Source organism: Macaca mulatta, chromosome 20 (genome assembly GCF_049350105.2).
Source record: "Macaca mulatta isolate MMU2019108-1 chromosome 20, T2T-MMU8v2.0, whole genome shotgun sequence".
Classification (NCBI taxonomy): domain Eukaryota; kingdom Metazoa; phylum Chordata; class Mammalia; order Primates; family Cercopithecidae; genus Macaca; species Macaca mulatta.
The window spans coordinates 48,848,628-50,002,060 of NC_133425.1; the positions used below are offsets into that span (position 1 = coordinate 48,848,628).

At 42.2% G+C, this 1,153,433-nt stretch overlaps 6 protein-coding genes, 4 long non-coding RNA genes, 1 other non-coding gene and 1 pseudogene across 41 annotated transcripts; 6 read left to right on the forward strand and 6 right to left on the reverse strand.

Annotated features, from left to right (window-relative positions):
• The first annotated feature begins 2,875 nt into the window (after positions 1 to 2,875).
• On the forward strand, positions 2,876 to 137,840 carry RBL2 (RB transcriptional corepressor like 2). 13 transcript variants are annotated; one of them, XM_015126138.3, is made up of 24 exons: positions 2,876 to 2,993; positions 19,844 to 19,970; positions 73,375 to 73,505; positions 77,014 to 77,214; positions 81,228 to 81,292; positions 85,912 to 86,040; positions 87,652 to 87,812; positions 87,905 to 87,969; positions 88,848 to 89,034; positions 94,308 to 94,474; positions 96,788 to 96,897; positions 97,591 to 97,694; positions 99,283 to 99,420; positions 100,317 to 100,481; positions 102,251 to 102,362; positions 105,325 to 105,594; positions 105,796 to 106,076; positions 106,164 to 106,340; positions 114,574 to 114,645; positions 115,304 to 115,409; positions 115,977 to 116,185; positions 117,047 to 117,211; positions 125,774 to 125,945; positions 131,302 to 131,849. In XM_015126138.3, exons 4-23 carry the CDS (start codon positions 77,036 to 77,038, stop codon positions 125,942 to 125,944), a joined length of 3,033 nt encoding a protein of 1,010 aa, XP_014981624.2. In that variant the 5' UTR covers positions 2,876 to 2,993; positions 19,844 to 19,970; positions 73,375 to 73,505; positions 77,014 to 77,035; the 3' UTR covers position 125,945; positions 131,302 to 131,849. The 13 variants fall into 13 exon arrangements, 9 of the variants coding, with proteins under 9 accessions (XP_014981624.2, XP_077840880.1, XP_077840877.1 ...); XM_077984754.1 differs by having other exon boundaries at positions 115,980 to 116,185; XR_013411254.1 differs by lacking the exons at positions 2,876 to 2,993; positions 19,844 to 19,970 and adding exons at positions 68,804 to 69,150; positions 136,870 to 137,840 and having other exon boundaries at positions 131,302 to 131,719.
• LOC703024 (large ribosomal subunit protein eL6 pseudogene) lies at positions 30,416 to 31,330 on the forward strand (annotated as a pseudogene).
• Positions 69,442 to 69,874, reverse strand: LOC144337756 (uncharacterized). The gene is made up of 2 exons (XR_013411258.1): positions 69,784 to 69,874; positions 69,442 to 69,670 (listed from the first exon to the last, which is right to left on the reverse strand). It is a non-coding gene; the product is annotated as an uncharacterized LOC144337756 (long non-coding RNA).
• Positions 77,587 to 77,690, reverse strand: LOC114674486 (U6 spliceosomal RNA). Its single transcript, XR_003725643.1, has one exon. It is a non-coding gene; the product is annotated as a U6 spliceosomal RNA (small nuclear RNA).
• AKTIP (AKT interacting protein) lies at positions 127,351 to 139,584 on the reverse strand. Of its 6 annotated transcripts, none has more exons than XM_015126145.3 (10): positions 139,470 to 139,584; positions 136,237 to 136,348; positions 134,409 to 134,614; positions 131,293 to 131,357; positions 131,104 to 131,204; positions 130,551 to 130,639; positions 130,373 to 130,471; positions 130,176 to 130,283; positions 128,346 to 128,406; positions 127,351 to 128,174 (listed from the first exon to the last, which is right to left on the reverse strand). In XM_015126145.3, exons 2-10 carry the CDS (start codon positions 136,276 to 136,278, stop codon positions 128,067 to 128,069), a joined length of 879 nt encoding a protein of 292 aa, XP_014981631.1. In that variant the 5' UTR covers positions 136,279 to 136,348; positions 139,470 to 139,584; the 3' UTR covers positions 127,351 to 128,066. The 6 variants fall into 6 exon arrangements, with proteins under 6 accessions (XP_014981631.1, XP_001085590.2, XP_077840884.1 ...); XM_001085590.5 differs by having other exon boundaries at positions 127,351 to 128,177; XM_077984758.1 differs by having other exon boundaries at positions 139,466 to 139,584.
• Positions 139,585 to 234,284: 94,700 nt separating this feature from the next.
• RPGRIP1L (RPGRIP1 like) lies at positions 234,285 to 333,600 on the reverse strand. Of its 11 annotated transcripts, none has more exons than XM_077983505.1 (27): positions 333,542 to 333,586; positions 330,385 to 330,476; positions 328,408 to 328,552; positions 324,301 to 324,599; positions 320,100 to 320,202; positions 318,651 to 318,794; positions 307,966 to 308,071; positions 305,821 to 305,967; positions 304,463 to 304,536; positions 297,816 to 297,955; positions 291,704 to 291,810; positions 291,346 to 291,396; positions 290,370 to 290,549; positions 289,368 to 289,485; positions 284,685 to 285,137; positions 281,113 to 281,264; positions 277,781 to 278,159; positions 273,496 to 273,668; positions 273,222 to 273,305; positions 270,501 to 270,602; positions 269,882 to 270,041; positions 268,663 to 268,736; positions 253,995 to 254,178; positions 251,818 to 251,910; positions 246,033 to 246,117; positions 240,493 to 240,626; positions 234,285 to 237,144 (listed from the first exon to the last, which is right to left on the reverse strand). In XM_077983505.1, exons 2-27 carry the CDS (start codon positions 330,467 to 330,469, stop codon positions 237,032 to 237,034), a joined length of 3,885 nt encoding a protein of 1,294 aa, XP_077839631.1. In that variant the 5' UTR covers positions 330,470 to 330,476; positions 333,542 to 333,586; the 3' UTR covers positions 234,285 to 237,031.
• A 68-nt stretch (positions 333,601 to 333,668) lies between these two features.
• Positions 333,669 to 745,587, forward strand: FTO (FTO alpha-ketoglutarate dependent dioxygenase). Of its 4 annotated transcripts, XM_028841592.2 has the most exons (11): positions 333,896 to 333,969; positions 437,273 to 437,330; positions 441,607 to 441,684; positions 457,718 to 458,345; positions 475,396 to 475,539; positions 508,281 to 508,360; positions 514,306 to 514,449; positions 524,059 to 524,178; positions 569,429 to 569,553; positions 742,900 to 743,027; positions 743,388 to 745,587. In XM_028841592.2, exons 2-11 carry the CDS (start codon positions 437,283 to 437,285, stop codon positions 743,489 to 743,491), a joined length of 1,599 nt encoding a protein of 532 aa, XP_028697425.1. In that variant the 5' UTR covers positions 333,896 to 333,969; positions 437,273 to 437,282; the 3' UTR covers positions 743,492 to 745,587. The 4 variants fall into 4 exon arrangements, with proteins under 4 accessions (XP_014981634.1, XP_077840881.1, XP_028697425.1 ...); XM_015126148.3 differs by lacking the exon at positions 437,273 to 437,330 and having other exon boundaries at positions 333,669 to 333,969; XM_077984756.1 differs by lacking the exons at positions 742,900 to 743,027; positions 743,388 to 745,587 and adding an exon at positions 664,283 to 665,411.
• Positions 745,588 to 777,191: 31,604 nt separating this feature from the next.
• Positions 777,192 to 778,965, forward strand: LOC144337757 (uncharacterized). Its single transcript, XR_013411259.1, has 2 exons — positions 777,192 to 777,286; positions 778,065 to 778,965. It is a non-coding gene; the product is annotated as an uncharacterized LOC144337757 (long non-coding RNA).
• Positions 778,966 to 870,365: 91,400 nt separating this feature from the next.
• On the reverse strand, positions 870,366 to 898,395 carry LOC144337758 (uncharacterized). The gene is made up of 3 exons (XR_013411260.1): positions 896,355 to 898,395; positions 871,824 to 871,945; positions 870,366 to 870,620 (listed from the first exon to the last, which is right to left on the reverse strand). It is a non-coding gene; the product is annotated as an uncharacterized LOC144337758 (long non-coding RNA).
• An 11,820-nt stretch (positions 898,396 to 910,215) lies between these two features.
• On the reverse strand, positions 910,216 to 913,941 carry IRX3 (iroquois homeobox 3). The gene is made up of 4 exons (XM_015126150.3): positions 912,695 to 913,941; positions 911,408 to 912,524; positions 911,159 to 911,225; positions 910,216 to 910,654 (listed from the first exon to the last, which is right to left on the reverse strand). The coding sequence occupies exons 1-4, from the start codon at positions 912,959 to 912,961 to the stop codon at positions 910,600 to 910,602; spliced, it is 1,506 nt and encodes a 501-aa protein (XP_014981636.2). The 5' UTR covers positions 912,962 to 913,941; the 3' UTR covers positions 910,216 to 910,599.
• LOC144337759 (uncharacterized) lies at positions 911,196 to 919,798 on the forward strand. Its single transcript, XM_077984760.1, has 2 exons — positions 911,196 to 911,489; positions 917,116 to 919,798. The coding sequence occupies exon 2, from the start codon at positions 917,137 to 917,139 to the stop codon at positions 917,461 to 917,463; it is 327 nt and encodes a 108-aa protein (XP_077840886.1). The 5' UTR covers positions 911,196 to 911,489; positions 917,116 to 917,136; the 3' UTR covers positions 917,464 to 919,798.
• On the forward strand, positions 913,861 to 926,331 carry LOC114674297 (uncharacterized). Its single transcript, XR_013411261.1, has 2 exons — positions 913,861 to 913,949; positions 926,020 to 926,331. It is a non-coding gene; the product is annotated as an uncharacterized LOC114674297 (long non-coding RNA).
• The last annotated feature ends 227,102 nt before the right edge of the window (positions 926,332 to 1,153,433 follow it).

The window sequence follows — 1,153,433 nt, forward strand, 5'->3', positions numbered from 1 at the left end:
AAAACTGGGCTTTTCCTCAGTTCAAATTTGCTTGAGTTTTTAGCTTTCTTACCCACCTCAGGATTGTCACCACCCATATCTGACACTTCCTCTTTCTCCTCTAAATCTTCTAGGTCCTCCTGGCCACCAGCCTCTGTCTCTGAACCAGCCTCTTCACGCTTCTGTTCTTCACTCTCTGGGAGAAGACTGATATCTTCATCTCCGTTTCACTAACTGCATTTTGGAAGCGTTGTAAAATTGGTTCATTTTGCATTTCCAGTTGTTGCAAAGTCTGCTCATCATCAAAACTTTCTATCACAAGTTTTTATAAAGGGCTTCCACGGATCCCACTATTCTCTAATTAATTTTATTAAAGTCATAAAGTACTTTTGTTAAAGAAGTGAGCTTTGATGCCAGTCCATCTTGAATCCTATTGGGAGGAATTAAATGAGATTTAGAATTATAGGTAATAATTTCACAGCCCTCTTAATTAAAAGAAAAATAAAAACTCCAACTCTTCTGTGAAATCAAATTTGAATGAAGTATAAGTATAGATGCTGGCCCCAACAACATATAAGCTGATGAGCCACAATGATATATAAAACCTGTCAACCAAGGATTTGTGAATCAGCTGTATAGATTTTAGGCAGGAAAAGCATTATAAATCGACTTGCTTGGAGATATATAGTGAATTAGCCTTAAATTATCAACTCAGCTACATTATACATCACTCCATTCATTCATTCATTCATTCCCTTATTTCTTCAGTGATCAACATTTGCTTTGGCTACAGTGGTCAAGGAAAACCTCTCTTAGATGTGACAGCTTAGATGAAACCTACACACAAGGTTAGTTTTATACAGATGGGGTAACATGTACTCCAGGCAGAAGAAACAGCAAGAACAAATTCTCTAAGATGCAATTCAGTTTGGTAAGCCAAAGGAATAAAAAAAAATGAGCATGGCTAGAGTGTGATGGAGGCAGAAGGCGAAGCTGGAGAGACTGAAGGGAGCCAAATTCTGCAGGGCTCAAGGGTAAGAGTTTGCGATTTTAAGTGTAGTAAGAAAACATGAGAAGATTTTTTTTTTTTTTTTTTTTTTTTTTTTTTGAGACGGAGTCTGGCTCTGTCACCCAGGCTGGAGTGCAATGGCGCGATCTCGGCTCACTGCAAGCTCCGCCTCCCGGGTTTACGCCATTCTCCTGCCTCAGCCTCCCGAGTAGCTGGGACTACAGGCGCCCGCCACCTCGCCCGGCTAGTTTTTTGTATTTTTTAGTAGAGACGGGGTTTCACCGTGTTAGCCAGGATGGTCTCGATCTCCTGACCTCGTGATCCGCCCGTCTCGGCCTCCCAAAGTGCTGGGATTACAGGCTTGAGCCACCGCGCCCGGCCACATGAGAAGATTTTAAGCAGAAGGACGAAATGATGATTTACACGAAGGAAGAAGAAAGGGAGGAAGGAGGAGGAGGAAAGTAGAGTGATTAGAAGGTTGATGCAGCATTCCAGGCAAAGGATGATGGTGATTTAAGCTGGAGTTAGAGCAGTGAATATGCTGAGTACAGTTTAGAGGTAGAACTGACAGGATTGCTAAGGAATTAGATACAGAATAAGAGAAAAATGAAGACATCAAAATAGCAGCCTAGTTTTATGTGTGAGCAACTGGAAAGACAGAACTGCCATTTACTGCGATAGGCAAGGCTTGAGTGGTGGAGCATGGGGAAAGGACTTCAGGGGATGGCAGAGTACAGGTGGGTAGAAACAACATTCTACTCTATTTTGGACACAGTGAATTTGCGATGCTGAGGGTACCAAAATTTTAAAAATTGTTAAAAGCCTTACAGTGCGGATATCCCAGTTGTGTGCTACTGAATTCCAACTAAGCTCAGTCTGTAGTTGCTGTGAGCCAGGGACTCAAAGGAGAGGTTGGAGTTAAATGGGTCATAATTTTATAGATCATATTTGAAGTTCTTCAACAAAGTACGCATAAAACGCTTGTGCTGGGAAGAGACATGAAAGTTCTAATTCTCAAGAAGCTTAGTTGGGGTGGACAGACAAGTGACAAGTTTGTACTTTCAATAAAGTATGATGACAGTGAAACACTGAGTGCTTTAGGAGCACATAGGCGGAAGGAGAAACAGTTTGTGTGTAGGGGGATGGGGGCAGTAATAAGCCTCAAGGGGAGCTTCTAGGCGTTAATAACTGAGGTTACATTCATTTCAATAACATTCAACTGAGAGAGCCATACTGTAAAAATTTTTAACCATTTTGAAAATTTTGATAGCCTAGGAAACTATAAACTCTGAAATGTGGGGAAGAGTGGTTTACATTTCCCCTTACCTTCCCTTAGCTCCACAATTTGCCAGGAGTCTGCAACTCGCGTCCACGTGCGACCTCAGTCCCACCCGAGCTCGGGATCTGCGCACTTACGTGAGGATGCACTGGTGCCAGCCGGTGGCTTTGCCGACCTCTGTGAGACACTGCTCCAGGGTCTGTCAGCGCCAGGCCCGCGGGGCCACCATGGCTGTCTGCTACTCTGGACACAAGCTGCAAGTAAGACAAGAGAGCCGCTAGGAAACGCACAGCAAGGATGCGCCTAGCGCAACTTGGAGCTCAGAGTGGAAAGTTCTAGGGCTCGCAGGTTCCGGACTCACCCCCAGCGGGAGCCAATGGCAGCGCAAGCGCTTTCGCGTGTGCAGGGGGGCGGGAAACAAAAATTGCCACTGGTCAACTTAAGCGCCTTTGAACTGTCCCCAGACTTCGTTTTGTACTTTTCAGGTGCCCACAAGGGATGGCGCCTCCTGGCTTTAATTTCTGCTTTAGGTAAAGTGGGTGTGTTATATGCAGTAGGAAATCAGCGGCCTTTGCCACGCCCCCTGCCGGGTGGGGTCGCTCCGCCCCGCCCCGCCCCGCCCCGCCCCGCCCTGCCCTCCAGGGCGCAGCTGGCTGGGTCAGCCGCTGCTGGGGTCGCAGTGGAGATGGCGGGCGTGCTGAAGGCTGCGGCCGCCGACGTCTCTAGGTGAATACCGGGAGCCAGTGAAGGTCGCTGTGGGTAGGGCACGTGGGAACGGAGGCCAGGGGGAGAAGGAGGCCTCAAGGTGGTCAAAGCACCTTGATGATGCATTCTGTCCCCCGGGGCGCGTTCCACGGCTGCTGCTGGCACCTAGGCAGAGGGTACCTTCCAGAAACACCTCAGCTTAGCTCGGGGATGGCCTCGTGCGTGAGTCCCACTGCCACTTGGGAGCTGTGCGCCCTGGGCGCTGCACCTTCCAGTATGTGGGCCGTTGAGGCGGGGGATCTTGCCCAGCGGGTCCGGCAGGGCAGGGACGGAAGTAAATGGAAGCCCGTAGGTAAGTGTTATTTTACCGGGCACCCATAAAGAGGCTGGAGAGAAACCAGAAAGGAGAGCAAGTCTTGTTAAAGAAAAAAAAATTCAGCTGAACTGCAAGCATGACCAGCATTCTGTTGGGAACACTCAAAGAAAGGTCAGTGTTGTGAGGAATACAGAAGGAGTTACTTTTCCACGTTCCCTAGTAAGTTTATCATCGCGTGCATAAATGGAAAGATAAAGCATGTGGATTTAGAAACTTACTTGATTTCTCTCTTCCTTCATTTTTTTAATTGTCTAGATAGAATAAGTTATGACAGAAACTAGAGTTTTCTGAGTCTCGCTTTCTTTTCATCCTTTTTTTCCTCTTTCTCCTTTTATGAGAGGCAAGTGTTTCCCTTAATCTGAGATTACGTGCCAAGTGGTAAAGGCCCAGAGTTACTCCGGGACATTCGTGATAAATCCTTCTAGCACCAGAGCCCACATTCTTAACCATGAGGCATACTCACTTCTTAGGTGATACACAAAATCGGAAGGTGAAAATATAAATAAAAAAATGAATATTCGGGAAAAGGTATTTTTATATCTGTATTTTTAGAACTGCACACTTTAATGATTGACGGTTTGGGAAGAGTATGACTTCCAACAGGCCATATACTTACTGCAAGAACTGAATGCAGATAAAGATGCATTTTTGTTTTGCAACTTACACTTCTTGGCATAAAGTAAAGGAAAAATGAAAATAGTGTATTCCAAAAACTGATTTTGATTTGTCCTGTTAAGTTACTTGAAACTTCATGGCTCCATTTGTGTGTGTGTGTGGTCGAATATATGTAAAGTAAAATTTAGCATTTTAACATTTTTGAGTGTATAATTCAGTGGCTTTAACTACACTCACTTTGTTGTGCGACAGTCACCACCACCCCTCTCCCGAGCTTTTTCATCTCACCAGAACTGAAACTCTGTTCCCATTACACAACACCTGCCCATTCTCCTCTGACCCAGCTCTTGGCAACCACTGTTCTACCTTCTCTGTGAATGTGACTACTCTAGGTGCCTCATATGTGGAATCATATACTGTTTTTCTTTTCTGTGTTTGGCTTGTTTCACTTAGCATAATGCCCTCAAGTTTCATCCATATTGTAGCATGTGTCAGAATTTACTCTTTTCTTTTTTTCTTTTTTTGAGAATGAGTTTCACTTTTGTTGCCCAGGGTGGAGTGCACGATCCCAGCTCATGGCAAACTCTGCCTCCCTGGTTCAAGCAATTCTCCCGCCTCAGCCTCCCAAAGAGCTGGGATTACAGGCATGCACCAGCACACCTGGCTAATTTTGTATTTTTTGTGGAGACCGGGTTTCTCCATGTTGGTCAGGCTAGTCTTAAACTCCCGACCTCAGGTGATCCGCCTGCCTCAGCCTCCCAAGTTGCTGGGATTAGCAACCACGCCTTTTTTATTAACACTTTTGTTCTTAAGTATCTTATGCATTTATCCACACATGGTTGTACACTGTATTTTATTCATGCAAAGCAACCTTTATTGGAATAATTGGAATAATCACAAATTATACATTATGGTATTCAAAATAATGCAATTCTGCTGCACCACTCTGAAATGGGAGGCAGAGAGACCTAAAACTGAAGAGCTGTCAATTTCTACCAATTGAGGGCCAACCTGAAATAAAAATACCTTTAAAAAGTTAGCCTGATTGTCAGTAATCATTTCATAATTTATACATATATTAAAGCATACATTGCATACATTGTATTCATTGAAGATATATAATTTCTATGAGTCCTCATACCTCAAGCTGGAAAAATATTACTACAAGTCAAAGGAGAAAATATAATAATTAAAAGTTCAATTCACAACAAACTTTTCAGAACACATTTTTATCAGATATAAAGCTCTGTTTCATTTTAACTCCTTTATTCAGGGTTCTCCATCCAGTTTGCTTGGTCTACACAGTTTCACCTTTGGATTTTTATTGTTGGATCATCTCTTCTTTTTTTCTTTCTTTCTTTTTTTTTTTTTGAGGTAAAATTTACATGACAAAATTAATCCTTTAAAAATGTACAATTTAACCGCAATGATCACATTCACTGGGTTTATGTGACCATCACCTTTGTCTATTTCAAAACATTTTCACTGGCCGAGGGCAGTGGCTCACGCCTCTGGTCCTAGCACTTTGGGAGGCAAAGAAAGGAGGATTGCTTGAGGCCAAGAGTTCAAGACAAGACCAACATGGCAAAACCTTGACTCTAAAAAAATACAAAAATTAGCCGGGCGTGGTGGTACATGCTTATAGTTCCAGCTACTCAGGAGGCTGAGGCCAGAGGATCACCTGAACCTGGGAGGTCATGGTTGCAGTGAGCCATTATCATGCCACTGCACTCCAGCCTGGGCGACAGAACAAGACTCCATCTAAAAAAAAAAGAAAGAAAGAAAAAAGATGTGTTTTATGTGATCTTTTATCTTGAAGACCAGGAAGAGTTTATCTTTAAATGTCCCATTTTACTTCATGTGCCCTTAAGTACACAATTGTAACTTACTCTTCACCTTTTTTTTTTTTATCCTAGTACGTGGATAGTTATGTTGATATATTTGTTTTTCGCCATAGCAAGTTTTGATGTGCATTCTTGTCAATATTGTTTGGTTCAAAAATCTATAAAGGCTAATGATTTTACTAGCTTATGACTTAAAGTTTACTGTTTCAGGAGAATTTTCCCAAATACTCAGTTGACTCAAGTTTATTTCAGCATAAATTTCTTGCAACATGCTTTTAAATATTATCTCTTATTAGTTTATGCCATTGTTTTATTACTTTTTTCCTGGGACTCCAATTTTGTGAATAGTGCCTTTGCTTAACTTTGATTTCTACCACTTCTCTGTGACCTCTTTTTTCCTTATGTCATTTTCATTCTCCCGGTTGTTTTTCTACCTTTCTTCAATGCTAGTCGTTATTTTTTCATTTGAGTCTATTCTCTTTTGTGACCTCGTGGTTCTCTTTTTCTTTAGAAGGTAACTTTTTCTTTCTTTCATTTCTCTTCCAGCTTTAATTAACTATATTTTCATTTCCTTATGTTTTTGCCCATTTTTGTTCTTATTTTTTAGATATCAGGTCGTGACAGTACTTATTAGTTCAACTACACCAAGGTTTCTGAAGACAATGGTGTCTCCACCCAAGCAGGTTGTAAATAAATTCCAGATAGAATCTGACATCACCCTGGAGGAATTCTAACTTCACACTGTTGAGTGTGAAGTCAATACAACATCACAAATTTACCAAGGTGGCTTCAGAGTAAACCAGCTTTACCCAGCACATTTGAAAAAAAAGACACATTTATTCAGGGTCATGATCAGACTATTACATTTAGCAATCAACAGCATGAGTGCAAAAAAAAATCTACATTAAAACCCTTCGTTGGAATGTTTTACACTTTCCACATAATAGAAACTAAAATAACCTTTTTTACAATTAGTTGAAAATACAGTCCTCGAGTTTTTTGCCCATACACATAAGTATTTGTCTAAAACATGTTTTAATATGTCTTAACATGGACATAAAATATGTCTTAACATGGACATAAAACATGTCTTAACGTGGACAGCTTAACCTAAAAGCCTGAGTCAAAAGGTGAAAGTTACAGAAGACTCTGGGAGGGAAATGTGCAAAAATAGGTACAAAATGCCTTTTAACATAGGTCAGTGGGGAAAACAAGGGCTTAGGTAACAGGGCAGCTAATGGGCCTAGTGGATTAAAATGTTCACTTTATTCCTGAAACCCAAACTGGCTGCTGTAAGTTGATCTGGTGCCTTGGTCATTCGTGGCTTCTTTCTTCTATGTCAGCTCTGTCTTCTCTATGCTTCCTCTGGAGGAGGAAGCCTTGACACAATTACACATGGATTGTGTTGTTTTTTTTTTTTAACTTCTGAAATTCTATCTTAATTACTCAGCTGATTTGTGCTCCTTTTTAGAAAAGGGAAAATGGATTAGCATTTGATAAGCACCTACTGTTAGGTACTTCTAGAGACTTTATCACTTCCTATCTTTATTTCTTAGGGGAACTGTAAAAAGTAGTTAATTATTTCTGTTTTGAAGGTGAGGGAAAATTTAGAGATATTAAGTGCTCATGGTCACAAGATGTTAAGTTGTAATTAATAAGTAATTTGTGGGAAAATATTTTGAAGATATTTAAATTTCTTTTTATCAAAATTTTAACCACTACCTATAGCATTCCTATATAATGATTCCTATGTAAGCCAGTTATTACGATGAAGACTGAAAAATGGTGACTTTTAAAATACTATTCTTTCTACATTTGTAATTATTTCTTCTATGAGTAAGAACTTTCCCTTCTACTTCATTTATTTATTTTTTATATCGGTAGGCACTCATGGATCTTTATTTTATTCAATAGGTTATGACATGTTACTATTATTATTGATTTTAATGCTGAAATTACCCAGATTTCTTCCATAGGAGTCCATTCAAATTGGCTTCTTTATCCTTTTGACATATACCTATTATTTTTATTGTTTCCTTATTTTTATTTTTATTTTTATTTTTTGCACAACGAGATATTTTAGGCTTATTTTGTTCTTTCCCTGTCCCAGCCCTGGAATCTGCCATTTCTCCAAAGAGCTTTGATTCCTTTTTGTGGTGAATGGAATTGTTGAAACCAAATCTGGGTGCTAGGTGTACACATTGCCACTACGGTATCATTGCTTATCTCTCCCAGGGGACAAATCTGTATAAACATGCCTACACACATACATATGTATGCACACATATCTGTGTCTGTCTATAAAAAACATTAATTCATGCTGAGACTAGTCTAGTACCATGGAGTTCATTCCTCTCCTTCCTGGCTGCATGTGTTAGTCCTTTCTTCAAAATGGAGAACCTGGCTCCCATTATCCTACATATATTTACTCATTTGCTCAATCGTACAATCCTAGTTTTTCTTTTAACCCATATGCCTGGCCTATGGAAAGCAAACCTACTAACTATAATTTAGCATTTGTGTATAATTATCATCTTTTTTTTTTTTTTTTTTTTTTTGAGATGGAGTCTCGCTCTGTCACCCAGGCTGGAGTGCAGTGGCTTGGTCTCGGCTCACTGCAAGCTCCGCCTCCCGGGTTCACACCATTCTCCTCCTCAGCCTCCTTGGGACTACAGGCACCCAAGACCGTGCCCGGCTATTTTTTTTTTTTTTTTGTATTTTTGTAGAGACGGGGTTTCACTGTGTTAGCCAGGATGGTCTCGATCTCCTGACCTCGTGATACACCCGCCTCGGCCTCCCAAAGTGCTGGGATTACAGGCGTGAGCCACTGCACCTGGCCTGTAATATAGTTTTGTTCGTATTCTGGTTATGGGCTGGATTGTATCACCCCAAAATTCATATGTTGAAGCCCTAAATGCTAGTACCTCAAAATGTGACTGTGTTTGGAGATAGGGTTTTTAATGAGGTAAGTAAATCAAAAGGAGGCTGGTAGGGTGGGCCCTAATCCAGTCTGACTAGTGTCCTTATAAGAGGGAAATTTGGACTCAGGCACCCACAGAGGGAAGACCATCTGCAAGCCAAGGAGAGACCCCTCAGAAGAAACCAAGCCTGCCAACACCCTATCTGGTACTGCCAGTTTCCAGAACTGTGACACAACTGGGTAACTGTTATTTAAGCTGCCCAGGCTGTGGTGTTCTGTTATAGCAGCAACAGCCCAGGCTAACTAATACAATTCCATTTAGAAATGTCCCTCTGTTCTTCATGATTTTTTAAAATTATATGTGACGTTAATAAGAATCCAGAATTCAGAATTACACAAAAACAATTCATATGGAATTATCATTCCCCCTTTCTCCTTCCATTTCTTCCTCATCCAATCCACTCCTATAGGTAGTCTCGTTAGATTCAGTTTCATTTTTTTATTTTTCCTTGCAAAAATTAGCTAATACATGTAAATTTTGTTGATGCTTCGTTTCATACAAAAGGTAGCATCCTGTAATTTTTTTACATTTTACTTATTTCACCTAACTGTATCCTAGAAATCACTGCATATGAATTCCATGAAATTTTGCTTATTCATTTTTATAGTATCATAGTATGCATTGAGTATGATATTAATTTGCTAGGGCTGCCATAATTAAGTACCACAAACTGGGTTGCTTAGCAGAAATTTATTCTCTCATAATTCTGCAGCTAGAAGTCTGAGACCAGGATGTTAGCAGGGTTTGTTCCTTCTGAGGTCCTTCTGAGAGAATGTGTTCTGTGCCTCTGTCCTAGCTTATGGTGGTTTGCTGACAGTACCATTCTTTGGGTTGTAGACACATCACTCCAGTCTTTGCCTTTGTCTTCACGTGACTTTTTTTTCTGTGCACGTGGCTGTTCTGTGTCCAGTTTTCCCCTTCTTAAAAAGATACCAGTCATATTGGATTAGGGCTCTCCCTGATCACTTCATCTTAACCATCTGCAAAGATCCTGTTTCCAAACAAGGTCACATGTACAGGTACTGGGTGTTAGGACTCTAACATCCTTTTGGAAGACGTAGTCTACCCATAACAAGTATGTACCATACCTTATTCAACCATTCTATAGAAGAGCATTTAGGTGATTTTCAATATTCTGAAATTCTAGACACACTGCATGTTGTCCACATGTATTTTCATATTATTCGATGTGTGCCTTTCTGCTTCTGTACCTTTCAGAAGTGTGTTTAAGTTTTCATCACAAAGTTTTTGTGCATTTCTAATTAACCTTTTTCCCAAATTACTTTTTGCTACTGTAATGGGATTTTTGTAGTGTTATTTTTTCTAACTTATTAATTGTATGTTTGAAGACTGTTGATATTTGTTGATTAACTTTTTATCATTTTACCTTACTGAATTTATTGTTTGAGCTACTTTTATCTTTTTATTGTTAGGGCTTCTAGATATACTGTCACATCACTTGCAAAAAGGAATTGCTTTATGTTATATTTTTCAATTCATATATGCCTCTGATTGATTTCTTGAATCTGAGTTTATTTCCATGTTGATCTTGTATGCTCATATTGCTGAAATCACTTATTAGTTGAATGAATTATTTTGAAGATCCTTTGGGATTTTCCCCATAGTTCCTTATATTATTTCCAAATAGGGACAGTTTTACATCTTCCTTTATAATCTGTATGTTTTTTTTTCTTGACTTACCATGCTTGCTAGAAATTCCAGTACCATATTGAATAATAGTGGTGAAAAGTGGACATCCTTGTGTTTTCCTTATCTTAGGCAGAACACATACATTCTTTCTTTAAATATTATGTTACCTATAGGTTTGGGGTAGATGTTCTTTATCAAGTTGTGGAAGTTCTATGCTGTTGATAATTTTCTGAGCATTTTTATCATAAATAAGTATTGAGTTTTATTGAATGCTTTTTCTACATCAATGAATATGATCATGTGATTTTTCTTTTCTGACATGTTTGTATGGTTAATTACATAGATTTTTAAAATATTGAACCAACTTTGAATCTATGGAAGGAATCCCCCTTGGTCATGCCATTTGATTCTTTTATAAAATTTTGAACAATATATATTTGCTTGCATTTTGCTAAGAGATTTTGCATCTAAATATAGAGAGATATTGGTCTGTTGTTTTGTGTGGTTTTTTTTGTTTTTGTTCTGGTCTTTGCTTAATTTTGGTATTAAGGTTACTGGTCTCATTAAATACATGAGCAGCAGTCTCCTTTTCTATTTCCAGGAAGGCATTGTGTAGAATTGGTGTTAGTTCTTTAAGCATTTGGTAGAGTTTGGCAGTAAATCTGTCTGTGACTGAAGATTTCCTTTTGGGAATTTTTAAATTATGAATTTGACCTGCTTTTTTATTTTATTTTTTATTTTTTTGAGATGGAATCTCACTCTGTCACCCAGGCTGGAGTGCAGTGGCATGATCTCAGCTCACTGCAACCTCTGCCTCCCAGGTTCAAGCAATTCTCCTGCCTCAGCCTCCTCAGTAACTGGGACTACAGGCATGCTCCACCACGCCCAGCTAATTTTTTTTATTTTTCATAGAGATGGGATTTCCCCATATTGGCCAAGTGGGTCAAGAACTCCTGACCTCAAGTGATCTGCCTGCCTCGGCCTCCTAGAGTGCTGGGATTATAGGCATGAGCCACTGCACCTGGCCTGTTGTGTTTTTTAGAAACAGGGGCTTGCTCTGTGGCCTAAGCTGCAGTGCAGTTATGTGATTATAGCTCACTGCAGCCTCAAACTCCTGGGCTCAAACAACCCTCTCACCTCAGCCTCTCAAAGTGCTGGGATTATAGGCATGAGCCACTGTGCCTGGCCTTGATTTTCTTAATAATTTTCTTAATAATTTCTTAATAATTATTTGAGTAGTGCTATTTAAATTGTTTATTTCCTAATAATAGATGCTTGTGGTTATTTGTGTTTTTTGAGAAATTAGCCCATTTCATCTTACTTGTCAGGTTTATTATATCTGGAGAATTATTCATAATATTTCCTTAATATAATTTTTATATCTTCAGGATCTGTGGTTATATCCCCTGGTGCATTCCTAATGTTGGTGATTTGTGTCTTCTCTCTTATTATTTCTATTAGTCATATTAGAGGTTTATCAATTTTACTGGTCTTTTAAAAAATGTTTTTTTTCATTTTTCTCTATTTTTCTGTTTTCAATTTCGTGATCTCGTTTGTATTGTTTTTTGCTTGCTTTGGTGTTGCAGGAAGTCAGGGACCCCGAATGGAGGTACCGGCTGAAGCCACAGCAGAAGAACATAAATTGTGAAGATTTTATGGACATTTATTAGTTCCCCAAATTAACACTTTTATAATTTCTTATGCCTGTCTTTACTGCAATCTCTGAACACAAACTGTGAAGATTTCATGGACACTTATCACTTCTCCAATCAATACTCTTACAATTTCCTATGCCTGTCTTTAATAATTTCTTGTGCCTGTCTTTACTTTAATCCATACTCTTAAAATTTCGTATTCCTGTCTTTACTTTAATTTCCTATGCCTGTCTTTACTTTAATCCTGTCATCTTTGTAAGCTGAGGATGTATGTTGCCTCAGGACCCTGTGATGATTGCATTATGTGCACAAATTGTTTACAAAGCATGTGTGTTTGAACAATATGAAATCTGGGCACCTTGAAAAGAATAGGATAACGGTGATTTTCAGGGAACAAGGGAGATAATCATAAAGTCTAACTGCCTACAGGGCCGGGCAAAACAGAGTCATATTTCTCTTCTTACAGAAAGCGAATAGGAGAAATATCACTGAATTGTCTTCTCAGCAAGGAATAGTCCTGGGAAAGGAATGTGTTCCCAAGGGGAGGTCTCTAAAATGGCCGCTCTGGGAGTGTCTGTCTTATGTGGTTGAAGACAAGGGATGAAATATGCCCTGGTCTCCTGCAGCTCCCTCAGCCTTGCTAGGATTAGGAAATTCCAGCCTGGCGAATTCTAGTCAGACCGGTTGTCTGCTCTAGAACCCTGTTTCCTGTTAAGATGTTTATCAAGACAATGCGTGCCCAGTGGGACATGGAACCTCATCAGTAATTCTAATTTCGCCCTGGCCTTGTGATCTCACTCTGCCCTTCTGCCCTTGTAATCTTTTATTGCCCCTTGAAGCATGTGATATTTGTGATTTACTCCCTGTTCTTACCCCCCTCCCCTTTTGAAATTTCTAATGAAAACTTGCTGGTTTTGTGGCTCAAGGGGCATCACAGAACCTGCCAATATGTGATGTCACCCCCGGAGGCCCAGCTGTAAAATTTATCTCTTTGTACTCTTTCTCTTTATTTCTCAGACCAGCGGACACTTAGGGAAAATAGAAAAGAACCTACACTGAAATATTGGGGGCTGGTTCCCCCAATACTTTGGTTTTATTTTTCTTTTTGTTTTATTTTCTGTATGTGGAAGCTTCAAGTATTGATTTGAAATGTTTTCTAATATAAGCATTTAGTGCTATAAATTTCCCTCACAGCTCTTGTATACTGGTATATCACACATTTTTATGTGCTGTATTTTCATTTGATTCTAGGTAGATATTTTTGTTATTCTTTGTTTGTTTCTATTTCTCATGAGATTAGACTTCTTCTTTGACCCATGGATTATTTAGAAGGGAGTTGGTTAGTTTCTAAGTGTTAGGAAATTTTCCAGTTACCTTTTTCCTATTGATTTCTAATTTGGTCCTATTTTGGTTAGAAAGCATACTCTGTATGATTTCAGTTTTTTTAAAGTCACAGGACATAATCCCAAAAGTCCCTGTGGACCTATCTCTTCTATTTTTGTCTCCCTTCTCTCTGTTGGTCAGGGTAGTTTCTATTTTCAGGTTCACTGGTTCTCTCCTCTCTCCTTTCCACTCTGTTGTAGAGCCTGTCTATTGAGCTATTTATTTCAATTCTTTCATTTTGTTTTGAAATTTTATTTGAGATGGAATCTTGCTCTGTCGCCCAGGCTGGAGTGCAGTGGCATGATCTCTGCTTACTGCAACCTCCACCTCCCAGGCTCAAGTGATTCTCCTGCCTCAGCCTCCCAAGCAGTTGGGATTGTAGGCACCTGCCACCACACCTGGCTAATTTTTATATTTTTAGTAGAGACAAGGATTCATGATGTTGGCCAGGCTGGTCTCAAACTCCTGATCTCAGGTGATCTGCCCACCACGGCCTCTCAAAGTGCTGGGATTCAGGTGCAATTATTTCATGTTTTTATTTATTTATTTATTTATTTATTTATTTATTTATTTATTTTTAGATGGAGTCTTGCACTGTTGCCCAGGCTGGAGTGCAGTGGTGCGGTCTTGGCTCACTGCAAGCTCCACCTCCCAGGTTCACGCCATTCTCCTTCCTCAGCCTCCTGAGCCAACAGGACTACAGGTGCCAGCCACCATGTCCAGCTAATTTTTTTGTAATTTTAGTATAGAAAGGGTTTCACCATGTTAGCCAGGATAGTCTGGATCTCCTGACCTTGTGATCTGCCTGCCTCAGCCTCCCAAAGTGCTGGGATTACAGGCATGAGCCACAGTGCCCAGCCTCATGTTTTTATTCTTAAATTTTTTTTTTTTTTTTTTTTTGAGACGGAGTCTCGCTCTGCCGCCCAGGCTGGAGTGCAGTGGCCGGATCTCAGCTCACTGCAAGCTCCGCCTCCCGGGTTTACGCCATTCTCCTGCCTCAGCCTCCCGAGTAGCTGGGACTACAGGCGCCCGCCACCTCGCCCGGCTAGTTTTTTGTATTTTTTAGTAGAGACGGGGTTTCACCATGTTAGCCAGGATGGTCTCGATCTCCTGACCTCGTGATCCGCCCGTCTCGGCCTCCCAAAGTGCTGGGATTACAGGCTGGAGCCACCGCGCCCGGCCTATTCTTAAAATTTTTATTTGATTTTTCGTTATCTTCTATTTTACTTCTATTTTTCTACCTTTTCTTTTGATTCAAGCATTTATGTAGTTGCTCACTGGAGCCTTTTCATGGGATGTGCTTTAAAATTCTCTTGTTAGAGAGCCCTGGGTGGTGGGGTGCGTGTGGAAGTCTGCCTCCCTGCCCCCTCCTTAGCTGAAGGCGGTGGGGATGGAGCCACATTTTTTTCCCTCGGTGTTTTCCTAGAGCTGGGTGGTTACTGTCTAAAAGTTTTCTGGCTTGTTAGGCTGATCCTTTACTGGGGCTTTTTTTTTTTTTTTTTTACCATTACCAGGTTGATTACCATTTCCAGGTTGATTCTTCTTCAGCTGCAACTATAGAATACATGAGATGACAAAACCACCCAAGTCTCAGGGGCCCTAGCCAGCCTGCCTTTCTCCACCTTTCATATTCATCTTATGTTTGTTTTTTGGTTTTTTTAATGTCAATTTTTTTATTTTTTATTTTTTTTAATTATACATATGTTCTAGGGTACATGTGCACAACGTGCAGGATTGTTACATATGTATACATGTGCCATGTCGGTGTGCTGCACCCATTAACTCGTCATTTACGTTAGGTATATCTCCTAATGCTATCCCTCCCCCCTCCCCCCACCCCACAATAGGCCCTGGTGTGTGATGTTCCCCTTCCTGTGTCCAAGTGATCTCATTGTTCAATTCCCACCTATAAGTGAGAACATGCGGTGTTTGGTTTTCTGTTCTTGCGATAGTTTGCTGAGAATGATGGTTTCCAGCTGCATCCATGTCCCTACAAAGGACACAAACTCATCCTTTTTTATGGCTGCATGGTATTCCATGGTGTATATGTGCCACATTTTCTTAATCCAGCCTGTCATTAATGAACATTTGGGTTGATTCCAAGTCTTTACTATTGTGAATAGTGCTGCAATAAGTATACGTGTGCATGTGTCTTTATAGCAGCATGACTTATAATCCTTTGGGTATATCCCCAGTAATGGGATGACTGGGTCAAATGGTATTTCCAGTTCTAGATCCTTGAGGAATCACCACACTGTTTTCCACAATGGTTGAACTAGTTTACAGTCCCACCAACAGTGTAAAAGTGTTCCTATTTCTCCACATCCTCTCCAGCACCTATTGTTTCCTGACTTTTTAATGATTGCCATTATAACTGGTTTGAGATGGTATCTCATTGTGGTTTTGATTTGCATTTCTCTGATGGCAAGTGATGATGAGCATTTTTTCATGTGTCTGTTGGCTGCATAAATGTCTTCTTTTGAGAAGTAGCTGTTCATATTCTTTGCCCACTTTTTGATTGGGTTGTTTGTTTTTTTCTTGTAAATTTGTTTGAGTTCTTTGTAGGTTCTAGAAATTAGCCCTTTGTCAGATGAGTAGATTACACCATGCCCAGTGAATTTTTTTGTAATTTTAGTATAGAAAGGGTTTCACTGTGTTAGCCAGGATGGTCTGGATCTCCTGACCTTGTGATCCGCCTGCCTCAGTCTCCCAAAGTGCTGGGATTACAGGTGTGAGCCACCGTGCCTGGCCTCACGTTTTTATTCTTAAAATTTTTATTTGATTCTTCATTATGTCTTCTATTTTACTTCTATTTTTCTACCTTTTCTTTTGATTCAAGCATTTATGTAATTGCTCACTGGTGCCATCTCATGGGATGTTCTTTAAAATTCTCTTGTTAGAGAGCCCTGGGTGGTGGGGTGAGCGTGGAAGTCTGCCTCCCTGCCCCCTCCTTACCTGAGGGTGGTGGGGATGGAGCCACATTTTTATTTTTTCCTGTCGTGTTTTCGTAGAGTTGGGTAGTTACTGTCTAAAAGTTTTCTGGCTTGTTAGGCTGATCTTTTACTGGGGCTTTTATTTATTTTCTTCTATTTCCATTACCATTTCCAGGTTGATTCTTCCTCAGCTCCAACTACAGAATACATGAGATGATAAAAACACCCAAGTCCCAGGGGCCCTAGCCAGCCTGCCTTTCTCCACCTTTCATAGTCATCTTATGTTTGTTTCAAATATAACTTCCACGATGGTTATCTACACTTAATAGGAGAAACAGAGAAAGGTGTTTACTCCATTTCGTCTGGAAGTGGAAGTCCTTTATTTTTATTTTTTAAACTATATTATTTTATTTAACAATCAGCAGTACATAGTAGTTTGACAAAGCAGAAAGTGCATGCATTTCCCGTCAGCGTTAACTTTGAACATCTAGCTGTCTCTCTCCATGCACATTTATGGAGATAAGTGTTGGGCATTGTAGTAAGGCAAAAAAAGAGATGAACAGATGAATGAATGAAGAGACAGAAAGAAAACTGGCATTGCTTAGTAATAAATAGGTTTAATAACAAAAAAATTAATGTTACTCGAATTTAAAAAGAAAAAGTAACTAGAGAACTAAAGAAATTGCTGTTCTTTAAGAGAACTATATTGAACAAGAGAAAATTCTTGTTTTTGTAATATTTCTCTAAGAGTGAAAGAAAAAAGGTAAGACAGTTATGAGAGACTCACTGTGTTTGTGTCCACATGATTAGACATTCAACCTTGCTTACATTTATTCTCCCTCTCTTTTGTACTCTATGGACTGTTTTTTAAATTGTTGTAAGATTATTTTTACTTTGTCAAGATTTACTTGGCCAGGCGCCGTGGCTCAAGCCTGTAATCCCAGCACTTTGGGAGGCCGAGACGGGCGAATCACGAGGTCAGGAGATCGAGATCATCCCAGCTAACACGGTGAAACCCCGTCTCTACTAAAAAATACAAAAAACTAGCCGGGTGAGGTGGCGGGCGCCTGTTGTCCCAGCTACTCGGGAGGCTGAGGCAGGAGAATGGCGTGAACCCGGGAGGCGGAGCTTGCAGTGAGCCGAGGTCTGACCACTGCACTCCAGCCTGGGTGACAGAGCAAGACTCTGTCTCAAAAAAAAAAAAAAAAAAAAAAAAAAAAGATTTACTTATTTAAGTGTTTGTTCTGGACCCATATTTATTCCTGTAACTGTTTTTCTCAATTTAACATCTAAAGCCTCATTACACCATGTGTTCTACATTGATCAATTAAGTGGTTCCAACCACCCTCTTGCAAGGACAAAAAAGAAAAATATGTCTGGTCTTAACAACAATACAGTAAGCCAAGAAAGAAAAATAAAATGTATGAAGATTGGGGAAAAAAACAGCCCTCGTTACCATTCATCGTGTAGTAATTTTATTCCCTAGTTCTTCATTGTGATCCTTCCTTTTTTCTTGGGTGGGGTGGTGGATTTCAGTATCAAGTAGTTGAAATGTTCTTCTCTCAACCTGTGTCTTGAATAATGAGACGAAAATGTTCTTCTCTTTGTCTTTGCATGTTTGAGAATCCCTACTAAATTTATTAGCTCCATAATACATTTTTGTTCTCAGAGTAATTCATAGCTTTCCATCTCTCTTTATAAAAAAATCATGTTGGGGGGTATGTGTATTTCATTAAATTCATGTCCTTATTGAATTACTGTATAGTGCAAGCATTTTTAGAAGATGTCTTGTATTCTTCAGATCTTAGTTTTCCCAGAATGTGTTCATCCTTTGCTGTTTTTCATAGCATGTTCTTTCTCTCCTGTATTGTTGTCATTTCTGTGCATAATGATAATGACAGGATCCTTTTTAAAAAATACTATTGATCCTAACGTGGCTGGTTTTAGCCATTCCCCTAATTGGCTGTGATTAGTACAGATGGGTTCTTGTAGACACTCCTCCAAAACTATTCGTGACATTTGTCTTCTCTTCTAAGCTGCATCCAATGCATTTGATGTTGCATTCTCTGTTCCTTTTTAATAGCAGAGGCCTTGGGGTGGGGGAGAACCTGTCTAAGAAAACCTTTAGCTCTTTGTTGTAGACCTCAAAACTATTCTTTCCCCTCCCAAGTCTGAATAAATACTCCTGGGGTCTCATTCTCCCAACTCTACCTGTTGCCTCAAAAATTGGCAGGCCCCTGGCAGCCCCTCCCAGTGTATGCAGGAGAGTAGTGTATAAGGGCTTCTGCTCTCGATGGTGTATTTCCTTGACTTTTCTTCTCAAGCTGCCTACTCTACCTGCATCTCCCCATCTTTTAATAGTGCCTATTAAATGATGGCCCATCAGCATTGTTACTGTCATTCCTAAACTGATTTTCAAAGGATTCTTTTTTTTCTATCAGATAAATCATTTAGGAAGAGATTCATTTGAACATTCTTGTTTATAAGCCGAAGAAGGGTTTCCAAAGAGGAATAGTTTGAAGATTGACAAAAATGGGGATAATTTGTGAGAGTGAATGCCTGGAGAGTATCAGAGAACACCTAGAACACGCAATAAGAGGATACATAGAAGGGGAACTTTTCCTTTGAGACAGGAAGGGAAAGACATATGGCTGAAATGAGTGAATTTATATAGAGTTGGAATTTCCTCTCGATGGCTTCTTCTTCAGGTAACCACAAAGTCTGAGCACTGTCAAAAATACTTCGTGGGCCAGGCATGGACTCCTGGTGGATTGCCTGAGCTCAAGAGTTCGAGACCAGCCTGGACATCATGGTGAAACCCCGTCTCTACTGAAAATACAAAACAAGCTAGCCAGGCATGGTGGCGTGTGTCTGTAATCCCATCTACTTGGGAGGCTGAGGCACAAGAACCACTTGAACCTGGGCGGTGGAGGCTGCAGTGAGCTGAGATCGTGTCACTGCACTCCAGCCTGCGTGACAGAGCAAGACTCTTGTCTCCAAAAAAAAAAAAAAAAAAAAAAAGGGCATGGTGGCCAGTGCCTGTAATCCCAGCGCTTTAGGAGGTCTAGGCCGGTGGATCACCTGAGGTTAGGAGTTCAAGACCATACTGGCCAACATGGTGAAAAGTTGTCTCTACTAAAAATACAAAATGTTAGCCGGGTGTGGTGGTGGGCACCTGTAATCCCAGCTACTCAGGAGGCTGAGGCAGGAGAATAGCTTGAACCCAGGAGGTGGACGTTGCAGTGAGCCAAGATTGCACCACTGCACTCCAGCCTGGGCAACAAGAGTGAAACTCCATCTCAAAAAAAAAAAAAAAAAACCCAAAACTTTCTGTTTGGTTTCTCCTCCACCTTTCCTGTGACTATCAGCTTTACACACTGTGTCAGGAACACTTTCTGGATAGCTAATAGAGGGTGAATATGCTTATATTTTAGGAGCCAGTGACATTCAGGAATGTTGTTGTAGACTTTACTGAGGAGGAGTGGAGACAACTGAGCCCTCCACAGAGGAATCTGTACAGAGAAGTGGCGCTGGAGAACTGTAGGAATCTAATCTACGTGGGTAAGAGCCATTTTCTTTTGTAACTGAATATCTTCCTATTTGAGGGTCTTTGCTTCCTCAATTATTAACAGCCATGCGTCTTCATAGCATTTTACTCTGCTGGACTTATATAGTCCCCCAAACCAAAGGTTTTAAAGTCTAGTTGGCCCCCAAGACACAAGATGTTCCGAATACATTTTCCCCCAGGTAAATTGTCTTTATTTTTAAAGAGTTGATATTAGGAGCTTTCTGTACTAATCCTCCATTAAACCTCACAGTAGCCGTCATTCAGTGAGCCAAATACTAAGGGGTTAGGGCTGAATTTTCAGATATTTGTTATATCTTTCTTTCCCCATGGGTGGGCTGTCATCCCTTCAAAGCCAGTGTTATCTCCCAGCTGGAGCTAGAAGAGGAGTTGTGGAGGATGGGCTGGGCACCCCTAACAGTCACTTGTCCAGCTGAGAAATAGAAGCATGAAGTTCTTGGAATTGGTCAATGAAGAAGGTATTTCTTATAATGTTGTCTGAGGAATTCATCTCATAGTCACATCTGTTTTAACTTATTCTTTATCTTGCTATCCTATTAGTTTCTCCTTCATATTTCTCGGAGGAAGATGTGTTATTTCTTAACTAAGTTCACATTTCCTTTTGTTTTCAAACTTCCTTCCCTCCTTTTCTCACCCATCTCTTCCCGCTCGCCTCTGTTCTATGGCTTTGCAGGCATGATGACGCCTTCTCACTCCAGCATTCTCAGCTTTGTCTTGCACAGCCTCCTTTCTTTAGGCATTTAGCTTTTCATGACTCTTTCGCCCAATAAATAGAAATACACATACTGTACATTGTCAATCTCACTGCTTCAGAGCAAGATTTGGTTAAAACTTCCTAGAAAGGAGTTTAGCCACATGTATCAAGAGTTTTAATAATACCCTTTTAGTCATTCTTCTGACAGGACCCCTGTCTTGTAGATATCATAGAGGTCAACAGTGAGTCATGAACAGTTCTGTTCCCTTGGCATTGTAAGTAAGTGATTTCAATATCATGGCATTGTTTATGCAAATTATGAAATATCTAAACATTGAAAAATTATAATGTTATTAAAAACGTGATAGTCACAGAAATTTTCAATGATGTGGATAGTGCATTATGTAAAGAAAGATAGGAAATTTTAACTACACTTAAATTTAGCAATAGAGGGAAATATTTAAATCAAATAACACTTATTATATATTGACTCTCCTCCCACCTTTAAATGAAGTTATTATGATAGGCTATTCAGTGTAATTTTTCTCCTTATTTTCTACCCAGGCATTTCCTAAGACTTGCTATTTCTGTCCCTCCTTCCTACTTCAGTGTACTGACATCCTTGTGTATTTTGGCTCTTTTGCCCCCATTTGTTCAACAAACATTTATAGGGCACCATGCAGGAAAGGATCTAAAGGGAGCACTCCAAGATGTTGAGGATAGAGATTGCTGTTGAAGCTGCAAGTGATTTTTCTTTCCTTCTTTATTCTCTTTCATTTATTCTAAACTTTCCACAATGGGCATATTTTCATTTAAAAATCCAACAGAAAGAAACACTCTGTATGATATATACTGTTACCATGTGCATTTTTCCACAATGCCTTCCTGATTAAATTCTTTTTGCTTCTCAACCATTATTTTGGTTTCTAAAGACTGTCCTTCTACTGAAATTACTTATTCAGAGGCAACCATTAGATTTCTTCTAAAAATAGGCTAACCTTTTTCCAGCTTTCTTCATCTTCAGTCTTTCTGACATACTTTGCCATTTTGATTATTGACTTTGGGTATAATAAAAGTATATTGTGGAAATTTTAGAAAATACAAATAAGCAAAAACTAAAATTTGAAATCCGTGATCTCATGTCTTGGAGAGAGATAGCTCATGGGCATATGATATGTTTATTTATTATCTAATATCTAGAATAATCATTAGTCATATAAAATAACTGACAGGCATTTAATTTTATGGATTTATCATTACTGATTAAATTAGGTACCTGAGATTGAACATTTAGGTTATTGCCAATTTCTTCCTTTTATAAATGATACAGATTTAAACATCCTTGTAACTGTCTTGCACATTTGTTCCATCAGAGCTTAGTATAAAATTCTTAGAAAATGAACTTTTTGCAGCCAAGATGATAAATAATAATCACTTAAAGCTTTTGTTAACATGTTGTTGATTTTTTTTTCAGAAGGCCAATACTAGTTTGTTTCCTTATCCCTCAGTCATACCTGCATGTGACCTGGAACACGTTACAGTTCATGGTTTTACATTACATTTTTATTACTTCTGAATTTTTACATTTTTCAATGTAGTTACTGACCCTTTACTTTTTATGTTTTATAAATTGTCTGATCTTCTCATCAACCCATTTTTTCATTAATGTGAAAATATGTTTTCAGGATACAGATCTGCACTGTACAGTACTAATGCATTTGGCTCTTAAGGCAACTGAAACATGGCCAGTTCTCATTGGGATATGCTATGAGTATAAAATACACCCCAGAGTTTTTAGACTTAGCAAGAAAAGAAAGACTGTAAAATATCTCAATACTTATTATACTGAATCCCTGTTTAAATGATAATATTTTGGATATATTGGGTTGAATAAAATATATTCTTAAATTAATTTTACCTGTATTTTCTTACCTTTTTAAATGTGGCTACTGGAAGACTTAAAAATAAATGTGTGCATCACAGCACTTGTGGCTCACATTATATTTCTGTTGAAAAGCAGTGATACAAATAGTAGATTCCTGTATATTTTCACTACTTTTCTCTTTTAGCTTTTTTTGAGTTCATTATTATTACAAAAATAAAACATGCTTGATTAAAACATTCAAACCATATAGAAATTTAAAAAAATACAAATCCGCTATAAAAAATCTTTCATCTCGGCCAGGCATGGTGGCTCACGCCTGTAATCCCAGCACTTTGGGAGGCCAAGGCAGGTGGATCACGAGGTCAGGAGATTGAGACCATCCTGGCTAACACGGTGAAACCAGTCTCTACTAAAAATACAAAAAATTAGCCGGGCGTGGTGGCGGGAGCCTGTAGTCCCAGCTACGCGGGAGGCTGAGGCAGGAGAATGGCGTGAACCCGGGAGACGGAGCTTGCAGTGAGCCGAGATCGCACCATCGCATCTTGCAATCAGCCGAGATCGAGATTGCACTCCAGCCTGGGTTGACAGAGCAAGACTCCATCTCAAAAAAAAAAAAAAAATATTTCATCCCTCTGTAGTTCCAATGATAGCCAGTATTAAGCCATTGAGTACAGAATCTGGGATATGTTTTGCTTATCATAAGGTTTATGTGTGAAGCCACATTATCCCTAATTTTCTACCCTCAGCCTGCAGTTACCAGAGGAGTGAAAACTCAGCCCTATCTTCTGTATTATTCCTTCCCTCTACCTAGGTTGTATAGGCCACTTAGCCCCATGGGGATTTCTAAATTTTGAAAAGTAATGGCCTTCTTTTTTTCAGAAAAAAGCAATTTTATTATAATAGACAGTTTTTTTCTAATACAATAGTGAAACACTACTTATTTGTGTTAATGATACCAAGTTGAGTCTTCTACTCATCTGGGGCTTTGCTGATGCTAATCACAGTTATGCGCTGTTAAAAATGAAGCTCCTGTCTTTCCAAGAATTTGTCCTAGGCTCGAGCTAACTGCTAACTCAGTTGAAGTGATATTGTATTGGTGGTGACTGTATCTTGTGCATTGGTTTGTATGTTTAGTTTGTTTATTCCACAGGGATCTGTTGTTCAATGTGGTTGATTTAAATTCCAAGCTTTAATTTTGTAATTTAAACAACATACATGCACATGTGTGCTTGTAAAGACAGAAGTCTGCTATTGGTCAGAATCATATAGACTATGTCACAGATAAGGAAGCACCTGCTATTGGTTGTTTCATTACTATGGAGAAGACCTTGCCACCTAAGTGAAACAGTTAAGGGATAGGTTTAGGATGCAGATTTGCCACTATTGCACAAGAGAAATCCCAGGTTCTATGTGGGCGATGGGAATTTGGATTGAGCTGATAAGGGTCAGTCTAGGAAAATTTCCCCTAACATTCTTCAGATTTTTCTTATTGCATCCTTCACAACTTGTCTCAGTTATTGGTCGAATCTATTTTTTTTCTTCCTGATTTGAGATCCCATCTTTATCAAGTACTGTATTTCCATTAATTGATTCAATAAATGTGTAATGAGTCTTGTGTCTGGAGATGTAACAGTGAAGAAGACCTAAAAAGTACTTTCTTTGAAAGAGCTTACATTTGATCTGGGGTAAAGGGGTGCAAAAATATGGAGGAGACAAACAATAAATAGAACGTTAGGTAATGATGACAGCTTTGGTGAAAACAAAACAGGATATTGTGAGAAAGTGACTACAGTGAATGACTACTTAAGACTGGGTGGTAAGGGAGGGCTTTTTCAGATGGTATCATTTAAGGTGAAGCATGAATGACAGAAAGGACCCGGCCCTTCAAAAACCTGGTATAAGAGTATTTCAGATGCTAAGGCAAGAGTAAGCTTGGTGAGGGTGGTACTAGACTGCTAAGGAGTGAGATCCGGCCGGGCGCGGTGGCTCACACCTGCAATCCCAGCACTTTGGGAGGCTGAGGTGGGCGGATCATGAGGTCAGGAGATCGAGACCATCCTGGCTAACACAGTGAAACCCCGTCTCTACTAAAAATACAAAAAAAAAAAAAAAATTAGCTGGGCGTGGTGGTGGGCGCCTGTAGTCCCAGCTACTCTGAAGGCTGAGGCAGGAGAATGGCGTGAACCCAGAAGCGGAGCTTGCAGTGAGCCGAGATCGCGCCACTCCAGCCTGGGCGACAGAGCGAGACACCGTCTCAAAAAACAAACAAACAAACAAACAAACAAAAAACTAAGTGAGATCCAAGAGATAGAGAGGGATTGGGTCTCATAGAGCTATAAGAATCCAGGTGAGGATCTGAGATAGGAGGGCAACATCTGGATTATGGGGAGCAAGAAGATCCTCAGGAGACCTTTTGGGGTAGTCTAAGCAAAAGATGGTGAGGGCCAGGGCAAGAGTGGTGGAAGTGAAGACAGAGATAAATAGAGTTAAGATACAACAGGGCAGGATTTGATAAAGTTGACAAGAGTCTTCAATTATTAAATGTAAGAGGTAAGCTAAGGAAGGGATATAATACTTATAAGGTTTCGGTTTGAGTAACTGTGGGGATAGTAGTGAAATTGACAGAAATGGGGAAGAACATAAGAACATGTTTGGGGGAGCTGCAAATCAAGAATTCTGTTTTGCACATGTTAAGTGTGAGATGTTCATTGTACATCTGTATGAGTGTGTCAGATAAACAGTTGGGTAAAAGGCCAGAGTTCAGGAAAGGAGCAGGCGTGGAGGTGAATTTGGAAGTCCTTGTGATATAGATGATAATTATAGCCACAGTACTGGATGCTGAATGAAGTAAAGAGATAAGAGGGATTCCAGGACAGACCTGTGGGTCAGCCCATTTGCTTGGGCCTTCTGTTATTCTGGGTTACCTATAATCACTAGCTAAGTTTCTCGACATTATTTCTTTTGGATATTTATGCGTATATTTACCTTTCACCTGATTAAAAAACCTGCAGAAGATTTGCATGGCACCTCAACATCTCCTGTAATTTCAGGGCTCTTTATGACCTGGCCTTCCATAATCTAACCCTTTTCCATCTTAGCCAATCATCCTGACATCCTCTGTGGATACACTTACTTGTGTTTGAGCCTGTTATGTGTCTTTCATCTTTTTCTGTTGTCTTAGAGTTGAATTTAGATTCCATTTTCCTCATGAAACATTTGACTTCTTCAGTCCAAACAGACCACTCACATCTCTAAACTATTACTGTAGTTACAGTCTTACATTTAAATACTTACTATTTTTTATTTTTACAGATTATAATAAACATGCTTTCTTTTCAATCCAAAATAAAAGTTATTTGAGTTAAGTATACACGTGGCTTACAATCATATGTAGAAAAGTTCAATATCACTGATCATTAGAGAAATACAAATCAAAATAACAATGAAAAACTATATCTAAATGAACTAAGCATCCTTTAAAAAGGCAGAAATGGTTGGAATAGGTTAAAAACAACAAAACTACATGCTGCTTTTAAGAAATTAACTTTAAACATAAATTCACAAATACTATAGACAAACATGTTTGAAAAAGATACGGCATGCTCATCTTAAAAGAAAGCTGGAGTGGCTATGTTAATAACAGGCAAAGTAGATTTCAGAGCAAAGAATATTGCTAGAGGTAAAGAAAGAAAAATGATATAATCATCTCAATCGATGCAGAAAGGCATTTGACAAAATTTAACATCAATTCCTGCAAACAGTATTAGAAAGCACCTTCCTGAATCCAATCAAGGACATATAAAAATAAAAGCTACAGTTAACAGCAACTGACATTATTCTTAATAGTCAAAGAATGAATGCATTCCCCCATGGTTAAAAAAAAAAATGGATGCCTCTGTTCTATTCAATAGTATTGGAGTTTCTAGCCAATGCAATAAGGAAAGCAGAAGAAATAAACCACATGGAGAATGGCAGGAAGAAGTAAAACTGCCTTTATTTGCAGATTATGTGATTGTCTACATAGAAAATCCCATGGAATTTACACACAGGCTGCCTGGCTTAGTGTTAAAGGTGTGCCCAACACATACCCAGAGGCCCTTGGCAAAAACTGAGAGACTTTGCTTCCCAGTGTTTAGGGAAATCTCTCCAATAGTTTGCTGACCACTAAGTGAACTGATCCAGTACTTCAGTACAACAAAAAATACAGACTTTACAGATTTATTTCAGAAATGTTACTAAAACGATGCTAAATAATCACAATAACAAAACCTGGGGCAGGTGGGCAAATCTGATTTCCAGAGTTGCCATGTAATTTAAAGTGTCCAGTTTCCAACAAAAATATATTAAGAAGCATGCAAGTAAATAAGAATATATGGCCCAAAGGGTGAAAAGCAGTTAGTAGAGAATTGTTCTTGAGGAAATCCAGACATTGGGCTGACTAGACAAAGACTAAGTTGGCTATTTTAAATCAGTTATTTCAAAGAGCTAAAGGAAACCATGTCAGAAGAACTATAGGAAAGTATGAGTGCAGTGTCTCAGAAAATAGTAAATATTGGATCAGGAAAAATAATCAGTACTAGGCCTCATATGTGGGTGATGAAATAATCTGTACAACACCACCCCCATGACATAAATTTGCCTATGTAACAAACCTGCACATGTATCCCTGAACTTAAAGTTTAAAAAAAAATAGAAATTTTTTTTTAAAGAACAAAATAGAAAATCTGGAGTGGACAAGCACAATAACTGAAAAAAAAAAAATTCACTAGATTGGCTAAATAGCAGAGTTGAACAGTCAGAAAAAGAATTAGGGAACTTAAAGTTAGGTCAATTGAAATTATATAGTTAGAGTAACAGAAAGAAAAAGATAATGATGAAAACTTCCAAAATTTGATTTTTTAAAAACACCAAAAGCTCAACAAATTCCAGAAAGTATAAATTCAGAAATACATCATGATAAAAAATTTGATAGACTTAACATCAAAGTATGTTCTCCAAACACAATGGAATAAAATTGGGAAACAATGATAGAAGAAAATTAGAGAAATTCACAAATATGTAGAAATTAACCAACATGCTACTCAAAGAACAGTAGGTCAAAAAAGAAATCACAAAGGAAATTAGAAAATACCTAGAGATGAAGAAAAAGAAAACACAACAAAACCTATGGGATGCAGCTAAAGCAGTGCTCAGCGTGAAACACAGCTGTAAGCACCTATATGAGGAATAAATCACCAAAATTTCACTACAAGAAAGTAAAAAAGAAAGACCAACTAAACTCAAAGCAAATGGAAGGAAATAGTAAAGATTAGAGTAGAAGTAAATACATTGGAGAATGGGAAAATGTAGAGAAAATCAACAAAGTAATACTTTGTACTTTGTAAAGATTAGGAGAATTGACAAACTTATAGTTAGACTCACCAAGAAAAGTAGAGAGAGCAAAAAAAGAGAAGGAAGGGGAGACAGAGATGGAGAGAGAGAGAGAGAAAATATTCAGTTATTACAACTGGGCATAAAAGGACATTGCTGCTGACCTTAGATAAATAAAAGGATTATGAGGAAATAAAATTAACAATTGTATTACAACAAATTAGATAACATAGATGAAATGGAAAAATTTCTAGAAACACAAACTACCAAAGTTGACTAAAGAAGTAATAGAAACTTGATTCATGTATTTTGAAAAAGTTTGGCAGTTTTTTTTTTTAAAGAAATATGATCTGATCATTCCATTCTTAAGGATTTAGCCAAGAACATTATATGTTCATACAAAGATTCATATATTAATGTTCATTGCAACTTTATTTTAATAGCCAAAAAGTGAAAACAACCCAAATTTCTATCAACAATTGAATGGATATGTTATGTTCATACTTATTATTAAGCAATAAAAAAAGAATGAATCATTGATCAATGCTACAATATAGATGAATCTGAAAATAATTATGCTGGATGACAGAAGACAGAAAAAAGTACACACAATGCATGATTTCATTTATATACATTTTAAAGAATGCAAAATTTCACAGAAAGCAGATCAGCGATTATCTGGAGTTAAAGAGTGGGACAGGGATGAGTGGGAAGAAGGAATTACAGAGACACACAAGGAAAGTTTTTGGGATGATTGAAATGTTTTTATTGTCCTGATGGTTTCACAGATATATACATAGAGCAACCTATCAAACACTTTAATTATGTTCACTTTATTGTATTTCTTTTGTGCTTCAATAAAGCTGTTTAAAAATGACATATGCGGCCAGGCGCGGTGGCTCACACCTGTAATTCCAACACTTTGGGAGGCTGGAGAAAGGCGTGAACCCGGGAGGTGGAGCTTGCAGTGAGCCGAGATCGCGCCACTGCACTCCAGACTGGGCGACAAAGCGAGACTCCGTCTCAAAAAAAAAAAAAAAAAAAAAAAAAAAAGACATATGCATGATTTAATCAGTAGCTATAGAAATGCTCATTTTTAACTGACCTTTTGGAAACCATCAAATGTATGTTGAATATGGGTGTCTGTGCCTGTTTTAAGGTTTTTCATTTCTCTCTCTTTTTTTTTTTAAGAGGCAGTCTTGCTCTGTCACTCAGACTGTAGTGCAGTGGTGTGATCTTAGCTCACTGCAACTTCCGCCTCCCAGGTTTAAGGGATTCTCCTGTATCAGCCTCCCGAGTAGCTGGGATTACAGGCGCCTGCCACCACGGTGGCTAATTTTTTGTATTTTTAGTGGAGATGGGGCTTCACCATGTTGGCCACGCTGGTCTCAAACTCCTGTCCTCAGGTGATCCGCCCGCCTCGGTCTCCGAAAGTGCTGGGATTACAGGTGTGAGCCACCTTGCTCAGCCTCATTTCTCTTCTTAGTAAAGCATTGTCCAAGTAAAATCTCTGTATCATAATATCCATCTATCAGACACTGTCTTCATCCTTTAAATCATGGAACTTTTATCCTCAATTGGCCTAGATTATTGTACCAATTTCTCAGCCACTTTTCCTGTGTTCCTTTGCTTTAGTTTCATATGTATTTTATTTTGGCACTAGAAATGATAAGAAAGCTAGGGCCTCCTGAGGGCAGGATTATATGTGATTTCAAATAACTTCAATAGAGATAATGATAAAGGAAACTATAGAAGATAAACAATTGATAAGAAGTAGGGGAATACTGCCACCTTTGGACTAGAGAGAAGAGTTATCTTCATTTTTCTTTCGTTATGCCTTTTTGTGAATCTTGAACTTAATAAAAATATTTCTCGCGGGCTGACATCATGCCTTTTTAAAATACACTTTTATTTTAAGTTCAGGGGTACATGTGGAGGCTTGTTACATGCCTATGTAACATACATACCTATGTAACGTGTCATGGGGGTTTGTTGTACAGATTATCTCATTACCCAGGTATTAAGTCTAGTATCTGTTAGTTATTTTTTTTATTCTCTCCGTGTGTTCTCATCATTTAGCTCCCACCTATAAGTGAGAACTTGCAGTGTTTCATTTTCTGTTCCTGCGTTTGTTTGCTAAGGGTAATGGGAAGACAACCTAGGCAATACCATTCAGGACATAGGCACAGGCAAAGATTTCATGATGAAGATACCAAACACAATTGCAACAAAAGCAAAAATTGACAAATGGGATCTAATTAAACCGAAGAGTTTCTGCACAGCGAAAGAAACTATCATCAGACCGAACGGGCAACATACAGAATGGGAGACAATTTTTGCAAACTATGCATCTAGTGAAGGTCTAATGCCCAGCATCTATACAGAACTTCAAACTTCCAAAAGAAAACCAAACCACCCCATTAAAAAGTGGACAAAGGACATGAACAGATACTTCTCAAAAGAAGAGACGTCTCTTTCCCATCTTACAAGATGGCGGGTGAAAAAGTTGAGAAGCCAGATACTAAAGAGAAGAAACCCGAAGCCAAGAAGGCTGATGCTGGTGGCAGGGTGAAAAAGGGTAACCTCAAGGCTAAAAAGCCCAAGAAGGGGAAGCCCCATTACAGCCGCAACCCTGTCCTTGTCAGAGAAATTGGCAGGTATTCCCGATCTGCCATGTATTCCAGAAAGGCCATGTACAAGAGGAAGTACTCAGCCGCTAAATCCAAGGTTGAAAAGAAAAAGGAGGAGGAGCTTCTTGCAACTCTAATAGAACCAGTTGGTGGTGACAAGAACGGCGGTACCCGGGTGGTTAAACTTCGCAGAATGCCTCGATATTATCCTACTGAAGATGTGCCTCGAAAGCTGTTGAGCCATGGCAAAAAAAAAAAAACCATCAGTCAGCACTGAGAAAACTGCAAGCCAGCATTACCCCTGGGACCATTCTGATCATCCTCACTGGACGCCACAGGGGCAAGAGGGTGGTTTTCCTGAAGCAGCTGGCTAGTGGCTTGTTACTTGTGACTGGACCTCTGGTCCTCAATTGAGTTCCTCTACGAAGAACACACCAGAAATTTGTCATTGCCACCTCAACCAAAATCGATATCAGCAATGTCAAAATCCCAAAACATCTTACTGATGCTTACTTCAAGAAGCAGCAGCTGCTGAAGCCCAGACACCAGGAAGGTGAGATCTTCGACACAGAAAAAGAGAAATAGGAGATTACGGAGCAGCACAAGATTGATCAGAAAGCTGTGGACTCACAAATTTTACCAAAAGTCAAAGCTGTTCCTCAGCTCCAGGGCTACCTGCAATCTGTGTTTGCCCTGACGAATGGAATTGATCCTCTCAAACTGGTGTTCTAAATGTCTTAAGAACCCATTAAATAGCTAACTACAAAAAAAAAAAAAAAAAAAAGAAGAGATGTCTTATGAATTATAAGTAAAAATTCTTTGAGGTTCTTCATTTTTTAACTTTCATTCCAAAGCTTGACAGATTTACCACTATAGTATCTTGCTTTAGAATAACTTGTGTAATTGCCCATGAAATTCCCAATTTTTTAGTTAACTATATTTAAAAATCTACATAAATATGCATGTAGCAAATGACTCTTATTTAGTTATTCAGAAATTCTACAATAATTTTAAATATAACACCATCTCATGGATGTATTAATATAGGATCAGAAATATTTTTTGTGTATGTTTCATCCACAGTTGAATAAGACTCCATATATCTGAGTACTCCAGGACTTTAATAATTTAATAAGAATGTATAGACATTGCGGGCATAGGCCATGCTTCCCTTTTGTCCACAGTCACTGACACGTTTTCTTATAACTTGTGTACAACAGGTTCCCCACCTTTCCTTAAGAACTCTTATCTTTTAGGGAGGTACACAATTATTATTTACTAATTTCTACACTCTTTATAACTGTGTTTTCGGTGTTTTGTTGTTTTTACAAGTAGTGTCATTATGTTTTAAAAATTCTAGAGAATGGGAACACCTGTGTCTCTTGCCCCTTCCTTTGATTCATTCATTTAGTCATGCAGTAAATATTTGAGTGCCACCTGAATGACAGGAGCCCTTCAGGAAATATGGTTATGAAGCTACACAGGTAAAGCCACCATCCAGATGAAGCATATTTTCTAATGAGAGACAATATACAGTAAGCAAGTAAATAATTGGAAATAATTGGATATGTGATAAAATTTTTGGTAGTAATAAGTGCAAAGGAGAAAAAGAAAGCAGAGTGAAGAGATTGGGTATGGCAGAGGGGCTTTTTTGTTTGTTTGTTTGTTTGGCTAAAGTGTTCTGGGAAGTGCTTTCTAAAGAGATACTTCAGCATAGACTAGAATTAAGTAAGTGAAGGAACCAAGGGAAAATCTAGGAGAAGAGTAAGCAATGTCAGAAGGCTAGAATAGAGGAGAGTGAGCAGCGCAAGAGGAAATGAGTATCAAAGTGCATAGACACCAGAACCCTGCAAGCATTTGAATTTTGTTCCAAGTGGTATAGAAATTTTGCCATTAGATCTGAGTTCTACATTAAACGATCACAATAGCTGCTGTGTGAAGAATAGGCTGCAGGGAGGCAAGAACAGAAGTAAATGAAAACCAATTAAACTATTCTAATTATTCCAGGCAAGTGGTAATTATAGCTTGGTTAAGGATGCGAGTGTCAGAAATAGTGAAAAGTGGCAAGATTGGGAATATATATTAAAGTTACAGCAAATAGGATTTGTTCATGGCTTGGCTATGCAGGGGTATGGGAAAGTGGAAAGAATTGTAGTTTTTAAGTATTTTTGTCTCAGCAGCTAGAAGCTGACATCAGCTGAGATGGGTAGGACTAAAGGAGGAAAATGTTAGTGGAAATGGATGGCTGTAATCAAGAATTTGTTTGGGAGCATATTAGGCATAAGAGATTTCAGTGGAAATTTTGAGTTTTGGTGGGAATTCAACAATGGAATACAGGGAAGGAAAGATAAATTTGGGGCGTGTTCTGTTCATATACATGCTATCTAACTAATGCCTGTGACCAGATGGAATCACTTATTAACATGAATGTGAATAGCAGAAAGATCATTAACAGGAACTAAAGGTTAATGTTTTCTTATGTTAGGAGGTTGGGTGAAAGAAAAAGAACAAGCCCAGCAAAGTGCCTGAGAAGGAAGGTATGAAAACTTGGAGAGTATTATATCTGCCTCCTGTTCCCCTTTCCTCTTTCCTTTAAATGAAGGATAAAGACACAGGGATGTCTTTGGCCTATGGATGTCCAGTTGCACCATCACCATTTACTGAAAAGGCTATCCTTCTTCTATTGAGTTGCTTTTGCAATTTTGCCATGTCAAGTACTGCCAACAAATTTAAGAGGAAAAGAGTTGTCCATTAGATTTCTCAAGGTGGAGGTCACTTGCGACCTTGGCAAAAATGATGAGTTGTGGGGATAAAAATCTTACAGTAGATTCAAGAGAATTGAGAGATGAGTCATATAATTTTTTTTCTACAAAGGGAAGTGGGGTAAAAAATTGATAACTTGGATTAATACAGAGAGGTGCATATGTATGTGTGTGTTTGTGCATGCACACCTGTGTGTTTTGGTGGAGATAGTACATACAGCATGCTTGTGAGGTGATTGGAATGGTGCAGGAAGAGAAAAAAATGAAGATGCCAGAGAAAGGGAAACTATTATAGAAACAAAGTATTTGAGCGAGTGAAAGGGGATGGGATGTAGTGAACAAGCATTATCAAAGGCCTTTAATACATTGTAGCAGCAAAGAATAGGTGTATTCTTATGTATACATGAGAATGTATACATACAAATAAATGTGGAGATATATACACACACATATATATGTATATTCCTCTTAACAGACTGAGAAAAGCTGTATGATCTTATCAACAGATGCAGAAAAAGCTTTGAACAAAATTCAGCACCGCTTGTAATTAAAATATCTAAAGAAACCCACTCAACTACAAATAGACGGGAACTTCCTTAACCAAATAAAGTATGTGTATGATGTCTGTGGCTAATGTTAGAATTAATGGCAAGAGACTTAAGTATTTGCCTTCTAAGATTATTAAGAAGTCAAGGCCAGGCATGGTGGCTCAAGCTTGTAATCCCAGCACTTTGGGAGACTGAGGTGGGCAGATCATGAGGTCAGGAGTTCAAGATCAGCCTGACCAACTTGTTGAAACCCCGTCTCTGCTAAAAATGCAAAAAATTAGCTGGGCGTGGTGGCAGGCACCTGTAATCCTAGCTACTCAGGAGGCTGAGGCAGGAGAATCCCTTGAACCCGGGAAGCGGAGGTTGCAGTGAGCCGAGATCATGCCACTGCACTCCAGCCTGGGCAACAGAGTGAGACTCTGTCTCAAAAAAAAAAAAAAAAAAAAGTCAAATATGTCCTCTCTAACTCCTCATACTCAACATCATACTGGAAGTCTTAGCCAGGGAAATAAGACAAGAAGAAAAATTATATAGATTGGAAAGGAAGAAACCAATTTTTATTCATAAATGAAATGATGGTCTATGTAGGAAATTGAAATGAATGTAACTTCTGGACCTAAGTGGGTAAGTATAACATACAAAAGTCAATTGTCATATGTAACAAAAAAGAGCAATAGAACAATTAAAATTTGAAATTTAATTTAGAAAACATTATTTAAAACAGTACACACACAAAGAAATGAAGTATTGAGGTATAAAGCTGAAACATTACTTTAGTGTCTGTATGTGAAATACTACAAAACACTGATGATGGAAATCAAAGAAGATCTGATTAAATGGAAAAGTAGTCAATATTCATATAGTGGAGGAATTGATATTGTTAAAATGCCAATTCTTTCAAACTTGTGCTATAGATTCAACACAATCCTAATCAAAATTCAGGAAAGCTATTTTGAAGATATTGGCCAACTTATTCTAAATTTTTTTATAGAAAGGTAAAAGACCAATGCAACATTAGAGAAGAACAAAGTGATAGGACTTGCATTACCTGACATTAAATACATCACAATGTTCTATAAATCTAAAGCAATGAAGGCATCATGGTATTGGTGAAAGAACAGACATGCAGATCAATGCGACAGAATAGAAAGTCCAGAGACAGACTCACAAATATAGTCAACTGAGATATATATGTGTGTGTGTGTCTGTATATATATACACACATATCTATATATACACACACATATCTACACATATATATACACACACACATATATATCACAAAGGCAATTCAATGAAGAGAAGACAGTCTTCTCAAGTGCTGCTGAAACAATTAGACATACATACGTCCTCTCCCCTAAAAAATGAACCTAGACACACATCTTATACCTTACACAAAATTAACTCAAAATGTGTTATAAATTAAATGTAAAATGCAAAGCTATACCACTTGTAGAAGAAAATGCAGGAGGAAATCTATGTGACCTTGTTGGATATTTGTACCTTGATGAAATTTTAAGTACAACCCCATGAAACAAAAAATTGACAAAAGCTTTATTAAAAGAAAAAAACCCGGCCGGGCGCGGTGGCTCAAGCCTGTAATCCCAGCACTTTGGGAGGCCGAGACGGGCGGATCACGAGGTCAGGAGATCGAGACCATCCTGGCTAACACAATGAAACCCCGTCTCCACTAAAAATACAAAAAAAAAATTAGGGGGCATGGTGGCGGCGCCTGTAGTCCCAGCTACTCAGGAGGCTGAGGCAGGAGAATGGCGGGAACCCGGGAGGCAGAGCTTGCAGTGAGCCGAGATCGCGCCACTGCACTCCAGCCTGGGCGACAGAGCGAGACTCCACCTCAAAAAAAAAAAAAAAAAAAAAGAAAAAGAAAAAAACCCTTTTTACTTTGTGAAATATTATGTTAAGAAGGTCAAATGGCAAGTCATAGACTGAGAATATATTTTCAAATCACAAAAGACTTGGGTTCAAAACATACAAATGACTCTTAAAATTCAACAATAAGAAATTAAGCAACCTAACTATAAAATGAGAAAAAAACGCCAGACGTGGTGGCTCATGCCTGTAATCCCAGCACTTTGGGAGGCCGAGGCGGACGGATCACGAGGTCAAGCGATCGAGACCATCCTAGCTAACACGGTGAAATCCCGTCTCTACTAAAAATACAAAAAAATAGCTAGGCATCATGGCGGGTGCCTGTAGTCCCAGCTACTTGGGAGGCTGAGGCAGGAGAATGGCGTGAACCCAAGAGGCGGAGCTTGCAGTGAGCCGAGATCAGGTCACTGCACTCCAGCCTGGGAGACAGAGTGAGACTCTGCCTCAGGAAAAAAAAAAAAAAGAGAGGAAAAAAACAGTTGATCTTTGACAAAGTTGCAAAAGCAGCTCAATAGAGGAAGGATAGCCTTTTCAGTAAATGGTGGTGGTGCAACTGGACATCCATAGGCCAAAAAAATTGAACCTCAGCCTGAACCTCACATTTTTACAAAAATTAACTAAAAAATTGATTATGTACTTACATGCAAAACTAAAACTACCAAACTTCAGAAAAAATAGGAAAACGACTTTGCATCTAGGGCTAAGTAAATAGCTCTGTTATTTTACACCAAAAGCATGAACCATTGAAGGGAAAATGGGGAAAATTGCAAGTTGGACTCCATCAAAATTAAAAGTGTTTGCTCTTTGAAAGGCTATGAATAGAAATAAAAATAATTACAGACCACTAAAAATATTTGCAAGCCAATATTCACAAAGGAACTCATGTATAGAATATATAACAAACTCTAAAACCACAGCAGAAAAACAAATAATCCAATTAGAAAATGTGAAAAGGACATGAAGAGATATTTCACTTAAGAGGATATTCAGATGGCAGGTAACCTATTGGGGAAAAACCCCACCCACAATATTCATCATGGGTTCTTTTCTATTTCCTAAGCATCTCGGCTGGTTTGAGAAATAAAGGGAAAGAGTACAAGAAAGAGAAATTTAAAGCAGGATGTCCGGGGGAGACATCACATGTTGGCAGGTTCCGTGATGTTCCCCAAGCCGTAAAACCAGCAAGTTTTTATTAGTGATTTTCAAAAGGGGAAGGAGTGTATGAATAGGGTGTGGGTCACAGAGATCACATGCTTCCCAAGGTAATAAAATATAACAAGGCAAGTGGAGGCAGGGCAAGATCACAGGACCACAGGATGGGGCGAAATTAAAATTGCTAATGAAGTTTCAGGCACGCATTGTCATTGATAACATCTTATCAGGAGACAGGATTTGAGAGCAGACAGCCTGTCTGACCAAAATTTATTAGGTGGAAATTTCCTCGTCCTAATAAGACTGGGAGCGTTACGGGAGACCGGGACTTATTTCATCCCTTTGGCTTTGATCGTAAAAGGTGGCCACCCCCACGGGGGCAGTTCATAGGCCTACCCTCAGGAGCACATTCTCTTTCTCAGGGATGTTCCTCGCTGAGAAAAAGAATTCAGCAATATTTCTCCTATTTGCCTTTGAAAGAAGAGAAATATGGTTCTGTTCCATCCGGCTCACCAGCAGTCAGTTTAAGGTTACCTCCCTTGTTCCCTGAACATCGCTGTTACCCTGTTCTTTTTTCAAGGTGCCCAGATTTCATATTGTTCAAACACACATGCTCTACAAACAATGTATGCAGTTAACGCAATCATCACAGGGTCCTGAGACGACATTCATCTTCCTCAGCTTACGAAGATGACAGGATTAAGAGATTAAAGTAAAGACAGGCATAGGAAATCACAAGGGTATTGACTGGGGAAGTGATAAGTGTCCATGAAATCTTCACAATTTATGGTCAGAGATTGCAGTAAAGACAGGCATAAGAAATTATAAAAGTATTAATTTGGGGAACTAATAAATGTCCAGGGAATCTTCACAATTTATGTTCTTCTGCCGTGGCTTCAGCTGGTCCCTTCGTTCGGGGTACAACAGTAACCAGGTGAAAAGATGTTCCATATCATTAGCCTTTAGGTAAATGCATTAAAATGACAATAAGGTATCATTACCTATCACAATAAAAAATAGTAACAATAAAATGTTGGCAAGGATGTGGAGAAACTGGATCACCCATACATTATTGATGAGTTTGGCAATTCCCTACAAAGATAAAATGTTCTATACCTTGACTGCATCAACTTAAATATCAAGTTGTGATATTGTACCATAGTTTTACAAGTGTTATCATTGGGGGAAACTCAATAAAGGCTACAGAGGATCTGTAGGAAGTTATATTTCCTACAACTTCATGTGAATCTACAAAATTTTATCTCAAAATAAAAATTTGATTTTTAAAGTGGGCAACATATCTGAAGAGACACTTCATCAAAAAACATATACAGGCTGGTCGCTGTGGCTCACATCTGTAATCCCAGCCCTTCAGGAGGCTGAGGCAGGTGGATCACGAGGTCAGGAGATCGAGACCATTCTGGCTAACATGGTGAAACCCCATCTCTACTAAAAATACAAAAAATTAGCCAGGCGTGGTGGCAGGCGCCTGCAGTCCCAGCTACTCAGGAGGCTGAGGCAGGAGAATGGAGTGAACCTGGGAGGCGGAGCTTGCAGTGAGCCAAATTCACACCACTGCACTCTGCGTGGGCCACAGAGAGAGACTCTGTTTCAAACAACAACAACAACAACAACAACAACAACAAAACAAAGATATACAGATGACAAATCAGTATATAAAAATTTGCTAAATATCATTTTTTGGGAAATTCAAATGAAATCAACAATGAAGATACCACTACACACCTATCACAATTGTTAAAATCCAAAATCAGGAAAATTGCAATTGCTATTAACAGTTAATCTGTGGGGTGCTGAAAACTCTCATGTATTGCTTGTGGGAAAGCAAAATAGTACCACCACTTAGGACAGCAGTTTGGCAGCTTCTTACAAAGTAAAACATAGTCTCATCACATGATCCAACAATAGTGTCCCTAGGTATTTGCACACTGATTTGAAAACTTACGTGTGCACAAAACCTGTACACAAATGTTTATAGCAGCCATATTCATATTCACCCAAAACTGGAAGCAAATAAGATGATGTTCAATAAGTTAATGCGTAAACAAACTACAGTACATTTCTACAATGGAATACTAGTCATTAACAAAAAGGAGCATAATGCAAAACATAGATGAATATCAAATGCATATTTCTAGGTGAAACAAGGAAGTTTGAAAAACCTACATGCATAAGTTATTGGAATGATTGATTCCATTTATATGATATTCTGGAAAAGGCAAACTATAAAGATCATTGTTTGCCAGAGATTTGGAGGACAAAAGAAAGATAAAGCCTGGGTGCGGTGGCTCACGCCTGTAATCCCAGCACTTTGGGACGGGGAGGTGGGTGAGTTGTCTGAGGTCGGGAATTGGAGACCAGCCTTGCTAATGTGGTGAAACCCCATCTCTACTAGAAAAAAAAAAAATTATCTGGGCATGGTGGCACACACCTGTAGTCCCAGCTACTTGGGAGGCTGAGGCAGGAGAATTTCTTGAACCCAGGAGGCAGAGGTTGCTGTGAGCCAAGATGGCACCATTGCCCTCCAGCCTGGGCGACAGAGCAAGACTCCATCCGGCCTGGGCAGCTTGGTGAAACCTGGTCTCTCTCGTGTGTGTCGGAGTTTTGCTCTTGTTGTGGAGGCTGGAGTGCAGTAGTGGCGTGGTCTCCACTTACCTCCGCCTCCCAGGTTTGGGTGGTTCTCCTGCCTCACCCTTCCCAGTGGCTGGGATTGCAGGCATGAGCCAACATGCCCAGCTAATTTTTTTTGTTTTGTTTTGTTTTGGTAGAGATGGAGTTTCTCCACGTTGGTCAGGCTGGTCTCAAACTCCCAACCTCAAGTGATCCACAAGCTTCGGCCTCCCAGGGTGTTGGGACTGCAGGCATGAGCCATCATGCCCTGCTAATTTTGTTTTTGTTTTTGTTTTTTTTTTTTGGTAGAGACAGGGTTTCTCCATGTTGGTCAGGCTGGTCTCAAACTCCCAACCTCAGGTTGAGAGATGACAATGTGCTAGCAGCCCTCCCTCTCAGTGCCTCCGCAACCTTAGAGTCCACTCTGGCAGCGCTTGAGGAGCCCTTCAGCCCGCCACAGCACCGTGGGAGCCCCTCTCTGGGCTGGCTGAGGCTGGAGCAACCTCCCTTTGCTTGCAGGGAGGTGTGGAGGGAGAGGTGCGGGCGGAAACCAGGGCTGCCCGCAGGGCTCGCGGGCCAGTGCGAGTTCTGGCAGGTGCCGGCGTGGGCTCCGAGGGCCCCGCACACGGAGCAGCCGGCTGGAGCCGCTGGCCCAGAGCAGTGAGGGGCTTAGCACCTGGGCCAGCAGCTGCTAAGGTTGCTAGGTCCCCTAGCAGTGCCGGCCCGCCTGTGCCACACTCAAATTCTCACGGGGCCTTAGCTGTCTCCCTGTGGAGCAGGGCTGGGACCTGCAGCCCGCCATGTCTGAGCTCCCCCACTGTAGTGGGCTCCCGCGAGTCCTGAGCCTCCCTGACCGGCTCTGCCCCCTGCTCCGTGGCGCCCGGTCCCATGGACAGCCAAAGGGCTGTTGAGTGCAAGCCCCGCTATGGACTGGCAGGCAGCTCCGCCTCCAGCCCTGGTGCAGGATCCACTGGGTGAAGCCAGCTGGGCTCCTAAACTGGATGGGGACTTGGAGAACTTTTATATCTGGCGGGAGGATCGTATGTGCACCAATCAGCACTCTGTATCTAGCTAACGCTGTATCTAGCTAACGCTGTATCTAGCTAACCAGCACTCTGTGAGTCTCTCTAGCTCAAGGATTGTAAAAGCACCAATCAGCACGCTGTCAAAAGGACCAATTAGCTCTCTGTAAAATAGACCAATCAGCTTTCTGTAAAATGGACCAATCAGCAGGATGTGGGTGGGGTCAGATAAGGCAATAAAAGCAGGCTGCCCCAGACAATAGTAGCAACCAGCTTGGGTCGCCTTTTCTACGGTGGAAGCTTTGTTGTTTCCCTATTTGGAATGAATCTTGTTGTTGCTCACTCTTTGAGTCCAGGCTGCGTTTATGGGCTGCTGTAACGGGCACCGAAAGGTCTGCAGTTTCTCTCCTGAAGCCAGCGAGACCACAAACCCACCGGGAAGAATGAACCACTCCAGATGCACTAAGCGCTGTAACACTCACCATGAAGGTCTGCAGGATCACTCCTAACAGCAAGATCAGGAACCTGCCAGAAGGAAGAAGCTCCAGACACATCTGAACGTCTGAAGGAGCAAACTCCGGATTCACCATGTTTAAGAACTGTAACACTGGGAGGGTCCGTGGCTTCATTCTTTAAGTCAGTGAGACCAAGAACCCACCAATTCCGGACCCAAAGTAATCCCCTGGCTTCGACCTGCCGCTGTGCTGGGATTGCAGGCGTGTCACTGCGCCAGGCCTAATTTATTAATCAGAAATGAATAGATCGGCCTGGCCTGGTGGCTCACATTTGTGATCCCAGGAGTTTGGATGGCCGGGCGCCGCGGATCAGTGGAGCCTAGGAGTTCCAGACCAGTCTGGGCGACATGGTGAAACCTGGTCTTTTTTTTTTTTTTTTTCTTTCTTTCTTTTTTGAGGCGTGATTTTACTCTAACATAGGCTGCAGTGCAGTGGCACGGTCCCGGCTCGCCGCGGTCTCTGCCTCCCGGGTTTGGGTGGTTCTCCTGCTTCATCTTCCCAAGTGGGTGGGATTGCAGGCCTGAGCCACCCTGCCTGGCTAATTTTGTTTTGTTTTTTTTTTTTCTTTTTTGGTAGAGACATGGTTTCTCCGTGTTGGTCAGGCTGGTCTCAAGCTCCCGACCTCTGGTGATCCCCCTGCCTCGGGCTCCCAAAGTGCTGGGATTGCAGGCGTGAACCACCACGCCCGCCCTGATTTATTAATCAGAAAGGAATAGATGGCCCTGGCGTGGTGGCTCAAGCTTGTGATCCCAGGACTTTGGACAACCGGGCACCGCGGATCACTGGAGCCTAGGAGTTCCAGACCAGTCTGGGCGACATGGTGAAACCTGGTCTTTTTTTTTTTTTTTTTTTTCTTTTTTGAGGTGGGGTTTTGCTCTTGTTGCCCAGGCTGGAGTGCAGGGGCGCGGTCTCCGCTCGCTGTAGCCTCCGTCTCCAGGGTTTGGGTGGTTCTCCTACCGCAGCCTCCGGAGTGGCTGGGACTGCAGGCGTGAGCCACCATGCCTGGCTAATTTTGTACTTTTTTTTACTTTTTTTTTTTATTTTTGGTAGAGACAGGGTTTCTCCACGTTGGTCGGTCTGGTCTCTAGCTCCCGACCTCAGGTGATCCGCCCGCCTCGGCCTCCCGGAGTGCTGAAATTGCAGGCGTGAGCCACTGCGCCTGGCCCATTGATTAATCAGAAAGGAATAGATCGGCCTGGCATGGTGGCTCGCGCTTGTGATCCCAGGACTTTGGACTGCCGAGCGCGACGGATCGCTTGAGCCTAGGAGTTCCAGACCGGCCTGGGCAACATGGTGAAACCCGGTCCCCTCCCCTCCCCTCCCCTCCCCTCCCCTTCTTTCTCCCTCCCTCCTTTCTTTTCTTTCTCTTTTTTTTTTTTTTTTTGTTTTGTTTGTTTGTTTGTTTGAGACGGAGTTTCGCTTTTGTTGCACAGGCTAGAGTGCAAAGGCACGATCTCAGGTAACCTCAACCTCCGCGTCCCAGGTTTAGGTGATTCTCCTGCCTCAGCCTCCTGAGTAGCTGGGATTACAGGCATGAGCTACCATGCCCGGCTATTTTTGTATTTTTTTAGTAGAAACGGGGTTTCTCCGTGTTGGTCGGGCTGGTCTGGAGCTCTCTACCTCAGGTGATCAGCCCGCCTTGGCCTCCCAAAGTGCTGGGATTTCAGGCATGCGCCAGCGGGCCTGGCCTGAAACCGGGTCTCTTAAGGGAAAAACGCAGGTAGTCCCAGTTACTCTGAAGGCTGATGCAGACGAGGATTGCTTGAGCCCCTGGGGGTCGAGTTGGCAGTGAGCTATGATGGCAGCGGCTGCAGTCCAGACTGGGCGACAGAGCGGGACTCTCAGGAAAAGGGAAAGGAAAAAAAGAAAAAGTAAATGAAATTGCTAAATCAAAAGAAAAAGTAAATGAAATTGCTAAATCAAGGAACAGCTTAACAGTATATTAGAGAGAAATAGAGGCAAAGGTTAGCAGACACCAGTGTTCACTTAGTGGGAACTGCAGGTGTTCCCCAGACAGGAGGCTGCTACTTTTCCAAAAAAAAATCTATTATTGACTACCAATAAAAAAGCTTGCAGGTTTGTTACAATGTACAAATAGCTAAACTTTATATAGCAATTACCCTATTCTAACACTGCTCTAAGCCTTTTCCTGCTCTGAAATAGCTACTATTGTTACCTCCATTGTAGAGAAAAGAGATCCCAGAAGTAGTTGTGGAAGGACCCTGGAAACTGACTATGAAATTGACTTGTACGTTTCAGAGTTAAATGTTCTTCCTGCTCTGCTCTTTACATTGCCACATTTTAGTTAACATACCTCTTAAAATACTGGTCCTTTCTGTATTTGGAGGGACTACTTGCAATTTGAAGTTTTATTTTTTTGCACTAAGTGTTTGGTCATAAGATCGCCTGCGTTTTATGTCAGTTTAAGTACCTCTTTAGACATTCAGTTAGGAATGTAAATGCTAGCATTGTGTGTAAAAGGAAAGAACAGCTACTTACAACCATTTTTGTTTCTTTTTTTTTTTTTTTTTTTTTTTTTTTTTTTTTTTTTGAGACGGAGTCTCGCTCTGTCACCCAGGCTAGAGTGCAGTGGCGTGATCTCTGCTCACTGCAAGCTCCGCCTCCCGGGTTCACGCCATTCTCCTGCCTCAGCCTCCCGAGTAGCTGGGACTACAGGCGCCTGCCACCTCGCCCGGCTAAGTTTTTGTATTTTTAGTAGAGACGGGGTTTCACTGTGTTACCCAGGATGGTCTCGATCTCCTGACCTCGTGATCCGCCCGTCTCGGCCTCCCAAAGTGCTGGGATTACAGGCTTGAGCCACCGCGCCCGGCCCACCATTTTTGTTTCATAATACAAATATAAATCAATATATATAAAACTCCATCTCTGCTTGGAATTCAGCACTGGGTGTCTTTTCCCTTCCACTTTCCTTGACAAGGCTGCCACAGTGACAGAAGCACACAGGGCTGCCTTTTAGTGACACCTGCTGGGACAGACCTGGCAGAAGGGATTGCAGATTTGCATGTTTCCTAGCTGCCTCTGCTAGCCCCTGAGTCAGCAGCCCACTCCATGCTGAGCTTGGACGGCTCAGGTTTGAAAAATTCCCCCTTCACTTGGAGCAACCGCTTTCCAGCCTCTTCATCATTCCTAAAGGAGAATGACCTACATGCCAGCATAACAGATACCCAGAAATTTATGGAAGCTTCATTGTGAGCCTGAATCCTTAACAGGGGCTCAAACTGCCAACACCGAATGAAGAGAGAGGTTTTGCAGGAAAGCCGGAAGTCATTAAAATAATGAATCACCAGGCTGGGTTTTGAGCTTCTTTCCCACTAATTTAATGCAAAGATTTATTGTCTTTACAATGTACAACGCCCATCATCAGTTGAAAATAGGAGCCGAAAATGCTTTTAAGGCTGGGTGCAGTGGCTCACGCCTGTAATTCCAGCTTTTAGGGAGGCAGAGGCGGGTGGTTCACTTGAGGTCGGGAGTTCGAGACCAGCCTGGCCAACATGATGAAACCCCATCTCTACTAAAAATACAAAAATTAGCTGGGCATGGTGGCACACGCCTGTAATCCCAGCTATTGGGGAGGCTGAAATAAGTTCATAAATTCAGCAGCTGTGAGGTAATTGGCCTAATTGCTATGCTACTTTCACTGCTTGAGGATGAACAGTGCACAGGAGAGTACAGGTTTACAGGTCTCTGAATAGTGTCATCCAAAAATGGTGAACAACCCCACCCTGAAAAACAGTTTGGTGTGTCTTTTTCACAAATTAGAAATGTGCTTAACTGTTTACTAACTAACTGCACCCCTGGCCACTTGCCCTAGAGAAATAAAAGTTGATATTCATGCAAAAACTTGTGCATGAGTTTTCAAAGCAGCTTTATTTTTAGCAACCAAACTAAATAACCCAAATGTCCTTCAACAGGTGGATGGCTAAACAAACCGTGGTACAGTCATACAATAGAATAGTACTTAGTAATAAAAAAGGAATGAACTATTGAATGATTTGCAATGACCTCAAAGGAATTAAACTTTAAAAATTCAATCTCAGGCCGGGCATGGTGACTCACGCCTGTAATCCCAGCACTTTGGGAGGCCGACATAGGCAGATCGCGAGGTCTGGAGTTCGAGACCATCCTGGCCAACATGGTGAAACCTCGCCTCTTCTAAAAATACAAAAATTAGCCGGGCATGGTGGCACCCGCCTGTAGTTCCAGTACTTGGGAGGCTGAGGCAGGAGAATTGCTTGAACCTGGGAGGCGGAGGTTGCAGTGAGCCGAGATCGCGCCACTGCACTCCAGCCTGGGCGACAGAGTGAGACTCTGTCTCCAAAAAAGAAAAGGAAAAAAGGAGCTGGGAGTGCCTCCTGGGGGCATAAGGAAGGGACTGGCTGATAGCAAGGAGAGAAAGATTTCATCCTGACTTAGGTAGAAGACTTTACATTTTGAATGATGACTGAGGAATCCATCCTACCAGCATGGTAGATTTAATCTCAGGAGCACAGAATTCAGCTGTGGCCTGGAAGTCAGTCAAGCCAGGTATTTAGCTTCATCAGTTGAGCAACTATTTAGCTCTAAGCACTGTTCTCAGTTCTTGGGAGAGAGGAATGTTACTGCCCTCCTTAGCCTAAAAACCCTAAGTGGCTTCTAATCACCTTTGGAATCAAGGCCGATATTTTCCCCAGGCCTTTGACCTCATCCCTACCCACATCTTGTGCCTTTTTCCTTTCACTTTTTACACTTAAACCACGTTCACATTCATTTAACTCCCTGAAGCAGCCATGCTTTTCCCTGATTCAGGGTGTTTGCATAATAAGCGTGTTCCTCTACCTGAAATAAATCCTCCTTCCCTTCCTTTAGCTATAACTTTCAGATGCTTCCCCAGGGAAATGAAGGGCAAGAAAGAAAAACCTTTGTCCACTCCTACCTACCCAATCACCCCCACCTCACCCCTTCTCTCTCCCTCCTCCTTTCTGTCTCGCAAACACATACACGTGGTTAAGGTCTTCTGTGATGCACTCCTATAGCTCCCTGAAGTTTCACTTTTATGATATGTCATATTCGCATATGCCAATTCTTGTTCTGGGTCTGTTTTCCCCATGAGATCACAACTGTATAAGGGCAGGGACCATACTCATGTAATTTACTACTATATCCTGTGTCTGGCAAAGTATTTGACATATAGTAGGCACTTACTAAACATTTGTTGAATGTTTTAATGGATGGATGGCAGGCTTTCTGGTTAAATGAATAAATTACTAATCAGACTCCAAGAACCAAACCTCTTAAACTCAATCATTAATGTTCATGCCCTCTACTCAAGATATGCTCTCACCCATGGCCTTTTTTTTTTTTTTTTTTTTTTTAATCAGGGTCTCACTCTGTTGCCCAGGCTGGAGTGCAGTGGTGCAATCATAGCTCACTGCAGACTTGAACCCCTGGGCTCAAGCAATCCTCTCACCTAAGCCTCCCAAGTACCTGGGACCACAAGCATGCACCAGAACGCTCAGCAAATTTTTAAAATTTTTTGTAGAGATGGGGGTCTTGTGATGTTGCCCAGACTGGTTTCAAACTCCTGCACTTGGATGATCTTCCCATCTCAGCCTCCCAGTGTTTTAGGATTAGAGGAGTGAGCCACTGCACTGGCTACTCATGGCCTGTTAATCCTTGATATATATTCCCAGCCACTTTACTTACTCTGTTAGCAAGTAGCCCTCCCCACAATAAGAGAAAGAAAAGCTGGGTGCAGTGGCTCACGTCTGACAATCCCAGCACTTTGGGAGGCCAAGGCAGGCAGATCACGAGGTCAGGAGATCGAGACCATCCTGGCTGACATGGTGACACTCCGTCTCTACTAAAAATACAAAAAATTAGCCGGCGTGGTCGCAGGCACCTGTAGTCCCAGCTACTTGGGAGGCTGAGGCAGGAGAATGGCATGAACCCGGGAGGCGGAACTTACAATGAGCTGAGATCACACCACTGCACGCCAGCCTGGGTGACAGAGCAAGACTCTGTCTCAAATAAAAAAAAAGAAAAAGAAAGAAAAAAAAGGGTTACCAAGAGATCATATGGTGAGCCCAGTGAAAAGAAACATCTTATAGGCTGAATGTAAGAAGGAAGACAATAATAGGTAAAAGCGTCAGTGTTAGGCCGTTTGTGTGTTGCTGTTAAAAAAAAAAACACCTGAGGCTGGGCACAGTGGCTCATGCCAGCTCTTTGGGAGGCCAGCTCTGTGGGAGGCCAACACAGTGGATCACTTGAGGTCAGGAGTTTGAGACCAGCCTGGCCAACATGGTGAAACCCCATCTCTACTAAAAATACAAAAAAAAAATTAGCCAGGCGTGGTGGTGCATGCCTATAATCCCAGCTACTTGGGAGGCTGAGGCAGGAGAATTGCTTGAATACAGGAAGCAAAGGTTGCAGTGAGCCAGGATCCCACCACTGCACTCCAGCCTGGGTGACACAACGAGAGTCTGTCTCAAAGAAAAAGAAAAAAAAGAAGAGAACCAACCAAACAACAACAACAAAACAAACTGAGACTGAATAATTTGTAAAAAGAGGTTTAGGGCCAGGTACGGTGGCTCACACCTGTAATCCCAGCACTTTGGGAGGCCTAGGCGGGTGGATCACCTGAGGTCAGGAGTTTGAGGTCAGCCTGACTAACATGGTGAAACCCTGTCTATACTAAAAAAAATACAAAAAAAATTAACCAGCACGGTGGCAGGCGCCTGTAATCCCAGCTACTCGGGAGGCTGAGGCAGGAGAATCACTTGAACCTGGGAGACTGAGGTTGCAGTGAGCTGAGATCGTGCCATTGCACTCCAGCCTGGGCAACAGAGCAAGACTCTCTCAAAAAAGAAAAAAAAAAAAAAGGTTTAATTGGCTCACAGTTCTGCAGGCTGTACCAGTGCCAGAGGTGTTACAACCAGAGCAACTCCATCTTGAATAGGGGTTGGGTAAAATAAGGCTGAAACCTACTGCGCTGCATTCCCAGGAGGTGAGGCATTCTAAGTCACAGAATGAGATAGGTCAGCAGAAGATACAAAGACCTTGCTGATAAAACATGTTGCGGTAAAGAAGCCAGCCAAAACCCAATAAAACCAAGATGGCTATGAAAGTAACCTTTGGTCGTTCTCACTGCTCATTATATGCTAATTATAATGTATTAGCATGCTAAAGACACTCCCACCAGTGCCATGACAGTTTACAAATGCCACAGCAATGTCAGTAAGTTACCCTATATGGTCTAAAAAGGGGAGGAACCCTCAGTTCCAGGAATTGCCCACCCCTTTCCCAGAAAACTCATGAATAATCCACCCCTTGTTTAGCATATAATCTAGAACTAACTATAAGTAGGTAAACAGCCCACACTGCTGTTCTGCCTGTGGAGAAGCCATTCTTTTCTTTTATTCCTTTACGTTCTTTTTTCCTTTTTTTGTGGGGGGACAGAGCCCTGCTCTGTCACCCAGGCTGGAGTGCAGTGACCCGATCTCGGCTCACTGCAACCTCCACCTCCCAGGTTCAAGCGATTCTCCTGCCTCAGCCACCAGAGTAGCTGGGACTACAGGCGCCCACCACCACAACTGGTGAATTTTTGTATTTTTAGTAGTGGTGGGGTTTCACCATGTTGGCCAGGCTGATCTCAAACTCCTGACCTTAGGTGATCTTCCCGCCTCAGCCTCCCAAAGTGCTGGGATTACAGGCGTGAGCCACAGTGCCTGGCCTATTCCTTTACCTTTTTAATAAGCCTGCTTTCACTTTACTCCATGGACTCTCCCCGAATTCTTTCTTGTGAGAGATCCAAGAACCCTCTCTTGGGGTTTGGGGTCTGGATTGGAATCCCTTTCCTGTAACACAAGCACGACGCTGGCGTCTGCTAAGATTCTGGGGAGGCCTCGGGGAACTTTTAAGCATGGCAGAGGCGAAGTGCAAGCAGGCATATCACATGGCAAGAACAGGAGCAAGAGAGAGAGTGTGAGGAGCCACGCGCTTTTAATTGACCAGATCTCGTGACAACACACTCACCATTTGGAGGACAGCACCAAGCCATGAGGGCTCCGACCAGATGAGACCTCACCTCCCACCAGGTCCCACCCCTAACATTGAGGATTACATTAGACAGAAGATTTGGGTGGGGACAAATATTCAGCTATATCAGTGTCTGAAACCTCAGTGCTACAAAGCAGTTGAGGGTAGATAATACCATACCATGATACCATACCACTCCAACATCCTTGTAGGCACCATAAGGCAATAATTGTTTTTTGTTTTTGTGTTTGGTTGTTTGTTTTGAGACGGAGTCTTGCTCTGTCCTCCGGCTGGAGTGCAGTGGCACAATCTTGGCTCACTGCAACCCCTGACTTCCGGGTTCAAGTGACTCTCATGCCTCAGCCTTCCAAGTAGCTGGGACTACAGGCACGCACCACCATGCCCAGTTAATTTTTGTATTTTTAGTAGAGACGGGGTTTCACCATGTTGGCCAGGATGGTCTCTAACTTGACCTCGTGATCTGCCCGCCTTGGCCTCTCAAAGTGCGGGGATTACAGTTGTGAGCCACCGTGCCTGGCCGTAAATGTTTTGTTTGTTTGAGACAGAGTCTCGCTCTGTCTCCCAGGCTGGAATGCAGTGACACGGTCTTGGCTCACTGCAACCTCCGCCTCCCAGGTTCAAGCGATTCTCCTTTCTCAGCCTCCAGAGTAGCTGGGATTACAGGCATGCACCACCACACCCAAGTAATTTTTGTATTTTTAGTAGAGATGGGGTTTGGCTATGTTAGCCAGACTGGTCTTGAACTCCTGACCTCAAGTGATCCACTCACCTTGGCCTCCCAAAGTGTAGGATTACAGGTGTGAGCCACCGCACCCAGCCACAGTAATTGTTTATAATGACACCAAGGGCTAAAAGGGCAGTGTGTATTTATTACCAATTGCCTGCGCTTCCCTGTGTATAAAATTAGCTATTTGTTTGTAATTTATACTGTGGGTTGAATTTTTAGCAGACAGATTCTCGTTCACAATAGCAGGAGCTGGTTTGAGGGGTAGGCCTGCTGGGCTCAGAGTATCAGTCCATAAGGGCCATAAATACCTGAATGGAATTCATCAGAGAAAAGGTGCTGGTTAACTGAGATCTCCACAAGAGACTCCTCACATACCAGGGAAAATGTAAATTTGCCTCAACCTTGCCTGAGTAAGATAGCATCTGCAAGTAAAAAATTGAAATTGATCAAAGAAAACCTTCAACTGGGGCCGGGCGCGGTGGCTCAAGCCTGTAATCCCAGCACTTTGGGAGGCCGAGACGGGCGGATCACGAGGTCAGGAGATCGAGACCATCCTGGCTAACACAGTGAAACCCCGTCTCTACTAAAAAATACAAAAAACTAGCCGGGCGAGGTGGCAGGCGCCTGTAGTCCCAGCTACTCGGGAGGCTGAGGCAGGAGAATGGCGTAAACCCAGGAGGCGGAGCTTGCAGTGAGCTGAGATCTGGCCACTGCACTCCAGCCTGGGCGACAGAGCGAGACTCCATCTCAAAAAAAAAAAAAAAAAAGAAAACCTTCAACTGAATTAAATTTAAAGGAATTTAATTGAATAATGAACAATTCACAAATCTGGCAGCCCCCAGAATCATGACAGATTCAGAGCCTCCAGCGCAGTCACGTGGTGGAAGAAGATTTATAGACAAAAAAATTTTCTTAATATTGAGAGATTGACCAAAACTTTAGTTATTGATGTCACTATCACCATTGTAAATGTACTTATTTGGTCTTGAAACCCACTGAGAAACAGTAGAACAGTGAGTTTTGCAAAGGTAGGAACAAGGACTGAGTAGAGGAGATCTCCTTATGCTGGAACGTCCTGTTTACAGGAGAAAAACAAAACCTGGTGTTTTGTAAGATATATGTGTTTCCTCAAAGTCTTAGTTTGATTATGTCACATTTAGCATGAGCAACTCCATTTTAGTTTGGTTTGGCCCGTTGGGTCCTAGTGCATGAGCTTAGTCCAAAACAATGGCCTCCAATTTTTTGTTTTAAAAATCCCCCCTTTTTGGTTAGGTTCTCATTTAGGTGAGAGTGTGACCAAAACTTAGGGCCTTAATACCACTCTCTGTTACTATCATTTTTGGTTTCCAGTCTCAGCGTGTCATTCACAGGTCATGGTATCCTCATGGTTGCACATGTTTTTCTGCCCTTGTCATTCCAGTTGAAGAGAGACTATTTGACATTCTAGAGATGGCAGCATGCAAGCAATAAAAACTTTGAGAGAATACAGCACACCAGGGAGACTATTTTTATGACTATCGGGAGGATAATACCAAGAGTTTGGAGTATGCTCATTATGCAGGGTCCCCATAAACCTAACCACCTAAAATTACGTAGATTAAAAAATGAGTTAGATGGAGAGTCTATTCGCTTGACTCAGTCTATTCGCTTGACTCAGTGGTTTTTTCATAAATCACCTGCAACTGAATTTTTATAATCTACATTTGATGCATTTCTCCCTAGGCTACAAGTGTTAGCAGCTGCATAGGTACTTTTCTCTTTAGCCAATTCTAATATTTAGCAAAACTTTCACAAGAGAATTGAAAGTTTGTTTTGTAACCATAGCCTTTACAGTAGAATTTGCTGTAGAGCCTATCATGAGAGATACATTTTTAATTACTGCCTCTTTTATTGTAAGCCATGAAAGAAGGACCTAACAAATGATGTCCTTCTATAAGAGTGAAGGCCTCCTGGCAAAGTTCTCTTTAACCCATGATGTGGGTTAAGAGCAGTTTTGACTGAAAATGAGGCGTCATATGTACCATTAAAGTTTCTTAAGGCCGGGCACAGTGGCTCACGCCTGTAATCCCAGCACTTTGGGAGGCCGAGGCGTGTGGATCAGGAGGTCAGGAGATCAAGACCATCCTGGCTAACATGGTGAAACCCCGTCTCTACTAAAAATACAAAAAATTATCCGGGCGTGGTGGCAGGCACCTGTAGTCCCAGCTACTCGGGAGGCTGAGGCAGGAGAATGGCATGAACCCGGAAGGCGGAGCTTGCAGTGAGCCGAGATCACACCACTGCACTCCAGCCTGGGCGACAAGACTCCATCTCAAAAAAAAAAAAAAAAAAAAAAAGTTTCTCACCTACATTGGATCTTCTTCTTTTATCTATCAAAGTATAAGGTTACTCAAGTACAAGGCTGACTGCAAAATCCTTCACAAATAAAACTATATCCTATAAATGCACATAATAGACCCCCTTTTCATTTCTGTTGTTCATAGAGGCATAAACAAGGAAAAATATTCTAAGATAAGAGACTTATTGTGTCCAGAATTGGTGGGTTCTTGGTCTCATTGACCTCAAGAATGAGGCCTAGGAGGTGCCATGAGCGAGCGAGGGCTGCTAGCATGTTGTCACGTCTCAATCCCCTCTCTAAACAGGACACCCCAACTGCTGTTGGGAATTTGGCCAGTGACTGCTCTAGCTACTTCCTGCTGGATAAGGGTGAAGATGTGGCCCTGCAGTTGTAGTGTCCTCCAGAGGGGAACTCTTTAGGCCAATGGAAGGGCCAGTGAGTCGGTCCAGGGGTCCTTGGTAGAAGTTTTTAGTTGAGCTCATTTGGGGTTCCATTTGTAAGACCATCTGTAGGTTGATGGCCTCGATTCTAGAGGAAACAAATTTGACAAGAAGGTTAAAAATACAGGGTCCAAAGGCAAGTAACAGCAAGATGGCTGCCACGGGATCTAGAAAGGGGAGAAGTCATGTTGCCCAACTCCAGAGGTTGGTATAAGAGTTTGAAAGGCATTGTCTGATTTCAGAAGTCTTTTCCTGTAAACGCTGGGCAGTATCTCGTAGTATCCCTGACTGGTTAGTGTAAAAACAACACTCTTCCCCTAAGAAGGTGCAGAGTCCTCCTTTCTCAGCAGTGAGGAGGTCTAGGCCTCAGCAGTTTTGGAGAGTCACTGCTGCTAAAGAGTCTATTTGGGATTGTAGAGTAAGGATAGATTTCATTATTTCTTGCAGACTCTCTGAGGAAGCTTTTGAGAGTGTGTGGTAGTAGGATAATGCATGCTACACTGTTAACTTTTAGCAAACTTTACTTTTGTTGAAAACCGTGTAAGTTTGGGATTTTAATTTTTCTTTGCTATTAATAAAACATCGTTCAGTCCATATTAACTTAGAATTGGTATAGATGGTTCCTTACTGATTCTGTGAGTACTTTAAGATTTGGCTGAGTGCAAACAACTCGCATGTTTGTATGGTAATTAATTAAGATTTAGATCCCCTGTTAGGAAACCTGCTGGATCAAGGATTTTTGATAGGAAGGCTATGGGTTGCCAGTGGCCTTAGTGCTTTAGGGGTATGCCCTTATTTGCACTGACAACAAGGTGGTATCGGAGTGTTATAGAGAAGACCTTCAATTATCGGTTGTAGGTTTTAAAGTTACCCTGGCTTTTAAAGGAATAGGGTACACTGTTTTTTCTTTACTACTTCTATCTCTCTGTTTCTCTCCGTTTGGCTTCTTCTTTGTCTCTTTCTCTCATTCCTTCTTTGACTTTCTGTCTCTGTCTCTTTCTCTATCTCTTTGACTTTGTCTATTTCTTTCTTTCTCTCTGACTTTCTCTCTGACTCCCTATTTGTCTATCTCTTCCTTTCTCTGTCTCTCTTTTTCTGTATTTCTCTCTTTCCTTTCTACTGGTCTTTCCCTGCCTGTGCCAACTGCGTATGCTGCTGTTGTCCACTCTCCTTCTCCTTTTGATGGCTTTGGCAGTGTAAGACTGCCACCCCCTTGGGTTTTTGCACTGCGTGCAATAGCTCCATGGTTTCCTTGTAATATTTAATGGAAGTTCCCCCAGAGGTTAGGAACTCCCTTTCTTTCCATATTGCAGCATAGGCATGAAGGATTAGATAACCATACTTGCTATCTGTATACACATTTATTCTTTTTCCCTTTCCCAGTTCTAAGGCTCAGGTAAGTGCTACTAATTCTGCTAACTGGGTGCTAGTCCCTGGGGGAAGAGGCTTACTTTCAAATACAGTTACATCACTAACTATGGCATAACCTGCTCTTCGTATCCCATTCTCCACAAATGAACTTCCATTGGTGTATAGGTTAAGGTCAGGATTAGCTAAGGGGCCTTCTAAGAGATCATCTCAGGCGGCATAAGTCTGAACTATAATTTGTTGGCAGTCATACTTGATTGGTTCCCCATCTGGGAGAAAAGTGGCAGGGTTGAGGATCACGCACATATGTATTTGAAGCACCGGTCCCTCAAAGAGTAGTGCCTGGTATCTAAGTAGGCGGTTGTCTGATAGTCATAAACTTCCTTTGGCACCTAGTATGCCATTCACATCATGAGTAGTCCAGACAGTGAGATCCTTTCCTTGTATTATTTTGATAGCATCTGACACTAAGATGGCCACCACTGCAACTACCCATAGACAGTGAGGCCAGCCTTTTGCTACTACATCAATTTCCTTACTTAGGTATGCCACTGGTTGTGGGGTGGTCCCACGAGTCTGAGTAAGGACTCCAAGAGCTATCCGTGCTCTCTCTGTGATGCATAAAGAGAAGTTTTGTCCTGTGGGAAGACTTAAAGCTAGAGCTTGTACTAGGGCCTGCTTTAAGGTTTTGAAGGCTGTTTCTGCCCCTGGTTCCCATTCTACAAGATAAGTATTTGCCTTCTGGGTCTCCTTGATTAGAGTATAGAGGGGCCTGGCTATCTCGTTGTATCCAGGGATCCATAGTTGGCAAAACCAGTAATTCCAAGGAACCCCCGCAACTGTTTTAATGTCTTAGTGTGAGGATAAGCCAGTATAGGCTGTTCCGTTCCTTGCTGAGGGCCCTGGTCCCTCTGACTAACATTAGGCCTAGATATTTGACCTGCTGTAGGCAAAGCTGGGCCTTTGACCTAGACACCTTGTACCCTTGATTAGCTGGAAAGTTCAAGAGATCTAGAGTAGCCTGTCGGCACGGGGCTTCTGAACTGGTAGCCAAAAGTAAATCATCCACATACTGAAGGACCAGAGTGCCTGGACTTGAGAAGTGGCCTAGATCTTGGGCCAGTGCCTGACCAAACAGGTGAGGGCTATCCTTAAACCCTTGGGGCAAGACTGTCCATGTAAGTTGGGATGTGTGGTCTGTGGGATCCTCAAAGGCAAAGAGAAACTGGGAGTCAGAGGGCAGGGGAATACAAAAGAAGGCATCCTTGAGGTCCAGAGCAGTGAACCATTCTGCTTCCTCTGGTATTTGAGAGAGCAGGGTATAGGGGTTGGGTACAACTGGATATAGAGGAATTACTGCCTCATTGATGAGTCTAAGAACTTGCACTTAGTCTCCACTGACCATTTGGTTTTTGTACTCCTAGAATTGGAGTGTTACAGGGAATGCTGCATTTCCTTACTAAGCCTTGAGCTTTTAAGTGTTTAACAATATCCTGTAATCCTTTATGAGCTTCAGGCCTTAAGGGATATTGCCTTTGATAAGGAAAAGTGGTGGGGTCTTTTAGCCTGATTTGGACTGGGCAGGCATTTTTTGCCCTTCCAAATTGTCCTTCCAATGCCCAGACTTCAGGGTTGATTCTCTCATCAAATAGGGGACAGCAAATGGGTAACTTGTTCCCCATATTCATGTAGATAATAGCTCCAGCTTTGGCTAATATATCCCTCCCTAGTAAGGGTGTGGGACTTTCAGGCATAACAAAAAGGCATTCGAAAAGAGCAAAGTCTCCCAAATTACAACTGAGAAGGTGGGAGAAATACTTGGTTACAGGCTGTCCCAGGATTCCTCGGATGGTAACAGACCTTGAGGACAGTCGTCCAGGACAGGAGATTAACACTGAGAAGGCCGCACCAGTGTCCAGGAGGAAGTCAATTTCCTGGACCTCGATGGTTAAACATACCCGGGGCTCAGTGAGGGTGATGACATGAGCTGGCGCTTGCCCCGGGCACCCTTGGTTCTGTTGTTGGATCATCTAGTTGGGGGCTTCTGACCCAGAGAACCTTTGTCTTTTGGGGCAGTGCACCTTCCAGCGATTGCCTTGGCATAGCAGACATGGATGAGGGGGTGGCTTGTTTCTCATTGGACAATATTCTTTAAAGTGTCCTTGTAAACCACACTGATAACAAGCCCCACCAGATGATTGGCCTGCTCCATTTTCCGTCCTCTCTGAACCACCAAGGTTTATCTGAAGGCCATGACTAAGGCTGCAGCCTTTCTCTGATCTTGCTTTTCCTTTTGGGCCAGTTCCTCTTGGTCCCTATTATAGAACACTGAGGTTGCCAGGTTTAATAGTGCCTCCAGATTTTGTTCAGGGCCCAGGGCTTGCTTTTGCTTTTGGAGCTTTCTCCTGATACCTGAGGCTGATTGGGTAATAAACTTATCTTTTAGAATCAATTGACCCTCAAGTGATTCGGGTGACAGGGGAGTATATTTTCTTAAGGCTTCCTGTAGCCGCTCAAGGAAGGCAGAAGAATTTTCTTCCTTTGCCTGAGTTATGGTGGACATCATTGAATAATTCATGGGCTTTTTCCTAATTCTCCTTAGTCCTTCTAGAACACAAGTCAACAGATGTTTACGACTCCAATCCCTATGATTTGAGTCAGGGTCCAGGTGGGGATCCATACTGGGGATGGCTTGCTGACCGATAGGGAATTTGTCCCTTTCTTTGGCTGTCATTCTGTCATTTACTTGACTAAGATACCAGGTATCTCCAAACTCTCGGGCTGCAGCTGAAGCTGCATTCTTTTCATTAAAGGCCAGAATTTGATCTAACAGTAGCATGGCATCTCTCCAAGTGAGGCAGAAGGTTTGCCATACACTCTGTAGGACATCTATGTACCTATCAGGATCATCTGAAAACTTCCCCAGGTCTGCCTTGATCTGCTTGAAATCAGAGAGGGAGAAGGGGACATGTACCTGGGTTGGGGCAAATTCGCCTCCCCCTACAGCTTGAAGGGGACCTAACCAATAGCCCAGGGATTTTTGTGGTCCTTTGAAGGTTTCTTTTCTTATTTCCTTCTGGGCAGGGGAGATTAGAGGAGGCTTATCATTAATTGGAAGGGGAGCTATAGGGAGGCTAGGATATGGGGGTAAGCTGAGAGGTCCTCCTGTGGGATGTAAATTGCAAGCTTTGCTTAGTTGTGTATTTTCCTTCAATGAAAAGAAAGCTTGGAGATAAGGTATTTCACTCCATTTGCCTTCCCTCTTACAGAAAAGGTCAAGCTGCAGGATACTATTGTAATTTATACTTTCCTTGGGTGGCCATTTTTCCCCATCAGAGAGAATATTGGGGCCAGGCTATAGTGCAGAAAAAAATGAGCCACCTCTTTTTCAGGTTTTGTGGGTCAAATTGGTCTCAGTGGCTTAGGATGCATTTCAAGGGTGAGCCTGTTGATGCCTGAGTATGTCCCACCTGAAAGACAAAACTGCCCATGGTTTTGGCTTGTTTTGTTTCTCCCCCTGCCCGAGAACCCACAACGGTCCCTGGACCCTGTTGATCAGAATAGTTGCGCTCACCAACACAGCAGCAGAAACAACCCCTGCCCAAGAACCTGAAATGGTCCCTGGACCCTGCTGATCAGAATAGTTGCGCTCACTGACGCAGCAGCAGAAACACTAGTTTTCCCCCCAGACCACAAGGAGGCCCAAGGAAGGTCGGATTTAGTGGCCCTTACTGATGCATTCTCGAAAACCTGTTAGAATCCTAAGCATTATCTTGTTAGTATTGGGACCTTACCTATGTCCTATAAAGATGTTATGCTCCAAAAATGTAGTGGACGGCCATACCCTGAGGGAAGGGAGGGATCTCCAGGGTTGGAAGAGTGACACCTTTTGTCCTCACTTATATGAATAGGAAGGATACAATTTCTGAGGCTCCCCATATCCTAGCTTCAGTAATAGCTTTTGTTAGGCCTTCTAGTCTGAGGAGGGATCCTAAAATTCCAGATAGTCCCCGCTACGATGGGGCTTTGGGCAAAAATTATGTCTTTCTGATTGGTAAGCCCGGGTGCCTAAAGAAGGGAACAGAGTCCTGGAGTTTATACTAGAAGTCATTCTTACAGGAGAAACTAGAAAAGCACCAGAGACAGGGAGTGGTTTTCAGAAGTGGGGCTAGCCTCGGAGAAAAGAGGCAAGAGGAAGTTTGTCTGGCAGGCATTAGGACCCTGGGGGCAAGGGTCAGGATAGATAGGATAGATGGGTGAGCCTCACTTGGGCAACATGCCTTTGACAGTTCCACTCATGGCCGCAGGGTCAACCAACTTATTGTTGGGACCCCAGAGCTGAATGACTTTCCTCTCTGTCGACCCTTGGCTCAGCCCAGAAGTACAGGAAAAGCAGAAGCTGGTTCCAGGCAAACCAATGCTTCCAACTCTGAAGCCCTTTCCCAGAAAGCCTCACACCCATCTGTTTAGTCTGGTGGCTGTGCTAGTCGCTTTTAACTGGCTGACAGGTGCCCATATTTAGCCCCCAAATTCTAAGGAGAAATAGGACAGAATAGCAAGCAAAAGGGGACTGATGGTAGTCACTGCTTGGCAATACACAGTAGTCTCACTGCTTGGCGATAGGCGATTGTCTCATTTGGGGCACCAAAATGTGTCCAGAATTGGTGGGTTCTTGGTCTTGCTGACTTCAAGAATGAAGCTGCGGACCCTCGCAGTGAGTGTTACAGTTCTTAAAGATGGTGTGTCTGGAATTTATTCCTTCAGATGTTCAGATGCATCCAGAGTTTCTTCCTTCTGGTGGGTTTATGGTCTCGCTGGCCTCAGGAGTGAAGCTGCAGACCTTCGTGGTGAGTGTTACAGCTCATAAAGGCAGTGTGGACCCAAAGAGTGAGCAGCAGCAAGATTTATTGCAAAGAGTGAAAGAACAAAGCTTCCACAGCATGGAAGGGGACCTGAGCGGGTTGCTGCTGCTGGCTTGGGTGACCTGCTTTTATTCCCTTATCTGACCCCACCCACATCCTGCTGATTGGTCCATTTTACAGAGAGTTGATTGGTCCATTTTGACAGAGTACTGATTGGTGCATTTACAAACCTTTAGCTCGAGACAGAGTGCTGATTGGTGCATTTACAATCCTTTAGCTAGACACAAAAGTTCTCCAAGTCCCCACCTGATTAGCCAGACACAGAGCACTAATTGGTGCATTTACAAACCTTTAGCTAGACAAAGAGTACTGATTGGTGCATTTACAAACCTTTAGCTAGACAAAGAGTGCTGATTGGTGCATTTGCAATCCTTTAGCTAGACAGAAAAGTTCTCCAAGTCCCCATCCATCCCAGAAGCCCAACCAGCTTCACCTATCACTGGCACTTGCCATGGGACTTTGCGGTACCTAGCCTGGGCACTCCGGCAGCCCAGAGGGAGCTTGTCCCAGACAACCAAGAGGAAAAGAGGGGAAGTGAGAAAGAGACGGAGACCTGCCATTGTGGCCAGCTGAGTGTGGGGCCCAGCTTCTATGACTCCTTTCACGACTTATACAGAACATCTATGACATGCTTGGACTTTCTGACTTGTCCTAAACATCCCTCTTTTTAAACAACCAGTCATTTTACTTTAGGACAAGAATTTACCATACCAGATCCTTTTTGTATAAAATTTATTTTCTTTATAACCTTCTTGCATAGTTGGGGGCATGGCTAATTTCATATATCCCCAGGCCTTATTTACAATGTAATATCTCCAAAATAAATTGAATGATTCTTTTAAAGTTAAAGCAATTTATGATCTTAAAGCATTTAGCACACCTAATATCTGACCTGCATATTTTAGACTAATGTCCTTATTTTATTAATAATCTTTAAAGCTATTTTTATTTCCTAAAGATTACTAAAGTTACATGAACTAAAAGGCATTAACATTTTTATTTTTCTTTAAAAATTTAAGTGCTTATTTTTGCTTAAGCCAATTAATTAGTTTTTATATAAACATAACACACACAACACATATATAACTACACAGACAGACAGAAGAAGATTGCTACAGTAGTTGTAAGATTTTTTTATTTGCCAGTTTTTTAGTTTTTTAATTGGTTATTGGCTTTAGGGTGGAGTCCTCAGAAGAACAGAGCCCAGAAAGGGTCTCTGGTGCCTCCTGTTTTTCCCATGGTGTCCCAAGCTATTAGATCTTGAATATCTACTTTTAATTAATCTGACTTTTAACCATAGCACTATTTAATAAAGTTATTTTAAATTTTTAAAATTTCTTTTTACCCAACTTTAGCCAGGCAAAATGGCCAATATTTCTGGCTTTTAAACTTTTAAACTTCACCTATGAAGTAACCCCATAGGTGCTCTGAGAAAGGAAAATTCAAGACATTTCATGGAGGGGAAGAAAATTAAAAATGCAAAGGTCACCCAAATATGAATCAGAAAGGCTCATCCCATAAGCTAGGGGTTGAACTGGGCCACCAATGTGAAAAGAGAAAGCATAGCCACATGGTTACAAGGTCCAGCTCCCAAGGACATACAAGACAAGAAGGAAACCTCATTCAATTTGCTAAGGCATCTTGAACAGTGGGCTTATGGGAGTCCTAGGTACCCTTCTTTTATGACAGAATGATACAGAAAGACACAAACCACACTAGATTCACCACAGCTTAAGACCAGCCTCAGAATTCTTTTTTGTATTAATTAAAACTTTACAGAGGAGATAAGCAGTGATTTTACTGTTCATGTAACCAGTTTGCACAGAGAAAAAGAGGAAAAGCCAGAAATCTGACTGGTAAGAAATTATTACCCTTTGGCAGCATGCCAGGCTACTGGGGTTGTTGTCCCTAAGTGTGGCCCTAGTGACCAAACTTACCACACCATTGCCCTGGGGGCCAAACCACATCATGAAGGACAATTATTACTACTTTTTGTTCTGGTTGGAGCAAAATGCATATGATAAAACATAGACATTATCCACTCCTTAGCCCGCAGTATAAAACTGACAAGGCTTAAATATGCCCCAGATGAGCCCTGTTATCTTTAATCCCATCTCCAACTAGGAGTTTCAACATGTGGTCCCTGGGCAAAGTGGTTGCCCTGAGTAATAGAAAAGATAAGAAAGGGAAAGGAGAGAGGAAACCATGGCCTATGGCAGGGTGGGGAAGGTGAAGAGCTTAGGGAGGTCAGAGAAAGACCCAACCATTGCAGCAACACTGAAAAGTTCAGGTGGCTCCTTTTCAGTAGTGAAAGGATCTTTTTTTAAGCAGTACCATCAGCTCTTAAGTTTCCCCGGTGGGGAGGAAAAAGTTCCCCATGTCTCATGGTTCTGTACATGCCTAATCCTGTTATTATCCATAGCCATCAGCAAAAAGTGTAAGACAGATTAATCCAAATAGCAGGTAACATCCCATAGTGCCAATCCCATTCTTAGCCAAAAGGGACTTTGCTGAGAGCAATCCTCATTTTTAAATATACTTCATTTTTAAATATAGTCATTTTTAAATATACTTCAATGTATATTTAAATGTATACTTCAATGTGTTGTTGTTCATTTGAAATATTCCCCTGTAAGTTATCTTTAGTAAGATTTTGCCATTTCTGTAAGACTTCATTGCCTTCCAGGCCTAATGTATAAGCCAAAAGGAACTCAGTTTTCCAGAAATTAAGGGTCACATTTTTACCTAAAATATTGGCTTTACTCTCAGGTTCTCTTGATTAACTTAGCCAACAACTTTTTCCTACCTAAGCATGCAAGAAAAATGAAACAAAGGGGTAGAACACGAAAATCCCATTGAATTTTTAAAAGTCAAATTTTATAATTTAATGAAAAATTTTAGATGTTAAAATGTGCCAGGAGGTAATTCCATTAGGAAAACATGACCAAAAAGTTTGTAGACCACTTGTTTTATTGTATAAAATATTTATGTGTGGTTTCACAATTATGCCATTTATTTTAAGGTGATATATACAGTCAGCCCTCCATATCTGTGGATTGCACAACCACAGATTCAACCAATCATGGACCAAAAATATTTTTTAAAAAAATTAAATACAATTAAAAAATAAAATACAAGCTGGGTGTGGTGGCTCATGCCTGTAATCCTAGCACTTTGGGAGGCTGAGGCAGGCAATCACTTGAGCTCAGGAGTTTGAGACCAGCCTGGCCAACACGGTGAAACCCTATCGCTACTAAAAATACACCGGGATGGTGGTGGGTGCCTGTAGTCCCAGCTACTTGGGAGGCTGAGGCAGGAGAATCGCTTGAACCTAGGAGGCGAAGGTTGCAGTGAGCTGAGATCGCACCATTGCACTCCAGCCTGGGTGACACAGTGAGACTCTGTCTCAAAAAAATAAAAAAATAAATAAATACAAATAAAACAATACAGCATAACAACTATTTACCCAGCATTTACATTGTATTAGGTATTATAAGTAATCTAGAAATGATTTAAAGTACACGGGAGGATGTGAGTAGGTTATATGCAAATACTATGCTATTTTATATGAGGCTTGAGCAATCTTGGATTTTTGTATCCTTAGGGTCCTGGAACCAATCTCCTGCAGATACCGGGGATGACTCTATAATGCAAAGGAAAAATTCATTTTTAGATGACTGACACGTATGTTCTTTGGCATTCTGTTGTGCTATCAGATCACAACATGAGTAAGAATTTTACATCCACAAAATCTGAGGCTTCAATAAGAACAAGATATATCTTGATTATAATCAGTCACTTATTCGATAAGTATTATAGTGAGTCAACTCCATGTTCGGCCCCATACTGGGCGCTGCAGTTATAGCCCAGAACCAAACAGCCACTTCTCATAATCTCATAGTACTTAAAGCATAGGGAAGAAAATAGACATGAAATAAACATGTAAATAATTTATTATGGTTATAATAAGCGTCATGAGAGTATTCAATAGAAATACCAGAGAGCCATTTAAGGTTGTACCTAACTGTTGGAAAAGGGTGACTGAAAAAGGGGTGGGGGAAGTGTGGGAGTGCAATTTTCAGTGAGGATGAAGGGGCAAGAGGGAGGGAACTCATGGTATGGAAGGGGTAGACTTTGTGCCAAGAACAGCAAGAAAACCAGCTAAGTAGGGGAAGACATGGTCAGATTTGTGTATTAAGATAGCCATTCCTGCTTCTGGGAGGACAAGGAGGTAAGATAAGGGAAAGAAGTGTTGGGTTAGCATAGTCTAGGACTCTTATTTTGAAACCATCTTGCAAAAATTATGACAGTGAGAAAATGACGATGGTGTAAGAGACCTCACCTAACCATCTCATCTTGTCTTTAAACTCCAAACTGCCTTTGTTCATTCCTGGGCATAGGCCAAGCTAACTATAGGAGGGATTTAGTTTATAGTTTAATTTGAAACAAAAATAATAACAGCTCTTTCTTCAAACAAACCCCCTCCTTGCCTAGAAACGAGACTGCCTTTGTAGAACTAACAAATTAGCCCTAAAATTAGAAATTATGATTTAGGGGTCTTGCAGCCAGAGGCTACAAGATTCCTAACCTTCCCAATTGCTCCTAGGGATAACATCACTATTGTAAAACCTAAGATTGGTGTTTGAGATATTTTTAGACCCTGCATTCTGATGGAGCAGCTGGCACTACCCAGATGAGTAATCTGGCTCAACCAGTTCTGCAATCCCACCCAAGAACAGAAGACAGCAGAAAGAACCTGCTTAGACTCTCTGTGATTTCATCCCCAACTCCACCAGTGTTCCCACTCCCTAGACCCCTGCCCAGCAAATTATCCTTAAAAAACCCTACTCTCCAAATTTTCAAGGAGACCGATTTGAGTCATACAACTCCGGTCTCCTGTTTAGCTGGCTGTGCGTGTATTAAACTCTTTCTCTATTGCAATTCCCCTGTCTTGATAAATCAGTTCTGTCTGGGCAGCAGGACAGAAAAACTCACTGGGCAGTTACAATTTCAACTCCTAGCATCTTGCTCAAAAACTAAGATGAATCAGTTAACTTCCACGATCAAAAATGGCTGTGACTTAAAATCTCTTTCTTTGAAGGAATGTTAATGTCAAACATCATTTTTTGTCCCACAGATTTCAGTTGGGCAGGGCTCAGTGGGAAAGTTCATCTCTATTGTATCAGCTGGGGCAATTTGACTGAAGGCTGGAGGATCTGCTTCTGCTTCCAAACTGGCTCATTCAACACAGCTGAGGGCCAAAGGCCTTGGGTCCAATCCATGTGGTGATAACTGCAGAATTCTTGGCACATAAAGACTCCTTCCAAACCTCTGCATGTAAGAGATGACCATATCTCATGAGCAAAAGAAAAGAAAAGAAAAAAGAGAGAGAGAGAGAGGATCAAATTTTTGCATTGCTTCTGGGAGCTTAGGGTCAATTCTTTGGAATGATCCCGGGCTTCCTGCCCCCACTCTCCCATTGAAATCATCAGGAAGAATAGGGGTTCTGTCTTCCAGTCTGTGTAGGGGACAGTAGCCTGATTTTCATAGTTACTGGCTAGTAGACACAACTAGCCTAGTGACATTAACATTGACCCACCCTTTGTAATTTTTTACTCAAGCTCTGCTCTCTCCCCCTCCTTTTTTACTCTTTCTTTAAAAGACCCAGTCACATCTACAAAAATTGGAATGAAGCTTAGCTCTTCCCCTGCTGTCTGTTAGTAGTTACTGAGTAAAATCTGTTTTCCACACTTTAACTAACGTTTGGCTTTGTTTATATTTGACAATAGGTGATAACGTTCGGCTTTGTTTATATTTGACAATAGGTGACCTGGTCTTTCCCACAGTATTTTGGCTGGGTTCAAAGGGTGAATGAAGAATGACTGAGAGAATGAGAGACAGAGAGAGCACATGTGCCAGTCAGGTGAAAGACCTCTTACATTTTATGACTAAGTTTCGTAAGTCAAATAATAACCTCAAGGAATTTAACTTCCCCATATCAGAGGTGTCCAAACCACAGTGACTCCATCTTGAGTGAGGGCTAGGAAAAATGAGACTGGGACTTGCTGGGCTGCATTCCCAGAAAGTTAGGTATTCCTAGCCTCTAGATGTTCATAGTTAAGGGAACACATTCATAACATTTACTAAACAGACCCATACTTAGGAGTGTCCTGATATCCTGATATCTTGAGAATAGAAGCATTCCTAATTTTGCTTTAAAGATAATGATATCAATTCTTGCAAAATATGGTAATTAGGAAAATTAATCCTTTATCACAAATCCTTGTAGCAGAGCACATCTCCTCATGATCTTTTTAGATCCTATATATAAACAAGTATTGTACCTAGGGTGGACGCATTCCTCCTTTTACTTTCGGGAACAACCTACTCTCTATGGAGTAACTGTTCTCTCATCATTTTACTTTCTTAATAAACTTGCTTTCGCTTTGCACTGTGGACTCGCCCTGAATTCTTTCTTGCATGAGATCCGAGAACCATCTCTTGGGGTCTGGATGGGGACCCCTTTCAGGTAATACTCACACCTCCATCCCACCACCATTCTAAAAGGCTTTGAAAACATTGGTATTAACAAGCAAAGGATATTCTAATAAAATACTTATTTGATGGTTTATTGCCACCAATTTTACTTACATTGCAATAATTATTTAAATTACATTTTTACTAAAAATAGTAAAGATAATTTCACATCATTTATTTAAGTTAAACAATTTGAAGTTAAACTTTAATTGTTAAAACAATTTAAGTTTTTCTCTTAGTTGCTAAAACAAAAACTTTGGACAAGTTAACAGTTTATTTAAGCAAAGAACAATTCATGAATTGGGCAGCACTTAAGAGATTCAGAGCGCTTCACCCTGCAGGTGAGCCGTAAGCTTTAATAGAAAACTAAAGCAATTACTTGATTGGCTACAGCTGGGTGTTTGCCTTATTTGGGTGTGTGAGCTGGGCTCAGTGACTCATGCCTGGAATCCCAGCACTTTGGAAGGCCGAGGTGGGTGGATCATTTGAGGTCAGGAGTTCAAGACCAGCCTGGCCAATGTGGTGAAACCCCCTCTCTACTAAGAATACAAAAATTAGTCGGTTTTGGTGGTGGGCTCCTGTAATCCCAGCCACTCTGGAGGCTGTGGCAGGAGAACCGCTTGAACCTGGGAGGCAGAGGTTGCAGTGAGCTGAGATTGCATCATTGCACTCCAGCCTGCGTGACAAGGCAAGACTCTGTCACCAAAAAAAAAAAAAAAAAAAAGGAAAATCCCTAATTAGAGGTTAGTTGGCAGTTTCTGATTGGTTAAGCTTAAGTTTTGTTTTACTGTTGTCTTACTGTTTACATTGAATTCTGGTTTGCTTACATACAAGCTCCAGCTACAGAGACAGATGATATCAGGCTCATGGCCTTCTTATTTGCTTTGACATAGTAAAGTGTTGATAATGATTTCCAAAGGAAGCAATATCATTATTTTAAAATTAATATCCCCAGTGTATATACAGGTAAAATACTAAATTTTAATAAACTTATTATTTATTTATTTATTTATTTATTGAAATGGAGTTGTTCTGTCGCCCAGGCTGGAGTGCGGTGGCATGATCCCAGCTACCTGCAGCCTTAGGCTACTGGGTTCCAGCAATTCTGCCTCAGCCTCCTGAGTAACTGGGATTACTGGTGCCAGCCACCACTCCTAGCTAATTTTTTGTATTTTTAGTAGAAATGGGGTTTCACTATGTTTGCCAGTCTGGTCTTAAACTCCTAACCTTAAATGATCTGCCCAACTTGGCCTCCCCAAGTGTAGGGATTACAGGCACGAGCCACCGCGCCTTGCCAAATTATTTAATATTTATTTATTTATTGAGACAGGGTCTCACTCTGTTGCCCAGGCTGTAGTGGCATGGTCACAGTTCACTGCAGCCTCCCCAGGCTTAGGCAATCCTCCCACCTCAGTCTCCCAAGTAGCTAGGACTACAGGTGTGTACCACCACACTGGGTTAATTTTTCTATTTTTCATAGAGACAGGGTTTCACCATGTCGCCCAGACTGATTTTGAACTCCTGTACTCAAGCAGTCCAGCCACCTTGGCCTCCCAAAGTGCTGGGCATTGTGAACTCCAACGCCCAGCGTATGTACTTATTTTCAGATACTTCTAAACCATTTGTGTTCAACTTCTGTTCTTGCCCCATAGTCACCTTGAGACTCATCACTCAGCCAACTCCAAAAGCATTGCTGATTACTGTGAATTTTACTAAGGTTTTCTTAAGAGGGTTTCATTGCCTCAAAATTGTTCCCGAAATATCCTGTTACCTGTCTCTACCTGATTTTCTCCTATCTTCAGGGTTCCATTTCCTGTCCTCCCGCCTGTCATTATACCTTCCATAAGCCCCTGCTTTTGTCCCAGCAGTTTTCCCTGTGTCAGTTTACATGACCCAGGAAGCAAAACAAAAATAGCAAAACAGTAATGCCTTCTTACAGCTCCTCAATCTGGAAAATGTTTTATATCAAGCTCATTTATAAATCAAGGATTGGCAATTTTAAAAATTAAAGAAAGGAGAATTCGAAAAAAAATGAATTGGTCGGGCATGGTGGCTCAAGCCTGTAATCCCAGCACTCTGGGAGGCCGAGGCGGGCGGATCACTTGAGGTCAGGAGTTCGAGACCAGCCTGGTCAACATAGTGAAACCCTGCCTCTACTGAAAATATAAAAATTAGCCGGGCGCGGTAGCACGCACCTGTAATCCCAGATATTCAGGAGGCTGAGGCAGAAGAATCGCTTGAACCCGGGAGGCGGAGGTTGCCGTGAGCCAAGATCGTGCCACTGCACTCCAGCCTGGGCGACAGAGCCAGACTCTGTCTCAAATTAAAAAAAAAAAAAAAAAAAAAAAAAAAAAAAAAAGGACTGTCTGCCCTTCAGAGTCAGCTACCAGAAAATTCGGAGACTGGGGTTTTTAAAGAATGACTTGGCGGGTAGGGGGCCAGGGAGTGGCGAATGCTAATTTGTCAGGTGGGAGGTGAAATCTTAGGGGGTTGAAGTGGGCTCTTGCTGTCTTCTGTTTCTGAGTGGGACTGTAGAACTGGTTGAGCCAGATTATGGTCTGAGTGGCGCCAGCTCATGCATCGGAATGCGGGGTCTGAAAAGTATCTCCAGCACCAATCTTAGGTTTTACAATAGTGATGTTATCCCTGAGAACAACTGGGGAGGTTAGGAATCTTGTAGCCTCTGGCTGCAAGACTCCTAAATCATAATTTCTAATCTTGTGGCTAATTTGTTAGTTCTACAAAGGCAGACTGATCCTCAGGCAAGAAGGGGGTTTGTTTTGGGAAAGCGCTGTAAAAATCTTTGCTTCAAAGTGAAACTACAAATTAAATTCCTCCTGTAGTTAGTTGGGTCTTCGCCTGGGAATGAACAAGTGCAGCTCGGAGGTGAGAAGCATGGAGTCATTTAGGTCAGATCCCTTTCCCAGTGGTAACTTTCTCACTGTTAGGATTTTTGCAAAGGCAGTTTCGTGAAGGTACACAGACAGGCCCTTGCTATTATCCTGGTTTTTTAGATAAGGATATCCAGGCGATGAGGAAGTTTTACTTCTGGGAACAGCCTGGATGCGAAACCTTCACACGTCAGTGTCTTTTGGACATTTTCTCGTCAGTACAACCCTGTTGAATGTTCTCACGATGGGGAGGTATGTGCTTAAAATGCGGGGAAGGTGCTTTTATTTCACCCCTGGTGAAACTAGGCGAGCTAATTTTTTTAAACATGATTTTTGGCCCCCTTGAACCGTCGGCCTGGACTACATTTCCCAGCAGGCCGTGCTCAAGACTACGGGTGCCTGCAGGAGGTCAGCGTCGTTGGCAGCGGCGCAGGCGCAGGCGCGGAGCGGGCGGCGGACGGGCGGGCGCTTCGCGGTTTGAATGGCTGCGGGCCCGGGCCCTCACCTCACCTGAGGTCCGGCTGCCCAGGGGTGCGCTATGCCGTCGGGAGGTGACCAGTCGCCGCCGCCCCCGCCTCCTCCTCCGGCGGCGGCAGCCTCGGATGAGGAGGAGGAGGACGACGGCGAGGCGGAGGACGCCGCGCCGCCTAACGAGTCGCCCACCCCTCAGATCCAGCAGCGGTTCGACGAGCTGTGCAGCCGCCTCAACATGGACGAGGCGGCGCGGGCCGAGGCCTGGGACAGCTACCGCAGCATGAGCGAGAGCTACACTCTGGAGGTGCGCTCGCGGGCGGAGGGGCGCTTCCGGCCTAGTCGGCGTGAACCGGTGCCTTCCGAGCCGCGTCGCGCGCCACGAGAGACCCTCGGGCGGGTTGCGGGATCCCAGCCGGGAGAGGCGTGGGGACCCCCTCTGCGCTATTCCGAGGCACTTAGCCGCTCCGAGGGCGAACCTGCTCTCGCCGCGCTTCCCCGCGGCTTCCGAATGGGGAACGCGTTTTGCCCTAAAGTAACATAGGGAAGCTGAGATCGCGCTGGGGTCCCGATGAGGAAGATGGGTGTGTGTGGCCCATCTGACCCCCCGCCCGCCTTGTTAGTAGAATGAACTAGTGTCGTTATCAAGACCGCACGGAGAAGGGGAGGGGACTTGCCCTTATTTGCACCGCGATTAACCGGGCTGTGGCACCTGGGTCTCCAGGCGTCTCCGTCTGTTCGCTTCCCCCTGTTAACCAAATTGCCTTTGCCCAGACGTTGCTGGCGTTAGAGTCAACGAGCTGATGCGTTTTGGTCTGTGTTTACGTCTGTGTAAACAAATTAAGACTCATTTTCCCCCAGGCCACATGAAATGAGCCCTCCGCCGACCCGTATATAGATACATGCTCCCATTTGTCACTAGGCTCAGGATTGTGGCTACCTCGAGGGCTTTTTGGTCACCCCGGGCATTGCACAGGACTCCTGTTGTCGGGATCCGGGCGTGTTAGGTCGCAGCCTTCGGACTGGGCTTGCGGATGAGAAAAATGGCCATTCTAGCCAGTGACTGTTAGTTCTGTAGGCACCTCCCTTTCATGGGCCAATGGGAAGTGACACGGAAGTACGGATTGTTTATCAGCTCTTCTACTGTGTGTGTGTGGCATTTAAACCTGAGGCCATTTAATTTCTCAAGTAGTTTTATAATTACTTTGGATAAAGAGGGGGGCAAATAGGCCCAGGATGCAAAGCCTAACCAAGGTATTATTTAAATATGATGTTTTTGGCTATGTGTACTGATGAGTGAGGTTATTTTAAATTTGTATTTGCATTAATAGAATTTTGATTCAATTACGATTTCCCTCTTTGAATTGTTATATCTGCAGAAGAAAGATAGTGTATGGTGGCTTTAGAACCCGACAGACCTGGGTGACTGAACAATTTACTTAACCGCTGGAAAGTTGAGTTTTGTGATCTCTAAACTGGAGATATGTGTGTTTACCTCACAGAGCTGTTCTGAAGATTAAATAAGGCAACAATGTAGTTTCTGGCACATAAAGCACCCATATGGACGGTGCTTTCAAGTTTCCTAAGCTCTTTGTATATTTACATGATCTGGCTGAGTAAACTATGTTCCTGTCCGTCTCTCAGTGCCTTTCTGTAGTCTGGCAAAGAGAAGGACTGGTTGACTTTTTTTTTTTTTGCTTTTTTTTTTTCTTTGGTAAAGGGCCTTAAAGGCTTCTAAACAAGCTTTTATTTTACCCTCAGGATGATCCTGTAAATTAGATAGAACAAGCGTTATCACCATTTAGTTGAGGTATGTCAACTCATAGTGGTTAAGTTGTATGAAGTCCAGTGATACATGAGCAAATACCACGTAAGAGCTGGTTAGTAAATTATTTTTGAAAACACATGTTTGATTACTCAATTCTTTTGATTACTGAGACTTTAGTTTCAGCTTCTTAGCCCAGTTTATTCAGTAAATGATTTACTCAGTAAAATATTCATCAAATATTTCTTGAGCACCTGTTCTCAGTGCTACACACTGTTCTCAGTGCTGGATATAGAGCATCAAACAAAGCCTAAAAATACCTGCCTTTGTGGGGCTTATAGTGAGCTACGCTGTGAGATAATGTGGGATGTCATTCTCATGGGAGTGTAAGGGGAAATAAAGCTCTTATGATATTTAATACAGAATACTGGTTATGGAAATTTAATTTGATTCATTGTATTTTCTGTGCATTTTTAACCTATAACTCATTCTTACAGTCCTCAGCCAAAAAAATGCAGCCTCTGAGACTGTTTAGTAATTTTCCCACTGTGTTACAGCTACTGTATGGCAGAGCCAGAATTTGAAACCAGATCTATTTGACCCTATAAGATATGGCCACGAGATGTTAATTTTGAGGATAACTATTTTTTAGTATTATGGAATTTTTCAACAAATATTTTTTAGGACCAAAGATAAACTAGGCAGAGTCTACTCTTTGCATAAATTGTTTAAAAGAGCTTCCCGCTCCGTTTTATCATCTAAGCACGGTAAAATTCTCACAAGACTAATTCTTTTCTTCTTTTTAGGAAAGATGCAGTTGTAGACTTTCTTTTTTTGTTGTTGTTGTTTTCTCTCTGCCATCCAAGTAGTTGTGAATTTTCTAGAGCCAAAATAGAACATTATAGATTATCTTTTAAACCCTTTATTGAAGCACAGGATAATGCTATGACTGACTTAACTTTATACTTTCTAAGAGATCTTGATAGAGTAGAGAAATGCAGTAGTTATGCATCTAAATTTGCTTTTACATCATAAATCAAGAATATTATGAAACCATCTCCCAGAGACATATGTAATACATAAATCTTGGCTGTTTTTTTTGACAATAGAACATCTATGCTATTGATACATATAAGTGGGTTTGTAAGATAGTCTATGTGTAAATGTGAAAAATGAAGAATTTCCAGTTTTTCTCATTTTCATTTAGACCAGTAATGAATACAGTGAAGCCAAAGGACATCTTCCATCCTTCCTCGCTTTTATAGGAAGAGGAAAGTTGTATCACTTCTTGAATAAAAAACGATTGTGAAGATGATCTTTTAGAAACAATGCCTTAAAAATTATTATTTTTGAATGTATCTGGTAGGGGATCCACAATAGTCTCATTTGGTTATAAAAATAAATTTTATGTATTCATGTATGTGTTTTGATTAGGTATAAAATTAGTGGCTGAATATCCATTCAAGCTTAATTTTGTATTTCTATCACTTTTCTAGATTTTGTGCAAGATTAAAAATATAAACAATAGGCCAGGCGTGGGGGCTCACGCCTGTAATCCCAGCACTTTGGGAGGCCGAGGTGGGCGGGTCATGAGGTCAGGAGATCGAGACCATCCTGGCTAACACATTGAAACCCAGTCTCTACTAAAAATACAAAAAATTAGCCGGGCATGGTGGTGGGTGCCTGTAGTCCCAGATACTTGGGAGGCTGAGGCAGGAGAATGGTGTGAACCTGGGAGGCGTAGCTTGTAGTGAGCCGAGATGGTGCCGTTGCACTCCAGCCTGGGTGACAGAGCAAGACTCCATCTCAAAAAAAATAAAAAAAAAACCAACAATAATATTGTTTCCATTACTATGGCTATGTAACAAATTGCCTTAAGGCTTTGGGGCAGAAAACAATTTGTTTGGCTCACAGCTTCTGTAAGGAATTCAGGCTGGGGACAGTGTGGATGTCATGTTTCTGCATCAAAATGACTGGTATCTCACCTGGAAGACTTGAACAACTAGGTACTGGCAGAGCTGGAGCTCATTGGGCATCTCTGTATGTTTGTTCCATGTGGTCTCACCAGCATGGTGATCCAGGGTAGCTAAATTCTTTCATGTTGGTTCAGTACTCCCAAGGTACATGTCCTAAGAGAGAGAACCAAGTGGAATCTATATTGCCTTGTATAATCTTTAGTATTACATAGTTTCACTTCCACCTCTGCTGTTGATAGAGACAGTTAATCAATGTGAGAGATGCAGACCCTTGCCCAGGTCCAAGGTGAGGGAACCCTCTCTACCTCTCAGTGGAATAATGTCAATGTCACATTATAAGAAGAGCATATGGAACTGGGTACAGTGACTCAAACCTGTAATCCCAGCACTTTGGAAGGCCAAGGCGGATGGATCACTTGAGGCCAGGAGTTCAAGACCAGCTTGGGCAACATGGCAAAACCCTGTCTCTACAAAAAATACAAAAATTAGCCAGGTGTGGTGGCGCACGCCTGTAGTCCCAGCTACTTGGGAGGCTGAGGTAGGAGGATTGCTTGAACCTGGGAGGTGGAGGTTGCAGTGAGCCAAGATCGTGCCACTGTGCTCAAGCCTGGGTGACAGAGTGAGACTCCATCTCAAAAAAAAAAAAAGAGCATATGATATAGGGTCGTCATTGAAAATAAGTTTCCCACAAAAATATAAACAACACTTTCAATTTAAATGTACTTTAAAAAATATTGAAATATATATATGTAGCTTATTAACTAAAAATCAATTTTCTCTTCTTTTACAGGGAAATGATCTTCATTGGTTAGCATGTGCCTTGTATGTGGCTTGCAGAAAATCTGTTCCAACTGTAAGCAAAGGGACAGTGGAAGGAAACTATGTATCTTTAACTAGAATCCTGAAATGTTCAGAGCAGAGGTAACTATGTTAGAGTTTGAGAAGTAGAGTATGGCTAATGTAAGCTCATAAATCATAGCGATAGTAAGAATTATGTCTGTTCATCATTTTCTGAGCATTTGTACCTGTGGACTGGTGAAATTAGATGCTAAAACTAGCATCTAATGATTTTCCTTTATTTGTATCAAAGTTAGTATCCCTTATATTTTACTTCTTTGGTGAAAATATTTAAATTTTAATGTATTAGGCACTTGTATGGAAGAATTTATTCTTAAAGGTTAGGACATTGTGTAACATTGGGAGAAATGAAGGATATTGAGAAACTTTAGGAGATACTCTAAGTTGAAAAGGCAAATAAAATATTATTTGCTATTATACTTAGAAATATGTGCACAGGACTTGTGGTCTTAATATAAATAGAATGAGTATTTCTCAGTTTCCTGTTTGGAGGATAAATGACATGATTATAATCCATTTTAGAAAGGGTCAAATATGTTTAAAAGAAGAGGCAGAAATTGCTTTATCTGTTGTGTAATTAAATTGATTACATTTATTTTTTGTGCCTTTTAGGTGAATTTTCTTACATAGCTTATTAAAGATAAGTGGAAAAATGATGTTTAGCATTTTGGGGGAAATTGCGACTCAAAATTTATGGATTTAATGGTTTTAAAAAAATCACTTACTAAATAAAAAAATTAACTGGGTGTGGTTGTGCATACCTGCAGGCCTAGCTACTTGGGAGGCTGAAATGGGAGGATCACTTGAGCCCTGAATGTTGGAGCAGTACTGCACTCCAGCTTGGGCAACAGCAAGACCTTGTCTCCAAAACAAAAAACAAAAAAGGTTACTATTTAAATAATTAACAGGCTGGGCGCGGTGGCTCACGCCTGTAATCCCAGCATTTTTGGAGGTCGAGGTGTGTGGATCACTTGAGGTCAGGAATTGGAGACCAGCCTGGTCAACATGGTGAAAGCCCGTCTCAACTAAAAAAAACGAAAATTAACTGAGTGTGGTGGCGTGCGCCTGTAATCTTAGCTACTCAGGAAGCTGAGGCAGGAAAATCACTTGTGCCCGGTAGGCAGAGGTTGCAGTGAGCCTAGATCATTGCACTATTGTACTCCAGCCTGGGTGACAAGAGTGAGACTACATCTCAAATAAAATAAAATAATTCACAACGTCATGTTTTAGCTGACGTTGTCAATTTTAGTAATCTTTTTTTAACCTTTAACTCCATCCTGAGTTACATTGGCCAAAGAATCAGTATCCAGAATTATATAAGGAACTACTAACAGGGTTAATAAAATGAATAAAGAATATAACTTCACAAAGGTTATAATTTGTATAGCTAATAGATACAAGAAAAGATACTCAATGTCACTAATAAAGACTTTCAAAGTAGAAATATAACATTTCTTTTTTTTTTTTTTGAGGTGGAGTCTTGCTCTTTCACGCAGGCTGGAGTGCAGGGGCGTGATCTCAGCTCATTGCAATCTCCACCTCCCAGGTTCAAGCAATTCTCCTGCCTTGGCCTCCCAAGTAGCTGGGATTACAGGCACACGCCACCACACCTGGCTAATTTTTTGTATTTTTGGTAGAGACGGGGTTTCACCGTGTTGGCCAGGATGGTCTCCAACTCCCGACCTCAGGTGGTCCACCCGCCTTGGACTCCCAGAGTGCTGGGATTACAGGTGTGAGCCACCATGCCTGGCCAACATTTTATTCTTATTATTGGGAAAATTTGAAGTCTTTTATGCCAACTTTGGTCACTGTACAGGGAAACAGGAACTCTCTTTTTTTTTATTTTTCAATTCCCTTTTTTTTTTTTTTTTGAGATGGAGTCTCACTGTGCTGCCCAGGCTGGAGTGCAGTAGCTTGATCTCTACTTACTGCAACCTCTACTTCCCAGGTTCAAGTGATTCTTATGCTTCAGCCTCCCAGAGTAGCAGGGATAAAGGCACACGCCACTATACTTGACTAATTTTTGTATTTTTTGTGGAGACCAAGTTTCACCGTGTTGGCCAGGCTAGTCTCAAATTCCTGACCTCAAGTGATCCGCCTGCCTTGGTCTCTGGAAGTGCTGGGATTACAGGCATGAGCCACCACGCTTAGCCAGGAACTCTATATTGCTGGTGTACATTGGTGAAAGTCAAAATTGGCATAACGACTTTACTAGGAAATTTGGTGGTATCTAGTAACATTGAAGGTGGACATTCTCTTACTCTACTTCTTGGAGTAGTCCCTAAAGAAACTCCTGCACATGTGTATAAGGATGTTTTCATTACAACACTTTTTGTTATCATGGAATATTAGAAACAACCTAAATTTAGGTTGGGGGATGAATGCAAAAAATCCTTGTATGTTCATATGAAAGAATGTTTTTAGCAGTTAAAATGAATATATCTTACATATCAACATTAATGTCAGAAACGTTATTGAGTGTGAAAAAGCATGTTAAAGAATACCACTGAAGTATGATACCATTTATATAAAATGAAAAAACACGTAATAAGTAATAAGATATTGCTTATTGTTTACGCAGACATGTGTATGTGTAGTAAGTGTGAAAACATAGGAAGGATTAAGACCAACTTTGGAATGGTGTTTTTCTTTGGGGAAGAAGGGTAGGGATGGGATTAGGGAGGAGTATAAAATGGGAATTTTGATTTTTTTTCTTTCCTTTTTTTTGAGACAGTCTCGCACTGTCGCCGGGCTGGAGTGCAGTGGCGCGATCTCTGCTCACTGCAACCTCCGCCTCCCAGGTTTAAGTGATTTTCCTGCCTCAGCCTCCCGTGTAGCTGGGATTACAGGTTCCCACCACCACGCCCAGCTAATTTTTTGTATTTTTAGTAGAGACGGGGTTTTACCACATTGGCCAGGCTGGTTTCGAACTCCTGACCTTGTGATTCTCCCGCTTTGGCCTCCCAAAGTGCTGTGATTACAGGTGTGAGCCACTGTGCCTAGCCTTGGCTGTTTCCATAGTGTTGCTGGTTTTAAAAAAAATCTGAAGTGGCGGGGGTTGGGGGAGGTGGCTCATACCTGTGATCACAGTGTTCTGGGAAGCCAAAGTCGGAGGATCACTCAAGCCCAGGAGTCTGCAATGAGCTGTGATCTTGCCACTGAACTCCAACATGGGTGACACAGCGAAACCCTATCTCTTAAAAAAAAAAAAAAAAAAAAAATGAAGCAAAAATGACAAAATTTATTTAATATGTTAACATTTAAAAAATCTGGCAGTGAACCAATGTGAATGTTGGTTAGGTTACTCTTGTTAATTTTGGTTTGTATTTTCAAATATTTCATAGTTAACAAATACTTCAGGTAACCTAAACAAAATTAATTCGGATGATCAGAGGAATATACCAATCTGTAAGAAATTAAGCTAGTCAGAGACACCAGTTATGATTTTATTTCACTGTCTAAAAGTAATATAATTTAATGAGATAATATTGATTTACTTTTGAATACTTACTTTTGTATACTTTACCTTTATGTTAATTATGAAATATCTTATTGTTTTCTTTAATACCAGCTTAATCGAATTTTTTAATAAGATGAAGAAGTGGGAAGATATGGCAAATCTACCCCCACATTTCAGAGAACGTACTGAGAGATTAGAAAGAAACTTCACTGTTTCTGCTGTAATTTTTAAGAAATATGAACCCATTTTTCAGGACATCTTTAAATACCCTCAAGAGGAGCAACCTCGTCAGCAGCGAGGAAGGAAACAGCGGTAGGTTTTCATGTTGGTTCATCGGGAATACACGTTAGTCTGTGCTGCAGTGTTAATATTTTGCTAGTTTTTCTTTTTCTAGTTTTAAAAAAGAAAGGAGATTTAAAAAATCTTTTTCCACAATAGTTTTCTTTTAATGATGCTTTTTTTGCTTTTCATTGTGGGTTAGCCATGAAGAGTTTAGCTTTTTTCATGTTGCTAAATGTATACGGGTCTTTGTTTCTATAAACTTTCATTTTTGTTATTTTATTTTATATTATTATTATTTTTCCCTCAGTGATCCTTGTTCTGAAACCTTCCTTTTTCATTTAAGCAACAAAAAATGCAAACTGTACAAGTCAGACTTCAGGGATTTTCACCCTTTAGCTGCCTTGGAGATGTATCTGTATCTAGATACATATATTTTTTATTGCGCAGGGGCCGTGCTAATCAATGTATTGTACCAATTTTAGTATATGTGCTGCCGAAGGGAGCACTGCCCTAGATATAGATCACTATATTAACCACTATATTATCTACTAGTGACTGTATAGACTATTTTACTTTTGTGTCAAACTGAGTAATAAATAATCCCCTTGAAATGACTTCTCTAGTATTTTGATGTTTCTAATGAATCAAGAATAGAGAGACTGGATTGGGAAAAGACAGGAGAACTGAAACTATTATGAATTTGTGCTTTCTGATCACTTCTGCAAAGTCTATAGGCATGCTCTGACTCAGTGTTTTCTACCTTTCCTCATAGATAAAGGCAGTTATGGGATACACATTTTCCTTCTTTATCATTGAAAATTTTTTCATAAAGTAGAAATGAAAATTCTAACAATTAGAAAAGTTGACAAGAAAAGTAAAGGGAAAGGAGTTAAAGTTATTTGGCTAGAATAGATAATGTTTGCTTCTCTTAAAATGTAAAAGTTTTCCCAGACTGTGAAGGATGTTCACAGTAAGTGTAACCTTTTAAAAATAAAATGGGGGAATGACAAAGCAGGAGGAAAAAAATTTTTAAAAACTAAAACTATTTACATTTTAATATAGATGGCACCACTGATACAGAAGCAGCTAGTCTAGCTCACTTACAGTTTTGGGGAATTGACTGTTTAAAATGAAGTATTCTGAGCCAGGCGGGGTAGGTTGGATTACACGTGTAATCCCAGCACTTTAGGAGGCTGAGGTGGGCGAGTCACCTGAGGTCAGGAATTCAAGACCAGCCTGGCCAACATGGCAAAACTCCAGCTCTACTGAAAATACAAAAATTAGCTCTGTGTGGTGGTGCACGCCTGTAATACTAGCTACTCGGGAGGCTGAGTCAGAAGAATCCCTTGAACCGAGAGGCAGAAGTTGCAGTGAGCCAAGATTGTACCATTGCACTCCAGCCTGGGCGACAAGAATGAAACTCCATCTCATAAATAAATAAAAGGAGATATTCTGGCTGGGTGCCTGTAATCCCAGCACTTTGGGAGGCCAAGGCAGGTGGATCACTTGAGGTCGGGAGTTCGAGACCAGCCTGGCCAACATGGTGAAACCCCATCTCTACTAAAAATATAAAAATTAGCAGGGTGTGGTAGTGGGTGCCTATAATCCCAGCTACTTGGGAGGGTGAGGTGGAAGAATCACTTGAACCTCGGAGGTGGAGGTTGCAGTGAGCCGTGATCACGCCACTGCACTCCAGCCTGGGCGATAGAGCGAGACACCGTTTTATTAATAAATAAATAAATAAATAAAATGACATATTCTCCTAGCACTTTGGGAGGCCGAGGCAGGTGGATTGCTTGAGGTCAGGAGCTCAAGACTAGTTTGGCCAACGTGGCAAAACCCCATCTCCACTAAAAATACAAAAAGTAGGCAGGTATGGTGGCATGTGCCTGTTGTCCCAGCTACTTGAGAGGCTGAGGCAGGTGAATCGCTTGAACCGAGGAGGCGGAGATTGCAGTGAGCTGCGATCGCCCCACTGCACTCCAGCCTCGGTGACAGAATGAGACTTCGTCACTAAATAAATAAATAAAAAATGAAGTATTCTAAAGTTTGGACTGAAGCTTTGTGTTGAGTCTGAGTGAGGCCAGTGTGATCATTTATAGGAAGATATCTTTTTTGGAGTATCTGGAAAATAATTTCAGATTGCACTTGTTTTGATATTTCTTAGGATGTGTATACTATTTAATTCTAATTAAGATAATTTTAAAAGGCCATGTGCAGTGGCTCACACTTGATCCCAGCACTTTGGGAGGCTGAATCAGACGGATCACTTGAGCCCAGGAGTTTGAGACCAGCCTAGGCAGCATGGCAAAACTTCATCTCCACAAAAAAAAAACAAAAATTAGCTTGGAATGGTGGCTCACACCCATGGTCCCAGCTATTGGGGAGGCTGAGGTGGGAGGATCACTTGAGCTTGGGAGGTTGAGGCTGCAGTGAGCTGTGATCATACCACTGTACTCCAGTTTGGGTGACAGAGCAAGACCTTGTCTCAAAAAAAAAAAGTAAATCACTTTATTAGAGATTTTACATTTTTATCACTTTGTATACTTTCTATTAGCTCTTTCTGCTACCCGTAGTCATGATGTATAGCACTTACTGAGCATTTGTTTTGGGGCAGGGACTCTTAAGACTTCAATATGTATTACTTCAGTTAATCCCTCTGACAACCTTGTGATGCTCATACTGTTATTACAGATAGAGAAAATAAGCTGCTGAGAGGTTAAGTAATTTGGCCAGAGTCGCACAACTGAGTGGAGCTTTTATTGAAACTGACTGTAGAACCCATGTGCTTTACTGTGACTGTATCCTGCATCTCTCACACACTATTTGAAAATTTGTCACTATTTGTTTAGCACATATCCACAGGAAATATGATTAGGTATTACCTAGGACACAGGCATTTTTAAAACACCAAACCCCACAGTCTCTGTCTTCTGAGAGCTTACAGTACAGTCAGCGAGATAAGGCAGGTATGAAGATTCCGGCGCATGCAATGCAGTGTGTTATAAAAGTCCCATGACTACAAGAGGGAATAGAAATGTAAAAAGACACAAAAGCAGTAAAACAAGAGAAAATGTGGGAGGTTAGTCAAGTTTTTTTTTTCCCTAGAATTCTCAAGTACAGCCAGAATTAAGAGTAGCTTAAGTGTTAAGCTAAAAAAAATTGAATTTTATTTTGGTAGGCAACCAAATTAGAAATAGTTTATCATGCGCCTATGGTAGAGAGTCTGCTTTTAAAAGCAGAACACTGACATTTAATCCTTGCCATGGACTGGTGAATTAAGTACAGTATTGTACCCAAATAGAATAATCTTTTGACAGATGAAATGACTAAGTCTAGGTGAGCAAGTGTACCCTAGCTAATGGTAATGCTGAACTAAATCTAATCTAATCTCCACGGAATTTCGTTCCTCTCAGCACCTTGTTAGAATAAGGCTGTTGGGATATGGAAACCACAGATTTCTTGTCTAAAAGTTGTCAGAGGTTTTGGTAGAAAAGCCAAGCTTAAAGCAGGTCTGAAACTTTAGCAGACAACTTGGCAATATACAACAGGTACTCTTAATGAATGGAAGTATAAGGAATTATAGGAAGCTCATAATTTACATTAAAAAGGCCTTTTGTGATTTGATATAGTCTGGAATATCTAGGGAGGGAGGGAGGGATACAGGTCATTAGCTATGATAAAGGAGAAAAAAATGAGGATGTATCTGACTGCATATAGTGGTCTTAAAGCAGCATAGCATTGCTATGTCATCAAAAGAACTATTTTTATTCATTTTATTTTCCACCTTACCTATCTTGCCCTCAAAAAACTTTAAAAAATTCTTTAAGAATTTTCTTTTCTTTGAAATGGGCTCTTTCCCCGGATCCCAGCTATTTCCTACCAGTATTTTGTTGAGGCAGAACATCCATGTTTTCCATGTGAAGCTGAATGTGGTCTCTCTCCTTTAACTGTGGGTTTTGACACCTAATTTATAGTCATTTGGGATGTTTTTTTTCTGATTCTTCTGTTGTCTCATGACTTTTTTTTTTCTTCCCCCAAAGGCGACAGCCCTGTACTGTGTCTGAAATTTTCCATTTTTGTTGGGTGCTTTTTATATATGCAAAAGGTAAGAAAATAGTAATATTTGTTTAGATATTAATACGTCTATTTATGTTTTCAGGTATTAATTTTGTCAACTTCTAACATGTATCAGGAAAAGATTTTCACTGAAAATTTTCTCAAGGGTTTTAATCTTAGATTCTTTTTTAAGTATTGCCTTTTTATCAAAGAATCTATTGGATTTCTTTACAATATCCAGATCTTCTCTTATTAAATGGAAAGTTCTTTAATTTTGTTGTATACAACATCTTTACTACCCAAAGCGACTCTTTTAAATTATGAGCTGAAAACACATTATTCTGTATATGCTTGTATTGTGAGCTCTATTTTTCATGAGATGTATCTTATTTACTTGAGTGCAATTACTGATGTACCTCAGGACAGTTCAGATTTTTTTTTTTTTGGTATCTTTTTCAGATAAGTATACTTAGTCAAATACTTTTATATGCTACTTATTTTCTTTCCTTTTTTCTCATTTTCTCATCTCATGACCTACGCAAGGTCTGCATTCAGTGAAATACATGTCTCTATTATTTTTTGTCCTTTTTGTATTTATTTATTTATTTATTTATTTATTTATTTTGAGATGGAGTCTCACTCTGTCTCCCAGGGTGGATTGCAGTGGCACAGTCTCGGCTCACTGCAGCCTACACCTCCCAGGTTCAAGTAATTCTGCCTCAGCCTCCCGAATAGCTGTGATTACAGGTGCCCACCACCATGCCCAGCTAATTTTGTGTTTTCAGTAGAGATGGGGTTTCGCCATGTTGGCCAGGCTGGTCTCGAACTCCTGATCTCAGGTGATCTGCCCACCTTGGCCTCCCAAAGTGCTGGGATTATAGGCGTGAGCCATGGCACCCGGTTCCTTTTTATATTTCTATGTAGAAACAATTCTTAGTAATCTAAAGTAGATAGGAAAGTGCAGTTATATTATTACATAGGTTTCTTCTGTATACTATGTGGAATGCCTTTGCCATTAAGATAGCTCAATAAAATGCAAAGTTAACAAAGAATCATAGAGCTGGAAGGAGTTTCATAAATATAAGAGAGATTCTCATTATTAGATTAACTAGCTTAACTTAATTTTTTTTTGAGACGGAGTCTCACTCTGTCGCCCAGGCTGGAGTGCAGTGGTGCGATCTTGGCTCACTGCAACCTCTGCTGCCCGGGTTCAAGCAATCTCCTGCCTCAGCCTCCCGAGTAGCTGGGATTACAGGTGTCTGCCACCGTGCCCGGCTAATTTTTTGTAGTTTTTTGTAGAGACGGGGTTTCACCATCTTGGCCAAGCTGGTCTTGAACTCTTGACCTCATGATCCACCTGCCTCGGCCTCCCAAAGTGCTGGGCTTACAGGTGTGAGCCATCGCACCTGGCCTAGCTTAATTATTTACTTTATTTTTTATTTTTATTCTTATTTTTGAGACAGGGTCTTGCTTTGTTGCCCAGGCTGGGGTGCAGTGGTGTGATCTCTGCTCACTGCAACCTCTGCCTCTTATGTTCAAGTGATTCTTGTGTCTCAGCCTCTTGAGTAGCTGCGATTGCAGGCATGCACTGCTATACCCGGCTAATTTTTGTATTTTTAGTAGAGTTGGGGTTTTACCATGTTGGCCAGGGTGGTCTTGAACTCCTGACCTCAAGTGATCCGCCACCTCGGCCTCCCAAAGTGTTGGGATTACAGGTGTGAGCCACTGTGCTCAGCCAGCTTAGTTACTTTAAAGATGAGGCAGCTGAGCCCAGAAACTAGCTGCTGGCAACAAAGCTAAGATTTGAACTCAGATCTCCTGGTTCCTGGTTCTTAGTTTCATACTGGCTGTGAAGGCCTCTGGGAAGAATGTGTGATATTATTGGTCGCCAGGTTTGATTTAACTTAATTACAACTGGTCCCTCTCTAGCTAGTTAGGGTGAGAGCTGCCATCCTTCCTTCCCTAAGCTGCATGCTTGATTCAAGAGAAAAACCTTCTTTCATACATGACACTGGCATGTTTCTTTAGTGATGACAAAGGTGACATGATCAGTGGCATGAAATAAAGGTTTTGGAGTATATAAACCATTTTTACAGTGGCTACAAATTTTAGAATGTGTGACTGCTATTATATATGATGGTAATCTTTTCATATGATTGTATTGGGCAAGTATGTCTGACTTCTAGGATTTTTATCTGTTTTGTTTGTCTCTTATGGCATATGTGTACTTAGAAGTAAATGTATTTGGTACTGTAATAATATGTACAATACAATAAAAAATAATTTCATTGTCCTTATTTTGTTCTCATTGGACCCGTTGGGGTGGTTTTTTCTCTGTAATTAGCTCAGTGTTTGAATTTTATCTCATTAATTCAGTTTATAGTAATTCCACCTTAAGAACCTTTGTGGGTTGGGCATGGTGGCGTATGCCTGGAATCCTAGCTACTTGGGAGGCTGAGGTGGGAGAATTGCTTGAACCTGGGAGGCGGAGGCTGCAGTGAGCTGAGATTGTGCCTCTAGTCTGGGCGACAGAGCGACAGAGCAAGACCCTGTCTCAAAAAACAAACAAACAAAGAACCTTTGTCCTCTCACAATCCACCACTGATCTTTTATAATGCACGGTGATCTTTTCTAACAGTCATTTAATTGCTTTAATTCAGTTCTCATTTATTTTGGGGAAAGGGTTACTCTTTTGTAGCCACCTTTCTAATGACAAGCCAACTCCGGAGATGAAACATTTCTATTTACTTGTTATCTTTGTTGATTAAAAGATAAAATATCTCACACAAAGTCAGATTTATTTATAAGGTCAGGATTTGAAATATAAAACACGTCATGTTGAGAGAGTCCTAGAATTTAATTTAAATTAGATTCTGGTCTCTAGGGGCATTTCAGCTTTTTATTAGACATTACAGTGCTGCTGGGTTTTTTGCCTTCTATGGCAAGTGCACACCAGTAACAAGTTTAGGCTTGTTGGTGTGATGGGCTTTGTAGCTTGAAATCGGTAGGTGCTACTTACTTCCTTTTTTTTTTACATGAGAAACCAAGTATATTTTAATAGTAAACCTCTTTATAGAAGAACCAAGCAAGTTGGTTTGGCTATATCAATGCACAGTTTAATGTGTTGAATATCATTTGCCTCTTTGGCAACAGAAGAAATTTTTTTTCTCTTTAATTCATTTAAGTTGATTTGTTGAATGTTTCCATCTATACAAAAAAAGAATTGTTTTGTATGTGCTGAGGTAAGTGGTAACTTTCTCTGGAGGAACAGAGAGAAAGGGAAACCTGAAACAAAGCTGCGGGTGTGTGTGTGTACATATACACTTGGGTAGGCATTACGTGTGAAAACGCTAAGGTTTGGAAATAATTCTTCATATGCATGTTAGCTATTTAAACTGAATTTGATGATACAAGAATGTGAAATCACCATGAAGCATACATGTGCGGTGTTTAACCAAAAAAGGGATGGGCTTGAAGTTATAAAATAATTAGAAATCTTAATTTCTAGGAAATTAAGATAATAATAAAATGGCTTAACTACATGTAAAAATGCGTTCAGTGTTAGAGTTCAACCAGCACTGCAGAAATGACATGTTTCTGTCAGTTTAGGATTTTGATTTCTTATTTCCTTGTTACCAAGCATCAGCAAATTATTCTTGGGATTATTAACTCTGGAATTGAAAGATATTTAATGGTACTCCTGTTGCATTAATTTGTCTGAGATTATATAGAAAAGTATTAAAAATGTTACTGTTGGAGTCTAATCAAAAGTTCTGGTCTTTTAAAAATATGTATATGAGAAATGGCTTGAACCTGGGAGGCAGAGCTTGCAGTGAGCTGAGATCGTGCCACTGCACTCCAGCCTGGGTGACAGCGAGACTCAGCTTCAAAAAAAAAATGTATATGAGAATAATTATATGAATGATTTTTTCGGCTGTCTCCTAAGTATTTCTAATAATTTTCATGACAGAAAAATGTTTTCATGCAAAACAGTTTCTTACAGTTTGAGATAATTTATGAATTTTTAGTGTTCAGAATTTTCAAAGACCAATGATGAAGTTTTAGTCAGCTACTAGGTATTTAATAAACAATGAATGAATGAATGGCATTTTTAGTAAAGTTATAGTTTTCACTAAGCTGTTAGACATTTATTAAAGGCTGGGCATGGTGGTTTACACCTGTAATCCTAGCACTTTGGGAGGCCACGGCAGGAGGATCACTTGAGTCCAGGAGTTTGAGACCAGCCTGGGCAACATAGCAAGACTCCATCTCTAAAAAAAGTTTTTAAATTAGCCATGTGTGGTGGTGTGTGCCTGTAATTTCAGCTGCCCAGGAGGCTGAGACAGGAAGATCCCTTGAGCCCAAGATGTTGAGGGTGCAGTGAGCCATGATCATACCACTGTACTCCAGCCTGGGTGACCCACCAAGACTCTGTCTCTTAAAAAAAAAAAAAAAAAAAAAGTGTGTGTGTGCATATATATATTTATTTATTTATTTATTAAGATATAAGAGTAATATCTCAAAATTTAAATTTGCCAAAACACTTATTGTAATGAGTCAATTTTGTACAATGTTTTGTAATGTCATAATAATTAAAGGAAGAAATTGTTTTTAAAATGTTATAAAGTCAATGCTAATTTAACTCTATAAGTGCTTATAATCCTTCAGGTAATTTCCCCATGATAAGTGATGATTTGGTCAATTCTTATCACCTGCTGCTGTGTGCTTTGGACTTAGTTTATGGAAATGCACTTCAGTGTTCTAATCGTAAAGAACTTGTGAACTGTAATTTTAAAGGTAGGTTTGTAAATCAAAGGTTTTTGGACCATCTGCATTTCTGTGTTGTGTTTACCCTTGGAGTTGTACAGGTTTCCTATCGTCAGTATTTTGAAAAGCTCTTGTCATTACAGTTATCCAGGGTACTTATAACTAAGAGTCAAGCTTCCTGTAAAAATATTTTTGGAAAAACATTTGCAGATACCACGAAGTTTAAAGTCTTAAATGACAACTTTAGAAATTTCTGAAATATATACTCAACAAGGAGAAGGCATTTAGAAACTCAGAGTTGCAAAGATGACATTAAAACCGATAGTGTTTTTCTACATTGGCAAACTTTGTGCCTGACACATCATAGGAGATCAAAAAGAATTTGCTGAAAGAATCTTATTTCAAATTTTGGTACAGAAGAATAGTTATGATTCTAAAATAAATAAAATGAACTTTCATGTTTTAAACTGACATACATGGAAATGATGATTTTGGCATTGCATTTAATAGAACTTAGGTATATAATTTCTATGAATGATAAGTAGTTAGCCCAAATTATGATTTACAAAGCAAATATTAAGAAGTGTGTATAGAGTTAAAATAAATATTGCTGCTGCTATTTGAGTAATATTGTAATAGGATTCTGGGTGATTCTCAGTTTTGAGGTGATTTCAGTTAAAATGTCAGCTTGTCTATCAAGGTAGATTTTTAAAATTAGTGGAGTTAGTTACTTCAGTTGCTCCTGGTATGGTAAATTTAATGTTCCTTATATTCTTTTCTGTTCTTTCTCGCATTTCTGTCCTAACTCCCTTTTATATTCCCAAAAAGCTGCCCCCTTTCACTTTTACCTTTTTTTTTTTTTTTTTAATTAAAAAGAATTTGTTTTTGAGACAGGGTCTCACTCTGTCACCCACAATGGGGTGCAGTGGTGCAATCACAATTCACTGCAGCCTCAACCTCCTGGGCTCAGATGATCCTCTCATCTCAGCCTCCCAGGTGGCTGGGACTACAGACATACACCACCACACCCAGCTAATTTTTTGTATTTTTTAGTAGAGATGGGGTTTCGCCATGTTTCCTGGGCTGGTCTCAAACTCCTGGATTCAAGTAATGCACCCACCTTGGCCTCCCAAAGTGGATTATAGGAATGCCTGACCTTTACCTCTTTTATTTTCATTTGATTTTTTTTCTTTTGTGCTGAGTCTAGGGCAAGAATAAACTGTAAATTAGTGTGAAATACATCTAATACATTCAAATTAAAGTGTATAATCTCTGAACAGTGTAATTTTTTAAAGTGGTGTTTTTTGTTTAAAAGTAGACTTACTTGCAAAGTTATATTTTATTTTTTTGGTTTTTAGATCTTAGTATCCTAAAATGTAATATCCTAAAATTTAAGTTTTAAGTTTCCCTTAACCATCTCTACATAGATAATTGGATAACTGAAATCTTTCGAGTAATGATACACTTTACTTCTATTTGCCATTTTTTGACAAATTCTCAGGGTTAAAATAGATGCATATATACTGTTTCCTATACATTCATATGCTAAGTGGTATACTGATTATAAATAAAATGTTAAGTTTATTACAAATTGGCTTATTGTATGCTGATATCTCTGTTTTTTGATTCTGTACACTATAGGCCTATCTGAAGATTTTCATGCTAAGGATTCTAAACCTTCCTCTGACCCCCCTTGTATCATTGAGAAACTGTGTTCCTTACATGATGGCCTAGTTTTGGAAGCAAAGGGGATAAAGGAACATTTCTGGAAACCCTATATTAGGAAACTTTATGAAAAAAAGGTTTGTAAGTAGCAAAGAAATAACGTGAAAATGTTTTCTGGAGAAAAACTTGATTTAACGTGACGACTTAAGGATCTCTTCTTTTATCATAGCTCCTTAAGGGAAAAGAAGAAAATCTTACTGGGTTTCTAGAACCTGGAAACTTTGGAGAGAGTTTGTGAGTACTTCTGTATAAAATGTTTTAATATTTTAAATTGTATACTTAGGAAACTTCAGAGGCTAGTGTTTTTATTGTTTGTACTCTGGAAACTGAGAATATGTTTTGTGAGAGAATACGGGGAAGCAAAAATTCTGTCACCTAATATAAGCATACTTTTTAAATGTGTTCAAAATTGTATGGCTGTTCTTTGAAGTTTCATTAAGCTTCTGGATTATAAATTTTGAAATAAATTCTTTTGGAACTATATGGGTGAAAATTGATGATGTGTAAGTGTGGAAGTCTCCAGGGGTGGCTAGAGCAGCTAGACAGTTAAGCTTCTCACCAGAAGCTGCACCTACCAGCAGCTGAAACACTGTCAGCAAAATACTTGTATTGTGAGATGGATGAGCATGGGGATAGCAAGATTACATGTGATACTATCCAGTTTTTGTTTTGTTTTTTGAGATGGAGTCTCACTGTGTCGCCCAGGCTGGAATGCAGTGGTACGATCTCAGCTCACTGCAACCTCCACCTCCTGGGTTCAAGCAATTCTTCTGCCTCAGCCTCATGAGTAGCTGTGGATACAGGCGCGCGCCACCATGCTCAGCTAATTTTTATATTTTTAGTAGATACAGGGTCTCACCATACTGGCCAGGCTGGATTCGAACTCCTGACCTCGTGATCCACCTGCCTCGGCCTCCAAAAATGCTGGGATTACAGGTGTGAGCTACTGCACCCAGCTATACTATCCAGTTTTTATAACTACAAGTTACCTTACCAAAGTTTAACTTTCAAAAAAATTATTAGAACTTTTAGTAAATAAAAAAATGAAATAATTAATTGAAATGGCAGTTCTGTGAGAGAGTACATTTTGTCTGTATTTGTTTTTCCTATAGTAAAGCCATCAATAAGGCCTATGAGGAGTATGTTTTATCTGTTGGGAATTTAGATGAGCGGATATTTCTTGGAGAGGATGCTGAAGAGGAAATTGGGACTCTCTCAAGGTGTCTGAACGCTGGTTCAGGAACAGAGACTGCTGAAAGGGTGCAGATGAAAAACATCTTACAGCAGCATTTTGACAAGGTGAGTTTAGCCACACCAGAAGAGTAGAAATACAGGAGCAGTTAAGCCAGGGGTTCTTTTTTATTTTGGTAATTTCATGTTTGTGTTTTACTTGCCTACAGTATGAAGGAGAAAATTCTCATCATACTTCTCTTAATTGAAAAAGGTATCTATGATATTTGATTTGTTAATATCAACTTTCATTCATTTTACTGAGGTCTGAGAAAAAGAGAAATTAATATAAATTTAAACAAATGTGTCATGCTGATAATTGTTGGTTTTTAAAAGATGGGCCAGTAATATATAGTCTTATATGTAGTGAACACAGTAATATATAGTCTTATATGTACTACTTTTAGGCATTTAGAAAGTGATAATTGACCTGATTGGGGCCTTCATTTAAGAGACTGGAGAAACTGAGGATCTATAGTCTTTAAGAAAATTCTTTTAAACTGAATTTCAGGACCATGTGGTATTTTTTCACACAGACATTTAGGGTGATGCAGGCCATGAGTTTCCCTTCTGCTATGTGGTGGTAACAGAAAACACTAAACTTCTGGCAAGTGCCCCCAGAGACACTGGGTAATCCAAGAGCCAATTCACCTGGAAGTAAGCTGCTTCAGACTTGAGACTGGTCTGCTTATTCATTCAACAAATATTCCTAAAGCATTTTATATGTCAGGTTGTGTCCTGGACACTGGAGATACAGCAGTGAACAAAATAGCCACGAGAACCCTGTTCTAAAGAAGCTTATATTCCAGTGTGGGGAGATGGACAGGAGATAAACAAGTAAATACATAGTATGTTGGGTGATGACAGATGAAGAAAATAAAATAGAGTAGTAATACAAAATATTGAGGGGAGGGGAGAATGGGATGGGTGGTCTGTTATAGGTAAGGTGGTTGGTAAGGGTGTCACACACCAGAAGTAAGCAAGGAAGCAAGCCATATGAATAGCTGGGGAAATGTATTTGAAGCTGAGAGCATAACAAATGCAAAGCCGTGAGATTGGAACAGGATTAGCTTTTTGGAGGAACAGTGAGAATGACAGTGTGGTAGGAATACAGTGAGTGGAAAAATTGGTAAGAAGTGAAGGGAGGCCAGGTGTGATGGCTCATGCTTGTAATCCTAGCACATTGGGAGACTGAGGCAGAGGACTGCTTGAGCCCAGGAGTTCAAGACAAGTCTGGGCAACAAAGCGAGACCCTGTCTCTACATAAAATATTAATACAAAAAATTAGCTGGCCATGGTTGTATCCACCTGTGGGCTCAGCTACTTGCGAGGCTGAGTCAGGAGGATCCCTTGAGCCCAGGAGTTGCAGGCTGCAGTAAGCCGTGATCGCATCACTGCACTCCAGCCTGGGTGACAGAGCAAGAGCCTGTCTTTCAAATAAAAAAAAAAGAAAAAGAAAAAACGAGAAGAAAAAGAAGTGCAAGGAAGAGGGAAGAACAAGAGAGCCAGACAGACCATGTAAGCTTTGGAAGCCATCGTAAGAACTTTTGCTTCTGCTGTGATTGAGATGAAAGCCATTAAGAGGGTGTTATTAAGAAGAGTGACTGATTTACATTTTTAAAAGTCTTGTGGGAAAGTGGGGTTCGAGGCAAGGGTGGAAGTAGGGAGTTAAGAAGCTATTGGAGTGATTATGGCAATAGTTTATGGTGGCTTCAGAGAATGGTTTGTATCTGGGCCATATTTTGGAGATAGCACCCACAGGATTTACTGATGGTTTGGATCGAGGGTTTGAGAAAAAGAGAACAGTGATGTCTCCAGTTGGGTGAATGGTATAAAAGCTAAAATCCTGACAGGTGCCTGTAAGGTCGTAAGTTATCTGGCCCTGGCTCTCTCTGAATTCATCTACTACTATCCTCCCTCCTCACCCACTAATGCCACATTAACCTCCTTTTTTGTTCTTCAGATATGCCAAGCATGCCCGCAACACAAAGCCTTTGCCTTTGCAATTCCCTCTGCCTAAAACGTATTACTTCAAGATATTCATGTGGCTTCCTTCTCACTTCATTCTGGTCTCTGATAACCTGACTGCTATGTCAATAATAACCACAACATCCTCTCCAACTTCCTTTCCCCCTGACTCTGCTTGCTAGTGTTTCTCTTCGTATTTATCACTGTCTGACAGTAAGTAGGGAGGTAGGTAGAAAGAATTACTTATTGCCTGTCTCCTTGCATTAAGCTTCACGAAGGCTGTGACCAATGTTGTATGCAGCGCTTGGCACATAGTAGACATTCCGGGAACATTTACTACTGAAATTTATTAAGAGGGAAGAGCAAGTCTGGGGGAAGGGGAATCAAGAGTTAGGGGTTAGGGTTATTAGTATGTTAAATTTGAGATGTCTTTTAAGCATCCTAGTAGAGAAGTTGAATAGACAGTTGAGGAATAGAAGACCGGAGTTCACAGTTCACAGTAGAGGTTAGGGGTTGTGTATATATGTCCTGGGGTCATCAGGATACAGATGGCTTTTTTTTTTTTTTTTTTTTTTTTTGAGACAGAATCTCACTCTGTCACCCAGGCTGGAGTGCAATGGTGCAATCTCAGCTCACTGTTACCTCTGCCACCCAGGTTCAAGCGATTCTCCTGCCCCAGCCTCTTGAGTAGCTGGGATTACAGGCGCCTGCCACCACGCCCGGCTAATTTTTTGTATTTTTAGTAGAAACGGCATTTCACCATGTTGGTCAGCTGGTCTTGAACTCCTGACCTCATGATCTGCCTGCCTCGGTCTCCCAAAGTGCTGGGATTACAGGCATGAGCCACCGCGCCCAACTGTAGATGGCTTTTAAAGCTCTAAAATGAGGAGAGATTTCTTAGAGGTATGAAATAAGAGAGAATAAAAGAGGACTAAGGGCAAAGCTCAGAGTCACTCCAAATTTTGTAAGTCTTTATTTGGAGAAGGAACATCCTAATATTTTTAAGATACCGACTTAATATTTGCACCCAAGTTAAAGAAAGATTCCTCTTGATCAGAATGAACAGGAAGCTCTAAGCTAAGCACAGTGCTATCAAGAAACACCATGTTGACCTTGAGGACTCTGGCAGGAAGCTGTTTGTGGTTGTCACACCTAGTTTCCTCTGTGAAACTATTGCTGCTTGTGGGTGATGTGGTTATATGCTGCTGGCTGCTGTTGATTCTCCTGTTCGTGTACAAGGTGTTTTTCCCTCCCAGTGCCTCCCAGTGTAGGCATTGGTTCATGCACAGTGAAGTAGGTGGCTGCAAGAAACCTTGTAAGGCAGGGAGCAGCCTTTTGAATGCAATTAATCCACCCAGATCATTTTATTGATTTAATTATAGAATGAATTTCTTTGAAACAAAGTGGAAGTCTTAGTTGTATTGCACTTTAAGACAGAGAAAACATGTAGGTTTGTTTCTATATATAGTAAATTTCTGTGCTTTTCTGTATCTTAGGAAACTTGAATAGTTGGCTCTGTTGCCAGGTGAAAATTTTGCTAGGTTTTTTAAAAAATTAGAATAAGTACATTTAATACACAGGGAAATTTGGTTTATCTTGAATATTAAAAGACACTGTTAAGTTATCTTAACCTTTCAGAGTTTATTTGAAAAATCAGAAAGATGTTTTACTAGCTCCTTTGACACCAAGTCACATCTTTTCCATATTTATTGTCAAGAATGTTGACTTTAACTTGTTTCTCTGAAGACCTGTCTACTTTAATGGGAAAAACTGTGATAGATTCTGGTAACCAAAGGTAGAGGAGGGCCAGGAAGACCAATGAAGGCTGTTCTGCATCAAGTTGCCTTTTTAGGGAATGTTCATTTTATTATCTCTCTCTGAAGCAAATTTGAATATTTGGATAGTGGGTGTATTAGTTCATTTTAATGCTGCTGATAAAAACATACCTGAAAGTGGGAACAAAAAGGGGTTTAATTGGACTTACAGTTCCACATGGCTGGGGAGTTCTCAGAATCATGGTGCGAGGCGAGAGGCACTTCTTAACATGGCGGTGGCAAGAGAAAAATGAGGAAGAAGCAAAAGCGGAAACCCCTCATAAGCCCATCAGATCTCGTGGGACGTATTCACTATCACAAGAATAGAACGGGAAAGACTGGCCTCCATGATTCATTTACCTCCCACTGGGTGCCTCACACGATATATGGGAATTCTGGGAAATACAATTCAAGTTGAGGTTTTGATGCAGACATAGTCAAACTATATCAGTAGGCTTTTCTTTTTTTTTTTTTTTTTTTTTTTTGAGATGGAGTCTTGCTCTGTCACCCAGGCTGGAGTGCAGTGGCCGGATCTCAGCTCACTGCAAGCTCCGCCTCCCGGGTTTACGCCATTCTCCTGCCTCAGCCTCCCGAGTAGCTGGGACTACAGGCGCCCGCCACCTCGCCCGGCTAGTTTTTTTTTTTGTATTTTTAGTAGAGACGGGGTTTCACCGTGTTAGCCAGGATGGTCTCGATCTCCTGACCTCGTGATCCGCCCGCCTCGGCCTCCCAAAGTGCTGGGATTACAGGCTTGAGCCACCGCGCCCGGCCCAGTAGGCTTTTCTTAAATGGATTTTTTTCAACCAAATTTAATTCACAATTTTCTTTTATCTTTGAGTGTCTGCAAAAATAGCAGTAGATGGGAATTGTGAAATTCTGTTTCTCAGAGCTGAGAATAATCTTAATTTTTTCAGGTGAGCAGAATGCTTATCTTTGCCTCTGAGCATAAATCTTACAAGAGGGAATGTAGGGAGCTATACCTTATTTTAGAGTTGTAACTTTTTTGAGACGGAGTTTTGCTCTGTCGCCCAGGCTGGAGTGCAGTGGCGCGATCTCAGCTCACTGCAAGCTCCACCTCCCTGGGTTCATGCCATTCCCCTGCCTCAGCCTCCCAAGTAGCTGGGACTATAGGCGCCCGCCACCTCGCCCGGCTAGTTTTTTGTATTTTTTAGTAGAGACAGGGTTTCACCGGGTTAGCCAGGATGGTCTCGATCTCCTGACCTCGTGATCCGCCCGGCTTGGCCTTCCAAAGTGCTGGGATCACAGGCTTGAGCCACCGCGCCCGGCCTAGAGTTTTAACTTTTAAGAGACAAACTTTTAGTTAGCTAAAATACAAATTATTCTTTCAAGCCTTCATCTTCACATGGATATTGGCAGCTCTTAATGCTGTTACGTTTAAATTCCAAGAATGGTGACATTTGAGTCAGTAAAATGTATTGATATTGTAAAGAAAAGTTTTACTTGCTTGAAGTCCCATTTGTGAAGTGAATTAAAGTCTTTCTGGCCTAAAATGATGTTCTTTAAAAAATTTTTATTCTATGTAACTGTTTTTTTCTCTAGTCCAAAGCACTTAGAATCTCCACACCCCTAACTGGTGTTAGGTACATTAAGGAGAACAGCCCTTGTGTGACCCCAGTTTCTACAGCTACGCATAGCTTGAGTCGTCTTCACACCATGCTGACAGGCCTCAGGAATGCACCAAGTGAGAAATTGGAACAGATTCTCAGGTTAGTTTGAGCCCTGTCTGCTTGCTAAGATTTGGTTATTGACCATTTTCCAGTTTCCTATTTTTTCATTATTAATGCCTTAATTCACCCATGAATAATTTTATATCAATTGTATACTGAGTCCTGTTGTGAGTCTGTAGAGGACCTAGCAATAAGATGTATAAGTGGAAGATCTTCTTTCCTCAGATTTTTTTAATATAATACAAGACACAGTAACTGATAACACCAGACACTGTAGAATAAAGCACAGAACTGTCTTTGCCAACTGTTCTTTCAAGATTTCAGGGAGTGGTGGGGTGGGGGCAGAGGGAAGCTCAGTGAAGATGGGAATTGTCAAAGGCCTTTGTGAAGAGGGTTGAACCTGAGGTAAGTTCTGAAGGGTGACTCAGATTTGAAAAGATTAATGGAGTTCCACATGTTCATAAAGCAGGACAAAAACCACTGTAACTTTTGTAAACTCTATAAAACATCCTTATCCTGGAAAGGAAGTTCACTGCATTTAGTTTCTTTGATCTCCCTGAGACTGGTAGGAATATCACTGAGTTTTAGTTAAAAGCCCAGTAGGCTGAATCTCATCGTCTTACGCATAACCTTTGGCAAGCTGATTTGAAAAGTTACCTCCACCCCGTCTCTACTAAAAAATACAAAAAAAAAAACTAGCCGGGCGCGGTGGCGGGTGCCTGTAGTCCCAGCTACTCGAGAGGCTGAGGCAGGAGAATGGCGTAAACCCGGGAGGCGGAGCTTGCAGTGAGCCGAGATCACGCCGCTGCACTCCAGCCTGGGTGACAGAGCGAGACTCCGTCTCAAAAGAAAAGAAAAGAAAAGAAAAGTTACCTCCAAGGTCTCTCTCAGTCCTATAACCTTATGATATGATGACTAGACCCAAAAGGACCCCATTTTATTTCTGATGGTGGTATATCAAGAAGACCCTATATGTACACATAAGTAATTTCCCACTCATAGCCAGGCTTCTTAAATGCCAACTACTTTTCCTTTACATTTTTGTGAAGTCTACTTTATTCATAAACTTGATTGTGATTTATACTTAACAAGTTATATCTCTGTGGCCTCTTCCTGAGTCATGTTTTTCAGATGCACCTTGTTTGCCTTGAATTTAGAAGCATTTTGTAAATACATTTCAGAAGCCATCTTAATCTCTGTATCTTCCAGATCTCTTTACAGTTTCTAACTAGGCATAACAGCGTTTTAAATCTTAGGTACCATTAGTGGGGTTAAATATTACCAGTAAATACTAGGTAAAATAAAGGGTCCTGTTTTTGTAGAAAGGTATGTGTGTGTGTGTTCCCAGAAAACTTCTGCTTATATATGTATTCAATAGTTATCTCTAGCAGGACTATAATTGATTTTATTCTCTTTATAATTTTTTAAACTTCATTTTCACAAAGAATATGTATATAATTATATATATATGATCAAGATAAAAACAGTTGTTACAAAAACTTACATGGTGATAATTTGTATAATGCTTCTGCATTGAACATATATTCCTTTCTAATAATAAAAAGACTGAAATAAACCTCATTTGTGGGGAAAAATGTAGAATGCCAGGAACAATTTATATGAGTCTGTAGTATGGGTTTTACACTCCTTCATTCTATTTTCTTCCAGGTGTTCTTAATGGGAGTTGTACTGCCCTCTACGGAAGTAGTTAAGGGCAATTTTGGATCATCAGTGACTGGGGGATGTGAAGGACAGGTGGGGGACAGTCATAGACATCGAATGAGCCAGGCCAAGGTTGCTAAACTTCCTGCAGTGAAAGGTGTAGCCCCGGCCGGGCAAGGTGGCTCATTCCTGTAATCCTAACACTTTGGGAGGCTGAGGCGGGTGGATCACTTAAGGCCAGGAGTTCGAGACCAGCCTGGCCAACATGGCCATCTCTACTAGAAATACAAAAATTAGCTGGGCGTGGTGGCAGGTGCCTGCAGTCCGAGCTACTTGGAGGCTGAGGCAGAAGAATCACTTGAACCTGGGAGGTGGAGGTTGCAGTGAGCCAGGATTGCACCACTGCATTCCATCCTGGATGACAGAGTGAGACTCTGTCTCAAAAAATAAATAAATATATAAAATAAAAGGTGTAGCCCCATACAAGAAAAGTTTTTTTTTTTTCCATTCCAACTGGTAATACCACCACCTTTGAAAAGGAAGTATAGGATCTCTTGGATTAATTTGGGAAGTGTATAGTTTCTGTTCAGAGTGTTTTATATGTACATGTTAGTGAAGTTATAGAAACATTTTATCCCCTTGTGACTTGCCAGGACCTTTAAATTATGTTATTTCTCATTACCTTTTTAGGACATGTTCCAGAGATCCAACCCAGGCTATTGCTAACAGACTGAAAGAAATGTTTGAAATATATTCTCAGCACTTCCAGCCAGATGAGGATTTCAGTAATTGTGCTAAAGGTAAGGTTTAATATTGTTATTCTGCTCTTATGTTTGAAGTTTAACTAAATGGAGTCATTTCTTACTAACTAAGAAAGATGAGGAAAAGATTTATGACTTTAGACTGAGGGCTAGGATATGGCTATCCAATTTTTCTGGTCAACCAAGTGATTTCTGAGCCCTTCTCAGTAAGATAGAAATTTTAGAGTGGTATTTTTATTTTAATGGACTTCTGATGCTTTTTTATCTGCAAATCTTTAGTTTTTTGTTTTTGTAAACTGGAAATGAAATAGAAGCGTAGTGATTCTTAACATATTGAGAATAAGGACAGAAGATATCACTGTTACGGGCCCTGGCCTGGGAATTGTTTGATGTCAGGAATTGGAACTAAGTAGGTGTGGAATAGTAAGCCAGTTACATACCTCTTAGCGTGGATTTGTTTTGTTCAACCATAGAGGGGATAAAAGGGTGTAAGTCTTAAATAATATTATAGTTCTTTATGTGCAAATTCATTTAATAATTTTAGAAAAATGTGACTGTTACCATGAAGAAAATTAAGGTATCTTAGGGATAATTAAAACACCAGTCATAAGAAGTTTGTATATCTAAAGTATTGGGTTGGTTTTTAAATTTTATTTTGTGAGTAAAGAAGGATGAATGGGCCTTTATTTTCTTTGTGTGCCATTTTTGTGGATTTTTTTATTATTTCTACAGAAATTGCCAGCAAACATTTTCGTTTTGCGGAGATGCTTTACTATAAAGTATTAGAATCTGTTATTGAGCAGGAACAAAAAAGACTAGGAGACATGGATTTATCTGTGAGTAAAATAACCAATGTATTGATCAGCACAGTAAAACATAATTTCCTTCCTGCCCCATTCTGTAGGTTGTTTTTTTACTTTATTTATAGTCTCCTTTCATGCACAGAAGTTTTTAATTTTGATGAAATCCAATTTATTTTTTCACTAGTTGCCTGTGCTTTTTTTTTAATGTGTGTATGTGTGTATGTATGTATGTATGTATGTATGTATGTATGTATTATTTGAGATGGAGTCTTGCACTGTCGCCCAGGCTTGAGTATAATGGCACGATCTCAGCTCAATGCAACCTCTGCCTCCTGGGTTCAAGCAATTCTCCTGCCTCAGTCTCCCAAGTAGCTGGGATTATAGGCATGTGCCACCATGCCCAGCTAAGTTTTGTATTTTCAGTAGAGACGGGGTTTTGCCATGTTTGGCCAGGCAGGTCTGGAACCCCAGACGTCAGGTGGTCTGTGCGCCTTGGCCTCCCAAAGTGCTAGGATTACAGGCGTGAGCCACTGCGCCTGGCCTGTTACCTGTGCTTTTGGTGCCTCAGTAGCTTTTAATTAAAAAATAATAATTGTTTACAATGTTGGAAAATTATAAGCAAAAAGAAGAAAATAAAAATCACCTATGATTAATGTCATCCTGTGATAAACATATTGACTTTTGGTACATGGTCATCTAGCCAGTCACCTGCCTGCTTGCTTTTCTGTTTTTTTGGGTTTGTTGTTGAGACAGAGTCTCACTCTGTTGCCCAGGCTAGAGTGTAGTGGTACAATCTTGGCTCACTGCAACCTCTGCCTCCCAGATTCAAGCGATTCTTGAACAGTATTGCCCAGGCTGGTCTCAAACTCTGGACCTCAAGTGATCTGCCCGCCTTGGCCCCCCAAAGTGCTGGGATTATAGGTATGAGCCACCCGCCTGGCCCCTTTCAATTTTTTTTTTTTCTTTTTTTTCTCTCTTTTTTTTTTTCAGCCAGAGTTTCACTCTTGTTGCCCAGGCTGGAGTGCAGTGGTGCAGTGTTGGCTCACTGCAGCCTCTACCTCCTGGGTTCAAGTGCTTCTCCTGCCTCAGCCTCTGAGTAGCTGGGACTACAGGTGTGTGCCACCACACCTGGCTAATTTTCTATTTTTAGTAGAGATGGGGTTTCACCATGTTGGTCAGGCTGGTCTCGAACTCCTGACCTCAGGTGATCTGCCCACCTTGGCCTCCCAAAGTGCTAGCATTACAGGCATAAGCCACCGCGCCTGGCCCCCCTTTCAGTTTTTTATAGCACTGACTGTAAATACTGTTTTGAAACATCTTTCTCTGTCATTGTTCTTCTAAGCATCAGGGGGTGTGTGTATTTTGGTTAGAGATGTAATCTCTTTTAAGATATAATAGGTAAGGTTTTAAAAGTCTCATACATTCCTTTAATATGTTTCCTCTACTAAAAAATGGGCTTTATTTATATAATTAAGAAAGGTTTTGTAAGAAAATAAGCATACACTTTGCACTCAGTCAGAAAATGAGACTTTCTTTGGTATTTTCACTTAAATTCACTGGGTATGAAATGACTTTTTAGATTAAGTAAATGTTTCTGAATGCTAATAACTGTATTTTATAGGGTATTCTGGAACAAGATGCCTTCCACAGATCTCTGTTGGCCTGCTGCCTTGAGGTCGTCACTTTTTCTTACAAGCCTCCTGGGAATTTTCCATTTATTACTGAAATATTTGAAGTGCCTCTTTATCATTTTTATAAGGTATTTTTAAAAATATGATATAATGTGGATATTGTAGATGAGACCAACTTCCTGTTGTTAGTCATTTAGTTCAAGTTAACATCTAAGTATATTTATTCTGTTTTTAATTACATAATTAATCACTATTTGTGGAGTAGAAAAGAAATAGAATCTTAAGACCTATGTAAATTTTTTAATATTGTATGAAAGATCCATTTTGGGTAAAAGCTTTGATTCCTCTCTTTATGTAATAACAGTTTTTAGAATACTGTGATTTTTATGAGATGAGAAGGCTTAAAAAAGTAGCACACATGTCACTAGCTAATCTTGTATAGCAGCCTTTTTTTATTTTATGAAAATTAAATACCACTGTAAATGTCAGAAAAAAATGAAAGTTCTCTTTCATGTGTTACAGAGAGGCATAGAGTTAAAGCATTGATTTGGTAGCTATTTCTTGATACTGAGCATATGAGTTTATCTTAACTCTCATAAGATAGTCAAAACTAATTTTTATAGTGGTATAGATTAAATGTTTAGAGATTTTTATATGTATTAAATGTATAGTATAGATTTTATTAATATTAATAAAATTAATATTAATAAATATTTATATTTATTAATATTTTATTAAATGTATAATATAGATTTTACATATATTAAATGTATAGAAATTTTAAGAGTAATGTTTTCAACCTCAATATACATGTATTTTCATTAAAAACTTTTGAAATACATCACAATGTAAACCATTTTATATAATTCACATGGTTTGAACTATAATTATTTACAAAGACAGTAAAAGGAAGAGCAGCTGTTTCAAAATATTTCAACTTGTAATTTTTGACTAATTTCTTGTCTAAATATTCAAAAATATTTAATAATTATTATTCAGTGAATCAGGACATTTTTTATTTCAGGTGATAGAAGTATTCATTAGAGCAGAAGATGGCCTTTGTAGAGAGGTGGTAAAACACCTTAATCAGATTGAAGAACAGATCTTAGATCATTTGGCATGGAAACCAGAGTCTCCACTCTGGGAAAAAATTAGAGACAATGAAAACAGAGTTCCTACATGTGAAGAGGTTTGTGAAAATAACATCTTTTTATGAGAAAAATACATCAATATCTAATCTATTAATAATCCTTTTGGGGATGGGAGGGTGGCAATTGGGTTTAATATGTTGTAATTAATTACACCTTGTTATGAGAAAAACTTGGGACTGTAACGTCGTCCCTCTCTACCCGCAAATTAGGAAGGTGCCAAGAGACAAAGAATGACTCAGACAAGTCCAGCTTGGCAAGTAGATATGTTTATTAAGACTTAGATATGTAGGGGCTGGGCGCGGTGGCTCATGCCTGTAATCCCAGCACTTTGGGAGGCGGAGACCGGTGGATCACCTGAGGTTGGGAGTTTGAGACCAGCCTAACCAACATGGAGAAAACCCGTCTCTATAAAAATACAAAAAATTAACCAGGCGTGGTGATGCATGCCTGTAATCCCAGCTACTTGGGAGGATGAGGCGGAAGAATTGCTTGAACCCCGGGAGGTGGAGGTTGTGGTGAGCCAAGATTGTGCCATTGCACTTCAGTCTGGGCAACAAAAGCGAGACTCCGTCCCAAAAAAAAAAAGAGAGACTTACATACGGAGGAGGCAGAGGTGGTGGGGAAAAATAAAAGACTTATATACAGGGTACTCCTAGGTAGCAGCAGGACAGCTCTAGAGATCCTCACCACCTCCCATTGCTAAGCTGCTAATTTTCTGGCTCTTTGCCTACTATGTGTGTGCACGATGGGACTGTTTTCCTTGGTAGTTTCTCAGATCCTCTCTGGGATGTTTGGGTTATCAGGGACACCTGCTCCTTGGCTGGGCACCATGGCCTTGGCTCACTACCCAGCCTTCAGGGTTTAGGCAGCAGACATACACCCTTAAGTAAGGTAAGTGACCTGTCATACTTCACCCCATGTCAAAGAGGAAACGAGTCAGATAATTTGTAGTTGTCCTAAGATTTTGGTGACAGAGTAAAAATTCAGTGTTCTTTCTTGATTTCCTTATCAGGTTTCTCTCCCATAGAGCAGTGGTCCAACCTTTTTGGCACCAAGGACCAATTTCATGGAAGACAATTTTTCCATGGACAGGGTTGGGGGTGGGAGAGATTTTGGGATGATTCAAATGCCTTACATTTATTGCACACTTTATTTCTATTATTATTACGTGGTAATATATAATGAAATAATTACATAATTCACCAAAATATACAGTCAGTGGGAGCCCTGAGCTTGTCTTCCTGCAACTAGATGGTCCCATCTGGAGGTGGTGGGAGACAGTGACAGATGAGCAGGCATTAGATTCTCATAAGGAGCATGCAACCTAGATCCCTTACGTGTGCAGTTCACAATAGGGTTCACACTCCTATGAGAATCTAATGCCACCACTAATCTGACAGGCGGCCAGCACAGGTAGCAATGTGAGTGATGGGGAGCAGCTATAAATACAGATGAAGCTTTGCTCACTTGCTTACTTGCCTGCTGCTCACTTCCTGCTATGTTGCCCGGTTCCTAACAGGGTCCACGGCCCAGGGGTTGGGGACCCCTGCTTTAGAGTGGTTGATATTCAAACTCTCCAAACCAGTAATGAAGGTTGACTCATATTTAGTATCCAATTACAAGGTTTTGCATTTTTTGACTGACAAAAGTTTTTTTTTTTTAACTTTATTATGAAAATGGGAAAGACAGCTGATTTTATTTAGATGGAATAATCGTTAAGAGACTTTTTCCGCCTTAGATTACTATTGGATTTCTAATTAAAGTGCTGTTTTGGATCCTGGCATTCTGTGTAACCAATTCTTCACAGGTCATGCCACCTCAGAACCTGGAAAGGGCAGATGAAATTTGCATTGCGGGCTCCCCTTTGACTCCCAGAAGGGTGACTGAAGTTCGTGCTGATACTGGAGGTCTTGGAAGGAGTAAGTTTAAAATACTAGGGGAATATTTTGGGGCTTACTATCTGGAAATTTAAATTTTATTTAACCCTATAAGTGAAGTTAATAGGGTATATATTAGAAGAAAATATTCCATGCATTTTTGTGTCACATGAATCACTTAAAAGAAGGGCCTTTAAAGACTATTTAAGAACACAGGAAAATGCATGATATAACAGGTATCTTTTAAAAGGATAGACGATAGACTGCTATATTTATTTAATTTTTTTTTTTCTTTTGAGACAGAGTCTCGCTCTGTCGCTCAAGCTAGAGTGCAGCAGCCCAATCTCAGCTCACTGCAACCTCTGCCTGCCGGGTTCAAGCAATTCTCATGCCTCACCCTCCTGAGTAGATGGGACTACGGGCATGCGCCACCACGCCTAGCTAATTTTTTGTATTTTTGTAGAGACGTTTTGCCATATTGGCCAGGCTGGCCTCGAACTCCTGACTTGAAGCAATCCGCCTGCCTCGGCCTCCCAAAGTGCTAGAATTACAGGCATGAGGCACTGTGCCTGGCCGACTGCTATATATTTAATATGATCCCTATTTTTAAAGTGTATGTTTATTTATGAGCATGCAAAATGGTGGAAATGGAAAAACCAAACTGTTAAGATCATTGTTGGGTGATAGAATTCCTGGTGATTTCTGTAAAATTTTTAAGGCAAATACGTATTACTTTTAAAATCAGGAGAAATAGAAAAGCCTTCTTAAAGATAGAGCTGCATGATCCAGTTAGGTATAGACAAGGCAGTGAGTTAAGACAACTGAGTGTGTTCTACTGTGTTGAGCTGTGCTACCCTAGTTAATGACATTACTGCTGGCCCAAGAAATACAGAAAAGGGCAGTTTTGCTATCCATCTGGTTTATATTTTTTAGGCAGCTGCTTAGAAGATCTGCAAGGTGAAAGGTTTTAGTTTACATATGTGAGAGAGAACTGCTTTTTAAAGAGCAATTCAGTAAATCCAGAGAGTTCTAAATCCTTGGATCCAATTCAAAGAATATCCTTATTTCTAGATCACTTTTATAATGTAATTGGTAAGAACTGGCTACAGAAGAAATACGAGTTTTAAAGTCAGGAATCACTCTAGGCTGGGCATGGTGGCTCATGCCTGTAACCGCTGCACTGTGGGACACCTAGTCGGGAGGATCGCTTGAGCCCAGGAGTTCAAGACCATCCTGGGCAACATAGCAAGATGCCATCTCTACCCCCCCCCAAAAAAAAACAAAAATCACTCTAGGTCAGTGTATACTTAATAGACATGGATGATCCTTATGAAAAGTCCTTATTTTTGAAAGATCTGACAGTTGGTCTTTCTTAGTCTATTTTTGTAGAATTTTCCCTTCCCTAATCTACAGATTAGGAAGACTTGACTTTAAACTTCATTTTCTTTGTACTTATCACTTCTCAGTTTTCCTGAGATCTCTTGATATTTTACAAGAAAAAATGATCATAATGTATTCTTTCTGATTCTGCAGCGTTGTATCAAATACAAATCTAGTAAGTTTATTTACTTTTGTTATCATCTGGAAATTGAAATGTTAAGCCACAATTTATTAGTATTTACTCCTATCAATACTTCTTACAAACTTCCTACATATGTTTTAAAATTTAAAAACACACTGATGCACAGCTCTTAGAGGTGGACACAGAAGAAGGAAGAAATGCTTCTCAAAAATTCATACATTATTGTGAATACTTAAAAATAGACTAAGCCTTAATAGGTTGTTCAGATAATGAAGAAGTTTTACAAACAGTGGTGATTGTTGTGGCCACATTGTAAATGTAATTGATACCACTGAATCATACACTTAATCGTACCACTGAATCGTATACTTAAAAATGGATGAAATGGTAAATTTTGTTATATAAATATATATACATATATATATTTATAAATATATATAAATATATATACAAATATATTTATAAATATATATACAAATATATATATTTATATATTAAAATATACATATTTATATATATATTTTTTAAACCCACAATTTTAAAAAACTAGCCTGTAATACCAGCACTTTGGGAGGCCAAGGCGGGTGGATCACCTGAGGTCAGGAGTTTGAGACCAGCCTGGCCAACATGGTGAAACCCCATCTCTACTAAAAATACAAAAATTAGCCATGCCTGGTGGCATATGCCTCTAATCCCAGTTACTCAGGAGGCTGAGGCACAAGAATCACTTTAACCCAGGAGGCAGAGGTTGTATTGAGCCAAGATCAGGCCACTGCACTCCAGCCGGGGTGATAGAGTAAGACTCTATGTCTCAAAAAATAAAAAAAAATAACAGTTTACCCCAAACCATTGAATTGTACAATTTAAGTGGATGAAATTTATGGTATATAAACTGTTTTAAAAAAATAAATTATGCTTAATTGAATCCAAATCATGCATGTCTACCTTGCTTAAGAACATTATTGAGTTTTAATAATTTTTATATGTGGAAAAAGACAAAGATCAAAATTGATAAAACTGGTGGCGGAATGCTCCTAGATGACATACTACCAATCATGTCCCCTTAAGAAGTAGTGGCTCTATAGTAAAATCACATCTTACGTGAGTGGTAGGTGGAAACTAAATATGGCAGAAAATATTATAGAAAAATGTAGTACAGAAAAAAAGGGTAATTCCTTAAATCATGAAGGTTCTTCAGTAGTGGAAGACAGAGTCGGGTCTGATTTGGGAAAGGGGGAGTGGAGAAAGGAGCACTGCAAGACAAAAAATTCCATTTTAAAATTTGCTCTCAGTTGTGTTCACTGAACACTAATGAAAACTCACTAATGGATATAGGTAAGATGACTTGTGTAATTCTTGTTTGCTTTTTGAATTATGAAGTATTTCAAACACTGTAGTTATTTTTGAACATAACAGCTTGGATGAAAGTCAGATCTGAGTCTCCTTCAGTGAAATGCTTTGTTTGATTTGTTTTGAACCTAGGCATAACATCTCCAACCACATTATACGATAGATACAGCTCCCCACCAGCCAGCACTACCAGAAGGCGGCTATTTGTTGAGAATGATAGCCCCTCTGATGGAGGGACACCTGGGCGCATGCCCCCACAGCCTCTAGTCAATGCCGTCCCTGTGCAGAATGTATCTGGGGAGGCTGTTTCTGTCACACCGGTTCCTGGACAGACTTTGGTCACCATGGCAACCGCCACTGTCACAGCCAACAATGGGCAAACAGTAACCATTCCTGTGCAAGGTAAGGAAGGCAGAGTTGGATATTGAGTTCCTTCTCTGTGGCGTGTATTGAAAAGTTACCCGAGGTTTGGCTAGAGTGACGTAGGGGACAGAGGAGTGATGGGGAGAGAGGGTTCAGGAGAGGAGAAATTGTAAACCTCTGCCTGGAGAACCTCTTATTATCAACATTTTCTTCATGCCTTTTTTCTCTGTCACAAACTAGGTATTGCCAATGAAAATGGAGGGATAACATTCTTCCCTGTCCAAGTCAATGTTGGGGGGCAGGCACAAGCTGTGACAGGCTCCATCCAGCCCCTCAGTGCTCAGGCCCTGGCTGGAAGTCTGAGCTCTCAACAGATGACAGGAACAACTTTGCAAGTCCCTGGTCAAGTGGCCATTCAACAGATTTCCCCAGGTGGCCAACAGCAGAAGCAAGGCCAGTCTGTAACCAGCAGTAGTAATAGACCCAGGAAAACCAGCTCTTTATCACTTTTCTTTAGAAAGGTAATTTTTCACGTACTCTTACCAGAGCATGAGCTTGGGAAATACAAGTGTTAAACACAGTTTGAAATGTTTTTGTTTATCTCCTAGGTATACCATTTAGCAGCTGTCCGCCTTCGGGATCTCTGTGCCAAACTAGATATTTCAGATGAACTGAGGAAAAAAATCTGGACCTGCTTTGAATTCTCCATAATTCAGTGTCCTGAACTTATGATGGACAGACATCTGGACCAATTATTAATGTGTGCCATTTATGTGATGGCAAAGGTGAGTACCATTTTGGAACTGTAAAGGCAAATATAGGTCTTCATTACTGAGAACATTTTTTAACCGCTTTCTTGAAGTACAATTTACATGCTCTATAATTCATCTATTTAAAATGCACAACTAAAAGGGTCTTAGTATATTCACAGATATGTGCAATACTCACCACAATTTTAAAACAGAATATTCCATTATATAGTTATATGAGAGTATTTTTATCCATTTATTAGGTAATACATATTTTAGTTGTTTCTACTTTTGGCTATATGCATAATACTGCTATTAGCATTTGTGTTTGGGTTTTTGTATAGACATATATTTTCATTTCTCTAGGGTATATACCTAGTAATGGATTGCTGGGTCATACATTAACTATGTTTTAACCAGTTAGGGAATTGCCAGACTGTTTTCCAAAGTACTGTACCATTTTACACTTACACAGGCAGTATAATAAAGATTTTAGTTTCTCCACTTTCTCATTAACACTTATTATCTTACTTTGTTTAAATAACTTATTGAGGAGAAATTCACATAACAAAATTAACTGGGGTTTTTTTGGGTTTTTTTGTTTGTTTGCTTTTTGAGATATTGTTTCACTCTTGTCACCCAGGCTGGAGTGCAGTGGTGCATCTCAGCTCACTGCAACCTCTGTCTCCCAGGTTCAAGCGATTCTCCTGTCGTAGCCTCCTGAGTAGCTGGGATTACAGCCATGTGCCACCACGCCTGGCTAATTTTTGTATTTTTAGTAGAGATGGGATTTCACCATGTTGGCCAGGCAGGTCTCAAACTCCTGACCTCAGGTGATCCACCCACCTCGGCCTCCCAAAGTGCTGGGATTACAGGCATGAGCCACCGGGCCCAGCCAAATTAACTATTTTAAATTGAACAATTCAGGAGCATTTAGCACATTTACAGTACTAAGTGTAATCAATGGTTGTATACTCACCACTTCTATCTAGTTCCAGAACATTTCTGTACCTGCAAAGTAAAACTCCTTTCCTGTTAAGTAGTTTCTCCCCATTCTACCTCCCACAGCACCTGGCAATCAGCAATTGGCATTCTGGCTGTATGGATTTATCTGTTCTTAATTGTTTATAGAAATGGTACAATAAGTGACCTCTTGTGTATGGCTTCTTTTACTTAGGATAATATTTTCAAGGTTTATCTATGTTGCAGCATGTATCAGTACTTCATTCCTTTTTATGACTGAATGATATTCCATTGTATGGATAGGCACAATTTTTTTCTCCACTCATACAGTGATGGATATTTGGGCTGTTTCCACCTGTTGGCTATAGTGAATAGCGCTGTTGTGAATAGGTATATCATGTACCTGTTTGAGTGCCTGTTTTCAGCCCTTTTGAGTTTATTACTAGCAGTGGAACTGCAGGGTCATATGGTGATACTATGTTTAACTTTTTTGAGGAATCCACCATACTGTTTTCCACAGAAGCAGCACCATTTGACATTGCTACCAGTAATGCACAAGCGTTCCAGTTTCTCCGTATCCTTGCTAACCTATTTCTATTATAGCCATCTTAGCAGGTATTGGGTGGTATATCATTGTGGTTTTGATTTTCATTTGTCTGATGACTTAAGGATGTCAAGCATGTTTTCATTTGCTTACTGGCCATTTGTATATCTTATGTGGAGAAATATCTTTAAATCCTTTGCCCATTTTTAAATTGTGTTACTATTGAGTTGTTGGAGTTCTTTGTTTTGGATACAACTACCTTCTCAGACATATGATTTGCAAATATTTTCTCCCATTTGGTGTATCTTTTCACTTACTCGGTAGTGTCATTTGAAGCATAAAAGTTTTTAATTTTGATGAAGTCCAGTTACCTGTTTTTTGGTTTGTTACTTGCACTTTGGGTGTCCTAAGAATCCGTTGCCAAATCCAAGGTCACTAAGATTTATCCCTGTGTTTTCTTTTGATTTTTATAGTTTTATCTCATAGTTAGGTATTTGATCAAATTTGAGTAATCTGTGTATGGTATGAGGTAGTAGTCCATTTCCATTCTGATTATGTGGCTGTGCAGTTGTCTCAGCACCATTGAAAAGAAGATTTTTTTCCTCACTGAATGGCCTTGGTGGCCTCCTTGAAAATTAGTTGACCGTTGACAACATGTGGGTTTATTTCTGGACTCTAAATTCTATTCCATTGGACTATATGTCTATCCTTATGCAATACCATATTCTCTAGATTAGAGAGTTGCTTTCTTATAAAGTTTTGAAATTGGGAAATATGAGTGCTCCTACTTTTTTTCTTTTCAAGATTATTTCAAGAGTCCCTTGAATGAATTTTAGAATCAGATTATCAGTTTCACAAAGGAATAAGCTAGGATTCTGATAGAGTTGCACTGAATCTGTAGATCAATTTGGGGAGTATTGCCATCTTAACAATTTTATGTCTTCTGATCCATGAACATAGAATGTTTTTCCATTTATTTAGATCTTCAGTTTTTTTCAACAATGTTTTGTACTTTTCAGAGTATGTTTGCAATTCTTTTGTTAAATTTATTTCTAGTCTTATTGATGCTATTCCAAGTGTAGTTGTTTCATTGTTAACGTGTTCATTGCAAGTGCATAGAAAAACATTTTTGTATATTGATCTAGTATCCAGCAGCCTTGCTGAACTTATTAGTTCTAATAGTTTTCTAGTAGATACCTTAGGATTACTATGTAGGAAATCATGGAATTTGCTTATAATTTTACTTCTTATCCAAACTGGATGCCTTTTATTTCTTTTTCTTTCCTAATTATCTTGCTACAACCTCCAGTACAGTTGAACAGAAGTGTCGAAAGCAGAAATCCTTGTCTTGATCTTAGGTGGAAAGCATCTAGCTTTTCACTATTAAATTATGATTTTTTCCATAGTTGCCCTTTATCAAGTTGAGGAAGTTCCCTTCTTTTCCCAGTTCATGGAGTGTTTTTTATCATGAAAGGGCATTAGATTTTGTCAAATGCTTTTTTTGTGTCCATTGAGATGATCGTGTGTTTATTGTTTTTTTTATTCTATCAATATAGTATATTACACTGATTAATCTTCCTATGTTAAACCAGCCTTGCATTTTTGTTGTAAATCCCTCTCAGTCATGGTGTATAATTCTTAATTTTTTTCTTTTTTTGAGACAGTGTCTCACTCTGTTACCCAGGCTAGAATGCAGTGGTGAGATCATAGCTCACTACAAACAGCCCTCCCATCTTTGTCTCCTGAGTAGCTGCGACTACAGGCACATACTACCATGCCTGGCTAATTTTTAAAATTTTTTGTAGACAGGGTCTACCATGTTGCCCAGGCTGGTCTCGAACTCCTAAGCTCAAGCAATCTTCATGCCTCAGCCTCCCAATGTGTTGGGATTATAGGCATGAGCTACTACACCCGGCTGCTATAATTCTTTTCTTTTTTGTTTTTGAGATGGAGTTTCGCTCTTGTTGCCCAGGCTGGAGTGCAGTGGCACGATCTTGGCTCACCGCAACCTCTGCCTCCCAGGTTCAAGCAATTCTCCTGCCTCAGCCTCCCAAGTAGCTGGGATTATAGGCATGTGCCACCACCCTGGGCTAATTTTGTATTTTCAGTAGAGACGGGGTTTCTCCATGTTGGTCAAGCTGGTCTCGAACTCTCAACCTCAGGTGATCCACCTGCCTCGGCCTCCCAAAGTGCTGGGATTACAGGCATGAGCCACGGTGCCCAGCCTATAATTCTTTTTATATGTTGCTAGGTTTGGTTTGCTAACAGTTTGTTAAGGAATTTTTTTTTCAATTAAAAAACTTACTTATTTTTTCAAGTTTCCACATGCAGCAGTGATTCCTAAGGAATTTTACCCTTATTCATAAGAGGCATTGGTCTGTAGTTTTCTTGTTACGGCTTTGTCTGGTTTTATTATCAGGGTTATTACTGGTCTCATAGAATTGAGTAGGAAGTGTTCTCTCCTCTTCTATATTTAGGTGTTCTTTTTTTCCTTTTCCTTTTTTTTTTTTTTTTTTTTTAATTTACAGCTGTCTGAAAGACCCATGGATATGAGCTTCTTGGTATTAATGTTTTAAAGTTTGGTAGAATTCAGCAGCGAAGCTGTTGAGACCTGAGATCTTCCTTGTGGGAAGTTTACTGATGAATAATTCCGTTTCGTATTTGTTACAGGTCTATTCAGATCATCTGTTTCTTCTAGAATCAGTTTTGATAATGTATGTCTTTCTAAGAATTTGTCTGTTTCCTCTGGGCTAAACTGTTGGCAAATAATTATATTTCCTTCTGTTCTTTTTTATTCTTTAAGGTCAGTAGTAATGTCCTTTTCCTTTTCTGATTGTACTTTTTGTTTGTTTTGTTTTTTCAGACAGAGTCTCACTCTGTTGTCCAGGCTGGAATACAGGGGCATGATCTTGGCTTACTGAAACCTTGGCCTCCTGGGTTCCAGCAATTCTTGTGCCTCAGTCTCCTGAGTAGCTGGGACTACAGGCCTGTGCCACCTTGCCCAGCTAATTTTTGTATTTTTAGTAGAGATGGAATTTCCCCATGTTGCCCAGGCTGGTCTTGAACTCCTGGCCTCAAGCAATCCATCCACCTTGGCCTCCCAAGTGCTGGGATTACAGGCGTGAGCCACCGTGCCCTGCTCTTTGTAGTAGTTTGAGTCTCCTCCCTTTTGTTCTTGGTCTAGCTAAAGGTTTGTCAATTTTCTTGATCTTTTTCTTTTAAAAACCAGGTTTTTGGTTTCATTTATCTTATCTATTTTTGTGTTCTTTATTCATTAGTATATAATCTGTTTCCTTCTTTCTGCTTACTTGAGGCTTACTTTTTGCTCTTTTCTATTGTTTTAAGATGGATGTTTAGGTAATTCATTTACTGTTTCTCTTAATATCTTTTTCCCCCAAATCCTTTATGTAGATCTGAGTATCTTTTAAAAGATACCTTTCCAATATCTCAATCTCTTTTATTATTATTTTTTGAGACAGCATCTTGCTCTGTCGCCTAGGCTGGAGTGTAGTGCTCACGGCAGCCTTCCTCCAGGGCTTAAGTGATCCTCTTCCCTAAGCTTCTTGAGCTGGGACCACAGCCGTGCACCACCATGCTCTGCTAATTTTTTGCAGAGATGAGATTTTGCTGTTACCCAGGCTGGTCTCAAACTCCTGAGCTCAAGCAGTCCTCCCTCCTCAGCCTCCCAAAGTGCTGGGATTACATGCGTGAGCCATTGCCCTTTTTCATTTTTAATGTAAGCATTAACAACTATAAATTTTCCTCCATGCACTGCTTTAGCTGCATGAGTGTTGGTACAGTGTGTCTTCATTTCAAAAGTATTTTCTGATTTCTGTTTTTGACACTTCTGTTTGACTCACTGGTTATGTAGCAGTATGTTGTTAACTTCGTATTTGTAAGTTTCCCAAATTTGTTATTGATTTCTACTTTCATTGTGGTTGAAAACACACTTTGTTTTATTTCAGTTCTTTTAAATATATTAAGAATTGTTTTATAGCCTAGCATATATGGTCTATCCTAGAGAATTTCAAAGTACATTTGAGAACACTGTGTATTCTGTGGAGGTTGGAGAGAGTGTTCCGTAGATGTCTGTTAGGTCTAATTGTTTTATATTGTTAGTAAAGTGTTCTGTTTCCTTGTTGATCTGCCTAGACCTTCTCTCCATTATTGAAAGTGAGGTACTGAAATCTGTAAATATTATTGCTGAACTGTCTACTTTTCCCTTCACTTCTGTCACTTCTCACTTCAAGTATTTTGTGCTGTGTTATGAAGTGTGTGTATAACTGTTATAGATTCCTGATGGCTTGACCCTTTTATCATTATGGAATGTCCCTTTTTAATAACTTTTTGTCCTAAAGTCTGATTTATGGTGTGATACATATATATATATACACATACACACACACACACACACACACACACAGTCATCCAACTTTCTTACAGTTTCTGTCTGTATATCTCTTTCTATCCTTTCATTTTTGAATGTATTTGTATTTTTTTAATCTAAAATGTCTCCTGTAGATAAAAATAATTTGGATTTCTTTTGCCTTTTGACTATGTATATAATTGGATTTATATCTGCCATTTTACTTTTCGTTTTCATGTCTTTCCCTTTGCCTTTTCAGCTTTGCTTTTGCATTAGGGTCAATATTTTGTAAAGTAGCATTTTCATGTCAAGTTTCTTTCACTGTGTGTGTGTGTGTAGTGGTAGCCCTAGGGCTTGCCATATATATCTTAATTTATCAAAAATCAGCTTCAGATTATACTCATTTAATTCCAGTGAGATATAGAAGTGTTCACTGTTTCGTTACACATATTACATCCATAAATGTACAACTCCACCAGTACATTGTTATAATTATTGATATAATTTTATGACTTCTAAAGTAGCAGAAAGGCAAGGAGTATAAGCGTGTATTTAAAACTTTTGCTATAGTAACCTTATTAATAATTTCTGGTTTTCTTTCTGGTTTTCTTTCTTTCTTAAGACAGAGTCTCGCTTTGTTGCCCAGGCTAGAGTGCAGTGGTGCAAACTCAACTCTCTGCAACCCCTGCCTCCCAGGCTTAAATGATCCTTCCCGCCTCAGCCTCCCATGTAGCTGGGCCTACAGGGTGCAGGCATGTGCACCATGCCCGGCTGATTTTTGTATTTTTTTGTAGAGACGGGGTTTCGCCATGTTGCCCAGGCTGGTGTTGAACTCCTGGCCTCAAGCAATTCACTTGCCTCGGCCTCCCAAAATGTTGGGATTACAGGTGTAGCCACTACGCCCAGCCTACTTCTATTTCTGTTATTCATTCCTGTGTATGTGAGTTGCCATCTGGAGTAATTTCCTTTGCCCAATATGGCTTTGCTCCTGCCTACGTCCTTTGTACTGTTTTTGGCAAATATATTACATTTTTGTATGTTACAGGTACATTATATATATATTATTTTATACAACTGATTTTTTAATCAGTTAAGAAAGGAGAAGAAATTGCATTTATACTCTATTTATGATTACATAATTGTCTTTACCAGTGCTCTTGGCTTTCTTCATGTATAGTATTGTCCAGGGGCATTTGCTTTTTTGGCTTGAAGAATTTTGTATAGTATTTCTTGTAAGGGGTTTTGCTAGCACCAAATTCTGTTTTTGTTTATCTGAGAGTACATTTTTTCACCTTCATTTCTGAAAGATAACTTGCAAAAATTTTGAATATTGATATTTCACAGATAAAAATCTTGAGTAACTTTTTAATAATGGATTCTTAGCTTAATATTTTTTCTTTCATCACTTTGAATGTTATCCCACTGCCTCTTGGCCTCTGTAGTTTCTGATTAGAAGTCAAATTTTATTTTATTGGGGTTTCCCTGTAACTGAAAAGTTGTTTTTCTCTTGATGCTTTCAATATTTTCTCTTTCTTCGGCTTTGAGCATTTTTACTGTGATATATCTGGTTATAGATGAGTTTATCCTACTTGCAAGTTACTGAATGTCCTGGAGATGTAATTTAATAAATTTGGGAAGTTTTCAGTATTTCTTTGAACATTTTTTTCTGCTTCTTTCTCTCCTCTCCTGATTCTCCCATTACACTTATGTTGATTTCCTTAATGCTGTGCCACATTTCTCTGAGGCTGTTTATTTTTCTTCATTCTTTCTCTGTTCTCAGATCACACCATCTCTTCACGTTTGCTAATCTTTTTGGTTTTTTTGCTACTTCAAATCTATTTTCCCTAGCTTCTAGTGAATTTTTCATTTCAGTTACTGTAATTTTCTACTCCAAGTCTTTTTTTTTGAGATGAGTCTTGCTCTGTTGCCCAGACTGTACAGTGGCTCAATCTCAGCTCACTGCAACCTCCGTCTCTCGGGTTCAAGTGATTCTCCTGTCTCAGCCTCCCTAGTAGCTGGGATTACAGGCACATGCCACCATGCCTGGCTAATTTTTGAATTTTTAGTAGATACTGGGTTTCACCATGATGGCCAGGCTGAACTCCTGACTTCAAGTGAGCCACCCTCCTCGGCCTCCCAAAGTGCTGGAATTACAGGTGTGAACCACCGCAGCGGCCTCTAAGTCTTGATTCACATATTATTCTTAATGAATTTTAATAGATATTCTTGAATCGATGTATCTTCATTTGCTATATGCCTTTAATACCATTTCCAGAGACTTTAAATAGCTTTTATATAATTTTCACCCCTTTTACTGGGCAGCAGGTTCACACAGCTCCTCACACTATTATGGTGGAAGTTGTTGTATCTCTCAGAGCACTCTTATTGTTTGCCAGGTCACAAAAGAAGATAAGTCCTTCCAGAATATTATGCGTTGTTATAGGACTCAGCCACAGGCCCGGAGCCAGGTAACTACATTTTCTCTATGAGCTGAAAATAACGCTTAAAGTCTGTGATGAATACAAAAAATTAACCATAGTTGACTCTGTGGCCTTTTTTTCCAAGATAAACACCTGGGACTCTACTTAAGGGAAATTTCTGCTTTAATCTTCTTTATTCTTGATGTCACATGTTGATTAAGTTCTCTTTTCCTCAGAAGGCAACAATGTTAAATATTTGATTGCCTTCTCAATTCAGAAAAATCACAAGATAGATTGGAATTAAGAAGTTACTTGGTTTCTATGTCACCATTCTGGTTTAGTAAACATACTGTACGTTTAACCAAGAGAATGTCACATGGAAATTTAAAACCCACTTTGCCTTTATTACGATTCGTCTCTGAGAGGCAAATTGGCAGATCTGTGTATCTGACTTAGAATGACTTGACTTTATGGTTGGGTGCTGTTACCGCAGCGTGGTACTGCAAGTAGTACTTGGCATGTGAAGCTAGATGGGCTCTGATTGAATCTTAGATCTGTTATAATTTGAGTTATGTTTCTTAACCTCTTCTGAGGACAACTATTGCTACACAGATTATTGTGAAAAGTAACATATGTCAAGGTCCTATCACCAAGGGTGTGCTCAACAAATACTAGTTTACATCCCCTTCTCATTATTTCTCTAAAGGTGTATAGAAGTGTTTTGATAAAAGGGAAAAGAAAAAGACGAAATTCCGGCAGCAGTGATAGCAGAAGCCATCAGAATTCTCCAACAGAACTAAACAAAGATAGAAGTAAGTGGGATCTTTGTGAACTACAAGACAAAATTAGGAGCTTTTCTTACTTTTTAGGACTTGAAGTAACCATTACTAAATGAAATAACTATAGAAACTATGAAAGTGTATAAACAAAGGGTTTAATGGATCAGTAAACCAAATTCTGGGTGGCAAAACTGTCCATTCCATAGCTTTGGGGCACATATTCTATAACATTTTTCTCCAGGAGAATTAGAGCTTTCAGTGAGGAATCTGCTTGCCTGAGTTTCAGAAAGGACTGACATGTCAGTTGGAGCCATGCTATGGAAATACCATCCCCTACCTGTTGGTTTGTCCTAGGGCTTAGGTCCTAGAAAACTTGGTGTAGCTTATTAATACTACTCAGAAAGCCCTTGCTATGGTTATGGCATAGGGATATCAAGTTAAAATCCTAGCTGAGCTTTGCCTTTTGGTGTGAAGAACAGAATGCCTATTCACTGTTATTAGCAAGTAATGCAGGTAGCTGTTCCCTTTCTCCTACTTTTTAAAAATTAAAACAATCTATACTAGCAGCTTTTGTATTGACACCCTGTGTTCTCCTGGAAGCAGCCAGTAGAGACTCCAGTCCAGTCATGAGGTCAAGCAGCACCTTGCCAGTTCCACAGCCCAGCAGTGCTCCTCCTACACCTACTCGCCTCACAGGTGCCAACAGTGACATGGAAGAAGAAGAGAGGGGAGACCTCATTCAGTTCTACAACAACATCTACATCAAACAGATTAAGACATTTGCCATGAAGTACTCCCAGGCAAATGTAGTAAGTATTACAGGGATCATTTCATGCTTTTTTCATGAGTATTGAGGAATTATTTATGATTTATATATGGACCATTCACCTGGTCCATATATAAACTAGTTTTGGCCAAGCGTGGTGGCTAACACCTGTAATCCCAGCACTTTGGGAGGCTGAAGCGGGCAGATCAGTGGAGGTCAGAAGTTCGAGACCAGCCTGGCCAACGTGGTAAATAAAACCCAGTCTCCACTAAAAATACAAAAATGAGCCAGGCGTGGTAGAACACATGTGTAATCCCAGCTACTCTGGGGGCTAAGGCAGGAGAATTGTTTGAACATGGGAGGTAGAGGTTGCAGTGAGCTGAGATTGCGCCACTGCACTCCAGCCTGGGCGACAGAACGAGACTCTGTCTCATAAATAAATAAGCTAGTTTTACAAATAATTCTATTAAGTAAAACTGAGGAGGTCTGTAATTTACCTAACCAACATAAGTTCTGTTGTTAAGCATTAAACAAGAATAAGATTGTATTTGGAGTCCCTACAAAGTATAGTAGTACAAGAGACAGGCTACATGGGTTCAAATTGTCTAGTACGTAACAGTAGTGGTAACCTTGCAAATCATTAAATTTTCTCTGTACCTTGTTTCCTCATATATATAAAACATGGGAATATAACTAGTTCTTAGCATATGGAGTTGTAAGGATGAAATGACATAATGTATAAAAATTGCTTAAAATAATAACTGGCACAAACTAAGCACTTAAGGTTTGCTATTAGAATGTTTTTCTTTAGGTTAAATTAGTGCTAATATATCACTCTTATCATTCTCAGTAAAAATACCTCATTATAAATTTCTTAGAGTTACTGATTTTTTTTTTTTAACAGATGGATGCTCCTCCACTCTCTCCCTATCCATTTGTAAGAACAGGCTCCCCTCGCCGAATACAGTTGTCTCAAAATCATCCTGTCTACATTTCCCCACATAAAAATGAAACAATGCTTTCTCCTCGAGAAAAGATTTTCTATTACTTCAGCAACAGTCCTTCAAAGGTGAGCCTAACATCAATCTTGGCCTTTACTAACCCCAAAATGCTTCAGATGCTAGAAAGAGGGTTTGTGCTAAGCCTAGGCACTCATTAGAGTGATGAGAGCTACCAGGGAGCAGTGATCAGTCAGTTCCCATGCAGCAAAACCCAGGATTTGTTGTTTTTTTGCTTTTCTTGAGGGTGGAATTTTAGGGTTGGAAACAGGGTAAGGGATTTGGATTTCTTTTTATCCCCTCTCCTATTTATACATTTTGAACATTTTGCTATAAACCTGAAGTTTGTGTTTATCCCATATGTAACAATTTTCCACATGTGTTAGGGAAATAAATTTTGGATTCCTTACCAAAGGCCTGTTTCTGGGACAGGCAGTGTCCTCTGGACTCTGGCTAAGGGGAGAAGTTGACATTTTGGACATTGCAGTGCAATAGTCATATTAGCACAGATGTATGTGCAACAGCCGCCTCATTCTAACAAGGGGAAGGAAGCTTGAGTCAGGCCTTAATGTTGAAAAGTCAGGGAGCTGCTGAGGTATGGAAGGGCATTCAGTAGGAAGCAGGTAAGGGGAAGAAAACAATATCCTTGAGGCAGTGATCCAAAGCTTGAATACAGGTATCATGCTATGTTAGCAAGTGGAACTGGATTGTGAAGGCCCTTACATGATGAGATTTGTATTGATAAAGGTTGCATAGAGGCTGGGTGTGGTGGCTCACACCTGTAATCCCAGCACTTTGGGAGGCCACTGTGGGCAGATCACCTGAGGTCAGGAGTTCAAGACAAGCCTAGTCAACATGGTGAAACCTCATCTCTATTAAAAATACAAAAATAATCGTGGCATGCGCCTGTAATCCCAGCTACTCGGGAGGCTGAGGCAGGAAAATTGCTTGAACCCGGGAGGTAGAAGTTGCAGTGAGCCAAGATCACACCATTGTACTCCAGCCTGAGTGACAAGAGTGAAACTCTGTCTCAAAAAAAAAAGATTGCTTAGAAATACACACACATATATAGGGCCTGAAATCTTCAAAAAAAAAAAAAAAAAGGTATCATGAGAAAATGGTAGAGGATGGGGAAGGTATCATAGAGGAGACTAGGGAGACATGACACCCAAATGCAATGCATGATTTTTGATCCTGCATAGGAAAACACTGCTATAAAGGACATTTTGAGGAAATTTTGAATGTGGCCCTCAGTGTATTTTTTTTTTTTTTTAAGTTTCTTTGGTGTTGATGATGCCTAGTAGATTATGTAGGAGATGGTGCTGAAAGTATTCAGAGGTAAAGTGACTCAGTGTCTGCAGCTTACTTGCAAACGGGTTGGTTGCAATATATTTAGGTAGGGAGAGAGTGACAGCAACTCTCAGACATTAATGATTGATAAGTGGGTGCTCAATGTACTATTTTTCCAACTCTTTGTAGGCTTGAAATCTTTTAAAAAGTTGAGGAAAACAGTCCGGGTACAGGGTCTCACGCCTGTAATCCCAACAGTTTGGCTGGCTGGGGTGGGAAGATTGCTTGAGGCCAGGAGTTGGAGACCAGCTCAGGCAACATAGCAAGACCTCATCCCTACAACAAATAAAAATTAGCTGAGCATGGTGCCATGCACCTGTAGTCTTAGGTACCCAGAAAGCTGAGCCCAAGAGTTCAAGGCTGCAGTGAGCTATGCTCACGCCACCACACTCCAGCCTGGGCGATAAAGTGAGAAACCCTGTCTCTTTGGGGGGGGGAAAAAAAAAGGTTGAGGAAAACAAGTAAACAAGAACAGCAAAAATCTGTTAGAAAATGTAATAATGGGCCGGACATGGTGGCTCATGCCTGTGATCCCAGCACTTTGGGAGGCCACGGTGGGCTGATCACCTGAGGTCAGGAGTTCAAGACGAGCCTAGTCAACATGGTGAAACCCCATCTCTACTAAAAATACAAAAATAAGCCGGGCATGGTGGCGGACACCTGTAATCCCAGCTACTCAGGAGGCTGAGGTGGGAGAATTGCTTGAATCCCGGAGGCAGTTTGCAGTCAGCTGAGATCATGCCATTGCACTCCAGCCTGGGGGACAAGAGCAAGACTCCATCTCCAAAGAAAAATAGAAAATGTAATAATGGAGAAACCTTTCCTATCATAGTAAAAACAAAAAAAGGGTGTAAAGGAGTCACATGCTTTGGAATAAATTTATAACTTTTGAAAACTGGAATAAATGAAGAGATACCAGTGTTTCTGAATAAGAAGACCAAATATTTAAAAGATATACTTTCTCCGTTACATAGGCTTAGTCTAATTCCAATGATATTCCTAGTAGGACTGGTTATGAAACATGGAAACATAAATTGGCAGTAACAGCCCCAAAAAGCAACTGGAGTTGGAGGAAATGATTCTCATGGCTTAAATTAGACGCTCATCCTGAAACCTATAAATTTTTTTTTTTTTTTTTTTTTTTTTTTTGAGACAGAGTCTCACTCATTGCCCAGGCTGGAGGGCAGTGGTGCAATCTCGGCTCACTGCAAGCTCTGCCTCCCAGGTTCACGCCATTCTCCTGCCTCAGCCTCCCTTCCTGAGTAGCTGGGACTACAGGCGCCTGCCACCGTGCCCGGCTAATTTTTTGTATTTTTATAGAGACGGGGTTTCACCTTGTTAGCCAGGATGGTCTCAATCTCCTGACCTTGTGATCCGCCCGCCTTGGCTTCCCAAAGTGCTAGGATTACAGGTGTGAGCCACCGCGCCCAGCCTGTAACCTATAAATTCTAAATGGATTACAGAGTTAAATGGAAAAAAAGAACAAAATAATATCAGGTAATAGACAAAGCAGATGAATTGGAATCATAATACTCAAAAGGCGTCTTAAAAAGGAGGAAAAAAGGAACATACAGGAAAATAGCATTTAAATGTAAATGGTCTAATAAGTGTACCAATTAAAAGTTAGAATTTATCTGATTGGACAAAAAAGCAGGACCAAACTATATGTTGTTCGTAAGTTATATACTTTAAATATAAAAATGTGTATTCATGAATGGAATATTACTTGGCAATAAAAAGGATGAAGTACTGATACACGCTACAATATGAATGGACCTTGAAAACACTGTTAAGTGAAAGAAGTCAGTCACAAAAGAATACATATTTTATGATTCCATTTATATGAGTTGTCCAGAATGGGCAAATATCTAGAAGCAGAAAGAAGATTCGTGGTTGCCAAGGGTTGTGGGGAATAGAGTTTCTGCTTATGGACAAGAAGTTTCTTTCTGGGGTGATGAAAGAATTCAAAAATAGAATGTGGTGATGGCTACTCTGGGAACATACTAAAAGCCAAGGAGCTGTACACTTCAAATGGTTGTATAATACAGTGTAAGAATTATATCTCAATAAAGCTGGAAGGGTGGAAAAGGTTATACCATGCTACCACTCATCAAAAGAAAGTTGGAGTGGCTGTATTAGTATCAGAGAAAGTAGATTTCAGAGCAAAAAATATTATCAGTGACAAAGTGGGTCGTTTCCTATTATAAAGAGGACGACATATAACCCTAAATAGAAAAAAAAAAATAGTCAAGAGATTTCAACATAATTGGTATAACAAATAGAGAAAATCAGTAAGGATACAGAAGATGTAGCATTATCAATCAACTGCCATTTATAGAACACTATCAAGTGCAGAGAGAACATTTACCAACATAGACTGCATTCTGGACCATAAAACAAGTCTTGATAAATGTTAAAGGGTTGAAATACTGTGTTTTCACTGATCACAATGGCATTAAATCAGAAATCAGTAAGAGAAAAGATACCTGGAAAATCCCCCAATTCTTGGAAACTAAATTATGTATTTCTGTTGGTCAAAGAAAGCACAAGAGAAATTCGAAAATATTTTGAACTAAATGAAAATAAAAACCCAAAATATTAAAATTTGTGGGATGTAGCTAAAACAGTGCTGAGAGAGAAATACATAGCACTGAACACCTATGTTAGAAAAGAAAAAAGGTCTCAAATTAGTGACCTAAGATTTCAGCTTAAGAAAGCAGAAAAAGTGTAGGACTCACTGAAATGGAAAACTGGAAAGTAGAGAAAAACCAAGGCAAACAAAAGCTAGGTTTTTTGGGGGCCGAGTGCCATGTCTCATGCCTGTAATCTCAGCACTTCGGGAGGCTGAGGCGGGTGGACTGCTTGAGCTTAGGAGTTCGAGACCAGCCTGGGTAACATAGCAAGACCTTGTCTCTACTTTAAAAAAAAAAAAAGAAAAGAAAAAAAAAAAACTGGGTGTGGTGCTACACACCTGTGGTTCCAGCTACTCCGGAGGATAAGGTGGGGAAGGATGGCTTGAGCCCACGTGTTGAGGCTACAGTGAGCCATGCTCACGTTACTGCACTCCAGCCTGAGGGACAGAATGAGACCGCCCGCCCCCCCAAAAATTGATACCTCTATGTACAGAATAAACAGGAAAAAGAAATGACACATTACTAACATACATTAAAAGTATAATGAAAGATAAAGAACTTAATGCCAGCCAGATGTGATGGCTCATGCCTGTAATCTCAGCACTTTGGGAGACCAAGGCAGGAGGATCCTTGAGCCCAGTAGTTCAAGACCAGCCTGGGCAACATAGCAAGAACTTGTCTCTGGGAAAAAAAAAAAAAAACACCCCGCCAGGTGTGGTGGGGTTGGTGAGGTGTGCCTACAGTCCCAGCTACTCAGGAGGCTGAGGTGGCAGGGTCATTAGAGCCTGGACAGTCAAGGCTGTAGTGAGCTGTGGTAGCCCCCCTGCACTCCATCCTGGGCAACAGAGTGAGACCCTGTTTCAAAAAAAAATTTTAAAGAACAACTTAATGCCAACAAATGTGACAATGCACATGAAATAGACAAATTCTTGAAAGACATAAACTAATAAAACTCAAGTAGTAGTAGTCTCAATAGCCCCTGTATCTACTAGAGAAATTAATTTGTGGTTTAAAAACCTCCTGTCAGAAAACTGTAGGCCCAGATGGCTTCAATGGTAAATGCTACCAAACATTTAAGGAAGAAATATGCCAATTCTATAGAAACTCTTACAAAAGGTGAAGGTGATAAATCATCTTAGTGTTTGAAGGAAGGCATCTGACAAAATCCAACATTCATTAATGTAAAATCTCTCAAGGAACTTCCTCAGCTTGGTAAACATTTACCAAAAGCACCTACAAATATCATACTTAATGGTAAAAGACTGAATGCCTTGCCCCTATGATCAGGAACAAGGCAACAATGTCCACTCTCACTACCCCTATTCAACATTGTAACTGGGGGTCCTAGCATGTGCAATAAGACAAGAAAAAGAAGCCATACAGCCTGGATTGCCTACATAGAAAAATCACAAAGAATCCACAAAAAGCTACTGGAACTAATAAGGGAGGTTATGTGATCAATATACAAAAATCAAATGTATTTCTGTATGCTAGCAGTGAACAATCAGAAGTAAAATAAAAAATTGAATACTGTTAACATTTAAAAATTACTTAGGGGTATGATAAAAACTATGCAAGACATGTATCCTGAAAATTATCAAAGCTTGGTGAGAGAAATTAAAGCCTGAGAAAATAGAGAAATGTGTTCATGACATTGAATGAAAATGATACCTTATTTTCCAATTCATAGAAAATAAAACAGCAGTTTTCTCCCAATTTCAAACCAATTTCAGTCAAAATCCAGATTTATATAAAAAACTGATTCTAAAATTTGTAATTTACAAGGCAAAGGAACTCAAATAGCTAAAATAACTCAAAGTTGGAGGCTTCACACTAATTACGAAGCTACACAAAATATCTGTATTATAATACCACAGTAATCAAGACAGTAGTGTTGGTGGAAGTATAGACACAGAGATCAATAGAACAGAGTCCAGAAACAGACAACACGTATATGGTAAACTGATTTTCAACAAAGGTACAAAGGCAATTTGATAGAGAAAGGATAGCCTTTTCAGCAGATGGTGCTGGAACAATTGGATATGCATTTAACAAAATAATAGTAAATTTGTTCCCATGCCCTGCACCATATACAATAACTAAAAATGAACCACAGACATAAATGTAAAATCTCAAACTACAAAACCTCTAGAAGAAAACAGAAAATCTTGGTGAACATGTTTTATGGGAAAATTTTATATACAACATCAAAAGCGCAATCCACAAAATACTGTTAAAATGGATTTTATCAAAATGAGTAATTTCTGCTGTTTGAGACACTGTTAAGAGAATTAAAAAACCAGCCATGGACTATTAGAAAATCTGTACACATTCCATATCTGATGAAGCATTTGTTTATCTGCAATTTCTAAAGAATTCTCAAAATTCAGTAGGAAAACCACCAAATGTAAAAGTGGGCAAAAGATTTGAACACGCTTTACCCATTACATGCCTGTTAGAATGGCTAAAATCTAAAAAGTGACAAATCCTAAGTTCTGGCAACAATGTGGAGCAATTTTACATATTGCTGGTGTGAACGCAAAATGGCATCACCACTGTGGAAAGTTGTTTCTTAAACATGCCATTATCGTACAACCAGCAATCTCATTCCTTGGTATTTACATAAATGAAATGGAAGCTTATGTTTACACAAAATCATGTACATGACTGTTTATAATGACGTTCTTCCTAATTGCCAAAAAGGGGGAAACAACCCAAACGTCCTTCAGCTGGTGAATGCATATAAATAAGCCTGTGGTGCATCCAGACAATCGACTGCTACTTTGCAATAAAAAGGAACTGATACATTCAACGTAGTAAATCTCAAATGCATCAATGCTTAAGTGAAAGACACTGGATTCAGTAGGCTACTTATGATTCCATTTCTGTGACATTCGGGAAAAGGCAAAACCATTGGACAAGAACATCAGTGGTGGTTTGGGATAGGCGGACAAGGGAGTATGGGGGAATTTTTCAGAGGAAAAGAACAGTTTTATACGACTGTAGGTATTTCTAGCACAGAATCGGGAGTCTGTTTAGTAAAATGAGTGATTATTAGATTAGACTGTTGGTTGGAGAAAGATTTGTCATCTTGACTTAACAGGTGATAGCTGAAACTTAGGGGGAGAATATTACAAAGCAAGAAGTAGCTTATGTCTAGAACCAACCTATAATGTAGTAACATTTATACTACTATGAGAAAATAATTATCAACTACTATATAAGATCAGTTAAGATGAAGACTGATCATTAGTGATACTTGACAGAGCAGTGTCAGTGCATTGGTGTGACTTGTTGAAAAATAAATTATGGTAGCATTGCTTATATACAATTAACAATGTATACAGTAAACAGTGTAAGAAATATTCAAGCAAATGGCAGACTGCAGAGATAGCAAATGCAGACCAGACTGTTAGGAAGGCAGAAAAGGGGCTAGAAGAGAAAGAGTTGAAGGAAAGCTTTCTTCAGATACTTAAGATTTTGTGGCCAGGTGCAGTGGCTCATGCCTGTTACCCCAGCACATTAGGAGGCCAGAGCAAGAGGACTGCTTGAGCCCAAGAATTCAAGACCAGCTTGGGCAACATAGTGCAACCCCATTTCTATTGTTAATTTAAAAAAAAAAAAAATGAAAAACACTTGTGAAGGTACATCTGTTGATAATAAAGAACACTGACTTTAAAACCCCCAAAACGTTTATGACTTTAAAGAATAAAAATAACAAGTGTCATGATAAAATATGTCTGGGATTTGTTTTAAAATAATCTGAGGAATGGAAGTGAATGGAAGTATAAATCAAACATGCTGAAGTAGAGGAACAGGTATGTGAGGATGCATTACGCTGCTTCTCTACTTTTGTATGTTTACAATTTCCTGTAATATATGTCTGTGAATTTGCTTAGTATGGTTTCTGTAAGCAAACATGGATGAAGCAGCACATGAAAAAGAATTTTAACCAACAAACTACCCGAAAATAATGTGACAGATGACTTTTAGAGGCTTTGGAGAGACTGAATGGTAAAGGCACTGTACAGCCAGTCTTTCTGGAATTCTGGCAGTGTCTTTCTCAACTGCAGCTCCTCATCTGAGCCACTGTCCAGAAAATAATTGAGTAACTTTCCTCAATTGTCCCAAGGATAATATATAGTTAACTAGTATCATTCTAGATTTTACTAATTTATTACCTACAATGAATACCTTAGGGAATTAAGGCCTACTTTTCTAGTGAAATCCCAGTTGAGAATGGCTGCTAAAAACTAACATTAGACTGAAAAAAAAGAGTATTGTATAAAATTGTACTTTAAAAAAGAGAAAAAGATGTGTCTGTCTAAGTGACTATCGGATAGCAACGTAATGCTCCATAATTGTAAAAAAATCACAAATTTGTGAACTCACAAATTATAGAAATGTATAGGTCAAAAGTACCTGTGGAAGAGCTTGTTAAAAATAGTACTCAGCCCCTTCTCAAATAGCCATCAGCCTCAGCCAGCTGAAAAGGAAAGTTGGCAGGTTATGTAACTTAGTATTTGTTTTCTCTGTAGATGTGTTCAAATTATTCCAGGTAAATTACTTAACTCATTTAAGATTCTTTGACTTAATATTGGGCTGTGTGCATTTGCATTTTAAAATTTTTATATCTTTTTCCCACCATAGAGACTGAGAGAAATTAATAGTATGATACGCACAGGAGAAACTCCAACTAAAAAGAGAGGAATTCTTTTGGAAGATGGAAGTGAATCACCTGCAAAAAGAATTTGCCCAGAAAATCATTCTGCCTTATTACGCCGTCTCCAAGATGTAGCTAATGACCGTGGTTCCCACTGAGGTTAGTCTCTTGTATTGAAACTCTTTTCACAACATGTTTAGCCGCATCCTTTAATGCATCTAGATTATGGAGCTTTTTCCCTTAATCCAGCTGATCAGTTACAGCCTGTTAGTAACATGAGGGGATATTTTGGTGAGAAATGGGACTTAACTCCTTCCAGTATCCTTAGAACATTTTAATTCATCCCAACTGTCTTCTTTTCCCTACCATTCAGTGATTACTGTCAAGGCTGCTTAGAATCCAAACTTGGATTTTTGACTCTGACAAAGCTTTTAAAAGTACTACAAGAAAATGATGTGTACCCAAATGTGAGCATACGAGGCTTCTGTTGACATACTCCAACAGAAGAACTGTATTTCAAGTTCACTCCTACCTGTTTTGTGGTCAGCTGTAGTCCTCATAAAAAGCAAAACAAAAATTAGGTATTTTGTCCTAAAACACCTGGTAGGAGTGTGTGATTTTTACATTCCTGAAACAGAACAAAGGAGAGCGCACCCAGGTTTGGAGGTCCTAGGTCACTAGCCCTCGTCTCCCATTCCCTTTGTGCACGTCTTCCCCTCTCCCCATTTGGTGTGGTGCAGTGTGAAAAGTCCTTGATTGTTCGGGTGTGCAATGTCTGAGTGAACCTGTATAAGTGGTGGCACTTTAGGGCTGTAAAATGCATGATTTTGTAACCCAGATTTTGCTGTATATTTGTGATAGCACTTTCTACAATGTGAACTTTATTAAGTACAAAACTTCCAGGCTAAACATCCAATATTTTCTTTAATGCTTTTGTACTTTTTTAAACTGTTAAAGCCCCTATAGTCACCTTTTGGGAATATGTTTTAATTTCTCCGGTTTTTTGTTATATAGGGATCAATCGGCTAAGAAAAGATTTTAAATCAAGTTGAATTGAGGGGATTAATATGAAAAATTATGACCTCTTCCTTTAGGAGAGTTATCTAAAAGAAATGTCTATTAAGGTGATATATTTTAAAATATTTTTGGGTGTTCCTGGCAGTTTAAAAAATTGGTTGGAGAATTTAGGTTTTTATTAGTACCATAGTACCATTTATACAAATTAGAAAATGTTATTTAACAGCTGTTGAATTATCTATACATACCTTTATTAATCACTATTGTTCCAGCAGTTTTCAAGTCAAATTAATCATCTTATTAGGGAGAAAATTCAATTGTAAATTGAATCAGTATAAACAAAGTTACTAGGTAACTTCATATTGCTCTGAGAGAAATATGGAACTTACACTGTTCAATTAGAATAGTGTTCTGCAAAAATATTTATAAAACCTCTCAAGATACTTACTGCTACTGTAATTTTATATGAAGATAAGTGCATTTTTCAATAAAGCATTTATAAATTAGCCTTTGTTTGGTTATATTGAGAAAAGGGTAGTTTCCTGCATAAATGGCAAAGAACAATCATTTATTGGTTTATTTTGTCTCTACTAAACACATTAGTCATTCATCATTTAAATACCGGACTTCATTAGAAACCGTTTTAACACTTTTTCTCCCTCCTGCCATAAAAATACAGTAAGTAATTTGCTTAAAAAAACAACACAACACTAGGAACAAGTGTTCTGGTTTCTCTCCCCCAACTAAAGACATTTCTCAGTGATTTCAGTTTGTAAATCAGTAAGACAGTGCAGGCTACAAATCAGTGCAGGCTGAAGACTGAGATTCAAATGATCTTCCACTTAAAAGTGCTGAGCTATGGAACCTGCTCTCTCTATACCTCTCCATTTCCTAACATATATACAACTGAAACCACTGATTTAAAAACTATTAAGTAGTGCTGAATTCTGTCTGCTCTATTAGTTTAAATGAATGCAACTTACCTTTAGCATTATATTCAGAAAAATACTTAAGCCTCAAGGTCCCCAATAATTTGGAGTACTGAACTAGATAACCACCCTAAGACACTTCTGACAGAAGTAATGCATTACTTAGAGACAGGTTTCCAAACCCTGCTGTTAGAACCTATGCATACATGGAAAACACTGGCAGTCAGTCATTGTTCACACAGTTTTACTCTTCAGGCAGTCCTCTGCCATTGGTCAGCTTGAACTAGGCCAGAGTCCAGCAGGAAAGTGCATGGTGCACCAGATTCACCATCTCTTAAGTCGCCACTGTTTTCTCTTCTTTACTGAAAGGCTGTACTGAGCCAGGCTTTACCCATGACAGGCCAGCAACATGAACACTTTTATTGTGCTGTTCTTCAGGCTTCTTCTAGGCACAATCAAAACAGATATTAAAAAAACTACTGATGAGGAGACTTCAGCACTGTACAAACTTGTTTCCCAAAAAAGTTACTTGCATGTAATGAGCAGTCTCCAAATGAAGACATTTAGAAAAGAAACAACGAGTTGGCCATTTCATAAGTAGTTATCCACTTACTTTCTGAGTCAGCATCTTTTCTCTGGCTTCATCATGTACAGAAGGATTCCATGGAGAAAAGCTTAAGGAAGAGAAAAGTATTTATTTATTTATTTATTTTTTATTTTTTATTTTTTTTTGAGACGGAGTCTCGCTCTGTCACCCAGGCTGGAGTGCAGTGGCCGGATCTCAGCTCACCGCAAGCTCCGCCTCCCGGGTTTACGCCATTCTCCTGCCTCAGCCTCCCGAGTAGCTGGGACTACAGGCGCCTGCCACCTCGCCCGGCTAAGTTTTTTGTATTTTTAGTAGAGACGGGGTTTCACTGTGTTAGCCAGGATGGTCTCGATCTCCTGACCTCGTGATCCGCCCGTCTCGGCCTCCCAAAGTGCTGGGATTACAGGCTTGAGCCACCGCGCCCGGCCGAGAAAAGTATTTAAAAACTATTTGTTGGCTGACTAAATTTCTATAACATTCATTTTGCAGTAATTAAGTTTCAAGCCAATTCCCCTAACTTAATAAAGAAGAGTGCTTTTTTTTGTTTGACAAGTATGTTTTAGACATTATCTAATTAATTTTCTCACATAACTATCCTTCATACATGAATGATCTCATTTAAGCCTCACACCAACCCCTGAAGTACTATTATTTAAAGATTAATAAAGCAAAGCAAAATTAATTGCTCTGGATTACCAGAGCTAAAAAGTACAAAAGCCAAGTAGTCCATCTGCTGAGTCCATGCTCTTTTTTTTGAGACTGAGTCTAGTTCTGTCACCCAGGCTGGAATGCAGTGGTGTGATCTCCGCTCACTGCAACCTCCGCCTCCTAGATTCAAGCCCTTCTCCTGCTTCAGCCTCGCTGGGACTACAGGTGCGAGTTACCGTGCCTGGCTATTTTTTTTTTTTTTTTTTACTTTGAGATGGAGTTTCACTCTTCTTGCCCAGGCTGGAGTGCAACGGCAAGATCTTGGCTCACTGCAACCTCTGCCTCCCAAGTTCAAGCGATTCTCCTGCCTCAGCCTTCCCAAGTAGCTGGGATTACAGGCATGCGCCACCACACCCAGCTAATTTTGTATTTTTAATAGAGACGGGGTTTCTCCATGTTGGTCAGGCTGGTCTCAAACTCCCGACCTCAGGTGATCCCCCCCACCTTGCCCTCCCAAAGTGCTGGGATTACAAGTGTGAGCCACTGTGCCCAACCAATTTTTGTATTTTTAGTAGAGATGGGGTTTGGCCATTTGGTCAGGCTGGTCTTAAACTCCTGACCTCGTGATCCACCCACCTTGACTTCCTAAAGTGCTGGGATTACTGGCATAAGCCACCACGCCTCACCATGAGTCCAAGCTCTTAACAGCTATACTTCACTGCCTTCCCAAGCAGTACCAATGTTGCCAAAGAGCAAAATCACCAATTCGTCCATTCCCAATACTCCTCCAGACACTGTTCCTTAAATCAAATGTCATAGTGCTTCAGGAACCCACCATTCTCACGCTATTCAGTTTCCCTCCTTTTACCACATCTGAATGTCAATGAGGGTGTGGCAGTTTGAGGGGCTCCAGCGAAAACTGCAAGCTGAAAAGAGTCCTGACATGTGAATGAATAAATACGTCATAAGGATCCCTGGGAAACCAAAGTCACCAGAGAATGTGCTGTCAGCACAGCCTGTCAGATGTAAAGGTTTTTGTTTCAGAGCCTCAGAGGCATCAGAATTCAAGTTGGCACCAAGTTATAAAGGTTGTAGGCTAACAGCTTATGCATGTGCCTTTTTAAATCCCTATTCTGAGACCACCTGGAGAAAGGAAGCAGTGTATTGGAAAGGACAGTAGACAATTCATTCGGGAGATGCACCACTTACCTAATTGCATAGGGGTCTTCTATTTTAGGTTGGTCAAACAAACGAGCAGTGCACACCTTAACACTGTCAACAACTTTACTTTTAAAAAGCTGAATATCTTTTTCATACCTGTGTTAAAAGTTTAAGTCAAAAAGTTACTTAATCTACTTAGCTGCATCTTCAAATTTATTTTATATAACAAAGCAAAAGTTACATACAGTACTGCAGCCTCTGGGTTCAGGGGGCTTGCTGTATCAATCTTGTAGAAAACTCTCCTTGCATACATTAATACCTGCCAAATATGATTATGGTTCCGCCTAAAGGGAAACATGGCGTGATTACTGAGGCGTCCTTTTGCAGTATTATGTCACTAAAACAAACCCTTTACTTACTTACCTCCATTTTGCAAATGCTCTCTTCACATCCAGCTCACCTGAGGTGGGATCAACTAGCGGGTGAAAAACGGGAATATCGAACACCAAGCGCTATATTTAAATAAAAAGAGACGTGCCCTTTAATGGAAGCAGTGGCACTTATGAGACCCATAGGAATCGTGATAAAAAGAGCTTCAGGACAAGGCAGTCACGTTATTTAAAGCTAAAGAGCTGCCTCAAGAGGGACACTTAACTACTTTTACCATTTTCCTGAAAAACTAAATTTAGAGATGAAGCGGGGAAAACTCCCTCTCCACTAGAGCCTGAAGGCCACCATTCACCTGGTGAGTGCTGCAGGATGGCAGGCAGCCAGCCTCCCTTGCAGACCCTGAGCAGAGAAACAAAGCTCTGATGGCATGCTGGAAGCTGCTGCAAAGCACAGAAGTCCCCCTGGACAACTACTGGGTAGATATATCATAAAGGTACCAGGTCAGGAAAAGAACTAGGAAAGCTGTAAGCCCTTTTAGCCCTTCTCGCTGATCCACAAATGAAGCCAGACTGTGTCTCCAACTTACCGGACAGTCACCATCTGGATAGTTATCAGGGATGTAAACTGTAAACTTAAATACGCCATCTTGGTAAAGTCCATGCCGTATGAATATTACTCCAAACCACACTGTAGGAAAAAATAAAAGAGTTAAGGCCTAAATTTGTCTGGGAGGAACTAAATGTGCCCATAAATTAAGAATGAATCCTCATCTTACTTAATGCAGAGCGATAAGATGGCTGCACATAGACGCCTGGTAGCTTCTGCTTCACAACCAAGGTACTACAACAAAAGCAGAGTAATTAATTTGTGTGGATACAAATGACACATGAAGATGAAACCACCCCACATTCACTTCGAGACAATGAATGGCCCCTCAAGGGGCAGCTGATGCCCAAACCCTGCAAGCCAAGTTCTCACAATCTCTCACCTGACACGATCAGAGCCCTGGCCCTGACCGCTGCCCACTACCAGCTTCACAGCAGCAGCTCACAGAGAAACAAGCAGGCCAGCAGGGGCCCCACAGTAAGAACTAAAGCCAAACAGGGAAAAATGAAGAATCAAGTTTCCTCCCAGAAATCCGCTCTTCCAAAACATCATCTTGGAAACCAGCCTATAGGTAATTCCAAATAATGCAACCCGAGGTAAGTTATGTACAGTTGAGGTCAATGAGAGTATCTGTAAAATTATGCTTTTGTGACTGTGGATGATCATTCAAAAACTTTTAAAATACAATGTTAGATAAATTACGATTTCTTGGAATTAGGTCACAAAGTTGTCATTTTACATTTTAATCACAAGATCCCACAGCAGAGGGCAATGTTCAGACTCGCAGTGCTGCCTGGGAAGGGCAGGCATCCTTGTGTGGCTCTCACACGCCCTGCTCTAAAACGGACCCCCTGATGCAGACACCTGAACTCTGTGGGCCTTGCCAGAAAACGGGAAACTAGGTGCTGAAAACAAGAAACAACAAGTGCACCGACACAAAACCTACACTGGTTCTTCCGGGACCCAGTTACCCACCCACAGCCATTCTGGTCACTAACCTGCCAATCCTGGATTTTATGAAGAACTAGTTTATCAGGCCTTAAGTTTATCATCTTTATTACCTACTTTCCATTCACTTATTTTTAATCATTTTTGAGTTATTATCTAGTTCATTTTTAAGTTGCTAAAATTTAGCATGTCAATAGCAACATGGCTGGCAGATGTCTCTACTACAGTGAAGTTTGCCAGAAAAGGCAGTTCTGTGTTCTAATACAGATTTAATCACCACAATAGAGGCCTGTCCAACTCGCTGCCCAGCCTCAAACACAAGGCCTCCATTATAGAGCCAAAGGGGCCATTACTACCAAATCACACCCAGCCAATTACACTGGGGCCTCAGACCCTCTGACCATTACAACATTAATACACTAAGGGAAGGGTCAAGGATGCCTTTTTTTAAAAAATTTTTTTTGGTTTTAAAAAAAAAAAAAGATGAGGTCTCATAGGCTGAGTGTGGTGGCTCACACCTGTAATCTCAGCCCTTTGGGAGGCCGAGACAGGCAGATCATTTGAGGTCAGGAGTTTGAGACCAGCCTGGCCAACATGGTGAAACCCAGTCTATACTAAAAATACAAAAATTAGCGGGGTGTGGTGGCGTGCACCTGTAGTCCCAGCTACTCCAGAGGCTGAAGCAGGAGAATCACTTGCACCCAGGAGGCGGAGGCTGCAGTAAGCTGAGGTTCTGCCACTGCACCCCAGCCTGGGTGACCCAGTGAGATTCCATTTCAAAAAGAAAAAAAGATGAGGTCTCACTATATGGCCTACGCTTGTCTCACATTCCAGAGCTCAAGTGATTCTCCCACCTCAGCCTCCTGAGTAGCTGGGACTATAGGTCCACAGCTGGGAAATTTTTAATTGTTTTTTAGAGACAGGGTGGTCACTCTGTTGCCCAGGCTGGTCTTGAACTCCTGGGCTCCAGTGATCCTCCTGCGTCCGTCTCCCAAGTAGCTGGGATTACAGGCACGAGCCACTGTGCCTGACTCAAGGATGCTTTTAAAATAACTGTATACAAAAGAATTTTTAAATTATGGAAATTAAGAATTATCCAAACTTTCTGTCCTTTTAACAAATTCTCGAATGAAATGCCATCTGCGTCTGTGCAGTGCTGGAGCCCCCGTGTGTGCCAGGCACCACAGGGTCGCTGCCAGCACTCTGCACCCTGCTTGGCTTCTTGCACTCCACAACCAGGCGCAACTGCAGCCCAGCTGCAGACCTCGGTGACCAGTCAGCGTCTTCCTTACATGGAGCCCACATCTTTGTCTCTTCCCTAGAATTGCCAAGTCCTGCCTTTGGGAGTCATATAGAATAAATCAGATCCTTCCTTGTGACAGACCTTCAAAATATATTAAGACAACTTTAATACGTGCTTAAACTTTCTCTTCTCCAAGAAAAATTCTCCAGTTCCTCCAACTGTTGATCCCTAAGGTCTGGCTTCCTGGTCCGTCCCTGCTAGGCCTTGTCCTCCATCTGTCAGGAGGCTGACTACAAGGCGACAACCAAATGGAGCACCACCTTCCAGATACGCCTGACCAAGAAGGCAGAGACGGCCACTCTCCCACTGTCCTGCTCTCCAGAAAAATCTCTCCAGGAGGCAGGTTCCTCACTTCACATAAACCAAGACCGCATTTATTAAGTTCCTAATCTACTGTAGGTTCTTTTTTTTGAGATGGAGTCTCGCTTTGTCGCCCAGGCTGGAGTGCAGTGGCGAAATCTTGGCTCACTGCAACCTCCACCTCCCGACTTCAAGCGATTCTCTGCCTCAGCTTCCTGAGTAGCTGGGATTAACAGGTGCCCGCCACCACACCTGGCTAATTTTTCTATTTTTAGTAGAGACGGAGTTTCACCATCTTGGCCAAGCTGGTCTTGAACTCCTGACCTCGTGATCCACCTGCCTCAGCCTCCCAAAGTGCTGGGATTATAGGCACAAGCCACCGTGCCCGGCCAATCTACTGTAGGTTCTTAATAAACCTTAATTTCTTCCTTTTTTTACTCTCCAACACAGACATGGAAATTAAAGTATCCTCTGCCTTTAAATCGTATTCACCCGAGCTCTAAAGAATCTTTAAGAGAGGCTATTTTTATAACTCTACCTAGGTCTTGGTTAAAAAAGATTTTATCACCAGCAATAGCCTATAGTTTTATATTTATTCAGTCTGATACTGGAAAGGGACAGGTTTGAGCTTTGAGATTAAATGTCTGCCCTTTACTGCGTCCATCAGAATACATTTCATTCTTCACTTTAAAGGATCGTTCCTAATTTAACCAAATAGTTTGTTAAGAACTTACAATTCTGCAAGAAGAGAGTATTCCAGGTAGAAGGGTCCATAGGACGCATGCGTGCCATTTGTTGACTGTGCTGCTGGGGCAGGAGACGTAGGCTTAGTTATGGGCAAAGCATTTTTGGGAATAGAAGGCAGCTGTTTCTTTGGTGCAGTTCGTGGAGGACTGGTTTTCACATCCCCTGTTAATGTCTTCTCTTCACCTTCAGATCGCTATACAAGATTAAGTTGTAAGAATACCTGTTAGGATGATTCTTAAATCACAAGAGTACATTATTAGCTCCATGGCCTAAATGCTGGAATTGCTCCTTTACAAGCACATTCTAACACCATGACCAAAATGACTAGAAAGTCCTTTGGGCAGGCAGGTCATATAAAGAGAAGACAAAGCTGAAGCAAGATCAAAGCATTAGAGAAACTCTTTCATATAGGGAAACTCATCCTATAAGGATGATACAATCAGTGTGTACAGGATTAACTGAAACACACAAAGAAATGGTTTTTCCTAGTGGCCCCAAAAAGAGGGCAAGGGGTTTCTAAGCAATTAGACAACTGTACAAGGCTAGAAAAGTCCCCCAGCACTTAGATGCTACAGAAGGTTAGGTGCTAAGCAGCTCAAAATAGTGTGGATGAAATTAGTCACTGCCTGTTAGCACTTGGGTTAGAAACAAAGAGTGAAGCTATTCTGTCACTTGCTTGGGTCTGATTTTGATTTGTCCCTACTGGGTGTTTTGACATTTCAAATATCACCAGCATAAACCGTCATCCTTCATCAAAGACATAGGTCGACATGAGTCAGAGACTCAACTACCATCTCATAGGTACTTCCTTGGCGCAAGTACAACCAAAGGCTGTTTAATTAGCTATATAAAAACATGTATATCATATGCATTGCTCTAGTGATGGGTACATCTAAAGGCCCTGACTTCAGCACAATACAATATGCCAATGTAGCAAGACTGCACTTGTACCTCATTACTACGTACAAGTAAGGAAGAGATGTATGTCATGTACATAGAAAAAAAGTAATAGTGGTGTTTGTTCTCCTAAAGGTGGGATTATGGTTTTTCCTTTTTTTTTTTTTTTTTTTTTTTTGAGATGGAGTCTCGCTCTGTCACCCAGGCTGGAGTGCAGTGGCGCGATCTCAGCTCACTGCAAGTTCTGCCTCCCAAGTTGACGCCATTCTCCTGCCTCAGCCTCCCAAGTAGCTGGGACTACAGGCGCCCGCCACCACACCTGGTTAATTTTTTTGTATTTTTAGTAGACACTGGACTTCACCGTGTTAGGCAGGATGGTCTCAATCTCCTGACCTCGTTCGTGATCTGCCCGCCTCAGCCTCCCAAAGTGCTGGGGATTACAGGCGTGAGCCACCGCGCCCAACCGGTTTTTATTTTTTTATTTGCCTATTTTAATCTTTCCTAAAATGAAAAAATATTTTTTAAAAAATCATTTTATTTAGAAAAATTAAATTAGTGCCCATCAAGTCTGACTTAATGATATCAGACTAGCCTTTCCCACAGCTGTTCTAACTGTAGAACCTTGTAGTAGAAAACTACAATATGTCACAAATTTCATCATGTGTAAATATAACCTCAATCATCTTAGAATTGTGATGACCAGAACGATTTCTATTTGTGATGCAATCCCAGTCTCAGAAACACACTTTAACCAACAAAATAATTACTTCTCAAGAGTGTAAGACCTTAACTAGAAAAATCAGGTAATTTTGTCAAGATTACAGGTAACCGTGACAGATTATTTTAGCCTTCATTCTGACCCTGTTTTCAGACACAGAAGCAAATGGGTTTCCTTACTGAATTTATCACTATACCTACTTTGCGTACAGAGCTTGTAGACATGCTCCAGAAAGGGTTCATAACGTGTATTCCAAACAAAGAAATTCAGTGGCGTGTCATCCAAATCTTCTGTCTTCAGCATTCACTTTACCTTAAAACAAGATGGGGAAACATAGAAACAAGCCAACACCAACAATTAAGAGTTTTTTTTTTTTTTTTAGATGGAGTCTCGCTGTGTTGCCCAGGCTGGAGTGCAGTGGTGTGATCGTAGCTCACTGCAACCTCCAGCTCCTGAGTTCAAGTGATTCTCCTGCCTCAGCCTCCTGAGTAGCTGGGATTACAAGTGCCTGCCACCATGCCCAGCTAAGTTTTGTATTTTTAGTAGAGACAAGGTTTCACCATGTTAGCCAGGCTGGTCTTGAATTCCTGACCTCAAGTGATCCACCCACCTCAGCCTCCCAAAGTGCTGGGATTACAGGCGTGAGCCACCACGCCCGGCCAACTGTTAAGACTTCTGAAATGATGAATAACTAATTATGATACCCTGGATATACAATATGTTATATAACAAAGGGTTGTAAAATCCTAGGAAAGGGTCTTCAGGCATCTTCAGAAATAGTTTCCTTCTATACCCACTTCCTTTTCTGGTTCTAATTTCTTTCACACTTCTAGACGTCTATAAGAATCTGTGCACCAGGTCCCTTGGCCAGGATTCAGATTACTCAGTGACACAGATGAGCCTTGGTGCCAGAAGTTCAGAAGATACGGACAACAGTTGCTACTAGCACATCTCGGCATTTAACTAACAGGAAAGCCAGATTCAGAATGCACTGTACCCACATACACAAAAGTTGTATCACTGTTCCTAGGGTTATGGGAACAAACAATAAAGATACAAGGAGGCTGATTTAAGAGCTGCTTTAACTCACTTGAGTACAAAATGATTCCTCCAGCAAATATTAGCCAAAGAAATAAGAGAAAACAGGGAAGGCAGAGCACACGTATGTCACTAAGACGACAGAAGAAGTTACCCGAGTCCTGTCAGTACCATCCCCCAATAAACTGCCTTCTACAACTTCGAAACATACATAAACTGCAGGATCATGTACTTAAGGAACTGCCAAGCAATCCAGACAAATACAACAAGAGGCACGCAAGAGCAACGGCAAGAGAGACGTTTCACAAGTACAGATCTTCCAGCCGAAGCTTCAAGTCGTGGATAAGAAAGCATGTATCAAAGCTCATAAAGTCAGTGGGTCATTTACTAAAAATACAAAGAAGCAAAGGAAAAGCAACCAAGCCCAGCTGTAAGAACAGCAACTTCTTTGCCCTGGTGATTTTCCCCCAGGCTCTGTTACCTTTAAAGCAGAGCTCCTTCTCTGAATTCCTACTTGCACCAGTCAAAAGGCTGATTTGAAGGTGAAAAGGGTCAAAACTAAGCAACGTTTTCCTAATTTCTTAAGCAGGTCATGAGCAAACTATGTACTAACTGTCCCCAGTCAGCAATAATTTGTCTTTTCTGATGAGCTTGTGACATCCAGGGACGTACTCAACCCAGGTCATCCATACCTTGCCAGTGCCTATTATTGCTGTTTTCTTTTCCAAAAGAAAATGCCACCCAGTAATTAAATCAGAGGAATGAAGATCCTGGTTCTTCTACTAGCATGGATAACATCCAATAAGTAAAAACAGCTCTCCGCAAATCTGCCTTTAAAGGTGAGTATGACACAGTGAATACACTTGGGATATCAATAATGTGCGGGGGAATGTTACCGTTTGGCTCAAATGAAGACACTGATTTTCAGACTAGTAGTAATGTGCAGCACCCCAGTGTCCTCTAGGACACACCTAACACGGGACTCCACCACATACATTTAATGGGTTGGTGCAAACCTGTAAAGTCTCTTTCAGGTCAAACGCGTTAGGATTCTCTTTAAGAATTCTCCTTTAAGAATCCAATAAATTAGGCCGGGCGCGGTGGCTCCAGCCTGTAATCCCAGCACTTTGGGAGGCCGAGACGGGCGGATCACAAGGTCAGGAGATCGAGACCATCCTGGCTAACCCGGTGAAACCCCATCTCTACTAAAAAAAAAAAAATACAAAAAACTAGCCGGGCGAGGTGGCGGGCGCCTGTAGTCCCAGCTACTCGGGAGGCTGAGGCAGGAGAATGGCGTGAACCCGGGAGGCGGAGCTTGCAGTGAGCTGAGATCCGGCCACTGCACTCCAGCCTGGGCGGCAGAGCGAGACTCTGTCTCAAAAAAAAAAAAAAAAAAGAATCCAATAAATTTTGTCCCCAGTTCTGCCTATCATTAAGCAGGAGGTATTGTCTTCTGCTGCTTAACTTTGCCATGGATCTTTTAATCCAATGTTTCCAGCAGCAACATAATCACGAGACAGTGTAGTACACTTTTCAGGGTCTAGTCTAGGACAAGCACAGCATACATGTTCTGAGAAGAATGACATAGATGGAAGCACGACATAGGTTACATCCTTGTCATTGGGAAACAATTTTAGAATTTCTGCCTGTTCAGCCACGGCTGCATTCCTTTACATCACCCAGCTGAGAAGTCTGGGTCTTCAGCCTGCGCGAATGATAGTGCATGGCAGAGCTAAAACTAGGCTAAAACATGAGTGCTGCTGTTACTCTTCATGCCACAGCGCACTCACATCACCCCGAATCGGACTTAAGAAATTACACGTTAAGAGGAGACAGAGCAGCGGCCAGAAAAAAGATGAAAACGGCCCGGGCCAGGCTTGCTGGGGACAGCAGGGACCTGCAGCGGCCTCGGACCGGCACCCTCACCGCGGGCAGAAACCCGTCTCTGAGCACTCAGGGAATCTGGACAAACCTGTCTCGAGGTGATGCAAGGCGGGGGCCCTGTCCTGGCCTCGCAGTTAGCTCGAGGCTGGCCCGGGAGCCGCGGGACCCTCCAGTTGGGGGCTCTGGGGCCCGGCGACGCCCCCTTAACCAGAGCTCGGGATCGGGACCTGGCCGGGGAGGGCGGGCACGGGCTGGGGCGAGCCAGCTGGGCCTGCCTCTCTCCCTCGGGACGGGCCGGCCCAGCTTGAGCCGCAGTCCCCAGCAGTGATCCCGGGCTGCGAGGCGGCCAACGCAGCAGGTGCCTGCAAACGCGCACAGGTGCCCGGCCCCGCCTCCGTGTCCCACTGCGGCCGCCGTCGCCGCCGAGTCGCGAGTGCCCAGGACGGACAAATGCCGGGCATGTGGAGGCTGGCGGCCAGATTTACCGACACCTCAGTCCTCGCGTACCTACCAGCCTGCCTGGCAGTGCGCCTCCCCCCGGTGCCTTCAATGAAGAGCTCCTGGCTGCCGAGCGCCGTCGCGGCCCGACAGCATCTCCGGCCGCAGCGCCAGCCCTGCCCCTGCTTGATCCCCGCCCCGCCCCACCCTGCCCAGCCCTCCGCACCGGGCTCCGCCCCGTGGTGCACGCTCCTGGGGCCCGAGGCTTCCGTCTTGCCTCCCGGCGCCAACTGGCTCTCACACCTGCCCGTCAAGGACGTTCTTCCGGGGGCGTTGGAAAAACCGCACTCCGTCCTGCAAATCAAATCACCCCAGTTTGGGTGGGGCTGCACTTTACCCTCCCCTTACGTAATAGCGCCTGGGACGGCCTGTCAGTCATGGAAGTATCGGCCCCCGCCCGGGGAGGGATGGGCAGAGACAAACAAGCGCCGGGTCACAATTGGCCAGGACGTCTGCCAGTCACGATGGAGACCCGCCCGGAGGTTTGTGCGCTCAGGCCACAGCGCAATCGCCAGGCGCAGGGGTTGGGGTGCAGGATGGCGTCCCTGACCCAAGCTTTGTGGGAGGGCCGGGCCGCGAGACTACTCCGTGGCTCCCAGCGCAGGGTCCTACTGCTTTGGGCGGCGCTGCGAGGCCCGAGGCCGCCACATTGGGCCCACAGGGTTGCAGGGGTCAGAAGGACGCTTGGCGTAGGGCCAGGAAACGCCCGTTTGCTGGATCAGTGCAGGAGCTGAAGGGAGCTCAGCTGTAAGTCGGCGCCCGGCACTACAGCAACCAGAGGAGCCTTGTAAACCTGTGCTTGTCGCCCCAGCCTGCAGCATCCGAGTGGGGGCCAGGGGCTGGGGGAAGGGGGGAGGCTGAGGACCAGGAATCCACATTTGTCACGGTTCCCTTGCTGATTCTGGCGCACACTAAAGTTGGAGAACCTCTCCTATGGCAACGTAGTTCGTGTTTTTTTTTTTTTTTTTTTTTTTTTTCAGTTTTTTGTTTTTTTAACTCACAGGCTTTCACTTGGATCTCCTGTCTCCTTTCCCATAGAGGTCTCTCTCTGGCCTGATTCTGTGATCGCTGCCAGCGGCTTTCCAGGCCTCTTCTTACCAACGGTGCCTCCCCGTGGTTAGTCCCTCCAGTCTCGGCACTCCACTTCCACACTTGGGCGACAGCCCTCTCCCCGCAAGCCGCTGCCCCTTCTCTAGACACCAGAGGCACTGACCTGTCTGTGACACCGCCTCAGTGTCTTACACTCATAAGAGAAGACACATTCTCTGGCTGGGTTGTTTGGTCCATTTTTGGTTGCCTCCGAGATCCGGTGACTTATTGAAGGGCAGGAAGCCAAATTCTCCTGATGTTAATCCCAGGGGTTGGTTCTGAAACCCAGCTTCCTCCCCCAGCTGAAAACACTTCTGAGCCACTTCCTTTTGTCCACTTAGGACACATTTAGGAATGTTACAATGCCTTTTAATACAAGTCTTAATACAGAAAGGCAGGCGAGCAGGAAATCCTTTTTTAGGCCACAGGTGGTGGTTGGCACCTCTGTGGCCCATTTCCTCCCAATCTTCTTTGAAGCTCATTATCCTCTTCAAAGCTTTTTTTCTGCTTTCATCCTTTCCCCAACCTTCAGTTTTCACCGAGGACCCACATAGGTATTTCTCCAGCTCACATCTATCCACTGAGCTTCCAGTGCATGTCGTCAGCTGCCCACTTGGCACCGGATGCCTCAGACACACACTAGCATCAGACTGCACATGGCAGAAAAGCCAACTCAAACCGGCTTACTTAGCAAGGGGATTTCTCTCGCATGAGAGGCTTGTCTCCAGAGGTGGTGCCCTGGTCTTCAGGCTCTGCTTTCCTTGCAGTCCCTGGAATTGTACTTTCAGGCTGGTGGCAAGATGGCTGCAGCACTCCAAGCACACCCAGGATCTCACAAAATTAAAAGTATCCCTTTCTTCCAGTGGTCCCTTTTGAAATACATGAATACTTTTCCCAGAAGCTCCGCAGAAGAAATGCCCGCAGGTTTCAATGGCCAGAAATAAGTCTCTGGCCACAACAAAACCAGTCAACGGCAAGTGGAGTGAGTCCGCCATGATTGGCTTGGGCTGAGATTTTCCCTGGATCTCTGCCTGGACTTGAGGCAGAGGAGATCCATGATCAGATTTGTATTTTGAACACATCACTTTGTGTGGAAAACAGATTGTAGAGGCACAAGGGTCACGGAGCAGTTGAGAAACCATGGCAGTAGTTCAGGCAACAGCCAATCGCATGAATTTGAAGGTAGAGATGGAGAATTGAATGAGTTCCAGAGATGTTTAAGATAGGATGATATCGTTTACATATGGCTTGACCCTTCCAAGCCTCATGTTGAAATGTGGCCCCCGATGTTGAAAGTGAGGCCTGTGGGAGTATTTGGGTCATGGGGGCTGATCCTTCATGAAAGGCTTGGTGCTGTCCTGGCAGTAGTGAGTTCTATTAGTTCCCGAGAGAACTGATTGTTAAAAGAACCTGTCACCTTCTCCTCCCCCGACCCCTTCTTTGTCTCTTGCCAAATGATTCCTGCTGGCCTCTCCTCTGCCATGAGTGGAAGCTTCCTGAGGTCCTCACCAGAAGATGCTGGTGCCATGCTTCTTCTAAGTACATTATACTAATGTACTTAGCTGCTTCTGTCTTTCATTTGACATATGTGTATTGCATACTTATGACATCTAGGCTTTGAATGCTGGGGAGGCAATGGAGAACAAAACAGACATTGTTCCTCCTCATCGAGCTATGGGAGATAGATGCCAGTCAAATCATCTCCCAAATCAATGGCTAATTGCCTCAAGGAAGTGGGCAATGAGCCAAATAAACCTCTTTTTTAAAATAAATGACCCAGCCTCAGGTATTCCTTTATAGCAACACTGATGGACTCATACAGGTGGGATGGACAGAGCTTGGCCGTGGACTAGGTATGGGGGATGAAGAGGCAGATATGGCTGACACCTAGATTTTTAGCATAAGCTACAGGAGGGATGGTGAGGCCATTCACTGAGGTGAGAAATAGTGAACCACACGCAGGTTTGGAACAGTGGGAAATGGGAAAATCTGGGTTCTGTTTGGGGTGCTTCTGTAAGCACTGTTGCCTGTGTACCCGATACCCGCTTCTGCCGTTTTCATTACTGATGGAACCTCCATTTTGTTGAGGAATTTAAGCCCTTCAGTGGTTCCCCAATGGGCAAAGACAAAACTCCTGCCCATGGCTGTGGTCCAGCCCCGGAGGCCACAGACTCCAGCCGCTCTGGCATCTTCCAGGTCCTCGGAAGGGAGATGCTCCCACACCTCCCTACCACAAAAGGGGCCTTTGCAGTGAACGTTCCCTTTGCCTGGTCCATCCTCTTGTCTCCCCTACACAGACCTCAGCTCTAACACCACTTCCTTGGGGGCAATTTGCTGTTGATTTGGGAGATGATTAGTGTCTTTCCCACACTGTAAGCTCCCGGGGAGGAACCATTTTATCACTTTCTATTGTCTCCCTGGCACCCAAAAGCTAGATGTTGTAGGCACGCAATAAATATTTGCCGAATGAAGGACAGAAGCAACTAAAGTACATTTGAAACACCAACCTGCACGCCCACAGCTCTGCACCAAGAAAGCAACTCATTATGAAAATCAGGATGATTTATTCAAAAGGAAATGAGGAGGTGGCCTCAAGGTACCATTTCTTTAAGACTAAAACATAAAAGTGCTGAGAAAAATCTCAATGGACCCAAAACCTTACCTATAAAACGTCTTCAGTCGCTTCACATTACATTTACTATTCTAAATTTTTGAAGCATATTTGATATATTTGCATCAAAAGGTTCTCTTTGCATCTGGACTTAATAGATATGTGATCTGAGTATTCAGGACTTCTGCTCATGTTCTAATCAGCAAAATATTCCCTGAATCATACATCTTTCGGACTCTGGAAAAGTAATTGTACAAAGCAGTTTAAATCACTGGCTTACTACTAAAGCCCTTCAGAGAAAGAAGGAAAGGATAAAATGACGAAGGTTAAAATGCATATGTTTTATACACAGGCACACATATAAGCCAATGTTTTTAGCTCAATCCATTTGCCCCCCAAGTCCTTTTCTGAAAAGTAGATTCCTGTATACATGTGACTGATTACGTATACTGTTCAAAATATGAGAGGATCTAGCTATGCATATTAATATCTTAGAAAAAATATAATTAGCACATTAAAGCCACGACTTTATGGGTAATAATGTTTAGGATGAGACCAAAGTAGGCATTTAGTGTTTTTTTTTTTAAGTAAATGGATTTAAGGGAGGATATCAGATAATTGTCCTGTAGTTAATAATGATCCTCAGACATGACAGAAATCACACATTTGTAAGAATCATTGAAGGTTTAGAAATACTGCTATAGACGGATGATGTGGCTATTTTCCTTTCCATATCCTCATCAAGCGATACAGTTCTTGCTTGTAATAACATCACAAATGTGCTTTCAGGTTTCGGTTGCATCATGTTTTCCTCCCTGCCCCATTACCCATAGCTCCCATCCCTGAGTAAGTGGGTGCGTGGGTGGAAGAATGAATTTTACAGAGAGACTACAACATTTCAAAATGAAATCAGAGTAGCTGATGGACCACTGTGAATATTTATGTCTTAAGGAAAAGCAACCAATATATGATACTGCTGCTCATTCAGGGCTGAAGAGAACTGATTTCCTTTTACAATCAAACAGCATTTTGAACATGGCCTGACACCACAAATAACCCCCACTCCCTCAGCACGCTGATGACCGTACCCACAGTCATAAAAGCAATGTTCTCTTTGATTGGGAAACCACCTCACTCTGTGGTTTCAAAGCATTTGGAATGATGATAAAGGCTTGAGTTAGTTTTATCTAGAGTGGCACACTCAGAAAACCAAAGAGAGAGAAAGCAATACTCATTCAGGGAAGGGGACTATTCCAGGCACAGACACCTCTTCTTTCTTGCAGTAGGTAGATGGTGATTCCGTGAAAGATAGGGAAGCTCAGTGATCTTGAGTCACCCACCCAAAGCAAATGACACTGTGACCATCATTTATTCCGATATTTTACTATAAAAATGCTCAGTCATACCGAAAAGTAGAGGACAACAAACTCCCTTACGCTCACCATCTACATTCGGCAATGTTAATGTTTTGCCGTATTTCATCTTCCTATTTTTCCTCCTGAGTCATTTAAAAATAAGTTGCCGTCATCATGCTCTTCACTCCTTAGTGCTTCCCAGGGTGCTTCTCTTCAGAGCAAGGACACTCCCTTACGGAACTACAGTGCCAGTCACCCCTAAGAAAATTCACATTCCTAGACTTTTGTATGCTTTTTTGTTTGTTTTTTGTTTTTTTTTGAGACAAAATTGTGTTCTGTTGCCCTTGCTGGAGTGCAGTGGCACAATCATGGCTCACTGCAACCTCAGCATACTGGGCTCAAGCAATCCTCCCACCTTAGCCTCCTGAGTAACAGGGACTACAGGTGCATACCACCACACCGGGCTAATTTTTTTTTTTGTAGAGATGGAGATGCACCATGTTGGCCAGGCTGGTCTCAAAATCTGCTGACTTTTGCCTCCCAAAGTGCTGGGATTACAGGCATGAACCACTGCACCTGGCCTTCAGACCTATGAAAATTGCCCTAATTGTCACACACGAAGAAAAATACTTCTATAGTTAAGGACTGAATGTTTGTCTCTTCAAAATTTATATGTTGAAAACCTAATAACTAATGTAATAGTATTTGGAGGTGAAGCCTTTTGGAGATGACTGGGTCATGAGGGTGGAGCCCTCATACATGGGATTTGTGCCCTTATAAAAGGGACCCCAGAGAGCGACCTTCCTTCTTCCACTACATGAGGACACAGTGAGAGGATGCTATCTCTGAAGAAGCAAGCACTCACCAGACTCCTCACCTGCCAGCACCTTGCTCTCAGACTTCCCAGCCTCCAGGACTATGAGAAATAGATTTCTGCTGTTTATAAGCTGCCCAGTTTATGGTATTTTGTTCTAGCAGTCCAAACAGAATAAGAGTTTTTTTCTCTAAACCAGGATTCAATCAAGATTCAGTCATTGCATTTGGTTATATCTCTTTAATCTCTATTCTAGAACAGCCCTCCCACGTTTTCTCACCCAATAATATTGACAATTTGAACAGATCAACAGATCAAAGTATTCTGCATTTTGGATTTGGCTGGCTGTTTTCTTGTGATATTTAACTTGATCCTCTATCCTTGTATTTCTCATTAACTGTCAGGTGTGAAGGCTTGATTGGATTCATCGTTTTTGGTAGGAGTGCTTCATGTGTGAGAAGCTTACTGTGGCTCCTGGAGCTGTCTACAGGGTTTCCCTTTGTCCCCCACGATAGAGTGCAGTGTTGCGGTCAGAGCTCACTGCAATGTCAAACTCCTGGGTTCAAGCGATCCTCTTGCCTCAGCCTTCTGAGTAGCTGGGACCACCGGCGTGTAACACCACCTCACCCAGCTAATTTTTTTTTTTTTTTTTTTGTAGAGATGGGGGTCTTGCCATGTTGCCCAGGTTGGTTTCAAACTCCAGGCCTCAAGCCATCTTCCCATACTGGCCTCCCAAAGTGCTGGGATTACAGGTGTGAGTCATGGTACCTTGCTTGAAGCCACTGATTTAGTAAGAATTGCATCCTAATGGTTCTGCATGAACCAACGATTAAAAACAGAAATGTACTCTGCTAAGAAAAGTTACCTGAACATCTGGAACTGTACAATAGTCAGTAAATAATGAGGCTTCCGGGAGGGCATTAGGGTACTTCCTACTTCCCACTTAAGACTGAATTCCTGGCAATAACTTTGTTATTATGAATGTCGAAGTCCATAACCAAGACTTTTAAGCTCATGGCCCTTGCTGCCTACTTCATGCTAGCCAAGTGGAATCCAGTTTTAAAATATGCGGGATGCGGTGCAGGAGACACGAGGTGGCGAACTGCGGTTGCCCTGCTGCTGAACTTTAGTGAGGGAAGCCCCGGCTTGGGTGATTACACACTCCGCACTCGGGTATTGCCGCATCCGACCTCTGGCCAAGTCAGGCCTCAGGTCCCTGATAACTGGTATGCCCTAAACTCGCTCTGCAGAACATTCATTTTTTTCCCTCTGATGTGACAGGGTACGAAATATTCCTTAATGTGCCCAAGAAGAGGAAATAAAGACTACTGGAAAGAATATTAAAGCCAGGCACACAGCTTTTTTCTCTGGGAATGTGAATAACACAGCAAACGTGACCGCAGAGAAACGGTGGCTGTACACCTTACTGGGCTCGCATGACTGAGAAAATTTGTATTTTTCTCAGTCACAGGCAGCAGCTTCTACATGTCCCTTTCAGGAAACACTTAGCCGGTTGGTCAACCTTCCCCTGTTGTAACTCAACCTGCTGGGTGCGGTTGAGGAACTCACGGTTTAGGGAACTCCGGCTGGCGGGTGCTTGAGTGCCCTCTGGTGGGCAGTAGGAAGAATGCAAGTAGCAAAGCCGAAATTATCTTCTCAAGTTGCTCACAGAGATTTTAAACAAACTCATTCTCTTAAAAGAAAAAAATCTGGAGTCTACATTGGCATTCCTAAAAATCATTCCTAAAAGTTTTATATTTTCCTTAACCAAAGGGTTGAATAGTCTCAAGGCAGGGTAGCATCTCCACCAAAGGTCTGAGTACATGGACATGAGGGGTGAATTCAAGGAAAACATTTTTACTGAGCCTTCCACATGAGACGCCCTAAAGCTCCTGTAAGAAGTCATTCCGCAGGGCTGCCCCACCTGAGGGAATGCATGCCTTTAGCCCCCAGAATCTCCCCATCTACAACTACATCTCTCCCTCCACATCAAAAGCAAACCATTCCCTAAATATAAATGACTAATGAGTTTAACCCTTCCACATACATTAGGGCTTCAAGCCCTACATTGAAGAGATCAATCAATAATGGTAGAGTTTCCAGTACTGGCCCAGAGCATAATGACGAATTCTCTCCTCCATCGCAGATGGTCCGAGGAAATGAGGGGATGGTGAAGGGACTGGGGAGAGGCTGGGGGCTGTGAGTGAGAAGCAGGGATCACTACACCCCTCCCCGAGGCTCCACGCTTACACCATGTAGGAGCGTGGTGACATGGCCGAGGCTCCACGCTTACACCATGTAGGAGCGTGGTGACATGGCCAAGGTTGAAGGCCAGCCCCAAATTCGCCTATGCGATTAAGGATGAGGTGTGTAAATGAGGACACAGCATCTCTGAGCAAGGTGTGTTTAGGCGGACATCAGGGGTGGAGGTGCCACTGGGGAGGTGCAACATTTCTAGTGATACAAGTCACTGAGGAGCCAGGCCATCACCCAAGGCTCGTGTGACCCAGCTTCTCAGGACAAATATTTATTTAGTCACTGGCCAAATAGAGCCTCATGGGTTGCACTGGGCTGTCGGTATTAGTGGATTTAGGCAGGAAAACAGATGAAGCCAGGTGGTGAGCCCTCGGGGGCCAAAGAGAGTGTGGGAGAGCTCCCTCAGCCCCCAACCACCACCTGTCCACATCCTCATAATGGGCCCCAGTGCTTCCTGGGGTGCCTCTACCTTAAGTCACATGGCATGGGGCATGGTAGCTGACCCCGTTAAGCCTCTGCTTATCTTCCCTTCTGGAACAGCCACAGCCACCTGTGTCAGAGGCAGCCCTTCTAGAAACGTGAGCCGATTAGAGGGTGTGCTGCTATTGCTTCCTGACCAGAAATATCATTCTCCAGCAAAAGGCAAGGTCACGCACGGATGGAGGGCAGTGGGGGGAGCAAAGTTTACCCCACAAAACAGGCAACCCCTAAATCGTTCCTACACCTCCACTGCTACTACCCTGGTTTGAACACCGTGCCCTATATGCCCCTTGGCCTGGGTGAGGGTGCCAGACTCCTTGCTGGGCTCTCTGCCTCCCCTCCATCCTTCTCATCTGCCCTCAGCTTGGCCAGCAGAGTGACCATGCTGGACCCGGGTCAGGACAGGTCACTTTCTGCTCAGACCCCTCTGGAGGTTCCCCATCTCACACGGACTAAAAGCCTATGAGGGGGCCAGGCACAGTGGCTCACTCCTATAATCTCAGCACTTTGGGAGGCCGAGATGGGAGGATTGCTTGAGGCCAGGAGTTCGAGACCAGCCTGGGCAACATAGTGAGACTCTACAAAATAATAAAAATGTAGCCAGGACTGGTGGCTTATGCCTTCATGCTTGTAGTCCCAGTTGAGGTGGGAGGATCACCTGAGCCCACAGAGGTTGAGGCTGCAGTGACCTCTGTTGTGCCACTTGCCCTCCAGCCTGGGTGACAGAGCAAGACTCTGTCTAAAAAACAAAAACAAAAACAAAAACAAAAAAACACCTCCCAAAACAAAATAAAAAAAACCTATATTAGTCCATTTTCACACTGCTGATAAAGACATATCTGAAACTGGGAACAAAAAGAGGTTTAATTGGACTTACAGTTCCATATGGCTGGGAAGGCCTCAGAATCATAGTGGGAAGTGAAAGGCACTTCTTCCATGGCAGCGGCAAGAGAAAAATGAGGAGGAAGCAAAAGCAGAAACCCTGATAAACCCATCAGATCTCATGAAACTTATTCACTATCACAAGAACAGCATGGGAAAGACCAGTCCCCATGATTCCGTTACCTCCCCCTGGGTCCCTCCCACAACCTGTGGGAATTCTGGGAGATACATTTCAAGTTGAGATTTTGGTGGGGACACAGCCAAACTATATCATTCTGCCCCCTCCAAATTTCACGTCCTCACGCTTCAAAACTAATCCTGCCTTTCCAACAGTCCTCCAAAGTCTTAGCTCATTTCAGCATTAACCCAAAAGTCCAAGGTCCAAAGTCTCATCTGAGACAAGGCAAGTCGCTCTCGTCTATGAGCCTGTAAAATCAAAAGCAAGCTAGTTACTTCCTAGATACAGTGGGGGTACAGGTATTAGGTAAGTACAGGTGTTCTAAATGGGAGAAATTGGCCACAACAAAGTGGTTACAGGGCCCATGCAAGTCCGAAATCCAGCAGGACAGTCAAATTTTAAAGCTCCAAAATGATCTCCTTTGTCTCCAGGTCTCACATCCAGGTCGCGCTTTGCAAGAGGTGGGTTCCCATGGCCTTGGGCAGGTCTGCCTCTGTGGCTTTGCAGGGTACAGCCACTCTCCTGGCTGCTTTCATGGGCTGGCATTGTCTGTGGCTTTTCCAGGCACACAGTGCAAGCTGTTGATGGATCTATCATTCTGGGGTCTGGAGGATGGTGACCCTCTTCTCACAGTTCCACTAGGCAGTGCCCCAGTAGGGACCCTGTGGGGGGGCTCTGACCCCGCATTTCCCCTCCATACTACCCTAGCAGAGGTTCTCCACTAAGCAGAGGTTCTCCTCTGTAGCAAACTTTTGCCTGGGCATCCAGGCGTTTCCATACATCTGAAATCTAAGTGCAGGTTCCCAAACCTCAATTCCTAACTTCTGGGCACTCGCAGGCTCAACACTATGTTGAAGCTGCCAAGGCTTGGGGTTTCCACCCTCTGAAGGCACAGCCTGAGCTGTACCTTGGCTCCTTTCAGCCATGGCTGGAACAGCTGGGACAGAGGGCACCAAGTCCCTAGGCTGCACACAGCATGGGAACCCTAGGCCCAGCTCACGAAACCACTTTTTACTCCTGGGCCTCCAGGCCTGTGATGGGAGGGGATGTCTGGAAGTTCTCTGACATGGTCTGGAGACATTTTCACTGTGGACTTGGAGATTAACATTAGGCTTCTTGCTACTTATGCAAATTTCTGAAGCTGGCTTGAATTTCTCCACAGAAATGGGGTTTTCTTTCTTATTGCATAGTAAGGCTGCAGATTTTCCAAACTTTTATGCTCTATTACCCTTTTAAAATGGAATGCTTTTAACAGTACCCAAGTCACCTTTTGAATGCTTTCCTGCTTAGAAATTTCTTCCACCAGATACCCTAAATCATCTCTCTCAAGTTCAGAATTCCACAAATTTCTAGGGCAGGGGCAAAATGCTGCCAGTCTCTTTGCTAAAACGCAACAAAAGTCACCTTCACTTCAGTTCCCAACAAGTTTTTCATCTCCATCTGAAACCACCTCAGCCTGGACCTTATTGTTCATATCACTATCAGCATTTTTGTTAAAGCCATTCAACAAGTCTCTAGGAGGTTCCAAACTTTCCCACATTTTCCTGTCTTCTTCTGAGCCCTTCAGACTGTTCCAATCTCTGCCTATCACCCAGTTCCAAAGTTGCTTCCACATTTTCGGATGTCTCTTCAGCAGTGCCCCACTCTACTGATGCCAATTTACTGTATTAGTCTGTTTTCACACTGCTGATAAAGACATACCTGAAACTGGTAACAAAAAGAGGTTTAGTTGGCCTTACACAGTTCCACATGGCTGGGAAGACCTCAGAATCATGGTGGGAGGTGACAGGCACTTCTTACATGGTGGCGGCAAGAGAAAAATGAGGAGGAAGCAAAAGCAGAAACCCCTGATAAACCCATCATAACTCATGAAACTTATTCACTATCACGAGAATAGCACAGTAAAAACCATCTCCATGGCCGGGCGAGGTTCACGCCTGTAATCCCAGCACTTTGGGAGGCCGAGGTAGGTGGATCACGAGGTCAGGAAATCAAGACCATCCTGGCTAACACGGTGAAACCCCATCTCTACTAAAAATACAAAAAAAAAAAAAATTAGTCGGGCGTGGTGACGGGTACCTGTAGTCCCAGCTATTCCGGAGGCTGAGGCAGGAGAATGGCGTGAACCCAGGAGGCAGAGCTTGCAGTGAGCCGAGATCACGCCATTGCACTCCAGTCTGGGTGACAGAGTGAGACTCCGTCTCAAACAAACAAACCAAACATCTCCATGATTCAATTACCTCCCCAGGGTGCCTCCCACAACCTGTGGGGATTCTGGGAGATACAATTCAAGTTGAGATTTGGGTGGGGACACAGCCAAGCCATATCAAAACCCAAGAGGAAATTTAGACACACAAAGAGGCACAAGGAACTTGCACTCAAAGAACGATGACCACAGGAAGAGACAGCGAGAGAGTGGCCATCTGCAAGCCAGGGACAGAGGTCTTAGGGGAGGAAACCAACCCTGCCAGTACCTTGATCTTGGACTTTCAGCCTCCAGAACTGTGAGAAAATAAGTTTCTGTTGCGTGAGCCACCCAGTGGGTGGTACTTTGTTACCGTGGCCCTACCAGACCAATAGGGCCCTGTAAGTATTTGTTGACTGGAAAGCTGGAAATGACTGTCTCCTCTGCAGCTGCGGATAAGCCTCATTGTTCTTCTTCCTGTATGAAGATGAGCATCCACTGTGCAGTCCTCACTCCTGAGGAATCTGCTGACCCCAGGAAGAGCCACACTGTGATTAGGAGGTTTCCCCAGTCTGTATCAAAGTGTAGACGGGCCACATCAGAGGCTGTCAGGGCATGATTGTACCAAGGTTTTTTTTGAGACAGAATCTGGCTCTGTCACCCAGGCTGGAGTGCAATGGCGCAATCTTGGCTTACTGCAACCTCCGCCTCCTGGGTTCAAGCGATTCTCCTGCCTCAGCCTCCCAAGTAGCTGGGATTACAGGTGTGCGCCAAGACGCCCGGCTAATTTTTGTATTTTTAGTGGAGATGGGGTTTCGCCATGTTGGCCAGGCTGGTCTCAAACCCCTGACCTCAAATGATCCACCTGCCTCAGCCTCCCAAAGTGTTGGGATTACAGGCGTGAACCACCATACCCAGCAAGAGGTGTCTCTTTGATTATGAAAAATGCTCTCCCCCATGATCCTCTTGGCATGGCCCATAGGCACCCATGACCTGTCTCATTGATTCAGGAGAAGGACCACATTTTATTATTATTTAGCACTTCGCAAACCTATCGGCAAAGTGCCAGGGTAAGTATTTAAAACACAGCTTGTAACAATGAGAAAACAGCCCACTCAGGAATAAAAGGTCTGCCCACCAGCTGTGGCCTTCTGTGCCTTGATGGCCATTTCTGTGCAGTTCTGCCACCTGTACCTGACAGGAGCGGGGCATCTCAGAGCCCATACTGCAGGGAGTTAATGGGAATCTTGTGGCGCATTGGCAAAGCCTTTGTGGGACCTGGGGAGGCCTCTAACTGCCATGCATGCCTCTGCTTGCATGGGTCACAGCTCTTAGCTCTGCTCACACACGGGGCATCTGACTGCACACTGTGAAAAAGGAATTGGAGAAAGATGGGTTTCAGCACAAAAACAGTCTGCAGAACAATAAGCCCCTGGTGACACTGGGTTTAGTTTGACAGCCCTGGGGACAATGTGAAGAGTCTTTGATTACAGCAAATACCTCTGCTTGTCTCTTCTCTTCTGCAAACTATCCACCCAGGAAGCACATCCAATAGTGGAGGAAAAGGCAGAGACATGCCAAAAGAGCAGCCTCATCTGAAATAAGATCATGAGGACAGGCACGGTGGCTCACGCCTGTAATCCCAGCACTTTGGTAGGTTGAGGTGGGAGGACTGCTTGAGCCCAGGAGTTTGAGACCAGTGTGGGCAACATAGTGAGACCCTGTCTCTAAAACAAACAAACAAACAAAACAAAAACAAAAACAAAAAAACTCTAAAAATTAGCTGAGTGTGTTTCTGCAGCTGCAGCCACAGTCACTCGGGAGGCTGAGGTGGGAGGAATCGCTTGAGCCCAGGAGGTCAAGGCTTCAGTGAGACATGATCATGCCACCACACTCCAGCCTGGGTAAAAGAGAGAAAACCTGTCTCTAAAAAATTAAATAAAAATGAAATAAGATCATGAAACAAGACACACATTTTGGCTCCAGAGGACCATAAGCTGAAGTATCATGAACCATTTCTGCATAATTCAGCTGGGCCAACAAGTCATTTAACTTTGCAACTGGGATTTAGAGGGGTGAGGACTCTAGGAACAGGTGCCTCCCTCTGAGATGCAGACCTAAGTTAACCTTGCACTGCTGCTGCACCATACGCGTTTTGTCAGTGCCTGATACGGTTCCCAGCACACCTACACCTCTAGGAGCCCAGAAGAGCTGGACTCACGCTTCAGATTCTATGACGTCCACACCCTTCATGAGAGCACATGCAGCCGTCTGCATCATTCGTGGATTATCCTTTTTTTTTTTTTTTTTTTTTTTTGAGACAGGATCTCGCTCTGTCATCTAGGTTAGAGTGCAGTGGCATGATCATGGCTCACTGCAGCCTTGGCCTCCTGGGCTAAGCAATCCTCCCATCTCAGCCTCCTGAGTAGCTAGAACCTACTATAGTAGGTGTACACCACTGTGCCTGGCTAATTTTTATAAATGTATTTATAGAGATAGGGTCTATGTTGCCCAGGCTGGTCTTGAACTCCTGGCCTCAAGTGATCCTCCTGCCTTAGCCTCTCCAAAGTGCTGAGATTACAGGCATGAGCCGCTGCCCTGCCTGGCCGATTTATATTATTTTTCAAGACATTTGAAGACTCCTTCAGGGTCTGTCTACCCAACCCATTGCTCCAGCAACAATAGGAAGACACCGTCCAGCATGGCCACTTGCTGGGGGGACCCCAGAGAAAGGCCTTTGATGCCTTAAAATCTTTCTGCTCTTGGGACAGAGAAAACTGACCCCGGGCTGCAGGGAAGGGAGGTGTAGTCAAGAATGCAGTCTCAGTCCTTGTCCCCCCGTCGTTGCTGCTATTAGCTGGGACCTGTCCAATTGCTGGTGGAAGAGCCTTCTCTTCTAAAACTGAATTGTGGAGACTGAGCTCCCTCATCCCTCCCCAACTCTAAACTCTGATTCTACAAGATCTCAAGTTAGAAAGGACTTTCAAGACAAAATGGTACAAATCTCCAATTTTGCAGAAGAAATGGAGGCCCAGGAAGATGAGAAGTTTTGAGAGTCTCACGGATAATTAGCTGCACTTGGGAGAGTGCGGGACCTGAGCGTGCAGCGTGTGCACTTTTGTGTGTAGGGGGGAGGGGAGAGAGGGGTGCAGAGAGAATGCCTTTCTTTTTACAGATCCCTGTAGAGATTTTCTTGACTTTACAGGTGGAACTGAAGATAAATGGATTAGCTAGGTGAATAAGCCTGTATTAAAAACTTTCTGAAAAATCAATTTGAGAGGGAAGATTTGGGAAAATAAAATATGATCAGCTGTGTCGGATAACTTGAATAAATCGATGCCTGCTAGCCTGGTAAACAATTTCTGATCTACGGCTCCCACCGTCTCCTCGCTGGCGATAGTTACCTCAGTAATTGGACCGTGGGATGAGGCCAGGCCAGAATGAAAGCCATTAAAAATGATGTTTCTTCAAGTGAAAATTAATTTATTTGCTGACCAACAAAGACCAAAGTAATTTCAGAATTTTAAGGATGGCGAGACATCATAAAAGTGTTTACACTTTTTACCCCCTCTTTAAATTAGGCGTGGAAATGAAAAACAGACAGACCTCTCTGTGCCCATGCGTGCTATGCCAAGTACAGAGGCAACTGACTCATAATAAGAGTAGTTTCCCGAGCGTCTGACAATTTCAGGAGCAAACGTGAAGAGAGGTAGGGCAGGATCGCAGGTCGCGCTACAAGAACCAATATCTCCATGTATGGCAGGAGGGAAATCAAAACAACGTGGGCAGTCAGGAGAGGTTTTCTTCCCTGCTCTGGACTTTCTCCACACAATAGCAGAAGTTAGAGAGAAGTCACTTTTGGCACTGGAATCCATCAGCCTCAAGAAAAGATCAAGTCCATTGTTGAGAGCAGATTAAGACCTAAGACTGTGTGGTTTGCACCCTAGCAGGAAAGGCAGGCAGGATGTGGGAAGGGAACGGAAGGAAGTGATGCGGTTGGCCCTGTGGTGACGGTGGGGTAGGCACCTTTGATTCGAAAGGCTCAAGAAAGTCTACAGAGCAGCCAGATGGTCTTAACAGCAATCAGAGCACACCACTCTCTGGCTTAACCCAGGGGTATGAGGAGCCACTCATCGCTTGTAATGTTTTGTTTTATAAAATGCCCTTTAAGTGTATAAAGCTGCATACTTTCAATAAAACCAATCCTGAGAAGAAAGGAGCCATCATTTTCACCCACGGATGTCTGTCTGTACACATCTCTTTTTAACTCTGAGTTTAATGAACACTTTGGGAATTTGAAATTGGTCATCATGGGAACAGCTACACCATAGAAGTCGGCAAACACTCTCAGTCAGACTCCACGTCCCCACTCCACAGCCAGTTGAGCACTTACCAGCACTCCATTGCTTAAACCCTTCTCCGAGCTTCAAACTGCAACAAAAGACCATCTGATTCTTCACGGTGGCCTTTGGGGCCACTTCTCCATGCTCAGTTGTTACATCTCCCCCTTTCACCTACCGTCAACTAACTCACAAGCCTTACTTCTGCTTCTTGGATGCCCTCTTAGCCTGTCTGCTCTGCCTGGGTTCCTTCCCCAGGTCTTTGCCTGTCTTCTTCTCTTTCGTGCCTCAGCTAAAGCGTCACCTCCCCAAGAGGTCTTCTCTGACTCCGTCTTTTTTTTTTTTTTTGGTCACTGTTACATCATCTTTTTATTTTCTTCACAGCACTTATCTCTCCTTTTATATATATGATTATATATTTATGTATAATATATATGGGGTCTTGCTCTGTTGACCAGGCTGGAGTGTAGTGGTGCAATCATGGCTCACTGCAGACTTGAACTCCTGGGCTCAAAGGATACTCCCACTTCAGTCGCCTGAGTAGCTGGGACTACAGGCATGCACCACCACACCTGGCTACTATTTTTTTTTTTTTTTTTTTTTTTTTAGAGACAGGGTCTTGCTACGTTGCCCAGGCTGGTCTGGAACTCCTAGCCTCAAACCATCCTCCACCTCAGCCTCCCAGAGCACTGGAATTCCAGGCATGAGTCACTGTGCCTGGCCTTTATCCCTCCTTAAAATCCTCATTTGCTTGCTTGATTGTTGTATGTCATGCTAGAACACAAAACTTCCTTGAGCGTGGGGCCTTCAGTTTCTCTTTTCCTCCAAGCCCAGCTCCGTCCCTGCTACACACTAAACTCTCCATCAATAGTTACTGAACTGAATGAATAAATGGTGCAGATCCTCAAACACGACCATGGGCAAGTCAGCCTTCTGAGGTAAGCAGTGTGCCTCCATTTCTGTCCTCTAAGTCAGTAATTTCAGAGAATATCCCACTTTTAGTGACTAAACCCCTCAAGGGAATACGTTTCTCTACTTAGCTCCTCCTGGGTGAAAGGGGCCAGAACAGCCCTGGAAGAGGCTGAGCAATGAAAAGGGGCGTTGCATGCAAACCCAGCCCAGTAACTCCTCTGTCGAGTGACACTTCCTGGTGCCCTGTCAAAAACTACAGGCAGGCCGGGCGCAGTGGCTCACGCCTGTAATCCCAACACTTTAGAAGGCTGAGACAGGTGAGTCACCTGAGGTCAGGATTTCGAGACCAGCCTGGCCAACATGACAAAGTCCTGTCTCTACTAAAAATACAAAAATTAGCCAGGCATGGTGGTGCATGCCTGTAATCTCAGCTACTCAGGAGGCTGGGGCAGGAGAATCACTTGAACCCAGGAGGCAGAGGTTACAAGAGGCAAAGGTTGCAGTGAGCCGAGATTACGCCACTGCACTCCAGCCTGGGTGACAGAGACTCTGTCTCAAAAAAGAAACAAAACAAAACAAAAACTACAGGCAGCCCCACCAATGGCAAGAGAAGTGCAGACTGAAATTCTTTTTGAGATGGAGTCTCGCTCTGTCGCCCAGACTGGAGTGCAGTGGTGCAATCTGGGCTCGCTGCAAGCTCCGCCTCCTGGGTTCATGCCATTCTCCTGCTTTAGCCTCCCAAGTAGCTGGGACTACAGGCACCCGCCACCATGCCCAGCTAATTTTTTGTATTTTTAATAGAGACGGGGTTTCACCATGTTAGCCAGGATGGTCTCGATCTCCTGACCTCCTGATCCGCTGCCCACTGTGGCCTCCCAAAGTGCTGGAATTACAGGCGTGAGCCACCGCGCCTGGTGTGAAATTCCATTCTTTAAAACTCTCAGATGAAAGGGAAAGAATTTGGTAACAGACTATGCTGGAAAATGTATCAAAACATGAACTCTTACATGTGGCTTGTGGGAGCTTAAACTGTACCACCTTTGGGGATCTCTATTAAAAATGCAAATACACATCCCCCTTGACCTAACAATTCTGCTTCTAGGAATTTATTCAACTGATTTATATTCACACAGGTGCAAAATTAAGAGCAAGGTTATTAATTGCAACAAAAGATGGGAAGCAACGTAAAGGTCCCTAGGTAAGGGGTTAGTTAAGCAAATTACGGCACATGCCCAAAAGAGAAAAAAGAGAACGAGGAAGTTCTTTATTTGTATATTAGTACACGATCTTCAAGGAATGGTCTTCAAGATGTGTTAAATGAACAGCGGGTATATGCTATCATTTGTGAAATGAAGGGCAAAGGGAGGAGTGTGTGCTCGCACCCCCACCCCCAACACCACCATGCTTGTACAGGGATGCCTGAGAGATATTGAGGGATTTAGATCCAGACCACTGAGATAAAGCAACTCACATACATTTTTTTGGCTTCCCAGTGCATATAAAAGTTACATTTACAGGCCGGGCGCGGTGGCACACGCCTGTAATCCCAGCACTTTGGGAGGCCGAGGCAGGTGGATCACAAGGTCAGGAGTTCGAGACCAGCCTGGCCAATGTGGTGAAACCCCGTCTCTACTAAAAATACAAAAATTAGCTGGGCTTGATGGCATGCGCCTGTAGTCCCAGCTACTTGGGAGGTTGAGGCAAAAGAATTGCTTGAACCTGGGAGGCGGAGGTTGCAGTGCGCCAAGATCGCACCACTGCACTCCAGCCTGGGTGACAGAGGGAGACTCCATCCCAAAAAAAAAAAAAAAAAAAAAAGTTGCATTTACACTGTACAACTGATTTTTTTTTTTTCTTAAGACAGGGTCTCTCTCTGTCTCCCAGGCTAGAGTGCAGTGGCACCATCAGCTCACTGCAACCTCCACCTCCCAGACTCAACTGATCCTCCTACTTCAGCCTCCCTAGTAGCTGGGACTACAGGCACACACCACCACACCCAGCTACTTTCTGTATTTTTTGTAGAAACGGGGCTGGTCTTGAACTCCTGGACTCAAGCAATCCTCTCGCCTTGGCCTCCCAAAGTACTAGGGTTACAGGCATGAGCCACTGTGTCCAGCCTTATATACTGTAATCTTTTAAGTGGAATAGCACTGTCTTTAACAAAACATACACAGCATACGCCAAGAACACTTTTGGAAAACTATAAGAAATTGGGGACCTGGCTGACTCTGGGCAAGAGGCCAGGGGACTGAGGAGCAAGGGTGAGGGGAAGACTGTTTGCTGTGCTTTTTGAACGTGAACCCTATGGTGAGTATATCTCCTATCCAAAATTTATATTAAAACATTTTAAGCTAGGCCAGGCATGGTGGCTTACGCCTGTAATCCCAGCACTTTGGGAGGCTGAGACGGGTTAGTCACTTGAGGCCAGCCATTCAAGACCATCCTGGCCAACATGGTGAAACCCCGTCTCTACTAAAAATACAAAAATTAGCTGGGCATGATGGTGGGCACCTGTAATCCCAGCTACTCAGGAGGCTGAGGCAGGAGAATCACTTGAACCCAGGAGGTAGAGGTTGCAGTGAGCCAAGATTGTGCCACTGCACTCCAGCCTGGGTGACAGAGAAAGACTATCTCAAAAAAAGCAACAAAAACAAAACAAACAAAAAAACACAAAAAAATATTTTAAAGCTATAGACTTGGCCCCAATCTACGGTGCCAAAATCCCTTGGGAGACAGAAAATTCTTTATTTTAGTTTAGTTATATAAAGAAGTCAGGGTCTCGCTCTGTCACCCAGGCTGGAGTGCAGTGGCGTGATCTCAGCTCACTGCAACCTCTGCCTCCCGGGTTCAAGTGATTCTTCCACCTCAGCCTCCCGAGTAGCTGGAATTACAGGTGCCCGCCACCATGCCTGGCTAATTTTTCTATTTATTGTAGAGATAGGGTTTTGCCATGTTGCCAAGGCTGGTCTTGAACTTCTAGGCTCAAGCAATTCTCCCGCCTCGGCCTCCCAAAGTGTTGGGATTACAGGCATAAGCCATCACGCCCAGCCCCTAGCGAAACTTTACCTCCTTTCTTCCCTATGGAAGATAAACTCGAGAGGAACAACTCCTAACTGACCCGCTGCTCTCTTCACTGACGTGCTGGTGTCTCCAACTGTCCTTGGCTTCTGAATGTTGGCGAGCTTAGGGCTCAGCCTGAGACCTCACCTACGGTCACCTGCTTGGTGACACACCCCGGGCTCCAGCCAGGACCCCTCTCCTGATCTTCTGACTCCTGAACTCCAGGCTCCTGTAACCAGTTGCCGCCTCCTCATCTTCACTTGAATTTGGTCATCTCAAAGCCAACACGTCCCCCTGCCGCAGTGTACCTCACCCCTACGGGCCTCTCGTTTTGTAAATGGCAATGCTATGCTTCCAGCTGTTCAGGTTCATAACCCTACAGTAATCCTCTCATCTCGTGTCCCACATGTCACTTGTCAGCAGATGCAGGAGCCCCATTTTCGTCTGTATCCAGAATCCAGTCACTTCCCACCGCCTTGCCTGCAGCTATCCCTCCTCCCCACTCCCTCCGCTCACCTGGATGACTGTTAGAGCCTGTGGATTGACTTCTCCACATTCCTCCCCCAAACCCAGCCACCGTGATCCAATCCGGTTAAAGCCTAACTCAGGCCACTCTTCTGTTAGGCTCCCAGAGCTTTCCTATCTCAAAGTCCAGAGTGCTTGTGCCATGCCATCAGGCCCTGTCCAAGTTTCCTCCTTCCTCGCCCTCGTCTCCTGCCACTCTCCTCCCGGGCTCCTGCAGTGGCGGCCACAGTCCCAGTCCCCTCTGGCTCTGCCTCCGGTGCACCAAGCACAGGGCATTTGCACTTGCCATTCCCTCTGCCTGAAATTCTTCCAGACAACTACATCACTTGCCTCCCCACTTCCTTCAGGCCTTTACTCAAACAGCACCTCTTCGAGAGGTCTTCCTTATCCCCTGTATCTACAGCTGCAAGCCTCCCGCCCTCGGCCTCCTTCTCTCTGCCTACCTCATGCCAACACTCCCTCTCCCGCTGTTCCCTAGCCCTTCTTGCCATGCAGCAAACCATGTGCTTTACTTATTGTGTATATTGCCTGGAAAGGGTACTCCATGAGAACAGGAATGCTCACAGCTATCCTAGCATCTGGAACAATGCACCTAGTGGGTGCTGAATGACTATCTGTGGAATGAGTGAGTCCTCTGCTCGGCTCCTGGTCAGTGGCCACCAGCCTGCCTGTGTCTGTGCTGCACCGTGGACAGCCCTCAGGGGCTTCTCTGACAGGTGCACAGTGCAGGCCTGGGCATCACACCCGTGCATGGGCTACCACCCTGACTGCACTTCCCAGGCAGAGTCCTAATGTCTGCTCTGCCTTTGGAGCTGCTCTGAAGTTACCCTGGAGCATAGACCAGATGTCTGGATGCCCACGGAGGCTAGACAGGGCACAAAAATGAGGGACTCGGGCCTGGCGAGGGAAGGTACAGGCCCAGCCCGAGGGACAGCCACTGCTCAGCTCTGGCCAGTGGGTACCAGGCATGGATGTGTTTTACAGTCATTAAAAGTCTTTGGTTTTTTCAAACCAAAGACATTCTGGATTTCTGGATTTTTTTTTTTTAAATGGGATGGCTGGGCACCATGGCTCATGCCTGTAATCCCAAAGCTTCAGGAGGCTAAGACGAGAGAACTGCTTGAGCCAGGAGTCTGAGGCTAGCCTGGGCAGCATACCAAGACTCTGTCTCTATAAATCATTTTTTAAAAGTTAGCTGCATGTGGCAGCGCATGCCAGTGGTACCAGCTCCTCAGGAGGCTGAGGTGGGAGGAACATTTGAACCCAGGCAGCCGAGACTGCAGTGAGCTGTGATTGTGCCACCGCACTCTAGCCTGGGTGACAGAGCTAGACTCCATTTCATAAATAATAAAGAGGCCAGGCATGGTGGCTCACACCTGTGATCCCAGCACTTTGGGAGGCTGAGGCAGGCAGATCACTTGAGGTCAGGATGTTGAGACCAACCTAGCCAACACGGCAAAACCCCATCTCTACAAAAAATACAAAAATTAGCTGGGTGTGGTGGTACATGCCTGTAATCCCAGCTACTCAAGAGACTGAGGCACGAGAATCACTTGAACCCAGGAGGCAGAGGTTGCAGTGAACTGAGATCACGCCACTGCATTTCAGCCTGGTGGACACAGTGATATGGTATCTCAATAAATAGACAATTAAATGGCTCCTAACTTTTCAAAGCAGAAGACTTAAACATTCTCAACATGTATATACCTACTACGTATCCACAAAGTTTTGTTAAATGAAGTTAGAAAAACTTTCAACACTGAGAGTTTAATCAATGATGTACATCTTCAAGGTCTTTAGTCTGTGGCATCTTTATAGACCTTGACCAGAAAGCTGAGACCTTCTGACTGGGTAAAGAGGAGATGTCCTGTGATAGAGTTTATCTGCAGCATAACTTGGTAGGAAAAATTCTATTTTATCATATTCCATAGTTTTTTTTTTCTTTGAGATGTAGTCTCGCTCTGTCGCTGAGGCTGGAGTGCAGTGGCATGGTCTCGGTTCACTGCAACCTTCAATTCCTGGGTTCTAGCCATTCTCCTGCCTCAGCCTCCTGAGTAGCTGGGACTACAGGCACCCACCACCACGCCCAGCTAATTTTTGTATTTTTAGTAGGAACGGGGTTTCACCATGTTGGCCAGGTTGGTCTCGAACTTCTGACTTTAGGTGATCCACCTGCCTCGGCCTCCCAAAGTGCTGGGATTGCAAGTGTGAGCCACTGCGCCCGGCCTCTCCCATACTTTTCTAAGGAGGGTGGATCCCGGGAGAATCTTGTTCATGGAGCTCAGGACCACCCTCTTTGTTGCATGGCCTTCAATGGCCTTTTCTCTGCTTGAAGGAAATGTGAATGAGTCCATGTAGGGAGGCAGGCTTGGAAGACCCAGACTGAGTTCTACTGCTTTTGTGGAAAGGAGCAAAACTTGGGGAGAAGATTGGGAGGCAGGTGGACGATGGGTTGGGGATGCAGGAGGGAAGAGAGACCGAGAATGAGGCAGGTGAAATGGAGATTTTTATTCACTGAGAACTGCAGGGTGTTCAGTATTGACCCCTCCCCCCTTGCCCTTCATACAAAATCTTCAGTAAAATGTATGCAGTTGACTCAGTGTTTATCCCAGTGGAATTCACCTTGGAGGGAACTCGAATGGGGAGGGAAGGCAACCACTGACATAAGCCATTGTGGCAAAAATTAGTTTTAAATACTGATCAGAAGTTAGCGGCACTGACCCAGCAATTCCACTCCTGGGCTTATATCCAGAATTGACGACAGGTGTTCAAACAAAAACGTGTACCGAGTGTTCACAGCAGCCCTATTCACAAGAGTCAAAGTTGGGAAGCACCTAAATGCCCGTGAACAGATGAGCAGCTAAACAAAGTGTGATAGACAGTCATGCCTTGTTATAAGCGAGGGCTTAGGGTCCAGGAACCCCAAATTTACCCAAATCCGTGCATATTCAAGTCCTACAGTTGGCCCTGAGGAACCCATAAGAAAAGTTAGCCGTCCATATATACAACTTTCACATCCCACAAATACTGTATTTTTGATTTGGTTGAAAAATATCCATGTATAAGTGGACCCTCACAGTTCAAACCCACGTTGTTCAAGGACCAACAGTATTTCTACAATGGAATATTATGTGGCCATAGAAAGGAATGAGATTCTGATACAGGCTACACGTGGATGAACCCTGAAAATGTCATGCTAAGTGATAAGACCACCTGTCATGATTCTATTTCTCTGAAATGTCCAGAGTGGGCAAGTCTATAGAAACAGAAAGTCAATCAGTGGTTGTTTATGGCTGGGTGGGGGCCTGTGGGGGTAGTAGTCAGCTACAGGTAAGCGATTTCTTTGAGGTCATGAAAATGTTCTAAAATTGACTGTGGTGATGGTTACACTACTCTGAATATACAAAATTCATGCATTGTACACTGTAAATAGGAGAATTGGCCGGGCATGGTGGCTCATGCTTGTCATCCCAGGACTTTGGGAGGCTGAGGAGGGCGGGTCACTTGAAGCCAGGAGTTTGAGACAAGCCTGGGCAACATGGCAAAACCCCGTCTCTACTAAAAATACAAAAATTAGCTAGGGGTGGTGGCATATGCCTGTAATCCCAGCAACTGGGGAGGCTGAGGCAGGAGAATTGCTTGAATCAAGGAGGTGGAGGTTGCAATGAGCTGAGATCGCACCACTGCACTCCAGCCTGGGTGACAGAATGAGATCCCATCTCAAAAAAAAAAAAAAAAAAAATTGTGTAGTGTGTGAATTATATCTCAATAAAGCTGTTTAAAAATGTCAAAGTTGATGGCACGCCTGTGGATGATTCACAAAACACCACGTGGCGTGGTGCGCCCACTGGAAACCACAGCCTGAGGCATGCTCAGGTGCAGGGAGGGCCTGGACTAGAAGCTTTCAGAAAGAACTCTCTCCCTGACCAGGATTCAGCTCCAACTCTGGGATTCCACAACCCTTGGATGGAACAACAGCCTCTTCAGCTGTACCAAAGCAAGGAAGGGATGGAAGAACAAAGAATCCCCAACGCCCTCTCCCAGCCAAACAGCCAAGGCCTCATCTCAACCTTCCATAGCCCCTGCGTGCATGCTGTATTTTATAAACTCATGTCAGCAGCTAAGATAACATGTGCGTGCTTAGAATTAAGTCCTTTTTAATACTAGAGATGGGGGGAACAGAAATCAGTCAAGAGGAGGAAGAGGAGGGACTTGAGTGTTCCCTGTCTTGCCTTGCATGTGCCTTAAAACCTGAGGGCCTGGCCGGGCGTGGTGGCTCATGTCTGTAATCCCAGCACTTTGGGAGGCCAAGATGGGCGTATCATCCAACGTCAGGAACTTGAGACCAGCCTGGCCAACATGGCGAAACCTTGTCTCCACTAAAAACACAAAAATTAGCCAGGCGTGGTGGTGTGAACCTTTAATCCCAGCTACTCAGGAGGCTGAGGCAGGAGAATCACTTGAACCCAGGAAGTGGAGGCTGCCGTGAGCTGAGATCACACCACTGCAACTCCAGCCTCACGACAGAGTAAGACTCTGTCTCAAAAACCACCGTCGCCACCACCACCAAACAAACCTGAGGACCTGTGGCAGCATAACCAGTGCAGCCATGGGTTTGATCAGAAACAGCCCAGCTTTGTAGAGACTGATGAGGGTCAGGACACAGGACTCAGGGATCCTCTGTGTCGATTTTTGAGCACTGATGCCTTTGAACAAAGTGCATAGGAAGCATTTTGGAGTCCCGGGGCTTGGCTGCAAATGCTAAAGTGCTACTGACGGGGGTGATGACATGCATTCTCTTGAGGATGGTCTGTCACTGGCTTCCTTGAATACTGGACCTTCTTGGAAGGCAAAGCAAGCCTAGATCCTCAGTGACAACCTGGTGACAAGACTGCTGGTGGCAAGCAGCAGCCCGAGCTGCTGTGGCTGCTGCCTTTCTCTGCATTGCTGTACTCTCGGGGCCTGCTCCTGGCCACACCCCTTCCCTGTGTCCCCTTATAGCCTTGACCAGCCACTTCCAGAGCCTTCATCACCTCAGTCTCCTTAAATCTCAGCATCTTCACTTTTCATCAGCAGGACAAGAATGACACTTACCTGAGACAGTTGTCTTTATGGATGTTTAATGAGCGGATTCACGGGAAGCACCAACCACAGGGGCTTAGTGAGAGGCTGCAATAGGTAGAAAGTTTGTTCCCACCTGAATGTTACACTGGACAGGAGTATGGTACCCCAATATGATCAGGCTCTGAGCTGGCGAGACAAGGTCTTGGGTGCCGCTCCCTCCTTCTGAATGTCTGACTGTGCTCCAGGAAGAGCCCTCCGTCTATGAATACCAAAGCATAACCCTTAGCCACTTTAAGGTAGACGGTGGCTTCTCCCCAGCCACGCCCTAGCATTGCCCTTCCTCCTGAAGGGTTACACAGCGGCCCCAGGGCCCCAGATGAAGTCACCCTACAGCTTCCAGCTGGCTGGCCCCTCCTGTCCTTGCAGGCTGGCATCCTGTCTGCAAGCTTGCCTTAGCACACCATGGGGGTGGGCCACATGGGTCTCCACCCTCCTGACTGGCAATTGACTGTTCCCAAGAAGCAGGCTACGCTCGAGTGCAGCTGCCGAGTAGGCTCTGAGCACAGCCCTGGGCTCCACAGCCACGTGCACGCCCCTCTCTCTGAACGCCAACTCGGGTGTCCGGCCACCATCAAGGTGACTGTGAAGTACTTCAGGCTGTGCGCTTTCCATTCCACAAAAATCATCACTGGGAGCCCCTTTGATTTCCAGGGAAATTGGGGCTTCTTGCTACACTTCCTGTCAGGCCGGCACTTTGAACAAGCTCACTCCATAATTTCGAGTTTGAATCTCGTTTTAAATGGCAGTTAAAAATTGTATGTGGCAGTTCACAATGAAATTTAGCTTGACAGCTTGGACATAAAACTAAAAATAAATGACTTCACATCCAAATAATAAGTAATAACAATGTTAGCCTGCATAAGAATAGCAGGGCTGGATTCAAATACAATATTAATTTTAGGAATATGAGTGACTGGGGAGAGACAGAGGCAAAGAAACAAATCCTTCATATAGCAATCGGCTCCTCTTATCCCCCAGGCAACTGGCTGCCTTTCACCTCCGCGGCACAGCAATTATGTGGTGTAATGGAGGCAGCGCAAATAAGCAGAAAGATTTTATTAAACCAAATGAGCAAATCATCTGCGTATTATTGCGATTTGATTGACACTGACAAGTGTCGAGCAGACGCGGATGTGAATATGATAAAGAAGCTTGCAGCAAAGCTCTTGATAATGTTACTCTTGATAAAGTTGCCTGGCCACCCTCTCTAAGTAAATAAAGGGGAGAGGAATATGACGCATATTAATTCACCCAGTTTGCAGCCTACTGGAAGACAAGAGGGGAAAAAAAAGTTGCAATGGGTTCAGCGCGTGGCATTTTATATGAATACCAAAATTGCATTCATGATTCACATAGACTTTACGATAATATATTAATATTAAAACTAAAGGTCATTCCACATAACAGTTAAGCTGCCTGAGCTTCAACCTTTATACCAATAACAGACTCTAGAAAGTAAGGAAGAAATATTTGAATACTCAAAAATTTTTTTTTTTTTAATTTGGAAGGATTGCTGGCTAACGCTAGCACAGGTGGCCCCTCACCCACCTGCCTTCTCCGGGGACAATTAAAGGGCTACCTCAAGGATGGCTGCATTTGAGACAGCTGGTGCTGCCGAGCGAGGAAAGGTGATTAATTGCCACAGGCCTTCGGGCCCTCGTACAGGGCTACGTCTCACTAATGATTCCCTTATGAGCTGGAGGAGCTCCTGCCATCGTCAGAGCTCCACGGAGTCAGCACAAAACTTTACTCAGCTGCTCAGGGCGCTCCGAGCAAATGGCCCAGCGTGAAGAAGGCTCTGTCTAGGACGATTTAGGGGGAGACCTGCCTGGAGGCAGGGGGCTGGCCACGATGACCTCTGGAGCTCCCCTCAGGGGGTGGTTTGCTCCCATTCTGTCAGTCGGGCCGACTCACACAAAAGATTGTCCTGGGTGGGTGGACAGACCCTGAGAATTTTCCTGGAAGAGGGGCTTAAAGAAGAAAATGGAGACAAGGGTAGTCTGCTCGTCCACATTGAGGTGCTGTCCATGCAAAGCAGACAGCCATTTCCATAGAGTAAGTGAAACCAGTGTGAGAGAAGGAAGTATTTATGCTGGAAAGTTGATCTGGCCCTCAGACTCACGGGCAGATTCAGAGGTCTTGCCTACTGAGACTGGGCAGCCAGGGAGCCTGGTGGCTAGAGTCAGCTTGTCCAGGCTCAGAGCCCACTGTGCCTCATTTAAGATAACTCTGCATCCAGTGACCTCTACAGTAGCTTGAAATTGGTGGGAGTAGTTACACCATGGCAATTGGCCATTGTGGGTGTAGTTACACCATGGCAATTGGCCATTGTGGGTATAGTTACACCATGGAAATTGGCCATTGTGGATGTAGTTACACCATGGAAATTGGCCATTGTGGATGTAGTTACACCATGGAAATTGGCAAGCACTATAAATCAGGACTCCTCCCCAACAGCTCATTTTAAAACATTTTAACAGCACCCCACTGGCTGACTCAGGGCACAGACACCTGGCTATTTTATCTAGAACTGACTGAGTCTTTATGAAAGCCAATTTGGTGCAAAACAAGAGGGAAGAAAAAGGCTGAACTCACTTCAGCCTATACAATAATGCTAACAACTTCTCTAGGTGATTTTCTACCTCTTTTGGGGAAAGAATTCGGGTACTCTGGCTTCCAAGCTCCTCTCTAAGGCAGCGCCGGAGTAAATGGGGTGGGACATGGGGGTGTTGCTGAAAATGCCTGGGTCTTGTGGAAGGTGTCCTTGTCTGCTGATTACCGCTGACCTTGCTGGCATCCTAAACGGGTGAACTCAGGCTCTGGTCTCCCTCGGCCTGGTCACTCTCGGGGCCTGGCTCAGCCTCGCCCTCCCCCAGCCTTCTGGCCTCGTTAGGCCTCCCTCATCTGCTGTGGAGTCACCTGGCCCATGCTGAGGGGGAAGTGCCTGGGTTGTGTCCACACCTCCAGGGAGCAGAAGGCCGCCCAGAAATCCCACGCAGCTCCTCTGCCGGACCACGACCACCCACCCTACTTTGCTTATCCAGGTGGATGGAGAGCGAGCAGGGGATCTATTTCCAGGTTCTCAAGGGGAGTTGAGGCAGAGATAACCTCTTCCTTTAGCCTTCTCTTAGTCCTTTATCTTACACCTTTCCCGGCCAAGATGTGAAGGAGAGAGGTCAGGACACACGTCCAACTTCACCTCTCGTCCATCTCTGTCTCTCCCACCATCCTCCTCCTGCATCGGCCAAGGTCAATGTTTCTCAATGTTTTCATGCTACCAGTCATGACCCATTCCTGGGAGAGTGAAGTCAAGGGGTTATGACCAGCATTAATACACATTTTAAAAGAATTTTTAAAATGATAAATTGTCACAAATAAGGCTACGAATTGTTTTCTAAAATTTGTTTTGTGTACATGTCTGTGCACACACGAATGTCCTGCTGTGGGTCATGGAAAAAATATGTGGCAGCCACTCTTCTGCATGATATTCTATCACGGAGCGACAGGCTGCTTATCCCAAGGCACACACGGTTGTCTTCTCCACATGGGAGATCTCCAAGCACTGAGGCTTCCTAGCCTAGCTCTTGACTTGCTGAGGATATTTGTCTTAAAAAAAAAAAGGAAAAAAAAAAAAAGGAAATCTTCAGGTCTGGTTTGCCATGCAAAGTCCACTTATGAATGTCAAAACCTGAGCATAATTCTTTCTCTTGCATTTCCACTGTAAACAAGCGTGACCTCTCCCACTCCTTGAAGATGACCAATGCCTCTGGCCAACTGGGGAGAGGCTCGTTTTCAGAAAGGCCAAAGAAAAAAGGAATTAATATATTTTTTCAAACAACATCTCTTGTTCTATGCTAATGGTGTAAGAGGCTGTCGGGCTGACCCCCCATCTATGGGGCCCTCCTCGCTTCGCCAGCGGCGCATGGGTAGCGATGGACACTGAGCTGCACTTTCTCAAGAGGTGCTCAGAGCTAAACTGATCTGCATCTGAGAAGCCTCCGCTGTCCATCCTGTTGCCAGTGCCATGAGCCACACTTGGCTTTAACCAGCAAATCTATGTGCGATTGTGCAAAAGCCGAGTTAAGTGGCTCAGAGGTTCCTTCTACCAGGACTAAGCCAGGTTGTTCTTGTCATCACTTTTTGCCACCTCCCCTCCCCTCTAGAGGGTCAGTTTTAGGAGGGCAGAGAATGTGTCTGCTTAACTCATCCTCACCCTCAGTCCTAACAGAGCATCTGAGGCATTTGGTATTGAAGTTGTGTAGAATAAATGAAGGTGGGATGGGTGTAGTCGCTCATGCCTGTAATCCCAGCACTTTGGGAGGCTGAGGCGGGCGGATCACCTGAGGTCAGGAGTTCAAGACCAGGCTGGCCAACATGGCCAAACCCATCTCTACTAAAAATACAAAAATCAGCTAGGTGTGGGTGGTGGGTGCCTGTAATCCTAGCTACTCAGGGGGCTGACGCAGGAGAATCACTTGAACGCAGGAGGCATAGGTTGCAATGAGCAGAGATTGTGGCCATTGCACTCCAGCCTGGACGACAAGAGCGAGACTCCATCTCAACAACAAAAAAAGAATAAATGAATGTGAACTTATGTGGGAGAAGTGGCAAATCTATATTCCTTTAAAGTATTTCTCTAATGCTGGGGTGTCTAATTTTTTGGCTTCCCTGGACCACATCGGAAGAAGAATTGTCTTGGCTCACATATAAAAAATACACTAACACTACAGATAGCTGATGAGCTTTAAAAAGATGCCCCAGAAATCTCATGTTTTAATAAAGTTAGGCCTCATTCAAAGCCGTCCTAGGCCACAGGCAGCCCGTGGGCCAAAGTTTGGATGAGCTTGCTCTAACGGGTTCCAGGATTATTAAATTTGGTCTTAATCATGCCACAACAATAAGGCCAAAACACTTCTTGTGTGTTCTTTTACAAATCTGCAAACAGGCAGAAACCTGAGAGACAAATTCGGTGATTTCTGGTGTGCCAATCTTTTTATAAAACGTTATCACTTTTGTTTATTGTTTCAGAAGAGTATTTTAACAGCCCATCATTTAAAGGAAATGTATAGCTCACTGTGCACCACAGCAGAGCATTGTTTATCCTTTGTGTCTTTAAATACTACCATTACTGCTAGTAAAAGTGAGATACACACCCATCAATATGTTTTATGCCCTTCTGTTCAGGAATACATACAACGATAACATCATTCCCTATTTAATTTTGAATACTAGTCTGAGGGGAAAGTAAACAAGGCTATATATTTTTTGGAGTAATAGGTCTCTCAATTCTACAAAATTTCAAGGGATAAAATCAGTCAGATATATCTTAAATGCTAACTGCCGTTTCCCTGTGCTCTTAACAGGATTGAAAACCACAATGGTAGGATATTCAGTGTCTATAAGATATATGTATTCTAATCCTTGCTTTATGGCCTACAATAACCAAAACCTTATTTTAAATGAACAGACAATTTTCCCAAAGTACCATTTTCAATACTATTTTCCTATTTCCTACGCACAGTGCAGACTTTGTAACCTGGTGCTGAAGGCACATGTAAGCTGAACCTTTGTTACTTCCCCAATCTTACTGACTCATTTGTATTAAGTTCTAGAATACATGTTAGGTTTTGGCAAGACAGATAAGACCTGTACAAGAGGGAAACCAAATTCCAGATAATGGTAGGTGCTGTGAAGGAAATTCACAGGGTAAAAACGGACAGACAGCACTTTGGATAGGAGAGGGTGGCTTTGGGTAGAGATGTCAGGGAGGCACTGGGGAGGCGCTATGGGATCTGAGGGCCAGCTGTGGGAAGGACCAGGTAGTCCCAAGGCCTTAGGAAGGGGAGTACCTGGCCTATTCAGAGTGAGTGGAGGGGGAGGGGTGACCTGAGAACAGGTGCGTGTGGTCAGATCACACAAGGCCTCCAGAATCACAGTGAGAAATGTCAGTTTTATGCTAGAGAAATTTGAAGTTAAATATTGCATAGTGGCTTTATTCTTCATTGCCAAAAGACAGGGAAAAAAATGTTCCTTGCCTGGTGGACGGGTAGGCAAACTCTGTACATCCTTTTAAAGGCATACTACTCAGTAATGAAAAGGAATGATGGGTACACGCAAAAACATGGGTGAATTTCAGATGCGTTATGCCAAGGAACAAAAGCCAGACTTTGTGGGAGTCATCCATTGCTGCCAACAAAACGATTCCTGAACTTGGCAGGAGCAGGGAAGTACAATCCTACTGTGTATTTGGAAGGAAAACTTGAAGGACAGCACAACAGCCTGTTGTAGAAGTTGTAACTGCCTACTTGGGAGGCTGAGGCGGGAGAATCGCTTGAACCCGGGAAGTGGAGGTTGCAGTGAGCCGAGATCACGCCACTGCACTCCAGCCTGGGCAAGAGTGAGACTCCGTCTCAACAACAACAACAACAACAACAACAACAAAAAAAGTTACAACCGTGTCTCTGTCTTACTTCTAGGGAGAGTCCTGTGATTCTTCACAAATGCACCTCCTCCTTGGCGCTTTGCGAGGTGGAAGAGACAGAAGCGCGCCATTCACAGTACTTGTTATTCACATTCCTCATTATTCACATTACTGGAAGCAAAATGTACTATTGTATTGAGTCAGCTGGCGAAAGAGAAGTGTCCCGTGACATAGTACAAGCTGTGACAGGCAGTGAGATGGCAGGGACTGGGGTGACCAATGCAGGGTTGCACAGCCACAGAGTCCCGTGCTGGTTCTCCCACTGACACCTGTGTTTCCCCAGACTCTCAACACTTCACTTATTTTTATTTTTTTTTGGAGATAGAATCTTGCTCTATTGCACAGGCTGGAGTGCAGTGGCACCATCTCAGCTCACTGCAACCTCTGCCTCCCAGGTTCAAGTGATTCTTGTGCCTCAGCCTCCTGAGTAGCTGAGATTACAGGTGCACACCACCACATCACACCTGGCTAATTTTTTTTTTTTTTTTAAGTGGAGACTGGATTTTACCGTGTTGACCAGGCTGGCCTTGAACTCCTGACCTCAGATGATCTGCCTGCCTTGGCCTCCCAAAGTGCTGGGATTACAGGCGTGAGCCACTGAGCCTGGCCCCAGACCCTCAACACTTCAGAGCCTCAGTTTCCCTCACCTGCGAAAGTTGTGCCTAGGATCTCTAAGGTCCCTTCCATCTATAAACTGTCATCATTCTGTGATTTAATGACACACTGCTTCTTGTGCGACAAGCTGGGAGCTCCCTCAATCCCTGAAGCACGTGCCCATGCCTCTTCCAGGGTCATTTGGATACCACCTGTGTGCTTTATGCCGCATCTGCTGGCCACCTGCTCTACTGGTCGCTTATCCTGTTCCTTCAAATGAACTCACTTTTTAAAGCAAATTTAAATGGATTTATTTTAAAAGTAAACTTTTGACAGGGCACAGTGGCTCACGCCTATAATCCCAGCACTTTTGGAGGCCAAGGTGGGCGGATCACTTGAGCCCAGGAGTTTGAGATCAGCTTGGCAACATAGTGAGACCATGTCTCTACAAAAAATACACACACACACACACACACACACACACACACACAAGCCAGGGATGGTGGCGCATGCCTGTAGTCCCAGCTACTTGAGGGGGTGGAGATGAGAGGATTGCTTGAGCCTGGAAGGTTGAGGCTGCAGTGAGCTGTGATTGCACCACTGTGCTCCAGCCTGGGTGGCAGAGAAGTACTGTGTCTCAAAAAATAAATAATAGTAAGTTTTTTTTTTTTTTTTGAGACAGAGTCTCACTCTGTCACCCAGGCTGGAGTTCAGTGATGTGATCTCAGCTCACTGAAACCTTGGCCTCCTGAGTTCAAAGGATTATCCTACCCCAGCCTTCCGAGTAGCTGGGATTACAGGCATGTGCCACCATGCCTGGCTAATTTTTTGTATTTTTAATAGAGAAGGGGTTTCACTATATTGCTCAGGCTGGTCTTGAAGTCCTGGCCTCAAGTGATCCACCTGCCTCAGCCTCCCAAAGTGTTGGGATTACAGGCATGAACCACCACACTTGGCCTAGAAGTAAACTTTATATCACAATGATAAATGGGGGAAAAAGTATCAGTGAGACTAGCCGATTAGAAGCCAACTAAAAAAAATAAATACCATGAAAGCAAAGCAATGTTGCCGATTTCTGGTGTGATACTATTACAGCTGGAGACTTGAGTCTGTCTGCTTGCTTTTTTTTTTTTTTTAAAGGAGGTGTGATTGAAGAGAGGTGTTAAAGACCTATTAGCTCCAAACTGAGACTTTCTCCTTGCTTTCTCTGAAGGCTTAAAAGATAATTGAAAAGGGAATAACTTTGTCCTTTGGTGACTCAGTGTTAATACTGTCTACCTGCTACCTAATACAATTTCCCATTATATACAGGTCCGCCTCCCACACTTTGAGAAATGTTGAGTTTGGCGTGCATTATAATAATTTATACAGGAGCTGGTTCCCTTGCTTCCCCTGACTGAGCTCCCGGAGGCCAGGTGGGTTCTGGTTCCTCTATCTCTGCAGCCCTATCAGACGCCCCTTCTGACCTCCTGCCAGAGGGCTTGGCGGCATCTAGAGAGGTCAAGCCTTACGGAGTTGTGACAAGAGTGAGCCAGGGAATGAAGCAGGGGCAGCCACTGTCACCAGCAAGGGGGAATCTCAGTCCTGGTTGCTGTTGCACTAAATTAATGAGTTTTGTCTGAAGTTCTAAAGAAGGGGGAAAGGGGTACAGCAAAGGAGGAGTCAGGCCTGAGTTCAAGAGCTGTTTTGAGATGATGTTCAGAGATACTCGAGTCTCTTAGTGGGTATAAGTCTACAAAACAATTACAGAATGAATGCTTAAAATAAGGAAACGTTTCAGATAATTTTTTAAATGAAAAAACATGAGGTTTAGGGTCTCTCATAGCTTTTTCGTGAAAAATTAGAGCCGAGCCTCCCCTGCAATGGGACAAATAGAGACCCTACCTGGACAGCTCATAGCAGGCGCTGTGGGGGTGCAGCTGGCCTCCAGAGTTTTAAAACCTTCCCAGGTGATTCTGACAGGCAGCCAAGGCTGAGAACACTGGATCAGAAAATTCACAAATAAAGAGAAAAACTTGGCCCAGATGAATGTGTTTGCTCGTTACCACATGGGCCCCCTCCGTACCAGATAACTCCTTGTGCCCCAAAACACACACCTCATCTGCATTTTGTGACCTCTGAAAATAAGTCAGCTATACTCTCAACATCATTCGCCATTAGGGAAATACTAATTAAAACCACAATGAGGTGCCACTTCACACCCAGTAGAATGACTATTATCAATTGAAAAATAACAAGTGTTGGCAAAGATGTGAAGAAATTGGAACCCTTGGTGCATTGCTGGTGGGAACGTAAATGGTGTAGCTGTGATGGAAAATGTGGTGGTTCCTCAAAAAGCTAAATGTAGAATTAGCCTATGACCCTGCAATTTCACACCTATGTATATGCAGAAGAATTGAAAACAGGGACCCTGGCAAGTACCTGTACACACACAGTAGCCAAGCGGTAGGAACAATTCAAGTGCTCATCAACAAATAAATGGATGAACAAAGTGGCATACACATATACAATTATTCAGCCACAAAAATTGAACATTATTCAGCCATAAAAATAAATGCAATTCTGAGAATCCTACAAATAAGCAAACTTTGAAAGCGTTATGCTAAGTGAAATAAGCCAGACCCAAAAGGAAAAATATTGTACAATACCACTTACGCAAGATATGTAGAATAAGCAGATTCATAGAGGAAGTAGAATAGGTTAGCAGGCACTGCGAGAGGTTGGTGTCTAACGGGTTTGGAGTTTCTGTTTGGAATGATGAAAAAGTTCTGGAAATAGGTAGTAGTGATAGTTCACATGAAATTGTAAATGTGCTTGTAGGAGTCCATTCTACACTGCTATAAAGAAAAAGCTCCGGAAATGGGTAGTGGTGATAGTTACATGAAATTGTAAATGTGCTTGTATGGGTCCATTCTCACATTGCTATAAAGAACTACCCGAGACTGGGTAATTTATAAAGAAAAGAGGTTTAATTGACTCACAGTTCCACAGGCTATACAGGAAGCATGACTGGGGAGGCCTCAGGAAACTTACAATCATGGCAGAAGGCGAAGGGGAAACAGGCACGTCCTCCACGGCCAGGGAAGGAGGAAGAGAATGAAGGTGGAGGTGCTACACACTTTTAAACAACCGGATTGTGTAACAACTCACTCACTATCACAAGAACAGCAAGGGGGAAATCAGTCCCCAAGATCCGATAACTTCCCACCAGGCCTCTCCTCCAACATTGGGGATTACAATTTGACATGAGATTTGGGCAGGAACACAGATCAAACCATATCACCGCTTAATGCCACAGAACTGTACACTTAAAAAGATTGAAATAAGTCTTATATATATTTTAATCACAATCTTTTTTTAAAAAATGAATGAACTGGAAAAAAGAAAAGCCAGTTACAATGGGCCTCTCTAGGTATAGGGCGATCTTTCCAAACTCCACAGGGAACAGACCCACAAAGTCAGCGGAGAGACCCATAGAGTCAGTATGCACCTCCTGGGATCAAATCCCATGGATGCAGGCTGCTCTCTCGATCTCTGTGCCTCAGTTTTCTTAATAAAGTGAGGATACCAACATTGTTCACCTATTTAGTATGTAACAAAACTGAGTGAAATATGTATTCATATTGCATGAACAGGCATACATAAATATGTAAAGCATTTAGCACAACAGCTGGTATGCAGTAAGCGCTCAATGATATTAATAGCTACTGGTACCTCCATCATCACCCATGCCTACAATGAAGTGTCTACCTTGACCCTGATCTCCATTCCAAAGGCAGGCTGCATTTTGAGGGTGATGAAAATATTCTGGAATTAGTTAGTGGTGACGGTGGCATGATCTTCTGAATATATTAAAACCCTGAATTGTAGTATGCTTTAAAATAGTGGATTTTATAGTACATAAGTTGTATCTTTTTTTCCAAGGAAGATTATACAGTCATGTAAAGTTTTCTGTGATGTAGACAGAATTGTGTGTAGGGAGCGGGTACATATTTGCTAAGCCTCAAAGTCACGGACACCACACTCAAGGGCGATTTGCCAGCATAGCAGAGAAAGGCTTGCATGCTGCTGGTTTGTAAGAGCTCCCCTGGGGGTGTTGGAGAGCAGCCTGCCTCAGACCCTGGGAGGCCCAGTCATCTCTGTTCTCTCAGCAAAACAAGCCGCCACAGCATGGACCCATCATCTTGCAACAGGTGTGATAGCCTCCTCTGAACCTCCAGGACCGGCATGAAGGATGTCACGCCTGTTTAGCCACCTGTGGCGGTCGATACCTGCCACACATTCAGTTGGCTGGAAAGGTGGCCAGCCTGAGTCTGAGGTCGCCTCTGACCAGGCAGCAACATTAGCAGCCACAACGGTGTCAACACCTGCCTGCCAGCAGGCACCATGCATGATAGGTGGCTTGTTTTCACCGACAAACTCTGAAGACGGGGGACCAGTCCCCTCCTGCCCTTGCTTGTTTCCACCACAGCCTCGGGGCCAGCCATGCCTGACTCTCTAGTTACCTACTGAAAGGGAGGAGTGGAGTCGGACCTTCCACTGGCAAAATCCAACAAAAACCCCTGGGGTGAGGGGGATCCTGCTGAAAGAGAATCGGGCTCACCAACATCCGAAATCCATCGTCTCCCTGCCCTTTCCACCTTCACACACACTGCCTCCAGCTTTTGCCCTGCCTTGTCCCTGGAATCCCTTCTTACCTTGGTTCATAGGATAAACCTGCAGGGCAAGAGGGATGGAGGAAGATCAGCCACGAACCAGCAATCCCAGTCTCACTTCTAAGCAGGGGTAACACCGGCCTTGAAAGACAGCTCGAGCAGAAGGTGGGACCGTGCCGATCACCTTCGTGGGCTCGGCCATCTTGAAGGAAATGCTCAGAAGGGACACCTGCTTCACGGTGTTAACAAGAATGGGCAGCACCTGCTTCGGCAGCGCCACGAGGTCAGCATCTGCGTGGGCCACGCCCAGCACCTGGCGGCTGCTGACACAGCACCGGGACGCATTTCCGGCCTGGGATCAAAGCGGGAGGGCTGGGTGCGAGGAGTATTTGGCAGGTGTTGTGGGAAGGTGGGAGGTGTGAGCAGGGGATGGATTCGAAATTTTCTTGTAACCCAGAGACTGGAATTTCGTGAATATGTTGGAACTATTTCCTTCTGGGGCAGGAGAGACAATTCCTGCTCATACTGTTTGTGTGATAAGGAGGGAATCTAGCAACACCCAACCCAAATCCATCAAGAGAAGAGTTGGAAAATGTGTCGGCTCTCAGGACAGAGGAATAGAGGATAACCAGTCTTTCAGTCTGGAGGATGATCTCCAAGGCTCAAATCTAGGTATTCAGGGAGACATTGCCCCACACACACAAACTTCAATGCTACTATGATTATTTAGGAAAGATGTCATGCTTAATTATTCACAGTGTATTGTCTGCCAATCATACCTCAATAAAGCACTTGAAATTTTAAAAGATATTAGCTGGGCGTGCTGGCTCACACCTGTAATCCCAGCACTTTGGGAGGCCGAGGCGGGTGGACCACGAGGTCAGGAGTTTGAGACCAGCCTGGCCAACATGGTGAAACCCCGTCTCTACTAAAAATACAAAAAATTAGCTGGGCGTGGTGGCAGGTGCCTGTAATCCCAGTTACTTGGGAGACTGAGGCAGGAGAATCGCTTGAACCCAGGAGGTGGAGGTTGCAGTGAGCCGAGACTGTACCACTGAACTCCAGCCTGGGTGACAGAGTGAGACTCTGTCTCAAAAAAAAAAAAAAAAAAAAAAAAGAAGATATTATTAGCAACCTGCCCCTTGAAGTTTAGGTATCAGGTTCACGTTTCATTGACTTCTTGAAGAGGGAGGAAGGGCAGGTGTGACCCACACCGCAGGGCGGAGACTCCTGGTGTTCAGGTGATTTGTTGGAGGTTGGACAGGCAGAGTGGAGCTGGGCTTCTGCGAAGTTTCCACGAACATTTATGAGCTTGCTGTGGGCTGGTTGGTGGGAAAAATATCAGGGAAATATTACAGCGAGTGTTAAGAGAGGGTTCCTCTTCGGGAGTTGCCCCCGACTTGCTGTGTAACGGAGCAGCTGACGTCTTTCTGGACCTCCGTTTCTTCATCTGTAAAAGGGCCAAGAAAGGGGTCTCTGAGACCCCTTTTTTGCTCTGGGAAGCCAAAGGTGATCTGTGAATAGTTTTTCTAACTTAAAAGCAACGTGCCAGGTGCAGTGGTTCATGCCTGTAATCCCAGCGCTTTGGGAGGCCAAGGTGGGCAGATCACTTGAGGTCAGGAGTTCGAGACTAGCCTGTCAACAGGGTGAAACCCTGTCTTTACAAAAAATATAGAAAAATTAGCCAGGCATGGTGGCAGATGCCTGTAATCCCAGCTACTCGGGAGGCTGAGGCAGGATAATTGCTTGAACCTGGGAGGTGGAGGGTGCAGTGGGCTGAGATCGCACCAATGCATTCCAGCCTGGGCAACAGAGCAAGACTCTGCCTCAAAAAAAAAAAAAAAAAAAAAAAAAAAAAAAAAAAGTAACCTCTCCATCCCACCCAAATATCGCAAAGAAGGACCCATCTCCTTTCCCAAATTAAGCGGCAGTTTTCTTTCTAATTACAATTTTGACTCTGCTCTGAAATCGGCAGAGCAGAATCAAACTTTAGGATCTCTCACTCAGGATCCTAAAGTTATGAGTTATCTAATTCCAATGTCTTAGTCATTAAAGTGCCAGCAAATTATGTTTATGTGATCAAAGCATACTTTTGGATTTAAGACTAAAAGGTTCGAATATCTGGTTTGTGTCTGTGTGTGTTTAAGAAAAACGACGCATATCAGCTGTTAGAAAAATCAGCTCACTTTGAGACCTCCATGCCATTATTGCCTCCTTTAATATTGCTGACAGTCTCTTGCAAATGTATCACAAGTTGGCATTTATTAGTGCGAGGCACAAGTAAGGGGCATGTTATTTGATTTGAATAACAGCTCGGAGCTACAGTTTGAGTCCAGAAATATATTAGTCAGAAACAATCTCATTTAATAACACAGAAACTAATAAAAGAAAAGTATTCCAACTGATTCAGAATTGAATTTATGAATATTGCTTTAGCAGGATTAATGATCAAAACCCCAACCTGTTTGTCACGTTATAACTGACTTTTCCATTTAAATGCAAAACCAGAAGTCAATGAGTCCAAAAGATTGTATATTGCTTTGAAGAAAACCAGTTCATTTTACATGTAAGCTTCCAAATTGGCAATAAACTTTAATTACAGGGTCAGATAATCAAATTATAATCAAATAGCCTCACATAAAAATCTATGTTTGAAATTAATGAGACACAAGCCTGCCACTTGGTATCACTGCACCTCTGTAACTTACTAACAGACATTTCATTTTCATTTAAAAGTCACCTTAAGGACTTCCTCCTCAATTTCCACCGTGTAGCTTAATTTGATTTAGAAAACATTTCATTCTTAGACCATGCAGTCTTTCGGATTTTCATATTCAGCTCTACGTTCCCCCGCCTCCTCTCACCTTGGGGAGGTCTGGTTTACAATTGATGATGGGATTTCCAAATTGGGACGATGGTAACCCTTTCCAACTGAGAGGTGTCTATACTGGGAAGAACCCTTAGATCTGGTGTCAGGCATCATTGGACAGAGGCAGCATCCACACCATGGGACTGAGTGGCCTGGAAAGTTTTGCCAGAGGAAAAAAATGTGTATACCAAGCTTGTCCAACCTGTGGCCCAGGATGGCTTTGAATCCAGCCCAAAAGAAATTTGTGAACTTTCTTAAAACATTATGAGACTTTTTTTTGTGTGATTTTTTTTCTTTTTTCTTTTTGCTCATCAGCTATTGTTAGTGTTAGTGTATTTTATGTGTGGCCCAAGACAATTCTTCTTCCAGTGTGGCCCAGGGAAGCCCAAAGATTGGACACCCCTGGTGTATAGCTTAGAAATACTTAAGTTATTTTGAAATCAGCAAATACATTGGCAAATGAATGGCATACCTGCTTCACTGTCTCATGAGATCTGAACGAGCAGAATGCGAACTAATGCTTCAAAATCTTTTTTATCTTTAAAAGTGGTTGCTTTGTCTTCTTCAGTAACAGCAGCGGTTTTTTTTGGCATGATAAAGAGCCAGCTGCTTCCTCTTCCTGGCAAGCAGGCGAGTGGCGGCCATGGGAAAAGAATGAGGAGCCCAGCAGCCCGCGGAGGGGAATCCAAGATGCGCACGCTTCTACCGTTGGCACACTTTCTTCCTCTAGGGATTAGACTTTTCTCACAGCTCTCCCATAGAATAAAATAAATGGGGTGCAAAAGCATCCGACAGCGTCACCAGATAAAAATAATTTTTTTGTATATCCCAAATATTGCATGGAATATACTAAAAAAAAATTCCTTGTTTATCTGAGATACAAATTTAAGTGGGCGTCCTATATTTTTATTAGCTAAACTGGAAACCCTGGCCTGCAATAAGAATGGCAATAAATGTTCCTTTAAGTGTTCAGAGCCTGACGTCTTCTGAAACATTAAAGGATTTCACGGTGATTAACTTAACGTTTCCCAAACTTGCCAATGATCACCCAATCATAAGAATCAGCTGGGAGCCTTATAAAACTACAAAAGCCCAGCTGGCATGCTGGCTTACACCTGTAATCCCAGTACTTTGGGAGGCCAAGGCAGGTGAATCACCTGAGGTCAGGAGTTTGAGACTAGTCTGGCCAACATGATGAAACCCCATCTCTACTAAAAATACAAGAAATTAGCTGGGTATGTGGTGGCTGGTGCCTGTAATCCCAGCTACTCAGGAGGCTGAGGCAGGAGAATGGCATGAACCTGGGAGGCGGAGGTTGCAGCAAGCTGAGATTGCGCCACTGCACTCCAGCCTGGGCAACAAGACCAAAACTCTATCTCAAAATAAATAAAACTGCAGATGCCCAGGCCCATCCTACAATTACTTATTCAGTAAGCCCAGGGTTTAGGCTGGAAGTCTGTATTTGGACAAGTTTCCAAGAAAAGTTTGGAAAACACTGCAAATATCGCAAATATCTCTTGTCACTATGTCCCTGAGAAGCAAGTGGTGATGGGGTTTGAGAGGTGAGGCAAAATTATTAACCGTCACTTTCAGCTGGGGAAATCATGGCTTAGAAGCGTTTTCAGCTGTATTTGTAACTTGACCCGATTGAAATGCTAGCCTCAAAATATTTTATTTCATTGCCACGTGAAGTAAAAGATCATACGGTTAAGAGATGGACAGGCAGGAGGCATCTGACCCTGCAGGTTACTTCTATCAGCATAATTATGATCTTTGCTGTTTTGTCTGGCGTGCCCAGGGGTCCCACTGGGAGCTATTAAAGAATGAGGTATTGATTACCTCTGCCTTGGGTGTTTTATCTGCAGTAAGGAGATCCTCCCGACCTCAAGCTTTCTCCATGTTTTTAACCCTGGAACAAAAAAATGGAGTGTGATGGACCAAAAACCCATGAGAAGTTCCATCCATCAGAGCATGGAGGGTGGAGGGAAGGGAAGGTGCTACGCAGGTGAGCAATTCTGTCCCCTGGCGGCCACTTTTAGCCCCTGTCCCATTGAACATCCACGGGCCCCAGACACACATGGAAGGCGGGGACAAGTAGGAAAAACAGAACTCTCAAGATAGTCATTTGCACTCGCAGCATGACACATGTGCACTAAAGGGAAACTGCAAGCATGTCAGGGTGATGAGAACATCCAATACAAACAGAGAGGCCCCAGGGTTACGTCCACCCTACCCTGCTCTGCGCAGTTTACTGCCAGGGCAGGAAAACTGGGTTTCAAGCCAACAATTTGTCTCCTTCTCCTGAGAGGTGTTTGCCTGCAGAAGGATGAATCAGAGAAAAGAATGAGGTCTGATTTCACCCTCCATGGTCTGTGTCACCCTGGCCAAGCACACAAGGGAACACATAGCAGGAAATTGTTTCTTCCCAAGAGACTCCAGCCTCTAGAAGGAGCCCTGCTGCTGGTTCCCCTTATGCAGTTGAGTGTCTTCTTGCTCTGTAACAACGAAGGCAGTCACATTTTACTTCTGTAGTGAAGTCATCCTCTTTTAAAATGATCACTGAGCCAGTAGTTAGAAAGACAGCTTACACCCATCTCTTACCATGACCGTGACCTTGGGCAGCCCTTGTCTCTGCCTCAACTTCCAGTCACGCTAGTTACGTTAGGTGCTAACTTTATGGGATTCTCTGCTGACGTTCTTCCTTTGCGTGTGACTGACGGGACACTGTCTACCAGGCACACAGTAAGATCAAAGCTTCTCTTTCCAAAATTAAGCCAAAACTGACTTTTGCTGTGCAATCATACTCTTGTAAAATCTGCTTTTCATATTCCCTTGAGTTGTTGCCACAACTCTATATAAACCTAATGACTGAAGGGATAATATGGAAAATGTTTCAATTCCAAAGAAAAAAGCTCAAGTCTTCCCCAGGTCAGTGTATTGAGTCCTTAAACCACATCTCACATCTGAGAGGGGCCAGGGTTTTTTCTAACACCCACTGGATGTAGTTACCACTGCTCTGTGACCTCAGAAGACCCAGCTTCACCTTGTAAGACATGCAGGAGAGGACAGGGCAAAGTATCGGTGGGCACAAACTGTGGACAGAATGTGGGAACAGGAAAAATAAGCCAGGGGTGATATTAATCATGACAAGTGGTGTGATTTGGGTGATGAAGATACATTAAAATAATCCTATCTTTCTTAATCTCCTGAGCCCTTGGTAATGCTCTATTGACTAAATACTTACCAGGTTAAAAACATGTCTTGCTTCCTGCTTTCCTGGAGGCACTCCAGTCTAAATCATCTACAAGGTAAAGAATTTATCAAAAACCATTCTGATAGCTTTGACTACCTCCAGCTGGGATACCCCGTAAAGCTCCCCGAACACCAAGGATCACCACTTACCATCACACTCTTTCTGGAACAGTGAATGCTCTGGGCTCCTGAAGTTAGATTTTGGTTTCAGATGTGATGTCAAATTCTAGGAGGCTGACCCTGGATGGCAACTTGATATATGTCTCAGAGGCCTTGAAGCTACACGCCCTCTTTGATCCAGAAGTTCCAGAGCTAAGAGCATATCTTAAGAAATGTCATCAGTACAAACCTTATCATTGTTAAAAGTCAGTAATCTTGTGTGGCATAAATAAATTATGGTATGCTCATATGAAAGAACACTCTGTAGCCATTCAAAATCATATAGAGGAATATGCAGTGACATGAAAGAAAGTTCCTCTCCTATGGGTTAATGAAAATTATAGTACCATGTAAAATTAACAGCGGTCATCTTTGGTTGATAGGATTATAACCGAGATCTTTAGAATTCCTTTTTGTCTTGTTTTCCAAGTTTTCTGCACAAAGCAAATATTATTTATTTATTTATTTTCAGTGACAGGGTCTTGCTCTGTTGCCCAGGCTGGAGTGCAGTGGTGCGATCGTAGCTCACTACAACCTTGAACTTCTGAGCTCAAGCAATCCTTCTGCCTCAGCCTCCCAAATAGCTGGGACTACAGGCGTGTGCCACTGCATCCAGCTATTTAAATTTTTTTTTTTTTTTTTTTTTTGGGGTAGAGACAGAGTCTCACTATGTTGCCTGGGCTGATCTCAAACTCCTGGGCTCAAGGGATCCCCCCATCCAAACCTCCCAAAGTGCTGGGATTACAGACATGAGCCAGCACCCAGGCTGTTATGCAGTGGTGTGATCTTGGCTCACTGCAGCCTCAACCTCCCAGGCTCAAGCGATCCGCCCACCCCCAGCCTCCCAAGTAGTTGGGACTACAGGTGTGCACCACGACACATGGCTACTTTTTGTATTTTTGTAGAGATGGGGCTCTCCCGATGTTGCCCAGGCTGGTTTTGAACTACTGGGTGCAAGCAATCTGCCCGTCTCAATCTCCCAAAGTGCTGGGATTACTGGCGTGAGCCACCGTACCTGACCCCAGCTGGTAACTTTTTAAGTAGGAAAAAGCTAATTCCACTTCTGAGGAGGAAAAAAATAATAGAACAAGATCTTACTGGCCTTTATGGGACTGACTTCCAGCTTCCACTTTGTCATGAAAAGATTCTATGTTCCTTGTGTTTCTAACTTGTCCCAAACACTGTATTCACGGTTGTCTCGGTTCTTCCTCTCCCACTATTCCTGTGGAAATGTTCCAGACATAAAGGACAAGTAGCAAAAATACCCTCTGATGAGTAAATAATAGGATGCATTCAGATCTGACTTAATTATTGCACTTAACATAGAACCAGACACATAGTAGGTGCTAATCAGCTGTTGAATGAACGAAAGAAAATGCAATGTTAGTATTTTAAGGGCTTTTATTTTTTCCATTGTTAAAATAGGGAAAATGTGTTTTTTAAAAAAACCATTTAACTCAATTCATAACAAACAGTGGTTTAAAATAGAAATTCCAAACCAATTTTGGCTAAAAAGATGCTAGTATATTCTGAACAGCTGCTGTTGTAGACACAGTCTGAAATAAATAACTTCCAGTGTGGTTCCAAGTCTGCGTTGAATAAACAGCACAGATACAGGAATGAGCTTTATTAGCGTTAATTGCAATGAGCTTGTGCAGCTCAAAGGCCGGATTCTTGCTCATGGCGAAATCTAGCAGTGACGATCCTTCCTCCGGCTGTAGATGGAGCCATAACATTACTAAATACGATCCTACCACGTGCGTTGGGGGTTTTGTGCTGTAAAAGCCAGATGTTTGGAACTTTTCTGGCTTTAGTTTCTGAGTGTGAACAACCAGAAAACTCAGACGTCTATTTTCTCTGACGCTGACTGGGCTTGGAGAAGCCAAGAGACTCGCTGGGGTGGCTTCGGCTTTCATTCTCCCAGCAATTATCACCTCCTCTCACCTTCTTCTCTGACAATTTCTCTGCTTGAGGGCATCCCGGGGCTGTCAGTCGTGCCTCAGCTGGTGAATGTGTTTAGAAAAATCAGACCTGAATCCAACTTTTCCTCACATTCTCTTGCCTTCTTTTCACAAGAGCCACTCACAAGCGAAGCACCTGGGGCTCCCCGGACTTCCTGGGCCAGAGAAGTTCAGGGTGGGTTTTCACACCCGCAAATGGGGGCCTCTGCGAGCTGGGCGGGCGCAAACTCCACTGTCTCCCCACATCTGTTCTTTCTCCCCCTTCCTGCTCCATCTCCCCTCTTTCTGCACCACCCCCACCTCCCTCACTTCTTTCTTCCCCATCTCCTCCCTCTTCTCTTCCCCACTCTCTCCACACACACAGCCCTGCAGCCAGAGTCTTGAGACAAAGGACATTTCCACATGTGACTCTGCATGACTCCCCACTGGCCTGCGGTGTCTCATCATGTCACTCCTTCCTCCGAAGTATTCCATGGCTTCCTCCCTGCCCTCATTCTGGGGAAGTCCAACCTCCTTGACTGAGGTTCTAGGGTATAGATCTCCCTTCTCCCTTCCCCAATCCCAGGCTGGGGAGATGAGGCCGACCCAGGCTATCTGGATGCTTCGTGCCTTGGGTCCCATTCCTCCTCCACCAGCTGAGATTTTACTCATCCCCTGAGACCAGGTCACATGCCCCTGCCTCCTTCAAGCAGCCCTCTTAGCTTGCCTCAGGTGGGAATTTCTTTCTCTCTTCTGTGGAAGGACTTTGTGACGGCACTTGATGGTATTCTAGATTCGCCTTGGATTCTGATTACTTGGGTGCGCATCTGGGTGATGAGATGACCATTTGAAGGTCATCTCATCTGCACTGCAGTCTTTCCTGTTAACTTGGTGCATTCTTGCGAGGCTCACTGTTGCAAGAGAAGTAAGTGAGGAATTTATACCAGAGACAAAGGCACTGGAGCTGCCAAAGTGACTCCATATAGCTTTAGGTGACTGTGAGCCTTGAAAGAGGATGTCGCGCCTGGTGCGGTGGCTCACGCCTGTAATCCCAGCACTTTGGGAGTCTGAGGCAGGCGGATCAGTTGAAGTCAGGAATTCAAGACCAGCCTGGCCAACGTGGTGAAACCCTGTCTCTACTAAAAATACAAAAATTAGCCAGGTATAGTGGCACACACCTGTAATCCCAGTTACTGGGGAAGCTGAGGCTGGAGAATTGCTTGAACCCGGGAGGCAGAGATTGTAGTGAGCTGCGATCGTGCCACTGCACTCCAGCCGGGGCAACAGAGTGAGACCCTATCTCAAAAAACAAACAAAAAAAAGAAAAGAAAAGAAAAGAAAGAGGATGTCTTCACATCCTTGGGCTGGCTAGGAGGAGGGCAGAGGGTGAGTTGAAGAGGATAGTGCAGATGCTGCTGGGTCCTTGAGAAGGTGCCCTGTACATGCCCCATAGACCTAAACCTGGGGGCAGTGGGTTGGGAAACCACTGATTCCCAGACAACTTTGTTGGGTCTGAGTAGAGAGCTCTGGAGTCTTGCTTTCTGGGTAGGCCTTAGAGAGGTGAACAGAGTTTCAAGGCAACCTAGCTACTGGATGAGTCTGGGTAGAAAAGGCCTCAGCCTCGCAGAGTTTCCATCTCCCATGGTGGCACAGAGGGACTCAGGGACACAGAGTCAGGCCTTATAGCAGAGGCAGGAGGTCCCACCAGTCCCCATGGCCCTGGGGCTGTGATTTCTCCTTGCTGGCTGGCCTGACATCAGCTGCCAGCACCCAGGTCTGTCTGCCAGAGAGGTTTCTCTAGTTGCCAGGGCCGGCTCTGCCCAAGCATGTGGCAGGCCAAAGTGTTGGGAAATTGATGGAACAGCAGCCCTAATCCAATGACCGGTGGGAGTTGGTGTATAAATACCCCAGCTCCCTCGCTCCTCGTGTGGGATAACTGAGATGCACGCATGCTCTGCACTGTTTTCCAGAGCTCCCCCAAGAGATTATGCTCAGCTGGCCACAGGTAACTTGCTGAATAACACTCTCTCTGCTGGCTCTTCCTTCCCTTCTCTGTCTCACACCGCTGCTCATTTGGGGGATCACTTCCATGTAAACTATCTCATGCTCTGGTTCAAACTGATATAAACTCAAAAGAGGCTCCTGGAGAGGAACCAAGGGTGCTGCCATCGTCGGAACTCATGGGGACTGATGACAGGGTGGGAGCAGAACTCTCTCAGCCGATTTTGTCACAGACAGATAATGACTGAGACCAGCTATGCCCCAGTTCCCAGAGCTCGCATCTGGTAAGCCCTCAAAGAATCTTCAGAACAACTAGAGAGAAAGGGAATGAGGGCATGTGCTTTAAATTAAGTTGATTTGTGGAAAGAGGAAACTTGCACTTTAAAAAATCGGAGTTTGTGGGCGCCTCCTCCATCCATGTCTCTCTTCATCTTGCCCTCTCTTTTAGCTGCTCGAGGGCAGGGAATGGGCCTGGCTCAGTCTGTGGCCTCCCATACACTAGTGTCTTCCACGGGAGTTGAGCCAAATTCAGCTCACCTGGCAATGTGACAAAGCAGGCAGATGGCCCTTAGGGAGCTGAGAGTCCCCCCTCCCCGCCGCCAGCTGACCACTAGCAAGGAGATGGGACCCCAGCCCTAGACTGGCAAGGAGCTGAAATCTGTCAGCAACCTGAGTGAGCACAGAGGCAGCTTCTTCCCAGAGTCTCCAGTTAGGAACCCAGGCTGGCCAACACCTCGCTTTCGGCATTGGGCGACCCTAAGCAGAGAGGCCAGGCAAGCCCAAACAGCATTCCGACCTACAGTACTGCGAGATCCCAAATTTGGGCTCCTTTAAGCCACCAACTTTAGAATAACTTGTTACGGCAGCAATAAGAAACTAATAAACAGGTGGCTAGGGCCAGTGAGGGCCACAATTTGTGGCAGCTTTGATTAAAACATTGAAATGCAAGCTCTAGAAGTGCCCTTTCTATTTCTCTCCATCCTAAGAAGCACGTAGCTCAGTTATGGAGAACTTCCTATCAGGACAGCTTACTAAGAGTAATGAATGAGGCTGGGCACAGTGGCTTGAGCATGTAATCCCAGAGCTTTGGGAGACTGAGGCAGGAGCGTCCCTTGAGGCCAGGAGTTTGAGACCAGCTGGGGCAACATAGTATCTTTACAAAAAGTAATAATTAAAAAATTTAGCAGGGCATGGTGGTGCCTGCCTATGGTCTTAGCTATTCAGGAGGCTGAGGCAAGTGGATCACTTGAGTGCTCCAAGATTGCAGGGCTCAAGGGTTAGAGTTTGAGGCTGCAGTGAGCTATGATGGTGCCACTGCACTCTAGCCTGGGCAACAGTATGAGACTCTGTCTCTAAACAAATAAACATAAAGAAGAATGAAGAAAATTTACTCCTTTTGGATGTTTTTTTTTTTCTTTGAGACAGAGTATTGCTCTGTTCCTCAGGCTGGAGTGCAGTGGTGCGATCTCGGCTTACTGCAAACTCTGCCTCCGGGGTTCACGCCATTCTCCTGCCTCAGCCTCCCGAGTAGCTGGGACTACAGGTGCCCGCCACCACGCCCAGCTATTTTTTTTTGTATTTTTAGTAGAGATGGGGTTTCACCATGTTAGCCAGGATGGTCTCGATCTCCTGACCTCGTGATCTGCCCACCTCAGCCTCCCAAAGTGCTGGGATTACAGGCTTGAGCCAGACTCCTTTTGGATCTTAAGGGGACAGAAATGGCTACACATCTAAGATGGCTTTAGGTAGGTTTGGTGTGATCTGGAGGTGAGGTGGGGATGAGGTGATCACTGGGATGACTTTTGCATCGCAGAGTTTGATGAATGCTACCATGACTGACTACCCAGTGGCTTTTGGCAGATGCGGGCCCTGGGATTTGCCAGGAAGTCTGGTTGTGTGCACAGAAGCAGACTCCCATGAGCATGTTTGACAGTGCCCTGTCCCATTCGTTTCTTGGTCTGGGTGGTGTGATGGGGCCAAGGTGCAGCTTCAGGCTCACTAATGCTCTTTTGCTCCTCTTCATCCAAGCAAAGGGTACTTGGAACTCAGGGTTGGAATCTGATTTTCCTCCTTAATAAAACTTTTCTGTTTCAACAGATTTCAAGCTAATGGTAGCTACAGCTGCCAACTGGAGCTGTTCATATGCGTCCTGGGGGTTGTGGTAGGGACAGGAGTTCACACTTTGATCTTTGCAATGAGGGTAAATAGCATTTTCCAGTCCCCAAAATGGAGGAAGTGGGAGCTGGTTTCCTGCCCTAATCACAGAGCTCTGTGGAATCTACTTGTCTGGGGTGGAAAACCCTTGTACTGAGGCTTGACTTTCATGTCTCTCACTGGTTAATACAGAAAGATGGTGAACTGGGAAAGTAACCAAATATTCTCCTTTCTGTTGTGGAAAATGTCAACCCTATACGAAGACACAGCATGGAAATAATAACTGCCATGCAGTGGTTATTCAGCCCCAGCGATGGTCAGCTCATAGCCAGTCTCATTCGTCTGTACCGCGACCTACTCGCCTATCTTCTACGTTCTTTTAAAGTGAATCCAAGACATCACATTATTTCATCCACAAATATTCAGTAAAGCATATATCAATTTTATAGTTAGAAATAAAAAAGATGACCTGACTCATCCTGACACTCCGTACCCCACACTCTCCTGTAGAAGCTCCAGAACAGCCTGGAAATAAAATGTAGCTCTTCATCTTTGGGGGATTTGGAAGAAATGTGTTCTCTGCCCATGTCTGTTAACAATGTTTAGGCCAGGTGCAGTGACTCATGCCTGTAATCCCAGCACTTTGGGAGGCCTAGGTGGGCAGATCACTTGAGGCCAGAAGTTCAACACCAGCCTGGCTAACATGGTGAAACCCTGTCTCTACTAAAAATAGAAAAAAATAGCTGAGTGTGGTGGCATACGCCTGTAGTCCCAGTTACTTGGGAGGCTGAGGCAGGAGAATCGCTTGAACAGGGGGGCGGAGATAGCAGTGAGCAGAGATCGCACCACTGCACTCCAGCCTGCGTGACAGAGCAAGACTCCATCTCAAACAACAACAACAAATCAGCGGGGTGTGGTGGCACACACCTGTAGTCCCAGCTACTGGGGAGGCTGAGGCACGAGAATCGCCCGAACCCGGGAGGCAGTGAGCCAAGATTGTGCTGCTGCACTCTAGCCTGGGTAACAGAGTGAGACTCCATCTCAAAAAAAAAAAAAAAAAAAGTTTAATCCAAAGGAAAGAATCCCTGACAGTGGAATTGCCAATCTCTATGGGATGGGCTGTATTTTGAAGCAGTGAATAGGGGAATATCGTCAGCTACTCGTCTGGGTAGTTCCAGTCCTGGTAGGAAAATTGCAGTTCATTTTCTTCCCCCAAACCTTTTTGCACCTCAAATGCAAAATCCCTTAGTAAGTACTGGGAAAATTATTTTGAATGATCTCTCAGGGGTTCACCAGCCTCTCTCCCCTCATCAAACAGTGGGAAGGTTTGGCATTCCCGTGGGTATAGCATGCCATCCCCTTCATCAAATTGTGCTCAATGTCCACCGGACTCACAGCCCTACCTGTTGCCCATTGGGCTCTCTCTTCGACTTAATATCAGGCCTGAATTGTCCTCCTGCCTTGTCCATTTGGATTAGAAACCCCATGGTGTTCAACTGGGCTTACATTTTCCTTTCCCTTTTTGAAACAATAAAAATGTTTTGGAGAGATTCTGGAGTGCATTAGAGAATCATTTTCAATTTTCATGGGAGACATGTGGAAAGACTCACCTTCGCTTACAGCTCATCCCCGGAGATGGTCTGCCTGACGTCTGATCACTACCAAATGGAGAAGACCTTTTCTGGCAGTCGGCGTGTAAGTACATCTCCCGCCTTCATCCTGCATTGACCTCAGCACAACTGGGATTTATAGGAATGCGGGACTTTAGCTGAGGATCCAGGCCATGGAAACTTTCAGGCCCGGGGTGCCCCCTCCTCACTGAGTCTGGTGCTCACAAAAACTCTACAAAATGAGACGGGGCCTGAATTTGGGGAATGGGGGAGGGCATGGTGATGGTGCAGGTGTTTCTTTTGGTGGACAGAGAAAGACCACCAGGATTTGTTGGATTTGGCTGTAGTACTTCCTTTTTGCCCACTTGAGTTAATGGAAAAAAGCCATTAAATGCTGTCTACCGGGCACACTATATTTTCTTTGCAAATACAAATGTAAATTACTCTAGCACAGAGAGTTTTAATGGCTGAGTAAATGTTTGACCTTCAGTAAGATTCCAGAATTGAGGTGTCTGCATCATTAGAAAACATGTGCTTGCACATTGACAAGTGACAGAGGGAAAGACAGACGAGATCGTTCGCACAGGCGCGGAGTCACAGGATGGGGAGCTGGAAAATTGGGTGTCTGCTTTTGAGGGGTTCATGAGCCTTTTGTGTGGGGATTAGGATTAACTGCAGAAGGGCCTGCAGTAGAGAGATTTTAAAGGAATTTTTCAGGTGAAGGAAAGAATGGAAGCAGACCCTGCTCTCTGACCGGGGGTGGCGGTGGTTTGAGAGTGTGCATACAGCGGGGATGTCCAATTTTTGGGCTTCTCTGGACCACATTGGAAGAAGAAGAATTGTCCTGGGCCACACATAAAATACACTAACACTAACAATAACTGTTGGCCGGGCGCGGTGGCTCAAGCCTGTAATCCCAGCACTTTGGGAGGCCGAGACGGGCGGATCACGAGGTCAGGAGATCGAGACCATCCTGGCTAACACGGTGAAACCCCGTCTCTACTAAAAAATACAAAAAAGTAGCCGGGTGAGGTGGCGGGCGCCTGTAGTCCCAGCTACTCGGGAGGCTGAGGCAGGAGAATGGCGTAAACCTGGGAGGCAGAGCTTGCAGTGAGCTGAGATCCGGCCACTGCACCCCAGCCTGGGTGGCAGAGCAAGACTCCGTCTCAAAAAAAAAAAAACAAAAAAAAAACAATAACTGTTGAGCTTAAAAATAATCACAAACAAATCTCATTTTTTTTTTTTTTTTTTGAGACGGAGTCTCAGTCTGTTTCCTAGACTGGAGTGCAGAGGCGTGGTCTCAGTTCACTGCAACCTCCTCCTCCCCGGTTCAAGCAATTCTCCTGCCTTAGCCTCCCCAGTAGCTGGGATTACAGGTGCATGCCACCACACCCAGCTAATTTTTGTATTTTTAGTAGAGATGGGGTTTTGCCATGTTGGTCAGGCTGGTCTCGAACTTCTGACCTCAAGTTATCCGCCCATCTTGGCCTCCCAAAGTGCTGAGATTACAGGGGTGAGTCACCGCACCTGGCCAAATCTCATAATGTTTTAAGAAAGTTTATGAATTTGTGTTGGGCTGCATTCAAAGCCATCCTGGGCTACATGTGGTCCATGGGCACGGGTTGGACAAACTTTGTGTAGAGAGAAGAGAAAAAAGAGACTTAAGGCTGTCTTGGAGTGTGGGGACTCAGGGGAAGATCGTGACAGGATTGGAGAGACAGAGGAATGACTGTTAACACATTCTGCTGTAGAAAAGCCTGGAATCTTTGGGTGTCTCCCCAGGAACTCCTGTTGAGAGGGATCTTCTCCATGACTTTCAGTTGCCATAGTGACACTGACTGACTGTGATGCTGATGGAAGCCTGAGGTGGTCCAGATATATTTGGGTTACAGAAGATGTGCTGGCACACCCTTCTTGAAGAAGGGAGGAGAAAAGCAAAATGTAGCCTTGGGAGACTGGTTGTCACTAAGACATGAACTGTGGGACCAGGTGTGGTGGCTCATGCCTGTAATCCCAGCACTTTGGGAGACCAAGGCGGGCAGATCACTTGAGAACAGGAGTTCAAGACCAGCCTAGGCAACATGGCGAAACCCTAGCTCTACCAAAAAAAAAAAAAAAGCAAAAATTAACCGGGCATAGTGGTGCACGCCTGTGGTCCCAGCTACTCAGGAGGCTGAGGTGGGAAGATCACTTGAACCTGGGAGGTGGAGGCTGCAGTGAACCGAGATTGTGCCACTGTACTCCAGCCTAGGCGACAGACCCAGATACTGTCTCCAAAAGAGAAAAGAAGAGAGAAATGATCTGTGGTCTTTGGATGGAAGAGTAGAGCCCTCTTTCGTTTCTGATGAGGAATGGATCACGGACCCTCTCATCTAGCTCCTGGCACTTGGATCCAGGACCACACAGCACATTCCAAGCGCCTTTGGAGACCTGGCCCTGTAAGAAAGCACTGGTCCTTTGGAGCTGGTTTTCCCAGTGTAGTGCTGAGCATTGCATGGATCCAGCCCGCTATGCTGAGACACAGTGTAGCATGCAGGCAGGGAAGGGGAGGCGGAGAGCAGAGCAATGAAGGACAAAGGCACATGTCAGCAAGTCCTCCATCCCTTCGGTCCTGGGGACTTGGCGGGCCAGCCAGAGTTTCCTGGCATTTGGTTCTGAAGTAGGTAAGGCCAGCTGGCTCTGGAGTTTTGTAGAGCTTATGTCAGACTGCGTCTTGGGGTCTTGTTTGCTGCCTGGGAGGTGACGATGCTGGCTGGCTGAGTCCCAGCAGTTCCCTGGGGGGCCCATGTGGAGGCTCAGGACTCTGATAGGTTCTTTCAAGCCAGTAGAGGAAGGGGTACAGGAAGGTAGGGCTGGGGATGGAAAGTAGAGAGGATCTAACAGCCAGAGCTGGGCTTCAGGGCTTAAGTGAGACATTGACTGTTGCAAGAAGGAATTCTTACTGACCTGGAGGCTAGACAGGGAACGTTGCTTCTTCCCCTCCTACTGTGAAGGATTCTGCATGCATCTTAGGCCCTTCCTTCGGGGGACGGGATCTTCCCCATGGGTGTGATGCATGCTTTGAAAAGGCCTTCATAACCCCAGTACCCCCACAAAGCCTGCTTCCTGGAAAAAAAAATGCACTGAAGCCCAAGTTTAATGCAAACCCTGAGGCAGGCAGTCTTTCTGCCTCTTTATATTACTATCACTTCAACACACCTCCACCCCAGGCCCGGCCTCGGTGGAGGGAGCTTGGGGTTTGCCTCTGAAGCCATGAATCTGTTTCCAGCGATGTTTGTGTACACTTGACTCCCACTGCTCAGGTCTTAAAGGTCATTTGCATGTAAAGTTTCTCCTTCTTTGGAGCAAAGAGATCTTTTTCCAGGACCCTCCAATTCCTCTAATGCTACCAGGAATGACAACACCCAAGGCAACCAAGAGTGACTCACAGAGCATCCTCAGCCCAGAGTCTCAGCCACACTAAGCCAATCCGCCGCTCTGTCTGCCTTCTCTACCCTGAAAGATAAACGCCCCATAGGCCACGAGGAAAGGAGAGTGGCTGATGTCCACTGAGTGCTTATCACGTGCCAGGCACTCTTCTAAGTGCCTTGCATGTCCTATCTCATTTAACCCTCATAACAGTAACCACTGGAGATAATATTATTTATGACCCTATTCCAGGGAGGAAGGAACTGACCCTGGAGAGACTGTCGGACACACAGGGTTGTGCTGCAAGGGAACAGGGATTTTTTTTTTTCTTTTTTTTTTTAAACAAAACAAAACAAAAAACAGGGCCTCAGTCTGTTGCCCAGCCTGGAGTGCGGTGGCACAATTATAACTCTCTGCAGCCTCGAGTTCCTGGGCTCTGTAAGATTCTCCCCAGGGCCTGAAAGCTTAAGGGGATGAGTAACTCCTCCCTTCTCAGGCCCAGTCCCAAGGCTCAAGGCCACTTGCATCAGCGTCGTGTGATCTAAGCAGGAAGAGAGCAGAAGACACCTACCCCGGCTGGAAGACACGTACTCCCGAAGATCCAGAAAGAGGCCATCCGGGTACAACGTAGCAGTTACATCTGACTAGGACACTTCCTGTTTACAGGAGACTATAAAACCTTTGCCCCGTCCTCACTTGGGGCTGACGCCATTTTAGGCCTCAGCCCACCAGCACCCAGTGTGTCTGCTCATTAAAACAGCATGTTGCTCCACACTGCCTCATGTTGTCTGTTGGCACGCTCTCAGGGTTCAAACGGATACAAGAATCTTACAGGCTCAAGCAATCTTCCTTCCTTGGCCTCCTGAGAAGCTGGGATTACAGGTGCACACCACCATGCCCGGCTGATTTTTACTTTTTTTTTTTTTTTGTAGAGACAAGGGTCTTACTATGTTGCCCAGGCTGGAAAATCCTGACCTCAAGTGATCCTCCCACCTCCGTCTCCTAGAGTGCTGGGATTATAAGCTTAAGTCACCAAGCCTGGCCAGGGAGCAAGGATTTGTCAATAGAAAAATCAAATTCTGTAAAATATTTAAGGCCGGGCGCGGTGGCTCAAGCCTGTAATCCCAGCACTTTGGGAGGCCGAGACGGGCGGATCACGAGGTCAGGAGATCGAGACCATCCTGGCTAACACGGTGAAACCCCGTCTCTACTAAAAAATACAAAAAACTAGCCGGGCGAGGTGGCGGGCGCTTGTAGTCCCAGCTACTCGGGAGGCTGAGGCAGGAGAATGGCGTAAACCCGGGAGGCGGAGCTTGCAGTGAGCTGAGGTCTGGCCACTGCACTCCAGCCTGGGTGACAGAGCGAGACTCCGTCTCAAAAAAAAAAAAAAAAATATTTAAAGAGGTTTATTCTGAGCCAGCATGAGTGACCATGGCCTGGAGAACAGTCTCAAGAGGCCCTGAGAAAGGGTGCCCCAGGCAGCTGGATTAGTTTGGTTTTATAAATTTTAGGGAGACAGAAGTTACAGGTAAAGACATAAATCAGTACACATAAGGTATACGTTGGTTCAGCTGGAAAGGTGGGACATCTTGAAAGTGCGAGGGAGTTAGTGGGGTAGAGGGTGAGGGGGTGGTGTTTACAGGTCATAGGTGGATTCAAAGATTTTCTTTTCTTTTTTCTTTTTATTTTCTTTTTTTTTTTTGAGACAGAGTCTCGCTCTGTTGCTCAGGCTGGAGTGCAGTGGCACAATCTTGGCTCACTGCAATCTCTGCCTCCTGGGTTCAAGTCATTCTCAGCCTCCCGAATAGCTGGGATTACAGGCGTGTGCCACCACGCCCATGATTTAAAGATTTTCTGATTGGCAGTTGGTTGAAAGAGTGAAGTTTTGTCTAAAGACTTGAAATCAATGGAAAAAAAAATGCTTGAGTTAAGTTAGGGGAGATGTGGAGGCGAGGTTCTTGTGATGTAGATGAAGCTTCCAGGTAGCAGCCTTCAGAGAGAGTAGATGGTAAATGTCTCTTTTCAGACCTTAAAAAGTGTCAGACTCTTAGGTCATCGCTCTGTGATCCGGGAAAGACCTAGAAAGGAAAGCCCTGGCTACCTTAATGGAGATTTTCTACAGGCACAAGTTTCCTCAACAGAAGATGGCTTTGAGGGCCATTTCAAAAGATGTCCAAGGAACAAATTTTGCAGCAGACTATGTTGATTTCCTTCAGGATCTGCTATCTGTCATATGCTGCTATACCACAGTCAGGTTGGAATTTGGTATCTTATTGCCACAGAGTCTGTTTTTGCCAGGCTTAGGATGGAGCTCTGTGTGAATGTTAATGCTGGTTAGCTGTGCCTAACCTCAAAAGGGAGGGAATATATAACAAGGTGTGTCCCATCACAGCCAGGAATTCAGTTTTTCGGGTTTCTCAGGGGTCCTCCTGGCCCACAGGGGGGCTGTTTAGTTGGTTGTGGTGCTTAGGATTTTATTTTTGGTTTAGAGATTCCAGGCCAGGCTCTTCTCGCTTCTCTCCCTACCTTAGCAAACTCAGGGGCTTTGGTTTTGTGCTGTGGAATTGGGAGCGTCTTCTGGGGAGGAGTCTCAGTGTGGTGGCTAATGGGGGGTCTGGGGCAGCAGCATACCCAGGCAGGAGGGAGTAGAACTAGATTCTTCCTGGAAGGCCTTTGGGGCTCTGGAACCAAACAACTCAGAATGAGCCACATCATAGCTGTGTGCCTGTCCACAATCCCCCACTCTATTACCGTCCCCTGGGCCACCCCACTGACACCGCCCCCCCCAGCAATGATGGATGTGGTGGCTTTGAGCATCTTCACCCAGCAATTGCTCTGTGCCAGGCCAGCTCTCAGGGCTGAGGAGGAAGATGAAAAAGACACAGCTCTTACAACTGGTGACCTCAGGACCTGTGCACGGGTGACTAAATCCTGTACGTGATAGGGAGGGAGAAGAGGGTTTGTGTTAAAGTGCAGTAGTTGCTGACAGTTGGCTTTGTGGCAAAATTCCACAGAGAGAGGGTCTCCTATATTTGGTGAGAGACCTTTTTTTTTTTTTTTTTTTTTTTTGAAACAGGATCTCATCTACCACCCAGGCTGGGGTATAGTGGTGGAATCATGGCTCACTGTAGCCTTGACCTCCTGGGCTTAGGTGATCCTCCCACCTCAGCCTACCAAGTAGTTGGGACTACAGGTACGTGCCACCATGCCCAGGTAATTTTTATAATTTTTTTTTGTAGAGACCAGGTTGGCCATGATGCCCAAACTGGTCTTGAACTCCTGGGCTCAAGTGATCTGCCTACCTTGGTCTCCCAGAGTGCTGGGATTATAGATGTAAGCCACCACACACAGCCTGGGGAGACCTTTTTAATGGGCCTGCTTGACTAAGAGAAGCATATGGCCCATGGGCATGACCCAGAGGAAGGAATCTAGATAAAGAGGTGTTCAATTATACATTATGGAAAAGAGAAAGAAGCTTTGGAATTATCTGCATAGACCTTGAGATGGGGTTTGAGGTTCTGGAAAAAAAAGATAGGAGTGAAGGGTTCCCCAATATTGACTTATATTATTAGAATGTCAATGAAAAGAGCCAAACTCTGTAAAACATTTAAAGGAATTTATCCTGAGTCAAGTATGAGTGACCAATGGCCTGTAACACGGCCCCAGGAGGTCCTGAGAACATCTGCCTAGGGTGGTCAGGCTACAACTTGGTTTTATCTATTTTAGGGAGACATAAGTGGGGGTTGCTTCAAGGTCATAGGTGCATTAAAAGATTTTCTACTTATTTATTTATTTTTGAGAGGGAGTCTTGCTCTGTCCACCCAGGCTGGAGTGCAGTGGTGCAATCTTGGCTCTGCAAACTCTGCCTCCTGGGCTCAAGCAATTCTCCTGCCTCAGTCTCCCGAGTAACTGGGATTACAGACACCCACCACCACACCTGGCTAATTTTTGTATTTTTAGTAGAGATGGGGTTTTACCATGTTGGCCAGGCTGGTCTCGAACTGACCTCAAGTGATCCACCAGTCTTGGCCTCCCAAAGTGCTGGGATTACAGGTATGAGCCACCATGTCTGGCCCATTGAAATATTTTCTGGTTGGCGATTGGTTGAAAGTTTATTGGAAGACCTGGCATCAATAGAAAGGAGTGGTGTCTGGGTTAAGACAAGGGATTGTGGAGACCAAGGTTCTTATTATGCAGATGAAGCCTCCAGGCAGCAAGCTTCAGAAAGAACAGACTGCAAATGTTTCTTATCAGACTGAAAGAGTCTATCAGCCATACTGTCTCTGTTTTAATGTCAGTGCTGGTCAACTGTGCCTGAATTCCAAAGGGAGGAGGGTATCATGAGGCTTGTCCCCGCTTCCCATCATGGCCTGAACTCGTGTTTCAGGTTAACTTTAGAATGGCCTTGGCTGAGGAGGGTCCATCTGTCAGTTGAAGGGCTTGGAGTTTTATTTTTGGTTTACAAGGAGGGAGCCGTTGGCTAATAAGATCTAGGAGAGTACTAGAAGCTTGCAACTAAAGCTGTTCCCTGCTAGCACAGCAATTATTTACTATAGTCACCCACTGCCTTCCTGATCCCCACCCCAAGGATCTGAAGTACAAGTCAGTCATATGCAGTCACGTGCACTGGAGTTGATGGTGAAGTCCAGGCAGTGATAGGCATAGGAGGCCTGAGGCAGGGCCAGGCAAGATGGTTAGGAGATACATAACAGTAGAGGAAAAGGAACAGTGCCCACAGAGTGAGTAACAGATCTGTAACAAACCCTGTCTTCCTCCACTGCCCTGGAAAGGTGAATCTTGAAAATGTAGGATGGAGCGGGGTGTGGTGGCTCATGCCTGTAATCCCAGCACTTTGGGAGGCCAAGGCAGGCAGATCACCTGAGGTCAGGAGTTTGAGACCAGCCTGGCCAACGTGGTGAAACCCTGTCTCTATGAAAAATACAAAAATTAGCCAGGCATGATGGTGGGTGCCTGTAGACCCAGCTACTCGGGAGGCTGAGGTGGGAGAATCACTTGAACCCAGGAGGCGGCGGTTGCAGTGAGCCCAGATCCACTGCGCTCCAGCCTGGGCAACAGAGTGAGACTCTGTCTTGGGGGGGAAAAAAACCAGAAGAAAGAAAGTGTGGGATGGAGGAGGGGAGGCTAAATCCTGTTAGTGCCTAGTGTGTGTTGCGGTGCTGGAACTAGGATGAGGAAATGAGGCACTTGACTCAGGCACAACGTTTAGGGGTGTGCCAAAAAACTCATGCAGCCAGATGATCCTATTTTAATGCAATATTAAAAAAAAAACCGCCAAAATAATCTGTGATAAACTATCAAAATGTTAAATAGAGGACTGGCATTAATTATTTTTCCTTTTACCTCAGGTTCCAACATGGCTGAGCCATGCTCTAAATCCTGTCTTTCTTTAATATTCTAATAGTTTATGCATTATGGTGTTCTGTGTTAATTTTGGTCTTTAAAATATTGCAGTACAACATGATTTAGCTTGATTGCCAAGTTTTGGGCCACACCCCTAAATATTACATCTCATTTGTCTCACCCTAGTTCTGGCCCTGCATTGGGACTCAACACATTTTATCTGACTATAAAGAAAAGAGTAATCTGGGCCGGGAGCAGTGGCTCACACCTGTAATCCTAGCACTTTGGGAGGCCAAGGTGGGCAGATCACCTGAGGTCAGGAGTTCGAGATCAGCCTGACCAACATGGTGAAACCCCGTCTCTACTAAAAATACAAAAATCAGTTGGGCATGGTGGCACGTGCCTGTAATCCCAGCTACTCAGGAGGCTGAGGCAGGAGAATCACTGGAACCCGGGAGGCAGAGGTTGCAGTGAGCCAAGATCGTGCCACTGCAGTGAGCCAAGGTCACGCCGCTGCACTCCAGCCTGGGCAACAGGCAGAGAGAGACTCTGTCTCAAAAAGAAAAAGAAAAAGAAGATCCTTGAGCCGGTAGGTTTGTGGGGAGGGGCAGATACAGATACCTGAGTGAAGACACTTTCACAGAATACCTTCAGAGACCCTATTATCACCTTTGACAAAATATGTCTCTCTTCCTGCTGGTGAGTGCCCCTGGCTGGGGCCAAGCCCTGTGTTCACACATCACTGCAGGCAGCAATGCTGGGGCCTTATTGGGATTCTGGACCCAGATGGTGGGCACAGCGCCAAGGTACCCACTGGTCCAGGAGGGAAATGTTTGGGGGGTGGTGGGTTGATTTGATTTTGTCTCAATGGGAACTTTCTTTGGATCTCTTTCCCTGACTTCACTGTACATTTCAAAACAACATTCTTTTATGAACAAGCACCAGGACATCAAATACTTCCACACCCCGTGCTAGAAGCGCTTCAGGCCATGTTGTTCTTTTTCTTTTAAAGGCGTCCATGTAAAATCAGATGTTAACTCTCTCTGAATAAACCCGAGTGGAAAGCCTTTTTTTTTTTTTTCTTTATTAACACCAATGGCAATCCGAACAGGTGGGAAAAATATGTGCCTCCTACCAAACAATGTACAGTAGTTTAGAAGGAAAACACTACGTAGTTACATGTGTAAGAAACAGTTCTTATTTATTGATGGTGAGAAAAATGAATAACAAAGCTTCAAGGGAAACTAGCAGGAAATATATTAGCAGGGAGAATGATTTATTTCTTTGAACGAGGCCTATTTCTTTTATAAGTGAGTTTTGTTTTGCACCATGGTCAACGTCAGCATCCCCTCTCTTTTTATTTATTAAAGCTTATGTTGGGTCCATCATGTATTAGTCAGCAAACCACAAAACAGACAAAAGAACCAGCATGCGGGACTTGAATGATGTGCATGGACTCCCGGAATTCCAAAATTATAGAACGCTGGGGCTGCATATGGTGTCTTGGAAGTCGACTGGTCCAACGTTACAATTCCCTCCTTGACCACATCTATATCCGTCCCCATTTTGTTGTGAGGAAAATGAGACTCGAGGGAAAAGGATTAAAGCCAGAATCACACAGTTGGCTGGTGGTGAAAATGGATCATTTTTCAAAGAGATGCTTTGTAGGGGGAGACTCAAAACCTAGAGTTCTGGTCTTTGTTCTTTCCTTTTTTTCCTCAAGTACTGCGTAAAAGATCAATTTCATTCATTGTTATTGATTATAGTAAATGTGGCTTACCCAGAAGCAATCAAATCTTTGTCTCCCTCCAAGGATTACCTTATTCAAGTTAGTGTTCTATTATATTTGTCTTTTCTTCTCTTTTTGTTGAGAGAAGGTCTCTTCTCTGTCACCCAGGCTGGAGTGCAGTGGGGTGATCTTTCCTTTTCAAACACTTAAAGTGCACACAGAGGGCTGCAAGGAGCCTTAGGAAGAACTGTAATTGTTGGTAATGGTGATCCAAATGGATGATAAAATGCTGCATACTGGCTGGGTGCAGTGGCTCCCAGCACTTTAGGAGGTAGAGGTGGGAGGGTCATGTGCTCATGAGTTATAGACCAGCCTAAGCACTTGCCTGTCCCAGCTACTCAGGAGGCTGAGGTGGGAGGATAACTTGTGCCCAGGAGATGGAGGCTGCAGTGAGCCATAATTACTCCACTACACTCCAGCCCAGGCAACAGAGCAAGACCCTGTCTCAATTTTTAAAAAATGCTGCATACTGCTAAAAGGCAAGATGAAGTAGGAAGACTATCTTTCTCTCTGCAGTCCTGGGCCTGACAGAGCTCCAAAAATGTTTGTCTTGAATATTGTTGAGTCTTGAAAATGTCATGCTAATCAACTGCTTCCTGTTGCAATAACACATATTCTTCTCTGGGTAAATACACAGGACCAGAGAAAGAAAAGTTCCTATTTGTATTCTTAGAATTCTCCCATGCTCTGAGGCGTGGCCTTCAGTGCCCACCAGGTGATTCGACATATCATGGTTTTCTGCCTTTTTCCTTGATAGTGTTCATTTGATTCCTGCATTTCCAGACTTCTTCCCCTTCCTATCTTTTGTTGCTGGGCTTATTTGTTTTGTTTTAAAAACTTTTATTTCACAAATAAGATGTATTCATTTTAGAACCAGAAAATACAGAAAAAGGAAGAAAAGAAATAGAAATCAGCCATAATCCTAGAGTAGTCAGTCAACTTTGACATTTTGGAATATTATTTCTAGCCTTTTGGTATTAATTTGTACACACTCAAGGTCTACGTTCTCTTTCTTCCCTTCTTTCTCTTTCTTTTTCTTTCTTTCTTTCTTTCTTTCTCTTTCTTTTTTCCTTCCTTCCCTTCCTTCTTCCTTCCTTCCTTCCTTCCTTCCTTCCTTCCTTCCTTCCTTCCTTCCTTCCTTCCTTCCTCTCTCTCTCTCTTTCTTTCTTTCTTTCTTTCTTTCTTTCTTTCTTTCTTTCTTTCTTTCTTTCTTTCTTTCTTTTTCTTTCTTTCTTTCTTTCTTTCTTTTTCTCTCTCTCTTTCTTTCTTTTTCTTTCTTTTTTTGACAAAGTCTCACTCTTGACCTCCCAGGCTGGAGTGCAATGGTACAATCTTGGCTCACTGCAACCTCTGCCTCCTGGGTTCAAGTGATTCTCCTGCCTCAGCCTCCTGTGTAGCTGGGATTACAGGCGCCTGCCACCATGCTCAACTAATTTTTGTATTTTTAGTAGAGACAGGGTTTCACCATGTTGGCCAGGCTGGTCTTGAACTCCTGACCTCAGGTGATCTGCCCACCTTAGCCTCCTGGGATTACAGGCATGAGCCACTGTGCCCGGCCTCCTTCTCCCTTTCTTTCTTTCATTTTTTTTTTGAGACGAAGTTTTGCTCTTGTCACCCAGGCTGGAGTGCAACGGCGCGATCTCGGCTCACGGCAACCTGTGCCTCCTGGGTTCAAGCGATTCTCCTGCCTCAGTCTCCCAAGTAGCTGGGACTACAGGTGCGCATCACCATGTCCAGCTAATTTTTTTGTACTTTTAGTAGAGATGGGGTTTTGCCATGTTGGCCAGGCTGGTCTGGAACTCCTGACCTCAAGTGATTTCCTCTCCTCTCTTTTCTTCTTTTTTTTCTTTTCCTTTTTTCTTCTTTTCTTTCTTCAATAGCCCTTGTCCTAATGCAGGGGTGTATCTTTTCAACAACAAAGATGGGATTATCCAGTGCCCACTGTTGCACTGCTGTTCTTTTCACAGACTGTACCCTTGTTTTAGAATTTGCCAGTATTGGCAATGGCACTTCTCTCTGGGCTAGGCTTTTAATTTGTTTCAATACAAAGAGAGTGACGTTTCCACATATAAGAATCAGGGACCCATCAGGTAGATTTTCTTCTACCCTTTGCCTTTGGTAGGGGCCAAAAAAAATTTTCTCTTTGCCCTCCAAAGTTTCACTGAAAAAATCAACTCACAAAAAGCAGACTCTGTAAGCTATTTAATGTGTACACATGGGAGCCTTCAGAATTAAGACCCAAAGATACAGTGTCCTTTTTTTTTTTTTTTTTTTTTTTTGCGTAGGTTCAACGAAGTCTGGACAGCCACACAGAAATATACTTGGACCAAAGAGTCTGATCTAGTGCTAACAGACCACATGGGGAAGCCCAGCAAGGCCTGTCTAGATTCTTCTTGGACTCTCTGAGCAAGCATTTCTTCCTTCTGGGTCTAGGGGAGGACCTTCTCTGGAATGGGGTCTTATGACCTACAGTCAAATAAGGAATGTCAGATAACATCTTTATGGCCAGTTTTTACACAGAGAGGCAGAAGGAAAGTTAAAGTAGTAACTTTAGGTTTTATGGCTGGCTTTGGGGTAAAGCGATTCTGGTTTCGATGACCCGCCTTGGTGAAGAGGAATTCCAGTTTCTATGGCGAGGCTCAGGGGAGAATGAGACTGGGAGAGAGCAGGGCAGAAGATGATCAGAGAAAAACTTCAGCTTTGGAGGACTTCATTTGGGGTATTGTTTTCTGAGTCCTTAATGCCCTATTTATGACAATGCAAAGCATTGCTTTCAGCCTTGTGCTGGAAGTGGGATTATATCCAACCTTGAGCAGCCATAGATGTCCACACAGTCCTGGATCTCCCACTGCCTCCACTCTATCAGTACTAAGGGAAAACACAGTATAGTTTGTCCACCACTCACAGCCACACTCCATGAATGTGACTGGATAAACTGTCAGAGGCATTTGAACCAGAACAACTTCATGTTGAGTAGGGACTGGGTAAAATAAGGCTAAGATCTGAGGGGCTGCATTCCCAGGAGGTTAAAGCATTCTTGATCACAGGACAAGATAGCAAGTCCGCACAAGATACAGGTCATAAAGACCTTGCTGATAAAACAGTTAGCAGTAAAAAAGCTGGCCAAAACCCACCAAAACCAAGATGGCAACGAGAGTGACCTCTGGTCATCCTCACTACTACACTCCTACCAGCACCATGACAGTTTACAAACATCATGGCAACATCAGGAAGTTACCCCATATGGTCTAAAAGGGGGAGGCATGAATAATCTAGCCCTTGTTTAGCATACAATCAATAAATAACCATAAAAATGGGCAACCAGCAGCCCACGGGGCTGCTTTGTCTGTGGAGTAGCCATTCTTTATTCCTTTACTTTGTTTATTTTTGAGAGACGGAGTTTCACTCTTGTCACCCAGGCTGAAGTGCAACGGGGCGATCTCGGCTCACTGCAATCTCTGCCTCCTGGGTTCCAGCGATTCTTTTGCATCAACCTCCCGAGTAGCTGGTTATAGAAGCCTGCCACCACACCCAGCTAATTTTTGTATTTTTAGTAGAGATGGGGTTCCACCATGTTGACCAGACCGGTCTTGAACTCCTGACCTCAGATGATCTGCCCACCTCAGCCTCCCCAAGTGCTGGGATTACAGGCATGAGCCACCTTTACTTTCTTAATAAACTTGCTTTCATTTTACTCTGTAGACATGTCCTGAATTCTTTCTTGTGCCGAGATCCAAGAACCCTCTCTTGGGGTCTGAATCGGGACCCCTTTCTGGTAACAAAATGTCCCAAGGAGGGAGTATGTAATGCCTCTTTTTGTGGCCAGAATGGTTTGGCTTCTGCTGAAGTAACAAACCTCCAAATCTCAGTGTCTTGAGAAAGGTTTATCCCTCATGTCCATCATGCTGTACATGCTCTGACTTTGGAACACATGTTGATAGCACATTCACTATCTTGAACATTGCCTGCTGGATTCCATGTCGGGAGGAAAAAGAGTTTTCATTGGGTGAATTTTCTGTCTTCCAAGTTATCTTGGAGTTATCACCTTCCAAGTGTTACCAAGTTTTGCCATTGCAAACCTGGATCAGCGACCTTCCAGGCACCAATAGAAGTCTCCATAAAGTTGGATGCCTGCATTTAAGCCTGTGCTATCTATTTTCTTTTCTTATTGTCACCATTTTCTAGGTACTCATCTTGGTATCAGTCAGGATAGCCTAAGTTACGCTGTGGGAAAAAACAAGCACCCAAACTCACTCAGACTAAATGTTCACTGAAGGTTGGCTGGGTCTGTGCTGTCTCTGTGCTTCCACAATTGTGATGGTTGGTTGTATGTGTCAATTTCACTAGGCCTAGGGTGCCCAGGTTAAATGTTATTTCTGAATGTGCCTGTGAGGGTCATTCTGGATGAGATTAGCGTTTGAATCAGTGGGCTCAGTGAAGTAGATGGCCCTACACAAGGTGGGTGGGTATCATCCAATCTTTTGAGGACCTGAATAGAACAAAAGGTGGAAGAAGAAGAAATTTCCTCCACTTTTCCCTGCTTCACTGCTTGAGCTGGGATATCTCATCTCATCCCCTCCTGACCTTGGATACAAATTTACACCATTTCCTCTAGGCCTTTAGATTCAGAATGAATTATATCACTGGATTTCTATGTCTCCAGCTTGCTGATGACAGATCATGGGCCTTCTCAGCCTTCATCATTGCATTAGCCACTTTCTTATAATCACTCTCTCTCTCTCTCTCTCTCTCTCTTTCAGCTTTTTGCCTGAAGTCAGGCTTCAATCAGCCACCACCCAGGTGACTAAAGCAGAGAAACCCTTAGCCTAAGAGGCACGAATATGCAGAGGAGTTTAGGGTGACCACAGCAGCTGGAAAACAAAGGAAGGGGTTAAAATATGACAAAAGAGATGCATAAATGGGGAGCCCTAAATTCAGTGTATATACTGGCTGTCCCCTGACCTACACATTCATAGGGCAGATTTCAAGAAGTCCAACATAAGGAGAAAAGAACTGAACTTAGATTTCAGTTGCTGCCCACCACAGAGGAGATAGAGTTTGGAGTTTGACTACACCCAAGTTAACTGCTCATTAAACAAACAAAAGAAGTCAATAATCTTAAAAAAATATAATGAATCCAGAGTCTTACAACGTATCATTTCTAGTATCTAGGATATTATCCAAAATTACTAGACATAGAAACACACAGGAAAACAATATCCATACATAAGAGAGAAGGTCACCAATGGAGACTAACCGCAGGATGACCTGGATGCTGGAACTGGTAGGCAGGATTTTTAATACAGCTACTATAATAACTATGCTCAATGATGTAAAGAAAATATGCTTGCAGTGAATGACCAAATAGGAAATCTCAGCAGAGAAACAGAAACAATTAAAAAGAACCAAGTGAAAATTTTAGAACCAAAAAATGGCATGTCTGGAAGATGCCTCGAGAGGAACTATCTAACCCAAAGAGTACAGAGAAAAAACGATTTTAAAAATGAACAGATCCTGAGTGATCTGGGGGAAAATACAACAAGGTCTGATATACATGCAATTGGAATTCTAAAAAGAGGAGAGATACAATGGAGCTGGGAAAAAAATATTTCAAGAAAGCAAAAAAGGATAAGAACAAAGTAAACCATAGTTAGCCACGTCCCAGTCAACCTGCGGAAAACCAAAGACAAAGAGCAGCCGAAGGGAAATGACATATCACATATAGGGAGCATTGCCACAAATGACTTCATCATTAGAAACCATAGAGGCAGGGAGACACTGGAAACATATATTTTAAATTCTGAAAAGAAAAAAAAAAAACCTGTCAGTGCATAATTCTATACCCAGCAAACATACCCTTCAAGAGTGAAACAAAATGAAAACACTTTCTATGAATAAAAGGTAAGAGAATTTGTTGCTGCAAACCTGCATTACAAAAAGTGCTAAAGAAAGTTCTTCAGGCTGAAGGGAAACAACATTGGAGAGAAACTCTATTAAACCTGCCACTAATAAGGTAAAAGAGTTACAAATGAACATTATCATGGGCCCATTTCTTCCCCTACGCAGGTAGTAAAGTATGAGGTAATCACTAGTGCTGTTCACCAAATATGTCTGGTTTTCCTTCCTTCAGGCATATGGTAGAATTGCCACTCCACTTACTGGGGTGGGGCATGGCCATACGATTGCTTTAGTAAATGAGATGTGGCAGAAACTTTGTCAGAGGATGCAATTTGCCTCACTGCCTTTTTTTTTCTGGCTTTAAAAATCATCGTATTAGGGTTCTCCAGAGAAACAGAACCAATAAGAGAGTTGGGGCTTAGAAACCAATACCCTCAAAGCATGGCATTTTGACCTGCTGACTTGAAGAAGAATTCCCCAGGTCTCTGACCTCTGCCTACTCCTGTCTCAATTCTCTGTCTCTCCCAAAGCACAGGATGAAATGGTTCTCTGAGGTTCTCTTATCTGCCTAATGTCTGGACCTGCCAAAGAAGAAAACAGTCACCTCTGGTCACTTTCCTGATCATTAACTAAAGTCATATCTCAGGAAGAAAGACTGAAGTCTGTCAACACATCTGGACAGACTTGTCGCAAATTATTGTCTGTTCTTTTGGCCCAGCAGACTTTGTTTCAGGCCACTGTATGTTCGTCAAGCCCATTGAATTCACCTAAAAATCATTTACTATCCCTCTAAAATGATCCACACTTCCCTATCTTCCTCTCCCCTAAATAGAAGCGTATACAACCATCTGTACCCCGTTGTGTGGTGGGGCAATGACTCTGTGATTCTCCCCTGTGCATGTTAACACATTTGTATGCCTTTTTTCCTGTCAACCTGCCTTTTGTCAGTTGATTTTCAGTGAACATTCAGGGGGCAAAGGTGAAGTTTTCTTCTATTTTATAAAAATCTTCTTCACTTACCTTTGATTCTAGCTGTGTCCCTTCAGAATATCCACACTGAATCATTCGTTTGAATCTTCCACATTGGGGAGAAATCTGGCCTTGAGAACCTCTCTGTGTGAATCACATGGGTCTTCCATCAGCTCTGGACCCGTCTTCTGTGAAGGACAGAATACCACCAAGTTTGCTGCCTGAAGTCTCCTGATTCTGAATACACTTTTTTTGCACAAGTCTCTGGGCCTGCAATCTCTTTCCTCCTGTTTATTCAGTACAAGTCAGTACCTGACTTCCGAAGTTATGCTCCCTCTAGCATCACTGGATCCACTGTGACAACAGTCTTGAAAACTTACCACTTTATCACTATGGAAATAAAAAATGGAAAATGAAAATAAATAAATCATATTTTCAAGGTGCAGGTGGCGCAATATTCTCATATTCACATTGAGGTGCAAGATCCAAGAAAGCTGGCCTAATTATGGACATGCACTTAGTTAGCAGTGAACCTCAGTCAGTGGACTCAGCTGTTTCAAACTCTTTTTATATGGTTTGAATTCACATGTTTCTACTGTCACCCAAGAATCTTATCTGAAAGAGCTTTTTAACATCCAAACAGCTTCAGTGCTTCAAAGAGGAGGCATGTGAGGACATATGTAAAGCTCTTCTGCAGTTTTTTTTTTTTTTTTTTAAAGTAGACTTTGTTTTTTACAGCAGTTTTAAGTTTGTAGCCAGGAGCGGTAGCTCACACCTGTAATCCCAGCACATTGGGAGGCCAAGGCAGGTGGATCACCTGAGGTCAGGAGTTCAAGACCAGTCTGGGCAACACGGTGAAACCCTGTCTTCACAAAAAATACAAAAATTGGCCAGGTGTGGTGGCATGTGCCTGTAGTCCCAGCTATACAGGAGGCTGAGGTGGGAGGATGGCTTGAGCCTGGGAGGTCACGGCTGTGGTGAACCATGATTGCATCACTGCACTCCAGACTAGGTGACAGAGCAAGACTTTGCTTCATAAAAAAAGAAAGTACAAAAGTACGTAGAATTTCCATAAACTTCCTACCCCTACCCATGCACAACCTCCCCCACTGTCAACACGCAACCCCAGAGTGGTACATTTGTTATAATTGGTGAATCGACATTGACACATCATTATCATTCAAAGTCCACAATTTACATTAGGGTTCACTCTTGGTGTATGTGTACCCACTATGATAGTATCATATGAAAGAGTTTCACTGCCCTAAAATGCCTCTTTTCCCCCAACTCCTGGCAACCCCTGATCTTTTAACTGTCTCCATAGTTTTGCCTTTTCCAGAATGTCAAGTAGTTGGAATCACACAATATGTAGACTTTTTAGATTGACTTCTTTCACCTGGTAACATGCATTTAAGGTTTCTCATGTCTTTTCATTGCTGGATAGCTCGTCTCTTTTTATTTTTATTTATTTATTTTGAGATGCAGTCTCACTCTGTCACCCAGGGTGGTGTGCAGTGGGGTGATCTCGGCTTGCTGCAACCTCTGCTTCTCGGGTTCAAATGATTCTCATGCCTCAGCCTCCCAAGTAGCTGGGATTACAGGTGCGCGCCACCACGTCCAGCTAATTTTAGTATTTTTAGTAGTGACAGGGTTTCACCATGTTGGCCAGGCTGGTCTCGAACTCCTGGCCTCAAGTGATCCGCCCGCGTTAGCCTCCTAAAGTGCTAGGATTACAGGCGTGAGCCACCGTGCCCAACCGCTCTTCTCTTTTTAGTGCTGAATAATATGCCATTGTCTGGGTATGCCACAGTTTATCCACTTACCCACTGAAGGACATCATGGTTGCTTCTAAATAGTGACAATTATAGATAAAGCTGCTATAAACATCCATGTGCAGGTTTTCTTGTGGACATAATTTTTCACCTTCTTTGGGTAAATATTTAACACCAAAGAGTATGATTGCTAGATCAGATGATAAGAGTATATTAATTTTGCAAACTGTCTTCTATAGTGGCTGTACAATTTTGTGTTCCCACCAGCAATGAATGAGAGTTCCTGTTGTTCCACATCCTCACCAGCATTTGGGGTTTCAGATTTTCTCCATTTAAAAAGGGGTGTAGTAGTATCTCATTTTTTTATTCTATTTATTAATTAATTTTTTTTTTTTTGAGACAGAGTCTTGCTCTGTCGCCCAGGTGGGAGTGCAGTGGCACGATCTTGGCTTGTGGCAACTTCCACCTCCTGGGTTCAACCGATTCTCCTGCCTCAGCCTACTGAGCAGCTGGGATTACAGGCACACACCACCATGCCCAGCTAATTTTTGTATTTTTAGTAGAGACGGGGTTTCACCATGTTGGTCAGGCTGGTCTCAAACTCCTGACCTCGTGATTTGCCTGCCTCAGCCTCCCAAAGTGCTGAGATTACAGGCATAAGCCACCACACCCGGTCTTATTTTTGTTTTTTGTAGAGACAGGGTTTCACCATGTTGCCTAGGCTTGTCTCGAACTCCTGGGCTCAAGAGAGCCACCTGCCTTGGCCTCCCAGAGTGCTGGGGTTACAAGCACCAGCCACCATGTTTGGCCTCGTTGTTTTTTTAATTTGCGTTTCCCTGATGACATATGTTTGTTGAGCATCTTTTTGGATGCGAATTGCCGTCTTATATCTTCTTTGGCAAGATGTCTGTTCAAGTCTTTTGCCTATTTTCAGTCAGGTTGTTCATTTTCTTATTGTTGAGTTTTAAGAGTGTTTTGTCTATTTTGTTTAATAGTCCTTTATCAGATACCTCTTTTGTAAGTGCTTTTTCTCTGTCTATGGCTCATCTTCTCATTCTCTTGACAGTGTCTTTTACAGAGCAGGAGATTTTAATTTTAATGAAGTTCAGTTTATCAATTATTTTTTTCATGAATCCTGGCATTGCTGTTGTATAGCTGGTTCTAATAACAAAAACAAGGACAATAACAAGACTGACCCAAAGTGGGATGTTAATTGCCACAAAAGCAGTCATTTGATATCAACCTGAGTTTTGTGATCATATTTTATTTGGCATGTAAAGATCCTTTTATGCAAAGCATTTCCATGGACATGTAATATAAAAACATAAGTATTTCCAATTACTATATCAGTGTAGCTATTCCAAATGAAATGTCTACAGTAGCAACAGACAGACCAGACTGCATATGTCAGTCCTGACTGGAGACTAGCAGGCAGCAACCACTCCCCAAGCTGCTGCTCCTGACGTGTTGCTTGACTCAAAGCCAGGAATGATCAACAAAGGTGTTTTTCCATCCGGTCGGAGTCTAGTAATGGTGTTCCATAGAAGAAGCAGAGACTACTGCTGCTAATGACTGTAGACATGTTGAACATTAGGGTTTGTAGCAAGAGTTGCCTGCCATAGCAAGTAACGACAACGAGTGGAGCAAGACAATCATGCTCCAGGCAGGTGGACTCCAATGAAACATGTCTCAGGAGACCTTTGGGAAAGGGGACTGACAGTCTTGTTTAAGAGATACCACTTCAGATTGGGCACACTGGCTCACATCTGTAATCCCAGCACTTTGGGAGACCAAGGCAGATGGATCACCTGAGGTCAGGAGTTCAAGACCAGCCTGTCCAACATGGCAAAACCCCACCTCTACTAAAAATACAGAAAAATTAAAAAAATTTTAAAAACCAACAGGGTGTGGTGGCAGGCACTTGTAATCGCGGCTACTTAGGAGGCTGAGGCAGGAGAATCGCTTGAACCCAGGGGGTGGAGGTTGCAATGAGCCGAGATCATGCCATTACACTCCAGCCTGGGTGACAGAGTGAGCTCTGTCTCAAAAAAATAAAACAGCAACAACAAAACGAGATACCACTTCATTCTGTTGATCTGAGGCCTGTGTGTTTGTCAGCCAATATGCTCGGATGCGCAGGTAACTACAAAGGAACTGAAAGGAAAGGGGGGACTTCCTGAGGGCTACACCAGGAGTTCTCATAGCATCACTTCCACTGTATTCTCTTGGTCAGAGCAGCCACATAGCACAGATTCAAGGTGGAGGGAACATAGATCCCACCTCTTGTTGGGTGCAGTGACAAATAATTTGTGGCCACGTGTAACCCACTGGCTGTGGAAAGTCTTTTATTCTTTTCTTTTTTAACCTATTGCTCCATTGGCGTGAGGAGTCCAACGATCACGCACTCATTGTGAGTTTGGTGGCTCTTAGGTGAAATGGCTCTCCTATCAGAGACCAGGATTTTACACAGCCTATGATTGTGGGGACGGGAAGCACATATTTTGCAAGTAACTAATTGGGAGTGGTGGTAAAAGGGGCATTCCTTTCAAGTTTTGGTTTCTGGACCCATATATTTTAGTTACTGGAGACAAAGCACCTTACCAGCTACAGACTCAGCACAAAACTTGCATCCTGTTGGCAACTGACCAGTGCCTCAACTTGCTCAGTTGTATCTGAGCAGGCATTTCAACTGAGCCTGTAATAGGCCATTCCACCATTGTCTTTTTTTTGTTTTGAGACAGAGTCTCACTCTGTTGCCCAGGCTGGAGTGCAGTAGGCTTATCACAGTTCACTGCAGTCTTGATCTCCTGGGCTCAAGTGATTCTCCCACCTCAGCCTCCCAAGTAGCTGGGAGTACAGTCGTGTGCCACCATGCCCAGCTGATTTTTAATTTTTTTTTTTTTGTAGCTCACTATTTTGCTCAGGTGGTCTTGAACTCCTGGTCTCAAGCAATCCTCCTGTTTGGGCCTCCCAAAGTCTTGGGATTACAGGCATTAACTACCATGCCCAGCCCATTTATTTTCTTTTTCGAGACAGAATCTTGCTCTGTCACTCAGACTGGAGTACAATGGTGTGATCTCAGCTCACTGCAGCCTCCGCCTCCTGGGTTCAAGTGATTCTCCTGCCTCAGCCTCCTGAGTGGCTGAGACTACAGGCACACAATACCACACCCAGCTAATTTTTGTATTTTTAGTAGGGACAGGTTTTCACCATGTTGACCAGGCTGGCCTTGAACGCCTCAAGTGATCTGCCTGCCTCAGCCTCTCAAAGTGCTGGGATTACAGCCATGAACCACTGTGCCCGCCCAAGTCCATTTCATCATTTTATTAGGGTGGCTGCTTTGGGCATGACAGTATAGGGTAGAACCAATCACATGTCCTCTTTCATAACAGGGGCCAGTGGTCTGAGGCAATGTTACATGGGATCTCATTGGGTAAATCAGGCCTTTGTTATCCCTCTCATAGTGGTATCGGTAGAGGCGTTGTGGACCTGGAAGACAAACACATATCCAGAGGAGGTATCAATTCCAGTAAGAACAAATTACTGCTTTCTACAGAGTAGAAGGAGTCCAGTGTAATTAACTTGGCATCAGATGGCTGGCTGATCTCCTTGAGGAGTGGTACCATACAAGCAAGGACTCAGTGTTAGTTGAGTTAGGCTGGGCATTCAGCAGTGCGGTAGTTGGGACCAGCCTTGGGAGAGGGAGTCCATCATGTTGGGCCATGCACGTCTTCCAGCCGTGCTACTGTGGGCACTCCGTTCATGGGTGTGTTGAATTAGCACTAGAGTGGCCAAAGAAAGAGACAAGTTAGACCAGTCATCCCATCTACTGGGTTGTTGAGAGCCTACTTCGTGGTAGATACTTTCTGGTGGGCATGGACACCAGACACAAAGTTCTTTGTGCCCCTTCCCATGCTTCTTCTCCAGACCTCTTTGTTTCCAGTCTGCCTATTTGTTTCCCATTCTGCCTCTTCCAGGTCCTTGACCAATCGACCAGCCATCTGTCAATCTGTAGGAGTCTGTGTACCTCAGGCCACTTCTTCCTTCATCAGAGTGAATGACCAAGGGTGTTACTCACAGATCTGCCCACCGTTCTCCACTCCCTCTCATCACTGTCCTTTGGAGCCATCCTTGAGTGAGGCTGTTGTGTAGTGCAATCCATTTTCAACTTACACCAGCAAATCAAGACTATGGATCCATAAACAAAGCCTGAGTTTTTCTTCCTCTGATATTTGGTTGTGGGTAATACCTTTCCTGTCCCATGAGACCACAGGTGTGAGCTGAGAAAATGGCATTGGTATAACATAGTCAGGTGGCATGGCAGTGTGAGCCATCTGCTTGTTGATCTTACCAGCGCTCTCTGGATTTTTCTCTGGATTGGGCTGTTGGACCTGATCCTAGAATGTTCCATTTCCATCCCATAATAGCTGGCTGTGGCATGTGTACAGGCTGAGTAAACTCCTACTGTTGTACATAGTTTCAGAGAAGTCCCAGTGTAGAAAGCAAAGAACACAGTATGCACCTGAGGCAAGATGTTGTTAGAGTGAAGTAAATGGATACTTTTGCAGAACTGGCTACCAAAGCCACAGCAGGAATCTGAGATGTGGCAGAGGGGATGAAGTAGGCCCCTAGCAGTATCTAATATATCCCCCATCTGTTTCAGTTCTATTGTTATAGGATCTTTGGGTGTTGCTTTTCTGGCTGGAAACCTCTGTGGCTGGTGGTGCCTTTGCCCAAGTTCTTGTTTTGTGTCCAGGAAGAATGAAGTATGCAGACAAGTAGAAGGCGAGCAAGACAAAGAGGAGCTTTATTGAGGTTAGAACAGCCCAGAGGAGACCCGTAGTGGGTAGCTCCTCTCTGTAGGCAGGTCATCCTGTCAAGTGTTCAGCTCTCAGAAGAGAGGAAGTCTGGAGTGGGTGGCTCCTCTCTGCAGACAGGTCATCCCAACAAGTGTTCAGTTCTCAGCAGAGAAGAGTAGCTCCTCTCTGTAGCTGGTCATCCTGATGTCTGCTGCTCTCAGCAGAGAGGAGGCCCTGGAGAGGGTAGCTCCTCTCTACAGCTGGTCATCCCAATGTCTGCTCTGCTCCGGCTGAGTCCGGAATTTTTATGGTCTTCAGAGAAGGGAGGTGTGTGCTGCCATGGGTGGGCCCAAGAAGAAGCAACAGAGTTCCCTCTTCAGTCTGCAGGAATGGCAGCCTGGCCCCCAGGCTTCAGGCCTTCCCCCTGAAGGTGGGGCTTCAGTGGAGACCTGCCCCCTTCTGCCCGAGAGCCTGTCTGCCTCTGCTACAGTCCATGGTGCCTAGGCTGCTTGGGCCAAGAGGCACCTGCAGGCCACCACTGAGCTGCCTTCAGTGCTCCCAAACCCCAGCTTCCCTCCCGTGCTTGTTGGTACTGAAAGTCCAGAAGGCACTGAGGCAGCAGGGGGCTAGCATGTCAGCACTGCCTTGAACATGCGTCCACCTGGCCAGGCTGCGACAATACCTGGGCTCAGCCCCACCCTTGCTCCACAACCAGAGTGAACTCTGTGAGCAGGGAGAGGCCAGGCAGTGGCAGCAGGCACTTCTGAGCCCATAGGAGGTAGGGGACCCCAGAAGGTCCAGCATGCCCTGGTCCACAGCCGGACTTAGGCAGCTGCAGCAGCACCCAGGGACGGGGGGGCTCCTGCATGCTCTGCTTTGCCCTGTGGTGCAGGAGGCCCGGGTCGTGCTGCCCCGCTGCAGCCGGCATCTTGGCAGCAGCCACTCTAGATGGGTTGCTGCTTCCATCACTATTATCCAAAACTGATTTAGATTCTCTGCCCTCATTCTCTTCCAAGTTTTGGAGGAAACACAATGATCAGAGTGGGAAGCAGAGCAAGAGACCTTGGTAGATCTTTAGGACCACATGACACCCAGTATCTAGACCGCACCCTCTGTTGAAACACTTGATACTAAGTTTTACTTTGCTGTTTGTGGCTCCCTGCTTTTAAGGCTATTCTTTCTATACATATGTCCAGTTCTGTATCTCTATAAAATGATTTCAGAGCTTCAAATAAAGTTCCTATGAATTTTTTTTAAATTGAGCAATCTGTTCCATTTACTGTATATCGTTATATTTATCAGCATATTATTATATATTATCCAATATAAGCCAGTGAATATTCAGAGGGTTCCTGACATCAATGTCCAACTCTCCGATTCCTCATTCTTAAGAAACTGATATCACTGCTGTTTGGTTGGTTGGCTGAAAAAAGAAAAAGCAGGCTGAGCACGGTGGCTCATGTCTGTAATCCCAGCACTCTGGGAGGCCAAGGAGGGAGGATCACCTGAGGCCAGGAGTTCAAGACCAGTGTGGCCAACATGGTGAAACCCTGTATCTACTAAAAATACAAAAATTAGCCAGGCGTGGTGGTGGGCGCCTGTCATCTCAGCTACTCAGGAGGCTGAGGCTGGAGAATTGCTTGAAATTGCTTGAATCCAGGAGGCGAAGGTTGCAGTGAGCAGAGATCATGCCACTGCACTCCAGCCTGGGTGACTGATAAAATGCTAAACCTGTGTTACCAGGAGATTGGTTATGCATCTTCCTTTAGTGTGTCTCACATTGGCCTCAGTCTATTCAATGTATGCTAGAATGTGTCCTGCTTTCAGGGCTTAATTGCTGAGTCCTCAGTTGATATTTTAATTAATGCATCACTGTTTTACTTCTTCCCTCTTACCTGTCCTTGTGTGTTCCCTCCACCCTTCCAAACCATTGTTAGCACTCTTATATGCATCCGTCCATACATTTCTCCATGCTCATGCAGCCATCTTTCATTTATATGTACATGGTGTCAGGCAGTCTTCCCATTCCTCCTTGCTAGTAGAATCCTGATTTGGAATGCAAGGTGCTTAGCCCTGGCAATGGGTCATGACTGGTTCAAGTCAATAATGATAATTTGTACCCCATATATCCTGGCCTATTCTGCAGCTAGTGGTAGTCATGTGACCCAGTTTTGACCAATGAAATATCAGTGGAAGTTAGCTGAGTGGACATTTTTGCTGACTCATTTAGCAGAGTCTCTTGCCCTTTGCTCTTCTTCCTGCCTAGAATGCATCGATGATGCTTAGTTGGTGCTGCAGGCAGCGTGTGACTGCGAAATGACAAACCAATACATTGAGGATGGTGGAGTCAAAATATGAAAAGAATCTGAGTCTTTCAGGGTCCTACTGAGCTGCTGAACCAGTGGCAGAAACAGAAATCTTTAGGGTACCAGTCATAGGAAAAAAACCCTATTTTTTCATACCACTGTTAGTGTGGTTTACTATTATTTTGTATCCAGAAGCACTTATAACTCATACAAAATGCATATGAATGCACACACACAAGTTGTCTGGTGTTCAATTTACAAAAATACGGCCATATTACTCATCATATTTTTATATATTTGTCTGTATAGTACCTTGCTTCAGATTATAATTTGTAATGGAAATCTCTCTAAGTCAGTGAGTATAGCTCTAATTTATTATTTAAACAATGTTTTATTGATTATCTTGCATAGGTAATACCAGAACCTGGTTTAAAATTCAAAATGTATAAATGGAAAGTGATGCAGCCACTTTGGAAAACTGTTTGTCAGCTCCTTAAAAACTTAAATACACAGTTGCCATATAATCCAGAAATTTTATGTGTAGGTATATACCCAAGAGTAATGAAAACACATTACTTATACACAAACATTTGTAGAAAATGTTTATCAGTTTCATCAATAATGCCCAAAAAGTAGAAAGACTTAAAATGTCTATCCACTGATGAACGGATAAACAGATTGTGGTATATTCACATAATGGAATATTATTAAACAATAAAAAAGAAGGAAATACTGATGCATGCTACAGTATAAATGAACAATGAAAACATTATGGTAAGTGTGATGGTTAATATTGAGTGTCAACTGGATTGGATCGATGGATGCCAAATATTGTTACCGGGTGTGTCTGTGAGGGTGTTGCCAAAGGAGATTCACATTTGAGCTGGTGGACTGGAAGAAGGAGACCACCCTCAATCTGGGTGGGCATCATCTAATCAGCTGCCCGCACAGCTGGAATAAGGCAGGCAGAGGAACGTGGAAGGACTAGACTGGCTGAGTCTTCTGGCCTCCATCTTTCTCCCATGCTGGATGCTTCCTGCCCTGGAACATTGGGCTCCAAGTTCTTAAGCTTTTGGACTCTTGGAGCTACACCGATGGTTTTCCGGGGGCTCTCTGGCCTTCCACCACAGACTGAAGGCTGCACTGTCAGCTTCCCTACTTTTGGGGTTTTAGGACTTGGACTGGCTTTCTTGCTCCTCAGCTTGCAGACATCCTACTGTGGGACTTCACCTTGTGATGGTGTGAGTCAATACTCCTTAATAAACTCCCATTCATATATACATCTATCCTGTTAGTTCTGTCCCTCTGGAGAACCCTGACTAATACACTAAGTACAACAATTCAGTCACAAAAACCACATACTGTATAATTCTATTTATGTGAAATGTCCAGAATAGGTGAAACCACACAGAAAGATTAGTGGCTACCTGGGGCTGGGGGTTGGGAGTTGGGAATGGAGAATGACTGCTAATGTGTTTGTGGTTTCTTTTTGGATTGTTGAAAATGTTCTAAAATTAGATTTTGGTGATGGTTGCAAAAGTCTGGGAATACATTAAAAACCACTGAACTGTACATTTTAAATGGGTGGATTTTATGGTATGTGAAATATATCTCAATAAAGCTGTAAAAAAGGTTTAAATGGAAATACAGTAAAAAGCAAGTTTCTCTTCTACCTCTTCCCCTACCTACCCAGTTCCCTTTTCCAGAGGTGATCACTCACTAACTTCCTGGTATGCTTTCAGAGGTATTTTATTTATATTCACACACATGCTCATAGGTGGGTTTACATACTTTCTTACATGTACCATATACTATTTTTTCCCTTATTTTTACCCTTAAAAATATATCTTGGAGACACACACAGACAAGAGGAGAATGCCCTGTGAAGATGGAGGTGGACTGGAGTGATGGCTCTAAATCAAGGAGTGCAAAGGACTTACCAGCAAGCATCAGAACTGGAAGAGAGGCCTGGAACAGATCTTCCCCTCGCCCTTCACAGGGAACGGACCCGTGACACCTTGATGTTGTACTTCTAGCCTCCAGAACTGTGAGAGAATAAATTTCTGTTGTTTAAAGCCAAAAAACAAGCAGACAAAAAATGTATCTTAAATATTATTCCATATCAGCACATTTAAGGTGGATACCTTCTTTTAATAGCTGTGTAGTTTCATGATTGTTACATAATTTATTTGATGAGTTCCTTATTGGATATTTGGGGTGTTTCCAATGTTTGCTTTTTCAAGCAATGCTGAAATAATAACCTTGTCCATGCATAATTTCTTACCTTGGCAAGTATACTTTCAGGACAAACTCTTGGAGGTAGAATTGTTGGATTAAAAGATAATTATATTTCTAGGCCGGGCGTGGTGGCTCATGCTTATAATCCCAGCACTTCGGGAGGCTGAGGTGGACAGATCACTTGAGGTCAGGAGTCTGAGACCAGCCTGGCCAACATGGTGAAACCCCTTCTCTACTAAAAATACAAAAATTAGCCAGGCGTGGTGGTGCATCCCTGTTATCCCACCTACTTGGGAGGCTGAGGCAGGAGAGTCACTTGAATCCGGGAGGCAGGGGTTTCAGTGAGCTGAGGTTGTGCTGCTGCACTCCAGCCTGGGTGAGAGTGAGACTCAAAAAAAAAAAAAAAAAAAAAAAAGAAAGAAAGAAAGAAAACAAGATAATTGTATTTATTATTTGAATTGTCAAATTGATCTCCATAGTGTTTGTAGGAAATTACCCTCTCACCAGTAATGTATGAGTATTCCTGTTTGCCCACAGCTGTGCTAATACCATGTGTCATATAATTTTTGATCCTGTCAATCAGGTAGTTGAAAATTCTATATCATTGTGGATTTAATTTGTATTTTTCTCATTAGGAGCATGTTAAGCATCTTTTATATATTTCATATCATCGATCAATATCATCACACTCAATAGTATTAATGTCACATTCACTTCATTAAGTCATTTGAATTTTCTTTTCCAAACTTTTTTTCATATCCTTTACCCATTTTTCTGTGGGTTGTTGCTCTTTTTCTTATTGTTTTCTTTAGGAGCTCATTACATATTAAGAAAATTGGCTTTTGTTCCAATTTTAGCAAATATTTTATCAAGTTTTTTGTTTTTTGACTTTATAATTTCTTTTTTTCTTGCCATGAAGAAGATTTTGTTTTTGCGTAGTCAAATTTAATACTATTTTCCTTTATTGCTTCTGGATTTTGTCTTCTACTTAAGTCATCCTCACTTGAGATTGTAAAGAATTATGTTCATTTCTAGGGCTTTTATGGTTTCATTTTTTACATGTAAATCTTTATAAAATTTATTTTGTGTTAAGTAATGGTGTAGAGATCCAATTTGTTTTTTTCTAGGTGTCTTTTTAATGGTTCCAACACCATTATTGAGTAGTCTACTTCTCCCCACTAATTTGATATGCCACTTTTCCAATTTCCTGTATGCATTTGCATCTGTTTCTAGACTTTCTGGGCCATGCTGTTTGCATTCCTAAAATAAACGCCTCTTAATCATGATGTATTCTATTTTTAATGAGTTGTCCAATTCTATTTGTTAATATTTTACTTAAGATTTCTGCTTCAATATTCACAAATGAGTTTAGTCTATAGATCTATTTTGTGTATGTATGTGTAGAGTTTATTGGGTTTTCAAATCAATGATATAGTCATTTTATTAAAAGATTATAGAATCTAGCCTGGACAACATAGCGAGACACCTGTCTCTTAAAAAAGATTATCTGTTGTTTAAAAGCCTGTTAGAATTCCCCTAAAAATCCATCTGGGCCTGCTGCTTTTTTTGGGATTAGCTCATTAATATTTTTCTATCTTCCATGGAAATTGATCTTTTAGATTTTCTATCTCTTTTAGGGTCAGTTTTGGTAAGCTGTATAGGACTATATAACTGAGACATATGATATTTTAGAATATCCTCTGATTCAATGGTTACTCTCCCATTATCACGTTTTCTTTTCTTTTTTTTTTGGTGACAGAGTTCCACCCTGTCACCCAGACTGGAATGTAGTGGTATGATCTCAGCTCACTGCAAACTCTACCTCTTGGGCTCAAGTGATTCTCATGCCTCAGCCTCCCAAGTAGCTGGGATTACAGGCACATGCCACCACACCCAACAAATTTTTGTATTTTTTAGTAGAGATGGGTTTTACCGTGTTGGCCAGGCTGGTCTTGAACTACTACCCTCAAGTGATCCACCCGCCTCAGCCTCCCAAAGTGCTGGGATTACAGGCATGAGCCACCACGCCCAGCTCCATTATCATGTTTGAATTTGTGTGTGTCCTCTCTTTTATAATGATTAGATATATTATGTTGATTATTTAAAAGAACTTTTTTTTTTAGTTCTAAGTTCTATTATGTGGTTTTAGACTCAATTAACTTCTGCTTTTTTCTTTATTACTTTCTTCTCTCCACTTTCATTGGATTTACTTTTTGTTCTTTTTCTCACTTTTGGGATAGATGCTTAATTCATCTATTGTCACACTTCCATGTTTATTTTTATAAATATTCTATGTATTTTAACCTTTGCTTTTTTAAGTTTTAATGTCTAATTTTTTGAGATGGGGTCTCACTGTGTTGCCCAGGCTGGTCTCAAACTCCTGGGCTCAAGTGATCCTCCTGCCTCAGCCTCCTGAGTAGCTGGAATTATAGGCACACACCACCACACTCAGCTTAAACCTATGTTTTAACCATATGTCAAGATTCTGATATGTATAATCATTATCTTTGAAAGAAATTATACAGTTTCACGTCTTTGACTAAAGAGTTGCTTAATAATTTTAAAAATTTCCAGATGGAAAAGACTTCTCACCTTTTAATTTAATTTTATTGTATTGTGGTAAAATGATGTTTGCTTTAGTTCTACTTAATTGAAATTATTAAAGTTTTCTTAATTATCTCATATATGACTAATTTTCATGTATTTGAAAAGCAAATATATTCTCTTTGATAAGGCTGAAGAGTTCAACATATAGCCATAAGATCTACTTTGGGGTTATGTTGCTTACTTTTTTATTCTTTTTTATTTCCTCATTTTCCTCACCTTCAACTGAGGGTGGATCTTGGTCTTCTCTAATTAATGTACTTCCATGTGTTTCTCTTCTTATCACCTGTATTTATACTTTATGAAGGTTGCTGCTGTGTTATTTGATGCATAATTATTAACTTTTATATTTTCACTATGAATTATGGACTTTAGTAGTACAAAGTATCCTTCTTTGTCTCATTAAGGACTTTTTTCCATCCATGAATATTTCAGCTTGTCAGATATCAAGTTCACAATACCTGCTTTCTTTATGTGTTTTTGCCTGGTATAGTTTTATACTTTCTTTTAATTGTATTTATCTTTGTTTTGGGAATGTCTCTTAAAGTACACAGTTGGATTTTGCCTTGTAAGCCAATCTGAAAATATTTTTTCTTCTCATAAGTTAGTTAAGACCATTTACATTTATTGCTACACATTACATGCCTGGTCTTAGATATATTCTATTATTCTATGTTATATTTACTATGCATGTTAAATTTACTATGTGTTTTTCACTCTGTAGTCTGGGTTTTTTTTTCTTTGCTTCTTTTAATTGAAAAAATTTTTGGTGACTAGAATGATTTGTGTTTTTGTCTTAGTAATTATCATTCCACTAACATATTTATATAATGCTCACATTTTCTTTACTTGGGCTCCTAAGATATGGTTTGTCTGCTTGAAATGAGACATTTGACTATCACCTATGGTTTATATAAAATCAGTGAATATATTCAATTTCCCATCTCTTTTTTCTTTTCCTCTCATTTAAAAAATTTATCTTGTTTGTACTTTGTCAGAGTACACAACTACAATCTTTTCTTTCACCCTTACCCCCATCTTTGATTTGTTTAAGATCTACAGTTAAATATAGTCAATGCTCACTACCAGACCAGTCCTTTTAACAGTTTCCTCATTCATCTCTTAGTTGGATGAAGTTCCACCTCTAGAGAATTTTTCAGGAAGGACTTATTAGAACAATATACACTGAATTTTTTCATGTTTCACATATTTTTAAAAAATTATTTTTCTATGGCTAAGCACATGACAAGATGCTCAACATCATTAGTCATTAGGGAGAACTACAAATCAAAATCACATGAGATACTACTTCACACTCATAAGAATGACTATTTTTAAAAAAACAGAAAATAAGTGTTGCAAGTATGTGTTGAAATTGGAACTCTCATACATTGCTAGTGGGAATATAAGATGTTTTAATTCCTATGGAAAATAGTTTGGTGGTTCCTCAAAAAGTTAATATAGAATTGTCACATGACCCAGCAAGTCCATTTCTGGATATATACCCCTCAGAGTTGAAAACAGGTACTTAACCAAATCATTGTACTCAAATTTTCATAGCAGCACTATTCATAATAGCCTAAAGGCAGAAATAACCCAAATGTTCATTAGTGTGTGAATACACAGATGGTGGTATATCCATACAATGGAATATTATTCAGCCATAAAAAGGAATGAAATGCTGTTACATGCTACAATGTGGATGAACTTTGAAAACGCTATGCTAAGTGAAAGAAACCAGAGGTCGTATATTGTATGATTCCATATGTATGAAATATCTAGAATAGATAAATACAGAAAAACAGGTAACAGGTTGGTAATTACCAAGGGCTGAAGGGAAAGGTGATAGGCAGTATATGCTTAATGTTTATGGGGTTTCATTTTGAAGTGATGAAAATGTTTTGGAACTAGATAGATACATGTGAAGTTTGCACAACATTGTGAATGAAGTCGATACCACCAAATTGATTTTAAAAACTGTTTTAAAATAGTTAATTTTATGTTACCTGAATTTCATAACAAATTTTTTTTTTCTATACTCTTGATATTTGAAGGATAGTTGAGTCAGATGAAAAATCCTGGCTTCACATTTTTTGACATTTTTCACTACTGTCTTGCTTTGTAAGTTACTCAAGGAATCTAATGCTCACCTGACTTTATTTTCTTTACAAATGCCTTGATCTTTTGTCTGAAGTAGCAGATAATTATTTTTCCTTAAACTGTAATGTCTAGTAGCAGTTTTAATAGGTTGTTTCAGAGTTGATTGCTTTGAAGCAATTTTCCTACATGGTGGGCCTTTTAAATGCATAGATTCAGTTCTTACTTCAGGAAAATTTTCTTGAATTATAGTTTTATATATTAGTTCTATTTCAGTGTTTTTTTCTCTTATGCATCTCCAATTATATTATGTTTTGTCTAACTACTACATCTATCATTTTCTTACTGATTCTTTCTACCTCTTTCTTTAATTTCATTTACTTGGCTTTTTTTTTTTTTTTTTCATTTCTATCCACTATCTATCTTCCTTCTTCCTTAGTCTACTTTCGATCATACTTACTTTCTCTTAAGCACCTCATACTTCAATAATTTCAAGGTTATTGCTTTATTTATTTTTGAGGCAGAGTCTCACTCTGTTGCCCAGGCTCGAGTGCAATGGTGTGATCTCGGCTCACTGCAAGCTCTGTCTCCTGGGTTCAAGCGGTTCTCCTGCCTCAGCCTCTTGAGTAGCTGGGATTACAGGCACCCACCACCACATCCGGCTAAAGTTTTGTATTTTTAGTAGAGACAGAGTTTCACCATGTTGGTCAGGCTGGTCTCGAACTCCTGACCTCCGGTGATCCACCTGCATGGGCCTCCCAAAGTGCTGGGATTACAGGCGTGAGCCACCATGCCTGGCCAAGGTTATTTCCTTTTCTTCAGCTTCTTTCCTAATATCAGTTTCCCACTTTGTAAGTTCTAGTTTGTCCATTTCTATTTTGAGTTTTTAAATCCCTGATGTGTTTTTCCCTGTGTGCATTTTTTTTTTCCATAAGGGCTAGTTTTATTTCTTCTGGAGTTTCTTATCCACTGAAAAGTTTGTTTTTATTTTTTAGAGACAGGGTCTTGTTCTGTCACCCAGGCTCCATGGAGTGCAGTGGCATGATCATAGCTCACTGCAGCCTCGAACTCCTGGGCTCAAGTGATCCACATCAGCTCACTGCAACCTCCGCCTCCCAAGGTCAAGTGATTCTCCTGCCTCAGCCTCCCGAGTATGGTAAACTTCTGAGTAGCTTGGACTACAGGCATGTGCTGTCCTGCCTGGATAATTTTTTTATGTTTATTTTTGTAGAAATGGGGTCTCATTATGATGCCTAGGCTGGTCGTGAACTCCTGGCCTCAAACAGCCCTCCTGCCTTGGTCTCCCAAAGTGCTGGGATTATAGGTATGGACCACCACAACTTGCCAAGTTTTTTTAAACTTAAAAAAAATTAAAGTATAATGAATTCAGAAAAGTAAATAGCTGATAACACAAAGCTTCACTTTCCCCCTGCATTTATTATACCTTACCATTTATTAATCTTCCACCATTAAGAATCTATCACATGACAGGGTATACTCTCAACACCACTTACCATAAATAATGTCATTTTTTTTTGCCATCTGATTAGTGAGTGACCCTGGTTCGAGTCCCATTTTGATGTCTACTTTCTAGGGCTATTCCTGATTATCTACTCTCTTAACCTGGGCTTCCTAAAAGCAGAGTCTGAAACAAGGGCTTGCATGCAGATGGCTTATTGGGGAAATGATTCTAGAAAGAGTGAGTGGGAAGAAGAAAACATAATAGATGGAAAAGCCAACAGGAACTTGTATTACCAAGTTGATCATCTTGTGAGTGTGGCTTAATCCTGCTAGACCCTCTGAATAGCTATATAGAATGCACCTTAATTGTCCATTAAAGGATGGAAAGGAAGAGTATTTATCCACTGGCTCCTGGTCTCATGGGTGAAGAGGATCCCTGGGATGTTTTCTCCATTGTGTTTGGATAAAGATGGGGAAGGGGAATGTGAGGTAGGGTCCAAGAGGTGTTTCATACTATTTTCTAATGGCTTCCACTGTTGCAGTTAAGACATCATCAGCTGTTGGGCCCGGCATGGTGGCTCATGCCTGTAGTCCCAGCACTTTGGGAGGCCGAGGTGGGTGGATCACCGGAGGTCAGGAGTTCGAGACCAGCCTGGCCAACATGGCAAAATCCTGTCTCTACTAAAAAATACAAAAAATAGCTGGGCATGGTGGCAGGTGCCTGTAATCTCAGTTACTCAGGAGTTGAGGCATGAGAATTGCTTGAACCTGGGAAGTGGAGGTTGCAGGGAGCTGAGATTGTGCCACTGCACTCCGGCCTGGGCGACAGAACAAGAGTCCATCTAAAAAAAAAAAAAACCCAGAAATTTCCTCCTGGATCTTTAAAAACATAATGTCTAATTTTATGTCAAATTTCTCAAGATTGTCTTTGAATTCCATAAACATATCAAACATTGTTATTTTGAAGTTCATAGACGATGACTATTATCTGAATTACTTACGGATGTTTCACTCGTCTGTTATCTTAGTCTTCATTTATGTGATCTTGTCTCCTTATGTGCCTAGTTATAGTTAAAATGTGTAGCAAACATCATACATTAGTGTAGTGATAATTTGAAGGCCTAGATATCTTCTTCTAGAGATTTGTCTTTGCTTCTGACAGATGGCTAGGCTAGTTCTAGCAATCTCAGATCACCTTAATCCATTTAGAGATTGAGAAGGTTCAGAACAGGGCTTCAGTGTCAGTGAGTGCTAGTCTATTTCGTATTCACTGTTATTCTCATGGTTTAGCCTTTCAAAGTCACAGCTTAAAGCCTGGGGATTTACTGGGGTCTCCATCTTTGGTGTGCCTTAAATTCCAATCTTGTCCCTCAAAGTCTCATGAGTCTGCGGAAGCTCCGTTCAGCTTCTCTCACCCTTGCTTTCAGATTGGCAGAGTCTCAAGGGGAAAATCAGCCTAAGTATCTGGCTCACCCTCTGGGCTTTCTTTGTTCCCAGATCTTGTTCCTGAAATTTATTACTGACTTAAATAGCTTGTGGGCATTCAAACCCTTCTATATATAATGTGTATTCTGGTTTTTCTAGTTGTTTTCAACAGGAAAGTTGGTTCAAACCATCACATTTACCATTACTGAGGGAGAGCTCCAAACTGCTGAAAAGGTTTTTCTTTCTTTTTAAAAAAAACATGGACTAATTTGTCTTACAGGCAGGCTCATGCCTGTAATCCTAGCACTTTGGGAGGCCGAGGTGGGCGGATCACCTGAGGTCAGAAGTTGGAGATCAGCCTGGACAAGATGGTGAAACCCTGCCTCTGCTAAAAAGACAATAATTAGCTGGGTGTGGTGGTGCATGCTTGTAGTCCCAGTTACTTGGGAGGCCGAGGCACGAGAATCGCTTGAACCCAGGTGGTGGAGGTTGCAGTGAGCTGAGATTGTGCCACTGCACTCCAGCCTGGGCGACAGAGTGAGAATCTGTCTCAAAAACAAGAATGAAAAAAAGCAAGTTGTATAAATAATGCCTGCAGCCTGACATTTATATAAATAAAAAAATAATTCTACGCCTATTCTGTGGGTACATGTACATACACAGAATGGTAAACTCTTGGTGGGCAGCAGATCTGGATAAGGGTGGTATTATTCAAGGGGATTTTACATCTGTATTATTCTGATTTTAGTGAAAATATGGTCATGTATTATTTGCTATTTTCTTTTATTAAAAACATCATCATTATTAGAGACAGAGTCTCATTATGTTGCCCAGGGTGCAATATAATGGCTAGTAACAGGTGTGATCATAGTGCACTACAGCCTTGAACTTCTGGGCTCCAGTGATCTTCCTGCCTCAGCCCCCCAGTAGCTGGGAATACAGGTGCATGTGCCTAGCCACTTGTGTTATTTTAAAAAAAGTTACTCATACATAAGGAAAAGACAGGAAGCAAGCATGCCAGATATTAATGGCTAATTCTGGATGGTGGGGTTATAGGGGTCACTTTAAAAAATTTTTCTATATATACAGATATAAATTTTTCTATATATATATGTTTAAGACGGAGTCTCAGTCTGTCTCCCAGTCTGGGGTGCAGTGGTGTGATCTCAGCTCACTGCAACCTCTGCCTCCCAAGTTCAAGTGATTCTCCTGCCTCAGCCCCCCGAGTAGCTAGGACTACAGGCATGTGCCACCATGCCAGGCTAATTTTTGTATTTTTAGTAGAGATGGGGTTTTACCATGTTGACTAGGTTGGTCTTGAACTGCTGACCTCAGGTGATCCACCCACCTCAGCTTTCAAAAGCGTTGGGATTACAGGCATAAGCTGCTGCACCCAGCCAATTTTCTTACACAGCTTTATTGAAGTATAACTGACAACTGCTGAAAAGTTTTGACTTTCATTTTGTTTTCTTACAGAATATGGATGTAGGATTCTCTTTTTTATTAAAACTTATTTGATTTGGAATTTTTCTGGACCAGGTAAGATATCACATGGGTGATGGAAGGATTTGGGTGGCTTACAAGTTTCTTTCTTTCTTTTTTTGACAGAGTCTTGCTGTGTTGCCCAGGCTGGAGTACAATGACGTGATCTCGGCTCACCGCAACCTCCACCTCCTGGATTCAAGCAATTCTCCTGCCTCAGTGTCCCAAGTAGCTGGGATTACAGGTGCCTACCACCACACCCAGCTAATTTTTTGTATTTTTAGTGGAGACAGGGTTTCGCCATGTTGGCCAAGCTGGTCTTGAACTCCTGACCTCAGGTGATCCACCTGCCTTGGCTTCCCAAAGTGCTGGGATTACAGGCGTGAGCCACCACGCCCGGCCAAGAGGCTTACAAGTTTCTTAGCTCAACAATGTCCTCTGCTGTTGTTAGTGAAGGGCCACATCCTTTAATAAAAAATTGTATTTATTTTATTATTTACTTACTTTTTTCCAATAGGTTTATGGGGAACAAGTGGTGTTCAGTTACTTGAATAAGTTCTTTAGTGGCGATTTCTGAGATTTTGGTACACCCATCACCCAAGCATTTTACACTGTGCCCAATGTGTAGTCTTTTATCCATCATCCACCTCCCACCCTGATATGGTCTGGCTTTGTGTCCTCACCTAAATCTCATCTTTAATTGTAATCCGAATTGTAATCCCCATGTGTTGAGGGAGGGACCTTGTAAGAGGTGATCAGACCATGCAGACTGTTTCTCCATGCTGTTCTTGTGATAATGAGTGAGTCTCATGGAATCTGATGGTTTTATAAGGGGCTTTCCCCTCTTCATTCTATACTTCCATTTCCTGCTGCCATGTGAAGAAGAACATGTTTGCTTTCCCTTCCGCCATGATTGTAAGTTTCCTGAGGCCTCCCCAGCCATGAGGAGATTCTATTAAAGAGATTCTATTAAATCTCTTTCCTTTATAAATTACCCAGTCTCAGGTATTTCTTCAGAGCTGTGTGACAACTAACACACACCCTTTCTCCTGAGTCCCCAAAGTCCACTGTATCATTCTTATGCCTTTGCATCCTCATAGCTTAGCTTCCACTTATGAGTGAGAACATTCAATGTTTGGTTTTCCATTCCGGAGTTACTTCAGTTAAAATAATGGTCTCTAATTCCATCCAGGTTGCTGTGAATGCCATTATTTCATTCCTGTTTATGGCTAAATAGTATTCCATGGTGTGTGTGTGTGTGTGTGTGTGTACTCACACACACCACAATTTCTTTATCCACTCATTAATTGATGGGCATTTGGGCTGGTTCCATATTTTCACAATTGTGAATTGTGCTACTATCTTGTGAATTGTGCATGTGCAAGTATCTTTTTCCTATAATGACTTCTTTTTCTCTGGGTGGATACCCAGTAGCACAACTGCTGGATCAAATGGTAGTTCTATTTTTAGTTCTTTAAGGATTCTCCACACTGTTTTCCATAGTGGTTGTATTAGTTTACATTCCCACCTGCAGTTTAAAAGTGTTCCCTTTTCCACCACATCCACAGCAACAGCTATTATTTTTTGATCATGGCCATTCTTGTAGGAGTAAGGTGGTATTGCTTGTGGTTTTGATTTGCATTTCCCTGATTATTAGTGATGTTGAGATTTTTTTCACAGGTTTTTTGGCCATTTGTATATCTTCTTTTGAGAATTGTCTATTCATGTCATTAGCCCACTTTTTGATGGGATTGTTTTTTTCTTGCTGATTTGAGTTCCTTGTAGATTCTGGATAGATGTATAGATCCTTTGTCAGATATATACATTGCTAAGATTTTCTCCCACTCTGGAGGTTGTCTGTTTAGTATGCTGATTGTTCCTTTTTCCATGCAAAAGCTCTTTAGTTTAAGTCTCACCTATTTATCTTTGTTTTTGTTACGTTTGCTTTTGGGTTCTTGGTCATGAAGTCTTTGCCTAAGCCAATGTCTAGGAGGGTTTTTCCCAATGTTATCTTCTAGAATCTTCATGGTTTCAGGTCTTAAAGTCTTTGATCCATCTTGAGTTGATATTTGTACAAGGTGCGAGATGAAGATCCAGTTTAATTCTTCTGTGTTTTGCCAATTATCTCAGCACCATTTGTTGAGTAGTGTCCTTTCCTCACTTTGTTTTTGTTTGCATTGTCGAAGATCAGTTGGCTGTAAGCATTTGGCTTCATTTCTGGGTTCTCTATTCTGTTCCACTGGTCTATGTGCCTATTTTTATACAAGTACCATGCTGTTTTGGTGACTATGGCCTTATAGTTTGAAGTCAGGTAATATGATGCTTCCAGATTTGTTCTTTTTGCTTAGTCTTGCTTTGGCTATGTGGGTTCTTTTTTGGTTTTATATGAATTTTAGGATTGTTTTTTCTACTTCTGTGAAGAATGATGGTGATGTTTTGATGGGAACTGCTTTGAATTTGTAGATTGCTTTTAGCAGTATGGTCATTTTCACAATATTGATTCTGCCCATCCTTGCGCATGGGATGTGTTTCCATTACTTTGTGTTGTCTATGATTTCTTTCACCAGTGTTTTGTAGTTTTCCTTGTAGAGGTCTTTCACTTCCTTGGTTAGGTGTACTCCTAAATATTTTATATTTTTTTGTAGCTATTGTAAAAGGGGTTGAGTTTTTGATTGGATTCTCAGCTTGGTTGCTGTTGGTGTATAGCAGAGCTACTGATTTGTGTACATTAATTTTGTATCCTAAAACTTGCTGAATTAATTTATCAATTCCAGTAACTTTTTGGAGGAATCTTTAGGGTTTTCTAGGCCTATGATCATATCATCAACAAATAGTAAGTTTGACTTTCTCTTGACCAATTTGGATGCCCTTTCTTTCTCTTGTCTGATTGCTCTGCCTAGGGCCATTTCCTTAATAAATGGCCTTTTATTGATACTGATACCACTTAATGATATTATCATGTCGCACTGGGGCCCATAGTTTCTGGTGGTTCCTTCTTTCATTTCACTATCATAGCTCCAGAGATAGATTCACCTTCTAAAATGCCCCCTTTCTTTTCCAGAAGTGCTTTCCAAAGCTGCCACCTCTGGTCCTAATCTATCTTTCAATCCCCTTCCTTTTACTTCCCCTGTAGCTAATGCTCTGGTCCACCAGCCCTCAGATCAGTTCTCAGTATTTCCCCACTCAGAGTGGCCCTTCTCCTTCTGTGGGAACCTTAGTTGATATTATTTGTGTTCTGCCATCACTAGAATGCTGCCACACTCTCCTCTTATGCTCAATCCTTACCTTGCCTCCCCATCTGGTGTGGGCTTCTGAGCTGATGTGTATTTCCCCCTTTTACACATAATGCGTGTAGAATTTTGTCTCCTAGTTATGTTGTAGGAAAGGGTTATTTCTTGTACTATTAGGACCCAGAATAGTAATAATACCTCCATAAATACGTATAATTTTTGTCAACTAAAAATATAAAACACAAATATTTTTACCTTTTAGGTAGGATTGTTTTAGCTATCCTTTTGCTATTGATTTCTAATTTTGTTGCATTTTGCTTAGAGAAATATATATTGTAAGACTTCAATTCTTTGGAAATTGAGACTTCCTCTATGGCTGAATACATAGTTGATTTTTTCTTTCCATGTTCCATGTGCATCCCATATTCGTTTTAGCAATCATGTTAAGCAAATCTAGACTTTTTCTTACATTTTTGATCTGCCACTGACAGTGAAAAGCTATTACTAAAATGGATGCAGCCATAGCATTTTTCCATAGTTCTGTCAGTTGTTGCTTCATGTATTTTGAGGCTATACTGTTTGGTGTTACATAAGTTTACATGCATATATCTTTAACTTGTTCTTCCCTCTAACAGCATAGAATATCCTTCTTTGTTGTCTTTTTTGACCTGGAGCTCTATTTTGTCTGATATTAAAATTGTTACCCTGTCTTAATCTTTACATAGTCAATATGCCTTTGCTTTATAGCTGTCTTTCCTCTCTTTGTTAGTAAAGTCTTCCCAACCTTAGGTTGTATGTACAGTGTCTTACATTTTCTTCTAAAATTTCTCTTTTTTTTCCACCACCTGATGAACAAAATTAAAAAACACGTAAAAAATTTCTCTTATTTTCATTGTTGTTAATGATGACATGTGTACCTATGACAAAACAACATTTGCACCAAATCAAGCTGCATTTTAATGACATATATCCTTGAATTTTTAAAAAACTTCCTTATGCTTCAGTTCCTTACCAGTGATTCCTGAGAGCTTTCTGAGTTCCAGCCTCTGCTACTTCACTATAAAAAGATACAAGAAGCAAAGATACAAAAATTAGCTTGCTGTTTCCTCAGTTTCATAATGGCTAAGAGTGCTCCTGTCATGTTAAATTAAGACAAATCTTAACACAAAGGAACGTTTTGGGAAGGCCACTGGAGCTGTCACAGATGCTGGTATCTCAAGAAGTGGCTGTCTCACCAAGAAAAGAAACAGTAAAGAGAAAGGAAAAAAAACAGCAAAGGGGAAGGAAAAAAATGTGATTTGACTAGCTAAAAATAAGTAGGAGAACAGACAGATGGGAGGAGATGTTCAGTTGAATATAGATGTGAACAAATTAGATAGTAGGAATATAAAAATCAAGATGTTAAATTTTATTTAAAAAGAAAAATGGTGCGCAGTGAAGACAGAGGTAATGCCGTTTTAGGGATGAAAAAAGTGAATCTCAATAGAGTGAGAAGAGACAAAAAGCAGAAAAGTCAAACAGCATCTACCTCAGAAAAGAGGTCACGATCAAAGTCTAAGAGTACCAGATTGCACTTCCGAAAGCCTGAAGGAAAAACATAGCTTGATATATTAGCGAATGTCATATGGCAAATGAAAGGGCAAGAACAAGAGGTATAAGAATACCAGTAATATGGGCCCAATTTTCCAGGCGGTCAGGCTGGAAGGTGCAGTCCACTGGTGGCACTTTGAAATGGAAGTGAAAATTCTACCTTGTAAGATAAAAGAGATTAGGATGAGGAGATGTTTTCTAATTCTGTATTTTTAGTTTTCAAAACACTTGTTTCTCTTGCTTTGATATTTTCTATTTCTGGTTGACCTGGAGGTTGTTTTTGTTCTGAACAAAGGGGATGTAAATCTGTGTTTGCTCCCATTCATGGATTTAATTAGGCATGTTGCCCAATCTCTAATAAATCACGGGTTTAGTTTTTCTTTGTTAAGGTAGTCAGAGGCATGAGTGACTTATTAAAATGTACACTGATTGTTGGGGATGAATTATCATCCTGATATTGTCAATCACTCAATTATTTTTTATCCCAAAAGCTCTCTCCTGGTTGTTTTGTCCTACACAAAGATGACATTTTATTTTCATATTTGTTCACAGACATGATTCACATTTTTCTATCTAGTGCATAAGGAAATCATTCTAGATTCAGCAATAGTGCCAGTTTGACTAAAAAAAAAAAATATTTTCCATATCCACAAAAATGTTAATCAGATTCTTGTTAGAACATGTGTAAGAACTGGTTTTCATTTTCACAGCTCTTGATGTCAGATTACTACAATAATTTATGTTTTGTTGTGGGAACATGAGTGCACGCAAAATCTCTCCAATCACATGACCACTTCTCTGCCCACACGTCTTCATAACACATAGAAATTATTTGTGTTTTGTGGTAACGAATGAATGGCAGGAACAGCAGAATTTCAATGTGGCCTTTCTTTATTTGATTAAACATATTCTCTATTTATTCTTAAAAAAAACTAATTTAAGCTAAATGGCAGTAAACCATGATAATTTAGAAAACATGTTGAAACTGAGAGTGAAGAGAAATGTTCTTTACGTAAACCACACTGTAAACCATAAAACTTATTTTTGTCAACTGCTTTTCATGACAGTGGCTGGGAATTTGACATTTCTACTACAGTAGGCAAAAAAACATGTAAAATACACTCTCCCACATACCACATCACATCTCTATTTATATTTCCAAACTAAAAGCATTACAACCCAAAAAAGTGCTGAGTGCACTGCTCCAGTTACACCAAGAACTGTACATTCACACCAGTAACACCTTAAGCTGGTATCTGTGTGGTAAGGCCACTGTGGTGGCCCCTGACGCCAAGCCCTCTTCAATGGATCCAGTTTGGCTCACCAAGAGAAAACCCAAAAGGTGGTAAGCTTTTCAATGGCCTCAGGTTACCACAAGATAAAAATGTGTCAGCAGCAATTAGCTATGAAAATGAGTGTTGTGAAAATTCACAATAGTTTGAATATTTTAAAACTAGAAATTTTTAATACGACAGTAAACAATGTGACAGAAACATGGCTGCTTCTCTAATCTTGTCTAAGATATGCATTCCGTACAGGTGACTGGGTCCCAGAAGTTTTCTAAGAAACACTTTTCCTTTCCACTTAATGATCCTAAGAAGCCAGTGCAATCTGGTTCTTCTCCCTGCAGAAGGGTTATTTAGTTTGGGATGTAACATTTTACAACAATAATACAAACCTCCTGGGAGAATACCACAATAAATGTCTCAAAAACCACTCAGTTAATCCCAGGGTATAATCTGGCTGTTTTAAATTACTGCAGGGAATATTATGGGCCTTAATGACACTGTAACTGCATAAAGCCAAAGAAAGCTAGAAAGAGGGGCCAAAAAAATGAGCTCAGAGCCAGCCTAAGTGACAACAAACATGTGGTTGTTTACTAGGATTGGAGAGGTTTAGTCTGCAGATGTTTGTGGTCTCTAGAAGGTTCCAGAGGAATGAGTTATTATGAAGATTTGCCGAGTTGGATGAGAGCAAGATTCTTCTCGGAGATGGCAGGCCCCAGGACAGACAGGCCCAGTGGTATAGACAGAATTTATAGATTTCTGTGGTCAGATCATACTCTACTGGTCCCACAATGTACATCAACAAATTAATATTGTACGGATGTCATTTCAAAGCCTCCTAAAGACGAGAGTCATTATTGAAGCCATTAGAGCACAGATGGTTCAAACTATATGCAGATATTCATACTTGCATTTTTGCATTATAGCTGCTTTTTTTTTCTATTGAACTGTAATGAATTGTCTCATAATCTATTCCATCTTCTTGCCATTAGCAGGCTTTGAATGTTCACAAATAGGAGCAAAGAACTCATTTTCCAGAGCTTTAATCACACAAAGAGGGAATGCCTAATTCTCTAAATGAAATGGTCTGTGATCACTGAAGCAGAGATTTAATATATCACGGCAAATTAGGTAGATTTTAATAAATTACTTATCTCCCTGAATACTTTACATATGCTTAAGAAGGAACATAGCCTGTTTGCAAACAGTGAAAACCCACAGCCTATAAAAATCCTTTGAAGAAAATGACAAATAAAAAAGTAAATTAAAAAATGAAATGCATTATATCCTAGACCTCTAGAGACAATTCCTTTGCAGCATTGATTCACAGCTCCATTAAAAATATCAATTAAATCCTTCAGTGAGATTGGGTAAAAGCTAGAAAATTAACTTTCGGAGCTGCTTTTCGAGGATCTGGTTACCCAGATACACCCCGGCACTGTACTGGCTTGATGTAAATTTAAATAATGATAAAAAGATACTCCTTTCACGTCTAACTAAGCATATCAGAATTTGAGTTATACTTTTCATAATTTCTTTCTATGTCATATGCTGTTTTCAACGTGTAAATTTCACATCTATCTATATACCTATCTCCTTTTTATATATACAGCCTTGGATCCCATATCACCATTACAAATACATGAAAATAATACAAATAGAATGAACTTTTACGAAAGAAAAACAAAAAACTTGCGGTCATTGAATAAGTTGGTGCTAAGTTTCATTCTTTATATTTAATTGATAGAAACTGCATGCATCAAAGAAAATGCATACTGAGCTTTAATGTGCATAAAATGGATATTAGCATTTTAAAGAGGAAGATTAACACATTAATCCAAGTAATTTTCATATATTGCTTCTAATAAAATCTTCACAGTATAAAACTCTTAATGAGGCTAATCATAGGCATTCCATTTAGTGGGACAATTAGGGATAACATAAAAGTATTTCTTTTTCATAGGTTTTCTAAGATTTATGCTTTTGCTTATTAAAAATAAAAATGGGAATTACATTTCAGTTCTTCCTAAGAAAATGTTGCAAATGCAAATAGACTTTCTCATGCTATCATGTAGGTATACATTATTGAGAAGGTACTGCCCATTATGGAGAACTTAAGTCCTGAGGGTTGGCAGTTATGAGAAGGAGGGAGTAGAGAAATAAACAAACGAAAAAGTATACAAAACTTCAACACTTCAAACCCAGGTCTCCCCACTCCCAGCTTCCCATGAATTATGTAGATTATATACACCAGAGTAGTTACAAAAATCTCATGTAGGAGCTTTCATGTGAGCATTTACTCAGGAGTAGGAGATGCTTCTGGAGCAGTTGCTTTCAAGCCTCCAAGTCATCTCTGTATTGCTCGTAGACAGACCGGAGGGCATGGAGAGCTTCGACTGTTACCCTGAGCTTGCCAATACCTTTACCATCTGCTCGTGCATCAAAAACTAGGGAGAAAAGAGCAGGAATGTGTTAATATTGTTCAACAGATTTTTCTTTGAAAAGGCTCGCAGACAGAAACAGTAGTTGAAAAGATGAAAATAGTTTTACAGAAGTCCAAAGTTCACTGGCATCTTGGGTATTTAAAGAATAATCCTTGTCACGTGTGCATGGAGATGAGCATTTGAGACGTACTGCATGGACCTGGACATATTGCTCGTGGAGCTAAAACTAATGAGTTAATCCTGAAGTTTACCTAGTGAAAGCCTCTAGGATAATGACCCTCACATTGCAATCAGAATTTTTAAGCTAGTGGCTGGGTGTGGTAGCTCATGCCTGTAATCCCAGCAGTTTGGGAGGCCGAGGTGGGGGGATCACCTGAGGTTGGGAGTTTGAGACTAGCCTGATCAACATGGAGAAACCCCGTCTCTACCAAAAAAAAAAAAAAAAAAATAGCTGGGCATGGTGGCGCATGCCTGTAGTCCCAGTTGCTCAGGAGGCTGAGGCAGGAGAACCGCTTGAACCCAGGCGGTGGAGGTTGCGGTGAGCCGAGATCATGCCACTGTATTCCAGCCTAGGCAACAAGAGCGAGACTCCTTCTCAAAAAAAAAAAAAAAAAAGTATTTTTAAGCTAGTAAGCAGTAAGTCTAAAGGGAATTTATGATAATCTATACAGTGTTTCAGAATGGCAAATGCTGTATAGATGTTACATGATCATAGCTTGAATTAGTTATTTATCTTTCTGAGGAAAACATTCCATTTAAAATAGATTTTATGTGGAATTAGAAAAGATTAAAATGGCAGACCCAAGAATCTTAAGGTTTGTGGGTTTGAGTATACGTGGGATTTTCTTGGAAGAGGGGCCACTCCTTTCAGAGGTGTCCCAAAGGTAGACTTGGGCTCAAGTGATCCCCACACTGTGGCCTCCCCAAGTGTTAGGATTAGAAACCTGAGCCACTGCACCCAGTCCGGAAGGTGGACTATTTGACGGGAGCCAAGGGCATTCTCTGGGCTCGGTGGTGGGAGCCAGATGGGATGCTGATTAAACCCCTGAGACTCCATCCCTTGTGGACAACGATAATGGCTAGTGACTCAAGGCCAGAAACCTGGACTTTCTAAGTTTGATAGCACTTATCACTTATGGGTCTTTATATAGTTTCCTTTTTTTTTTTTTTTTTGACAGTGTCTGGCTCTGTCACCCAGGCTGAAGTACAGTGGTGTGATCTCGGATCACTGAAACCTCTGCCTCCAAGGGTCAAGCCAACCACCCACCTTAGCCTCCTGAGTAGCTAGGACTACAGTTGGGCGCCATCCTGCCCAGCTAACTTTTACATTTTTTTGTAGAGATGGGGTTTCGTCATGTTGCCCAGGTTGGTCTTAAAACTCCTGAGCTCAAGCAATCCACCTGCCTTGGTCTCCCAAAGTGCTGGGATTACAGGTGTGAGCTACCACACTGGCTTAGTTTCCAGTTTATAATTCCTTGTGGTTTTCCTTGAACTTTAATATATGTGTGTGTGTTTTTTTTCCAAGAAAATTTGTTAGAAAGCCTTAAAACTTGATACATAAAGAGTTAGGTGCAGAAACTGAGCATTGGTGAAGTCAAAATGGCACGAGTGGTCCCCAGCTCATTCTCTGGAGCTGTCATCTCTGCTTTGGGACTTCTCACTTCTATGCTTGCCACAGAACAAAGCAGTAAAATCCCAACCTCACCTATGCCTAATCTTCTGGCTCTTTCCCAAAACATGGCCACAATAGCTGGCTGTGTCAGATCAGTGGGTCATATGTGATCTCACAGAAGAAGATGGGTTGCTAAACAACTGTCTGGAAAAAATGCCAAGAATATAAAGTAGAGATAATTGTGGTATTTTTGTCAGACTTTCTTGGTCCTGGTAGTCTTTAATAGGGTTCAGGTGAATATTTCAATCCTCTCATCTTTTTCTCTGTGCCAAAGTTGGGACCAACTGCCATGTGGTTAGAAATGTACAGTTTATAAAGATTTCCCAGAAGAAGTTTCTAATTTGGTTATTTGGTCTACTTTGGTTAATTATTTGGCTTGAGCCTGACTTTTGAGCACTTGACACACACCTAGGACAAGCAGCTTGACAATGAACCAGGGCTGAACTACAGCGTAAGCAGAATGCCTGGCTCTTAAGAGGTGCTCACTTCAGTGTTTGTTGAATGTACAAGTGAATATGTAAACAAGTCATGCACATTTTTCCAGAGATGGCTCTGCTAACTCAACAAACGGGACTAGGAATCAGCTTTATTTCTCTATTTACTACATAAAGCCTAGGCCATCTCTGATTATGATTTTAAAAAGTCTCATTAATAAAACAATTTAGCATGTTCTAGAAACTGAAGAATAGAGAATAGAAATTAAGCATTGTTGGGAATCACAACTAGTGAGGTAAAAATCCAGGACAGCACATTTGTCAGGAACAGATCAAATGTCATTACTCCTCACAAATTCCTGGTGGGAAGTAAGGGATCAAAACTACTTCCTTGCTGTGACTGTATCACTACATTGCAACACTGAATTAAAGAGAAGCCTTGAGAAAGACACTATCAGGATCACTCAGAATAACATGCTTAAGGTTAAGTACCTTAGTAGAAATAAGGCTTCCATAAACATTAACAGAATAACATGCTTAAGGTTAAGTACCTTAGTAGAAATAAGGCTTCCATAAACATTAACAGAATAACATGCTTAAGGTTAAGTCTTAACTGAAATGTGGCTTCCATAAACAACCTTGGAAAAACATCTGGCCAGGCTTAGTGGCTCACGCCTGTAGTCCTGGCATTTTGGGAGGCTGAGGTGGGCAGATCACTTGAACCAAGGAGTTCGAGACCAGCCTGGGCAACACGATGAAACCCTGTCTCTATACAAAATACAAAAAAATTTAGCTGGGTGTGGTGATGCACGCATGTAGTCCCAGGTACCTGGGAGGTTGAGGTGGGAGAATTGCTTGAGTCTAGGAAGTTGAGGCTGCAGTGAGCCAAGATTGTACTCCAACTTGGGTGACAGAGCACAACTCTGTCTCAGAAAACAAACAAACAAACAAACAATGGCCAACTTTTTCTCATACCTTCACCCAATACTAAAAAATGAATAATTCCTTGTGAAGCTAAATTAATTATTTTACAATTTCTGTTCATTCAAAGGAAAGCAGGTGGGGAAGGCAGGAAAAGGATATTGGAAGACACTTTAGCTTCAATAAGGCGTCAACTTGAGTTGTAAAGGATTCAAGTAACGTGTGACTCAGCATACTTGGAGCCAGCAAAAAGAAGGTTTCAATAAAGAGTTTGGAGTTCAGCAATTGTTGGTTGCACAAACTGAGTAACATTTTCACCCATACCATCGATGTTTTGCTCAATGAGGTCCCTCCCTTCCTGAAACATGTTGGCAAGGTCAATGTGAGCCACGCCAATGTCCTCACACTCCAGGTCCTGCTCATCCTCTGGAGGGTCACTGACCACGGTGAAGCGAATGCTGGTAAGGTAGAGATCAGAGAAAGTCATCACCAAGTGAGAAGAAATCACCACAAGACAAAACTCCCAAATGGGGTGTTATCACTAGGTATAAAATGTTAAAGTTTCCAATTATTACAATAAAAAGAAAGGTACACTAGGTTAGATAAGTTATTATATGAACTATTAGAATTGTTATGAAACACCCAACCTTCAAATGAACACTAATCCACTTTCTAAGCACTGATTAACATTTATCTCTATAATCTGAGAAAATTACTAGGCAAAGAGAAGGACCAGATGTTCACTCTTTTACATACTATCTGATTGTATTTTGACACCTCTACTTTTAAGGCTAAAAGGATGAAGTGAATAAAGACCATGGAGGTTCAATGGTCAGCATTTTCCATAGAAACATAACATTTCCTATAGAAACACACAACTCTGGAGTTGCTACTAAGGACTTTAACAAAACTGTATGTATTCTACAAAACGCAGAGATCATGCTCCCAGGGTAACATTTGAATCATGTTAGATAAATGTTGTAACTCTGCCCAACAGTTATATCAAATGTTTGTATTACTTCAGCAATCTTTAACTTACAATCATAGCATCCAAGTTTTATTTTACTTTAAGACATATAATTGTAGGGTTCTGATGGAACTGATTTGAATTAGTGGCTTTTGCGGAGGCCAAATGCAGTTGGATTGACCAAATGACAGGAATTTACAGTTAAGTACTCTTTTGATATGTCTTGGCAGCATAGCTTAAACCATAGATGCTTGTAAACTTTACCATTTTAAACTTTTCAAAATGTATCCATCCCAAATCAGAAACAAAACAAGAAACATAAAAATCTACATCTCTGAGAAATCATGCCTTGAAAAACACAAATAAAATCCTTTCCAAACGCTTATAGGTAAACATGACAATACATTTAACCAACTTGCTGAAAGTAAGTATTCTACATTGAATTCCTTTACTAAGTCTCTGTTTTTAGCTAGCAATAAGAATTTTTTTGTTTTTTGTGTTTTTTTTTTTTTGAGACAGAGTCTCACTCTGTCACCCAGGCTGGAGTGCAGTGATGCAATCTCGGCTCACTGCAACCTCTGCCTCTTGGGTTCAAGCGATTCTCCTGCCTCAGCCTCCCTAGTAGCTGGGATTACAGGTGCCCACCACCACATCTGGTTAATTTTTGTACTTTTAGTAGAGATGAAGTTTCACTATATGTTGGCCAGGCTGGTCTCCAACTCCTGATTTCAGGTGATCTGCCCACCTTGGCCTCCCAAAGTAATGGGATTACAGGCGTGAGTCACCGCACCCGGCCTGCAATAAGTTTTTATTAGAAAACAGAAATCCTTTAGGTCAAAATCACAGTTAACACCTACTCACAAAATAATTATAGAGAGTACAGATCTTGGCCTTCAATGTGGTACAAAGGAATTTTTATAACATGTATAAGACAGAGGGATTAAGATGGAGTGGTTAAAGGCCTCCATTCTGGGCTCAAATTCCTGCTTTCCTACTGCTTAGCTGTGTGACCTTAGCCATATTACTTAACCTCTCTCATCTCAGTTTCCTTACCAGTGGAATGGAGATAATTATACCTATCTTACAGGGCTCTTGTGAGGATCAAATGAGATGATACAAGTGAACTGTTGCCTGGAACACAGTAAGCACTGAGTAAATGTTTGCTCTTTTTTTAGTAGTATTTTTAATATAGATAGAGCTGCTTATGCTTCTACATTTCTAAGGAGAGAGAAAAACGTGGCATTGGAAAAGCTTGTTTCAATTGAAATTTTAGTTAGATTCCCAAATTATACATTGATTATATCATCCAATTAAGTAAGATGAATGATGATGAAATAAGTTTTCCTAAAATGAATTATGAAAAGAGGAAGAATTAAAACTGCTTAGAAAAGGAGGAATTAAAAGTAATATATAATGCACATATTATAACACAAGACTTACAGAAAAGACTGAGGCTATGAAGACTGTAATAATAATGTTAAGTGTTATCTTCATACAGTGTCTCATATCTAAGGATCATGTCTGTATCACTTTACAAATGCAGACAATTACCTCCACTGAATATATGAGAATTCTGTAGCAAAAGAAAGCCTTCTAAATGCCAGAGAAAGAACTAGAAATTTAAAAATGCAATATTTCTGGCTTTAAATTCTATATAGAGAAAAATAAGATGTCAAAAACAAAATTAAGAAACCAGAAAGTTAAGCTGAAAAGGGAGGAATAGTACACTAAAATCATTTAAGAATTAAAACTAATTTTTAAACAATAACGAATAGACACACACAGAATCTTACATCTTACTTCCAACACTGCCAAAACAAAAAGGCAAAACTTTGTTCCATGTCTGGAAGAACGCTTACAGTCTAGTCTGAGGACCTGGATCAACACAGGGGGCAGATGTCAAGCACTCAGGTGGAAGGAAACACAGGAAGTGCTACCTGAGCTACTTCTGCCTCCTCTTCCCACCTCTTTCTCCTGCCACTCTACTTCTCAGTGAGACCAGACTTGCTAACCACCTCTGCCTGGTCCTGGAACACATCTCTCTATACTCCTTCATGCCTGGAGTTCCCTCTGCCCGAAACGATATTCTCTGAGCTTTTTGTGACTTGGCTGAGTCCTCTCATCCTTCATGAACTAGCTTACGTGTCACCTCCTCAGATTCAATGCTGAGGATTCACTGAATTTGATTCAGCTTTCACTGTTATTTTCTATTTTGGCATTTAACTTGTTTGGTTTTCTCTTAGTCTTACTGCAAATGTAATTAGTTTATCTGTCTATTTATTATCATAGTCTGTCTTCCTCAGGGGTGGATCTGTTCAACAGAACACTGTTAACAAGAAAAAACTGAAACCAAAAAGGGACCTTAAGTCAGTGTTAAACTATGACTTCAAATAAATACTGTTTGAAGGCACATTTCAATATATTACCTCCCTTTTAAAGTGACACATGTATATTTGCAGATACAGCATGGGGTGGCATGCAAAGGTACTATATATAATTTATTATACAATGTCTATAACTTTAGACATGTCGGGGAAGATACGTCAAACTTCTCCAACCGTCGCTTTGTAGGTTATCACCAATATTCAACAGGGTTGCTGTCTGAGAAAGTGAATTCTCATAAACTAGGAGCTACTTTAAATAATGTGACCTCTGAATATTTAAAAAAGGTGAGAACGTTTGCTGGAATAACAATTGGCTTTTGGCTGTGGAAAAACATACATGTAAATGCCTATTTCCCTTAGGAAAATGATACTGTTGAGGGAGAGCAGTAAATGGGGCCATCCTCTCCCATGGTGGTTCGAGGAGTGCATGGCCAGTACTCAAACACTCATCCATGGTTGGAAGCCCTGAGCCAGTCACTTGGCACCTGCAACACCTATATTTCTAAAAAATGACATGAACATTTGTTTCTTTGGCGGGTGTTGACAGAAACAACCATGGGAGAATGGGAGTCATTACAGTTACTGTGGACTTTTCTCTTTGACACAGGGTCTTGCTCTGTCACCCAGGCTGGAGTACTGTGGCGCAACCATTGCTCACTGCAAGCTTGAACTCCTGGGCTCAAGCGTTCCTTCCTCCTCAACCTTCACAGTAGCTGGGACTACAGGTGCATGCCACCATGCCTGGCTAATTTTTAAAAATTATTTTTAGTAGAGATAGGGGGTCTCACTATGTTGCTCAGGCCAGTCTCTAACTTCTGGGTGCCAGGGATCCTTTTGCCTTGGCTTCCCAAAGTGCTAGGATTAGAGGTATGAGCCACCGCACCTGGCCTTTTTAAATTTCTTAATCTATTCTGGTACAAATAAGTGGGTCCTCTGAGGAAAGGCAGGTCTAACATGAAAGCAGAACTTGCTTTTAAATTTTTAAAATAAACACTTTTGGGGTAAAAAAAATTGTCTCCCAATACGTTACAATATGATCTCACATTTCAGAAACAAAGCGAACACAGAGGCAGACAAAGAAGACTGAATAGGCTACTGAATCGCAGCCCAGGACTTGTCCATGGGAACTGAGCTCCATCCTAGACAGCCATGGTGCAGCTCGCTGACCGTAGGGAAGCAGATGCCATGGCCACCGCTGTTTATTCCCTTGTCACTCATGACCTGGGGTGACCCTGGGGGACTGGTGGTTTTGAAGGGGGCCCTGAAAGAAGCTGAAACAAGTCAAACTGGAGTGATTACCATCCTGGAAAAAGTAGAGCCTCAGGCTTAACAGGATTTTACCTTTCCTTCAGAAATAAAAACTGAGATCCAAAGAAATGATGTATTTCAGGAGCTAGTGAAAGAATAGTGATAAAGCTATATTATCAGATCCCAAGAGCTAAGAATTCCAGTGTCTCTTCTTCAAACAGAAGATAAAATGCTAGTTTGGAAGCTCTTTTGAAAAACATGTCTTTAACTTTATGGCCCTCTGGAAAGGAAAGAACTTGAGTCTCCCAAGGCGGCAGAGTCAGTGCTGTTTTTGAGGCAGTGATAGGCTGTGTCATCAGTAGGTCATAAGGCAAGGAGAAGTGGGCAATGGAGACAGAAGAGGTGTACTCAGGCCGAGGGAGGAAGGCCAGCAAGGGGCACTGGAGAAACCAGCTTGCGGTTAACAAGCAGCACAGGGGTAACTCCTCAAACTCTGCGGCAGAAGCTCACACAGAAGCACTAACTTTTTAAGATCAGTTTTTTTTTCTTCTGAAAATTATATACATATATTTTCTCTACTGAACCAGAATTGCAAGGTATCCTATTTAAATTAGAAAAAAATGCCTTCAAAAAATAATAATGAAATGATGGCTTATTAAACAGTGATAGTAAGATACAAATGAGTCTGAAAGGCTGATGAGCCATTACAAACAATAATATTAATGTCACTACTTACTTGCAATTAACACTCACTGTGCGCTACGTGTCAGGTACTATACTATCTGTGTTACATATATATCTCATTTAATCCTCACACCAACCCTCTATGGTGTTATCATCTCCATTTTAACGTTGAAGAGAGAGAGGTGCAAGAAGGTTAGGTAACTTGTCTGAGGTCAGTCAGCTAGAAAGCAATAAGACAAGAATTTATACCCAAGGCATGTGACTCCAGAGTGCACTCACCTTTCAACCTGTTAGTCTTTACAACTACAGGAGTGGCAACAGGATACTTTATACATGTTGCCCAGTCTTTGGTGTTCAAAGTCCTATAGGATCGTTACAATTATTTTGTATAGTAGGAAGGGCCATTACATTTCTAGGAAGAAGGCGATCTACAGAGATCCCGAACTCATTCAAGGACACAGAGTGAGTCACAGAACCCCGGTTTTCTGCTTCCTTATCTTGTGCCTTTTATTTTAACCACATCCTGCTACAGAGATCTACTTTATGTAAACCATTAGATAATTTGGACTGCCAAAATGTACCTTCTATTAGGCATCTCTTGTTTTTGTAGTATAGCTTTTAAGAGGTCTCTCTTTGCTTGGTTGTTTTCTTTATCCACGTAGATCACTATACCAAAAGAAAAAAAATTCCAAAAAGGAAGTCACTCAGGAATAGGCTATATTAGTACCATTCTGTATTTTTAAAAATACCTGTTTTTAAAGACACAAGTCATGCCACCTCACTTGTATGCCTGGGAAAAGAAAACAGCTCCAGAAACCAGAATCAAATCTGAACAGTCATGTGATCTAATGTCATGTCACTGGCAGGTTTATGTGCACACTGTCAGAAAAGATACAAGCAACATCTAAGAGTGCCACATCACTGTCACTGCCTGTTAATGGCACTGGCAGTCATGACAGTAAAAGCCAACGGTCTTTATTGCTTTGTATTTGAGGGATTTACTGCATTTTCTTTCACCCAAGAAGCAAGTGATAATGATAATGTATGGCAGAGTGCTTGTCCTTCCTGACAGCCTCAGTAATTTAATCCTTCTCTCCTGCCACAACATGCAATAAAAGAGGCGTCTAGTGCATTGGGTTGAGGAAATCCACAGGCTGACGCCTGCTGGTTAGGGGTATGGGAGAGAAAGGTGCAGGGAGAGAAAGGCTTTTTAGGGTGTAAGGTTTTTGGTTTTAAAGGCACATGCTGGCTTCGAGGAATGTGGCCAGACTTCACTTGGCTGAAGCATGAGATTAGATAACGGACCTCAAGTCTCAACAGAAAGAAGATGGTAAACTCTTGACATTGTAAGTAAGCGTCTGCACTTTGGGAAAATGGCATCTCAATGTGCGAACACTACAATTTTCCTCCTGATTATCTTTTCTCAGTTCGGCAGCCTTTCAGCCATGCATTAGCTTCTGAAGGCATTTCCTTTTCATATGCCATTTTGTATGTAAAGGCTCCCCTGCGACCAGATCTCAACTTAGAGATTATCCCTGGTCAAAAGCACACAAAGGGTGAAAGATATCATGATAATTCTAAAGCCAGTTCTTCTTAGGCTGTGCCAGGAACAAACATCTTTTATGTTGAAAATGTTTCCCTGAACAATTTTAGTTCAATTCCAAATTATGATGCTATCAACTCATTTGTTTGGCTCAGTTGAGCAAATATTAACTGAGGGCCAAAGGCACTGAGTAGGCACATAGTGGGAGAGACATAAAGGTACAGGTATAGGGGTGGGTTAGTGGTTTCGGAGAAGAATCATCCAAGACATAATAACCAAGTTAATAATCAACTCTGGATAGCCAAAGTCAAACACGAGCTCCTAGCTTACTGCTCTTTGCATGGTATCATATTAGTAAATGTGGCTAGTTATATAAGTTACTGAAGTTTATAGAAATCAATACAGATTCAAAGGTTCAGAGTATTTTGTTTTATTTCTCAATGCCAAAAAGTCATGCTAACAGATCACTGGAAGATAGTACTTTGTTTTTTAGAAGCTGCTAGTTACACAATGCTAAAGGGGAACTTTTTTTCCAAATGGGATTTTTTTTTTTTTTTTGCTGTTAATTACTAATTCAAGATATGGTACACCATATTGTTTTTGACTTCAGAGTTGTAAAGCTTTTATGTCATACTGGCTTCCATTGTTTGAAGACAAGGGTAATCTCAGTGGTTAAATAAAAAAGACTGAAGTTAAAATGCCAGCATTCAAATAAAGGGTCTTCCAATTAAACCTAGACCAGATGTGATAAATTTCAATGGCTTAAAACTTTTTTTATTGTGGCAAAATATGCATAACATAAAATTTACCATCTTAAATTAACAGTTAAGTATTAAGTTTAGTGGCATTAAGTACCTACACATTGTGATACAACCGTCACCATTATCCATTTCCAGAACTTCTTCATCTTCCCAAACCAAAACTCTATACTCATTAATCAATAATTTTCCATTCTTCCCTCCTCCCAGCCCGTGGTAACCACTTTTTGTCTGTATGAATCTGACCACCCGAGGTATGTCATGTAAGAGGAATCATACAGTATTTGTCCTTTTGTGTCCAGTTTATTTCATTTAGCTTTGGTGTTCTCAAGGTTCATACATCTTGTAGCATATGTCAAATTTCATTTCTTCTTAAGGCTGTACAATATTTCATCATATGTATATACCACATTTTGTTTATCCACTTACCCTGTGACACACATCTGGATTGTTTCCACCTTTGACTATTATGGGTAATGCTGCTCTAAACACAGGCATACAAGTATCTGAGTTCTTGATTTCAATTCTTTTTGGTATATAACTAGAAGTGAAATTGCTAGAGCATATGGGTCATTCTAAATTTACTTTTTTTTTTTTCCTTAGAGATGGAGGTCTTGCTCTGTTACCCAGGCTGGAGTGCAGTGGTGTGATCATAGCTCACTGCAGCCTCGAACTCCTGGGCTCAACTGAACCTCCCACCTTAGCTCTTAGCCTCCTCCTGGTAGCTGGGACTACAGGTGCACATCACCATGCCCACCTAATTTTTGTTTTTTGTAGAGATGGAGTCTCCCTATGTTGCCCAGGCTGATCTTGAACTCCTGGCCTCAAGTGATCTTACAGTCTTGGCTTCTCAAAGTGTTGGAATTACAGGTCTAAGCCACCATGACTGGCCTAATTTTTCTTTTTAAAACATCCTTACCATTGAAATTGGTTTTAAAAAGTGGTGTCATTGGGGATTCCCTATGCTTCTGCTTTATCCAGTTGGCCAGCATACTATATTTCCTATTCTCTTAATAAAGATAAAAATGACTGCCACTATTTACTGGGTAATATTTATGTGCTGGGTACTACACTCAATACTTTTATTGTCATCATGTAGGTTAAGAACCTGACCCACATTTTACAGATGATTAAATGGATCCAGAGAAGGTTAGGAGTTTGCCCAAGACCACCTAGTTAGAATGCGGCAGAGCCAGAATTTGAATCCAGCAATATTAGCCTCAAGAGTCTGCTCTCTTAACCTCCATGCTACATAACCTCTCCTCCTTCCATGTGCAGCCAAAGTTTTCCTGTTTAAGCTCTGGTCATTTTGTTAACACAAGGCTAGAGGGTAAGCGAATGTTTCATAACAGTATCAAGGGAAGTCACTTCATTTTCTTTTGTTTCATAAAGGAATATTGCTTAGATATACCTAGTCTAGGTGTGTCAAATCATATTTCTTGGCAGAAAACTTTCAAAATAATCTTTTTGAAAATACTCCAGCTACTTACCAATAAGCTTAGTTCTCCAAAAGTGTACCAAGTTGGAACTCTCCTGCTTCCACAAACAAGGCCTAGATTGGGCATCTTTATCTAGCCCAACGGTTCTCAGTCTTCATTGTATATCACAACCCCTTAAAGGGCTTGTTAAAATGCAGATTATTGAGTTGTATTCCCAGAGTTTCTAGTTCAGTAGGTCTGGATGAGGGCCTAAGAATTTGCAATTCTAACACATTTCCAGCTTCTGTTGCTGCTGGTGGTGAGGGTTCTACACATTGAGAACCATTGTTTGGCCCAATATTCATTTGCCAAATTTTTAAATGGGATCAGGAGATAGTGAACACTTTTGGGTTGAATACTGTGGGAAACAGGAACACTTTGGCCGCCTCTGATTATGTCATGATATCCTATGACTAACCATGGTTCATCTGGTATTCTAAAATCCTAGATGGTTAAAAAAAACTTACAATTTCAAAACCTGAAATACATCCTATAAAAAGTGACTCTGGTGATTATTAAAAGTATCAGAACTCTCCAAAAGTTAAGGTATTTACCTTTCATTCCCCTCAGAAATCACATTTGTTTAGGACTTGTATGATTTTGACATAAACTTACTGAAAGCATATGTCTCAAAAAGGATACAAACTAGTAGTCCAAATACTTTAGTTGATCTTCAGTCAACTACCATTAAAAACATATCCTTTACTTCTGCAAGCTGGATAAATGCTTATATTCTGTTATCAATGTCATATGGCAGAGGAAATACAGATGGCTTAATTATAAGGAGTTGATAACCTTGAATCTCAGATGTTTGTATTAAAGAGTTATCATCCCTATCATCCTTATCTTTGTCAAATTTCTCCTCCTATTAGTCACAAAATCTGATGTTTTACATCATCTTCATCTTTTGAATTAAACTTCAATTGTTCCAAAAGACAGACTGTTCCAAAAGACAGACTGTTCAGAGGCTAAGGGTCCAGACCTGTATAAGTCTTATAAAAACTTTGGATGATTTCATTAATCTTTTTCTTCCCACTGTCAATTCCATTGTAGGCTTTATTTGGCCCAGACAACATTCTTCAGACCTACCATTAATCTTATTTTTTCCCAAACTATTTTCTTGCTTTCTCAGCATTCTCTGAGCAAAATTTTCAGGCCCAATAAAATACAAATGTTTTGTTCTTGATACCACTGTCTGGCAAGTAAATTCAATTTTAGTTTTTCAGTGTTGGTATTCCTAAGAGATATATATATATATATATTTTTTTTGAGATACAGTCTCTCTGTCACTCAGGATGGAGTGCAATGGCACAACCTTGGCTCACTGCAACCTCCGCCTCCTGGGTTCAAGCGATTCTCCTGCCTCAGCCTCCTGAGTAGCTGGGATTACAGGTGCCTGCCGCCATGCCCATCTAAGTTTTGTATTTTTAGTAGAGACAGAGTTTCACCATGTTGGACAGGCTGGTCTCAAACTCGTGATCTGCCCGCCTCGGCCTCCCAAAGTGCTGGGATTACAGGTGTGAGCCACTGTGCCGGGCCAATTTTTGTATTTTTAGTAGAGGCGGGGTTTCACCATGTTGGCCAGGCTGGTCTCGAACTCCCAACCTCGTGATCCGCCCACCTCAGCCTCCCAAAGTGCTGGCACTACAGATGTGAACCACCATGCCCAGCCAGGAGATATATATTTTCTTTGTGTGTAGGTTACACTGGTTTTAATACCTCTTAATAAAGGCTGAATTCAATTATGAATAATCTAGGGGATCACTAGTCTACATCTCTCATTTTATGTACTTAATTTGGGCCTGAACATACAAGTCTCTTTTGTACAGATTCAAGTCACAATGTAGGGTAAAATCATTGCTAGGTTCAGCTAACCTCTCTACTGCATGGTGTTCAAACAGAAGATAGCATGTACTAATTGTCCTCTAAATTATCCATTTGAATTAAAAAGTTTGGAAATAAAATTACTTTCATTAATATTTAATGAGATTTGGAAGATCTAAGTCTACATTACATTGACCTTCTGTATCAGGTAACAAGTGAATGGTAAATCATTACAATAATTATATGAGATAGTTACTCATTAACCAAAGACTCAAGGAGATCCCCCTGCAATGGAGGTGCAAATATGATAATTTGAAAATAAACATCTTCATTATGTCATACTTAAATGAAAAATAAAACATTCAACAAGCTTAATATTAATTATTTCTCAAATTTGCTGATGACCTAGGAGCTCATTTTTTCAGATATAACAGATATAAAACAGCATTAGTTTGCTTCTAAGCACAGAGTACATTCCTTTCCCCTCCTCCCAGAAAAAATCCTTAAAATTATTTTCAATTAATCTTGAAAATTCTACACAGTCAAATCTCATTAGATAGGAAAAGAAACCAAAAAAAGGTATAGTAAACACTTTTACTGAATTCATTTCTAACAGATTACTGGTTTCCTTGCTGCTATCAAATGATTAATTCATTAGAAACATAAGTAACTGTTAACATACCAATTAGACAATAAAATACCCTGCAGTAAAGGGAAAAAACAAACCAAAATGCACCAACAGGCTGGGCATGGTGGCTCATACCTGTAATACCAGCACTTTGGGAAGCTGAGGCAGGTGGATCACTTGAGGTCAGGAGTTTGAGACCAGCCTTGGCAACATGGCGAAATCTCATCTCTACCAAAAATACAAAAATTAGCTGGGTGTGACTGCGTGTCCCTCTAATCCCAGCTACTTGGGGGGCTGAGGTGAAAGGATCGCTTAAACCCAGGAAGTGGAGGTTGCAGTAAGCCAAGATGGTACCACTATACTCCAACCTGGGCAAAAGCCTCAGACCTCAAACAGACCTAGAGGTAACCATGTGAGAATGTAAAAAATTTGGGCCATTTAAGCATATATCACAGTTTGATCTAAAGAAAGATCTGTATTGCTCTTCAAGCAAATGGAAACATCTATTCCTTGACATGGCCAAGTTTCTCAATACACAATTAATCTCTAAAAAACAATTTTGTTGCCAGTCCAACCAAATATTCTACTGCTGACCTTTACAAAGAATAATACAAAAGCCAAAGAGTTTGTCATTTTTCTTGGAGTATCTTTCTTAAAACTAGTTGACTGAACAGTTCTTTCATTATTAATAATATTTTGATATGGTTTTCTTTTCTGGTATTCTGCAATTGAGGATTTCCAGGAAGCCTGAGAAAATACTTTTGGAAATGTTTTCTTTATATTAAGTGCATGAAATGAAGGAGGAATCAGATTCTTGTCCTGTCCACACCACTTATTTCACATGTGATTTCTTAACACACCTGTTATTGTAGAATTTAAGCTGCAGTGGATCTTAGAAAGCACCTTACTTTTCAAATAAGAAACTAAGGAATCATGAAATTTAAACATCTTGCCTTAGTTCACATAATAGTAAAAATTGGGGATACAGGGAGGACTAGACCACTAGGCCACATCTCTGGATACTTAAGACTACTGTTTTGAGGAATGAACATATTTCTAAAAATGCCAGATGGGGGGAAAAAAAGGTAATCATGAGCATTTGTAATCCTGCTGATACAACAGCATGGTTATACTGTTGATTAAAATGCAATTTCTAAGATTAGTAAGGAAAAAATAATGATGAACTAGCATGAGATGGCCTATTTTGCTAAAAATAGCACGACACTCCATTTTTATGGTTTGTTTTAATGTAGAGCTCTAGGAGAACATACTAAGCTGTTTTAGCTTAGGGTCATGGTAGCCTGATATTATTTTTTATTTCTCTCCAATTATATACTAACAATCACACAATAAAGTTGATTGATCTCAGAATTTATAGGGTACCTGTCGGGTCTGTGCTGGTGTGGTAAACTTACATGTCAATTGGCTGCTAGATCAAGCCCTAAGACAGAATACCTGCCTGCTGCTATGAATGGATGTGTGTGCTATATGATGAAAGGTGTAGTAAGAATTTACGCTTCACTCAATTAAAATCTTGAACATCTAGACACTGAGAGAGATATACACACGTATTGTAAAAACATCCATGTGATGACATTGATCAGAAAGGTAGACAAAAAATAGGACATTGAAAGCTTTGAATCATATGATTAAAAAACTACTTCTTTGAAAGATATTTCTTTGAAATATCATATATTTAAATTAAATTCCTAATTATAGACCCAGCTGACATTTTTCTGTTGAACTGTTATATAGCAGGACCATCTTAGAAATATTTTTTCACATTGTTTTGTTTTCTCTTAACTTTGGTATTACCTCAACTTTCTTTTCCTTTCTTTTTTGAGACAGGGTCTCACTTTGTCACTCAAGCAAGAATGCAGTGGCAAGATCTTAGCTCACTGCAGGCTCACCCTCCCAGGCTCAAGCAATCCTCCTGCCTCAGCTTCCTGAGTAGCTGGGACTATAGGCGTGCAACACCATGCCCGGCTAATTTTTGTATTTTTTTTTTTTTTTTTGTAGAGACGAGGTTTCGCCATGTAGTCCAGGCTGGTCTGGAACTCCAGAGCTCAAGCGATCCACCTGTCTTGGTCTTCCAAAGTGCTAGGATTACAGGTGTGAGCCACTGTGCCTGGCCCAACTTTATTTTCTTAATCTTTATGCTACTGGTTTGACTTTTATTAATCAATTCTGACAAGACTTCCATGAATTTATGTGAACATTAGAGAAATAAACTTTCTCTCTGTTCTTTCTGTTTCTTTCATAAATAAAAAAGACAAACATAAAAGTCTGTATTACAAATGAATCATACATACCATTGCTATAGTTATAGTAGACCCACTGCCCACTCTTGGGTTTTGGAAGCGACACGGGTGTCTCTTCAGCAGGAAGACTGTAGAATCGACACTCAACGAACAGCCGTTGGATAGTGTCATCCATGGTTACTTGAGAATCATTAAGGCTTAGAGCTATGATCTCAATCCGAATTTTTTCTGATGGCTGTTTAAAGAGCAAAAACAAAATAAAACAAATAAATAAAATAATTGAACAAAAAGATCCACTATTACTTTCCACCATCAATTTTAAATAAAACACGAAGGCCAATGGGCTTCTTTTCTTGAATGCAATGTACACTACTGTATGTTACACATGATAGATTATTCACGACAGAGAGCGAGAATGAGATTCTAATGCCCCAGGGTTTGAAGTTAACAGTGTCATGGCAATAGTCTCCTGATTTACATTTGAGGCTATAAATACCCCACTAGTAGTCTATCAGGAGTGAAGATTATGAGATCTTCATCTCCGATTGCTTTCAGAATGACAAGTTGTCCTTGTTTCAAACTATGTAATGAAGTACATGTTTATCACTGCTTTTACTTAATCTATAGTACCTGAGAAAGTTTCAGTTATTCAGAGATCAAAGCCTGTTGAACACTTTATAGGTATTATGCTAATACGTGTAGCTATATGAATCAATATTAACAGAGCAGAAACTACAGTTCATTCTCTCATATTCTGTCATAATATATTTTGTTCAATAAATAATACATTTTGAAGCAAAAGAAACAATTTTATGTCAACTTGAACATTTTCTCACAATTTATTTTTAATTTTATTTTTACAAAATTAACAACTAAAATGGTGTTTATTTAATTTTCACTTTAATCCTTGCTTAATAGATTTTGGTGTCATAGACATTAACATGGGAATTACAAATGTTTCCTTGAGTAATGATTTCAAATAATTAATAGACTAGGATTAGAAATTGTATCACACATCAAGATAACTCCTCAGTTAAATCTGTTTTTTATAATTTAAAGTTTGTCTTTTAGTATCAAAATCCTATTTTACTAAATTTAGAGACATGCTATAAATTATATAACTTCACATAACAATTAGAAAAACCTGAAAATAAGACCTGTTTTATGACCAGCTTTTAGGAATTCATTGTTAAATGTAAATCAGTGTGTAAATTCACCATAGTGGTTACTTAGATATTTCAAAGCATATAATTAATCAAATTGAAAAGTATAAGTATCCTATTGTAAAAATATTACCATAAAGAACAATTTCCATTGCTGTCAAACCCCCTCAATATTTGATGAAGTAATTTTACCCCCTTCTTTCAAAAGACATTTTCTTTTATTATGTATTCTAAGACACTTTAACTAAAAACCCAAATCTGAATATTTCAATAAGGTTATTTTATTATTCAGTAGATTCATGGAAATTTTACTAGGATGACAGAGAAAATTCCACACCATTCTGTCTCCACTAATACAGGTACAAGGCTGCAGCTGGCAATATTACTAGGATTAGCATAGTATGATGAAATATTTAAAGGAAAATTTTTTCTAAAACCTAATAAATCAAATGACTGCCAAATGTCATTAAAGTGATGGTCTTTGACTTGAATATGCTTTTCATATTCAAATTTGAAAAGAAAGAGATGAAAGCCTGGAAAGGTTACTCGGTTTCAACTAATAACCTCAAGCCCTCTCCGTTCACGTGCATAAAAAATGAAGTTGGCTCTATTGTCTAATCTCACTTCAGAAAACCCCTTCTCTGCTCATTGAAGACTACATGGTAAAGAAAATATTTTAAATGATATATTTTTTCTTAAAATGTATTACGGCTGTGAAAATACTGTAATACATATATTTTATAATTCTGGTCTAAGTGCAGCATACTGTATAGTTAATTCTTCTACATAAGTTGGAATTTGACAAACTTAGAATTATTATAGCAATAACATCTTATAAAACATTTATGTTTCTGCACAAAAGAATTAAAGAAAACTAGCTACAAAAAGAAAAAAGTGGTATACATACTTATTTCTACTCTGTGAAAATAGGAATTCAAAATTGTTTATCACAGAACCTAATAAAGAAGTAAACGAACTTGTAAATAGCAGGGGAATCAAATTTATCTAAGTGGTTATTTTATAAATAATATATTAGCTATACAATCCCCATATGAAAACTTGCATTATTGTAAGAACCAATTTAGGCTGTCAAATAAGACTACATGCAACTCTTTGAAGTTTAAAATACAATCCTAGATAAAAGTATTCACTTGGATCCCAGCCAAAACACAAAAACAAAATAACAAAACCCCAAACACCAAAACAACAAAAAAGAAAACTCACTGTATTATCAAAAAAGTCAAGAACTTTAAAATTCTTTTCATGATGTCCATCTTATGTCTGGTCAATTTTTTATATTTGTGTGTCTCTACATTACTGCCATTACTTCGATCAAATGTCCTTTTTAATTCTCTGACCAATACACCTGGCAGAAATGATCAGTTACTGTTTCTTCATTCATTTAATGTTACATGAATCAACTTGGAATAAATCCAAAAAGGGGTAAATTTTAAGCAGCTTTTACCTGAGAAAGTAAGCGCTAAATAAAGAATTTTTCCAAACATAAATTTTGACAAACGAAGCTAGACAATTTATTTTTCAGCACTGGAACAATTCTAGTTGTGTTCAAGCCCCTCTGATTAAAAAGTTCAACCAGATTTTGTATAAAGATCTGAAGACTGGCCAGGCGCAGTGTCTCATGCCTGTAATCCCAGCACTTTGGGAGGCTGAGGTGGGCAGATCACGAGGTCAGGAGTTTTGACACCAGCCTGGCCAACATAGTGAAACCCCGTTTCTACTAAAATTACAAAAAATTAGCTGGGAGTGGTGGTGGGTGCCTGTAGTCCCAGCTACTTGGGAGGCTGAGGCAGGAGAATCGCTGGAACCCAGGAGGCAGAAGTTGCCGTGAGCTGAGATTGCGCCACTGCACTCCAGCCTGGGCGACAGTGCGAGACTCTGTCTCAAAAAAAAAAAAAAAAAAAAAAAAAAAAAAAAAAAAAAAGAAAACTTTATCTCAACATGTCAGAAATGAACTCATTCTTGCTCCTCTCCCCCAATCCTATTCATCCTGTGTTATTTCCTACCTCAACTGATGACATCACCATCCACCTAGTCCCCTACAACCAGGAGACATAGCAGCATCCTTGCCTTTCCATTTTTCTCACACCCACTATATCCTAAAGATCACCCATTCCTGCTCATTATACTTTCTAAATATCTCCACAATTGGCCAGGTGCAGTGGCTCATGCTTATAAATCCCAGCATTTTGGGAGGCTGAGGGGGGCAGATCGTTTCAGCCCAGGAGCCCAGGAGTTGGAAACCAGCCTGAGCAATACGTCAAAAACACGTCTCTCCAAAAAACAAAACAAAAACCACACACACACACACACACACACACAAACTGGCCAGGCCTTGGAGTGGCATGTGCCTGTGGTCCCAGCTACCTGGGAGGCTGAGGTGGGAGGATTGCTTGAGCCTGAGAGGTTGAGGCTGTAGTGAGCCATGATCGAGCCACTGCACTCTATGCACTCTAGCCTGGGTCACAGAGTGAGACCCTGTCTCAAAAAAAAAAAAAAAAAAAAAAAAAAAAAAAGAAAATCAATGATTTACTGAATTGTTGAAAGCATATGATATTTCAGACATTGTTTTAACTGTTGGGGATATAAAGAAAAATACGATGCTGTTTCTTTTCTATTTTTTATCTCAAGAGAACATGCTAAGTTCCCATGGGGGTAACTAATACAATAGCTTCCTAGTTATTAGAAGGTAGAAATCTGACAGAACAAGGAGGGAGAAAATAGAAGGATCTGACATAAGAGATTTGAGAGAGAACTGGTAGCCGATTGATGAGCGTTATGAGACTGTAAGCTCAGTGACGGTAGGGACTATTAGATTGCTCACTGCATTATGTAGTACACAATAAACAAGTGGATCTACTCTCATGACAGAGACAGGCGAGGCACTCATCTCTAATCTCTGGTCTGCAGTCCCAACCATTCTCCTTATTGTAGCAGAACCAATCAAATATCATCTTTCCGTCTGAAAAATCTTCCTATTGCCTTACACTCTAGCCACTCCTTTAAACTTGCGGTGTGCTATTTTATATTGCTCAGTTTTTGCATCTGTTATTTATTGTGTGAAATCTTTTCCATCAAAATTCTACTCCTGTGAGGCCCTGAACCACACATCCTCTCCTTTATGGCAGTAATACTGATCTCCAGGAACGAGTTGGTTGTTTCCTCCTCTGGGCCCTCACTGCCCTTCTCCATCACATTGTACTACATGGAACCGTTCACATATCTGCCTCTCTCTATAGACTCTGGGTTTCAGGAGGGCAGGACCAATATCTTACTCATTTTTTGCTACTTCACATCCTCCCCAACATAGGCTCTCAATAAATATTTAATGAAATAGTGGAGACTATATATCTTTTATATATTCAGAATATCTTTTATTTTTCTTCAGGGTCTTGCTTTGTTGTCCAGGCTGAAGTTCAGTGGCAAGATGACGACTCACTGCAGTCTCAATCTCCCAAGCTCGAGTGATCCTCCCATCTCAGCCCCCTGAGTAGCTGGGACTAGAGGAGCAAGTCAACATACCCAGATCATTTTTAATTTTTTTTTTGTAGAGATGGGGTTTCACTATGTTGTCTGGACTGGTCTCAAACTCCTGGCCTGAAGCAATCCTCCCACCTGGACCACTCAAAGTGCCAGGATCACAGGTGTGAGTCACAGTGCCCAGCCTAGAATATATTTTATTTATTGCCAGAACTATGTGAAGCTGCAGGTATTATTGCCTTCTTATTTAAAAAATATTTATTACGGCTGGGCGCGGTGGCTCATGCCTATAGTCCCAGCACTTTGGGAGGCCAAGGCAGGCAGATCACGAAGTCAGGACATTAAGACCATCCTGGCTAACACGGTGAAACCCCGTCTCTATTAAAAATACAAAAAATCAGCTGGGCATGGGGGCACGCGCCTGGTACTTGGGAGGCTGAGGCAGGAGAATCACTTGAACCTGGGAGGTGGATGTTGCAGTGAGCTGAGATCGTGCCACTGCACTCCAGCCTGGGCGACAGAGTGAGACTCCACCTAAAAAAAGAAGGCTATTATGTGCCTCTATGTTTTGGGGAGTGGTTATTATTAACTGCTGACAAATATATAGAACTCTTGCTCTCCTAGATTTTAATGAAATAAGACTATCGCAAGACAGCTGAATATTGTTGAATCTAAGTGGTAGGGTACTATTATTTCTACTTTTCTGCATGTTTGAAATTTTTCATCATAAGAAAATGGGGAAAAGTTTCACTCAGGTGAATTGGAAGAGGTCCTAAATAATATACTGATTCAAATGACAGTAATTGAAGCAAAGGCTTTTAAAGAGATGAATAATAATGGTTGTTCAGAATTACTAGAGCAACATAACGGGTCATTCCTCTGCAGGCTATCAGCATCCTTTGATACAGGAAATTGGCCAGACAGCATAGGCTTTAGACTTTTCCTGTTTTGTTTCCCCTCTATATGTATGAACTTTTGTTACCAGGTAAGATGCTTCTTCTCAGTTCTCTTTTTCTTGTTCACCAATTACCCTATTAGCGTCGTCAGTCAGCAAGATGTCAGTATCAGCATGTAAAAAGAACATTTGTAAATTTTGATTGTGCGCTGGCTGTGGTGGCTCACGCTTGTAATCCCAACACTTTGGGAGGCCGAGGCAAGTGGATCACTCGAGCCCATGAGTTTAAGACCAGCCTGGCCAACATGGTGAAACTCCATCTCTACTAAAAATACAAAAATTAGTCAGGTGTGGTGGTGTGTGCCTGTAATCCCAGCTACTCGGAGGCTGAGGCACGAGAATCTCTTGAACATGGGAGGCAGAGGTTTCTGTGAGCCGAGACTGCGCTACTGCACTCCACCCTGGGTGACAGAGTGAGACCATGTCTCTCGGAAAAAAAAAAAAAAAAAAAATTTTTATTGTGGTGAACAGAAGTCATTCAAATAAGAACTGCATGCAACTTATTTTTAGTTGTCTGTATAGATGGACACTATATATTATGTGATTAAATGATCTAGAAATGTGATGACAGCTTATATTACTCTAAAAAAATAAATTATAGCTCTTGTGATTTTGGCTCAATTCCACTATTGCTTCCTGACTGATGATAATTCATATTTTGGATCATATTTTTCTATGTGATCTAAAGTGTTTACTTAGGCTTATTATCGGCATGCTTAAAATTTTCACGTCCTACTTCACAGGATTGTGCGGAATTCTTCCTCTGGTTTCAGCCCTCACAGCAGCCACCCTGGAGTTGAATTGTTGGGCTTCTGAAAACTAATTCAACCTGACAACCCTTAAAAACAGTACTGCATAATTGAGAATGGCCTATGATAAAGGTCTTGCAACTTGTTTCAGTCAGTTATATTTAAATCTAGTTATGGTGAGATTACGGGTGAGCTTAATTGCATTCCAAGTTTCTGCAATGAATAGGCATTTCTTTAACTTTTTATTATAAAACATTTCAAACATGAGAAAGTAGAGAAAATAATTTGGCATATTCAAGTAGTCAGCCATCTCAAACAGATGTTACCATTTTTCTATAACTGATTTAAGTCTTTTTATTGTTGTTGAAGAAATAAAATATTTCAGATACAGGTAAAGCTACCAGCTGCCAAATCGCTTCCCCTTCCTTCCTCATTCCCCCACGGTTACCACTATCTTGAAGTTGGTTGTATCATTCCCAAACATGCCTTTATATTTCCTACTACATATGTGTATATCTATAAACAACATACAGTATTGTTTTCTGTTTTTTGGTTTTATATTAGTGGTATCACACTCTTACTAATCATTCTGCAATTTCTGTTTTTTTATACTCAGTACTATATTTTTGAGATTTATTCATATTTATTTTTCAAATCCAACTTATTCATATTAACTGTTGTATAGAATCCTATTTATATTGCATATATAATCTACAGTACATTTATTTACCTGCTGATGAACAATTACATTGTTTAAAATTTTTTTGCTATTACAAACAATGTTGCATTGAATATCCTTTTATGTTTTCTTGTATACATGCATGATTCCCTTAGGAGCAGAATTGCTGGGCAATAGGTAAGAGAATTTCAACCATAAAGGATTATCAAATTAATCTCCAGATAACTATAAATTGGAGTATTTTATGTATTTTATATTTATAAAAATACTGTATATGTGTGTGTGTGTGTGTGTGTACATAGATGGAAATAAAGCCTACCTGTAGGAGCCACAGTATGTAGAACTTGTTACTTTGTAACAAAACAACAGAGACAAAATGGAACTAGAAGGCCAAGATCTACATCAATGCTCTTGAAGAGTACAAATTTTAATTGGGGTGAGCTCTAAGACAAGCTCAAAACAGTTGGTTAAAACAATCAGACTTAACCACTGGTATTGACAGAGCCATATGTAAGTAGGGTAGGAATGCATATTAATTAATGGTGATTCTTACAAGTTCCCTTCTTCAGGCTGGGCATGGGTAGAGACATCATCTCAAAGACTCAAAAAAGTCTCCTTGAGTCCCTCACACTAGGCTCCAAAGCTTCCTCTTACATTGTGCATCAAATCCACTCTTCATACGAGTTCTGGTTAAAGCATTTTGATTGTTTTAAACAATAACTTTTTAGGGGAAATAAATACATAGAAAGGTGATGTCTCCAGAATCTCAAACTGTTAAGGCAATAAGGTTTTTAACAAACAAAAGAAAACCACCCAGTTGTCATCAGTGGCAGTAATCTATCTTTTCTAACATGTTCTGTTAAAATGTACTATATTAAACAAATAAGGTAAATGTTGCAAACTTCAGTGATGGGGATCAAAACAGTGCTAGCTTTAAGAGTGCTTACTTTTAGAACATTGTCACGGTGTCCTTATATACCCTATAAATTACTATGTCTATGCAGTGACTTGGATTATTTTTTCCTACCCTAATATCAAATTAATCTCAATATAATTATGCCAAATAATTATAAATTGGTATTATTTTATCACCATAAAAATGGTGTGTGTGTGTGTATAAATAGATACAAACCTGAGGGACATGACACATTTCCATCATTAACTGTGGTTTACTATGGCAGCAATGTGAAGCAAGGAGAATTTTAAAAATCACCCTCAATTTCAGGTGATTTTGATCTGCTACTCTCCTTTCACCATCATTGAGAACAGATGTTGTAGTATGGTGGCTCTCGATTTTGGCTGCACATTAGAATCACCAGGGGAGCTATAAACAAAATTCTGACTTAATTTATCCAGGTGGAGCCTGCGCCCTGGCATTTAACAATGCTCCCCAGATGATTCTAATGTGCAGCCAAGGGTGAAAAGTACTGCTTTTTTCTAAAGCTATGGTTCTTGCACTTTAGCATACCCCAGAATCATTTGATAAAACACAGATTGGTGGACTCCATAGAACTTCTAATTCATTAGGTCTCCGGTGGGGCCAAGGATTTGCATCTCTTACAAATTCTCAGGTGATGCAGATGCTGATGTTGAACTCTGGGGATCATACTTTGAGAAATATTGCTCTAAACCAAAAAAGATTAATCTTCCACCGATGGAGACTTCTAACATCTTTATAGAAAAGCTTCCACAATATTCATGTTAAACTGTTATTTTGCTATTATTCAACATTTTAGTACAGAATTAGCTAACTAACTACTTCCTTTTTTGAGTCAATCCAAGCTCACCATTAAAAATAATCCAACAATATAAATGACCAAATGTCAAATATAGAAGTTCCTTGTTTCATTCTACCACCTAACTCAGGAGTTGGCAATTTTTTTTTTCTGTAAAAGGATGAATACGAATGTTTTTGGCATTGCAAGCTATATGGTATTCAACTTTGCCCTTGTAGAGTGAAAGCAGCAATAGATAATATGTAAACGAATGAATGGCTGGGTTTCAATAACAGTAGAGGGCTGGATTTGGCACATGGGTCATTGTTTGCTGACTCCTGCCCTAGAGATATTCACTGCTAACGCTGTCTGATGTGCATCTTCCCAGACATTTTCTTTGCTTACATAAAGCTAAAGGTCATGTCTGTATGCACAAATAAAAATATATGTAGAGACCTTTTTGTTTTTCTTTTGTGTGTGTGTGTGTGTGTGTTGGAGACAGGTTCTCCTCTGTCACACAGGTTGCAGTGCAGTGGTATGATCACAGCTCACTGCAGCCCTGAACTCCTGGGCTCAAGTGATCCTCTAACCTCAGCCTTCAGAGTAGCTAGAACTACAGGCATGTGTCACCAGGCTTGGCTAATGTAAAGAAGTTGTTTTTGTAGAGATGGGGATCTTGCTACATTACCCAGGCTGGTCCTGAACTCCTGTCCTGAAACAATCCTCTTGCCTTGGACTTCCTAAAGTGTTAGGATTACAGGTGTCAGCCACCACATCTGGCCCCATTTATTTCTTTTTAAATGAAATCATCACTGGGGCATAATTTATCCATTAGTTTGGCTAATGGATAGTGTCAAACAGGAGAAAACATGAATTTTCAAACATTGTTATATATAACAATGTTCATTTTAAGCAGAAATATTTATATTAGCAAAAAATGATAGAAACTTAAGGGTCCATCAAAAGGGGCTTATTTAAATAAATATAGTATAGCCATATAATGAAATATTATGGGTATGTTGAAAGAAATAGAGTATGCTGTCATGGAAAAATGTTGATGGTATGTTAGTAAGAGTTAGTTAAATTGCAAAGCACAAAAAATAGTTTTAAAAGCAATTTCTACCAGGAGAGTATGTCAACATTTCTGGTTTTACGTAAAATATATTTTATTTTTATTTATTTATTTTTGAGACAGAGTCTTGCTCTGTTGCCCAGGCGGGAGTGCCATGGTGCGATCTCGGCTCACTGCAACCTCCGCCTCCCAGGCTCAAGGATTCTCCTGCCTCACCTCTCGAGTAGCTGGAATAACAGGTGCCTGCCAATACACCCTGCTAATTTTTGTATTTTTAGTAGAGACAGGGATTCACCATGTGGGTCGGGCTGGTCTGGAACTCCTGACCTCAAGTAATCTGCCCAACTCACCCTCCCAAAGTGCTGGGATTACAGGTGTGAGCCACTGTGCTCAGCCAAGTAAAATATATTTTAAAACCTACTTTCTATCTAGCTTAAGCCCTCACATGTAAAACACTGAGAGTGGCTTATTTTATCCACTGATATCATATTTGATTCCTAAGTGATTTAATAATTTTTCATATGTGAATTCTAACGCTAGTGAATTGCTTTTTGCATTGTGCCTTTCAAAGTTTTAAACATATTTTGCTGAACATCGTTATTGTAATCACCTGGGAATGCCAGCTCATTGTTCAGGGAACCTAGTTTCCAGGTAGAATTGCAATTTAGTCCAATTGAATATGGCAGTTTTTACAAAACTGCTAGGAGTAGGAACAGAGAAAGAGAACGATGTAAATATGCACTGCGCAGAAGAGTCCATTGCTCTTTCAGTCTGTAATTTCCCATTCTTACCTGTGGGCACGTTTTAAGACAGCTGTGAGTTCATGGCGATACATTTTGTTGTGAATAATGAAAGCTGCAGTATTGAATAAAATTAGAAATAATGCAAAAGACAGATTGTTAATTTTTTTAATGCCATGGCAGATGCAAATGTTCAGTTTTGATGTCTATTTTGAGGACCTGAAACAAGGCTTTTAATCAATGTATTATACATCAAATTTATACTGTTAACTTCTGATTATTCAAATTAATAAAATATTCATAGAGAAATGTCCAAAGTTTTACATTTCTCAGACTTCTGTCCCCCCACCCTCACCATTAATTATCATGCCTAGAAGCTTTTTAGTAAAAGCAGCAGTTGTCAGGTTGACGGAATCTGACAGGCCAGCAAGGCCCAATTACACTTGCGCTATGTGGCACTTTGATGTCCGGGAAACGAAGAGAGATAGGGGCAAATTGTGTGGCACATTATGTTAATGACTTGATTTAATCCAGCCACTAAACTTTGTGTAGCCTGTTAAAAAAGATGCTAACACTAATTACGCCACTTTGGAAAGGAAAGGAGGGGACAAGCATTTCATACTGACAAAGTGAAGCTCATAAATGTTGTAAATGAAATGAAACAAAATGAAGTAATCTATGATTAATTATACATCACAGACATGAAGAAAACAGAAATAACCACGTAATATGTAGAAGTACTGGGAAACCTGTTAGATTCCTTCTAAGGATCAACGTTTCTAGGAAATAACTATGAAATGTCAGATTCTGTAACATGAAGAACAGAAACTGAATGATCTTAAATTGCTTACACAGTGTATCAGATAATTCGAATTCACACTGTAACTGGCATAAATGATACTTATCTAGGACACTACTTCTAGAGCTAATTTTGTGACATTATAAAATAGAGGCAATTTTTTAAAAAGTGGGGATAACTATAGAGTAGGGTTATCTAATTCCTTTTTAACTAGTTTGTGCCTCTAATCTATTTTTTACATTATTGACAGCATGATCTTTCAAAATGTGATCTAAGCATGTAAACTCCTTAAGATCAGGAGCTTAATTTTTTGTATTCGTGGATCTATTCCCAGTCCCTAGAACAAGGCTAGGAACACAACAAATGTTCACTACATATATATCTGTTTAATGAATGAGTGATCTTCTATCCTCATTCCTTAAAAATCTCAGAGGCCTCAATGCTCTGGATTATGCCTACCTTTTCAGCCTATTCTCCTGGGCTCCCTAAGCATACCATAATGGCTTGGCCCACCCGGAAACCATTCTGAATTCCAGAAGAAGCCATGCACTATGTTCTCTAAGATTCTCACGCTTTTCATTCCTTTGGCCTATGATTTTCTCACCCTTTTCATGAACTCCTAATCATCTTCAACACTGGCTCCAGCTTTACTGACTCTAGGAAGTCATCCTTGATGAAGGGAAGGCCCCTCAGGTTGTCTTAGGGACCCCTTCTGAATGCTCCCATAGCACCCCATGCATTCCATTCTCCTGGTGCAGACCACTATACATTTTAATTGTGTTTCCCCTACAGACTACGAATTCTTCGAGGGAAGGAACTGCTTCTTGTATGCCTGCCTGACACACAATGGATGCTAATAAATGAATAATTGTTGTGAGGAAATATTAACATAGGATGTACTTAGCACATAACAGGCATTCAGTAATACATTCCTTCCTATGAAAGCTATGTTTCACTGTTCTGAGATTTTTACCAGAAGCAGTTCTTAAAGAGAAGACAAAAGAAAAAACTAATGAACTACAAGTACTTTTAAGCTTACAAAAGGATTTATGAAACAATATTACAACCAAAGTTAACACCATCAATAATTAGGCAAAATGACATTTTCTGCCTCCTGATATGACGCAATGAAGAGGACCTAGTATCGCTTCTGTATTCCTACCAAAATGCATAACTGGAATCTGATCTTGAGGAAACACCAGACAAATCCAGTGAAGAATATGTTACAACGTAAATGGCCTGTATTAAGGAGTGTCACTGTTATAAAAGACTACAAGAAAGCCTGAAGAACCATTACAGATTAATGGAGGCTAAAGAGGCCTGAAAACGAAATGCAATGTGTGATCTGGATTGGATCTTGGACCATATGAATAAGATGCTATAAATGATATTACTAGGACAACTGACAAAATTCTAATGAAAACTGTAGATTAGATAACAATATTATATAACTGTTCTGAAGTGTTTTGAATTAGGGAGCAAATTCCACATGAATAGATTAATGCCCTCACTCTGTTAGTTCCCTTGACAGCTGATTGTTAAAAAGAACCTGGCAACTCTTACCTCTCTCTTTCCTGCTTCCTCTCTTGCCATGTGATCTACACATGCTCTGGCTGCCCTTATCCTTATGCCCTGATTGGAAACAGCTTGAGGCCCTCACCAAATGCAGATGCCAGTGCCATGCTTCTTGAACAGCCTGCAGAACTGTGAGCCAAATAAACTACTTTTCTTTGTAAATTACCCAGCCTCAGGTATACCTTTATAATAACACAAAACAAACTAAGAAAACATAGGATGCTGGTCAGTGACTGCTGCTGAAAATAGAATTTTTTAAAGCCCATGGGAGCTGAAGCATGAAGAATTGCTTGCTTTAAATGATGTTCACATTTGAGATAGCATCTGAAACCATTATAGGAAATCAAATTTTGGAATGGTAGTGAAGACCGTATCAGGCTGTAGCAAAGTAACACAAATTATTTTCCCTTAAGTAATGAGAAAAAAAAATCCAGTTTATTACAAAGAAAAAATATATGTATGTCAGAATTATGTGAATATTTTAGAGAAATAGTTATTTCTTTTGCTAAATTTCTTTGTTAAAGTTTATTATACCTTAGTTAAGAGCAACGTACTCACTTCACTGAGATGCTAGCAATGTTGCCAACATACACATGGTTCTATTGCAGGTCTAAGTAGGAGTTTTCATACATTAGATGCTGTTATTATAATTAATAAATATATAATAATAATGATAATAACACTTTGGACAGATAAAATGTTCTATTTGTATTTATTATGCACAGAAACAGTAGATATCTCGATTTCATGGAGGAATCTGTGACAACAACTGAAATGTTCTGTTCTACTGTTTTGTTTTATTTCTTTATTTTTTTAGAGACAGAATCTCACTCTGTCACCCAGACTGCAGTGCAGTGGTGCAGTCACAGCTCACTGCAGCCTTGAACTCCTGGGCTCATGTGATCCTCCTGCCTTGGCTTCCCAGTGTTGGCATTACAGGTGTGAAGCACTGTGTCTGGTCTGTGGTTTTGTTTTAAAGAGAGACTAAGCTAAGAATGTGTGAAGGAAGAGTTAAAAGAAATATTCCAATTCTTATCAATAAAGTAAAAATTCTACAAAAGAAGTATAATTAATCACAAGAAAAATTAATGTAGATGCACAGAAAAAGCTAGAGCTTTTTACTCACATTTACTTTATAAAAACTTTTTCCCTCTTACAATAAAAAAAATGCTCTGGTAAATAGTATACCTCCCATAAATATTTTAAAAAATATAATTCTCTTCTCAAAATTTCAATTTACATACTACTTTTCAGCCATGTGCTACAAGAAAAGCAAAGTATACCAGTGCAAGATTAATTGCTTTCTAAGAAGCCTTCATTTGTTTTGGAAGAAATGAAATAACTGTAACATATTATCAGTGGATATGTCTAGGTAAGAGTAGTCTATGAATTCACATAGGCAAACTACTATAGTTTCAAAGGGCATCTCACATTTTGAGTTCTTTAAAGTTCAAATCTGTTTCAACACATCTTGGTATGCTAGTCTTGAAAAGGAGTCAAGAAGTCAGCTAGTTTTAAGCAAATAACTATTGTAGGTACAGATTTAAGGCACTCTTTGTGAAAATAATACTTGTATGTTAGAATCCATTACATAATGAAACCATAAATAAAAATTTCTTGTACTAGATGACTACTTGGTTAAGATTATGATAAACATTAAAGTTTTTCCAGAAACAGTTTTCCTTAAGATTTTTATATATGAAGACTGCACATGTACTGTGAATGAAAGGCAGCCTTATTTCAGAACATTTCTAGTTGGCATCAAGTTACTGACCTGTTTGATATTCTTGGAGATAGGACCTGGAATAATACAGTCATCACTGTCAGAAGCTGACATGTCCTCTTCAACTGTTAAAAAATAAAAGGGTAACATTTACACAAGTTAAACCAATTCTACTTATACCTTGTAAAATAAAGAGAAACAAGCACACACCATAAGATAACCTTAAGAAACACGGTAATTGTATCTAGATCTTTTTTAGTAGCAAATTTGTTTACAGACACATTACATTTTAGGAAAAAAAAAGACTAAAAATTTCAAGGTTAATTTTGGTAGAAGCAAAGGAAATGCCAATACAAATACAGTTTATTGTGAAATTTAAGAAAAAATTTTTAAGAAGAGAAGCATAGGGTAATAGATGTTTTTTAACAGTCTGACCAGTAACGTTATGTAAGTCAATGCTATTCTTATTAGAGTTTTAACATTTTTATTGCTTTATTGAAATAAAACTGACAGACAATAAGCTACAGACAATTAAACTGCAAAATCTGACACACACACACACACACACACACACAAATTATTTTTAGAGACAGGGTCTTGCTATGTTACCCAGGCTGGGGTACAGAGGCTATTCACAGGCACCATCACAGCACACTGTAGCCTCAAAGTCCTGGGCTCAAGTAATCTTCCCTTCTCAGCCTCCCAAGTAGCTGAGACTACAGGCATGCAACACCATGCTTGGCTAAAATTAGATGTTTTGCCGTAAGTGTAACTCTGTGAAACCAACACCACAGTTAAGATAGTGAACATGTCCATCACCTCAAAAAGTCTCCTCAGGCCCCCTCTTCCTTTCTGCCCCTCCCCATTCCTATTCTTACAGATTAGTTTGCTTTTACCAGATTTTTAAAAATACAGTAAGTGGTCATTTTTGGCTGGGTTTCAATTTTTAAAAAGTCAAGACCTCTACACTAACGCAGACAATAATACTGAACTCAAAGAGAAAATAAAACTGTTTAAAACATAAATTGGGAACATGGTCAGCAACAACACTTGTATTCTATTGTGGAGCTCCAAGTTGAAATAAGAAGAGATACAACAATTCCACCTAACTACAACTAAGCAGATGGAACTATATTCTATCATTTTGTCAAGAAACAGGTATTGTGAAGTAGATGCTACCATTAAATGAAGAGTTCCATGATGCACACTCTAACAGACAAAACAAAGCACAGAGTTAACTAAACAATGTTAGTTTAAATAAGAAAGTCACCTTCTGGTTCCAAGTCCTCTGTTATTTCTGTTTCATCTTCAGAAGATGTCAAGCTTTGTTCTGCAAGCTGACCTTCAGATAGTAAAGACACATCATCTTTTCCTTGCTGCATTTTCTCAGTATTTTCTTTTACCTCATCTACACTGCTTTCTTGTGAAACCTGAAGAAATAAAAGCACACTGGCATATTTATTATTGCTTAGATCACATTTTATAGCATTATTGCTGGAACAATTGAATAATAAAGCATGTAAATTTGAGACTTAAATATACAGATATGTGATATGTATGAGACTCAGAAAACAACCACTTCAATTTGTACAGACAAATGACAATATATAGATAAATGGAAATCTGAATATGTACTAAGAATAAAAAATGTATTAATCTCAAAATGAATTTTACATTAAGACTTTAATTCACACATCCATATATTACCTGCCAATAGCAGTATAATTATAGCTGTTACCCTTGTCATATTTTTGACTTTCTATTCCAAGGAAGTCACATATAAAAATAGGAGGAATGCTATGACTTCCTGAGTCATGTCAAAACTTATAAGACAAAGTCTTTAAGAACCAAATTAAACCTTCCAAAATAATTTTAACACAAACACATACCTCGGGAACAGGTGGAACAATTGGCATATTAATTTCTATTTCTGGTATATGCTCTACCTCTGGTGAAATTTCCTTCATATCTTCAGGAGGAGGAGAAGTCTCCTTATATTAATGTGAAAACATGCATATATGTTATTTTTTATTTATTACTAAATCCCAAATCATTCTATTACATACATATTGAACTAATAAAAATTGGCAGCAAATATAATACTCATATGACACTGAATTTACTTAATTTCAATAAAATGGTATTTATATTCTTTAAAATATAAATATATATAATATATATGTAATTTAAGAACTGCAAGTTCAGTTCATTGAAGCACTGTTTACAATAGCAAAAAAAACTAAGAGCAATGCAAACGTCCAATAGGGCATTAGTTAAATAAAATATGCTATATCCAAATACCTGAGTTCTGTGTTACTATGAAAAAATTTGATGTAGATCTGTGTTTATTAACATTACAGAGAATATATAACATGGTATTGAGTAAAAAAGCTGCTTACAGAACAATATATATAGTTGTATTATGTTTGATTAAAATACAAACGAGCAAGCAAACGTATGTATGTGTATATTTCCACGGGAAAAAGCATGAAAGGAAATTCATCCAAACAGTATCTCTGAGTTTTAGATTTGGGAACATTAGAACATTAACTTTTTATTTTCACTGTTTTTTTTCTTCTTCTTTGTATTTTCTAATATTTCTGTGATGATTATAAATTACTCATGTGATTTTAAAAATGTCATATGTTAGCATAGGTATGTATTCCTTGTGATCAATGTCACCTTTTTATTTCATCAAATATGAATTTATAGTTAGCTATTATTCCTGGGTTAATAAACTAATGTTTAGTTTTAAAATATAGCTTATGACTTTTACTATTTTTAAAAGTAAACATGGCCAATGTAGGAAATGTAAAAGATAAATATAAAATAAATCAATATAAATCTAGTACTCAACGGTGGTATCTATTAAACTTGTTAGATTTCTATTTCTGTAAAACTAATTTTTGATGGAAATAAAAATTTTGGTTACACAGTAATAACTGCATTATAAATACAATATATCCTGTTACATTTTAAAAAATTTAATATCAGAACATAAATATTTTCTCCTGATATGAAACTTGGAAAACATAATTTTAAATGACAATAGAATATTATATTGATGGGTGTGCCATGGCTTAATGAACCATTTTACTGCTGTTGGACATTTAACTAGTTCACAGTTTTTAGGTATTATGACTAACATTGCAACAAACACCTCTATGTTTGTGTCTTTTTAATGTTAGTGGTCATTTACTCAGGAATCAGGCTGTGTTCAAATCCCAGTTCTAATACTTTGGCCATGAGCAAGTTACTTAACCTCTCTAAACATCACTTTCCCCATCTTTAAATGGGAATAATTCTAGTATGAACTACATAGGGTTGTTGTGAGGATTAAATGAGTTAATAAGCACTCCATAAATACCAGTGATAAAACATCTACTGAATTATAATTATTGAATTCATTATTTATCATACACATATTAAATGCTCTGAATGTGCCAGGTATTATTTTAAGCTCTGGAGAGACAGAATATTTTGAGGTGGGTGGTAGTTACACAGGTGTATACATATTTAAAAATCCATTGAGCTCTATGCTTATGATTTATGTCCTTTACTATGTAAGTTATATGCGAATTACAAAGAAGATATATTTTCTAAAAAGTCCACCAAAGAGAATGGTAACAATCTGAATACAGTAGACATTTTTAAAGTACAGCTGACACCTTTTGTGGATGACCTGGGTGTGGGGGTGAGACAAAAAGAGGAGTCAAGAGGACGCCTCCAAAATTTCATGCCTGTGCAATCAAGTGAGTGATTATGTCATTTACAGAGAATGGGAAACAGTGAAAGAGGCAAACATTTTGGAAGAGGGTTGGTATAATCAGGAGTTTGGTTTCTGACATGTTAAGTTTAAATTCCTATTAAACATTCATTGCACATTAAATAGGTAGTAAGAAAATGAGTATGAAATTCAGCAGTGAGGTCTAGACTAAAGATTATAGATATGAAAGTGTCAGTATATAGATGCTTTTTAAAGCCATGGGGCTGTATGAGATCTCTTAATGTAGATATGGATTGAGAAGAGGTCTAAGGATTGACTACAGAGGCACGTCGGCATTTAAACGTATGGTTAAGGAGCGTGAGAAGTATCATAGTAAACTTGGAGGAAAGCTAGGAAGGTATGGTGTCCCAGAGGCCAAGAGAAGAGAGGCCCGTATTCCACCGTGTCAAATGCTCCTGGGAGACTAAGATAGGCACTGAGAATTGACTATGGCATATGGCAGAGAGAAAGTCACTGAGACCTTAGTTAAGAGTAGTTTTATGAGGATGAAAGCTTGACTGAAGTGAGTCCAAGAAACAATGTGAAGGGAAGGAGACAGAGTTTAGAAAACTTTTGAAGACTTTTTTTTTTTTTTAAATAAATAGGAGCAGAGGATTGGGGCAGAAGCTAAAGAGAGGTAAGGGCCCAAAAAAGGGTTTAGATAAGAAATTTGAACAGTTAACACTTATATATAGTGCCAAAACACAAAGCGATCATTTTAATGGGAAAAGACATACTTTATTCACCTGCTTCCATTTAAATTAGGTAGGGAATAGTATGCCTATATAATTTATTTCAAATATTTGTTATGAAAAAATCACTATTTTCAGTGTTGACTACTTACATCACTCTGACGTGGCATGATATCCACGAAAGATACCTTCTTATCTACAGGTGTTAAACGTTGTCTTGGTTTAGGTCTTGGTGCCTAAGACAAACCAACCAATATGTCAGACTGAGTATGATGACCATTAGATTTCAGATAAGACTTTAGCTATTACTATTAATTTTTTTTTTGGTGGGGGTCACAGGCTTAGTTCTTAAGTTTTATATTCAAAATTTTATACTTGTTAAAAAAATTAAAAGTCACTGTTACTCACTACAACTAGTGTACTAACAGAGGACGCTGGAGGAAGTCTTTGAACAACTTCTGGCTCTTCTCTGCGAATGAAATTTCCTAAGTCTTCCGTTGTTATTGATCCACTTGGTGGAAGGTAAACAAATTTCCATTTCAATATAACATGGATGGTGCCAGCAGGATGCTTTTGATGGTCTGTTAACTCAAATATTCCTGTCAAATTACAACAATTTTAATGAATGCTAGGGTGAAGTTCTATTACTGTAAGAATTAAAGAACAAAGAACTCTCTACTTTAAGAGACTCATGCTATACCGACTGAGCTAGCCAGGCGGTTGTACCCCCTAATTTTGGCTTTTACTCAGAATTCAGAAGGCTTAGAAAGTAGAATAAACACAAAACGATCTATGACAGGTTCATCCCTCAAGTAGACTTCCTTCAGAAGTTAAGGCCTCAAAGATAATACTGAGAAAATTAATTTATAAATAATTTAATTCACTGAAATTAAATTCAGAGATTATTCAGAATTCTTAGCCTTCCTTCGAGAAGGCTCAAGTATCCTCCATTTTGACTTGAAAGTTTTTGCAAGGCTTGTCTCTAAAGAAAAATATATTAATACTTTAAAATTTCAAATAATTTACACATCTAAAGAAATTTTTACGTTACCATATAATTCTATTATAATTTTAAATGTATTTTGTTGGGATTTGTTAAATCACTCCAAATTAACAGTAGCACAGAAAAAGTCCATAAAATAAATGGACCATCTACAGCAAATAGCAGTAACCAAAGAAATGTGAATCTGCTATATTGAGTCTCAAATTTTAATAGTTGCACTTGATTTCTGGGTATGAAAAAAATCTCTGACTTAAAAAAAATCTATCTATCTTTAAAATTTTTTTTAAATAGACAGGGTCTCACTACATTGCCCAGGCTGGAGTGCAGTGATTATTCACAGATGCGATCATAGCACACTGGCCACCTTGAACTCCTGGCCTCAAGCCATCTGCCTACTCAGCCTCTGGAGTAGCTGGGACTACAGGCACCACCATAAACCTAAATTTCAAGTGTTAGCTTTTGCGTAAGAGTATCCTTTACTTTGCTCTCAAATGTTGATACTCTTTTTAATGGCTGGCTGGAAAAAAAAAACTCCCGAACTCTAGACTTTGGGTAGGATAAAAGGATGTAAGTAGAACATGAGGTGATAAACTTTTATAGGCATAGCAAGACTTCCAGAATAGCTAAGTAAAAAGCTCAGCAAATCCTCTCTTAAAAAATGATTAAAAAAACTGGACAAAATGGTCAGAAACAACCATTTAAGGATTCTGGAAATTGATCAAAGATATTGGATAAATCAAGAAGCATTTACTCTAGAAAATCTACTGCACCTTAGTAAGAACAGTAGGAATCTGTGGGACTGCTCTCATCCTCCCCTTTCTTCCCTAGTCCCATTTTGCAGAAGTTCTCCCAGGCTACGATAGGCTAAGAGGACTGGCAGCCTCTGTTGTAGGGCGCTGACTATATGTGGACAAAATATAGATAATTTCATGCCCAGAGCTATTGTTAAAAACAACAGCAACCTCAATGGCAAACAATCAGAGAAGGTCAACATCACAGACAGCTTGAGGTCTCAATACTGGTTGGGGCAAGCCAAAACACCAGAAGGCCAGCCAACAATTTAAAAGGGTGATCCAAGGAATAAGATATCAAAAGTGGGCGTTGGCTGGGTGCAGTGGCTCATGCCTGTAATCCCAGCACTTTGGGAGCTGAGGCAGGTGGATCACTTGAGGTCAGGAGTTCGAGACCAGCCTGGCCAACATGGTGGTGAAACCCTGTCTCTACTAAAAATATAAAAATTAGCCAGGTGTGGTGGCAGGTGCCTGTAATCCCAGTTACTTGGGAAGCTGAGGCAGGAGAATTGCTTGAACGCGGGAAGAGACGTGGGAAGAGGAGGTTGCCATGAGCCCAGATGGCACCACTGCACTCCAGCCTGGGCGACAGAGCAAGACTCCATCTAAAAAAAAAAAAGTGGGACTTGACAAGATCCTATTTATAGCTCATGATGTGGAAGGCTACGGGCACGCATAAAGCTGTGTAAATGCTCAGGGGAAACCCTGGTAAGCTATCTCTCCCTGGTTGAATGAGAAGTCTAGTCAATTCGGAAAGTAAAAGCTGAGGCAGGCTTGTAGACCAAACTTTGATTTGAATGCATCCTCCATGCCACACACTGACCCATAGGCAAAGGGTGGAAACCTACTGGCTAAGGTGTTTAAGCACACCTTTGAACAATCACTGGCTGACCACTAAGCTATGTTGACTTATGGTTAAAACTGAAACAAAAAGAAAAAAAGAAACAAAACTTAGCAGAAACATCAGTGGCTTACACAGCAGAGGAAACAGATTCTGCAGAATTAGTCAAGGCAAGTCACCAAACAAACAAAAATAGCAACAATAACCACCTAGGAAATGACGTTACAATATATTCTCCAAAAATGTCCAGTTTTCAACAAAATACTTATGAGACATGCAAAGAAACAGGAAAATGTACTGTACACACAGCACAAAAACCATCAATAGACATTTTTTGAGGATGACCGTATGTTAGACTTGGCAAAGATCTCAAAGCAGCTATTATCCATATGTTCAAAGAAGTAAAAGAAAGCATATTTAGAGAATTAAAAAGAAGGTATAATGATAATGTTTTATCAAATAGGGAATATAGTAAGAGATTATAATGCTTGAGTGCAGTAGCATGTGCCTGTAGTTTTAGCTGCTCAGGAGGCTGAGGCAGGAGGATTGCTTGAGCCTAGGAGTTGAAGGCCAGCCCGGGCAACAGAGCGAGATCCCTAATTCTGGAGCTGAAAAGTATAATTACTGCAATGAAAAAATTCAAGAGGGTTCAGTAGGAAATCTGAACTGGTAGAAGAAAGAATTAATGGACGTGAATGTTGATCAGAACAGATTATACAATCTGAAGAATGGGAGGAAAAATGAACAAAAATGAATAGAGCCTCAGAGACCTGTGGGGAAACCATCAAACATACCAACATATGGTACATGTACTGGAAGTTCAAGAAGGAGAAGAAAAAAAGAGGAGGAAAAATAACTGAAAAAATAATGGCGGTAAACTCCCCAAATGTGGTGCATTACATTACACTACACATACAGGAAGCTCAACAAATTCTAAGTAGGATAAATGCAAAAGGATCCACATATAGACACATCAGAAGAACTGTTGAAAGCCAAAACAAATAGAAAAACCTGGAAAACAACATCAAGTATGAGAGAACCACAATAAAATTAACAACTGATTTCTTATCTGAAACAATGGATGCCAGAAGTGGTCTGAGGTACTCAAAGTGCAGAAAGTTAAAAACCAAGCTAAACGAAACTGTTGACCAAAAATATTATATACAGCAAGGCTATCCTACAAAAAACAAAAGCAAAATAAAAACACTCCCAGATAACAGAATCCTCCCAGATTGAGAAAATTCACTGCCAGTAGACCTAACTTACAAGACATATCACAGAAGTTCTTCAGGCTGAAGGAAACAGACACCTATGGTAACTCAAGTCCACACAAAGGAATAGAGACCAATAAAGGTAATTACATAGGTAATTACAAAACAGTATAAATATACATTTTATCTGGTCTTAACTGTTTTAAAAGATAACTGCATACGACGATAATTGTAAAATTATATTGTTGGGTTCATAACATAGGAAGACAAAACATATATGGTGATAGCACAAAGAAGGGGAAGGATATAGAGCTATATTGGAATAAGAAACTGATATCAGTAACTCAAATCTACAGGAAGAAATAAAGAATACCAAAAATGCAAATATGTAGGTAAATATCAAAGTCTTCTATAATTATATATTTTCTCCCATCTCTTACTTCTCTTAACTTTTTTAAAGAATATAAGATTTTATAAAGCAATGATTACAACATTGTATTGTTGGGTATATAATACATAGAGAGGCATACTATATACATATATATGATAATAATTGCAAAAAGGAGATGAGAGAGAATGAAATATTAGATTTTCTATATTTTAATTGAATTAAATATTTAATTTAAATACCTTAAGTATTTAATTCCATTAAGTTAGTATTAATTTTAAGTAGACTGGGATAAGATGCACATTGTAATCCCTAGAGCAACTAGTAAGAAAATAATTTTTAAAATATACTAATATAGGCCTAAAGTTTAAAGACTTAGAAGAGGTTAGGATGATTAGCTATAAATCATATCCATAACAGTAAGATATAATTTTGTTTTGTTTTTACAATTTTATAGATTCAAGAACATAGGCTTACCTGAGATACACCTGTCATGTGCCAACGAAATCAGAGGCACATTGACTTTTCCTATGTAAATATTCTCCTGGGTATCACTATCATCAAAAACATAAAAACTCAGAGACTCTGACTTAAGGTACCGATCCAAATCCATATTCATTGGCACTGGGAAACACATATGATCATCAAACTGTGGATCATTGCTACTGGGAATGATGGCTGTATCATGGTCTGCAAAATCAAAAAACTTGTACACAACATATGGGTGTGGCTGCAGGTGGCTTGCTCGGGACTGCAGGTGGTTGCAACATCTTATTGTAATGTGAAGTTCATTTAAGTTGCCATCTGTGGAATCTGTAGAACTGAGTTGAGCAGTTTTGGGTGCTTGCTGACTTAACTGGAAAAACATACATATTTATATTACGGAAACAATACAGTTAAAAGATAAACAGCAGCTGCCAAGCCCCAAATAAGATAATTTTGTCAACGACAAAAGCTGCGTATTTTTACCTCATAATTTCTCTGTAAAATAAACTTTGATTCTAATGGAAAATCAGTATTCCCTAGAACATGTGTGAATAGATGATCCTGTGTTATTAGCAATAAACCTTAGAGACTGAGCATACATGTAGAGATTGGTGCTAAAATCAAATAAAACCCAGAAAAATGATAATCTGATGTTCTTCAATTCTATTTGATAACTTAAGACTATAGTTAGCAGTGGGTCCAAAGATGAACATCCTAACTAAAAGACATTCACCTGCCCACCCAGAGTAATGATTCTGTTATATTTGGGTTGGCCCTCATCCTGAACTGTTGGGATTTGAGGAAGCAGATACCTGAGGCCAAATGAGCCAGTATTAACAAAGTCGAACTGTTATGAGAAAATGAGAACAGAGTCAGAGATGAACCTTGAAGGGAAAAAGAGCTAGGACCGGGAGGATACTTCAGGAGAGAGAGGAACAAAAGGAGTTATTAGGTAGAGCCGGAAACTACTCTATGGTTCCTCTGGAACCATTACTGAGATGGATGGCACACAGGTATTTTAGAAAAGAATTGCGCTGACCGTTAAATATTCCATGGCTGATGTGATCTGGAACAAAGAAAATGCTAGTGTTTCTGTGCTTTGTTTGGTTTAGTGCTGGAGTCTCTACCTTCCACAAAGGCATCCCTCTGCATTTCTGAATCTGGATTGAGCATCTGGGACCCTGACTCCATGAGAAGTTTATTGGAGGAGGAAAAAATAAAGCTGTCGTCATAATCTCCTTAGTGGAGAAATCTGGTGTGTGGAGAGGAGAAACCTAAGTAGTGAATCACAATATTGCTTTCCCAGGGCTAGTTTGCCCTCAGCAATAGAAGGCTGAGAGGAATGACTGAAAAAGTACCTCCACTTCTCCCCTCAGTCTACCTACCAGAGCTGAAATTCCACCAGGAAACAACTTACTCAAGTCAGAATCTGGGAATCTAAAAAGCTTTACACTACAAAACCAAACAATGTGGGTCTCCTTATTTCTAACTCCCATCCCCATAACAGCATTTCCCAAAGTGTGTTGTAAGGAATACTGGCCAGAAAGATGGTCTCTGGAAGCAGGTGCACTCTTTCTTAAGTTTGGAAATCAGTGTGATATTAGTCATGCTTCTTTAACTGAAAGTCATAGAAATTAATTCTATCTAGCAAAAACAACAAAAAAGGGACTTTAAGGTTACAGGCATATTTCATGGAATATAGACTAGAAATGTGGTTGGGCCTTCAGAAGGCAGTGGCCTAGAAACCAGCAAAATGTCCTCTCCATCTGGTCTCCATTTTTTTCTGTATGTTTGTTCATTACTCTCTTTCTTCAGACCTATTGTCTAACCTTCACTGTTTAATATGGTAGATGATGGCTGCCTACAGCCCCCAATTTTACGTGTTCCAGATATGTCTTGCTTTCTCTTGATCTCAGAGGGAAGAATCTGACTGGCTCAACTGGTGTCAAGTGGGTATTCTCAAATCATTAGTTATAATAGGGTGGGGAGTGAAAGAAAATGGGATCTGCTAACACAAATCCGGCTACTGGGAACCCAGCTCCATGGATTGGAGGTGAGGGAGTTCCAAATAAAAAAAGAGGTAAGATAATTATGACTTGAACAGACATACCAAATGTTTCTACTATATCCTATCCCTCTGTTACTCAATGTGAGTGCATACTTTACATTGCCTATTAGAATTCATGTAATATAGGCTGGCCGCAGTGGCTCACGCCTGTAATCCCAGCACTTTGGGAGACCGAGGTGGGTGGATCACAAGGTAAGGAGATCGAGACCATCCTGGCTAACATGGTGAAACCCTGTCTCTACTAAAAATACAAAAAGTTAGCCAGGCGTGGTGGCAGGTGCCTGTAGTGTCAGCCACTTGGGAGGCTGAGGCAGAATGGCGTGAACCCGGGAAGCGGAGCTTGCAATGAGTGGTGATTGCGCCACTGCACTCCAGCCTGGGCAACAGAGCAAGACTCCGTCTCAAAAAAAAAAAAAAAAAAAGATTCATGTTGTATATGGGAACCCCTAAAGTCAAGAATCATATTTAACCTTGCTCAATTCAAGGCCTTCTGCATTTATTGATTCATGGAACTAATATGAAAATATGGTCGTTAAGACTCCACGAAACATTGTTTGGGAAATGCTGCCCTAAGGAGTTGCATTTAAATTCCCAGTTCCCAGAAACAGAATATTAATTTTGTATTCTACTTTGCACTTCAGAAACCTAACATGAGGAAATAATTTGAAAGCACAGTAACTGATAGTCCAATAACAGCTGTTTATTTCCTTAACAGTAGAATTTTTAACAAAAGTCTTTTGATGCATGACAGCAGTATTGTGATGATTAATTTTTCAAAAGTGTCCTGAGTAGCACAGGGGAGTTTCTTTGTGTTGATGGAACAGTTCTGTATTTTGGTTTTGGTGGTAGTTATATGAATCTATACATGTGATAAAACTGCAAAGAATAACTACACACATACGTGCACGCACACACACACACACACACACACACAAGTGCATGTAAAAACTGATGAAATTTGAGGAAGGTATGTAGCCTAATTAATAATATTGTACCAATGTCAATTTCCCGATTTTGAAATTATACTATAGTTATGCGAGATGTTACAATTAGGAGAAATTGGGTGAAGGTTACAGGGGATCTCTTTGTACTATTTTTACCACTTCCTGTGAGTATATGATTACTTCAAAATAAAAGTTAAAAAAAGCCACTTAATGGCTGTGAAAGAAAACGATTTCAGTTTAAAGCATGACACATAAATAAATATTATAAAATTTCTATGTTATAAAAGGGTCTTAAAGCCAAATGAGCTTACCGACTGCATATGCTCTGGCCCCTTAAAATTTGATGTTATATATCCCAAAGCCTTTGCCCTTTCTCGATAAAGTCGAATTGCTTGATCCATGGGAACTCTTAATCGGAACCAGTATTCCACTGTGCCAAAATCTGGGATGTCTCCTTTTGTTCCTACAAATCAACACATAACCCAAGGTTAAAATAGTTTCATGCATTAAAATATGTACCAGTAAAAATACATCAATGGCATTATGCATTAAAACTATACATTTTATGCTGAGTAAAATAATATGACTTGCACAAATGATGTGAGATTGGCAAACAGCAGATGAAGAAAATAGTTACTTCTGAAGTATGAGTTTCATTGTATACTAAATATTATTAAAGAACTACATCAAACTATGTTTGAGATATTCCAATTTGTACTATTTCATTCCTTCTGAAATATATTTAAAAAACCTAAACACTGAATCAAATACTCCACAGATTCTTTTTGATGCTATAGTATAATACTTTTTAAAAATAAGTTGCACTCAATGTTGTCTAACATTTACAATATGAAACCTCAAAATTATAAATATGACGTTCCACATTCTAATTCAAGTTTCAAGACATCTTTGCCACCTTCCCATTTGTATACTATATCACAAGCATAAGGGAAAATGTCAGAGCTATGCCAAACACATGTCGCATGCAGTATACCCTTGCACGACGTTTGCCCTCACACCCTCAATACTCCTCTCAACTCAGCTAGTTCTTCATCTGTCTTCTGCGGGGAAGACTTTCTGTATGGCTCCCAGGAGAATAGAGCCCTGTGCTTCCTTCATGGATGTTGTATGTCCTTGTTAGGGCATTGACTGCTTCGGCCCATCTGTTCACCAGTCTATTTCTCTAATACGCTGTAAATTTCTTGAGAGCAAGTGCCATAATTTCCACCAATATATTCCTACCAGAGGAACTAGTATATAAAGGCTACTTAATATTTGTCAAATAGAGAATATTCTATACATAAACTTTTCTGAACACACCAGATTATTACAAATATTACCCCTACTCTTTCCTACTTTATCAATTTTTTTCCCTGTTAATGGATCATTCTCATCAGCATACAAATGTGACTTACTATCTGCCTGCCATAGTTTGAATGTTTGTACCCTCCAAGACTCATGCTGAAATTTAACTATCATTGTTAAGAGTATTATGAGTAGGACCTTTAAGAGGTGATGAGGCCACGAGGGATCCACCCTCATGGGTAGGATTGGTGCCATTATAAAAGACTGAGATTGGCCCCTTCTTGCTCGCTCCCACCCTCTAAACCTTCTGCCATGTTATTATGCAGCAAGAAGACCCTTACCAGATGTGAACACCTTGATATTGGACTTAGGTATTCTGCTACAGCAGCACAAGACACAGTATGACAGAAGTAATCATTTAAAAATAAGTCCTAAAAGAATAATATTAATGTAATATATATTTGCTTGTATATGCATAAAAGATATTTGAAGCTGGGTGTAGTGGCTCATGCCTACAATCCCAGCACTTTGGGAGACTGAAGTGGGCCCACTGCTTGAGTCCAGGAGTTCAAGACCAGCCTGGACAACAGAGTGAGACCCTGTCTTTATGGAAAAACACCCCAAACAAACAAACAAAAATCTTTGAAAGAATCTGTAGCCTTTGGTGAGGGGACCCAGGGTGGCTAAGGAGAAGGCGAAGGAGGTAGACATTGACGTCTTTTTGATTTTTGAGTCATGTGAATATATTACCTATGCAATTGATCACTCAATTAATAAAATAAAATCTGTCCCAAGACCCTAAGTCACCCTCCTTCCTTCTTCAAATACTTTCTTCACTTAGTCCCTGGGGTACCACAGACTCTTGGTTTTCCTCCTACATCACTGGCCACTCCTCAGTTTCCTTTGCTGGCTCTTCCTCCTCTTCCTGAGGCCTTACTTTTGGAGTTTCCAAAGGCTTGGTCCTTGGCCACCTTCTTTCCTTTATCTACATTCACTCTCTATGTGATTTTATCTATGCTCATGGCTTAAAATATATTCTATATGCTAACAACTCCCACTTTTATATCTCTATCCCTTACCTTCAGATTGGTGTGTCCAACCAACAGCCTGACATTACCACTTGGATGTCTAATAGGCAGGTCAATCTTAACCTGTCCAAACAGAATTCTTGGTTTTCTTTATCAGATGTGCTCCTTTCCAAGTTTTCCCTATCTCAGTAAATGGTATCACCATTCTTCCAGCTCCTCATGCCAGAAATTCTTGCTTCATCCATTTCCCTCATTATCACACATTCAACTGATAAGCAAGTCTTGAAGGAGAAGTTAATAAAATATGTACTGAATATAACTACTTTTTATCGCCACTTTCATTACCATCTTAATCCAAGCCACCATCGTCTTTCCTTGATCAATGCAATAGCCTGAGAACGGTCCTATTTTCCCTCTTGCCTGCTTCAGACTATTCTTTCCACAGCACTCAGGGTGATTTTTCTAAAAGCTCAGAAAATCCAAACTCCTCACTCTGACGTACAAGGCTCTGCAACATGATCGGGCCCCACCTATCATTTGAATCCCCCCTTTGCCGCAGCCACTGGGCTTCCTGCTGTTCCTCCCACTGTCAGGCTTGCACCTCCTCAGGTTTTTGCACTTGCTATGGCCTCTGCCTGAAACATTCTTCCCCTGGATCCTGGCATGGATCTTCATTCTTTGCCAACACTACCCTCTCAGAGAAGCCCTTACCTGAATTTGCAACCTGCCATTTCTCCCTTTAGCCTCTTGCTCTGATTAACTTTTCTGTATTGCCTGTAATCCTCTCTAGAAGGTAAGCTACAAGGGGTAGTTTTGTCTCTCTTATTTACCACTGACCACCTTATTCCCGGTGCCTACTAATAGTGATAACATAAGGTCTTAAAAAAAGTAATAATTTTATAAATAGCTTATATTATTATTTATATTAGTTATAACTATTAAACTATAATTTAAATTATTATAAACTATTAAACTATAGTTCAATACATAAATTTATTTATAAATTACATAATTTAGCCAAACAGAGTATCAATACGATAAACATCCAAAGTTACAAGTTTTAAAAAATTAATAGCCATTGTGCTGACATCATCAATGACATTTTTTTTTGAGATGTAGTTTCGCTCCTGTTATTCAGGCTGGAATGCAGTGGTGCCATCTCAGCTCACTGCAACCTCTGCTTCCTGGGTTCAAGCGATTGTCCTGCCTCACCCTCCCAAGTAGCTAGGATCATAGGCATGTACCACCACGCCTGGCTAATTTTTGTATTTTTACTAGAGATGGGGTTTTGCTGTGTCTGTCAGGCTGGTCTGGAACTCCTGGCCTCAAATGATTCACCTGCCTTGGCCTCCCAAAGTGTTGGGATTACAGGAGTGAGCCACTGTGCTCGGCATCAGTGACATTTAAGATAGTCCAATTAACTGTGGGTAAAGAACGCTGTCTGTGCTCTAAAGGCACCTTTAATATGTAAGAAAAGATAGTAGAGTACTATATCAATATATAAACCAAATTAGTAATTCAAACACCCAAAGCTTATACATTGTACTTACCAACCAAACTTGCTGTACAAAATATTCGGCCGCTTTTTTCAAGCATTTCGTGGAATTTTAATTGACACGCTGCAATTGTTTCATATTCTGTGCTATAAGCTTGGTGGACCTCAAGGGTGATAGTATTCTTCTGAATATATTGCAAAAATAAGTCATTAACATGAACAAGATATTGAGAAGTGAAGTTATATTCAGGATGAAGGCCTCGCACTACGGGAGTTGTCTGTAGTTCAAAATCATAGAAAGCATAGGTACAGAAAGTGACAGGCTCTTTATCTCCAGATGCCTGTAAAACTTCAGAAGAAAAGGTTACTTTGTTGATATGGATTTCAAATAGATTTTCGCCTCGTTCTAAGTGGATGGTTTCATCAAATTCATCAACAGAGTCATCTGGCATGATTTCTGGTTTAAATTTGTACTGCTTGGTGCCATAGGCAATATCCTTTAATTGGGCTGCAAGAGAAGACACACAGTTTAGAGATTTCAAAATATTGACATAAGAAAATGAAAACTGGCTTTTGAAGTGGTAGGAATGAGTACTTCCGGTGAATAGTTTCTATTTTAAATTTTATGACTACACTGTTTTTCTGTAAATAATACTTTATCGTACACAAATTTATCATTTCTGTTTTGACGTCACCTATTAGGCAACAACAAAATTGCAACCTCAGTTGTAATACAGTCTAAGCCACGAAGAAGGGGAGAAAAAGATCAAAAGAAAAAAAGCCCTCTGATTGAACAGCTGAGGTCACTACCTGGCTTTCACCTGCTTCCCTGCCTCTGCTCCACCCATTGTCTTCTTTCCTAGAAAGTCAGTCTCTCTTTCTGCTGCCTCCTTTCCTTTAACTTAGTAAGATTTATACTCTTCTTCTTTGTGGGGTGATGGATAAGTTTATTACCCTGATCGTGACGATCGTTTCAATGTTATATACATAGGCCAACCAAATATCACCAACGTGAATATCTGCCTTACTTTTCTGTGAAACTGCTCCAGAAAAAGTCACCAATAATCAATTAATTGCTAGACGCAATGAACGCTGGTCCTTGTATCACTTGATTTCTTTGCTACATTTGACACTGATGAGGATCTCCCATTAGTGCACTCTGTCTTTCTTACCTGGGCTTCCATGTCATCATCATCTCTGCTTCTCCTCCTATCCTTCTTCTCATTCTTTTGGGATTTCTCTTTCTCTGCTGGTTTTCTGGGCTTCTGTTTTTAATTATTTTCTTAGTCTACATATTCTCATGAGTGATCTCATCAACTTTTATGACTTTTGTCATTATTAATATGCTAAAGGCTTCCATATTACTATTTTAAATTCATATTTATCTTCTCAACTCCATTCCTATATTTCTAATGTTTTGTTTAACCCTCTATGTATCTAGGTATCCCACACAACATATTCAAAACAGAATGTATCATACTGTCTTGTTTTTTTGTTTGTTTTGAAACGGAGTCTCACTCTGTCACCCAGGAGTGCAGTGGTGGAATCTCGGCTCACTGCAACCTCTGCCTCCCAGGTTCAAACGATTCTCCTGCCTTAGCCTCACGAGTAGCTGGGATTATAGGCACCTGCCATCACACTTGGCTAATTTTTAAAATATTTTTAATAGAAATGGGGTTTCGCCATGTTGGCCATGCCGGTCTTGAACTCCTAGCCTCAAGTGATCCATTCACCTCGGCCTCTCAAAGTGCTGGGATTACAGGCTTGAGCCACCGTGCCCAGCCCATATTGTCTTCTAGCTATTTCTGTACTTTAAAGCTTAAGTGATGATTCATTCATTCATTCATCCAGTTGCCCAAGCTAGATCTCACAGAGTCAGCCTCAATTCCCCTTTTTCTTTTTTTTGAGACTATCATAAAACAGCAACTCTTTTTATTTTATTTGCCTCACATCTATAGGGTCACTACCATTCAATACTGTTTCCTAACTCTTCAACAAACTTGTTCTTGTTCTATTTCCACTGTACCTAATTTTACATTTCCAGTTTACTATCCAGATTATTATGGAACTCAAAATGCTTCCTTCCTTCAAATCTTCCTCTTTCTCCTCAATACCTGTAGCATAATCTCCAAAATGCAATTCTGAGTGTATCACTCCCTACTTTAAAATCCCTCTGTGGTTCTCCAGGTTAATAAGGGTCTACCTCATCAATCAGGGTATAAACAGGGCCTTCACAATTTTGTTCCTTCTGGCTTTATCTCCAGGTTCTCCTCCTTTTTTGACTCTCCTGAACTCCAATTGGATGGATCTACAGTGCAGTTTCTCAAATGTACTGCAACACTTCATATTTAGGGCATCTTTCCCTGCTTTGCTTACTGCCTGTAATGCCATATATTACTTTTACTTAGTAGTGAATTCTGTCATCTTTAAAGACTCCATACCTACTGTGTGAAGTCTTCCCTGAATCTTAAGGCAGAAATAGGCATTCTCTTCTCAATGTTTCCTTGATACCTTTAGATTTTCTTAGTTTTACACTCTTCATAGTAAAACATAACCATTTATTTACTTGTCAACATCTTAGGAGTTCCATGAGGGTGGTGCCTTGATTTTTCCTATTTGTATTCTCCCTGCCCAGCACTTTGCTTAGGATGCATTAGGGGCTTGATCATGTTTATGGAGTGAATCAATGAATTGAGGGGATAAAATATGATGGTTAAAATTTAGTAAGACTTGAAAGGAATAAAAATCCCAAACATTGTGACCTCCCTTTTAACCAAGAAAATTCCATTAAGCAAATTTTTATTGAGTACTACTTGGAATAAAAGGTACACATTGCTCCTCGACTTTTGGAAAACGCTGCTTCATCAGATAAAGATATTTATTGAGCTCTTCTACCCAGATCAGAGTTTCTCAAAGTGTGGTTTGGAAACCCCTGATGGTCTCTGAAACCATTTTGGGGATCTGTGAAGTCACAACTATTTTTATTATAATGCTACAATGTAATCTGCCCTTTTCATTTTTATCCTCTCACAAGTGTATAATGGAGTTTCTTGGAGGTTACATGATGTGTGATATCACAACAGATTAAATGCAGAAGCAGATATAAAAATCCAGCTGTTTTCTATTAAGCCAGTCTCTAAAAAGATTTGCAAAATGTTAAAAATTTAAAAAATTTTAAACAATGTCCCTTTTCTTGAAGTATTTTTTTGTTTTGGAAAATATAACTTAAAAAAATAAGTACTGTAATTTATGTTAACATGCAATAAGTTTATTATTATTTTAACAAATTAAAAATATTTAAATTTTTTTCACTTTTAATTTGTTATGATAAATATCAATTAAGTATAACTCATGAATAAAGGCCTTCTCGAACCTCAAAGTTTTAAGAGTGTAAAATTACTGCTGGCATAGACCACTGAAATAAGTATGGTATGTAGTGGACATGGACATGAAAGAGAGACAAAATACTTATCAGTGTAGAACTTACATTGTGGTTACGGAGAATATGCAAAACTCCAACAACTGAAGAACACTTATATGCTCCCCAAACATACAGCTTTTGAGTGCATGAGAAGAAAACTGGGTTGGTAAGTGCTGAGCTAGTTTTTTTCAACATGTAGTCTTGTACCTGAATCTGAATAGCTTGCAGTTATTTCTAAATACAATATAAAAAAGAATGGGCCCCAGGACCTCTAGGGGTAATGCCCAGGAAACTACATTTTAAATGAGTTCTTCAAGTGATTTTTCTACTTGCTAAAGTCCAAAAATCACTGTAAGGACATTTCAAGTAGAGGGATAGCTAGGAATAACTAGAACCAGCTTCCTAGCACAGGTGAGTATTGTGTTAGGTTTCAAAGCAGGGAAGTGTGTATCTTGGAATCATGGTAGAAAGGAGCTTTAGGCAGAGCAAACAGCAAAAATAAAGGCATGGCAGTGGGCCTGAGCACGACATATCTGCAAAGAGCAGGCAGAGGATCTGTTTGGCTGAGTTGCACAGGTTGCTTCGAAGAGAAATTAGAAAGTGCTGGTAAATTTGAAACTATAGTAATTTATGAAGTACTTTGAAATCTTGCTTGCAACACTGAATTTAAAAAGCAGTAGGGAATTACTAAAAATTCTTGAGTAGAAAAGAATCAAGGCCAGGTGTGGTAGCTCATGCCTGTAATCCCAAAACTTTGAGAGTCCGAGGCGGGAAGACCATTTGAGTCCAGGAGTTTGAAATGAGCCTGGGCAACATAGGCTCTACAAAAAAATTAAAAATTAGGCCGGGCGCGGTGGCTCAAGCCTGTAATCCCAGCACTTTGGGAGGCCGAGACGGGCGGATCACGAGGTCAGGAGATCGAGACCATCCTGGGTAACACAGTGAAACCCCGTCTCTACTAAAAATACAAAAACTTAGCCGGGCGAGGTGGCAGGCGCCTGTAGTCCCAGCTACTTGGGAGGCTGAGGCAGGAGAATGGCGTGAACCCGGGAGGCGGAGCTTGCAGTGAGCTGAGATCCGGCCACTGCACTCCAGCCTGGGTGACAGAGCGAGACTCCGTCTCAAAAAAAAAAAAAAAAAAATTAAAAATTAGGAGTACTGCTTGAACCCAAGAGGTCAAAGCTGGAGTGAGCTAGCTATGAATTAGGGCTAAACACAGCAAAAATACACGGTAAGTGCAGATTTGGATGACTTTATCAACTGTTATAAAATCCATTCCTCTAGTTACTGCGGACCAAAAAATCATGTATGTTGTACCTTCTAGTTTCTGGATACGTGCAGCCCTGATATCAAGAAGATGACCATATTGTTCCACTTTGAGTTCATAGTCTTGCTGCAAATTTTCCATCTTATGGGTTACTGCCTCAACCTCTATCTACAAAATAAGAGATAATAAGTTTTAACACTTGTGATTAGTTCTATTTTCATTATTCAAAGCAACTATGATTCAAGCATTTTCTAGATCCTGGAAATAGTAGGAGCTATGAACCATGGTTTCCTGACCTCAAACAGCTTACACTTTAGAAAATTATGCTTGGCAATATTCACAAATCAGAAGAAAGAAAAAACTCCAGATTCCTTTTTATGGAGATATGTTTTCATTTTGTTAAAAGCTAAGACAATATGGTTATGGCATGACTTCAGGATAACTGTAACTCACTTGCAGAATGTGCTAATGCTAACAAAGGTGATTTCATTGCCACTACTCATTCCTTAAAATCAGGGACTTTAAAAACATTATTTGTGGTGGGGTATGGTGGCTCAGGCCTGTAATCCCAGCACTTTGGGAGGCCGAGGTGGGTGGATCACTTGAGGTCTGAGTTAGAGACCAGTCTGGCTAACATGGTGAAACCCCGTCTCTATAAAAATATAAAAATTAGCTGGCCGTGGTGGCGGCGCCTGTAATCTCAGCTACTTGGGAGGCTGAGGCAGGAGAATTGCTTGAACCAGGAGGTGGAGGTTGCAGTGAGCCAAGATCACGCCACTGCATTCCAGCCTGGGCGACAACAGCAAAACTCTGTCTCAAAAAAAAAAAAAAACCAAAAAAACAGAAAACACCCCACATTATTTGTTTTAAAACTATTTATTCTAACTAAGTACCTAGTTATGAGGCTACATTGCAGAGATGTGATATGTTAATAGATTACAATAGATGATAATAGATAATATAACAGGTGATAACATAAGGCATTTAGAAAAGTAAATAATCAGCAGAATATTATAGAAAATGTACCCTCCCCATTTAGTGTATTACATTACCTGATAATCTTTATTAATTTTGTGTTGCAAAATTAGCATGTTTCTTGTCTTTTCCAGCTCTTGTACTGTTTCTGCATGAGTTGCTTGCAGCTCTCTCATAGAGCGTTCTAGATCTTTATTAATTTCACTATCCACTTTCACTAAAAAGGAAAGGTCTCCATTTTTTTGTTCTTTTTGAGCCTAAAATAAAAACATGCTTTATGACTGAAACAAAAATTTCTAAGATGTGATTTTATGAATTAATATAGATATATCAATAAACAATTCATTGATTCATCAATTTTCAATTCATTAATTGAAAACAGATAGAGGAAGTCCTGATATACATATCAGGACTGCTTCATTCCTGATGGAAAAAAATGAAATTTATCTGTTAATCAAATTTGAATATTTGGATAGACAATTGGAACAGTTATAGAGAAATCAAAAAATAATTTGTTACTTTATAACATATAAAAGAAACATGCACATTTATTTTTATTTCTTCATTTGATTAAAATCTACACTGTGATCTAAAAGGAGTGTATTTTTTGTGTCTCCTTGTAAATAACAGAATATTCTAGAACTAAAAACTATCTTCTTGAGATATTTATAATTCAATATTTTACTTAAAGGGTGTGCATCAAGGTCTCTTAGGGCAGAAAATTGTTGATTAGTTAAATAGTGAAGCAGGTAAAAGTAAAATGTTTGTTATAATTAAAGAAAATGCTTTAAATGAGAGTTTTTGAGGTCTGGTTTAATGTAACTTTGATGTCATTATGAAATATGTATATGCTATAACTAAAGGTCACCTGACCACTTTCCTGAATCTTAGTAGTGTTGATATGTTACATATATATTTTTAAAGGACATACTAAGTTTCAGAAGATGCAAGAATAATTCATTCTCCAAATGTAAGGGTTACAGATAAGGGTCATCATTATGCTGAAACAGTTGTAAGCAGACATGAAAATCACAATGAATTTCAGAACCTTACCTTTATAAGTAGGAGAGCTTCACTCAATTCATCAGCATTAATATCATTCTCCTGCAGTAGATTAAGTAAAAGCTCACAATGAGTTATGAATGGAAAATACAAGAGACATTCCAAGTATTCAAATTATCCTCATGAAACATAAACTGACTGATGCCATGAACAAACAAACTAAGTCTACAAGACGTTCCAGTGCTTCAAAATGTCCCTATGGAACATAAACTACCTGATAGCTTCAGTTAATAAACTGAGTAATTAATATATCTGTATTCTTTTGCTTTGTAGTATAGTGCTTTCTCTATGCATAAAATATTGAGATAAAAATTCTGAGTTTTATTTCTTAAATAAGGAAATAATTCACCTGGTTGTACAATTTCATGCGTTTTTTAAGTTCATCAAGTTGTTGCTTTTGTTCCAGATACTGTAACTGTAGTTCTCTATTCTCTTGAACAAGTTTTTCATTTTGATCTTAAAAATAGTCAACACAATTGGAAAGGTAAGCAAAAATCAGGTTTAAGAACACATTTCAAATTACTTTAAATCCTGTTACATACCAGTCTTGATCTAGTATTGTTCTGGTCAGAAAGGAAACTGAGCTAGCCCCTCGACAAAGACAGCAGGGGAATGAGGAATAAATGAATACTATCATGTGTCTACCATATGAATCACTTGCTTATCAAAAACCCAAGACATAAGTTCACAGTATTAATATAAGGAAATTGTGGCCTATGGGACTTCAAAGGAATGTTCTATTTAAAATACCTGAGAAAATGTGTTTCTAAATCTATGATTTTTTACTTACTTATTAAGGGTCCTGAAAAGCATGTGAAAAAAAAATTGTCTTTTAGTTTTTTAGTTGATATCTTCGAATTTTATTTTCCCAACTTAGCATATAGTATTTTTATTAAAACAAGGTAACTTCCAGAACATAGTAGGGGGATGAGGGATGAAATATTACCTGTTGGGTATAATGTACATTATTTGAGTGATGGTTACACTAAAAGTTCAGATTTCACAGCTATCTAATATACCCATGTGCACTTGTACCCTCTAAATGCATAATAAAAAAATTAAAAAGGAAATTCTGAATCCATATTTAGTCAACCATACTTCCAACAGGTCTATTACAATAGGAGGAATGGATTCTTAAGCCACGCATGGTGGTATCAACAATAATTCATACGGGTTGGGCATGGTGGCTCATGCCTATAATCTCAGCACTTTGGGAGGCTGAGGCAGGAGGATCTCTTAAGTCCAAGAGTTGAGATCACCCTGGCCAACACAGGGAGATCCCATCTCTAAAATAAATAAATAAATAAATAAATAAATAAATAAAAATTAGCTGGGCATGCTTGTAGTCCCATCTACTTGGGAGGCTGAGGTGGGAGGATCAGTTGAGCCTGGGGAGTTGAAGCTGCAGTGAGCCATGATTGTGCCACTGCTCTCCAGCCTGGGCAACAGAGCAAGACCCTGTCCCCCCAAAATAAATAAATTCATATGTGCTCTTTATTCACTGAGTTCATGCTACTAATCAGTAGGAATGAACTTGGAGCTAGTGCTAAGAAATGGAATAATGGTTATGCTTGTCTAGGTCCTCAGTTGCTAGGACCCACAAACAGGAGGGTAGGGTAGAATTTAGAAGACAGCAAATTTTTCATAAAGAGACTAGTTTTTCACTCCCTGCATTAAACATGTTTAGCTTTTTTTTAAAAAAAGCATAATAGCTAGTGAACAAATCCACAGTATTTGATAATCTCATGTTCTTAAGTGTACTCTTTGCTAGAGCTCACTGTGGCACTCAGGTATCCTCCTTTGTTGACTCCCTGTGGACTAACTCTAAGCCGTGTCATCTAAAGTATCTCTACCAATTTCATCCTGCTCTCAACCATTTATGTTTATCATAAGTCTTCAATTTATGATGTACATTTTTGTTTCCTTTTCTTAAAAAAATGAACACATTTGCCAAGAATTCTTTGAACAAATGCATTTGCATACTGACTGCATTTTAAACAAAAATATGTTTCTTTTATAAGGCATTGTGTTCTCAAGCTATAAATACTACATATAAATAAAAATGTTAAATTACACGGTTAGGAAATTTGGATGTTTTTAATGTCACATAATTCTTGGCAGTTTAAAAGTAAAATAATAATAATAATAATAATAATAATAATAATAATAATAAAAACCTGTGATCCTAGGCAATACAAAGACATTTTAATATCAAGTCTGGCACAGTGGCTCACGTCTGTAATCCCAGCACTTTGGAAGGCTGAAGCAGGCAGATCACCAGGTCAGGAGTTCGAGACAAGCCTGACCAACATGGTGAACCCCGTCTCTACTAAAAATATAAAAATTAGCTGGGCATGGTGGCACGTGCCTGTAATCCTAGCTACTCAGGAGGCTGAGGCAGGAGAATTGCTTGAACCTGGGAAGCAGAGGTTGCAGTGAGCTGAGATTGCGCCACTGCACTCCAGCCTGGGCGATAGAGTTAGACTCCATCTCAAAGAAAAAAAACATCAAATATACTGTATAAACACTTTTGTCTTATTGATGGAAGGTTAAAAGGTCATCTTAGAGTATAAATTGCTTATATCTAGTTAACTAAAGAAAAGAATATCCAGGCCAGGCGTGGTGGCTCACACCTATAATCCCAGCACTTTGGGAGGTGGAGGCAGGTGGATCATGAGGTCAGGAGTTCAAGACCAGCCTGGTCAACATGGTGAAATCCCATCTCTACTAAAAATACAAGAATTAGCTGGGCATGGTGGCACACGCCTGTAGTCCCAGCTACTCAGGAGGCTGAGACAGGAGAAGAATTGCTTGAACCCGGGAGGCGGAGGTTGCGGTGAGCCAAGATCGCACCACTGCACTCCAGTCTGGGCAACAGAGCGAGACTCTGTCTCAAAAAAAAAAAAAAAAAAAAAAGAAAACAATATCCAAATATGAACAATACTTGAAAATTTTGAAGGTATAGGTTAAATACTTGTCTTTAAACTAAAAATTCAGATGAATAATAAATATGGATTTTTATGAGATAAACTTTTTTGTCAGAGAACAGAGTAAGAACGTGGGACTCTTTATGTTAAGTTAAAACAACATCTAGACAACATGGTTAGGTAACAAAAAGAAGGCAAATATAGTCCGAAGTAGGTAAAAACAAAGGTACTGAGGATGATATAATTTCATTCTCTGGCCAGTAAAACATTTTAGGGTTTCTAAGGGTGAGCTAAAGTGTGAAGGACATGACTGTTCCATCTTTATCCAGACATACCATATTTTGATTATTATTTCTATGTTCTAGTTTTCCTTTCCTTTCAAGTTTTCAGAGCAGGGTTCCTATATGTTATTAGGTAGAAATAAACTTATTTATTTAAATGTTTCCAGCCTTTCCTAACATTTGTTTCAACAACGATATCTCCATTCACTGATATTTTTTAAACAAGGGCGTTATTAGTGGAAAAATAACTTAGTGGGAGAAGACATTACTGAGTACTGGTAACTTACCTTCTACTGAATTTTATTTAGAATTATCCACTACATTTTTCCTTTCTCAAACTGTTTATTTGGGACATAACTCCTGGGTCTTTAAAAAGTACTGAAATGCTATAGTTCAAAGAGGAAATATACTTGCTGAATTATAATAGGCAAAATGAAAGCACTCTGTACAAGATGAAAAATAACCTCTTTACCTTACGATTTGACAAAAAGCAGGTTAGGCTAAACAGCATTTTATTCAAATGAGATAACATTTCACTCTTTCAAAATTATGTTCTTCCAGCACACCATTAATAAGCAGAGTGCAGAGAACAATTCAACTAAACAATTTTCAGGGCGCCTTTGTGCTAATATCTTCAGCTGTGATCAATATAACCATATGCATTATGCTGAATTATGCATTTCAGCTAAAGATAGAAAGGAACTTTCAAAAGCAAGCCCTTAAACACATGCAGTTAATTTAAGCATTAACCAAATGCAAACTGCATTTACATATCCTTCCCCCACAGATTCACACAATCTGAAACTAATTTGTACCTTGAATAAAGAGGTGAGTATTCTCTAAAAATAATTTACCAGTTAGATGAATGACTACAAGAAGCCAGGGAAACATCTTCTGGCAAAGAACACTTGATACATGAGAAGGTAAAAGTATGAAGACACTTCAAAGTAAAATTAAACAATTTCAAAATCTGTAATACAAAATGGAACTTTCTAAATATTAAAAGATTTTCTTAAATAGACGGTTACAGTTTTTTTGTGTATTATTTCCCTGGAAGAAATGGTTAAGGGCTGTAATATTTTTCTTATAACCCACTGTAAGATTTCCACAAAGAAATGAAAACTTAAATTCTTAGACTTGTAAATTTGAGGTATTCAAACAAAAATAACTGGAAAATAATAGTTGCATTAAAAGTAAAGATTCCGTTCTAGCAATTTTTCTTTAGGAAATAATTGGATAAATGTGTAAAAATTTGTGTGGAATTGTTTATAATACTTAAAAAAACTGAAGCTATTTAAATATTCAATAGAAGATTGTTAAATAATCCATGTTACAATCACACACTGGAAAACTGTAACAGCCATTATAAATGATTCTGATGTAGATTTATATTAAGGAATGATTTTACAATATAGCAAAAAAAGCATATTATAAAACTATATCATTTAGCAATAACTCTGAAAGGACATAAATCAAGTATTAGCAGTGATTATTTTGCTAATATTTTGTGGGTTGTGGGATTGATTTTTATAATTTACATACTGGACTTTTTTCATAATGTACATGAGTTATGTTTACTATTAAAAAAATTCCCAAACAATAAAAGAGCCAGTAAAAAAGATGAGGAATAAATTAGATAAATTAAAATAACTTAAGAACTGTGATACAAAGTAAGAACCCTCAGAATTAATTCAATGACAATAAACAGGTCTAACAAAAAAATTAAGATTCTACCCCCCTTAAGAAAAGCTTCTTTGCAAAGATCAGTTCAGATATCCAAAAAATAGCAGCTCTAGAATTCTTGATATCTAAGTAAATACAGAAAGCATAGAAATAAAAAAAGTTTACTTCATTTCCTTTCCTTTTAAGAATGAGCAATTTATCTGCTCTTGGAAAAGAGAGAGGGAATATAGAGCACTTCCACTTTTTTTACCTAAACAATAATTTATTGAGCAATTACTAAGGCAAAGCACTCTGTTAGGTATTCGATACTGCACATTAAAGTCAGGAACTGTATGTATTTTTGACATGAAAACTTAAAAAAAATCCACCGGGTCGGAAAACCTGTCATCACCATTTTATTCCACTCACAGTCTTCTAGAGAAAAAGTCATAAAAAAATCTATCATCAAACATAGTCACTTGGTGAATAAACATTGCACTAGTGTGTTTCATTGAAATTAAGACTCCATTGATTATGTGTTCCAATTTCAGACTTGTTAAAGTGTAAAAATAATGTCACACTGAAATTTAAAAATGCTACCACTTATAAAATGCAACTCAATATTAGAGATGTTAAAATATGAAAAGATAATGTTCCTTACAGTCAGTGAAATATGGCATTGTGGTCTAAATAAAAACATAAGAATACTAACTAGAAACATAACTGTTTTTTAGTGAGTCTGTATTAAACTTTTAAACATTCGCATGCAACTGAATTGCAAGTGTTCAAAAGGAGCATATGACTTGGTTTATCTAGGGCATGAGCAAACAGATAATGACACTTAAAGCAAATAATTCATTTCCCCTGTTGTGCATTTGTGTGTATATCTATGTGTGTGTAACACAGTAAAATTCAGACTTCTTTAATTATAATTCTTTTACTTCTAAGAGATCTGTGACTTATACTGAAACTTATTAGTGATTATTATTTTAGCAGGGGGCACAAAGCTTCCTGGTATTTAAGTTCACTGTCACAGAGCAGAATTAGACATTTCATCAGAGATTTTCCCTATTCGAACTCTCAGAACGGCAAGCTACTATTTCTGCCAATCTCTGTCATCTTACGCTAGTGTTTTTATGCCATTACACTTGCCACCACCTCACATATTACATATTTATTTAATTGTTGTAGTTTCTTCCTATTAAATTTATATTTCATGAGGGAAAGACCTTTGTTTCTATTCATTGCTGTATCCCCAGAAATTAGAACAGTGTCTAGCACTAACTGGTGCTCAATAAATACTTGTTGACTGTTGAGTAAAGAAAGGCTTAGAATTTAGGAAAATTGAACAATTAAAAATAACCTAAATAAGAACAGCTATGAGAAAAAGCAATTCTTTTGGCATATACACCAGGCAGAGTATGAGAAATTTTGAGCAACCACTGAATTCATGAGAGTGGATGACTGTGTTTGCCCCTTACACATCGCAGGGTGAGTGGCAAACAGTAGGCACCAGAGTAAGTACTGACTGATTCAATGAAGAAACATTAGATGTCTGAAATGAGAAAGGCAGTGGTTATTTTAAATGTACCTCTTTCAGTTTTTAATCTGTCAAGGATTTCAGTTTTGTCTGTTAAGTCAGACTTCAAGGCAGTCTCGAGCTGAGCAATCTGTACTTTCAGCTGCTGCTCCTTTAACTTCCATTGCTCTTCATGGGCAGCACTGAAGGCACTGCAAAACACACGTGACATGCAAGGAAAGCTTGGAAATCAGCTTCAACCGAAAATAATAAAGAGAAAAGCTTTTAGTGGCACAGAGACCACTGTCATCATGTCTTAGGAATTAAGTAAACATATGCTGGTCTGCTGCTGTTGAAACCAAGGCGCCTTTCTCAGGCTGCGGTTAGGGAACATGAAAGAGTTTGTGGGATGAGCAAAGGAACTGGCCTTAATTTAGAGCTCTAAAGTCAGAAAAGCTGGCAGTGTGCAGCTTTTGTGGGACTAGTAAAGGAATTTAGATACTGTACATACTCCAGAGGAATCCACAATTCCAAACCTCAGCAATTGACATCGTACAAAACCATTCTCTCCCACATACAAACCTCTTAATACAGAGAAAACGGACTTTCCACCTGATCTTTAATTCTGTGAAACTTTTAAAGAGTCTGTGATAATAACATGTTCACAAAATAATGGCCACAGAATGATAGCATATTGAAACGAAGTAGTGATAATACAGTTTTTGATAAAAAACAAAAAACAATAGGCTAAAAACAGTTTTAGTTGTAACACATGATTGGAATGAAAACCAGTGCTCTGTGCCTGATAAGAATGATGAAAATAGAATTACTATTCCCCAATAACAGTACAGCAGTTTAAAACATGGTTAAAATTTGCTAATGATCAAGACCCAGTATATTAGAAGAAAGAACCGGTTGAAAAATAACTAAGCGATGCACAGAAAGGATACCACAAACATTTGTTTATACCAGTGATTCCTAAACACTGACCGAAATACTGGTAGTAGGCCAGCTGCAGTAAGGACACTTAGAGAGATTTTAAAATGAAGATTCCAGGGCCCAGGTATTCATATTTTTATAAAGCTCCCAAGATGATAGCCAGGTTTTGGAAAAACTGATCTTGATCTGAATTTCAGCAGAAAACCATTATCTGTGAAGCTTGATATGACTGAATAATCAGCAGCAGCTTTGACCATTCTAGTTATTTTAAGCCCAGTAAATACAACAAAAACTTATAAAATCTGGTTTTATACTGATGATGAAGTAAATGGAAAAGAAACATATTACTGGAAATTGCCCTTAATGTTGCTCCCAACTAGTCTTCAGTTTTTATTCCAAAAAAGATACTTTTCTGGGAGGCACAGCTTTTCAAAAGAGCAAAATTGTGTATTCATTTCACATTTTGAATATTTTACTGCCTTTGAGATAACATGACCTTGAAAATAAATGGAATTCTGGAAGCTTCCCTAAATATGACATCTGTTTCTTCTATTAGTGTTCTCATTTCACTTATGGAACCTTAAAAAAATATAGAATCTATATACCAATTATTTAAGTTGATTTTATCAAAGGTACAATGACCTAGACTTAAATGAAATCCAAATAAAATATGCATTTTAAATACTAAATAATTTTTCTTTTTATGTTTGTTTTTAAAATAAAGAACAAATATAATTTCTATGTATGGCCAAATTGTATATATCAAACACATCCATATATATGCATGAATGTGAGTACATCTATGTGTGTGTATATATATATGTGTGTGTGTGTGTGTGTGTATGTGTATGTATATGCATGTGTCTTATTTTATTAAAAACATGTACCACCTGGAAAAAAAATTAGCATGATGAAATAGGCACAACTATACATTATATCAGATGCCAAAAATTAGAAACAGTAGTGTTCCAATAGCATTAGTACCAGCGAAAAGATCACCAACAGCTAATCTGGCAGAAACATCAGAAGCTGTATGTGTTTAAATTAAGAACAATTTAGCAGCCTGGGTTTTCCAAACCCACAAAATACTAGTGTAAATCAGCATAAGTCAATCTGAATTTAGTCCACTGCTATCTTCCCTCTAAATTTAGGATTACATTCCACTGGAGTTTCATGAGGAATTCCTTTTGAATTTACTGTATTCCTCTATGCTTAGAGCCATCTGTGTAACTATAAATGGTGAACCACATCTGGCTCCATTTTCTTTGTAAGGGCTGTGTACATGATTAAATCTGCGTATGAGAACAGTCTTTGAGAACTTTTTATTCATGAAAATGTTTTTGTATATTGCCTATAGTGAAAACTGAAGTAGGATCATAGTTAGTCTTTGTACACATTTCACTGTTATGTGATGTTGCAGGACTGATCAAATGTCAGCCTGCAGTGGAATGCCCGTTGCTGCTTGTGGTCAACGGCATGTCCACCGGCAGACATGGGTCAGCATACTGTAAATACACACCCTTGATCAAAAACATGATAAAGATCTAAATAAAGCCAAAGAGTTCATCTGCTTCCTAAGATCTTTCCTCTTACAGAAGAAATTCCATTTGTTCAATGTTCAAGGGCATCCTAATGTGAGAGGTAGAAAAGAACAAACTCTAAATCATCCATAAAGAAATCCATAGTGGCCAGGTACGGTGGCTCATGCCTGTAACCCCAATGCTTTGGGAGGCTGAGGCAGGAGGATGGCTTGAGCCCAGGAGTTCAACCAGCCTAGGAAACAGAGAGAGATCCCACCTCTATAAAAAATAAAATTAAAGGCCGAGTGTGGTGGCTCATGCCTGTAATCCCAGCAGTTTGGAAGGCCGAGGTGGATGGATCACTTGAGGTCAGGAGTTCGAGACCAGCCTGGCTAACATGGTGAAACCCCATCTCTACTAAAAATACAAAAATTAGGCAGGTGTGGTGGCATACACCTGTAATTCCAGCTACTCAGGAGGCTGAGGCAGGAGAATCGCTTGAACCCGGGAGGCAGGGGTTGCAGTGAGCCAAGACCATGCCACTACACTCCAGCCTGGGTGACAGGGCGAGATTCTGTCTCAAAAAAAGAATTAAAAAATAATAATAAAATTAAAAATTAGACAGGTGTGGTGGCACATGCCTGTAGTCCTAGCTACTTGGGAGGCTGAGGTGGGAGGATTGCTTGAGTCCAGGAGGTCGAGAGTGCAGTGAGCTATGATTGCGCCACTGCCCTCCAGCCTGGACAACAGAGCAAGATCCTGTCTCTCTCTCTCTCTTTTTTTTTTTTTAAGTCACACGTACTTTATTTAGGGCCCAATGAAAATTAAATTCATATTCACATCAGGATATTTCACTTACTGAAAGAAGATGATGCCCCAAATATACTTGGAGTTTGATTTCTGGGAAGCATAAGCTGCTCACATTTGATCACATGAGATTTTATGGTTTCTAGAAGGTTACAGGGCACAGATGCTCACTTTATGGAAATAGAACACAGAGCATCTATGGGTGTCAGCAGTGCTCTTTTACATTTTGAGAAGTAGATGACTATCACATCATAAAAACTTGATCCACCCAATTCTTAAAAAGGTTAATATCATCTTAAAAACTAGATGAATACCTTTTTAAAATAGACATATTAGGGTCTCTCAAGAAGTTAATACCTCAAAATCACATTCAACAGATTTTTTTAGACCCAGTCTCAAATTAACTGAATCAGAGCTGGATGGCATCAGGGCAGAGGGAAGGGTGCAGATGGATAGGCAAAGAAGCTCTGAAGAGGTGGTGAAACCTACATTTTAAAAAATTTTCCAGGTTATTCGCATACATTATAGTTTAGGAACCATTGCATTTATCAGTTACATGGCCCCAACACTAACTAACTTCAAAAGTGAAGCACAGCATTACCAAATTATAGCATAATTATATAATACTGTATTACATACCACAGTATAGAGCTTCTCTCTGACCTGAGAGAAAGATGTAATTGCCAAAAATGTATTCTGAACTTTTAAATTGAACATTTCTTAAAATTATACTTATTTCTTGGCAGTGTATCAAAAGTGTTTTGGCATATTAAAAAAGGCTCATACTAAAAAGTAACATGAGGGTTTTATCTTCCCAGATGATTCTCTAATATGTCATATGTCAAGTAATAAACACATTCAAAATTTCATTTGAAAAAGGAAGATGAGAATGCAATCTGCAAATCATATTTTTCTCCTGAAAACTAGTCAATTTTGAATAACAAACAAATGCTGTCCTTTTAAAAACATGTTATCGTTATGACTAAGCAAACAGGGAGTATGTGTAGTTTTTGATGAACATTAGTTGTTGGCAATAATGAATAACAGTGTCATGAAACAAAAGAGCTGTAAAAAATCTCAGAGACAATGTCGACTTTTGTCGAATTTCCCCAACTATATTTCTAAAATGTATCATATATTTCAAAAACACTGTATTAGAGAATTCTGTAGTTCTGTCGACTATTATGTGTGTTTGCTGGGTTTTTTTTGTGCTTATGCGACATTAATTCTTCTTTTGACATTAAATGTTTTGACACTCATTACACACATTTACTTGCATATATCTCACATAAACTTCACGTGTGAGCAGCATAATGAAGTCTGCTTTCAGTGTGACAGGAAAAAAAAGTTAGCGCAAGCATAAAACATTGAAAAAAAAATGCTTCAAATTTATACTCTTAGATCATCTTCTAATATGGAAAGATAAAGTTTTATGGTGGGAAAGTAAATATGAGAAAAACATGACTTTCTCAAAGTTTCATCTATACATTATTCCCAGCTAAGTTTGATTTTTTTTTTATTCCAAGTAAGTATGTTCAGTAAATTTTCAAACTGGGGAGAAGTAGAAAATTTGGAAGTAATGGCCATATGGCACTATTTTCTTCTATTTGGACTATGTAAAATTATTTGAAATTACAAGATACTGAAGATACATGTAAATCAGTAAGAATTTCTGGATTTATAACAGTTCTGTTATTCCATGAATGTTTCCCTTCCACATATACAATTTGCCAATGCAATTAAAATCAGAGAGATAGTGAAGCATAACAAAAAAAGAATTCAAGTTTTAGAGTAAAAAAAAATCTGGGTTTTCGTTCTAAACTACAGTCTCAGCAATGCTGTGTGACTCTGCACAAGTCTTAATTTTTCTGGAATCCCAATTTCCTCATTTATAAAAGAGAGATGATATCTTCTCTAATAGGTTGCTGTGCAATTTGTATACTGACATTTAAACTTTTCAAACACACGTATGATTTTAACTGGTGTCTGAACCTACTGTTGGTAACCCTTAATATAGTGAGTCACTGTACAAAGATAGTCCCCACAAGTAGGTAAATAACATAGATGATACAAACTACTGAAATAATGCCTACGTTAATTTACGTAACTTTCCCGAAGTAAATCAAAATAAAAACCTATCCCCACACTCCTTGGGTATAATTTGTTTAATTTACAAAATGTAAATTTAATTTATTAAAAATAAGACAAAGAGCTAAAAAGTTAAAGATGCACAGATGCACTTGTAGCTCAAATGGTTATTTTCTGAGGTTTCAGCACATGACCAGTAGAAGCAGCTGTTGAATATCAGCTATAACATATGTATTTAAGTATATATTACATTTGCTTTCATGTAAACCTGTATTTATCATTTATCAGTATCATATACTAAAAATACTTAAAATTACATACACACACACACACACACACACAGAGAGAGAGAGAGAGAGATCTGTATCACTTAACCAAACTTAGATGTGGACTATGATTTTGTTTCTAATATTACCAGAAAGGACTAATTTCTAAAATACCATAATTATGAAGTAGATTAAGAAACAAAATTGAAGCAGCCCTTTAAAATGTACCTTGAGATACAGATGCTTGTGTTTCTCTTTATAAGGAACAGAGACAACTGTAAGTGAACACCTTTGTTTTTCCCTAACAGAATAACTCTCAGTTAATAAGCTGGGGAGTCTAGGAAAGAGACCAAAAGAGGTTCAAATACAAGCTCTATTACTTTATACATTTAAAAGGTATGGGCTGGGCACAGCGGCTCACCCCTGTAATCTCAGCACTTTGGGAGGCTGAGGCAGGAGGATCACTTGAGCCCAGGAGTTCAAGATCACCCTGAGCAACATAGAAAGAATTTGTCACTAGCAAAAAATTTAAAAAATTAGTCTGACATGGGGGCATGTGCCTGTGGTCCCAGTTACTCAGGCAGCTGAGGTGGGAGGATTGTTTGAGCCCTGGAAGTTGAGGCTGCAGTGAGCCATGATTGTGCCACTGCACTCCAGCTTGCATGACTGAGACACTGTCTTGAAAAAAAGAGGTAGGAAGTGCCTCTTAATGTTACTTAAATTGCTTTATCTTCCTTGTTTGCAAAATGGGAATTTATAATACACACATTTCAAGGTGCTGTGAACAATTTATAACAATAAATGTAGAGTATCTAGCATGCTGTCTGTTTAGTTTATAGTTAGTGTTCAATAATTGATAGCAGTTTACTGGCAACAAGGTGATATGGTTTTCTTAGTAGTAATAGGCTACTGCTCAGGTTAAACAACTTATTACCAATGTCTTTAAAAAGCTTGTATTTCCTTTATAAAGTTTGTATATTTCTTGCTATCATTTGTTGCTAATTCTTTGATCAACATGATCTAGTCTGACAACAGCAAATGCTTTCATATAAAAGAGCTCAAACAAGACAATGAAAGAACACATGGAATCATGATTTACCTGTCATAAAGTTTATCATAGTTTTCCTTTAAAAGTTCCCGTTCCTTTTCTAAATCATTAATTCTATCCTGCAGCTAAAATGAAAATAAAATTACATGTTAAGTAAATATTACATAAAACTACTTGGGGGTAAAAAAAAACATAAAAAACTCTATATGAGAAGAGGTTAACATGTTTTAATCTCGATTGCTAAATGGTAGCTGCTAACCAGACCACTTATATTGTCTGCATTTAATTCAGCACTGATTCTAAGTTGTTAAATAAACGTGAAATTAACATTCCTGTTTTAATTTAGTAGAAACGTACACAGTGCTTTATGCAACATGTGCCAGAAGTCAGTAAAGAATATGTTAAGAGCTTGCTAAGTCCCGGGAAACATAATATTTTTTACTTTTCACCATGATAACTTCTATCATTATATTCATTTTGTATTAATTTACAATTGGCCCATAAAAAATTAAAAGGATTAAATTCTTTTTAGGTTCATGGTTCAACTGTGTTGTTAATCACAATTTACTCTGAAGATACAATTTCTCACATTATCTGAAATTTATAAATAGCCACTAACACATTTTGTGAATAAATGAATAAACAGTTATATACTATTTTAGCCCATGAATAGTATTTTCAGAAATAAATGGAGTAATAATTACATCTCTATGACTAAAATGTAGATTTCCGTACTCTAGCATTTATTTTTAAGTTTTATTCATAAGTATATTTTGCAATCACAACTTTTCCCTGTGGATCAGAGTACTCTTAAACTTTACTTCCATTTTCAAAATTCTCTTTTGATGCTAGTATGAGACAGTAAAGGATTCTCCCAAGATCAGAATAGAATGCAGGCATCTTATTTCTCTTCCATTCTCCCTGGGAACAAACTTAACAGGCTACAGAAAATACTACGATAATAGGAAGACGAGTTTTCAAACAACTCCCTAAAAAAAATTAGATAATTTCATAAAATTACTGATAATGCAGAATACAACAGCCATCTCCTCGGAAACAGATATAGTCCTGTTATTTTGTCTTAGTATCTCAAATGATTAATAAGCTGTTATGGTTGAGAAAATTAAGTTCCATAGGTAATCTGGTATCAGTTTCAAAATGCTGGTTTCATTTTACCCAAGCATCTTTAATCCTTTGGGTAAACAGTGGATCTTGCCACATTTGCAATACAGTTAAACACTGATTTGCCATTCATATACTAACTACTATATTTTACTGTGCTCAAAACACCATGTATATAGCTCATAATTTTAAATAAGTAAAATTTTGAAATGTCTCTATTTTAGTTTTTCAAAACAGTTACCAAGAAGTTGTAATGCAACAGATGGCTAAACTCTTTGGGAGCTTACCTCTTCTATTCTTCTTTCAGAAAACTTCATAGAATGTAACTGTTTCTCAAGACTGCAGCATTTTAAATGCTGCTCTTTAAGTTGCATGTTTAACTCATCCCCATTCGCCATCAAAGCATCGTGGCTGATTCTGAGAGTTCTTTGCTTCTAAAAGATAAAAAGAACATCTTTTAAACATTATTTTTGGTTATGACTAATCATTTGACTAAATGATTATAATTCTATAAGTGAATTTACTCCTGAAGTTCACCTTATACAGATTATTTTTTTACATAACAAATGATGTGTATGGTGCTACTTATCCGTAGGAGACACTCTGAACATGTGTGTGACATGAGGAAGAAAGTACAAGGTTATGTTAGCATAGAGTCACATATTTTATTTTCCTCTAGTTTTTGACTTATAGATGGTGACCAGCAAGTAAATTCATTTTAACAATAACTTTTTTCTTCTTTTTGCTGTGGTTACATTGGTTGGACGTGCTGTCTAAAAATGCTGTAGCATGGGTCAAAAATGCTGACCACAGATTTGAAATGAAAGGATTCGCCGCCACATTGTATAAATAGCCTTGGATAGTTAGCTTTTAATTTGCATACAATTAAGTTAAAATTTCCAATTTAGTAAAATTATGAACTTTTCTTACTTTTTAAAAAACGGCCTATTTATGACCATGCTGTAAATTCAATTTTATATACTTTAATGTCACATAAGTTTTTTTAAATAAAAAAGGTAATCACATTAAAGTCTTTTCATAGAGACCATATAACCATAACATGCATTGCCTCACCTGCTAACTAAAATCTCTCAAGTCCTACTGAAGTTTTTCTTCACTCATTTAAATGAAACATGGCTATTGAGCCATTCAGGTCAATTTCCGTTAATCTTGGTATTATTATAGAACAGTATCTTCAGCCATTTTCTTCTAGGCTCCACACTTCACTGAGGCTGTTGGGTTTAACCTCTCAATTTTTTACCCTATGTCAGCTTCCAAAAGAGCTGCCTGTACCACAGCAGACACCTATTATTGTTGGTATTTAAACTAATACCTGGGTTCACTGTTAAATAGAAATCAGAACTGTCAAAGTGATAAGAAGATGTAAAATCATTTTTCAATTCCTTTCTTAATTCTTAATCTTGGAAATGGCTTTTAACCATAGGGATTTTTAAAATTTCCTTCTTCTAACATCTGTAGATAGCACTATCATTCTCACTCTCTAATCAGTCTCCTCTTTTACAAACTCTCACATTTATGCGGAAGTAATTACCACTTGGCATTTAAAGAGGTTCCTGCAGGATGGAAAACAAAATCCCCAGAGCATGGCTGAAAAAGACTTAACTATTGAATTCAACAGTGAATTTAGGCTTCAGATGACCCTTTGCTTTGCATCAATCTACTGCTCTCCTTGTCTCGGGACTTCAAAGAAAGTATTACTTCACATAAATTCTGTTCAACTGGAATGTCTTGGAGTTCATTAATTCCAGAACCTATGTTAATTATGCAGTGCCAACAAACAGAAGCCCTCAAATGGCATATTCCTGTGGGGTCACAGTCGTTGTTAAAACAAGTCCTTGTTAAACACAAAGAACCCCAAGTATTGTCAACCTGAAAGGTTAAGGTTTAAAATAAATACACTGATAGTTGACATTAAGAGTAATCAAATATTTTGAGGTAATGGTAGTGACCAAAAAAGAAAAAAAATCCAAATCAAAGAAAGTTTTAACAGAACATGATTACTGACCTATTCATCACTTTGGTCTATTGCCAATAATTTTATAAATGCTTAAAATTGAAGATATATGCAAATATAGCAAAACTTCAGTGCTATGTGTCCATAATAAATTCAGATAAAAGGAGTTAAAAATAAATTTCCTTGGTAGATGATTTATAATAAATATGTTTATTATTTTAAGATGACACAGATATTTATAAAAAGTCCAAGCAGTTAATTATTTCTTTAGTACTTGAGTTATAAATAATAAACAATATATTAAGGGAACGGATACACATTTGTGAATACAAAGAACAATCTTTAAAAATTACATTTTAGTGTTATGATCATTCGATGTTTAAAAAAACAACTTGAAAACTACTTTTGAATCCTTTGCATCTCTGTAACAACGTAATGAAATAAATTATCACTGTACCTCTTGAAGTTGAATAAATTTTCCTTCCATTGCTGAAAGAGCATTGCTTTTCTCCACTAGCTGTTTATGAAGCTTAATCATTTCTACATTGTCCCGAATATTTGACCTTCAGAGTTGTGTTTAAGAAAAAGAGAGACAGAAGTAAAAAATGCATGTTAGAAGAAAGAAAAGCTATCGCGGAATCACAATTTTTCAATTAATGCTACACAGAAAATATTTATATACTTGTACATCAGTCAATGAGGTTTTTGGATTATTATAAATGCAGGACAGATTAATTATTTAAAACAAACCAATAATCATTCCTGAACTTTAATAACCTCGAACTCACAAAGTTTGAAGGGAGTCCCCCAAACTTCATGACTATGTTACCTCTACAATTGATAATATGGATTTAAAATCATTTTATAGGATCCTGAAAGATGGCACAAAAACACGATAGTTTTTAGTTCATCAATGATACCATTACCAAACTTCACACTTATTTTAAGGAAGACTATCATGCTACTTTTCCCTAAATGAAAAATATGCAATACAGCCATTCATCTTTCTACAACTCTCTCGATACAAATGGCATCATAAGATTACCATTTATTGGAGTTTCCTCTTGGAGTTTTAAACTTTTTAAAATATTTGCAAAAAAAGTGACCTAGCATTTTACACTAATAATACCCAAAGCTGGCATTTAAATATGTTGCAGATGTGCCTTTAGCTGTAAGAGATCATTTGATGTCCACAGGGTATACAGAAACCTTATATGTTACAATACTATTTTGTATTTTTCCTACTGAGATTAAAGCAAATGTAGAATTTAACAGGAAGATCTAGTTAAAGGTTAATCATAGATCTAAATGAGTACCTGTTTTCAAAAGGCATTTATTTTCTTGATGGAGAAAAGTTCCTTAATACATTTTATATTTAAAAATATTTTGTTAATTTTGAAGTTTCATTTCAGAGTTCACTTTTAGGAAAAATAAATGTAAAAAATTTAAAATCAGAGTTCAATATTTAAAGAGACTTTACTTTTAAAACTTACCTAGTTTACACATATTGGAAAAATTGTCATAATGCCCTACTGGAACCAGAAAATGGACTACAAAGCTCACACATCTGTAAACCAGCTGAGGACTTGAAATACTTAATTTTCCTCTTTGATATTTGAAAGTTCATTGTATTTTGGCATCGGACAGTTAGTTGTCCTCACACAGAAGATAAACAAGTTCATGGATCCGAATCTTGCCCAGGGTACAGTCTTAACATAATGTTAAAATAATTATATATCTAAAACATGTAATCTAGTAGTTCTGAGCACATATTCAACAATATACTCACTATTATTCACTATTACCTTTAGTCACTAAAAATACAATATATATAATACAAAGAGAAAAATATATCTTAAAGTCTAAAGAAAATATTATTGTTTTCATATTTAGAAGCCAAAATATAATTTACTTATTTGCCCCAGCATTACTTTGTTTGACCACTCAGCAGTGAATGACATTTATTGATATGTAAGGACAGAATGTGATTCAAATAATTTAAAATCTTTTCATATACTTCCAGTTGTCTCTGATATTTTATTTTTGTTTTAAAGTATGATAATTTTTTTTTTTTTTTGAGATGGAGTCTCGCTCGGCTGCCCAGGATGGAGTGTAGGGGCGCGATCTCAGCTCACAGCAACCTCCGCCTCCTTGTTTCAAGCGATTCTCCTGCCTCAGCCTCCTGAGTAGCAGGGACTACAGGCGTGTGCCACCACATCCAGCTGATTTTTTGCATTTTTAGTAGAGACAGGGTTTCACTGTATTAGCCAGGATGGTTTCGATCTCCTGACCTCATAATCCACCCGCCTCGGCCTCCCAAAGTGCTGGGATTACAGGTGTGAGCCACTGTGCCCCGCCGCAGTATGTTGATATTTTTAAGATTCAGATACATTTGAATAATAACCATTAATTAAAGTAACACAGAATTAAATCTCTATAATCCATTCAAGCACATAGGGTGACAGAAATAACAGTTTTAATTTTAAATTTTTTTTGTAAGGCAAAAACCAGTAAGCATATATCAAAACCTTTCAGTGGTTTAATTGGTGGGTGCTTTCCTGAATATTTTCCTAAACTCCTTGGAGTTTAAACTTTTCAAAATACTGCCAAAAACAGCGACAGGGCATTTTAAACTGGTAATGCCCAACAGGTGGGCATATATACAACTTACGTAGTATTTAGAAAATAGCAGTAATGTACTTTAAACAATACCTTAAGTAACAATGTGGTATAATAATGTTGTACTTTAAATAAAAAGTCAGTTTGCTGCAGAGTACATCTTTCCAGGGACAATGCTAAACTTGTAAGTCTTTAATAATTACTTTTATGTATCAGTTTTAGGGGCTTTATTATTATGACTTTATATTTTTTTCATGTAACAATGAGAAGAGGATAATCTGTTAAACTAAAAGTGCTAGGTCAGTGATAACATGAAAGTTCAAATCAGCAATGTGATAAATGTGGTCTAGCCTTTAAGAAGATGTGCAATAAAAATTACCTCAAACCCGACAATCAAATAAACATTTTTATATAAATGAAATATGGTACAAGAATAATGGGGGGAAGTAAGAGAGAAACAGGGAGGGAGATGACACAAAAAGATGACCAGAAATGTGAGAAGGATGCTGTAGGCAAGATGGAGCTAGGGTGCATAGCTAAGTGACCAGTCCTAGACCTCTGTGTTTGTGGAGGAAGGCCTCAGGTTGGTCTTTGAAGAACAGACTTAGGGCTAATTTTATGAGTAATATTTTAAGTGACCTCCACACAATACTTTTTTGCCCTCTTCTACACACTACAACAGGAATACCAAATCTTCAGGATGAAGACATTCTGACAGAAAGAATAATGCATGGTAAAAACATTCAGACATTCAGATGAACTCTGACAGTCATGTACCAAATCATACATGCTGCATTACACATGGTGAAATGATCTGCAAACAGATATCAAGCATACTAATTAAATGCTTTGTAAAAATAAATTTCTCAAAATTTTCATCAAGGATTTTGAAAAAGCCAGGAATGATTAAGTTGGAAAATGCAGTTTCTTTTCTTTTTCCTTTTTTTTTTTTTTTTAAAAAAAACCATGATTTAGAATTATGATAAAATCTTATAAAACTATGAGAAGAGTTGTTGGCCCATCTCTAGATTAAAAACAAACTGAAATAAATTAGATTTTATGTAAAAAAAAAAAGTAATCCAGCTCAACAACCTGTGTGCCAAGTTTCTCTCATATAATTTGAAACAGTCAAGCAATAAACTCTGAAAAAGGAATTTCTAATGGAAGCCTTGAAAACACTTGACTCCAGCTTTGCTACTGGGTGCCATAATAAATCCAGAAACCTAAAACCTCAGATACACTGGAGAAGTAAAAACTTTCAGCGGAGCTATGTAATGTATAGTCTGATATGAAAGCTTAAGAAGCAAAAATCTTTGCTCCAGTGAAAGTTTCATATACTTTATTCCCCAGGCATTCAACTCCCCTCCCCTACCCTTTGCCAACATTTCATTCCTTGCTACCGTATTATGAAAGCTAAAAAATGCTTCTTGAAGTTTTGAGATAAAAATGTCATAGTATTTAACGTCATTTAGAAGAGAAGGCTTTAAAACACAGAAGCTAGGCTATGAGATTCTGGGAAGTAGTTAGGTCAAATATTTATGAGATAGAATGGACAGACTGTTTTTGAGTAATAGTTACAGGCTGCCCAAATTTTGGGCATAAGGTTGAAAACAACCTTATGGTTAAAAAAAGCGCTCTAGATTTTCTTTTCAAACAGTGGCAGACATTCTGTAGCTGTATTGTTGAAGGAAATGTAGGTCATTCATAGTTTTTATTAGGGACACAGAGATAACAATCACCAGCAAGGCTACCCCCTAGGACTAGGGCTACAGAAGGCTGCTAGTAAGCCGAATAGAATAAGCTTCACTGAAATAGCTGAGCAAAGTCTATTTGAAAGATAATTATTTTGCTCAAAATTGCTACTTGACTTCACAGGTGAAAACAGTGCTCTCTGATTTAAGAATGCTCAAAGGAAAACCACTGTCTGTGTATGTTTACCTGCCTCTGAATCATTACTTTCCTGTGGTGTTGGGTCAAACCATAAATCAGAACTTAGTATTTTCTTACTCTTACCACCCACAGGAATGGAGGGGACAGTTTTGTCGGCTCTCTACATGCATAAAATCACACTCAGTGGAAGGGCACTCCCAAAGGCTGGTTGGGGACAGGAAGAACTCAAATCCTGGCTCATCTTCTTATACGGACCATTTATACGATCAAGTTTAATGGATTCCAACTTGAGATTTACAGTAAAAGAAATGGGAATCAGATTTTTTTTTTTTTCCTTTTTTTTTTAGACGGAGCCTCACTCTGTCACCGGGGCTGGAGTGCAGTGTCACAGTCTCGGCTCACTGCACCCTCTGCCTCCCGGTTCAAGCGATTCTCCTGCCTCAGCCTCTGGAGTAGCTGGGACTATAGGCATATGTCACCACACCTGGCAGGAATCTGAACCTTACAGTCAATATTTCAAAAAGCCCAATAAGAAATGTAGATTTACTGGCAATGAAGTTACAAAAGTGAACTAATGGTTTTGTGTTTTCATTTTTTATAGAATTATGCCAATCCAGCGTCATAACACAGATTATTTAACAATTAGCAGAAGGAGTGATTGGCATGATACAGGTCTTTGATGAATACAGTTAATTTAGTAGGCCAAATCTTTCTGAATACAAGGTCCCTAGAGAGAAAAATAGCTGTTGTTTAAAGGCAGGAAACCATTTACCCATTTCAATCTAATCATTTTACAGTTCAGGTGGTTAACTGAGGCTCCCAGAAGTAAAGAATTTGGCCAGAGACCGTAAGTGATGAAGACAACACTCAAATCTTGCTCTAAGAGTTAAATTCTTCCCATTCTTCAAAGTTAAATTCTTCCCACGCTTCTAAGTTTTTTCCTTTAAGATCTTCCTAAGTTTTTAACTTTCCCTCCACTATCATGCATACACTCACATACTAGTAACTATTAGCTGTGACAATTTCTGTGGTTTATATAAAGTGGCAGGAGGGTCTGTTAAGTCACTATCAAGGAAATATCTTAGATAATATTAATAATAAAAATACGAGGATAAAAGAAATGGTATTTGAGTGTGAAAATTTTCATTGAGTGAACTCTAAGCTGTTCAAAATAACAGTCAGAGCATGGTGAATATATTTTTAAAAATGACAGATCACTCCCCTGTGTAATAAGGTCTGCATGGCTATCCCTGCTCCCAGTAACCCATCAGAAAACCAGATGTGCCCTTTAAATTAGGGGGCTGGGCAATCAGGCAAATCCAAAGTGAGGGACATTCTGCATATGACTGTCAATGGGCTATAAAAGAGTGGAGGACCATTAGAGAATAAAGGATACTTAAAAGACATGATAACTGAATGCAACAACACGTGACCCTCGAGTGGATCCGAGATCAAAACAAAACAAAAACGGCTATTACAAAAAGACCAAGCTGCAAAAGATATTATTGGGACAATTGGGAAAATTTGGATATGGACTGTATATTAGATGCTGCGGCTGTTTCATTCATTGTTAAGTGTACTGAATGTGATAGCTGTATTGTGGTTATATAGGAGGATGTCCTTGTTCCTAGAAGATACTTACTTGTAACTGTACAGAGGGTGAAGTGATATATGTACCTAACGGGAGTAAGGAAGGGAGAGAGGTGAAGAGAAGGGAAGTGAGGAATGAGTGAAGAGGAGAGAGAGAGAGAGGGAGAAGGAGAAATAGGAGAGAAGAGGAGATGAGAGATGTTGAGAGAAGAAAAGAGGCTGAGTGAAAGAAGACTTAAACAAGAGCAGGCTGAGTGCAATAATAGGCTTGTTGTACCATTCAAAAAGTATGCTAACGGATGAAAGGTTATGTGAGTGCTCCCTCAACTATTCTTTCCACTTTTCTGAAGGTATGCAATTTTTCAAAATGAAAAGTTGGGAATAACTTGGAGTGCTAGAAAGTAATCTTGTATCTGTGCACAGGGGAAAGAGTGAGCCCTTAAAGCCAAACTGTTTCTTATAATGCATGGTGCGAAAGGCCTCTCTGTTGCGAGATTTGACAGTCGGCTGTCCGCCAAAGGGAAAAAGGCAAGTCAGAGTGTCTGAAATACTTATGGGTTAAATTTCCTCCACTGGGACATTATGGCAGTTACATGATTTCTAATTAAGAAGGTAAACACCCTAACATTTATTTAAAAAAAACACTTAGTACAAACTAGTTACACATTTGTAAGAGTATAAATATTTTTGGAGTTGAAAAAGGTCAATAAATGGTAAAATCATTCTGATTTTAATGTTCATGTACATATGTTCACTGGTTACTGCTTTGAATTTAATTTAAGACGGCCTTTTTAATAAGCAGAAAATGTGCATTTTTATATTGTTTAAATTTAATATGGATTTTTCTTCAAAACAACACAGACATTCAGGCTACTTGTAAATGATACAAGATTTTTTGCTAATGAGGCATTATGTAGAACATATGCAAAAATCACAACTCAGTATTCCAAAATAGACCACAACAACAGGAAAAAACATGATTTTAATAAAAAAGAGCAGCACTGGGCTTTGACTTCAAAGCAATTAAGGGCTTTGGATAACCAAAAGTTTATGTCAAGCTGATGCCAAACCAAACTGGTCTATTAAACACATACTATGAAGAGTTTCTGTAATATTCTATGAAAAGGCTCTTTGCCATAAATATCAAGCGCTGCCACTCTGAAGATTACAACTACGTTAGGTTCATGTTTGAGAACAAGGAGTCCAACATCCAGATCAGGCTTCTAGAATTTCAAATCTGAAATAATGCATCTGTGAAAGAAAAGTTTAAACATGTTTCCCATTTTGTGATTTTTCTCTACAGTAAATTATACCAAGTTTTATATTCTCCCTAACGTTTTTTTCAAGTTTTCCATTAGTCTCAAAAAAATTGCTGTTACATATAAAATTATAAGCTATGTGTAAACATGTAAAAAAGGCATTGAAGATCCTTATTTTAAGCTATTTCCTCAGTTTCAACAACTGTATTTCAAGCAACAATATGCTATTCTCTATAGGTATCTTTCCTTCTAATCAAATAACATGTAAATTTTCAATTTTATAAAATCAGTGAGGTAGGTGACACACTGATTTATTTCTCTGGTCTCTGCAATAAAAGTTCCTTTGCCAGTAATACTCATTTTGTCTCTGCTTTTAATTCTTGATGTGACAAAAATAGACCGCTACAGAGTAAATAATATAGCCCCCTAAGAAGAGACTTACCTCTTCTATGTGTATATGTTGGTGTCTCTTTTTGGTAATATTTATAGTAGGAAAGTATGTATCCTTGTCTATCACTCTATTTCTTCTGTTGTTCTAGTTTTAGGATTGAAGGACTTTTGGATTTCCCTTTCAGTTAACACCAGCTCCTAAATGATCACATCCCTTTGGAAAAGGGAATGGCCAACACAGTGTCCACCTTACCCTATATGAACTTGAGAAATGTAACAGGGAAAGCAATCCTTGACAACCTTGTACTCAGTGGTTGAGTAAAGATGTGGACTGACCCAAACTTGACCTTGGCCCCTATGTGAATTTTTATATTCAGACCGTGTCTTAAACATGGCTGTTGGCATTTACTAAGATCACCATATTCAGTGTTGAGGTCTGGTCCTTTAGCACTGCTTCTCACAAGGAACCATTCTTGGTTTTTAAAGTAGGCCAAATCTAAATCTTCTTCCTACAGAAATATGAATAGCTCGTAGGTATTCAAGCTTATGCTTTAGCCAGAGTTCAAATTACATCCCCTAATTTAAATATGATTCTCAAAAATATTCATGTTTCTTTTGCCTTGTACTTAGAAAGGTATATAACGTCACTAGACATATAGGATTGCTCATATAATTTAATTTTACACACAGTTTTTTAGGAATAGAATTTTTAGAGGTAACACTAATCTGATAAATCTATGAAATATAAAGCTTTTTATATATTTTTAGTCCACTTCTTTTTAACAAGTCTGATATAAAGCATCCTTTCTTAGCTTCCTCATATATTACTACATACGTTTAGTTTGTTAAAAGATGAAAAAACTCTGAATCTGAAATGAAAAGCTAGAAAATCTTACTTGGTTTTTCTAATAAGAACCTAGCCATACAAGTATGATATCAAACTTGTTGGAAAGGAGAAAAATAAATAGAGTAACTAGGTCTGGTTTAAAAAAAAATCCAGAGAAATAAAAGAGACATAATAACCAAATGCTATGTGTAGACCTTATTTGGATTCCAATTCAAATGAACGGTAGAAAGACATCTTCACAGAAGTTTGAATATAAACTAGTTATTAGACAATATCAAAGAACTACTGTGATTTTTATTAGGGGTGATAATGGCATGGTAGGTACGTTTTTGAAAAATTCCTTTTCAGACAGAAATAGAGGTTGAGTATCTATGAGTGAGGTGACATGATATCTGGCTGGGGATAGTTAGGAAAATAAATGTGAGGGGACAGATGAACAAGATTGGCAAGATGCTGATAGTTGTTAAAGCTGAGCAATGTGTATGTAGGGGTTCAATATACTATTCTCTACCTTTTGGGTATGCTTAGTTAAAAAAAAAAAAAAGAAACGAAAAGAATCCATAAAGGGAAAACATAATTCAAGAAAGAATATGTTAAAAAGATAAAGTATTGTTGAAAGCACAATGTCAAAGCAGAAAATGAATGATCAGGTACTAGGAACCAAAAAATGGCAAAAGAGGATTGGAAATAAAGTATCGTACATTATAAAATGTCAGAGATGACAAAAACAAGCAATCCGTATTTAATAAATGGTGCTGGGAGAACTGGCTAGCCATATGCAGAAAACTGAAAATGGGCCCCTTTCTTACATCTTATACAAAAATCAACTCAAGATGGATTTAAGGACTTAAATGTAAAACCCGAAAGTACAAAAACCCTAGAAGAAAACATAGGTGATATCATTCAGGATATAGGCATGGGCAAAGATTTCACAACAAAGATGCCAAAGCAACTGCAACAAAAGCAAAATTGACAAATGGGATCTGATTAAACTAAAGAGTTTCTGCATGGCAAAAGAAACTATGAACAGAGTAAACAGACAACCTACAGAATGGGAGAAAATTTCTGCAATCTATCCATCTGACAAAGGTCTAATATCCAGCATCTCGAAGGAACTTAAGCAAATTTACAAGAAAAAAAAGTCAAACAACCCCATTACAAAGTGGGCAAAGGACATGAACAGACTTCTCAAAAGAAGACATCATGTGGCCAAAAAACATATTTAAAAAAAAAAGCTCAACATCACTGATCATTAGAGAAATGCAAGTCAAATCCACAATGAGATGCCATCTCACACCAGTCAGAATGGCGGGTCAAAAAACAATAGATGCTGGTAAGGTTATGGAGAAAAAGGAATGCTTTTACACTGTTGGTGGGAGTGTAATTTGGTTCAACCACTGTGTAAGACCGTGTGGCCATTCCTCAAAGAACTATAGGCAGAAATACCATTTGATGAAGAAATCCCATTACTGGGTATACACCCAAAGGAATAAAAATTGTTCTATTATAAAGACACATGCACAGGTACGCTCACTGCAGTACCAGTCACAATAGCAAAGATACGAAATTGACCTAAATGCACACCAATGATAGGCTAGATAAAGATAATGTGGTACATATATACCATGGAATACTATGCAGCCATAAAAAAGAATGAGATCATGGCCTTTGCAGGGACATGGATGGAGCCGGAGGCCATTATCCTTCACAAACTAATGCAGAAACAGAAAACCAAACACTGCATGTTCTCACTTTAACTGAGAGCTAAATGATGAGAACAGATGGACACACAAGGTCAGGGTAATAACACACACTGGGGCCTGTCAGAGGGTGAGGGGTGGGAGGAGGGAAAGCATCAGGAAGAATAGCTAGTGGAAGCTGGGCTTAATATCTGGGTGACGGGATTATCTGTGCAGCAAACCACCATGGCACATATTTACCTAACAAACCTGCACATCCTATACACGTACCCCTGAACTTAAAAGTTGGAAATTATTTAAAAAATGTTTTTTAATGTCATAGATGAAAAGGCAGCAAGGATACTATCTACAGGTCCTACTGTCATCTTATCACAGCCAACAGATTGCAATCCAAACTTGGAATATTAGGGATCTTTTTAGGATTACAAACTGGTAGCATATTATGGAATTACCATCTTTTAAGGTTGAAAAAACTAATGCTGGACTTAATGTACAAGGTATGCCAACAGCTGAGTGCTTGTCACCCATACTTCTCTCAGTAGTTATAATATAATGGTATCAGAACTTCCTGCAATCTTGGCAAATGGGGTAAATGAACAGAGAAAACAAGATGAGGGTGATTTCCACCCATCAGAAGCTGCTTAAAAGCACAGCAGGTTAGGGAAAACTGTCCTTAGACTAGAGCTCTTGACAGCAGTTGGTAGGTCGAGCATAGGCTTATATGAAGAATGTTAAGTAGAAACATGATTTTTAAACAGACTAGATAAACTTATCCTTTTATGGCACATGATAAAGTATTTTAAACTAATTTTGACCTTATCCAAGTGATATTTCTGTTTTAACATACCTTTGATCTGTAGCTTGCTGTTCTCGAAGCTGAAGAAGAGATAACTCAATTTCATTTTCTTTTCTCCTCAACTGAGTTTTCAGGATCTCAGCCAAGTGCTCTAACTCCTCTATCTGGTCTCTTTGTGACTGAATAACATTTTCCCTGAAATAAATGGCCTTTGTAAGAACTTGTAGTTTGAGGAAAAATTTTCAGTAGTTAAGATCAGTGCAAAGAAAGTTCTTCATGAAAAAGAGCAAGCAGAAGTTAAAAAATTTAGCTTAAGTGCCTCTGCACACAGTGAAATAGTAGCAGATTAAATGTGATGATTTGGAAATACATATAGAACAATGCAAGATACTGCTTTTTATGATAAGATCCTAGGCAATGGATTGGACTTTGCTTTGATTCAATTAAGTATTTATTGTGCAGTACACCTACTATGTATGCCACAATCTGGTCTTCAGAATATTTATAAGCCTTTGTTCTTTCATATATGCACATCTGCTTATAACACCCAAATTAACACTTCAGAGAGAGGTGGCAGGAAATTTGCCAAGTATAACTTAGTGGTCTCTGGCATACATTTATGCCAGACTCTATCATGTCTGGCAGCATCATACCGTAATGAGCCTCAGGAACTGGTATAAACGTTGGCTTTTCAGGTGATCATCAGGTAACAAGATTATGTCTAGTCTTTTATTTTCCTGCAGGCTAATCATTGCTGTAATTGTTACTTAAAATATTCAAAAGGAAACATTTGAAGACTATATTATTCTTAAGCAACTATCTTAAATAGGATACTGTGTGCCATGTTTTCCTTTCTCATGAAGTATTGTTACTTTTTGATGATCAAGGTGAAGGCTTAAAGTGGAAACTTACCTTCATTTGTGTGACTCACAGACACTGAAACCATGAGGCTTGGATTAACTAGAAAAGTAAGCTAAATATGGTAGAAGTAACTTTTTTGAAACCATGATATGATGAAGAATGCAGTGCCACAGACTCACACGAAAACAAAATCTGAAATCCATATGTATCTGATAACTCCAAACTTTTATGCCACTCCCCAATTCTTTATTTTTTTTTTAACCAACAAAAGGGCTAATTGATTCAGGATCTAAAAAAATTACCTGTGATTTTCTGGGAATAAAAATGTTGCCTCTAAATCTTACACTATTCTAATTGACTAGACTTTATGCCATTCCTCTGAGGGTAAAATTATAATAAAGAAGACTATTCGATAAATCCTTCCATTGAGGCAGCTGGATAAGTTCTTCATTTTCCTCATTTTTCTGAGAACATGTTATAAAATATCTGTTGTTACCCTACAGAACATAGCTGTATTTCAGTGGAGCAAACTGTTTATATGTAGTCCAGTTTGGTTTAAAATAAAAGAAAGGGAAGGATTAAAAAAAGACATTATCAATAACCAAAGTTCTCAAATGACCACAAAAAAAGAACACATACAAATTTCTTATTTCTCCTCTGGCTTCTTCAAGTAAAGTGTTGCCATATTTTGTAAACATGGGATGTAGAGTTTCTGCTACATCTACATCTTGGAATCTTATACCTAAAAACAAAGTAATAAAATACGATTATAGAATTGAAGTTAGAAAAGAAGGATCTTTGATTTGCTATAATAAGGATATTTATAATAAAATCTTATTAAGTATTAAGAGGTATGTGTTTTATAGTACACAGAATTATAAATACACTGCCAAAGGGAATATATGATCTCAGCCACTAGAAGGCATTAAATAAAACACAGCAGCAAGTATTGCTCATTTTGCAAATCTACTGTAGAAATCAAATTACCTAGAAATAATTTTATTCAACTTAAGATTTAGACTCCTGCAGTAATTTCTGAAATAAATCACTCTTCTATCCAAGTTTTAACAATGTAAATAGGTTATAAAAGCTTGATTTTTCCCCAGTGCTTGTGATAAGGTTTTTTTTTTTTTTTTTTTTTTTAAATTACTCATTTATATTCCTTGCCCTTAAATGTTTAAGTAAAAATGTTTTCTGCATTTTGATTTATTCCAACCCAATAAGAAAATCCCTATTTATGAAAAGGTACTTTGAGAATGGATCATCACTAGAATTCCTTTAAATAAAACATTTCCCTGTTGCACTTAAAATATTTTTTTCTTACAGAAATAATTATGTACAATTTTACAGAGACAGTCCCATTGTTAAAAATAAGATATATTCTTAATTATGTGAGTTATTTTACATTTATAGAATAAATACTAGAGTTTAAGGTAGATAAAGCATCACAGATGATTAAGATTTTTAAATGGAGAACAAAAAAAACAAATTTATTCTCTTTAGAAAAGTTAACTTTCTAAAAGTGAGATTTAATTGCTCTGCATATTCTCAGTAAAGAGAAAATTTAAAAAAAGGAGAATTTTAACAAGAATAATGGAACTATTACTTGCTCTTTCCAAAGCAGTCAATACCTATTGCTGTAATCCTGAAAAATAGAAAAGGCTCTCCCTAAAACATTAAAATAGTTTACTGTGTTAGAATTTGCCAATTATATTGTTTTGGCAGTAATGCTAATTCTTACGCTTTTCCTACATACATCATGAAAAAATTCAACATTACTAGTGGAAATAAAAAATACTCAAAACATATCTTAAAACTTACAGTCTCATGTTGATTTGCCAATGGTCATCTATCTATCTATCTATATAACCTTTTAAAGATTGATACATAATATTTGTACATATTGGTGGGGTACATGTGGTATTTTGATGCATGTATACAATGTGTAACGATCAAATCAGGGTATTTAGGATATCTATCACCTTGATCACTTATCATTTGTGTTGGGAATATTTCAAATCTCTTCTGGTTATTTTTGAAATATTCAGTATGCTGTTGTTGCCTATAGACACTCTACTGTGCTATAAAACACTAGAACTTTTAATCTATCTAACTGTATCTATGTGCCCATTAATCAACTTCTTTTCATCCTCCCCAGTGCCCCATACTCTTCCCAGCCTCTAGTAACTATCATTCTACTCTCCACCAATGGTTACATTTTAAAACCTTTGCTTTACAAAGATCTCTGTTCCATTGGTTCCTCACAATAAGTATTGTTGCTATATTACATTGATCACACATTTAGCCAGTGCTTTCCATCCTTTATCCTGACAAGGCACAAACAGAAAACAGTAGTATTTGTACGGCAGCTTGATGGTAAAGGCTGCTTGTGGCCAGAGAGGGGTTTTAGGGTTCTTAGCCAGCCATCTCAGGCTGAGATATTTTCTTGACAAGTCTGGCCTGTCTCAGCCTCAAAGGTGGTCCTGAAGAGCCTGTTAAGGTGTCAGTTTTGGTAATGATGCTTCAGGTTTACTCATAAAGACTGATTAAGAAAGTATTCATCTCTACTTAATGTTTTGTGTCACTTCCATGTCCTGAACTCTATCCTGAACAGTGAGAAAGGTCTGAATCACCAACAGAGTACAAATGTAAGCAGAAATTTAAACTATGTAGTCATGTTTTTAAGAGTCTGCTGATCTGTGGCTCTTAATTTCGCTATAGGGAGGAACTTCCAGCAAACTCTCCTGTCTGAACAGCAATTTATAGCACTAGATTAGCTTGCCATTTTAATTAACATTGACAATATTATGATTTTATCAAAGAGAAAGTCAAAACTTATATTTCTCTTCCTAAAGACACTTAAAAGCATGAATAATACAGAAACAAAACTTTGTGTTTTTTGTGTTAAGTGAACTAATAAAAGTTCAGTTTAGATTTAATGTAAAATCTGGGCATTAGACTTATTTATTTATTTTTGAGACCGAGTCTCCTCTGTCACCCAAGCTGGAGTGCAATGGCGCAATCTCGGCTCACTGCAACCTCTGCCTCCCGGGTTCAAGCGATTCTCCTGACCCAGCTTCCTGAGTAGCTGGGATTACAGGCGCATGCTACCAAGCCCAGATAATTTTTTTAATTTTTAGTAGAGACGGGGTTTCACTGTGTTGGCCAGGATGGTCTCGATGTCCTGACCTTGTGATCCGCCCGCCTTGACCTCCCAAAGTGCTGGGATTATAGGCGTGAGTCACTGCACCTGGCCTAGACTTACTTATTTTTAGAGACAGTGTCTCACTATATTACCCAGGCTGGACTCAAACTCCTGGGCTCAAGTAATCCTCCCACCTCAGCTTCTCGAGGACTTTAGGTGTACGCCATTGTGCCTAGCGTGAACATTATTTTTATTTAGTATAAAAGGTCTTGCAGACTTGAGAGATCATCTTGCCCAGTTCCAGTTCCAGATGGCAAAACTAAGGTTCAGAGAGGATAGGTCACTTTAAAGGTAAAATATATTATTGTGGGAGCTACCATCTCCTGATCTCTTATCCAAGCTGTATTATTATCACTCCATTTTATACATGGGGAAAATGAGGCTGAGGTCAGTATTATCTTCCATGTAAAAAAGTTAAGCAGTGGCAGAATGTACTTTCTGATTTATAATTCATTATGCTTACTTTAGTTGTATTCAGAGTCTATTGCCAATCTCACATAGCTAGGAGTAGCCAAGCCCTTTCATCCTGCAGCTGCCTCCTGCCTGTGTGGAGGCCTTATTGACTTCAAAGGAACTCTAGCTAGGGAAAAGATAGTGTTAACATTTTGGCTTGGAGAGCAAACTACAACAAATTTTTCTCCCTTTCTGTTCATGGTTTTTTTTGTTTTGTTTTGTTTTAATTCTTCAAAGAATTTAAACTAAAGTTTTACATGCTACTTTATATCCCTAAAAATGTTTGGTCTTTATGTAAAGTATATTGCAAACAAAAACCAATTAGAACTAAAACCTAATTTCCTCTCCTAGTAGTTGAAATTTTAAAAATGTTACTTAAGATATTTATTGAATTGTGGTTCCATTATAATAAAGTTTCTCTGTGGGTGAAGAGAACTGAAAATTTTTATTAGAAATATTTATGTTCTATATTGAGTCTTGTCTACACAATTGAATTACTTTGCAACTTGGGTACATTTTAGGTTATTAATTTTTAAAGTGAATAAAGTGATTGGCCTATGATCATTTTTAGAGATGGACGAGACCTTTATCGTCACTTGTTTCAAGGCTTTTACTTTACATGTAAAGAAAACTCAGGGTCACAGTGATTAGGAGGCTTGTCTAAGGTCACCAGCTAGTAAGTGGAGAAATAAGGACGTAACTTTTTAAACCCCTAGTTACATGCACATGCCACTGTCATGCTACTGTCATCCAATGAGAAAGATTTCAATACTTTTGCAAATTTTCGAAATGATCTTTGGATGAAGAACTTAAATGTGATCATTCAATACAGTAAATGTGGTCATATGTAAGCAAACTAGTTGGTTTCTCTACCTGCCTGAGTACAGTGTATTTAACCAACCCAAACTCAATTCAACTCATTTTACTTAGTTTCATACATGTCTCTTACGTTAAGGTTATGCAGAATGTTTTTACTAAATAAATTTGAGACTGATATAGTGATCCTTAAATAATCTTCTTTGACAATATTATTTTATCAAAGAGAAAGTCAAAAATTATTTTTCTCTTCCTAAAGACGCTTAAAAGCATGAATAACACAGAAGTAAAACTTTGTGTTTTTTTTTTTGTTGTTAAACAATCCAATAAGACTTCAGTTTAGATTTAATGTAAGCTTTGTTTTACCTTTCCTGGGGCATTCCTGTAAGCCTGCATTTTCATTTGCTTTTCTACGTCCAGTGTTAATACGAGATTGTACATTATTGTATGGAGTTTGCCTGTAACCCTGGGTTTGAAGTTGCTGTTTGGCTGAAATCAGTCTGTTTTTGAGGGCTTCATTTTGTCTTTCAAGCTCATGAACTTTCTCTTGCAGCTGCTCAATCATTTCTTCCATTTCCACATCTCGTCCGAGCCGCTTGGGGCCGCCACCAACCCGCTCATATCTTTTCTTGTCATTAACTAGCCGTATTAACTTGGTGGCCATTCTGGGGAAATAATAAAAAGATGAAAAGGAATGTGAGAAGTCAGCATAAAATGCATTCTGTTGAAAGGAACATAATCACTGTGAAGACTTCAGTGCAGAACCTGAATAATAAATTTCAGGTTTTGATGTAACTATTACTGCCTGTGAAGAATCCTTTGATGATAATTGAAACCACTGGGCAACAATCTGCTTTATAGCACTGACAAATAACAGTTTCCTAAGGCTTATCATTTAGGTTAGTAAAGAGAGGACACATATTTACTCCATATGTTCCTGAAATGCAATTTTTAACGCATGACCTTATATAGGAATGCTGTATGCAGTTGAGTGTAGTTACAGATTGTGGATGTGGTGGGTTATATCTGCAATCCACAGTAAGTTAAAACTTTTGAAAAGTGTATTAAGACTGTGCAGCATTTAGGTAATATATTGTTTTCAGTTTCTCCAGGATTAAGACACACTATAAATACAAAAATGTTAGAATGCATAAATGCACACATATAAAGCCCAATGAAAAATCCAAAGGAAACCAAAATGCACCAATAAATGTTGCTTAGTGCTCAAGAAACACTTGTGTTTAATGGTAAAAAATAATTAGATGCAAAAGCATCATTTTAATGCTATCTTTAAATTTGGACATAAATTGTGCTTTTGACATATCAGGAGTTTATACCCTTGATTCTCTTAAGTTTTGATAAAAACTGGTTAGAAAGAACAAAAGACAGAAAGGGCACATGGGGGTGATGTAATATACACGTACGGAAAACATGCCTGACAGTGAATGGAAAAATCTTGGCAGGACAAGAAAGAAAAGGTGGCTTTGATGAGAGACACAAGTTCAAGACTTTACAAAATTGGTCGCACATCTTCAATAGCTGATTCTAGTTTATAGTGAATCTATTTTTATAAAGACCCAGACAGGAGATTGAAAATAAAACACACTTCATTTTTCTTTAAATGGGTTTTGCTTTATTTTAGCATGGTTATGGACAGAAGCTTTTACTTAAGGGAACCAAAGTGAAATAAAAAAATCCTTAATAGCTTTGGGATGTCACAGAACAACCTTTTTTCTGCCCTAAGCGGAGTCCGCTGTAAATGCGGTAGTAATACATGTCTATCTACACTTCTGGCTACTCGGCCTACAGCATGTGGCATCAGGGAGAGCTATGCATAACATAATCAGTTAAGATTGTTTTCTCCTTCCCTGGAGGCACATCCATTAAGCATGCTTTATAAAGGATATAGGATAATAAAAACCAAGATCCAAGAGTACCACAAACACTCTAGTAAAATAATCAATGGATTAGTTCCTTTTCCACCTAATTCTGAGAATGATATATCACTGGGAAATTTGGCCAGGTATCACAGTCCAAGAGGGCCACACACCCTACCTAGTCCTTTAATGAGTTTAGGGTCCTAAGCCCCACCCAATGGCCTGTGCATAAAAGTAAGGTTGTCATACAATTGAGATGTCAACCTAAATATCTGAATTTTCTGTTACAGACAGACTTTCACACAGAGATATAGATTACATTCAAAAGAAAGACACAGATTTAATGTAAAAAGGCAGTTAACAACCAGAGAAAAATAAACGACCCTAATTTTTAAGGCAGGAAAAGCACATCAATAGGGGATCTTTAAATTCTTCAAATGATGCTCAAATAAACTTTGTCTAGAAACATGATTTCATGTGTTTGTCTCGTAATAGCCATACATTCCATTTGTTGGATTTGATTATTTTATCATATTAATGAATCATACGTGATCTGGCAAAGTCTGAGTGCTTATTTAAAAAGGTAGTTTTGGCTAGACGCGGTGGCTCACGGCTGTAATCCCAACACTTTGGGAGGCCAAGGTGGGCGGATCACCTGAGGTCAGGAGTTCATTTGAGACCAGCCTGGCCAACATGGTGAAACCCTGTCTCTACTAAAACATAAAAATTAGCTGGGTGTGGTGGCAGGCACCTGTGATCCCAGCTACTTGGGAGGCTGAGGCAGGAGAATCGCTTGAACATGGCAGGCAGAGGTTGCAGTGAGCTGAGATCGAGCCACTGCACTCCAGCCTGGGCAACAGAGTGAGACTTCCTTTCAAAAAATAAAAAATAAAAATAAAAAAATAAAAAATAAAAAGGTAGTTTATAAAATCTACATTTACAGAAAATAATAATATTTACTTTTTTTTTTTTTGAGACAAAGTTTCGCTCTTATTGCCCAAGCTGGAGTCCAATGGCATGATCTCGGTTCTCTGCAACCTCCGCCTCCCGGGTTCAAGTGATTCTCCTGCTTCAGCCTCTGACTAGTTAGGATTACAGGCTTGCGCCACCACGCCCAGCTAATTTTTTGTATTTTTAGTAGAAATGGGGTTTCACCATGTTAGCCAGGCTGGTCTCGAACTCCTGATCTCAAGTGATCCGCCCATCTCAGCCTCCCAAAGTGCTGGGATTACAGGCGTGAGCCACTGCGCCCGGCCTATTTACTTCTTAAGGATAAATTTATAGACAGTTCTACCCATGTATCTAGGTCACAGTCAGTGGTGTGAGATTGAGAGGAATTTAGAGCTTTTGGGTCATACTGTTCATTGGATCATTACTCTCATAGCTAAGTAAAATAAACTTCCAGGAGGTTAAATGGCTTGAACATACCATAGGCTAGTGGCAGAGAGATAACAGAATGCATACATACAACTTGATTCCTAGATCAGTCCTTTTCCCATTAAACTACATGGCTCATTATTAAGTTGTTTTTTATTTTCTGGCTATGACAAATTACTAATGAGGTCAAATATGTGAATTCAATTCTTTTACTGACCAATTAGGTTTACAAAGAAAAAAAATTGTTAGGTGGTCATAACCGACTACATGCCTCTTTCTGACTGGCTGATGTGTGTGGGATAATGGTCAGAAAAGGAATCAGGCAAGTAAGTCACAAATCTTGAAAACAGCCCTCATCATGACTAAAACCCAACTCAAAGTAAAAGGCTTGCACATAGCAGGTCAGTGGGTTGTTAAAGTCCACAGAGTAGAAACTGAACTGGAACCACCTCCTCAGGATGAAATCTAAGCAGAAAAACCCTATTTTCATTCTTCAATGGCTGTCTCACCTTTTCTTTGAACCTAGAACATAAATATGAATACAGACCTGCTCATGATTACACATCTGAACACACGTTGTTTTTAATGCCGTCCCTTCAGAAGATAGGCACAGCATTTCTGAATAAAAAAGAATGAAAGAGTGTCTACTCTTAAGAAATCATTTTTGCCAAGATTTTTTGCACATAAATCAAAAGTGACAATACTGTTTCTTCAGAAACAGTAGAGACTCTTTGAAATCAATATAGAATCTAGTATAACCCAAGCAAAGTTAAATACGTTCCAGAGACTGAAGTGATGTTTTCATTAGTAAACCCCAAATCTTAAGAGAACGTGCATTCTAACAAGTTAGAATAGTTAGTTACTTTTTAAAACTTTCATTTTAAAATCAAGACATTTAAAACACAGATGCTTTGGCCATTTGCTTATTAAACTATAAATATTAAACCAAAAGTTATTTATAGATATGATATACTCCTGGCACTCTTAGCTATTAGCTTTTCTCTTTTAAACAGCAAATTCAGACATAATAAACACTCATTATCTTTTTGGTTTATTATTCTAGTTTGCAAGATTTTCCATTTTTAAAAATTGTACTTATTTACATCCTGCCTTGTTCCAAAAAAGATTCAAGGTGGGGTTTTCAATTAAGTTTATAAAATACCATACCCTTCAAATTTTACTGAGTCAAGAAAAAAAGCTAAAAGCTTTTTATCATAACCTTTTAATTTTATCCTCTTGCTTGCGGGCATGCTGTTTAAGTAAAATGTTCTCATCATGCAAACGCAAAAATCTGTCTTCCAGTTCCTCACGACTGACACGTGACACTGCCTGGCGAGACTTCATTGTCCGTGTCGTTGAAGCTTCTGCAAAAATGCCAAGATAATTAATTGTGAGGTTACTTAAAATAGTCTCTAAAAACTCTTGATATTAATATCACCTCTGATGCACTAATCTTAGATTTTTTCCTTTGGGACCTACAGTTAAGATTGCTTTAGAAAATGCTGTAGTATTGTTTACATCAATTATTTAAGGTAAGAGTAAAAATCTTTGCTATTAATACTTTACATACAGTACTAGGAATTTGAACAACAATAGTATCCATTCAAAAATGTATTCAAGTAGCCATTCTTTAAGAATATAAGACGGAATTCTGATTCAATAAAGACTTTTGAATTTACATGCTGAATGTTGTGACAACTAAGAGAGTATCTGAAAGTTATTTTTTTACAAAGGCAAGAGTAAGAGTAATTTGGTAAACATATTATGACTAAGATATTTTTCTGCACTATGGGTGTTTTAGAAAACAAACTATAAAAGTTGTAAGATCAAATCAAAAAACCCTAAATTTAAAAATTATTATTTAAAAGCTTCACAAATAATTTCTCTATATACTACCTTATATAAATTTTAAGAATGTTTATACTCTTTAGCGTGCATATATGATATCTTTTTACAGATGCTTAAATTTGGTATTTTCCATAACATTGTGAAGTAGGTCGATTTCCAACAATTCTCCAAGAGAAACAAAGAACAAACTGATAGAGACTAAGGTCCTGTGATAGGTTACTGAGGACAAGAATTGAACTCACAGAGTATCAAAACCCAATAAACTGCTTTGCACACTTAAAATTTATTTGTATTTTAATACCTGGTGCTCCCTGAAAGATCTGCAAAGCAAAGCTTACACATACTTTTACTTTTAACAATAAAATATGTGTAGCCAAAAATTAGCTGGGCGTGGTGGCGCATGCCTGTAAACCCAGCTACACAGCAGGCTGAGGCAGGAGAATCGCTTAAACCTGGGAGGCGGAGGTTGCAATGAGTGGAGATCCTGCCACTGCACTCCAGCTTGGGTGACAGAGTGAGACTTCATCTCAAAAAAAAAAAAAAAAAATCTGTGTAGCCAAATTTTATCTTTTTCAATAAACAATACATTGACCACTTTTTTGGTTTTCACAGTGGCCATTTACACTGCTCTGATTAAAAAGTGTATGTAGATTCCTAAATGGAATGTATCTTAAATCCCTAGCCTTCTCAGGCTAGAGGGGGATTTCACATTTTCTATGAGCTGTTGATAATTGATACATGCATGACAGCATAGCTGACACAATGAACAAACAAAGATAAACACAGCTCTCTGTTCTAAATTGTTCTTTAATGTGGTGCTTTTCTTTCTCAATTTGAAAGTGCTTTTTAGCTCTACAGCAACTACTAAGTGATAAAAGGATAAAGAAAACCTTTAATCCATATTAATTTGATAAAAAAGTCACTATCATGTGAGATATTCTACTTCAAAGGCAAAACACTTAAAATATGGCCTTTCCTCCCATATAAAATTTAAACACAAAGAAATGTTTTAATACTGAATATAATTTAAACCAGGCAATTCGGTTTGGAGGCTTGATACTCTCTATGTAGTTTCTACTGATGTAAGGAATTTTAAAAAGATGATTTATGTTAATTTTTTATCAGAACAGAGGGGGGATTGTACATTTTCTATGAGCTGTTGATAATTGACGCATGTAGTAAAATACCATATGTGTTCTAAACTCTCCATCTTTTTGTTTAGTACAATCAAGGACTATATAGTTACTTAAATGGTTTGGGTTGTATGAGTATCAGAAATACTTTAAATTAAAAGTAAAGAAGTCAGTGATCAAAGTTCATAACTGTAATAAATAACAGCTGGCCATACCTTGTAACCCTCCCATTCCAAAGAGGTTTAGACCTGTATCTTTCACAGGCAAGTCTCCTGCAGTCTCATCAGCTGGACCAGACATGGCCTAGCTGTGGAAAAAAGAAAATTCAAATAAACTCTTTCCAAGTTATTACATTAACTATGCAATGGAATGAATCAAATAAAATGAAAAAGGGACTAGAACTTTAATGGGCATCTTATTGTCCATATGTGCTGCTTGGAGAAGATGAAAGCTTCTACTCTAAAAGTACTACTACATTCAATCATGGAGACAGTGTTCCTTTCAACAGTATATTTCCTACAGTTTGCTTAGGAAATGAGGTAAGATTATCATTTAAGAAATACCTCCTCTCCATCCCTTTCCTCTCCCCAGCCTCCAAAAGAGAGCAGGTATCTTGGAAAACACTCAGGTCAGGAACTTGATTCAAATGGTTGCTCTATCATTAACGAACTAGTCAAGCCACCTAAACTCTCTGAGTTTCAGTCTCTCAGCTTTAAAAAGGAGAAAATAATACCTATCTCAGAGTTACTCTAAGGGTAAATGGGATGAGTAAAGTAAAAGCACTGATCACATGTGCCTGGGATGTCAATATTACTCAAATATTAATTGTCTGCTTGATGCACAAATGAGTGGGCAGTTCCAAGTTTTGTGAAAGAGGTTTCGTTGCATAAATTTACCAACTGGTTTAGGTTTTTTTGTGTGTGTGTGTCTTGCCTTTGTTGCCATGAGGCTTAGGTTCCGCCCAGAGTTCAACTACTTCAACATATAGGCTGTCTAGCTAATTCTGGTATTTTTATAGTTTCTATTCTTTACAGAAATGCACACAGTAGCTTTATTTTGAATGTGGATATGAGTGGTCCACACAGTATCTAGTATGCAAAAATAAAGGATTTTATATTTTCATTTCAATCTACCTAGTAAGCTAAATGCAAACTGTGAATGAAGATACTCTAAAGGGCAGAGTTCTTAAGCTCTAGGATATTGGTTCTAGAATGTAAAGACCAAGAGAGTAGCAAGTTTCATTGTCTTCTTCACCTCTGTACTCTTTGATGCTAGCATAAAGCTTAGTGCATTCTGAGAGCAGGCATTCATTAAATAGTTGTTGAGTGAGTGAATGGAGTCCGTGGGGTTTCAGGGTCTGTGAACCCAGAGATGGTTTACCAAATTTTGTATGTATACGTATATATATAATATCTTTAAAGGAGGGTTCATAACTTTTATTATAACTCACAAATGGTGGAGAACCATTGCATTTTGCTGTTACAGAAACAGCTAACAGACAAATCCTTGGGAGATCATCTACTTCTTTTGGAAGTACTGCTATAGAAAAGGTCAATTTTTAGGATCCTGTTGACACACAGGCCCATGTACGAAAATGATTAGTTTTCCATGACAGAATTAAGGTCACTTTAAAAATAATGAGAATGATGATAATGATGATGATGATGTTGATGGTGTTAACATTCATTGAATGCTTATTATGTGCCAGGTACTGTTCTAAGTGCTCTGTTATAGGAATTAATGAAGTGTCTCGCCATATCCTTGTGAGGTTGTTACTCAAATGATTACCGCTTTACAAATGAGGAAGCTGAGACACAGATTAGTTAACTAAGGTAGTAGTTGGAAGTATTAATAGTTGTGTCTGGTGATATTTTTGGTTGTCACAACAAGGAAGGGGGATGCTACTGGTATCTAGTGAGTAGAGGCCAGGGATGATGTTAAATATCTTACAGTGCTTAGGAGACATAATAATGAATTATCCAGCCCAAAATGTTAATAATAGTGTGGAAGCTGAGTAATCCTGCACAACGCTGCAATGCCTCTCCAACACCATCTCATGTTATCCTTCTTTGCTCAGTATGCTTCACCTACATTATTCTTTACTTTCCTCGAACCCCCCACACCCTTGTGTACTCAAGGCCTTTGTATTAGCTGGCTCCTCAGTCTTTGGAGTTCAGCTCACTTCCTCAGACAGGCTTTCCCTGACCATCCTATGTTAGAGTAATCTTCCTTACATTTCTTCACTGTTTATTTCTTTTCTTTTCTTCTTTTTTTTTGAGACACGGTTTTGCTCTGTTGTCTGGGCTGGCCTGGCATTCATGGGTTCAAGTGATCCTCCCACCTCACCCTCCCAAGTAGCTGGAGCTACAGGTGCGTGCCACCACGCCTGGCTTGTTTCTCTTATAGCAACAGTCTCTATCTGAAATTATCAAATAAATTATTGTTTGTCTCCATGAAAAAGGGATAAACATCTTGAGACGGGTATTAGTCTTGTTCACAGCTGTTCAGGAACAGTGCCTGGTACAGGGTAGGAACCAACATTAATATATATTGAATGATTGGCTGGGCGCGGTGGCTCACACCTGTAATCCCAGCACTTTGCGAGGCCGAGACGGGTGGATGACTTAAGCTCAGGAGTTCGAGACCAGCCTGGCCAACATGGTGAAACTCCGTCTGTACTAAAAATACAAAAATTAGCTGGGTGTGGTGGCGCACGCCTGTAATCCCAGCTACTCGGGAGGCTGAGGCAGGAGAATCGCTTGAACCCGGGAGGAGGAGGTTGCAGTAAGCTGAGGTCTTAGCACTCCACTCCAGCCTGGGCGACAGAGCAAGAACCTGTCACACACACACACACACACACACACAAGAATAAAGAAAAAATATTTATTTGAATGAATAAATGAATACCAGGCACTGAGATTAAAATGGCAAGCAAAATCCCCACCTTTATGAAGCTAGCAAGTTATGGAGGTAATCAGATGATAAACAAATAATATATAATTAAGCAAACAATAGAACACTCAGGAGTTTTAGGGTCAACCAACCAATTCCTAATCCAGGGAAAATGAGCAAACTGTGTTAGGGACCTACAACTTGCAGGATCTGGATAGAGATGGCAATTAGCAGCATCAACTCTCACCTTCATGGCTGGGATACATTTCAGGTTGGTCCTGGATGTGAGGATAAAGGGCGGGCTGTGATTCAGGCCTGAGGATGTGGAGGTGTCTCGGGCTGGGCTGCTTTCACGCAAGCAGAACTCCAGGGCCTTCTCCAGACCGCAGAGCGGACCCTAGGACCCTGGCCCGCGCTGCAGTGGGGAGGGTCCGCAACCTCCACCCACCCCCATGCTCTCGCATCCTCCCGAGTACTCACCGCTCCACTGGCCCTGCAGCTAGCTACCGTTGCTATAGCGCCGACAGCGTGGCGGGCGGCTGGCCGAGAGGAGCACGGGAGAAACATGGTAGGCACCCGTTGCCTCCTGGGAAATGTAGTTCTCCTTGGACTCCAGCCTGTTTGCTCGCGGTGTAGAGGACTACGCTCTTCCAGCAGTCGGACCTGGGAAATTCTCCTGTTCTAAATCCCGAGGCACTCGCGGGCGTCGCCGCGGTGCATTCTGGGAGTTGTAGTTTTCTCCACCCTGAGGGCGAATGGCCCCGGACGGGAGCAGGACGCTGAGAGAACTACATGCAGGAGGCGGGGTCCAGGGCGAGGGGATCTACGCAGCTTGCGGTGGCGAAGGCGGCTTTAGTGGCAGCATGAAGCGCACCCCGACCGCCGAGGAACGAGAGCGCGAAGCTAAGGTATGTGGGGCTCCCGGGGCTTGGGGATCTTCGTGCGCTGTGAGCTAGTATCAGGGAACCGGAAGGGCTTGGTTTGATGGCGAGCGGATGCACAGTGTTAGGCTAAGGGATGACAGGGCCTTGTCAGCAAGGGACCTGGAGACATTGGAGGGGGTGTTACAAATTCTTCTTCAGGATGCAGGCCAAGTCTTGTTGGATCGGCTCAAAAATGAGAAGCAGGATACCCATTTCCTTGTCCTTCCTCTGCACCTATTCCTTGGTTAAATTTGTAGCCATCTCTGTGCCTCAGTTTACCGGATTCTCAGGTGACTGTGATCATACCAGCTGTGCTTTCTCATAATGGTCTCTGAGGACTGAGATCGTCTTAGATGAAATATCTGTGCGGTCAGCTGTGTTTCTTTGGAACAATTGTCTCAGTGACCGGCTGATAACAGTTTGTGTCTTTCAGCGCGCTGTGGATATGAATCTTTAACTACATTGCTCCTCTCTACCTTTGGTGTTCAGTTTCCGGTAGTTGCCATTCCATGGGATGACCATAATAATGGCAACAGCGATTTTAGAAAGCATTTACTGTGGGTCAGGCACTGAGTTAGGTGCATAATATTTAAATTTTTTCATATCATTGTCACAGCAGATTACAAGATAGGTATTATACAGATGGAGTATAAACAACAGCCCTGCTTCACAGATGAAGAACTGAGACTCAGAAGCATTGAGTGTTTTCCTTTCTCTCATTCTCAAAGTCAGATCCTGTTGATTTGTGTACGTGTATTGGGAATCCGTCCACTTTTTTCTCCCACCTCCACTACCTTGGACCAAGCTACCATTATCTTTTTAATGGACTGTTGGAATAGCCTCTTGATTGGCCTATACTCACTCTACACCCTAACTTAACTCTTCTTCCACCTTCTCTCCCTTCCCCCAACTACCATTCTCTTCTGCACACCATAGAGTAAGATCTTCATGAAATGCAAATCTAATTATGTCCCTTTCCTTTCTCCTTACTCTGCCAACCACCTGTTTAAAAATATTCCATGGCTTTCTGTTGCTCTTAGGATAAAGACAAAACTTCACATTGCCTGCAAGATCCTGCGTGGTGTGGACCCTACCTGCTTTCACAACCCCATTGGACATGACACTCTGCTGTCTGCCTCCCAGTCACTTTGGCCTCTTAAAAGTCACTCTTCCCTGTACTTCATCTGGCTTCAGGGCCTTTGCACACGTTATTTGCTGCCTACTATATGTTAGGCAAATATTGGCAGTGAATATCAGTGTTAAATAACATAGACACAGTTCTTGCTTTCGTAGAATTTCATCTTACAAGTGAGTCTGTTTTAGGGCAGTGCACCTAAGGATTTAAAATTTAAAATCTGCTCTATATTGACTTGAGTTATCGCAGTATTTCATAAGGGACTGGAAGTTTTCATGCTTGAGTCTGCAAATGATGTGGATAATATACTAAAGATAAGCACAAAGAGGGTGACTCTTCTGCTTTAGTCTACAAAGAAACAAATGTTGCAAAGAAACAAATGTTGCCTCATGGTGTTGTGCACGATGTCTTTCTCATCTTTCAGGTTTATTTTTCAAGTAATTCATTTATTCTGTGAAGATTTATTGAGCACCTATTATTTGCCATACGTTGGGAGTATAATTTTGGCTAAAATAGAATCCCTGCATGAAAGGAGCTCTTACTCTACTGAAACCATAACTGTTGCCTGTGAGGTAGTTATTAGTGTCATCTATATTTTAGAGATGTAGAAATTGAGACTTGCAGGTAAATCGTGACTTGATCAAGGCCACTTGGTTGCTAAGTGGAACTAGCGCTCTGAGCCAGGTCTTCTGACTCCAAATTCAAGGCTTTTTCCATTTTCTGCTTGTGAAACATGTTGAATTAGTAGAGCAAGTTGTCTTCCTTTTTTCTTTAACAAATTTGCTCTTCATTTAAAATTTGTTTGCTTAATATTATTGGTTAGAACAAAGTATAAGTAGTTGTTTTAAATCTTAAATGTAAAATGTCCAATGGCTCATGAATTATTTTCTCTTTTTCTAATCAATTTTATTGAGGTATAATTTACATACAGTCATTTGCAACCATTTCTGTGTACAATTTGATGCCTTTTGACAAATGTATATACCTGCAAAACCACGACAATGGGAATAGCGAACATTTCTCTCCTTCTCAGTTCCCTCCCTCCACCTCGGCCCCCAAGCAACCACTGATACGTTTTTTGTCTCTGTAGATGCATCTGTATTTTCTAGATTTCATATAAGTGGAAGCATACAGTGTATAATTTTGGGTCTTTTTTTTCATTCAGCGTAATGATTTTTGTTTTTTTTTAATAGAGATGGTGTCTTGCTATGTTGCCCAAGCGGGTCTGGAACTGCTGGGCTGAAGCCATCCTCCTGCCTCTGCTACCCAAAGTGTTGGGATTATAGGCGTGAGCCACTGTGCCTGGTCAGCATAATGATTCTGAGATTAATCCATGGTGTTGTATGTATCAATAGTTTGTTCCTTTTTGTTGCAGATTAGTGGCCCACTGTATGGAGATACCACATGTTGTTCATTCATTCACTTGTTGCTGGACCTTAGGATTGTTTCTGGTTTTGGACCCTTATGAAAAAAGCTGCTTTGACCATTCGTGTATGAGTCTTTCCATTTTCATTTCTGTCAAAAAAAGCTGCTATGACCATTCATGTAAGAGTCTTTCAGTTTGCATTTCTGTCGGGTAATGCCCAGGAGTAGATTTGCTTAGTTATAGGGGAGTTCTTTGTTTAACCTTATGAAGAAATTGTCAGTTTTCCAAAGTGATTTGGCCATTTGTTTTAGTTTCCTATGGCTGCTGCAACAAGTTACTACAAACTTGGTGGCTTAAAACAACAGAAATTTATTCTCTTTCAGTCCTGGAGATGAGGCATTGAAATCAAGGTGTCAACAGGGCCATACTCCCTTTGAAGGAGTCTAGGGGAAACTCCTTCCTTGCCTCTTCCAGCTTCTAGTGGTCCCTGGTGTTCCTTGGCTTGTGGTAGCATCACTTCATAACTTCTCCGCTTCCATCTTCACATGGCCTTCTTCTCTCTGTTTCTGTGTCTCAAATCTCTCTCTCCTTTCTCTTAAAAGGATGCCAGTTATTGGATTAGGACCCATCCTAAATCCAGGATGATCTTGAGGTCCTTAAGAGCCTCAACTTAATTACATTTGCAAGGACACTTTTTCCAAATAAGGTTACATTCACACTTGCCGGGTTTCTGGATTTGGACATACCTTTTTGGGGGATAATATTCAAATGCACTGCACCCTTTTACATTCTTACCAACTGTTGGTGGGAACGTAAAATGAGAGTTCTACTTGTTTCATATCCTTGCAATGCTTGTCAGTCTTTTACATTTTTACCATTCTAGTAGGTGTGCAGTGATATTTGTGATTTTAATTTGCATTTCAGTGATGTCTAATGATGTTGCATATCTCTCTTTTTGTAAATCTTTATTGAGGTATAATTTACATACCGTAAAATTCACCTGTTTTCAGTGTAGGACTTAATGGTTGGTAGCATATTTGCAGAGTTGTGTAACTATCACCACAGTCTTATTTTAGAACAGTTCCCTTCCAGAAGAAACTGTATTCATTTGCAGTTATTTCCCAATTCTGCTTCATCCCTAGGGAACCATGAATCTACTCTGTTCTTTAGATTTGCCTTTTCTGGACTTTTTGTAAAGATGGACTCATACAATATGTGGTCTTTTATCTTCGGCTTCTTTCACCCAGGATGTTTTTGAGGTTCATCCATGTTACAGCATGTATTGGTACTTTGTTCCTTTTTATTACACAATAGATAGAATTCCAGTGTCAGGCCTAGTGCAATGGCTCATGCCTGTAATCCCAGCACTTTGGGAGGCCAAGGCAGGTGGATCACCTGAAGTCAGGATAACTTAGATCAAGACCAGCTTGGCCAACATGGTGAAACCCTGTCTATACTAAAAATACAAAAATTAGCCAGGAGTGGTGGCACATGCCTGTAATTCTAGCTACTTAGGAGGCTGAGGCATGAGAGTCACCTAACCTGGCAGGCAGAGGTTGCAGAGAGCCCAGATTGTGCCACTGCATTCCAGCCTGGGTGACAGAGTGAGACTGTCTCAAAAAAAAAAAAAAAAGAATTCCAGTGTCAGGATATACCATGTTTTGTTTATCTCTTCACCAGTTGATGGATATTTGATTTGTTTCTACATTTTGACCATTATGAAAAATGCTACTGTGAACATTTGCACCCTAGTTTTTGTGTGGATGTGTTTTCATTCCTCCTGGGTAGATACCTAGGAGTGGAATTACTGGTCATATGGTAAATCTATGTTTAAAATTTTAAGAAACTGACAAACTGTTTACTTGTGTGGTTACACCATTTTACATTCCCCACTAGCCATTTTGAGGGTTACAATTTTGCCACATCCTTGTCAACACTTGTTATTGTCTGTCATTTCTATTGTAGCCATCATAGTGGGTGTGAAGTGGTATCTCATTGTGGTTTGATTTGCATTTCTCTGATGGGTGATAATGTTATGCATCTTTGTATGTGCTTATTGGACATGTATGTATCTTCTTTTATGAAGTATCTGTTCAAAATCTTTGCCCATTTTTTTGTTGGATTGTTTGTGTTCCTATTATTAAGTTTTATGAGTTCTTTATATTTTCTAGATATAAATCCTTTGTTTACTATGTGTGTTGCAAACGTTATCTTCCATTCATCTAGGTTACTTAATAGTTTTTAAGAAAGGTCCAATTTATCAATGTTCATTTTGATGATTCATGCTTTTTGTGTCATGTCTATGCAATCTTTATCCCAAAGTCACAAAGATTTCTTGTTTGCTTTTCAAATTAAACTTTATCATCTCCATAATGGGTACTTAGTTTTTATTTTTCTTTTCTCTTTGAAATAACTTAGACCGTAGTTTCTTCCTTGCGATTGCTTATGCTATAGACTTTTATGCTGTTTCCAAGTCTGGAGGGTGAATAAGAAGGTTACACCAAATAGCTTCCTATGATTAACATTTATCTAACTTGTGTTCAGCATATGAGAGTACTATATGGTATTCATGCATTTTTAAAATGAACTTTTCTTATAAGGCATATAGTAGAATAGTCCAGATTAGGATTTGATGGTTTGAGTTAGAACCATGGCGTCTACTATTTCCTTACTGTTGGGATAGGGGATTCATACCCTGTACCTCAGTTTCTGCAGTCATAAATGAGGTTAAGAATAGCTGCTTCTGTGGGTTGGTGTGAGGACCCAGTGTGATTAGGTCTAGCTGCTATCCCAGGAATAGAGTAGCATGCCCTTGCTTGAGTTTGGTGGTTTCAGGGTTCCTCTGCTGGGGTGGGGCTGGCCCTATGCATTTTTTCTCAGATGTTATAATTTATTATTTTGAATGATTTAAAACTTATTGAAGAGCAAGAGTAGAATCTAGAGCTCTCATAGACCTGTTGTCCATATTCACAGGTTAATATCTTGCTGTGTTCACTTGATTGCTCTCTCTCTCTTGCCATATATATCCATATGAACAATTATTTTTTTAATGAACCATTACAGAGTAAGTTGGAGACATCAGTCCTCTTTACCTCTAAATAGTTCAGCATATATGTCCTAAGAACATGGACATTCTCTTACATACAAATACAAACACAGTCAGTTGTTAATTTCAGAAAAAGTTAATGTTGATATAATGCCATTATTTCATCCAAAGTCCATATTCAAATTTTGCTAATTGTCCTAATAATGAATTTTATAACATTTTTTCCTGGTCCAGTTTCCATCTGGATCGCATGTTACCTTTCATTGTCAGGTCCCTTTGGTCCCTTCTCCTTTAATCTGGTGTCCTTTCATGTCCTTTAAATTGGTTCCTCATCCTTTTTCTTTCAAGACATTGACATTTGTGATGTGTGCAGGCTATTATTTATTTATTTATTTAGTAGAATGGCCCTGTATTCTTATTTGTCTTATGTTTCCTTATGATTGGAATCAGATTTGGCTTTTTTTTTTTTTTTTTTTTTTTTGAGATGGAGTCTCACTCTGTTGCCCAGGCTGGAGTGCAGTGGCGCGATCTCAGCTTGCTGCAACCTCCGCCTCCCGGGTTCAAGGGATTCTTCTGCCTCAGCCTCTCAAGTAGCTGGGACTACAGACACATGCCACCACACCCAGCTAATTTTTGGGTTTTTAGTAGAGACGGGGTTTCACCATGTTGGCCAGGCTAGTCTCGAACTTCTGACGTAGTAATCCACCCACCTCAGCCTGCCAAAGTGTTGGGATTACAGGTGTGAGCCACCGTGCCTGGCCCAGATTTTACATTTTTGCATGTATATTTTTGAGGAAAGATGGAACCTCTAGAGGTCACATATTTACAATCCACATATGCATCCTGGCCGTAGGTAAGTTTTGGCCCAAACAAACTGAAAGTTGTTTCAGAATTATTTTCTAATATTTAAAAATTGAGAGATTTTGCATAAACATCTGGATGTCTGACTCTCTTGAAAAACTAGAGTATCTGGTAACACTGGGCATGCATTTTCCTAACTAGAATTGAATAGTGGCTTCCCTTTTAGGCAGGAAATACGCTTTCCATTTTTCTGTCATCCAGTTTTGCCCTTTCAGTCACAAAATAGTGGTGTAGTGTGGGGCTTTAGATACAGACTCCTGAAATTGAATTCTGCTCCCTCGTTTACTTGAGCAAGCAATTTAACTTCTCTGAGTCTCTGTTTCCTCATCTATCAAATTTGAGTGATATGGTTCTGGTAGGGATTGAGATATTATATAGCACATAAAACATTGCTGGCACACAGTAAAAACAAACATTGTGGCCGGGCGCGGTAGCTCAAGCCTGTAATCCCAGCACTTTGGGAGGCCAAGATGGACGGATCACGAGGTTAGGAGATCGAGACCATCCTGGCTAAAACGGTGAAACCCCGTCTCTACTAAAAAATACAAAACACTAGCCGGGCGTGGTGGCGGGCACCTGTAGTCCCAGCTACTCAGGAGGCTGAGGCAGGAGAATGGCGTAAACCCGGGAGGCGGAACTTGCAGTGAGCTGAGATGACGCCCCTGCCCTCCAGCCTGGGTGACAGAGCGAGACTCTGTCTCAAAAAAGAAAAAAATAAAATAAAATAAAAAAATAAACATTGTTATTATCACCATCTTCTTATCATCATCATCATCCTCATCATCATTATCACCATCATAACCACCACCTGCACTACTGCCTATCTGACCCCAGTAGATATATATTCGGTATATATATATGTGTGTGCGTATGTATTCTGATCCCAGGACATTTATTCTGTAAACTTACGTTGAGTGTCTAGTCAAGTGGATTTTCTCAACTGGGGTTCCATTAACTTATTTCCCATGCAGCCAGAATGGTACTAGTTTTTTACCACCTTTCAGAAAATTGAGAATATAGTCACTCAAACCATTTTCTATGTTCTGTGGTTCAGATAAGGAACCTGATTAAGTGTTGAGCAGTGTACTTAGCACGAGGGTAAAGATGGCAGACACAGTCCCATGGAACTGGCTGGCTGGCCATGGAAGGTAAATAAGTACCAACAGTAGAGTGGTGAGTTTTATCACGGGAGGACATGGTAGCAAAGAGGATCTAACATGGCCTAGTAGTCATGGAATTCCTTCCTTAGAAGATCTGTTTAAAGGTGTATCCTTATGAGAGGCCTGGGATTCCTTACTGGGTTTATCAGAAACATTAAAACTGTTTCATTAGTCATAGAATAAAAAGCTATGAATGTTGAATTCCAAGTTAGCTTCAAAGACTCTTATGCTGGCTTAGGTTAGATCATCTTTTAAATGATTAAAAATAGAACTAGTTTAAGTTTATTAAGGAAACGGTTATATACCTAAGAACATTTAATAATTTTGTTTGAGTAATGTACATTTTTATCAGTGAAGGAAAATATCCAGGATATATAACCTACCGTTTTAAGTAACATGATTTAAAAACTCTTCTGCTTTTGGCGATAGTTGTCTTATCAGCTTTAAATGATAAAGTTTATTGAGTTATAAAAATAATAACTTGGCCAAATGCAGTGGCTCATACCTGTAATCCCAGTGCTTTGCGAGGCCAAGGTGGAGGAGGCTCCCTTGAGACCAGGAGTTGGAGGTTACAGTGAGCTGTGATTGTGCCACTGCACTCCAGCCTGGACAACAGAGCGAGACCCCATCTCTAAATAATAATAACAATAACTCAAAAAAAGAAAGTTTGCTATTTATGTTTGTACTGACTGGGTATTTTTACCTTATTTTATATTTCAAATTTGGCATTTTATTGAGGTCCTGAGAATGTTCTTTTGGAGTCTAGTTTTATTATGGGACATTCTAGATTATGTCACCAGTTTACCTAAACTGGACACTAAATATAAGACAGTTTTGGTGTTAGGCCAAAGACCAGGGGACTTGAAAAATGAAAACCTCACCTGACAGATTCTACTCTGTTTGTTTTCCTTCTTCCCGAAATCCATTATTATTTTTTGCTTAATCTCTTCTTCAATATATGGGTAAGCCTTTAATCACTGTTTCGGAGGTTCAGTTGACTTCTGTAAATGGACGAAGAGTTAGTGTATTTGATCATAACTTCCAAACCACTTTAAATACTGTAACTTACTTGAAAATTAACTAGCTAAACTACCAAGTAACAGTGAGTTCTTGTTACTTTCTGTTATTTCCAGGCCTGTTTCCTAACCCTCCTAGTATTGGTTTTGAAAACTAAATTAGCCATTCAAAAAAAAAAAGTCTTAGACACTTTGAGCAAACAGTAGCTTCCTTGAAGATAGCATTTGTGTCTAATTCATCTTTTCATCTCTCCATTGTACCTGGCAGGATGTCTTCCACAAAGGAGACATTAATAAGTATCTGGTGAAGAAAGATTAAATGGTTGAGAGCGGCCAGCATCTGCTATGTGATACATGTGACCTTTCATAATTATGATTCTGGATCCTTGGCTGCTGATGAGATTTATTGTGGCTGAGTTTAGCGATACAGATTTTGGCGTGTGGATGATAGTCTCCAAAAACGTAGAGATCATGTTTTTTTTTTTCAGTTTTGTCATTCACCATTTTATCCCTAGCTCTTAAGATTTTGCCAGACACATGGTAGATATTCCATACTTGTCAAATAATGAATGAATTCCCAAGAGCATCACTTGTTATTGGTCAGTAGAATTTCTAATAGTGAGAGCTGGAACCGGAATTTGAAAGAAATAATGGAAAATGGTTAATATCTTATGAATTTTAAGTTACTTAATATATCATAGGTGTGGGCATCAATTTTGAGAAACAAGACTCTTCTGTTCAACACATACTTCAGCAACTATCGACACTTGTTTTCAAGTGTTCTCTTCCAATTTTAAAATGCCAGTTCACCTTTCAGATTTAGAGTATTTTGTTGTTGTTAGTTTATTATGGTAGATTTCTTGCTAAAGTTATATTTAAAATGTGACTTCCTAACTTTTAGAGGAGGGGAACTTTTGTTAAGATGGTCCTTTTGGAACCTTAATGAAAAAACACACCTTAGAGAAGGTGAATTTAGAGTTCTGCTAAGCACATTCATTTAATCTTCTATTATAAACTGATTTTGTAATATTTTATAAAATTGTCTCACTGGTTGATTTCACAGTGTAAACTGGGAGGATTCTTAGGATTCCTTGGGTTGGGTTAGAACAGGTTGAAGAGATGAAGATTTGTGTTGGTAAGGGCTTGTTTCCAAACTTTTGTCCTTGGCATGCTGTTTGTTAAGCCATCACATGTTTGAAAGTTAAACCTTGAATTGATGCTATGGTTTGCCTTTTAAAAAATGTATTTTATTATGGTAAGAACACAACATAAGATCTACTCTCTTACCACCTTTTTAAGTGTACAATAAAGAATTGTAAACTGTAGGTACAATGTTGGATAGCAGATCTCTGGCACTGATTCATCTTGCATAATTGAAACTTTATGCCGCTTGATTAGCTCTTTCCCATCCTCCCAGCCCTGGTAATCACCTTTCTACTCTCAGATTCTATGAGTTTGACTCTTAGGCGTGCATTTTTGTTTTTGCTATAAGCATCTGTCCTGTTGCTATGCCGATCATTTATTTACTCTGTAGTTTTGGAAATGACCTGCTTCCAAAGTGACCATGCGTCTCCTTATGTTAAAAAACTGCCATATGGATAAAGGGCAGTTAAGACCTTTACAACTGGTAGAAACCAAGTAGAAAATTCAGTTTGAAGGACCAAATTATGTTGCAGCTGCTCTGAGGAGGAGATTTGTTGCCAGAGCATGAGTGTTTTCATAATTGTTTGTGATCAGAAAATTCAGAGCTCTGATTTCTGCATTAGCCCTAAGTCTGCCCTTTGGCACCTTCATTTAGTGACTGGATCATTCAAGGCTGAGCCTCAAGGGCCAGCATTTCTCCAGTAATAATATAAAATGGGCTGATGTTGCAACCTTAACTCACTCTGCTGAATTGGGCATGATTAAAGTCTCAAGGCTGCATTAATATGGATTTTCTATTTCTATGTACAGCAGTCTGTTATCTCACTATTTTCCAGTTTGCCATTTTTTGAAAACAAAGATGGAAAATTCTGCTGATGATTTTTTTTTTTTGGTCTGTCAGCACAACAGCATTTTTTTTGGCTTAAGAATATGAGACTAGCACCGGGCAAATGAATGCAAACATTACAGTTTATGTGGACTGTAGCCTGTTGTCATGTCAATCTTGTTATTTAGGTAAATAGTGTGCAATTTTTCGCCGAATCAGCAGCCAATATGCTGTGAGCCATTTTTGTTTTAGTTCCATTATTGGCTGGTAACACTATTAATGAGACAATAATTGGGAAATAGTAGTCATTGTTCTCATAAAACACGATCCTTGTGTTGGAACCACAGCCAGGCAGAGGAGTTGCATATGCAGACTGCAAGGGAGGAAAGGATGAGTAGCCAGTGTTCCCAGCTTTTAAAATCATCAGACCCCTGCTGCCTAAATTGCCCCAGCTGTTAATGCTGGAACCATTACAGTAATGGACTCAGCAAATGAAGGAGAACGAAGACACGCACACTTTATTACCAGAGGGGCAATTTTCTCTTCATGTGTAATAGCAGCGGTGCCTCATATTGATCAGACCATCAAGATACTAATCCTCTGTAAAATTACTTGTTATAACTGAAAATGTGTTAATCCAAATCAGTCTGTGTCCTGACTGTCTACTTACTATTGAATACAGACTATTAGATGCTTTATTTTTCATGATTTAAAGGCTCTGTCCTGAAAATGGCTGCCTTTTCCCTTGCAACACTGAGCGCTTAATCTTAGCTATAGCCCAGGGTTGTCTTTTTGTTTTAAACAGAACATCACCCACTTAATTAAGGAGTGAGTGTCTGTCTTGCTGTCTGAGTTATGCTGGTGTTTTATGTTCCTCTGGATTTATTAAGCATCTTGTTTTACATTCAGTCTGTGGTTTGTGCTGTAAATAAAAATAGGCCCGTCTCGCACATATTAGAAATTCGCAGGTAGCAAATGTCAATAAGTACCAGGGACTTTGATTTATACTTCAGGCACCAGGTTGTGGTTTGTCGATTGAACCCATAGGCAGGATGCATCCTGGTGTCTTCTGTGGAGGAGATGTGTTTTTGCATTGTTGTCTGAGAAAGTTTATGTTTATTTCTGCATCCTTGGTTCAGTAGATTGCTTTTTAGACAATGAGGCATATCCGCTCCCCCTCTTATGTCTTGTGACAAATGACTACAGCTAAACGTTATTATGAGAAGACTCGTTAAAAACTGATGTCTGTCTTCCTGAATATTTGGAATTTTGGGAATTTTGTAAAATTCCCATTTTTTTCATTATAATCTCTTTCCACATACCTTATATGTTTATTTGTATATAGACTCAGATGCCCTCTTGGCAGTATATTTATTCTAATATGTTGTTACAGCTCGAAGCATTTGTGTGACATTCTCTGTAGAGTTCATTCAGAAATACTTAATTAGCACCCTTTGTGTACCAGGACTTGGATGACAGGCTGGAGACTTGAGGACGAGTAAGATATAATCTTTGCCATTGAGGACCTCAGTTTAGGAGGAAGACAGGCATGTAAACAAATAATTATAACAATGCAGTATAGTAAATACTAGTCTACTGTGAATGTGTCCTTCTTGGGTGCATGGGCGCAATAGTAAAATCAGCCTCACTGGTTTTTCTTGCTGTGTTATCAAAAGCAGAATTCTGACATCCACTTTGCGACCTGTTTCTGAATGACTCGTAGCTGTTTGAAAGAAATCTCTTCCTTCCTCACTGGAGACATGTTTACTACCCTAGGGGGATAGTCAAAGGAAAGATTTCCAAAAATGTTTTGATTAATGACCACATCTTTGGAAATGTATAGAGTTTCCCAAGGAGGCTACTTGAAAGGAGATAGTGCTTATGTTGTTTATGTTCTGGCATTTATGTTATAAACCAGTCTTATTGCTTTAGAGTATAGTTTATGAGGAGAAACGGTAGCCTGTGGTGGTTAAGAACATGGATTCCTTTTGCTCTGCTCTTTACTGGCTGAGTGATCTTGGGCAAGTCACCTAATCTCCTTGAGCCTCAACCTTCATCTGTAAAATGGGGATCATAATAGTTGTGAAGATTAAATGATTTAATATATGTAAAGCATTTAGAATATTGTTGGGGTAAGTGCTGTATAAGGTTAGTTATTATTACTATGCATGTGACTATTAAAATAATGAAATTATTTTTCATGTGCAGCTCATGAAAGTCAGCTTCATAAATATAGAACCACACCGTATATATAAGCATATGGTATATGAGATAGAGAAGCATTTCTTAAATTTCTTAATGAATTTTTTTTCTTATTTTATTTTAGAAAAATTTTTTATTTTAGAAAAACTAACAAATACGGAAAAATATGAGGCAGAAAAAAGTCTCATAATTCTTCAGAGATAAATACTGTTTACAAAGATATATTTTAAACAAAAATTAGAATGATAATGTGTATATTTTTTACTCTGCTTTTTTTACCATCCAGTACATAATGAATATTTTTTCATATAATTCCAATTGTATAGTATTTTATCATATGGATTTTTTTCCATTCTATCATAGGTTATCCTTTAGTGAACATTCTTGTACATAAATCTCTGCAAGTCTTTGGAATATTTCATAGGATAAATTAAAAGGAGAATTGTATGGGCTAACTTTTGTTAAGATTTTTGCTTCTCATTGTCAAGTTTCCAGGGAGGTAATGCCAGTTTCCAATTTAAGAAGCAATATATGAGAGTGCTTATTGGTACATCCACTGTTAACACCGGGAATTATCAGAAAACAAAAATATTTGCCAATTTGGAGGAGAAGTAGGAACTTGTGGAGGTAATTTGTATTTTCCTAATTATTATATTTGGTTGAATTTCCTCCCACCATTTATATTGGCAAAATATAGTTCTTTTGTGATTTGTTTATTCATACAGGCTTTGTTCATTTCGCTAACGTGTTTGTCTTTTCTTACTGATTTGGAAACATATTTTGTAGATTAGGGATGTTATTTACTAATCATGTGATAGAAAGATTTTTCTAGTTTGTTTATTGCCTGACTATATTTTTGTTATTCAGAAGTTTTCCTTCATTTATAATTAGAAAAACATTTTCCCCCTCAGTATTAGATTAACAGTCATTTACATGTTCTTCTTTCTGGTTATTAATATTTTATATTTTTTTCTTATAATTGTTAAAATGTGTCTAGAATTTGTTGGTGTTATGGTATGGAGTAGATGTGGAAATTTTTCTTCCCCAAGGCCGATGAGATATTGCTGCTTGCATTTACTGACTTATCTTTTACGTACTGATTTGAAGGCTTAAATAATCAGATCTGCTTTTTATCCTGTTTGTTTTTACTTTGATACATCATTTTAACTGCCATAGTTTTATAATATCTTTCTATATTTGGCAGCATAAGGCCCCTATAATTAGTCTTTACTTTCAAAAATTCCGTGGCTCATCTCTTGCATGGAGAAGACAACCTAAATTTTTTCCCAGGTAAATTTAAAAATCACTTTGTCAAGGTCCTCCATGTGTCCTGCCAGTCTGTTGCTATTTTAATTGTTATTGCATTAAAAATATACATTAATCTGGAAATAACTGAAATATTTATGGTAAATAATTTTTCTCATTCAGTAATTATCTGTCTCTACATTTTTTTAAGTTTTATGATCTTCAGAAAGTTTTGTAATTTTGTTCAGTTGGGAACTATTTATTACTTTATGTAAAATACATGGGTATTTTATATTTTTGATTACTATTTTTTGGTTACTATTGCAAATGGGATATTTAAAAATTGTGTTTTTTAAATGATACTTAAGAAAGTTTTTTATGTGTGTGCTATTTTTGTATTTGGCCACAATACAGAATGTGTCCTTATCATTCTAATATTTTTGGATGATTTTCTTGGGTTTTCTGGATATATACGAGGTAGATCATCTAATTTCTGCAAATATAATTTGTTTTTTCCTCTTTCAGTAATTATACTCTCCTGTCTTTTTTTTCTTCCATTATTACCTTGTCTAGAACCTCCAGTCGGTAGCAGTTATAGCAGATAGTCATGTCTTCAACAGTTATACTTTGGGATTCTAATATTAAGTAAAGTGGTAGTTGTTGGCAGTTATCTTTGATTCTTACTTTTTTTTTTTTTTTTTCCCCCAGGGGCTGAGGTTGAATTTTAATGAATTTTAGGAACGTTTTTTGGATATCTGTTTAGATGGTAGTATCTTTACTTCTCCTGATAAAATGTAATTTATTAGACTTTCTAATTATGGTTCCTTGGGATAAAGCCTACTTGCTTGTATTATATAGGTCCTTTAATATATTGCTGAATTCAACTTTTTAGTATTTCAATTAGGAAAGTAAGATGGGTCAGTACAGCGATTCTTATGGAAACTGCAGAGTGGTACTCCAGGGGCTGAGGGTACATCAGAATCTTTGAATGGGTCCTGTATAACATACATGTTGAACGTAATTCAAGCTACAGTTTGTAAAGCCTAATAAAGCATTTTTGGCTGATGGGGATAAGATCACAGTAGAAGAAGGTAAAGTGAGTAAAAATACTGAGAAACTGCTTTGTGTGCTTTCTTTTTGTCAAATTTGGTATCGTATTATGCTAGTGTCATGAAATGACTTGCAGAATTTTCCTCCTCCTTCTCTGCTTAGGAGCCATTTACAAAGCATCAGGATTATTTGCCTGTTGGGAGTTTGAACTTTACTTCTTCTTTTTCTTTTTCTTTCTTTTTTTTTTTTTTTTTTGAGCAGAGTCTTGCTGTGTCACCCACGTTGTAGTCTTGGCTTACTGCAATCTCTGCCTTCCAGGCTCAAGCAGTTCTCCTGCTTCAGCCCCTTGAGTAGGTGGGATTGCAGGCGTGCACCACCATGCCTGGCTATTGTCTATTTAGTTTAATTCTTGAGTAAATTTTTGTCATTATATCTTAGCAGGGCAGAGTTTTACATTTATTGACATGGCATTGAACATAACATTCTCTGGTTTACTAGGGTAGAATTGAGTATAGTTTTATAATTTTAAAAATTTCATATTCACCTTTTCCATCTTCTTTTGAATTATAACTTTGTATATTCATGTCTTCTCTTTAAAAATTGACTGTATTTGCTGGTAGTCTGTTTTTTTTTTTTTTTTTAAACAAGCTCTTGAATTTGTTTATGCTCTAATTCATTAATTTCTACCTTTGTTTTTATTGCTTTCTTTGTCCTGCATTGCCTGAGCTGCTTTTGGCAACATCTTGAGATGAATGCTTACTTAGTTCATTTTTATTCTTTTTTGTTTAATGTGGAAAGTATTTCAAAATCTTGAAGTAGTTTTCTCTTTTCTGTTTCTGTATCAATTTGTGCATGTTTTCGTAGCACTTATTCAGTATTCTAATGATTTTTTCATTTTCTTTCTCATAGCTTAGTTATACAGACTGTATTTTATTTTATTTTTGTACCCCAATGTCCACAGACTTTTGAACACAATAGGCACTGAACTAATGTTTCCTGAATGAATACCATGAATACCCCCATTCCCCTTTCACTCCACACAAGTAGTAAGTAGCCTGCTATAGTTAGTGGAAGTTTAGTCTTCCAACTACCAGTGCACATCACCGGTAGCTGGAGGGCTAAACTTGGAGTCTCACATACGCCACTTACTAGACATTACCTTGTATGAGTCCTCCAATCTCTGTGATGTTTCATCTGTAAAATGGGGATAATAACTCTCTTCCCAGCTTCATCTGAGATGTCATCAATATAATAAATGTAAAAGCACTTTGAATACTAACAATGTTATGTAGATATAAATATGATTTAAAATAGGTTTTTAGCATTCTTATCTCATCCACCACTTCTCCCCCTCTCCACCATGTAGAAATTATCAAGTTTTTAGGAACAGAAATTTATTTTTAAGTAGACAATATTGTACATATTCATGGAGTACATAGTGTTTTGATACATATCGTGTATAGTGATCAGATCAGATCAGCATAATTAGCATATTCATCATCTCAGACATTTATTATTTCTTTGTGTTAGAAACACAGAAACTTAAAAAGATATATATATGTGTATATATATATATCTGTGTCTTCTGAAGTATCTAGCACAGAACTTTGTTGACAGATATACAGTAAATGTTTGTCGATCGAATGTTTTCTGAGATGTACTTTTCTTTTCCATTTTTTTTTTTCTTTGAGACAGGGTCCTGGGTCCTGCTCGGTCACCCAGGCTGGAGTGCAGTGGCGCAGTCATAACTTACTGTAGCCTTGACCTCCTGGGCTCAAGCAATCCTCCCACTCCAGGATCCTCAGTAGCTGAGACTACAGGTGTGCGCCACCAAACCTGGCTAATTTTTGTACATTTTATAGAGAACGGGTCTCACTATGTTGCTCAGGCTGGTTTCAAACCCTTGGGCTCAAGCTATCTGCCTGTCTTGGCCTCCCAAAGTCCTAGGATTACAGGTATGAGCCACTGTACCTGGCCTGAGACCTACTTTTCAAACATGAATTACTAAGTGGTCCTCAATTGGACCAAGACCTAGGAGCCTTGCCCCAATCACGTTGCTTCTCCCAGTTTACTTGGGTTGACCTAGACAGCTACATCAACACACAGTCTAGTGAAATGCACATGTGTAACTTGAGGATGTCAACCTTTTGGCACCATCTCATTTTTTCTGCAGAAGATCGACTAGAGACATTATACTCTGTTCCTGAAGTATAGACTAATAAAATAGTGGCGTTGATACAGATTGATAACAAATTATAAAATTGGTAAAACAATTTTCTATTTTTATACAATTTAGGACAGCTATTAATATTGTTAAAATTTTTTTCTCAATTGGATGAAAAATAAATGTATGATTATTCCTTCCCTTTCAATTGCAGTTACATTACATTTTCATTGTTTCTCTTGCACTGAGATTTATTTTTATTTTTAATTTACTTTGTTCGTTGCTATGGAAGGGTGATAATTGTATCAAGTAAGTCTCTTTTACTTACCTGAGAGTTCCCATGTTCTTTGGGGAAATAAATATCATCATATAAGTTGGTCTTAGGTTAACAGGTTGTTTTAAAATTGCTAAACACTGTCTAAATGCAGAGTGATAGTATTTTCTGGGTAGGTATTACATACTCTCTTTTCGAATATTGGTCACTGAAGGATTTCACAAACCACTGACATTTCAGCATTATGACATTTCAGCATTATGAAGAGCAATGTGCTCTTCTCACCCTCTGCCCCCATATTTTTTTTAAACCATTCATTGCAGTAGGAAAAACTATAATTTTTTGAAAACAGAGATACTTACCCTTTACACAGCTTTTAAAGATTTCTGGGAGACTTCATATCTCAGATAATTGATGGTAAATTCTGCTTGGTTGTTTATAAGCTCAAACTTGGGAGATCTACAGAAAGAGTTTCATCTGAGAAATAAAAACTATTTTATTTATTTATTTATTTTTTATTTATTTGTTTGTTTTTTTTTTGAGACGGAGTCTCGCTCTGTCGCCCAGGCTGGAGTGCAGTGGCCGGATCTCGGCTCACTGCAAGCTCTGCCTCCCGGGTTTACGCCATTCTCCTGCCTCAGCCTCCCGAGTAGCTGGGACTACAGGCGCCTGCCACCTCGCCCGGCTAATAAAAACTATTTTAATGATTGTATGATCCACCAGACCCTGAGGTCTTTTCTTAAGTCCCTCCTCTTTCATGAAGCGTTTGAGGATTATTCCCTTCATCTCTTTCCTTACCGACTTTATTTCCTATGTCAAAAAGTATGATACTAACGGTAAGTTTGTGTATGGTACACTTACTGGTGTATGGTACACTTACTGGTGAATGGTGGTTGACATTAGGTCATATTAAATTTTACATTTTATGATTGCTTATATATAGTAGTGTTTTATACAAACACAGTAATTCTCATTTCCCTATGGGGATTATGAGATCCCTCTGGCTGACAACACTGATATAAATTTATTTTTTGTGTCTAGTAAGATGCTACAAATGTAGTTGACTCTCAGCATTTCTTGTCAAATGGAAACATATATAGACTGGAAGTTAAGCTTTGTGTTTTTTTTTTTTTTTTTTTAACTTTACTGAACAGTTATTTAACCTTAACTGTCAATCTGCTCTTCATCACCAATAGAAAATATTTTGCTTAGAAAATGTTTTGTGTAGGCCAGGCGTGGTGGCTCATGCCTGTAGTACCAGCACTTTGGGAGGATGAGGTAGGTAGATCACAAGATCATAGTTCGAGACCAGCCTGGCCAACATGGTGAAACCCCATCTCTACCAAAGATACAAAAAATTAACTAGGCGTGGTGGTGTGTGCCTGTAATCCCAGCTACTTGGGAAGCTGAGGCAGGAGAATCGCTTGAACCTGGGAGGCAGAGGTTGTAGTGAGCTGAGGTTGTGCGATTGCACTCCAGCCTGGGTGACAGGGTGAGACTCCATCTCAAAAAAAAAAAAAAAAAAAGTTTTGTGTAAAACCGTATGCCAGAATAGATCTAAGGAAACTGCATTTGTAGCCATAGGAGAAATCGTAGATTTTGGTGGCCCTTTACCTATTTGTTTTTTAAAAGAGTTATGTCTGAACCACCTATGTGTCCCGATTCATTTTGCCATTTCATCTACTGCTCTTCCTCCTGTTTTTATTTAAGACTATAAAGTTACTTTAGTGTAACTGCTGCTGTCACCTTTGCCCTTAGCTAATCAAATAGTTTACCTTGAGGGAAGCATTTATCTCCCACTTTCATTATTATTATTTTTGTAGCTGTAAAGATATATATTTTATGTCTGCAGAAGGCTGTAACACTGAAACGAGGTATTGATCTGCTGTATTTAGCAATTTCTTTCCACCTTGCCATCAATAGCATGTCAGCATCTGTCTGTACCGTGGTTGACCTCACAAATAGCTCTTTATGCTCCCATTGGATTCAAATGATATAGTATGCTGAAAACTAAATCAATGAATGATTATAAAGTTTTTAGTATTATTTCATGACCTGGAGGCAACTGGTACCCCTTGCACTGACAGTTCAGTGTACAATGAATATGGTAAAATGAGTGTGTCTAGCCTTTGTTCTACTGAAAGGAGGAAAACGGGTCACCTGGTTGGGTCAGCTCATACTTCTAATGATCTCAAAACACTCAGGCACTTCAGTTAAGCATCTCACTTTACAGAATCAGGCAGAGAGAAGAGCAAGACTCCCATTTAACTTTATTCCCCATGCCTCATCACAAGTATGTAGCAAATGTTTCTAAAATTATTTGAGCTCTAATCATATAGGCTTTTGCCTTCATTTATAAAAGAAAGACAAAAACCTCAAACTAGATGCTTTGTCACTCTGTCACCAAGGATCTAACGAAAAGACACATGGTAGAAGGAGGGAGAGTGGTAACCTTGGTTTAGGTCTAAGGGGACTCTTGATTGCTGTCAGCACCTGGAGCAAATACCAGGATAGGGTTGTTGGGGCCACATTTTCCATTTGTGGGAGTTCCTACTCACCTCCACTGATCTGTGGAACACCGAAATAGCAGGAGCCACTCATTTGCCTGCTTTTGGATGTTGCTGAATTCCGCATCGTCTTGAAAAGTTCTTCCCGAATCATGCTTTCAGATGAAAGATGTTTTAGATATTAAACTTGACATTTGGGACATATAGAAAGATAGAACCGGGTGATGGTGGGTGAACAGGGAAAGTAGAACCCAGCAGTTGTCATCCTGATCTTTTGAGGATATGAATCAAATCTATTTCTTTCTAAGAAATGCCATCCTGATGTACTCCTTTGTCTACCAGCCCAGTAGAAAGTTTGACAAGGAGTATTGGGGAGTTCACATATTAATTCATTTCCCAGACATTTATTGGATGAATAATGTCTGAATAATAGGGTATCTTGGCTTTATTTCTTTTTTTTTTTTTTTTTTTTTTGAGACAGAGTCTCGCTCTGTCACCCAGGCTGGAGTGCAGTGGCCGGATCTCAGCTCACTGCAAGCTCCGCCTCCTGGGTTTACGCCATTCTCCTGCCTCAGCCTCCCGAGTAGCTGGGACTACAGGCGCTCGCCATCTCGCCCGGCTAGTTTTTTGTATTTTTTAGTAGAGACGGGGTTTCACCGTGTTAGCCAGGATGGTCTCGATCTCCTGACCTCGTGATCCGCCCGTCTCGGCCTCCCAAAGTGCTGGGATTACAGGCTTATAGATGATGAGTTACCTCCTTTCCCCAGGGTCACTTAAGGAAGGGTGGGTGATGGTGATCAGAGCTTAAAGGTGTTGGTCTACACCAGTGCTGCCACGAGGTCAGGAGTTTGAGACCAGTCTACAGTGCTGCTACTGGTATAGACCAATACCTTTATATAATGTTTATTTTCAAGTTCATTTGTACCACTAAAGACTGTCTCTGATGAGGGCCACTAGGGCTCTATCTGTGATTAGAAATCCTGTTGTTAAGAATTATTATTGTGTCCTGGGTTAGAGAGAATAGATACGAGGACTAGCTCCTCCTCTTGAATGTTCATGGAAAACTGTCATGGTCGGCTTTAGCAAATCCAGAATGAGTCCACCTGCCTCATTTTGGCCAATTGCCATTATTCCCCCCAGTAAGATATTTGAATAGGGGAAATAATAGGTGGATTTTATGACCATTTCATGTCTGGTCAGTTTCTCCTCCTACATGAAAGGATGAAGTGTGGACTCTTCATGTAAAGTCGAGCCAGAAGCCCCAAGGAAGAAATTTAGCTTGGTCCTCTGAGTCTGGGATTGAGAACAGCAAACTGAGGCACGATACCCTCTGTTTCCTGTAGTATAGGAAATTGCTGATAATTTAATAATTTGAGCATTGAACTTATTCAAGTCCAGTAAAATTTTCTTAGGATCTGCTCAGGGATCTGCCTCTCCTAAATTCTTGGGTTACTTTTGTTATTCATTATGGATCTGTGACTATTAATCAGCTAAGCTGTTTTTGAAGTCATTTTAATTTTTGTTCTGTATTATCCTTTAGGAATGTGAGTACCATTAATACTCTGTGATGTCTAAAGGAGTACTTCCTTTTCATTTGTCCTGTGGTGTCTGAAGGAGAACTTTCTTCTATTTTTCCTGTATTAGTTCACGTTATACCGTGAGGTTTGCAACTCAGGCCTAAATATAGGATTTGGGAAAGATGTTCTTGTCTCTCAATTCAATCTTTGTGTACATATATACCTGAATGTTAGATAAGGAATTCTCCCACTCAGATTATGCTGCTGGAAAGAGAAGTCACTTCATATTCAAATCTTTATCAAGTCTTTTGTATTGTGGAATGCTCTTCACTGTGAACAGCATTATTTGATCATCTATCCAAATAGTATGTGTGTACTTATGGCTTGGAATATTTTTCTGGATCAAAACTATATGTAGTAATCTGGATTTATGCGCCATAATTTCTATTTTTGCCTAAGAGTGGAAGGTTGCTACATGCTCATATATTTCTTAAAATAATTTATGTTTTGCTGTCTGCAGATGTATATTAGAAACTGCTATATTCTTGTTGGTAGAGAATAGGGCAGTTAGTTGACCTTTGTTCATACAAGCTTTGATAGTGGGGTGTCTTGGCTTTGTTCCTTGTAGATGATGGGTTATTTCCTCTCTCCAGGCTCACTTAAGGACGGGCAGGTGGTAGTGATCAGGAGTTAAAGAGTGACTAGTGTTGCCTCTGGTGTAGACCCACACCTTTATATAAAATCATTTTCAAGTTCACACCTCTAAAGGCTGTGTCTGATGAGGGCCACTTAGGGCTCTGTTTCTTAGAAATCCTATTGTTGATGAAAAGGCTATAAGAAGACCCGTCCAACTTAATTCTTGATCCTAGCTGGTCACTTAGTGACAATCATGTGGCCTGTAAATGAGATAAGACATTTATTTTTACTCAATTAAGATAAAGAAGAAACCTCTTTACAGGTTGTATGTTAATGCATACACATCTTAATGCATTTCCACTACACAGAAAAGCAATAAGAGCCCAAAGTTAGAATTGTGTAAGGAGGTGTTTGTGCCGTATGCTGGACTCTGAATCATTTGTGGACTACAATTTTATAAACAGACTCTAAAATAATATAAAATGTGTCGATGAACTGTATACTTAAATTACATTATTTTCATTAAATAAAATTCTATATATACACAATAATATTCTTAGTTCTCATAATAGTATGGTCATATTATGATGAAATTAGTCCTTCTTCAGATTATTTTCTTTTGTAGACATTTAGGAACTTTCCTAGAAAATCTGTATCCAGTTTTTTTCTGTGCCATTTTAGATTATATACTTTATCAGAAACTCCCTAAAGAAGAATAAATTAATTTTGCATTTTCTTTCATTTTTTAGAATTTGAGAATGTGCATGTGTCTGAGGCTACCTCTGTGTCTAAAAGCAGAGCATGCTTAAAACCATGACTGAGGAGTTATGCTTAACGGTATACTTTGCATGCATTTGTGATTTGAAATAGGAAAAAAGTCAAATTTGAGACAGCTTGAATGGCATGCTGTCAGTTTGGAGCTTCATGAATTGGCAATGGTCTCATTTAGGACCTTCAGATGTGTCTCTGCCTGGACAGAATGAGAACATTTTGCATGTTCAGAAGGAGACAGCCACTCCTTGCTGCTTCACAATAGGCAGTGGTGCATGACAGTTGCCCTTCATTGCTGGCTTCTTGGAGCTTAACCTCTGACCCTCCACTTAGTCACTGCGCAGCAGTTGGAGCAGGTTGGAGATGTTGGTGAATGACGGGCATTGGCCTGCAACGTGCTTGTCATTATTTGACTGTCAAAAGGAGCCTGCCATTGGTTTCCATCAAGGTTTGAAACCTCTGTGCAGCAGTCCATATTACTTAACTTCCAAGGCTGTCAACAGGATGATCAAATGTGCATAAAAAAATCAGAGTGCTGAATATATCTTCAATCAGGAGATAGAAGTTTCCCCTCTTCTTTTCTTTCTTTCTCTCTTTCTCTTTTTATTTTTCTTTTGGCTAAATATATTCAGATGACTTTCACAGGGCCAAGAGGTTGAATCTGTTGCTGTGGTGAGAAAAGTGAACTGTTGTCTCAAGTGGTCTAAGTTTCAAATAGCACAGTTTAAATCTGAGCAGCTCTGCTGGCTAAATTCTCTGACTTGTCTGGCATATTCTGTCAGCTTTCAGCTGTTAGTTTAAGGGACTAGATGCTAGTCCAGTGGTGCCTGGGGTTAGCTCACTTTGGTCTTTATGTAGTGTTGCAAAGGGGTGCAGAGGTCTGTGTATGTGATTGCGAATGAAAGGGCTGATTTTGGATGTACGATTACTATCTCATTTAAGACTTTTTTCCACATGGTAGAATTCAAACTGGAATTTTAATTGATGTGATCAAGTCTTAGAAACTTAACAGATCAGTCTTATGCAATTTTTTTTTAGACATAGAAAATATGACAGCAAAAGCCATTTTTTTTTCCTGTAAATTTGTAACTCTGTATTGAAAAGCATCTTGAAGTGGAAGAGGATGAACCTAACAGTATTCTGGAAGTATATGGAAAGTGTTGGTTTGCTTCTAGCCTTGTGCAGTGGATGGTTTGGGAGTCACAAGACCTGAGTTTTAGTTTTGCTTCTGCCATTTTCCAGCAATGTCACTGTGTATGTCACTGAACCCCTTAGTCTCAGTTCTTCATAAGGAAAAATAGAGATACTAATATGGTGAGGATGGAAGGAGGTACTGTTTATAAAGTACTTGCTTTTGTTAAGTACTGTAGTCACTTAGTAGGCATTCCCTGATCTCCTTTTTATCCTTTTCTTTGACATTCAGTATTAGCAGGAAAGATATCAAACAGTAGTAAGGGGCCAGATGCAGTGGTTCGTGCCTGTAATTCCAGTGCTTTGGGGGGCTGAAGTGGGAGGATTATTTAAGGCTGGAAGTTCTGCACCAGCCTGGGCAACATAGTGAGACCCTGTGTCTACATGAAATTAAAAAATTAGCCAGGTATGGTGGTGTGCGCCTGTAGTCCTAGCTACTTGGGAGGCTGAGGTGGGAAAATCCCTTGAGCCCAGGAGTTTGAGGTTACAGTGAGCTATGATCACGCCATTGCACTCCAGCCTGGGCAACAGAGCTAGACCCTGTCTCTTAAAAAAAAAAAAAAAAATTCACAAGACAATACTTGAGCTGAATAAACATTCCAGAGCCTGACACAGTCAATCTTTGTGTTCCGACTCTTTTTTTTCTCTCATATTTCTGATTTTTGCTTATGACATCACGTTTTAGTCAAGCACTCAAATCACCAATCTGAGTAGCCTTCCTTCCTTCCTTTTCCTCTCCTTCCCTCCCTTCCATTCATTCATTCACTCAACGAATATTTATTGAGCTCCTACTATGTGCCAGGCCCTGGTCTAAGTTCTAGGATACAGCCATGAACTAGATAGGTATCACTTGGCTTCATGGAGTTTACCTTCTGGAGAGAGAGACAAAAAAAAAATACATAATGATTTTTTGATAGTTCTAAATACTATAAAAAATTAGTGTAAGAAGATAAAGAGTTATTTTGGTTGGTCACAGAAGAGCTCTCACTGTAGAGTTCTTTCCAGCAGAGAACTGTTTGAAGGAGGGAGAGGGTCCTGAGAAGATGGGGACGGAGTCTTCCAGACAAAAGGAGGCCATACTTCCTTTTTTTTTGTGAGGGAGTCTCGCTCTGTCACCCAGGCTGGAGTGCAGTGGTGTGATCTTGGCTTATAGCAACATCTGCCTCCTGGGTTCAAGTGATTCTCCTGCCTCAGCCTCCTGAGTAACTGGGACTACAGATGCCCACCATCATGCCTGGTTAATTATTTTGTATTTTTAGTAGAGACAGGGTTTCACCATGTTGACCAGGCTGGTCTCGAACTCCTGACCCCAAGTGATCCGCCCTCCTCCGTCTCCCAAAGTGCTGGGATTACAGGCATGAGCCACTGCGCCTGGCCAGGAGGCTACACTTCTGTCTCCTGCTCCTCTTCCAGTTGGGCACCAAGTTCTGGCCTTTGTCCTAATGTCTTTCCTTCTTTCATCTCTTCATCTTCAGGCCACTGCTGTGTTCAGCCCCTGTAGATTTCCCAAGGCTCTTGGCCTGTTTCCTTTCTACCCACTTCTTCCTTGCCATCTTAAAAAATGTAAAATGGGCCCGGTGCTGTGGCTTACGCCTGTAATCCCAGCACTTTGGGAGGCCGAGGTGGGCAGATCACGAGGTCAGGAGATGGAGAGCATCCTGGCCAACTTGTTGAAACCCTGTCTGTATTAAAATACAAAAAATTAGCTGGGCTTGGTGGTGCGTGCCTGTATCCCAGCTACTTGGGAGGCTGAGGCAGGCTTGAACCCAGGAGGCGGAGACTGCAGTGAACCGAGATCTCACCACTGCACTCCAGCCTGGGTGACAGACTGAGACTCCGTCTCAGGGAAAAAAATAAAAAAAGCAAAATGACCCTGTCACTCCACTGTTCACAATTTCGTGGAGATTTGCCACTGGCTGCATGTTAAAATTCAGACTCCTGGGCTTGCTGTATAGCGTCCTGTTTTTTCAGCCTTATTTTTTGTCAGCTGCTAACCACGCCCCAACCCCAGCTTTCAGCCCCATAATTTATATCTTATACTCCTACTGTTGGAAAGTGGTGTCCCCTGAACATATGCCTTTGTGCTTTTCTCTCTCCAGGCTCTTCTCCTCCCTTCTCATTGGCACCTAGAGAATGATGTATCTTTCAACAGTGTCCACAAATGCCACCTCTTCTGAGACTTCTGTGATTCTGCCATCCTCAATGCTGTGTATACTTCCTTAGCTTTCATCTCACTATCGCTGTTTGTCCATTACTTGCTCAGTCCCTGAGCTCTTTGAAGACAAGAACTGTGCTTTTATTCCTCTCTTGTATTTGCAATATCTGGCTGAGTGTCGGGCATACAACAAGCACTTTATAAACTCTCACCTATGATGACCTAATCTTTAGAAATATTTTGGGATAGATTTACTATGGACTTCAAATGTAAATATAATCAGACTGGACAGTATACATTTTGAAGAGCTCTTCAGTCAAAATATTCCATGATTGATAGAGGGACTTCTTTGTTTAGGCCTAATTTAAATAAACATCATATTGAAAGGAGAGTGATGCATGAAAACATTAGCAACTAATAGAAATATTATATATACTGACTTCCCCAAAACACCAGGATATAGTGTCAGTGAGCAAGTTAGCTCCAGTTAAACTTTTATGTTGCGGTTTTTTTTTGTTTTTTGTTTTTTTAAAATAATCCAACGTGGTATATCTTTTTTCAAAGAAGTGTTAAATTTCATATTTCAATTCAGTAAGTAAATTTCATATTTTTTCTATCTGTCCATTTATCTCTACATTTCCCAATTATACTGTATATCATTGTCATGATTTTTTTGTAGTTTTCATTATTTTAGAAGGTTTTTTTTGGAGACAAGGTCTCACTGTCACTCTCCTTGCCCAGGCTGAAGTGTAGTGGCACGATCACGGTTCACTGCAGCCTCGACTTCCTAGGCTCAGGGGATCCTCCCACTGCAGCCTCGTGAGTAGCTAGGACTACAGGTATGCACCACCATGCCCGGCTAATTTTTTGTATTTTTAGTAGAGACTTGGTTTCGCCATTATTGCCCAGGTTGGTCTCGAACTCCTGGACTCAAGCAATCTGCCTGCTTTGGCCTCCCAAAGTGCTTGGATTACAGGTATGAGCCACCGAGCCCAGCCTATTAGAAGCAATTTAATGCCAAACCAAAGTAGATTCATCATGTGAATATAATAATTTATTTAAAGTTTCCTCTATTGTTGACCAATTAGCTTGTTTCATTTATTTTATCAGCATAAATAATGCTGTGTTGAGTCAGTGGGTTTAAACATTTGTATGTACATTTTTAAATGAATAAATTCCTAGAAACAGAACAACGGAGTTAAAGATAGGGATTTTTTTAAGGCTCTCGATGAATATTGCCAAGTTACCTTATGGAAAAGTTGTCCAAATGTTAGATATAGGTTGTAAAAAGGATCCTGCATTAGAATGTGTTTCTTAGATTACTTGTATATGAATTTGGGATCTAACTGGGAATTTGATATTTGAGAGAATATAGGAGAGTTCAGTAATGGGCATAAAGAGAAGAAAGAGATAGAAGGAAAGGAAGAACAAAACCTCGTTTTGAACTTCTCAAATGGTGTGTAGGCTGTGTTTTAGTGATTTTCAGACTGTCCTGGCCACCTATAGGGATCTGCTTCTCCAGGTGGGGGCCTGAGAACAGCTTAGCTTCTGTTGATATATTTGTTTATACTTTTGGATAAAAGTTCTTTCATATTAATACTTCCAAATTTGAAAAGTTTGAAAGCCACTTGGTAGGTCTCTATGTTTACTACTACCATTTTCAGGCACATGATTCAAACGGGAATTATCTTGTTCATGCCTCTGCTGTTTGAGATGTCAGCCTCCTAGTTCATTGTTACCTTCTTTTTTTAAAATTTAATTTAATTTAAGTTTTTTGACATGGAGTCTCACTCTGTAGCCCAGGCTGGAGTGCAGTGGCATGATATCGGCTCACTGCAAACTCCACCTGCCGGGTTCAAGTGATTCTCATGCCTCAGCCTGCCGGGTAGCTGGGACTACAGGCCTGCGCCACCACGCCCAGCTAATTTTTATACTTTTAGTAGACACAGGGTTTCACCATGTTGGCCAGGCTGGTCTCAAACTCCTGACCTCAGATGAACCGCCCATCTCAGCCTCCCAAAGTGCTGGGATTACAGGCGTGAGCCACCACACTCCAGCTCTCATTGTGGCCTTATTTTTATTTTTTGGTTTGAGATGGAGTCTCACTCTGTCGCCCAAGCTGGAGTGCAGTGGTGTGATCCCGGCTCACTGCAACTTCCACCTCCTGGGTTCAGGCCATTCTCCTGCCTCAGCCTCCTGAGTAGCTGGGACTACAGGTGCCTGCCACCACGCCTGGCTAATTTCTTTTTGTATTTTTAGTAGAGATGGGGTTTCACCTTGTTAGCCAGGATGGTCTTGATCTCCTGACCTCCTGATCCGCCTGCCTTGGCCTCCCAAAGTGCTGGGATTACAGGTGTGAGCCACCGTGCCCGGCCCATTGTGGCCTTCTTAAACGAACCATGTTGCTAACCCAAATGAGAGAGGAGTAACCTCCTGAATTAGGTGTTGTTACTGCACTTTACAAATATCCTGTTACCTCCTTCACCTCTGTATGGTTAAGGAAATGTGGTATCAAGTCACTTTCCAGTTCCTACTCCAGTATGGGAACTGTGAAGTATCTTTTAGGCAAAGTAGAGGTTAAGGTACCTTAAGGGCAGGAACTTCTTATCTTGCTTTTATTAGCAGTCGTGTCAACATGCACTAAAATGTGATGACCCACTTTCCCTTCTGATAAAAGGAGAATGACCTGCCTGGCATGGATGGAGAGAGGTGCCTGAGGCAGATTACATTGTCACCTCTCATAACAACAGTAGGCATAAGGCAGGGGGGTGTGGAAAGGCCAGCAGATTTCTATTTACCCATGGAAATGCTTGACATTTTTGGCTCCTGATGAAATGTGCTAAGAAGAGGGGAGGAAGGAGCATTGTAGCCGGAGAAGGAATGAATGAATAAGGAAAAAAAGGAATCTGGCGTTGGGGAAGGAATGAATGAGTAATCAATAAAAGGAATCTGGGGTCATATGAAACGTTTGAAGCCACGAAGAGCCTTAAATCCCAGCCCTGTAGCCGTCTATTGGCAGAGCCCTAAGACCTCAAACCATAGAGGGAGCCCCCTTTTCTGTCTTTTTAAATTTAACGTATATTTGTTTAGAGCCAAGATCTCTGACATGGCTTGGCTGACTTTTCGAAAGATGAACTGAGGCCGGGCACAGGAGCTCACACCTGTTATCCCAGCACTTTGGGAGGCCGAGGTGGGAGGATCACCTGAGGTCAGGAGTTAAATGTATTTGCTTACTTGGCTTTGAGACCACAGTCTGATAACTCTGGGAAAAAGTAGTTATTTTGAGATGGTTGAAATAATTTAAGGCTTTTTTAAGACAGTAATTGTGTGGTTTAACCTATCATCTTGAAATATGAATTATACAGAGATAACATTCAAAAAGGTTATATGTGACATTTCTAGGTGTCTCAGAAAAAGGTCTGAGTTTGTCTCATGTCTACCATGGCAACACTCTTGAGTTATTATAAAGAACATCATATAAGGATTTCCTCTAGAATTTTTAAATCTTAAAATGTAACTTACTTTAGCCTGAATAAAAAGAGATTTAAATTAATGGGAAACTGACTGGAAGGAAGATATAAAACAAACAACAATAACACAGCAAAAACTTCACTGAAGTACACAGTTCTACAAATTGTGCACATAAGCACACAAATTTTACAAATTGAGGGTATTTGTAGAAATTCAACTCTCTCATTTCAATCAACTCATGACAGAACATATGTACAAAGTAAGTAGAATGGAAAAATACCAAAAAAGCATTTCTTGGGTTAATGGTATTACCCAGGTCAAATCCATTAAGGAAGTTCTCTGGCAGACCTTTTCTTTTTTCTTAAGACATAAAGTTTTGCACTTGTTAATCTAATTTGGGAGTGATCAAGAAGCTAGGTGATACAACTTCAGATTCTGGATTTCTGGTCTGTTATTTGGTTTTCTTATGAATAAGAGATTCAATCTTTTCTTTAAAGGAAGTAATTTAGATTCCTAGCACTGTCAATTCTGTTCTGAATGTTATAAACTCTGTACAACAATTTGAGAGGAACAGACATGCTCTGATGATGTGGAGAATCTTTAATGTTTCCAAAACGTCAGTTCTCTTCACCTAGAATAGAAAGGTATAGCGTTCACCTAATTGCAAGTCCCAAATGTCTGCACCTGAGGTTGGGTGGCCAGTATCACATGAAAGAGTTTTGTGCCTTTTTGCTCAGTATATGAGTTTGAAAAATGTTGGCTGCAAGTAACAGAATTTCCATTTAACAGTGGATTAAACAGTAATGACATGATTTTTCCCACATTATAAGCTGTCTGGAAGGAGGAAGTTCTCAACGAGCAGTGGCTTAATGATGCAATCAAATGCAGGCACTTTCTAGTTTTATGCTCTGCCATTCTTTAGCACATAGGCGTTTGGGTCTTTTGACTTGTAACCTAGTGATCGCTGGGTTGTAACAGTGCCAAGTATCATGTCCTCATGTAACTGTGTTCAGGGCAGGAAGAAGAGGATGGGAAGATAAAAGAGAGTTTTTATATCTGGAGGGAAATCCTTCCTGGAAGCCCCCTAGCACACTCCTTATTATGTCCTGTTGGCCAGATCTGGATTTGTTGGTCATTCCTAGTTGCAAGGGAGACTGGGAAAAGAAGTATCTGGCAAAAGGGAATGAGATTCCTATGCTTGGCTTAAGAGAGCTTATGATCTGTTCCTTGGAACTGGGCTCCCCGCTGCCCCTGTTAGCAGGGAAGCAGAATGAATAGCTGTTGAATAGGCAGCCAATGGCTTCTGCCATACTCAATTAACATATGACTGGAAATGAGATTTTTATCTTTTGTTCCACACCGGCCAAGGGATATGGCCTCTGTTACCGTGTAATATAACCCTTTGAGACAAATACATTTAAGACCAGGACTGGAACTTTGAATTATCCATCCAATACATTTAATTAACACCGACAATGTTCTAGGTTGTTGCTGGACACAGGAGATACTGCAGTGAATAAGATGGACAGTCTCTGAACTCATAGGGTTGATAGTCTAGTAGGATGGAGCGATTAGGAAAGAGTTTCAATAGATATGGGGAAGGCACAGTTTGCTGTGCAGTGAATGCACATCAGCTAACATGGACTCAGGGAGTCAGGGAGGGCCGCTTGGAGGAGGCTACATCCTCACTAACTCCAGAGACACAGGATTCAGCTTATCTCGGAAAATGATGAGTTGATCACCCTCCTTTTGTTAGGTATTCTTGGAAATCCAAGCAAAAAACAAATCTGCTCTTCATGTGGAAACTGTGGCAACTTGAGAATTGTATTCTCAATTTCTCTTCATGGAGTGGGTAATTTCTCTTCATGGAGTGGGTAATTCCAAGAGCAGCTCAGGAAACAGCATAGCAGAGTGTAAATAGCATCATCTTTAAGCCTAGTCAGATGAGGTTTCTGCCTCAATCTATCTGTGTAAGGAACAGGGTTTCTCTGAAAGTATTTTTGAAATACTCTACCATCAATTCGTATTTCTACTTTCACCCAAGTCAATGTCGAATCCTCTTTGGAAATCTTGGGGTCATCCTTCCTTTCTGTCACCTTCTATCTTCAGTCACCAAGTCTTTCTGTTAGCGGCTGTAAAATCTGGCCCTTCCTTCTCTTTCTTACTGCCTCTGCTTTAGTTTCTTACTCTATAAAATGGAGATAATACATCACTGTGTAGATGCCATAATAGAAATAGCAAGCACTTACAGCGCTAATCATTTTTTAATACGTGTTAACCCTGTGAATAGGTCTTATTGTTATGTCCATTTTATGGATGGAGATGTTAAGTAATGTGTTCAAACTGCTCCAGCTAGCAGCTGGTAGAGTTAGGGGTTTGAACATAGGCTGAACATCTGGCTCCTGAATCTGTGCTTGTATTGTACTGAGAACCCTGTATTGTACTGAGGTACGTCATCTGTGTTCTCTGTACTCTCCTATTTTGGGCTAAACCAGGTCAAACTCCTACCTTAGTGTCTTTGAAATGCTCCACTATCAATCTGTAGTTTCTGCCCTCACCCAAGTCAATATTGAGTTCTCTCTGGAAATCTCGGGGTCATCCTTCCTTTCTGTTACCTATCTTCTGTCACTCACCAAGTCTTTCTTTTTTTTTTTTTTTTGAGACAGAGTCTCGCTGTGTCTCCCAGGCTGGAGTGCAGTGGCGTGATCTCGGCTCACTGCAAGCTCCGCCTCCCGGGTTCACGCCATTCTCTCGCCTCAGCCTCCCAAGTAGCTGAGACTACAGGCGCCCGCCACCACGCCCGGCTAGTTTTTTGTATTTTTTTTTAGTAGAAACGGGGTTTCACCATGTTAGCCAGGATAGTCTCGATCTCCTGACCTCATGATCCACCCATCTCGGCCTCCCAAAGTGCTGGGATTACAGGCTTGAGCCACCGCGCCCGGCCTCACCAAGTCTTTCAATCTGTCAGCAGCTCTGAAATCTGACCCCTCCTTCTCATTTCCACTGCCTCTGCTTAAGTTGAGGGTGTCTCAGAATTCCTCCTTCCAGCACAGTTGCAATAGTCTCAGAACTAATGCTCTTGCCTCTATTTTTCCCTTCTCCCCAACATCCTCTCTTTTTGACAATTTATGTTTCACATTGCTGACAAGTGGTTTTTCTTATTATTTAACTCTGGTTTGACTTTGAGTCCATGTAGGTCTTAAATGAATCCCTATTGGCTGTAGGATAAAAGTCCAAGTGCCACAGGTTTCCAGAGCACTATCTGATGTAACCAGCCTCTCCTCCCAGTTCTGACACTCTCCATCTGCCCGCTACCAGCTCCATCTATTTGCTGTGTATTTTGTCAGGGATGCTGTCTTCCACGCTTATTCCCCTCCTCCCTCAGATTTATGTGAGGGAACTTCTTTTTAAGATTTAGCTCTAAAGTTTCTGCCTCTGCAAATCCTTCCCTTCCATTGTGCCCATTTATCACTTCAGTTTCTGGTCACTTTGTACTTGGCCATTGTGTTGGTATACTTGGTGTCTCTTTGATGGTGAGTCCTTGGAAGGCAGGAACCCTGTGTGCCCGTTTCTGTAGAGCACAGTGCAGTTTCTGCTAACCGAGGGCCTATCATAATACTTATGGAAGGGTTGATTGATGTCCTGATAATATGTTTTATTTATTTATTTATTTTATTTTATTTTATTTTATTTTTTATTTTTTTTTTTTTGAGACGGAGTCTCGCTCTGTCGCCCAGGCTGGAGTGCAGTGGCCAGATCTCAGTTCACTGCAAGCTCCGCCTCCCGGGTTTACGCCATTCTCCTGCCTCAGCCTCCCGAGTAGCTGGGACTATAGGCGCCCGCCAGATCGCCCGGCTAGTTTTTTTTTAATATTTTTTAGTAGAGACGGGGTTTCACCGTGTGGGTCAGGATGGTCTCGATCTCCTGACCTCGTGATCCGCCCATCTCGGCCTCCCAAAGTGCTGGGATTACAGGCTTGAGCCACCGCTCCCGGCCAGATAATATGTTTTTAATTTTGCATGGTGGACACATGTTATCTATTTGTCAGTGGGAAGGAGATTCATGAATAAATATGTATATCTCTCTATATACATACACACATATATATACACACATATACAGTCATGCATTGCTTAATGACAAGGATACATTCTGAGAAATGCATTTTTAGGCAATTTCATCATGTGAACATCATAGAGTGCATTTACACAAACCTAGATATGGTATAGCCTATTCTCTACTGTATCAGTACAGTTGCTATTTAGTACAGTAACTTGTGTAGCAAGTTACTGTACTGAATACTGTAGGCAGTTGTAGCCCAGTGGTAAGTATTTGTGTATCTAAACATAGAAAAGGTACAGTCAAAATACATTATTGTAATCTTACGGAAGTACTGTTGTATATGTGGTCCATTGTTGACCGAAATGCCATTCTGCAGTGCAAGACTGTGCATATGTGGATGTAAGAAGGATGCTCCTTGTCACCCAGCAGTAATATGAGCCATCACTTGTTTTGCCTATATAGTGCCCTTTTGGGAAGCATTTTTATTGGCTCCCTTAGATTAACTTTATGAAGAGAGAGTATGTACCCTTCAGTCTATTCCTCCCCTAGTCTACCCAATTAAAGGTGACTAGTCTTTTTTAGTGTTATTGAGATGTAACTTACATCATATAAATGGAATCATACCATGTGTGGTCTTTGTGAATGGCTTCTTCTTCCACTTAGCATGATGTTTTCAAGGTTCATCTATGTTGTAGAATGTATAAGTACTTTAAGTACTTCCTTCCTTTCTTTTTTTTTCTTTTTTGAGACAAGGTTTCACTCGGTCACCCAGGTTAGAATGCAGTTGCGTGATTGTAGCTTTTTTTTGTTTTTGTTTTTTTGAGGCGGAGTTTTGCTCTTATTGCCCAGGCTGGAGTGCAATGGCATGATCTCGGCTCACCGCAGTCTCTGCCTCCTGGGTTCTAGCGATTCTCCTGCCTCAGCCTCCCGAGTAGCTGGGATTACAGGCATGCGCCACCACACCTGGCTAATTTTGTATTTTTAGTAGAGACAGGGTTTCTCCATGTTGATCAGGCTGGTCTCAAACTCCCCACCTCAGGTGATCCACCTGCCTCAGCTTCTTAAAGTGTTGGGATTACAGGCATGAATTTCTTTTAACTTTTTGTAGAGATGAGGTATGGCTGTGTTGCCTAGGCTGTTCTTGAACTCCTGGCATCAGACCATCCTCCCTCCTTAGCCTCCCAAAGTGCAGGGATTACAGGTAGTACTCTATTATGGCTGAATAATATTCCATTGTATGGATACATCCCACATTATCTCATTCATTAGTTGATGGACATTGGGTTGTTTCCACTTTTTGGCTATTATGAAAAATGCTGCTATGAACAGTTGTAAGGAGGTTTTTGTGTGGCCGTATGTTTTCATTTCTCTTGATCATATACCTGGGAGTGGAATTGCTGGGTCACATGGTAAGTCTATGTTTGTCAGTTTTTGAGGAACTGCCAAACAGTTTTCCAGAGTGACACTCCCACTAGAAATGTATTACAGTTCCATTTTCTCTACACCTTTGCCAACACTTGTTATTGTCTATATAACACTGTATCACATTCCCATTAGCAGTGTATTAGTGTCCCAGTTTCTCTACATCTTTGCCAACACTTGTTATTGCATATCTTTTAAAACATTTTTCTTGAGATAGGGTGTCACTCTGTCACCCAGGCTGGAATGCAGTGGCAAGATCATGATTCACTGGAGCCTCGACCTCCTGGGCTCAAGCAGTCCTACCTCAGCCTCCTGAGTAGCTGTAACCATAGATGTGCTTTCTAAAATTTTTTTGTAGAGACAGGGTCTCCCCTATGTTGCCCAAACTGGTCTCAAACTCCTAGGCTCAAGTGATCCTCCAGTCTTGGCCTCCCAAACTGCTGGGATTACAAGCGTGAGGACTGCATCCGGCCCTTGTCTGTCTTTTTAATCTCTCTCATTTAATTCTCATAATTCTGTTAGCCAAAGAAAAATATTCCTACTGTTATTTTTTAGATGAAATCCCCAAGACAACAGATTAAATGAGATGCCTCATATATGTGTGAATGGAAAGAAAGAAGTGGTGTGGATAATTCAAAACCACAGTTTATCCAAAAGTAATTTAGAAGTTTTTGAGTGTGTTTGATGTTGGAGATCATGTTTCCCACTCCCACATTAAAAGACAATTAGTATGATTGTATCTTTTTTGTCTGTTTTTTTTTAATCATTGAGGTATAATCTCTTAATATAAAATGAACCATTTTTAAAGTGTTTGAAATGATTATTCTGAGGATGCCTATTTTTTAGTGATTGCAATAGTGATACTGTCTTCAAAAATATTTGCATGTACTTAAAAACACTTAAAAAAAAAAGAAGCAGTAATATGAAGTTTGATCTCCCAAGGAGCCATCATAGATCTATAGAGAGATCTATATAGGGAACAAGAGTAGAAATACCACGAGGCAAACCAAAAGTCACTTGTTTTAAAGTGATTAAGATAACCATGTTGACTTTTCTCCATACTTTATGTATAGCCTTTTCAAAATTAGAAGGCTATGTCTTCCTTGTTATTCTGACATGAATATTTAGCAGTGCCATCTGTAACCCTAGGATCATATGGTAAATGTTAACAAGAAGCACCAGAACTTGTGTTTTCCCTGTCCTATTGTTTTTCTACAAGAATGCTGACAGCTAGAGTGGCTTTGTGACATTGTGCCTACAAAGCTGAATATTACATGTGTAGTTACCTGGGTAGGTGTAGAGTGTATTTTTTTTTTTTTTTTTAAAGAGCAGGACATAGTGACTGGATGTCATCAGTTACATCTGTTTTATCATGCTAAAAATTTTACATATATTTTGAAAACAGTTGCAAATTAGAATTTTCTAACTTGTATCTTTGTGTTATGTTCCTGCTAAGTGAAGAGAATATTTTCTGAAAATACGAAACTTCTAATGTGCATACAGGATTGAAGACGTGCTTATAGAATATTTTCTGGTTTTTCTTGCCTTTCTGCTCAGTGTGTCATTATCTTATTTTTTGAGGGAAAACATGCACATTTTACAGTAGGTTCTCCCCATCTGTTTCAATTCTTCATCTTGTAATGCTTCCTTTCAAATAGCTACATGATTACCTTCCACTTTAGGGGCACTGAAAATGTTATCTCTGGCTCAGTTGACAGTTTTTAATTGATGATCTGGTGGGAACCAGGTCTGTGGCTTTTTCAGAGCATTTCAATGTCCCAGTACCGCACAAGAAGCTTTTCTCTCTCCCCTGCGCACCCCAGATGAACACAACTTTACTGTGTATTCTAATAATAAAATACGTAAACCATAAATTAAGACAAGGCTGAAAGGTTTAAAGAAGAAAGTCAAAGTCAACCTTAATTTTACTTTCCAAACAACATAATCACTGTGGACATTTTGGCCTGTAACAGGGGTGGGCAAACGATTGCCTGTGGGCCACATCTGGCCTGCCACCTGTTTTTTTATGGACCTTGAGCTGAGAATGGAATTTACATTTTTGAATAGGAAAAACATTATAGTAACAGTAACATTTTGTGACATGAGAAAATTGATATGAAATTCAAAATTGTTTCCACAAATAAAGTTTTATTGAAACATAGCCATGCTCATTCATTTACATGTTATGTAGACTGCTTTTATGCTAAAATGGCAGGTTTAGTAGTTAGTTGTAGGCCTTCAAAGCCTGAAGTGTTTATTATTACTATCTGGACCTTTACAGGAAAAAAATTTGCTGACCCTTGGTCTATACCCTTCAAGACTTTTTCTGTGCATTTGTGTGTGTGTGTACATTTTGAAACAATGAGGTTATTCTATGCGCTTTTGTAATTTACCCTTTTTACTGAATATTGTTTACAAGTAACTTCTATTGCATTGTTTGTTTGTTTATTCCATTGGATTATAATCTATGAACCACTCTGTTGCTCTTTTATTTGTATTGTACGAACCCATTAGATGTTACCTGGGAACAGTAATAATAATAGTAGTAGTAGTACTTATTATATGAATTAAAATCGATTTTAATTGTTTAATGAAATAAAGCTTTATTTTTTTCACATAATCTGAATCATGAGCTAGGTAGTGGTCAAGCTGCCCAAGAAGGTCATTGAGGAACCAGGATCTTTCCAGTGTCCTATTCTGCCATTCTCAGCATGCAATTTTATAGAAAGTTGGTGACTAAACTCTGTTATCGTTGTGTATCAAGTTACCACAAGTCTTAGCAATCTGAAAAGACAAATATTAATTACCTTACAGTTTCCATGGGTCATGAATCCAGATATAGCTTAGCTAGTTGTCTCTGGCTCAGGGTCTCACAAAGCTGTTGGCTGGGAATTCAGTTATTTCAAGACTTGACTAGGGTGGAGGGGATCTGATTCCAAGCTCACTCGTGTGCTTTTGGGAAGTGACAGACCCATACTGGCTGTTGGCTGGGGACATCAATTCCTTGCCACGTTGGTCTCTCCTTAGGGCAGCTCACTACATGTTTGTTAGTTTCTGCCAGAGTATCTGGGGAGAGTGGGGGTAGGTTACAGACTTTTTGTAACCTACCCTGGGAAGTAATATTCCATCAATTCTGCGGTATTCTGTTTGTTGGAAGTGGATTTCCAGGTCCAGCCTATACTCACAGGAGGGTGGGAGTATCAGGAGGCGGGGATTATTGAGGGCCTTCTTGGAGGCTGCTTACTATGTGGCTTCATTTAAACGTGGTGGGTGGACCTTCAGGCACTGGCCTGGCAAGAAGGGTCAAAACCAGCCCTTCCAGTTTTTCAATTAGAACTATGCCCTATGGCCACCCCTAGCTGCAAGACAGTCTGGGAAAGCAAGTTTTTTGAGTGGCACATTGTTGCTCAGGTCAGAATCAGGATTTTGTTGATAAGAAAAATTTCGATAATAGACACTGGGTGGACAACAGAAGGCATCTACAATCCCTGCCTTCTAAGGTGGTTATAAAAGTTCAGTGAGGCAATCCAGCACTGATCTGGCTTAAAATATTCACTCAAACACGAGCTATGATTATTGCTCTTACTTAAAAATCACATAATATAGGTTTGAAAATTAGCTTGTTGACAAAACAAGATCCCTATGTGTTGATACTAAAAGAGGCAGCATAAAAGGAAGAAAAAATACGTTGACTGGGTACATGGTATGTACCAGGCATTTTATTTATATGCAGTATCTGAGTTAATCTTCATCATAAACCTAAGTAGGTATTGTTTACCACACTTTATAGATAAGGAAAACAAGGCCCAATAATATTAACTAGGTTGTTGAAAGAGCACTTTCCACTAGTGTGCCTTGAGTGGATTATAGTTCGTGGAGATATTGCTTCCCTTAGTTCTTGGAATGGGCAGATGGGGACAGGGGTAACTGAAGCCCCTGGTCTCTTCATCTCTAACTCTGGGCAGCCTCTTCTGATTACTCCAGTGTGCCTTGAAAATATAGTTTTCTGCACACTCCATGATGTGGAAAAGGTTAGAGTGTATAACTCTATCCATGAGTAAGTGACAGAACTTGAATTTGAATCCAGGTGTGTGTAATTTCAGTTGCCTGTCTCCTTTCCACTGTCAGGCTCTCACCAATCTATAGAAACCTTGAATTTCCATTAGCCTAAAATAGGAGTTGAAATACCCCTTCATTTACTACAAAAATATTATATTTCTTCATTTTCTTGGATTATAAAGTGATTTAAGTTAACACATGATTTGCAGCTTCACTGTGGTCTGAATGGAAACTTACTTGGCCACTAGGTGGCGCGTTTTGGTTCTTTCTCCCAGTTGATAGGTGTGGCTTTGTCCTGTGCCACCCTCTTAGAAGGAACCTGAATTGGATATAAGGAAGACTAGACAACAAGGAGATCTGAAATGAATGGGACATACACTCTGATGATTCCAGTTGCCTTTTCATCCTTTACTTTCCACTCCTGCTCCTCCTGCGCTCATAGGCCGATATTTAGGTAACAGATCTAGTCCCTGGAGCCTCAGATGAGTCTTTGATATCTCTTTCTCACTTATCAAAATGGGAAAGTGGGGGGAAAGAACTTTTGTCCTCATCTAGTATGTTAGGCAATAAAATAATTGTAACATGTTTGCAGATAATTTTAGGCACAATTTTTTAATACAGCTTATTATCATGGGAATACTTGTGTTACTAGGCAGATAATGATTGCACTATTAATATTAATTTCCCTATTCTTTAATTTAATAATACAAGCTTTAACTTACATGTATTATCTCCTATAATCCTCCTAGGAACCCTGCCTAGTTACCATTTTTTTTCCCCTGATTTTAGAGATGAGGCAGTTGAAGCTTAGAGAGATAGCTTAATTTGCTCCAAGTTTAATAGAGTTTGGTTGCTTTCAGATTTTTTTCCTGTCTGTTTGGAAGTTGTTAATTCATTATAGTTGTGGGGAGAGTTTTGACGTAAGTCAATATATTTACAATTCCTGTGAAATAATTCATAGAAAGTACTTCTGGAACCATAGTTTGGTTGCAAGCACAGACGTCATTTTCTCCGGTTGTCTTGTAGAAGTGAGCAGTAGCTGGAAGTGGGCTCCCTTCAGGAAGGCTACAGGCTCTTTGCAGAATTACAAATTGTATACACTCAGGGATCACTTCCTTTCTCTTGCCTACAGATGCAGCACCCGTTATCATAGAAACTGCAGGGCATTTGACAGCTCAGGTTCAGACTTGGAGCTCATAGAATGGAACATTCTTCTTCTTCAATTAGAGACACAGTAAAAAGATGGGAAGGCACCTAGGCCTAGGGTTTTCTTTGAGACTGCTGACTGATGTATTCTCTTTTACCCAAATTTAGATTCTGCATTAATTTCCAGATTTCTCCAATTGCCTTGAAAAAATAAATCAGCTCATGCTAGGTTTTCTTTAGTCACGAATAATTTAACTGTGCTTAGTATCTCTAGTTGACTCCCCAGTTGTGGTGGTGATTTCTGCAGACCATAGGAAAATGTATAACAAATGTGAGATGAGAGAGCCTTGTCAGGCAGGGGGCACTTACTCTGGGAAGTCAGAACTGGCAGTGGGAGCAGTCCCCAGCACTAACAGGCACACCCACAAGATCTGCCTCCTACACTGTCACTTCTACCCCTTTGTTCCCCTTCCCGACTCACTTCCTGCCAGTGATTTGTGACATATTTCGTAGCTGATCAAATGAGTCCCTGACACCTGATTGCCGAGTGCTTCTTGTTTACAGTTGCTTTCCAAGGACACCTAGACAAGATGGAAAGCTTAACGTGCAGTAATTAAATTTGCATCTGCTCTGTGACAGGACTCAAAGGAGTTCTCTTCCTCCCTCACATATTGTAGAGCTCCTACTGTCTTTGACCATACAGCATCTAAAAAAGGCAGGACGTGGACAGGTAAACAAACATTGGTTCAGCCTACTGCCTGTCATTATAGCGATGAATATTAAATAAGATCACTGATATCCCTTTCTTATTTGGCTTTCTACTCTTCACCTACTTGTTTTGCCAGATGGATACCTGATTTTCAATATAAGAACTGTAGCTTGGAGGTGATTTAAAAAAATATTTTTAAAGGAAAACAAATATTGCCAAACAATCTGGATTGGTTTAATACCCTTTGGATTGCACATTTCTCACAAATGCTTATGAATAATTCAGCAAAGCCAAATACAATCTGCTGGTGGTATCTAGTGTTATTCACACTTGCTAATGAATAATTCCCTTTGGCTTTTATAGGCCAGCTCTAAGGAATGACTTCTGAGACTCAGATGAGTTATTATTGGGCTATTTGTCAGTGTCCTTGGGGCATTGCGAGCCAAAGCCCAACTTGGCTACCCACTCCCCATACCTTCTCCAATTCTTCTGGGAAACATGCAGCTCCTCTCCTTCCCAGCTTTTTTAGCCCCAGAACGTTGCTATGAAAGAGACTCTAACAGAAGAGGAAATAAAAATAACAGAATTCAGCTCCACTGTGATTGCATTGGTTCAGTTCCTTCATTGTTTCATTCATATAAAGAAATGTTTATTGAGCACCTTAAAAGCGTTGTATGTCCACAAAGATAAGATGGATTTTTATGTGCAACATCCTCAAAGAAAGTGGAAAATGTAGAGTGTATAGGAGAGGCATGGGATCCTGGAGGAGGATGCTCAGGGTCTTTTGTCAAAATGATCAGTTACCATTCTCTCACCATGTTCTCAGGTATACACTTAAATGCATATTTGCCATTTGTGGTGTTGGGTGAGGCTTCCGTTGCTTTGGAGAAATCTAAGATTTGATTAATCTTGGAACTGCTTAAAGGATAAGCCCCATAATGTGATCCCAGATATGACTGAGTGGCCCTTGGTCATTTCTGTTGCTCTGAATTCAGGAATGTGGTGTGACCTGGCTTTACCAGCCTGGACAATCTAAGGATGGTGAACATGGATTGATTTATGCCTGAGTGGTCTATATACTTATACCTTAGCAATCATACTGCGTAATGTATAACCCTGGGATCAGTGAGTGCATTCAGCCTTGGTGAGGTTGTTTCTGGCAGCCTGTATCCATTTCAGTTTTCTCTATGCAACTCCTAAATTTTCCTTTAGAGGAGTGTAATCTTCCTCTGAGCACACTGGAAGATTACAGTTCCCAGCTTCCTTGCAGTTAGGTGGGATCATGTGATTAGTTCTAACCAATGAAGTGGAAGTGATGGGTATCCTTTCCTGGTCAAGACATTAAAAGCTAGTATGCTACTTGCATTCTTTCCCTTTCCCTGCCGCAGTGACCTTGGGGGCCTTGTGTTTCAGATGGTGTGGTCTCCACTGGGCTGGTCCAGGAATGACTGTGTGTAGTAGAGTCCATTCCCTTCCCCCATCAACATATTAAAGAGGTAACTTGAGCAAGACAAAGACCTTTGTTGCATTAAGTCCCTAAGATTTGGGGGTTTATTTATTACCACAGTGTAGCCTGGACCATTGTCACTAATATAAAGGGATTACTACAGGAAGAGCTGTGTGCTTGTTATCTAAGGCCTCATACTCAACATGATTTAGCCAGCTTTGGAGAATGTAGTTCTTTTTTTTTTTTAATCATCTTTTATTATAAATTGCCAAATCATAGTTGTAAATATTATGGGATGCAAAGTGATTTATAATTTATGAAAACAATGTGGAATAATTAACATATATATCACGTCAAATACTTACCATTCCTTTGTGGTTAGAACATTTGAAATGAACTCTTGGTGATTTTGAAATATATAATATGTTATTATTTGCTGTATTCATCATACTGCAGTATATCTTAAAGTAGAAAAAACTTCCCAAACTTACTCCTCCTGTCTAATTGAGGCTTTGTACCTTTTGGCCATCATCTCCCTAATCTTCTAACCCTCCTAGCCTTGGGTACCCACCATTTTATTCTTTGCTTCTTTGAGTTCAGTTGTTTTCGATTCCACATATAAATGAGCATATGCAGTATTTGTCTTTCTGTGCCTGGCTTATTTCACTTAGCATAATGTTCTCTCATTCCATCCAATGTTGCTGCAAATGACAAAATTTCTTTCCTTTTAAAGGCTGAATAATATTCCTTTGTGTATATATGTCACATTTGCTTTGTCCATTCGTCTGTTGATGGACACTTCGGTTGATTCCATAACTTGGCTATTGTGAATAGTGCTGTAGTGAACATGGGAGTGCAGATATCTCTTTGACATACTGATTTCAAGTATGCTGGGTAAATACCTAGAAGTGAAATTGCTGGATCATATGGTAATTCTATGTTTAGTTTTTTTGAGAACTCTATAATTGTTCTACTAATTTACATTCCCACCAACAAATTTCAGGGGCTCCTTTTCTCAACATCCTCACTAAAATGCATTTTTATCTTTTTGGTAGTAGCCCTTTTGACTGGTGTGAGGGAATATCTCATTGTGGTTTTAATTTGCATTTCTTTAATGATTAGTAATGTTGAGCATGTTTTTCATGTATCTGGTGGCCATTTGTCTTCTTTTGAGAAATGTCTATTCAGGTACCTTCCCCATTTTTTAACTGGGTTATTAAATTTTTAGAGTTGTTTCAGTTTAGGTATTAATCAGATGTATAGCTTGTAAATATTTTCTCCCAATCTGTAGGTTGTCTCTTCACTTTGTTAATTGTTTCCTTTCTTGTGCAGAAGCTTTTTATTTTGATGTAATCCTATTTGTCTATTTTTGCTTTTGTTGCCTGTGTTTTTAGGGGTCAGATATAAAAATAATTGCTCAGACAAGTGTCCTGTAGTTTATCCCCTATGTTGTCTTCTAGTAGTTTTATAGTTTCAGGTCTTATGTTAAGCCTTTAGTCCATTTGAGTTGATTTTAGTATATGGTGTGAGATAAGGGTTCAATTTTATTCTTTTGCATGTGGATATCCGGTATTCTCAACACTGTTTATTGAAGAGACTGTCTTTTCCCCAAAGTATATACTTGGCACCTTTGTCAAACCCATATACATGCATGGGTTAATTTCTGGGCTCTATTCTGTTCATTGGTTGATGAGCCTATTTTTCATTAGTACCATGCTGTTTTAATTACTATTGCTTTGTAGTATAGTTGGAAATAAGGTAGTGTGATGCCTCTAGCTTTGTTCTTTTTGCACATGATTGTCTTGGATATTCAGGGTTTTTTCTTGTGTGTGTGGTTCCATATGAATTTTAGGATTATTTTTTCTGTTTATATGGAAAATGACATTGGAACATTGATAGGGATTGAATTGAATGTGTAGATTGCTTTGGGTAGTATGGACATTTTAACAATATTAATTCTTCAGTCTATGACATGGGATATTATTTACTTAGTTGTATAATCTTCGGTATCTTTCATTAATAGTTTACTGTTTTCAGTGTATAGGTCTTTTACCTCCTTGGTATTAAATTTATTCCTATTTTTTTTTTCACAACTCACTCGTCACAGAACTATTTTTTATAGCTATTTTATTTATTTATTTATTTATTTAGAGACAGAGTCTTTCTCTGTCACCCAGGCTGGAGGGCAGTGATGTGATCTTGGTTCACGGTAGCTTCTGCCTGCTAGGTTCAAGCAATTATCGTGCCTCAGCCTCCCGAGTAGCTAGGACTACAGGTGTGCACCACCATGCCTGGCTAATTTTTTGCATATTTAGTACAGACAGAGTATCGCCATTTTGGCCAGACTGGTCTTGAACTCCTGACCTCAGGTGATCCACCCACCTTGGCCTTCCAAAGTACTGGGATTACAGGCATGAGCCACTGTGCCTGGCCTGTAGCTATTTTATTTTATTGAGATGGATCTTGCTCTCTTGCCCAGGCTGGAGTACAGTGGTGTGATCTCACCTCACTGCAACCTCTGTCTCCCGGCTTCCAGTGATTCTCCAGCCTCAGCCTCCCCAGTAGTTGGGACTACAGGCATATGCCACTGTGCCTGGTTGATTTTTTTGTATTTTTAGTAGAGATGGGGTTTCACCATGTAGGGCAGGCTGGTCTCAAACTCCTGACCTCAGGTGATCCACCCGCCTCAGCTTCCCAAAGTGCTGGGATTACAGGCATGAGCCACCATGCCCAGCCCTGTAGCTATTTTAAATGGGATTGTTTTCTTCATTTCTTTTTTATATAGTTCACTGTTAGCATATAGAAACACTACTGATTTCTGTGTGTTGATTTTGTATCCTGCAACTTAATTGTATTCATTTATTAGTTCTAACAGTGTTTTGGCGGAATTTGTAGGGTTTTTTTTATATGTAGTGTAAGAGCATGTCATCAGCAAACAGCAATAGTTTTACTTCTTCCTTTCCTATTTGGATGCTTTTTTTTTTCTTTTTCTTGCCTGATTGCTCTGGCAGTACTCTAATATTATATTCCACTTCTGTACTGAATAGAAGTGGCAAGAGTGGGTATCTTTGTCTTATTCTGAATCTTGGAGGAAAAGGTTTTAATTATTTACCATTGAGTATAATGGTAGCTTTGGGCTTATGTATGGCCTTTATTATGTTGAGGCACTTTCCTTTTATACCTAAGTTATTGAGTGTTTTTATCAGGAGAGGATATTTAATTCTGTCAAATGCTTTTTTTGCATCTAATGAGATGACCATCTGGTTTTTGTCCTTCATGTAGAATGTAATTTCAATTGGGAATCAAATGGCAGGTCTAATTTAGGGGCAGAAAGAGAGTTTGTTTAATCAGTTATCAAAGAATCTGTGCGAGAAATAACACTGGTGAAAACAGAGTCATGGAAGTAAAAGAATAAGTAATAAGAAGAGACAGACTTGAGTTGAGGCTATCATAACTGATGTTAATTAATTTTAAGTTGCATTTGGCATGTTTAATTGGTAAGATTATGAATCTGTAATTTTTCTCTTTGCTTATAACATACATCAAATTCTGACCCTTGCGCTAAGAATGGCTTCTTTTTTTTTTTTTTTTTCCTTTTCTTCTTTCTTTCTTTTTTTGAGACAGAGTCTCACTCTGTTTCCCAGGCTGGAGTTCAGTGGCACGATCTTGGCTCACTGCAACCTCCGCCTCCCAAGTTCAAGCAATTCTCCTGATTCAGCCTCCCAAGTAACTGGGACTACAAGTGTGTGCCACCACACCTGGCTAAGTTTTTGTATTTTTAGTAGAGATGGGATTTCGCCATGTTGGTCAGGCTGTTCTCGAACTCCTGACCTCAGGACATCTGCCCACCTCGCCCTCCCAAAGTGCTGGGATTACAGGCATGAGCCACTGCGCCCGGGCAAGAATGGCTTTTAAATTTTTAAAAGATTATAAAGAAAAACAAAGAAGAAGAAGAATATTTAATAGGGGCCATATGTGGCCTGCAAAGCCTAAAATGTTACTATTTAGTCCTTTACAGAAAAAGTTTGCTGACCTTGGATTTATACCCTTACCATCTCTATAAACTATTATCAAAAAGGATCACACTTACCAAACTGTCAGTTCCTGGAGAATTGGGAACTCATTGGTTTTATTAATCCCTGTGTCGTTCAGTCTCGCATGGTGCATGACAACACAGTAGAAGATCAGAGCAATTTTACTTGATTGAATTGCACACAGAACATGGGCAATAGGGAAGACAGTTCAGAGGATGAGAACCAAACACAAATTGTGAAGATCATAGGTCTAAAGAAATAGAACTGTTCTTCCTCTGTTCTTGTGGGTGGTGACAGTCCTGGTTTGTGTAAACCTAAGTATGGACATTTATTTAATTTTCCCATATTCACTTTCAAATAAAAGGAAGGTTTTAAAGCAGAGGTGTCCAATATTTTGGCTTCTCTAGGCCACAGTGGAAGAATTTTCTTGGCCCACACATAAAATACACTAACACTGGCTGGGTGTGGTGGCTCATACCTATAATCCCAGCACTTTGGGAGGTTGAGGTGGGTGGATCACAAGGTAAGGAGATCAAGACCATCCTGGCCAACATGGTGAAACCCTGTCTCTACTAAAAATACAAAAATTAGCCGGGCATGGTGGTGCGCGCCTGTGGTCCCAGCTACTCAGGAGGCTGAGGCAGGAGAATTGCTTGAACCCGGGAGGCGGAGGCTGCAATGAGCTGAGAGCGCACCACTGCAATCAGTCTGGGTGACAGAGCAAGACTGTCTCAAAAAAATAAAAAATAAAAAACACGACAGCTGATGAGAAAAAAAAATACACTAACACAATAGCTGATGAGCTAAAAATAAAAAAATCTCAAAAAAGTCTCATAACGTTTTAAGAAAGTTTATGAATTTGTATTGGGCCACATTCAAAGCTTTCCTGAGCCCACATGCGCATGTGGGCCCTGGGTTGGACGAACTTGTTTTAAAGCTGTGAACTTGTAAGTATTGTTAGAATTTTCTTGTTAGTCTATTGGGTGTTGATATTTTGTTTTCTCTTTTTTTCTCTGACAACATTCGCTTTTTTTTTTTTTATATACCTTTTGCAAGTTTCTGTTTGTTTACTAACTCATTCACTTACTTGCAGGTATATACACACAGAAGTGAAAACATGTTTATACAAAAACTTGCACACAAATAGTAGCATTGTTAGCACCCCCCGACCACCAAATCCAGAAACAATCCCAAATGTCCATTAACTGATGAGTAAATAAACAAAGTGTGGTATATCCATATGATGGAGTATTATTCTGCAATAAGAAAGAATCAAGAGTGGAGCATGGTGGTTCCCACCTGTAATCCCAGCACTTTGGAAGGCCAAGGCAAGAGGATCACTTGAGCCCAGGAGTTTGAGACCAGCCCAGGCAACATAGTGAGACCCTCTCTCTATTAAAAAAAAAAATTAAAAAGAATGAAGTACTGTCACATGCTACCCCATGGATTAATGTTGAAAACATTATTCTAAGTGAAAGCCAGATACAGATGACTGCATATTGTATGAATCCATTTATATAAAATGTCTGTAACAGGCAAATCTATGAAGATGGGAAGTAGATGAGTGATTGCCCAGGAGTGGGGTGGGAATCAGGAGTGAGGGCTGATGGGTGCAGGGGTTTCTTTTCGGAGTGATAACAAAGTTCTAAACTTAGAATTTGGTGATCGTTGTACAACTCTGTGGATATACTAAAAACCATTGAATCATATACTATAAGTTGGTGAATTTTATGTTATGTGAGTTACATCTCAAAGATACTAACAAAAATAATTATGCAGTGGATTGCCTATTTCCTAGTGATGTTGCTGGTTATTTTCTCTCTTATTCAAGCAACAGTTAGGATTTGAATCACTTACATTTTACCGTCTTGAAATGAGACGTTCTAAAAACAAAATTGACTTACAGTCAAATCCTCTTTGACCCAGCTATATTCTACTTACATGAATTTACTCCATTTGTTGTACTGGCACATGGGCACAAAGACTTTTGTATAAGAATATTCATTGTGGCATTATTTGTAGTGGCAGAACACAAACAATCTAAGTATCCATTAGTAGGGAACAGTTTAAATACATTAAGGGAGATGAAGCTAGTGAAGATGAAACTGTCTTCAAGACAATTAAAAGAACAAGGCGTAGAATACTGTTACTATTTGTGTAAAATGCTTGCATATGAACAGAACATGTTATAAAGATTCAACAGTGGCTACTTTTTTGGGAGGCAAAGATTGGGCTGATCTAGTAATAGGAGAGGGACAGCCTATTGCAGGGTTGCACTTTAAAAAAAATTATACTTTCTTTTCATGGAAGCATTATTCATAATTAAAAAGCAGAACCAACGCAAATGACTATCAGCTGATGAATGGATAAACCAAATATGGTACAGCCATCCAGTCACATAAGTAGGGTCAAAGGGGATTTGAATATAAATCAATTTCATTTTGAGGAAATCTTAATTCAAAAGGGTAGTGTTCAAATATTATCTTTAAAATTAAAAAAGTTGACTCCTAGATTATATCTCAGCAACCAATCTTGCATCTCTTTTTGCATACTTTTTTTCAATCTATGTGGAATAATTTGTCTTAAGACTCATCCCTTCAATTCACCCTCCAACCACTAATGATGCAGCAATTCTGTGGTTCCTCTGTAATTTTAGCACTGTCTTCTAACCCAGCTGTGTGGCAGCAGTGTATCTGCAGGGTAGGAATGTGGCTTGCAAGGGTCAATATCACACTGCCCACAATTATTTTGTCTCCTCTGAAATGACAAATGAACTTTATAGTTATAATAAAAAGTAAACCCATTCCCCCTAAGGTATAAAGGGTGTAAAATTTACATAGTCAGATGTGACTGCCTCCCCCCCTTTTTTTTTTTTTTTTAAAGAATCCTTCATTGAAGGCTTTAAAAAAAAAATCAGGGCTAGGGATAGGAATAGGTGGCTCATGCTTATAGTCCCAGCACTTGGGGAGGCTGCGGCAAGTAGATCACTTGAGCCCAGGAGTTCGAGACCAGCCTGGGCAACATGGTGAAACCTTGTCTCTACAAAATATTTGCTGTGCACGATGGCACGCACATGTAGTCCCAGCTACTCAGGAGGCTGAGGTGGGAGGATCACCTTAGCCTAGGGAGTTGAGGTTGCAGTGAGCTGTGATCGCATCACTGCCCTCCACCATGGGCAACACAGTAAGACCCTGTCTCAAAAACAAACAAACAAACAAACAAACAAAAAAAACAAAATGGAAAACCAGAAAAACCAGGGATAGGTTTTCAATGTTGGCATTTATTTGATGCAGCCCAATAAACATGATTAAAATATGAAAGTGTTATTGGATTTATAGCTGCTTCTCTAGAAACTTACACTTTTTTTTTTTTTTTTTGCTGTTGTTGGTATAATTGGAAGAAATTCTTCCAAGTTTTGCATCTGCGTTGCTTGTCTTGTAACACTAACCTCATGTAACTTACAAAATATTTGCTGTCATTTTTCTGGCCCTAGGAGGACCCACAATTTATAACTCCTGCTTTTTGTTATTTGGTGCCACTTGTGGCTTGTGTCCTTCCTAATTATTGCAAATCCTCTAGCCTGTCCCCACATTCACTCAGTAAGACTGCCACCTTGAGAGATGAGCTGTTGTTCTTCGCAGTATTTAACACAGCACCTACTACCATCATTTAGCTATCTCTGACAAAGAGCTCATTGGGCCCTCTTGCACCATTTCCTCAGCTGGGAAGTGTGGGATTGTAGAAGCTGCTTCACTTCTCCCCACATCTGCAGCTTTGACCTATCACATGAAGCTAGGATTTAGGATTTCCATGCTATCTTTCTAGCTGCAGGAGAACTACCTGCTCAGGGGGCTGTGTTTTCATTTAAAACGTACTCCACTTTCTTCATGTTCCTGCTGCTTTCTACCTACTGACCCACAGCCAGAGGCAGCTCCCACTGCAAGTTTTTCATTTGCATTACATGGTACCTGGCTTTATACAGTTGACATCTCTGTTTAATTTTTATATCTTGCCTGTATCATTAGAGAACAGGGTTTGGAGGTGTTCATGACTTATAGAAACCCCACAGTTAACCCTTTTATGATCCCTCTTTTAGTTAGGCCCTATTTACAAATTTTGTAAATTTAGATTATTTCTTATTATTAAATGGTGTAAACCCATCCATTTGTACTGTTAAAGCTGTCATGACTGGTATGGCATTTTTGAGTCAGACCTTCCTATAGCACAGCTGAGGCACACTGAGGCCCAGAGAGTTTATTGACTTCTTCAAGATTACAAAGATAATTTGCAGAGCTGAATTTGGAATTCAGAATTCCAGGTCCAGAGCTTTTTCCATAAACTGAACTGATGTAAAAGCTCCAGGCTGGGTGCATGGCTCAAGCCTGTAATCCCAGCACTTTGGGAGGCTGAGGTGGGTGGATCACTTGAGCTTAGGAGTTCAAGACCAGTCTGGCCAACTTGGCGAAACCCCGTCTCTACTAAAAATACAAAAATTAGTCAGGCATGGTGGTGGACGCCTGTATCCCAGCTACTCGGGAGACTGAGTCAGGAGAATCACTTGAACCTGGAAGGTGGCAGTTGCAGTGAGCTGAGTTCGTGCCACTGCACTCCAGCCTGGATGACAGAGTGAGACTTCGTCTCAAAAAAAAAAAAGCTCCATGATACCTTGAATTTAAGGGTAAATTAATGGTGAGTTAGGAAAGGCATGATACACAATGCACCAGACAACACTCCATGAAAATACCTCAACAATGAAGTACTTTGGAAAGAGGTGATGCTGAGGTATTTAAAATTTTGTTTACTTTCATTATCACAGAAGAAGTAACAAATCTTTTTTTAGATTATTTCTGATAGTCTTTAAATGTTCTTCCAGGTGCTTCTGTAGCAGCTTAACAGATCGTATGACAATATGCTGATAGTGCTTCTCCCTTTTGATAACAGTATTAGAGAAGACAGACAGTGCTAGGACAACCGTACAAACACCATTTCTCATGGCTGTAGGCAAGCCAGAAGCCACATCTTTCCTAGGGAAAAGGGCTGACCTGTTACCATTGCTAGTTGTGTGTAAAACATGTGTTAGAAGAAGTAATTATGTTTAGCTGACTGACTATGACCAAGATTAATAGCTCTTGAAAGGGCTGTAATGAAAGGCTGCCCCAACTGGCTTCTACATTATTCTTTATTTATCCCGTTCTCATCCCTGTCACCTTTGGGCACCAGCCAAATGTCATTTATGTGAGATTTGCCCCTTGGATGTGAAAGCCCTCTCTTAATGATGGGAGGCGATTGGGCTGCAGGGCTGGAGAGCTTGGATGGTTAACGTGACCCAGAGGAGATGCTCCAGGTCTGTGGGAGTCAGAGGACCGGGACTCTCCCTCCTGAAGGAGAAAGAACATGAGGATATTCGGCTGTCTGATCCAGGCCATTGAGGTGTACTTGAGAGATTACAGGGCGTACTTCAAACACTGTTGTCAAGTCCTTATATTTCAGTGGCTCTTCAGTTTGGAGCACTTGGAAGTTTCTTATTCTGAAGACCATTTGTTTGAATGAAATCATCAACTATTTCTAGTTTTGTAAAACTTGGAAGTCTCCTTGTGGTAGAGACTGCACAGATCCCTTCTTGCCTCCTTGAGTCATGGACTTTTCAGGCTGGACTGCTGCCCAAAATGCAGATTGCATTTCCCCAGCCTCCTCTGCAACTGGGTGTGGCCATGTGACTGAGAGAAGGTGTACTATGGGAGTCTCTGAGGTGTTTCTTTAAGAGAAAGCTGGTGTATGCCCTTTGCCCTTCCTTCTGTCCCGCTGCCTGGAATGTACATGCTGGACTTGGATCTTGAAGGTGAAGCCCAAGCCTTATGGGCTACAAGGGGCCTGGTCTCTGAGAACTTCAGGAGAACCACTGTCCCAGCCTGGTGAAGCCACTGTTATTTTGGATTTTCTGTCACTTGTAGGCAAATCTAAACTTACGTAATACACTGTTTCTACACTTGCAGAAGATGAAAACGCCAAACCCTTGGATTGCCTTTTCCCGTCCTAAGTATTAATATCAAAATTTAAACAGGTTCCTTTCCCCTTCTTCTTTCAACTCCTCCAAATTAAAACAACCTACAAAAAGATTGTGCAGTAATTTATTTAAAAACTAAAGACATGAGAGAGATATCAGTATGAGAGATATACGAGAGAGAGATTAACAAGAAGGCTAGAATGGAAAATAACACTTTTAAGAAAAGGATAACGAGGACTGGCCTTCATGACCTTCTGTAATAGGTCAGGGAGCTCTAGCTCTCTCTCCCTTCTAGTGTTGGGGGCAGCAACAGCTTCTTTTCTTCGATTATGAGAGGCCCTGGGGATTCCATTTCACCTGCATTGTTAAGGCCATAGGAAGCTTTTTAAAATTTCAGATTTCAAATGTCAAGTCTCTCTTCAGTGCTGTTGGGCCCCTTGCACGAGAGTGTTTATGTTTTGCCTGACTCTTTGGTTTCCGGCCATAAAGTATGCACGTCGTCATCTTTTCTCTGACACTATGTGTATTAGATAACGTGTACTATAGTAGCTATCGTGGGTTACAAATGATTCTTAACACAACCCTTTTAAAAGAGTTGCAGAGATGTGTAATTATTTTCCATGATTTTCAAAACTTTTGAAAGAGAAAAGCAGCTGTTTGGTTCGCTGTTCTCATTAGCATTTATATAGTGAACTAAGAGAGAAGCTTTCTGTGCAGTGTTTTTCCTTGCCGTTTCTTGCCTTTTAATTTGAAGAATAGCAGGATCTTGTCTTTTGTTCACATGAGTAAAAGCCCGTTCAGCTGGAAAAAGAACAGTGCACTCTTTGTGTACTCAGAGCATTTGAATGCTTTTGGTCACACACTAGTTGCTGTTTAACTACAATAAAATTGTGACCAAAGGAGATAAACATTTAAAGGATAAATGACAGGCCTGTTAATCTGAAAGCAAGTTTTGCAGCATTGTTATTTTTAGCTAATAGGTATATAGCCAGGAGTCACGGTGATGACTTTTAAATCTGAAACTGAGTGAAGTCTGTGTTTTCAACCAGTTTAAAAAATGTTGCCACTGGACTTTTTTTTAAAAATAGACAAAAATTTTATATATTTATGGTGTACAACATGATGTTTTGACATGCATACGTTGTAGAATGACTGGATCAACCTAATTAACATATGCATTATCTCACATACTTTTTTGTGGTGAGAACACTTAAAATCTACTTTCTTAGCAATTTTCAAGTATATAATACATTGTTATTAACTATAGTCACCATGTTGTACAAGCGATCTCTTGAACATCACTGGACATATTTATGGCTGATTATTTTGTGTTTTAACAATCATTTGAACATGACTAAACTGTCTTTAGAAACTGGTAGGGATTTCTTTGCTGTATTTGCTAAGCTTGGCCATGTCATCCACATATATATCTGAATATATTCATATATGAATACATGCTATATATAACATGTGTGTATATATGAATACATAATACATATATTTATATATGTAATATGTGCATATATAAAGTGCCCAAGTATATTGTTTAAGAAAAGAGCCACTGGGGCTTTTATAAGTCTATGATTTCAGAACTAGGTCCATCTTTACAGCTCTGAAGTATTATGATTTACCTGATTTGGTGGAGGAAAGGCATTTTTGGTAATTTTCTGTCCCTATGGGAATTCAAAGGATAAATTTCAATCTCTTTTTCTTTCTTTCTTTCTCTCTCTGTCCATCTTATGCAGCTGAAAACTGGCATATGACTCTTTGAGAAGAGCTCAAACAGTTGTGGTAAGGATGCTTAGATGTTGAGTGTTATTTATTTTCCGGGGTATGAAACATACAGGGTTTTTCTAGTCTGTTGTTGCAGCGTGCTGGGTGTATTTTGCTTTAGTTGACTGTTCCGTTGGAGTAGTCAGCCTTTTTTTAGGATAACAAAAAAATAAAATTAATCAAAGGCATAAGCAAGGCCTTTTTCCTCTTGTGCAGTCACATCTTATTATACAACAGTAATCTTAAGCTTTGCCCACCTGCCAGATAGGTGTAAGATGATTAATGAAAGCTGAAACTCTGTGTCAGTCGAGAGGAGACAGCAGGGACTGGTGGTGCCAGTGGTGAAGTAAGAAGTACATATGCTGCCTAAAGGGACTCTGGTTCAGTGTGTGAATGTCAGCCCAATGTTGCAGATATTCTGATTTTTCAAAAGAAGCAGGACACGTAGATTTTTATTTGAAAGCTCTTTATTTTAATGAGCCATCGACTAATTGAAATTTAAAACCTGTGTAGTCCAAACAGACCATCTCTACAGGCTGGAAGGAATAGGGGGCCTGCCTTTTCTGACCTCTGTTATTTGGAGAGGTTATGTAACCATTGTAACCAGGGAAGGATACATGAGGATTCCTCTTCAGGGAAGCTGACCAGCCCAATAAAAAATATATAGGTTGACATTTGGAGATGTCTAAAGAGAAGGCCAGGTTTCCATCCAATCAGTCTATAGTGAGGCCCACCAGTTGACAAACGAAGCTTCTGCACATTCAACTTCTGATCTGTTTCATAGTCCCTCCCTTGAAATTATGAACTGATAGGCAAAGATCATTGAACATCGTGAAATGCCTCAAACAGGAATGACAAAATACAGAGCACAGAAACAGAAGAAGAGGAACCCAGAGAAATAGGAAGATGTGGAGAGCAGAAGACAATTTCAAAACAAATTATAATTAATATTCCCAGAGAGATGAGAGAAAATACATGAAACAGGAACAAGGTGCCAATAAAAAGGAACCTTCACACTGTTAATTTGTGTTAGTTGTGATAATGTGTTGTTAAACATTTTAAAAAATGTTACACAGTTTTTAAAAAGTTGTCCATAGGTATTAGAGATTTATGCTAAATAATTACAATTTGAATATTGTGATGTCTGGGATGTGATTTGAAATAATTCAGAAAAACAGACAGAGTTGTGTGGGAGATAGATAAAATGAGATTGGCAAAATGTTGATAATTGTTGAAGCAAGCTGTGTAATGGGTGCATAGGGGTTTATTATATTATTATTTGTACTTTTGTGTGTTTGAAATTTTCCATTATACAACCTTAAAAAAAAAGGATCATTTAGAGAGCAAGAAAAGCTCTCAAATTAAAAATATGATAGCAGAAATTAAAATTTCAACAGAAGTGTTAGAAAATACAGTTGAAGACATTTGTCCAGAAATCAGACCAAAACAAAGCAATGGAAAATAGGAAAGGAAAAATATGAAATTAGAGGATCAGTCCAGGTGGTCCAGTATTTAACTCTGGGAGTTATAGAATGAGAACCAAAATATCAGAAGGAAAGAGATTATCAAAGAAAGAATACAGGCTGGATGCAGTGGCTCATGCCTATAATCCCAGCACTTTGGGAGGGCCAGGCAGGAGGATCACCTGAGGTCAAGAGTTCAAGACCAGCCTGGCCAACATGGTAAAACCCCATCTCTATTAAAAGTACACAGATTAGCTGGGCATGGTGGTGGGCATCTGTAATCCCAGCTACTTGGGAGGCTAAGGCAGGAGAATCACTTGAACCCAGGAGGCGGAGGCTGCAGTGAGCTGAGATCATGCCACTGCACTCTAGCCTGGGTGACCAAAAAAAAAAAAAAAAAAAAGAAAAAAGAAAAAAGGAATAATACGGGGTCATTTCCTTGATCTAAAAGACATGAGTTTCCAGATCAAAAGGGCCCAGTGACCGCCCAGCACAACGGATGAAAAATGATCCCACTATGGCATTTTATCATGAAATTTCCTAACCCCAGAGGAGAAGAGAAGATTCTAAGAGCTGTCACTGGCGTCCTGAGCTGGTCTAGGTGCTCTAGGATCCAGAGCTTCCTCGGGCCAATGCTTCAGACAGTTAAACTCATCTTTTGCTTGGTCAGGGATGTGGTGGTTGCCTGGTTGTTGGGATTGAGAGAAAGAATCTAGGGTCTAACCTCTGCTCTTGACTTCCAGCTAGTCTTTCTGTTTTCAGCTTCACTGTTGAAATGCATCTTCCTTCAATAGTTCCTGGTTCTTGTATTCCTGAGCCTTTCTGGAGATGGTGGCATGGGAGCTCACTTCTTATTGGTCTTCCCCTTTTCTCCCTCAGTCCTGCCTACCAGTTAGTCTTCAGCTTTGGTGTTTTGTTTTTGTTTTTGTTTTTTTGGAGACAGGGTCTGATTTTGTCACCCAGGCTGGTGCAGTGGTGCAATCTTGGCTCACTGCAGCCTCGACTTCTAAGGTTCAAGATCCTCCTGCCTCAGCCTCCCAAATAGCTGGGACTACAGGTGTGTACCACCATGCCCAGCTGATTTTTGTATGTTTTGTAGAGATGGGGTTTTGCCATGTTGCCCAGGCTGGTCTCAAACTCCTGGACTGAAGCCATTTGCCTGCATTGGCCTCCCAAAGTACTGGGATTACAGGTGTGAGCCCCCACACCCGGCTTTAGGATTTGGCTTTTGCTGTTACATTACTTGCCATTCCTTTTTCATCTTTTAACGTCTCTCATCTGCTTTTTTTTTTTGAGACTGAGTCTGACTCTGTTGCCCAGACTGGAGTGTAAGTGGTGTGATCTCAGCTCACTGCAACCTCCGCCTCCTGGGCTCAAGTGATTCTCCTGCCTCAGCCTCCCAAGTAGCTGGGATTACAGGTACGCACCACTATGCCCAGCTAGTTTTTGTATTTTTAGCAGAGACAGGGTTTCACCGTGTTGGCCAGGCTCGTCTCACACTCCTGACCTCAAGTGATCCGCCTTCCTTGGCCTCCCAAAGTGCTGGGATTACAGGTGTGAGCTGCTGCACCTCATCTGCTCTTATCTTTCAATTGACTTTGACAGTTTATTTTTATTGTTGTTATTGTTGTCTCCTTTTCTTTTTTCTTTTCTTTCTTTTCTTTCCCTTTGCCTTTCCTTCCCCCTCCCTCCCTCCCTCCCTCCCTTCCTTCCTTCCTTGCTTCCTTCCTTGGTTCCTTTTCTTCCTTTTCTTTCTTTTCTGTTTTTCTGGAGACAGGGTCTTGCTCTGTTGCCCAGTCTGGTGTGCAGTGGCACAGTCATAGCTCACTGCAGCATCAACTCCTGGGCTGAAGGGATCCTCCTGCCTCAGCTTCCCAAGTAGCTGGGACATCAGGTGCACACCACCACACCCAGCTAATTTTTTTTTTTTTCCGGTTTTGTAGAGACGGCGCCTTATTATGTTTCCCAGGCTTGTTTTCAAATCCTGGGCTCAAGAGATTCTTCCACCTTGGCCTCCCAAAGTGCTGGGATTGCAGGTGTGAACCACTGCACCCAGTATATTGTTTTAATTTCTTTACAGGCATTCCAGTGAGGTTTTGGGAAGGAGCCAAGTGCGTGTTTTGAATCCACCACATTAGAATGGAAGTAAATTTGTTGTGTTAATCATTAATTTGTGTGTCAGAGTTCCTTTTCCTGAGGTTTATTTGAAAATCAACGTAAGAAAACAAAATTTAATATGGAGAAAATAATTTCCTCCTTCTTAAAGTCTCCTTTGACTATCCTCACTCAAATTGGTTTCTTTCTACCTTCTCTGAAATACTGTGGCCCCAGGAGACTCCCTCTCAGTTTAGCAAATAATTCTCTACTGTTTTGGGTCTTACTGTAAGCACTGGATATGTGCTTTTCACTCAACTAGATTATGGAGTCTCTGTGAATCTAGGGTGATATCTTAGTCTGCTCATTGATTACCTTATGGCTGCTTATGGATATGAATTGAATAAATACTTAGCTGACCAAGGTATACTACTCAAATTTGTATTACTTTGTTTTTATGTGTGTTATATGTGATTCTTTTTATGCCTTCTCAGCCTATTGCCCAGAGATTAGTGGGAAGGAATAAATTTAACAAGTAGACTTTGGGGGTAATATTGATAAGTTAAAAATGTCATTGGTTTATAGCTTCAAGGGTATTTTACTGAAATTGCAAATGTTCTATTATATTTAGAAAGAGGAGAAATGGAAACCTGACTAGTCATTACACTGAGGTTGGGAAATCTGGAACTTGAGTTCTGAATTCGTTTTCTGTAGATAGCCTATTTCACAGTGGCTTTGCTTAATGTTTTACCAGTAAACAGGCACTCCTGTTTATTTTCAGCTCTTGCCTTTCAGCACAGGATAGCTACAATTGTTCAGAGTATGCCTCTCTTGTATAAATAACAATGCTGTCATTTTCTCTAAAGTCGTCTTTTTTATTAAAGAAACCCTTTAATAGTCCCACATATTCTGTAGTTATGCATTTCTGTGAGTGCTTACTGACCCCTGCGCAGTGTTTAATAAATTATTGAACTTTGAAGAACCTTTGAGAAGCAAGGGCTTTATGTGACTGAGCAGCAGACATGAAAAAACGTTATCCTCCAGAGTATCTAACAGACAGAAATAGAGGCTTGATCAGACAATATAAGCACCGAGTGAATGATGGTAATACCATGAAATATTTACACCCATAGAGCATGCTAGGGTGGGGAGGAGAGTGTGTGGGTTTTTTATCATTTTCGGTTGAACCTGATGCCATACAACTCACCACTCTATGATCTTAAAAGCAAAACAGAAAGAAAGAGAATGGGAGAAAGAAAGGAAGAAAGGAAAAGGAAAATAAAGAAATGATGAATATTGATTTGGTGATATTTTGTTGTTTGCATTATCTTATCACAAAAGCAAGGCTCCTTTTGTAGACAGGAACCTTACTAAGAGTCAAGTTTTAATCAGTCTTTAACAGAAACTGAAGGTATCTGAAGCGATTTCTTGCCACTACAAGTTTAAAGTTTTAATTTAATCAATATCTCATGATTTACCATGCCTCAAAAGCTGTCATTTTATTATCTGTAAAAACTAGAGATTTGAAGAGTAAAGAACTGAATAGCCTGATACGATCTTACTTTTCAACAGAATATGCAATTTATTTATTTTTTCATGGAATGCTATTTTAAAGTGACTTGTGATTTCTTTAATAATGATCCACAGAGAAAATTAACATAAAGGAAGAAATGTCTAATTATTTAGGAAAGGTTTGGAAGATATTTATCCTAGCTAATATATTTAGAGAATGCCTAATATCTTATAGCATAGAAAAGGGCTAAAACAAATGTGCCAACCAATTTGTTTTGCCCCTGTGCCCAGTATTTTGTATATCCATTTTTAAAAATAAGGAGGAACCTTTTAAGATTTCATGGTGTTATCTAACGTTATTAAAAGTAATTACTGTTGATGATAAATAAAGGTTGACAATAATGTGCTTTATTGAATTTAATTTTACTCATGATTTATTTTAAAAACCCACAGGTTGTGTTTGGGAGATATTTTAATGTAGTGTGTCTGTTTTTTGCTTTTTAGTTATGGAAGAAAGAATCAAATTATGTATTAATAAGGAGGCTCAGATTGACCATAGACATTGGCCTTTCAAGGGGATCATCTGGTTTTAGAGGCTTTAGTCTCCTTTGAGTACCCTGGATGTTTGGTATGCATTATGCTAACCTAATGCATGATTACATTGATCCCATGGTTATAGTGACCTAAATTGGCAAGTTTCTGTCACTTGTAAAGTCAAGGTAGTAATGTTGGAAGAGAAACTAGTGAGACTCCCCTTTGCAACTGTAATGTTTTGTCTGTAGATTGCAAATGAGGGAATTTTATGAAGGCTTTATTATTATCAGGAACCCACTGCATACAAAGAAATTTTTAGTCTAAGGACCCAGTATTAGCGAAATGTGACATAGATCCATTTGTGAAAGGGTGTACCCAGTTGAAACAGCAGAAGCAAGATTTTATTTGTAGGTTTATTATTTTTGTTGCCAAAATGATGCCCTGGAAAGAATCGAGAGTTTTGAGTGTGAATGATGTGATGTGGATTTAAATCCTGTCTTTGCCACTTAGTGGTTTCACTTCCAGCAAGTCCTGAACCTAAGACTTATTTTTTTATTTCAAAATGGGGCTCATGATGATTTACTCTGCAGATTTGTTAAAGCTTGTAAGCATTTAGCACAACATCCAGAGTGTGGGAGGCACTCAGTGAATATTAGCTCCTTTCTCCTTCCCTTTCAGCTAAACTAAAAAGGCTTTATCTAGGAGGTGAGACTTGTAGAAACTCTTGATTGATGGAAGGAATGAGTCAGTGAACTAGAAGGGTTCTCAAGGCCTGTGGATAACCATGTGAGAAGGTGAGAAGTGTGTGTGTAGTGATGGGAGAGTGTGGCTGGACAGATGGACAGATAAAGAAAAGAGGGTCTGGTCGGGCATGGTGGCTCATGCCTGTAATCCCAGCAGTTTGGGAGGCCGAGGGGGGCGGATCACGAGGTCAGGAGATCAAAACCATCCTGGCTAACACAGTGAAACCCCATTTCCACTAAAAATACCCCCCCAAAAAAAAAAAAAAAAGTTAGCTGGGCGTGGTGGCGGGCGCCTGTAGTCCCAGCTACTCGGGAGGCTGAGGCAGGAGAATGGCGTGAACCTGGGAGGCGGAGCTTGTAGTGAGCCGAGATCCCGCCACTGCACTCCAGCCTGGGTGACAGAGCGAGACTCCGTCTCAAAAAAAAAGAAAAAAAGAAAAGAGGGGCTGAATTAACTGACTTGTAGAGGCAAATGTGATATCGATGTTGGGACACATTATCTGAACTTCCACTGTCATTATCTGCTTCTCAAAATTGAATTGAGAGCATGTGCAAACTCGAGAATGTATTCTTCTTGTCTACTTGAACATCTGTCTTTTAAAAAATGCAAAATGTTAGAAATGTTTGATCCAATATAGGGCAAATAAAAATTTGTCTGTTCTTCTTTTTATATATATATATTTTTTGAGACACAGTTTCATTGTCACCCAGTCTGCAGTGCAGTGGCACAATCTTGGTTCACCGCAACCTCTACCTCCAGGGTTCAAGCAATTCTTGTGCCTCAGCCTCCCCAGTAGATGGGATTACAGGTGCATGTCACCATGCTGACTAATTTTTATATTTTTAGTAGAGACAGGGTTTCACCATGTTGGCCAGGCTGGTCTTGAACTCCTTACCTCAAGTGATCTGCCTGCTTCGACCTCCCAAAGTGCTGGGATTACAGGCATGAGCCACCATGCCCAACCTGTCTGTTCTTAAATTCTACCTCTGACTGGAGTACTTCGATGGAGAATACATTGCTAATACTTTTAGCATGATGGGTACCAATATGAGATTTCCAGTTGCTTCCCGCATGTTCATTTTGCAGATTTTAACTGAGGCTTATATATGCTCAGGGCTGTACTGTCCTCTGAGGATTCAGTGGTAGCAGACCAGAGTCCCTCTTTTCATGGAGATTCATATTCTATTAGAGGAAGAAGGCCAGTAAATAAGTAAACAGTGGCCAGGGCATGGTGGCTTATGGCTGTAATCCCAGCACTTTGGAAGGCCAAGGCAGGTGGATCACCTGAGGTCAGGAGTTCGAGACCAGCCTGGGCAATATGGCGAAACCCCGTCTACTGAAAATACAAAAATTAGCTGGGCGTGGTGGCAGGTGCCTGTAATCCCAGCTACTCGGGAGGCTGAGGCAGGAGAATCGCCTGAACCTGGGAGGCGGAGGTTGCAGTGAGCCGAGAGATCACGCCATTGCACTCCAGCCTGGGTGACAAGAGTGAAACTCCATCTCAAAAAAATAAATAAATAAAAAATAAGAAGTAAACAGTATTTAAGGTAGTAAAAACGACCATGTCTAATAGTGATAAACAGTATGTTGTGTCAATGACTGAGGGGAGGGGACTGCTTTGGATACAGTGGTCTGAGGTCGCCTTTGATGTAAACTCCAAAGGATGACAAGGGCATTCATTTCAGCCTCAGGGACAAAGCTCTGAGGTGCTAAAAACCTAGCATGTAGAAGGAACAGAGGTGGTCAGTGGCCAGAACTTAAAGAGAAGGAAATGAAAGGACGGAGGAATGAGGCCAGATCATGAGGGTAGGGACTTTAGGCTGTGGTGAAGATTTTGATTTTATTCCAGGTCCCATTGGAAATCATTGGAGTGTTTCAAGGTAGGGAGCGTGTGTGTGGAGTGACTTATTCTGATTTGATTTCTATAAAGATCACTGTGGCTCTGTGCGGGGAATATTGGAAGGCCAGAGTAGAATTCGGGAGAAATATTGGGAAAGGAATGTTCTGATGGCTTGGCCCAGGTGGTGACTGTGCAGGTAGACTGAAGGGGAAGGATTTAAGACATATTTTGTAGGCAAAGCTGCCAGGATTTACTTTTAGACAGGATAAGGAAGTCTGAAAGAAAAGAAGAATCAAAGAAAACTTCCAGGCTTTTAGCTTGAGTAACTAGATTGATTTTGTTTGCTCGTTGTTTCTTTTGGAGACAGGATCTCACTCTGTTGTCCAGGCTGGAATGCAGTGGTGCGATCATGGCTCACTGCAGCCTTGACCTCCCAGGCTTCAGCGATCCTCTCACCTTAGTCTCCTGAGTAGCTGCGACTACAGGCATGCATCACTACTCCTGGCTATTTTTTTTTTTATTATCTGTGAAGATGCCTCACTGCGTTGCCCAGGCTGATCTCCAACTCTTGGGATCAAGTGATCTACCCATCTCGGTGCCCCAAAGTGCTGGGATTACAGGTGTGAGCCACTGCCCTGGGCTGAGCAACTAGATTGTCACCATTTACTGAGATAAGAAAATTGAGGACGAAGCAGGTCTGGGGTGAATCAGGTGCTATCCCTTTGGACAATCACATGACTGGTATCTGTTCAGCACCCAAGGGACCATCAAAGAGGCCGTTGTGGAGAGGGAATCCGAAGGTCAGGGCCAGAGAGAGGAATCTGGGGAGTCATCCAGTATATAGCTGATGGGTTAAAGCCTTAGAACTCTTCTTTTCATGAATCGTTGCTGTTCTTTAGGTTGTAATGAAGTTTTAGGCCTCAGCTTCCCTGAACTGGAGTGTTTTCCCTTCACCTTTTCCGGTCTCTCGGTTGCATTGCCCGACTGTCTCTAAGCCCAACAAACGCATTCCTTCCAGGCAAAAGCAGAAGATGACACACACCATGAGCCAGATTTTCCATGACAGACTTGTAAGGAACAAGATAATCTCATTGTTCCTCCTGCTACTTAAAATAAAGGTAATATTGATTTTATAGTAGCAGTTCAGGTCCTAAGGCATGATATTGATTAAGTGTCTGATGAGAATTTGTAGGGTAGCCTCCCAGACCTGCAGCTACAGGGCATCTCCCCACTGGCCCAGGCCTCTGTGCTGACCTCCACTGTTGTAAGTGGTGTTTTTCTTAGGAATCCTTAGCCTTGTTTAGTCTGCGCACTGTCCAGAAGCATTTATTTTACCTGATGGATGGCTCAATCCAACCTATTACCTTAATCTGACCTTAAAGATGGAAACCTAATGTTTTTGTTCTTAGTAAATGTGAAGACTAATTTTGACACTGTTTAGAATTATTTTCTTATTAGTAGCAGTAGATTTCATGAGTTTTCTGCTATGAAATTTCCTATTAAAATGCCATAATCTGACTTTTTTATTTTTACTTTTAAACTTTGGAGCCTGGCTTTATGAATTTTTTTTTTTTAAACAGGGGAAGGTATCTCTTTTCAAGGTGTCATTATTAAGCCCATGGGACTCTTCAGTTTTAATGTTACGTTAAGGAGAGCAAATTTATTGTGGTTCTTGTGATGTGATGCATTCAACTTGCAGGTTTTATATCATTTACAGATCAGATTCTGAAGATATCTTCAATCAAATTTAATAACAATCAAGGAATATATTATTCACTGGCCTGAAGTATAGAAAGAGTTCCCAGAAATCATCTAAAAATAACTGTTTCATATAAAACATTTTGACTTTCTATCGTAATAAGATTGAGATATTTTTTCTCCCGTGTCTAATTCTGGCCGGATTGTTCATGGGGTTAATGCGAGGATTCAATGAGTTAATATAGGCTCAGGTGCATAATATAAGGCCTGACACATAGTAAATGCTCAATTTATGTTAACTAGTGTTAGCTCCTTTAGGCTGATGTTCATTGCAAACTCCTTTTACATTATCCAGCACAGGCCTGGGCACAAGTATGATATTTAAGTAGATGCTTAGTGACTGATCGACGTCTCCAAACATTTGGGATTTCCTTCCACATTTGCCATAGCATAGCTTGTTTTATGTCTTTTCTAAAATGGTCTAGGTACCTGACATCCTTTGATCCTTCATATGGTTGCACTCAAAAGGAGCCATATGAATTTTGACCATTTGCACATCTGCCTCTCTTTTTGGTTAGCTGCCAGATAGAGCTTAGGTTTTAAATCCTTTGCAGTTAAGAGAGACAATAAATGTTAACATTCCTAGTACAGTGCCTGGCACAGAATGTGTAAATATCATTTGATTCGGAAACATGACTGCTGGTCAATTCTGCCTCCAGGGAGACAAAACTATGGAGTGGGGTTGTGGCTCTTTTTGAGGTAGGGGATGAAATAGATATTACTTACCCGAGTAGAAGATGATGCCAGGGGGATCTAATGCTTCTTTTAAATTTCCCTTTTGATGCACAAAGGGACAACTCCGTGTGGCAGGACCTTGGTGGGATGGATAGGCGGCTTTGTAAGTGGAGAAATGGCCTCTGTTTAGCTTATGAGCACAGTCATTTTGGGGGTGGTTTATGAGTCATCTGAAATATGCATTTAATCTAGATTTGTGGCCTGCTGGTGAGGCTGCTGCTTTTTATGATCTCAAGTGTCTTGTCCATGTCAAAACTTGCCTTGTTTTTTTGTTTACTTTGAATCAGAAAAATGTTCACAACCACCCTTGGAATTCCTCCTCAAGTGTGCGTTTGGTCACATCACCCCTGGCTACCACCAGTCCATGACTGTTTATTTTGGATGTCCTTTTCTGATGTTCAGCTAATTTAACCCACAATGAAGTTAATCCTTGCTTCTTTGGAAAAGTACAGATTTACTTATTAGCTGCTTTCAGAGACATTTGCATTTTCATGAAAGCGAGTATATAATTCCATTGACTTTTGGACTCATCTACTCACATATGTGGTGGGCACCTTCTGAAAGTCAGGATTCAGAATAAATCAGAACTGTCTTGAGTTAGCTGAAGTTCTCTTTAAGGCTAATAATAAACATATCTGTGACAAACATGCAGAAGTGGTATTGAATATTCTATTATGTCCATTTATCTTTCCTTCTTCTGGGTGAGAGAGGAGATGAAAATGAAGCTACCTTGGAATTCAAGTTTTCACCTTGTTTCTCCGCATTTATAGCATACTGATTGAAAGCATGGCTGCCAGAGCCATATTACTTGGGCTTGAGTACTAGCTCTGTCACTTACTCATTGTTTAACTTTGGGTGGGGTACTTAATTTCTCTGTATCTCAGTTTCATAATCTCTCAAGTGGGAATAATTATGGTAACCACCACTGAGCATTGTTATGAAGATCAAATAAGTTAATTCATGTAAAATATTTAGAACAGAACTTAGTACATCGCAACTGCGATACAAGTGTTAGATATCGTTTTTATTAGTGTTTAGTAATTGCGTAAATAAAAGAGATGAAAGTCGAAATTATTAATCAGGACCATTTATCTATGAGACACTACAGGCATTGTGTCTAGCCCTGTGGGTTTATATTAGTTAGGGTAGGTTACTGCTGCAACCTACCCTAACTTGATATGATTTTTGCTGCAAAAATCATATCAAAATAGTCTATAATGGCTTAAACATAATAAAATACATTTCTTGTTTATGTAACAGTAATGAGTAGGTAAACAGGGTGGTAGGACATTTTCCTCTCTGTATTCATTTAGGGCTCTAAGCTGAAGGAGGCTCTGCCATCTTCCACACATGGCTTCTAAGGTCACCTTAGGTTATCTCTATTCCAGCCAGCAAGAAGGGGAAGAGAGCTGCAGAAATGTGTTTAGGGGTTTTTTATGGGCCAGACCTGGAAGTGGCACTCATCACTTCTATTCACATTCCATTGGCCAGAACTCAGCAGGAAGAGGAGGAAAACAGCTGCCACTCATCTCAGCCACAGAGTTTTTCAGGGGCCTCTAAAAATGTATGAGACTTGAAAAAAATGTATGGACTCCAAGCTCCAAACATAAAATTGCAGAATTGAGATGAATAAATGTTTAGCTAAATGCTTATAAAATGGAGCCTTATATCAGCTTCCAAAGTTGTTACATTTTATATGCAAAAAAATGTCATTTCTTCCTACCTAGCCTCTTTGCTTCTTTCCTTGCCTTCTCTACTATATTTGAAAAGATTTTGTAAGTTGGAGTTTGGAATTTCCAAGAATTCCCAAGTACTCTCCAGTGATTGCTGAGAAATTATAGTCAGTCATAATTGAGTTTCTCAAGGCCAAATAAATTCAAATGAAAAATCTTCTCAAATTAGTTTGTATTGCAGAGAAACCTTTTAATGCGAAATATGGATACAATTTAATATGTTTATTTTGTTGTTGGGTTAGGCCTTCAAAAGTAGCAGGATCATGGCTTACAGAGGTCTTAAAATAGTCTTGTCAATTCCTATTGTATGCAGACATATTTTGATTGCTTTGAAAAGGTGTATGTTGCAGATAACTAAATACATTTTACATTTTGAGCTCAGAAAATTTCCCCTTTAGATTCCCTTTTCTTTTTGCTTTTATTTTCTAATAAAATATTTACTGCTGTGATATCCAAGAACATGAATGACACTGCATTGAATAACCCAGGTGCTTGGTCTGGTGGATGCCAGTGGCAGAGAAGAAAAGTGCCCTATTTTTTTCAGTTACCATGTTTCAAGGCTAGGCTTTGGTCTTCCTTCTGAGTCATTTTTGGCTTCTTGGATGATAGATTTCTTAAATTCTTCTATTCTCCTAACTCAAGGCATTTCTGAATAGGTGTTTGCGAGCTGTTGTTTGAAAAACCACTTATCGTGATGGATTTTTGTTCTTCTCTTTTTTGCTCTCTTATACACTTTGCTGTTGTCCTGCCAATTGGAATTTGATTTGTTAATTACAAAAGCAAACGGTCCAGGATAGCTCTAAAGGGACTCTGCTAAAGGTTGGGGCTATGATAGAGGCTTTCTTGAAAGGGATTGGCAATTAAGAAATACAGCAACTGCTTGTGATGATTAAACATTTCAAGCATCTCTGAAGGTAGAATGTGGGGAACCTCCAGAGAAGGAGGGGAATAGAGAGGGAACTAATATTTATTGTTACTCCTACAGTCATCTCCATCTCAGTACAGGACATCTTCATCCTTCCAGTTGTTCAGACCAAAAATTCTGGAAACATCCTTGACTCCATCTTTCTCATTCCACTTTCACCCATCAGCAAATTCTGTTACATCTGTCTTCAGAATATATTCAGCCACTTCTTACAACCTCTCCTTCTGCCATCCTTCTCCAAGCCACTAGCATCACTCTCCTGGATCATTGCAATTTCTTCCTATCTAGTCTCCTTGCTTCTTTCCTTGTCTTTCTCTACATAGCAACCAAAGTTTAGTCTTCAAAACAAAACAAAACAAAAGATCATTTCTCTTTTCTGTTCAAACTCTTTTATGTTTCCTCAAAATGTTGTACGTAGATAGAGTTACCATATAATCCGGCAATTCCACTCCTAGTTACCCAAGAGAAATGAAAATGTATGTCCACACAAAATCTGTACATGAATGTTCACAGCAGCATTATTCATGACAGCCAAAAGTGGAAACAACCCAAATGCCCATCAATGATGAATGTACAACTAAAATGTGGCATAACCATACAATGGAATATTATTTGGCAATAAAAAGAATGAAGTACTGGTACCATGCCATAAAGTGGATGAACTTTGAAGCCATATGCTCTGTAAAAGAAGCCAGTGACAAAAGGCCACATATTACATGATTCCATGTACAGAATAGACGAATCCATAGAGACTGGAAATAGATTAGTGATTGCCAGGAGCTGGGGAGAGAGGAATGGGGAGTGACGGCTAATGGATACAGGGTTTCTTTTGCGGTAGTGAAAATGTTCTGAAATTAAGTAGTGGTGACGATTGCGTAACCCTATGAATATACTTTCTGGCTTGTGTACTTTTTTGAAGGGGAAACTTGTGTGGTATGTTAACGATATCTCAATAAAGCTGCTATTACAACAAAAACAACTTCTTTGGCTTTCTTTCTGATCTTTTCCCTGAATCGTTTCTGACCTCTTCTTCTAATATTCTTCTCTTTCTCTTTAACCCATCCAGACTGGCCCCTATTTTGTTCCTCTCATAGGGCAAGTGCTTCCTGCCACGGGGCTTTGTATTTTCTCTTCTCTCTTTTTGTAGAATTTTCTTCCCCCAGGTATCTGCATGGCTGGTTCACTTGCTGCTTTTAGATCTCTATTTAAACATCCTATTCTCAGGAGACTTTCTCTGATTACCCAAAAATAGCACTCCCTACCTCATGGCCTGCTGGCATTCTCTGTTTCTTTCATCCTGTTTTATTTTTCTCTGTATCATCAACATGTGATACACTGTTTTCTTGTTTGTTTTTTGTCTGTCTTCCTCCATTAAAATGTAAACTCCGTGAGGTGGTAACTTGGCTTTGTTCGTGACTGTATCTGCAGTGATACATACCACACCTCTTTTCACTAGACCATTAGCATGAGGAAGACATGGATTTCCTTGGCACTGGTGTTGAATTGGGACTAACTGTATTTGCAGGAGGAATATTCAGTGTGTCTATTAGATGCTACATTAGAAATCATCAGCTTGGAAGCAGTCTCCATGGGAAAAGTAATTTTGGTTCAAAAGGTAGACTGGAAGTACTCAGGTTACATGGTCTTTTATTGTCATATAAATCTTGGTACAGAGTTCCTACTTTTTAAATCATTAGCATTATGCTAATATATAAAGTTTGCTACTTTTCATGTTTGTCTTACAGATTCAAAGCCTTTAGTTCTTTTCAGTCTAATTTACCACCTGTCTACTCTCTCCTTTTCTCCCTTGGAATGTTCTTAAGGTTTAATTTTGAAGGCGCTTTCTGTCAGACGATTATTGGTAAAGTAAATGTATTTCTGGGAAGCAGCTGATTAGTTGATTTTTTTTTTTTTTTTTTTTGAGGAGTTCGTATTGAGATATACCTATTTTGTGGTTATTTAGAAAGGCCAAGGTAGGGGGAAAAAGAAAAGAATAAAATATATGTATGCTTTAAAAAAAAGCAAGCATTTAGTTTGGGGAGCTCTCAAAATGTGATTTCTTCTGCTCCTGTTTTCCTGCTTCCAAGCATAGGTGGAAGATACTGTCAGTTTCTCTGAACTCCTAAGTTGAAATGTGCAAGTCGCTAGGTGGCGCTGAAGCATCATTCTCCGCACAGCCTCGCCGTAGAACACTTTTGTTATCTTGCTCCAGCTGACTGGATTTCTAGGTGTCAGGGAAATTGTTTTATTGGTACAGGGCATAGTGTAATATATTCCTCTCCACCCTAGGCAGCTATTTAATGCCCTGAAACATGCACCTCTTGTGGCCATGGCCTGTTAACTATGCTTATTTGGTGTAATAATTAGCAGAATTTCTCACTAACAGGGGTACTTACCAACGCCTCACATCTTCACTGTGTTTTTGTACGTGATGGATTGTACATTCTGTGGAGAAAGTTGGGAAGGTCAAAGCTTAACCTCTGCCTAACAGGACTAGTTTTTGCAGTTTTGTTCAGAATGGGTTTATATTAACTGGCTTTTGAGCTTCTTCAGCCCAGAATTGTGTATAACGTAAACATATTTGAGCTTTTATGTAAGGACCTAGTGAAGGTTTGTAAACACAACACTGTTAATTTTCCAACTCATAGAATGACAGAAAAATAAATAAAAAGCCGCTGGAATAATTGGACGACACTTGTTACTCAGAACTGTGAGTGTTGGAAGCGTGTCAGAGGAACAGTGGGCCTGCCACAAGCACCACATTTTAGGTTAAAATCGGAGAAGAAAATTGCACATGGAATTTTAATTTTTTCCATGGTCGTAAGTTCGGCCCCATTTAATTCTTTGTGGTTTTTACAAGCCCTCTTAGGCTCCTAATATTTCTATAGCAACAATTTTAACGTTTATTTTAGAACGTGGTCAGAATTAACCGACAGAAGACCAAACAGGAGAAAATAGGTTTAAAGCAGGAAATACTTTAGCCGGGCCACTAACTTACCCTCTATGACCTTAGACAAACTGTTTGCCTTCTCTGTGCTTTGAATCTCTTATTTCTTAAAATGGAGATTATAATACCCACCCCTTTGTGTCTCCTACATCAGGTAAAAGTGAAACAATAACTCCTCAATATACCTTTGCTTATATTCAAAGCTCCAGGTAAATGTAAAATGTTGCTATAATTACCTAAAAAAAGCTAAGAGGATTTTTCTTTGTTGATTCCAAGGTGAGTTGTAGAAATTCCAGAGGATAGATTAACGTAGTTGGAGGGCTCAGACTTCTACATCTGTGTAGATAGTACCTATTTTCATACACTGTGGCCTGGCTCTGTTTCTGGCCTGGCCCTGTTTCCAAGGTTTAAGTTCCATTCTTTTAACTGTGTATCAACTATTTTCACTTGGTTATTCTGCTTTTACTTAAGCCCTTTATATATGGCTGGATTTAGTTTTAGGAAACAGAAACTATGTGAGATAGGAAAATAGGTTCATATAAAGTCATTAGGAGGACCAGAGAAATGGGCTGAAGGTGGAGCCTCCAGAGATGGGCTTCTGAAACAATATCACAGACTGGCTTGCCAGGGTAGCCGCTCATCCATCACACTCGGGAAGGGCTAAGAATCAGGAGTCATTCCTAGAACTGTTGATTTGTAAGAACACACAACCATAGTTGTAGTTGGGATCAGGAAGGTACCACCATTAAAACTGGCATTTGAGAACTACAAAGTGAATGGCCAGATTCTGGAATGTTACTGCCTCATGACTATGTTGCCTGCGAAAAAAGTTGAAACAGTCAAGGTGATGGCCTCCATTTTATTTTTGACTTCTGATTCTCACATGCCGCCATTAAATTGATGAAACTTATTTCTCATCCAGAACTCCTAGCTGCAAAAAGGTCTGAGAAATATAGTGTTTACCTTTCATCCTCTGCTCTACAGGAAGGCACAATAAGAGGAGATTGGAAGGGTGCTGAGTACCACCTTATCTACCTCTTCCCCCAGCATGTTTAAAATAAAATATCTTTACCTCCGACTCGTATTGCATTTTCTGTCCAGCACAGCAGCTAGTTTATTGGACCCTCAGTAGATGTGTTAATGACATTGACTTCCTTATTTCTTTGTATGGCCCCACCTTTCCTAGTCATGTGTTTTGGTACCATATTAGATTTCAGATCCACCTACCTATCTGTAACTCTTGATTCCTATTCATTTCCATTGCTGTCTTCTTGTTCAGGTCCAGCTCCTCTCTGCCTGGGCTTTTGCAGTGGTCTCTTTATCTGGCCTTTGGTTTCTTTCACTGTAACCATATTATAAGTAGATTGGTGTTTAAAAATCAGAACAACAAATAACAAACATGCTTCCATTGTGCTCCCTGTCCTTCTCAAAAGCTTTTTGAGGCTCCTCATTACATGCAGGATAGAATCCAGACTCCTTAGCTTGACTTTCAGGACCTACCATAATCAGGGTGCAATCTATCATTCCAGCCTTATCTTCCATTTTCCCCCTGCTGGAACTGAATTTTAGCCAAAAGGTCTAATCACTGATGTCTGAGTGTCTTGTCCTTTACTAACTTTTCAGCTCTGCTATCCTTTTGCCTGCTTTTAATAGTCTGTTTTCTTTTCTCATTTATTTATTCCTTTGATCGCTTAGGCACAGTTTTTTTCTCCTTCTTCATACTTACAGCATGGTTTACTAAGGCGTTTTAATTTTATTACCTGTATTGTTAGTTTTCTTTTTATGACTGTATACCTTCCACTCCTTTTTATGTAGACAATGTAAATATTTGTTGTGGATTGATTTGTTGATTTTTCATGGTTTAGACATCTACTTGCATGGGAAAAAGGGGATGGTGGAGGGTCAGTCTGGGGGCTGAAGCGGTACTCTAGCTGTGTGATTTTGTCCTTTTGATTACCATTGAAAGGACAAATTAACTATTTGCTTTGAGCAAACTAATGCTGAGTTTTGTGGATTTAGTGTTTGAAAAGGGCCCTGGGAAGGAAAACCCTGGAGTTGAGCTCCTTATCCCCGTTTGCCAGGCTGGATGAGCTCCATGTCCATACCCCTGCATTGCAGTTTGCTGAAGTGTGGGTTGTGAAATAGCAATGGAATTTGTCTGTGGTTTCTCGCCAGCGAGGAGGAGGAAGAAGGATTCTGAGTAAATCAGACATGCAAATTAGTAAGGCCCATGGGCCTTAAGCGAATTACACAATAAAGCCCAAAGAAATTCACTTTGGCTTCTTTCTGCTTTTTGTGTGTGTGAGAAGGCAGCTATTATGTATTTGCTTTAGGCCAGAAGTTCACAAATTTTTTGGCTTCAGGACCCTTTTTTACTCCTAAAAATTATTGAGGACCCAAAAATCTTTTGTTTATATGGGTTATACCTATCAATATTTACTGTACTAGGAACTAAAAAGCCTTTATTGATTTAAAAATAGCAACACCCTTTCATTACAAGTTAATGTAATGTTTTTTATGAAAAATAACTCTTTTCCACTGTAAAAAATTAGCAAGAAGTGTGCCATTGTTTTACTTTTCTGCAGATCTCTTTCCTGTCTAGCTTGATGCTTGATTCTTACACTTTTTTGTTTAGTCGCTGTAATACGTTGTTTTGGTTGAACTATATGAACAAAATCTGGCCTCACACAGACAGTAATGGAAAAAGGGAGTATTTTAATTGCTTCTTCAGCTATTAAATGTTGATATTTTTCTTTGATATTATTCCCAAACTTGTCAAGTGATAGCTTCTATTTTAAAACATTTTTGTTTTTAATTGACAATAATTATCTATATTTATGGGGCATGTTGTGATGTTCCATGCACACATTGTGGCGTGATTAAATCAAGCTAATTAACATACCTATTGCCACACATACTTATTATTTCTTTGTGGTGAGAATACTTAAAACCTACTATTTTAGCAAATTTGAAATATACATTACTGTAAACTAGTCAGCATGCTGTGCAACAGACCACTAGAACTTAGGTGTCCTGTCAAACTGAATTTTTTACCCTTTGACTAACATCTCCCCTTTCTCCGGTCTATCCCACCAACCTCTGACAATTACTGTTCTACTCTCTACTTCTATGGGTTTGACTTTTTTAGATTGCATATTTTAGGGAGATCTGTACCTGGCTTATTTCACTTAGCATAATGCCCTCTAGATTCAAGATTCATCCATGCTGTCACAGATGACAGAATTTCCTTTTGTAAGGCTGAATATTATTCCATTTTCTTTAGACAAGTGATAATTTCTTAAAGGTTACTTGCAGGGTGGAATCTCAAGCTATCTTAATTAACGTTTCCTACTTTGTTATATTAAAATCTGTTTATCTCTTTTGCACTTCGAATGCATCTTTTACATTCAAATGATTTTGTAACATTACGTTTTGATCATTTGGAAAATTATCATGTCACTGAGTTATACAGATCTTCCAAATGTTGATGCATTTCATTATATAATGTAAAAAAAGGTTACACTCATCAGTATCACCACTGATCTTATGGTACAAGTCTTTAAGTATTGGGAAGCCCCAAGCTCAAGGTAGCAAATATAAATTTTCTAAATGTCTGATTTTTCTTGACAATCTGAAGTTTATCATTGGTAGCAAATATGGTCAGTTGTTTTTCTTGAAGTGGCAAGCTCACTTTATTAATTGTTGAGAAATGTCTGTCAAATACTCAAGTCTGATTAACCAGAAAAATATCAGTCAGCTATTTTTTTCAAGTAAAAATGGTGTTCTGTGGGGCAAATTCAGCCCAGAACTCAAATCACACATGTACTTTTCTTTGAGATGACCATTTTACTTTGGTATTTATCAGAAGTACTTTATGTATGTTTCCTAATTTGTCACACAGTATAGTAAAAAGATAGCTACTTAAAGCTCAAGATTTAATAGAATTGATGATTTTTCCTGCCTTACTGAGGACATGCTTAAGTGAAACTAACTTCCTTTCTCTTCTTTCTCTTTTAAATGGAATGCGTGGTAAAGAACACAGTGACTGGTAAGTTTTTGAGGTCTATTATGATAGCCTGCTGACTATAGTTAAAAATAATGTATATTTCAAAATTGCTAAAATGATAGATTTTAAATGCTTTCATCACAAAGTATGTGAGGTGATGGATAAGTTGATTAGCTTGACTTAATTATTCCACAATGTGTACAAATGCGGAAACATCACATTGTACTCCATAAATATGTATTACTTGTCAGTTAAATATAGATATTAAAAAAACTGAATACTAGTTTAGTTGGGTACCACTGGCTTGATTAGTGACAAGGCACCTGCAGTTTTACCCAGCATTCTTTTAAACCATCAGTGGAAATGTCCACACAGCAAATAACAGTATTGTTATGAAAATAGTATTGATCTTGTGGAACCTTTGCCAAATTTCCGCACTGTACCAAATAGGAAGATTTGAGTAGCTAAAAATTCAGAGTGGAATAAGAGGCAACCTGGAGGAGAAAATTTCTCTCCTGTTCTGAGATTGCTGTTAGCCCAGGATCAGAATTCCTGGGGCCTGATTTTGTGAGTTTAAGAAGCACAGGGAGATTTTTTTTTTTCCCTACCTGCCTTTGGTGATAATACATGTTTAACCTAACTCAATGTGATTGTGGGTTTTTTTGTTTTGTTTTGTTTTGAATTGTTGTTTCTGTTAGAAAAATAATGAATGGCAAGGGCTGCAGAGATCAGTTGTTTGTGAGATGACTGAGAAGGTAATAGGACCTCCTATTTGGGCCATTAAGAAAAGCCTTCTGTAAAAAAAGAACCCATTTTGAGCAACATGCGAAAATTCTCTAAGTCAGTTGGCCTCATTTGTAAGCCTTTGATTGCTTTATTTGTTTGTTTGCTTGCTTGTTTATTTATTTATGTTTGGAAGGCAATCTTTCTGCTTCCTGAATGGCTGTCAGAGCTCCCAAATAACATCATCCCTTTGCTGGTGTGAATATAGCCTAGACTTGAGGCAGCAATTAACTGATCATGTAATAGAAGAATCCCAATTTTCCAGTTTCTTTTTTTAACTTCTTGGGTGGTTGGGGCACATCATTGAAACAATTATTACATTTACTCAAGAGTTTGTCTTTTCTATTAAAAAAAAAATTCCATCTAAGTGCCTTACGGTGAAGAGGAGGAGATTGTGTAACTGGAGTCTCCCCTTAACTGGTCTTTATTGTTAAAGAAGAGTGATCCCTTTGTGTTTCAGCTTGGCACACAGAAACGGTTTTAATTTAACAGTCCAGCTCCTTTAATAGATCAATTCTCTATTGTGGTTTGAATTTGGTGCACTCCCAATTTACTCTAAGCTTCTATGGGCTTCCTTGGAGAAATTGGGGCAGAGATGCCAAAGAGTCATTTTGGGTACAATTTAGAGTTTGTTTATTTATATAAATGTATACATGTAAAGGGTACCAGTGCAGTTCTGTTACATGGATATATTGTGTAGTGGTAAAGTCTGGGTCAGCTTTTAGCGTAACCATCATCTGAATAATGTACATTATATCCATTAATTTCTAGTTTTATCTCAAACCTCTTATTAATTAATGCTAGCCATGGAAGGTAACTAGCACTTGTAAATGCCTGCTGTGTGTTAGATGCTCTAGTAGGTGTTTTAGACACCCTCCTCTAATCTTCATGGTGACTTTCTGATATATCCTGAACCTGCACAGTTCTCTCCACTTCTGTCACTACTACTACAGGCCAAGCCACCATCATTTCTTGCACAGACTTCTGCACCCCCAATTTGGCCTCCCTACTTCAACTTTTAACAGTCTCCTCCCTCTCATAATCCACTTTCCATACATAAGTTGGATTTATTTTAAAAATATATATCAAATGATGTCGCCTCACTGCCTGTAAGACTCTTCAGTGACTTAATGACAAACAGAATGAGATCCTTCTCCTGCTCTGGCTGACAGGACCAGAACAGCCTGGGTTCTGTAGCTCTGAGAGCTCACCAGCCACTCTGTCCTTGCTCGTCCACTGTGGTCCAGACTTGCTGGCTTGCTTTCTGTCCCTGGAAGCCACCAGACTGGTTCTTCCTTAGGGCCTTTGTACCAGCTGTTTTTCCTGCTTGGAACACTTTCCCCAGATCTTTAGTCTGGGCCTGGCTTCTTGTGATTTGTGTATTGCCTAAAATGACACCCACTCAATGTGCCTTCCCTGACCAGCTGAGCTACAGCAGTGTCCCAACACTGCATCACTAGATTTTTTTTTCTTTCTTTCTTTCTTTCTTTCTTTCTTTCTTTCTTTCTTTCTTTCTTTCTTTCTCTTTCTCTCTCTCTCTTTCTCTCTCTTTCTCTTTTTCTTTCTTTCTTTCTTTCTTTCTTTCTTTCTTTCTTTCTTTCTTTCTTTCTTTCTCTTTCTCTCTCTCTTTCTCTTTTTCTTTCTTTCTTTCTTTCTTTCTTTCTTTCTTTCTTTCTTTCTTTCTTTCTTTCTTTCTTTCTTTCTTTCTTTCCTTCTTTCCTTCTTTCCTTCTTTCCTTCTTTCCTTCTTTCCTTCTTTCCTTCTTTCCTTCTTTCCTTCTTTCCTTCTTCTTTGAGATGGAGATTTGCTGTTGTTGCCCAGGCTGGAGTGCAGTGGCATAATCTGGGCTCACTGTAACCACCTCCTGGGTTCAAGCAATTCTCCCGCCTCACCCTCCCAAGTGGCTAGGAATACAGGCATGCACCACCATGCCTGGCTAATTTTTTGTATTTTCAGTAGAGACGGGGTTTCGCCATATTGGTCAGGCTGGTCTAGAACTCCTGACCTCAGGTGATTCACCTGCCTCGGCCTCCCAAAGTGCTGGAATTACAGGCATGAGCCCCTGAGCCACCGCACTCAGCCTAGATTTTATTGTCATTAAATCACTTGATGCAGTGCAGAGTGAGTTTCTGCTGTTAGACTGTCTGGATTTCAATCATGGCCTTATCATTTACTGGCTGTGTGATTTTGGAGAAGTTACTTAACTTTTCAGGACTTTCATTTTCTTCTTTATAAAATGGAAATATTATTATATCCTTCCATTGTAAGAATTGAATAAGGTAGTACTTAGCATCTTTTATGGTTTCTGACACATTGTACATAGTCAAGAACTGTTAAATATTACTATTTTAATGTAATGTTATTAAAATCATTGCATATTTTATAGCTTATTTATTTGGCTATTTTTCTGTCTCTTCTACCAGGAATATAAGCTTTATGAGGGAAAGAATCTTATCTGTCACATTCCCAACTGTGCCCCTAGAGCTTAGAACAGTGCTTAGCACATAGTAGGCATTCACCAAATCTTTGCTGATTATTAAAATCTAAGATATAATTATCCCTGTTTTTCAAATTGAGTAATTAGGGTTCAGAGAGGTAAAGTAACTTACCCAAGGCTACGCAGCTACTAAATGCTGGTAGTCCTTGGTATTTGGACTGAATGCTGATTACAAAGACCATGTTCTTTCTGTTATGCCACAATACATAAGTGGATCTTTATTTCAGATTCTGTCGTTTATAGCAGATGGATTTTCAGGTTGCCTTTTTATGTAAATGTGACATGACTCATGAAATGTAAACAGCCATTTGTGTGACTATGAAAGGTCAGAGACAAGAGTTAGACCCACAGGCAAGTTAGGAAAGTGAGATATGGCACAAGTCATCGACCCTAGTTTGGGCTCTTGTACTTCTTCTATCATCTTGTTCTAGTTGGTGGAGGCAGAAGTTGAAAAATTAAAATGTTGGCTCCTGCAGCCTCTAGAAAATAATAGGCTTGAATTTGCTTTTGTCACTAACATAATTATGGTGCTTGGTCTGTGGGGGCTTCACTGATGCATTCTTTTTAACAGCCCTGTTTGTTTGTTTTTTCATAAGCAAGCATAGCACAGAGGAAAAAATATCGGTTTTGGAGACTGGCACATCAGGGTTCAGATTTCTGCTGTGCTAGTTCTTGGCTGTGTTTCGGCACGTGAACTTCTCTACACCTCAGTTTCTTTGTTTATGTAATGGGGATTCATATGACAATTAAAGAGAGAGCTTGTCTAAAGTGTCTTCTGTAGTGATATCTCCAGTTTGACCTTTTTGAGAATCTGATGAAAGTTATGGAACCCTCCCCCTAGACAAGTGCCCATATACCCAGAACTTTGTATTAATTTCATGGGGTTCATGAAGCCTCTGAAACCCAGCTTAATTCAGAATCCACACCAACCAAGGTCCTCGTAGGAAGACCTTGTGTTCTTGTTTTGTTTTGGCTTTCTGCAGTCTTTTAATAATGTTTATTGAATGAGAGAATGTAACTAATTTCTTGTTTCCATAATCACTTTAAATTCGAGATTTGATTTCCTTTTCCCTGGAACCTGTGGCAGTGCCAGCTTCATAGCCTAGTCTAGGCATGCCAGTTGCCCACTGTGGCAATAAATATCTGAGCCTGTGGTTTTTGCCTTAGGTAAACTGTAGAGGTGGACTCATGGAATGCTTGGAAATTTTTTCAGTTTCTAATAATGTGTAAATGTCAAGAGCCAATTATTGAGGAATGGCTCCTCAAAGTGTTTGGGTACTCTAGATCGGACATGACCATCTTGGTGTGTGAAATTTTGCTAATGCATCTTTCCTAATAGAATATACAATCTCAGGGCTAGAAAGTCTTAGAGATCATTTAATTTAATTCCTCCAGATTGATTAAGTGGTTTGTCCAAGGTCATTTGACTGGTATAGTGGCAGAGCTCAGGCTGGACAAATCAGGCGAGTATTCTGCAGCTCCTCAGAAGCCAATAACTTCCACTGACTTCTGTGTCTGAAATTCATTAAACCTTCGACACAAAGTGCAGCCATTTTAATGCTGAATGAGATTCATCACTGTCTGAAATGGGCTTATTTATGTATGAATGTTTATTCCTGTTTCTTCCTCCATTCTCCCAAAATGTAAACACCATAAAAACGGGAATCTTGTCTGTCTTAGTCACCCTCAGTATCCTTAGAACCTTGTGTGTAGTAGGTGTATAATACATTTTGGTTGAATGAGTGGCAGTTCTAATAATGTCAGAAGAATTGGAATTTTTTTTACAGAAATCTTTGTCAGTAATTTAACAAACGTCGATTGAACCTACTATGTATCAGGCACTATCCCAGGCACAGGTACGAATGAGATATGGTGCTCAGCTTCAAGGAGTTATGGTCTAAATACCAAAATAACAGAATCAAGAGCAGCAGACTAAATTGGGCTCACTGTATTTTTTAAAAATTTAATTTGACTGCTGGGTGTGGTGACTCACTCCTGTAATCCCAGCACTTTGGGAGGCTGAGGTGGGTGGATCACGAGGTCAGGAGTTCGAGACCAACCTGGCCAACTTGGTGAAACCCTGTCTCTACTAAAAAAAAAAAAAAAAGTACAGGCCGGGCGTGGTGGCTCCCACCTGTAATCCCAGCACTTTGGGAGGCCGAGGTGGGCAGATCATGAGGTCAGGAGATGCAGACCATCCTGGCTAACACGGTGAAACCCCGTCTCTACTAAAAATACAAAAAATTAGCCGGGCGTGGTGCCGGGCACCTGTAGTACCCGGGAGGTGGAGCTTGCAGTGAGCTGAGATTGCACCACTGCACTCCAGCCTGGGCAACAAAGCAAGACTCCGTCTCAACAACAACAACAAAAAAAATTAGCCAGGCGTAGTGGCACATACCTATAATCCTAGCTACTCGGGAGGCTGAGACAGGATAATCACTTGAACCCGAAAGGTAGAGGTTGCAGTGAACGGAGATCGTGCCACTGCACTCCAGCCTGGGCAACAAAGCAAGACTCCGTCTCAAAAAAAAAAAAAAAAAAATTAGCCAGGGGTAGTGGCACGTACCTATAATCCTAGCTACTCGGGAGGCTGAGACAGGATAATCACTTGAACCCGAAAGGTAGAGGTTGCAGTGAACTGAGATCATGCCACTGCACTCCAGCCTGGGTGACAGAGTAAGACTTCGTCTTGAAAAAAAAAAAAAAAAAGAATTAATTTGAATGCATGCTCCATTATTTCCTGTGTCTTTTACCTTCCTGCTTTGCCCATTTAACTGCCTAATTTCTGATGACATTTAAGTTCAGGTCTTAGATTCTGTAGATCAGTGGTTTCTAAACTTGGTTGATCATCACCTCACCTCAGTGGCTTTAGAAACAATACAGACCCTACTTTTGGAGATTCTAAACCAGGGCTGAGGTGGTCCCTTGGAAACTGTATTGAAAAACAGTAACTCTACAGTCACTTGCAATGAGCAGCCAAATCTAGCTAGATACCCCTGCTTTATGGGTGAGTGTTGAGGACGAGGGTTTCATGTTAAAACCCGGACTTGATATTCTATATTCATAGCATCTTTCTTATCCTTAAAGATTCTATGTACTTTTCAGCACATTGTTCTCTTCCAAGGGGCTCTGCAAAGTATACTTGCTGTCTGTACATTTCCACTGTGAAAACTCCTTGAAATCATGTAGACAAATGAAAGCTAAACATCAAATAAATAACCTAAACCAGTAATAATACTCCCATTTGGCTCTCCTTGTGTCTTCTCATGTGGGTTAGCTCGTCAACCAGATTCAGCATATAAATTGAGTATGTATGGTTACATGGTGACTTTCAAGAGTAAATACTTTTTCTGTGGAACAAGAGAGATGGATTTGTGGTTTTCCAGGATTCCTTCTCCCTGACTTGGTAGAAAGATAGCCAGGCATAGCTCAGCACACCTGAAAATAGGCAAGCTGTCAAGGTGTTGGCAGGGTGAGGCTCCTCTGGGTAGGACTTGGGGCATCCTACCAGCGAAAGAGAGACTAGGTTTAAGTGATTTCACATTTGGGCTTTATGTATTATAATTGCTGAAGTGCTAAATTGAGTGTGACAAATCTAACAGGTAATTGCCAAGTAGGTTTCATTACCAGTCATTGCATAGATAAATGATGTTCTTATGTGAAAAAATAAAACCAAACTAAAGAAAAAAATTGGACTATATTTGGAGTTAGAATTACAGATATTACAGATATGTTCATATACATCAAAGCCGTTTCAGTGTGTCAGCAAACTCAGTTCATTACCTCTGCCAAGGTGGTCTAGTGTGTGTGGGGGTGCAGAGTGGGGAAAAGTGGGGAGGGGTTGTGATTTATGACAAACTGTAAAAGAGGTTAGAATTGGGAAACAAGTTTTTTTCTTAGAGGAGTGGCAAATAGTAAGTAGCATTTGGACCTCACTCAGCTCTAATAGTTAGAGCTAAGCTTTTTGACATTATCATTATATATTAATAATATATCTGTGTGACCAGCCTCAGTAGATTTTATTCATTAGTAACTTGGTTGATTTTATGAAAATATTTTATGAAAAGGTTTTAAAAATACTGAAGCACGGCCGGGCGCGGTGGCTCAAGCCTGTAATCCCAGCACTTTGGGAGGCCGAGACGGGCGGATCACGAGGTCAGGAGATCGAGACCATCCTGGCTAACACAATGAAACCCCGTCTCCACTAAAAATACAAAAAAAAAAAAATTAGCTGGGCGTGGTGGCGGCGCCTGTAGTCCCAGCTACTCGGGAGGCTGAGGCAGGAGAATGGCGGGAACCCGGGAGGCGGAGCTTGCAGTGAGCCGAGATCGCGCCACTGCACTCCAGCCTGGGCGACAGAGCGAGACTCCGCCTCAAAAAAAAAAAAAAAAAAAAAAATACTGAAGCACAGTAAAACCTAAGGCTCACATCACTGTCTGTGGAGTCAGTGAGGAACAAGGCAGAGTGCCAGTGCATATGAAGAGGGATTTTTTTTTTGCCTCCTTGGTTCACTGCTTATTCCCAGTAACTTGAACAATGCCTTACATGAAGTAGACATAAAATAATTACTGAATGAAAGAAGAAAGGAAAGTATACTTAGTCTCTGCTTTCATGGAGCTTACATGCTAGTGGGAGAGAGACAAAAATTAAGTGCAAATAAAGAAACAGAATATGTGATAGCAACTAGGGTGAGAGTGCTGTTTTTCATAGGATGGCGGGGATTGGGCTATTTGGGGAATGAATCGATGAGAAAGAGAAAGTTGTGCAAAGCTGGGAGAGGGAACATCATTTGAAGAACAGAAAGAAGGCCTACATGATTTGAGAATGGTGGAGAGAGAGATTTGAGGGAGACACTTGCTACGATTAAGAAAGATAGTCGGCTGGGTGCAGTGGCTCATGCCTATAATCCCATCACTTTGGAAAGATGAGGCAGGTGGATCACGAGGTCAAGAGATCAATACTGTCCTGGCCAACATGGTGAAACCCTGTCTCTACTAAAAATACAAAAATTAGCTGCGTGTGGTGACACGTGCTAGTAGTCCCAGCTACTAGGGAGGCTGAGACAGGAGAATTGCTTGAACTCGGGAGACGGAGGTTGCAGTTAGCCGAGATCGCGCCACTGCACTCCAGCCTGACGACAGAGTGAGACTCCATCTCAAAGAAAAAAAAAAAAAAGAAAGATAGTCATGATAAAGAGTGTGGATTTTATTTTATGCAAAGTGGGAGCTCATTAAGAAGGTAAAAGTTTTAAAGCAAGGGAATGACATGATTTCACCTACTTTTTAAAGGAGGTTGCTCTGACTGCTGTAGAGGATAGACTATAGGCAGGGGACAAGAGGGAGACCAGGAGGAGGCTCTTGGAGTGTGGTAGGCGAGAGATGGTGGTGGCTTGCCCCAAGAGGGTAGCAGTGGAGATGGGAAAAGTGGATGGATTTGGAATGTATTTTGGCATAGAGCAAACTGTTGAGTGGTTTCAGAGGGTTGCATGAGAAAGTTGATACACTGCCCCTACCCCATGCAAACACACACATTCTTTTTTTATGATGAACTTTCTTTAAAAGCATTTGTTGGAATATGAGATTATAGGCCATAAGTGAGAAAACAACTCTTTTTGAGCTGTGAGGAATACTAGGAGAGGAGAAAGTGAATTGTGTGTGCTGCTCATGGTGGTACGCTACGATGGTTCTACAGTTCCAGGCATTTTTGACAGCATGGATTCAATGCAAAATGGCAACACACACTGTATCTTTTGGCAGATCAGAACATAATGAAAATAAAATAAAAAACTTCAAAACTGGCTCTTGAATGAAATAGGATTCAGAAGAGATGATCTCAAATCTACTTTATGAGATAATGTCCTTTTTAAAAAGAAACACTAACATCAGTTATTCATTTAGAATGTCTGAATTATTATTCTAGATTCTTTGTAACTGCTGTGAATTCATGATGCACTTGGATAGTCTCTGTTACTCTGAAGTTTTAATAGGTAACAGTCAGAAATGGAGTGGGAGAACATAAAAGCAAACTGAAATGCTCATAGCTGGTACCCTGAAGCCATTAACTTTAAGCTGGTTATTCCTGATCTACTGTTTGGACATAAAATGGGAGAGAGGCTGAGTATGACTTGAACATTGGTTCCTTAGAAACACCATCCTTGGGCCGGGTGTGGTGGCTCACACCTGTATTTCCAGCACTTTGGGAGGCCGAGGAGGGCAGATCACGAGGTCAGGAGATCGAGACTATCCTGCCTAACACGGTGAAATCCCATCTCTACTAAAAATACAAAAAATTAGCTGGGTGTGGTGGCGGGCACCTGTAGTCCCAGCTACTCGGGAGGCTGAGGCAGGAGAATCACTTGAACCCAGGAGGCGGAGCTTGCAGTGAGCCAAGATCGCTCCACTGCACTCCAGCCTGGGCGACAGAGCGAGACTCCCTCTCAAGAAAAAAAAAAAAGAAACACCATCCTTGTAAAGAGAGCATACACCTTCAATTTCTAGGGCAGCAGCATTTGCTTTACAACTTGTATGTCTTGGTGGGAGTAGCGCTATCTATCACCTTATGGGCCAAAGGGAAAGAGTCCGGTGAAAATGGCTCTGATGTTCTTGGAAGTGGGAAAGCAGGATAATAGGTTCTTCTTAATGGATAATGCAGCCAATATTGGCCAACTTACTTTGATTTCGGTAGTCCTAACACCACCCTAGAAGGCACCCTAGACAGAGGTCCCTTGCTACCACTCATTTTGCAGATCAGGATACTAAGGATTTTCCTGATTTTAAGCGTTAAATATAGATATCCCTGTTGGCCGAAGTTAAATTGGCCAACTAAAGTTCAAAAACAAAAATTAAAAAAAAATTTATTTTGTATTAGGTTTCAAAGGAATCATCATTAGGAGAAGCCTGATTGTTCCTTTTACGCCGACTCACACAGTTTCAGCAGATTACATTTGAGGCCTTAATGTTGAAATCTCATCTGTAAGTCTGGTATATCTAACTAATCATATAAACATCTTTCATCTTAGACTGTGTAGCATGTCTCTAGTAGACTAGGTGGGCCAAATGACATTATAGTTAAATCAAGCCAATAAATATATGAGAAAGAAAGCAAATGAGCGTGGACTCCATAGTGAGTGATGGAGGTTCCGACGAGTCAAAGACACTGAATTATTCATTGCTCCTGGTTTATGGAAGAGTAAACCCAGATATGTGTTATGCTGATTCTGCATGATTGGCTACTTCCAGGATTGACCCTATTTTCCTGTCCTGCTCAAGTCTCCTTCCTTCTTAACCATATGTTGTGGGTATTCAGAAATGCCGTGGTTTTGTTTAGAGTAGCAGGACTGGTGTTGAAGATCAACAAGGAAAAGCAAAATGGGCTTGTCTGTCCCATCAAGCGATGTGCTGTCAACATTTGTAGACTATGTGCCCTGAATTAGGAGGAAAAAAGTAGAGATTCCTGAGTTTAGGAAATTATAATCTGGTGCATCTTCTTCAGACTGAAACCTTAACTAAAGTTTGTGAATTCTTTCTCTTTTGTCTTTATTCTTTCTCTACTCTTAACATTTTTCTCCCCACCTCTTTGGCTATATGCTGTTCTGCTTTTGATACAGAATTGACCTTATTTGGCCGGGTGGGGTGGCTCATGCCTGTAATCCCAGCACTTGAGGAGGCTGAGGCGGGCGGATCACTTGACGTCAGGAGTTCGACACCAGCCTGGTCAACATGGTAAAACTCCGTCTCTACTAAAAATACAAAAATTAGCTGGGCATGGTGGTGGGCGCCTGTAATCCCATCTACTAGGGAGGCTGAGGCAGGAGAATCGCTTGAACCCCGGAGTTAGAAATTGCAGTGAGCTGAGATCAGGCCACTGCACTCCAGCCTGGGCGACAGAGCAAGACTCTGTCTCAAAAAAAAAAAAAAAAAAAAAAAAAAAGACCTTTTTCATGCCCAACCTCTATCTCCATTATCTCCTAGCTTTTTGGAAAATATTTAGTACTGGCATTTGTTCTTCACTGATTTTTCCTTCTACTTGTTTCTTTAGTATCATGGGGGTAGTTACCTCAGCGGGAGTAAGGAGACCTTTGTTATGTGTATCTTACTTGTACATACTCTGTCCTCTATCAGTAAGTGTGTAAATACACTGTATTTTCCCATTCAGACATATTGTGTAAGTAATAGGAACCAGGTGTTTGAATAAATTAACCAAGTGCCAAATTTCATTTTGGAAATGAAATATTTTAGTTTAAGACTCTAGGACATTTGTAAAGCTGAAATATATTGCAAAGTGATGAAAGCTTTCTTAAATTCTGTTATAGTCATGCACCTTAAAATTATTCATTATTACTTATAGTTATTATCTATCTGTATATGCTCATCTACATATGCTAAACATGAAGATATTCTCTCCAGCAAGGACTTCATGTGCCAGATTTTTCAGCCTGGATTGAATTTTATGGATGAGAGAGATACCCTGGAAATGGAACCATTGGCATAACCTTGTGTCTAATGTAATAACAGAGCTCTAATGAACTGCAACATGAGCTCAGATCTGCAAAATATTCAGAGAATATAGGCAAAGAGCAGTTTTTTCCTCCTTATGAGCTAGGTTGTTCTCCAAAAGCAACAAGTACTGCTTGTCTTTGCAGAAAGCTGTCATGGAGCTGTAAGTCTCTTTGTGGTTTAGACTTAATGTGAGTAAGATTCCTCTGCATTCTCAGCCTAGAAAAACTTGACAGTTCTCTTGGAATTTGATGAAAGTTTCCTAACTTTGAGGCTAGAGAATACTCTCATTTCAGATTAGGCAATTGTTAACATTCTTTTCTGTTCTAATTTCATGATGCCAAAAAATCATGTATGGTTGCTCTATTTGGAGAATAATATGTAGCCTCAGACACTTAAGATCATATGTAGTTTAGAAATAGTATCAATTGCATATGAATGTTTTGATTTTTTTCCCCCAGCCTTTCTGAATTTTTTGATTTCTTCAAATTCTACATGGTTTTTTATTTTGGTTTTTTTGACTTTCACATAAATTGTCTATAGTGTCTGGAACATGTACATATACATGTATATGTATGTATGTTTTATACAAATTATATATATGTATGTGGGTATATGTATATATGTATATGTATATGTATGTATGTTCCATACAAATTATATATGTGTGTATATGTACATGAATTATATATATAATATACATACATGTATATACACACATTATAACACGAATTATATGTACATATATTTTGTATATATACAAATACATAATATATTTGTGTATGTATAGTTATATATACACATATTTTGTATTTTGTATATATGAATACACATACATTTTGTAATATATACATATATATTACTATATATATTTTTAATTGTGGTAAAATACACATAGGATAAAATCTATAATTTTAGTCCTTAGCCATTTTTTCAACCATTTAACAAGTGGTATTAAGTACATCCTCGTTATTGTGGAACTATCACTACTATCCATCTTCAAAACTTTTTCAGCAGCCCATACTGAAACTGTACCAATTAAACAATAACTCCTTGTTTCTACCTTCCCCCTGCCCCTGGCAACCACCATTCAATTTTCTGTCTCTACAAATTCAACTATTTTAGGTAACATAACGCATATAAGTAGAATCATACAGTATTTGTCCTTTTGTGACTGACTAGTGATGACATTAATTTAAGATTAAAATCAGGAGAAACAGGGTGGGCGTGTTGGCTCACACCTGTAATCCCAGCACTTTGGGAACCCGAGGCAGGAGCATTGCTTGAGCCTAGGAGTTTGAGACCAGCTTGGGCAACAGAGTGAGACCACCATCTCTCAAAGAAAACAAAACCAAAATAAAGCAAAAAAAAAAAAAAAAAAAGAAAAGAAAAAAATAGGAGAAACAGATTTAAGACAGTCAGGAAAGAAAAATATTGACTTTGATTTTGGTCTTATTGAATCTTAGGTGCTGGCAGGTGAGGACTTTCATATTGTAATATCCTGAAGACAGTTTCAAATACAGGTTTGGAATAGAGATGAGGACTTCAGAGTTATCCGTAATGAACTCATTTTGAGAATATGAGATTGCCTAGAGGAAGAATGTTTTGTAGAGTTAGAAGAGTGGGATTTATCTGATGATCTTCGGAATTCTGGACATTTATCTTAAATTGCTCTTTAGGAAGTTTAGTAGAAAAAGAAAGGATGCAGATAGTGTCTGCTATTAAGGGCAGAGGAAGAAAGACTTGAAATAGAGAAGAAGGGAGCTTAGGTTATAGGAATAAAAGGGAGAGGATGCCATAGAAACCAAGGGAAATGAGGATTTTGAGAAAGAGATGCAAGTGACTGTGCCTGGTGTTTCCCTAATGACCAAGAGTTCTGGGTTTTAGCAAGTATGAGCTGGCCATTGGCCTTGGGAAGAATAGTTTCAGCAGAATGGTGGTGGTGGAAGCCAGATCCTTATAGGGGTCAGGGCCAAAAGAAACAGTAGGAATTCTAGGCATTTATCTTAGATTGCTCTTTAGGAAGTTTGGTGGGGAAAGAAAGGTTGCAGATAGGGAATCTCAGGCACACAGAGGTTAACTAACTTGCTGAAGGTCACACCGTAACCTTAAGTAGCAGAGGCAGGATAAGCTCTGGTTCTGGAGCTGGTGCTCTTCATCATTACTTTAGGTTATATTCTCCCACCTTTTTTCTTTGTGGTTGTAGGTGGTTGTAGGCTACTTAAAGAGATACCTATGCACCTGCAGTTAAAATCCAAATAACTCAGTGGAGAGCCTGGTCCTTCGTTATTATGTCTCAGATTGAAGTTTTATATCTTACAGCATGATGAAATTACATATATGATGGTTAGGTTAGGTTGCAAGTCTTGGAATATATGCAGAAGAATAACTTTATTACAATGACTGTTTACTTTTTATAAGACAATCCAGCAATGGTGATTTTTCATTAGTGATATAATTGCAAGAGGTAACTTGAGAACATAAAATGCACATATTGAAATGAGATTAAATACAATGCTGATGAAGTTATAGAGTTTTATGCAACAGTTCAATCAGGAAAGCATGATAATAAAGCATGTGTACTGACTTTCCGGAATCTTGAGAATGGATAAATGGAAACGAAGAGAAATGCCTATTTTGTATTATAAACCTCTAAAGTAGTTACGAAAGAAGTTATTCTTTTAGGTATTTTTCTTTCAGTTTTCATCACTATTAGGCAAAACTGATAGTCGATATAGCTCTGTCAGTAGCTAAGAGATTTTTGTTGTTGTTAAAGTAACATGTCATATCTTGTATAATTCAACTGTGGCTACGCAGGGGGAAGTATTTAATGTCTGATTATACAGCCTGTGCTTTGGAAACAGTCGAAAGCCAGACAGCGACAGTAGAGGGCAAAGGATTATTAAATGGACAGTCACTGAGGTCACTTATAGTGACTTTACTGCAACACCATGTGCATTTGCTTTCCCATGGCAGGTTGTTTGATCCCATGGCTTAATGGCTAAAGCTTTGTAAAATTACAAAAAAAAAAAAAAAAAAACCAAAACCAGAAATCCTGCTGATCTCAAGTGTTATTATTTACAGTTGGATGCTTGGCAGGGAAGTGCTAAGTCTGATCATACTAACACTAAGTCAGGCAGAACATGTGGTGAAATCTCATGGGGCTCTATCCTCTGAACCTTGAGAAGGCTACCAAAGTGTAAGATTTCAAGGTAGAAAATATCCTGCAATATGATTGAGAGAATTTGGCTTTTTCATCTGAACAGGTGTGGCCTAGTGGAGGAGTTTCTTCTCTTGGAAATGTCAGGGGGTGTATCATTAGGTCCTTGGAGCTAGGATGTAGGTAGAATGGCAAGGAGTTTTAATTAGTTCTTTTATCTTTCTTTTATGGTTTGGAATGGTATTTTCTTTGGTCATGTATTCACTTACAAAATTATGGACAGTATTTGATTGTGAGGAAGAATCTTGGGTAAGTTGTTATCTTTGTTTTCAGTAGAATTTACTTGGAGCTGGCTCAAAGACGTTATATTAATAGTTTGCAAGTGAGTTACAGCTAATGGAATCAAAAGAAGTTTGAACAGGGTCAGAAGAAGTTAGAATTGTTCCATCTGAGTCTTTGGCCCTTAGTAAAGGATCCAGCATTTCATTTTGTTTTTACTTATGTCTTTGATATTAATATATTTTTCAGAATATGATAAACCACTCTTCCCCACAGTTTTATTTATTTCCACAATCACTCCCTAACCTTTATTTCTTTTTTGCTTCTCATCATATACATTTTTCTCTTCAGGAGACCTTCTTTTCCCTTTTGAAACATGGACTATGTTCTTAAAATTGACGATTGTAGGTAAGAACTTAAGACCAAGTTTGTGAGACAAATAGAATTTGATATTCAAATTATCTGAAGAACTGAAGTACATTATTTTGTACTTGTTGTTTTTATTTATTAAAAAAAAATTCCCTTGGAAGAGAAATTGGTGAGATTAAGGAATGCTATAGCTAACTTCGTAGAATATTTGGAAAACTATGAGTTATAGTGAAAGGTGCTGTCTTAGGGAGAACATTTTAAAAGTGCTGGAAAATATAATATTACAGCTTGAATCAAGAGAAGTGAACTCTGCTAGGGACTAAGTAGTTTGTTAGAAAGGTGCTCATAATAGAATGGCGTGAACGCGGGAGGTGGAGCTTGCAGTGAGCCGAGATCGCGCCCCTGCACTCCAGCCTGGGCGACTGAGCGAGACTCCGTCTCAAAACAAAAACAACAACAAAAACAAAAGTGCTCATAATAAAATGAGAAATAAAAAAATTCTAACTAATCAAATGGGACAAAACCCAGATTCGTTGTCTTTATATGCAAATAAAGTATAGATTCTTAGATTCAGAACAGTAAAAGAAAAATACCCTAGGAAACGATAAGCAAAAGGCATGAACAGGCATTTCACAAAAGAGCTACTGCAAAGTCACAAACCTATTAAAAGTTACTCACCCTAACTAACAATGAAATAAATGTAAATTAGAGTAAGCAAACTTGTTTTTCCATTTATGAACTTGCCAAAGATTTAAAAGTTTGATGATAGCGAATGTTTGAGTATGTGAAGAACTGGGTATTATTTGTTGATGGACATGTACCATAGCATTTTTCTGGAGGGTAATTTCACAACGTGAATCAGAAGCCTTAATAGTGCATACGTTTTAACCTATAGTGAATCTCCTGCTAGGACTTTTTATCCTAAAGAAGTCATCTGTGGGCCGGGCGCGGTGGCTCACGCCTGTTATCCCAGCACTTTGGGAGGCTGAGGTGGGTGGATCATGAGATCAGGAGACCGAGACCATCTTGGCTAACACGGTGAAACCCCATCTCTACTAAAAATACAAAAAATTAGCCGGGCGCGGTAGCGGGTGCCTGTAGTCCCAGCTACTCGGGAGGCTGAGGCAGGAGAATGGGGTGAACCCGGGAGGTGGAGCTTGCAGTGGGCCGAGATTGCGCCACTGCACTCCAGCTTGGGCGACAGAGAGAGACTCGGTCTCAAAACAAAACAAAACAAAACAAAACAAAACAAAAAGTCATCTGTGCCTTCTTGTCAAGATGGTACAGTAAGCTGACAGTTTGTACATACCTTCTGCTCTAAATTCATAGGAATGGCAGATATAATGCATTAAAAGAATTAAAGGAAAGAAAAAAGTTGTAGCTGGGCTTATAGACGAGATAGTGTTGTAGACCTGAAAGCTAACTAAACATAAAGGGCTAGTAAGCTGGATTGAAGTGATGGTGCCACAGAGGCTCTGGGTGCAGAAACAGAAAGCTAGATTTAGCTCCCATAGCGTACTAGGGATTGAAAGTTTACCGCTTGAAATGGGACCGTAACTAAGCTCACTGCTTTAAGCCAGGGGCAGGGATGAAGTTGTCCATCCTATAAAAGGAAACTAAGTAAAGACTCCACTTGGAGGCTCCAGTTTATATGGAGCTGTGGGTCTTGAGGGGCAGGAGGAGATAGATTCAATTTCAAGAATAGGAACTGACTCAGGGTGACTGATTGTGGGGAGACAATGAGGAGAAAATGTGGTGTTCCATGTTACCATTATGAGGTTTGGTCCTGGACAGTAGCACAGGGATCCTGGTGGAGACAGCTGCAGGAACACTATGGAGGGATAGGTGAGCACAGGTGGAGAGAAAGGGGAGTGAGAGAAGCAAAGAAGAAAAGCTTTTCGCTTGGAATTAGCCTTCAAAATGCAATACCAAAATACTGGAAGAAAATAAATACCAAGAAAGATAGCTAACAAAATTAACTATGAGAACAAAAATTTATCCCAGACGAGATGAATTTTTACAGAAAAGTCAGTCAAAAATTAAAAGAAGCATGTTCAGAATACTCAAGGTGAAAAATAAAGGCATTACACTGATAAAAAAATGATGTTTAAAAATACTCCCAAGGTACGCAGAAATGAATAGGAATAACGACATGAAAAAGAACCAGTTACAAATTTTGGAAATGAAAAAGATGGTCATAAAAACAATAAACTTAATAGAGGGGATGAACTTTAGACCTCACACAATTAAAAAGAGAATTGATGAATTAGAAGAGAATACTAAGGAATTTACTCAGAATGTATCATAAAGAGACCAAAGATTTTTAAAAAGGCATTTAGGAGATTTAAAGGATAGGTGGAAGAGTTCCAACATATGTCTAATATGAGTTCTGGAAAAAAAGAGAAGACAGCCTTGAACTTTTGGCATCAGGTGATCTTCCTGCCTCAGCCTCCTCAGTAGCTGGGACTACAGGTACATGACACCAGACCGCACTAATACGAGTGTGTGTGTGTGTGTGTGTGTGTGTGTGTGTGTAGATTAGATTCTCGCGATGTTGCCCAGGCTGGTCTCAAACTCCTAGGCTCAAGCCATCCACCTGAGGTCTCAGCCTCCCACAAGTTTTGGGATTACAGGCATGAGCCACTGTACCTGGTCAAGAAGCAAAATGTAAAGAGCCAAGAATTGAGAATTTTCCTATTTAAAGAATGATGAGTTTAGATAGGTTGAGTAGTACCATCATATTGACACTAGAATTTAAGGGAAAAAACATTTTTGAGATACAAAACAAAAAAATGCCGATTACCTACAAAAGATTAGCAACAATAGATGCTAGAAGACAGGAGAATAATATACTAATATATTCAAAATGCTAAGGGAAAGTTATAGTTAATTTTGATTTTTAAACCCAGTTAGTCTTTGATTCAAAAGTGAAGGAAAAATGCAGATACTTTCAGATATAAAGAAAGACCTAGAAAGTTACCATCCGTGGAAACCTCACCAGGGAAACTGTTAAATGCTGCTCTTTAGCAAGAAGAAAAGTGAAACCAGAGGTAAGGTCTTCTTTTCTTTTCTTTTCTTTTCTTTTCTTTTCTTTTCTTTTCTTTTCTTTTTTCTTTTCTTTTCTTTTTTCTTTTCTTTCTCTTTCTCTCTCTCTCTCTTTCTCTCTTTCTCTCTTTCTTTCTTTCCTTCCTTCCTTCTTTTCTTTTCTTTTCTTTTCTTTTCTTTTCTTTTCTTTTCTTTTCTTTTCTTTTCTTTTCTTTTCTTTTCTTTTCTTTTCTTTTCTTTTCTTTTCTTTCCTTTCTTGAGTCTCACTCTGTTGTGTAGGCTGGAGTGCAGTGGTGCGATGCTCACTGCAACCTCCGCCTCCCAGGTTCAAGTGATTCTCCTGCCTCAGCCTCCTGAGTAGCTGGGATTACAGACATGTGCCACCACACCCGGCTAATGTTGGACTTTATTAGTAGAGATGGGATTTTGCAATGTTGGCCAGGCTAATCTGAAATTCCTGACCTCGGGTGATCTGCCTGCCTTGGCCTCCCAAAGTACTGGGATTGTAGGAGTGAGCTGCTGCTCCTGGCCTGGTTTTTAACTAAAACAAGCAAACAAACAAGGGTGGGCATAGAAATTGATAAAATGTATTGGAAAATTCACTAAGTTATTGGTTTTAAATACTACTTTTTGTTCTAAAATGAATATAAAACTAAAACTTTGGAGAATGATGAGAATGTGAGAAAGGAGGAAGTAAATTATGTGTGATCCAATATTAGGGACACAAAAGGGGACATACTACATGAATTACTAATATCTAAGAAAATACAGTACATTTGAGAACTAACTTAGATGAACTTGATACATACCTAGAAAAATAGGCATTATTTAAATTGCTTCAAGAAGTAGAAAATCTGAATAAAACAATGAAATAAATTGAATGATAATGAAAAGTCCATCTGTCAAATGACAGCAGGCCCAGTTTTATAGGCAAGTTAAACCAAATTTAAGTAATCCTTACTTACTCTTCTTCCCTTTTTAAAGAGTTTTATTGGGGTAGAGTTGACATAGAATAAACTGCACATATTTAAAGTTTTGACATATGCATATATTTGTTAAACCACCAAAATCAAGATTAGGAGACATGTTCATTATCACTCCTAATCTGTGTCCCTCAGAAATCCTTTTTTCCTTCTCTCCCTCAGTGGCTCTGGGCAGCCACTAATGTGCTTTCTGTTGCTATTGACTAGTTTGCATTTTCTAGAATTTTGCAGAAATGGAATCACTCATACAGTATATGCTTTTGCACGCGCGCTCTCTCTCCCTTTTACAAAATGGATTCTGTGTTTTTAGAGTAGGTTTAGGTTCTGGCAAAATTGTGAGACAGGCACAGAGATTTCTCATATACTCCCTACCTCCACACATGCTCTGTTACACACCCTCCACTGTTGTCAATATCCACCATTAGAGTGGTACATCGGTTACACATCATTATCACCCAATGTGCATAAGTTTAATGAACCATTAGGGTTTACTTTTAGTGGTATATATTCTGTTGCCTGGGACAAATGTATAGTGACATGTACTTGCCACTCTGTTACAGTATCACACAAAGTAGTTTCACTGTCCTAAAAATTCTCTGCACTGTGTGCTCTTTTTTGGGGGTTTAAGCGGAGGCCTGTCTTCCTTCACTCAGCATTGTGATTTTGAGATTCATCATGTTGTTGTATACTTCACTAATTCATTCCTTTTATTGCTGATTGGTGAACTATTGTATGGATATACCATAATTTCTTTTTCTTTTTTTCCATATACTGCGATTTCTTTATCTGTGCACTTGTTGATGGACATTTGGGTTGTTTCCAGTTTTGGGCAATTACAAATAAAGCTGCTGTGAACATTCATGTGCAGATCTTTATGTAGACATGTGCTATCATGTTGTAAGTGTTACTAGATATTTTTTAAAGAAAGTGCCAGATTGTCTTCCAAAGTGGTTGACCATTTTGTTTTCATGAGGGCAGCGTATAAGAGTTCTAGTTTTGAGAGTTGTGAGAGCAGATTTTCTTAAATTTGATGAAGTTTATCCTTTTTTTTTCTTTTATGGATTTTGCTTCTGGTTTCATATCTGTGAAATCTCTGCCTTGCGTAACTTAAATATGAAAAGAGTTTCGTGTCTTTTCTAATACTAGTTTTATAGTTTTAAGGTTTTATATTTATAGTTAGGTTTTATATTGATGTATTTATTCATTTTGAGATATTTCTGTGTATAGTACAAGGTGTGGATTGGAGTTCTTTAAAAAGTATAGATATCTAATTCTTCAAGTACTATTTGTTGAGGACTGTTCTTTCTCCATTTGAATCTTTGTCAAAAAACAATTGAACATAGATATCTGGGTCTATTGTGGACCTCTGTTTTGTTCCATTTGTCTGTTTGTTTAGCACTGTCTTGATTTCTGTAGTTTTATACTAAGTCTTGAAGTTGGGTAGTAAAGTCCTTCAACTTTATTTTACTTTTTTCAAAGATGTTTTGTCACTTTAAGTCTTTGCATTTCTAAATGAATTTTAGAAATAGATTGTCAGTTTTTACAAAAAAAACCTTTAGAGATCTTAGTTTGCAATTGCATCAATTTGGGGACAATGAATTATTGAGTCTTCCAGTCCACTAGCATGGCATGTCTCTTTGTTTAATTTCAGTAGTGTTTTTAAATTTTCTTTGTGTAAGTCTGGAAAACCTTTTGTCCAGTTTATCTCTGAGTACTTTATAATTTTTGTTAAGGTACATAGTATTTTAAAAAATTTCAATTTCAGATTGTTGGTTGCTAGCATATAAAAATAAACTAATTTTTGTATATTGATCCTACAGTGTAGCTAAACTTATTTATTAGTTCTAATAGCTGTTTTGCAAATTCTGTATAATTTTCTACATAGATGCTTATGTCATATTTAATGACATTTTTACCTTTTAAAAATTTATTCTCGATCCGGATACTTTTCACTTCTTTTTCTTGCCTTGTTGCACTGGCTAGAACCTTCAGTACAATCTTGCGTAGAGTGGGTGATGGGAAACATCCTTGGCTTTTTTCCTCACCTTAGGGTAAAATCATTCACTCTTTTACCACTAGGCTGGGGTTCATTGATTCCTTTATTAAGATGAATAAATTCCCTAGTTTACTGAGTGTGTTCATCAGGGTCATTGTTGGGTATTGTCTAATCCTCTTACCACATCTATTCAGGTGACCCTCTAGTTTTTCTTTCTTTGCCTGATAATATGACGGATTTATGTAGATTTTTGAACGTTAAACCAACCTGGCATTCCGGGGGTAACACTTGGTTATTCTATATTGTCCTTTTTATGTGTTGTTGGATTCAGTTTGTTAACATTTTGTTAATACTTTTTACATTTATATACATGAGGGATGTTGGTCTGTAATTTTCTTGTAACATTTCTGCTTGCCTTTGGGATTGAAAGCCATTAATTTTCTGGATTAATTTATGTAGAATTATTATTATTTCTTTCTTAAATGCTTTGTAGACTTTATCAGTGAAGGCTTTGGGTTTGGAGTTTTCTTTGTGGGAAGTTTTTAAAATACAAATTCAGTTTCATTAATAGATATAGGACTATCTATATCTACTAAAAAGGGGCTATCCTTTTCTTTTTCTTTTTTTTCTTTGAGGGCAAGGCCTTTTTTTTCTTTGAGGGTGATCTTGATCACCATTTTGTCCCAAGCATATGCCTGGCACATAGTGGGTCAGGAGTAAATGTTTGGCGAATAGATGAATGAATGAGGCAAACTCAGAGAGAAAGTGGGTACTGTGTCTGTGCTTGGCCCAGCCTGTGATTGTTTGTGGATGGCATCTCATTCTCATCCTGTAGTAGAGGGATAACACAAAAGTGTGGAGCCTCAGGGCTCCAGAGTCCTCATCCTCTGAGCTACATCTCCTGCTTAGCCGAGGTCTTTTCACTCTCTGGGCAAGACTCCTCACTTTGCTGAAATGACAGCATTCCTGGTGCATGCCTGGTTTAGCCTAGGCTAACCTCTTCTTGAGTGAACCTAGGTAATTTGTGTCTTTCAAGAAATTTCTCTATTTTATTTAAGTTCTAGAATTTATTAGCATAAAGTTTATAACATCCCCTTATTATCCTTTTAATTGGCATGTTGAAACTACTGTGTGTTTTTTTTTAATCATTCTGGCTAGAGATTTTAAATTTTCTCAAATAACTAGCTTTTGGCTTCATTTATTTTTAACTTTTCTATTTTCTGTTTCATTGATTTCTATTGTGGTCTTTTATTATTTTCTCCTGTTTATTTTATTTGTTCTTCTTTTTCGAGTTTCTCCAGGTGGAAGCTAAGGTAATTTATTTGTGACCATTTTTCTTTTTTATTATAAGCATTCAGTGCCATAAATTTCCCTCAGTTTACTAGTTTAGGGGCATCCTACACATTTTGAAATGTTGTATTTTCATTTTTGTTCAACTTAAAATCCTTTCTCATTTCTCTATTGTTTTCTTTTTGACTCATGTATTATTTAGGAGTCAATTATTTAGTTTTAAATATTGGGGTTTTCTAGATGTGTATCTGTTATTAAGTTTAACTCCATTTTGTCAGAGAATATAGTTTTTATGATTTCAATCCTTATAAATATATTGAGACCCAGAGATGGTCTATCTTAGCAAATGTTCTATGTGTATTTGAAACAAATGTCTATTTTGCTGTTGTTTGGTGGAGTGCTATCAACATATCGGTTCAAGTTGGTTGATGGTGTTGTTCAAGTCTCTTATGGTGTTTTTGTCTACTTGTTCTACCAGTTATTAAGACAAGGATATTGAAATCTTAGACTATTAACTATGGAATTACTTATTTCTTTTTGTTCTTTTAGTTTTTGCTGCATGTTTGAAGACCTGTTATTAGGTGTATAAATGTTTAAGATTTTTATGTTCTTGATGATTTGACTCCTTTATCATTATGAAATAACTTTGTCTCTTATAATATTTTTTGTTCTGAATTCCATTTTGTCTGATATCAATATAGCCACTTCAACTTTCTTTTAATCAGTATTAGTGGGTAAATTTTTTTTCCAACTTTTTACTTCTTTACAAATCTTTTTTTATTGCAGTAGAATATACATAACATATGATTTATCATTTTAGTCATTTTAAAGTATACGCTTATGTGGCATTAAATACGATTTCCCAATGTCCTGTCTATCTTTTTACTTTAAACCAGTTTGTTTCTTTATATATGAAGAATATTTTTTTTATAGGCAACCTATGGTTGCATACTGCTTTTAAAAAAATCGAATTTCACAGTTTCTCCCCTTTAATTGGGTTATTTAGATCATTTACAGTTATTGCAATTGTTTCTATGGTTGGATTTAATTCTACCATTTTTGTCTATTTTTTTATCCTTTTTTTCTTGAGTTCTGCCTTTTTTTGGATTGATTTTTTTGTAATTCCATTTTATCTCTTTTGTTGGCTTATTACTTGTAATTCTTTGTTTTTTTTAATGTTTGTTTTAGGGTTTCTGGTATCCGTCTTTATCGTGTCGGAATCTTTCTTGAAGTATTACTGCACTTCACATGTAGCATAAAAATTTTTACTGCAATATACTTTTCATATCTCTTTGGCCATTGTGATGTTGCTGTCATACATTTTATTTCTTCATATGTTATGAATCCCACAATGTACTACTCTTGTTTTTGCTTTAGTCATTTATCTTTTATAAAGACTTATTGAGAAGTCTTTTATATTTCCCATATAGTTACTATTTCTGATACTCTTCATTCTCTTAAGTAGATTCAGATTTTTATCTGTTGTCCTTTTCTTTCCACCTGAAGGTCTTCCGTTATCACTTCTTATCTTGAAGGTCTGTTGGTGTTGAATTCTTTCTGCTTTTGTATATCTGAAAAAATATTTATTTCTCCTTTATTGTTGAAATATATTATAGCATTTCCCCACTATCTTCTGTCTTCCGGCACCCTTTTTTTTTTTTTTTACAACGAGCTATTTGGTGTTATTCTTTTTTCTTTTTTTTTGGAAACAGAGTCTGACTCAGTCACCCAGCTGGAGTGCAGTGGTGCGAACTCGGCTCACTGCAACCTCCACCTCCCGGGTTCAAGCGATTATTGTGCCTCAGCCTCCCAAGTAGCTGGGATTACAGGTGTGCGCCACCACACCTGGCTAATTTTTGTATTTTTAGTATAGACGAGGTTTCGCCATGTTGGCCAGGCTAGTCTTAAACTCCTGGTCTCAAGTGATCCACCCACCCACCTTGGCCTCCCAAAGTGCTGGGATTACAGGTGTGAGCCACCACACCCAGCCTTATTTCGTGTTATTTTTATAGTTTTTTTATATGTACACAGTATCTTCATCTCTTGCTATCTGTGGGGGAGTGGTTCCAGGACCCTTGCAAATATAAAAATTCATGGATTCTCAAGTCCCTTATATAAAATGGTATGTAGCATTTGCATATAACCTATGCACATCTTCCTATGTACTTTAAATCATCTTTAGATTACTTATAGTACGTAATACAATATAAATGCTATATAAATAGTTGTTATATTTCATTGTTTAGGAAATAGTGATAAGAAAAAAGTCTGTACATGTTTAGTATATCTACAACCATCCATTTTTTTTTTCAGGAATATTTTTTATCTGTGGTTGTTTGAATCCATAAATGGGGAACCCATATATATGGAGAGCCAACTGTATTTTCTTTTGTCTGACTGCTTTTAAGACGTTATCTTTTTCACTGGATTTAAGTAATTCGATTATGATGTGTTTTAGTGTTATTTCCTCTTGTTTTTTGTGATTGAAGTCCTTTGAACATCTTAAATGTGTGGATTGATGGTTTTCATCCAATTTGGAAAATATTTGGCCTTTTTTTCTGTCTTCCAATCTCTCTCCTTTCCTTTGTTAACTCCAATTACATGTATTAAGCTGCTTAAAATCATCCCATAGCTCACTGATGCTCTGTTAACTTTTTCTCCTATCTTTTTCCTCTCTGTATTTCATTTTGGATAATTTTCCTTGCTGTGTCTTCAGGTTCATTATTCTTTTCTTCTATTATAACTAATTTGTGTTGAATTATTATTATCCAGTGTATCTTTCCTCTCAGATATTGTGGATTTACTCTAGAAGCTTGATTTAATGTTATTTCTGTTTCTTTACTTACCATGCTCAATCTTTTCCCAACTTTTTGAACTTGTGAACTACAGCTATACTTACTGTTTCAGTGTACTTGTCTACTCATTTTGTCATCTGTTCTGTTTTTGCACCAGTTTCAATTAGTTGATTTCTCTCTTTATTATCAGTCATATTGTCTTGCCTTGTAGTATTCTCTTAGAAACTTCCATGCCTTGATGCTTTTGATTGGATGGCAAACACTGTAAATTTTTAACATTGAAGTGCTGGATTCCGTACTTGCTGTTCCTTTAAATAACTCATTTAAGTTACTTGGAAACAGTTGGAGCTTTTCAGGTATTGCAGTTAATTAGAAAGGAACAGTGTGACATTGAGTCTAGGGCTATGGCACTACTGCTGAGGTGAAATCCTTCTGAGTATTCTTCCTGATGTTTTCTAAATTATGACGTTTTCTATCCAGGCTAGATTTTTTTGTCTGCTGTCGTGTTGGTTCCCATTATTGGAAACAGAACAAGACTTGCTAAATATTAATTAAAAAGATCTCTTTTGAAAGCCTTGTAGAGCTACCAAAGCAGCCAGGACATGAGGGTCCAAGAGCAGTGGCTGTAAGTATTGGTTTTAAAAATCTATAAGTAGGATTGATTTTAATTAAAACTTTAAAAAAATGTGTGTTGTGTTGTTGTTTTTCAGTTAAAAATTAAACAATTCTTAAGAGAGATGATTTCTCTTGCCTCAGGGATGGTGTGGTGCAGTGGGTGTGGCCTTGTACCTGGGAACTAAGAATGTGAGTTGTGATTCTCTCATAAGCAGCAGTATAGTCTCTTGCCAATCACTTAATAGCTCTGGATGGGCCTTAGTTTCTTTATATGTTCTAAAATTTTGCAATTTTGTCATATTAAAAATTAGACGATCACCACCACATAGTTAATTGACACATTTTATATGTGTAAACTCTTATGGGAAGTTTTTATACATTTCTCCTGTAGATCACTGAGGCTAATTAATATCTGGATTTGTATTAATCCAGTAGCATTAATCTGTGGCCTAAAGTATAATTTGATGTGCTACACATAGATTCCTATATAAGTAATTTATAACTAGGAAATAAAACTGTCTTTTCCAGACATGAATAAACAACAATAACAACGAATGGTTGCCAAAGTGTATTGAGGGCTGTTTATGTGCCAGGCACTGTTCTTAGAGCTTTATGTATTAATATCATTTACATCTCACAGGGAGATAAGAAAGTAGTTCCAAATCATACACCTAGACTGGCACTGGAATTCAAGAGTTTGGCTCCTTAGGCTATAAACACATAACAAAGGAGTTTGCTTTGTTACACAGACCCCTGCCCCACTGTCTGAATGCTATTTGCCTAATATCTGCATAGTTTATAGTTTGTAAAATGCACTAATATATATGAATAATTTTTATTTTATCATCACAACTCTATGAAATAGTGTCTCTTACAGATGAGGAAATTGAGAATGAGCGAGTTTGCTTCCGATGTGGTACCTCATCGAGGAGTCTCCATTCAATCCTACTTTCACCTCCAAATCCAGTTTACTTTTACTGTGCCATATTTTCATGGAGAGGGAAGTTTTTCATAGGACAGGGAATGCTGAATTTGTTGAAATGGTTGAAATACTTTTTTTCTTCTTATCTAAAGCAAATATGGTATATGTGAAATATTTATTTACACTTCTTTTGGTTTAGCTATTATTGAATTTTTCTTTTCTTTCTTTTTTTTTTTTGAGGAAGAATCTTGCTGTGTCACCGTGCAGTAGTGACTCACTGCAATCTCCACCTGCCACGTTCAAGCGATTCTCTTGCCTCAGCCACCCTGGTAGCTGGGATTACAGGTGTGCGCCACCATGGCCGGCTAATTTTTGTATTTTTGGTAGAGATGGGGTTCCCTTTGATGGCCAGGCTGGTCTTGAACTCCTGGCCTCAAGGGATCTGCCTTCCTTGGCCTCCCATAGTGCTGGGATTACAGGCGTGAGCCACCGCGCCTGGCTCTTGATGATCTTTCTAGTGTTAGTTTAGATATGTCTTCCTTGCCCACTAAGCACCCTGCTTAAGGACTAGGTCATTTTCCCACTTAAAACCCTCATAAGACCATGCAGTTATTTTCACAATGAACGTTCATTAGCCATTATTTGTCATTGTATTTTGAAAAGACTCAGGTAATAAAATTAAATTTTTATTGAACCTGACACAATAGGATGCATAGTTGAAGAAGTATTATGTGGAACATGATACATGGATAAAGTATAAGTGTCCTTAGGAGCATAATCTTGACACGGCTGAAGAGTCAGGAGTGGGATGAAAAATATGCTTCATTTGTAGGTGAGATACACCCTTACATGATGAGTCATAATCCACTTAATCTTTTTATGTTATTACTGTAAGACTCAAACCATATCTCTATGTGACAAGATGTACAAGCTCAGATACAGCTTAACTTTTTCACAGTAAAGCAGAGGCCTAGGGTTGGTGTAGTTTCTGATATCTAACTTGAAACCCTTAGGAATTTGAGTTGTGGTGCTCTTTTTTTTTTTTTGAGACAGAGAGTCTTACTCTGTCATACAGGCTGGATTGCAGTGGCGTGATCTGGGCTCACTGCAACCTCTGCCTCCCAGGCTCAAGTGATCCTCCTACCTCAGCCTCCTGAGCTACTGGGACTACAGGTGCACACCACCACACCCGGCTAGTTTTTGTATTTTTTTCATACAGACGGGTTTTTGCCATGTCCCGAAGCTGGTCTCGAACTCCTGAGCTCAGGTGATCCTCCTGCCTCCGCCTCCCAAAGTGCTGGGATTATAGGTGTGAGCCACTGCGACTGGCTGTGGTGTGTTTCACATAGGTCTTTTGTCCTCTTTTACTTTGCCAGAGCTGTGGAAATGGGCGGTAGCCTGCGTGGAAGGATCTTCATCTGCCTCTCCTGCCAGGTAGGAGAGCTGAGGCTTCATGCTCTCTCTGGCTCTCCGTGTGGCATTTGTGAACAGCTTGATGTATTTGACACAAGCGTGACAGCAAAGAAGTGTGTGAGCAGAGCAGTGTGCTGCAGGGCCCAGCTGTGTGGATTTATCTGTACATCAGGCCGAGGAGCAGCAGTTAGCCAGATCTGACAGTCAAACGTGAGCTCCTTCTACCTGTGCTCCAGAGTGCATTTTAATGTTGTGTGTTTTTACCATGGTTGGCATTTGACACAAAGAAAATTGTCAGAGCTGTTTTTTTTCCTCTCCTCTTTAGTGTGCTAGTCTGCAATAGTTTTCCAAATAAATACTTCATTGTACATGGACAAAAGTATGCACTTTCTAAAACAATGCCAAAAATCATGTTGTCTTTATCTTTATACTGAATTTCATGTGAGGAATTAGTAGGTTAGATGTTTGAATTGGTAATAGGTAAGACGTTTACATAGTACAAAAATCAAAACAATATAAAATGGAATATTTTGAGTAGTCTTGGCTCTGCCTTTGTCCCTTTCTAGTCATTTCCCACCTCTGTTGACAGTTAATCACTTTAATAGTCTGTCATTCATCCTTTGTGTTTCTGTGTGTGAATACAAGCAGAGTTTTGTGCCTTGCTTTTTACTCCCCAATACCTTCTGGAGAGCTTTTTAGTTCATAAACAGAGAGCATCCTTGTTTTTGTTTACTGTTGCTTTATACTTCATCACGTGGATGTCCTGTAGTTTATTCACCTGTCCCCTGTGGCTGGAAATTTGCATTGTTTCTAATCTGTTTGTTTTATTGAGATAATAATTTCCATATCATAAAATTCACCATTTTAAAGTGTAAAGTTCAGTGGTTTTTAGTGTGATTCCAAACTTTTGTTCTACAAATCATGATGTAATGAGTATCCTCGTGCATATATTCTTCTGAACATGGTACAAGTATATTAGAAGGATAAATCAAAAGTAGGATCGCTGGCTCACATGGTAAATGCATTTGCGTTTTGAAAGGAGTTGACTGTTACCCTCTCTAAGGATCGTGTTGTTTTGCCCTCCTGACAGCAGAGAGCAAAAGGGCCTGTTTCTCTTAGTCTTGCCCATAGTGACCTCACTTTTCATAAAACAATCTTAATGTTTGATTTTTATAAAGCAGTTAAGAATTTTTAATTTTGATGTTTATGAGCTACCAACTTAATTTACTATTGATATCTGATTGATTTCACTGATGTAAACATGGCCAAAACTTCTCTTTATGTTTGTAAATATTGTTATTTAATAATTGATCTTGTCAGTTACTTGGTAAAATTGCAAGTAGTGAGTGTTGATGTTCAGAGCAGATTTTTATCTGTAGGGTCTTAATTTGGGTGATTTTCTGGTCCCCATTCTCTGCTGTCGCGTAGACACAACATTGCTCACAGTATTAAAATGAAAATTCCTAGTGAAAGATCAGTTATATGCTGCTTGCTCTAGAGTAGGAAAAATCTTGTCAAATTTTATCCTTTTGATACAGCCTTATAAGTTACAATGTTTTATACCTGTCTGATGCTCAATTCCGAAATGAACTAAGAAGTGGTGGTTGTTACAGAATTAGCTGAAGCATTAATTATAAGCAGAGGTTCAGCCTACACTGGCACTTGTCGACCTATGGGACAGGCCTGTTGCTGTTTCATCTGATTTAGGTGGAGTATGTAATTACTTTTGGGAATCCATACTTTTGTGCTCCTCTTTATATGTAGATTAGCTTTATTGATGGACTCTCACGTAGAGATCTTAAGGTGGTGTTTGCAAGGTGGAGGCATTTCAAGGTTTGAGAAATGTGCATTTGAATTATTCAAGGTTTACCTTTTTTGGCATTTATAAATATTCTGGCACTTTGTGTCTATAAAAAAGACTAAGAATTGATAAAATATTCATAGGAAAATGGAGGCATTTCTGAGCTTGAAGTAAAAATTGAGGTATAGATTTTGATTAAATTTATGATGGAGTGGAGAAATGTATAAGTATGCGCATGGAAATATCATTGGTTCTTTCTATGGCCCAAATAATGGTTAATACTGAAAAACAGATAAATTGATTAACCAATAGTGAGTTATCCAAAGTGGTTTGTCGATTATCTATAATGGTGTGTGTTACATTAATTAGTATTATAACTGTAAAAGTATCATAATTTAGGCCAGACATGGTAGCTCACTTCTGTAATCCCAGCACTTTGGGAGGCCCAGGCAGGCAGATCATTCGAGCCCAGGAGTTTGAGACCAGCCTAGGGAACATACTGAGGCCTCATCTCTACAAAGAAAAGTAAAACAAAAGTAGCCAGGCATGGTGGCATTGCACCTTTAGTCCCAGCTACTTGGGAGGCTGAGTTGGGAGAATCATCTGAGCCCAGGAAGTCAAGGCTGCAGTGAGCTGTGATTGGGCCACTACACTTCAGCCTGTGGGACAGAGTGAGACCCTGTCTCAAAAAAAAAAAAAAAAAAAAAAAATCATAGTTGAACTGGTAAGTCAACCTTTTTGTTATAAATGAGAAAACACCTACAGTCAAAACAAAGACTTTGACTAAATAAATGTAATATAATTATGCCTAAGAGTAGAATTCGGTTTTGTGTCTCTTAGGTCAATTGGTTGCTATACTTCTATTCCCTTTCTCTTTCCTCACTTTAGATAATGATACAAAAAAGGTCCAGCAAGAATTTGTGTTTTACCTAAAAGGACGTTTCCTTTGACTACTCTGATTGTGATGGGTTTGTGAGAGAAGGCTGCTATCCTGGGGTGGGAGAGGGTAGTACTTAGGGCCACCACGTCTGGTTGAGTAGGTTGTGCACTTTGTAAAGACAGTGGCCATTGGAGCAGGTGGAGCCTGAAATCCAGTTTGTGTTTACCAAGTCATATTCTTATGGAGTGGGACTATATTGGCCCAGAGCAAGGTGTACTATTATCTAATTTTTATAAATGTGACTTACTGGCTGACAGTAGCTTTGATGATGCATTTAATTGCATTTTTATTTGAAACCCAGTTGTTTCTGCTGTTTTTGCTTTCTTTCTTACAGATAATGTCTGTTGTATGTACATGTCTATGTGTCTGTGACTGTATGTGCACATTTATGCCATTTATGTGCCACGTACACACACAAACTCTGTATATTCTTGAATGTAAGGTCAGATATTCTTTGAAAAATATCCCTCAGAAGGAAGCAGGTGCCCTATATGTATCTGATTTCTTATAAGATACTTTATAATATGAGATCCTCTTTCAGTTACTTTGTTTGAATAGCACAGTACTGTTTGGGGAAAACATAGTCTCTGGAAATAGCCTCAGACAATGCTGGCTTTGAGTGCTTAAAAAGGCTGCTTCATGGAATTGGAAAAGAAAAGAAACAAAGATGTTTAACACAGATTTAGTAATTATTGTAGAGATGATAGATCACTCTAAGAAAGCAATACTGTAAGTGGATATGATCTCAAATAAATGTTTACAAGATGAATAACTATTCCACATATCCTGACTTTATGCAGATAGATACTTGTGGCTTGGTTTGGTATTTCCAGTGATAGCACCATAAAAGGATTTACAAGCTACTGTGTCTCAAGCAGATTGTACAGACAGGCGTTTGCTCTGGAAAACTGTATTGGATGACTTGTAAGCTGGCTCTAGTGGTGAAAAAGACCTGGATGTCAACAATACATGTGAAAAGTGAATCAAATTGTCTCATGAAATGTGAGAGTGAATAAAATTATTTCTAAATTTGTGCTTCATACCATGTGTAATTTAGTATGTATGTAAATTGACTGGGTGCCATGACTCATGCCTATAATCCCAGCACTGTAGGAGGCCAAGATGGGAGGATTGCTTGAGGTCAGAAATTTGAGACCAGCCTGCGCAATGTAGCGAGACCTTGTCCCTACTAAAAATAAAAAAAAAATTATCCAAGGATGGTGGCACCCCTGTAGTCCCAGCTACTTGGGAGGATGAGACGGGAGGATCGCTTGAGCCCAGGAGTTTGATGTTATAGTGAGTTATGGTCACACCACTGTATACCAGCCTGGGTGACAGAGCAAGACTCTGTCTCTAAAAGAAAAGAAAAAAAAAAGATGTATGTAATTTAATTAATACATTTTATAATTGCGATTTGACTAATTTCTCTCTCTAAAAGATTATAAATTCAAAGTTGGCTAAAATTTGTTTGTATTTCTTATTTGAAAAATAAGAGAGTGTCTTATTTCGGGTCATTGTATATTCACTTATATGTAATTATTATTATTTTCAAACAGAAACTGAGGCTTCTTGAAGAGCTTGAAGACACTTGGCTTCCTTATCTGACTCCCAAAGATGATGAATTCTATCAGCAGGTAAGGTATTTTAATATTTTTATCAATTTTAGTGATGTGTTCTGATCAACCTTATTTTACCTATGAGGAAGCTGGGCTAGAGAGGTTAAATGACAGGTGAAAAGGTCAAATTAGATCACCCATGACTCCTCATGGCCTACAGAGCATGTACATTTCTTCAGAGTCGGCTTTTTGCTATGAATTTAATGCTTTAGCATAGTGACTGTTTTTATTTCCTCGGACATTCCACACTTCCTTGCCTCTGCTCATGCTGTTTCTTCTGCATAGCTCCTCCTCCTTCCTTTTGCTCCTTATCCTGTTGCAGATGGCTAATTCTTCAAGAGTTCAGTTAAACATCACCTCCTTTGTCAACATTTTCCTAGCTTATGCTACCTACAAGTCAAGTTGATTGCACTCCTTGTAAATAACTCTGCATCACCTAGCACATGTGGTATTGCAATTACAGGATCCTGTGTCTGTCTCTCTGAATTAGACACCACTGTTTCAATTACAAATGACAAAAACCCAAATCAAACTCACTGTGGCAAAAAATAAGGGGAATTTATTGACTTGCCTTAGAAGTCTAGGAGTAGGTGGCTAAATCCAACTTTACAAAAGATGTCACCCAATCAGTTTCTTTCTGTTTTTCTTGGCTTAGCTTTCCTCATTGTGACCTCATGCTCAGTAGGCTCTCATCTAAGAGCATAGCAGGACTCTGACAGCCCAAGGGGTATGTGGTCTTTGGCATCTGGGATCTTAGAAAAAGGTAGGGAGTTCTTTTTCCCTGGTTCCATCAAATTCTCCAGGAAGTAATCCTGTTGGCCTGGTTGGAGTCGTGTGCTTATCACTGAACTAGTCATCATGTTCAGGAGAGTCAAATGCTCCTGTTTGCCTGGCCTAGTTCTTGCACCTACTCTTGGAGTGGGGTTGGAGTGGGAGTACTCCCACCAAACTGCATGTACTATGTGAGTTAGACATGGGTGGCCTTCCCAAAGGAAAATCGGAGTCCTGTTTCCAAAGAAGAAGGGTAGGCCCTCTGGGCATGTAAAAATAATAAATTTTCACCTCTTCTTTCCTACTAGAATGTGAAGTCTTAAAGCGGAGAGTTACCATGAAAATCAGAATAGGAATTAGGTCACAGCATCTTTGTATCTCTAGCACCTGCATGTACATAGCTGACCATCAGTAACCAAGGAAGGAAGAGAGGAAAGAAGGACTTTATCCATCTAGAATCCAGGTCAATATGATTTCTGTGACTTCTAGCTCAGTATTATTCCTAGGCCACTGTCTCTTATCTCCATTCCCATTTGATTTACACCATCTTTCCTCTTCACTATCAGTCCTCTTATAGGTCTGTCTGGTTTTCCTCTTTGCCCCCATTCATACTTGAAGCTGTAGTATTGTCTAACCAAGATGTAAATTGGAGCATGGCAACCCTCTGCTTCAAATCTCACATCATTGCCTGGCTCCTGCATTTTCAGCCTCATCTCCCCTGCTCCTACACCTTTTTATCCACACTGGATTTTTGTAGTACTTTAAATATGGTATGAGTTTCATCTTTGGGGCCTTCTTGCCACATCCTCTGCTGACGTACCTCCTTCTCTTTATCTGTCTCTTCTTTTTTTTGTTTATTTTTTGACACAGGATCTCACTCTGTTGAGTGAGACTGGAGTGCAGTGGTGAGATCTGGGCTCACTGCAACCTCTGCCCGCCAGGCCCATGCGATTCTCCCACCTCAGCCTCCCAAGTAGCTGAGACCACTGGTGTGTGCCACCATGCCTGGCTAATTTTTTGTATTTTTGTAGAGACAGGGTTTCACCATGCTGCCCAGGCTGGTCTTGAAATCTTGAGCTCAAGCAATTGGCACACCTTGGGCTCACAAAGTGCTGGGATTACAGGCATGAGCCACCATACCTGGCCTGTCCTTTCTTTCCTTGGTGAACTTCTGTTTTACCTGTTAGTAATAGCTCATATGCCATCTCCTGTAGGAAGCTTCCCTGACACCTCTACAAGTTGTCTGTGCTTCCTCTCTTGTACTTAATACCTTTATCAGCACTTAATCTCACTTACTTGTTTTTTTTTTTTTTTTTGAGATAGTCTTGCTATGTCGTATCCAGCCTGGAGTGCAGTGGCGCGATCTGAGCTCACTGCAGTCTCTGCCTCCTGGGTTCAAGCAAGTGCGTCTGGCTAATTTTTGTATTTTTAGTAGAGACGTGGTTTCACCATGTTGACCAGGCTGGTCTCGAACTCCTGACCTCAAGTGATTTGGCGTCCCAAAGTGCTAGGATTACAGGCTTGAGCCATCACATCCAGCATTAATCTCACTTAACTGTAATGAATTTTTTTGTGTGCTGACTTCCCTTATCCTCTGTACTTCACTCAGTGCCTGGTACCTATCCAGGTGCAGAATGAGTTTGCTTAAATGCATGCATGCAATAGCTAATTTGGAAAACCAGTTATATATAATAATAATGAGTTTAGTATGATATGAATTTTGCTTCTACACACATAGACACCTCCCCAGGGAGTGGGCACCTGGAAAGATTTGACAGATGTGTACAGAAATGTCATACCGCATAGCGATAGAGTGGGTATTCTCTTTTGAACTTTCCCAGTTTTCCAAATTTTCTGCAGTGAATGTATATTCTTTTGCAGTCAGGCAAAAAATAATTTTTAAATGTTCCCTTAAGACAGGTGAACCCACAAAAATGCAATTAGTTCTGAAATGCTTACTAATATTTTCATAGCTATAAGCCTTCTAGTACATGATTACATGCATTGTCAGAAAGCAACTGCTGAGCCATTTCAGCTTTTGTGGTGTGAAAATGGTACAGGAAGAATGAGGTACAAAAGGTTATCAGCCCACTGTGCTCTGAACCAGCCATCCGCTAAGGGATGAAAGGAAACCCAAATGCAAACAGAACAACCATCAAGCCTTCTCTGTTATCTTTTCAAGGCCCACAACAAACCCTGATACCAATATCTAATCACTCTAAGTGCACCTTCTTGTTTTTCTTTTCTTTTCTTTATTTCTTTATTTTATTTTTTATTATTAGTATTATTTTTGAGACAGAGTCTCACTCTGTTGCCTAGGCTGGAGTGCAGTGGTGCGATATCAGCTCACTGCAACCTCTGCCACCCGGGTTCAAGCGATTCTCCTGCCTCAGCCTCCCGAGTAGCTGGGATTACAGACACCTGCTACCATGCCTGACTAATTTTTGTAATTTTAATAGAGATGGGGTTTCACCATGTTGGCCAGGCTGGTCTCGAATTCCTGACCTCAAGTCATCCACCCACCTCAGCCTCCCAAAGTGCTGGGATTACAGGTGTGAGCCACTGTGCCTGACCAAAGTACACCTTCTAAGAAGGCTTAGTACTTCAGTAAAACTTTAGTAAAAGTAAACCTCTTCTCTTAAAAGATGAAATGAAAATACTTTTTTTTTTTTTTTTGAGACGGAGTCTTGCTCTGTCACCCAGGCTGGAGTGCAGTGGCCGGATCTCAGCTCACTGCAAGCTCCGCCTCCCGGGTTTACGCCGTTCTCCTGCCTCAGCCTCCCGAGTAGCTGGGACTACAGGCGCCTGCCACCTCGCCCGGCTAGTTTTTTTGTATTTTTTAGTAGAGATGGGGTTTCACCGTGTTAGCCGGGATCGTCTCTCGATCTCCTGGCCTCGTGATCCGCCCGTCTCGGCCTCCCAAAGTGCTGGGATTACAGGCTTGAGCCACCGCGCCCGGCCTGAAAATACTTTTTAATGACATGAATAAATAGAAAGTTCAGACCTGACACTGGGTTCCTTAAACAGGCCCTCACCACAGGAATGCCAATCCAGCTGCCACTCATAAACACAGGAGTCTGTGCAGCTTCCATTTTGGTCTGTCGATTGACCCTTACAGCGTGCTAGGCTTTGTGCTACACGTTTTATGCATACTCTTACATGTAATCCTCAAAACAGCCTCATTCATTCCACAAATAGGTATTCAGCAACTACTCTTCTTCAGGCTTGAGGTGCTTGAGGTAGGTATTTTTTCTGTTGTAGAAATCAAGAGAGGAACCAGGCACAACTGCAAGTTCTACCTACTTGGGAGGCTGAGGAGGGAGGATCATTTGAGCCCAGGAATTGGAGTCCAGCCTGCATGTCATAACAAGGCCCCCTCTCTAAAAAAGGAGGAAATCAGGAGAGACTAGTTATCCGAGTAGAAGAGCTGGAGTTCAGCCCATATTTGTCTTACTCTGAATGCCCATGCTCTTTCTGTTGTATAGTCCACCTCTTGGTCTACCGTGCTCCAATTCAAAACACCTTCAGAGAAGTTTTGCAGTTTCTTTTAATAAGACCATAGATAAAAGAAGCAAAACCAAACCACCAAAGGTCAAAGCAGAAAAGCAGAGAGAACCTCTGTTAGCTCATCATGGAATACAAGGAGGCAAGGACTTACATAGTCAGAAAACAGACTCTGGCTTCCAGAAATATGAATGCAGCCCCTCTTATCCAAAGAAAATGAGACTCTCTTCAGTAACCCCTTTGCTTTCATTGATTATGTGCTAGCTATGTGCTAGGTTCTGCTGCTATTTTAAGTGCATTACATGTGTGGGCTCATTGAAATCTTGCTATACTCTTCTGAGACAGGTGTTACTAAAACCCTATTTTAGAGATGAGGAAACCAAGGGACAGAGAGGTTTAAAAATTTGTTCAAGACTTATATGCAGGATATGTTGGGACTAGGATTTAAGCCTGGGCTGTTGGCTTTTGGGTCTCTACTCTTAAGTCATATACTGCTTCTCTCTACCCTTGTGTTTCTTCATCCTTCTGAGATGACTCTGCTCTTGTCTCAGTGGTTCCAGACCTCTGTCCCCATCCCAGCTCTCCCTCTGACCTCCAGCTCTCCACTTCCAATTGTCTATGGAGCGGCTCTACCTGAAAGTCTTCCAGCTACATCTAACTCAACATGATTCATATTCATTAAGTTACTTACTCCATTAAACAAATGGATTTCACTCCCCGACTCTGTGCCAGGTAATGTTTTAGGCATTAGAAATGAAGTTGTGAAAACTGACAAGAGATTCATGTCTTCTTTGAGCTTATTTCTTATGGGGCAGGTGGTGTAGGAGCAAGCCATGTAGATACTTGTGGGAAGAATGTTCTGGGCCTACGGAACAGCAAAGCCTCTGAGGTATATTTGGCAGGAAAAGCACCCGAGGCCAACATATCTGGAACAGAGGGAGAGAGCTGGTGAGAGCAGGGGTGACAGTCAGAGAGAGAGAGAGAGGGGGGGGCCCGGTTATATAGGAACTTACAGTTTGTAAGTTCTGTAAGAAGAACATTGGTGGTTACTCTGAGATGAGGAGGCATGAGAGGGCTTGGAGCACAAGCATGACAGGATGTGACTTACATTTTAATAAGGATTCATTCAACAAGGCTCCTCCCATCCAGCCTCTTCTGTAATGGTATCCCCTAGTCCCATTCTTGAAATTAGAAAGCTCGGCCGGGCACGGTGGCTCAAGCCTGTAATCCCAGCACTTTGGGAGGCCGAGACAGGCGGATCACGAGGTCAGGAGATCGAGACCATCCTGGCTAACACGGTGAAACCCCGTCTCTACTAAAAAATACAAAAAACTAGCCGGGCGAGGTGGCGGGCGCCTGTAGTCCCAGCTACTCGGGAGGCTGAGGCAGGAGAATGGTGTGAACCCGGGAGGTGGAGCTTGCAGTGAGCTGAGATCCGGCCACTGCTCTCCAGCCTGGGCGACAGAGCGAGACTCCGTCTCAAAAAATAAATAAATAAATAAATAAATAAATAAAATTGGAAAGCTCACCACCCTCAACTTCTACCCATTGCTTTCTTCCCTCATTTAGTCGCTGGGCCCTGGTGGTTTTATCTCTTTAGAATCTCTCAAATTGTTTTTTCTTTTTCCATTTCACAGACACTACCTCAACTATGTAGGCCGCATTGATCACCTTCCGCCTCCGCAGTTTTAGCATCCTCCTGATTGGCATTCCTCATGCCCTCCCCAGTGCCATCAGAACTGACTTGTACCTCCTTGTTTTATAAATTTTGTTGAGTCTCCTTTCTTTCCAAGGTCAAGTTCAAATTCCTCAGCATATCCACCCTATAAGGCCATTGACTTTCTTGGTTTTTTGTTTGTTTGTTTGTTTTGCTTTTGTTTTTGAGATAGAGTCTTGCTCTGTCGCCCAGGCTGGAGTGCAGTGGTGCGATCTTGGCTCACTGCAACCTCTGTCTCCCGGATTCAAGCGATTCTCCTGCCTCAGCCTCCCGAATAGCTGGGACTACAGGTGCACGTCACCATGCCTGGCTAATTTTTGTATTTTTAGTAGAGATGGACATGGCGAGGCTGATCTCAAACTCCTGACCTCAAGTGATCTGCCTGCCTCGGCCTCCCAAAGGGCTGGGATTACAGGTGTGAACCACCACACCTGGCTGCCATTGACTTTCTGACCCTAAACTAACCTCTCTGGTGTAATCTCATTCCATGGCCTAAAATGGCACCCAACCATAAACTCTCGTCATAGGGAGTTCTTGGTTCCACCCTGACTCTGCTGTGCCCTCTTATCCTTCCTTGCCTTTGTGCCCACTAGTACTCTCTTCCCTTTTCTGTCTGGTAAGCATCTACTCTTAAAGACTTTACTTAAACACTACATATTCTGTGAAGGCTTCAGAAAATCCCTTTTGTTCTGAAATGTATGCAAAATCTGACTGCTTCTCACCACCTCTGCTGCTTACACCGTGGCCAAAACTGCCATCATCTCTGTTGCAACAGCCTCCTGACTGGTTCTGCCTCCTTCCTCCAGTCTAGTTGATTTTAACACGGCATCCGGAGTGTTCTTTTGAAAACATAAATCAGCTCGTTACACTTTCTTGCTCAAAGCCCTTGAATAGCTTCCCATCAGCCCAGGACCTGACATGCACCCACAAAGCTCTACATGCTTGGGTTCCTAACTGCTTCCCTCACCTCATTTCCTGCTCCTGCCCACTCCCCACCGTCCTCACACTTTTATTCCTATTCTGGCACTTTACTCTTCCTGGAATAAACCAAACTCACTCCTGCCCCAAGGCCTTTGCACTGAATGTTCCTTCAGCCTGGAACTCTCTTATCCCCCCAGGCATCTGCAGAGATTGTATCCTTACTTCTTGCTTTCTTCTGCTCTGATGTCACTGTATCTAGAGGCCTTCCCTCACCACCCTGTGTAAAATAGGCATACTTACCCCAGCACTCCCTATCCTACTTTCTTGGCTTTATTTTTCTCCATAGACTTATCATCATCTAAAATACCACATATTTTATGTATTTATATGCTTATTGTGTGGCTCAGCATACTAGAACATGAGCTTCCAGAGAGAAAATAGACGTTTTGCTGTCTTCCACATTCTCAGCACCCAAGTGCTTTGCAAATAGTAAGTGCTCAATACATATGTATTCAGTACCTAAGGGTTTTCCAGCTTTTCCTTCCTAGTTATTCTCCGCTCCCATAGCAGTATACTCACACTTCTATTGTAGTAGGTTCTTCTCTTTTCCTTTCCATTTCGGTCTATACTGTTCAATTATGAGATGCTGTCAAATAGGACCTATCTTCTTTCAATCCTTCTATGTCTGACAGTTTAGACAGTGCCTGGGCATGGCAAGTATTTGGGAAATGTTAAGTAAACAAAATGAAATGAAGTATTGAATGAATGAATGAATGAACGAGAATCTCTGTGTCATTTTGTAGCAAAGCACATGTTACCTCAAGTCTTGTGATAGCTGTGGCAGAGTCTGAACAGTGACTCCAGAAGTGTATCCCTTCTGGGGCTCTAGTTTGCATCATGCAGACAGAGTCTGGGTCAGATGAGTGTTTAGCCCATTAGTCATCGGACAGCTGCCAAGTTGCAAGCATTTTACAACAAAAATTGTATAGAAAATGAGTGATAGGGTGCAAATTGCTGAGTGCAAAATAGAGTTAGAAGCAATATCCATTAACAGCTAGATTAGAAATATGCTCCTCTAAAATCAGAATATTCTAGCACTTTTAAGTGAAGGGCATTTCCCAAGTCACTTGAAGATTTAAAATTTTTTTTCTCTCTACCCAAGGTTGAGTTCCACTGGGCTTCATTTAAGTGAGCCTCTGGTAAACTGGTATCTTACTCATTTAAAACCATGTCTGACTTCTCTGTCTGAGGAAATCTTTCAGAAGCATCTCTTGATATGGGAGGAAAAGGTAGAATTTTTATGTAATGGCTTAAAATAGACAGAAAATGAAGCCTGATCTCCAGAGAGCTTAGCTTTCCACATCTTTCAGCCATTGACAAAGGCCTGGCATGCTGGCATTTTATATCTAAAATACTTTTCCAAATACTTATTAAACTATATAATCATCATTTATGCCACAGGATCATTTGTGGATCTCAAGAAATACAGTATGTGACCAGACAACTACTAATATAAATTTCATGACTCATTGGAAAAAACTCTAATGGGATTAAATGAAAAAAAGTCTAGCATATTTGAAAATCTGCCAACAGCTGTTCCAAATTATTTGTGATATCTGATGTTCTACATGTACCTGTCCAAAATGGAAAGTGAACTTATTTGTTTGACAGAATGAATTAATATTAAGTTACTTAATGTTCACTTATTCTCCAAAGTTACTTGTTCTTTTTTTTTTTTTTTAAAGAAAAATTGAACAAATGCTACGTAGTATGTTTATGTGTCAGGCACTAATTTAAATTACTTTATAAACAATAAAAGAGGGCATTTAGGTTGGGATTTTTTTTTCTCTTACATTTTCTTTGAGATAGTGACAAAATTAGCTAGTTATTATTATTTGTTTTCACTGTGGCACAATGAAAATTCCTCAGTCTTGAACAACAGATTTAAATAGTACCAGAAGTTCTCTTGAAGATTTTTGACCATTTAGAGCCATCAGAAAGAATCTCTTGGCAAATATAAGAAATGTCATGAGAATTAAGAAGTTTTTTAGTGCAGCATCTTCGCTCTGATTTTTTTGATTAAAAATATTTTACACTTATTTTGGGAAATTTGAAAATAATATAGATGTCTAAAGAAGAAAATTAAAATGATGCTCAAGTACGTTACTCAGGGATAACCACCATAAACTTTTGGCTATCTTTTTCTCCAAGTTTTTTTTTTTTTTTTCTGTGAGCCTTTACAGTAACATACTGTTTTTCTTTTAATGAAACTGAGATCCTCTTGTCTGACTATCTTGTTACTAACTTCTTCTATGACTATAGTTTCCTACTGACTTTCAAACAGTTAAGTTGGTTACTTTAATATTCCATCACGTGGTTGTACCATTTTCCCTTCTAATCCCTTCTTGGGCATTTCGGTGGTTTTCAGTTTTTAATTATTATCAATAACAGTGTGATAAATATTCTTATAATCTTGTGTGTTTAATAACTTCCTTATGACAAATTCCTAAAAGTAGAAAAACTGCATGAAAAGACATAGGCATATTTAGGTTCTGAAAGATCTTGTCCAATTGGCCTTAAGCAACGTTGTAATAATTTGCATTCCTAATTGCTTGCTATCAGAATATTGAATTTTGCCATTATCAACAATATGTATTACTATTATAAAATGTTTTAATGTAAATTTGATAGACAGTAACTAATTTAAGTATAATTTAATACCAATTATATATTTTCCAACTTTGATAGAGTTTATATTTTTTTATCTATCTATCTTTGACATAGGGTCTCACTCTGTGGCCCAGGCTTAGGCTTACTGCAGCTTCTACCTCCTGGGCTCAAGCCGTCCTTCCACCTCAGCCCCTCACGTAGCTGGAACCAGAAATGCGTGTCACCACACCCGGATAATTTTTTTGTATTGTTATTAGACAGGGGGTTTCACCTTGTTGCCCAGGCTAGTCTCGAGCTCCTGAACTCAAACAATACACCCGCCTGAGCCTCCCAAAGTGCTGGGATTACAGGTGTGAGCCACCGCGCCCAGGCAGTTAATTTTTTTATGTGCTAAGAGGCTTCTCTATTAATTTGCTTGTGAATGTGTGTGTGTGTGTGTGTGGATTTAAATTTTTAATGGTTCTGCATTAATGGTTCTACATTCCTGCCAGATAGGTTGTACTTTTGTTTCCAGTTTGTTTGCCTTTTATTTTTATGATTTATTTTATACAAAAATTTAAAATTTCAGATATTCACATCTATCAATCTTCTTTTTTAAAAAGTTTATTGATTAACTGTATATGTGTATAATTTACATACCATAAAATGCACCTTTTAAAATTGTATAATTCCGTGATTTTGGTAAATTTCCAGAGGCATACAACCATCATCACAGTAGTTTTAGAACATTTTTAGCACCCCAAAAAGATCTCTCATGCCTCTTTACATTTAGTTTTCTTTCCTACCCCAGCCAAGATCTCCACGCATCTGCTTCAGTCTTTTAAAGCTTTTACACTTAGAAAGGAGTCTTGAGCACTTATGTGGAGCCAAGTGCTGTGGCTATAATGGGTACTAATGCTATTTTCTTGTTCTTCTTCTTTTTTTTTTCTTTTTTTTTGAGACGGAGTCTCACTCTGTCACCCAGGCTGGAGTGCGGTGGTGCGATCTGGGCTCACTGCGACCTCTACCTCCCGGGTTCAAGTGATTCTCCTGCTTCAGCCTCCTGAGTAGCTGGGATTACAGACGCCTGCCACCACACCCAGCTAATTTTTGTATTTTTAGTAGAAACGGGGTTTTACCTTGTTGGCCAGGCTGGTCTCGAGCTCCTGACATAAGGTGATCCACCTGCCTCAGCCTCCCAAAGTGCTGGGATTACAGGCGTAAGCCACTGCTCCTGGCCACTAATACTGTCTTATTTTAGGAGCTTGTGATCTTACAGGACAGATTATTAAACCAATAATAGTTTAAATAAATATAGTTACAAATAGATAAGTGCTATGAAAGAAAAGTAAAGTGTGTGGAGTGATAACAGAGGGCACCTATTTGAGGGTGGAGATTCAGGAAAGGTTTCTATGAGAAAATGACCCAGGGATGGGAAGGAACATCCAGGTGTGCAGTTGGGGGAAGAGCCTTGGGGAAGTACTTAAGAGCTGGACACTTGAGGACTGCAGGAATAGAAGCACTTATGGTCAGAGAGAAAAGGGACATGATCTAATTGGAAAAAAATGGAATATTTTCCCATGCCATTATTTTCTTTTTATGCTGCTTTTTATGTCAAGGTATTTACAGATAATATTTATCTGGTTTTATGGTTTTCCTGGTCCATAGGGTTATAATTTCCCTGTATTATATAGATCTTATATAGTGTTGAGGTACCCAGTGTATGTTGAACAAGGGCAGCAAGATTTCAATGGGGGGAGGGCAGGCGTTTGTGCATATGAGTGCATTATTTTCAGTGTTCCTTTCTTAGTCCCAGAGGGGAGTGTGTTCAGAAACAGAGTTCTTTGGAATTACCATACTTTTCTTTATTATTTTATACTAAAGACCATTCAGAGAGTACTGGAGGTGTTAAGACAGTGTGAAGAAATTACCTTCTTCATCACTTCTTCATCATTGCTTTCAGTGTACTGGGGCCTCAGGGACTTGCTTAGAAAGTAACCAGTAGAGTGATCAAATTAGAGTTACTGCTCATGGCTCCAGAATATTTGGTCTCCGCCTACAGGATTGCATTGCTTTCTTCATAAGCTATGTAAATAGAAAGTACGATATCACTGTTTCTGTTTTTCAATGGGGATAACTGAAATATGGAAACTCCAAATCCTTAATGGATCCCTGATAGTCTCAATGACAGTCCATAGTGGTATGCCACATGACTCCTCTCTTTGTCACTTTCAGTTCATGGTCAACACCTCAGATAGGCATTTTGAGAAGCAGGGCAGTCCTACCACACTTACCTAGTAAAGTCATTTTTTCACATTCAAACTTGACTCATTTATTTTTCTTACGTGTACTTCCTCCCACTTTCTTCATGTCTTCTATAATATCTCCTGCACTCTGCCTCAGAACAGGCTGGATTATGCTATAGTAACTGACGACTCTCAAATCTCAGTGGCTCCACACAATGATATTTCTTGTCCATTTTATGTATCATTTGTGGGTTGGCACAGAGTCACTACCCATTAAAGTAGCTCAGAGATCCAAGCAGCCACCAGCTGGTTGCTGTGGCAGAGGGGTGCAGAGTATGCTGGAGGGTCTTGCAGTGACAATGACATGTTCCAGGCTGGAAGGATGACCATCATTTTTCACTGGACAGAAGTAATCCCATGTTTCATCCATCATGAGGGGGCCAGGAAGTGTAATTTTATACTGGGCCCAAAAAGCTGGGTAGCAGGGGAGGAATCCAGAACTATTTAGCAAACAGCTCTAATGACCAGCATGCATTCTTAGCTAGTGATTCACCTTAACTTCGCTGAGAAAGTCAGAGCTTTCTGTAACCACCACCCCTCCAAAAGAAACCCTAGAACTTACTCATCTGCCTACTATTATTACATTTATCATCCTATCTGAATTCATACCTTCTTTCTCCTTCTAGCCTATTGCAATATAAGAAGTATCTTCTCTCCTATCCAAATATTTTTGATCACATACTGCTATCAGTAGATAAGCACATATAGTGATGTCCTAGAAAATGTTTAACAAGTGGCCTGTAGGGGAAGAGAACCAGCCTTGATTTTTAGTGTTTTTTGATTTCCGCAATGTACATACTCTCACTGTGGACAGTTTCAAGCCACCATCATGGTGTTACTGAATGCCTGATTGGAAAGAGATGTACACAATGAGCTCTCATGAGCCGGTGTGGAGTGACTCCAGCACACCACCGGTAGTGTGCTGGTAGTAGTACTTATGTACTTGTGTCTGTTTTATAATAATATTCATATTAAACCTATTTGTGTGTGTGTATATATATATGCACACATATTTTAAGAATGCTTGATTTCTTTTATTTTATATTAAAAATAAAGCAGTTCTATCTCCCCCGTGTGCCCCAGCACTCTACCAGATTGCCTTACAAATCCCTACATACCTGACTTGGAGGCTACTGCTCTAGACACTCAAGGTCTCCACTTCTTTGGTTATTCACTCTCTCTGTGTCATCAGCCTCTTTCTCTTGTATCATTCTCGTGAGTGTACTGAGAAACTCTAGTATTCTCTAGCATCTTCCATCATTAGAGATTGTCGCTTAGTCTGGTCTTCTCCTTTATCAAAAGCTCCATTTTTCTACTCCCCTTCATAGCAGAACCATTCAGAGACATCTCTACATGCCATTTCACTTCCTCCTTTTTCATTCCGTCTTCGCCTACTCCAATCTGACTTCCACCCCCAGCTCTCTACTGAGATTGCTCTTGTCATTGCCATAAGTGATTTCCATGCTGCCAAATCTACTAGATCATCTGGCGTCATCTCACTGGGCCCCTCAGTGTCAGGTGACATAATTGACTACCCCATCCTTCTAGAAATGCTCTCCTCTTGTAGCTTCTGCATTAATACACTCTGCTGGTTTTCTGCTGGTTCTCCTTTGTTGAGGCTTCTGCTGTGACTCAAGAAATAGCTTTGGTCTCCTTTTGATATTTGTACTGTTTCCCTAGGTGATCTCATTCATTCCTAGGCCTTTAAAACCAAGCTGTGTGCTGATCACTCCCGCATTGCGTTCCTCTGCCCTCCTTTCTCTTCTGAGCTCCAGATGTGCACATCTAATTCCCCCCCATATTTTCACCTGGAGGTTTCATAGGTGTCTTCAAGACTGCAGCTCCAGAGTGAACGCTTTATTTCCCCTTTTTCTTCTACTATTTCTCTTTTTTTTCAGTTTTCCTTATTTCACAAAATGGCAAATTACTTATTTAGTTGTTAAATCCAGAAATCTGGAATGTATCCTTAACTTCTATCCTGAGCAACAGGGAGAAACCCCGTCTCTACTAAAAATACAAAATTAGCCGGGTGTGGTGGTGCATGCCTGTCATCTCAGCTACTCAGGAGGCTGAGGCAGGAGAATCACTTGAACTGGGGAGGCGGAGGTTGCAGTGAGCCGAGATCGCGCCATTGTACTCAAGCCTGGGCAACAAGAGTGAAACGCCATCTCAAGAAAAACCAAAAAACCCCAAAAGACTTCTATCTTTTTTTATCCCTTGCATCTAATTCATAAACACATCCTTTTGTTCTACCTACAACATATGTATTTCATCTGTCCACTTATCTCTGCCTCTATTTTAGTCCAGACCATCATCACTTTTCTCCCAGATGATTGTAATAGCACATTCCACGCTCACATGTGTCTCTTTCCAATCCATGCCTGATATTATAACTAAGAGTGATTTGTATAAGATGTAAATCAAGTTATTTTTCTCCCTTCTACATCCTCCAGTGCATCTAGAGTTAGCTCCAGATTCCTTACCATGACCTCTAAGGCTGTGTGTGATCTGGCCTCCGCCTTCCTCTGCCTCCTCATCGCACGTCACTCTGTCTTTGGCTCTTGTGCTCTAGTAAAACAAGCCTTTTTTTTGGTCCCTAGAATAGATTGGTCTTTTTCCTGAGCGCCTTTGGCTTCTTTGGTCTCTCTTTCTGGGAAGCATTTTCTCTGACTTGTCATATTTCTGGTACCTTCTTTTCCTGAAGATCTCAGCTTAAATCCCGTCTCCTTAGGGAATTCTTCCTGCTCTAATAAGATTTCCTACTGGTTTGTTTCTGTCTTAGTACTTAACACAATTTGGGGTTGCTTTTCTTTATTTATTTACTTGATTTAGTAGAAAGCTTTGTGAGAGCAGGGACCTTATTTCCACCTGGTGGTAGGTGCAACAGATGTTGCATGAAAAAAAAAATGTATGGAAGAATACTGGACTTGCCCTGTCTATCGTATGAATGGTAATTACTGAATGAAGACAGAGAAGGAAGGTATCTTAACAATTGTGGGCAGCACAATACAGGGAGGACAGGTTAATGTGTTGATCATGTCTGACTGTTTCTTTAAGACAGCCCAGAACTAGGAAGGAACAGATCCGATAAAACGTTACAGAAGTAAATGTAAAATCCTGTGATTTGGTTACAAATAAATCAGTTGCATTATACAGAATCAGGAAACTCCAGCCTGACACCGATTCACATGCCAAGTCCTAAGGAAAGTGGTAGCCGAAAAGCTAATGCAGCCCTAATCTACATTAATCATTCCATGTATTTCTTTATTAGGGGAGGGAATTGGCTAATATTACTCTTCTTCAGTGACACCAGTAGAATTATTAGAACTTTCAAAAAAAAAAAAAAAGAATTATTAGAACTTTCTAGAATTGCAATGTAATAACACCTCATTCATCCATCCACAGATCCATTTATTCATTCCTTTAACATTTACTGAGTAAATTCTGGGCACTTGTATTATAGTCATGAGCAAAATTACCATGACTTTTGTGTTCATGGAACTTAATGTCTAACTCCTGAAGAGAAGTGAGTTCTCTTTTTGTGAAAGTGTTAAGCAGAAACCAGTTTGTCATTTATTGAGAAACAATGCATACTCATGGTTAAGAACTCATGCCCTGGAAGCCAGGGGTTGGTGTCCAGGGGTTTTAAATTCCAGCTCCAATATTTGCCAGCTGTGTGACTTTGGGCAAATTAATGTCTTTGGTCAAATTAATGTCTCTATGTTTCAGTGGTCTCATCTATAAACTTGAGATAATAATGCTATGCATAGAGTTAAAATGAGCTAATGCTCACAAATAATTTACAATAGTACCTGGTACGTAGTAAGTGCTTAATAAATATTTTAGATAATAAGCAGTTAATAAAATGGTGTTGAGATTTAGGGTGAGAAAAAGTGGTCACAGAGTAATTCTGGTGTATCAGGACCCACATTATTATTTTTTGTTTTTTATTAAAGGTTGTTAGTAATTTGAGCTTGAACTTGAAAATCTTGACTGTAGAGTTTGATGACATTTGTTTTATTTGGTTTTCTGTTTTGGGCTAGGAAGATGTGACTCCTGTTTAGAAATAACCACCAGGTAGTCCCCCAACAACTCCCCAGATGCTTACAAAGAAACACACCTTTGGAAATAATACAATTGTAACTATACATCAACATCTGTTTTTGCTTTGGTTTTGTTTTAGTGGCAGCTGAAATATCCTAAACTAATTCTCCGAGAAGCCAGCAGTGTATCTGAGGAGCTCCATAAAGAGGTTCAAGAAGCCTTTCTCACACTGCACAAGCATGGCTGCTTATTTCGGGACCTGGTTAGGATCCAAGGCAAAGATCTGCTCACTCCGGTATCTCGCATCCTCATTGGTAATCCAGGCTGTACCTACAAGTACCTGAACACCAGGCTCTTCACAGTCCCCTGGCCAGTGAAAGGGTCTAATATAAAATACCCCGAGGCTGAAATAGCCGCTGCTTGTGAGACCTTCCTCAAGCTCAATGACTACCTGCAGATAGAAACCATCCAGGCTTTGGAAGAACTTGCTGCCAAAGAGAAGGCTAATGAGGATGCTGTGCCATTGTGTATGTCTGCAGATTTCCCCAGGGTTGGGATGGGGTCATCCTATGATGGACAAGATGAAGTGGACATTAAGAGCAGAGCGGCATACAACGTAACTTTGCTGAATTTCATGGATCCTCAGAAAATGCCATACCTGAAAGAGGAACCTTATTTTGGCATGGGGAAAATGGCAGTGAGCTGGCATCATGATGAAAATCTGGTGGACAGGTCAGCGGTGGCAGTGTACAGTTATAGCTGTGAAGGTACGGTCTGCTCTGCGAAAAAGCAGCCCTGTATGTGATAATATGACCCGAGTTGTTTAGGCTCTGGAGATACACACATACAGGAACATGTTTGCATGTGTGCTTATGTGTGTACATGCACATGCTTGTGTGTGTATCATGTGTACTTTTTAGTCTTGTCACACCTGTATGTCTGCAGAATATGCCTGTTTCTCATCTAGCCATGCTAGCTGGCTCATCGTTATACTGTACTCAGAATATTTTCGCACGTAAGCACTCCTGTCATTTGTCTCTCGTGTGCCCAGGAGAGCAGCCTCTTGGTTTCATACAGCCAACTGTCTTTCTCTACAGCTCAGAAGAGATTGTACAGTTGCTATAATTAACTTGCTGATAAAGAGCTGGGAAAACAAAAATCTGTCAAATCTTTCCAGGTTCCCACAGGTGCACATTTCCAGACTTGCCAAAATATTTTATTATGGTTGACATCACTATCTTGATGGGTGTGATTTGTCAAATATGGACTTGTTCTTGGCTTCACACAGTTTGTAACTACTGTCCTTCCTTGCCAGAAGCAGTTGAGGTAGGTTTTGTAAGCAGACAGTCCTCCATTTTCAGGAAACTCCCTAGCCCTCTACCCAATTCTGCAGTTTTAGACCTTGTTGGGTGGCCGTGGTAGACTTGTTCTTGCATTTTCTGATATATAATCCCCTTGAAACAGAGATCATAGCCTACCTCTTAGTAGCCCACCCAAATTTCTCTTCTTCTATTATTGTTTCTGTGTGTTTATGGCCCTCATTGTTCCTTAGAATAGAATTACAAAAATGGTAGTTGAACAGATCGAGGAGAGCATGACCTCTGTTGACTTTCTTTTGTGCCTGATTATTTGGCAAAGGGATACAAGACATAGTATTAGCTCTCTTGTCTGATTTACTGAAAGATATTTGGAAAACCAGAATTCTGGATATCCCATCAGGGAATGACTGGAACTTTCAAGGCTCATTATTTTCTGACAACTCTAGATATTTGACTGGATTTTTGTTTGTTATCGTTATTTGTTTTTTGTTTACTAAAATGACTGTTTTGGAAAAGAGATTTAAGAAAAAAAAGATCTTTAAAGTACCCTTTAAATTTCTTACAATTTCCCTGTCTCAAAAATGTCCTCAGAACTACTCATTTTTTTCTAACTTTACCTTGTGTCTTCGGTCTGAAACAAGGAACAAGTTTAGCGTTTGGAAATTTCACCACTTTCTCTGGCATCTCAAATAATGATGCTGACCTAAGAAAATCGCTTGAAGGGATTTAATGCTGTCCTAATGGAAAGAACTGAGATCCTCTGATCTTTAATAAGGACTTGCCAGGGATTTAAGAACTATCACTTCCAAGAACTCTGATGTGAACGAACAATGGAGTTAGTTTCTTTCTTAAGGAGACAACTCTCCAAACCTGAAGCAGTGGCATGTGATAGTACCAAGCTCTACAAAGATGCCTTTGTGCTCCCAATTACTCTCCGCCCTCCAGTTTAATGGTCCTATTGTACTCCCTTCGCGTGGGTGATCAAGTACTTTTTGAAACCTAGAATATCTTTCAGAAAGGAATTTAAATGTCTAATGAATAGTTTCTATGCTCAGGAGTAGTTAAGACTGATAAAGTATACAAATATAAATTACATATAAATATAGAAATGTTGGTACTTGCAGTTGTCACCGGAAAGAGACTTTGAATCTGTAAGAGCAGTGTAGAAACTCCTTTGTTCTCTTAACCTCAGAAATTCTCAGAACTCCATCTAATAATAATAGCAATACTGGGAATGCTCATTTATTGAGCACCTACTATGTGCCACATGCTGTTATAAGCATTTTACATGCATTAACTCATTTTATCTTCCCAACAATTCAAAGAACAAAATAGTAATGAAGTACTATTGCTATCCTCATTTTACAGATGAGGAAACCGAGTCACAGAAGGTTGATTAACTTGTTCATGGTGATGCAGCAAGTAAGTAGCAGAGTTAGGATTTGAGCACAAATATCCAGACTTCAGAATCTGAACACCTAAGGCTATGTGCATTATGAGCAGGTGTTTCTTATCCCAGCAGTGTAGCTGTCTCAGGGATTTTATTTTATTTTTTTACTTTTTAAATTTTTTGAGACAGAGGCTTGCTCTATCTCCCAGGCCAGAGTGCAGTGGCACAATCTTGGCTCACTGCAACCTCCACCTACTGGTTCAATGGATTCTCCTGCCTCAGCCTCCCGAGTAACTGGGATGACAGGCACGCACCACTATGCCCAGCTAATTTTTTGTAATTTTAGTAGAGATGGGGTTTCACCATGCTAGCCAGGCTGGTCTTGGACTCCTGACCTCGTGATCTGTGCGCCTCGGTCTCCCAGAGTGCTGGGATTACAGGCGTGAGCCACGGCACCCGGCCAGGGACTTGGGTTTTTAAAATGTCCACCTCTGGAAAGGTTAAGGGTATGCTCCATTTGCTTTTTCTTGCACGTCTTGGTGTCTTCCTTTCTCCAGTTTTACTTCTCACCCACATCTGCTGTAGCTTTCTCGCACATACTCTCAGATGATTGGAATGCATCAGATTATCTTATTCGATGAAACACTTTCTGTAGGTGTCTGGCTATGTGTCAGATGGTGTCCAAAGCATGTGGCTCTGGGTCAGATGGTGTACAAAGCATGTGCCTTGAAACTCTGTGGTGGGTGCATGTCTTCTAAGTGACAAGTGATATCTGTTTAATTTTCTGGTCTTATAATCCTTGGCAGAATGCCAGAACTATGGTAAAGGTGGACTTGAAGAGAATCATTTGGTTTAAAACCTTGGTTGAGGTTGAGAAGGGCTTAAGGAGGTCCACAGAGAGTGGACACTTCAGAGAATTGTATTTTTTTCTGTGTCCTTGAACTTGTTTGTCTAGACAGTATGGGAACTCCAAAGGTAAATCAATGGCTTTCTCACTTAGAGGTAATAGGTGAGGTTAGGGGGGCTCTTTTGATTGTAATTATGAAATGATGAAACATTAGATCTCAAAGAGACTTTTGAAATCACTTGATTCTAGCCTCTCATTTTACAAATGAAAACACTGAGAAGGGAAGTGGCTTGGCCAAGGTCACATTGTTACTTAGTGACAAGAGCAGGGATTTAAGTTGGAAAGTGTTCCTTGCCACTGGAGAGGTTCACGTAAAATGCATTGGGAATTCAGATACAGAAGTGATTGCTTCCTGCTGAAATTAAATTCAATTGAAGCTTAAGATCTTTCAAGACTCTGCTCTCAATACCTTTTCCCAGGGAAATCTTCTTGTAGATTTATAATGAGCCAGTCATCCCTCTTTGGTTTATTTTCATGAGTAGAGGTCATTGAGAAGTAATTTGTATAGGATACGTGTAATTATATACTAAATTCATTGGCTTTCACATGCCGTTCTAGTTAATAGATATCTCCAGTAGGAAGATTGAAATGGTACAAGTTTTAATCAGGAATGGCTTCGGGGAACCATATGTAAATAGGCAGAATATTTGATTTTCCTATTCCAGCTTTGCTGGCAATTGCTTGTTACTCCTAGCTATAAAAAACGAACTTTAGTGGGGAAGGCATTAAAAACCCAGTGTTTAATATGGTCCAGCACCTTGTTCTTTGACTGGAACACCTTCAGAACCATGACTTAGATCAACAGTAACTATTGGCTACCATTTTTGTTTCTTTGTTTGGAAGGAAACATTCTCGGTGAAATTGTCTTTCTAGAAAAGCAATTCTTAAGATTTTAAATTAGTGCCAAGTATTGCGTATTCTTGACATTATTTTCCAGGCCTCCCATAAAAAGCCAGGAAGGTAGCTGGGTGCGGAGGCTCACGACTGTAATCTTAGCACTTTGGGAGGCCGAGGCGGGTGGATCACGAGGTCAGGAGTTTAAGACCAGCCTGGCCAACGTCGTGAAACCCTGTCTTTACTAGAAATCCAAAAATTAGCTGGGCGTGGTGGTGCGTACCTATAGTCTCTGCTACTCGGGAGGCTGAGGCAGGATAATTGCCTGAACCTGGGAGGCAGAGGTTGCAGTGAGCCGAGATTGCGCCACTGCACTCCAACCTGGGCGACAGAGCAAGATTCCGTCTCAAAAACAAACAAACAAAAACCCAGGAAGGCTCACAAAAGGAAGAAGCTGATCCATGTTTCCTGTTGAGCATGTCATGTGATAGCCTGGAAAGTAGAGACTTCGCAATAATGTTCTTGGAATTCTAGGGTTTCCATTCCTGTCTTTGATTTGGGAAAAATTGCATCCCTTTAAGGATGGAAATTTGTTCCCATAATTCTTGAATCTCTATTTTAACATGCCTTGCTCTCTATTTCTCAGTTCATCACTGAGACCGTGAAAAGCTAGTTTATAATTGCAACTTGGAGTTTTGGAGTATTCATAAAAACGCTGTGATGTTTAATGTTATCTTAGCTTCCCAGCATCCCTGTCTAGAATCTCAAAGCTTATTTGATCTAGCTTTGTTTTATTGTATCATGCTATGCCTTGTCAATGATTTTTGAAATCACTTATACTGCTCAGTAAACCTTGTTTGGTCTTGTAAGTCACATTTTTTGGGGTGACCAGCCAGTTATTTATTCATTTAACAATAAGGTCTCCCATGAAGAACCAAGAAGACTCACAAGAAGACCAAAGGGGGGGCGGGGAAACTTATTTGATCTACATTTTTTTTCATGCCTATGCAACTATTTTTTCATTTAACAATAAGCATCTAGTATTTGCTAGACAGTTGTCTAGATGCTGAGCATGTAGCAGTGAACAAGACGGACAAAAATCCCTGCCCGCATCGAGCTCACATTCTAGCAAGGGAAAACAGAAAATAAAAGTAGATTGTGTAACAAGGGTGAGGGATAATCTTACAATTTTAGATAGGAGAGCCAGGCAAGGCCTTGTTTAGGGGGTAACATTTAAGCAGATTGGAAGGAGAGAATGAGCCACTGAGAAATTTCAAGGGGAGCACATAGGCGGAAAGATAGAACATGATTGGTATGTTTCAGAAGCAGCAAGTGTGGATGAAATAGAGTGAGAGAAGAGGAAACGAAATGAAGACAAAGGGACAAGTAAATGGGTGGCGGAAGATAGGGCTTTGTCGTGTTAGAATACAAAGTAGTAGGTTTGGATTTGGAGTGAGATGGGGAGCCTCTGAAGAGTAGAAGAAGGGAAGCAATATGAGAAACAGGAGAACTCACAGAGGCGACCAAAGTAATCCAGACTAGGGATATGATGGTCTAGATTAGAAGAGGCAGGGCAGGGGAGAAATGTGTAAATACTGTCCTGTAACTTTTTACCAACAAAGAGAGTGGCAGTGTTTCAGCACCGGTGAGAAAGGATGACCAGCAGTAATGTCTCCCATTTGTCAAAAGAAGACTAAGCCTATAAGAATGGCTACATTTTCTCCCCTCTGTGAATGGCTTTATTCAGGAATAATTGACATACAATTAGCTATACATATTGAACATTTACAGTTTTATAAGTTTCAACACACTCGTGAAACTATCCCCACTATCAAGATAATGAACATACCCATTATTTCAGAAGTTTCCTTGTGCCCCTTTGCAGTTCCTTTCCTGACAGATCTATTTTCTTTTTTTATTGTTTTTTATTTGTTTGTAGAGACTGGGTCTCAATATCTTTCCCAGGCTGGTCTTGAAATCCTGGCCTGAAGAGATCCTCCTTGCTCAGCCTTCCAAAGTGCTGGAATTACAGGTGTGAGCCACAGATTCAACCTGGATTTGTTTTCTATCACTAGATGAGTTGGCATTTCCTAGAATTTTAAACAGATGGAATTATATATGTGCACTTTTTTTGGTCTGGATTCTTTAACTTAGCATAGTTATTTTGAGATTCATCCATGTTGTTATGTATATCAATAGCTCATTCCCTTTTATCCTTTTTTATTGCAATAAAATATACATAAAATTAAGCATTATAACCATATTAACTGTACAGTTGAGTGGCATTAAGCATCATCCCACACCGAATCTCTGTACCCATTTAAACAATTACTCCCCATTTCTCCTTCCCTCATTTCCTGGTAACCACTGTTCTGCTTTCTGTCTATATTATATTTGACTATTCTAGGTACCTCATATAAGTGGAATCATACGATATTTGACCTTTTGTGTCTAGATTATTGATATGGTTCGGCTGCGTCCCTGGCCAAATATCAACTTGAATTGTATCTCCCAGAATTCCCACATGTTGTGGGAGGGACCAAGGAGGAAGTGGTTGAATCGTGAGGCTGGTCTTTGCGAAGTTATTTTCTTGATAGTGAATAAGTCTCACAAGATCTGGTGGGTTTATCAGGGATTTCTGCTTTTGCTTCCTTCTCATTTTCTCTTGCTGCTGCCATGTAAGAAGGCCTTTTGCCTCCCACCATGATTCAGAGGCCTCCAAACCATGTGGTACTGTAAGTCCGATTAAACCTTTTTATTTCCAGTTTCGGATATGTCTTTATGAGCAGCATGAAAACGAACTCATACAATCATTTTACTTGACATAATGTCCTCAAGATTCATCCATGTTATGGCATGTATCAGAATTTAATTCCTTTTTAAAGATGAATAATATTCCATTGTATGAATATACCACATTTTGTTGATCAAGTCATCCATTGGCTATTCATCATACCCATCTTTTGGCTATGGTGGATAAAGTTGCTGTGAACATTGGTATACAAATATCTGTGTGAGTCTCTGCTTTCAGTACTTTTGTGTATATACTTTTTTTGTGTATATACTTTTGTGTATGTACTTTTGTGTAGGATTGCTGGATCAAATGATAGGACTCTGTTGACATTTTTGAGGAACTGCTATACTGTTTTCTACAGTGACTGAACTGTTTTACTTTCTCGCTGACAATGCGCAAGGGTTCTAATTTCTCCACATCTATGCCAATGCTTACTGTTGCTGTTACTGTTACTGTCCCTGTCTACTGTTCCCTGTTTTTTGATAACAGCCATCCTAATGGGTATGAAGTGGTATTTTCTTGTGGTTTTGATATGCATTTTCCTAATGATTAATGACGTTGAACATCTTTTCATGTTCTTAGCCATTTATATATCTTCTTTGGAGACATGTCTATTCAAGTTGTTTGCCCATTTTTGAATTTGGCTGTTTTTTAGTTGTTGAGTTTTGTGAGTTCCTTATGTATTCTAGATATTAATTCCTTATCAGATATATGACTTGCAAATATTTTCTTCAAGGATAGCTGAACTTTTAATGATATAGTAATGTGATGAGCAAGGGATCACAGAACAGTGGAATAGACTTTACTGTCCATGACATTGATTAGGCACTTAAATTCTGTACTATCGAATGACATCATTCGTATTGGTATTAATTAGCTATGGGACCTTAAGCAAGTTACTTAAATCCTTTGTGACTCAGTTTTCTCGTCTGTAAAATAGTGATCAGAGCTGTATCCACCTCAAGATTGTGAGAATTAAACACCTGTAAAGTGCTAAGAACGTAACAGCAGTAATTAGAACGTAGTGAGCATTCAATACTGTGTTATTTTTAGCTTTTATCAAAATTATTCATATAATTTTTGCAAGTCAAAAATTTCTATAAGGTTTGTTAAGGAAAAAAAATGCAGGAGTTATTTACACCTTTTCTTCCCATTTTCATTTCCACAGGCAATCATTTCTACTCTTTTCTTTCAGGTAATGTTTTTGGTAGTTGATAACATACTTATATTGTTTTGAACATTATATATTGGCTTCCTGATATGGAAGGTGAAGATTTACTTAGCTCTCTTCTTTCTCCCTACCTGCCTACACATGTGCATGCTTCTGATTCCCATTATAGGTTTACTGTAATTTTGATTGTATCACTATTCAGCCTTTATAGTTATTATATACATAAGAATGCCTTCCAGAATCTGTGATCTGTTATCCTTTTCTTTTCAACTTTTTTTCTTGCATTAATAGTAGTCTTGTTTTTTGTGTATTTGTATAGTTTTCTATGTAGTTTTCTACGTAGTTACGACTAATTAAATCCCTTGCTCTCTACCAAATCTCCTCTTCTCAAGAGCTTCAGAACCATCAGATATTCTGTCTGTGTCATTTTCTCGGAGCAATGTCTTCCAGAGTCTTCTTGTCTGCTCTAATCTGGCGTTCTATTCCTGATGCATGGGGATCCCCTTCTGTGATTTCTTCATTGTAATCCAGCAGATTCCCTTACTTCTCTCTTTTGTGGACTCCTCACATTCCTGCATCCTGGCCTCGCTCTTTCCTGACTGTTTTCTTATTTTGGTGGAACATGTGCTGCAATGGTTTCTTCAGAAAGGATGCTTTGGAGGTAAATTTTTAAGACGTTAAATGTCTTCAATGATCTTTATTCCACCTTGGCATGTGTAGCTTCTTCCAGTATGAAAATCTTGGTAGGAAATAATATTTTTTTTCAGAATCTTAGTGACATTGCATTACTGTCTTTTATCTGACAGAGTTCGTGTTAAGAGTTCTGAATTTTTCTTCAGCTTTTATGTTGCTTTTTTTTGTTGGATCTTTTTTTGAATGTTTTACAATTTCACAGTGATATTTTTCACTCATTTTACTCTCATTGTGTAGGGCTTTCAATCAGCCCTTCAATTGTTGGACATTTTCTTGAACTGCTTTGTTAGTTATTTCTTCCTCTCCAGTTTTCTCATCTCTTTGGAATCCGTATGATTTAGTTAACCTTCTGGACTCTTCCTCTAGTTTTCCTGTTTATTCCCTTATTTTCAATCTTTATATTTGTTTTTTAGTTTAATATCTGGGAGATTTTCTTAACTTCCAACTTGTCTATTGATTTTTTTTTTCCTTGATGGAGTTTTGCTCTTGTCACCCAGGCTGGTGTGCAATGGCACTTGGCTCACTGCAACCTCTGCCTCCCAGGTTTTAGTGATTCTCCTGCCGCAGCCTCCTGAGTAGCTGAGATGACAGGTGCAGGCCACCATGCCCAGCAAATTTTTGTAGTTTTAGTAGAGACAAGGTTTCACCGTGTTGGCCAGGCTGGGCTCAAATTCCTGACTTCAGGTGATCTGGCCACCTCAGCCTCCTAAAGTGCTGAGATTACAGGCATGAGCCACTGTGCCTGGCCTGTCTATTGAATTTTCAGTATTGAAATATAACATATATCATAAACATACAGCTTGAAGAATTGCCATAAAGTAAACATATCTGTGTACCTAGCACCCTGGTCAAGAAATGAAACATATCAGTGTCCTAGAAGTGCTCCCTTCCAGTGTCTGGTTCCCCACAACAGTAAACACTCTCCTGACTTCTAAGGCCATAAATCGTTTTATGTGTGTTTGAATTAGACTTGTAAACTTGTAAGCTCCTTAAAGATGTAATTTATGTCTTCATCCTTCTTTGTATCTGCATATAGTGGCAAATGAGTATTTTTTGCCCCAAATCAGTTAAGTATTTGTTGTTCTTGAGGCGTTTGTACTATTCTTACATCGTGGCCACTGTTCAGTAACTCTGTTATTTCTGCAACTGCAGTCTCTGTTTAGTGTTAGGATTCTTTTGATAGCAAATAACAATTACAGACCTAAACAGGCTTAATTTAAAAAGGTAAGGAATTATCTCACTTCATCCTAAGAACAGGGGTCTCACTGACTTCAAGTGGACCTTGTTCCAACAGTAATGATGTGATCAGTTTCAAATTTCTTCCCCTTCCTCTTTTGGCCATTCTAAAGCTCATGGCCCCCAAATGACTGCCCCTAGCTTTTGTGGCCACTCTCTCTTTTTCATGAGCTTTGGGGACGAGAGAAACTGGGTATTGGGTGTGTACTTTGAACTCTGGATCAAGCTTTACCTGAAGCTAGATGAACAAATAATGACCCTCTTTGATTAACCCAGTTCGGTTCTGGTTTCTGTGTTGTTTACAATGTAAGAGTTTCCTGTGAGTCTTCACAGCTCCCTTCATACCTTCCTGAGGTTGCCCAAGGAATTGAAACCTCTACTGTTAGAAGCTCTGGTTTGGAGAATATTGTTTGAGAAGTATCTCTGCTTCCTTACCTGATTTTATATTTTACTTCGGATAATACAGTGATTTTGAAGCTTTAGCTAAGGGCCCCCATAGCAGTTTTTCTCTCCTTTTCATACTTTCATGTTTTCTCCCAAGCCCATGAAACATGATGCAATGAGGTTCTCCTCTGTATGTGAATATTTTTATCTTAATTTTTTTCCCCAAATGCTTAATCTGAAAGCTGACAGAGCCAGACATCATGTTGAAGGGCTTTAGATTTTTCTGTAAAGAGTTTTCAATATTTTGCCTGAAATCCTAGAAAACTTGTGATTAATTTTACAATTTATCTGTGTCAAGGGACTACGTTTATCTTGAATTGCTTGTTTCGAGGCATCTGAGAGCAGCTTCTTGTTATAGATTCTGAGCTGGGAATGATCAGTTTTTTGGTTTTTTTTTTTCCCCCACCCCTTCAGACTTTTCTAAATTCTCCATTTCTTCAGAGCATTCATTGCTCCATGACAGAGCAGGAGTGTGTGCTGTGTCAGCAGCAAACTTGACTCCCTGTTTCTTGCAACCCATCAAGGAAAGCATTTCCAAACTCTGGAACTCTGGCAGGGAGGCTTCTCCTTGGCTAACCTTTCTTTCCTAGTGATGTAGTCCATCAGCTGTGTTTCCTAAATGCTCTCTGGCTTATACAGTACCCATTTGTTACTACGTTGGGAACCTGTCTAGAAAAAGTGTAGTAATTATGCATGAAGAAGCTCGTACCTTCTAGAGAGATCATTCTGAAAAGAGATCTGACTGGTGAAAAAGGCTAGTGTCTGTCAGTAGCCTCAGTGTAAGTTCTGGATTCTTTCCCATGGTTCATAAACCCATGTCCTGGTCTCCTCCCACCTCTCCAGGCTTTTCTCTTGCAAGTTCATGTCATTCATATGACACTCTTGCAGTCGGGAATTGATTGTGCTCTTATACACACACCATGCCATTTCCCTCCTAGAATGTGTCTTCCCTATGTCCCATTTTCCCCTTTTGCCTTCTGTCTCCCTTCATTCTACAAAATGGGTTTCCCATCCCAGACATGAGAATGTCAAAGATCAGCACTCGACAGATAAGGCATCATTAGACTCCATGGTATCAGCTGGCCATCTACAACTTGTGAGTTTCTCCTACCTCAAGATCTGTGACATGGGTAGAAGGGGACCGGCCTTTTAAAGCTCCTCTAGGTGTGGAGTTAAGGAAACAGAGGAAGTAATCACACGGGTAGGAATCTTTCTTTTTTTTTTTTTGGAGATGGAGTCTTGCTCTGTCACCCAGGCTAGAGTGCAGTGGCACGATCTTGGTTCACTGCAACCTCCGCCTCCCAGGTTCAAGCAATTCTCCTGCCTCAGCCTCCCGAGTAGCTGGGATTACAGGCGTGTGCCCCCACACCCGGCTATTTTTAGTAGAGGCAGGATTTCACCATGTTGGCCAGGCTGGTCTTGAACTCCTGACTTCAGGTGATCCGCCTGCCTCAGCCTCCCAAAGTGCTGGGGTTACAAGTGTGAACCACCGCGCCCAGCTGAGAATCTTTTATATCTTAGCTCTTGGCTAAGGAAATAGAAAATAGAGAATAAGAAATAGGGCTATTTTTAACAAAAAAAATTAGCCAGATGTGGTGGCACACACCTGTAATCCCCACCACATAGGAGGCTGAGGCAGGAGAATCACTTGAACCTGGGAGGCGGAGGTTACAGTGAGCCAAGATCGCGACACTGCACTCCAGCCTGGGTGACAGAGCGAGACTCTAGTCTCAAAAAAAAAAAAAAAAAAGAAAAAGAGGCTATTTAAATGTATGGTGATGATGAATATCTACTGAACCTATGAGGGAAGTTCTTGACATACACTATTATGTATGTTATTAAATATGGTACAAAAATTTTTGTGATATATTTTATTCGAGTATCACCATAGTCTCTACTGTCATACTCTGGCTTCTGTCTTTGTTTCTTATAGAGCAGTGGTTATAATTAGAAATGTAAACAAAATATTTTGTCCTTTATTAAATAGAATTTTTTCTCAAAAACTAGCTGGCATAAAACATTGAATTGGTTAATTTTGGGGGGGAGTCTTGGACAATTTAAACTTGACTTTTAAACTTAACAGTCTTTTGTATTTTGTCACATCTTCTACTTATTTAACAGTTTGTTTAGTGGGAGCTGGGAGTGCACCAAACACACTGAGGTACTTAAAATCTTTTTAATTTTATTGAGGCTTAAAGGCAAGTAAGAACCTGTTGCCTCTGCTTGTTGCCAAAATAACATGGGGCAAGAGTAATCAGTTACAGTTGCTATAGGTAATTACAAGTTGATTTCATTGAGAAGTAGGAACACTATATTTAACAATAAAAAGTTTATCAGACATAAAACTTCCCTCTTCCCTACACAGCCCAAGGAGGGGAAAACTCTCACCAAAATATCATTTTAATGAGCAGATTTCAAAAGTGCTGGATTGTTGGGAGACATCGAGAAAGACTAATTGCAATTATTGTCTCTGATTGTCTTTATTGATGCCACATTGAGAAGAGTACCAGGGTGAAAGTTAGAAGGGAAAGTAGTCAAGCAAACTGTTACATTATAAAGATTCCCACTTATTAGACTGTCCACACGCAGTGGCATTAAAACTTCCTGAAACTGTTCCTTGTAGTTTGAAAATTATTTCTTTTTGAAGTCATTATAATGGTTTTCTTTTTATTTCTTTTCTTTTCTTTTTTTTTTTTTTTTTTTAAGACGGAGTCTTGCTATGTCACCAGGCTGGAGTGCAGTGGTGTGATCTCAGCTCACTGCAACCTCCACCTTCTGGATTCAAGTGATTCTCCTGCCTCAGCCTCCTAAGTAGCTGGGATTACAGGCATCCGCCACCACACTCAACTAATTTTTGTATTTTTAATAGAGATGGGGTTTCACCATGTTGGACAGGATGGTCTCAATCTCCTAATCTTGTGATCCGCCCGCCTCGGCCTCCCAAAGTCCTGGGATTATAGGTGTGAGCCACCGTGCGGCCCTTTTTATTTCTTTTTAATTTTGTGTGGACTTCAATGGTAGAAGTTATAGTTGATTTGACCAGAAAGGGACATGTGCAAAACCTTCCTAAAATATTTCCTTTTTATTTTCTTGTGCTGTTTGCTATATCTGTCATCATTAGGGCCCCCCTAGAATGAAGCAGCCAAGTCTTGGGTTATCACAAATAAAAAGATAATTTTTATATCATTTTCTTTTGCTAAAGTGATCTGGATATCAATTAATTTAGCATTAATTATTATGTTGTATGCTGTCATTAGTCATGTTACATTGTTAGGTATTAGTCACATTACATCAGAACTATTTTATGCAGCCTCAACTTCTTTACTAAAATGTGCAGTAGACATCAAATCACAAATATCAAGACTTTTGAACAGGGGTGAGGGCAACTTTTTTTGGTAAAAGGCCAGAAATAAGTAGTTTTGGCTTTGTAGGTCTTACAGTCTGTGTCTTACCTACTCAACCTTGCTGTCTGTGTGAAAGCAGCCATTTATGTAAATGAATGGGCATGACTGTGTTGTGGTTAAACTTTATTTTACAAAAGCAGGTCATGGGACTGATTTGCCTGTGATCTCTGCAACCCAGCTCTTGAGCAAGGGTCACAGACTTTGCTGTGGTTAGGCAGGTACCTCAAATGAGTCAAGTGAAGTGGCTGTGGGGACTGTGACTAGCAAAGGTCACATCCTTGTCTAAAATGGGCAGCTACTTCTTCCCTATAGCCACTTGTGACTGGCTCAGTGATACCAGATCTTGTAATTCAAGGGTAGCTGGGAATTTGGATTTTTAGGCAAAGTCCTTTTATCAGTTGGCAACTCATTTAGATTTGTTAAGGAAATATGGTTCAGGTCAAGCTACACACCTTTGTGAGTTCTTTTCTGGTCCACGAGCTCTAGTTAGCAAATTCTGGTATTTTCAAGTGTAACAGTGTATTATGTGTCAATAAGAAGTGCCTGTAGAATGTCATCAGACATGGATAGCAAATGTCTAGCACTGGTGCTGCCACTCACTAACCCTTGTAGTGCCCATGACAGACATCAGTAATTGATCATAACACTCTTTCCTGCTGAGCTAAGAGCAAGTTTCAGATTTCTTCACTAGGGCTCTAAAAAGCTGCAACCAGCCAATCAGTCATGTCCCCTGATATAAAGGTATTCATCATTCCCATTCTAGAGGTTTCTAAAAAAATGTTTTTTTAATTAACCTAGGAAATGACTTTGGACTTTTATTGTTATTCTTTAAAAAAGAAAAACCCAGTTAAAAGATGCTCTTAATTAAAAAGTACTTGAGAAAACATGTATTAGAATGGCAGGTATGAAAAAAGGTAAGATTCTGTTAATATGGCAGTGTTAGATTTTAGACCAAACTAAGGGGACTAAAGAGTATCCAAAGTAAAATGTGTCCTTAAAAGTCACTTAGCAGCATTCCTTCCTTACAGAGACCATGAACTTGGCTTTCTGATTTGTTCATTTTCAGCATGCCTAGTGCAAATTAATGCAAATGAATAGTTATAAAGGGGAGTTTCTTTTTTTCCTTCCTTTCACTGCCTTTGACCCTTCTGCATGGTTGGTGGTAGAGTACGACATTCAGAATTTAGGTGCCATCTGGGATGCATGTATTTTTTAAATTGTTTATGTGATATGTACATGATACAGCCCAAGGAAAGCATGCTTTATTGGCCATTTTGAAAGCTTTGCATCTTTTTGTCTTCCTGCATTACTTCTTCTTCTACCCTCTGCCAGTCTAAACACTGTTGTCTTTCAGGTTTGACCTTCTGTAAGAGTTCTGCTCTAATTCTGTCGTTGAACCTCTGTCTTCTCTAAACTTCTTTAATACTGAGGACTGTACTAGTTTAGCAGCAATGCCATGCTTTCTTATGTCCTTTGGTTTTAAATTCGAGGCATTTTTGTTTTTTTCTTCCAAATTAACATTTTCTTTCCCTGCCATCCAGCACAAGGACTGTGAATGGTGTGATCTAAAAGAACATTTTGTTTAAGCAAGCCACGGTGTTCATTGAATGCCTTCTCTGTGCCAATCACTAGGGCTATAATTGTGGATGAAACAGAAAAACAGACTCTGCCCTGGAAGATCAGAGTCTAGTACAGCAGTTTAAAGTCTGATGGAATTTCAATTTAAAATGTCCCCTTCATGGTAATCAGTGATGCACATTTACAGCTCCACTAAAAGGTAAAGCTCCAGTGGAGCATAGCTCTGTTTCAGTCACTGACATATCCCACATGCCTGGCACAGTGCCCAGTAAATAGTAAGTGTTCAATAAATAATTATTAAATTAACTTTTAAAAGTTTTCATATAGGGTTTTTCCTGCAGGGCTGTGATTATAGGCAAATCATAGCGTGTATACCTTCTACTTTTTTTAGTATGTCTCCCACTCTTGTACCCCAGAAAAATCAGTCTTGAGTATCCTTTCAGAAATGTTGTATTCCGGTCTTGTGTATCCTTCCAGAAGTATTATAAATATTATATTATTATCCTTCCAGAAAAATCAGTCTTGAGTATCCTTCCAGAAATATTATATGTGCTTGATATTTATTTATTTATATTTATTTTGAGACAGAGCCTCACTCTGTTGCCTAGAATTGAGTGCAGTGGTGCAATCACAACTCACTGCAGCTTCGACCTCCCAGGCTCCAGCAATCCTCCTACCTCAACCTCCTGAGTAGCTGGAGCCACAGGCAGGTGCCACCATGGCCCACTAATTTTTTTTTTACTTTTTGTAGAGATAGGGTTTCACCATGTTGTCCAGGGTGGCCTTGAACTTCTGAGCTCAAGCAATCCTCCTGCCTTGGCCTCCCAAAGTTCTGGGATTACAGGTGTGAGCCACTGCACCCAGCCTGTACTTTGTTTTCAATATGAGTATAGCCTATTTATTTTTTTCTCTGCAAATATATTAGATAGTTCCATGTCTGTATATAGTCATATTATTTTTGGTGACTACATAGTATTTTATTGTCTGGAGAGATCAAAATTTATTTACCCAGAAACCTACTGATGAACATTTGAGTAATTTCTGATCTTTTGCTCTTACAAGCAATACTACAATAAATATACTTGCTCAACAGTCATTTTACAACCCCTGAAAGTAGGACTTTTCGTATACATTCCTAAAAGTGCAATTTCTATAAGAGTCAAAGAGCTTATGCATTTGTAATTTTGATAGTATTGCCAAATTGTCCTCTACAGAGAGTGTGAGTGTGCCATTTTACTGTACTCTTACTAACACTGTATTGTTTTCAAACTGATGTTTTCTGATTTGATAGGTGAAAGTTTACCTCTTTTTGGCTTTAACATGCATTTCTTTTATGTGAATAAATTGGAACATATTTTTATATGTTTATGAGCTAGTTTTATTTCCTTTTATATACTGTGTCTTTATAACATGCTCAGTTTTTAATTTGTCTATTGGCCTTTATCTTATTGATGTATTGTTGCTCTTTATATATTTAGAAAAACATTCCTTGGCTATTCTTGCTTGTTTATATTTCCATGTGTATTATAGAAACAGCTTTTCTAGTTGCTAACCCCACTCATCTAAAAAACGATCCCTTTGGTCTTTTTATTTATATTATGTCAAATTTCTAGATGAATTTAGAAAGTACTGACATTTCTGTGATGTTCAGTCTCACTTCCTAAGAACATAATTTCTCTTTACATCTATTTTTTATTTTTAAAAAGTAAAACAAAATTTTAAAATAGAGATGGGTCTTGATTTGTTGCCCAGGCTGGTCTTGAATGCCCGACTTTAAGCGATCCTACCCCTTGGTCTCCCAAAGTGCTGGGATTATAGGCATGAGCCTCCACACTTGGCCTATTTAAGGTTTCTTGATGAAAAAATTAAGGACATGTTAAAAATAAGCTAGAATATCTTTTAAAAAAAATATGACATAAAGGGAAGATATATTCCATTTAATATTCGTATTTTATTAAAATGTCAATTCTTTCTAAAATAGCAGTTATAAAATTCAGAAGCTTAGATTAAACATTTCCTTTCTGATCATTTTCTTCTCTTTTGGCAGGCCCTGAAGAGGAAAGTGATGATGACTCTCATTTCGAAGGCAGAGATCCTGATATTTGGCATGTTGGTTTTAAGATCTCATGGGACATAGAGACACCTGGTTTGGCAATACCCCTTCACCAAGGAGACTGCTATTTCATGCTTGGTAATCTTTGGAAAATCAAAATTATATTGAGACTCTAGTGTCTAAATTTAGATTATTGGATATATATTTTGAATATGTCTTATGAAATAAACTTTTGGAGTATTTTATATTAATAGTGAAACTTCTTTATAAGAACATGTAACTAGGTTTTTCTTTTTTGAGATATTGCTAAAATTTTTTTTTTTTCTTTTTTTTGAGATGGAGCTTCACTCTTGTTGCCCAGGCTGGAGTGCAGTGGTGCAATCTCTGCTCATTGCCATTTCTACCTCCCGGGTTCAAGTGATTCTCCTTCCTCAGCCTCCCAAGTAGCTGGGACTACAGGCACACACCACCACACCCAGTTAACTTTTGTATTTTTAGTAAAGACAGGGTTTCACCACGTTGGCCAACCTGGTCTCGAACTCCTGACCTCAGGTGATCCACCCGCCTTGGTCTCCAAAAGTGCTGGGATTACAGGCGTGAGTCACCATGCCCGGCCCTAAATTTTTAAAAGTTGTTTTTCTTTTTATTCTATGTAGATGCAGAGTTCCTCAAATATGCTAAACAATTTTCTGGATTCTTTATCAAAGGTATTGAATTATCCAAGTCAAATTATAACTTTAAAAAATACTTTCCTGTCTGTATTAGTTTTTAGTAGAGTTTTGTTTTCCTTTTTTTTTTTTTTTCCCTAGTTTTGAATGTTGTTTCTTCTCAGGAACAGCTGACTTGACAATGGGGCCTTTCTCTCAACTTGTCATTTAGTTCTTTGGGAAGCAATATCTCAGCTGTGGTTAGGCCAGCTGAAGATGTGGAGTTTGTGAGGCTTTGTTTTTTTCTTCTTTGCTGTAAGTTTTTAATTTTATTTTTGGACTTTCTACTTGTTTTCCAATGCACGATGTGTAAACAGTATCCTTTTTTACTCACAAAGCTTCTCGGGGTTTATTCTCTACTTGGCTCTAGTTCCTGATTATTTGGGGTTTATCTCATTCCTGTCTATCTGGAGAAATCTACTCATATGTTGCTTTTGGAGCCAGGAAGAACCAGGGCTGAAGCCCAGTATTTATGATAAGAGTTGATTTCCAGTTGATTGGGTATTTTAGAGTCCGCTATATTCCAGGTACTGTGTAAGGTTCCAGGGGAGATATTGGAGGTGGATGAATCTTGGTTCTTGCCTTTTGAGAATTCGGAGTACGGAATAGCTGTTTAGGCCATTCTGCCACTAAGCATTTTCCAAATTGAAGCTCATTGCGTATCAGCTTCAAGGTTTTGGTCACATTGGTGTACTTCTGCCTAAGTAAAGTAACCTTTAATCTTTCACTGAATTGAATTTATTTTAAAAGGAGATTTTACATCACTATCTTAAATGGAAATCCAGTATCACTAGGAATAATTAGAAGGGCTTTAGAAATATAAATATAGAGAAACCAAAACAGTACTAAGGGCCTGCTACTTTTGTTTGCTGGAGATCCTGAGTCTGAGTCCTATTCTGTGTTTCTTAAGAGAGGAGATTAGTAACAGAGAGGTGTTAACTGTATAGTGGTGCCAGTCTGAGATTTCTCCGTAACGTCTGCAGGAGGATTGGGGGATCATTGTGTAGGGACTCTTTCAAGTAGTGTGATTTAATGGCGCTTAGTGCAATGTCCCTTTACCTCTTAAATTCTTCTCATGAGGAGATTCCTTCATTTCTTGAACACTGATCTAAGTATGCCCTTCATCTCTTGCCTTCCATGTGAACATTGCTTTGCAGTTTACACATCAGTTTCACACAGGCAGCCCCAATCTCCTGTCAGCTTTGTGAGGGAGATGGCAGAGATTGTTCATCTTTTAAGTGATCTTCCTAAAGTCACTCAGTTATGAGATAGAACAGGGACCAGAATGGGTGGCAGGCATCTTATGCAGTGCTTTTCCTACTCTAAATGAAGCTATTTCAACCTGATCCCAGTACACTGAAATCTCTGTGTGGGAATGGTTTTAGTGTTAAGGTTCTCTCTTCCCCACTGTCTCTCCTGCCTGATCTCAGGAAGTAAGTTTATCTTTTAAAGTCCCTACCCCATCATTGAGTTTCATTTGTAGGTAAACATTATTTCATCTTCTTTTGTACCACCCAAATACAGATATTCGGCCTGAGTCTTAATAGATATTAGTATCAGCCAATAAATCACTTTCCTTTGGATACTTTGTTCAGAAGTTTCTATTAGCAATGTGTATCTTTCAAAGAAATAAGAGCCAGAATGTTATCTTTTAAAATAGCTTTTAAATTTTTTAAAATATAAAAGTGGCTGGGTGCTGTGGCTCACACCTATAATCCCTGCACTTTGGGAGGCCGAGGCAGGTGGATCACCTGAGGTCAGGAGTTCGAGACCAGCCTGGCCAACTTGATGAAACCCCCTGTCTTCGCTGAAAATACAAAAATTAGCTGGGTGTAGTGGTGCATGCCTGTAATCCCAGCTACTTGGGAGGCTGAGGCATGAGAATTGCTTGAACGCGGGAGGTGGAGGGAGCCGAGATTGCACCACTGCACTCCGGCTTGAGCAACAGAGCAAGACTCAGTCTCAAAAAAAAAAGAAAAAAAAGGTATATAAGTACTCTAAAAATTCAGCTGTATTCCATATATTTAATAACATCTTATGTGTTCTTTTCTGATTAAAAAAGCAATGTGTGCTTATTTGAGGAAAAAAAAACTCTGGAAAAAAAAAAGAAAGTCTGAAATGAAGAAAGAATATAAAAATCATGTTAACGCCTGATTTAATATATTTCTTTTCAGTCTTTTTCTGTACGTATATGTCTGGAATTATAGTAGTAATATGAATAAAAACCAGATTTACTGGGAATTAATGACAAACATTCTTTTAATCTTCTCAGCAATCCTGAGAAGCAAATATTAGCTATACTGCAAAAGAATAAATTGAGGTTAAATTTATGTAGTTACTTAACCATGGCTGCACAGCTAGTAAGAAGCATGGATTGTATCTTGTCATCTTACCCCACTTGGAGTCTGACATCCCATGTCAGGCCACCCCTCCTTCTCCCTTAGGGATGCCCTCCTCACCCTACTCCCCACTGAACCCTGCTCAGGGTTCCTGTGCCTTCTTCTTCCCACCTGGCATGATGCCTCTGTCTCACCTAATGGCTTTAAGACTAAATTGTTCAGGAAGGGAAGAAAAGAAGTTAATGATATTCTGTTTGTTTCTTTTCTATTCTTCTTAAGGTTATGGGTTTCTTGGGGTTTAAGAACTGGATTATAGGCCGGGCGCAGTGGCTCACACCTGTAATCCCCGCACTTTGGGAGGCTGAGGTGGGCGGATCACCTGAGGTCAAGAGTTTGAGACCAGCCTGGCCAACATGATGAAACCCTGTCACTACTAAAAATACAAAATTTAGCTGGGTGTGGTGGTGGATGCCTGTAATCCCAGCTACTCGGGAGGCTGAGGCAGGAGAATTGCTTGAACCCGGGAGGCAGAGGTTGCAGTGAGCCAAGATCATGCCATTGCACTCCAGTCTGGGCAACAAGAGGGAAACTCCGTCTCAAAAAAAAAAAAAAGAACTGGATTTTAATGAAAATTTTAAATAATGACATTATTCATTGGATTTTTGTGTTATAATGAGTATACACTGTAAAATATACATTGGGCCCCTTGAGCTATTATGCATGATAAACAGAAGAAGTTAGTGTTATTTTATAGGAGCTGATATCCAAGACATAATATAAAATCTACTCTTGATTTCCCATGTCTTATTTTTAGATGTAGGTGATAATAGTTGGTATCCTACTGAACTGTGCCAAACACAGCACAGTATATCCCAAAGTCTGCACTTAGAATATATATTTTTATTAGGATGTCATATTTGATTTCTGAAATGAGTCTTCCTAAAGGAAGATTCTTTTTAAAAAAATTCAAAAGTAAAGGCAACCATGGTCTAATGCTGCCTTTTCTGTTTACTTTTAAGTCCAAATAGCACAAGGAGCCCCGTAGAGGGAGGAACTTCGGCCCCGTGCTGATATCTGAAATCTGAACTTCATAGCACTTATGAAAAGGAAACAGTTTAGCTCAATTTATAATAATATATTGGTCTGCAGAGGAAGTGCAGGCTGAACCCTGCTGTCTCAAGTAAATACTCCAGGGGTGTCTGATGGGGAACGTGTCGGGTGCCTGTAATAAATCCACTGCCCATGGAAGTGAGTGAAGTCCTTGTTGGCAGTGCCTGAGGACACGCTTAACTGGGGTTGTCACGGTTTTACTTTTAAATTGGAATCTTTGCCCTAATCTCAGAGTTAGACATGACCAGATTTGCAAACAGATTTACAATTTTCACTAATTTTCCAACCAGGACTTCAAAACACACTCAGAGAAAAAAAAAACACTCTGGTCTTTCTCAGAGTAGGATGATTTACTTTGCCACAGATGTTTTCCATAGACTGAATGTAACCAGGGAGTTAGGGACTTAAAAGTGGCTTGGAGACAAACCGTGGGTTTTTTTTTTGTGGAACAGATTACACAGTTCAAGGGACATCAACAAAATTATGTTTATTAACCAGGAGCTGGGTGTGGAGGTGGGATGTTTCAGGACAAAGGTGAGTGCTAGGTAAACATTTGGGGCAAAAGCCCTCTTTTCCCCCCTTAATTTATTATTGTTGTTCTTTACATGTCACCATTGATGACTCTATTCTCTCTGCTCTATTTACTTTTGTTTCTTAAGCCCAACTAAATCTCACTTTCAAGGATTTGTTGTTACTATAACAATCAACAGTTTCAAAACTTAAGTTGCCAGGTAAAAATTCCACTGCTAAAAAAGAAAACTGCAATAGAAATGTAAATGCATAGCCCTTCTTTTTCGGTTTTTCTTTACCTCGTCAACAGTTTAGGGTAGAGTAATGAAAGGACCATATTATTTCTATCAGGTAACTGAGTCCCAGACTCACCGCATTGTCAATTGCCTGTGTATTGCTAGTGCCTCTCTGAGTCTCTGCCTTCACTGTAAAATGGGAGCTTAATGATTCTTCCTTCTCAGAGTTTTTGGGAGTACAAATAAGAAAATATATGGGAATAGGCTTTGCAAGCTGTAATTTGAAAGTGCAGACTTACGAAGAGTGGGAACTGGATCATGGCATATTGGAGAATCAATGAGACCACTGGGTGATAGAAGAATGCTGAATGCTGTTTTCTTATCCTGCTTCACGCCCAGTTTTGTCACCTTCGCAAAATAGCATTCCATATGTGTACTTGCCACATACAGGAACTACAGGAAAGGGAAGTTTTACCAATGGATTCTCAAGGGTGAGAAGAGTTAACATCTCGTCTGTTGGTTATCGGAGCCCTGTAGTAATCAGTCTTACTTTGGTTGAGGCCAGCTTTACTTTCAGAGCCTGGCCAGTAGTTTTTTACAGATTAAGTTCACCTTCCTTGAAATACCTATGGCTTAGAGGCAGCAAGAACCAGAACACAGAAATATTTGATGTGGTCTAAGCTGTAAATTGCCATGCTTCTATTTTTTGACTCAACATGGCCACTCTCATTGGAGTCTCCAGCCCTGTGAGCAGGAAGAACAGAGGCCTCCAGGCGTTTAGACTCTTAAGCGGGCGCTCCCTTGGGACTGAGCATGGAAACTGTGGTATCTTTGTAAATCCTCCAGGTGTCCCTCAGTTGTGCCCTGATTTAGACATTTTATTCAAAGGAAAAAGCTTTTGTTACTTCTTTCTCTGACCCCCTTCCCTTCCTCCCCAACCTCTGAATGACCAACTAAAGTAAAAAGTACATATAATTTATGGCTTAATCATAAATTTAAAATAATTATACTTTATTACCTCTCATGGGTCTTGAAATGTAGGTGCTATGTTCTGCTTTCTGCCGAGGCAAGGGAATAATACAGAAACCAGTAATAAATTATAACTTCAGGCTGCAGTTGGTAAGCTTGAGGAACTGCTATTTAAGTGGAAAGTGCTTGAACAGCCAAATGAGCACCTGTCATGTTTATTTTCACTTTGAAAAGTAGAAACATGACAGTATAGTTTCCACTGCTTGTCCAATATGAACTTCTGGTATTCTTGTTATCTTCTCAGGAATTGCACTGTTTGCTTCTTGTGTTCAATTTTTTTTTTTTTTCCAGGGGTGAGGATGTATCTCTCCTTCTGAAACTTTCACTCTAAAATATGCCCCCCCAATGGTGACATTTTCAAACTTGTGCTTTTTTACTTGATACCTGATATATATATATATATATATTTTTTTTTTGTATTTAATAGGGAGAAGGTCATGACTTGTGAAATTTACTGGAAAGATAGGGATCTGAGCAGGCTCCTGAGTACTTGAAAGGCTTTATCTACCTCTTACACTTTTTTGTTACATCCAGGTTTTTGTTCATTTCTCTATCATTTGGTGTCTTGAACTTTACCTGAAATGCATGTCTTGAGTGCCTACTAAGGTCCAGGCATTATGCTGGCAGATTTGATGTATTTTTGTTTATTCCTTATTACAGGACTGTTAAATAGTAGACTCTCATTCTGACACTCACTTTTTTTTTCCAGAAAAAAAAAATTAATGGAGATTGATTGCTGATGGGTACAGAGCTGCTTTTAAGGCTATGAAAATGCTCTAAAATTAGTTTGTGGTGATGGTTGCACAACTCTGAACGTACTAAAATACATTGAATTGTATACTTTCTTTTTTCTTTCTTTTCTTTTTGCAGCTCTTGCTCAAAGGAGAATTTGATATTTAAAATGAGTGAATTATATGGTATATGAATTAGATCTCAATAAAACTCTTTAAAAAAAAGAAACTAAAGCTTAGAGAAGTATAATATCTTGTTCAAGGTGACACTACCTGTTGTGAAGCTTTTGTCCAAATTTTTCTGAGACCAAAGCTATTCTTTCTTCCACTGACCCATGCTATCTCTACTAATTATATAGTCAGGGTATCCTTTTTCTTTAAAAATGTAGGAAAAAATGGCCGGGTGCGGTGGCTCATGCCTGTAATCCCAGCACTTTGGGAGGCTGAGGCGGATGGATCACTTGAGGTCAGGAGTTTGAGACCAGCCTGGCCAACATGGTGATACCCAGCCTCTACTTAAAAAAAAAAAAAAAAAATTAGCCAGGTGTGGTGGCATGCACCTGTAATCCCAGCTACTCAGGAGGCTGAGGCGTGATAATTGCTTGAACCTGGGAGGCAGAGGTTGCAGGGAGTCAAGATTGCGCCACTGTACTCCGGCCTGGGCGACAGAGTGAGACTCCGTCCCCATGCCCCCCCAAAAAAGGAAAAAAATAATTAAATGACTAATATGTGAACACACATGTATTCTCATTCAAACTTTGTGGAACTATATGAAATAAAATGTAGACATTCTATTTCACCTTGCTTTCCTATCTGGTCCTTTGTAAGCCTTAGCATAAATATAGTTGTGTTGGCATATTTAAAATATATGTTGCTGCTGCTGTATTTTTAAAAAACATAAATGATACTTTATTATAAATATTACTCTAGTATTTGTTTTTTGTACTTAGTATGTGCTGGAAATTTTTTTATGGTAGTATGTCATTCATATTATTCTTATTATAAAAATACTACACGCACAAGGAAATAAAAATTGAAAGATTTAAAATGGAAAGTTGAGGAAGATCTAAAATGGAAAGTGAAAAACTCCACCTATCCCCAAGTTCCATTCCTTAGAGGTAACTGCTTTTCACTATATTTGCATTTTATTCTTTGATTACCTCCCTAACCCTTAAACATATGTATACTTGTACTTTTATTTCTTTATCTAATAACTTAAAGCACTCTTGGTTGTTGATCCATTAAGAATGACAGAAGCAGGCAGATTGCTGGAGCCTGGGAGTTTGAGACCAGCCTGGGCAACATGGCAAACTCTGTTTCTACAAAAAATACAAAAAAAAAAAAAAAAAAAAAAAGGCCAGGTAAGCCAGGTATGATGGCAAACACCCATAGTTGCAACTACTTGGGAGGTTGAGGTGGGAGGATCACCTGAGCTCGGGAGGTTGAGACTGAAGGGAACTGTGATCACACACTGCACTCCAGCATGAGTGACAGAGCAAGACCCTGTCTCAAAAAAAAAAAAAAAAAAAAAAAAAAAAAGAGTTATGGAATTAGTGTTCGGATACTACCTGTCACTCTTGCCAAATTTGGCTAGTTAACCTTTACTTTTAGGGGTTTATTTCCTTAATTACTTTCCTTTAGAACCAGTTGATAGATACAGTCTCTTGAATTTTAGTGTGTAGTATGGGGAATTAAAGTTCTCTTTCAGCCATATCATTACTTTGACATGATTGAGCTTTACAACTTTACATACAGATCTGTAATTTTGATAAGACAAGCACGCTTATAAGTTGATCTGAAATTAGAAAGCCAGTACATAATGACGTTGATGTAAGTGTTGTTTATTGCAAAACCAGATAAGAGTGATGGAATTAATAGGTAGAAAATGTAATCTACTATAACCATCCAACCAGTGCCAATGAATGAGGAGTACTGCACTTGTCAGGTCAAGATTTTATACTTCATCAAAAGCTCAAAATCACACTACATTTTAGCTTGCTTTGTATTTGAATCATGACTTTGTTGCGTAGTTTCCCTCTCCCCCTGGAATTTATAATTGTCTTTTTTTACTCTTACTGATAGAAGAAGCATGCTATAATGATTGCTCAATGTCACTAGATATTTCATCATGTGACTTATTCAATGTTTGATAAATACTGACTTCTTCAGATCCCACCTACCATAGTTATCATACTGGGATTTCTTCTCATTGAACACCTTTGCCAATTCCATTAAAACATCATTTTAGGCCAGGTGCGGTGGCTCACACCTGTAATCCCAACACTTTGGGAGGCTGAGGTGGGTGGATCACCTGAGGTCGGGAGTTTGAGACCAACCTGGCCAACATGGGAAACCCCGTCTCTACTAAAAATACAAAAATTAGCCGGGCATGGTGGCAGGCACCTGTAGTCCTAGTGCCTGTTTTAGTTACTCGGGAGGCTGAGGCAGGACAATCACTTGAACCTGTCAGGTGGTGGTTTCAGTGAGCCAAGATCATACCATTGCACTCTAGCCTGGGTGACAGCAGGACTGTCTCAAGAAAAAAAAATTTTTTTTAAATTTCAGTAGCTTTAGGGATATAAGCAGTTTTTGGTTCCGTGGATGATTTGTATAGTGTTGAAGTCTGGTATTTTAACGTACCTGACACCTGAGTAGTATACATCTGATAAGTTTTTTTTTTTTTCCCCGTAATCCATCACCCCCCTCCCACCCTCCTCTCTTCTGAATCTCTAATGTCCATTGTACCACTCTCTACACCTTCGTGTGCCCATAGCTTAGTGCCCACTTATAAGTGAGAACATGTAATATTTGTCCAGTTACTTCACTTAGAATAATAGCCTTCAGTTTCATCCATGTTGCTGCAAAAGACATGATTTCATTTTTTTTTTTTAATGACTGAGTAGTATTTCATGGTATATATACACACCACATTTTCTTTATCTACTCACCGGTTGTTGGGCACTTTGGTTGATTCCATATCTTCGCTATTGTGAAATGTGCTCCAATAAACATATGTGTGCAGATGTCTTTTTGATATAATGACTTCTTTTCCAGGTAGATACCCAGCAGTGGATTGTTGGGTCAAATGGTAGAGTTACTTTTAGTTCTTTGAGAAATCTCCATACTGTTTTCCATGGAGGTTGTAGTAATTTACATTTCCACCCCCGGTGTATAAGCACTCCCTTTTCACTACCTTTCTAGCAACATCTGTTATTTTTTTACTTTTTAATAATGGCCATTCTGGCTAGGATAAGGTGGTATCTCATTATGGTTTTAATTTGCATTTCTTTGATGATACGTGATATTGAGCATTTTTTCATATGTTTGTTGGCCATTTGTATATTTTCTTTTGAGAAATATCTATTCATGTCATTTGCCTACTTTTTAATGGAACTATTTGTTTTTTTTTTTTTTTTCTTGCTGATTTGTTTGGATTCCTTATAGGTTCTTTTTCAGATGCATAGCTTGCAAATATTTTCTCCCATTCTGTAGGTTGTCTGTTTACTCTGATAATTATTTATTTTGTTGTGCAGAAGCTTTTTAGTTTAATTAGGTCTCATTTATTTATTTTTTTGTTGCATTTGCTTTTGGGGTCCTATTCATAAATTCTTGCCTAGTCCAATGTCTAGAAGAGTTTTCTTCTAGAATTTTTATGGGCTCAGGTCTTAGATTTAAGTCTTTAATCCATGTTGAGTTAAGTTTCATTCTTCTACATGTGGCTATCCAGTGTTCCCAGCACTGTTTTGAATAGGGTGTCCCTTTTCCAGTACATGCTTTGTTGAAGATCAGTTAGTTGTAAGTATTTGGCTTTATTTATGGCTTCTCTATTTTGTTCCATCAGTCTGTATCTACTTTTATACCAGTACCACGCTGTTTTAGTTACTACAGCTTTGTGGTATAATTTTAAGTTAGATAATGTGATGCCTCCAGATTTGTTCTATTTGTTTAGGATTCCTTGGCTATTCAGGCTCTTTTTTGGTTCCATATGAATTTTAGGATTTTTTTTTTCTAATTCTGTGACAAATTACTTTGGTATTTTGATAGAAATTGCATCAAATCTCTAAATTTGTTTGGGCAGTATGGTCATTTTCATGATATTGATTATTCCAATCCATGAGTGTGGATTTCCATTCATTTGTGTCATCTGTGATTTCTTTCATCAGTGTTTTGTAGTTTTCTTTGTAGAGATCTTTCACTACCTTGGTCAAGGTTATTTCTAGGTACTTTATTATTATTTTTTTGTAGCTATTGTCAAAGGGATTGAGTTATTGATTTGATTCTCAGCTTGGTCATTGTTAGTGCATTGCAGTGCTACTGGTTTTTGTACATTAATTTGGTAACCCAAAACTTTATTGAATTTGTTTTTCAAATCTAGGAGTCCTTGGAAGCATTGTTAGGACTTTCTAGGTATACAATCGTATTACTGGCAAACAGAGTTCGTTTGACTTCCTCTTTTCAATTTGGATGCCCTTTATTTCTTTCCTTTGCCTGATTGCTCTGGCTGGGACTTGCTACCAATTCCACTTTTACTTGGATCACTTGTGTTTCTCTTTCTTAGAATTTTCTAAAAATTATACCATATTTTAGATTCTTCCAGGCAAGGGCTGTTTTAGCTTTGTGTCCTGTACAGCACCTAACACAGTACTTTGAATATGGCTGGTGATTACTAAGTAATTGTTGAACTAATAAGTGAATGAATGAACCGAGGATTGGCTTTTTTTTTTTTTTTTTTTTTTTTTTTTTCCATTTCATGGTAGTGTGTCTTGGTTATACAAGCAAAAGGAAGTATTAATTCTATCCTTGAAAGCCCCTGACTGGGAAAGGTTTTGAAATTCCTTCTCAAACAGATGGCCATTCACCTAATGCTTGGAGATTACCAGAGACAGAATTTAGAATCTTCCATGGCAGCCTATTCTTTTTCACAGTAACTCATGCTTCATTTCCTTACATCTAGTCTAACCACGTGACATCACAGAACTTTCTAAAGCGACACAGTATCTGGATCCATCTGTACATTCTCCTCTAAATTTTTTATAAGAAAACCATCAAAGGTAAAAATAATGTATTGGTTTCTTTTAAGCTGAGGAGGAATGTTTTACTGTGCATTTTGAAATGTTTTTGTTCTCTCATATTTCATTCAATTAGAGTCACACTGTTTGGGGGTAATTCTGCATCTGAATTTGGTGGTGGAATTTTTCCCATTGGCTAACAGTTTTCATGTGCCCTCTTTGGCCACCTGTCTATTGAACATAATTCCCAAAGGCATGAGCTACAGAAAATGGTTTTTTTTTTTTTAGGTCTTTATTTCGGTTGTATATCCTATGTGTGTTACTTGCCACTCCTGTAAAGACAGTGGAAGAATGACTGTGAATGATGCCATTATTTTTTTTCAGTTGATCCTTATTGAAGGTTTGAATTTAGGACTAGGCCGGGAATTAGTTTGACTTTCCTCATCCAGTCAGTCCCTGCAGCACATTTCAAGGTCAGACTATATACCTCATGCTGGATGGTTCCTTAGACTTTGTAATCTAAGCCCAATAAATACCGTCAGTTCTTTTGTTGTTGTTCAGGGTACTTATTTACCAAATAAATAGGACAGTGCACAGCCATCACTCAAGGTGATAAGAGCTTTGGCTACTTTTATAAATCTTCCCTTAGATATAATTTTCTATGGGAGTGAAAACTTTTATAAAAACAATTGGGAGACCGAGGCAGGTGGATCACTTGCGGTCAGGAGTTCGAGACCAGCCTGGCCAACATGGGGAAAGCCTATCTCCTCTGTTAAAAATATAAAAATCAGCTGAGTGTGGTGGTGCGCGCCTGTAATCCCAGCTACTCAAGAGGCAGAGGCAGGAGAATCACTTGAACCCAGGAGGCAGAGGTTGCAGTGAGCCAAGATCGCACCACTGCACTCCAGCCTGGGCGACAGAGCCAGACGCCATCTCAAGAAAAAAAAAAAAAAAAAACAACAAGCATGGGGGGAAGATGATCTCAAGGTACATAAGATACATACCTAAAGGTACAAAGATATAAATCATAGTCCTTGGTTAGTTCATTATAGTAGTTTTGTAGTCTGTCCTACAATTGGTTGGGGTAACAACCTTTTTTCTTATTTTTGTTCACACTGCTCTCTCTACCCCCTCACCTAGGTATGTGTATAGCTCATTTATTTAGGGGCGATGTTAAAAAATTGAATGCCCTTAATGGCAAGGGAACCAACCAATCATTGTGGATGCCACAACTTTTTCCCCTGTAGACTGTAGTTATTGGTATAGAAGTATTTTTTTTTCCTCCCAGCTTTTATTTCAGGTTCTGGGGATACATATGCAGGTTTGTTACATGGGTAAATTGCATATTGTGGGGGTTTAGTATAAAGACGATTTCATCACCCAGGTAATAAGCATAGTACCTGATAGATAATTTTTTGATCGTTACCCTCCTCCCACCTTCCACCCTCAAGTGGGACCTAGTGTCTGTTGTTCCATTCTTTGTGTCCATGTTTACTCAGTGTTTAGCTCCCACTTATAAGAGAGAACATGCAGTATTTGGTTTTCTTTTCCTGCATTAATTCACTTAGGATAAGGGATTCCAGCTGCTTATGTCAGCTACTAGTAGACCTAAGCTTTCTGACTCTCTCTCTCTCTATATCTATCTATCTATCTATCTATCTATCTATCTATCTATCTATCTATCTATATCTCTATATATATCTCTATATCTCTCTCTATATATATATCTATATATATATATCGTGCTGTGGCACGATCTCGGCTCACTGCAACCTCCGCCTCCTGATCAAGCAATTCTTTGCCTTACCCTCCTGAGTAGCTGGGATTACAGAAGCCCGCCACCACACCTGGCTAATTTTTGTATTTTTAGTAGAGACAGAGTTTCACCATCTTGGCCAGGCTGGTCTTGAACTCCTGACCTCATGATCCACCCACATCAGCCTCCCAAAGTGCTGGGATTACAGGCGTGAGCCACCACACCCAGCCTTATATATATATATTTATACTACACACAGCAGGTAGAACCTTGCACATAATAGGAACTTACCACATATTTGGAGAGAACATACTTTTTCTCTCTGTCCCGGGTATTAGCCAGAAACCATAGCTATCTTTCTTAATTGCTAATGCAAAATTGGATATGAGATAGGATGTGTAAAGAAGGAGGTCAGAAAACATAGAAACAGAAATTAGAGGTTGAAGTGGCTTCTTTTGTTTCATTCATTAACTTTGAGAGATTCTGGTCCTCACAGTTCACAGTTTAGTGGAACTGTGGGCAGAAGTGATGGCTCTGCACATACAAAGGGGGAAATGGAGAAAACCATTTAATCATCTTTTCTGTCAGTCTAGCCTCTCTCCCTTTTCATTTTTTTTCTGTCAATATAACCTCTCTCCCTTCTCATCCTTCCTTTTCCCCAACTCACTATACACTGCAGTTTCCTGGGAAGAATTACAACTTGTAGGAATAAAAGAGAAAGGTAGCCCTGGCTAAAGTGGATTGATCTTTTTGCTTATTTAGAAAGCAAAAATCGGCCAAGTGAGGTGGCTCATGCCTGTAATCCCAGCACTTTGGGAGGCCGAGGTGGGCGGACCACGAGGTCAAGAGATCGAGACCATCCTGGCCGACATGGTGAAATCTCAGTAAAAATACAAAATTAGCTGGGCCTGGTAGCACATGCCTATAGTCCCAGCTACTCGGGAGATTGAGGCAGGAGAATTGCTTGAACCCGGGAGACAGAGGTTGCAGTAAGCCGAGATCCCACCACTGCACTCCAGCCTGGGCGACAGAGCAAGACTCCTTCTAAAAAAAAAAAAACCAAAAACCAAAGCAACAAAAATCAATTATTAACCGCAAGAATCTATTCTCTTCAAAACCCATCAACAAGCTAAGCATTCCACAAAAGTTAATTTTAAAAAAAGGGGAAAGGGGAAGTTATGTACCTTGAGATTATCTTTATCTCCATGCTTGTTTTGATGAAAGACTTTTCACTTCCATGGAAAAATTTTATTTTGGGGAAGATTTACAAAACTAGTCAAAGCTCTTACCAATTTCACTGATCACTGTTTACTGTCCTATTTGTTTGGTGACTGAATCACCTGTTTTCTGAGAACCTCTTCATTGAACATTTCCATTTGAAGCTTTAAAACATAAATATACTTATTTTTAAAGTTTGTATTGCTTAATTTCAAAGTAATAATATATCATCCAGTCAGAGAAGGCATCAGTTTAAGATGGATTCCAATTTCAGAGATGTTAAATATGAAGCAAAAATGTCTACCTTGGAACTGATGAATTAGGGTACATGCTCATTGTAGAGAATTTGCAAACTATAGAAAAGTGTAAAGAAGAGAAAATATTATTTATAATTATTTGGTCTAATTCCTTCTAGTTTTTTTTTCTATACTTAGTAACGTGTTTATCCTTTGTTTATATAAAATTGATATAATGTTGTATAAACATTTTGCATCTTTTTTCCCTGATACTTTTATATTTTGAGCATTTTTTTCTTATCAGTAAACAGTTCTTCAAAATGATTGTTTAAAACTGGTTTAAAAATTAATCCCTTACTTATATCAAGCAAGATGTCAGAATAGCACTTGTCTCCTTGTAGAAACATCAATTTGAACAACTATCCATGCACAGAATACCTTTATATGAGCAAAGGAATCCAGGTTAAAGACTACATTGCCTGGGTGGAGCACAGAAATGAGAAAAGACACATTGAAGAGAGTAGGAAGAACGGTTTTAAATTACCTACGTCACCTCTCCCTGAAGCCTGAGCAGCACAGTGTCAAGAGGGATACCCTTTGTGTAGGGGAAGGAGAATGAAGTGAGTACCCAACTTCTTTGTAAACTAAGCAAGAGGCCCACCCCAGTGAACCTCAGTGCTAGGGTGGCCTCCAAAGACGAAGACTCCAAGCCTACTGTAGCACCAGGTATGCCCTCATGGACTCAGGCTCCAGGTCAGCCCTCAAAGCCCCAGAATCCAGGACTTCCTATATAGACCCAGTCTCCAGTGGACTCAGGATCCAGGCCTGCCTCACAGACTTAAGCTTCAGGACTGTGTTAGCACCAGCTCACTCCTGTGGATGCAATTGCCAGGCCCACCCCAGTGGACCCAGGATCTAGGCTTACACCTACAGACCAACATTCTAGGCCTGCCGTTGGGGATGCAGGGACCACACCCACCCAGGTGAACTTAAGCTCCAGGTGTGCCCTAGTGGATCCAGGTTCCAGGTTCCTCCCAATGGACCCAGGTATTAGGGCTGCCTGCTTGCTGATCCAAGCACTAGGCCAACTCACCTAAGGAGTCTAGCAACAAGCCTGCTCACGGACTCCACTAGATGGCACACACATAATCTCTGGATGGGGTGACTGTTGAAAGGTTTTCCCAGCTGAAGCTAGCCTGGAAGAGATTCCTACTTCTTCAGATGTTCAGACATCAGCACACAGGCACAAGGATCATGAATAATCAGGGAAACATGACCAAAGGAAAAAAAATAAAACACTAGTTACTGACTCTATAGAAATGGAGATCTATGAGCTAACTGACAAATAATTTAAAATATTGTATGCTGAAGGACACTAGGACTGGAATGAAAAATTCCATAGAGAGCTTCAGAATCAATCAAGCAGAAGAAAGAATCAGTGAGTTTTAAGATAGGACATTTGAAATTGCTCAGTCTGAATAACCAAAAAGAAAGAAAACAATGCTTGTGGGACTTCTGGGACATCATCAAGTAAATTCATACATATGTTATGGGAGTTACAAAAGGAGCAGAGAGATAAGTAAGGAGCAGAAACCTTATTTGAAGAAATAGTGACAGAACACTTCCCAAATCTGAAGAGGGAAATGAATATTCAAATCCATGAAGACCAAAGAACCCCAAATAAATTAATAATAAAGTTGAATTCACCAAAACATATTATAATCAAATTTTCCAAGGTCAAAGACAAAGAGAAAATTTGGAAAGCAGTAAGAGAAAAGTGGATTATTATATATAAGGGAACCCATGTAAGACAATCAGTGGATTTCTCAGCAGCAACCTTGCAGGCCAGAAGTGAATGGGATAATGTATTCAAAATGCTGAAAGAAATAAGACTGTGCCAACCAAGAATACCAACCTGGCAAAGCTATCCTTCAGAAATAAAATAGCAAGATTTTCCCAGACAAACTAAAGCTGTGGGAGTTCATCAAAACTAAACCTGTCTGTAAGAACTGCTAAAGGTTGTTCTTTAAGTTAAAATGAAAAAGTCCTAACTAACATGAAAACATACGAAACTGTGAAGTTCACTGTAAAGGTAAAAATATACTCAAATTAAAAATAATATTGTGATGGTGGTGCATAGATCATTTGTAACTCTATCAAAGTAAAAAGTGAAAAGTATTAAAAATAGTTACTGCCACAATAATTTTTAATGGATGCACAACATATAAAACATGTAAATTATGACATCCATAACATAAAATGTGAGTGGACAATATGCAGAGTTTTTATATGCAGAGTTAAGTTGTTATGAGCATAAAGTAGACTGTTATTATAAGATGTTTTATGTGGGTCTTATGGTAACCACAAGGAAAAACAAAAACACGTAGTAGATTAGTAGATACACAACAGGTAAAGACAAAGGAATCAAAGCGTACCACTGAAAAAAATTCTTAAATCATAAAGGAAGATAGCAAGAGAAGAAAGGAGCGAAGGACGACAAAACAATCAGAAAACAATTAACAAAATGACAATAGTATTTACCTACCAGTAATGACTTAAATGTAAATGGATTAAATTTCCCAATCAAAAGACGTAGAGTGGCTAAATGGATTTAAAAAATAAGATTAAACTATAGAGACTCACTTTGGCTAAAAACACACATAGGCTGAAAATAAAGGGACTGAAAAATATTTTATGCAAATGGTAACCAAAAGAGACTGGCTATACATATATCAGACAAGATAGACTTTAAGTCAGTAACTGTCACAAGATACAAAGAATTTCATTATGTAATGATAAAGGAGTCAGTTCATCAAGAAAATGTAACAATTGTAAAGACAGTTGGCCCTTGAGAATCATCGGTGTGAACTTTGTGAGTTCACTTATATGCAGATGTTTTCAACCAAGCACTGATCGAAAATGCAATATTAATGGGATTAGAAACTCACATGTATGGAGAGCCAACTTTCCATATACACAGGTTCGGCAGGGCCAACAGTAGGACCTCAGTACACACTGATTTGTGGATACACACACAGTCCTGGAACCGATCCCTCCTGTATACCAAGGGATAACTGTATATATGCACTCAACATTGGGACCTAAATATTTAAAACAAATATTAACAGAACTGAAGGGATAAATAGTGATACAGGAACAGTAGGGGTGTTGAGTACCACATTTTGGAAAATCAGTAGAAATCCATTCAGAAAATATATAGGGAGCCAGCAGACTTGAACAGCACTACAGACCAAATGGACCTAACACATATACAAAACATTCCATCCCATAGCAAAAGAACACATTCTGTTCAAGTGCACATGAAACATTCTCAAACATAGATCATATGTTAGGCCACAAAGTAAGTACTAACAAATTAAAGAAGACTGAAGTCATATCAGGCATCTTTTTTGACCACAATGATATAAAACTAGAAATCAATAATAAGAGGAAAATTGGAAAATCCACAGTGATGTGGAAATTTTCTTGAACAATCAATTTGCCAGAAATGAAATAAAGATGGAAATCAAATAATCTTTTGAGACAAGTGAAAATGGAAAGACAATATCCCAAAACTTGTCTTTTTTTTTTGGGATACAAAATTATGGAAATGCAAAACTTATGGAAAAGCAAAAGTACACGTATGTGATTGCATCAAACTATCAAGCTTCTCCACAACAAAGGAAACAGCAACAGAGTGAAGAGACCACCTATGCAATGAAAGAAAATATTCGCAAACCATGCATTTGATAAGGAATTCATATCCAAAATATGTAAATAACTCATAAAACTCAATAGCAGGTTAACAAGTAACCTGACCTAAAAATGAGCAAAGGACTTGAATAGACATTTCCGAAAAGAAGACATATGAATGCTCAACATGTATATGAAAATGTGCTCAACATCTAATCATCAGTGAAATGTAAATCAAAACCATAATGAGATATTACTTCGCACTTGTTAGAATAACTATTATACAATAGACAATAGATAACAGTGTTGGTGAGGATGTGGAGAAAAGGGAACACTTGTACACCATTGGTGGGAGTGTAAATTGGTACAGCCATTGTGGAAAACTGCATGGAGGTTTCTCAAACAGTTAAAAATAGAATTTCATATGACCCAGCGATTCTACTTTGGGATACATATCCAAAGGAAATGAAATCAGTATCTCAAAGAGGTATCTTTATTCCCATGTTCATTGGTGCATTATTCACAAAAGCCATGATTTAGAAACAACCTGAATATCTGTTAACAGATGAATGAATAAAGAAAATGTGGTAGGTATATCTATATCTATATCTATATCTACACACACATACCCACACTTATCCACACATAATGAAATATTACTCAGTCTTAAAAAAGAAGGAAATCCTGTCATGTGTGACAATGTGGGTTAATCTGGAATATGTTATGCTAAGTGAAATGAGGCACAGAAAGACGAATACCACATGATCTTACTTATATGTGGAATCTAACAATGTTATAAATGCACAGAGTTGAATGGTGGTTTCCAAGGGTTTGAGAGATGTTGGGTAGATGTTGGTCAAAAGATACCAAGTTTTGTTTATGCAGAATGAATGAACTCTAGAGACCTAATGTACAGCATTGTAACTGTATTAGTCTGTCACATTGCTCTGAAGAAATACCTGAGACCAGGTCATTTATAAAGAAGTTTCATTGGTTCACAGTTCCCCAGGCTGTTCAGGAAGTAGGATGCTGGCATCTGCTTGGCTTCTAGAGAGGCCTTGTAAAATTATGCTGGAAAGCAAAAAGGGGGAGTCAGCACTTCACATGGCCGGAGCAGGAGGAAGAGAGAGTGAGGGGGGATGTGCCACACACTTTTAAACCACCTGATCTTGTGAGAACTCACTGTCATGAGAACAGCACCGAGAGGATGATGCTAAACCATTCATGAGAAACCGCCTCCATGATCCAGTCACCTCCCACCAGGACTCACCTCCAACCTTGGGGATTACAGTACAGCGTGAGATTTTGTGGGGACACAGATCCAAACCGTAGCAGTAACTATATTTATTAATATTGTATTACATACGTGAAATTAGCTAAGAGAGTAGATCTTAAATGTTTTTAGCACACATACACACACACACGATTATGTTAATTAGATGTTTACATAATTAACATGGGTATGTTAATTAGATTGGTTTTAGAAGTCATTTCACAACGTATATATATATTAAAACATTACATTTTTACATTGTAGATATATAAAATTTTTGTCAATTATCCTTCAGTAAAGTTCAGAAAATGTTTTAAATCACAAAATAATCTACTTTGGTTATTCAAGTTTTTTGATACTATATGTATTGCTACAGTGAACCTCTTTTTATATATATATATCTTTATTTCCCCAGGAAATATTGCTAGAAGTTGAATGCCTTGGTGAGGTATTATGGTGTGAACATTTACACAGTACATATTCTATTGTCAGGCTGTTACTTAGAGAGATTTTTATTTTCATTCCTACCTGCAGTGTATGAAATGTGATCATCAGTTACTTCCACCAGCCTCCTTTACCCTACTCTATACAGTGCTAAGCGTTACAATTTACAAATATTTTTGCCAATTTGATGGGTGAAAATATGCTGTTATTTTAAATTTCATTTCTTTATTAATGAGGTTGAACATTTTTTATTTTTGTTGGCCACTGTTTACTTCTTTCTGTTATTCATTGGCTGATCGTATTTTGCTCATTTTTCTGTTGAGGTGTTAGTGTTTTTCTTAACATTTACTTTATCCAACCCTTCTGCCCACTTCCCAGGTATTTTCTTATACCCAATTTTCAGTTTTGTACTTAGATTTTTAATATTTATTTTAGGTGAAACATCTTTCCATTTAAGTCTTAACTGTAATACTTAAATAACAATATATGAAATTATTTAACTGCGTTTATGCTTACTGCTAGCCTTTTTGTACTGTGATTTAAAAAAAAATTCTTGATTGTTCTCTTGGTCAGCCAAAATGTAATTTCTAATAATATTCATGAAGACTAATGGCAGGGAAGTGGTCGTGGCATATTCTTTGAGTCTTTGCATTATGGAAGAGTGACTTCCTCTCCTTTCATTTGTAAATATCTCCTTGATTGGCTATAGGATTATTGAGTATCAAACTTTCACCCTTAAAACTCTATAGAGGCTGGGCGCAGTGGCTCATGCCTGTAATCCCAGCACTTTGGGAGTTCGAGGTGGGTGGCTCACCTGAGGTCAGGAGTTCAAAACCAGCCTGGCCAACATAGCAAAACACCATCTCTACTGAAAATACAAAAATTAGCCAGTTGTGATGGTGCATGCCTGTAATCCCAGCTACTCAGGAGGCTGAGACAGGAGAATCACTTGAACCTGGGAGGCAGAGGTTGCAGTGAGCCAAGATTGTGCCACTGTACTCCAGCCTGGGCGATGAGTGAGACTCCATCTCAAAAAACAAACAAACAAACCAACCAAACCACCCACCACCAACAACTCTATAGATATTGTTCTGTGACCTCTGATATTTGATGTTGGGAGATGTCTGAGGCCATCTTCATATATGATTTCATTGTGGTAAGCTGTATTTTCTGTTTGGACATTTGTAGTATTTTTTAACAGAATATGTTTATGTCCTTGCTCAACCATTTTATAGTGCAGACTCTGGTCTTTTCACAACCTTGGAAAACATTATTCTAGTGTTTCTTTGATTATTCTTATATCTTTCTGTATCTTACTTTTTTTTTTTTTGAGGTGGAGTCTCACTCTGTCGACCAGGCTGGAGTACAGTGGTGTGATGTCGGCTCACTGCAACCTCTGTCTCCCAGGTTCAAGCAATTTTCCTGCCTCAGCTTCCCAAGTAGTTGGGATTACAGGCGCCTGCCACCATGCCCAGCTAACTTTTTTTGTATTTTTAGTAGAGACAGGGTTTCACCATGTTGACAGGGCTGATCTCGAACTCCTGGCTGGCCTTAAGTAATCCATCTGCCTTGGGCTTCCAAAGTGCTGGTATTACTGGTGTGAGTCACCATGCCCGGCTTGTATTTTACTTTCTTTCTCTTTTTTTTTTTTTTTTGAGATGGAGTCTGGCTTTGTTGCCCAGGCTGGAGTGCAGTGGCGTGATCTCGGCTCACTGCAAGCTCTGCCTCCTGGGTTCATGCCATTCTCCTGCCTCAGCCTCCCTAGTAGCTGGGACTGTAGGCGCCTGCCACCACACCCGGCTAATTGTTTTGTATTTTTAGTAGAGACAGGGTTTCACCGTGTTTGCCAGGATGGTCTCCATCTCCTGACCTTGTGATCCACCCACCTCGGCCTCCCAAAGTGCTGGGATTACAGGCGTGAGCCACTGCGCCCGGCCCCGGCCTGTATTTTACTTTCATTCTGTGATTCCTGTTAAGTACATTTTGATCTCCAGGATCTGTTCCTCATGTCTTAGGTTTTCCATCACTCATTTCTTATATTTTCCCTGAGTTATAGGAGAATCTCTTGAGTTCACTCATCCAGCTCAGTAATTTGGTTTTTCTGCAGCATGCTTTCTGCTGTTCAGTCCCTCTATTGCCATGTTAAATGAAGAAACGGTATTAAAAAAATCAATTGCAAGTGGTTTTTCCTGATCTCATACTGTTCCAGCTTCATGTCTGCTTACCTTATTTTCACAGATGCAGTGCCCTCTTGAATCAAGCGTCTTCTTGAAAAACTGAGAATTTTCTACAATTTTATCATGTCAGTTCAAGTAAACCTTTTTCAGAAAAGACAATTTTGATCAAAGTGCCTCCATTCCTTTGAACTGTAGTAATTTTGCAGTTCTGGCAATGACTCCTTACCTCTTTATCCTCATAGAAAGTGGACTAGTACTGGCTTATATGCAAGTAGCTGAGATTGGTTCTGTGAGAGATTAGTATGGATTCCTGGCCAAATCCTTTACTTGAAGGTGGAAGAAAATGTGTCTTTACACAGCCAGATAGAGATTTTATAAATTGGAGTGTGCTTAAGCACTTGTTTTTGTCTTTATGTGGTTGCTTGCAGTATGAGCAAACCATGGTAGGTTTTGGCCCACTCCTATCGTTGCTGGTTGCTCCAGTTCCTTGTTTCTGCAATGCCTGGTACTCAGAGTCGTGGCTTATAACAGCAACACATCCTGGGGTCTATGCGTATCACAGATTGTGTGCATAGAATTCTCGCTACAGTGAGTATCACAGGTTGTGTACATAGAATGCTCACTACAGAGGCAAGAGCCGTGCTCTCTGGGTGCCCCGTAAGCTTCCCTTGCCCTCCTGCTCTCTGCTTTCTGAGTTAAGAGGTGAACATTTCACTTAGGATTTGATTGGTATGTTTATCAGGCTCGCTGCTCTTTTGGAGAGAAAATCATGTGTCAGCCTTCTTTGTCCTTCTTTAATCTAATTCCACCTATACTATATTCAGCACAATCATTTGCACTTCTGGCATATTGAGCACCTTTCTCTAATATATAGTGCCAGAAGAGGTTTTGATCCATTTTTATGTTCCATTGATTGACTCATTGAGAATCTAAGAATGGGACAGGGCCTGTGTCTATACTGGCATCTTGCCAGGAACCTTCCCCTCCCCCTTTCATTGGCTATCAAATTCTGAAAATGTTTTCAGCCATGGATGGCCCACATCTAGGAAAAATAAGGTCATAAATATTAAGATTGAGAGATGAGAATGGACAGGTAAGTAAGAATGAAAAGCTTCAGTGATTGTCTGAAGCTGGGAAGATTGGATTTCAGTATTGGGCTTATTTACCCCAAGAGTGCCTTTAGCGAAAGTCATGATTGTTTCTGTAAGAAATTTGGGTGAAATGGCCCTGGTAACATACGTGACAACAAACCCAAGGAAATAAGGGCTGGGGTAAATTTAGGGTGACCAACTGCCCTTTTCGTCTGCGGTCAAGGGATGCAGGACTATCGGTATTAAAACCAGGAAAGTCTTGAACATGAATTGGTCACCGTAGCGTAAATTATAGCATTGCTTCTGTGGTCTTTTATATATGAGATGAGATTTCATGCTACAGTGAATGTCCAGAGCGTCTTCACCACTGCCAGGGCACGCAGTGTCCTTTATTTTTGTATGTGTGTTGTCACATCATCTACAAACTCTTACTCCAGTTGGATCCAGTGTCAGTCAAATTTCAGCTATATTCTGAGATAGCTTTGGTAAATAGACATTCTTTAATTTTTTTTTTCTAAAAATTATTAGGAATAATCTTTTAAAGCTGGGAAGGTCTTAAGCATATCCTTTGAGATGCACAATCCATGAAACTTGAGTCACTTTTATAGACTTGGAGTTTTCGATAAATTAGAAGCTCTTAAATGAAAATTACAAGTTTCTTTTTTTAAAAGTCATAAAGGATTAGATACAGTTGGAAGCAATTTCAAAAGAACTGTTTGATTAGAGAGTTGCCAAGGATTTAAATGAAGGTGGAAGCCTCAAAGTATACCTTCTAGTGTTGTGTTTGCCATTTGGCCTGAGTCACTAGGTGACTCAGTGTTCCCCTCAGTGGAACAAAAGCACTTAACAAACATGCTCATTAAGGTGGTGATTTTTCCCCTAATTATGTCTGTGGGTCCCAGTATTAATAGCATAGGAGTAATAAGGCTTTTATTTGGGTAGATCAGACTGGCATTTATGAATTTCCTAGAAATTGTCCCAGTCTTTTATGGGAATCTAGCTGGGGGATCCCCCTTCAAACTCCACTTTTTTATTATTTTGCGTGACTCTGAAACCTCCTTTAGGCAGCATAGTCAGGATCAACCAAAACTGCTCAGGAATGTCCTCAGAGATGGCAAACGGGAAGAGAGAATGGCCACTTAGCCTTCTTCATCAGCCCTTAAAGTCACACTTCTGAGCCCGTCTTGGCTTTTGATCCTCTCTATTGTTGTGTTTATATTTGGATTTAAAACTCCAAATGTATCACTGATGTTTTCATCCTCACCTCTAATTGCATTTTGTAGTATTATTTTGCAATGTCCTAAGGTTTTGTGACTTATTCACCTTCAGTTAGTTGTTGCTGTGAAAACCCCAAGAGTTGCTCTTGAGTTTACTTTTTCCTGACTTGACTCATCTAATTCATTAGTATGTCCTATTATCTTTTCCTAGAACATTCTAAATCTGTTGTCTGCTCATCATCTCCTCCCCTGTCTCTGCCGTTCAAGTCACTGTTAACCCCTGCGTGACTTACTGCAACAGCTTCCTCACTGGCCTTCTGCTTCCATTCTTGTTTCCCCTTTAGTTCTTCCTCTTTCCTATAAAGCTGCCAGAGTGGTCTGTTCAAAGTCAGATTAAATTATTGATCCTTTTGAATTTGCTACACAGACAATAATATAATCTGTGAACAAAGATACTCTAATTTTTTCCTTCTCTATCCATATACCTTTTGTTTTCTTTTCCTGTCTTAACTGTGTCAGCCAGGTCTTCCAGTATGATACTGAAAAGAAATGTTGAGAGGAGACATCCTTGTCTTATTCTTCCTCTGAGCAGAAAAGCTTCTAGTTTCACACTGCTAAGTATGATGTTCACTGCAGGTTTCCTTACATATTCTTTATATGTTGAGGAAGTTCTTCCCTATTTCTAGTTTACTGAGATTTTTTTTTTTTTATCATGAATGGGTATCACATTTTGTCAAATGGTTTTTCTATACCTATTGGTATGATCATATTTTTTTTTCTTTGTAGCTTGTTGGTGTGATAGATTACATTAGTTGATTTTTGAATGTTGAATCAGTTTTTTATACCTGGGAGAAATCTCACTTGGTCGTGGTGTATAATTCTTTTTATACATTGTTGAATTCAATTTGCTTATATTTTGATGTAGATTTTTGCTTCTATGCTTGTGAGATAATATTGGTCTTTAGTTTTCCTTTTTGTAATGTCTGTCTGGGCGATGCTGACCCCATAGAATGAGTTTGGAAGTATTCCCTGTGTTACCTTCTCATAAAGATTGTTAAGAAGTAGTATAATTTCTTCCTTAAATGTTTGGTAGAACTCAACAGTGAACATATTTGGGCCTGGTGCTTTGGAAACATGTTAATTATTGATTCAGTTTCTTTAATAGAGATAGGCCTATTCATATTACTCATTTTTTCTTGTATGAGTTTCGGCAGATTTTATTTCTCAAAGAATTGTGCATTTTGTATAGGTTATCAGATTTTGGGGGTAAATAACTGTTCATATCATTTTAAAATTATCCTTTTAATGTCCATGGGATCTGTAGTGATGTCACCTCTTTCATTTCTGACATTAGTAATATGTTTCTTGTCTCTTTTTTTCTTAGTCTGGCTAGAGGCTTATCAATTTTATTGATCTTTTAAAAGAACCAGCTTTTGCTTTCATTAGCTTTCCTTATTTTCTGTTTTTTATTTCATTGAGGTACATTAACTTTTATTGTTTCTTTTCTTCTGCTTACTTTGGATTAATTTGTTCTTTTTTTAATTTCACAAAGTAGAAGCTTAGCCTATTGATTTTAGATCTTTCTTCTAGCATAAGCAGAATGCTATATTAATGCTATACATTTGTGGCATTTAATGCTATAAATTTTCCTTTAAGCAGTGCTGATGTTGCTTCCAACAAATTTTGATAAGTTGTATTTTCACTTAATTTAGTTCATTTTTCTTAAGATTTTTTTTTGACCTATACATTATTAGAAGTATATTGTTCTATCTCCAAGTATTTGGGGATTTTCCAGCTATCTTTCTGTTATTGTTTTCTAGTTTAATTCCATTCTGGCCTGAGGTCAGACATTGTGTGATTTTCATTCTTTTAAATTTGGTAATACGTGTTTTATGACCCAGAATGTGGTCTGCTTTGGGGAATGCTCCATGTAAGCTTGATACTAGTGTGTATTCTGCTGTTGTTGAATGAAATAGCCTATGTAGGTCAGTTATATTCAATTGACTGATGGTATTGTTGAGTTCAACTATGTCCTTAATGATTTTCTGCCTGCTGTATCTGTCCTTTTCTGATAGAGGGATGCTGACATCTCCAGTTATAGTAGTGGATTTGTCTGTTTTTCCTTGCAGTTCTGTCAGGTTTTGCCCTATACATTTTGATGCTCTATTATTAGGTGCATACATGTTAATGACTGTTACATCTTCTGGGAGAATTTACCCCTTTATCATTATGTACTACCCTTTTTTCTCTGTGATAATATATTTTTGCTCTGAAATCTGCTTTGTCTGAAATTAATATAGGCACTCCAGCTTTCTTTAGATTAATGTTAGCATAGTGTATCTGTCTTCTTCATTTCTTTAAGTTTAATCTGTGTGTATCTTTATATTTGAATTGAGTTTCTTGTAGACAACATATGCCTTGTTTTTTATCCATTCTGATAATCTCTTGTTTTTTAATGTGTGTATTTAGACCACTGGCATTTAAAGTGATTATTGATACACTTGGATTAATATCTACCATATTTGTTAAGTTTTCTATATTTTGCCTTGTTTTTCCCGTTTTTGCCTTCCACTCTTTTTCTGCTTTTGTAGTTTTGAGTATTCCATGATTTCATTGCATCTCCTTTCTTAGCATATCAATTACATATTTTTTTTTTTTTACTTTTTAAGTAGTGACCTAGAGGTTGCAGTATACATTTACAACAGTTCCAAGTCCACTTTCAAATAACACTATACTGTTTCACAGTGCAAGTACAGTAAAATAAAATATTCCTAATTTTTTTCTCTCATCTCTAATACTTATTGCTATCATTAATTTCAGTTACAAATAAGCATACATAGGCACATATATATATATATGGCATACATAATTGAACACATTGTTGTTATTATTGTGAATAAATTGTTTTCTATCAATTAAAGGTAAGAAAAAGAATGGTTTTTATTTTGCCTTCACTTATTCCATCTCAAAGTCTCTTCCTTTCTTTATGTAGATCTGAGTTTCTGACCTATATCATTTTCCTTCTGACAAATTTCTTGCAATACAAGTCTACTAGCAACAAATTCCCTGAATATTTATTTGTCTGAAACATTTAAAAAGAATCTTTTCTTTCTTTCTTTTTGTTTTTTTGAGACAGGGTCTCACTCTGTCTCCCAGGCTGGAATGCAGTGGCGCAATCTCGGCTCACCGCAACCTCCACCTCCCGGGTTCAAGCGATTTTCCTGCTTCAGCTTCCCGAGTAGCTGGGATTACAGGTGTGTGCCACTGCGCCCACCTGATTTTTGTATTTTTAGTAGAGAAGGGGTTTTACCATATTGGTCAGGCTGGTCTTGAACTCCTGACCTCAAGTGATCCACCTGCCTTGGCCTCCCAAAGTGCTTGAATTACAGGCACGAGCCACCACACCTGGTCTGTTTCTCCTTTACTTTTGAAGGATAGTTTTGTAGGATCCACAATTCTAGGTTGCTGGTTTTTTTCCTTAAGTATTTCACTTCACTTTTATATTGCTTGCCTGGTTTCTGAAGAAATGTCAGATTTTTTTTTTTTTTGCTCCTTTATAGATAAGCTGTTTTTTCCTTCTGGCTTTTTTCAAAATTCTTTATCTTTGACTTTCTGCAGTTTGAATATAATATGCCTAGGTGTAGGTTTTTTTTTTCCTGAGCTTTCTGAGTCTCTAGTTTGGTGTCTAACATTAATTTAAGAACATTCTTAGTTATTATTGCTTCTAATTTTCTTCTGTTCCTTTCCCTCTTTCCTCTCCTTCTGTTATTCCTGTTATACATATATTACATCTTTTGTAGTTGTCCCATACTTCTGTTTGTTTTTTCTTTTGTTTTTCAGTCTTTTTTCTCTTTGCTTTTCAGTTTTGGAAGTTTCTCTTAATATATCCTCATGCTCAGAGATGTTTCATCTACCTTGCCCAGTTCTCTAATGAGCCCACTAACGGCATTCTTCATTTCTGTTACAGTGTTATTGATTTCCAGCATTGTGTTTTTGATTCTTTCTTAGAATTTCCATCCCTCTGCTTACATTCCCCATCAGTTCTTGCATGTTGTCTACGTTATCCTTTACGTCCTTAGAATAGTAATCGTAGTTTAAAAAACATTTCTGATAATTAATTTCTGCCATTTCTGACTCTGGTTCTGATTTTTGCTCAGTTTTTTCAAACTTTCTTTTTTTTTTTTTTTTTGCCATTTAGAAGGCCTTGTACTTTTTTCTTGATAGGCAGATGAGATATACTGGATAAAAGGAACTGAAGTAATAATGCAGCGGTAAGGTATGTTGGGAGGGGAAGCATTCTATAATCTTATGATTAGGTCTCAGTCCTTTAGTAAGTCTATGCCTGTGAATTGTGAACCTCACAAATGCTTCTCATTTTCTTTTTTCTCACTCTTAGTTGCGATAGGATGCCTAGCAGGGGCTAGGAGTTGTAGGTGGCATTGAGGTATGTTCATGCCACTACACTCCAGCCTGGATGACAAGTGAGACCCTGTCTCCTGAGAAAATAAAATAAATAAATAAATAAATAAATAAATAAATAAATAAAGTGGCTATTTTTTCCCTTCCTTCTGCCAGAAGCATGAGAAGATGTTTTTGGATCTTCACTGTGAGAACCTGTTAGAGCTTTTGGAGATAAAACTCACAAAAGTCTGGGAGTTCCCTAAGACTGAGCTCCCCTGGACTTTTTAACTCTCAGTCCTGTCTACATTTAATCTCCAGCAATTCAGTAGTTACAGTTACGATTTTTCTACCCTGGTACTGGTTCCCATGCATGTTGCTGCTTCTTGTTTTTTACTCTGATAAATTGTCATTCTCTATTTCCAGTCTGTCTCTCCAGAGTGAGGAATGACAAAATTACATGTCATTGAGAGCCATGCTCTTGGTTTTATAATATCTTTACGTCTTTGACTTACCACAATGTAACTTTGAATGTTGTACCACTTTTCGTGCCATCCTCCTGTCTTTTGTGCTTTTTCTCCTGTTTTATGTCTGCATATGTTATAAACCTCACAATACATTGTTATTATTTTGGATTTAAACAGGCATTTATTCTTTCCTGATATTTTTTACTTATGTTACTTTTTATTCCTTTGAGCAGATCTAAATTCCTTCTGATATTATTTTTCTTTTGCCTGTAGAATTTCATAACAATTCTTATAGTGTAAATATACTGAATATAAATTGTTTTAGTTTCTTTCTGAAAAGTCTTTATTTCACTTTTATTTTGGAAAGGGTGTTCACTATGTATAGAATAGTAGATTGACAGTTTTTTCCTTTAGTATTTTGTCACCTAGTTGTCTTCTGAGTTTTATAGCTTCTGATGAGAAGTCTGCTGTCATTCTAATCTTTGCCCCTCTGTATTTAATGTCTCTTTTACTGACCGCCTTTAACATTTCCACTTTATAACTAATTTTAAGACATTTCATTATGACATGCTTTAGTTTAGTCTTATATCATTTTTTTGGCTTAGAATTCATTGAGCTTATTGGATCTCTGGGTTTATAGTTTTCATGAAGTTTGGTGAATTTTGGCCATTGTTTCTATAAAAATGTGTATGTATTTGTCACTCTTCCTTCCCTAGAATTCAAATTAAATTTTCATTAAATGGCTTAATATTGTCCTGGAGGTCACTTACGCTCTTTCATATTTTTGTAGTCTTTTTTCTTTAGCCACTTTGTTTTGCATAGTTTTTATTTTTTATGTGTTCTAGTTCACTGACCTTTTCTTCTGCAGTTTCAAATTGCTGTTCATCTCATTCAGTGTGAGTTTTGTTTCAATACTACATGTTTAACCTTTAGAAGCTTCACTTATATATATCTGAAAGGGCAGACATGTACATTTAGAAGAAAAGAGAGATGTGACTATCTCGCATATTGTGTGTGTGTGTGTGTATCTTTCATTTCTCTGTTACTTTTTGAATGGATGTTGGATATTGCACATAGTATTTGTTGGGTGCCTGATTTTGTTATATACTTTTACATACTTTGGCTTTTGCTCTAATGAATAATTAAATTACTAAGAAGAAGTTAGATTTTTTTTTTTTTTTTTTTTTAGTTTTGAGATGGAGTTTCACTCTTGTCTCCCAGGCTGCAGTGCAATGGCACGATCTCGGCTCACTGCAACCTCTGCCTTCTGTGTTCAAGCGATTCTCCTGCCTCAGCCTCCCGAGTAGCTGGGATTACAAGCACCTCCCACCATGCCCAGTGAATTTTTGTATTTTTAGTAGAGACAGGGTTTCACCACGTTGGCCAGGCTGGTCTCGCACTCCTGACCTCAGGTAATCCACTCACCTCGGCCTCCGGAAGTACTGAGATTACAGGCATGAGCCACTGTGCCTGGCCAGAAGTTGGATCCTTTCGAGGCTTAGTTTTAAGCCTTGCGAGGTGGTACTAGAGCAACATTTAACCTAGGACTCATTTAGCCCTACTTCCGCAGTGATGCTTTCCTAAGGATTTTCTAGTATCTCGTAGTGAGAGCCATTTTGGCTGCTGGGATCATAAAATACTCCTAGCTGTGTGTGAGATCTGAAATTGGTTCCACCTGCTGCATTCTGGTACTTCTTTTTATGGCCCTTGGGAAGTTTTTATTCATACATGCACAGGTCAGTGCTCTTCCAAATACTTAAGGGAACCCTTCTGCAATCTCTGTTTGCTCTCTCTCTGTATATCTGTTTCTGTTTCAGCATTCTGCCTTTCAAGGCCCTATGGCCTTGGCCTCCCTATACTCCAATCTTTGTCTTCTCAACTTGGCAAGAAAGAAACAGAGACTGGGTTTTGACTTCCTCTTCTTTATTCTGTGGCGTTGAAACTGTTTCCATGGAGAAAGTTAGGGCAATTGTAGGCATCTCTCACCTATTTTGTTTCTCTTCTCCATGGGATTATATCTTGCTGAAACCTTTGATTCATATTTTTGGCTTGTTTTGTAGTTGTTTAAGGCAGAAGGGTAAATCTTGTCACTGTTACTTCACAAATTCCTAAGTGGAAATCCTGCCTTAATATTTTGCATTTCCTTTCTGTGTTTAGAGATGATATTGTAGGTTGTTTTTGCTGACACATAAGGGGCCTGGTGGCATTTGCCTCTTAGTTTAAGTCATTATCATTTCTGGTATCTTGATTAAAATCTTGTATTGCCTGTATAGGATATCATTGCTAGAAACATTACAACTCTCTTTTTTTTGTAGTAGAGGAAGTCATGTCCTAAGCAGAGGTTGTATAGATTTTGCCTGACTTGTGGTATCATTTCTCAGGATCTGCAACGACTTGGTCATTGGTTTTTCTCCCACTGCTTGTGGTTTTAGGAATATTCTTCAACTGATGAATTCACCACCTACTTCATTCTTGGGTTGTGAATCCCTAGACTTGAATTCTGTTCTAAGAGCCAAACATGCAACATGCTGAATTGGTTAGTTTGTTGCCTGGAAAATTGTTAGGGCAAAATTGATACTTTGATTACAGAAGGAAAGAGGCAGATTTTTCAGATGAAAGGTGTTCAACTCCAAATTCTGGTTTATTCTAAAGAGTAGAAGTAGATGTGTCATGAGAAAGTGAAAGAAGCTCAATCCATACATAGTGAATTTTATAGTGGGTGGGCATTATAGGACCACAAATAAGCAGAGTGACCCTATATCTTGTTTGCTGAGGGCAGTCCTGGTTTATACCTGTTGTTCTGGAATAATTGTAAATAGCACCCCCTTTCACTCTTCAAAATGTCATACTTTGTATGATAGAATATATACATATTTAATTATAGACATATGATTATATATCTACTTACACTTACATATACTTGTGTATGTATAAGTATATATAAGTATATCATATTTATTATATACTTATATTTGTATTATTACACTTGTTATATATCTACATATGTAATCTCTACTTATAAGTAGATACATATATAATGGAACATATATATACACATATATATAGTCACCTACTTATAAGGGATTGATTAAAGAATACAAGGTAAGTGTTGATTCCTTGGTTATTGTCATTTCTTGAAAGATGGATTTACTGTTTACTTTGTGTTTTAGTTAAGTAATATACAGTGTATACTGACTAATAAATATGGTTTTATAAATTTCTGGTGTTTTTCCTGTAGATGATCTCAATGCCACCCACCAACACTGCGTTTTGGCTGGTTCACAACCTCGGTTTAGTTCCACCCACCGAGTGGCAGAGGTAAGTGTAAATAAAAATGTGATTCACACCTAATTGGATGTGACAGAAGTGGTTGAATGAGCAATTTATCATAGAGCTTTGGAAGAGTATTTGATGGGAAAATTGCTTCCATCTAACTTGACTTGCGTCTGTTTACTTGCTTTTTGAGCTTTGGATTGTGTTGGATACAGTTTTAGAAAGTGTATGCATGGCATGGGATAAGTGTATTTTGCTTCTTGGAATTATGTTTCCTGGAGAAGGAAAATGCCATTGACAAGTGTTTATAGTTAGAGGTTTATTTAGAGGGTTGTATCTGTCAAGGTCAAGGGCAAGAGATGACCGGAGGAATTGGGGCAGATTTTTGTGCTTGTGCATGTGTTAGCTGTGGCTGGGTTTGGATGTTGAGAATTTTCATTTTCCTTAACTTTTTGGTTGGACTTCTGGGCATGTGAATGTAAATTAAAGAGAAAGTTACAGCGTTGCCAAGGAGTTTCTGAGCTCCCAGATGTGTTCATAACCCAGACTTTATTGCTAAATTCTGCCAACACTTGCAATGGCCGATGGTTAGCTGTTCAGACTAGCTCAGAATGGAAAACTAAGAAATGAGAAAAACTCATATTAGTCATGTTGGGGTCCCATGTACTCAGTTAAGAGGGGTTCCAGAGAGCAAGGCATGAAAGGGATTACAAGTGACCTTCTACCTAAGCTTGCTATGCATGTTTTGCTTTATAGCTTGACCTTTTATGGAACTACAGGGGACAAGTGTGAGAAAATTGGGCAGAAGTGGTACAGGAAGGTGGGAGGTATAAGTGCATGGTGTTCCAGTGGCAGTACTGCCTGAGTCTATATGGCAGTGTTGTGTCTTGGTCATTAAGTAGCTTTACCAGTGGACCGATCATATTGCTGTGTGGCAAAGAGAGAATGAATGAATATTTAAACCAAGATGCCAGCCAGCCCATCCAGCACCCCTTTCTTCCTTTCTCCCCTTTCTTCTCTTTTCCATTCACTCATTCATTTAAATATTTGAGTGCCTGTTATGTGTCCAAAACTGTAGGCCTGGGAGATAGAGCCATCAACATGGCCATCATGCCCACCACCTTTGTGAACTTTTGTTTGGGGGGACAAATTTTAAACAAACACAGAAATAATTGTCTTAGAGACCTAAAAGGAGTTCTTTTAGAAAAGGGAAGGGAGGGAGGAAGGTAGGTAAGGCCGAACAGAGGAAGGAAAGAAGGGAGGGAGGGAAGAGCTAGTATTTATAGAACATCTAATATGTGCCTTGTGTTGTATGGAAGGATTTCATTTCCCCAGTTATAGGCATCTGTCTTTCTAGCTATAACCCTCCCAAGAATCCCTTTCTTGTGGATCACTTGAGTATATGGCTACTTAAATGCGCCCTTCAATGTCTTTCCTAATCTTAGCCGGAAGAGTAGACAGTCTCGTTAGTGCTGGGTTCAAAGGGCTGTACAAAACGATAAATAAAAAGCTTGGGAAATATGTTCATGGGGACAATAATCATACCTAATTCATAGTGTTCTTATGAGGATTAAATTAGGTAATACATGTAAGTCTTTTTAGAACAGAGACTGGTATACATTCAAAGAAGTTCGCCACTACTACTATTATTAAATTACTTCTACTGCTACTACTGTCTTTTCATTTTATTCTGATGAAAAACTAATAGGAGATAGGAACAACTAAAGCTCACTGTGTGGAAGGTGATTCTGTTTTCATTTGTACACTAGAGTATACATAATAAAGCAAGAGAGATTAAATCATCAGCAAGTTTTGATTGCAGGAATTACAATTCAGAAGGGATTTCAGTTTGTTCATTCTTCAAACTTTTATTGAACTTTATAGTATTCAAGTTATTATTGTAGGGACTTGTGAACGGGAATGGTCATGTTCAGTGTCTTCAAGATGCTTATAGTCTAAAGAGTATGCACAGCGCAGAGTAGAAAGTAGCAGATAGCCCGGCTAATTTTTGTATTTTTAGTGGAGATGGGGTTTTGCCATATTGGCCAGGCTGATCTTGAACTCCTGACCTCATTTGATCCACCCACCTCGGCCTTCCAAAGTGCTGAGATTACAGACGTGAACCAGGGCGCCCAGCCTAGATTTTAGTTTTTGATAATTGTGTCAGAATGTTCTTGGGATTCAATACAGAATGTCTTCTTAAAGAAATTTAAATTTTATGCATAATTATATTTTGAATAGGTAGTTAATGCAAATGGTTCAAAATAAAAACAAATACCTAAGGGTATACAGTTAAAGTCTCTTTCTCCTTAGGCCAACCAGTCCCTGTCCCCAGAGGCAACCAGTTTTAAAAGGTTCTTGTTACTCTTTTGGTAATATTTAATATATAAGTAAAAATGTATGTAATTTCAAAAACATTTTTAAATATTTTTAATATAAAAATACATGGTTCTGTAGTTTTGTTTCAGAAAACTTTGGTAGTAATTACTCATTAATATATAGTTCTTATCTTGGAGTAGGTAATGGCTTTTTAGATACGACATCGAAAGCATAAACAACTAAAGAAAAAAACAGATAAATTGGACTTCATCAAAGTTAAAAACTTTTCTGCTTCAAAGGGTACCATAAATAAAGTGCAGAGGATCCATGGAATGGGAGAAAATATCTGTGAATCATTTATCTCATGAAGCACTTGTATCTCAAATATTCAAAGAATTCTTACAACTCAATAATTCAAGAGAGAAATGATCCAATTTAAAATGGCAAAGGTACTGAATTAACATGTCACAGCCTGGGTGCAGTGGCTCCTGCCTGTAATCCCAGGACTTTAAGAGGCCGAGGTGAGCAGATCACTTGAGGCCAGGAGTTTAAGACCAGTCTGGCCAACATGGTAAAACCTCGTCTTCACTAGAAATTCAAAAATTAGCCAGATGTGGTGCCACATGCCTGTAATCCCAGCTATTCAGCAGGCTGAGGCAGGAGAATCACTTAAGCCTGAGAGGTGGAGGTTGCAGTGAGGTGAGATTGCGCCACTGCACTCCAGCCTGGGCACTAGAGCAAGACTCCGTCTCACACACACACAAAAAAAGACGGTATACAAATGGCCAACAGACAAATGAAAAATGCTGAACATCATTAGTCATAGGGAAATACAAATCAAAACCATGATGGGATAACATTTCACACCCACTAGAATAGCCAGAATAAAAAAGATAATGACAAGTGTTGGTGATGACCTGCAGGAAGTGGCACCCGCGTGCACTGCCGGAGGGAATGGATAGTGGTGCGGTTACTTTGGGAAACAGTCTGGCACGTCTTCAGAAGGTTAAATCCAAAGATACCCTGTGACATAGCAATTCCATGCCTAGGTAGATACCCAAGAGTGATGGAAACTTCTACAGGAATATTCATAATCAGAAAAAAGTGGAAACAACCCAAAGATTCATCACTTAATGAATGGATAAATAAAACGTGGCGTATCCATGCAGTTGAATATTATTGGGCATTCAAATAGAATACAGTAATGATGCATGTTACAACATGAGTGACTCTTGAAAACATGAAATGGAAGCAACCGGTCACAAAAGATATATATTATATGATTTCCTTTATATGAAGTGTCTAGAATAAGCCTCTCCATGGACGTAGAAAGTAGATTAGTGGTTGCCTAGGGTTGGAAATGTTGGTGGAAATCAGGCGGGGTTGGGGGTGACTGCTAAACGGTACAGGGTTTCTTTTTGGGGTGATGAAAATGCTCTAAAATTAATTGCAGTGATATTTGTATAACTCTGTGAATATATGAAACAACATTTCATTATATGCTTTAAATGGTTTAATTTTATGATATGTGAATTATAGCTTAATAAAGCTGTTACCAAAAAAAAAAAAAAAAAAAAACCTATCTCAGACTAGGCCTGATTATAGGTTATTTAAATAAAACAAAACACTATATATCCAGAAAAAAATTATTCCACACACTCTCTCTCTCTCTTTTTGTTTTCTGCAACCATAATTCATTAAACTAGTTTTCCTATTGTTGAGAAATTTAGGTTGTTTCCAATCTTGCATGAAAATGCAATTAATAACCTATGTAGCTCACTACTTGAGAAAGTAAAGGTGCATGTAGGAAAACTTTCTAGATGGAAGTCATTTTAAAAAGATGTTGTAGGCTGGGTGCGATGGCTCATAACTGTGATCCCAGCATTTTGGGAGGCTGAGGTGGGCGGATCACTTGAGGTCACGAGTTCGAGACCAGCCTGGTCAACATGGTAAAACCCTGTCTCTACTGAAAATACAACAATTAGCCAGGCGTGGTGGTGCACGCCTTTAATCCCAGCTACTTGGGAGGCTGAGGCAGGAGAATTGCTTGAGCCTAGGAGGCAGAGATTGCAGTGAGCCAAGATCACGCCATGCTACTGCACTCCGGTCTGGGCCAGAGAGTGAGACCCCGTCTCAAAAAGAAAGATGTTGTAGAGGTTGCTGTGGGACAAAAATGAGTGGTCATTCACCTTTATTCTTTGTGGGGTTTTCTTGGCAGGAAATTGGAGTTGTCTGCCCTTATGCACCCAGCACTCTGGGATCTTCATATTAAAATACGTATTAGTCAAACTTCTGTTTCTTGGCACAGAAACTTTTTTTTTCCCAGGCTTGTCGATGTTGCATTGGATAAAATGGTAGTAAATGTGCAAGGAAATTTTATATCAGAGGATTAGCCTTCAAGGTTATTTACAAGGACTCAGTTGAAATTACAAATAATAAAACCAAAGTATTTTAGGGATACATTTTCCTTATTGGGATTGAAGGGTGTTTATAGCTGACTTTTTATTATTCTAGGAAATCACTTCAATATCAAAACAAGCAGATGCACTGCCTATGTACATCGGCCTCTTTTCCAACATATGATCCTTTATAAAAAGGAGTTTGTACATTTGACCTCTGTTTTGCTCCCACGAACTCAGAGAGGGATGAACTAGTTATCTCTGTCCTTGCTGAGGCCCAGGTACTAAGTTGTGGCTTTGAATGTGCCTTGAGGGCATAAGCCAAATATTCTCCATTATTTGAAGAATCTATTCTGCCAAAAACTGCCACTGCCTAATGTATGCTTTTTGCAGAAAAGGGAAATGAGTTCTTTGCCTTGTGATTATAACTTCATTTTTCCCCTCGGTTATTACGGAACCATTTAGTGTGCTTTTGAACCAGTTCAGCAGCCTGTTTACCTTTCTTTCCTATCGTTAGTCTCAGGGCATTTGAGATAAAAAGTCAGTGTCCTTGACTTCTTGGTTAACCAGTTATTCATCCAATAATTATTTATTAAATTTCTTCTAGTTTTCGGACTCAGTTCTAGATGTTGTAGTATATATAGAAACTGTATTTAACATATATAAATAGGGCATTAGCCTCAGGGACCCAAATGTTTAGTTAGAGATATGAGGCCCACATAAAAGAAAACCAGCAAACCAAGTGGCCCACGTGAGGCCAAACTGGCAGCAGAGAGCCCAGTGGAACAGGCCACTCTAGTAATTCTTGAGTTAAGGAGTACAGGCCGGGCACAGTGACTCATGCCTGTAATCCCAGCACTTTTGGAGGCTGAAGTGGGAGGACTGCCCTGAACCCAGGAGTTTGAGACCAGCTTGGATAATATAGCAAGATCCTGTCTCTCTCTACAACATAAAAATTTAGAAAAATTAGCTGGGTAGAGTGGTGCCTGCCTGTGGTACCAGCTATTTGGGAAGGTGAAGTGGGAGGACTGCATGAGCCCTGGAGGTTGAAGCTACAGTGAAACATTACACCACTATACTCCAGCCTGGGTGACACAGCAAGACCCTATCTCAAAATTTAAATTAAAAAAAAAAAAAAAATGGAGTATAGACTGAGCCATGGGGTCAACAGGTGAATTCACAGCCAGGGACAAATATGAACAATCCTAGGAAGGGCGGCATAGTAAACTTAGATTTTGCCCATAATTGTAATTGCTGGTTCTGTCTCAACAGTGCTCAACAGGAACCTTGGATTATATTTTACAACGCTGTCAGTTGGCTCTGCAGAATGTCCGTGACGATGTGGACAATGGTGATGTCTCTTTGAAATCCTTTGAGCCTGCAGTTTTGAAACAAGGAGAAGAAATTCATAATGAGGTAAGGATTTTTTTTTTTTTTTGAGACAGAGTCTCGGTCCGTCACCCAGGCTGGAGTGCAGCGGCATGATCTTGGCTCACTATAACCTCCACCTCCCAGGTTCAAGTAATCCTCCTGCCTCAACCTCCTGAATAGGTGGGACTGCAGGTGCACGCACCACCACCCCTGGCTGATTTTTATATTTTTAGTAGAGACGAGGTTTCACCATGTTGGCCAGCCTGGTCTCGAACTCCTGACCTCAAGTGATCTGCCCACCTTGGCCTCCCAAAGTGCTGGGATTACAGTCGTAAGCCACCGTGCCTGGCAGGACTTTCAAGAATTGTGAAAGATCTGAGATTCTACCCTACCTGCAAGCTAACAAGTTAATCTGCCACAGTTTCATATTGGTATAAGACGTGAGACTCTTAGGTCAGAGATGGAGGACAGGTTATTACTTACATCAATAGCTGTCACCAGAGTGTCAGTATTTTTGTGTTAGTTCACAAACTTATTTTGTTCAGGCTGCAGTAACAAAATAGCATAAACCAGGTTGCTTGTAAACAACAGAAATTTATCCTCACTGTTCTGGAGGGTGGCAAGTTCAAGATCAGGTGGCATCAAGTTCAAGATCTGGTGTCTGGTGAGGACTTGTTTCATGATTCATAGATGGTACCCTCTCACTTTCCTTACATGGTGCAACGGCCAGGCGAGCTCCCTGTGGTCTCTTTTATAAGGCTACTCAACTCTTTTATGAAAGCCTTCATGATCTCTCACCTCTGAAAAGCCCCACCTCTTAATGCCATCGCCTCGGCTGTTAGAATTTCAACAGAAGAATTTTGGAGGGACATGGCCGGGCATGGTGGCTCACGCATATAATCCCAGCATTTTGGGAGGCTGAGGCAGGCAGATCACAAGGTCGAGACCATCCTGGCTAACACAGTGAAACCCCGTCTCTACTAAAAAAATAATAATAATAATAATACAAAAATTAGTCAGGCGTGGTGGCGGGCGCCTGTAGTCCCAGCTACTCAGGAGGCTGAGGCAGGAGAATGGTGTGAACCCAGGAGGCGGAGCTTGCAGTGAGCCAAGATCGTGCCACTGCATCCCAGCCTGGGCAACAGAGTGAGACTCCATCCCAAAATAAATAAATAAATTAATTAATTAATTAAATAAAAAAGAATTTTGGAGGGACGTACACATACAGAGCATAGCATTCTCCCAGTGTTTCTATAGGGCAATGCAAAGTAGGCCAGATAACATGTACACATTGAGGGGTTACATTATAGGAGAGGAACCATGAGCTATGGAAACCTAGTCTTTTTCAAAGGATAGTAAGCATGCCTGTCTTTTGCTGTAGGTCAAGACACTGTCTTTATCTTCCAAGCCTATATGCACACCTGCCCTTTTGTTCTGGAGGGAGAAACTCTCTCTATCCAGGTTGTTGCTGTATAAACATCCTTGCGATGAGAGTCCGTAACACAGGACAGTCATTGCTTCCTCACAAGACACGCAGAAGCACAAGAGACTCAGGAAGAATAGTCTCCCAGCAAAGACTGCTGGGAATTGAGGATAGGCCCTGCGAGCAAGTGTCAATGCCTTGCTTTTCATTGACGAAATCAGTTGCAATTCTGCAGTCTGTGAGACCAGCAGGTCTGGATCCCATGGGTCAAAGTTTCACAAACTCTACTTTTCCCACTAATACCCTCTCAATATTTACTTTATCTTTGGACTGCATACATTGTTTAGTTACTTAATATTTTACTTTAAATCAACTCTTTTTTAACATATATAAATTTCTTTAAAAAGGAAGCTTTATATTGCTACTTTAAGTGGAAATCCAGTATCATTAGCCAAAAGAAAAAGTATCCAGAAAAATAGGTCCAATGAAAACAGAGTAATGTTATTACATTCCAGTAGATATTCTTGTCTGGAGGACGCTCTGAGCCTCAAGTTTCCTTTCTTCGTGTTAAGAAGGGAGATTAGTGGTAATGGTTGCACAGCTTCATACATTTTCTAATAATCATTGGAGTCTGCACTTACAATGTGTGAATTTTATGGCTGGTAAATTATACCTCAAAAAAAAAAAAAAACCATTGAAAAAAAGGAGACACTAAAATGTGGTAGAGAACTGAAGTTCATTCACCTATCTGAGACTTTCTTTTTGATATAATAAGAAGGATTGATGAAGAATTTGAAGTTAAAAAATGTTCTCATGCATCCTTTCTATAATTAATTGCTGAGCATGTGCCAGACACTCTTCTAGGTGCTTTAGAATATATTGGTAAATAAAATAGACATTCTAGTACAGGGAGATGATGGTAAGTAATAAACATAATACATTGGTAAATCATACAGTATGTTAGAAGTTGCTAAGTGCTACAGAAAAAAAAACTGAGCAAGATGATGGAAACTGAGAGAACTAGAGAGCCTCCCTGTTGAAAAGATGTCATTTGAGCAGAGAATTGAAGGACATGAGAGACAGCCATGTGGGTATCTGGGAAATTGTCTTTTGGGCAGAAGGAACAGCCACTGCAAAGGCTGTGTGGTGGGGGAGTGTCTGGAGTCCATGGAACAGTCCAGGAACAGTACTGTTTGAGTGGAGGGAGTGAGGTTGCTACTTATAGGAGAAGAGGTCACAGAGGTAGTTCCAGGAGACTGGGGAGCAGCAGATTGTATAGGTCCTTGGAGGCCCTTGTAAGGACAAGGCCTTTCCTTTTTACTCTGCAGGAAACGGGGGCCCATTGAAGAGTTTTGAGCAAAGGAGAAATAATGTCATCTCCTATAGTGACATAATATCTTTTTAATGTCTTTATAAGTTATTTAATATTTTGTGAACTGCTCCACACTTTGTGAAACATTGTCATAATCTCCAGAGCCATAGGGGAAGCTGTTCTGCCTTTCAGGGGACTGGTAACCACTTCTAATGCTGAGCTCAGGTCTGACTTGCTTCCCTTCATTGTGCCTGATGGGTGTTCTACTTTCTGTCTTATTAGTAGTCCCTGCTGGAGGCGTTGCTGATAGCCAGAACTTCAGGAAGGAAGACATTTATGGGCCTGATGACCTCACTGAATTAGACTGGAGAGCAAAGTTATGTCTTTCTGCATATTTACATTATAGAAATTCTAATCTTGAAATGTAGTTATTTCCTTCTCAAAAAATCTCATGGGCTGGGTGCGGTGGCTCACGCCTGTAATCCCAGCACTTTGGGAGGCCAAGGCGGGCGGATCACAAGGTCAGGAGATCGAGACCATCCTGGCTAACACTGTGAAACCCTGTCTCTACTGAAGATACAAAAAAATTAGCCGGGTGTGGTGGCGGGCACCTGTAGTCCCAGCTACTCAGGAGGCTGAGGCAGGAGAATGGTGTGAACCCAGGAGGCGGAGCTTGCAGTGAGCCGAGATTGCGCCACTACACTCCAGCCTGGGCGACAGAGTGAGACTCCGTCTCAAAAAAAAATAAATAAATAAAACCTCACAATTTTCGTGTCAGACTAGCAGAATGGGTGCTTTCTTTAACGTGCATACAGGCTTTCTTATTTCCCTATCCTTTCTCATCTTTTGTGACTGTGATGTTTTGTTACCATCAATGGATGGGAGAAATCTGTAAAATCACACTGTGTATCTAACAGAATATTGTCATCTAAGTCTATCTGCTTCAGGCTGAGTGCGGTGGCTCACGCCTGTAATCCCAGCACTTTGGGAGGCCAAGGCGGTGGATCACCTGAGGTCAGGAGTTTGAGATCAGCCTGGCCAACATGGTGAAACCCTGTTTCTAGTAAAAATACAAAAAGTTAGCCAGGTGCGGTGGCGGGTATCTGTAATCCCACCTACTTGGGTGGCTGAGGCGGGAGAATCTCTTGAACCTGGGAAGCGGAAGTTGCAGTGAGCCGAGATTGTGCCATTGTACTCCAGCCTAGGCAACAAGGCCAAAACTCTGTCTCAAAAAAAAAAAAAAAAATTTGTCTGCTTCAGAAAGTGACTGGCTGCTTTTGACCTTGTATGTTAGGCAGGTGGGGCAGAGATGTACTGTATCAGAAACCTCGGCCCCTGGGGTTGAATAGATACAGTGATCTTGAATTTAAATAGTGTGTGTGCCAGTCTTTACCATTCTCCCGATCTCTGATTCTTCAAGGTCATCTCCTTACTTTCACAATTAATTCCATATGTCAGGGCACATTGTCAGATATTGTTCTTTTGCCATACAAGTTGCATGCCTACTCTTTACTTTCTCCTATTGTTCAGTGAAAGCCCGCTCGTCCATAAGAGTTCTCCCAGTTGCTTGCTTGCTTGCTTGCCTATTTCTGCAAGGCCATGTGTCTTTGCTGGACAAATCATGGGATGAAACCCTCTATTTTACATACTGCAAGCTCTCAGTCTGTGTGGGTTGAGAAGTGGTTTGTTTTCCTTGTCTAGGATGGTTTCTAACTGAGCAGTTTTCGGAAGTTTGGGCATGTGTTTTGGAGTACCTTATTGGAGATATAGTTTTTCCAATGTAAGATGCTTAGGAAAGATTCTTGTTTAATTATAAGCAGAATCTTCTTCCATGTTATTAAATGGCCCACTTTCCTTTTTAAAGATAGTAAAATGTGGAATTCAGCCTCCTCTCTTAGTAAATGTCCCCTAGAAGAATGGAATGTTTGACGGTATTGTTTGGCTCTCATTTTCTTCTGACCAGACCTGTGGCTTCCTTATAACCACTGCAAAAGGGCCTTCATAGGGTACCTCTTTGTAGATAGAGCCTTACCATGTCTTCCTGGTCTAATGCCTTTCTCAGCAAAGTAACTTCTATCCGTTATTACAGTGAGACATTAATCCCAAGGGGCGTAGTCACACATCTCATGAGGGAACTTTATGGCTGACTTGGGACCATATCAAGAGCCTAAACAAACTCAGCAGAAGAAAAGTAGGTGACATTTACTGACCCATTGGAATGATGGAGATGATTTACAACTATATGGTGATAAAGTGGCTCAGAAATATTCTTTTGAAATCTTATTAGCTTTGCTTTCCAAGGCCTAAGTACCCAATGACTAAAGTCCAGATATGTGGGTTGATTCTATTCCTTTCTCCTCTTCTAGACTTATTTCCATTAAGTGCATGCTCAAAATCAGGGAGTTTGGTTTGTAAGTATCATGAAAACTTTGAGAGAACCCTGAGAGCTCCTACAGGTTGTCTCCCTGCTGCTGACGTCTTCAGGGATGTGTCACCCGTGGAATGTTCCTTGGCCCCAAGTCAGCATTTGCTCTCCTGACCGCTTGCCTCTTATTTCTGCTCTGTTAGCTATGAGCCTCCTTTGACGGCCTACAACTCTGGAGAAGGGAAGAATACCCAACTTCTGTCGTGGTTACCACTTCATCAGTCAGTCAATATGATTAGACATGGATGTTTGTTTGGTTTTTTAGCCCCAAAGTAATAAGGACTTGCTATATTTTGAGTCCTGACTCTGGTTTTTGTGCAGTGTCCATGCTATAGCTTTCCTTCCTAATTTCCAGAGTTTGTTAACTCAGACTCTGAATCAAGCAGGTGGAAATATTTTTTTGCCTTCTTACTTAATTTTAAGGAGAGAGTCAGCTACTTCTTTCTGTTGGCAGGGGGGAACTGGTAAAGGTGGCATTTGATTAAAATCCTGTAATAGTTTTTACCCACAACATCGAAATGAAAAAGTCAGGTCATGGAGTTGAATAGAAGGCATGCCACTGGATTTGATGTCCACAGAGATTGTATCTCATGGGCAATATTTCAACTCATGAATAAAATTCGGTTGGGAGAAGGTCTTCAGTGTTGTTGAATGTTTCTGACTGGCATTAGTGGGAAGGGGTGGGCATGAATTGACGAGGACATTAAAGCTTCTCCTGGTCAGAAAATTTGTAAGATTGTGAGATGCTTGAGGACAGGAAGTCCAAAGCCTTGTGGTCTTGTTTAGTATGCACTCTTGACATCTAGCAAATAAATGCCTGACAGAGAGTAGGCAGTAATTATTTCTGTCTTACAGATGACGTAGCTATTCTGTAGTGGTACTTACTTTTGAACTGACTCCAGAGCCCATATTCTTTTTTTCTTTTAGAGACATGGCCTCACTGTGTTGCCCAGACTGGAGTGTAGCGGCGCAATCATGGCTCACTGCAAACTCGACCTCCTGGGTTCAAGTGATCCTCCTGCCTCAGCCATCTAAGTAGCTGGGAGCACAGGCAGGTGCCGCCACAACCATCTAACTGTTTGTTTGTTTTGTAGAGATGAAGTCTCACCGTGTTGCCCAGGCTAGTTTCAAACTCCTGGGCTCAAGTGATCCTCCTGCCATGGCCTCTCAAAGTGCTGGGATTATAGGCCAGAGCCCTTATTTTTAACCATGATACTATCTGTCTCAAAAGATAGTTAGGCGTCCAAGGGAAGATGAAAGCATTATTTATTAAAATAGCCAGGGCTCTCTCTTTGCTCTCTTGTCCAATAGCACAGCCCCTAGATATAGCCTTCTCCTTGCTTCCAAGTTTTAATGTACTGAAATCCAGTTTCTAGTGTACCCTGATAGACTGGATGAACTAATTACATATGATAGTCTATTTCCAGAGTCACCATGGTTGCCAAGCCTTATCCATTCTGTCCTCTTCAACGGGCATAACCAGTCCAAAGACTGGCAAATCTTTTAAAACCTTGTCAACTCTTTCTAACATAGGACTTGATGTTTTGCTAACAGGCTCTTTCCATAGTGTGAACAAATTTTATGTGAAATCCATCAAAAGGAACTCATTTTTTTCTTGAACTATGTTGTTAAACCTGTATCTTCACAGAAGTTGAAACACATTTGTATTCATTCATCTTTCAAAGTACTCAAGGTTACATCTGTTAACCACTGTGCTTAACCATCTGTTAAGCACAGATAAGTTTTAGCAACTGTTGTATTAATATTGTGTCTACATTCCTTTTTTGTTTTGTTTTGTTTTGTTTAAACAGCTTTAACTGAAATCAGTCCTACATAGCAAACAAACATTTAGTTAATGTAAGCTAAAACTTTTTCATATGACTTGGTATTCTCAGGTTACTTATTTGAGCCATTTTCACTGTTGTTAAATCTTCACAAGTTGGTTTTGTTTGCCTCATGAAAGTTCAATATGGATAAACAGAAAAAAAATTCTTTGCGGTAACAGGTGAAGATTATAATAGCTCCATGTCTACATATGGAATATGATCACCTTAGCAAAGCCAGACAACCCAGCATGAAGCTGTGGTGGCTCCACATTTTTTTTTTTTTTTTTTTTGAGATGGAGTCTCGTCGCTCTGTCGCCCAGGCTGGAGTGCAGTGGCTTAATCTCGGCTCACTGCAAGCTCCACCTCCCAGGTTCATGCCATTCTCCTGCCTCAGCCTCCCGAGTAGCTGGGACTACAGGCGCCCGCCACCACACCTGGCTAATTTTTTGTAGTTTTAGTAGAGACGGGGTTTCACCATGTTAGCCAGGATGGTCTCGATCTCCTGACCTCGTGATCCACCCGTCTCGGCCTCCCAAAGTGCTGGGATTACAGGCATGAGCCACCACGCCCGGCCGGCTCCACATTTCTTTAGCTGGCAGTGGTAAAAAGAGTATTAAGATCAGTAGCATTGTACCTTGATTTTCAAGTTGATGAATGATAGAAGAATTAGAAAATGGATAGAAAATTTTTTATATTTCCATAGGTTAACTCAGCCCATCATCCAAATATGTTGGGATTATTTTAGTTGCAAAGGGCAAAACATTCAACCTGAACCAGCTTAAATAAAAACAGTTTCAGGAATAGTTTGATCAAGGGTCAGTTGATATCAGGATGTGGTTTTTGTCTTTTCGTCTTGCAGTTACCCCCTGTGTTGGCTCCATTCTTCCCATTGCTGGCAAAATAGCTGCAGAGTCTTCTTCCTGTAGTTTCTGATAGTCTTGAGACTTCTTCTGATTGGACATATTCCTATTGCTCTCAATCCTAGTTCTGTGACTACAGAATCTAGTGGGCCGATTGGCCTAGACCTGGGTTGCATATTCCACCCCTGGCGTTGGAGTTGGATCCTCTTCAGACCACATGGGCTGTTTGGGGAAGGGGTGGGTGGGATTTGACTGGAATAGGAGGACTGCCAAGGTGGCAAACAGTTGAAGTTTACCGTAGTAGATTCATCGGAAGGAAAGTAAGTTACTTGGGTATTTCTGATCTGAAAATCTGAAATTTGAGGTGCTCCAATATTCAGAGCTTTTTGAGCATAAACATGATGCTCAAAGGAAATGTTTATTGGAGAATTTCAGATTTTGGATTTGAAATGCTTGACCAGTAAGTATATAACACAAATATTCTAAAATCAGAAATCCTTTTGGTCTCAAGCATTTCAGATAAGGGATATTCAACTTGTACTAATATGTTTGCTACTCTTCTTTTTAACCTATTGTCACCTGCCCTGAGTTGACAAGTGACAATTTGAATGGCTTTGTAGGTTTAATGTGTGCCTCCATAATTAGTTTTATATATACAGGTTAAGATTATCACCAGCTCCTCCTGGCCCATGGGTAAGTTAATTTTTTTTTTTTTTTTTTTGAGACGGAGTCTTGCTCTGTCGCCCAGGCTGGAGTGCAGTGGCGCAATCTCGGCTCACTGCAAGCTCCGCCTCCCGGGTTCACGCCATTCTCCTGCCTCAGCCTCCCGGGTAGCTGGGACTACAGGCGCCCGCCCCTGCGCCCGGCTAATTTTTTCTATTTTTAGTAGAGACGGGGTTTCACCATGGTCTCGATCTCCTGACCTTGTGATCCGCCCACCTCGGCCTCCCAAAGTGCTGGGATTACAGGCGTGAGCCACCACGCCCGGCCCATGGGTAAGTTATTTTAATTTATTGCAATTTAAGAAACTTATAATTAATATTTCCTAATATGTATCCATGTTTTGCTTTTAATATCAGCCTTAAATAAAGACATTTAATAAAAACACATTTGGTTTATGTCTTTCCCATCAAACATAGTACAGCCTACTTTATAATTAGGATCTCAGTATTTATTGTTGATTGACTTATAGTTTCCTCACATCTGACTAATAAATGTGTTTGAAAACCCCTCTGTGGCGTGAGCTGGGTTGTGTAAGAGAATTTCAGCTTTTTAATTATTTTATTTTATTTTATTTTATTTTAACACAGAGACTCTTGCTCTGTTGCCCAGGCTGGATGGAATGCAGTGGCACAATTAGAGCTCATCACAGCCTCAAACTCCTAGAGTCAAGGAATCCTCTTGCCTCAGCCTCCCAAGCAGCCAGGACGACCAGCACACACCACTGTGCTTGGCCAATTTATTTTTAATTGTTTTTGTAGAGACAGCATCTTGCAATGTTGCCCAGGCTAGGCTCAAACTCCTGGCCTCAAGCGATCCTCATGCCTCGGCCTGCCAAACTATTGAGATTATAGGCATGAACCAACACGTCTGGCCAGACCTCAGTTTTAAGACTACTCTTTTCTTAGCATTGCAGAAATGCTCTGGAGATGCCAGCTTATATTGGGAACTGGTTAGGCTGACCTTTCTCACCTTTTCTCATCCTATGGCCGTCAAATTACCGGAGGAGAATTAAAAGACGAAGTCATTGTCCTTGATTGTCTATCACAAGGGAATTAAAACCACCATCTTCTCTTTATGGTCCACAGGTCGAGTTTGAGTGGCTGAGGCAGTTTTGGTTTCAAGGCAATCGATACAGAAAGTGCACTGACTGGTGGTGTCAACCCATGGCTCAATTGGAAGCACTGTGGAAGAAGATGGAGGGTGTGGTAAGTCCATGAGGCCTGGGACCGACCGTGTTTTGTGGACTGCTGTGTTATACAAATCCTCCACTGCCTCATTTGCATAGGCAAATGTAGATTTAATTATTCCTAATTATCAAGTTAGGTTCTTCTTGGTAAGGTGATGGGTATAGCCAGGATTTTGTCAGTACAACCTCAATTTAGTTCAATAAGCATTTATATTATTTTCTCCTCATAAGGCATGTGCTGGACATATACTAGGAAGTGGTGATAAGAGGATAACAATTTGAAAATAGTATTTAACATTTATTTGCATTTTTATATGCATCAGGTGCTACTCTGTTTTCCCAGTATTAACTTAAAAAAATTTTACAGCAATGCTAAGAGGTATAGACAGTTTTCCAGGCCTGAATGTATGGCTGTGAAAACTGAGGGACAGGGAAATGAAGGGCCTCCCCCAAGGTCACGGAGTAAGTGGCAAAGCAAGGGGGAACCCCAGGCAGGCTGGCTCCACAGCTTGTACTCTCAACCACTGTGATCCAACAGTTGAACAAGGAGAGGGGCACGAATATCACCAGGTATGACGTTAGCTAAAATGAAATCCGGTAATATATGTTAAATGTTAAAAGAAAATCACAGTTCCAGAGGAGGGAGCATTACATTGAGACCACTTGAGCTGGCTGGGATGGTGGTGAAATGGCAGATGTGGTTTTTGGCGCCCTTGAATGCTGAGGAGTATGATGGGATGGGGGATCTGGGGACGAACTTTAGACTCCAGGAACTGTAAAAGCAAGGCCAGAAGTGAGGAAGTCCGGTGTGACCAGAGCAAGGAGTGCAGATAATGTGGGAGAAATGCAGCTGGAAGGCAGGCTGAAGCCACATGGAGGTCTTGCATTAAGTCTTAATTTAAATAATAGTAATAATAATAGTAGCAAACACTTACATAATACTTATTAAGTACCAGACATTATTCTGTGTGTTTTCTATATAATTTCTTTAACTTTTATGACACCCCATAACATAGGTGTAATGTATTCCCCATTTTTCTTTTTTCTTTTTTTTTTTTTTTGAGACAGTGTCTCGCTCTGTCACCCAGGCTGGAGTGCAGTGGCGCGGTATCGGCTCACTGCAAGCTCCGCCTCCCGGATTCACGCTATTCTCCAGCCTCAGCCTCCTGAGTAGCTGGGACTACAGGCGCCTGCCACCGCACCTGGCTCATTTTTTGTATTTTTAGTAGAGACGGGGTTTCACCGTGGTCTCGATCTCCTGACCTTGTGATCCGCCCGCCTCGGCCTCCCAAAGTGCTGGGATTACAGGCGTGAGCCAGCGTGCCCGGCCCTGTATTCCCCGTTTTTCTAACGAGGAGACCAAAACACAAAGGGTTTATGTAACTTCCTCAAGGTCACCCAGCTAACAGGTGAGGAAGCTGGAATTTGAACTCTAGAAGGCTGCCTCTGGGGTCCTTGCTCTTCACCACCTCACTGTTCTGCCTTCAAACAATCGGATTTGGAATGTAGTAGAAAAGTGGTAAACGCCTGCAAACTCTGGAGATAGTACCTCTGCACAGAATTTGAAATGTGCTGGAAACAATGAACTAATCTGCAAAAATGGATAGCTATTGCTAATCCCTATTTTATTTTTATAAAGCCACTTTATTGGGGTATGATTGCCCTACAAAAAACTGTACTTATTTAATGTGTACAACCTGAGTTTAGAGATACGTGTACATTTGTGAAACCATCACAGCAGTCTATGCCATAAACCTATCCATCACCTCCAAAAGTTTTCTTCTGTCTTATTTATTATAATTATTATTTTTGTTATAAGAATATTTAACATAGGGTCTACCCTAATTCCTACTTTATAATAATGAAAATGTCAAGTCACAACTCTGAAGGCCCCAGTTTAAAAGTCGGGATCAGAATCCAAAAGTCCTTGCTTTCCAGACATCTCAAATCTTTAAATCGTACCTTTTCATGGATATGTGTCTGGGGAAGGAATGTTATAATCCTTTTAATGTATTAATAGTATCACAAAAATTGATTTCTCCAAAGACCTGAATCAATGCAAAACCGAGCATTGTGAAACTGAATTGGAGTTAATGAAAAGTCTGTGCCTAAATCTCCTTGGTCAGTTCTGTTCCTAAACTAAGCCTGTTATGAGTACTCTCCATTTTTATGGGCTTCTTATATAAAGGCAGCTTCAGTTTCAGGGCAACGTTTTTTTTCCTCCTACTGTGTAATTCTGATTTTGTCCATTTACATATGAGTTAGAACCTCTTAACTTGATGAACCTTGGCTCTAAGACATCAGCTTGACTTTGAAGTTGTAATTTGACAACTCTGTGAATTAGAGTTGAAGAGCAAATAAGAAAGGAGCTCTTAATGATTTTTTTTTTTTTTTTTTGAGACGGAGTCTTGCTCTGTCATCCAGCCTGGAGTGCAATGGCACGATCTCAGCTCCCTGCAACCTCCGCCTCCTGGGTTCAAGCAATTCTCCTGCCTCAGCCTCCCGAGTAGCTGGGATTACAGGTGCCCGCCACTGTGCCTGCCTAATTTTTGTATTTTTTAGAAGAGACAGAGTTTCACCATGTTGGCCAGGCTGGTCTCCAACTTCTGACCTCAGGTAATCTGCCCATCTCAGCCTCCTAAAGTGTTGGGATTACAGGCGTGAACCACCGTACTTGGCCCTTGATTTTGTTTTTGTTCAAGAGCCTTTTTTTTTTTTTTTTGTAAAATCTAGCCCAGCAAGGTGGCTTATACCTGTCTTCTCAGCATTTTGGGAGGCCAAATTGGGAGGATTCCTTGAGCCCAGGAGTTTGAGACTAGTGTGGGCAACATAGTGAGACCTCATCTGTACGAAATAAAAAACATTATCCGCCTGTGGTGGTGCGTGCCTATAGTCTGAGCTACTTGGGAGGCTGAGGTGAGAGGATCATTGGAGCCCAGGAGGTCAAGGCTACAGTGAACTGTGATCGCCTTACTGCGCTCTAGCCTGGGTGACAGAGTGAGACCTTGTCTCACGTACACACACACACACACACACACACACACAAAATAAAATATTGGTATTGTGAGCTTACCAGTGTTATTCATTATGAATTCATTTAAGGGATTTAGTTATATCTACGTAAATTGGTGCATAAATAATTTGAAGGTGGTGGCACATTCGTTAAGAGAAAATATCTTTTGTTTTGTCGCTCTTGTATAAAAAATACCAAAAGGAAAAACAATTCTGCGAACTCTCTGGCCCAAGTTTCCCAGCAGTTGGCATGGAATTCCTAAGTGTTCTGAGGGAGATCAGTGGCCTCAGTGTCTCTCCTCAGCATGCCTTGGGATGATCTTTATCAGCAGAGTCAAGATTTAGGCCCAGATAAAAGGGATGTTTCTTCCAAATTAAATGTAAGCATTGCTTCAAGCCTTTTACAAATGACTTCTTACAAATTCAAGTAATTTCTTTTTTTTATTGGAAAAGACAGAACAGAATAATTGTTGGATGGGTCTACGGTTCTGTGGCTGTGTTCGTGCAGTGCCATCTGGTATGTGTATACTCGGGTGGAATTGGCAGTGGCTGGTTAGATTTCCACTTGGTACCAGCCCACCTCATATTTTCTCAGTTGCCAGCAGTAGGGGGCAATGTTGAGCTACCAGATTGAGGCCCCAAGATGTTAGCCTTTCAGGAAAATGCATACAAAAATACCATTAACTGTCAAGAATTATCCCTGTTGCTTCAAGTTAGCTGTAATCTCCAAGATTCCATAACACAGGATATCAGTTGTGGGTTAACAAATTCAACAGCAATTTACCATAAAAAGTACAGTGTTTGGTGCACATTTGGATTGTATAGCATTAGACTAATCCAAATGGAATTTCTGAGTGTCCTCACTTTGCTTCCAGGGACTATCTGACTCAAAATGATGATCATTTTAGACAAATGATTCTTTTTTATCTTTATGCTTTTTTTGAATTGTAAAATCATGTGTGTGTTGTGGAAGGATTTCTTTAATCAGTGCATTTTGTCCTGCAAAATATCATCAATCTCTTTTGCTGAGAAAATAAAATAAAAAACCTCAGGGAATATGTACATTACTTTTCCCCTTTTGCTTATGAGTAAAGCAACCTTTATCGGCCCTTGTACGAGGGAAGAGACTTGCGCTGTGATTTCTGTCTTTGTGTTCTTTTTTCACTTTGTGGTTGGAAGGTGTAGTCTCAGGAAGGATATAGAAGAATGGAAAATGAGCTTTGAAATCGCTTTTCTTCCATTAATGGTAATTGCTTCACATGTCATAACCAGTCACATATTTCAAAAAGTTTAGTCAGCTGTCTCTAAAACTCCCCCATCCTCCACTTCCCATTTCCTGTCCCAGCAAACACCATTTTTATCACACTGTTTATTCTTGCCATTTTTCTCCCGGCGGATAGTTTTACCCCGTCCATGCTCTTGTGATGTAAATGTTAAACCTTATATTTGAATGACATTCTGATAAAATATCACATTTTCCCTGAATATTACCTCATGAATGTATGAGCCATTAAGCCCAAAGCAACATAACCCTTTCTTATAACCCAGGAATTTAGTCTGGCCTTTCCCCTCCTCTTTGCTCCCTATTGAGGATGGCATTATAACACTATAATACTATTCAAATATTTGTTTTTTATTTTAATTTTTTAAAAACCCGATGCACTTCCTTCCCGCCACCGCCCCCGCCATCCAAGATGATTGTGTTATGAGAAGACTCTTCAGGATAAGAGAGAGTTACCATTTGAAAGAAACTGTGCAACTGCTTTGCTTTCTGGGTAAAGAGAAATATGAAAAGCTAAAGTCTCCTGTGAGGTGAGGAAGTCTTGCTGTAGCCAGAGATTCAACGGATAGGCCATTTGTCTCTCAGGGTCTGGTATCGCTCTTTGCAAAACTGACATTTATTTTACCTATAAAAATGTTTTAACACTATCAAATTCACAATGATACAGAAAAGAATGCTAGGTGCGAAATCCTCTAAATTGGTGACATTTATTCCTTTCCTATTGACCTTAAAAAAAAAAAAAAAGGTCAATTTGGTATAATCCAGTGGAAATATTTGACAATCGTTTTCAGAGTAAACATTTTCAAAAGTATTGATGATTTCTATACTGGAGAGAAATTCTTCTGGCTGTTTTCCTTGGTTTTTTTCTTTTAGAAGAAAAAGTAGATCCTGATGGTTTTGAATGTTTTTAATTGCATTTCCTGTTCTGACAATTCCTTGTGCTGTTATAGCAATGCATTTAAATGGCAGTTGGCCTTAATAACCTTTATTGACTTTAGTGGGTAGGAGCCAAGACTGGATTATTTTAATGTATCCGTTTTGAAACAGTGTAAAACACAACATATAATTATGTTAGGTAAGCTATAGGCTACATTTATTTCTATCCATTTATGTTAAAATTTGGCACAGGAGAGCAGAGAGATGTGGAAAATGAGTAGGTGTTTTATTTAATAATGTAACCAGTTTCTTGTTGTTAAAGTTTTAAGAGAGAAATGTACTTAAGAAGGTAAAGGTTGTCCCTGACAAGTTAGTTATAATAGTTTAACTTTAAGATGAGTCATGCCTTTTCCCCTGCTATTTTGGCCTGTGTAAATCATCTGGGAAGGCCCTTGCCAGGAGCCTGCCCGTGGCTGTGTGGATGAGTCTTCCTCAGCGTAGGTTACACTTCATGTAGGTTACACAGTCATAGGGAATGATTGAGCCGAGCAGTAGTTTGTTTATTTTTGGAGAGATTAATGAAGCTCTCATCAGAGTGCTTTAGAATAAATTCTTTAAAACTGAATATAGGAACAAGGTTGCTTTTCCATTTACTGAAATATTTACTGAGTATACTGGTATTTGCTATTGTATTATAGTTCAATTAGCTAAGTTTATTTTAAACTTCCTTCTAGGATTGAAAATTTTTGGGGATGTGCAGAAGAAAGTGATGTAAATATAAATATTGAATTTTTTTTGTTTGCATTAATGGGAAAGTCACCAATTGTTGTGTGTGTGTGTGTGTGTGTGTGTGTGTGTATAATTTTTTTCTCCCTTTTTTTCAGTGTTAATGTGCACAGTAAGTTACATCAGCCAACATAATCCAGTCTCCTCATTTTTTCAGGGTTAGCATTTCTGATTTAGGAGCAGAGTATATTATAATAATTTAGGATCCTATGTGAGATGTCTAGTGGTTTTAAATTAAAATGTAAATTCTCTTTTTTGACTGGGGCAGTGCTGAGTGACTCAAGATAAGCACAGATTAGAGGTGGATAAAGAGTCATAAGCATCCAAAAATTCAGTTTCTGAAACCGGTATGCAGACCTTTATGTTTAGTTTTGAAAATTTGGAAAAACGAAAAAGTCACTTGCAGCTGGAGCAGCTTAAAATCTTTGGTTTAAATCTTTGGTTTTTGGTTATCTTAAAAGTGTTCAGGGAAGCTCGATTCTTTCCATTCTCCTTCCTACCCACCCACTCCAATTCCCCACCCACTCCAATTCCCCACAGCTATATTGTTCTATTAAAAGTAAAACATCTGGGGAGAAATTTTACATGTGATTTAGCAATGAATTTCTTACACGTTTTGATTCCTTTTTTGATTATCTTATGAATTTCAGAGTTTTCCATTTTTTTCCCTAAGCGTCTGCACCTTTAGTAAGGAATTTTACAAGAAAGTGTTGTGTATCCTGTGTTTTCGGGAAAAAAGAATATACAATTCCAAGAGAATTCAGGCTTAAGCCTCAAAAACACAGTGTGCATCGAAAGCACAAAGGACTGTGTTTATGATTCTCTTTGAAGTGTTTTTGCAACTGGATAAGGAAAATTTTAGAAACCGTCTGATAGTGTTCAGGGTAAATACTTAAACCCCTTTAGAGAATTTCACACACAGATACTGTGCAGCAGAAAAAAGGGATACTTATGTTTCTTAAAGCTGCTACAGCCTACAGCTTTGTACTTAAAGACAGAGGTGTTGAATAGAATTCTACTGAGGATACATCCAGTGACAATATCTCCAGGAACATCAGAGCAAACCAGTGGGTAGGACTTTCTGTTTTTAACCCTTACATGAGCTGTGTGAGAGTTGAGCTTTATTGGTACCAAGTCCTAGGATGTGCCTGGTACATCTCAGGAATGTTAAGAGGATCGTTCCTAGTGCCTCTGCTCTGCACACAATAGGAGCAAGACTAAAAATGCTGAAGATGCTGAGACAAAGTGACAGGAGCTAGGAAATTCCAAGTGACAGCCTTGCCATCTCTCTTAACTCTTAGTGTGTGGAGAGAAAAACTGGAGTAAACAGCCAGGGTTTCTGTTTTAACCTCGGTTCTGTAGGATTTGGCTAAATTTTGACAACCTTCGTTAAACACACGCACGTACATGTGCACACACACACATGCGCACATTTCACACATTCTATACGTAAAGAAAAAAAGATGAATTCTGCTGCTTTAAATAGTTTTAACCATCCTGAAATTCAAATTGATGTAAAGGTGTGAAGATCCTGCTATTTTCCCTGGGGTGCTATTTTAGCCTTGGCTGCTGGAATTTATTTTGGATTGCTTTGACTAGCAGACCATCATAGCATTTCAGATATGAATTAAGAAACCCTGGTGCAGGATTGGAATGTCAGAAATTTCTATTTTTCCTGGAGAAGATATAACATAAAACAAATGATATACCTTATTTCATCTAGGTTGTTTTTTTTGGGGGGGAGGTGGGGAGCATGGTAGAGGGATTAAATTCAGCTCTAGGCTGTTATTTATTTTATTATAATTACCTCTGAAATATCCTAGAAGAATCTCAGTCTAGAAGAATGAAGTAGTTTGCAAAATAATAATAATAATCATCAGACCTGCAGTTTTGAAAGAGAAGCAAGATTTCCAAAGGATGTCATGCCATTTATTTGGAATATTGTCAAGATGTTAGAATCTTTTTTTTCCCCAAGTTGGTTAAGGAATAATCGCTAAACCTGTTACCTTTTGAAGAGTATTGTTATGATGATCCAATGAGAAAGTTTGTAAAATATGAAACACATAAATGCAAGGTATCACCAGTATTGATTTTAGAAGGAAGTGTGAACGGTCTTCAGCTGAGGAATCCTTACTTCGAGGCCGGTTGACCGAGTCTTCCTTGGTGACAGCATCCCTTTCCTTTCCTCATTTTCCTTCCTCTGGAGCTGGGGTTCAGTCCAGGAGCTAAAGGGACTCACAACAATTTGGAACTCAGTGCTCCTCTTGCAATGCGTCTATCCACTGTGGGTTAAATACTTCGGGAGGCTGGGCTGGGAATCTTTCCATATTGTACAAAAATGTCTCTATGGAGAAATGTGCTCCCAGTGCCAAAAAATGACTTACCAGAGAGCCCCGGGAACACATTAAGTTGGCCCTTCCATGCCTTATGGGTAACATAACCACCATCCTGTTCCCTCCTCGTTGACATCTGCAAAATAATGGCCCTTTTTTAACCAAAGGGAACTGTGATCTATTTTTTCTGCATTCCTGAAAGGATCTCTGTGATTGTAGATGATATTTTTAATAGCATCTTTTCCTAACAAGTTAAATGTGATTGACGTGTTTTTTTTCATTTTCTTTGCATGATCTCAGTCCATCTGGAACCACCTGTGACAGTCTCAATTGTAAATTTTTCCTTCAGATGTATAAAAATCTCAGGCAGATCATCTCCTACTTGTTTTTTTTTTAATACCACTCAATGAATCTCCTACTTATTTTGATTGACAAAATTAGCTTTCAACTAAAAATCTGGAGTCTTCGGCACTATTCATAATTAAAGTTTAATGTTTTACACATACCTGCATAGCCATATCTGCATTGGTTATAAAGACTTAGAACTGGTGGTAGCTTGAACATATATAGCCCTCTTATTAAATATTATTGATTGAAATGACAAATTATAAAATATCCAGAATTATGCATCAGATGTTCTTTAACAGATGTTGGGGGATTAAGAGGTTTCATATTTTACTTAATGACATAAACTTTTCATGCAGTTAGCAGTGACATTTTTTAAAGGATGGGAGTGGTGGCATAGACCAATGCCTGTAATACATTCATGTGTTTCTGATACTGAAGTTTCGTGTCTTGGACACCTGAACATTGTTTGGGAAGGGTGGGCAGTATTCAGCCATCCAGTAATAAATATCTCAAAGGTAACATATCCAAAACCCACGGTTTGATTTCTGTAATCCCTAGTGTTTCACAGTTCAGTAATTTGAACCATCCAGTTGCCCAGACTAAAACCTTGGAGTCTTCTTGATGTATCTCTTGATTTATCAGTGAATCCAGTTAGCTCTACTTTCAAAATATACTCATGACCTGACTACCCATCACTACCTCCTGTGCTACCACCTTGGTAAAAACTACCATCGTTTATAAAATAGCCTCTCAACCAGCTTTCCTGCTTCTAATACCCTATGTCCATCCCAATCAGAATGTTCCTTTGAGATACAAGGCAGGTCGTCATTTCACTCCCCTGTTTCAAACCTACTATCACGTTTAGAAATCCACCTTCCTTGCAATGGCCTAATGCCCTGCAGGATCTGTCCATTCCTCGACCTCCATCAGTGCTCCCCCTCTTTCCCTCCCCTAACATCTGCCGTATTATGTCTAGAACATGCCCAGCCCACTCTTGCCCAGGATTTTTGCGTAAGCCACTGCCCCTGTCTTGAATGTCCGTCCTTCTGTAATTTACATGACTCTCTCCCTCATTTCATTCAGTTGCTCATATCACTTTCCTGGAGAGAGTTGCTCTGACCAAGCACTCTCTTATTGTAGCAGGGACTTACTCTTTTCTACTGTACTCTTAACACTTTCCACCAACTGCGATTATCCCATATATCCATTTGTTGTCTGTCTCTACCTGAAATAATCTCCATGAGGGCAGCAGGGACTTGGTCTGTTTTCGTCACTCTTATTTCCCCAACCTCTAGAACAGCATCTGCTGCATAGGAGGTACTCGACACATGTTTGTTAAAAGCAAGAGTTCACGTGAGGTCTGTGTTCTAGTCCTGCCTTTTCCTCCTACCCATGTTGATCAGTGTGGCCTTAAATCTTTTATGTATTTATTTATTTATTTTGAGACAGTCTTACTCTGTCACCTAGGCTAGAGTACAGTGGTATGATCATGGCTCACTGTAGCCTCAAGCTCCTGGGCTCAAGTGATTTGCCCACCTCAGCCTCCTGAGAAGCTAGGACTACAAGCCACCATGCCTGCCTATTTATTTTTATTTTTGCAGAGATAGGTTCTTGCTGTGTTACCCAGGCTGGTCTTGAACTCCTGGCCTTAAAGTCATCCTCTCACCTTGGCCTCCCAAAATGCTGGGATTACAGGTGTGAGTAACAGTACCTGGCCAATAAATTCTTTTTAACTTTATACCTTTTCCTAAAGTGTTACCTCTTATTACCTGCTTCACAGGAATATTTTTGGGTTAGTTTTATTCTTAAACAAACATAACTCTCAAAATAATACCCCAAACATCTTTAACTTCTTTTTAAAAACAAAATAATATTGAGGGCACAGAGGAAAGTCTTGCTTTATGCCTCTGGCATTTATAGCTGAGAAGGTTGAGCAATCACAGGCAAACAACTTATGCAAATATGGAAAATCTTTTTTTTTTTTTTTTTTTTTTTTTATGAGAGGATTAAGTAGCTTATTAGTTTCCCAGAGTACCAGTGTTGCTAAAAGTTACAATCATAGTGTTTTGTCTTATTTGTTATCATCTTTCATGTTTTAGATTTCCCTCTTCTGGTAAAACTTAGTAAATTGTCACAAAATTAAATGACTTCTCCAACAAAGCTTGGACTTTCCTGTTACAAATTTTCAAAATTATATAGAGAAAGCAGCATGGGCTGGACAGGTTTTGGGCACAGAACTAGGGAAGTCCCTGAGGAGTAAACTGACTTCCTCTAGACAAGCTGAAAACTGATTAAAATATTTATCATCCTTTGGGTATGCAATAGCTTTTGATGATGGAAGGCATATTAATATTCATCTTTGCTGCTTGTCTACACTTCAGACAGATCCCAGGAAAGGATGTTCAAATGACCAGTTTTCTTTCCTCACCAGGAGTCCTTGAGAAACCAGTACAGCTTGGAACCAAGAAATGCCTTGTGATGTGGATTGAGCTTTTCCTTTGGGGGATGGGAATGGGAGAATACAAACCAGGGGAGACCTTTGGACTGGAAAGCTTTAAAGGATGACTGCTTTCTCACAGGAAGTCTTTTGCCAGAACAAAGGAAAAAGTTTGGTTGTAATTCTATAAGCAGCAGAACTGTTATTGCTTATCTGAATACATGAAGCTGACTTCATTCCTTAGGTAAAGTCGGAAGATCGAAGCCTTATACAAGCTGAAGATTTTTCTTCCTCCCCACCAACCACCCCACCACTTTGTTGTAGAAGGAGAGAAATCAGTTGTATTTGCAGCTGATGCTCAGGTCTTCCGACTGGTTCTAGAGTGCCCCATCTCCGTTTTATCCTGAGACAGAATTTGGATGCATATGGCGTCCACATAGCCTGGCATAAGTAGCGCAGGGTGGCCCTCTGGGATTCTCAGGATCTGTCTTTTTTTTTTTTTTTTTTCTTTAATGTGAGAAAGAGTCTGGCTTTATTAGTTGAGTTAATTAAGCAGTGTTGTTTTTTGTCTAGATTGAAACAGCCTTGATTACATTTTTGGTTGCAAATAAGACCTCTGAAAGAACTCAATCTTTATATGAACAGTCTGAAAAACCTGAAAGTTAAATAGAATATTCTCATAAAAAGGGCAATGTGTTAAGACTCTTGGTTTCTGTCTTTTAAATCTGAAAATTCAGAATCCTCTTCTCTCGCATTTCAGTTTTTATTATTCCACACTACTGAGATATTTTGATGAAAGGTAACCTTAAACATTGGACAATAATTATGTTTGAAATCTATTTTAATATAGTGACATCAGAAGTGCTCTTTCTTCATCCCAGTCATTTAATCATTCATCTGCTTTTTTTTTTTTTTTTTTTTTTTTTTTTTTTGCTGTAAGTGTGAAGTTATACAAAGAGCTAGGACTTATGTCTCCCAGGTTGATAAGGCACAAGGCAGTAAGTAATTCAGAGGAAGAAAAAGGAGAAGAGCAGATTCTGACAGAGGCCTTTGGGAATACGAAGGATTTTGATAGATAGAGATGGGTGGAGAATATTCAAAGATGGCAGAAGCAGGGCCATCGCAGTGGGAAAACACAGACCTGCTCTCAAACTTGATTAGACTGGATGGAGTTTGGTTTGTGTGAGTCCAGCAGCTAGAGATAAGATTAGGAAGATTAGCAAGGACCCTTTTTTCTCTAATGCATTTCTTTGCAAGGTATGGCACTTTCACCCCTTAATGACTGGCTTCCTATCAAAGTCATGGGAAGCAAAGTGCTAAACATGTGCAACTAAAAATAAAATGAAAACCGTTGGATTATCTTGCACTTGCAAAGTTTTTACTTTGAAAGCAAGTCAAATTCAATTATTTGCACTACTTTCAAGACCTGTCTGCTTTGTGAGTACAGCAAACAAGCAACACCATACATTTTTAGAATGAGAATTACAAATGAGATTAGGTAATTTTTCTACCAAGATTCTTTGTTTTTCTCTCATAAATTGAATACCAGCTTAATAATTTTGGACTTTGGTCAGAAGTAGGTCTTCCCGTGTATGAACCACTTATGATTCTCTTCCTTGTTAGGAACCCTAAGTGTATTTCATTTGATCTTTTGCTATTAGAGTTGTGGTTTGGAGGAAATGACATCTTCACTGCCTCTTGTCCAGGTAACAGTCTTGTGAACTCAATACTTGCATAAAAATTATTTTGAAATACAGCCAAGGTATCATTCATGAGCTATTTGATTTGGTTCAAGAGAGTAGGTGTGGTCAGCTGTCACTTCCACTGCTGAAATAGAGTGGTTTCTTTCCCACACATACTTCTCCACTCCTTGGCTAACAGTCCCACGTTAGTGATTGTGCACTCTCTGCTGTCTCTATTTGCCATTGCACTTCAGCTTGTCAGTCACACCAATTGAAAGACTGAGTAAATGTTCAGAACGTAAATGGCTGTTGTTCACTCTGGTCTTTCCCACCTTTGCACATAGGTTTCTGCTAGACTCTCATGTTCTCCCTCTATGTGATGCTCTTATTTTCCAATGACTGGTTTTATTACTTCTAAGGCACAAGATGTTAATTGTTGAGTGATTAATAACTCTCCGTTTGTTCTTCAAACGTGGGCTTCTGAGAGATTGCCTTTACTTTGATCCTGCTTAGGAATCTAAGGTCTTGGGGTAAATTTAGAGGCCACCATTCTCCTTAAATGATAGTGACATAGAGAAATGATATTATGAGACTACTGTTTCATTTTACCAAAGAAACTGATGAAAGTCACACCAGAGGGCCATTGCTCCCCTAGAGAACAAATGGGCTTCAGGCTTTTTAGAATGCCTTCTTCTTTGATACCTCATTATTGCTCATAATGCCATATGTAACTTCAGCATAGTGGTATTGGGCGTTGCTTAATTTCTTTCAAGGCCTGGAACATTTATCCTCTATTCTTTATTTATTAGGGATTCACCCTCATGGTACTCAAACTACTAGGCTCTGACAAGCTGAGGTCCAAATGCCATGGCATCCAGGAATGTCAATGTTGGAAGGGACCCGAGAGAGGATCATTTTCTCTTCCTTTTTGGAAAGGAAGGATTCAGAAGGATGTAGGCTTTTCTGGGGGGCATACAGCCAGATAATTTAGAACCCCAGATTTCCCAGTTCCCAGTTCAGTGCTTTCTACCACTCCCTAAATATCCCATGGCTGTGCTTGGGATATTTCTCTGCTGCATTCACCAACTTTCAATGGTATGCCAATAGCAAAATAAGATAAACAGAGTGTTTCTCTGGAACTTTTTCTCTACCCTGTGTTTGGACCTGGCATATCAAAATTAGGCTGTCTGGTGTTGAGATGGACACGATTTTTGCTCACCCAGCATTCATTCCTCCTTCTCTGGCAGCATCCTCATGTTGCCTTGTGGAGCCATTTTCTTCATTGGCTAGAAGGTGAGGTGCATTGTCTTATTCTGGCTACTCCATGAGCATGTGACCCGAGCCGGATCTTTCACATGAGCTTTCTCAGAGCTGTTTGCTTGTAAATATAGATACAATATCATAGACACAGGATGCAGAATTCAAAAGTTATCAACATGGCCGGGCATGGTGGCTCATTCCTGTAATTCTAGCTCTTAGAGAGAGTGAGGGGCGAGGATCACTTCCGACTAAGAGTTCAAGACCAGCAACGTAGCAAGACCTTGCCTCTACAAAAAATGCAAAAAACTTAGCCAGGCGTAGTGGTGCGTGCCTGTAGTTCCAGCTCCTTGGGAGGCTAGGGCAGGAGGATCACTTGAGTCCAGGAGTTGGAGGTTACAGTGAGCTGCGGTAGCACCACTGTGCTCCAGCCTAGGTGACAGAGTGAGACCCTGTCTCTTAAGAAAAATAAATAATAAACAAAGTTATAAAAGCCTATGCTGTGAAAAGTGTGTTTTTCCCCGCTCAGTCCTCCAGCTACTCATTCCCTTCTCAAGAGGCTAGCACTATTCCCAGTTCTTTTCATACCTTTCTAGAGTTATTCTGTTTTTTTTTTTCTCCCTTGAGACGGAGTCTTGCTCTTGTTGCCCAGGCTGGAATGCAGTGGTGCAATCTAGGCTCACTGCAGCCTTCCCCTCCTGGGTTCAAGCGATTCTCCTGCTTCAGCCTCCCGAGTAGCTGGGATTCCAGGTGCCTGTCACCACACCAAGCTAATTTTTATATTTTTAGTAAAGACAAGGTTTTGCCATGTTGGCCAGACTAGTCTCGAACTCCTGACCTCAAGTGATCTGCCCACCTCAACCTCCCAAAGTGCTGGGATTACAGGCATGAGCCACTGTGCCCAGCCGAGATATTCTATATAGTTACAAACATTTATCTGTTTTTTCCCCATACGAATAACACTATGGCTTAGAGACTGTTCCATATTTGTATGTTCTTTTAAATTACTGTGTATCTTTTTATTGTATGGTTCCATAACTTATGTAACCAGACTCCTACTGTCTTTAGTCTTATGCTTTTGCAAATAATATTGTAGTGAACATCCTAATACATAACATTTTTCACAAGTGAGATCTATGGTAATTAATACTTAGGAGTAGAATTGTTGGATCAAAGGGTATATGTATTTTTAATTTTAAGATAGCTGGTCAAATGCCTTCCGTAGAATTTGTAGCAGAGTTTATATGTGTGTATAAATGTGTGTATTTATAGATATATATATACTCTCTATATGTATATATGTAGAGTTTATGTACATATATAAATGTGTATATTTATATATAGATTAGTTTATGTACATATATAAACATAGACAATATACATATATGTTATCTATGTACATGTGTGTATGTATCTATATTTACATATAGATATGTGTATATCTATACATATACATATATGTACATGTGTTTATATGTGTCCATATAACACCAGTTTCCTGACATCCTCACCAGCACAGAGTGTCATCAGACCTTTTTGCAAGTATGATTGGTGAAAAATGGTGCCTGATTTCCATTTGCATTTCTCTCATTCCTGTTTTACCGAGAAAGAAACTAAGGCTCAGATGTATGAAAAGATTTGCCAGCCCATAGGAGTAGTGAACAACAGAGCTGGGGTTTGCAGTGAGGTGAGAGCAACTATTCTCTTAATCGCTACAATAATCTTTACCCAGGGTCCATTCTGTTACTGCGATTGAAGAATCCCAATACATATAGCGGTTCCCATGAGGAACACTCATCTATCCTTGACTGGTAAATGTGGGAAGGTTGTTCTCTTTCACCATGGACTTTTGCGTCAAATCAACTGATCAGTCTGAGCGATGAGTGCGGTTAGCGTGACATGCGGTGATGTTGTTACATGGTGGAATTGAGTTCCACACGGCCTGTAGGTGGCCCTTTATTTACCCTGCTGAGTTCTAGGGCTTTGTGCTATAACTATTTTTGGTGATGGATGGTGAAGGGAGGGCTCCCCATGCCTGGAAACGTGGCACTTTGCCTGATTTTCTGTTTAAAGTTATGTTCCTGTTGGAATCTATTCAGGTCTGAGTTTCAGTTGTCGCCTTCTGATACGATGAGCCTCCTTGGCCTCTCTTGCTCGCCTCATTCTTCCTCCACCTGTCAGTCTTCATTAGGATCATTTAAACACTGACTCATTCTCTGTTCTGGGCCTTTTCCTGCCTGGCTATGGAACTGCAGGTTGAAGCCTTTACCTTGCACACAGTTTGTTAGGTAAGAGTTTTATTTCAAGGAGACTTTGCGGAGAACTGAGATGATTGGGGAGTGGTTAGAACAATATTTTCTGGTAAAGGCAAGGACGAAAAGAGATCTCAGCAGGGGTGGAGAGCTTTCTTTGACCCCTTACTATATTTGAGTGGGTAGACATTAATTCTCGGGAGTTGGGGGCCTTACTAGACCACATCTCTTGCTGTGTTATCTCATGCTATGTTGTAAAGTGAACATCTGTTGCTGGCTCTGTGACCCATGTGATCAGCCACTCCATCACCTTTGAAGTGGTCAGGCCTAGATACTCTTGGGTTAAGAGCTTTAGCTTTCAAGTTAATTATACTGGGGTTTGGGCCCTGACTTCATCATTTTGTTGTGTATGACACTGGCAGTCATATGGAGAGTCTCAAGTTTCTTCATTTGTAAAATGGGGATAATAATAGTACCTCCCTTAGGGGATTGTTGTGAGATTTCCTTGAGATAATACACGTAGTGTTTTGTGCATTGCCTGACATCTTTTGCATTATTGCTTTGAATCTGCTTCTTTTATTCCTCCTGCCATCCTGCTACTTCGGTGACCCCTTACCTTTCACCTGAGTTCCTGTTGCTCCCTTAGGCTCTCATCTTATGTTAGTGCATATGTATAATTCATGCTTTCCATTTGGTTCTCTGTTCAAAAGTCACCTCACAGTGGCCCTTTCTGTTTTTACCAGGTTTTATTTTTTTCCTGAGAGTATTCTTCACTGTCTGAAATTATGTTTTATGTGTTCACCTATTACCTGTGCTATTCTATAAGCACATTGAGAGCAGGGACTCTGTCTCGTATACTGCTGTGTTCTTGGTGCCTGAAACAAAGTCATAACACAACACATATTGGTTGAACAAGTGAAGAAGCAAATGCTTTGTGGGTGTACGCTCTCTCAGAGGTGCACCCTTTTGTGCTAGTGGTGCTTTGTTTGTGATATTTGTTGAATGCCTTGCTATTCCTTCTTTTTGGTGTAATCCATTTGAAAAACTCCCTTATTTTAAAAGATTCAATAATTATCCATTACTAACTGCAGAAATCTTATCTTTTTCACTTTCTCTGGAATGTAATTTCTCTGCGTTAGACTCTTTCAACATTAGTATCTATATCAAAGACACTTCATGCAACTTTTTAAAGACATAAGCACCAGCTCCAGGCATTGGGGTTCAGTAGCCATAGCTCTCGATCTTGGCTGCATATTTGAAACACCCAGGACAATTTTTAAAATGTTTCATCAGTTAGATCCCACCTCCAGAGATACAGATTTCATTGGTCTAAGCTGTGGTCCCATTTGATTCTAATGCTTCACCAAGTTGCAGTATGGGTCAAAACCTCCCAAGTGATTCTGACATGTGTTTAGGGTTGAGAATTGCAGTTCAACAGGTACCTGGCCTCTCACCAAGTTAGATGTGATTGAATGGATGAATACATGAACAGATTAACGAATGAACAGGAAGGCTCTCTCACTTTAACCCAACAGAGAGGTACTGAGTGCCTGCTGTGTTTCCTTCCTTCTGTGGGGGCCTCGGGAGGGAAACAGCTATGTTTATGATTCTTATGTAAGGTGGAAGATGATGTTGATAATGATGGTAGAAACAGACTATGAAAGCTTGGAAGATGGTAGGATACATTTAGGTGGATCAGATTTCACAGCTTCACAGTGAAGCATTTTGAGTTGATTCTTATAGAATGGAGAGAATTTTAACGGGGGCATGGGCATGAGAAAAGAGTGGCTATTTCTTATGAAGAGAATAATGTGTAGAGTGGTAGAAGTAGGAAGATGCAGGTTACATAAGGCTTCTAAAATGGACCAGTGGCTGGCAGTCCCCACAAATTAGCCCCCTTCTAGAGTTCCCTAACTGAAGAAGCAGCACCACTCCACATCCAGGTCTTCATGCCAGAAGGAGAGGAATCCTTCTTGAAACTTCCCTCTCTCCACCCCAGGTACCCAGTGGGAGAACTCTAACCTTTGAAATACCCCTCAAAGTTGTCCGCTTTTCATCTCTCCTGCTACCAGCCTTCCTCTGGGCTATTGCAGTAGCTTACTCCATGGTTTCCTGTACTCTTCACGCAGCAGCCAGGGTAATGTTTTCATATGCAAATCTAATCGTACCCCTTTCTGTGTAAACTCATTAATGGGTTCCACTTGCTCTTAGGATACAGACTAAAATATAGATGCTCCTCAACTTACGATGGGTCTGTGTCCTGATATACCCATTGAAAGTTGAAAATATTGTGAAGTTGAAATTGCATTCAATACACCTAACCTACTCAACATCATAGATTAGCCTAGAGTGACTTCAGCATGCCTGGAACACATTAGTCTACCCTTGGCAAGGTCATCTCAGACACAGCCTATTTTACAATAAAGTGTTGGATATCTCATGTAAGTTATGGAATACAGTACACTGTAGAGTACAGTATTGGTGGTTTGCCCTCATGGTAGCTTGGCTGACAGGGAGCACAAACTCTCTGCCACAGCCCAGCATCATGAGAGAGTATGGGACTGTGTATCGCTAACCTGGCCAATGATAGAAATGCAAAATTCAAAGTATGGTTTCTACTGTGTGCATATAGTTTTTGCACCATTGTAAAGTTGAAAAATTGTAAGTCAGATAAACCATCGTAAGTCAAACCATCATAAGTCAGGGACCGTTTGTCCTTTATCCTCATCCCATCTTTTCCTCCTCACTTTTCCTCCAACCCCTTCACTCCCTATATTCCTACCACATTGGCCCTTTCTTAATCAGTCCAATTCATTGTGCTCCCTTCTTCCTCCAGGCCTTTGCACATGTCATTTCTTCTTCCTGGAATGTCTTCTCTCACCAAGAAATTATTTCTACTCATTTTTAAGATACCAGCTCAATTACTCCTCCTTCAGAAAAGACTCCCTTGACCTGTCTGACTAGGTCAGGTCCCTGCACTATACTTTACCATTATTCTCATGAAAGCCATGCTTGGGAGCTCAAGCTTTATTCTGGAGGCATTGAGGTTCTATGGCAGATAGAGGTTGAGAGTACTTACCTGTTTCATGGAGGTCCACTGCTTCTAGAGACATTAAAGTTGCTGAAGTGGTTTTTGGTCATTAATTTGTGAATCTTACTAACCATCGCTTGACAAAGAACTGAGAATTGTTGATCATATTGTAAAATAGATCATATTGTAAAATATATGTAAATGGCCATGCAGTTTCTTTGTACAGATTCTCCCAATTACTGGAATATGAGCCAATTCCGTAGTATTAATTTGGGTCCTGTTATCTGCAATAAGACATCCCTCGTCAGATTTTCGTTGTAAGGGGCAAGTCTGAAATGTCCAACCATTCCATGCAAACTTGTAGTAAAGCCATTGTCTAGTTATTAACGAATGATGAGCAGATGAGTGAATTGACAGGAGTTATTCTTTTGGGATGTTGCCTCTGGTAGAACCTCAGTTATGGCCTCTGTCATTCTTCTTTCCTACTTTCCTAATTCCATTATCTTCCAAACATTATTGACTTCAGATGTTAAGAAAGGTCCAGATTCCTGGGGGTTGCCGCATCGTTCCTTCTTTTGCCAGATATAAGCAACTTTGGGGACCTTGGCCACCAGCCTTTTCCTGCCAGGAAGGTCTGGTGCCATCCTCTTTGATATTGCCCTGTGCCTGTCTAGGTTGGCAGTCTTGTGACAAGCCAGGACCTGTCATGGCCTGTGGGTACTTTGGCACTTCAGAGCCATGCAGTATCTGGACAGTGGGTTTGGAATTGTCATTGAGATGCCACTTTCTTATTTTTCTTGTGTTGAGTGCCTACACTCACAATCCAGCCTGAAGGACCAGGAGGTTTTCTGGCCCAGGGTAGACCTCCTTGGCCCATGTACAAGAATCTTCATGCTGACTGAGTTGGAATCTCCTGGTGAGAAGTGATTTGTTGTCCTGATGAGAATGTAAACACTTGCTAAAGTTGAGTTTCGTCTCTCATGTGAGTTCTATTATAGCCTTCTGTGTTTATAAACATGTCTTGAGCTTGAGGGAGAAATGTGGTAACCTTTGAGCCCCCAAGAGAATGTTCATTTGTTTTCTCTATGGGCTGAAATTAAGATAACTCAGCATCCTTCTTTGAGCATCCCATATCCCTCTTGCTTTTCCTAGCAGGCCTGGGATGACGCCCAGTTTGCCATTTACTAATTGCTCCGTCCTCTTCCAGTAGAGTCTGTAGTCTTTTGAAAAAGTACAGCTCATATTCAGCAGGCATCTGCCAGCGGGGCTCAAAGTCCAGGGAAGTCCTCAGTCCAGTCTAACAAGCTGTTATTAATTTTTTTTTTAAGGTTTAAGGTGTCGAGCATTTGAGAAAACGGAGTTGCTGCCCTTGTGCTGCTCACATGTGTGTTAGCACACGTAACAGACATATACATGAGAAAGGCATGTTGTGCAGTGTCAAATGAGGGGTAGAAAATACATGTTCGGAGGGTGCTGCAGAGAGCAGAAGTTAGATTCAGAAAACTGGGCAAGACGCTATGGAAGAGGAGGTGCCTTTCAATTATGCCTTGAAAGGTGAATTAGATTTTAACAGTCAGAGATTTGGTGGGTGAAAAAGAGGGACAGAGAGCCCCATGGTTTTTGTTTTGTTTCGTTTTGTTTTGCTTTTGAGATGGAGTCTCGCTCTGTCACCCACGCTGGAGTGCAGTGGCATGATCTCGGCTCACCGCAGCCTCTGCCTCCCAGGTTCAAGTGATTCTCCTGCCTCAGCTTCCCAAGTAGCTGGGATTACAGGCACCTGCCACAACGCTCGGCTAAGTTTTGTATTTTTGGTAGAGATGGGATTTCACCATGTTGGCCAGTCTGGTCTCGAACTCCTGACCTCAGGTGATCCACCTGCTTTGGCTTTCCAAAGTGCTTAGATTACAGGTGTGAGCCACTACGCCCGGCCAAGAACCCCTTTTTTAAACAATTTTTTTTAAGAGGCAGGATCTTGCTCTGTCATTTAGACTAGAGTACAGTGGTATAATCATAGCTCACTGCAGCCTCCAACTCCTGGGCTCAAGCACTCCTCCTGCCTCAGCCTCCCAAATAGCTGGAAGTATAGCTCTACCACCACACAGTCTAGCTTCTATGCCCGGCTAATTTATTATTTGTAGAGATGGGGTCTCACTTTGTTGCCCAGGTTGGGACGAGCCCATTTTAGACAGTACAAACAAGAGGCACATAAGGGATGGCTCTGTAACATTAGTAGGGCATGTTTGCAGAAAAGTATATGGTACCTTGTAACCAGCACTTCCGGTACCTAGGTGGAGTGGAACTAGAGAACAAGTAGAGAGGGGAGAATGGGGCCAGCTGATGACAAGCTTTGAATGATACACTTAGAAATTTGGCCTTTGTTCTGGAGATGGTGGTTGGAGCTGGATTCAAAGATTTTTGAATAGGGAAGTGATCCAATTGACCCATTCTTCTAAATTAAAACTGGTAGCATTGTGGATAAACTGTAGAGAGGAGAGGCTGGAAACATGAGGACCCACTGCAAAAATTTTGGCACAAAATAATGAGATTCTGAACCAGGGCAATAATTGGAGGGAATTAAAAGGAGCGGTAAATTCAGAGTTTTTGTTTATTGTTTGTTTGAGACTCAGTCTCACTGTGTAAGACTGAGGCTTGAGTGCAGTGGTGCGATCTCTGCTCACTGCAGCCTCCACCTCCCAGGTTCAAGTGATCCTCCTGCCTCAGCCTTCCAAGTAGTGGTATTACAGGTACGCACAACCATGCCCGGCTAATTTTTGTATTTTTAGTAGAGACGAGGTTTCGCCATGTTGGCCAGGCTGGTGTCGAACTCCTGACCTCAGGGGATCCACCTGCCTCAACATCCCAGAGTGCTGGGATTACAGGTGTGAGCCACTGCGCCCAGCCTGTTTTGTTTTTAGATAGGTACATAGAATTCACCATCAGTTTGGATGACAGAGCTGAGAGACGATGAAGTCACAGGCAATTTTACAAGATTTATTCTAGTCTTAGTTATTAGATGGATGGTGACACCATTTACCTACTACACCCAGGAAGGGAATTTAGGGGCAAGTGAGTTTGAGCAGCCGGTATACCGAACATCTCAGAAGAGCTGAAAATACCAGTCTGGAGCTTGGTAGACGTCGGAGCCAAAGGTAGATTTGGGAGTTTGATTTATGTCTGCAGTAGGCATTCCTTTCATGCCTATCATGTGCCAGGCAATGTTCTCTCATAGGTTAACTCAGGCTTGAAAGCACTTAGCACATGGCAGGCATCTCCATAGAGACAGTGGCTGAGCGATTGGAGTGAATAAGAGAGCATGCAGTTTCAAGAGTAAGGGAGAACAAAGTAGGGTGACCTAGTCTGAAGGACACGCACAAAACAGCCAGTGAAACAGCCAGAGATGGCAGCCAGAGAGGTGAGAAGAGGACCAGGAGTAGGTGGTAGAATGGAGTGGAGGAAAGTCAGTGAATGTAGTAGTGTCGAACCCTACAGGGAAGTTAAGAAATGGCCATACTGTTGCATTCAGCATGGGAAGAATTTCAGTAGAATGGTAAGGACATGAGGACAAGGTGCGGGAAGATAGGTGAATCTATAGAGGCATTTGTGTGATCTGGTCTGAGGGGACATTTCTCAAAACCGTTCTGTGTGGCACTGATGTTTACAGGTCAACCTGGAGGCTCCTGAGAGGAAGTGCACTGTAGCCAGACGTGGGGTGTCCCAGCTAGCTTTACTCTGAGTGCTCCAGAAATCAGCCTGTAGACATTCAGTTGCCTGGTAGCTGACTAAATACAGGCTAACCTAAAGACTTAAACATTTTAATTTGCAAAACCTTTGTTGTATTAAATCACAAATGGGAGGCAATTTAGCAATGCATCTCTAAAATTGCACTGGGCTCTGGCTGTGGTTTCGCAATTTATGTTGAAAACGAAAATTGAACTCTGTGGCATAAAAACAGATTGTTGATTTTGTGATTAATTTGGTCTCTAAGGCCAAGGAAACTGTTAATGCTGTGTATCAGTTATAAAGTTGTGGGAGTATTTGTGGCGCAAAATGAAAAATCAATATCGTAACTACAGGATAGCTCTTTTAAAATCCAAGGTGCATTTTGTTGCAAATTGCATGGAAGAAACTGTCCCCCACAGGGACAGACATACCTTCCTTTATTTCACAAGTGTGTGTCTGTTGTGGAAAAGCAGAGACAAATGGTTGGGCATTATTACAGTATAGCTGGGGGTACTAGGAGAAGGATCAAATTGTTGCAATTTAGAGTAAAACCTCACTTACAGTTACCTGTGTCCTAAGGCAACCTCCAGGAGTAATCTCTAGGAGGGTTGTGAGTCAGAAGTCTAGATACCTGGGTTACAATTTAGCCTCTGCTAATCACATTCTGGTGTCAGACTAGCCTCTTCCCCTCCCTGGCGTGTTTTGTGGTTTTATGTGTTAACTTCAGAGATGCACTGACATGCGTCAGTGAAAAAGGAGTGTCTTCCATTAGCATCACTATGAATACTACACCAAAGGGGTTTGTTTATGTTTTCCATTCCTAGAAGTGAATAGACTTCTTTTCTATTAAGCCCATGTATTTAGAGAGGAGTGTGGGGAAATTCTTTCTTGTTTTGCCTTTCGTTTTGATAAAAGCGAATGGTTCCCATTTGCCATAGCAAAGAATCATCATCAACAGATTGCATCGGGAACGTTGAGGTTGGAGCCTATTCTTAATGGGGATTTTGAGAACCAGGGCATGACTTGTTCACCGGTTCATTTCTGCCGGCAGCGATGCTTAGATGAGAAGTAGATCTCTCAACATCCAGGCACATTTTTTCTGCAATTCCACCTACCATTTTCCTGAGTAGTGCTGGGATTAATTAAGTCTGATCCCCCATCCAGTTGAAATTTACTACCAGCTTCTTAGCCTAGTATATATTATCCTTACAAGTCAGGCTTCACCTTGAGGTCAGAAGAAGATGCCGCTTCAAGAAAGTAGTGTTAGTGGAAATACGAAGACTTCCTTCCAGTGAACTGTGCCTCAAGTGGCCTCTGTAAACTGTTTCTGTTCCGTGTGACTTATAATTATTTGAGTGCTGGGGTTTTTGTGGTAGATTTTCTTTGATGTATGGGCAGTGGTGGTAATTTGTTTCTTTCTTCCCCCTTCTATTTTGCTTTGCCTCATTTCAACTTAAGCAATGAATTGTGTGGTCTTTTGTAATATAGAGATTAGTGTAGCCATTTTTAGCCAGTTTTTATCATCTCCCTTAGGAGCTGACTCTATGCAAAAGAAACACTTCTGTCTTGTCAGAATGACAGTGATTACCCCACAGTTTGGATCATCTCCAGCAGCTTTGTTCCCTGAAAAGCGAATTTGATTTGATGAATAAAAGTTTGGTGTATTTGATGAGTCAGAGGGCAGGAGAATGTCCTTGTCTCTGATGAGGCTCTTACAGTCAGACACATTGAACATCAGGGATAAAATAAACCTTAATCTCCGAAGGAAAAACCCTGGAGCATGAAACTGTTCCCACTAGAAATGCTGTAAATCTTGCAAACCATGTAGGTTTTCTGTTTGGGGCAACATCAAAGCCCAGTGACTTTAGAGATTAAAGTGTATTTGACAAGCAAAACTTTCCCTGTGCCTTGCTCTTTACGAGATTTGGCTTGTCTCTTGCCTTTGTTTCACCTCGGTATGACTTCCTTTCTTCCTGAGAAGTAGGAAGTATCACCTCAAGTCTAGGGTAGGCGGCCATGGTTTGTTCATTTAAAGCCAGTCGTAGACCTGGTGCAGTGGCTCACGCCTGTAATCCCAGCACTTTGGGAGTCCGAGGTGGGTGGATCACCTGAGGTCAGGAGTTCAAGACCAGCTTGGCCAACATGGTGAAACCCCATCTCTACTAAAAATACAAAAATTAGCTGGGCGTGATGGCGCACGCCTGTAATCCCAGCTACCCAGGTGGCTGAGGCAGGAGAATCACTGGAACCCGGGGAGCGGAGGCTGCCATGAACCGAGACCACACCATTGCACTCCAGCCTGGGTGACAGAGTGAGACTCCGTCTCAAAAAAAGAAAAAAAGAAAAAAAAAAATCTGGTCGTAGGCCCTGGCCACGGTCCCTTGGCCTTCTCGCATTGTCCTGCCCCAGTGGAGGACAGCGTCTTCTCACAGTCACTTCCCAGGGACTCTCTTATTTGTGGAAGAGTTTCAGAGCCTTTTGCTGACTCGAAGAAGATCAAAAGACAGGAAGACAGTGGTTTGCCTCAGCTTGGATTTTAGCATTTCTGTTTCTTTTAAAACCATCTTCTGTGATGTCTCAGGAGAAATACTTCTTTCTTTCTTTTTTTTGTTGAAATAAATTTTTTTTTGCAGATAAATTATTGTTTAACAGAATAGAAACTTTTCTTCAGTAACGTCTTTTTTTGGAAAGTAAGGTACAAGATTTTGCTTTAAAAAAAACAAACTATTTTTAAAGAACTGTACTCTCTAAAGTCAAACATTCCTGCCTCCTGCCAAGGCCCTATAAGATCTGGTCTGTGGCTACTTCTCAGGGTGGTCAGATAGCAGGAGAAGGACAGACTGTGAAGGCAAATGGCTTTAAGGGTAAACCCCACAGCGTAAAATCTCATTACTGGAAAAGCGCTTTGTGTTTAAGGATAGGTATTCCCATGTGGAAGGACGGCCATGGCCAATGCTTAGGGGACTCACTAAAATATCTTAAATTGTCTCCGTTAAACATGTAGCATCCTTAGAGGTCAGACAGAGCTGAAACTTGAACAGCTGTACAACAAGCATCTGAGATTGTTTTTAATTGTGTTTCCTTTCTCTAACAGCAGTAATTCTTGTTTATATTGTCAAGAAGCTTTCCACTGAGCACAAGCGCACCATACTTGAAGGTCAAATGCTTAACCCTTCTGCATGGTTACAATGAAAATGGACCCTTTTGTTTTCATTAATGTATACCCCAGCCGTGTCTACAGGGAGAATGGGGGCCCCAAGCGTTCACCAAGCTGAAGTAACTTATTGTAAAAGAGCCACAAAGAGAGCATATTTTTGTTTCCATCCAACAGTTGTTTAGCTTTTGCCTTGTGCACCCAACCACAAGACAATATGCTTACTTGTCAATGGGCAGAATTTGGGGGGACCATTTTGTTCTTTTGACCTGTGTTACTTTTTACTGACCCGACCAAATTGCTTAAAAATTTCCCCTTTCTGCTGTCAGTGTTTAAAGCTGCTTAATGTCTCTGAAGTGATCCCTTCTTTCTTTTTAACACTTTACATTCCTGTTTACCACAGCACCTGTTACTGTAGTGAACCATGAAATCGCAAATGCTATGCAGCTCTTATTGACCAATAATACTTTATTAAATAGAAATAGAGTGTCCTCCTAGCTTCTGTATGGTGTGTAAAGGTATCAGTATATAAAGACAATTGCACATATGTCCATAGCTGCACATGTATTGGTTGGTGGGCAACAATCGGGAAAACAGGATGGTGTATTTATTTGTCAGGCAAGAAATCTTTCTTTTTCTGCTCCTTAAGAGTTAACCAAAACTAAAGGGGCCAGTTCAGCAAACATTAAATATGAGCCTCAAACATGAAGGCTTCTTTGTTACTGAAACAAAAATACCACAGCAGGTGGTAGACTCGAACACAGGAGGGAGGAGGAGGTTCAGTTGTTGCCCATTTTTCTAATCCTTTCAGAATACCCATTGTCTGAACCCCAAAGTTAACGTGTTCCTGCTCCGTCTCATGGAGACAATTTCAGCGTGAAAATGCTGTGCCCATCACTGGTTTTCGACAACAGTTTAATCTTTGGGTATGGAATGTATCACCACTCAACAAGGCAGGAGAGGCAATTGTCTGTCTGAGATGAGCCAATAATATCTGCTTATCAAAGCATAAAACTGTTCTGAATGTGGCAAGTTAGAGTTAAGTAGGAATTCATGCCAACCGCAGCAGTAGTTTGCAGGTTTTAGGCTGTTTTAATCAAGACAGAAATGTGGCTTTTGTTGTCCTTGTGGCAGCTCAAAGCAACTTTGTGGTAACCACATTAGGTTTCTAAAGCTAAGACCAAACTCTGCACAGTCTGTATCTATTTATATCAAGATGCTTCAGTGGGGATACAGCTTTTAAAATGGATTCATAATTGAAGTTGGAATATTGTTTTCATTCCCTAAAAATGAATGAAATGTAGTTTATAACTCTGGACCTCAGAGTGCCCTAAGTGGGAAGCATTAAAAGATGAGTTAAAGGGCAAAGGTGGGCTACTGAACTGATGCCTGCTACTGCTCATGATGAAGGGCACCACGTATCCCATTCATATGCCGGGTCCCTCTGTGTTCTCATTGAGCCATCCACATTCGTTTCTTTTATTCTAAATCACAGTTGGAACAATACAAGAAAATGAATGCATTATAATGAGAATTAAAAAAATAAATCTGTGAGAAGTATAGAGTTGGAAATCTTGTTCTTATAAACGTAAGACACAAATTCTAATGAGCTTATAGATGGTCCGTAAATCATGTTCGTGGGTAAAAAATACCCATGGACACGGGTATTCTTTCCTAACCAGAGAGAAGCTACGATTCTGCTGCCTACATCACACATTAGACTGAATCATGGCCTCTTTTAGTGGCACTAAACATATACACAGAGCACTAAACGTATACACAGAGCAGTATCTGCAAACTTACGGACTTTTGTGATCTTCTGGATAATACTAGCATTCAGAAGTTAGCGTTTCATCTGACACATTCCTTTCATGTGTAGTATTCGTAAATGGGAAAATAGCCCTAAATCATTATTTTCACTCTTGACCTGGGACACTATAGCTAGGGAGAATCTCTGGGATATCTGGAATGGAGCTAAGGCTCGTCAACTATTTGGTTGTTGTCTTTCTGAGTTTAAAAAACAATGCTGTTTACTGTGACCTCAGGCCTCTGTCTGTGTGTCCAAGAGAGACTCCAGTTGGGTAGAGTCCCTGATTGGAGTCTCAGTCACCAGAAGTCCAGTCACCACTTCTTCCACCAGTGGAGACTGTCTCTGAACCCTAATCTGTCAGTGAAACCATGGTCAATGGCGTAGCATCATTAACCCTGATTTTGCCAGCCATTCTTACTCTGCTACCCCATGAGAACCTGGGCCACTCATTGAACACTCCGAGCCTGGATTCCTTCACTTGGAAAATGAGTTTGCTGAAGATACTAACCTGCCATGTTAGCTTGTTAAAGGGAATACATGAGGTGCTGTATCCCTGCCTCACAGAAAGTGCCTTATAGTTTGTCATTTCATAGTTTAGTGGGTAAGAGAGTGAAGTGAACTCTACTACCAGACTACCTGGGTTTAACTCTTGGCCCCACTACTTATCAGCTGTGTGATCTGAGGCAAGTTACTCAGTGCTTTGATTTTCTTTTCCGTAAGTTGGGATAATAGTAAAACCGATTTCACTGAATTGTTGTGAAGATTTAAATTGGGATTACATGAAAAGTGATTAGGACAGGGCTTGGCACATGGTAAATGTAAAACAAGTAATAGTTATTGTTATGTTTTGTTATTGTTGTCGACACATTTCTGATTATGTGTTTTATGTAGTCACTGTGATGGGGTTTTTTTCATAGCTACTATTAATACATTAATAAATGCACTGATATTTCCAATTAATAGGTCCTGAATTCCTATTTGAGAGCCATATCACAAAATTGAGTATGCGTGTGTGTGTGTTTGTGTGTCCGTGTCCGTCCGTCCGTCTCCTCTGGGTAAATATGTACCGAGTAGCAGGTAGTTCTGACACTGAAGACTCTGTAGACAGTGGCATTTAGGCAGGGACTGCATTTGTCTTAGGTAGATGTTATCTAAGGACCAGTACAGCAACTCTGCCCATGTGATTTTCACTGGATTGTCTTTTTCTACCAGATTGTTATTTTATTTAAGTTTTAATAGTCACAACGTCAATAGCATGAGCTTAGTGAGACATAGCTTTGACCTCAGGAATCTTAAGAAAAATAAGATTATTCTTATCTTAATAATAATAGAAAAATAAGATTATTAAGGGTGGGCTGCGTTTGTGGTGATATTTGTTAGTTGTATCTTTATTCCTACAGGTCTACATTTTAGTTCCATTGTCTCAAAATGAAAAGATAATAGCACAGTCATGTGTTGCTTAATGATGGGGATATTTTCCGGGATATGTGTCATTAAGTGATGTCGTTGTTGTGTGAACATCACAGAGTGTACTTACACAAACCTAGATGGTAGAGCCTACTACACACCTAGGCTATGTGGTGTAGTCTATTGCCCCCAGGCTACAAACCTGTACAGCATGTTACTGTATTGCACACTGTAGGTAGCTGTAACACAGTGATAAGTATTCGTGTATCTAGAGATACCTAAACATAGAAAAGGCGGACTAAAAATATGGCATGATAATCTTATGGGACCACCATCGTATATGTGATCTGTCATTGACTGGAACATCATTATGTGATACACAACTCTATTTAGCGAATCAGTGTTACATGATAACATGAAGATTATGATAGGCAAGGAACAGGACTTTCTAGTAGAGCAGAGTAACTGTTTTATAAATCAAAATCAATCCTAAAAGCTTAATCAAATTGAACAGTTATTTTATGTCCCCCTTTATCATCCTCCACCCTTTTTATATGTTGTATTTCCCAGCATAGATTGTAAGCTCCTAGTGGCCAGGTATTGTGACCTTCTGGATGTCTTCTGTATAGCAGAGACTCAAATGTCGTTGATTGGTTTATCACGTGGCAGTTTACCTTCAGTATGTTCCATTCCATGTGTTCTGTATAAAACGTGCTGGACCTGGAGTTTGAACACCTGGTTTCTAGTCTGAGCTCAACTTCTTTACTAATTTTGATACAATGAGTTACTTAATTTATCTGAGCCTCAGTTTCGTTATCTATAAAAAAGTGATTAATACTTGCTCTACCCAACACATATAGTGTGTATGAGGATCAAACGAGATAAAGTTAATGAAAGCACTTTCTGAACTTTGCCAGTTTACATATATGTTAGTTTCGGGCACGGGTGTCTGATGTCTGGGTTAGATTTGGCTCTGTTGCTTACTAATGATATAAAATTTGACAAATTACTTAACCTTTCTGAGTCTCAGTTTTTTCATCTGTAAAATGGAAATGATAATACCTTTATCTTACAGATTTATTTTTAGGATTCAGTAACATAGTATATGTGAGCAGCACCTGGCATATAGAAAGCGCCCAATAATGTTGGCTGCTATATCATCATCATCATTATCATGAGTCAGAAAGTATCGAGGTTATGAGATATCAGCTTATCTGATATCAGTGCACTCTGCTACCCCATGAGACCCTGGGGTAAGACTGAATAGGGGGTGGAAAACAGTGCGGAGATTCCTTAAAGAACTGAAAGTAGAACTACCATTTGATCCAGCAATCCCACTACTGGGTATCTACGCAGAGGAAAAGAATTCATTATACAAAAAAAGATACTTGCACATACATGTTTATAGCAGCACAATTCACAGTTGCAGAAATATGGAACCAGTCCAAATGCCCATCAGCCAACGAGTGGATAAAGAAATTGTAGTATATATATACCAAATGGAATACTATGCAGCCATAAAAAGAAACAAAATAATGGCATTCACAGCAACCTGGATGGAATTGGAGACCATTATTCTGACTGAAGTAACTCAGGAATGGAAAACCAACCATTGCATGTTCTCACACATAAGTGGGAGCTAAGCTATGAGGATGCAAAGGCATAAGAATGATTATTCTTATGGACTTTGGGGACGTGGGGAAAAGGGTGGGAAGAAGGTGAGGGATAAAAGACTTCACATTGGGTACAGTGTACACTGCTCGGGTGATGGCTGCACCAAAATCTCAGAAATCACCACTAAAGAAATTATTCATGTAACCAAACACCACCTGTTCCCCAAAACCTATTGATATAATAATAATTTTTAAAGGACTGAATGGGGGAAAGAGAGGAATAAAGAAAGGCTTCATTTTTATGACTCATTTTAGTAGATTTAATGTGACTCTGAGTGGCCAGTACTTTACATTTATCCTAAATCTCAGTAGCAAAATTCTAGGGAGAAAAAGGAGCTAACACTTACGGACTGGCTGCCATGTGTCAGGTACTATGGTAAGGGCCTTATGTGTAAAAACTGAATCCTGTGAGCTCTCTGAAGTAGCTGCTCTAAGCATCCTCATTTTACACATGAGGAAACTGAGGTCCAGAGAAGATAAGTAACTTGCCTGTGGCCAACTTGGTCACTAAAGCAATTGGCCTTCAGGGCCTTGGTTCTTCCTCCCTGTGCTAAAGTCTTCAAGGACAAGGGAGACCTCCTGAATCACCAAACATAATTTTTTCTTCATTGCAGCCAAAAGCAGAGAAGTTTATGCATCAGCTTTGCTTTAATTTGAGTTTTGTACTGTCCAGATCCCAGCCTACATAGGGTGACATATAAAGTGTAGAATTTGTATGTGTGTGTATATATACTTTTCCCAAATCTTCCATTTTTAGATATACATTTCTCTCATGTTCCAAAACCCTGCCTGCTTAGTGTCCCAAAGCATCTCCAGCTCCATGTGTCTAGTATGGAACTTGTCCCTTGTGGCTTTACAGTGTCAGGGATTGGCAGTGGTTGGCAGGCGGGGATATACTGTCTTTGTGCCTCAGTTTTTTCATCTTTAAAATGGAGATGCTTGATATATGGTGATCGCTGGATTAAGTGAGATAATGTTGATGACAAACAGTTGTTGGCATGGCAGGTTGTAAGCACTGAATAAACATAGCTGTTGTTCTTACTGCCACTCTGCGGGGACCAGTTCTGTAGGCCTGGGGGCAGTAGTAAGGTCTCAGTCGGACCTTCTGGCTTCACTCTCCTGAGCAGATAAAATTTCCACTAGGGCTTTGGTTCGGGTATTGCTGAAAGAGGAGGTGGGTGGGTAGGTGGGTGGGGGTAGATATATACAAAGGAGCGAATTATAACAATGAGCCTTTTCTGCTTCAGTTCTTGTGTAGAAAACATATGTTCAGTGATGCAGGCAGCAGTTGGGTTAAAGGCACACTGTAGGGCCGCAGACAAAAGCCCTGTGCCCTTCCTGCATTCACAATGTTTCCAAACATATTCCCTTGGCTCACTTGTTAGGGACTGAGCTGTCAGCTGGATCCCCTTGAAAGTGTGATTTCTTTTTCCCGTTCCCTTTCAAAGGCCGTCCCTCCCTTCCCCTCTCCCCCAGTGTTTTACACTTCATATAATCCAGTGTGCCCGACAGACCACTTCGGCCTTTGTGCTACTGATGTTTAGGGGAAGGAGAGAATTGATCTGATGGAGATCTTGGGTAACTTTTCACTTGTCCAAGGATCAGAAAGTGCTAAGCCACTTTTAGGCCAAACATCATCAGTGGCTCAATTATTTCGTACTTGGTGTAGTTAGCCATTCTTCACCTTCAATTAACAGTTAAGACAATGAACAGATTAGTGCAGTGGAATTCTTAGAAGTAGCGGCTGGGAATTAGGGGCATGTGTGTGTTGTGGTGCGGTTGGGAGAATTCTTGCTTTTATTTATAAAGTGAATAGTTTTTGATAAAAAGATAAAGATACGGCAAGGCACCGCGGAAGTATTTGGAGAGAAGTCAGCCGTCATTCTGGTATTAATTTTGTGAAACGTACGGGTATGTCCATGTTTAGTTCTAGATTCAGGTAGTATTGCTATGTGCCATGGCTGCAGTTTGAGCGTTTTCCTTTTCTTTATTGAAGTTTTTTGTGGCTCTGATGGGTTTATTTTCATCAATGAGACTTTAAAAAGATATATTTATGTGTATTACTTTTTGTTATGTATATATATAACAGTTATGTATATATAACATAACAGTATCAGGTATAATACTAATACATTAGAAAAGATTAGGTATAATACTTTTATGTATAATCTACTAACACTACTATTGAGGTAACAGTGAGCTAGAGATTTAAAGAACTAGCATACTAAGTACTTCCATCACTGATTACTCTTGGGCATTTCACCCTCCCAAAGTGGACAAGTGAAAATCTGCAAAATGGGAATTACATGATTATCTTACTTTATAAAGCATACCATAATAAAATAAAAACAGTTTTATAGATGATGGTCAACAAGAATTTTCTTGTCTTTGTAAAGATCTTGGATTGTGTCTTCATTGCCGTATCATTGAGTCAGTTTTAATGCTCTTGTTTCCTCTTTTTCCCCAAGAGTCTTGCTCTTGCTTTCTTTCTGTTTCATGCTATTGTTTATTAATTGGGTTGCTCATCCTGAAAAGCAGCAGCATATCCCAAGGAAGGAGAGGCAGTAGGCAGGCAGAGAATTTCCCATTGGCTTAGAGCTGTAAATGGGTTGTTAGCTCATTTTAGCAGTGGAGCAATTATAATCCCGCTAATGAGTAGGCAGATAAGTGGAGTTTCCCATATATGGTGTCTTCTGGTGTGAGGATAATTTCAACACCTAAAAATCCATAGACCAAAAAAAAAAAAAGTCATATAAGTATTTTTTAACAGAAAATGCCAACAGAGTCATCCTCCCAATACGTGTCAGAACCAACAAAGGAAACTACTGATGGTGTTTTAACTTTTAGTACTGTCATCTGAAAAATCCTTGAAAGGAAAACGTTGTGGTAACTCATACATATTCCCCTGAGACTGAAAGTAACAGCCTGCAAAGATCTCAGTAGTGGGTGAAGCTAATAGACTGTAAGGTGGGATGACTTGCACCTAAGGTGGCACCTTTCTCTTGTGCCTGGAGTGGAATGTCACCCAGAACCAACAGTAGAACAACTGGGAAATAAATTGATATTCTTTCCCACATCGAATGAATTCATTTCACAGAGATGGGGAGGAAGTGAGGGTAATAAGAGTGTGTTTCTGAGGCTCTTCCCTCCAGCAGATAGGTTTTGTGTTTTCTTGGTTGTAAAGGAGGCTAATGCTTCAGAAGCTAGAGTGATTCCTGGGCTCTCTCGGTAAGACTAATTGTGCTGTTTCCTGCTCCCATCTATGAATCAGCTTTGTTACATAGAGTGCATGTAATAGTGACGCAGAGTAGACGCTATTGAAACAAACAAATCTATTAGGCTGCTTGGAAAACAGGGGGAGAAAAAAGAACAATGATTTTGTAAACTCCATAAAGGCCAAAAAAAGGCTTTCAGTAAGTATGCAGAGACTAGAAATCAAATCCCATTTCCTATCATAAGAAGCCTGTTGTTTCAGCCGTAGTAGTTAATGTACTGTATGTGAAAGATTTAAGACTGGTTGGAAAGCTCTGCTTCTGTTTTATTAGGCTGCTATTGAAAAGCCAACAGCATAACTTCGACTAGGTGCTTTGAGATTTCTTAATGGGCTGTCAGGGGCAAGACACCAGGGCTGTGCTATACTAGCTCTTTCCTGTACATTAAAACAACAGGGGCCAAACGATCACATACAGAAGTATGAATTACTTGATGCTTTCTCTGTTCCATATGGCCAGCCATGTCTTTGGCAATTAATCATGTACAAAATCAGTCGAGTGCTCTCTGAAGCATTGAAGTCAACATTTAGTTGTACCTGTGCCAGTAGGGGCAGTGGGGTTGCAGGCGTAAAATAGCAGGATGAGGGGCTGCTGGCGCCAAGGCCCAAGCAGCTGGCTTCTATAAACAACACTTTTTTTTCCTCTTTACCTTTCTCCCCCACTTTTTCTTTCTTTCTATTTTTTTTTTTTCTTTCCTTGACAAGTACATGGGGCTGTTTTTCACTATCATCTGAAACACCAGAGTTGCCAACTGGAGCTCTGAGGTCTAGCTTTCGTACATTGCCCCGGCATCCGAGCTTAAACGTAAGGGGCAGGCCCTCTTTTCCCACAGCAGCCTGAACATTCCAGCGGTCACCCACATGACTGTCCCCGAGAGTTTCTGCAGTGGCAGGCAGGCTGCTGTGGTTCCATGGCTTTTTGTCAAACAGAGGAGGCAGAGTGATTTCTCTACTCGTAGAAGGAGAGAGATGGGAGATACGGTGTAAGTGCTTTGGGGAAAAAACAAAAATAAGTAGTCATTCGTAGTCATGGCTCTGATATTTTAGGATTTTGGGTTTTGTAAATCAATTTCCATTTCTTTTCCTCTGCGATATTTCCCCCAAGACTTTATACATATAATGCTGCTTCCAATAGTCCTGAAACCAATTTCTGACATTTATCAAGCATTTTGTATATGCTGAGCACTGTGTGAAGCACTTTCCATGGATTATTTCATTTACTCTTCACAAGAGCTTCACGAGTTCGGTGCTATTACTTATACCCCTTTATGGATGAGGAAACTGATCAAAGAAACATTTTCCCTGAATTCTTTCCCCACAGACATTCTTGATTACTCTCAGCCAGCCCCCTTAGTGCAATAGTACATGATGGAAAAACACTAAAATATGTCTTACTGGCACATTTTTGAGGAGTCATGTGGTGAACTCTGCGGAGATGTTCAGTCAAATAAAGTAGGTCTTTGAGATGAACTGAACCAAGTGTGTCTTTAAGGTGGGAATAAAAGCCTGCTTTGTTGGCAGCCTCTTGAAGACTTCTGCCTTTGTGCCTTCCTTTCAAGACAGTGGAGCTTATCTCCTGCTTTCCTGGGTGAGTAGACTATGAAGGGCGGGGGAGGGGAGGGAAGGATGAAGACAGCAGCCTTAAGTAGTCCAGTAGACGTGGCACCCAGTGGTGACTTGGTGTTATCTCTTAGCCGAGGTCATCCAGGATGCGTTTTCTCAAATTCAGGAAACAGGGGAAAGAAAGTTTTAACATTGTGTAAACATTGGCACCCCCAAAACCTCCTGCTCCCGGAGAGGGAGATAAGGTAGGCAGAAGGCCTGGGAGGAATGTTTATTTGTTCTGCCGCGCTGTGGATCCAAGCATGCTGGAAATCTTTGGTGGTGCCCAGTCTTCGTTTAGAAAATGTGAAGGCATCACTCAGCATTGAGCCAAAGAGGCCTCACAAAAGAGCCATCTTAAACTGACAATCACTAAATGAAGGAAGACCTGAGATTGACCTTTCTTTGATGGGACTAAGGCTATCTCAGTGGGTTCTGTGCCTTTCTTCTTCTTCTTCTTTTTTTTTTTTTTTTTTTTTAAGTTTAAAAAAAAAAAAAACGGAAAGAGAGAAAGAAAAAAAAAAAAGTATTCCTGGACTTTTGAAGAGGGGAGCCCTGGTTGGGGGTTTTGACAGCCTGTGGCAATGTTGATGTGAGGAAATAGCTTTCCCAGCTGATAACATCTTAAACCAAGTTTCTTCACAAGTTGAACCTTTAGCCCTCATTATCAGTCAGAGCATATCTTTGTAATTTGTGTGTGCAGAGGGGAAATACAACCCTAACATGAGACAGCTATGTATATAAAAAGTGTTGGGGGTGACATTTTTCCCATAATGACAGTATTACTTCTGTGGTGGTGGTGAGGATGGGTAGAGAGGGAGATCAGAAAGGTACGCAGTTCTGGGATCCCTTTTGAAATTGCAAGAACAGTAGTAGATTTTTTTTTTTTTTTGAATGAGCTCTGTAGAGGGATTACCAGCCATATTTGTAGAATGCCATCCTGTTTCCATGCATTTCCTTGGACAACATTCTTTGATTTGTAAGATGGAGAGATTAAGTCTGAGTTTTGGAGTTACAGGCCTATCAGAAGCTGTTGCATCTTCTCAGAGAGGAACCAAAAGGATTAAAGACTTGCATAGAAGTATTAGTAAAGAGTAAATGGTGTAAGTCTCCTTTTAAATCTCAGAGTGGTTCGTCTCTGAAAACCCTACATGCGACAAATTCTGCTATGATACAGTGGAATTAGGACATACTGAAAGTTACTGACTATAGCAATATGCCCTACAAGAATTAGGTGAAGTGCTGAGTTTTAATTGAATCCGTTCAGAATTAGGAGACTTTTTCCAAGCAAGACAGGAAACTTAAGCCTAAAATTCAAGGCTTCTTAGAGTTCTTGGCTTTTCTTTTCTAATTTGCATTCAGTCTCTCTCTCTCTCTCTCTCACTGGCTGTGGATTTTTTGCTTTGGTTTTATACATGAAGTTTTGAGCCAGGAGAAATGAAAGACTCTGGGAAATTCTTAGGGGTCCTTAATATACTGTGTGTTGCCAGAGTCCAAACTAGTTTTCTCTACTGAAATGGAGAAAGTGGGACTTCTTCCTCCTATGCATACCCTCGTATTAGGAGGGTATATTTTAGACACATCCATCCAAATGAGTATTGTCCTTTTAAGTAATCACCTACCAAGGGCATATACTCATTTTTCTGGATTCTGTTGCTTAAGAATAGTTTTTCTGACCCCATTCTTAGACTCATCTTCAGGAATAGTTTGAATCAAATCAAAGCTGGTTCCGCATACTGTTTTTGACCTTGAATAGTGCTTTCTGGCCTGATTGTTAGCTTCACTCCCCAGACATGTTTCAGCATGCCATTTGGCTTCATTTATTCCAAAGTATCCATCAGGAGTCCACTTTCATGGCATGTTGCTATACTAGGTACCTTGGAGATTATTAAGAAATGGGTATGGACCCTTCTGGTTTAATGGAGCCCTCACTCTGGAAGAGAAAAATTTAAATGAATATGTAAGTGCAATGGAGTACGACATGGTGGTGCATAAAAAGAATGATCAGCTCCGTCTAATTTGGTGGAAGGACGTAGTTTGTGGAAGACTTCATAGAGGAGGTGTTTTTGAGATGTTTCTTAAAGAATGAGTAGTTACCGAAAAGTTATATGGCAAAGGTACAAATCGAAGTATAGTCTAGAACAGTCGTGTGTTTTCGGGGAATTACAGTTTTAAATGAAACAGATGATAGGAGATAAAATTTGAGAAGTAAGCAGGACCTGTATCAAAAAGAGTTTTTTTCCCCCAGGCTAAGGAATTTGGACTTCAAAAAAATCATTTTTTGTGTGTGTCCTCCAAATGCCAATAACCGAAGCGTATATAAACAAAGGTGCTCTGGTTTAGGTGGGATTTTGAAGCCAAAGCTCCTTATCTCCTTGGTGACCCTAAGAAACTTTGTGGAAGCACTAGGGCTTCATGACAAAAGCCTAAAAACCACTATTGTAGGTGATGCTGAATTATTTAAAAGGAAGTAACATGTTTGGACATATACTTTTAAAAGATCACTCTTGAAGCAGGAAAATTCATGAAAGGGGTGAGATGGACACAGACCAGTTTGGAGGCCATTATATGGTCCAGATGAGAGATGGGCCTGAACTAAGCCTATGGCAGTGGGGAAGAGGTAAGTTTCAGTCATATTGAAGAGAGAGGAATCACAGGATTTTTTTATGTTTAGGTATAGGAAGTGCAGAAAGGAAAGGGAAGAAGATTAGGGTGATTCTTAGGGTTCTAGTTTGGGTTATTGCATTAATCGTAGTACAGTCACCACTCTGGGTAACTACGATGAAAGCAAAAATAGTCAGTTCAAATGTGGACAGGTGAAGGTCAGAATCTTATGTTTGAGGCAGCATGTTTAAGGAAGATAGTCAGTTATTGGTTATAAGGGACCAGAGCTTAGTGGAAAGGTCCGCTTGAAGGTAGAAGTGTAGAGATGTCAGCAGTCTACGGGGAACCCTTAAAGCCATTGGAAGGGCGGATCACCCACAGAGAGAGCAAGCCGAAGAGATGAGAGGAGGATGAAAGGTATGACCTTGGGATAACAACAGTTCCTCATCCTAGAATGAGGAAAGGCATACAGGAGACTGAGAAGGACCAGCTTAGTGTCAGGCACTGGCCCAGGAGAGACAGATGTGCGCAAACCGAGAGAGATCAAGTAAAATAAGAACTGGTTCTAAAAATAAAACCCACCCTCGGCCGGGCGCGGTGGCTCACGCCTGTAATCCCAGCACTTTGGGAGGCCGAGGCGGGCGGATCACAAGGTCAGGAGATCGAGACCACGGTGAAACCCCGTCTCTACTAAAAATACAAAAAATTAGCCGGGCGCGGTTGTGGGCGCCTGTAGTCCCAGCTACTCGGGAGGCTGAGGCAGGAGAATGGCGTGAACCCGGGAGGCGGAGCTTGCAGTGAGCCGAGATCCGGCCACTGCACTCCAGCCTGGGCGACAGAGCGAGACTCCGTCTCAAAAAAAAAAAAAAAAAAAAAAAAAAAAAACCCACCCTCATAGGATAAAGAGATCAAGATTTTCTACCACTAGGGATATGCAAAGAGATATGCCTCTGGCTTCTGGTACATAAAAATTTTATGATTGTGATTGTTCAGTGGTTGCCTGATTTCCTTTAAAGTTTTTCCACTTAAAGTAATAGACATTTTCAGGAATCCCTTTGTTAAACTAGCATAACCTAGTACAAGGTAGATTGGCAGAGCTTAAGATGAAAGTAAACAGTAATAATCATGACGGCATACGTACCAGGCAACTGATACTTACAAGAACTGTGGAGCGGTTCTGTTACTATCACCATTTGGAGTTATGGGAAAGACCCGCAGCTAGGAGGTGACAGTGGGGATTTGAACAGCCAGCACTCTAAAATTAATACTTAGTTCTTTCTGATCTGGCCTGCATTTCCGTAGATTTCTATTGAAAAAAAGTACTAATGAAATGAAATTTAGCCTCTAGTGCACGTTTCCTAAACCTGGGGGGTTTTCTTGTGTTTTGGGAGGAGGGGAGGGAGAATGTAATTTTTGGTAATAGGAGACTTTTTAAAAATTGTTACTCGTTTGAAGAAGTTCTATGTTACTACTAATGGGAAAATGGCCTATAAACATTTCCTAGGGAAGTCAACCCTTGAAAAGCCGACACTGTTATAAGGAGTAAAAATATCACGTTAATTGCCTTGTAAAAAGAATGCTCTTTTGACACTGAAATTTCCTTTTGTGCAATGATTTCTTTTCACCCTAAATTTTCGAGTTTGAATGTTCGAAGTTCACCCTTCCTTTTCTAATACTAAAATAGTTTCTTGTAACAGAATTTGTTTTTTTTGTTAAGTTATATTTTTCTATATTTTTACTACTTATATGCTAAATGTGTTTACTTGAAACTTGTTTTCTGCACTCTTTCTTCTTTTAAAAATGTGATGCAAATATTTTTAAGTTAAATTCTTATAAAATTTACATACAATAAAATTGGCCTTTTTTTTGGGTATACAGTCCTATAGGTTTTTTATGGTTTTTGTTTGCTTGGGTTTTTCTTGAGGTGGAGTCTTGCTCTGTTGCCCAGGCTGGAGTGCAGTGGCTTGATCCCAGCTCACTACAACCTATGCCTCCTGAGTTCAAGCGATTCTCCTGCCTCAGCCTCCCGAGTAGCTGGGATTGCAGAAGTGTGCCACCGCACCGGCTAATTTTTGTATTTTAATAGAGACAGGGTTTTGCCATGTTGGCCAGGCTGATCTCGAACTCCTGATCTCAGATGATTTACCTGCCTCGGACTCCCAAAGTGCTGGGATTACAGGCATGAGCCACATGTCCTATGAGTTTTAACGTTTGTATAAACTCATGTAACCACCACCACAATCAAGGTACAGAATGGTTCCATCATGCTCAAAAATTCCCTCATGCCACGTCTTGCCCAGTCGAATCCCTAGCAACCACTGTCATTTTCTCTGACCCTACAGTATTGCCTTTTCCAGATTGTCAAATAAGTGGTTTTGTTCACTGAGCATCATGTCTTTGAGATGCTGAGTGGTGGCGTGCATCAGTTGCTCAGCCCTTTTTATTGCTGTTGTAGTGTTCTATTGTGTGAATGTACCACCGTGTGTTTATCCATTTACCCTTTGAGGAACATTTAGGTTGTTTCCAGTTTTTGGTGGTTATGAAGAAAGTTGCCGTAAACATTTGTGTACATGTTTTTGTTTGAACATAAGTTATCATTTCTTTAGATAAATCCCTAGAAATGAGATTGCTAGGTCATATTTTAAATGTATGTTTAACTTTATAAGAAATTGCCAAACTGTTTGTCAGAATGGTAGTATTTTGCATGCCTCCTAGCAGTGTCTCAACTTTTAAAAACTTGAACGCTATTTTAGATGCTCTTGGGTGGGGGTTGGCGAATTGTGTTTCACAGTGCCTTGGGGCTTTGAGAAGATGCCCCATGACAAAGGGAGGACCTCTAGGTCCTCCACACCAGCTTCAAAGAGAATTGTCCCAGTTTTGTTTGTTGTATATATTGGAGTTGCATGTAAGGATACATTTGGGGAGAAAAGAACTTTATCTGCAAAGCGTTTAAAAACCCTTGCAATAGGGAAGTACACCCACAGTGTGAGATGTGGACTACAGGTGATAGAGGGTGAGGCAAGGTGGCACTTGGGGACTCTGCACATGAGGACCACACTGAGGCAGTGATTCTCTCTTCAGCTCCATCTGTTTATGTGATTATGTCAAGGAAGTTTTCATTTAAATCTGCTGCATCATTATTCTCCACCACTTGTTAATATCTTCCTTTACAAAGAGGGAGCATGCTTTAGTCTCAGAGCCTTCAGCAAGCAACAATTCCTGTCTAGAATGAAATAAATATATGGTTTTCTTTATAATATATTTACTTTTATGATTATCTTCTCATTTATAAGTACCATTGGTTTTTCCATTTTTCTTTTGAAGTGAATTTATATTTTTTAAAAATGAGCCAATTTTCATTGTATTTTTTCTTTTTTTACTTTTATCTAGAAATTACTGTGAAAAATGAGTCAATTTAAAGAAAAATATTAAATACTATATTATATAGTTCATATGCAAATATGGCAAGAATTATGAAGATGTGCTAGAATAACTGAAGTTTAGGAAACTCTTGAACTAGAGGATCTGGTTATTTAAAGAAACCTTAGAGTGAATCCTTTTGTGAAGTGATAAAGCACATAACTATTTCTTAGTTTATCTATTTTATGAGTTTATCATTTATGTAATGGTAATTTCTTAAAAGAAGAGAGCCTTCATTGTTCTTTGTGTTTGTAATACTTATTTTTCAAGTCCCTTCTTTATTCACTGATTTGACAAATATTTTGTGGGCAATGGGGATACAGTGTTGACTAAACAGGCAACATCCCCTTTCTTTGTGAGACTTTCTTTCTTACCTCCTTGTTCCTCCCACTCTTAGAGGCGGTTCAGGGCCTATGGAAAACAAGGGCCCCTGGATAAAATGTAAGTGATATGAAAGGCAAGGAAGAGGTAAATGACTTTAAAAAATAAACATTTTAGTAGATTTACAGAGGGAAATAATTTTGTTTTGATCATGTTTTTGGAGCTAGCTGGATGTCTACTTTGTCTTTCGTTGGATGCATTTTTGCATTTTGGTAAGATGATATGTACCCACAGACATAACGATAAACTATGTGACTTTTTTTTTTTTTTTTTTTTCTTTGAGACAGAGGTTCGCTCTTATTGCCCAGGCTGGAGTGAGATGGTGCGATCTTAGCTCACTGCAAACTCCGCCTCCTGGGTTCAAGCGATTCTCCTGCCTCAGCCTCCTGAGTAGCTGGGATTACAAATGCCTGCCACCGCACCCAGCTAATTTTTTATATTTTTAGTAGAGACGGGGTTTCGCCATGTTGGCCAGGCTCATCTTGAATTACTAACCTCAGGTGATCCACTCGCCTCGGCCTCCCAAAGTGCTGGGATTACAGGCGTGAGCCACTATGCCTGGCTGATAAACTACATGACTTTTTGAGGTTCCTTTCAACTTTAAGTACATGAAGTAGGGTGTCACAGACAAGGAGTAGTACTATTGTTAGAATACCTGCTAATGCTCAGACCTCTCTGAAATTAGACATCTCTCAGATTAGAGATCACAGATTGATAGCTGCCTAAGTTCTATTCAGCCCATTGGTGTTTCTCGTTTGACCCACAGGGTATTTTTTGTTTAATTTTAATGAGTTTACAAGATTTACAAAAATTGGTTTTCACATTACACACACACACACACACACACACACACACACACCCCACACCAGATTTCTTGTTTATTTTGAAAATTCATGAATCTGGCATCAATGAGCCAGCTTTTCTGAGTGGCAGAGCTGGCTGGATCTGAATAGTGGCTGCCTTTTTAAGGCAGAACATGTGCTCTCTTTTAGTAACCTCTGCTTAACTCATTCATGGTTATGCGCCTGGCCTAGTGAGTATTTGAATTTGCAACCTCTGGATCTTGGGTTTCATGCCCTGGAATTACCTAGAGAAGCTGAACGTTCCTCCTTGTGCTGGAGGGCTGAAAATATTGTTACCACAGAAGCCGCTTGACTGTCCAACTGGGCACATCTTCCAGCACAGTAGATGGAATACTGGGCCTAGGAGGCAGGATCAGGGTCCTCTTCCTGGCTAGTGTCAGGTAGATTATCCAGGCTTCTTCACAATGGAGGTACTATTTTCTGACTTACCTGTTTGCATCCATTAACATTTTTGATAAGCAACAGAAACAGGTTCTGATGAAATTTTTTTTTTTTTTTTGAGATGGAGCCTCACTCTGTCGCCCAGGCTATAGTACAGTGGTGTGATCTCAGCTCACTGCAAGCTCCACCTCCCGAGTTTCAAGCTATTCTCCTGCCTTAGCCTCCTGAGTAGCTGTTATTATATGTGCGTGCCACCACGCCTGGCAAATTTTTGTATTTTTAGTAGAGATGGGGTTTCGCCATGTTAGGAAGGCTGGTTTCGAACTCCTGACCTCAAGCAATCTGCCCACCTCAGCCTCCCAAAGTGCTGGGATTACAGGCATGAGCCACCGTGCCCAGCCCTGGTGAATTTAAACAAAATGGGACTTTATTGAAAGGATATTGGGTGACTGACACTATCAAAGGAAAAATGAACGATCTGGACTCAGAAAGTTCCAGAAACTAGAGATACTCTGAGGACCATGGGTGGAAGGAATTAAGGGAATTGATAAATTGCCTCAGCATTTTCCCCCATTTCTATATCATTCCTCTCAAGAGTCTAAAGTCCTGGAAAAGGATCAGGTTGGTCTGGCCCACATCCTTCAATAGGGGAGGATAGGACACCTTGGTTGACAGTCCCTCTAAGACTTTATACCATGAAAGAAAAGACTTTGTAAGAGGAGATTTAGGTGATGTTACCAGACAAAGGGGATGAGGTATGGATTTAGGCAATAGAAACAACAAATTTCACTACTCCTCAAGGTTGTCATGATGATATTAAATATGCACTATCAAATGCTATGAAAGAGTAAGGAAGTGGTGTTTCAAGTTACAGGAGAACCAGGTTATGGGTGTGCTCTTTAAGTAAACAAACATATTGGCATCTGTTAGATAAGGAATATATTGAATGACTTAGAACACAGACAGTTTCATTGACATTGTAGTGACAATTTCATTCCTTTTAGCAATTGCTTTGGTTATAAAATCTCCAAAAAAGCCACACTAACTTTAAATTTAAAAACGATATCTATAAAATCTAAAGGTGTTCTTTGAGATATTCATTCAAAGAAATGGTCTTTCTGATTTTTGTGTTCCCTTTTTTTTTTGCAAGATCTTGATTTGCAACAAGCAAGGAAAATGAGTGAATCTTCTCCCTTCTTTCCCCGCCAAACATTGCTGGCATGGGTAGAAATTTAAAGTAATTATTCAAATAAGAGAGGCAGAGAAAGCCTCAGCTGGGTGGCAGGAAACAGAGAGTGAAAGTCAGAGGCTGCTCTTTTTTAAAAAGGCAAAACAAACAACTCACAGTGAAGTGTACGTGAAAATCATTTCTAATAATAGCTCATGGTAGGCAATTCCCAGGGAAAAAAAAAATCATTGGTGTGCTGAGAAAATTAGAGTAAGAATGTGCAGTATCTTGATGTGTTACTTAAGGCAATGGAGCTTTAGAGTTTACCTTATGTGCCATGTACATTGATTAAATACAAAATATATGCTGGCCATTTTTGGCCATCATTTACTGTATTGATTTGTTAGCAGGGGAACTGTAATAAAAAAGCCATTGATTTACTGTCCTTATTTGCTTATGGGCTTTTTTTTTATTATTAATTTTTCACTTTTTCTTTCTGTTTTGGATCATTTCTTGTAGACAAATGCTGTGCTTCATGAAGTTAAAAGAGAGGGGCTCCCCGTGGAACAAAGGAATGAAATCTTGACTGCCATCCTTGCCTCGCTCACTGCACGCCAGAACCTGAGGAGAGAATGGCATGCCAGGTTAGTTCTGTTATGAAATGGGATTTGTTGTTCTTGACAAACAAGAACTATATTTGGCCAAGCCCTCCCTTAGGGCTGGCCTCGTCCCTTTCCTTTGAGGGGCCATGAAAAATAAGCACATTTAAGATGCTTTCAGCTAAAGTTAGCTTTCCTACCCACGGCACCTACATTAATTGTAATGATCCATTGACATCATCAGTATATTTACACAATTTATTCCTGAATATAATATTTAGCATAAATGTTTGCATTTTGAGCATAATGTAATATAAGCACCTGATACTGAAGAACCCTCTTTAATCAACAGTCTAAAAGACTAACATTGCTATTTCATTAGAGCAGATGTCTGGGAAATCCATATAGTGCTCCTATATCACTCTGTGCAAGGCAGATTACTTGAAAGTATAGTCATGCATCCCTTAATGATGGGGATAGGTTCTGAGAAATGTGTTCTTAGGTGATTTCGCCTTTGTATGAACATCATAGAGTGCACTTACGCAAACCTTGATGATATAGCCGACTATACACCTAGGCTATATGGTATAGTCTGTTGCTCCAGGGCTGCAAACCTGTACAACATGTTGCTGTACTGAATATTATAAGCAGTTGTAACACAATGGTAAGTGTTAGTGTATCTAAGCATAGCTAAATATTGAAAAGGTACTACAAAAATATGCTGTTATAATCTTATGGAACGGAACCACTGACATATGTAAAGTTCGCCGTTGACCAAAACCTCAAAATGTTGTTATGTGGCAATGACTGTAGCCTATTTATCAACCCGATTTTTAGGGTTAATCAACTAGGAATGACTCTTGTTTCAACCTAGTCTCTTTCCATGGAGTTACCTGTGCTTAGAAACTGTGTTACTGGTGAAGACTTTCTTTAAATCATCAGTTTTTACAGAACTGATGCTTGCATAGTAAATATCATGTTATCCTGTTCTTTTTTGAAAACCAGTTGATATGTGGGAGGCTAGAACTAGTTCTCCCAAATGTTAAGATTATCTTTCAGATCTGTAGTTTGTAAAAATTATTGAATTGTCATCCGTCTCTAAGCCAGAGGGAGAGGAATCAGGAAAGGTATGGCATATTTTGTCTCAGAGTCTTATTTGGTGCTTAAAAATTCTATGTGCCTGGAAGTCAAGAACATTTATTGATAGACATAATATTCTCCAAATGACTTCATGCAACAGAATTTATAATAATTGATAGCTTTACTAGTAATAATTGTCATAAAATAGGTTTGTCTGAACAAGGCTGAAGATGGGCATTTTCCAAGAAAGGAGACAATATAAGTATTTATTCTCATTGGATATCAGAAAGCTGCTTTTTCAAATATGTACTATTTTTAAATTCAGACTTGTATTTAAATAGTAATTTTAAAATTCCCAATGATACTCACCCTCCCCTTCCCCCATCTTTTTGGTGGTGTGGTCAGCGTAAATGGCAGACAGTTACTTTTTATTCTTTCTAAAAAAAAATGTTTATAAAAATAGACACAGGGTCTTGTCATGTTGCCCAGGCTGGTCTTAAACTCCTTGCCTCAAGCGATCCTCTTGCCTTGGCCTCCCAAAATGCTGAGATTACAGGTGCAAGCCACCACACCTGGCCAGTGGCAGACGGTTTCAACTACAGTAATGACTAAATGATTTCCAATTTACCTTTCAATAATTAATTCTAAAATTTTCTTTGTATTATAAGTTAAGCATGTATATTCATTAAAGTATACATATTAAGGAATGGAATATCAGTTTGTGGACATCTAAGGGGTTTCTTTGTCTCTGTTTGATGTTTTATGTCATCCTCATGATGATTCCAATTAAATAGAGAGGGAAGAAGAAAGAATTTCCCTGTAATCTTTCCTCCGGTTCCCTTCCATCCAAAGACCGTGTGGTCCAGTGAGAGCGCAAATGGATGTTTTTTGTTGAGTGCATTTGGTTTGTTAACAATAATTTTTTAATACACTAAATCATTAGACAACATGGTCAAAGTGGCCTGTTTAAAAGGAATCTGCTTTCAGCATTTCTGGCCCTTACTGCTAACAATTTAATCAGGAGCTGGAGCCAGTGTTGAAGTTGATGTAGTCTAGCAACTGAAACAAAAACTCTCAAGTCCTTTGTGTTAAGGGAGGAGGAAAGAAAGAGCTTAACAGCTGACACTGTGCAGACCCCCTTAAAACTAAACACCTGAAAGAAAATTTCAAGAGGCTAGTGTCTTGAGATCTCAGAAGGAGAAGTGTCCTCAGAGTATTAAATAACCATAATCCTTCTCCCCACCGCTTCTCCACCCTCATTTGATGTTTCCCATCTTAGTGACCTATCTACAGACTCATCCATGCGATCCGTATAAACAGACGGTTACCATACACCTTTCTTTTCCTCATCAAAGTGTCATCTGGCGGTCTGGAATTGGGCATTGCCTCGAGTAGCCGTCAAACGGGTGGTGGTGAAAGTTATAAAACATCCACTGCGGTGCTTACTGAGCAGCCTGTGTTTTAGAGATTGGCCTATTGTGTACTTCGGAATTACACAAGGAAAAATGTGCTTTGACAGAAAATAATTAGCACTCACCAAAGGCCAAGCAATAGGTTACAGTATTTTACTTTCATCAAAGCTATCAGGGGATCAGTTAGATTAGATAATAGAAATTTTTTTCCTCTGAAAGTTAAATACAGATGACTCTAATTACCTTATATTGCACATTAGAGAGTGCATTATGAGTTGTACAACTTCAAGAAATTTAGGTCAGCGGAGCCGCTGCAGCTGGCAATAACTTTCGTATAAGTCTTTTGTAATAAAGGTTTTTACCTCTCTTTAGCAGGTTCATTTGCGATCATATTAGGGAGAATTTTTAAAGTAAAACTTGTAACCTAGTTATAAAATATTTGTCTCTCTCTCAGGTCGGGCGCCAAGCCATTGTTTGGGACTCACTGAAGTCTCTTAAACTGAAGCATATGTTCCTTGTAATTTAGCTTCTTGAGGAAAGTGTCAATTTTGCATGACTTGGGGTAACCGAGTTTGTCACAGTGTCACACAACCCAGCGACTCTAGAGGCACATCTGAGTGCTGCGGGTTTCCTTCTCCAAGCTTCGTAATCCCATAAACAACCCTCTCCAAATAGGCTTATTAGGGCTGTCTATTCACTTCCCTAGAGTTGAATGATCCAAAGGACATTGGGAGAAGCTGTGTGAATGCAGGGTAAGTGTTAACAGAAGTGGGACAGAATTTCTGAAGATTCGCCTTTGTTTATCCAGTCCCCTCTGCCTGATGGACAGCTTGTTATAGCTTTTAAAGAACTGGGCGAGCCCTCTGATCTGACCCCTTCTTGACCTGCGTAGCCCAAAGGTCAGTCTGCAGCTAATAAACTCTGAGGTTCTTAGGGTCTACTGTAGGAAAAGGCAGAAAAAGAGCAGCTGCAAGGACCGGGTGTCCCAGGATAGGCTACTTTAGGGTCACTCTCTGATAATGAAAATGATTACCAAATTATATGGAAGTTTAACCGCAATCGTGAGTGAGAGGAGGGTGGGGCCCGGCGTATTAGGTTTGATAAATGAACTGTGAAGAGGCCCATCTGGCTCTCAACATCTTTTCTCCCCCTCTTTCCTACCAAGGGGAAACATTTTAAAATAACAGCAGTACATATAGACTCAATGACCCATACAAGGAGCTGGAATGGATTAAGATTTAATGGTGACAGTGGAAGAAATTATCATTTGAAAAGTGCTCCAAAGAAAAGGTGCAGTTCAATGTCCACACCCGAGTTGTCTTTCTAAATAAAATATAATAAAAATCACTGCCTTGTTTATTTTCTACAAAGCCCTGGCATCTTTCCTAGATGGCTGAAAATTTTGAGGGTGTTGTTTATTATGGAATAATTATTTATAGTTTAGCTTCAGAAACGGAATGGGCTTCCTTTGCCTTGAAGAAGTCAGAATGAGAATCAAAGATTTTGTTCTGCCTGCTTGCTTCATTTCAGTAATGTAGGTAAATCAAGTGTTAGAGAAAATGCTTTTCCAAAAAATGTGTGTCCATGTCAGCATCTGACTACTGACTATTGTGCACTCTTTAGTACGAAATATATGTGTGACTCTTGAACAGAGTCTTATTCCTACTACAACCTGGCAGTTTTTCTGTAAATATAAGAAGAAAGCACATAATGTTAACTGAGTAGTTATGTTTGGTTCTTTCTTTATTCCTTTTTTCAAAGAAACATCATAGCGATGCTAATTATTGCCAACAATGGATGAGGTCACTATACACTATTCGTCTATTTATTTACCACTAATTGATAAGATTAGTCTATTTAAAGCTCTCCCCCAGTTTCTCATGAACATAGAGTCCTGATTTCAGACCAGTGATGATGGAGGCCATGCAGCTCTGTCCTTTTCTGCAGAGATGAGTGGCACATGCCATGAGTCCGCTTTCTGAAACGAGAATGATTTCATTCAGTAAGCATCTTTTCGTATATTTTGTATACCTACTGCATGAGATGCTGTGCATAATAGAGAGTGAGCTAAGTGGCCAATTTCAGGGTTTATCTGGGGATGAGAATGTAGAAGTTTCCTAGAAAGAGACTGTGAGAGGCAGTGGCAAGGAAAGCAGTGGAACCATCATTACCACAACAGAGTGGCAAGTTCTCTGACCCACTCGGGAACGTATTTAATGGTAGATGTCTTGGAAGACTAGAATTGTTGTGTTATTGAAAACCCTTTATATTGAACTATATTGTCTTGTAACACAAGCCTCACCCAGACAATAATTATGTTAAAAAATCAAAACAGAAAGCTTGTAAACATTATCCAAAGTTAGCATATTTTTCATCAAGGTTTTGACTTGGCTGTCTTATGTCTGTGGGGATTTTGAGTGAGCAGAAAGCCAGGTAGAGGATAATTCAGGGAGGTGGCAAATACTTTGAGAATCAATTATGCTTTTTAACTTTAAAACCATGGCCCTAAATTTTTGCTAAGTGAGGTATAAATACAAAAAAAAAAAAAAAAAAAAGAGAGAGAGAGAGACAAAAGCAAGGTCATTAGGGTTTTTAAAAAATTGGCACAAGTCATATATAATGTAAAATTTCATACAACAAAATTTATCATTTTAAAGTGTACAGTTAACTGTTAAAGTGTACAGTTAATTGTGCAACTATTACCACTATCCAATTCTAGAGCATCTTCCTTCCCGCAAAATGAAACCCTGCATCTGTTAACAGCCACCTTCAATTTCCCCTTCTCTCCACAGTCCCGAGCAAGCACCAATCTACTTTTTATCTCTACAGATTTGCCTATTTGTAACATTTCTTATAAATGAAATCATACAATACGTAGCCTTTTACGTCTGACTTCTTTCATTTGGCATACTGATTGTAGGATGCATCCATGCTATAGCATATAAGTACTTCATTCTTTTTTACTGCTGAATAATACTCTACTATATAGATGTGCCGCATTTTATTTATCCAGTAATCAACTGATGGGCATTTGGGTTGTTGGACAGTAATCAATTGATGGACATGTGGGTGGGTTGACTTTCTGGCTATCATGAATAATGCTGCTGTAAACATTCATGTACAAGTTTTTGAGTGACATGTTTTCAGTTCTCTTGGGTGACATGTTTTCAGTTCTCCTAGGAAAGGAATTGCTGGGTCATATGGTAATTCTGTGTCTAACTTTTTGAAGAACTGCCAGGCTGTTTTTCACATCCTTTACACCATCTTATGTTCCCACCAAAAACACAAAGTTTCCAATTTTTCTATGTCCTCGTAATTACCTGTTATTTGCATTTTTTTTGAACTATAGACATCCTAGTGGTATATTATTGTGGTTTGAATCGCATTTCTCTAATGACTTATGATGTCGAGCATCTTTTCCTGTACTTTTTGAAAACTATTGTTTTTTCAATAGGACATTTTAAAACATGGCGGACTTAAGGACTTCCTTACCCCTCTTGTTAGTGGTAAAGAACTCACAAGCCTATTAAGAATATTTGGTTTGTAGAAGGAGTGGGTTTCCAAATGGGGCTGTCATTAAGTTGCAGCAGTGCTTGTTTCCGCGTTACCATGGTCAGACCTGGCTCTTTATTTATTTGCATGTGGCCCCACTTATTTTTTTTCTAGAGATTACCTACTTATTTCTCCTACCATTCTCTTACAGTTCATTCAACATTGCACACTGGATAGGAATGTAGCCTGATTAAATGGAAACTCGGTCCATTTATAGCTCTTTAACTTTTAGGCTCAAACAGGACTTACTGTACTCCCATAGGAGACAACTTCATTTGGGTCCAAGGAGCCTTAAAAATGGTGCTGAGATTCGTTTCAAATAACGTTTATGGAAGTTTCTTAGAAAAGCTTTTAGAAACTACTTGCTTCTAGTTAAAAGTGACTCTCCTAAGGTCCAGATAATCCTCATATTGGGCTTTGACAGCTCCAAAAAACTTCCAAGTTTCCATTTTTTTCTGGACTAGTAAAACAACAGTCTTATTATTAGTCATCTTTCTATTCCCTGTGACCCCAGCCATCACCACCTACCCCCAGAATGGATCCACTCTGGACATCTTTGTTAAGTCTGTAAAATCTGGTTATTAGAACCTAGAATGTATAATGAATAGGATTTACTATTCCAAGCTAATCAGCTTTAGAACTTTGATCTGGGCTCAACAAGTATAACACTTTGTGTAAGTTACTTATGTGGATCAGCTTGGGTTCTAAAACTAGCACATTGAGGTGTTCTCCTCGGGTATCTGTCTCTCCTTCTGCCTCCTAGCTAGTCACGGATTGTATGCAAAACCGACAAGTCAGCACCATCCAGTTTAGCAATTAACTATTATTTATTGAGTGTTTATTAGGTGCAAGTAACTGTGCTAGACACTGTGGGGAATATCAAGATGAGTATGACTCGAGTCTCAACTGTGGAATAATTTACTTTAATGTGGAGGTGGTAGTTAATAAGAATACAATGGCTAGCACACACACTTGAACTCTTTTTACTGTGAGGCACTGTGAAACCGTAAGGTAATTTAGCAATGGGGTCTGCCCTAAGGGAACTTATATTTTGATAGAAGCTTTAAAAATGAAGTAACCTGACATTAATTATATATGGACTTGATTCTGTGTTTACATTTTTATCTCTTCTTCCAGAATGAAAGTTTTGTAAGGATAGGATATTTGTTTGTTTACCAGCTGTAAAACATACACCCCAGGCGAGGTGCAGTGGCTCGCACCTGTAATCCCAGCTCTTTAGGAGGCTGAGGCGGGCAGATTGCTTGAGCTCAGGAGTTCAAGAGCAGCCGGGGCAACATGGTAAAACCCCATCTCTACAGAAAGTACAAAAAACTAGCCAGGCGTGGTGGCGCACACCTGTTGTCCCCGCTACTCGGGAGGCTGAGGTAGGGGGAAGCACTTGAGCCCAGGAGGCAGCGGTTGCAGTGAGCCGATTGCATCACGACACTCCAGCCTGGGCGACAGAGCGAGACCCTGTCTCAAAACAAAAGAACAAATTTGCACCACAGATCTTTGTAAAAATTAAGCTCTCTCTTCCATTAGAATAATGCCCTCTATCAAAGGACCTCATTACCTGTTTGCCACATATCCCTGGCATCTAGAAGAATGCCTGACACTCAGATTTATGAAATAACTTTCCTCTCAATCTATTCCAGTGTTTATAAGTACTTTGTCTTTATTAATTTGGAAGGGGTATGACCACTTGTGATATTGGCCTGTTGCTTTTTTTGCTCTTTTTATTAACCTTGCCTGGTGTGGAAATCTTGAAATTGGAAGTCAGGATGGATCTCTGATGTTGGAAGTAAGCATTGGTTATTCGTCTAACCTTGCCAGGGGGTGGAAGCCTTGAAACAGGAAGTAAGGAGGAATCTCTATTATGCAGTTCTCTGGTGCTTAAGCCCCAAGATGATACCTCAGGCCCTTATTCCAGCATGAGCGAAGAGGGATGCCATGTGCACAGGCTGACTCCAGTGTACTTGAGGAAGAGAACACCATGCGTCTGGGCTAAGACCAGGACAAAAAGACATGGTCTCCTCCCTGAACCACCATTCCCAATTTGTTGCCTTTCCTGGAAGTGAAATGGAGCTGGATGAGAAGAGGAAGAACTGGCATGGTGGGAAGAAGAGAGTTGTAAAGACCGCCCTTGGGACATGCCTTTGAATAAAGGGATGGGTTTTAGTTCAGTAGGGATAGGGACAAAGCTGAGGCTAATATGGCTTCCAGTCTGTAGACAGCAATTTTTTCCTGGTCACCTGCTAATGTCCTGGTCTGCTGTAGTGATATCAGCACAGTTACGAACCTTAGCATTGGTGACTTGGCATGTGACTACAACTTGGAGCTGTGTTCACAAAAAGTGGAGCTCCTCACCTTGACGATGGGCTATGGGATAATGAGACTGATGCGGTTATCTGCTGAGACAGCCTGTGATTGTGTCATCGGACCATGTCAGCTGCTATCATTCATGCTGAGGAGATTGGCTGCTTACTCCGGCACAGCTAGTTAGTTGGGAACTAGAAGTTGTGGCATCTGTAGTTGGGTAGCTGTCCATTGCTACTAGGTAAAGTTGTTTGCAGTGTTGGGGTGGGCACAGGGAATAAATGGAAGAGATTCCAGGGAGAAGCAGGGAGGCACTGGCCTGCTAATTGCCATCCGGGTCTTTTTTAAGACATCTGTCCCTTCTCTTTTAGTAAGTCTCTGCTTTTTGCTGCCCTTAGTGAAAGAAAGTTCTTTGTGTCTCTGATCCAGATTACTCCATAAAACCTGATAACTCCATAAAACCTCCTCATAAATGTGTAGGAATTGAAACATTGTATAAATTTAGAGCAAAGATTAAATGAGTCCAGAGATAGGGTTACTTTTTTCCCCCAAGATACAGCAACTTATCTTAAGGAGGCAAGTGTTGTTAATGTTATTACCATTGTTACTGTCATTATTTGAACAGTTTTATGGGGGACAAAAGCCAATTGACTTCTGTGCATCTTATTTATAAAATCAACACATGGGCTTTAGCATGAACTCTGTTTCTGGCAGGTTTCTGACCGTGATCAGTTGCTGGCTGGCTGTTTCTTATGGGCAGTGCTTCTTAAACTTTTTGAGAAAACAGTTGATTCATTTAATTTTCCAACATACATTGATTAAGTGTCTGTTGTTTTCTAAGCACCATTCCAGGTTCTGGGAATATAGCAGTGAACAAAACTGATGACAGTTCTTTCACGGAGCTTGTATGCTAGTGGAATGACAGATACAAACTGTTTTCCTAAGCAGAACTCTGAAAATTTCTTTTATAAAATGTACATGTAGTTGCTGTTCCCTGTATATTCACCAGCACTCAACAGTGACCAAAATAAAGTCATTCAGTTGAGATATAGATACACCATTCTATTTTTTGAGCTTTGTCATAAAGTAATCACTTGTTGTAAAATTGCATTTCTAGTTGCAGTGGGTCATATTTGGGAAGTAGCCGTGGGATGCCAGTTTTCTGAGGAACACCATCCTAGGGAATCCGTAACATTAATTCTCCTTCAGTTATCCACACCGTGGTCCCCATTTCCTTTTCCAAGACCTGTGTCATTTTAAAGGTCTTCACTTGAAGGAAGGCTTAAATTCAGGCCACATTATATTGACAAATGTCTCTGAAGAGAGAATGGGCAAAGCCGGACCTATCTCATAGGTGTTGGGGGATTACCTGTGATAATGCACTCAAGTACTTCATGAATGCTGGTTTTTGTTGTTGGGAGTGATCTGTCAGTCATGCGTTGGTTCTACAAAGATTTCTTAAGTGCCTCCCTGGTATGAGGCACTATCTTAGGTCCTGAGGTTATAGAGATGAGTAACATGTGATTAGGGGAAATGTATTACACAATGTAGAATAATAAATACCATGGAAGAGATTGAGTCATGGTTCCATGGAAACCCACATCCCAGGGAAGCAGACAGGCTCTCCTTAAGTGTTCTCATAAGACCCTCATAATGTGCCCAGCCACAGTGAGAAATACTGCTCCATCACCCAATTGTGTTGGCTACCAGTGGATAGGTAGCTGTTTGTCTCAAAGCATGAGTGAGAAATAGGAGAGAAATTTATACATGAGGATAGGTCCTTGTATAAAAGTTGTGCTACCTTCTTTCCATTGTATAAAGTTTGTGGAGGAAAAATGGTTTTCTTTCAGAGTAAATTTCATTAATATGGTTGGGGGCATAGATTCTGAGTCAGATTGCTTGGGTTTGAATCTCGGATGCACTTCTATAACTCCAGGCAAGTTACAATTATGGATTCTAGCCAGATGAGTTACTTAACCCCTCTGAGCTTCAATTTTCTCATTTGTTATTTGCCTAGGGGATGATAACAATAGAACCCATTTCATAGGGTTGATTAAGCAATTAAATGTAAAACACCCAGAGCAAGTACCTGTAACATATTAGATGTTCAATAAAAATGACCTGTCATGATCTTCAGATCAAAACAACAAAGCCAGGAATAAACCCAGCCACGCTTATCCAAATTGGCCTCTCCTTTGAGGGAATGCCCCATGTAGTAAATATCCTAGCCTCCTGGTAGGGGCCTGATATTGGAAAACTGGTGCAGGAAAAAACACCAGACAGAGCTGGTGTTCTGTGCTCAGCACTGTCACACAGAACTGACAGGTGGAGGGCTGGACTTAAGTTGGAATCCCATCATTAGTGGCTGTAGGACTCTGGGCATGTCATAGACATTCTGCGCCTTCACAAGTTTATGTAAAAAACAAGCGGCTTGATCTCGATCACCCCAAAAGTGGAAGGCATCTTCCAGCTCTCACAAGGAGTGGCTCCATACATGAGCTCCCCGGGAGCAGGGAAAAGTGGGTGTTACTCCTGATGGGTTTCACTCCTCTACTTCCACTTTCCCTGAAATCCGCAATGGTACTAATTTTAATAACAATAGCAGCTGGCATTTATTGAGAACTCACTATGTTCCAGACAGAGTTTTACATGCTTTATATGATGAGAAAACCGAGGCATAGAAGTGAAGATTAACTTGCCCAAGGCAACAGCTAGTAAGTAGTGAAGATGGAATTTAAGCTAAGATGGCCCAGGTTGGCCAAGAGCAGTAACAAGCTTTAGTTTTTATCAACCACTCGTATGGTTCACTTAGTATTTTAGAGACCTTCTAGGATCCTTCTCAGTGTGGAGATAGGCAGGTATGTATCTTTACATATTTATTTCCTCTGGTACTGAGCATGTTTTACAGTTTTTAGTTATGGGTGCATCTCTATAAGGAAATAGTAGCCAGCTAATGCATTATCAATCTCCCTACTATTGATCTTTTAAAGGAAAGTTATCACCTTTATATGCTGTGTCATTTCTCTCATATTTGTTATGATCTTGCGTAGGGGTGAAAATTAGAACACCAAAGTTTAGCCTCTGAGAATCTGTAAATCTCTGTAAATCCTCTAAGTCAAGTAATTTTGGGGCTATGTTAGTCAAGGCTGATTTCAGTAGGTGCCCTTAAGGTGAAAGGGTAGCAATTTATCTACTCCATAATGGGTTAATTGCCAGCTGTACAGTTTGTTTATATCTAGGAAACAATTTACCGCACATGAAGAGTAGTAATTTTATTCTATCTCAGGGGTATCCCCAGTGTATTTTACAAATTTACTCTGTAATGTTACAGATAAAAGTTTAACTCTGGCTTTCAGTTGAGGAAGTCATGGTGGAGGAGGATGGGGGAAGGGGAAGGAACAGCTCTGCTGGCCTGTAGGGGACACTGTTGCATCATTTATTAGAATTTGCCAGTATATTGTCCCAGGACAAAAAAACAAAACCAAACAAATCAGAAAACAAAACAAAAAATAGGTTAATCACCTTAAAAATGCTTATTAGAATTATTTGAATCGTTCCAACGTGTTTAGAATGTTCAGTACTTCTCAGGTATTGGTTAGACTGTTCAGTATCCATGCATGAAAGGAATAGGTTAGTGCTTCTTTCTGAGAAAGGAGTGTTTGACAGGACTCTTGTGATTAGCTTTCTCTCCATAGTCAGCTTTGGATAGGGTGCTCAGGACGTTACTTTTTAGTTTAATAAACCTTTAGGTTTAGTTAACCCTCTTCATTTTTTTATTAAGATATGCTCATACTAAGTTGTTTGCTTCCAGAATGTATGCTAAATAAATGTTGTAATCCTTGGAAGGGCATTTGGAAAGTTCTTATTGTCTTCTTTTTATCCTCATATTTTTTTTCACTGAAAAAGTTGCTGTTTACTGAGAAAATGAAGTCATATGTACAAGGAAGGCTTCTGTAGGGCCTGGTCTGAACTCCAGGAAGCATACGGCCAGATGCTCTGCTATGGCGCTCTTTCCAGACTGTTGACAGCCATTGGATCTGTCCAGGTACCCCATGGGCTTGCCAGCAAAACCTCCACCCCTCTGCCCAGCTCTGGCCTCTTTCCTACCAGAATACGGGCCTGGGAGGCAACTGCAATGAACCTTCAGAAAGCATAGGTTTTGCTAAGGCAGCCTGCACAGTAATGATATTGTTAGCTTGCTTCATTTCCAGTTTCACCATCAATTACGCCATGTGTTTCATCCAGTTGGTGCTACCCTCCCAGTGTTAATTATAACCTACAAGACTGTTACAGTTAATTTTATGGCAAGCATATTGTCTCTTCAAGGCTCCAGAGCAGCTCATAAATTATCTTGAAGGTAAAATGTAACTTGGGGAACTAGTTATGAAAATTCCATCCATCTCGCTTAGGAGCTGCAGCTGCTACTGTCAGCTGCCTTGCCGCTGCACTGTGAAGGAATTACGGTGGGTCAAGTTTAAGAGGGTAGGCCCAGGCTGTCACTGAGGAGAAAGGCTGTCCTGGCCCTGTCAGACAAGTACCTTCTGCCAATCCCTGGTGGTTTCACTTTGCAGGCAGGAAGAGGCAGGCAGCGCAGGTGGATGGTCCCCAAGCTGTCTGTATTCATTACTTTACAGAAACTTCTTGTAGGTAGGCAGGTCCAGAGACCTTTCCTCTTCTCTGTTGTCATGATGTTAGGCATCATCTGCAAAGTGTGAGATGGATAACTCTATAACTAACTCTGGGCTTGGTTCAGGAGAGGAGGAGAATAAGGGGGCGGAAGCTATTCGTGGCAGCACCTCCCAGCCACCCCTTGCTGGTCTCCTACATGGTAATTTCTATCTTGCAAAAGCCCCTGGCTTGAACGAGCATTTTATTTGTGGTGGTGATTTTTCCTATAATCTGATAAAGTGAGATTTCACTGTGAACGAATGTACTCGAAAATTGCCTACTAAATAAATTAACAGGTTATCTTATTGGGATAATAAACACACTCCTTTTCTATTTCCTCACACGAAGTCTAAGCTTTACATTTCAGCCCTCGGGGCTTTAGCATTATTATTTTTAATGACTGAACACAAGTCTTTCATTTAGCTTGTTTGTATAGTTACTGTAAATGATCTTTCTGCTGTTGGTACTTCATTTGAAATTCTGCATGTTATGCTAGCTTTAAAAGCTTTGAGGGGGCCTTGGAGAATTGGGAAGCTGTATTAAGCACAGCATCTTCTAGTAGCATTGGAAACGGGCTGTGGCAGGAAAGTCGGAGAGGGTGTGCTAAGAAAGTACATCTGCATGTATAAATCAAAGTGTGAGTCTGAGTGAAGTGTACACAGACAGTGCTGGTTTTGGTGGCAGGTTGAGAACTCGCCATTGTAAAGTAAGAGAGCCATTCCCTTAGCTGGTGATTTCTCCTTGTGTGTTTCTGAGCACTTTATTGCATCCACACAGCTACTAGTTTTTGCACCAAGGATGCCTAAGATCATTACACTGTGGCTGTATAAGAGACTTGGTTTGGAGGGATTTGAAGGACACATGGAACAGGGAATTCATGTCCAAAGAGGCACCGGCCTTTCTGAAGGAAGTATTCGCCTGAGCTCTTGATGATGGGGGCATGAGAGTTGGATACTTGTGAGTTTTCTAGTGAATGCTAGTGAACTCAGACCAGGGATTGCAGATTCAGATGTCTGTAGGGCCTGGTAATCATGTATGTATTAATGAAGCCAGAGAGGTGAGACACTGTTAAGTTCAAGGCAAAACACACACACACACACACACACACACACACACGTGTGTGTGTGTATGCCAGAACCTACATAGAGTAGAACAATGTTACAAAGTCACAGAGGCAATACCCAGATTGTCTGCTGGTCTCCTGGCCAGCGGGCATTCACACTCTCTCAAGTGGGCAGCCAGGCAGCTGCTGTCTAGCCTTGCGAGCAGGCGGGATCTATGTTAGTAGGTCTTCCACATTGTCAAGAGAAGTGGAACATTCATATTGTATGTGTATGCTTCTGAAGTCTCGCAGCGTTTTAAATGTTAGCATGAATTCGAATATTTGTAACTGTTATTCAGGCTAATAAAAACATGTATGGTGGCTGGACGTTGTGGGCAGGATTCTGCTACAGAATGAAAGTCCTGACTGCTTTGAATTAAAAACCTTCTCCATCTTCTCACACTTCTCAAGAACAGAGGGAATGACCCTGGCTGGGAGACCAGGACACAATCTGGGTATTGCCTCTGTGAACCTTATGACCTTGTAACATTGTCTTATTCCATGTAGGTTCTTGCGTGCGTGTGTGTTTGTGTGTGTGTGTGTATGTGTGTATGTGTGTGTGTTGCCTTGAACTTGGCAATATTTCATCTTTCCTTTTATAAACAAAGTATATGAGAGTTTCCAAAAGTGAATGAGGTGGATATGGTGCTCATTGTCACCATAAAAAGGTGTCCACAAAAATGTTGGCAGTTTTGAATTTGATAAAGAGTTTAATTCTCAGAAAGGAAGGGTCGGAACTTCATTGCTAGTGAATCACCATTTCTCCTGTTACACCCTTGAGCTCCTGCTTTAGCTCCCAGCTCCTCCATGGGGGAACCCAGCTGTTCTTTCACGGTAGAAGTGAAGCTTGAACAGAGATGTCATGTGGCCAGAATCGTCTTTTAGTCTCACCACTCCACACTGATGGTCACACAGAGGTGTGATTTGGGAAGTTGTTAAATACAAGAGGGTTTGAGCTTCTGGAGAAGAGGAAAATATAAAAACTTTTTTCCTTTAAGAAAGATAAAAAGATAAGCCTAAACCTTGGCTGCCACTGAAGTCAGCTGTTACGCATGTGTAGTTAAATTTCATTGTAAATATTTCATAAGGGTTATTAGAATGGAGCTGGGTTGACATCACAGCCCCAACTGTACCAAAGCAACCATTTCATTAAAATAAGCCAACATTTCCAAAGAAACATGAATTGCTATGGCAAAGTTAACGTAAGGTCAGAAAATCCTCTGGAAGAGATTTCGGTATCAATGTTTATAATCTCTGCATTTATGGATTTGCAGTTTGTGCAAAAAAAAAACTCCCAAGGAGACTTTAGTTTGGTTAAATGAGACTAGCTTGTGAAATAGTCTGTATATCCAGATCCATCCTAACCCAATGCCTTGGCAGCCTTTTGGATAAATAATGTCTTTTCCAAAATGTGTGTATTTGAAAAAGGAAGAGGTAAATTAAGTGGCAAACTGTGTCTCTGGGTTGCCATAAACGAACAGAATCCAGAAACAGAAAGCAAAGACTGACAGTTCATTCATTCTTTGAACAAATTACATAGCTGTACGTTTATTTATTGATGCATGAAGGGTTGCAGTGAAGAGCAAAATGTTTACCCTAACTACTTTCATTTTCTTTATTAGGGGGAGGTGGAAGTAAAGGTTTATTTAAACATGTATTTGTGTGTGTGTGTGTGTGTGTGTGTGTTTGTAACACAAAATATATATGAGGTTTAGAGGCATTTGGCAGGAAAAAAAAAGATATTCACATTAAAAAAAAAAAAAAAACTTAATCCATGCTCACAGATGGTCCTGTTCAGGTGCTATTTTAATTATGAGGTAAAAAAACAGCCCCACACAGTAGGAAGTCGTCTTAATAAATGGACTGGAGCTTTTGTCTTCAAGCGTCAAAAAGCCTTGTTACTGAGAAATTTAAATACTTAGTATTATAGGGGAGAGTCTCAAAATGACCACGATACTTGGAGAAAGCAAAATGATGGATTCTTCTAAAGATCAAATGAGTGTACGAGAAATGTTTTACAATTGTATAGCTTTGAACTTCCTTAGTATTGGTCATTTTAGTGATATTTTTTCCAGTGATAAATATCACGGATACATCCATGCAGCCAGAGGACAAATAAACAGAACAAATTGCAAATACATTAAAACATTTTAATCCTCGTGGAAGTATTTCTTTACTGTTCTTAAGTGCAAAGGGCTGCTTTGCCCTTCACGTGAGAGAGTGCCCAGAAGAACTAATAGTAATTCAAATGATGTGGTAACTTACAGCTTGCATTAATAACACACAAATAGAACAGTCTTCTTACTAAATATTAGTAATATATTATAATAATGTTTTACTGTCTTTCCCTTAGTGGGGAATTATGAGGACCTCATGTTAGGACCTCAGTGTCCTGACATAGTTAATTATCCATGGATAATGGCTTCAGCCACCAGAGTTCTCAGTGAGGCAGCTTTGTTGTTGAGGGCTTATTAAGTGTTAGCAGACTCAGGTGTGGTGCACCTAGGCACTTTCCTACAGAAGCAAACAGCTGTGTTTGCTTTACCATATTATACATCACATAGAGCATCTCATTTATTATAACGAAGCTAATGATGCTAGTGGAAACCTTTATGGTCCCGTTCTATATAGTGATAATATATTTGCTGTAAAGTTGTTAGCTTGTTTTTCTTAAGTAATTAATCTTTTCTTATGCCAAATGTATCACATGAAAATGGGTTAGCACAGGGTCAAAATACATTTAAACCAGTCTGCAGAGATTGGATAAGACCTTTGAATAGAGCATCATTTTTTTTTTTTTTTGCTTTCACAAGGGCTTCACCCCGTCTCCAAGCTACCCCCAACACAATGCTCACATTACTAGGAACTTAGGCTAATAACGGAACTGTTTTCCGTTTTTTAGTGCCGAGACAGGATTCAGACCTGAATGTGTGCTAAGCCAAGTAAGCTTAGTGACGGTCATCCATGTTCAGTCCCTTAACAAGGCTATGTATTATCCATGTGGATAATTTTGGTGGTGGATTTCTGTCTAACCTACAGTGTCTTTGAGTTTGTGCATAGTGAGACTCTATTGAAATGTGCCGAGGCCTAGCTCAGAGAGTCCTGAAGTATAGTGTGCTGTGCATGGCACATAAGATGATTCTGTGAGACACTGATGAATACTCTTTATTTGAAAATGTATACGTTTTGCTTTTTGTGTATATAGGGAGACATTTGAAATTCACTCTCAGCAATTTTTAAATAATGCACTCTATTATTATTAACTACGTTACACTGCTATGCAGTATGTCTCAAAAACTGATTCCTCCTATCTAACTGAATATATTTTACGTTAGGTTAGAAAGACATAATTAGAATATTGGATCCATGGTTCTCAACTAATGTTATTGAGGACAAGACTCCAATCCATCTTTTTTTTTTTTTTTTTTAAGTCGATTTAAAGAAAAATGCTAGAAATGCAGTAATGTGGGTGGTTCATGGATATGGCTAAAATCATGACAGTGGATCACATCATCAAAGTTTATAAAATGCTAGCCTTATAAATTGGAGGGGTCCAGAAACATACGTTTCAATCATAATTATGCTATTGATTGTGAAGGAGATGATCATGATCATCATCATCATCATAATGGCAGCTAACCTCCTCTGAGTCTTTACTGTATGCCAGGCACTGTTCTAAATGTTTTGCCCGTATTCCTCACACCAATCCAGTGAAGTAGTTTTGTTTTGTTTTCTTTCGTTTTATAGTTAAGGTGGCTAAGACCCAGAGAGGTTAGGGAGTTTTTACTCAGGATAGCGCAGGTTGTCATTGGTCAAGCCAGCATTTGAGCCCAGGCAGTCAGCTTCTGATATCCTCTTCTTAATCCACTGCCTTTTTCTGTATTGCGATAGATGAAGAAATATTATTCTCTGTCTATTCTCTAAAGAAGAAAGGTGGAGAAGCAACATGGAAACATGTAACATAGAATATGATAATGCCATGATTATCCATGTTTTCTGAAGGGCTCTAACCTGTGCAGCTGACTGGACCCTGCTGGGCCCTTGGCTTCCTTATGTAGCATCCTGGACATGTACTAGAGCAGATGACAAGGGTCAGTGGAGCAAAAAAAAAATCTTTGGCAACTTCCTTTCTTTTCGTACTTAGAAAAGTATCATAATTCTTTTCCCCATTCACTTTAAATGTATGCAAGCAATATCTAATCTTGTGGGAGACTGAAAGAGAAATTCTCTAGCAAATAGCATGTTTATATTCTGAGAAAGAAGAGACAGAGTTAACCTATGAAAATTAATCTTGGCTGTTAACAAATGTGCTGAAATGGGTGGAGGAATACAGCCCACAAGACTGAGATGTATGTGGGAATTGGATCTGCCAGGTCCCAGAGCGAGACCTAATGCACACGTTTGAAGTTCTTCTGTGACTCTCGATTAACCTTGATTTAAAGTTCCAGAAAAATGTTCAAGCAAACGAGAATTCTCATACTGTCTTTCTTATTTGATATTTTTCTGAGCCAAAGTGCCTACTTTTTTGAGTGGTATTTATGACTGGTTACATTGCACAAGGAAACTTGACTTGGGTGAGGTTTTAAGGTATGGAGAAATGGGTAATGGGGGAACTTAGAAAACCCGACCGGTGAACGTTTCCAAGTTACTCTCCCCACGGGCCCAGAGTCATCCTGAACAATTACTTGAGAATTGTGAAGGGCTCAAGGAGGAAAACTGCAGAACAAAATGGGTTGAAAGAATTTATACTTTTGTCATTTCAACTTGAAGCCAGGGGCTAAAACTCATGTCTTACACCATGGTAATCTACAACCATTTAATTTGCTAACAAGACTTAACTGATCAGGCTCTGCAACCTTCTTCTCCAGTATAATCAAAACAAGAAGCATTTGGCTCTGGAAAGTAAACGTTGTCTATCTTTTATTGTCTGGCCCCACCATTTTCTTTCTGGCAGGCTGAGATGAAACAGAAAGCTGATATTTGGAGCCACTGGAATTGCAGGCCTTGTAATTTAGAAATATCCATTTTATCCCGTGTAATTTCTTCCCTAAGATTCCTCAGTCTAAATCTGATACAGGTAGGAGCCAAGACAAACAGTAACCATTTATAGTCACCCAGACCAGTTTGAATTTCACTCTAATGTAAAGCAAAAAGAGTTTTTGGCTTCATTTCAGGTGTGTAACAGGGGTAGAAAATGCATTTAAAATTTAGCAGCAAATGTTACCATATGTTTCCATAACAACTGCAAACTTTTATGTTAGAAAAGCAATAATATAAACACGTAGGAATCTTGGAACAGTAAACTATTAATTTACCAAATATAAAAAAATCCAGCATGAAGGGGCTTTTATAGCCACAGAAGCCATGAGGGGCCCAGCATCCTGTGAATTTCTCCATTATGTGGCAGAAAATGCTGCCGGTTCATTTAAATGAGCAAATCTTTTAAAATTATAGATACAGTGTCCATTCTCCACAGTGCATTTTTGTGAAACAATGTGTGGTGGTGCCAGCTGTGGCTGAATTCTTCTTACTGTATTGAACTAGTAAAATACCCTTCAGAAGCTACTCCCAATGCATGTCTGTAAAACAACGGCATTTTCTCCCTTCACTCATAGCTTCACACTTGATGATGAAGGCACGGGTCCTGCAGAAAGTGCAGTGCCCAGTAGTTGGCCCTAATGCTTGGCAAGGAGTAGATGTTCATAGGTTGTTGATAGATATGAGCAAGGTTCTCAGTTTCCTCACCTACCCATTTTGAAATACAAAAAAGACAACGGGAAAAGGGGAAAGGCAGATCTATTTAACCACATCTCAAGAATGAGGGGTCAGTAAGAGTTGTTGAAATCAAATTCACTGTTGTTTGATTTCTCTGTGGAACAAAGAAATAAATAACCTTCTTTTAACATGGCTACCTGTGGATGGGCCTTTCATTTAAAAGGAGGCATATTTTTTTTTCCCTAAACCTCCCTCAGAGGGTACATAGGTTTTGAATCTTTATCTACAATGAAACCGACAATGTTACCTTGTCATTTAAGGCAGATGGCGTACTTTGACTAGTCCCGAAACTTGAGTTCACGATATCACTGTCATTAAAAAAACATATACCAATCAATGAAGGGTAAAGTCAAAGAGAAAAGAAGGTCGAAGGGAAGTGGCTGACGTAAAACGTAGGTGCAGAACTCTGGGGGCACAGGGGGTGCATTCAGAAAGGGTGCTGATGTAGCTACAGGGTAGAGAGAAGGGTGAAATCTCCAAAATTTTAGAAGGCAGAGTAAAGAGCTAGGGTTTCAGCTGTGGCAGGGTTTTCACCTTGGCCTCTCTTTAGCCTTCACAATAGAGCCCATGGGCTGTTGAGCCGTAAGTGGTGCAGCAGGGGCATTGGTTAAGAAGGCTCACATCGTTAGTGGGCCAAAGGAGAAAATGGACGCTAATGTTTAAGGAGCCTGAATGGATCTGAGAAAATGTGGCCAAGCAGAAGCAAGAGTGAGTGGCATGATTTAGAGTAGCAGAGATGGGACTGGCAAAAGAAGAGCTGCTTTGTGAAGACCTGATTCATTCCCAACTCTTTGGTGGGCCTCTATTTTTAGAGCAGAAACCTAATTTCACCCAAGTTACCACTGTCTCTAAATTGGACTAATAAGAAAGTTTCTCGTGTTTCCATCAGTCCTTGACCAGTTCTAGAGTGTTTTATCCCATGAAGCGTTTTAAGCATTAGTGCCATTGGAGTCTAGCATTGACCATATGGGTCCTTAATTTGTGTCTGAGTATCCAGTTACTTGAAGAGGGATGGTTAACAACAAAACCAAGAGCCATTCATTTATCCCACAATTATTTATTGAACACCTAACAGTGTCCCTGGAACTGGGTAAAGAAGAGTGAACAAAAAACCACAGCCTGTTTCTTGTGCTGGTAGAGCTTACAGTCTAGTGGCAGGAGGCTGACTAAAAATAAGCAAGCAAGTAAAAAAGAGGGTGTCAGATAACGACATGTACTATGGAGAAAAGGCAACAGGTAGGCAATGGAGCTTTTTAGGGAAGTCTCATTTGAGCTGAGATGAGGGGGAAGAGAAGGAACCAGTCAATATGAGGGATGGGATGAGAGAGGAAGGAAGGGTCACATTTTAGGGTTGGAGTAAAGACTTCATCATGGAGTTTGCTGAAACTCCATTTATGTTTAGATGAAACATAAATCCAAATTCTATTTACAAAGTATACGGAAAGTTCCCACTGTGTAGCCAGTGCTATGTTAGGTGCTGTGGAAAACACAGTTCCTGTAATCAAGGTTATGGTTTAGTTGTTGGGAAAGAGACTTAATTGATTGTGAGATAAATGTCAAATTAAATAACATTGACCATAAGTAAATCATGAGCTCTTTGAAATAGGTAATCAGTGTGAGTTGAGAAAGTCTTTATGGAAAGAAAGAGGGCATCAAAATTGGAGCTCAAAACTATTGAGGCTGGGTGTGGTGGCTCATGCTGTAATCCTGGGGCTTTGGAAGGCTGAGGTGGGAGGATTGCTTGAATCCAGGAGTTTGAGACTGGCCTGGGCAACATAGCCAGATCCCATCTCTACAAAAAAAAATTTTAAATAAAAATGGAAAAAAAAATCTATTTTGTACTTCCTATGTGTTGATGGTTTGTGTGTATCTTTAATTTTTTTCCTTGTAGTAATCATACAAAGGTGAGTGGTTTCATCCCCATGTTATAGATGATGAAACTGAATTCAGAGAAAGTTAAAGATAGCTATTGACAAAACTTCAACTCAAACCATTTAACATCTGAGAACCTAAAAATCACTGACCACTAACTAAAAACATGACGGGCTTTGAGCATCCCTGTGATATTTCTCTCCCTGTCTCTTTCTCCTTTTTGCAGTTGATATGCTAAATGTCAGAACCAAGAGGATCTGTGTGCTTGTTTGTAGGGCTGTGGGGAGGAAAGAGCACTCTGGGGAATGGATGGTCTGTTATGAAGCCTGTCTTTGGAGAAAATTCTCTCAAATCGAGCAGGTAGTGGCAGCTACTAAGTGCTGAAGAAAGCAGATCTAGTCTCTGGAGGAGAAGAGGAAAATTAGTGGAAGAAGTAGGTACTTCTTCCTTACCTTGTAAGGTTCAGGAGACCATCAGGGTGAAAAGACCATGAAGACCATTGCAATGTAGAACACATCTCACCAGTGTATTTCCCAGAGACAAGCAGAAATGCTATAAAAGGAGGCATAATACAGTCATGAAACACCCAAATTTTCCTCTTTGTTGTTTTGTTTTGTTTTTTTCTTTTTTTTAGATGGAGTTTCATTCTTGTTGCCCAGACTGGAGTGCAATGGCACAATCTTGGCTCACTGTAACCTCCACCTCCTGGGTTCAAGTGATTCACCTGCCTCAGCCTCCCAAGTAGCTAGGATTACAGGCATGTGCCACCACGCCAGGCTAATTTTTTGTATTTTTAGTAGAGATGGGGTTTCTCCATGTTGGTCAGGCTGGTCTCAAACTCCTGACCTCAGGTGATCCACCTGCCTTGGCCTCCCAAGGTGCTGGGATTACAGATGTGAGCCACCGCACCTGGTCCCCCTTTGGTTTTAGGACTAAGACAACCCTATTTAAAATGTATTTCTATAATATGTAGATGTTTACTTCAGGGATCCTTTCCTTAGATTATCTTTTTAAGGGATGGCCTGGGCATAGATAGGTCAACTTTAAGATGACCTTTTTTCAATTGAGGGCATATCCCAATAAAATTTTCTTATCCCCTGGCTTCTCTGGGGCTGGCATTTCTGACAGACGTGTAAACAGATGCAAGCATTGTTGCTAATGACAGGTGATTATAAGAGGCATGGGGGCCAAGGTAATTAAACCACGATTTGACAGGGACATTTTGCAATGTAATATTTCAGCATTAGAACTCTCTTTGCAACGTACTTCCTCCACTTGGCTTGGTGAATATAATTCATTTTTATTCTTCAGAGTGTGTTGCTTTGAGATCTGAAACTGTCTTCTCTGAATTTCTTCATGGTTCATTGTAGAACACTAGAAAATGATTACCATTGGACCGTGTGGGCATCTAGTCAATATCTAAGACCCTATCCAAGGTTTGTCCAGTAGTAGTATAATAGGGTCTGTGACCCTACTGCTGGCATTGTATTTGACATATTATTATGCCCTGTGTGATAGTGATAGTGCCTTTGGAGAGAAACATGAGTTATTTTCATACCAGTCTAATTTCAGTTTCTCTGTTACCTGCATTTACTTGACATTGCTCTCATGAATCAAAAGATAGCTTATTCAATTCTCTTCTTTCCTAAATTTCCACTACTAGCAGTAGGAGAAAATCTCAAATTATATCAGTAACCTGGTATTAGGAGGAATGATAGTAGAAATGATCATCAAGACATGGAATTTATTTATTCATTAGAGTTGAATGTATTTTTTTTTAAAGTACCTTCTTTTTGCTATCAGTAACAATGCCTCTTTAGGCATTTAGAGACCACCTCCTACTAACCACTAATGTGGCAAACTTATGAATATATATTTGGGGGAATCCTATCTTCTGTTGTATAAATAGCTGACCCTCATGGACTGAATATTTATAGTTTTGATATTGACTAGCTATATGAATTATATTATTTATAGTGAACATAGTAGTGTGGTTTCATCTAATAAAATAACAGCTCACATTTACTATTTATTATGGTCCTGGCACTTGTCTAAAATAGCAACTTTTCCCAAGTAGGTCAATCCATTCCTTGACTGCAAAATCAGCTTTTGAATACTCTTGGTATAGGGGATGCCTGGCCATTTTAAGAGATCAGAGAATTGGCCCACTTAGAGAAGGTTAACCACTGGCTAGATAGCTGTTTCTTTTCCTCGACCAATTTTGATTTTCCCCAGAAAGGGATGTAGAGGGAAATGAACTTGTGAATATAGTTTCTTATGCCAGAGGAGTGCTGAGTGATTGTGCCTCTTCGTGGGTTGCCTCCCCCAGTGTGGAAAGCTTGGGAACACTTCATCGGGCAGCCTGGGAAGCTGGCGGCTGGCTTTTACATTCTGCTTCAGGCTGCAGTCTGTTTCTAAGCAGAGGCTTTTTTAAAGCTTTGTCAGATAGGTTAAAAGGTGTCCCACCCCTGGTGTATAAAAAAGAGAGAGCGAGATTAAGCTCACTAAGCCTGCCATGTTCCCTGTAAAATATCAAGTCAAAATGATTTTGAAATCCAAAGTTACCAGGCTTAGGGGTGTGACCTTGAGTGGAAGCAGCCTGGGAACTGGGAAGGAGAGATCTGTGCAAAACGCAATTGGCCACAGGCTGGTGGCCTCGGGAAAGCTGCCGAAGCCAAAGTGAATTGTCTTGTTTCTCTGCCTTGCAGCCAACAGAGCACAACCCCAAATAAATACCCAGCCTGACTTGTAGGCCGGTGGATTCACCACGGAACTCCAGGCAGCCAACCTTTCTCAGAGTGCCTGCTTAAAGCAAAGCCTGGGTTAAGCTCCAGCAGCTGATGGGGGTGAATAAGACAGGATCTCTGCCCTCGGAAAGCTTAAACTCAGAAGAATACCACTAAAAATTAAAAATCTCATTGAACCCCTACGAAAGCATCCAAATCCTTTGCGTGTATTATGAATGCGTTTAATCCTAAATAATAATAATACTAACTAGTACACATTAAGTGCCTCTCTGTGCCAAGTACTTTTTAAGTGTTTTATGTGAATTAACCCTTACCATGGTAGGTATGTTTATTATCTCTAATTTTAAGAAAAGGGTACCTGGAGCCAAAAGACGTTACGTAACATTCCCAGGGGCACAAGGCTGGGAGGCAGGGGAGCTGGGATTCCCAAGCAGGAAGTTTGGTTCCAGAGCCCATGCTCTAGGCCAGTGGTTCGGTAATTTTAGCATCATAATCACCTGTGGGCTTGTGAAACCCAGATTGCAGGCCCTTCCTGAGTGGGGCTTGAATATTTGCATTCCTAACAAATTCTCAGGTGATGTGGAGGCCCACAGCTCTCTGCCAAGTGGGAAGAGCACAGTGGAAACCAGTCACTGTAAAACAAGAAAAAGTGAAATACCCTGCTACTGATGTAAGCAGAGTGCTTTGAGAATGTCAGTAGTAGCTAATAATAATATTATTTATTATTATTATCATTATTATTGTCATTATAACTGTCACCTATTGAGTGTACTGGACACTTTTGTAACCATGTAACCATTATAACTGTTACTGTGGGCTATCTCATTTAATCCACACAACCACCATATGAGGTGTTAACTGCACTTTACAGCTGAGGAAACTGAGGCACAGAGAGTTTACAAACTTGCCTAAATGACAGGCCAAGGATTCAAACTATCCCAGGCTAATTCTGGAGCCTTAGCTTTTAACCATGAAGAAGATAGTGAAAAGAGGGGACTCAAACACCCATCCATAGAGCAGATAGGGTACAAGCTGGGCCCTGAAGGAGGAAGATGCCATAAAAAGGCTTCCCAAATGGAATGGATATGTGCAAAGGCCCAGGGGCGTGCAGGTGCAAAGTGTGATAGAGAGTGAATAACATGGAGACTTGTGTGTAAACTTCTTGGCAAGAAATGACGAACCATAAGGATGGGAAAGCAGGTTGGTTGAACAGCCTTGAAAATGGGGAGTCAGCAGTATTCAAGACTGGACTTGGGGATTTTTGAACCTTTCAGGGACACACTCAGCCTCAAAACTCATATTTTGAGACTTCCAAACAGAATGACAGTCATACTTTGTTAAAGATGCAATGGGGTCGTCTCTTCTCTCCCTGACATAGTTTGAGAGTCTCAAAATATGTTCAGAGAAGAGCTGGATGTCTAAGGTTACGAAGCCTGTGACAGTGAATCACGCCCTGCCAGGAAGAGGGTGTTTTGTACACAGCCACATCAAAAAACCAGTGGGAACGTGTGTGCCCGGCTGTGAGTGTATCCGTGTATAAATCCGCACACTACACTTAGAAAATGCCTGCTGTGCGTGGCACTGGTGCAATGGTATCGTTGGAGCTGCCAACTTGTTTTATTTCTGATAGTGCTTGGCAGCCCCTGAAGGAGGGAAAGTATGAATTTTTATCTCCCATTTACTAGACTTTCATTATATTGTGCTTACAGACACAGTGTCAGCACATAAAATGTTAAACATCACTGGTCTGAAAGAGGCTCCCATTGTCTTACCTCTGGTGCTGGGGGAGTCTTGCTAGCTTTGCTGTAGTGGTTCTGTCAGGGTAATATGACATGAAGCATTTCTCAGTAATGACAGACATTGAATATGAGTGACAGGAACCCTGACCACAAGGAATGGGTTCAATTACCAGAGATTGGGGGGGGTTACCTGAGATAAAACCAAAGGGCCCAATTGTGCTTGGTTTTGACCCCTTGACTCCCAGATCCAGAGCAAAGACAAATGGCTGATTAACCAGCCCCTAACCCTCTTTTTCAGTGATAAACTTGTTTGGATTTCCCTGTCCGAAAAAAAAAAAAAAAAAAAAATCTATGGGTGGCATGGTTTCTAAAGGAAACATGATCAGAAACAGGAGGGCTGGTGCTCGTCATTTTTGTCTCTTGCAAGCACAAAACTGAAAACTGTCATTCTATCTTGGACTGGATCTAGGACGGTGTCCAGAAATCAATACAAGATAAACGATTGCTCTCTTCACCCCACCTTTCTTCTGCTGCAGTGCCTCCATTGCTCCAGTTCACCTGTAGCCAACCTGACGCCAGTGTAAATGAGAGATCCTGCCATCAGAAGCTCTCCTTTTTTTTTTTTTTTTCCCTCTCCTGCAGGCTGTTCTGCTCTGCATCGAGTGCAGCTTTGCGCTTGTTTATAGTCCACTGCTTACAGCCCCCAGATAGAGTTATAGCGAGCAGACCAATTAAACTGTCGCAGGCTGCCCTCACTTGACTAGCTCTGCAGAGTCATTTAGCCAGCAGACATTCCTGACTATTAAAGCTAGTAGCAGCATGTCTCCAGTGCTGGAGATAAAATGAATGAAATTTGTTATTCTGGGCTGACACTTGATCCTAGCTGTTGAACTAATGCTGTTGCACCTGAAGTTTTTCTTTATGGTAATTGCTGTCTATGTTATTATTTCATATACTAAATTGGAGAAAATTGCAACAAGTATTAAATTCTTTGAGCTAATTCACGAGAGTTCTATTGTGCATTCTTCCAAGGTAGATCCCAACTTCTGTTGAAGCCTGGGAAGACAGATGTCGCTAGCCAGATGCACTGGCTTGTGTTTCATTATTATCAGAGACATTTCAATTTCAGGTCTGGCCAGGCATTTATCAGCTTTACCTGAAATCCGTTTTAAAATACACTTTCGCTTCTAATTCAGTCAGCATATGTTGGGATCTACCCTGGGAATTCAGTTATGATGACCAACATTGACAGTGATTTGCACTAGTCTGGTTGATTCAGTGACAGATTCTTGGTATCAGGAAGTCTCTGGCACAGTATACACTTGGGTAAATGGGCAGTGTGAAGTAAGATTTCCCACTGGGCACCTTTGGAATCCACAGCTCTAACTGGGAGTCCTTGAACACCTCAGGTAGTAGCACTTCAATGAGGACCTATCAGAACAGGTACACGCAAGGTACAGCGCCTCCCAAAGCATCCGAATCACTGGTCCTCACTGCCCTGCCCATTCATGTTCACTATCTCCTAATTTCTGTTAACTTCTTTTACCAGATCTCCTTCCAGAATTAGGGAGATTATTTTAGACTTTTCAATATAAACCGCATTCAGAGTTTAGTGAAATCTCTGAGGCCCGTGTTTCTGTAGTAGATTGCATAGAAGATCATTTCTTTTACAGCATTCATTTGTATGCTTAGCTTGTGGTCAGAGCTCGTGGTGAAGGCTCCAGACAGGACCCAGAATAAGAATTCAGGTCTGATTAGTGGTAGAAGTACTATGCTTGCTTTCATGTTAATGCTTTGGGAAGACACTGACCCCAATCATAATGTTACTTTAATTTCTACCTGAAGACCACACCTGACAGACATAGCAGGGCTCTGTCAATTACAGGGACATACATCTCTAGAATCCCAAGACTTTGTCAAGTCCTTACTAGGAAACAGTAGTCAGGCTGTACTCCATGTTTTGATTAGAGGCAAATGTGAGAGGCTTGAAACTCAAAAGTACTAGAAGAGAGACATGGGGCTTTGTTATTATATTTCATCATTCTACCCCCAAATTTAGGGAAAGTCCACAGATAATGATGCACCCTGCATAAGTGCTTTCTCTCTTGCCATAGACAGACATCTGTAATTTGAATGATAATGGCTAGTATTAGAGTGTCTGTCTTGGAGGATTTATATTGCAAGTTGAAGTCCATATAGTTTGTGAGGCCCCAAATATACTGAATGTATGTTGGTCTGCATTATTTCTGATATTCATAAGCTTCGTTTAAAGACGCTCTTGTAACAACTCGAATCTGCTAAAACTGAATTACTGTCGTTTGCAGCAAAGTTCAGCATGAGAAATGTATATTTTCTTTCCCCGCTGAGAAAATGAAAGAAGCATTAGTCTTTCGTTTATATATATAGTCTTTCGGGTAGATTATGTATAGAGTGTCAAGTATAGAAGATTTATTTTCCCACCCTCAAATCCAGTAGGAAAAACTGGCATTTTCATCAAAACTAAACTAAGACTAATCTTTGTTCTATTTTCTGAAATTGCCAAATATACAAGTTTTAGGTATTTTAAAACAGTATATTCACAGGCAAACATTAACTTGCTCCCAGCGGTCCTTCAGATGCACATTCATTCTTGTCTTTGGTATTTGAGGATCCTAATGATATCATAATAACACAAGTAAAAGTTGCCGTATAATAGCTGCGTGTGTGCATTTCAGACCCAGAACTAATTCTCCATGTTTCTGTCTCTGTATCTATCAAGCAGGAGTGGTAAGCTCTTCTCTCCAAATCTTACCTGGACTTCTTTTTCTGTATATTTTGTGTTATTGTTGGAGCTTAGATTGACCTGTTTTGTGTGGACAGCACAGAGAACATAGGGGAGACCTCAGCATGCAAGCTGATTGACATCGTTTGGATCTGTGTCTCTGCCCAAATCTCGTGTCAAATTGTAATCCCCAGTGTTTGGAGGAGGAGCCTGGTGGGAGGTGATTGGATCACGGAGACAGAGTTCTCATGAATGGTTTAGCACCATCCACCCTTGGTACTGTGTAGTGAGTGAGTTCTTGTGAGATCTGGACGTTAAAAAGTGTGTACCACCTCTGCCCTGACCATTGCTCCTGATCTGGCCATGTGACTTGCCTGCTTCCCCTTTGCCCTCCACCATTGTAAGTTTCCTGAGGCCTCCCCAGAAGCTGAGTGGATGCCAGCATCATGCATCTTGTACAGCCTGCAGAACGCTAAGCCAATTAAACCTCTTTTCTTTATAAATTATCCAGTTTCAGGTATTTCTTTATAGCAGTGCCAGAATGAACTAATACTATAAGAGCTTGTTTGGAAGCTGGTTATTTTAACAGTATAGAGTTGGCTGTCCATATCTGTGGGTTTTCACATCTGTGGATTCAACCAACTGGGGTTCAAAAATATTCAGGAAAAGAAATGGATGGTTGTGTCTGTACTGAACATGTACAGACATTTTTTCTTGTCATCATTTCCTAAACAACACAGTATAACAACTATTAACATAGCGTTTACTTTGCATTGCAAATTATGAGTAATCTCAAGGTGGTTTAAAGTACGTAGGAGGATGTGTGTAGGTTATATGCAAATATTATGCCATTTTATGGAAGGAACTTAAGCATCTATGCATTTTGGTGTCTAAGGAGGGTCCTGGAAGGAATCCCCCACAGGTACAGAAGGATAACTGATTTAAAGTAATGGTCAGGGCTGGGCATGGTGGCTCATGCCTGTAATCCCAGCATTTTGGGAGACCAAAGTGGGTGGATCACCTGAGGTCAGGAGTTCAAGACCAGCCTGGCCAACATGGTGAAATCTCATCTGTACTAAAAATACAAAAAATTAGCTGGGCATGGTGGTGGACACCTGTAATCCCAGCTACTCAGGAGGCTGAGGCAGAAGGATTGCTTGAACCTGGGAGCAGAGGTTGCAGTGAGCTGAGATCGCGCCATTGCACACCAGCCTGGGCAATAAAAGCAAAACTCCATCTCAAAAAATAAATAAATAAAACAAAGGTCAGAATTTGGAAGATTCTTGAAATGTGAGTGCAGCAGAGAAGATGACTGAGTTTGGGGCTGTCAAGAGGCCAAGTTAAAGGAAAATAAAGACCCTTCTTCACCGTACTAAGAATGGAAACATCTGTGTGTATATAGACAGTTCACTAAAGTAAAAAAAGTCTTAAGATGGCAAATATTAGGGCCGGGCCCGGTGGCTCACGCCTGTAATCCCAGCACTTTGGGAGGCTGAGGTGGGTGGATCACAAGGTCAGGAGATAAAGACCATCTGGCTAACATGGTGAAACCCCGTCTCTACTAAAAATACAAAAAATTAGCCGGGCGTGGTGGCAGATGCCTGTAGTCCCAGCTACTTGGGAGGCTGAGGCAGAAGAATGGCCTGAACCTGGGAGGCAGAGCTTGCAGTGAACTGAGATTGTGCCACTGCACTCCAGCCTGAGCAACAGAGCGAGACTACATCTCAAAAAAAAAAAAAAAAAAAAAAGATGGCAAACATTTGGATAAGGTGAGAGTGGTGCATAAAGAAGGGCTCCTGCTCCAGGATTCCTTTCCTCTTTCATATGCTTACGTTTAGAGAGCATCAGACCTCGCCTTAAGCACCTTGCATTCATTGTCACGTTTCAGTTCCATTGAGGTAGAATACCCTCACTTTACCTGTGAAGAAACTGTGCCTCTGAAAGCTTAAGATTCCCACTTACCATTTGTTAAGAAATTTTGGAAGGTGGGTGTTGAACCTGGAGTCTGTTGCTTCTTCACCAGTTTTGAGCGGCCAGAACTTTGTGTCTCTGAAATTAATTGCACTTATCTTAGAAAGCAGAAGAACTTCCAGCAGGAAATACGCAGACTGCTTAAAATCCTTGTAGTTGTTCTTGATAATGATGCCAACCCAGTGCTGGGCTTTTGGTCACTAAAGCCAAAACTAAACCCAGCCAGGATATAAACCAATGTTTTGTTTTGTTTTTGTTTTTGTTTTTGTTTTATTGAGACAGAGTCTCGCTCTGTCTCCCAGGCTGGAGTGCAGTAGCACGATCTCAGCTCACTGCAACCTCTGCCTCCCAGGTTCAAATGATTCCCCTGCCTCATCCTGCCAAGTAAGCTACTTGGGATTATAGGCACCTGCCACCACGCCTGGCTAATTTTTATATTTTTAATAGAGACAGGTTTTCACCATGTTGACCAGGCTGGTCTCAAACTCCTGACCTCAGGTCATCCTCCTGCCTTGGCCTCCCAAAGTGCTGGGATTACAGGCGTGAGCCACTGTGCCTGGCCTACCAATGTATTTCTTAAAATTTAAACTTTAAACCTGTTTTCCTAAGTGTGGATTACTTAGAGTGGGTTAAGCTGACATGGTCCTTCCCCTGTGAATTATAGGTCTTTGTTCAGGTCAGGCATCAGCAAACTTTTTCTTTAAAAGGCCAGATAGTAAATATCTCAGATTTTGTGAGCCATACAGTTTCTGTCACAACTGTTCTCCTCTGTTGTTGTAGTTCAAAAACAGCCCTGGACAATATGTAAATGAGTAAGTGTGGCTGTGTTCCAGTAAAACTTTATTTACTAAAACAGGTGGCAGGATTTGGCCGTCAGGCCATAGTTTACCAACCCCTAGCTGAGGCCATGAGGAAGGGTTATGTTTAAGGGAACCAGAACACAACCAATGTTGTATTCTTTTTTCATTCATTGTTCATGTAAATTGCTGGTGAGAGATGTTCTCTTAGCAGAACTTGAAACCATTTTCATTGGCTGGGGTTTAAATTTTTTTTTTTGTTTTATCTCTTGTTTAAGCACATATTAAATGTGTCCATGTTCTTTCCATTAAATATCTTGGTTGCCTTCCCAGACTTCAAATTGCAGTGAATTTATCCCCAAAGGATGTTTGGTATCAATTCTCAAGATGCAATTTGAATGTAGTCTGCTTCTATAATGGAAACAGTATTCCAAATCTTCATTATTTAAGTTTCATAGAAAATAATGAATCATTGAATTGGTTATTACTCAACACTGTTAAGGCATATATGGAGTTCTTTATAGATAAAGAAAGGATATCAGCTCAAAGGATAAAACAGTATGAAGATTTCATTTTATGGTTACATATGAGGCATTAGATTATTATTTTCTAGCTAAATTGTGGTAAACACAGATTATATTATAATGAAGCTTTTTTCCCCCAATAAGCATTTTATAAGAGGAAAACCTAAATACAACAACCAGCAAAAACAGTTTATGAGTCATTTACCCTAACAATTTTAATAGTTTCCTTGTTACTCCATTACTGTAGTGATGACCCCGCCCCGCTTTTTTTTTTGAGATGGAGTCTCACTCTATTGCCCAGGCTGGAGTACAGTGATGTGATCTCGGCTCACTGCAACTTCCGCCTCCTGGGTTCAAGTGATTCTCCTGCCTCAGCCTCCCAAGTAGCTGGGACTACAGGCATGCGCCACCACGCCTGGCTAGTTTTTTTGTATTTTTAATAGAGATGGGGTTTCATCATATTGGCCAGGTTGGTCTTGAACTCCTGACCTCGTGATCCGCCCACCATGGCCTCCCAAAGTGCTGGGATGACCCCCTTTTTATAAAACATCCCATCATGTTAGCTCCATATAGTAGGGATTAGTGATATCAAATTCTTTTTGGGAATTAATAGTGGCACTAGGGCTAGCAGTGTCATTTAACTGTGTGGCATGTTTGGGTAGGTAGCTTTTCTGTTTAAAAGTCATCGCCCTTCCTCACCCAAGGGCAACTGTCCTGGGGATGGAGGAGAGGTGTCAGCAGAGATTGCATTCTCAACATCTCAACTTCCTTGCTCCCTGCCTGAGTGCCTCCTCACCCATCGGCTTACTATAACTAAAGGTTCTTGTGTTCTCTTGATTTATCTAATGCTGTACCTGTGAAATATTTAGTTACCCTCATTCTCTCTTTTCTCTCTGTTTTCTAGAGCAACGACACAGGGCAGTGGAAAAAGTATGAGTTTTGGAGTCAAAACCCCTGTTATCTTGGAAAAGCCATTTAACTTCCTTGACCTTCAGTTTCATCTTGTGTAAAATCAGAATAATAATGCCAGCCTTACAGAGTAATCTTGAAACTTTTTTTTTTTCTTGAGATAGAGTCTTGCTTTGTCGCCCAGGCTGAAGTGCAGTGGCACAATCTCGGCTCACTGCAATCTCTGTCTCCCAGATTCAAGAGATTCTCCTGCCTCAGCCTCCCAAGTAGCTGGGATTACAGGCATGCGCCACCACGCCTGGCTAATTTTTGTGTTTTTAGTAGAGATGGCATTTCACCATGTTGGCCAGGCTGATCTCAAACTCCTGACCTCAAATGATCTGCCCGCCTCAACCTCCCAAAGTGCTGGGATTACAGGTGTGAGCCACCATGCCCAGCTGTAATTTTGAAACTTAATGAGGATGTATATTTAAGTGCTTTGCAAATTGTGTTTATAATGTATTTGTTATTTTTACTGTTTAACTAACTGTCTTCCCCTACCCTGTTCTGGAGAATCTTCTACCATCATTAAAATAAGTAAATCCACAGTGGTGTTAATCTTGGAACATCCTATGTGGAGTTGCCCATATGAGAAACAGTTTAATTATGACAGAATGCCAGGGAGCAATGTTCCCATTGTGTTGAATAAATGGCATCTCCACAATCACCATCTCAAATATGAAAATCAACAAGGAAAATTCCAAGCAGCTGCCTTTATAACTTCTGATTTGTAGGCCACATTTGAAACCACAGTTTGCTTTCCCAGTCTACAACATTTTAATTCATAGAGCAGGTCTTTCTCTATTAGCACACTCTCAAGATCTTTTCTTGATCATGGTTTCAGTTGCTCTGGAAAGCAACTGCCTTCCAAAGTTCCCTAAAGTAAATTTTCTTTTTGATAGCTAATTCTGTTTAGAGGTGGACCAAGCCAAGAATAGCCTCCAAGTTCAGTGACCATCTTTGCAGTCATATGCAAGTGACGCAATCACAAAAAGAAAGAAACTTAATTTTATGCAGATAGATATGAGAGACAGGTAGCTATGAACGCATGGCTCCAGGACCTTCTGCCATGTCAAATGAGCTAAACCCTTCCCCGAAAGCCAGCCAAGAAAACATATGATACCATTTGCAATGGTAGAATGTTGCATGCTGTTCTTCTGTAATTATAATGGCCCGAGCCGTGTGGAGTGGGTGAGTCCTGCTTAACAATCGTTAATCTACTGAGTCTTAGTATCAGCCTCCCATCTTGAGGAGCAGCAGTTCTTGGCTGGATGAGTCGGTCTTTGATTTCATTATAATAAGGATAGCTTTGTTAAAATTCTGCGGCGCAGTGGTGCCTAAGGATTCTGGGAAAAGAAGGTTTTTCTTTTTTATTTTCCCCTTTTTTGCACGGCGGGGATGGATTGTTTCTCTCTCTTCCATCCCCTAGGTTACTGTTTGTGCTCTCCCTTGATCTCCTGCTTGTCCCTTTATTTCTCCACGTTGTGAAAGTTTCTTTCTGTGTGACCAGGAGTCTGTTTAGCAGACCATATTGTGAGTGAAGGGCCAGCGTTTGTTGCCTGATTTTGGCAACGCTGGGCAGTCAGCTGGGATGTAATTAAGACTCTGAGAACAGGCTGTCTTCTCCACGGGAAGGGCATGTTAGATGGTGCTGGGATTTGGGGCTGTCAGTTTGGCCAAGGCTGGAGACAGAGAGCTAGGGACAGAGATATTTCCTTTCATTTATAATCCCTTTATGTACAGTGTGTGCACTTGGCAAAGTTTACATATAACCTAGTGGCTAGAGCTTACAAGCCAACGCAGTGAAATTAGCATATGTTACATGTATATTTTAGTAATATTTTAAAGCAAGTGCATATTTCCAAAGTGAATTATGCATGGATGACAGCAATACGGTTGTGTTGCACTGGGTGTCAAATCCCACAACTTTTTGTCGAGACTGTGGGTTTTACACTAAAAAGGCAGAAAGACTAAACGAAGTAAAACAGTTTTAATTTTTAACAGTTTGGTTCGGCCCAAGGAGCCAGGCTGTGACAGATATAACTGACATTTGAATAATTGGATTAATTTAGAGAAGGGCAAATCCGGTTTTGACGGTTGTGCTTGTGTGTACGTCTTTTTTTATTATTATTTGCAGGAATGGAGTTGTGTGGTTTAAATATGCACTTTTTGTGCTGCCAAGCAAATCTTGAGAAAACATGAAATTTATGAAATTATCACTTAATTAATTTGTTTTAATTTATATGTATGTATATGTGTGTGTTCACATATTATGCAGCCTTCATATGTATGTAAAAGAAATTCACCACATATACTTGATTCAGCTCTATCAGTGATATACATATATACACACTGCATATATAAGCACATTGTATGTGCACTTAGGAACTTAGTAGATCCAGCTTGAGATAACGTGCATGACTTCATAGGATGTATAGAAAATGCACAGACAAGGAAGCTCACTGTGACATTGGCAAGCCCCTTTCCTCGCCATATCAATGTGTTGTAAAACATCACAGTGCAGAAGCAGAAAAGCCTAATTTGGCATCAGGGGTATCATTAGCCAAATTCTACATCGTTGATTCCTCAGTCCTAAGTTCCTTCAGATTCATACAGCTTTTTAAGTTTCATATATGAAGATAATCTCGGCAACATAAAACCAAGTACAGCCCATCATAGCCACCCTCCTCCAGAAATTCTGGTAATGAAATACCTCATCTAAAATCAGCAGGCCAAGTCTAGGACCTTGTGGCAGGCAGTCTTGAATTGTGGCTGTGGGCTGGCTCTAAGAGCCTTTTCCCCAGCAGGACATTAATAGACATTAACACTCGGACAAGAAGTGTTGATGTGTGGTTTATAATGTTAGCACCCAGTTAGGCAGGTATAACACATGCTGTAGGAATCTTGTACCAACACATGTGTGTGTTGAGTCAGATTAATGAGAACCATAAAAGGAGAGACATTTCACTCGAGCTGGGGACTTCATCCTATCCTTTTACCAAGCAAACCAGTGCTCAGCTGGGCGGCAGTGTCCTGGTGGGGTGTTTTCGATATTAGCATAAGGAGGATATTTGAAAGTTTTGTTTTGCTCTGTTGTTATGTGATCATGAAGCCTAAACCGTTAGGCAGTACAGCTCATTCAAACTCCTTTGCATCTAGTACTGTTTGGCTCAGAGGAAAGGAAACTTTCACGATATTCACAACTACACGGTGGGGCAAAAGTTATTATTTTCCTCTCTCAGATTTACCTGACTATTCTTCAAGTGTTTCTGAATGATTCTGAGACACTTTCTGGTTTACTTTATAAATGGGGCAGTGAAGCATTCTTGTCTCCTGACTGGCTCTCCTTAGAGAATTCTCAAAGCCTTTTAAAATTGTGTGTTTTTCTGGGGCAGCCTTGAAAGTCCCAGGAGTGAAGTTGCCATCTGTCCTTTATATTAAAAGAATCTTCTGTATCGTATACCTGATGTGCTTGTCCCAGAGATAGATGTTGTTAATTAAAGGACAGCATTTGTCCTTTATCTGAAATAAATCTCTTGCCTGAATAACAGTTTCCCAAGCCTTAGGAAACAGGTAAGGACATTTGGCCCAGAGCCCTGATGTTTACTAAAGGTCCTTGGTCCAGTAGCTGTCCCTCAGCCTTCACTAGATCAGACGTGTAGACTAGAAAATTACTTGCTTACGTTTTTTTTTTTTTTTTTTTTTTTGGCTTGTTTTCTATTAATTCATTTACCAACATTATGGCCTTTTGCATGGGTGTAAGTAAATGAACATAATATATACTGTTATTAGTAGTTTGTGCCTTTTTTGTGGCGATTCACAAACAGCAAGTTCCCAGACATTCTCACCACACTGCATCTTTATGCAATAGATGTGACAAGACCTATATCCTCCAGTGTCACCTCTTTACTACTGCACACTCTCTGTTCCTATACCTTCTGCCCCTGGGAAAAGAAAAATGCAAACATCTGCTTACAGCAAACAGAGCCAGAGTTCTGCCAGACCATAGCTAGAATATGTATAGGGAGGAAGAAAGCGTCGCCCTTAACCTACTCCATCTCTGTCTCAGGAAACACAGAAAATAATTTGTCTCTGTAATATCGAAAAGCATTTAGGGTAACATGGCTGTGAACTGCTGTCTGAAAGTGTGCTCGCCTCTGTAGTTGCTAAGCACAGAGGAGGAGGCTAGCCAGGGCCTTGCCACAGACTAACTTCAAGAAAAGAGGAAAAGAGTGCACCAGCAGACTCTGGACTGAGGAACACATCCTGCGGGAGGAGGCGAGGTGTGGCCAATGGTTCTTTTGTTGATAAGAAAGACCCTGAAATTGCCTGTGGCATGATGAGGAGAGTAGTAGATTGGACCATAATTTTCTGCTGACCTAACACACGAAACTAAAGCTCAAGTTTAATAGGCAATGATTCCCGTTTAAGGGGAATTCAAATTATTTACAGTTCTCCACCATCATTTTCCCCCCTTAATCATATGGACTAGGAATTGAGCAGGTGACATACAAGAGGGAAGCCGACTTGGGTGAAAAACAGCAGGGGCTGGGCGTGGTAGCTCAAGCCTGTATTCCCATCTCTTTGGAAGGCCGAGGCAGGTGGATCCCCTGAGGTCAGGAGTTCGAGAACAGCTTGGCCAACATGGAGAATCCCTATCTCTACTAAAAATACAAAAATTAGCCGGTCCTGGTGGTGGGTGCCTGTAATCCCAGCTACTCTGGAGGCTGAGGCAGGGAGAATTGCTTGAGCCTGGGAGGCAGAGGTTGTAGTGAGCCGAGATCTGACCATTGCACTCCAACCTGGGCAACAGAGCGAGACTCCATTTCAAAAACAAAAGAAAAGAAAAAGACAACAGAGATGGTGGTGGGTGTGGCAAACAGGTGGGCACTTATGCTGTCTACAGGGGACAGTTCCTTCCAACTCCAAATAGTTGTTACCTTAGAGAGGTGTGGGCCCAAGATTGCAAAACTAGATTTTTCGGTGAAAGCCACGAATGTGACACTTTTTGAGTTTTCAGTGTTGGCAGATAATTCACTGTTTTAAAACATGCAGATAAAACTCAACTGTAGTTGGATGTACTTTATGGGTTGCTAGTTTGCACACACTTATATACATAATGCAGTAACATAAGTGGGACTATTCTAAATAATGAACAGTGTGGAAACTTTTCTTAATAATAGTAAGAAACTGAGCCCCAAACAACTATTAATATGTTTAGATATTTCCCTTTGGGTCTTTATTTACTGCATATACATTTTATATACATGTTTTAAAATAGTTGTAATCATAGGAGCCTGTGACTTTTCACTTATCATCAGAAGCAGTTTCTTTATATAATTTATAATGGCTATTGGATATTCCATCTAGGGGATGTATTACAACATGCAAAATCATGTCCTTATTGTTGGACATTTAAGTTGCTTTTGATTTAACATTGTTGTAAGTAACGCTGCAATTACATATTTGCTTATACTACTTTCTCCTTTTTCTGGATTAGATCCTTAGAATCTAAAAGGAAGATTACTAAGTCAAAAGATATGAACGTTTTTATGGCTTTTGGTACATGTTACCAGATTGCTTTCCAAAAGTGTTGCGCCAATTTACACTACAGTCAGCAAAGTATACATTTATCCTTGAAGCATTATTATATTTTAGAGGTTTTTCCTTCTAAATTGGTAGGTGAAAATTGGACTTCATTGATGTTTGAGTTTGCATTTCTTGAGGTTTTCCCGTTAATCTGTGGACAATTGTATTTGTTCTTATAACATCTGTATTTTCTAAGGTTAAATTTTGTGGAGGTTTTGTTTGCTTTGTGTATGTGTGTGTATATTTGAAGTTCTCTTTATAACAATTGATAAATAATTTGGGAACAGCCCACTTGGCAAGGCCTTCCTCCAGGGGACCCTCTGTCTCAACAGTGCTGCAGCTGCTACTTTTAACTGTGTGTTAACTTGAAGTTGGGCCAGGGCCTAAGCAGGATCTCCTTCCTGAAGAGGGGCTCTTGTGTGTCTGGTGAACCACAAGCTCAGGGCTGTATCTGCCAATATGTTTTTGGCAGAAGCCATCTAATAAAATCCCATCCGCGCTGTTCTATGAAATGCAGTCACAAATTTGGATGATGATTACCTGATGCCATATTTTGGTAACAGCTAATCTCCATGTCTTAGATGGTTTGTATTCATTGCCTCCCCCCTTCCCTTTTTCACCACTCTGCTTGGTGCATGTTTTAACTACAAACGATGTATAATCTGAGTTTCATGTTGCATGGTCTAATGGAAAGGCACTGAGCCAGTCATATGGAGACAGGGGTCCTATTATTGGCACTGCCCGTTGTTTAATAATAGCTTAACAATCACAAAAAGTGCTCTTTTAGCATTCTTCATGTATTCTTGAATCTTCCTAACAGTCCTGTTAGACAATATTATTATCCTCATTTAGGTGAGGAAACTAAGGCTCGGAGTATTGGAAATTTCCAGTACTTGTATTGGAAAGTATGATATTGGACAAGTATTTTCAATACTTGTGCTGAAGATATTGGAAATACTTGTCCAATATCATCCTTCATCTCTCTGAACTAAAAAATGAGTTTTTTATTTCTAGAAATCTGTCTCCCCATCTGCAAAATGGAGTTGCTTCTCCTCAACTCAGAATGGTGGCATGGAACTAAAATGATGCCACGTAGATATTAAGTTGCCTTGAGGATTGAAATCCAAGACAATAAATTGGTAATAAATTGTAGTTATTAACTAGTTCACCTCCGTGGCTCTAAGCTTCTTCATTAATTAAATGTAGGGATTGAACCAGATTCATTTCATTGGTTACTTTGAGCTATCACATTTTCCTGTCAGCCACGGACTCAAATGTTGGTGGATAAAGCCTATGTGGTTCCCAGAGGCTGTGCATGCTGCCTACATTTCAATCAGCTCTACATTTTAGGTACATCCATCCCTCTCAGCCAATGTTCTTAGGAAGAAAGTGCAAACTTTTAGGAAGGAAAAATCTCACTCTTCAGTGTTTGTGGAGCGTACAGGGAAATTCTCTTAATGGAATAGTAGAGATACCATTGTCTGACGGCCACTGTAAAGCCCTATGGAGCTGCTTGCTTTTGGCTCTGGAGATATGGTGACCTCTTAAAATATATTTTTCTAAAAAAGGAACAGGCCTCATTTCTGTTTTTCTTTATACTTCATCCCCAGGTAGGAATTTAACCAAGGGAGTTAACGGAGAAAGTAAGGCATTGACTCAGCTCCACACAAAAATGCATTCTGGCTTGTTTTCATACATATCACAAAAAAGTAGGGGTTCAGGATCCCATATGGCACTTAGCCTCCTAAGCAAAGATCATCAGCCATAGACGAGAAGCAGGTGGCCTGGCACCGAGAGCAGAGGTTATTTTTGCTGCTGGGCTCCCGCCATTTCAGAGTTTAACAGTGGCAAGTCTACTCAGCAGGAGGCTGACCCCAGATGCTCTCCCCTTGGCGGAGATGGAGCCATCCCATGTCCCACCTCCGCTGCTGGGAGTCAACCTGATCAAATCGAGGCCACAGTTAGACTCCCGGATAAGTCTCTGTTTAAGCTTATTCCCATTTGTTACTTAAATACCACTTCCAAATCTGATTCATTTGGGGTGAAGTCACAGACTTAATTGTTCACCTATCCTGGGTGGCTCTTGAAAGCCTGTGATAATGATATCTTGGCATTTTATTTTAGGTGAACCCTGGTGCAACAGGTTGGAAAGGCCTAGTTTTGAGGATAGTGTTAGAGACCAGAGGTGTGGAAACCTGGATTCTGCCTCTGGCTCTGCCTCTCCCTAGAGCTCAGTCTCACTGTGTGTAATATGAAGAGATTTGGACCACGTCTGGGGTTTCAAATTCAGATGACAACAGGGAAGTATCAAAAATGAATGAGAAGGGAAAAGAAAGGAAGAGGGAGACCCAATGGAAAGGGGCATGAGGGAACGTTGGGGCGAGTGTGAAAATGTATACCATGACTGGATGATGATTATGTGGGCATATACATTTTTCAAAACTTGTAGAACTTATACTAAACATCTATCCACTTTACCATATGTAAAATAAGTGTAAAATGAGTGAAATGGACTAAGTAGTAAACTGCAGAGCATATACCTCATTTAAAGGGGGCGATGATGAGCTCTAGCCAATGACTTCTCTTCAGAATATAGGCCCAGTGTTGCTACATTTTCAAGTAAAGCCAGAAATTCCCCTATTTATAAAAAATCTCAGGATATGTAGATTTATGGGCCCTGTTTGGTCAGACAAAATACCAGTTTTGTGATCTCTGAACTTTGGGCTTCTTAATTTGACTCTGAGGATCATTTTAGCTTCAACATTGAATGATGCCGACTTGCGGTGAGACCTCAGACAAAAAGATTAAACTTGCCTACACCTCAGTTTTTTTCACCTGTAAGCTGTTGATAATCCATGACTAACAGTACAGGGTTCTGATGAAGAGCATATGAAGTACCCTGTACAAAGGCACTTTGAAACATGAATAAGTAACGTAAAAATGCAAGTCACTATTACCTTTTTTATTATTATAAAGAATTATTTCCATTTTGAGAATTGTTATTGTTCAGAATTGAAGCACTAAACTTAGTAAAGATGACTAATAAAAACATCAAGATTCACCATGACTAAATGACTTGTCTGCAAATGATCGTGCAAACCTTTCATTATCCTTAGAGGGGAATGTTTCTGTTGTGTGTGGCAAAAAGAAAAGGCATTTCATTTGTACAGCTGCTCATATAAATTGCAAAAACCATGGGAACTGAAGTCCGAGGTACAGCAGTAGCATATAACGAAATGAACTTGATGCTATATTAAAGATTCTTTGTCACATGCACTCACTGCCTAGGAATTGGAATGCTCCAGCCTTGTCACTGACATTTTGTGAACAAGCAGCCTGTATTGGATGGTGATAAATGGATTATCTTAAATGTCATTCTGCACTGTTTTAGAGTTGCAAAGAGAGTTTTGATATTGAGTTGTTGGTTAGTATATTCTATATCAATCCTTTATGATGAAATAATCTCCTCAAGTTACATCCAGAAATGTCAAAGTTGCTTATTTCTTCAATCACCCGTAGCAGTGTTTCCATTACAAGATATGCAGAGAAGATTGTGTAATAATGTCAAACTATTTATAGAAACATTTCCTAGGAATCTCTACTCTCCTTGAGTTGTTTGTGTATTTAATACTAGAGATTTGTTTTTATATGTGTGTGTGTGTATATATATATATATATCTATTTCTAAATTGACTTCAGCTGAGGATGTTATACTTTAGTTTTTATAGAGAGCACATTGAAAACTTGATAATATTAGCATTCAACAACTAAAACTAAGGCCACGCTAACATTTTGTAAATAGAAAGATTCGTGTATTTTGGTTTTAAATATTGTAATTTTTTTTTTTTTTTTTTTAGTGTTGCAGTTGCAGCTGTGTCCTAAAGGCTGTCAGGTTGTTATATGCATAACAAATTTAAACCTATTTATTTTGTCTAAAGTAGTATGCAATACTTTGCCCAAAGAAGTTTTAGTATTTATTTTATGCTAATTTCTGCATTATTTTATCTTTAATATTTTTTTATTTTCCAAATTTAATAAAATTATTACTATTACACAGAATGTAGTCCTTTGTATAAAGATTAGGTCCAGTGGATTTGTGTGGAAAGAAGCACAAAGTAGATTTTGAAAGCATATCTCACGTTTTACTTGGCAAACTTATTCTAAATATTGGCTTTCTTCCCTAAAGATAAGACCTTTCTAGATACAGATATTGAAAATACTCAATTAGCATATACAGAGTGGCTCCCTTCAGCCTCTCTGTACTCTACGAATCTGAACCGTCATCCCCTCATTCTACAGTCCTCAAAACAAAAGACATGTAATTTATATTTGAAAAATCAAAACAATATAAATAATATTAGAGTGGACCATATAAAATTACTGCTTTTATAGATCCAAACAGTCACATATGAGCAATTTTATTTGGCTCACCCAAACAGTGAAGATTTATATTGTATTTACTACATGCCAAACGTGTGCTGGATGTATATGAATTCATGTACTGATTATAGCAACCCTATGAGTAGGTACTATTATTTTCCCTGGCCTACAGATGACAACTTCGGGACATAGATTGATTAAGTAAGTGTCAGAACCAGGCAGCCTACCACCAGAGTCTTTGCTCGTCATCAGGACTCTGTGCTACCTCTCCAAAAAAGCACTCTCCCACCCCAGTGTCGTGCTTTTCACTGCAAAAATTTCATCATGTCTTTCATCTTACATGTCTTAATGTAGTATTCCTTTCAGCTATGCTAATCAAATATATTACTCTTTTCCTTCATAGTTTTTGCGCGTTATATCTTTCTTAAGATCAACTTTCTTTAAAAACTCTGTGTTTTTAAAGAAATTCGCTTTAATGGTATTCTGATGCTTTCATAGTTTTGTTTTCAGTGTTTACCTCTTTAATCCACCTGAACTTTACCTTTGTGACTGGCTGTTGAGTAGGGATTAACTTTATTATTAGGTTTTCAAATGGACAGGCAATTGGCACCTTTTATGGAATAAACCATTCTTGCCTCCACTGATTTGAAAAGACACTTTTATCATATACTAAACTTGCGGAAATTTGTGTGTCAGAGTTTTTTTGCCTAATTACCAAAACTTTGTGTGTTTTTAGATAATAGGGCCTGCCATCCTCCATTTTCTTTTTAGAAAATTTCATTAACCATTTTCATGGCCTTTTTGTCAGATGAATCTTAGATTCCGATAGTCAGATGCCATAAAAAATTCTAAATCCTGTTGGCATTTTAATATAAATGCATTGAATTTATAGGTGTGTATGTTGGATAATTTCTTTAATGTCTCCTCATCTATTAACATGTTTTACTTCATTTATTTATGTCATCTTTTGTGTTCTTAAGTGAATTTTAAAATTTTTCTTGACATTCTCCTTCATTTCTAGATATTTGTGTTTATTGCTGTTGTAATGGAATTATAGATATGTCTGATAACTGTTGAGTATTTACATTTATATAGTTACCTTACTAAATTTTATTAGTTCTGGTAGTTTTTCATTTGATTCTTCTGGAATTTCTAAGTAAGGAATTAAATAATTTAAAATAAAATGATGTTGCCTTTTTCTTTCCAATGTACTTTTGTTGGTCTTTTTTCCTGTCTTAGCTGATTTTTTTTGAATAATGTTAACTAATGGTAGGGATAATAGGCATCCTTTGATTTTTTTTTTTTTTCCTGTTGTTAATTCAGATATTTCAAGTGTTTTGCAGTTAACCTGGAGATTTACTGAGATTTCTGATTAATATCCTTTATTCAGTAAAATAATTCTTACTCTCATTAATTCTCTTTAATGGTTGTTGCATTTAATCAGATACTGTTTTGAGGGGAGAAGGGTATCTACTGAGATGATGACATGAGTTTTCTCCTTTGTTTTTTAAATTGTGGCATATTACATTATTGGCTCTTAAATTGTTGAATCATCTTTCCATTCCTGAAATAGAGCTTACTGTATCTTGATGTGATATACACAGGAACTTAATTTGGTGATATTTTATATATAATTTTCTATAGGTGATATTTTTCTATAGCGGTATTTTCTGATGCTCTCTGACCCTAGTTAACAGGTCTCGGTAGAACTCATTCATTCCTCACATTGCTGTGACGTTACTGTTTTGAAGCTTATCCAAAGCTTGATTGGCTTTTGATTATTTTAGCATTAAGGCTTTTGCATGCAACTTCCCTCAAATCTTTGAAGTTTATTTCTGTTGATAGCTTTCCTTAGGAAAGGCATGAGTTTACTCTTCTAATTTTTTGCTCTTGCCTCCTATCTTCTTTATGGGGAAAGAGTATAAATATTTCTTTGAAGCATGATGAGTATAAATATTTCTTTGACACCTTTATGAAACCTGGAATTGTCCCTTTTCATTTGGAACGAATAAACTTTTCTTGCTCGTCATTCTGTATGCATAAAACTATAGTTTTAGTTTGTCTGATTTATATGCAGTGTTTCCCAAAATACAGATATTTATTTATTTATTTATTTAGAGACAGGATCTCGCTTTGTGGTCCAGGTTGGAGTGCAGTGCTGCAAACATAGCTCACTGCAGCCTCAAACTCCTGGGCTCAGAGGATCCTCCTACCTGTCTGCCAGGTAGCAAGTACTGCAGGCATGCACCACCATGACTGGCTAAGTTTTAAAAAATCTTTTTGTAGAGACAGGGCTCTCACTGTATTGCCCAGGCTAGATGTTTAGTATTTTATGGTGAGAAACAGTGGAGTTAGAGAAGACAGTATTGTTTCATTGTATGTATGTATGTCACCCTTGGCAAGTATCACTAATCTCGATGCACATTTTCCTTCTAAACTTGTATATAGCCTTCTTAACACAGCACATCAAATAGCTAGTACCAATTGATTGACACTTGCGATTTAAATGAGACCTATTTGTACCCCCTAGTATGGAAATAGCATTCTTTGGAAGCCAGGAGTCCTAAGCTTTCAGTCTCTAATTTGCAGTGTGAAACATCAAGCTATTTCAAAATTTAATCTTAGTTTTCAACAGCTATACAATGAAGAGATTAAACTGGATAATATAATAGATTTTCTGATTCTGTTTACATATGCCGCTTCATTATTTCAGGGCCAGCCAGACATTGTTTTAGGATTTGTAAATCTCGACTAAACTGTGTAATTGTAACTTTATTATTCCTATTTTGTTATTTTCTTGTTCATTTGTGATTTTGAGATTGTAAATACATTTGCCATTTAGCTAATTCTCTTTTGTGGCCAAGTACTTTCTCTTACTTTTAAAATTAATAAAGGCTCATTGTAGAAAATTTGAAAATTGTAGAAAAGCACAAAAAGAAAATAAACATTACCCATAATCACCGGGTGCGGTGGCTCACACCTGTAATCTCAGCACTTTGGGAGGCCGAGGTGGGCGGATCACTTGAGACCAGGAGTTCAAGACCAGCCTGGCCAATGTGGTGAAACCCCTTCTCTACTAAAAATACAAAAATTAACTGGGCGTGGTGGCACATGCCTGTAATCCCAGCTACTCGGGAGGCTGTGGCAGGAGAATTGCTTGAACTCAGGAGACAGAGGTTGCAGTGAGCTGAGATCATGCCGCTGCACTCCAGCCTGGGCGGTAGAGCGAGACTCTGCCTCAAAAAAAAAAAAAAAAATAACCAAAAAATTACCCATAATCCTGCCACCCCGATGGTTAACACTTGGTGTGTGATTAGAAATATTTCTGTTGTTAAAATTGTTATACTCTTTTTCATAGAATATTATTATATACGTCACTGAAAAATGATTTTCCTCAATATATACAATCATTTATTTTTGTCATATCTCTTTAGGGTTTCACTTTTAAATATTATGACAGACATCCTTTTATAAGAATCTTTGATGCTTTCTCGAACAGATTCCTAGATATGGAATTACTAGGTGAAGCAGAGTGTACATTTTAAGTTCCTAACAAATTACAAGTTCTTGAAAAATATGTCTGGAATGGATGTTTGAATAAAATATTGCCAATTTGATTTCTAGAAAGGTGAACCAATTTACAGATTCACCAAGAGATGGGGAATGCCTCTCCCATCTCAAGTTTGGCAGCATGTTTAAAATCATCTTCTCCAACTTTATGGATGAAAAGTAACAGAATTTCTTTATCACTACTGTGATTGGGTATTTTTTATGTTTATGGCTGTGTGTGTGCGTGTGTGAATTTCTTGTCCTCTACATTTTCCCCTTCCTTTTGTGGCATACATGTTAATTGTTAACAACTGCAGTGGCTATGAGCTCATTATCAAAGTGTTGCTCCATAATTTAAATTATACCCAACTTTGGGGGCAAAAATCCCAATTTGGAGGTCAAAAAGAGACCAAAAAGTCTCTGTATATGTCACATGACTTTGCTTGCACTAACTCTGCCTTCCTAAATTACAGTCTCTAATTAAGAAGTGTTAGTCTCCTGGCCAACTCTTAGGGTTATTTTTGAAGCTCCTTGGATGCTTGCACCCTTCCAGAGGGCTGTTACTTTGCCCCGTCTCTGGCAGCTCATTTGCTTCCACAGGCAGCCTTAAGCCAAAGCACATTGGCTTATTCAATCTGGTGTCTGGACCTTAAAACCTGGCTTCTCAGTTTATGATGCTCACCAGTAAAATACTCATGGCTCTTCTTGCCATGAAGAGAACCAGGCTTGCTTAGCTTAGCTTCATGTGTGGCCTTCATGAATCAAAATAAGAAGGTAGAACTAGTCCCACCCTTAAGTCAAGAAGAACTGGTTAGTCATGAGGTGAAGCCACATGACTTTGCTCTTTTCTATTGTGTCTTCTAATTGTTTCTGACAAGAATCCCTGAATTTCTCCCACACTCTTCTAGCTTGATGCTATCAGGCTCCTTTTTAAACAATTGTGAAATTAGTAACTAACCTCTGCTTGCTGATGAGATTGTTTGACAGCCTTTTGCTACCTGGAAACCAGAATGACTGGAAAGAGACCTGTTTATGCATTTTTCATGTTCCATGCTAGGCAAAGAGGTTATAGCCTACATGTGGACTCTAAGCTAAGGAGGCTGATACGTGGGGAGGGAAAAGGGCTGAAATCCAATGCATATGCCCCTCTTCAATCCTGGGAGATTGTATTTGCCAGTCAGAGGCACCTTTTTCTAATTTGCCCAGAGGTGCTGAAAAAGGTGACTGAGGCCCTGCTCAACTGCCTGAACAACTTACAGAAGTGCCTCTCCTTCCAACCAGGTTAGGATCCAAAAAGCTGTATGTAACACCTCTTGTTTGTAAATCCACGGTGGCATTAAGCAGCTGCTGGGAGTACAATCTGTTAGGGACAGGCTTTTGCTCCAGTATTTTGGTTTGTTCTTATCAGTAAATCTAAAGTTACTAAGTAAAGAAGCTTCTGTATTTAAATAGCTCAAAATACAACAGGCTTGTTTTTTTAATAGCAGCATTGTTTTTCTTTCCCAAAGCAACCATAGCTGAGACAGGATTAGACGCAAAAACCACTTGCTGATACAGTTTGGAATTGCAAAATTCTAAATTCCAACAGATTCATATTATATGCCAGTATAAACAGAGTGTAGCCAGTTTTCCTCAAAGAGATAACATGGGTTCTCCACAGTATTTTTGACCAAACAAGCCATTATTAAACTTGGAGAGAAATTTTGGGCTGGGCACCTTGGCTCACACCTGTAATCCAGCATTTTGGGAGGCTAAGGCAGGAGGATCACTTGAGGCCAAAAGTTTTGAGACCAGCCTGGGCAGCATAGCAATGCTCTGTCCATACAACGAATTTAAAAATTAGCTGGGTGTTGTGGTGTGTGTCTGTAGGCCCAGCTAACCAGAAGACTGAGGTGGGAGGATTGCGTGAACCCAGGAGGTTGAAGCTGCAATAAGCCATGATTGTGCCACTGCATTCCAGCCTAAGCAACAGAGCAAGACCCCATCTCTTAAAAAAATGGGGGCAGAGTTCTAATGGCATCCAAAGGCAAAGGCCCATATTCCCTGGTGTTCCCCAAATCATTGCAACAAAAAAGCAAAGCCATTTACCCTCCAAGTAATGTCAGTAAACATGAAGGAAAACCTGAAGCTTTCCTGCTTAAGAGCCATCCTGAGGCCTGGCATGATGGCTCACGCCTGTAATCCCAATGCTTTGGGAGACCAAGACAGGCGAATCAGGAGTCTGGAGTTTGAGACTAGCCTGGCCAACATGGTGAAACCCCATCTCTACTAAACATACAAAAATTAGGGCCGGGTGCAGTGGCTCGCACCTGTAATCCCAGTACTTTGGGAGGCCGAGGCGGGCAGACCACCTGAGGTCAGGAGTTTGAGACCTGCCTGGCCAACATGATGAAACCCTGTCTCTACTAAAAATACAAAAAATCAGCTGGGCATAGTGGCGGGCACCTGTAATCCCAGCTAGTTGCGAGGCTGAGGCAGAAGAATCACTTGAACCTGGGAGGCGGAAGTTGCAGTGAGCCAAGATCGCGCCACTGCACTCTAGCCTGGACAACAAGAGTGAAACTCTGTTTTAAAAAAAAAGAAAAATTAGCTGGGCATGGTGGTGGACGCCTGTAATTCTAGCTACTCAGGAGGCTGAGGCAGTAGAATCATTTTAACGCAGGAAGTGAAGTTTGTGGTGAGCCAAGATCGTGCCACTGCACTCCAGCCTGGGCGACAGAGTGAGATTCTGTTTAAAAAAAAAAAAAAAGAAGAAGAAGAAGAAGAAGAAAAAAAAGCCATTCTGAGCTTCATTTCAGTATCTCCATCCTAGGCCTTAGAGAAAAATTCGGTCCTCACCTTACCACACTCTGTTATTAGAAAGCATTAAGAAGGAGGTGTTTTAAGTTCTTCTCAACCTTATTGTGGATGAAGGGGAAGGATTGCACCCTTATGAGAGGGCACGGCACACCTCCAATACACCTCTTTTCTTTTGTCTGCCCACGTTTGTGACTCTGATGTCCTGGAGCACTTTATGTGAGACTTAGATTTTCTTTTTTCATGGTGTAAGTTAAATATGAAGTAATCTTGATTAGGCCTTTTGTTCACATAACCAATGAACCAATGAAAACCTTGGTGATATTCATGTGTCTAATATTATCATCTGAGGGGTTTCAGCGAAACACCTTAACTTTAGGGTTCAGAGAGGTTTCATTCTCACGCCAGATCCAGAAGTTCCTATTATAATACCTGCTTGCATGAACTTGTTCATGGTACTCACTGGTACAAATTGATGGCTTCAAGTGACAGAGTGCTCAGTAATATTGCCCTCTTGGAAGCTGTGCCCAAGAAACTTCGTTTCCTCACTGGGCTCTGCAGCTGTCGAAACTTCATCACTTTTCACCTGAATCCCTATGATGCCTTTTGCAAATGAGGAGCTGGTGAGAAAAATATGCAGCTCGAAGCTGGCAAAGTTTTAAGTGGGTAAAGCTGGTAGTGTTAAGATCATAGCCCCAAATTACTTAAGGGCTTCTGCTAACATGAAAATAAGACTCTTGACTGCTGAGAGATTGGATATTCAGATAGATTTTTTTATGAAGGAAATAAATATTTCAACATGCAAACACTACCCAAGCGGGTAGTGATGCTTCAAAACAGGGTCAGAGGTCAGGTTTTTTTCGTTTGTGTTTTTTGGGACGGCTCCAAGTTTAAAGGTATTACACATCACTACCTACCCCGAGCCTCACATGGTAAAGTAATTACTGCTAGCTAGTGGAAAATATGTACATTCATTTTTATTTCCAAAGATCCTGAGATTTCTCTCTGTGCTTTTTGTGGTCCTCATTATAAAAAATATATCATGAAGAATGATGGTTTTTCTCCATCCTAACAGTAAAAAGAGTCAAGCTGAAAATGCATGTCTGATGCTCAACTTTTTTTAACAAACTTAATTTTGGAGGAATAAATAAGCATAGAATGTATTTATTCTTTAGAGAATAGTAGAGTTCATTTTTATAGTTTGGCTTTAAAACATGCAACAGACCCGTAGGGTATTGGATAATTTTTAGAGGAGACGCTGACCTGCTGGTCAGCCAGTTTGAGGGAATTGGGGCCCAGGATGTCTTCAGGCAAGCATAAAGATGTGTGGCATACATTGTTATGAAACTTAAACACTGACTTTCTCGGTGGAGTGGAATTTGGGTGACTGTTGGAATTGCTAAACAGGACTTAGAGTTTCAGAAACCCTTTTCTCTCTGCCTTCAAGTAGGGAAGATAATTATTTGCTGAGCAATTAATTTAAATTCTCTCTCTCTCTCTCTCTCACACACACACGCGCGCGCACACACACACACACACACACACACACACACACACCAGATATGGTAAGCTCAGATCTCTGCAGAAGCCAGCAGATAATGTCAACGAGTGAAGCAGGGTTGGTATAATACATTAGGGAGTTGTGGGGACAAGAAAGAACTAGAAAGCACACCCCCGGTCTAAGAGGACAGCCAGCACTCTGCTCCCAGCCAACTGCTGCCGTGAGACAATATGGGCCTACTGTTGCGTATGGCTCAGGTTTTTTGTTTTTTGTTTTTTTCCCAAAAGAAGCCAGAAATCCAGATGTTTGTAGGAAAGGTATTTTTATAAAAATTTTAGCATCTAATTTAAAACACTGTTTGAAAATGTATTTGAGGGCTAACTTTGGCCTCCCGGCCACTAGGTTGTAACTTCAGCTTTCAAAAACTGCAAAAGTTAGAGCCAGCGGCAGTAGTGGCCGTACCTTCTCATTCTCTAAGGGAGGTGTTTGGAGAGTGGTGCATTCTAAACAATGGCTGTTCTGTGGCTTAAAACCCTATTGTGAAGAACACAGAGTGACTCTGAAATTGAGGGCAGCTTGTCTCATTTATATCATTTCTTTTTAGTGACATAGATCCTTCGTTAAGGCCAACTTTTAAGGGAGTCGAGTTGCAGAAAGTTTACAGGGCGTAACCGCCCTCACCTTGCTTTTCTTACTGACTTTTAACCATCACAAAGTAATTACTTTCCCTCCTCTATCCCTCCCTTGGAATGTGTCTTTTTTTTTTTTTTTTTTTTTTTTTTTTTTTGAGACTCACGCTGTCACCCAGGCTGGAATGCAATGATGCCATGACGGCTCACTGTAGCCTCGACCTCCCCAGCTCAAGTGATCCTCCCACCTCAGCCCCCCAAGTAGCAGGGTCTACAGCACCCACCATGATGCCTGACTACTTTACTTTGTATTTTTTTGTAGAGACAGGGTCTTGCCGTGTTGCCTAGCCTGGTCTCAAACTCCTGGGCTCAAGCCATCCTCCTGCCTCAGCCTCCCAAAGTACTGGGATTACAGGCATGAGCTACTGTGCCCAGCCAGAATGTGTTACTCTTTAAAGTACATTGTGAGGCAGGACAGTATTCACACTGCCTTTCCCAGAGCCCCTAAGCATCCACTGAAGATGGTGTCCCTACTGCAGTCAAACAGAAATTCTGAGTAATGACTGGTTTAATAATGATCAGATAGACCAGAAAAGTCCTCGACTAAGTCAGTGATACTAGGATAGGATTATTTTAATTATTTTAATATTGATTCTTTTGTTGTCTTTTGGACTGTTTAGCTGTCACTTTTTCTCTTGGCATTTGAGGTTTCGGGATACGGAGTAAAATGATGGAAATGTGTTTGTTTTTCAGGGCAGAGAGGAGTGGTGGTGAGTAGAGAAATTACATTGTGTCCTCAGCTACTATTGATGTCCTTCCAAATAGGTGAAGTTTAGTTTAAAACCTGCCATTAATTCCTGGCCTCTGGCAAGAGTGGTACAAGGTTACCTGTTTGTTCCAGTATGTGTAGGGAGGGGCTGGAGGTTGGGGAGAGAGAAGGGTGGCAATTAGTCCATGACATTTATGACCCATTTATAAAATACAAATGAAATAATTGGTTACAAAATCATGGCAAGCCTTCACTTGTCTTTTATAAACTTGTTCTCAACACACTGTGAAACTTAATGGACACCCTTTGTAGAAAGTGAGGAACAACAGCCATTCCGAAGAGAACGATTCATAGCATTCAACCTGAGACTAGCTATGGTGGCGAAGATTCTCCAAGTACGTTCCTCATTCTCATCTCAGATAGCCGCATTATTATTGTAGATCCAGAGGCAGGGAATTTGTAGATTCCTCAGTCAGGGAATTGCCACAGTTTTGGTGTAGGATGACCAGATACGAGAAAGAAAAAATTTTCCCACAAATATTTAAACGCATGGGGCACTTTGGGGTCTTTGCTGAGATTAGAGCCCTGTGTGTTTATAAATAAAAGGAGAATAAACAAAAGGCAGCATGCACTGGCAGTCCCCTCCTTTCTGCCCTATTAAAATGCTGTGTGAAGTGGCATCGAGAAAATAAACGCCAAGGTTGACCCCAAATGTAGGGCCCAGGTGATTTTTCTTTCAAATCCCCTTTCAGTTCCCCACCTCTGACTCTTAGTCTTTCTCTCCTTCCCCACCTCTAGAGAGAGGACATTTCCCGAATAAAATGAAAATCAAAGCTAGAAGCTAATCATATTTTTAAAGTCAGATGTGTTGGGGGTATAACTGGAAGCTAATTTTTAAAAGAATCTTGCCGTATCTTTGATAAGGAAGTGCTTGGCTTAAAGAGTGTAACCTCCAGTTTTAGCAGAGATGTTTCCTTTAGTTTTGAAACATTCTTCCTTTAGTTTTGAAACATCCTTCAGCATTTCAGGTTCATGATCAAAAACGGCTGACTGGATTTAAGTCCTTTATTTTCTACACTCCTGAGTAAAATTCTGAAAAACTGGCCGGTCTAGTTTAGAGAAGAACGCTGATGTGGGAGTATTTTCACCATGCATTCTTGCTCTAAATTCTTTGCTTCTAGTGATAGACTATTCTACTTTTGAAATAAGTTCACATTGCTCTAACACTTCATAAGTTCAAACTTTTCTCATTCTGTTTAAAATAACCACCATGACCACCAAACGCCTGAAATTCATTGTCGTTAAAATTATGATAGAAATAGACAGGGAAAACCTAAGAGTGAACGCTACCCGGCAAATCTGGGTTAAACAGGTTCGAGTTTTTCCAGAGCACACTGTTTAGGATTTCAGGTTCCTGTTCCTTTAAACTGACTTTGGGAAAGCCATTTACCATCTCAGATACATGGTGTTTCTCTGCTCCTTTGTGAGGACTAACCATATGTCCCCACCACTGTGCACCAAAGCTGAATATCATCGCAAACACTCTGGATCCTTCTGACGTGCGTTTGTGTGGTACACAGGAAGGGGTGCATTATGAATATGCAATCACTGGCATGTAACGTTGTCTTCTGCTAAAAATACAAAAAGGGTACTCTGATCTCAGAGTTGGGAGCTGATTTCTGATTTCAGCCTAGACAGGTCTGCTTAAAACTATAATCAAGCTGATTGTATTGTCCTGGAATTCTAATTTCCAATTTAGGGTTTTGCTATATAATCTCTAGTAGAGTGTGTCTAATCTTTATGAAACCCAGAGTCTTTGTATAAACTCTATGGATTTTCTTCCATGCGTCTAGGTTGAGCTGAGCTGTATCTTTAGGCTGAGCTATAGAGACATTAAATTACTGAGTAAATGAAGGCAACGTTGTTATGTCACTCTGTCTTTCTGAAAGACCAACTCAAATTCTGTCTGCTGTAGCTTTGATCCTTTTCATTTAATTCTAAGTACACTTGTTATTATAGTAACTGTTGTTTGTATGTTATTTTAGCTTTTTACTTAAGTAGCTATTTAGCAATTTAAATGAAAATGTAATTAGGTTACATCTGTTTTACATGCATGTAATACCACGCAGATGTAAACTTCTATTAAAGCCATATTTTCTTTTTGGCAAGAAAACGCAAAAACAAAATCGTACTAGTCACTGGAATACATCTTGCTCTTAAAAATAATAATAGTAAAAAAAAAAGAATATACAGACCACTGTGCCATTAGGTATATGGTGGTTAGAGTACACCACTTCTATTTTTTGAAAATTAAAAAAAAATATATTAACAAGTAAGAAACAAGCATTCTGTTCTGTGCTCCTTCTTATAGTTTATCTGGATATGGTGTTTAAAATGACAACACAGCCAGGGGTGGTGGCTGACGCCTGTAATCCCAGCACTTTGGGAGGCCGAGACAGGCAGATCACCTGAGGTGAGAGGTTCAAGACTAGCCTAGCCAACGTGGTAAAACCCCATCTCTACTAAAACTACAGAAAAATTAGCTGGGTATGGTAGCGTGCGCCTGTAATCCCAGCTACTCGGGAGGCTGAGGCAGGAGAATCGCTTGAACCCGGGAGGTGGATGTTGTATTGAACCGAGATCACGCCACTGCACTCAAGCCTGGGCCACAGAGAAAGACTATTGTCTCAAAAAAAAAAAAAAAAGAAAGAAAAATGACAATACAGATTCCCCCCCATTCTATGGGTTTGTGCACACAGAAATATACCCATCCTCCCATCACAAACACTGGTTCTTCCAACTCCATAGCTAGTGGAAAGAGTCAAAAGCAGCCGAGATTCTAACCTAGCTCTGCTTTAAACTGACTTTGGTAAAGCCATTTTACTCTTCAGTATTATTTTTTAAAAAACCAAGAGTAATATTTGCCCAATTTGCCTCATAGACATGTTGTGAGGCTCAAGGGAGATAATGAATACGTAGGTACTTTGAAAAGTATAAAATGCAATCGTTAGAAGGTATTATTAGTATATTAGTCTGAAAACAGCATAAGCAATAAGCCCCCCAGATACCCACACATTTTTGTATGTACAATGGGGATTGAACTTAGAAAATTAATTCTCCTGTTTTGGGAACCATTGCCTCCCTTATAGCCTGTTAATAGGATTTATAAAACATCATTTCAGACAAAGTCATTTATCTTATTTGCTAATGAGACACAAAATTTGGACTGTCTGGAACCAGGTAACATTTTAAGAGTTGCCCATTTGTTTCATACATGTTCAGCTTTTCCGTGCAGTCATTTTTAATGGGGGTTTTTATAGCATCAATAAAAATATTTTCATATAATTCTTCCTTGTAAATATGGTTAAACTTTTAGCTTTCTGCTACTTGGTGACCTGTTAAATAACTTAATGTACTTTGAAATTGATTGTTCAGTGCCAAGACAATAAGAAACCAGGAGGAGCCAGCTTTATTTTTTACATTGGGGCCTTAAGTTGGGCTATGAAGAAAAAATTCTGGCAGGGTTTGCAACATCCAACTTTTAAGGGTTTTTTAATCTGAAAGAGGGAACATGGACTAGAATGCCTATTTCTCTTCCTGTCTGTCTTAAGTAATATCTTAGATGGTAGGAAAAGGAAATATTCTACCCATGTAATAACATATCTACCATTTATTGAGCACCTACTATGTGGCAATTTGCATTCTAAATGCTTCATATATTATCTCATCTGATCCTTATGGCAGACTCATAGGTAGGTAGTACTGTTATCTCCTATTTTGTAGTTGAAGAAATTGAAGTCTAGAGAGGTTAAGAATCTTTCTCAAGGCAAGATAGCTAGTGAATGGTAGAGCTAAGGGTTTAACCTTGGCCATCTGGCACCAAGACATAGGTTTGAACCCATTATGCCTTATCATACCTCATATAATACTAGGGATTCGGTTCTTTTTTCTTTGCATTGGTTTTGTCATCTGAATCAAATGTCTTTGACCTGGAAAGAATCTTAAAATATTCTTCTGCCCCCTCCCTCTTTTATCCCAATTCAGAAAACCGTTTTTAGGAGACCTAGGTGACATAAAAATGAAAAGAAATGAGGCATGGTGCTCATGGTACTCACAATTCAGTTAGTGAGGGGGATTGATAAATAAAGGGGTATAGCTAAGTAGACCGCCAAGGAGGATGACATGCGCACTAAGCTGATACTTGGCTGATGTGCTCTGAGAGGCCAGTGCAGGCAGCAGTCAAGGTCAGTTGAAGCTTCATTTGACCTGGGCATGAAAGAATGTGCAGGACTGTGGTAAGCAAAGGAGACAGGTGGTGTTTCAGGCTTCAGGAATAGAATGAGCAGGGAGTTGGAGGAAAGAAAACACAAAGTGGCCTATTACAATAGTTCAGGCAAGAGATGGGGAAACCTTCAACCTGGTCACCGGCAGACAACATAAAGCAGGAAGTAAAATGGCATTGCAAAGGCAAGGTGATGGGATTTGGTGATTGATCAGCAGTCAGGAGAGCATTGGAGGCAGGTACTGGGGTCTCGAACCCAGTAGGATAGTAGGAATGTTCATTGTAAAAGGCAACTCCGATTTGGGAACACTCATTGTCGTTAGGGAGGTAGAATAGGGCAGATGGCAAGAACTTGGAGTCTATATTCAGATGGTCCTGGGTGGCAGTCTGTGCTCTCCCACTTGCTGGTAGAGTTACTTTCAGCAAGTCACTTGTTTAGACTCCAGTCTCCTCCTCCGTAAGGTGGGAATAATCTTAATACAGCTCACTCTTGAACAACACAGGTTTACGCTGTGCAGGTTCACTTATACGTGGGTCTTGAAAAATAAAAGTTGCACCAAGTGTGCCTGCCTCTCCTGCCTCCCCTTGCACCTCTTCTGCCTCTGCCACCTCTGAGACAGCAAGACCCACCGCTCCACTCTCTCCTCCTCCTCCTGAGCCTACTCAACATGGAGACAAGGAGGATGAAGACTTTTATTTTAAGATGGTCCACTTCCACTTAATGAATAGTAAATGCATTTTCTCTTCTTTGTGATTTTCTTAACATTTTCTTTTCTCTAGCTTACTTTATTGTTAAGAATACAGTATAGAATGTGTGTGTGTGTGTGTGTGTGTGTGTGTATATATATCCATCATACAAAATATATGCTAATTGACTGTTCGTGTCATCAGTAAGGCTGCCGGTCTATTAATAGTTAAATTTGGGAGGAGTCAAAGTTTGTACACAAATTTTAGCCTGCAGGGGGTCGAGTGCCCCAATCCCTACGTTGTTCAAAGGTCACATGTAGTGACCTCCTAGCGTTATTGGAGCTAAGGTAATACCTGTAGCGTGCATAGCACAGTGCTTCATAGCATACATTCAATGAATTATCACTTAGTAGCCTCCTAATTTGGGTGAGTAGGATTTTATCCCCATTTGATAGATGGGGATATTAAAGTTTGAGTAGGGAGAGTAGCTTCCCAAAGTCCTAAAGCCAGTGAGGGCTGGCAGGGGTGAGTAGAGCCAGGCTCCTGCCTCGTGGTGCAGTCTCTGACTTCCTCAATTCTAAGTCCCTTGCTGCCCTCACATCAGAGAGTGGCAGGCCAAGTCTTCTGGTGCTGTTACTTTGACCTTCCTCCCATAGAGGCTGGATATAGCAGAGGCAGGCACTGTCTCTTCTCTTACCTTACCTTCTGTGGCCATTTATTGAGCATGTGTGATGTGTCTCACATGCTTTTACATGCTTTGCATACATTTCTTTTTCTTTCTTTCTTTCTTTCTTTTTTTTTTTTTTTTTTTTTTTTTTTGAGACAGAGTCTTGCTTTGTTGCCCAGGCTGGAGTGCAGTTGTATGATCTCAGCTCACTGCAACCTCGGCCTCCCGGGTTCAAGCAATTCTCCTGCCTCCACCTCCCAAGTAGCTGACATTGCAGGCGCCCGCCACCAGACCTGGCTAATTTTTGTATTTTTAGTAGAGACAGGATTTCACCATGTTGGCCAGGCTGGTCCTGAACTCCTGACCTCAAGTGATCCACCCGCCTCAGCCTCCCAAAGTGTTGGGATTACAGTGCTTTTCATACATTTCTAATGACTGAGTATAGGTTTTCATTTTCTCCCTTTGCTTTCTTCCTATAAATCAGACATTCATTTTTTTTCTAGAGTCCTTTTGGGCACCCCAGAGGGAGTTGTATCCTTTTGTGTGTGCCCTGTGGAATTTTCGTGGCAACGTAAGTTGTATTTCTTCATGACTCGCCACCATAGGAAGACCACCCAAAACGTACCCTCTTCTGTAACCCAGATCTCAGCGTGTGTCCTTATTTTCCTTGTTTTCAGCGTGTCCGAGTGAAGCCATTAAGTAGGTAATATACTGTTAGACCCAGATCATGGTGCTTGGGAAAACAACACCCAAGCCTCGTGATTAATAAGCACCGTTAATTGTTAAGCTGTTGTTGCTGATGTCTGACCTCACGGGGTTTGTGCTGTGACAGCCCTTTCACGTTGATGAGGTAAATGAGTCTCTGCCATGATGGCTGGGAGAAGCGGGACAGAGTATCAGATCGTGTTTCACCAGCAAAACAAGGTTGATTTACTGTGTTGCACGAGGGTGAAGTGGAGCCAGCACCACTGCACCCCATGCTTTGATTCCCTTGTCTGCTAAGTATGCAAGCACAAAACAGCTTTAACACAATTTTTTACCTAGAAAGGAGCCTGGGGCTGCATCCAAGTACATTTAACATATGAAAATGGAGCTGCTTTGAACTTGTATGTTTTTGATAACTGCTTGGTATGCTTCCTGGAGGATCACCTGTAGGCTTTTCTTTCCAAATCCTAATCCCTTTGATTAAGTGCCAGGACAGATAGCTCTCATTGAATAACTCCAGTCTCATAATTCTTCCTTCATTCAGAGTTGAAAGGGAACAGCTCCAGCTTCAATAGGCACATCCTCAGATTCTAAAGTCATTCAAACACTTTAAAACTGGAATTGTTTTGTTCTCAAGTAGGGTGCAGTTGGGCTACTGAATGTTTACACAAGCTAGTTGCTGCCAGGAACTGTAGGATGGGGAAGAAAAGCACACTTCTCTCCGCCTCCACCCAGCCCCCTTGCCTTGCTTCTCTCTGCCTCTGTAACCAAGAAGGATTACAAGGACGACTTTGAGTGTTAGAAGTTTCAAAGCAACCTGGCAAGATTGTTTGTAAATGTGGACATAAGAACATGCTTGACTCTTCCTGTTTTCTCTCCTCCATGAGACCAGGCTGAACATTCCTCCCCTCTCCTCCCAACCCCCTTTCGGAGGAAGGAAAACAACCATGTTCTTTTTATCTTTACAAATGTGCCTGGTGGGGACTAATCTAAACCAGTTCAAGATGCCTTTGCTTAAGCCTGTTTAGAGGAACGGAAGGTGCTGCAGAATTGGAAATAGAGTGGCATATGGGCCTCTTTGCCACCCCGCTCCTGAGCCCGCTGCCTCTTTTTTGTTTTTGTAGGTTTCTTGGCACCTACCTGGATTTCTGCTGAGATCTCTGTTTCAGGTCTTTTCAGAGATCATGTTTCCTAAAAGATGGTTCCTTTCTGCTAAACATCCTGTCTCTGTCCTATTTGGCCAGATAGTACTTCAATTGGGAAAAGCCATCTTTCTCTTCGTGCCTGGTGCCCTATTTCAGAAGGAAGCCTGAAAAGTCATTTCCATGTTCTGTGTGTGATTGTGCCCTGCCCAGCTTGTCACGGTTGTTCCCTCTCAGATGAGCAATTCCTATCCTCCTGTTTGCCCACCAGATGAAGGCAAGGATTGTAACCCATTATTAGAGCATCGAGGACCTGAGTTCCCCACTCATGTTGAACTTGAGGCAAGACTGGGAGGTTTATTCCCCTCTGGCTACTCTCCCACTTGTAAAATGGGGCAACATCACTAATCATTGACACCAAACCTTTGTAAAGAACATAGCATAATAATAAAAGGAATGGTGTTACATAGTGATCAAGAAAGTTCAAGACTGGAATCTACTCCATAAGGAAGGACACAAAAAGATTCAACAGTGAGTTAGACACATCTCATCTGAACACATTTTACAGACGCCTGTTGAACTACAAGTTCTATCTAGGACTAGTAAGACTTGACCCTGCTTAGCCTGGCAATTTTGACCCATTGATGGTAGAAGTTTATTAACAGCCCTATTCATTTAGATCCTTCCCTGTTTCTACTTTTCTCTTTCTCTCCCCGGAAGGTTTTTATGACATTGTAATCATTCATAATTTTAAAATGTCTTCAGTTGTGCTTAAAAACAGCACTTGATTTTAATGGGTACTGCTTAACCATAGAAAGATTGTGTCTGTATTACTGTCGGTTCTTACAACAATACTTTGGAACGAAAGTAGAAAGTTTATGACACATTTTATTATATTCCTAAATGTGAAAGAGGATTCTAATTTAAAAATAAGTGGCTATACTTTTTAATTCTTATTTAGCCTCTGTAGCTGTTTTAATATCCCTTTTATGGTTGACTGGTCGATGTTTTAAAACAAGTTCTTCAGGGACTCTATGCCCATTAGTCTTTGGCAATAAAATCTGAACTTTACTAAAATAAAACATGATGCCATGGAGCAATTAAGAGGGGAACTTTCAGAGATGACCATGAATATGAAATACCGTGATTTATATTATTAATGGATTTGGGGAAAACCAGCCCACCTCTTTTAAGCTCAACTATGTGTATTTGGGGGGTTTTATATTTTTAATTTATTTCTTTGTTTCTCTCAAGGCAGTAGGGGTTCCATCGCAAGCTCTTAAGGTCTACCAATCCTCCTTTTGTAGCCTGCTGCTTCTGAATATGAGCCTTTCTTTTTTCATTTTATTTGGAAAACGGGGTGATGTCACTTAGGAAAGCATTTTTCCCAAAAGTGGTTTCAGGAACCAGAATCCGGTGAAGTGTTATTTAAAAGCGATAACATAGTAAAGCTGTGCTTTGTGCTTTAAATAATTGTAGGATTTATGGGATATATCCCTAACCTGTTCAGTTTCATGGAAGGACAAAATACAGGGATTCATTTTATCATCGTTTTCTTAAAAATTTTGAAACCCAGTTGACAGTCATTTCTCTAGCATTATAATAAGCTCTTTGTGTTTATAAACGTAGTTCATAGTAATTTTTGGAGTGCTGCAATTTGGTAGTTATTTAATTTGCAAATGGGATTGGCCTCTCTAACCTCTAAAGGAACTAGTTCCTTTTAATGCTTTAAAACTTTCATTGACTCTCAATTGCTAACTACAGGAAAAAGTTCAGGTTTTAAAAGTCCTTACTTGCGTTTCAGCCTCCTCTCCCTGTTTCCTCTATGAACAGCCCCCCTCCCACTCCCTTTCTTTCAATATAGGTTTGCTCCGGAACATTCTGCATCTCTTAAACTTTATATGCACTGTACTTTTCAGTCTCCATTCCTCTGCTCATGTTGTGTTCTCTCCATGGATTCTTTCTTTTTATTATTTAATTTTTTTAAGGGATAAGGTCTCACTCTGTTGCCCCGGGCTGGAGTACAGTGGCACCGTCATAGCTCGCTTATAGCTCACTGTAGCCTCCTAATCCTGAGCTCAAGCGATCCTCCCACCTCAGCCTCCCAAGTAGCTGGGATACAGGAATGCACCACCATGACCGGCCACTTTTTAAAATTATTTTTTGTAGAGACAGGGTTTCACTATATTGCCCAGGCTGGTCGTGAACTCCTAGCTTCAAGCAGTCCTTCTGCCTTGGCCTCCCAAGGCTCTGGCATGACAGATGTGAGCCACAAGGTCTGGCATCAGGGATTTCTTCTTTACCATGTCTTAGTCTCCAGAATTGTACCCTTCCTTTCTGTCAACTCAAGTGTTTCCTCCTTTCTTTTTTCTTTTTTCCTTTTTTTTTTTTTTTTTTTGAGACAAGATCTTGCTCTGTTGTCTGGGCTGCAGTACAGTGGCATGATCTCTGCTCACAGCAATTTCCGCCTCCCAGGTTCAAACTATTCTCATGCCTCAGCCTCCCAAGTAGCTGGGATTACAGGCGTGCACTACCACGCCCAGCTAATTTTTGTATTTTTTGGTAGAAATGGGTTTCACCATGTTGGCCAGGCTGGTCTCGAACTCCTGACCTCCAGTGATCCGCCCACCTCGGCCTCCTCTTGAGAGGTCTCTTTGACCCTGTATCCAGGGCTTCCTCGTATACCCATGCAGCATATGGAAAACAGCCTATACTGCTGTATGCAGTGGTCCTGTTGGAATCCTGCTTCCCAGAGAACTGCCCACACCCCAGACAATGGCACTGTCTCCAGATCTTCAGCATTGCAGTTATCATGTTAAACTTAGCTATTTGTGTATATGATTGTCTCATTCACCAAACAGTGAGGCTGTTAAGGACAGAAGTTGTCTTAACTGGCTTTGTGTCCCCAACTGCCACCAGGGAGATGCATGGTAACTAGCCAATGAATGAATGTTTTCTTCCCTTAAAAAATACCAACAGATGCCTCACATAAGCAGTTAAGTGAAGGAAAGCTTTTTTGCTATTTTAAAAGTAATTCATCAGCCCACACAGTACCACTGAGGAAGCCTCATGTGAGAGCTAATGAACATTAAACCCAGACACCATCGGGAGCTCACCAGAAACCCATGACTGGCTAGTGAGAAACCTGGGGCTAGAAACTTGATATTTTGGTTTCACAGCCAGGTACCCTGGCAGCCACAGCAGTGTTACGCTGGCAAGCACGCTTTGTCTGCTATCTGTGGCCTGAACTTTACTCAAATAAAGCTTGATGCCATGGAGCAATTAAGAGGAGAACTTTCAGAGATGACTGTGTATATGAAACACAGTTCCTGCTCTGCTTCCTTCACCCCTGATGAGAGAATCCAGATTTTATTCAACTGGTGCATAGAGGTCTCTTGATTTTGGGGAAGGTGGCAGCTGCCAGCCTGAGATGGTAAATCATGGTTGGGTTAAGCCAGTCTTCAAATTCCTGTTCCCCTTCGCTGGATGCTCATTTTCCCAGGTTCCCTTGCAAGTCAGGGGATGTGTGAAAAGTTCTGACCTGTGAGACACAGGCCAAGTCCACTAGGGAAATTCTGGGAAGGATTTTCTTCTTGGTAAAAGGACAGAGCCTCATGTTTGCCAAAAGAGCCTGATTCTCTGCCCTTTCAGAAGCTTCCTGCCTTTGCACACAGTGACAAGACATGATGCTGGGGCTTTAGCAGCCACCACCAGGTGACAGGTAGGAGGATAAAAGTGATTACATTGATGTTGGTGAAGCAGGATAGAAAGAGCCTGGGTCCACAGTGACCAACCTTGAAACCTCCCGTTTCCGGACTTCTGGTTCAATAAGAAGCATCCCAATGGTTTCAGCTTTTGATGGTTGTTTTTTTGCTGCTTGAAACAGGACACATCCTAACTGATTCAGTTACTTTTAGAAGGAAAAATAAAAGTGGAGACAGCATCCTAAGAGGAAAGGTGGTGACTGGATAAACTATATGGTAGTCCTGACAACATCATATTTAAGAAATTTGGTGGCCAGCCTCTAGTCTTCTATTAATTGTAGGGAAAACCCACTGAGTAACCCTGGAGCATTCATCATTCAAGAAACATTACATTTTAATCTTGGATATTTCTAGCATGATGCAGGATTCTGAGGATGCAAAAATAAAAGGCAGTTTCTGTCCTTAAGGAGCCTGGAGCCTAGTAAGGGAGACTAGTGAGTAAACAATTACCTGAAAGTATGAGGATCACTCTCTTTTGATAGGGGTATTGTATCAGTTAGCTCTTACGCTGCTAATAACACATACTTGAGACTGGGTAATTTACAAAGGAAAGAGGTTTAATTGACTCACAGTTCCACAGGGCTGGGAAGGCCTCAGGAAACTTACAGTCATGGCATTAGGAGAAGCAAACACATCCTTCTTCACATGGTGGCAGCAAGCAGAAGTGTCGAGCAAAAGGGAGAAAAGCCCCTTATAAAACCATCAGATCTAGGCCGGGCATGGTGTCTCATACCTGTAATCCCAGCACTTTGGGAGGCCAAAGCGGGCAGATCACCTGAGGTCAGGAGTTCAAGACCAGCCTGGCCAACGTGGTGAAACCCCATCTCTACTAAAAATACAAAAAAATTTAGCCAGGCATGGTGGCGGGTGCCTATAATCTCAGCTGTTGGGAAGGCTGAGGCAGGAGAATCGCTTGAATCCAGCAGACAGAGGTTGCAGTGAGCCGAGATCGTGCCATTGCACTCCAGGCTGGGCAACAAGAGCAAGACTCCATCTAAAAAAAAAAAAAGAAGAAGGAAAGGAAAGAAAGAGAGATAGCGAGAAGAACGAGAAAGAGAGAAACCATCAGATCTCATGAGAACTCACTCACTATCAGCATGGGGGTAACCACCCCCATGATTCAATTATCTATCACTGGGTCCCTCCCACAACACATGGGGGTTTTGGGAACTACAATTCAAGATGAGATTTGGGTGGGTACACAGCCAAACCATATCAGGTATGTTTAGGGTACTATCAGATATCAGATCAGGACCACAAAAACCTGGATGTGCTGGGGAATAGGAGAAATCAGGAGATGTTTCCTGGCAGAAATAATGGCCAAATCTTGAAGCAGGGATCGGATTTTGCCAGACCAAGAAAGACAAGGAAAGAAGAGAAGCAGGGCAGGGGGAGCAGTATACAAAACAGAGGGGATGTGTTATAAGGCAGAGAGGTATGAGAGAAGTCGAACATTCAAAAATTGTCAGTCTTAATATTTTTGCCATATTTGATTTGGATCTTTTTTTTTTTAGGAAAAAGCTGCTGGTGGCTACAAATGTGTCTGTTATGTTATTCTCTATGCTTATTGTTATTTTAAAAACATTTTATAATAATTTGTGAGTGAATAAATGAGAAGGGAGAAAGGAAGCCAATTAGTATCAACCATCGTTCTGATTTTAAGCATAATAAAAGCAGGAGGTGACTTCCACAGTCAAATAAATTTGGGAAATAATAGAAAATTAAATAGTGTTCATTATTGTGAGAATTCCTAGAACCCTTAATATTCCCATGTTGATTGTTACTGTCCAAGATGGGGCCACTGTCTAGCACACTTTCTAGGCCCTTCTTTTATGTAACCCTTTGCCGAACTGAGGCACTGGAAAGGCTTGATGCAGACTGCTCCTTCCGAAAACTTGACTGAGAAGGGAAGTACACTTCTAGGATGGCGTCAGAGCAGAACATGGGGAAAGGTAGACGTTTCACAAGAAGGGAGAGTCAAAATCATGTGTGTTTATTTGCCAAGGGCAAAAAGTAGTAGTGAGGAAAAGCAAACAAAAACCAGTTGAAGACACAGCAACAGAGGAGAATGACAAGGTAAGCAAGGTGCTTGAGGTTACAAAAGGGATCAGCTATTCAAGGACTTCTGCTAGTGTCTGCTTGTCATATTCAAGATGGCACGATTTTTACAGTACCGTGTATCTGTGTTGCAGGAAAAGGTAGGCCTCTCGATCAGAGACTTAGCCTATAAACCAGAATCTACTTAGTGAATTTAGGTATCCCTCAGTGTTCTTCTATTTATAAGAAACAGAAAACCCAACTTAAACTGACTTACATAAAAGAGTTTGTTGGTGTAATTGAAAAATACATGGTTAACTAGCTTCAGGCATAGTTTGATCCAGGTATCAACTATGTCACCAGGATCCATTTCTCTGCTCATAAGCTCTCTCAGTTGGTTCCATTCTTATGTTCCTCATGGCTCCTGGAAATTTTAGCCTCTTCTGGTTGCAAGATGGTTGTAGCTCCATAGACATCACATCTGCCCTCACACTGCAAGTCCTATAAAGAGGAAACACCTTGTTTCTCAGAAGCCCCACCTTCTTACTATTAGTCTGATTGAATTATATGTCCATCCTTGAACCAATTCTTATGACCAGGAATAAGGCACAGTCCCGATGTATGTAACTTCTTTCTCCTGAGTTGTACAAATCATCAAAGGAAAACCAAGAGAATTATATCTCAAGAGTGGATTATGTTAAGAAAGTAACCCTTTCCCTCCAAAAAAGGAAACTTCCATAACAGAGCCCTTAGATTTTTACCCAGTGTGATTTTAAACTCTAAATGTTGGAATGTTTAGGGTGCCAGGTCTGACAGGATGAATTAGATCCCTCCATGTGGAGCACCCAAGTAAGTGAAGGGTGTTGACAGCCATCATGGGGAATGCTGATGCTTACTGAAGAAGTCATGCAATAAATCCTCTTTGGAAATAAACAAAAAGCAGCTTTTGAGAACCCAGCTTTTACCCAAGACCAAAACCTGTCAGCCACAGGCAGAAGTCATTAGGCAGGATTTATATGTGCCGGTATCCAACACTGAGTCAGAAGGAGATCCGTAGAGGGGATTTCTCTCTTCCGGAAACCCAGCAGAGGAACAGGGAAGACTTTCCGGGTAAAGTTTCAGAGAACCTAATGCATAAATCCCCTTAACAAACACTGGGATTTAGGTTTGTAACTCATCTCTCCCAGCTTAGGTCCTGTGGAGACAAGCTGTCATAGGGCTGACACAACCAAACCAAGAAAGAAAAGAGTAGAATTTATAGTGAAAGTCAGGAAGCGACTTAAAATGGTGGGTTTCTCGGAATGTGGTACTCCACATTTTTTGCTTAGTAGTCCCTGAGATGTTATTAAAGACCCCATGGAAGCAGATGGATGCTGGCCAATAGGCATCGTCCCCTTTTACATTTGTAACTTCACTGACCTTCATTTCACTTCTAATAGAGATTCTACCATTAATTGGCTGGATTCTCCCAAGCTCTGTGGCAAGTAAGAATGGAAAAGTGGATTTTCTCCATACCTCATTGCAGAGGATATCATTAATTTGCTAGGTTTTATCCCCACAGGGAAGTGTTAAAAACCAGCACCGTTGGTTTTTTGCCACTCTGGATTGACAGACATTCTTTGTGTAGGTGCCTCTGGTTTTGAGAAACGAGGCCAGAGTCTATATGCAGACAGTGAGCAGTGATCTTCCATTGTCTACTTGTTGCAGTGGGTATAAGATCAGGGCAAATGGTGAGTTCCAGAGGAAAGGATCCAGCATGCAGCCTGCTGAATAAGAGAACAGGAATGATCTCGAATGATGATAAATGTTTATGCTCTATTAGAGCTTTGGCCATGGATTTGGCCACCATTCAATTGCCTCTACAGCTGATTTTTTATATGGCTTTTCTTTTCTTTCTCCTGTTTGGTTGCAAACTTATTTTGACTGAGGATTTCCTTGTGACCTCATGTTGACATTTCAAGTTATTGCATTAAGAAAAACATAGGAGAAAGCAAACAAGCAAGTATATTCCAACAGGTCAACAGGCACAGAAGTCATACATTTCAAAGAAAAATAGTAGGATTGAAATAGAGAATGGAGAATAGATACATTTATGAGGGGGAAGATCTTGGCGTTTGAGCTCAAGTCAGATTCTGGATTCTGGATAGTTTTCTCAGCTAATGGTGATTCCTGGGACTGCTTGAGCAGGGGACATTCTGGTCCAACTGAAGTTGCCATGTAATTCTGTGGACTTATACTAACATTTTGATTGCTCTGATTATAAATGACTGCAACAACAAAGAGAGTAACTGTTGTAAGAACTGTTTCCACAGTGTCTCCAGGGACAGTTTTGCTTTAGTCTATAAATTCTCCAAAGACAAGCTGAGACTACATAAATTAAAGAAATAGAGCCAGTGACAACCAACCCTGTGGTTTTATTTGATTTTCTAAAACATATGTCCATCGGTATGTCTTAGACAACACAATATGATTAAAGCACAGTAATAATCACCCATATATTGCATTTTAATTGGTATAATGTGTGATGAATAGTAAAGTTGGAACCATTGGGCATACTTTTACCTTTAAGGTATTTCTTTGATTCATCAGAATTTCTAAGAACATAAAATAGAAGTCAGAAAGTCTGTTTTCTGAGCTGGGACCTGCCACTCATCAGCTGTGTGATCTTGAATATGTTACTTTATTTCTCTGGACCCCACTTTCCCCAGCTATAAAATGAGGAGTTTAAGCTGAATGAGCTCTAAAGAGCTTTTCACTTCCGAATTTGGCTATTCCAAGACCTTTTCTAGTCTTGTGAATTTAATTACTGAATTCTGGGATCTTAAGTCTCTTTATCAGTTGAGTCTCCTTTGTGGTCCTACAGCCAAGATGATTGTTGGCCAAACTTTGGATTTCGGAGACTGATTTCAGTGAATTGCATTACACAGTTTTAACTAGCTTATATTAAATGAGAGAAAGTGCAAGAGAGAAATAGCAACCACAATTTAAATAGCTTTTTTCCCTGCCATTCTATTCCAGGAGCACCTGCCTTGGAGTAGGTGTGAAACGGGAGTCAGGAAATATGTGCAAGCCCCTTGGAGGGTGGTATCTTTCTGTTCTGAGTATGATTCCATACCATGAATATGTTGGTTGTGGATTTTTCTTTTCTGTACAACATGAGGCCCCTAAACATAAGGAAACTACTTCCTTTGGTGCTTAACCTAAGAAGCATCTATTCTAATGATGGAGGAAAACCTAGCTGTATTGGACTTACTGAAAGTGATATAGTGGGTTACAAAGTGACAGGTAAATATTTGTGTTCCATTTAAGGGGTTTGTGAATATAATTTTGATTCTTCCTAACTGTTGCTTTCTCTAATGATTTTAGAACCTGATACACCCTCCCCTTTCCCCTACTCTCCAAGCATAGGATAGATCTCATCTATAACATTCATTGGATTTTGTGCTTTTCCTCTTCTAATTGGTCTCTGAAATGGTCAGAATGGAGTTGGAAATGGGACAGCCTATTAGTACAATCTACTTTTAAAGCCCTGAACAGCCTCGCAAGACTCCGTGCGTCTCAGCATCCCTTGGGACCTGGGTGTTTAGTTTGTGATCAACAAGTTGTACTCTCAGAAAACGCACAAGCCACCAGCTTCTCGTTCAAGCTGTTTATAGGCCTCAGAAGGGGCTTCCTTTGGGCCACATGATTGGTCACATTTCATTTCAAACACCTGAGGAAAGGTACAGCAACTCGCTACTTGAATGCATGCTTTTACCAGCTAAAGGCAATTGGTTGGGAGAAGATTTGAGAGAAGACATTGATAGAGTCCAGCAGTCCTTTTATCTGTTATAAAGCTGAATGCATGTTTATCAAGTTTTCAGCAAAGATATATGTTCCACGTTAGCCTCCTTGTTCTTATGTTCCACTTAGAGGTAGAGACTGGGTCTCACCATGTTGCCCAGGCTGGTCTTGAACTCCTGGGCTCAGGCTCAAGTGATCTTCCCATCTTGGCCTCCCGAAGTGCTGGGATTACAGGCATGGCCACAATACACACTTGACTGTCATTTATAAATTCAAATGACTCAGCTATCAAGATGCCTAATTGAATTTTAGAGAGCCTCCTCCTGGGCACCTGATACTTTCATGCTTGGCTTATTGTACAAAGTAACTCCACTTTCTGTTCATCTCAAAAGTGTTGGGAAGTGTTTGGAGGTTACCTTCCTAGCACCTGCCCGACCTTCTAGAGAAGTGGAGAAACTGTGAGGAAAGCAGCACAGGTTTTGCCACTTAGGGACAGTTTCATGGAAAGAGATCTCTACTTCTTGATATAACATTACCCTTTAGAATTCCAGAATCACTTCAGATCTGCAAAGCTTTTAACAAGCAGTGATGGCCTTTTACAATGATTTTTTAAAGCAGTGATACTTTAAAATTTTTATTACGTGCTCTCGTAAAACCTTGTGTCTACAAAAGACAGATAACAACAAGTGTTGATGAGGATAGGGAAAAACTGGAGCCCTCATACATTAGTAGTGAGGATGTAAAATGGTGCAACCACTATGGAAAATAGTGTAGAAGACCCTTTTTAAAAGTTAAATGTAGAATTACCCTAAAAAGCACAGGCTTGTGTTGACTTTCCCTGGGGGCCAGGTGCACTTACCTTGGTGCATCCTCCCCTGGTGGCCTCTGGTGTGGGAAGCCAGCTTTCCTACCATTCTGCATGCAGCCCTGTACTGGGTCCATGGGGAAAGAGAAAGACTATGAAATAGATGTTTCCCTTTTCCCAGAAATACCAACCCAAGATCCCCAGCAGTGACCCCTTATGGAATTCTGGGAAGAACTAAAGAGGTAACAGTATCTTTTCCTGCCTTTCATCAACTCTGGATGGCAGGAGGGACTCTGGGGCTTGGGACTGGCTGCCCTCAGGAGTTCATGGCCTAGTACTGATGCCAAGGGGCAGAAATATGTGAGAGAGAAGGCCTCCTCCAGGAGCTGTTGGTATGAGTGCCAAATGAGATCATGAGATCCTACATATGCAACTGTGGGAAGAAGAAAGGATCTAGCCAACATCTGTTGTTATATTTTAAAAGGTAATTTAATTTGTTTACATTACTTGTCATTATTGTCACCCACTTATATTTGATTATCCTTTAAGCACATAGTAGAAAAATGAGGTTTATGTTGATTTTTCTGGTATTATATTTCCCTAGGCTACATCTCCATATAGAACTTTCCTTTTCTAAAATCTTTTTTTTTACTTTTTATAGAGACAGGGTCTCACTATGTTGCCCAAGCCGGCTTCAAACTTTTGGCCTCAAGTGATCCTCCAGCCTCGGCCTCCAAAAGCTCTGGGATTACAGGCAAGAGCCACTATGCCCAACCTCCGCATATAGGATTTTCTATAGCAATCTTGTCCTAGGAAATATCATAGAAATAGTTCAGGTTTTAAAAAGAAGGGCTGTATGTCATTTCAACTCATATTTAACCTATGGTTGACAGCCTTGCTATTAAAAAAAGATCTTAAGTCATTTTACATTTTATATTCTTTTTAAAGAAAGATGATTAGACATTTCTTGAGTGGGTGCCACGTTTAATGTTGTTACTTCCTAAGAACAAATATAATTTTTGTGAGAACATTATATTACGCTGAAACAGAGAACAGTACTCTCTGTCCTTTTAGTACCTCAATTTTTGATAGGGTAAAATAAGGTTATCTTATATGGCTAATGTGTACTACCTTATATTTGTATGACACTTCATGTTTTTCAGTGACTTTCTTCTAAAGGTTTTGTTGAAACACAAAAGGAATTGTACCCAAACTGACTCTACTTTCAATTCTGGATAATAGATAATTATTGCCTTACAACTTTTAAAAATAATTAAGAAATCAGCTTAGAAAATATTTGATGATTTTTACTTGGCATGGAAGATCCTATTATGAATTTAACAAGCAAGTTGAGCATGGTGACATGCACCTGTAATCCCAGATACTTGAGAGGCTGAGGCGGGAGGATCACTTGGGCCTGGGAGTTCCAGACTACAATGAGCTATGAAGGCACCCACTGCACTGCAGCCAGGGCAACAGAGCAAGACCCTGCAAATAAATAAATAAATAAATGGGGGATTTTTTTTTTTTTTTTAATTTAGCAAGTAAAGTGGCAGAATATCCTATGTTGGATTAGTGGATAAAAAATGTCTTTCAAATCACATTTAAGTTGGTGTTTGCTCACCATTATTATGAACTAAGCTATTCCATGGAACTAGAGTATAGCTGTCAAGTAATTATGAAGCACCCATGCTCTAGGGACCACATGCCATTTAATGAGTTTACATCAGTAAAAAGAGAGGACAGATTCAAAATGGGACATGTCACACATACATATGAGAATTTTCCCATAGGCCAAAGAACCTCTTCCTTGGTTTGGTATCAGGCATCAACTCTAATAGGATGAAGCTGTGTAGCTTGATGAAGTAGAAATTCATTGGAGTGGCTGGGCGCGGTGGCTCACGCCTGTAATCCCAGCACTTTGGGAGGCCAAGGTGGGCGGATCACTAGGTCAGGAGATCAAGACCATCCTGGCTAACACGGTGAAACCCGGTCTCTACTAAAAATACAAAACATTAGCCGGGAGTGGTGGCGGGCGCCTGTAGTCCCAGCTACTCTGGAGGCTGAGGCAGGAGAATGGCGTGAACCCAGGAGGCAGAGCTCACAGTGAGCCGAGATCACGCCACTGCACTCCAGCCTGGGCGACAGAGCGAGACTCTGTCTCAGAAAAAAAAAAAAAAAAAAAAAGAAATTCACTGGAGTAGCTTAGCATTATGGGATATCTCTAGGCAGCACCAGGTTTCTTGTCTTCATAGCTAAGTTAGATGTTAAAGGAAGGAGAACCTTTTTCTATCCCATTTTTCTGGTGACCTTTATAGGACTTGGGTTAATATTTTTATTTTATTTTATTTTATATTATATTATTAAATTAATTTATTTTTATTTTATAAAATGAAAATATTAGGCCAAGTCCTGTGAAGGCCACCATACTTTATTTTATATATATAAAACTTTTAATATGAAATAATATATTTTTAAAATATGCAATATGCATATATGTATGTGTATACACAGTGTGTATACAATTGTTATATTATTACTTATCCTACCTAGTATATTAATGGCTATATAACATAGCTGTGTCCCAAATACATGTAATACATATTACTTGTCATCTCGTTTAAACCTCACAAGAGTTCTTTGGTGAAGATATGATTACCATTTTACAGATGAGAAAACCTGAGAAGAATAGAAGTTAAGTAGCATGCCAAGCTTACCCAGCTAGCTCTCATTCATTCATTCATGATTCATGAAGTATTTATCAAATAACTACTATATGCTATCATTAAAGATACAAAAAGGATCAAACATAATCCTTGCCTTCAAAGAAGCCACAGTCTAAGGTTAACAAGTGGGCTGGAGTGGAATTTAGTTTTATCATTTCAAAGGCAAAGGAACCCAGATTGGAGAGTTTTCTGGCAACTGCCTTAGGACTTTTTGACCAATATTAATGTAATATATAAAGGTAAGCATCAATGTGTTGGTGGGAAGAAGTATCCTAGAAAAGCTTTTTTTTTTTTTTTAACTATGTCTAGGACTCTTATGAACTACGAATTCATTATTAAGTTATTTGGTGACACAGACTATTGTTCAAGAATTTCCTCCCAGAGCAATTGATAAATATCAAATACTTTTATGATGAGCAGTTCCAGGAAGGGTTAAAGTTAGCTTCTCCGGGACATATGACGGGAAAGTAGCTGAACATGATTTCAAAGGGATTTTTTAGGAGAAAATTCCAATTACAGAGAAGTAATTTCCCTTTCTAGCTTACTAAGCCCTATTTCAGACTAATGCCGTTTCAAGATCGTATCCCTTCTCCCCTTATTTCCACAGATATTTTGAATATGAAAATCTTATGTCAAAACTTAGCTGAAGCCTTCATCAGGCTTTTGAAAGGCTAAGTAAGAATTCTGTTTCTAGGAATAAAAAGATTTGGATCAGAAAGATTCTTTGCTGGCTAGAGTTCCTTTTCGGATGGTAGTTCAAGCAGTCTTTAATCATATTTTTGTTGATTATTTATTAGTTTCCCTGGGAAATCAAAGACTCAGTAACGTAAAATGTGTTTTCCTTAAGATATTTTATGAATCAGAACCCACAGTAAAGAAATAATGGGAAATACATTTCCTTTGCTGATATGCACTAATTGAGAATTAAAATCCCTTTCTCTAGTCAATTTCCCACATGGAAATGCTGAATGACCCAACTGGCCCAATTGCACCAACCACAGTTTCTGCCTACACAAAACTCTTATGCCACTAGTAGATAAAGAGAGTGCTTTCTCAGTAAATCAAAACTGCAGAGAACTAGAACTAATTTAAGTGAAAGGATAGGCTCCAAGCCAGCTGTTTGGGTAAACCCACACTGAACCAAGTGAGGGATTGATGAAACTTAATACATGTGTCTTCCAGTCATCAGCCTGGAGTATGTGTAATGCAAGCCTGTGGTGTTTCTCACTGTGAGAAAAGCAAAGGCAGACCTTCATTCTCAACTGTGTGGGGCTGCCAGCCTGTGGCAGCTTTGGTCAACATCGGGCTTGCTTTTGGGTGAGCCAGACTTTGGCTGGTTGCCTGATGGAGGTTAGGGGAATTGTGAAATGTGTCTCCTTACACAGATTGTCCCGATCGAATGAAATAAAAAGGTATTTAAAAAATAATTTGCTTAGTGAAATACAAAGGAAATAGGATGCATTTCATACTGTTAAGGCCGATATGGTTTTGGAGGACACGAGAGGTACATACGTGAAAAATTTGAAAACAATTCAGAGTAATAAATAATGGTTGTATAATAGAGACAGCAGATCACAGGGGTGAAGAGCAGGACTCTGGAGCCAGCTGTTCTGAGTTCAGAACCCACTCTGCCACTTACTAGATCTGAGACCTGGAGCAAGTTATTTGCCCTTTCCCTGTTTGGCTCTTCTGTAAAATGGAAATAGAAGAGTACCCACCTCATAAGGTGGACTTATGAATTAATAGATATAAAGGTATGCAGAATTATTGCTATCATTAGTTACTGTTATTAATAGATCAGAAGTCACAAGCTCCAATGCCTGCAGTGCCCATGAATACCAGTACAGGGATCACCGGCAACAGTGGCATGGAGATAAAATAAAGTGGTAGGGACAGTGGCAGACAGCCATCACCCTACTCCCCATTGATTGTGACCTTAAGGGAATGCTGGTCCTGTGTTGCCAGAGCTTCTGATATTGCCAAAGAAGCTTGAAATCTGGACTTGGTCAAGACTCTCAACTTGTAAAGGTGGTTGCTTTATTTAAAAATACTCTACAAGCCAAATAAAATACTGTCTTCCAGGCTGTTGGCCGCCAGTGAATGACCCCTTTGGACTAACAATGAAACTCAGCTATAGAAATTCATCCGATTACTTTATTGTCACACTGTGAAACAGGGATTCATTGTCATTCCAGAAACAACCATTGAGTCCCCGCTGTGTGTCCACACCTGTGCTGGTGCTAAGGATATGCCCAAGAATCAGGCAGACAATCCGAAGAAGCCACCTGCTCCTTTACAATTTGTTGACAATTAAGAAACACCTAGCACTTAATAGATATTCCATAAATGTAGGTTCCAACTCCTTCCATTACCTTTGATAAGTCTAGACCTGATCCAGTGAGTATTTACGGGCCAATTTCGGTTCATGAGTAGGAATAGTGATACTGTTGAAAACTAATGAACCCACCGACCATATCGCAGAAATATTCCTATGCTTCTTCAATGTGAGTTTCCTGCTTTTTATCTGATTTATCATCCTCTTTTATTTGATGCCTCTACTCAGTACTTATGGACTTGGGCTGTGATATTTTGCATGTTACCTCACAATTTTTTTTCTGTTTTTTTTTTTTTCTTTAAGTATGTAAACTTCCTTTATACTTCCAAAGGATGTTCAATGGAACTCTGCTTCTGTGAGGTAAACCAGTATCATACTGCAATGAAAACTGCAGGTGATAAACATTGTCTAAATCAAATTTCCAAAATGTATTCGACCAAGAAATACCTTTCCCTTGCATTCCCCACTTAATGCATCTTAATATGCCAAGTTACTGATATTGTTTGACCCATGTGGGGAAATGCTGGCTTGCCAAATTATTTCTCTTGTTAGGAACTACAGATTCTTGTAATTTCTTCCCCACTCCAGCATCCACACAGGTATCTCCCAAGGCTCTGACTTTATTTTCAAGAAGTCCATTTGAGACCAGCCTGGGTAATAAAGTGAGACCCTGTCTCTACAAATAATAATGATAATAATAAATTAGTTGGATGTGGTGACATGTACCTGTAGTCCAAGCTACTTGGGAGACTAAGGTAGAGGATTGTTTGAGCTCAGGAGTTCGAGGTTGCAGTGAGGTATGATCATGCCTTTGCACTCCAGCCTGGGCAACAGAGTGAGACCCTCACCCCAAAACAAAACATGGGTTTGCAAACTCTTTGAGAAAAGGAACTGTCATCCTGTGCTCAGCATAGAACCAAGCACTGGGTTGTTACGTGGCAAATGCTATGGAATGCCATAGACCCCTTTTTTTGCTGCTGTAACTGGTGTTTTAACCTAGCAGTGAATGGCTCGAGGAAAAAAAATACTGCAGGGAATGTAACAATACATGAATTTGGATAAAGAGTACATGAGTGTTTTGGGGTATTATTCTTATAACTTCTCTGCAAGTTTAAAATGATAATCCAAATTTTAAAAACTCATTTTCAGTTCATCAGACTACTCTTAAAATGTGTAAAACTATACCTGAATTTAAAAGCAACAAAACTCATATTGCAAGTGTTGGCAAACTGAGAGATAGGAGCAGAACACAATGGTGGATGCCTATAAATGGATCAAGAAAAGGGAGTGAGAATTTACTGGAAAGAAGGACAAATAAACATCGAAATCAGCAGGTTTGGGTTTTTCCAAAGATCAGTGCCTGATACTGGTTCCCAGATGATACCTCCCAAGAGCCCAGTTCCCAGGGTGCGTTCCAGCCTCTGTCACCCAGGCTTCCCACCAAGTCTTGTGCCAATAGTAGTTGCCAGCACATTCTGCCTCACAAGTTGCTGGCTCCACCACTACTACCCTGTCCCACCCACGTCCAAGATACGCATCTGGCTTTTCTGCTTTGAATTCAGGAAGTCGTCTCCTCTCCTGTCATGTAACTCCCTGTGTGACCCAGCCTACCCAGCCACACTCCTCAGTTCTTTGTGGCAGGACTCAACCTGACCCCCCTTCAGAGAAAGAGAAATAAGTGTTGGGGTTGAAGTTTCAGCTGTACACTGATGTTTCCCACACTCATAAACTTACGTAGCAATGAGGAACTGGAGTCTATTTTTGACTGTTGTAGTGACCTTTGTGCATACCCCGAAAGACAGAGGAACATTGAGCTAATGTAGCCATCCCATTAAGCCTCAGTAGCTCTAACAGGTCCTTTTAGTTGTGGTCAGGGTGTCAGTTCTTGCACTTTAATACAATTCTTGGCTGGGCACCGTGGCTCACGACTATAATCCCAGCACTTTGGGAGGCCAAAGCAGGAGGATCACTGGAGGCCAGGAGTTCAAGACCACCCTGGGCAACACAGCAAGACCTCATCTCTACAAGGTCAAAAAATTAGCTGAGTGTGGTGGTTCATGCCTATAATCCCAGCTACTCAGGAGATGGGAGGATCCCTTAAGCCCAGGAGTTGGAGATTGCAGTGAGCCAAGATTGCGCCACTACCTTCCAGCCTGGGTGATAGAGCAAGACTCTGCCTCAAAAACCAACCAGCCAAACAAACAAAAAATGCAATTTCTCCCATCCTAACTCTTCATATTAGTAAATCTTCAGTAAAATGTATATGGGAAATCAATATGGCACCCTCAAACCTAGTTGTAATAGTCAGAAGAAGACCATTCTAGCCTTTAAAATCAGTCCTGTTGACATCAATGTTTCTCTCCACCCTTCTCTGCCTCCTGATTTCATGTAGGCGAGCAATTTAGGACAATGAGAGTCACAGGATTTTAAATAACTTAATTCCTAGGTGTGTTTGGTATGGAAACAAAGATAACCCTGTTCAACAGTGAATTTGTGCCCCTGGGTGAACGGCCAGGTGTTCTTTCAACTGAACTGTGAGACTAATTTCTTCCTGGCCTCTGGAAACCAGCTGAAGCAGTGGGCCAGCTGGTCTATCTTCAATCTTGCATACCGACATCTTTCTCTGATTCACAGATTTCCTTTATCCCCAGCACTTCCTCTGGTATGTGCATCCCCAACAGTAAGTGATATCTATTATTGGATTTGGGCATTTTAAAATCATGAGCCTTCTGGAGGGGAGGGGAGAGGAAGGAGGCTGAATAGTTACATTAGAATATTTCCAGAGGGAACCTCACTTTAACCTCATCCACCTCTGACTTCTGTACCTCAGATAACCCCCATATTTGGGAGGGATGACTTCACAGTAACTGACAATGGAATTATGACCATTGCTCTTTTTAATATTTAAATGATACACAGACTCAGAGAAAACAAAATTAGTTTACGTATAGTCATAATATCCATAACTAGGAATAGAAAACAAGAAGCTATGGAGAGTCTTATCTAGCAAAGAAATCTCTTTTAGAAAGTTTCTGATGACTTTCAGTTTCAAAGCATAGCTCTTTCATAATGTATCAACTCACTTTCAGTGATTTGAGATTTGGAGAGGACCCAACCATAGATTTACCTGGTGAGTCACAGAGTAGAACTTGATATGAGAAAGCAAGACCCTACATCTATCAGCCTAATGGTTCTCAGAATACCAGGTCATATCCATCATTTCTTTTCCCAAATAGCTGTAATAGGCATACCTCATTTTACTGGGTTTCACTTTCTTGTGTTTTGGAGGTGGTATGTCTTTTACAAACTGAACGTTTGTAGAAACCTGCATTGAGCAAGTCTACCAGTGCCATTTTTTCAACAGTACATTCTCACTTCGTGTCTCTGTCACATTTTAGTAATTCTTGCAATCTTTCAAAAGTATTTATTAAGATAAAAAACAAAAAGGAAATAAAAATAAAGAGAAAAAGGAAGAAAATTTGTTTTTATTATATCTGTGGTGGTGACCTGTGATCCATCATGTTTCATATTACTATTGTAATTGTTTGGGGTCACCATGAACCTCATCCATATAAGATGGTGAACATAGTAAATGTTGGATGTGTTCTGACTATTCCACCAACCTGTCATTCCTTCATCTCTCTCCCTCTCCTTAGGCTTCCCTATTCCTTGAGACACAGCAGTAATGAAATTAGGGCAATTAATAAAGTGATAGCATCCTCCAAGTGTTCAAGTGAAAGGAAGAGTTGCACGTCTCTCACTTTAATTCAAATGCTAGAAATGATTAAGCTTTGTGAGGAAGGCATATCAAAAGCAAAGACAGTCTGAAAACCAAGACTTTTGTGCCAAACAGCCAAGTTGTGAATGCAGAGAGAAAGATCCTGCACCAAATTAAAATGCTACTCCAGTGAACACATGAATGATAAGAAAGGGAAAAATAGCCTTATTGCTGATATGGAGAGGGTTCGAGTGGTCTGGATAGAAGATCAAACCAGCCACAACATTCCCTAATGTTTATAAGCCAAAGGCTAATCCAGAGCAAAGCCCTAACTCTTCAATTCTGTGAAGGCTGAGAGAGGTGAGAAACTGCAGAAGAAAAGTTGAAAGGTAGCAGAGGATGGTTCATGAGATTTAAGAAACGAAGCTGTCTCCGTAACATAAAAGTGCAAGATGAAGCAGCAAGTGCTGATAGAGGCTGCAGCAAGCTATCCAGAAGATGTAGCTAAGATCATTGATGAAATGGTTGCACCAAACAGCAGATTTTCAATGTAGACAACCTTCTATTGGAAGAAGATGCCATGTAGCATTTTCATAGCTAGAAGAGAAGTCAATGTCTGAGGTCAAAGCCTCAAAGGACAGGCTGACTCTCTTGTTAGGGGCTAATATAGCTGGTAACTTTAAGTTGAAGCCATGCTCATTTACCATTCTGAAAATCTTAGGGTACTTAAGAATTATGCTGAATCTATTCTGTCTGTGCTCTATAAATGGAACAACAAAGCCTGAATGATAGCACATCTGTTTATAGTATGGTCTACTGAATATTTTAAGCCCATTGTTGAGACCTGCTTCTCAGAAAAAAAAAAAAAAAAGATTCTTTTCAAAATATTACTGCTCATTGACAATGCACGTGGTCACCCAAGAGCTCTGATGGAGATAAATGAGATTAATGTTGTTTTCATGCCGTCTAACACGACACCCATTCTACAGCCCATGGGTCAAAGAGTAATTTCTGCTGTTAAGCCTTATTATTAAGAAACACATTTTGTAAGACTATAGCTGCCATTCCTCTGATAAATCTAGGAAGGATAATTGAAAACCTTCTGGGAAGGATTCACCCTTCTAGAGGCTGTTAAGAAAATTCACGATTAATGGGAGGAAGTCAAAATATCAGCATTAACAGGAGTTTGGGAGAAGTTGATTCCAGCCCTCATGGATGACTTTGAGGGGCTTAAGACTTCAGTGGAGGAAGTTACTGCAAACGTGGTAGAAATAGCAAAAGAACTAGACTCGTAAATGGAGCCTGAAGATGTGGTTGAATTGTGTAATCTCATGATCAAACTTAGCAGATAAGTAGTTGCTTCTTATGGATCAGCAAAGTGTTGTGGTTTTTTGTTTTGTTGTTTTTGTTTTTGAGATAGAATCTATTCTTGGTGAAGATGCTATGAACAACGTTGAAATAATAACAAAGGATGTTGAATCTTAAATAAGCCGAGTTGATAGAGCAGTAGCAAGGTTTGAGAGGATTGACTCCAATTTTGCAAGTAGTAAAATTGTGGGTAAAATGCTATCAAACAGCATTGCATGCTACAGAGAAATCTGTCATGGAAGGAAAAGTCAACTGTTGCAGTCAACTTCATTGTCTTATTTTAAGAAATTGCTACAGCCAGCCCAACCTTCAACAGCCACCACCCTGATCCATTAGCAGCCATCACCATTAAGGCAACACAATTGTGACTTGCTAAAGGCTCAGATAATTGTTAGCATTTTTTAGCAATCGGGTATTTTAAAATTAAGTATGTACGTTGTTTTTTACACTATATTGTAGTCTGCTATGCATGCAATAGCATTATGTCTAAAAGACATAATTTTTATATGCATTGGGAAACTAAAAAATTCGTGTGAGCTACTTTATTGCTATATTTATTGTGGTGGTCTAGAACTGAACCTGCAGTATCGTCAGTGTGCACCTGTATAAGATTCTCCTTGCACTAAAAAGGACATAGAAGTGACAGAGGAACCCTGGTGACTTGAAGCTTGTCTACTTTTAGCAGTGTGTGCCTGTTGATGCTTCTGGTATAATTTATATTCTTTCTCTCATAAGTATTTTACAGGAAATGCGTTTTCCTTTGCTAGTGATATATGCACTTTGGTTTTCCGGAAGTTGTAGTGCTTTGGTTGAAGCTCTGTGTTTTAGAGAAAAGACTTACAATGACCTCCTGATATAGTTTGGGTATTTGTCTGTTCCAAATATCATATTGAAATTTGATCCCCAATTTTAGAGGTAGGATATAATGGGAGGTGTTGGGTTATGGAGGCAGATCCCTCATGGACAACTTGGTTCTGTCCTCTGGGTAATGAGTGACTTCTCACTCTATTAGTTTTTGCGAGAGCTGACTTTTGAAAAGAGCCTGGCACCTTCCTCCCCTCTCTCTCTCTCTCTTGCTTCCTTTCTCTCTCTCCGTGTAATGCCTGCTTCTTTTTGCCTTCCACCATGAGTGGAAGCTTCCTGAGGCCCTTAGCAGAAGCTGATGCTGGCGTCATGTTTCTTGTACAGCCTGCAGAACTGTGAGCCAAATAAGCTTCTTTTTTTATAAATTACCCAGCCTCAGGTGTTCCTTCATAGCAATGCAAACAGTCTAGGACACCTCCCAAATGTGAGCTGCACCATAAGGCAAACCGGGAAACCTCCTTTAGTTTTGCATATGTGAGAATTTTGATTGACTGAACCAAGGAATCACCCTCATAACTCCACTGCAGAAGGCTGTTCTCATGTCATTTGCACACATTTAGCTTGCCTGAAGTGTGTTCTATAAAATGCACCCAGATTTTCAGGCATTGAAAATTTATGTATTTTTTATTATTATTGTTATTTTAAATCTCATACTTTTTTTTTTTTTTTTTTGAGATGAGGTCTTGCCCTGTCATCCAGTCTGGAGTGCAGTAGTGCAATCACAGCTCGCTTCAGCCTCCAACTCCTAGCCCCAAGCAATCCTCCTGCCTCGGCCTCCCAAGTAGCTAGGACTACAGGTGTACACCACTGTACCTGGCTAATTAAAAAAAAATTTTTTTCTTTTTAGAGACAGGGTCTCACTCTAGGTCTTGCCTAGGCTGTTCTCAAACTCCTGGCTTCAAAAAATCCTCCTGCCTCAGCTTCCTAAAGTGCTGGGATTGCAGGCATGAGCCACCATGCCCAGCTACATTTTTTAATGGAGAGAGACGTCCTGGGCATTTGAACTGCAGATTCCCTTAAACTGGACATTGTCAGCTATTTACATATTACAAAAACAATTGTGTTTCATGTAAAGTATTAAACATCAACATTACGTCACCACAAGGGTGATTACAGCAACCTTCACTCCTAAGTGCGTCGCCTACACAAACAGAGTTGTTTGTCTGCAGCAGTTGTTTTCATGTGGTAACAGTTGTAGGAGTTGAAGTAGCACCTTAAGGAGCAATTTTCAGAGGTGAAGAAATCAGTTTTCAAAAGTGAACTCATGGTTAATAACTAACCAATAAAAAAAATAAAGCTACGTCCATGGCACAAATGCCCATGGCAAAAGGAAATAAGACAAGAGTCGTTTAAAAAGTAGCCTTGGAGGAAAAAAAAAAAGGATTTAAAATTCAAAGACTTTGGGGAAAATTCAACTTAATCAATAACATGAGTAACAACTATTACTATTTCCTGAGTGCTTACCATATGCCAAATACCATTGTACCTGCTTCACATAGATTATTTCATCTCATTTTCACAACATTCTGTGAAGCAGGTACTTCATTATCTATCCCTGTTTGCCGGATAAGGAAGCTGAGACTTCATACAGTGTCTTGCAAGTTCGGACAGCCTCCAGCAAACATAGGAAACAGGATTCGAACCCATGCAGTCTGCCTCAGAGCCAAAGCCCTTGGCCATTTTTCTATCCTCACTTCCACAGATCATTTCTGCCTACAGCAGAGGTCAGAAACTGACAACCAGCTGGCCTTACCTAGCCTTAGGTAACAGTGATGGCTATTGAACACTTACTATGTGTCAGGATTATTTTACACATAGTCATTTGTTCCTTCATTTAATCTTCAAAGCAGCTCCGTGAGGTACGTTTCAGTTATTATCCCCATTTTACAGATGAGAAAACTGAGACCAAGAGGAAGTAACACTTCCCAAATGTTAGCAGAACTAACATCCAAATCCAGACTGTCTCATTCCAGATTCTCCCCCTCTTCACCATTATGCTAAAAATACAATTGTCTGCCAACATGACAAACCTGGATGTTTCACAAAAAAATGAAGGCTTCTGACTTGTCATGAAAAAAAAAAAAAAAAAACAGACTGTCCCCTTGGATGGAGCAACAGTCACTTGTAACACTGAGTAGCTGCCCCTTTTAGATGGGGTATCTCCTACCTAGTTGCCACTACCCCTCACTTAGGCTGCTTTGCTCTTTGATTGCCGGCCTGAACTTTGGGGACATTCCATTTTGCAGTCTCAGTCTAAGGTATCCCTTATACTGGATCTGCCTCTCTTAACAAGCTAAATGTCTGTGTGGTTTATGTTTTTTATTGTAGCACAAGCTGTTTAACGTTCTCTAAAAAGCATTCCCCCAAATAGCAATAAATGCCTCTTTCCTATTTTCTTCCCTGTCCCTTGCCCCAAAAGAAAGGCAGCTCTGCAGAACTAGTATTTGTGCCCAACCAAGTGGGAAGATATGAGGCTGATAGCCTTTTCTCTGTCTTCTTGGTTGGTGGCACTCTGGTAGTGCTTGGTTAGCAATAACGGAGCATCTCCCGGCTTTGTTATGTATTACAGTAGGCTATTGTGTGACATAGAGACACCTGGCTTTTGTACATGCCAGAGTGAAATTCAACTACAACATCCAGAATTGAAGAGAAGGATATTGACAGGTACATGCCTCCTTCTCAAACCAGAGATTTTATATTTAAAAAGGGCTTTTCTAAGAAGTCAGTCTTGATTATTTGTTCCATGTTGGGCCAAACCAGTGCATTATTGGGAAGATAATGAGTGGCATTCACCCAAGGGTAATCCTTTCAGGGATTTTGATGATGCAGTAAATCATGAGTGTAAAGCCTGAGTGGTTTATGCCATTAAAACCTCAAGATAGAATTAGACTTGTAATCACCACTTGCCCATGTTTTGTCATTTATGATAATTATAGTAGTAATAATCCATGTATTGTTGAGAAGTAGCAGTCAGAAGCATCCATCAATTTTTTATCGACACCAAATCAAGTTGATACTTCATCTTTGCTGCAAAAATGTAGATTGCACCAATTAGTCTAAAGAAATTGGGCAGTCATTAGCAACGAAGCAAGCAGTTAATCTACAGAACATTTCTGGCCCCTCTGATGCCAACAATTCCTCTTAATTATGTGGAATATCATGAGCTTCTTTGGGACTCTGTCAACAGTGCCATTGTTGGCTTACATTAGAAGGAGCATCTATGTCCCTGCTCTTATTTAAAAGAATGCAGTGCCTTCCAGCCCCCACCTTGCACTCTTAGGCGCTTCTAGGCAAATTTATTCTGAAGCAGAACACTTGAATCAAAGCAGTGTGCATTTTCTTTCTTATTTAGAAATAAGAATTTTCCCCAGTGGGCTTCTTTCGGTGATGGCACGTTAGCTCACCATCCCATATGTGTTAACTATTTTTGTTCACCTTACCCAAATCATGGAATAATCATCTCCTTGAAAAAAAGGAAAGAAAAGAAAAGTCAGGGTTTAAAAGAAAAATCCAACTAGTTGTGAAGAAATCCTGGTGCTAATGAGCTTTCTGCATCTGCCTCAAGTCTTTTCCCCAGGCTAGCCCATTCTCCCTCTCTAGACATTTTCAATCAGCCTCGCCCGCAAATTGTACTAAGCAGCTGAATAATGTAGGGTAGAAATTTCAAATATGAATATTATTTCCTATTTAGGAAATTTGGAAAAGAAAGAGCAGGAAAAAAATAAGTCACCCCCTGGTCCCCCACCATGGCACTACCTCTGTGAATATTCTTTGGACTCTGACACATACACACATATTGACTTTTATCATCATCATCATCATCATCATCATTATTCTAGTACTCTCTTTTTCACTTTGCTAACAGTTTGAATCATCTTTTCTAATGGATGCATAATATTCTACCAAATACAGAGTGTGTATTTGTCCATGTTTTGGATTATTTCCCTAGGATAGCTTGCCCAAAGTAAAATACTTGGTCAAAATTTATAAGCCTCTTCATAGCTATCAATATGAAGCCTCTTCATAGCTGTCAAAATGAAGCCTCTTCATATTGACAAACTCTCTCCAAAAGGATGATACCAATTTTTAAAATCCCACCAGTAATATATGCAGATACTGGTTTGATGTTAGTGAGATTTAAATTCAGTTGTGTTGGCATGGTTACAGCTAAGATAGATAGATCGATAGATACATACATACGCGCGTGCACGCGCGCGTGTGTGTGTGTGTTACTCCTCCTTAATGGACAAATGGTGATATGGTTTGACTGTGTCCCCACCCAGATCTCATCTTGAATTGTAGTTCCCAAAATTCCCACATGTGGTGGGAGAGACCTGGTGGGAGGTAATTGAATCATGGGGGCGGTTTCCCCATGCTGTTCTCATGATAGTAAGTTCTCATGAGATCTGATGGTTTTATAAGGGGCTCCCCCTTTGTTGGGTTCTCATTCTTCTCCTTCCTGCTGTCATGTGAAGAAGAACGTGTTTGCTTCCCCTTCTGCCATGACTGTAAGTTTCCTGAGGCCTCCCCAGTCCTGTGGAACTGTGAGTCAATTAAACCTCTTTCCTTTATAATTTGCCCAGTCTTGGCCGTTCTCTATAGCACTGTGAGAATGGACTAATACAATGGGCACAGTATCAAATTGTACCCTGACTCATATTACTGTAAACAATGATAGTTGTTATCTCACATCACAGGAAGTTCAGAAATAGGACAGCTGTAGGTGTGATACGATCATAGGCCCAATGATATGATTGAAGACTTGAGTTGTTTTCTTCAGGTTCTGCCATCATCACCACCCTCATGCTGGCCTCCTTCGGGCTTCAAATGGCTACAGTAGCTCCAGGCACCACATCCAGATGTAGAAACAACAGAGATAGAAGGAAATCAATTCTTGTATCTCCTTCTCAAGAGTGAGGAGATCCTTCCTAGAAGCTCCCAACTGAAACCCCTAAACCAAGACTGGCAAGGGAAATGGAAGCACCATTACTGACTGATTAACCAAGATTTTCTCCCCATCTGGCAATGGAGTCAACTTCCTTTGAGTGCTGAATACCTGAATAAAACAGATTCTGTTACAAGGAAGAAGGAGGGAAGGTTGTTGAGGCACAGTGCCTCGCATAGGCATCATGATTTTTTTAAGTCTCCGTCACACTCATAGAACCATATAAATTTCTTTAGTAACAATTGATGCATTTAATGGGCATATGCAAAAGTTGTTGGCAGATCTACCAAGTACTGGGCTTTGTCCAATGTAGAAGGTCCTCCCAGGCAGTGATCATGCTCCACAATTCCTTTACATTTTCCTAAAAACCTACCTCAGTGTTGGGCCCCTCAGGTAGAAACCAGGAACACCTTGGTTTCTAGATTGCTTTGGCATATAGGTTTCCTATGGGAAAGAAATAGGAAAGCTGACTTTCCTCTTTGAGAATCTCCTGTTTGGTGGAGATTTTACATCCAGGATACCATTGTTAGGACTTCCACTGAGATGAAGGTTTACAGCCTGATGAAACAAGTCTCACTTTCCACTTTGAATTACTCAGGCTCTGTGCATCTTATTCCACTGCACAGCCTAGCATTTTGAACACTTCACTACTCATTAGCACCTCCAGTGAAAGATCAGAAAAGAAGGTGGCTGGAAGAGGAGGATTGAAGAATGCGGATTAGTCAAATTGTTTTTTGTTTTATCTAGTTAGAGAAACAGCTAAAATTACTGCCTCAAAAAATTTTGGAAAATTATCTAGTTTATAGTTTATTTCTGCAGTTATTTTCCCACTAATTATAAAAATTATTAGGAGTATTACGTTTTAGAGTAAAATAATAAATAAACAATAACAAAAAATGGCTACAACAGAAGAAAACATGTTCCCGGATTGAAGAAACCAACCTAGAAATTATACTGTATGCCTCAGAAATTTAATGTTATTTTGCCTTTCCTGTTGGATTATAGAGTACAGATATTATCTCTTTATTAATGCATGATTTATAAATATTATTTGGCACTAAGGATATCAAGGTGATCGTGGACCAAAGCTGCCCATCCCTTCACCCTGGTAGATGAGAACACAAAATATATCCATTTCCTATACACCATGAAGCGTCATTGCTTCCAGTAGGTTTTCCTGGTGGAGACAAAAAGGAAAAAAGAAGCACCTACTGTACTCGTGCACTTTCTGTTTTACAGTTTCATAAGGATTTTTACAACATAATTACATGCTCTATGATATTACATACATTTCCACCACTTATATAATCAAGTGCAATTACACTGACTGCTAGAATAGATGATGGGAAAAATGACTTGAATCAAAAATTACACAACAGAACGCTGTATCAGAAAGGCTTTTGGAGTGTACGTGCCACAGCCCCCAAAAAGAGATGGATCAAGATGATTATAATAGCCTTGAAGTAACAATTGATGCATTTAATGGGCATATGCATTATGAATTTTCCCAGGTTGGTCGGGCGCAGTGGCTCATGCCTGTAATCCCAGCACTTTGAGAGGCTGAGGCGGGCGGATTACCTGAGGTCAGGAGTTCGAGACCAGCCTGGCCAACATGGCGAAACCCCGTCTCTACTAAAAATACAAAAATTAGCTGGGCATGGTGGCACGTGCCTGTAGTCCCAGCTACTTGGGAGGCTGAACAGGAGAATCCCTTGAACCTGGGAGACAGAGGTTGCAGTGAGTTGAGGTGGCACCACTGCACTCCAGCCTGGGCAACAGAGTGAGACTTTGTCTCAAAAAAAGAAAAAAAAAGAATGTTCCTAGGTTTATGGCACCAAGAATAACTTGTACTATTTTGGAAGATTCATCTTTTTTCCCATATAACACAATGTAGCATGTAGTATTTGTGACACATACCATAGCTACCTGTGCAGGAGCTTGGTGAGTTCTGGTTTTGTCATTCTTCCCCTCACTTTCTATCCCTTCTTTTCTTTGTGCTTCTTCCACTCTCCTCTTTCTATTCTTCTACCGTCCTCCTTATCTTTTTATTTAGAGGCTTGGAGAAGGGCTTGAAACAATAGGTAATGGGGAGAAATGGAGTTTATTCATGCAACATAATTTCCCACTGTAGTAATCCATGGATCAACACATTTGAGGGCAGCTGGTTTAGAAGAGGCCCTTACATTGTCTTAACTTACTCCTCAGAGGGAAGGCTGGGTGCATAGCCAAGGTCTATTAGGTTACATGGCCTTTACAAGGAATTTTTGGGTAGTGTTATTCTTTTTTGTTGTTGTTTTTTTGAGACATAGTCTCCCTCTGTTGCCCAGGCAGGAGTACAGTGGCGCAATCTCGGCTCACTCCTACCTCTGCCTCCTGGGTTCACGCGATTCTCCTGCCTCAGCCTCCTGAGTAGCTGGGACTACAGAAGCTCACCACCACACCCGGCTAATTTTTGTATTTTTATTGGAGACAGGGTTTCACCATGTTGGTCAGGCTGGTCTCAAACTCCTGACCTCATGATCCGCCCGCCTCGGCCTCCTAAAGTGCTGAGATTACAGGTGTGAGCCACCACACCTGGCTTGGGTGGTGTGATTCTAATGTAGGAGAAAAAAGAGGAACGTAAATGCAGAACACAATTATGCAAAATTAGGAGCCTTTAAGATGAAATATGATATTATAGGTAGTTTCTTCAAAACAGCATGCTAGTTTATTATAAATAACTGTTTATTCATCACTGAAAACAAAACATACGTAAACGGCAATTTTTCTCCCAGCCAACCCCTTTTCCTCGGGTATTGTTTCAAGAAAAATTTTACAGCAGATGTTTTCAAATAGATTTCTATTTATTTGTGGGCTACTATTATATCAGTAGGATTTCTCTAGAACCTTTCCATCACTTCACCTGAGTTTTCTTTATTGGAAGAAAAAAACAAACAAACAAAAAAATGAAATGTCTGATCACCTGCCCTAAGTCTACAGTTGACAGCAGTTTTTGAGACTAGTAAGTCATGTTATCTTAAGGACAGCGTCTCCTAGGTGAGCGGCCCATAGTCCATATGGAGCAAATTAGACAGTGAAAGAACGGTGCTGCCACTGTTTCTGATTGGTTACGGTAGTATTAAAAAAGAACAACAACTGACTTGCCCAGCTCTGAAGAAGAAAGATGGATAAAATGCTCTTTGAATACACTAGTCTTTTTTTTTTTTAATGCCTGTACAGAAGGGTTGCATTTATATTTGGCTTTCCAGACCTGTCTCTTGACCTTCTAATTACTTTATTTGAAACAGCAGTGAGGGTATAATAAACCTGGAGGTTGTCTCTCCTTTGCTTTATCATAAATTAAAGCTGCTGGTTTGTTGAGGTGAAAGTGGAGGCTGAATGTTCATTACTGCTCAAGTGACGGCTTGTCAATAGCAGTGCTTTTTAGTTTGTTCTAGTCAGCACTTGCTGTGCATTTTGTTGGACCACTGGGAAATAAATACAACAAGATTATACATTTGGAATACCACAAGAGTTCACACACACACACAAAAAAAAACCCACAAATGATAAATTATACACTTGGTAGAAAGTGACATGCTATCTTGTGCTATTAACAACCAAAGATAATTGCAACGAATTGTAATTGCAGTTTGCAACTTACAGTACAGTGTGTCCAACATCAATCTTAATAGTGAACAAAGCAATTTATATTAAAACTTAATTCACTTGGTAACTTTCCGCTGTATACACGGGAGCTAACAGATGTAGCTTTTCAGAAAGTTCAAAGGCATTTGAAACGTGGAGAGAAATGCTAATGCAGTAAGCCTTGGAGAAATATTGCATTACTACTTGTAATGAAAACAAATGTATGTCATTATCTCCTAGTTTGTGTTTATTTAATAAAATATGCAGTTTGCACATTGGTGAATTCAGTGTTTCTGAATGGATATGGAATAATGTTCTGTTCAGAATCAAAGGCCAAACAGGACTAGCAATTACGCATCTTCTGTAAATAGTCTGCTGTAGCGTGCACATTGATGCTTGAGTGGGTTTTGTATGAGGTGTAACAGCAAACCGGGGTAACTTTATTCATGACTTTCCTTAGATTGGATGTCTTTGAAGCAAGAAAGGGAAATCTCCTGGAATTACTTAAGAGAACAAGCATATTTGTTTTGTGAGCTTGACTGATGGCCAGTAGAGCAGTTGAGTGAAATCTCTAAACTGATTAGGGCTTTCGTTCAAATAATCTTCTACCGTTTTCATTAATTTATTCTTTAATGCTATTTTGCTGCTCTTCTACCAAGGATAATAATCTCATACTTGCTGACCTCCATGAGTGGATGACCTGGAGCTCATAACTAATCTTATTTACTCTTCTGACCAGCCCAACTTCATTTACCTTGACTGGATAAAGAGCCTTGCGTTGCTAAGCCTCCCTTCCTTCGTAGCATTCTCGTTAATCTACAGTGAAGGGGGAACGATGGGCTTTCCCAATCAAGATCCCAAAGCATGCTGGGGCATTGGGAACTTCATGCGATTTCTCTTCCTTTCGTGAAAGCATGTTTTCACTTTATTCTCCCTCCTTTTTGATTTGAAAATAGTAGAGAAAAATGGGGGAGTGGGACTTCCCCATGGTCCCGCTCTCCTAATACAGCTATTTTTACCTTGAAAGTTAATTTCCAGCCATTGACCATAGGAATGTGTGGGTTAATTTAGGTGGTGGTGTTGAATACATGTAATTTTGTATCATGCTTTTTTTGTTTAATGCTACATTGGTTCCTGTGTTGCTTCAGAATTTTATAATTATGCATTTTAAAGACTCAGTGATAATGCATTGTTTATATGCTATTTTGGATTTAATTGTTCCTTAGTATTGAAGTTAGGTTACTTCTACTTAGTTTTGCTATTAGGAGTAACGCTGCAATAAAAATCTCTGTTTTCTTCAGTTAGATTGTTTCTCTTGAATATAATATTACAAATGAAATTATTAAGTAAAAGGTATCAGTGTTTGTATGGCTCTTACCAGACATTACCAAAAAAATTTCTGGGCTGGTTTTTTTTGTTCTTTGTTTTTTGTTTTTGAGATAGAGTCTCACTCTGTCACCAGGCTGGAGTGCAGAGGCACGATCTCGGCTCACTGCAACCTCTGCCTCCTGGGTTCAAGCAATTCTCCTGCTTTAGCCTCCTGAGTAACTGGGATTACAGGTGCGCACCACCATGCCCAGCTAATTTTTTTTTTTTTTTTTGTATTTTTAGTAGAGACAGGGTTTCAATCCTGGCCAGGCTGGTCTTGAATTCCTGACCTCGTGATCTGCCCTCCTCAGCCTTCCAAAGTCCTGGGATTACAGGCATGAACCACCACGCCCGGCCTGGGCTGGTTTTATATTAGTTTGTATTGCCACCAGCGATAGAGGATTATATAATTTTATCACGGTAGCTTTGAGAATTATCCTAACTCTTCCACTTACAAACTACATGGCACTGGGCAAATTAACCATTCTCCCTCGGTTTTCCTGTCTGAATAAAGGGAATAATAGCAATGCTTAACTCGTAGGTTATCATAGGTATTATATTACTTTATATATTTAAATATCGGGGAGTAGTGTCTGCCACAAAGGAAATACTCCATAAAGGTAAGCTGTTATTATTCCCAAAATTTAATTTTTCACCCAGTTTAATATTACCTTCTATTTAAGCTGCAGTTTTTAGAGTAAATGTTTTAATAGTTCATTGAAGCTAAGTAGTCAATAGATTTTATAATCAGCAACTTCTGTATTTAATGAAAAAATTTAAATCACTTAGGCAATGAGCCATTAGGAAAAATTCACAGTAAGGAATGTTCAGTGTGTAAGGTAGAGGCTTTTAGAAATTCCATCTCTTAATTTATAATAAAACAGCTTTTATTCCAGAATCATCTAAATGGGCCTTGAAGCCTTAATCAAAGTCTGAGGGGGTTTAGTCTGGATCTTGTACCTGCTCCTCGATTAGGGGAGGCCAGAGCCCCTTGATGACAGTCCCACTAAGACTGCACACTATAGGGGGAAGAAATTTCCCAGAAGAAATTGGAGCACTATTAATACTAGAAGAGAGAGAAATGGAGGCTGGACAGCTAAAAATCACAAAGGTACACCAAACTTCTTAAAGACCTTGTTACTCCAGTATTCTCAACACTAGTGATTGGGAAGACAACTAAATGATTGTAGACACCTTGAAGTATTTGGGTCACCCAGTAACCACTGCCTGTGACATTTACCCTAGAGATAAATGTTTCTTATTTTTGGCCAGGCTTGGTGGCTCATACCTATAATCCCAGCACTTTGGGAGGCCAAGGGGGAAGGATCACTTGAAGTCAGGAGTTCAAGACCAGCCTGGCCAACATGGTGAAATCCTGTCTCTACTAAAAATACAAAAATTAGCTAGGCGTGGTGACGCATGCTTGTAATCTCAGCTACTTGGGAGGCTCAGGTGGGCGGATTGCTTCAACTGGGAGGCAGGGGTTGCAGTGAGCCTGGATTGTGCCACTGCGTTCCAACCTGGGTGACAGAGTGAGACTCCGTCCCAAAAAAAAAAAAAAAAGGTGACTGGGCGCGGTGGCTCACGCCTGTAATCCCAGCACTTTGGGAGGCCAAGGCAGGTGGATCACCTGAGGTCAGAAGTTTGAGACCAGCCTGGCCAACATGGTGAAACCCTGTCTTGACTAAAAATACAAAAATTATCCAGGTGTTGGGGCGGGCGCCTGTAATCTTACCTACTCTGGAGGCTGAGGCAGGAGAATTGCTTGAACCCAGGAGACGGAGGTTGCAGTGAGCCGACATCATGCCACTGCACTCCAACCTGGGCAACAGGGCAAGACTCTGGCTCAAAAAAAAAAATTTACTTATTTTTATTAGTCAGCACGACATTGAGAACTCATATAATTAGACATTTTGCAGGAGAAATGGCTCATGTTTGGCTGCAAATATCAAAGACCGGAAAAACGGTAACTGAAACAATGTTAGGATTTGTTTTCCTTCATCTGAAAGAAGTTCCCAAAGAATAGGGTTATTCTGGTGGCTCCACAACATCACCAATGTTCATGGCCCCTTTGGTCTTTATGTTCTGCTATACTTTGACTTGGCTTCTAGCTTCAGGTTTCCCTCATGGTCACAAAAGAACTGCTGTGGCTCCTAATGGCTCACCTACATTACAGGTAGGAAGAAGGAAGAAAGGGAGGGAAGGGTAAAATGTGCCTGGCAGCTGAGCCAAACCCCAACCCCTTTTTAAGGAACTTCCCCAGAAGCCTTGCCCGACAATCTCTACCTAGACTCCATTACCTAAAACCTAATCACTTAGTCACCTCTATGTGTAAGGGAAAACTGAGAAGTGTTTTCAGCTGGGTACATTGCTGCTGTCAACAAAATCAGGCTTGTGTAAAGGAGTAGAAAGGGAAGAATGGATGTTAGGAAGGCAACCTGCAGTTTCTGGCACAGCTCCCTTGTGTGAAGGAGACAGTCTTCAGCTCTGTGAACTCTCCTGGCGGTCCCTGATGTCGGCCAGTATTATAGACGAGAAGCCAGGAGAGTCATAATGAAGCACTTTCCAGGGTAGAGAAAAAAGTAAGTGGAGTGAATGATGAAAACTTTAGGTCATTAAATAAAGTTCCAACATTTTCTTCCTGCCCAAAACATTCACAACAAACTCTGTGGAGTAGGAGTTGAAGGAAAATGTGCCATGCCATTTTTCTTTAGCCTTTTTGCAATGCAACGCACAATCAATACAAATCTTTGCAGTAATCATATATTGATTTTCCTAGAATATAACTCCATTTAAAGCACTTTTATCCCCAAGAGTAGAAACATTGGAGGCTATCAAAGGAGGAAGTAGATTTCCTTGACCCCATCTGCAGTGCACAATTGATTAACAGGATAGTTATGAGAGTGCGAGAGAGAGACAGAGAGAGAGAAGAGAGAAGTCACCGAAAGGTTAATACCAGCTAAAGAGAAACATGATTATAGGACATTAGGCTTTTTGTAAAATCATAAGGTCAGGATAAGATAATGATACCATCTAAAATTACACAAGATTTTGAGTACTTAGCATCCTCTGACTGCCCCAGCAACCCAACCCAAACCCCAACAAGCAGAGCTGAATTTTTGGGGTTGGCAAAGCCACAAATGGAATGATAGGTTTAGGTTCAGGCCCCATGAGCTGGCTTGATAAGGGAATGAGTAATACTGATTCAGTTTTTCCTGAGTCATAGCTGTGTACTAAACTAAAACCTTAGCAAACATCCCATCGAATGTTTCTTTGCTTCAGACAAAGCGAAAAGGAAAAAGGACATTAGGAACCCTCATTTTTATGCCTTTTCTTAGGAACGTTAAACACTTCCTTTCTTATACTTTCCCTCCTCTCTATCACTTTACTCCCTAAAGATTACCAAAAAAAAAAAAAAAATCCGCTTTCTGAAAATCCCATGAGTTTAGGTCTGCTGAATATTTCTATTCACAGATGTCTTCATCCCAGAGACAAGAAGAGTAATTGGATGGTAAGTTGCAAAAAGCATGCAAGTTCTGCTCTGCCTCTGGCCTGAGTAACTGGGATGTAGCCAAAACGGAGAATGGTACCCCCTGAAGCAATCCTGAGTTAATGTCTCTTACATACTCCTTGCTGAAAAGGCAGAGGGTGTACTCTTGTTTACAATGTATTGTTCTCACTGTATTTGTCTCCCTAAGTCCCTCTTGTTTTTTTGTATCAAGACTGAGTTCTCACAAACAAGCTCTTTATTAAATTAAATGGTGCATGTAGCCTCATTATCCTTCTCAACGTGCAATGCTTGATAGTTTATTTTACAAGCAACTTCCGGAGTTTGTGTGTTTTTGTTTTGGGGGGCTTTTTTTACATTTTGGCTTCAGGCAAAGCAACTAATACACATTGTTAGATGAAGTATCTTATCTGTCAGCAGCACCCTTGTGAATTAATCATAATTCAATAGGATTACTAATCAAGATTTGAGATGAATGTTTTGATAGAGCAATCAGATTTGTCTAATCTATCATTAGTTGACAGTCGCTGCAGGCAGAGTGCAAACTTGGCAATAGTAGACCTGTTTCTGATCCCTTTGGCTTGGCCCACCAGTTGGGTAGCTTCACTGATTATAGCAGTGGACCCAGGCGTTGCAACTAATTAAGTTCTGTTTCTCACTCGCCAGGATCCTCCCTCCTTCTCCCACCGTTTTCAAAATATGTTGGGTGGAGTTCAGCTCTCATGAACCTGCCCATGTAATGAACAGATTTGGTAACAAGGTGTTCCTTTTGGTCATTTTCACTTGATAACAAAGATGTGCCACGCCAGGTGACAAATCTCAAGGGTGATTTATGGTGTCACTTGCAAAAAGCAGTCAAAGAAAAAAGAGAAACTTAACCTATTGTTAAAAGATACTACTGATTACAACTCTTTTCATGTCACTAAAATCTGTGCCCCATTTTACCAAGTTGTACATTCTTGGAAGTAATTTATAGCATATCTTGCACATTTGTTCAGTTTGATTAGATAAATGAAAGCATCTGGTGTAGATTGGTATTTTATTTTATACAGTATATACAGTATTTAAAATTATATTAAATTTTGAAATAATAAATTATGCTCTGCATATTATGTGGCAGTCATTAATACAAAGATGGGATCATTTTATAGAGGAGTCCTTTACCAATTTTTCTTCCTCTCTCCACATTGTTATTAATATATAGATTTTTTTATTATAGAAAGCTTGGAAAATTCTAGAAAAGTCTAAAAAATTTTAAATTTACCATAATCTCGTCATCTCAGAATGATCAATATTAACATTATATCATTCTATTAAAATTAAATAACAGCGCAAATACCTTAATTAGTAATTGCTTGACAGTATTGTCAATAAAATATGATTCTACCTGGCATGGTGTTCTGGGATCTGTAGGCAACCCAAAGGAATCCAGAAAGATCGTACTTTCTCTCAAGGCTTCACTTTCTACATGAAAACCATATGGGAAAACTCATTTAGGTTGTTAGTGTATCCCACATGTTAGAAGTGACAACTTCTTAATTTCACAAGCACGTCACAGGCCTCACTAAATGAATGCTAGCCACACTGAGAGATTTGTAGCTTGGATGATTTAGACAAGGGATAGTTGAGAGTTACCTAATTAGACTCCAGGTGTAATTATGTAAGGCGTTCCAGGCAGCAGTGTGCTGTCTGTTAATTAACTCTCATGCTGAACATGCAGTAGCCCCTGAACAAAGAACAGTTCATGGAGGAAGAAAAGCTTCCTTACTTTGCCCTAGCTTTAGTTATTCTCCTACTAAAGTTAACCTCTCATGCTCCCCCTTTCTTCTAGTTGAGAGATGAGCCATCAACACAAGCTACTTTGCGAAGTGTTCATCATTGGTCCCTGTAACTCTCTTCCTACCGTCTTCCGTTTTCTTAAAACATTCTTTGGAATGATCTTTTAAAAAATCAGCTGTGTATGTATTTTTTTTGTACAACTCTGTTACTGGTTTAAAAAATCCAAGTGACTTCTAATCCTGGTTTTTTTGCTGCCCGTTAAACTCCACAGGTATCTTTCTGTAGTGACGGGGAGAATGATATTTACTGAACCACAGGATTAGCTAATATCCCATCAATAACTGAGTGCCATAGACTGCCTCAGTTGATCCCGTTCCTATCTCTAGGTAGCCACAGTGAGAAAAGCACTGATTAAAGAATATTTTTTCTTCCACTAAATTAGTCCATGACTTCATTTGTACTGGTCTCTGTTGTCAATTGCTGCCAAAAATGTTTAATTCATGCAATAAAGTAAACTTCGTAAGTCTATATAATTCAACTCAACACTTGCATGAGAAAATACTTCAGGTAACCAGTTAAGCCCTGTGTATGGATGGTGACTGATTGATTTTCCAGTCTCCCAGTTCTCAAGTGAGAAAATCCCATTTCGAGGTTCTCTCTTCCTCCTAATCCTGTCACCTTGACATCTCCTGCAGACTTTAGTTTTCTACTAATAATGTCTAGAATGACACACAGGACCACCTTGTTCATATGGAAGATGAATAATAGTTCTAGAATTCTGTCTACAATAACATGCAATTAACATAGAGTAAGTATTTGCCTGAAACGTTAAGAACAGATAGGATTCAACATTTTTTTCTTCTAGTACCTCTTACCAATTATGAGAAAGAAACTGCCTACTAAAACAGTCTTGATTTTTATTGTCTGTTGGAAGAAAGGTAAAATAAAGGCTTTGTTGTATAAAAAGCATTATCTGGCAGCCCTTATAGCCATATGGGAAATGCCTCAAAGAAATGCATCCTAGTGAAGATGTGGGACATTTGGACAATTTGAGTGTTCTCTTTCAGTTGGATAATTTTCAGTTGGATATCTAGTGAAACTTAGTCCTCCTCATTTTTTTTTGTTTGTTTTTCCTCTGACATGCAGCGTAGACTACATCAGGCCTTTATAGTCAAAACCAGACCAACCAGTTTTGACCAAGCACTTCCTCTCTTCGAGGTTATGTTTAGTGCATCAGGAATCGAAAGACGTCTAAGACATAAACCCTATCGCCAGAGAGTATACTATCTGTTAGGGAAGATTAGACATTAAAAACTTGAAAAGTAAAACTCTAATGAAGGATTTAAAGAACAGTTCAAGATAACAGTAGGAAAGATATGCCACATGACAATACATGATTGTCAAATGCATTTACAGATTTCCTTTAGAACAAAAACTGTTCTTGAATCCTTCTAATAGTAGGGACTCATAGAAACTATTATGAATCCTTATGAATCCTTTTTTTTTTTTTTTTTTTTTTTTTTTGAGACAGAGTCTCGCTTGTCACCCAGGCTGGAGTGCAGTGGCACAATCTTGGTCACTGCAAGTTGCAAGTTCCACCTACGGGGTTCACGCCATTCTCCTGCCTCAGCCTCCCGAGTCGCAGAGACTACAGGCGCCTGCCACCACGCCCGGCTAATTTTTTGTATTTTTAGTAGTGACGGGGTTTCACCGTGTTAGGCAGGATGGTCTCGATCTCCTGACCTTGTGATCCGCCTGTCTCGGCCTCCCAAAGTGCTAGGATTACAGACGTGAGCCACTGCGCCCAGCCTATGAATCCTTAAAATATTAAGAAACAAGTATTATTCCATAAGAATGACTTTCAATTTAGAAATTTCAATGCAAAGCAGAAATCTGGTTTATGTAACTGGTAAAGTCATTCTTTTAGGTTATCACTGAATTGGAAGTGTAAAATGTGAAAATTCTTATATAAACAGTAGATCTCTGAGAAAATGCCAGTGGACCAACCCCACAGAGCCAGGAGAGGTAATCAAATAATTTCTTTAGCAAGCTCCAAATATGATGAGGTTGTTTTAAGCTACATACATAAGATCTTAGGGGAAAAAATGGATTTTTTAGTTGTCTAAATGAAACTGCAGTTTGTTACAGCCCCACGGATACTTCTTGCCTGCTGCACAGAAAAGCCAATGCACTGAGACAGTGGTGTTGCAGCAGAAAAAGAGTTTAGGAATCTCAGGGCCAGCCAAGTGAGGAGATGGGAGATATTTCTCAAATTTGCCTTCCCAAGAATTTGGAAGCTAGGGTTGTTAAGGAAATTTGGTGGGCATGAGACTAGGGAATGGATACTGCTGATTGGGTGGGGATGAAATAGCATGGGCGTCAAAACTGTCTTTGTGCCTGAGTCAGTTTCTGGGTGGGGCTCACAGAGCTGGTGAGTCAGTTCCTTGGTATGGGTCACAGATCTGGGTGGCATCATTGGCTCATCAGAATGCAAAGTCTGAAAAATACCTCAAACACCAGTCTTAGGTTTTATGATACTGATGTTATCTATGAAACAATGGGAGAAGTTACAAATCTGTGACCATCAGCTATGTGACTCTTGAGCTGTAAGCAATTATAGAAAAGCAAAGAAAAGCAAATTATGAAACAATAACTGCTTGTGATTTAACTATGCCCATACCTTAGCAGACCTTAAGTCCTTATCACAATTCTACCCTTGTGGCCTTTTATTAATTTTTTGAAGGTGGTTTCATAAGACATGGACAGACAGATGGAAAGAGGTCATTCCAGTTAGGTAGAATTCCATATGAGAGTAGGAATAAGGTAGTGTACAGTAGGTTTAGTGTGTTAGGCTATCTGACTGAAACAGAAAATTCAGGAAACTTAGACCAATATATGGGAGGCATCAAAAGGTGGCTCCATTCTGGGAAGCCTTCAAAGGTTTCCAAGACTAACAGTGACATGATGCTGGTGATATTATAGGCAGATTAATCTAGTGGGCAGTGTCTACAATGGATCTGAGTTGTTCTTGCTTGAGGCAAAGGGTTGTATCTAGAGAAAAGCAATGTTCCTGAAATGAGGTGATGTGAGCATGCGTCTGACAGAGCAGTGATAACAGAAAAGACATGTGAATTTCAGAGGACTTCTAAGTTGACAGAGCTTTGTAATCAATTGGTTTGGAGGATGAAGAAGAGGAACGAGCAAAGAGTGATTCTCTAATATCAAACCCAGAAATAAGTGGACATTTGGAGGCTCCAAAACCAATTTGATCATGGGAAGAGGTTTTAAAGATACAGCCACGTAAATTAGCTATTGGGAAGACCTAAAGTGCGCAACATTCTTCTGGCTGTGAAAATTACAAAATTATTCCCCAAAGGACTACTTAGATCATTATATCAACACAGTCACCTGAAATATATTGATATCCAAAGTACACATCCAGTAATTAAAAGAAAAAAAATCCAAACAGTTTGTTGATTTTGATATTTTGTTATGGGTTAGTAATTGCCTTGACTATCTTCTTGCTGAGCTTGTAGTTAAAGGCTTGCTTATTTCTTCATCAATTAACAGCTGAATTTCTTCTTTCTTCCTATTGATATAGTTTAGATACTTGTCTCCCCAAATCTCATCTTGAAGTATGGTCCCCAATGTTGGAGGTAGGGCTTGGTGGGAAGTGTTTGGGTCCTGGGGGTGGATCCCTCATGGCTTGGTGCTGTCCATGAGATAGCGAGTGAGGTCTCATAAGATCTGTTTGTTTAAAGTGTGGCATCTCCCTCCCCTCCACTCGATCTCTCTTGCGCTTGCCGTGGCCATGTGACATAACTGCTCCCACTTCACCTTCTGCCATGAGCAAAAGCTCTCTAAGGCCTGCCCAGAAGCCAAGCGTATTCCAGCACCAAACCTACTGTCCAGCCTGCAGAACCGTGAGCCAATTAAACCTCTTTTCTTTATAAATTACCCAGTCTCAAGTATTCCTTTGTAGCCATGCGAGAATGGCCTCACACACCTATTTAGGTTAAAAGGTTTTCTTATCATCTTGGTTTTCAGAAATGGACAAATTGCCAAGGGCCTGTCAATTCTGGACTGACATTGTTTTACCTGCTTGAAGAGATATTGTTTTCTCTTAAGAATGAGTGATTTTCTTCATTTGTGTGACTGACTTACATAATACTTGCAGAATTGGCCACTTAGTGTCCGGCAGAGAAATGAAGTTGACACTGTGGGGCTGGGAATTCTCTGGGGCATTCAGGTCTGAAAAGTGAGGAGAAATTAAGCAAAAAAATAAAAACACTGTACCTTTTGTCAAACCCTTTGCTTAGATCGAGGAATCTAGATTTGGCCAAAAGGTTGAACTGAATGCATACAGTTGTGCGGTATAAATTTGTCTTTGTAAAGGTCAGACTTGGCCAGGCACAGTAGTTCATGCCTGTAATCTCAGCACTTTGGGAGGCTGACACAGGAGGACCCTTGAGGCCAGAAGTTCAAGACCAGCCTGGGCAATGTAACGAGACCCTGCCTCTACAAAAACGAGAAAACTTAACAGGGTGTGGTGGTTCATGCCTGTAGTACCAGCTACGTGGGAGGCTGAAGTAGGAGGATTGCTTAAGCCCAGAAGTTCAAGGCTGCAGGGAACTATGCTCATGCCATTACTCCAGGCTGGGCCACCGAGCAAGACCCTGTCTCTTAAAATAAATAAATAAAAAATAAATAAAGCTCAGATTCCTCCCATTCCAGGGAATAGGGAAAGTTCCCCATTGGTCAGAACTGAGTCCTGTAAGCTCCAAACAATATGATTCACCTTTAAAGTCCTTCTGACTATACCTTTCCAAGTGTCTGACTTATGATGTGTTCCTTGTTGTACAGACTTGTACATACCTGGGCTATGTAAGTATCACTTCTGAGGGTACAGGTAGGAGGGTTTCTGCAAGGGCCCACTGTCACTTCAGGAAAGTGTAGCAGTACTTGCCAAATTTAAAAGCCATTGAAACAACTGAAAATAAAAATTAAAGGTGGTTCTTTCCCCCATTACTGAAAGGTATTTGTGAAATCTTGCATTTACCTTTTTTTAATAGACTTTAAACGTTGACTTTCCTTTCTCTGGGAAGACAGATGTTTGTATAACCAGGAAAGAAAGCTGCTCTCAACAGCAGTTTTCTAATAAAAGGCCTACTTGTTTTTCCATCTTAAAACCAGTGTTTAAGAGCTTTATGATTCTAAAATGAAAATAATTCCCTTGCTATGCAAGGAAAAGGAAGAGTGTTGGAATATTTTTGCAAGAAAAACGTACCTTACTTTGCCACCTTACAGTAGCCTGTTGGCATGAGTGCATTGGAATGAGGAAGCTTTTATTAGGAAATAATCATTTCCAGTTCTGTTACAGTCATTATCCCAAAAGTTTCCCAAATTCTGTGTACAGTACTGTGTCTTGGAACCTGTTTAGCCACACGTGGGGAATGAACTGAGCTTTTGAGACCGATAGGATGGTGTGAACATAAGACCAGGTAACAGAGCTGCTCTCCTAGTAGTTTTAGGGTCTTAAAAGGGGTCATTAACGCTTTCAACTCACAAAACAATCTTTAAAGTTCTGGAACTATACTTTCCTACAATCATATTTCACATTTGCACATAAGTTAGCTTGAATGAATGTTTAATAAGAAGCTGGCTACATTTACAATGTTGTGCAAAAATAAAATAAGAAATTAAAGCTGGTCTCTGTAACTACTTATATGAGGTTCTCAGCCCCCACCGACAGTGTGTGCTTTAGGGAAGGAAGCACATTGAGTCACCAGCAAAACATAACTGGGAAAGTGCATCCCTTCCAAACTAATGATGTATGGTTGCTACTCTAAATAAATAGGGGTTGGGATTATCCATTTTGATAACCTGTTTTGTGTTGCTGTAACTGTTCAGTTCAGAAAATGCAGAGTTGATTCCACATTTTTCCTGCTGGTTTGAAAGAATTCATGCATCTTTCAAAGTGTGACTGATACTCAGCAAGGAAGTGCCTCACTGGTTGAACAGGAATCTGATTTGTCATTCTTGTTGTTTTTGCTGTAAAACAAAATCTACTTTTGGTTAAATCAGTAATTTACAGGTATATAAACTAAAGCATCGAGAAAACAGTAAAGAAGTTGTTTCCAAGATCACATAGCCATTCACATCCAGAAATGAAATGAGACCCCTAAGAGGCTCCTTCTTCATTTTGATGGGGTCATTGTGGTTCTGGCCCCTCAATTTAGTTGAGGGCAACATGCGGAGTATCTCAGCTGAACACAGATCCTTCATTTGATGTCCTGTCTACACGTGACTTCACAAAGATCTTTTAGTCAGACACTGGCTAGCACAAGTCCTCCCCTGGGAGAAAAGGTCTTTAAGGTATTTTGAGGGGAGGAGAAGGGTTAAGAGGTCTAATCCATAACTCTAAATCCCCATGCTTGGAGGAGCTCATTGACATAGTTGGTTTTAAGGGCTCCTTTGGAGCTGTTATGGTGTGTCACGCTGATACCCACTGGAGAACACTTAATTGTAGATCATCGTCCCAGTGTGTTTCAAGGCCTTTTCAGGGTTTTGACAAAGCAACTTCCTCTGCCACGTACGGGAAACCTTGGGAAAGTTTTGATACTGACAAACCCAAGAATATTCTTCAGGTTTGTGCTTTTAAATTAAATAACTAGAATTATCAGAGGTTTTTCTGTCTTCCTTTCACCCCCTTCCTCTTGAAATGAAACATCAAGTGGACATAGATCCCTGGCTGCTGGATATGTGTTGGCTACATTTCTTTCCCTTTCTAATTTCTTTGGTTTTGAAGTCGGGATTTTGTTTTTGTTGGTGGCAGAGGTGGTATAATAAGCGAACACAATTATCACATGCAGAACCTGTAAGCTTTGATTTCAAAATGTAATAGAAATCACATCATTTCATATGGAACCAATTTCTCCTTGCATCTTTCCCCTGAGGAGTGAAGGAAATATCTCTGGTACATAATACCTGATAGATTAGACCTTCAGATAGGTTGGTGGATTAAGGCAAAGCACAAAAAAAAGCTCATGTTTTCAACTGTCTATCCTATTTTAAGGTTCCTATTGGCCCTAAGTATTCTGAATGTACCAGATTCGTCCTAATCTAATATTTAGCCCCATAATGTTTTAAACATTTTGGCCAGACTCAGTTCCCAGCTTCCATGTTGTCTATCTCTGTTAACATCTCTACATGCATAAGAGGGTGTTCATTACGGCTGGATTGAGGGGAAGCCACCAAAAAACCAATTCCCATTTCTTGGGCCTGGGAATCCAAGACCCTAACAGTGAGATCAGAATGAATTGAGAGAATCCCTCTGAGTCATAAAGATAGACTGCTCAAAACCTTGAGATTCTTTTTGCTTAAAATTCCAAACTGTTTCAAAAATGAGTTCATTTCTAAAAACGCTGAAATGCTTTCTCGTGGTTTTCCACACTGTCAAACAGAAGTTAAACTCTAGGGTCAGAAATAGTTAACAAAGAGAGCCTTTGTGCTAAGCAGGAGTCTGTGGATTGAGTTCTGGCTCAGCCAGTATATTTCTGTGTCATTTGGCTTTTTATAAGCTCTTTGCCTCAGTTTCTCTTCTATAAATGGAGGTAATAATACTGTTTCATTTCTGTCTTATAAAATTACCAAGAGGTATAGATATGTAGTAATACAGAGGACACTTTATGAAGACTGTTAACTGTGAGTCCTTTTTGCTATGTGAGATATACCAGTAAAATAAGGGACATGATTGTTCTGGTAGAATTCTGTATAGATACAGGATATCTCATTGAACCCGATCTCAGGAATTATAGATTAGGAAATTGTCAGTCTTTGATTTCTGCATCTCCCTACGTGTCCACTTGCTCCCCTCTTTCAGCAAACCAACTGCCACTGTATCTTTGGGCCACGTGACCAAAAAGATGGTTATCAATGGGTTTTGAGTTTTCATGTCTCAGGTCCAACAACCTGGGTAGAGACAGAATCTCTTTAGGATCTCAATTCCAGATTCCCAGGGAAAGAATTCTGATTGTTTCACCCACTTCTGGAACTAACAGCTGTGGCTAGGGAGTTCAGGCCACACTGAGCAAGCATGGCTGCCTGGAACCTGCTACTTAAATTGTATGCATATTGGGGAGGTCAATTCCCAAAAATGGAGAATGTGGCACACACCCAATGTATTTCCACTGGACCACTCCTTTAGGAAGTAAGTTGAAGTACCCAGGGTTCTTTGTATTCCTCAGAAGAAAGTTGCTTTAAGGAATGAACATAAAACTTCAAAGCAGGAAGGGATTTAAAGTTCACCCAACTCTATCCTCCTTGTCACGTTGGTGAAACTAAGGCAAATGAGAGATTAGTTTTCCAGAGGTCCTAAAGCTACTTTAATAGCATCCAGTGCTCATGCTTTCAGTTGAGAGCATCTAGTGTATCTTTTATTCAGTTTTCTTCGGCCATCTCACAGTTGTACATATTTCAGGTGTCATTTTTTCCTATTGCCTAGATGTGTTTCAATTATAAGAGATTTATATTTATAGTCTCTCATTTAATAGGTGGTTTAAGTTTTATAGACTCTTCTACTTTAGAAAAACATAGACAGTATTTACAAAGACAACATGGAAACAGGGAGAAATGCATATGATATACCATTACATGGAAAAAGCAAATGAATGCTTTATATAGTCGTTATGTTCAAAAATATGTAAAAATTACATATGCGTATATCAACTAGGCCTGTTAGAATAGTAGTATTACGTGTAACTTTAAATTTTCCTTAACACCGTCATTAAATTATTTTAGCAGTTAATTTTAGAAAACATATTTAATACAAATACATCCTATACTACTTCTCATCTTAGAGCTACCTGAACCTGTATACCTAATGTTCTTGCACACGAAGGCAAACTTTCTCTAATGTAAGCCATATATATTTTGGGCACAGCTGGAACCTTTATTCCAGCAGTGAACACATTGAAAATGGAGTCCTCATAACTGTGTCTAAAGCTGCATTAAATTGTGATCTTAGTAGAGACTTGGCCCCAGACAGGATGACCCACTAGAGGCAATAATCAGAGGAGAAGATGTTTTCAAGCATGAGTAGAATCAGACTCTAGGAGCTGGGAAGAACCTAACCTGACCCTTGTGGGCTTCAGAACTGTCAATGGAAGCATAGAACGTTTCCAGTGTTTAGAAGTGGAACTCAGCTAAAGTGCAGAGAGAGGACTCTCAGTGAAGTTCTTTCCGCAGGCATAGCAGCTGCATTGTGATTGTGCCCAACCTGGAAAGTGCCTTTCCCACCCACTCGGCTGGCTCCCCCACCTTCCCAGGAGCCTCACTGTCTACCTCTGGTGGCCAAACCTGGGGAGAAAATCAGTGTCTCTCTCAGATCCCATCTGATATGGTTTGGATGTGTGTCCCCTCCAAATCGCATGTTGAAATGTGACCTCCATTGTTGGAGGGGGGCCTAGTGGAGGGTGTTTGGGTCATCGGGGTGGATCCCTCATGAATGGCTTCACACTGTCCTTGTGGTAATGAGTGAGTTCTCACTCTATTAGTTCATGAGAGAGCTTGTTGTTTAAAGAGCCCGGCACCTCTCGCCTCTCTCTCTCTCGCTCCGTCTTTCGCCATGGGACATGCCTGTACCACCTTTGCCTTCTGCCATAAGTAAAAGCTTCCTGAGGCCTCATCAGAAGCCAAGTAGATGCTGGTGCCATATTTGTACAGCCTGTAGAACCATAAGCCAGATGAACCTCTTTTCTTTATAAATTATCCAGTCTCAGGTATTCCTTTATAACAACACAAAACAAACTAATACATCATCTGACTTCGAATCTGCCCTCGTGTAAATACATCTGTTCACATGTAAAGCAAGACAGGGACACAAGAGCAGCCAGCAGGGCTTGTGGGGGCAGGAGCCACCCGAGAGGTGGGAGGCCTCCTGTTAACACTGCTTTCTTTTTCTCCTTGAAAAAGGCAAACTGGGTTTTCAAGGAGAATGAGAATTTCAGGGAAGGGATCAGAGAGAGCGGGTACTACACATGCCACATCTGTCAGGCGTCTTCAAACCGTTAACTCCCAGACCCCAGGAACCTGCTCTTCCTAGCGTTTTCTAGAGCATCTAGCAGAGCACTCAGTGGTAGATGATAATGTTTTGTGAACTTTGCTGAGGAGGGAGATTTTCTCAAGAGCAACTTCAGAGGTGCCTGTACTTCCCTGAAAGTAGGAGTCTCTGTTTCAACGTGGATATAGAGGGGTGGGTGAAGGAGGCCAGGATACTTTGCTTTCTGGAAAGAAGCTGTAGAGATCAAGAAGGAGATGTAGGGATGGAGGGAGGATTTCTACCTATGAAGGGTTATTTAAGTCGTACAGGGCCCATGTGACCATTCATTCATTGACCAGTTTATTCGTCCATTGATGTTTTTCATTCAACAGACTTTTGCTGAGCATCTTCAACTATGCTAAGTCCTGAGCAGACAGTGAGGAACTAGAAAGACATGGCCCTGCCCTCATGAAACTTACAAGTTAGGCCTGTTCTCCACATTTGTTCTAACTTAATCCACTACATCTGTCTTGAGTGCCCAGTATGTGTTAGGTACTAAAAGGAGCTACAAAGATGAACCAGACACAGTCTTCAAGAACTTTAGGGATCAGGGAAGGTTTATCCTGATTGTAATCCCTCCAGAGGTTTTGATCATTTCTGTAATTATTTATTAGGCCTCTTGCTTCCTATAGGAATTTGTTCTCTATATTGGATTGAAATCTGCCTGTTCTAATTTCAACTTCCTTTCTTCTGGCGCTGGCTAGTCCTCAGTGTAAAGAATTGCCGTTGGTACCTGCTGTTCAGGGCCAAGTGTTGTGAGCCAAGGTTTCTAACCTTGGCCGCAGTTGCACTTAACTGCTCCTCTCCGAAGCTGGATTTAGCAGGGATTTGATGGAAGCTCTGCAAACCTCGATTCAAATCAGAGTTCAAACCTAGTGACTGGTTGAGTGAACTGCTTTAATAATAACAGTGCAAAAATTGAATTTAAAATAATCCTTTTAGGGACGCAAGATGCAGTGGTTTGGCCTTTTATTAATATTCTTTTCTTTCCACTAATAAAGGTTTTAAGTCAACATCTCCTTAAATTTGATTAATTCCATTAGGATCACTCCAAAAAAAGGTTTATCAGTGGCTTTGAAATCCAAATGGGATGAAGAAAAAATCATTTATATGGCAAAATCTCAGTTACACTAACTAAAGACTTTCTGCTGAGTTAAAGAAAAAAATCAACACATAGATTATTTGAAACTAATTGTAAATATGCAACTTTTAAGCACGTAGAGAAATCTACCCTAAAGTTGATGTTTTTGCAAGTTCTCTTGGAGCTTACATTCCAGTGGGAGACACCCATGTTAAACAAATACATAGAAGACAAATTTCAGATTGTGAGCTAGGAAATCAGGGTAGGGGAATGGGTAATATTAGAGAGATCGGGGAGGCTTCTCTGAGAGGTGACATGTGAGCTGAGATCTGAAAGACACAGCCACAGTCACATGAAGACATGGAGTTAGTGTTCCGGGCAGAGCAAATGGTTAAGTCCTAAGTCCCTGAGGTTGGAATGGGCTTAATGTCTTGGAGAAACAGGAAGAGAGTGGAGGAGTGATGCGAGATAAGAATAGTCAGAGAGGAAGGTAGGGCCGTAGGAAGAAGTTTCGATTTTTATTCCAAGCACAGAGAATACTTTAGAAAGCTTAACGCTGACTTTTAAAAGTCATCAACAAAGGGAAAATATGCCTAAGGTGTGTTTTATATGGGACTGAAGAAAAAAGTACCGAGGCTTCTCCCCATTTTATTCTTCCACATTGAGTGTACAGCTATTAGTAAAATGAAATATTCTACCTCTTTTTTTTTTTCTGAGATGGAGTTTCACTCTTTTTGCCCAGGCTGGAGTGCAATGGCACGATCTCGGCTCACCGCAACCTCCGCCTCCTGGGTTCAGGCGATTCTGCTGCCTCAGCCTCCCAGGTAGCTGGGATTACAGGCATGCACCACCATGCCTGGCTAATTTTGTATTTTTAGTAGAGACGGGGTTTCTCCATGTTGGTCAGGCTGGTCTTGAACTCCCGACCTCAGGTGATCCACCCGCCTCGGCCTCCCAAAGTGCTGGGATTACAGGAGTGAGCCACCGCGCCCGGCCTAAAATGAAATATTATTTGCAAAAATGCTTTGAAAATGTTAAAGCACTATTCTCCTTAAATTTAAGAATACTGTCATGAAAAGGTTCAAAATGACTAAGGACACTATTACTTTATCACAAAAGAACCATGCTGTATTAGTCCATTCTCACACTGCTATAAAGATGCTACCTGAGACTGAGTAATTTACAAAGGAAAGAGGTTTAAGTGAGTCACAGTTCCTCATGGTGGGGATGCCACAGGAAACTTACATCATTGTGGAAGGCGAAGGCAAAGCAAGACGGCAGGAGAGAGAGAGCACGGGGGAAACCACCGCTTCTAAACCGTCAGATCTCATGAGAACTCCCTCATTATCATGAGAACAGCATGGGGGAAACCATCTCCATGATCCAGTCACCTCCCACCACTCCCCTCCCTTGACACCTGGGGATCACAGTTCGAGACAAAATTTGGGTGGAGACACAGAGCCAAGCCATATCACATGTTAAACTTTAAGCAAACTCTCCCTAGTAGACCCACTTAGCGATTCAAAGAAATACATGGCTATGAGGATTCCGTTGCCATTTTCCTCATCTCGTATAGGTCTAAAGGAGGAAGATTTCCACTGTTTAGACCGGAAGACCCTGAGGACAGTATCCTTTCTGGCTGCCCTGCTGTCATATGAGTCCATAGGGGGCAAAGGTGAGGCTTTCCTGGGCTTGTGATTCCCAGGACGTCTCCACTTCCAGGGCCACATTAGCTAAATGGTAATTATGAAAATATCCAGGGCAAGAAGCTAATAAATAAGAACTGACAGGCATTGCATAGTAAGGGATTGTTGTGCATGCTGGCTTTTCTGCAAGACACACGATGGAGGTTGAGAGTGTCTAACAATCCTCCTGAAACGTGCTGCCCAATGCGCTGATGATACAAAAGGAAACCTGCTCGAATAGAAGAGCACGGGAGAAGATTGATGTCCTGCGGATGGCTGTTCCTATTGTCGTGGATGCGTGGGATGTTTCTAAGAGCTTTCTTGTGACCTTTGGTTTCTAAATGTAGAACCTGGCTGTGATCTCTGGGAAAGAGGAAGAATATGTCCCAGGTTTGTTCAATGGTATCAGGAATAAAGAAGCTAATATTTGACTTCCTCGGGTGGAGAAGGTACAAGATGATGATTACCATTCAGGTTGGCTGCCATCTGGGTAGGGATCCCTTCACAAAAGGCCCCAGCAGGGAGACTGTAATCAGTGCTCAATGAAGGCAAAAGTCGTTTTGATATCTTTTTACTGAATCATTCCACCAACGCTGCCTGAGCCATAAATGTGGCACAGATTAATTGAGCAAAAAAAGTGACTTGCATACAGTTGGCACTTCTGTTCTTATTAGGATCAGAAAGAACAATTGGGTGAAGATCACTTCAGGAAAAAGAAAAAAGCATATGTTACTGATTGTTTTGGGTGAATGTTTTTATGAGAAACAGGGATGCCGCGTCATTAATAACTCTGGCATGCCATCCCAATTCTGGTCGGCCTGATAGATTAAACATGAGCCCTCTCTCATTATTCCAGCAGCCGTAGAGCATTGACTTTGCCTCCAGCCTGATATGTATTCCATGCACATTCAAGCCTCTGAGTTGACATCTTCTTCTAAAATTGTTTGGCTGTAATAAATATAAAACTTTCACCACTGATGTAAAGCATTGCTGGTTGGCATCATTTCCTACCCCTTTTTAATTATTCCTGACACTGTGGAGAAACATCTAATATAAATCTGTAATGTGCGCTGATGACAAACTACACGGTTGAAGGACCATGTAATTTCTCCACAATTAATTAAAGTGCATGGAGATTTTTTTTTTCTCTTTCATTCTTTCTTTCTTTTTTTCCCCTCAGCAGCCAGATGTCACTGACTGGCTCAAATAACACTGCTGTCAACTGTAAAAAATTAAGATCCAAACCGTAAGAAAGGTACTTAGATAAAGAAACCAGATGCCAGGTTATTTGTGATACTACCACATACATCTTGGTGGAAGCCACCATTGTTCAACATCTGTAGTTCCACAGCCTTAATTACGCACTTAACTCAGCAAGCCTGTCAGCAGTTTATTTCCACAAGTACCGTCACTTTTGTAAATCTTCCCTTAAAAATTGAATGCTGCCAATCAACCCAGGGAAGAGAGACAGAGACCCTGGAAGACCTTGTGCAAAAAGAGGCGGCTGCCTGTTTATGCTGGTGGCGCATGCTGGTGTTTACAGGCATGTGTGTGTGGTCACCCAGAGAGGAAGAAATGCTCTGCTACCATTTCAGGCTGATCTACCACCTGGAATTGATCAAAAGCAAATTAATTTTCATTTTCAATTAGGAATACAATTAAATTCAAAGTGGTGAGGGGGGGAAATGGCCATGTTTACATCTAGCTCCTGCTGGTGGGAGGGCTTGAGGAAAATACCAGATGAAATGAAATACTTGTCTTTGTATCTTTGCATTTAACTCATTCAAGTGTTAAGGTGGTGGCTGGGGCCGCTGCTGCTGGGACTGCAGTTTACCTCCCCTGGAGCTGCGCCTCCTGCCCTTCAGGCAGAATGTAGGCAAAGGGAAGAGGGAGGGCAGTCAGAAGGTGGCCACTCTGAGATGCCCATTCATGGGCTCTTTTCCCAGGATTTGGCCGTGGATCCAAGATATGGGTGTTTTCTTGTAGAGCCTGAATGAGGAAGCAGGAGTTCGGTTTTGCATTCTGCTGGCTCTCAGCGTCAAAGCATTACCTGGCAAATGGATCCACGTCTGGCCATCATGAGAGATATTGAGTGATTGTGTGAAAACAATCTGGCTGTTGAATGCCTCATGTCACAGGATCCCAGCCCTTTTCACTTGACTTTTCTCTACATTCAACTGCTGCCTTTTGTTGGAGTAACTGAGTGGGGGCCTGTGGGGCAGACAGGATTCCTCCTGGCTGCCTGGGGAACAGTTGACCCAGTGTGTTCATCACCAAGGGTGGTAATTTGGGGAGCTTTGACCCTGATTTTAAGGAAAGTCAATTATTTGTCAATTATGAGTCCTAGAAATCCTGATATGGGACTCAGATGTTAAAGGCCCGGCTCTCTGGTTTCCGGATAGATCACAGTGGATCTGAGAATATGAAGTAGCCATATTCTCCCAGAGCAGTGCACGTTGTTTGCCATAAGCCTTCTGTCATGCTGATGAGAATCTTCTAACTATCCATCTTGGAGATCAGCTTCTTTGAAAAAGCAGAGTGGGTGATAAATATTTGGTCATATGAATAACAATGAAATAGCTTCAGATAATGGCTTACATCTTTATAAAATCCTCTGGGTGATGGATGAAGAGGAAGAGAAGGTTCTGGGTCATGGAAACAGCTGCTTTGGGTGAAAGATTATCCAAAGCAGTGTGGTGACCAGGAATCTTTGCTGTTCCACTCCATACTTTACCTCCTACCCACATCCCCAACCACCTTTCTTGTCCCAAAGCAAGGGTTTACGTTTCCTCCCTGCATGGTATTTGTGCTCTAAAAGAAGATTTTATTACTTCTGCTACAGTGGAATTTCTCTTTTTACTAGACAGTTGGCATGACCGCAGCCTGAAACCGCAATGGAGTTGTTAACACACTGGGATCAGTTTTTCCCCCTTTAAAGCTATTCTTTTCTTTTCTTTATTTTTTTAAAGAGGAAAAAAACGCTCCAACAAATCAACAGAACTATTAACTTTCTGATTTATTTGCTAGAGAGAGCAAAAAAAGTCAATGTGAAGTGACAGAAACGCCAGAACAGACAGTATGAAAACATTCTATGTGAAAGTTTCCAACTGAAATCGCAGCACAAGCAGTTGGTTATCTGGAGATAGACATCTTCAATTTCCTGATTGCATAATAGAAATGGGATTTCTTTTTCCTCTACAAAAAGCGTTATCCATAATGTTGACATAAAGTTTTCTGTGCCTTGGGTTCCAAAGAGTACTCTTCTCAACAACAGTCGAGCATCTTCTCAACTGCTAATGGTTACTGCCATTTCTTCTCCTTCAAGGGAAAAGGTAAATGTTGCTAACACGATGAAGGCCAGAAGAAGAAATCCTCAAGAGCCTGGGAGATTAACTCTGCCCAGCTGGCCGGTGTCATGGCATCTTGTAAATAGGCCGATCCTCCACTATAAGGAGAAATAGCCCTGAGAAAAATTAACCTGGGTATGGGTTGGCAACCCAATAGCTGCCTAGCCAGTGCATGTTTCTCCCTTTGCAAGTATCTCAGGATTAGAAGTGTCTAAGGATTTGAGACTGTGGTTCTGGGAGATTCAGGACAGTTGTCCTGGCTGGGCCTGGGCCAGGCTTTGCCGTGGATCTGCCCACCTCAGGAACTGGCACAGGTGATATGTAGTCTTCAAATCTACATGGCGTCCCAACACAGTTGATGACAGTGCACTGTATTTTCCTCACCCCTCAGTTTCTGAGGACCCATTTCTGAGATGGAAAATTCTTGGCCCTGGCCTGTAGCTTACATCACTTTGGTAGTTTTAAATGCCCATGATCTCAAAAGCAGTCCTCATTTTAAAATCACCCTTTATATCAATACTTCATTTTATGTAACACAGTGTTTTAAAATTATATTTAAAAGGCAGCTTCTTTTGTCTTATGTGCCCTTGGCTGGGAAACAAAGGAAGTCTCTTTTAAGAGGTGTTTTACATTTTATGACTACTGAGAGAGAATATAGTTCTTTAATAGGTAGATATGTAAGACAGTTTCACATTATAGGTTTTCAGAGATTAGAAGTTCTGGAACAAGGTTGTTTGATAACATCTCTGAAGGGCAAAGGAGCAAACGGAAACCTCAGAGGACTGGATGCCAAAACAGAACGCTCTCTAAACTTGTGGCCACAGGAGCTTTTCTGAGATCGTATTATTCTCACCGATAATAGCATCCTGCCTTGACTGCGGGTGAGGGTGTGCAAGATGGATCATTCATGTCTTATACTTCATGGTTATGGGCATGTAATATGTTCTTCATTGAGCCAGGCAATTGACAGAGACGCCAGTGCATTTAAGACTTGAGTCTACTGGAAATGAGACTTGCTCTCTTGCCAGAAATGGATGCTTTTCTGTGTCCACCACTATCACACATCTTGACTTTTTTTAATCCTGACTCTTAAAACAATAATATCAAACAACTCGAGGGGGAAAAAGTTAAATATTTCCATATGAAGAGCTGATTAAATTTGTATGGTTTTCTTTTCAGTAAAAATTGATATGTGATGAAACACAGTGCAGCTGGATGACTGGTTTGGGTTGATGCTGTCACGTCCTCTGATCTCGCTACCCGACTCTAAGGGCCAGCACCCAGTGAGCTGCCATGCTGTTCGGAATGCCCATTCCCAGGCACTAAACACTAATCACTGATCAGCTGGCTCAAGTCTTTCCTCTTAACTCTCATCGTTCTTCTGTATCCCTTCCTCTTCAAGGGCAGGCTGAGTCCATATGAAGCATTATGGTTGACAGGCATGCGATGCCCATCTAAAATACGGATAATAAGAGGAAAGGGCTTCTTAATTATTGGTATGAATATAAGAACTTGACTTTTTTTTTTTTTTTTTTTTTGAGACAGAGTCTCACTCTGTTGCCCAGGCTGGAGTGCAATGCAATGGCGCTACCTCTGCCTTCTGGGTTTAAGAGATTCTCCTGCCTCAGCCTCCTGAGTAGCTGGGACTACAGGTACATGCCACCACGCCCAGCTAATTTTTGTATTTTTTTTTTTTAGTAGAGACGGTGTTTCACCTTGTTGGCCAGGCTGGTCTCGAACTCTTGACCTCAGGGGATCCACCCACCTCAGCCTCCCAAAGTGCTGGGATTTCAGGTGTGAGCCACCGCACCCGGCCAAGAACGTGACTTTTGATTTTCCCAGTATTTGGAGTGGGTGAGCTGCTTCTGCTGTTGCCATGGGTGGCCAAAGGTAACAACAGTATATCCTTCTGTAGCAGATTTTGCAGAGATGAAACCAACTTGCCAGTTCTATGCTTAATAACTGTTTCCATCTTTCCTCTCTGAAGAGATGAAATTGCCAGAGAGTCAGAAGCTCCTCCAGGCTTAGCCAGCTTTTGCCTTTGCTCATCATACATCTTCGGGGCTCCTCTTAACCCACAGATGGGCTAGCGCCTGTTTTCAACCTTTATCCTGATCCTTCATATCTCCATCCCCACTCCATGTCTCTCTCTCCAATGTCCCATATCTCTGTCATGCTTAACCAGTTCTTCCCCCTCCCTCTTTCAGTTTCCAAAGGTCATCTCCTGCCAGATCTTGGCCTAAAGTTAACTTGATTCTCTGGCCTCACTTACAGAAGTCGAACTGCTCTAAACCACCCTTGGTGGCAGTGACTCCTTCCTGAATGAGGTCAGGCACTCAAAAAATTGATAGGGGACACTCACTCTGGGGCTCCTCACATATATTCCTCAGTCGGGAATGGTAAAGGTCCCCCCATTCAGGGGCTTCAGTTTTGTGACAGAGAAAAAGACAAGTTTGTCGACATTTGTTGGGCTCCAAGGAAGTCACACGTGTAACCGAGCTGTTTCAGATCTCTATTTGTCAAGCCCAGCATTCACTGTGGGTTTCCTCACATCCCTCGCCTGCCCAAACCCTCACCTACGAGAAGCAGTCTACAAACAAAGCATTTACCCTCTGAGGATTGCTTTCTAATTAAAATTTTACAAATGCCAAATAAACAAGGGCATTTTTGAAATGTAAATTTGTCATTTTTCGTAAGCAACTTAAATCAACTCCACCTGCCTTGAGACTGGTTTCTCCTTCAGCACAAAGCAATGTGCTCCCAGCTTCTCTTTCGGCTCCTGCAGCTCCGATTCCCCGTGCACTTAGATCCTAGTGTCGATTTTTTTTTTCCTTGAACACTTTCTGCAGTTTAGTTATTTGTTGTAATTATCAAGTTCATTTTTCTCTAATAGATGTGATTAAGTATATTTAGCACTGTGTAATGAGTTTTCTGCCTGGTTGCATCTTAGCTAATAAGGAATTCCTTAGCGGCATCTCTGACAGCTGCTAGAGTCCCAGGTCTGCGCTGCCACAAGAGACTCCTTCCATGAACTGCTAGCATTAGAGAAATTAACTCCATTACACTAACCATAAAATTGAGGCTGAAATTTGATTACTAATAGATCCTCAATTCAACTAGAAACTGTAGAAACGGGGTGGTGCCAGTGGAGAGGAAGGTGAATGCGTGTGAAATGCCAGCATCCACGTTTTCATCAGTATGTGTGTTCACCACACTTCCAATTTATTTCCTGGGCAGGAAGGAGAGAACAGAGCCAAGCTGATGGACTTAAAACTGCGTGATTCAGCCAGTATAAGACTGGAAATCTTTGTTACTGCCATGATGGTAATACCTTGTTATTAGTACCTCTGTCTTCGCTGAGCTGAGAAACCTCCTGGTGTGTTTTTGGCCATCAAAACTACTTGCCATTGTCACCGGCAGTCCAGATTTGTAAGGCTAAAGTGCTGAGGACAATTAGTAATTGGCGACTGGCTGCTATGATGTATAGTTGCTTAGCAACAGTCCCTGAATTAAGTCTCTGGAAGTGGCATACAGGAAGAGACAAGACAGGAAGATGAAATAGGTACCATTTCAATGTGTAGGTGAGTCAGTAATGAAAAAAGAGTGAAAGATATTTGTAATCATAGAGACGACTGAGTGGAAAATTGGGGCTAAAGGAAAGAAAAGGCGGAACTTAGTTCCTCTCTTGCTAAGTAAAATAAGAGTAAATGGCAGTTGAACCACCCCATTGATACAAGAGCTCATTCTCTTTCTTTGACACTATACTGTGAACTCAATGCTAGCTGAACTCAGGGTGCGTTATTTACCCAAAATGCAGCATGAAAATTCGTGGAAGGAAGAGATGGAGAATGAAGTTGCACTGGCTTGAAATCTTTAGAACAAGATTAATTTAGCTTCCGTTAGTTCATACCAGTGAACTAGGATTAAGTGGGCAACAGAGCCCAGGTTTGATTCAGCCCTGCTCGCAATACTGGGTGGAATTAGTGTTCTGATATACTGATGTTCAGCCTTGCTCTGTTTGGAGTAGAGAAGTATCTTGAAGAGGCCACGAACAGCATATTCATTTCATTAGACTTGGCTGTTTTGAGACTCTCAGCAGACTAAGATATCACCCTGAACTACATGATTTAGTGAGCTGGTTTAGCCTCTGGAAGGCCAGATGAGCAAAAGAAAGTGGAGAAGCTGCACAAGACCTTGATCCAGATACTGAGCCTTGTTAAGGGGCTGCCTTATCTATGGCAACGAGCTATGTCTAGAGGTCTGCAAAGGTGCAGGGGCTCATTACCGTTAGTGAGGGCTGTTTTGCAATTAGTGTTGAAACACTGAGATAAAGAAAGGATATATAGGAATTAAAAACAGATAACGTAAACACTAACAAAGAGCCTTAATCCCCTCGGCTGAGTGTTTTGCATGTTTACCTCTGATCAGAATTCTTAATAATTTCGAGTGTGTTGCAACTCACTAAAGATTCCCTAGGAAGAAACAAGTCGATTCTGGGATTAAGAAACAAAACAGAAACAGAAAAATGTATGCCCATGTCTATTACTTTAAAAATAAAAATTAAGGAAATTAAATGGCACAGGAAGGTTTTGTTTGGGTTGAGTTTGGTTCAGACTACTCATGGGTACAGTTCAGTCCCCCATTGTCTACTGATTAGCAGGATATCTTTAGGGCTCAGAAAGCAGGCTTTCTGTCTCTACCAATGACTTGTTTTCTGTCTGAAGAATGGAGGTGTTTTGATACAAAGTTATTATTGTTCAATTGAGAAAGTCTTTGCCCTCCTGGCCTGAAGTTCCCCACTGAAAAGAGGAAGCTGATAACCATCTCTGGTTCTTGCCTAGTACCTGTAAAGGGCTCACCCTCACTTACAATAGAGCACTGTATTTTCAGGACAATGTACAATTATTTGGGAAGAAGCCAAAATGATGACTAGTGCATAACAATAGTGTGCATGATATCACAATCTGTCTAATGGCTGATGGTTCCAGTTTAAATATCTTAAGCTAAGGGTGCTCCGTGCTCTCACATTCATTCCCACAGTCCCACCACTGCTGTCCCTTGGTTAAGTAACACTCAAACTCTTGTTGTTTAATACTCAGCCTCCCAGTGACTGTAAACTCTGTGAGAGCGGGGATCATATACCTTGCTTCCCACTGACCATTTATTCCCAGCACCCAGCGCAGGGTTTGTAATGCAGAGGGCACCCAATAAACATTGGTTGAATTGTTAGAATTTCCAAGATGGTCCCTAGTGATCCACACTTCCTGGTATTCACAGCCTTGTGTAATGCCCTCCCTGTCAGTGTGGTCTGACGCTTCTAGTAAGGGGGAATAAACTAGGTTACAAAAGGCGTGAGGCCACTTACGATCTCTTTCTGTCTGGACTACTCACTCTGGGAGAAGCCAGTTCTACATGTGAGCAACCCTGTGGAGAAGCCCTTAAGTTGCTGAAGCCTCCAGCCAACAGCCATGTCAGTGATTTTGGAAGGTGATTTTGGAAGCTTATCTCCCAGACCAAATCAAGCCTCAGGTGACTGCAGCCCCAGCTGAAACATTGATTGCATTCTTATGAGAAACCCTAAAACCAGAGCCACCCAGCTCCCAAATTCCTGACCCACAGAAACTGTGAGATAATAATGTTTGTTGTTTTAAGCTGTTCAATTTTGGAGGTAATTTGTTACCCGGCATTAGGTGATGAATATACTGGCCAATTACCACATGTATCAGTTCGTTTATTTATTCATTCAGTAGTCATTGAATGACAACTTTGCCAGGGACTGTGCTAGATGCTGGGGATACCAAGACACATAAAGCAAGGTCCCTGCCTTCAAAGAACTTGCAGTCTAGGGCAGTGAGATGGAGGCGGAGACAGAGAACACTGAAGGTTGGTTTATGAGCAGCAGGCATACAAAGGAGGAAGCTGGAGTGGAGGGAGCCGTAAAATTGACAAAGTGGTCTCTAATATAACCCTCCCCCGACACGCATACAAATACATCACCGATAACATTTTCTTCCTAACTTTCGCTTAGCCTAGCTGTAGACAGTTCCAGCAAACCTTGTTTAACACTGCTTCATGTTACATTGACTCCTCATGGAGCTGGCTGGCCACTGTGGAAGAGGGAGCCTGTCCCACGTTCTCAGCCCTTGGCTGTGAGCATCCCGTGATCAACGTGATTCAGTTTGAGTGATTCTTGCCAGTCTATCAGTTTTCTTTCCTCTTCCCTGGTCTCTCTGTCATTAACACCCTATTACCTATGGGTGTCTTCATTAGAAGCAATTTTTTTTTGTTGTTTTTGGTTTTTTGTTGACACAGGGTCTCATTCTGTCGCCCAGGCTGGAGTGCAGTGGCACTATCTCGGCTCACTGCAACCTCCGCCACTCAGGTTCAAGTTACTCTCCCACCTCAGCCTCCCGAGTAGCTGGGACTATGGGCACGTGCCACCATGCCTGGCTAATTTTTTTTTTTTTTTTTCTGTATTTTTGGTAGAGATGGGGTTTCACCATGTTGCCAAGCTGGGCAAATGGTTTATTTTTTAAATGACCAAAACAAGTGAGATTATTTTAATGCTTTGTATGCTTGCCCGATGTATAAATGCAAGTTTCACTGTGGCTTGAGGCTGCACATGGTTGGTAGATGTGAGTCATACCATGGGCCTAGCTGCGTCCACCAACAGCAGAATACTTCTAAGGAGCACCAGGAAGATAAAGCAAAACGCTCTAATATGTTGATGGTGAGCAGTAAATCACAGTGGTAAGAACGCATCTCCATGGGGACCCTGCTATCATGGCCCTTCTCATGGCTGATTCTTTAGAAGGCTCATTCCCACAGCCTCTTCCTCTGGATGACACAGTGCCCTGGACATGAGTGGCACTGTGTGGTTGACATAGGGCCTGAGGGTGGGTGACAGACGTTATGGAGGAGAATTTTTTTTTATTTCATTTTTTGAGTGGGGAGACAGAGTCTCGCTCTGTTGTCCAGACTGGAGTACAGTGACACAATCTCAGCCCACTGAAACCTCCGCTGCCTCCAGGGTTCAAGTGATTCTCCTGTCTCAGCCTCCCAAGTAGCTGGGACTATAGACACACACCACCACACCCAGCTAATTTTTTGTATTTTTAATAGAGACAGGGTTTTGCCATGTTGACCAGGCTAGTCTCGAACTCCTGACTTAAGGTGATTCGCCCACCTCAGCCTCCCAAAGTGCTGGGATTACAGGCGTGAGCCACTACGCCCGGCTGGGGGAGAAACTCCAGTGAGTAAAGAAGCAGCCCTGCTGGGACTGGGTCCTTGACCCTCCGGAGTCGGGCTCAGGAAGAAGGAACAGGACCAGATACCAAAAGCCCCAGTAATACCGTCAAGATGTGCCCAGGTTTAGAGATGACTTCAAGGAGGAAGAAAGCCAACACACTCTTTTTCCACCTGCTGCAGGCCGCAGTGGCAAAGCAATAAAATGCTGATACCGTCCTCCTGCAGGTGTAACTGATTTAAGTGGGGAAAGGCAGACAATCTATGAGAGACAGCAAAGATTACTTGGCTTTTCCCCCACCTCCTGTGCATGAACCGGAGAATGATGGAACAATTGGTTGTGTTTGGGGCCTTTATTTGCTTTTTTCCCTCCTCTCTTTAAAGAAAAAAAAAATTCTGCCTTTGTCTGCTGCTACTGTGTCTATTTTTGTTGTTGTGGTGGTTGTTTTAAATAGGAGAACTTGTGAAATGAGACTGCATAAAAGATGGACTTGTTTTATATATGGGATATTGCCTGTCCTTCAGATCTATGTGTCTCGCTTATGGAATGAACCAAAGTAGGAGAGATAAACTAATATTTTGTATCAGCTCAGCCAGACAATACAGATGATAAAGATGTTTCATCTTCTTATGCATGCAGAAAATATGAAAAATCGTAGTTTACACACATTTGCTCAATTCAAGTGTAAAATTGGGCCCCTCGATTGCCCTGGGCCACAGTGGCTGTGTTAAGGAAGCTCGATTTACCTTGCAGCCGAGTGAAAAATGATCAGAATATTAGACTCATCTAGCCCACATTAAGGAGCCATTGCATTTCCCGACAATTTTATGCTATCTCAATATGAAAACAGAGCAATTTCAACTCATATCAGGTTATGATCGGCAATTACAGTTGCATAATTCACCTAGTCATCTCTTTGCAGGGCCTTTATTTTCCCTCTTGGTGACATTCCTGAGAAAGTGCCTGATAAAAATGTCATATATCATCCCAGCTTTAGAACTCGTGAGGGGGTAATCTGCTATGCCTTGCTGAGCCCATATTCATCACTGGATTTTTGACTTGGAGGGGTCATGGCACTCATAATTTCCTGTTTGATATTGTCCTCACCAGCTCTGACAAGGGGCTGTAAAAGCTTGGTTGTAGGCAGTGGTGAAGCGCTGCTCCAGTGGGGCCCATCACCAGCAATAAGAGTGCATTACTGTGGCTCGTGCTGGAGTTGGCCGTTTCGAAGATAATTAGATTTGATGTCAACATTTCTTTATCACCTGCATCCTTTTGTGCATCTGTGTGTCAAGTTGTTCTTTCCGGATTTATTAGCACCCTCAGAGCTACTCTCTATCTGTCAGCTTGTATGCTGTTTGTGTTGACAGTTGTAAAGTTAATTACTAGTACTAATGAGCATCGGGCTTTTGGTGGACATGGCGTTTTGGACATTTAAAACTATAATTAGTTTTTTTTTTTTTTCTTTCTGTGTGTGGTGCTTCAGTACAAAATAAAACGTGTTTTAAAAAATACCTCCCTTCCATTGCATTTTGACATTCTGTGTGCAGTCAACTTATCTTTTATTCAAAGGCTCCAAAAACTCAGTTCTGTTTCTTTTTAAAATAGACTTCCTTTTCATTGTAACTCCATGAATAATTTCTTTTGTTCCTTACTTCTCTTCCAACTTGATAATGTGACCATTTCATATGCCTTGAGAATTAAGGATAGTGATGGTGGAATGATCAAAAAATGTGCTGGGTAGATGTTCATCTCTGCCCAATCGGTGGACTATAAATTTTCCACTTTTAACTCTCCTCTTTTCAAATCGTACTCTGGGTCCAACCGAAAGACTCAGTGAATGAAGAAGATTGGATAAAATGAAAAGCGTAATAAATTGTTCTCTGAGTGGCTGGCCCCAAAATAATAGTGATAGCTCATATCGGTGTAATGTTAACTCTGCCAAGAATCACGGTAAGCTCTTTATACAGATTACCTCATTTAATCCTTGCAACAAACCTAAGAGGTCAATACTATTATCTCCATTTTACAGATGGGGAAACTAAGGTTTAGAAAGGTGAAGGGACTAACAACTAGGAAGTGGTGCTGGGATTTGAATCCAATCAGTGTAGCTCAGAGCCTGTGCTCTTCAACACTATTCTATAGACACAAAGTATGCTTTCAAGGAAAATTAGCAGACTCCTGGGGCATGTATTCTGGAACAACAAAAAACAATCACTTACTAAATCAGATCGGCTCATTTGTATTTCACTCCCAGCCATACCGGGACGCTAGTTTCAATGTAATGGCAATTATCTATGGCATGTACTTTATGGAGGTATTTTGTTTGGTCTATTGCGGCAGCAAAGCACCACTCCCTTGCTGCTATTCATATTTACTTTCTATTCATCATTATCTGCCATTTTGCTAAATAACTATCCTTCCCAGACATAAATCATCTATAAAAAATACTCTGGCTCAGAGAAAATTTCGCCCTGGCCCTGCAATGATGAGATAACCATTTTCATCTCTTGTTGAAGCATTGAGATTTATTGGCTTTCGATGGGCAGCAGACCAGGCATCACTCTCTGCTAAACAGACTCCCACTTGCATTTATTCTTATTGCATTTAGTGATTCAAAATGGAGCTCTCGGAATCCCTCGAGGATCCATTGCCAGCCTGGGTGGGGTGTTATTACTTTATATTAGATAAGGGAAGGACACACAAAGAAACATGCGGTGATTCGGAAGATTTTTTATTTCCGTTTAGCAGTGATGACAGAATGTCATAGTGAAATGACTTCAAAAGTCATTTTTCCCCACTGCCCTGGTTCTGCAGCCTTGTCCCTTGAGGGCTCTTCCATTGTACAGTGTTATTAATTCTGCTAACTTTCAGACTTCATTGCTGACAACAGGCCTCTTGGCTTTCGCAGCCTATTACATTAAATTTCCCATCAAACCATGTCAGCCTCTGAGGTCACAGATTTCGAGAGAAGCTTTAGATATTTTGCCATCTGACTTCACGGGCAGGTGTTTTCCAAATTGCTTTTAGGTTTGTTTTTCCAGTGTCAGAAATCAGATTGAACCTATTTAAAAAAACTCAGACAGTGAGTGCTCATCAGGATAAGAACAAAGCGGAGTTTGAGGCATGCCTGAACTGGCGTGTGTGTTTGTGTGTGTGTGTGTAGAGCCATACGCGTGCACTTGTGTTTCAGTTGACCTATCAAAGGCAGAGCAAAGCCTTCTGACTCAGCTTCATCCCCGGCCCCGCCTGGTGAGTACAGTGTCCTGTTGACTATCTATTTTTCTAATACTTTCTGAAGCCCCAAAATATAGTGTGACTGCCCTGGTGAACAGAGGTATGCTCTACTGACCTTGACTTTGGAATTCTCTGTGAAACTACTGAATAGCATCAGAAGGTCACTTTGGGCAGAACAGTGAAATGACAGAGGACCTGGTCTAGGGCTAGCACGCCTTAACGTGGACTCCGTAAGCAAGTTCCTGGTGGCAATAAAATTTCAGTGTTTCCCTTGACGCCTTTATTTTGGTGTGCTGTTGCGGGATCAAAATAAAGGAAAAGCAGAAACCTTCCTTCCAAGTAACATGGCCACAGGCGTCACGTTGCTGTCAAAATTACATTTTGAAGGAAGCCTGTGCAGGAACATGGAACTAGGGCTCCGTTTAAAAACAGAAAAGAAATGAGATGTTATTTTTGAAGCAGTCAACTCACGGAAATAATTACAGGTCATTTGGCAAACCCAAAGTCCCCTTGAAATTCTTATTTATTATTAGTTCCAGTTAATATTTCTGCTCTGAAAATGACAACATTCAAATATTGGCTTGCCCTGATAGTTCAGATTTACAGGCTTGGCAGTTAACAGCTTCTTGGTCCTCTTAACTGGGTATTGTAGCGTGCTTGGCAGGGGGGTGGGGCAGGAAAGTGACAGACCTTGGAAGCTGAAGAGGTGGGAGGACCCACCCGCTGGCTTCCACGGTGATGGATATCTAAGCACTTCAGTGCCTCACCTAAGAGCAGGTGACAAGAGCTTGGTGGCTTGCAGGAAGCATTGCAGTTAACTCTAGCCCCGCCCCCTTTTTTTCTTTATAATTTTTAGAGACCTCGGAAGCTGCTGTTGTCTGAGCCCATCATTAGCCAGCTCTACCTGCAGGAGGAGATGCTGAACCAGGCTAGGACCAGAGAAAGATGAGTGAGGCGAGGTAGTGTCACTGTGTTTCCCCCTGCTAGCAGCCATAAGGAGAGAGAATCATTTGTGGCACTCTGGGGACAGTTTTGTCACCCTGACAGTAATGCTGTTATGCGCTGGCTTGACACACAGGATGAATCCATAAAGACAGATAAGTAACTGTGAAAGTGGCTGGGGATCAGGCTGAGTGCCACCACTCACCTGCAGTGACAAATAGATAGTCATGAAGGATTGGAAATCCTGCCCAACACAGAGATCTGTCAGCAGAGAGATGGACTGCACCCCCAGTGACACAGGCAGCTGGAGCAAAGTGTGTGTGTGCGCACATACGCCCCCGCAGGGTGTGCGGGGAGGTTAACTTCAGAGCCTTGTTTCCAAGAGGGTGGGTGTGGTGGTGCAGGTGGGATGAGACGATTTCAACACTGTTTTCCTTTATGAAGTAGAACTGTGAATGTTGTGTCTTTTGGTTGGTAAGGTCAGGTATATTTGGTTTAGAAGGTTGCGCTTACTTTCCGTTTTCCCTGGAATTTTTCTGATACCAATAGGGGTCTCCATCTGCAAATCAAATGAATCTGAGTTATGAGAGCAAAATACTGTTGCTGAACTGCTGGTGTCAGTGGCACCAGGCACAGGACAGGCGGAAGCAGGGGGGGCCCTTATTTATCTTTTATGCTGGAAAGGCTTGTTCTTTCTGGGTGGAAATCTGCTTTTCGTCAATGAAAGAAATTCCGAGGGAATTGTTTGAAAAAACAAGCACAATGCTGGAACCGCCGTTTCCCACTTGGGCTTGAGATCCGAACAGCACTGCGTTTCACAGATTTGAAATCAGTTACTGTTATTATGCAGAATAGATCATCTTTCTTGTAATTATCCTTGAGATCACAAATGCCTGATTGTGTCCTATTATCTTTCTGGAAAGTTACGAAATAGATTTGAGGCGAAAAGTAAACATAAGCAGTAAGAGTCAAACCTCACTGGGTCACTGTCAGCCATTTGGACAGAAGCCCTAAATGGCCCAGAGGCACAGCCATTTAGAGCTCTTTTCTTTTTTTCAATAGAATATTTTGACCCCCAGAGGTATGCGTAACTGTATCAGGGATCCAAAGGTTTCACACAGGATAGGTCCTGTGTCTGTGTGCAGTGTAGCAGGAGCTGGGAATGGAAGCAAACCAATATTCCAGTGTCTGCTTCTAGAACAGTGATCAGGATTGCTGTCATTAATAAGATGGGTGTATGTGGGACCCAAGACTCATCTATCAAGCCCTTGTTCTGACTGCTTTTAAGGTAATATTTTTAAAAAACAAGCAATTATAGTAATAAGCTTTTTTTTCAAGTGAGTCTTCTTGTCCTATTCCGTTATTATTTTTGCCACCTACCTTTATCATCGGTGGAATTGTACTTCATCTATTTCAGCTTTACTTATCCTGCTAATTTTACTTCTAGGAGCTTAACGTAGGGTACTGGTAATTCTAGAAGTGGTTCCTGAAAAATGGTTACACGTAGCTTTAAACTATTATCACCAGTGTTGCTGCTTCTATTAGTATTACTACTTCTACTTGAGTGCTATATATTTAAATATTTATTCTTTCTATGTAGACAAGCCCTTGCAACCAGATATTTCTTTCCAAAGCCCTGGGGTCTATGTGTTAGCTTTAAGATTCTTTATTTTAGTTTATCATTTTGGGAGACTAAGAATATTTTAAAGCAGTTCAGCTGTAATGAAAACATTTTCTTTTTGACCCTAGGTTCTGAGTTTGACATGTTTTGACCCTATCATTCTAACCATGATTTAAATTCTGAATTTCCAGAAGCCTTATTAAAGATGTCAATGTGTGCACCAGAATGGTAAATGTTCTTGTGAACTTTGACTCCTAAAGGAAACTCTATTTTAAAAGAATAAAAGATTTTCCTGATAAATATGTTCCTCATTTTGGGCTAATACTTTCAGTCTGAACTGGGGAATGGGGCAGGGAGAGACCATTGCCTGACCCTACTTGCTCCCTCATTCTGTGATCCAAAGCTATTTTACAACCCACAGCATTCGATTTTTATTTTGCCAAGAACACGTCGGTAATGGGATATAAATCTCCCAGTGCACACCTGATTAAATAGGCCTGTATACGTGAATTAAAAAAGAGGGTGAGCCCCTTGCCATCACGGGGTGACAGGGAAGCACACCAGATAACCCGAGCTCAGTTGGCTGAAGGGAGCTCGGTGGCTGTTTTTATTAACTTGAGAGCTAAGGTCACTCGGCTTCTTGGGGCCTTGGCGATGAAATGTAAGCGAGAGGTCTTTCCCTGGCTGCGGATCTCCTCATTCTGATGTGTAAGGATGCTCCTGGAAGTGGTCCGGCCCCTACCCGCCTGACTCATTGGCCACAACGGCCACTGTCAGTTGGTCACCAAGGCAAGTAACACTGAGGCTGGAGACAGCTGAGTGTAGTATAACGCTTTATTGTGTTTTATTTGTTAATGTACTGATTTTTGACAGGAGGTCTTGCTCCATCATCCAGTCTGAAGTGCAGTGGTACAATCATAGCTCACTGCAGCCTCGAACTCCTAGGCTTGAGCCTTCTTCTGCCTCCGCCTCCCCAGTAGCTGGGACTGGGGACTATAGGTGCACACCACTATACCCAGCTAATTTTTATACTTTTTGTAGAAATGGAGTCTTACTGTGTTGCCCAGGCTGGTCTCAAACTCCTGGACTCAAGCGATCCACCTACCTTGGCCTCCCGAAGTGCTGGGATTACAGGCGTGTGCCACCGCACCCAGCCCACAGTTACTCATTCTGCTGACCTCTATTGCTGCTTTCCTGAGTATATTCCAACTTTGTAGTCAGGACATCAGATACCAGCATTTATCGATAAAAAGTGTCAAATGATGCAAACGTCCTCAGTTTTACCACCAAACCCTACTTTTCAACGAGAGTGCTTGAGGAGAGAAATTTCTTCTGGAGAGTCTGGCTTACCTTGTCACTCACTGGTTCTCCCTGTCTTCACCAGATCAAACTGTTCACAGAGAAAACTGGGCCACCTCTTGGACCTTTCTGGGAATGGAAAGATTATTTCAGTGGTAAGATGTTTCCAGCCCATTGTTAGGGATCTTAGCACTGTGCCCATCAACATTTGATATTACCCCAGCCTCCTTGGAGTCCTCATCCCCATCTCCCTCTGACCTGAGTAACTTTGAGGAACTTTAGTATATTCGGAACCCATAGGCCAGCAGCACTGTTGGAAGCTATTAGGAGGACACCTGGTAACTAACTAATTAACTTATACACTTACTAACTTATAACTTATAACTTATACAGCTCAACTAACTTACACAGCAGAGCTCTTTAGCCGCTTTTGCACGCAGTACTTCTCTTGATCCTCTAACCCAGTGAGATGAATGAGGTAGATATTATTGGTCCTGCCTTGCTTTGGGGGCACTCGCAGCTGAGGAGTTACCGCTACTAGTGAGTGTTGGGACTGGGATTCCCCATAGCATTTTTGCTGTCCCAGGAGACTTTCATATGCATTGTTTTCCTGGGTCCTTATGGTAGTCCATGCAGTAGATGAGACAAGTGATGAAGTCTTGGTTTGCAAATGGGGATGCTGAAACTCAGAGAGGCTGACTGGCTTTCTTGGGGACATGGCAGCTGACAAGTGACACAACTGGAAACATATCCCAGCCCTTCCAACTTTTAGACCAACACCCTTCCATTACACCAGGATTAACTCCACAATTAGGAAAATCTCAAAAACAAAACTACCCTGAAGTCTCTATATAGCTTCGCCCTTCATATGATTCCAAATTCCCATGCCAATCAAGCGCAGTTCCGGGGGAAATCCTGTGAAAGGAAAGTCTTCTCTGGCTAGCTATTCAGACCAGGCCAGGGAGGGCTTAGCAGAGCGCCCCGCACCCAGCGCGTGTGCTCACCAACCCGTTGGCATTGAAGGTGCTGACAGTCTGGACTCAGATGCTGGCACTGCCCACCGTTTGCTGACTCATGTCCCAGGTATTTGCAAAGTGTATGGGCTGTCGCACAGAAATAGAGTGGATGTTTGGAAGAAGAATATCAGATGTAGCTCAGGACCAGAAGGAAAGATGTCCCTGTCAGTGGGGACAGGCAGCAAAAGCAACCATCCCTTGGGGCAAACATTGAAGGCACAATACCGCACTGTAGCAGCCTCCCATCTCTGCAGCCCCAGCTTGGATCACAAGGGAAGTTACTGCACAGCCAAGTGTGCTGCATTTGCAAAGGTCAGGCTTTAATTACATGCACAGTTAAATGGAAATACTGTAGAGAGGTCACACTCATATTTCTTTGGCCTTCATTAATATTATTGCTCTGTCACTTTCTCTCTCGTTGGGTTTGTAAATGAAAGTTCCTTTAGTACATTTAAAAGCGTTATTTATTTTTCATTGTCTTACCTCTGGAGGGAGAGGTTACTTCTTTCTGTGTTGTTTTTTTTTTTTAGAGTAGACTTAAAAAAAAACTTTGCCTATGCCTTTCTGGTTAATTTATTTCAAACCTTTTGCTTTTTATAGTCTTATCTACTAATGCTTTTGATTAAAACACAAGCAAAAACCAGCCAACATGAACAGGTTGAATGCCACATCTGTGCAGAAGATAGCAGCTCACTTATTTATGGCTCAAAGAAATGGAGCCTAAATTAAGCTAGCTATTGCTGGAGAGTGGATAAGCGGCCATTATGAATTATCCTTAATTATAGCGATTTCCTAAACTAATAAACCTGCTAAATCTTTATTGCAAAGGTTAGTTTACGCAGTGCATATAAAACCCGCATGTGCTCCGCATCAGCCACCAGCTGTCTGACAGTGTGTTGCTATTGCAGTGAGTGTTCACATAAATTTTATGTTGGTTATATTAACAGTCAGTCCATATCACTACCCACAGATGCCAGTAGACATAAAAATTGCTCTCTAGTGAGCCTAAATATCCCTAGAAGCTAGTTGTGTCTAATGTTCCATGTAGTATTTGTACGTGAAAGCACCAGATTGGAGGGTTATTTACAGATGAATATTTCAATCCAGTTAGTTCATATAGGCCTACTTAGCCTTCTTTGCTGGTTTATTTGTATGCTAAATAATTCACCAAAGGTTCTTGTTTACTTTCTATAGTAGTTTCTATGAAATGCAAACAAGGGAGCCAACTTTAGGTGTTCAAAAGGCTAAGCAGCTCTGTGTTTAAATGCAGGTCAGAGCAGCAAATGCAGTCTTACTGACGGGCTGTCACTCAGTTTTACGCATTCCTCTTTCTCTCTCTCTTTTTTTTTTCTTCCTCCTCCAGATATAACTGGAGCTTGCTGCTTTCATAGGAATTTTTGGTTGGACTATCTTTATTCTAAATTTGTCTTTTTCAATACCTGCCTGTGTGCTACCTTCAGCTTGCACAATTAACCACCCAGTGCCAGCAGCGAAGCACACGTCCCTGGCTTTGAGAAGCTTCCCCATGGTCCTCTGAGCTAACAAGAGCAAGTCAATCCTCAGCTCTTGAAATGCCCTTGTTTTCTTCCTTTTTTTCCTTTCTCATTTTCTTATTTTTCTTTTCGTTTTCTTTCATTTCTCTCCCATGATTTTTCCTAGTGCATTTCCAGATCTCAAGATTTGAAAGGACAACAAATAGGACTTTTTTCCTTGAGAGCCCTGAGCTCGGCCAGCCTCTGTCACCCCAAGAGTCAGAAGGGCAAAGTCTAGCTCTAAAAGATGCAGCCTTGAGAAGCCCTTAGAATATATGTTCACCCAGGGGTGAGAAGGATCATTGTTTTCTAGCAAGGTAACAGTTACCTGGCCCTATTGTTCACATGTCCCCATGGCTCGGTTTATGAATGAAAAATACCTCTCTGCCCCCATGTTTTGCAAATGTTTATGATCCTAAACATTTGCCCCCAAAGAGATGGGAAAATAGCCTTCTCCATTTTCAGCCGGGCGCTGCCAAGATCATGAGCGAGTTCAATAGCAGTGCTAACTTTTTATTTAATAATATTGATTTTATCATTTTTACTACTTACAATGGGGATTGGTCGGCTGATAGTTATTTGACCTCCCTTTGTGCATGGCTGTGGAGTGCTTCGTTAAGGCTATTGACATATATCTCTCTTCCCCACTCTTCTTCCAGCAGCCCATCTCAGCAAATAATATTGAGATGCAGTAACTGTTCCCTGATATTGATTTCAGATTGTGTTCATCACACCCTTCTCGGGGCCAGGCAGAGAGCAGCAGCCCCAGTTCTGCAAACCCTTGACGGCTGCAGGCTGAAGTATCATTTCCATCTTTCAAGCAAGAATATCAACCATATATATTTCCAAAAAATTACCCAAGAAAATGAAAGCATTTTTTGATCAAGATTTTTTTTTACACGTACATAATTAAACTGATCTCCCCAGTTTTATGTTGGGCTTTTTCTGCACTTTTCTTTTTAAGGAATGCTAGAAGATCCATGGGTCCCTGAGCTGGTAGAAGGAACTCTGATTACATTTTAAGCTTCTGGGATTCAGGATTTGGCACACTCGGCCAGACCCAGGGCCTCGCTGACCTTCAGTTCTCAGCCAGCTGGGGCTGTTCGCACCACCTGGGCCTAAAAAAGTCCCATGTTTGGCCCCTGTGGAGTCAGTTGAGATGGCAGGGTATTTAAAAGAACCAGAAGTTTAACATTCAGGGAGGGCCTACCTAATCTAGTGATTACAATCAGACGTAGGAAGGACATGACACAGAGTTTAGGTTTGCATATTGATTTAAAACACCAAACACCAACCAAATACTAATAATACTTGAAATGATAAGTTCCATGGGGAAAAACAAAAAGGCAATAGAGAATCTATACCAAGAGTGATTATATCTGAGCAGTAGAATTGCAGGTTATTTCTATTTATTCTCTTTGGGCATTTCTGTATTTTCTTAATTTTCTTTTGTAATTAGAAAAAAAGAAATCTATTCATAAGTATAATTTTTTTTAAATGGAAAGATTAGTAGGATTGGGGCTCCAGAAGATCCCTGTCCACCAAAGTGAATGCATTAGCCAGGGTTGAAATTGACTCACTGGCCATGCTAATCTCTGCCCCAAGGGACGTGGGACAGACATCACTCCTATCATTGTGCACCTGCCAGTTTTCATTTTGTAAATCCAGTGGGGATTGTGCTAGCCCTTGTCACTAAAGCAGACATACAAAATGGTTAGGAAGAAGGGCCATGGAATCAGATAAGCCTGGGTTTGATTATTGGTGCTTTCTCTTGCCAGCTATGACTTTGAGCAAGTTACTTAACTTCTCTATGCCTTGGTTTTTTCATCTGGAAAATGGGTTTTTCATAACCCATCTCATTTAACAGGTTATCTCATTAAATGAGATAGTATACAGTAAGCTCTTAACCTAGTGCCTGGCATCTAGTAAGCAATCAATAAGTGTTAATTATCATTACTGGCATCTGTAGAGCAATTTCCTCTTCAAACTAGACTCATAATGAGAATTAGCATAAACACAGTCTACAGAATGGTCATTTTTTTCTCCTTAAGCACAAATGAGACTCCGTTGAGATCTGCCCCAGTGCCTTATACCTATAAGATTTTCCAGGACATCCTGATTTTATATGTCACTCTTTGATTAAAGGCAATTCATTTTAAAATGTATTTCTAAATGGAAATTTTTTTGAGAATTTTAAAGTAAATAAATACATGTGTGTATCACGAGAAAACCTTAGAGGTCTTTATTCATGGTTCTGAACATATGATCACCATACCGATAGCTCTTTGACATAGAAGGTGCTCCTCCCCACAAAACACACACATACATGTACACCTTCTATCCAAAGCAAGTATTAGTCCAGAAAAATACTGGAAACCTATCAGGAATCTTTAGAATATTGTCTCATTGGTTTTAGAATCAGTTTTGCTATCCTCATGCGTTTTTTACTTGTAGGGTCAAAAACACTTTCTAATATCACGGATGGCATGGAATTCTTCCCTGCAGGCAGCCATCTTCAGAGCCGAAAGCAGAATATAAAAAGCAGCTAAATTAGAGAGTTTACACAGTTGCTGGATCCTACTTAATGAGAGACAGCGAACATTTTGCAGGCTACTGAACTTCTGAAATGTGACAATCCAAGCAAATGAAATCATGGTACCTTTCATTGTAGTTTAATTGGACTCAAACTCGGCAAGAGGGGCTGCTGAAAGCTGTATTCAAAGAAACAGACAGGAATTGTACAACAACTAATTGAGCCCACACAACACATCTTACAACTGTCCAAGCTCCACACTTGCTCTCAAGACTGACTCTTTTGGTCAAGAGAGAGAGCTAGACCTGCAGTGAACAAAAGCAGAGATTGTAAGGCAGGCCAGATACTGGCATTGGGAATGGCATAGCTGTCACCCCAAGTTATGCATTTGAAATAGCTCAGCCTCATGGCAGCCAGTACAGGCCAATTTATTTTAAAGAGGAAAAGAGAAGTGAAACAAACTTAGGCCCTCTCTTCTGCCTGTTAGGGTGTCAAGATATCAGTGTCAAGGAGTCCTGTTAACAGAAGGGTGAGGATGAGTTGAGCATAAATACTAACAAGAGAAGAACTTAGCACAGGCCTCCTGTTGAGTGGAGCTAAATGGCAGCCCCAGTTGAGTAACCCAAAAAGCAGAGAATTACCATAGCTGTCAGAAGTGGGACCAAAATCCTGTCAGGCAGCAGTAAAGGGGATGGGAATGGTTTGAGGGAAAGATGAGTTTTGTGGGGGAGTGAGGTCAAGAAGTAGACTGTTTTAGGATGTGCGTGTCTGGACTTAGGAGGCCCTTGAACCGTTTAGGAGGGTGTCTTGGCTTCCTTGTTTTGTTCTTGTATCATTTGAGCTCTCTGGCCTGAAACTGATTATATCATCTCAGCCTCTTCTGGTGTAACCATCCCGCCTGACCACTTGAATCCACATTCACTGTTATTATGGCTGTAGGTTTAGCCAGTAGGGCTAAAAGAGTGGACAAATTGGGTGCCTGCATGTAACAGGCCATCCTGGACATTGATTTTTGAAGGTTCATTAAATAAATGCTGACATCACAGATTGATGTCTCTTTAAACCAGTACCTAGTGCAGGACCGTCTGGGGAATCAAAAATATTGATGTAACATGTTTGAGCAGAAGGCCCACTGGAGAATTCCACTGCCTAAATGGGATCCATCAATTTAGGCTTTCTTTAATTATTCTAATTCTGTGCATCACATCGGTAGGGGAGTTTGTCCGCAGAACTGGTTTTTATAGGGGGTGCCGCCCCAACGTTAGGGGCAAAGGAAGGCCAGATGAGGTATCCACATCTATTTTTCGTTGTTGTTTTGAGTTGCTGTTTAGTAATTAAAATTTTTGATCATAGACTAATTTTCCCATACCATGTGGCCGTGCAATTGACAAGGGACTGATTAATGGGCCGACCCCAGGGCCAGGAGGCTGCTGGGCTGTTCTCTTGTGGAAGGCATGCCGGCAAAATAAAGTTGATGGTTTTGTTTGTGTTTAACCCTTCACCTTGGCACTATCAATAGATTGAAGACATCATTTGTATCTGCAAGTGTTTCTTTAATTAAGACCTCCGAAAAATCTTTCCTATTGATTCATTCCATTATCCTATTGATTAACTGCAGTGGATCATGTACTTGGTCTTCAGTGGAAGGCAACAGCCTCAGCCGTCTGTCATGACTACAGATGCAGACCACAGGCAGCCAGCAGCCAGCGCCCAGGGCTGGCAGGAGTGTCTCGTGTTCTAATGAGGCATCAGCGGTGGCTCACTGAACACCACAGAGAAAGCCAGTTGTCTCCTGCTGGAGGGGTGGCCAAGCATAAAGCATTCCTTCCAGTTATTTATACTGCAGCCACTTAGCTAACCGTACGTACGGGGCTACTGGCAGTCTTGAGCTGGGGGAGGGGAAGAATTCTGCTGTGCATCTGAATTTGAAAATCTTGAGCTTTGAAGTAAAAGCTGACTCTGAAATCTAGGTGCAAGGCATGGTTCAGAGGCTGACTGTTCGTGTTCCCGTCCCCAGGCTATAGTTTTGTGCCCTGCCCATCCTCACACTGTCCCCCATCCTATCAGCCTCCTCCCTCGGCTGGCTAACTAGGAAGTACCACAGGGGGCTTCCGGTTTGGAAGGAGCTTCCCTCTGACTCGGTCAGAAAGAAGGGCTGGCCCTTGATTTTACCTTCTGCCACTGGACATACATCTAAATCATCCCCTGCTATTAAAAATAAAGAAACCTGTGGCTGGACTAGTTCTTAAACTTCATGTTTTACAATATTCTTTAATATTGACGGTTACAAAGAATTATTCTTGTTGCAGTTTAAAGAGACAAAGACTTTATAAGGCTGTAGTTGGGTATTCTGGGATATGCGAAATCAAGTGAGGTAAAACACTAGGCACGTAGTAGCTTCTCAATCAACAAACCAATAATTGTTGATCCACCAAAATATTCACCTTTATTCCTCTCCTACGTGTCCTGTTGCATCCCTATTCATGCATTTTCTGCCTTCCCATCCTTCAAGTAGACTCAAGAAAATGGCCTTCTCAAGGGGAGGGACACCCTTCTTCCCAAATGGAATCCAGCAGGAAAGAGAAAATGTAGAAGGAAGGGTGCCAGGCAGGAGGCAGATTAAGTTTAGAAAATTTGATGTCTCTCTTCTCTGAGTCTTTAGTAGGCAAATTAAGTTTTACTTTTGGTGTGAAAAATTCTAAGACTTTGAAACATCTCTCCTAAGTAAGTTTATAATGGTCTTCATCTTCAAGATCAGGCTTGGCGTGGGTTTTCAGGAATGTGTGTGATTCTGAGTTAAAGTCAGTGGCTTTTTTTAAATAGTCCCCAAGAAAGGAAGGCAGAAAGTCCCACCTCCCCCAATGTGTATTTTGGGATTAGGAAAGCTGGTGGTTACTGGGAGGAGCTCTCTCTCTTCTCTCTCTCTCTCTCTCACTCGCTCTCCCTTTTTTTTTTTTTTTTTTTTTTTTTTTTTTTGGTAGAGACAGTCTCACTGTGTTGGTCTCAAACTCCTAGCCTCAAGCTCTCCTCCCACCTCAGCCTCCCAAAGTGTTGGGATCGATTACAAGCATATGCATTGCACCCAGCCCAGGAACTCTTCTTTCTAATATGACTATTTATAGAATACTCACGTACAGAATTTTCATTCTATAAATTTAAAGAATGAAAATTTATAGAATACTCATTTATAGACTCCCATCTATAGAATATTAAAATCAAAACTGAGTGCAAATTCAGGGCTGATTTGTGTTTCTTCTATCAGCAGTTGTTAATAACCGATTGTTTACACCAAACCCAAGGGCTTGATTTCCCTTGGCACTAAATGTCATGTTTTGGGTGTCCTATAGTCTGTCCTGTGAGTTAACATTGTACAATAAACTGTTTTCTCAGGCCTTGGCTGATCATCCTGCCTGCCAAGTCCACCCTCAAAAACTGCTTTTTTATTGCTTATTTCCATACTTCTGTGAAATTTGACATCACACAGATATCCCCAAACTCTTCTCCAAAAAAAGCAGAGATTTACTTAGATCTAAGTGTACTTTTCCTTAACCAAGTGATTTAGAAACTTTTAGGAAATAATTTTGAGGCTAAATGTTTCTGGGTTTTGCTTTTTCAATTAACAGTGTTTTAAATTAGCATGTAATCTGTCTTCATTAAAGATATGTTTTGAAAATTCAGAGAAGTATAAAACAGAAAGGATAAGTCTCCTGGAAGCCTACCACCTTGAGTACCACTAGGAATATTTGAGCCTGTTGTCTCCCGGTCTGTTTTTAATGCATATATGCTTTTTAAAGCAATATTAGGATCATAATATTTTATAACTTGCCCCTTTTCACCTACTGTATCATGAGCAGTTTTTGTTATCTTTAAATATTCCTTGGGAACATGATTATTAAGGGAAACTAGAATTCCCTTGTATGGATATGCCATAATTTATTTAACTTTTCTCCTATCATTAGACATTTAGATTGTTTCCTGTTTTTTTCCCTATCATATAAAATGCTGGGATGAATATCCTTGTCTAAAAATTTTGTGTGACTCTTTATCACCTAAGGAGAGATTCCTAGAAATTGAATTACCGAGCCAAGGATTCACACATTGTTAAGGCTCTAACACATACTGCAAAATGTTCTTCCAAAAGGTGGAACCAGTTATATAGGCTCCCCAAGTAGCCAGTGAGCATACCTGTTTTTCTGTAGCTTTAACCAGAGCTGGAAAGAGTGTGTGTGTGTGTGTGTGTGTGTGTAAACTGTTTTAGTTTGATAGTTTAGAAAACCAGCACAGTATCTCATTGATTTAATTTGCATTCTTTTGATAATGAATGAGGTAGCAGTATTTTCTTATATTTAATGGCTATTTCTATTTCTTCGTTTGTGAAATATTTGTTCATGTCGTTTGCCCATTTTGAGGGAATGTTTGGCTTTTTCTAATTGATTCAAACATTTTTTTTCTTTTTAATTAAGAATTGTGGCCCTTTTTCATAGATAATCAGATTAGATTGTTAGAGATAACTAGATTGGATTTTTCATGTAGACAGTAAGTTATATTTGGAGTATCTGTTGGTAATGGCAATATTATTAACGGACTTTTTACTTTTAAAAATGGTTTGTTCGCCTCTGATAAAAAAGATATATGAAAAAGAATCTGACAGTGTCAATCCAGCTCTCGTTAACTATCCCAGGACGCTACCAGCATTTTATTACAGTTGTCAAGAAAAAAGAAAACCAATAATTTTATTGTTTTGATTATTGAGATCCAGCCACAGATCAACTGAGCAATTAAAATCTCTAAATAACATTCTCTGAATTGTCAAACAAAGGATTAGTTCCCAGTGGAAAGGACTTTTTAAAAAGATGATAGTTTTCTCTGTAATGTCTGTGCCAGTAAATGGTTGCACTAATTGGAGTATACAGAAATATTTTACCAGTTTAACAATGCATGACATCCTAATAAGATTGTGATGACAAGCTTTTCTTTTTATGAAAGGTGATGTTACTGCATGCTTCTAATATACATGGACTCATGTGTCTTTTTTGACATGCTATAAATGAAATTTTTCAATGAAGTTAATCTGTTTTACTAAATCTTTACTATATGTGAAATTGTTTTTTTAAGCAGGACAACAGAGTCTTGATGCTTATTGTTTTTATTTATAGTTCTTAGAATAACATATTTTAAGGAATCTTAGAGTTGAGTAGAAGGGATCACAATTAAATGCATATTAAAGCGCTTGTCCCAAATCCCATGAATCTGTCACTAGAATATGTGAGGCCGGATTCCCCATCTTCCCCTAGCTCAGGTGGCTGGCTGAGTGCAGGCTTGGGATGGTTAATGACAATCCTCCAAGACAAGCAGGACTTAACATCAATATCCCTCTTCCTGATAATCTATATACTCTAGAGGTGGTGAGCTCTGGCAGGGTTTTGATGATTTTATGATGGCTTGTGTATATTTATAGTGTGTTTAAAATACTCTTTTTAATTATCATTTGAGTTACAAAACTTAATCTTTCGATCTTTACCTGCACCTCCTGATGATGTATCTTTGTTAGGTAACTAAAAAGAGGAAATTTAGCAAAGCCAGAGCTTTATGCCAGCAGTAGGACTGAGGAGTCAATAGATGATTAACCTGCCCTTCTCCTCTTCATGAGAATAAAGGAGTCACTTTTTCAGAGCAGCACACTAGAAACATATAATAGCTGTGCAGAATTGGGCAACATTTGAGTTCCACAAAGCAAGTATACACGGAAAAGAATAGTAGGAAATCAATTGAATGCTGTTCTTTAAACACACTGATGTATACCCCCGTTGAAACTGTCTGTGACAGTGAGAGTGTCCTTTGCGTTTTATATACATATATGTGTTTGTGTGTATATGCATATATATGTGTATACATATATGCTATATATGTATATATTATGTACATATAAATTACGTGGGTGTAAGCAGCATACGTGATTAGATACTGATATTTTGTTAGATTTTTGAGACTTAAATAAACAGGATATAATCATTATCTTAGTCTATCAAAGCTACGCCTTAAATACATCCCTGTGTTATTTCATTTGAAAAGGCATGAAAGGCCAGGGTAATTACTCCTTACTGCAGATGAGTAAAGGCATCTGTGTTAATAATGGATGCTTAGGATTTCGAATTAAATATTGAACCTCTGGCTTGCTTTTCCCAAATGATGAGGCATAACCACCACTCTTTTTGAAAGCTCTTATTTCTTATATTATTGGTCAAATTTTTAAGCAAAAGCTGAGGGAAACAACTTCAGTTAATCAGCCTATGTGATTATTTGACATATGTGATTAACTGACCGAGGTAATGAGCATCATTATTATATCATAATCATCATTATATATAAAGGAACTCCAGGCTAAGACTGCCCTCAAAGAAATGTTAAAAATCATGGATTGATTTGCAGATTTAGTGGGATATGGAAAGCTGATGTTTTGCCTGGATAAGGTAAGCATTCTATATTAGACTGTACTGGAGAAAGCCCTCACGTGGCCATGTGATTTTATTGACAGCTTAGAACCAAAGACCATAAATTCTGTCGGGCAATATACTGTCCTAGGAAATGGACATCACAGATGCCAAAGTGGCCTTTGGGAGCCCAGTAAACACTGTGGAGTCAAGTGAAGCATTAAAACCCAGACCAAGCCCAACATCTGCACGGTTATCTTTTTTAGCTGGTATTGGTGAGGCTTGGCTGTCGTTTGTAACACATCCGTGCCCCAGGAGCAGTTTTTCTCTGACCTCACCTGTGAGTCACACTAAAGGCTCAGTAGTCATCCCGAAGCCGCCTCCCCCATCAGGCTACTGACACCAAAATGATGTTTATCATATGATTGCCACTTTGAGACGTAGGCAGCAGTAGGACAATGTGACGTTTGTGCCAAAAGTTCAGCTAGACAGGAAAGGAAGCTTCCTGAGTCCCCTCGGTCAGGCAGGCTAGTGTTCATGTTCAGAGAAATCATCAAATGCAGAGAGGAAAGAATGGTGAGCTGAAAAAAGCAGATGGCAGGGGGGCAGGTCAGGGTGGGGAGCTGAGTCAGAAGGAAGAGGCAGGCAAGACCTGGAGGCCAGAGTGGCAGGCAGTTGGATCAAGAATCCAGATTAGTGGATTTGGGAAGAAAAGATCAGAGACTCAAAAGGGGTCAGGAACCCGGACCAGAATGACTTAACCATAAAAAGTAGAAATCAGGTTAAGAGGTGGGCCCTTAAGAGAGTGACATACCAAGGATGGGGCAGTGGGGGCCGTCCATTTTAGCTCCCTGGTCCCACCCCCATCCATGCTGGTGACAAGGGGGTGCACTGTCTGTCGAAAAGCTTCCAAACAATAATAACACTAAGAGTCAGTCTGCTTTTTACTATCCCCTTTCACCATCAGTTGTGATCAATGTAATAATCCTAACAAAATCTTCTGTTGGTCTAAATTCTAAACAGCGTTCGAAGTTACTTCTGAAGTTTACATATACAAATACACATATATGTATATGTAAACTTATAAACTTTACTAAAGTATATGTTACTAAAATGTGCTAATTTGAAGTGTGTGTGGGTAAATATATATTATTTAGTAAAATAATACATAATTATATATAATATTCTAAATATATAATTAGTAAAATAATAAATATTTATAATATACATAAATTATAAATACATATTTGCACGCACACACTTCAAATTAGCACATTTAGTAACGTATCCTTTACTAAACACTGTATTCTTCATGGATGCAGAGTTCTCAGTTACACAGTCAGCTGCTGACACACACACAGTCAGCTACACATGCTCATTTCTAGAGTCAATTCATTCCCATTTGGGTTATTTGAGTGCACTTGAGATAGAGTTTGTCTCTCCGGTCACTGTAGTGCCGCATCGTTCTGCGTCTGAACAGCAGATTCCAAATCAATAGTGATTAAGACAAAGAAAGAATATTTGGGGTATTTCAGCTCTTCCCTACCGTGTGACCACTTGAAGTTTTTCTTTTAGTTTAAAATCTAAACCAGAAAGGCCAGGTATGGTGGCTCACACCTGGTGGGTCACTTGAGGCCAGAAGTTTGAGACCAGCCTCAGCAACATGGCAAAACCCTGTCTCTACTAACAAAAGAAAAAATAAAATTTAAAAATTAAAAAAAAACTAAAACAGAGAAACAGTCTATAAACGACTCGGTGTAATATTTTCATTTGGTAAATGAACATATTAGTTCTTTACATAAAATATTTAGCTGAATTTTCATAACGTTTTTAAGTTGAAATTTATTTTTCAATAGTTAGAAAATTGTTTTTTAATAATTTGATTGTTAAAACTAAATAATAGATTTTAGAAAACATTATTACTGATTACTATGTGACTGTTATTGGGAATAATTTGTTATAAAAGACAGAGAGGTAAAAAATAATCTGCTTCAGCTGTCAGATATGCTAGGTACGTCCTTAGAGATGGGGTAGTATTTATGAAGATCTAGTGAGTTCAGTGCCTGCTGACATAATCAGTGGTAATAAGGTAATATAAGCACAGGACGGCCAAATCAAGAATGAAGCTTGATTCTGAGCTTTATGAACTGGCATCTTCCTACATTTTCTGGGTCTGAACTGGCCTCACAGTGAAGCCAGGGCTGAAGCCACAGAAGAAAATACCTAAGTAAATTTTACTAGAGTTAGGGAATAGAAACAAATGACAAACAGACTTATTGTTGATGGCAGTCACTACAAGAAAAACACATAGATGCTACCCAAGTAATTGCTGCGGGATTGGGAAACGCATGAGACTTCGGTAAAGCAACTCCAAGGCCCTGAACTAAAACTCCAGAAAGTGCAATAGATGGGCAACCCCCAGGGTGAGGGGCCACACTGAATGGGCTGGCTCTATTACAGCCCAATGGACTAAGCAGGACCTGGGGATAAATAGGAACGAAGCAGGCCACACAGAGAGAGGTGGGACTGCTTTCAAACTGGACCGTGTACGTCCTATCTAAGGAGGCAGTCGTGACTTGGCTCTGGCCAGTTATTGTCATGGCAGAGTATTGATATGGGCCCAGATAAGCAGATCTACCCACTTTTCAAGCAGAGTCAAAAATCTGGACTTTTTATTAAGATCTCGATTTATTTTTCTTTTTAAGAACTAATTCGCATTTTTTAAATATTGCAAGAGTCATTACTGTTTAGGCCAAAATAAATAAATATCTGTGGGCTAAATGTAGCCCCGGAACCACCATTTTGTCTCCTCTGAGCCAGAGCCTTAACCTGTTCCAGTTGAATCTGTTGGTGGCTCTCCATACCAATCATAAGATCGTTTTCATGCTTAAGGCTATTGGAGAGGCTTAATAATCATAAGAGGAGTAGGCCAGGCATGGTGGCTCAGGTCTGTAATCCCAGCACTTTGGGAGGCTGAAACAGGAAGATTGCTTGAGGCCAGGCATTCAAGAGCAGCCTGGGTAACAAAGCAAGACCCTCTCTCTAAAAAGAAAACAAAGAGTAGAAGCATTCCTAAATATTACAGACAGTAACAGAATGACTATCACAAAACAGTCACAGCTTGCAGACACCAACCTCCTCAGAAAATATTCTACTAATAATAATAGTTGTCATTGGGCTAGTTACTGAGTGCCAGGCATTGTGCTATACGTTTCGCATTCATGATCTCATTGAGTCCTCACAGTAGCTTTATGAAATGGATATTTGTGCCTGCATCTACAGATAAAGAAACTTAGCAAAGTTTTATCATTTTCCCACGTTCAGTTGTACAGTCAGGACTTCAGTCAAAGCCTCTCTTCGACTGAGCCTAAATTGCTGATGGTTAGGGGACTCTGTTAGCTAAACTGAGGAACCACAGGCTGGGTGGCCTTGAATTTCAGGCTGAAGGACCCATCACTCAAGAGTCTTGGCAACTTCCACAGCAAAGATGAACAGGCTTGTTAGGTGGTTTTTGTTACCTGATCAGTAATTGTTTCAACACCAGAGTTTGTCGTTACTGTTGTCCTGTTATGAAGAATTCTCTTTAACAAAACTCATGGGAAAAGGGACTGACTCGTGCAGTTTGGCCTGAAGCATTTGCGTCAGTATTCTGCTCCTGGAAGAGTATACTTTGACTTATGCATTGCTTGCTTAACAGACCACAAAAGTCAACATCCCTCTGGAAGAATAACCCGTGCTTGGAGGCGTCACAAGCTCCAAAAGATCCTGTTAAGGCAGGATGTTGTGTGAAACCCACAAGCGAAGCAAAACCCCGTGTCTCCTAATTATAATGTTAATATTTAAGAAAGCTTCAGAGGCTGCCTCTGTGCTTTATACCAAAAAAAGAGTTGGGATTTTTTTTTCCCCCTTTTGCTTTTCAGACCTGGAATCGCATCAACATTTTTTTTCAACAAAAGAATGTGTCCCTTGTCCCCAGGTATGGCAAGGGTACAAAGAAGCCAACTTGCAGAGGGGAGAGAGAAGAGAGGTAACTGGAAAGTGATACGAGAACAGGGGCTTATGGTTACAGCCCTACCCCCTTTCCAAAGAAGGCAATTAGATATTATTTCAGATAGTTTCTCACTGTGTCCTAATTCCATTTTCCAGCAACCCTGTGGCAGGTCCCCAGTTTTTCTTGGGCTTATGTGATTGGCTAAACTAGCCATGCAAGTATTGGCGTTACACTCACAGATATGAAATCCAGCCTGACACCCAATCAGGATGCATTCTTGAATGGCTGTGTGACCGCAGAATCTCCCACTGTCTTCCACTTATGCACAGTATATCTAAATAGACACTGGCCATGTTCAGTCCACCCTAAACCCTTGTGTGAGTAGCCAAAGAGGAATCAGATTTGAAGCAAAAATAACAAGCACTATGTATAGATTACTAAATGCCCCCAAGCACTGTGGCATTGTTTGGAGATAGGGCATGTGTAGGAATAGTAGGAGGCACCTAATCAAAAATTCAAAATGAACAGCCTCACCGAACAGATGGGCAAAGTCTATGGACTTTCCTTCCTTCAGGAAAGGATGGGCCATTATTTAAATTTATATACAGTGGAAGCCACTGGAACCCCATTCTGATGATTAAATCTGGATGATCATAATATCCAGATGCATTAAACAGTGACCTTCCCAAATCATAACAGAACAGAGATGTCACATGGCTCTGGCCAAGGACGCAAGTGAGTTCGTTCGATAGGCATTTTAGTTCTAGTGCCAGGTCATTGGGGACAGAGCAGAGATACAGCCTGATTTTCCTCAGCATCTACCTGCCCCTTCAGACAGGGGGCAATAATTCTTCTCCCTTAGTTCAATTCTGCCCCGCACCCTGCTTATCTGAAAAATTACTTCAGTCAGATTGTCCTACTTAAATAGTCATGAAGAGGTTACGAGAACTATGTGATGTCAAGTAAAGGGACATGGCTTTTGTGAAATTCTATTTGAACTGTTGAAATGAAGGTGGTGTCACTGTATCCAAACTTTCCGATTCCCTCCAATAAACCTGTAGAAAGCAGACTACCAGATGTTTCAAACAGTTTGGATCTCAATTGCACTTGATTCTTGCTCCAGAACTGAGAACTTAGGAGCAACTTCCCATGGAAACCAACATTCCCACCAATACCAAAGTGTTATAATACGTAGAAAACTTGACCTCTAAGAAATGCATGTCAAGTGCAACCTGGGGCTTGGGGTGTCCAGTCCAGAAATCTGCCTTTGGTTAAGGTATTAGAAGATTAGGGAGTTACTCAAATCGTCCCTAACATTGCTTTAATATGTGTTATGGACCATACATGCTCCATGACTTTTATAACTCAGGTACTCTCATAGACTTAGAGGACAGTCCTGCTTCCACCTCAGGGTTTGCTGATAGCCTAGATGATAGAATTGCAGTTAGGTTAAACAGATGTAGGGCCTCATATGGCTTCTCAGACAATTTTAAGAATCCTTAAAGTCAGTTTTCGTGGTAAGTAAATTTTAAAAACTTTGAGATAGGAGGGATCATTCTTCATTCCTTTCATCCAGGTTCAAGGACTCCTTTTGGTTGCAGCTGACCTGCCATGCTGCTTCCAAAGAAACCCTTAAGAAACAAACTTTATGGGAAGAGAAAAGGGTTACAATTTGGGGGCTTTTTAGAAATTACTGTTGGATTTTTCCAAGCTCTCATCTTGAGTAGAAAGCAGAACATGTCACAGATACGTATTTTCTTAATTGTAAAAAGTAAATACTCTAAAATGTATTTTTTTTAATTGTGATTATGTTACAGTGGTTTCTATGTACCATAGATTAGATTTTTATTAAGGGTTTTATTGAATAACTGGTGTTTCACCAACATCTAATTAAATCTTCTATCTAAATTGAACAGAAAATTATGGGGGAAAAGAAAGCATTTGTAGGAGACTTTATTACAGATAAGACTATTATTTGTTCATCTTAAGAATTTGAGATCAAATTTACAAGCAGCATCCTCATCGAATTTCTTTTCTGGGCTGCTGAGCCCTGGCCCCTTGAAAGCAGCCTATTATCTCCCCGCCTCCCCCCTTTTTATTATAGTGTCCTGGTTGTTGGCAACACGCCCGCTGTTTAAGGTTACTTTCATTAATTAACCGAAAGTTAATTTCTTTGCAAGCAAAATCTCTGATCTCATTATGTTGTCTTTAAAGCCGAAAGCTTCAGGTTTTCTGGTCTCCTTTGATGACACAATAAAAAGCATGCTCTTTATCTTAAGGGAAACTGTCTCCAGGGTTTAATTTAATAGTCCTTGAAATAGTTACAGCACAGCCAGGCAGACTACAATAATATGCCAGTTTTAGAAAACCTTGGCTTTGTCGTGGTTAGAGAGCCCAGTGACTGATGTGAGCTACGATGGATCCATTTCCAAAGAAGTTCTGCACTTTGCCTCGAGTCCCATTTTTACACACAACACCGCCCTCCCCACCGCCATTATGGAGCCTAGGTGAGAAGAGACCAACACCAACACCAGCATTCGTCCAAAGTGCACCACTGCCCAGCCACTTACTCTCTGGGATTTCGGAAAGTTTGGGGGAGCTGGCATTTTGTCTGTTTGCCTTTACTAAGCTATCTTTTGTTCCTCTGGTGGAAGCAAGGCAACATTGGGTGGGACAAAGACTTTGGGGTAGTGCTTTTGGGGCCTGGCAGGCCTGGATTTGAATCCCAGCCTTTCCCTGTACAGGTTAAGCATCCCTAATCTGAAATCTGAAATCCGAAATGCTCCAGAATCCAAAACTTTTTGAGCACCAACATGATGCTCCAAGGAAATGCCCATCGGAACATTTCAGACTTTGGATTTTGGATTAGTGATGATCAACCAGTGAGTATAATGCAAATATTCCAAAATCTGAAAAAGTCTGAAATCTGAAACACTTCTTGTCCCAAGCATTTCAGAGAAGGGATATTCAATCTGTACTGGCTCTCTGTCCTTGAACGTGTTATTTAACCCCTCTGAGCTTCAGTTTCCTCATCAGTAAACTTTAAATGATTATGTAAAGAGAATTAAGTGAGATAAAATGAAGTAGTAGGCACTTGACAAATGTTACTCCCCTTCCTTTGACAGTCCTGTTCTAGTCTTTTCCAAGGACAAATGCGTTTCAGGAGATGGAGTTCATCCTGATATTTGGGGGCTGGCCTACCTACAGATTGCTATACCAGAAGGAGTAGTTTGGGGGAGACAGTCAGATTCCACAGAGCATGTTTTGGTGTGGATTGGATAAGTTAGGTTCTGTATTGCCCCAGATGCCCTTTTACAGACTTGGGGACTTACACAGCGTATTTTCTTTGTCTCTCTGCGTTAGCTTCATCTTCAGTGATGAAATCTTGTTGCTTCCTGAAGCATTAAATTCAGTGAGTTGAGAGTGGCCAAAATGTCTTTTCAGAGCCACCAGGTGTAGGTCACACAGAGGGGACAGAACTCTTCAGGTGGCTCAAGTCTCAGGAGCAATCTAGATACACGGAGAAGCCATTTATATCCCACTGAGTCCTGTGAAGCTGTGCACACACAGCTGAGATTTACAGAGGCCGGGCGGGGAGGGCTGCTGAGAGGGGATAATGGCATGACCCGCCATGCTGCTTCAGATGCCTGGGAGACTGGGTCTGTGCCATTTGCATATGTCCTCTGTACCCATTCCTGATGAAGGATGCCATTGACTCAACTCAAGCAGGTCAAAATCACTTAGGCAGAAAATCCCAGGTCTTGGGAAGAAAAGTCATGTGCCTCTTGGGCCCTTGGCAGAAGTCAAAGGTCCAACGTAATGTATTGGCAAAGATCCTGTCTGCTTTGGTGACTGACTTACTGCTCCCCCATGCTTTTAGGTGGAAATATTGTCAACGCTATTGATTAGTTGATCTGATAATCCAGCAGGCTCCCTGATGTGTTAAATTTCCTACTTTTGGAGGACTGTAAGTATGGGCAGAGTGTATACTTCTGTTGGAAAGAACTCTCAGCGGACCTTGCTAAGACACTGCTTCTACAGTGAGATTGCTACAGGCATGACAATTCCAATTATTCTTTTGGCTGTGACATTTAACCCTTCCGAAGACAAATATTCTATAGTTATCCATTTTTTCTAGCCTTCCTTTAGATTTTGGAAAAACGCTGTGTCTTCTGCACTGGGCCCATAGGGTGTCTTGATTTATTAGCATGGTTTACCTGTACGTTTTTAGATTTTTATTTTTTAATTTATTATGAGTACATTCCATTATCTAGATCTTTCCCTCCTTCACATGCCCTCCATGGCCAAAATCATATTTGCCTTTCTCCTTGTCTTATACCATCTTTAAACATTCCATCAGCCATGTCCCTCATTTTTAAAGTATATAGGAACTTCATGAAGGATATATAATTCATGATGTGTAGATATCAAAAGGAAAGGTGACCTTAGGCCAAGGCAGTGGAACTTTCTGTAAGTCAGGAGCATAGAGATGATATATAAACATAGTGATGACAAATAAGCATTGAAATTTGTTTGCAAATTGTTTGTTTAGAGCTTGATCTGGAATAGTAAGAAACCTACATACCCTCCAACTCGTCTCTCTGTAGTTGTTGGTTATTCACCCCACCTTCTCTCTGGCTCCAGTCTCCAAGCTCTTCAGCCTTGTTGAAAGGGTCTAAATACACCCCTGCACATCCAGAGGCCACTTGGACAAATGATGCCTTCAGCTTTTGGGGTCCACAGTGCCATTTCTTCTACATCCCAGCTTACTATGCTTGACTTCAATGACATTCCCCAGTACCAAGAATGCAGGAGGACTACTTTAATCCCCATTTGCAAAACAATAACAACAACAACAATAAGGCCTCCAGGCAGAGCACATTGAGCCTAATTCGGATTTTTTAAAAGTGGAAAACAAATCATAACTACCTGAGAAATGAGATTCATAATGGAAGCCCCACGAAACCCCTTAACCTGGGCAAAATCCTATAACACAATTATATAAAATTTCACACCTGACTGGAGCTGTTATTGGAACAAGATAACCATTTTTCTGCTCGTGCTAAATGAACCACAAGATCCATGTATCCAGCCGCAGAAAAACACAGGATTGCCCATTCTGTGTGCATATAATCAGCGTACTTGCTGGCAAGGGCACTGTAGGATCAAAAGAGTTAATAATTGGATCCTGCCCACAGCAACCACACAATTAAGGACAAGATTAGCAGAGATGAGAAATTTATGGTGAAAATGCAATGGTAGTCTGAAAAACAAAATGATTTCACCGAGCAGTTGTTCTGTTGCCATAATCCTAATGATCAACTCTATTGCACTAATAATAGGAGCAAAACTAATTGCAGTGAGGACAGGACAAATCTTTTTAAATCTGCATTGTCATCCCAACTAAGTCCCAACCCATTTGTATTAACCTTTGCTGACAGAGTCATATGATGGACATAATTTCTTATAATTTACCAGCTATGGATCTAACCTTTCTTCATCAAATATTCATAAAGGCAGGATTCTCAATGATTTTCTGTCTCTCTTCAATTTAGAGCTTGTTGTCTTCTTCCTTTTTATAGTAATTTGGACACAATTGAAGTCAAATGGAATTAAAGTTAAATGCCTTTAAAAACTGAGGTGCCTAAAAGCAAACACTTAGGGGAGGGGTCGTGAACTGAAGGGGGAGAGCTTGTATTCCCAAGACCCTCCAAGTCCCAAAGGAGTTCAGTGGGCTGCCGGCCCCCAAAAGGAAAAAACAAACTCAGCCAGAGAATGAGATGCCATTGCTTTCTCTTGGCCTTGCTTGGGCTTCTTGTGCTGGATGTTCTGTAGCTGAGTTGAAACTGAGAGCCCCAGGCCTTCCCGTGTCTTCAGGGCTTGCCAGGAACTTAGGCTGCCGTGACCAGGCCCTGTTTGAGCATGTGTGCCCAGCAGGGTACAAGAAACACGCCAGGGGCTGGAATCGTGGACAAGAAAAGTTGGTTGGTACAGTTACTTAGAAAACAAGCGTGAATACCTAAAACCATTCCTGAAAGCGTTTTTGGTTTCTAGAAAAACATCTGTTTCCACTTTGCATCTTTGTTGCTTTGACACTTTTCTTAACAGAGATGTAGATAGGAAAAATCTTCTAAAGTTTAGGTGTTTAAAATAAGTATAGTAAATGGTTCTTTATCTTCACTCTTCCCCTTGCAAGGCTTCAGTTGTATTGGGATGGCAGAATTTTGGGGAAGGTGAGATAGACAATCAAAAGAACTCCCTTTTTCTACTCCAATCCTCAGACAACCCTACCTTTACTATAATAGCAAGGAATGTTGTAGTTAAATTCTCCCTCAAGATGCAGAGGAGGCTGGGCACAGTGGCTCACACCTGGGAGGCCAGAGAGGAAAGATCACTTGAACCAACAAGTTTGAGACCAGCCTGGAAAACATAGCGAGTCCCCATCTCTACAAAAATGTAAAAATTAGCTGGATGTGGTGGCATGTTCCTGTAGTCCCAGCTACTCAGGAGGCTGAGGCAGGAGGATTGCTTGAGCCCTGGAGTTCACAGTGAGCTATGATCATGCCACTGCACTCCAGCCTGGGCAACTGAGTGAGACCCTGTTTCTAAAAAAAAAGACAAATTACAAAAGCAAGATGCAAAGAAATTGTTTCACCTAGTTGACTTCAAAGAATTTACTTCTTGCTAAGTTCCCAGAATTTTGTTTGTTAGAAAGGAAATGAGAATTGAAGGCAGTTATAATCTTTAACAGCTGATTCATGTTCCCAGCTAAGGTATTTAGTTCTAGTCACCACCACTTTTAGCATCTTTATCAATTTTTAACTATACAAGTAATGCACAATACATTCACTTTGTAAAAATTAAAACTTTATAGATAAGGATAAAGTCTTTTGACCACTGTTTCCAAACGTAGAACTTCTTGCCCTTCCAAATATTCTTCTGTGCATTTACAGACATACATGTACCCGACGACAAATATATGTTTTCCTTATTTGTTTTACATAAGTGGTAATTATGCCATACAAATCAATACCCACATTGCTTTTTTACTCAGTAATATGCCTTATGTTTAGAAATCTTTCCATGTTAGAACATATAAATCTATTTAATTCTTTCAGAGAAGTCCATATACTGTAATTTAGTATCATTCCTTCAGTGATGGATTTTGCTTCCAGGTTTTCAGGTTATAAGCAATTCTGCAAAATATCATTATCTGGTTGGAACTAAGTTCATATAATTGTCTTAATGGCATGCTTAACTAGCTTTTGCAAGTACAGTTTTCTTCAGTATGTTTCTACTGACCTGATCATTCAAAACTCTCTTTTAATGTTTTCTACCAAGCCACACTTCTTTTTTGATGGTAAGGACAAAAACAATTTTGAGACATTTCATATTTTAAATGCCCCACAAATAAACAGATATTCCAAATATGGCAGTGAATTAAATGTTTTCAATAGGGGGAAAATGAGAATCTGTTGTCAGAAATGCCCAAGGAAAGGTTGTTATAAAAGGAAAACATCATTATGGCAAGTTTCTTGTTACACAAATTCAGTTATAAAGATCAGACCATGTCACTTGAACCACCACTGCACTCTGGGATAATTCTTTCATTCATAGTAGCGTCCTTCCACACAGTACTGAGTTTTCCATTTACCTTGTTTGCTAACACCCATGTTATAAAGAGGTGTCACTGATTACATAAAGGATGGTTTGCCAATCAAGATATGCATACGTGGCCTTGATAACCATCCCTCAGTCCAATATAAATCTCTTACAAATCCAATAGGAGAAGGCAGGAAGTTCTTTTGAAGAATGAGAAAAATTTCCCAAGAAGTTTTGAGGGCGAACTCCGTGAGAAGTTTTTCACTAGGGATCTCAGGTACTGTCATTCCTCTGGACAGGAATTGAATAGGTGCTGAGATACTCACCAGTTAATTGCCTTTGGGTTAGTGGAAGAAGTAAGTCACCTAGCCAGATCTTAAGCATTTGCACAAGTAGAGAATGGAAACCTCCAATCTGAGTGAGTTTAATTAAAGATTCTAGAATATTTTTAAAACAGTTCACACTAATTACTTTTAGTTTAGGGAATAACTCAAAGTTGGGTTAATTGTGTTGTCAGTAGAGGTTTTGCTTTAGTGAAAACCAACAACCGACTTGAGAATGGCAGAGATAGGGAAACAGTCCTTCCAGAGTGTAAGAGATACTAGATATCTCATATTTCTTCAGCTCCAATTCGTACTGTTAATGGGCTCACTCTTTCATTCTATATTGAGCATCATATCTGTGTCTTATGAAAAGGGAAGTTGGGGGACACGGTTAAGAGTTAATGGAAAAAACAGATAAATTGGACTTCATCAAAATTACAAACTCTTATGCATCAAGAATGTTACCAAGAAGGTGAAAAATAGCCTATAGAATGGAAGAAAATATTGCAAATCATATAATCTGATAAAAGTTTAATGTCCAGAATATGTAAAGTGCCTAAAACTCAGTAACAGAAAGACAACCTAATTTTTAAAATGAGCAAAGGATTTCATTAGACATTTCTCCAAAGAAGATATATAAATGGCCAATAAGTACATGAAAAGATCCTTAACATCATTAGTCAAGAGAGAAATGCAAATCAAAACCTCAAGGAGAGACTACTTCACACCTACTGGGATGGCTACAATTAAAAAAACAAAAACAAAAAAAACCAAAATAACAAGGCAAGGATGTGGAGAAATTGGGCTCCTCCATTATTGGTGGGAGTGTAAAATGGTGCAGCACCTTTCAAAAACAACTTAGTGGGTCCTCAAAAGAATTAAACATAGAATGACCATATGACCCAGCAATTCCACTCCTAGATACATACACAAAAGAATTGAAAGCAGGGACTCAAACAGATACTGTACATCAGTGTTCATTGTAGCATTATTCACAGTAGTCTAAAGGTGGAAACAACCCACGTATCCATCAACAGAGGAATGGATAAACAAAACGTGTTCTATGCATACAGTGGAATATTATTCAGCCATTCTAAGGAATGAAATTGAAATGTGTGCAACAGTATGAATGAACCTTGAAAATATTATGCTACTTGAAATAAGCCAAACACAAAGAACAAATATTGTATGATTTAACTTAAATAAAATATCTAGAATAGGCAAATCCATGGAGAGAAAGTAGATGATAGGTTACCAGGGGCTGGGAGAGGGGAAATGGGGAGTTTATTGCCTAACATGTACAGCATTTCTCTTTGGTATAATGGGAAAGTTTTAGAAATAGATAGTGATGATGGTTGCACAACATTGTAAATGTAAATGTAATAATGCCACTGCACTATATACTTAAAAATGATTCAAATGGCATATTTTTGTTATATATATTTTGTCACAATAAAAAAAAAGTTATGGAACCAGATACAGTATTTAAGCATATCATTGACAGTTACAAAGGAATCCAATGAAAGATCTTATAATACGGAAAACACTGTTTCAGTTATGCATTGCAACATAACAAATCATCCCGAAATGTAGTGAGTTAAAACAACCACAGTTTATTATTCCTCATCTAAGACTCTGGCCTTCTGGGGTTGACTAGGACTCAGCTGGACAGGTGGTTCTTCTGCTGGGTTCACTGGGGGTCTTACCCATGACTATAGTCAGGGAGCAGCTGGGACCAAAAAGCTGGTTCTGCTGTGACTTTGAGATTTCTGGGCCTCTCTTTCTCCATGTAGTCTCAGGGCCTCTTCTTCTCCAAGTGGCCTTTCCATGTGGGCTCTCCAGCAGGGCAGCCATGCTTCTTACATGGCGGCTCAAGACTCCTAAGAGCACAAAAGCAGAAACTGCCAGGCTTTTTTAAGGAAATGGCCCAGAGTCACCTCTGTTGTGATCTGTTGTTGAAGGCAAGTCACAGAAAGGGCCAGCCCAGGCTGAATGTAGGAGTGAGTGCTGGAGGTGTGGTGCACTGGGGGCTACGTTTGGAGGCTAGTTACCACAAACACCATGTATATATGCACAGAACAAGTGAGAGCAAAATCCTCATGAAACATTACAGGAAACCAACAGATAATATCTAAAATTAATCAACCGAGAAATGGTTTGCTGGGTACAGTGGCTCACAGTTGTAATCCCAGCACTTTGGGAGGCCAAGGCAGAAGGATTGCTTGAGGCCAGGATTTAAGACCAGCCTGGGCAACACAGTGAGACCATGTCTCTACAAAAATAAAAAAAAAAATAAGCCAGAAATGGTGGTGCACACCTGTAGTCCTAGCAACTCAGGAGGCTGAGTCCGGAGGATCACTTGAGCTCAAGAGTTCAAGGCTGCAGTGAGGTATGGTCACACCACTGTGCATTCCAGCCTGGTGACAGAGCGAGACCCTGTCTCTTAAAAAGCAAACAAAGAAATTGTGGTACATGCATATTAGTTAGAGATACAGAAAGTAACTACGATACGAAACAAATCTGCAGATTGGATGGACTGGAATGGAACAGTCTTGCTTTTTCATTATGAACTCTTCTGTGTCATTAGATGTAAACCTGTGAGCGGGCCGTGTTTCCGTCATATTATAGGGGAGTGGTTTGGAGCATGGGCTCTGGAACCAGACTGCCTGGGTTCACATCTTGGCTACATCACTCACAATCTTTGTGACCTTGGGCAAATTACATAACCACTCAGTGCCTCACTGTTTGCCTCTGTAAGATGGGGATAATAATCATAGCAACCTGATGGGATTACTGGCATTATTACATGAATAAAGCACTTACAGTGCCATCTGGCACACAGTAGATGCTCAGAAAATGTTAGTAATTAACAATTACAACATTAAAAAAAGAAAAAGGGCTGGGCACTATAGCTTATGCCTGTAATCCCAGCACTTTGGGAAGCCAAGGTGGGAGGATCACTTGAGGCCAGGAGTTCGGGACCAGCCTGGGCAGCATAGTGAGCACTGTCTCTACAAAAAGTAATTTTAAAAAATTATCTGGGTATGGTGGCACATGCCTGTGGTCCTAGCTACTTGGGGGGCTGAGTTGGGACGATCACTTGAGCCTGAGAGGTCAAGGCTGCAGTGCGCCATGATTGTGCCACTGGACTCCAGCCTGGGCAACAGAGTAAGAACCTGTCTCAAAACAAAACAAAACATTAAGAGGGAAAGGGAAAATTTGCAGGCAGGCCCATAGTGAACTAAGGATCTCAAGATCTGGATTCTAGCCTCCTGACTTTGACACAAATGGGTTGAGCAGTCTATTAAACTTGCCTTTAAACTAAAGGGGTAGGAAAGAAGATAAGAACCTCCCAAGAACAGAGGCTTTACCAAATCTGAAGTCTAAAAGAGCAAGTCATGGCTGTCCAAAATTACCTTGCTGGAAAATGAGAATTCCTTCTCTTTGAGGAAAGGGTGCTAGATTCCTTACAGTCGAACCTGTTCCTTCATCCTCACACTGTACGCACCTTGGAGAAATAACTCACAGACCCATTCGCTGCCTGCCCAAAAGACCTTTCTCCTGGGAAAGAACTTTATAAATCACTTTAAGTTAGCAACCATAACTCCCAGACGCTTACATGAGACCCACTGAAAAAGGACATTAACTTGGAACCAATGAAATTGCTTCTAGTCTTTATTTGCTGGCCTCCTGCTCACCTCTCCCAGAAGGCTATTCACGTGATCAACCCTAGGTGAGACTGTAAGGAAGTTGACCTCTGCTTCTCACCCAGGGACTGTAGAGGTCATGGGATTCTTCCTTCTTCACACCAGGAAGCAGCATGCTCTATCCAAGAGGTGACTTCAACTGTTATCCTCCTTAGAGGTAGTTGCATTGTAAAATACCTTCCCCTCCTTTCCCCATACATTTGAACAAAATGAATTAATGGTAGACTACCTGGCATTAGTTGAAAGCCTGAGCAAGAGTGTTTCTGGAGGGAACACTATTCTGGGACCTGTCCATTCATGCCACACAGGCAGGCCACTTGCTGATGGCACTTACGCATCCAACCCTCGCCTCGGATTGGCGGATGCCTTTGGGCACTAGGACCTTTGCGAGTCAGTCTCCTGCTAGAAAGAACAGTTTAAATTAGGAATAGCAAGTTCTCCAGGTCTCGCAGTCTCACCCAAGCTAACCTATCAGCTAGCGCTGCAGAAAACGCATAATGGAGCCTCCATAAACTATTCTGTGCCAACTCCCAGGTGGTCTCGGCTGCAGAACTGTTCTTCCAAAAAGTGTAAATTCTAACTTAGCAGTCTGCTGAGAAGTCCGGCTCCCTGGCAGGCCGGGCACGGGGCAGGAGGTCACAGCAGCTAATCAAGTCCTTGCTGTGTTCTCCTGACTCACTGCCGAGCTCTGGCCCAGTCCCAGCTGACCCCTCTCCTGTAATGCTCAGTGAGGAGCCAAACTTCTCCATTAATCGGCCTGTTTGCAGGAGCTGGAAAGGTGACTTGTAACAGGCCCCTTGTTCCCAGACTCCTCTGTAATGACATTCTGCACAAGCAGATGTCGTCCTTTGATTCCTTATGACCTTCTGAATTTTGGCAAATGAGAAAGCATCTGGGATCCGCAGTGAGGGCCTAAGGGTGTCCGTCCTACAATGAGCTACTGTCGTCCTCCACCCCGCCCTACCTTCACCTCCATCTCTACCAGGCACGTGGCAAGGACATGGCCCTTGCTCATTTTCTCTGTTGGAAAAAGCCTTCTTCCCGGAGCCAGGGGACTTTGAGATGAGGTGGCCCGGACCGTCCCATGCTTGAGCATTTACCAGACGTGACTTTGGGTCCCTGTGGCTGTCTTAGCTTGACAGATGAGAAAACGCTGTTGCTAAGTGCCCTTCCCAAGGTCACCCCACAAGCAAACACTAGTGCTGGGAGAATGAGATCACCCCCAGACAGTGAAGGAATGACAGACCCATGCTTTCAAAGCCCGGAAGTGTGACACTGCACCAGCCCATTGACCAGAGAATACAAGACAATAAGTAATAAATAGATAATGGCCTGTCTCTCCTCTTGCTTTCTCCTTAAAGATGCCCAGGTGGGAAACTTGTGGTTGTGATGATTAATTAATAAGTCCGCCCAGTTAACCTGAAGTTTGCAGGCCATACTGCAAGCCTAAGGCGGTCTCTTTGGCAACTCATCCTTCTTTTCCAAGGCTCCAGTGGGCTTTATTCAGTGGCGGCATTGCTAGCAGCACTGCAAAAACTTCAGTCGGAGGACTTCAGAATTCGGCCCGCTCCCTATTGAACTACGATGTTTTAAAACTCCTTTCAAACCAAGTCATTTCAGAAGCAAACCCTGCACTGACTCAGAGGCCTGTTCAGTCTTCCGTGGCTCTCAGCATATAGGATTACCCTTCTTCCTCAGTCTGAATTCACGGCACCAGAAAGAAAAAGAACAGCATAAATTGGATGTGTGTTGAGTTCTGAAGATACACATCAGGTGGACTTGGGAATACAGGGAGGCTTTGGCGTGATTCCTTCTTTTCTATTCCAGCGCAAAGGCGAACAATACATCAAAGCCTTGAAGGATAAGGTTAATAGCCTTCCCTCCCTCCCAGCCCCAGAACGGGAGTGGCCTAGGATGCCACCAAAGAGGCTTAAGATATTTTGCTTCATCAAACGAATACTGTGTGTAGGTAGAGCATAGAAGTTTACTCTCATGAGGTAACTCCATTCCTAAAGGAATCTAGAGGCTTTCTGCAGAGCACCATGACATAGATCCTATCATCCTCCTGCTTAAAACCCTCCAGTGGTTCCCCATCTCACTTAGAGTAAAATCCAGTCTTCACAGTGGCATCCAAGAGCTCAGACTTCACTGACCCCATCCTCTCCATCCCCTCTCCTCGCCCCCTTCCGCCAGCCACAATGGCCCCCTTGCTGTCCCCTGAGCATGCCTAACTCTTTTTTCTTTCTTTTTTGGTGGAGACAGAGTCTTGCTATGTTACCCAAGGTGGTTTCAAACTCCTAAGTTCAAGCAATCCTCCCACTTCAGCCTCCCAAGTAGCTGAGACTGTAGACTCATGCCACCATGCCTGGCTAATTTATTTGTTTTTTGTGGAGACAGAGTCTCACTCTGTTGCCCAGGCTGGTCTAGAACTCCTGAGATTAAGGGAGCCTTCTGCCTTGGCCTCCCAAAGTGTTGGGATTATAGGTGTGAGCCACTGCGCCCAGCCCTAATGCCTAACTCATTCTAACTTACAACGCCCTTCTCCAGGACAAGCGTCCATCACAACCACCCTAGCCTAGACTCTTCCCTCAGCCTCTCTATTCACTCTTTTTTTTTTTTTTTTTTTTTCCATTTCTCTGTTTGATTTGCTCCAAAACACTTAACTCTAGCAGAAATTATCTTGGTATTTATTTGCTTACATTGTGTGGCAGAGAATGTTAGCTTTTCATCCTGTCTCACTGTTTCCTTCTTCCTTGAAGTCTTGGTTTTGACAGGGAAAGGGAGCAATGTCCAGCTAAAATCTCACACTTCCCAGTGACTTAAGTTCTAATCAGTGAGATCCAGAGGTTACATGTCTTCCTTTCAAAGAGGAGGTAAAGGGAAATTTTAGCCCTCTTTTTTTTTCTGCTGCCCCTTGCCTGGGACTCAGATATGGTGGCTGGAGAGTCCTGGCCCCATAGGTGACTTCAGGGATGGCAGCTATGTGCTAAGGATGACAGAGCAGAAAGGTGGATGGAACAGCCTGGGTCTCAGATGTCCATGGTCTGCTTCTGAGTGATGCTCCTTAGACTTCTTTAATGTGAAATAAAAATAAGCTCCCGTCTACTTTGACCACTGTTATTTCCAGTCCCACTTGCTAGCGGCTGAATGCAGTTTATAACCGATACCTGTGTTTATTACCTGACTTTCCTGCTAGAATGTAAGCGCCACAAAACCTAGGACTTGGTGTAGTTCTCCACTGGATCTCTAGATCCTGACACCTAGTAAATATTTGTTGAATGAATGGATACTAAAAGCACGAAAGTCACAGAAGTCCTTCTGCCCAAATCCTGGCTTCAGTAGACACTTAGCAAGCATCTTCTTGATCACTGACCCAGCGGCGTAGATATTTATGTGAGACAAAGCAATGTTAGTTTCCAAATATTAGCTGTAGAAAGAGTGTCATTCATTTCCTAGGTGTATAAAATGCAGACTTGCTTTGGATTTAAGACCAGGACACTATGACATCTTTGGAGTTCAGGGGCTTGTTAACACGACAGTCCCGATGCTGCAGTGGCCTGGACTTCCTCCCTTTCTACAAAACAGCTGCACCAACATATAACTGTGCTCCTGTCATAAAACATCCGTAGGCAAATGAAGCAGTTTATTATCTGTAACCTTGGAATGAAGCGGCAGCTTAAAGACTCCATGGGTTCTTTGGCTAGAGTGAAATAGTGCCCAGGAAGTACTGGAGTCAATGACACATATCGCTCAGAGGATTAGAACTTGCCTGCAAAAACAGCTTTTGAATCAGAGCTTAAGAGTGAGTGGTAGTCATTCCAATTTTACCAAGTTCAGTTGAGTTGAAAAGTGTTGGACTAGTGAATGACCTAAGTTTCAGCCCCAGTTAATGTGACTTATTATTTATGTGGTCGTGTGACCTGGAACAACACTTTCACTTAAGGGCACTAATCCCTTTCATGAGGGTGCCACCCTCGTGACCAAAATACCTCCAAAAGGCCGATACCCTCACACTGGAGGCTAGGAGTTTAAGATATGAATTTTAGGAGGACACAGATATTTAGTCCACAACAGATGATTGTCACTGCTCCAAGTGGTGTCAGCTGTGTTGTCCTAGGGCTGGAGGCCCCAAGATGGACTCATGTGTTGAGGCCTTGGCACTGGCTGTGGCCTCATTTTCAAAACTGGGATTACACCTTTCTTTGCTGCCCTAGTAGCGAGGATCATATGGGATAATGCATATGGACGTAAGCCATAATGTTTATGTATATATACCTACAGTTTTTTAGAGATGAGAAGACCTATAGGGATTGTCTAACTCAAGCCCTCATTGTACAAATCTAAGTAATGATGGCCAGAAAGTCACAGTTTTGCCCAAGATCACAGGGTAAAGTAGTGTCAGAACTGGGTCTTTAACTCACAGACCAGTGTTCTCCCTACTATATACCATTTGGTTTGTTATATTGTTAGCTTTCTCTCTCTCTCTCTTTTTTTTTTTTTTTTTTTTGAGACAGGGTCTGGCTCTATTGCCCAGGCTGGAGTGCAGTGGCGTGATTACTGCCCACTGCAACCTCGACCTTCCGAGCTCAAGTGATCCTCCTGCCTCAGCCTCCCAAGTAGCTGGTACTACAGGGTACTATTACTTTTACGTGCCCAGCTATTACTTTGGCTTATCATTGTTATTAAAGTGCTGTGTAGCAGGGAAATCAGCTCCCTGTTAAGGAGGTACAATTCAGATGCAAGATGCTTTCAATCACTTGTGCATTCCACAGTGTTTATTGCTGCTACCATGTGTCAAACTCTGCTCTAGCCTTTGAGGATATAGCAGTGAGCAAAACAGACAGAAATCCCTGCCTTCAGAGAGCTTAGCTCACACGCGTGTGCACACACAGACACACACACACAAATGGTGTCAAGTGCTACAGAGAAAAATAGGACAGTGAAGAAAGATGGGGAGTGCTAGAGTTGGGGGACAGGGAGGGGTGATGTTTGCTGTCCTGAGTAAGGCAGTCAAGGAAGATCTCCCTGATTGTATTAAGGAGTGGCCTGAAGGGGTAGGGGGAGGAAGCCATGTGGATATTTTAGGGGAAGAGTGTTCAAGGGAGAAGGAGCAGCAGGTTCTAATACCCTGAGACTACTCTTGGCCTCTTCAGGGTGAGCAAATAAGCCGGTCTGACTGGAGCACAGTGAACAATGGGATGAGTGCGAGGAGAGGGCAGAGAATCAGGGGTGGGAAAGGGTCCATCATGGAGGGCCTTGTGGACCACTATAAGAATTTTGACTTTGACTCAGCTTTTAAATCAGTGCAAAGCATAAATTCATCAGAAGACTGATATGACCTTTATAAATTAGCATTTTTCTTTGGATCCACCATTTTCTCCCTAATCCTGAATTTGAACTGTGTCACACGGTTGGTATTGGATGCCACTGAGTTCCCTACCCTAAGTGACCTGTTAGCGAATATTTCTAAAGAAGACAAATCCAGAAGGGCTCAGGAAGCTCATGTTCCGAATAAGGTTAAAATGAACTTGTGAGGTGTTTCTCCGCATCCAAAAACCAATTTAGCAGGTTACACGGAAGTATTTCTAAAAACAGCAGCACAGTGGAAGGAGACTGACAGGTGAGCAGATGGAGGAGCCATCAACTCAAATTTATTTCACAGCTTACAACTCAAATGAGCATTCCAAAATCAGAACAGCTGGCCTTTTATTCTGTAAGCCATTGTCCCTTGCTTTGCTTATCTCTCAGGAGTATGAGTGGATTATACTCACTGGCAGTCTGTCTGTCGGTCTTTGACTTTGCAGGGGAAAATCCTTTGTAGAAAAACAGGCTCTTTGTGTAAATCAGATTTTTCTGTGATGTCTGCCACTTCCCGCAGATTGTGAAGTTTCTAGATTCTGGAAATCAATGACTTTTCCTTTTTAGCTTTTATTTTCCTAACTGTATTTGTTACTTACGTGACTGCTGTTATTTACTCAGAATCAAGTTGATTCTGAGTAAATGGAATTGAATCAGATAGTCAAAAAGCACAGTCTTCCAATTTGCAAGAAGAAATGTTTTTTTTAAAATGTTGTAGTGCATTTAAAAATCACAGCCACCTTGGATTTCTAACCAGAAGTTATTCTGGAATCTTCCTGAAGTTTGAGACTGTCCCATGCAAACTTTACTTAAATTTCAAGCAACAGGAAGTCCTGAGATTTGGAAAGGGTTACCTTTTGTCCATCATGGTCCTTTGCGGGGTTCTGTGGTGACAGAGGACAGTGGAGAGAACGTATTCTGTGGCTGAAAGGAGGGCTTGATACTACCCGGTGGGGATTTTGTTCCAGTAATTGCATCAAATTGGACCTGCTGCCATGTCATAGGTATAGCATGATTATCATTCATTAAGTCATGCACCTATATGCCTTCCCTCCCAATGGCTGAGTCACTAGCAGAATATATTTTCTTCCAAAGTGTTTGTTTTCATTGTTGCCCTTTAAAAATAATGAGTTCATTCTATTCCCTTGCAAGGAAAGTTACTCTAGACTGCTTTGAAATTGTATATCTTTTGTTGAGCACATTTCTGCAGTGGTTCCATAGCATTGTGTGCTGGGGAACCCAACCCGGCCTCTCTTAAAGCGTCCAACCAAGCGGCCTCCGACTTGATACATATAATCGTCCAGCCCATTTGACCTTTATATTGTTACCCTTGGGCAGGTAGAAGTCATGCAAGTTTCGGGTGACCCTATCGTGTGACCAGAGATCAAAGGTCAGCAGCTCCTAAATGTTCGGCTGTCAAGGTAGCCCATTCATCACTATCATTATGTAACTGACAAGCCCACAAATGAACCTGGGGATAAAATTATTCTCAGCCCTCCACCTCCTGGGTTTACACCCTAGTGGTGGGCCAAGCAGTCTCACATATTAAGTGGTTCCAAGGGCCTGCCACAGTCCCTGAAGTAGGGGGAGGACTTCAGGAGACCTATTTCATGTGCCAGACCCTGGGAAGTCACCAGCTGCCTGCCTGGGGAGCCAAGTTGCCGCTCTGCAGGAGCTGACCCTGAGTCTGGTTTCCTCTGAAATGGAGCTGAATTGAATGTTAGTTCTTTCTGGACCCAAAGGCACACATATGTCCCTGCCACCGCAGCCCACTTTGAGCATCTTTGTGGTCCTTTGTGGCAGGTTAACACAGTGCAGTGTTTTCACCAACTGGCCTGATCTTAAGAGTCACCTGTGAAAGTGAAGATTCCCAGGATGCTCATCTGGAAAGTCTGACTTAGGACCAGGTTCCATTAGGAAACTCAGTTTCTAACAGGGGTCCAAAATGATTCTCATGATGTCTGGATTTTGAAAGAATACAAAAAGATTTGGAGTCAGACAATTTTGGCTTCACATCCTGACCCTATCCTTTGTTTGGCTGTGAAATCTTGGATGGGTTAGTTAATCTTCTGGGCCTCAGTTTCAATTTTGAGGACAAACATTTTAATAGAAGATGAATAGAATGCCTAGCACTCATCTTCATTATTATGGGTTTTTTGTTTGTTTGTTTGTTTGTTTGTTTGTTTGAGACAGGGTCTTGCTCTGCCACCTAGGCTGGAGTGCAGTGGCACAATCACGGCTCACTGTACCCTCAACCTCCCAGCTTCCCAGGCTCAAGTGATCCTCCCACCTCAGCCTCCCAACTAGCTAGGACTACAGGTGCCCGCCACCATGCCTGAATAGTCTTTTTAAATTTTTTGTAGAGATGGGGTTTCGCTGTGTTTCCCAGGCTGGTCTTGAACTCCTGAGCTCAAACCATCTGCCTGCCTCGGCTTCCCAAAGTGCTGGGATAACAGGCGTGAGCCACTGTGCCAAGCCTTATTGGCTCTTTTAAAGGTTTTTATTAGTATTCTTATTATCCCTTTGGTGTGAGAGGAGATGTCATCGAAAGAGCATTGGCATGAGGTTGAATGTCTTTATAATCTCTCCCATGTCAACAGAAGTCTCTGATAAACCTACAGGGGTGGTTTTGAGAGGGACAGGAGAAAAACAGTGCTGTGAGGATCATACAGGCTCATCACATGGCTGGGAGGTGCCCTGGTGGAGACTGCACATGCTAGCAGTAGAAGGGAAGAGGCAGGGCACTCCTCTGGACCCCTGAAGAAACAGTGGAGATGCCTTTGAGCTATTTCATTACCAGAAAGTGGCCCTGACTTCCAAACCAGCAAGGGGCTCTTGCATCCCTTATCTCCTCATCTTCTGACCTCCTGGAGGTGCGATCTGAGCACTTTTACCCCTCACCCAGGGTCCTCTTTTCTTTCATAGAGCCTTTACCATAGGCCAGAGGAGCTGGGTTTTTGGTTTTTTTTTTTTTTCTTTTTTCTTTTTCACTTTTATTTTAGGTTTGGGGGTATGTGTAGAGGTTTGTTACATAGGTAAACATGTGTCACGGGAGTCTGAGGTACAGATTATTTCATCACCCGGTTATTAAGCCCAGTACCCAATAGTTATCTTTTCTGCTGCCGCCACTCCTCTCACCCTCCCTGCTCAAGTAGACCCCAGTGTCTCTTGTCTCCTTCTTTGTGTTCATAGGTTCTTATCATTTAACTCCCACTTATAAGTGAGAACATGGAGTATTTGTTCCTGGGTTAGTTTGCTAAGGAAAATAGCCTCCAGCTCCATCCATGTTCCCACAGAAGATATGATCTTGTTGTTTGTTGTGGCTGCATTGTATTCCATGGTGTATATGTGGATCTTGTTTTTTTTTATGGCTGTATTGTATTCCATGGTGTATATATTTTCTTTATTTAATCTTTCATTGATGGGCATTTAGGTTGATTCCATGTCTTTGCTATTGCGAATAGTGCTGCGGTGAACATTTGCTTGCATGTGTCTTTATGGCAGAAAGATTTATATTCCTCTGAGTGTATACCTAGTAATGGGATTGCTGGGTTGAATATTAGTTCTGCTTTTAGCTCTTTCAGGAATTGCCATACTGCTTTCCACAATGGCTGAACTGAATTAGGCTTCCACCAACAGTGTATAAGTGTTCCCTTTTCTCCCCAGACTTGTCAGCATCTGTTATTTTTTTACTTTTAATAATAGCCATTCTGACTGGTGTGAGATGGTATCTCACTGTGGTTTTGATTTGCACTTCTCTAATAATCAGGGCTATTGAGCTTTTTTTTTCATATGCTAGTTGGCCACATGTATGCTTTTTTTTTTTTTTCTTTTGAAAAGTGCCTGTTCATGTTCTTTGCCTACTTTTTAATGGGGTTTTCTCTTGTACATTTGTTTATGTTCCTTATAGATGCTGGATATTAGACCTTTCTCAGATGCATAATTTGCAAATATTTTCTCCCATTCTGCAGGTCATCTATTTACTCTGTTTATAGTTTCTTTTGCTGTGCAGAAGCTTTTAAGTTTAATTGGATCCTACTTGTCAACTTTTGCTTTTGAAACCCTGGAAGACAAACTAGGCAATACCATCCTGAACATAGGAATGGACAGAAATTTCATGACAAAGACACCAAAAGCAATCACAGCAAAAGCAGGGGAGCTCTTAACCATGATTTACAGTGAGACACTCTGGTTCCATGGCCAGGATGATGGGAAACCTTTACCAAAACAAATCTCTTCTTGGAATCCCAAGTTGGAACTCTAAATGTTCTGTCTCATGAAAAATAACAATAAGCTGGGCACTGTTTTGCATGCCTGTAATCTCAGCTACATAAGAGGCTGAGGAAGGAGGATCACTTGAGTCCAGGAATTCTAGACCAGCCCTGGGCAACATAGTGAGACCCCATCTCAAAACAAAAAGCCCTGATTGTTCATGGCTATTGCACTATATAGTATTATTAATATTACATTTCAGACAAACTGTAGGTCATGTAGGCACTGAGGAAAAGAATTGGGAACTGTGAAAACCATTGTTTATATAGAAGATGCCTTTTGAGCTCCAAACAAATGTGGAGAACATAAGCCATTGACAGCAGCTGGGCACTGCCCGCACTGTCCCCTTCTCCAAGGCAGCAGGACGGCACAGACCCACAGGAGGGACTCTAATTATACTGATTGGCCAAGATCCAGGCTCTGTGCTAAATGGAAGAAAGATTTCTTGCCTGTGCGTGGTGGCTCTTTCCCATATTCTCGACACTTTGAGAGGCCAAGGCAGGAGGATCACTTGAGCCCAGGAGTTTGAGACCAACCTGTGCAACAAAGGGAGACCCCATCTCTACAAAAGACAAAAACAAAAATAGCCAGATGTGGTGATGCGTGCCTGTACTCCCACCTACTCGGGAGGCTGAGGATCACTGGAGCCCGGGAGTTGGAGGCTTCAGTGAGCTATGACTGGGCGACAGAGTGAGACCCTGTCTCGAAAAAAGAAAGAAAGAAAGAGTTCTTGAAAAATGGATGGTTATTTATGTGGCTGAATGGCGTTATCTTGGTGTTCAAAAGCGCTTTGGGTATATTTGGCAGTCAAAGTGTTTTTAAAGCACCTAAACAGCCTGTCTTGTATTGGACTTCTCACCTCTTCCCAGAAGCGTGAGGCCAAAAAGTAGATGTATGTACAACTAGAAGTTAAGCCAAACCCAGCTTCTCAAGTGGTCATGGTTGAAGAACACTAACTACTAAAAAGGTGTATTGACCCGGGGGCGGGGGAGAAAGCTGACCCCTGGGGAAAAGTCTGGATTTTCCTCACTCTCTGATGTGTGTTGACTTTACTCACCTGGAAACTTTAACATGGGGAACAGAGGCAAGAGGTTAAAAGCCTTTCAAAGAAAAAGCGAACGTGTCTTTTGTGAAAACTCATTTAGGAATTGGTTTGGTTTAGTGGTTCTGCAATAGGTAAACTGAGTTATTTGACATGCTGACTTGATAAGCCACCTTTGTCCGAGTAGACCGTTATGATAGCTGTAAGTATGACTGGGTGGCCGTTTACTTGTAAAGTTGTCCACAGTGCCATGATAGTGACAAAAGTCCAAGAAGACACATTACAAATTCATTAACTTGTTCTTCTCTTTTCAGAGGATTTAGAGTGTCAGGGGAAAGATTATTATAAACTAGACTGCATAGTTTTGTCACCACTCACTGTAACAGATTATTTGGAGCAAAACACAGTGAGACTATGAAAAACAGTGCAATGGAGTGGCTTCTTCTTTGAGGTTAAATTTTAAATGTAGCACTTAAGGTAGGCATTGTAGAGGTGAGAATTATACATGGAAATCCCTTCAATTTGTACATCAGGTACTGGCAGGGATTTAGATACCATGTTAATAGGAAAAATACTTATCTTTAAACCCTGAATCACTCTGTATGGCAAGACGGTTGCCACACAAATACACATTAGAGTGAAATGAACCCTCAAGATACTGAATTGAACAGAGGACATTAAGGTCCCATATTGGTCTCACGCTCCCTTTAAAGCGTAAGGCCATTGAGAGGATTGTTGCCCTATGACATCATTATTTCCTGCTTTTTTCATGCGGATCCTGGCAGGTGGGTTTTGCAGGTTCATGTGGATTGGATGTAACACCAGTGTTTTCTACCTGAGGCCTGGTTTTTTGTTTTGTTTTGTTTTGGTTTTGGTTTTTTGTTTTCTTGATGGAGTTTCGCTCTGTTACCTAGGCTGGAGTGCAGTGGCGTGGTCTCGGCTTGCTGCAACCTCTGCCTCCCGGGTTCAAGCGATTCTCCTGCCTCAGCCTCCTGAGTAGCTGGGATTACAGGCACGCACCACCACGCCTGGCTAATTTTTGTATTTTTAGTAGAGACGGGGTTTCACCATGTTGTTCAGGCTGGTCTCGACCTCCTGACCTCGTGATCCGGCCACCTCAGCCTCCCAAAGTGCTGGGATTACAGGTGTGAAGCACTGCGCCTGGCTCCTGGGGCCTCTTAAGCCTTGGTATTGGTTTATGCTATGGTGCATTAGGAGAATGCGTTATCACGTAGCTGATGCCCTCAAACAGACTCCTACTCAGCGTTAGGCCAAGTGACTGTCAACTCCTTAAATTCAAATTCCAGAAAAAACACTGACTTAAAGAAGAGGAGACTTTTAAACATTGGGTATTTTCTGATGAAGCTGTCTGTTTAAACTGCTCTATTCTTTAGAAGTGTGATTTCTTTCATTTTTATTTGCGAGCGTTACAAGCCCTCTGGCCAATGTTGCGTGATCAGCTAGGTTTTAAAAATAGGACTTGTATCACATAAGAAAAGGGATATTGAGGCATAATTATACATTTATATGGTACTTTACATATTTTACAGTGCTTTTATATATGTTATTTGATTTTATCTTCACATAACCCAGTAAAGCAGAGAAGCATTAACTTCAGTGTAATAGTTGAGGAAACTAAGAGGCTGAGATATTTTTCTCAAGGTCACCCAGGGAATATATTAATAATTAGAGATAGTTTATGCCCTCAGAAGCTGAACATGTATCTTTTATTTCTATAGACTGTAGATATTTACGCTGTAAGAGCCTCACCATTAAAAGAATGAAAAAAAGAAAACTAGGTTTTATCAGTCATCTGACATAATAATAGTCCTTCTAGAAACTGGAGGTAAAAACAACATTTGCTTCTTCCCTCTGAAATGATTTGGAATGTACTAAATATCTAAATTTGACAAGAATAGCTGACTAGTCAATGGACAGGATCCATTTTAGTCCAAATGGAAATCCATGAAAAAGATGGAACGGAGTGACAAGGGCAGCCAGCCAGATGTCCAGGGGTCTGACCCGCCCTGGCTCCCCTGCGCACCATTCCATCAAACCTTGAGTTAAGGCAGCCCTCACTCAAACTGGGGATCCAAATACCTACCCCTGCCATCTCTCCTAGGTTGTTAGGAACGTAAGAAGCAGCACTGTGGATCGACATTATTTGGGACATTTAAACATTGTACAAAATACAACTGTTATTTTTATTAGGAGTTGTTCTCCTCTTTCCCATTGAAGAATTCCCTCTTACGAGTTCATTTCTGTTCATTTCTTTTCAGTGGCCCATGCTTGCTAATATTTCTCCATCAAGTTCTAGTCTGTGTGTGTGTGTTTGTGTGTGTGTGTGTGTTACACTTGCTTATTCTGATGAATCTTTCAGCAGAAACCATTTCTCCTGAAATCTTTCTGTATCATTTCATCAAGAGTAGTGGAAATGTTACCTGTCCTCCTTTATTTGTTGCAAAATTTAGGGACAAGGAAGAAGACTGTGTATGTTTTCTTAAAATCAATGGCCAGCACATTACTGTAAAACCTATTGATTAAAAACACAAAGTATAATGTTAGTCATTTAGTCTGTGAAGTGATGCAATAAGGGAAGAAATTTATCCTTTGACTTTTGCATTAACCTTTTATTGACTGCTTGCATACCCATAATTAACACACACTTTAGCTAAAGTGGTTAATTTTAGCATGGTGACCAGTGTTCACTAATGTAGCTGCAATCCCGATCATCTAAATGTAAGTGCAGCCCTGGGGGAAATCAGCGGGCAGTGAAGCCCTTCATGAGTTACACCTTGGTCGGGGGGACCTCTGGACAATCTGCTGGCAGTCAGCCAGTGTGACACCTTTCGGCTGCTTCCTGTTACGTCACTAGGTCATTCAGGGAGAACCACTCCTAAGGAGCTGAGAGTTTTAAGAGGTGGTTTATACAGTGCTTTGAGTCAAAATAATATATATGTATTATATATATACTTTATATACACATATAATATGTAATATACTATATATTGTATATAGTTATATGTATTTATTATATAATTATTTTATATATGATATATTAGATATAATTATATATTTTTATATTTATTACATAATTATATTACTAGTAATATAATAATTAATAATAATTATTATTAATTATTAATTATTAATACTTATTAATTAATAATTAATAAGTAATATAATAATATAATAATTATAATATATAATATATAATAAAGTAATATTATATTACTATATATAATAATTATGTAATAAATATAAAAATATATAATAAATATAATATAATATATTTATAATTAATATAATTATAATATATAATATAATATAATTATAATGTAATAAATATAATATAATAATATATAATATAATAATTATGTAATAAATATAAAAATATATAATTATATCTAATATATCATATTAGATATAATGATATAATAATTATGTAATAAATATATAAAATATATAATTGTATAATAAATACATATAATTGTATATTTTAATAAATATATAATTACTTATATATACAATATTATATGTAATTATTTATGTATGTCATCTATAATTATATGTAATATAATAAATATATTGTATATAAATATAGCATAATATATAATATATTAAAAGTACATGTACATACTATATTATGTATATACTTTATCTCTCTTCCTCCTAAATTCATATTATAAATTCACATTACATATTATATATAATATATAATAAAGTATATTGTATAAAATATGTATATATAAAATTTATGATATTATATTTGAAATACTTATATATAAAATAATAGGTGTACATATAAAGCATATGTATACAATATTTTATGTGTATATATGTATTATTTTCCTTTGCTCTCCTTGAACTGCTTCCTGAAAGGGACAGTATTTTCTGAACAGATCCAAGTTGATTTGCTAACCCAACAAACATTTTTAAAAATGGGATTTTTCCTTAGGATAGGATTAGAGAGGACAGGACTGAAAGGGGAAATTGTAACTTTTTTATTGTTTAGCTGGGTTCAGTAGGACTTGGGAATGACACCGAGAAGGGAATCTTGTTAACTTTCTTTAGCAACATTATCCAGCTTTAGTCCTGAAAACTGGCTTATTTTCATGCAAAGGCCAGTGTGGATGGACCAGCATTCTGTTGTTTTCTGGGCAGAAATCTGTCCCAAATAGAAATACTATTTGAAACCAAAACCAAATGTCAGTGTTTTCGTGGGTTCACACCCAGGTATTCTCTGCACACACTACACTGTATCAGCCACATCTCAGTTTAGAGAGACTACCTGAATCCACTTGGCAAAGGCAATGGATGTTGTAAAAGGCAGGAAATAACTGAGAGAAAGGAAGCATGGCCAGCATATCAGCTAGGATTCTTTACAGAAAAACCTAACTCAGACAATAAAGTCTCATGAAACTGAAACATCTAAGTGAAGCATGACCCAGATACTCAAACAGCATGGTCCAGGATCCACCCCATGCTGGATAGCAGCAAAATGTTGATGGCAGTTCCACATCACACATCCTAATTGTTCATAGGCCAGGAGAGGAGAAAGTCTTTTCCTTTAGCTCCCATACCAGTCCTCTGATTTAGTCTCTTGATTTTGCCCCATATTGGGTCATATGCCTCCTCTTAAACCACTCCCTGTGGCTAGGAGAGCATGATGTACTGACGTAGCTGAAGCCAATCAAGGCTCTCCTCTGGCTATAGTGGTGGAGCTAGTCCCACCCACATCAAGTCATGAAGGATAGGGAAGGAACAGGTACCCCATGGGAAAATTAGAATCCTGTTGGTGGGAACGGTGGGAGTAAATACAGGACAACAAATTTCCATCACAATCAGTATTCCTCACCCATTTCATAAGACAACTTGGGGCCCCGTTATTTTATAAGAGACTATAGAGTGTTATGTGCTAAGAAACAATCCAACTTTATTTCCTGTAAATGCAAAAATCAGTCTGGAACAACCACCACTTAGAAGGCCAGACGCCAGTGCCTTTTATCAATCCTAGGTCTTCAGGAACAACTGTTGATCCCTTCTGAATCTGAACATTTTAGCCTGACACTGGAAAGTTGTAGCAGCTTGAATACATAAGCCTCAGGGTCTTGGGATGTCACAATGTGATAGGATCCAGCCTTAGGTGCAATTTGATTCAAGCCAGAAAGAGCTGCTCCTGTATCCCCAGAGCTTCCCCTAGGAGTCCGTCTAGAGGCTCCGCACCCAGTTAGTATGAAGGAAGGAGAGAGCGCAAGTATAATAGGCAGCTCTCTCATTGGCATTTCTCATCTGCCACTGGTACCTGGGGTAGAAGTAACCATAGTGATAATATTATTTAATGGGTATTGGGCGCTTGCTATGTGCCGGGAAATGTTCTAAGCACTTTCTGCATATAATTCATGTAATCTTCACATCAACCCCGTAAGATACTATTATTGCTATCACCACTTGGCAGACTGAGGCTCAGCGAGGTAACAAAACCTGCCCAAGATGTCATGCCCCTGGAGAGCAGCAACTCCGGCAATCCGGAGAACACACTCTTTACCACCATGCTGCAGTCTCCCTGCTTCCCATCTTTGGAAATTGAGATCCAAGAAGGAAGAATGAGTGACCCGAGCAAAAGAAATGAAACCCTAAAGGGGGACAGGTGTGCCTTCAAGTAATTCCCAGCCTTCTCTTTATCAGTTCTGTAGGCTGGGATGATGCTAAATCACACAGTATCATTTGAGTTAGGGATGTCTGTCCTTTTTCATGGGTAATACATCACCTCCCATAACGAGCCCTTTCCTGGCCCCTATTACTATCAGTTGGAAATTGGCAAGGAACACTGGACATTAAAGAAAAAATTTTAAAGCAATCTTGAAATTTCTGAATGAAGGCTCTGAAGAAACCCAACAAAGGGTTCTACTCCTGACCCAGATGGATGCAGTGACTGTGTACAGCTTGTCTGTCAGAGCTTGAATGCAAAGGAGCCACTTCCCATACCAGCCAGTCTTTTTTTCTTTCTTTCTTTACTTTTTTTTTTTTTTTTTTTTTGGAAACAGAGCCTTGCTCTGTTGCCCAGGCTGGGGTGCAGTAGCACAATATTGGCTCACTGCAACCTCCACCTCCTGGGTTCAAGTGATTCTCATGCCTCAGCCTCCTGAGTAACTGGGATTACAGGTGGGCATCACCGTGCCCAGCTAATTTTTGTATTTTTTAGTAGGGACAGGGTTTCGCCATGTTGCCCAGGCTGATCTTAAACTCTTGGAAGTGATCTGCCTGCCTTGGCCTACCAGGATGCAAGGGATTACAGGTACGAGCCACCATGCCTGGCCCCAGCCAGTCCTTTGATGAGAAGAACAACAGCAGAAAACTGCAACAGCTTTGCCCAAAAGAAAAGCCATCGGTATTGGGAAACTTGTACAACACAGCACAAGCAAACCTCTGCAGCAGGCTTCAATGTGTTTAATACTTTCACAAAGTACGGAGGCAAAACCCATTTGACAGGTGAAAAAGCATCTCTATTGACTTTCTACAAGCCTTATGATATTCTAGGTGGATCGACACTTATCATAGCCCTTTAATCTGCCAGCCAGGATAATGTGTGCATGGATAATTTATCCACTGTGAGATTGAAACGCTCCATTTGGAATAACTTTCCCTACCCAGTAAATTGAGCATTACTCCAGGATTCTGAGACAGAGAGAAAGCACAATTTTAAAAGCTTTGCAGAGTTCCTTTGTAATTAGTCGCAGCTTTCCTTGAATATTAATTTCCCCCACATCCCTTTCAAGTGGTTTAGAGACTGTCTCTAGAACTACAGAGATGCACCCTCAGAACCATGACAGCAAGCGGCATGGTCTCAAACACCTATGATTAAGTAGTCTGCAGAACGCACCTTCTGTTCTTCGGTGCAGTGTGTAGCTTATCAGTGCAAACAGTTTAATATTTATGCTAAGAGGATTGTCAAAAGCAGCTTCTGTTGCTTTAATTCTTGTTTTAAATAAATAATGAGAACATTTAAACACATTACTCTTCTTGAGGCCCCGGGGTCAGCTAATCTTATTATTTATGAAGTGATGTGCTACATAATAGTACTTAGTGCATGTTAACAGACGCTATTATCAGGGCCTGATGCAGAGAGCCGAAGATATATTAGAATGTTATGTGTAATGTACGACGGATTGAGTGCATAGGATGCCGGTGTAGCAATTAACCACACGCGAAAATAGGTGTAAAGTTGAAGTATGTTTTCCCGGGGGGATCCCCTCACCATTAATAATTCCCCAGAGAAGAAAATGTCTTTCAGTTAGGAACCCTCTCTACCATCAGGCTTGGAAATGGGGCCAGGATATTCCATTCTTTGATCTCTTCATAGTCGGTCCTACACAGTCAGAAGACAAATAGTGAGCATGACTTTTTAGTTGATTTAGACAAAAATGCAGAGAAGGCAGGGGTGGAGGGAGGCACGTGTGCAGTGTCCCAAATGTCCTCATAGTGTCTGGTTTTGGTCCACACATTTTCACTGCCACGTACTCCAGGAGAGTCGAGAAATCGTTCATTCCTTATTGCAATCTGTTTCCTTCTCTCTGATCCTCATTTTGCAGATAAATAAAGCTGAAGCCACTGAGTTTTCCCAGGTCACTTTTAAATAAGCCGATCTCTCTGAGAGATAGATGCCTGCCAAGGTGTGAGAACGTCGCCCCAATTTTTTTCCTGTGAGGCTATAATTTAGCTTCATATGATAATTAATTTCTCTACTATTGATGAATAATCCATTCAATAAAAACCGTGATTTAAGTGTTCTCCTTAGGGACTAACTCTTGCTAGCCTCTTAATTTAATTTTGTGGAAGTTTTTCCCACCTCTTCATCAGTGGAAATGATTATTAACCTCTATTTGCATATATCCTTATAAATCGGTGTCTCCTTGGAGTGCCTTTTTCTGAGCACAGCAAGCTGGGACACTTGTAAATCTCCAGGATCTCCAAAGTCAATCCCGGCCTGTAATATTGTTTAATCTATTCTTGGACGTTTTAATGCCATAAATTCAATTTAATCTTTCCCAGTAATCTAGTAATACATCGAAATCCCACAAACATTTAAATCTGATAATGGCTTAATCACACACTTTAAATAACAGTTGAGATAATGAAAAAATAATTCACCATTTTAAAGGCAGAGTAACTGAATTTCCCTGATGATTGGCTTCTACGCAACCACCTGAGATGATACAAATCTGGGAGTCAAAGCACAGGAAGCCCGGACCATCAGGAACAGCCTTCCTTCTTAGAAACACCTGCGTTCCGCCTGTGGCCTCATTCAGTCATCGCCATGACCTTCACCCCAGAGGACCGTCTTTGGAGCATTGGCCGGTGTTGGCTCCAAGCTTCCTGTGGGTTGAGGTCTTCCGGGGCTTTCCTCCCATGGATTAATTTCCTATTGTTACTCTTCCAGGTGCCAGTCGCGAATTGCCCGGACTTTACCTGCTGATCAGAAGCCAGAATGTCGGCCATACTGGGAAAAGGATGACGTTTCGATGCCTCTGCCGTTTGATCTCACAGACATCGTTTCAGAACTCAGAGGTCAGCTTCTGGAAGCAAAACCCTAGAAGGAGCACAAGTCACAGGCAGAGGAGAAAAAGAGATCGGCTTTTCTCCTCCAGTGTTGTCATGGGCTTAAGCAAGGGCAGCGGAGGCTTCTCTTGGCCCCTAGATTGTAGCATCCGGGTCCCAATCCAAAACAGCTAGGAAATGGTGCCCATGAATTTTTAAATGTTTTAAAATGACCCTCTGTTATAGTCTGATTTGGTGTTAAACAGGACCTTCTTCCCCAAAAATTGTTCAGATTTAAAAATGTGAGCCATTCAGCCCCCAAGGTCCAGGGCAGGCGACAGGAACAAGCCCAGCATGTGACAAAGCCTAACCTACTTTCCTCTTTCCCAGGCTTTTTCAGAGACTCTGGAGTGGACCCAGCCCTCTGGGGAAAGACAGAACTTAGAGACATCCCAGTTTCTTACCACACCCATAAGTGTTGTCCAATATGGTAGCCACTTGCTAGCTGCGGCTACTTCAATTTAAATTCAGTTTTAATTTTAATATAAAATGCAGCTCTTCAGTTGCCCTGGCCACATTTCAAGTGCTTAATAGCCTCATGTGACTAGTGACTGCTGTATGGACGGTACAGATATGGAACATTTTCATCATTGAAGAAAGTCCTATTGGACAACGCTTCTATAAGAAGTTTGAAAGCAGGAATTCTCATTTCCATTCTTCTGTAGCCTCTATCCCCAAAGGCAAAGAAACTAAAAGAGAAATGACTCATTGAAGATTGGCCTCTCTCCTTTCTCTAAGACGAACCTAAGTAAAAGCCTGAGCTTTGAGTTCTATGCTCAGCGCACAGGAAGGAGATGTTAACAATTAAAATAAAGTTGATATCCTGTCTTTAGGGAGTTTCGCTGATCTCTTGAAAGAGACACAGCCCTATTTACATTATTCCGCAGATTTCACCAGCATAGTATAATTTTTTCTGTAAGTCCCTCATTCTTATGTAATAACAGGTGGAACTGAGGTTTGAAGAACCTCAGTGGCTCATCCTGATGACATTGGAGACTCAGAGAGACAAGAGAGAGTAGGGTTTAAAACCTGAGCTTTAAGACTCCCACTAGCTTTGTGTCCTTTGGTATTAACGTGCCTCAGTTTCCTCATCTGTATAATGGGGATACATGAAAGGCACCACTCCCAAGGTGAACATTAAGTGAGATGATTCTAGTTACAGACTTAGAACAATTTCCAGCACATAGTCAAATATCCAGGAAATTCTAGTACCGTTATGTGTGGGTGAACTGACCTGGATGTAGATGCTTTCATCTTTCTTTCTGACCCCTCCGCCAGTTTTGTCTTGTGATGCCGCTAACACATCTCCCCCTTTCCGACCTGGCTCCCGCCCAATGATGTCCCAAGAAATCGTGAGAATAGTTAGCCCCCCTCTCCCCAGCCTGTTGCCCTCTCGTGTAGGTGTTCACAGTAGTAGTTGAGAAGTTGAAGAGCTTTTGCCCGTTGAAGGTGCACTGAGAATAAACTCTTTCCTGCCACCAGAATTGCAGTGGTTCACGGCCTACACTCATTCCCATGCAGTTAATAGACACAGGAATGTCTTGTTAAGCAAAGCGGCCAGGGTCTCATCGTGTTGAGACTCGAGTCTCTCAGACCTTGGATTCATCCCCTGGTGTCTTTGAGCCTCGGTTTCCACATTGGTAAAAGAGAAGTGAAGCACTGTCTCACAGGGTCATCACAGAGATTAAATGAAATAACGTAGACCAGGAGGGCATGGCGTTTAAAAGTCACAGATGGGGCACCCTCGGGCCATCCAGCCCAGTGTTTTCTTTAGCCCCTATGATGTTCATTTTTTGTTATATTCCATTAGGTGCCAATATTTTAAAAATGGGAGATTTCACATAAAATTAAAAGGTCTGCATTTTCTTTTTTTTTTTTTTTTTTTTTTTTTTTGAGACGGAGTCTTACTCTGTCACCAGGCTGGAGTGCAGTAGCACGATCTCAGCTCACTGCAGCCTCCGCCTCCCAGGTTCAAGTGATTCTCCTGACTCAGCCTCGCGAGTAGCTGGGGCTACAGGCACGTGCCACCACGCCCAGCTAATTTTTGTATTTTTAGTAGAGATGGGGTTTCACCATGTCGGCCAGGATGGTCTCTATCTCCACCTCGTGATCCACCCACCTCGGCCTCCCAAAATGTTGGGATTACAGGCGTGAGCCACCGCGCCCAGCCAAGGTCTGCATTTTCTTTAGAACTCAGAACACCCAGTAGTCCTAGGGCCCCATCCTCGCATGGCAACAAGCTAAATAGCATCTTCCCACTGCGAGTTGGGGCATGACCCAGCCTATGGTTTGCCATACTCCCTCTTTTTCTCCATTTTATCATTAATTGTGAACCTGACCCGTGTCACCTCTTCATGTTAGCGCTCTCCAAACCTGCTTGCTTGCACCCCTCTAGTCAAAATGTTTTGTGCTCACCCCAATATATGTGTGACTATTGAGCTCTATTTGTAGACTGCTTGTAGTAATGTCATGTGCATCATAAAATATTCATATCCAATAAAAATATTAAAAGGATGAGATAAGAAACCAAGAGAGATTCTGCTGTTTTTTCCTTTTGCATGGATGAGCCAGCTTCACTGGCCTGGGTGGGGCCCAGGTGGAATTAGTTCTCAAAGTCCTCCAGGTGGAGTCAGGGGATGTGCAGCAGGGTTGGAGAAATCACTACCTTAAGTGAATCCGAGAGGTGAGATCACATTTGCTCTAAAGAAATGGTGATCCCAGCACTTTGGGAGGCTGAGGCGGCAGATCATTGGAGGTCAGGAGTTGAAGAGCAGCCTGGCCAACATGCTGAAAGCCCATCTCTACTAAAAACACAAAAATTAGCTGGGTGTGGTGGTGTGTGCCTGTAATCCCAGCTACTCGGGAGGCTGAGGCAGGCAAGTCACTTGGCCTGGGAAGCGGAGGTTGCAGTGAGCTAAGATCATGCCACTACACTCCAGCCTGGGCCACGGAGCAAGAGAAAAAGAAATGGTGAGTTTCATTGAGCATGTGTTTGAGGATTTCAGGGAGGTTTCAGGTGGGTAGAAGGAGGTAGGCAAGATCCAATAAAAAGGCGGCTGGGCCGGGCGCGGTGGCTCAAGCCTGTAATCCCAGCACTTTGGGAGGCCGAGACGGGCTGATCATGAGGTCAGGAGATGGAGACCATCCTGGCTAACATGGTGAAACCCCGTCTCTACTAAAAATACAAAAAACTAGCCGGGTGAGGTGGCAGGCGCCTGTAGTCCCAGCTACTGGGGAGGCTGAGGCAGGAGAATGGCGTAAACCCGGGAGGCGGAGCTTGCAGTGAGCTGAGATCCCGCCACTGCACTCCAGCCCGGGCTACAGAGCAAGACTCCGTCTCAAAAAAAAAAAAAAAAAAAAAATAGGCGGCTGGTGCGAACAATGACAATGAACTCGTATCCTGCAGGGTCAAGGGGAGGCTTGCTTCTGCCCTGTGAATTGGAGAAGGACTTTCTTGGAAGCACAGGCTCAGAAATCGCACCCTTCCCCCGATGTGTGCGGATAACAGACCACCTCCATCAGCAGCAGCCTCCTCCTGCTTTGCTGCCAGTCCTCCCTGTGGTCTCAGCTATCTTGAGAAAAGTGATCTAAGAGATCTCTCTGCACTGAGGTGCTACTGACTGCCCTGCCTCCCTCCCTTCCTCCCGCAAACCTTTCTTGGTGCTGACCACAGCCTCAGCAATGGGGCAGGCCTGGGGACCCAAGACAGATCTCTGCCTCCCAGGCTAGTGGATGCCCTGGGATATGTAGTGACCAAAACAGGAACTTACCCCATAGTGCGGAAATAGACAGTAACCAGCAAACCAATAACAAGAGTGTTCCAGGCGGTTGTAAGTGCCAGGAAGGGAACCAACTGGGAGAGGGACAGGAGGAGATGGTGACTGACCAAGGGGACCTCAATCAGGCTGTAGGGAAGGAAGGTGGTCGGGAAGAGCTTCCCAGGAAAGGGGACGGCGGGCCCACGCAGGAGAGCCCTGGGAGGGGTGCCCAAGGAAGGAAAAGGGCCCTGAGCCCAAAGCCGAGAAGACCAGGAGGGGAGAAGGGGAGACGTAGGGCAGAGCAGGCGGGAGCCGCTCGGGTTTTATTCCACACACCCCAGGAAGCGTGAAAGGGTTTCAAGCAGCAAGGACGTGGAAGTAACTTGGTGAGATATTTTCATGCTTTAGACCATCGCTCTATCTGGATTCCAGAGGGTCTCTCAGAGAGCAAACGGCTCAATCCAAAGGAGCGGCTTTCCAACTGGGGATGTCCCGCTGGCTGGGTGAGATCTCAAGATGGCCTGCGGCCCCTCTAGGTTGCCCACCTGCTGAGTTCACTATAAACAGCACCTCCTCTCCGCACCCCGGCGGATCCATTCCTGCCGCCCTCACTGGCAGGCTCCAGCCCCTCAGAGCTTTCTAGACATGACCAAGCAGGGTCATGGCATCATTGGTGACACAATTTTAGTAATCAGCTTCAAAATCCATCACTCACGGAATCGAGGGATGCCGGAATTGAGAGTCCATAGGCCCTGTTTAATGGACCCCACGTTTAGTCGACAGTTTTTTGTATGCTTCGAGGGAAGGAAGGTATTTTCAAATGCAACTTCTTTTTTTTTTTTTTCTTGCTCTAGTTAGGGCTGATTTTACCACTGGGCAAATTGCATACATTTGGATCCATGCCACGCTAAATACTGTTTATTTTGGAGATCTGTCAGAGGCAAGCGCATGGAAGACAAGGGGATTCTGGTTTGAAAAGGCAATTCTCATCCAGACAGATTCAGATGGAGAGGAACGGTGCGGATTAAAATGCGCCGAAGTGGTAATGCCGTTTATCCCGTTTGCCTTTGTTACTCTGTGATTAAATGGTATTTTTAATTAAGTTTCATTGGGAGCCATAGGTATCGCGGTGGTGAAATCAATTTGACAACCATAAAGGGGAGAGAAGGCACAGGCGTGTTGTGATGATTGCGGCTGTAGGGAAAGCGGGCAGCTTGCAGAGGATGGGTGGGAGGAGGGGAGCCGGCTAAGAATGACTTCCCACAAGGCAGCAAGGGCACCCCTGGGCCGCTGCTGTGTTTGGGAGGCAGGTTTTGGGGATTGTCAGAAGGCATTCACCTGGTTCTCTCGCTCATCTGAGACACCCAATAGATTCCTGGAAACTCCAGGAAAGTATCTGAAGTTCTGTTTCTCCATTCTCTCTTGTTAACAAGGAGAACCACGAGTGCCCCCTAGATCCCGGCTAGAAGGACCAGACCAGCTTTCCACCCTGGTTTCCGGGCAGCTGTGATCCCATAGTCCTGTGTCCCAACGGCCCCATGCTCCCAGGACGGTCCTAATTCCCACCTCTCGGAACCTTGTCAGCCAAGTCCTTCCTGCTCTCTGGTCCAAATCCTCCTCCTACACTGGAAACTGAGCCTCTCCGCACCCTCCGCTCTTTCTATCCCACTGTCATTCATCAGACTTTCCAAATCTTTGGATTCCTGAGTGGCAGAAGAGGTTTCCTGAGTGTTAAGTCCTGGTTCTGTGTGTGATCCTCACTCTATCACCTCTTCAAACCTTTGTTCTCTTGTCTACAAAATAGAATAGTAGTAATCCATCACCTAAGGTTGCTGTGAAGGTTCAATAAGTTAATGTGCATTTAAAATGCCTCCCGCAGTACCTGGCATATACAGGTCTTCCGTGAGGTACTAGCTATCATCATTAACGAAGTTTCCTGTGATAACAGTTGTCGCCTTGTGACTGGGGCAAATCACTAAACCCCTCTGTGCTCCAGGCTTTGTTTATATAATGCGGATGATGATAATGCCTAGCTCACTGGATTGTTCTGTCCCCTGCGACCATCCATGTTAAGCAATTCGTATCATGTCTGGTACTCAAAACTCACTCCACGCATGTACGTTAGGATGATGAAAAATATGATCTGTGGTATCCTGACCAAAATATTCAAAGGGACTAAAGATGGCTGTGGCTTGTTCAAGAAGAATATTGTGTCACTCTCCCATATATTATCCCATTTGCTCTTCACAGCTTCCATTTTTCGCTAGGCGGATGGCATGGAACTTTCTATAAATGAGATATTATGAAAAATGATGTTTTAGGACTCCCATTTCTACAGTGGGAGTAGGTCACCCATTGCAATTTTAGATTTGCTTAAAAAAAATTCTTGCCATCACCTTCTAATGGATGATCTGTGTACAACAATTGTTTATTGACTCTGAATGTCTAAGTACCAGGGTCAGTCTATTTCAAGGGGAGGGAAGCATTAATTAACCTCCAGCATTAGATTCAGTGATTCTTTTCCAATGATGCAGTTCATGACTTTGCTCGCAGTTACTTTTCATCAATCCTGAAAGAATTGAGGTAAGATAGTTCCTCTGCACATGTGTGTCAAGCTAAATGGATAACAGCAGATACAGATCTGTTTGCCTGTCTGCACTTGCCTTTAGACAAAATTCATCAATTTTACAAAAGCCACTGACTAAACATGGCACCAATACAAATGAAGCACTTCTAGCAGGCGGGGTTTCCCTTTGTTTCTGATCTGGTAAATGCAGTAGTTTCCTGCTGAGAGATGGGAAGTACTGGTCTAGGACAGCAAGGTGCCCTACAGGTGGGGCCAAAAGGGTCAAGACCATTCTACAGGAAGTTTAGGAGAAGTTCAGTGGTTCCACATCCTGTGCGCTTCGGGTAGTTCTGACCCTCTTCATTAGTGATAATGGCATGAAGCTCTTTTGCAGTCTTTTTTTTTTTTTTTTTTTTTTTTTTTTCCAGACAGGGTCTCACTCTGTCACCTAGGCTAGAGTGCGGTGGTGAGATCATGGCTCACTGCAGCCTCGACTTCATGGGCTCAACCATCCTCCTGCCTCAGCCTCCTAAGTAGTCGGGATCACAGGCACTTGCCACCACACCCGGCTAATTTTTTGTAGAGACGGGGTTTCACCACATTGCCCGGGCTGGTCTCAAACTCCTAGGCTCAAATGATCTGCCTGCATCGGCCTCCCATAGTGCTGAGATTACAAGCGTGAGCCACTATGCCTGGCCCTCCACACAGCCTTGCTTGGTGTTAAAGATTAAACAAAGACCACAGGTGATCACTCTCTTCGTGGTGCCAGTTTCAAGGGCACCCTTCTTCCCTTCCCAGCCTCCGAAAGAAGGAGAGAGGGTCCACAAGCCAGATCCATCCCCACAGGTAAAACCACGACTGTGCAGCTAGCAGGTGGAGATAACATTTGGAGAAGGGCTTGTCAATGCTAAAGTCCTACTCAAGTCCAAGGGAGAGGAATTATTATTATTCATTTTGTGAAACCAATTTAGTTTGGGTGGATAATGGAAGAATTTCTACATACATTCGTTACTTCTGATCAGGCAAGACCAGTCTGACACAGGAACGGTATATGGCTCACTCTTAAAGCCACGGCAGGCAGCCAGGGCTTGGAGAAATAGAAACCTCCCTTGCACAAGAATAGTCTCAATGAATCATGTTAAGGCCTCTTTTAAGTTTTTCAGACTCCATGCACCGTGTGAAAACTGCCTTTCCTGAGTAGAGGTACGTTCAGCACTTCATAAAACAATCCTGGAGCCTCCAGACACACGGATAGAGGAGCATGATTGCATTTGTTTCTTTGCAAAACTGCTGTCCCCAACTGAAAAACCTGATTATCCTTTCAAACAGGGAATTTGGCTTTCCACGTTGATATCAGCGCAGTTAACCTTCAAACCCCCAAGGCCTGCAAGAGATGAATCAGTTTCTCAGAGCAGCCAAAGCTGTGGCTTATAACTCATCCAATCCAGAAAACTGGACCACTGGTCACCGTCCTTCCCCCTGCCCCCAACTCCGCAGACAGAGGTTTCTAGTTGATTATGCCTTGATTAGAGTCAGGAGAGAAGCAAGCCAGGTATATAGGATTCCCATTATCCTTCCCTCCTCTGTTCCCGACCAGGGTCACGCTGAGAGGGATCTCGGTGAACATGTGAACAATCAAGCCATGTTTACCATGGACGTTTAGTTTTCTTTTCTCAAAATCAAAACAGAGTTTAGTAGGCAGTATATTTCATACATGCCCCTTGATCAATGGAACGATCTGTCAGAAGCCATTAAAGCCCCCATTAGCTTGGATGCATTCAAAGCTAAACTATTGGATCATTTAAGGGCTGCAGTGATTGTTTTTAATATACCGTACATTGATTTCTCCCTGTAAGCAGCAACATAAGTTTGAAACTAACTGTGTATGACTAAGGCTCCATTTGCTGTCTCCAGCCCTCTGCGAGAAGCATGGTTTCACTTCGACCAGAAATGTCTGTGTATAGTTTTCAAAGAGATGCAGACCCTGTTCGATTTCCCAAGGTTTAGACTGGGTCGGGTTGTTATTTCTTTTTTCCCTGAGCTTTCTCCCATTTCTTTGTGCCCATTAAGTGAGCTGTGCATGCAGAATGGGAGAGGCATCCCTGCCAAGGACCTCAAGTGAAAGGCGGTGGGAGAAATTGTTCTGAAAGCATGAAGCCCAGCTGAGGCCAAAATCAAAGTGAATTTGACAGCCTTGGGCCAGCAAAACTCTGTAGCCAGCAGAAAGCAATACATGTGTGACTGTGTCAGGGGCATCCTCACTGGTGTGCTGAAGGTACCTTGGAAGGGCCAGATGAGGAAGGTAGCCAAGGCCACAGGCCCTCTTTGGACTGCCATATTGCCAGCGCTTCATAGTATCGACTCTTCCGTCTTAGCCAACACACACTTGTTGATTCCTGCCTAAAAATCAGACTCTGCTAGCACCACAAGGTCCCTGTCCTCAAACTCCTATTGTTAATCAGCATTTCTGGTTTCTGTCCTTTGCTCATTTTAATACCTGAGCCTGAGGATAGGAGTGCAGCGTGGTGAAAGAAGCGATAGTTACCACATTTGCAAAGGCACATACCCCAAAGAGAAGTTTTTAATATGTCACACCCATTTTATAGATGGGGCAATGGAAGTCCAGATGGGAGAAGTTATTTCAGGTGAATTATAGAAATTGGATTTTGAGTTTCTGGTATGTGTTGAGATTTGGGAAGATTGTGAACATTCTTAAGTCCTCCTCCCAAGTTCACCTTCAACATCCTAAAGCATGTTGAAGAAGAAGGTGGTTCCAGGTCACTTACAAGAACAGGAACAGCCTCTCCCTCAAAATTTGAGCCCAGAAATGAGAACCTCTGTTACTCTAGAAAACAGTGTGTGTGCTATTGTTTTTTCCATGAGTCACAAAGATCCACAAGATACTGGTGATTTTACATATTATTAGAGCCACTGAAATTTATGATGCAGGATATTAACGTCAAAGAGGCCAAGATGCATCGTTCAGAACACTGGCAGGTCAAGCACAAACCACCGTAGTAAAATCAAAAGCTGGAGTCAGCAAAGTATAGCCCACAGCCAAATCTGGCCCATCCCCGGTTCTTATAAAGTTTTATTGGAATGCAGCCATGCTCATCAGTTTATGTATTATCTATGGCTGTTTCCAACTACAGTGGCAGAGTTGAGTGGTTGCAAAGGACCACAGGGCTCTCAAAGCCCCAAATAGTCATTGTCTGACCCTTCATAGAACAATTTTGCTGACCTCTAGCCTAGCTCCAAGGATTGGTGTATCACCTGTGGTCGTGCCTATTAAGCAATTAACGTCATGTCTAGTACTTGGTAATGACTCAGCGTGTATCAATTACGATGATAAACATCATCATGGCATCCAAACCAAAATACTCATGCCAGCATCTGTCTGTACAGAAACATGGGAAAAACAGCGATGCTATTAAGGAGCAAAATCGACCCAGGAGCAAAACCTAAGGCTCTTTCTGAATTAAAGAGGCCCGAGTAAGGTAGTGAGAGGACCATGGAAAGCCTTCCCAGGAGGATGGAGAGCCATGCTCCCGGCTTTCAGGTTCAGATGTCTCCTCTCAACAGAGGCCAGCTCTGCAGGGAAGCAGGCTGAGCTCGATCTTCCCTGCGTTAGAATTGCTCAACGGGCGAAGCACTCCTGAGCCCTTCACGTTGCGGAACAGCGGGAAGATTATTCCAACGCCTCATTAGGAAAGGTGATAATCTGGTCTGTGGTTTCTTTTTCGGTGGGGCATGGGATGGGGGTGAGTGTCATGCTTTCTAAGGCACAAGGCTGACTAAAGGGTGTCCTATTTATAAAAGTCAGTAAAACACAGCAGCTTCCTATTCTGTGCTTATTACCCAGAAGCCCCTGGCTCTTAGAGTTTCTATTAAGATGTACCCCATAAATATATACGCCTCCTATGTACCCACAAAAATTAAAAATAAAAAAATTGAAATCACTCATTTATGCTTGGTGTTATGATTGCAACCAAGAATCCTGGAGTGAGCTGGTTACAAAGTGAGCCCGACTTTCCATGGATGCACCATCCCAGGGTGCGCCGGGAGCCCCGCTGTCCATGGAGGCACCGTCCCAGGGTGCGCAGTGAGCCCCGCTGTCCATGGAAGCACTGTACTACCATGCGCTCCTCCTTAGAGCTCTCTGCACTCTGCCTTTGCTGCCCACACTCTCCAGGAGCACCTTAGTTGGATCTTTACTTCCTTACTGCCTCTATTGCCACTCGAATCCTTAAGTCACTTGTAAGACACTCCACGTTGATCATTTTCATTTGTTCTGTAACCAGAGTGTTTATGAACACAATTTTACTTGCCAAATTTGGTTTCCATGTTGGACTAGAGGAACTAAAGGGCAGGACTTACTGGATCAAATTTTTACTTCCATTTTATGGCATCCCACAGGACTCAAGACTTCATGTCCCCCAGATTATTTGATCTTCAACAACTGTCAATCCAGCTAACTTTTATCTGACACATAATAGGTGCTCAATAAACATTTGTTAGCTGATTATTTGCTAAAGCAAAATTGATCTGATCTCAGCATCCCCTGCTTTAAGATCTCCTCTAGTTCACCCTTCCCTTTGGGTTTTCCGACCACAGCTTGCAAGACTGTTTGAAATCTTCCCCTACCTCTTACAGTTTCACCTCCCAAAACTTGCTTCTAACCTTTGTTCCAGTTACACCCAATTTTGTACCACATCCTGAGTTGTTTCATGTCACCAGTGCTGTGTAAGGTGAGTTGACCATGATTCCAGTGGAACCTGAGCAGCAGATAAGAGGAGAAAGCTGAGAATGGGCGAAGCTGGGGGGAATTTGGTCAGCGAAGTTAGTGTCTCAAAGCGACATTTAACTGAGGAGGTACCGACATGATAGACAGGTGTCTGAGCTGGTGCTTGGGGCAAGGCAGCCAGTGGGGTCTGCAGAAGGTCTTGTTCTGTCTTGATTAAAGGAGTATGAGGAAGCACTCCAAGCAAGGCACTGCAAGGCTATAGTCCAGCTCTCAGAGAGCAAAATCACAGAAGACAAACTGCTTTGGCCAATGGAGGTTGAGGGAACACTGGAAGAACTTGGTGGACATGGACTTGGGGCACTGAACTGACATCAGATCCCACTGTGCTACTAAGATGGTGGAGTCACTTCATAAACCTTTTTTTTTTTTTTAAGACAAAGTCTCACTCTGTCGCCCAGGCTAGAGTGCAGTGACACAATCTCGGATCATTGCAACCTTCGCCTCCTGAGCTCAAGAAGTTCTCCTGCCTCAGCCTCCCTAGTAGCTGGGATTACAGGCACCCACCATGCCTGGCTAATTTTTTGTATTTTTAGTAGAGACAGGGTTTCACCATGTTGGCCAGGCTGGTCTTGAACTCCCAACCTCAAGTGATCCGCCCACCTCGGCCTCCCAAAGTGCTGGGGTTACAGGCATGAGCCACCGCACCTGGCCCCATCGTAAATATTTAACTTACGAATTCAGTTACCTGTGCTCAGCAAACACACACAAAAAGGCAAAAGAGCATAAGGGTTCCATCCCCAAACTGCACTCAGGAATTGCACAGCCTGGAGTGTGGGAAGATGTGAGAACAGAGAATCTCTGTTTTCTCATATGGGAAGCTACTACGTGGCTTCTAACCCAAGCCAGAGACTTCACGTTGTGCTCAACTGAAGAACGACAATCTGCTCCTGCACCTGACGAAGAACTATCGAGACATTTCACTGAAGAGGATACACAGGTGGCAAATAAGCACATGAAAAGATGATCAACACCCTTAGCCATTAGGGAAATGCAAGTTAAAACCACAATGAGAAATCAACACACACTTCTGAGAATGGCTATAATTTTTCTCTGTTGAGAATGCAGAGATGCTGGATCACTCACACATTGCCGGGGGAGGATGTCAAATGATATCACCACTTGGAATAATCATTTGGCAATTTCTTCTAAAACTAAACATGACCCAGCAACTGTATTCTCAGGCACTGTCCCAGAGAAATGAAACCCGTATCCATGCAAGACCTGTACATGAATGTTCATAGCAGCTTTCAGAAGCGCCCCAAGCTGTAAACAACCCGAATGTCCTTCTGAGTCATTAGTTAAATTTTGGTACATCCATACCCTGAAATACTACTCAGCAATAAAAAAGGATAAACTATTAGATGAATGTCAAGGGAATTAGCTGAGAAAAAGATCCAATCTCAAACAGGTTTATGCTGTATAATTCCATTTACATAACCTTCTCGAAATAACAAAAATCGAGCTGGAGAACAGAATCCTGGGTGCCAGGGCTTAGGGAAAGGAGGGAGGGGGTGGGCGTGGCTATAAAGAAGCAGCAGCACAGGCCCCTCGTGATAGTGAAACAGTTTGTATCTTGATTGTAGCAGTGGTTGCATGAATCTATACATAGGATAAAGTCATGTAGAATTGTGCGTATGTGCACACGTGCACACACACATATACACCGTGTGTGAAACTAGTGAAATCTGAATCAGCTCTATAGATGGTCCCAATGTCAGTTTCCTGGTTTGGATATTGCATTATAGTTATAGAAGATGTTACTGTCTGGGGAAACTGGGTGAAGGATACACGGGACCCCCCATATGTATATTTTTTGCAACTTCCTGTGAATCTATAATTATTCCAACATAAAAAACTGAACAATGAAACTGACCGGGAGAGAGCTTACTGGCTTCCAACCTGGCAGCTCCCTAGGGGATTCTCATGAGTAGTTTCCACTGTACATAACTTCATGCATGGAGCCCTCGTAAGATGGGACTCCTCTCTGGGAGCACAAGTGCACATCCACGCTTTGTTCAAGCAGATTGACTTCCCTGGGCTGCTGCTGCTGTGTCCTCATGCATCCTGCTGGGAAGACACTCATTTCCCCATTCACTGGGAAGAGACTCTTTTGGATGAGGTAGGATGTTTGGTCACAAGGACCTTTGGTAATCTGAAATGTCCTTTTAGTTTATTTTAAAATATTTTTGGGCAAACATGTAGTATTTAATTTTTTTTTTTTTTTTTTTTTTTTTTGAGATGGAATCTCGCTCTGTCACCCAGGCTACAGTGCAGTGGTACAATCTCAGCTCACTGCAGACTCCACCTCCTAGGTTCAAGCCATTCTCCTGCCTCAGCCTCCTGAGTAACTGGGACTACAGGCACATGCCACCAAGACTGGCTCATTTTTGTATTTTTAATAGAGACGGGGTTTCACCATGCTAGTCAGGCTGGTCTTGAACTCCCACCTTGCTCTCCCAAAGTGTTATAGGCGTGAGCCACCATGCCCAGCCTTTTTGCAGTTTTAACATCGCAGACATCAGGATGCAGCTTACAATGATAGCATGTCATAGTCTAACTGGTAGTGTTTTATTTTTTCTTTCTTAGTGATACATAAAATGATGGTGTACCTTACAATTGAAGGAGTCTTTGTATCAATGAAATACGGTATCCAAAGTCTTCATAGTCATTTATTTTCAAGAGCTCCAAGTACAGATTTCAGCTGGAGAGTTAGTAAAGATGTAACGTACATTCTTGAACCTCCATTTGGGGTTAGATGACACTGGGGTGGGGTGTAAGGTATTGAATCTGCAGTTGCATCTAAGTTCATGTGTATTGGATGGTGGGAATTTTTTTCATTAATGTATAATTCTTACTCTTCTTTTTAGAATTACTTCTTTTCTGTTCCTGCTTCTCGAATGCTTGCTGGGGGATTTCTTTTCTTTTGAGAATGTTAAACACAATAATAAGGAAAAAACTTCACGGTGACTCCGTCTTTGAAAACTGATATTAAGGTGAACATCTAGTGGAAATTTGGGGTTTGCTGGGCTGCCACAGGCAGTTTGCATTTAAACGAGCTGCAGCTTTGATTTAAGAATCTGACTTGATGGGTAATATATCTAAAGCAGAAGATAATATATATAGTGTTTCCATCAGAAATATCAAGTTCTTTGTGCAACGTGTTTATTTCTCTGAGTGATTATGTATTTAATAAATAACGTGTTTCAATGGGTATTATTTTCATTTCAGTGTTTAATACTTCTACAATATGTCTCAGATTCGGGGTTGAATGGCACCTGATAAATTACAAGCTGTTATTAGCTGCTTTCTTGTTGCATCTTAATTATTAGGTTGAAAAGAAAGGGCAGACTTTTATAAGCATTCATATTTTCTGTTTACAAGGCTTTTACTGACGTCTAATAAATTTAATTACCTCTAATAAGAAGAGGAAATGAAGTTCTATTTAGCAAATTCATAGCTTTGAAATGCATCTTGTAGCTTTATGAGCATGGCAAGCTCCAGGAAAGTGAAAGCTATTTAAGGAGCTGTTGCTGGGTTAAACTAACTGCAAAACTGTTAAATTATTTTTGTTTCCATTTTATTGCTTAACCTCCAGGGTAAACTTCGGGCTACCTGATAAAGCAGCCACTGCAGAACTTTAAACTTTACATGCTTTACCCCACAGGGCCGAAGCGGGCTCCTGTATTAAAGCTACATTTTTCAAACATAATTTTAAATTTGGAAATTGATTGTGTCTTGACCTACTTATTTCCAAGAGCTGTTCATTCCCGACTCCTTTGTTTTGCTCATATTATAAATCTATTGTTCTTTCAGGAGGGCCCCCAGCTGCTAAGGGGGTGGAGGGAGGAATCAGTGCAGGGAAGATGAGCTCATTCTGCCAGCACCACCATCATTTGAATCAGATCCACCATTAACTGGGACTCCGGCTGTAGAAAAAACACCTCGGGTCCGTGAGCGTCCACTTCCGACAGCGGGGCTAGGACAGAAAGAAGACTGCTGGCTTAGAAGGGTTGTGTTTGGGGAAAGAGGGATCCTACAGAGTATTTAAAGGCTTATTTTATAGGGCATCAGATAGTTAATTTGGATTTATTTTTTGGTCCAATATCTTCCCAGCTAATACTTTATAAGCATCTAGGTTTCCATTTATTGTAGTCTACTGGCAGACAGACCCTTGGCAGAAAAAACCACGCTACTTTGTGATAGCTCTTTCTTTTCGTGGTCTTTCTTTAAAACCTAAAAACAAGCCAGGTATTAACAGGAAGGTCTTGTGAATCAATGACCATCTCTGAATGTGTCCCCAGCCCTGAGGCCTGCTCTCACTGGGACAGCTGCTCTCCTCTGAGGAGCTGCCTCGGGGTCCATCCTCAGCTCCTTCTTGGTCCTCATCACACGCTCCCCATCCCTCCAGCCGAGGGGTCGCATCCTGCAAGAGTTTAAGACGAGTCTAGGCAACACGGCAAGACCCCCATCTTTAAAGAAAATAAAAATTAGCCCAGTGTGGTGGTCCCTGCCTGGAGTCCTAGCTACCCAGGGGTCTGAGATGGGAGGGTCACTGCAGCCCAGAAAATTGAGGCTGCAGTGAGCTGTGGTCACACCACTGCACTCCAGCCTAGGCAACAGAGTGAGACCTTGAAAAAAAAAAAAGGAAAAAGAAAAAAAAAAGAAAGAGAAGAGAAAGAAGGAAAGAAAGAAGGAAAGAAAGAAAGAAAGAAAGAAAGAAAGAAAAGGAAGGAAGGAAGGAAGGAAAAGACAAGACAGAAAGAAGGAAGAAAGAAGAAAGAAAGAAGACAAGAAGAAGAAAGAAAGAAAAGAAAGAAAGAAGAAAGAAAGAAAGAAGAAAGAAAAAATATACAGAAAAAAAATTATTTTCTTTAGAAATGGGGTATTGCTTGTTGCCTAGGCTGGTCTTAAACTCCTGGCCTCAAGTAATCCTCCTGCCTTGACCTCCCAAGATGCTGGGAGTGCAGGTGTGAGCCACTGCACCTGGCCTTTGAGCATATGCATGTTTGCCGTTTCAATTTCTTTTTTTGAGAATTGCCTGTTCAGATCTTTCAACATTTAAAAAATCTCAGTCCTTTTTTTATTGATTTGTGGGAGCTCTTTATATATTGTGGAGCCACTGCACCTGGCCTTTGAGCATATTTTATATGCGTATTTGCCATTTCAATTTCTTTTTTTGAGAATTGCCTGTTCAGATCTTTCAACATTTAAAAAAATCTCAGTCCTTTTTTATTGATTTGTGGGAGCTCTTTGTATATTGTGGATGTTATCCCCCTCTCTGTTGTATGTGTCACAAATATTGTTTTCCAGTCTATTATTTATCTTTGAATGCTGTGATTAGATGGCTGAATGAACAGTTGTATAACAGATGGACATTTTCTATTTCAAAGGGAATGGAGCCATCATTTCCCCTGGACTATCCCACTTACTTCTCCAGTAATCATTAGTGCTGTTTGTCAAAGACTTCTGGCTTTCCAACTTCTGAGAACGTGGTAAGATTGCACTTCCCAGCCTTAGGTAGGACACATGATGGGTTCTGGCCCAAGAGTTTTGAGCAGAAGTATCGTGGGTTGCGTTCAAACTAAAGAATTTACTTGCTGGTGCAAGAGCTTTGGACATATTTTTCTCTGTCGTGTGCTGCTCTGTCAGCTGGAGTCCCTGGATGAGTAGGAGGAGCCCTTTTGACAACCCATGATGGATCAGTAGCATGAGTGAGAAACATGGGGGGTGCTTGTTACCTAGTATAACCTAGTCTAGCCCAACTGACACACCTTCTGATCTAATCTGAACTCCAATTATAACTATTCCTGGAGGAAAGGAGAAGGAAGCCTAGTTTTCAGTTACCAAATTTCTTTTCTTTCCTTTGTAAAAAAATGTTTTGTGGCAAAAAAATATGTAATAGAACCTTTATCATTTGTTTAGGCCGGGTGCAGTGGCCCATGCCTGTAATCCCAGCACTTTGGGAGGCCAAGACAGGCAGATCACCTGACGTCAGGAGTTCAAGACCAGCCTGGCCAACATGGTGAAACCCCGTCTCTACTAAAAAAAAAAAACAACACCCAAATTAGCCAGGCGTGGTGGTAGGCGCCTGTAATCCCAGCTACTCAGGAGGCTGAGGCAGGAGAATCGCTTGAACCTGGGAGGTGGGGGTTGCAGTGAGCTGAGATCATGCCATTGCATTCCAGCCTGGGAGACAAGAGTGAAACTCCATCTCAGAAAACAATTATCATTATTAATATTTTTAAGTGTACTACTCAATGAAATCAAATACATTCACATGGTTGTGCAACCATCACCACTATACATCTCCAAAACTGTTTTTATCTCCTCATTCTGAACTTTGTACCCATCAAAGAATAATCCCCATTCCCCCATCCCTCCAACCCCTGGTGACCACTGTTCTACTTCCTATCTCTGTGAATTCGTCTATTCTAAGCACCTCATGTAAGTGGAATTGTATCGTATTTGTCCTTTTATGTCTGGCATATTACACTTAGCATAATATCTTTGAGGTTCCTCTCCATTGCAGCATGTATCAAAATTTCATTCCGTTTTAAGGCTGAATCATGTGCGACTGTCTATTTTGTTCCATATTCTACATTTTGTTTGTCCATTCATCCTCAATGGACATTGAGGATTCTTTATACCTTTTGGCTACTGTGAATAATGCTGCTATGAATATGGGTGCACAGAGACTTGTTTGAATCCTGCTTCCAATTCTTTTGTATATGTAACCAGAAATGGAAGTGCTGGGTCCTACGGTGATTCTATGTTTGATTTCTAAGGATTCGCCATACTGTTTCCTACAGCAGCCGTGCACATGGGTTCCAATTTCTCCATCCTCAACAACTCTTGTTTTCTCTTCTGTTTTTTTTTTTTTTTAAATAATAGTCATCCTAGTGGATACGAAGTGATATCTCACTGTGGACCTGATGGTGTCTTCTCAACCCTTTCTTTGCCAAGGAGGAATGAAGCCATAGTTATCCCTGTCTCTACAGGTCGGAAAAATACATTCAGTTTGACTCTAAGTAGAAAAGTACCCCTTGACAAAATTATGACATGGATGAATTCAGGCTCTTCTACCTCTTCTTCCTGTGTCTTACGCCCCTTTCCAAATGCCCCTTTGAACAATCCCTGTTCCTCACTGAGGACCTCATTTACACTAACAAGAGACTGAGACGTCCCAGAAATGTTTGCTGTTTAAACACAGGGAGGGAGGAATCCATTGCGCAAGTTCAAAATTCCGTGAGGAAATATTTTGGGGGTGGGGAATCCCTGAAATTGAATGCCATGGACAATAATGCCTCCCGAGAAGGATGCCCCCACCCCACAAGCCACATCCTGAGTCACAGCTCTACCTATTCATCGCGCTGCTGTTTGATTTACTGTATTTGGAGTTAGGCTCTCCTGGATGTGCTATTTAAGTGACAGCATGATTCTATGACTTTACCCGGAAGTTTCCCTGGGAACCCATAAAGCCCAACTATAACATTCAGCAGCTTTACTGGAGTTGAGCCTATAATAGGACTGAAATGGAGTTCTGACATTCTGGAATGTTCCTAGGCTCTACCAAGCGATGGCCACGTGCAGGATCTCAGAGGCTTGATCTGGGCACCGTGAGGTAAAGGCGTCAGGATATAGACCCACGCTCAGCATGTCTGGTCTGTCAGGCCTTGTCAGATTCCATCTTCAAATAGGACACTCATTAGCCCTGGAAGCACCCCAGAGTGACAGCCAGAGTGGCCCCAGGGCTACTTAGCCATGTGCCTTTGGGCATGGAAGCTGGGGGCTGCCACTTCCTGTCCCCGTAGGAGGTGGGGGTGTGGAGCTGTGGCCGGTGAGACTGAGGCTACAGGAAGGTTGGCCTCCCCAGCTCTGGTCAGTGATTTGGTCCTAAGTAGCTCTGCTTGGCTGTTACAGGAGATAACTAGAGCCGGGTCCAAGGAGTGGAGATTGTGGAGGTGATTTCTGAAGCAGTTGGCAGCTCAGGATAGGCAGTGCCCCCTCCTCTTTCCTCTGGGGTACTGTGGGCAAGAGCCATGCTGACCGTGTGGCCCCACTGTCGCCTGCTTCTCCTCTCTCCGTTCCACCTTGGATGCCTCTCACTTGGCTCCTGGGCACCTACTGAGGCTCCAGGGCTACATCTTTGCCATGAAGAAGAACCATCATGGGGAAAAGACACTTTCTTTTCAGTCCCTGCTCCAAAAGGATACAAGACCCCATCCTATAATTCCTCATAAGAAAGCCGAGACCACACAGCAATGAAGGCTGAAGTTTGAGCAAGGGTTTGATGACAACTACAGGGACCTACAACATCCAAAAAGAAAACCTAATGCTAAAACTCAGACTCTCTCCCTAGAAACCAGGGGTCCTTCCACTTCACAAGGGAGGCTACGTCTGCCACCTCTTTCTTTATCCCCCACTTTGCTACCCAATGCGGGAACCAGACACGAAATCTCTTCCTGATGGTCCTCTCTTTCCTCACTCCTGGTCCGAAGTCCTGACTGTTGAGCTCTTGTAAGAAAATGTTCTTTAAAAAATCTGATAACATCGTTATAGTTTCTGCAGAGATAAGCATTGTTCTTTGTGAGGCCAGCATTTGACATGAAGAAGCAGATGTCTTAGCGTCTCATCTATGACATGTGTCCCTGGATGACTGTACTACCTCAGGACAGTGAGGGAGGGTCTTATCCTAACGTCAGCATGAATTAACTTGCCCCCCACAAGGGTTCCCTCCCACAGTGGGAGTTACCTCAAAGGCCAGCCCAAAGACCTGTCCTTGGAACTGCCAAGAGTTCAGAAACACTGGAGTCGAGTTGCAAGCTACCCTGCTAATACTTCCTATTTTCAACTACAGAATGGCCAGTTGCCCCCACAGCTGCAGGGAGATAGCAACCAGATCGTTAGACTGGATCCCAATGAACAGTCCAATCCACTCTCCAACAGGCTTTCATTGAACATTCTCACCTCCTGCTACGTCCTGGAAGGACCCTGGCCCAGATAAACCCACTTTAGTAGAAAGAAAGAACACAACAGAAATAATACGATGTGATTCATAATCAAAGACCAACTCAGAAAAGGAGACTTCAGTTAGCAAGAAACGTGTCATAGAGCCATATTTTAGAGTACATTTGCTCTGGGAATTTGTAACAGTCTTAGAATTCCAGAGTTGGAAGGATCTTGGAAACCAACTATTCTAATTCCTTCATTTTCAAGGAAGGAGGCTGAGATCTCAAACAGTGATATGACTTGCCCAAGGTCAAACAGAACTGGGCCTGGTGCTTGGGTTTGCTGACTTCTGGTTCTTCATGTGTATCATGGCAAAACTGGTGCTCTCAGTGGCAGTTGGCACCTGAGGCTTTAAAGGATGCAGAAGGATTCATCTTACCTGAACTCACTGGGGCTTAAGTTGGCTCTGCTTCTGAAGACCCAGGCCTGACTCATTTGTGACTGGATCATTTGCCTGGTAAGCCAGCAGCATCCTGGCCAATCTCCACCCTCTCCCTCTCCCCTTCAATGCACCAGCAATCTCCCTCACACCCAGCTCTAATCGGTGCCACGCCTCCACTCAGGTCCTCCCAGTGACTCCTACCACCCTCTTGGGATCTGCTAAAGTTAGTGGATGCACTTTTTTCCTTGACTAAGTCTTACATTGATCCTTTTTATCACTGCCAAAGAGGTTACTTTCTAAAAATGGAAATATATTTCATGCACCAAAAAATTCATCCTCTCAAAGTGTTCAAGTCAGTGATTTTTAAAAATTTTTTATGGATACACATTTGTACATATTTGTGAGGCATGTGATATTCTGATACATGCATACAATGTGTAATGATCAAATCAGGGTAATTAGGATATCCATCACCTCTAACATTTTTCGTTCTTTGTTTTGGGAACATTTCAGATCTTCTCTTCTAGCTATTTTGAAATATACAACAAATTGTTGGCAACTGTAGTCACCCTACTGCACTATCAAACCCTAGAACTCATTCCTTCTACCTAATTCTATGTTTGTACCCATTAACTACCCTCTCTTCATCCCACCTTCCACCACTCCCAGCCTCTTGTAACCATCATTCTGCCTCTACCTCCATGAGATCAACATTTTTAGCTCTCACATATGAGTGAGAATATGTGATATTTGTCTTCTGTGCCTGGCTTGTTTCAATTCAGTGATTTTAGCACATTCACAAAGCTGTAACATTATCACCGTTATCTAACTTTAGAATATTTTCATCACCTCCAAAACAAATCCCATACCCATTAGAGGTCACTTCTCACACCCACTACCTTACAGCCCCTGGCAACCATTTATCCATTTTCTGTCTCTCTGGACTTTATTATTCCAAACCTTTCATATAAATGGAATCATACAATATGTGGCCTTTTGCATCTGACTTGTTTCCCTTAGTACAATATTTTTGAGGTTCCTCTGTGCTGTAGCATGTATCAGTACTTCGGTGCCTTTTTATGGCTGAATAATATTCTGTTACATGGCTAGACCACATTTTGTTTATTCACTAACAGATGAACACTTGATTGCTTCCACTTTTTGGCTATTATAAATAATGTTGATATAAATATTCATGTACAAGTTTTTGTGTGGACATATGTTTTCAGTTGCCTTGGATGTATACCTAGAAGTGGAATTCCTGGGTTCTATAGTAGCTGTGTGATTTAACTTGTGGGGGAACTGCCAAACTGTTTTCCAAAGTGGCTGTGCCATTTTGTATTCCCAGTAGAAGTTTATGAGCATTCCAGTTTCTCTGTATTTTCACCAACACTTATTATTGCCCATCCTTTTTATTATAACTGTCCTATAACTGGCACAGGAGTTGTATGACAGGAAATGGGGATGAAGACCAAACATATATTTCACAGCATGTTTTCAGGTACTTATTTGCCATTTGTATATAATCTTTGGAAAAAATGTCTAATTAAATCCTTTGCTTATCATTGTTTTTTTTTTTTTTTTTTGACAGAGTCTCACTCTGTCACCCAGAGTATAGTGGTGTAATCTTGGCTCACGACAACCTCCATCTCCAGGGTTCAAGCGATTCTCCTGCCTCAGCCTCTTGAGTAGCTGGGATTACAGGTGTGCACCAACACACCCAGCTAATTTTTATATTTTTAGTAGAGATGGGGTTTCACCATGTTGGCCTGGCTAGTCTTGAACTCTTGACCTCAAGTGATTTGCCCACCTTGGCCTCCCAAAGTGCTGGGATTACAGGCATGAGCCACCACACCTGGCCCTTTGCCTACCTTTTAATTGAGTTGTTTCTATTTTTATTGTTGAGTTGTAAGAGTTCTTTATATATACTAGATATTAGTCCCTTATCAGCTGTAAATATTTTCTCTCATTCTGTGGGTTGTCTTTTCACTTTCTTTATAGTGTCATTTGAAGCACTAAAGTTTTTAGTTTTGATGAAGTCCAAGGTATATGTTTTGTTTCCTTTGGTTGTGTGTGCTTTTGGTGTCCCATTTGTCCAAAGGTTTTTAAGAGCCCCCTTTATTTTATTTATGTCCAAGACAATACTGAGTGACATTGCAATGGTAATGGCACATCTCTGTAGGCATCGCCTCTTTTTGGTTGTGCTGATCAGAGCTCCCAAAACCGTCTTAAGGGAGGACATAGAGGGGTTACACTATGGGGGCATGGCTGAGCAGCTGCTTCCAAGGGGTAGGTGGGAAAGCATTCAAGCAACAAATTGTGGGCCATGATGAGATCCAATTTCAACTCTCCTTTATTTCATTTGAGAGGAGCAAGTACTTCCTATTTGCTTTAAAACATTTAAAGGATAGATAGACGGAGACAGATGTCAAGCTCTCCTCTGGGGGCTTTTTTGCATATTTGGCTGGTCTCTTGGCTTGCATTTGATTGAGGTTTAACCAACTGACATCTTCTTCTCCATGGACAGCAGGCTTTGGGGGTAGAAGCGGCAGAAGGGCCTTCCCACTTGGCCCTTGCCTCTACTCCTGCAGTGGATTCTGCTAATCTTGGTGATTCAGGGATATTTCCTCTGTCCCACTCTCTGCAGGGTAGACTGTCTGAGCCCTTGTGTCAGTGATAGGTTTTGCCCTCCTGATTCTAACAAAGCCCAACTGTAGGTCCTGGTAGATGTCACTCAGAATGACTCAGAGTCCTCACAGGGTCCTTTGGGGAACCTAGTCTGTCTTAGAGCAGGAAGGACCCAACGGGAGCCCCGATGGATCTTAGCACTCTGGAATTTGGGGGATTTCTGTCGCCCGCTCAGGGAAGTCATCTTGCTTTCCCCATTGGACTACGATCCCTGCATTCTGACATTCTGATGTGTAGGGTTTAAAATCAGATGGTTGCTTTCTTCTATCTGTGCTTTTTTTTTTTCCCCCCCTCTTTTTAGAGTCTCACTCTGTCACCCAGGCTGGAGTGCAGTGGCACAATCTCAACTCACTGCAACCTCCGCCTCCTGAGTTCCAGCAATTCTCGTGCCTCAGCCTCCCGAGTAGCTGGGACTACAGGCATGTGCCACCACGCCCAGCTAATTTTTGTATTTTTAATAGAGACAGGGTTTCACCATGTTGCCCAGGCTGGCCTCAAGCAGTCCACCCACCTTGGCCTCCCAAAGTGCTAGGATTACAGGGTTTTGGTTCTTTTCCCTCCTGGTCCAAGTCCCTCTGCCAGCTTCCAACCAGCAGCCTGGACACAGCCAAAGTTCCAAATTCGCTATGAAAATAAATGAAGGCCTTCGAAGAGGAAAGCCCTGGTGGTTTTTGAGTGAAGCCTTTAAGTCCACTACCTTGTGGCTTGGCCAGTGGGACGTGCCATTGAGTAGATCTTAGAAAGAGGAGAGCTAAGCAGGGGTTGGCCAAGAAGGCACTTCGAATGGAGAAGGAGGATTTGATGGATTTGCCGCCTAATGTGATGGATCTGTCATGTTCCCAAGCCTCATGCCCACATCCCTAGGATGGATCATGCCATTGAAAAGTGAGAGATGAAGCACCCTGCCTCCTTCTCATTTATTAGGACTTAGAGAAAATGAATCTGATCTGGAGCTCTCTAGGGTCAGCACTGGACTCATTCCTTTTTAGCTGGGAGGTGGTGGATTTGGAAAGGTTAGCATCCATCTAGTTCCCCAAAGCTGTTAGCCAGCAAGCTCGGAGGCCCAGGAAGTGGGGGAGGGGAGGTTATGGGGGAGGGACGCAAGGAACCACAACATTAGGGAATGAAGTTTGCTGTTTGACCCTCCTGGCCATGAAGGTTAAGGGGCTCGTGACAACTGATGATTTCTCAAGGGCATTTTGTTTGCAGATGGCTTTCTAGTGATTTAGGCAGGTTGTTAGTGGATCAATACTTTTCTTAGGAGTTCCTGAAATCCCTGACTGCTTAGTAGTTGAACCTAAGCAGTTATTTCTAGCAATTGTGCCCAATGGTAGAGAAGCCACCTTGCTATTTATAGCTGCCATCTGACAGCCCGCTATGTGACAGACACTACACTAGATGTTTTGTGAATTTGTATCATTAGTTTGTATCATTTTGTAGATGAGTCAACTGAAACTCAGAGGAATTAAGTCTCTTGAGCACTGTCCTATGATCAAACTGCCCGAGCCGGAATAGTCCCCCTGCTTGTGAGGTTATATAGGGCACCCAAACCTGCTAAGCCTCCGTTTCCTTATGAGTTAAATGAGATAAGACATGCTAAGTCCTTGGCCCTATGCCTGGCATGTAGTCAGCTCTCAATAAATGACAGCTGAGGTGTAGTGCAGACTACCCCAGAGTCTGCTCGCTTGCTTGCTTTCTCTTTTCTCTTTTTCTTTTCTTTTTTGTTCCTTTCTTTCTTTCTTTTTCTTTCTTTCTTTCTTTCTTTTCTTTCTTTCTTTCTTTTCTTTCTTTCTTTTTCTTTCTTTCTTTTTCTTTCTTTCTCTTTCTTCTTTCTCTCCTTCCTTCCTTCCCCTTCCTTCTTTCCTTCCTTCTTTCCTTCCTTCCTTTCCTTCCTTCCTTCCTTCCTCCCTTCCTTCCTCCCTTCCTTCTCCTTCCTTCTCCTTCCTTCCCTCCCTCCCTCCCTCCCTCCCTCCTTTCTTTCTTTCTTTCTTTCTTTCTTTCTTTCTTTCTTTCTTTCTTTCTTTCTTTCTTTCTTTCTTTCTTTCTTCTCTTCGATACAAGGTCTTGCTTTTTCACCCAGGCTGGAGTGCATCAGCACAATCACGACTCACTGCAGCACTGAACTCCTGGACTCAAGCCACCCTCCTGCCTCACCCTCCCAACTAACTGGGACCACAGATATGCACCACCATGCCTGGCTAATTTTTTCTTTTTTTGTAGAGACAGGGTCTCTTTATATTGTCCAGGTCAGTCTCAAACTCCTGGGCTCAAGTGATCCTCCTGCCTCAGCCTCCCAAAGTGTTGGGATTATATGCATGAACCACTGCACCCAGCTAGACTCTATGTTCTTTTCATAATATCACAGGAACCTTGAGATAAGAAGGAAGATGTGGGTTGGATTTTGCAAATGTGTATACTTCTAAGTCACAGTCAACCAGAAATACACAACACTAAGCCACTGACCTGCTCAGCAGAACACAGCGTGCTCAGGCTCTAGATGCAGGCCAGGCACCCATCCCGGGTCCACCACTCCCCAGCTGTGTGACCTTGGCAAGTTAAAGAACCATCCTGTGTCTCTGATGCTTCACCTATAAAATGAAGATAATAACGGTACCTACTTCATAGATTGCTGAGAAGACTAAATGAGTTAACATGCAGAAACACTCAATGAACATTAGCTGTTGTTTTTACCATACTTTTACAGGCAAGGAATGGAATCATAGCCATGTGCTGTGCAAGATTTCTGGTAGGTCAATGGTTGAGTTCATGGGAGTATAAGCTGCTGCTTCAAGGCTATAGAGTAGACATCGGGAAGAAGCTTCTGATATCGCTGGATGTTAAGCACAGGAATAAGTCATGAAAGGAGACTGAAGATCTTTAGAAAGAAGGCAGCAGGTGGGAGGCAGTGGAGGAAAGTGTTGGGTGGAGTCAGAAGACCTGGGTTCCTGTCCAGGCTCTGCCAGGGGGCCAGGAGGAGGAGGTCCTGGCTGGGTATAAACTCATTGGGAGTTAATTCCTTCATCCATAAAATGAGAAAGTTAACATGAATACATTTATTTGGACATTTATTCAACAAATATTTATGAACCACCAATGTGCAAGGCACTGGGGATACATTAGAGAAGACTTCTCTCCTGGGGCTTACCTTCCTGTATGGTGTGCAGCAGGAGGACAGAAAGCAAATAGACCGGGCACGGTGGCTCATGCCTGTAATCCCTGTACTTCAAGAGGCTGAGGCAGTTGGAATGCTTGAGCCCAGGAGTTCCAGACCAGCCTGGGCAACATAGTGAAACCCCGGCTCCACCAAAAATACAAAAAACAAAAGAACTTAGCAGGGCATGGTGGCACACACCTATAGTCCCAGCTACTCAGGAGGCTGAGGTGGGAAGATCACCCGAGCCTGGGGAGATTGAGGCTGCAGTGACCTGTGATTGAGCCATGGCACTCCAGCCTGGGTGACAGAGCAAGACTCTGTCAAAAACAAAACAAAACAAAACAAAACAAAACAAAAAAAACCCGAAGCAAATAAACCACCAAACAAGATAATTATGAATGGTGATATGTGCCTCTACTGCACTTAAAACAGATAGTTGGAGGAGGCGGGGTTGGCAGGGAAGGCCTCCTGGAGGAGGTGGTGTTTATACTGATCCTGGAAAAATGGTCAGATCTGAGGAAGAACATTCTAGGCATAGACTTGGGGGTGGCAAACAAATTGGTGTATTAGGGTAATAAAAAGGTGGCCGGGTAGCAGAGACTAGTGAGCGTCGTGGGGAGAAGTGCAAGCTGCAGAGATGAGACGTGCAGGAGAGCTTGGTCAATGGAGGCCGTGCACGGGGCGAGGGGCTGAGATTTTCTCTTAACAACTATGGGGAGTCTTGGGGGCTTAAGCTGGGGAGTAGCATCATCAGATTTTCCCTGTTTGCAACCCAGTCCAGCTGCTGAGTGGAGAAAAGATGGAAAGTGAACTCGGAGCAGAGTACAGAAGTGGTCCAGGAGCTGGCGGGACAGCAGGGATGGGAAAGTGGATGGATTTAGATAAAGTTTGGTGCTAGAGATGGCAGGATAGTCTAGATTGGTGTGGAAGCTGAAGGAAAGAAGGTGTGAGGGATGAGCCCCCACTGTGGCGCCCAAATTCTTCAGATTTGGTTAAGTTCTGCTGCGGTAACAAAACCCTGAGTAGCTTGTAACACAAAGCTTCATTTCTCACTGAGATCACATGTCAGCTACCGCTCGCTGTGGGCTGCATGTGGCACCTGCTCCACGTCTTTTTCATTCCAGGATTCAGCCAGAAGGAGCAGCTTCTATTCTGGGTAGACTGAAAGACAGGAAGAGAACTGGCAGAAACATGCAATGGCTCGGAAAGCTTCTGCCAGCTGGGCGTGATGGCTTGTACCTGTAATCCCAGCACTTTGGGAGGCTGAAGTGGGAAGATTACTTGAGCCCAGGAGTTTGAGAACAGCCTGAGTGACATAGCAGGACCCCATCTCTACAATAATAATAATAATAATAATAATAATAATAATAATAATAATAAAATTAGTCTGGCTTAGTGGTGCATGCCTGCAGTCCCAGCTACTTGGGAGGTTGAGATGAGGGTATTGTTTGAGTCCAGGAGTTCAAAGCTGCAGTGAGCTATTGTATTGATTGTGCCACTGCATGCCAGCCTGAGCAACAGAGTGAGACAAAAGAAAAAAAGATGAAAGAAAGAAAAAAGAAGAAAGAAAGAGAGAGAAAGAAAGAGAAAGAAAGAAAAAGAAGAAATAAATAAATAAGAAAGAAAGAGAAAGAAGAGAGAAAGAAAGAGAAAGAAAAGAAAGAAAGAAAGAAAAAGAAAGAAAGAAAGAAAGAAAGAAAGAAAAAGAAAAAGAAAGAGAAAGAAAGAAAGAAAAAGAAAGGAAGGAAGGAAGGAAGGAAGGAAGGAAGGAAGGAAGGAAGGAGGGAGAGAGAAAAAGAAAAAGCTTCTGCCTACATCACGTCCATTCATATGCCTTTGGCTAAAGCAGATGTCAAGGGGAAGGACTGCAAACTCTTCCCACAGGATGCATGGCAAGCCGCAGGGCAGTGAGCAGAGACGTGGGATCCTCCCACAGGGAGGGCAGTGATTATTTAGGAGCAGCAACAAAATTTACCGCAGGGCCCAGGCCACCAGGTGAACAGCGGTAGGGGGAGGGGCTTAATACAGGGCTCATACGGACCTGGGTGGGAGGTAGAGACAGGAGGTTTGGAGCAGCAAGTTTGGGGGCGATGTCCATGTCCGTAATCATCCTTTCACCTTTTGTCATCTGAGTTCCCAGCAGCGTTTGGATCAAATGTTAATTGAATGCATCAGGCCTGGGCCCGCCTGAGAACAGTGTGCCCCAGAGGGGCGATCCTATGCGGTTAAACTGTTTCAGAGAACACAGACCAGGCGTTCTTGAGACCGGAGGGTGTCCAGGTTAACTTCCCTCAAGAAAAAGGCAGTTAACCCAAGCCCTTCTGTTTTGTCCATCCACTCATTTCAGTCCAACCACCAAGTTCTTGGCAGGAGAACAGGGGCCCCCTTCTTTGTTTTCTCTTCTCGACTCCAGGCTCAGGATCTCAAGGGCCTCTGGGAAGGTCAAGCGCTAGTCCCCCGCCTTCCTTTTCAGAGATCAGAAAATGGTTCCCTGATTGAACAATGGCCCGGCCATCTGCGAGATGTTAACTGCATAATGGAATGTAACTCGAAGGGCTTTTAAAAACACGAAGAGAGATTTTATTGTAACTAATCGTGATGGATGGTGAGTGTGGTCACACTAGGAACATAAATCTTGGTGCCAAGCCTGGGACTGAAAAAGCCAACTAACTCCGGAGTTCAGAGAGCCTTGTCCTCAGCCACGGGCATGTCACATGGGAAAGGTTCTGAGACCTCATCCGGAGTAGAGGGGCAGATGCCCTCGCTTTCGGTGGCCTTTGCCTGCCTGGCTCTCGGCTCCTCCGCCTGTGAAGTCACTCTGGCGGCCCCTGCTTGAGGGATAGGCTGCCTGGTGCACCCCCTCTCAGCTCCCATGAGTGGACCCGGAGGCAGGCTCCCTGGGAAGGGGCTGGACAGAGCTGTGGAAGCTCGGAATCCTCTTCCATTTACTAAAAGAAAAGAATGAGTCAAAGATCAGGGCATGCTCTCAGCAGAAAAGTTCATGTGTAATAGCTGCTCCTATTAGTGATGTTCACTCTTTTAGAACCATCTCAGCTCCCATGAACATGGCCAGGACTCTTCCTTCAAAAAGTTTGTCAATTAATCAGGTCAAGGTTTTGTGGCTGTTGGTGAAGAGCAAGAACACGGGACCTGGACTCGGAGGTTCTGAACCTGTTTTCCCCTGCGTCATCTGTTAAATGGGTATAATAATACTCAGGTTACCTGATTAAAAGGGTTCGTTTGAGGCGATTATGAGATGTATGTCTCAAAGTATTTTGTAAAACATTAGAATATATTATTTTTGTTCAATTTGAATTTGGAAAACAACTAAAAGAATATCCCCAGATTTCATGATTATTTTTTTTTTCCTGAAAAAACATAGAGCAACAAAACACAACAAAACAAAAAAGCCAAAAAGGAGATGAGAATACTGGATTAGCCTCTTTTTCAAACTGGAGATGTGACTTGGCTTCCAGTTCCCACCTCCCACCTCCAACTTTTAAAGAAAAAATTTCTGAAACTGAGCACTTCGGAATCTGATAATGCTATGGTCTGAAAGTTTGTGTCCTGCTCCTCCCTATCAAATGCATATGTTGAAAACCGAATCACCAAGGTGAGCTTTGGGAGGTGACTAAATCATGGGGACCCCACCCTCCTGAATGGGATTTGTCTCCTTATAATAGAGGCCACAGAGAGCTGCCTTGACCCTCCACCTTGTGAGGACTGTATTAGAAGGCCCTGTCTATGAGGAAACGAGCTCTTTACCAGATGCCAAATCCGTGTTCATCTTGGACTTCCCAGCCTCCAGAGCTGTGAGAAACAAATATCTCTTGTGTATACATTTATGGCATTTTTGTGACAGCAACTGGAATGGACTAAGACAGATAATATGTTGCATTTTTCATATGGAGACTGTGGCAAAATCTTGCTCTGAAAAAAATCTCTTTCTGGATAACTTTTCTGTGGGTCTTTGCCAGATGACGTTCTAATTTGTATAATACTGTGCTGAGACTAGCCCAGCACTTTCTGATGCTGAGTAATGCACCATCTTCAGGGCAAGGGACCAGTGTCCAGGGGCCACCGAAAGCATCACAGGCCAGGAAGAGCACATGGCTTTCACCCAGGTGACTGTTCCCATCCACTCGTAGTAGCTGGTTTGTCATCTGGAAGAGCCAGGATCAAAGCCAAAGAGGATTATGCCTGAGCACCCTATGAGCTGCCCAGGCCATCTGCATACTAAACCCTGCCCTTCTGGGATTGGGGGTTCTCCTAGGTTCCTTGAGTTTCCAGATCCTTCTCAGGGTTCCTCTATGTCTGGCATTGAAAATGGACTCTTTGTCACTCCTTGGATTATTTTTCATTTCTACTTCTTCAGCTTCCAGAAGTACTTTAAAATTTGGGGTCCATTAGTTGTAGTCTTTTCAGTTTTCAAGGATAGTTACAGACTGTTTTTTATTCTTAGATGTCTTTTCTATATAATTTTGGAAATTAGGGGGCAATAACTGTCGGACTCAATTCTCCATGTTAAAACCACCTCTCTGGAGTTATATAGTTCTTTCTGAATGTATTAAGGTCATCCTTAGAACGTAAAAGATAATTTTTTGGGTAAATAGTCTATGAATAATTTTTAAAATATAGTCTTCTTTGTATGGGATATAATTTGATACATAAATATTATTATATTATTACCTAATATGATAGCATATTATTATATAATATTGTATTATCACAAATTATATAACATATATGATCACAAATATATATATTATATGATCACAAATTATATAATATATAATAGCATATTATATAATAATATTATATATAATATATAAACATATGACCTTATATTATCCAAATAGTCTATATTCTTACTCTTGAATCCTTTTGTTTTAGGGTTATCTACCTAAATAGCGGTGTTTTTTTTTTTGCTTTATTTGAGACTCTCTGAATTTAACAGGGTTAACTCATTTGTATGGGTTTGTATTTAATAGTTAATCCATGTATGGTGACAGTAATGTTTGGTTTTCTATGGTTTTGTTTTGATTTTTAGGCTTATTTGATTTCCCTTCATTCCTTTTTAAAAAATATGAACTATGTTTTCTTCCTTCCTTTTGTTAAAAAATAATTTAGAGTGACAGACCCCATTTTTGTTCTGCTAAAGACAACCTTTACGTTTTTCACGTGTCTTTGATCATTTTTCTCTATCACTATAAATCAGTATCTATCAAACTTTCCCATGTGTATAATGGAAAATGTCTTGAATTTGTCTTTTACCTCATTAAATTGGTTTTCTGCAGTCTCCAACCTGCTGTTCATATAAGGGTTTTTAATTAATCAATTGTGTTTTCTCTCCATTCACTCTCCCCTTATCTCAGATGGTTTCTTTCTTACCCTGCTTGCTCTAGTTTCTGGATTCAATGTCTTCTTGAATATTGTTGAAAAGGCAAATCAGAAGTTTCCTAAGGCTGTGTCTATTTCCTGCTGTAAGTCTGTATGGCAAGAGAATGTTTTCTACCGCCCATCAGGCAACCTCCTTCTGCAGATCTGTGGGCCCTCCTAAGGTGTAGGGAGCTTTTTCTGTCCATGTAGCAGGAGCCCTGGCTCTTCCTGCCATCTCCCTCTGAGCAAGGATAGTCCTGTGGGTTTTTGTCAAGGTCTTCTCCACTTGCTTCTGGGTAGGCTGCTCTGAAATTGACAGGGATCTTGATCTGCTCTTCTGCACCCCTCTCTGCCACGCTCAGATCACTCTTAAGAAGAGCAGTGGTATTTGACCGATAGGATGACAACAACCAACCCTTACTGGGTTTTCATTGCCTTGTGGGAGACACAAAATAAAACTTACAATGTCACTCAATCGATGCTGGGCCTGTCCCTAGATTACAGGTAGTCTCTGATCTCATACAAAGATATTCATAACCAGTTTCTTTCCACGAAAAGTTTAATCTTTTTTAAAAAAGTACATTAACAGATACAGCAACTCCTGTTCTTGCAACTGATCCATCAGCAGTAATTGCGACTGTGTACAGTTGATCCGTGATGCTGGAGGCAGAGTTGTCTTACATTAACATAAAACTGTAAATAGACAAGGGGCCCAAAAAACTGTAAATAGACAAGGAGAATGATTGATTGAGTGATCGATTGCTCAAATAAGGCTTGGTCTTGCAGCCCCTAAAAATAATGTAAGAATATTTAATGAAATGGTAATATTTTCATTGTTTAGCAAATAGAGTCACAAAACCTTGTTTGATCCCATTGAAAAAAAATAATATTCATGGCCAGGCGCGGTGGCTCACACCTGTAATCCCAGCACTTTGGGAGGCCGAGGTGGGCGGATCATCTGAGATCAGGAGTTCAAGACCAGCCTGGCCAACATGGTGAAACCCTGTCTCTACTAAAAATACAAAAATTAGCTGGGTGTGGTGGTGAGTGCCTCTCATCCCAGCTACTCAGGTGGCTGAGGCAGGAGAATTGCTTGAACCCGGGAGGCGGAGGTTGCAGTGAACTGAGATGGTGCTATTGCATTCCAGCCTGGGTGACAGAGTGAGACTATGTCTCAAAAACAAAAACAAAAAAACCCCAAAACAAAACAAAAACAAAACAAGCAAAAAAATTCATAAGAGTGTATGAGTGTGTGTGTGCATGAAAGACAGAGAGAGGGAAAGAGAGAAAGAGAGGAGAGAGAAATAACTGTACAACAATATGCCAATACGTTAATTTCTGGATGAGGTAATTACAGAGATTTAGACGTTTTCCTTTATATTAGTTTTCCGAATTTGCCTGCATTATCTTCAATACACATGCAGTACTTTAATAGTAAGAAAAAAAGTGATAATTTTTGAAAAAGCAGTTCATTGGAGGACTTCTGGAAACACTTAGAGACATTATCTCCGTATTAGATGATTTTCCTATTGCTTTTTTTTAAGAAACAAAATGAGAAAAATCTGGATATTCTGGACTTGGTATTGATGAGAAATCGTATTAATATTCATTTTTATAATCCTGTTACATTGGAAGGTTCTAAAATAACTTCTGAATTACAAAAAAGAGGTGTAATTCTCTTCTCTGTATGTGCATTTAAACTTAAATTTAAATTACATTTATAAACCCATGCAACTCTTGAACCTTGGAGGATCTTAGAGGCAGTGGTCAGCTGGGGCTGGTTCGAGGTGGCTTGCAGCATCTCTTCCCAACTATGCATTCAGTAATGTCAGATTGGTAGCTTGAAATCAGTTACAGTCACAGTATTTACACCACGGCAATTAGCAGATGCTACAAATCAGGACTCCCCTCTCTAGAGCTGGTTGCTAAACATTCGCCAGCACACCATTACTTTAGGGGTGATCTAAACCGTGAAGAAACTGGGGATGGGGGAAATGATCTGCCCAAGGTCACTTGACAGCTTGGAGACAGAGCTGGCTTGACAGTCAGGCCTCCCTACTCATTCCAGCTTCCAAGGGCTTTGCTAAAAACAGCATAACTCAATTTTTGCCAGTGCTGAAGACAAGTGTGTTTATTGCTTTGAGGAGGAGGGAAAACCTCACTTCTCATGGCTCAAGAAAAATGAGCAGGGTGCTCATAACCATTATTTTGTTTTATGTGATTCACAGAGAGACTTAGAGTGATAAGTAAAGACAATTAATCTACATGTGAAGCTAAGCATTTCCCAGATAATTGTTTTTTTTAAAGCTTAAATCCCTGTATTAGACAACACAATATTCTTAGCATTTGTGCAATGATTTGTTAATTAAATTGCTGCTAAAACAATCTTTATTTCTCACCTTAAAATCAGCGGAATATCAATCTACAATCAATACAATGTTGCCTGGAGCCATCTCTTGCTTCAAATTTGCTTCACAAATCTGCTGCAGGTAATTTATACCCAGTCAATAAGACATGTTTCAAAAGCCACTTTTCCCTCCCAACAGGCAACCCTGGTCTAATTTACAACTGGATAAGAACTGGCAAACTATACACACCTGAGTTAAATGTAATTTGTAATAGGATTTTTTTTTTAAAGCAGTAGTGAAAGATTTGATTTCGTTTGTTCGGTATGCAAGTAATCTTTGGCTATTTCCAGGATGATAACCAGAAAACATAAATTGCTTTGTTTCCCTTTCAGGCATAATTTTTTGTTGTTGTTCTTTAGGTGGGGAGTCAGGGGGAGAACTTCAGGGACACGGAACGTAATGATTGCTGTCTGTGGTTCACGTTTTCCGAGTCCACGGGTAATAAGTGGAAAAGGCATCATGATTGTTTAGGTTTTTGTTTTAAGGAAAGGAATTTTTTTAATTCTAAGGCAGTTCTTTCCCTTGTTCCTTTATATTTTAGAAGCAGCAAGAGCTGTCAAGTTTCAGCTGAATGAATGACTTACAAATTAATCCCAGGGCTTGAAATCTCAACAAAGGTTGAAGTCTATAATTAGTGTTAGAAACTGTAATTAACTTATTAGGAAGCCCCGTGCAGTTTGGGTACCTCGTCCCCCACGGGTGGGTACCATCATTAGCAACATTCTCCAGAAAGTGGGTCTCTTAGCTCTCACCCCTCCATTTCATTCTGCCAGCTGCCAATTTGATTGGTTAAGTAGTTTGAACTGCTCAATCCTCTCCTTTTCTTTTGGATTGATGTGTTTATTACTTTTTGTGACAGTGGCTCCCAAGGCAGATGTTCAATAAAGAAAAGAAAAAAATCTGATACAGACCCAAGTCAAGAGAGAAGCGGTGGAGATTGCAGAAAATTGGGAAAGTTATCATAAGCATGGAGCTGTTATTGGAGATTTTGCTTCCAGCGTTTGTAGCAGTTGTGTTATTTACTCTTCAGCAGACGGAAACCTAGCGGGGAATTATCGAAAGCCGAGTTTCCTGAGTTTTAAATTGCACTCGTTTTGTGCACACCGTGGCGGCAGCTCATCAAAGGGAGGGCTAAATTGAAGCTCGGAGAAACTGGAGCTCTTCAGCCTCTGTCTCTGCCTCTGTTTTCCAGAATGAGAGGAATGGACTTAGCTGCTTGATGATTAGGTGGTGTCTATTTAGTGGCATCGGCGAGCAGGGTCGCACTTGGACATGACTGAATATGTACCACTGTCTTCGGGGTTCTCTGGGAACCCCCGACTCCTCACTCCTCACCCACCTTTGTGGCTTTGCCGGGCCTCAGTGCTCAGTTCTGCTGGCTCCTCTCCTGTTTGTCCTCTGTCCCCATGACCCTGGACATCTGCTGCTCTGCTGGGGACCTGGTGACAAACCCGTGCAACTCGACTTCCTCTGGAGCATCTCCTTTGTCTTTACACACCTTTGTCTTTTCCATCCCTGATGTAACCAAAATGCCTTGACTCGGGTACCTTCTAGAGGCAGGTCCTTCAATCAGCATTTCCCTCCAGTGGGCTTCAAGATGTCCGGGTTTCCAAAACCTCCAGGTTTCATGTCTGGACAGCTGCTCCTCCAGTCACCCCAAAGGCCATTTATATCGGGTTTATGCTCCTTCAATTCCCCTTTAGTGTCCTTCAGCACAGTGGATGAAGCTCTTGAATCTATTAAACTACTCTACCATAGAACAAGATGACCTCAAGCTGCTGGTTAACTGCATTTCAGAATTTTAGATCCAAACAAATACATTCGCAGAGCAGTTCCTTTTCTCGACATTTCGTAAAGTATGTTCGTTGACTAAAGCTCTGAGAAAGCCCAAAGTAAGAAAGCTGACTTAATTTTGGCTTTTATCTGGTGTTTCCCAAGCATATCTGGCCATGTAAACCATCATTCTATGTAGATTCATTGAATAGACTATGCGGCAGGCTTCGTGCTAGGATCTGGGAAAACAAGGCATAAAAGAAAGATGTAACTCCTTCCTTGTCTTAAAGAACTCTTCCTACTGCCCCCAAGATATTGATTTATGTGAACCTAGTGTTCCTTTGAGCCCACTTTGAGAAACAGTTCCTTAAGTCAAAGGAGTGGCTTTAATGGCACCTTTAAAGTCACACAGAGCAAACGTCAGCTTTCTTTTTTTTTTTTTTCAGAGATTCTTGCTCTGTCACCCAGTCTGGAGTGCAGTGGTGTGATCATAGCTCACTGCAGCCTCAAACTCCTGGGCTCCAGTGATCCTCCTGCCTCAGCCTCCTGACTAGCTGGGACTGCAGGCACGTGCCACCATGCCCAGCTTATTTATATATATATTTTTATATATATATACACACACACATATATATATTTTTTCTTTGATTTTTAAAATTTTTAGTTATTTTAATAATTTATTCTATTTTATTTTTGTAGAGATGAAGTCTCATTATGTTTCCCAGGCTGGTCTTGAATTCCTGGCCTCAAGCCGTCCTCCTTCCTTGGCCTCCCAAAGCACTGGGATTACAGGTGTGAGCCAATGCACTCAGTTCTGAGATCAACTTTCTTTTTTTCCTTTTTGTGTTTTTTTTGAGACGGAGTCTCGCTCTGTCGCCCAGGCTGGAATGCAGTGGCGTGGAGATCAGCTTTCTTGACTTACAAAAAGACCTATCCCTGAGAGAAAAAAAGCTTACAATGCTAAGAATTCGAAACACTGGAAAATATATGTTGTAGGAACACAGAAACCCACTTTCCTCCAAGCCACCTGTCCTGACAAGGCTACTCTAATCTTTTCATTGAATCCTTCAGAAGGCCGGGAGATGAGTGCCTGGGAGAGAGTTTGCTGACATTACTACCCGCATTCTCTCCAGGTGAGCTGAGACACGTGCAGCCCAGGTCGGGCCGTCTGGCTGGCTTTGGTTATTCATCGCAGGCTGGAGCGGCCTTGGAATTTCAGAGTAGAGACTAATGGCTTTTCTCCTAAGAACACGCAGTGATGTGACATTTTAGAGAGGTCAAAACACCACAAACCATGGGGACTATCAGTGTTTCCACCACTCATAAGTGGCAGATGAAAATCACAGTTAATCCCGTTACTTCTTTTTCTGCCCAAAGTGGCTTCGTAGGTAGAGAAAGGTGATCCAAGAGAGGTGATGCTTGTGGACTTGTGCACACAAATAAAATAGGAAATGCATCTCTGAGATAGCAGGGATGATAGGCACGTCTTTTAAACATGATTCACGCATCCTTGGCCCTCTTGTTGAGGTTTAAGGACCCAAGTCCTCGTGGATCCACTTCTCCACTTAGCAACATTCCAAACACAGTAAGAGGCATAAAAACCCCCCGAAGACACACCCCCCTCATTAGCAGAAAGCGTAGCATCCAGCCTGGGACGATGTTAGGGGCTGAACTGTGTCCCCTCCCAAATTTCTATATCGAAGCCCTAACCTCCAGTGCCTCCGAATGACTATGAATGAGACTGTATTTGGAAATAAGGTCTTTAAAGAGGTGATCAATTTAAAATGAGCTCTTTAGCGTAGGTGCTCATCCAGTCACCCTGGAGTCTTTATGAGAAGAGAAAATTTAGATGCCAGGCGTGTGCGTGCACTAAGATAAAAAAAAAAAAAATAGCCACATGAAAACACATTGGGAAAGTGGCCGCCTGCAAGCCAGGAGAGAGGCCTCAGAAGAAACCAGCCTCCTGGACACCTTGATCTTGGACTTCTGGCCTCCAGAACTGTGAAAAAATAAATTTCTGTTGTTTAAGCCACGCAGTCTGTGGTCCTTTGTTCAGCCTGAGCAAACGAATACAGAAAGGAGGCTGGGTTCAGGTGTGGAAAATGATGATAATTCAATGTCAAACTGTTGCGACAGAAAATAAATGTTTGGACAAAGAGGAAGGAGAGAGAAAAGAGGGAGTGGGCTTAAGCAAGGATCCTGGAGTTGGGAAGGACCTTCACTGATGTCTCCCCACAATCTCTCCTCCACGGATCCTCGCGTGACCGATGCCCCATCATCCTCATGAGAGGCCCTGGCTGAGCAGAACCGGCCCGGGGACCTCGAGGCAGAACGTGTGGGGAGCACAGTTTGTTTCTTAAGAGATGACAGTGGGTTCATTTGATCCTACACTGCTGAGGTTGGTTTTTGTTTTTTGGGTTTTTTTTTTTTAGATGAAAAGTGAATTTTTGAACTTGCCGTTAGCATTGCCCATGAACTGTTTCCAGCTATTTCCAGCCTCCATGCTTGGCTACTTTAGGACCTGAAATGGTGATGCTGCTTCCTGTAGAGATGAAATGATGGAAGGGAGATGGGGTAACGTCCATGTACTTATTTCAAAAATTTTTATTTTAAATCAAGAAACTGTCATGCAACTGGATGATCGGCAATGGAATGGCTGTTTGGTTGAGGCTCGGAAGAAATGCTCTAAACAGCACTGGAAAATGACCATTAAAAAAACAACCAAAACAAAAAAAAAAAGCCAAACCTCTCTCGGAGTCTGCATCATATAAATCTAATAAGACAGAGCGAAAAATATTGGATTTATTTTTACAAGTTAGCTGTGACCTTTCCAACCTTCTGAATGGATTCACTTCGCACGGTTCCTCTTCAGGGCCTTAGGGTTATGAGTAACTCATAAAAATAAATCCAATATTTTCCCCTTAGCCATGTCATAGCCAATGTAGGAATTCAGATGATGGGGCAAGCGAGGTGGGTTTTCATTTCGTTTGACCTCCCATTATGAGAGGTGCTGAGTCCTCAGCCCTGGCCGGGCCTCCCCAGAACCTGTGTACAAAGAAACAAAAACAAGGCATTTGTGTCGGGGCCAAGCCCAGGGCAGGGCATGGTGGGGAGGTGGTGGCCAGATGAGACGGCCCATGTCCAGCTGGATAGAGACACGGGATTCCTGGCCTGAGAGGCATGGGGAAGAGGGTTGTTAAAGTGGCATGTTTTCAGTGAGAAGAAAAATCTCACCTTTGAAGAAGGGTCTTCCCCACAAGAGGGATTCGGTCTCCATGGGGATGCTATCTGAGAGAGCAGGGATGACAGGCACGTCTCTTAAACATGATTCACACATCCTTGGCCCTCTTGTTGAGGTTTAATGACACAAGTCTTCGTGGATCCACTTCTCCACTTAGCAGCATTCCAAACAGGGTGAGAGGCATAAAAACCATCTGAAGACACACCTTCCTTGTTAGCAGGAAGCTTAGCATCTTGCCTAGGAGGATGTTAGGGACTGAACTATGTCACCTCCCAAATTCCTATATTGAAGCACTAACCTCCAGCGCCTTCATTGAACCTTCATTGGTCAGGAATTACCACCTGAGTCAGAGCCTCACCCTTGTCACCTGCAGGGACCTTGTTCGTGGGACAGATGTCTCCTGATTACCTACTGCATGCCAGGCAGTGAGGGCCCTGAGGATATGGGGTGAACAAAACTAGCACTGTTTCTGTCCCAGAGGAGCCTGTAGGCTAACGCAGGATTCAGACACTTATCAAATAAACAACAATCCATGTGTAATCATAAGGTAAGTCCTAGGGAGAATACACAGGAGTCTTATGGAAGTGAATTGTGACGGGACGGTGGCTGAATGGGAAGGAGGAACAGTCCCAGGGGATTTCCTGGAAAAAGTGGCGATTGAGCTGATTGATGACTGGATTCTAACAGGTGGAGGAAGGGGTGGAGGAGAGATTTCCGGAAAGAGGCATTGGCATTCCTGTAGCAGGCTGGGCTCCCTGGGAGTGACTCTGAGGCAAGAGAGGTTTATCAGGCAGTTCACCGGTGATCAGTGCTTGAGGAAGGAAGGAAGGAAGGAAGGAAGGAAGAAGGAAGGAAGGAAGGAAGGAAGGAAGAAGGAAGGAAGGAAGGAAGGAAGGAAGGAAGGAAGGAAGGAAGGAAGGAAGGAAGGAAGGGAGAGAGAGCTGGGCAGAGGGAGAGGTTGAATATGAGTGGATCAAAGGAGGCCTCAGCCAATCCTGGAGAGCTGAGAAGCTGGGATGACCCCTGGTGTATTAGTCCACTGTCCCGCTGTTATAAAGAACTGCCCGAGACTGGGCAATTTATAAAGGAAAGAGGTTTGACTGACTCATAGTTCAGCATGGTTGGGGAGGCCTCAGGAAACTTACAATCGTAGGGGAAGCAAACATGTCCTCCTTTACATGGCTGCAGGAAAGAGAATGAGGGCCGAGTGAAGGGGGAAGCCCCTTATAAAACCATCAGATCTTGTGAAAACCCGCTCACTATCATGAGAACAACATGGGGGAACCATCCCTATGATTCAATTATGTCTGCCTGGTCCCACCCTTGACACGTGGGGATTTTTACAATTTGAGATGAGACTTTGGGTGGGGACACAGCAAAACCATATCACCTGGGACGACCACAGTGACTGGTCCCTGAATGCAGGCCACTCTGGGGAGGGTGTGGGAGCTTGAACAAGGCAACTCTCTTTCATTGACACAATCTTTGAAGAGGGTTGACTGTGGATGGCTGTCAGCTGCTAGATCAGAGGCGCATTCCAGGATCCACTACAATGTACAAAGGTCTTCCAGCAGAAAGAAACATGAGACCTTCTAAAAACTGGAAAGAGGTCACTGGGGAAGAGAATGAGAGGGGCTCAGAGTAAGGTGGGCCTGGAACATGCAGGTCTTGGGGCACCACCAGGATGTCAGCTGCAGAAAACTGGAAAGGAGCCCCACAGCACGTGGCTTCCCAGAATGCAAGCATCATATTGAGCCCACGTGATTGACGAGTACTAATTTTAGGGCTTCTTCTATGTGCTGAGGACGAGGGAGAAAACTAAGAGAAAGATCCCAGCCCTTCAGCAGCTTGCACTCTTATGGGTGAGAAAAGACATATGTGCATACATACACACGTACACACAGGCACACACACATGCATGCACACACACACGTGCACACACATGCATGCACGCACATGTGCACACACATACACACAGACACACATGCACACACACGTGCATGCACACAGACATGCATGCACATACACACGTATACACACAGGCACACACATGCACACACACGCACACACAGGCACACAGACACATGCAAACACACAAGCCTAGAAAGATAAGTCAAGAGAGGAGCATGCCACACATTTAGAAGTGGGTAAATTTCTGTCTGTACTCTCAATGTCTACAAATTCCTCCCCTCCCACTCTTCCTAAATCCATTCCAGTTGTGCCAGTCCACAGCAACTATGGTCACCGAAGACCCAGTGACCAGTATGTTGCTCAATCCAATTCTCAGTCCCCAGTGTCCTTGACCTATCACACCCCATTGGACACATGGGGTCACTTCCCCCTCTGCAGAACCCCTGCCCCTGGCTTCCAGGACCCCACACTCCTGGTTCTCTTCCTACCTCCAGGCCCACTCTTTCTCAGTACCCTTCATGGACCCTGCTTCTCCCAATCTCTTCACTTTGTAGGACCCCAGGACTCAATCCTTGCACCCTTTCTCTCTTCCATCCTCATTCTTTCCCTGGGTCATTGAATGCCTTCCCGTGGCTTTAAATTCTTTTTTTTTTTTTTTTTTTGAGACGGAGTCTCACGCTGTTGCCCAGGCTGGAGTGCAGTGGCGCGATGTCGGCTCACTGCAAGCTCCGCCTCCCGGGTTCCCGCCATTCTCCTGCCTCAGCCTCCTGAGTAGCTGGGACTACAGGCGCCCGCCACCGCGCCCGGCCAATTTTTTGTATTTTTAGTAGAGTCGGGGTTTCACTGTGGTCTCGATCTCCTGACCTTGTGATCCACCCGCCTCGGCCTCCCAAAGTGCTGGGATTACAGGCTTGAGCCTTAAATTCTTTTTTGTTTGTTTTACAGATGGAGTCTCCCTCTGTGGCCCAGGCAGTAGAGCAATCTCGGCTCACTGTAACCTCCACCTCCTGGGTTCAAGCTATTCTCCTGTCTCAGCCTCCTGAGTAGCTGGGATTAAGGGTGCCCACCATCATGCCCACCTATTTTTTTTTTCTTTTTGTATTTTTAGTAGAGACAGGGTTTCACCAAGTTGGTCAGGCTGGTCTCAAACTCCTGACCTCAAGTGATCTGCCCACCTCGGCCTCCCAAAGTGCTGGGATTACAGGCATGAGCCACTGCGCCAGGCCTGTGGCTTTAAATTCTATTAGCAGATGACTCACCCATCTGTGTCTTCTACCCAAACCTCTCTGCCAGTCTGCAGAGCCATCTACCCAACGGCCTCCTCAATGTCCCCATTTAGCTGTCTAATAAACCTTCAGGTCCCACACGGAACTGCAGAGCTCCCCGGTCTGCCAAACTCAGACTTCTCCGTCTCAGTGGGGGCAGCCCCATCCTTCCAGTTGCTTAGTCTATGAACCTTAGCATTGTCTCCAACTTCTTCCTGTCTCTCCTCTCCCACTTCCAACTCATCAGCAAATCCTGCTGGCTCTCAGCTTCACACATGCTCACCAGCCAGCCACTCCTCACAGCTCCCTTGCGGCCATCCCCGTCTGAACTGTGGCCATCGCACTCTTTGGTACCTCGGTAGCTTCAGCAGCCTTGTCTTGGGTCTCCCTGCTCCAACCTTTGACCCCACCAGATGGTCTGATCTTAACACTAATGCCTGACCATGATTCTCTGCTTAAGACCCTCAGTGGCTCCTGTTTCACTCAGAGTCAAGGCTGAGCTTGCATAGTGGCCCTCGAGGTACACTGTGACCTGCCTTGGTTCCTCTCTGAGCTTTTCTAGTCTCCTCATCACTCATTCTGCTTCCACCACTAGGGCCTCCCTACAGCTCCTCGCAACACCCAGGCTCACCCCATCCCAGGGCCTCTGCACCTCCTTCCACTATGCCTGCTGCTCCTTTCTCAACATTGTCTCATGGGTGAGGCTCCTGTCACCTCTAAGACCTTCGTCCAATCCCACCTTCCCTAGGAGACTCAACCACCACCCTCCACACTGCAGGCTGCTCTCCCTCCCCGTGCTCCTGGTCCCTTTGCCTCTATCCACTCATCCTCTCTCCTAGCACTTAGCACTTTTCTAACATACTTTTGCTGGGTGCAGTGGCCCACACCTGTAATCCCAGCTACTCAGGAGGCCAAGGTGGGAGGACCACTTGAGGCCAGTGGTTTGAGACCAGCCTGGGCAACACAGTGAGACCCTATCTCTACCCTACCAAAAATTTTAAAAAATTAGCTGGGTGTGGTGGTGCACACCTGTAGTCCCAGCTAATCGAGGGACTGAGCCCAGTAGTTCAAGCCTGCAATGAGCTATGATTGCATCACTGCACCCCAACCTGGGTGACAGAGCAAGATTCTGTCTCTTAAAAACAATAACAAAAACCAACCAAACAAAGAAACAAAATCCCCACACTGTATGATGTTCATATTTGCTGTCTGTGCTGGTCACCGTCAGTATCATACTAGAGGGTAGGCTGCGGGGGGGCAAGGATCTTTATTCACGGATGTACCAAGTGCCTAGAATGCCTCTGGGTTCTCAACAAATACTCGCTGAATGAATGAATGCTAAAAACCAGCTTGAACTCTTTCCAATCTATCTTCCCCTTGTAGTCAGCAGCCTTCAAGAAAGTTCTCAATGGTATCTGCTGCAGTTATTCTCACCCTTGTGCAATTCCCTCCACCAGGCTGAACCTAGTGACTCACTTTTTATGTATTGTAGTAAAATATGCATAATGTAAAATTTACTATTTTAATCATTTTTAAAGTATACAATTCAGTAGCATTAAACACATTCACAATATTGTGTAATCATCACCACTCTCCATTGCCAAAATATTTTCGTCGTCCCAAATAGAGACCCTGCACCCATTAAACACTGACTCCTATTCTTGAGGCAGAGTCTCACTCCGTTGTCCAGACTCATTGCAGCCTCAAAGTCCTGGCTTCAAGCAATCCTCCTGCCTCAACCTCCCAAGTAGCTGAGGCTACAAGTGAGCACCACCATGCTCAGCTAATTTTGTACTTTTTATTTTTGTAGAGGCAGAGTCTTGCTCCATCACCCGGGCTGGAATGCAGTGGTAGGATCATAGCTCCACTGCAGCCTCAAACTCCTGGGTTCAAGTGATCCTCTTGCCTCAGCCTCCTGAGTGGCTAGGTCTACAGGCATGCACCACCATGCCCAACTAAGTTTTACATTTTTTTGTAGAAGTGAGATCTTGCTGTGTTGCCCAGGCTGGTCCCGAACTCCTGACCTCAAGTGATCCTCCCATATCAGCCTCTCGAAGCACTGGGCATGGTAAACTCACTTCTAATGAATACACAATGTAAGTGGTGGATGTCACATCTGACATTAGGTCATAAAAGATGGTGACTCCCATCTTGCTGGCTCTCCCTTGCTTCTCTCCTGACTCGCTCCGAGGGAAACCAGCAGACCCCCGTGGCAAGCTGCTGTGTGGAGCAGTCAACAGCGGGTGAGGTTCTGAAAGCTGTCAGCAGCCACATGAGTGAGCCTGAAAGTGGATCCTCCTCGCGTTGAGCCTTGAGATGGGATCACAGCCCTGGCCAACACCTGAGTGTAGCCTGTGAGATGCTGAGCCATTGCACCCAGCTAAGCCCTGCCAAGAATCCCGACCTGCAAAAACTGAGGTCCCACGGGTGTGTTGTTTTAAGTCGCCAGGCTGTGGGGTAATCTGTTTCACAGCAATAAATAACGACTACATCTTTGCTTCTGGAATTGATATAAAGTAGAGGACTCCGATGCTCAGACTCCATCCTACTTAAGGCTACATGACCTCCGATGACCTGGAACGCCTTCTCATGGGACAGCATGAGGCTCCTCTGAGCCTAAAGTCACATCCAGACAGAGTCCGGCTTCCTGCAAAGCTGTGTATGGTTCTGGCATTTGGAATCATGCCCATGTCCTCCTTGTACCCATTTATTTTTTCTTCTAACACCACCCTGAACTTGGGGAGCATTGGAAGTGTAGGTGCTACCTTGTGAAGGAGTGTTTATTTCTTCTTTGGACTAACCTCTTTCCTTATTCACTTCCAGTAACCTGTTACTGGAAGAAGTTACAGGTTACTTCTTCTTTGGACTAACGTTTCCTTATTCACCAAGTCCTTGGAGGACTGAGGATGGATTGTGCTCTCTGTCTAAGCGGGGCCTGTTGCGTCCCTCTCAACAAGCTCCGGGATGATTGCTGCCGGGCTGGAGGCTACTAGAGCATCCCTACCACTGCCTCTTGGCCACCAATAAAGTCTGGGATAGTGACCTTTAACTCCCCAGGGACCTCTTCAGAGTTCTCCGCATAACCAGGGCTCCCTTTACAACCTACGCCTTTTCAACACAGCTGGGACATATAACAATGCCTTTATTTGGAGAGGTTGTGGCAAAACTCCCCAACATTATCTTGTGCAGGTAATGCTTGCTTTTATTTGTCCGCAAACAACCTCTTTCAAGCTTCTGGGGGAGCCCTTCCTGTGGTGTTGGCGAGCAGAGTGACTTAGTATTCACACCGCCACGTGCTTTCGGATGTTGCATCCTTTGATCACGTCTGCTCTCAGACGCATCTCCTGACTGATGACACCTGCTTTTGGGTCTTTCATCCAACAGAAGCCCTTTGACTTCTGGGCCTTCGCTGCATCTTCTCTTGTTTGGCTGTTGTTTTCCTTTTTCTTTTAAAAAATATCGACCCTTTTACTAATTAGAAAAATAAACCACTTTTTTTTGGTCTTGGCAAATCTTTAAATAATTCAGGATTGTATGAACAACAAAAACGAAAGTTGGTGTCTCTCTTAGGATGAATAATAAGAATTGCATGCAGCCTCCATCTAGGGTGGAAACAAATAAGGTTTCCTTCAAGGTGAGGTTGATGAGAGGTGGCGTGGTGCAGTGGTCGGCATCTCAGATCTGTGTGTTCGAATGCTGGCTGTTTCACTGTTCTAGCTCTTTCCATCCTCTCTGAGCTCCACTTAGAGGGTGTGTTCGGCCATTTGTGCATTGCTACAAAGAAATACCTGAGACTGGGTACCTTTTTTTTTTTTTTTTTTTTTTTTTGAGACAGAATCTCTCTCTGTCGCCGGGTTGGAGTGCAGTGGCATGATCTCAGCTCACTGCAACCTCTGCCTCCTGGGTTCAAGTGATCCTTCTTCCTTAGCCTCCCGAGTAGCTGGGACTACAGGCGTGCACCACCATACCCAGCTAATTTTTGTGTTTTTAGTAGAGACAGGGTTTCACCATGTTGGCTAGGATGGTCTCGAACTCCTGACCTCAGGCAATTCACCCACCTCGGCTTCTCAGAGTGCTGGGATTACAGGCGTGAGCCACCACATCTGGCTGAGACTGGGTAATTTATGGAAGAACAATGGGTTTCATTGGCTCACAACTCTGCAGGCTGTACAGGAAGCAGAGCGGCATCTGCTTCTGGGGAAGCCTCGGGAAGCTTCCAATCATGGTGAAGGTGAAGGGGGAGCAGACATCTCACATGGCAGAGTGGGAGCAAGACAGAGAGGGGGAGATGCCACACAGTTTTAATCCACCAGATATCAAGAGATCTCCCTCGTTATCACAAGGACAGAACGAGGAGGATGATGCTAAAACATTTGTGAGAAATCCACTCTCATCATTCAGTGGCCTCCCACCAGGCCCCACCTCCAACATTGAGGATTACAGTTCAACATGAGTTCTGGGTGGAGACGCACATTCAGACCAAATCAGATGGCTCGGTGAGGACTAAATGACATAACGGGCTGGTGCAGTAGCTCACGCCTGTAATCCCAGCACTTTGGAAGGCTGAGGTGGGCAGATCATTTGAGGTTAGGAGTGCAAGACCAGCCTGGTCAACAAGGTGAAACCCCGTCTCTACTAAAAATACAAAAATTAGCTGGGTGTAGTAGTGGGTGCCTATAATCCTAGCTGCTAGGGAGGCTGAGGCAGGAAAATTGCTTGAACCCAGGAGGTGGAAGTTGCGGTGAGCTGAGATCACTCCACCGCACTCCAGCCTGGGCGACAAGAGCAAAACTCCATCTCAGAAAAAAAGAAAGAATGGAGGTCAACCCTGGAGAATGGCGCTTGGGACAGGGAGCGCTCTCTGTAAATACTACCATGGCCAGCACCCAACTCATGGGCCACCCGCAAGCACTGTCCTCTGCAGAATGTCTGCCTCAGCGACTGGTACCACTCTCCGCCCAGAAAGCCAGGCATGTCCTTGACACAGCTTTATCCCTCGCTCCCCAGGGTCAATGCATCGGCAAGTCACAGTGATGTCACTGTCTGCTGTGGAAAATTTACCTTTATCTCCTTAGATCTCTATCTTGCTGCCCCCTGTAGGGTTACTGGAATGCTGATCCATTGGCGGTCACAATGAAAATCAAAAAGTTAAAAGGTGGGACCCCATCTCCACAACAAATTAAAAATTCGCCAGGCATGGTGGTGTGCACAGCTACTTGGGAGGCTGAGGCAGGAGGATCATTTGAGCCCAGGAGGTTGAGGCTGCAGTGGGCCATGATTGTGCCACTGCACTTCAGCCTGGGTGACAGAGCTAGACCCTGTCTTTAAAAAAACAAAGTTAACCGTAGAATTACCATAAGATCCAGCAATTTCACTCCTAGGTATATACTCAAATGTATCGAAGGCAGGTATTCAAACAAAAACTTATGTACAATGTTGATAGCTGCTCTATTCACAATAGCTGAAAGGTGAAAACAACATAATATTCATTAATGGATGATCAATAAACATAGTATGGTTATCCATACAATAAGCAAAATATGGTTATCCCAAAGACCTCTTGGACAGAAGAACTGTGGTGCTGACATTGACCACTGCACCGCCATACCAAGGAACAAAGCACCGATGCAAGCTTCAACATAGATGAACCTCGGAGACATGATACCAAGTGAAAGAAGCCAGATACCAAAGGCCACGTACCATATGATTCCATCGGTGTGAAATGTCCAGAATAGGCCAATCCATTCAGACAGAAAGTAGACTCAGAGGAGGGGCAATGGGAAGTGACTGTCTAACGGGTCACTGTTTAAGGTGATAAGAAATGTTCCAGCTGGACGCGGTGGCTCACGCCTGTAATCCCAACACTTTGGGAGGCTGAGGCAGGCAGATCACGAGGTCAGGAGATCGAGACCATCCTGCCTAACACGGTGAAACCCCATCTCTACTAAAAATACAAAAAATTAGTTGGGCGGGGTGGCGGGCGCCTGTAGTCCCAGCTACTCGGGAGGCTGAGGCAGGAGAATGGCGTGAACCTGGGAGGCAGAGCTTGCAGTGAGCCGAGATCGCGCCACTGCACTCCAGCCTGGGTGACAGAGCGAGACTCCATCTCAAAAAAAAGAAAGAAAGGAAGTTCTAAAACCAGTTGGTGGTGATGGTTATGCAACATTGCGAATATACCTAATGCCACTGAATTGTATATTTTAAAATGATTAAAATGATAAATTTTCTAGTATGTGTAAACACATACTACTACAAAAGAATTGTGCTGTTTCTCCGCAATTGAAATTTAACTGAATCTCATGTGTTTTATCAGGCAACCCTGTCCCCAGCACGGCATGGCCCACAGGACTGTTTGAAGGAGCTCTGATATCTTCTGGCAGGGCCATCTGGGTGGGTCCCCTGTTTCCTGGAGGTCCCCCCAGGGCAGGGTGTCCCCTCCTGCTCTACCTCTCCCTGTACCAGCAGCCTGGATAGCATGGGGTGAATGCCTGAGACTCTGCCTAGCTCTTCCTCTTCTGTTTTTGCCCCACCCTTAGCAGTGGCCTTGTTGCATGGTGGCCCAGGCTTTGCCTGCAAGGAGAGCCCCAACATGACTGAGAACCTCAAGCAATGTCTTTTGGACTGGTTAAGTGGCTCATCTTGGTGCAAGTGGTTGGGGGAAATTTTGACCTTCCAGAAACCACGGCCCCTCCCTCCACCTCCTGTGTGTTCTTCCAGATGTTCAATCATGGGCTCATCTTTCCTGGAGCTCTCTGATCCAGGCGGTCGTCTCTGGCTGTACCGCTGCAGGTCAAAGCTGGTTTCTCCCTCCATTCTGATCTTTAATATAAGCAATATCCTCCCAGCCGGGGCTCCTACGACAGCAGTTTGCTTCAAGAGCACAAATTAAAGTGATGCCACCAAGGGCATGAATGGTCTTAGCAGAGTCAACATGGGGAGCATTGCGCATTCCCTGTGTAATATTAAGAATGACTAAGCAGAGGCACTGCCCTTCCAGCCAAGCCTGGTCTGAATACCAAAGAGTCGGGCTGAGAGAAGGGAGGAGGGGGGAGCCCAGGGCTGCCACTCAACTGCAGAGGCCCAGCTCATCTGCTGGCCCTGTGGGGCTGAGGGACAGAAGGTAAAGGTCAGGAACTCTCAGCAAATATTTAGAGGGCTCTTCTCATGCCCAGTGGGTTTGGACACAAGGTAATCCTCTCTTGGAAGGGCCCAGTAATCCCTGAGCAAATGCACGGGCTAACTGGTAACTATGGCTGAGCCAGCCCAGCTCCTCTGGGACAGTCATTGAGGGAGATGGTGGGCCCAGCACCCAGGCTCAGGTTTATATGGGAGGGGAGGAAGCCTCAGCTCCAAGAAAGAGCCCACCTCCTGGCGAATGCTTCTGTGTGAGACCTGTTGCATTGAGGTGTACAATATTTTGTTATGTAGGTTGGGTGCTGTGGCTCCTGCCTGTAATACCGGTGTTTTGGGAGGCTGAAATGGGAGGATTGCTTGTGGCCAGGAGTTAGAGACCAGGCTGGGCAAAATAGCAAGACCCTATCTCTACAAAAAATACGAATAAAAAAATAGCCAGGCATGGTGGTGCATGCCTGTAGTCTCTGCAACTCAGGAGGTTGAGGGAGAAGTATCACTTGAGCCCAGGAGTTCCAGGCTGTAGTGAACTATGATCGAGCCATTGCACTCCAGCCTGGGCAACACAGAGAGACCCTGTCTCTTAAAAAAAAAAAAAAAGGAATTATGGAGCATGTATTGTATACCAGGCTCTGAGCTAGGGATGAGGCTTCAGAGATGAAAGACATGGTCGCTGTAAGGAGCCCAGAGTCTGACTGGGGAGCCAGTCCAGCTCTCTGAGGACACTCTTGGATCCCCGGCAGTTAACATCATGAATAAATGAATAAATAAATGAATGAGTGACTTGTAATACGCTGGAGCCCTTTACTTCTCCCATACGACTCAAGGATGGCTTCCTGGAAATGAACTTAAAGGGAGGTCAAAGAGTTGTGCAGAAAAGTGAAGGAAGGGTGGGTCTAGGCAGAAGAAACAGCATGTGCCAATACATGAAGGTGCAGGGGGTCCTGGCACAGCTGGGAGCTGCCAGTGTCTGTATGTAGAGCCCATTGGGTGCAAGACCTAAAGCTGGAGCCACCTGCAGGATCCAGATCTGGAAGAACCGGCTCTGGTGAGGAGCTGGGATTCCTTCTTGAAGCTCCTGAGGGATTTTAACTAGCAAAGCAACAAGATCTGACTTGCATTTTCCATCGTCTATACGGAGAATGAGTTTGCTCATTCTATCTATTAATGCATCTTAAAAACAAACTCCCGCTACTTACCAGTGTTGTGCTGGGTCTAGACTGATGTAGTCCAACAAAAACATAATGTGGGCCATGTGCGTAATTTTATATATTTTATTTTATGTTTTTCTTGAGACAGAGTCTTGCTGTGTCACCCAGGCTGGAGTGCAGTGGTGCGATCTCAGTTTACTGCAACCTCCACCTTCTGGGTTCAAGCAATTCTCCTTCTTCAGCCTTCCGGGTAGCTGGGACCACGGGCATGTGCCACCATGCCCGCCTAATTTTCGTATTTTTTTTTTAGTAGAGATGGGGTTTCACCATGTTGGCCAGGCTGGTCTTGAACTCCTGACCTCAAGTGATCCACCCACCTCAGCCCCCCAAAGTGCTGGGATTACATTCTGGAGCCACCGTGCCTGGTGTGTAACTTTAAATTTTCTAGTAGCCACATTTAAAGAAGTAAGAAAACCCAGGTAATATGCTTTCATATATTTTATTTAACCCAATATATCTGAAATATCACAATACATTTTACATTATTTTTTTCATTTGAAGTTTTTGAAATCCAGGTGTATTTTACCTTCATAGCACATCTCAATTCATGGCTGCCTCACTTAAGTACCCAGTTGCCACACATGGCTCATGGCTGCCATTCTGAACAGTGGGTGCAGGTCTAGACAGTGGTGCATGAGGCCAGCAGGACCTCTGTCCTCACAGCACTTAGAGCGTAGAAGAGAAGAACCTCAATTAAACAAGCAAACAAAATAGTGCAACAGAAGTCACAGTGGAGAGAAGAGATGGAAGGGAGAATCATGACACCCAGGGGACATGGCAGAGGGACCTAATTTAGGGTAAATTTAAGTTGAGTCTTTAAGGATGCATGGGAGGGGTCAGTGAAGTGAGGGGCAGGCATTCCTGGCAGCAGAACTGAGTGTATGAACGGCCGTGGCCACGCTTGATGAACGGCCCTAAGCCCAGGAGAGTTGGCCTGACACATCTGGCAAGGCTAGCAGGGCCAGATCATGCATGCCTGTAGCCATGGTGGACAAGTTTGGCTTCATTCTAAGAGCAATTGGAAACCACCAGAGGGTCATAAGTGACCACGGTCAGGTCATTACAAATCTATCACCGTGGGTGGGTGTTGTGTACAGGTGGATCAGAGTGGGCAGGATGGAACAGAACAGCCAGTTGTCTAGAACAGTTGTTCTAGCACAAGATGCTGATGGTTTGGACAAGGGTGGTGGCCATGGAAATGGGAAGAAGTGAGTGGTTGCAGGTTAATGAAATTACAACCAATAGGCCTTAGTAACGGATTGGAGGGGTGTGCTTGTATGTGTGTGGATAGGGCTGAGGTTCAGTTTTTTTGTTGTTGTTATTGTTTTTTCCTTTGAGACGGAGTCTCGCTCTGTCACCCAGGCTGGAACGCAGTGGCAGAGTGGCAGGATCTCGGCTCACTGCAACCTCCTCCTCCCGGGTTCAAGTGATTCTCATCCCTCAGCCTCCCAAGCAGCTGGAATTACAGGTGCCTGCCACCATACCTGGCAAATTTTTGCATTTTTAGAGACAGGGTTTCACCATGTTGGCCAGGCTGGTCGCGAACTCCTGACCTCAAGCGATCTGCCCACCTTAGCCTCCCAAAGTGATAAGATTCCAGGCATTGGGGTGCAGTTTGAAAGAAAGGAAGCAATAAAGAATGACTCCCAGGTTTCTGCTGCTGTTTCTGGGATGGGGAATGTGAAAGAGAAATCGTAGCTTTAAAGATCTGGGGAGATGGTGGGTTCAGTTTTGAACCTGTTGAATTTGAGGTGATAGATCTTCAAGGTCGAATCTTTAAATGACAATATATACATTCAAACTTGGGAGAGAGGTCTGGGCTGGACAAGCAGGCTGGGAAAAGGGTTGGTATCTGGATGTGTAGCTGGTAGCTAAATACATGGAAATTGATAAAATCATCTAGAGCAGTGGCTCCCAACAGGGGGCCAATTTTGCACACACATTCCCGCACCATCAAGGGGCATCTGGCAATGCCTGGAGACATTTTTGCTTGTGACAATTTTGGGAGCAAGCTGGCATCAAGTGAGTGAAGGCCAGGGATGTGCTAAACACTGTGCAATAAACAGGACAGCCCCTGTGGCAAAGAGTGATCACCCCCAAAATATCAGCAGTGCTGAGGTTGAGAAATCCAGACGGAGAGACAGAGCCCTGAGAAGCTCTTGTGTTTAAGGTGAAACAAGTAGTTGTGGAAGGAATGATTAGTGAAGTAGGAAGAAATGCAGATGAGAAAGGAGGAAGACGTGAACAAACAGGGCGCAGCGGCTCTGGTTAGGAGACTGTGAATTCAGTGATAGAGAACAATCACATCGTTGTATCTTTTAGTTGAAATTTTTTCCATTTTCATTTTCTTTCTGTAGGTGAGACCTATGGATGCCTCAGATTTCAAGCACCTGGAATATAGAACCACACATGAAACAAGCCCATGGCAGGGTGGGAAGAGCCCATGGCAGGTTGGGAAGAGCCCAGGCTCCTTGCTTACCTGTTAGCTGTGTTTGCTTGGACAAGTGGCTCACTCCTCCCAGCCTCGGTTTCCTCATCTGGAAAATGGGTTTGTGGGACGGTGATCAAGGGAGAAGATAAATTTCATACATGGTAAGTGCTCAGTTAGCGGTACTTTTCTTCCTTTCATTTTGCATCTTCTGGCAAGGCTTGCCGATAGGTTATTCTTCTCTCAACTCTGCCAAAATCCTACTGAAAACAGGACTGGTTTTGGGATGAAGCCTCTGGCTGCTCCCTTTCCTTACAGATACAGTTCGGCTGGTTGTTTCCTAGGCTGTCGTGTATGCTATTGGTGAAGAACAACTTCTTCCACCCTCTCCCCACGCCCCAGCCTTTGCTTCCCCCTCATTAAGGTCCTTCGTATTAAAGATGACCTGATTGGCAGACGAGGTCTGCTGCTGCAACATGATTTGGTTCATTATTTATCAGAGTAGGAAGCAGGAAATGATGTACCAGACTGGAAACTCTTTGAGGGCCATTAGGATCCCAGATCTTTTTAAACTTTCTCGCTACTATTATCCAGTAAAGGACACTAAACCTGAACCACCTTTCACCCAGCTTTCTAGGGTTTGGGGTGTGATGGGGATGAGGATTTGGCAATGTACTCCAAGAATGTATTTTCTTTGAAGTCTCCTGGCTTATCTTAAAATTTTAATAAATATAAAGTCCTAGTAATGTATCACTTTTCATTTTAATATAATAATACCATTTTGGCCAGGTGCAGTGGCTCATACCTGTAATCCCACTGCTTTGGGGGGCCTAGGCAGGTGGATTGCTTGAGCCCAGGGGTTCGAGACCAGCCTGGCCAACATGGCGAAATCCTGTCTCTACTAAAAACACAAAAATTAGCTGGGCATGGTGGCAAACGCCGGTAATCCCAGCATTTTGGAAGACTGAGGCGGGCAGATCACCTGAGGTCAGGAGTTCAAAACCAGCCTGGTCAAAATGGTGAAACCCTGTCTCTACTAAAAATACAAAAATTAGCTGGGCATGGTGGTGGGTGCCTGTAATCCCAGCTACTTGGGAGGCTGAGGCAGAAGAATCACTTGAACCTGGAATGCAGAGGTTGCAATGAGCACAGATCGTGCCACTGCACTTCAGCCTGGGTGACAGAGTGGGATTCAGTCTCAAAAAAAAAGAAAAGCAAAAAGAAAATCATAATACCATTTTATTCTCTTCTAGCTAAATTGTATAGTCTGCCCCTCCCCCATTGGTTTTCCCAAGGATCCTGTCACACCACCCCCAGGAGATGGGAGTATCTCAGCTTGAGATCAAATCCAACTTGAATGTCATAAACACCCAAATGCTCTTCTTGGGTACCATGGACCCCTTGGACATCTGACAAATTTCTAATGAGGTAGGGGATGATAAGCTATGAAGGCAACCACAGAGAACCCAACTGTGGAATAAAGAATTCTCTTGGGAAACGAGAAGATTCCTGAATTCTCCACAGCTTGGAAGATAATTAGATTTTATTTTTCCAGTGTAGAAAAAACGTTTCCAACTGATTTGGGGAATCTACGGAAGGCACTTGATGATATTTATGTTTGGTAATTGCTTGGTCCTCGAAGGTATTGAAGTTGGAGGTGTTGGTTTGCTTACTGTGAAGACATTCATTACAGACATTCTCTGTGTTAGCAGGCATGGTCTAGCAAACTGGCTGTCAGAGCCTCCCAAAAATGATGCGGAGAGAAACGGAATGTCAAAGACAATGTCCTGTTCTTTGTCTCTTGAGAAAGAAGTCGTCCCAAGACCCTCAGGGAGGGGTGTAGTTGACTCTTCTCTGACATATCACACGTATTGCACTTAAGTTTGCAGAGATCCCAAATGGATGAATGCTCCCTCTAAGAAAAACACTGCTTATTTTTTGCTCCTGTGAACAAAATGGCTCTGAATTTACATAATTAAAATTCTAGTGTCTTTTCAGATCATAACAATGGGTAATTAACATTGTTACTTGTCAGCTGGGAAATACCTTGAGAGGAGGCGATCAGAGCCCAGCCGTTTTATTTTGGACCACATCTCGTGGACAATCAGGGCTAATTGAATCCCTCCCCATCTCATCGAAAATGAATGAAAGAACATTGAAGGCTGCTGGCCGGGCTCACAATCAACCCAGAAAGGCCATGTGTTCACACAAGCCAGCTCGAGATCAGAACCTCAACTCTGCATTGAGGATGGCTGCCTGACAGTCTAATTCAGAAGCGTTGCTTAAAATCTTAATCAGCGCAGTAAAATGAACACAGGCGAGTTTCAACACCATGTTTGTTGTTTATGGTTATCATTTTTAATAAACGTTAAAATGTTTTCACAGGTGTGGAAAAAGGCACGTCCCTGGGACATCGCTCTTTTGGGTCTGTACTCTCTATCAAGAAAAAAAAAATGTCATCGTCGAGAATGAAGATGTAACGTATTCATCAGGGCCTGCCTGCTTTTTATTTTGCGATTCCCTGAAAGCTATCTGCACTCCTAAGCCTGAGTCCATCTTCCCTGCACAAGTGATATCTTGATTGACACATCTCCAAATAAGCTTCTGAATAGCTTTCCGTATTAGCCTCAGAATAATTCAGATGTCAAATTACGGCTCGCAGACTCCCTGACTCCACTCAAGCCCCAGAATGAATTTTTTAAATATTTGGGAGAAAATATTAAATTTTGTTCAGGTTGGGTCAAAGTTCATATCACTTGGTAATAACGAGCCACAGAGGGTGTTTGCCCGGGGTGGGTTGCGTTGATTTTATTTTGTGCAACAGCTGCAGGTTGAGCTGACCCTTGGTAGGCGGTTTGGAGTTGGCTTGCGTGCCTGCGGCATCTATGCAGTTTGCTGTGGGTTTCCCTTGGACAGAAAAGGGAACGGGGAAAGGAAGAAAGAAAAAAACGCAACGAGATTTTCTCTCTGTGCAGGACTCCTGGCTGATGTCATCTCTAAATATGCAGCCTTAATTGCTCTTCTGCAGCAATAAGGGAAGAAGAGATCTTAGTTACTTGTTTTCATCACCATTGAAACTGCACTGCTGATTCAGCCTGGATTCCTGTCTTGAAACCCATGCAGCAGCATTCCTCACAAGCAAGACGGCAGAGCAGTGTTTGCCGGGCTGATAATGACCACTTTTCATAGTATTCGTTGGGTGCTCTGTAACGTGAGGCTGAGAAAACTCTCATTATTACCGGCTGTTTGTGCAGCTGTAAATATTTAACCAGGAATGCTACCTGCTTTGTGGAAAGACTTGCTAATTACACCTGCTTCTCTCTATAATTACATATTGTTGTAGTATTCTATGATAATGACACAACTGTGTCTTCCTCTTGCAAAGGGTAAATTTATACCAAGCGCGGTACCTGAATTTCCATAAGCAATTAGCCTACACATTTACATCCCTGTGTTTTCCTGTGATTTTATTGAAATGAAAGATAATGAATTAAATCCAATTATAGCAGGAAGACAGCTAGTAACTTGATGTTTGTTTTGAACCGCAGCTTCACTTCATAAGCAAAGTGAGGAGAATCAGGCTGCTGCTTAATATAGTTGAAGCATCCCGATAAATTAAAAATATCACTCTGGTAGCAGGGACCCTGACGAGTAGCCCTTATTGGAGACTGGGGTTCCCTTGACAAAATGCTTCTAGAGAAGCTGCATATTTCTAGTCTGATGAATGTGAAGTACTGCTTTTGGCTTGCAGCCTGATTATTGGCGGGACATCACTATAAAAAATAAGTTTCACTAGATGCCGTAATAAAACCCAGGGCTATCATCCATAGTTCACAGGGTTTGCTGAGAGGCGGGTGGGAGGTAGGGCCTTGGAATTCTGGAACTAGGAGACTAATAATATCTGTATTTTGTTATTTTAAAACATGGGCATTCCTATTCTTTTGGAAAGCTTGGCTCTCTGGGAGATGCAGAGAAGTATAGCCCCTGTCTAGGCTACAAAAAAGGTTCATTTGCTTTAATCAGGAAACTGCATGTTCAAAAGACGTGGACCCAAAATTCTTGAAAAACAAAAACAAAACGAGTGGCACATCCGTACATGTTTCCAAAATGAATATGTCTCTAACGTCTTTATTGTTTTTCCTTTCTGCTCTCCTTGCAGTCTTCTCCCTCTGTACAGGTGCCAGCATCTCAAAATGTCACATGCAGAGGGGTGACCCATCTTTTCACGGCACAGTGTCATTTCAGACACAAACACGATTCCCAGATTATAGGCTCTCGAGCACAGTTTTCAACCTGATGATGAATTTACTTACTTTTTAGCGGTCACGGCTATTCCAACATTTTGGTAACTATGAGGGTGATGGCGTTGTCATGCCATGCAGGGAGAGGAGCCGCAGCCTGGGCTGGGATGACCAGTGACAGCGACTGGGAGCTGATACGTTGTCCTGCCTGGCCCAGCCGGGGAACTGTTCTCTTCGATTTCCTCTCAGTGGCTGGGCTGGAGTGTGGCTGCCTAATGGCTCGCTGTCGATACAGTAAAAATGCTAACCTGTCTTTACATTTAATCCATTCTGAGAGGGCTCTTCACATAAATGGCCTATTCCATTTCTTCATTTTCAGTAAAGGCAATCAAATAAGATTGAACTGCACAGGCTGTTGGTACAGAATTTGTGTGTGTGTTTAAAAAGCACGTTGATTGATTTGGAGGCACAGCATTTTGTGTTGTCTCTGACTATTTCCTTCCTTTTTTTTTTTTTTAAGGGCTCTGAAAATCAATGCTATGCTTCACTCCCATCCATCTTCATATAGTAATAAATTAAGTGGGAGGTATTGATATTTTTGACTGAGCTTTTAAAATTTACATACTAATGACAATTAGACCCTTGTGACAGTTGATTTCTGTGGCTGTGTACTGTTTGTGACTTGGGAAAAGTCTCGCCTGTTTCGCCTGCTTTTCCTGAGTGTCTCAGATCCTAGACTAGTTGGGACTGTAATTCTAACAAGGGATGAGCTCCGAGAAGCTGGTCCATCTGCTGTCTTTCTTACTCCCAGGAAGAGGCACTGCAGAGGGTCACAGCATGAGAACCCAGGACAGGCCAAATGACATCATCAGGCTGGGGCGTCCATGAGGATGTGAGCTAGGGGTAGAGTCAAAATATGGGCACTGACCACCCCCCACCCCCACCAGTCAGCACTGGGGTCTGGGTGCTGGGAGTTCCTGCTGCCTTAGATGTTAACCCTTTAGGTGCTGAATTAAGGGAAGCGAGGAAGTTCTGAGGAAAGGCCAGAGCTGTGGGCAGCAGAGGGCTTGGGGAGGGGGGTGATGACTATGTTTCAACTGGTAAAAAGCAGACCAATATTTGATAGTGGTGCAGACTGGGTGAGTTTTACCTCCAGATATGAACACCCCTCCCCCAATTCCTCCACACAAATTTAGGGATCTTGGGGAAGTCACAGGACTATATGCGCCCTTTATATTCCTTAAGAAAAACTAGAATTTTGCAATCTTGACATTGAGTGCCTTTCTTACCCCAAGCTTCCAAACTATTTCTGATAAACTTCAGGGTTTGGGCAGCAAGGTAGACAATCACTGCCCACTTCTCTCTTGCCTCCTGCCTCCCTCAAGATAGGTGAAGGGCAGGCATCTTCTCAGCATTTGGCAAGAGTGTTTGTTCTGAAGCCGGGACAGAGCTCTAGCACTGAGGGAGCTAATGGAGCAAGGTCAGGGCCACTGTATGATTTTATTTTATAAAACCAAGTCCCTCTGGACAACCTGAGTGCTACCCACAGGTAGACAACCAGAAAAAAATCGCCGTAAACTGGTGAAAAGGCCTCAACTTCATTTAAGCAATTATTCCGGGGATGGGGACAGCCTTGAAGGTAACAGCAGTTTATGTGCCGAGATTAATTTGTCAGTAATATTGATTGTCGGGGGCCTGTTTCATCCTAGTTAAGATTCCATAAGGCACAGACAGCAGCAACTCGTGCGTGATTTTTCCGTCTAGAATTTCCAGGATGTCGAGGAGACGCTGTGCAGCAAGTTCTGTCAAACTACATCTTGCCAGGCCGATCCCCAGGGCAAGGTGCGTGGGTTCTGTTTACATTTTGCCAAGGCAGCAAGAAATTGTTTGTTTACATAGAGGGATCTTCCCCCCACCCTCGCTTTTTCTCCCCCAAAGCAGGTCACCCAGCAGTCCCGGCACCTAGCGTGCATAGAGAAGCTGCTAGAGCATTCTGTGACTTAACTCTGAAATCATTATGCAGGATTATCCAAATATTAAGGCTGCTGAAAGTTGGGCTTCTCCGGTTTCCCATTGCATGGAGATTGCTCAGTTATATCCAACCGTCCAGGAAGTGCCTGAGCAAGAGTGTCTGCAAAGAAAGGACAGAACAGAGGAGAGGTGTGGAGGAGAACTCACTTTCATCAGAGGATCGACTTTCAGGATGGCCGGGGAGCCCAGAGCATTATTGTATTACACATTGCACTGAAATGCGCCTTGTTCTGCCCCCCTCCGCCCCGCCCCCTCCTTCTTTCTTTTCTTTGAGTGTTTTCGAAATGAAAGAGTTTCTTCTTCCAAATTGCGCTGGGAGGCAAATTCTTGAACGGTGTAATAGAAAATGTTAGACAATATTCCTTACCGGAGCTATTGACATTTTGGATAGTTGTGACACTTTGATTTTTCTCAAAACATATGGATCAAGCCTGGCTGCATTATTGGACAGGAAGTCCTGATGAAAGGCCTGCCTTTATCTTTCTTTGTATTCCCCCCTCTCTGTTTGCTCATGGCTTTCTCTCTGAATATAATCGTGGTTTTCTTAAGCTGTCCGGGGAGTCGTTATTGCCTTACTAAATATTTCATGGTGCACAGCACACCGTACCTGCCAAATGCCTCTTATTTGTTGTCAAAAATAAAGGGTTCGTCCTTCGGAGGGGGAAAGAAAAAAGATAGAAGGTTTCTTCTATTGTTTTTATTTTCAAGTTTCTCGTATGCGCCAAATGCACGGAAACGCCGGAAGCCTAGGAGGGTGCGCCTTTTTATTTGCCGGGGACAAGGCTGGCCACTTGTTTATTTGTGGTTTATTTATTTATTTGCTGCACGCTTTTTTCTATGATTCCCAGCACTTGTTTCCTTGCAGTTTCCCTTCCTATTTGTTCAGAAGGGAAAAGTTCAAAGCGGCTCTGTCAGCAGAGGGAAAAGCTTTGCTGAATACTAACCCTCCAGCGGCCGCCTGCGCTGACCTTGAGCAGCGGTAAACGGTCCCATCGCAAACAGGCATGTGTGTTTGGTTAGGCCAGGTCGGCAGGGGTCAGGGCTCACCTGAGGCCAGCGGTGCGGGGGCCGACCTGCCTGAGCGAGGAGTAATGCATTTTTAAAAGGGACATTCTCGCCTTCGAATGGGCCTAATATGGTCTCTGTTTAAAAACCTGTCAGAATCCCAAGCACACACTCCATAAAATATAAATAAGTACTTACTGTTTGCAGATGTTGCTTGTTTTTCATAATGTTTGTATTTGAAGTTTCGAATCCTCACTTCCTGTCAGCCTCCCTCATGCCTCCCCCTCCTGTGTCTCTAGGAACAAGGGGGAGCTTCAGATGGCAATTTCTCAATGAAGACACTTTCTGTCAAATCTGTCAGCATCCCTGGCACAATTAGCATTCTCTTTTTCTTTCTTTTTCTTCTCTCCCTCTCTCTCACTCTAACACAGAGGCTTATTTCTCACCACGGCTTTACCTGTGTGCCGGGGGAGAGCCACCTCTCCTGTTAGTGGCATTTGAAAGAGGCTTAAGTCTCAGCGAGGTGTGATTTTCTAGGCCCTGAACAGCGACGACGCTGTAACTCGAGAGGCCTGTGATCTGCACACTTAGATTAATTGGAAAGAATTAGGAAGGGGACCACGGGGAGCCTCCGTCACCATTCCTGGGGACATTCATAGATGGGGTCTCATACATCTCTGCCACCTCCACCCTGGGAGCCCTGTTGATAATCCATGGTGTAGGTGTCTGATTAATTTCCATGTGCCTTTGGCTGCATCGGGCCATTGGGCCCCTGTCTCTGACCTAGGATTCCTAGCTTTGGCAGTGGTCTTCCCTGTGTCTCCAGCACACGGCCTGTGACTCACTCCACAGCTCCAATCCCGCTCCAAAGAGGATCGTCTGGGGACCTGGTGGAGAGCCTCATCTCTTTCGGTGTGTCCGGTTTAAGACACTTCTTCCGCCACTGCCTGGCTTCCTTCTTGGTTACTATCTTCTGTCTCGATGGGGACGGTGCGGGATGGCTGGACGGGGCCACATCTTTTTGCATGACAAAGTCAGCAGGTCATTTATTCCAGCGTTCCCGTTGGACGGTGCGTGGAGAGGACTGTGGAAGTTGGTATTTGTTCCGCAGCCCTCCCACCATCCGCCTGAACATTTTAATAAGGCACTCTCTTAGAGCACCCACCACACGATGCGTGAGCTCTCCCTGCAAACCTGTGTACTTGCTGAAATCGGCAGTTTATGCTTGTTTTTTTTAAAGATGCTTATTTCGTACTGCTTATGCAGTCCTCCAGCTAAAAAGGCCAGCACAGCCCTTGTTTCTTAGCCCTTGCCACTTCGAAAGTGGTGGGTGATGCTATTCAGGTGCTGGGTTCGCTAGACGCCCAAACTCCAGCATTACACAATACGCCCATGCAATGAACCTGCCCATGCACCCCCGAATCTATTTTTTAAAAGTGGTGGATTACAGGGACCCATGTGAGGTCCCCGCTCTGCCTGTGAAGCTCTTATTACTTAGTTGTCCTGTTTTGAAGCCAGTGGTCACCAAGAACCTCAAGAACTTAAACGGCCGCCAAGAATCGAAGACTCCCATTCACCCACTGTAGCCAGCAGATTCAGGACAAATGTTATTCTCTTGCAATTTGCCATAATACCTATTGTTTTAACAAAAAGAAAAAGAGACACACACCAAGCCCTCCCTCGTTTCTAGGCGGTTTGGGGAGGATCTGATTATAAACACATGCCCAGGACGGCATATCTGCGTGCCTGAATCAGGTCAGTGCAGTTTGCTTCTTCTTTAAAGCACAGAAACCATAAATCAAGATGAAAATCCGTCAGCCCAAAAGCCTTACCAATTGATACAATTTGAAAATGGGCAGCTGGAGAGGCTGGGGAGAAAGCTGACATGATGACTTTTATAATAGCAGAACGTTTAAGGTTATAGAAATAAAAGGAAGAGGATGAAATCAGGCCCGTTGATCTCTGCCTGCAGGCTCTCTCAGCTCACTGGAAGCTCCAGCAATTATTTCTGCTCTGGCTTTCCCCTCCTTTTTTTCCAGCAGACTGTTTGAAATGAAGCAGAACCAGGCATGGCAGGCTTATCAGTGTCGTTAGCTGACAGGGCGCCCAGCACACCTGCTTTTACTTGCTGCCGTTTCAGGCACTAATGCCACAGAGAATGTTGCTTCGGCCCTTATAATGTGTAAAGATTCATTTATTTCACCTTTTGAACCTGCCTGACCCCCTGGGCTTGTGTTGGGGAGGGGGTGGAGGGCTGCAGAGGGCTTTTTTCCTGGCACTTAGAAGAAGCTGGCAATTAGGGGTCTGGCCCTGGGGCTGTTGCTATGATAGAGGCTTAAAAGAGAGGTAGGAGCTCAGCCAGGGAGGCGCTGGGAGCTGGGACTGGGGGCTGGTGCGGGGCAGAACTCCCTTGGCCGCTGCTTCCCTGACTCCACCATGTCCCATGTGCAGAGCTGTTTAGAGACCCAGGCAGCCTGACTCTTGGAGACCCTACCCCACATCAACACATCATCACAGGAGTTAAAGTGCATCCACCTCTCACTTTCACTGCGATTGATGAAAAGATTTTTAAAAACCATTTTATCTTTGAAGCGATTTGGCTGTGAGTAACTTATCTCATTGATGATGGCTGAGTTTTCTTGGCAATCATTGTGTGAACTTCAGAATTTCTGCAAAGGGAACACTATCTACCCTTCCAATTGTTTTTAATATAATGAGATTTTTATAAATATTAAATTTAGCCACTAATAAAGTAGACACTGTATTAAGTTTTGCACACATTTAGACATTCAATTACACACCAATTGATTTCAAGTTTATAGTTTGGAACCAAAACAATATATATATTTTGGTCTCAAACATTTTTAATAGGCCGCTGGAAAGGAACTATAGCCGGATATCTGATACCTCAGGTGTCTAATGATACCTTTTTTTCCCCTTGCCTTATTTTGGTATGGGTTTGCTTCAAATATTTTCCCTTCTATATAAGTCTTAGTTTCCTTGGAATATAAAAAGTGGTTTTTATTGGTGGACGTTAAACTCTTTCAAGCCTTTGGTTTTAGTTCCTTCAATTTCTTTTCTTTTCTTTCTTTTTTTGAGACAGGGTCTTACTCTGTCACCCAATCTCTCAGGCTCAAGTGATTCTCCAGCCTCAGTTTCTCAAGTGGCTGGGACTACAGATGCACACCACCATGCCCAGCTAATTTTTGTATTTTTTGTAGAGATGGGGTTTCACAACATTGCCCAGGCTGGTCTTGAACTCCTGAGCTCAAGTGATCTGCTTGCCTCAGCCTCCCAAATTGCTGGGACTACAGGCATGAACCACTGCACCTAGACAGTTTCTTCAATTTCATATGTCATGACTAGTACTGGAAAGAGGGGGTCATATTCCTCAACCTTAGCCTGGAAATCGGGAACTTCCTTCATTTCTTAATTTTCCTTCTTTCAAAGAGGTTTACTCTATTGGGCTTCTGTTGTTTATGCCTCATTAGCATGTTCTTCTGTTCTTCCGCGAATAGAACTCAGATTTCCCTTGGGAAAGCCATCCTACCTCACTGGTTCAGTCCCTTCATCTCTAGGAATGGGCACATGACTCAGGCCTGGCCAAAGGGAGCATCCTATTGCCCTGGTCACAGTTATTGGTTCAGTGACTTCTATACTTATTTGGGAAAAGGAGCTTGCTTTTTATACAGAGATTATTAGCTTATAGAGCTTCTAAGAGAACCACCAGGTAGAAAGACCCTGCCTGACAAGAAAGTCAATGCAGAGAAAAACAAAGTGGTTGAGCGAGGGAAGCTAAATCTTAATAAATATCATGAGGGCCCCTGGATTCAGCCATATCCAAAGCCAGAAACTCATACCACTTCTAATATACTCAGTTACATGAATACTTTGCTTAAGCCAGCTTGACTTGGGTTGCTGTCACTTGCAACCAAAAGCATCCTGACAAACACATACTCTGGTATCACTAAGGGGCAAGTCCTGCTAGAGAGATTTCATTTCAGCTGCTCTGTTAGGAAATGATTTGAATTAGAATGTGGAACTGGTGGGTGTAGGAGTGATGGGAAGGAGACCAAGGTTAATAGCAAGGAGGATAACGTCATGGAGAGCGTCCCATGCACCAACCACTGACACCTAGAACAAAAGTTTGGGGTTCACATCTTAATCCTTAGGGCACAAGGACCTGGAGACTCAGGGCCTGATGTTGGTTCCTATGGTCTTGGGTTAAATGTTTCATAAAGTTATTTGTTTCCATTATCTCACTTTCTTCTCTCTGCAACCCGTATGGACTTCCAACCATGAAAAATTCCATTCCTTTGAGTTCTGAACAATTTTACACCACAGTAGTTAGAATCTCTTACTACAATGTAAATTCTAGTTAATATTTAGGTAATCAGACTACCTGGAAGGTGTGAAGGGAGGCTGGGGAGGATCGGGGGTGGACATAACTATCAAAGGAAAACAAACTTGTGTCTGTCACAATTATTTCAAGATTTGGACCTGTCAAAGAAAAACAGGCCTATGTGTGATACAAAAGAGGTAAGGGTCTGGAATAAGTGGGTTTTGGATTATTTCTGCCAGTTTTGGGTCTTGATGTGAGTAATTTTTATGTACATCCCTCCCCTTTCTCTCCATCATTCCAGCTGTCCTTCTGCTGGGTCTCATGCCTCCTCAAAGTGAAAGGATCTCAAAACCTATCTCAGGAGGTACTTTATTAAAACAGATGGATTGGATTTCTGGGTTCCTCTCTTGCCAAGGAGAACCCCACCAAATCTTTGATCTTGCAGCGTGGACAGGTGTATGTGCGATTAACTCCTGTTTTCCAGGCTACCCAAATGAGGTAGGTACTAAAAGGAGGGTCCCAATAAGAGTAACAACAATCCCCTGCCCTAAGTCTGCTTCTACTGGTTCTGTGGACTCTTGAGCCTGTCTTATTGTTTCTGAGACAAGGTCTTGCTCTGTTGTGCAGGCTGGAGTGCAGTGGTATGCTCATGGCTCACTGCAGCCTTGATTTCCTGGGCTCAAGTGATCCTCCTGCCTCGGCCTTCTGAGTAGCTGGGACTAAAGACACGAGCCGCCATGCTTAGCTAATTTTTTACTTTTTGTAGAGACAGGGTCTTGCTATGTTGCCCAGGCTGGTCTCAAACTCCTGAATTCAAATGATCCTCCTGCCTCAGCCCCACAAAGCACTGGGATTACACGCAGGAGCCATGATGCCCGGCCAAAAATTCCCTCCAACTTTTTTTTTGGGGGGAGGGGGGATGGAGTCTCACTCTGTTGCCAGACTGGAGTGCAGTGGCGCGATCTGAGCTCACTGCAACCTCCACCTCCCGGGTTCGAGCAATTCTCCTGTCTCAGCCTCCTGAGTAGCTGGGACTACAGGCGCATGCCACCACTCCCGGCTAATTTTTGTATTTTTAGTAGAGACGGAGTTTCACCATATTGGCCAGGATGGTCTCGATCTCTTGATCTCGTGATCCGCCCACCTCGGCCTCCCAAAGTGCTGGGATTACAGGCGTGAGCCACTGCACCTGGCCATTCTCTCCAACTTCTTAAACTCGCTCCAACTCATTCTGGGAGGTGTCTCCTCTGCATATACTCTCCAGTCTTCTCAGCTACCATCAAGAGGCCATCATTTTTCTTATTTCCCACCCTCAATGTTTTGCAGCCATTGCTGCTGCTGAAGCCGCCCCATGAAGTCCTCTCCCATTTCTCCACCTGGTACGTGGCCTCTTCTGTCTTCTGAGTCCATTCACCACTCTAATATTAGCACCTTCCTGTACCCCCTCACTCTGTGCATCAATTATAGAACAGGTCTGACTTGTGCTCTCAGTATTTCACAGAGATACCAGTGAACCAGCTCTTCACATTTTAATTGCTCTTTCTTTTGGCTTCTTCTTCCTAGAAGAAGAAGATTCCTGGGCTGGGCAGGCTGGCAATCTGAGCAGTGGACCGTCCTCCTCTCTCACACTGGCTCACTGTCCTAGCACTGCAGGTCTGCAGCTGACTTGTCACTTCCTATAGGATGTATTCTTTCCCAGGAAATCTTAGGGCTCAGGGTAAATTACCCTCCTTGCTTTGCTGGACTCATGTTGGGTTTCCTTCCTTCCTTCCTTCCTTCCTTCCCTCCCTCCCTCCCTCCCTCCCTCCCTCCCTCCCTGCCTTCTTTCTTTCTTTCTTTCTTTCTTTCTTTCTTTCTTTCTTTCTTTCTTTCTTTCTTTCTTTCTTTCTTTCTTTCTTTCTTTCTTTCTTTCTTTCTTTCTTTCGAGACTGAGTTTCCCTCTTGTTGCCCAGGCTGGAGTGCAATGGCGTGATCTTGGCTCACTGCAACCTCCACCTCCCAGATTCAAGCGATTCTCCTTTCTCAGTCTCCCAAGTAGCTAGGATTACAGGTGCACACCACCACGCCTGGCTACTTTTTTGTATTTGTAGTAGAGACGGGGTTTCACCATGTTGACCAGGCTGGTTTCAAACTCCTGACCTCAGATGATCCACCCACCTTGGCCTCCCAAAGTGCTGGGATTATAGGCATGAGTCACCATGCCAAGCTCATGTTGGGTTTTCTGCCCGAGGGCATCAGTATTCCAGATATTAGAGCCCCCTTGAAACTCCAAAGAGTCTATGCCAGAAAAGAGCCTGTTTCTCAAACATGAAATGAACTCCTTTGTCATTTCCCAAGCTAATGATTTTAAGGGTTTAGCATCTTTTGTGAATGCGTGACTTTCCAATGGTTCTGTTTTTCTACTCTTGATGGCAAAATATTTCTGGATTTGTGATAAGATTTGTTTTACTGTTTAAAGTAGCAAATGCCAAGTGGAACCATTATATCAGTTGACTTCTATCAGAATACCTTCCCCGGTGGAATTTCATTCTTGCAGACATTGCACAGTTCAAAGTTTATAGACTTGAATTGGGAAGTTTCTTCTAGATGGAAATATCTCAGCTCATAGTCCTCGAAAGTGAGTAGAGCTTCATAGAGTCTGGGTATGTATGTGGCTGCACTGAGAATTAATACGTGTCAGGCCTTGCTATTGTGAAATAGCTGTGGCGGGTAATGACCATCATTCATTCTATTTTATTACTTTTTAAATGTGATTCCATTTTGGCTTTGGCAGAGGTGAGGGAACTGACTTGTATTTTCTGTTTATACTTGATATCTAAAAGCCCCTTGGGGGAAATGACGCTAGCTAAAAACATGTAAATTAAAGAGGAAATTTACTAAGACACCTTGACAAACTCAAACATGAAAATACTGAGCTTTAACTGTTTGGTCAACCTGATTCTTGACTCTTACACTCATAATTAGTGAAGAAGGTGTGGACAGGGCATGGAGCCAGAGTATTTTTTGTATGAGTGGCTTTTTTACAAGCAAGTGAAATGATGGTTAAGGTTTAGTGTCCATAAGCAGAGAAGCTAAGCCTGACATAGCAGATACTTTAGAATAAGAAGCAACTGAATGATGAAACTTCAACAGAACCTAATCCTCCTTAGATCTGTTAAAGTACCTACAATCATTACCTAGGGCACTCAGTGAGGTCCAGTAGTGGGGGGGCGTTCCCAGCCCAGGGAAAGAGCCTATTCATTTTCTTTTTTTGTTTTTTGTTTTTGTTTGTTTGTTTTTAAGACGGAGTCTCGTTTGTCGCCAGGCTGGAGTGCAGTAGTGCAATCTTGGCTCACTGCAACCTCTGCTTCCTGGGTTTAAGTGATTCTCCTGCCTCAGCCTCCCGAGTAGCTAGAATTACAGGTGCACGCCACCACGCCCGGCTAATTTTTTGTATTTGTAGTAGAGATGGGGTTTCACCATGTTGGCCAGGCTGGTCTCGAACTCCTGACCTCAGGTGATCCACCTGCCTCAGCCTCCCAAAGTGCTGGGATTACAGGCGTGAGCCACTGCGCACGGCCGGAAAGAGCCCATTCTAAGTGAGGACTTAAGAGCAGACATTTGGTGCTGAGACAGGAGAAAGCGCGGATTAATGGGAAGCACTATGAGTTCAGATCTCATCTGACACTTACTAGATATGTGACTAATTTTAAAATAGATTGTTTTATCTTTTATTACAAAAGTTTTGTAGTTTTTTATAAAAACAAAAGAAGAGAAAAACACTCTCAATCTCATTCAGAAAACAAGGTACTCTTAATTCTTTCATGGTTTTATTTCTAAATCCTCTTTCATGTACGAACATACCTACTCATCACAAAAATAAGATTGTTCATGGCATTTAGTAATCCTTTCTTTTATCTTACATATTTTGTACAATGCTGACATCATTTTTGATAGCTGCATAATGTCCCATCTTATATATGTGTTTTAATTTGCATAATGTCCCATCTTATATATGTGTTTTAATTTGTTGAGCAAGTGTTCTATTGTTGGACACATATGTTGTTCTAACTCTTCACAATTACAAAATGGCTGTGATAAATAATTGTAGGTAACTGTTCACCCAAGTTCAAGATTGTAGTGTTTTCTTAAGAAAAAAATTCCCCAGAAGTCATATTTCTAGATGAATGAGCACGTTATAATTTTCCTACTTGGAGTTTGTTGAGATTTTTGAATGCATACATTCATGTTTTTCATCACATTTGGGAAGATTTTGGCCATTATTTCCTCAGATAATCTATCTGCCTCTTTCTCCCTCTCTCTTTCCTTTCTCTCTAGGGCTCCCATAATGCATATATTAGTCTGCTAAATGGTGAATCACAGTCCCTTAGGCTCGTTCACCTTTCTTCATTCTTTTTTCTTGTCAGACTTGATAATTTTAAATGACTTCTCATTAAGGTCATGGATTCTTTCTTCTGCCTGTTTGAGTCTGCTCTTGAGTGAATTTTTCAACTCAGTTATTGTTTGTCAGCTTGACAATTTATTTGGTTGTTTTTGTTATTTATAATTTATATGTCTTTGTTGATATTCTGAATTTGTTCATATATTGTTTTCCAGATTTTCTTTAGTTCTTTGTGTTTTCTTTAAGCTCTTTGAGCATGTTTAAGATACTTGTTTTAACGTCTTCACCTGGTAAGTCTGATGCCTGTGTTTCTCAAGGACTGTTCCTGAAGATTTACTTTGTTCTTTTGAATGGGCCATGTTTTCCTGTTTCTTTGTATGCTCTGTATCTTTTGTTGAAAATCGGGCATTTAAAAAAATCAGCTACCTCTCTTAGTCTTTGGAGATTTGTGGATAAGCCCTTCACTAATTAGCAGGACGTGTTCTGAGCTTTGGAATCAGCCTAGCATAAAGGCTTAAAGTCTTCTAAGGCCTTTTCTGAATATATGTCTTACCTGGGCCTGCATGTGTGATTTTTTTCCCGCAATTCTCCTGTATACACAGTTGCTTTTAAATATCTTAATTTTCCCAAGAGTCTCACCCATTTGTTCTCTGAACCTTAGCTATTTTATTAAACTTACCCATCAGTCATCTTTGTCTCAGGTGTCTGCAGGCTGCTTGCTCCCTTGCTGTTTTCATGAGACATTCTGGCTACTTCCTGCAGCCCCTTCTAGCCTGAGGTCCAGGTTGCACTGTTGTTGGCTTTCTGAGCTCCAAATTAGGTGACACAGACACTGATCCCTCAGGCAGCCCCCAGATGGGTTAGACCATTGCAAATTAGATCCACTCTGCTCTCTCTGGTTTAAAGACAGGAACTGGGGATTAAGGTGTCATTTCTTTCAAACCATGGCATGCCACACTAGAGAGGGGGTAAGGAAAGGATGAGTAAAAACACCATGACATTGCCTTCCATCTGAATGTAAATTTTTCTTGATTCAGCGTTTGATTGGTTGTTGTAGATTTTTGATTCATTTCCAGAACTCCTATAAAGTTCTTGTAGCCAATCTCTAATTGTTTAATGTTTCCATGTAAGAATAAGTGCCTGGAGCTTTCAAGTCCGCCATCTTGCCAATGTCATTCCTGAGCATATGTATTTTTTTTTTTTTTTTTTTTTTTTTTTTTTTGAGACGGAGTCTCGCTCTGTCGCCCAGGCTGGAGTGCGGTGGAACGATCTTGGCTCACTGCAAGCTCCGCCTCCCGGGTTTATGCCATTCTCCTGCCTCAGCCTCCCGAGTAGCTGGGACTACAGGCGCCGCCACCTCGCCCGGCTAGTTTTTCGTTTTTTTTAGTAGAGACGGGGTTTCACCGTGTTAGCCAGGATGGTCTCGATCTCCTGACCTCGTGATCCGCCCGTCTCGGCCTCCCAAAGTGCTGGGATTACAGGCTTGAGCCACCGCGCCCGGCCGAGCATATGTATTTTTAAGGTTGTTGATGAAACAAGAAGTTTTGAGGACTGTAAGAATCCTGTATCCGTTGAACTAGCATTTGCCAAAATTTGGAACACCAATTTCTCAAGATGCTCTGGAAAAGAGGTAGGGAGGAAGAGGATTTCCTAGTAAAACAAGCTTGGGATTTACAGCAGACTATGTTCCTCTCTGTGATATTGCCTGTGGACAGAGGCATATCGAAAGCTCTGGAAAGTCCTGCAATAAAGAAACCCATTCGATTCTATTAAAGCCAGTACTCCCAGACTTGATTGATCACAAAATACTTTTGTTTTCCAAAGGATCAATCTCCTCCAGAACTCATGTTTCTGAACAAAATTTGGGAAACGCTGCTTAAAGCTTACTGAGAACTCATGAGGGCTCCTAATTTTCATGTAGCCAAGCTGAAACAAATTTCGTGATGTTTTCCCAAATAGTCAAGGGGCTAGAGCAAAGCCATAGAAACCCAGGTCTAAAATCCTCATGAGTGTGGCTTGCAGCCCTGCTTCATCCATTTCACCTGTTTCTAGAAGCCCCTAACCCCCAGTCTCCAGGAGAGGAAGATGTTTCATACAAGGCAGGATTAAACAACACCAGGCTTATAACAGTGACTTCTTCTGGAACGTGTAAAGAGATTGTCTCAAATGTAACATCTGTGTTCTTAGAAAACATTACACTATTTTCTCATTGACTTTTGTGTTTTGATACCAAAAAAAGGATTCTCAGGCCATTGTTTTTGGTTTTTTGATTGTGTGTGTGTGTGTGTGTGTGTATGTGTGTATGTGTGTGTGTGTTTTAGGCATTAGCTTGCTTCGTGGCCTGCACAAATCAGATTGCATGGGTCAGTTTCAGTCCCTAGCATGGGCTCATCATCTTCAACATCTGCCACCAAGATCTGTTTGTCTTCTACTTTGAACTCTCATGAGACTTGGCATGTTGTGTGAATTTCACTTTCTTAATTTTGATGAGAGCCAATGATACTTTCTTTCATTGTTTGATGTATCTGTGTCTTTTCTCCTCAACTAAGGGAATAGAATGCTCAAAGACAGATTACTTAGCCAGGAAAACAGAAGCCATTCTAGGTACTCAAGGTATGGAGGCTTTAATGTTGGGATTCGAGGGGTGCACAACCGTCGGAAGAGCTGGGAGAATGAAAGTGAAATCCTCAGCCGGAAGCACTTAAGTGAGTTGTTCTCCAATAACTTGCTAGGAAGGCTGGATAATTCTCAAGAAAGTCTGGGAAGCTCCTAACACCTCCTTCTACAGTACCAAAGTGAGTTGTTCTCAAAGTTCCTCAGAAAGCTGCTGAAAACCTCCTGTCATCTTATGCACTTGGCTATAACTGCCTCCAAAGAAAAATGGCACCTTCTCTTTCACTTTCCTAAGTGTAGTGTGTACTACAGAGGTGTAGTGTGTGAGTCACCTGGCATGGAGACGAACAGGCAGGTGATGGAGCTGGTGCTGGCTGGCACATTGAAATCTGCCTTTGCATACACGAAGGAGTCTTTGCTTCTAGAGCCCATGACTGGCCTTCAGTGTCCTTTCCCCTCAGTGATATTGTTATTTGAGCTGAAGCTTTAAGTAATGAAAGTGACAAACATAAATGAGGAGGCTACCGTGTCCCAGATACAAGAATAGGGGCATCAGTATGTATTTCTTTGGCCAGTGGTGATAACAGCCATAAGAGGATAAGAGTAATTCAATTCACACCCATTAAGATGGTTATTATCCAAACAAAACAAAACACAACAGAAATTAAAAAGTGTTGGCAAGGATGTGGAGAAATGGGAACTCTTGTCCATTGCTAGTGGGAATGCAAAATGTGGTGGCCACTGTCGAAAACATTATGGGCATTCCTCAAAAAATTAAACATGGAATTACCATATGATCCAGCAATTCCACTTTTAGGTGTATCCCTAGAAGAATTGACAGCAGGGACAGAAACCTGTATTTGCACGCCAATATTTATAGCAGCATTATTCACAATAGCCAATAGGTAGAAGCAACCCAAATGGCCATCAATGAAAGAATAAACAATATGTGATATATACATATAATGAAATATAATTCAGCCTTAAAGGGAATGCTTAAAGGGAATGAAATTCTGATACATGCTACAACATGGATTAACCTTGGAAACTTTGCGCTAAGTGAAATGAGCCAGACATAAAAGGACAAATATTATATGATTCCACTTATACAAGGTACGCAGGACAGTCAAATTCAGAGAGAAAGACAGCAGCATGGTAGTCCCCATGCACTGGGGGTGGGGAAATGGGGAGTTGTTGTTTGGTGGGTATACATTTTCAATATGGGAAAATAAAAGTTTTAGAGTTACTTTTGGAGCTAGATCATGTTGCACAACAACGTGAATGCGTTTAATGCTACTGAATCATACACTCAGAAAGGATGAAAATGGTAAATTTTACATTATGTATATTTTACCACTATTTTTAAAAGTTATTTACCCTTTTTATAATTGAGAAAACAGGCTCTGAGAAAGGGAGATGGCATAAAAGTTTAACCTTTTGAAGTTTTGGACATGTCTTCCTTGTCTCTGCTTGCTCCCTTATCTAAGAACTTCTTCAACAAGCATTTACGGAGTATCTTATAAATGCAAAGCACAGTCACCCACACTGTGTGCTGGGGAGAGCCTCGAGGACTCACATTTAGCAGGGGGTGTGTTAGAGAGTAGGGGAGAATGGGGAATGAAGACCTGGGTATGATGGTACCTCGAAAGGCAGAATGTCGTCAGGGCTGAGGAAGGCGGAAAGAGGGGTTGGGAAAGGCAGGGAAGTGGAGAATAACTTCTTGGTGGGGAGGCAAAGAGATCCAGAAGGGCTTTACAGAAAGAGTGGGTAGGATGTTCTAAGAGGAGTTAGGGATTCCTGGAGGAGGATACAGTATTAACATGGCAACAAGAATGAGAATATGAACAGTGCTTACTCCGTGCCTAGTGGTGTTCTTAGCACTTGATACGCATTATCTCATTTTATCCTCATAACCTCTCAGAGAGGCAGGCATTCTTATTATTTATTATCATTTTACAAAGGAGGAAAGAGAAGCCCAGAAATGTTAAGACACCTGTCAAAGGCCACACAGCTAGTTTTAGCAAACATGTAGTTGGGTGGGTGGTGTTCAGGGATCTTTAAGTCACTGAGTTCAGCAGGAACATGAGATGATAGAAGGGAAGTGGTAGAAACAATATAGGAAGTTATTGGAGTCATGTCCTCTCAAATCTTCAATGCAGAATGATAGGGTGGACACTGTTTTAATAATTGAATGAACCAGCCAGATGCAGTGGCTCATGCCTGTAATCCCAGCATTTTGGGAGGCTGGGGCAGGAGGATCACTTGAGGCCAGGAGTTGGAGATGCATCTGGGCAAAATAGTGAGATGCCATCTCTACAAAAAATTGAGAAAAAAATTAGCTGGGTGTGGTGGCACGCGCCTGAGGTCCCAGCTATTCAGGAGGCTGAGGCAAGATGGTTGCTTGAGCCTGGGAGGATGAGGCTGCAGTACACTGTGACTGCGCCACTGCACTCCAGCCTGGGCAACAAAGCAAAACCCTGTCTCAAAAAAGGAAACTGTCAGAGGTCACACAACTGGTTTTGACAAACATGCTGCTGGGGTGGGGGCTGACCTCCATTTTCAGGGGTCTTTAGATCACTGAGCTTAGAAGGAACATAGGATGATGGAAGGGAAGTGGTAGAAACAAGACAAGAAGGTATTAGAGCCAGATTCTCTTGGATCTTCAATGCAGGATGATAGGTTAGACACTATTTTAATAACTTTAATGAATAAATTACACTCTCTTCTGTTCCAAAAGGAGTTAGGGAAGGAGTAGCAAGTGGGAATCTTTGTGGAACAGGTGAGGGATTGGGAGGCCAGTGGCTAGGAGAATGAGGGTTTAGAGTCAGGAGTGGTGGTGTTCAGTGCTACTGATTATGAATATTCATCACATAATATCAGGAGGTGGGGCTCACTGGGGCCATCTTGAATGTGGTAGCCAGCTTTCAAGATGGCCCCAGTGAGTACCACCTCCTGATATTCATGCCTTTAAGGACATCCCTCTCATACTGAACAGAGATGTTCTGTGTAACCAGTAGGATATGGGGCAAATGATGGCATATAACTTCCAAGACTAGGGCATACAAGACATTCTTGTGTGGCTTTTATCTTACCTCCACTTGCATCACTTGCTCTGGAGGCAGCTGGCTGCCATGTTGTAAGGACACTCAAGCAGCCCTATGTAGAATTCCACCTGGTGAGGAATTGAGGCATCCTGCCCACAAACATAGGAGTTAGCCATCTTGGAAATGGATTCTCCATCCCCAGTTGAGCCTTCAGGTGACTGCAATCCCACTGACATCATGACTGCAACCTCATGAGAAAGCCCTGGACTTAACGTCACTCCAAATTCCTGCTCTCAAATTCCTGACCTAGAGAAATTGTGTGAGATAGTAAGTGTTGATTGTTTGTTTAAGCGACTACATTTTGGGCTTAAAAATTACCCCAAGGTAATTTTTTATATAATGCAGATGAAATAAATAGCTACTGTAATAGCCAAAATGATTCATTCTTTGGCCTCTGTCTGGACAATAATGTTTCTTTCAGAATGAAAAAAATGCATGGGTCATTGGTAGCTGAACTTTAAGCTTAAGGAATATTTCATTCCAGCAAGGAGTAGAGGAAGCTCGCAGAATAATTCCTACATGCTGACACTCCTGATACTGTACTCTACACTTCTTCAACTCATGGTTTCTCACTCTGGGCTGCCAGCTGCCTCACACAGATGTGGCTGTGTCCTCTGGGTGAAGGGAACCTTCAAGGACCAGAGGAAGGCATCCACGGAGAAAGGATGACATATAATGCTGGATAGATATGGGATAGCAAAGTAATTCCTTTCTTTTCCAGAGCTGCAGGTGCATTCCCACCAGGATCCCTTGGCCGGCCTGCCTGCCTGGCCGCCCCCCAACACTGGCCAGCCCATGAGCTCCTTGAGGGTAGGGACCCAGCCTCATTTTCTTTATGGCTGTAAACCCTGCTGTGTTGCTTAATCTTGGGTGGTGCATGACCCTGGACTCAACCAGACCCTGGTGATGGATGATACGGTAGTTTCCAGTTGTTTTGCTGTTATGAAGAATGCTGCCAAGAACATCTACTGAAAAGTTTTGTCTAGTGTATTCACAGTGTAAAACTCTTGTAATAGACATCTACATAGGGTGCTTTAGTTCTTCACTTTCTGAATTTGGGGAGATACCCCTCACAGCAGGAGATGCAGGAGTCGTAAGGGGAGGGCAGCAGAAGGTAGACACCTCCTCCAGAGGAGGCCAATCGTGCCCTGAGGCAGGCGGATGGCAGAGAGGCTTCCTGGAGTTCCTTCCTCATTGCCAGCCCCCAACTCTGGGTCATGTTTTAAGTAAACAAAGGTTGTTGGGAGGGGGTGGAGCCAGGTGGAGGGGCCCATGCGACTTGGGCAAGACTGCCAGTCGCACGCCATTGCCAATCCTGGCTCTAGGGAGCGTGCGGTGGATGCCAGCTTTGAGCCCTCCTCTTCGTCCTCTGCTTCCGGCCTTTCCCTCTGCATTGCCCCCGAGCGGCCTGATGGTGTCACCAGAGCGCACTCCTTCCTGGAAGCGGCCTGGGCCCTGGAGAAGCGGCCACGGAATACCTGCGTGAACCGGGCGCCCATGGCACCTGGAAAGGAATCGGAGGCAAGGACACAACGGCGGTGTTCTGAGCCGAGAACACAGGAAGGAGTTCCGGACGTCATGAGACGTCCTTGTCCCCTTTTTTCTCTGTTGGGTTGAGTTTTGAGAAGCCATTCATTGTCAGGCGAGTAACATGAGACTCTGAGGCCAAACGTGTAACGATTTGCGGCTGAGTGTTCTCTCTGCCCACTCCCTCCCTCGCACTCTGCCTGTGCTCACGCCCCTTTCAGAAGGTGCCTTTGGCCCAGCGATTTGGCCTCCCCAGTCGTCTTCTGGGCGCTGCTGGGCACTGCTGGAGGAATAGGAACAGGACTTGGGCAGGCGCCAGCCCCATGCAGTAACGCGCGAATGTGACCCCAAGGCACACAGTATGTGCCCCGACAGCCCAGACGGGTGTGGGCAGCCCCGGGCCACACGGGCCACAGCAGAGAGTTGCTGCGCCTCCCTACCCAGCAATTAAGCCGAGGCTGTGAGAGCGACGTGGGCCGGTTGTGTGCCCAGGGCCCCCGGGAATCTGGGATAAGACGCTGGGGGTGCTGCCGTGGGAAAGGCCAAGGGACACCGTCTGGACGGGTTCCCCGAGACCAAGTGCTCTAAGCCCCGAATCTGATCCCAGGCAGGGTGCCCCGCCTCTCCCAGCTCTGTCTCTGCTCCCCAGGGGACCTGCTGTCTCCAGCAGACCTGGAGGTGAGCCCAGCCCCTGGCCGCGGAACTGGGAGAGAAAGGCCTTCCTGGGGCCTGGGAGGAGTGTTGCCAGTCAAAGCCTCTGCACAGGCGCTGGCCTCCTTCCGCTGCCTTTGTGTGGCTGCGATGGGAATGGTATCCTGGGAGAGCTGCGAGTGCGAGTGCGTTTTCAGATGGAATGACAAGGAGGAGGAGGAAGAATGGGAGAAGGAGGAGGGAGAAGAGGAGGGACGGGAAACAAAAGGGAGGAAGAGACAGCTTTGGTCAGCGTGGGCGTAGGCAGAGGAAATGCAGCTCCACGCAAGATGACCTTCTGGAAACCATAATATAATACACAGTGTAAAAATGCCTCAGCGCAATGGCAATGGGAGAGAAAGAATGATCCCTGGGACAGGCCACAGGGAGGCCTGCTGGGGTCTCAGTGGCCAGAGCTCAGCTGGAGACACCCTGCCTGAGAAGCCACGCCTCTCTGTCTGGCAAGGGAAGAAGAAAAGACTCTCCATGATTGTCGTGCGGGCAGAAACATTTGCAGCACATGTAATCCGTAACTCACACTGGTCTGCCCTGCCTACACCAGGCTCCCCATCCACCCTTACTGCCCATCCAGAGATGTGGGACGAGCTATAGGGCAGCCAGCAGGAGCGGTCCTTCCGTGTTCTTCAGCTGGAAAGGTCTCTCGCGCTGCTTGGAGTGTGCTCAGAGAAGAGGATTTGTTCCCTTAATTGATAATGAATATCAGAAAGGTCATCTTTACATTATGAGCTGGGTGGGAATTGTGTGTGTGCCAAGGGTGAGGAAAAAATCACAAAAATAAATGACATCCAGCTCTCTGTGTTTGCATCTCCAGAAGGGGCAGGGAGATGATGAATCCAGGGGGACTGAGAAGCTGGAAGAGGCAGAAATGAAGGTGAGATGACAGAGGGAGAGTGAGAGAGGCAGAGCAAGAGGGGAAAGTGATAAGAGAGGGAGGGAGGAAAGACAGGCCTAGGAGAGGAGGTCCAGAGAGGGAGATAGGCAGGATGGAGGGGAGGGGTGGCCAGGTGGGCTGTTCCCACCCCAGAAGTCCATCCTACCTCCTGGGGCATAAGGGATCATTTTTCAAATACTACACGTGGCCAAAGTGGAGTGCACATAGGATGGTGCCCCTCTCCCTCATTCAACAGTTCCATGGATCCCCATTGACCTCAGTAGTCCAAAACACAGTTCCTCAACATGGTTCACCCGACCTTGGATCGTCCAGCACACCAGGACCTACCCCGGCATTTTCCTTGACTAAGCTCCTCCTCCAAAAAGTCTTACCAGATTCCTAAGAGCTTTCTCTATGTGCCGGCCTCCCTGTCTGAGACATCTCACTGTGCTGTAAGTGCCTGTTGAGGTGTCTGTGTCTCCCAGGAGACTCTGTGCTGCCCGAGGGTGGGGACCCATCTTAGTTACCATCACATGCATGCACAGAGTCACCTTTGCATGTGTGTTAGTCCATTTTTCGTTGCTATAAAGGAACGCCTGAGGCTGCGTAGTTTATAAAGAAAAGAGGTTTATTTTGCTTATGGTTCTGCAGGCTGTACAAGAAGCATGGTGTCTGCATCTACTTCTGGTGAGGGCCTCTGAGAGCTTTTACTCATGGTGGAAGGTAAAGGGGGAGTAGGTGTGTCACATGGAGAGAGAGGAAGCAAGAGAGAGAAATCAAGAGAGAGAAAGGAGGTCCTAACTTCTTTAACAACCAGATCTCATGTGAACTAACAGAGTGCGTGAGAACTCACTCATCACTAAGGGGATGGCGCCAAGCCGTGTGTGAAGGATCCACCCCCATGACCCAAACACCTCCCACTACACCCTACTCCAACATTGGGGATCACATTTCAGCAGGAGATTTAAAGAGGACAAACATCCAAACCATATCAGTGTGTATCTGGGATTGGCATGTAGGACATGTTTGTTGAATTGTGTGGAACCATTTAACCTCTTCTAGTAGCGTCACCACGAAAGGGTGTTCTTCCTTTTTCTTATATTTGGGGAAAAGACCTTAAGGAACAGAGCATCTAGTTCCTGCTGGAGGTTCAATATGGGGAGAGGATAAATCAGCTGAGCCTCAGTTTCCCTTCGGCCATATTTTGGATGGAAAAGTAAAGCATCCGCAGGCGAGGTTCCCTGTGCCCCAGGGCATCAGCAATGGGAGATTCTCTCCCACTGACCTTGCTCTTGACCCTGGGCAGGACGGGAGGGCAGGCAGCTGCACACGGGGATCAGCCTGTCATGCGACCATCACAGAGAGGGCCCTCCAATGAGGCTGACCTGGACACATGTCACCTCAAACAATTTGATGCTTCTTGATGTCTCTGATGACAAAAGGCAAGAGCCAGTGACTTGGGGACATTGCTTCCAGCTGGCCCCCTGACTGGGAAGCCTGGCATGGCATCAGTGGTAGGGGACTGATGAATAGCAGGGGTAACCCAGTTTCCCTCCATATGAGAAGGTGGGAAATTATCAGTGCAGGAAGACAGCTGTGTATGTGCGGGTGTGGGTGTGTGTATGTACATCTATGTAAGTTTGAGTGTGTGTATGAGTGTGTGGTGTGTGTACGCACATATGTGTGTGTATGCGTGGGTGTATGAGTGTGTGTATGTATGTGTATATGTGTGTACGCATGTGTGTATGTGTGTGTGAATGTGTGTGTATGAGTGTGCATGTGTGTGCGCGCATGAGAGAGAGAGAGAGAGAAATGAAAACCTGGGGATGGTGATGGAGGAATATGGGGTTCTCAGACTTTATTGTTCTCCAGACAGAAAAGGGGAATTATTTTTGTTTCTATGAATATTTTTATCACTTTTCTTACAAAAAAATAATAATCTAAAAATTATTTTTGTGTGTATTTCTTTCCATAAATGGTATCATATGATAGCCATTTGTTCCCGTCAAAATGGATTTGGCAGTGGGCGAGGGAGAGAGAGCCACCTCTCTAGCCGTGCTGATTAAGTGGGCCAGTTGAGGGCAAGGTGACGCACAGCCTGCTCTGCAGGGTGGCTTGGGAGGCAGAGGCTCTTCTGAGACCCCGGACAGGGTGGTGGAGAGGAGGGTGTGGGAGATTTGAACCTGCATGTAAGTGACCATGTTTATTCTATGTTTTCATTGCAGAGTCAGGTGGGGAAGGTGCAGTGTTCAGAACATTCACTGTGCCATTCTCTGTGCCCATCATAGCAATTCCTTCTCTATATTCATGGAACACCTCCTATGGGCAGCACAGTTCCAGGCACTGGGGAGACAGGGATGTATAAAGGAGACAGTCTGCTTATTATATTTTATAACAATATTCTAAAATTATAAACATATATGGATACAGTTTGGCTCTGTGTCCCCACCCAAATCTCACCTTGATTTGCAATAATCCCCACAGGTAATGCGGAGGGACCCAGTGGAAGGTAATTGAAGCATAGGGGCGGGTTTTTCCCATGCTGTTCTCATAATAGTGAATAAGTCTCATGAGATCTGATGGTTTTATAATGGGGATTTCCCCTGTACCAGCTCTCTTGCCTGCCACCATGTAAGACGTCCAGTTGCTCTTCCTTTGTCTTCCGCCATGATTTTGAGGCCTCCCCAGCCATGTAGAATTGTGAGTCCATTAAATCTCTTTCCTTTATAAATTACCCAGTCTTGAGTATGTCTTTATTAGCCACATGAGAACTGACAAATACATGTACTGAGTAGTATATTTTATAATAAAATACGATATTGTCTATCATAAGCATTTGTTTATTGTTTTGTTTAATGGTAATAATAATAATGACTTTCATTAATGAACCTCTCATTATGTTCAAGGCTTTGCCTCCATCATTTGCTTTAATCCCCACAGTAGTCTTTTATGGGGATATTCAATATCTTCATTTTACACACATGAAAACTGAGGCTCCTGGAAAGCAAGTGGCCCGGGCTGAGACTGAGTGTAGGACCAGACTTTCAATCTCAAGAAGTCTAACCACCATGTTTATTATGCGTCAGAGGGTCTCAGAGTATAAACCCTAGGCCCCTCTCTGAGCGTGCTGGCATTCAGGGGCTGACTGCTCTAAAATGCCTAAGTCCCAGGGAGGGTCGGCACACACATCAGGGAAGCCCGGTTTCATGCAAGACGCCCTGCAATTAGTCAGTCCCTGCTTTTTGATTTAATTCTTCCCCTAATGTGTGTTCATCATGTAACTCAGGAAAGATTGGTATTCAGGGAAGGAGCATCAAAGATGGTAATTAACTGTCTCTGCTGATGTGCTCAGTCTCTGGGAACAGACCTGTTTGATTCCGCAAAGGAAATCATTGGTATTTTAACAGGAGGCAGGAAACTTTTGATTAGCGAGTGATAGATAAACAGATCGATGTCTCTGCTGGCGACATTTTCAGCTTCATTATTGTCACTGGAAAAGAGATGGGGGTGGAGGGAAGATGAGAAGAGGTCCTGGTGGGTCCTCCAGGGTCTGAAGGTGGGGAGGGGCTTGCAGGGGAGGGGGCAGTGCCAGGCTGGGCACGGGGCCTGGGGCTGGCAGGCTTGGGGCCTTAGGAAATCAAGGCTGGGCCCCTGTCCCTGAATGGGGGTGGTGGGAGGGGAAGACTCCAAAGGCCACTGCTGCGCCGCTTTAGAGCTGCTACACACAGGGGCCTGAGGAGATTCTGCTGGCAGCGGAGCTTTTCCGTGATCGTCTAAACCTGTGTTCCCAGCCTCTGCAGCACCCCCCGCTTGATTGCTGCTCTCTCAAGGTCAGGGGGAGTTAAGACCAGAGATTATGCAGTGTCAGTCGCGCCTTTTTGAAATATGACTCAGTGTAATCTCTTTCCACACCAGAGGAGAGATGCCAAAATCGCACTTCAATCTCTAGCTCGCAATGGGCTTATTGGGATTTTAGCAGGGCTCTGGCTAGATAAGACCGTTTCTTCTCCCAGGGTGCCCTTTTACAAACTTTAGATAAGTGAGGCCATAACTTAGCGAGGGCACATTTCCAGGTGTCGGGGACCCTGTGCCCAAGCTGACAGAGCAGGGGCCGGGCCACCCAGTACCATTAGTCCCGGCACCAGGACAGGAGGGACAAGTGGGCTCTTGCAGTATGTGTCTCCCCCTGACAGCCACACACGCGCAAAAATCCCAGCTCATCTTCATCTTTCTGACCCTCAGTGTCCTCATGTGCAAGATAGAAATCAGCAGGTTCCCCTCTCAAGGTCATGCTGACGTTTAGCAATGACATAGAAAAAGCCTCTGGCCCCTTAATAGGTGCTGATCAGTGGGAAGTCCATTCTGTTTTCCCGGGTTTGACCTTTGTGTTTTTAGATACATCGTGGAGGGTGGGGGAAAAGTAAAAGGCAGCCAGAAAGTTCCATGATGGTTACCTGGGACACATAGATAGCTGGCAATCTGCCAACCCCTACCTTCCCCAAGCACATTAGAGACATCCACCTGCAATGCAATCCTCCCCAGAGACATCGAGTCTCTGTGGTTCAGTCACTATATGGTGCATGTGTCTGCTACCTTGACTCATTGGCTAAGCTTGACTCGCTGCCCAACTCCTTGGCCAGGAGAGACGGTGTTCAAACAATTGGAGAATCTCATTGACTAAGCCTGACTCACTGCTCCACTCATTGGCCAGGAGAGACAGTATTCAAACAATTAGAGAATCTCATTGGCTAAGCTTGACTCACTGCCCCACCCATTGGCAGAGCCCTTGGTTGGTGAAAGGAAAGGGGTTGAGGGGAGCGGATGGTGAGGAGGTGCTTGCTGGCAGCGAAAGAGACAATGAGTATGTTGTTCTGGAGCCAAGATTCCAGGCTTTGGGTTCCTGCTTCCTCATGTTGGTGCCTTGAGTTTTCCCCTAAACTCTCTCCTTCTCTTGCTTTTTTCCCTCCTCCCGTGTGTGCTTCCACTCTGCCTTAAGAATCCGTGTTATGGAGAGTTTGACTGCACAGACCTTGGGGTCCAACAGCTCTACAGTCACATCCTGGCTCTGGGAGTCGTGAGCTCAGTGCAGATCCCTTAGCTGAGCCTCACCTACGAAGTCCATCGCCTTGTATGGCTGTTAGGAGGTTGAAATGAGATCATGCGTACAACATGCTCAGTTCACTGCTCAGCACAAGGTGAGGGCTCCATAAATGTAGGTATAGCAGCAGCTGTTCCTACCGATCCATTTCCCTCCTTAGGGCTTGGAGAGATACTTCCTAGTCACTTGATAGGGCATAAGCAGATACAGAGTAAAGTGGGATTCTTAGGAAAATCATCTTTCCTGAGCTCATTGATGACCCTTGTCATGGCCAGTTATTGTTTGTTGCCTAACATCCATCCCTTCTGTCTCCCCACTCCATTTATGGTGAGAACAATGAATGGCCTTTCCACATTCCTCTGGTTGGTAGGACTGTCAATCAAGTGCTCTGCCAATGGGTGGGGCAGGGAGTTAAGCTTAGTCAATGGGATTCTCCTTTTGTTTGAATGCTGTCTCTTCTGGCCAGTGGGTGGGACCATGAGTTAATCTTAGCCAATAAGATTCTTCTATTGTTTGAACCTGTCTCTCCTGGCCAATGGATAGGGCAGCAAGTCAAGCTTAGCCAATGAGATTCTCCTATTCTTTGAACGTCTCTCTCCTGGCCAATGGGTGGGATAGTGAGTCAAGCTCAGCCAATGAGATTCTCCTATTGTTTGAGCCTCTCTCTCCTGGCCAATGGGTGGGTACCTGGTCAGAGCTCAGCCATTAAGATCCACAATCTCAGCCAGGCCGGTGGCTTAAGCCTCTAATCCCAGCACTTTGGGAGACCAAGGCAGGCAGATTGCCTGAGGTCAGGAGTGTGAGACCAGTCTGGCCAACATGGTGAAACCCCCGTCTCTAGTAAAAATACAAAAATTAGCCGGGCGTGGTGGCGGGCACCTATAATCCCAGCTACTTGGGAGGCTGAGGCCAGAGAATCACTTGAACCTAGGAGGTGGAGGTTGCAGCTGCACTCCAGCCTGGGCAACAAAGCAAGGCTCTATCTCAAAAAAAAAAAAAAAAAAAAAAAAAAAAAAAAAATTTCACTGTCTCAAGATGAAAAATGAATGGTTAGTGCTTGGTTCCAATCTCATCTCAGCAGACTTTGTATAGGTTCTTGCTGCCCAGGTCCCTCACAGCTGCCCCTTTTGAGCCTAGCACTTTGGCTGATTCTGAGAGCTACTCCACACCTTTCAAGAGGGGTCCCCTCTGTGCCTAGGCCAGCCAGGGTCAGTTTCTGTTGCTTGTCTCCAAAGAGCCCTGACAAGGCCCAGCCTGTCTCCCTCAGGTATTAAAAGAAGGAGGTGGAACCAAGGGCGAAGAGCACTCCGTGGGTTATCCGTGATGAAGAGAGGAAGAACAATCCCCTGACTTCCTCCCCGTCCCCTCAGTCACCCTCTTCTCCCTCATCCTACAGTGAGGGGTGACCCACAGGAAGTCATCATGGGAAGGGGTCAGGAACACTGTGTGAGCAACCTCAGACCCCTGAAAGGCTCTTCTAAGAGGGTCCTTAGCTTTGCCCTCTTAACGAATCCCCAATCCGTTACTCAAAGCTCTGGTGCTAAGATTCATCTTGGATCTCCTCCTGCCTTCACTTATATTTTGTTATTGTTCTGTTCTCTGTCTTATCTCCCAGTAGCTATTTCCCAAGATTCACTGAATTCAGACATTGGCAACTTCCTGGCAGGAGCTGCCTCTGGTAGGAGGAGGGGAGCTGCCATGGCCAAGGGGATTTGCTGCGACTTTCCTCTTCTCCAAAAGTTCCCCCAAACCCTCAGTGGCAAGCAGAGTGTATGTAGGTGGGCGGGGCCTCCCACTCCTTTTCCCTTTGGTCTCTGAAGGCTTCCAGATCCTCATGGCACCCAGACCTACTTAGGGCAGCTGCACTAGCCCTGACCCTGGCTCAGAGTGAGGCTTGGGGGCGAGAGGGGGCTGGTCTCCCTTCTGATTGCCTATTGACCCCTGAATCATTAGCTGCTTGGAATCAAATGTTCCTGACCGGCCGGCTCTGGTGGGCACACAGCCATGGGATCAGTCAGGCCTGCCTGATATATCTGTGGCCCAGCTCATTCAAAATCAATGCCATGATCCTCTCAAATGGAGCCTCCCTGGGAGAATGCATTGATTTCTGGGCCATAAAGAATCGAGTGCCTCCAAACTGCAATGCTGAAATTCCCATTGTCTTTTTGGCGCCTGCTGGGGGCCAGATGCGATATTTCTCCCGACTTCTTTGGGGAGCACGCCACTGTTTTTAGAATATGGTGATGGCTAACACTAGACTACCCCATGAAGGAGAGGGAGAAGGCCATGACTCTCTCATCCCCTGCACATGGGACAGGCTGGGCTCTTAAACATCCCCCAACCCTGTTTCAGAATTGCTATTATAATTTTTTTCTCCTTCTCTCTGTTGTAAAAACCATTTTCAAGTCACCAAACCCAAATCAAGTAGCAAGAAAGGAAACATTTTAGCTTAGGTAACTTGGAATTCTGGCTTTAGGAGCAGCTACATTCTGGAGCTAACATAATGTTGTTGGCCAATGGGTGGGGCAGCAAGTCAATCTTAGCCAATGAGATTCTTTTATTGTTTGGACCTCTTTCTACTGGCCAGTGGGTGGGCACCTGATCAGAGTTCAGCCATTAAGATCTGCTGACCCCCTCTCTCACAGCCTCTCAGCTCTGCTCTCCTTTGCTTGGTGCCATTCTCATAGTAGCATGATGGTGGCCAGCTGCCCCAGGCTGATCTGTACCCTCAGGTTTAAGTTCAGTGAAGAGAATGTCTCTTCCCTGATAATGCTAATGATAATCCTGGAACAGACTCTGTTTTTCTCTGATTTGCCAAGATTTGGACTCATACCCATCCTTAAATCAACTCTAATATCTGGGAAGATGTGATGCTCAGATCGGTCAGACCAAGGTCGCATGATTGTTGAGAGTCAGCCCCACTCAAACCGTGTGGACCCAGTGTGTGTGGGGTGGTTCCTTAAAGCAGCATCTGTTGCTTTAAGAATAATGGGATGGGTGCCGGGCAGGCAGAAATGTCTGCTGCGTGCCTTAACTCCAAAGCCTAGCTGTGGGGCACAGGGTGTTTCCGGCCCTTTCTGATACCATTAGGGCTAGAAGAACCTCATTCAACTCTTGAGGGGACAGGTGGAGCTCCACTGACAAGGAGCGGTGGCTGTATCTGAGTCCAGCTGGGCTGTGTGCTTTCCTTTTTCCTCACCTGACCCCGTCCTGGCCTCACCTTGCAGGCAGCCAATAATGACAGTTTCTCTCATGCCTGGGGTCGGAGGGTGGCCATTGGTCAAAGAGCACTTGGGGCACTTGGCAGAAAATGGAAAATGCCTTTGATCTGGTGGGAAGAGTCAAACATTTAGCATCAAGTTACAGCCAAGGGCTTTGAAGTTAGGCTAGTCCTGAGTTCAGATCTCACCTCAGCCACTTCCGTGGGCAAATGTTGTAGCTTCTCTGTGGCTCAACATTCTCACACGCAAGGGGGTAATGATGATAATAATGATGGGTAACATAGAATACGCTGTGTGCCTTAAATAACGTGTGTGTGTGTGTGTGTGTGTGTGTGTGTGTGTGTGTGTGACCTTATTGAAACTTCACAGTAATCCTATGGTCCAAGGTACTGTTCTTTGCATTTTACAGATAAGTTATAGGAATTTGAGGCACAGAAAGACTAAGTCACTTGCCCAAGGCCACACAGCTTGAAAGTGGCAGAGCTGAGATTTGAAACCAGGCAGTCTAGCTCTAGAATCCAAGCTCCTACTACTAAACTATACCCACTTGACCAGCCTAGTGTGCAGAATAAATGAGGCACTGCACACAAACAGCTTATCATGGTGCCTGGCGTTTGAAAGTGCTCAGGGGATGTCTGCAATCCCTCCCTCTCTCTGCTGACCTGCAACCTCACAGGCAGGGTTGGCCATCACGCCCCAAGTCCACGTGAGCTGGATTCGCAGCATTGTAGGGTTTCCATGGCAGGCTGGGCAGAGCAGGCAGCACACTGCCCTGCAGCTCCCAGCTCCCGGCCACACACACCAAAGACTCATTGTTGGAGGCTCCTGTTTGCCCATTTTGCCCATCACCAAGCAACAGGGGTGCTTCGGGGAGGTTAAGTGAAGGGAAAATGGAAATGGCTTTGGAAACAAAGAGCCGACTTGAGAGAGGTGTTTATCTATAGGATCTGTGATTTGTAGGTACCTGGCAGGGTCGGGATAGTTGGCTCTTTGTAGCTCTAGTGGGGAGTTAGCATCAGACTGGGTATGGAGGCCTCAGGAGGCAATGTCAGAGGTCCAGAAGCTGATGACTGCCTCACCGGCTTGCAGTGGCTGCAACTCTAATGGGGTTGAAGACCATGAAGCCCATCTTTAAGCACATTCAGATCATGAACTCTCAAAAGGGACAGTCCGATTTCTGAGACCATCTTCCATGACCTGGGGAGGCTCCGAGCTGCAGAAAGACCCTTCTAAGGCCCCCACTCTCTTTTTCCAAGGTGACCCTGGCCTTGAATGGAAAGCTCTGTCTCCTTCTACCCATGATGGAAGGTGCTTATTAACAAAAGTGGGACTCACTGCTGATTACCTTCCCCACCCCATTAATTTTCATTTTTCCTGAATCCTTTGAGGCAGGCTGTGGGCCGAGGCAGTGGGGACCGGCGTGTACACGTTACACTGAAATGCACCGTGGTGACTTGCTTCTGATTTCTAAGTTAGAACATCTTACCATTTGGCCAGGGATTTTTCTGCTCAGTGTTCTGGCCACACACCCACCCTTATTTCTCATCAGCTACTTTTCCTCTTTCCCCCATATAACCAGAGCCCTTAGCTCCAGCCCCTCTGACAGCCGCACTGAGAAAGCACAGGTTAGAGTACCTTCTCAAACCAGGCAGAGAGAGCTCAGCCGTGGGAGAAACCAGCACAGCCCCCAGTCTGAACAGCAGCTGACTTCTCCTTTGGGCAGTTTGCTGTGGGGAACTGATCAGCAGGGTGTCTCCTGGAACAATATTTCAGCAGGTAAAGGTGTGTCCCCCATGGAAATTCTCAGCACTCACATCGCATCGGAGAGCATTTACTGACTTCAGATCCCTGGGTCCAGTCTTCAGGGGCTAGTTTCCATTATTCTAGACTCTAGAATCTAGAATATGGTCCAGATATTGGGTGTCTTCTAAAAGTATCTCAGATGATTCTAATATGCAGCCAGGCTTGAGTACTCTTTGTTCGTAGCCTCTTCTCCCTTAAGTGGGTGAGTGCATGACTTACTCATCTTCTCCCAGGGAAGCTTTTAGTACTGTACCTGGACGTCACAAAGGAATAAATCCCTAATGGTGAAATACAGGGAAAGTCAAAGCAGTATATTGGACAGAGTGGTGATGGTTTGCTTATCTCTTGAGTGGTATACATTCCCCTGCAACTCACGAGGCAAGCCCTTGTTGCCATAATTTGCATTTCTGCCTGTCTTTAGTAGGCATGTGCCCTGATAGGGAGGGATTAGACTGTGCTTTTTTCCTTTTCTTCACTGGGAAGAGTTCTCAGGTACATGGACAGACAATCTCCTTGAATTTGTTGAGAGTATCCTTTACCCTATCTTTCCAAAAGATGTCTAGAATAGAGTCTAGAAAAGAAGAAATTAAGCCAGAGTCTTGTGGTCAGCATGGGGGAAGAAGGGGGAAAGTGGGTCTGTGAGGGTGGACGGGGGAACTGGCCCAGCCTGGGGATCATGGAGCCACATTCCAATTCTGGAGAAGCCAAGTGCTCAGATGGCTGGGTGGACACATGGGAACCTGAGCGTCTCCTGATGGGCCTAAGATGGGTACTTCTCCTGCTTTGCTTTCTTCTGCATGGAGGCTGAGAAAAGGTCTCTGATTCTGTTTTGAGCCCCTCATCTTTGACGCCTTATTCTCAAGATCTGGTGGCTGTGAATCTTTGTTTCTGTTTCCTGTGCTTGCTGAGGGCACGTTCTCACCCATTCTCTCTCTTCTCTCCGCCCCTCAACCTGTGATTGGAAATCAGGACCATACATCACCTCCTGGGGCCTTCAGAGGGTCTGCAGTGAGCTGTGAAGATTTAGGGACCTGGGCATGCCTGGATGTCAGGGGATGGTCCTTGGGCTGATGGACCCCAGAGGACATACTTGCTCCTTTGTCCTTTCAGCAAGCTGAGTGCTAGAGAATGTCCAGAAGCAAGAAGACATGGTCCCCATGCTTATGACCCTGCAGTCCAGTTTCCCTCCCCATGGAGGCTCTTCCCAGTTCCTCAGGCACCCCTGGTTCCCGTTGGGGTGTTCTCACCACGATTCCCTCTGCTGGCTGGAACACTTTTTCCTCTGCCTTTCTCTTGGTTGAGATTCCTTCACTCCCTTCTTGCTTTGACACACCCCGCCTGGGGACCCACCCTGAAGGCTCTAGCTAAGCACCGACCCCCTCCTGACCCAGTGCCTCAGTTTCCCTTGTCTCTGTACCCTGCATGTTTCCTTCATGACACACATTCCATTTGTTATCTATTTACTTGTGTGTTTCCTTCTCTAGGGTCTGTTTCCCCCACTGGACTGGAAGCTCCAAGAGGGCAAGACCCATACCTGACCCATACCAGATTGTGTCCTTACTATCTAGCACAAGGCCCACATAAGAAAGGCCCTCGGAAGATAACTATGATATTAAATAAACAGACGAATAGTTAGATCCTCTCAAGAAAAATTCAAAGATTAAAATGTTATAATGCTGAAAGATTGAGAATTTGTAGCTGTGGGGAAGCAGAAGAGTTCTGCTGATACGGGGACACCAAATATCACAAATCAATGCTAACAAGAGATAATAATAGAAATCTAGTGTGTGTGTGTGTGTGTGTGTGTGTGTGTGTGTGTATGTGTGAGTGCGAATGTGTGTGTGTGTGTGTCTTCCTTTATACTGAGCAGTATATTGGGTCATTATTTTAGAAACATCATGAAAACGAACTTCATTTAAGTGTTAATTATCCCCATTTTAGAGATGGAGAAGTTGAGGCTCAGAATGGTTAAGTAATTTGACCCAAGTCACATGACTAGTAAGTGGGAGCATTACCTGGGCAGTCCTGGAGAAACAGCTGGGACAACAGAACAGCTGCAAGAGCTCATTATTTTCTTAAGCAGAAGATAGCTGAGAAAGCTTAATATTCTCTTACAAACAGTTTCATTTAGCCTCTTTATCTCTATGTGGGTGTGCTAGCTTACAAGGACTGCAGATGGCCCAGGAACCTCAGGACCCCCTGCCAATTATCAGAGGAAGATAAGGCCTGTTCAAAACCAGAGCTAACAGGAGCCAGTGACTCCTCGTTACCTTTAAATCATTAACATATCATCATAATTCGAAAATCCCTGCCCATAGAAGAAAATCGCTGTTGTTTTCTGAACATGAATCATAAGAAGGGACATGTTAATGATTTGCGCCTGCAAATCTGAAGTTCCTTCTTGCACAAACTTACAAAACTCCCCACCCCATATCTGACTCCTTAAAATCCTCCAGCTTCCCACGGCATGGGGAGGAGGAGGTGTCTTGGGAGCAAGAGCCCACTTGCTTTCTCTGGCCAAATAGCAAATCCTGCTTGCCTTTCCCTGCCATCAACTGGGTGTTCTTTCTTTCTGGCTGATACAAAAGTAGGGAAAGAACTGAGTCTACCAATGACTGAAGGGCTGTAATTTGAATTCTGCTTTTTCTCTGATTCCGGAGTCCATGCTCTTAACTGTCATACAATTTAGAAACCAAACGCAGAAAACTGATGCTGGAGAAGTGGCTCTCATCCCTTGGGGCCATTTTTGGTTGTTTTGTTATCAGCAGTGGGGACCAGAGATGCACATGTGCAGGACGGCCGGAGAGAGCTGAGGATGCCAGAGAGGCTCCCACGCACGGGGGCGGTGGGCAGTAGACTCTCTATGCAGTGATGACTATGTAAGTAAAGGCAGTGTAAGGCCTATACACTACTCTGGAAGCTTTGGGTCCAGGCTTTCTGAAATAGACCAGACACCTCAGTGGTGCAAGTGATATAGGAGGCTGCATAGGTCTCAAGTTCGCCTCCAAAGAGCATCAGAATGAAGGCAGCAGAATAGAGGTGCGAGGAGGCTGGGTAAGACAAAGCAGAGGCGCAGGCCTGGAGGTGAGTGTTCAACACTACTGACATCTTTGCTCAGGATCGAGGTGCACAGCTCGGGGGTTCCGTAGTAGGACTGACAGTCCCATGGATGGAGTCAGGACCTAGACAAAGCAGATGGGTGCCCAGTCACAGAACATCCGTCTTGGAGTTCATTCATTCATTCATTCACCACATATTTTTTGAGCACGTACTTCGTGCCCTGTGCTGCTCTAGATGAGTGGGTAGAGCACTGAGCAAGGGAGATGCACCCCTGCCCTCATGGAGCCAACGTTCTGGTGGGAAGAGGGCAATAGCATAAACACAAATGAGATCACGCCATGAAGAAATAAGTCACAGTGATGTGGTAGAGAAGGGCTGGGGTGGGATGGAGAGAGAGACTGGGAAGCAACTTTGATGGGAAGTCAGGAAGGCTTCTCTGAAGAGGTGACATTTGAGCTAAGGCAGGCATAAGATAAGATATCTTTAGCTGTAGCTATAAATGTAGATAGAGATAGAGATATACCTAGCAGTGCAACCGTACATGGGACCCACAAAGAGCAGTCCAGTCAGAGGAACAGACTTGGCAAACTCTCGGAGGTTAAAACAAGCTTGGTGTGCAGGGAACCAAAGGAACACCCGCTCTAGAGCACATGTGGGTATGAGAATAGCCTAGGGGACCAAGTCCTGTAGAGGCTTGCAATTCCAAGTGCAACGGAAGGGTTTTAAACACAGGTGCAAGAAGACCTGATTTATCACTTGTTTTCTTTTTTGTAGAGACAGGGGTCTCACTATGTTGTCCAGGTTGGTCTTGAACTCTTGAGCTCAAGTAATCCTCCCACCTGGGCCTCCCAAAGTGCTGAGATTACAGACATAAACCACCGTGTCCAGCCTGATTTATAATTTTTAAAAATCACTCAGGGCTGGGTGCAGTGGCTCACGCCTGTAATCTCAGCACTTTGGGAGGCTGAGGCGGGTGGATCACTTGAGGTCAAGAGTTCGAGACCAGCCTGGCCAACATGGTGAAAACCCCACCTCTACTAAAAATACAAAAATTAGCTGGATATGGTGGTGCGTGCCTGTAGTCCCAGCTACTCAGGAGGCTGAGGCACAAGAATCACTTGAAACTGGGAGGTGGAGGTTGCAGTGAGCTGAGATCGCACCATTGCACTCCAGCCTGAGTGACAAAGTGAGACTCTGTCTCAAACAAACAAACAAACAAACATCACTTGATTGCCTTGTGGAAAACAGACTGAGGTGGGTGAAAGTAGAAGCAGGGCGACTGACCAGGAGGCTCTGGGGAGGATCTCCCGCGTGTCCAGGCTGAGTGTTGCTGGCTTGGTGTGGCAGTGGTCATCAGAAGTGAGCCAATTCAGGATGTGTTATCGGTGGAGCTGCTGGCTGTTCTGGGACCCTTCCCCTCTAGGGAGGCTCTTATTAGCAGGAGCAACTCCAAAAGGGTCCCGAAAGGTAACGGCCTCCCCTTCCACACCAGCCTCCCTGCAGGCCCTGGCAGCATCCGGAGTTAGCAGCGCCGCCTTTGTCTTCGGTCTGCTCTGGTGTTTGTGATTAAATCGATCTGCACATAATTGATGTTGCTTCTCACCAACCTGCAAACTGGACCCGTATCACTGAGGCTGCCCTGCTCCCCACAGCGCAACTACTCAACAGAATCCTCCCCCTTTCCCTCTCCCAGACCAAGAGTGGGGGAAATACAGCACCCTGTAACAACAACAAAATTCTTGGCCCCTATAATTTTTGTGATTTCGAAAGAGTGTCGGCCAGGGTTTCAAGACAGCACATGTTCCCAGAACATAGGCCTGGCTTTCAGATGGTGCAGGCATTATCCTATTCAAATCACAAACAAATAAATCATCACTCCCCACCATCTCCAGTTAGTCGCAACGGAAATTAGAAGAGCTTACATATTCACTGTAGTCAGGTTCTGTCAAATTGGAAATGCTTATGATAATCGCGACGCAGCATAGATGCAAAGTTGTGGCGTGTTAAACAATTATGAGGTTTTTAAAGGAGAAGCTTGTTTGGTTCTGAGAGACAGATTCTCACCATTGGAACTTGCTTTTGCCTTTGCATAATATGGATGTAATTTAAAGTATCCCTGGGTGCTCTCCTTGTGCTATTTATTTAAGGTATTTATACAAGAATAAACTCTATCGAGATGAGGCAGCGTAGCTTGAGGAGGGCTCCGATAAAGCCAGAGTGATATTGATTACAATTGCAGAAGATTGTGGTGTCAGGTCACCTTCCCACCATTGATTGTTGATTGCTCTATAACGCACGCCCCCTCCCTGCTGCCAGTCACAGACACATTAATTGTGGGGACAAATTTAATCATTGCTCACTTGGAGTACTGTTGCAATTCCAAGCCATTTTTCACACACAGTAAACTTGTGGTCAGGATGCAGAAAGAGAATTGTGAGAGCAGCATGCTACTGCAGAAAGACACAACATATTTCCATCCTTTAATGAATAGAGCTGGAAGGATAGTTAATTCTCTCTGATTAAGCTATGGCTGTGTCTGAGCGTTGGGCTAGGCAGAAAAATCCAGGATTGACTCTTTTTACTGCTAGGAAAATTCTCCTGTCTTTGTCAAGATCAGCTGGCTCCTACCCTCTGGGTGGTGATAGCAGAAAATAAGACAGCCTTGCAGGTGATCTACCTGCTTCCTTAACCATGACAGCAGGAGCCAGGCCAGCAATTACCACTGTGGTTGCTGTTAATTTGTTGGGGAACACACACACACACACACACACACACACACACACACACTAACAAAACACTTTTGGACTGCAAAGATTTTAATCTTGCCAGTATAGATAGCTAATTGAATCCTTAACTAACTTTGCAAAGCAGGATTTAAATCCTGACCAGTCCAGGTTTTCTTACTGTAATGAAAACAGCACCAACATCATGTTGTAAGCAGTCATTCATTTTTGTATAAGTATTTTGGTGCTAGGTCCTGGGAATTTAGGAGTGAACAAGATGTTTAAGATCCCTGCCTTCACAGAGTTTATGTTCTAGAAAGAGCAGTGGTTTTCAAGTTTTAGCCTATTTCGGAATTACCTGCAGGGCTTGTTAAAAACCCCAGTTTCTGAGGTCCAATCCTTGAGTTTCTGATTCAATAGGTCTAGAGTGGGACTCAGGACTTTGCGTTTCTAACATATTTCTAGATGCTACTGATGCTGCTGGCCCAGTGAACCCCACTTTGAGAACAACCACTCTAGTTTGGACAGTGGATTTCAATTCTGGTTGCACATTAGACTCACCTTTGGAAAGCTTTTGAAAAATACCAATTTCTGGAGGCATTTACTTGGTCTGAGCTGGAGTCTGGGCATTGGTGTCTTTCGAAAGAGCACCCCAGGTGATTCTATTGAGCAGCTGGGTTCAATAGCACATTTCCTAATCTAAAAATGAGGAATAGAGGACAGAAACATTTAGCATAGGAGCTAAGAGTGTGACAGCTGTCGTTTGGCACTCCAGTTCCATTCCTAGGCCTGGCAATTTTCTTGTTCTTCCTGCACCTCCATGTCCTCATCTATAACAGTAAGAATGTCCAATTCATAAGCCGTTGTAAGGATCAAGGGAAGTAATATATATGCCTGGCATACAGCAAGCCCTCAGCACATGCTAGCTTTTAGTACTGTTTTTAGAGTGGTGCACACAGCAGGGCTTTGCCAATTTCAATTTAATTGCTTGGTATATTTCCAGCTAAATTCCTTGCCTGTTAAGATACCAGCAGAGGTTTTTCTCTATTTGTCTTTCTTAGACCTGCCATTTGCCCTGATGAGGAATCCTGCTGGAGGAATCCCTGCCACCTTCCTTCTCTTTCTTTATTCAAACACCATATATAATCAGGTCGGCAGCCTTCTCCAACAGCCCTAACTTCTTCGCAAAAGTGCCTTGTTTGCAGCTGTGGAAACATTCGTCATCCAGTGTAACTAAGCAAAACACCCTGCCCTGGGACGTATCTGATACACACACTGGCGGTACAGTGCCAGGAGTGAAAATGGTACCCGAGAATAATTCCCCAAATGAGCCACGGGCACGTAGTGAAAGCCATTGGAAGCCAGAGGACCCATTTTCAAAACGGTGACTGGCAGTGAAGTTCACTCCTCTCTCCATAGCTTTCTCGTGACCTGCTGTGGTTTGTGCTGTGTGAGATTTTAAAAAGTCATTCATTTGGGGGTTGTTAGGGAGTGGGGGTGGGAGTGGCTGGGTGTTGGGATTGACAGGACCCTGGGGAAAGGGGCTGTGTGTCTGTGCCCATGAGGATGGCATGCAAGACAAGGCAGCAACCCCGGCTGGTGCAGGAAGGTGATTTGGGGCAAGTTTAGGGTTCAAGAGGGTGGGGCAGGGAAGAGAATGTGCTCTCTTGAATTAGCCTCGTTGGATCTCACATAAGCTAAATATACACATGGCAACAGCCCAGACCAGGAATCCAGGCGAGTCTGGGGGTGGGGAAGGCAAGGAAGTGCTTACAGAAGCTCTCATAACACAGATCGACTTGCCTTTGCCTCTGGTTACCTGGGGGACAGGACACCCTCCTGCTGGGTTATCCACTCATTTAGCCTAGTGGTGGAGAATACCATCTCCAGGGTCAGAATTGACTCTAGGCTTGAGTCACTGCCTCCTCTGGATAGGTTGTGTGCCCTTGGGTAAGTGCCTCACCTAGTTGAGTTTGTTTCATTTGTAAAATGGGTACACTGTAATAATTGGACAGGGTTATCACAAGGAGTCAGTGAGATTATGTTTGTAAAGTTCTTCATGTCCTGCCTGGTGCTTGGTAACTACTATGCTTCATCCAATCTGCAACATTTTATTTGTTGAGTGTAGCTTAACAAATATGTGCCTATCCCCGCTCTGGGAACTGGACATACAGCTGTGAACAAAGGCAGCAAGACCTCTGCCTCAAAAAACGTACATTCTGGTACAGAGAGGATGCATAAACAACAACATAAATAAATAAGGGAAAAGGGTAACACTAAATGCTCTGCTGATCGTCACAATCGGGTGCTGTCACAGGGGATGACGAGGCCCACTTTCCACTGGGTGGCAAGATAAGGCTTCTAAGGGTGGGGGCATGGAAGCTGAGCTTCACATCATAAAGAGGCAGCCATGCAAGTAACTGGAGCAATGGCATTCCAGGCAGGGGGACCACAGTGTGGAAAGGCTGGAGTCTGGAGTGTGGAGGGACAGAAGGGGGCCAGAGTAGCTGCCACAGAGGGACCTAGGGGAAGAGTGGAGGGATGTGACATGATGGGAAGAGGCAGGAACCTGCTGGCGTAGGGCCCCATGGGCTCTGGGAAGGGCATTGGATGCTCTTTTGAGTGCAGTGGGAAGTCACAGGAGAGTTTGAACAGGGAACAAAGGAGAGAGTGACTTGGTTTGATTTCTATTTTTTAATTCAATTTTTAATTTTGAGTAGTTGTAGATTCACATGCAGTTGTGAAGAATAACACAGACAGATTTTTGTACCCCTTACCCAGTTTCCCCCAATGGCAATATCTTGCAACTAAGTATAACAACTATACTTGCAACTATAGTATAACATGGCAACTAAGATATTGACACTGATACAGTTGTGATACAGAACATTTCCATCCCATCCAGGGTCCCTCATGTTGTCTCTTATTCCCACACCTGATTCCCTTCTCGCTTCCTCCTCTCTAACCTCTGACAATGAATCTGTTCTCCATTTCTATAGTTTTAGCATTTAAAAATTATTTTATTTTTATTTCAATAGATTTTTAGTTTTATCATTTTAAGATGATCCCTGAGGCTACTGTGGGACAATGGATTGCAGGGGGTGGGAGTGGAATGCAGACTCCAGGGAGAGGGATCCTGCTACCTTCAGAGCGAGGACCTGCCGGTAGCTTGGGCAGCCCCTGTTGACTTCTCCTCCCAGCCCACTCTCACTTAAGGTGAGAAGCAGAGAGCAAAACATACCGTTCAATCTTCCCATCATGGGAGTCCTTCCCACTGTGCCTCCCCCTGCTTCAGTGAAGCCAGCTGAGATGCAGCTGGAGGGAAGACCCTCCTGTTCACAGACACCCAAAGCCCCTGCTTTCTTTCAGGGAAGTAGGACACCAGCCTTGAACTGCCCGGCCTAGAAAGCAGCTTCCTGAACAAGCAGGTTTGCCTGGGGATGGAGCTGGGGCTGGTTTCCAGGGGTTTTCTGGATCACTTCTGCTCTTGGAAGCAAGCACATCGCCAACATGTGTGGGAAACATGCACACTCTACCCGATGCCCAGACGCCTGGCCAACTGTTAGGAAGTTGCTCGGAATGTTTCTCCCATCTTGCTAGGTCCATCTGCTTTGGATCCTAGAGGAGCTCAAGCCCAAATGTCTGACTGGCTCTGTCCTCAGCCCTCTGGCCCTCTTGTCGGCTAAGTTCTCTTTGAAGACCAGACCATGGGCCTTTGGGATAGACAGGATTTAGGAAGACATGAGGAGGAATGTGGCCATTGGGAAAGCGTCTCTTGTCCAAGCCGGGTGGCATAAAATTCCCTTGGCAGGTTATCAGGCTTGGGTTTATCAAACTAGGCTTCTGGGAGCCCCCGCTCCCTGGTCTGTCTCATGTAACCAGAGAACTTGATCTTCCATTAAAATAAATTTCTGCTCCTCATCTGGTCTCCTACATAAGCGCCCCCTCCTGCAGCTTGAAAAAATTCCCTCCCCACTCTGTGCTTTTTTGAGCCAATCTTTGTATTTCTTCAATTTTTATAGCTGACCATTTTGTACGTGAACTAAGTACTAAACAAGCATTATTATCGCTTTGTGCATAGTGCACCAGAGGCATAAATCCCACATTAACCTCATGCTAAAGAGCGGCTGAATGCATTTTAATAAATGTCCCAAATGGTTTCAATGTCTAGTAGCCAAACGGAATAAAAAATGCACACACATTATAGGATGTTATGAACCTTTCTATCAAAAGTAATAATAAACAGACTGCTTGTTGGGCTGGGCGATTGGGTTACATTTTTAAACAGTATATTGAGAGACAAATCAAAGTAGAGCTGAGATGATTATGTGATATGATCCAGGGAGGCCCAGCAATTTCCAGGGGTTTGCTGTGAGCAGGTAGACATCTCTCTTGCCTCTTGATACGATTTCATTCTAAGCCCTCATTCTACATGGTACCGAGAGAAACGAGCAAATTAAGAAATCTTTGCTGCACTCAGATATTTAATATAAGCAGCCGGATAAAGGCAGAGATGCACGTCATTTGTCAGCTGAATAAAAATTCAGATGAGGTATTTTCCTGACGCTGTGCCAGGCACCATTAGGAAAGCATTTTATTTTCATGTGTCAGTGACGGCATGCTGCTGAGGCCAAACTTCATCAGCCTACAAGGTGTTACTTGAAGTCAGGCACAGCATGGCCTCCTATTTTGGGCAGCGCGTCCGAAAGCCTGCCACCCGCATGTCTTTTCCTCCCCTAGATGGGATTTCCACTCTGAGAGTTTCAGAAGTTAATTAGCCATTTCAGTTATCAACCCAGAGTAGACTGAAAAATAAATAATAACGCCGTGCCGGTGGCCATGTTGGATGTGCAGATGTTTTGGTTTGGGCACATCTGTAGGCAATCACTCTGTGTTCTGGGCAGGCACGGTGTTTTATTATGGGATTATATGTGTAATCTTGGATAAATAGTAGAAATTGGAGGAGTTCAGTTGGAAGACTTGTTTTCTCTCCCAGAGAGCAGTGTAAATAGCAAACCAGAAACCATTCGCTCATTATTGAAGCAATAATCTAACTTGCCAGCCTTTTCCCTTATGGCTGGACATCCGAGGTCAGTGTAAAACTCTTGGCAAGTGAGAGGCTGTGGGGTGTCAAGCCAGGAACAGGGGCCAACGATTGGGGCTTCTGCTGGGTTCTAGCAACAGCCGTTGACGCAGTTGCCCACTCTACCACCCCCTCGTTGTGGTGGAAGCAGTTGCTGGTCTTTGGTACCTGGCCACCAGGGAATCTGGACTGTGACTCAGTACCTCTTTGCATTTGTGGAGGGCAGCTGTCTCCCCAGGCCCGACCAAATGTCTTCCCCACCAAGTGCGAGGAATGCTGAAAAGTGGAGGTAGCGTGGAGGCAGCCTGGGGTGATACTGATACTTTACCCCAATTCTGGTAATACATATAATGATGCTACTCAGTTTTGTTTTTCATTTCCAAAACAGATGTACCAAATCCCTGTAAACTGATCTACAGTAATGCACTTAATTTTAATCTTCAACGTTAAAAGTAAAAACTGATCACTTAAAGCAGAAACATGTGTCACTTCACCCTCAGTTGGCAGAGGATGCAGCACACCCCCTGTGCCTACGGCCTGCCCCCTGCGCCACTGAAGGCTCTGTCCCTGCTGCTGGCCTTCTCTTGGTTTTGTCCTCCTTACGACTTCTGCTCCTTCTCCTCCACCTTCAGGCTCTTCTCTCTAGTTGTCTCCCAGCCACTCAGTGTCCTCTCTGATGCCCATTACTTACCTTGGATATTTCCCAGTACTGCTTAGCTTGTGGCTTTGGGCTACAATGAGTGAACTCTGCAAAGCATGTATCCAGTGTGGTTTGGAAAGTTAGAAAGACATGTCATCGTAGTGCTGGATTGTGGAGAGCTGTTGTACGAGGCTCCTTGACCAAGACATTGGCTAAATATTAAACCAAACGGTGTGATAATGACCACACATCTTTATTCATGAATGAGGACTGGGGTACAACTTCTGAATTTTTATTTCTAGAAAATGCATTGTAGCTTTTTTTGTTTTGTTTTTGTTTTTTTTTTTTAGATGGAGTCTTACTCTGTCACTTAGGCTGGAGTGCAGTGGCATGATCTCAGCTCACTTCCACCTCTGCCTTCTGGGTTCAAGCTATTCTGTCTCAGCCTCTGGAGTAACTGGGATTACAGGCACCTGCCACCATGCCTGGCTAATTTTTTGTATTTTTAGTAGGGACAGGGTTTCACCATGTTGGCTAGACTGGTCTCAAACTCCTGACCTCAGGTGATCCGCCCACCTCAGCCTCCCAAAGTGCTGGGATTACAGGCGTGAGCTACCATGCCCAGCTGCATTGTGGCTTTTTGATAATGAGGTCAGTGCTACTCAGAGGCTCTACATTGGTGGCAATTCAGAAAGTCAGCCTAGACACAATGAGGGATTTGTTGGGGTATAAAAATAGAGGCAAACGCTAGTGATATATCAGAGCAGCTTGAAATGGTAAGATGCAGGGTAATCATTTTTCTTCTGGTGTAGACCTCAGACCTCCCGACTTTGCTCATTATCTGCTGAGTGTGCCACACGGTGCCAGGTTTTTTTCTGAATAGCTCCTGGTGGCAGTCACTGAATGGCATGGAATTGCTGAAACTTGCATTCTTTGACCTTGAGGTTAGGAAGACTCAAAGGCAGATGGACATCTTTTGCACTAGAGTTGGTTGGGAGGTGGGGTGGATGGAATAGACTGCCATTGACCCTTGGGGTTGACCTCTTGGGAACAGGTGCCTAGAGACATCCCTGTAGGTGAATAAGCCCAGGCAGTAGGAAGGGCTTATTAACAGGGACAAAACCAAATGTGGAGACCAGAGAGAGCAGGTGCAATGGGAGAACCGGACATTTCTGGTAGTCTTGGGGTACTCAGCGTTAGGTGAGCGGGGGATGAGGCTGGGGAGATAGCAGGGGCCGGGTCATGAAAGGTCTGTGCTAGGCAGTTTTAGACTTTAGCTTGAGGTCAGTGGGGAGCCTCTGAAAGGACTGGTGTAAGTGGCCTGTGACTTAGATCTCTTTGACAGCTTTGCAGGCAGAACTGAAGGATCAGAGACCGAGGAAGAGAAGTTGGTTGACCCCTTTCAGTTCTGACATTCTGCCTTCTGCTCACCTGTGAGGATGTATGGTACTGCCGGGTCATCGCGTTCTGACTCAGTTTCCCATTTTGCTACTTGTTCTTCCCATTCCATCCCTACCTTCCTACCTGATTTTCCATCCAAGATTTGGACAACTCCCTTCCCCTTCTTGGATCCCGAATTCCTCATTTGATCAAAATCGGGGTGCATTCTGTCCTTCAAGAATTGAATCCCATCAAGGGAAACAGCAAAGGCTGGTGCTGGACAAGGGTGGTGACAGCAGGGTCTCCTGGAGGACTGGAGAAAACACAGATTTCTGGGCTCCACCCCCAGAGTTTTGGATTCAGTGGTCTGGGGGTGAGCCTGAGGATGGAAATTTCTAACAAGCCCTCAGGTGCTTTTGATGTTGCTGGTGCAGGACCACACACTGAGTAGCAGTGACCGGACTCTTGGTGTCTTCGGTTCCTCTTTGTCTTCACCGGTGGGTTCGAGAACCTGCAGAGGGGGGGGGGCCAGATGTCCCTGGATGGCACAAGTGGAGATATTTTCCCAAGGGAGCTTCAGAAATTAAATGTAGAGGTCGTGTCCTTGAGTCGGGCTCCAGAGACCCCGTATACTGCTCTTGGGGACAGACTTATCTCGGCTCGAACCTTACATGGAGGGCCCACTTATTCGTCCAAGAACAACACGGCAAACAAGAAATTCAATTTGGCAGGGGCACTGTCTGTTTAAGCATACTTTCTCTTAATTTAATCCCCCATGCAAGAGCTTTCCAGACATTCGAATGTACGTTTTTAGAAATGTGGCTTATTTTCTCAGATATTTTCATTCTTGGACATCTGGTGGGGGATGGAGGGCAAGAGGTGGAGAGAGATGCAGTGAGACGGAGATTATTCAAGTAGGTTTGGAATGCAGATGGGAGGATTTTTGAAACACGGAGTCGTGGGGAAGACATATGTTCTGGAGTCAGGCCCAACTGGTTGGAATTCCAGTTCTGCTGCTCATTGGCGTGTGGTCCTGAGCAAGTCACCTGACCACTCTGACCCTCAGTTTTCTCATCTGGAAAATTTTGTTCTCTCATTCCTTTGCTCACGGGTTCTTTCATTCCATCAACACTCTTGGTAAGTCTACTTGGACCAGGCACTGTTCTAGGCATTAGGGACAGACCATGAGTGAAATGAAAGGAGTCCCAGACTCAGCCTGGTGGAGGTGACAGCGATCAAGAAGTCACATGCTGGTGACAACTGCTGTCAACCAGCAACCGGCACCGTAGAAGGAACCGGTGAGCAGCCGTGCCTGACCTGAATTTGGGGAGTCGTAAGGAAGGCTGCTGGGATGGAGGGACGGTCCAGTTTATCCTGGGTAAAGTCCATTCTTGGGAACAGCAAGATAAAATGGAAAATGTCACGTAGGCTGGCGAAAAGTGGACTCTCTCTCCTGCCCTCTCAATGATGGTCTGATCCAATCCATATCCTCTGCAACTGTGTTTCCGACTGCTGGGAAGAAAAGGCGAGAAAAAGACTTTTCTGCAGTCAGGCAGACCCGCGTCAACTGCGGCGTGATCTCGGGTAGATTGCATGACTTCTCTGTCTCGGTTTTCTTGTCGGGCAGGGAGACGGAGGAGATGAGTGTAATAATTATAATCATGGCTCACCTGTGTTGGGCACTTGCTATGTGTCTGTCAATGCATCACCTCATTTAATCTTTGAAACGGGCCAGGCGCGGTGGCTCGCGCCTGTAATCCCATCACCTTGGGAGGCCAAGGCAAGTGAATCACTTGAGGTCAGGAGTTGAAGATCGGCCTGGTCAACATGGTGAAACCCCGTGTACTAAAAATACAAGAATTAGCTGGGTGTGGTGGTGGGCACCTGTAATTCCAGCTACTCAGGGGGCTGAGGCAAGAGAATTGCTTGAACCCTCGAACCCAGGAGGCAGAGGCTGCAGTGAGCTGATATGGCACCGCTGCACTCCAGCCTGGGCAACAGAGTGAGACTCCGTCTTAAAAATATATATGTATATTTGAAACAACCCCCATGAGATTGGCACTGTTCTCAAGAACTGAGACTGGGGTGAGGTAAGGGAAACATTTGCCCCACAGACAAAATCTAGAGGGGCACCCCAAAACTCAATAATGAAGACAGTATTTCATTGTAATTAAAAAAAATCAAAGTTAATGCAAAAAAATTCATGTTGAACAGATTATCAACGTTTAAAATAAAGACACCATCCTTCCCTGTACTTGCAGGATCTGACCTCACTCATCTCACTTTAATCCTGGTCCGACATCACCCCCAATTTGCAAATGGAGAAACTGAGGCTCAGATGGTTTCCTTCCCTCCACCTTGTACTTCAGGGCCTTCTGACTGTGGTGACAAGGCAGTCTGGCTTCCTCCTACTCTGGATGTCGCTCTGAGAGCCTCTGTTCATCCATCCCTCACAGGAAGGAAGGAAAAGAGACAGTAAAGGGCAAGAAAACGGGGGCAGCTGGCCATTTCTGCTGTGACGGTCGTTACTGTTTAACATGCGTTAAGAACCTGCAGTGTACTTTGAAATTGAAAAGTACCAGGAAGCGTCTTGTAAACTTAGCTCTGTAGTCTTTTGGGGGCACCTGGCTGTACTTCAGAGAGAAATCAGATAAAGCAAAGACAAGACCATTGTCCGTGACCCCAGATGGGAAGAAAAGAGATAACTGGACACCAGAAAAGAACACGTGGGTGCTTGAAAGAGATCGCCTGGCAGATGGAAGGGCACATCATGCTTTTCCTTTTTTAAAATGACTTACACAAACTTTAGTTCATTGTCTGTTCATGACGAGATAGATATGATGGTTTCCATCCTACTACTGAGAAAAACTGAAGCAGAGAGAAGATGTGGAATTAACTTACGGTAACATGGCTAGTTTCTCTTTGACGGATGGAGACTAGAGCGCAGGGCCTCTGCTCTCATTCCTGCCCTGTTTCTGGTATTTCCATTTCATCCGCTACACAGACAATTAAACTCATTACACAGGGTTTGTTTGTATTAAACTCACAAACACGGCACTAAACTCATTACATCTTTCAGTTGGAAGGAAGCAGTGGTTCTCTCACCCAAAATCTATGGGCCACAAGCACACTCACTGTCCCCTTTCCTATGCAAGTTATTCTTTGAACCAGTGTTCTGGACTTGGTACTCAAAACCAGTTAAATTTCACTGTACTTCTGCCAAGGTCTTTTTGGATGTCCCTGTTGTCATTTGGTTCTGTTGTAGATCTGGATTATAAAATGGCCTCCAGTGAATCAGGTCTTCCTGCATCCTTGTCCCTTAAAATGTGACGTTGCTGCTCCTCTCATCAATTGATAGAGTCTGTATCACTGACCTCTTGAGTCTGGGCTGGCCTTGGGGCTTGCTTTATCCCATAGCACATGGCAAATAATGAGGCTGGATTAAAGCACTCAAATGCCCATTGACAGGTGAATGGATAAACAAAATGGGCAGTATGCATACAGTGGAATATTATCCAGCCATAAAAAGAAAGGGCATTATGACACATGCTACAATATGGATGAACCTCAAAGACATTATGCCAAGAGAAATAAGTCACAAAATGATACATACTGGACAATTCCATTTTTATGAGGTATTTAGAGTCATCAAATCCATAGATAGATATTATAGTGGTGGGTGTGAGGGACTGGGGAAATGGGGGAATGGGGAGTTAGTATTTGATGGGAACAGGGATTTGGTTTGGGAAGATGAAAAAGTCTTAATCCACCAGGTGGATGCTGGTGATGGTTGCACAACAATGTGGATGAAGTCAATGCCACTGAGCCACACACTTAAAAATGGTTAAAATGGGCCAGGTGTGGTGGCTCATGCCTGTAATGCCAGTACTTTGAGAGGCCGAGGCAGGAAGATTGCTCGAGCCTAGGAGTTCGAGACCAACCTGGGCAACATAGGGAGACTCTGTCTCTACAAAAAATGAACAAAATTAGCCCATGTGGTGGCACACACCTATAGTTCCAGCTACTCAGGAGGCTGAGGTGGGAGGATGGCTCAAGCCTGAGGAAGTTGAGGCTGTAGTGAGCTGTGATCATGCCATGGCACTCCAGCCTGAGCCACAAAGCGAGACCCTACCTCTAAAACAAACAAACACACACACAAAAATGGTTAACAGGGTACATTTTATGCTCTACATATTTTACCACCATACAAGTAAATTTACAGAAAAAAGTGAAGGCGGGCGAGTTTGGAATGTAGGTTTTGAAGCCTTGCCGCTCCTGCCTGGGCCCTTGTGAAAGGCTCCCCTAAGATCACAGGTAAAGAAGCCCATCCAGACTTCTAGAGGCTGGGAGGCCACATGGAATGCCTGCGTGAGTGGGGCCATCTGGGACTTCCCAGCCCAGCTTCTCCTCCAGCTGACTTCAGTGGCAAGACTGAGTCCAGGCAGAAGCCACAGGAGAATTGCCCAGCCAACCCACAGAACCAGGAGAAATCATGAACTACTGTTGTTTTCAGCTAGTCAAGGTGGCTTTCCTTCCAGTTACCCGGACACTCCTCTTCTCCAGTCCTTTGCCGTTGTGTTCATGGATTTCAGGAGGATATATATTATGTTATTCCAACCAATTCCTTCTATTTGATTTTTTTTTCTTCTAAACACAAAATAATATCTTCCCTTTTATTGTCAGATCTCAGCCAGGAGTTTTCATCCTACCAAATTTTAGTGATTCCTGAAGGATCAGAAAATAAAACCTAGGCTGAGTGTGGTGATTCACGCCTGTAATCCCAGCACTTTTGGAGGCCGAAACAGGTGTATCACTTGAGGCCAGGAGTTCAAGACCAGCCTGGCCAACATGGCCGAGGCAGGAGAATCGCTTGAACCGGGGAGGCAGAGGTTGCAGTGAGCCAAGATCACACCACTGCACTCCAGCCTGGGCAACAGAATGAGACTCCATTTTAAAAAATAAATAAATAAAAATGAAACAAATAAATGAAACCTAGAGATACTAACATAGGCCTAATATCACTCAAAAGGCTTACAGGTGTCACCTGAATATCTTTTTATGAGCTATGGACTCCCTCCCCGCTGAACTCTCCCCAGCTCCTCCATTAACTACAGGTGATTTTTTTTCCTATTGCTCCAGAAGGGCCCAACCTCCCAGTAAATCCATTGTCTACATTTCTCCTAGACTGAGCAGCAACTCACTTATCAGAGGCTTTTTTCTTACTTTTATTTTTCTGATCAAACTTACAGCAAATGAGGCTTTTTTTCTCAACCAATTAAATTAGGGCTCAGGTCAGTGAAACTTGGAATCTCACATACTGATGATGGGGAGAAGCAGTGGTGCAATCTTTCTAGAGACAATCTGGCAACATTGACCAAAATATTACAAATATTTATATCTCATGACCCTTACATTTCACTTTTTAGGGATTGCCCTAAGTAAGTAATTGTGAATAGGAGCAGCTACACAGATGTACCTTGCAACATTAATTATATTAGTGAAAAATTCAGAACAACCTAAATGTCCAACAAGAGGGGATTGGAAAGTATTTTAAGGTACAGCCAAAGGCAGGAATACTATGCAGTTGCTAAAACTATGTTATAGAAGACTCTGACATAAAGAGACGCTCATAATCTATTGTGAACCAATATATCAGGGTATTAGTCTGTTCTCACACGGCTATGAAGAAATATACCGGAGACTGGGTAATTTATGAACAAAAGAGGTTTAATTGACTCAAAGTTCTGCATGGCTGGGGAGGCCTCAGAAAACTTACAATCGTGGCAGAAGGTACCGCTTCACAAAGCAGCAGGAGAGAGAATGAGTGCAAGCAGGGGAAATGCCAGACGCTTATAAAACCGTCAGATCTCGTGAGAATCATTAATTCTCACGAGAACGGCATGGAGGAACCACCCCCATGATCCAATCACTTCCCACCGGGTCCTTCCCTTGACACTTGAGGATTATGGGGATTATTGGGATGACAATTCAAGATGAGCTTTTGGGTGGGGACACAGCGAAACCATATCATCAATCAATAAAATAATTGAGTATGCTTTCACTTTTATAAAAACATATACATGTTATACATGTGATAGTTACACGTATAAAAAATGCAGAGAGGTTTATGCCAAAATGGTATAAAGAGAACCATTAAGAATGGTTACCTCTGTGGGGTGAAATCAAGGTTGATTTTAATTTTCTCTTTTTTTTAGCTTGTCCATAGTTCCCAAATATTCTACACTCAACTGCTATTACTTTTGTATCGAGGAGAAAACACAATAAAGGAGGTAGTGGCACATCCAGTTAAACATACCTATCCACTAATCCCAGTGCTTTGGCTGGCTTGAGCCCAGGAGTTTGAGGCTACAGTGAGCTATGATTACACCACTGCACTCCAGCTTGGGTGACTGAATGAGACGCTGTCAAAACAAAACAAAACAAAACAAAACAAAAAACAAAACAACAAAAAAACGGCCATGCATGATGGCTTATGCCTGTAATCCCAGCATTTTGGGAGGCTGAGGCAGGTGGATCACTTGAGGTCAGGAGTCTGAGACCAGCCTGGCCAAGATGATGAAACCCCATCTCTACTAAAAATACAAAAATTAGCAAGGCATGGTGGCAGGTGCCTGTAGTCCCAGCTACTTGAGAGGCTGAGGCAGGAGAATCACTTGAACCCAGGAGGTGGAGGTTGCAGCGAGCTGAGATCGCGCTGCTGCACTTCAGTCTGGGCAACAAAGCGAGACTCTGTCTGAAAAAAAAAAATCATCCAAGAAAACATTTTATTTTGTAATCACAGGAGAGAAGTTTTCAACGTGTATAATTTGGAAGCAGTAAGACCAGGCATCTGAGTCTCTGCTGTGGGGCAAAAGAGTGAACTACAGACCTGGTCAGAATCACTGAGGGACATTCATTCACTCAGATTCCTGGATATCCTTGTTTAGAGAGTATGGCTCATGAAATCTAAATGTAGTCTCTACCTGGATGGCCCAAGGCAACTGGATTAGTACGTGGCTCGTGGAAGCAAATCTGCTGGATTGGAATCCTGCTTTTTCTTGCCAGCAGCTTTGGACCCTGGACAAGAAAGGAGACCTCAGTCTTTTGTTTACAGGGAGCCGGGATCAGTCACCCTGCTTGCACTGGTCCTCCTGTCAGTAGAGCTTCCTGGGTGCCTACGGCTGATGAATATTTGAGGAGAAAGCACTGGAAGTAATTTAAAAATGTCCAGGACCAAAGATTGCTTTCTAGATGAGTTAATGCTTCACTTCTTCCTGCCCTTACTGGAGCCTACTGGAGTTGGCTGTCTGGGGTTTCCAGGGTGGAGAAGGCCAGTGCCCTTGGAACACATCCATTCAGCCTGAGCTCTGTTCTTGAGTCTGAGTCAGATGCTGAAACCTCAAATGGCTTCCCGAGGGGGAGAGGCACTGAGAAATAGCCTATCCGCATGGAGAGGCCAGAAGGAAAGACAAATGTTTCCTTCTCAACCACCCAGCCTCCTGTTCTTGATGTTTCCCTAACATATGCTAACATATGCTTTCCTCAAGAACTTCAAAAACATGCTTTTAGCAGCAATGAAAATAGGACCATGCGTCCAATTCAACTGTAAGCTCCATCGTTTCCCTCTAATACCATTACCTCATGTACAGAGAAAAATGTAAATCTGAAATATGCTGGTGATTATAACCTTTCTTCCTGACAGACATTGTAATATAAATGCACATAAATTGAATTTCTTCTTTAAAGAAATTTGAATACCTTTGGAGCATTTTAGCAAATCATCTGCAGCCCTTATGGCACCACATCAATGATCTGTGGAAAAGCGATCTCTCTGTAGCAATAGAAGGATGGAGCGGGGCTGGGACATGCCAAGAAAAATAGAACACACTTTATTGATATTCAAAATTTATTTTATTAACCTTGCACAAAAGAGAGAGATGCGGGGAGCTGGTGCTATCAGGGAAGGAGCTTCACATATTAACTCCCTACGTCCTGCTCATGTCATCCACCTGCCAGAATGGGGGAACAGGAAGAAAGAAGGGTGACTGCAGATTTGTAGTTTTGCTTCGGTTTGACTCTGCTTGCTGAGGCTACATGTGGAGGCCTTGTGTTAACTATTGAATCAGAAATGTGAATAGCACTGAGTATTAGTGGGAGGCTGCAATGCATCAGATAAGAGTGCTTGGGCCCAGATGTCCCTCGAGGACCAGGGAAAGAGTGTTGGAGCAATCTTGTGCTCATCAGCTTGCATTTGGATGAACATGAGAACGTGGGAGCTAAGACGTTGTATTAGTTAGAGTTCTTCAGGGAGACAGAATTAATAGTATATAAATATATGTAGTATATACATATATACTGTATATATATAATAGTGTATATATTGTGTATATGTACACAGTATATATAATAGTGTATATGTAGTGTATATGTACACTTATATATAATGGTATATATATATGCACTATTAGTATATATACTATTAGTATACCTATATAGTATATATTGTATATATGTACATCATATATACATATATACATATATAGTATACCTATGTAGTATGTATTGTATATATGTATATTATATATGTATTATATGTACATACACATATATAATATACATATATATGTATATAATATACATACATACAATATATACTGTATAAGTATATATGTATATTATATATGATACATTATGTATTATGTACCTGTATATACTATATATGTACACTATCTATACTTATTAGTATGTGTGTATTATATACATAGTATATAATATGTAGTATAGAATATATACATATTGATACACATATATGCTCTTCATTTTATTTATATATATTTTTATATATTATATATTCATTTTATTTATATATATATTTATTTATTTATTTATCATAAGGTATTGGCTTCTGCAATCATGGAGGCTGAAAAGTCCCATAATCTGCTAGTACAAGTGGGAGGCCCTGGAAAGAGGATTCCTAGTTCAAAGGCCTCAGAACCAGGGGAACCAATGATGTTGATGCCAGTCCAGGAATCGGAAGGCTTGACAACCAGGAACACTGAAAGCAGAAGAAGTGGATGTCTCAGCTCAAGCTGTCAAGCAGACAGTGAGTTCAACCTTCCCCCACTGTTGTGTTCTATGTAGGCCTTTGGTGAATTGGAGAATGCCGACGCACATTGGAGAGGGCAATCTGCCTTACTCAGTCCACCAATTCCGATACTAATCTCTTTCGGCAACACTCTTGCAGATATACCTAGAAATGCTGTTTAGCCAGCTATCTGGGCACCCCATGGTCCAACCAAGTTAACACATAAAACTGACCATCACAGATGTCTTCTACATCTCAGAGGCTGAGTGCAGGGCTCCTTGGGGATTGATTGTCGCTTGTCATGGCTAAGCTGGTAGAGTTAAAAATAAAATTAAAAAGAGCATCCGACCTTTGAAAGCACTGACTTGACCACCACACAACCTATGCATGTAACAAAATTGCATGTGTACCCCATACATTTATACAAATAAATAAATTTTAAAAAGAGCATCTGGACCTCAACCTTCCAAGCTTCTACACCCACTGGTCAAGCCCTGGTCCTGTGCCTGGGTTCCTCGCTCACTTCTGGGTGGGTATCTTTGCCAGTGACGAGTGCACCACGAGTGCTTCTTTGGTTCTGTGCCAAGTGGGCATCCAAGGACTCTATTGCTGTGGTTTGGTGGCTTAACCCTGGTCTGGAGTTACCCACTGTCTAGTAGTCTCTGGGGTGTTAGGAAAGAATCTGGCAAATTTCAGTCAGAGTGATTTTTTTTTTTTTTTTTGAGACAGAGTCTTGCTCTGTCACCCAGGTTGTAGTGAGGTGGCACAATTTTGGCTCACTGCAGCCTGGAGCTCCCAGGCTCAAACAATCCTCCCACCTCAGCCTCCTGAGTAGATGGGACTACAGGTGCATGCCCAGCTAATTTAGTTCATCTTTTGTAAAGATGAGATCTCACTATGTTGCTCAGGCTGGTCTAAAACTCCCAGACTCAACAGATCCTTCTGCCTAGGCCTCCCAAAGTGCTGGGGTTATAGGTGTGAGCCACAATGCTGGGCCAGAATATTTAAGCTTGGGTGTCCCTCACCTACAAATGTTGGGAGAACCAGAGAACTACAGAGTTCTGCTGTCCTCCAGAAGCAAACGTGGTCCATGCTCCCTCTGGTCACCTGTCCCGAGTGAGCCACCACGTAGATAGTGGGTGTATTCACTTCCACCATCACCTCCTGACTATAAGAAATAATTTATTATAAATAAATACATATATTTATATATAAATTATGATATAATTTATATTATAATGTATAATATAAAAACACAGAAAGCACTTATAACAGTGCAAAGCACATGTACGAGCTCACTAAGTGTTAGCTGTCTGATGTGTATCCTACCTGTCCCTCTTTTGCTCAATGGAGAATTAATCCCTAGAGGGGCTCATTTTCCTGGGGGTTGTCTGGACTCACGGTGAAGAGAGAGGACACAGCTGACACCCCTGTACTCCTAGCTGCTCCCATTTTTCTCACCTGCACTTAATGCCAGCACCTAACACGGCAGCACTCTGCACTTGTCTAAGGTTTGTTCATCTTGCCACAAATGCATGCATTCATTCAGCCAGGGCTGAGATCAGGGTGAGACAAACGAGACCAAATTTAAATGGGCACCAGAAAACCTCAGGCATCAGGCTAAATAAAATTTTAATGCAATATTTCAAAAAATCAAAATTAATACAAAAAATCTACACTGATCAAAATATCAACATTTTAGAGAAGACAGCACCCAATATGGTGGGGATTGGCGAGGAGAGGAGTGGGTGAGCGCGGGGCGGGGAAGCAGCAGTCAGCCACATGGGCTAGGGAGGTGCTGCTGGGGGAAGGGCAGCCTCCCCCCATTTCCTCTTGAGCCAATCATTATTGCTACCCCTTTTCCATCTGTTACATTCAGTTGGAGCTTTACGTTATTTTATTTTTCATGAATTTTGAGGATTTATTTTTGTTTGAAAAACAACAACAACAAATCTAATGAAAAACAACAACAGCAAATCTAAACCATCTGATGTGCCGGGTGAGCAGAACAACCACAGACCCTGGTCCCCCCTCCGACAGTGCTGGTTAGAACTGATCTGTACTGATTTACAGAGGGTCAATCTTTCTGCTGGTCTCGGTTCCGCAGGGTCCCATGCCAGGAGCTTGTCAAAGAAGTTCATTTTACTAGAATACAGAAAACAAAGAAGGAGAGCAAAGCACATTTGCAGAGGTGGAGGCTGAAGAACGCTCCACTTCCTATACCTGTAATTATTCCAAAGCCACAGAGCCAGTTGGGTATGGTGGCTCACCCCTGTAATCCCAGCACTTTTGGAGGCCCAGGTGGGTGGATTGCTTGAGCCCAGGAGTTCCAGGCCAGCCTGGGCAATACAGAGGAACCCCATCTCTAATACAAAATCAAAAAAAAAAAAAAAATTAGCCAGGCATGTGGCACACGCCTATAGTCTCAGCTACCCTGGAGGCTGAGATGGGAGGATCGCTTGAGGTCGAGGCTGCAGTGAACCCATGATTGTGCTACTGCACTCCAACCTGGGTGAGAGAGGGAGACTCTGTTTCAAAAAAATAAATAAATAAAAATAAATAAAAGTCACATAGTCACAAGCGAGGATGGGGTATCTTCCGAACAAGTCCAGACTCTTTCCCAGGTCACCCGAGGTTCCACCAAACTCTCGTTTCCTCTGGAACACATAAAAAGATGTGAAATTTTAACAGTAGAAACTTCCCAGAGCTGTTCCTTTGCAGACCCTGGGGAGAGTTAAACAAGAGGGATTTGCAAAGCTCTTAACTTTAGAAGGTCAGGAAGGTTCCTGTGGGGACTGGTGAGAGTCAGCTGGTCCCAAGGGGGCATGGCAACCTGAAGGCTGAAAACGTGGGCTTTGAAGTCATAAAGCTTCCGTGGTCATCCAAGCTCCGAGACTTCCTAGCCATGTGGCCCTGGACTAGTGAGTTAACTTGGCCAAGGCTCAGTTTTCTCATCTGTAAGATGGGACTTCTTCACTGGGCTAGTGTTTGATGGAAAGAGTTGACATGTGTGAAGCAGTAAGAAGTGTATAGTACGTGCTTAATAAAAGCTGATTGATACAGAAAGTTCACAGTGCTGCAGGAAGAATCACATGTTTCTTTTTCCCCACTTCTACCATTCTCAAGAGTGAACTCTGGGAGACAGAGGCATGTTCATTCTCTTCTGCATCCAGCACAGTGCCTCATATCTGTTGGGCATCAAGAAACAAGGTTAATAATGAAAAGACAGGATTGGGAGCTGGGAAGTCCGACTTCTAGTCTCGGCTCTGTGACTTTGGGCAAGTCTCTTCCTCTCTCTGGGACTCAGGGACCTGGGAGATGAAGCCTGGGTTGGAATTAGCATTTCTTGAAGTTTGCCCTGGGACTCTAGGAATGCAATCATGTTTTATGTTTCAGGGCAAGGGAAGATAGAAGAAGGGTTCTGTGGTCAAATAGGATTAGGCAAGGTTAGGATAAACAGCCAAATCAAGTCTTTTTGTAGAACTTCTCAGAGCCCTTGCACATCCAGCATTTCTGAGATCCTAGAATTTGGAGCCCATCTTTGGCAGAGCATCTTGTGGAACTTCTGTGGGAAATGCTGGGCTCTGTGAGATCTTCTCCAAGGTCTTTCTGCATCTGGATATTTTATAAGGGTGGCCCAAGTACAGGCCATTCTGCTTTGTTGGGCTTATGGCTCAGTCTCCTAAGAAGGCAGGGAAGTGAGGGAACAGCTGGGAATCCTTCAGGACTGGGAGGCTCTCCAGAGCAAACAGGAGGTCTTTGCAATCTTCTCTGAGGCAGAGATGGATGGGGGAAATAAATATTTTTATTTTTATAGGTTTAGGGGGTACAAGTGTAATTTGGTTCCTTGGATTTATTGCATAGTGGTGAAATCTGGGCTTTTAATGTAGCCATCACCTGAAGAGTGTTCATTGTACTCATTGCAAAAGAAATCATTATGTAAAAAAGATACCTGCACTGGTATGTTCATCTCAGCACTATTCATAATAGCAGATATAAAATCAGCCTAAGTGTCCATCAACAATGCTTAGATAAAGAAAATGTGGTGTGTATACATATACAATGGAATACTACTCAGCCACACAAAAGAGTGACATTATGTCTTTTGCAGGAACATGGGTGGAACTGGAGGACCTGGGAAATCTTTGAACCCCTGAGCTCCTGGTCTGAGCATAGGAGTCTTTGAGGAGGACAGCGAGAATGACTTTGAGTGCCCAGGAAGTTAGTTATGCCGAGGAATGTGCTCAGCCCAGCAGAAAGGCAGGCCTCCCGCTATGTAGATGGGAACCCTCTCTGGGAGGCTAATGTCCACGATTTCTCTGAGACTCCAGTACTGAGGGGCTGGCTGGGGCATGGCAGAGGCTGCCTGACTAGGGAGGGAGTGGAGGAGATAGGAAGAGGAGATAGGATGAGGGGATCTGGATGGCGTGAGGGAGCCAAGTGATTATCTGAGGAAATCCAGTTCTAGGGAGAGGGAAGAGCAGGTGCAAAGGCCCTGGGGCATGAGTGCACTTGGTGTATTCAAGGAACAGGGAGGAGTCCATAGCGACTTGAGTGGAGTGAGCGCGTGAGAGAGAATGAGAATGAAATGAGAGATGCAGCTGTAGAGCAACATATAAGCCTTTGTAAAATGTGCGAGAACTTGGATTGTGTTTTTAAAAAAAAAAAAAATTGGCCAGCGATGGTGGCTCATGCCTGTTATCCCAGCACTTTGAGCGGCCAAGGCAGGTGAATCACTTGAGGCCAGGAGTTCGAGACCAGCCCGGCCAACATGGTGAAACCCCATTTCTACTAAAAATACAAAAATTAGCCCAGTGTGGTGGCATGCACCTATAGTCCTAGCTACTTGGGAGGCTGAGGGAGGAGAATTGCTTGAACCTGGGAGGCAGAGGTTGCAGTGAGCTGGGATCACACCATCGCACTCCAGCCTGGGCAACAGAGCAAGACTCCATCTCAAAACAAACAAACCACTTTATTGAGGCACATATTGCATATTATGGAATTCACCCTTTTCAAGTGTACAACTCAATGCTTTTTTTAAAAGTAAATTTACCAAGTTGTACAACCATCACTCAAAATCCATGTTAGAGCATTTTCATCACCCCGATACGATCCTTCATGCACATGTACGATTAATCCCCTTTCTCCTCTGCCCCCATCCAGACAGCTGCCTATCTACTTGCTGCTGTCTTTACAGCTTTGCCTTTTCTGGATCTTCCCTGGAAATGGAATCATATAATGTGTGGTCTCTTCTGTCCAGCTTCTTTCACTGAGTATAACGTTTTCGAGGTTCATCCAGGCTGTGGCACATACCCGTCGTTCATTCCTTTTTATTGCTCAGTGGTATTCTGACTTGGATTGTCTGTTCTGTGGTGGCAGGAATCCAGAGGCAATTCTGAAGCATGAGGGGGACTTGTCATGACAGCACCTGAACTTTATCACAGGGAAGTGTCATTCCCGGCAAGGTGAGCCCCGGGCTTTGCATGAGTGGGATCTGCTTCTGCCACTCAGGGGCTGCTGTCCTTGGATGAGTCCTTTCACCTTGCTGAGTCTTAGTTTTCTCATTTCTTTTCTTTTTAAAGTTATTTATTTCTGATTGTGGTAAAACATACAGAACATAAAATTTACCGTTTTAATGATGTTTAAAGTGTGCAGTTTTTGCAGCATTGACATTAAATACATTCACATCATTGTGCAATCTGTCTCCAAAACTCTTTCGTCTGGCAAAACTGCAACTCTGCACCCATTGCACACGAACTCCCTATTCTCTCTTCTCTCAGCCCCTGGCAACCTCCATCCCACTTTCTGTCTCTGGAAAGTGACTGCTCTAGGCATCTCGCACAGTCTACAGGGGAGTATCTGCTGCCCTACAGATGCGTCTCTGAGTTCATTCTCATTCTCTTTCTCTCTCTTGCTTACTCCACTCAAGTCACTATGAGGTATTCCTACAGTATCTGTCATTTTGTGATTGTTAATTCAGCGTAAATCCTCAAGGTTCACCCACGTTGTAGCATATGTCAGCATCCTTCCTTTTCAAGGCTGAGTAATATTCCACTGTATGGATAGACCACATCGTGTTTATCCATTTATCTATCGATGGCCACTTGGGCCAAAGTTTCCACCTTTTGGCTGTCAGGAATACTGCTGCAACATGGTATATATGCATGTTAACAACAGGAGTGAGAACATTTACCTACTTGATACAACTGTGGTGAGGATTAGGTGAAACAATTCACACAGAGTCCTGAGCACAGGGCCTGGCACACGTAAGTGCGGAGCGAACACTTTTCAACAATGATGCAGTGACCATGGAGCCCTTATTACGAATGGGATCTGTAAGCCTAGCATTTGATAGAAAACTGTCACAGGATGGGGTGCTCAAAGAGAGGGCAAAGGGAGTTTTGTTTTTTTTAATATAAACGGTAATGTCACCCTAATTTTTAAAATTTAGAAAATCGAGAAGAAAAAAAACTGCACCCATAATCTGGCCTCTTTAATTGAGTTTCAATTTCCGTCGACTTCAGAAGGATTAAGCAGACCTTCCGGTTTCAGAAGAACAGAGGAAAACTGGAAGGACCTGGGGTGCTCGCTGGGGGTGATGAGAGAACACTGCAGAAGGTTCTCCTGCCAGAGGAATCGTGTCCCTGTTTTGCTTTGGAAACCCCGGGGCCCGACTGGTTCTGCCAAGTGGGGGATGCATTTTTTGGCTTCAGCACTGAGAGGGAGAGGAATCAAAAAAAGGAAGTATCATTTCCTTAACTACTAGGTATTAATATCCTGTTTAATTTAATTTCAGCTTTCTGCGCCGGTGAGCTCTTTTCCCTCTAACATACAGTGTCAGCTTGGCAGGGAGTTTCTGACAGTATCAAAAGAGGATTTAGCTCTGAACCCTTGCCATGAAAGTGTCTCTATCTGCACACAGGAGAGAGCATTGTGTCCTGCGAAGACGGTAATTGACTGAATGAGGCCTGGCACCTGGGCCTGCCGTGGAGCCCTGATAAGGACATAAAGACAGGCTTAAAGGGCCTGCTTGCCAGAGGCAGAGACGCTCACACGTCCCTGGGAGGAGGGAAGCCCAGCCATCCCTGCCATCCCCGAGGAGAGCTGAGTGCAGGTTTCAGCTCCCGCAGCCCTGCAGAAAGAGGGTCCTGGGTGGATGCAGGCTGGGAGCATTCCTCACTTCAGCATGGTGACCTGGCACTCCTCGTGGGAGATAAGCGGTGGGCAAGTGGGCGGGGCTGGCACCAGCTGCCTGATATGCTTATTTGCCTGCTCTTTCCTTTCTTTCTTTCTTTCTTTCTTTCTTTCTTTCTTTCTTTCTTTCTTTCTTTCTTTCTTTCTTTCTTTCTTCCTTTCTTCCTTTCTTCCTTTCTTCCTTTCTTCCTTTCTTCCTTTCTTCCTTTCTTTCCTTTCTTTCCTTCTTTCCTTCTTTCCTTCTTTTCTTTCTTTCTCTTTCTTTCTCTTTCTTTCTTTCTTTCTTTCTTTCTTTCCTTCCTTCCTTCCTTCCTTCCTTCCTTCCTTCCTTCCTTCCTTCCTTCCTTCCTTCCTTCCTTCTCTCTCTCTCTTTCTCTTTCTTCTTTCTCTTTCTTTCCTTTTTTTCTCCAGGGTCTCACTCTGTCACCCAGGCTGGAGTGCAGTGGTGCAATCACAGCTCACTGCAGCCTCAACCTTCCAGGCTCAAGCAATCTTCCCACCTCAGCCTCCTGAGTAGCAGGGACTATGGAGGCATGCCACCATGCTTGGGTAATTTTTCTATTATTTGTAGAGGCAGGGTCTTGTTATGTTGCCCAGACCAGTCTTGAATTCCTGGGCCCGAGTGATCTGCCCACTTCAGCCTCTCAAAGTGCTGGGATTACAGGGATGAGCCACCGTGCCTGGCGTTAAGCCCCCTATTTTCTTGATAGACACACCCTATTCTTATTTGGCTGGCCCCCATCTAGCAAGATCCAGCCTCCACTGTCTGGACTTGTTTATCTTTAGTCTTCTTGTCTTGAGCTACACAGCCACTGTAGAAATGAATCAGGAGCTCTGTGAGTCTGTGTAGTTAATTTCCCTAGTGATTTCACGATGCTCTGTGCTCTGGGAGGCCCTTGCTCAGGCCTCACAACCTTGAATGGGATTGCCTGTCTCTCTGAGAACTTTGGGTTGATCACATTGCTTCTCCCCACCTTTAAAGATAAACAAATACTTTCTGGTTCTTTCTCTGTAAATTGATGGCAATTTAGTCTGTAAGTGACCACAAGGTCATTGCCCACACATCCATCCATCCATCAATGAATCCATCCATTCACCCATTCATTCATCAATATATCCATCCATCCATCCATCCATCCATCCATCCATCCATCCATCCACCCATCCATCCATCCATCCATCCTTTCATTCACCAGTCTATCCAGCCAACCAGCTAGCCAGTCAACTTTGGAGAGCTTATTATACTTCATGTACAGGTGGACAGTATCTTTAGTAGACTTTGAATGGTGAGAGCTGTCGAAGCCTAAATTCCTGTGTGACCTTGGCTAAGTCACTGCCTTAGAGTTTGCCATAATTAGAGTCTGCATTGGTCAGAGGCAGGCTAACTTTTAAAAGATAGCTCCTAATTTCAATGGCTTAATGTAATATACATTTATTTCTAATTTGTGATCCAAAACAGATGTTTTTGATTAATGCACATCATTCCTCCATGCAGTGACTCAGGGATCTAAGTTCCTTCGATGCTGAAATTCAGCCCTTCTTTAGTCATTCTGCTGGTACATTGAGTAAAAGTGAGGATTAGCTATGGGAGCCCTAGACATGGTGCACATTCACTTCTGCTCCCCTTCCATTGACCAGAACTCAGTCATATGGCCACATATGACTGTAAGGGTGGCTGTGTACCCAGGAAGGGGAGGAGAGTGTAGACATTGGTGGGTGCCAGCTGTCTCTGCCACTGGGCTTCCAGATGGCTTTTAATCACAAAGAAACAGTAAAATGTTAGAGACCAAGAGAAAGAGGTTAAAGGGCTTTCAGATATCCTTTATTCCATAAGCAGAAAGTTAGGTGTTATCTACATTACCTCTGACTGCTGCCAATACAGGGAGATTCCTCAACTGTCTGAAAAGCTTGAGGAATCACAGCTGGTGGAGTCAGGAGTGGAGAACAGAGGAGTTTTTCTGAAACCTGGACCCAGAACCTTTCAAATATGACCAGAATACTCTTCCAAAATGGAGATGGGGAGGTCACGTTCTGACTTCTTTAAATTTTTGATATTGGGAAGAAATGAAAGGCCCATAATACAACCTGATCATAATCTTCTTTTATCTTGTGTAGAATTCTGATGGACAAGATTATAGCTACTCTTTTCTAGAAACACATAAAAATGTATATTTCAAAATCACTACTACCACCACTGTCATCATCATCACATTTACTGAGTGTTTACTATGTGCCAGGAACTGTTCTAAGAGTTTTATATAATTATCTCATTTAGGCTGGGTGCAGTGGCTCACACCTGTAATCCCAGCACTTAGGGAGGCTCAGGTGAGTGGATCACTTGAGGTCGGGAGTTCGAGACCAGCCTGGCCAACATGGTGAAATTAAATTGTAATTATAATTACTAAAAATACAAAAATTAGCTGGCATGGTGGTGCATACTTGCAATCCCAGCTACCTGGGAGGCTGAAGCAGGAGAATTACTTGAACCCGGGAAGCAGAGGTTGCAGTGAGCTGAGATCGTACCACTGCACTCCAGCCTGGGTGAAAGAGGGAGACTCCATCTCAAAAAGTAAATAAACAAAATCAAAATAAAATAAAAAAATTAAAAAATCTCATTTACTCCTTGCAACAACTTTATCAGTCAAGTATAATTATTATTCCATTTAAGGAAATTTGCAACAGGAAGACTTTGCCCAAGGTCCTGTAGCTCCTAAGTGGGAGGACAAGCAAGAAGGATCTTGGTGACCTTGCTTGAGCCCAATAGTGCCATCAGTGCCATGGGGGCCTTGCGCCCAGTGCTGGAGGCTCTCCTTAGGGTCTTTTTTATGGCCTTTTAAACTCTGTGTGTCACTCATATAACAAATCTGCACACGTATCCCTGAATCTAAAATAGAACCTAAAATTGTTAAGAAATTAAAATAATAAAAGTATTCAGATAGAAAAGACAAATTACTTACAAAGAATAACAGGTGGATTGACAATAGCAATAGCAATAAGAGTTGCATATTGTAGCAATAAGAATAGCAATCAGAATCCAGAAAATAGTGGAATAATATCTTCAAAGGTCTGGGAGAAAATAACTGCTCATCTAAACACATAACCAGGTAAATTGTCTTTTAAGAATGAGAATGAAGCAAAGACATTTTTAGAAAAACAATGAAGAAAATTTTCACCTTTCTCTCACTAAAAACTTCTAAAGTTTATACTTCAAAAAAAGAGACTATGAGATATGCAGGGAGGGGTGGATTCAGAAATATTTGAATTTTTAAATTTACTTGTCCGTCTTTTCCAATATATTTATGCATATATGAATTAATACAGTGTTTGCCATTCTTGTTTCACAATTAGCAGCATACTATACATACTCATTGTCGCCTTGTTTGGTTGCTGTTGCTTACTTAACATTACAGCCTGGCAATATTTGCATAGCAGTATAAAAATTGAATTCACAAAAGAAGAAGAAGAAGAAGAAGAAGAAAAAGGCCAGGTATGGTGGCACATGCTGTAATCCTAGCATTTTGGGAGGCCGAGGTAGGAGGATTGTTTGAGCTCAGGAATTTGAGACCAGCCTGGGCAACATGGTGAAACCCTGTCTCCACATCCATACACAAAATTAGCCAGGCATGATGGCATGCACTTGTAGTCCCAGCTACTTGGGACGTTGAGGTGAAAGGATTGCTTGAGACCAGGAGGACAAGGCTGCTGAGAGCCGTGGTTGTGCCACTGCACTCCAGCCTGGATGACAGTGAGACACTGTCTCACAAAACAAACAAACAAAGAAAAGAAAAAGAGAAAATTCTGTATGCCAGTTAGTTTTCTCATCCATAAAATGGGGAAATGGGGTTGCCAGTCACTGTCCTCTCTTTCGGGGTAGCTTTATTGAAGGGATCATATGAAAATGGATTTGGAAGCATTTGTCCCAGTAGATGATATCCCGAATGTGTAGAATCATTGCTTTATAATTTACTATCATTTGTTTGCAGGACTTCTTCTGCCCCTGGCCTCAAAATTGCTAAAAGGCATCAAGTGAGTTATTCAGCAAAGAGCTTACGACAGAACATGATGTTCAAATGAAGTCCTTGCCCTTGAAATATTAACCTCGGGAGGCTGGGGTGAACTGGGAAGTTCAGAGCCTTCCCCTAGGTCTCTGGCAGCCTGCTCAGCTGAGTGTGTTTTTCCAGCTCGAGGAGAGACAAGCCTCGTCTCCACACTCCAGATGTTCCCAGCCCTGCAACCGTCATCACCTAAGCGAGCTGTCGGGGCACCGACTCTCTGGGCTACATTCTCCCATGGGTTCTCTTTAACCTGCTTGGTTTCACTGCAGGGGAATGCTGAAGAGACGGAAGTGTTTTTGTTTTCTTTCTTTAAAAATACAGAAACTGTAATCTGTTTTACATCTGGGTCTGAGTGCAGACAAGCAAGAGTGGGCGGAATGGAGTGATGGGCAATCCAGCTGCAAGAAGAAGTGCATATACCCCTCTGCAGACAGCACATCTGTGCAGGTGTATCAGCCGCCTCATGGAAGGAGCCATGGAAAACGCTGGGCCCCTCCTGTTGGGGTAAGGGGATGGATTGTTTTTCTTTTTCAGTGATGCTGGAACCTTTTCTCTTGGAGCATGTCTGGTTCTGTCTAGGTTCTCTGGAAACAGTTAGCAGAAACAGCCGGATGTTTGAGGGAAAATGTCTAATGTGCTTAACATCTTTATAAAGCCGGTTCACATTTAGAGAAGTGATTTATCCAAACTGATTCTCCCAAACCAGCTCTATTCTCCCCGTGCAAAGGGGCTTTCTTGAACCTTCCAAATGTTTATAGGATGGATGAAACTAACTTGAGGTCCTAAAGTGCAGCTGCTATTTAAATATAAGCGTCTAGGGCCCAGGCAGCTGATTATTGATGGGTGTTGAGTGCCACATTGCAAAGTGCGCAGCCGGCCTGCCTTAAATAACTCTAACTAGGCCCAAACAGTCCTGAAGAGGTTTCTAGGATTAGGTCACAGCCTGGCAAAAGCAGAGAAAGTCTGGAAAAATCCTAGGAGGATTTAAAAAGTTTTTTTCCTTTTGTTTCAATTTATCAGATCGAGCAACTGATGCAAGCTTTGGACCAAATGGAACATTTCAAGAACTCAGATTCTAAAATCACAATCAGCTGGAGGAATTCGGGTTTGCATCTGGCCCAGAAGAACATTCTTGAGGATCTTTTGAAAGTATCACCAAGAGCAAGACTGGTGAAGCGAATTACTGCCATTGTTCCCCAAGGAAAAAAGGATTCATTTCATTCCTAACTGCAAGGCATTCAGCAGGTTAACTGGCAAGTGGGAAAGAGCCTAACCAAATTATCCCTTGGGACCATCAAAACGTTTAATAAACCAAGACACAAATGCCTCCCAAAAATTCCATCTGCAAGAAACGTTTTCTGCATTAAGAAGCACAAAGGAGATAAGTGTTCTATTCATCCACACAGGCAACGCTGTCACCCAGGAAGTGTCGCTCAGGGGGCCTGACTCCACACCTGGCCTCTGATGTGTAGGCAGGCCTGGAACAGAAACAATTGCAAAAAAACCAGCATCATCTGTGGGATTCTCCCTCAATGTCTGTTCCGTGAAAGATGCATTTTGTCCTCTGGAGCCTGGTGTTGGAAATAAACTTGGCTGCACAGGTAAACGCTTAAGAGGCCGGCTAATGCCAGGTGATTCTCTCAGCTTGTGAAATCTCAGCCTCTTACTTGGTCATATTTTCAAAAGAGAAGACAGCTAATGGGAGTAAGTTCCTTACATTAAAAACATACTTCCAGTTAACAGCACCAAACCACTTAAGTTGGAAGCAGACCAATTATTAATTAGATGAATGGCCTTTTATAAATCCCTCTGCAGGCTCAGGACAACTGATGGGTTTATGGTCCGTGCATTAGAGAACACGGTTCCTCCGTGGTTGTAATTATCTATAGTTGCTGGCAATTGGAGGTTATTGCACCAAAATCAGATGCCCCATGAACATGCTGTCCTGAGCTACCATGGGGTGATGGGGAGAAAGCTGAAATAGCAGAGGATGGTTTATTCTCTTGTCCTTCTTAAGCTGTTTGATTTTGGCACAATCCCTAGAGGTTTTTTCTTGGTTTCCTCATCTGAATGTGCATGTAATTGATATCTCTAGTTTTTCTCTGCCCAGCATCCATTCCCCCTTTCTTTTGACAGCAATCTCTTGGTTTCCATGGAGAAAACATCCCTTCTCCACTCCCAGGCCATTTTGTTTGGGAGAATTGGCTACCCTCTTAGCTCGAGGGATAGGCATGTGGGCCAAGCCTGGCCAATCAGAACACTGAATCCTTCTAATCCCAGTGATCCGTTCAGATCTAATCAGAAACAAAGAAACTCAATTTTCTGGCACCATATAAACAACCATTGTTCGTGGAGAGCAGATCTGACATGTTTTGACTCTGGTGCTCAGCTTCATTCAAGTCTGTGAATGTTTGTAAGTTGAAAGTTTGGGAAGTTCATACATTTTCTGTAATTCTTTTCAAAATACTTGGAAGACTGTAAAAGAAATCCCTTGCTTTTATAAACTACAGAAAGTAGAGCCATGCAAGGTCTTGGCTGGTGGGGTTGAGAAACACTGATTTAATGGAGAATCCCCTGGACATGGAGACATTAGTCAAGGCTATAACTACTGCTGGAAAATATAGTTCACAATGCCCAGTGGCTTTAGATGCACAAAGTTTAGTTTTTCTTCATGTCACTGTCCTGCTGATAGTGGGTAGGAGGGACTCTGCTCCCCCAGACATTCAGTGTCAGGTTCTTTCCATCTGGTGGCTCCACCATCCCCTGTACCTGCTGAGCTCCCACTGGATCTTTGCATTCTGACAACAGGTGGCAGGAAGAGAATGCTGGAGTATTGTGGTGAGGTTTGATTGGGAAGACTGGCAGTGATGCATTCATGCTGCCTACATGCCATTGGTCAGAACGCAGTCACATGGCTCCCTAATTGCAAAGGATGCTGGAAAATATAGTCTAGCTGGGTGCCCAGGAGGAAAAGGGGAAAATATAGGTGGACAGCAACCAGATAGCCTCTGCCTCGCCATGGTAACACAAATTACAACCTGGTGGTTAAGTCAAAAGCATGCTTTAGTTTTGTGAATGTGGATATCACAGGTGTGCTTTCTTTGGGGGATAGAGGATACAGAAGAAAATAACAAAAACTCAAAGCTGGCTGGGCTTGATGGCTCATGCCTGCAATCCTTGCACTTTTGGAAGTCAAGGCGGGAAGATCACTTGAGCCCAGGAGTTTGAGATCAACCTGGGAAACATGGCAAAACCCTATCTCTACAAAATATACAAAAGTTACCCAGTCATGATGGTGCACCTGTGGCTTCAGCTACTCGGGACACTGAGGTTGGAAGATTACCTGAGCCAGAGAGTTTAGGGTTGCAGTGAGCCATGATTATGCCATTGCACTCCAGCCTGTGTGACAGTGAGATCCAAAATAAATAAATAAATAAAACTCAAAGCCAGCCATTTCTGGTGTATTCTACCTCTAAAGGATGGAAATTATTTAGACATAACAAGCTTCTTTGTTATCATTTAATGTCACCTTCATCTTAAGTGATTTATTTGATGTTAGGTAATAGAGTTGAAGGGTCCAGTGTTGCTCAAGTCAGAACTGGGTTTTCCTTTAACCAGGCATGAATCTAGTATCCAATCTGGTCATTTGTTTGTGACTATCTCAAAATCTAGTCCCCAAAAAAGCTGAAGTTTTATATATATCAAATCATCTTAAGGCTCCACACTCGTCCTATGGGTGACATTATATGTGTTCATGAGAAAATCATTTCAAGGGCTACAAATGAGTCCTTTAGTAATACCCAGGAGTCATAATGTCTGTGACATAATGAACCTTCCTAAATTACAACCTACAATAATTAGATCACTTATTGCAGCATTCCAGGCCCTGAAACAATTTGCTTAAAGTGATAGTTACCTCTAATGAAAAGATACATAACGGAAAATGTCAGCAACCTTTTAAATCCTCCACGACTTATCATGAGAACTGTCTTGTGCAAAGTGCCCATGGAGAAACATCTGTGTCACCATCTCCTCCTAAATTAGATGAGTATTTTATGATCACTTGGAAATGGAGAGAATTCCCCAGGGTGGTAAGAAGATTAGATAAGGGTTAGTTGCCTCTTTCAGCCTTTTTCCTACCCTGTCCCACCTCCGCCTCTCCCTCTCTCCCTTCCCCAGCATTCACTGTCGCTGAAATGCCTCCAGAATCTTAACTAGAAAGATCTATGGTTAGGCTGGGTGCTGTGGCTCATGCTTGCAATCCCAGCACTTTGGGAGGATGAGGCAGGAGGATTGCTTGAGCCCACGGGATTGAGGCTGCAGTGAGCTATGACCATGCCACTGCACTGCAGCCTGTGTGACACAGCAAGACCCTTGCCTCTTAAAAAAGAAAAGAAAAGAAAAATAGATGGAAAGGTTATCAGCTTCTCATGAGGTGGGCTTTCCTTGAACTCCTGGAGTCCCTGGTCACGCGGCAGACGGGAGGTTCCTAGTCTCCCTGCAAGCCCATTCCAAGTGGGCGTACTTCATAGCCACCTCTCTGATGAGGATGGAGGGGGAGCTCCATTCTGGGGGCTGATGGAGAACATTGTCTGCAGAGGGCTGGCTATGTCTTGCAGTCATGCCCTCAGCAGGAGACAGGATCATTTGAGGAGGCCTTCAAACGGCACTGTTTACGAAGATGTGGGCAGGAAGCGGGGAAACCAATGACAGCGGAACCGTTGCTCTCCTCTAGACCTAAAGCAACAAGGGGAGGGAGCAGTTATCAGAATCCAGAAGAGACAGGCGGATAGAGGGGGCCACCTGGTGCCATCTGCTGAGGCCACAGCCTGTCCTGGGTGCCCCAGAGGGAGGGAGCCCGGGAATAGACCCCCGCCGGCTTTCCTCCTTCCTCTCTGCCTCCCTCTACTCTCTTATCAGGGCTCCCTGCTGGCTCTCCTGTAAGCCGTGTGGGGAGTTGGGGTGGGAGGAGGCATGGCAACTCTGATTCTTTCCAGGGATGAGCCTCCTGGGCCACGGAGCAGTGGGAGGAGAGGGGAGAGCAGATCTGGGGCAGGGGAGATACGGATGTCCTCCAGGTCAGTTTCTGCCTAGAGCCCTTCTGTTTGGGAAACCATCTTCCCTGCCTGCCACAGCTCCGACTCCTCCTCTATGCCCTAGGTCCCTGTCACACTCCTCTGGGTGGGTGGGAACCAGCCTCTGGGGGCTCCAGCAAGGCCAGCAGCTCACTGAACTGAGGTACCTGACCCGGGGCTGCGTTCCCATCCTCAGCTTTGGCTCTTTCCGGAGGAGATCAACGGGGCTGCCTGTCAGGGGCATCTGATGACAATGTGTGGTGCTCCACTGCCCAGAAGGCAGACAGATTTTGTTTGTTTGTTTGTTTTTGTTTTGAGACAGAGTCTTGCTCTGTTGCCCATGCTGGAGTGCAGTGGTGTGATCTCCATTCACTGCATCCTCCGTCTCCTGGGTTCACATGATTCTCCTGCGTCAGTCTCCTGAGTAGCTGGGATTGCAGGCATGCACCACCACAACTGGCTAATGTTTGCATTTTTAGTAGAGACAGAGTTTCACCATGTTGGTCACGCTGGTCTCCAACTCCTGACCTCAGGTGATCCACCCACCTCAGCCTCCCGAAGTGTTGGGATTACAGGCATGAACCGTGGAGACTGGCTTAGCAGCCAGAATTCCAGGCTTCCTTCACTTTACAAGCCCACCCTAAAAGTCTGAGGATATGCCCTCATGAGAATGAAGGAGTTCCACCAGAAAAATAGTTGATAATCACACCCTTCTAGAAAAGGGGTTCACTCGGCTACACTCCTAGTTCTTGAGAAAAAATAGGAACTGAAAGGAAATTATTATTGTTTAGACCTTCTGGCTTCCAGAAAATTTATTTAAAAGCACCCAGAGTGACTCCTGGCATATGGTGGGTGCTGAGAAATCATCAGGGGAATCTGAGTTCAGGACCTAAAAGCTAGATCTCGGAGCAAAACCTTCCTTGACGCCAGCCATCCCCCCGAAAAGAATAGGATCCATTTTGCAACTAAAAATCATTTATTTGCCTTCAGGTTTAAGTGTCTATAACAATTGTGATAATAGTAACAACTAATTTTAATGCAATTGGTAATTTATTGATGTATTCCCACTGTGAGCCTCTGGACAACTCTGTGGAGCTAGAGATGAGGAACAAGCCTCAAGAGCCAGAGGCACCAGGGCGCTGGGAGTGCAGCCCGCTCTGCTTGACACAGAAGCTGGTGCTCCATCCCTCCATCCCTGCTTTGCAAGCCTAACTGGGGAAAAGAAAAATCCAGAATTATAGGAGGTCATCCCTTAAGGGGCTAATGGCCTCCTTGAAGAAACAAGCAAATCCTTAGGGAGGATTTGCAAGTACTGTAGGACTCAGATGTCAGTGTAAATGTGTGTATGTGCGAGTATGTGATAGTGTGTGTATGTGAGAGTGTGTGTGCGAGTATGTGTGTGTGAGAGAGAGTGTGTGTGAGAGACAGTGTGTGTGCGAGCATGTGAGTGAGCTTGTGAGCATGTGTGATTGTGTGAGTGCGTGAGAGTGTGTGCTTGTGTTATTGAGCATGTGAGTGTGTGAATGTGTGAGTGTGATGGTGTGTGAGAGACAATATGTGCGTGACTGTGTGTGTGAGCATGTGAGTGTGTATCTGTGTGTGTGTGTGAGTGTGTGTGTCTGTGAATGTGTGTGTGTGACAGTGTGAGTGTGAGTATCCATGCGTGAGAGTGTGTGCACATGTGTGTGTGTACAAGTGGGTGGGATCAGGCTGCCCTGCTGGGAAGAAACAACTCCAGCCGTTCTCTCTTTTTCTCCCGTCCTCTGTGACTTCACTCAAGATTCAAAGTCCCAGGGAAGCTTCTGATTGGTTGATCTGGAGTCATGTACACACCCATTGGGCAGGGAAGGGGTGTGGAAACTTGATTGACAGTCCTTCAAGACTACACACAGTGGGGGAGTGTTAGGTAATTCCCGCACACAAATCCAATTACTGTTATGAAAAGAAGGTGGAATTTAGTAGGAGAGGTTGAAAAATCAGCAAGCATCCACTGTGCAAGACATTGTCGTGCCTGCAGATTTTTACCCCACCCTCTACAGCCCCACAAGCCAGGCAGAACAGGTGGCACTGGAGAAGTGGAAGCCGAGAGAGGGAAGTGACTTGCCCAGGTAACACACAGCATCCACCTTACTCCCATGCCACCACCTGCCCCACCTTGCTGTCTCTCAGGCTGCATAGCCTGTGTGTACCTGTTCAGGCCACCCAAGGCCTATATGGCAAGGGGGGAGCTGAGGTGAGCCCAAGACAACAAGGGACATGCCTTACCCACCCCAGGCTGGAGGCAGAGTGGGCCATGGGGTCAAGGCAAGAAGAAGGTGTTCTTTTTAACAGCTTCCGAGCAGGGACAGGCAGTCACCTCCTCCCACCTGGAGATCATGGGCCTCCGCCCAGCGTGGTACCTGCTGTGACTCTTACTTGCTGGAAGAAGAGTCTGGAGATGAGGGCAGGGGTGACAGTGGGCTGGGGCTCCAGATGAGCAGAGCAGGTTAGGAAGGTTCCAGAACCCAGGAGAAGAGCAAAACTGACCTTCTTCCATCCTACAAAATTATCAGCAGCCGTGAAATGTTGGCTTCCTAAGTCTTGGGGAATGAACTTTCCAAAGTCTCTGCCTATCTGAAGCAAATAGCCCTGAGTCGGAACTTCTTCCTTCTCCTGGCTCGCAGGGTGGGTCAGAGGCCAAGAGAGTTCTGTTCCACTTCTAGTGCTGTCACTGACTAGCCGTAATCTTGCACTCATCTCCCTGGATCTCATTTGTACAATTGGAAGGTTGAATTAGAAAACAATTACAGTTAAAATATTAATATTAATGAGTAACACTGCCCTAAGTGCTTGAGGCAGAGAGCAGCTACCTGTCCACCAAAAAGTTGAGCTTTTTCTGCCGTAGTGTAGAGTTCACCCTGGGAGGCAGTAACCCAGCCAGGGTCTCCATTTCCCAGGCCCCTTGTGTACAGGCGCAAAACAGCAACGTTTTCTGGCTTTTGGCTACTATGAACAGTGCTGCTATGGACATTTGTGGACACGTTTTTGTTTGCACATCTATTTCCAATTCTTTTGGGTATATATCCAGGAGGGGAATTTCTAGATCTTATGGTAATTCTTTTTTTTTGGGGGGAAGGGGTTGTTTTAGTTGTAGTAGTCCATTTTCTTTTTTTTATTATACTTTAATTTCTAGGGTACATGTGCACAATGTGCAGGTTTGTTACATATGTATACATGTGCCATGTTGGTGTGCTGCACACGTTAACTCGTCACTTACGTTAGATATTTCTCTTAATGCTATTCCTCCCCTGTCCCCCCACCCCACGATGGGCCCTGGTGTGTGATGTTCCCCACCCTGCATCCAAGTGTTCTCATTGTTCAATTCCCACCTATGAGTGAGAACATACGGTGTCTGGTTTTCTGTCCTTGCGATAGTTTGCTCAGAATGATGGTTTCCAGCTTCATCCATGTCCCTACTAAGGACATGAACTCATCCTTTTTTTATGGCTGCCTAGTATTCCATGGTGTATATGTGCCACATTTTCTTAATCCAGTCTATCATTGATGGACATTTGGGTTGGTTCCAAGTCTTTGCTATTGTGAATAGTGCCGCAATAAACATACGTGTGCATGTGTCTTTATAGCAGCATGATTTCTAATCCTTTGGGTATATACCCAGTAATGGGAAGGCTGGGTCAAATGGTATTTCTAGTTCTAGATCCTTGAGGAATCACCACACTGTCTTCCACAATGGTTGAACTAGTTTACAGTCCCACCAACAGTGTAACAGTGTTCCTATTTCTCCACATCCTCTCCAGCACCTGTTGTTTCCTGACTTTTTAGTAATCATATGGTAATTCTATGTTTAACTGACTGAGGAACCACGAAGTCTGATTACCACTTTGTTCCAAGATGCATACAACTTTGTCATAAGATGTTTAGAAAATGCATACACACATAACAAAACATTAAACATTTGCAAAAATAGGCAGTGGACTGAGTTTGGTCCACAGGCCATAGTTTTCCTCTGGTATAGGGAACGCCTACAATATTCTTTCTCCAGATTGCCAAGCGGTAACATTTTCTAATCACCCATTTAGGAACATTCACTAATCTGTACCTGCCCTGTTGGGGAATGTGGCAGGGTCCTGGATTTTACTGTTTAATTCTTTCAGCCGATATTTATTGAACCTCTCTTGTGTGCCAGGTGCTGAGTTCTTCTGTTCTGTGAAAAATGGAAGTCCAGACTCTGCCCACAAAATTACATTCTAGGGGCCATGGCTGATGCGGGTGAGCACAAGGCTATGGCAACCAGTAGGAGGGCGTCTAACTCCAAATGTGAAGTTCTGGTGGGTGGGAGGGTATAGACACACACAGAGCAAAAGAGGTTTTCCTTAACAGATCTATTGAGTTGGGGTAACCTGTGAAATGTTATTCATCTCTGCATTCAGAGGGCCCAGCCCACTGCCTCTTTCTCCTTCCTGAGACTAGAAGCAGAGGACATTTGAACCCCAGGAGATGACAGATATGGATGGAGGGATTCCAAACCACCCAAATAATCACAGGGAGAAAAGCTGCCTGCTGACTAGAAACACCCTCCTTGAATTGTCAGGCGAGGGAAAAAGGTTTATTGTGTTCAGCCACTGAAATTGTCGGGACTATTTGTTACAGCATCTGGCATTACTCTAACTAATAAAGTGCTCTTTGCATATCATCTCACTGAAGTTTCTCAAAAATCATATGAAAGGGAGATTTGAATCATCCCAGTTTTACTTACAAGGAAGCTGAGTCTCAGAGAAGTTAAGTGGCTTGTCCAAGGTCACACAGCTAGTAAATTCAAGAGCCTGAACTCTAACCTGGAGAAGTCTATCCTCAAAGCCCACGCTTTGGGCCACTCTCTGTTAACAAAGGGCTCCACTGGCTCTGATTCTGCTCGATATATCACCCAGCCCTGCTGTCCAGTCCAGGCAGTGGAATCCAGGAAGAAGAAGGAGGCAGCCCTGTCCTGGGAATTGTATTAATGGGATGAGACAGGATTTCCCCAGGGCAGGGACCTGAAAGCCAGAGGCCAGGCAGAAAAGGGCAGTCATCCTGGCTTACAGAGCCACCTTTTCCAGGGGTTTGGAGACTGCTGTCTGCAGACCTGGGCAGAGTCACACACCCCAGATCCCAAACTCTTCCTTTACAGGCTGTGGGAGAGAGATGGCAGGCAAGCTCTGAGCAGGAGGACTCCCAAGGTACCTTCTCAGTTCCTGCTCCCTTGAAAATGTTTTCCTTTGCAGGCCGGAGAGGTACCTCTCTCTTTGTAGCCAACATGTCCAAGGCTGACAGGCTAAAACTGCTTGCTTGCTTTTAAGTGTCAGGAGATGTAAATAGTTTTAGTCTTCAGTGGTTTCTGATTGAATATCCTTTTGAAGTAATGATAGCTATAATTTAAAGCAACAGTTACCATATTTTCCTTGCTGGCTGGCCTTCTTTGAAGCACTAAGTATAAATCTGCTTAAAATCTTAAAATAGCTGTAGCTCTGTCTCAATATTCTACCAGGAGCCAGAGAGATTCGGCCTCTAATTGCCATCATCTGTAACTAATATCAGCAGCACAGCGGGCTTGTGACAAGGTGGCTGGGAGAATTGCTCTGACATGGACAGGAAGGTGGAGGCAGAGACACGGTCTCCCTTTGGGGATCTTGGCTTTGGTTGGAGTTCGGAAGAAACCCGTTCTGAAATTAGGACCAAATGGGCTCTGGCTGTTGGAGATTTTTCAGGAAGATTTTTTCCACCCCCAGCCCCCTGCCCTTCTGGGAGCCTGGGATGGAAATGAGGGGGCCTCCTTGCAAAATCAAACTCAGAAAGCTCAAGGATTGGTGATGACCTGATTCTAGCCAACAGGATTCCCAGGGACCACATTTATGCCTCAGATAAAGCATTTTGAGAAAGAACGAGGGCTGTGGATATTCCTGTGCAGATGATCACCAACAGGAAATAATGCACAACCATTTCTGCTGCACATTGGCAAATGCATTTGAAATTCGGTTTAAATTTTGAATGGGTTGCCTTTTCATTCATTTAAAAATATTAATTCACTTGACAAATACTTATTGCATCTCTGTGTGCCAGGCATTGCACAAAACAGTCAGCAATCCTGTTTATGATAAGCACGATATAGATGAGATGGAGGATGGCAAATGCCAGGGAGTAAAATCATACTGGGAAGTAGCAGGAAGTACTGAGGTTCGGTTTTAATCAGGCTTGTCGTTGAGAAGGTGGCATTAAAGTGTGGCATTAAATGGCATTTATACAATCCCACTTTTGTATAAACTTTTAATTATGTAGTAATATGTATATATTTAGGCATTCTAAACAATTCTAGTGGGAAACATTCAGAACAGCTGACAATGTTTATCTTCGAGTACCAGGACTATTTGTGATTTTAATGTTTTCTTATGTGTGTATGCATTTTCTAGATGTCTTATGATAAAGGTGTATGCATCTCAGAACGAAATGGTAATAGGACTTGGTGGTTCCTCAGTAAGTTAAACATATGATCCAGCAATTCCACTCCTGGATATATCCAAAGAGAATTGAAAATAGATGTGCAAACAAAAACATGTACATAAATGTCCATAGCAGCACTGCTCGTATAGCCAAAAGCTAGAAACAATAAAAATGTCCGCCAATGAATGAATCAATGATTTGTGGTATATTCATACAATGAAATATTATTTAGCCATAAAAAGGAATGGAGTCCTGATCATGCTACAACACAGAAGAATCTTGAAAATATTAGGCTAAGTGAAAGAACGTAGACACAAAAGGTTACATATTGTGTGATTCCGTTTCTACAAAATGTCCAGAATAGGCAAGTCCATAGAGACAAGAAGCAGATGAACAGTTGCCTAGGCTGAGGGTGGGAGCTAGGGGAGGGGAGAATGGGGTATGGGATTTCCTTTAGGGGTGATGAAAATATTCTGGAACTCAGGTAATGGTGGTGGCTGTATGACATCGTGAATGTGAATGTAGATGTCACTGAATGCTAGACTTGAATGAGAGAGAATGGTTATGATGGCACATTTTCTGTTATATATATTTTATTACAATAAAGAAGTGGTCGTTGGAGGAGTTACTGAGAAGACTTAGTGACTGTAGATGGCAGGTAACAGTTGCCTGGGAGGTCTTTGCTGAGTAACCAAGTGTCAGGTGCATGGAGACTTGGCAGAGACCCCGTTAGAAACATTCGTGACTCCATTGAACCAGTATTTACCAACCACTTCCTTGATGCCATGCAGGGAGGCCACAGCTGTGGGCACCCATAGGCCTGCTCTGCTGTGATTCCAGTGGGGAGCTCTCCTGGGGACCACGAAGGCACCCCATGTGGACAGAGATGTGGAGTGGGAGTGAAGCTATGTGGGGCTGAGCTGTGGACACAGCAGCTTCCACCCTAGCCCTGACATGCTTCTCTCAGCTGAGAACACGTGTCTTAGAAGAGAGTCCAGACAGACACACTGGGAGACCACACCAAGTGTATGATGGGAGCCAGCGGGAAGAGAGCTGGGTGGCTGTGGAGCCCATTACAGGCATGGGTCTCCAACCTCCTGACCACATGATCGTGGCCTGTTAGGAACTGGGCCACACAGCAGGAATGAGCAGTGGGTAAGAGAGCAAAGCTTCATCTGTATTTACAGCTGCTCCTGATCACTCACATTACCACCTGAGCTCCACCTCCTGTCAGATCAGCAGGCATTAGATTCTCGTAAGAGCATGAACCCTATTGTGAACTGTGCATGCGAGGGATCTATGTTACGTGCTCTTTATGAGAATCTAATGCCTGATGATCTGTCACTGTCTCCCATCACACCCAGATGGGACTGTCTAGTTGCAGGAAAACAAGCTCAGGGCTCCCGCTGATTCTACATTATGGTGAGTTGTATAATTATTTCATTACATATTACAATGTAATCATAATAGAAATAAAGTACACAATAAAGGTAATGCACTTGAATCTTCCTGAAACCATCCCCCCACCCCAGTCTCTAGAAAAATTATCTTCCATAAAACTGGTCCCTGGTGTCAAAAAGGGTGGGGACCACAGCATTAAGGGATTAATGTTTTCCCCAGGTGGGATTTGTAGGGAGGGCAATCTGGACATAAGTAATTGAGAAAGAGCCCATGTCCCTAAAACCAGGGCAATCCAGTCTTCCTTAGAAGACATTTCCAGGCTTTTTAGCATGGTGGCAATCAGGATGTGTTTTTACATGCAGAGGGAAGGGAGAAGATGGGCCATTTCCTCTCCCCCAGTGCATGTGGCCAAGCCCTCTTTTGATATCTGCCTCCTTGCTCTCACCTCCGCAAGAGCCCAGACACCAGCCCCTGTGACTCTGCCTCCTCTGTGCACCCTAGGACTTCGCCTGTGCTCCTGGCCCACGAGAGCTTTCTGGGTCCTACTTATTTCATACTGAGTGGGGCCAAGATACAATAGAGCGAGGCCCCAGGCAAGCTGAGAGCCCTTGGCCCATTCCCACGCTGTCAGGACTCCTAGAAGGCCATGGCGCAGAATTCATTTATGCAGGGACAAAGCACTCAGCTCCAATGAGAAAAGACAAAGGTTTGCTCCCATCTGGGTTCCACAGATGTGGGCAGGTGTTGGACTCAGTGGGGGTCTGAAGCCCACTCTGGCCCCAAGAGAAGTCTCCCTATCTTGGGACGTAGCTGGATAAAGCTGTCCCACCACACCAGGGGTGCTCGGGTGTTGGCCTGTCCCCAGCCAGTGCCTCTCCACACTGCCTTCTGTGTACGTGCTCTGTGCCCCAGCCAAACCCAGCTCCACACTGTCCCGGAACAGCCCCTGCCCTTTCCTAGCCCCTGGACCTTGTACTTCCCGTTCCCTCCTCCTAGCATGCCCTCCCCCGAAGTGCCACCTGTTGAAATCCTAGCTGCTTCTCGTCTCATCTCAAATTCCACCTCCCCGTGCGCTCCTCCTCCCTCCCAGTGTGCTCTTGCCCCTGCGCCCCATCCAGCGCACCTCTTACGGATGCCCCAGCACTCTGCCAAGTACAGACTTCATTTATGCTATTCTTGGGCCATAAACAAATCCCACAGAGCCCTGTGGGTTAGAGCATAGCTTTAAAGTTGGATGGCCTAGGGTTTAAGTCTGGACCTCAACTTAGGCAAATCAAATCACTTTACTCCTCTGCACCCCAGTTTTCCCATCTGTAAAATGCTGATGATGATAATCACGATACCAGCCTACAACACAGGCTTCTTCTAAGGAGTAAATGAGATGATGTGTGCAGAGTGGAGCCAGGACTAGGGTGAGGCAAGCGAGGTGCCCACACTGCAAAATATAAGGATGCCCTCCATGAAAGCACCACCTGAAGGCGCTTGGCCACCTGAGGGCACATGAGGATGCCCTCCCGCAAAAGCATCCTGGGGATGCGAGAGTGCAGAGCGCCTTCTGAAATTTTGCATCTCAGGTGCCTCACTTGATGCATTTGGGCAGCAATTTCATGACAGTGTTGATGGCTAGAGATGGAGAATGTTGCCATATTCCACCGCAGTGCCATATTGCACAGCAGAGGCAGCAGGTATGAGCAGGACTATTAGAAGGCCATGGTGCAGAATGCATTTATGCAGGGACCAAGCGTTCAGCTTCTGGCACCGTATTTCCAACCTCAAATCCTCCTGCCACCGCTCATGATATATGTGACCTTGGGCAAGTCACGTGGCCTCTCACTGCCTCAGTTTCTTGATCTTCAAAATGGGAATAATATTATTAGAATTAGAATTAAGCAAGTGCCTGGACTGGAGCCCATGAGTGACAGAAGCACATATGTGCATTGAGAAATCTTTCTATTTGCAGGGAGTAGGATGAATTATAGAGAAATAAAGGCAGGAGGGTGCCCGGGGGCAAGAGGCTGGGTTAGTCATAGGGAGAAGGAACAGAGTGGGAAGTGTTGAAAGACATAACGGAGATAAGATCTAATGAACTTGGCAATTGATTAGATGGAGAGGCCAAGGCAGTGCAGGGATGTGGTGGGGTGGGGGCCGGGAGGGGTGAGTAGGGGATTAATAAGCAGGGGAGGGAAGAACCTAGGGAAAAAATGGTGATGTTATCAGAGAGCCACATTCTGTAATGAAATTGGGCTAGGTAATGTTGAGTTTGACGGACCGTGGGAATTGAGGCTGAAATCCTGGAAATAGGAGGGTGTGACTCTAGTTAAAGGTAATTGGTGTAAACTTGCCTGTCACCTTTAAAATAGGTTTCTGATTTGTACATCCTGAGGTCTTGGAACTGGTTATTAAAATGCAACCTCATATTTTGCACAGCTGCCTAATCCTAAAGATGAGGTAAAGAATTGTGGTTTCCTCTCTTACAAGTAAAGGCAGTGCTTCCCAAAATACATTCTACAATTGGGTGTTCTAGGAAAAGAAGATTTTGTGGCCAAATAAGTTTGGGAAGCATTCAGTGAAACACAAGTAAATATGTTGCTTTAATGCAGGACTTATCAGGGCCATGAATACGCTAATGTATTTTGTGCACTCGGGAGGAGCCTGGCATGTAATATTTCTCAAACTTTCCTTCTGGAAGAACTATTTATTCATGTGTCAAGGTACTCATTCCTGAAAGCTAAGCTGTCTGGATTTAGGGAGGGGTGTGGGGGAGGGCTCCAGGTATTCAGATCTTGGAGCGGAGTTTCACGGACATGAATGTGCATGTCTTAAGGTGGAGTCTAAGGCCCTGGGTTTCTAAGTTTCCAGGTGATGTGGATGATGCTGGTGCACAGATCACACTTTGAGAAGGACAGTCTTAGAGCACTGATTTCCTCAATTGGCCAATGACTGCTCAGGCCAGAGTGGGAAGATACAGCCCATTATTAGTGGCGTCCCATCCCTCTTATTCCATTCCCAAGACTTGAATCTTAGTTACTCACAGGTCACAATTGCCTTCCTTTATGGAGCATGGGGGAGTCGGGGAGCAAGGGAAATCCAATAAGGTTCCAGCTGGGCGCAGTGGCTTGTGCCTGTAATCCCAGCACATTGGGAGCCTGAGGCAGGCGGATTACCTGAGGTCAGGAGTTTGAGACCAGTCTGGCCAACAAAGTGAAACCCTGTTTACTAAAAATACAAAAATTAGCCAGGCATGGTGGCGGGTGCCTGTAACCCCAGCTACTTGGGAGGCAGAGGCAGGAAAATTGCTTGAACCCAGGAGGCAGAGGTTGCACTGAACCGAGACTGTGCCATTGCACTCCAGGTTAGGAGACAAGAGTGAGACTCTGTCTCAAAAAAAAAAAAAAGAAAAAGAAAAAAAAATTTCCAAAGGGGAGGGAGAAGACAGACCCAGGCAATGAACTAACCAAATATTTTGTTTATATTTTATTTTATTTTATTTTATTTTATTTTGAGACAGGGTCTCACTCTGTCTGTCACTCAGGCTGGAGTGAAGTGTCACCATCATAGCTCACCACAGCTTTGACCTCCCAGGCTCAAGTAATCCTCCTGCCTCAGCCTCCTGAGTAGCTGGGACTACAGGCATATGCCACCATGCCAGGCTAATTTTTTAAAAAAATTGTTTATTGTAAAGACGGAGTCTTGCTATGTTTCCCAGGCTAATCTTGAACTCCTGAGCTCAAGGGATCCTCCTGCCTCAGCCTCCCAAAATGCTGGGATTATAGGCGTGAGGCATTGTGTTGGTCTCAACGGACCAAATCTGAATGAGCAGCCTCTGAAATGGCATGCTGACTGCCCACCTGTCTGTAGATGGATTCATGGTTGTGGGCAGATGTGAGTGTGGCACCAGGCTGACATCAAGCTCAATTCTGGAAATGATGCAAAGGTTCTGCCTAGGGGGAGGGGTGAGCGTGTGTATGTCTGTGTGTGTAAAACTTCTTTCAAAATGCAAAAATCATCTTAATTAGATTTAACAGCCCTCCCATCCCTTACTTAGAATGGAATGTGGGGCCCAGGCTCTGCTTTCTTCCAACATGGGGAAGCGGGGCAATGAAAATAAACTTTGCTTTTACTGTGGCTGAGAAGCAAAGGGGGAAATCTGCATCTCAACCAGTGGATGCTGTGTGCCAGCAGCTGTCTTTGCACATGATTGGGTCTTTTGTAGGATGAAGGCTTCTGGGGACTTGTGGAAGACCCACACCAGAGGACACCCTCCCATCCAAGCTGCACTTTTGAGCTTTTGAAAGACCTTCTGCCAAAGGACCTGACCTTTTTTTTTTTTTTTGAGACACAGTCTCACTCTATTGCCTAGGGTGGACAGTGCAAGGCAGTGGTGTAATCATAGCTCACTGTACCCTCGAACTCCTGGCCTCAAGCAGTCCTCCTGCCATGGCATCTCAAAGTGCTAGGATTGCAGGTATGAGCCACAACCTCTGGCCCATACCCAACTTTTTAAGACTATAGATTTGGTGTCAGACAGCACTATGTTTGGATCCTAAATCTGCTATTTGCTGACTCTATGACCTTGGGCAAGCCTCATAACCTCTCTGAATCTCATCTACAGCAAAATGGGGATGATAATAGCTGCTTCCCACACCCGTGGCATGGTTGTAAGGGTGAGATGAGAGAATGCATATAAAGTATAGGAACATAGTAGGTGTTCAATTAATGGCAGGTGTTTTTTTGTTTATTTGTTTTCTTTGTTTTTTTTTTGTTTGTTTGTTTTGTTTTTTTTTTTGGTCTTATCCAAGAATTTAATGAGTAAGAACTAAGGTGCTTACTCAGACACATTTGTTTTGTCAACCTGAGCACTTTCTGGTACTTCAAACATCCAGAGCAGAGCTTTTATGGGTGTCTCAGAACACCCTGAGGGGAAAGGGAGGGCAATTTCCAGAGACTGAGACGTGTCCAGGGCTGCACAGCCAGTGGTCACTGGGACAATACTAAATTATACGTTGACATCCCGGGAGTCCTGAGTGTAAGGAAAGTGATTCCTTAATGAACAGCCCCTTGGGGACAAAACTCCTTTAGATCCAGCATGTTAGGGCATGAAAAAGGGAAACTTTCCATATCTTGACGTGTGGTGGCCTCTTGTGGGCCCCTGGGCCTGTCATGCTGTCTGGCTCTACCTGACAGACGGTTAGGAGGGTCAACCCTAAGAAGTGTGGAAAATCCCTTACCTGTGGTTTTCTACCCTTTCTCCCTGGGGGGCTGTAGCTCGGCATCTCCCAAGAAGGTGTTTGCCCTCCTCCTTTCTGTAAACCTCCGTCCAAGTGGGAGAAGGGTCTGGTAACCAGACGTGAACACGTAGGGAAGGACTGACTGAGAACTTTCATACTAAATGATATGATAGTAACTATTTTTTAAAAAATTGAGGCAGGATCTTGCTCTGTTGCCCAGGCTGGAGTGCAGTGGCATGATCATGGCTCACAGCAGCCTCAACCTCCTGGGCTCAAGCAATCCTCTCACCTCAGCCTCCTGAGTAGCTGGGATTACAGACGTGCACCACCATGCCTGGTTAATTTTTTTTTTATTATGTGTAGAGATGAGGTCTTGCTGTATTGCCCAGGCTGAGCTTGAGCTCCTGGGGTCAAGCGATCCTCCAGTCTCAGCCTCCCAAAGTGCTGGGATTATGGGTGTGAGCCACCACACCCAGCCATGGCAGTAACTATTAATGATTAATAACTGCCTTGTTGAATCTTTAATCTATCCTTCAATTCTCCCCACAGCTTCATGCTAGAAAGCAGAGTGTGGATGAGAAAGTTGAGGCCCCAGAGGAACGAAGTGACTTTATGGTTGTCACTCATAAAGCTGGGGTGTGAACTCAGCTCCATCACACTCTAGTACTTTTCACCGAGCCACTGTGAGAGTCCCCTTTTCTTTGTTCTGGAGCAGAAATCCAACAGCTCAGTCCCCACTCCTCCTACCCAACTGAACTTCATCCCTCTGCAGGCTCCGCTCCCAAACTCACACATAAGTGCTTTGCCTTTACTGGCACTCCTGACAGCATCTTTTAGTATGTAACGCCATTTTGTATGACAGTCCCTATTCCCTCTAGGATTAACCTGGGCACTTTTTAAAGTCTCTTGACACATTTGCTTCTCTTGGTGACATTGAGTACATTGTTACTTTCACCTCTGGTGAAAGATAGTGGCATCTGGCTTTTGGGTTTATCTCCTTTGCTTGTTGAAGGATCATTGATAGGGTTTGGCTGTGTCCTTACCCAAATCTCATCTTGAATTGTAGCTTCCACAATTCTCATGTGTCATGGGAGGGACCCAGTGGGTGGTCATTAAATCATGGGGTTGGGTCTTTCCCACGCCGTTCTCGTGATACTGAATAAGTCTCACGAGATCTGATGCTTTTATAAAGAGGATTTTCCCTGCACAAGGTCACATCTCTTGTCTGCCTCCATGTGAGAGGTGCCTTTCACTTTCCACTATGATTGTGAGGCCTCCCCAGCCACATGGAACAGTGAGTCCATTAAACCTCTTTCTTTTGTAAATTGCCCAGTCTCGGGTATGTCTTTAGCAGCGGCATGAAAACGGGTTAATACAATCATTGTATTTTCCCTTCTCGTGAAAACACCTGTCGCTCCTGGTGGTTCATATAACAGGGTGGCCCCAGTGAATGCATTCTCCTGGACATTCCCGTGGAGCCGGTGGCCATCACTCCCACTGGTCCCCAAGCAGGGAGGGCCCTAGACTGGTTCAGAACTATGAGAATGCACCTCAAATTATCCCAAAGTACTCGGGGGAGAGAAGTGACTTTTTAGGACACCCTCATAAACAAAAGGTGTACTGGTTGTATAGCAGTGATAGAAGGAGTGAAAATTTAATTGTAGTAACATGTGGTAGGGATTGCTAGTTACCCAACCAATACACAATTTCTCCCTCCTCCTCAACTAAAGAATCCTAATCGTGGCTCACGCCTGCAATCCCAGCACTTTGTGAGGCCGAGGTGAGCAGATCAGATCAGAAGACGGAGACCACCCTGGCCAACGTGGTGAAACCTCATCTCTACTAAAAATACAAGAATTAGCTGCGCATGGTGGAATGCGCCTGTAGTCCCAGCTACTTGGGAGGCTGAGGCAGGAGAATTGCTTGAACCCGGGAGGTGGAGGTTGCAGTGAGCCGAGATCGCGTCACTGCACTCCAGCCTGGTGACAGAGTGAGACTTCGTTTAAAAATAAATAAATAAATAAATAAATAAATAAATAAATAAATAAATAAAATACTGAAGGTAGTGGTGTGACCAGCTGCAAGACTATTTCCCCAACCTCCCTGAAGCTATGTGACTGAACTCTAGAAGATAAGATGTAAGTGAAAGTTGTTGGGAGACACTTTCAGAATGTCTCCATAAAAAAGTGACAGCTGAAGAAAGCCCTTTTTGATCTTACATCCTTTCCTTCCTGGAGCATGAATGTGATGGTGGGAGTATCAGCAGCCATTTAGAACATGAGGTAATTAAGTATGGAAATAACGTACTAAGAATGGAAGAACAGAATGACAGAAGGAGTCAGGTTCCCTCATGAGCCACAGTGACAACCTGGACTTCTTGCTTCTGGATCTTTTTTTGTGTGGCTAGCAATAACCTATTATATATTTCTGTTATTTTGAGTTTTCTATTACATAAAGTTGGATCTAATCCTTACTGATATATAACATTTAAAAGTAGCTAACATTCCCATAATGTGAAAATATGTATGCACAAGGTATTAATTGCTACATTGTTTGTAATTGCAAAACAGTGGACACAATCTAAACACCGGAGACAATCTAAACACCCACACACATGAGATTAGTTAGGTGATTACAGTGTATTCACCCAATGGAGTTCTATGCGGCTGTAAAAAAGAATAAGAATGATATCTATGGACATATGTGGGATGACTCCAGGGCATACTGTTAAGGTAGGGTGCTACCTTTTGTGTAAGAAGGGAGGGGAAATAAGAAAATATTTCCCCCTTTGTGCAAGGAAAAAAAAAAAAAGAACCAGCAGAACTAGAAAGATATGACAGAAATAATGAGATTGGTTAGTTACGGGGGTAGGTGGTAATGAGGCCGAAAGCAGAGAAGGAATGAAAAAGAAACGACACTACCCTGAGCATATCTTTTCATATAGTTCTGACTCTTGGAACCCTGTTAAGATTTCATATATTCAAAACGAAAGAAAAAGAGACAGAGAAAGGAGGAAGGAAGGAAGCAGGAAGGAAGGAAAGAATGAAGGAAGGAAGGGAAGGAAAAAAGGAAGGAAAAGACAACAAGGAGGAACAAAAAAAATCTTAAAATGAGATGTAAGTAGAAACAAATGAAGTCAACTGTATTTCAAATGAAACACGCAACCACATTGAAAGGAAGGTGGAGGTGGGAGAGGGGCTGAACCAGTGACTGGAGCACAGTGCTTGGAATAAGGACTAAAGAACTCTGAGTTTTGTTTGTTTGTTTGTTCGTTTTTGTTTTGGTTTTTGTTTTGAGACAGGGTCTCCCTCTGTCACCCAGGCTGGAAGGCAGTGGCGCAATCACCGCGTACTGCAGCCTCAACTTCCTGGGCTCGAGTCATCTTCCCACCTCAGCTTCCCAAGTACCTGGGACTACAGGCACATGCCACCACACCCAGCTAATTTTCAAAATCTTTTGTAGCGATGGGATCTCGCCATGCTGCTCTGGCAGGTCTCAAATTCCTGGGACTAATCAGTCTTAAATGCTAGATGGGAGGTTTCTTTTTTGCAGATGAATAAATGATGAATTCTGAAAATACTGATTGTATTCTGGGATTAGGCAAAAAGTAAATATATTGTGCGTAGTGGGAGCCAGGTTTCTCACTGATGGGAAGAGAATTACCAGTATGGGAAGCAGAAAGATCTAATGAGCTCTGCAGTGTTGAATAGGAATTGCAGGTACCAGTGGTTTTTAATGTGTATGTGTGCATATATATATATATACACACAGAGAGAGAGAGCATGTATGTATACCTGTGTATACATGTACTTGTATATATGCATATGTCTCTATTTGTAATGCTTGTGTATGTTTATGTACTTCTATATATCTGTATCTGTCTATCATTTGAGAGGGAAAGATGAGATGGGGCATCTGGGTGAAAGGCTTGTAGACATTCTTTTATTTAAAAATTATTATACTTTAAGTTCTGGGTTACATGGGCAGAACATGCAGTTTTATTACATAGGTATACACGTGCCATGGTGGTTTGCTGCACCGATCAACCTGTCACCTACATTAGGTATTTTTCCAAATGTTATCCCTCCCCTAGCCGCCCACCCCCTGACAGGCCCCAGTGTGTGATGTTCCCCTCCCTGTGTCCATGTGTTCTCATTGTTCAACTCCCACTACGAGTGAGAACAAGCGGTATTTGGTTTTCTGATCTTGTGATAGTTTGCTGAGAATGATGGTTTCCAGCTTCATCCATGTCCCTGCAAAGGACATGAACTCATGCTTTTTTATGACTGCATAGTATTTCTTGGTGTATATATGCCATATTTTCTTAATCCAGTCTATCATTGATGGGCATTTGGGTTGGTTCCAAGTGTTTGCTATTGTGAATAGTACTGCAGTAAACCTACATGTGGATGTATCTTTATCATAGAATGATTTATAATCCTTTGGGTATATGCCCAGTAATGGGATTGCTGGGTCAAATGGTATTTCTAGTTCTAGATCCTTTAGGAATCGCCACACTATCTTCCACAATGGTTGAACTAATTTACACTCCAGCTAACAGTGTAAAAGTGTTCCTATTTTTCCACAACTTCTCCAGCATCTGTTGTTTCCTGACTTTTTAATGATCACCATTCTAATTGGCATGAGATGGTATCTCATTGTGCTTTTGATTCGCATTTCTCTAATGACCAGTGATGATGAGCATTTTTTCATATTTCTATTGGCTGCATAAATGTCTTCTTTTGAGAAGTGTCTGTTCAGATCCTTTGCCCATTTTTTTTTGATGGGGTTGTTTGTGTCCTGAATGGTATTGCCCAGGTTTTCTTCTAGGATTTGTATGGTCCTAGGTCTTACGTTTAAGTCTTTGATCCATCTTGAGTTGATTTTTGTATAAGGTATAAGGAAGGGATCCCGTTTCAGTTTTCTGCATATGGCTAGCTTGTTTTCCCAACACCGTTTATTAAATAGGGAGTCTTTTCCTCGTTGCTTGTGTGTGTCAGGTTTGTCAAAGATCAGATGGTTGTAGATGTGTGGTGTTATTTCTGAGGCCTCTGTTCTGTTCCATTGGTCTATATATCTGTTTTGCTACCAGTACCATGCTGTTTTGGTTACTGTAGCCTTGTAGTATAGATTGAAGTCAGGTAGCATGATGCCTCCAGCTTTGTTCTTCTTGCCCAGGATTGTCTTGGCTATGTGGGCTCTTTTTTGGTTCCATATGAACTTTAAAGTAGTTTTTTCCAATTCAGTGGTAGTTTGATGGGGCTAGCATTGAATCTATAAATTACTTTGGGTAGTATGGCCATTTTCACGATATTGATTCTTCCTATCCATGAGCATAGAACGTTTTTCCATTTGTTTGTGTCCTCTCTTATTTCCTTGAGCAGTGGTTTGCAGTACTCCCTGAAGAGGTCCTTCACATCCCTTGTAAGCTGGATTCCTAGGTATTTTACTCTCTTAGTAGCAATTGTGAATGGGAGTTCACTCATGATTTGGTTCTCTGTTTGTCTGTTATTGGTGTATAGGAATGCTTGTGATTTTTGCACATTGATTTTGCATCCTGAGACTTTGCTGAAGTTGCTGATCAGCTTAAAGAGATTTTGGGCTGAGATGATGGGGTTTTCTAAATATACAATCATGTCACCTGCAAACAGAGACTATTTGACTTCCTCTCTTCCTATGCGAATACGCTTTATTGCTTTCTCTTGCCTGATTGCCCTGGCCAGAACTTCCACTACTATGTTGAATAGGAGTGGTGAGAGAGGATATCCTTGTCTTATGCCAGTTTTCAAAGGGAATGCTTCTAGTTTTTGCCCATTCAGCATGATATTGGCTGTGGGTTTGTCATAAATAGCTCTTATTATTTTGAGATATGTTCCATTGATACCTAGTTTATTGAGAGTTTTTAGCATGAAGGGGTGTTGAATTTTATCAAAGGCCTTTTCTGCATCTATTGAGATAATCATGTGGTTCTTGTCATTGGTTCTGTTTATGTGATGGATTGTGTTTATTGATTGGCGTATGTTGAACCAGCCTTGCATCCCAGGGATGAAGCCGACTTGATCATGGTGGATAAGCTTTTTGATGTGCTGCTGGATTCAGTTTGCAGGTGTTTTATTGAAGATTTTGGTATTCATGTTCATCAGGGATATTGGCCTGAAATTTCCTTTTATTGTTGTGTCTCTGCCAAGTTTTGGTATCAGGGTGGCCCTGGCTTCATAAAATGAATTAGAGAGGATTCCTTCCTTCTCTATTGCTTTGGATAGTTTCAGAAGGAATAGTACCAGCTCCTCTTGTACCTCTGGTAGAATTTGGCTGTGAATCTGTCTGGTCCTGGACATTTTTTGGTTGGTAGGCTGTTAATTACTGCCTCAATTTCAGAACTTGTTATTGGTTTATTCAGGGATTCAGCTTCTTCCTGGCTTAGACTTGGGAGGATGTATGTGTACAGGAATTTATCCATTTTTTCTATATTTTCTAGTTTATTTGCACAGAGGTGTTTGTAGTATTCTCTGATAGTAGTTTGTTTTTCTGTGGGGTCAGTGGTGATATCCCCTATATCTTTTTTTATTGCATCTATTTGATTCTTCTCTCTTTTCTTCTTTATTGGTCTGGCTAGAAGTCTATCTATTTTGTTTATTTTTTTCAAAAAAACAGCTCCTGGATTCATGAATTTTTTGAAGGGTTTGTTGTGTCTCCATCTCCTTCAGTTCTGCTCTGATCTTAGTTATTTCATGTGTTCTGCTAGCTTTTGAATTTGTTTGCTGTTGCTTCTCTAGTTCTTTCATTTTTGATGTTAGGGTGTCAATTTTAGATCTTTCCTGCTTTCTTTTGTGGGCATTTAATGCTATAAATTTCCCTCTACACACTGCTTTAAATGTGTCCCAGAGATTCTGGTACATTGTGTCTTTGTTCTCATTGCTTTCAAAGAACATCTTTATTTCTGCCTTCATTTCGTTATTTACCCAGTAGTCATTCAGAAGCAGGTTGTTCAGTTTCTATGTAGTTGTAAGGTTTTGAGTGAATTTCTTAATCCTGAGTTCTGCTTTGATTGCACTGTGGCCTGAGAGACTGTAATGATTTCCACTCTTTTTCATTTGCTGAGGAGTGTTTTGCTTCGAATTATGTGGTCAATTTTAGAATAAGTGTAATGAGGTGCTGAGAAGAATGTATATTCTCTTGATTTGGGGTGGAGAGTTCTGTAGATGTCTATTAGGTCCTCTTGGTCCAGAGCTGAGTTCAAGTCCTGAATATCCTTGTTAATTTTATGTCTTGTTGATCTATGTAATATTGACAGTGGGGTGTTAAAGTCTCCCACTATTATTGTGTGGGAGTCTAAGTCTCTCTGTGGATCTCTAAGAACTTGCTTTATGAATCTGGGTGCTCCTGTATTGGGTGCATATATATTTAGGATAGATAGCTCTTCTTGCTGCATTGATCTCTTTACCATTATGTAACACCCTTCTTTGTCTCTTTTGATCTTTGTTGGTTTAAAGTCTGTTTTATCAGAGATTAGGATTGCAACTCCTGCTTTTTCTCACTTTCCATTTGCTTGATGAATATTCTTCCATCCCTTTATTTTGAGCCTATGTGTGTCTTTGCACATGAGATGGGTCTCCTGAATATAGCACACTGATGGGTCGTGACTCTATCCAATTTGCCAGTCTGTGTCTTTTAATTGGGGCATCCTAGAAATTATTTTTACAATTCTTGCAGCTTTTCTGTAGATCTGAGATTATGTCAAAATAAAAAAAAAGTAATTAAAGAAGGAAACCAAAGTGGTGGCCCATTAGACTTGGTGCTGAAACTTCAGCTACTCCTTCTGGCCCCAGTCAATGTTCTTCTTCTTTCTTCTTTCTTCTTCTTCTTCCTCTTCCTCTTCCTCCTCCTCTTCCTCCTCCTCTTCCTCCTCCTCCTCTTCTTCCTCTTCTTCCTCCTCCTCCTCCTCCTCCTTCTTCTTCTTCTTCCTCTTCTTCTTTTCTTCTTTTTCTTCTTTTTTTTTTTTGACAGGGTCTTGCTCTGTTGCCCAGGCTGGAGTGCAGAGGTGCAATCATAGCTCACTGCAGCCTCAAACTCCTGGGCTCAAGTGATCCTCCTGACTCAGCCTTTTGAGTAGCTGAGACTACTGGTACACGCCACCATGCCTGGATAATTTTTAAATTTTTTCTTTTGTAGAGATGGGATCTTGCTATGTTGACCACACTGGTTTCAAACTCCCAGCTTCAAGTCATCCTCCTGCTTCAGCCTCCCAAAGTACTGGGATGACAGGTGTGAGCCACTGCACCCAGCTGATGTTCTCCTTCTTGTCCCACAGACTTCTCCCCCTGGCTCAGTGTGGATCTACCGAGAAACTTCAGATTAAGTCTACACTGGGCAAATGTGTTTTCTAAACCCGTTCTCATTCATCTATGGGTAGGATCCCTGAATGGAATGCAAGGAGAAGGAAAAGAGAAGGAGGCAGTGTCCTTCACAGGAGGACCTTTTGGTTGCTGCTGGAACATGAGGTGAGGGGTTTCTGTCTGTGTTGTGGAGTGGACTAAGGTAAGAGGACCTGGACCAGTCTTTGATTGGCATCTCTGTAGTCTTATCTTCCTCACTCGCCCCTGCTCCTTCTGTCTTCCCTAAACATGTGCAGAGAGATTTTTTTTTTCAGTATAATTTCTCCAATTTCTTTTCTTCCTGTATCTTGGATGAGGATATTTCTCTCATATGCTTCTTGTATTCAGAAATGTTGCCTCTCGAGAATTTCAACAATAATTCAATGCCATGACCAAAGAAAACAAGGAACAAGCTTCTCCCTCCCTCTGCCATTCCTCCCCTCTTGGTTTGTAAGCCTGTGTTCAGAGCTCCTGCTTTTGAAGCATAAGTGATTATGACTTGGCAATGGTGTCAGGCAGAACTGGGTTCAAAACTTCATCTGCCCCCTTGGACCTCAGTTCTCCACCTGCAAAGTGGTCGTGATGATGGCATTGACCTTATTGAGTGGTTCTGAGGATGAAATGAGATAAGCATGTAAGTATTTATCATTGTGCTCAACAAGTGTCAGATATCAGTAGTGGCAGCACAGTCAAGTGTGGTGACATTGTGCAGCAGCACAAAAGATGAGTCATCGAGCGGGCCACATTGTTTTCCTGAACCCAAACTCATCTGCCCTGGAATTGCATTTAATCAGTGAGTGCATTTGTTACTTTGGAGGCCCCTCTGAGAAAGACATGGATTTATTCTGCTTGGCAAATAGCCTTCCCTCATGTCCCCACACAGTATATAACTCAGGGCTCCCTGCCGTGGCCTGGGTGTGAGCTACAAGGCCTCCATCTTTCCCAGACATGGAACTGAATCATTGCATTGTAATTTCCCAGAGCATCTTCTTCCACTGCCTCTCATTGGTTGGTGTTAGGCAGAAGCAGTTTGCTGGTATGGCAGGGAGACTGTGTTCTTTCTGAGGGGGAAACAGCACCAGGATTTTATAAGCTTCATGTAGGTGTCTCTTCAAATATTACCATTGGGAGTCCTATTTCTGTAATAATAGGGATACAGGTACAACTCCTAGAAACTGCCCAAATAAGAAAGTTCCAGAACATAATTATTTGAGGGCACAAAAGCTTCTTATTCTTTTGGGGAGGTAAAATTATATGTATTTTCAGCAGGACCTCCTATGCCAAAACTATGCAGCAAGAATTCACTCTTTGTGGCCACCCTTGTAAAAAATATTCACAACCATTCATATTGATCAGTTTCTCTCAATTTCTTCTTCTCATGTTTGTGTCTGCTTGGGGTGTGTTTGTGCATGCACTCATGCACACTCATGTCTGCATTTTTAAACAGCATGTTTGTGTATTGGCCAATGTGGCACATCTAATGACTTTCCAGGGATAGAATTCACATATTATGCAATTCACCCATTTAATGTGTACAGTTCTACAGCATGTAGTATATTCACAGAGTTGTGTAACCATCAGTACAGTCAATATTAGAATATTTCATCACTCTAAAAAGAAACTATGTACCCATTAGCAGTTGCCCTCATTTCTTCCCAGTCCCTGTAACCCTAGGCAACAACTAATCTTTTTTCTGTCTCTATGGATTTGCCTATTCTGGACATTTCACATAAACAGCATCATATAATATGTGATCTTTTGCAACTGGCTTCTTTCACTTAGGATGGTTTCAGAATTCACTCATGCTGGAGTGTATATTGGTGCTTCATTCCTTTTTATGGTTAAATAGCATTCCACTGGATGGCTATACCAACATTGCTTATCTGTTCATCAGTTGATAAACATATGAGTTGTTTCCATTTTTGGTTATTATGAATAATGCTGCTATAAATATTTATGTACAAGTTTTTTTATATGGACACATTTTTATTCATTTGGCTATATACATAGAAGTGGAATTTCTGGGTCATAAGGAAACTGCTTAATTTTTTTTAGTAACTGTCAAACTGCTTTTCAAAGGCATTATATTATTTTGCATTCCCATCAACATTGTATGAGGGTGACAATTTCTCCATATCCTTGCCAACACTTGTCATTTTTCATTTTAAAAATTATAGCCATCCTAGCAGGTGCAAAGTAGTATCTTATTGTGGTTTTGATTTGCATTTCTCTAATGGCTAATGTTGTTGGACATCTTTTTACGTGTTTCTTGGCCATTTGTATATTATCTTTGGAGAAATGTCTATTGAGATCCTTTGCCATTTTCATATTTGTTTGTCTTTTATTTCTGAGCTGTAGTAGTTCTTTCTGCATTCAAGATATGATTCCCTTATCAGATATGTAACTTGCCAATATTCCCCTTCATTCCGTTGGTTATCTTTCTACTTTCTTGGTGCCATCCTTTGCATACAAGTTTTGTATTTTGATCTATTTCTTCTCAGGTTTCTTGTGTTTTTGGTGTCTAAGATGGCTTTCCTTGGTCCAAGGTTACAAACATTTATATCTATATTTTCTTCTAAGAATTTTATAGTTTTAGCTCTTATCATTAAGTCTGTGGTACGTTTTAAGTTAATTTTTGCATATGGTGTGAATGAAGAAGGGATGCAACTTCATGGTTTCATATGTGGATTTTCAGTTGGCTCTGTTTTTTTTTTTTTAATTTATTTATTTATTTATTTATTTATTTTTTTTGAGACAGAGTCTTGCTCTGCCACCCAGACTGGAGTGCAATGGCGAGATCTCAGCTCACCGCAACCTGTCTCCCAGGCTTAAGTGATTCTCCTACCTCAGCCTCCCTAGTAGCTGGGATTATAGGTGAGTGCTACCACACCCGGCTAATTTTTGTATTTTTAGTAAGACAGGGTTTCACCATGTTGGCCCGGCTGGTCTCAAACTCCTGACCTCAAGTGATCCGCTTGCCTCGGCCTCCCAACGTACTGGGATTAAGGGAGTGAGCCACTGCGTCTGGCCTCTCTGTTTTTAAAATAAAGAAATAGTTCCATGTCAATTGGTAAATAGCACTGCCCTGAAATCCCCAAGTGTCCCCTCTTCTGCTCTGGCGCTTCCCTGGGACCTCCTGGAGATTCCCATGACTCATAAACCAACCTGTCAATGCCAGGCACAGGATAATGTCTCAGAACCTTGTCCCCTTGGTTCCGATTGCTGGTTGGTTGCTGGTTCTGATGCAGTTGAGGCCCCAGTCACTAAATATTTCCATTGTCACATCTATGCATTGGTGTGTTTTAGGACACATTCTCAGGGTTGGAGATAGTCATAGCAATTCAGAGGTGCCCCATAACTTGTCATTAATAATCATTTATTATAGATTGTACGTTGATGGGGGCATTGTTAGAGCAAAGACGAATGCCAGCTTTTCTGTAACTATCATACCAGTGAGGACTGGCACAAGAGTGTCACACGACCTGAAATGAGCTTAGCAGTTGCACTAAAGCCTCTGGGTCGAAGATCTCAGCGAATATTCCTCTGTAGTTTCTCCACAGATGAGCTTGTAGCCCACCTTTTGTTCCCATCCCCTCTGAGGAGCAGGGAGATTAGTTTTGCCTAACACGGAGTGGGCAGAGGAGAGCTGCGTGGGTTCCTCCTCTGCTTCTCTTTAGGGAAGATGGCCTGATTCTTCCATTACAAAGTGACCATTCACAATTTTGCAGGATGGAAAGGGCTTCTCTCTTTCCAGAAAGGTTAGAGAGTCAAGTCAACTTCCTTAGAAGCTTCTAGTTTGCAGATGCATCTTCCCTGGTGCCTGGGGCCTCTTATTCTCCAGCCTCAGCTCACTGGGCCACTGAGAGGGACTCTGTCCGTCCCTCAGAACCAGCCCTACTTCCTCCAGCCTCTCCGTCCCTCCCCCACTGTCCCTGCTCAGTCTCCTCTGCTGCATTGTCTTGGTTCCACATTTCTGGGTAATTATATTTTTGGCAGTGGCCCTCGTGCGTGCTGTGGAGCAAGCAGTTGAGTCTGTGGCCTTTTCCCAAGTGCTGTTTCCAGCACGGCCATGCCATCCTGCTCTTCTGCTTTATTCCAGGACGCAAAAGGTCAGGGGCCCGCCAGAAGAACAGAGCCTGGTGTGGAGACCTCCTGGCCTGACCGTTATGTAGGCAAAAAAGGAGTATCTTAGGAGAATCAGTGAGAGTGTACGTCAGGGTACCCCAGTCCCAGCCTTGCTGGCTGACCCCATAGTCTCAATTGTGTCTGTTTTTTTTTTTTTTTTTTTTCTGAGACAAGTCTTGCTCTGTCACCTAGACTGGAGTGCAATGGTGAGATCTCGGCTCACCGCAACCTCTGCCTCCCAAGTTCAAGCTATTCTACCTCAGCCTCCCAGGTAGCTACGCACCACTATGCCCAGCTAATTTTTTTGTGTTTTAGTAGAGATGGGGTTTCACTTTGTTGCCCAGGCTGGTCTCCAACTCCTGAGCTCAGGTGATCTGCCTGCCTTGGCCTCCCAAAAGGCTAGTCGATGGTGACTTAATATTTAGGTGGGGGTCAGGAGGAGCTGGATATATATTTAGGGCACTCAGTTGTGGCAAGGAGAGGATATAAAACAATAAAAAATAGAGTGACTGCTGTTTTCAAACCTTACTCTCATACTGACCTCATAGAGGAAAACACAATGCCAAGTCTTACGTGGAAAAACTGAACAAAGGACAACTCTTACTGTCTTTTATAATTGCTAAATTTTATAATTGTATATAAACAGTTACAATATTTGATAATTATTAGAATATTTTTACAAAATTATTATTTTTTATGATTGTAGTTGATGATTTTTTCTTATTTTATGAAATATTTCCAAAGTGATTTTCATAAAGACCTAAAAGACATTTTTAGGAAACATCTAACTTTATTGCTGAATTCTAAAGCAGCAATGCATTTGGTGAATATCTATTGAGTGCTTATTAATACTGGGTCATGGGATGTACCCAGCACCAGGATAGTCTCTCGGCCCCAAGATGCACCCTCTCCCCAGTTCCGGTTCAAGTGTGAATGAAGAACAGGGATGGAGGCTCAATGAAGAGAAGGGGGAATGTCAAGCTGGCTTTGGGCAAAGTATGAATCCCCCAGGAGTATCCCACATCAATGCCATCCTTCTGCCCTTTGCCGTACTCCATGCCATTGGGGTCTGGATTTGCCAACCATATGTACCCAAGCTTCTTGAACCAGGGCACCGAGAGCTCTATGGTACACAGCAGCATCCCAGCAGCTACCAAGACCACAGGGTGAATATAGGCCCTGAATTAACCATTTTATTTAAAGGTCTTTACAGGATAAACTACCTTTATAACAAGACACACAGTAAAGTTTCATGGAGTGTGATGCAAACTCTGATATGTTTAAGACAAAAAGTGAGACCAAAAAGAACCTTCCTGCCAGTGAGGGGCTACTTTGGGTCTGACCTCAGATTCTTCAGGCCAGTTCACCCACCTCTTTTCCTAGGGAAAGCTTGAGAAAGGTGTGGCGTCTTCCATGCCCATTTCCAATATGGGATCAGATGGAGACTGCTAGGCCTGGAGGGCTTGAGAAGGGCTGAGAGATGGTCCAACCTTGATTTCAGCCTGTGCTCAGTCCCAGCCCTGCAGACTGGCCTTTGGAAAAATGACTGATTGCTTTCCCTTCTTAACTCCTCCCAAACCTCTTCACAGATCTTCTTCCTATAAATCTCCTGTCCTCTCCTCCTTCAGTGATTATGTCTGCCTGATCTACTCTCCCCCACACCTTTTTATGATAGAATCACCCCTAGTTTCTCCAAGGAATTGCCACTTCCTGTCACTCCCTCTGGCCGTTATGGTTGGCCCACTAATGAACATATGACCGAAGCTGAGCCAATCAGAAGTTTTCCTTGGGATTTTACAACTGAAACTAGGCAAGAGAAACCATTTCTTTCCCTTTGCATCAGCAACTCTCAGGCCATGGCCACTGAGTTAATGATGACTGTGTACCTGCCACCTGGAGGAGTCTGAGAGAAGATCAGCACTGGGACAGAAGCCGAAATGAATAAAGAAGTTACCAGTGCTTTCAGATCCCTGGATTGCTTCCTGCTTTACATTCAGCACCTACCTCATAAGGTCTTTATAAGGATTAGGTGAGTTGAAACATGGGCTTAGCATGTAATATGAGCTCAGTAAATGTCAGATATTATTATTTTTCCACCTTTGTTTTCCTCAGCTACGTGAACCAATAAAACCAACAAAATCATCCTTTTAAAAGGAAGATTTGAATCAGGTTTCTGTCCTGGGCTCTTAGGCACCTGGTATTTTGAAATTCCAGAAGTGTGTTTTCCTAGAAAGGAAAGCAGGAGCTAAATTAAGCTACATAGATGTATCAGTGACAAGTAGCCAGCCTCCAAGATGGCCCCAGTGACCCCTGACTCTTGGCATTAGTGCCCTTGTGTAGTCTTCTCCCATATTGAATAGGGCTGATTTGTGTAACCACAATAGGATATTGCAGAAATGGCAGAATGAGACTTCCAAAGCTAGGTGATAAGAGACACTGTGGCTTCTATTTTGTTCTCTCTTGGATCATTGGCTCTGGGGGCAGTTGGCTGCCATGTTGTGTGGATACTCAAGCAACTCAGTGGAGGGGACCACATGGTAATGATCAGAAACCTCCTTCCCACAACTATGTGAATGAGTCATCTTGGAAGTGGATGCCCCAGTCTCAGTCAAGCCTCCAGATGACTGCAACCCTGTGTGACATCATAACTGCCACCTCATGAGAAAACCCAAGCCAGAATCACCCAGTTAAGCTGCTCCTGAATTTCTGAGGCACAGGAACTATGAGATAATACATGTTTGTTGTTTTATGCTACCAGGCTTTGGGATCATTGGTTATGCATCAATGGATAATTGATACAGTGCCTTAATGTGTAACTCCCACCAAAGCGGGTCAGTGCTTTGCATAGCCTCATTTGACTATTTTTTCTTTTCTTTTTTTTTTTTTTTAAGTAAATAGTCCTTTGTTAAATAATATTAACTATCACTATGGAGCTTACTGATATGGTGTCTGGTACAATACAATACTACGGGCTTTGCATACATCATTGCCTCAGTGAAATTCTCCGTGGCAATCCCATGCAACAGGTACCATTGCTGTTTTGTAATAGAGTCTTGGGAGCCAGACTACTTGGGTTCAATTATACTTCCCCCTACTTCCTGGGGCTGTGGCTTTTGGTGAATTATATCTTCCTGAGCCTCCGTTTCTCCAGCTGCAAAATGGAGGTAATTGTAGTACCTACCTCACTGGACCTTGTAAAGATTGGATACATTGCTATATGTGCTTAACATATGCAAGCTACACAATAAATGCTAGATATGATTATTTACAAATGACAGCACTGAGGCTTAGTGTGGCTAAGCTAATTTGCTCAAGGTGCCTTAACTGGCAAACAGTGGTGCTGGAATATGGACTCCTGTACCTCAGTCTTTTGAGGTCAGTGCTGCCCGCTAGGAACAACATGTGCCATGTATGTCATTTAAAAATTTCTGGCCAGAGGCTGTGGCTCATGCCTGTAATCCCAGCACTTTGAGATAACAAGGTGGGCGGCTCACCTGAGGTCAGGCATTTGAGACCAGCCTGGCTAACATGGTGAAACCCCATCTCTACTAAAAACACAAAAATTAGCAGGGTGTGGTGGCTCACACTTGTAATCCCAGCTACTCAAGAGGCTGAGGCAGGAGAATCACTCAAGAGAGAAAATCCTGGGAGGCGGAGGTTGCAATGAGCAGAGATTGTGCCATTGTTCTCCAGCCTGGGCAACAGCATCTCAAAAAAATTCTAATAATTACATTTAAAACGTATAAAGAAACAGATAAAATTAATTTAAATAATAGTTCCAAACTTACGATGGTTCAACTTACAATTTTTTGGCTTTACAATGGTGCAAAACCATTGCAATGTAATATTTTCCCAGGCTGGAAATATGCAGTATGAGAGATAGTCAACACTTTACTATAAAACAGGTGTTGTGGCCAGGCGTATTGGCTCACGCCTGTAATCCCAAGACAGGCAGATAACTTGAGGTCAGGAGTTCGAGACCAGCCTGGCCAACATGGTGAAACCCCATCTCTATGAAAAATATAAGAATTAGCTGGGCATGGCGGTGCATGTCTGTAGTCCCAGCGACTCGGGAGGCTGAAGCAGGAGAATTGCTTGAACCTGGGAGGTGGAAGTTTGCAGTGAGCCAAGATCGTGCCACTGCACTCCAACCTGGGTGACAGAATGAGGCTCTGTCTCAAAAATAAAATAAAATAAAATAAAATAAAATAAAATATAAATAAAACAGGCTTTGTGTTAGATGATTTTGCCTAACTGTAGGCTAATGTAAGCATTCTGAGCATGCTGAAGGCAGGCTGGGCTGAGCTATGGTGTTCAGTAGCCTAGATATAATTAAGTGCATTTTTGACTTACAACATTTTCAACTTATAATGGGTTTACTGAGTCATAATGCCACAGTAAGTTGAGGAGCATCTGTATATCTTATTTAACCCTGTATGTTCAAAATACTGTCATTTCAATATGTAAAAACATAAAATCATTGTGATGCTTTACATTCTTTTTTCTTTTAATATCTGGAGTCTTCGAATTCCAGAGTGCATTTTGATGGCACAGCTCGGTTAGGACCAGCTGCATTTCCAGTGCTCAGTAGCCATGTGTGGGCAGCGGCTGCCATGTTGGAGGATGGCACAGGTCCAGGGCCCTCCTCTTCCTCTTTCCCACTGTGCTGCAGGCCTCCTTTGTGTCCCCAGGCCCATGAATGCATAAATCCTTCCCCATCCCAAACTAGGCTAAGTCCTCTTCGTCATGCATACTTAACAGCATCTTGTTCTTATCCCTCATATTCCAGACAACACAACACATTATTACCGTTAATTTTATAAAACTGTTTCCAGTAGACTGAAGGCACCAGGAAAGCAGGGACTTTGTTCACGTGTTGGCTCCCTGTGCGATGTTGTTGAATAAATGAATGAATGAATAAAAAGATGTGAATGAGGCCTGGCACGATGGCTCGTGCCCGTAATCCCAGCACTTTGGGAGGCCAAGGTGGGAGGATCACCTGAGGTCAGGAGTTCGAGACCAGCCTGGCCATAATAGTGAAACTTCATCTCTACTAAAAGTGCAAAAATTAGCCAGGCATGGTGGTGGATGCCTGTAATCTCAGCTACTCAGGAGGCTGAGGCAGGAGAGTTGCCTGCGCCTGGGAGGCAGATGTTGCAGTGAGCTGAGATTGCACCACTGTACTCCAACCTGGGTGACAGAGTGAGACTGTGTCTCAAAAAGAAAAAGTGAATGACACAGTCCTTGCCCTCAAGGGCTCCTACCTGTTTTGTGCTTATCCAGAATGACCTTCCTTCCTTACTCCTTTCTTTCTTTTCTTCTTTCCTCTCTCTTATTCTATCTTTTCTTTCATGAGGCATACCCAAGGTTAGTGGGGATCCGCTGTGATCTTCAATGCGCAAGAAGTTGGTTGCTATTAATAAAGTCCTACGTTTGTCTAACTAGGTCTCTCCCGTGTCACTATGCTGTGAAGTATCTGGAAGGCTATGTGGGCAGAGGCTGTGGCCATGAAAACCCCAGTGTTACAGCCAATCACAAACATGTTTAAAGGCAGAGAAAGAGGCCAGATCCATCTTCCGTCTTGGTGTAATCCGCCTCGGGTTGCTGCTTGGGTTGCTGCTTGGCTCCTTCCCCCTCGACCTCACTCAGTCTTTCCTTTGCTGCCTTCCTCTTTGGTCTCCCCCACAGCATCCCAGCCCCATTGTGCATTTCCCATGGAGATCCAAGTCTCAGAGACTGTTCCAGCTCCATCCTGGTGGGGCCCTAGGTTTTACTGAGGAGTACCTAGACCAGTACTTCTCACCTTTTAGTATGCACACGCAGCAGGGCACGGTGGCTCATTCTTGTAATCCCAGTACTTTGGGAGGCTGAGACTGGAGGATTGCTTGAGGCCAGTAGTTTGATATCCGCCTGACCCCTTTTCGACAAAAACTTTAGAAAAAATCAGCCAGGTATGGTGGTGTGTGCCTATGGTCCGAGCAACTCAGGAGGCTGAGTGGGGAGGATTGCTTGAGCTCCGGAGTTCCAGGCTGCAGTGAGTTATAATCATATCACTGCATTCCAGCCTGGGTGACAGAGTGAGACCATATCTTAAAAAAAAAAAAGATGGCACTGGCATCACACAGGTACTCCTAGGAAAATGCAAATTCTGATTGACTGGACCTGGAAGGGGCCTGAGAATTCACATTTCTAACCAGCTCCCAGGCTGATGCTGCAGGTGCTGGTCCAGGGATGACACATTGAGGAGGAGCAAAAATCTAGAAGGAAGGCAAGCCTTTCTCCTGCTAATGTGGATGGCCTCTCACAGCAAAATTTCCATGTGCAATTACCCCCAAAGCCTCCTTCCACCAGGAGTGAAGATGAAAAGCAATTAAAGGAGTGGACAGAGATCTTCGTCCTGTCCTGTTGCTACTGAAAAAATAAATGAGAGGGCCGGGGGCAGTGGCTCAAGCCTGTAATCCCAGCACTTTGGGAGGCTGAGGCTGGGCGGATCACCTGAGGTCAGGATTTCAAGACAGCCTGGCCAGCACGGTGAAACCCTGTCTCTATTAAAAACACAAAAGTTAGCTGGATATGGTGGCAGGTGCCTGTAATACCAGGTACTCAGGAGGCTGAGGCAGGAGGCTTGCTTGAACCTGGGAGGCAGAGGTTGCAGTGAGCCAAGATCATGCCACCGCACTGCAGCCTGGACTATAGAGGGTGACTCCATTTCAAAAAAAAGAGAGAGAGAGAGAGGAGAGAGGACAACAGATTCCAGGTTATTCCTCTGACACAGCTCTCAGATGCCCTTGCATTCTGTCTTCCACAGCGGAGGCAGGTGGATGCGATGTGCTAGGGCTGCACGTGGCCCTGGCCCATCCAAGACAGTGTCACGCCCGTGAACATCAGGTAGGTCAAGTAGAGGGACAGCATGGGATTAAATTGGGTTCACAGCTGCAGAACACTCCACTCCAAATCTCGATGCATGAACCAGGGTAGATTCCAGCACAGACGAATGCATGCCTGTGCATTCGGAGTCAGAAAGGCCTGAATCAGTGCTGGCTCCACCCTTGATGGGCCATGCTGAACAAGTGGCTGAGCTTGGATTTACCTATCTATAAAATGGGGACAATTATGCTTATGGCCAGGGTGGTTGTCACAATTAATAAAAATAACATATGTAATGTATTAGTTAATGATTATGCATGAGGCCAATCATTATGAATGATGCGTTGCTTTTGGCGTGAATTCACTCACTTCATTTTCTCAGCAGCCTATGAGAAAGGTAATATAATTATTCTTTCTATTTTAGGAGGGAGCCAAGCTCAGAGAGGTGAAGTTGGCACCCCAAGGTCCCACAGTTAGAGTGCGATGCAGCTGGGATTTGAACCAAGGCAGTCTGATTCTGGGTTCCATCTTCTGGAGCACCACGCCTGAGGTGCATGTTCCTACACAGGTGCTTTGTGAATATCTGTGGTGTCCAACGAGTGAGTCATTTTCAACTTCGCTGAGAGATCCGGAGAAGGTGGCTTCTTGCCTTTCTCTTTCTCTCTCCTCTCCCAGATGCATTTTAGTGATTTTAAAACAAACAAAATAGGCCAGGCATGATGGCCAACGCCTGTAATCATGGCACTTTGGGAGATGATGGCGGGAGGATTGCTTGAATCCAGGAGTTGAAGATCAGCCTGGGCAACATGGTGAAAAAATAGAAAATTTAGCCAGGCGTGGTGGTGTGCACCTGTAATCCCAGCTACTCGAGAGGCTGAGGCATGAGAATCGCTTGAACTTGGGAGGTGGAGGTTGCAGTGAGCCAAGATCCCACCACTATACTCTGGGCTAGGCCACAGAGCAAGACTGTGTGCAAAAACATAAAAATAAATAAAAATAAAAAAATAAAACCACACAAAACAGCGTTTTAAAGAGCTGTCTCATGGTTCAAAAGGAGCAGAGGGATACACCCTGGAAAACATTCCTCCTGTCTCAACTCCCAGCTGCCAGCTCCTTTCCCTGAGGGAACCACTCTTACCAGCTTCTTGTGTGCGCACACACACATATGCCCCTTGCGGTTCAGATGACAGCACGCCCTATAGAATGTTCTGCCTTGACTTTGTCTAATCCATGGAGATTGCTCTGTGTTTCCAGAAGAGTTTCCTGATACCCCCACCCTTCTGCCCCACTCCACTCCAAGCCTTAGTTTCCTCATCTGTGAAAGTGAGATAATAATACTGCCTTCCACAGGGGGGCTACGAACATTAAATAAAATGCATGGACAGTGCAGAGAAGAGGTCTATCACATCATCAGCACACACTTTACTCCATTCTATTTTTATTTGTATTTCTTTTTTGAGATGGGGTTTTGCTCTTGCTGCCCAGGTTAGAGTGCAATAGCGCGATCTCAGCTCACTGCAACCTCCGCCTCCCGGGTTCAAGTGATTCTCCTGCCTCAGCCCCCAAATAACTGGGACTACAGGCATGCGCCACCATGCCCAGCTAATTTCTGTATTTTTAGTAGAGACTGGGTTTCGCCATGTTGGCCAGGCTGGTCTCAAATTCCTGACCTCAGGTGATCCACCCACCTTGGTTTCCCAAGGTGCTGGGATTACAGGCCTGAGCCACCACGCTCAGCTCATTTTATATTTTAAAACAGGCCAAGGAAGTGAGCCCTGAAACGGCCTCCACTCTGCGCAGGCCACCAGGGCCAGCGCCAGCTCCTGGAGGTGATAAGAGTTCCTGTTGGTGTTGGTCCACAGATAACTAGCCATTCACCCCAAAGACAGGAAGGGAGGAAGGAAGGGGCAAACAAAAATATGGACAAAGAAAACTTCAAAACCACTCTAAGAAATAGAAACAGAGGCCCCCGGACACCCAGCAATCCGGGCTGACTCTCCCCCTCCACGGGCCTCACCAGCACTGAGGTGGACGCCATCAGGCTTCAGACACTTTTCCTCAATGCCCCAGCATCAAGCAGAGTGGGGCGGCGAAGAGAAATCAGTGGGGCCGGTTCACATGGAGCCTCCAGATTCCATTCTCCAGTGATAAATAATGTACCAAACCCAGAAAACACTGCTCTGTGGAGCCTGGGCCTCTTATTCCAGAGGTGTGAGGAATCAGACAGGCACTTCTGCTCAGTCTGTGGAGCTGTGGATTCCAGGGGCACAGCAGGGGCCTCGGGTGGCCAGGCCAGTCCACTGCCAGCCTGTGGGCCAGCCAGGCTGCTGCGGGCCTCAGGCTTGACTAGGGTGCACCCACCATCCGTGCAGGAGGAGTCTGTCTCCTGCTATTCTGAATCTATTTCTCCCCTCCTGGTCATCAAAGTCCTTTAACACACACACACACACACACACACACAAAATAATAGTAACATTATTTTAATCTGTATTCATTTTTATCATCATTTAAAAGATTTTTTCACATAACCTCTGGAAACTCCTGCTATCTAATAAATATCAGGAAAAAAAGAGGAAAGGGAGAGAGAGAGGAGAGAGAGACCAGCAAGAGGCAGGGAAGCTCTGCTTTGTCAGGGAGAAGAAAATAAAGAGAAATCAGCCCAGCTTCAAAGGGCGCATTTCCATAATTGCCCTGTAACTTTGGCAAAATAAATCTGAGCGGCGGGGAAAAGCACAATCTCTCAGATGAGTGCACTCCAAAGGCCCTGGAGGGCTGCGGGCCCACTTGTTAGCGGCCTGGTGCAGTGAGAGAATGCAGGCTCGCCACCCAGTACAAAAGCCATGAAATCATAGCCTTCCCGTCCTGGCCGGCCAGGCCCCAGAGTGTGAGCTTACCCTTCCTTTGTCTCCCTCCTGCACCTTGACACGGGACACACACAAACACACACGCGCGCACGCGCACACACACACGGGACACACACAAACACACACGCCCGCGCGCACACACACACACACGGGACACACACAAACACACACGCCCGCGCGCACACACACACACACACGGGACACACACAAACACACGCGCGCGCGCACACACACACACACGGGACACACACAAACACACGCGCGCGCGCACACACACACACACGGGACACACACAAACACACACGCGCGCGCGCGCGCACACACACACACGAAAAATAAGCGAGTAAATAAATACACCCATACAAGGCAAAAGCCACACTAGTTAAGTTCTCATCTGCTAGAATCTTCTAGTAACCTGCACCTGACATTAAGATTCAAGGGAGACAGGCCCCAGCTTTCCAGACACACATCTCACTGGGGGTGACTCCCACTCTTTCACCCCGGAAGGTTTTGCTTCCAGACACTCCCGCCCTGGGCATCAGGCTGAGTTGAAACCGACTCTTCTGTTTTCCTCAGGCTCACACAGTTTTCTGTTTGCTTTCTCTCTCACCTGACTTCCCCGTTCCAGGGCCAAAAGTTGTTAAAGAACAAAAACGCTCTGCTTAGCACCCTGTTTTAATGTTTCTCTCAACAAAGCTGTGGCTTGCAGGAGAAAATCTTGCTGTGGCTGCCTTAGACACCTCTCCCTGCTTCAGCTCTGTGTTTCTCAACCTCAGCAGTACTGAAATTTGGGGCTGGATAACTCTTTGTAGTGGAGGATTGTTCTGCAGCACCCCTGACCGCTACCTATGAGATGCCAATAGCACCCCTACCCTAGTTCTGATGATCAAAAATGACTCCAGACATTGTCAAATGTCCCCAGGGAGGGGGCAAGGGAAAAGCACAATTGCCTGGTTGAGGACAACTGCTCTACTCTTAAGACCCTTTCCAGTCATGCCCTTACCTCGAGAAGAGATGCCTTCGTGGTGGTTTTCCATTCAGACCATTGGGATGGCCTTTGGAGAGCCTCCTTAGAGGGGAGGGGCAACTGCATCAAAGCTAGGTTCGTCACACAATAGACGGGCATGTTTTTGTTTTTGTTTTTGTTTGAAACAGAATCTCACTCTGTCACCAGCCTGGAGTGCAGTGGCGCGATTTCGGCTCATTGCAACCTCCGACTCCCTGGTTCAAGCGATTCTCCCACCTCAGCCTCCAGAGTAGCTGGAATTATAGGCGCGTGCCACCATGCCCAGCTAATTTTTGTATTTTTAGTAGAGACAGGGTTTCACCATTTTGGCCAGGATGGTCTCGATCTCTTGACCATGTGACCTGCCCGCCTCGGCCTCCCAAGGTGCTGGGATTACAGATATGAGCCACGGTGCCAGACGGGCATTTTTAATTGGTCAAGTTGGCTGAATCCAAGGACACCAGCGAATTAGGATCAAGAGGCAGTATCCAGAGAGGTCAAAGGGCCCCCTCACCCCCACAATTATCTTTGAATTCACAGTTCTTTCCTTTATGCCTAATCCTAGACAACACCGGATTTGGAAGAAAGCTTGGATAAATTCATCTAATCCAAGCCCTCCATTGCACGGATGTCAAAAGTGGGACTAGAGAGAGTATGAGCCCTGCCTCCACTCAAGCTGGTGTTAGTTCATCACAGACACAATTTTTACAAACAATTGTCCATTTTCACTCAATGAGGGTGAAGGGTAGCTGCAACCAGAAATTGTAGGATACAGAGGACATTTCTAGAAGGATACAAACAATGAGGCCCAAAGCAAGTCTCCAGCAAAAACTTCCCAATAAAACTAAAACAGAAAATGTCTGACATCCAATTCTTACCCAAGCATTCAATCCCTATGGCCGACCTTGCAAAACTCAGGCAGGGGTGAGACAGTGGAGTCTCTGAGCCCGGCTGTCCTCTGGGTGCTCAGAGAACACCCGCCTGGTACGTGGGACCCTGTTCTGTCCTCATTCCTCACCTGGGACAGGTGATTGGCTTCTGTTGCACCTGCCCTCTGGTCCTTCCATGTTGTTTTCTAGCTGTACCCCACCTCCCCCTTCCTGTATTCCCCTAGAGAGAAATTCAATTGGAAACCATTAATATGCTGGTCCCAGAGGTGGACAATCACTTAGGGAGATAATTTCATTCTCCTCCGGCTCCCTGGCTCTGGGATGCTCCCCCGCTCCCCAGCTCCACGCAGATAATGAGGGAAGCAGTGCCACACTTCTCCTCCTCTGACCTAATTGATTATCCCCACACACCTTGGAGCGCTTTGCATAACCAGCCCCGACAGCAGGAACCCCTTCCAGGAGGGGTGATTGACATATTTTATTTCTAATTGAAGCTTAATCAGGACCAGGGATGAGATTCCCATAGTCCCTCTCCTTCTCTCCCTCCTGGTTTCCCTTTAAGATTTTTAAGGACAGACAATAAGGGATGGAGGCATTCCAGGGACCCCTGAGAGGAGGGAGATGAGGGGAGGGCTTAGGGAGGAGGTTCTGGGAGGAAGAGAAGAAATGGGAGTTCAGTCAAGTGAAAGAGACGCCACAGGGACTATCTCCTCTTCCCTCTTTCAGCTGTGAAGCTGAAGCTGAGATTCTTTTTCTGTTTTGATTAGATTATCTTATTGGGGTCAACTTGGGACCACTTGAGGGCTCATGTGTTCTATGGGATAAGAGAAAATACGGATGCATGGGAACTGCTCCTAGGTTTATGCCAAGTCTCCTCTGGTACCTAAATCTACTGATTTTTCAGTGGGGACAGAAAGTGGCTCATGCAAGGACCATTATCCCTGGGATGTGGCCTGAGAAGCTGACTTTACTCTGGGGTCTCCACCAGAGAAAGACCTAGAGACCTGCACTCAGGCATCTTCAAGCCCCACCTGCTTCTCCATACCCATCTGGCTGTGAGCAGATCCCCTGCCTCCTCTTGGGTGGTGTTCAGTGTAGAGAGGCCACCTAACTTCTGCTGTCACCTCCATGATCACAGCCCCCTCTCTGCTGTGCCCCTGCCTGGGAAGTTTCCTCTCTTGCTTAGCTGAGCTGGAGTTGCAAAGGATCCTGGGATGCCTGAATGCAGACACCTCACTTTTGTTGCTAATGAAAGGGGTGGAGTGTAATACTGCTGGGAGTTTAAAAAGCGAAGTTGGAGATTCTGAAATGTAATTTTAATAGTAAAATGACCAGGTGCTGAGGATCAAGCCTGTACTCCCAGTGCTTTGAGAGGCTGAGGTGGGAGGATTGCTTGAGGCCAGGAGTTGAAGATCAGCCTGAGCAACTGTCTCTACAAAAATAAAAAAATAGCAGGGTGTGGTGGTGTGTGCCTGTAGTTCTAGTGAGTAGAAGGCTGACATAGGAGGATGATTTGAGCCCAGAAGTTTGAGGTTGCAGTGAGCTATGATTGCACCAGCCTGGACAACAGGCTGGGCAATACTCCAGCCTGGGCAACAGAGTGAGATCCTGTCTCTAAATTAAAAAAAAAAAGAGTAAGATTGCTTCTTCCCACCTACCTCGTGTCAGCCCTGGACATTCTTCTTCTTTGCCCTCATTATTCCCATTTTGTAGATGAGGAGATAAGGGCTCAGAGAAGTGAATTGTCTGCCTTGGGTTTCACAGGGGGTAAGTGGGAGCAGAGTCGGTGCCAGTTAAGCTTGTGAGGCCTGAGCTGTTGAGGTGTCGGAGTGCTGTCCTTGTCAAGTCATTCAATGTGCTAACCAGTCTCTGCCCGGGTCCTGGCGTTCCGGCCTCAGTTCCAAGTCCGCGAAGATGAGCGGGCTCCACGTCTGGGGGCGCTGTGAGCAGGGCCAGAGGGAAACCTCAGTCTGAGCTTACGAACTGGGAAGGAGCCTGAACCCCAGAAACACCGTTAACAAAGAGAGGGAACGCTGGGGAGCCAAGGAGACGTCTCTTTGGCCTCTGAGGAAGGGGCTGGAGGAGCAAGCCAGCGGAGGAGCGGCTTTGCCGGGTGTCCACTAGCGGTTCGCCAGCCCTCTGTGCGCTCGCAGAGTGACACAGAGGCCGACACAGCCCCCTCCCCACCCGCCCATGGGGCGCCGCTGCACCTTGATCGCCCCCTTCGCGGAAGGGACTCCCGAGGCGCGGCGCTGACCGCTGGGCCCGCACGGCCCAGTCCTGTCGGGCTCCGCTCTGCTACCGCCGGGTCTCGAAGTTGTGCAATGTTGAGCCGTGTCTTGTTCCGTGGCTTCGGGGAATGTGCGCGCTTCCCATACCTCCCTGGAACGCGGGAGATAGTCACACGCGCCACTCTGAGGGTCAAACACCCCGCATCTGGCCACACCGCGCCACTGTGAGGGTCAAACACCCCGCATCTGGCCACACCGTACCTTTAGTAACGTGGGGAGGGGGCAAAAAAAATGTGTCTCTCCTTCTTACCCCGAGGTGTCACTCGCCCAAACACTCCCTACAGCTTCTTCAAGTCAAACTTGGGCCAGGCTGGCTGGCTGACTGCGAGAGGAAAAAGAGGGTGCGGAGGGGGCGCGGCGCGCGGCAGGGTGGAGAGGCCAGGGAGGCGAGGCGCCGAGCGTCCCCTTTGTCCTGTAGAGGGAGCTCCAGCCCCAAATTTCCCAGCTGCCTCCCCCGGCCCGCCCACCCCAGGCCCGCCTGGAGCCGGAATCCCGGCTGGAAAGGTGCTGCGGGTCTGACACCCCCGCAACCCCTGCGCCGGGACTTTAGCAGGATGCCTCTTCTAGGGCACGTGGGAAAACCCACCAGGGTGCCAAGACGCACAGATGCTGCCAGGACCCGGGCTCCCAACTCTCAACTAGAGCTGGGCAGTCACACATCATCTAGAGGGTTGATATGTACCCCTAGGCTCCCCTCTTCTCCATATCTGCCTCCACCGTCACCCCACACCCTGGCATTTATAAAGACAGAAGGGGTGCAACCGGCTTGGAAGGAGGATGGAATCTGGGCTCGTACAACCTCTTATAGGTAACACTGAGAAAGCCTCAATTGTGTCGATCAAAGAATGGGGACGGGGGCGGGGCGGGGGGGAGTGATGAGAACACGCCCCCACCACCCGCGCAGGCTAACCCCGTTGTGTCCAGACCCTTCTCTAAATCTTTTGGCAAGGTCGCCAGAGAAGGATCCAAGCCACCGCGGTTGCTCCCGTAGAACTGTGGGTCGGGCCCAGATTCCTGGCTCTTAGCAAAGAATCTTGTCGGGGTCTCCCACCTGTCTCCTGCTCCCGTTCTCTCCGCCGCCCCAGGTGCTTTTCCAGCCACTTCTCCTGCTGCGGCGCCCCCAGCCCCGCCACTTCTGCGCCCCCTCAGCTATTGCTGTCGTTTGACTACTCGGTCCTGATTCGTCTCTCGTCCTTTCCCGCGAATTCTTCAAACAACCAAGGGGAGAAAAAACCCCAAAAACAAAAAAACACCAAACAGATCCGTCGAGGGGGCAGACAGGCGGGTTATAGTCAAAGTGGCAGCAGCTCATTTATTTAGCCAAAAATAGATACTTTCTCGTACAATTTGGTTCACACATATGTACATTTCTCTGTATATATACACACACACACAAAGGCAGACACGTTTATTCTCACTGAAACTCCACCCCCCAAAATCAACCGAACAAACAAACCTCACAGCGAATGCGGGGTGCCACAGAAGCGACTTGGGGAGGGCTGAGGAGGACTGGTTTTATTTCTTTTTTCTTTCTTTTTTTTAGTTTTGCTTTTAGGTATTTATACACTGACATGCTTACAAGTTGTAACTATACAGAGCGATTTTTTTTTTACAATTATTACAACGATTAAAAAAAGTTTTTGTTTTGTTTTGTTTTGTTTTTTAAAGAACTAGGATGAGGAGAGAGCCGATAAGACCAGGGCGGCGTCCAGATGGTTCTGGGGCCTGGAAGAGAGAGACAGTAATAGCAAAAAAGGTGAGATTCAGGAGCGCAGAGGCGGCCTAGGGCCGGGAGATCCTACTTGGGTTGGGGCCGAGAGTCAGGAAGGTGTCGCAATGTAAAATTATGTCCAGTTGTAGATGTGTGTGTTGGGGGTTTAACTGTAGGGTGGGCACGAGGCGTCAGGACCCGAGGTCTGGGGCTGGAAAGAGGTGAGCATCAGAGAGCCGCCACCCGCCCCAGTGGCCTGTGGGCCCAGCCACGCAAGGCTTCCCCTAGAAGGTACAGGCGCTGTACCCACCGGCCGCGCCTGGGGTGCCTGGGCTGGACCTGGAGAGCTGTCGCAGGGCCTACAGGGGCGACCGAAGAAGTGACTTTCGTCCCCTTTTACAAAATGCGTCCCAGCAGGGTTCCATGCTATTCCCGGGCAAAAGGCCGTGCGTGGTGCTCCACGTTCTCTCCTTTCCCCTCCTGTCAGTCCCTCCAGCCCCCCAACCTCGGGGTCTTACCGCCTGGGCACGGGCTGGAAAGCTGTCTTGAGTAACTTTTTCTCCACTTCCAAGGCACTACAGCGATCTAAGGGAAGCGGGGGAAGAAAAAGGAGGGCCTTTAGAGCGCTCGGTTCCGGCGCCCAGGGCCGCAGAAAGCAGGAGCGGAGAGGGACGCGCCCTGCGCCTCCCGGACCCTGCCCCTCCCGGCCAGCTCCGGCACTATCCGCAGAGCCCGCCCCCGCTCCGCGTCCAGCGCTCAGCAGTCACCTGTTCCGCCTTCGGGCTCCGCGGGCCGAGCGAAGGCGGCGGCGGCAGCCGGGTGGCCCGCGGCTCCGGGAAGTCCCAGCAGGTGCGGAGGGGCCGAGCCCAGCAGGGAGAGCGGGTGCGGGCGGGGACCGGGCGGCGGGCCTGGAAACGGCCGGTTGGTCCAAGCCGGGAACTTGCCCAGCGGCGCTGAGACCAGTCTGTGAGCGGCGGCGGCGGCGGCGGCCGGAGAGAGCTGCAGGGCGGGAGGCGCGACCGCTGCCCCCGGGGGAGACCCCCCCGCGCCGGGAGGCGAGCGGCGCGGGTTGTCCGGGCTTGTGGCAGTCTCCGCGAGGGACCAGATCTTGGGCTTCTGCAGGGCGGAGGCGGGGATTGGTGCGGGAGCGCAGGGGTCCAGGCCCACGGGGGGCGAGGGCGGAGACGGTGAGGACACGGCCACTGGTGGTGGCGCTGGAGCCAGACTCAGGACCGGTAGTGGCCGGTCCTCCAAGCCCTCAGAGCTGTCTTCTGAGTCGCTATTTTTGGAGTCCGAAATGGGTCCCAGGCCGAGGTCGCCATCCCTGCGCGCCGCCCCAGCCAGGGACAGCTCAGGCCCGGTGGCCGCGCCGTCTAAGTTCTCCAAATCGATCTCCTCGTCCTCGTCGTCGTCCGCCAGGCCCTCGCCCCCCGTGTCCTCCTCCTCCCCCCCGAGCTCCTCCTCCTCCAGCTCTAGCTCGCGTTTGCCATCCTCCTCGTCCTCCTCTTCGTCTTCCTCCTCGCGCTCGCTCCCATAAGCGTTTCCCTCCTCGTCAGTGCGGCTGCGAGGCGCCCAAGTCATCTTATTCTCCTTCTTGAGGCGCCGGCGCGCGTTGGCGAACCAGGTGGACACCTGGGTGAGGGTCATCTTGGTGATGATGGCCAGCATGATCTTCTCGCCCTTGGTGGGGTAGGGGTTCTTGCGGTGCTCGTTGAGCCAGGCCTTGAGCGTGCTGGTGCTCTCCCTGGTGGCGTTCTTGGGACGGGACGGGTCCCCGAATTGATACTGGCCATACGGGTAGAAGGCGGGGTGCGGGTGCGGAAACGCGGCAGCCGCGGCCGGATGCTGCACCCCGGGGCTGTCCTTCAGCTCATACTGCGCGCCCTGTAGGCACATGGAGAAGGAAGGAACACGCGCGGAGGGAGCGCGGGTGAGCCCCAGCCGTCGCTGCCTCCCCCCTCCTGGCCTGCACCCCTCTAGTCCGAACCCCGCGCGCTCAGCTCGCCCTGCGCCCCAGCGCCAACCCCTCCTTCCCTGGCTCCGCGGGCTCTTACCAGCTGTGGGAAGATGGGCAGCTCCGCGGCGTAGGGCAGGAAGGCGCCGTAGCCTTGGGCGGCGGCGGCCGCCGCGGCCGCGGCGTAGGGCGCCCCGTACACGGACGAGAGCACGTTGGACAGGGACCCCGAGGCGGCCAACTCTGTGGCTCCGGCACCCGGGCCGCCCCGGGCCCCCGCACTGCCGCCGCTGCCGCCAGCGGCCCCCGGACGCTCGGACGGGTAAAGCGGGCGGATGTATTGGTATCCCAGCTGGGGGAAGGACATGGTGGCCCGCGGGGCACGGACGGAGAGGGGGCCCGGCCCCCGGGCCGCCCAGCTCAGCGCCGCCCGCGGGCTCCGGCGCGCATCGGGAGCTGGGCCGGGCTTGGGGCCGCGCTGCCGCCGGCGCTGCGCTGTGCTCCGCGTTCGCCTATTGATCTGCTCCGCGGCGGCGACGGCGGCGGCGAGGAGCCAGGTCAGGTCCGAACAGATTGGCGGAGATTCCCGGGGCTCCGGGCTCTGATTGACATTTCTACGGGGCGCAAGCCCCTCCTCTCTGCGCCGCGCTCCCTCCTCTCGGCCGCCGGAGCTGCCTTTGCCCGCGCCTCGCTCCTCACTGCCCTCCTCTCCCCAGCAGTGTCGCGCCTCGCTTCCTTCTCCCTCCTCTAGTTTTCACTCCCCCTCCTCGCCCTTCCTCTCCCCTCCCCTCCCCTCCCCGCACTCCTCTTCCCCCCAGGATCGCTTCCGCTCCTTCGGGCTCCTGCACTGCCCTGGACGCTATGAAACTCTCCTTTCTCCTCTCCCCTTCCCTTTCCCTTTCTCACGATGGCTTTTGCTCTCCGGTCCGTTCCCTTCACTTTTTCCTCTCTCACTACTTCTATTCTTTAAATCTCTCTCTTTACTCACACGATACTTCCCCCAACCTTTCCAGCCTCTGCACCCTGGGCTAAGTAAGGCAGCCAAAAGTTGTGGACACTTAGGGTGCCGCGCGGGGGGTGTGTGTCCGTGTCTGTGTGTCCATCCCCGCCCTTCCACCCCCTCCCTCGCCCTTCCCCAAATCTCGGGTCTGACGTCGCGCCCTCTTATTCGACTTTTCCCCGCGTCTCTTCCCCGAGTCGCCAATCGCCTGGGCGCCTTACGGGCGAGGCCGCCCACCCCCGCGGATTCCGCGCGCAGGGCGGGGCGGGGCAGGGGCGGGAGCCGGAGCGCCGCGAGTCCCTGCCCGCCCCCTCCTGCCCGCGCCGGGCGGGGGAGCGAGAGGCGCGGGGACTGGGTGAGTGCAGGGTCAGCTCGCCCCTCCCGCCTCCCGCCCCTCCAAGCCTGTCCCCAGGCCGAGGCGCGGGACCGTGGCCGAGGCTGGCTCCGGGGGCCCCCCTGTGCCCGAGCCCCTTTTGCAGCTCGCACCTCTGGACTCCTGGCCACTTTCAGCAGCGTAGGGAGGGAGCTAGCAGCCGGCGTGGGGGTGGGGAGCGAGGGAGTGCGTCCTAATATCGTCTTCAGAGGCCCCTTCGCTGCCCTGCGGGGGCGAGGCAGCCCCCCATCCAGGAGGACAAAACCCTGAGATTAGCCACTTAACGCCGCCCCCGGGTCCGCGTGCGAATCCCTTACTAAAAATGGCGGGCTGGCTCCAGGGGCTGAAGGGTGGCAATCCGGGGGCGCTGGAAGGGTGGGGAGCCGCCACAAATCGGTGAAGCAGGCCTGCGCCCCAGGCGGCTGGGAATGGGGGAGGAGCAGGGCGCCGGGCCACGGAGGCCCTAGGAACTTTTGGAGAGCTCTTCGAGAAGTTTCTATATTGGCGTTTTCGTCTGTAGAGATCTTTCCTTGCGCGACCCCTACCCCTTCTCCCGGTCCCGGCGCTAACCTCTTTTCTCTCTACAAGGATCCTCCCACCGCCTCCGGTGGGGATGGAAGGCAAGAGTTTTGGTTTAATGATGGGATATTTCCTGAATCAAACTTGAAATCCCAGGATCGGGCGCCCACCTTCACGGATTAGGGCGTGCAGTCGTCAGCAGCATTGAAATTCTCAGCATTGCCGCGGCTGGGGGCTCAGAGCTTTAGGCCGCGGCGGCGACCCACAAGCCAGCCAGGCCTGCAGTGGGCACGCCCCGGAGACAAAACGGGGGTGGCAACTCTGCCGTGGAGTGGCCAGCCCCAGCTCGGAGGCGGAAACCGTCACCTTGCATGGATGGATCCAGGAATCGAATTCGAATTCCACCAGAGTGGCAGGATTAGAGGAGATCAGAGGGTCTCGGCCCCGGCTGTCTCTGATCACAGCTCTGGGGAGCACAGCTCTGGGGAGCCCAGCTCTGGAATGAAAGATGCTTCCACCTCTACGGCAGACACCCAGTTTTGATCCCACCCCCACCGCCCATCTCCCACTTCCCACCTCTTTCCGGGGGTCTTGGCACAGGCCCGCGGCCCTAGTAGGTGTGAATGCCAAAAACCCTGCGGGGGCGGGGCGGGGGCGGGGAGGAAGCTTGGGAAAGTTTGAGGAGGACCAGGTTTGGCGGCAATGAGGGAAAGTGGGGTACTCCCAGACTGCATCTGAGCAGTTTCCCTATCACCTTCCCTCCCGCCTCAGCCTGGTGTCGGGGAGCCTGGTGCCTTCTCAGGAGCCTAGCCGAAGGAGGCGTCATCAGGGGCCGCCCTGACTTTGAAATACCTCCTCGACGCCTGATTTCGTTTCCCGTTACACCTCTCAGAGAGTAGCATAGGGAATGTTGGGCTAACTTTCACGCGAAGATACTTGGGATTACAAAATTGAGGTAACGTTATTTTCCGGGATATTTCCTAGGTGTCAGACCTTGAGCCTCGACGGCCCTGAAGTCATAGTGTTTGTACAAAGTGGTGGCACCAGACCAGGGGGGAGCCGAGCGAGATTCTGAGGTGGGGGGAATAGGGCTACGCTGTAAGTGATCGAGTGAGACTCCCGATATTTAATTCAGCTTTTTTCAGAAGGAAAAGAAAAAACAATAATGAGCCTCGGAGATGCTCCTTCCGCATTAACCAGCTATCGACCTGGCTGCGTCGGACTGCGGGCGGCGAGAAAGAGGCCAGGGAAGGGCCAGGCGGCTCTTAGGGACTCAGTCACGCTGGCTGGGGGGTGGGGGACGCCCACAGCCCAGGGAGTGAGCCTCCAGACCCAGACGCGGACCCAAGAACCTCGCATATTAGATCCCTCCAGGCTCCCCAGGCCTCGAGCAGAAGCGGCCTCCTGGCTACCCTACTTTCCAACTGAGAACAGCCCTGGTCTGTCCGGGCCATCTGCGCGCCACGTCGAGACTCAGCGTCCCAGGCAGCAGCGTCCAACGTGGCGCTGGTCCGCCAACTCGACTGGGCCAGTGGAGCCCGGCTGTGGGCTGCATTCGAGGGTCCGAGGGCAGCTGAACCTTTTCCAGGGATTTTTAATCCAACAGATTAAATGGTCAGAGTGACACGCTCGCACAGGGAAGAAAAGCAGGTGCATGGAAGTAGATTCGGGAAAGTCGCGCGCACGAACGCGCTTCACGCAGAAGCTTCTCCATCATCTTGCCTTCTTTCAACATTCCTAGCGCACAAAGCGCTTTGGAGACTCACTGCAGGCCTTCTCAATGCTGCCCACAGAGCGGGGAGTGTTCAGAGAGGGTGTCTGTCCATCGCATGCACTTGGCGCGCGTGCGCTGGTTGCGCACCAGGAGCCGCTGCCCGACGAGTGCCCCGAGTCCGCGGCCCGCCAGGCTCTGTGGGCTGCGCCGCGCACTTCACAAGAGCTGAGTCACCAGGCCCGCTTCCTGCCCCCTCCTTACCCAGCCTCACGGTGCTCACGCGTCCCGGTCAAGGGCAGCCGCTGCAGCCCTGGGACTCCCAGCCCCGGCCCATCTTCTATCCATCCCTCCCAGGCCCTGAGTCCCTGGGCTGCGGTGCCAACCCGCGATCTCTGAGCTTCCTGCAGACGCTGCGGCGCGCGCTCCTACCGTTCCCTCCCCCTCGCGCTCGGGTTACAGGTTAATGAAATGCTCGTTTTCCTCAGTCATTTGTTTTGTTTTCCTGCAAAGTTCTGATAAGTAGCTAACCAACGAAGCTTGTAATTACAATCTTACAGAAACCGGGCCGATCTGTATATAAATCTCACCATCCAATTACAAGATGTAATAATTTTGCACTCAAGCTGGTAATGAGGTCTAATACTCGTGCATGCGATAATCCCCTCTGGATGCTGGCTTGATCAGATGTTGGCTTTGTAATTAGACGGGCAGAAAATCATTATTTCATGTTCAAATAGAAAATGAGGTTGGTGGGAAGTTAATTTCTCTCCGCTCTGTGAAGCGTAGACAAGAATTTAATGATTTAATTACAGTTGTAAGCCCTTTCCATGAGACTTAAATTGAGCTGAGAATATTTTTTTTCCTTCTCTCTCTCTCCCTCTCTCTCACTTTCGCGTTCTCTTTCTCCGCTATTAGCAGCGGCGGACTCCTGAGAGCATGGCCTGGCGTCCGCACAGGGTGGAATTCGTATTTGGCCAGGAATCCGGACTCCGAGCATCCCAGGAGACGCGGACCGGGGGCCTCCAGAGCTCTCCGGAGCGTGCTGCCGCTCCCCACCGGCCACCAGGGACTTGGAGGCCCTTCTTGGGTCCGGAGAAGCGACGGGGAAACTTAGGGGTAAACTTTGCCAACTTCGCTCTCGGCGCGGGAGAGGCCGCCGGCCGGAATGGTGCAACAGCGGTGGCGGGCCGCGACGCGCAGGGTGGGCCCCGGGCCAGGGCTGGGCACCCGGGAGCGAGTCGGAATGCCCAAGGTGGGGCGTGAAGGCGGTGGGCTCTTAGGTCCCCCGCTCCGCCCCTGCGCCTCCTGCGACCCGGCTCACTTCCCTGCGTCTGTCAGCGGCCCGAGAGGCGCAGCACCCTGAGTGACCTGGCTGGAAGATCCTGGCCCTCCGCGGGAATGATTTTCTTTTCTTTTACCTCCTCCGGATCAGCCGTTTTCCACCTGACTTGAGCAGCCCCCTCCCCCGTGCCTTTGGTTTTCTCTTTCCTTCCGTCTGTCCTTCCCATTTCCTCTATCTTCGATTTCTAGATCATTCACTTTTCTTCTCTTTCCTCCGCTCCCTCACTGTGCTGTTTTTATGCCTTTGCCCTGGACCACTTTTCAGTTCACTTTTCTCCCTTCTGCTCCCTCCTTCACCCCCTTCTTAATGTCTCTTTTTCCCTCTCCCTGCGTCTGTGACTGTGTCACTTTCCCCCATCCGCAGTTCTCGTTTTTAATTTTCTTTCTTTCCTCCCCACTTCCATCTGGATCCTCTCCTATTTCCTCCTTGGATTTCTTGTTCTGTCTCTCAGGTTCTCCTCTCCGTAAATATTCTCTCTTCTTCTCTCCCTCTCCGGGATCCGTCCCCTCCCCCACGTGGATCTGCCTCCCCGGCGCCCCCTCCTCATTCATCCTGAGAGATGAATTTGTAGCCTTATTGGACGCCGAGGCCAGAGCGGTGTGAGGGGGCTCGGCCAGCGCTGTGCATTTTCTTCATGCATATTGAGAAGATGGTAATGAGCGCGTTTGCATTGTTGCTTGGAAATGTTGTGTTTCCTGCTGCAGTTCGCAGTTCGGAGTGGGCGAGGGTGGTGCGGGCCCAGGACAGCCCCTCAGTAGGCACCCGGCCTGGCGGCCGCCGCTGACCCTCTCGGGATTCCCGGGCTCTCGGGGCCGGGGGAGGAAGCGACCTTGCCGAGCTCCTGACCCAGCCGCCGCCTCCTCCTCCGGTTTCTCGACAAAGGCCGGCGCGCTCCCCTCATTAAAGCCTCGTTACAGGAACCCCTGGCTGGCTCGCGACGGCTCCTCTGAGCCCCCCTGCCCACCAGCCTCTGAGCCCCTCCCCTGGTGTTGAGAGGCCTGTGATGGAGCGCCACGAGAAAATTAGTGCCTGACAACGTCGTCTATTGGCAATAAATTGAGATTCCAAGTGACACGTCGCGGGATCAAACACAACCACATTGTGTACCCTGCTCCGCTCACTCCTCGTTAATTTTGGAGGGCGCCTTGGCATCGCTTGGCCAGGGGAGGTTGTACGCAGGCCTTTCGGCTGTCAGGACTCCGGTCCTGCCTGGGCTCAGCCAGGGCAGAGCCCACTTCAGTCATTCAGGAGGGACTGACTGCCCCTTCCTGGTAAGGTCCAAGGCGCTCAGGAGGCGTGACCCAGGCACGCCTTTCACTAAGCTGAAGGTTTATGAAAGTCAGGAGCTTCGAGGAGCAAACTCTGAGTTGAGCTCGTGGGGAATCGACGTGAGCCTTGCTGGGAATTGAGAACATCAAGGTCTGGCCTTGTCTGGAATTGTCTGGTGTCGAGTTTCCCAAACTTCAAGCTTCTTGCTACCACCTTTATTATTTACTTAACATTTTTCCATAAATTGACTCATTTTTAAAACCAAAGTACATATTTTTGGAAAGAAAACCTGATACTACCACTGTAAATTGAAAAGTAGCTGTTACTCACCAGAAAAGGAAATGGTAAAAGATAAACACAGCTAAAACCAAGCAGTGTTAATACATTTTAGCCTTTTTACTGGCTTGGAAAGACTCCTAGAGGCTCAGGGGTGTGTGTGTGTGTGTGTCATTAGAGAGTGTTGGAAGTGTTAAATACTGAATCTTTCTCAGAAGAAATGAGACAATTGAAAAGAGAGTGTTTCTCACTATTCAATGTTCATTTAATTCAATGTTAATTTAATTCTCTGACCCCAGACTGCACCCTACCTAAAATAATGTTGAGAACCTCAAGAGCTGGACTGTTTTAGGACGGTTGAGGAGCATATAAAAACATTAAGATTAGGCCGGGCACACGGTGGCTCACACCTGTAATCCCAGCACTTTGGGAGGCCGAGGCAGGTGCATCACCTGAGGTCAGGAGTTCGAGACCAGCCTGGCCAACATGGTGAAACCCCATCTCTACTAAAAATACAAAAATTAGCTGGACATGGTGGCAGGTGCCTGTAATCCCAGCTTCTCAGGAGGAGAATTGCTTGAGCTGGGGATGTGGAGGTTGCAGTGAGCTGAGATCGCGTCATTGCACTGCAGCCTGGGGGGCAACAGCGAGACTTCATCTAAAAAAAAAAAAAGATTAAAAACGTAACGTTGATTTATTGTTATTTACCACATAATTGTGTTAAGCATTTTCAAACAGTGTCATATTTAATTCTCACTATAAGTCTGCAAGTGAGAGGCTATCCAGGGTGGCCATGTGTGGTAGTACAGGATGTTCACTGAACAAGGGCACTGAGGGGCAAAAAGGGTGTGAAGTCTAGCCCTTCTGTGTGCACCAATATGTGTACCTTGGCTTGGGGCCACACTGGAGGAACAGCACCTTTCTCTCATGTGCACCAATTTTATACAAAATTTGCACAAAATTGGGTTATGACCTAACCCTAATCTTAGAGATGGGGAAGCTGAGGCTTAGAGAGTTTTGCAAAGCCCAGGCTGGAATACTGTCTGGTATTTTTAACTATGATCCCTTTGGGAGGGAGAGCAGTCCTTTTGTGGGCTTGGGGAGGTAATGCTGAGAGTTTGGGGGAAACATGCTGAAAGACTAGTCCCTGATTTGACTGAAGGAAAGGGGCAATCAGGCTGCCCAACTTTGCGTCCCCCTGAATCTTTACACTTCCCACAAATATTGGGGAAGATTTGGGCAGAAATACAACTGGGGTCAAGGATCCATTATCCCTGCTAGCGGCTAGGTTGAGGGAGAGGAAGAAGGTGTTCTGGTTTGCTTAGGCCTAACTCTGGATGTCTGGAACTGTTTCTTGACTTTGTTGTTTTCGTTCAGCTTATCCGTATGAGTCGACGCACCAGAGTTCTGCCTTGTTCTCATTTACACTGTTTGGAAATTGCAGATTCTTAAAGACAAACTGAGGGATTGCAGCACACCAGCGGTTGTGAATCAGTGGTTGCCTCTGATCACAATCTCTTTTTTTTTATTTTTGGTTTGGCCTCCATAGTGGCCTTTCCCTCCCTCCCCCCTTTTTGATTGAATTGCTTGCTAGCACTTGCTAATTAGGTGATTTCATTTAAAAATCCAGGCCTCCGGGTTTGTTTAAAAAATTGGAAGGCTAAGAAATACAAGACTTCTTTATGAGAACAAATACCTAGAGTTCATAGCTGCTGCCCTTCTATCTGGACACACTCTAGTTTGCTCCAGTCCCCATCTGGCCCACGTCTCTCAATTGCTTTCAGGCAGCTGAGTTTGTTAGCCCTATTTTGTATCATCAGTTGTGATAATGGGACACCGTTGCAAGTAGACACTGTCCTCCAGTGTGAGGGACATAGCACATGCAAGAGTCAACATGGCAAGTGACTCTTCTCTCTGTCATGCTCCTGGTTAGCTGGGCAGCTGCTTTGCCATGGTGGGGTAAGGGTGAGGGCAGGTGTCTAAGAGTGACAGAGATGAATAGTTCTGACTCCCCCGAGACTATCCAGGTATCACAGCTGGGCCTGTTCTCAAGCTCCTGGGAAAAGAATGGGGAGAAAGATCCTGCAACAGGAGTTAGGAGGAAGCCCCAACTTTTTCTTGATTCACCCCAACTTAGGCTCAGCCCTCCCTTGAGTCCCAATCACCATCTTAAACATGTCAAGCCAGAAAATCTGCAATTTCCCTTCTTTTCTACCCCTCTTCTTTTTTCTTCGCAACATGTATTTACAGAGTGCCTTCCACGTGCCAGGAGCAGTGCTAAGTGCTGGGGATAGAGTGGTGAATTAGAGAAGCACCTTGTTTTAATGGAGCTTAGATTTTAGTGGGGTAATCAGATACTGAAAAGGGACACACACAGGACAGCTGAAGAGAGCATTACATTCTACAAAACAAACAATAACACGCAGTGTACTGGCTTGGATAGTGTCCTTCCCAGATTCAAGTCCTTCCCAGAACCTCAGCGTGTGATCTGATTTGAAAACATGGCCATTGCTGATGCTGAAGTTTCATCTCATGCTTGAGTGAGGTGGACTCTTAATCCAATACGACTAGTGTCCTTCTAAGAAGAGAAAAGATACAGACACTGTGACCCGAGGGAGAAGACAACCACCTGAAGACAGAGGCAGAGATTGGAGTGATACGGCTGTAATCCAAGGAATGCAAGGGGTTGCTGGCAGCCCCCAGAAACTGAGAGGGGGTGAGAAAGGCTTCTCCCCTAGCGACTTCAGAAGGACTAGCGCACTGTCGATACCTTGATTTCAGATTCTAGCCTCCAGAACTGCAAGAGAGTAAACCTCTGTTTCTTGTTTTGTTTTTTTGTTTTTGTTTTTGTTTTGTTTGTTTGTTTTTTGAGGCGGAGTCTCGCTCTATCGCCCAGGCTGGAGTGCGGTGGCCGGATCTCAGCTCACTGCAAGCTCCGCCTCCCGGGTTTACGCCATTCTCCTGCCTCAGCCTCTCGAGTAACTGGGACTACAGGCGCCTGCCACCACGCCCGGCTAGTTTTTTGTATTTTTTTTTAGTAGAGATGGGGTAAACCTCTGTTGTTTGAAGCCACCCAGTTTGTGGTAATTTCTTATAGCAGCTCTGGGAAACAAATGTCCGAGGTGACGTGAGAAGAGGCAGGAGGGCTGTGGCTTTAGATAAATGGTACAATCACAGGAGGCATTTGTGAGGAGGTAACAATTTAGTGGAAGTGGAACAAGTCACAGATAACCTGGGGGAAGTGTATTTTAGAGTTGCTATGTCCAATGCAGTAGCCACTAGCCATATGTGGCCATGGAGCCCTTGAAATGCAACTGGTCCAAACTGAGATAGGCCGAACATGTAAAATACACACCAGATTTCAAAGGCTTGCGAAGAACAGAAATAATGTAAAATATCTTTATTTTATTTTATTTTATTTTTTTTGAGACAGAACCTTGCTCTGTTGCCCAGGCTGGAGTGCAGTGGCATGATCTTGGCTCACTGCACCATCCACCTCCCAGGTTCAAGCAATTCTCCTGCCTCAGTCTCCTGAGTAGAGTAGCTGGGACTACAGGCTCCCGCCACCATGCCCAGCTAATTTTTGTATTTTTAGTAGAGACAGGGTTTCACCATGTTGGCCAGGCTGGTCTCGAACTCCTGACATCAAGTGATCCATCCACCTCGGCTTCCCAAAGTGCTGGGATTACAGATGTAAGCCACTGCACCTGGCCTCTTTTAATTAATTTTAAAATATTGATTACACATGGAGATGATTGCATGATGAGTTAGTCTACTTGCATTGCTATAAAGGAATACCTGAGACTGGGTAATTTATCAAGAAATGAGGTTTATTTTGGCTCATGGTTCTACAAACTGTCCAGAAAGCATGGTATCAACATCTGCTTCTGGTGAGGGCTGCAGGAAGATTACAATCATGGTGGAAGGCAAAGGGGGAGCAAGCACATCAGAGGGTGAGAGAAAAAGCAGTAAAGCGAGGAAGTTCCAGGCTCTTGGGTTTTTTTTTTTTTTTTTTTTTTTTTTTGAGATGGAGTTTCACTCTTGTTGCCCAGGCTGGGGTGCAATGGCACGATCTCGCCTCACTGCAACCTCTGCCTCCTGGGTTCAAGCAATTCTCCTGCCTCAGCCTCCCAAGTAGCTGGGATTACAGGCGCCTGCCACCATGCCTGGCTTTTTGTATTTTTAGTAGAGACGGGGTTTCACCATGTTGACTGGGCTGGTCTCAAACTCCTGACCTCAGGTGTTCCACCCACCTCGGCCTCCCAAAGTGTTGAGATTACAGGCATGAGCCACTGTGCCTGGAAAACAACCAGATCTCGTGTGAACTCGTAGAGTGAGAACTCATTCATTACCACAAGGATGGCACCAAGCCATTCATGAGGGATCCACCCCTATGACCCAAACGCCTTCCACCAGGCCCCACTTCTGACACTGGGGATTACATTTCAACGTGAGATTTGGTGGGGACAAACATCCAAACAGTATTAAATGAGTCATCTATTGAATGTCACTCTTTGGGGTGAACAAGGGAGGAGGATGCAAAGAGGAACAAGACATGGGTCCTAGCCTCAAGGAGAGGGGCCATCTGGATATATTGGGTTAAATAAAGTAGGCTATTAATATTTATTTTACTTTTTACTTTTCTAAATGTGGGAACTAGAAGATTTTGGCCAATGAAATATGAGCAAATTTTTACATTTATGGCTCATATTATATTTCTACTGCATGGTGTTATTCTAAACAGATGATAAAGCAGGTGCAAAGGCCCTGTGGTAGGGACTGAGCTTCCTGTGTCTGGTGGTTCTGTACTCAGTCTGCATGTTGATACTTACTTGCTAATGTCACTAGACCTGGAGAGGTGATGTGGGAAGCCCTGTTGAACTTACATGGAGGAGTCTATGAATCTGTGTCCTTTCTTCTCAAGCAGAGAGCAAGGTCATGAAATTCAGCCCTTCAGACTGATGCCTCCTTCTTACTTACCAATCTCACATGCTCCTTTAGACCTCAGATGGAGAAAGAAGACAGCCCCAAACTTCCTGCTTAGTATGTCGATTTCACTGTCTCCCTAAGCTCAACAGTGTCAAGGACATGGAGCTAGGCCTAACTCCAGAAACCTCCTTGTGTGCTGATGGCTGGCACCAAGGCCATGGTATTACAGTATAGAGCAGAGACTCCCCAAACCCACAGCTTGCAACGTGAATAGAAGGACCAGGTTAGTTCATTTATTAAGCTAGAATTGTGTTCTTCTAAGACAGAGTTTACAAAACGGCATCTTGGGGCTAACTCCCACATGTTTTGTTTGCATGATTTCACAATTCTTTTTAGGTGTGATTTAATTGCTGTATCAGTCAGGTTGGGCTGGGCTTTGCTGCAGTAACAAATAAGCCTCATATCTTCATGGCTGGTAATCACCCAGTCTATATGTTGTTTGCTATGGCATTACTCCATGCCTTCTGCACTTCAGGATCCAGGCTGACAGAATAGCTTCCATCTGGAGTGTTGCTGAATGCCATGACCAAGGGCAAAAGGGCACGGCATACCACAGACTGGCTCTTGAAGTTTCTATTTGGAAGCGACCCATGCTACTTCTGCTGATATTTCATTGGCCAAAGGAATCGTGTAACCATGCTTGAAGTCAAGAGGGCAGGGATGCATATGCCCCCCTGCAGGGAGGGGCACTCTATGGGTCATCTACTGTGCATCTCTTCAAATCCTTTTAGCCCCACCTTCTGTTCCAGCCACTGCTTCAACAAGCCTTGAGCAGGGCTAGCCTGACAGTACCCACTACATACCTCTTACTTTTCTGATACAGTGCCCTGGGTACCAGCAGGAACCTGTGAGCACTCACACACATGCCACCAGCAAGTACAGAGGAATTAACACCTGTGGGGCCATCTTTAGCCAAAGGGGAGGGCATGGATGACTAACTGTCCCCCTCCATTCTCAGGTCAGGCAGTTCTGACACGCTAGCACCTAGAGCAGCACTCACTCCAATTACCCATCCTTACCCATCCTTCCATGGCTTCCCTCTCATCCCTGTCTCACTCCCTGGGCCTGCACTCACTCCCAGGGATCATTTCCCCGGTAAACCACCTGCATGTAAGCATTTGCCTGGGGACCTACTATGGAGGGAAACCAAGCTGAGACAGACAGGAAATTGGTGGACAGTAACACAATCTACCACTTTGCCCATATTGCAAAGTTAGAAAGTTTAATATAAAATTTCAATGTTACGCTTTTCTTGATAAATCAGATCTGGCAGCACATAACTGAAATCCTGGCAAGTCCACAAGAGGCTGGACTTGAATAGGGGCAGTGACTTCCTTGAGATGGGACCCAAGCTCTTTGTTGACAACATTTGCTATCTGAGAGGGAAAGTCTTCACTTTTTTATGCTGTCTACCTGGCTCCAGGAGTCATTTATTTTTCTGGGTTTTTGTTGTTGTTTGTTTTAAATCTCTGTCATAGGAACTGTTGGCTTGAGCTAGATATCTATGAATCCTTGGAAATTTTTTAAAATTATTATATGGAGAACTTTCTCATTTTGGGGGGTTTTATTTACTTATTTTGTTTCTCTTTCTCTGTTTTATAACAAAAGGATCAATTAAAAAAGAAAAAAAAAACTTAGACTGGTAGTGCCAGGCTGGCAGGGACAGCCTGTCTGGTCACCACTGTATTCTCAGTGGTATATAGTAGGTGCATAAAGAATCTTTGCTGAATGGATGACAAGATGAGTGACTGAAGTAGCCTGTTCCCAATATGATCCTGAGCTCCTGACTCTCATGTCCTTGTAGCACCTACTCTTTTTGAGTGTGGGCTAAACTTATTATTTGCCTCTAATGAAGCCATAGGATGCCACTTCTGAGATTAGGTTATAAAAAAGACTGTGGCTTCTGTCTTGGCCCTCTCTGACTCTCTCTCTAACGTCCACAGCTGTGATGCCACAAGAATACTCAGATAGCACATGGACAGGCCCACATGGCAATGAATTGCAACTTGCCAGCAACCATGTGGGTTAGCTTGAAGCAGATTCTCCAGTCCTGAGTCTTCAGGTGGCTGTAGCTCTGGCTGACCATGTGACTGAACCTGAGGAGAAACGCTGAGCCAAAGACACACAGATAAGCTGCACCTGGATTCCTGACCTACAGAAACTGTGAAGTAGTAAATGTTTGTTGTTCAAAGCCAAGGGTTGGCAAAATACATTCTACTTGTTTTTGTAAATAAAGTTTTATTGGACCTTGGTAATGTTCGTTAATGTGCCTATTGTTATGGCTGCTTTCATACTTCAACAGCAGTAGCTATTGAGTAGTTGCAGCAAAAGACTATATGGCCCACAGGTCTAAAATATTTACTATGTGGCCCTTTAAGGAAAAGTTTGTCTATCCCTGTTTTAAGCTGCTAAGTTTGGGAAAAATAGTTACCTAGCAATGGATGACGAATATAATAGCTTTCAAATCCAAAACATTGGTCCTAACTGGGCTTGCAGGTCTTGAGGTAGGGCATCTAATTTCAGTTTAGCTTTGTTTAATAGATATTAACTGAGCACCTACTGTGTGCCAGGCATGGTCTCAATCATATTCCAGAATGCCACATTCAGTTCTTTAGCTCCACTGTCCCCTCCAGCATTTTCTTGGTCTATGGCATGATTTGCCAAATATTTGTGGATTTAAGTTGGCTTTTAGAGACTGGAATTAGCAAGACACTCTTTGGAATGCAACAGATAACTCTGTAATCATGGGGAGGTGAGCAGGGAGCAGGAGGACATTTAGCTGGTATTTCCATGCAAAGTTCTGATAGTTGTTAAAAGATGGAAATGTTTCCATCCCACCCTATGGAAATAGAGGGCCCCAAAGGCCCTACCTCCAGTAAACAAAGGGGTCAGGTATAGCACAGCAGGGCCACCCACAATTCTGAAGGCCACTCTAATTGGTCAGTTCCCTTGCCATGCTAGTGATTAAATATTGGCACATGGTTCCAGGACAAATTTCTGGCTTGTCCAGCAGGGGTGCTCAGTAATGTTGCCTGCATGATGGAATTCATAGACATCTATTGAATATTTGCCCCTTTTTGGAGTGGACAGGGAAGAGGACGCAAAGAGGAACAAGATGTAGGTCCCATCCTCAAGGAGAGGGGCCGTCTGATTCTCTAAGTGTGTCTAATCCTCACTCGGCAGGAGGGTCTGAAGCCAGACCTTCAGGGTTGAAATCCCACCCCACTTCTTATCAGCTGGTTGACCTTGAGCCAGTGATTCAGCGCCCTGTGTGCCTCAGTTTCCTCCTCTGTGACAATAATGGTTCCTACCCCATAGCATTTTAGTAGGGATGTGCTAACAGTAATGCCTTATACCCGGTTAGCACTCAGAAAATGTTAGAAAAGGAATTATCACTGTCCAGGAGCCAAAAGAACATGCTCTGAGGGGGTCATAATAATATCAAGAAGTACATTAAGAAGAGTTGTCAGTTTTTTTGTTTTTTTTTTCAACTGAGAAGGAGTCTTGCTCTTGTTGCCCAGGCTGGAGTGCAATGGTGCGATCTTGGCTCACTGCAACCTCTATCTCCTGGGTTCAAGAGATTCTCCTGCCTCAATCTCCCAAGTAGCTGGGATTACAGGCATGCGCCACCTGGCTAATTTTGTATTTTTAGTAGAAATGGGGTTTCACCATGTCAGTCAGGCTGGTCTCGAACTCCTGACCTCAGGTGATCCACCTGCCTTGGCCTCCCAAAGTGCTGGGATTACGGACATGAGCCACCGCGCCCATCCAGGAAGAGTCCATTGATCATGGACTAGATTCCTGGCTCTGGTCTAGGCCCCATGCAGGCAGACAAGGCTGGCTTCATGGGCATGTGGCCTGTGCAAGAGACCTTCCTTTGGTTTAATGCTCTGCTGTTGCCATCTTGAGATGCTAAAGAATTTTCGAACTAATGTCTTACAGTTTTATTTTGCACTGGGTCTCACAGATTATGCAATTGGTCCTGCTTATAGAAGTGGACATGGCAAACTTCTGATCATCAGGAGCTTTGCAAATCTGCCCGGGGGAGCCAATGTGCCCACCAATCTTTACATCACAGAGCTACAGGCATTCTGGTGGAACACCGGGCCTAAGGCTGGCTCCCATGCTTCTTGGTTGGGTTGAAGCAGCCAAAGAGACTTCCCTGAGGCCACAAAGGAAGCCACATCAAGGGCCTAGCGTGTCTTATACCACCATCAAAACCTGGAGAGGAAAACGGATAAGGAGATCAGGTCCCATGGTGCATCCGGTTAAGGGAATGCTGCTTGGATTTATTTTCTGCAAGAGGAGTAAGGCCTTGAATTCTGAAATACTTTTGAAACCTTTGGAAAATCCCCCTTTAATCACCGATGACAGGTTGACATTTTTCCAGCTGTTTAGAAGCAGTAGACAAGTCAAGTTGCTCGGCAGGGCACAGGCTGGCATGCTGGGATATGTGTGGGTTCTAACCTTCCCTTTCCCTGGTTCTTTGCAGCTTTGAGGAAAAAGAAGAGAAAAATAAACCAACCAAAACAAAAGCCAGGCTCTTGCAGTGTTCTTGCCAGTCTATGCCATCTGCATTTGGGGATTTGCTCCTGAAAGTAAAATCTTAATTGGGTAACATTTTCCTGCTTCTTCCCAGCTCATGGATTCACCTTTTCGGCAGCGTCCCACTACGGCAGCTTGTGTCTCTCTCTGTATTAAATCTACTTCTTGGTTGGGAGAATTGTTTTATTGGCTCATCAGGTGCCAGCATGAATCCTTTATTTCCCTCCATCGCCAATTCCACGTGTGATCAAGACCTGGGTGTGGAGTAGAATCCAGGTTCCACCACAAGCGAACCTGTTGGTTAAGGGTATGTGCTCAAATCCCAGCTCTGCTTCTCAGTCTCTGGGGGGCCTTGGGGAAGTGACTTGGCCTCACTGTGCTTCTGTTTCCCCATCTGTAAAATGCTATGAGAAGAATGACATGACTTCACACATGTAAAGCTCTTAGAACACATAATTAAGTGCATAGGCACATAATCATATATTTAACATTTTAAAATATATATGTATGCATCTGGTTAAGGAAATATGTGTGTGTGTGTGTGTGTGTGTGTGTGTGTGTGTGTGTGTGTGTGTGTATATACGTATCTTGCTCTGTCACCCAGACTGGAGTGCAGTGGCACGATCTCAGCTCGCTGTAACCTCTGCTTCCCGGTTTCAAGAGATTCTCTTGCCTCAGCCTCCCAAGTAGCTGGGATTACAGGTGTGCGTCACCATGCCTGCCTAATTTTTGTATTTTCAGTAGAGACGGGGTTTCACCATGTTGGCCAGGCTGGTCTCAAACTCCCAATCTCAAGTGATCCTCCCACCTCAGCCTCCAAAAGTGCTGGGATTACAGGTGTGAGCCACTGCGCCCAGACTTAAACATATTTTAAAGGCATCTTTTCCATTTATTATTATGAATGGATATAGTACTACCTCCACCATCCTATTCCCCCATTGATAAAAGCTCACAGGTACATAACACCATGTTCCAGGTGCAATTTTAAGCCTTTTAGAAATATTTCCAAGCTTAAATCTCAAAACAACCTTATGAGGCAGGGACTGTTCTTTCTCCCATTTTGTAGATGAAGAAAACTGAGGCACAGAGAGGTTAAATAACTTGTCTGAAGTCACACAGCTAGTAAGTGTCAGAGTCAAAGTTCATACTAAAAAATTCGGCCCCAGAGGCACCCCACTCTTAATCATGGTGCTCTGTTAACATGTATAACTTGTGCCTTGCTGGACATTTAGAGTTTTTTCTTTTTCAATAAAAATTTAAACTTCTTATTGAAGAACGCATGTGTATCAAAAGAATAGGATGGGCTGGGCACAATGGCTCATGTCTAGAACCCCAGTGCTTTAGGAGGCTGAGGCACGAGGGTAGCTCAAGCCCAGGAGTTAGAGACCAGCCTGGGCAACATAGTGAGACCCTGTCTCTACCAAAAATCAAAAACTTAGCTAGGCGTGGTGGCACTTGCCTGTGCTTGGGAGGCTGAGGTAGGGGGATCTCTTGAAGCTGGAAAGTCAAGGCTGCAATGAGCTGTGATCACACCACTGCACTTCAGCCTGGGCAGCTAAGCCAGACCCTGTATCAAAAAAAAAAAAAAAAGTGGAGAATGCATTCATTTTCACAAACTGAAAACACCCATGGAATCATCACGCAGCCTTCAACACAGATGATAACACCCCTCAGAAGCCCCTTGTGGTCACTCCCTCACCCCCAAAGGTAGCTGCTAGCCCCACCTCCAACAACAGAGATTCATGTTGCCTATTTTTGTACTTTATGAAAATGAAATCAAGGGGTATGCATTCTTTCATTTCTGGCATCTTTGGCTCAATGTTATGTTTGTGATTTATCCGTATCGTTGCACACGGTTGTAGATTGTTTATTTTTATTACCACATAGTGTTCCACTTACAGTTTATCTTATCTATTCTACCATCGAGGGGCATTTGGGTAGTTTTTGTGAGTAACGCTGCTAGGAGCATTCTGGTGCATGACTTTCAGAGGGTGGATGGGTGCAATCCTGATTGGCGTGTCCCTAGAAGTGAAACCCCTGGGTCAGAGGGGATACATCTGCCAATCAGTTTGCTGGAGGCTTTTCAGTGTGTTGAGCAGTGGGGTAGGGGAGTGAAATGGAGGGTTGGGCATTTTTTAAGTGATTTATCTCGTTTCTGGCCATCGACTGGAAATAAAACATGACATTTGGACCCTGTGGAAGGCCGAGTCATCAAGGCATGCCAGGAGCTTATTTATGGGGTTTTGTTGAACATCCCACCTTTCTTTAATTTCTGCAGGATATCCTCTTCCTGTGAAGTGAGCTGAAAGAGCAAACCGTGAGGGCATCATGGTGTCACTGTTAGAACTATGAGGCAATGCTGTCAGCTAAGAACAGTGGGGCCGGTGCAGAAACTATCACTGAGGGAAGCGTGCGGGCATGGCACGAGCGCCTCCCAACAGCCCCAGAATCCGCCATGGATGATCAAGTGGATCATCCACTCACTCACTCGCCGAACGCTGACTGAGCACTCTGTGCGTGGCCAGCTATGTGCTGGGCACTGGGGACAAAGTAGCATACAAGGCTGGCCAGGTCTCTGCCCTCTCTGAGTTTACCTTCTCCTGGGGATATAAACACGAACATGAGCAAATTAAAAAAAAGATTTTCAGGCTAGGCACGGTGGCTCACACCTGTAATCCCAGCACTTTGGGAGGCTGAGGTGGGTGGATCACCAAAGGTCAGGAGTTCGAGACCAGCCTGACCAACTTGGTGAAACCCCATCTGTACTAAAAATATAAAAAAGTAGCTGTGCATGGTGGTGGATGCCTGTAGTCTCATCGACTTGGGAGGCTGAGGCAGGAGAATCACTTGAACCTGGGAGGTGGAGGTTGCAGTGAGCAGAGACTGTACCAGTGCACTCCAGCCTGGGCAACAATAGTGAAACTCCGTCTCAAAAAAAATTTTTTTAAAAAATTCTTTTTTTCAGAGCATGATAAGGAAATGAAAAGAATAAAATGAGGGGATGGGAAAATGAGTGCTTGGGGAGGGAGGCAGTACAGGAGACAGCCCAGGGAAAGCCAGTTTGAGGACATCATATTCGTAAGCTTGGAAATAGCAGTTGAGCAGGGCTGGCCTCGTGAGCGTGCACACCTGTGCATGTGCTAATGCTCTGCTGTTGCTGTCTTAAAGGTCGTCATAATTTTTGAACAAGGGGCCCCGCATTTCCATTTCACACCAGGCTCTGCCAATCACATAATTGGCCCTCTCAGATTGTTTAGGTTTCTAGAAAAGAAGAAACCTCCCATCATCTCTTCTGGGGTGGGGAACAAAGCAGCTGCCTTGCAAAAACACCCTCGGTGGCTAAACAATGAGGACGGCCTCTGTTTCCCCTGCCCCTTTCCCTTCACCCTCATTTCTTTGCATCTTACAAGTTCTCAACCTAGCCCTTGCCTCATGGAGCTTCAGTGAGAGCAAATCAGGATTGAGTGGAGCAGTCGCTTTTGATGTGGGCTTTTCATAGCTTAGAAATCTTGCAGTTCCCATCCCTGGAGGCCCCTGGGTGATTAATGATAATGGGGCTTTCTCCATTGTGCTAACCAGAAGGAAGGAAGGAAGAGTGCTTTGAAAGGAGAGGGTGTCCAAGTGCTAGGCTCTTGTAATTCAAGTCCCCCGGGGAGAAAAGTTTAACCTCTCACACAGGGCCTGGCTGGGTTGCTGGCTGGGGTGGCTTTGGGGAGCCGGATGAGCTGGTGACCTGGATCGGGTCATCCGGCTATGACCCCAGGTCATCTCTGTTGTGCTTTGAAGATCAGCCACTGCATCAGGAACAGCTGAGACCCACAGACTGCTGCTGAGGATATGAGACCCCTGCAAAATGCAAATTCTGGACTTGTCCACAAGGATGCTCCCAGCATCTCAGGGAGCCCTGTGTTCCAGGCACAGCCCCAGAACCCAGGGCATCTGCAGACAGAGGCCCAAATCTTCTACTCATAACACGAGCCTCATAACACCCCTGTCTCCACTTTTTCAATGTGCTTGTCAATGTCAGATACCATAAAGCATGGAGAAAGAATAAAGGGTAGTGAAGTGTGGATGCTGGGCTGGCTGATACCTGCCCTAGTGGACATTGACTGTGTGTACTACACAAACAGCGCTTCCCTTCCCACTTGTGAGCACAGCGTCCCCACCTTCTTGAGGAACCGAATCTTTCTCAGCCTCAGGTCTTGTTTTGGATGGCAGGCTTCAGCAGTGAGGGTGTGGCCCAGGCCTTGGTAAGAAGCATACTAAGCATACTTGGTGTCACAAGACACAGTCATGGGTTCAAAATTGACCACGAGACTCAAATGAGTCCCATGATGCTCATCTCTGTTGCTGCTGTTGTGTTTTACTCTGAAACCACTGGGCAAAGGAGACTCCTTTCCTGGTAGGAGTGGCTGAACGCGGGGATACGGCATGGAGCTGAGGATGGCTATCTCATCACTGCAGGGCAGACATTGAGTAAGATGGTGAAAAGAACACACAGAAAGGCAGAGCTGAGACATGAGGAGGGGTTGGGGAGGAAAGAATGAGCCTGATGACATTATTACACAGTGCTAGAGGGCCTGGATCTAGCCATGCCTGAAATCTACATGGTTTCCTTATTTGCTTCAGTCTGTTTGAGGTGAGTTTCTGTTTCTTTGTGACCAAGAGGCCCAGCAAATTTATTTACTCAGACGTTAGGGGGTTAATATTTGGCTGAATATTTTTAATTCTGTCTCCCTAGCTAGTCCCCAGCTTTGGGGACTGTAAGTTCCCTAAAGGCAGGAACTAGGCTAGCTGTGGTCAGTAGGTTTTGTGGTGTATGTTGATGGGAGACTGAGCAGGATGTTGGCTGTGGTGAGGCAAGGACAAAATGATTGAAGCATTGGGGAGGGGAGGAGAGTGCATGGAGGCAAGGCAGATTGAAGGCTCCCTCGTTCCCACATGACTCTGTGCGATCTCTGGGCTAGAGACTGAGGCTGCAGCAAGGGGCAGTCCACACACCATGTCTGTCCTCACAGAGTTCACCGTGAAGCGGGGCAAACAGGCACCAAACAAGACATCACGGTAATGACGTTTCGTAGACAAAGATAGGGGTTGTTAATGTATGTGTCTGCGTCTGTGTATTTATGTTCTCTGTTTCTTTGTCTCTGTCTCTCTCTGTCTCTGTCCATCTCTCTTTCTAAATATATGTGTAAGTCATATGCATATCTCCCTAAGGTCCTCATAAATAAGCTCCTTAATGTAAAATTGTTGTGGGAAGGATGGGGTCACTCTGGGTAGCCCAGGGAGAAATAGAAGATTGTGTCAGGGCACCTGGTAGTGTTCAGAGCAGTCTGGCCATGATCCCCCAGCCAGCAGAGTGGTTTTATGGAAGGATGTGTGCCTGGTGCCTTTGGAGTCATTTGCTTATGACCAATGGCCAGGATGGCTGCTGTGGTGAGTGCTGAGGCACTTTTCTAAGTTCTGCAAAAGGGAGAAGGCAGAGCCTCCTAGCGACCTGTCTTTACAGGTTTCCAGAGTCTTTCCCTTAGACTCGCTCTCTGCCTCCAAAGGATCTGAGACTGGGAGAAAACAAATGTATAAACAGTATCAGCCATTGGGAAATGGTTTTTTCTCATGTTGCCATGAGGCCTGGGTAGGAGGTGCTCTGTGGGTGAAGACGAAGGAGAGTGTCTCATACCTCTTTGGTGAATGGTCGTCCAGAGTAGGGGTGTGTTCCCATGAGCTGAGGGCACGTACCCAGTTGCTCTTTTGATGGACAGCCCTGCCAGATGGAGGCTTCAGCCTGTCTCTCTGTACCTGCTCTATCTGTGCCACACAAGAAACCAGGTCCCAGTGGTTGGGGCCCTGGAGAGACAGGAAAGGATGAGGGTATAGAGATGTGCAGAGCAGGGGCTTTGGAATCAGACAGACCTGGATCCTGGCCCTGCCCCTTTCTATGCCAGTGACGTTTGGGAAGTTACTTACCCCTCTGCATGCCAGTTTCCACATCTGTAAAATGGGGATTCTTGCAGGGTTGCACCCCCAGGATGGCACTAATGATGATGATTCCTGGGCAGAGACGTTTGAGTGATGGTAATTTTCTTTGTCCTTTTCTGTACTTTCCAATTTTTGCCTGATGTAAATGTAAATATTTTTAATTCAGAGAAAAACAATGTGTGCTATTAGAAAATAAAAACATTTTTTGAAAGATTGGAGAGCACTGGGTAAGAGGAAAGATAAGAAGAGAGAGAGTGGAATTTGGAGGTAACCAGCAGTCATTTTGTTGCACTGCTACTATGGACTGATCAGAAACATGAGTCTCTTCTAGGGGCAACTTGGGAGCCCAGAGGTCTGCAGTGAACCAGGGAAGCCTGGACTGGGATGCAAGACTCCTTGTCACACCTTGAGAAGGGGCTGATGCTGCACTTTCCATCAGGATTGGAACAGCACAGTGGAAGGACAACAGGAGTGTGAAGGGGTTGGAAAAGGAGGGAGAGAGAACCAGGCCACGTGGAATTGATGAGGGCAGAGGAGAGGCCCAGAGGACAGACACCCACACCAAAGAAAAGTCACATGGTTTGTAAAAAAGAAAAATAGAAAGAAGGCCGGGTATGGTAGCTCACGCCTGTAATCCCAGCACTTTGGGAGGCCAAGGTGGGCAGATCACTTGAGGCCAGGAGTTTGAGATCAGCCCAGCCAACATGGCAAAACCCTATCTCTAAAAGAAATACAAAAATTAGCTGGGCTGGTGGTACACACCTGTAGTCCCAGCCACTCAAGAGGCTGAGGCATGAGAATCGCTTGAACCCGGGAAGCAGAGGATGCAATGAGCTGAGATGGCACCACTGCACTCCAGCCTGGGCGACAGAGCGAGATTCCATCTCAAAAAAAAAAAAAAAAAAAAGAAAAGAAAAATAGAAAGAAATGGTAATACCCTCAAAACCCCAAGTATCTCTAATCAGTCCCATTTCCTGCTGTCAGCCCGCCCCTCTGATGGGCCTCTTGGTCTGCACAGGGGCAGCCATGATACAGGAACATCTCTGTTTCCCGTATTGCCATAAACCAATGACTGGCACATAGACAGTGTGCAACAAATCTTATCATTCAACTGGTTTAACCCAAATATAACTTGGGGTCTTACGTGGCCCAGTATTACCTTCATGTTGTATTTAGAAAAAATAGAGTCCAGAGTAAAAACTGTAATTTTATTGTTTTTGAAACAGGGTCTCACTCTGTCACCCAGGCTGGAGTGCAGTGGCATGATCACCACTCATGGCAGCCTCTACTCCTGGGCTCAAGTGATCCTCCTATGTCAGCCTTCTGAGTAGCTGGGTCTACATGCACACCGCTATGCTCGGGTAACTTTTAATTTTTTTGTAGAGATGGGTTCTCCTTATGTTGCCCAGGTTGGCCTCGAACTCCTGGGCTCAAGTGGTCTTCCCACCTTGGCCTCCCAAAGTGGTAGGATTACAGGTGTGAGCCGTCAACGCACCAGGCCCATTTTAAAAAGATTCTAATCTTTACTCCTGACTTTGAAAGCACTTTATGTAGATCCATTTGTGATTCAGAGAGACACTTCCCCAAATCCCCTCCCTCTCTTCTCTCCTCTTCCCACATTCTGTGGTTGCCCCTAAATCTGTTCCTCATCTCCAGCCTGCGTGGCGCTTCTACTTCCTCCTTCCCACATGCCACATTTTATTGTCTCTCTGCCAGAGGTCCCTGGAACATCTGCTCTGGTCAAAAAATACGGCAAAAGAGTAGAGAAAATGAACGCTCTTTGCCTCCAAGCCTGTCCTCACTCTGTACAGAGAAATTCAAGCAGAGATGGCTGGTGAAGTGAACAAAGGGGGACTTGGCTAACAGAGGATCCAGGTTCAGATCTTGGATCCTTTTCTTGGTCACCATGTGACTTTGGACACGGTATGGAGCCATTTGGAGATTCAGTTTCCTTGTGAGTAAAACAAGGAAAATAGTACACTTACCTGAGAGAGTAGTTAGGTTTAAATGAGTTGATTGAGAGGGGAGTTAGATTTAAATGAGTTAATTCATTTAGATGCTCTAACAGGGCCTGACTTGGATTCAGTGCTAATAAGTGTCTGTTTCCTCCTCCTCCGCTTCTTCATTTATTGTTACCATCATTATCATTATCATGATTGTTATCGTCATATGGTTATTGGAACCAGACTGAATTCAAATCTTGGTTCTACCACTTACTCGAATCCAAGTAAACTGTTTAACTGTTATGCACTTTCTTCCTCTGTAAAACAAGATTAAGACTAGTACCTATCTTCTAGAATTGTTGTGAGGATTAACCTCTGCTACTAACATAAGTAGAAGAGGTTAGAAGAACATTTGGCATATGCTGAGTGCCCAACAGGTGTTAATTATTTTGTTCTATGCAGAGTTAGAGGTAGAATCAGGGTTTGAAACCAGTTCTGTTTGACTGTAAAATCTGTGTCCATAACTACTGTCCTGCCTTCTTCTCTCAGGCTTGTTGTGGGGCCACTTGAAGTTACAAAAATGTTTCTTCCATATATACCTGAAAAAAATGCAAAGTAGAGTCTCAAAGAGACATTTGAACAACCATGTTCGTAGCAGTATGATTCACAGTAGCTAAAAAGTGGACACAACCCAGGTGTCCCTCAACAGATGAATGGATAAAGAAAATGAGATATTCCATACAATGCAATATTATTTAGCTTAAAAAAGAAAGAAAATTCTGACACTTGCTGCAACATGGATGGATGCTAAATGGAATAAGCCAGACGGAAAAAAACGTGTACTGTGTAATTCCGCTTATATGAGGTTTCTTAGAGTAGTCAAACTCATAGAGACAGAAAGCAGAATGGTGGCCACCAGGGGCTTAGAGGAGAGGGGCATGGGGAGTTAGTGCTCATTAGTTTGGGAGGATGAAAACGTTCTAGAGATGGATGGTGGTGACGGCCGCATAATGTGAATGGACTTAATACTGTTAAACTGTACACTGCAAAATGATGAAGATGACAAATTTTATGTTACATGTATTTCACCACAATAAAAATATTGTGGGGTTGCCCATCCCTGTAGTCCCATCTACTTGGGAGGCTGAGGTACGAGGATGGCTTGAGCCCATGAGGTCGAGGCTGCAGTGAGCTGTGATCGTGCCACTGAACTCCAGTCTGGGCAACAGAGTGAGACCCTGTCAAAAAAAAAAAGTAGAAAAAAAAGAGTTCCCTTCTTTCTGCCCCAGGAAAGAGAGGCTACAGGACTCAGTTTTCCTTAAGTCCTTTTGTTACTTTTCTGGTTACCCCAGTCAGCAGCTCCATCTCTTGCTTATGCCCTGACCTTGTGGTGCAGTGACGATAGCAGTACCACTGCCTCCTTCTGGGAGTCGGGGGTGAATGACCAAGACCTGTCCTCACTCCCCCGCTGAGAAGAAGGTGAGTGTGAGGGAGTCGGATAGATCTGGTGGCTCAGGCAGCCAGGAAGTCTTTGAAACTGATAAATTTTGAAAATGTGGAGGAAAAGTCTTATTTTGTAATTGTCTGTGCAGTGTTGGGAGAAAGGGGAATCCTGTGTGTTTTTGGCGCAGCCCCATTGGTTCGTGCGTGTGTGTTGCTGTGGAGCCCTGATTCCCTCTTCCCCTGTCACGGAGCTTCCAGCAGATGGCCCGGCCACCTTCTCATTAGGGGCAGGTGAAGATAACGGCACCATCACTTGTGGATCCTTTCTCTAGCTAACTTGCTAATGTCTGCCGGGATTCTTTTAGCTACAGTTTTGAGCTATTCTCCCAGGTCAGCAGGTGGGAGTCCATGTTCCGGCAGAAATTGCTTCCTCTGGAGGAGCCCTGATTGGAATTCTGAGAAAGTGAAGGCAATTTGGAACTTCGAAACAGAGGCAAGCAGTGAGCTCACTGGCAAATTGAGGTTTCTTTTTTTTTTTTTTCTCCTCTTCTTTCTGTCTCTTTCAGCTTAATTTTTCTCCCTGTCTTTCCAGGGTTCCTTATCCCATTTCTCTCTGCCAAGCTATTTCTATTTCTTACTCAAAAACCTTAGTTCAGACCTCTAGCCCATCTAGAACTCTGATGATTTCTGATTAAAACCTTGTCTTAACCTGGACTCCTTCAAAAGCAGATGCCAAGGCAAAGGCTGCTGCTCAGGTAATTTATTTGGGAAAATCCCAGGGGCCAGGAGTGAGGCTGGGGCGGGAGTGCCGGGGCATGGGCAGGAGGTGCAGCAGAAATGCATCTCAGGACTGCCCATCCAGGAGATGAAAGCGGAAGTGTTTTCCCATCAGTTTCCACCCCTGTTGGTCAAGGCAGTCCCATAGGCATTAACCCCCTTATATTCTTGGGGTGCACTGGTGAATGCTGAGTGGGTTTCTACAGGCCTGGAAAGTCTCATGGTGTCACAGAAGCCCTGGGACAGGAAGCAAGATGAATATGGTGGAGTGAAGGCAAGAGGGTGTCTACCTGTGGCTCCAAGAAGCTGGTCAAAGCCCATATGGTGATCGTGATCCCCAACCTTTAAGCCCCAGAGACCAGTTTCATGGAAGACAGTTTTTCCATGGACTGGGAATGGGGAATGGTTTGGGGATGATTCAAGCCCATTACATTTATTGTGCACTTTATTTCTATTATTGTTACATTGTAATATATAATGAAATAATTATACAACTCACCATAATGTAGAATCAGTGGGAGCCCTGATCTTGTTTTCCTGCAACTAGACAGTCCCATCTGGGGGTGATGGGAGACAGTGACAGATCATCAGGCATTAGATTCTCATAAGAAGCATGCAGTCTAGATTCCTCACAAGTGCAATTCACATAGGGTTTATGCTTCTGTGAGATTCTCTTGCTGCATGCAGCTCATCTGACAGGAGGTGGAGCTAAAGTGGTAATGCAAGTATTGGGAAGCGTCTGTAAATACAGCGAAGCTTTGCTTGCTAGCCCACCACTCACCTCCTACTGTGTGACCCTCAGTTTCTAACAGGCCATGGACTGGTACTGGTCCCTGGCCCAGGGATTGGGGACCCCTGCTGTATGGGACTGACCACCCACCACAGTCATGGCTGGAGTAAGAGGTGGGCCAACAGCTACCCCGTATAGATCTTTAGAGGCCCAACTCTGAGAATAGTGGGTGCCTTAAAACATACAGGAATGCAATACAGCACACAACTGCTATGTAAAGTGTCAGGGGGTTCAGCGAGGGCCTACGTTTCCCCCAAAGGCCTACTTCAATGACTTTTGAAAGAGTGTCTATCAAATGCTTTAATTTTCCTCTCTAATTCTCAGTGATCCCAGATCCTGCTCTGCTCAGACCCTACATGTGTGCTCAGCCTGCCTGTCAGGTGTGACTGACTGGCAAGACCACAGCCATTGCTGACAGTGTGCACCTCACAGTCAGGCTGGAAGGACTGGACTCACTTCTATATATAAAGTATTCAGAACATAACAGCTCCCCAAATGTGGTCATTGGCTTTTTCAATTATATTATTATGTCTTTGTTTTGGAGTCCTGGATGTTATTGAGACTTGAGAGAAAGGATTAAAGAAAAGCCTCCTCATATTTGAGGGGTAGAGGGGAGTTCCTAGTTTAGTTGAAGTGTCTCTATATTATATGTATATATCTGATATATATTTAGTTGGACTCACGTCATGTTTCCTGGGTTACCAGCATGGGTTAAGCACTGTGTGGGACAGGCATGGTAGAGTGCACGAGAAGCAAATTGTTGCAAAGGCACATGGCCTCAGTGTCCACGCCAGAGGTCCCCTACTGCCTCTGTAGACAATTGCACAGACAATGGCTTCCTAGTTGGAGCACCCAGACCAAGGGTTCTTTCTGGCATCTGTTCAGTCTTTGAGGTCAGGCTGGCATGTTGCTAAGACCTCCAGGAGTAACCCCCAACCCCTGAGAAATAGGAGATGCTGGAGGAATACCCCAACTTCCTTGCCCCTTGATGGGGCGCTCTGAGATATGTTCTACACACTGTCTCAGGAGTTCCCCAGTGAGATGGGGACCATTATCCACTTTTCTAGGTTTTCTTCCCTATCTTCCTTCACTGCACTTCTAGGGGTCATGGTGTCTACTTAGGAGACTTAAAAAATGACTTTTAAATGTCATTCTGATTATAGAAGTGATTCTTGCTTATTGTAAACAGAGGTGACATCATGATTTATAGCACAGGAAATGATAGTTCTTTTAGATATCAGGTCCCTCCCCCCTCAGCCATGACCATTCTTAATTGTTTGATGAGCACCTTTCCACACTTTAGCAAAGATAACAATTTTTGGAATCACATTGGATATGGTCTGGCTCTGTGTCCCCACCCAAATCTCATCTTGAATTGTAATCTGAACTGCAGTCCCTAGGTGTCGAGGGAGGGACCTGCTGGGAGGTGATTGGATCACGGGCACAGTTTTCCCCATGTTGTTTTTGTAATAGTGAGGGAGTTCTCGGGAGATCTGATGGTTTAAAAATGGCATTTTCCCCTGCTCCCTCTCTCTCTCCTGCTGCCTTGTGAAGAAGGTACTTGCTTCTCCTTCACTTTCTGGCATGATTGTAAGTTTCCTGAGGCCTCCTCAGTCATGTGGAACTGTGAGTCAAACCTCCTTTTTTTTTTGGGGGGCGGGGATGGATTCTTGTTCTGTTGCCCAGGCTAGTGTGCAGTGGTGCAATCTCAGCTCACTGCAAGCTCTGCCTCCCAGGTTCAGACCACTCTCCTGCCTCAGCCTCCCGAGTAGCTGGGACTACAGGCACCTGCCACCATGCCTGGCTAAACTTTTTGTATTTTTTCACCATGTTAACCAGGATGGTCTTGATCTCCTGACCTCGTGATACACCCACCTTGGTCTCCCAAAGTGCTGGGATTACAGGCGTGGGCCACCGCGCCTGGCCCAAACCTCCTTTCTTTATAAATTATCCAGTCTTGGGTATGTTTTTATAGCAGTGTGAAAATGGACTAATATAATGTTATATTAATATTCTGTAACTTTTTTCCATGTAATATGTATTTTTCCATATAGTCCATACAGTTCTATCCCATTTTTCCTAGTAGATGCCTGTGTGTCAGTAAGAGAACACACAATGTTTCACGTAACTCGGACCCTATCGATCGACCATTATGTTACATCTAGTATTTTGCTGCTATCAACAGTGGGCAGTAAGTCTGTTTACAAACATTTGTTGTACTCTGCTGTTGGCATGTCCATGGGATAAGTTTTTAGAAAAGAAATCTTGACTAAAAGAGAACCCACATTAAAAATACTAATAGATATTATCTAATTGTGTTCCAAGATAATTGAACAATTTATACTCATGAGGTTTTCAGATACTGGCTATGGCCTGGGAGGCTGGTGTAATTGTAAGGCAGTCATGAACCGCAGAGAGGAGCAAGTGGGGACAGGCTCTGCCACCCCAAATATGTACCTGTCACTCTTGCCTTACTAATCCAGATCACTGACTCCTACCCTCCAGAAGCCCCATTAGAAACTCACTTTTTCTTGGAGAGAGGAGAGTGCACCAGTGCAATGTTGTGAAAGGCACAGGGGTGGGAAAAGCATGTTTGTGTTGGTTTATGTGTCTTTGGACAATCCGGAGGGAAACAGTGTCCAGAGTCAGATAGTCCTGTGCTGGAATCCCAGCTGTGCCACATCCGAGTCTATTACTTTGGTAAGTCACTTACCTGTTTGGATTTACTTTTCTCACCTGAAAAAACAGAGACCAGAATACTTGCTTTATGCATATGTGATATCAGTTAGGCTAATGCTTGGCTGCTGTAACAGAAAGGCCCTCAGTCTCAATGGCTGAACACAATAGAAGCTGTTTCTCGTGAGTGGGTAGCATCAGTCCTCTGCACATTCCATTGACTGGGCCTCAGCTCTGAAAACCGGCCTCTCAGATCTCCTGCCATGGGGAGTGTGACCGACTGGCAGCGCCAGCTGCCATCACCCTGGATTTACCATCACTTTCATGTGAAGGGAGGCCCTGCTTCTCCCTGGCTGCTCCCGCCAAGAATTGGGACACCTTCAATGGGCAGCTCTGGTGCAAAGACTCCCCACTTGGCTGGCAGAAACTTTCTTGGAAGTGTGATGCAGTCTGAGACTTCTGCTACGCAACCCTCTTCTCCCCCTGCTTTGCTCCTCCAGGAGTCAAACTTCAGGTAGCCTGAAAGCTCTCCCTGCTTTCTCCTGCTCTCCCCCGACCCCAACAAAATACTTGCAAATCAAATCTCATCTAGGTGTCTCTTTCTCTGTCAGCCTGAACTAAAGCACAGGACCATACTTAACTGCAAGGGACTCTGGGAAATGTAGTTCAGCTGCATGGCTGAGTGGAAAAGGAAGTGGGTTTGGTGAAGAGTGAGCCAGTCCCTGGCACAGAGAATTATGAGGATTAGATAATACGTAAAGTCCTTAGCTCTGGGCCTGACGCACAGCAACACAGTAAATGGCTTGTCACCATTGCCATTTGTACCAAGAGTCCCTTCAAGCAAGCAGTGTGTCTCCTTATTGCACATGTGTCTTGGCCCAGCAGGTGGGCTGACCACTCAGTGAGGTTCCTCCAAATCAGAGCAAGGAGAGTCACAGGCACATGCCCCGGTGTTCCAAGGAGGAGACGTTAGCTGGAGAGGCGCCGCCTCCGGGAACGTCTCTCTGCCAGCCGCTCTAGCTCACCATCCAGGGCCGCTCTACTTGGCTCCCTCCTCAGATGACAGCACGGTGTGATGTGACCAGCTTAGCCAATGCCGGTCCTCAGGAGAAGCCCACACATCCCGAAGGGAGCATCTTCACCCATCCCCAGCACCTCCCTCCATGCCTGCTTCCAAGCACTGCCACCGCTTTAAGAGTTCCATAAATGCTGATAATTGCTGCATTAAACTTCAGTTTATTATTTTCCCTGGGTGCAGGTATGCGGATGATATGAGGCTTCGCTGCATTTACATACAAATTGAAGATTTTTATTAATCAGTCCAGTACCAGGAATCCAACGTTAACAGTCCATCAGGCCCTTAAATACATTTGGTGACATTTTTACCATGCATTAGCATGATAGGGCAAGGCGAATATAATGTACCAATGATTGCTTTTCCATTGAAAGCACAAACGGTTTCATTTTTCCTGTCATCTCAAATAAGTGTTAAAGAGGGTTTGGAGGCTGTTGTGTCTGCGCCGTATGCTCGGGACTTACAAACACTGATGAGCACATTAAATAACCATTAGCGTCTGGGCCTGGACCACAGCACCGTCCCTTCTCTTCAGAATTTATTCTTTGATTTAAAGTGAAGGCAATCTGTGGTTGCTTTCATAAAGTCCTGCGGCCCCTCCATTCTCCCTCCAACAAAATGCATTACAACAGTAATTTTATGACTGTTAAAATAACTGTCGTTAACAAGCACTTAATTAAAATGTACAATAAATAGCCGACTACAGCCTTATCTGCTCTCCGGAGCAGCCTCAGCCCGAGACTGCAATGCCCAGGCCTGCTGTTGCCCAGCTTGTTTGCAGATTAATTGCTTTTCGAGCTGGCAGGAGCTGCCTCTTCAGCGGCCAGATCGTAAATGACCAGATAGGGACTTTATCAATCAGGCGAGTGCGTCTGTGACCACTGGTGGACGGGGAGGCTGGCTGGGGAGCGGTTGGAGGGCAAGTCTTGGATAGGTGGAGGTACTGATCAGAGAGGGGGCCAGAGTGGGCATTGGTGGAGGTATATAAGGGAGAAAACCTGCAGGAAGGTGTCCCCAGTGGGCTGGCCTGCTCCAGACCTCATTTTGGACATCTCTAGCCTAGTCATTGCTTTGATAATAATAATAGTTAGTCTCATCGTGTACCAGGTGCTTTCTTTTTATCAACTTTTTTTCTTGTTTTGAGACACTGTGTTGTCCAGGTTGGAGTGCAATGGTGCAATCATAGCTTACTGCAACCTTGAACTTCTGGGCTCAAGCTATCTTCCTGTCTCAGTCTCCCAAGTAGCTAGGACTACAGGCACGTGCAACCATGCCCAGCTAATTTTTTTTTAATTTTTATTTTTGTAGAGATGGGATCTCGCTATGTTGCCCAGGCTGGTCTCCAACTCTTGGCCTCAAGCAATCCTTCCACCTCTACCTTTTAAAGCACAGGCATTGAGCACTGTGCCCATATCAACTTCTTTAATTCTCACAACTATGTCAGGTTGTTATTATCAGGATTCTCATTTATAGATGAGGAATCTGAGGCGCAGAGAGGTTAAGTAACCTACCCAGGATCATACAGCTAATAGTGGCTCAGGTGGAGTTCAAACCCAGGCAGGATTGCTCCTGCAAGGGGCACTTAAGCACTGCATTGTGCTGTTTCTTGGTAGATATGAATTTATCTTGTGCTAGTCAAGCGCCTGGAGTTGCCCTAAACTCTTCAAGGCAATGTTCATTCCTTTAATAAATACCTGTCTATTAATGCCTACTTTGTGTTGGGCCTGTGCTAGAGGTGAGAGGTACAAAGGTGAGCCTGAAGGATCTCATCTCTGCCCTTCTACAGCTCAGCGGCCAGTGGAGAAGGCAGCTGTGGCTCAGGGGAAGGGACCTTAGAGCAGAGCACCTTTAAAAGGGTGTGTGTGTGTGGGTTTCAATTCTTGCACCTCTAGAATTCTTGCATGTGTGTGTGTGTGTGCATGCTTGTGTGAGTGGGGTTCAGGAGAGCTTTCAGGAGGAAGTGACTTTTCAGCCGAGGCTGAAACTGAGCAGGGACTAGCCAGGAGAAAGGCAGGGGAGTAAGTGTTCCAGGCAGGGGAACAGCATTTGTGAGGCATTGAGGAGAGAGAGCATTCAGCAGGGCTACAGTGGCATGTGTGAGTGACCAGAGGTGGGGCTCAGGAAGTTGGCTGGTGCTAGACTGTGGAGGGTCTTCTGAATAAATTCAGGGGTTCAGCAGGGCACCTGATTTGTGTTTTAGAAGGGGTCTTATTTGGAGAAGGTTCTCATCAACAACTTGGTAAAGTAGGTGTCATGATTCCCACTTCTACAACCGAAGAAAAAAAAGGCATATAGTAGAGTTAAGTGACTTGCCAAGGTTACTGGCTCAGAGCATCAGGGCAGACAGTGGTGACCTTGAGGCCAGCTTCCCACACAGAGGCCCACAGCTTGCCCACCTGTTCAGCTACCCTCAGGTGACTCATTACAGCCCAGGCTGGGGACTCTTCTGGGTTTTGGAGCTGGTATCTTGGAGCTGGAACTACTGAGTCGTGAAAATAATTATCCTAAGAATGTAGGTTGTCTTCCTTTGCAAGTCTGTTTTGCTGCGGTTTTCCCTGGAGCCCCAGGCTGGGAAGTAATCATGGCTAGGAATGCTTTGGGCTGCAAGTAGCAGAATACAATAGAAGACTCCAACAACATGCTGAAGCAATGCAACCATTTAATCGTATTCCAAAATGAGAGGTCTGTGGAAGAGCACTTTCAGCTTGGCAAAGAGTCCACCCATATCAACAAAGACCCAGGCCCTTTCTATATTCTCTTCTGCTCTCTTCAGTATATTGGCCCTTTATTCTTAGGCATTTGCAGAATGGTCACAAAATGGCTGCCAGATTAAAGGTAGGAAGAGAAGGAGCTTACTGGGAAAGAGCACTTCCTCTTCGGTGCCATTGGTCAAATCTAAGTCACATGACTGTCTTTAGTTGTGGGGTTAGGCTGGGAAAGGACTCTCCAGCAGCTGACCTGTGGTGCTGAACTGAGCACCAGGCACACAGCCACCCTGAACAAAATCAGAGCACTCTCAGCAAACAAGAAAGAATGGGAGAGACGAGGGAAGGCATCAAACAGCCATAGCAGTTATCGTGCATCAGGAACTAAGAAGGATTTTGCATGGTCTCTCTCTCTCTCTCTCTCTCTCCCCCTCTCTCTCTCATTTCTCACTTTTTAAAGACAGGGTCTTCCTTTGTCACCCAGGTTGGAGTGCAGTGACACAATCGGGCTCACTACAGCCTTGACTTCCTGAGCTTAAGTGATCTTTCTGCCTCAGCCTCCTGAGTAACTGGGACCACAGGCATGTACCACCATGCCCAGATAATTTTTAAATATTTTTTGTGAGACAGGCTGGTCTCAAACTCCTGGCCTCAAGTGATTCTCCCCTGCTTTAGCATCCCAAAGTGCTGGGGTTCTAGGTGTGAGCTGCCTTGCCCTGCTGTAGATTCTTTTTTCAATTTTTGCACCTCTAGAAGGTAGCTGAGAAAACTGAGGCTCAGAGAGGCCCCGGAGGGGGATCTCTGATCTGTCCAACCTCAGGATCCCTGCTCTTGACCTCCAGAATGTAATTATGTGACCATCACAGCCCCTGGGAGTATATGCGAAGGTGGTTCTCCTCAACTCTCAGATGCCTGTAGGCATCTGAGATGCCTGTTTTCCCATCTGTACCAGGCACCCTGAGCCTTCAGACTTGGGCCTGATTTCTGGTTCTTTCTCCCAAGGGCCACATTCATCCACCCCGATCGCCTAACAGGTTGACAGAGCAATTCCGTCAACACCTAATGGTGAGCTCATTTTGTGCAAATCCTAGATCTCAGACTCATTTAAAAAAGTCAGTTTCATTATAGTAAGGAATAGCTCTGTCCCCAAAGAAGATGGAAGGCAATGGTAGATTGCTTTTAAAACAGGAAAATGGTCAAACTCTTTTTTGGGGTGTCTGTGTGTGTGTGATGACTCTGAGGCCATCATGTACAATCTGCCTTTTGCTGGGGAGGTGATTGGTGATCAAGTAAATGCAGGCAGCTGAGGGGTCAGGCCAGGGGCTTGGCTGCATCCCGCAGCCGGAGATACATGAGACTCCTACTAATGTGGAAGCTTTATTCATATGGAGCCATCCCAGCCTCACAAATAAATGGAGACCAGCCAAAGAACTGATCTGGAAGCCACTGCAAACACACAATCAGCTGTCAGGGAGAGGGGGTGGCATGGAGCAAAATGCTTCCCCATCTTGGCTTCTCAGAAGATGTTTAACTAAGGTCTCTACCTGGCTGTTATTTAAACAAACACAAAAGATGAAGGTAAGCAGTCCAGGGAGAATGCTTGAAACCCATCAGCAAACAGGGGAGCTCAGCTGGGAGGGAGGTGCTCTGTGTGTGTGTCAAATCCATTTGCATCAGAATCCTGCAGGGACAGAAATGCTCAAATGCGGAGTGAGTATGCACAGCCATTTGCCTGTGTGAAGGCCTGAGAAGGAGCTGAGCACGCCCCAGGGATGTGCAGAGGGGCACATCCTCGGGTGGCCAGCGTCTCCTGTGTGCATTCATTAAAGGGCCAGCTTGGTGGCTCCATGGCTAGACAGTGACGGCGCCATTTATGCACCAGGAAGAGTGTTACCCAGGCATGCGCCGTTTCGATTTATTTTGATTAACTTGTTATGAGTCCGCTTACTGAGGGTTGCCTGTGCTTGCAGAGCCGCAGAGCAGCCTCTTTGCTGAGGGTCCCTGTCATTCTTCATATCCTCTGGCTTTGCCTCTCCTGTTGCTTGCCTTATGAAAATCAATAAAGTGGGGTGGGAAGAGCAGGGGATGGTGATTGGATCCATGAGTCCTGGGATGGGCTAATTGTGTCATTTTGGGTAAGTCACTGTCTTGCTGAGCTCTACATTCCTTTTTGGTCAAATAGGAATAATCCCCATCTCTCAGCATTGTTGGGAGTATTGAATGAAATCCTGGACACTGGGAGGGTTCTCTTGCCTGCTTGCTTTCTCACCGTGTTAGATCCAGATGTTAAACCACATGCTTGCTGCAAGACCAAAGATCTAGGAGAGAAACCTAGGGATCATTTGTGCAATATTTGCAACTTATGCAATGAGAGGCATCGGGTAACATTGTGACACTGAGTCCCAGAGAGTGAACTGTACTGCCTTTCCCACTCTCTTTCAATCAGAGCTAAGTCAAAATGAGTCTCCATTTGTGCTAATAAGCCTTTAACATCTCTCCAACTCTTTTTAATCTCTCTTTAAAACAAAGATAGCATGGGGACAGAAAGTAGAGGGGTGGTTGCCGGGGGCTGGAAGGAGGATGGTGGTGGTGGTGGGGTTGTGATTTAATGGATATGGAGTTTCAGTTTGGGAGGATGAAGAAAGTTCTGGAGATGGATGGTGGTGCTGGTTGCATAACAGTGTGAATGTACTTAATGCCACTGAACTGTACAATTAAAAATAGTTTGAATGGTCAATTTTATATTATGTATGTTTTCCACACTAAAAACGAAAATTAAAAACAAAAAACAAAGACAGAACAGGCTTCAGGCACAGAGGTTTTAGTAAGCAATGGTGTCTAACTAGACTTTAATAACATTATTTTAAAAAATTAATTTGACTCTTTAGGTGGCTTTTATTTAGCACAAAGGATACTGGCTTTCCATTTCCAAATATCCACTTGATACAAAGTTTCCTTTTGAAATACATTTAATTAAGCCAGGAGAAATGGTGAGGAAATAACAGTGCATGAATAAAGCAACATCAGGAAGCTGGAACTTGAATGTCTGAAGTTGGGGAAATTGATGCCTGCGCTTCATCTTCAGGTGGGGCACCTGAACCCTGGAAGGACAGCGCTGGGCCTGGGCCCTCAGCACACTGCTCCTTTGCGTCCACTCTGCTCCCCCTTGATCCTTTGCCTTGGCTACCTTCACTGTGCACACCCCAGCCAGGGTTGCTTAATCACGGCTGGGGAGATGGCTGAGCAGGCACCTCTCTTGCCCAGCCTGAAGCTTCTGGGGCACTTACTTTGTCCTGAGGTCTGCTGTGGCTGCTCTGAGCTTTGGGGGACAGATCCCAAATACCCTGATAGCAAAATGACAAAGCTACTTAGGTGACAATTGGATAAGGTCTTCCAAGATTCTTTTTTTGTTCGTTTCTTTTACAGACAGCGTCTCCTCTGTCACCCAGGCTGCAGTGCAGTGGTGCAATCATAGCTTACTGCAGTCTCTCAATTCCTGGACTCAAGTGATCCTCCTGCCTCAGCCTCCCAAGTAGGTGGGACCACAGGCAAGCACCACCACACTGGAGTAATTAAACACTTTTTGTTTTTGTTTTTTTGTAGAGATGGGGGTGTCACTATGATGCCCAGGCTGGTCTGAAACTCCTAGCCTCGTGACCTTCCTGCCTCAGCCTCCCAAAGTGCTGGGATTACAGTTATGATCCACTATGCCTGGCCTTCTTTCAAGGTTCTGATTGCAATTTAGGATTAACTAGAGCAGGGGTTCCCAAATATGGCTGCACTTTAGAATCATCTAGGCCCCACACCCAGGAAAATTAAATCAGAATCTCTTGAGGGTGAAGTTTGGCTATCCCATAATCCTCAAAGCTTCTCAGGAGATTCTAATGTACGACAGATTGAGAACCCGCATCACAGCCAAAGGTGATTGCCTATCAATATCTTTATCTTCTGCCTGGAATGGCCTCTTCTTCCTCTTTACAAATTCCAAAATGTGTTTTAAGACTCAGCTGAAATGTTTCCACCTCTAGGAAGGCCTCCATGCTCTTCCCAGCTTTGATATCTGATGGTTACACCTTATACTATATTGTAATCCTGATTCTTGGACAGTTTCCACCAGTAGGTGAGATGCTTCTTGAAGACTGGAGTTATGCATAATTCACTATCGCATTCTCATGGCCTGGCATGTAGTGTTCAATACATGTCTTTGCTCCTAGGGTAAATGAACATACAAACCCTAAGAAACATATTCACTTGGGCAGCTGAACAGGGTTCCTTTGAGGTCAGTGATGGGTTCTGAGGCTGGTCCTGCTTTAGACCATCATGGATACCTTCCAGATTTATGCGTCTGAAGACTTCTGCCTGATTGGGTCCCCAAGACTTCCCTGGTCTTACCTGCAGTCACTCTCTCCCAACTCTTCTCTCTCTTGCTTTAAATTCTTAGGTGTTTTCTAGTCCTAGAACCTTTGTGCAAACTGTTCTCTCTTCCTAAAATACTTTTTAGTCCAATATGGCCTGGCTTTCTCCTAAATGTCCCTTCCTTAAGTGACCTTCCTTGAGACTTATCCCTAAAGGGTGTTTCTCAGTTTTGATTTTTGTTTGTTTGGTTGGTTGTTTGTTTTTTTGAGACGGAGTCTCGCTCTGTCGCCCAGGCTGGAGTGCAGTGGCCGGATCTCAGCTCACTGCAAGCTCCGCCTCCCGGGTCCACGCCATTCTCCTGCCTCAGCCTCCCGAGTAGCTGGAACTACAGGCGCCCACCACCTCGCCCAGCTAGTTTTTTGTATTTTTTAGTAGAGACGGCATTTCACCGTGTTAGCCAGGATGGTCTCGATCTCCTGACCTCGTGATCCGCCCGTCTCGGCCTCCCAAAGTGCTGGGATTACAGGCTTGAGCCACCGCACCCGGCCATTGATTTTTTTTTAAGAGTCAGGGTCTTATGCTGTCACTCAGGGTGGAATGCAGTGGCCCAATCATAGGCCACTATAGCCTCTAACTTCTGGGCTCAAGTGATACTCCCACCTCAGCCTCCTAAACTGATAGGACTATAGACATGGACTACCACGCCCAGATAATTTTTAAATTTGTTGTAGAGATAGGAGTTCTCACTATGTTGTCCAGGCTAGTTTTGAACTCCTGGTCTCATAGAATCCTCCTGCGTCAGCCTCCCAAATTGCTGGGATTACAGGCATGGACCACTGTGCTTGACTCATTTTTTATTTGTAATTGCAGCACATTCTTTGTTTATTCACAACACTACCGCTGGTTTTTAATTATATATTTGTCACCCCCATGTGATTCTTTGATTAATATCAGCCACCCCAACTAGCATAGTTAGGGGCCAATAGTAAGTGTTCAATAAATATTGGCTAAATGAAGATTTAGGTATCATATATTGGTAAATGAAGATTTAATCATTGTGTTATCCTTGAAAGCAATTATGCCTGGGAGCCAGGCCAACCTCCACAAACAGCCAGCATCTCCACTATCCCATGGTTTTTGGTTTAGTCTCAGCCTCCTCTTGTTGCAGTCTCTTTCAGTTTCATTTACTCTCAGGAGGGAATGAGCTGAGTCTCCATTTTCATGCCTAGATAATGCTCGGGGCCTGGTGAAACAGTGGTGAGCGAAGGCTAGTAAGGGAGGCTGCCATTAATCAAAGACTCTCATATGAAACCAAGATGGTGGGAGGGTGGCTATGGCTGCTGCTCCCACACCATCTGAAAGACAGCGCTGGCCTGCACTGTGGCCAGTGGTGCACGGATTCTGGAACGTGTCCTCAGCTCACTGTGCAGGGTGCCACTAGGCACACACAAGCCCATCACAGTGGCTACACTCCCACTTAGTGGTGCTTAGACTTCTCTTAGGCAAATGTTTTCCTGGCCACAAAAGTAAAGGGCAGGTCAGGTGCCAGTGACGTGGGAGCCTAAAGCCCAGAGGAAGCCACTGCAGTCTTCAGATGACACCAGCCTTCTTTCCCTTCATTCCACCTGAGTTAGAGCTTGGCTCAAATCCCAGGACTTTGGGAGGCTGAAGCAGGAGAACTGCTTGAGGCCAAGAGTTTGAGATCAGCCTGGGCAACATAGCAAGGCCCTTGTCTCTGTGAAATTAAAAGAAATGAGCTAGGTGTAGTGGCGTGTGTCTGTGGTCCCAGCTACTTTGGAGGCTGAGGGTTGAGGCAGGAAGTTGGCTCAAGCCTGGGAGTTCAAGGCTGTAGTGAGCCACGGTTGTGCCACTGCACTCCAGCCTGGGAAACAGAGTGAGACCCTGTCTCAAAAAAAAGGAAAGAAAGAAAAGAAAAATAAAAGTGAAATCACGAAAAGAACCAGGATCCTGCTCCCTGACCCCAGAAGTGGAGAAGGATTTGGAATAGAGAGGGAGGTGAATGATGAAGCACTGCGTGGCCTTGTCTATGCACTGCTTTTCTATTCAGATCTCTCCTCTCTGTATCCTTCGATCTGTATTTGCAGTCTTCTGGATCAGTTGGTTCCACTGTGGCTCAGTTACCTAAGACCAAATTAACAAACAGTTGATGGCCTAAGAGTGACCAGAATCTCATATCAAAACTAATAAATTAGACCAAAATATGACATCTCTTCAGCTTTTGCAAACTTCCAGGTTTTATTTTTCATGTATGTGTAGTCCTTCAACGGAGAACATTTTCTTAGAGCATCTCCTCTGTTTGGTACCAGCCGTCAGAGCCGCTGGCTGTGGTGGGGAAGCAGGAGTGTGGAGGTCCAACCTGGCTGACAGTTGGACACAGGTGGAAATCTTGGGAGAAGAGAGAGTAGGGAGAGAAGGCTCATGGCCTTCCTCTCCAGCTAAGAAGTTTGAGATAAGCCCTGAAATGGCATCTCCAAACTGATATTAACAGATCCCAGAATTTGTTAGTTTTTGAAAGGCACAACTTAAAATTTATCAGTAAGGCAGACCTGGTGAACAAAGGAAACCAGATTGTGGTCAGACAATGGTTCTGCTTGCCACAGGGCAGCGGTGAAGTAGGAGGTAGGAGTTTATCCTGGTCCCAGCCAGATCAGCTCTGCATTTGAACAGAACATTGCTGCCAACACCCACCTTGGGGGTTAGTAACCAAGGAAGCCATGGGGAATTTCTACTTCAACCTGCTCTGATGAGGGGTTGTGTTTTGATATTTCTCTCTGCAGATAAGTTTCATTTCTAATTTTAATTTTAACATTTGGATTGTGTTCTGGCCAGATTGGAAAGGTCTCTCTGCTCATTTGCAGAAAGAACACGCTCTTCCCAGTGAAATCTAAGTAACAATACTCTGCAATTTCCAAGAACCCTTCCCTCCTCCTCACTCCCTACTCCTACTGATTGCCAGAGTGTCAGAGACCTGAAATTGCCTCTTTTCTCACATGACTGATCCACTTGTACGAGTCAGGAGTGCCTAGATTAAAGTGTGGTAACAAAGAGCTCTAAATGTCATATGTCATTGGCTTCAAGCAAAGGTTTATTACTCATATGCACTTCATATCCAGCAGAGATTGGTGCAGAAGTCAGGGCGTAGGGGGCCCCAGGACCTGAGTGACAAATGACCCCTCCATCATTTATCACTCAGGTCCTGGGGCTGAGGAAGCCTCTTCCATCTCATGCCACTGGCCTCTCCACACAAAGCTTCCAGATCCTGGGAAGAGACGGCTGGAGAGTCAAGATGGCTCATACCTCACCGGCCATGACTAGTCACAGAAACAAGGAATTACGACCCTCTACGTGTGTGGAAGTAGAAGAGAAGTGGCTTCAGGTGACCTGTAGTAACCTGTGCAGACTGAGCCTTTGCTTTTTGATCCTGTCGTGCGATTCCTCTCCAAGTCCAGGTGCTTTTGCCCTTCTTGGGAGCCCCTCAATAGTTCTCAAAGGATTGCTTTTTGGAGAACTTGTCTTGGATTCTCTGGAGAGAGAGTCTAATGTAGTGGTTAAGGGCACAGATTCTACAGCCAGACTTCCTGGGTTTGAATTCGGCTCCAAGCAAATGTTCTAACGTCTCTTGCTCTCAGTTTCTCATCTGTAAAATGGAGACAATGATAACGCCTACTTTCCAGGGTTATTGTCAATATGACATTGTGAATACGTGTAACAGGCTTAGGAAAGTTACTGGGCACACAGTAAGCTCTATGTAAGAATCATGGGCTGGGAGCAGTGGCTTACTCCTGTAATCCCAGCACTTTGGGGGGCTGAGGCAGGTGGATCACTTGAGGTCAGGAGTTGGAGACCAGCCCGGCCAACATGGTGAAACTCCGTCTCTACTAAAAATACACAAATTAGCTGGGAGTGGTGGTGCATGCCTGTAGTTTCAGCTACTCAGGAGGCTGAGGTGGAAAGATCGCTTGAACCTGGGAGGCAGAGGTTGCAGTGAGCTGAAATAGTGCCACTGCACTCCAGCCTGGGCAACAGAGAGAGACTCCATCTCAAAAAAAAAAAAAAAAAAAAAAAAAAGAATTGTTTAACTTGACTATATTAGGCTACAAGATACACAGAAAAATAAGTCACAGGACAGCCTGGGGCTTGGGTGGGGGTTTGTGGGGTCAGCAAAGTACTGCCATGTCAGCTAGGCTGTTGCTTTGCTTTGTGATTGCTCACTAATCTACCAACTTCCTTGCGCTTTATGGAATGAAACTCCATGACCATGACAGGGATGTTTCTTTCTCCTCCTGTGCCTTCTGGAATGAGGCCCAAGTGGGGCCTGGGCCTGAGGCCAGAGGCAGAGCAGAAAGAAAACTTGCCTGAGAAGTGGCTAACATCTCTGGAGATGTTGTTCCCCCAGAGCAGCTTGGCTCATGTTAGAGGTGACCGTGGGCTTTCATCCTTTCTCTGTTGCTTATGAGCTAGGTGCACCTGGGCAAGTCACACTTCAGTTTCCTAATCTGTAAATGGGGAATTACTGCATCTATCTTACAAGATGGTTATGAGGACTTGAAGAAACATATAATGCAAGAAAAATGCTTAGTGTTGGCCTGGCATAGAGTAACTCTGCATGGGGCCACGATTACTAGTATTATTACTGATGATAATCAATAATTTGTGGGATGGGGGAAGAGGAGGTGGAGAATTAAATAAGAACTGGTTTGGGCATGGCCTCTCTAATCACCTGGGGAATTTAAAGTGTCCTGAGGACAATGGGTCACCACCGAAGGCTTTAATCGAAGTGTGACTCCCTTGGGGTCTGCACTTTGGAAAGATCCCTCTAGCTTCATTATAGAGAGTGGATAAATGGCTGTAAGATGGGGGCAAAAAACCATCCAGAAAATACCCTGGATTAGGGGGATGTCTGTGGGGGATAGAGGAAAATGGATTCTTAATATGTTTATCAGATAGTATATTAATGCAAACTACTTATGCAGCATTATACTATTTACTCATTTAATCATCACAGCATCTCTTCCTGTAGGTTCTTCTACCATCAGCTCTCATTTTTAGATAAGGAAACTGAGGCACCGAGAGGTTAAATAATTCACCCAAGGTCACATAGATAGGGGTGGAGATGGATTTGAAACCAGAAAGTCGGGTTCCGACATTGGCCTTTTAACACGTGTGCTTCAATTTGGTGATTTATTGGGTATGCAGGAATATATCAGTTGTCTGTGACCACAAGGATGCTGTATAACAATCATGAGAACCTCAGTGGCATATAATAATAAACATTTATTGGTCATCACAAGTCTATGGATTGGCTAGATAGTTCTGGTGCTCTGAGCTCGTTGGTGGAGCTCACTCACTTGTCTGCAGTTAGCCATGGGCTAGCAGGTAGCTTTGCCCATCTTGGGTGGCTTGCTCAAGTCTGAGGTGCCAGGTGGACTCAACACTGCTCCGTGTCTCATCCTCCAGGAGGCTAGCTGGGGCTTGCTCTCATGGAAATGCAGAGGTACAAAGGAGTGAGTCAAAACATGAAAACACAGGAGTGGAACACTGTCACTTAGTCATATGCTATTGGACAAAGCCAGTCCCGTGGCCAGCCCAGATTCAAGGAGTGGGAAAATGGACTCCATCTCTTGTTGGGCCAAGAGTGTGGGTACAGAGAAGGTGAGAGATTTGGGCCATTTTGGCCATCAGTCCACCACGGGGAGTGAATCTTTCATAACTCCCAGAATTTTTGCTTGGGCAGCTCAGAGCATAACATTACAAGTTACTGAGAGGGTGAAGCAGAGGAAAGGCAGTTTATAGGAGAAGTCAAGGAGGCTGAGACTTGGTGAGGCCAGAGGTCTAGCCCAAGGCCCCGTAGCTAATATAATCAGGGTCCAGACTGCAGCTGCTCAGAACTGAAAATGATCCCTTGAACAGGTAGGTGTGATTGTGTGTCTATAAATGACCTTGCTGTGTGTAAATAATTACTTGGAAGTGCCGGGTATGAACACTTCTGTATTTAGAATCCAGGTTTTCTGCCAGTTCAGTTCTGAGAATCCTGTTTTCCTTTTCTATTCTTGGAGTTCTTTCCAATAATGTCCCCGAAGGGGCTTCCTTCTTCACACTGTAGGGACTGAATGTAGGTTTTTACCTCCAGGGAATAGTCTGGTGGTGTTCCTTCAGGTGCTGGCCTCTGGGGACTGGAGCAAAGTCTTTCTCTAGGACTCTAGACAGCCACCATGCATGGCCCTCTGTGGCTTGGAGCTGGGCCATGGCGGAAGTGGTGGCTGACTCTTTTCCACTATAATCACTGAATGACATTCCCTGCTACCCAAGGGGACTTGACTGGGGGCGTGCAGACGGAGGTCATCTCTGATATGGCTTTTCTGAAATCACGATCACCTGAATTCTTAGGCACCTTCCTGACACCCAGAAGCCTCCCAGGCAGCGTCGTCAACTTCCCCAGTCAGAAGAAATGTCTCCCCTTCTCAGGTTGAACCAGCCCCACCTGCAGACCTCCTTTCCTCCACTTTCCAGGATTCCCAGACTCTGCGGGTGTTAGCGCAGCCTGGATTCAAACCCAAGCTCCCCGCCCCTACACCACATTGACAATGGCCTCTGGGAGTGGGGGAGCTGAGACTCCCCCCTCATCATGTCACTCTCAGAGAAGGCTGAGTGAGTGTGTGTTCCCCGGGGGGCAATTATTTCTTCTGGAAATGCCATGGGTGCAGCCTAGGCGACACCCCAGACAAGGGTAGGCTCAGAAGGGGCCCTCTTCGTGAGAAATGATTAGAAGTACTCTGAATTCTAACTGGCGTATATCATCGTGTTAGCTCTTGTAGTGCTAACAGTCAATATTTCATGAATGCTTGCCACATACGAAGCATTGCATCAATGCCCTTGCTTCTCCTACCCCCTCTTTCCTTTATCCTTCCTCTGTAGAGGTGGGCTGTGGGCTTACCAGTGAAGGACTCTGGAGTCAGCCAGGCCAAGATGTGGGGCAAGTAACTACTTAACCCACTTTGGACTTCAGTTTCCTCCATGGGGAATTTAATGGGGCTAGCGTCCATCTCCTGTAGGGTCATTGAAGGGATTAGAAGTGATGTGTGTAAAGGGCCTGGTACATAGTAGGTGCTCAGTTCCTGGTGGCTGAGCTTGTTACTTTTGCCCTTGTTCATGAGCCCAGGGTCCCTGAGGCTACCCTGGGGTCCTGCTTTCTTCTCTTCTCAGCCTGATTTCTTCCCTCTGAGGCACTTGGGGGACACTACCTACCCGGCTGAGATGGAGAGAGGGGCTCATGCCTGTGGTCCACTCTGTTGGGTAGATCTGAAGGGGTGTTTTATCGCCCCCTGTAGAAATGACTTGTCCACTGGCAATAGGTTGAGTGTGGCCTGAACTGAAGCCCTGGTAGCTGAGGAACACGGCACCCAGCAGGGCTGGTCAGGTAAGAGGATTGGTGGTGGCACTGGACCACAGTCTGCTGGTGGGGCAGTCCTCTTCCCTTCTTTCTTTTCTCCTCCAGGTCCCTCCTCCCTTACCTGAAGCGGCTAACTGGTCTTATCGACTTACTCTGCCATTTCTTCATAAACCCCTGAAGTTTATCCATCAAGCTGTATTTCCCATTAAAATGTGGTCCTGAGGAGGTATCCAATTCTGCAAAAAAAAAAACATGTAGCCACAAGCCTCTTGTTGCCAGTTTATTATCAGTGCCAGGGTCCCTGGGGTCTGGGACGGCCAGGCCTGGCTCTGTGCACAGGATAACAGTGGGAGTCCTCCTGTCGCTGCCCCCCTCCTCTGCTGGAGCCTCTGCCTTGGGGAGACCTGCCTGCTAATTTATCTTGGAATGTTTGGGCTTGGTGCTTAATTGCTCTGTTTTCTGACTTTCTAAGTAGATGAGTGTGAAAAGCAAGTCAGCAAATAAACATAAGCTTCTACCAGAAGACCCTGAAACAAAGCAAACAGCTGCCTGCATAACTGAAGCAGAGCAGAGCATCCCTGGGGTCAACCAGCAGGAGACAAATTCCACACACTGTCTTGGGGCTAGGAAAGACAGAACTGGGGCTTGTGTCATATGGAAACGAGGAGATCTTGGTTCCTCCACTTACTGGCCGTGGGACCTGAGAAAGTGACTTCCTGTGCTGCAGTTTTCTTGCCTATAAAATGGGGATGATACTGATGCCTGTCCCATAGGATCATTTTGCAGATTACATGAGATAAAACAGGTAAAGCATTTGGAATAATTCCCAGTGTATGGTGTGCCTGATAAATGTCAGCTATTTCAGTTACAATTCTTTTTTTCTTTTCTTTTTTTTGAGACTAGGTCTTGCTCTGTGGCCCAGGCTGGAGTGCAGTGGTGCAAACATGACTCACTGCAGGTTTGACCTCCCTGGCTGAAGTGATCCTCTTGCCTTAGCCTCCTGTGTAGCTGGGACCACAGACACGTACCACCATGCTTGGCTAATTTTTTTGATATTTTGTAGAGACAGAGTCTTTTTTCCCCAGGCTGGCCTTGAGTTCCTGGGCTTAAGCAATCCTCCTGCCTCGGCCTCCCAAAGTGCTGGGAATATAGGCACAAAACACTGTGCCCAGCTTCAGTTACAATCCTAATGGTTATTAATAGAGTGTGAATGGCTCTGTGATCTTAGATAAATTACCCAAACTTTTCATGCTCGTTTCTTCATCTGTAAACAAAGAAACAACTATAGCTACATCATGGAGGTAGCTATAAACATTATTAAGTGAAGTAACATTTATGAAAATGTTAGCCCCGTGGTTAGCACCTAGCCGAACCTGAATAAAATCACTTTCTTTTCTTTTACGTAGGCAGAACTCAATCATCCAGACAGTTAAAATGACGAGGTTGTTTGTTTAAGAAATAAATTTTTTTGCACTTATGCTTTAAAGAATTTATTTTTATTTTTATTCTTAATTGACAAATCAGAATTGTATGTATTTGTTATACACATCATGTTTTGCTGTGTGTATACATTGTGAAATGATTAAACCAAGCTACTTAGCATATACCTGACAATGGTATCTTCTTCTTTTGTGATGAGAAAATTTAAAATCTGCTTTCCTAACAAGTTTCGAGCATATAATATGGCCCAGCACTGCAGCTCATGCCTAGAATCCCAGCACTTTGGGAAGCTGAGGCGGGCGAATCCCTTGAGCTCAGGCGTTCAAGACCAGCCTAGGCAATATGGCAAAACCCCATCTCTACCAACAACATAAAAAATTAGCCAGGAGTGGTGGCAAGTGCCTGTGGTCCAAGCTACCTGGGAGGCCAAGCAGGAGGATCACTTGAGCCCATGAAGTTGAGGCTGCAGGGAGCTTTGATCACACCTCTGCACTATAGCTTAGGTGACGGAGTGAGACCCTGTCTCAAAAAAAAAAAAAAAAAAAAAAAAAAAAAAAAAAAAAAAAAAGCATACAATACATTGTTATTAACGATAGTCACCATGTTGTACCTTAGTTGTTCTGAACTTATTCCTCAGGTTTAAATGACATTTTGTATCATTTGACCACTTCTCCCTCACTCCCAATATGCAATTATAGCACAATGTATATAAAATACACAGTATTTAAGGGTAAAACTCAGTGAATTTTTTTTTTTTTTTTTTTTTTTTTTTGAGATGGAGTCTCGCTCTGTTGCCCAGGCTAGAGTGAGGTGGCGTGATATTAGCTTACTACCACCTCGGCCTCTCAGGTTCAAGTGATTCTCGTGCCTCAGCCTTCCGAGTAACTGGGACTACAGGCACGTGTCACCACATCCAGCTAATTTTTGTATTTTCAGTAGAGATGAAGTTTTGCCATACTGACCAGGCTGGTCTCTAACTCCTGTCCTCAAGTGATCTCCTGCCTTGACTTCCTAAAGTGCTAGGATTACAGGTGTAAGCCACTGCCCCTGGCACTCAGTTAATTTTTATAAATATATGTATGACCCAGATCAAGATAGAGAACCTTTCTAAAACTCCAGAAAGTTCTATTACCCCTTCTCCACAATACTCAACCCGTTACAGGTAACCATGATCCTTATCTCTAATACTATAGACTAGTTTTGCATGTTCCTAAACTTTATATAAATGGGAGGATAGAGTACGTGCACTTTTGCATCTGGCTTCTTCAGTTCAGCACCATGCCTTCAGATCCATTGTGTTATTGTGCATATCCACTGGCACGCAATTTGTTTTGTTTTGCTTTGCTTTCTTTTTTTTTTTTTTTTGAGATGGAGTTTCTCTCTGATGCCAGGCTGGAGTGCAGTGGTGTGATTTTGGCTCCCTGCAATCTTTCCCTCCTGGGTTCAAGCAATTCTCCTGCCTCAGCCTCCTGAGCAGCTGGGACTACAGGCATGCACCACCACATCCAGCTAATTTTTGTATTTTTAGTACAGACAGGGTTTCACCACATTGGCCAGGCTGGTCTCGATCTCCTGATCTTGCAATCCACCCGCCTCTGCCTCCCAAAGTGCTGGGATTATAGGCGTGAGCCGCCGTGCCTGGCCTGTTTTGCTTTTTAGAAAGGATCTGTTGCCCAGACTGGAGGGCAGCGTTGTGATCATAGCTCACTGTAACCTTGAACTCCTGGGCTCAAGCGAACCTCCCACTTCAGCCTCCAAAGTAGCTGAGACTACCTGTGCATGTCACCATGCCTGGCTAATTTTTAAAAGAACATTTTTTTGGTAGAGACAAGGTCTTGCTATATTGCCCAAGGTGTCTTGAACTCCTGGCCTCAAGCAATTCTCCCACCTCAACCTCCCAAAGTGCTGGGATTACAGGAGTGAGCCACCATGCCCAGCTGGGGCATAGCTTTGTTACTTGTGAATAAAGTTGTTGTGAAGGTTCTCATACATATCTTTGTATGGCTATATAAACTTATTTTTGTTAGCTGTGTACTTGAGGAATTGAATTGCTGAGTCATAAACAGGTGCATGTTTAACTTTATCAGATCTTGCCAAATACATATTTAAAGTGGTTATTCTCAGGTTACTTCTTGAATTGTTAAAAAAAAAACAAAAAAGGAGGAGTTAACTCTAGAAGAGATGGAATGTTGAACTTATTTGATTGTAATTGTATTGCATTCTATTTTTCTCTTGTTTTATATTACTTATAATTCACTGAGAATTGCCCATCTTCTATAGGAACAGTTGCAATTGTAACTAAATATATTGCTACCAAAATATTCATTATTTATAATGGAAAAAAATGAGAACAATCTAAATGTTCATCTATAGAGGAATGGCTTATAAATCACAGTATATGTATATTGTGCAATTATAAGACAAATAAAAAAGTACTAGTCTGGTATGGTGTAGAAGCTATAGCAAGAGTTTAAAAAGCATGTTGGAGAATATCAAGCAGAATATGGACTACATATGATGTTTATTATATGTCAGAACACTTTTATGGTATACTGTTCTGTAACTTGTTTAAAGTTACAAAATCTCTCTCTCTCTCTCTATTGAAACTGGGTAAAGTGTATAAACAGGTAATTCACACAAAGGCAACCTGGAAAGGCTGGTAAACATATAAAAGGTGCTCAATGTCATTGGCACTTATGAAAACGCAATGAAAACAATCATGAAATATCAGTTCACATTCAATAGATTGGCAACACTTTGAATGCTTGACAGCACTTTGTTGGCAAGGACATACAGCAACAGAAATTTTCATGTACTGAAAATTTGGATATTGTCAAATTGTTCTCTAAAGTGGTTGTACTAATTTATATTCGATGGTGGGAATATAAATTAGTACAAGCATTTGAGAGAGCAATTTGGCAATATTTAGTAAAGTTGAAGATACTCATGCCATGACCCAGACATTCCATCTCCAGCTCTATATTCCACAGAAACTCCTGCATATGTATTTAAGGAGTTGGGTTCACTGCAGCACTGTTTGTATAGTGAAAATTTTGAAACAATTCAAAATACTTCTCAAGAGGAGAACTGATAAACTGTGGCATAATACACAGTGAAATATGACACAATGTTCCAGTGAATGAAATAATGCTACAATGTAACAACGTGAGAAGTCTGGAAACAAGGTAGATGGGGAAAAAGCAAGTTGTAGAAGGCTACATACACTATGATAGGTCAGAAAGAATAACATGTGAAACAAAGTTATATATTGTTATAGATACAAATAACACTAGTAGAAGATTAATGGGTATGGAAATGATAACCTCTAGACATAAATTACTTTTGGGGAGGGAAGGAGAACATGATGCAAGAAAGAAACAGTGGCTTTCAATTTTGTCTGTGATGTTTTATTTCTTAAGCTGAGTGCTGTGTTCTTGGATGGTCATTGAATTAACACCAGAAATACTTAATATAAAAAATAAGATTTATCTATCCATCCATCTGGAATGCTACATATCAAAAAGTTAATGGTGGTTATTTCTGAGAAGATTATGGGGGAGAGTATATTTCATTTCCTACTTTATATATTTCTGTATTGTGGGAATTTTAATGAGCAGATACTCCTCTAAAAAAATATATATATATATATATAGGCCGGGTGTGGTGGCTCACACCTGTAATCCCAGCACTATGGGAGGCCAAGGCGGTGGATCAATTGAAGTCAGGAGTTTGAGACCAGCCTGGCCAACATAGTGAAACCTTGTCTTTACTAAAAATACAGAAATTAGCTGGGTAAGGTGGCGGGCACCTGTAGTCCCAGCTACTTGGGAGGCTGAGGCATGAGAATCACTTGAATCCAGCAGGCAGAGGTTGCAGTAAGCTGAGATCGTACCACTGCGCTCCAGGCTGGGTGACAGAGCAAGACTCCGTCTTGGGAAAAAAAAAAAATTAAAAAAAAAAAAAGGAATAATAAAAAACAAACATTAGCAATCCCATGCACACTAGATGTGGTAATTTTCAGTTAAAGAGAAAACCCCCATTTTCTAACGATTTTGGGTAAAGCCCGCCTAGAAATGAGAGTGGCTTCCTCTGTTAGAGTGGCGGTAATTTCCCCTGGGAGGGTCAGGGAGATGAATAAGAAGAGCCAGAGACACCAGGGGCGGGTGGGGTCATCTCAGGCCTCAGAGTGGCCTTGAGCTTAGCAGGAGGGCAGGAAGATGGGGGAGGGATGGACTGCTGGTGTCTCAATCCTGTAATCCTCAAATATTCCCCCATTATCACAAAGCTGTGATCCCAGTGGACTATTTTAGGACCAAGACACTCCTTTAATGAAAACTCTTAAAAAGCACAGACAGACCAATAAAACCCTTCTGGGTTATGGTCCGTTCACTTGGAGCCAAATGGTTTGCTCGTTAATACCTTTTCCCCGTTCGCCTTATGACCAGTTAGCAGCTATTAAGACCCAACTCATCCTGGCATGAAGCGTTTCCCTAGCAGCAGCTGCCACAGCAGTAAGGGCTTTGGGGATGTGGGGGAGGAGGAGGAAGAGAAGGCAGAGGAGGAGGAGAAGGAGGAGGAGGAAGAGGTGGAGGAGGAGGAAGAGGTGGAGGAGGTAGAGGAGGAGAAGGAGGTAGAGGAGGAGGAGAAGGAGGTAGAGGAGGAGGAGAAGGTGGAGGTGGAGGAGGAGGAGATGGAGGAGGAGGAAGAGGTGGAGGAGGAAGAGTAAAAGGAGAAGGAGGAGAAGGTGGAGGTGGAGGAGGAGGCGGTAGAGGAGGAGGAAGAAGAGGAGGAGAAGGAGGGAAAGAAGGTGGAGGAGGGGGAGGAGAACATAGAGGAGGAGGAGAAGGAGGAGGAGGAAGAGGTGGAGGAGGTAGAGGAGGAGGAGATGGAGGTAGAGGAGGAGGAGAAGGAGGTAGAGGAGGAGGAGAAGGAGGTAGAGGAGGAGGAGAAGGTGGAGGTGGAGGCGGAGGAGGTGGAGGAGGAAGAGGAGGAGGAGGAGGAGAAGGTGGAGGTGGAGGAGGAGGAAGAGGAGGAGGAGAAGGAGGGCTAGAAGATGGAGGAGGAGGAGGAGAAGGTAGAGGAGGAGGAGAAGGAGGAGGAGGAAGTGGTGGAGGAGGTAGAGGAGGAGGAGTAGAGGTAGAGGAGGAGGAGAAGGAGGTAGAGGAGGAGGAGAAGGTGGAGGTGGAGGAGGTGGAGGAGGAGGAGGAGGAGAAGGTGGAGGTGGAGGAGGTGGAAGAGGAGGAGGAGAAGGAGGGCTAGAAGATGGAGGAGGAGGAGGGGAAGGTAGAGGAGGAGGTGGATACAGAGACCCAGAGAACTCAGTATCTATGACATCAAAGCCAGGACTCATTTATAACCTTCTGTGGCCTTTGTTCTGAGTCGTTTTCATGGAAAGGACTGGAGAGAGTGAAGCCAGCGTTAGTCTGAAGGATCAGGGACAGTTTGCCATCCAAAGTGCTTGGTTCCCTGGGGCAGACCCCCACAGCCTGTCCCCTGCCACAGGACCCTGCAATTCTCAGTGGGCTGTGTTCAACACTAGGCATCCCTCCCTGAACCAGTCCCTGCTGTCATTCCCAGCATCTCAGCAACCCAGAACTGCACGGAATCACTGAGACCCCTTGTTCCCTCATCTCCCAGGTCAGGATGCCTGTGCTTAGCACTCTGCTGAGACGTCTCACTCCACTCTGAAGAATTTCTGGGGCATGGTGGCTCACACTTGTAATCTCATCTACCCAGGAGGCTGAGGTGGGAGGAGCGCTTGAGGCAGGAGTTTAGGACCAGCCTGGGCAACATGACACAAACCCCGTCTCTACCAAAAGATACATGTTAAAACAGAAAAGAACTTTTGGGGAATCCCGAGACATCCTCTGTGCAGTAAGAGAATGCTCTGCTCTGCCCTGCCCCAAGAAAAGCATGAGCTATGGGGCCTTGGGCAAATTATATGACCTCTTTGAGCCTCAGTTTTCTCATCAGTAAAATGGGGTAATAAATCTCTGCCTCATAAGCATGTCCTGAGAACAAAATGAGATAATGTGGGTGAAACACAGGGCCCAGCATAAAGAAGCTTCTTGGGTATGATGAATTTCCTTTTACGAAGGTGAAAGTCACATAAAAGTAACCATTTTATGCTTTAAAGTTCAGCATCATTTAGTACATCCACAATGTTGTGCAGCTATCAAGTCTTTCTCATCCCAAAACATTTTTTTTTTTTTTTTTTTTGAGACAGGGTCTCACTCTGTCCATCAGGCTGGAGTGCAGTGGTGTGACCTCGGCTCACTGCAGCACGACAAGCTTCACCTCCCAGGTTCAAGGAATTCGCCCACCTCAGCCTCCCAAATAGCTGGGACTACAGGAGGTGTGCCACCATGCCCAGCTAATTTCTTTCCTTTTTTTTTTTTTTTTTTTTGAGACGGAGCCTCCTTCTGTTGCCCAGGCTGGAGTGCAGCGGCGTGATCATGGCTCACTACAACCTCTCCCTCCTGGGTTCAAGCAATTCTTCTCCCTCAGCCTCCTGCGTAGCTGGGACTCCCACCACGTCTGGCTAATTTTCGTATTTTTGGTAGAGAGAGGGTGTCACCATACTGGCCAGGCTGATCTCGAATTCCTGACCTCGTGATCCACCCACGTTGGCCTTCCAAAATGCTGGGATTATAGACATGAGCCACTTTGCCTGACCAATTTTTGTATTTTTAGTAGAGACAGGATTTTGCCATGTTGGCCAGGCTGGTCTCCAGTTCCTTAGCTGGAGGGGTCCTCCAGCCTCAGCCTCCCTAAGTGCTGGGATTACAGGCGTGAGCCACTGTGCCCGGTCCCAAAACATTTTTATCACTCCCAAAAGGGAACCTCATATCCATTGAGCAGTCACTCCCCAGCACCCCATTTGCCCACTCCAATCCCTGGCAACCATTAATCCGCTTCTGTCCCTGTAGATTTACCCATTCTGGGTATTTCAGGTAAGTGGAAGTAGGCAATCTGTGCCCTTTTGTGTCCAACTTCTTTCCTTTAGCATTATGTTTTCAAGATTCATCCATGTTGTGGCATGTATTAGAACTTCATTCCTTTATATGGTGAATAAAATCCTAGTCTATGGCTATATTTCATTTTTAAATCTATTCATCCATTGATGGACACGGGGTTGGTCCCACCCTTTGGCTATTGTGAATAGTTGAATTTTCATTTTCGTTTTTTGTTTTTTGAGTCATGGTCTCACTCTGTCACTTGGGCTGGAGTGCAGTGGCACCTTCACACCTCACTGCAGCCTCAAATTCCTGGGCTCAAGTGATCCTCTCACCTCAGCCTCCTGAGTAACAAGGACTATCGGCGTGCACCAACATGTCCTGCTGTTTTTTAAATTTTGTTGAGATGAAGTCTCACTGTGCTGCCTAGGCTGGTCTTGACCTCCTGTATTGCGAATATCTCTCTTGGGAACACGCATGCGCATGGACATGTGTGAGTGCCTGTTTTCAATTCTTTTGGGTCTCTCCCTAGGAGTGGAATTGCTGGTTGATATGTGATATTAATAATTCTATGTTTAACATGTTGAGAACCCACCAAACTTTTCCAAAGGGGTTGCAGCGTTTTGCATTCTTACTAGCGGTGTAGGAGGGTTCCAATTTCTCCATATCCTCACAACACTTTTCATTTTTTGTTTATCGTCATTGAAGTAGGTAGGCCTCAGTACCTTATGGTTCATTTTTAAGCAGTGGCATGAAGGGAGATGGTTTTGGGTAGTCCACAGTCCTGAGAAATGGCCCTGTCGTGCTGATTAGCTGTACACAGGGCTGCCTGCCCCCCGGTGTGGCCTGGACATCCTCTCCACTGCACCCCAAACTCTGGAAGGCAGGTGTGCTTCTCTTCAGTCCCACTCCCTCTTTTCTCCTTCAGAGCTGGGACCTCTGAGGGCAGCAGGGGACCACCCTCCCATCCTAGTCTGCCTTTCCTTATTCCTGAGCTGGAGAAAAGGCCGACTTTCAAAGCACTTCTACGAGGGAGGCCAGGACTGTCTCCTTTTGGTTTTGTGTTTCCTCCACCATATTGCTGTCCCTAAGACAGGACGTGGCCTGGAAGGCCAGGCCACACTGGAGCTGCCGGGAGTTTGGATATAAAGCTCTTGGGTCTCCTCTCAGCAGCTGCTGAGTTCCTGCCTTAGGGAGTAAGGAGACCCAAGCCATACTCACCTAGCAAGGGACCTGACCTCCTCTCAGGCCAGCTCCTCCTTCCTCAGTCTTCCTGCAAAGCAGCAGGGCAGGGCCCCCTCCTCAGCTCTCCCAGCCCAGTGGGTTTCTCTGCCTCAGAATCAAGCCCAGCCACTAAGGCAGGTCTGGGCTCGAACCCAGTTTTGGTCCATGTGTTGCTTCCCTGTCTATGAGAAGACAAACCCTCTGGTCCCATTGCTGGATCCACCCTGTGCTGAGTGGAGGCTGGTTTTGGATTTGAGGTCCCCAAGCCCTCTCCTAATTCCTAGGTGCTGCTGCCACACCCTACGTAACCCAGAAGACCATGCTTAATTAAGGAGACTCAGCAGTACCCCACCGACCTGCCCTGGCTCTGGGAAATGGTGGCCCCTGTGTGTGGGGCTGGTGCACTTTTAGCAAATGGGCCAGGCTTGTGGAGCCATAGACTGTGTTTCTGACCTTGTGGGTCCTTTGGACAAGGCAAGGCCGTCAAATCTGTGTTTTCTGTAACTCTCTGGCCTCCACTAGCTCCTGGCACTTCCCTTTCTCTGGGAGACGCCCCACTGCCACTCCCCCTAAGCCTCAGGACCATTCAGAGCTCCTCCCCCAATTCAGCTCCTCCTTTTACTTAGTTGATTAATACCTCTTTCCACTCCAGCCCCTTCTTAACCCACCCAGGGCTCTGATGCCTAGATCCCAGTGGGGGGTGAGATGGGTGGGGGGGGGGGGGACAGTGAGGGGAGGAGCCAGGCATATCCCCTTTGTTTTTCAATATGCATCCAAGAGAGTCCTGCCCTCTTTTGCCCGTCTTGTCTTGGGGGTAGGATCTATCAGAATGCAGTCCTCACCTGCTGAGGTCACAAACCTCAGCTGAGTGAACGCCTTTGATGCATCCAAGTTTCCCTCTTTAAAAGCAACAACTCCCTCCCCACGCCCCCAGTAACTTTATCAGCTTCAAATATATATATATATATATATATATATATATATGTATGTATGTATTTTTTGTCATCGCAATGGCAGTACCTTCTAGGAAACAGACAAGGAAAAACAACCAAATATTCAAAGAGAAAAATACTTGTTTTTTTTTTTTTTTTTTTCTGAGTCTCGCTCTGTTCCCCAGGCTGGAGTGCAGTGGCGCGATCTCGGCTTACCTCCCGGGATCATGCCATTCTCCTGCCTCAGCCTCCTGAGTAGCTGGGACTACAGGCGCCCGCCACCGCGCCCAGCTAATTTTTTTTTGTATTTTTAGTAGAGATGATGTTTCACCGTGGTCTCGATCTCCTGACCTTGTGATCCGTCCGCCTCGGCCTCCCAAAGTGCTGAGATTACAGGCGTGAGCCACCGCACCCGGCCCAAAAATACTTGTAATCCTACCACCCAGAGTTAACCATTTTTATACGACAATAACAGTAACTACAACAATTGAATATTTGTTTTATGCTGGGGCAATGCTAAGCACGTTACACAGGTAATTTTCTTTAATCTTTGCAACAACCTCGTGAAGTAGGTATTTTCTGCATTTTAGAGACGAAAAAGCTGAAGCATAGAGAGGTTATGTAACTTGTACACGGTCACAGGGCCGGGAAGATTCGAACCCCAAACCCGTCTGTCTGCCTGCAGATCACACACCCTACCTCCCTAGCACTAGTCAAGTAAATATATTTATATAAAGTCTTTTAATGGAATTAATTCTAGTTATTGCTTTGTAACCTACTTTTTCTCCCTCATATAACAGCAGATGGTTAACACGCTCCCCATGTTACTGTGTATTCTCCTGCAATATTATTTTAAATCGTTGCCCAGTAGCTCCCTGTCTGCATGCTCCGAAGTTTGTTTAACTAATTCCCCATTGTTGAATAGGTAGGTTGTTTCTAAAGTTTTTGTTATTATAAACAACACCGCCAAACAGACCAGTGCTATTTTTTTTTTTTTTTTGCCCACAGTTCACAGTAATTTCCTTGGGGGTAAGTTCCCAGAAGGAAGGGATGGGAGGGTGGAGGCCCATGCCCTTTGTTTTTCAAATGTCTGTAACATCTTTGGATCAATTACATGTAATTTGTGAATACAAGCTGTGCCATTAACAGAGGGAAGGTTGACACCTTGCCTAACTTGTTGGGCTTTGCACAACCTAGAATTACATGAGTTGTAAACAAGGCTTCTAATAGCCGTGGATTATCTGTGGCTATTGTCAGGTCATGTAAAGGTGGTAATTTATTAAACAGATTTTTTAAATGTGTCTAAGTACACCTGGGAGGAGTGGAGCGTGGGCGGGGCTCCTGGGGGAGGAGATGGGGTGTGGTGCTTCAGGGGCTGGGGGCATCGGTGGTTATTGGTTCTGGGAGTCCTCGTACCTGACAAGGGGCTGGCTTAGAGGCCCCACTCCCCACCATCCCATGGCCCCTCTGCCTGGTGTCAAGGTGCCCAGGAGTGAGCTGCCCTAGGGGCGGGGGGTAGGTGGCGGGGGGAATATGGGACAACAGAGGTGGAGGCTGCACGGGCACGAACAGGTGACAAGTCATGCCCTGTTCCTACAAGGCCGTGGGTGCTGTTTCAGCTGCCAAGAAATACCAGCTGGTGATGGCGAAATATCCCAGAAGAATTTCTTCAGGGAAGTGATTTAGCAGTGAAAACAGCCTCTCATTCTATGAAAGCTGTGAGGAGGGAGGATCTCTGTGTGTGAGGGATGCCTAGCCTCCTGCCACTCCCAGGCACCCCTCAGCCATCTGGTCACATTCTTTGGACATCACTTGCTGGACCACATTATGTGGTGGCTTCCAGGCCACCTGGAGGGGTTGTGGGGTGGGGCTTCATGGGCACATGCGCCAGCCCGGCTGAGGCAGAACCAGTTTGGACTTTAAGCCAGTGAGCTGTTCGATGAGGTATACGGCCTGGTTTCCTGTGCAGGCAGGGTGGATGGAGTCAAGAAGCCAGTCCCTTAGAGGCAGGGACTGTCACCCCTTCCAGTGGGGTGACACACTCAGAGCACTGGAGGAGCCTTCCTTAGGCAGAGGTCAGTGTGGTGGGTGCCAACCTGTTGCCTTCTGGGTGTGAAAACTGAACAGACAGAAGCCTGTGGGCAGGTAGTGTTATGGGAAGGAAGTCCCCTTAACTAACTCACCATTTTCCAGGGGCACCAGGCTTCTGTGCGTTTCCTGGTCATATACATTTTCCTTACCCACCATTGCCCCTCTCTCCTTAGTAATTTTTCAAGAGTCAGTGTAGCATCATGCCTCAGATGCCATTTATTGAGAACTTACTACGTACCAGGCACCGCTGTAAGCATGCTTTGTGCATTTTTAAAAAAAATTTCCCAATAGTTTTGCAATGATATCATCTCCATCTCACAGATGGGTAAATCCAGGCTAGTCATTTGCCCCAAGACACCCAAGCAGTTAAGTTGCTGTTCACCCCAAGGTTTGTGTAACCCCAGAGTTCAGTTTCTTGACAGCAACAGTCCCGTGCTGCTCGCTGAAGCTTTTCCTCGCTCCTAGCATGTAGCTGTGTGCCCCGTAAACCCTGAGCCTCCTTCCAGGGTCTCCACCACTGTCATCTACCACCTCCACCTTCCAGGTTCGAGTGATCTTCCTGCCTCAGCCTCTCAGGTAGCTAGGAATATAGGTGTGCATCACTACACCCAGCTAATTTTTCATATTATTATCTACTTGTTCTTTTGTTTAAGCATCTGTTTATTTGTCAACCTGGATAGGAAACTCCCTGGTGTCAGGCATTGTGTGTGACCCATATTCATAGGTCAGTATCTGGCTTAGGAATGGCATATAGTAGGTGCTTAATAAATATTTGAAGAACGAATGCATCTTAAATTGTAATAACTCAGCTGGATGCCTGGGTATCTGTATTTTATCTTCTAGAAACTTACTCTGGAACATCCAGAGAATAGAGCACATCCACAAGACAGACAGAGTCGGAGAAGGGCCCAAGTCAACATGAAGGTTTTTTTTGTTTTGTTTTGTTTTTACATGTTTCCTTCTTGACATTCCTTCTTTTGATTTTCATGGCATTCTGGAACATTCATATGCTTCCCATTTGTGATATCTCTTGATCTTCATACTTACCCTGTGAGATGAATAAATCAGGTGTACAAAGAGCCTGTCTTATAAATGGGACCCCTTGATGCTGGGAGATTCATTTCTGAAGCCAGCGTCCCACAGGAACTCATGTGGAATCAGTGAGGATTCTGGGCTATCTGACCCTCCAACCAGGACCCTCTTCCTGGGTGCTGGAGATGCGAGGTGTCAATTAGTTGTTTTTTTTTTTTTGTTTTTTTTTTTGAGACAGAGTCTCAGTGTCACTCCACTGGAGTGCAGGGGCCCGATTTCAGCTCCTTTCAACCTCCACCTCCTGGGTTTAAGCAATTCTCCTGCCTCAGCCTCCTGAGTATCTGGGATTACAGGTGCCCACCATAATGCCTGGCTAATTTTTGTATTTTCACAGAGACAGGTTTTGGCATGTTGACCACGCTGGTCTCAAACTCCCGACTTCAAACGTTCCACCTGCCTGGGCCTCCCAAAGTGCTGGGATTACAAGTGTGAGCTACCACACCCGTTGTGATCAGGTTTCTTTACGGAGGCTCTGTGGTGGCTTGGGGACAATGGCAGAGTCCAAGGCCAACTACACTTCTCTACATGGGGCTGGAGCCCCTTACTCTTATTGTGCATCCTTTCCCCAGTTTGATCAAGTCCCATTGGGGAACAACAGTCTTTTTGCTTAGGGTCATTCATGGGTCGCTGGCAATTATTGTTGACAGTATCACTTTCCAGGTTCAAACACAGCCCATGTCAATATGGCATTCACCTGCCTTAAGTCTGGGCTCCATTAGACTCTGGGGCTATATTGTCCTCAGGAAACTGGTCAGTCATTAGAACTGCCCTCTCCACCCACCAACCTTCCCCACAACACCAGATTTTCACAGCCTGGAAAGGGTGGGGAGATTCTCACACAAGCCTGAGGGCTGAGCAGTGAAGGGCAGTGGCGCGTTGAAGAGGGAATGAGCAGAGCCACTGTCGTGGAGTACAAAGTCCTTAACCTTGGGAATGTGGGACTGGGCTTTTTTTCTAGCTCCCAGGAGAGCTAGAGAATAAAAAACGAAGATGATGCATCTATCAGGAAGGGACAAAATGCTACTTAAAAGCGTTAGTGACGTCCACGGAGGACGGGTCTTGTTAACTGGCTTCCTAGAAAAGTGACCGGCTGAGGACTCCCTGGTGTTTCCATCCCAGTTTTTCTGCATGAAAGAAAATTCCACCTGGTCGCTTCTCTAATGACAGCATGATTCACTGGAATAATTTTTAAAAGAAAAGGGAAAGGAACTGATGCTCGACCCCTTGGCGACTCTTCCACACAGGTGTGATGGCTCTGATGGGGGCAAGGGTCATGACAAAAGTCACCTCCACTGGCCCTGGTGGCTGCTCCGGGCTCTTCTTCTCTCCCCTCTGGGATCACACAGTCAGGCAAAGCTGGTCAGTGACAGGACGCTGCGGAGGCCTCCGCTCCAGTGTCCTTGCCAAGGACATGCCCACTGTCCAACATGGCTCCCTTGTCAGGCAATGAACTGAGGGCAGAGGAGAGTGGAAGGGAAGGCGTTGGCTGCCAGCAACCAGTCCTCGGCAGGGTGGCCCCTCCCTAGCCCTGGCTGTCAGGGCCTGCAGGAGGCAGGCAGGGCTTTAGCATGCAGCACCAGCCTTCCCAAGGAGTTCAGAGTCTGGGCTGATGCCAGGAGGGACAGGAAGAAAAGAAGTCAGTCACTGCCCCTCCAGCTAAATGCTTGTTTCCTCATTGCAGTCAGAGCTGGGGAGGGTTTTTTATTTTTATTTTTAAATTTTTGAGATATAGTTTACATGCTGGAAGATTCATTTATTTATTTATTTTGAGACAGGGTCTTGCTCTGTTGCCCAGGCTGGAGTGCAATGGCATGATCTCAGCTCAATGCAACCTCTGCCTCCCAGGTTCAAGCGATTCTCCTGCCTCAGCCTCCCGAGTAGCTGGGATTACAGGCTCCCACTGTCATGCCCACCTAATTTTTGTATTTTTAGTAGAGATGGGGTTTCACCATGTTGGTCAGGCTGGTCTCGAACTCCTGACCTCAGGTGATCCACTCACCTTGGTCTCCCAAAGTGTTGGGATTACGGGCATGAGCCACCACGCCTGGCCAGATCTACTCCTTTAAATTATTTATGGTTTTTAGGAAAGTTACAACGTTATGCAACCACCATTACTGTCGAATTCCATCACTCCAAAAAGAATTTTCATTACCCCCAGAAGAAATCCCATATCCATTAGTGGTTACTCCATACTCCCCTATCCCCTCCGCCTCTGATAATCATGAATCTGTTTTCTGTCTCTATGGATTTGTCTGCTCTGGACATTTCATATAAGTGGAATCATACACTATGTGGTCTTTTGTGATGGGCTTATTTCACTTAGCACGATGTTCTCAGGGTTCATCTGTGCTGTTTGTTGCATGCCCCAGTACTATGCTCCTGTCTGGGGCTGAATCATATTCCATGTGTGGATGGAGCTCCTTGTGTTTCTCCCTTCATCAGTCCATAGACATTTGGATTGTTTCCACTTTTTGGCTATGATGAACAATGTTGCTGTTAGCATCTGTATAAAAGTTTTTGTGTGAACATATGCTTTCAATTCTCTCAGGTAGATACCTGAGAATAGAACTGCTGGGTCCTATGATAACTCTATGTTTAACCTCCTGAATAACTTCCAGACTGTTTTCAAAGCAACTGCACCACTTTACATTCTCGCACTAGCAATGTACAAGGGTTCCAATTTCTCTACATCCTCGCCAACATTTGGTATTGTCTGTTGTTTTGATTATAGGCATCCTAGTGGGAGTGAAGTGGGGGGCTGGAAATAGACTCAGGGTAACGTATGCAATTAGGATGACCTGAGTGTGGATTGCAGGGAGGAATTGGGATATTGGGAAAGTCCCAAGTAACATTCCTGTGAGATTTGGGCACACGTTTCATGCAAGGTGAGGAGAGTTTGGCAGCCTCATAGCCCCAGCACCCCGCATGAAGCCTACACTAGTAAACACTCCACTGTATGTTGAATGAATGATTGACTGAATTAATGCATGTAAGCCCCAGTCACTGGAGACCTGGTGAGAATGAAGGAAGTAGCAGAAGGGCCAGGCCACTCTCTTCCATTCCAGGAAAGAAGTACCCACTTTGTGTCACATCTTTAGTCTTTTTGTGGTTGGGATGGATGCAGCTTCTTCCCTCCCTCCCTTCCTTCTCTTCCTTCCTTCCTTCCTTCCTTCCTTCCTTCCTTCCTTCCTTCCTTCCTTCCTTCCTTCCTTCCTTCCTTCCTTCCCTCCCTCCCTCCTTCCTTCCTTCCTCCTTCCTTCTTTCCTTCCTTCCTTCCTTCCTTCCTTCCTTCCTTCCTTCCTTCCTTCCTTCCTTCCTTCCTTCCTTCCTTTCTTCCTTTCATTTTGACAGAATCTTGCTCTGTCACCCAGGCTGAAGTGCAGTAGCACAATCTCAGCTTACTGCAACCTCCGCCTCCTGGGTTCAAGAGATTCTCCTGTCTCAGCCTCCCGAGTAGCTGGGACTACAGGCACGTGCACCACACCCAGCTAATTTTTGTATTTTTAGTAGAGATGGGGTTTCACCTTATTGGCCAGGCTGGTCTTGATCTCCTGACCTCAGGTGATCCATCTGCCTCCACCTCCCAAAGTGCTAGGATTACAGGCATAAGCCACTGTGCCTGGCCTCCCCTCTTTCTTACAAATGAGGGAAAGAAGCCGGTGAGAAGTGAGGAGTGGGGAGGGCCAGAGCTTGCAGTGTGGAAGCAGCAGGCTGTGAATTGTGGCTAAAACAACCCTGAGCACGACAGCTCCACCCAGGCCTCAGTGCCCTCTGAGCTGTTCTTCTGTCACACTTGACTTCTCAAATCTGCTTTCCATGGTAATTCTCAGTTTCAGATCTGTTCTCTGTTGTCTTCTTCAGATCTCTCTTTGCAGACTGCTGTGACCGTTGCTTTCTGCAGCGGGGGAGAGGGCAGCTGGTCTCCTGCTGCACATCCTCCTGGGATGAACTACCTGGCTCTTCCCGGTATGGCTACATGGGTGCAGGGGACATGCTGAGCTGGAAGTCTGAGGGCTCTGTGTCTTCTGGAAGCTCAGCACTGAGGAGGGAGCGTGTGCTGGAAAAGCCACCCTCTGTGTGAATGGCAGCACATTTAGCTTAGCTTAATCATAAACACACTTCCAGTTACTGAGTATTTTGTATGTGCCAGTTTCTGCCCAGAGTGCAGAGTGCTTTTTTATTGTTTTGGGAGACAAGGACTCTGTCACTCAGGCTGGAGTGCAGTGGTGTGATCATGACTCACTGCAGGCTCTACCTTCAGGGCTCAAATAATACTCCCAGCTCAGCCTGTTGAGTAGCTGGGGCTACAGGTGAGCACCACCATGCTTGGCTAATATTTAAATTTCTTTCTTTTTTTTTTTTTTTTTGTAGAGGTGGGGCCTTACTATGATTTCCACTGGTCTCAAACTTCTGGGCTAAAGCAATCTTCTTGCCTTGGTCTCCCAAAGTATTGGGATTACAGGCATGAACCACCACACCTGGTCCCAGAGTGCTTTATATAATCTGGCAACTGCTGTTGGTTGTCTCCCTGGAGGTCATTTTCCTACTTATTTCTCTTAATAGATGACCAGAGCATAAAGTATAATTGGCTTGCCGTCCCAGCATCCCTTGCAGCTAGGGGTGGTGGTCATGTGATCTAGTTCTGGCCAATGAAATATAGGGGGAAGTGTGCTGGGTGCTCTTTTAACCCGTTTTCCATTTTCCCAGAGAATACTGCACTGGCAGTCAGCAGTACTTTTTTTTTTTTTTCCTAAACAGGAAAGAGGTTTCAAAAATGAGAGAGATGTGGCAATGAAAGGCTTTATACAGAGGGTTCTGCACTTAGGGCTGCCAGAACCACCTTGCAAGCCTAAAGGAAAAGCCATGTTGATGGCAGAGCCACTGAGTTAACCCTGGTACTACCTGCCCCGATGTCTTGTTATTTGAGAAAAATATATATCTCTGTGTTTAAGTTGCAATAAATGGAATTTTCTCTTCTTTACAGCCCCAAATCATAATCGACATGCATATTTTCTTTTTCTGTTTTTTTTTTGTTGTTGAGACAGAGTCTCGCTCTGTCACCCAGGCTGTAATGCAGTGGTGTGATCTCGGCTCACTGCAACCTCTGCTGCTTGGGTTCAAGCGATTCTCCTGCCTCAGCCTCCCAAGTACCTGGGATTACAGACGTCTGCCACCATACCCAGCTAAGTTTTGTATTTTTATTAGAGACAGGGTTTCATCATGTTGGCCAGGCTGGTCTCAAACTCCTGACCTCCAGTGGTCCACCTGCCTTGGCCTCCCAAAGTGCTGGGATTACAGGTGTGAGCCACCACACTCAGCTGACATGTGTGTTTTCTGATTAATTCTTGTCATGGCTGTGGGGGGAGGTATACTTATTTCCACATTAGATGATGTAACTGATGTTCAGAGAAGGTAAGGCACTTGTCCTAAGTCACACAGCTAGAATAACTGGATGTGTCAGAATTTGAACTCAGGTCTGTCTGTCTCCAAAGCCCTTGTTATTTTCATTGTTCCAAGCCTCTGCTCACTCTGGCTTCAGAGTGGAAAAATATGTGACCTACAGCCAGACAGAGATTTTTACAGAAAGGAAAAACATGTCTCGACTTTTTTTAACCCTAATACGTGCCCTGGGTGTCCCAGGCTCCTGGGATTTTTCTTGCCTTGTGCAATCAGTCTCTGGGCCCTTCCACACAGCAGGTGCACAGCGGTCTCTTGGGAAGGATCTTGTAGGGGAAAACACACTAGGTTTGGAATGAAGGGGCTGGGGCTTGAATCTCAGCTCTTCCCTATGACTTCATTGGCCCTGTGATCTTGGGTAGACGGCTTAAGGTCTGTGAAACTTGATTCTTCATTTGTAAAATGTATGAGAACTCATTTGGGCAGAAAACCCATGCGATGTATTTCACATATTTGTCCCCTCCAAATCTCATGTTGAAGCATGCTCCCCAGCACATTGGAGGTGCGGCCTGGTGGGAGGCGTCTGGGTCCTGGGGGCAAGTACCTCATGAATGTCTTGGTGCCTCCCTGCAATAATGATTCACGTGAGATCTGATGGTTAGAAACTGGGACCTCCTCTTTCTCTTGCTTCCACTCTCGCCATGTGACATGCCTGCTCCTGCTTCACCTTCCACCGTGAATAAAAGCTTCCTGAGACCTCACCAGAAGCTGAGCAGATGCTGATGCCATGCTTCTTGTAGAGCCTGCAGGATTGTGAGCCAAAGAAACCTCTTTTCTTTATAAATTACCCCGTCTCAGGTATTCCGGTGGAGCAAGGCAAAATGGACTAACACACCATATCAGGCTATCTTGAGCCAAGGAGGGAATGTGTGGGCTTTTATTTACTGAAAACTTTAAGCCGTAGACCTGGCTTTCCCCTTAGAGGTAGGGGTGTTAGCAGACAGGGAAAACAGACCCTGCCTTTCCAAATTCCGCTGCCCAACTTGCTCCCGTCTCCCCAGGTGAATGACGTTTCTTCTTCCCCCGCTGTGTAATGTTCAGCCCGGCGGAAAGAGCTTCTTGTCTCCCGGTGGCACTGGCGACAGTTCTACGGTGAATGTCAGTGGCTCTGCCTGGCTTGGCTTGCTTACATGTCCTCTCTGGGAGCTGGAGTTAGCTTCACCAGAACCTTCCCTGAAAGTGGGGACTGGTTGGTTTCCAGTGGAAAAATGGGGCCAGGGGTCTTGGTCCATTTTGCTGTGCTGTAAAGGCATACTTGAGGCTGGGTAATGTATAAATCAAAGATTTATTTGGCTCACAATTCTACAGGTTGTACGAGAGGCATGGCATCAGCATCTGTGTCTGCTGAGGGCTTCAGGAAGCTTCCAATCATAGTGGAAGGAGAAGGGGGAGCAAGCGTGCCATTTGGTGAGAGAGGGAGCAAGAGAGATGCCAAGCTCTTTGTAAACAACCAGCTCTCCTGTGAATGAAGAGAGCAAGAGCTCACTTATTACCTCCAGGCAGGCACCAAACCGTTCAAGAAGGATCTGCCCTCGGGACCCAAACACCTCCCACCAGGCTCCGTCTCCAACACTGGGGATCACATTTCAACCTGGGATTTGGAGAGGACAAGTATCCAAATCATGTTAGAGGTCCTATATCCAGGAGTGAGGAATAGACACTGGGCAGGTCCCTTTCTGCCCCTCGGGAAGCATTCAATAAGACAGCTACCTTCTGTAGGTGCTGACCACAGTCACTGACCATGGTAAACCCTTCGTAAATGCCAGCAGGCCTCTTCCCAGGATGCAGTGGTGTTCTCTCCACCAATAGCCCACCGGGGAGGGGAACCAGGCCCATCTCCACAGTGCATCCCCTATCCATCACCCCAGCCTTTGTGCCTGCACCCAACATGACAATCACAGTGTGGCTTGAGATGAGACTCTCTAATCCTATTACTCATTCATCAACCAGCAGATGAGAGCAGGCGCTGGATCGAACACTGCTGAGGAAGCTGGGAGATGCCTTCTTCACCGCTGTGAAACTGGGCTTAGCTCAGGCACAATAGGTGTGTAATTTAAGGTTTTGTTGAGGCAGAATCCAATCACATACTTGACTGGTGGATCACAGAGACTCACAGGCTAAAAGAATGAGATAATTCCACCTCACGCAAACACTGGCATTCAGCTTTGACTTAATGACAAATGTGTGACCAACCTTACACTGCTTCATTCTCTCTTTTTTGTTTTAATGCATTTCCACCTCCTTCCCCTCTCTCCTCTCTCCTGTATCCTCCTTGGTACGCAGAGATAGAATGAGGCTTGGCAATGTCCTAGAGCCAGAAAATAAAGGCAGAGAAGCAGGAAGAAGCTTTTAAAATGGTGACTGGCAGGTGGGATTCGCCCAGTCCTCACTGCTCTGTGGCTTTCCCGTTTACAGCCCACATTGCAGTTTATATTCATAGCTTGTTTAACGCCCGTCCCCACTGGGAAGACGGTGGCTGCATCTTCCTTGATCCCCAGAACTGAGCACAAGCACCTAGCACAACCCAGGTGCCCAGTGGATTTTTTGTTGAATGACTTCGTGGAACTTCCAGGGATGGATTTATTCTAATTCTTAGTGATCTTGGTTCTTCCTTTCCAGGAATGGTTCAGAATGAGGAAAGGCAGCGGGCAGGAGAGATGTATGGTCATATTCATTAGATGTTTTCTTTATTCATTTTTTGTCTGGTGGGGATTATTCAGTGCGGGATAGGGAAGGGTTGTAAGAAGAAATAGAACATTTAGTTTCTGATCCCTGTTAAGTGGTGCTATAACTGTTTATATAGGCTGGGCATGGTGGCTCATCCCTGTAATCCTAGCACTTTGGGAGGCTGAGGCATGCGGATTGCTTGAGGCCAGAAGTTCGAGACCAGCCTGGCCAACATGGTGAAACCCTGTCTCTACTAAAAATACAAAAATTAGCTGGGTGTGGTGGCACGCACCTGTAGTTCCAGCTGCTTGGAAGGCTGAGGCAGGAGAATCGCTTGAACCTGGGAGGTGGAGGCTGCAATGAGCTGAGATCGCACCATTGTACTCCAGCCTTGGTGACAAAGCAAGTCCCCACCTCAAAACAAAACAAAACAAACAAACAAAAAAAACCCACAAAAAAGCTCTGTTTATATAATTAGAGAAAACACTATAAATGAGTTCACCCAACTTTGTGAGTTTCTTCAAGTTACATTTATTCATTCAACAATCATTATATAATGGCTACCATGTGCCAGGCACTCTGCTAGGAATTGGGTAATGCACTGGTGAAGAAAGGCATTAAATGGAACAGGCAATAAATAGTATGTAATGAGGAATAGCGAAGAGTGCTGTTTTAGAAGTGAAAAGGGTGCAGTGGTGTAGAGAATTACATTGGAAGGCACTGGTTAGGGAGAAATTCTCTGTGAAAGGGACATTTGAGCTGACACCTGAAAGACGAGAAAGAGACATTTATTTCAAGATTTCAGGGGAGGCCACCAGGAGTCCAAGGCTAGGCCCTAGAAGAGAGACAGCAGGGTAAGCCGGGAGCCCTGGATTCCAGCTCTGGCCTGCTGTTTCTGTGTGCCACATCTCAGGACAGGTCATGCATCCTTTTGAGTCTCTTCTTAACCATATCTGCCAACTTCACGAGGTCTCTGTGAGGCTCCACTATGGTCATAGTGTGCCATTTTGTACAATGATAAGCAGAATATAATTGCCAGGAATATTATTAGATTCATGTTTCTTTATCTCGTGGGCATACTGGGTGTGGGTGTGTAGGAAGGTGTGATCCCTAGCAATGAAAGTGGTCTGGGACCAATTCTGTGGAATCAGTTTCCATTCAATTTTCTTTCCTGGTACTTCCTTTTATGTCTGCCCTTGGCTGGCATTGTCCATATAAATATTTTCTATTGGCAAAGAGCTAAACTGAGCTATAAAACCAGAATCCTGGGTAGTTGCCTCCATAAGTAATTGGAGATGAACGTGACTCTCATCGTTCCTGCTCTGGCCTCACAGGGGATAGGTTTTGTAGCCAACAGTAATTGAACATTTACTAACTGCCAGATACTTATACTATTTCATTTTTACTAAAACCCTATTCTAAAGACAAGGAGGCTGGGCACGGTGGCTCACACCTGTAATCCCAGCACTTTGGGAGGCCGAGGCAGGCGGATCACTTGAGGTCAGGTGTTCCAGACCAGCCTGACTAACATGATGAAGCCCTGCCTCTACTAAAAATACAAAAATTAGCTGGGCACGGTGGCGCATGCTTGTAATCCCAGCTACTTGGGAGGCTGAGACAGGAGAATCGCTTGAACCTGGGAGGCGGAGGTTGCAGTGAGCCAAGATCACGGCATTGCACTCCAGCCTGGGCGACAAGAGCAAAACTCCGTCTCAAAAATAAAAAATAAAGACAAGGAAACCAAGGCTTTTAAAGGTTAAGTAACTTACTCCAGGTTCCTCAATAACACAGTGGCAGAGCTGATTTGAATACTTCTACTACTATCATTACCGTTACAAGCACTAATAATGATAGTTTCTATTTATCCAATGTTCACTGAGTGCCATTACTATATTGTTGTTGAGATGTCAGTTATTATTGTAGTCGATTTTCCTAAGCAGGTAATTTTTTAAAATTTCAAGATTCTTTTAAGATCTTCTCTTTGTCTTTGGTGTTCTTTTACTAAGGTATGTCTAGATGTCAATGTTTATTTATTTATTCAGCTTGGGGTTCCTGAATCTCAGGACTGCTGACTTTCATCAATTTTGGAAAATCCCAAACCCCACTTTTGTTGAATATTGTCCCCCCTCACTACAGTCTCTTTCTGGAACTCAAATTAGATGTATGTTAGATGATTTTCCTCTAACTTCCCTGTTTTTTTAACCTCTCTTCCAAGCTTTTCACCTCTATTTTTCACTGTGCTACAGTCTGAACAATAGTCCTCCCGTGTTAGGGATATTAACTGGGGATACATTCTAAGACCCCCAGTGGATACCTGAAGTCACGAATAGTACCAAACTTTATATATACTATGTTTTATAGAGCATATACTGAAACCATGGAAAGTAAAACCGCAGATAGGGAGGAACTACTCTACTTCCTTTAAACTTGTCATCCGGGGCACTAATTTCCCCTCAACTGTGTCTAATTTATCTAATTCATCCATTTCTTCTTTTAAATTGAAGTGTAAATTACACAGAGAAAAGTGTAAAAACCATAGGTTTACATCTTGACGAATTTTCACAGAATGAACATACATACAGGACCCTAACCAAGGTGAACAAACAGAACATGGTCAGGATCTCTGAAACTGACACGTGCTCCTCCTATCATCATCTACTTTCTCCACAGAAATGCCTCTTCTGGCTTCTAACACCATAGATGGTTTTGCCTGTTTTCAACTTTACATAAATGGAATAACATGATTGCACTTTTTTGTGTCTGACTTTACTCAATAGTATGTTTTTTATTTTTTATTTTTTTGAGACAAAGTCTGGCTCTATCATCCAGGCTGAGTTGCAATGGTGCAATCTCTGCTTACTGCAACCTCCACCTTCTGGGTTCAAGTGATTCTCTTGTGTCAGCCTCCTGTGTAGCTGGCTATTTTTGTATTTTTAGTAGGAACAGGGTTTCACCATGTGGGCCAAGCTGGTCTTGAACTCCTGACCTCAAGTGATGTGCCTGCCTTGGCCTCCCAGAGTGCTGGGATTACAGGTGTGTGAGCCACCACACCTGGCCAATGGTAAGTTTTTAAGATTTGTCAATGTTGTGTGTATTATCAACATCTAGGCATCTAGGAGTTTCACTTAGTTCTTAAAACATGAGGAACATGCTTGGTTTTAGTATTCTGTTTGTGTTTCTTTAAATATCTGCAGACTTTGTACGTCTTATTCTCATGGTGGTTTGTTCCCTTGTGGTTTTGTGATTTGGGGCTTGTGAAGCCATGTTCTGTGGCCCTTTATCTGTAGAAATTTTTTGACGTCTAGTTTCTTGGGCATGACTCTAGAGAAAATTTGCATTTGTTCTTGCCAGACTTCCTGATTAGTCACCAGCAAAGGACCACGTTAAAACAAATGGCTTAGGGCTTTCGGTGCTATATACATAGGTATGGTAAATGGATTCTTACCCCAAACCCAAGTTAAGCTTGTGAGTAGGAGTTCACAGTGCGGACTGGCAAAAGTCCCATGATCTCTCCTGTGTGGAATGGTGGCTTTTTGTTTTTGTTCCCTTTATTTTTCTAGTAACATCGTTATTGAGGTGTGGGATGATGTTTTTCATGTTAATTAACTCACTGAGGGGGGTCACGTTTCTGGCTTTATGCAGGGGGTCTCAATCTAAACAGCCACCTTGCTTAGGTTCCCAAGCCTTGTCTTCACCCCTCCACACATCAGAGACCCTTACAAACAAAGGCTGAAGTCCACCAGGTGTTAGCAGCTGCTCCCCAAGCAAACACTAGTTCATGCTTACTTACTCTCCGCTTCTGAGAGTACTTTCTCATTGTTTCTGGCCTCCAAGGGTTGCACCTGATTTTCCTACCAGCTCACCCATGCATTTTAAAAAATATTGTATCCAACGTATCTGTGTATGTATGCCTATTATGTAGCAGGAAGGTTTTCTCTTAACATCTATTCTGCTATCATGCTGGGCCAGGTAAACAAGCTCTTTATATGCAATATCTCATTTAATCCCAGAAACAAACCCTCAAGGTTAGTAATCAGGAAGATTTCCATTTTACAGAAGAGGAAACTGAGACTCTGAGAGGATGAGCAACACCTCCAGAGTTGCCCAACTGATACAGGGCAGAAGCAGATTTAGATCCAGGTCCTGTGACCCTGGTGCCTATGTCAGTAAATATGACACTTGCTGAAGTTGGTGTCCAGGATGGCTTGGGTTTCACTCCAGGTCTCAGGGCCAATAGAGCAATCACATTATTGAGAGGACCTGGTCAGTTGCCAAGGCTGGTGCCTGCAGGGCAAACAATGGCCAAGCTTTAGAGCTAGGATCCAGGCTGGACACAGGATTAGGCTGTCTCACGGTCTTCTTTGGGAGGTAGAGATGGCCACATGGAAAGGTGTCATTTGCTGAATTGAGCATCTTCAGATATCATAAATGTGCCAGTTCAGACGTAGGGAACATCCCAGGGGAAGAAATCTTGGTGGATGGAACATTTCAGGCCATTAGGCTATTACAAAGGGAGGTTCTTTGAGTGTAGCCTCATAACTAGGCTTCCCGAGTCACCCGGGGAATGCTCCCATGGTATGCCTCCCCCCCTTTGGGTGTCCTGATCCCTCTTTATTTTTCTCTCAGCCCCACTCCCCAACCTAGTTTGGTCTGGTGGGCTCCATGGTACAGTCCCCTCTGGCCTTTTCCCGGTTGGGATCTGGACTCCTGGGTTCCAGAGCTGGGTGAACAGGAACTAGGGATGGGGATCTGGAGTGCCTTCATCTCTGCGGCATTTGTCCCACTTGCTGGGGAGGAGTGTGCCAGGCTCCTAGTTCTGAGCCAGTGCCTTTTCCTCCAATGGGTGATTGCTTGCATATTAGTTAGAAAAGAGGTTCAAAGAGTTGGAAGTATAGAAACTAACTCTTGTTGAGCATTTGCTGTGTGCCAAGCACTTGTTTCACGGTAATGAGACAGGAGTTATTTTATTCCGATAATTTTTTTATTCTTATTTTCCTTTTTTTGAATGCCATTAGAGTTCATTTTCATCGTACATCATTTTTCATTGCATTCTGTTTGGAGAGTGTGACATGGGACATGTGGTGTAGCCCACCAGGTCAGAGCTTGAGCTCAAGTCCCAGCTTTTCCACCTTCCACCTGTGTGACTATGAGTCTCCCTGAGTCTCAGCTTCTTCACCTGCAAAATGGGGATATGAAGAATAGCGGCTTCGGAGAGCTTCCTGGAGTGCAGGAGACATTGTTGGGGTGCTGACTATAACCCCCTGGCCCACTTGAGAGGTCCCCTGTTGTTAGTTCCCCTACTTGCCAATGGCTTTGCATCTCAGGCTCTGCCTGAGAATGTTCTTGAGAACTGCAAGAGGAACAGTTTGGAAAATTAAAGTTTCAAGAAAGACCCTCACCCAAAGAGGGTTGGGAGATGGTGGGTAAATGCCTCAGATTCTTTCCCCTTGGTGGGACCATTCTGTGTTGTCTTCTGCAGCCTCTCAGAGGGTTGCCAGCAAGATTAAGCCCAGCTGTCCATCCTGGGAAACTGCTCCTTAATGCACCCTGCAAGGACGTTTCTTCCTCCTTGCCTCACTTCCTTGCCGTCTCACTGTGCTTCCTGAGGTCACCTTCCGAATCAACATGTGCACCTGGATTCCTGTCTCAGTCTGAATTGTTGGGGGGTAGGCCCAACCTAGGAGTGGAAGGGAAATGAGCTATGATGAACCCTGTCCCTGGCATGCATCCACCTCAATACCTGCCCTTTTTGGTTTGCTTCCCATTGTACATCACCTTGGGGATGCTCCAAGCCCCATTCTGAGATGTTACTTTGTTGCTTGGGGATAACAGGACACTGGGCTTATTGGGGTAAGGGATATAGTATTGGAATCACACTGCTTGTTGTGTTTAAATAGCAGAATCCTTGCCTGGCGACATCAGCCCATGTGCCAACATGAAGCTGTCAGCTGGGTGGCAGTGACTTCTTGACCTGCAGCTCTTGCTCTGTGAAATGGCAATGAATTTTAACATTTATTTCTGCTAAAACACTGAAACCTGCAGCCAGTGGGCTGGTGTCCCCAGATGGTAGGCTTTGGCTGGCCTGAGTGGGTGGGAACCCTTTTCCTCCCATCCATGCAGACATCTAACCCAAGCAGGGGCTCTATGACCTGTCCCTGAAATGGATGGAGGTGGGCCTAGCGCAGCCAGCCGTGGTCAGGACTTTGGCCATTGGTCTTCGGCTGAGTGGTAGGGGCCGGTTCTCCATGGCTGGGACTTGGTACAAGGTTGGCTTATCCTCTTCTCTGTGATTTGCCACCACCTACTATTTATCACACTCTGCATGCCACACTAAGCGCTCTGCAATCCACAACAACCTTGCCACGTGGGTATTCTTACTTCTCCCATTTTACAGATGGGAAAACGGAGGCTCTGGGTGGGAAAGTGACTTGCCCCAGTAGACTCTGATGGTAAGGGGATGGCCAATTAGCAGCCAGGGTGACTCCGAGGCAAGGAGGGAAATGGGAGTCTAGGGCAGAGATCCAAGGACAGTGGTGCTGCTCAGAGAGCTTCCTGGTGGAAGTCCCTCTCCTCCTCTTTTCCCGTGGAGAGAGGCAGCAGGGCTCTTGGGAGCGTGACTTTTTGGGCAGTGGCTCAGTGGGCTTCTCGGGAAACGGTGAGGCCGGGGAGCCAACACAGGGGGGCGTCGTGTCCCCTTCCTTCTTGTGTGGGTAGTTCCTTCAAAGCTAGCAGAGGGGAGAGGAAAGGTAGCCTTCGAAGAGGCCTCCAGGCATGCAGGAATCTGTTCCCAGCTGTGCGAGGCTGTGCTGAGAGCCTGGGATTTACTGTACTCCAAGCAGTGGCATTCCAAATTTAAAAGGCATCAGGCACACCCCTGCCTCCTCCCATGCTGGGGTCATAGGGCCAATCTGTGGAACAGAGAGAATCACCTGGGGCTGGATTGCACCAGAATCTGCCTCTTATAGGACAGGCCTTGATGATGGTGAAATTGAACGGCAATTGGTGAGAATGAGCGGAGGAATGCTGAAGTCCTTCCTCTGGAATAGGAGCTACATCAGCGGTGTGACATTTCATTGACATATCATCATCATCATCATCATCATTTTTGTCATCATTGTCATCATTAGCATCCTCATGCTAACTTTCTCTCAGCAGTTACCATGTAGCAGATGCTACTCTAGTCCTTAGCTTATATCGTCTGATTTTAAAGCTCATAGCCTCCTTGAGGTTGGATCAGGCTGCTAACCACACAACATGTGAGTGTGAACGAGATGTGGTCAAGTGATACGGACTGGATCTCAGCCCCCAATGGCCTTGCTTGAGCACCTTTGGGCAGCCCACAGACCACACAACTATAGTGTCCCTGGATAACAACCAACATGGTACCCATTGTTCAGATGAAGAAACTAAGGTCAAGAAGTACTAAGCCTGAGGTCACACAGCCAGTGGGTGGCTGAGTCAGGATTCGAATCAAGACCTGCCTGAGTCCAAAGCTGCTGGAATTCACAATGACACCACATTTTATAATCACACCATTTTATAAACACGCTTGGGTGCACTGGGAGGGGGGTGGGGGAATAGGGGTCCATCTATAAAGATGCCTTTCATTAAAACCTTGTAATTACCAGACTTGTGTAAAAAGAAGATAATTTGCTATAGTTTTAAAGTCATCACTGGAGGGGAAAAAAAACCCCACAACAACATGTAAATAGTATTAGCTGCTCTCCAACTTTGTTGAATTTAGCTGATGTTTTTGCTGTTGACTTTCCCAGCTATCAGCTTAACTATGTAAATCCAGTTGACGTGTCTTTATTCAGATAAAACTCTAATACTGCAAGTGTAGCAAATTAGATGCAAATGCCCCTTTTTTATTTTAAGTATACTTAAAGCTGCCTTTCCAATGCAAATTTTATAGGAAATCTCAACCAGCTAGGACAGACGTCCTAGCTGTCAGCAGGCAAACGCTTTCATTTTGGTCTCAGGCAAGGGAGCTGCCTGCTTTTTTTCTTTTTGCCCCTGCAGACTGAGATAATTAAAACTACAGAGAAATAGTTTTAAATATACATGATACACACAGTTCCTTAAATTATGGGATAATGCATAAATTCACCCATTACCATATTTGATAGCGGCCTCGCTGACCAAAGCTGGGAGGTGGGGGCAGCCGGTGAAGCGATTTTCTCCAACAACTTGCTTCCCTTGTCAACAACCTCGCAGCTCCTATCACTTCACCTGGTGTCCTAAGGAGCCCTGGTAAAGGTTCAAAGAGAGGTTGTGAACATGCTCATTAAAAAGGGATTGCTATGTGTTTTTTTTTTTTTTTTTTTTTAAGAAATAAAAATGTTAATGGCAACTTTTTTTTTTTCTCCTTTTTCCCCCAGCAGTTCTCAGTCTCCTTGGAATACATATCCATTTCGGCTTTGATTTGTTGAGCTCCCTGAATGAGTTTATCCAAACAATGTGAATTTACTCAGATCTCTCTCAAATCCCACATCTCTTGTGGTTGATAAAGCTGACTTTAGCTAAGAAGGGCTGGATCAGTGTGATTTGAAATTCACATTGAAAATGATAAGGGCTTTGCTGGAAATAATAAGCACAGTCAAATGCTGTCAGGAGGAAACAGTTGAGCATGCGGGGAGAAATTTGGTAAGGCCCTGCCCTGCCCCTCCTTCTCTTTCTAGAATCAAGGTAGGGAAATGGGGGGAAAGGTGACTGGGGCTCTGCTTAGACAGACACTTAAGCTTTGCAGATGAGGGGGCTGATAGTTCTAAAGAGCTTTGTGCAGTAGCTTCATTCTTTTTAATTAGAAAATGGCAGTCATTTCTTCATAGTGATGGACGTTCTCCTCTTCCTGTGGGGTTTGGGGTGGTAGTGACCATTGGCTGCCATGGTGCCTGACACCAGTTGAAATCTCTCTCTCTCTCCCTCACTCGATTCCTTTTTGAGCACTTAACATATGCCTGGTACTGGGCTAAATGTTTTCTCATTTTCTCCTTCCAACCCTATGAGGCAGCGAAATTATTATACCCATTTTACAGAGGTGAACATTGAGGCTAACTTCGGGTCCAGGAGCCTAGTCAAAGTTCCATCAGGATTTGCCACTAAGTCCTCGCTGCTGAGTCCTAAACACTCATTCTCTTTCCCTCTAGCTGGCAGACTGAGACCTAATGCCTTAAAGGAAGAAATTGGTTTGGAATGTCATTCTTAAGACATTATAAGGGAAGATGTTTCTCTGGAACATGTTAACCAGTGGCACTAAAGGGGAGGAGAGGGAGTGGGGTATGAGGGCGGGAACCGACATTCTGGGAACAGAGTGGAGCAAAGAGTAGGATCTTTACTCGGTGAGTGTGATTTGAGTAGACCAGGGCTTTTGACCTGGGCACTGCTTACATTTGGAACTGGATAGTTCTTTGTCATGTGTGTGTGTGTGTGTGTGTGTGTGTGTGTGTGTGTAGGAACTACCCACACAAGGCTGTCCTGTGTGTTGTAGGGTTTGCACCATCCTAGACTCTACCTACCAGATGCCAGCAGTACTTCATCCCCAGTTATGACGACTTCAGATGTCCCCTGACATTGCCAGATATCTCACAGGGGAACAAAATCACCCCAGTGGAGAAACGCTGAAATAGACGTGGATCCTTCAGAGCCTGGATTCCTCATTTTCCTTAAAACGCAGGTTCCATGCGGGTTATGGCTCCTCCTCCCTGTTTCCCTTTGTCTCAGAAGACCCCACTTTCACACGCCCTCCTAAGCAGCTAAGAGCAACCTTCCTTGGAAATAGGTGGATCAGAGGAGCTTTGCCATTGAAACCTTTTTTCCAATTACAGTAATTATTCCCTCTCGTCTTCACCATCAGGGCAGTCGGATAAGGCGCTAGACTTCTTGCTGCCTTAATCTATACGATTCCAGTTCTGCCTTGATGAATGACTTTTCTGAATGCTTCTGCCTTGTGTGGTGTGTGTGTGTGTGTGTGTGTGTGTGTGTGTGTGTGTTTTGGGGGGAGCGCTATGGCCAGGCTGGGGCTGGGGGTGGGGGTGGGGTGCATTAATTCTTCCCAGTCCTTGTCCCTTGGATGCCTCGCAGCCCAGGGCGGCCCCACTGCAGCAATCCTTTTCCCACCAAGCTGAGCTCACAGCTGACCTCTCTGTTCCCCTTAGCTCGGGGCCTCCTCTCTCCCTGCTTCCACCCTCCACCTGGGCCGCCTCTCCTGACCCCATGACTCCGTGTTTCCTAACCAATGCTGCTAATAGCCACTGATCACCGAAGGGCAGTTTAAATTCTATTTAGACTTAAAAAGGGGTGGGGAGGGGGGAGCAAAACTTCAAAAGCTGTTTCCTGCAAGCAGGGCGGAAGCCAAGTCCGGCCATCAGCAGCAGAAGCCGGATCGATATTTCAGCACCATCCCCTGGCTGGGGTTTCGAGGAACTTTTATTATGATTGCGGTTAAGCTGTTCTAAAGTGGGGCATCGTTTATAAAACAAACGGATCCCTTCCAAATAGGTTATTTTCCTGGTTAATGACCGATGGTCTGCCCCGGGGTCTGTCTGAGTTGCGATTCCAGATGGGAACAGACACTACCAGCCCAATTATCTTTATTAAGTGTTTTTCCTCCCCCTTTCTGAAAAACGAGATGGCAGCCAGCTCCGCTGTCCCCTCTTCCCCTTGCTCTCACCCTGCGCCATTTCCTGCATTCGCCTCATTATGGACAAGTATGTCCTTTAAGACACAGAGACTAATGAGGCGGTTTTATGAGACTAATACATTTTAAATTTTAACACTGGAGCTAGCATCTTTAATTGTACAATTATACATTCATTTGGCACACACTGTCTCTCGCTGTCTTTTTTTTGCTTTAAAAGATAACAAAACCACAGGTGACCAAAGGCATGTGAAAAGACAGAATTTATGTCATTCTTTAGGGTACTAAATCATGCAAGAATAAAAATTGTTTTTCTCCTGGTAGATTTCTTAAGCAAAAGTAGTTCGCTACTGTTTCAATGAGAATGATTTTTTTTTTTTTAAACTGGAGCAAGGAAGGATTGGAGAGGGTTAAATTATATCTTATTGCAAACTTCTATCTTTACAGTCGTCTATTTCTACATATAAAGCCTGTAGCTAGAAAACACTTTGAGAATGAAAGAAATCTTGATATTCTGTGGCCCAGCAGCTCGTGAGAGAGAGAGAGAGAGAGAGAGAGAGAGAGAGAGAGAGAGAGAGAGAGAAGCTACATATCCTGTCTCTAACAAAAGCCTGCTGCATTCCCTACCTGACAGGACTTTATCGGGGAGTAATAAATAAGGCTGAATTATTGATGATGAGAACTGCTAATATTATTATGACCTCAATTAAGTGCTTTTTTCAGACACATTAGCAACAAAGGGTCTTCCCTCTCCTGGTTGCTGTTTTTCCCCCCCAGGCCCCACTTTACATTAAAATCTAATTGATCAAACCTATTTGCCATTCGCACAAGAGTGATCACCATAAGGGGTCATCTATCAGCATGGACTCCTCATCCGGCGATTAACACCTTTTGTTGCCGGCCTCAGTTCTGTACCAGCTGAGAGGATCAGAAAAGCAGGGCCTCCCATCTGTGTGTGTGAGGTCTGACTTGTAGGACCCTTTAATTACCTCCTTTAACACCCTTGCGAATCACAGAAGATGTCCTTGCTTTTGAGGAAGTCCTGCCAGGCAGGCTTGGGGTCACAAGATGGCACCCTCCTTATCTGGAGCAGAGGTGTCCTGGTGGGGACCTTGCTGTCTCCACGCCTTCCGCTCACTGCCCACTCCCCCATCTCCCCATCCCATGGCCTGCTCCAGGGAGTCTCTGTGTCCTGTCTTCAAGGAGTTTGGAACTTGGTGATGAGTATGGGAGTGGATGAAGAGTGGAGAGAAGCCCTTATCAAAACCCGAGGCTGGGGCTGGGCTGAAAATGGAGACCTGCACCCTCCTACCCCAGGGAGTGGAGCTCCCCATGAGTTCCCGGCCTGTGATCACTCAGGACCATGCACCACCCATAATCCCCTTGAAATGTGTACACAATTATGTTTACATGTATTTTTCGGGAGAGGGTTAGAGTTTCCATTAGATTCTCAAATTTGTCCATGACCCCAGAGTGGGTTAGAACTCTTTTCTCAGGAACACCTTTATACCTTTAATTTTATTTGTTTTATTTTTTAATTTAGACAGGGTCTTGCTCTGTCACCCAAGCTGAAGCGAGAGACACAATCGTAGCTCACTGCAGCCTTGAACCCTGGGCTTAAGCACTCTCGCCTCAGCCTCATGAGTAGCTAGGACTATAGGAACGTGCTGCCACATTCAGCTAATATTTGAATTTTTTTGTATAGATGGGGTCTCCCTATGTTGCCAAGACTGGTCTCAAACTCCTGGCCTAAAGAGATCAGGAGCTTCTTAAATGGCAGAGGTCTTTCATGGGTTTGACTCTCAGGCAGGAGTCTCTGGTTTTGGGAATGTGACTCTCAGGCAGGAGTGTCTGATTTTGGGAATGCGAGGAAGCCATTGGGATGAGCTTGGCTCTTGGTGCATGGTGTGATGTCGGGTCAAACTCTCTCTCTCTTTTCACCTCCTTTCCTGGGTCTTTGTCTTTTCTGCCCATTTGGTCAAAAGAAAAAATGCTCATCAACTTTCTGCTTCCAGTAGTTAGTGTAAGAGTGGGCTTTCTAAATAAGCGCAGCTTGTACAGAACCTGCCACTGGGTGTTGGAAGTAATGAGGATGTAGGCAACTCCTTGCACAGGCTGTATTGCTGCTAATGGAGAGGAAGCAGGTCCCAGCATGGCCCAACGGGAATGCTCTTGGGGTGACCTTGGACAGCTCGGAGCACTATTCAAGGTCATGTTTTTGGCTCGCCCAACTCCACCTACCCACCATGAAAATCACATTATCATTTTTTTCCTGATTATAAATCAATACATTCAGAAATCAGTCAGAAAAGATTGAAGGCTGGGCGCATGGCTCATGCCTGTAATCCTAGCACTTTGGGAAACCTAGGTGGCAGATTGTTTGAGCCGGGAGTTCAAGACCAGCCAGGGCAACATGGTAAAATCCTGTCTCTACAAAAAATACAAAAAATTAGCTGCGTGTGGTGGTTTGAGCCTATGGTCCCAGCTATTTGGGAGGCTGAGGCAGGAGGATCACTTGAGCCCAGGAGGCAAAGGTTGCAGTGAGCCGAGATCAGTTTGTGCCACTGCAAGTTAGCCTGGATGACAGAGTGAGACCTGGTCTCAAGAAAAAAAAAAGGGTGAAACATTACCAAATCTTCACATTTTGGCCTACCTCAATTTTTATTCTTTTTCTTATGCAAATAACAATAGAAAGATATCCAGGAAAATTTAAAAAAATTTAAGTAGGGAGCTACGTGTATTATTTCTTATTTTTCTTATTTACATAGTAACGTACATTGTAAACATCTTGCCATGTGAATAAGTATTGTTTGGCATCATCACTTAAAATGACTGAATAATATTGAATTGACTAGATTTACTGTATTTGCCAATCCCTTCTTGCTTGGTGTTCAGGTGGTTTCTAGTTTTGTCTATTAGAAAGAGCGCTGCAATAAATGTCCTGATAGAAACATGAGGTACTTACCTGATTACGTTCTTAAGATGGATTTGTAAAAGTAGAATTTCTGGGTTAAAGGGTTTGTGTTAATATTTTTTATTTACAATACAGATTAAAGGATAAGATGCATCCTTTTTTTTAACTTTTAAGACATCGTAAAAGGGCATTTTTCTGTCAAATATTTGTCCAAAGCAAGGAGGTTTGGAAGAGAGGAGAGTGGAGTCACATAAGGGCTGACTCGGTGAGTTTTCTTTCTCCAAGAGTGAGTCTGAAGGGCCTAGAGCAAATAGGCTTAGTTTTCTGCCAGTGGAGGCTGAAGTAGAGACAGATCTTTGGCCTCTTCTGGAAGTGCTGTTGAACGACTTGGCCCCCTTCGATACACAGATCTCCTCCAGGTCAGTAAAGAGGCTTTGAGGCTCGCAGTGGTGATGATCATGGCCTGGCTCACCCTTATCTCAGAGCTCTGATCTGACGCAACCAGTCCCCATGCCAGGCGGCCAGGCGGGGGTCGGTCTGCCCACAGCCCCTCCAGAGAATGGGGCTAAGCAGAAGGCGGCACGGTCATGAAACATTCTGCCACGAAGTGCAGCTTGTCCATTTAGCACTGCCTAGTGGCTTTTCAGCTTATGTTGTCTTAATTCAAGTTGTCATTCATAGACAAGTAGAAAACTAAAATCAATAAATGGTGAAAATGGGCTTTAAAGGCAAACTGAAGTCACAGAGGAGGGAGAGAAACAGCATCCATTTCCTCAATGGATTATGTTTTTCCTTCCTATTTAGAATGACTGGATCTGGGGCCTGTGTTTTTTTTTTTTTTTTAAAAAAAGGAAGGGAGAAGAAGACAAATACATATCTCTTTTAAAGATGTACAGAGTGTTCATTGGATAAAATCTCAGGCCTGAAGCATCATTTGATTGGGCTACAGAGAATGATGAGGATGATGATATTTGGGGATGAGTCTCTATTTTCTCCCAGGACCATAGTAGGTATATTTGGGGATGTCTTTCTGTCTGATTGCTATGTTACTTCCCTTAAGTTTGTGCACTTCTCTGGGCCAAGTCTTCTCAGTTGGAAAATGGAGTTGGACAAGGTGCAGTGATTTTGCAGACTGTTCTCTGGTGAGAAACCACAGCAGATGTGCCTCAGGAAGCATCAGGATAGGAGTGGGGTTTAGGTGGAAGGGGCTCTGGTCCTGCAGCTGAACCTTGACAGAACAGCCCTGGGCTCCTGCCAAAGATTTCATTCGAAGTTAGAATTTCATGGCAGAGACAATCATTAGAAAAAAAATCACCGAAGAGAGGGTTTCCAAATTTCCTTCCGCTTCTGAGGGTTATAAACATCTATTGCATGTCTACAAGTTATTTCTGAAAACCCAGCTTGGACTAATTCCACCTTCTTCCTGTGATTAGTGTAGAACTGACAAGAGTAGAGAAGGTGCCAGGTCCAGGTAGGGGAGGGAGTGCTGGTTCCAACTACTCCTGGAAATACTGAAGGACTCCTTTGTGACACATGGGACATCTCAGCCTGAGTTGTCATCTCATGGGCTTGGGTGTCAGCGATGGAACGAGGGGAGACACAAGTCATACTATGAATAAATTTCAAACCAAGAGATGACTGTATCAAACCACAAATAGGGTAATACCATTTAGGTGGCACTCTGTGACCCAATCTCTGTGGCAAAACCAGGAAACAATTTCCTGTGTTTCTTTTGAAGAAACCAGACCTTCTGTCTATTGGCACTAACCGGTGGCCTAGAAGAGGAAGGAGAAAGAAGCTTCTTTGGCAATCCCAGTCACTGACATCTTTCTCTCCCAAACCCACTCCCACCTCTACCCGCCTAAAAAAAATCAAAGTCGGATTTGGGCTTGCCACACAGATCTAGACAGGTCCCCTAGCAGCCTCTTTCTTTTTTTTTTTTTTTTTTTTTTTTGAGACGGAGTCTCGCTCTGTTGCCCAGGCTGGATGGAGTGCAGTGGCCGGATCTCAGCTCACTGCAAGCTCCGCCTCCCGGGTTTACGCCATTCTCCTGCCTCAGCCTCCCGAGTAGCTGGGACTACAGGCGCCCGCCACCTCGCCCGGCTAGTTTTTTGTATTTTTTAGTAGAGACGGGGTTTCACTGTGTTAGCCAGGATGGTCTTGATCTCCTGACCTCGTGATCCGCCCGTCTCGGCCTCCCAAAGTGCTGGGATTACAGGCTTGAGCCACCGCGCCCGGCCCCTAGCAGCCTCTTTCTATGAGTTTGTTACCACTAGGCCCTTCCTATTTAGAAATTCTGGAGTCTCTGAGAGGCAGACTGATTTGCCCAGCCCAAATGTAGAAAACCACTTAGGGTTAGTAAAAAACTCATTGGCAAGAGGAATGGAAATTCAAGCTTACCTGTATTTTGGACATACAAAAGCAGCCAATGTGTTGGGAAAACTTTCTAAGAAATGTAGCACTGAAAAGTTGACTCGGAGCTAGAGAGCTGGTGCTGGCAGTTAGCTAGTTTCGTGAGGTGGGAATATACTGAGCCTCCTGGTGGGAACGGAGACCTGAAGCTCTGAACAGTTGTGCATGATCTCCCTATAACCAGCAGCAGCGATGTTGAATCTACCTTCTTGTCAAGCAGCCAGTATTCCAAGGGCCTGGGGCTGCTGTATTCACTTGGCTTCTGAGATAAGTGGACCTGGAAGTGCAGAGAAAAATCTCTATCCATGCCCTGGCCGAACTCAGCAACCTTGGGGTGAGACAGATGCAAAAGTGGTCCCACTTTTCCTCGAGCTGTTCCTACAAGTCAGTTTGATTAGGTGTTATCAAAAGGGGCCTCCAGGCCGGGCGTGGTGGCTCACGCCTGCAATCCCAGCACTTTGGGAGGCTGAGGCAGGTGGATCATTCGAGGTTAGGAGTTTGAGAACAGCCTGGCCAACACAGTGAAACTCTGTCTCTATTAAAAATAATAATAATAATAATAATAATTAGCTGAGCATGGTGGTGCGTGCCTGTAATCCCAGTTACTCGGGAGGCTGAGGTGGGAGAATCATTTGAGCCCTGGAGGCAGACGTTGCAGTGAGCAAGATCATGCCCCTGAAGTCCAGCGTGGGCCACAGAGCAAGACTCCATCTCAAAAAAAAAAAAAAAAAAAAAAAAGAAAAAAAGCAGGGGATTGGGGGGGAATCCATCACATGCCCATCAAAATATGTTCTCATTTTATTTTAATTTTTTAATTGAATTTTATTTTCATTTTTAGAGACAGAGTTTTACTCTGTCACCAGGCTGGAGTGCAGTGGCACGATCTTGGCTCACTGCAACCTCTGCCTCCTGGGTTCAAGCAATTCTCCTGCCTCAGCCTTCCAAGTAGCTGGGACTACAGGCATGTGTCATCAGGCCCAGTTAATTTTTTTGTATTTTTAGTAGAGATGGGGGGTTTCACCATGTTGGCCAGGATGGTCTTGATCTCCTGACCTTGTGATTCACCCACCTCCCAAAGTGCTGGGATTACAGGCGTGAACCACCACGCCTGGCTGAATTTTTTTTTTTTTTTTATAGCGATGGGGTCTTGCTATGTTACCCAGGCTGGTCCCAAACTCCTGACTTCAGGCAATCCTCCCTCCATGGCCTCCCACAGTGGTGGGATTACAGATGTGAGCCACCATGCCCAAGTCATAATAGCTTCTGACATTTAGTGAGTGTTTACCCTGGGCCGCACACTGTTCAAAGCCTTTGACATGTACTCACTTCACAGATGAACACACTGAGGCTCAAACAGGTGAAAGTGGTAGAGCCAGGATTGGATTCTGACTCGAGTCTAGGTGTGTAATCCTGAGACTATTTTGTCTTTGAAACCACATCAGTCTACATTTAAAGGATGACAGAGAGAAAAAGAGAGAGAAGCCTGAAGGCTGGAACCTTCCATGCTTGATCTTGACCATAATCAATGCTCTATCTCAGGGGGTCTCCAGGAACCGTGCACTGAGAGCAGGCACAGGGCTGCTCTGTTCATAGCTGAGGCTTCAATCCCAGCAGCCCCCAGTTCAGTGTTCTACTGCGACAGGCTGGGCCGCATGGCACACCCCCTTTGCCCAGATTACAAGGAAGGGAAACAAGAGGAATGTTCTCTGTGGCTGAGATACAGGCCCTCTGAGATGGGGACAGTTACAAATGCAGAGGGACAGGCCAGCCCCTGTTAGGAAGGCACAGCCCATGCTCCTGTGATTGGACTAGAACTCCCTATTTGAGGGCCTGGTCCATGGAGATGGCTTCCAACCTGGCCAGTGACGGAAAAGACCTGTGCCTGGCTCCTATGGGAAGAAACCCACTCTCTCTTTTATCGTCACTCTGCCTCTCACAAGCGGTTTCCAAGGTGGCAATGAGGATGGCTGTTCACAAATCAGCAAAGTGCAGAGCTCTCGCTGTGAGATGCTTAATTTTTGTGAGTTGCGGAACCCTATTTATTTTATGTGACAGCCTCTTCCTTCCCCTGCCGTGACAGAGTGTTCTGTGGGGTATGTTATGATCTTTAATTAAAGGGAACTTAATTTGGTTTTGAGGCAGCCTTTGTTCGTTGGCGACACCCTAGGGTGTTTTAAAACCAGGTTTTGGAATCATTGCCATTGAAGCCTAGAGTCTAAGGCAGACTCACTCCTATGGACCGACTCTGGTTGCCTGGATATCAGGGAATATGTGTCCCCCTCGCCCCCCTCCCGCACCTCCATGGAGAAGCTGGAACTTTACCAGGCTTTTCCCACTTGCCTTGGGATTTTCTGCCCATCTTCCCAGGAACACCCGGCAGGCCCCATGAATGGACTCTGGGCCAAAATGATGTTTGAGAAAGGGACGGACCATTTAGATGACAAATGGGCTTCAGGGCACTGTCAGAACGTCCAGGCGGTGGGGACTATTAACGGTCACATGGAGGCGGCCGCATCTGTGATGGCAGAGCGGGTCGGTGGGTCCCCACTGCTGTGTTTACTGCTCCTTAATGTGGTATTGTTTACTCACAATTAAACCCTTTACCATTAATTTAACTTTCAGATGCTGAAATTGGTCACACAGCCTCGAGTCCCAAGGCCCGGACAGATGTGTTCTATACACTTGTTTAAACACGGCGCTCATTAGGAGGTAATGCATGTATGGCAAGTTGATTACACCACAAAGCAGGATGCTTTATCATGGGGGCCTCTCAGGAGGCGGCGGGAGGGGCGGTCAGCTGCCGCTGTCACTCTTCCCCCCTCGGATCCTGAGTGACGGCTCGGCCCGCCACCTCCTCAGCCGCCTGCTCGGAAGTACACAGCTTCCCGTCAGAGCGCCGCCGAGCTGCCTGGGAGGAGGTATTAATTGTTGTCAGCCTCCATTTCACACCCCAGATAACAAACGAGAGCCACCCTGGCAGTGTTTAAGGAAGATAAACAAGTTGCCTGAGCCCCTGCAATTAAACACGCTTGCATATTTAACTGAGATGTTTCCTGTAAAAAACGCAGGGCTGCCCTGAGCACGTTCGCACAGAGTGGCCCTTCCAGATGCCGGCAGCAGTGTCCTGTGACCTGGAGGCTGCTCACCCCATGTGGCTCAGAAAGAGGCCCCATATTTGCAGAGTCTCTTGGTAAACCACATTTCTCCGTCTTGATCCAAACAGACATCAGAGTTCAGGGGGATGTGGAAAGAGCAGAATCTCTCTTATTTACTATCTTGTAGGTAAAAGGTAGAGTAGTGTAGTGGTTAAAAGAAAGGATTTCCGGACTGGGTGTGGTGGCTCACGCCTGTAATCCCAGCACTTTGGGAGGCTGAGGTGGGAGGACTGCTTGAGCCCAGCAATTCCAGATCAGCCTGGGCAACACAGCAAGACCCAGCCTCCATGAGAATTAAAAATAAATTAATGGGAGTGGTAGTGCACACCTGTAGTTCCAGTTATTCTAGAGACTGAGGCAGGAGGATCTCTTGAGCCCAAGAGTTCAGGACCAGCCTGGACAGAAGAGCAAGACCTACAAAAAAATACAAAAATTAGCTGGAGGTGGTGATACACGCCGGTAGTCCCAGCTACTCTGGAGGCTGAGGCAGGAGGATCCCTTGAGCCCAGGAGTTTGAGGCTGCAGTAAGCTAGGATCTTGCCACTGCACTCCAGCCTGGGTGACAGAGCAAGATCCCATATCTTTATAAGAAAATAAAATAAAAGAAAAAATTATTGGAACCAGACTACCTGGATATAGATTCCAGATCTGTCTTTCTAAACTGGATTAGTTTGATCAAGTAGCCCTTTGAGCCTCAGTTTTCTCATCTATAAAATAGTTATAGTAATAACACGTATCTCCTGTTCTGTTGTTATGAGCATTAGAGGCTTACATTGTGGCCCTGTGCCTGACCCATGGTAAATGGTGAGAAAATGCTAGGATTGTTAATAATTATGAGAGTATAATAACCATCTCATAATAATAACGACGATGTTATCAAATGTTACTTTTACCTTTCAATACACAAAATTGCTTAGGAATAGATGGTTAGAGGAACTAGTTGTAGGCCATCCCGAAACTGAGTGCTGTGACAGCAAGGTTTGATTGTCACATCCCTCTGCTCTGCAGATCCGAGGAGGCGGCATCTGATGAGCTCATGACTGAAGTTGTTCTTCAGTGCTTTTCCTCAGTCTCAGGAATTGGACAGACCTCCATCTTCCAGATATTTCTAGATACTTCCAGATATTTCTGCCCCAACCCCTGACAGGGTTGAATCTGCTAGACAAACTGGTTTGCGTCTCAAGTTGTTGTTATTGTACTTTTTTTTTTTTTGAGATGGAGTCTTGCTCTTGTTGCCCAGGCTGGAGTGCAATGGCACGATCTTGGCTCACTGCAACCTCTGCCTCCCGGGTTCAAGAGATTCTCCTGAGTTGCTGGGATTTCAGGTGCCTGCCACCACACCCAGCTAATTTATGTATTTTTAGGAGAGACAGGGTTTTGCCATGTTGGCCAGGCTGGTCTCGAACTCCTGACCCTGTGATCCACCCGCCTCGGCCTCCTAAAAGTGCTGTGATTACAGACATGAGCCGCTGTGCCCAGCCCATTGTACTTCTTTTAAGGTGGCTCTGCAGCAAAGTCCCAAATCCACCATTACGTAGTAGCCTGTCCCTCCATTCCCTGCCCTGGGTGCCTCCCCAACCCCAGTTATGCAAGGGAACTGAGGCAGCTGGGATGGACACTCCTTGCTCCCCTGTCCTGGTCACATAAAGGAAAGAATGAAAAGCCCACGAGGAAGAATATGGACTTTCCCCTTCTCCAGATCCCCAAGGAAAATGGTCTGACTCATTCTTGTGATCCACTGCAGTGTTACAAACATCTTTTTTTTTTTTTGAGAAGGAGTTTTACTCTTGTTGCCTAGGTTGGGGTGCAACGGCGCCATCTTTGCTCATTGCAACCTCCGCTTCCTGGGTTCAAGTGATTCTCCTTCCTCAGTCTCCTGAGTAACTGGGATTACAGGCGCCTGCCACCATGCCTGGCTAATTTTTGTATTTTTAGTAGAGATGAGGTTTTGCCATGTTGGCCAGGCTAGTCTCGAACTCCTGACCTCAGGTGATCCACCAGTCTCGGCCTCCCAAAGTGCTGAGATTACAGGCGTGAGCCACCATGCCCAGCCACAAACATCTCTTGAGCATCTACATGCAGTGTTCTAGGTGCTGCCATTTGGTACTCTATCCTGGGCATCTTATCCTTGTTGGGTAAGTCCAAACCATATCCCTCTTGTCACTGGGCCTTTCCATGTGTCCCTTCTGCTGCAAGAACCACTTCTACTGAGATCTGCACCCTCTTTGCCTCCCAGGCTCCCAGGACGTGGCTTTTCCTGACCTACTGGACTGTGGAGCAGATCTTTCTGTTTTAGGTCCTCAGAGCACTCTCATGTTCCCTTTGTAGCATCTTTCAAAATATTCATTATCTGTTTAATTTCCACCTTCCCAGTGAAGATGGGGGCTGTCTGTCTTGCTTACCCCATCACGCCAGCACCCAGGACCCCGCTTGTAGATGCTCAAGAGATATTTGTGACACTGCAGTGAATCATGAGAATGAGTCAGAACATTTTCCTTGGGGATCTGGAGAGAGGGAAAATCCTTATGATTCCTCGTGGCCTCTTTATTTCTTTCCTTTATGTGGCTCAGTGATGATGGCACTGCTCCATTGCCTCCATTTCCTTGTGGGAGAAGGAGGCAGGGAAGGGTTAAAGTGGACTTGCCCCAGATCAGGCGTTTGCGGTGCCCCTTCTGGAGGTCTGCAAGTCATCACTTTTGCCTTCAGCCACGCTGACACCACCAACTGCCCGGGAACCCGCGATGATTTGTCCTTGGACAATGCAGAGGATGTGGCTCTGTCTTGTGGGTACGTTTCAGGGAGGTGGGACCTTCACTTATTTGTCTCCACAGCTGCTTCCTCTGGGCTTTGTGGTTGCCCATTCGCCGCCTTCTCATCCGATCGCGTTACCCTTAATAACCATCGCCCTGGCGGGAGAGGAGTGCCGAATTCCGTCTCCTGCGTGCCTGCGTGTGTAATGTGCCGAGCAAGTGATCCTAATGATGCATTCAGCACACCACTCCCCCCAGACCCGGCTTCCAGCTTATCCAAATCCATTTATATTCCCGCTCAGACCTTTGGGATCAAAATTCCTGACCCTTTTGTGAAAAGCAAAAACACCTTTTGAAAAAAACAGAAGAGGGAGGTGAAATTCCCCAAGCTTTCATTTCCCTTCATGGTTGAACTTCGATGACTCAAGTCATTTGCAGTCAATCTATTTCGCTGACTTGTCCTGCTGACTGCCAGGAGGTCAACATTTCTGGCTTTGCCCCTCCAGGGGCAGCATGTGGTCCCAGCTGGTTGTGCTGTGGTGGGAATGGGGGCTCGCGGGGCAGGGGGTGGCTGTGTTGTCTGGAAGCTACGTTGGGGGCTCTCTTCTTTTGCACTGGAGCTTTGCATTCTGCAAAGATGTTACTTCTAGGATAGTGCTTTTGTTTGCTGTTTATGTTGAGTGGGATTAGCTCTGATTACATATTAATAACCTGGAGCACTATCTAGTAATTAGATGTTATCTTCCAGATGTTTAAAAGAAACCTTTAATATTTTAAGCTGCTTGGAGGTCTCTTGGCACTTTATTAAAATGGATGGAATTTAAAATGGGAGTCGGTGGTGAAGCTTTTTCCAGATTCTCTTGTTGGTCTAAAGCCCCACGGCCCAGGGTATCTATGAAAGAACCCAAAGCATTTATTGTGGTAGCCCCTATTTGGGAACAATTGGAGCAGCCACCCATTCAATGGGTGGCAGAGAGACGGCCATGGCACTTCTGGCCCCTGTCAATCGGCTGGGGCAGCCCATTGATTTCTTTGAACCACTTGAGTGAATCTCTCAGAAGTTCCCCTCCTCTGAATCCCACACAATCGCCTGTTCTCTCTTTATTAGGCGCTCTGAGGGACGGCCTGGTCTACACCTGCCTTTGAAGGCACCCCCTCCGTGGTTTTAATGACCTCCATCCGTCAAAGGAAAAGTTCAGAGTTCATTCTTTTGTGCAAGTCCCAGCCACTGAGGAGTTGAGGGTGCTGGCTGGTCCGGCCTCTTTAAGTCACCCGCCCGAAAACTTTCCCTGTGACCCGGCTCATGTCAAAACAGCAAGCTGGCCGCTCTGGCCATTGTCATCGGAATAAGGGCTAAGTGATGCTGCTTGGTCATTACGTGTGCCCTGATTGGCAATCAGGGTACAATAGGGGGTCATTAAAGGCCATAAAACTGCCAAAGCTCTGAAAAGGGGATTTTGAATGGAGCCAGAAGGCTCTGGGAGCCTGCCTTTGCCATGCCTTCAAGGAGAGGGGGTTTGAGCTGATCTGGGGGGAAAAGTCAGCTTGGTCTGGATTAAGAAGTGTCTCCCCTGTGACATCAGAAAGAACTGATCTACTGGTGTCATCTTCCTACTGCTCGTTCCTCCATTCTTAAATGAGATCCACCAGGAGCAACAACCCAATTCACATTTCGGGAAGTGAAGGTTGGCAAGATAAGGCTTTATACAAGGAGGTGAAAGTTATTCATAGATATAGAAATGCTTATTGGTTTAAAGACTCATCATGGCTGGGCACAGTGGCTCACACCTGCAATCCCAGCACTTTGGGAGGCTGAGGCAGTGGATCATTTGAGGTCAGGAGATCGAGACCAGCCTGGCCAAAGTGGTGAAATTCAGTCTCTACTAAAAATACAAAAATTAGATGGGCATAGTGGCGCATGCCTGTAATCTCAGCTACTCGGGAGGCTGAGACAGGAGAATCTCTTGAACCCAGGAGGCAGAGGTTGCAGTGAGTCAAGATCATGCCACTGCACTCCAGCCTGGGTGACAGAGCAAGACTGTCTCAGAAAAATGAAATAAAATAAAATAGTAATCATGCATATATGTATGTATATAGCTCTCTATAATGAAAGAGGCAGCTCTTACGGAACATTCATTTTATTTATTTATTTAGAGACAGGGTCTCACTCTGTCACTCAGGCTGGAGTGCAGTGGCCCGATCACCGCTCACCGCAACCTCCAACTCCCACCTTAGCCTCCTGAGTAGCTGGGACTACAGGCATGTGCTACCCCGTCCAGCTAATTTTTAAAAAGAATTTTTGCAGAGATGGTATCTCACTATGTTGCTCAGGCTGGTCTTGAACTCTGGCCTCCAGCAATCCTCCTTCCCTGGCCTCCCAAAGTGCTGTGATGACAGGCATGAGTCACTGTACCTGGCCTGAACACTCATTTTGTACCAGGCCTTGTTCCAGACTTTTTGCAGGTGTTAACTTAGTTAAGCTTCACACCAACCCATGGAGGTAGGTTAGCATGATATATAGCTAGAAAAGGCACTCTTGTTAAACTTCCCCCGCGTGGCCTGACTTGGAAAGGAACCACGGAAAGAGAAGGGGTGTTTTTTTTCTTAAGTAAATATGATGGTAGCATTAAAAATTTCGTTGTCTTGAGTCTACTGTGTGCTAGGCACATGCAGTATCTCACTTAATCCTCATGCCAATGGCATCGATACTGTTATCATTCCTGTTTTATAAGAATTAACACTGTGAAAACTGAAGTGCAAAGAAGGGGGGTGTGGATGGCATGCAGGCACCGCCCAACCCCAAGGGGCGCGGAACACATCTATTAACTTGTGAGTGACATCTCCTGCAATTGTGCAGCTCGGTGGCCCTGCTGGGATTCGTGACAGCTCTACTGCCTGTGCCTTCAACCATTGTGTCCCATGCGGCATAGGGATCCTAGATTAGGCTTCAGCAGGTGTGGGTCCTAGATCCTATCCTGCTGTGCAGCCTTGGACAAAACACTTTACCTCTCTGTGCCTCAGGCTTCTCAGCTGAAAAACAGTAAGGTTGGATGGGCCTTGGACTAGTTTCGAGTTGCTCAAACTGGGCTCTTCTCTGCCTTAGGATAAAGCCAGGAGACACATGGGTCATGTTTTAAGATTGTCTGTTTCATTCCAGGGCAAGTAATTACAAACATTATTTTTCTGTTTTCTTAGCAACATATTTTGCGGTAGAATACAAAACCCCTGTGAATTTTTCAGATTAAAAATGAGACTTGATGGAAGTTTGACATTTGCTCTGTATGCCATTGGGCTCTTTCCACGACCCCCAAGATCTCCCGGAGCTACTGTTCCCTCCCCTCTGCCTATAGGGGGGCTTTTGAATAAAAGTGTAGGATCCTCCATATCGCATGGCATGAGAACAGCTTGAAATCCTTTTGAGCTAGCCTACTGGTTGGATAAGGACAGATAAGGACCAAGGATCCTCTTGGTCTTCCAAATGGAGCTCCCAATTTGGGACATCAGTGAGAAAAGGCACTGTAAACTGTAAATGTAGGCATAAATGGGGGTGATATGGTTTGGACGTTTGTCCCCTTCAAATTTCATGTTGAAATGTGATCCCCAGTGTTAGAGGCGGGGTCTGGTGGGAGGTATTGGGTCATGGGGGCGGATCCCTCATGAATGGCTTGGTGGTCTCCTTGGGGTAACGTCTGAGTTCGCACTCATTTAGCTCACACAACGTCTAGTTGTTTAAAAGTGTGTGGCACCTCCTTCCTCTCTCTTTCTTGCTCCTGCTCTTGCCATGTGACACCACCTGCCCTCCCTTTGCCTTCTATCTGATCAGAAGCTTCCTGAGGTCCTCACCAGACGCCGAGCCGATGCTGTTATGCTTCCGGTACAGCCTGCAGAACTGTGAGCCAATTAAACCTCTTTTCTTTATAAATTATCCAGCCTCAGGTATTTCTTCACAGTGATGCAAGAATAGACTAACACAGAAGGGGGAGCCCAAGCTGAGATGGCTGGAGATTCCCGAGGTTGTAGCCCCAAGTTCCATTTAGGGTTAGAAGGAAGGGCTCTAGGGACTGGGAGAGATTCTGGCTCCACGCAGGACTAGCTCTGGGACCCAGTGCAGAAGATGAGTTCTCTGAACCTCTGTGTCCTTATCTGTACTAGAGGAATAATCAGAGTGCCCACTGCTTAGGGTCACAAGGGTTAAATGAGAAAATCTATGCAAGGAACTTACAACAGAACTTATATCATAAACGCTCAATAAACATCAGGCATCATGACTGTTATCATCTGGTGTTTTATCTCTGCAGTTAAAACCATTCCTTTAAAGAGCTGAACACCTCTCGTCATCTGTGGTCCTTATGAAGTCTGCCCTCTGGTTCAGAAAGATAAAAGAGAAAATAAAAGAAAGAAAAAGAGGAAGAAAGAGAGAGAAATAATATGTACTCTTATGTTGTTTTTCTTTCGTTCAATATTCTTTCTTTCTTTCTTTTTTGTAGAGATGGGGTCTCTCTCTGTTGCCCAGGCAGGTCTCAAACTCCTGGACTCAAGCCGTCTGCCCACCTTGGCCTCTCAAAGTGCTTGGATTACAGGCATAAGTCACTGCACCCTGCCCTGTTCAAGGTTCTTTTGGAATTAATTTTTCCTCTTTAATTTTACATTTAGAGCCATTGAGATTCGGTCTCACTTTCTATCTCTTTGTTGGGTTATTTAGAGTCTGTGTGTCCAACTGTCTCTTAGACACTATCGTTCCCTCTCTGAGTCTCTTGGAATCTCCCTCCTCCCTCTTTCTTGGTTGGGGAGTGTGTGATTTCCTTTGAATCTCTGGATGCAACCTTTCTTCCTCCTCATTGTAGGAGGTGGGGCCTCAAGGATGGAGAGAGGGAGGCATTTTGGGGTGGAGCCATTCTCTGGTGGTTGGGAGCCTGGGGCTTCTGTGCCACGTGAAATGCCTAATCCACCCCACACTGATTTACCCAGGAAACTTCTGGAATGTTAAGGAACCACCCTGGGCCTTCTTTCTCCTGCCTGAGTGAGGCCAGACTTGCCTATGTAGATGGAGATTCCCCACGATGTCCTCCTTCCCTCCGGGAATTTTCCAGAGCAAATTTGTCTCCCTCTGTGAGACAAACAGGATTTCCTGCACTCCAGTCCAAGTTATGAATGCCCAGAACACGACACCGTTTAAAATCTTATCAATCTTGCATCCTACTCCCTTGAATAAATGGGGATGGAACCTGGCATGGACATTTGCTTAAGTTTGCATTATCCCAGTGATGCCTTTGGGAAAAGGACCAATCGATTTCCTGCTTGGGATAATCTGAAAATGGACTGAGCTTGCCAGTTTGCTCTTGGTCCTATCAGAGGGATGAAGATCTATAGATTCTGACCTAGTCTGGCCACTTTCTTGCTGTGTGACCTTGGGCCATTCCCTTTCCTTGCCTAAGCCCTAGTTTGGTCTTCTGTAAAATGAAGAAGTTGAACTCCCTAAGGCCTCTTCTATAATAACTTTAATAGTCAATTTTCAATATTCCTTTATTCATTTATTCAACACATATTTACTTGGCACCTACTATGTGTTAGGCAGTGCAGTCACTGAATGCATCAGTGAATAAGAATAATGTTTCAGCTCCCATAGAAGTAAGGAAATCTAAAAGTCCAGATGGAAGGAAGGAGAGTTGGGGGACAAGGAGAAGGAATGAGGAAAATCAGTGAGGAGAGTTTACAGGGAGGCAGTTTTCAGACCAGTTATCAGACTTGCCCACAAGAAGAGCTATCCCAATGAGACGAGATTCCACATGAAGAGCTGAGTTCCCCAGCAGCAGAAATGTTCAGGGATGTCAGAATGACAACCTACCAGATCTGTGCAGGTAATTCCCCCACCGAGAGGCTAAGAGCTGGCCAGGGGAAGGGCTTGGAAGGATAGTTTTAGGCACAAGGAACAGCATGTGTGAAAGCTGGGAGACCAAGTTTTGACCATGTGGGACCTTGCACATAGGGTCAGGTTTCATCGCAAGGGTGATGGAGGAGTTTCAAGCAGAGTGGTGAAATGATCAGAGAGTTCTAGGAAAGATGTGTTGACTGCAGAGAGGTGAGTGGATGGGAAGGAGAAAGCCTGGGGCAGAAAGGCAATCTTTAGGAGGCTGACAGGGTAGTCTGGGTGACAGCTATCACTCTCTGAGCCAAGGGGGCATCTGTGTGGTTAGAGAGGAGGGACAGGTTCTAGACACCAAGAGGAAGTGAGCACCAGGGTGCTGGGTGACTGACTGATTGGCCAAAGGTTCAAGGAAGAGAGAGGACCAAAAGTTCACATGGGTAGATCATTGTGAACTGATTTTGATTTTGAAACAGTCACCTCTGGAAGTTAGCTAGAGGGAAGTGGGTGAGCTCTTTTTATAGGAAAAGGTGCCAGCAGGTGATAAGGAAAGTACTGATGGATTGGTACAAGGCGTGCGAGCCAAACCATCAGAACAGCTCGGGCTACCATTTTGAAATACTATAGACCATGGAGGCTTCAAACACAGAAATTTATTTTCTCACAGTGCTGGAGGCTGGAAGCCAGAGATCAAGGTGCTAGCAGGGTTGATTTCTGTTGAGGTCTTTTTTCTCCTCTTGTAGATGGTGCCTTCTTGCTGTGTCCTCATATGGCAGCCTCTCAAAGACTGGGATTCCTAGGCCAGGCGCAGTGTCTCATGCCTGTAATCCCAACACTCTGGGAGGCCAAAGCAGGCAGATCACTTGAGGTTAGGAGTTCGAGACCAGCCTGGCCAACATGGTGAAACCCCATCTTTACTAAAACTACAAAAAAATTAGCTAGGTGGAACGGTGGGTGCCTGCAATCCCAGCTACTCAGGAGGCTGAAGTCGGAGAATCACTTGAACCTGGGAGGTGGAGGTTGCAGTGAGCCAAGATCGCACCACTGCACTCCATCCTGGGTGACCGAGCCAGACTCCATCTCAAACAAAAACAAAAACAAAAACGATAACAAAAATTGGGCTTCCCACTCCAGGGTTTCTCTTTCCCACCCACTCACCTCTCTGTAGTCAACACCACTTTTCTAGAACTCTGATAATTTCGCTATCCTGCCTGCCTTTTCTCTATAGGTGGGTGGAAAGAGAGAAAGTACACAATCTAGTTAGTCTTCCTCATGTTATAAGACCACCAGTCTTGTTGGTGTCCCAATAGGACTCATTTACATATGACCCCACCCTTTTGACCTCATTTAATTATCTCCCTAACAGTGCTATATCTGGTCATATTGGAGGTCAGGGCTTCAACATCCATATCTTGAGGTGGACACAGTTCAGTCCATGTCAGCTTGCCTGTCCCTAGAGTGCTGGGCATTAGGTATAGGGTCATCTGGAGATCCTAGGAAGAGTAGGGTGTCCAGGCAGTGGGCATGGACACTGAGGGGCCAATGTATTTACCGACTAGCATGGAAATATTTTAGCTTCTGACAACTTGGTAAGGCTTCACTTGTACAGACCCCACAAATTCCAGCCCTGTGCGGGCTGCATGTGGCAAGTTGTGCCAAGCCACCAGGAACAGGATGTCATCGAGCCAAAAATCAATTGGGGTGGTGGTGTTGGGAGTGGCCTTTAACATGAAGATTAAATATTTGCTTTTAAAAGTATTAAGACTCAGTGCATGGTCCGTGGTTGCTTTTCTTTTTCTTTTTTTTTTTGAGACTGAGTCTCCCTCAGTTGCCCAGCCTGGAGCGCAGTGGCGCGATCTCGGCTCACTGCAAGCTCTGCCTCCTGGGTTCACGCCATTCTCCTGCCTCAGCCTCCCAAGTAGCTGGGACTACAGGTGCCCGCCACCACACCTGGCTAATTTTTTGTGTTTTTAGTAGAGATGGGGTTTCACCGTGTTAGCCAGGATGGTCTCGATCTCCTGACGTCGTCATCCGCCCGCCTTGGCCTCCCAAAGTGCTAGGATTACAGGTCTGCGTTTGCCTTTTAAGAGAGTAACTTGGTATTTTTTTTTTTTCTCCTTGGACTAAATATCTGTCTTGATGAGTGTAAGGGAGTCACCACATTGAACATCAAAGTTCTCATTACTAACCAGAGGGAGGTATTTCTTTCCCCTCTCACTCTCTCATAAGCCCAACCTTATCTGGAGGGACCTCTGTCCCCAGAGCTGTAAAACAAGCTCTTTTTCTAAGCGAACGGTGCACAATAGTGTCAAATTATGTATAATGATTTTGTAATGTGAACTAATGCCACCAGGGACCTTGCAGAAAGTACCACTTTCATTAAACTTATCCAGAAACAGTGTCTGAATATGAATTTAGAGGTGGTGGTAAATTGCAAGGCGCATTTATTTTAAGCATCTGCCGGCTGCTCTCAGATGCAAAGACTCACTGGGCAGAAATCAACAGCTCGGGTGCTTGGTGCAGCAGTGGGATGAGGCAAGAGTGATTTATTCCCTCCCTTCTCTTCACCCTGGGACCTCAAGCCTTGTGAGATTCTCTGCCAGCAGATGCCGGGGCTGCTGGCCCCTCTTTGTTTGAGCCATGCTCACCTCTCCAGGAAAGTTCTCCCACCCTTCCAGTGGATCACAGAGGGCATCTGGGCATGGCCTCGGAATTAATGAGACCTCCAATTACATTTATTTGCTCCAAGGAATTATACTCAGCACTGACCCCATATATCAGACTTTCCCCACCCCCTTAGCGTTTCTTCAGAAGAAGTAGCTAATTATAAGAAAATCATACCCAGGAAGGACAAATGGAAGAGACCTCAGAAGAAAATACCAGGGAAATGCCACCCTTCCAGCCCAGAGCCTGGTCCGCGAACCCCACTCTGGAAGTCGGCCTTGCCTTCCCTGTGACCTGATAGAGCCAAACTCCACCTGTGTTCAGGCCACCACCACCAAGAGATGAGAGAGAAGACAATACTAATCAAAACTAACCCATGCCATTTTTCCAGCTCTGCTAATCTTAATTGAATCAATCTCCCAGCCTCTCTTGACAGTGAAAGATTGCTCAAATCTGGGAGGCCAGGCTGGACACGACTCCTAGAAGAAAAAAAATCTTCCTTAATCATTAATTTGTCCATTCCCTCCCATTTGGCCCCATTCTTCACTGTCTTGCTGGTGCACCCCCCACAACCTTCCTCTGTTATAATCACTCCTAAGTGTTCTTCCCAATACGCTCACATAGCCAGAAACCAATTTGCTGGAAAAGAATATGGCAGAGCAGCCCCCAGCCTCTCTCCTTCTCTCTGGTACGCTCTTTCCCCTTCTTTCTATGAAGTCTAGTTTGGCTTTAATTAAGTCCAATGAGGTCTCTGGTACTATTTTCTTGACACATTGGTAAATAGGCTTAGAGTGGACTTTTCCCCAGAAGCTAGAACTACTGGGCATCAAATTGGCCTTAGGTAAATTATTGGAAGGAATTCTATCATTGTAGGATGCACCTTATCCTAGTGAATGGATCACATGATGAAAGCAATTGCACTATCCTTGACATGTCTCAAAAACGAAAGGACTTATTTATATCCTCTGGACTTACAACTTTTCAGAAACTGCACTTTTTCCAAATTATCCAGAGCTCCCAGGCTCTAGGTTTAACTGTGATTTTTGTCTTTCTTAAAATAGGTTCAATGGTTAGTAAGACATTCACATGGGGGTGTGCAGAGTGAGTTGAGATTAAAGTAGAGTGAGTGAGGGATTTGTCATCCATTGCTATTAACTCTGGCTTGGACTATTGCAATAGTATGTTAACTGGTCTCCTAGCTTCTATCCTTGCCTCCCAATACTATCCTCCATGAAGACAGTGAGGCCTTCCAAACATAGATCACAACTTGTTCCTCCTTGGCTCAACCTTCTTACGCTTCCTAAATCCCCTCCCAAGGCTTGCAAGGCTTTATATCAAGCTTGTCCAACCCACAGCCTGTGGGCTCCATGTGGCCCAGGATGGTTTTGAATGTGGCCCAACACAAATTTGTAAACTTTCCTAAAGGATTATAAAATTTATGCATTTTTTAATAGCTCATCAGCTATCATTAGTATTAGTGTATTTTATGCATGGCCCAAGACAATCCTTCTTCCAATGTGGCCCAGGTGATATGGTTTGGCTCTGTCCCCACCCAAATCTCATCTTGAATTATAATCCCCATGTGTCAGGGGAGGGACTTGGTGGGACATCATTGCATCATAGGGGTGAATTTCCCCTTTGCTGTTCTTGTGATAGTGCGTGAATTTTCAAGAGATCTGGTTGTTTGGTAAGTGTCTGACACTTGCCCTTTTTCTCTCTCTTCCTGCCATGTAAGATGTACCTTGCTTACCCTTCATCTTCTGCCATGATTGTAAGTTTCCTGAGGCCTCCCAAGCTATGCAGAATTGTGAGTCAATTAAACCTCTTTCCTTTATAAATTACCTAGTCTCAGGTAGTGTGTGAGAATGGACCAATAGACCAGGGAAGCCAAAAGATTGGACACCCCTGCTTTATGGGATCTGGCTCCTGGTTTCCTATCTGATCTTGTGTCATATGACTCTCTCTCACTCATTCCACTCCATCCACTCCCATCTCCCTAGTGTTTCTTAAAGACATCAATCTTCTTCCCACCTCCAGCCTTTGCCCTGGCTGTTCTCCTGCCTTTTTTTTTTTTTTTTTTCCGAGACGGAGTCTCACTCTGTCGCCCAGGCTGGAGTGCAGTGGCGCGATCTCGGCTCACTGCAAGCTCTGCCTCCCAGGTTCATGTCATTCTCCTGCCTCAGAGTCCTGAGTAGCTGGGACTACAGGGGCCTGCCACCACACCTGGCTAATATTTGTATTTTTAGTAGAGACAGGGTTTCACCGTGTTAGCCAGGATGGTCTCAATCTCCTGACCTCGTGATCTGCCCGACTCAGCCTCCCAAAGTGCTGGGATTACAGGCGTGAGCCATGGCGCCCGACTGCCTTCAATGTTCTTACTGTCTTGTCTGCATGACTTCTTCCTTCACTCCACTCAGGTCTGTAATTAAATGCCACCTTACCACAGAGACATTTCCTGACCACCCTGTCTACTAAAGCATCCCCATCACTCTGCTTAATTTTCCTCTGTATCACTTCTTGTTTTCTGATCTATTATTTATTTATTTTCTGTCCCCTCCATCAGGTGACGTACCTGCCACATAATAGACGCTCATTAAATATTTGGTTAATCCCCATGACAAGATTCATTGAGAGGGCTTTAATGACTAGAGACTTTTGAAGACACATTTTCACATTTTCAAATAATTCTTCAGGACAAATTTTCGTAATTTCAAAGTTCATAAGACGTCCCTGAAAACATTTCATACTGACCTCAAATCTCCAAATACCAACAGTGAAGGTGGAGAAAACCCATAACGTATGCTCTCTAATGCTAATGCTAGTAATAGCAATAATAATAATAATAAATCAGCAATGTTTAAAGCTAAGAAAGGCATGGCGGTTGTCACATTGGACTTCCAATTCGACATTATCCCTGATCAGGATAAAGAATCTTCCACCAGATAGAATTACTTTGAGGTTATTTGAGACCAAGTTTTTAACCCAAGGTGGGTTGCCATTCACAGGTGGATTTATTGTAACCTTGTGGATTACTTCCCAGCCCTCACAGGCCAACCCCCACAAGGCTCCTCTGTGTGTAAATGTCAGGTGGTAAATAAAACACACTGTTCTTCTCTCATGCCTCACCATAAATCGGTCCCAGCCTTACTTGTGGGGCTGGAGTCAAGTCTGATTTATGCAGTTTGTGAGATTTATAGTGTAGTCATTTAACAAAAACAAAAAACCCTCTCAAACATTAGTTCTTACACATAAATTCCAGAGCTTGCAAATGTTTGGAAACTTTTGTTTTCTTTAGATGATGCTGAACATGCCTGTCTTATCTTGGGAATCATTTTAGGTGGGAACCTTCACTCCTGAAAAGTCAGTCGAGAGGAACGGAGGATGTTGAGTGTGACCAGCATCATGCTTTGTGCATAGTAGGTGCCAGATAATGGTCAATTGAGTTGTTGTTCAAACTGGGGTCTAAGCTAAGCATGGCAAAGGGTAACTTCAGCTGGGTCCCCAAAGTGCCTCAGACCTGCCTCAATGGAAGATATGCAGATTTTATGTGGACATAGTTGACATCATCAGTGGACACTGAATTTTCTTTGGTTGCCCTGGTAAAGTTGGTGGGCAGAAGTGGGAGGTTCTAGAAAGTTCCCTGCATTAGATATAAGGAAATGTAGACTTGAATGAGTTTGCTATGTTTAAGTCCCAGTTTACATATCTCTAAAATAAGAGAATAGATTACTGTTGCTGAGTTATTTCACATTCTATTTTATGATTCTATGCTTTAAAGGGGGAGGAATCCTCCTTAATTTTTCTTCGTATTATCACAGGCTTTGGCACAAGGAGCAATGCTAATATATTTGTTGAAAAGAATTTGATTTTTCACTCTGTAAGTTTAGGGTGGGGGTAAACCTGGGGAAAGAGCTTCTTTTAAATTTTGAAAATTCCTCATTGGCTCAGGAAAATAAAAATAGTTCTTTATTTGATTTAGTTTGTGTATGCCGTTTGAGAAATGTCTGAGAACTTCGACTTCAAGAGTCTTTAAACAGAAAAATAGATCTGCACAAACTTTCATTTGCTTAGAATTTAGCATTTTTTTTGGGATAGTTGGCTATCAAAAATTTTTTATTTATTTCTTTGAGGCCAATAATTGTCATTTTGAAAGCAGTTGGGTGTTCGAGTGTTTTCCAGCACTCAGAAAATTATAAACTCGCCATATGCACACTTATATGGGATATATATATATTTTCCTGTTTAGGTGACAGTTTTAGGATTCTTCTAAGCAGTGATAAAAAACTCGCAGTTATAACGTGTGATCATTTTGCCTTTCATTATAATGCAGAATTTCTCCACGCAAAATCGGGCCAAGATATAAGCATAAACCCATGGGCAAAATTCATTCATTATACATGTACATTATTTCCCCAAAATATTGATAATACTTTTCATAATAATTATTTTACATATATTAGCTCTTGCTGCCATATTAGTATTAAAGATACCTTTATTAAATAATCTTGAATATTTTGTTGAATAATAAATAGAATCTCAGAGGCTTGCGTTAAAAACTGCTTTTAGCTAGAATGCAGTAAATCAGATGTTTTATGAATAAAATTGGCTTTTGTATTTTTTTCCTGGGGACTGCTTATTTAAATAATTTTCTTGTTTATTGAATGTGTGTGTGCATTTTTTTTTTTTTTTTTTTTTTTTACTAGTGACAAGCCCTCGTGATTCCATCTTCCTTCCTGGCTCTCTCTGTTGGAGTAACATGCAAAATCATATCAGCCTTCTTCTAAACCTCCATCTGAAAGGACAAGTGCCCTGCGTTATTTAGCAGGCCATACGCGTGGTTGTTCCAGCGATGGTACTGGCTGAAGCTCTCTTGCAGTAGACGGACTCCATGGCAAAGGAATGCACTCACAGGGAACCCTCACTGGTGAAACGTGAGACGCACCCTCTTGGATGGAAGCGTTTCAACTTGGGCAGTAGGAGTAGGTTCTTTTCTCTCAGATCTACCATCCAGAATTGACTCTGTTCTTTCTCCTTTCTCCAATTTTTTTTTTTTTTTTTTTTTTGAGACGGAATCTCACTCTGTCGCCCAGGCTGGAGGGCAGTGGCGCCATCTCGGCTCACTGCAAGCTCCGCCTCCCGGGTTGACGCCATTCTCCTGCCTCAGCCTCCCCAGTAGCTGGGACTACAGGTGCCTGCCACCACGCCCGGCTAATTTTTTGTATTTTTAGTAGAGACGGGGTTTTGCCGTGTTAGCTAGGATGGTCTCAATCTCCTGACCTTGTGATCTGCCCGCCTTGGCCTCCCAAAGTGCTGGGATTACAGGCGTGAGCCACCAACCCCCACCCTCCAATTTTCTTAAACTGTGCATCCTCTCATTTCCTTTCCTCACAATCTTTGGCTAGGCAGGACTGGAGAGGGCTGCAGAAGGAAAAGAATAACATTTATTGAGTATCTACTATGTGTCAGCCACATTTGTGTTTTCTTGTCTTCAGGGTAGGTGGTAGGTGGTATACTTATTTAAATAGATAACAACAACAACAATAATACATGCCATTTATCCAGAGTTCCGTGCTGGGCTTTGGAAGTATCAGCTCACTTAGTGCTCACTCTGCCAGCTGAACACTATCATTTTCTCCATTTTCCACAGGATGAAACTAACATTTAAAGAGCTCAGAGAAGTCAAGATTTAAACTCGAGTTTGCCTAACTCCAAAGTCTGTACAGTGCTGCCTCTGTGATGAAAGCTCAGGGAGGGGTGCTTGTGTGGTTCTGAGGAAGGTGCTAGGTCACCATGTCCGGCCTTGCAGGTCGTTGAGTGCCCCAACTGGAAAGCCCTGTGCTGCCATTGGTGGGTATGGATGTGTACAGAACAGGGATGTGGCTGTTGAAAGACGAGCTCGGATGTGATACACACCACCATATATCAGCCTCTTCCTTTTGTATGCAGTTCAGTCTCTACATCTTTTGATTGTACCAAGGAGCAAAGAAAGCTAATATCTTCTTAGATTTTCATAATCTCATCTGTGTAAAGGTCAAGGGCTAGTCTAGTAGCGCCTGCTCTGATGGATTGATTGGGTCTGCCTGGAGTTAGACTGAGTCTGAGGCAAGATCTCCATAGATTGGTGATGTCTGCCATGGGAACAGGCCGGAGACTGGACAGTGAGCTTATTGAGCATATGCTAAACCTGTGCTAGATTGTGTAGCTGTTGGACAACCTGACTTTCAAAAAATTCCATACTGGGGACTTGGAATTATTGGCCTCACATTCCAAAGAGAAAAAAAGATTCAGCAAAGGTGTGATTTTTTCCAAAGTCATATAAGACAAAAAAGGGAAGGGTGCAATACAGGCATCACAAGTGGCTTTTGTCTTTGAGCTGCTTTTCTGGGAAGTATCTCCTCATTGCTCTGAGAGGGAGAAACAAGACCAGCTCCATTTTCTTCACAGCACTTATGCCTGGCCTAAATGACCTTAGTTATTGTTTGTTCTGTCTGTTCTCTCTACTGGGATGTAAACCTTACGAGAGCAGGAACTTGGTCTGACCTGTTGACTGCATGATCCTGACACCTAGAACTGCATCTGACTTCCTGTACATGTTTTTTGAATGGATACATGAATGAACGAATGAATAGTTTTAATGATTTTCCCCATGACCTACTTTATCCTTTGAGAAATTCGAGCCACTCTCATCTCAGGTTCATCCTTCTCCAAATCCATCTTTTGCATTTGACCACTGTATGGGGTTCTGGATTTTATTTTTCAATTCATCTAGTATCTTCCAATTTTGCCATTTCATCATGACCCACATGTCTTCCTTGGGAGCAGTCCAGGGCATGGAAACGTATTCCAGAAGTAATTTGTATTCTTAAATATGGCCTCTTCAGCTCCCACAGCTAGGGGCAGCCTGGCTGAGTCGGTTTTTAGATATGCATATGATTATGTAAATGTAGTTGAATTGAATATAATTTCCTTGAAAATATTTTCCACTGGAAAATAGATCTCCTTGCAAAGGGAACCTAGCCAGGCAGTACCTGAAGAAAGCCTCATTGTTTGCACTAAGCATGCATGAGACATTTCAACAAGCTATTTTTAGAATTAATAATGATAATAACAATAGCTAGAATTTATTAAATACTTGCTGAGTGCCAAACACTGAACTAATCACATTAAAAATATTTTCTCATTTAAGTTTTTCAACAACCGTAGAGTGCTTACAATCATCACCCTCAGGTTACAGATGAGTAAACTGAGGTACAGAGGCTTGAAACCTATCCTAAGGTTATCCAGCTTGGAGAAAGAGCTGGCATGTAATACAGGTCAGGATGACCCCAGGTTCCCTGGTTAACCTCTCTGCGTTCCTGGCTCCAGGCACTGGCATCCCAACTTTGAGTCATCATCAAAGGCATCTCAGAGAAAATGTCTGAACAAATCTGGAGGATTAAGAAGACAATTGGCAATATCTATCTGTTCTTCATACCTTTTTTCCCCATGACTCCAGCTGGTTCTAGTGCCTCTCTCAGGGATATCTTGCAGAAGCCAGATTATTCCCAGTTAATAAACTATGTGAAATAAATCAGGAAATATCCCAACTCCAATACAACACACAGAATCAGACCCACTTGGTTTTTTAAATGGAAATCAGATTTGCATTAAAAGACTAAGCGTGTTGTTCTCTCTACAGAGCCTCTGGAGGAGACATTCCAGGGGGGATTCTGCTTCTTTCTTTAAAAGGACATTTAAAATCCCATGCACACATGAGCCCCATAGACTTTTTCTCCACATGACTAATCCAGTCTCCTGCGACCTCTCTTTAGTGTGACGGGGACGAGAAACGAAGCCTGCAGCTTCCGCCGACCCCAAACATTTAGTTACATTAATCACAGAACATTTTTGGACTTTGAGCATCCAGAATGAAAGACACTTTCTTGGGGAGACATTGATCAAACAGTCTACAGGTATCTGTACATCGAGGGACATTAATCATTTCTGCATTATCTCGCTCACCAGTAGAATATGTAAATGTGATTCCTGTCAATGATAAGGGGAAGTGAAATTATTCTTAGAGATTGGTCCATCTGGAGCTGTTGATACAATCTTACCTAAGACAATAGGTTGTAAAGATAAATTTTTTAGCATTACTAATCCAGCCTTGCCAATACCCATGGAGAATGGAGAAATTTAAAACCAAACTAAGACTGTACAGTCAGTGGAAGAAAAGAAAACAAGTCCCGGTTTTGCTGGTTTTTTTTTCTTTCTTTATTTCTTAGTTTTTTTCCTATAATATTATATTAGTTGGCAACCTAGCAAGAAAGATGCTTTCAGGTGCTTTCAGTTTGATTAAGGAGGGCATTTTTGGAAGGATCTTGTTAGGCATTTGGAGAGTGTATTCTGAAAGGGTTCACATCCAGCCAAAGGTTTAATTCTTAACACAAATAGGACAAAGACCTTAAAATCCAGGAAAGAATATCCATTATTTCTGCAGATTCTAAGTTCAGGAGTTTCATCTTCGTAAGAGGAATCTCCTTAGACTCTTCTGACCCACCAACTATGCTTTATAAGATTGATAAAAAATGTTCAGTATAGAGAGGAACAGGAGGAAACGGGTGGACCTGTCTGCTGAAGGAGACCCACGGTTCTAATCCCAGCCATGCAACTCAATCACTTTGCAGCTTTGGGCAAATTTCTCCCTATCTCTAGCTCATTTTTTGCATATATGAAATGGAATGGGTTGGACAAGATATTCTTTTCTCTATGATAGAATGATCAGCTTTCCTACCTGCTCCGTCTTCTCTGTCAAGGTTGAGTAAGTTAACAAGTTTAGTAGAAGGCCTTGGGATGCTGACCTTCAGAGAGGTCTCTTGGTTTATCAATGTGTGATCATGATGCCCAGAAACTTAGGGCTGTTTCGTGCTGGTGATGGTGTGGGAGGTCCTGTCATGAAAGAGGCCTCTGGAGAGGGGACATATATGCTTGAATATCTACTGTTTTAATAGAATTTATAGTACTCAGAAATCATTGAAAACAGAAGGGCATCTTGGAGAGCTGTTAGAGTGTGAATACTGAGCACGTTCTGCTAAAAGTTCCAAAATTCAATGTTACCCTGGAAGATTACTGAAAATCAATGGTAAGAGTGAGATTTCTTCCCCACATTCCAACTGCCTGCCCCCCCTCTTTTTACATTGATAAATAAAAGAAGAGAAAACTCTAAATTATTATTTTTCAGCTCAGGTGGGAAGGGGAAAAGAAGGAGTTTTGGTGGGCATGAGAGTAATCTTTCTTGGAAATTAATGATGGACCAGCATGAGGTGAGCGATTAAGGGATCAAGGAACTCGCCCTTTGGAGGGGACTAAGTGATGACTTGCCTAGAAAGAAGGAACAAGGTGATTTTCTTCTATGATGTCAGCTTCCAAAAGGTCAGGAACGTTTTCTTCCCCCAGATCCTTAGCTTGCTTCAAATAATCCATTCTGAATCTGACATCCACAAATTAGCTTAAATGTTTCTTGAACTTTATGGAATAATGAGTTCTTTAACTTTGTCATGTCCTTGTGAAGGTTAAATGGTGTCCCTCAAGCTCTATGGCTGTCTATTTTATTTCAGGATATGGTAGTCACCTTGCCCATTGTGTTGTATCCCCTTCATCTTCCCTCCTTCCAGAATGTGTGGTCTTCATTTTCTTTTCTTTTTTTTCTTTTTTGAGACTGAGTTTCACTCTTGTCGCCCAGGCTGGAGTTCAATGGCACGATCTCAGCTTACTGCAACCTCTGCCTCCCGGGTTCAAGTGATTCTCCTACCTCACCCTCCTGAGTAGCTGGGATTGCAGGAGCCCGCCACCATGCCTGGTTAATTTTTGTATTTTTAGTAGAGATGAGGTTTCACCATGTTGGCCAAGCTGGTCTCGAACTCCGGACCACAAGTGATCTGCCTGCCTCAGCCTCCCAAAGTGGGTCATCATTTTTAAAGCTTGTTCTCATATAAAATTATTATATTATTTGCTAACAACCTTAATTCCCCCCTTTTTTTTTTTTTAGTTTGTTATGTTTGCCATGCTGTTTAGTAGGGTTATTGGATTGGATGGGAACACTAACATTTACAATGATAAGATGATGCTCTTTGGCCTTGCATTAGACCAGATTCTCCAAAGTTGTTCTGAAGAACTAGTTGGTTGAGTCTCAAATAGGCATTACTTGAAAAAAGAATTTGGTTTGGCAAATTCTGGGTTAAAGAGCTCAGTGGTTCTAAATGGGATGCAAGTATATTTAATGCTTTTAACATGCCAGCGAGCTCTGGGACTCTCAAAGAAGGGGATGACAGTACTTAGCCATCTCCTACATTTATTTATTTGACCACAGAATCCTCTTTGCTCAGCTCACCTCCTGCAATGAGTGTCCAGAGAGCACATTTTGGGGAAAGGCTAAGTTGAAGGCCACATGTCTGGGATGTGTTTGGGAGAGTTTACTTAATGCAATGTTCAAGAAAGAGAGAATAGATTGCATTAATGTAGGATATTACTTATGAGTTTAAAAATCCCTGATAACTGGTGAAATTTTCTTATTAAAAAGATCTTTTGTAGAAAAGAGATATTTTCCTAGTCTGCTGGTAGGATTAAATATTGGTATAGCCTTTTTGAAATTGTTTTCACAATGCTGTGAAAAATGTTTAAAAAAAGTTAATGCTTCATTTTACATCTATGTAATAAAATATTTCACAGCTCAGCTATTAAAAATAGTGTTATTTAAGAATACTCAATAGCATAAATACTGTTTCGATATTAAGTGGGGAAGACAGGCTAAAATTACGTATAGATAATGATTCTGTTTTGGAAATAAAATATATATGCATGCTGGAAAGATGGGAAAGAAACACACCCACATATTAACATTAGTTATCTTTGGGTGGTAGAATTCCAGGTAATTTTGTTTTCTTCATTTTATTAGTCTATATTCTCTATATTAACGGTCAGCAAAGTATGGCTTGAGAGCCAAATTTGGACTTCCATTTGTTTTTATAAATAAAGTTTTATTGAAACACCACCAAGCCTATTCATTTATGCCTACTTTTACACTACACCAACAGAATTGAGTAGGTGCAACAGAGATCATACGGCCCACAAAACCTGAAATATTTGCTACAGGAAAATGTTGCTGGCTCCTGGTCTAGGTTATGTACAAGGAGCACTTTTACTTGTATAATGAAAAAGCCTAAAATAGAAAACAATGAACTATTGGGTTTAAATATCAAAACTATCCCTTTTTAAAGGTGAAAAGGTAAAGAAATAACACTCAAACATTTAGTAATATTTACTTCCAATATTCATACCTCTAGGGAAAGTTTCAAGGGGAGAATGTAACAGAAATCTAACAACCTACTAGATGCTATCTGAGATGAAATTGAAACACGGAATGTGTAGATTAAAGTGTTGACGTTTTCAGGCAAGAATATCTTTTAGCCAAGACATCAGTAAGATGTATCCCCTCTGCCTATCCATTTTTTTCTTCTCCCTGTTCCCAATGACTTCCCAGAAGATCACAATAACACATCTGCCACAGACTAAATATTTGTGTCTCTCCAAATTTTATATGTTGAAATCCTAACCCCCAATGTGATGGTATTTGGAAGAGAGGGTTTTGTGGGGCTGGGTGATGAATGGAATTCATGTTCTTCTAAAAGAGGCCCCAGAGAGCTCCCCCACCTTCTGCCATATGAAGGCACAGCATAAAGACAGCCATCTGGTGAACAGGCCCTCACCAGACACTGAATCTACTGGTGTCTTGAACTTGGACTTCCCAGCCTCCAGAACTGTGAGAAATAAATTTTTGTTGTTTAAGCTACTTTATGATATTTTCTTATAGCTGCCCAGACTGACTAAGACATTACATTCAGAATATTCAGTTGTTGATCCTCTCGTTGCTTAAATTTCCGTTGCTTGCTCTCTGACTATCCCTCCATTTTTTCCCCACTCTTACCCTTCAAGAGATCAGAAGATATTTTTTTTGGAGAATAGGAATGCCCCCCAAGGAATGATGACTAGATATTGACTTATGGGAGCTCCCCAAAACAAAATATGGCCTCTGACCAATGATCAAAATACAAAGAACTTCCCATTTGCTTCTCAGCACCTCTCTCTTAAATATAAACAGGCAAGAATCTTCAGACATTTGAGAAGTTTTCACCACGAAAAAAAGAGACGCTCTGCTCCACAAAAATAATGAAGGCAGTAATAAAGACAACACAGGATCCAGGTGATTTTAAAAAACCTATAATATCTTTAGAGTTATATGATAATGTATTATAGTTATGAAAAAAGACTGTAAAAGTCAACAAATATATAACAAGAAAGAGTTTTGGGGAACTGAAAATGTAACAAAAGTAAAAATAAATTAATACAAAAGTTGGAAGATAAAGTTGAGAAATATTTCAAAAGATCAAGTTTTAAAAAAGAACAAAATTATGACTGTTAGGAGGAAAAGAGCTTTTAAATATAGAGGTCAAATCCATGTGTCCTTTATCCCACTATCCCCACTATCAGGAAGCTTAGAAAGAATGCAAACAGAAAATACAGACAAAGAAATTATCAAAGAAAAACTATAAGAAAACTGCCCAGAAGTCTTCAAGTTACATGACCCACTGGTTTTTCAGTGCAATGAATGAAAAAAAAAATTGACACTAGGCTCATAGTGGTGAAATTTTAAGAATGCCAAAGATAAAGAGAAGATCTTTAAAGATTTCAGAGGGAAAAAAATGTCCATACTTGAAGACTGGGAATAAGAATTACATGAGACATCTCAATTGCTACAGCGGAAGTGAGAAGACAATGGAGAACCCTGAGAAAACCCTGAGACAGATCTTTCTAATCCTAGAATACTATAACCAGCAACTTTTTTATTCAAGTTTTTTTTAAAGAAGTGGAAAGTTAAAAGATGCAATGATCTCCCCGGAAGCCACTCAAAGATTTATTTTAGCAAAGTGAGGGTTGTATTAGTCACTTTGGGATTCCATAACAAAAATTATAGACTAGATGGCTTATACAACATAAATTTACTTTCTCACCATTCTGGAGGATAGAAGTACTGGATCAAGGGCTGCCAGGGCCGGTTTCTGGTGAGGGCTCTCTTTCTGGCTTGCAGATAGCCACCTTCCTGGTGTATCCTCCCTTAGTGAAGGGACCATGACTTGGTGTTTCTTCCTTTTCTTTTAGGGGCATCAGCCCTATCAGATTAGGGCCCACACCCTTATGACCTAATGTAATCTTTGTCACCTTACAGGCCCTATCTTCAAATACAGTTACATTGAGGATTATGGCTTCAACATAGGAATTTTGGGGAGACACAAACATTCATTCCATAACAACATAAACCAAAACAGAGGAAGATAAGGAATCTAGGAAACCAGAGAGAGAGGCAAAGGGAAGCCCCAGGAACACACATCTTTGTAGCAGGGCTGCGGAGCATGCAGCCTGGCCTAAACTGCAAGGATGGAGGCTCCCGGAGGGCAATATTCAGGAAAAATACAAGTTGGAGAATGAAAACCTGTATTGAGAGGCTGCTGGGGTTGGGGAGAGGTATAGTGGAGGAAAGAAGGAATATTTAGCATTGCTTTTAGAAGACTGAGTAAATAAAAATGTGATAAACTGAGCCATAGCACGTGCCTTAGTTCCTCATTGGAAAATATTTGTGTAATTCAAAATAATGTGAATAGTGACTTAATAAAAGATTATACCATATCTCAGATCATACCCATTCCCTGTCCAAAATTTGACAGCTTTTTATTGCACGTAGCGTAAAATCCAACCTCCTTTCCTGCCTCCCAGCATCCTGGATGAGCTGAGCTGCCCTCTCTTCCTTATTCAGCTGTCTCTGGCCACATAGGTTTCATCAGTTCCTCTCAAAACACTGAGCTCTTGTGATCCTAGGGGACTCTGTTCGTGTTCTTTCCTCTTCTTGGAATGTGCATCTCTACTTTCCCATAACTAATTCTCTCTCTGCCTTTGGGGGTCACTTACAGTGTTACCTCTTCAGAGAGGCCTTCCCTGAAGGAAGCACCAGACAGCCATATTTTTTTTTTTCTAGTTCTGTCTTTTGCTGGTTTCCCCTATAACTCTAACTCTAATGAGTAATTTTTGGGAACTTATAAAGGAAAAGCCTCCTCCTCATCCTTCCCTCTTTCTCCCTCTAAATGGAACCCTTGGAAAACTGCAGGTATATACCCTTTTCAGTGAGACCAAATTATATCTCAGCTGGGCTACAGGGCCCTCTCTCTTCAACTCAACTGGCGCTTCAGTAGAGAATGCAGCCTCTGCCTTGTGCTCTTGTGTTCATCACCAGCCCAGAGCCTTGGGATACGGAAGCCTTGGTTTTTCTCTGCAAGGCCCCAGCCTGCCATCCTCCAGGGAGATGAGAAGGGTTAAACTCTTCTGACTTCTATGGAAGCCCCCATATGAGACTGATGGGCTTTGGAATCTAACGACTGAGGTGTAGTTTTGCCCCAGTGCTTTCTAGTATGGTAACATTTCTGAGCCTCCACTGTTCCTTCTGTAAAATGGGTAAAATAACAGGACTTGCCTCCTAGGGTTATTCTTAGGATTCAAGAGATAACAGCTCTAAACCATCAAATGCACATTCTGGCGGGTAGTGCTTGCTACATGCTTGTTATGATTGTTAGGAGTATTGTTGAGGAAGAACATGCTGGAAATAGGGACTGCCTAGTCAGGCTCTTCAGTGTGGGTGGTCTAGGAAGGAAAGGAAATGTAAGACAGAAAAGAGATGAATCGTTAGCATTTATTGAGCCAGACCCTTTGCGTTCCACTCACTTTCTCATGGTAGTGGTGTCCCCATTCTACAGATGAGGAAACTGAGCCCCAGGAAGATAAAATCGCCCATGCAGCCGGAAGCTGGGAGAGGCAGATATGGAAGGTACATTTTCTGTTCTGGGCTCCGAGAGGTAAGAGTTCCAAGGGCTTCCGTCCCTGTCCTTTGTCATCACCAAACCCTGCTCCCAGAGTGCCCAGTTCTCCTGCATTTAGCCTTTGGGAGCCACGTTGGGAAACTTTCAGGCCAAGTCAAGGGCAGGAAGTGAGATCATCAGCCATCTTTTAAGGGGGTAATTAGCTGACTATGAAAACAGCTTCTTCAACCACAGCAATTTGCCCCACCAGGGAAGAAGGGAAGTCGATGTTTTTATTATAAACGGAATCATAGTGGGGTTTAAGGCTTAGTAGTGTTTGGTTTAGTTTTGTTTTTTAAAGGCCTGAAGTGGAACTTGGAATCTCCTGCCCCATCCCAGAAGAGAGGAAGTTTATTTTCTGGGTCAGATTAAAAGACTTTGGCTACCTTGATTTTTATTTTCGTGGAAGAGGAGTAACTTGCGCTTGCTGAATCTCCCAGAGTCCTTCTCTCCTTCTTGCACTGGCCTTCTCCGGATTTTCTAGCCAAATGATGTGGGTCTTGGGCTAAGGGCAACAGGTAGGAGAGAGGGAGAGACTTGTAAGGCAGCTCTAAGGTCTTTGGATCCAGTGGGAACAGGGTGGAGCCCAAGGGAAGTGCTTCAGAAGCTACTTACTGCCTGTATGACCTTGACCAAGTTACTTAACCTCTCTGAGCCTAGTTCTCACATCTGTGCAATGAGAGGGGTACCTGTGGCTTGTTCAGAAAACAAGTTTCCCAAACATGATGTCGTGGTTTAAGGTATGGACAACCCAACTTTGGGCAATAGCCCCAGCCTTTACTTTCTGTATGAGCAAGTGCCTTGAGCCTTTGTTTCCTTGTCTATAACATGGGAATGATATTATTAGAGTTGTGATGATCAAATGGCAAAAGTGTTTAAAATAAAGCCTGGCACATAATAAGTGCTCAAGAAACACTAGTAATTTATTGCTATTGTTACTGTTGGCATTGTTAGTAGGGTCTGTCTGGTTTTTGTAGGTGAGTAATGGATACTAATGCTGAGTTGAAGGTCATAGGATGGAAAGATTTAAATGTTGACCTAAGAAATTTGGATTTAAGGAATCAACTTTTGGGATAAAGAAATCTAAGAGGCCATTTCATTCAACTCACTCAAGCATCGGGTGTATAACCAAGGTCTCAGGCAGAGAATGTAGGTTGCTCAGGGCCCTACTGTGGCCGATCTATAACCAAGAAGGGGCAACTCGACAGGTTCATCAATGGCCGTCAGTGGGGAGGCTTTCCTCCAAGAAGGGCCCAGATTAGAGCCTTATTGCTTGTGTCTAGAATCCTTCCCAATGGACCTGGATAAAGGTACTTTTCACATTCCCATGCAAACACATTAAGCCCACGTAGGACCATTCACACTTTAGTATGAATTCATTTATATGAAGATTTACAGTGTGCTGGTTAGCTGAGGGAAGGGCCCTGCTGGGAAGGTCAAGGGGCAGATGCATCATGATATATGGTAGAAGTTGAGCTTGGGGTCTACCTAAATTAGCTTGGTGTGGTGGGGATAGGGCAGCTGAGAAGCCAGAGGCAGCTTGAGGACTGTCCCTCCTAACTTTCCAGAGACACCAAATACATGTCTCATACCTCCTTACAGTTCAGCCAAGACATTTATAATTTGGAATCTACTCACTTTTGGGCAGAGATTCCTCATCCTTCCTGATCACTCAGAGCCAAAAAATGCTCTAAAAATGTGGTCAGTGGGGCCTTAACCTCAGAGGCCCATCTGCAAATAGGCCAGTGCATTGGGTGAAACCATGTCCCCAGCCCGCAGCATCTTTGGGTTACATTATTATTGCATTCATTACTTTAGCTCTGCCTCCAACTGGAAAGGACTTTGGGAAGTTTATAAGGAGAAGTTAAATAAAACAAGGTGGTCTCCCTATCTCTCCTCTCCCACCCTCCTTACCTTAAAGAACAAAGGAAGAGAAAAAAAAATTAGAGTAGGGTAGACTGTTCAATTAGGACAGAGGCCCAAAAGGGCAGTCCGTTAATTCACGAATCTCACCTAACAGTATGCACATTTGACTTGATCCTGGGAGCAATTTCAGCCTTTCTGGAAATATTGATGGAATCTGCTTCCTTGACCAATCCTCCAGACACCACCAGTGTTATTGGTACTAATGAAGAAACAGCTGAAGTAGGGACAGGGGTATATGCTTGTTTCCTCAGATAACTTGACGATGATCATTGAACCTCCTTCCCCTAAGAGGAGGCTGCCTCCCAATGAGCTATCTCTTCATTTCATTGGTTTATTCTTTCCATGCATATTTATAGGATGCCTACTGTGTGTCTGCACTCTTCTGGGCTTTGGAAATGCAAGGGTTAACAAAACTGTCCCAGATCCTCACTGGGTAGAGCTTACTATCTAGTGTGTGTGTTTGCATAGCATCTATGAAAAGCTAAATGCTGGCCAGGCACAGCGGCTCATGCCTGTAATCCCAGCGCTTTGGGAGGCCAAGATGGGAGGATCGCTTGAGGCCAGGAGTTCAAGACCAGCCCAGTCAACACAGTGAAACACCCACCTCTAAAAAAATATTAAAAAGTAGCCATGTGTGGTGGCACATGCGTCTAGTTGCCTGTAAGTCCTAGCTACTTGAGAGGCTGAGGTGGGAGGATTGCTTGAACCCAGGAGTTCAAGGTTACAGTGAGCTGTGATTACATCGCTGAACTCCAGCCTGGGTGACACAGCAAGACCTTGTCCCAAAAAAAAAAAAAAAAAAAAAAAAGAAAAAGAAAAAAATATTAATGCTAAGAAATTCTCCAGGACCTCAGCTTGTATGAACATAAGAAAGGTGCTTTGGAGAGGGAGCACAGCAGGCAGGAACATGTGAAGGCTTCAAGCATTTTCAACAGAGGGAAATTAACACAGGGATCACTTACAGAGAGAGGCAGGCTGAGATGCCAAGTGGGGGACAGTGAAGTCACTTGGAAATCAGTAGCAGCTGGATGCAGCCACCACTCCCATCCCTCCAGATGGGTGGTACAAAGCGGTGAGGCTGTGTCTCTGAACTCCAGGGATCAGGATCGGCTGGTGGAGGCTGCAGGCATGCCTGACTCTCTGGAAGGAGCCTGAGCCACAGAGGGGATTCAGTTTCTTCTGAAAACCACCCAAGGCAGAGAGAACACTGGGAGAAATCACCCTGCAGATGCCCACTGAGGCCTCTTATCAGCTCATTCCACTGAGAAGCCAGGCTTTTTGGGAGTCTAGGATCCACAGAGAGCTTGTAGGATCCCCCTCTCTCCTCCCCACTATGGGGTAGAGCAGCAGGATGATCCATAGATCGGTTTACAAAGCAGGCCACTGGCCATGGAAGGAATCACCGGACAAGATGTTATATGAGAGCCCAGTATAGAAACTCACCCTAGGCCAGGCGTGGTGGCTCACGCCTGTAATCCCAGTACTTTGGGAGGTTGAGGCGGGAGGATCACCTGAGGTCAGGAGTTCGAGACCAGCCTGACCAACATGGAGAAACCCCGTCTCTACTAAAAATACAAAATTAGCTGGGCGTGGTGGTGGGTGCCTGTAACCTCAGCTACTCGGGAGGCTGAGGCAGGAGAATTGCTTGAATCCGGGAGGTGGAGGTTGTGGTGAGCCTAGATCACACCACTGCACTCCAACCTGGGCAACAAGAGTGAAATGCTGTCAAAAAAAAAAAAAAAAGAAAGAAAGAAAGAAAGAAACCCTAATGGTCAACGGGAACAGCAAAATTCAGTGTCAGGTTCTCCTGGAAGTATAACAACAACAGTGACAATGGCAGTGATCACCACCGCCACCATAGAATGCCTTCCCCAATTCTAAATACGTATGTGTACATACTTACTCAGGGGGCTGTCATTGGGCCATTTTGGAGATGAGGAAACTGAGGCTGAGCAAAGGCAACTCATTTGTACGAGGTCATAGGGTGAGCAAGAAGCAGGACCAGAATTTTGAATTGCAGTCTGTCCACCGCCGAGCCCTGAACCTTGATGCTCCTGGGGCAATGGACTCTAGAGCAAAGCCAGTTCCTGGCATCAGGAATCCTTGGGAAGAAAAGGCAGCTTTTGCAGGACTGAGGGATGAGATCAAGACCTATAGGAAGGGCCTCTTCTGAACACTAGTCCACACTCCAAGTAGCATCCGAGCATCTGGAGCTGGCCAAAAGCCTGAGGAACGGGCCAGTGGGCTATTGGCAAGACCATGGCAGGGGTGCCCAGAGGACTTGAGCCAGTGATTCAAAGGGCAGTGTGTGCTCATTTCAAAATATATAGTGGGAGTCCCCAGTGCTGGGACGCCTCTGCTCTGCCTTTAGGCTCTGGGTGGTTGCGTTGGATGGGGCTGGATCCCTCTCTGGGATCTTCCTGCTGGCTTCTCCTTTGGGGCCTTCAGATGTTGCTCTGAGGCAGTTTGGTGTCAACAGAGGGCCTGGTATTGGGGAGCCGAGAATGGCTCCTTTCCCTGCCTCTGGAACTCTCAGCATCCCACCCAGGTCTGTGAATTATCTAAACTGGGAAGGTAGGGGCAGGCAGCATCCAGCCACAGGATCAGGCATTTCTTTGAGGACAAGTCCCCATGGCCCTACCTGGCGGTCTCCAGAAACACCTAGATGCCGAGTGTGAGCCATGCCTTGTTGAGAATACCAGATTGTCAAAAGAAGAAAAGTCAAGTAAAGGTGGGGACCTGGGGGTGGGGTGGGGGCCTCAGCAAGTTTCTTTGGAGGGCCATGTCACCAAGTTTCTGCTGTGGCTTCCACACTTTGTAATAGTCAGGTCTCCATATGTTACAGCGTTCTTTGCAGCCTGGGACCCTGGCTTTATCACTCCCTAATCTCAGTTTAATTGCTGTGGTCAATTTACCCTGCACTTAATAACCCACAGCTTGGTGTATTGTTTAATATGGTTGACACATACTTTGCTTAAATGTCAGCACTGGCCAGGTCTGGGGACTTGGCAGCCTCCCTGGGAGAGATGGCAGAGGAGCAGCATCATCTGCCCGGCGTCTGGGATGCTGGTATGTTGGCTGCAACTTTTCTTGGCTTGAGGGCTCCGCCACTGCCCAGAGCTGAGTTATGGGATGGGAACTGCGGGGATGCCTGGATCTGGGGCCCACTCAGCCCTGATCTGCTTTCCTCTTGCTGCCTCCCACGTGGGGGCCAGTGGAGAAGGGGTGTTGGAAGGCAGCGTCCTCGGCCGGAAAATGTGTTGAGTCCAGGCACAGACAGGGAGCCCTGAAGCCCCAGAGCTATGTGTGGGCTGCTCCTGGTTGTGTGTTTGTGACAGAGACCCAGGGGCAGCTGTTGGGTAAATATCACACTCTGCTTGAGGGACTGTAAGTGACATCAATGATGGCAGCTATGCCACAATGCTCTGCTCACCAACCATCCACCATGGTTAGCATCAACTGGCAAACTGCATACGTTTTTGCCACCCACTCAACTTCCATTCCTTCTGCTTCTGATGGACTAAACGTCGTAAAGATGCCTATCAAGGTGGCCTCCCAGCTCCCTGTGACACCCCACTGCAACTTTCTATGGAAACTGCCCTTCAAAATCCAAAGACCAAGGACACTGGGGAGTGCTGTTGGCATTGGGTGTTTCTGTCTCCCTGGCAGGAGCCATTATTTTTTATCTTTTTTATTTTTTATCAGCTTGGATTGAGCTCAAAGTTCAACCAAGAAGAGGCTTGAACCCAAGGCCTGAAGACACTGAATTCGGAATCTGGAGGGACAATCAGCCCAGAGGTGTGACCATCAGTCATAGAAGAGTGTCAGGCACTTGACCCCTGCCCTGACGCCTTGCAGGCTGGATCTAGGCACTGCTCTGCTTCCTCTCCATCCCAGCAGCCACAGAACTTTATGCGAGCTGCCCAGCGCTGAGCTTGCCATATGCATTCTTGCATTCAGTTACCCTGGGAGCCCTGCAAGGTGGATGGGTGCTCTTAATGGCACCATTTTATAGACACAGAAGCTGAAGCTCAGAGACACGAAGAAGTTGGGCCCAGTTCAGAAAGCTGGTAAGTGGCAAGGCCAGGATTTGAATTCAGGTCTGGCTGACCCCAGAGCCTATTCTTCCCTCACACTCCAGCCCCCAACCAGAAGGCTGGCCAGAGATGGAAGAGCAGGATCACACCGCCCCCCCACCACAAGGAAGCTGCCTGGTGTCAGGTGGCATTTCCAAGGTGAGGTACAAAAGTAGTATCCTGGAGGTTTGCCAAAAAGTGACATCTGAGGGGTACACAAAATAAATTTTCTCTTTTTTTCCATAGGTAGGCGTATAAGCAAACATAGAGACTTTACACACCACACTTCCTAGGTATTCCTGCTAGAGTAAGGTCTGTATGTTTTTAAACATAGATTTAAACATATGATTTAAAGAAAAAGATGAAGTAAATAATGGTACAGATGACATATAAGTAAAGCAAAAAACCAAAAACCAAACAAAACCAACTGTAAATACTGGTCTATGAGAGAGAGGTGTAAACCTTAAATCAGAATCTTTGGGTTTGAGTTATTTTATGAGCTGTGTGGCCTTAGTAAGATTCTTCAGTTCTCAGACTCAGTTTCCTCATCTGCAGAATGGGAAGGGTCATTGTAAAGATGCATCTTCACTGTAGATGCTGCGCCATGCTCTGTTCAGATCCATAGGGAAATGGATCAGGGAGTCCCCTGGTCAAGTGTTTCTTGCTGCAACTCTCAGGCAGGGAGTGGGAAAGGCATTTTTGGATGAGAAAGACCATGGAAGGGCTAGGTTTGGAGCTAAGAGTTCTCTGGGCTGGATTCTGCTCAGGACCTACCCCAGACTGCTGGGCCTCCCAAGTAACATGGTACACATCTGTTTAACTGGACATGAGTCTTAATGGCCAAAATTACCTGTAACATTAGCTTCTTTCACAGCTGTGCCCTCTGCTGGGGCTGGTGCTGGTTCTGAAGCCAGGTCCTCATGGGGTAGGCTGTCCGGGCCCGAGAGCTCAGCACAGGGTCTTGGACAGAGGGCAAGGTGCAAGGCCTGGGAACTCACATGTTGGTTCCATGACCTCTCAGCTTGCTCTTCCCAAGATGGTCCTAGCCTCTTGTCCCAGCCACTCCAATTTCTCCCTGAAGAAGACTTCTCTGGTTAAAAGTGTTGGAAAAGCTTCATTTTCCTGAACTCACTTCAGGTCCTGGAAGGCAGGGTCTCTGCCATCATTCCTATTATATAACCCCCAACCACAGAGGTGGTGAGGTGCAACTAGGGGGACTGCTCAGCATCTCCTACGCTTTTTATTTTTTACTTTTTAATTTTTTTTGAGATGGAGTTTCGCTCTGTCGCCCAGGCTGGAGTGCAGTGGCCGGATCTCAGCTCACTGTAAGCTCCGCCTCCCAGGTTTAAGCCATTCTCCTGCCTCAGCCTCCCGAGTAGCTGGGACTACAGGCGCCCACCACCACGCCCAGCTAGTTTTTTGTATTTTTTTAGTAGAGACGGGGTTTCACCGTGTTAGCCAGGATGGTCTCCATCTCCTGACCTCGTGATCCGCCCGTCTCGGCCAGGCGCGGTGGCTCAAGCCTGTAATCTCCTAGGTTTTATGGTGACTGGAGGGACAGGAGGCATGAGATGAATTTTGAGGAAGTGGTGACCATCATTGGGGGTGTGTTTTTACTTCAAGTGAACTTCTCTTCATTGAATAACGTAAGAAAATAAAAATGGCCAAAAGAAAGTAAGAAAGAAGAGATAAATGAGACCCATCAGTTATTAGGGAAATGCAAATTAAAATAAAAAGTACAATTAGGGAATGGAGGGTGGGAGGAGGGAGAGCAGCAGGAAAAGTAACTAGTGGATCCTAGGCCGAAAACCTGGGTGATGAATGACCTGGACAATCAATCCCCATGACACATGTTTACCTGGGTAACTAACCTGCACATCCTGCACATGTACTCCTGAACTTAAAAGTTCAAAAAAAGTTGCATATATGTGTTCACCCGTAAGATTATAAATAATTTTAATCATTTCAATATTGTGTAATGTGGGAAAATGCACATTTTCTTTTTCCAGTGGAAGTATGACGTGAGAACATTTGACAGTATTTATAAAAATTAATAATGTGCATGGGGATCCTCCTTGACCCCCCAGCAATTCCACCTCTAGTTATCACTATCTACCCCCAGGAAAGTCCTTGTACATGAACCAAGGACACTTGGCACAAAGATGTTCATGGCAGCATTGTTTAGCCAGCAATTGGAAACAACCTAACTTTTTCTCCAGAGTTCAAAAATGCATGGTCCTGTGGTAGCCATTATCTCCTCCAGGTTGATTTCATGTCCCCAGTCCCCTGTGGTCAGCATGAACTCTCAGTGATGACTAAGGGATGGAACTCAATGCACAGATTTGGAAATCTCTCTAAGACTTACTGTTTGGTGAAAATAATCAATACACAGAAAGATCCAGTATGAAATAAACTATATAGGAGCAACAACATGCAACATACAATCAAAACTATAGAACAAACCCAAAGCAATATAATGTATTCCTAAAATACATAGATACATAAAACTCTGTAGAAAAAGGCCAGGAAGGGAACCCTCCAAATAATAGTAGTTACCTCTGGCATAGGGTGTGAGACTGCGGGAGGTGGTTAAGAAGATATTGAGCTTTATATCAACTGAAAATGATTTTTACAAATGAATGTTTTCTTGTGCTATTTATGAAATTAAAAGTGAATTTATTGATGGAATTGGAGGAAGGATACGTGGAGGTGTGTTATTTTCTGTCAACTTGTGTGTTTGTCCACATTCTCTATAAGAAAAATTTAAAATTAAAAAAAATACAATTGGTATTATAAAAGCGATGATCTCACTGAGATATGGCTCCTTCTAAGAGGTTCTTTTGATATGCCCAGCTCTTCCCCAAGGTGAACTTGGCTGACTTTGGCTCTCTGTATCATGGGCAGAGACGGGTGGTCTCATTCACTGAATAAAGAAATGAATGGATGGATAGATGGATGGTTCCACTGAAGCAAAGCAAGATCTTGTCCCTTGATGACCCATTTCTGGTATTTCTGGAGGCTTCAAGGGGTGCTGTGACCTCTTTGGGCCCAGTAGAAGATGTGGCTCACATTCTTCTTCAGGACTAGGGAGGTGGGTATCTTGGGGAGGTAGGTATTTCTGACAGAGAAAAAACTTTGCCAACAGACAACAGAAAACAGGAAACATGTTTCATATGACTTGAACAATAAAAATTACCATTTGTACAGTCTGCAAAATGTTAAGAATATGGAATGTATCCTGCTCCCAATCCCATCTGCAACATGAGATTCCTGGATAGCAGCCCAAGCTGTTCCTTCATCACGGCTCTGGGCTAAGTCCCGGCATGCAGAAGTGTTTTCAGGGATGGTTTCTAGACAACTAAACAGGCTGAGCAAACGGACTTGATGTGAAGAGTCCCGGAGAGGATCCATGTGTCTAAAATCCACCCTAGAGCAAGACTGGGAGCCCATCCACATTCTTTGCCACTCTCCACTTGGGTTCAGGGCAGACAGAAATCAACCACAGTGTTGGTGCTTCCCACAGAAGCATTACTTGGTCTTAGACTCTTGTCCCATAGATAGCTCCAGGGCAGCTATATTAACTGATAAGGTTTAACGTGATAATTAACATGTATTTGCCGTTCCTGCCTGATGGTATCAGTGAGAATCACCTTTCTCAACATCCAGTGTTTGAAAATGAAAATGGGAGGAAGACGGGAAGGGTGTGTGTAGTTGTCTGTGTGTGTCAGGGTGGTGATGGAGGCATGAGGTTGGAGAAGAGAGAGGTGGGGGACAGATGCAGAAAGAGGAATACAGGCTGCTGAAGCACATTTTGGGTGCATGCTGAAGGCACACACGTTCAATTATAAATCAGTCACTTGTAGGGGCTATAAGAGAGACGGAGGTTCTTGCTGAGTATTCTGTCTTGGAGTCTCTGAAGTCTCAGGTTGTAGGGAGAGGCAAATGTCCTCAGAACACCCCTCCAGGGTCTGCAGAAATCTCTTTGTCTTCAGGCCATTTGTGATTGTCGTATGTTCTAAACATCTCAACACACCTGAGTCAGACAATTCAAATCAACTGCAAACTGAAATCACCAGTCTTGCCAAAGATGTGGGTTTCATGAAGCAGATGAAAGCAATATTGCAGGACTACTTGGAATAGTTCTCAAAGCCAGCGTTCAAGGAAGACCTGGCCATGGTAGAGTAGTTGGCAAATGAAAAAGATGAAAATCATCAGGGATAATGGCACAGTAACTGCATGACAAGAGGATGGGTTGAATATCAAGATCTTGAGAGTTTCTTGAGAAAATGAATGAAACTCTCTGATAGCTTCATGAAATGACCTTTCTAAGTAATCTTGCTACCAAAGCCAAACATCAAAATGTCATATTGATTTATCACATAATTTTATAGGAATTATAAATGGAGGCCAGGAATTATTCCTTGCTAGTTGTCAAAATTAGCACATAGTTGTGATGGTAACTTAAATGTGCTTAAAAATCAGATAAATGTATTTTGAAGTAATTTTCTATTCATTTATCAAGTTGAAATCTAAGTCAAACCCTTTTTCACTATTAACATGATATTTTGTTCATAACTTGTTTATTTATTTATTTATTTTTGAGATGGAGTCTTGCTCTGTCGCCCAGGCTGGAGTGTAGTGGTGTGATCTTGGCTCATTGCAACCTCTGTCTCCTGGGTTCAAGCGATCCTCCCACCTCAGCCTCCCAAAGCTGGGATTACAAGTGTGTACCACCCACACCTGGCTAATTATTATTATTATTTTTTATAGAGAGATGGGACTTCACCATGTTGGCCAGGCTGGTCTTAAACTCCTGATCTCAAGTGATTACCCGCCTTGGCCTCCCAGTGTTGGGATTACAGGCATGAGTCACCACGCTTGGCCTCTAATCATTTTTTTTTATAATTAAAAGAAAACCTTGAATTTTAAGTAGTTTGAGCTTTGTGATTTTAAGTAGAGGCACAGGTAGCACATTTCTGCTGTTTCAGTGCCTAACCCCGTCCATGGAGAAAGAATCAAGGAAGTTCTCTTGAGGAACTGATACTTGAACAAGCCTGGACACAGGAGGAGAAGTTTGCCCATCAATGGACAAGATGAGGGAGAGGCAGGACTGACAGAGGGTGCAGCATGGGACTGCACAGGAGCCTGAATGAGCGAGGTACATCTGGGGGGGCAATCATGAGGCTGGCATTGCGGCATCATTGAGGACAAATGACAAATGGCGGAGCAAGAAGTTGTAGAAATCGACTGGAGACAGATCACAGAAGCCCCTGGGGGCCATTGTGAGAAGTTAGGACTTCATCATGGGGAGAGTTTACAGCAGAGAAATGACAAGATGAGGATCAGCTTTTGGAACCATTCCTCCAGGAGGTGCGGAGAAGCCCGGTGCAACAGTCTGGAGTTACCCCGTGGTGAGGAGGCAACACTGTGCGACAGTCACCCTGCTCAGTCCAGCAATAACTCACCTAAACCTCATTGCAACCCTAGGAGGAACACAGAGAGGTTAAGAAACTTGCCCAAGGTCACACAGCTAGCCAATTACAGAGCCGGGCTTCAGACTCAGGCTCGAGTCCTCAACTAGCACATCATGAGGCCTCTGTTTTGCTCTATCTGCATGCTACAAGCTGCCTGTCTTAACTTTTCAAAATGTAAATGAACTTACTTCTTTTTTTTTTCCTGAGATGAAGTCTCGCTTTGTCACCCAGGCTGGAGTGCAGTGGCACGATGTCGGGTCACTGCAATCTCCACCCCTGGGTTCCAGCAATTCTCCTGCCTCAGCCCCCATAGTAGCTAGGACTACAAGCATGCGCTATCACGCCCAGCTAATTTTTGTATTTTTAGTGGAGATGGGGTTTTGCCATGTTGGCTAGGCTGGTCTCGAACTCCTGACCTCAGGGGATCTGCCTGCCTCAGCCTCCATGCCCGGCGCAATGAAGCAATGAACTTACTTCTTTATTTAGATATGCTTACTTGAAAAGATAGCTTTATATTATTACTATAAAATGAAAAAGCAACTTATTTTCTTCCTTTTTTTTTGAGACAGAGTCTCACTGTGTTACCCAAGCTGGAGTGCATTGGCACAATCTCAGCCCACTGCAGCCTCGACCTCCTGGGCTCAAGTAATCCTCTCACCTCAGCCTCCTGAGTAACTGGGACCACAGACATGCACCATGACATTGAACTAATTAAAAACATTTTTTTTTTTTTGTAGTGATAAGGCCTCCCTACATTGCCCAGGCTGGTCTTGAACTCCTAGGCTCAAGTGATCTATCCATCTCAGCCTCCCAAAGTCCTGGGACTATAGGCATGAGCCACCATGCACCACCCCAATTTATTTTCTATTACCCATTAAACTAAACATCTAACTGTAATATTAAAATAAAACATTTGCCCATGCTGGAGTCTAATAAGAGAGGTGAAGGTGGGAACAAAGGTGGTGGTAGCTGACAGATAAGAGGGGACACTCTGGACACCCATTTAGGGGGTTTTGGCAAGAGGATGATGTCATGGCTGGCTGGCATGTGGCAATGGCCTCCTCAGAATAGCCTGAGGTCTGCACGATTAGTGACACGGTTCACACACCTGGGTGCAGGCTGTGGGCATCACGAGAGGGTCCACAGTGCACATTCAAGTTAAAATTCTAAAGAAAGTGCTTTTGAGAGTTAGGTTACACCTGAGCTAGCGGGGCAGGGTGGGGCAGAGGACTTGGTCACTGACTTCCTGGACGTGATAGAAAGGGCTATGGCTCAGGAAGCATGCAATTAACATCATGGGGACATGGAAATTCCCAGCGAGTGCAGCAGAAGAGCAAAGAGAAGGCTGGGAGGGCTGCTGCCTACCAGGCCCCTGTGCACGAGCCCAACACAGCCTGAAGCTGGAGCCCTGAGATCCTGAGGAAGGTGACATCAGGGCTGTATCCGCGGTGGCGCAGGACAGGAGGTTGGAGCATTTGTTACTTGACTGCTTTTCAGCACTGAACCAAGGAAACAGGAGTCTGTGGCATTGGCTCTGCCAACTCTGCTCCCGGGGCACCGGCCTTTTCCATTTCCCCTTAGCCTATCCCAGCTCCAGTTTAAGCGAGGCCCCTCTCCCCTCCTGTTGTCTTTTGTTTCCGTGGCGGAAAATTTGAAAGCCCAGCGTATTACGTTTCTTTTCTGCACACTGATAAGGCAGAGGAAACATCTGCGACTAGGGACAAAATGTGTGAAAGATGGGGGTGGGGTAGGGGCAGAAGTTTTCTGTCTTAAAAAAAGGTTTATCTCCTCGCTGGACACCTCCTTTATTAAAATGAAATTTATAGGTTGAAATGTTCACGTGAACACAGAGGAGACAGAAGGTTTAAATCGAAGAGGAGAGAATTCAAAATGAATAAAAAGGAAATCCTGGAAATGCACACTTCCAGAACTCAATGCAGACACATTCGTCTCGGTTTCCTATACTTCTCTCGGCCATCACCTCAGAGAAGTCTACCACCTGTGATACACGCCTCAGATTTATGATCGGTTTCCAGGGACCAGCCGAACAGCCTCACCGCCTGCCCCTTCATACATCAGGCGCTGAAAGCAGTTCAGATGCGAATTTGACGGAAGAGGCCCACATCTCAGAGAAAGCAAGCTCTTGAGCCCCCAAGTCTGGCCATTTGCCCTTTTGCCTAATCCCAAAGAGGGAGAAGACCTGGCGGAAGATATGATGTGGTGTTTTCTAGAATTAGACCAGGAATCAGAGACTGCTGCATTTTGTGGCATCCTTCCACCTTGCCCACCATCCCTGTTTGCTGCCGTTCAGGTCCTGGATGCTGGGAGTGAATCCAAGGGGCCAGGCTGGGCGAAATGGCTCGTGCCTGTAATCTCAGCACTTTGGGAGGTCAGGGTTGGAGGATCACTTGAGCCTGGGAGTTTGAGAGAAGCCTGGGCAACACAGTGAGACCCTGTCCATAACAAAACTTTGTAAAATTAGCCAGGCATAATGGCGCACAACTGAGTCCCAGCTACTTGGGAGGTGGAGGTAGGAGGATCTCTGGAGCCCAGGAGTTTGAGGCTGTGGATTGCACCACTGTACTCCAGTGTGGGTGACAAAGCAAGACCCTTTCTCAAAGAAGAAGAAGAAGAAGAAGAAAAAGCAAAAGACCAGTAACCAAATGGTGCCAGGCTGGTAGATGGGCAGGAGCTGCCAGCATGATGCCAGGTAGTTAGATGGGTAGGAGCTGCCAGCTTCAGGAGGGGAAATGCCTTGCTTCAAAATAGCCACTAGTACATTCTGTAAGTGGGCCATTTATTGTTTGATGTGTTAGAAGTTTCATCAAACCTCTGGGCATATTTATACAATTAGAGCAGCCGGCAAAAGAAAACAGCACAGTGACAAATTGGGCTCGTGGACTCTGATTAACTTGTTAAGCTAAATAAATTGTGTAGGAAACGTGCCCCGTTTGAATTTATGAAATTGCTTCTCATCTAGATAGATGGCTGCTGGGCCAGTCTGGGGCAGGCAGCTGGTACACACTCCGGTCGGAATGAGGTGCAAGTCCAGAAGGAGAGGGGAAACCATCCTTCTGCTGCAAACAACATGACAAATGCCCTTTACAGTAGCAAGGCAGGGCTGCTGTTTTGTCCAAAGCGTGTAGTGTTGATTTGCTGCAATATTGTCAACTCCTGTTAAGGCAGAACCCAGGCAGCAAGCTGACGCCTGTCACCCAGTATTTGCTAGTTCTTGGTTTTTAAGAACAAGACAAGTAGCAGAAATATAAGAGAACATCAGGTTTTTAGTTAAAAACCCTACAGTATCCAGCATGCATCTTGCACATTGTCAGCCATTGAGGATCTAGGAGGGTGGCCCCTGTGCCTTGCAGTGTTGAATTCTGTCCAATCCTAGCAAATAGAAGCAATCATTTATCAAGTACTTACTCTGTGCTGAGACAGAGGCTGAAGGCTTTTAAGTCAATTATCTTATTAAGTCCTCACAATGCCCCTAGTATTATTCCCATTTTCCAGATGAGAACAGAGAGGGGATCATGGAAGTGTGCAGGGGAGCCAGAAAGAGGCAGCACCAGGATTTGAACCCAGGTGAGCCCGGTTCCAGGGTCTGCAACATTAACCTCACACGGTGCTGCCTGCATCAGGGACTCCCAGGGGACCCCTGAGCCTTGTAAGGTCTGAAACATCCTTCTGACTCACCAAAGAGGTCGATTCCATTCCCTCCAGCTTGCTTGTTATTTTATGACAGTGCATTATTTGAAAATTGATATGTACAGAGATTGCCCCTTCATCTGGCGCAACCCAGAAAATTGGATTAATCCATTCACCTTATGCCTTGACCATTCCAATGGTCAAGAGGAGATGGTATTTACAGCATGTCAGTGCCACGAGTAATAGCAACGGCGACCCTTGCAGCACTCGTGCTATTTATGTAGCCCCGTTTGAAGTATTTGCCTGTATCAACTCATTTGATCTTATCATCGACCCTAGGAGACAGGAACTTCTTTTTAAAAAGTCCGTTTTTCAGATGAGGAAACAAAACCACTGGAGGTTAAATAAATGCTGAAGGTCACACCATGGCATGGGGACCCACCGAGCCAGAGTTTGGAGTCCACGTCCTGACAACTGTGGATGTGGGTGAGGCCATGGAAGTCCTGTGTTTCCCCCAATAGAGACTGCCCGGTGCACAAAGTCAAGCCCTTCCCTTTCACCTGGGGAGATGGTCCTGCGGGCTGGCATTGGGCTGTGCCCAGTACTCTGGGAAGGAGGCTTATCCTACTTGATACCTGGAGGAACCTGCTTCCAGAGAGCCAGCGATCAGCCGGAGACCCTGTCCTTCCCCAGGTGCGGGTGCTCCTGCCCTGCTCTGCTGGAGGAAGCTGGGAGGCTTTGGCGCCTACCCCTTGGTGAGCGTGGCTGGAAGACCCATTCTTGTCAAGGAGTGTGTGGAGCTGGAAGCCCACCTGGAAGACCAGGAGCCCGGCCGGGAGCAGGAGGGCAGTGGGAACACACGAAGTTGTGCTTCTTCACAGGGCTGTGGACCCAGCTCCAGGGAACCAGGTATCTCCAGGGTATGGTAGAACTGGTTCCTTGGTCACAAGCTGTGGGCCTGTCTTCTTGGGTAACATAGGATGGAAGAAGTCAGATGCTTTTCTTGCAGAATGACAGACCTAGGCCTGCTCGGGCAGGGGCACGTGTGTGAGTTGTAAAAGACTGATCTGAAGTGGAGGTAGGGCCCAATTTTCCCTAGAAACAGAGAGCCAGGAAAGAAAGGTGACTGACCTTCTTTCAGAGTAGAGAAAGACTGCACTCTGGAATGTCATCGTTTTCTTTTTTCCTTTTCTTTTCTTTCCTTTCTTTCCCTTTCCTTGCCTTTCCTTTTCTTTTCTCCTTCCTTCCTTTTCTTTCTTTCTTTCCTCCTTCCTTCTTTCCTTTCTTTCTTTCTTTCTTTCTTTCTTTCTTTCTTTCTTTCTTTCTTTCTTTCTTTCTTTCTTTCTTTCTTTCTTTTCCTTCCTTCCTTCCTTCCTTCCTTCCTTCCTTCCTTCCTTCCTTCCTTCCTTCCTTCCTTCCTTTCTTTTTTCAGGGTCTCACCTAGGCTGGAGTGCAGTGGCACAATCTCGGCTCATTGCAAGCTCTGCCTCCTGGGTTCAAGCGATTCTGCTGCCTTGCCCTCCAGAGTACTTGGGATTACAGGCACCTGCCACCACACCCAGCTAATCTGTATTTTTAGTAGAGACAGGGTTTCACCATGTTGGCCAGGCTGTTCTCTAATTCCTGACCTCAAGTGATCCACCTGCCTCAGCCTCCCAAAGTACTGGATTACAGGCACGAGCCACCATTCCCCACCTGAGGTCATCATTTTCGTTGGTGATCTAGGACTTTAGCAGGTCGTTCATTCACTCACTTACCCACTCATTCAGCCCGTATGGAGCAGGCACTCTCCAGTGCACTGGGATGCAGCAATGAATAGAACAGATGCAGCCTCCCAGGAACGAATGATCCAGGCGACAGGGAGGCGGTTACAGCAGCACATCAACAAGGGCAAAATGTGTTCATCTGCCATGAGAACTGGAGAGGAGAGCAACCCAGTGCTTTGGGAGCCGTAGGGCAAAAAACCCTGGTCAGCAAAGTCAGAAAAGGCTTCCCCAGGAAGGGGACACTGGGGCTGAAACCTGAAGCATGAGAAGAGTTCACCAGACAAGGAAGCGACAGGAAGAGGACATTCCCGGCAGAGGGAACCGCAAGTGCAATGGATCCATGGCAGAAGAGAGCATTGCAGACATGAAGGACTAAGGAGGCGTGAAGATATGAGGGGTGGCTGGAGAACAGAGTCAGGGGTGGGTCTGGAGAGGTCCGCTTTGACCACACTAGGCTGGGTCATGTTGATGATGCCAACACCATGTAAAATGACAGACTTGATCACAAAAGCAATGGGAAGCCATTACATGATTTTAAGCATGTGGGGGTGGGGCGGAGAGTGGACATGTGGGGAGGGCGGTGACCTACCCATTTGTGTTTGGCAAAGATCACAGTGGCCCAACCTCCTTTTTTCATGGCAGAATTTCAAGCAAGGGCTGGATGTTTCCAACACAGAAACTCAAGAGGCTGAGACTCTGGGTGTTGCAATCTGGCTTGGAGCCCAGGAGAAGACCCGAGTGCAAAAGAAGTGAATGAGCCAAGCAATGTAGGGAAGACCTCGACTTTTAGGCACAAAAGCTAGCATGGGGGAACGTTTAGTGTGTGGTCACCAGCACCACACTCCGTTGTCTTTGGGCCGGGTTTTGCTGTCCTGCAATAACAGAAGTTTATCCTCATGACCTCAGGGCTAGCCAGAAAAGATAAAATTATAGTAAGCATTATTTGTTTTAGAAAATAAAATACTGGGCCAGGCGCAGTGGCTCACTCCTGTAATCCCAGCACTTTGGGAGGCCGAGGTGGGTGGATCATGAGGTCAGGAGATCGAGACCATCCTGGTCAACATGGTGAAACGCCGTCTCTAGTAAAAATACAAAATTTAGCTGGGCGTGGTGGTGTATGCCTGCAGTCCCAGCTACTTGGGAGGCTGAGGCAGGATAATCGTTTGAACCCAGGAGGTGGAGGCTGCAGTGAGTTGAGATCGTGCCACTGCACTCAAGTCTGTGGACAGAGCAAGACTCCACCTCAAAAAAAAAAAAAAGAAAAGAAAAGAAAAAAAAGGAAAATACAATATTGAACTATTGAACAATAGAGTACATTGCAGGTGTATTGCCAAACAAAATGGTTAAGATAAAAAAGAAATTGGTGCAAAGAAGGAACACATCCCATAACCTCTGATGAAATGGCCCCTGAGCCAGCCAGATAGCCAAGCCTGCCTGTATGACAAACATCTTATTCACTGATGAGATTTTCAGCTGGCTAAAGGAAGTGAGATGCCCCCGTGACATTAGCTGAAAAATGTGGCAGTGGCTTTGGAATTGAAAAGTGGATAGAAACAGGAAGAATTTTAAGGTGCATGAGGGAAAATAAAACCCTAGATTGTCTCAATCAGGCTGTTGGCAGAAGTAATAGACATTCAAGGTGCTTCTAAGGAGGGATCAGAAGAAGACACACACACAGAGGAGATGAGGAGGTAAAGATGGAGGCAGAAACAGGAGCGATGCCGTCACAAGCCAAGGAATGCTGGCAGCCACCAGAGCTGGAGGAGCAAGGGAGGGAAAGCCTCCCATGGAGTGTGACCCTGAAGACACCGTAATTTCAGGCTGGGGATACTAATTTTGGGCTTCTGGCTTACCAAACTGTAAGAGAAGAAATTTCTGTCATGTCTAAGCCACAAAGTTTCTGGTAGTTTCCAGTAGCCTCAGGAAACAAATCCATTTTGAGCATCATTTCCTTCCTGTGCCACAAACACCCACAATCTCTCATGGCTGATATGTTCTCTTTTTAAAAAACATTATTTTTTAAAATTTATCTATTTACTTATTTTTATTTACTTGTTTATTATTTTTTTAGAGACAGGGTCTCACTCTGTTGTCCAGGCTGGAGTGCAGTGGTACAATTATAGCTCACTGCAGCCTCTAACTCCTGGACTCAAGTGATCCTCCTGCCTCAGCCTCTTGAGTAACTGGGACTACCGGCATGTGCCACCACGCCTGGCTAATTTTTACTATTTTTTGTAGAGACAAGGTCTCTCTGTGTTGCCCAGGCTGGCCTTGAATTTCTGGCCTCAAGTAAGATTCCCGCCTCCACCTCTCAAAGTGCTAGGATTATAGGCAAGAGCCATAGAGCCTGACTGGCTGATGCATTCTCATACTCCAGGGCTCCAGACTAAATGACACCTCCTCAGAGTGGCCTCACAGACTTCCCTAACCGGAGTAGGTTAACTCCTGTCAACCTCAACTGCAGTATTGAGTTAAACCTAAATTCTTTCTTTAGTTTGTGTACTTGTATTTTGCCTGCCTTCCCCCGCTAGAGGAGGAGCTGCAGGTGGTCAGGGACTGTGGCATTCTGCTCCCTGCTGCACCCCCAGCACCTAGCAAGCAGACTGGAGGAGAGCGAACACTCCATGGATGTTTGTGGATTGAATAACTGACCTTTCACTATATTCTGAAGGTCAATTGAGAGTTTGACCAGTATTAATAAGACGAAGTCTTCTAGCTTGCCTTGATCAACAGGTATTGATGGCTATTTAAATTATTATTTTGGATCTTTAGTGTGCTCTAGCCAGTGAGGCTGTTTAATATTCAGTCACTCATTCACTCATTCGATAAATATTTATTTATTTGGGGCTTATCATGTGTGCGGCAGTCTGCTGATGATTCGTAATTGGGCTCTTTTTTTCCCCTGTTGAATTTCAATTGAGAAAGAATAAAGCAATTGCAGCATTTTTTCAAGGCAAAACAAGCCATATAACAACCACAGACCACAAGCAACAAAACAGTCTTTCATGAGGCTAATTAGTCCTAAGCCTTAAAAAAATAATAATTGCCAATTCTGGAGTGGTCTTTGAAGGCTTTTTGAGCTGAATAGTAATCAGGAAACTACAGCCTTCACGAAGCAAGCTCTCAGACAAAAACAAGCCACTCTAGAGTTGTGTACTTCTCGTGCCTCTGATTTGGCTGAATTTCCTTCTGATAAGGAAATTTTAAGGACATTGATGGGCAAGGCAAGCACATTTATTGCACACACGAATTCTTTCAACAGACTTCATGATACACAGCCAGTCTCATAATCAGAAGTATTTCTCTCTGTTTAAAACCCAGAAGGGTAGCTGACATCTTTTATCAAAAAGACAGACAATTCTTATCCCCTGACAATTCCAGATTATGGATCTCAGGAGGCTCTCCTTACACTGGTATTTTATCACTGGAATCAGAGAGACTGCTGTTTATTTTCTAAACCTCTGCGTAGTTTTCAAGGTGTTGCCAGCAGGGCCTGGGCTGACAGTGACACGTGTTATTGTCACATTGCTAGATCTGAAAGAAAACAGAAGATAAATAAATATCAGTGTTTTCTTGGATCTCTTTTTGCTATTGTGGGCACCAGAGGCACTGGTATTTGTTAATTCACATATCTGCTCTGTTTGATGGGGCCATTTTCCCTTTCATCTAATGGGGCACGGGGGAGGGGGAGCACAGGCTGACCGACTGGTATGGACTAGGACAGCCAGTTCCTCCAATTCCTACTCTGGGCGAGGGACAGAGTGTGGAACTCTGGACAAAAAGTTATATGGAGGATGCAGATTCTGGCTGCAGGATCTTGTTCACGAATTACTGGAGCCAGAAACCTAAGACCCATCTCGACTCCCTCATTCCTTCACACTCTGTATCTAATCCATCAGCATGTCTGTCACCTCTACCTTCAAAATATGTCCTGTATAGGCCCTCGTCTCACCATCTGCACTGTGTCCAGCCGAGTCTAAGCTGCAAACATCTCTTGCCTGGATTCCTGCAGCAGCCTCCAAATTGGGTTCATCTCCAAATGTGGTTTGTCTTCTGCACAGCAGACAGAGTGATCTTTCTGAAACTCAAATCCAATCACATCCCTCCCTGGCTTTAAGGAAAAGATTTCAGGTGGCTCACGCCTGTAATCCCAACACTTTGGGAGGCTGAGGCGGGTGGATCACGAGGTCAGGAGATCGAGACCATCTTGGCTAACAGGGTGAAACCCCTTCTCTACTAAACACACACACATCACACACATCACACACACACACACACACACACACACAAAATGGCCGGGCGAGGTGGCGGGCGCCTGTAGTCCCAGCTACTCAGGAGGCTGAGGCAGGAGAATGGCGTGAACCCAGGAGGCAGAGCTTGCAGTGAGCTGAGATCAAGCCACTGCACTCCAGCCTGGGCGACAGAGATTCTGTCTCAAAAAAGAAAAAAAAGAAAAAGAAAAAGAAAAAGATTTCTGTTCCAACCAGAATAAAATACAAACTTCTAGAACTTTCCAGGCCCTACATGATCAGGTCTTCCCTTAACCTTTCACCTCTGACCTATTCTGCTTCTGAAACCTATGAACTCAGTGCCTTTGCACACGCTGTTCCTTCAGCTTGGAAAGTTCAACTCACTCCACCCTTCTCCCTGTGACCCTTGTCTTTTCAAGGCCTCTTTTGATCCTTCTTTATTGTTTAGGTCTCAGCTTCAGGATCTTCAGGGAGACCCTTGCTGATATAACCACATATACACCATTTTTTTTTGTATCAAATTATTCTTGTTGATCTTTCTTCTAGCTCTTACTGGAAACTGAAATTAGCTGATCTATTGTTTCCATGTCTTTTTTTCTGTCTCCCCCTGAGTAGAAACTTCATGAAGGGAAGGAGCAGGCCTGCCTTTCCTTTTCCACCACTGGGGATGCAGAGCCTAAGACAGTGTCAGGCCTACAGTAGCTATTTGACAATGGCCATTTGTTGACAGAATAACTCATTATCTCCTTTGTCCATGGAGCAACTTTTGTACTAGCAGTTTACACTATTATTATAACAACAACAATTACACTTGACATTTGTTCTGCTCCTAGGTGTTTACCCAAGAGAGGTGAAAGCATATGTCAACGTAAAGACACATGCAAATGTTCATAACAATATTATTTATAAATAATAAATTTATTGGTTTAAATTTCCCAAACTGGAAACCCCTTAAATAGCCATCAACAGGTGGACAGATGAAGAAATTATGGCATACCCCCACGATGGAGAACTACCCAATAATAGAAAAGAACAAAAGATGAAGGCCCACCACAACATGGATGAATTTCAGAAGTATATGTTAACTTTGGGAGGCTGAGGCGGGCAGATCACGAGGTCAGGAGTTCGACACTAGCCTGACCAACATGGTGAAACCCCATCTCTACTGAAAATACAAAAATTAGCTGGGTATGGTGGTGCATGCCTGTAATCCCAGCTACTCAGGAGGCTGACGCAGGAGAATCACTTGAACCCAGGAGGCGGAGGTTACAGTGACCTGAGATCACACCACTGCACTATAGCCTGGGCGACAGAGTAAGACTCAGTCTCAAAAAAAAAAAAAAAAAGTATATGTTAAGTGAGAGAAATGAGAAAAAAAAAGACTGCACACTCCGTTATTCCACTTTCATGACCTTCTTAGAAAAGGCAAAATGTAGTGACAATAGTTTGCTGGAACCTGGAATGAGGAGAGAGGAGCGAGATAAAGGAGCTGAGAAGCACTTTTTGGGGATGCTCTCGATGGCCTCGATGGTTACACGGGTATATAGGTTTGTCCAAACTCATGGAATTGTGCACTTAACATGGGTACATTTTATTGTATGTAAAGTACACCCCAATTAAGTTAATTAAAATAAGACTTTAAAAGAAAAACAGATAAACGATAAGGTAGGTATTGAATGAAGAGGCAAAACTCATAAAGGCGATAAAGGAATGGCTGAGGTTTGGGAAGCCCTGGACTGGAGTTCCACCGCCCTGAGCAGCGGGTCTATCTGTATTCTGTTCTCTTAACTGTCATCAAAACATTCCTTAGCAATCTTTGTCAATCTTAATGCAATTGTGACTTTAACTCTGTCAACCTTTTCTTTTATGAATTCTGTATTTTATGTTTTGCTTAAGACAACAAAAAGCCCTTTCCCACGCTAAGATTATGAAAAAGAAGGATCTCATATTCTCTGATGATCATATAATATTTAAAAATACGACTTTGAGAAATTATTTTCTAAATGGCGGTAAAATACATATAATGCGAAATTTGCCATCTTCATCATTTTTAAGATGGTGAAAGCCCATCTCTACTAAAAATACAAAAATTAGCCTGGAGTGGTGGAGGGCACCTGTAATCCCAGCTACTCTGGAGGCTGAGGCAAATAATTGCTTGAACCTGGGAGGTGGAGGTTGCAGTCAGCCGAGATCGCACCACTGCACTCCAGCCTGGGCGACAGAGCGAGACTCAGTCTCAAAAAAAAAAAAAAGTATAGTTCAATGGCATTAAGGACATTCACATTGTTCTGCAACCATCACCACCATCCATCTCTGGAACTCTTTTTCAAAAAACATCTTTTTGACACATGATAATTGTACATATTTATAGTGGTACATTGTGATGATGTTTTGATGTATATATACAATGTGTAACAATTGAATCCAGAACACTTTTCATCTTACAAAACTGAAACTCTGTATTCATTAAACAATAACTCCCTGTCCCCATTTCCGCCAGGCCCTGGCAGACATCATGCCACTTTCTGTCTTCATGAATTTGACTACTCTGGGTAACTCATGCAAGTGGAATTTATTTAGTATTTGTCCTTTAGTAACTGACTGCTTTCACTAAATGTGACATTCATATAATTTAAAAAATCGTTAGACATTGAATCCACCTGGAATTTATTTGTGTGTGTATGTCTGTGTGTGCGTGTATAGTGTAGGTAATAATTTAATTTTATTCCTCCCGACAAATGATTAACCAGTTTCCCCAGTATTGTTTATTAAAGAGACAGTGTTTTTCACAATCATTTAATATCCGCCGGTATCATACTCAGTGTTCCACACATAAATGCATCTTGTTTGGGGGCCTCTTCTTTGTTCCCTTGGTCTGTTTTCTTCATTCCTATGCCAATTCCACAGTGTTGACCACTTCAGCTTAGACCTCACCCACCTTAAGCAAGGGGCCGTGCTCTGGCTTAGTGCCTTGTCAGTGTTTTTATTTATTTATTTATTTATTTATTTATTTTATTTTATTTTTTGAGATGAAGTCTCCCTCTGTTGCCCAGGCTGGAGGACAGTGGTGCGATCTCAGCTCACTGCAAACTACGTCTCTCAGGTTCAGATGACTCTTGTGTCTCAGCCTCCTGAGTAGTTGGGATTACAGGTGCCCACCACCATGCCCTGCTAATTTTTGTTTTTTTTTTGTTTTTTTTTTTTGGTATTTTTTTAGTAGAGATGGTTTTTCGCCATGTTGGGTTGGCCAGGCTGGTCTTGAACTCCTGACCTCAAGTGATCTGCCTGTCTTGGCCTCCCAGAGTGCTGGCATTACATGCATGAGCCACTGTGCCCGGCTCTTGTTAGTTTTTCAACTGTTTACAAGGATAGAGGATGCTCCCCAGGCTCCCTGAAACTCTCTCATCTCTCCTTTTCCCAAGGGAGTTTTGCATTCAGGGGTCTCAGTTTGGGTTGGTGAAGAAGGCCCGGGCCATGTTTGTGAGATTGCACAGAACCCAAGAGTCCTGGGCACCTTCTGCCTGCTGCAGGGCTGGGGTACCAAGAGGCTATTTTGCTGTCCTTGCCTCAGAAAGATGTGTTGGGGGTTAAGGTGCCCTGGGATGGTTCGAATTTCTCTGCCGGCAGTGGAACTTTGCCATAACCCAGTTGACTGTGAGGCAGAATTCAAGATAAGGCAAGTTAATCTTGGTTCCCCTCCAAGGACATTTGGTACTGACATGCAAAACAGGATCCCTTCAAAGTTCATTGCAGCAGGAGACCCTGGAGGCAGTCATAGAGTGTCCTCCGTATTTCTGCAGAGGGTATGTGGAGTGCTGCTGGGGCCACCTGTTGCAGGCTGTGACCTGGCACTGAAGGAAGACAGAATAGGCCCATCGGGGCAGGGCTGGCCAGCAGCTTTGTGGGCCCACAGAGTCTCCATGACTATCTCCAAGGCTGTGCTAGGCACACCGGATCTAGGCACTTCAAACTCCTTTCTCAGGGCCAGAGATGTGGGCAGAGAGTGGGAAGGGGTGACGTTTCCACGAACCTCTTGCCATTCAACTTCTGATGAGTCAGGTCGTGTTCATCAGTCAGCTCCCTCTAGGTTTCTGGTAGGAGGCAGGAGAGAGAAGATGGGCCAAGTCGGAGCTGAGATGATATGGGGAGCTTGCTGGAGAATCATGGACATCTTCTTCCCCTGCCCCTGCAAGCCTCCGGTGGCAGGGAGGCCACCTGGAGAGTCTGGCTGCCTTTGGTAAAGGCCCTTGGGCACAAGGTATCACATGGGGACACGCAACTCAAGGAGAATCATGCTGGGATTGTGGGCATAGCAGGCAGGGAGGCAGACTGACTAAACCAGTTATGTGATGGTTCAGTGTTTCCCAGATTACAGTCATTTCTGTACTACCTGTCCAGGCCTCCCATATCCTCCAGCTTCTGCACTGGCCTTCACATTTTATTTATTTATTTATTTTTATTTTTTTGAGACAGAATCTGGCTCTGTCGCCCAGGCTGGAGTGCCGGGGTATGATCCTGGTTCACTACAACCTCAACATACGGGGCTCAAGTGATTCTCCCACCTCAGCCTCCTGAGCAGCTGGGACCGCAGGCACACACTGCCACAACCAGCTACATTTTTTGTAGAGATGGAGTTTTGCTATGTTGCCCAGGCTGGTCTCGAACTCCTGGGTTCAAGCGATCATGGGATGACAGGCGTGAGTCACTGCACTAGCCTATATTATATATATACACACACACACACGAACACACATGCTCATACAACATACATATATATTTGAACCACTTTTTCAACATAAATTTAGCATTTTTAAAAGCGGTAATATCTGTAATAATCACACGCAACACTCAGAGAACACTTATGCTATGCCAGGCACTGCTGTAGGTAATCGAATAGATTACTCTGGTCAACATCAACTCCCTTGAGGTGGTTCTATTTTGTGTTATTTCCTCCCATTTAAAATATAGGGAAACTGAGGCACAGAGATGTTATAAATTACCTGCTCAAAGTCTCACTGATTCAAACCCATGCTGTGTCTGGCACCAGACCCTGAAACAGGCTGCCTCTTAAGGAATGAGTCGGATATGGATTAGGTTGATTTTTTTTTTCCTAAGTCATATTAATAAATCACAAATAATATATACATATCAAAGTTTTTTAAAGCTCATCTGTGTACCATCTGGTTCTTTCTGCAAACCGCCAGTTTTGGGCACCCACTTAGGCATTGCTGAGCCCAGGAGGTGTAATATATGTGTCCCGTCCAATTCTGGAGCCCTGACAGCTTCCTTCCCCTGGGTGGTGGGACAAGCAAGGCCACCATTCTCCTGACGCACGTGATTTAGCTCCATCAGCTGTCTATATAATTTATACCTGGCTGCCACCTCCAGCCACTGTGGGGATTTGGTGTGCATGTGTTGGACAGGAGAGTGGGAGGAGAGAAAAACCACGCAGAGTCCTGCAGATCCCATTGATTCAAGCCTCGCTGTCATCAAGCACCTTACCTTACTCACTCCTGAAAGGTTCTCCGTGAAGTCGGTAAGGAGCAAGTTCAAGGTCCAGCTCCGGAGCCGCCCCCCATGACCAGGAGGGCATGACCCTCAGCACCAGCCTCTTTTGTGGTTTTCATGAGCAGTTGCAGCATTGTTTGTCGGGTCACGATCACCTGGGTGTCTTATGGGAGAGCTGGGCAGCTCTTTGGGAAACCCTGGGGCACATTCCATTCCCCTTAGCTTCAGCCCATGCTAGAGTGAAGTTTGAGAAATTATCTTGTCCTCTTTTGAAAGCAGCAGGTCACATGGAGAAGGAATGGGCTTTTTCTCCAAGCCTTGGCCTGTGGCCTGCTACCTGTCCATCAGGCTGAGCATCTGGAACTGAGATTTTAAAGGCATGGACTCATGAGGCCTCCTTTAAAGAATAACTTAGTCCTGTCCTCTGCTCTCAGCTGTGGATAATTAGAGCAGGTGGCTCTGGGTCAAATCCTGCTGCTCCTAATGAGCTGGTGGCAGGGCAAGTCATTTAGCCTCAATTACAGGCCAGTTTCCTCATCTGTAAAATGGGCATAACATTGTCTACTTTGCAGTGTTGCAGAGAGAGTGGGATGAATTAATGCATGGAGTCCTTGGCCCCTAAAAGCTGCCCAAGAAATGTTGGCTGATGCTACACCAGTGCGGTGCCTGTTGTTGGCTTGCTTGTCTGTTTCCACCCCTGTATTTATTGTGTACCTCCTCTGAGCCAGGCTCGGTGTTACATGAAATTCAGTGGCAGCTGACAACAATGTAGTTCTAACCCTCATTGACCAAAATGACTATTTTTCCCTGGTTCTATATCACTGATTTTTGTATCTCTTAAAGATGAGTCTTTTCTAAATCTTAGTGGGAAGGTCATGAACTCTTACAAAAGTCAGACAAGTGCACATAGGTACAAGGGACATAAATTTGCAAACAAGTTCTTGCTTTTGCAAAGCAGTCAGGACCTCCTCTTGGTGCCAGGCTAAGAAATCCTAAAGATGAAATGGAGATAGGAAAGGTACCTTCAGCAATTTATGCTCATTCTATTTTCCTCTTCCCAGCCTCCATGGGTGCCCAGGGAATGGTGAAATGCTCTCTTTAAAAGCCGAGTTGTTTACACTGACCATATTTATTCTCAACTTCTAATTATTGAGTCAATATCATTTTTCCTTCTCTCCTTCTGCCCCTTGGCTCACAAAGCAAGCAGCTGTATGAAACCTACCTGACTGTATCTCTTTATTCTATTTTAAATTTCACTCGCACCAATAATTAAATTACAGAGTCCAGGAGGGTCTAGAAGAGAGCCACTGTCTAGGCTGATGTGTTTGCTGCTTCTGCTAGCATTGGCACCTCCCTCTTCTCTTGACATAGCTTTCAGCCCCCCATGTCTTAGGTGAGCTTTCACTACACCTCTCTCACATTGTAAACATTTTTTCAAAGTTTTCCTCCCTAGCTATGACCTGAGACGTTGCTACAACCAATGTGGGAGGGTGAGAATTTTCTCCACATCTATGACCACCAGGGAGTTTCTGAACATACTGTGATTACAGGAACCAACCCTCTTATCGGCTCTCCCCATCACTGCCTGTGTGAGGCTTTCAGGCTCTGCCCTGCTCCTGGGCACCCTGTACCCAGAAGTGAGCTTCCAAGCACTGAGCTGTACTCAGCAAACTGATTTGTTCAGTCATATCTCAGATGCCGTGGGCAGATGAGAGTGATAATACCTCCTCTGTTTTGCAATGGTGGACATGATTGAGATGGGAGATAAGGCGAGGGAGAGGTGTGGCGCAACCTCGAACCAACTCCCTGGACAGCAGTGAGGCCATACAAATCCTTTTTCTTGTTGAACAACATGTCCTATCTCCAGTAGTCGTCTTACCAATCATCCTGTAATTAACCATGCTAATAGCATTCTCTGCGGTGCTAGCGCTCAGTGCTCTCCTAGGACCCCTTAGGAACAATGCCCTGCAATTAACAGCCAATGGTGACTCAGATCTCCTGGCTGGATGGTGATGGTCCTCAGATACCATCCCAGGGCCTGCCCAATTCTGCAGAATTTCACCTGGGGCTCTTGCCATCCTGGAGTGAAGGGAACCTTCTGTTCCCCTTCGAGCAATTCCTCCTCCTGCCAAAATATGTGGGCTCAGCAAACTGGTTTGTATTTGTACGTCTCTCTTTCTCCCCACAACAGAGCTTCTCAAAGCCTCAGTCTGTCTCTGGTCAGTTCACCTCTGGGTCCCCAGAGAGCCTGGTGCTGGGCCCAGCCTACTCCTGACCTGTGGCAAATGTTGAATGAATAAATTCTAGAGAACAAATACACCCCAGCAATCCCCCGTGGGTGCCAGTTGATTTCGCAAGTCTACTTTCTATCCTGCTCCCACCTCCTTCCTAGGCCTAAGGACAAGTTGCAATCTATAAGCTGAAAGGAAGCTGAGCAGTTTAGTTCTGAGGTGTGAGTACAGCTCTTGCTGTGGGTGGATGAGATAAGGCAATAAAGGCTGGTGGCTGTCGTCGCTTCCAGAGAGCTCTGTAGGGCACTGTGCATAGGTGTTCTTAATGAACTGATGTCAGCCATCCACTCTGCAGACACGTGGAGGCTGCAGTATTGGTGAAGAGAGAAGTGGGGCAGGGCTGAAAGGGGGTGTCATGGGTGAGGGGGTGCCATGAGTTCAGCCCTGTTGTATTTCCAAATACTAGGAGCTAGGAGGGAAAGGCAGGGAGTAGATATAAAATAACACCAATATTTGTTGGTATATATCCATATAGACCTATATAAATTGTTTCTTTAATATACATGACCATTTTCTGAGCTGTTATTTGATGTGGTTGGTTCACTGATTGGAGTCACTGCAGGAAATAGATTCCAACTCAGATGGTCCAAAGGTCTTTAAGGAAGGGCCTGCTTTGGGGGATATTAAGGGCATGATCAGGGGATGACAAGAACCCCAGAAACTAGTGAGGTGTTGTGACTACCTCTAGGTCTGAAGGGGCACAGGAGGAAATGGGACATCAGGGCTCTATGAGGGTGGAGACCATGGAGCAGCACTGGCCACCAGGAGCTGGAGCCTTGGAGGGACATGGCCATTGCCTGCAAACGTCGCCTGAAGCAAGAAAAGAGAGGAACAGCTTGTCCCATCCTCTTCCTGATTTTTTGCTGGGACATCCCATTGGCCAACTGGGAAGAGCCCATGGAGGTCTGAGTGTGCCATCCATGGGACCGGCTTCATATAACACAGGGTCGGGCAAAGCAGGGAAGAGAATGGATGTGGGGTACATGGCAAGTGGGGAGAGCAGCACAGTTGGGGGACAATGACATCATTGCCTGGTCCTGGGATGGAAGTCCCCCTTGGCTGTGTGAGTGATGCTGCTGGCTGTCCTCCTGTGTCACCTGCCTAGGAGATGCTAGCAGTACACAGTAGGTGCCACATTGGTTCCTTTAATCTATTATCTATTAACTCTAACACACTAACTATTACTTAGCTACTTTGATGAATCCTTTTATTTAATTCCAGTACAGTGCCTGGCACTAGGAAGATGCTCACTAAGTACTTCTTAAATAATGAGTAGGTGAATAAATTAATACATGAGTAAATAATTGGATGGATGTGAGTCACCTTTGGAGGGGGTACTATGAAACCTCTTTGACACCACTAGAAACTTGGGTTGTGAGAGGTTAAGAGAGCAGCCCAAGTCCATTTTATCACTCAATGCATTCCATAAATACAGTTGTCCTTTGGTATCTATGGAGGATTTGTTCCAGGACCTCTGCAGACACCAAAATCAGCAGATGCTTAGGTCACTGATATAAAATGACATAATATTTGCATATAACCTATGCACAGCCTCCTGTATACTTTAAATCACCTTCAGATCACTTACAATACATACTACAATGTAAACCCTATGTAAATAGTTTCTATACTGTACTCTTTTTTTTTTTTTTTTTTTTTTTGAGACGGAGTCTCGCTGTGTCTCCCAGGCTGGAGTGCAGTGGCGTGATCTCGGCTCACTGCAAGCTCTGCCTCCCGGGTTCACGCCATTCTCCCGCCTCAGCCTCCCAAGTTATACTGTACTCTTTTTTTTTTTTTTTTTTTTTTTTTGAGACAGAGTCTCGCTCTGTCGCCCAGGCTGGAGTGCAGTGGCGCGATCTCGGCTCACTGCAAGCTCCGCCTCCCGGGTTTACGCCATTCTCCTGCCTCAGCCTCCTAAGTAGCTGGGACTACAGGCGCCCGCCACCTATACTGTACTCTTTAGGGAGTAATGACAAGAAAAAAGTCTACACATGTTCAGTACAGATACAGCTTTTTTGAATGTTTTTGATACTGATTTGGTTGAATCCACAAATGTGGAACCCATGTACACACAGAGCCCTGTGTGTATTGAGACTATAGACTATCTGTTGAGCACTCACTGTGTACTAGTGGTGTTACATTTGACTGGAGGAGAAAAAACACACAAACCTATATATCCTGTATAATATCTAAGTGCTACAGATGAATAAAGTAGACTAGAGGGACAGGGAGCCCTGTGCCCAGCTTTTTAGAGTGTTGACAGGGATGGCTTCTGTCACAAGGAGGGACATGGGAAATGAGACCTGAGGGAGGTGAGGACATGTCATGTGGCTTTCTGGGACAAGAGCCTTCCTGGAGGAAGAGAGTGAGTGAAGAGGCTTCGAATAGGAACGTGTCTAAGGGATTTGGGAAAAAGCAAGACCAGTGTGGCTTGGGCAGGTGTAACTGGTGCTGCTCCCTGCCCAGCAGCTGGAGGGATGTCCTGTAATGCCAGTCTGATGCCATCTTTCCCCAGTTGGAACCCTCTAATGACTTATCCTTTTACTTGGAATGCAGGCCAAACTCCTACCTGGCTAGGCCTACTTGGCAAGGCACAATCCATTCTACCCAACTCTCTGAGGCTCACCTTCCTCTGTGGCTCCCCACCTGAGTGCCCCACGGCTACACTTGCCTTTGCCTATCAAGCCTTTGCCCTGGCCATTCCTCCTGCTTGGAACACTTGTCCTGGCTCTTCGGCTGCCACTCCTGAGAACGGCGTCTTCTGACTCCCACTCCCGAGAAGGCTGTCCCCAGGCTCTCGCAGTCTATCGTGGCACCCTTTTTGGTTTCTTCTTACTTGACATTATTATCTCCTATTACCTGGTGGAAGAGGAAGGAAAGAATGAAAGGGAATGACTCAGAAAATTTGCCCCAGGATTATGGGAGTATAGGAGAAAGAGAGAGAGAAAGATGGAGAGAAGAGAGATGTCACTACCAGGTAATTCCACATCACTCTGCCTCACTGTGAGCGTCTCGAAGGAAGGAACCTCATCAGTCTCATCAGTTTTGCTCTTCACAGGGAACAGCTCTGAGGGACATCTGTAGTCACCTGAGTGTCTTCTGTGCTTGAAGCAGTGCTGGGCACACAGCAGCTCTTCAGTAAATATTTATTGAATAATGAGTGAATGGGTGAACCAGCGAGTGACCTTTGTTTGAGACATCAGAATGAGACTCGAGAACATATTATCCTTTTCCTTGATCTTTTGACCTTACAGATTTTCTTGTGAGACTTCAGGCTTCCCAGGGAAGATTTAGGCCAAACGTCTACACTCAAATGTCCACATTTGTTGACCAAAAGAGAAAATCTGTGGGGATGCCAGGTGGAGAGGTTGGGGAAAGCTTTCTTTTGCACTCTCCCCATGTTTTCATCAAAAAGACGTTTTATGCAAGTTCTCCCCAGTGCCAGGAGCTCCTAGAACCCTGGGCAGCCCTTGAGGGCTGATTATTGTTGGGCACACCAAAAAATCTGCTGCCAGCACTCTTGTTGTGACGTTTTTCCTTTTAGCAAATGAATTAATGAACAAGAAACCACCCACTGATAGAGCCTAAAGCTGACTCGAGTTTGTGCTTTCTACCTGGGAAGCTTTGAGAAATCCAGATTCTCTCACCTCCAGGGTGAGAGGTCCCAGATCCAAACATCTAAGCTTAGACGGGGACGGGCTTGGCATCCTGCCTTTAGAACAAGTTTCCCAGTTACTTTAATATACTTGGTCTGAGCACCATACTCTGAGGGTCATACACTGGGTCTTGGGCCCCAGGCTTGGTTTTGGGTATGAAGAGGTGGTGTATGTGTGTAGTTTGTGTGTATTAGTGTGTGTGTGTGCAGTCTATATATCTAGGCAAGTTTTTAATGTCTGATAAAGACGTCTGATAAAGTCCCATCAGAACAGTGGCATAGAAGTCTGCCATCATCAACTTTACCCTATCACTTTCAATTATAATGCCTTTCCTGTCCTTTAAATTTTCTAATAGGGCTCTGTGGTAGATGGGACAAGCATGTTTCTTGTCCCCATTCTACAGAGGAGGACACAGTTCTGAAGTTAAATGGCTTCAAATCTCAGGATCCTCTCACCAGGGACCCTGCAGTCCACCAATTTCCTCTATACTCATGGGCAACCATGTCATGACATGCTGGTGGCAGAAGGAGAAAGGACAAGGATGGAGACAACTCAGAAAATCTGTCCCACAATGGAAGTATAGGAGAGAGAGACAGATAGAGGGAGGTGAAGAGAAGAGAGGGGTCGCACATAGGACTGTCCAACACCTGGAGTCCCGCCTGTGTATTTCAGAGAAAGCAAAATACCAAGAAACCTCATGCGCTGAGAAGGAAGTCCTGGGATCAAGACGAGCCTTGGTTCACCTCTCAGTGCTGTCCCCCAACTGTCTTGTCTTTGGCAGCACATCTCAGCCTGGGGCCCAAACAAATACCCCCGAGGAGGCTGGGCTCCAGAGAAGCCGGTATTTACACACAATCTCTGTTTTGGAAGTAATTAATCTTCGAATGCAGGAGCCCCTTTGTGGTGGAAAGCGCACGCTGACACTTTTGTGTAAACACCCAGCTTAGCATATTGACAAACTGGTGGCTGTTACTTTGATCCCAGCCTGCCGGCTCTGAAAAGGCAAGCCAGCTCTGGGCTGCCCCACCGGCCACAAAGGCAGCTCTAATCCCCTCTACACTCCTCTGCAATCCATATTTAGAATTCGGAGTCTTTATTTTCTATATCCACTTAAGCTCTGCTTGGAGTTTGTTTAGTAACCTTCTTCCTTCTTCATGCTCGCTGGTGACTCAGAAGTTCGTTTTCTTAGCAAGGCATGCAGCAAAATGCCAAAGTAGCAAATGACCCGAATGAAAACCCTTAAACTCACATAGATTTAATCACTGCAGCAAATTGGAACCATTTGTGGTCAGGTTTTGATGGCGATCTATAAAGATTTCTGCCATTCTCCCCTCTGCTTTCTTTTTAAGTGGCTTAGTGAAGGTTAGTGAGAAAAGGAGACATTGATGCCAAGGTCCGTGGGGTGGGGAAAAGGGACACTTACATTGTTTGTCATCAGCTCTCAGGACATCTGTAGTGTCTTCCAATAGCATGGGGCAAATTTTTGGGGTAGCCAGCAACTGAGTGTCTTCCAATAGCGTGGGACAAATTTTGGGGGTAGCCAGCAACTCTCTCACGCATCACAGTAGCCAGGACTGTGCAATCCAGAAAACAGGGAGGTTTCATTGCTGGAGTTTCTGCTGAAGGCTTGGGGCCCTCTTAAGAAAATATTGTGTTTTGTGACTTTTGTCGCCTCCAGATACCCTAATAAGGTAAGGGAAAGGTCGGTGCATTTTTTTTTTTCATGAACAGAGAAGAAATCGAACCCGATCTGTTATGATTTCTCCTTAAGCAAACCAAACAGAGAGAGCTTTAATGAAGACGCCGATCTGGGACTGAGGCTGACCCAGGCAGCGCCATGAGAGTGTCAGATCTGTTTCTGATAAAATCGACATTGAGGTTTTGAAGAATGAATCAGAAAGGAAGTTCAATTCTATTTCATGACTGGGCTGAACTAAATAGAAGGGGGAAGCTCATCTGTAATTAAAGGGAAGCTTTTCTTAAATTTTTTTTTTTCTGCAACATTTTTAGAAATTTCTAGAATTTGGATTGCTCTCAACAATCAGTTTTCAGGGTTCTGTTTGATTTCTTGAGAGCAGATGGGAAAGCAAATTTGCAGACTTCGGCAACAAATTTCACCGAACAAATGATGGAAAAAGTTACCCAATAGGGTCCCTTCCCCAACCTCCTTTTTTTTTTTTTTCTCCGTCTCTAGTTTCTATGATTATAGTTGGAGAGAAAATTCAGGCTGAAAGAAATTTGATATTTATTTTCTGTGAACTTTAATAAAGAAAGTGGTGGGTTCAGGATTTTTTTTAAGGCCCTTTGGACAAGTCAATTTTTAATTTTTTAAAATAGCACCTTTTGGCATAAAGCTGCCGGTGTGTGATTTATGGAACTGTGAAGGGGTTGTGCTGAGAGCTGTTCCCGGCAGGTTGGTGAGAGACTTTGAAGAGGCTTTTGACTCTGGGAACCCACTCTTCATAGGACCTGTGTTCACCCAGGCAGGCCTTTTAAAATGTTTAGTTCCTGAGCCTTCGCTTGAAGTCCCATGTTTGTTTGGGTTTGTGGAATCCCTTTCCTTTCTTCAACATTCTCAGATATCCTCGGTTTAGGCCCAGTGATCAGCCATAATCCACTCCAGCCCTGCCTAGGAATAGTCCACTTTGTCCATAAGCACATAACATAACTTCAGCCCCCAGGGACTCTGTTGTGAAATGGAATCCCAGATGCTCCAAGATGTCTTGGAAGATAAGCGCAGCTCTAATCCCAGGGTCACCCCGGCCCTGAAGGAGCAGGAGTTCACCTATACATCACGACATCGTTATCAGCCGGGGACCCCAAGCAGCCACAGCCCGCCACATTTTCCGCAGGGTTTGGCGGTGTTAAGAAAATACCCTCTAGCACGGTGTTATTTTAGGCTGAAACAAAAGTCGACATGAATGGCTGGGGGGAACAGAGCGGGCATTGTTCTCCCTGCGGCTGGGTGCTCAGAACTGGCCTGAAACTGGAATCCAACAAACGGAGAAGTAAATGCCATCACGTACAAATGAGCTCTCGAATGTCCAAGGGATCAATGGAGCACAGAGGGCGGCCAGGCCGAGGATTTTGCCAGGCCCCAGGTCATGGGAAGTTTGGTTTCCAGAGGACAGACGGAAAGTGCCACCTGATTTGCAGTGGTATGACAACTGCCTTCTAGGGGAAGCCACCTGCTCGTGAGAAACAGGAGAACCAAATATCAGGGGCTGGCTTTGGGGGGACACTGACCGGGGCATGCCAGGCACTCTCGTGAGCCCCTCAAACAGATTGTCCCATTCGATCTTCCCAGACACCCTATAAGGTGGGTACTATCGTATGTCCCTTTTACAGATGAGGAAACTGAGGCAGAAGGTGGTAGACTTTCCCAAGGCCACATGACTGGAGGTTGGAGGACCCATTATTTAAAGCCGGGCAATCTGGTTCTAGAACCCACACCCCTTTCATCTGTGCCTGATCGCCTTATTCTCCTTTTCCTTCTCCCTGTGTTTCTTATTCTTGGCACCTGGGTGATGTGGCAGGTGCTGTCAGTACCCTGCACAGAAGCCCTCAGCTCTTACTGTGTCAGTGTGAACTGGTAGCCCAACTTTCATCTGCCAGTATCTGCATGCTTTTGCTTGAGGGCTTTCTTTTGCCGTGGGAGTCTACTCTGCCCATTTTTGCAACAGACCAGAAGTGCCAGGAAATGAACACCCTAGAAGTGCTGGGAAATTCACAACCAATGACAGTTGGTGTTTCAATACCACCGTTCCCTTGTCTATCTGGTGGGAAAAATCTGAGGTGGGTGTTTTACGCTGGTCCCCAGAGTTCTTTCCTGTGGTTGAGCCCACAATAGTGACCTCCTTGAAAATGCATGTTGTAGTGGCCCCCTTTTCTTCCTGGCCTCACATCCTTACTCCCCAGCAGTCATCCTGAGATTCACTTCTTAATATCACCTTCTTTTTCTTTTTTCCTTTTTTTTTTTTGACAGAGTCTCACTCTGTTGCCCAGGCTGGAGTGCAGTGGTGCGATCTTGGCTCACTGCAATCTCCGCCTCCAGGGTTCAAGCTATTCTCCTGTCTCAGCCTCCCAAGTAACTGTGCCACCATACTTGGAATTTTTTTTTGTATTTTTAGTAGAGATGGGGTTTCACCACATTGGTCAGTCTCCTCCCAAACTCCTGACCTCAAATGATCCTCCCACCTCAGCCTCCCAAAGTGCTAGGATTACAGGCGTGAGCCACTGTGCCCGGCTACCTTCATTTAAATCCTCATCTCTAGAACAGTTTCTGGAGGAACACAAGACAAACCTGAGGATCGTACCTCTGTGTGATTATTTGATTAATGTCTGTCACCTTCATAAACCTGTGAGTTTAACATTGTATTCCTGGGGACCAGTGAATGCCTGGCTCATAGTAGGTGCCAAGTAAATACCTATTAAAGGAAAGGATTTTGAAGTAGAAAGTCCCTTTCTATCAAACAGAAGTTTATACTTTGATAGTTCTCTTATGACATTATCTTACATTTAAAGCAGTTTTATTTATTTATTTATTTAGAAACAGGGTCTCTCTCTGCTGCCCAGGCTGGAGTGAAGTGGTACAATCACAGCTCACTGCAGCCTCGACCTACTGGGCTCAAGTGATCCTCCTTCCTCAGCCTTCTGAGTGGCTTGGACTACAGTAGCATGCCACCATGCCCAGCTAATTTTGTAAATGAATAAAAATTATTCTTTTGGAGATGAGGTCTTGCTATGTTACTCAGGCTGGTCTCAAATTCTTGGCCTCAAGCAGTCCTTCTGCCTCAGCCTCCTGAGTTACTGGGATTGCAGGCATGAGCCACTGCACTTGGCTAAAGTAATTCTATTTAAAGTAGTTTCATTCTTCATTGAGGAGCTACTTTGTGGGAGGTTGGAGACCCCCTTCCTATTCCTCTTCTGTCTCACCTAGAGTTAGGATGAACCAGCTTCTCTATTAGGGTCAGATTAAGACCTTTGGAAGTTGTTTCAGAGACTGGCCAGCTTTTACCAAATCTTTGTCCTCTTCCTAGATTGTATTTCCCAGTTTCCTTTGTAATTAGTTTAAGCCAACGGAATTTGAGCAGATATATATACCATTTCCAGCCCAGCCCAGCCCACAAACATCCCCCACTGGCAATCTTGTGTGCTTCCCTCTTCTGTGGGCTAAGGCCAATGAATGGCCCACATTAAATACAGCAGAGAACACCATACAAGAAGTCTAGGTCCTGGAGTTGCTGCTTGGAGGAGAGCTACACATTAACAAGTAACAGTCATTTTGGACTTTACTAGTAAGAAATTTTCTATTGTATTTGAACCCTCACACATTTTGGGGCTTGTTTGTTACAGCAGCTGATGTGATCCTAATACTGAAGCTCTAGGTACTAACAAGAGTTAATGTTCTTTGCTTCTTCCCAGTTGTGTATAAAATAAGTATTAAATGTGTCCAACACAATTCCAATTTCCCTATGATAGCTACTCTCATTAAAAAACAAATCAACTAGCAAAGTCTTAATTATTTTCAGTACTAAAAGGGTAGTGTCTTGCTTTACTGGCACTGTAAGTAAATACTTATTTGGCCTCCTAGATAATCCCACAAGCTGTTTTTTCTGGAAAGGACGTGTCTAATTGGCTGGTGCACAGAAACCTGCTTCATCCAATAACCTTGGGTTGACCAAATGGAATTCAAGGGCACTGCTGTTTTCCATAGAGGTTCAAGGACATTGCTGTTTGCTACAGAGGTTTAGGCAGCAGTACCTGGCCTCCTATAGGCTCCAGGACCAATGAAGGTGGGTCTGAGGATTAAGGACAGAGAAGTGCTGATCCCTCGGACCTGTCTTTCAGCTTCCAAGCTTTGGAAATGTTTTCCTAAGCTTCCATAGAACCCAGAGGGAAACACAGGCATGCAACCAGTAGAAGGCTCTGTGGTCATTCTCCTCACCAGTTGCTACCTTTCTTGAGAGGAGCTGGGCGTGTTGGGAAGCTGGTGATTCTGGAACCAGGTGGAGATTAGGGTTTGACTCTTTGATCTGTCTTCTCCTTGTCATTATCCCCATTTTATAGATAATAGTTGGGACTGATTCCTGAACCTACACCTTGACCCCAAATCAAGCCGTACTTATGTAGAGAGATGTGGCCCATTCAGAGGCAATGGTCTGGGTAGAGAGTGCTATAGGGTGCTTAACAGCATGGGCCTTCCCAGGCTTGCAGCATGGCTCTGCCTCCATGGACAAGTTACTCAGCCTGTCTGTGCCCATGTCTTCATGTGTGAAATGGGATTATGAATAGTATCTATGTCAGGGGCCCATTGTGAGACTGAAATGAGGTGATGCCTGTGCATTTATGACAGTTTCTACAGACAGTATGCTCTTATACTTCTTATTGGAAGTCTGTGGGGATTATCAGACCCCATCCTTGTGGTCAACAGCCCTGTAGCTTCTCCAAAGAAGGAGCAGGCGACAGTGGTCTGAAGATATGTTTGGGGCCTAGCCTGTGAAGAGAATGGTCCCTGGGGTGGGGGTACATTTGGAACCTTTGCAGTCTCAGGAGACCACAAAGCAGCACTCCTTTGACCTACAGGGTAGATGCTCTATCTGAGGGGTGAGCCTCCATCACAGGAAGGCATGGGTCTTTCATTGGACCCTTCTTCCAAAGGCACAGTGACTGCTGAACAAGAGAGAGGAACCCTTTGCTGGTTTTGGGGCTTAAAGAAGCTGTTTCTAGGAGGAGGACTGGGGAAAAACCCAGGAGATTCTGGTCTGAGTTGATCACCCATGCCAGAGGAAACATAGCATTCCTTACAGTCAAGGACCTGGCCATTAGCCACACATACCTGACTATGCATTCCACACATCCACATAAGCAAGTCTTTAACTTCTCTTCCCCAGTTTCTTAGCTGTAAAATGGGACTGTTGATAGTACTTTCCTCATAGGATGGCTGTGAGGACTGTGTGGGATGATGACGTCCATATAAACACTTTGCATCATGGAAGCAGTCAATGTATCCCTGAATACATTTTTTCCTCAAGTGTAAAATTGGCATAAGGCTTAAAGGATTCTAGCAGTATAAAACGTTATGCAGCAAAGAGTAACTCTTTCCTACTCTTGACCCCTTAGTCGCAGAGGGTGTCTACAGAGAAGACACTGGTTATCAATGTCTCGTGTAAAATGCCAAAGATGGTCTCCATATACCAACATGGAAATTTTATACACATACACACACACACACACACACACACACACAGCAATTTTGGATCTACAAAAATGGGAGTTTCATATGGTTCAATCTAAATGGTATGTGTGTGTGTATAAACAATGGTAGCCTGCTATCTACACTGTTTACATCTTGTTTATTTTTTAACGTAATAATATCTTTTAGAGAACATTCCATGCCACTTCTTACAGACATTTCTCATTCTTTTCAACAGTCGTGAAGTCGTCCAGCATGAAGGCATACCTTCTTTTATTTAACTCTTGGTGAATAATACCTGGGTTTTTTTGTGTGTGACATTTTTGGAGGAGGAAAGGAAAGTCGTGCATTCAGGCATTCTCCATCCCCCAGACCCCAGGCCAGACCCCAGCCTCCAGCACCTGTTATTTCTTCTCTGTTCAGTAATTCCCTGGAGTGCACATTTTTCTCATTGCAACTGCACTAGACCCAAGTTTTGGGTTCCTGCTCTGTGCCTAAATATGCCTTAGATCTCTTCATAACTCAACTTGTAAGTTGAGGCCTCTTAATTTGGCCCACAGGACTCTTTAACGCCCTTTAAACCCCGTTAAACCCATGTAATGAGTTTCCCCTTGCTGTGCTCCTGGCCGTGAAAGCTGAGAGCTGAGGCTCAGGCCTCCCACCTGTTCCAGAGATTAGGCTGCGCTGCGGAGGCTGTGGGGCCGGAGGGAAGGGACAGGGGTCAGCTGTGAAGCGGGACTTCTGGTTGCAGTGGGTGTGTGGGTGCCCTGAGGCCATGGGCAGGCATTCACTGGGGGTGTCAGAGCATTAACCTGTGGTGGCTGGGGACAGTTTCAGCACCCAGTGTTCCCATGGTGTGTGGCGGTGTGCGGGCCACTTTGCGTGGAGCAGGGGAGTGGGTCAGAGCTGTCAGGGGTCTGCTGGGATGGGACGCAGATGCTCGAGGTGGCTTCCTCTCTTTAGAGAATCTGGGGGCACAGAGATGGTGTAATGAGTCTTCCTAAAATGCTGTCCTCAGCATGTCGGCATTGTTGCAGAATCTTCTTTTCATGGCTATGAGGGATGTCTCCTGGTTTATATGCATGGGGTCCTGCCTCCTCCTTCAGCTCTCACACAGAGTCTGCGTGACTAGAGAGGGCGGACTCCGCAGTTCCCACTTCCAGCTCCCTGCACGTGACCCAGGACTAGCCAATCAAAGTATTCAAGGCTGCTGCCCATCATGATTGGTTCAGGGGGTAGTCCCTGCCCAGCCTGTGATTGGTTAAGGGGTGGGCCCATGACCCAGATCTAGCAAATCAGAATATTTAATCCATTGGCCATAGTCGCTGTTTTAGAGACAGTCGCATAGTTCAATGGTGGTTCAAAGAAATTCGATCCCAGAATACTATGTGGGAATAATTAGGAAAGAGATACACTCTTTCCATGGAGGTAACTGGAGGTGAGAATGCCAGCTTAGAGGTTGGAGGCCAGCTTGTCACCATGAGGGAAAGCCTGCTTGACATGGCTTAGACAGAGGAGAACAGGGGCTAGAGAGAGAAAAGGCAAGATTGAGGCTGCTGGTATCCTTGAGTATCTGGATCCACCCATACCTGAAGATGTATATTTACATGAACAGATACACCTCTCTTTTTTACTTAAATCATCTTGAACTGAGTTTGTGGATTTCTTTCAACTCAGAGGTCTAACTAAAACACATCACCCACTACAGATACCACATTCTGCAATACGACTTTCAGAGTGGCCTCAGCCTACCTCTCCTTCCTTTCCTCTCTGGGCAACCTTCCTTCACATAGCACTAGAATTTGCCTTTGACACATCCTGCTTTCAGTTCATCGTTCAGTTTTTTCTCTCTACCTTGTAAGTCATTTCCCACTCCTTCTCAACAAGTCATTGCCAGCTAACATTTGGCTCCTAAGGCTCTCAGTCTGGGGAGAGCACAATGTTCTTTTTAACACACAGGAGCTTGTCATCCAGTTGCGGGTAGCTTTGCACAAAATGCGTGCTCAATAAAGAACAAATGAAGTAATTGAATGAATGAGGAAGTGGGTCAAAGAGAGAGGAGGTGGGCTTATATTAATAATGTTTATATCCATCCAAGACAGACTTAGCTAGTTTCCAAATGAGAGGGACAGACAATCCAGCGTTCTGGGAGGGATCAGGAATACGAACGACAGGCACTAGGAAAGATTTGGAGGAAGCTGCCAGTAGAATGTCAAGCTAAAGCTTTTAGATGCTTCTTATGGGCAATGGACATTCACTGAAGGTTTAGGAATGTGCGTGTCACATGCAAAACTGTGTTTCAGAGATGCTAAGCAGACAATGGTAAGAGGGCTGGATTGGACAGGAAAAGACCAGTGACAGATGAACTAATGATGGGGGATTTGAAATACATCCTCTGAGGGTTGATGTGAGCCTGGCATAGGGGGCGATAGAGACAGATCATGGGTGGCTTTGGGGAGTTTCCTAGGTTCCACTCTTGAAAACTCTTCTTTAGTAGGTCTGAGGTCGGGCATGATGATCCCCATTTCTAAAAGAACTCACAGAAGATTCCAGTGTACACTTGTGTCCTAGGGTTCGGGTTCATGGGTACCAGAAGGGTGATGGGAGAAAGAGAGACATATGAGAGAGTCATGGGTTTGGAGGGAAAATAGCAAGTCTCCTATTTTAAAAAAAAGTTAAAGAAATGGCAGCATTATGGGAATTGGTAGGATGTTCATGCGTAAGCCCCCAGCACATCCATGAAGAAAGACACGTAGCTAGAAGTCAACAACACTGGAAACCAGATCGGGAGGCTGTTCTTGTAGAGCTGGTGGACTCATCAGAATTAGTTGCCAATAGATTAAAATAGGAAAATATCATAAAATGCTGGATTTCTGAATTTTGTGGAAAAGTTAGCAGATCTGCCCTGTTGGAGCCACCTTCCCATGTGGTATCCCTAGGTCGGAGCTGAGATGTGGCTGCTCCTCTTAGCAGGAGTCTGTGCTCTCAGCTTGTCACAGTTTCCATCATTCCCTAATAACTCATACACAACCCATGTGGTTCATTGACATTACCTGTCTAGCATCTGTTGGCATTTATAATAGTGACCTTCAGTGTCCTCACATGTGGGGATAAGCATGTGAGTGAGAAGGCAGCAAAAGACCTAAAATGTGACCCTAAGAGGTTGAGTAAAACAGAGTCTTGGATGCCCTGGAAAAATAAAGGCTGAAGTTAACAGTGTCAAGGGAGCAGCTCTGATCATGAGTAAATGATTATTTTACTGGTCCCAGTTTCTTCTTCTTCTTCATCTTCTTTTTTTTTTTTTTTTTTTTTTTTGAGACAGGGTCTCACTGTCACCCAGGCCGGAGTGCAGTGGCGCGATCTCGGCTCACTGCAACTTCTGCCTCCTGGGTTCAAGTGATTCTTGGATTCTCATGCCTCTCGAGTAGCTAGGATTACAGGTGTACACCACTGAACCCAGCTAATATTTGTATTTTTAGTGGAGACAGACTTTTGCTATGTGGCGAGGCTGGTTTTGAACTCCAGACTTCAGGTGATCGGCCTGCCTGGGCCTCCCAAAGGGCAGAGATTACAGGCATTCACCACTGTGCCCAGCCTCAATTTCTTATTTCTAAAGAAAGCGTAATAATATCTGTTAAAAGGGCTGATAGGTGCTTCAGATGTCTTAATGCTTGTGAGACTCACTTATGGCTTAGAAAGGGCTACAGAGCAGTAAGTTATTGCTGTGAGAGGTGGGTGGGGTAACCCAAGGAGCATAGGTTTGCATTCCACTTCTGCAACTGACTAGCTGTGTGACATTGAACTAGATAGTTGATCTCCTTCAGACTAAACGTCCTCCACTGTAAACTGGGACAATGATGGCCACACATCAGGGCTCTTGGGAAGATAAAATGAGACACAAGAGAATTTCATTTTCTGTGGGTATTAGGTTCTGAGAGCCAGCACATAAGCCAAAAATTGTGTACATTTAAAATTATCATTGCAAATTATGAGCAGTTTTGAGGACAGACATAAAGCATGTACAGTGATGGACACTATATAAATAGTGTAAATACCAAATACACTTCTGTGGAATGCCAAGTATTTTCAAGTAAAATTATTTGGCTAAACTCACGTTGAAGATTCGTGTATACTTACTAGCGGCTTCCCTATATAGGTGAGCAACACTTGAAAACTTCCTGCAGGACTTTTGGGCTGCTGACTGAATACTCTGTATGCTCTCACCAGGTGAGGGTTTTAGGAGGTCATTAAGAGGCTTCATAGTTGCAAACAAAATCTTTGAAAGCAACTGTTGGGGTTACATAATGCTTTGTAAGAGCTTTGATAGTCAAGAATAGTTGACTTAATTAATGATGTTTTATTTTAGAGAATATCATTTTAAATGCATGAAGTACGGTTAAATGAAGTGCTTACCATATACCAGATACTTTTCTAAGTGCTTTCATTGTGTTACTTCATGTAATCTTTGCAATGACTCTGTGAAGTAGGGGCTTTAATTATCCCCATGAAGGCACTGAGGCATGCCATATTAAAGTAAAGTCACATAGCTAGACAAGAGCAGAGCCACACCTGAGCCATCACTGCTGGGTCCCATATCCTGATTTTAGTCACATACCTAATTGCAGCTTGAAGCAGTGTGGAGGGAATTGTTTAAATGTGTGAAGTATTTGGAATGTATTAGATGGAAAAGTATGTGTTTCAATAGGTGAAAGTGATTGCTCCCTCTGTAGACCTTGGGTGTATCATCTGTTGCCATGGGATAGGGAATGCCTTGGTTTACACATCAAAGCTCCTACACATAGGAAGGAGTCCTTTGCATGGTGGATAATTTGGTTACTGTCTCAATGAGAGCTAGTTTAGGGGCTCAAGGAAAAATCCCTGGAGGCTGGAGGTCTCCCTGGAGGTGCAGATGCTCCAGAAAGGACAGTGACTCTGAGTGACAACTTTCTGTTTGTGGCTACTCATTCTCAGGCCGTGAACATCACGACCTTGGGGGGAAGGTGTTCCTGGGGTTGTGGGGCTTGGGAGAAGTACCAGGGAGACACATAAAACCTCTCGCTACAGACTAAAGCTGGTGCTTCACCAAAAGCAAGGAGAACAGGAGAACTGTTGGGTATGTCTTTGGGTCTTTGCATCACGGGAGGGTAAAGTGAGCACAGAGAGACCTCCAAGGGGCTAAGGTACAGAGGGGCCATGCATGCTGGCTCACCACTGGGGAATATGGACATTTTTACAAACAATCGATGGCTCTCAGCTCCCTCCTGAAGGTCACTGTTTATGCTGGAAACTTGGTTGTTGTAGCTGAGGTTGCTGAACCTCAAATGAACCCCTCTTTTATGAAGGAAAGAGTTGCATTGTCTTTCTTCCAACCCACAGTTCTCAGAGGTGAATTGTGCTCTCTTCATCCTCCACGATCCCCAATGCATCCCCTTATCGCATCACACTTTGGACTTTCTTATCTGAAAGTGCAAGAAGGCCCATGATACTGATATGACGCTAGTAAAGACAACCTGGTTAAGACCAGTGGCAGTTTTTAAACTATGGATCCCAGATTTTGTGACTTTCCTCCCATGAAGAGATGGAGTCCCTTAAATCTGGTGAAGCTAGGGACTACTTTGTCCAACAGGGGCTGGTGGAAGCTATACCATGTGACTTCTGTGGTGAGGACAGAAAAATGCTATGCAGCTTCCTCCTGGTCCTTGGGACTTTTGTTTTGGGGTAGCCAGACAGGTGCAAGGAGTTTGACTACCCTGAGACCACCACGCTGGGGAGGCCACACGCAAATGCTGAGATTGCTCAGATCAGCAGCCCAGCTGTGCTTCAACTGTAAGCCGTGTGGATGAGCCTTTTGGGAGGTTCAGCCCCCTCAAGCCCTCAGATGTGTGCAGCCCCAGCTAACAGTTGATTGCAACTTCACAAAAGACCCCCAGTGAGAAGAACCTCCCAGCTGAGCCCTTCCCAAATTCTTAACCCACAAAGTTGTAAGCAAAATAAAATTGTTATTTTAAGCTGCTGGGTTTTGGGTACAGTGTGTTGTGTAACAGTGGTAACTGGAACAGGACCAAAGCTTCCTGAGAACCTTCTGGAAATCTTGAGATGGAATATAGACAGGGAAAAGGGTTCCAGGAACAGACAATACCAACATCTTCAGGTGTGCCTCACTTGGAAGGGCTGAGTGGACTGAAGTGCATGGAGGGGAGGAAGCTTTTGTCTCATGCATCCTGAGTTAGCAGCCTTCCTTGAATTGCACTCAGGGCCTCTCCCCAGAGGAAGCCTGAGGCTTCAACAATCTCCTGACTCACTGGTACACTCAGCACATTGGGCATAGTCTAGGGGTACAAGGGGAAGCCTGGCTCTCCTCCTCACCTAGCAGGCCTCATTAGACAATATGTCCCTGGTGAGGCTGTATTGACCCATGGTTAGATGACTGACTCTGGCTTCAGAGAGATCAGGTTCAAATTCCAGCTCTGATGACACACCTGTGAGCCCATGGTTGAGTAATTTACTCCCTCTATACTTTACTTTGCTCTCCTATAAAGTGGGACTCATAGATATGCCTACCAAGTATATGGCTAGGTAGAGAATTAAATTAGATTGTAAATAGCAAGAGTTCAGAACATATAATAAATGTTGGACACTATTTGTTATTATTTAATTCACCACGTTGAATTTAGGGATCTGGTTCTCAAGCTTTTAGGATTAGAAACTCAATTGTATGGGCCAAGGGAGAATGAAATAGTCTCACATTAACCAGAATGGAGTCTGATGTATACACCTGAATGTTTCTAAACTAAATGACAATCAGAAATATGGCTATCCAACAATGTGGTATGGTCACATGGGCAAAGCAGTGTACTCCTTTTACTTGTGGGAGGACTAATTTTAATGGGAAGGTTACTTTGGAGAGTATACAGTGGGAAGAAATAGGAGTAGAATCTCAACTAATCTGAGGCCTCTCACCTCTCCAGAGAGACTTCTAGAAGGAAATGCAGTGTTCAAGTCTACCAGGCCCCGATGTCCTTCCTTTGGGACCCACAACCTTTTGACTGCATAGGTTTTCTTTTTCTGTGACCTAAGCCAGCATGGCCCAGATTTCAGTCATTTCTGTTGGGAGATAATTCTCCATGGACCTCTCCCATTTCTGGGTCTTGCAAGGGAGGTACTAACTGGCTTTTGTCACCTCTGCAAGGAGAGCAAGAGATGCTGTTTGTACAGCAAACAGCTTTGGAAGATGGAGATAGTGTCTGTCTCCAAAACAAAGGACAGGCATATTTATTGCCCATTATAAAATATTCTGGTTCCCTAAGCTATGGGTTTCTCTTCCATGAGGCAACCCTCTGCATGTACAGAAATTCATCTGGCCATCTGCATCACTCCTGTGGGTTTCAGAACAACAGGAACTTTTGCAAATATGTGGTACTCACATAATTTGCTGAACCATAAGTAATCGAACTCTTTGTCTCTGACCCCAAAGTCTTATGTCTTCTGCCAGCATCCATGAAACTGGCAAGTGAACTTAACTTGCAGGTAGGATGAAATTTCAGATCCTTTCAAGTTCTTAACTATTCCCACCCACTCTTTCTGATTTTTTTGCCATGTCTGCAGAATACCTATGCAATTACTACTTTATATGTCTATAAATCAGAACCCTCTTTGAAATTGTTGATTTATTTAAAAAGAAAACTTTATAGAACAACAGTCTTTCCCCTCTTATCTGTGGTTTTGCTTTCTGAGGTTTCGGTTACCCACAGTCAACCATGGTCCAAAAATAGGTGAGTACAGTACAAGAAGATATTTTAAGAGTGAGATGACATTCATATAACCTTTATTACAGTACATTCTTATAAATGTTCTGTTTTATTGTTGATTATTATTGTTAATTTCTCACTGTGTCTAATTTATAAATTAAACTTTATCACAGGTGTATGTATAGGACAAAAACAGTCTACACAGTCTACTATCCATGGTTTCAGGCATCTACTGGGGATCTTGGAACATGTTCCTCATGGATAAGGAGGAACTACTCTACCTTAAATTAAAAACCAGTTGCTACTTCATAAATCTAAACTCAAGATAAGTACAAGATAAAAAAAAGAGTACACATTGTATGACTCTATTTTTATGGAGTTCTGGAAAACACAAAACTACAGGGACAGAAAACAGATTATTGGGTGTCAGGGGCTAGGGAAGGGAGGAGAATTGACATCAAGGAGCATGGGGGAGGTATTTTGATGGTGGAAATCTTCTTTATTGTAATTGCGGTTGTGGTTTTTCTACTGTGTGTGTTTGTCAAAGCTCATAGAACCATATTACAAAAAGGGTAAATTTTATTGTATGTAAATTTTACTTTGATAAACTTGACTTGCAGAAGACAAATTAAAACCAAGGTCATTAAATTCTGGTCAGGTATTCTTGCTTGCCCAAGGCTTGAGCCTAAAGTCTGTTCTTTCTTTGCCAAAAAGGGAGGTGATGACCACGTGTTGAAGTGATATTAAAGATCTCTTAGCACCAAACTGAGACTTTGTCCTTGTCCTCATCAGATGGACCAATCCCATGAATCATGGGATTCAGTGCTAGGAAAGATGCATCCTCAAAAAACCCCAAACCATCTGTGTACTACCTGAAACAATAGTAGCATGTTTTGGAAACAGTGCTTCTAAGCTGACATCTCTTCTTAGCTCTCCACTGACTCCCAGGTCTGTCTGCTTGAAATTACTCCCAGGCAACACAATTCTCCTGCCGCATTGTACGCTGACAACGCCTGGTTGCTCCAGAGAGAGCCTTGCAAACCTGCTGCCTATAGAATTTATTCACCACACTCTCTGGGGGAACTTGCCTTGGTCAGTACCAAGTTCTTGGGATCATTTTGTTGTTGCTTGAATGAACAATTAATGCAATGAAACTGCATATACCTGTGCCTCCATTTCCCCTTCTGTCTCAGTCCACCCCCTCTCCCCACCCCCTGCTCCAGCCACAAATCCATCTGCCAGTCTCAGCAATGCCCCACTGGGCCCACCAGTCAGTCTCCCAGACTACAGTGGGGGAAAATGGTGGCTTCCTTTCACTAGAGGGTGTGATAAATGCTACTGTGTTTTTCTTGACTGCTCCTCTATTTTTCCTGGCATAGGCCTGGAGCAGGGAGTGCTTTGTGGCTGTGTCACTGCCAATTATTAATGTGAACATCATCATCGGTGGCTGTTGCTGCTGCCTGGTGTTGCAAGCTAAGCTCAGCCGGGCTTTGCACGGCTCCGCAATGATCTCTATAATTAACTTAGATGATTCACTGCTGTACACCCATTGTGCTCTTTTCAAGGCCGGCGACATCCATTTACATGAGGAGCTAAAAACAAGTATTGCCTTCTCTTGGAGGAGTTTCCAAGTGCTCACCCACCCGTTCTCTGCCTAATGAAACAACTTGACCTCACCCTGCCCTTGCCGCCTGTCAGAAAACCTAGTACTTGAAACTAGGCCACTGAGGATAAACTAAGTGTTTGGTCCCCCTTTTTCCAAGGCAGGGGGCCACATGCACTGCCCTCCACCTTTTTCAGAGACAAGGTCTCATTCTATCACCCAGGCTGGAGTGCAGTGGTGCAATCATAGCTCACCGTAGCCTCAAACTCCTGGGCTCAAGCGATCCTCCTGCCTCAGACTCACAAGTAGCTAGGACAATAGGCACGAGCCACCACACCACAGCTACCCCTTATTATTGACCCTGTTCAATGCTTAGCACAGGGCCCAGCAGAGAGTAGACATGCAGGAAATGCCTTATTTGAATTTTTCTCTCCCAAATTTCAGCTGTCCAAGAGGATAGAAGCTTAGAAGCATGGTCGTCAGCCCAGAGTGCTTTTGTGCTGCAGGGGACACTTGGCAATGTTTGGGGATGTTTTTGGTGTAGGGAGGTGCTACTAGCGTTAGTGGGTAGAGGCCAGGGATGATGCTTAGACATCTTGCAGTGCACAGACAACTCCCTTCCCCCCTCCATACACCAAAGAATTATCTGGCACCAAACGGCAGTAATGCCAAGGTGGAGAAATGTCAGCTTAGACGGTATTGCACCAAGCTCATCTCGCCTGGATTTATTCCTGTTGGCCTTTGGTTGGGCTCGGGGAAGCCCGGAGAAGTTTTTGAAGCTCTGGAATGATTGACGTTTTACTGCCTGGATTTTATGTGAACTGCTGCTAATGAACACGGCCTGCCTTGATGACTCTGCAGAGGGCACCATTCAAACGAACCAATTATGAAGGATTTTTTAACGTAAACTTTTAACCAGGTAGCCTGAGGGCTTGCTGAGCATAAAAGTACAATTTAGAAAACATGAGGTTTCCTGAGGTTCCGAGAGGCCCCAGCAGGATCGATGCTGGTGCAGGTGCTTCAGGGTTGAGAACACGGTTCTCTGAAGTCTGTGGGAGGCTCCAGCCACCGTGTTGCCCCCAAACCTTCCCCGGCAAAGAGGGGCAGAGGGCTTTTTCTTTGGGAGGAGCTGGGTGCCAGGGCGGATAGGTCTGGAGTGGGGCACCTGGAGGTCGGGGTCCCTGGCACACACTCCCCAGGCCGCTGCCATGCTCCAGCCCTTGCACTAAAATCACTGATTCCCAGCACCTTGCTGACTCACTGCTTTCCTGCCTTTAGCCAGAGTGCTGGGATTTTAAGTAATTTAATGATTCATTCCCTCCCCCCCCTTGGCAGTTATCTGCTCTGGCACCTTGTGTGTCATCCATCAGAAGCTGGGACTCAGCTCCCCCAAGATAACATGAAGGCCAGGGGCCCCCCTTTGTTTTTCCTGGTTCCTCTTCTCTCTCCAGCCCTGATTCTCCTGTAAACAGGGGACGCTGCCCAGGAAAATCGCTTCCTTCAGGGAAGCTGCTAAGGACCCCCCTGCCTGCCTCTGTTTTTTGCAGTGTTATTTCTTCTGCCGCTCCACACTTCTGGGCTTTTCCTGCAGAGTCCCCCACTCCCGTCTTCTTCATCTTCCCTTTGCCACTTGATGCTATGTTACTACTCCAGGCCCTTTGCTTTGCAAACTGACATTTGACCTGGTGTGGTGACTCACATCTGTAACCCCAGCATTTTGGGAGACTGAGGCGGGAGAACTGCTTGAGCCCAGGAATTCAAGAGTAGCCTGGGCAACGTGGCAAAACCCTGTCTCTACAAAACATACAAAAGTTAGCTGGGCACCCTGGCATACGCCTCTGGTACCAGCTACTCAGGAGGCTAAGGTGGGAGGTTTGCTTGAGCCTGAGGATTGCTGGAAATAGAGGCTGCAGTGAGCTGAGATCAAGCCAGTGCACTGCAGCCCAGACGATAGAGCAAAACCCTGTGAAAAACAAACAAACAAACAAACAAAAACAAAAATAACTGACATCAACACAAATCACAGAGTGGTGCTGGTATGACCCAACCATGGATTTTGTTTTATTTATTTTTTCTTGAGACAGAGTCTAACTCTGTCACCCAGGTTGGAATGCAGTGGCGCAATCTTGGCTCACTGCAACCTCTGCCTCCTGGGTTCAAGCGATTCTCATGCCTCAGCCACCTGAGTAGCTGGGACTACAGGCATGAGCCACCACGCCTGGCTAATTTTTTGTATTTTTTTTCTTTTTCTTTTTCTTTTTTTTTGAGACAGAGTCTCGCTCTGTTGCCCAGGCTGGAGTGCAGTGGCATGATCTTGGCTCACTGCAACCTCCGCCCCTGCAGGTTTAAGCAATTCTCTGCCTCAGCCCCCAGAGTAGCTGGGATTACAGGTGCGTGCCACCACACCTGGCTAATTTTTTGTATTTTTAGTGGAGTTGGGGTTTCACCATCTTGGCCAGGCTGGTCTTGAACTCCTGACCTCGTGATCCAACCACCTTGGCCTCCCAAAGTGCTGGGATTACAGGCATGAGCCACCGGGCCTGGCCATTTTTTGTATTTTTAGTAGAGACGAGATTTCACCATGTTTTGGCCAGGCTAGTTTTGAATTCCTGACCTTAAGGGATCCACCCACCTTGGCCACCCAAAGTGCTGCGATTACAGGCACGAGCCACCATGCCCGGCCCCAACCATGGATTTTAGACCCAGCACTAAACTGGTGGCTTTAGATATTTTCTTTTCTAGATCTGTGGCCTTTAAAATGTCTTTTTATTTATTTGTTTTCTTAGCAGGAGAACCTACTCATTCATTCCACAAATATTGAATGAGCATCTGCAGTTTGCCCAGCACTAGTCTAGCCACAGGGGAGAGAGCTGTGAACAAGATGGACAGGATTCCTGCTCTTCTGAAACTTCCATTCTAATGAGGGAAAGTCAACGATAAACAAATGAAAAACTATATAGTAAGTCAGGTGGTGACACATGCATTGAAAAGAAAGAAGCAGGGGAAAGGGTGTGAGAATGACAGTGGGGAGCGCATTACTGTGGATGGGGTGCATGGGGAAGCCTCTTTGGGGGAGATCTTACTTGAATGAAATCTTCCCTGAAATTCCAATATTTAAAATAGCTTAAGGCCTGCTTCAGTGTCTCACGCCTGTAATCCCAACACTTTGGGGAGCTGAGGCGGGTGGATTGCCTGCGGCCAGGAGTTCAAGAGCAGCCTGGCCAACATGGTGAAACCCCGTCTCTACTAAAAATGCAAAAAATATTAGCCGAGTGTGGTGGCGGGTGCCTGTAATCCAGCTACTCTGGAGGCTGAGGCATAAGAATCGCTTGAACCTGGGAGGCAGAGGTTGCAGTGAGCTGAGATCATGCCACTGCACTCCAGCCAGGGCGACAAAGTGAGACTCAGTCTTTAAAAAAATAGCTTAAAAGGGGAGCTACTCTGCAGGGGAGAGGAAAAACAAGGGTGATTGGCATAGAGTCCTCCAGGAAGGCTGTGCCGAAGACTTTGCATTTCAACTGAGCACTGAAAGATGAGAAGGAACCAGGATATGAAAAATAAGTTTATTTTGAAATTTAAAATGTAAGGAATGGCATTTTAAAAAATCTAACAGCACAAAACAGTATATGGGAAAAGATTTCTAATTCCCTGGGACACTGGTTTCCTAGTCTTATTGCCCTCCCCTTCACAAATTTTATGTGTCTCCTTTCAGGAGTTATTTTTTATTTACCTAAGCATTTATGTGTCAGTATCTCTGTCTCTGTTATCCTTCATTTAAAAACCAGTAATAGCATATTACATACAACCTTCTGCACTTTCAGTGTTTCATTTAACATAATACCTTGGAAAATTTCCTGTACTAGCTGGTAAAGTTTTCTTCCATTCTTTTAACAGTTAAATGGTATTCCTCTGTGAAACTGCATTTTCACTTATGCCACCCATATATTGCTGGTATTAGGTGGTTTCCTCAATGATTTCAACATTGATTTGCAGATGTGTGACACTATATATATTATACATATATCATACATCATATCATATATACGTATCATATATATTTGACAAATATTATTGGAAATAATTAATTTATTAAACATATTAATTGGAGATATCTATCTACAGATAGATAGAGAAATTCTTAGACGCAGAATTGCTGGGTCAGAGAGGATGTGTGTTTTTCATTTTAATAGGCATTGACAATTTGCTCTACAAAAGGATTTTACATATTTATATTCCCCACTGATTTACAAAGGCACCTTTTACCTCCAATACTTATCAGCAGTGTGTCTTAAATGTTTTGATCTCTCTTGGCTACAATGATTGGTGAAAAGTATCTCACTTTTGTTTTCATTTGCATTTTATTGACTCTCAGTGAGGCTGGACACCTTCAGCCTGTCTGAAAAGCCTGTTGTATTTCTTGCTCTGTGAACTGCCTAGTCATGGAAATGTCAAGTTGAGAGGCCTGTTAGACACCCAAGAGGAGATGTCAAGAAGGCAACCAGATATACAAGTTGGAGCTCTAAGGATCCTTCTGGGCTGGGGCTATAATTTGAAAGTCAGTAGGACATAGATGGCATTTAAAACCATGGGAATGAAGGAACTCACCTAAAGAGAAAATGAAACAAGAGTGAGAAGAGGGCTGAGGATTAAACCCAGGGGCACCCCAACGTCTAGAATGTGGGGGCAAGGATTGTCAGTGAGAGACCAAGAAGCAGAAGCCAGAGAGAGGAGAGGGCAGGAAAGCAGAAACAAGGAGAAGAGATGCCTCAAAAGGGAACAAGGGGTCCCCTGAGAACACAGAGAAGAAAGATTCTCTTGCACCTGAGGAAATGGAGCTCATTAATAAGCTTGACGAGAACAGTTTCCATGGCATGGTGAGGAAGCCAAGTTGGATTTGGTTGAAGAAAGAGAGACCGGGCTTGGAGACACTTGTGAGATGTTTTGCCAAGATGGGAAATAGCAAAACAGGACTTAATTGGGGAAAGATGAGGGATCAGGGGATATTTTTTGTTTTGGTTTGGTTTCTTGAGATGGGAGATACTGAGGTATGTGTGATTGCTGGTGAGAAGGATCCAGGACAGAGGGAGTCGTTGATGTGAGTGTGTAACTGGAAGGGTGGAGACTAGTAGAAGGGGAGAAGTTTCCGGATACAAGTGGAGGGTAGCCCATGGTGGGAGGAAGAACATGTCTTTCACTATATCCAGAAGGATAAAGGAGAGTGGGGCACAAGTGTGGGCAAGTTTGTGGCAAATGAGAGAGTGTGAATCCGATCACTTCCAGTCCTTCCACAAAGAATGAGGCAGGGTTGTCAGCCCAGGGTGAGGGGAGAGGAAGTGACACAAAATCTGAGGAGGGAGAAGGCATGAGGCGAGCATCTTGCTGAGCAGGACAGGGACTTCACCAAGGACCCAGCATAGAAGTGCCAGGCAAGTTTCAATGCCCATTGGAGCCCTGCCCTAGGCAGCTCTGCAACCAAGAAATAAATCTAGCCCAGTAGTAGGAGGCTTTGTGTTGCCGGGAGTGGTTAGTTTTGATGTGTCTGATCTCGACACTGCTCCTGGAATTATTTATGTCTGAAATGATGAAAATTCCCTCCCCACATAAGAAGTGTTGGGGAAGTGGCCAAAATACCAGCCTGCCTCCCTGGGTCGTGTGGATTACTGCTGTCACGGGCATGTTTCGCGCCCCCATCCATCTTCAGCCCAGACTCCCCAGCTCATGCCTGTCAGGACGGGGCACTGACCCCTGCTGTGGCCGAGGTTCCAGGCTTTGGGCACCATGTGGGCCTGAACACAGCTTGTGAGCAAGTGCTTTTAATAAGCATCAAGTTCCAGAGCCTCTTTTTCTTCCTGGCCTCCTTCTCAGCATCTCAAGACAGCCGACCTCCGGCTCCCAGAGTGTGGGATATGGTTTCCTACCTAAGTACACACTTGCTGTGGGATGGGGTATGTCCTGAGGCTGTGGGGGTCATGTACACGTGGGTTTTGTGTTACTGTGTTCTACATTGTCCAGTTTCAGGATCCTCATTTCCTGGGAAATCCAACTCAAGGAAAAGTCTGGGTGGAGGCTTGTCTCAGATCCCACCCTCTGCTGTCTTGAGCATTGCCACGTGCTTTCTAGTCTTAATGCATCAGTCCACTCCTCTGTAAAGTGGGATAATAATATCTGCTCTAAGTATTTACTGTGTGTTTTTTTAGGGATGGCATATAAAATTCAAATTAAAGAATGAATGCAAAATTGTATTCCATCAAGAATGATGATGATGATGATGATTACTACTTTTGAGACAGAGTTTCATTCTGTCACCCAGGCTGGAGTGCAGTGGCAAGATCATAGTTCACTGCAGTCTTTAACTCCTGGGCTTGAGTAATCCCCCCACCCCAGCCTCTCAAGTAGCTGGGACCACAGGTACACACCATCATGCCTGGCTAACTTATTACACCTATTTTTTTTGTAGAGATGGGGGTCTCGTTATATTGCCCAGGGTGGTCTCGAACTCTTGGCCTCAAGTCATCCTCCCACCTTACCTTGTCCTCCCAAAGTGAGAGCCCAGGAGTTGAGACCAGCCTGGGCAAGATGGAAAAATCTGATCTCTACAAAAAATATAAAAAAATTAGCCAGGCGTGGTGGTGCACGCCTGTAATCCCAGCTGCTTGGAGACTGAGGAAGGAGAGTTGCTTGAACCCGGGAGGCAGAGGTTGTACCACTGCACTCCAGCCTGGGCAACAAAGTGAGACTCCATCTCAAACAAAACAAAACAAAACACCAGAGTGTCTAATGCAGAGCCAGGCCCATCATAGGTGTTCAATAAACATTTGGAGAATGAATGAATAAACGGAAGGGTAAATTTGCCTGTTGGTAAATCTGTGCATGTAATAATAACTATAATTAATCAACACTTACTATGTGCTAGGCACTCAGCTGAGGATTTTACAAAACCACATCATTTATTCCTCACTGGTAGTAAATGGTCCTATTTCCATTTTATAGATGACAAAATAGCAGCTCAGTGAGGTTGACTTGCTTACCCAATGTTTCCTGCTACATAAGTCCTGGGGATGGGATTCTAACCCAGCCCTTTCTGGTTCCAGAGGATACATTCTTAACCACTAGAGTAGATATTCTGCATGACAGCAGAGGCGCCAACTTAGAAAGTGACACCAAGGTCTTGTGCTGAAGTCACATGCTTCTCCCTGGGGCTAAAAGAGTTATTCCCCTGAGTCAAAGGCTGGCTTGTGAGAACATCAATATGCAGGGATTGAATGGGTAAATGAGCAGCTTTTTGTTCAGAGGAAGAGGAAAAGGAGTTGTGTGTGGACACGCCGGGGGCCATCGTGCTGGTGTGGACACCGGTCAGCCACATAGGCTCAGCCATTGCATGCTCAGAGCTGTCCCAGGTCAACCAGGATGCTGAATGTGTTGGATTACAGAATGAAGCAGGATAAGCCACAAGAGTTAATTTCTTGGCCGGGCATGGTGGCTCATGGCTGTAATCCCGGCACTTTGGGAGGCCGAGGCAGCCGGATCACCTCAGGTCAGGAGTTTGAGACCAGCTGGGCAACATGGTGAAACTCTGTCTCTACTAAAAATACAAAAATTAGCCAGGCGTGGTGGTGCACACCTGTAATCCCAGCTACTCAGGAGGCTGAGGCAGGAGAATTGCTTGAACCCAGGATGCAGAAATTGCAGTGAGATGAGATCGCACTGATGCACTCCAGCCTGGGCAACAGCGAGACTCCATCTCCAAAATAAAAAAAGGATTAATTTCTTGCTGCCTCTCGAAATCAAGTAGATTTGGATTGAATAGGGCTTGTTGGCTTTTGTATCATTTCATTCCGCATCTCGGTTGGAAATAGTATGTGGTATGGTAAGGGTGGTGTTTGCATCTCCTCTCCTTCCGACTCTTGGCCTACTGGGGCAATTTGCCACCCCAAGTGGCCCGTCAGACCAGGAGATCCCTCACCAAGCTTTTGGGGCAATGGACTCCACAGGCTGAGTGGTCTCAACTCCAACCCTGTGGTCTATTATCCAGATGATGAAACAGTGGGAGCAGGCAGGGGACAGGGACGATCATTTGAGGTCCCGCCTTCCTCAGCTCTCTTCTGGCCTTTAGAGAATAACGGGCTTAACCTCAACCTCGTGAAGCCAGGTGTTTGCTCTAGAGAGAGCCCAGGGAGCTGCTCTCTGAACATGGGTATTGTGGTGGTGCAGTTGGGGCTGGATCCAGGAGGAGACCGGCCAGGCTTTTTCCACCCAGGAATGACGGCCCCACTCTGCCGGCGGGCACGCACTCTGTGTACTCTGCTGGCTGGCTGCTGTCTCGTTCTAATAAATTAAATCTGTTATATCATCACTGTTATATTCCTGAGACAAGCACTTCCAAGGCAGATTAGAAAGGAACTTAAGGGGATTAAAAGCTTCTCTTAGTGAAAAACAATGTTTCAGATGGGAAATCCATTTACCAATATGAATTTCAGCAGAAATGCATGTTTTCTTTAATACATTGCTACTGCTCAAAGAAACTGGGATTTCCCCCCATGCCTACCATCCTCTGTTTTGCATAAGTTATAATGCAGATTCTGTTGAGCGTGGCAAACCTCTCAGGGAGATTGATGGCTTCCATAAAGTTGCACGAAAACATTTCTCCTTTGTTCACAAGGGAAAAGAAAAGTGTCTAATGGATTTAGAGTATTAAAAGAGTGTTGGCTTGTACTGTAAACCAGGGGAAGTCTAGGAGTAAATACCAGACACCAGAGGAAATAGATTAATTGGAAATGGAAACAGTCAATTCTCAGTTATCTGCGTGTGGCTTATCTGCAATAAGTTAAAAAAATAATAAAAAGGAAAGAATGCCAGTGTTTCAGCTCCCCTGCCTGGCTGTCTATCGCCGTGTGCTCAGGGAATTGAAAGCCATTTTAATAACTTGGACCCAATATAATTTGGAAGGTACTTCTGCTGCTAGAGTCATATTTTTAAAAATCACAGAAGGCAGTCCAAAGAATATGTAATTAATTTTTTTCCTATTATTCACAGATTGGAATGCATTAACTTAAGATCATGAGCTAGTTCCTAAAAGCCAACATGGAGCTCCTACTTAAGAGGGACTTAAAAGTTTGGGAAACTGTTGTCAGCCCCCAACACTCACTTGCAGGGGGTCAGAGAGAAGATTTCTCCAGGAGATGGGTGGTACCCAGAAAGCCTCCGTCTAGATCCATGTAAGTCAGAACCTGGGCAGAGAGAAAGGCCAGGTGCTGGCTGTTGGATTTGGCCACTGTTGGTTTGTTCTAGGTGATTCTCAGGAATCCTAGGGGTGCCGTGTCAAACTCTGCTTCCCACTGCACTCTGTGGAGCTGGGTATCTGTGAACATGGGTTCTTTGCCTTGGTCGTGCTGTAGAAAACCCCTCCCTGACACTTTGTATGACTGCTCAGAGTGGTGGAGACAGCTCTTTTGGTGACCGAGGAACAGAAGCCCACTCGTGACAAGTCAGGTCAGAGGAAGGTTTGTGGCAGACATATGACTCTCACGGGAAGGAGCAGAGATGGGCTAGGATGTTGTGGACTAAAGATGGCTTTCTTCCTTCCTCCCTCTGTTCCTTCCTCCCTCCCTCCCTCCCTCCCTCCCTTCCTTCCTTCCTTCCTTTTTTCCCTCCCTCCCTCCCTTCCTTCCTTCCCTCCTTCCTTCTTTCCTCCCTCCCTCCCTCCGTCCCTCCCTCCCTCCCTCCCTTCCTTCCTTCCCTCCTTCCTTCTTTCCTCCCTCCCTCCCTCCGTCCCTCCCTCCCTCCCTCCCTCCCTTCCTTCCTTCCCTCCTTCCTTCTTTCCTCCCTCCCTCCCTCCGTCCCTCCCTCCCTTCCTTCCTTCCCTCCTTCCTTCTTTCCTCCCTCCCTCCCTCCCTCCCTCCCTCCCTCCCTTCCCTCCTTCCTTCTTTCCTCCCTCCCTCCTTTCCTTCCTTCCCTCCTTCCCTCCTTCCTTCTTTCCTCCCTCCCTCCCTCCCTCCCTCCCTCCCTCCTTCCTTCCTTCCACAGGAAAGTTCCCTCGTCCTCCGTCCTCCTCGTAGGGTGTGTGATGGGGGTGTGGCTTGCTTCTTCAGTGCCCAAACCTCTAGGGGAGCAAGTAGCTAGGCAGGTTATAGGGCTCTGACCCCATGGCAGTGTCTGGGGCGAATATTTACAGCTGAAGCCACAGTGGGCTGCGTTACAGGGTGCTCTTTTAGTTTAGCCTTCTATAGGCAACTTACAGTAGTCAGCTCAATTAGACCCCTGCCTTATCGCAAGGACAGGGTTTTCTGTAACATGGGGTTTCTTGCCTTTGTGTACTGGAAGAATCAGATCACATGTGGGCTTGGAGAATTAGTGCAAGGTTTTATTGAGTGGAAGTAGCTCTCAGCAGATGGGGGAGCCGGAAGGGAGGTGGGTTTTCCCTGGAGTCGGGCTGCTCAGTGGCCTGGGCTCTCCTCCGACGGCCCCAGCCAAACTCTGAGTCGTTTCGCCAGTCAATGGCCTGCCAGCGACTGTCAGTGTGCTCTTCCACAGGTGCACTCCTCTCCACGTCCAGCCGCTTGTGTCTCTGCCTGTTAGGGTCTCAGAGTTTTTATAGGCCCGGGGGCGGGGGGGCATGGCAGGCCATGGCGGTTTTGGGAAATGCAACATTTAGACAGGAAAACAGAAATGCCTGTTCTCACCTAGGTCCGTGGGCAGAGGTCTAGGGTGAAGTCCTAGCCAGGGACCACACCCTTCTCTACCCAGCACTTCCCTACCCCTCTTCCCTATCACTTCCTTCCTTCCCCCTTTTCCCCCTCCCTCCCTCCTCCTCCCTCCCTCTCTCCTTTCCTTTCCTTTCCTTTCCTTTCCTTTTCCTTCCTTCCTTCCTTCCTTCCTTCCTTCCTTCCTTCCTTCCTTCCTTCCTTCCTTCCTTCCTTCTTTCCTTCTTTCCTTCCTCCCTTTCTTCTCCTAGTTCCTCTCTGCCTTTCTCTTGCCTCCTTTTTTTTTTTTGACTGAGGGAGGCCAGAACAGAGTCTCTCTAAGTTCCCCGGCCTCCGCTGCACATTTGTCTGCTCCAGCTTCTTTAGGAGGCGAGCATGAGCCCTCACGCCTGAAGCCAAGATGTTCCTTTGGCAAAGCTCCCCAGCCTTGGCTAAGGGGCCCCATATTTCTCCACGTAAGAACTTCCATTTTGTCTGCACTGTGTTGCTCCCACATCTGGAAGAGGGCTTTGCCTCTTAAAAGGAGAGGCTGAACTCCAGGAGTTAACTTTCCTAATTCTCAGCCCTAATAAATAACAATATTTGCCCACGGTTATTGGGTGTAAACTAGGTGCCAGGCCACTGCGTTAAGCACTTTGCCCAGAACATCTTGTTAAAGAGTCTTGGCAACTGTAAGAATAAGGTGCCATCACTGTCCCAGTTCACAGCTGGCAAAAACGAGGCTCCAAGAAGTTAAAGAATTTGCCTAAGGTCACACAGCTAGCACACGGAAAAGTAAGATCGGAACCCAGGTCTGCTGGCTTGAGAGTCCACACTTTTAACTGTCTTATCATATGGTCTTCATGATCTTCTAACCGGAGTTCTTGTGTGTGACTTTACAAAAGGTTGTTTTTTTGAAAGAATCTTTCAGATTAAAAATGCCAGTCTACAGGCCATGAAGCCAGTTTTCTACATTTATATGGATGGAAGTGAAAATAGTAGATTAAAAAAATAAATATTGCTAGCTGGTGCCTGGGGATTCTGAATAGCATCTGTGGGATTTCTTACCTATGTTGCAGAGAATCCCTACCCCTCCCCACAGACACCATCACCCACTCTGCCCTCCTCCCCTGGGCCACCGCACGTTTCAGGATCCTTCTAGAAAACCTGGTGCTAAAATGTTGCTCAATTTTAATTATACTTTCAAGCGCCTCGCTGTCAGCTGTCTTTCTGAAATTGTTTTAATTGAAGTTCCATGAATCCTGGCGAGGTCAGATGGAGTTCATCTCTGAGCCCATCCTGATTTCATTAAAGATTTGATCTTTCTTTTTTCGCCAATAAAACATTTATTATCGTTATCTGTTTTGTAACCATTTTCTTTTGCCAAAGTAGGGGAGAAAATCAACCTCATTTTCATGCCAATAAAACTAAGGAATCATCTGTTGATTTTTCTGCATGCGATAACAGTAACATTTAAAAAAAACTAATAATTAATTATTTTTCTTGTATATGAAGGCAATCCTCATTCAAGAGGATTTTTTAAGCCTGCAGGTGAATATTTATTATTAAACCGCACACGGGGCTTAAGAAAGAATCCCCTTCCTAAACATAGGTGTTTGTTTTTGTTTTTATTTTTGTTCTAGTTGAGGAGATGTCAGCGTTTTTTAACAACTGAAGCAGAGATAGTTCTCAAACACTCTACCCCCACCATCCCCACTACCCCACCACCCTTACCACCCCCACCAGGAAGTAAATTATGGGAAAAATAAGTAAATTATGGGAAAAAAACAGTTACAGATGAAACGTATAATACAAAAGTAAAACGTTACCCAAAAGTAGTAGTTTGTTGACCCCTGAGTGTTAATAATTAACAGTTAATTACTATTAAATCATCATTGCCCAGCCTTGGCTGGGATCACAATTTATGCTCAGGAGTCAGGTCTCAATTTGTGTTTGTGATTATCTGCTCTGGGACATTCTCAGCACACTCGATACCTGTCTCCTGCTTGGCGGATTTGAGTCACAATGTTTTTGTTAAGATTTCAGCTGCAGCTCCTTCTAGATCTTTGTTTCATGTATGTAATATACTTAAAATGCACTAAATGACAGTTTATAATATCATTATCTACAGTTAAAGATATTATAACTTCAAAAATGAAAAGAAAGTGTAGCCATATGTGGAAATGGTCTATTTTGTGCCCTTTTAACCCTCTTCTCTCAATAGTTTCAACGGGACCAGACAGGCAACAGCACAAAAATCACAGGTCTGCAAAATCATTTTGCTCTTTTAGCCCACAGTTGTCATGAAAGGAAACTGGGTTATTTAGACAGTAAATAACAACGAGGACTAATTTATTTTTCTTTTCTTTTTTTTTTTTTTTTTTCTGTTATTTTGGTACTGGGTTTCAATATGTTATTACATGGTTTGATAATTCAAGGATGGTTCAGAAATCCCTGTTACTCTGCCACCGCCCCTCAACGCCCGCCCCCCGCCAGCCCCCAGTAACATGCAAATTGATTTAAAACTTCACTCTGAACAGCCCTGGGGTTATTAGGAACAGTGTGGACCGAGTATGGATTAGGTTTAAAAGTAATAAAAAAGTAGACCTGTTGGTTAGGTGAAAAATTCACTATCAGATTCTTGAGTGTAGCGTTCCTTTTCATGTGCAAACGGCACTAAATGAGGCATTTAATTCAACAAATCCAAAGTTCTGATCCGCCAGAAATAGAGACTGGGTTAGTTCAATTTGTAACAAACGATCTCCGTATGATCAAAGTCCTGAGCGCTGATTTCAACATGCTGCTTAAATTAGTCTAACACCAAAGTCTTTGGCTCGGAGACAGTATTTGGAATGTCTTACCAGAGGAGAAATTCCTTCTCACACATGGTTCTAATATCATGCCATGCCAGCTTTGCTTTTTAATGGGCTGACAAGGAGGCGCAGTGCTAACTTTCTGACTCCAGAAAGTTCTTGTGCTGTCACCCGCAAACCAGCTAGGATAATTTTTCCTTGGCTTCCTTATTAAAGACTGAATGAAGGGATTGTGCGGCTTTCTTAATGTCACTTGGTCTGTTTGCCATAAATTCAGGCGCTCATGATGAAAGCTGCACTTATATTTCGCTGGGAAATGGAATCAAGGAGAATGCACCCAGGTTCACAATAAATAACTACGCGTGAGTTATTAAGTGAATTTCATATACTAGGGCCTTATTACATCAGCAGTTTAGATAATGGCTTCTGAAAAACTGCATCTATGTGTTTTTCGGCCAAAGCTTGCAGGGGTGGAGTGGGGTCTCCAGAGGGCGCCGAGGTGGACAGACAGAGCCAGCTGGGGCGAGAATGGAAAAGGTGGTATTTGAAAAATAATATAATATTTACATTTTTGCATGCTGTTTGCCTTTTCAGCTCAGCAGGGAGACTAGCAGGCCTGTTGGCCAACATGACATGCATCACTGCAGGCTTCCTGCCTGCGATTGTTTGTTTTTTTGCAGAAGGAAGACTTGGGGTTGTTTAGACTATGAGCCTAATTTTAGAGGATGATAATTATGTTGCTTCTAAACCACATATTTTCCAGAATTTGCTGCCCCATGAAAATAACTCGCATGTGTGTCCAGCCTGGCTGGCAGCCAACCGGATGCCCAGGGCCTCAGTCTCTGTCATCCTGGGGTCCTCTCAGTGACTGGGACAGGGTCGCCTGGTGTGACGAAAAGGCCTTAGTTTTAGGAAACAGAAGAACTGGGTTTGGGCTCCCACTCCACCATCCTTTTAGGTCTCGGGGAGGGTCAGGTAACTTCTAGGGCAGTGCTTTTTAAAGGGTGTTGCTCTGCAGAACATCAGTGCTATGCAATGCTCTGTAGGATGCCAGGATCAAAAATCCTTGGGAACCCTTGCCATTACACTCTCTTTTCTTCATGATTCGCCATGCACATGGATTCATCCTCCATGCTGTCTTTAGCCTAGGCTTAGCCTACCCATCCATCCTCCAGGTCTCCGATTCTGAAATACACTCTTTTATTATGGTATAAATCACAAATATAGCCAAGGAACCAGTTACTTGAGAAGTAATTTGTGGATGTCGGTGTCCACTCAAGACTAACTCCATGAGATCAGGTGCGATTATCTGTCTTGTGATGAATCCCTAATGCTCGGCACAATGCCTGCCATGTGGTTGATGAGGGGCGTCCAATCTTTTGGCTTCCCTGGGCCACACTGGAAGTAGAATTGTCTTGGGCCACACACAAAATACACTAACACTATGAGAGCTCTCGAGCTGAAAACAACAACAACAAAAAAACACATAAAAAATTTCACAATGTCTTAAGAAAGCTTACGAATATGTGTTGGGCCACATTCAAAGCCATCTTGGGCCACATGCAGCCCATGGGCCACAGGTGGGAAAAACTTGTAGTAAATACTCAATAATGATTTGAGAAACCACTGACTTAAGACAAAGTTCCTAAACTTCATGAACATTCAAATAAACTGTGGAGGGGGCATTTCTTCAAATGCAAGTTCTGATTCAACAGGTATGAACTGGGGGCTAAGAGTTTGCATTTCTAATGTGCTCCGATGTGATGCTGATATTTTTTCATTTTGAATAGCAAGGAATTGAAGAGTTTAACTGTGATTAATCCTAAATATATGAAAATCTGTTTGCCTTTTTCTGGTGCAACACCTAGTAACGTCTATGAGCTGAACCTCAGTTTGTTCATTTGTAAAATGAACTAAATGGTCTTCAAGGACACTTGAAGCTTAAAACATTATAGCCTTTGGGCGCATTGCTTTGAAATTGTTGCTGAGGCAGCTCTGGGATGAGGATGAGGGGAGCTCCCCCAAGCATATCATCTCATGAGGTACACGGGCAATTTCTGAAGTCTACTGGGGTCCTTGTTTCCTGGCGGCCTTGTTTACTGGGGACCTTAGGGATGTCCAAAAGGGGTGGGCTCAGTCTGACTGAGCTTTTTCAGGATCAGCCAGGACTCTTAGGCAGCTAAGTGGTGGTCACAGCTGGGAAACTGCTCCTTTTTAATTCTCTGAGCTTTGGTATGCAAGGTTGGGGACATGAAACATTTCATGTATTCTAAACTCAGAATGATTCAGATGCAGGGAGGTAGGGACAACACGAATGGAGCTGGCCCCAAAAGTATGACAGAGATAAGAAAAAATTAATTTATTAAAAATATACAAAGCACTCTTAAAATTGAACTGTGAGAAAACATAATGACTCAATTTAAAAACGGGCAAAAGGTTTGAACAAATACCTTACTAAAAAAAGAGATGCAGATGGCAAATAGGAGTAAGGAAAAATACTTGGCATCATGTGTCGGTAAGGAATTGCAAATTAAAATAACAATGAGACACCACTACACATCTATGAGGAGGAGTAAAATCCAAAAACTGTTGATACCAACTGCTAGTTATGCAGCAACAGGAACTCTTATTCATTGCTAGTGGGAATGCAAATGGTACAACCACTTTGGAAGACATTTTGGTAGTTTTTTTTTTTTTTTTTTTGAGACAGTATCTTGCTCTGTCACACAGGCTGGAGTGCAGTGGTACAAACATGGCTCACAGTAGCCTTGACCTCCTGGGCTCAAGCCATCCTCCTGCCTCAGCCTCAAGTGTAGCTGGAACCATAGGTGTGTGGCTAACCAATAAGCCTGGCTAACTTTTTTTGATTTTTTGTAGAGCTAAGAGCTCCTTTTGTTGCCCAGGCTGGTTTTGAACTCCTGGCCCCAAGAAATCCTCCTGCCTTGACCTCTCAAAGTACTGGGATTACAGGCATAAGTCACTGCACCTGGCCTGGTAGTTTCTTATTAAGCTAAACCTAATCTGACTATATGATCCAGTAGTTCAACCCCTAGGGATTTTCCCAACTGACTTGAAGACACAGCTACACAAAAACCTTCATGCAAATGTTTATAGTAGCTTTATTCATAATTACTCAAAACTGAAAGCAACCAGTATGTCCTTCAATAGGTGAATGAATAAATTAATTGTGGCATGCTCATACCACAGTTTTATTGTTTTCGGTAATAAAAATAAATGAATTAGCAAGCTTCAAAAAGACAACGCAAAATGAAAAAAGTCCATCTGAAGAAGCTACATATTGTGTGATTTCACCTATATGACAGTCTGGAAAAGGTAAAAATAACAGAGACAGTAAAAAGATCAGTGGTTGCCAGGGATTCATGGTGAGTCAGGGGGATGATTGATGAGATGAAGCACAGTAGATATTTTAGGTGAGGGAAACTATTCTGTATGTCATTGTAATGATGAATATGACGCATTTGTCAAAACCCACAGACCTTTACAGGGCAAAGAGTAAACCTTAATGTCTGCAAATTAAAAAATAATAACTTAAGAGGTTGGGGAATCCCAAGATGGAGTGCCGAATGTGACAAAGGAACCTAACTATATTACAAATGTATAAACCAACTTCACTGAAATAGATGGGAGAATAAGATGCTGGCTTAAGTAACTGAAAATGAAGGGAGTCTGTAAGACAAGGGAAACGTACATAAGCACTGTACTCTAGTTGATATAGTTGTTTCCTTCAAAGGGAGAGGTTAGCAATTTGGAAATTACTAGACATGTGCATTGGAGCAGAACTACTAAGTCAACAATGGCAGAGGGTGGGAGCCAAGATTTTCATGGTTGGAGTGCTTGGTTACAGACACGGGTCTGAGGTTAAAATAAAGCCATATAGTAATGGTTTACAGTTAGAGACATCACGGTGGACTCATGTTTAGTTTGTTTTGGAAACATATTTACATGTAGACATTTTTATACATATGTGTGTATTTATAGGTTAGTATACATACCTATGTCTTGTTGCACTGCCAGCTGAAAGGGCTTAGAAGTAGTGATACCCATATCTAGTTGTGATGTTCATGTCTAGTTCCCTGATCTTGGTTTCTAATACCATTCTCCAATAAATGGAATCAGGCTTTAGCGAAATGGCGGATTCTAGGATTCTAGATCTGGGGCAACAAATCTATAAGTTGGAAGCATGTTATAGTGCTAGAAAGCAAGAAAGTGCTAAAAGCAAGACAAAACCAAACCCAAATCAAGCCATCAGACCAAACCCCCAACGATGGGACTATGTCCAAGAGATACAGCAAAAAGCTCCCAATGGCCAGAGATAGAGCAATTTGAGCAATACAATAAAGTAGCATTGGGTTATAACCTAAAGAATAAAATTAATACCCACAAGTTCATGATGATATAAATAAACAGTTGGGTAAATAAATAAATGGGGAAGAATACATCAATCTTCTGTGCAGAAGAATGCAAAATAATTTATGTAGATACCCTGCACTTAAAGAAGTTGAGGACAATTCTCCTCTCCTTAAGTGTGGGCTGCACATAGTAACTTTCTTCCAAAGAGCACTGTGTGAAAAGTGAGAAAAGAATGAATCACTTCACGATGGTACCTGAGCCAGATGATCAAGGTCAACATCAGCAGTGGTAAGTCATGTTGGCAGTGTGGTCCCTTGATATGATGTGATGGGAATGACACTGTATCTCTGTCATCCTACTCTCCAAAACACATCATCCCACTCTAACCATGAGAAAAATATCAGAAAAATTTCAGTTGAGAGACATTCTGCAAAAACCTTATTGGTCCTCTTCAACATTGCCAAGGTCATCAAATACAAGGAAGGCCTGAGAAATGCTCACAACTCAGAGGAGCCCAAGGAGACATGAGGACCAAATGTCATGTGGGGTCCTGGATGGGATCCTGAAACAGAAAAATGACATTAGTTAATAATAATGTATTACTATTGGCTTATTAATTATGACACGTGTACCATATTAATGTTAAAGTGTTAATACCAGGGAAACTGGGTAGGGAATATGTGGGAATTCTCTATACTGTCATTACTGGTAGATGGTCTGGACTGCAAGTTGTCCAGGTTCTTGGCGTTTTGAACAAAGAATTGGACAAAATGCACAGCAAAGAAAGGAAAGAACGAAGCAATGAAAGCAGAGATTTCTTGAAAGTGAAAGTACACTCCACACTGTGGGAGTGGGCTGAGCAGCAGCTCAAGGGCCCCAGGGACAGAATCTTTTTGGGTCCAAGTACCTCCTAGAGGTTTCCCATTGGCCATGGGGCTTACCTCGTGTAAGTGAAGTGGTGGCCGGCACTCAGTATCGGAATCAGTAGCCTCTAATCCTTTTGTTACTTAATCAGGGAAAGTTGGGGTTTTCCTTTCAATTTAGTTCTAGGAAGTCAGCATGAAACGGCGTTAGGCTCCCTTCCTCCAGACCCTATTCTCCTGCCTCACTATCTTCATGATAACTCTGCAAATCTGAAAATAAAGTTTACTTAAAAATGTGTCTTCGTCAAAGAACAAGACTTGCCAGTTGGAACAGACTTGGGGAGAATGATGTTAGCTTAACCTGAGCACCTAGTATGTGTCAGGCACTGGGAAAGATTTGCTTTGCCCTGAGCAAGAGTTTTTTTTAATCTTTACAAGAGCTTTATAGGAAATGTAGTGTAATCCACCTTTTTTGGATGTGGAAAGGAGTGGAAAGGTAGGAAAATTGTCCAAAGTCAGATAGCTATTATGGGAAGAATAGAATTCTACAAAGTCTAGAGTTTGAAATACACTTTTTGTGCATTTCTGCTAAAATACTCAATAAATTATTGTGAGCTCTCTGACCTCCACTCTCTTCACCAATTGTGTGGTGGACTGGGATGGGAGGGTGTTTCTGTCCAGTGTCTGAAAGAGTTAGCAGTGACTTTCAGCTGAACACCCTTGAGGTGGAGGCCTCGTGGTTGGACATAGGGTGGTGTAGAGTCCACGGCATAGGGGAATAGCCAACCTTGAGGTGATTCCCAGACACATAGGAAGGGCCTTTCTGTTTTTATTATGTTGCACGGTCAGCGCAAGGTCACTGCATAAGCAGACTCTTTGGCAAGGGAGACCATTCAAGTGCTGCCTGCAGATAGGTGTAGCCAGAAAGTCTTAGGCCCCTCTTGCATGGCCACTGTGTCTCATGAAGTTTCACAAATTCTTTAATAGGGTGTTCAAGTCCTTCCTAATTAGAAACCCAAACTCTGCCTTTTGCTATCATTTCTCCCACCAGGTGCTGTGATCCTGCAGAGAGCGGGACTGGAATTATGCCTCTATGGGTGCCCTTCTATGCTGTGTGTTTGTGCAGCTGCCTAGTAACGAACATGTGCTGCTGCTGATCCCAGTGCCCACACAGCCACTCTAGCCTTGCTGGTTTTCCTCCAGTAGGAATATTTGCAGTCAGACTGGGTTTGTATCCCAGCTCTGCAGTTTACAAGTTGAGTAACATAGGGAAAGCTACGTAATCTCTTGGAACCTCAGTTTGCTCATCTGTAAGATGGAGCCAACAACAGTCTCAATCCCTTAGGTGGTGGGAGAGTTAGGTGACACAGTACATTAGTGCATGGCTAGAACAGGTGCTCAATAAATGCAAACATTACTATAACAGCATTATTATTCCTAAATAACGCTGCCTCCTCTATCTGACTCTCTCTCCATTTTGAAGGGCCATTTCTTCTCATCTTCACTCAGCCAAATCCTTCCCTAAGTTGGGCCTTTTTAACTTGTGTTCTCTGCTTTGTCTACACATTGTAGGGGCTTCAGGGACTATGGATGACTCCACTGAGAATAAGGATAAGATGCTGGGCTGCAAATGAGGTAAGGGGTAAATGAGGTAAGGGGAGGAATGTTCTCCAGCAGCTTGAGGGAAGGATGGAGGTGTAGTTTTGCTGCTAAGGTAGAGAACTGCTTTCCCCCTGATTTCTAGCGCCAGAGGGGGCTGCCTTGGGCATGAGTCACAGCTGTCGGCGTGGGGACAGTGCTTCCCATCACTGGCTGCTGGTGTGGGTCCCTGCCTGCCAGCCTGTCTGCTTGCACTGTAGCACGGAGCCTAAGAGACTTCCTCCTGCCTGCATGGGGTGACACTCATGAAGCTTTCTCGCCCCAGGTCTCTGTCTCACCTTCCCTGTCTTCACAGTGGTGGCTGCTGTCTGAGGGACAGAGGGTTACCCATATGGTATTCCTAGAATTCCACTAGGAGCAACCCTGGAGCCCATTTCTGAAAACGGGCAGGAGCTACACGGAAGGGGCTGTCCCGCTCCATTCAGGCTGCTACACTTCCGGGCCATGACCATGTCTCTACTTCAAGCCCTGCGTTCTGACAACTGCATCATCTTTTGTGAAATAACCGCAACAGGAGTTGGTAATTTTCCTTTTCAAAATGTTCTTCTTTAGGAAAAAAAGGTAATTTTAGGGGAATCACCTTAATGAATGCATGAAAAAAGTTTAATGGCCAATGAACCTAAAAATCTTGGCCCATTCACCAGGCCACACAGACCTTTACTCCGTGAAATTTACTCAGTGGGTGAGAAACCAGAAGACCACGACAAGGAGATCTCTGTATTGCTTAACCTACTTGAATTTGGAAATAGACACTTACGTTTCTGTGGCCCTCTTAATAATGATGATGGTAATGATGAGAATAATAATAATAAATAATGTTAAGGAGTAAATGCCTTCCTCTTTTTTTTTTTTTTTATGGTGGGGGAGAATTCCAGAGCAACAGATTTTTCAATGCCTTTCAATCCTCTCTCAGGAGAAAGAGTTCAGAGACACTCTCGGTCAGATAATGCTTCTCCTCTCCTTAAAACGGCCACTCAGATGGCATTTTAGTGTCTTTGTTCCCTCTACTCAAGTTGCAAGAGATACATGTCATTTCAAGAAGTATGGAACTAATTGAGGAATATGTCCAGCTCTTGTAGAGGTGAACAGGGCAGATAAATAAAAACTCCATTGCACATAAATCTTTGCTCCCAACATCAAAGAAGCAGAATCCTGCTAAGTGTATTTGTATAATGCAGTAATTTATGCAAAAAGCAGCTTTGATAAATGTCCCCTAATTTATTGTCATGTATCTCAAATCAAAGTCAAACATTTACAGCCTGAGCCTGAAGGAAGCCAGGCCTCAGAGAGCCAAAGGGGTTTGAAGTAGGTAAAGCTATGTTGGGCAAAAGGTTAAACAGGATCTGGTTTGAATGTTATGAACTTTCTACCAATATGGTGAAAGAAAGAGGGGACTAGTTTGGCTCCTAAAAACAAAGCGAGGCAGAACTCTCATACATTTTTCTTCCCAGTACAGACATGATCCATGCACTGAAATGGTCTTAAGGGAACAGAACAAAGGGATGCCCTATATACTTTTATAGATAATGATAATAAGACAAATAATAATAAGAGCCAACATTGATTGGATTCTTAAATATAGGTCAAGCTTCATGCTAAGCATTTTACATTTATTATCTTATCACTTCTCAACACAACCCAATGAAGGGATAATCTTACCATCCTCATTTTATAACTGGGGAAACTGAGGCAGCACATGGAATGTGGAGTCAGAAGACCCAGGAGGCTGTGCAGCCATGTGTTACTGAGCACTGAGCCATAGACCCTTTTTTCTATTTGAGTTACTCATTTCTTTTATGATTATTTGTTCCAAGGTGGGTATTGTTCCACAGATGGATGGGAATCACTATGAGTGGGGAAATATCCCCAAAGGTAAAGGCCTAGGTTTTATCATTAGGAACACCTTGATTCAAATTCCCTCTCTACCAATTTCCAGGTGTGTAATTCTGGGTGAATCCTTAACACCTCTAAGCCTTGAAATACCCATCTATTGAATGGATCAAATATTGCCTACTTACGTGGTTGTCACGAGGATCAAATGAGACAACACCTGCTAAACACATGGCAAGCGTTCAATCCATGGATGTTGTCATTGCTGTGCAATTCTCTCTTACTGGCAACAGTTCCTCATTCTGGCCCCAGAGTATAAAAGAGCCTAGGGTTCCCCAAGCTAAACTCCAGGGAGCAGCTATACTCCTAAGATGCTGGGAAGTTGAACCAGCTTTTGTAAGATGGTCATTTTGATTTTCAGTCTGAAGGGCTCTGTTTGCCTACAATCCCCATAAAATCAACTTACAACTCCAGTAGTGGCATAGCCATAGACAGCAGCTGTTTAAAAGATTTTACTGCCCATCTGGTGGCTTGGCGTGGCCTTCAGGCTGGTTCCAGGAGAAAGGGCTTTGCTCTCTGATTCCACCAGCTGGTAACTGGTATTGCAAACCCACAGTCAGCTCTCAGCCTTCTGGTTAATAAAACTGAGAAAGGAACGAACTTGTAAAGGGCAGGATTTTTTCCCTACCCAGGGGTTTAGCCTCCGAGGCCTGGATCGTAATGCTGGGCTGGTTTCTAGCCAAGACGAGGCCCTTGGCAGTTGCAAATCTCATGGTTCAGGGTGTGTGTGGGTTGGGAAGAGGTTAAGGATGTGTTTGCCATCGACTTGTTGGCTTTGCTCAGTTCCGGTTGCCATGGACGGCGTGGGAGGGCAAGGCTTTTCCCACCCAGATGGTGGCTGGGAAGTTTCAACACTTGACTTTTGAAACATGCTAACAAAGAACTTCCTGTCGGCCAGGCACGGTGGCTCACGCCTGTAATCCCAGCACTTTGGGAGGCTGAGGTGGGTGGATCACGAGGTCAGGAGATGAAGACCATCCTGGCCCACATGGTGAAACCCTGTCTTTACTAAAAATACAAAAATTAGCTGGGCATGGTGGCGCGTTCCTGTAGTCCCAGCTACTCAGGAGGCTGAGGTAGGAGAATCGCTTGAACCTGGGAGGCAGAAGTTGCAGTGAGCTGAGATCACGCCACTGCACTCCAGTCTGGGCGACAGAGCGAGACTCCATCAGGAAAAAAAAAAAAAAGAACTTCCTGTCCGTTTATAGCTTCATCCAGAGTGGGAAAATGTTCCCTGTCCTTTCACATGGAAACTGGACCTTTATAGTTTAGCCCAGAACATATGCTGTAGGGAGTCCTCACCTTGAGAGAGCAGCAGAATTGAAAGAATCTGATTCTTGAGTTTGAATCCCAGGAATACCACTTCCTGGTTTTATAAACCTTGGGTCTGTTCCTTGACTGCTCAGAACTCTAGCTTCCTCATCTGTACAATGGAAATGAATAATAACAGCCATCTAACAGGGTTGTTTAACACATGAGATGAGCCACCTACTGTATTGCTCAGGGGAGAGTTGACACAATAAATGTTTCTTTCTTGGCCTCAGTTTCTATAAAGCACTGGTTAGTTGTGCTGTGAGAATTCATTGATACCATGGTTGCAAAGCACTTCACTCAAACACCAGAGTATCCCCCCAGTTTCCACGTCATCCCTCTATCCCACTGTAAACTGGTGGAACTGGGTACTTCAAACCAAAATCCAATACCAAAATCCACATTTCTTCTTCCCCAGTTCTGGCGATCTGGGTAAAAGTCCCATCTTAAAACCAGAGACTTTTTAAAGGCAGTTAAAGAAAGGATGGTGATATGGTTTGGCTGTGTGACCACCCAGATCTCATCTTGAATTGTAACTCCTATAATCCCTACGTGTCGTGGGAGGAACCTGGTGGGACTTCATTGAATCATGAGGACAGGCTTTTCCAGTGCTGTTTTTATGATGGTGAATAAGTCTCACAAGATCTGATGGTTTTATAAAGGACAGCTCCTCTGCACATGCTCTCTCGCCTGCCACTATGTAAGATGTGCCTTTGCTTCTCCCTCGTCTTCTGGCATGATTATGAGGCCTCCCCAGCCATGTGGAACTGTGAGTCCGTTAAACCTCTTTTTCTCCACAAATTACCTAGCCTTGGGTATTTCTTCATAGCAGTATAAAAATGGACTAATAGAGGTGGCCAGTTCTTTCTTGAAGAGGGATCCAGGCATCACATCTCCATTTTGACCCTCTCCTGGTGGAGAGGATGTAATGCTTTACCAAGGGCATTAGATAAGAGTCCCTGGGGCCTCTGTTAGAAGTCAGATGTGCCCTTTGGCACATCTGACTGGAATCCTGCCAGTTCCTGGGAAGTTGCCATTGGGCACCAGCTACCATTGTCCACAGAGTCGCCATGCCAGACGTCCAAGGGGAACAGAGAGAGGACTTCCTTCTCTTTGCTAGTGGTCCTGGGAGGTTCCCAGCCAAGAGGAGAGGACAGATCCCTCCCAGCGAGTGCACCAGGGCTCAAAGAATCCTTCAAAGCCACACAAAAGCAAGCACCAGTGAAACCTGGGTATCAGCTCCCACACTACAAGCTGCCCAGAAAGCCCTATTTCGATCTCAATCTGTACCAGTGTTCTCTCACTCTTTCTGGCTCCCAACTCCACCTCCAACTAGATCCCAGAAAATTGCCACCACTGGGCCCTCTGCCAAGGTTTGAAGGAATATGTACCGTGTCCTGGGGGCCAGCAGGGGGAAATGAGCCACTCCATTTCCAGTTGCATGTCATGTACTGATAGCCACCGTATGTGGATTTTGCCGACGATCTTCATGTTTGTGTCTCCACTTGCCTCTGGGCAGTGAGCAGACCAGTCTAATTAGAAGAAATGGAAGAGTGTTTGTTTTTATTGCATTGTTTTCTTCCTTTCTTTTTTTGCTTTTGGTTACACTCTTAAGTTCTCTCAGCTGCTTGGAAAGTGTCCTTTGTCTAAACTATACCATGCTTTTGTGCAAATTAGAAAATGATGCCCCATTCCAGGCAGACACATAGCTTCTCAAGCGAATAGTGGTGTCCTTTCCCTTGGCAGGTGCCTCCCTGTAATAGGTACACTGCTTGGTAACTGCAGCACAGGCTGGATTTTAGTCCTTGCTCATCCCTCAGAAGGGCCTTTTGCAGTGTGTGACATACACATCTGTCTGTGGCTGCCCTGTTCCTGGGCTCCCCTTCTCCTCTGCCATCCCAGTGGTTTCAAAGCTGTTGTCCTCTGTGGTGTGAAGGCTTTCTCTCTCATTACCCTTCTGAAAGCTCTTCATAATGTGACTATACTCAGAATTAATACCCTGAAAGGGGTCCTGGAGATGGGAAGAGTCACACAGACGGGTTTGGGAGCAGGAATGGGACCCACTTGGAACCAGTTTTCTGGAGTGTCTAGAAGGTGGGGTAAGAGGAGGAAGAGGTGCAGGAGAAAGTGCAGCCTGAACAGAGTGTGCTGAGGCTGGCTCCATGGTGTGATTCCCAGGCCCTGCCCACCTCAAAATAACTCCTCTAGCTATCTACCATGGCATTCCGGGTGGGGCTGGCTTCATGGGAAGGAGACCTGTGTGGTTGCATGGAAGGGTCCTGCTCTTGATCTAATGCTTTGCTGTCATCATCTTGAAATTTAGAATACTTTTGAAGAAGGGGCCTTGCATTTTCATTTTGCACTGGGCTCTGCCAATTATGTAGCTGGTCCTGTTCTCGGTTCTTATCAGTCTTTTTGGGGAGTTGTTTTCCTGTAGGTGTGTTTGTTACCTACACCTGCATTCAACACGTCTTTGTGGTGCACTTGCTGCGTGGCAGGTGCTAGAGATACAGCAACGAGAAAAGCAAGGAAGGCCCTGGCTCTTAGGAAGCTCATAGGCTGCAGGTACACAAGGGAAAAAGCATCAATGTCAAATAAGCAAATGGGATAGTGTCAGAGGCTGAGGAGTCATGAAGGATGAAGAGCGGAATAACCTGGTGGAAAGGGCTTAGAGTGTGGCTCCTTTGGACGAGGCCATCAGAGCAGGCCTCTTTGAGAAATGACATTTGAGCTGACATCCCAATCATGAAATAAGAACCAGCCACGCCATAGTGGGAGGCAGGGGAAGTGGGACCAGCATCCCAAGTGGAAATAACAGTGAGTACTAAGGCCCTAAGCTGGGACAGATCTCTGCTGCTTGGGGACTGAAGGCACAGAAATGGGTTTGGATTTTAAACACAAGAGAACAGTAGTAAGTAAACAGCACTAGTAAGAGCAGTAAGAACTACCTTTGTTAAGTGGTTACTCTGGTCCAGGCATTCTACAAACATTCATTTTTCTGATCAGCCAGGTAAGATGTAAGATATGTATTATACCCATTTTCCAGATGAGAAAACCGATATCCAGTGGCCTGAAGTCAACCAACCCATCCATAAGAGAGCTGTGATTAGAACTCAGATCTATCTGATTTCAATGACACTGTTCACCCCTCTACTTGGGCAGTCTTGGTCCCAACGTGGTAACCTGGCTGCCTGAGGGTGGGGCTCTCCACTGGGGTGATGGCTCCCTCCCTCAATGTCTTATGTCCCATTTTGGGCTGAGGGACTTCTGAACACCAGCCCTGGAGTTGATAGATGAAGCAGTCTTTCGTCACATTCACTGGTGATTGTGATGAAATTTTATCCCATGATCACTTAAACAAAGCCAGCTGGAAGTAGCTGTTGAGGAGACACAAACAAGAATTTGGTCCAAGATATCTTTGTTTAACACCATATTTTGGCCGTGCCCAGCTTCAAGTCCAGAAGAAAGGGAGAGACCAAAACATTAATTAGTTGTGATGGAAACTCTGTGTTTAAATGCGTGCCTTCCTTTAGCCCAGTGGTTTAGAAAGGGTGAGTTGACTTGTATCTTACGGACAAGCTCCAAAACCTCCTGATCTATGTATCTATGTTCCTGCCTCAACTGAATTTTAGAACCAACATGGGCAGGGCATGATTCTAAGCACTGCTGCAGGTGCAAACACAGATGCCTTCAAAGGCCTTTTAGTTTAGAAGGGGCTAGATGGGGTGGGATGGGGTGAGCGTGTAAGGCAGAATGCTAGTGCCATAAGGTGTGTAAAAGACAAAGCATGGAGGTTTTAGGGAAGGAAAAGTTGAATCCACAGTGGAATTCATTCATACATGCAATATACATACATATCTATCTATCTATCTATCTATCTATCTATCTATCTATCTATCTATATTCATCTGTGTATATCTATATACCTATATATACACTGTGTGCCTACTATGTGCCTGGCACTGGGAATTCAACAAAATGGTCAAGGTCAAGGATCCCTGTCCTCACAGATCTCGCATTTCAGAAAGTGAAAAAGACAATAAATAAGTAAACAGATGAACAACCACCATCATTTCAGATTGGGAAGGAAACAAGGAAGGCGACAGGATGTGACTAGGACATGGTGGGGACAAGGTAACTTTGGACTGGGTCAGTAGAGAGGGTCTCCTGACTGGTGACCTTCAAGCTGAGACTCAAAACACGAGCAAAATAAAAAGAGAAATGGCTTCAAAAAGGAAACAGCCATCACAAGTTGAGGAATCTCAAATAATATTTGTCATTGTTTTTATGAGTTTTTGGTTTATTCATGTAACGCTTTGATGTTTGAGAACACATTCTCATAACAATTTCTCAGAATTAGACTGGTACCCAAACCTAGCATGATGCATAAGAGAAGTGGTGTGTGGTTCACCTTATTTATTCGGCAACACTAACTGAACATAGATGTTAATATCAAAGTGCTGGTCTTGATGCTGCTGTGTGACCTTGGGTAAGTCACTTAACTTCTCTGGGCTACTACTCCTCTGAAAAAGGGCCAGGCAAAACCCAAAGATCTCAAACTTTAAAGGTCAAGGATTCCACGATCTAATAGATCAAAACAAAACCTCCTGATGGGTCATTGGGAACACATGGATTTCCCCACTTTGGCAGAAAATTACATTACCAGGTTCTGACCTGGGATCACAGCAAAGGTTGTGAGCTAGGGGTGAGCTCTCAGCCTTGATCCCCAGCTTGGGCTACCCACGAGCTCTGGGGACATGTCCTGACCATCACCCACATGTGTCTTGTATTAGTGTTATTTTCTTAATGGCAGCAGCCCTGAAACAGACCGATTTTACTATTGAGTTACTCAGCTTAGTCTTTGTGTCACTTACACATAAACACCGGCTCTGGCTGATGAGTCCACTGTTTTGTTTTTTACTTTCCCTACCTCCTCCTTCCTCACACAGGTGTGTGCAGCAGTGATCAAAATAAAGTGGATCAATCATCTTGCTGCCTCTGAACAAACCAAGACATGTTTTTGAAATTTTGCTTTAAGACAGAAGAAAGGAAGGAAGGAAGGAAAGAAAGAAGGAAAGAAGGAATGAAGGAACGAAGGAAAGAAGGAATGAAGGAACGAAGGAACAAAGGAACGAAGGAAAGCAAGAAAGCACACTTGTTGTGTGCCTTCAGCAATCTGTTCTCTTGTCCACGTGGGATTCATGAAGAAAAACAGAATAGAGGATGGTGTTTTGGATGAGAGTGGACAAAAACAAAGAAAACGAAAGAGCAGAGGGAACAGCTGCCTTTCTTTAATGGCTGCTTGATCTGCAGCTGGAGCTCAGATAGATCCTTAATTTCAGCTACGTTATGCCCTTGGCAAGCACCCCTCCTGGAGACCTGTGACAATGGCCTACGCTGCCCTGCAGGGTGGAAACGATCACCTTTGACTTTTTGTGGGAAGAGAGTATTCATTATTAAAACCAGCTTCTTGAAATAGTTTATCATACTTGAGGGTAACAAGAAAATGGGCACCACTTGAAAATGTCTCCTAAGTGCCTTGACTCAGTTTCCCAAATTTTCATTCCTGCATGCTATTTCTACTATGAGTTCCTTAGCTCACACCCTTCCCCAACCCACTGGCTTCCATATTTAGAAACACATTGTCCTAGGTGACCCTACATTAGGGTTTCTCTCAGGCTGTGTTTGTAGAGCTCCAAGTCAACTGTCACTGTAAAGCAGAAGAGTGACCGAGCTAATTGGTGAGTTCAGCAGACCATGCCAAATATACTGACCCATTTAAAAAAAATTTTGCCAGTTTTTGTTGGAAAATATTCTGTACATCACCATCATACCACTCCCAAAGGCCAGTTGAACAGCCCAAGTCAATGGTTTCTTGTTTTTGTTTCTAAACTTACTGTCTTTTAAGTTTTCAAAATGATAACTATTTACATAGCTCAATAATTTAACAATATAAAGTATTAAGTGAGAAGCCTCACTCCAGTTCCCTGCCTGATTATCACATACCCTGAACAGTTCCTTCATGTAAATATAAATACATACCTTGCATCTTCCTTTTGTTTCACTCAGGCAGCAGCTTACACAAGCTGTTCACCTTCTGCCATGGCTTTGGAAGGAGGGCCCTTGTTGGAAGCTGTATCTATAAGGCTACCAATGTTATTTCTAGGGTCTGATGACGTTGTAGAAAAATATTTTGAAAAATAATCGAGAAAGCCACACACATTCAGGAGAAGGAGGTAGAGGGTGGCTCCACCCTTTGCTATGCGAATTTTAAAAATGGAGTACTTACATGTCAGAAAAAAAGGAAAGAAAGAAAAGAAAGTTCTCGAATCACAGCAATTCAAACTTAGATGGGCCTTTAGACCCAAATCAATGTTATATTAAGCAATCTCAGGTAGTGATTATGAAATTTGAGAGAAAACCAATTAGGAGGTAAGGATAAAGTATTTTTTTCATTAATTTTGTTTTTGAGAGAAAGAGAGGGGAGCCAGAGGGAGGGTGGGTGAAAGAGAGAGAGAGAATGAGAAAGTGGTAGATCCAGGCTTTGCCCACATAAAGAGAGGCCTGTTTGGTGAAACTGAGCAGCTTGTTGATTCTTTGATGCTTCTGGATAGAACTAACCATTGTTTCTATCTGAGACTGAATAGAGGAATGATGGAAGACACAGTCATGTGCCACCCCCAGTGTCACAGTCCTTGAGATGGAAAGCCATGTGTCCATCCACATGTATTAGTCTGTTCTCATATTGCTACAAATAAATACCTGAGACTGAGTAGTTTATAAAGAAAGGAGGTTCAATTGACTCACAGTTCCGCTTGGCTGGGGAGTCCTCAGGAAACTTACAATCATGGCAGAAGAGGAAGCAGGCATGTCTTACATGGCAACAGGAGAGAGTGAGAGAGAGGAAACCACAACCTATAAAACCATCAGATCTCGTCAGAACTTACTCACTCTCAGGAGAACAGCATGGGGGAAATCACCCTCATGATCCAATCACCTCCTCGCAGGTCCCCTTCTTGACACATGGGGATTGCAATTCAAGATGAGATTTGGGTGGGGACACAGAGCCAAACCATGTCACACAACTGTGTATAAAGTGAAGCAGGTTTAACTTAAGGATCCAGAGTCTTCAGTGTATATAAGCGCGTGTGTACACTCCCCTAGACCCTTACCTGCATACAAGCACTCAAGGGACTGAACACCCAGCCCCATGCATCAGAACACACAGGCATGGCCAGTCAGGGTACAAGTGATCCACCACTGAGAACCTGAACACCTTCATGCCAGCTCAGAAGAAATGCTCCTTCTCTTTCTGTAAGGGTGGCATCCCAAATTACAGCTTTCCTCTGCTGAAGAAACTTGCTGTTTATTATGTTACTAAAGAAAAAATTGAAGGACTATGTAGTAGAAAGTTAGGATGAATTACTAACAAAATATTTACAGCCAACGTCTTGCTCACGCAGATTCTCCTGTTCGTTTAAGTGCCACAAACTCAGAGAGGGAACTAATTATTGGCTTGCTCCAAAATGAAGGAGTATCTCTAACAAAAAAATGAAGGCGATAGAGCCAACTTCTTTATAGGACGAAGAGAACAGTGGGGCAGTTTTTTAAAATGCGATGTTCCACATCAAGAACATTTGGGCCTGTTAATTACTTGAATGCACCTCTCTTTGTCGCCTGAGTTTCCTTGCAGCTGTTTTTGTTTTGTGGTGCAGTTTGACATCCCTGGGGTTTTCTGTCCTGGGATTTGACGTGGAGAAAGCTCCTCTCAGCATCGGGCTGCTTACCCAGTGTTTATTGTGTGCACAGATGAACCCCAGCAGCAGGCGTCCTGGCCACATGGTATTGGCCATGTGTTTCTAATGAGCACGGTGTTTCCGAGCTCTGGTTTTCATATGTTGGAGAGTGGAAAAGACCTCAGAGCTCTGTGCTCCTTTGCAACTTGTGACCCAAACTCAGGGCAAAGCAGAAACCTATTCTGGGGGCGATATGTGCTACAAGTTAAGTTCTGCTAACTGGCCTCTTAATATGGATGGAGACTGCTTTTTTAATTCTCTCTCTTTCAGAAAAATCAATGGAAAAAGAGTTTCTCTTTGCCTACCAGTTGGTTGTCTCTCAAATTCCATAATCACTTTCTGAGATTGCTTAATACAACATTGATTTGAGTTGTTCAACTGGCAATTGGGAGTTATATGACTGGGAAGTGTAGAATATTTTCAACCTCATATTTCATGTTATATTAGTCGAGAACATATTTTTAAGATGTGTATTATTAATGATACAATAAAATCTCATTAACGGATGGGGTTGATAGATGTGGTTTATCTAACATTAAGCAGAAATTGACATCTTGAGGGGAGTATCAAGATTCTGTGATCCCAGACACTGATATTGAACAAGCAGGGGCCAGGAGCAATCCGCTATTGATTAGATGGTGCAAGTAATTATATTTACCGAGCCGTTTTATTGGGTGGGGCAGAAGGTGAGGTGGCTCTTCTTTAGAGTGCAGAGAGAGCAATCAACAAAGATGTTGTCGGCAAGAGCCCTAGAGCCGGTGTGATTTTCTCGGGCTTTCCTCTGGCTTTGCCCTGGTCCTAGTCATTATTTAGAATTGCAGCTTATGCTGGAAGGGTCCCAGTGGCTTCCATGGTCCAAATGCTTGTGTTTCCCAGCAATTTCCTGGGTAGGGCTCTGGTAGGGCTAAACCTTGCATTTTATTCACTCGTTACCCCCACTCTCCTCCATACTCTCATTATTGCCACCACCACCATCACCACTACCACTGTGACCACCATTACCAACACCTGCAGCTCCAGCAGCATTAACACGACCGCTACCACCATCGGGAATCATGTCACCACCACCACCACTGCTATAATACCACCATTGCCACTACCATCACCATGGCTGTCACTGCCACCAGCCTTACCGATGATGCCAACATCAACACAGATATCATTAACCACCACCTCCACCATCACTATTACCAATACTATACCACTGCTTCCACTAGCGCCACCAGTATTGCCACATCCACAACCACCACCATTGCCACCACCATTATCACCAACATCATCACCACTAATACCAATGGCAGTCACACCACCACTATCACCACCCTGCAACCAGTGAGGAAGAAGTAGGCTTTGGGGCTTGACAGTCATGGGTTTGAGCTACTGCACTGTCCCAGAGTCCTCCTCATTGGTTAATTGCTACCTGACTCAGATGGTGGTGGTGAGTTTTAAATGAGTTAAACCTGTAAAGTAGCACACAGCAGACATTCAGTATATAAAAGGCGTCGTACTGTGTCTTTGATGAAATATTATGAATTCTTAGCTTTTTTAAGATGCCCCTTTTCTATCTCAAGGGAGGTTATGGGCTTTGACCGTCCCTCATTCTCTTCCATCTTCCCTCCCTTTATTTGCTCTAGATTCTTTAGTCCTGTGGCTAAATTGTTTGTAAAAATCTTTCATTCATCAGAAATACCATTATCCCAACTAGATGATGAGTTCTTGGAGGCAAGATTCATGTCTACCCTACCAGCATACCCTCACCACAGTGCCTAGTACCCGGTAGGGGGCTTAATACATGTGCTTTGATTAAATAGTCGTGTGTGTGTGTGTGTGTGTTTATGTGTGTATATAAATGAGGCTTTTACATATATTGGGCCTGAAGGCAGATTTTATTTTTTTCCTATTCAAAGTTAATTCCACAAATGACAAATGCTCAAAGACATGCATAGAAAGAATTTTAGCACAGCATTGTGTGTAATAACCACAAAAAAGGGAAATAATGTAAAAGCCCATCAAATCAGGAATTGGTTAAATGCATTTCTGTTCATCCATATAACCACATACTTCCGAGTGTTTTAAAAGGTAAGCTAAAAATATATTTATTGATAAGAAAATTGTTTGCGATATGTTATTAATGTAAAATGAAGTTACAAAAACGCAATATTGTAGGGACTTTTTTTTTTTTCCTGTTTTGATGGGAAATGCATCAGTGAACAGAGGCGTCTATAGACAAATACCACATAACAGTCTTGGGAGACACAGACCAGTTCAATAGCACGTTAATCTGTGGTAGGGGCAAGGCGGGATTACAAGCAATTTTCTTCTTTACATTTTTCCATTCTCCTATGGATTAATTTTGCCAATGAACCATCATTAGTTTAGCAATCACCAGGTAAAGAACTAATGCTACAGTAATTAGGGCTTGTCGTCATCCCATTATTCAGATTCCAGGTCTGACTTCTTTGCCACAATCACACATATTCCCAACCTCAGCAGAAATGCGGTGGTATGCTCTGGGGGTTTCCAAGGAAATTCAAAGGGAAAGAAAGTGCCAGGTGGTCACAGGACTTGGGACTTCCCAGACAGGAGGAGTAGGAGGTATCAGAATTGTTTGTCCTTGCTGGGAATCTCTCGCTGGTTGTCAGAGAACCCCCAACATGGAGTTCTAGCTGGGAGGCTGAGTCTGCCACTTGTGAAGTATGTCATTTAAGCTCTCTTAGCACTTCCATCACTTTAAGAAAACATGCCAGAATCCTAAGACAAGAACAGGAAATGTCTTCCCGTAGTCTATCACCACCATGTGTGCCAAAAGGCGTTTCCTCCTCACCTTGGCCTCAGCCATTTCCTCCTTCCCTACTGTCCCCTGAGGCCTGGAGCGAAACATGTTTTTTGGACAAGCTCTTAGCATCAGGTTGTATGAGAAAAACTTTCATGCTCCCACATTTTTTTTTTTTGAGATGGAGTCTCACTCTGTCACCCAGGCTGGAGTGCAGTGGCCCAATCTCTGCCCACTGCAACCTCTGCCTCCCGTGTTCAAGTGATCCTCCTGCTTCAGGGGACCCATGTGGCCAACATGGTGAAATCCTGTCTCTACTAAAAATACAAAAAAAAAAAAACCAAACGAACAAAATTAGCTGGCATGGTGGCAGTCACCACTACACCCAGCTAATGTTTTTTGTATTTTTAGTAGAAATGGGGTTTCACCATGTTGGCCGAGCTAGTCGCAAACTACTGACCCCTGCCCTCCTCGGCCTCTCAAAGTGCTGGCATTAGAGGCGTGAGCCACCTTGCCCAGCCCATGCTCCCACATATTAAGAGTCTGTGTGTTCTATTTGATGAATAGAGAGGTTTCCACTCCATAGGTTGAATTCGTTTGATTCATCAGAACATTCACTTTAAACCTGCTATGTGGTAGGCACTATAGTAGGGGTTGAAGGATATAGAATTTTATTAATTAATTAATTAATTCAACAAACATGGATCAGGCACTTTCATGAGCCAGGCTCTGTGCTGGGAATACAAAGATGGACAAGGAGATCCGAAAGGAGGAGACAAACTTATGAACAGATCATCTCATTACAATAACATTTCTCCCCGACATGTAGGAAGGGATCTACTAAAAGTGACCACGTGGCTTTGGGGATAAGAAGCAAGCTCCTTGGTGCAGGACTGCCCTAGCCTCCATGGTGCCTTTGTGTTGATTAGAAAACGTTCCCAGTCTCAAGATATTTTACTTCCATCTGTCAGAAAAGTGTCTATACTGATTTTTTTTTTTTTTTTGAGACTGAGTCTTGTTCTGTCACCCAGTTTGGAGTACAGTGGCACTATCTCAGCTCACTGCAACCTCTGCCTTCTGGGTTCAAGCGATCCTCCTGCCTCAGCCTCCCAACTAGCTGGGACTACAGGTGCATTCCACCATGCCTGGCTAATTTTTTGAACTTTTAGTAAAAGCAGTTTTTACCATGTTGGCCAGGCTGGTCTCAAACTCCTGACCTCAAGAGATCCACCTGCCTCGGCCTCCCAAAGTGCTGGGATTATGGGTGTGAGCCACCGTGTCCAGCTGATTTTATTAAAACACATTATTGTCATTGTCCAGAAAGTTGTCATAATAAATATGGAAATCTACAAAAGCTATGATGTGAATGGCATCCCTTAAACATGGCCTCGTGCACAGTGCACAACCTGCACACCTGTACATATGGCGGCTCTGTCTGGGTGGACCTGGATTGGAGGTGGGAGCATGTCCTGGCCTGGTTGAAAGTCAGGACTGACCTTGCTCCATGTGCCTTTCCCTCTGCATATAAACTCATGTCAAACAGTTTCTTATGAAGATCCTCTTGGTTTTAGCTCTGTCCTGAAGTCTGGTCTAACTAATCTAAACAGATTGAACTGATGAATGTACAGTCCTTCATTTCATGGCTCAAAGAGACTATGTGAGCCCATGGCTGGCATACCTCGAGAGACAGAATTGGAAGGGGGTTCTGGAAAGGGGATTATTATCAAGATCATGGAGGTGACAGATGCTGGAGGAAGCAAGGAATGGATGAGGAGAGAGTAACAATTCAGCTACTTCTGGCCCAAGGAGAAAATCAAAGACATCTAACTCTTAACAGGCCCACAATTTATTGCCTCCCCAAGCTAATCTAGAAATTACCTCGGCATTGATTAACCCCGACTTATGCAGTCAGTAAATCTCAATTGGGCCCCCCAAAAAGGTCCTGGGTTGAAAGGCACCTGCCAGGAAGAATGGGGGTGTGATTTAAGCTGTTGGAGGATGTGGCAAGGAACAGAAGGCCCTCCTTTCTGGCAGGCCAGCCAGCTCTCCTCCTGGGGACCCAAACCTTTACCCCACTTCCAGCGGGGCCTAGGAAGGAAATGTTCCCCCTTTCTGGGGCAGGGAAGTGTCACACTGAAAACTTGTCCTCTCTGAGTGGCCCCTGATGGGAAGGGCGACTCAGATAAAGGAAACAGATACATATCTGTCGTTGGGAAGCTTTGTTTCCACACATGATATATGGTTCCGGAGGAGGAGTTAGAAAACAAATTATTGTGTCTCTTCACCACCGACAGGTCTTTAGTGGTGCCGACCAGAGAGAAGAGATGCCAGAGATTAGCAGTTACCTCACAATAGGTCCGCAGTACAGGAAAAGTGTCTTAAGTTTATCTATTGTTAAGTGATATAATTTATCGTCGCCAAGGGTTAAGGAGCAATTCCAGTCCTTTCCTACTTCAGGAACAGAGATTTATAAGATGATGCCCAAATTTAGACATTGAGGCACTGCCGGCAGAAACGTCCCCAAAGGCTGATGGCTTGTGTGTGCATTTGAAGCCAAGTCATTCACAGAGCTAATTTGAGGCTCTCCTCGGAAACTATATTTGCTTTCTGAGTGCATGGTGAGTTTTCATTTGGGCCCTGACCAGCTGACAGCTATGCAAGTTTGTAGATACCAGTAATTGAATATAGATAACCTTGATGGTTGACCTCGTCAGAGCCAGGCCTGCCTGTTCCCCATTGTTTCTGGTTTTGCCAGTAGATACTAAACTGCTGCTAGATGAATTTATATATTAAGAATTCGCTGCAGTGAGAATTGCTTATCGTTCCCTGGTCTATCCTGTAAGCTTCTATTTACTTGACGTAGTGAGCTGGGAATAAAAGCCGTGATTTGACTGTTCACTATTAGTGGCGGGGGGCAGTCTGTTGGAAAAGCTCTATTAATTTCTAAAAACAAAGGAGGCAGAGAGATCATGCTTTTGCTTTATCCAAATCGCAAAGAGAGGTTCTTATCTCCCAAAGCTGCTTGTGGTTGTCCGAAGTTGGTTCCCAGCCATCTTTTTAGTGTTCAATTTAGCTTAAAAGCAGAGTTTGAATCAAACACTGTACTGTCACCTGTGTGTAGCTCTTGTGTTTTAAGGGAAGCATTTGGAAAAGGTTCAGAATTTATGTTTAATTCAGAGAGATGCTTTAAGAAGTCTCTAAGTGGGAAAGATGGCCATGATCCCCCTCGAGAGGGGAGAGCAGGTGACAGGGCCACATTCAGAGTGGGGTCCAAGTGAGGTGGAGTGTTAAGCTACTTGGATATCTAGGCATACGTTCACCAGCAGAATATTAACTGAGAGAATCTCTCCATGAGTGGTTCTGTAGCCATCTCTACTTTCTCCTTTGTATTCTTCTGAGTTATTGAAATGTCAACAGTGAACACAGATCACTTTTGCAATAATAAAAAAAAAAAAAAGATAAAGCTGCTGAAAAAAATATTTTCTGGAAATCATGTTTTCCAGCCTTCTGGAAACGGATGTGATGTGTATTTCTCGAGACTCTCCTCCCACAGGCTTTGAACTTTGCAGCTGGCGCAGACAGGGGCTTAGGAAAGGCCAAGTCTGTGTCCCTGTCAGAGGTGTAGGGGTAAGAGGGTGGCTTCATAGACAGGCGGGGAGGAAGAGGGATAAATGCAAGTTAAGGAATATCCCAGGTAGCCACTGTCTAGCGAGTGGAATGTTGGCCACTAATAACGCAGGGTCGATTCAGAGGGTCTGGGCTTCGGATGGTGGGGGTGGGAGCTCCCGAGGCCTGGCTGCCGAGCGACTGTGTGTCACTGCTCAGCTGAGGGGATCAGCCTTTGATGCTTTCAACATCAGAACATCAGAGCTGTTCTTCATCCTGAGAAGGAAGGTTCGGGTTAGTCAGCCAGGGCAAATAGCTCAAGGGAAATTTCATTTTCCCTTTGTTGGACCCCTGGCTTTCATCTGCTGGGGATGTACATGTACATTCCCACTACCACACGGAGGGAAGGAGGCTCGCTGGACCCAGGCGTGCGCAGCCAATTTGGGGCATCTCAGTGTTGGAGGCCTTGTGAGGAGCCGAGGCACAGATCAAGCCTGGAGGAAGCCTGAAATTACCTCTCCACAATGTCCCCTGCTGTCACCAGCCAGCAGTGTGGGGACTGGTCAGGGAATTTGTCAACCCTGGCCAGTCCAACCGGTCTGACCTCCCTTCCAGCAAGAACATCCCTGTTTCTGTGTCTGCTGATTAAGGTGCATTTACCTTGTAAAGAAGGGAATGAAGAGCATGTGAGTGAGCCAATCGTCAGCGCCTTCCATAACTGTAGTGTGTGATGCCATATGTCCCGGGTTCAAATCTAGACTCTGCCTCTATGAGCTATTTAAACCTAAACAACTTATTTCATCATTCTCTGGCTTAGTTTCCTCATCTGTAGAATGGATATGGTATTAACATCAGCCTGCAAGGCTGTCATGAAGATGCAGTGAATTAACATGCACACAAAGCTCAAAAAAGGGTTCTTCAAGCATCAGCTATCATGGCAAACAGCCATTTGATATTCATTTGAACACAGTCCAGAAATCCTCAATATTTTAAAAGCAGCTTCAAGAGATGACTGCTTTTTCCAACCATGGAAATAATGTTTATAAAACAAAACCAGCCAGGCGCAGTGGCTCACACCTGTAGTCCCAGCACTTTGGAAGATTAAGGCAGGGGGGTTCCTTGAGGCCAGGAGTTTGAGACCAGCTTGGGTAACATAGTGAGACTCCCCTATTTCTACAAAAATAAAGATAAATGTAAAAATTAGCTGGGCATGATGGCACACACCTGTAATCCCAGCTACTCAAGAGGCTGAGGCGGGAGGATTGCTTGAGCCCAGGAGTTCAAGGCTGCAATGAGGGATGATGGCACCACTGCACTCCAGCCTAGACCAGAGAGAAAAATCCTGTCTCTAAAAAAATCAATAAATCAATAAAATGAAAATATAAAGCAAAACTGTGATTAAAACATGAATATAGCTTAGCAGCCTTACCTTCCATCCCCAAATATGTATTGAGTGCTTTTATTACAATGACCTACACTGACACTCAGTTCTTGGGAGCTCAATACTCCCCAGCTAGGGCTGGGTCTGGAGGGAGGTGGGAGTGAGTGCAGGTGGGACATGACAGCGGGAAGAGAAGGATTAAAGGGATGGTGAAAATCAAGCAAGGGACCGGGAGCCCTGCAGTCCAGGGAGAAAGTGACTGTCACAGATGGGACTTCAGAAAGGCAGGAGGAGCCACCGGATCCTGAGCCCCAGGCAGGCCATAGCCTGCAAGCTTCAGAGGTCTGATGAGGCCAAGTAGAGTGATAGGGTGGCTGCTGAGGTGAGCTTGACCTTGGACTGTAGACTATTTTCTGTCTAGCATGCTTAATGGTGTCTGTGAAATTTGGAGGTCCCAGGTATTTTCAGGATGAAAGCAGGTCCCAGGGTGACAGCAGGTGCCCCGAGGCTCCCCGGAGAAGCACTACAAGAGACATCACCACAGGGGCCCTCTGCCTCCTCCTCTTGGGAGCGCAGTGTGGCATCAGAATGTAGGCTCTGAGAGCCACACTGTATGAACTGTGGCTGAGAGGGTCTGATGAGCCTCCATCTCTTGGGACCACGTGAGTGTGAAAATCCTATAATTAATACCTGAGATGATTAATTTAGTCAACCAACAGTATGTATTGAATACTATGTGTAAGGAACTATGCCTTGTACTAGAAATAATTTTCTCTAGAGCTGGAATTATCTACAGTCTCACACCCAAGGCCAAAAATGACCAGGGAAAGTATTCAAAATGCAGATTCCAGAGCTCCCCCCAGGTGATTCTGATCCAGTGAAATGAGACTGGGGACTGATTATTTGCACTTGGACAAATGCAAAGTTTGCCTGCTGAGGCCAATGAGCCATACATGACATGTATGTTTGTCCCTCTATCTGGCTATCATTTACTGAGTACTTGCTATGTATCAAACCCTGAGTAGGTGCTGGGGATTGGAATGACCCTTGCACTCAAGTTATTGAAAAAGACTGGGCTCAGCAGCTGTAATGGTTCCTGCTATTTCAGACACTACAATCTTTAAAAGGTGCTTTTGCAAAAAATCTAAAGCAAGAGGCAGAAACATATTCACTAACCTATAGGTCCAGTTGTTGTAAAGTTTATAGTGAACAAAATGTACAAGACACTTATTATAAGGCAGGCACTAAGTGTTATGCCTACTTAATTTAATCATTAGTCTTTGCAGCAACTTTATGAGACTGATGTTATACGAGTAGTCCCATTTTACAGGTAAGGACATTGAGATGTAGTCAGGATTAGTTACCAAGGCCTTGAAGCTAAAAAGGTGAGCCTGCTTTTCGAACTCAGACAGTCTAACTTCAGAGCTTTCACACTTATCCATTATACTGCTTCGCAACTCAATGTGCTATTGCTGCAGTTTTGAGGCTGCAAAATGCTGTTATAAAACTAGTTATTCTGGAAGTGGATCTATACAACCAAAGGAGAAAAGAATCGTTGTTTGGGCTTGTTTTTTTTTTGTTTTTTGTTTTTTTTAACTAAGAAACAGGGTCTTGCTGTGTCAACTAGGCTGGAGTGCAGTGGTGCAATAAATCATAGGTCACTGTAACGTGAACTCCTGGGCTCAAGCAATTCTCTCGCCTCAGCTTCCCAAGTAGCTGGGGTCACAGGCATGTTCCACCATACCCAGCTAATTTTTTTTTTTTTTAAATATGTAGATACAGGATCTTGCTATGCTGCTCAGGTTTGTCTCGAGCTCCTGGGCTCAAGCAGTCCTCCAGCCTCAGCCTCCCAAAGTGGTGGGATTATAGGCATGAGCCAACGCACCCAGCTCTTGACTTATATTTTAAAGGACCTAGGGCATCTTTATTTTCTTGAGTGCTGAGGTAGGAGTGAGAACGTGGGGCTGAGGGAAAGGCTTAACTTCACAATGGCAAGTTCAAGGGTTTAATTTTGCAAACAGCTGAAAATCTTAACTTTGAAAAGTGCATTTGGATTGGCAAAGCTTAAAGAACTTGGTGGTACCAAAATGTTGTCAAAGAAGTGGGGAAAGAGTTATTCCCATATGCCATATAAATTTGTTCAGTAATCTCAGAGGGCAATTTGGCAATACCTAGAAAAATTTCACGTGTGTGTGCGCCCTGTGATTGTGCAAAATCACGTTTAAATATGTCTGCGTGTGCCCACAGAGATGGGTAAAAGCATACTTATTAAAATATTGAAAAGACTGGAAACAACCTAAATATCCACCAATAAAGAGGGATGGTTAAAAAAGAAGGTTTCAATCCATGGAACACTTCTAGCCAGATCTCAGCATGCTGTGACAAACCCATGGCTTGAGAAACTCTAACTCTAAGAGACTTTGTCGCCTACTGGTCAGAAACACGAGTTCTGGCTTCCATTGCCTGCCATGAATCGTGGCTCATTCTTTTGCTCACAGTGTGATCATAGGCAATTTTCTAGGCCTCTTTGTGCCTTAGTTCCCTCATCTACAAATTAGAAGTGACAATATTAATATCTTGTTCATAGGTATCATAACTATTGTTATAAAGTTTAAAGGTATCAGGGCAAGCAAATCTCCTAGAATGGTGTATGTTTCATGGTGTTTGCTGCATAGTATTGCTAAATAGTCTCAATAAATGTGAGATGGGATAAGGTGATGGTGATGATGATGATGAGGATGATGAACTATGGCTTGGATGCATCTCAGACAGTAATTGAAAAAGTAACAACAAGCAAACAATGACAGAGAATAAAGTTCAGAGAAATGAACTAGGCTGTTATGAACCCAGGCAAAGATTTGATCCTTACTCACAAACTAGAGTAAGAAAATAATCAGTGGTGGCATGTAAACAAGGGGACATGGGAAGCCTTTCTACAAAAAAGAGATTTTAAGGGTTCAACATGGAGGCACTGATGTTTATGAGGGGTGAATATGGTGGTCATATATCTTCACATGACTATGGTGAAACTAACAAAAGCTTAATCCCTTGGAGGCAGAGATGCTGTCGTGGCAAACACCTCCATTCTGGCTGCGATGCCAATATCTTTTGTCATCCTGAGAGTCTGAAATGTTGTTCAGGATTTTCCCACAGTGAGAGAAATGTTTTTTTTTTCCAGTCCCCCGTGAATCCCTTGGATCCAACAGAAATCTTGCTGCTTCCGAAAACATCCCTGAATTCCACTATCCAAATGTGAGTTCTTTCTCAGTGACCTGGCTACTTGCAGCCTTGCCTACCGCCTCTTGGGGTTCCTGAGGACTAGCAAAGGGGATTTCTTGATGTTTAGCAATGAGCAATGTCTCTCGGAAAACACGAGCACCTGGCATGGAGGAGATCGCAGTTCATCTTGCAGAAATTTGCCCAGTCTTTTTCCTCCAGGATAAATGACAGATTCTTTAGGGTATTAAGGTAATACTGCACCTGCAGTTCCAGCACCAAGGCTTCTGCCCTGTCATGAAGCCATTTTCGTTTCAGTGAAAGATGTAGGAGTCACGTTCCAAATTGCTGCTGAATAATTCTGAGACATCTGCAGAGATTCCAAGGCAGCCACTGTGCTCTGTTTACCAACACAATTAAACCTCGACCATTCCCTGCTGCAGTACAAATATAATCTTATCTACTTAACGTCAGCCGATTAAGTCATCGGGGCTGCAAAATGGTAAACAAATATTAATAACCAAGTTATAAGTGAGTTATTTGAGTGAAGTGGAATATCATGGCAGGTTCTTAGGCCTTAAGGCGGAAAAGTTCACACCTTCTTGACACTGCTATAAAACACTGCAACATTACAACTTTTCAACCATATCTAAAAGGCCAATTTAGGTTTATTCCCATCCGCGTTTATGGCCATGGTTCAGCAGGTGTAAACCGGTAATAGCTGCAGTCCAGCTTTGGGTGGATGCCAGCACAGATGTGTTCAGTCAAATGACTAATTGAAAACCTTAGACAAAATCAGCAGCCTGGCCATTTTGCCTGCATAATAAAACAGTGCTGATAAAGGCAGTGGAGAAAAAAATCCACCCATCTCATCATCAGTGCCATTAACAATCATGAGTAAAGATGAAAACAACGCATGGTTTATTCTGCAAATGAAGGCATATAACTAGATGGTTTCCCAGGGGCCCATTACCCATTTTAATAATACATCAAGGAGCCTGAGCAAACAGTTTGTATGTGCAAACCAAACAGAACAAACTATTTACAGTTACCGCATACAGAGACAACTCCCAGCACTCTGGATTTAACAAATTTATAAAGGTACATAACATGATAGCTATTAGCAAAATTAAAAGAGAACCATTATAGACTTAGAGGCTGCCACGCTCACCAGTGAAGAAGGAACGGCAACACCAACTTTCTATTGAGAAGAATCCACCCCCACACTTTTTTTTCTTTCTTCCAAGAGAGCAGCCTGACTTGGACTCAAATTATGTGCATGAATAATAAAATACCATCTAATTAAAAACTGTAGTTAAATATGCAAAAATTAATGGTAATGAGATTGTGCAATACCTTCGAGTATACGCACTTTATGAATTACTCACAAGAGTTCCTTTGCTTGACCTAAGCAGAGGATAACAGAAGCGACTTTGAACACTCTTGGTCCTGGTGGCCCATGGTACCCATAACACTCACGACCATGGCAGTCAATGGCCAACCTGGGGTGGAAGGTGGCTTGGCCAAAGCCTTCTCTTTTGATTATTGGAGGTGACAAGAACTGGAAGCATTAAGGTTGGCATTGTTCAAAAGGCCGGGTAGGGGTCCAGGCTGGGGCAGTGGCTTTTCACCCTAGAGTAAGAAGGGTCTTCACACAAAATCATGATAGCTGGACAAAAAGACCCTCAATAATAAGAAACAAATAAAAATATATATTTTTGGACTCACTTAAGGGTGTTTTCCTACGAGCCATCCAGAACCTTGTTGCCTTCCCTGTCACCAGTGCAAAGTTTCACTCATACTCTGGATTGTACCAGATCATTCTAGGAGACCATCCCCATGCCAACACTATTGCCCGGGACAAGAGTTGCTTCCAGAACCTTCTTCCGAGTGTGCAACCTGCTTTTCTCCCTTGTAGTCTCTGAAGCCTAGGCGACATTGTCAGCACGAGCTCTTGTGCATATTTTCCTTAGCACCATTTGAAGAGGCCACTGGTCTCCTTTTTGCCTTTCAACCCTTTGGGTACTTGACCATGCATTTGCAACTGGCTCAGCCTCAGAGCCATCCTGACATGTGCTCTAGAGGCAAGGGACTAGATCTTACCCATTGCCTTTGCTTAGAGCTTCTGAATCTCAACTTTCCCTGATCTCTATCTTCCTATTTCTCCACGGCTGGCGATTCTTCTTGAGAAAAGTCGATGACAGACTGAATGACAGCACTCCTTAAGAGGAGAACACGATTCTAGCACAGTAGACAATTTCACATCCACTGACTATGACTCCAGCTTTTGCCTCTTCGTCTGTTGAGATGGAGGCTGACATGCTGAAAAGTAAGCATTTCTTTGGGGAAGTATGTCTCATTCAGATGAGGCTGATGGAAAAACTTCTCTCTCAGCACCTTCTTGAATATACCTTGTCATCCTGCTTATGATAAGGGTTTCTTGTCAAGTCAGTAGTATCTGAGCTAATTGACATGTTCTCAACAGCCCTGTATACCAGGTAGGCTCATCAGCTATGCAAAAGAATAATCATTGTGATGTCAGCAGAGTGATCATTTTGTTCACTGCCAGCTGACCTTAACCAGTTCCGAGATTTGCATTTTATTATTTGGGGCTTACGAGAAAATGGTGAACTTGATCTACCTTTTTTTTTTTCTTTCTCCCATTGAAAAAGTCAGAATTTCTCCTTTCCTCTCTCATAGGTTCTACCTGGCCTTCTCAATAAGTAGCCAAGTTTCAATGGTAGAAGCACAGTGGTAAGAATTGTTAGTGTCTGACATGGTAAAGGTACAAATTTGAACAGGCTGAGCCTTCTTAAAATCATTAAATAAATCCCGATTTGTTTAGGGATCTTAAAAAGACTTGGTGCCCCAGCTTGGGCAACATGATAAGACCTCGTCTCTACAAATTAGCTGAGCATAGTGGTATGTGCCTGTAGTCGCAGCTACTGGGGAGGTTGAGATGGGAGGATCACTTTAACCCTGAGAGGTCGAGCCTGCAGTGGGCCATGATTAAGCTGCTGCACTCCAGCCCAGGTGATGGAATAAGACCCTGCCTCAAAAAAAAAAAAAAAAAAAAAAAAAAGACTTGATGCCTCATAAATATTTTCTTATTGATATTGATTGATTGATTGATTTTTTATTTACATCTCCCAAATAAGTGGGATTTGAGAAATCATTGAACATAGAGCCTCTGGTGTCATTGAGACTACATTCTGTGTTTTGGCTTTGCCACTTGCTAGTTGTGTGAACTTGGGCAATTTTCCTCACCTTTCTGAGTTTCAGTTTTTTCATCTACAAGTGGGAATAATTATAGTGACTCCCTATAGGGTTCCTGTGTTGATTAAATGAGATAGTGACCATGCATTTGCAACCGGCTCAGCCTTTGAGGGCCACCCTGATATTTGCTTTAGAGTCAAGGGACTAGATCGTACCCATTGCCTTTGCTTAGAGCTTCTGAATCTCAACTTCCCCCGATCTCTATCTTCCTATTTCTCCATGGCTGGCGATTCTTCTCGAGAAAAGTTGATGACAAAATGAATGACAGCACTCCTTAAGAGGAGAATGTGATCTTAGCACAGTAGACAAGTTCAGACCCACTCAATATGACTCCAGTTTAGCACAACACCAAGCATTGTAAATAGTCGATGAATAGTAGCTGCCATACAAGAACCACCACCACCGCCACAATGCTTACTAGAGCTGCTTTTCAATAATATCACTGAAAACAGCATAGGAGGCCGGGCGCTGTGGCTCAGATCTGTAATCTCAGCACTTTGGGAGGCCGAGGGCAGATTACCTGAGGTCAGGAATTTGCCAACATCGTGAAACCCTGTCTCTACTAAAAATACAAAAACTAGCTGAGCGTGGTGGCAGGTGCCTGTAATCCCAGCTACTCGGGAGGCTGAGGCAGGAGAATCGCTTGAACCCTGGAGGTGGTGGTTGCAGTGAGTTGAGATCCCGCCATTGCACTCCAGCCTGGGTGACAAGAGTGAAATTCCGTCTCAAATAAATAAATAGATAAATAAATAAAAACCAGCACAGGAAAAACAGAAGGAGTCAAGAAGATTTGGGACAAAAAGAGAAATAGATGTCCTGGGAATAAGCATAATAGAGTAGTCTCCCCTCATCCATGAGGGATTCATTCTAAGACTGCCCCTCACCGCCCCCACCGGAAGATGCATGAAACCTCAGAGAGGACTAAAGCCCATATACACTACACTTTTTCCTATACATACATACTTTTGATAAAGTTTAATTTGTAAATTAGACACATAACAGATCAACAGCAATAACTAATAATAAAATAGAACAATTATAACAATATACAGGGCTAGGCGTGATGGTTCACACTTGTAATCCCAACACTTTAGGAGGCCAAAGTGTGAGGATCACTTAAGGCCTGGAGTCTGAGATCAGCCTGGGCAATGTGGCAAGACTCTGTCTCTATAAAAAATTTAAAAATTAGCAAGTGTGGTGCCATGTGCCTGTGGATTCAGCGGCTCAGGAGGCTGAGATGAGAGGGTCATCTGAGCCCAGGAGGTCGAGGCTGCAGTAAGCCGAGAGCTGCAGTAAACTGAGATCACATTGATGCACTCCAGCTTCAGAGAGGAGCGAGACCCTATCTCCGAAAATAAAAATACTCCCCCCAACACCAATATACTGTCATAAAAGTTACGTGAATGTGGTTTTTCCTTCTCTTGCAAAATACGGTAATAATTTTCGACCAGAATTCACCAAAGATAACTGAAACTGTGGAAAGCAAAATCAGGGATAAAGGGAGACCACTGTAATTATCATCCTTTTATAGATTTTCAAAGTGTTTTTTTTGTTTGTCTGTTTGGTGTGTGTTTTTTTTTGTTTTTTTTTTTTTTTTGAGACAAAGTCTTGCTCTGTTGCTCAGGCTGGAGTTCAGTGGCGCCATCTTGGCTCACTGCAACCTCTGGCTCCTGGGTTCAAGCGATTCTCCTGCCTCAGCCTCCCAAGTAGCTGGGACTACAAGCATGCGCCACCATGCCTGGCTAATTTTTGTATTTTTAGTAGAAACACGGTTTCGCCATGTTGGCCAGGCTGGTCTCAAACTCCGAAACTCAGGTGATCCACCCGCCTCAGCCTCCCAAAGTGCTGGGATTACAGGCGTGACCCACCGTGCCTAGCCTTTCAAAGTGTTTTGATGTACATTATTCAAAGTAACTAACGGTTAACGTATTTTTGACTGAAAGAAATAGAATATAAACAGCTTAAAAGTTTAGGATATCTGTTGTCCTACATAGCAAGAAGCCCAGAGGTTTCCAGGGGTGTTTGGCAGTTCCTGGATTCCAGGGTTGTCTCCCCTGGAAGTGTCTTGGCTTCCTATTATAGCTCCAAGATGGCTGCCATAGCTCCAGCCCTAACAGCCCCACAGAAACCTCATCCAAAAGAAGGAAGACTTGGGAGCAGGGGATGGGGCTGGTTTTCTCCTTGCTCATCCCTCATGGAAGAAATCTCTTCCCAGGCTGCCCAGCAGGCTTCTCTTTATGACTCATTCACCATAACTGGGTCACATGTTTATCCCTACAGCAGTCACAGAGAAAGGAGAATGAGATTCTCATATCTGGCTTGGACTCATCATGACTCATTCACTAGAGGGGCATTTCACTACACTCAGCTGTGCAAAGATGTTAGATCAGAAACTTCAAGCTTGCTGGCAGATGGAGTAACAAGACCAAGAAGATGAACTTGGTGGTTCATTTCCTTATGATCTGATCAAAAGGAGGCATACGTTTATCTGGAGTGGAAAATTTTTCTTGGCATTAAATTCTTGGAGGAATTTACTGCAGGGATTCTTCCATAACGGACATAGTAACATAATGCATAATATATATAAAAAAAGAATCAAAACAGGCAAATGCTCTGCCATTATGAAAAAGAGCAGTGGTTTTTTAACATTTTGTTTTCTGTTGGGATGTACATGAATGTCACGAACCCAGGTTTTGACCAATGTTAAAAAATTTGTCAAAGAAGCTAACCTCTATGGTAATGGAATAGATCAGGATGAATAATAGTACACTGGAAACAATCAGTACATTTTTTGGCAAAGATAAACTGGGCTTTGGATTATGTGTAATTCTGATGTATCCTAAATCATATCCTCTTCTCTCCCATTCAAACAGGCAAATGAGTGAGAGTGAGGCTGTTCTATTGATCTCTTTGAATTGGCTTTATTTATACATACAAGAGTCAATCACTTGCAAAACTTCATTGGCTCTTATTAGTTTAACTGCTGTGCCTTATTCTATGCACCACAGTCGTAAAGTAGAGACAAGCCTCCTGGATTCCTGCTCAATCTTCAGAAGAGTGAACAAATTCACCTTCGTGAGAAAAGGTACATCGTCAAAGAGAACACTCTGCGTCTGGGCGTGGTGGCTCACTCCTGTAATCCCAGCACTTTGGAAGGTCAAGGTGGGAGGATCACCTGAAATCAGGAGTTCGAGACCAGCCCGACCAACATGGTGAAACTGCATCTCTCTACTAAAAATACAAAAACTAGCCAGGTGTGGTGGTGGGTGCCTGTAATTCCAGCTACTCGGGAGGCGGAGGTTGCAGTGAGCCGAGATCGCGCCAGTGCACTCCAACCTGGGTGACAGAGCGAGACTCGGTCTCAAAAAATAAAAATAAAGAGAACATTCTGACATTTCCTGACGTTTGCCAAGTCATTTTTCTTTAAAATTACCTTAACTAGATTTGTACACTATCTTAATAGCTGAGACTTATTCTATTGGAAAAGGATGATAGCCCACTTTATCTCTGGCTAATATTTTTTAAAAGCTCTGTAATCATCTGTGGTTATTCCTACTTATCCACGTCTTCAAACCTGTGTGACCTTCTATTTATTCATATAGAGACAAGCTGGCTTGCACCGAGCATACACAGAGCCCCGAGATCCCTGTAGTCACCATGCAAATACCATCATTGGCCCACATCATTGCTTGGGAGAGCCTCTGGCCACCAGATACAGAGTAATCTCATGATTTGATCATGAGTGAGCACACTTACCTTTTAAGAAAATTCTTATACCTATTTATAAGAAAGGAAATAAAGTACTTACTGCTGTGGAAGAAAACTTCTGTATCAAAGTATTTGTCAGTCTGGTTCTAGAAACAGTAATTGTTAAAGCCTTTTTCTTTTAAAAAAAGATTTTCATTTTTTGTAAACAAGTTTAGGGAGATACCTGATTGATTAACGGGAATCCTTCATGCTGAGAAATTTCAAATTTTCATAAAAGTACAATACATGAGAGTCAACAGATTGGTGGCAAAGTGGGAAAATGCAAGGCACTTTATCCAATTGTTCTATAATTATTTATTGAGCACCTAATGTATGCCTGCTACTGAACTCAGTCTTGTAGGGGATATGGAGAGGAGTAAGGCCTAGTACTTAACGCCTTCCCTGAAATGGTTCCATCTTACAAAGGCCAGCATAAATGAGTGTTGCAGGCCAAGAAAGGACTGGGCAAATGTGTGATCCCATGCGGTGTCTTAAGGGGTGGACGCTACTCAGCTCCCGTAATGATTTCCATCTGGGAATGCTATCCTGACAGTTAGATCATTTCATTTTAGAAGACTAATTGGAAATCTAAAATTTAATGTAACCTTTTTCTACTTTTCAATGTCAAGTCATTCATTTAAATAAAATAAAAACTGTGAAGGAAAACGAAAACACACCGTAAGTTTGCTGTATTTTTCTGAACCGATTTTTCTAGTTTTGTTTTGGCAGCATGAAAACGCAACTCTTAATGGCATTCATTTTCTGTCCATTTTGTCTTGTGAAGAAATTGATTATATTTATGTCAGCCAAAAATACCTTTGGACCTTTAAATCACTTTTTTCTTACTTTTTAAAGAGGACAGTATTTCTGTCTAATTGACCAGCACCTGCCCTTATGAGATGTTGGCCCTCATGAGAGATGTTGAGAAACGGTGCAGGGGCTGCCAACACATTTCAATGTGGTTTCAGCTGCCATTTGAGACTTGCTTTACTTCATCTTACGTGGGAGTGAGACTAGTGGTTGAAACCTGATGGCAAAGCAGAAGAATGAGAGAAGAGGAGACAAAATATATATATATATATGTGTGTGTGTGTGTGTGTGTATATATAGAGAGAGAGAGAGAGAGAGAAAGAGAGAGAGAGAGGGAGAGAAAGTAGTATTCCTGGGAATGTGTAAAAGATTGAAATTAATTATTCTTAGATACTTATTGAGCATCTATTATGCAACAATCTTTGTTTCAGGTGTAGAGTATTTGGCTGCTTGGGAGCAAAGTCCCTGCTGTCATGAAACTTACATTCTAGCAGGGGTGTGGAAAGGACAGACCTGAGTAAGTAAACAATCAGGGTCATTTGAATGGCAATACACGTGCTAATGAATGAAATAAGACAGGGTGGTAGGATATGACTGGGAGCTACATTTGTGGGAGTGGTCAGGGAGGCCTCTCTGAGAAGAAGTAATTGGAGCCAAAACGTAAACGGTGACAAGCAGCTAGCTACGCAGAGGTGTACAGGGAGGTGGTACGGAACAGAGGGCCAAATAACCTGGAGTTATTACACACTGGGTCAGTTATTCCCATCTTCAGTTATTTTTCTAGTCTGTTTAACAAAGGGAAAATATCTCAATTTTGGTGTTTGTAGGTCTTTTGATTAGCAAGATCTTTCTAATGGCTGTCTCTTGAACATGGAGCACAGGAGATCGAGACCATCCTGGCTAACATGGTGAAACCTCGTCTCTACTAAAAATACAAAAACTTAGCTGGGCGTGGTGGCTGGCACCTGTAGTCCCAGCTACTCGACAGGCTGAAGCAGGAGAATCGCGTGAACCCCGGAGGTGGAGCTTGCAGTGAGCTGAGATCGCGCCACTGCACTCCAGCCTGGGCGACAGAGTGAGACTCCGTCTCAAACAAAAACAAAAACAAAAAACAGAGAGAGAGCAGATCTCAAGCCTAGAACCATCAGCAAGCAGCAATGGCTGGCTAGCATTCATAATATTATTTTATTTGTTCTTTATTTTCATACTTTCTTTTTGATTTTCCACTTGCCATTGTGATATCAAAATTTCTTTTTGATTAAATGTAGTTCAGTGAAAAAAATGAATCAAATATAAAGACAAATACTAATTAAACCACAGGATAGGGGTTTCCAGAATTAAGACAAGGGAGTGTTTTCCTTTCCCCTTCTTTTCCTGGGAATTACTTCCAAATGTTCAGAAGAATAAAAAACCAAAATGCAGCCTTCATCACTGCTGGAACTGGAAGCCATCTGTGGTACTTAATCATAATACATTAAAATGGAAAGCTAGTAGAGAAGAGGTGACCAAGTTAGCGGAGTCAGGGTGATAAGCTGCAAAAAATAAAAGTAGGTAGATAAGTGAAAGCCTAGGTACATATACACTAAGATGGCCCAGGGCACTTTGTTTGCCCAGTCTCCAGAATGCATCATCAGGCTTATAGCCCATAAATCAGAGGTGGAGGACTTGAGAATTCCTCTCTGGAGAAACTAGAACCAGAGAAAATATGCAGGAACACACTAAAAGGCTGGTTTGCCACCTAATTACCCACCAGTCAACAAGCTCTCTCAAGAACATGGAACCGCTGGTCAATTTTTTTTTTTAATGATTTATTTATTTATTTATTTATTTATTTTGCAATGGAGTCTCACTCTGTCGCCCAGGCTGGAGTTCACTAGCGCGATCCTGGCTCACTGCAACCTCCACTTCCCAAGTTCTCCCGTCTCAGCCTTCAAGTGGCTGGGATTACAGGCGCCTGCCACCTAGTATTAGCTGCCACGCAGCTAATTTTTGCAGAGATCGTGTTTTGCCATGTGGGCCAGGCTGGTCTCGAATTCCTGACTTCAGGTGATCCGCCTGCCTTGGCCTCCCAAAGTGCTGGGATTACACGCGTGAGCCACCATGCCCGGCCTAAATGTTACATTCTTAAATAAAAATTGGCTGCAAAGGATTCACAGATATTAAAAGAAAATTCTCTGCAAGAAAGACCTCACACAAGAAATTAGAAGTAAAGAAATTCTGAGGTATCTGAGTTAATGCAAGGGGTAGAAGAAAATGTCACAATATTATAATCAATATTTTCAGGGAGACGAAAATGTATTGCATCCATGAAACAAGAACATGATACCATTGCTTTTAAGGTTCATAAAGAACAAACAATTAAAAACTCTATAAATTCAAAGTAGAGTTGCAGAAATAGCAAATGCAATTTAAGGATTAGAAGGTACAGTTGAAAAGATCTCTCAGTTAATGAAACAAAAAGACTGAAAGATGAAAAGAAAATATTTAAAAATTGCAAGCTCTAATAGGGAAGTCTGACTTCTGGCTATTGGGCATTCTAGAAAGGAAAAACAGAGAGAAAAAATAGAGAGGACACAAAGTGAAAGAGTAAAAATGATCAAGGAAAAAAAATTAGAAAAATTTTTAGGACTAAAGGTCATGAGTTTTCTCACAAAAGTTGAAAGAATCCAATCAGAGTTCAGCACAATGAAATTTAAAAGGTCCACCTTAGGCAAATCAGCATGGTATTCCAGAACACTGAAGATAGATGCCCCAACAACTTTATAAGAGAAAATAAGAAATTATGCCACATGCGAAGGACTGGAAAGAAAAATAAAATACGATTGTTAGCAAAACTAGGAGAGAGGAAATATGATACATATTTACTTTAACATACTGAATGAAAATGAGTTTTCAACCTAGAATTCTATACCCAGACAAACTATCAAGGGTTGGGGTAGAATCTTACAGACAGAAAATGTATCTCCAATGGGCTCCTTCTTAGGAAGTGACTAGAGGATGTAATTCATCAAAGAAAGGAGCTTGAAACCCAGGACACAAATCTAGTACATGAAAGTCCTAACAGGCAACCAGCCCAGATTGGAGCAGGAGGGCAGAAGTCTCCGGGAAGAAGGTTGCAGGAGAAAATAAAAAAGAGAATTAAACTGATAGATGATCTGATACGTTGAACACATGGATAATTGAATCAAGAAGCTATTGGGGGAAATAGGAAGAATTTTAAGTAGGTATTTTGAAAATGAAGAAAATGGTCACAACAGCATGGAGTGCAGGCTGGATGTATGCATTGTATTCTGCAGGCAGGAGTGAAGTAAAGATCAGTTGGCTTGCTTGAGTGCTTTTGCCTCCATTAAAGCCATCAGATGCCCGCCGTGTAGCAGGAAAGTGGGCGATCCTCTATGAGCATGTGTTAAGGTCAACTTTCCAGTGGCCTGCAGGGCTTCTTTGCATCTTGGGCTCTGCTGTCCAGGCTGGCCCTGGACTGAGCGGGACCCTAGAGTATTGATTCCCGCACTCCTCCCTAAGGAATTCTATTCCTCTAGGAAATGTTTCCTAACAGATAAATCCTCAGATGGTGCAAGTTCTCATCAAATGCATATACATAATAAACATATTTTTGACAGTTTATCATTTTCTCATTTGTGAAACGTTTTATGACTGTTCATCTTTTTCCAGGCAGGAGAAACACGTTTGGAACCAGCTTCTGTGAGGGGCTTTTAATGCCCCCATCGAGGGAAAGGGTGTTTCTGGCCCACACAGACTTCACTCCATACAGCTGGGACCTGACCTTGGAGCAATTTTAGGGAAGGAAGTGTTTTCCTTCTTGATCGCCAGCTTCCCTCTGGACAAAGGCTGGTGGTTGGACAGTGGTTTTAATTGCACTTAAGGAATTAAGGGATGACTGGCCAGGAATGGTGGCTCATACCTATAATCCCAGCACTTTGGGAGGCTGAGGTGGGCAGATCACCAGGTCAGGAGCTGAAGATCAGCCTGACCAACATGGTGAGACCCTGTGTCTACTAAAAATACAAAACTTAGCCAGGCGTGGTGGCACGCGCCTATAATCCCAGCTACTCAGGAGGCTGAGGCAGGAGAATCGCTTGAATCCGAGAGGCAGAGGTTGCAGTGAGCCGAGATCATGCCATTGCACTCCAGCCTGGGCAACAGAGTGAGGCTCCATTTCAAAAAATAATAATAATAAATAAAATAAAAAGAATTAAGGGATGACCTAGGCAGAAAAGGACAGAACTGACCCAGAGAAAGACTGACGGTAGTGTCAGGGTAGGGGAGTCATGTTTCTGATTTTGTCAACACCAGACTTGAAGCTTGTCCCAGCTGCAGACAGGGGACCTCAGATTGAGGTATGTTGATAGGCAGGGAATCCCCGTGTGACCCTGAGTGTAACCAGATTCTTCAAGGGTCCCCTTTCCTTTCATATCCATATAAAAAGGCTTACGTACCTACCCACTGAAGAAAGAACAACCTCTTGGCAAGAAGTCTGAAGATTCCTTAGGTCAGGGCCTGTCTTCTCTCATTCTGAAGTCCTGCACCGTGCTGGAGCTCCATCGGCCATGATGTGCCCACCATATCCGGCTCAGCGCCTTCCTGCCATCCTCAGAGGGCCATAACCTGTCTGCTGTAAGTTGCAGACCCCATTGAAATTTTCTAATAATGAGGGCAGGCCCAGTCTTAACGCTTGTATACCCAGGAACACAAATGAAGGCCCACTCACCAGAAGTCTAAGGATTTAAAAGTTTTCCTTGAATTTGGAATTTGTGGACTCCTCAGAGTTAGGCCTGTAGCCCATCCCTCTTCCCTCCACCACGCAGTTCCCTTGCACACTGGGAGGTACCTCTAGCTCACGGGTGTAGACCCTCACATGACTCTCTGTCCACACACCATAAACACAGCCACCTCTTGGCTGCCTTCAGGCCTAGGGCAGTTAACCCTTGGAAAGCAGTCCCAGAAATGGGCTTGGGGCAATGTGGCCAGGAAATTCCAGGGTCCTGGATATGGGCTAGACCAGTGACAGATAAACTATGGCTGATGGGCAAACCCAGCCCACCATCTCTTTTTGTATGGCCTGCCAACTTCAGATAGTTTTTACATTTTTAAATGATTGGAAATAATCACAGGAGCATAATATTTTGTGACACATAAAATGATGTGAAATTCAACTTTCGATGTTTATAAAAAAAGAATTATTGAAATCCAACTATGCACATTCATTTACATAGCAATATATCATCTCTAGCTGCAGTTGTGCTACTACAGCAGACTGGAGCATTTGTGACAGAGATGGATGGGTTGGCAGAGCTGAAAATACTATCTGGAGGATAGTAAGTATCTACAGAGAAGAAAAATCTGGAAAAACAGGTTGCCAGCTCAGGTGGACACTGCAATCTCCTTGGCTATGGGGAGGGGCCCCAGGCAAAGAGGGACCCTGGTGGGGCACACAGCAGCCAGGACTGGGGCCCCTCTTGCCAGGGTCTGAGGGTACAGAGGTGGTGAAAAGAAGTCCCGTCGCAAAGCAGAAAGCGATCCTCTTCAATCAGAGTGTAGATATTGCAGTATAATTGAACACCTTTCTAGAAGTTCATAGGCTAGTCCTTGGCACACAGAAAACTCCCCCCTGGTTGGGTTCCTCCTGGGGTCCTAAATTGCTGCTCCTTCCCCACCTGTCCACCCCCGCTCCCGAGGACAAGATCTATCTCTTCTCACTCCAAAGTCCCATGCCACACTGGAGCTCCACTGGCTGTCTGCCATGATGTCCCCATCCCACTTTGCACCTTCTTGCCATCCTCCAAACCGATGATGTGAGACATAGACCCTACTGAAAGCTTCAGAATAATGGGGGCAGGGCCACTGCCCTGAGGGCTTCTCCTATCTCCTCCCAGTCCAAATTCCAAACCCTCTCTCAGGTCACCGGTGTCAGTGAGAAACTCCCAAATTCACGTTACTCCATTACACAGAGTCATGGCCTCTCTCTTTTTCTCACTGGCTTCTCACTAGAGCAGCCCAGATAACTTCACTTTAAAAATTAAAAAAAAAATTAAATTGTAGTAAATATACATATATTAAATTTATCATCTTAACCCATTTAAGTATACCATTCAGCAATGTACAGTCAATAAGTACATTGATACTGTTCTGCAACCATCACCACCATCCACCTCCAGACCTCTTCCATCTTCCAAACTGAAATTCTGTCCCCATTAAACAATAACTCCATTCCCTTTCCCTGTCCCCATTCTTGCACTGCTATGAAGAAATACCTGAGGCTGGATGCAGTGGCTCATGTCTGTAATTCCAGCACTTTGGGAGGCCAAGGCAGGTGGATCACTTGAGGTCAGGAGTTCGAGATCAGCCTGGCCAACATGGCGAAGCCCTGTCTCTACTAGAAATACAGAAATATTAGGTGGGCATGGTGGCAGGTGCCTGTAATCCCAGCTACTCTGGAAGCTGAGGCAGAAGAATCACTTGAATCTGGGAGACAGAGGTTGCAGTGAGCCAAGAAGGTACTATTGCACTCCAGTCTGGGTGACAGAGAGAGACTCTGTCTGAAAAAAAGAAAGAAAGAAAGAAAGAAAGAAAGAAAGAGGAAAGGAAGGAAGGAAGGAAGAAGAAGAAGAGGAAGAAGAAGAAGAAAGAAAGAAAGAAAGAAAGAAAGAAAGAAAGAAAGAAAGAAAGAAAGAAAGAAAGAAAGAAAGAAAGAAAGAGAGAGAGAGAAAGGAAGGAAGGAAGGAAGAAAGGAAAGATGGAAGGGAGGGAGGAAGGGCAAGAGAAAGAAAGAAAGAGAAAAAGAAAGAAATACCTAAAACTCGGTAATTTATAACGAAAAGAGGTTTAATTGGCTGGTGTTTCTGCAGGCTGTACAAGCATGGCACCGGCACCTGATCTGCTTCCACGGAGGCCTCAGGAAGCTCTTGCTCATGGCAGAAGTCAATGGGGAGCAGGCTCGTCATATGGCCAGAGTAGGAACGAGAGAGAAAGAGTTGGGGGTGGTCAGTGGGGGGAATTGGGTGGAGGCACACACTTAAACAACCAGATCTCCAGAGAACTCACTATCACAAGGACAGCTTCAAGCGGTGAGGGATCTGCCCCCATGACCCGAATGTCTCCCACCAGGCCCCACCTCCAACAGTGGGGATTACAGTCCAATATGAGATTTGGCAGGAGCAGACGTTCAAACTCAATCTCACCACCTCCTGGCAGCCACCATTCCACTTTCTGTCTATGAATTTGATCACTCTACGTACCTCATGTGAGTGGAATCATGCAGTATTTCTTTTTGTGACCGGCTGATTTCACTTAGCTTCACATCAAGTTTCATTCATGTTGTAGCATGTATGGGAATTTCCTTCATTTTTAAGGCAGAGGAGTATCCCGTTACATGTCCATACCATGTTTTGTCCATTCATCCATTGAAGAACACGAGGTTGCTTCCACTTCTTGCCTATTGTGAACAGTACTGCTATGAACACAGGCATATAAATATCCCTTTAGGACTCTGCTTTCAGTTCTTTCAGGCATATATCCAGAAGTGGAATTGCTGGATTATACACTAATTCTATTTTTAACTTTTTAAAGGAAGCACCATAGAGTTTTCCATAGGGACCTCACTATAAAATATTCCGCCAATAGCAGGCAGCCTTACTTTTTACAACCAAAAAAGCTCATGAAGGTGTTTGCCCGACGAAAGTGTCACTCATCTTAAAAAAAAAATCCGCTTTCTTTAAAGCAGTAGTTTTTGACGGTGGCTACACATGAGAATCATCTGGGGAGCTTTTGAAAAAAATACCAATGTGAGTTGGTGTTGTGAGGGAGTACCTCAGGCCAATGAAATTGGAATCCCTGGGGGTGGAGTTGGGCACAGGTATTCTTTTCATTTTCTGCATCATTCCCCAAAGCACAGGGTCAAGAGCCCCTGCCCTTGAACAACCAGCTTGCCCTGCAGCCAGCTTTTAAAATAACTTGTCTTTTCTCTTGTGGAGCAAGAGGACCTTTCCAAGCACCCAGCTCCAGGAAGCAATAGACACGTCCCTGCACTCATGACGGGTGTTGGGCATGGAGGTGGTGACACATGGCTTCCTGGTGTGATAGCGGGTGTGTCAGAGACAGACGCCATCTGGAGTAGAGAGGAGGGGGGGCTGAGATTGAGCTGGCCACACCCGGTCCCTTCAGCACCTACTCCCATCCAGGGACACTTCTAGGGCCTCTCTGTCCCTGTCTCCTCAAATCTCTCTTTCTGGGGGGAACAGTCCCCCTGACCCTAACACCATTTGAGGGTGAGGTCATCTTCTTGATCCCCGACTAAGTCCAAATTCTGAATCTTCCTCCCACAAGTAACATTAAAATAAGCTCTCAGGTCACAATCAAGAGACTAAAAAGAATTATTTTTACATTTTTCCTTGTGAATCCAAGTAGCCATTTTATTCTGCAGTGGTAATTTCAGGAACACCATGCAGCTTGGATATCTTCCTAGAGAGGCACAGATGCCAAGAGAGATTTTGCAACATTGCTTTGGTGAAATAGATTGTGGCAAGGCCACCGTATGCGCTTAAATGGTCTAGAATGATGAACACTGCACAGCATTTTTTTGCTTTTCCAAGAGTGGCCCTTGTAGGTTTAATTGTAAAGTATAATTACTTCAAGACATCATAATTTGTTGTGTACAATATAAATCAGTAGAACTCCATGGAATCATGTTTTTAATGTAGACCCCAAATAAAATGTTCTTTTATGACATAGCAGATGTTTCTTAATTCACTAGCGCCATGCATTGGGGTATTAAGATTATTCCTTGGCATTTTATTATGAATAACATACTTGCTCTATCATTAAGTGGGCCATTAAAGACATAAACAAGCTTTTATGCCCTGGTTTTCAACAGCTGCTGGTGGTCTACCAAGTGATAATCCAGCTTTCAGCAAATATTCTTCAGCTCCGAGAAATAAATACATTTAATAGGGCAACCTCGGGTCAGTCAGTCCACAGCTTCTTGGATCCTGGCTTTGGGAAATTCTTTACCCAGGAATATGGACTGAAGGGGTGTGCTTTGGGTGAGCTGTTTTTGAGAGCCAATTTTCTTGAGAATGTCTGTGTGTGTGTGTTTCTTTAAAATAAGAATTAAAACAAATAAAAAGGAAGAGAAATGTCAGAAAAAGACTACGCCTTGGAGGAGGTGCTGGGGCTCTGAATTCTCACAAATCCTGGAACCCGTGCTTTGGAGGAATCAGCTGAGTTGATTTTATGTCACAAACAAAGGGAGGGAAGGACAGTGTAGGTCACAGGCCTACATTCGGCCACTGGCTTGAATCTGAGCGGATGTGACCCCTCTGTGACAATGTTCCCAAGGTGTACTGGGAGGAGCCTCGTGCCTTATAACTAGGATGGGAGCCAGATAAGCTTTCCCTGTTTGCCACCTTGGACTTCCTAAGGATAACAACTCCAGGCAGCCGAGAAGCAGAGCTGGGGAGAGTGCTGAGATAGGAAACGCCGAGGCCTGTATTATCGTTGGCTCCCCGTTTCCGTGTTTCCTGTGCCAGAGGTAGCCCCGAAGGGTGCTCAACTTTACAGCGCTAATGTACACAACAACATCCTCCTACAAGCAGATGTTAGAAGGAGAAAAAGAAGCCAGTGGGGGTGCGTGGGGGTGGGGTGTTCGGGAGGGGAACCTGATGAAAATTTGCATTAAGCTTGCACTGCTCCCACCCCAGGAGACGCTTAGGACAATGAAGGAAAAAGGGGGAAGGTGGAACTGACTTTCAAGTCTGGTCAATTCCAGATCTATTACAAGATCTGCCATCAACTGGAGGCTGGAGAAAGAGTTATAACTGATACAGTGAATCAGGGAACAGAGACCCATCTTAACAGAGGCGCTTCTTGGGTACCTGGGTAAACATGATTACCGCACAGTAATTCCATAGGTTACAGGGGAAAGGACAGTTGGGGGAGATATTAAGCACCTCATCCTAAAGGATGACAGCTACAGCAGAGACTGCAGAAAGGCCTTTTGTGTTTTGTTTCTCTTCTATAAATAGGGTTTTAGTAATTTTATTTTCCTCTTTTTTTTTTTTTTGGTTGCTGATGAGGGTTTATTTTTCTTTTTGTGTTCTATTTCATTTTGTAGTTGGATGTACCATTGTTCTGGGCTGACAAAAAATAAAACGGAGAGGGGAGTGGGAGGCAGGAACCACACTGTGAGTGAAGTTGGCAAAAGGAGAATTAGGAGGTCACCTCCCCGTAACGCACAGTCTCTGAGGTTTGCAGTGTAGCCGGCATATCAGTTCTTCCAGGGGCATATCTAAAATATTCCTGTGCCCTGGTGGAACCATGAATGTACCTAGCCTGGTCTTTTTATTTATTTTTTTCTACTCACCTGATTGGAAAGTCAAGTTTGATCGTACTTTTCCATTATGTTAATTACAACTCTAATAGGATTTTATGGTGTCCTCGATGACATCACTTTGGAAACATCATTCAATTGGGTGGCCTGATTTCCTCTCGATGATTGTACAAAATAAACACGCAAGCCTTCTGTTCATAGCCACACACTGTGTTTCTAAACACACGCACACACACACACGCATTTTTAACCACGTCAAAAAGGAAACAGGGCTGCCAACTTCTCAACATTCAACATGATTTTGAATTAATATTAGTCTATTAAAAAGAGCTGTAATCAGAAGAAAAAACTTAGCCCGATTCGCACAACAAACACATTTCACAGTTGTTTTGGACAAATGCCCTCAGTGAATATGTTTAAAGTCATGTACAACAGGAATATGTTATCACAAGTAACCATGTTTTAATAAACACTTCATCTTTTTGTATTGCTTTCTTTTCATCACAATAATAGAAATATAACACCATATATCACTGTAAAACACATTTCCACATAAATGCTGATAAGCACAAAATATTTTTCATCATTTACATTTTAACTGTAATAATATATGGCAGGATTAAAGCTGCATCCATCATGTGTCTAACTAACCTTGCTGTAATGAATTTTTAAATGTAATGGTTTCTGTCGCAAAGTAAAATCGTACATAATGTCTAGTGACACAGTATGCTGGCGGATGGGTGGGTTTAAAAATGTAAATGCAACTTCATTTTTAATTAGATTTATAAACTTCACCACCTCCCCTCCACCCCCCTTCCCAATTATTTAAAGTAAGAAATACAAGAAGCATGAAGATGTGAGGCACTGCCAAACAGCGCACTCCTTGAGTTATTTGAAATCACTTGCTTGTTGGAGATCTGTGAAATCTGTGTGTGCGCGTGTGTGTGTGTTTTAAGAGTGAGGCACCCAATTGAAACAAAAGCTTATGGAAATCATGGTGAGGAAAGCTTTCTAGGGCGTCTGGAGGGGCTTCGCTACCTGGGGCATACTCTTTATGACAGTGCTCAGGATCACATTTGGGGTTGGGGGGGCATCAGGGGTGTGAGCTGGAGGGATCTAGGTCAAGGACAAATGCATTCCTCTCTCTGCTTGAAATAACAAATAAGCCGACTCACCAGAGAAGAATCATTAAAAATAATTTGCACAAGCTTTCGGTTGTGTGAGCTCTTTTTTGATACAATATTTCCTTCCATGATTATCACTGCGGACATGTCCCAGCCATATGGAAGTGAGCTGGGCTGGGAGCCTCCACAATACCTGAGTGGTTAATTAAGAGCCGTTGCCCGGCCACAAGAAGCAGGTTTGAAATCCCTCTTCAGTCTCCGACAATGAGTAGCTTTTTTAGCAGCAGAAGTCACCAGGGACAGCCAGAAGCGAGGGTAATTATTTGAGATAACATACAGCTGAAGAGAGTGTGTGTGAGTGCAGAGAGGGGCGGGGGATCTGGGGGGAGCAGTGTGCAGTTGAAAGAAGGGCAACAGTAGAGAAAAGTCTATAATAAAAAGGTCAACATCTCCTATTTTTCTGTACAGTGTCGACAGTCTGTAATGCCTTTTTAGCATGAATGACAACGGATTCTGTCTTTTTTTTAAAAAAAGGGGGAATATCTTATTTTGTATTCAAACTTTGCAATTGTGAGTTCAGGCCTGCCAGCTCCATGTGAATAAGCTATTCTCACTTTATCAGGGTTTGCTGAACTGACTTTGATTGCATTGTTGCAAAATAGCAGTAATTTTTCCATTAACCCATACAAACCCTCAGCGAGCAAGAGAACAAAGAAATATCAGAGGGATGAAAACCGTGGAGTGCTGGGAGGGAAGCCAGGAGTTTCCTAAATGGCTCTAAATGCAGCTGCACACACCAGCTTCGTAGCCTGGTGGGGGCTCATGGGGGATGCCATTTTAGGTTCCCTTTGGGGTCCCTTGGGGTTTGAGTCCCAGTGGGCACCTTTCATCTTCTCTGCCAAATTCTATTGTTTCCTCTGTGTTAGGAGGTAAAGAAGGGTCCTGGGAAGCAAGGGGCTGGGTTTCCCTCCCTTCAGGAGGATAATAATTTTATCCTATGTCTTACCTATGCCAGGGACCTCAGTCTTCATCTAGAACTCAATGCAGGAATGCTCAAAGTCCTTTCAGAATCCAGGCTTATATCTGAACACAGACGGGCCTTCCTCTTCTCCAAAGCAGAGGCCAGGAGGCAAGGGTGAGAGCCAGTTCCTTTGGCCCCTGGAAGTGAGCAAAGAACTCCCAAACTCTCCTATCTGACATTCTGGGAGGTTCAGAGTTACCCCCGCAGGCTCTTGGGGCAGGTGTGGTTGCTAGATTTCTGGTTTCAAGGTAGCAATGGGAGACTGTTGTTTTGTGTAAGTAGAGCCGTGTTCATGTATTGTTTTAATGATGGGAGGAAACTGAGGGCAAACTGGGTCTTCCATTCTCTTCTCCCTTCACATGGAGTGCCTTTGGAAGCCTCAGATAGGGCTGCGATGCTGTGTTTCTGCAGGAAAATCCCAAAGCCAACATATTGATGGTTACGTTGCTCAAATCAAAGCCTGCCTTTAAAAAAAATGTTGAAATGTCAAGAAGTGAAGCTCTTTTTTTTTTTTTTCTTTTTTTTTTCTTTTTTTGGTATGAGGTCGTCTGCCACGGGACTGGGCAAAGAGCTAAGGTCTACAGCAGCTTTTGATCTCCCAGTACCACAAACAACCCCGCTCACACCGTGGCGGTTTCACCCGGAATCCGCATCGCAGCTTTGTTTAGGAACTGCCCAATATGTTAATTATCTCCTTTACCTCCGCGGCAGGGTACTGTCAAACTGTACACCAGTCTTTAGAAAATAAAAGCAGAGACGGTGCGCCCGCTGTACCCTGCTCCCTAATATCCAGTCCCTGACAATGCCTGAGCTGTCAGATGAGAGGCAGCGTCACTGGAATAAAGGTGGGCAGATGTGTGGTAATGAGACAGAAGTGTGCAGATGCTAATAGAACTCCTCGCCAGAACAGGCCTGCCTTAGTTAGACGGGGCAGGCAGCAGCTGCAGACTGTCAGGAAACCCGGATGCTACTTTCTCTTGATTCTCATTTAAGAGCTGCTTGTGCACTGCGCCTGTCAGTGAACTTTTCCCTCTCAGGAGCTCCAACCCCTGGGTGATCAGTCACATTTCGACATAACTAGATGTCAAAAGAAGTTTAAGTTGTATGACGAACTGTGATGCAGTCACCGCCAGCCTCTGGCCTCCAAGGCGGCGTCTTAATGATCCTCCTGGAAACTCTGGCGCCTTTTCCTGTGTTTTGTTTTCTTATTAAAAGACTAGCTAAGTCTTTGTCAATATCCATGTCAGCAACTGTGAGCTCCAGACAATATTATCCCAAGCATAATTTAATTTTCAATGCAGAACTCAGACCCAAGCTGGTCGGGTAGCGGGAGGTGTGTGTTAAGCAAACAGGAGCTCCCTTCAAACAGCTCATTTTAGCGTCATTCATTAAAATGAAGTCATTTGGGGATGTGTTGTCAGTCCCAGTTGGGACATTGACCACCACACAGAGGGAAACCTAGGACTAAATGAGGGGTGTCACTGGGAGCTGTTCCCCAATCCCGGGTATGAGAGTGAAGCTAAGAATGAAAGATTGGACCCATGAGAAAGTGGTTCCAACCTGCAAAAGTCAGGAAACAGAAATAACCTGAAAATTGTCATCTCTCATTCCACCAAAACCTTTGAACTCGAGTCTGAACTTTATGAGGTCCGTACTGGCCCCTGGGAGCCCTGGGGTCCCTCAGACGGTGCACTTTGGTGATGGGTTGGAGGGGCGTTTACCAGAGGGGGCCTGGGGGCACTCAGGCATAAGTGAGACGTGCCATTGCGGATGCAGTGAAGCCCACCACCTCTCACCCTTCTTTGTGTGGCGGGCATTTCTTGGAGCATTTAATTGGGTCGGGTCAGTTTGTTCTCTAAATATTTTCATCTTCTCCAGCCACTGTTTACATTTCCATTGGGAAAATAAATACTGCATGTCGCTTCTGCCTGCTATATTTTCTTAGAGATTTTAATCCCTATTCCTCATGAAAGGTTTATACATACACGCGCGCGCGCGCACGTACTCCAACCCTGGTGTGAAGGCCCGCAGTTCATAAAATGCTTTTCTTTCTTCTCTTCAGAGGCTGAAGGGATGTGCTAGGGAAACCTCATGCCACGTTGACATAACGAAGCATTTGGAGGAATCTCACGTTTGACAGTTCTCAATCAGAGAACCAGCCAGTCTCATCCAGAATGTTCTAAGCCACCAACACTGCCTTTTTCATCTCTCCTCACCCCTATCCCACACCCGCTGCCTCTCCCCAGTGTGGTTCTTCCATAACATTTCACGGACTGGCTGGTATGCGGCCACAGGCTCTCACATGAAACGAGGCTTCTCCCCTAGATCTGCTATTTAGTAGCCTGAAGCTCATTAGTACTTTGCTCCTTTACCCTGGAGTTTTAAATTTTTAAGCAGCTAGGATTCCTCTAAGAGGTCTTAACCTTATAATTTGTAATAACTTAGAGATCACGTATCTAAAGTGTGGGTTATTAAAAAAAATGCTGCTTTTCCTTCGCCAGTCATTGATTTGCTTCCTCTTGCAGTCAGAGTGAGCGCTATTAAATCAGGAGATGGAAAATGCTCATTTATTTCTCCGTAGTAAAACACAAGCAATTATGAGACATTTCTTAACATAGATTGATCTTGCTTAAAATGAAAGCCCAAGCTGTCAGAAGCAACTGTAGGGGCAGCAGAGATGAAAAGAAGTGAGGAAGAGAAGGACCAGTGAGTCCAAGTCCACTGAATGGAATAAGAATATCTGTGAACTTGAACCTTAACCTTCCACCAAAATGTGAACAAGTACATGCTGATTTCTGACTGTGCCGGGCTCTGCACTAAGCAAGGTGGCATGGCAGAAAGCACATCACGGTTTGAATTTGGATCTATGAGCTGTTTACTCCTGGTCAAGTTGCTTAACCTCTCTGGGCTTCAGAGCTTTCTCTCTATTAAATAATAACAGAACCTGCTTCCTAAGTTCGACATGAACATTAAAGGAGATAGTATAAGTATGTCAAATATCCAGTATCACGCTGGAGGCCTTATAGCTAACAATAGAAAAATCACCCTCCAGGCACAACAGGGAGAGTACATACATGGTTTTCACTTGGCCCTGGATCCCAAGAACCTTACAGTCTTGAGGTGGGGCAAATGGGACATGCAAAAATAGGCCTCATTATAATGTGCAAGGAACCAACATGAGATGGCAGATTTCCTTTCACTTTTGCTGCTTAGAACAGGGCTGGGCTCCTGCTACACCAACTAAACTTTGTCTAAAAATTATCTAAGGACCACCTAATGTGTGTCGATGCAGCACATGTCAGACGTGTCAGCCTCCCACAGTAATGACTCCCTGACATAAACAGTAAGGAAGAAATATTACAATTACCGAGGGGTGCCAAAGCCAGGCATGCATTTTCATGAGAGGCCTTGGTGAACGGCGGCACGGCTCGGCCATCGGCTTCCCCTGCCTGCGCAGCCGGCCAGAGAAAGCTTCTGTCCCTGCAAAGACAATTAAAATGGGTTAAATGAATTAAAAAGGCCCTTCCCTGTTAAAGTACAGTCAGAGGTTAGAAACAGTAGTATCTGGATTTATGGAAACGCCACGGCTGCCAAGCCTTAGGAATTGTTGGTCACGGGGGAGTCATTTCAATGGTAACCTAAACAGCTTATGAAATTGAAGGCAATATGCATAATTTTACATTTCTGGGAGGCAGTTTTCATTCCCTTGTTTATTTTGGCTTCTTAAGTCAAGAGAAAAATATTTTCACCTAGAGTCAGATTGAGAGACAGTGAGAGAGAAATTGCATTCTTGGATTTATTAAAACAATGCTACAACTGAACAGGAATTTTTCCATTTCGAGACAATGGGAAGACCAGGCCTGGAGACAAGGTAGCAGAGGGAAGGTGTAAGATGCTTTGAAGCCCAATATCACCACTCACTTGTGAATCACTTGCAAGGGACTTAACCACACCGTACCTCAGTTTCTTCATCAGTGAAATGGGGTCAATCATTTCAACCTTACAGCGTGGTTATGATCACTGAGATAAGGTCCACACAAGGCTTAGCCAGGTGTCTGCTGCAGTCAGAACTCTGCGTGTCAGCTTTTATTGTTATTGATGTTATTGTTATCACCCTTGACTCAGGAAGACAGGAAGTTTAACCATGAAGGTATGGGGGAATGAGGGCTTCGGGTCCTCCAAACCTTCCCGAGTACCAGATGTTGACAAGCCATGGGGCCCCCAGGAGGCTTGAGTATTAAAGGCCTTGCTGCCGTTGTCCCAAACGTCCCCGTCCCCTGCACGTCCAGATCTGATCTCCCCGACCCTTGGCTGATTCCGTCAATTTCATAAGAAATTCTATGGAGGCTTCTGACCGCGGGGGCGTAAGAATACAGCCTCCGCCGTCCTCCTCCCGCCCCGGAGTTGAGTATGTGTACTCTCTCACCCATCACAGGCACAAACTCCATCAGAAAGCACTTGTCTACAACCTCTTTATTCACTTTCAAAGGGTTAAACAGCCTATTTACTGGGCTGTCAACAATCCGAGGCCCAAATCATGAAGAAAGCCCCGTCCAGTTTTGTGCGGCCAGAAGCCTTGTCTTTCCTGGCCTGTTCTTGTTACTGTCATGTAATATCCATGACAATCGTGTTGGGCTTTTTTGAGGGGCTCTGTGGGGCTCAATCTGAGGGGCCACTTTAAGCCAGGAAAGGCCTTTATTTATGTGGATTTGAAAGAGCCTGGAGACGGTCCTTCCCCTCAGAACCCTCTTCAGCAGGTCACTGCGGTTTCAAAAGGATTTAAATGCGGAGGCTGCGATCAGTACTTCCATCACGTTCTAATAGACTGACATGAGCGTTTGTGTCTGAAAGACAGGGGAAAAACTGATGCAGATTTTCCCTAAATTGGACTGACGCACAATGCAGGGAGAGCAATTGAGTGCCGAGGTAACCCCTCACACCCTTTTTTACACTTCTAACCAGCGCCGCACAAAGAGAGAGCCGTGGGAAGCTGCCCAGGAGCCGGGCCGGGCCATTTCCATGGGCCATATGGAAATTCTGTTTTGTGTACAGAGAAAGTGTCTGATAACAGTGACCTTAACTGCCATATGTGGGCAGTGAATAGACCAGAAGAAACCACTCAGCAAGCTGACCCTCAACATATGGACTCTCCGCCCAAGGAGATTTTCATTGCCATCTCGTTGGCAACCCGGGGGATTTCATTAGATTTGTTAATGAATTGCTCTATTGACTTATATCTGAGCTTGCCTCATTAGAGGAGAAGAACACAATTTTTTATCTATGTTTTCGCAAAGGGGACCAGAGCGTTCCTTCCTTTGTGGGGTGGTGGGTAATCTTCCGGGCTGTCATCGCCTTTGAACTAATTTATTGTGTCAGTTAAAGAAGGCCCTTCCGTGCTTGTGGAGGCTCGAGCCCACTCCAAGCCTCTTGAAATCAATGTTTTCCTTGTGCGCGGGATGTTTTCTAGGCTCCTGCTTGGTTTACAAATAGCGGAACATGATGTTGTCCTGGTGTTGTGAGTCTTCAGGGTGCCAGCAGCAAGCTGATTCCGGGAGTCCCTGCAGCATTACCTGTCAGGAAGGGGCTTTTCAAGGCAGCCGTGAGCTTTGGGCAGGGGTTGCCCATCTGCCTTCCCCACCTACCATCAGTGGCTGGAGCAACGCGCCTTTGTCAACAAGCAGAGGGGCTTTGTGTTGGAGCATGGCTGCCTGAAGCGCACACCCCCTTCCCTGCCAAGTTGAGAATCCCCCAAATCTTCCCATATTCGAGCCTTATTAGTAATGGCTTGATTGTTTGGGCTTCTCAGTGTTGGAAAGCTTGGGTTTTAAAGCCGTAAGAGCTATCAATTCGCATATTATTAGGGGTAAACCAATAAAGAACCCATTATGGCTAATAGTGAATGTGGAATCATGAGGAATTAGCAAAATGAGATTCAATAAAATGGAAACCATAAAGATAAGCTTCTGAAGATTGAATCTGGCTTTTTGAGCTTAAATCTCAAATAAACAAATGAATGATACCCACCAACATCTCTCATTGCTTCCTCTTTCCCATGCCTGCTAAGGACAGGTGAACTTTCTGAGTGGGAGCTAGGAAGAGAGCCAGTCCACACTGCAACTCAGAGGTGGTTTATCCCACTGGGGAGGAAAGGAGGGAGAAAGCAGGTAATCTGTAGACTGTTCATCTGTTGGGCTCCATACTCCTGTAGGACCTCCTGTGACAGGATGTGGCACGGAAGTCCCCAAGCTTGTGCACTGGCCACTCTGACGTGTATTCTTGACACATGGAGAACCCCAAAAGTTGGAAAATCTCCTGTCAGTGTCACAGTGAAAACCCGGGACTCCCATAGGTCCCGCAGAAGCAGCAATGTCAGGGCAGGGATGCAGGGAGTTGCAGATGAGAGTGTATCTCCTCCAAGGGCTGCTGGGGCTGGGGTCACTGTTTATCTTCTACTGAATCTCAGGGTGGAAATTAAGTTCTCTGGTTTAGCTAAGCCCCCCTTCAAGTGCTTCATAGCAGTGTGGAGACAGGCTCTGTTGTGCATAAAGAAAAGCTCATTAGGAATATTGGGAGGCTTAAAGATAGAGGAACTCCCACATTGGGAGAAAAGGGTTCCACATTTGTTCTGGGCAAGACAAATGTCCTTCGAAAGGGGTCCTATACGATCTGAAAATTTCTATATATGAGGATTGAATCCAGGGGGGCTATAAAGGAAGTACTGTAAGCTATCAGAGGATGAGGAAGAACGTGGCTAGATTTAGACAAGCACACTGTCTTTATCAAGACAGGATCGTTGGGTTGCTTGCCTTGAGTGCATGCGTGCTTGAGGATGACTGTGGCATTTATAACTGAAATACTACTTGGCTGTGTCCAAGTCCATTGGGCTTTTTTTCTTTGGTTGATACATAATATATACATATGGGGTGTATATGAGTGTTTGTTACAAGCATAGAATATTTAATGACAAAGTATCATTATAAGGTATGTGGGGTACCTACCACCATGAACATTTATCCTTTCTATGTGTTGTTGGTATCATTTCAAGTCCTCTCTTCCTGTGACTTTAAAATGTACAAAATGTTGTTGCTAAGTATAGTCACCTAGTCTGCTGTCAAACATTAGAACTTATTTCTTCTAGCTAAGTGTGTGTTTGTACCCATTAATCAACTTCTCTTCATTGCCCACCCACCTTCTCAGTCTCTGGTATCTATTAATCGTTCTCTTCTCTATGTCCATGTGATCAAGTTGTCTCTTTTTATTCTAGTTTCCATTCACTTTTAATTTATTGATGCTCACATGAATTATCACGTTATTGTCTCCCACATATCCCCAGACTCTACACACCTCAAAGGAAGAAAAGCTCCTTACCTATCTTTGTTTCCTCAGATCCCAGTACATAATAGATGCTCAATAAGTGACTGTGGCATTATCCTGCACATGACCTTGTCAGTTAGAGTTGAAACTCGATATTAACAGAAGCCCAGAGTGATTGGAGGTTTTTGATATAGGTAGCAGTGGTTAACATGACCTGACATGAACACACATCACTCCCAAGTACGGTGGGTTGGAGGATAAGGTTGGGGCTCCTGTTGAATGGTTGTGGTACCTGGTGCTGGACAGAGATATGCTGACTTAATAGGAAAAGTAGAGGTGGTGAGCAAACATGAACAATTTACACTCTCGCTCGTACAAAAATTCAGACCGGCACTTCTGCTGGGAGAGCAAGTGGCTAATGGAAAGGAACATGGCCTTTGATTTCAGGAAAACCATTGGAAAGTTGCGCAGGCTCCTTTTCCCCTTGGGGTTTTTTTCTTCTTAGACGTACGATTTTTAAGTTGATTCCTGGCATCAAACTTCCCCAAAGATTGGCATATTAAAATTTTTTGGAAAGAATTTTGTATCCATCAGAGTCTTGGCAGTAAACAGATGGCACATTCAGAGGACTTGTTTGAAGAGTTTGGTGATGACATGATGTAGTGAGGTGGGGACAAGGCTAAAGGCACCACCAAGGGATGCAGAGGCACTGGCAGGAAGGTGCTACCTTGCCTGAGCCTAAAGGGACGAGGACAGAGTGGTGCGTGGAGCCTGTTGAGAGTGTTGGCCATTGAAGAGGAGGCTCCATGGAGGTTCTGTGCCCATGGGCAGAGCCCTGCATTGCTTGACCACAACAACACTGGCCAGAACTCAGGGAGGCTGGAGTGATGTCTCTCCTCCTCTCTGCCTCTGCTTTCCTCTTCATCCCTCCCACGGGCCAAGCCCAGCTAGAAGCCAGAGTCAAGGAGCCCGAGCGATGCCGTCATCCACAGACATCAGCCTCCCAGGTCCTGAGCTGAGCAGCCAACAGCAGAGTGTGGATCTGCAGGGCCCTGATCTACTCCAAGGGGAAAATCTTCCTCATCATCAAATAAACCAAATAATTAAAAAAACAAACTAAATACATTCCATCTTTCTCCAATTAGATTTACAAGGATGAAAAAGTTTGAAAACAAACTGTATGGGTGAAGGTGTGAAGAGGCACCCTCATACATCATTGGTGAGAAGGTAACGAGAACAACCTCTAAGAGGGCATATAGACAGCATTCAGCAAAATCACAAGGGCACCCCCCCGCCTTTTACAAAGAAACTCCACTTCCAGGAAGCCATCTTCCAGTTATGTTCAAACCTGGACACAATGCTATGCACACAAGGCTATTCATTACTGTATTGTGTGTACTGGCAGAACACTGGCACAAACCCAAACACCTGTCAGTGGGGGGTTGGTTAAATAAATAAATGGTTCACCCACACAATGGAATACTATGCAGCCATAAAAGAAGAATGAGGGACTCTGTAATGATTTCTCATTAAGCATAAAAAGCAAAATGTGGTCATTTGGATGAAAGGGTTGGGAGAGGAGATGGAGCTATAGCAATACAATCTCTTTTGGACCATGGATACACACATGAAACTGAAGACATTGATTGGGTCCAATAAGGAGATTGGGTGGCTGGGGAACAGCATAGCAGGGAGGTTTCACTGGATGACCTTTGGGGTTTTGTATAATAAAGATATGTTTTACCTACTCAAAAACGAATAAAGTCAATGTGTTAAAAAACAATCTTATTTAAAAGCTCTTACTTGACCATCTTTGAGTAGTGAGGAATTTGGATGAAACACTGGATGTGCGACGTGAAGAAGCCTGGGATGAGAAGCTTCCAGGCTCCTGGGGAACTTACTGTGATTGTCTGGAATAATGCTGCTCCTTAACTGAGGCTGCTCCTGCCCAGGACGCGAGGATGAGGATCTATAAAACAGTGAAGTAATGGAAAGGACCAGATTACACACCCTAGAAGCTTTTTGGCTTTGAAGTAGAATAGAAACAACCAAAGAATACCTAGCCCACCCTCTCGCCTAAGATATGTGTCATTGGAGGAGTGATGCTAAAGGTGGGAAAAGCCTCCGGGGGCTGCTGTTGGGAACTTCCCCTCCTCTGTGTCTCCTTAAAACTCACTCATTCGAATCACCAAGTGGTGGTCTCTCTTTGTTTTATTCTGCCAAGTCCTTGGAGTGACAACTTACATTGCAAAAGCTTCAATCCCTCCCTGCCACTGACTTTCAGGGCTGCAATCTCCTTATCAGTGGATAAGAAAGAAAAGATAGCACGTGTCATCATGGTAGCAAACATGAGAATGCCTGTCTTTCCCCTATTTCATATCCACTCTTATCGCATGTCTCCATCTCCTGCTTTTCCATGCCTGTGTCCTCTTGTCAGAGGCTATTGCATTCTTGCTGGAGAAGAGAAGCAGACACATCCTAGGAGCACCACCAAATGCACCATGATGGATCATACTGAATAACCACCATTGGGGTGCTCACTCCTTTTTGGCCACACTGGCCTTCTTGCTGTTTGTTCTTTGAGCTCAGCAAGGGGGCATCCTCTGTGATGCCTTGGTCCTGCTTGTTGCCTCTGCTTAGAATGCTCTTCCCTTGGGAAACAACACGTCACCTCCTTCAACCTCCTCCAGGCCTCTGCTTATATGTCACCCCCTTCCCCAAACAACCTAAAATGGCAATCCCCCATTCCACAAAACCAATTTTACTTATTTATTTGTCAAATTATCTGCACATTATCTGGAATGTAAATCTCATAAGTGCAGGGATTTTTTTTTCCCTGTATTGATTGCTGATGAACCCTCAGTACCTGGAAGAGTGCCTGGCACATTACCAGGCTCTGTGTTTGTTGAATGACGAACCAAGTGAGGTGTAGACCTTAATCTCACTGTTTTTTACTTGTCTCTTTGCCTCTGCATCTCGATCTCTGGATGATGAGTTCCTTCCATTGTTACAATCTCAGAACCCACCAAAATGCCTGGTGGCCTGCTGATGCTCTATATATGTTTTTGACTGAATAAATGAATAAAGTCTTTTTGTTTTGCAAACTTAATCGCTGATGATTTTCACTCTGTGGATACAGGACTGGCATCAATCACCCTCAAACACAGCAAAGGTCATTTAGGGTCCTTGGCTAACACTTACTCTATTTGACGTGCCTAGTTCTGGTTTTTCAGACACATTTCAGTTTAGGATGTGTGAATGAAATGATGAGCACAGTTCTAGGGATTGGGGAATTGTAGGCAGTGTCTAGTTGAAGAACTAGTGTCTGAAAGGTTGACTTCAGGGACTTACCCCATTTGCTTTTGGATTGTGAAGTTTAGTTTTTCTTTGAGAAAATGAAGGATCTTGTTCATTTGAGAAAGAGAAGCCCCCACTTGTTGACTGTGTACCCTTGTCAGGAACTGCACTAAGCACTTAATCACAATACATAAATTAATCTGAAAGGCATGGCAACCCCATGGGATGGTTATTGCTTTTGTACTCCATATGCAGGAAAGGTAACTGAGCTTTAGAAAGATGGAGATAGAGATAATTTGCTCAAGATCCTAGAGCTAGAAAGTGATAAAACTGGAGTTTAAATTGAAACCTGATCATCTCTAGATCTTCTGCTTAATCTAAAATGTCTCTCTGTCGTCATCTTATAAAGAGTAATGCACTGAATTGGTTTGTAGTAATGTGATACCTTGGTCAGGGTAAGCTAACTGCTAAGCTAACAAATAACCCCCATCCCTGACTTCAGGGATATAACACCATAATTGTTTATTTCTCATTCATGACATGACCCCCAAAGGGCTTGTGCTCTTTCTCTCTCTCTCTCTCTCTCTCTCTCACTCTCACTCTGTGTGTGTGTATGTGTGAGTATATTCACTTTGCTCCATGCAGTCATTCAGAGATCCAGGCTCCTTCCTTCTAATGGCTCCCCATGCCTTAGGCCTTTGGAATCCTATACTGAATTCTCTGCATATATTCAGCATGTGGAGGAACTAAGAGAGAAAAGAACTGGAAGCACTGGGAGGGTTTTATAATCCAGGCCTGGAAATGGTGTGCATCACTTCTGATCACCCTCCTTTGGCCAGCACTTGTCACATGGCTGCCCCTACTACAAGGAAACTGGGAAATGTAGTCTCTGTGCCCAGGAGGAAAAAAAGCATGCAATTTGGTGAACACAAAATTACCTCTGCCACAGAAGAGTATGGACAAGGATGTTCCAGAACTGAGTTGCATAATTGGGTCTTAGTTTTCCATCAATTTTTTTTTTTTTTTAAGGCAGGGTTATGAGTCAGCCAGAGCAGAAGATAATTAAACAACCACTTATACAGTAGAACCTCATTTGATCAGAATTCTCTGTTCATGTACCATTTTTGTTAACATGATATTTTGGTTAAATGAGGGGTAACCAAGAAGTCTTTGGGTTTCAAATCGTTTTGCTGAAAATCTTTGCAAGATGTGGTGTTGCACGTTCCTGCCTCAGCAGAATATTTTTTCAGTGACTGAGGATCTCCCAGGGCTTCTGGGTTGCCATTCTGAATAAACATCAACTTCAAGATGCAGGCTGGAGTGTGTGAAGGGAAGAGGAGGCCACACTGAATCAGCAGTGATTGGAAAATGTCTTCTTCGATTTTTTTGATCCTAATTTTTGTTGTTGTTTGGTTTTTTAACTTCATTTTTTCTGATTACAGAAATCATTCATAGTCATTGTAGAAATTCTGGAAAATATAGCAAAGCAAATATTACAAAACAAAATAACCTCTCACTTTACAACCTAGAACAGTCACGATTAACATTTTTGGTTACATTTCCTTTGTTAATCTTTGTCCCTTTCTTCTCTTTCGGTACCATTGGTATATTTACATAATTGAGTTAATATTGCAAATATAGCTTTACATCCTATAGTTTGTCTTGTTATTAACTAGACGATGAGAATTTCTCTTTGTTATTAATATTGCTTGGAAAATATAATTTTAGACTCTTCATAATATTCTACCATGAATAACCGTGGTTCTCCCAGCATTTTTTTTTTTTTGCAATTGGGCTAATCTTTTTTTTCTTCAATATTATAAGTAGCACTGCAATAGATATATTTGCACATAACCTTTTATTTGCTTCTCTAATTTTTAAAGGACACTTTCTTTGAAGTCATACAACCAGGTCAATGAGCATAAATATTTTTATGTTTGCAACCCTGACCAATATGAAAGGTTTTCATTGCATTCACTTGCCATGTAAAAAACTGAGTCTTTTCACTTGAGTTTATATTTCTTTGATTACTAGTAAGACTTTTTATGCTTATTAGCCACTGCACTTTCTATATCTAACCTATTCCTATGCTTTGCCTGTATTTTCCATAACTCAGTATTTTAAATTGATGTTTAGGGACTGTTTAGTCATTAAGGATAATATCTTTGTCGTTCTTGTGGAAAACAGTTTCCCATTTGTTGCCACGATTTTAAACGTACTGTTATCAGCTTATTAGCTTTTTACCATTTACCTTTTTTGCTCTACAGTGAGTTGTAAAGAAACATGTTTCTGGTTAATTGAAAATTGTAATTAGTTGACTTCTGGTCAATTAACTAACCAAGATTTTTCTTGCTTTAACTCTGAGTCATGTTGCAAAAGCAGATACATTTGTGAACTGCAGGGTTAAACAAAATTAAATAGGTTTCTTTATTGCAGGACTCAACAGAGCCTTTGATAGGCTGATACGCCTATGAATCTCCAAGACAGGATATTCTACATTCTCACGCTTATTTGACCATAGAGCCTCCTTTTTGAGAAGTATCCTTTGAGAATATGCTTAGGCAGAACAGTCTTTGAAAAATGCTACCTTAACCCCAAACGATGATTCTGTGTATTTCAGACATTGTAACAAGCTCGTAGGGGAGATATTTGGTGGCATAAATAAATAATTAGATAAGTATATTAACTGCTCACTCACTGTCAAGACCTTTTTTTTACTTATCATCTCATCTAAACTTCATAACAGCATTACGGGATGCCATGTAACTGCTGCCTAAGAGGTCTAAGATTGAATTCTGATTCCATTATAACCTGTGTGATCACAGGCAATGAATATAACCTCTCTGTGCCTTAGCTTCCCCATTTGTATACCTTGGATAATAATTTCACCTAATAACTGCACCTAACTTTGCAGTGAGTTGCAGTGAAAAATACATTTATGTGGAGAAATACATAAAACACATTTATATGGAGAAATACATAAAATAAATACTTTATATGGCACTTAGGACAGCATACTATATATCCTATGTATTCAATTCATACTGGATGTTTTTATTCTCATATCACAGCTGAGTAAACTGAGGCTCAGAGAGCTGGAATAACCTGAACAATATTGTACCAATAATAAGAGGGGATGGCTGGCTTTGAACACAGATGGTCTGACTTTAGAATTTTGTTCTCTAACTTTATAATCATTTTTGCTGTTTGTCTGTGAAGAGCTTGGCATTCTCATACATCTTTCCATGCAGGCTATAAATAAAGACTGTGTCTTGTGCAGTGGGGGAGGGATTGGCTGGCTTCCTAGTAACATTTCTGCTCCGTCCTCCATAGAGTGATATTATTGAAGTAGGGCAGCTACCATGCCCAGGACTTAGGCCCCCTTGCAACTAACTGGTAGTGGCCATATGACTAAACTTACCAATTGAATGGATTACTCTGGGATAGAGTTTTAAATAAAAGGGTGTCCTCTTTTTTCTCTCTTTCTGCATTTGAGAAACGATGCAGATTACTAAGAAGCCCCCAGGCATGGTGGAATTACAAGACAGAAGGGTCTCCTTGGTCTCCAAATCACCACTAAGAAGAAAGATATTCCCTGATCAGGTTCATCCGCACTTGGTTAATAGGAAAGAAAAAAAAAAAAAAAACAAACAAACATTGAAATGCGAAAATGTGAGGGTTTGTTTATTACAGCAGCTATCATGAGATCCTCTTACTAGCATGACATTCATTTACTAGAGAAGTGACATCAGTGTAACAAGAGCTTGCTTTACAGGTCTTTCTCAGAACTCCTCTGGGCAAACTCAGATACCCCAACTAGTTCTCTTGAAGTTATGGCCTAGTTGGATCATTCTATAATAGTACCAGGTCAGACACAAAACACAAATGCTGACAGGGCTGAGCACCAGGTCAGACTCAAAACACAAATGCTGACAGGGCTGAGCTTGGGGTGGCAGGCTTGCTACCAAATGACCTTGCCTTTGAGAAACCTCTGGATAGAGAGAGGGAAAGGACACTGGGCCAGCAGGCATTTGAAGATGCTTCTGTTGCCTTTTGATCCTGTTAGGCACAGTTTGAATTTGTCGTTTAATGTTTACTGCCAACGTAATGAAGAGTGTTAATAAGAGAAGGGACACCAAACAGCTGAGCATAAAAGCCAACACTGGCCATAAAGCTGCATTGACCATTAACGGTGTTTCCCTACTTGGGAGAAACACTTTTCCTGTACAAAAGATATGACTATATATCTTCCGATTTTATGGGCTGCAGATTACTCTAATTATCATAAAAAATTACTACTGCTAATAAAAATTCTATTATAAGTTACTTATAGTAATCTCTAGGGTGCTACACTTAGCCAAGGAAAGGTTGTAATTACATTATACTGCAGGAAGAGTTTGTTTCTCAAAACTCCTGAAACATTGGCTGTGTCTTTTAACACCTTCACAGTTTTCCAGCCCCTTGTTCCTTCTCCCACCTCCTCCCCAGTTTTTGGTCAAAGGTCTCCTTGTTGTTTTCATTTTGCAGGATGTGGTTTGAGCCTAGAATAATGACCCATCTTGGACGCAAATGACGCAAATGAACTTTTAGAGCTACAAATATCTGGGTGGATTTCTCTTCCCCTGGGGCCCCCGGTATGTCAATGGAAGGATGTAAAAACAGGGAAGACTTGACAATCCCCGCCCAAAGGGAAATATGCTTTGCAAAATTGGTGGAAGCCACTGGGTGTTCATGCAAAACACAATGGTTAGTTTTTTGTTTGACAAGACAACAATTGGTATTTTCCCTTTTATAACTACTACTTTTTTTTTTTTTCTTTGAATTGTATCTGTGAGGGTTGATGACACTTCAATGACCTTAAAAACTCTTGCCAATGATACCAATTCTAACTGGTGATTTTATTACTGTCCCCACCCCGACTCCCTGCCTTTGAATTAAATATCAAAATAAGTTATTCTCTTGCCCTTCCCTGAATGACGAAGCAGTAAATAACCTCAAAGTCCAGGGGATGAAGCTAAAGTTGGGCCACTGGTCATTCTCCTAAATAGGGCTTCCATTGCTTCTGCAAAGGGTGAATCAACATCTTAATGAATAGGCCTAGAAGACGAAACAGCCCATTTGAGTTGCTTTAAAATAAACAACTTATTTTGGCAATGACTTGTGGCACATTAATTGCTATCAGTGAGGAGGAAAGTATGTCTCAGAGCTTTTCTGGCTCATTTTTAAGAGACACTTAGGAGCTCGGCTGTACAGAGAAGCTCTGAGTGAGGATTCCTGTGGTCAGCTAGGGAGTAAAGGTGGGTGTGGAGGGCTTCTTAGGGCTCTCCAAATACTCCTTAGCCACTCCTGACCTCCTGGTAGGGGGCAGCGGGTAAAAATCATTACCCAGCCAGGCACGGTGGCTCATGCCTGAAAGCCCAGCACTTTGGGAGGCCGAGGTGGGTGGATCACAAGGTCAGGAGTTCAAGACCAGCCTGGCCAACATGGTGAAACCCCATCTCTACTAAAAATACAATAATAATAATAATAATAATAATAATAAATTTACTGTGTGTGGTGGCACATGCCTGTAATCTCAGCTACTCAGGAAGCTGAGGCAGGAGAATCGCTTGAACCCAGGTGGCGGAGGTTGCAGTGAGCTGAGATTGCGCCATTGCACTCCAGCTTGGGCGACAGAGTGAGACTCTGTCTAAAAAAAAAGAAATCATTACTTATAGAGATTCATCCCAGATTAATTTGTTTTGTTTCAATTTTCATCAACAGAGGATAGAGGCTGATGGGGAGTTTGCTGTCTCCTGCTTCTCCATACAATCTTGGGTATTTTTCTAATTTGAGGGAAAAGATATGTTTAAAAGAAAACTACATATGATCTCTCTCTCTCCTCCCCTAGAATGGAGATCGCATGAAGGTAGGAATTTTGTGTTGTTTCTCAACGCGTCTTGAATGACTATAATGGCACTGAAATGACATGTGTGTTTAGTAAATATTGTCAGACGAGTGAATAAATAAAGGAATTGTCAGAGAAGTTC

Excerpts from the sequence above, each read along its gene's own strand:
- RBL2 (XM_077984751.1), top strand. The coding sequence starts at position 68,911 with ATGCCGTCGGGAGGTGACCAGTCGCCGCCGCCCCCGCCTCCTCCTCCG. Across the intron at positions 87,813-87,904 it reads GGAAACTTTATGAAAAAAAG|CTCCTTAAGGGAAAAGAAGA; the intron begins GTTTGTAAGTAG and ends CTTTTATCATAG. Across the intron at positions 114,646-115,303 it reads AGCCACAGGCCCGGAGCCAG|GTGTATAGAAGTGTTTTGAT; the intron begins GTAACTACATTT and ends ATTTCTCTAAAG.
- AKTIP (XM_001085590.5), bottom strand. The coding sequence starts at position 136,278 with ATGAACCCTTTCTGGAGCATGTCTACAAGCTCTGTACGCAAA. Across the intron at positions 131,358-134,408 it reads TACTCTCTTCTTGCAGAATT|TACCTTGGTTGTGAAGCAGA; the intron begins GTAAGTTCTTAA and ends CTTTTGTTGTAG. Across the intron at positions 130,640-131,103 it reads ATCCAGATGGTGACTGTCCG|CGCTTGGTGTTCGATATTCC; the intron begins GTAAGTTGGAGA and ends ATTTAAATATAG.
- RPGRIP1L (XM_077983503.1), bottom strand. The coding sequence starts at position 330,469 with ATGTCTGGTCCAGCTGATGAGACTGCAGGAGACTTGCCTGTGAAAGAT. Across the intron at positions 304,537-305,820 it reads CTGAAAGAAGAATAGAAGAG|CTGCAGGATAGAATTAATGA; the intron begins GTAAGCTCCCAA and ends TTTTCATTTTAG. Across the intron at positions 290,550-291,345 it reads AAGCTCTCCTACTTATAAAG|GCTCAAAAAGAACAAAAAAA; the intron begins GTAAGGTTCTGA and ends TTTTTATTTTAG.
- FTO (XM_015126148.3), top strand. The coding sequence starts at position 333,817 with ATGGCCCCGGACGGGAGCAGGACGCTGAGAGAACTACATGCAGGAGGC. Across the intron at positions 441,685-457,717 it reads ATGATGAATTCTATCAGCAG|TGGCAGCTGAAATATCCTAA; the intron begins GTAAGGTATTTT and ends GTTTTGTTTTAG. Across the intron at positions 514,450-524,058 it reads GAGAAGAAATTCATAATGAG|GTCGAGTTTGAGTGGCTGAG; the intron begins GTAAGGATTTTT and ends TATGGTCCACAG.
- IRX3 (XM_015126150.3), bottom strand. The coding sequence starts at position 912,961 with ATGTCCTTCCCCCAGCTGGGATACCAATACATCCGCCCGCTTTACCCG. Across the intron at positions 912,525-912,694 it reads TGCCCATCTTCCCACAGCTG|GGCGCGCAGTATGAGCTGAA; the intron begins GTAAGAGCCCGC and ends ATGTGCCTACAG. Across the intron at positions 911,226-911,407 it reads GGAGCCCGAAGGCGGAACAG|ATCGCTGTAGTGCCTTGGAA; the intron begins GTGACTGCTGAG and ends CGCTTCCCTTAG.
- LOC144337759 (XM_077984760.1), top strand. The coding sequence starts at position 917,137 with ATGGCCTGGCGTCCGCACAGGGTGGAATTCGTATTTGGCCAGGAATCC.